This window comes from Danio rerio, chromosome 18 (assembly GCF_052040795.2).
Source record: "Danio rerio strain M-AB ecotype USA chromosome 18, GRCz13ab, whole genome shotgun sequence".
NCBI lineage: Eukaryota > Metazoa > Chordata > Actinopteri > Cypriniformes > Danionidae > Danio > Danio rerio.
In genome coordinates this window covers 9,422,501-10,332,500 of record NC_141038.1, presented here as the reverse complement: position 1 = coordinate 10,332,500, position 910,000 = coordinate 9,422,501, and the positions used below count along the sequence as shown (strand labels likewise).

The following is a 910,000-nucleotide window of genomic DNA, read 5'->3' as shown; positions in this document are numbered from 1 at the left end:
TACACCAACACCTTATAAGACCTTTAAATGTTTTATATAGTAAAGGAAATGTATATATTAATATTTAAATGATTTATTATTTATTTAAGGCCATTGTTAACATTAATTTACAATCAAAAAGTATTTGATTTTACAATATTCAAATACAGGGCTTGACAAGCCACTATGGCCAGTAGTTTTCCAATGTTATAAGACTAGATGCATAGTTTGTATTTTATTAAACAATTGCTCACATGGAAGTTTAACATTCATTTAGTCATTCGTTTTCTTTTCAGCTTAGTCCCTTTATTAATCTGGGGTCCCCACAGCGGAATGAACCGCCAACTTATCCAGCATATGTTTTACGCAGCGCATGCCCTTCCACACACAACTTATGACTGGGAAACTCCCATTCACACACACGGTCAATTTTAGCATACCCAATTCACTTATACCGGGTGTTTTTGGACTTTTGGAAGAAACCCACACAAACACGGGGAGAACATGCTAACTCCACACAGAAACGCCAACTGACCCAGCCGAGGCTCTAACCAGTGACTTTCTTGTTGTGAGGCCACCGAGTTGCCAGAAGTTTGACAGTAAAATAAAAAATATGTGCAGTCTTTAATGCTCATTCATTAATGGGCAGGAAAGCAAACCAGTCACCATTTGCTTAATATCACAAATGTCACTGAGAACCACTCAATATCCATCAAAACACTGAAAACATAATAACAAGTTTAAATAATGCATTAGATGTAATTGATTTAAATACATCAATTTGATTCACTGAGGCATTTTACCAAACATAACCAAAAAACCACCCCGATCGTCAATGTATAATTCGCACGCTGTTTGCAGATCTCCCAGGATAAAACCTTGTTGGCCATGTAGTATAAGTTACCATGGCAACGAAATCAGATTAAGCCAGCCCACATTCTGGAGCCTTAGTTTGCTCAAACTAAATGTGAACTGGGTAAAAACCCTAATCCAGCTTTGTGCAACAGACCTCAGACGTTCTGGTAAACAGGACTGACAGAATGACTGAATTTGAAACTTGTTCACAGGCAAATGTTCCAACACACTGATTTTTATTTTCAAACAATAAATATAATGCATTATGTGTTAACCTAACCAAAGTACAGTACGTTTAAATATCAAAACAATAACAAAGCATAATTATGAAATAACTCAAGTTTTGAAAGTGTAACTTCATTACAAAGACGCCTTTGTCTCTGAAAATTCAATGGAACCGAGTTACAGAGTCTTATAAAATAAATTCTCAAGGTTCTTAATTGAAAGGATTTTTATCTCTTTTTAATATTCTAATGGATGGCAGATTGGCATTTTAATTGAGTTCACTGTTCAAACAGCGGTCAGAGAAATTGTGATGCGATCTCTTATCATATCTCTTGAACAGATTCCACAACAGCCGCGCTGTTATTTAAAGGGGACGGAGCCAAAATTACACTGGGATCCATCCAAGCAAATTCTACGAACAGAGCCAAAGCACAATTTGCCATGAATAATGTGTATTAATGTCTCCTGTTATTGTGAGATACAAAAAAAAAAGTAACAATTATGAGAAAAATTAAATGCATCTCTTTCCACAAAAATAGGTCATGTAAAGGTGACGTGTGTCATTTCCGTACCACTAGAAGCTCCATACATCCTTTAAAGGTTAAAATATGTTACACAAATGTAATGTGCAGTGACAACATGTAATCGTTCAAAGGGGTGGAAAGATTTTTAGATGTTTTTTTCCTTGTATTTAAAGTCTATTATAACCTTTAAAAAATTATTAGCAATATTTATATTTTATATTTTTATATTTATTTGGGGTGAAATACCCTTTGCTAATACACTACCTGACAAAAGTCTTGCAGTCTATCACAGTTGTAAGAGCAACAAATAATAACTTGACTTCTGGTTTATTATTTGGTAAAGTGGCAGAAGGTAGATTTTTCTGATGAATCTTCTGTTGAGTTGCATCCCAATCATCACAAATACTGCAGAAGACCTATTGGAACGTACATGGACCCAAGATTCTCACACAAATCAGTCGAGTTTGGTGAAGGAAAAATCATGGGGTTACATTCAGTATGGAGGTGTCCGAGAGATCAGCAGAGTGGATGGCAACATCAACAGCCTGAGGTATCAAGACATTTGTGCTGCCAGTTACATTACAAACCACAGAAGAGGGCAAATTCTTCAGCAGGATAGCGCTCCTCCTCATACTTCAGCCTCCACAGCAAAGTTCCTGAAAGCAAAAAGGTCAAGGTGCTCCAGGATTGGCCAGCCCAGTCACCAGACATGAACATTATTGAGCATGTCTGGGATAAGATGAAGGAGAAGGCATTGAAGATGAACCCTAAGAATCCTGATGAACTCTGGGAGTCCTGCAAGAACACTTTCTATGCCATTCCAGATGACTTTATTAATACAGTAAGTTATTTGAGCCATTGCAGAGATGTACTGTATGGATGTAGTCCTCCAAGTTCTTGGGAGTCATACAAAATATTCATTCATTTTCCACTGCACCATGACTTTATATTCTATACTGGACATTATTTCTGTTAAGTGACAAGACTTTTGCCTAAGTAAAGTCAAACCTTACCATCCTAATATAATTATTAATAATCAAGGCATGATCATATTTTATTTTAAGATAATAAGCGTAATTTAGAGGCCTTTGCCTTTCATATGAGCCACTTCTGATACCAAATGATCAACTAGAAGTCAAGTTATTATTTGCTGTTCCTAAAACTTGAATAGGCAAGACTTTTGTCTGGTAGTGTATGCTAATAATAGTGTATAGAATAGTCTTCAGATGTTCAATAATATTCAAACATATACATCACAGTGCTGTGCAAAACTGAGTAGCAATAAAAATAAAACTATCCTTATAAGCATAGATTCACCACACCTTTTCTGTGCTGAGAGAGGAGGGCGATGAATCATACATCTGTTAAAAACACTCACACATACACACATGCTAGAGAGGAAAGTTTTCTCACTATGTGACACACATTCATATATTTGTGAGAGTTTCTCCCAGGGCTCTTCAAATGTGTGCATGGAGAGTACGGTGAATGAATCCGTCTAATCTGGGCATTGGTATTCGCGGCTGTTTGTGCCGGCTGTGTGGCAGGATTTGGGAATGGCTGGAGGGGACGGAGCCCGTGAGAAGCTGCGGGTATTGTGTTGTCTTGAGGATAGCAGGCTGGAGAAGTGGTCTCCTCTGAGGAACTATAGAGAGCGAGGCAGTTCCCATGCTCCAATGCTCTGTGGAACACTGCGATGTGTGGCCCCTACTTCAGGCCAGCGATAAAGCCTCTCCAGACCTCTAATTACCCACAATTCTCTATCCCCTTCTGTTTGTCTCACCCCATTTAATTTGAACCAGTATCTCATCAGAAAGCCATTTTGAGAGCGAAGCATTGACACGTCGAGGTTTCAGACAGTGCGCGATTATTCAACTGAATACACAGGCTGAATATTTCCTCAGCGTATTTGGAGGACTGCCTTATTCACAAATGATTTGTTTATTTCTGGGTGAACGTGGGAATATTTGCTAAACGTGAAGTGAGCTTTTGATCCAGCATAATTCTAGCCAATGAATGCCATTACGCCACAGCCATATCAACCTGCAGCCCAAGACCGGTTACTTACTGAAGCTAAGTAGAGCTTAGCCTGGTCATTACCTGGATGGGAGACCACATGGGAAAACTAGGTTGCTATTGGAAGTGGTGCTAGTGAGGCCAGCAGGGGACGGTCAATCTACAGTCCTAATGCCCCATTATAGTGAAGGGGACACTATACGGCTAGTAAGCGCCGTCATTTGGATGAGACGTTAAACTAAGGTTCTGACTTACCATGGTAAATAGAAAAATCCCATGGCACTTCTTGTAAAGAGTAGGTGTGTAACCTCGGTGTCCCACTGCAAAAAAATGCTTTTCTTGCTTAGATTTTTTGTCTTGTTTCTAGTCTAAACATCTAAAATTTCTTATATCAAGAAGCATTTTCTAGACAAGCAAAACATATTATCCTGTTTTGAGAAATAATATACCAATATTAAGTGAGTTTTTCCTTTAAACAAGCAAAATAATCTGCCAATGGGGTAAGCAAAATAATCTTGTTTTTTCTTTTAACGTAAGATTATTTAGCTTACCCCATTGGCAGATTATTTTGCTTGTTTTAAGGAAAAAATTACTTAATATTAGCATATTATTTCCTAAAACAAAACAATATGTTTTTCTTGTCTAGAAAATTCTTCTTGATTTAGGAATTTTTAAATATTTGGACTAGAAACAAGACAAAAAATCTAAGTAAGAAAATGATTTTTTGCAGTGTGGTCAAATTCCCTCCATCGGCCAAATTCCCTCCATCAGCCTCCCTCCATGGCCTCCCTATCACCAAAATGGCTTTATCGCTGTCTCTCCCCTCCACCTATAGCTGGTGTATGGTGAGTGCACTGGCGCCATTGTCCTGTGGCTGCCGTCGCATTATCCAAGAAGATACAGCACACTGGTGGTAGTGTGAAGAGACCCCCCCCCCTCATGATTGTGAAGCTCTTTGGGTGTATCGCCATACACAATAAATGCACTATATAAGTACACATTACATTACAATTTTCAGCTTAAATAGAAAAGTCCGCCCCAAGTAAAACTTAGGCTTTTACTGAACTCAAGTCGGCCTAGTGGCAACTTCTTTTGCAAAAACACAATCAGAGTACCCATTTGCTCATTAGCCAACAGTTAATCTCAACTACTCACTAGTCCAGCGTTGCCTAAACCCGTTCCTGGAGGCACACCAACAGTACATATTTTGAATGTCTCCCTTTTGGAGTATCTTGTAATGTTCTGATAATTTGATTTAGGTGTTTTTGAATAGAAAGAGGTTGAAAATGTGTGTCTGTTGGGGTACCGTCAGGAACAGGGTTGGGAAACTTTACTAGTCAACAGACATATTAATCTACTCTAGTCTGTAGGCATCTTCACAGCAAAAAATGCTTTTCTTAGATTTTGTTTTTATCTTGTTTCTAGTCTAAATATGTAGAAATTCTTAAATCAAAAAGCACTTTTTAAGACGAGCAAAACATTGTGTTGTTTCAAGAACTAATGTGCCGAAATTAAGTGAGTTTTTTTTTTTTTTAAACAAGCTAAATAATCTGCCAAGACTTTTGTTTAAGCAAAGTCAGACCTACTGTTCTAATTAAATAATAAAAAAATCAAGGAAAGATCATATTTTGTTTTGGTAAATCTAGATCTAGATCGTAATCTAGATGCCTTTGATATGAGCCATTTCTGATACCAAGTGATCAACTAAGTCAAGTTATTATTTCTTGTGCCTAAAACTTGCACAGGCAACAAGACTTTTGCAAGGTAGTGTATAATTTTACTTATAAATTTAAATACAAGAAACACAAATAAACATGTGACACTGAAGGCTGAATTAATAATGCTAAAATGCAGGAATAAAATACATTTTAAAATATTTTACATTTGAAAAAAATATATATTATAGTAATGCTTTGCAATATTACTGTTTTAATTGCATTTTGTTATTAACTAAATGCAGCATTGAGTGCATTAGAGACATCTAAACCACAAATTAAACACAAACGACAATGTTTTGCTGAATTACCCAACAAAATTAGGATCCTGAATCTTAAAACCGCAAAATACAAGACAAAACACTATCATTATGCAAAAACTTCTCAGCCAAGAAGCTTATTAAGAAACAGAAGGGGAACAAAACAACAGCAGAGATCCAGAAAAACAAGGAGATTCTTCAAAAGTTGAACTAAAGTCTCCAGAGAAAGGCTATCACTGATTTCACATCACAAGTCAGCTTGTCGTGTGATAGCATGAATATTTAATGCGCAGCAGAAAAGATGAGACGTCGTCTTATCAAGAAATATGGATTTCCTTATTGGGCCTAATAAATATTTGACTTAATAAGCAGCTAGACAGATTAATGATTAGCTGAGTTTAAATAGTTAATAGAGGGCAGATATGAAGAGAGAAGTGTCATTATGTGCCCCCACTGCTGTCACTGTGACGTCAGACCAAGAGAACATGATAATGAAACTGCTCATCATACTGTCAGAGACATATTCCCAATGGCAAATCATATCAATACACATGCATTTATTTATGTATTAAATTAAAGCTCAAAATCTATGCAAACCCAAAAGCTACGTCGGTTAAATGTGATCTTTACTTGGAAGAAGTTGGCTGAAGAGCACCACCGTGCACTACATGCCGGCATAAATTAGACAAAAATGCTTAGACGCTTTGCATAAGTCATACAGAAATACTCGCACAGTGAGTCAAAAACAAAAAGGCAAAAATGAGTTTTGTAATCACCAGAGCTGTCTGTGTCACAGTTGGCTTCAGAACAATCATTTAAATCCAAGACATCTAGACAGAAGACAGTAAAAGAGTGATGACGACGGGAAGCTTGATCAAACTTGCTCGAACAAGCCCTCATCTATTTGACAACTTCCTATAACAGTAACAGGAAATTCATTTATTCACAATGACCTTAAAGACTGCTGCCCACATGAAAATTACTTCAGCAGAGCTCAGATACTTCTGTAATTTCTGCTCATGGTTTAATGAAAGCCTGTTTCCAGGAACGTTCAAGCTCTTCTGAAAGATGCATGATCTTTTATAGGCCTATATGTAATGTGCTGTTCTGGGAATTGTGTCCCATTCTTTCATTATCAAGCCTATGTAAACTACTTGTACCGAATACGCTTGTGACAACAGACTTAGATCAGTTGCTATTGAAGTGCTCAGCGGGAATTTAATTCCTTAATTAAAGTCATTGATTTGCAAATACTTGCATTGAGGGAGTTGCAAAGAAAACTCTGTAACTGCATAGCTAGACAGCATTTAAATGTAGGAGTATTCCCAGTGCAAAGTCTGTTCCTGAAGCCCAGTAACCACAAAATCAAAACAATTCAAAGAATTCCCACACTGCCCCTCAAAAATTGCTCCAATTAGTTATCAAAACTTAATATTTTGAGTTAACTTTTGTAGATTGGATGTTTTGACATAACTTAAATAGCATATATTATATCAGTTATATGACTTTAAAAAAAGAGGGTCACAATTTATTTTGATGATCCATTTGTTGAATTTAAGTTACATTGCATCTACATGTCATTATTTTCACAAGATTACAAGTAGACTGTTAGGTTAGGGTTAGTGCAAGTTTCTTAAAGTGGGTTAAATGTCTGTTGAGCAGAATCAACAGATATTAAACAGACAGTCTACTACTAATCAAATGGAGCATCAAAGTGTTACCAAAAAGATTCAGCTGAACACACATTAGTTAACTTAACTGCTTCAAATATCTGAGCTTTAAATAGCACAAATATATGGAGACAAATATATAGAGTGTTTGGAAAACAAGTTTTTGCGTTCCCTTGCAAAGATGTTTTGCATTTCCTTACAAAACAGTTTTTGTTTCCACAAATACTAACTGTTCCCTTCATACATGTCAAACCTTTTTGCTGGGAGTCTCCCGTTTTTTACCATTCTATCCCTCTATCATCCTATCATAAAATATTTTCCCATATTTCTCATATATTTTTTAACTTAAAAGCACACTGAAAATATTATAAAAATGTCTGCATTCACTTTATCTCCATTAAAGCTGTGCATCGATCATCACTCTTCATATGCAACCTCTGAATCTCGAAAGGATGTATAACTGCTGACTGACGAACGCGTTCAGTATAATAAACTGAACCCAGATCAGCTTCTGAACTAGTCGCTATTAATAAATTTGTGAAGAGTAAGCTTCTATTGTATCTTCTACCTCTGTGATTTAATTTGAAGATGAAGTCAAAATTAGCCCTGCTGTGAATTATTTTTTTTTTTTATATTTTCCAAATGATGTTTAAAGGTGCAGTATGTAAGCATGACACCCAGTGGTTGAACTAGGTATTGCATTCCTGAATTAAAACAAATGCAAATGCAGGTTGCCAGATTGAGAACCAAGGAGCGAGTCTGACGATCCAGCCTAAAGGCTGATTTAAATTGTGTTTCATATTAAAAGGAGTTTTGTTCAAACCAACACCTCCAAATGATATATTAGAAATGGCTTCTATTTCTTGCAGCTGAACAACAGAAAACTAACAATGATCACCTCATGTACACCTTGTGTGCTTTACTCAGTGTTAAATACTAACAATGTGAGTTTGAATGTCATTTTATATGACATTTATTTCCATACTACTGAAAAGAGCAGCAGATAGCACCTTGGATCTTAAAAATATAATAGAAACCATTTGAAACTGAACTTTAGAAATGTGACTCAAAACCAACACATATCAGTGATTTAGCATGTAAATTTAATAATGTTAAATAAGTTTAATATGTATTAAATTATAAATCTTATTTCATGAGTGAGTGCATATTCTGTGTTCTGAAAGGCTGTTTTTAAATTTCTGTTGTGTTTCGTCTGATGCACACCCAAATTGCTTGCGTGTTGTTAGGATAAGGGGTTACAATGTAACATGCTCACCCAATGTTTACGCTTGTAATATTTATATTATTTGCTAACTAATAACCTCATGTGGAACTCTGAATCTGCGTCTCATTTTGGAGTCTGCTTTGAGAGCCTTTCTGAATGAATGAAATACGTTGTTTTCCAACAAGGCAACCCAGGGTACTGAAATGTAATTGGCTAAAGTGGCATTAAAATAATTAAAACTACCAAAACAAAGCAAAAACAGCTTTTTCAGCACATAACTCACAATTTCAAAGCAGAATAACTGAGTTCAGCATTGTTTTTCAGATAAACAAGAATGTTCACTTGGCATGTTTCTTAACCTCTTAAGGCCCAAGGTGCTTTTTGACATGCATTTTTTTTATTTCTCTTAGCTATTTGGGCTTATTGGAACCTAATTAGAATAAACCTAAGTATCATCTTTTGATATAATGTGTTTCTAGAAAAAAAAAAAAACAATGTCCAAAAATGTGTACTTTTTTCCCATTTTAGACAGTTAAAAATAGTGTTTGGGACATTTCATATGCTGCAAAACAGTTGCATGATGACACTGTATGTCTGTAACAAAATATAAAAAAATTCTAAGTATTTTAAATAGCCACTTAAGAGCTAAAATGTGCTGTACAGGTATGTGGTCACTAAGCCCTAGAAGGGTAAATATCTGCAAACATATTATGGTATTTTTATGCTTTAGAAGAGTCAAAAACTTAAATACAACACCTTTAACAGAGCAAGGAATTTTTTTATAGTAGTTTCTATAATATTTATTTCTTCTGGAAAAAGTCTTGTGTTATTTCAGCTAGAATAAAAAAAAATTAAAACCATTTTAAGGTCAACATTATTAGCCCCTTTAAACAATATTATATTTTTATTGTTATACAATGACTATATCTACACTGTAAAAAATGTAGGGTTCTAGGGTTCTAGGCAGTTGTTATCACAGAATAAAGCCCAACATGCTTATTGGCAGGTTGTTGAATAAGCCAGTAGAGCTTTAGTGTGCAAAAACAACCACTTGGAAGTACTTTATCCTCTTATTATGCGTCTACTTGCCACAAAATGTTAAAATTATACACAAACATTGTCCTTAACTGTAACAGTAACAAAGCTGACAGAAACAAAAACAGCTGAATGGAGCATACATTAACATTTGTATTCGCCATCCACAAGATGGCACCAAACAGTCAGTAACAGCAGCATGACAGGCAAGCATATAGACAAACAACAATATAGATGTGAACGTATTCACTGACGGATTCAAAGTTCTTGAGATGAGTGATACTAGAAGTAACACAAGCGCAATGTGTTAGCAACTAGGCATAGAGAGAGTGTCTGTACTAGTTGCATATATCTGTGTATGAAAGTAAAACAGTGCAAAAATTCAAAGAAACTGGCCCCTAAATCACCACTTCAGCCAGTCCCCCTGAGATATAACATACAGATGTGTAGTGTTGCACATGAGTTCAGCAGGGTCACCCATGTCCCTCCGGCTGAAGCCCACTTCGGTTTCTGTATGTCAAGTGATGTGTGAGGATGATCCCTGGAGATCAAATGCACCAGAGTGAATGTGTGCATTTATATGTGCGTATAAGAGTGCTTTTTTTCCTCAAAAGAAGCAGCACAAAGACCAATCCACCCAATCTTATACAATCCTGCACTCTCACACACACAAATGCATGTAAGACAAACACACTCTCGCACACACAAACAGGCGAGAGAATGAAAATCAGGGTATGAGTTTCTCTCCTGACTCACTCATCTGCTATCAGTCACTCCCACACTGCTTCCACACAGCCAGAATAGCAGAGGAAGAAGAATAAACAAATATTTAGACATTTTCTGTAGCCAGGACTGCATGAGAAACCCAGAGATAAACTTGAATTGGATAGAGCTGTTATTGGCACACTCAGGCCTATTTTTCACATTTTGTCAATCCTTAAAGGAATAGTTTGCTCAAAATTGAGAATTACGGTAACATTATCCAAAATAAATATTTAAAGTAGCCTACAATGTCCAAACTACTCTATAACATTTCAGAATCATTACTTCAGCCTTCAGTGGAATGGATCTATTAAAATCATTAAAACATGCTGATTTGATGCTTAAAGGGCACCTATGAATCATCTTTTCTAAGCTGTTTGGACAGAACTGTCGGTAGATATAGTGTTAACAGTCAAACTGGTGTGATATAAAGACAATGAGTTCCTTTTTTTTTTCATTTCCTGACGTTAAAATAGGATCCAAATCCCTCCCATTTTGAGGCTGACCTCAACGTGATGTAGTACTGAGGTGTCCCCGCCTATTGAATTGATAGACAGCCACGTATTAAAATGTCTCTGTAGTAACACGTATAATCATATCAACAAGACAGGATGTGCACAAAACAACTAGGATTAAAAGATCTGTTCGACTCTTTGTGGTCGTCAATCATCATCAAATGTGATCAAGAATGAGTTTTACAAGTTTAAAACGTGTTTAAAAGAGTGCTTCTTTGTAATTACAGCGATATTACCATCTTTACTTTATCACCACAGCCGCATGTCAGTACAATTAAAAAAGAAGACGCTTCAATGTATGTTGGCGGACTTCAGACGCTGAAAGAAAAAGCATAGAAGGGTTTCAGAAAGCGGGTAAGACAAAAACAGAAGCCAAAAAATAAAATAAACAAGTAAATAGCAGGGTGAAAATGTGGTAAAATCTGAAAACCTGGTAAAAATCAGACGAGGGCTTTTCTTTTTCTGCATTGCTTTTTAAAACTGTTGGTTGGGTTTAGGGAAGTGAGCGGGTGGGTCAATCAGTGCTTTTTAAAAGACTGTCGGTTGGGTTTAGGGAAGGAGGAGGGTGGGTCAGTTGATTGGTCAGTCATTCAGTCAGTTAGTCAGTCTCTGGTGGATTTACACAAGAACAGCAGGCGTGTATGGCAATCGAAAGAGATATTTGATATCTCAAAAAGCATACACAGTGACCACTGGTGGATTTGCGGAAACAAAAACAAAAAGTAAAAAAAAAAATGCATATACAATTTCAGAATGAACCTGGGTTGCAATGTAACTATAGAATAGTTGAGATTTAAACAGGCAAATTATCAAAACTCTGTTTTGAATGTTATGAGTGAGATGCAAATGGTCTAATCTTATTCAATTATTTATGCTAAGCTAAGCTAAGTGTTCATGCCAGAGCTGGAGATCGGCTGAGTGGATAAAAAAAAAAACGTACATATCAAACATTCTCAGTGCTTTAATGAACAGAATGTTTAAAAAAAAAAACCACCATTTATTGGAAATGTAAACTCTTAGTAACACTGTAAATATCTTTAATGTCACTTGATCTATTTGATGTATCCTTACTGAATAAAAGGGAAAGGAAAAACTGTTCTGACCCCAAATGTTTGAATCTGGAATGACACACGTGTGAGTAAATGATGACAGAATTCGAGCTATTTCAGAAGCTATTTCTGGCTCCAGTACAAGTTAAGCTTTGGCATGGTGGCATAATGCAGATTATACCAGAGAAAATAATTGTGCGTCATCCCTCAATTTCAAAATAAACAAATAAATAAACATCAACAAATACAAGGCTGAAGTGCCGTTCTGCAGAGTTTAAAGGCAGAAATGTCGAAAAAAAAAATTCATGAATTATTCAGCAAAAACCTGTTTATTATTCAAGCTGTAGAGTTGCCTAAATCCTCCTTTTTTGAGGTAGGAATACTTTTCTAGGTGGATGAACTTTCTGGTTATGCGTAACCAATGTAATTTTTACAAGTGCTTTGTGGTCATTGCATCACATGCCTTTTCCTGATATCTTTGCATAAATTGTATGGAAATGAGCACTGAGTTCATGACACTGAAATTGATATATCACATAACTTTGCAGAGACAATATTAGCAGATGATCATCTCACACTAAAACATGTTTAGGTCCTGATTGTATACTTTTGAAAGAATGTGCATTTGTATTGCAATTCATTACCAAGCTTGTGGGCATCATGGTGGCACAGTGGCGGTTGCCTCACAGCAAGAAGGTCACAGGTTCAAGCCTCTGCATTGGCATTTCTGTGTGGAGTTTGCATGTTCTCCCTGTGTTGGTATGGGTTTCCTCCAAGTGCTCCGGTTTCCCCCATAAGTCCAAAGACGTGGTAAAGGTGAATTTGATAGGCAAAATTGTCCGTAGTGTATGAGTGTGAATGAGTGTGTATGGATATTTCCCAGGGATGGGTTGCAGCTGGAAGGCATCCGCAGCGTAAAACATGTGCTGGATAAGTATGCGGATCATTCCGCTGTGGCAACCCCGGATTAATAAAGGGACTAAGCCGAAAAAAAAAAATAATAAATTAATATATGTGTGTGAGTGAGAATATATGAATGCTTCCCAGTGTTGGGTTGCAGCTGGAAGGGCATCCGCAGCGTAAAACACATGCTGGAAAAGCTGGCGGTGCATTGCTCTGTGGCGACCACTGATTAAAAAAGGGACTAAGCCAAAAAAAAAAACGAATAAATGCATACCAGGCTTGTTATAGTATGTCCCTTGTTCTATAGTGTAACTTTTTGATGAGGATCGGTTAAAATAACTTTTGAATGCTGGGCAAATGTGCATTAAAAAAAGAAAAAAAGGAAAGAAAAAAAGAAAAAGACATAAAACGATATAGATATAAAAAATGTTTTAATTTCACTACGTTATTTTACTTATTGTAAATAATTTGTTATTGAAATGACAAAATAAAGCATTTTTTATATTTAAATGTTATAATATGAAAACTGCTCATATAAAAATTGATTGAATAAAATCACTCCATTTCCACAGTTATTTGTTATTTCAACCATAAACAAAATTAAATAAAATAATAAAATATTTGAAGAGTTCCGATGCAAAAACCTATAAATGCCATCTGACATTCTTCTTAAATGAGCATTTTTCTCAATATTTTTGGGCAGCTATTTCACTTTAAAGGCAATGCAAAGAACTATTTTTTTTTTGCCATAAAAGTGGATTTACTGAGCTTGCCAAAAATGCCAATTTTAGAAGAACACTTCAGATAGAGGTTCTTACATCTGAACTCTTCATTAGTTAATATTCAATCAATTAAAATAAATAATTCATATTTTTATATTGTTTTTACTTTCCACTATTTATCATCATTAAACCAACAAATAAGTAAATAAATAAATGTATATATTTTCTTTCGGCTCAGTCCCAGTCCACCACTGAGGGGGTCGGCACAGTGAAATGAACAACCTAACTAAATAAATAAATAAATAAAACATAATTTTTTTTTATTTTTATTAATTAATAAAGTAATTACACAGTATCTAACTGTAATATTAACTGTATTTTATTGTAGGACAGTTCTGCAGTTTTTTCCAAAAGACCTTTTAATTTGAACAGCATCTACGCTTATGTTGGTCTGTTTTTCATTATCTTGAGGTCTCCATAATCCTAGACCAGGCCGTATCATGAGCAGATGCTGTGGCAGTCATGGAGGAGTGGAGAGCATGAAACCAGTACCTAAAAAGTTTCCAGACGAGACAGACGAGTCTACGCATTGATCCCATGGCCCAGTTTGTACACATGACGGTGACCTACTCACACACATACTCTGCACAGAAAGTTGGAGAAATGGTCGTGTTCAACTGAGCTTGATTTTTCTCAAGGTTGTTTCCTTCACTTTCGTCAATCAGTGAAGTTTGTTCCTTGCTGCTGTCCCCACTGGCTTGCTTGGTTTGGGACTTGTGAAGCTGCGCATTCATGGATTTACTCTTAAGAGTTTCAGCAATGAAAATTAGACCCCACTGAACTGAACTAAACTGAACTTTAACTCTGAAAACTGGACTGACACAGTTTTAATTTACTAGAACTTCAATGTTAAGCTGCTTTGATGCAGTCTACATTGTAAAAGCGCTATAGAAATGAAGATGAATTGAATTGACAGCTTTGCAGTGTTACTGTATTTTAAAGCTGCACTGTGTATATTTTTCTGCAAAGCTGTATATTTTACAATAAAGATTTAAGTTCAATTCTGTAAATACATATACAGCAAGATGTAAAATGTCAATACAGTATTTTTGCTGTAATTTATTTACTGGCAAAATTCTGCCAGTTACTGTAGATTTGTGTCACACTGCACACATCAATAATGCAAATGATTCAACAACATTACGATATCCCTCATGCCAATAAAGCACACAAAACTAAACTGCACACAGTGAAATGTGAAATCAATCAATCGAGCGCGAGAAAGAGGGCAGGAGACTAAGATACATAAGAGAGCAGCTTACAGTGAGATAAGAAAAGACAAAGAGCTGCCTCGAAAAGGTGACGGCGTGCGAATGAAAGTGACATGCAGCGAGCCACTGTTCACATTCATGCCTTATTTTCATACCATTCACTCTCGCCCACTGCGGACTTTAAGAGCTGTTAGACCGGCTCTCCTGTGGGCGATTACACAAACACACACATGTCTGCTTATCAGAGGCTCGGTAAGCTTGAAGACACCCTCCACAGGCACATGAATAGATAGAGACTTAAAGTGTGTAGGGCCATGAAGAGATTTGTTGTTTTATACACTCAAGCCTGGCGAAAGCCCCCACGGTGTATTGATTAGTTACACACCCCCACACACACACGCACGCACACACACACTCACTCACTCCTCCCTCCATCCCAAATTCTCCATTATATTTGGGTAAACGCATGAGTGATTTTACTGCGCAGAACTGTATTTTCAGACTCCAACTCATTTCAGAGTCAGAATGACTTGTGAATCAGGGAGAGCGCATGTACCGTGAGTCAAGGCTTTTCATGTGGTGGCTGTCAGAAATTGGATGCTGAGCTGAACTGGACTCACTCAGGAACGAAACTGAAAAAAAAAAAAAAAGGCATCTAAGTGATGAAATGTGGACATGTTCCTTGATCAGCATCCTTAGTGATTCCTGTTTGATATTCCTCTATTAATCAGTCAGATTTAATAAGTTTATGTTTAAGATTTTGAATGGGGGTTCAGTAACTTTTTGATAATTTTCTACAACAAGAATAAAAATACCAATCTTGACCATGACCAATCTCGGGATTTAGTATGTTAATGAATATGTATAAGGCAATGTTGATGTATTGGGTCTTGATGAAATAAATCTGCTACGTTACTGCACTGATTATTATGGCAGAGCAAATACCAACACTCAATATATATATATATATATATATATATATATATATATATATATATATATATATATAATTTTTTTGCTTGTTCAACTTATAACTACTTAAAATGAGCTGAAACACACTTCTTGATATTTCATTGGGACAAGTTAATTCCTCCACATAAATTTGTTAAAAATATTAAGTTAACTTATTCAATTTGTGTTGGGACAACATGAATGAATTGTGTGAAACCCTGCATTTTTAACAGTAAAGACCTGCTACTGCCAGTATACACATAGACATACCGTCAAAGAATATAACACGCTGCTGCTACAAACATAATTTATATATAACCCTCATAGAAGATCTAAACACAGGTGGAGCTGGGGTGGAGGGTCTCCAAAAACAAGCCGCAGCTTAACTGTATAAAATTACGCACAGCATTTAAACTGATGAGGAGCAGGTTCATTGGCTACAAAGGTGACACCAATCTCCTGCAACATGTAGTTAATGACACGGGAGCAGATTAAATGACCTATCAGCCTGCGCACTGACTGAAAAATGCCGTAATTTTTTTTTTATTATAAAGGCATTTATTCATTCATTTCCCTTCAGTTTAGCCACTTATTTATCAGAGGGTGCCACAGCGGACTAAACTTCCAACTACTTCAGCATCTGTTTTTCGCAGCGGATGTCCTTCCAGGCAAAACCCAGTATTGGGAAACACCCATACACACTCATCCACTAATGACATTTTAGATTATTCAATTCACTTCACACATAAATGACAACTGGCCCAGCTGGGAGTTGAACCAGCAATTCTTGCTGTAAGGCAATAGTACTAACCACTGAGCCACTGTGCTGCCCCCTTTACAAAGGCAATTTTGTGGAACTATTACAAAGAACAACAAGCTCATACAGTAATGGGAAAAGACACAAAATATGCCCCCTTTTGAAAATTCATATTTTTTTATTTATTTCTTAATGAATATAATCATTATAGTTTGGTGTATTTTAACAAATCAGTTTTGTTAAACAGTGAATTCTCTTAAAACATAAGTTTGATCACCGAACATTCTTAAGAATATGAAGATATGTTTAAATTCTAATGAGTTAATGCAAAAAAAAAAAAAAAGTCAACAAAATTTTGGATTGTTTTTATGTTTTTCTAGATTTTATTTGTTTGTTAGATTTTTTTTTAATATCATTTAATACGTTTCCCAACATATTAATTTGGGTGTAATAATGTTTGGACTCTGGCGTTATACTTTTTTGTTATATTAGTTCCAGATTTGGCTTTCATTCATTCATGCATTTTCCTTCGGCTTAGTCTCTTTATTCATCAGGGGTCGCTACAGCAGAATGAACCGCCAACTTACTTAGCATACGTTGTACACAGTAAATGCCATTTCAGCTGTAACTCAGTACTGGGAAACAACCATACACATTCACACACACACCACAAACAATTTAGTTAATTCAATTCATCTATAGCATATGTCTTTGGACTGTGGGGAAAACCGGAGCACCAGGAGAAAACTCAAACGAACACAGAGAGAACATGCAAACTTCACACAGAAATGTGTACAGACTCGAACCAGTGACCTTCTTGCTGTAAGGCAAAAAGTGCTAACCACTAAGCCACTGTGTCGAGATTTGGCTTTGGTACAGACTAATCTAATGTACTACATGAACAAATATATTATTGCAAGAATCCTATAGAAAATACTCATTTAAAAGAGAGAGATCTTTGAGGGGTGTATGCTAAGCACTGTATATGTGACATGGTATTTTAGTTACGCACACACACACACAGACACTCACACTGAAAAACCCACAATGGAGTCACAAGTTTGACCATGTTCTAGTGTTTGATGATTGTTTCATACTGTAGCACACTGTAGAGTACATTAATCATGAGATTGAATAAATATATCATTTCCAAGGATACTTTTTTGTGGGTTTTGAGAAAAACTTGTAAGGACAGAAAGATAGAAGTTTAATGAATTAAATAAAAAAAAATAATAATAATAACAATATATATAAGACAAATAATATATAATATTATATATAAGACAAATTACTACTACTTCTACTACTACTACTACTATTAAAATATTATTATTATAATTATTATTATTATTATTATTATAACAATAAATAATATTATTATGACTTTTTAATATTATTATCACTTATATTACAATTATACACTTGTACTTGTATAATTATATTAAATGAAGTAATAATAATAATAATAATAATAATAATTTATTTTATATTATTAGAATATAAATAAATAATATTATTATAACCTTTAAATATTATCATTACTTATAATTTTACAAGTCCAAGTGTAAAATTGTAATATCAAGTAATAATAATAATAATAATAACAATAACAATAATAATTTGTTATTATTATTAGAACAATAATAAATAACATTATTATGACCTTTAAACATTATCATTACTTATATTACAATTATACACTTGGACTTTTATAATAATAATAATAATAATAATAATAATAATAATAAACAACAACAACAACAACAATAATAATGATAAACAAATATTTTTAACAATTATTATTATTATTATTATCATTTTTAAACTTACTAAAATTATGTACTGTATGTCGAAGTAACACTATGGCTCTTTATTTGTGAAAATGACCATTATATCTAAATATATGATAATCTAAAATTTATTTAATCAAACTACTAGCAATACATTAAATCTAATGGTAAATATGAACGCAAATGAGCTGCTGACTGCAGTAAATGAGCATCTATCCATCCATTAATCCATCAATCCATCTGTCCGTCTATTGAATGAATCACCAGGAATTGATCCAGGAACACATCCTGAAAAATCCACTTAGTGTTTATTCGCCCACTTCATCTTTTTTTCAAGCGGTATATTCATAAACGAATGCCATTTACACAACTGATGAGCAAATGGACTTGCAGCTTAAAAGTTTATATATATATAAAAAAAAAAACCAGGCTGTACATCAAGCCAAAATTACAGAACAACGATGGCGTGAAATACTCATAAATCTAAAGCCATCGCATTAATCAGGAAAGCATTTGCAATAAACGCCAAAATAGAGGCCAAGCACAGGCGTCGTAAACACTTCTGATGATCACATTAACCGGCTTTATTAATGGGACATTGAGTTTTGATCTGATTGGCCGTGCATTCCATTTATTTATGTAAATGATCGGCTCATGAGGGAAATGTGCCGTTCCGCAGCTGAATGCCGAGATGATTAATGTATGACGTCCCAGATAACATCACGGAGAGACTTAAGGCCCACTGCGTGCCTCGCGTAGCCGGCAGCGGAAACAGAATTAAACATGAACTAGGATGACAGGGAAACACTGGGGCTGATTGGACACGACAGCATGCTTTGATAGTTTCATTCAGAAACATATTCAACTTAAAGCTAGGACAAAAATAATGACAAAACAAATGCAGCTTGTTGGATGCAATGCATGCAGCCCGGGTCAGTATTTAAAAGGCAGTTTAGCCATAAAATGAAAATGCGCTCCTGATTTAATCACCTTCTGTCAATGCATGAAGGAGGTGACCTTTGTTAAGTAGAACATCAGTAGATTGTGGCTTAAATTGTGGTTCTTAGTAATTTATTATAATTAAAGTCAAAAACTTGTGTTAATTTAAAAGTAATATAAAAAATATATATTATTGCATTTTGTTTGGAAATGAAAACCGGGTTGATGTCAATGTCCAATGTCTAAGCTAAAATCAACCAAATATGTCTAAAGTACAGTTATTTTCTTGTTAGCAGAAAGTTGCTAAAACAGTTGTGCAACATAATAACAAAAACCTTTATTGTTGATGAGTACTGTTGGTATTGCAATATTGAGGTTCATCAACAGAATACATAAATGTTGTTTTTTGGGAGACACAATATTTCATTTTTGTTATAATAATTTAATAATATTACCTAATAAATCTCTAAAGCTGCAAAACAAATCTCTTACATTGTATCTGTACTTCATTGTTTATGATGAGAGGAGATGAAAGCATGCAGGAAAGCATACAAAAGTGGTGGTTTCACGGCTGACGAATCTAAATCAGGGTTTCTGCAGATATCACACTGTCAAATTTAAGACGTTTTAAGACCATTAATTATTAAATTTAAGAGCTATATCACAATACCAAAAACCTGCAAACACAAAGAGAAAATGCAAAAAAAAAAAAAAAAAAAATCACAAAATTACTGGCAAAATAAATGTATTTAAATTGAACAGTATGAAGGCAGGTTAGATGCATCATTTAACCACATGATAAAACAAACAAACATCTTTAGGCTGATTTATACTCTTGCTTGGCGCCGTATCATGCACCTCCACTGACTGCGCGTGCCCCTCAAACAAACGAGGTTCTTTAAAACGGTAGGGGCAGTCAAAAGAAACCCACCATAAAGCCAGAAGCATAAACAGAGAAGTAGGACGTTTCCGGAACTACCTCATATCATTAAAATCATTCAATATTTTTATAATTATTTTGACTGTTTTTACAATTTATTATAATGATTATAAAGATTTTCATAACTATTCAAGATTTTTTAAAATCAAACTTTGATGCATCACTTGCTTTTGTTCATTTCTCGGACAGTTCTACCTATTAAAGTTAAATATTAATGACTACAGAACATGGGTTGCTCTTATATTATTTATTATGGAAATAATAAAAGCAAAAAAGTACTAAAAAATACTGCTGTTTTTTTTTTTTTTTTTTTTTGCCCACTCAATAATTCACACATTACTGGCTGGTTAGTTTCTCTAATTACAAGCTAAAAAAATAATAATGGGCCAACATTCCTGACCATTATCGCCAATAAAGCCTAGAAAAACAGGCATCAGTATATAGTACAGCGATTCAAATTTTCTTTACCTGGGTCTCCACTTTTGCCATGTCCTCTTTTGGCTTTAACAAACTTATTCTTCAGGTTTTTCCTAACTTTAACAAAAACGTTCTTTCTTTCCTGCTGCTGTTGCAATTTCTAGCTAAGATTATTGTTCACCTGGTTATGCCTATGATCACGCATGGACTGATGATAAAGATGTCTGTACAGTCGTACCTGTTTCAGACAAAATCTCTTCAAAGTGATTCATATTCAACTCAAATGAAACATGGTGCTGTGCAAACGGTTTATTTGAGGCCTGGTTTAGTTTTAAAATATTTTGTGTACTCCGCCAGGGAAAATCATGTCGCGCGCACCCAAAGCGAACCTCCGCAAACTCTGCGATGACATCACATTAGCCATGTGCGCTTAGTTCAATGAAAGAAAGCTGATAGGCTATTGCATGTTGGTCTCATTTGTAGTTGTAATACCGCAAATTACATTTGGACTAGTGTAATAAAGAACTACAACACCACGAAAACCAAGCAACAACAGCAAAAAATATTTTAACTGAGCATTAGATGTAGCGTTACTCTGACATCGGAAAAATAAAACCAGTACAAAAATATTTAAGACCTAGAACAGGGAATTTAAGACTTTAAGGCCTAAAATTTAGATTTTTAAATTTATGACTTTAAGACTCTGTGGAAACCCTGTAAAAACAAACCATGCTCATTCTGAAAACGTACCGCTACATACATTTCTGGAAAGCACTAAATATGTCCCAGGGTCTACATTTTTTGCAGTGTACTTTTTTTGAGATCTTAAATATCTCTCTCGAGTGCCGTTTGCGCCTGCTGTTCTCACAAGACCTTTTTCGAGATCTAAAATATCTTTCTCGAATTCTGGTCTCATGTAAATACACCAGAGGCCGTTGTTGACTGACTGACAGATCGACTGACCCCTAAACTCAACCAATAGTGTTTTCAAAAGCAACGATTGACCCGCCCACCCACTTCCCTACACCTAAACGACAATTTCAAAAAAGCAATCCAGAAAATGAAAAGCCTTCGCATGATTTTTTTACCATGTTTTCAGATTTTACCACATTCTAACCCTGTCATTTACTTGTTTATTTAAATTTTTGGCTTTTGTTTTTGTATTAACCGCTTTTTAGAACCATTCGAACCCTGTTGTTGTGGTCAACTCTATGTCTCAAGCCTACATACATGGCAAGCTCCTGGAAGAACAGAAGGAAAGCCGTCCATGCGGAGGTAATCAGTCAGCTGGTATAAGTGCAAAAAGGAACAGCATCATACCGCCCCCATAGTATTTGTTTTAAGGATGAAATGCACCCATAGGTACTTCTAGCTACATAATTCACAATCTCCAGAAATCTAGGTGTACATTTTCAGAATAAGCCTATGTTGTCTAAATACCTGACTGGCCACAGAGTTCATAAGCTTAGCAGAATCGTACGACTGCTAATAAGTCTTTATTCCCACTTTTTTCCAGTTTTGTTCATTCTGGTGACATTCCAGCCACAAGCCCCTGCTAATTTTCAAACCCACATGCGGTGCGCCACACAATCTAAAGGTAAAACCATTTCAGAGACAGACTAGATAAACCGCTAAGACGATAAGCCAGAGGAAGGCCGTTTAAAGCCACTCACGAGTGCTGTATTCTGTTCACACAAGCACATGAATTCTTGTTTTGCCCTTGGCGTATGGTCGCATCACAACGGAAGTCATTGCAAAACAAACGCTCGCATTTTATCTCTAAATGTTTATGTGTGCAAAGTGTCTGTGCAGCCCAGTGTATCTAATCCAGTGTACGGTTTACTTATCTCACTTCTGTAGATCAATAAGTGTCTGAAACCAAAGCATCGCAGCTTTAATCCCGCTGTCTGACTGATTAAAACGACACCGTCACAACAATTAGATGCATTGACTTTTGGTTAGAGTAATAACTTTGACCTTAGCCTGCCTTATACGGTGTTCTGTTCGGAGCGTTTCACCTGCTTTTTCTTTCCCCTCACGTATCAAGTTTGCCTGCGTTAGCTCTTGGAGTTAATACCTGACCTATTTATGATTTTTTTTTTGGGAGATATCTTCAGATGAGATAACACTAATGAAGATTTCTTCCGCATCACAACAGATTTGCTAAACAGATTCTTGAGGACTCTCTTGTTATTTCGCGCTAATTTCAGCTGTGAAATGTTTTTTTTCTGGCAAGGCCGAGAGCGTGTGATTAGAATGTTATTAAATGCTTTTATGTCAGTGCTATTGAACTGACTGCCAAAGGAGACAGTGTGTGCCTTTGGCGTCTCAATCTGCCAGCACAGAACACACAGCCCACGGTTTCAAATGAGCGCCGAGCACTTGGAAAACAGAAGCGGCATCATGATCTGTGCCTCTGTTTCTTATGATTTCAGGAAGTTTTATTGCGGCAAACAATAATTATTCTTGGAGTAACATTTCCTAAACCTTTCAAAGACTTGGAAGACCATTTTTAAGAGCTATTTTAATAGAGATGTATCCTGTTTTTATTAGATATAAATATATGCTGTATTTTTATTATTGCAACCTATGGGAATGATAACTTAAATCATGTGTCTTGTTGAGTAGAGTTATGTCATTACTGTGTTTTAATGAGGTTTGCCTGGCAAAACAAATCCAATAGACTCAAACTGGTAAATAAACCATGACAGACACTAAGACCATGACAGAAAATGAGACGCCTAGGGAATTGAAGCAGCAAATGCTTAAAAAGCAACTACAATGAGCACTTTAACAAAATGTAAATATATAAGCAATCTGACACTGATGCATTTATGTAATATAAAATAATATTTTTACAGTTAAAATCAGAATTATGAAACCACCTTTAAATAATTTTTTTTATTATGATTTTCTATCATTGTTTATAAGCAAGGACATTTTCACAGTATGTCTTTGTGTTTGTGTGTGTGTGTGTGTGTGTGTGTATATATGTATATATATATATGTGTGTGTGTGTGTGTGTGTGTGTGTGTGTGTATGTCATTCATTCATTCATTCATTCATTCATATATATATATGTATGTATGTATATATGTATGTATATACAGTATATATACAGTATATATATATATATGAATGAATGAATGAATGAAATGTATATACAAATTTTTCTAAACTAGTAACCAATTAGTAATGACACACAATGTTTTATGGAAAGTGTTGAAAAAAAATCTAATTTACTAAATAAATAAATACATACATAAGTAAATTTAAATAGTAAGTAAATAAATACATAAAATACAAATAGATAAAAAAAGAGAAAAAAAAACCTTCATACTGATTGTAATTGGGGAAATAAAATGTAAATATAAACAAATAGAAACCAAATTAAATATATTTAAAATCTATAAACCAACAGTAAATAACTTTTAAATATCCTAGCAACAGTGTGGTGGTTCAGTGGTTAGAACTGTCAGCTCACAGCAAGAAGTTCACTGGTTCGAGCCCCGGCTGGGTCAGTTGGCATTTTTGTGTGGAGTTTGCATGTTCTCTCCGTGCTGGCGTGGGTTTTCACCGGGTGCTCTGGTTTGTCCTACAGTCCAAAGAAATGCGTTATTGGTCAATTTAATAAACTAAATTGGTCGTATTGTATGAGTGTTAATGTGAGAGTGTATGGGTATTCCCCAATACTGGGTTGCAGCTAGAAGGGCATTCACTGTGTAAAACATATGTTGGATAAGTTGGTGGTTTATTCCGCTGTGGCAACTTCTCATAAAGAAAGGGACTAAGCGGAAGGACAATGAATGAATGAATAAATGAATATCCTAGCACCTACATTACACCCATATTTTCTTACAACAACTGCAAACATGCATCATTACTATTATAATTGTATAATATTTCCTGCGGGACTTTGTTACCAAATTTGACCTAAGCATCAAATCAAAAGCCAGCTTTAAAAAACAAATCTACTGATCCCAGAACTTTCTCTCAATATAAATTCATTAAAACGTACCAGATCTGGCATTCACTTTCCCTTATCGCAGGAAATGAAAGCTTTCATATCACACGCTAAACCGATAATGAGACTTGGTTAAGTTTTATTAGAAATCAATCACTGTCAACTGTAAATTAATCCTTTACATAAGAAGAAAGATCTGTGTGTGTGTGTGTGTGTGTGTGTGTGTGTGTGTGTGTGTGTGTGTGTGTGTGTGTGTGTGTGTGTGTGTGTGTGTTTTCAAAGGAATGCTGACCACACAATAGTGCACAGCTTTAAACCTCTGTGCTTTAAACCTCTGTGTTTTTGACTGGGCCTATGTATTATAACAAATAAGTGAACAAATATGTGAACAAGCAGTTATCCATCATCCACTTAGAATTTGAGCCACTTTTGAGGGTCCGTTTACCATTATAAAGCCATTACGTCTCAGTCTGTGTGTCTGTGCGCATTTGACGCAGCCATGCAGAGTGTAAGTGGAACATCGAGGAGACATCTCCTGAGGAACAATACTGCTTTCTCTTCTGTGAACCTCCGCAGGGCACTGCTAGAGTCCAGCACTCGGAATTCGGGAGGCAGAGAGAAGGAGGGAATCAGCTTTTTTTCTTCACCTCTCTTCCGCAGTAGAGAGCCTCTTTTCATGGGGAGCAGCTTGACTCCTCACAAAGACATGAGAGGCCAGTGTGTCCGTCTAGAGAGCCTCAGTCTGTGAGTGAGTGTGAGTGTGTGAGTGTGTGTGTGTGTGTGTGTGTGGTGTTCTATAGCAAATAGAAAGTTAGTGCTGCCATGGCTTTGGGCAAAACTTTCTTTGTTGGACAAAATAAAGCCAACTAACAATGTGAAAAATGCCTCACTGTTTTGTTAGCTGCCATTTCTTTTCAACAAACACTGAACAAAATTCAACAATATTGTTTTGTTTTCAGAAATAAAGTCAAAGTTGAGGAAGTTGTTTATTTATTTATTTATTTATTTAATGTTTATGTAATGTCTATCTATCTATCTATCTATCTATCTATCTATCTATCTATCTATCTATCTATCTATCTATCTATCTATCTATCTATCTATCTATCTATCTATCTATCTATCTATCTATTCTTTTAAACCGGAGCACCCTGAGGAAACCAACACAAACACAGGGAGAACATGCAAACTCCACACAGAAATGCCAACTGGCACAGCCGAGGCTCAAACCAGCAACCTTCTTGCTGTGAGGCAACATCGTTACCCATTGCACCACCGTGGTTGGTTTAGTTGGTTTTCAAGAGGTTACACTTAGCTATTGCTTGGCACTCGAGAACCCTGACCTCAGAGATAATTGAGCCTCCCGCCTGGACAATTAGCATGTAAAGAGGTCCGAGATCAGGTGTGTCTCGAGAGCTGCCCCTGGTAAAGGAGGAAAAGGAGGAGATGAGGTTGAAGGGGGATTCTTCCAAAATGAAGATAAGGCAGTAGGGTGAAAGCGGTCTATTTATTTTAGGCTTGGATCAATCTTATTGGATTATTACAGATTACTGATGAGAGACCAAGTGTGATCAATCTTGTGCTTCTCTTGAAATTAGTTTATAAAACTACACTTAAGGACAAAAACCCACTCAGTCTTGACTTATTATTTCCAAAAATAAATCAATATTTTTGACTTTCAGTTGACTTTGTCTATATTAAGAGTTTTTTTTTCTCTTTAAAACGAGCTTAATTATCTGCCATCAAGGTAATATAAACTCAAGATTCCTTTGCTTGTTTTATGGAATTACTTGATTTTGACTTATTTATTCATACTTGTTATGAATCTCTGAAAATAAATGCTGCTTTCACACCAGACGTGGATGAAGCATCAAACATGAGTAATTTACATGTTAAGTCAATGCAAAGACACGAATAGACATCCTGCGGCATGATTCGCGCAAATGAATCGGCACTAGTTGAGCGTTTTGCACGTTTTAAATCGCTCGAGTTGGAAAATCTGAACAGTGGACATTCATGCCACGTAAACCAATCATGAGCTTGAGCTTGTAGAGGAGTATTTATGATGTAGTTCCTGTTGTTGGTGTCCCAAGCGGCTCTGCTGAAAGCTTCCATCATCCAGGTATAGTTTCTGGAGGAGTTGATGAACTTACAGAGCTGGGTCCACCTCTGAAAGGATCATAGTGGACTCGGACACGACGTCGAACAAATCTACGCTGTTTTTCAGCCTTCTTAAATCATAAACACAGCTATTATTTCAATAAAAAAAACATGTTAGCCATTTAACAATAAAGCTAGAGTCACCGGGCACATAGAAGCCCTGCACATGACGTGAATGCATGTGTATTGTGAAAAAAATTCGACACGCAGATGAAGCGAGTTTGACGTGCGAATTAAGCGAGTAAACTCAAAATGTTCACGCGTCTATTTACGTGCAGTTCATTCGTGCGTGCCACGTCTGGTCTGAACACAGCATAACAAATTCTTTTTGATTTAAAGATTGGTTTTGATGTCTGGGTTAAAAAAGGCAAACTTAATTTTGACATTATTTCTTAAAACTTAAAACATTATTTCTGTGTGTTTTTCACACAGTGTGCCTAAGCTTTTGAATGAACTCCCTATCAGCATTAGGAATGCTGCCTCTCTGGATTGTTTTAAAAAAACTTCTTAAGACTCACCTTTTTAGCATTGCTTTTAACTTAGGATGATCATTTTGTTTAACTTATTTTTATCCTATGGTTCATATATTTTTATTGTTTTATTGCATCTTTTATTGTTGTGCTGTTTTGCTTGCATTGTGTTTTAGTATTTTGCCTGTAGCGCTTTGAGTATAAGAAAAGCTCATTACAAATAAAATGTATTATTATTATTATTATTATTAAAACAAGACAATTATTTTCTTGTCTAGAAAATGCGCCTCGATTAAATAAATGTAAGATATTTGAACCATAGAAACAAGCTAAATTATCCAAGTAAGAAAATATATTTTTGCAGTGTTGTTTATGTTGAATGAAACAGAAAAGAGATTTAGGCTTATTCAGAAGGTCAAACTTAAGCTGTCCAACTCAAGAAATCACCATAAAGCTATGATAAAATTAGGTCATAATACATTTTGGACACAATAACAGTAACCATTACTTACTCCCAAGGCCATTTATTTATTTTCATAACATCTAGTTTTTATAAAGGTGAAGTTTACACTATGTGAAGTTTATTTATAAACTAGTTTCGAGAGGATCACGTGCTTATGAATGCTTGTGTTTGGTCCTGCATCATCCGATTTATGATTTACCAATCAGATGGTTCCTAAACCACTATAAATACCTTAAAGTTCCATATCACAGCCATCTTCATTTAAAAAAAATCCCCCCTTCCACCCTTACTCCTCCTCCTATCCTACATGGGTGGCACAGTGGGCCAGTGGTTAGCACTGTTGCCTCACAGCAAGAACGTCACTGGTTCTTGTCCTTACCAAGCCAGTCAACGTTTCTGTGCAGAGTTTACACGTTTTCCCCGTGCTCACGTGGGTTCACGGGTTCCTCTCACAGTCCAAAAACATGCAACTTAAGTTAATTGATTAATCCAAATTTGCACCATAGACATGCTCCTATAAGTAGTTATCTCCTAAGAGCAATCACTTCATTACCTGTTATCTGTTCATTAGTTTCTACACCAGGGGAGTTCTTTTGAGCTCAGGGCTCTCTCCCGGGACAGAATGCTAAACAAGCTTTATAAATCAATCATCAGCTAAGTGTGAACTCTTGAAGAACAATTTAGTTTATTCAATTCCTTTAACACATGGGTTTGGACAGTAGGGGAAACCCGGAGAACCCAGAGGAAACCCACGCAAACACGGGGAGAACATGCAAACTCCACACAGAAATGCCAACTGGTCCAGCAATGGCTGCTGTGAGGTGACAATGCTACCCACTGTGCCACCGTATTGCCCCAAAAGTAACCATTATAGATTTAAAATGAGCATTTTTGCATGTTAAAGTAGGTCCAATATCACGGACAACATCATGCATCACTGCATCTTTCATGAACACCATTAGGTTAAATACATGATCAAATTTTTATTCTGGAATGAACCATTTTATTTTAAATTATTCTTTGGATCACAGCAGGACAGCAGACTTAAAGTAAATAAAAGCACACACATAAACATGCACATAATCATATACTATAACAAACAGATGCTGACAGGCTCATTGGAGCGAACGGTCAACGATCCACCGACGATCCTCTTTCCAAACTTAAACAAACATGAATGCTACTTCACATGTGAAAGTTTTAACTACACAACCGCTCCCCTCCTGAACTGTACGGTGCTAACTTTAGGAGAGTACAATGCCAAGATTATGTTTACACCACAGACAGGCTTGGCACATCTTATTTTGGATGCCATCCGACTGATAAAGATGCCCGAAGATTGCTTAATACCTGAATCCCTAACAGCAGGGCTTGTAGACATAAAGAGTAGAGAACAAGCCAAGTTGGAGGAAGATAAGGAAAAATAAAATGAGTCTATTCTCATCACCATATCTCCAGATCAGCAGAGAGCCTTTCAAAGAGGAACAAGCTGAAACTTTTAGCTAAAGAGTGAGTTGAACGACCCCCCTTTTTCCCTTGAAGGGGAGATAAAGAAAAGGAAGGAGCGGATATGAAACGTCGGCCAGCATGTGAATATCAGAAGGTGAGGTGTATAATAATTAGCCCGTTTAATTAGCCGTCTGTGTCGGACTGTGCGCAAATGTCCCAAATGACAGCAAGCGGCTTTGACGACCGCAGAGTGGACATCTGAGCCCCTGAGAACAGCACCGCATGCTTTCTGACTCTCACATACAAGGACAGGCACACGCTCGCTGAGAATGAGCCATCCAAAAAGAGCTCATCAGCCAAGCCATATGCTTTAGCACACACACTTTAACACTTCTTTGGTCATGACTCCAATTTGAGGCACGCACACAGAAACAAAAAAACTAATGCAATAACAAGTGTATTAGCAGGTTTAAAAAGAATTGTGCATCACTGAAACAATTTAGGACTATAAACTATAATTGAAGTAACAATTATTGGCCCTCCTGTGAATTTCTTTCTTTTTTAAATATTTCCCAAATAATGTTGAACGGAGCAAAGAAATATTCACAGTATTTCTTATTTATATATATATATATATATATATATATATATATATATATATATATATATATATATTTTTTTTTTTTTTTTTTTTTCTTCTGGAGAAAGTCTTATTTGTTTTATTTCGGCCAAAATAAAAGCTGTTTTTATTTTTTCAAAAATTTTAAGGTACATATTATTAGCCCTCTTAGGCAATATTTTTTTGATTGTCTACAGAACAAACCACTATTAATGACTTGCCTAATTACCCTATAACTTGCCTAATTAACCTAGTTAAGTCTTTAAAATGTGTTTTAAGCTGAATAGTAGTATCTTAAAAAATATCTAGCAAACAATTATGTATTATCATCACGGCAACTATGAAATAAATCCGTTATTAGAAAGGAGTTATTAAAACTATTGTGTTTAGAAATGTGGGGGGAAAAAATCTATCCATTAAACAGAAATTGGGGGGAGGGGGGATCTGGGGCTAATAAATCAGCATGGCTAATGATTCTGACTTCAACGGTATATCCCTTTTAAAAGTAACTTTTAAATTGTGCCCATCTTGTGCCCAATCATAAGCCTGGTGCAATGTGTTAAAATAGCAAAAGTGGATTTGAACATGCCACAGAGTGCACCCGTAACATGCACTTTCGAAAAAAATAAAAAATAAAAATCATTTCAGGACCGATTGGTACCAAACTAGATACTTTTGACAAACCTAGTCTGAAGCACATAGCATCATATGAAACTTGACCTAAAACATAACAAAACAACTATATTACATTGTAATTGTGCACATTATATGTGCACAGTGCACACAGTATTTTGGTAATAGCACAGTACTCTTTGACTCCATATACTTATCGTTTTAAATACCATGCCAAAAAGTGTATGGAAATATTGTCAGTACCCATCTTAATAAACATTTATAATTACTTTTTTTGCATAATTTTAAATTGTATTGACTGATTGTATTGATTCAAAAAACAGTTTAAAAATGTTTACTGTAATATGTCTCTTACATGTAGTAAAGTAACTTAGTTTAAGTACCAATTCCCACTATTAACTACTGGTTTAGTAAAGTACCTGCATGTCTTTTATTCATGTATTGGCTGTTTATTAGTGCTTATAAAGTACATATTTAGCCTGATCCTATTTTACATCATCTTAACCTACCTACAGTCATACCTAAACCTTTTATTTTATTATAAATTGCGATATGAATACAATTTCACCAGATGACCTAATATCTCTATTTGGAAAGAATTTGTGATGTGCAATGTTAATGTTAGAGTGCATCTCCATAAAATCTAATAAACAATCTATAAACTTTTTGGGGTCCCCAGACAAATTTCCATTGTGGTCTGTGCTTTTTGCAGTGCATTTCAGTATTTGCATGTGTTGTAAGTATTTTCATGCATAGCAATATATAAATACAGTCAAGAAAATAAACAATTAAAATAAAGTGTTTAATCATATCTCGTGTCTAACAGTATTCTAGTAAAGTAACTGAATGATAAATAATTCGTTAGGTCATAAATGGTACAATTTCTTATACCTGAATACTTTAGTCATTATTCATTTCAAGATAATAAAAATGCATGCAAATGATAAATTATAATGAAAAATCTACATTGCATATCCTGCAACGTGACAATTGCGAATGATCACATTGCGATATCGATGCTGAAACGATATTTTGTGCATCCCTAGTGAGAACTGTATCTTATAATAAAGTGCAACATAAATTAAAACTAGTGAAACGTTATTACAATTTAAAGTTACACTACTATAGTGTAATAATAGTGTGTATTCTTGTGTGATGCAAAGTTCAGTTTTCAGCAGGTGTTATCCCAGTCTTCAGTGTCACATAATTCAGAAAGAATTGTTTCAGTAATGATTTGAGTAAAAATGTTCATGTGTTTCACTGTATAAATATATGATGATTGTTCTTGCAAAGTTCAAATTTAGAAATGTGTGTGTGTGTGTGTGTGTGTGTGTGTGTGTGTGTGTGTGTGAGTGCATTTGTGTATGGGTGTGTGTTCAAGAGAGATACGAACCAAACACGATTTTTGTGGCACATGAGTCTCTTTGACCCGAGGGAAGCCACCGCAGATGAAATGAATGTGACTGTGTTACAATGAGATAGATGGCATCATAAATGTTGGATCATTTTTTATCAAATCGCTGAATTAAATATTAAAAGGCTGGCTAATGAACTGCGCTATCCCCTGATCGCAGCCCAGAACACTTTTCAACACTTCTGACAGAGAGCAAGTCACCATGACACAATGGAGCTGCCGCAATAATCCTGGCTTCAAACCAATTGCTAAATCTCCCAAACGATATCAACCTTCATTTTCCAGAATCATGTTTTACGGCTTGCGAGGGCTGCCAATGATAAACATAAAAATGTTCATGTTTGTAAAGTTGAATGAGAACTTTGACTTATTTCAGTCAGAGCTTGAAGCTTATATTATAAAACACGCCAGCAGTTCTTTTTATTGCTAACAAAGGCTCGGTAGAGAAGCTGAAAAGAGTCTAGAAGCTTCTTCTCCTGTGTGACATTTTCCCCATTACGGCTATGTCTGTGGCGCGCTATTGAGGTTGTATCTGTGGCACAGATCTTAGGCAGTGCTCACAGAAAGAGAGAAGAGTGACACTATCAAAGAGACGAGGCAGTCAGGAGCCCAACCTGGGGAATTAACTTCCTCTTTCTGACCTACAGGAGAACTCAGAGACATACTCTACACCCACTCAAGCACACACACACACACACACACACACACACACACACACACACACACACACACACACACACACACAAAGCTGTTTCATAACGCTGAGGTAAATGTAACCCTCCAGCTTTATGTTTCTGCTCATATGAGCTTTACAGAAAAACTATGGTTCCACGTTACCGTAATGGTATTAGATCATATAGTACTTTGAGAACTAAAATTTTAAAAGCAATCTTGTTATTTTAATACTACCATGTCCTAAAATTACTTATTACCATTGTATTTTTGTTGGAGGGCTCACAGACAGACAGACAGAAAGATGGATAGACAGATGGATGGACAGAATGACCGATGGATGGATGGACATAACGACTGACATATGCAAAGAATGACAGACCGATCGACGGATGGACAGATGGATGGATTGAACAATGATGATGGATGGATAGAACGTCCGACCAATGGATGGATTGATAGAATGACCAACCAATGGATGCATAGAACGATGGATGGATGGATGGAACGACCAATGGATAGATTGACCAACCAATGGATGGATAGAACAATCGATCGATGATTGGATGGATGGGTGGATAGAATGACCAGCTGATGAATGGATAGAACAACCGACCGATGGATGAATAGAAAGATGGACGGACCGATGGACAGAACTAGATAACAGTATTTAGAACAATAGATAGAATGATATATTGAATAGTAGATAGAAAGATAGACAGATAGATGGATGAATGGATGGAACTAAATAACAGTAGTTAGAACAATTAGTAGAACAATAAAAAACTGACAAAGATAGATTGAATGATAGATAGAAAGACAGACAGATGGGCAGATGGATGGATAGATGGATGGATGGAACATAAAAGACAGATAGATAGATAGATAGATAGATAGATAGATAGATAGATAGATAGATAGATAGATAGATAGATAGATAGATAGATAGATAGATAGATAGATAGATAGATAGATAGATAGATAGATAGATAGATAGATAGAATGAGACAGACAGACAGACAGACAGACAGACAGACAGACAGATATATAGATAGATAGATAGATAGATAGATAGATAGATAGATAGATAGATAGATAGATAGATAGATAGATAGATAGATAGATAGATAGATAGATAGATAGATAGATAGATAGATAGATGGGTGGGTGGATGGATAGAATGAGACAGACAGACAGACAGACAGACAGACAGACAGATAGATGGGCGGGTGGATGGATAGAATGAGACAGACAGACAGACAGACAGATCTAATTAACACATACATTACAGGTTGTGTTAAAGTGAAGAAAAAGAACACAGCCCGGGTGGCAGATGTCTCCTCCATAGGCATCTGAGGAACAGAGGCAGCCGTGCAAACCCAGCAACAGCACACTCTCTCCAGGCTTGAGCATCCAGCGCAGGCCTCCACACTGTGGGTCACCTCCAGAAGTTAATGACCCTCTCTGGGTCTGAACCGCTCCACCACAGGTGGCACATTAACCCTGCGGCACGGAAGAAGTGGCCTGTAAACTCCTCACAGCACGAGGACAAATTCATCAGATCCGTGTGAGCAAAGAACATCGACAAGTTGGACAGCTAGACAAATCTCCTCAATTCAGCCTCAAAGCCCTCCGCTCGTGTTAAGCCAGTCAGCACATCTCTAACTCTTACCTGCAGACAGGTAAGCACGCTCGCATCCCAGCAGAAATCACAAACTCACACCTCTGAGCACTGGCAACCAATCAAAGGAGTTGACTGAATGTCTTTGTGTACATTCTCTCGATGCCTCTCATTGTAGCAGAGCACAGCTGCTGTATCAGAGCTGCTGATTAATCAATAATTCAGTACGGATAGTTAATGTTTGATGAGCAGAGCTCCTGTGGTCAAGTGCTAATGAATGGTGGCCGTGCCGGTTAGCTGGGAAGGATTGTTTCGATCGGGATGAAGCAAAAGACGGAAAACGAACTGCAAACACACACTTACATACTCCTGAAACATATAAAGTACTAGAACCTGTTTTGCAAAACATACATAAAGAGCACAGAGTTTTGAAGTACATCTACATCTTTCTTACGCAAGGCAATTGGGAGTACTGTAAAACACCCGTATTGGCCTATTTTTAACAGTGAAGTATAACTTCTGTTTACAGAATTTAAGAGGATGTTCTCCAACAATGTATCAGCCTTATGGCTATTGTAAGTAATTATCTGAACAGTGCACAGTTGCTTAGTTAATTAAAAGTCCCTATTCTTTTAGTAAACAGAAATAGTTCACCCAAGTGAAATCTTAGTCATCAACTACTCACCCACATGTTGTTTAAAACCCTTATTATTTTATTATGTGGTAAACAAAAGAAAATAATAGACACCTCTTGATTATTCATTCAAACAAAGTCATAAAATTTATTTAGTCTTAAATTACCGAAATTACAATGTATTTAATGTAGATGATGGTCCAGGATCAACACTAGTGAATTTACACTGTATTTAGGTGATGATGATGATGATGGTCCAGGATCAACACTAGTGAATTTACACTGTATTAAATGATGATGAACTAGTGAATTTAAATTGTATTTAGATGATGATGATCATGATGATCATCATCTAAATACAGTGTAAATTCACTAATGTTGATCTTGGACCGGGGCAACGCTGTGGCGAAGTAGGTAGTGCTGTCACCTCATAGCAAGAAGGCTACTGGTTCGAGCCTCGGCTGGGTCACTTGGCGTTTCTGTGTGGAGTTTGCATGTTCTCCCCGCGTTCACGTGGGTTTCCTCTGGGTTCCTCTCGGTTTCCCCCACAGTCCAAAGACATAGTCTATGAGTGTGAATGAGTGTGTATGGATGATTCCCAGAGATGGGTTGCAGCTAGAAGGACATCCGCAGTGTAAAACATATGATGGATAAGTTAGCAGTTCATTCTGCTGTGCCAACCCTAGATTTATAAAGGGACTACGCCGAAAAGAAAATTATTGAATGAATGATCTTGGACCATCTTCATCATCTAAATACAGTGTAATTTCACTAATGTTGATCTTGGACCATCATCATCATCATCATCATCATCATTATCAGGGGTGGACTGGCCATCTGGCAAACCGGGCACTTTCCCGGTGGGCCGATGTACTTTTTAGGCCGGGCTGATCATCGTCTTATGATCTGATCGGCCCATAAAAGGCTTTGCAGCCTATCGTTTTTTTTCTGCCTTATTAATTGACGCTGCTGTGATCTGTGACTCTCTGAAAGTAAGATGCTTTTTTTCCCGGACAGACAGACCGGGCCGGCTCATGTGACACTCTGCAGCCCATTGGTTCTTTTCTTTACTGACATTGGGCTGGCCCAATCACAAACTCCTATTTTGGACTCTGTGTGAGCGTGCGTCGTCTGTGTGTATTTGTCAAAATAGTCGAGAGTCAGAGAGAAGAAACGCAAGGGAGGCGCAGAGAAATCGCGGGAAATACACCGGCGTTTCATTTAGCGATTCTGAAAAGATCTCTGTTCATTCTAGTACACGGCTAAAAGTGCAAATCACGTGACCACACACTCTCTGCCCAGACCTTCTGCCAGTAGTTCAGCGGGTGAGCATAAACCCCAGGTGAGAGTATAGTGCATGTCAGACAGTTCATCTGCTGGATCTGATCTCACTATAGTTGTTAAACATGATATTCATCATGTTGTCTCTATCTAACAACTCTTATGTCTTTTGAATCACTTGTTCTCAGTTAACTGTTTTGGCTGAGTGCAAAGATAAGGTAATATATTAATTTATGTAACCACACACACTGATTCTGCACATTGACTGATTGCTTACCTTTATCGTTTAAATTTAATGTACGTTATACTGTCATAATGGCCATTATTGATTATTAAAACTGATATTCTGCAAAAGAGACGGGGTAAAGTTCATTCTTTTCAATGGAAACGAAAGGAGGCAGTTATATTTAAGCCCTGTTTAGTTATAAATATGCAGAGTGAAGATGACGCTCATATAAATGTGTAGCTACACGCTACAGGCTGTTTGGTGTCTGTTAATCATAATATCAAAATGAAACAAATTTGACTTATATTATGTTTTCATTGTTTAGATAGTGAAACAGCAAGCCGGATGAGGTGAAAGAGGTTATAAAGTACACTGTTCCCTTTGAAGATTTAGCCATGCATTAGCAGGCGGTTTTTGTTATGTTTGTTATTGAATATAGGCTGAGTGAATTGTGTATTGAATAAGCTAAATTGGCTGTAGTGTATGAGTGTGTGTGAATGAGTGTGTATGGGTGATTTGCAATATTGGGTTGTGGCTGGAAAGGCATCTGCTGCATAAAACATGCTGGAATAGTTGGCAGTTCATTCCACTGCGGCAACCCCTGATAAATAAGGGACTTATGCGAAGAAAAATAAATGAATGAATAGTGTATTTTTTAGAACTCAACAAATATCTTTATGGACAGTATACAGAAATTAAATTGAGATTAAAGTTTGCTTTTATGTATTTCATATATATGGCTTTTGTGTTTTATAGAATATGAGTTGATAAAAATATTGGACGTGCATAGATAGATAGCATTTTGATTGAATGTAGTGGGCCGCTCTGGCCCAAAATGCCAGGGCCGATTTTTTGCCCCAGTCCAGCCCTGATCATTATCATCATCATCTAAATACAGTGGAAATTCACTAATGTTAATCCTTGACCCTCATCTTCATCTAAATACAGTGTAAATTCACTAATATTGATCCTGAACCGTCATCATCATCATCATCATTATCATTTAAATACAGTGTAAATTCACTAATGTTGATCCTGGACCATCCTCATCATCATCATCATCATCATCATCATCATTTAAATACAGTATAGATTCACTAATGTTGATCCTGGACCACCATCATCATCATCATCATCATCATCATCATTTAAATACAGTGTAGATTCACTAATATTGATCCTGGACCATTATCATCATCATCATCATCTAAATACAGTATAAATTTACTAATGTTGATTCTGGACCATCATCATCATCATCATTTAAATACAGTATAGATTCACTAATGTTGATCCTGGACCATCATCATCATCATCATCATCATCATCATCATCATCATCTAAATAGTGTAAATTCACTTGTGTTGATCCTGGACCATCATCATCATCTAAATACAATCTCAATATTATCAAAATTTTATCAGTTGTTAGTTCAATTCAATTCACCTTTATTTGTCAATTCACCTTCATTTGTCTAGCGCTTTTACAGTGTAGATTGTGTCAAAGCAGCTTCGCATAAACGATCACATAAGTAAATTGGAACAGTGTAGTTCAGTTTTAAATGTTCAGTTCAGTGTGGTTTAATAATCACTACTGAGAGTCCAAACACTGAAGAGCAAATCCATCGATGCGTAGCTCTATCGATCCCGAACCATGCAAGCTTGTGGCGAGAGCAGCGAGGAGAAAAAAAAAAGAAAAAAAAAAACTTCACCAATTGGCGAATTGGCAAAAAAAAAAACTCTGTTGGGCACGATCATTTCAATTTATCATCAAAATTATTATTGTATGCTCTAGGATCCAAATTTAAAAACGCTAATAAATTTACATAAATATAAGTAACAATAATAATAATAATAATAATAATAATAATAATAATACTTAAATCACATATTGTTCAACAGAATACAAAATTAGCTTTTTTTTATACAAGTTCCTCTAACACTTCTTCTGCTATTCTCATATAAGACTGAGCTGGAGGATTGACATGTCTGACCGGCTTATACTGTGTATATATAGTAGGTGTTTTTGTACATTAACCTGTAAGAGCAGAAAGTACTTCAACGTCAGTGCAATTACACTTCACCTTTTATAATGTTGTTTTAAATGGCATTGCATGAAAGCATATTCTATGCATTCCTGGCAGCGAGCTTCTGAGAGAAGCACAGTATCAGAAGACACAGTTAAGCTGACATCTTAGCTTTTGGCGGAAAGAGGGAAAGAAGGAGAGAGAGAGAGAGAGAGAGAGAGAGAGAGAGAGAGATGCTATGGCACGAAAGACCATATTAACACTCATTGAAGCGTGTCTGGTGGTTCTGTTTAAATGAGGCCCTTCACACTCCACTTCCCCATTTTCAGAAACACTGGAATCACCTTCATTAAAAAGGGAACAACATTCTTTGAATAATCCTAATCCAACTTTGAAGGATTTTGGGACCTTGGATTCAGTCGTGCTTTTATTAAAAAGCAGCCGCGTGGACGACCAGCGACACATAAAGAGGATGTCGCTCTGTTTGCAATGAAAGAACAAAAGTCTTGCTACACATCAAGTGTTATTTTACAGCTTGACAATGACAACTTTCAGTATGATTGCAAGCCATATTCCTATGATTTGCTAAGGTGTTCCAGCAACTATATGTGGCCGATAACTGTGGCCTGCCAATCACCCACAAAACACTTAGTTGCTAGATTGCCAGGCACTGCTATGTGGTTAACGTTATGGTGGGTTGCCCTAGCGAAAACTAAAAAGTGTTTTGTGGAAGATTGTTAATGCATTTCTACAAAGTTGTTTAGGTTATTTTAGTTATTTAATGCATTGCAATGCAGTCCTTAAAGTGTTCTATGTTGATGGGAAAAATACAAAGTGGTTTCTCAAGTGTTTTGGGTGGTTGCCTTAGATATGCCTACACAGATGCCACGTTCAATCATTGATGCATCCGCAGTCAGGATATTCAGGATAATAATAATGATAATGACAACAATAATAACAATATCTTCACAACAAAATCTGTTTGTCTGTCTGTCTATCTGTCTATGTTATAAATGTACATAGAAGTCATGGTTCAGTATGTACCTTGGTTTTGGGGTCACGAGTTTGTTGCTATAGTAATAAGCAACAAAACCCGAGTTTTTGGCAATTTTAGGCAGAAGTGTTGACACTATAAAAGCTACAAAACTGAAAGATAAGAAAGAATAAAATAAATAAAATAATCAAAATAAAACTCAGATTTAGTAGACCATATTAGAAGCCATACACTCTCTTAAACAACAGGAAAAAAAATGCTAATTGTGCGTTATACTAGAAACAATGCAGGCGAAAAAGATGGACATCCACATGCAGGTTTATTTAGTGAATGATCAGGCAGAGAGGGGTCAAAACAGGGATGAAACATAAACAGAAATAGCTATCCAAAAAGAGTAGTCTACGAAACGGGCAAAGGTTGAGGCAGGCAGAAAATTATCACAATCCAAGTCCAAGAATCAAAAATTAGACAGAGCAAACAATAAAGCAAGAAACATGCAACAGCACTGCAAGGAATGAATGTCTGTGTGGTTCTTAAATCTCTAAGTTATTAGTGAGAATGGTAATTTAGTAACCATTCTCGAGTACATGAACCAAACCGTGACAGCTGTACCAGCTCAGGACAAATATGTGTGTTGTTAAACCCCCAAAATCCATCTACCTAGACCTAGTAAAGGTAAAAGACATTAAAATAATGCGACCTGCCTTCCAACTCTGATTAAAACTAAAATCACAATGCAACACAAACAAAATCTGCACTGTAAAATCTAAACTGTTCATTAAGTACACTAATATACTCTGAAAGCTGCTTTACAGGCTCAGTCTGGTGTCCATGCCTTCGTTATAAAAACTAATTATAATTCAGCCCTGCAGTCCTTGCCCTAAAAAGTCCCCAAATTAGCAGACGCACAATGTCTCACCTTCACACACTCCTGTTACTGACAACTAAGCACAGCATGCAACAAGTGTATGTACATGTGATGCTTATGGAGCAGTCTACTCCATTCAGTCATAGTTAAATTGCACCAAAATAGTGTGCATTTTCAGAAACATTACTTCAAAGATCTTATCAAGTCAAGGTGACTCTTGATGTTGTCACCTCTTCAGTTGGCAGGCCATCATGTAACAGTCTTTGGAGAAAAAAAAAAAAAAACGGCACACACTTGAATATTTTGTCAGCATCTTCAAAAGCTATTTACGTCTTTTAGGTTTCTATGACATTGATAGGATAGTTATGCTGGGTCTGATGTTCTGAAGGCCTCAGTGACTGTGTTGGAGCGTATGTGTGTGCATGAACTGAACAGTAATCAATCAGTAGAGCATGGCTGCCATTGTGCAGCTGATAAATGAGCCATTGATAATCGTATTAATACGTGGACTGCGCTGAACATTAAGGCCATGCATGTCTACAGAGGGGGAACAGATGGACTCACCCTATGTGGGGGAAGTGTTAAACTCTCTCCTTCACTGTCTTGCTCTCTCTCTCTCTCTCTCTCTCTCTCTCTCTTTCTCCATTTCTCACACTGACTAACTCACTGCACATCAAAACGTCGGTGAGGTGACGTGTAAAAGGGGTGGGCTTCTCTCTTTCATTTTTCTTCACATCAATTTACCTTCCTTTATATTCTTTAATTGTCTTGCTTCCTATGTTTTATTTTAGCATTCCTCAATTTCCTTTACATAGTCGATTCATTCCATTCTTTTTCCTGTTTTCATTTTTTTTTAAATTTTCCATCTTTCCTGCTTCTTACCTTTCCTTTCGTTTTATTCTTTCCTTTCTTGGTCTTTTTTCTTCATTAAATTATCTCTTTTGTATATTTTTTCTTCATTTTATCACATTTTAAGTTTCCTTTTTTTCCCTTCTTCTTTTGTTCGTTCCTTCATACCTTTCATAACTTTGTTTTCCTTCTACCTTACTTCCTTATAGCTCTTTCTTTTTACTTAACTTCACTTTCCTTCCTATTCCCTGCCTTTATTTCCATCCCTCATTTTATACCATCCTTTTTAGCTTTGCTTTTCTACCTCACTTCATTTCTTTATTCTTTTTTCTATCCTTTCTTTCTTCGTGCATAGATCTGCTTTCCCACTTTTTCCCTTCACATTATTTATTCCTTTTCTCATTCTTCCTGTTTTACATAACTTCTCTATCCTCCCTTCCTCTTTTTATTTCCATTCATTTTTTTCTTTTATATCACTTTTATATGCTTCCTCATATCTTTCCTTCGTTTCCTTTAAACCCTTTTCAATTTTTATTGCTTGCTTCAGTTGATTCTTCCTTTTTATTTGTTTCCATTCTTCATCCTTCATTATATTTTAATGTATATTAAATGTATATTAAATTCTACTTTCCCACTTTTCCCCTCCACTTTGTTTATTCCTTTGCTATTCTTCTTTCCTCCTTTTTATTTCCTTCCTTCCTTTCTTTTCTTCTTTTACACAACTTTGCTTCCTCGCTCCTTTTATTTCCTTCCATCATTTCCCTTTAATCCTCCATTTTATTGCTCGTTTCAGTTGCTCATTCCTTCCCTTTTCCTTTTTATTTGTTTCCATTCTTCATCCTTCAGTATTTTCTCCCTCCTTTCAATTCCCTTTCATTTCTTCATTCATTTTTAAATTCTTTCTGCTTTCACACTTTATCCTTTCATTTCATTCTTTCCTCATTCATCCTGTTTTACATAACTTCATTATCATTTCTTTCTTCTTTTTATTTCCTTTTCTTTTCTTTATTCCCTTTAACATAACTTTTGCTTTATTTCCTCACTCATGTTATTTCCTTCCTTCTTTGCTTTCTTCCTTCCTTTGTGTTTCCATTCTTCATCCTTCATTATATCCTCCCTCCTTTCCATTGCCCTTCATTTCTTTATTAATTTTTAAATTCTCTGTACATAATTCCACTTTCTCGCTCCACTTTATTTAATTCTTTCTTTGTTCATTCTGTTTTACAGAATTTCATTCCTTCCTTTCCTCCTCTTTTTATCTCCTTCCCTTACTTTATTTCCCTTAACATAACTTTTGCTTTATTTCCTCACTCATTTTAATTTCCTTCCTTCCTTCCTTTTTGATTCTCCATCCTTCATTATATTCTTCCTCCTTTCATTTCTACATTCATTTTTAAATTTTTTGTTCATAATTCTTTTTTCACTCTTTCTCCCTCCCCTTCATTTCATTCTTTTTGTCCTTTTATCATGTTTTACATTACTTCATAATCCTTTCTTCCTCATTTATTTTATGTTTACCATAAAATAAATTTATTTTCTTTACCATTCTTTATTTACCTTTACATAACTTTTCCTTTACTTCACTCGTTTTAATTTCGCTAAATTTCTTCAGTTTCATCATTTATGCTCCTTCCTTCCTTCATTCCTTCCTTCCTAATTTAATCTGCCCATTCCTATTCCTAATAAATTTTCCTTTCACATGTTGTCCATTTTTTTCTGTTTTACCCTTTTTTTGCCTTATTTCTATTCCCTAATGTTCTTACCTCCTCCCTTTCCTTCTACTCCATCCCACATTCATTTTCAGTTTATTTTCACTTCCTTTTCTCAACTCTGTTCTCTATATAACTCCTCTCTCTTTCTAATCCCACACACATCACTTTTTACTTCCTCTTCCCTCCTCTCCTTTACCAGCAACTCATCTGGACAATGTGGAGAGGCACTCGGCACAAAAAGATCTGCCTTTACTGTGTATGGGTGTGTGTGTGTGTGTGTGTGTGTGTGTGTGTGTGTGTGTGTGTGTGTGTTTGTGTGTGAGGCATTTGGCCAAACAAAGCAGTTCTGTCCAGCATACATGCATGCAAACGTACAAAGCCTCTATTCTTCAGAGGCCCAGTGTGGAGAGGAGACTGTTGCTTTAGAGGCATCCATCAAAGCTGCGGTACCAGCAGCAGGGCTCTGAGAAACTACACTGGGAAACAGCTTTGATTGACAGGCTGATCATAACACTCCCTCCTATTCAGATGAAGAAAGGAGAGGTCAAGGGCAATCCTGTTAGGAAGTGATTGCTGGGATTTTTTATTTTTTTTTAGATGTTCTGATACTTCCTTTCAACTCTCACTATGTTATGTTTACATCATAAGCAAAATGAAGTGCAAATAATGTTTGTATTAAGAAAATTAGATAATTTTGACCAAATAAGAAAAATAGTAAGTGAAGTTTATTGATAAACTAATTTTGAGAAGATCACATGCTTATGATTGACCACAGCTGGTCCTAAAATATTCATTTTCCGTCGACTTAGTCCCTTATTTATCAGAGGACGCCACAGTGGAACGAATCGCCAGCTATTCCAGCATGTTTTAAAACCCATGCGAACACAGGGAGAACATGCATTTCCACTCAGAAATGCCAACTGGCCCAGCCAGGACTCGAACCAGCAAGCTTTTTGCTGTGAGATGACAGTGCTAACCACTAAGCCACTATGCCACACTCATTCATTCATTTTCCTTTGTCTTAGTCCCTTTATTTATTAGGGGTCGCCACAGAGGAATGAACCACAAACTTATCCAGCATGTTTTACACAGTGGATGCCCTTCCAGCTGCAACCCTGTACTGGGAAACATCCATACACACTCATTCACACACTACAGGAAAGAAAGTTTATTCAGTTCACCTTTAGTGCATGTCTTTGAACTGTTGGGGAAACCGGAGCACCCGAAGAAAATCCACGCCAACATGGGAAAAACATGGAAACTTCAAACAGTAATGCCAACTGAAGCAGCTGGGACTCAAACCAGCAACCTTCTTGCTGTAAGGCGACAGTACTTACCATTGAGCCATCATGCCACAAATACACATACAGTTTAAAAGCATATATTATCTACTTTCAAAATTGTCAACTTCAAGGAGACCACCAGCAAACAGACCCCAAAGCTAATGGACTTTAATTAATGAGCTACAAAAACTCCACATTTAATGTAATGAGGTCTTAGATGAAACATGTTCATTAGTCACAGTAATATGCACTGTGTTATTAGTAATGCTTTGCCCGGAGACCTATTTATAGATCGTTATGCATGTCTCCACATATCCATTTGTATTAAAACAACATATTCCACCTCGGAACACCCAACGAGGACTTATAAAATTGTCGATTACATGCCTCAATAGAGATATTAAGCAATGACAAAGAGGTTACATAATTCACATCGGTAGGCGACTCATAAAAGTCTTCCATCTGGAAGTCACTACTCATTCCCAACAACACGCATCCCCATGCAATAACACTGGCACATTTGTAAATCTCATATGTATAGCTGTAAACGGCCCGCTAGATTATCTGTCACTTTTAGAGGACAGAACCAGAGAATGAAGGATAGAAAAGAGAGAGGGAAATGGAGGGGGTCTCACAGCAAACCCCAGAGGGTCCCTGCTCAAATAATTCCTCTCAACTCTCATTTGTTTAGCGGCAGACCCGACCTGGTATTAATAAATGCTGCCTATTCTCTTTCCCCTTGATGCACATTACTCATCTAAAAAAATACTCTATTGGAGGTCACCATTAAAATGATATAAACCTTGTTTCAAGATTGGACTCCACCTACTTTTATAACATGAAAATGCTATGTATTAATCATGTATGATTATAATGCATGAATGCACACTAGGAAACATCACTAATCAAGTGCATCAAACAGGCATAAAGCTAAAAATGGAAAGCTTTAGAAATATACGGATTCATTCATTCATTTTTTTTCGGCTTAGACCCTTTATTTGTCAGGCGTCATTACAGCGGAATAAAGAGCCAACTTTTCCAGCATATGTTTTACGCAGCGAATGCCCTTCTAGCTGCAACCCATCTCTGTGAAACATCCATAAACAGTCATTCACACATACACTATGAACAACTTAGCCTACCCAATTCACCTATAGCACATGTCACTGGACTGTGGGAGAGAACGGAGGACCCAGAGGAAACACTCGCCAGCACGGGCAGAACATGCATACTCTACACAGAAATGCCATTTGACTCAGCCGAGGCTCGAACTAGTGACCTTCTTGCTGTGAGTCAATTGTGCTACACCCTGCGCCACCATGCTACCCAAATATACTGATTGGTTAATTTAATTATTACAGACAAACATGCTTAAAATAATATTTATGTTATATATGTTAAATTTACTTTTTTCTTTAGGAATCAAACCCACAAACTTAGCAAGTTAGTGACATGCTCTACTTGAGCTGCAGATGTGTAGATAATTTGAAACGTATGCTAAATAACTTACATAGTTAATTTCTCACTATGATTTATAAATATTGATATAAATAGATAAACTTAAAATAAACAAAAATCACAGTATATCATTCAACAATTCTTAAAAGAATTACAATATAAAAGGGTGGGAAATGATGAAATAATTGATATTTCTAATAAAATATACATGTATCTATCTATCTATCTATCTATCTATCTATCTATCTATCTATCTATCTATCTATCTATCTATCTATCTATCCATCCATACATACATACATACATACATACATACAAACTCACTGGCCACTTTATTAGGTCCACCTTTCTAGTACAGCATTGGACCCTCTTTTGCCTTCAGAATTGCCTTAATCCTTTGTGGCACAGATTCAACAAGATACTAGAAATATTCCTCAGAGATTTTGCACCATATTGACATGATAGCATCACCACTAGTCTGAATCGTTGATACAAGACGGGATGGATCTATGCTTTCAAGTTGTTGATGCCAAATTCTGACCCTACCATACAAATGTTGCAGCAGAAATCAAGACTCAGACCAGGCAATTTTTTTCTAATGTTTCATCGTCCAATTTTGGGGATTCTGTGCTAATTGTAGCCTCAGTTGCTAGTTCTTAGGTGATAGGAGTGGCACCTGGCGTGGTCTGCTATGGCTGTAGCCCATCTGCCTCAAGGTTGATCGTGGTGTGCGTTCAGAGATGCTCTTCTACCTTGGTTGTAACGAGTGGCTATTTAAGTTACTGTTGCCTTTTTATCAGTTCGAACCAGTCTGGCCATTCTCCTCTGACCCCTGACATCATCAACAAGGCATTTGGATATTTTCTCTTTTTCTGACCATTCTCTGTTAACCATAGAGACGGTTGTGTGTGAAAATACCAGTAGACCAGCAGTTTCTGAAATACTCAGACCAGCCTGTCTGGCACCAACAACCATGCCACATTTAATGTCATATAAATCATCTTTCTTCCCCATTCTGATGCTTGGTTTGAACTGCAGCAGATCGTCTTGACCGTGTCTACATGCCTAAATGCATTAAGTTGCTGCCATGTGTTTGGCTGATTAGAAATTTGCATTAACGAGCAGTTGGACAGGTGTACCTAATAAAGTGGCCGGTAAGTGTACATGCACATGCAATTATTTATTTTGATATAGTCTAACAATTCATTCTTATTTTTAAAATGTTGTTAAATTAGCAATATCGCTAATTGTGTGTGTGTGTGTGTGTGTGTGTGTGTGTGTGTGTGTTTTGTACATATCCAGTGGTCTGATCCAGAATTATTTGTCTCTATTTAGCTGGTAAATGTGTGTGATCGGTGAGCATTAATGGATCGCAACATTAGTTAAACATCACACTGTGCATACCAACTAGTTTAATACACACACACACACACACAGAAATGAAACACACATTTCTAAAATCCCCTCCACACTTCACCGGCTTAAAAAAAAAGCTTTAAATAATTAAAAGTGAATCAATTATTACCTTCCACCCCCCTGACCACCCCCCGAAAATGAACATTTTGTATATTTCATGCAGTTAAGTGTGTGGACAAAGCAGAGCACCGCACACACACAAGTGCAACCATGCATGCGCCTTTCCTCCGTCCAATTGCAGCCCATTCGAGGGGAACCACAGGCTTAAATACTTGCATTTTAATAACACCCAGCAGACCTGGCGTCGACATCACGTCTGACACAGAATGGATTAGCACTGAAGGACAGGAATCTAACAGCACATCTACCATTGTAAAGCACGAGTGTTTACAAGTATACCCGGACATTTCAATAAAGGTCAGCGTAATGAGACATGAGTACAGCCAAGCACAATAAGGATGACAGATTGTGGATGTTAAATTGGTTATCTAAACAATTACCTTCAATTGAAATGACCATGGTCTCACTGTGCATAATTAATACTCTGGGAGATGTGTTTGTATGCAGAATGAAAATGATCTGGCTGCATATCTAACATTCACTGCGCACTGCTGTCGGTGGGCTGAGCTCATTTCACACTCATAACAGATCAAGGTTTCATTGCGTTTCCATGTGCAATTGAAAAATATGCAACTCATAATGTTGATCTGTGCATTAACACCCCATTATGACTGATGTGACAAGGGATAGAATCGTAGCACACCTGAGACCCTGACCGTGTGCTCCTGAAGGTAATGTTTGAAGATCTCCCTCTCTCTCTCTCCTTCTCTCTCGCTCTCTATACCTCCCACCCTCCCAAATGCATTATCTAGCTAGCTGATCTTTATCCGTTTGAGCGTGCAACTCGTATTAATTGTTTAAAGGTGAGTTTTCTCTCTTTGGCCAATAAAAAATGCATCCTCTCTAGATCGATTGTTGTTGCTAGGAGACAGAAGCATCCTGAGGCGAGGCAGCATCCCGAACGCCAGACGTGTGTGTTTTCTACTACAGCAACGGCACTATTTCTCCCTCTCTCTCCCTTTCTCTCTCTCTCACTTGCTCTCTCTCGGTCGCTCGCTCTCTGATGAGTGAGGGCAGTGTTGTCAGCCGCTTCCCGCGTGTGGACCCACACAAACGGAGTTAAGGAACAGTTTGAAATACGACAAAGAGGAGGAAAAAAATGCAAGATTGCCAACAAAAGGAATATTTACCAGAGGTAATGCATTTTTTTGTACACACTGAATTTTAAATGAGCATTGCTGCCGTTTTATAATACTGAAGAGATGGAATCGGATTGAATGCAGAAAAATAGAACTATTTAAAAATGATACTGTACATGAGGAAAAGTGCAGAGGTGGGCTACATATAATCAAGGCTGACTTGACATCATTTATTTATGATTATACGGCGATGCATAGAAATGTGGGCAAAACAACAAATGTTTCAAACTTACATGTGGGGTTTAAAGGGACACTTCCTCACATGAGGATGGCACGTGTAAACTTTGCATGGTCCTAAACAAATCCTGAGCATGTCTGTGATGGATTTTACTTCACACTAATGCCATTAACATGAGTCATTGAACCACTTTGCATTTCAAAGTAAATCAAAACCTAGTTATTTGCAGGCATATATACAATTAAAGTTAGAATTTTTACCCCCATTTTTTTTTAACATTTGTCAAATGTGTTTAACAGAGCAAGGACACTTTCACAGTATGTCTGATAATATTTTTTCTTCTGAATGAAGTCTTTTGTTTTATTTAGGCTAGAATAAATAATTTTATTCATTTTAAATTCATTTTAAATTTTAAAAGTCAAAATTATTAGCCCCTTTAAGCTATTTTTTTTAATAGTCTACAGACAAACCATTGGTGTAAAATAACTTAATTACCCTAACCTAACCTCATTAACCTAGTTAAGCCTTTAAATGTCACTTTAAGCTGTATAGAAGTGTCTTGAAAAATATCTAGTAAAGTATTATTTATTTTCATCATGGCAAAGATAAAATAAATCAGTTATTAGAAAGGAGTTGTTAAAACTATTATTTTTTAGAAATGTGTTGAAAACTCTTCTCTCTGTTAAACGGAAATTGGGGGAAAAATAAACAGCTGGGCTATTAATTTAGAGTTCAACTGTATGTTTGATTCTACAAATAAAAAAAACTGACCAAGGAAATACCTCAATATTTTAAAAAAGACATGTTAGGAAGTTTTGTAGGACCTCTAAATCTTGCATTTGTTGTTGTAAAAACATTTAATTTACATGCAGTTGTTCAGGAAGCCTGAAAAGAGTGTTGCTGTTTACTAGTGCTTAAAGACTCTCACTTTGATAACTTAAGAAATTGTTGCTGCTGTTGACTGAAAGGTTTCAGGTGAATAATTAAACCTGAATTGTTATGGCTTTGATTAAGACACACAATCGCTGGTGTTATCTACAGGAAAGCAATCCCCCATTAATACACCTGTAAGATTCTTTATAGCCAAAAACATTAAACAACAGACTCATTTGTATATAGTCTCCTTTTTTTTGCATTCTTTCATTCATCGGCTTCAGCACTGGTGTGGCAACTGTGCTTTAGACTTCACCTGGATCTGTAAGATAACCAGAGAAAAGACGAGGATGATTCATAATTTATTGCGTCGGGGGTCTGCGCTGAATTTTAATATCTCTGTTGCGTTAGGGTTGAAGCAATGAATGTTATAGTGAGATGTGAGGTTGTAAAGCCTGATGATAATCCGATATTCTGCACGCAACAGAGGTGTGGCTTTAACTTGTTCAGAATGATAATTAGCAGGAGTTTGTTAACCTAGAGAACACTATAGAATAGAGTACACAAATGTGGAGGGACTTTAAATGTAGCGCAACCACTCAAAAAAGGCAAAGGCGGTCCGTGTCGTACAGGGCAGTGTTAAAAAATGCATTTTTAAAGGGATGTATGAATGTAATGAATGATGCCCGCACAATTCATACAGTACATATTTTGTATCGATATATTGAACAGAAGAATTTAACAAGAAAAACAACAACTTCACTATCTATATATTTACAGTGCTCAGCATATACAAGCACACCCCTCACAGATCTATCTTTTAAATTCATATTTTTTAAAGGAAGCTATACAATATTATATTTGTGCATATGCATTAGATTAGTCTGTATGAAGCCCAAATTACACCCAAATTTATATGTTATAGAAAAATATTAAATACCAATTTTAAAAAAATGGGGGGGGGAGGGGGGGGGGAGAACCAAAAAATTTGAAAACTTGTTGAATTATGTAGGTTGTCATTTTATTTATTTTATTTGTATATTTTATTATTTTATTTATTTGTATTATCTTTCAATTTCTAAATATGTTTGGTGACTAAATATTATTTTAATAAATATATCTGGTTAATAAATGTGTTTTGTTTAAATGCACCAAAATATATCCACTGAGAAATTGATAAAAAAATATTAATTTTCAAAATGGGGTGTACTCCATTATGCTCAGCACTGTAGATAGTGTAGTTGTTGTTTTATACATACATACATGCATACACACACTGCAAAAATTTGCAGACATAATTTATTCAAACAGTTTGTGTTGAATTTAAACAAACAAATTTCATTTAGTAATTTTCAACTTAATTTGTTTGTTTAAATTCAGCCCAATTAAATTGTTTACAACCACTTAAAAGAATTTAGAAGATCCATGGATCCATGAATCCTATTTGAATCTTTTTTTTTTTTCAGTGCACACAGGGGCTGATTAACCAATAAGCAAGATAAGCGTCCGCTTAGGGCCCCAATAAATCTGAGGGCCCCAGATAAATACCTAGAAGTATAAAGTATACCTATAAACTATATAAAACATCATGTTCTATCATATTTTGTATGAAGAGTGTCTTTAAAAAAAAAGTTTAATGTTTATTACATCTGCGCAAATGTATTCCCCACCCTCAATTATTAAGATTAAGTTTAAAAAACTAAATATTTTATAAATAATTTTTAGTTGTGAATTCATTTTAAGAAAACAAATAATTAAAAAAAAAGTTTTACAAGATGCTCTACATGTTGTTTTTATTATATTGCATCAAGACAAATGTAGAAAAGGAGTGATTGAGTGAAATAAAAAACCATTAAAATAAACATAGGAAAAAATGTGCATTTTAGAACTTTTGGCTGGAATTGTTTAGGGCTCCCAAATAATAAAATCTACCCCTGAACGTACATGTATACATACATACAATTTTCAGTTTTCCTTGATTGTCTATGTTTGAGTTTGATACAAAAGTTAATATTTGTTTAATTATATAAAAAAAGTCTGATTTTTTTTTCCTTCCCATTTTAAATATTATTTAAAAATGTTGTCATTTGAAGCTTTTATTTTTGGGAACTGGTCAAAATGTTTTTATTTGTTGTGATTGAAAATCAGGTTTATTCAACCAAAGATGGATTTCTTAATTAATCTGTAAAAAAAGTGAATATAAACATGTTTATTATATATAATTTTTATTATATAAATAATAAAATAAATAAATAATCAAACATGTTTATATTCATGTACAGTTGAAGTCAGAATTTCCCCCCTTTGAATTTTTTTTCTCTTTTAAATATTCACCAAATTATATTTAACAGAGCAAGGAAATTTTCACAGTATATCTGATAATATTATTTCTTCTTGAGAAAGTCTTATTTGTTTTATTTCAGTTAGAATGAAAGCAGTTTTTATTTTTTTAAAAACCATTTAAAGTCAATTATTAGCCCCTTTAAGCTATATATTTTTTGATATTGTATAACAATGGTTTGTTCTGTAGACTAACTTGCCTAATCACCCTAACCTGCCTAGTTAACCTCAGTAACCTAGTTAATCCTTTAAATGTCACTTTAAGCTGTATAGAAGTCTCTTGAAAAATATCTAGTCAAATATTATTTACTATCATCATGACAAAGATAAAAGGAATCAGTTATCTGAAATGAGTTATTAAAATTATGTTAAGAAATGTGTTATGTTAAAATTTTAATTATGTTAAGAACTATATATATTATAAAATTATATATAATTTTATAAAACAATTCAAAAGGCTCAACCTCAAATTGACAAAATATTCAATATTTATTTAGATTAGAAAGAAATGCCACCAATAATTTACAGTATCAATAAAAATTGTTTCTCAAACACATAACTATTGTAAATTCGTACATACACAAACACGCATGTTCTGCACATACAGTTTAGTGCATTTGCATATTTCTTCAGTACGATCAACATTTTGCGGTATATATTATTCGGATGTTTGGATGTGATGACTGAACATCAGCTGAGTATATGTGGATTGTGTGAAAATGTGGGTGTGCTAAAGAAATCATTGTTATTGGTCTGGAGGAGTTGGCCTTGAACACAGCGGATCAACTAGTTAAAATGCCTCAGAGTGTGCTGTGTGTAAAGATTACACTGCATACGTTCTATGACCATGCATGCGTGTGTGGAATGTACAGCTTATAATAAAACTACACATGTTCATGAGCACATAATAGGGTTTCCTAATTAGCATGCGTCAAAGTTATTATTCAAAGTGTCTGCTGGGACTAGAGCTTTTATGCATGTGTGCACAGGCGCGCATCTTTCCATCAGCATGCATGTTTGTGCATTGGGCCGTTTTGTACACGTGTGCTTGTGTGGGAGTTTGAATTAGTAAGATGCAAGACGACCTTGTATAAGACTGGATGGGCCTACATTTACTGAATATGATGCGGTAAAGTGCTGTGCACTAATAATTAGCCTTTCAACAGTGTGGTCCACTCAGCGCATGTAAATAAGTTCCTCCACAGCTCAGCGCGCTATAACTAGACTTGCACATATGCTGGCTATCAGTCAGCCAGATGAGCGTTAAATGAGACTGAGAGCTCTAGCTCTATTACAAACCCATTAGGAATTACTTTTAAATGATGATGATCATGATGATGATAATGATATAAAAAAGTAGCTACGGATTTCTTGATTTCAGAAGTTTCACCTTTCGGACAATGTCAGCAACAGTATGTATTTCTGAACAACTCACAACACCCAAGGAACAAGTCCAAGTCCAAAACGGCAGCCATGTAAACCACTGCGAACACAGCTGAAGTATTTGTGAGCTCACTGATGCGGATGCTGTTTATCTCCATAAGCGTTAAAGCATCCTGAGTGCTTATATTTTTCTTCCTCCTACGCATGTGTTCTCTCTCCGCTTAGGAAGTCTACCTTTGTTAGACTGCGTTTTTCCCTGCGACGAAGCCCATGGGTGCAGAGCTCTGTTAGAAATTCTGCTTTAGTAAGAGACTCCAAGGCCCCATCAAGCTTTCAAAAGCCTTGCCTTCATATTCATTAATATGGAAAGAGTATGGAGCTGAAAACTAAAGATGGCATCACTGCGCTGTAATATTCATACATATGCATCACAGGTATGCTGCATGGTTGCACATGCTTGCATACATGCATGCAAACGCACTCTTCCAAAGTGCAATGGCATTTGCTTTGAAAAGCGTAATTGTGAAAGAGTAAAAGAGTAGCGTCAGATCATAATGAGAAGAATGAGCATGTCAAAATGCATCACGCGGCGGCTGCCAGAGTGTGGCGTTCCCACTGAAAGTGATTTTATAAAGTAGGCTAGCCTCTTCAGGCTCCATCAAAACAGCAATTCTGTTGCATAAGTCATGCATCAAATCAATAAAGAGATGTTTGAGTGTGTCTGTCTGTGTGCATGCAGAGAGAAAGAGAAAGTGATATGCAGAGATTTCAGCAGTCTGGCAGTCCCACTCGCTGCCAAGTAAATCCATTTCTGAGCAAAAAAGAACAGCTTTGTAGTTTTTTTTTCCTGTTTTGGAGGAGCAGTGTTGCTGCAGAGCACTTCTACACTCTACAGAGCTCTACAATCTCACATTTACAAAGCAAACAGAGTCTCAAACCAGATGCTAACAAATTATTATGATAAAACATTCAAGTACAGAAATGTTTCTTTTTTGCTAGCGCAGCCCAACACTACAGGGTGTCAATTCTGCCAATTAGGTTTAGGCTCAAATTCAGCAACAGGTTATTTTGGTTGAGGGAGGTACAAGGCTGGTATAATAACAAAAAGGTAACAACCTTCAATATAAGAACATTTGATCCTTCCTTTGGGTCAGATTATGTCTTGAAGGGGCAGTTCATCAAAATTTGATTTGAAATTCTTTCATAGTTCACCCACTCTCATGTCTTTCCTCACCTAATTGACAGCCACTTTTCTGAAAACAATAACTACTGGGGATGTCAAGCACCAACAGTAAAAAAAAATGAAAGAAATTGCATTAAAAAGGCCCATTTAACATGTGTCTTGAAAGTCTTAATTCTGTTGGCGCTGATCTTTTAATGAATCAGTTCACTGGGTGAATCTGAATGATTCATTCACAAGTCAGACTGGTCCAGCTCTCAAGTTTAACTCAATGTCTAGCTGCACAGTCATTTCAAATAGTTACTTTTCTATATCATATATTATTTACAATTTGTATTTTTGTCTTACATCAGGGTGGTTAGAGGATAAATCAATGTTTATTTTTGATTGAACAATTATTTTAAGAAAAACAGGTAAAAGAAAAACAGATCATAGTTCTCTGTATTGTAAATAATGTTGAACAAACTAAAACTATATGAACCATAACTAAAGACAGATAGATCTCTGATTATTTACTTACCAATTTGTATTCGTATGATCACCTTATCATCCCTGAAAAAAAAAGAGCCATACGGTTACTCTGTTAAAACAGATAAAATGTTAAGAATTCAATCATTTGTCATGTTTGACGTCATTTACAGATTTAAAAATTTTCACTATGTGTATTGAATTGCAATGAAGTATTACGTAAAGTATTACAATTATGCAGAATCAACACTGAGAATAATTACAGATTAAACTAATAATTAACTAATCAAATATATAAATTAATACATAAAAAATATACCAATAAGACAAATGCCAATTGCAAAAATCTTTAAAGATCACCTTAAACTAAAAATGCACTTGTTCCAAATCTGTTTGGGTTTATGAGTTATGAGTTTTCTTCAAAATATTTTCTCTTGTGTTAAGCAGAAAAAAAGAAAGTCAAAGGTTTGAAACCACTTGAGGCTGAGTAAAATGTAATTTTTGGGTGAACTAGCCCTTTAAGAGATCTAAAAGCAGGCTTCATTACCTTTATAGTTTTTTTTTTTTTCAACAAAATTAAATTAAATTCAATTCAGCTTTATTTGTATAGCGCTTTTACAATGTAGATTGTGTCAACGCAGCTTCACATAAATGGTCCTAGTAACTGGATAGATAACTGGAAAATTAAGACACCTTCACCTTCACCAATTTGTATTCATATTATTACTTTATCATCTCTGAAACAAAAGGAGGCATCCGATAAGTCTGCTTAAGTTTTTATATAAAAGTTTTAAATTATGACTGTTTAAGTAATTTAAAGAATGACTTTTAAATAATGGCTTACACACACACCATTGTTAAAAAAATAAAAAATTTAAAATCTTGTTGCACTACTACACTAGTTTTATTGTGGAAAAAAATGAAAAAGAACATTTTAATTGACAATCTAAAATATTTAACGGCATATATTAAAAAATAAAGATAATTTAGTATTCAAAAATGTTTTATTTTGATTATGTTTTTAAAGTAGGTAGTAGTAGGTAGTTCTGTCGCCTCACAGCAAGAAGGTCGCTGGTTCAAGCCTCTGCATTTCTGTGTGGAGTTTGCATGTTCTCTCTGCGTTTGCGTGGGTTTTCTCCAGGTGCTCCGGTTTCCCCACAGTCCAAAGACATGCGGTACAGGTGAACTAAGTCAGCTAAATTGTCCGTAGTGTGTGTGTGTGTGTGTGTGTGTGTGTGTGTGTGTGTTTCCCAGAGATGGGTTGTGGCTGGAAGGGCATCTGCTGCATAAAAACGCGCTGGATAAGTTGGTGGTTCATTCCACTGTAGCGACCCCGGATTAATAAACGGCTAAGCCGAAAGGAAAATGAATGAATAAATTGGTCACACTTCATATTTTCTGATTTTCATAGTATGTATCATTATTACTTTTTAATTAAGTAATTTTACCATAAACATCTAGTTGGATAATTCATCTAGGTTGATATTTTAAAATAAAAAAAATGCATTGAGTGTGTAAACTACCGACATTAGGAGTTAAGAAAAGCAAAACCCAAACATTTTTGTTTTCGTGGTGGGGCAGTTAGTTAAAGGGATTAAGAAATTCAGAGGTTTGCTCATTTTTTTTGCCTTGCAAAATCACACAGCCCTGATACACTGAAAGTGAAAATCATTATTTTTCTTAAATTAAAAAAAAAAAGTATTAAAGCATTTATCGTGTTGGACTTTACAGGGTTTTTTTATTTTATCAATATTAAATTATTGCAATGACAATAATGCAGAATCAAATGCTGAAAATAATTACAAACTAAACTTGAAATTAACTAAAGGAAATATTTACGTAAATGAATACATTTTAAAAATCAAATGTACATAGTCAACCTGTCAACAAACATCACAAATCAAAAAATCCACCTACAAAGTTCAACTAAAACTGAACATTCACTTGCTCCAAACCTGTTTGGGTTTCATTCTGTTAAACACGAAAGTAGATATTTTGAAGAATGCTGGAAGCCTTCCATAGATTCATTAATCCTACTGTGGAAGTCATGGGTTACAGCCTTCTTCAAAATATCTTATTTTGTGTTTAACAGAATAAAGGAACTCTTGAACCACTTGAGGGTGAGTAGTGAGTGAATTTTCATTTTTGAGTGAACTGTCCCTTTAAAATCATTCATCATTTCCTTTATAGTTTTATTTTAACAAAATTTTGATTCACCAAGTAGGTTCAGGTTCGGGGCACCAATGAACAGATTTGGTGTCTGCCTTAAAATTCCCTTTCAGCATGCGCTGAGTGACTGAAGCGGTCTACATCTGAAACGACTGAGATGTTAAACATAGCGTAACGCACATCTCTCCTAGACTGGAATGAAGACTTTCTAATGATAGTAATTACTGACAGCGACGGAGGCCTGGCAGGAGGGATCACAGTTTGACTGGAAAAGTTTGGGCACGTAGCCCAAAACGAAACTAACTGCTTTGTGTTTTCAGGAGTACACTGCTGATTGTGTCAGTAGATTGATCTATTTTGTGAGTGTGTGTGTGTGACTAAATAAATGATGTGTTTTATCAGCTTTAGTCTATGGCTCCTGACAGCGCTTCTCTAAGTCGCTACTGCAGGGCCACTTTCCCCGCTGAGTCACAGCATCCTGACATACACTTTATCTCTCTGCTCTCTCCAGCTTCTCGAAAATCTTAATCCATAGAATGCGATTAATGGCAAACTCACACAAACCCATTTCATATCTCAGGAAATTGCAAGTTACTTTGGAGTCGAGCAAAAGTCTCAATAAAACACATTGTTGAGGTCACTTTGTCTTGCAGGACTCATCCCCGAGCTTGAATCTTTGGATTTTGCTGCGTTTGTAGTTTTTCCAGCTATACCACAGTGTCGTGTTTATGGATCAGTGGCCTTACAGCTGTTAGAGGAGCACTTTTAATATTTAATTGAGCCTTTCCGCTATAGCTGCTCAAAGGGCTTTCTTTAATCTGCAACACATTTATTATAGTCAAACACTCCTCTGAATCATGGAAATAAAGATGCAGTAATATACTATAGTAGCCTACACAGAATATTGTGTATCAAATTGATGAACTCATTAAATTAAAATAGATTTGTATTTATTTAGATAGTATAATTTCATGGTAAAATAGGGATTTTGTTATTCAAAAAAAAGGCCTTAAACTAGTTAAGAGGGCGACAATGAAATTTGTCCATGCATCTTATGTAATTAATTAAAATCCTGTCATAATACCATACAGCAGACCATAATAAAAAGGTTATCAACTGTTGTGCCATGAAAATGTGATACCCATAAAGAGTATTATGCTTCATATTTATTCGTTAGTAATAAAAAGATAACTAAACTCATATGAAGTTGCATACTTAAAAAAACAACACACATTTAAAACACTACATCAGGAACTTAACCCTTTGCACTACATGGGTCTAAAGTGACCCGTCTAAGTTTTTTTTTTCTACATCTATTTTATAGCTTGTGCATCAAAGTGTTAAATAGTATAAGCCTTAAAATCGTTAGCATTATTCATTAATTTTCTTTTCAGCTCAGTCCCTTTATTAATCTGGGGTCGCCACAGCGGAAAGAACCGCCAACTTATCCAGCATATGTTTTACACAGCAGATGCCCTTCCAGCCGCAACCCTTTTCAGGAAAACATCCATACGCAGCCATTTACACACATACACTACGGACAATTTACCTACACCACATGTCTTTGGACTTGTGGGGGAAACTGGAGCACTGTTAGCATTAAATACATTTCAATTGTGGCTATAGCTATCAAAACATACAAACATTATCCCTTGGCAGATAAATATATACTACATCCAAAAGAACACATACATTTGCCAATATTCGCCATTGTTTTTCTATTCAACAAGAGACAGCTACAGACATTAACGGCTTTGCTGAGGTTTTTTTATGCAAGAAAGAACATTTGCAAAGATACAATATAAACAGAGACAAGAGGCTACATAAATAAAATTCCAGCAATTAAATTTAAATGATTTACACCAAGAAATAGTTTTTACACACAATATAATTGTTAAAGTCTTTTAAGAAGTTGAAATTTAGCACAAAAAAAGCAATAAATTAATAATAAATTTACAATAAGAAGGGTTTACATTCAGAGAGTAACCAAAGAATAACATTTTTTGGAGAAATACAAAAGTTTGGAAATAATTATTTTTTAATGAAATCAAAAAAGTCAACACAAAACACTTTACAGTAAGTGCACTCCCAAAATAAATTATTTAGTGCTTCATCATATTGAGCATTTAGGGGAAATATTGTTATTAAATTTAGCTAGTTTTATATCCATTGGGTAGCAATAATGAATGATTTTGATTGAGGGGGAATGGGGGGGGGGGAATGGGGGGGGGGGGGCAGGAAAAGAAGACTGATGCATAAATTGTTCATATGAGAAAGGGACACCAGAGTCATTAAGAGCTGACTAACTAAAAAGTATATTTTTGTTAAACCAGTTATTTAAAAAAAAAAATAGATTTATTTTTATATCTAATAGTTTTATTATTCCAAATAAAATATAAACATAATTATAAATGTAAGGGACCAACATAATAAAGCTTGTTTATGAAAACTAGAAGTTTTAAAAAAAATTTAAACCTCCAACTGAGCTAAAAATTTAATTTGGAATAAAATTCCGAAATGACTTTGGGTGGTTTAAAAACGTCTTTAACCACTTAATATTAAACAAATTATTAAATGTGGAAAAAAACTAAATCAAATCCTCCCATGGCCCGATCAGTGGCTGAGGACTTGTAAACATTACAGTAGGCAACATGACTTATTGTTCACAAGCTCCTTGCACAATGTCCTCATGCACCTAACATCCACAAGACTATATATTTCGACATACCTTCTGATGTTTATCCAAGTTTGTTTTGAGCCATAATTTGAAGTGAAAAGACATGTCCGCGTGCACTCCACGGGGCTGTCTGCAGATCTGAGACTATGTTGCAGTACTTACACTTCACATTTAAAAGCGCCAAAACGGCTAATTTCGTTATAAAGAAGGCTGCGCCATCTTAGAAGAGAAACTAAACAAAAACAAACAAAAAAAAAAAACAAGAAAACAAGTAACAAAGCTGACTGAGAGTACTAATAAAAAAAACGTAAAGTTGTTTCATTCATGCTTGTATTAACGGACCTCCATTCCTGATTTCTGCTTCTGGAAGACCTGAATAGGCCTAGTTAGCTTCTACCTAATTAAACACACCTGAACAAGCTAATCAAATGCCAAGAGTAATAATAAAGCTAATTTTCCTCCAAAAATAAATTGTTACTGTACAAGTCTTGAAAGCGGTGTTTTCTTGATAAAGTGGACTTTTTTTTGCAGTTATTCACTTATTGTTTATTTATTTATGCATTTTAGTGATATTTTAAGGACTATTTTTTTGTCTGCATTAGCTTGTCGGATGGTCATTATAAGCACACTTTGTGATGTACCAAAAACATTTCCTAAAGATTTAGAATAAAGAAATATGGGGGGAAAACTTTATAATATTTATTATTTTTAAAATATAAATTTGACACCGCATATATCATTAGGGAAAAATGTATTTTATAATGGACCCATTTCACATTGACGTGTTTAACGGTCATCATCATCTTAAATCCTAGAAAGTTTTTAATGTTTAGATTTTTTTAAAACGTATAAACATTTATATTTATTTATGTATGATATATCATCCTTGCTTCAAATTATAAAAAACAAATTACAGCTTGTGTAAGGTGTTTCTAATGCAGCGTCTATGGAACAGAATAGTAAATTTGACGTTATTCTCTCCTCTGGTTGCCGTCATCAGTCCCACACAATTTTTTTCCTTTTTCTAAAAGTTTTTATAACACATTGTGGAGTTTTTATTTTATTATTTGAGCAAGTAAGATTGTAAAAAATGTATTTGTTGTACTCTCCCATTCACTGCGCTTCCCAACTGTGACGACTTCCGCCACTTAGAAACCCAGAATTGTGAAAAGGCTGTATTAAAATTAAAATAGGAATCTGTTATAGTTTTAAATTGAAACTGTAGTCTAGTGTCATTTATTAAGCAAATAACAAACTGGCCAGCACATTCAACTTCTCTCAGTCAGAATTTGACCATTTAAAAACCAAAAACTAAAACATAAATAATAATAATAATAATAATAATAATAATAATAATAATGTAGAGCTTCCCAATTTTTCTAGCCTCTCTTGTAATTAAATTTGAAAATAACAACTTCAGCCAAAAACAGCCAAAAAATTAACTTTAATGTGCTTCAAAATTAACTTTTGATGCTACACACCTTTTTATTGGTAATTTTTCTTTCAAGAATAAGGTCCAAGATTTAGAATAAAAGTTACTTGTCAAATGTTTTTTTTCTATTTAACGACAATAGTCACGCAGTAGTGAAAGACGACTTGACTTACATCAGATTTCCGTCTTAAAGCATTCATCGATGGGTTATTTTTACTATTTATGTTGGCATAGCAGTCAAAATAGGACAAATGAGCACATGTATGGGACACATTCTGGACATTTGCCTGTGGAGGGTGGGCCTTAATTTTTGCAACAAATATGAGGAGGCTGAGTAGCATTTAATTTGGCATTGTGCATAGACTCAAAAGGTTATCAATTATAATAATCATTGTTTGAATCCCTTCCCACTGTTATGGGAAAATGCATTCATTTTACTGACCATACTTATGAGACAGATGATGAAAACAACACCAGCATGCTTTTATTTTTAAATTAATATTATTATCAAAAATTTGGCATTCAAATACACATACAATATGCCGACAGACAACATGTTTGAATTGAGTTTTTATATTCACAGATTTTAGCAGGAACAGTTTGCACGCCCTGCTGGATATATGTGACTTTTGCTCAATTTTTCTGCATTGCAAAAATCATATAGCCCTGGTAAAAACATTATGTTGACCACTTTGTAAATGTAGCACACTTTTACTCAAGCAGCACCGTTATAAGTATCATTCAAGTCTGTAGCAGATGACAAGCATGACAACTTACATATGGTAATTTGCTAAAGTGATTGAACAAACAATCCCAAAGTTGTTTTAACGCCAGCTTTTAGCCTTGATGTACAAAAATAAAATAATTTACAAATTCTAGAGATCATCCTGCAGACCATTTCACACACCATCTTTAAAAGATTTAAAACTGAACCTGCAGTATTTTAATAAGTAGCCCAGAACCAAGCCACAAACATTGTGAACTAAACAGAGATTGTGTTAAAGAATGGGAAACAAATGAAGAGCTCTCTGGCTTTGAATAGCTTCTTACTTCAGCCGAGGTTGTTGGTCCATCGGGCATGTGTGTGTGTGTGCTGTGGTGCCAGTTCACTACAGAAACAATATCAAACTATGGTATAAACACAGCACTATACATATAAGAGACAGAAAGCGACATATAAAGTCACTTATCTGTTTATAATGATTTGATCAGCTGTAGTTTGAAATTACGCTTAGTTTTTCTCCTCTAAGCACTTATTATGTGGTCTCTGTCGCCATCTTGTGGATGGACAGAATCAACTGTCTTTGCTCTGCAAAGTATGAGAAGCTGATGGATGCAATTTTACAATCTCTGAAATGATAAATATTTAAAATAGGCATTATCGTTATAAATAAATTGCATAGTTGCAATTTAAACAACTACATTCTTGCCTTAAAAAGCCTTGAAAGTACATTCTATTATCCAATAGCTGCAATATTTGTCAAACTGCAGTGAGTTTTGTGTTCTGCTGTCAGTCTGTGTGGGCGGAATAATACAGAAGGGTGAAGAGGCTGTATGAGTGCGGTTATTGCAGAATATTGCATGGCTATCAGCCAATCAGATTTAAAAACCAGACAGAACTGTTGTATATATACTGCTGGTCATACTTTGAATTGAACAAACAATTCCAAGGTTGCTTTAACATCACCTTTTAGCCTTGATGTTTACAGTAAAATCCTTTACAAATTCTAGATTTTCTCTCGCAGACCATTTTATACACCATCTTCAAATGATTTAAAACTGAACCTGCCGTATTTTAATAAGCAGCCCAGAACCATTAAGCCATAAACAATGTAAACACAACAGAGATTGAGTTAAAGAATGGGAAACAAATGAAAAGCTCTCTGGCTCTCAATAGCTTCTTACTTTAGCAGGGGTTGTTGGTCCATCGGGCATGTGTGTGTGTTGTGGTGCCAGTTTTCAAGCTTAGTGCCACCCCCCTCTATGAAGAACTCAAGTGGATCTTTTTAGTCCTTCTTAAAGATACGCTTCAATAGTGGGAAAGCTTTCCTACAGAAACTCTCATAACATACACACTGTGATACGGAGCACAAACACGTACTTGAGAAATGAATAAACTCTGTTTGAACCTAACCTTAATTATTAAACCACTGCGTGTAACTCACACGTTTACCATTCCGTCTGTCAAGTTTAGCTTGGAGAGTGATAAAACAGGTTTTAAAAAATATATCAGTGATGTAGACATCAGAATAGCACATACTTTAACTACCCAGAATAACTAGAAATCATCGTGCCATAGCAACTACCATAGTAACATGATAAAAAGGGAATTAGAATGACTGAGAATATGTTTTAGTGATTTATTTTTCAAAGATCAATATGTATAGATTTTTCATGTGTAAACAGCTTTCATATTGACAGTTTTTTTTGTTGTTTTGTTTTGTTTTTTGCCAAATGTTTGCTTTAAAGCTGCAGTCTTTAAGTTTTTTTCTCTTTGTCGCCATCTCTGTTTGAAACCTGCAATTGCAGTTAATTGAAGAGTTATAGGCCCAATCCCATTTCTAGCCCTTCTCCTTACACCTACCCCTCGTTTGGCACGTTCATGTGAAAGGATAGGGGGTGTCCCAATTCTCTCTAACTTAAAAGTGTAGGGTTAAAGGGAAGGGCTAGATACCCCTTCAAACTGACATTTTTCAGGACCACACTTAAAATCAAGGGGTAAGAAAATTTTTTTCTTGTCATTATTTAAATTTTTTACAACAAACAAGCACGTTTTAAGACATTCATAACCGTGTTGGTGTTTGACTGTCATGCTTAAAAAAATAAATAAATAAAAAACACTAAAAGAAAACCTGCTAAATGTTGCTATCTATAATCCCTAATGTTAACTCCTGTATTGTAGTCCCATAACATTCTGACACACGATGACACTCAAATACCCTGTCAGAAAAGTCTAGTGGCTGTACAATGACTACATTTACATGGACACCAATAATTTGATTTTAATATGATTAAGACATTACTCTTGATTATTGAGTCTACCATGATTAAGATTATGATTAAGAGTCTACCATGTAAACAGCGATTTTCGAAGGTCATAACAGAAATCGAATTAAGATATGTGGAGAATGCTGGTCTTAGTCACATTATTAAAGGGCATCACAGACATGTAAACACCTTAATCAAACTATAACCGTCATGTACTTGTCGCTGCATATTGTGACAGGATAGTTTGACTGAACATTATGAAGCTGCATCCACTAAATCAGTGAAGGACCACAGACACACACATCACGAAATGTGGAGGTTTTATTCTTTCCATTGTGCGTCCAGTATCAAATTCCATTAAAACAACATTCTTCCAGCAGTCCTTACTCCATACTCACATCCAATATCTTGTCACGCAGGGGGATGAGTAAAGGGTTCCCTGAATTAAAGTAAAACTGCAGGACTGCAGTTAAAAGTCGAACAATAAATAATGAAACACCCGAAATTACATGAAACTCCGGAGGAAACGTGGATAGTGCAATAAAACTATGTGTTATAACATGTAAAAAGGGTCATGAAAGGAACATTCAAAAAGCAACTCATGTAATTGCTTAATCATATAATTGTCTTACTCAGATTGACAAATAATTTGATTACTGATGTTCATGTAAACATAGTCAGTGTCTGCTTTAATGTTAATGTTGTTTAATGTATGTTTAAAACACTAAAAACTTAAAAAGTGAACTATTCATTCATTCTCCTTCAGCTTAGTCTTTATTTCAGAGGTTGCCACAGTGGAATGAACCAACAACTACTTTAGCATATGTTTTACACATTGGATGCCCTTCCAGCTGCAACCCAGTATTGAAAAACACATACACATTCATTCAAACACACACACACACACACACACACACACACACACACACACACACACACACACACACACACACACACACACACACACACATACACACATACATCAAGGACAATTTAGTTTATCCAATTAACTTATCCAGCATATATTTGGACTGTGGGGAAAACTGGAGCAGCCGGAGGAAACCCACACGAACACGGGGAAACCACCCAAACTCCACCCAGAAATACCAACTGGCCCAGCCTGGACTCGAACTAGTGACCTTTGTGCTGTGAGGCAACAGTGCTAACCACTGAGCCACTGTGCCACCCTTATTAAATTATATTAGTTGAATTAAATATTGTGGTTTTACTGATGCTTGTTTACTATATATGTATTAAACAAACCTTTTTGATAGTCAATTAATAATTCACACACTGGAAACCACTCAACATACTCTAATGCTAAAAGAACTAAGGTCAAAGGTGAGCCTGAAGAGTCTGCCATGACAATGATGACCATTCAATATCAACCCAGAACCTCTTCAGAAAACGCAGACCTAACAGACAGATTGTATTTGACCTCAGCTAGATCAACACGCCGTGACTTTAAAGAGATTTAGATGAAAACAGAGGTTCTTAATGAGCTGTATCTGGTATCAGACACACCAGCGAGTGATACGTCCTCCATGCGTAATTTGTCTTCCACTCCATTTCTCAAACCATGCGCTAGCTTAATGTAGTGCACCGTGGTAATGTCCTCCCTTGATCTGCTTTGCTGATTGGCAGATGAATCGATTGGCATGCTGGTTAAGACTCTCCGGCGCCTCTTTTGGTGTGTTTCATCATCAGAGGAGTTGCTCACAAAAGAGGAAGAGTCATCAAAGGCTCTACTTCACATTTACAACTTTGCAAATGCAAGTTCTGACGAATGATTGGACCATGTCAAATGTCTCGGCCAATCACAAGCTCTCATTTTGCTGCAGTAAAATGGTTTAGCGTGTACAACATGCTTAAGCGTATGTCTGAAATATATGATTTGATGAGAAAGTCGTGTTTTGTTGGTACAGCTTTGAATTGGTGTTAGTGACATTCTTGGCCTGTAGTTCCAATTTGTACCTGTGTCTTGTTCTTGTGGTTCAGTGAGTGATTGTTAGGAAAGGCACATTGAAAAATAGGACCCAGCTATTCAGAGAAAATAAATATAGACAGTAGCTTTATATGACAGAATAGCATACTACATTCATTCTTTTTCCTTTGGCAGAGTCTTATATTTATCAGGGGTCACCACAGCGGAATGAACTGCCAACTAATCCGGCATTAGTTGGCATGTTTTATGCAGCAGATGCCTTACCAGCCACAACCCAGTACTGGGAAACACCCATACACCCATACACCCATACACTCTCACATTCACACACACACACACACACACACACACACACACACACACACACACACACACACACACACACACACACACACACACACACACACACACACACACACACACACACACACACACACACACACACATACATACACTATGGACAATTTCATTCATTCATTCATTTTCTTTCCGGCTTAGTCCCTTTATTAATCAAGAGTCATCACAGTTGAATGAACCGCTAACTTATCCAGCATTTGTTTTACGCAGCGGATGCCCTTCCAGCTGCAACCAATCTCTGGGAAACATCCATACACACTCAAACACTATGGACAATTTAGTTTATTCAATTCACTTTCTGTATACTGCATGTCTTTGGACTGTGGGGAAACCGGAGTACCTGAAGGAAACCCACGCCAACAAGGGGAGAACTTGCAAACTTCACACAGAAATGCCAACTGGTCCAACTGGGACTCGAACCGGCAATCTTTCTGCTATGAGGCGATAGTGCTAACCACTGAGCATCCGTGCATACTACATATCAGCATAAATTACATACATATTTTTGCAACTTTAAGAAAAGTCTTATTAGTTCACATTTGTGCCTACATACAGTTGAAGGCAGAATTATTAGCCCCCCTTTGATTTTTTTTTTTTATATATTTCCCAAATTATGTTTAACAGGGCATAGAAATCTTCACAGTATGTCTAATAATATTTTTTATTCTGGAGAAAGTCTTATTTGTTTTATTTTGGCAAGAGTAAAAGCAGTTTTTAATTTTTTTAAAAACCATTTTAAGGTCAAAATTATTAGCCCCTTTAAGCTATATATTTTTTCGATAGTCTACAGAGCAAACCATCATTATACAATAACTTGCCTAATTACCCTAACCTGCCTAGTTAACCTAATTAACCCAGTTAAGCCTTTACATGTCCCTCTAAGCTGTATATAAGTGTCTTGAAAAATATCTAGTCAAATATTATTTACTGTCAGAAAAATGAGCTATCAAAACTACCATGTTTAGAAATTTGTCTCGCTGTTAAACAGAAATTGGGGAAAAAATAAACAGGGGGCCTAATAATTCAAGGGGGCTTCAACTGTATATTTACAACAATGGGAATATTCACAGTATCTCAGTGTCAGAGTTGTTTGGTTTGGGTTTGAGTAAAATGTTAATATTGATTTTTATTCTAGATTTGATAACATTTCTTCCAAAATTAGATTACAAATATTGTCAATGGGAGTTTTTATTTATCAGAAAATGACAATTGGTCAAAATAACAAAGGTGTTTTATTTGATGTAATTAAAAATCAGGGTTATTTCACCAATTATTTTTTATGATTTTTAAACTGTTCTAAAATGAAAACGTTGGTATCATTGTGACCAAAAATGAATTAAAATTGGCATAATTTTAGTCATTTTGACCAATAGTTACTTTATTATATAAATGACAATATTTTTATTTAAATTTGGAGATTTTTTTTCTCTAGTTCCATGCTGTGAAAATACTGGAATAGGCCAAATCTTTACAACTAACTAATCTTCCCTAGTTTCCCAGTGATGGGTTTCAGCTGGAAGGGCATCAGCTGCGTAAAGCATATGTTGGATAAGTTGGCGGTTCATTCCGCTGTGGCGATCCCAGTTTAATAAAAGGACTACGACAAAAAGAAAACAAATGAATGAATAATCTGCCCTAGTCATACAAAACAAAAGTATATAACAAAGCTGCATACATTATTGTTAACTAAAAGTGCATTTAAAACATCATAAAATAATTGACTAAATTTTGTTTGATAAATTAGTTAGCAATTAACCATCGCAGTAACTCAAAAAAAGGAAATGTTTTACATTTACAAACAATTTTTGAGAAAAACTATGGTTTACAGCGGTGTTTTTTAACCCTGTATCTGTCAGCACACCAACAGTACACATTTTCAACCTCTTTCTATTCAAACACACCAATCAAATCATCAGAACATTAGAAGAGACTCAAAAACCTGAAATGAATGGGTAAGATTAAGGGGGGCATCCAAAATATGTACTGTTGGCGTACCAGCAAGCGTTTTTTTTATTTTTTTGTCCTTAAATGATGTCTATCAGATGTCTAATAGTCATCTAAACATAGTCGTCTTGGCTAAAACAAGGCTAAATTTGCAGTCAGTGTTTCCCTGTTTGTCAGTGAAAATTTTATAGACGTCTAAGAACAGGTCAAAACTACACTAGTCATCAAATAAACAGAAATGAATGACTACACATATGAAGTCTGTCTAATCTGTCAATTTGATGACTAATCTAGTTTTGGGCTATTCTTAGATGTCTATTAGATGTTCACTGACAGCCCAAGTTCAGCCTTGTTTTACCCAAGCTTTCTACATTTAGATGTCTATTAGATGACTATTAAACATAAAATTGTTTGCTGGTGTGCCTCCAGGAACAGGCTTGGGAAACACTGGTTTACAGTATATGCATTTAAGAATTTTTAACCCATCCTTCCACTATGTATAGTACCATAAATCATTCTCACAATTTCAACAAAGCCTCATCTGCACAAGCGAGCTGCATAATGTTACAGTGATGCTCAGTGACATATTTAATTTGCCAGAACAATGCTACAATACATCACTGAAAACCAAATGTTTAAGCTTGAAACGAATAAAGCATGCACATAATAAACAAACATAACAGGCAGTGACAACGCAACACTGGCAAGTGACAGTTCTGTCAACTGGTCTGAAACGCTCTTACTCTGGCCCCAGGCCATCCTTACCGCCGAGCCCTGCTGTTATTCCTGAATTCTCATAAAAGCACAAGTATGCAATTTAATAGAAAGTATTCTGTCCCAGGAGGATCCAGTCTCCCTCCAATAAAGACAATTTCCAAATAATTGCACCGTAACAAAAGAGTTCTTCTTTACACTTTGCAACTACTTTCTTTGTGGCCCTTGAAGCAAGAAAAACAAATTTATTCGTTTTCACGGATGAAGAGTATTGTTGTTTGGAAAAAGGGATAACTTTAGTATTATTATTTTTTCTATTCCTTTTTTTTTTGGCACAGGAATTTGGAATTGATTTTTCGAGCTGGCTGTTTGATTTAAGCATGCTGTTAAGGAACTGCCTGCAAGCAAAATCCAATTAATTCCTGAGCCTCTCTGTACCCAAAAACGCCCCGTACCATTATTCCATCCTACCCTTCTTAACTAATTAACATTATTAGCCAAGAGGAACTGCTTAAATATTGGCTACAGTAGGGAAGGAACAAAATACCTGACTTCCCACATTTGAGGGAGATGTGTCAAAATCAGACCAAGCTGGCAGCTTTGATAATGCGCGTCTTCATATAATTATTTTTAAGATATTCAGGGATTGATTTGAACTCCGAGTTTTCTCCGTGTTGAGTTATTACATTTACGGGAGAATAGCCAGATTAAGCACTATTTAAAAATACAATATTTTATTCATTCATTTTCTTTCAGCTTAGTCCCTTTATTCATCAGGAGTTGCCACAACAGAATGAACCGCCAACTTATTCAGTTTTACACAGCGGATGCTCTTCCAGTTGCAACCCAGTTCTGGGAAACATGCATTCACACACATACACTACGGCAGGCCTGGACTGGCTAATCGGGAGCACCGGGAGAATTCCCTGTTTTATGTTGAATCAACACAATTCTTGAGGTTTTATAAGAGTCAACTTACAATTCTTGAGGTTTTATAAGAGTCAACTAATTGTTTTATGTTTAATCTAATTAATATTAATACTAGGTTAATATTAAGTTAATTTAATCGATTTGGTGTTAGGACATCTCATTTTAAATAATCAACGTCTTTCGATAGATTTGCTATTTTAAAGCTTGACCCTTTTGATCTCATTGATTGTCATACATTGTTTCTCCAGTTCCATGCAGTGAAAATATTGGTAGGCCAGGCACAAATCATAAAAATAATTTACTAGAGTTTGTTTGAGAAATTAGTTAGAAATTAACAATTGCAGTAAGTTCTAAAAACAAATGTTTTACAAACAACTTTTGAGAAAAACAGTGGTTTACAGCAGTGGTTCCCAACCCTGTTCCTGATGGCACATCAACAGTACATATTTTCAGCATCTCCCTATTCAAACACACCTGAATAAAATCATCAGAAGTAAATCAATGATGTGCAAAATTATAAAAAGGTAGTCAGCTTAATGGTTGCAATGGGTTTACTTATTACTTAAGAAATACACACCCCTAGAGTTAAAAAAAAGCTGAGTTTTACCAGTATTATCCATTAAGCCAATCTAAGAGTCTAGCTGGGGCCCTTTTACCTTAGCTTAGCATACATCATTAAGTCAGATTAGAACGTTAGCATCACACTCAAAATGACCAATTTGTCTCGATAGTTTTCCTATTTAAAGCTTGACTCTTGATCTGCATAATTTCATTCTGCCTTTTCCAGCCATAATACTGCATCAAAGACTGGAATAAGAGTCTAGCCGTATCAACCTAGAAAATACCAACTTTTCATTTTCCGTTATTATTAGTAAACAATGTAACTACATAAGTGTCAAGCTTCAGTCAGTCATTCATTCTTTTTCCTTCGGATTAGTCTAGGATTTATCAGAGCTTGCCACAGTGGAATGAACCAGCATACAACTCTGTATTGAGAAAAGTGTCCAGCTTTAAATAAAAAAATTATCCAAATTATTTTTTGAGTGAGATGCTAATGGTCTAGTCCGATTCAGTGATCTATGCTACGCTAAGCTAAAAGTGCTCTTGAGGTTGGCTGATGGTTTGAAAAATGGTAAAATGGAGTTGTAAAATGAGCATAGTGTAGTGTTCCTTTAGAAAAAGTCAACTTGTTGCATTTAAGGAAACTGCTCTACTCACTTTCCTAAGAATTTAATGACCTTTTTTTTTTTTTACATTGTAATAAGCAAAACTGTAAATTTAAACTCATTATCTGACTATAATTAAAAAAATAAGATATGAAATGGACTTTTTTTTTTACTTCACATGCTAACACCTGTTCTTTAAATTACATTCCAGCCTTAGCTCAGAATGTAAATAATTCATTAGCACAAATTATGCACAGAGGCTCCCTTTGTAGATACAATAGCATATAGCTGGTTATTAAATTTCCACAGATTAAAGATCTACATATTTATAAGAGCAATACATAATAATGGTTTACCTTCTATGATCTTTCTGAACACTATATGATAAAGTATGCGTGTCATGACTACAAGCATCACAGAGCAAGATTTCAAAGCCGTTTTACCTGTGCAGTCGGATACATTTCTGAGAGAAGCAGGACATTCAAAGAGAAAATAATGCAGGACTTTTATCCATCGGGAATTGATTGAATCATGAAGCTGCTTTCCATATGAGAGGTGGTCTGAGGAAAGGGACTAGGTAAAAAAACAGAGTGACGTCAACCAAAAAGGAACGTTTTTTTCTGAGGCATGCAGACATCATTACATTTTTATGTTTTACTTTGTATTAATGTGCATACTGTATATGAAGCATGCATATGTTCTTATACCTTTGTTGCATTTGTGTATGCTTTTCTGTATTATTTCTTAAATTATGTTTTCTTTATTTCATTTTACCCCCTTTACACATGACAATATAATGATTGTATGCTCTGACATTATTTTCTAGTGTAGCAGAATTGTGTGACTTAATTGCCTTTTAAATTGCAATTCTTAACTGGAGAAAGGTGAAATGGCAATGAATGTAAACTGGTTAAATAAACCTTAAATGTACACAACAAAGACAAGTTTAGTCAAGTTAAGATTTTTAAAGTTGACAGACTGAGGGTTGGATAAAACAATATAAAAATTATAGAATGACGCATGATTGGATGGATGGATGGATGATAGAAAGAGTAATATGGATGGATAAATAAATAGAATAATAGAGGGACAGAAGAAAAAACTGATTAACAATGAATGGATGAAAAGATGGATGAAGCAACAATAAAATAATCCTACATTCTAAATAAATAATTAACACTGGATGGATGAATGGATGGATTGATGTAAAGAACGACAGACAGAATGATAGAGATGAGACAGTTTAAGAACAAATTAATGGATTGATGGTTGGAATGAATAAATGGATCCAAGGATAGAAAAAATGTAGTTTGATAGATTCTATTTGATGGACTGGTGGATGGACGGATGGACAGACGGACGGATGGATGGATGGACAGATGGAAGGATGGAAGGAAGGATGGACGGACGGATGTATGGATGGATGAAAAATTGGAATGATGGAAAGATGGATGGATAGATTGATGGTTGGAATGATAAATGGATAAAACAGATGAATGGATAGATAGATTGATGGTTGGAATGATAAATGGACAGATGGAGGAATAAATGATTATAGAATGGATGGATGGACAGTTAGAACGACAGAACAATACAAAATTGGATGGATGGATGGATGGATGGATAATAGAATGATAGAAAGTAATATGGATGGATAAATAAAAGAATGATAGAATAATAGATGGACAGAAGCAAAACAGATTATATAGAACTGAATAGATGAATGAAAAGATTGATGAACGGATGAAGCAAAAATAAAATAATACTACAGTCTAAAAATGCTAAGTTATTTCTATCCAGGTAAAATATAGATATACCCAAATATTGGGTTAAGTTTGGTCCTATAAATTAAAACTTTTATTGAAAAAAAAATTACTTGGCAGTTGGTTTTGTCCATATTTTACAGAAAACTGAGCTAAAATAGCCCAGAATTTTTAGAGTTTGTATTTGCAAGAATGGATGGATGATAGAAAGAATGTTCAGATAGAAAGGATTAATTGAAAACAATAGAATGACAAAATGATGGATGGATGGATGGATGGATGGATGGATGGATGATAGCACAATTGATAGATAGAAGGAAAGAATGATCTAACAAGTGATAGATGGATGGATGGATAATTATATAACAGTGGACGAATGGTAGATGGATGGATGACTTTAGGATGGATGGTGGTTGGAACAAATAATAATACAATTCTATATAACAATAGACGAAAAGATAGATTGATGAAAGAACGGATGGATGGACAGACAGATCGATAAAACAATATAACATGATAGATGGATGGATGGATTGATGGATGGATGGATGGATGGATGGACGGACAGACGGACGGATGGATGGACCGACGGACGAATGCATGGATGGAAAGATTGACAGAATAATGGATGGATGGCTGGATGCAACAGATTAATGTGTGGATGGATGGAAAGAATGAAAAAAATATTGCTGGACAAATGGATAAAAAAGATGAATGCACAGACAGACAGGATAGATCAAAATCATAGCAAATAGAGATGGATGTATGGATGGTCAGACAGATTGACAGATGCATAGATTCCAAAGAAATCTTCTAATGAGTTTGGCCAATTGAATTCAAATTCCTATTCGGTTCTTGAAAGTACAGCCCTGTTGTCTCCTCGTGGCGTTTGTCAGTTTTAAACTGGTGGATGTTGTCTGACTGCTGGCCGCTCTCACTTTCTCCTCGCATTCTCACTCACTCTGCTCAGCGTCAGGGTGTGAGGGAGGGAAGCGCTCATGAATTTCCTCTCAGCCGGTGTGGCCACAGAGACTCAGTGTGCTAAAACAACACCGGTCCACTTCTGAAGAGTCCAAGAGTCTGTCATCAAAGCAGAAAGCGCTCTCCCTCCCCTCTCCAGATCTCCCGCTGACCCCTCAGGAGAGAGAGGAAGAGTATGAGCAAGCGGCGGCAGCATAGCTTTTGCCCAGCGAGAGCAGGATTGTCGCTGTTCGACTGGCAGACTGACTCACGGTGGAAGAAGATAATGAGAAAAGCTGCCGTCGGTGTGATGCTGCCAGAGGCCTGCGTGTTGTGCTTTGTGTTGCATTGCATGGTGGAGATAGCATCACTGCGGTTGAGTGTTATCCAGCCTTGGAGCCATCTCCGGGCCAGGCTGTGAGCCTTTGTATAGCTGCCAGAGCCGTGGAAACCCAGCAAGCCATCTCGCACACCTCATAAATCCACCCCCCGCCGCCGCCGCCTGCACTCGCCCACCCTTCTGCAAGGAAAAGTGGAAGAGGAAATCAGATTAGGGATGTTTAGTTTTTTTTTTCCCCAAGCCCTAAGATCAAAACCCAGGCTTAGATATCAAGGCTGCCTTTTGCACGGTTTCACCACTTTACTGCAAATGAATACACACACACACACACACACACATGCCATCAAATTGACAATTAGCTCCATTCACTGAGCGTGTCTGACGAGCTATTTATTGGCCAGCTAAATTAGTAGCATTATCGAAGAAGTTGTAGGTTCAGGATTTAATTAGTATTTCATACTTCTGTCATCCAAGCTCCATAAACAAGGCTGAAAAATCAACTCTAAAATAAACATTGAAGCTTATTTGCTTGACTAGGAAAAACAGCATTTTAAGGGATCCAACCCACTCCAGCCATAGTCTGCTCATGCTCATGCCATCAGGCAGGTGGTACTAAAGTCTGAGGAGCAGATCAGATCAGTTTCATGACAGTTTTTATTCTGTTGTAAGACTTTTAACAAACTGTGCAATAAGTATTTGTTCATTCCTTTTTGTGATAAATTGGTTTATACACTACCTGACTAAAGTCTTGTCGTAGATCCCAGTTGTAGGAGCAACAAATAATAACTTGATTCATAGTTAATCATTTGGAAAAGTGGCAGAAATGTATATTAACATGTAAATGTATAATAAATGTATAATAACTGCATCCCAATCATCACAAATACTGCAGATGATCTATTGGAACCTGCATGGACTAACGATTTTCACAGAAATCAGTTTGGTGAAGTCTGATGAAGGAAAAATCATGATTTGGGGTTACATTCAGTATGGAGGCGTGCAAGATATCTGCATTGTTGATGGAAAGATAAACAGCTTGAGGTATCAAGACATCTGTGCTGCCCTTTACATTAAAAACCACAAGTGAGGGCAAATTCCTTAGCAGGATAGCACTCCTCATACTTCGCATGCCTCCACATCAAAGTTCCTGAAAGCAAAGACGGTCAAGGTGCTCCAGGATTGGCCAGCCCAGTCACCATACAATAACATTATTGAGCATGTTTGGGGTAAGATGGAGGAGGTGTTGAAGATGAATCCAAAGAATATTGATGAACTCTGGGAGTCCTGCAAGAACGCTTTCTTTGCCATTCCAGATGACTTTATTAATAAGTTACTTGAGTCATTGCAGAGATGTATGGATGCAGTCCTCCAAGCTCATGGGATACACAATATTTATTATTTTCCCAATGCACCATGACTTTATATTCTATACTGTACATTATTTCTGTTAAGTGACAAGACTTTTTTAGGACCTTACTGTCCGAATTAATTAAAAATTAAAGCATGATCATATTTTATTTTGGTAAAATAAATGTAATCTAGAGGCCTTTGCCTTTCATATAAGCCACTTCTGATACCAAATGATCAACTAGAAGTCAGGTTATTATTGATTATTGAATGTTGATCCTAAAACTTGGAAAGGTTGGATAAACAAGACTTTTCTCAGGTAGTGTATTTCGAAAGATCATGCACCCTTTGGTGTAAATTCTCCATTAGTTAAGCTAGAAAGCAAGTTACTGGCTAAAAGCAAGAAAGCATATGCAGAACATCAAAACACTCGACTGCTCTGGTTGGATTTTATTAACTTTGACTTTTTTATCAGTTTGTGGTCTCATTTTATGTGTAACACTGACATCATCTTTCTTTTTACTACAAAGACATCATTTTTGCATGTAAATAACATAGTAAATGTAAAAAACAGGTCTCCAGCATAAATGGTAACATAAACAAAGAATCAATAATTCAACACTATTATGTCAATGGACTAAACATATTTGATGAGATGATGTTCTGAGGATTCTTAGCTTTCAAAATAAGCCGTGATGTACAGCAAAGAATATGTTTTAACTTTTTATTAAGTATGTTCTCCATATCTAAGCATGTTCTGTACAACTTACACAAATTTAGCAAATACATTCTTTATAAGCTTCCCATTGAAAAACAGCAAGCTACAATAGCTGCTTGAGGGGTGTAGCTTTAGACCGATGTATAGTTTGTCAAGATCACTGGTGTTCTTTTGATGTGATCTGTTCGTAAACATTGAAATGTTAAAAAACACCACCCCAGTGTGTCCATGTCCTGATGCTGGTTAATTAAATAGGCTTAAACTAGGCTGATTAGCAGCTCATGTAAATTTAAATTCAGCAATTTAGCATAAAAATTGTTAAATGGTCTTGAACCAAAACTATGACATCTGCCATATTGATGCAGTTTAAAGGATTGATCCAAACTGAAATGTAAATCTAGTTTGAGACCACAAATTCAAAATTCTGGCTTCTTGTTTAATTTTAGTTCACAAACGTCTGTGAAATTGGGTAAACCCCAAAATGTTTTACTATTATGAATATCTGCTCCAAAGAAAAGCCTGTGTATAGTAATTCAAAATATGCTAATGATTTTATCCAATTGCCAGCTCATTGTGATACATTAAGGTTAAAAAGGAAGACTGATGGAAAAAAATATAACAATTTCAGCAGACACAAAGTTTTTTTTTTTTTTCATTTCTTGTCAGCTCAACTGTTGCATCTTCTGTCTGAGCTTCTGTGCTGACTAATTTATGTTCCTCATGTGTTTTCCATCCTTGAAAATCTGTTTTGACAAATGCATTTGTAAGAGTACGGAAGGCGCGGAGGAGTTGGCGTTGGGTGAATTTGTTGCTATTTGTTTTTGTGTGTGTGTGACTCTTGTATAACTGGCAGGTTGGTTTTGCAGACAATCTTCTATCAGTTCTAAACAAAACACTGTGATTATAGAGAATGAAATGACCCTGCAAATTGTGCAAAACACAGGAGAGCTCTGAAATGTGTAATGATGAAGTCTGAGTCTCTTCACTCGACTTTCACAAGTCTGTTTAATTCAGCAGAGGGAGAAGCTGTCTCAGTAATGCCGCCGGACAGAGATTTTCTATGCAGGTAACTGAAGTGTTCAGGTGTTACTCCAAACGCCTGGAAGAGAAAAGGCATTTCTGACCCAGAAGTTCCCTAAGGATTTCCTTTGGCTCTTTATAGGGGCTGTTTTGGATTTCTGAGCAAAATAAAGCCTGTGATAACCACTGTGCTAAAGAAGATACCAGGACATTTTGTTCGATGGAAAGTGCACACAGTGCACTCAAACAACACACTCCTTGACAAGATGGACTACTTTTTTTGTATATTTTGGGAACACTTTATTTTTTATTATATTTTTATTACATACAACTGACTATAAGTACTTCAATACCAATTATACTGTAATATAAGAGTAGAGTATTGACCTTGTTCTTCACATACAAGCAGGTGCATGCATTGGAATCTTTTTGGCTCGAGACTTCCGGTCTTATTCACATCGATTGACTTTTAGACATTAAAAATGGCTAACTGTCTTTATATCTTAATGTGAATATCATTATCATTAACTCGTTATTAACACTCATGAACTTCTGTGTTTAAACGTAATGGTCATCAAGTACATTAAAAACCAATAGAAGTGTTCTGTCTACATCAAAATAAACTGTTTAAATAAAGGATTTCATCAGTAGTTAAGAATGAGTTAATAATAATGTGTTCCTTCAAGTCATGACATAAGGGTACATTAACAGCTCATGAGTTCATGTTAGTTACATTTAGCTTAAATGAAAGAGTTAATTAATACATTAATTGACAAACATGAACTGACAATTAAGCTAGCCATTATTCACACATGAATTAATGTGACTCATATTGTAGTGAAAGTTAGTCTTTGATTAGTACATGCCTTAACTCAGGGGCTCGCAACCCTTTTCACTGCGGGGCCCACTTTCTCCAATATGTCTAAAATAAAATTCTCTAAAATAAAATGTGTAAAAATTGCTCATTTAAACCTTTATTTATTAACAAATTATACATTCTATTATATTATTATAACAAAAATATTAAACATTTGTTGTGCCTTCAATTATTTTCTATTATCAGCATTTTATAAAAAATATAATTTATTTAAATGTAATTATATATAAAACTAAAAATATAATATATATAATTTTATTTATTTTTATTTATTTTTTAAATATACACATAGTTTGTGAATGAACAGACATGCAGACAGATGCCTTCATAAGGCTGTTTTTGCACTGAGTTGGAAGTAATCAATCAGAGAACAGGAAAAAAGTAAATTACTTCGATAATTTTAACATATCAAATATTATGTCGCAATCCAAAAATTATAGTATAATATTGAGAGTTAATTTTAATCTCACGGCCCACCTGCAGGATTGCTGAGGCCAGCTAGTGGGCTGTGGCCGAACGATTGAGAATTCCTGCCTTAACTCATTAAGGTCTTAATGAAGTAATGTTTAGTTGTCATATTAGTACCAATTCATACTTCAACCCTGAAAACTGTACTGACACAGCTTCAATGTACTAGAACTTCTGTGTTAAGCTGCCTTACACAATCTGCATTGTAAAAGCGCTATAGAAATAAAGATGAATTGAATTGAATTAAATCAGCATCTTACGTTGCCTCTTTCTCTCCTGTTTGTCTGCAGTTGAACAGCTGAACCCACTGCTGTGGATCTCCATGAGTAACCCGACAGAGCTCCCTGCTGCCCCTTCATGCCTCTCTCGGTTCCTTGACACCTACCCTCTTTCACCCTCGTTCTCCCCGCCCAACCGTAACACGTCCTCAGTCTTCTGTCCTTAAACGATGTGGTCAGCTGTCCGTGCTCTGCTCCTGCTGTCTGCCGGACTCCTGCAGTCCAGAGGAGACTCTCCCCGCAAGGAAATCAAGATCGACGGAGACCTGGTTCTGGGAGGCCTGTTCCCCATTCACGAGAAGGGCATGGGCATGGACGAGTGCGGCCGGATCAATGAAGACCGAGGCATCCAGAGGCTTGAGGCAATGCTCTTCGCTATCGATCAGATCAATCAGGACGTGGCGCTGCTGCCGGGTGTGGTTTTGGGAGTCCATATTTTGGACACGTGCTCGAGGGACACCTATGCTCTCGAACAGGCATTGGAGTTCGTCAGGGCGTCCCTTACGAAAGTGGATGATACGGAGTTCATCTGTCCCGACGGGTCTTACGCTCTTCAGGAGGACAGTCCACTGGCTATAGCAGGAGTCATTGGTGGATCTTTTAGCAGTGTCTCTATACAGGTTAGAAACTGTCGGTTTGATCTTAAATCTAGATAAAGCTTACACAATTTAGCAATATTCATTCATTTATTTTCCTTCGGCTTAGTCCCTTTATTCATCAGGGGTCGCCACACTGGAATGAACCGCAAACTTATCCAGCATAGGTTTTACACAGCAGATTGACCTTCCAGCTGCAACCCAGTACTGGGAAACATCCATACACACTCATTAACACTAATACACTACAGCCAATTAAGTTTATTCAATTCTATATCACATGTGTTTAGACTGTGGGAGAAAACTGGAGCACCCTAAGGAAACCTACGCCAACACGTGAAGAACATGCAAACTCCACACAGAAATGGCAACTGGTCCAGCAGGGACTCGAACCAGCAACCTTCTTGCTGTGGGGCGACAGAGCTAACCACTTAGCCACAGCGTCACCCCGAATTTAATCTAATTTTAAAACATCTGAAATGCTAAGTATATAAATAAATGACCAACCGACTAAACAAACAAACAAAGGAAAGAAATTAGTTATTAATTTTAGCCATTTATTTATTTATTTATTTATTTATTTATTTCTGTTTGATGTTTTTTTATTATTATTATTATTAATTGTTAACAAAACATACAGGCTGAAAAACCTATATAATGAAACATATCAATTAAAAAAAAAGAAAAAAAAACCCACGCTCCTCCCCTGCGGTCTCTTGAAACTGGGCTTTACAATGAATAGAAGTTAAGATAAAAACAAAAACAGAATACAGTATCAAATATCAATTATACAAACCAAGGCAATCATTCTGAATCCTGATCATTTCTTTTTGCAATAAACAAGGAGATTTTGTCAGCAGCTAAAGTCCAGATCTGTAATGTACTCATTTGTACCAAGTTCACTCACGCTGTGGATAACTCCAACATTATAATGTCTTGAAGTTGTACCAACCACTTGTACATGTCCAAATTATGTGGAGGCAGCCAATGTTGGGCTAGTTTGCCATTTGTTTTATAAAGTCTCAACATTTAAATTTGGGTCTCAAACTCAAGATTACTGGAGACTATTAAGCAGGTGAGTAGGAGGTGGTTGGAGCTAAATTATGAAGAGGCGTGGCACTCCAGGAATTGAGTTTGAGACCACTGATTTCAGGTATATAGTTGTGTAATTTATGTAATAAATCCAATTTTCCAAATATCTAAATAAATGAATACATACATACATGCATAAGTAAACAAAGTAAACATGGTAAAGTAATTTAACACAGAAATTATTAGTCAATTTTTGTTGTTGTGCAGAAAATTAACCAGTTACTATAATCATTTTAGTAATAGTTACTAATCAATTATAATTAATTGTGGAAAAATAAAGTTTTTGCAACTTAAAATTCACAGTTAAAATATTATTTAATGTATTATGATCTATCTGTCTATCTATCTATCTATCTATCTATCTATCTATCTATCTATCTATCTATCTATCTATCTATCTATCTATCTATCTATCTATCTATCTATCTATCTATCTATCTATCTATCTATCTATCTATCTATCTGTCTGTCTGTCTGTCTGTCTGTCTGTCTATCTATCTATCTATCTATCTATCTATCTATCTAAATAAAAACAAGCATTAAAAAATATTTTTAAAAATATATAGTAAATAACTATCTTTGGGGTCGCCTACAAAACTATACTGCTATTTGAACATTTATACAGATTATAAACCTTAAAATAAAAACTTCATGAAATAAATTATGGACCAATACAAGAATGTAATGTAAATATAGATAAATAAACAAACAAATAGAAAACAAAACAACTCAATTGGTTTAAACAAATTTAGATTTTACATATTTCAAATGATTGCATGCAATACAGTCGAAATCAGACATTCAAGAGCCGAGTTTAATTAGCCCTATTTAATGAACTACACATGAACGAAGCAGAAAACCCCCTCTTTGTAGTGTAACCTCCCTTGAGATCCTCGAGTACACATTTTCAGCACAGTCACCTAAATAAACCTCTTTTATTAGTGTACAGTTTGGATGAATTCATTATTTCTCACTGAATTATTTGCCGGTTCGTCTTTGTGAATCACAAATTTGTTCTTCACCCTCCAGAAATCTACTTGGCAAAACAACAACACAGCTCTTTTTTCCCTAACAAACTATGAAAAGCCCAATTCATTATTTAAGGCAAGACACTGCAGGTGAATATGAACCAATATATATCACCATACTTCCCCAGCTGATACATTACATTAAGAAACAATACAAGTGTTCTAAAATGTTATGCTTTAATATGAAAATGAGCCTTTATTTAATTCAATATGTGCTAATTTGCATCTATTTTTAGCACAGCAATCTGAACATTGGAAGAAGCCAGCTTCCTTTTTTTCAGAAATATTAAGAGTCAAAGGTTTTTTCTGAAGGGATTTTGAGTATTTATTTTTATTCATTCATTCGTTTTCCTTTCAGAGGTCGCCACAGCAGAATGAACTGCCAACTATTCCGGCATATGTTTTTTGTAGCGAATGCCATCCAGCAGCAACCCAGTACAGGGAAACATCCATACACACGTTCACAAACACACTCATACACTATGGCAAATTCAACTCTACTATAGCACATGTCTTTGGACTGTGGGGAAAACCGGAGCACCTGGAGTAAACCCACACGACCTGCTAGAGAACATGCAAACTCCACACTGAAATGACAACTGGCCCAGCCGGGACTCGAATCAGCAACCTTCGTTCTGTAAGGCGACAGTGCTAACTACTGAGCCACCATGCCACCTGTATCTCTTTTTATCACTCTGTAAATTCTCGCACAATGTTTGAATCACTGGGTGCACATTGCCCTCCAGAATGATTCGCTAGTCCTTTGCAGTGACGTGCTCATCTAGCACAAGTATTAGACTTAGGGAATACCAATATATTGCAGACCAAACCATCACTGATCCACCTCCATGCTTCACTCTGAGCATGCAACAGTATGGGTGGTACACTTCTTTGGGGCTTCTCCACACCATAACTCTCCTGGATGTGGGGAAGACAGTGTAGATGGACTCATCAGAAAACAATACGTTTCACATTGTCCATAGCCCAAGATTTTCATTGCTGGCACTATTGAAACCGACGTTTGGCATTGGCACAAGTAACCAAAGGTTTGGCTATAGCAGCCTGGCCATGTATATTGACACTGTGGAACTCTGCTAATTAAACCTTCAACCTTCATCACGTTTGTGATGTGATTTCGCAGGTCAGAGTTCAACAAAGTTAAAATGCAGTGACAAAATTGTCACATAATCTTGCATTTCTAGTCTGCTGCATCTATATGAATGGAAGTCTATAGAGCGAAAAGTGCAGTGTGGAAGCTGCTTTAGTTGTGGAGTTTGCAATTAGTGAAGATTGGCTACCAGGCTTGTCAAATTTAGCCATGAAACCTCCAACACTAAATTGGTTGTTTCAGTTTTGCAGCATTGCCTAACCCCTATATATTCAGGAAAATTATGTATACATATCCCTCTTTAAAAACCTTCAGAAGATATAAAAAAAACTTTGTGTGGTGCAAGTGTTGCTGAAGTGAATATTTTAAGAAAAAAATAATTTTACAAAAAGTGTATTGATCAAGGCAGCATAGTGGTGCAGTGGGTAGCGCTCTCGCCTCAAAGCAAGAAGGTCGCAGGTTCGAGCCTCGGCTGGGTTAGTTGGCATTTCTCAGTGGAGTTTGCATGTTCTTCCTGTATTCGCATGGGTTCCCTCTGGGTGCTCTGGTTTCCCTGACAAGTCCAAAGACATGCGATAAAGGTGAATTGGGTAGGCTAAATTTTCTGTAGTGTATGAGTATGAATAACAGTGTATGGGTGTTTCCCAGTGATAGGTTGCAGCTGGAAGGGTATTTGCTGTGTAAAACATGTGCTGGATAAGTTGGCGGTTTATTCCGCTGTGGCAACCCTAGATTAATAAAGGGACTAAGCTAAAAAAGAAAATGAATGAATGTATTAAGTGTGACAAATTAAACATTTAATGTCTGTGTGAACTGGAAGTTGCTGAGTCTTTTATTCCAGTATGTTGATGCCCTTCTAACTGAAATGAAATATGAGTAGGGGGCGGAGCTTTTTTTGCAAGCCTTTCCCTCGTTGCAAATTAACAATATGACAGGCTTAGTTAAAAATATTGTGTGAAAACATGCGGAAGCAAAACATCCGACTTTGAATAGTACCAAATAAACATTTTTTTCCAGTGAATTAACTTTGAAGGATTAATTGTTCATCTAAAGCAGGGGTGCCCAAACTTTTATCTAAAGCAAACTTGATTGAGGACTGTTGGCCAAATAAATACCAAACCGTATATATTACATTTGCCATGGGTAATTTTATAATTTATTTGGTAATATTTCAAAATAATTAGAAAACATTGCTTTAATCATATTGACTAATGCAGTATCATTTTTATTCATTCATACATTTTCTTTTCAGCTTAGTCCCTTTATTTATCTGAGGTCTCCACAACGGAATGAACCAATACCATTTTTAACATTTTATAGTGATCTTATTCCGTCACGGTGGCTGGTTCGAGCCTCGGCTGAGTCAGTTGGCATTTCAGTGTGGAGTTTGCATGTTCTCCCCACGTTGTTACTCCAGTTTCCACTACAAGTCCAAAGAGATGTGTCACAGGTGAATTGGGTAGGCTAAATTGTCCAAAGTGTATGTGTGTGAATGGGAGTTTATGGGTGTTTCCCAGTGATCGGGTACGCCTGAAAGGGTATCCGCTGCTTAAAATATATGTTGGATAAGTTGGCAGTTTATTCCGCTGTGGCGACCCCAGATCAATAAAGGGACTAAGCCGAAAAGAAAATGAATGAATGAACTGATTAAAGTAAAACATAAACAGTCCCATTTATAACACAAGTTCGATGCTGAATACACTAATCGAGCTTGCTTCGATTTGCTTGCAGAGGTCTTGTGCAGTTTGCTGACAGTATTTATATTTAAAGTCTGATTTACACTATTTAATTGAATTTCAGTGACTGTTTTTGTAGCTCAGAAATAAAACCAGGGGTTATACGTTAAATTCAAAATGGCGATCACTTTTAAAGGCTTTTGCCCCAACCACCTCCCCATCTTTCCGGATGGGATGGTGGGCCAAATTAAAGGTTACCATTTGCCAACTTTGTCAATTGACCCCTACTTTGTGCATCTCTGATCTAGAAAACCAAATAAACATTGCAAATTTTTTATTTACACTGACTTTAAAAGTGTATTTCAGAGGTTTCCTTTGCATCAGACTGAACTAGAATTGTTTATGAAAAGCCAAAAATCTTAAAAAATGGCAGATGCATGAAAAAATGGCGTTGCCTGCATTGTCTCGTCCTAAACACCTGCCTACATATAAAACTGCGCCACCCCCATTTCCATTCTTCGCCCCTGTAAATCCAGTTTTCTTTTTGCATTCCTCTTGTACGTGCAAGGATTAGCACTGCGGCTATGCTATTGTGTGTTGCGCGTTGTTGCTTTCTAGTAGCACTGGTGACAGAGCCATGGAAATTTGCATAATTTTGCATAACCCTCTATCCATTTGTGGCTCAGTTAAAGCTGACTTCCTCTATCAGTTCCAAAGTCCGTAATCTGTCTAACCCTCCTTCCCTCTCCATCTTTTTCTTGTTCCCCATCAGTCTTTTCCCCCCGTGGTCTCCCTGCAGTTTTATTTAGTGATATTGCCTGTTTCTGCCAAAGAGCTTGGAGAATTGTGACCTCGCTGTGGTCTCTCGTTAGATAACCATTGTTATCCATCGCTCTGCTTTCATCGCCAGCGACTGGCCATTGTTTTTCTGTCACGACACCGGCTGTTGTTTGACAATCCCGCCTCTCTCCCTCTGGCAGAGTCACTCCTGAGAGCCAGTGTACACTTCTGTCCCTCATTCCTGCAGATTCTTTTAAGTTGCATCATATCTCTGCGTTCACAGGGATGCAGGTTTACTCTCCATTGAATGGGGGGAAAACTGTATAAATATTTTTTTTTCTAAAGAAACAAAAAGTTCAGGTATTTTTGTTGCACTCTGAGATATTTAGATACACTTCAACCCATTTCTTGACTCATTTTACTTTTAAAATTTGTTGAATTTTCCACATGAAGTGTCAACAGGGTAGAGAAAAGTCCCATAATGCAATTCATAACTTTAAAATCCTAAAATATGGATACTGTTAATTAAGTTATATTTTTTACAGTGTACAAAGGTCTGATAAACATTTTAACATTATCACTTGTTCTATCTATCAAGTTACAAATGAAAATTAAAAATCATAATGAAGACAGACATAATGCAAACTTGGCAAAACACTACCTAAATAGTTAGTTCTGTATTTGTTAACATTAGCCAATAGCACCCAACAGGCACAGGACGTCAACATGACATCATTGCATTTTGTTTGAAAATGAAAATCGGGTTGACGTAAGAACCCAATGTCAGGCCGACATCAATGTACAGTGTCAGACAGATGTTGTATTTTAGTTACTTTCCAACGCAACCTAAAAACAACAAAATTTATTCATTCATTTTCTTTTCGGCTTCTTCCCTATATTAATCAGCAGTCACCAAAACTAAACTAAAACTAAAAATATCAACGTCGAATGATGTTACAGCTTGACGTTGTGTGGACGTTACCAATATGATGTCTATCAGACTTTGGATTTTGGTTGTCATACCTGATAAATAAATGTCAGTATTTGACATTAATATGACGTTGTTTTAAGATGTTAGCTCGACGTTGGTTTTTGGTCACTTTCCAAAGCAACCTAAAATCAACCAAATATCAACATATGATGTTACAGCTTGACATAGTGCAGACGTTACCAATATGACGTTTATCAGACGTTGAATTTTGGTCGTCGTATACCTGACAAATAAATGTCAGTATCTGATGTCAAGATGTTGGTTTAAGATGTTGGCTCGACGTTGGATTTTGGTCACTTTCTAACACAACCTAAAATCAACCAAATATCAACGTCTAATGATGTTACGGCTTGGCCATGTATGGATGTTAACAATATGATGTTTATCAGACGTTGAATTTTGGTTGCCATACCTGACAAATAAATCAACACAACCTAAAATCACCCAAATCAACGTCTAATGATGTTACAGCTGGGCGATGCAGTGGCACAGTACGTAGTGTTGTCACCTCACAGCAAGAAGGTTGCTGGTTTGAGCCTCGGCTGGGTCAGTTGGCATTTCTGTGTGGAGTTTGCATGTTCTCCCTGTGTTCGCGAGGGTTTCCTCCGGGTGCTCCGGTTTCACCCACAGTACAAAGACATGTGGTATAGGTCAATTGAGTAGACTAAATTGTCCGTAATGTATAAGTGTGATTGAGTGTGTACGGATGTTTTCCAGAGATGGGATTGCAGTTGGCAGTTCATTCCGCTGTGGTGACCCCTGATGAGGGATTTAGCCAAAAAGAAAATGAATGAATGAATGATGTTACAGCTTCACATTGTGCAGACGTTACCACTATAACATTGATCAGACATTGGATTTTGGTTGCCATACCTGACAAATAAATGTCAGTATTTGACATCAATATGTGATATGATATGTTGGTTTAAGACGTTGGTAGGACGTTGAATTTTGATCACTTTTCAACACAACCTAAAATCATCCAAATCAAAGTCATTTGACGGCAAAATAACATTGTCCTTAGATACTGGTGACCTAAATCTAACCTAATATTAGCATCTTATGATGTCGAATGTCTGCTGAGCACAATGTCCTCAGTGACATTTTTTATTTTACATTATTAAAGCAATTTATTCATGAATAGCACACTGATGAACCAGAGTCAAACTTTACAATAGTATGTTATATAATACACACAACATGTAAGCCTTGAAGGAATAGTTCCCCCAAAAGTAACCTCATAATTTACTCTCCCTCATGTGGTTTTAAACCCTTATGGTGTTTCTTTCTTCTGGTAAACACAAAAGAATATATATTGAAGAATGCTGGTTGCTGGCACACATCAACTTCCATATTAGAAATTAAATAACTATGAGTGTTAATGTGTGCCAACAACCAGCAGTATTCAAATTATCTTTGTTTGTGTTCGATAAAAGAGAAGAAACTCAAAATAGGTTTTGAGCAAGGGTGAGTACAGAATTAAAATTTTTGGGTGAACCATCCCTTTAATGTAAATGAGTTGTGTGACATTTACACTGACCCCACAAATACACAAATGTGGATGTTTACCCTAGGATTTTACCATGTGAAACATAAACAAAATGATTACCCTGTATCAATTGTTAAATTTGGCTAAATTGTGTGAAACATGAAGCAGCATTCCTGGTTATCCAGTATTCGGTTTACCTGTGATTTACAATGACCTGATTTAATTTAGTGTAGAAGTCTAAAAACACAGGACGTTCCTAATAGGCTTTTTCCAACTACACATTTTGTTGAATCAATAAAAAGAAGCATGCAAGCAAAAGTTAGATCATCAATTTAGATGTCATGTTGACTTTAAGCTCTTCTTACACCTGAACATCAATATAGCAGCAGGACAATAAGCACTATTGAGAATTCATTACACAAAATAATGATTGCACAATAAAGAAGCTGCAAGCTGTCTTAGCTTTGACGTAAAGACTTGAATCATTGTACGCACCAGTGTCAGTGTTATGCAGGAATGGAGATGTTTTCCTGTGCATTCCTGCGCACTTAGCGTGGGATGTGTGATATGGAGGAGCCAAGCTGCATCTCACCAAAGAGAAACGTTTTCACGCTGCTCAGCCCTGCTGAGACTGCATGCGTCCTCTTAATTGGGCTAATGTGGCTTGATCCAATCAAATGACTAAAAAAAGAATATTTTATGTATCATAGACTCTGGATGATTATTTAATAGGGTGCTGACTTATTGATTAAAACAGAGTTTGTAATGCATCGCTCTATATGTTTGTGTTTTTCTCTCAGGTTGCAAACCTGCTGCGGTTGTTTCAGATCCCTCAGATCAGCTATGCTAGTACCAGTGCCAAACTCAGCGACAAATCCCGCTATGACTACTTTGCACGAACCGTCCCTCCAGATTTCTACCAGGCCAAGGCCATGGCGGAGATCTTACGGGCCTTCAACTGGACCTACGTTTCCACCGTGGCCTCAGAGGGAGACTATGGAGAAACAGGAATCGAAGCCTTCGAGCAACAAGCGCGTTTGAGAAACATCTGCATCGCTACTTCGGAAAAAGTAGGACGATCTAGCGCAAAGCGTTCTTCATATGAGGCCGTGGTCCGCCAGCTCCTCCAGAAGCCCACAGCTCGCGTCGCTGTTCTTTTTCTACGTAGCGACGACGCAAGAGAACTAATCGCCGCTGCCGCCCGCCTCAACGCATCTTTCCTCTGGGTGGCCAGCGACGGATGGGGGGCGCAAGAGAGCATCGTCAAAGGGAACGAATTCACAGCAGATGGTGCAATCACGCTGGAGCTAGCGGCTCATCCCATACCAGATTTCAACCGTTACTTCCAGACCCTCACGCCCCAAATTAACCATCGCAACCCCTGGTTCAAAGACTTCTGGGAGCAAAAGTTTCAGTGTTCATTGGGTGGGACGTCAGCAACAGGGGCAGGAACCCCAAAGCCACCTTGTGACCAGGAACTGGTTATCGACAAGTCCAATTTTGAGCCAGAATCAAAGATTATGTTTGTGGTAAATGCAGTGTATGCCATGGCGCATGCTTTGCATCGCATGCAACGGACTTTGTGTGCCAACACTACACGTTTGTGTGATGCCATGCGCAGTCTTGATGGCAGGAAACTCTACCGGGACTTTCTGCTGCACGTCAACTTTAGAGGTAACCTGCTCTGTTTTGTTTTGTCTTTCTCCTCGCGGTTTTTCTTAGACTAGTACTGTATGAGTTTACGGCATATCTGTGTCAGTCTGTGGTTGTGAAGCGATGGGTTTACAGGCTCTGTAATTAGAGACTCTGTGTGTCTTGATTGCGACTGGGAGAATGAGGCACCTTCTGTCAGCGCCGCTGAGAACTCGGCATTGACTGACAGCTGAAGGAGAGAAAGCCAGGTAAAAATAAACTATGTTAAAGTGCTCAGCATGCTCAGGTTTGCCGCGGCAAGTAGATGGGATTATGCCACACTTATCTGTGACTCTGCACAAACACATTCAAAGGCAAACTCACAGAGGGAGAGAGCAAATGATAGCTAGAAGTTTTGAGAGAGGAAACGATGCAGAAAACTCCAAACGGGGATGATAGAAAAGGCAGCATAATTATAACGAATGCTTTAAGAATAATGTGGAGATGCAAAATAAACCTCGTAAGGGTAATCAAAACCCTCACTTGAAACAGAGAGGTCTTATTTGATACTGGAGGGGCTTATTTTGCAAAAATGACCAACAGACTGTGCATAATTTAGTTGATTACACGAGTACTCATAAAATAAATAAAAAATGCACATTAAATATTGATTTGAGTTGAAATTTTATAATGTAAGAAGAGGCTCCAGAATTATGTAAGTAAATGTCATGATGCATAGTAAAGGACTACTAAGGCTACTAAGTTAGTATCAGGTGGTGATAGAATATATTAGCAATATCACACGAGAAGCAGTGTGATATGGCTGCATATACAAAAATACCCCACTGCTACGAGAGTAATACTGCATTTATACAAAAGTTTAAGGGCATGATCGTGTATATACAAATGAAAATCAAACACGGAGAGTCTCAAAAACCTTTTTTGTAAGAGGAACTACTTTCTTCCACCTCTTATTCACATCTGCAGCTGACGGTCAGAACAGTAGAAACTGTTGCCAGTACACAAACATCACTTTAGAGCTAGAATTTGAATGATTTTCTAGCATAATGTCTAAAAAACAGGTGACTTTGCTCACATTTAAGATTATACGGCTGAAAGGCATGATCAGTCTAGACTCTAGAGATTAGGTTAGGCTGCCCAGTATTTCTCTGTTGCAATCGGGAGATCACATTAATTAACCCCGAAAAAACCAAACTACCAGATTACTGTGGTATAATACAGCACTACAAAAAAAAGAGATCGACTCAGAATGCCATTTACCAGTTCTATAATCATTTGGTCAGCTGTTTGAAATACGAAAACAAAACGCTGAGTTTTTCTCCTCTAAGCACTTATGCAGTCTCTGTCGCCATCTTGCGGCGGTCAAAAACATGCTCTCCAAAATTATAAATATTTTAAAATAGGCACCATACTTATAATTAACTGCAGTTTCAATCGAATTAACTACATTTCCGCCTAAAAAAGGCATTAAAAATACATTACGTTGTCCAACAGTTACAATATTTGTCAAACTGTAATGTTAGTGAGTTTATTGTCGTGTGGGCGGAGTAATACACAAGAGTGAAGAAGCTGTTGGAGAGCTGTTTTGTAGGAAGCTGAGGAGTGCAGAATTTCGCACGGCTATCAGCCAATCAGATTCGATAACCAGACAGAACCGTTGTATATTAATAGTGATAATAATAATAAATCGTTCACTCACTCATTCATTTGCATCCGCTTTTCCGACCGCGTCGTGGTGGCAGCAATCTTAGAAGAGAACCCCAGACTTCCCTCTTCCGGGGGAATCCGGAGGCGTTCCCAGGCCAGTCGAGATACATAGTCCCTTTAATAAATAATAATAATAATAATAATAATACTAGTAATGTTTAATGTTATGCTTGCTATTTAATTGTACAAAATTAAACAGTAATTTTTGCAATTATTATTTATATATATATATATATATATATATATATATATATATATATATATATATATATATATATATATATATATATATATATATATATTAAAATCTCATTTAATACTGTGAATTTTAAGCATCGTTACATCAGACATAAGTGTTACATTTTTTATAGAATGCATGCATTATTCTAATATGCGACTATTATGCTTGATGAAAACAGCTGCTTAATATTTATAAAATATGTCTACAATAATCTGGTTAATTAAAAAAAATTATATATATATATATATATATATATATATATATATATATATATATATATATATATATATATATATATATATATATATAGTTAAAAATATCCCCACATAGTAAAAACAAGTATAGTAAAAAGTATAGTAAAACAATACTACCTGGGCATATTCTCAGTAAAAAAACTAAATGAAACTTTATGCCACACAACATGTTCTGAATAACAATACCATGGTATCCATACCCACTGTACCACCACAATATTATCTCTAAGCATCATTGTGTGCATGTATATGTATGAAAGACAGAGGAAGATAGAACAAGTTTCACACGCAGAAAAGAGAGAAACAGACACAAAGACAGATGGAAAGAGTGAGCGAGGGAGAAAGATGGGGCAGATAAAATGACGGCAGAGAGGTTGAGTGGGCTGGTTCGCATCAGCAGAAGAACATTCTCTTTGAAGTTCACCATCTTCATTTTTCAAGCGCAGAATCAAAGACGTGTGGGGTTTGCTGTCTGGGGCGATTGAGAGGGAGGCAGGAGGCAAAGCCATGCTGGAGAACAGGAGGGGGGAAAGCGTCATCATCACGCAGAGGGAGGAAATGCTGAGAGAGAGGGAAAGAATTTTAAAAATACATTTTATTACAATCAACATTTTAAACTATTACAATTCTTAAACAAACAAAAAAACTCAGTATGTTCTTATACATAAATATATACAGTAAAAGTCTGAACTATTAGCTCTCCTAAATTATTATTTATATAATATTATAATTATATAATTATATTTTCCCTCAGTTTCTGTTAAATGGAAAAAAGATATATATATTTTTTCTGAACATAATAGTTTTAATAACCCATTTCTAATAACTGATTTCTTTTATGTCTGCCGTGATGACAGTACATAATACTTTCCTTGATATTTTTCAAGATACTAGTATTCAGTTTAAAGTGATATTAAAAGGCTTAACTAGGTATCAAAAAAAGAAAAAGAAATATTGCTAATAATATATGTATATGTAATAATATTGGCTAATAATATTGACCTTAAAATGGTTTTAAAAAAATAAAAACTGCTTTTTTTCTAGCCGAAATAAAATAAGACTTCCTCCAGAAGAAAAAATATTAAAGGAAATACTATGAAAAATTCCTTGCTCTGTTAAACATAATTTGGGAAATATGATAATAATAATAATAATAATAATAATAATAATAATAATAATAATAATAATAATTCCCTACATTTATATAGAGCTTTTCAGGACACTCAAAGCGCTTTACACATTGAGGGAATCTCCCCATCCACCACCACCATATTGCGCCAGACTGCAAAACAGCTGATTGGTGGAGAGGAGAGTGATGAAGCCAATTCTGATGTGGGGATGGTTCGGAGGCCATGATGGCCAGAGACGAGTGGGCAAATTTGGGTTAAACCAGAGTTAAACCCTGACACTTTCCAAAGGACATCCTGGGATTATTAATGACCACAGAGAGTCAGGACCTCCCTGAGCAGTATAAAATCCCCATCAATATACTAGGGTGTTAGGAACCACACAGACCGCATCTGCGATTACCCTAAATTTTATCAAATTTATAAAAACATCAATTTAACAGACTTTATTTTATTTTTTTTATGTTTACATCCCTTTATTTAAATTATTACTTTAAATTATTAAATTATTACTTTAAATTATTAATTAAAACTTCATCAACAGCATACAAAATGTTCTCAGGGTCTGAAAAATAAAAAGCCAAGTTATTCGTCAATTTATAAAAAGTGTGTGTGTGTGTGTGTGTGTGTGTGTGTGTGTGTGTGTGTGTGTGTGTGTGTGTGAGAGAGAGAGAGAGAGAGAGAGAGAGAGAGAGAATGAAAAGACCAAATTAGATTTCACAAAAACATTTTCATTCATTAATTTTCCTTTGGATTAGTCCCTTCATTCATCAGTGGTCGCCACAGTGGAATGAACTGCCAACTTATCCAGCAAATGTTTTAAACAGCGAATGCCCTTCCAGCTGCAACCCAGGCCAATTAATATTATATTTAAGTCACCCATAGCGCATGTCTTTGGGGGAAACTGGAGCACCCTGAGGAAACCTACGCCAGCACGGGGAGAACATGCAAACTCCACACAGAAATGCCAACTGGTCCAGCCGGGACTCGAACCAGCAACCTTCTTGCTGTGAGGCGACAGTGCTAAACACTGAGCCACCGTGCTGCCCACAAAAACATTTGATCAAATATTTTTTTCCACTTAAAATATAAGTGACCGGATCTGGGGGAAGATCAATCCATTCAAAATTGACCCAAAACAAAGCATTACAATTGACTAAGATTGGCAATGAAAATTCAGAAAACTGGCATACCAAGATCCGCAGAAATTTTAAAAATTACAATAATTGCAAGTGATCAAAATTTTGCAGAACAAAATAAAGAAAATACAAAAACAGCAGCTTATTTCCCATCAAGTAATGACAATAAAACTATTTCCAGACACATTAAAGTACAACCATATAAATCAAGTCCTTGTTTAAAAAAATAAATAAAAAAATTGTTCTCCTTAAAAAACACAACATATCACTTTCTAGGTAACGTCACATATTTCAAAGGTTAACTCATTGGCTAAAGTGCAAAATCAATCAACACTCTTGCTTTAAAAATCATTCAAAACAACAAACCTAAAAATCTTTTTTTTTTCTTCCACTGCTTTTCCAGCTTAAATTGAGTTGAAGTCAAAATTATTAGCCCTCTTGTTAAATTTTAATCCTTTTATATTTTTTCCCAAATGTCTGTTTAGTGGAGAGATTTGTTTCAACATATGTCTAAACATAATAGTTTTATTAACTCATTTCTAATTATTAATTTCTTTTAAATTTGCTATGATGACAGTACATAATGGCTGTTTCTCAATTCCACGAATGCAGAGAACAGACTCGAGTTCTTGTGAAGACCGGTCTTGCCAAGTTACCTCAGAAGAACCGTGGTGCGTGCCCTGCGGGCCTGTCCGCTACGCCACTGCTCTAAACTTTAACAATAAATCTAGTTAAAATGCTGTGTTTCCCTCCCCCTTTATTCAGCCGAAATGACTTCTGGGACTTTTCAAGCGAGCTTTGCACTCAAGTCTGAGTCGATGCGTCCTCAATATCAAGAACACATGCGGGAACTTTCACACGTCCTCCGTTCTTGCAATCTTGAGTTTTGGAACTGAACTTTGATGTTTGATGATGATGTTACATGAGAACATGCTGACGCGAGAACAATGAAGAAAGCATATTGAGAAACAGCCATAATTTTATTTATCAAGACACTAGTATTTAGCATTAAGTGCAATTAAAAGGCTTAACTAGGTTAATTAGGTAAGTTAGGCAAGTCATTGTATAACAGTGGTTTGTTCTGTAGACAATTGAAGAAAAATGCTTATATAATATAATATATTATATTATTATAACTTATAAATATATAATATATATAATATAACTAAATATGACTTTACAATTTTTTTATTATTTCCCAAATTATGTTTAACAAAGGGCGACGCGGTGGCGGAGTAGGTAGTGCTATCGCCTCACAGCAAGAAGGTCACTGGTTCGAGCCTTGGCTGGGTCAGTTGGCATAATATAATATAATATAATATAATATAATATAATATAATATAATATAATATAATATTGATTTTAAAATGTTTTCAAAAAATGTAAAAACTGCTTTTAATCCAGATAAAATAAAGCAAATAAGACTTTCTACAGATGAAAAAATATTAGCATAAATGCTCTAAAAATTTCCTCTCTCCATTAAGTATAACTTAAGAAACAATTGAAAAAATAAATATATTTCAAGGGAGGACTAATAATTTTGCCCTCAACTGTACAGTATATAGACATCTCAGCTTGAAAGCCAGAATGGAGGAGCTTGTGGAGTGATGATGACTGTAGATGTGCTCTGAATCAAAAGAAGGGTGTTGCTACTGTATAGATGATCTGCCATGGAGAAAGAGAGAAAAGATGGAAAAGATGTGAACAAGCCCATGAAGGATTTTCGGTTCACATTCTCCTCCCTCTGGTGGAGAATTAAGTCCCTCTGTGCTTCTAACTCAAAGTTCACACAGCTGCCCCGGCTCTGGCTTTCTCTCTGTCTGTGAAGAGTTTATTATCACTGCAGTCCAGTCTTTTGTCATTTGTTTGCTTGGTTTTCAGAAGACTGCACGTTTTCAGGATTTTTGGATGACCAGTGGCAACTTTCATATTAAGATTTGCTCATTTCAGAAACCTAGTGAGCTTGGGATCTATTCATTTCTTAAAGAGACTACCCTCATTTCTAAAGAGTCAACTACACTGTACTGTGTCAACTTTATCAAATGAAATGAGTGTAGTTAACTCAAATTTGCTGAAAGTTAATTCTACTCATTTGAAGTTTTAAACTCAGTGTTGAAGGTAATGAGTTAAATACCTCATTACTTCAACTAAAATGGAGTAAGTTCACAGTACTCATATAGATTAGTTTTTTTTTAACTCAAATAGTGTGTTGCAATCGGTTTCCTCAAAAGGTTTGGCTTGTCTTAACTTATTGGGTTTAACAGTACTCTGTTGGTTTGAGTTTTTTTTTTTCATTTATTGGGTTTTACAGTACTCAGTTGGTTTGAGTTTTTTTCATTTATTGGGTTTTACAGTACTCAGTTGGTTTAAGTTTTCTTCATTTATTGGGTTTTGCTGTGATCAAATTGCTTTGTTTACTCAAATGGATTAAGTTCACAGCACTCATTAGAGTTAGTTTTTGAACTTAAATGGTTTGTTGCAATCGGTTTCCTCAAGTGTTTGAGTTACCTTAACTTTTTGGGTTTTACAGTATGAACAAACTGCTTCACAAATTAGCATATTATATCACATTATTATATCTTACTTGAGCACTGCAGTTTGCATTATAGTAATACGAATACATTTTTATCTAAATTAAAAAGAAAAGTCCAATAAATTATTAATATTACCAAATTTTTTTATTTACTTCTGATTGTAAATCAGATACATAGATACAAAAAAGTAAATATATATATATATATATATATATATATATATATATATATATATATATATATATATATATATATATATATATATATATATATATATATATATATATATACTGTGTGGAGTTTACATGCTCTCGCCGCGTTCACGTGGGTTTCCTCCGGGTGCTCCAGTTTCCCCAAAACAGCCCAAAAACATGCGGTACAGGTGAATTGGGTAAGCTAAATTGACCATACTTTATGTGTGTGAATTAGTGTGTATGGTTGTTTCCCAGTGATATGTTGCAGCTGGAAGGGCATCTGCTGCATAAAAACATGCTGGATGAGTTGGCGATTCATTGAGCTGTGGCGACCCCAGTGTTCACACTTCTGCCTTTGGATGTCTCTGGGATAAAAGCAGCTGTATAAATACTTAAGCTTTGAATAAGAGTGAAACCATCAACAAATGCCCGACCCCGATTATGTTTACAAATTATATTAAATTATATTCAAGCACAACCATTTATAGGCCATGGTTAATGATGTTAGAATTTACTGGTATTTTGGAATGGATGTGTGAATGGTCTTTCCTGGAAAAATTCCATAATGTTCTTGCCTGTGTGAACAGCACTTTTTTGAACTTACTGGTAAAGTAACTTCAAAAAGTTTCGGAAATTTTCTGTATATATTCTGGTAAATTTTTTGAATTAGCAATAGAACAAACTACTGTTGTCTAATGAATTGACTAATTAACCTAAATTAAATAGCATAAGGGCATCATGGTGGCACAGTGGGTTCAAGCCTCGACTGGGATAGTTGGCATTTCTGTGTGGAGTTTGCATGTTCTCCCTGTGTTGGCATGGGTTTCCCCTGGGTGCTCCGGTTTCGTCCACAGTCCAAACACATGCGCTATAGGTGAATTGGGTTAGGTAAATTGTCAGTAGTGTATGTGTGCGAATGCAAGAGTGTATGGGTGTTTCCCAGTGTTGGATTGTGGCTGGAAGGACATCAGCTGCGTAAGACATATGCTGGATAAGTTAGAGGTTCATTCTGCTGTGGTGTATGAATAAATGGACTACGCCGAAAAGAAAATGAATGAATGAATAAATAGCATAACATAGTTATTGCACTTTTAGCTGAGCACAAGTATTTTCTAAGAAATTACTAATAAAATATGATGTAATGTAATAACGGAAAATATATTTTAAAAAACGGTTTTTAAAAATATTATGTTTAAAAATGCTTTGAAAAAACAGCACTTGGGAAACGTGGAAAAATAATTAAAATTTCACAGGATAGCTACTAATTTTGCCTTTAACTGTGTGTGAGTGTGTGTGTTTGTGTGTGTGTGTGTGTGTGTGTGTGTGTGTGTGTGTGTGTATATATATATATATATATATATATATATATATATATATATATATATATATACACATGCATACAGTAGCTATGCATAGTCCCATATTGACTTTCTAATTGAATTATCATGACACTTAATTTTTATGAGCTCTTCTGTCAACATGATATCTGTGAATTGAAAATTGCATGCAAACATATTCATATCACTATAATCAGAAGCTTTCTTTGCCATTTCTCACCATTTTGTCACATATATTTAAATAGTCATCTAAGTGCCACTTTCAGCAGTTGTAGATTGTCTTGATGTTTCTGCTATAGTATTATTCTGCCATTTAAAATGTCAACCTATTTTTACATATTAAAAAAAATAGAAAAGTTTTGTTATGAGTATATGAGACCAATCTAATGAGTTTTTTGTATATTTGTACATTTCAATTACATACAGTATAATGTCAGCCAATATCTAAAGGTGACTTAAATGGATATTTCACCTAAAATTAAAAAAAAATGCCATTCTCTTGTTCCAATACAAAAGAAGATATTCTGATGGAAAAAAGCTGAATACCTGTAACCATTAAATTCCATAGCATTTGTTTTTCTACCATGGAAGTCAATGGTAACAGCTTCCCTAAAAAGATCTCACTTTGTGTTCAACAGAAGAAAGAAACTCATAACGATTTATATTTTTGTGCGAACTATGCCTTAAACATCCAACAGTGTCCCTAATAGCAAGTATTTCTTCATCTCTACATTGCATACATCTACATCTAAATTGTACATCAACTGTAGCCCCATTCAACATCAGTCATACTATCTATTAAAGACTTCCTCCTCCTCACAGATCGTTTCTCCAGCAACAGGAACTGTTCATGGCTCACTGTATGTTAAAAGTGTCAAAAGTGGTTTGTTGGATGTCACAAAGTGCTATTCACAGGCAGCTCTCCGTGTCAGTGGTGTTGTGTTAAAACCTTACCCTCGGCGTCAGAGCGTTTCTGTGCCTGTCACATCTCCAATACCCCCAACACACTGTGCCAACAAGCCGTCGCTATAGCAATCAGGTCGCCACAAGCGGTGAGGTAATCTAGTAGGTTTACATGGAGGGGGGTTTCTGTCAACAGAGAGAAAACGAAAACAAAAAGATAGAAGGATTCAGAGCTTCCATTGAGGCACTCTCATTTACACAACTACACTGCAAACAAATACTGGTTGCCTTAAAGATGCTGTGTTCTTCTTATGCATAAAAATACCATAATATGTTTGCAGATATTTAAGAAACGTGCTAAGTGAACATTCTTGTTTATCTGAAACGCAATGCTGAAGTCAGATGTTCTGCTCTTAAAATGTGCGTTACATGCCGGAATAGCTGTCTTTGTTTTGGTTCTTTTAACCCACCCACTGCCACTTCAGCCAATTATACAGTAGTTCAGCATACCGGGTTGCCTTGCTGGAAAACAGCGTATTTCATTCAGTCAGTCAGGAAGGCTCTCAAAGTATGTGTCTGTGACCAAAGTGAAGTTTATAAACTAATGTGGAGAGGAGCACGTGATATGATTGAGCATGGCTGGATTCTCATCCGTAATTAGTAATAATCCTATCAAATTAATCCAAGTTTACAATAAATAGACCAATTTCACCCTACGTCCTTATCTTTGTTTTGAAAGAATCCCGCCTTCCACCCCATCTCCTCCTTTTCCTCCCTTTTCTATGGGGAGCTTTCAAGACCTACCTTATCTCGGACCCCCTTTAAATGCTTATAGACCAGATGGGAGCCTTGAGCTCAATTATCTCCAAGCTCAGGGTCCTCTTCAGGGACAGACCTGCTATTAATGCCAAGCATATTTAAGTGTGAACTCTTGAAATGCAACCTCCGGTGGACAGTAGCCGAAATTATTTTGATTAAGGTAACTCAAAGGGGTAATCCACAGTGTTTATATATATATATATATATATATATATATATATATATATATATATATATATATATATATATATATATATATATATAGTTGGTTGTGTTTGTAAGATGCAAAGCAATGTGTGCTCATGCTTGTTGAAAATCACCTTTGTTTTTTCATATATCTTACTTTAATTATATACAGCTACTCAGCTAACATGAAAATGACTGTCATATTTCCCAGTTCCTCAAGAGGTTCTGATTGGTCAGCTAACATAATATGCTGTGATTCGCGTATTAGCTCTATGTCACCACGTCACGCTCCTACAAGCAAACGCTTTGCGCTGTGTAAACAGCTGTATCAGTTGCCTGAATCAGACTGAAAATGAAGAGGACAAAGCTGAACTGAATGTGAAAAGCTGCATGTGTAAGTAAAATGAAACGTATCTTTTGCGAGTTTGTTATTTGAGATGTTTAATGCATGGAAAGCAGCCGCATAGAGAGACACTGAAAGCGTCCGCAAAGAGAGACTGCAGCGCTGCTCAAGATTGTGGGTGTTGTTAGAGGTGCCAAACAGCATTTCCCATTGTTTACATTCTTGCTTATGTCCTCGCTACAACATTCCCGTTAACGCTAGACACTATGCATGTAATTGATCAATTTTAACAAATAAAAACACTTGCAGATTGTGGCTCACAATCCACAGCTGCAGCAGTTGAAGGGGTTTTAGCCAAATCCGGCACGAAACTGGGAGAGATTCTGGACGTTCTCCTTTGTCAAATGCTAGCTATATTGTTTTATAATTCTCTGGAACATAATTAAAATAAAACAGTAAGCTCTTCTCTCTTTGTGTTGTGTCCTTTGGAAGCCCAAATACAGAAACAGAACAAGCTCAGTGGAAATAGCAGCTTTAGGACGGCATTTTAGCTATCTCTACTGCAACATTACAGTGCCTCTGGCCATGCCCCTTTGCTGCATGTGGTAAATACGTGTAACTGGAAACACCTTTGTGATCTCACTAGCCTGGATGTATTTTTTTTTGTAGCCCCCAAAGTTCATTCGTTGTAGGCTTTGCTAAGTTGAACTTTAAACGTATTGCATTTAGAGATGTTGTCACACAGCTACATTACACATCAATTAAAGTTTAACATGTGATATCATAGTGGACCACCCTATTAATGCTTTTTACAACTTTAAGTGGACTTGACACGGAGTTAGGTTGTCCCTAGAAACCCAGACAACTGTGTTGTTTCAGCTTATTTTAAATAGGAAGTTGGAAAGTTTGAACAAGCAGCAAAATATATATTTTTGAGTGTAGTGTATGTTATCCTAAAGAACAGTTTATTTCTTTCCAAAAACGTAACTTTTGAGCTGAAGTACACTCGAAGTACAATTACAATAAATTCAAACAACATAATTTTTCAGTTTTTTGGGGGACAACTTAATAGTGAAACAACTAATAAGTTAACTTAATTCCTTTATGTTGTCCCAACACAAAGTGATTGTGGGGAAGCCAGCATTTTTAACAGTGTACATGCAAATGTAACGGAGGCCAGCTAGTGTGTCCTCTGACCTCTAAAGGTGCTCTAGTGACAGACACTAGAGGCCATGGTCTTTAGCCTCCTTGGTAGAGCACCCGACTCCCATGCGGAAAGTCGCTGGATCAATACCAGCTCGGAGCGGGTTGGGTGGCGTAGGACCGGTGTGGTTACATTGGTGCCATGACCTGGATGGGAGTGAGGTTTAGGGGGGTGAGTGTTACAGAGGCCAGCTAGTCTGTGCTGTGCAGGTAAACCCCACTCCTCTGACCTCTAAAGGTGCTCTAGCGACAGACGCTAGAGGCCAGGGTCTTTAGCCTCCTTGTTAGAGCAACCGACTCCCATGCGGAAGGTCGCCAGTTCGATAGCAGGTTGGGTGGTTGTAGGACTGGTGGGGTTACACATATAGGGCAGCAAATTCTACTTACCTTTTGGAAAAGTCTTCCTCGTTTCGGAAACACCTATGACGCTTCAAAATGCTGTCTAGGTAGGCAGCGCACTAGATTTTGGAAATGAGCAAGACACACAAGTGCACACACACACACACTCATCCACAGAGAGACACAATGGGATATTTGTGTTTTTCCTTTTCTCAGACACTTTCAACCCACACACCATGAAACAAAACAATTGCTCGTCCGCCCACATTCGCCACACAAACACACACATGCACACACACACACACGCGCGCATTGAGAGCTGAGATTTAACAATCGCCTCCATCCGCAGCCACTAGATCACTTACAACTAATTAACCGCCTCTCAAATTCACAGATCTGGAGTAAATATTTATCATGCCTCACAACAATAGATTATTATTTTAGCGATGGCGTATTTTGGGGAGCAGCGAGATGCGTGTGACACTGAGCAGATGCAGAAGAGTTTTCACCTTGCTTACATTCTTAACGCATACACACACACACACACACACACACACACACACACACAGCGAGATTATAATTCACTATGAAACAAAGCGATCGCTCATCCACCCACCATTAGCGCACACACACACACATGCACGCACACACACACACACACACACACACACACACACATTGAACAGGCAGCAAAGAAAGAAGAGTGTGTGTGTGTGTGTGTGTGTGTGTGTGTGTGTGTGTGTGTGTGTGTGTGTGTGTGTGTGTGTGTGTGCATGTGTGTGTGTGTGTGTGTGTGTGTGTGTGTGTGTGTGTGTGTGTGTGTGTGTGTGTGTGTTTGTTGCAGTATGGAAGATTTATTGTCATGTAAACAGCGATGTGGGGAAAGTCAGGCATGGATAGCATCTCTACGCTCATTCGGCACACTGTTTTACAGCACTATCCAAACTGCTGTACATTTATATAGCTGGAAAGAGTTGTGCTTGTGTATCTAGCAGAGGCGGTAAACCAAAAGCGAGCCAGGAGTCTTTACAGTAGTACACTGGGTTTGATTAAGTTAACTTCATTGTTTTTGCTAATTTAAGTGGATTGAACATAAAACAGTTAAGAAAAAAAAAACTAAACAATTGTGTTGATTCAGCTCATTTTAAATAAGTAGTTTGAACAAGCAGCAAAAATCCTTTTTGGAGTGTTCACAAATGTCAAGTCAGTGGCTCATCTTGTGCAGTCACACAAGTCAGGTTATGGTGCAAAAAGGGCTTTATATTACTTATTTATTTCCCTTCAGGAAATGAACTTTTGGATTTATGAATTATAAATATGCGAAGAAGAAAAAAACATGCTTAATCTACATTAATATCTAAAAACTGATTTTGTCAGCTGTAGTTAACCTGGGTTTAAAAAAAAAAAAAAGAGTTTGCAAAAAAATGTAGTAGCCTAAATAGATAACAAATGAATTTATAAAGATTTAGATGGATGCTTATAATCTGAAAAAATATTACAAATATATTTTAAAAATTATTATATTAAAAACGGTTGAAATGTGACCGTAATTACAAAGCAATGAACCAATTGCTCAATACCTCTAATTTTGAACTTTCTATTGCTCAGATTGCTTAAAAATAATAATAATAACACAATAATGTTCACCCACTGAACTGTTATTAATTTTCATATAGATTTATTACTGTTATTATGTTATATATATATATGTGATTCAGGTTTTTTATAGGACCTTAATCTTTCCTCCAAAAGGTTTTGTGGTTAAAAAGTAAAAAAGTGACTTTTATTGACATTTTTAATAGCTTGATGTGACATATTGTTTGATGTTGGTGTTGTATATTATGGTACAAACACGGTACATTACGGTACATTACATCCATATATATATATTGATTTGTGTTTTTGCAAGTGTTTTACGGTTTTGAATTGCATTATGGGATGTTGATCTCTGCTTTGTTGACTTTTGATATTGAAAATTCAACAGAATTAAAAGTGGCTTTTACTGACATTTTAGTTGGTTGAGACAAGATATTGTTTAAGAAATAATATATAGAGAACCTAGTTTGTAAAGTAACAGAAATGTACTGGCAGTTTATTACAAGGATGTTATGTACCGTAATTTACCGTGTTTGTACCATAATATACAACACCAACATCAGACAATATATCACATCAAACTATTAAAAATGTCAATAAAAGTCACTTTTTTGACTTTTTAACCACAAAACCTTTTGGAGGAAAGATTAAGGTCCTATAAAAAACATGAATCACAAAAGAGCAAAACTGTTAATTAAACTGTAAAATATTTTAAATACAAAAAGGTCACTGGTCCCAGCCCCATCATTTCTGTGTGGAGTTTGCATGTTCTCCCTGTGTTGGCGTGGGTTTCCTCCGGGTGCTCCGGTTTCCCCCATATGTCTAAAACATGTGGTATAGGTGAATTGGGTTAGCTAAAATTGTCTGTCGTGTATGAGTGTGAATGACTGTGTGTGGATGTTTCCCAGTGATGGGTTGCAGCTGGAAGGGCATCGGCTGCGTAAAACATGTGCTGGATAAGTTGGTGGTTCATTCCACTGTGGTGACCCTGGATTAATAAAGGGACTAAGCCGAAAAGAAAATGAATGAATGAATGTATACTGTACACTAATACATGATAGGTGTTCAAAACCCAACTTTGGGTCAAATATGGACAAATCCAAGGTTTGGTTAATTTTTCCAATTAATTTGAAATTAAAGTTTTTAACTCAATGGTTTGTCCATATCAGACCAAACGTTAGGTTACCACCCAGCATTTTTTTCAAGTGTACAAACTATCAGTAACATCATGAGTAGAAGACAGAACAGACAGACAGAATCCAGACAGAATCTGCAGACTTTTTTTTTGCTGTTTCTGTGCAGTATTTTGTAAAAAAAAATCTGCAGATTTATGCGGAATGATATTAGGAGAATCGTAACTAAATACATCATATATGAAATAAAAATAATACCTTTTTTAACTTTCTTTAATGTTTAAAATGCAAATCCATATAGATCCACTTATTTGGTAAACTAAGGCAAGTCTCTCATATAATATATCTACCAAAAGACAAAAAATATGACTTTACAAACTGTATTGTAAATAAATCAAATGAACATTTTCATATTAGACAATAATATTACTGAAATTAATTCAAAAACTGAACAATTATAAATTTACACACATTAACACAAGCAAATAAATAGACCCAATGACGGACTAAAAATCTGCTGATTTCTGCACGCTCAAATTCCATCTGGGACTCCTCAGTCATAATTAATTTGGACACTCGATGTATAAGTCAAGTCAAAAATATAAGTGTATTTAAAATTGTAAAATGCCTTTCTGTTAGATGCAGATACTAGCATGTTTTTAATAGACTCTGATCAGCAGTTCTGTGGCTTTCATGTATTGTTATTATAACATTGTTGAGTCATCTGCCACAAGTCTAACAGAGTCCTGCGTCATTATATTCATTTAGTCAAGTCCAAACAAATCCTTAAAAACGCAACTCCAGTGAAATCATTTAACAGTAGTCATCCACCTCTATCTACTCATGACACACCTCTTTATCATGCCTTTCCTCTCTCCTTTTCTCTGCGTAGAAACACAACTGTCAAACTGTGTGTGTGTGTGCATTTTCTTGACTGGGATTCTGTATCTGAATGGCGACTGTCAGTCGAATAGGTGTGCACGGCAGAGATACGTTGTGTTTTATGTCGTGAATGTTTTTTGGAATTGTCTCGGTTGCCAGATTGACATGTTGTGGTACCTCAGAGTCAAGTGGATCATGCGCAGAGGTGATGTCACATCGCCAGCTCTCTGTGTCTCTGTCAGGATGGAAAATAACGCTAACATGAAGCTCAAGCTGGAATTGACAAGCGTGTATCACCTGAGGGACAGACAGAAAAGACAGACTGCACAAGTTACTACAATAAGGAAAACTGAAGCTATTGTGGCATTTTCTGAGCATAAAAGTATTTCACTTACAAGTCAAAAGTGCATGATCCGCATGTGAGATTCCAACAACGCGTTAGAACAATTATACTTTAGACATTAGTTTGTTTGTATTAATTATTTTGTAAATATGCATAAACTTGTGTTTGAGTGAAACTGTTTTTTATTTTATATGGGGTACTAATGATGACATTTCCTTCAAGTTTAATTCTTTTTAAAAAGGTACATTTATTTATATATATATATATATATATATATATATATATATATATATATATATATATATATATATATATATATATATATATATATATATATATATATATACACATACACACACACACACACACATATATATATATATATATATATATATATATATATATATATATATATATATATATATATATATATATATATATATATATATATATAAAAAAATATATAAGAATGATATCGCACTGGTGAGAGGTGTGTTGACTCGAGGCCACGGTCCGAGTGCCTTAGTGTCCCACAAGTGATGATATACAGCCATATTGCACTGCTACGAATGTGATATTGCACTTATACGACAGTTTGTACACGGAACTACTTTCTTACGCCATTCATTCACATCTGCAGCTGACGTCAGAACAGCAGAAACTGTTGCTACTTAACAAACATCACTTTAAAGCTAGCGCTTAAATAAATGTCTAGCGTAAAATTAATAATTAAATAATATAAATTATAAAAATAGTACAAAATAATATTTAATAATTTATAATTATATAATAATCATATACTTGAATAATTTCTCTAGCCTTTATCTAAAGTGATGACAAAACCAGTGATTTGGCTGACATTTTAAGATTATAAGGCTGAACGGCATGAAATGTCATCATTCTGCAGAGATTTCCCAGTATTTCCCTTGCAATCGGGATTTCACAATAATTAACCCCACAAAAGTCAAAGCAAAGCAAACACTATCAGACTGCTGTGGTATAAATACAGCACTAAAAATAAATAAATATAGAAAAGCACGCACATAATTTTTAACTGGGTGCTCAGCCAAAACGCAAAAATGCTGTTTCTCCCCTAAGAACTTATTATGCGGTCTCTGTCGCCATCTTGTGGCCGAATGTCAACCGCCTTTGCTCTGCTCAGTATGACAGGTTGGCCACCAACCCGCTGAATGTCTGAAATGATGAATATTTTAAAACAGACTCTCTCCTTATAAATATACTGCATAGTTGCAATCTAAACAACTAAACCCTCACCTAAAAAGCCTCAAAAGTACATTATGTTTTCTAACAGCTACATTATTTGTCAAACTGTAGTCTTCTGCTTGCCACTAGTGTGAGCAGAGTATACACAAGAGGCTGTATGAGTACTGATATTACTTTAAAATCTCACGGGAGTCACGGCTTTCAGCCAATCAGATTCGAGAACAAGACAGAACTGTTCTGTCATATTCAAAACATTATCAGCCATCCCTATAACATTTTGAACCCCTATAAGTGTGGATTATTTGTGTAACCAAAAATGTTTCTATGACATCATTAATGTAATGTAATTTTAGGAGTTTTCATTATACAACAGTGAAAAAACTAATGTAGCATCTTGCATTAAGTACTATTGAGCTATTAAAGGTGTTCTTCTTCAAAAAGTACATTACAGCCCTGACCTGCATTTCCACATTCATAGTCAGCTGCATATAGAGAAATGCTCTTTATGCCTTAATGTGTCATAATATGTAAACAACTTCTCCTACAGTAAAGCGAAAGAGAGGTAAATTATATATTGATGTTCATCCTCAGTTGGCCTGTGAGTGTTGATGTCCCTCCGCTTCACGAGTCTGAGTGATTTGTGTCGAGCTGTAATAGATGGAAGCACTCTCCTCAGGTTAAACTGCTCTTGCTGGATGCTCAGATCAATAGAGTTATTTTAAGGCACTGTCACATACTACAAGCCTGATTTGTTGATTTACTGTACCTGTGTCTAAAGCATCCCATGACAGAACATGCAAACATCTGTCAGGGATCCGCTCCGAGATTTCTGACTGACACTGATAACCTGTTATTTTAATGGTGGCAGGTAAATAATGTGATATAAATACCCTATTGTTTGTGCATGACTGAACATCAGCTGTAGTGAGATAAGGCATGGTTAAAAAAAACTGGTTTGTAGCCTATTAAAAACAACAGATTTTGAAATTGGTTTGAGGATTAAGTCAAAGTTTGACTAATTTAAGCTACTTTTTAAATCAATCTCACATATTTTCTTTAATATATGATCCTCTTATTTCTTAAATACACACTGTAAAAGAACAGCTGTAGCTTTAATAACAAGTATTTTGTGATTCGTGTTTTTATTTTTCCTTTTGTACACTAACTGTAAAATATTGTCGTCAATCTCAGTTGTAAGAGCAACTAATAATAACTTGACTTCTAGTTGATCATTTGGTAGTTCTAGTTGATCAAGTGGCAGAAGGTAGATTTTTCTGATGAATTCTCTGCTGAGCTGCATCCCAATCATCACAAATACTGCAGAAGACCTACTGGAACCTGCATGAACCAAGATTTTCACAAAAATCAATCAAGTTTGGTAAATGAAAAATCATAGTTTGGGGTTACATTCAGTATGGGGGCATGTGAGAAATCTGCAGAGCAGATGGCAACATCGACAACCTAAGGTATCTAGACATTTGTGCTGCCCTTTACATTACAAAACAGAGGAGAGGCAAATTCTTCAGCTGGATAAAGCTCCTTCTCATACTTCAGCCTCCACATCAAAGCTCCTGAAAGCAAAGAAGGTCAAGGTGCTTCAGAATTGGCCAGCTCAGTCACCAGATAGGAACATCATTGAGCATGTCTGGGATAGGATGAAGGAGAAGTCATTGAATACAAAGAATCTTGATGAACTCATAATTTGCCATTCCATTGACTCAAAATATCTGAGACACTGCAAAGATGTATGGATGCAGTCATCCAAGCACATTAGAGTCATACACAAAATTGCCTCTTTTCCCACTGCACCATCACTTTATATTTTATACTGGACATTATTTCTGTTAAGTGACAAGGCTTTTGTCTAAGCAAAGTCAGACCTTACTGTCTTAATTAAATAATTAAAAATCAAGGCATGATCATATTTTATTTTGGTAAAATAAGCATAATCTAGAGGTCTTTGCCTTTCATATAAGCCACTACTACTGACATCAAATGATCAAATAAAAGTCAAGTTATTTGTTTTTTCTAAAACCTGGATAGGTGACAAACTTTTGTCAGGTAGCGTATATAGTCTTTTGAATTGCATTATGTGATCTTGATCTTTCTTCCAACATTTTATAACCTTTAAAAGTTTGAAAAAGTGATATATATTTACGTTTTTATTAGTTTGAAGTAATATATTGTCTGGGTGGGTGTTGTATATAATGTTACAAAAAGCTTGTAATAAACTGCCAGTATTTTTTTTTTTCAAATTTATTTCTTTATATATTATTTCTTATACATTATATTATTTCAGATTACTAAAATGTCAACAAAAGTCACTTTGTTAAACTGTAGAGTTGAATTTTCAACATCAAAAATCGACAGAGCACAGACCTAACTTTTTTTTTTACATAACACTTGTGAATCACAAAATGTGGAAACTGTTAATCAACAAATACTTTTTTACAGTGCATCTGCACAAAAATCTATGATATATTGTTAGAAAAATAGAGCAATATGCAGAAAAAATGATAAAACAGTGGACAGACAGACACAGATAGACAAACAGGATAGATAGATAGATAGATAGATAGATAGATAGATAGATAGATAGATAGATAGATAGATAGATAGACAGACAGACAGACAGACAGACAGACAGACAGACAGACAGACAGACAGACTAGATAAAACAATATATATATCCATTCATACATCCATCGGACTGTCTCTGTCCACTGAACCGCATGGAAAGCATTTACCCAAAACGTATGTCCATATCCTTGGAGTCTCAGCGCAAAGCTAATTAACTGCAATTAGTGTTTGTAACGGGTAATTATATTACAGTTAATTATCCTGTTACCAGATGCTGATTATTTAATACAGGGGTGTGTTTGGCATCTGCTGCCAATGAGGGATGATTACACGCTATAGAGCGTTGCATGCCATCAAATCGCTGGACGAACAGACGAGCTCTGAAAAAAATGAACTACGGGGCACAGAAGGTTAATTTGATCCAGCACACGATGAAGTTCTCCGATTCAACAAGACCGGTGTGCATTTCTTTGCACCTCAGCTGCATACATATGTGTGTGTGTGAAGTGGGTGTGTGAGTGCATGGGTGTTGACATTGACGTTATTTTTGTGAATGATGGGGTTCATAACTTCTAACCTGCTTTCCTTATCTGATGAATCATCATCCAGCAGCGAGCTCCCAGAGACCCTCTGAGCAATTACACTGTCAGCAGAAAACGCACCGCTCCAGGTTTGGATGTAGCATACTGCTTGTGTGTCTGCATGTAGTTAACATGGCCAAAATAAGTAAATACTTAACATGCAAATTCCTGACAGTACAGAGTGACTATGTGTATGTGATCAGAAAAATAAAACAACGCTATTTTATACGGATGGATTAAACAATGCTATTTTCAGAGATAGATTGATGAATGGATGGATAGACAGAACAACAGATGCAGATGGATGGATGGATGGATAGATGGATAGATAGATAGATAGATAGATAGATAGATAGATAGATAGATAGATAGATAGATAGATAGATAGATAGATAGATAGATAGATAGATAGATAGATAGATAGATAGATAGATAGATAGATAGATAGATGGACTGAACAAATGATAGAACAATAGACAGACGAATTGATGGATGGGTGGATATATTGATGGACTGAACAAACATTAGAATGATAAAACGATAGATGATTGACGGATGGACGGACACACAGATAGATAGAACAATTGACAAACAGATGGACGGACGGAAAGACAGACAGACAGACAGACAGACAGACAGACAGAGAGACAGACAGACAGACAGACAGACAGATAGATAGATAGATAGATAGATAGATAGACAGATAGATAGATAGATAGATGATAGATAGATAGATAGATAGATAGATAGATAGATAGATAGATAGATAGATAGATAGATAGATAGATAGATAGATGATAGATAGATAGATAGATAGATAGATAGATAGATAGATAGATAGATAGATAGATAGATAGATAGATAGATAGATAGATAGATAGATAGATAGATAGATAGATAGATAGATAGACTGAACAAATGATTGAACAATAGACAGACGGATTGATGGATGGGTGGATATATTGATGGACTTAACAAACATTAGAATGATAAAACGATAGATGATTGACGGATGGACAGACAGACAGATAGATAGAACAATTGACAAACAGATGGACGGATGGACGGACGGAAAGACAGACAGACAGACAGACAGACAGACAGACAGACAGACAGACAGACAGACAGACAGACAGACAGACAGACAGACAGATAGATAGATAGATAGATAGATAGATAGATAGATAGATAGATAGATAGATAGATAGATAGATAGATAGATAGATAGATAGGCAAAACAATGTGAATTTCATATTAAAAAATTTTCCTAATACATTTTCCTGCCAACTCATCAACAACCCTGCACCTTCAATTCGCACTCTTTCTCTCGCCACTATAGAAAAATAATCACTTGCACAAACAGTAGTGACAGTTTCACCATCATCCCTAGAGGGACATTTTCTTCTCGTCTTTTCTCTCGGTTCACAATATATCATTCTCCCTTAGGCCAAAATGAGAGACAGAAGCATCAGCTCCTCTGTGCTCATTTGCCCGTGTCTTATTTTTGCAATGTGCTGACCAAGGACGCTTACTCCCAGAGCCCCGAGCTACAGTACAGAAGTGTGTGGGAGACTTCATATGAGCGATAAAACCAATACCTAGCACATAAACTCTGACAGAAAGACGCCCGATTCCTCATCACACACTCAGTACGTTCTCCGCTCCGATGCCATTGTGTAGTCATTCTGTTTAGAGGCTTGATGATACTTTTCTTTACCTACCATAATTGCTTCATGAGCCCGCTGCCGTTTACTTTCTTACTGATAACAACCAAAGACAGTCATAAAGGGAACTATCTGTTCTTGAGTTAATAATGTGTTTCGTCCCGCTTGAAATGTGTGAATTAACTTCTCCCCCCTCTTTCTCGTACTCTCTCCAGCTCCATTCTCCCCTGCCGGCTTAGAGAGTCAAGTCAAGTTTGATGCGTATGGAGATGGAGTGGGCCGCTACAACATCTTCAATTACCAGAGCGTGCCAGGAAGTGACAAGTTTGCTTATGTACAAGTAGGAGAATGGGCAGAGAGTCTATCCCTAAATGAAGGCTTGATTGGCTGGCCAAGGGGAGCTGATGTGCCCACTTCTCAATGCAGCGACCCTTGTGCTCCAAACGAAATGAAGAAGATGCAAGCAGGTGAATACTGTTGCTGGATTTGTACTCCCTGCGAGCCTTACGAATACCTTCCGGATGAGTTTACCTGCATGCCCTGTGCACCAGGTCAGTGGCCCCGTCCTGATCTGACTGGGTGCTATGACCTTCCGGAGGACTACATCATGTGGGAGGATGCTTGGGCCATTGGACCAATCTCGATTGCATGCGTTGGCTTCATCTGTACTTTAATGGTGTTCATCGTCTTCATTCGGCACAATGACACACCACTGGTCAAGGCGTCCGGTCGTGAACTGTGCTATATCCTTCTGCTGGGAGTCTTCATGTCCTACGTCATGACTTTCATATTCATTGCAAAGCCATCACCTATTGTGTGCACATTGCGAAGGTTAGGCCTCGGTACCTCATTTGCAGTGTGTTACTCTGCCTTGCTTACGAAAACCAATCGAATCGCTCGAATCTTCAGCGGTGTGAAGGAGGGTGGGGCTCAGCGACCACGCTTCATCAGTCCCAGCTCACAGGTTTTCATCTGTCTGTCGCTGATATCTGTTCAGCTCCTGCTGGTGTCGGTATGGCTGCTGGTGGAAGTGCCCGGTACGCGGCGGTTCACCACGCCAGAGAAACGCCAGACTGTCATTTTGAAGTGCAATGTAAGGGACTCTAGCATGCTGATGTCGCTGAGCTACGATGTGGTTCTGGTGGTACTCTGCACAGTCTATGCCTTCAAGACCCGCAAGTGTCCGGAGAACTTCAATGAGGCTAAGTTCATCGGGTTCACCATGTACACCACATGCATCATCTGGCTGGCCTTCCTGCCAATCTTCTACGTCACGTCCAGTGACTACAGGGTACGTCTGACACTATAAATTAAATTTATTTTTGGCATTATTTACAGAGAGGGGGGCCAAGGTGGGGAAAGGGCCAGGAGCCAGGTTCACATATTACACCTTTTGCATGCTCAATTTCATTAATTCTAATGAAAACTTGTGGCAATGATGCACACTCACTTTTTCAGACTCAACTTTTTAGATATTTAGAAGCACACCACACATCATGACAAGAACCAATCAATCAGCTTCACATTTTGTATGAAAAATACACATCTCAGTAATGATGGTAAACAAATTACCTAAACGCAGAGCATCTAAACACTGGAAGCGTAGTACCTTCCACACACGTGATATGTGAATGGCCTCCAATAGTATTTAGATGCAGACTTGGTTTTGTTATCTCAGACATGTAATGTCAGACACAATTCACTAAATGGAATTAGTGACCTCACTGTGAGGGGTAGGATTAGGGGCGGGGTTGTGTGTGCATTAAAGCATTACATGCAGTTCACCTTGCAACTGCACTTGGTCTGCATCTAGACCCCTCTCCAATGGCCCCTTAAAAAGTTCATATAATTGCAATTCAAGAGTTCAAACTTAGTTGATGATTGATTATAAAGCATGTTTGGCATGCTGTCCTGGGAAAGTGCCCTGATCTCATAAGATCCTCGAGGCCAGGGCTCCCTCCCGTTGCAGAGCGAGAGGGGAGTTTGAGCTCAGGTTGATCTTGAAACTCCCCTGCTGTTGTAGTTAATGAAAAAATAGGGATTGCTATAAAGAGATAACTACTTACTAGTAGCATGCTTATGGTGCTCATTTGAATTAGTCAATTAGCTTAAGTTGCATGTTTCTGGACGGTGGGAGGAAGCCGGGGTACCCGGGGGAAACCCGTGCGAGCATTGGGAGAATATGTAAACTCTGCACAGAAACGTTGACTAGCTTGAACCAGTGACGTTCTTGCTGTAAGGCAACAGTGCTAACCACTGGGCCACTATGCCATCCGTCTAGGAAAGGAGGAGGAGTAGGGGTGGAAGGGGGGATTCTTCAAAACGAAGATGGCTGTGGTATGGGTCGTCTGATTGGTGAATCATGAATTGGCTAATGCCGGTCCAGCTGCGTTCAATTAAAAGCATGTGATCCTCTCAAAATTAGTTTATAAATAAACTTCACTAAGTGTAACTTTAAAAAGATATTAACTACCCCAAAATACAATTCCTTCACCATTTTCAAACCTTCATGTTGTTCCAAACTTGTATGACCTACACTTTCTGTCAAACACAAAAGAAGGTCATTTGAAAATTGTTTCAGTGTTTTGTTTGTCTGTTTTTTGGTCTATACACTGAAGTCAGAGGGTTCAAATATAGTTTAGGCAACAGTTCTTCAGATTTTAGCTCTAACCAGCTCCAAAACTCTTTCCTCTAAGGGTGCACCCACACTATGCTATCCGAACCATGCCCAGGCACATTTCCTGGTTAGATTGAAAAGTGTGAGAGTGAATTGGGCCCGGGCACGGTTCAGTTGGATGAAGTGTGGCAAAGCGCGGTTCGGTTGGGCTTTGGCACGGTACGATTGTAGTGTGAGTGGAAAGTGCGCCTAAGCCTGAAACTGAAAATGCAACGTCACTATTAAGGGACAGTTTGCTGTGGACTTATTAATCATACTTACTTTTCAATGAAGACAAGCTGTCAGTTTATTATAGACGCAAACCGCTCGCTGTACATCAGCTGCACCTTCAGCAAAGCATCCTAATACATGCAGCACGATGACTTATGATAATTTATAAGCGTCAAAAGTTGTGGATCTGTTCTGCAAAATATTTAAATGTGTGTCACTGCATCCCAAATGACTAAAACGTTATAAAGCAATCCCCACTGTGCTGAGCGAGATCGCTTCTCATCCACCTAAACTGAACAGTCGATGGAGCGTGCTCAGGGTCAGAAGGAAAATGCAGTGTGAGTGCAGGCCATCAGAGGAGAGGGAAGGGGATACAATTGTGCATCAGCATGGTTCATGGCAACTAAACCTAGTGTGAATACACCTAAGGATCTAGTGATTAACTGGCTCAAGTTTGTACGATTAGGGTTGAATTAGCTAAATGCAAAAAAAGGGTCTAGTCACTTCGGGTTTTCCTAGAGGCACACCAACACTACACATTTCCCAGCTCCTCCTTTTCAAAACATCTGAATCAACTCATCAGTTTATTATTAGATATTCCAAGACCAGACATAAATGGGTCAGATAAAGAGAAAAACCTAAATGTCGACATTAATGTGTTCTGCAGTGAAATAATGCCAGAATTTACCTAATAATACTTGTCACTGTACAAATTATTATGAATGAGTCTCCCTTTGGGGTGTGGATAAATCAATAAAACTTCCAACTCTTGTAACCAGTTCTTCACAATTTTGCCCAGTACTGTTTGACGTAAACAGAAACACCGCTCAGATCAAATTACAGTACCTGAAGCTAAATGAAGATTTAATCTATTTGTGCGAAAACGAATCAAAGTGATCTGAGCTGAAGAGTGGAACCAGAAAAAAAGCCATTAACATGCAAAACAGACAATGTTGTCTTGTATCCGTGCTTGTGGGAATGCGAGACGCCTGCTGTTCGGATAGCTGTTACGTGTATTAGGAATTACACCAAGTAAGCAGAACTGTCAGATAGAAATCTGTTGACAAATTTAAATCTTCAGCAAACACATAGCCTCAACAGACAACTTCTCAATAGCTCATTGATGCAGCAAATATATCGCATAGAGTGATTCAGTGTGACAGTGCCTGAGCATCTCTTTAACTGAGTTTGTCATTCACCACACCCAGCGAATCCATCTCAAAGCTGAAGTACTCAAACAGCGCTGTAGGACCAGACTGGTTAGAGGCACATACATGGCCCGCTGACGCAAGGAGGAATTCTTGCCGGGAGAGTGACGAAAATGAGTCTTACCAGGCCACAGTCAATGAAGTGCGAACAGAGGCTCTTTGCTCAAGAGACCCGGCCCTCAGAGACCACTCGCTCAGAATGCTGATGCCTGTAGAACCGCAGGATAGTGGAAAGATATAGAAACCCAAGTGAAACGCTTGCAGAGCCACGAACCAACCAAGCAGAACACAATTGAATAAGGACAGCTTTGTAGATGGCTCACACTGATTCCATTGCAGAAATATATGAGCAAGACTAATAGAAAAGCTTATCAGTCTGCATATTTTTATCAGTACATGTGCATACACACGGGAAACTTATTTAAACCTGACGATAAAGCATAATGGGATAAAGGTCTGAAACTGATCACACGGTTAATTTGGCTCTCTGTGAAATCATGCTTTAAGCGGATCATCCTTGAGTTGTTTGTAAAGGTCTAGGTTCCCTTGGGGTTGAGATATTCCTGTTCTGTTTAGCGTTATATCTGTCCTCTTATCCATTGGCTCACAGCAGCGTGCCTTGACGGGGGACCATAGGGAGCAACATGAAGATCTAAAACTAGAGGGAGGAAAATTACGTTCCTAATGGGAGACATTCAGCTACTTCTAATCAAATGCTATTTACGCAGCACTTCGCTAAATGTCACTGTTATTATACCCCCTTGCTCTACCTCTTTATTAGCCAAGGGGATCTTGATAGTTACGACTAATAGCTTCTGATTATCGGAATGAATGGGAGTCACTGTAGAGACAATGAAGGATAAGAAATGAATTGTGTTTTTCTCTCTGTCTCTCTTTCTCAGGTTCAAACCACAACCATGTGTATATCTGTTAGTCTGAGCGGATTTGTGGTGTTGGGCTGCATGTTTGCCCCCAAGGTCCACATCATCATGTTCCAGCCTCAGAAGAACGTCACCAGTCATCGGTTAAACATGAACCGGTTCAGCGTGAGCGGGCCAGCAACTAGCTATGCGTCCCATGGTGAGATCTACAGTCAAACAAACAGATAAATTAGATATAAAGATTTAAAAAGTGAATTTTGAAAAAAGTGAAAAAAAGTGTTCAAAATGTATTGATGTTTTGATGAATAGACGGATGGAAGAAAATAACAGTGGATGGATGGATGGATGGATGGATGGATGGATGGATGGATGGATGGATGGATGGATGGATGGATGGATGGATGGATGGATGGATGGATGGATGGAAGAAAAGAACTGTAGATGGATGGATGGATGAATGGATGGATGGAAAGTACCAAAGAAAAAGAAATAGTTGTTCATTTGTTTCCCACTATAAATATACAAATTATATTAATCATATGATTGATGGATGGTAGAAAGGTGAAAGAAAAGAACAGCAGATAGATGGATTGAAAAAACCAAAGAAACTGGTAAATGGAAATAACTAATGAAGCGAAAGAGTTTTTCATGTTTCCACTATAAATATACAAATAATGAATAATATGAATGGTTGGATGGATAGATGGATGGATGGAAAGAACCAAATAGAGACTGATGAATGGATATCTATCTTACCTTTTAAATGGATAAATGGATCAATAGATGGATGGATGGATGGATGGATGGATGGATGGATGGATGGATGGATGGATGGATGAATGTATGGAAGAAAATATTTATGGATGCATGGATGGATGGATGATGGATGGATGGATGGATGGATGGATGGATGGATGGATGGATGGATGGATGGATGGATGGATGGATGGATGGATGGATGGATGGATGGATGGATGGATGGATGGATGGAAAAAATAGAGACTGATGAATAGATATCTATTTTACTTTCTAAATTGATACATTGATAAATAGATGGATGGATGGATGGATGGATGGATGGATGGGAAAAAAATAGAGACTGATGAATAGATATCTATTTTACTTTCTAGATTGATACATTGGTCAATAGATGGATGGATGGATGGATGATGGATGGATGGAAAAAATAGGGACTGATGAATAGATATCTATTTTACTTTCTAGATTGATACATTGGTCAATAGATGGATGGATGGATGGATGATGGATGGATGGAAAAAATAGGGACTGATGAATAGATATCTATTTTACTTTCTAGATTGATACATTGGTCAATAGATGGATGGATGGATGTATGGATGGATGGATGGATGGATGGAAAAAATAGAGACTGATGAATAGATATCTATTTCATTTTCTAAATTGATACATTGGTAAATAGATGGATGGATGGATGGATGGATGGATGGATGGATGGATGGATGATGGATGGAAAAAATTGGGATTGATGAATAGATATCTATTTTATTTTCTAAATTGATACATTGGTCAATAGATGGATGGATGGCAGAAAAGAACAGTAGATGAATGGATGTATAGATGATGGATAGAAGGGGGAAGAAAAAACAGCAGATGGATGGATTAAAAGAACCAAAGAAAAATGAATGAATGGAAATCACTATTGAAGCGAACAAGTTTTTCATGTTTCCCATTATAAACATGCAAATAATGGATGGATGGATGGATGGATAGAAGAAAAGATGAATAGATGAGGAATGTACGAATATAAGATCAGCAAATGGATAGATGGCTGTGTAAACGGATGAAGGGAAAAAACCAAACAGAGATTAATGAATAAAAATAAAAAATGGATAAAAAAGAAACATAGATAGATGGAAACAACAACTGACGGAAGTACAGGTACTTGGATGCATAATTGGATGATGGGAAAGAACCAAATAGAGACTGATGAATAAGAATAACAATTGGATAAAAAATATAGATAGATGGAAACAACACTTGACAGATGTATCAACAGATGGATAGATGGATGGGTAAAAAGAAAAATGGTTGAATGGATGGACGAATGGATGCATGGAACAAGAGAACAGTGAATGTTGACTAGAGAGCGGTATAGTTTGAATAATAAATAAATTGATAGATACAATATTGGATGGAATCTAAACTACATGACTAAAGTCTTGTCCCCTATCCAAGTTATAGGAACAACAAATAATAACTTGACGTCTAGTTGATCATTTGGTATCAGAAGTGGCTTACATGAAAGGCAAAGGCCTCTAGATTACACTCATTTCACCAAAATAAAATATGATATTATTTTTAATTATTTAATTAGGACAGTAAGGTCTGACTTTGCTTAGACAAAAGTCTTGTAACTTAACAGAAATAATGTCCAGTATAAAATATAAAGTCATGGTGCAGTGGAAAAAGAATGAATATTGTGTATGACTCCCATGAGCTTGGAGGACTGCATCCATACATCTCTGCAATGACTCAAATAACTTAATAAAGTCATATGGAATGGCAAAGAAAGCGTTCTTGCAGGACTCTCAGAGTTCATCAAGATTTTTTGGATTCATCTTTAATGCCTCCTACTTCATCTTTCGCTCAATAATGTTTAAATCTGGTGACTGGGCTGGCCAATCCTTGAGCACCTTGATCTCCTTTGCTTTCAAGGGCTAGATGTAGAGGCTGAAGTATGAGAAGGAGCGCTATCCTGCTGAAGAATTTGCCCTCTTCTGTGGTTTGTAATGTAACGGGCAGCACAGAATGTCTTGATACCTCAGGCTGTTGATGTTGCCATCCACTCTGTAGATCTCTCGCACGCCCTCATACTGAATGTAACCCCTTCGCCCTTTTTCCTTCACTAAACTTGACTGATTTCTGTGAGAATCTTGGATCCATGCTGGTTCCCATACATCTTCTGCAGTGTTTGTGATGATTGGGAAGCAGCTCAGCAGAGGATTCATCAGAAAAATCTACCTTCTGCCACTTTTCCAAATGATCAACTACAAATCAAGTTACTATTTGTTGCTCTTACAACTGAGATTGACGACAAGACTTTTGCCAGGTAGTGTATGTAAATAGGGTTTATTTATAGAATTGAACATTTCAGATGGCATTCTAGTGCCAAATCAACCTCTCAATCACCTTACAACGCCATAGCAACCCTTTCACAACACTTAAGCAACCATCAATGCATCACCATTACGGCTGTGTCTTTCACATTGCATCTTCAGGGTTATGGTAAAATGGGACTCTAATGTGATGATAAACTATATTACATACTTGCTTCATAAGCATGCAAAACTGCAAGCCATAATGGCACGAGTCGCAAAAAACACTGAAAACAGCACAAATTGAAAAACACCCTGCAAAGCAGTTCACTTGTGCTCTGAATACATGTGACACGCAAGGCCAACTGGATGTCAATGCTGAACTTTCTGCAGTGCTTACACAGGCGGTTTGCAGTGATTACAGCCCTTTGATATGCCAATTTACACAGAGGATTTTAATGTCAGCATTGTCACACAGAGCAGTTGTGTAAGAGCCCAGAGGAAAAGTGCGGCCGTTCTAATAAGCCCATGTGTGCACAGAAACCCGCTTCTGCTCTGATGCATTATTCACGAGCACAAAAACAGATCAGGTAAACAGTTTCATCTTTATTTACATTTTATCCATCTAATAAATAACATGACAGACACTGCAAAGAAGAGAAGACACAGCAGAGCAGAGATCACATACAGTCACTCGCTAGCAGAGAAACCAGGGGGAGGAAGGTGATGAGAGGAGAATCAAATCGGGGGGAAAGCATGTCTGGGAACTTTTTGAAAAGTTTGTGCTGCCTTTTAAGTCAAGTTGGCCACATGTAACCCTGGCTGTGTTCTCTGTCACATTCTAACAACTGTTATTATCGCTGCAGTATAAAGCTTGCATACTGCATGTAGTATTTATTTGTTTTTATTATTATTATGCACAGAATAGCTTGATAAATGATGTGTACTGCCTACTATATGTCAAAATGAGCAATTTGGATTTTAAAAGATGTTCTAAAAGGTCTTAACCTGACAGTTTAGTTTATGAATATTTAGTAAAATTGAAACAAATAAAGTGTTGTGGAAAGTTACTTTAGAAAGTAATGCATGACAATATTGAGTTTCTCAGTTACTTTTTATGGCTAGTAAGGCCTTACCTTACTTTTAAGTTACTTTTGTGTTACTTTTTATTATCTAGCTGAGGCTTGCAATTAACATAAAAAAAGTCATTTACCTTTGAAATAATATTTGGGGATAAAGGTATCTGAGAGCTTTCTGACCCCAGAGCTATACATGCCGAATATAGAATATTGCAAGTTTAAAGCCATGTGTTTGCTACTTTTGTACTTTTTGTCATAAGTAAAATCATTGTTCATAGAGACGATAATCCCCTTTTCCTTTTCTTCCATGCGTTCCAAAATAATGGATACATTCTCATTGACTGCATGATTCATAGTGATGATCACTTAAATTAATTGAGAAATGTATTTTTTAAAAGCGAATTAATCAAACTAAAAACTAACTCGTGTTACAGTTTTTAAAAAGTAACTCAAATATGATTACTTACTTTTTTAAATGCGTTACTTCACATCTTACTTAGAAAAGTAATATTATTACATAACGCGCGTGCTTGTTAATGCAATACTGTTAACAACTTCATAATATTTGTTATATTTGACAACGGTATTCTATGTTATTGTTACTTGACTAGTTAAAAATACAATATCAATAAAATAAAACAATTAAAATACTAAAATAAATACTTCTGAATTACATTTAATTTGATTAATTTATAAATTTACAAATATCTTTCTTAAATAAGTAATTTTAAATTAAATAAACTAATAATATTTTTTTTAGTTTTCAATAGAATTTTTGTAAAGGTTTTTGTAATTTTAGTGCAGATTCCAATTTAACGACAAAACAAACTTTTTCCAATGCAACTAGCTTTCAGTCACAGAACATCTTTAGAAATAGATACTACATTTGAATTCATGCAAAATATTGCAAAAAAAATTACAAACTACAACATTTCAACAATTGTTTTCTATATATATTTTTGTTTCTCTTGATTGTTGCTGTTTTTAAAAATGTTATTTAATATTTTTCCCTAACATATAAATTTGGCCTTCTAATATTTAAGCTATTATTATAAGTTATTTTGTTAGATAACCTTCAGATTTGGCTTCAGTACTGACTAATCTACTGTACAGTAAATACATATATTAATGTAAATGAGAGATTTGTGGAGGGTGTCCTCATATATGCTGAGTACTTTATATATGTACAGTTAAAGTCAGAATTATTTACCACCCCTTTGATTATATATATATTTTTTAAGGTCAATATTATTAGCCCTTTTAAGCTATATATATTGTTTTGATAGTCTACAAAACAAACCATCGTTATCCAATAACCTGGCTAACTACCCTAACCTGCCTAGTAACCTAATTAAACTAGTTAAGCCTTTAAATGTCACTTTAAGCAGTATAGAAGTGTCTTGAAAATATCTAGTTAAATATTATTTACTGTCAACATGGCAAATACTGTTTGTAGTATGTTAATAATATTTAACCATACTTATTCAACCTTATTATGATATTTTACTAATAAATGTATATTTTTTTTACATGGGTAATCTAAAAAACATTAACTGTATTACAATAGTATTTACTATATTGATTTAGATATTTATTTTAATAAAAAAAACTATATATGTATGGTCTGTGGTGATTTTGGGGCCCCTGTTTTGACATGCCCCGATATTTGTGCTTATTTCAGCTACTTATTACATAGTATTGGCCAACATGGAATTTTTTGTATTTGTATTTTTTTGTATTCAGCACAAACTGTGCTACAATGATATGTAAGAAATATTGATGTACATGCTTCCATTTTTTTTAGAAAAAAAATATTTGCGAGGTTAGTAGGTGAAATAAGGTCTAAAAAAATAATAATAATACTGAAATGGCCGGAATAAGACTTTTGAGTAACCAGTCTTGTAAGCTAAAATATTTATTTCACGATTATGTAAAAATTAATTTGTTTTCTCAAATCAAAGAAAATATTTCAGTAATTTACATTTTGAAAAGTCTGTTTAAAGAATTCTATGTAAATAATTTAAAAAGAAGCATGAGATAAAATGCTATAACTTTTTAACATCCATCTAATTACTCTTTTGCCGTTTCTTTTCAAAGCATCTGTGAGTGCCCACTACGTTCCAACGGTCTGCAACGGGAGAGAGATCGTCGACTCCACCACCTCCTCTCTGTGACCCCGCCCCTTCCTCCAGACTCCTCCTCCTTAGCGACTGTTAGCCAATCAGCACACATTGTGCTCTGCCCAAGAACTAGGTCTGCCTACATTGTGTAGAAAGCGTGTATGATTACGATGAATATTAAATTATTTTTAGGGCTTGTTGTAAATATTAACTGACATTGTTGTAGAGAAACAAAAGAACAAAAAAATCCTTTATAGAAAGATTTTGGAACCTTTTGTTTTGATAGCTTTATTATGTATGTTGTAAACGGCCATGATGTGATGATGTAAGACGCAAAGCAGTTTCTGATTGGGCCATGGTTGATAGAAACTGATAGAGACGGCTCCGCCTGCAATACTGGACACAATTTGTGGTCGTTTTTATTTTGTAGGCCTCATTGTAATAATCTAAACTCTATGTATTTCTATGTTGTACATTTTGTACAGAATCTTAACCGATGGTTTTAACAGCACAAGTCGACAGTATTAGAGTCTTCGCGAGGTCCAGAGGAGGAAAACCATCGAGTGACTTCACGTCGTCTCATCACAGGCAGTGTCTTGATGCCAGAGGTTAAAACATCGTTTTTAGTAAACTGTCATGACACCTGAAAGCATATTACATTGACTGCATCTCATAAGCTTCGTTTGCGGATGATTGATGTTGCAACACAGATATATGCAGTGTTGAGATGGTATAAATATATATATATATATATATATATATATATATATATATATATATATATATATATATATATATATATATATATATATATATTTATATATATATATATATATATATATATATATATATATATATATACACACATGTTATAAATGTTTACATTGCCTGTGATTATTAGAATTTTTCAGGGACAGAGAGTCTTGAAGATGAGCATGTAAGGTACTGTGAATCTTGCAAAGTCAACATATCCTTCTTTTCCACCATCATGGTGCCGCTGCCAGTGTTGTCACATTCTTTGATAATTTGATGAAACACAAAGGCATTTTATAAGGACAGTTAACTTCAAATCAAACAGGTTGGGCTGTTTGTTCACTCACCCTCAGGTCATCCAAGATTTAGGTGACTTTTTTCTTCAGTGGAGCATTAAAGGAGATTGTTTTAGCTTAAATAGTGGGGCTTGATTTTTGACAATCCAAGTCAATGGCTATTGGCATTAAGAGAATTAAAAAGATGATGTGACGTTGCATTTTGAATTAATTCAAAAATGAATATAATTAGTACTGTCATCATTTCAAATGCAGTAAATGGTTAAACATTTCTTTATATTCCATGGACCTCTTTTTATTAAAACTGCTGTAATAAAATTTCTAGTTAAATCTCAAAACTGTCCTATGGTGTGACTGTCTCAAGGATAGTTTGTAAAATCCTAAAATCATTAATAAATACCTCAGGCCTAATTTTACAAGTGGCTGTTTTAGTAAATGGCATTTCTCTATCCATATATGTCTTCAAGAGTTAACACTTAGATATTGCTTGACAACTGTTAGCAGGTTAGGCATGCTGTCCCGGGAGAGAACCCTGAGCTTGGAGATAGTTGAGCCCAGGGCTCCCGCCAGGTCCATAGAGCATGTGAGGGGAGTACGAGATCAGGTGGTTCTCGAGAGCTCCCCTTTTTTAAAGGAGGAAAGGAGGAGAAAGGGGTGGATGGGGGTTTCTTTGGAAAACGAAGATAAGGGAGTAAATCTAGCTAGGCTACTTATAGTGAGTTAGGATAGATCTGATTGACTAACTAATGAGTGTAGATGGGAGGCCAGCTGCAGTCAATCAAATCACGTGCTGACACTTTAGGTTGATTTCAAATCAGCCTATTCCACTGAAAACTTGAATTCAAGAGCTCACACTTAGATATTGCTTGCTAATAACAGCAGCAGGTTTGGCATGTTGTCCTAGGAGAGACCCATGAGCTCGGAGATTATTAAGCCCAGGGCTCCCGCCTGGTCAATGACCATGTAAGAGGAAACAAAAAAATGTTGTTCTTAAGAGCTTCCCCTGGTAAAGGAGGAAAAGGGGGAGGATGAGGGGGATTCATCAAAAAATGAAGATAAGGGAGAAATGCTAGATGGGCTACTTATAGTGAGTTTGGAATAATTCGGTTGGTTTACTAATGATTAAAGATGAGAGACCAGCCGCTATCAACCATATTACGTGCTCCTCTCAAAATTAGGGTGTGAAACTTCACTTCCATTCAAAATCATGTGACTGAAGCCCCCTGTTAAGCCCATGATGTGCACCTGTTAAGTTTTTATCCCAGAACTGTTTATGCATTTTTCTTTTATGTAACCACTATAAAATTGTTAAGCTTTGTTGACCTTTGGTTTAACAACCTTGTTTACTGAAAATGTCTAACAAGTCATAGCGAAAACAATCCTATTTTTTAAATAAAAATTAAATAAATAAAATTTAAATAAAAATTAAATAAAATAAAAAAATTTTGCTCCGTCACACCATAGGACATTTTTACGGTATTGACTGTATTCTTCAATGAGGAAATGTGCTTGTTTTTTGATTGTTTTAGATCTTCCGATTAAGTTGCCTATGGGAGAAATTACTAGAATTAATAAACGCAAGGTCTTAGAAAGGACATGGATGGAGGGTGTCTCCACCAATATACACCAATTACTGAAATGTCCCCACCCATAATTTAAAAGCCTTCAAAATAAAATAATGCTCTGTCAACCCTTATGACCTAGATGTGCTCAAAGGGTTAAATCCATAGACACGTAGAATATATAGCAGGGATAAAACTTGCATCACATGCCTCTCTAAATTTCTGTATATTCATACCTCCTCAGAGCCAAATTGCAGAAAAATCATGTAAATTTACTTGCAGCCGGAGGTGCTTCATTAAGTGGTACTTGTATTATTATGCGTTTAAAACCTTTTTGGGGATGTACATCCCCACCAATATCAAGAGCAAACCTACACCCTTAAATAAACAGCAGAAAACAGTCAAATTACTTGCTCTATAAACAAGTGTTCATGACTATCCAGACAAAGTAGAATAACATAATAAGAAAACATCAAGCAGCAGAAAGAGCTGATTTTAACATCAAGAAATGAATGGAAGTGAATGGAACGGGAAGTCTCAAGCTAAAAAGAATCAAATGGCCATATCCGCTTGTACCTGAGGAATAAGGGCAATAGTAAAAAAAAAAAAAAAAACTAAGTGAAAGAAATGACCCATTATAAATTCTCAAACATCAGAATCTTTTCATCAAAAATTGTTTTACCAAAAAAAAGAGATAATAATTTACTGGCTATTTGTCAACTACTCATGGCTCCTTATGAAACATTGAGGTCTTAGAACATTGCTCAATCTTTAATCCACTGCCCATTGACACGCTCAGGACTGTTTTCCCATGGATGATGTTATATAATAGCAAAAGTTGAATTTTCAGAATAATTACGGCAGACTTCAGTGTCATAGGATCCTTCAGAAATCATTCCATACACTGATTTGGTGCTCAAGAAACATTTCTTATCATCACCACTGCTGAAAACAGTGAATATTTTGTGGGAAAACTCTGGCACCGGCACCATTTCAGTGGAAAGCTATTGATAATTGGTTGCATTTTTGATGTGTGAAATGCTTTGTGATGCAGTGAATGTAAAATGTATTCTGTTGTTCAATATCGGCTTGTTGTGCCTTATCATTTGTCCTATAGTTTTAATAAGAGAGGTTCCTCAGAGTCTTTGGGCTGGAAGGGGCCGGGCCATTTTTTACAGATGTCTTTTTTTACATTTCAGAGGTTTTATACATTTCTATGTTTTTTCGGTTGGTTCGAGAGAGGGATGCTTGGTTTCTTTGACAAGCTGACGATTTACAGTACGGAGAGTTAAAATGTTAAAAGTTTGTTTGCTTGTTACTAGCTTGCGGCAGTCGTGCTGCCCCAAGAGATTTCTGTACAATATCGCGTTACCTAATGCAAGTGTCAGACTGTATTCATGTCATTGTAGGATCACCCATTGGTGGCCCATCATAAAGAGACATAGTAAACAAACATGTAACAGTAACCCAAGAAATGCTACAGCATTCATAATTCATTGGCATGGCAGCAAAGGAAATCATTTGTGTGTCGGGTTAACAGTACCGAGAGGTGAGCGTGCACAGCAGGAATGATTCAATCAGATGACGGACAAACATAAATCATAAATCAGTTTTAGTCTTCCAATGGAGACGGAGTTGATTACAGGAACACAAAATATGTAGTATAACTACAAAACCATACAATCAATATGCAGTCCATATTTATGATTTGCTCCCCCAGATTTTCTTCAACAAATTAGTCATTTCTCTAGCTGAAAAATGGAATTAGAGATTTCAACAAACCCATAACCCTGATGAAATGCTGTTCCAAAAATAAATTAAAGTATAAGGATTCAAGCCATGTTTGACATTCAGTAATACTGATTAAAACATCCAAGTAACTGAATAATAACAATCTTAAAAATAAAAATAATGAAATGAAATATTGCATAGAAATTGTTCACACTGATCAACTAACCATTTTAACAGCTGCAAAGCACCACCCTGAAAACCACCTTAGCCACTGCAGTAATGTAAAACATATTTAAATAAATCAATGCACTCTATCAAATACACAGCAATATGTGGGAAACAAACATCCCAGAACATCCCAGACACTAGATAGTAAATATTACATTTATAAATAATACAATAATAATTAAAAACCCACTCAGAAAACTACAGGATCTACAGAGCAACATGCTAGAAATACTTTCTAGCAAATGCAAATCAACACTCACCGACCCACATATAAACATGCTCGAAAACAGCAACAGCACCACCATGACTTGGAAACCATAACACCCCATCAATTGTACAGTACATTTTTAAAACTCATACCATAGCAACTGCTTAGCAACACCCTGGAAACTCCCAACAACTAGCAACTGGATATTGTAATTAAGTGGAGGGGGGACGCAGATGAAACACCCTGGAAAACACCCACAACTCCCTAGCAACTGCATAATGAAATGTGGATGGAAAGGCAAGCTGCTGCATGATAACATTGTTAAAAAACAACTCCTAACACCCCAGCCTAAAAACTGAAAAGCAAAATTCGGACCTGATCAACAACATATTATCTATAGGACCAAATCAACACCTCAACACTGGTATAGCAATGCCTTAGAAACCACAGGACCAAATCAATTGTACTGTAAAATTTTAAAATTAACACAGAACACCATAGCAAAGTCATACACTCCAGCACCAAGAATATTCGAGTGGTTCCATAGTAAAATAAAAAGCGCAGGACACTGCTCTTTTAGAAAGTCAGTAAAAAGGCAGTGCAGTGTGCCTTGCGTTTTCACACCTGAAAAACACATATGGTGTGATCAGGGCCTGAAACCACTTATCAATTGCTTAGCAACACCCTAGAAACCCCCCAACAACACATTAGCTAACAACTACATACCCTAGTAAAATAGAGGGAAAAGCAGATGGATCACTCTGAAAAACTGCCTAACAGTTGCATAATAAAATGTGGGGGAAAGCCAAGCTGCTACTTAATAACATTGTTTAAAAAACAATTCATACCACCTTGGCCTAGCAACTGCAAAGCAGAATTCTGAAAAATATATTAGCAAATGAATAGCAACACCCTGGAAACCACTAACAATACCTCTACAGAGTAACAAAAAACACCAACTATAGTAAATACACAATAATATGTTCAGAAACATTCTAGTTGCTAGATCTGAACAAATAAATAAATAAATAAAACATTCAGAAAACTATAGGACCTGAAGTCAAAAACTCAACCACTGCATAGCAATGCCTTAGAAACCACAAGATCAAATCAATAGTACCGTACAACTCTACAATCAACACAGAACACCACATTAAAATCATACCTGTACAAATCAGCACCATTAGAGTGGCTGCATGCTCTAAGAGGCAGTGCAGTGTGCCTTGCATTTTCAGACCTGAAAAACACATCTGGTGTGATCGGGGCCTAAAACCACATATCAACTGCTTAGCAACACCCTGGAAACACCTCAACCAACACCCCTAGCCACGGCATACTGTAGTAACATGGTGAAAAAGCAGGAGGAATGCCTTGGAAAACATCCACTACACCCTAGCAATTTCATAGCCATAAGATGCTGTGTAGCAACTAAAAATATATTAGCAAATTAATATGAACATTCTGGAAACCACTAAAATACACCCAATTAACTTACAACATGCCTTAGCAGCTGCACAGTCGCATCTTAAAGGCATCTTCGCAACATCTTTCACAACAACTGCATTTAGAACTAAGCAACTGCATAGCATTGCCCTGGAAACCAGTACTGTGGTGGTCACTTTTAACCAGGATTTTAGACTATATAAAACCCATTCACGACCTACAAAACAAAGGGTAGCAGCAGAAACAGTCTGTATGTAATCTGGACAGAAAGTTAATAAGTAAGTGCATGCAGGGAGAAAAACAGCATGAGGTTATGTAAAGCAGTTCGCTGCCCCATAAACTCCAGCACGATGCTCAGCAACTCTGTGCTTTTGTGGCAAGGCTTACACGACACCCTCCAAAAATCTGCACACATCCTCTTTCCTCACGATAAGTTGCTACAGGTCCTCGTTCCAGCCTTAGCCTCTTTAAGAATGTTTTTGAGGGAAGAAAAAGTCAAATGTGGCGGTTTCGTCTGAGTGGCTTAGAAACGGTTTAGGAGGGGGACGAGACTGCAGTCTGCGCAGAAACACAAATGGAGAGCGAGCCTCCCTCACCCCACTGCAGCAATCTCATTCAAGTCAGAGTGAGGATCCAGGGTCTTACTGCAAAATCAGCCGTCTGTGTCTAAACGCGTCACTGCGTGAGGAGGAAGTTTAAAGCCAACTTTCAGAGATCTGCTCATGTGACAGAAATCTTTACACCACAGTGTGAAATGCTTATCATGTCTGTTTGGAGTGCTACAGTAAATATGGTATGGTTTATAAAGACTTTGGTAGTTAAAGAAAGTGACAACCACATCCTTTAACAGGAGTGACTACTTTACACTTTACAAGAATCACGCGTGAATTTGAAGGGCATGTTTGGTGGATTGGGAAAAAAACTACAAGACAAGACTCTTATAGAAAAATGAAGTAATTCACCCAAAATTAAACTGTCATCATTTACTCACCATCATGTCATGCCAAACCTGCACAGCTTTATTTTCTGAAACTCAAGAAGATATTTTAAAAGTATCCCTTCTTTTTTTATTACACTGAAGGTCAGTGGTTCTGTTGTTGTTTAGGTCACCCCACCAGTTCTACTCACACTGCTCCAAGCAGGTTTTGACTTGGTGACTCCAGTATGGAGCACCTCTAAGGGGTTAGTCACACCGAATACAATTTCCCATTCTGAGAACACGAGGTGCACCGCGCTGCCTTTTTGTTAACAAGAAAAAAAGAAGTGCGCTGTCCTTTTAATGTTGCTAGGAAACCACTGGATCAGCTGCATATTGTGCGCTAGCCCTGATGTTGACATTGTTAGAATTGAAATATATTACTTAGTTCCTTACTAAAATATAGTACTTTGTTACTTACTTCCAGGTCAATGATATTTAGTCGCACTATGTTGGCATTTTCTGACATCTCATTTTTACGAGATGGGTCGTTAGCTCACCACTCAATCCCCAACCTGCAGGACCAGGACATGCACACATACACTATGGACAATTTAGCATACCCAATTCACTTAGGTCTTTGGACAAGTGAGGGAAACCAGAACACATGAACACAGGGAGAACATGCAAACTCCACAAAGAGATGCCAACAGCCGGCAGCTAGCTCTCTGCAACTCTCACATGGTCGCCCACTGAATCTAACCAGGGCTGCGCCTGGTCAAAACCTGGATGGGAGACCACATGGGAAAGCTAGGTCGCTGACGGAAGTGGTGTTAGTGAGGCCAGCAGGGGGCGCCCAACCTGCAATCTGTGTGGGTCCTAATGCCCCAGTATAGTGACGGGGACTCTATACCTCTCAGTGAGCACCGTCTTTCAGATGAGACGTTAAACCTAGGTCCTAACTCTCTGTGGTCATTAAAAATCCCAGGATGTCCTCTGAAAAGAGTAGGGGTTTAACCCCGGCATCCTGGCCAATTCTGCCCACTGGCCTCTGTCCATCATGGTCTCCTAACCCTCCCCATATCATAATTGACTTCATCACTCTGTCTCCTCTCCACAAATCAGCTGGTGTGTGGAGTGGGGTCTGGTGCAAAATGGCTGCCGTCGCATCATCCAGGTTGATAAGGAGATTACCCCCTATGTGTAAAGCGCTTTGAGTGCCCAGAAAAGTGCTATATAAATGTAAGGAATTATTATTATGATTATTATTATTATTATTATTACTGACCCAGCCAGGGCTCGAACCAGTGACTCTCTTGCTGTGAGGCAACAGCGCTACTTACTGCATCACCATGCCACCAAAAATATATTGAACAATATTGTAAAAATCCAGATTTGTGAAGACGTACATCTCTGGATAACCCAGATCAGCAACTGCAATTCCCTCCTCCATCTTTAAAAGTCTCTGTAGGACCTGCTGTCACCTCAACAGAAACCTCATCCCTGTTTTCATTTGATTGGAGGATGAAAAAGACACGACTGATGTAGTGTGCTTTTTCCACTAAGAGTTGACTTTTGTCAACTGCAGGCACAATGGTTAAAACGCGAGACTTGCGAGGTGTATACACAGTGCGCAAAATGCTCACGGCCATTAGTAAACCCTTCTAAAGATACACCTCTCAATGCAAAGAGTGTTCAGTGTGATCAGGGCGTAATGCACCTCTTGAGGTCTCACTCCCATTCGGGTAACAGCACCTTTGTAACCCCTCCAATTCTAGAAACAGCGTTTAAAGTAGGATTTGAATGGGAGAATATGCTTCATGAGGCCTCAATTGAATCCAGGTTTAAACCCTCTGATTCTACTTGCACATAAGTGGGATTCAAACCTGTATATCAGACATGGTTGATCTCTGTTGCACATTTTTAATCCTCACTTCTATCTTGTAACAGTCTCACTGAAACTAATTCGACCATTTGAACTAGGATGTGAACCAGTACATATGGAATGAGGCACATCTAAAACACCACCTGTGTCACACTTTCATGCAGCAACAATTTAATCTCTCTGGTTCTACTCACAGAACTCTAAGATTTAAACCTCTGTCTCAGTAATGGGGCACCTCTGAAGCACTTTGTAACCTCACTCCCATTCAGGCAATACTGTTACCCCTCTGGTTCATTTTGCACAGTTCCTGTGAGAAAGCCATCTTCATCATGGGGCATCTTTAATGCACCTCAAGGCCTCACTCCCATATGGGTACCGGCCTCTCTGTATCCCCTCAGGTTCTGCATCTACCAATTCCAGGTGGAGTGCAAATCAACATCTCTGCCATTGGAGGCAAGCATGCCAACAAGGACACTAACTAGCCTCTAGTTCACATTTCGAGGCCTGGGGAGTGAGGTGTGCTTCCATAACTCATTCAAGCTGGCCTCAGTTTAGACCTTGCAACAATCTTCATTCTATCCCCTTTTGGAGTCATCATAATAAAAGAAGATCATGCAGGTTTGAATTAGCATTGGGGTGAGAAAGTAATGACATGATTAATTTTTGGGTCAACTATCCCTTTAAATGTCCTGGCAACAGCAGTAGTTGCCAAATAGGTAATAAATAAATTAATAAAATAGTATAAGTCTTTTAATGTGGATACATGCATGCCTGAAGAGAAGGCCTCCTGTATATGGAATGTGCCCATTTATACAGTTTTTTTTTTTTTTTTTGGAAGTGTGTAAGAATGTGTTAAATAGAGCTGAGAGTATTGCAGTATTACTGAAAGCATTATCAAATTAAACAGTTAAACACGATGGTTATGTATAAAACCATGTCCACACCAAAAATTCCAACTGATGAAAACATGTTTACAATAAATGTGCATTCAAGTGTTTAGTCTGCCTCTTTAAATGCGCAATGAACCTCAGAATACATTTTCTGAAGTAGTTTCTAACAATAATGTTCCCATATAAGATTCCTTATTAGTTGTAGTAGGGAGTTCCTTTATAATTGGGATTATTATGGTTGCCATTTTTGGTGTGAACAGGTCTTAACTATATAGGAGAGGCATTCAATTTCGTACAAAACTGACCCCAAGTGGCATTGGGAGTTTGGGAATGAGACCATTTATTTTTCTGTTTTATGTACAGGACAATTTACAGTCACATCTGTTTGTAAATAGAGTACTGTTGTTAATCCTAAATACTGAATGTGTGACTGGAGAAAAGGTATGTTGGATGTATCAAAAACAACTTGGGATGATTACAAGGTTGTGTTTAGATTTCTTTAAAAATAAAAAACTCCTTCAAATCTGTCATAGAGGTACACATATGTGGGACATGTACAACAGGAAGGCACTGAACTTCTCGATTTGAACACAAGCAATAGAACAGTACTCATGGTGCAGTGTGCAATAAAAAAGGACATTATTACATCATAATAAACAAATTATATGATGAATTGTGCATTGCTTATTCATTTGGAGTTTGTTGTATCACCCTGAATCTACACTCAAAAACACTGAATCTACACTCAGGATAAATGGAGATTGGAGCAATGGGTTGGACTTCAGTTTTTAGGAGGCTATTCAAACATCCTTAGCCTTGTGATTTATTAATTTGATGTATTCTACATCCTATTGTATTTTTTTAATATCACCTTCAACTCTAAACCTACCCCATACAATAACCTATTGTGTGTGTGTGTGTGTTTTTTTTTGTTTTGTTTTTTTGACATGTACACCTACCCAACCCTAAACCTACCCTTTACAGTAATGCAAAAACCTAATTATGTTAAGTTATTTAATTAAGCACGTTCAGCAGCCGCAGCAGTAAAGCCCCCTTCACACGACCAGTGACCAAATGACTGATGAAGTGAAAATTCATAAAATTTTACCTTCTGGCACTCTGATAGAGCACATGCAACAGTATCTTGACCACTTGATACAACCAAGGTCTGTAGAAGAGCATTACTGAACACAAAACACATCCAACCTTGAAGCAGATGAGCTACAGCAGCAGAAGAGCACTCCAGAAGCACTGCTGTAAGAAAAGAGCAGCAAACTGAAGCAAACACTGGACAATTGAAGATTGGAAAAAGGTAACTTGGTCTGATGAGTCTTGATTTTTGCTGCATCATTCAAATGGTAGGGCCTGAAATTTAGTTTTCAGTGTAATGTGTCGACTTTGCGCATTTGGGTACCAACTGAGTATTGTATAAACACCACAGCCGACACGAGTACTAGTCCTGACTATGTCCATCAAACAGTATCCATATTTTGATGGCAATTTTATGCCATCCCACACAGCTCAAGTAATTTCAAACTGGTTTCTTGAATTTGATTATGAGTTTACTACTCAAATGACCTACAGCAGGGGTGGCCAATCCTGTTCCTGGAGATCTGCCTTCCTGCAGATTTCAGTTGCAACCCTTATCAAACACACCTGTCTGTAATTATCAAGTGGATTTCAGGTCCTAATTAATTGGTTGAGGTGGGTTTGATCAGGGTAGGAGCTAAACTGTACAGGAGGGTAGATCTCCAGGAACAGGATTGAGCACCCCTGACCTACAGAGTCAACAGATAAATCCAATAGAGCACATCTATGGCAAGTGGTAGAATGGGAGTTTTCCATCATGTGTAGCAGTCATGCTATTATATCAATATGAACCAAAATCTTTGCAAAATATTTCCTTTACAAAATATTACTTGCTGAAACTATGCCATGTAAGGAGTGAAGTACATACAGGCAGTTATCATCACATAATACTGGCAGGCCGAAAAGCTTAATTCTGCTAAAACAACCACATGGTTGTATTTTATCTAGCTTATTACATGGCTACTTGCCACAAAATGTAAAATTAGTCACAAAACATAGCTCTGAAGCTGTAATATATAATTATTTACGCACAAAAGTTACTGAAACAAAAATTTCTAAATTAAAATGATGGAGCTTACACTAACGTGTTATTCAGTCACAAGATGGTGCCAAACAGTCAAAAACAATGGAGTAACAGAAAAATTTTAATATGGAAATATAAATATGGATGTAAATGTATTGATTGAGTGGCGGCACGATGGCTTACTGGTTAGCACAATCGCCTCACAGCAAGAAGGTCGCTGGTTTGAGTCCCAGAGTTTGCAAATTCTCCCCATGTTTGCGTAGGTTTCCTACGGGTGCTCCAGTTTCCCCAACAGTCCAAAGACATGCCCTATAGGTGAATTGGGTAAGCTAAATTGTCCGTAGTGTATGAGTGTGTGTGTGTGGATGGGTGTTTTCCAGTGCTGGGTTGAGGCTGGAAGTGCCTAAGGGACTAAGCTGAAGGCTGAAGAATGAATGAATGAATTAATTAATTAATGGTTAAAAGAATTCAAAGTACCCACAAGTGCCTGTGTTATTAAGTTTCAAGGGTTTTCTGGGAATAACATACCTTGGAGGGTGGATACTGACCAGAATCAGAATCAAGGATTCCAAAGAGCTCCAAAGGTGAAAAGTGGTCTAACCCACTAACACAAGGCATACTTAATAAAGTTGCACAGCATACATGCAAAAACACCCCAGCACACCTTCTCCACACTTTCCAGTCACCATGACCGTGATGGATTCAGATGTCTTACAAGGACGAAGCAGGTTAGCATTTCTTCACTGCAATAAAATAACTTCCCCGGGTGTTCTCTCTTCCACTAAATTATTCTGCTGACATCCAATCAGCTGGCTTCTGGCTTTCTAAAGAGGACCAAGCAGCGGAGATTATGAGCGAGGAAAATGGAATGCAATTTTTGCCAGGGATTTTCTGGCCAGAATAATACATCGGAAGTGCTGAAGTGCTGAAGCCTTTGAAAACCCTTTCCTTTTATCAGCCACATGAGTTCGTCTAAGAGAGAGAGAGAGAGAGAGAGAGCGAGAGAGGACAGGTGAGAGAACAGCATGAATGAGAGCGGTAAAGTGATGGCTGAGGGATAGAGATAGTGGAGTTTTTTTTTTTTTTTTGGTGAATTGTGCACATCACACTTCCTCCGTCCTCAGTGGAATTCTAATGGCTGTGGCACGGAGTCAAGGCTTTCATGAGAGATATCAGAACCGCTGCACTTTTCCAGGTTAGACACGACCTCCTCCACCTACAACCACAATATTTCTGAAGCCCTGAGAGACGAGGTGGCATGGGAACGAGTGAGAGTCGGAATAAAAGATAGTGAGATGTGACATTCAGAGAGAGCGAGAACTAATGAGGAACGTACAAAGCTTTTGCAACACTGCTGCAGCATTACTTAAAGCAATACTTCACCCACAAATGACAGATCTGTCATCATCTACTCACCGTCATGTTGATCTATGCAGTTATTTTTTGTCTGTGCAGCACACACACACACACACACACACACACACACACACACACACACACACACACACACACACACACACACACACACAAAGATTCAGAAAAATCTTCAGCTTGTCTAACTCATTTTAGGCATGTTTAAAACAATAACAGCAATTCAGTACCACTACAGCTATGGCTATTGAGGGGAATATATAGTATATGTGATCCTGGAGCACAATACCATGTGATAATGTTGCTCTAGTATATTTTCGGCAAGAACCAAAAATTCACTTTTTCATTATTATTTTTTTTTTATGTTAAAGTATTATTCCAAAATGGAATAAATTAATTTCCCGAAAATTCTATACACAATATCCCATAATGACAATGTGAAATATTATTTTGAAACTGTTGAAAATTTAATAAAAATAAAAAACCTGAAAAATCATATGTACATAAGTATTGACAGATTTTGCAGTGAAGCTCTAAATTGAGCTCGGGTACATTCTGTTTCCACTGATCATTCTTGAGATGTTTCTGCAGCTTAATTGGAGATCACCTGTGGTAAATTCAGTTGATTGGACATGATTTGAAAAGGCATTCACCTGTTTATATAAGCTCCCAGGGTTGACAGTGCATGTCAAAGCACAAACCAAGCATGAAGACAAAGGAATTGTCTGTAGACCACCAAGACTGGATTGTCTCGAGGCACAAGGCTGGGGAAGGTTACATAAGAATTTCTGCTGCTCTGAAAGTTTCACAGCACAGTGGCCTCCATCATCTGTAAGTGGAAGATGTTTGGAACCAACAGGACTCTTCCTAGAGCTGGCCGGCCATCTAAGCTGAGTGATCTGGAGAGAAGGGCCTTAGTCATGGAGGTGATCAATAACCCGATGGTCACTCTGTCTGAGCTCCAGCATTCTTCTGTGGACAGAAGAGAACCTTACAGAAGGACAACCATCTGTGCAGCAATCCACCAATCAGGCCGGTATGGTAGAGTGGCCAGAAGTAAGCCACTCCCCACCTGGAATTGGCCAAAAGGCATCAGAAGGACTCTCACACTATAAGAAACAAAATTCTCTAGTCTGATGAGACTAAAATTAAACTGTTTGTAGTGAATGCCTGGCGTTACATTTGGAGAATTTTTTTTTTAATATAATTATATAAAAATATAATTCCCAAAGACAGGAGTGCCACGCTTGTGGCATCGTATTCAAAAGGACTTGAGGCTGGAATTTCTGCCAAAGATGCATCAACTAAGTATTGAGCAAAGGCTGTGAATACTTCTGTACATGTGAGTTTTCAGTTTTTTTTTTATAAATTTGTAACAACTTAAAAAAAAAAATCTTTTCGCACATTGTCATTATGGGGTATTGTGTGGAGAATTTTGAGGAAATAAATGAATTGAATACAATTACCAAATAAAACTGTAACATAAAAAAATGTGGAAAAAGTGAAACGCTATGAATACTTTCCGGATGCTATTGTGATTGGGTGAAAGGCGTGAGGAAGCCACCAAACACACTTTTGTTAAAATATTCAATGGCAGTTAATCATCACTGCACTGTTACCTGCCTAAGGCTCCAATGTGATCTTACCTTCCTCTGTGACACATTTGCTATACTCAGGAGTAAAACTAAACATCATGAACTCCTTTATTTCTTGTGCGCTAAATTTGTTATAGATAACTTTAATTTATGGTGTTAGATGTTTTTAATGATTGTTTTTACTTTGCTTTCTACTGTTATATAGTAGTATTTTTATAAGTCAAATATTGATTCTAGTGCGTGTTTGATGCATTTTAGGTAATTGTGCTTCAAATTTTAAATGAACTAAACTGAACTTAATAAAATACAAAAAAATAAAAATTAAATTAAATTTGAGACCGAAAAACAATCATTTATAACATTTTTATTACCCACATCAATAACAGTATATCAGTAATTGACATCAGTTGGACAGAGCGGCTGGTTGATTTCACTGTAAAAAAAAATATGCAAAAAAACAAAATCAATCAAATAATTACTGATATAATAATAGTGCCTATTAAACACGCCAGAGTGGAGTAGTGAACCAAACAGAACAACAAAATGCCAGCAGCACAGCAACTGTAGGTTTACACTTGGATCCAGAATCAATACAAGCCTCAACAGATGATTTCCCCAGAATTTATATTGACAGGTCTTAGAACTTCATGAATTAAATCCCACCGGCAGTTCAGTGGGTTCATTAATTAGACAGCAAAGGTTTCATCAGCTCAGTCTGCCTCCGATGTTCTGGAGGAAAACAGTTTCTCCTTAATCTCCCGTGTTTGTCTTGAAAATGACACAGAGGTATGTCAAACAAAAAAACAAATCATAAAAATAGCTGCGCAGAAATGTCTCCTGCTTTGCCGTAATCTCTTTATTCATAGACTTTAATCATGTCTTATTTCATTCGGAACGTCACAGTCACAGTCAAATAGGTTACTCAAGTAAAAGGAAACGCACACACTATTTTGGCCTCGCTCAAACAACACACTTTACATGGTTTTCCAGTGCCGGGATTGGAAGCGTCTGTCAGTAAAGCTTAATGTCTGGGTGTATTTGTGTGTTTCACCCTGACCCTCGGCTACATTTGCTCTGACAAGCAGGACTCATGTAAGTCGTGCCTGACGCTCTATAAAGCTTCCTAGGCGCTGGAGGGATAGGGAAATTTTCACGGATTTACAATAGGAAAGCACACACACTCACACGCATGCATGCATGCATACATACATACATACATAAATACAAACACAATCATAGATGCACACACAAACATGTAAATACAGACACACACACACACACACACACATACATACATATACACCGACGTGCAAAAGCACAATCATAGATACACACATACATACACACACACACACACACACACACACACACACACACACACATATACATAATCATAGATGTGTGCATACATAGACAAACTACATACAGACACGCACATACGCACACACAACGCAATCATAGATATAAACACACACACACACATTCATATACACATACAGTACACACACATACATACACAAACATACATACTGTACACAAACAAACACACAACACGCATATATACGTACACACACACACAAACTACATACAGACACGCATACATACACATACATACATAAATATAAACGTACACATATACATACGCACACACATACAATCATGGATACACACATACACACATGCATACATACAATCTGATACACACACTAACACACACACTCAAAACACACACACACACACACACACACACACACACAATCATAGATAGACACATACACACGAATACATACAAATAATCTGCTACGCGCACACACACACACATATACACACACACACACGTACACATACGCGCACACACACACGTACATAAATACACACATCCATGATACATAACTGCATAGTGACAGAAATATTCAACGAGTAAGTCCGTGCAGGTTCCTGAGGCGTCAATTTAACCCTGTTTCTTCATCGGACACTTGTGCCCTTGTATTCTTAAGGCCACTGCGTGTGATATGGAACTTCCATCCATTCATCCTTCTCTCCGCTCGTCTTTTATCCCCACACAGACTTGTCTGTATTGGAGAATTTCAGCTGGACGGCTTCAGTGCTCATCTTGTTGCCCTAGAAACAGGAACACGGTTTTTGAAAACGCAGCTGAAACAGGAGCAAATCATTGAACGCGAGCGCAACAAATGTACACAAACAGACAGCAGAATCGGCCTCCGCGTCAAGGTCGCCTCGCTTTGAAAAGCCTGCCCTGCGAAGGCCAAGGACTGTCATTACCAGGACAACCAGTGTGCAAATCAAACAGCGCATTGAGGTGAGCTGGGCCTGTTAAACAGAAAGACAAATGACCCGCGACTCGAGCTGCAAAGCAGAGATTGAGGAGCGCTAAAGAGTTTTTCACATGTTCGTTTGGTAACACAACATAGTTGCCGACATATAATAGTAAAAGAAAGTTTTCAAAGTGTGCTCACTATACGTGAAAGGATGACTTTAAAGGGTCACAAAACACCAAAACACATTTTTGACAGTCATATACATCTCCCAGGCTGCTAAAAACACTAATAGGATACATATATTTCAGAACAAATGAAAATGTTCCGTTGTTTTGAGCAAATTCGTTCTTCCGGGTTTGAAAAGAAATTTTAAAGCTACATCATGGCAATGAAATCATTGCGTAAATACCAGCGTGTAGACTGGCTGTCTGTACCAGCGAGTACAATATGACATATTTGATGGATGGATGGTCTCAGCGTCTATTAAGCTGTAACGCCCCTTTCACATTGGGTGTCAGCGTCAATGCTTCCGATTCACTTTGAATGGGTGACGTCAGGCATTGCCTAACTGCATTGTGGATCTGTCTGCGCCGTTTTAGAGCCGTTGCTCGCTGCAGAAGTTGGGACAAGCTCAACTTTAAACGCCGACGGGAGCGTCAGCCAATCAGATCGCTGTATGCAAATACACCAGCTAGGCAGTGGCCTATTGCTGGCTGAATTTCATTGGCTGACGCTGCTATGACGATTGCGTTAGCCCCAACTTCAGACACACCTTCAGTCAAGCGTTGATGCTGAAGCCCCGTGTGAATGGGGCGTAAGAGCGCTGTGATTTGCAGCAATTTGTATTATCCAAGATCAAACTTGATGCAAATGTAGTAGGTTATTAAATACATTTTTTTACATCAGCTGAAAGGTTATTAAATACGTTTCGATATGGTTAAATATAAAAGTAATATATTCTATATAAATAAACAACACTGACGCACCCCCATGTGGTAGTATTGTGTATCAGCAATCTCACAGTGGGGCGATATGCCAATCTGAAAATTTCATATATCGCTCAACACTTGTGAATGAAAAAGAATTGTTAGGAGACATGGGTCGTCAGTGTTGTGTTTACAAATGTGCTGCAATGAAGGTTTTGTTTCCATTTCCCCGTGATGAAAGCATCGCTCGTATGTGGATCCACGTAAGTGGAATACAGTGGTTTGCTAACACACAACAAAAATATGTGTGAAAAAAATAGTGAAATACGGATTTGCTACTTGTCTTCTTTTAAAAAAAAATGCGGTTCCAGTTCGTGTTGATCGTCCTGTCTCTATGGATTTGGTAAGTGTGTGATCAGTGGTCTTTGTTTTTGTTTATTCAGAGACAAAGTTAGTATCATCAGCAGTGCGCCTTTAGTTTTTAAAGACAAACCTAAGACAAAATTATTTAGTTAATATCACTACATTATTATGGGCTGAAAGATGCGTTGTAAATGCTGCTCTGCGAATGTAAACATCTTAATCCAACCATTACCGTCGTGTAGGATTTTCACAGCGTATCATTTTCAGCGTATATTTTTTGACGCATTTTGTGACAGGACAGTCTATACACACATAGCGGTTTGATGCTATTCTCTGCCCCGACCAAGTCTTTGCATCGACCGAGAAATGCCAAAGTATTTTTTTTTTATCGAACTCCATTAAAACAACACTCTCCTGGCAGTTCATACTCGCATCCAATATCTTGTTTGTCACTGCGGGCATGCATAAAAATGTTCCTGAATGAAAGCGAAAGTGCCAAACTACAGTTAAAGTTGACAAATTAAAAATGAAACGCCCAAAATTACATGAAACTATGGACGAAATGTGAATAGTGCGATGACGGAATGACGTTAATCGAATTATGTGCTATACCATGTAAAATGGGATCATTCAAAAAACAACTCAGGTAAACACCTAATCATATTATTGTCTTACTGTATATCATAATATATGTGAAAATCAGCTGTTGAGCACGTACTGAAACTACACTTTTCATGCAAACCCTTCACTCTTTCGCCACTCAACACTCCCACCTAAACAAAGCTGGACTCGCCCACTTTCCTGACTTTTCAAAGTTGAGGGGTGAAAACACCCTGCTGAGACGGGGGGTTACATGGCCCTTTAAAGTACAAATGAAATCAAAACTAACCATATAGCTTACATTTCTAGCTTTGTGGTGAACTATCTGTGCACGTCATTAATAATATAAAATAATAAAGTTTGCCATTCTAATCTTTAATTGAAATCTGAAAATTCACTTCCTGTTTGATTTCAATTAAAATCTCAGATTAGGCTTGTCTGAGGTTTTTGGGTGTGGCTAACATACAAAACCACGCCCCTCCATCTGTCAGTTTTGACAACAGAAATGGTGAGCAGGAGGAGTCTGTTAGGTTGTAATAACTCTTCTAAAACCCACTTCCTGATCTACGGTTGTACAGATGGTGGTTCACTTCCTAATTTTGGTACGATTGCATTCATTCCAGAATCGGACCAGAGTTTGCGTGAACCATACCCAAGACTACCTCTTTTAGGCGGACTCTGATATGGTTTGCAGGTGAGCTCCTGAGTTCGTAAGACATCATTTACACTAGCTAAACGCACAGAACTGACGTCAAACGAATTCTGGTGTGGATCGAAAGGGCTAGTGTCAAAGCATGCTAAGTGTCATTTGCTCAGTTATGTCATTTTAAAAACAAAGATGATATTGTTGGTTTTGAAAACTTAACATTACCAAGACTACAGAACTTGTCATAAATCTGTCATAAACATGACTGTCAAGAGGCAATATAACCGTGTCATAAAATATTTTGCTTTGTGTAATTTGTAACCCATTATTTCACTAATGTTAGCTGAACTGCTCTCCTTGGCATTTAGTAGGTGGTTCAGCTAGACTGTGCTTTAAAACCAGGCTAAAAGATTTACAAAAGTTTTATTCAGGGTTTATCTAAGGCAAACCAGTCACCAGGAACATGACTGATCAATTCCTCTTGATCAGGAGAGAGAATTTATTTAATTAACTTCTCTGTTAAATACAAGAGCAAACCGGACTGCATATACTGCAGCAAAGCTCCACTGGGAGGTCCAAACTGCATCTATCAGGAGCGAACGCTGGAGACTTTCAGTGAAAAAAAACAGTTCTGAAGAGTGATGTCTGAAAACAACGCTCTTCCTCTTAAACTCGCTTCTAATTGGCTGTGAACACAGTGTGACACACAGCATATGCTGATGCAGCTCCATAGTCTTTAATCTTACAGATGTTTCTAGAGGTCCCTCAGCGGCTCCTTCAACTGCCCCGAGTTAAACATCAAGGCACACACACACACACACACACACACACACACACACACACACACACACACACACACACACACACACACACACACACACACACACACACACACACACACACACACACACACACACTGAATTTTCTGAGAGCTAGCGCAGGGTAAGAGAGAAACAGACAAAAAAAAAAAAAGACAACTGGGTTGAACTGAGGTCATTTTTAAAAGCAACGCTGTGGAGAATTTGCATATTTTTTTTATAATTAATTAACAACTTGCATATTTTCAAAAAACCCTATGTTGATAAACTGTACAGGCCATGCATTTGAAAGGCACTTTTACATTGTCCACCCCAAATATTTAGCAAGTAACTTCGTAAGTAACAGGGAAGCTCAAACAAAATAAACAGTTATTTTGAAGTGCTGTTGGGTTTGGTGCCACTAGAGGCATATAAAATAAACGGCACTTTAAAAAGCAACTATTTCATGTCATTTCAATGTCTTCATTTCATTAGACATTAGTTCATGTTGGGTTTAGTTAGCATGATAAATTTAAACGAAACTAAAATGGTATAATGGATTTAAAAATTACCAAGACTGCAATTAATTAAACAAAAATACACACTATGTTTTATAGTGAAGCGTGACACTTTGTTTTTAGACATTGGCAGCTTATTTGCGCTTTTTGGTATATATAAATATACACACTCAACGGCCACTTTATTAGGTACACCTGTCCAACTTCTTGTTAACACAAATATCTAATCAGACAAACACATGGCAGCAACTCAAAGCATTTTGGCATGTAGACAAGGTCAAGACGATCTGCTGCAGTTCAAACAGAGCATCAGAATGGGGAAGAAAGGTGATTTAAGTGACTTTGAATGTGGCATGGTTGTTGGTGCCAGACGGGCTGATCTGAGTATTTCAAAAACTGCTGATCTACTGGGATTTTCATGCACAACCATCTCTAGGATTTACTGAGAATGGTCAAAAAAAGATAAAATATCTATTGAGCGCCAGTTCTGTGGACATCCAACCTTGAGGCAGATGGGCTACAGCAGCAGCAGAAGATTAAATGGATGCCACTTCTGTCAGCTAACAGGAAACTGAGGCTACAATATGCACAGGCTCACCAAAATTGGACAACTGAAAATTGGAAAAAGGTTGCCTGATCTGATGAGTCTCGATTTCTGCTGGTACATTTGAATGGTAGGGTCAGAATTTGGCGTCAACAACATGAAAGTATGGATCCATCCTGCCTTGCACCATTAGTTCAGGCTGGTGGTATAATAGTGTGGGGGGTTGTTTCTTGGCACACTTTTGGCCCATTAGCACCAGCTGAGCATCGTGTCAACACCACAGCCTACCTAAATATTGTTGATGAGCATGCCCATCCCTTTATGACCACAGTGTACCCATCTTCTGATAGCTACTTCCAGCAGGATAACATGCCATGTCATAAAGTGCAAATGATCTCAGACTGGTTTCTTAAACATAACAAGGAGTTCTTTGTACTCAAATGGCCTCCACAGTCACCAGAACTCAATCCAATAGAGCACCTTTGGGATGTAGTGAAACAGTAGATTTGCATCATGGATGAGCAGCCAACAAATCTGCAGCAACTGCATGATGCTATAATATCAATATGGACCAAAATCTGAGGAACATTTCCAGTACATTGTTGAATCTATGCCACGACGGATTAAGGCAGTTCTGAAGGCAAAAGGGGGTCCAACCCAGTACTAGGTGTATCTAATAAAGTGGCTGTCTGTGCACACTCTGTACACACACACACACACACACACACACACACACACACACACACACACACACACACTACAACTATTAATACTCAACTTTTACAGTGAAATTGTTTTTACTTTTGTTTATTTTATTGTTTATTTTGTTCATTTTTGTTTACTTTCGTTATTTTATTTATTATTATTTTTATTTTTTCAATTATAATTATCATCATTAAATAAAAAATAAGCATACAAATAAACTTTTTCTTACGAGTGAATCAATCAATCAACCAATCAACCAACTAGTGCAGTTTAGCTAACCTTAGTAGCAGCAGCCTTTAGCTTAGCCAGAAGGGATGACTTCTTGGCATAAACCGCTTCCTCTTCCTCCTCTGCTTCTCCCTCCATAATGGCACAGCTGTCGGCCGCCGGTAACTCGCACTCTTTATTGGCAGACATCACTAGTTTGGAATATTTATACTCCAGCCTATCAGAGCTCAAAGATAAATTAGCATAAATAAAGAAAAATGGGCAAACGTTTGCAAAACTCAAATAGTAACACACATCATACTTTTTGTTTTTCTTCCAAAAGTAGCAGGTCAGGGAGACGAGCAGAGCAGCACAAAACGCCCCGAGCCCAGCGCCCACCTTCAGCCAGAAATCAATGGCCTCACATGGAGACGTTCTCTTCAGAGGGAGAGTCAGGCCACTGGTGCACAGCCGAGGTTCAGTCCACACATAAATTGTGTCCTTAAAAATGGAAACACGCATGCATACCATTACACAAACAAAAATAAAAGCAGGGTACGAATTATGCATTGAAAACCCAGGAGTGAGGGGTCAACTTTTCCGGTAATGTTAGTTTGTGTAATACAAACTTCAGTATTTTGTTAAATTAGATCTAATGTATTAATAAAACACATTTAAGTTTTGATTTGTGGTTCGTAAACTTAAACGTAGTTAAGTGTTGAGGGATATTTAGTGTATTCTGACTACAGTATCCTCTGATTAGCTATTTTAGAGGTTACTGTAGGTCAACACTGCAGATCTTGATGGTCAATTCCGATTTTGTGACTGTATCCGACTGTTTTGCTGACGATTTTTAATAATGCGTGACAGGTGAAAATCCGATCTAGCTGCTTACACTGCAGACACGAGAGCACTGATCCGATTCATATCGGACAAATTTCCACATATTCCACAAGACCTGAATCTGATTTGAGCAAATCGGAATCCATGTGATTTGTTCCTGCTTACACGATTTACATGGGCTATATCCGATCTGTGCCACATGGAAGAAAAAAAAAAATTCGCAATTGAGTCACTTGAACAGTGCAGTGTAAATGCGGCCTATGTGTCTAATTTGACTTTACTTTTAGGCTATATGTACAAACAAATGGTCTTACATGGCTCTAGATCTACCAGTTTCAGACTGATGAATGAATATTTTCTTGCATAGACTGGCAGGCGCGATTATGCATCCCCAATGGTATGAACCGTTAAAGGGGTGGTCAAATGTATATTTATATTACATATTTTTTAAAATAATTATCATTTAAAATCAGAAATAGCCATTTCTCACAATAAAAGGGCTGATCCCACCATGCAAATCATTTTAACATCCTTCAGGGGGAATCAAGCGTTAATTAGGGGGGTTTTAATTCCCCCTTTTTGAGTCCAAAAAGTTGCTGTTAGAGCATAAAAAAAAGATCTACGCTTTTTCTGAACTCCCCTTTCTGAGTTTTCTTCCATGAACGAACATGTCAAATTACCAAGAAATTAAATTAAATATTCAAATGAAGCTCCAAGAACATTTTTGTACACCAAAAAAAAAAAAAAGACTATTTTCACCCATGTCTTACACATTAGGTCAGGGAAGACATATGCTGTATCCAAAATAGCCAACTCTACCCTCGTTTACTTTTCCTTACAATAGTCCACTAATATAGTCCTCTTAAAGGAGTGGATTAAATGAGCATTAATTAATCTGCATTACAAAAGTATTTATAGATTACACATTAGTATTACCTATTTGTAAAGTATTATTTAAAAAATAAATCTTATTAAGGCTAAATTTGAACAGCAGTGTACTTAATTTGTATTATTCCTTTTTACATTAGTGACAAACAAGCTGACAAGTGTTTTGTTTCATCAAGTATGGTATCATGGCTCAAACAGCACCTGTCACAAACACGTGAACACACACTGTGATTTTTGTTTTGGTGCTTCTTTAATGTGAGGAATATTCCACATATGCATTGCCACATGGAGTTCTGCAGAAAACAAACTTACCCCAGATAAACTCCTGATGATAAACATGAGTCACGACAGACGCTTCCAGACTAATCGGAGTAGTTTGTATTTTTTACATCAGCAAGCCTAGTATTCCTACTGTTTGATTAATATTGTGCATTAAATTGCAATTCCACATCAAAACCAGTTTTTCATAGCATTTAGGTCCTGCAAATGCACACGCACAGTCATCATAACTAATTTCTCAGTCATTTATATAAATACATAGTCACTCTTCAACAGGCATATGCAATAACTGCTGAAATTCAGGTGTGTATTATTTTCTAATATTTTGAGTTACCACGTCTAAAGACATTGTTCACGGTTGACATTGTTAAAACAGCAGACTGTATTAATATAGCCAGTGAAAACAGGCACCTGCACTCCAGCTTTACAGGCTCCCTCAATGGCGTGGTAGTCAGCCTCAGTACAGCGTGGACACACACTGGAGCTTTCCCACAGAAAGAGAAACGTACAGCCGTCGCAGGTGCCTGCAGGACACGCACTGACAGACACAGACAGAGAAACTAAAACACAGCCAGAGCACAGCAGACTGCAGACACTGGCTAGAAAAGGAGATTCAAAGCAAATGTTTTGAAAGAATTCAGATGATAAAACTGTTGAGGCATATTAAATGATTTCATCTTTTGGATGGATGGATGGATGGATGGATGGATGGATGGATGGATGGATGGATGGATGGATGGATGGATGGATGGATGGATGGATGGATGGATGGATGGATGGATGGATGGATGGATGGATGGATGGATGGATGGATGGATGGATGGATGGATGGATGGATGGATTACAAAAATTAAAAAAGAAATAAATGACTGACACATGTTGTTTATTTGTAAAATTGTAAAATTACTTGTATTTTATTCTCATTTTATTTTTGCATTAATTTTAATTTAAGGTATGGTTGTTTTTTGCCTTTATTCTTTTTAATTAATTTATTTATTCAGTTTAATATTTTAATATATAATACAATAATATTATTTAAATAAATACTATAACACAAGAAACCAATATTTTGCAGTAAACTTGAATTAAAGTGCAAAGTTTATTCAATTTAATTATTAGCCGGTTAAAATGTGGTGGCACAGTGGCTCAGTGGTTGGTACAGTTGCCTCACAGCAAGAAGATTGCCGTTTCAAGTCCTAGTTGGGTCAGTTTGCATTTTTTGTGGAGTTTGCATGTCCTCCCTGTGTTCGCACGAGTTTCCCTCTCAGTCCAAAGACATGCGCTACAGGTAATTAGGTAAAACAAATTGGCTGTGGTGTATGAGTGCGAGAGTGAGTGTTTCCCAGTCCTGGGTTGTGACTGGAAGGGCAATCGCTGTGTAAAATTTATGCTGGAGAAGTTGGTGGTTCATTCCGCTGTGGCGCTCTGATAAATAAGTGACTAAGTCGAATAAAAATGAATGAATGAAATTAATTAAAATCAACTCTACATCATGGTATCAAGTGATTTGATATGACATGATGGGATGCCCTGTGCCACATTTAGACTGCATTAACAGCAGTGTTTGTTTGTGTGGTTGTGTGTGTTTGTATATGTGTGTGTACCTGGGCACAGATATCTCTCCCCTCTCAGTTTTCTCTGGGTTACAGCGCAGCGAGACCACTGCATTTCTGCCTCTCTGACACGAGGCTGTGACCTGTGGAGATCTTTACAAACAAAAGGAGGCCATTAAACCCATCCTGGATGACAGCAGGCAAAGAACAAACCGCACACCTCATTACAAAAAGCCCTAAAACAAAAACCCCAGACAGGCATGAGAGAGAAGCACTTTAAGGGTCTGATGACGTATATCTGGCAGTACCGGTAGAAGAAGTGGACGTCTGGGATCTTCTCGGATGATGGAGATGGGAATAGTTCTGGTCTAGCGGTCACTCCGTTAAGTGATTTTTCCACAGTGGCTCCTGGAGTACAAACACACACACACACACACACCCTTAGGGAGCGACACACAGCAGGTACCAGCCGCAGATTGAAGAAATTAATCAAATTGATCAGTAAACAAGAAGTTGTTTTAGATTTAGAAATGCTCGCTGGGGTTTATAACCAAGAATGTTAATATATATATAAATTTTTTTTTTCTGGTGGTGCAAGTCTGTGCGTTCACACCAAAGGTGGCAAGAGCGTCAAAGTTTGCTTTGGCCGCCCTGGTTACAACGCTTTCTGCCTTTACAAGTCCACTGACAAGAGCGTCAAAATTCACTACATTGTTTCACATATTTAAAGGGGCAGTTGCAGCATATCCAATGCAATCTCACAGCAATTCGTATAACGTATCGATTTAGTAGCTAGCTCAAGTGAATTAGCACGATTTAATTCATAACAATTTAAATGATACTATACCAGCTGAAGTATCATGATACCAAGTAGTATTGTGATACCGTAATTCATAACCAAAATTATAAAGAAAATTGTCATAAATACTGTATTTTGCTATTATAGGCCTACTTGATTTTAGTTCATAATTCTTGAAAAAGGTTTTGCACGTAACTTCACCAAAATGTTTTCGATTCTTTTTTTTTTATTTTGTAGATAACTGACCAACAAAAAAAACATTAAAATAAAGACACAAATTATACCAAATAAAAGTTATTAAAGAAAGAACATTTTCTTCCAACAAAATTAGACTATATGAAGTGGTCAAAAATGTTTCAATGTTTCCTGTTGCTATTTTGGGTTTTTCATACATTGTTTTTTTTCCCAGTCTTATTAAGTAACAATCCAAATTTAAAATTTTACTTTGTGAGTCATTATTTTCAAAAGATTTTCACAGTTGTTGTAGCTACTAAATCATATTGACAGGAACACAAATGAACTGATTCAGATGTTTGTTCGAACTGAAGTGCTGGAAAAAATTCAATAGGCTCCCATAAAAGGTGTGAATTCTACACACTTTTGCAACCTTAAAAAGCTCCACAGATAATTAAAATAAAAAACATTGTAAATAAATAACTGAAAATCCAGCGGCCGCAATATTAAAACCCTTGGGAACAATTGTGTTCAGAACCACAGTTCACAGGACTGTGTTCACAGGAATCGTCACAAGTGGTGGACATCTGCATTCCAATTGTTTGCTGCCGAAATGAGTCATAGCTCATTACCATGAAGTTGACTTGATTTCAGCTCTCCTCAATGCCCACACCAGTGAAGATGTGCCAAGCCCGGCACTTATTGAATATGAACGACTCCCGGTTACTTTAACATCCACGCCGCCTTTGGTGTGAACGCACAGTAACACTGTAAAACATGTAAAACATGCTGGGTTCCACACAATTCCTTAATGTCGTCCTAACACAAATTGATTAAGTGAACTTAATTGTTTCAGCAAATTTAATTGGACTGAAGATAAAACAATTAAGTTGTCCCAAAAACCCACAAGAATCATGTTGCAGCTCATTTTAATTAAGTTGTTTAAACAAGCAGCAAAAATCATGAGTTAAGTGAATATTAGTACTTACAAGTGAAACTGAGTTTTTGAATACATTTTAAGTATGTTTCACTTAAAATATCAGAAAATCATGAAAACAAATAAAAAAGTATGCTCTAAATGACTACATACAGATAACGGATGCAAAACAAACTAAAATTGATGAATTAATATGTTACATAACTGCCACAGTCCCCTGGTGATCTTCTCATTAACATTAGCAGCACTCTTACTGTGGTTTGCTCATAGGTGATATTTCATACTTATTGAGCTCTGGTGATTAAACTGCAAATTACTTCAGTTAAAAGTCCCGTCGGGATTTCATTTATAATTAAATCTATTATGGATGTTTTTCTTCATTATTTACTGATAACAGAAAGTCTAATCTCTCAGGTTAGAACAGAAAGACTGATCTCACAGGTTACAGATTTCATTTTGGCATTCTTTAGGAACCACTTCAAATGGATTTAATATGGACATGCACAGTGAGGAGGGCACAAATTAGCACGTGTGTTTTAAACATTTAAACATTTTCTAGTATAACAAAACTGATAGTATTATCCTACCAGCCATTTTAACACTATACAGTTGAAAACTAAATGTTATTATTATTATTATTATTCAATTATCATTATTAGTGACATTTAAATTCTTTTAATTCATTTTATTTCCTAAGTGCTGTTAAATGAAGACGATTTTTCAACACATTTTTTTTTACTTTTGTCTTTGCCGCGATGACAGCACTTAATATTTTATTAGTTATTTTTGCATGATACTAGTCTTCAGCTTAAAGTGCAATTTAAAGGCTTAACTTGGTTAATAAGGTTAACTAGATATGTTAGATTAATTAGGCAGCTCATTGGAAAACAATTGTTTGTCCTGTAGTAATTGAAAAATATATACATCTTAGCAGTTTTTTTTTTTTTTACATTTTTTAAATTATTATTATTATTTTTAAGTGCTCTGTTCTTCTCTATACTTTGAAGCAGTAATGCTTTTTTAGGTTTGAAATTACAAGTTAATCTCTTTTACCTTGAAAAGTGTCCGCCAGGCTGATGGACTGCGAGGAAAGGGCTGTTCTTAAGCCCCGCCCATCTGATGGTATAATGGTTGATTGACAGAGGAAAGCGTCCACTGAACTGCCACTCTGACCACCCTCTGTGTCCTCATTAGATAGTTCTGTGACATTATCTCTGCAAACTGCTTTATGGCCCTGACAAAAGACAGATTCAAGAATAAATCATACTATTTGATGTGGATTTAGTTTATTTCTGGTGTGAACATTGTTGTACCTCAGCTCCACACAGGCTGATATTAAAGAGGTGGTAGTATTTTGTGCCTTTGGCAGTGAAACTGGGCCCGTTCATGATGAAGCCAGCAGATGCCAGAGCGCTGAAGTCAAACTGAAGGGTCTGATTGTGGTCAGTGTGTGTGAACGAGCAGTCATTGAAACACACGCTGTGCTCCTGTGAAATTAAACATTCAAGACAGTACAGTCCCGATTACTATTCAATTACCACTATCAAAAATGTTTTTTTTTTTTTTGACTCACTAAGTAATTAGAATGAAGCACATTACGTTTCTCTATTTTACCATGTTTAAATACAATTTTTTTAATGTGAATAAATAACATTGCATCCATTTATATTGAACAGGATGTAGTTTCTCTTTATATAATTATATTTTTTATTTATTTTTTTCCAATAAAGTTTGGTCACCTAAAATCTTTTGGAACAGAAAGAGAAAACATTTGTGTGGTACTAAATATTGCGCTGTGATTTTAAGTTCTTTTTTTTTTATTAGTTCTAAGTTTGGCTTTGTAACTGACTAATCTTATGTACAGAGCATCCGTAAAGCATTCATAGTGCTTTATTTTTTCCGCATTTTTTATGTTACAGCCTTATTCCAAAATAAATTTAATTCATTGATTTCCTCAACATTCAATCATTCATTTATTTTTTCGGCTTAGTTCCTTTATTAAGCGATCATCCTGCTGTGAGGCAACAGCACTACCTACTGCGCCACCCAGTTGCCTTCCTTAAAAATTCTCCACATAATACCTCATAATGACAATGTGATAAAAGATATTTTGAAATTGTTGCAAATTTACTAAAAAATAATAAATAAATAAAAAAAACATGAAAAATCACATGTACATCAGTATTCACATCCTTTGCTAAATACTTTGTTGATGCACCTTTGGCAGCAATTACAGCCTCAAGTCTTTTTGAATATGATGCCACAAGCTTGACACTCCTGTATTTGGGAATTTTTGCCCATTCCACTTTGTAGTACCTCTTAAGCTCAGGTTGGATGGGAAGCGATGTGTACAGGCATTTTCAGATCTCTCAAGAGATTTTCAATAGGATTTAGGTCTGGGCTCTGGCTGGGACACTCAAGGACATTGACAGAGTTGTTGTAAAGCCACTCCATTGATTTTTAGCATTGTCCTTTGGGTCATTGTCCTGATGGAAGATGAACCGTCATCCAAGTCTGAGGTCAAGAGCACTCTGAAGCAAGTTTTCATTCAGGATGTCTCTGTACATTGCTGCATTCATCTTTCACTTTATCCTGACTAGTCCTTCAGTTCCTGCTGCTGAAAAACATTCCCACAGTATGATGCTGCCACCACCATTCTTCACTGTAGGGATGGTTATAGCCTGGTGATGAGCGGTGCCTGGTATTCTCCAAACATAACGCCTGGCAATTACTCTAAAGATTTAAATTTTAGTCTCATCAGACCAGAATCCTTCTGATGCCTTTTGGCCAATTCCAGGCGGGGAGTGGCTTACTTCTGGCCACTCTACCATACAGGCCTGATTGGTGGATTGCTGCACAGATGGTTGTCCTTCTGTAAGGTTCTCCTCTCTCCACAGAAGAATGAGTTATTGATCACCTCCATGACTAAGGCCCTTCTCCCCCGATCACTCAGCTTAGATGGCGGGCCAGCTCTAGGAAGAGTCCTGGTGGTTCCAAACATCTTCCACTTATGAATGATGGAGGCCACTGTGCTGTGGAACTTTCAGAGCAGCAGAAATTTTTATGTAACCTTCCCCAGCCTTGTGCCTCGAGACAATCCTGTCTCGGAGGTCTACAGACAATTCCTTTGTCTTCATGCTTGGTTTGTGCTTTGCCATGCACTGTAAACTCTGGGACCTTATATAGACAGGTGAATGCCTTTTCAAATCATGTCCATAAGCTGCTGAAACAACTTATAAATGATCAATGGAAACAGAATGTACCTGAGCTCAATTTAGAGCTATTTGGCAAAGGCTGAGAATACTTCTGTACATGTGATTTTTCAGCTTTTTAATTTTTATGTCATTAATGTCATTATGGGGTATTGTGTGTAGTATTTTGAGGAAATAAATTAATTGAATCCATTTTGAAATAAGACTATAACATAAAAAAACGTGAAAAAAGTTAGGCGCTTTCCAGATGCACTGTAAATTACATATAGGAATAAATTAAATTTTAAAACGCATTAATACAGAAAACAGCTCTTTTTAATTAAATAAATATATCTATCAAATAAAATGCAGCCCTTATAAGCAAAAACTCTTATTAAATTTAAATTTTGACCTGTATAGCACAAAATCACACACACAAAGAAAACTAGAATATTAGGTAATAATAATAATAATAATAATAATAATAATAGCAACCTCATCTGGAATGTAAAACTAGACAAACAGCATTTGAAATACCTTATTGCTTTTGCTTCCAGGCCCACACGGCTGGCACATTTCTTTGCCATAAATGTGGTGCCCAGAAAGGACGGTATTAGGAGGGCACTCGTGGCACTGGTTGGTCTCTTTATCAATGTAGTGTCCAGCTGGGCATGGCACACAGGAGGAACCAGCCTGCTGAGACTGCAGGGCACAGGCCCGACATGCAGACGCCACTCCATCCATAGCATTGCTCACAGTTATGGAGTAAATCTTCACAACGTCATTTGCATACTGACGCACCTTATGGATATAAGGAACAAACAACACATTCATACAACTGTTCTCAAATTTGATTGGCTGAAAGCCATGTCATATTCTGTAATATCAGCACTCGTACTGCCTTCACACCCTTGTGTATTTCTCCACCCACACAAATGCAAAGCAGATGACTGAACTCATGCAGTTAGACAACGATGTACTTTTAAGGCTTTTTAGGCAAGAATGTAGTTGTTTAGATTGCAACTACGCAGTTTATTTATAGGGATGGTTCCTTATCTAAAAATATGTTTGCTGCGCATTAATGGCTATCAGCCTGTCATATTGAGCAGAGCAAAGAAATTGACGGTTGACACACAGATAAATCGCGCTATTCGAGCCTAAATACCCGCACGAACATTTGAGTTTACTCGCTTCATTCACGTGTCAAAATCCACTTCATTCGCACGTCAAATCTGCTTCAGAACAGACACTGATTCGCGTGATGGGCAGGGCTTCTGTCTGCCCGGTGATTCTAGCTTTGTGGCTAATAGGCTAAAATGTATTTTATTGAGAAAATAACTTTATGTGCTTTATGAAGGCTGAAAACAGCATCGAATCATTGAGGCTTTTTTAGCGATGCTTCTGACTGAGCAGAGGCCATTCACTCAATTCGCATCATTCGCGCGTATCGTGCTGCAGGATGTCTTTTCGCTCCTTTGCATTGAGAGAAAAACTTTTAACAGCGCAAGTTTAAAGCTATAGCTGAACAAATCATAAGAGTACAGGTAAGCGACATTCACATCGATCTCTTTTGTTTTTTTTACCATAATTATCGAGTAGTGATTGCTTTGCTATGGCTTTTTTAGGATTCATTTTTGTAAAAAAAAAATCTGTTTGCGACCACAGGTGTAAATCCCAGGGGGGACAGAGAGAACATATGCACCCAAAAATAAAAACAAAATCAATAAATAAAAAACGCATTCTCTATTGTGAAAAATATATGCATGCATACCTAAAGTAATCGTGTAAGTAGGAAAAAAAAAAAAAAAAAGCAAAATAAAATGCATTTAGAAACATTTGAGTTCCCCCTCCCTCACAGTGGTTTGATCCACTGCCTGCTTTCCTAGCTCATCTCACCTACCACCCACATGGCTCAATTAATGTTGAACTAGAGTAGGGTGTTTTATTCCCTTTAAATAAACCAATTCTCTTTAAGGTAGCTGATGCAGACTCATTTATAAATTAGTTGTGGCAAAAATGCTGATCACCCAGGTAATTTTCCATGATTCTGCTTTATTTGCGATTTAAATATTACTTATCTAGTTAACGTTAGCTTGTTTGCAATAGCTAGTGCACTGCAACTAACACGAAAAGCCACGCCCCATGATACGTTTTATTTGTAACGACTTGGCATAATGTTAACTTGACATTAGCGGTAAAAATTAGCATATTGCTTAGCTGTGCATTTACTAAATGATCACTGAGCTACATCCAAACTGACCCCAATGTTTGATTTTTTACAATCAATTTATATTCTGTTCTTAAGTGTCTTAATTAATGTGGACACTTTGTATATATTGAAATACATTTATACATGTATAATTTAACTGTATTATTTGTGTTCCCTTTAAAAATTGCTCATGAGAAAATTATATATTTATTGTCCCCCCTCTCCTACTGTTAAATTGAATACACGCCCATGGTTGCAACAGAGAAATACTGGGAGATCTTTGTAGACTGAAGCTATTTCAGGTCGGTCAGCCTTATAATCTTAAAATGTAAGCAAACTCACCCGTTTTGTCATCACTTAGACATTACAATGCTCTACATTAGGCAGGAGAATCATTCAAACACTGGCTCTAAAGTAACGTGAGTGAATGAGCAACGGTTTCTGCTGTTCTGACCATCAGCTGCAGATGTGAATGAATGTGGAAAGAAAGTAGTTACTAATACAAAAGGTTTTTTGAGACTCTCCGTGTTTGATCTTTTAATATATATACACATGATTATGCCATTAAACTGTTGTATACATGCTATATCACACTCATAGCAGTGCAATATAGCTGTATATCGGCACTGATGGGGCACTCAAGCCAATGCACGCCTACCAACTGTGCTGATATACAAGCATATTGCGCTGCTACTCGTGTGATATTGCTTATTTATTATTATACAACTGTTCTGTCTGGTTCTCGAATCTGATTGGCTGATAGTCATGATATATTTAAGTAATATCAGCACCCGTACAGCCCCTTTACCCTTTGTGTATTACTCCGCCCAGATACAGCCAGAAACAAGCAGACACTACAGATCTAAAGTGTCAATAGAATCTTTAAAAGATGCTTGCTCAGCTGTTTAACTGTCAGCTAATGATTTGAATCTAACGCTGAAGAAAGTAGTTCCTCATACAATAGGGTTTTTGAGACTCTCCATGTTTGATTTTGTTTTTATATACACAATTATGCTACTCGTAGCAGTGCAATATGGCTGTATATTGGCACTGGTGGGGGCACTAAGCCTCCCACCATTGCTGATATACAGCCATATCACACTGCTACTCGTGTGACATTGCTCATGTGTGGCATTGCATGCATTTGTACTGACATCACTGGCCTGACTGGTTCGCTGGAAAGCCCAGGTGAAGGAAGCCGAAGTGTTTTCAGTCATGATGTGCGTGTAACTTTGCTTGGCTTTACTCCCTTCCCATGATTCGACCACATTCGTGATTCTTTTGTTTACATCCTGGAATGAGAACAAAAATCAATAACACAAGCAATTAAGTGTTTGACCTTACTGTATCAGTGTTTGTTTCTGCATACGTTTCAATTGGTCATGAAAGTGCATGATTAAGAACATTCCACCTGGTCTCAGGAGAAAGTGTAACGCATTGTGTGAAATTATTTATAGCAAAACTGCAACTCTCAGTATCTAAATCTAATGATAAAGCACAATCCTTCACCTGAACCACGGTTTTTAAAATATAAAGATCTGTCATTCTGTCTATCTATCATCATCATTTTTAACTGTAACTTGCTTAATTATTTTAGTGGGGAAAAAAAAGTGTTAAAACAGAGATAACATTAATTTGTTAATGTAATAAACTGCCTGTGGGCTTTCTATGATTTTAAGATTTCCTTTTTTATGCTTTCTTTGAAAAAAACCTCATATTCATTTTCATTTATGTTTGACATTTTTTAGCAGAGTTAAGGTGGGGAGAAATTACATTTTATTTTGGATTTATGCTTTTTGTAAAGTTGCCTTGCTTTTAGATTTATTTGTTCTGCTTTGTTTTAGTGAAAGGGATTAAAGTAAATCTTTTATTATTATTATTATGACCTTCATGTAACACCATATTGTTACGATGTTAGCTTTTTATTAAATTTTCTTAATACTATTCTGGACACCTTTTAAAACAATTTTTCTACTACTCATGTTATATTATGAACAACTAATCTTTATTTGTAATAATTTGTAAAATGAATAACTTATTACAGACTGTCATGAAAGTGTGTTGACATGTCAAAATAACCCTTATGTATGTTTAATGTAGGGATGGCTATAGATTTTCTAGACAATAACATAATGAAAACACTATATATGGAAGCCAATAACCATATAAACCAATAAATGAAAATTCTGATATAATTATTTTGAGCCTGACTACAAAAATTAAACAATTCCAAATGAAATGGACCACTAATTTTATTTTAAAACTACAGAAAACAAAATGGCAGGGAAGGAACTGAACAACTCCCACACTGGACAACATCTTGTCTTTCTTAGAATAAAGCATCATTTATCAGCTAAAAATGTATTTTTATCAGACTGAAAATTATAACATTCAAAAATTAAATATGTTATTTGTTTGCCAATATTGTTATAGGCATGATATATAAATGACTAGTCACACATATAGTTGAAGTCAGAATTATTAGCCCCCCTGTATGTAATTATCCCCATTTTCGGTTTAACAGAAAATTAACATTTCTAAACATCATAGTTTTAATAACTAATTTCTAATATCCGATTTATTTTATCTTCAACATGTTGACAGTAAATAACATTTTACTAGTTATTTTGAAAGATGATAGTATTCGACTTAAACTGACATTTAAAGACTTAACGAGATTAATTCGATTAACTAGGCAAGTTAGGGTAATTAGGCAAGTCATTGTATAAAGATGCTTTGTTCAAAAACAATTATAGCTTAAGGGGGCTAATAATATTGACCATAAATTGATTAAAAAAAATAATAATAATCTTATTTTTTTTTCCAGAAGAAAAAATATTATCAAAAATACTGTGAAAAATTCCATACTTTGTAAAACATAATTTGGGAAATAAAAAAATAAAAAACTTTTGATTTCAACTCTATATCCATATACATTAATAGTTTCACAATCCCATATGAACACACTCACCATCATAAAGTAAAACTCGCAGTCGGCTTTACAGCTGGTTTCAAACTCAAACGTGATCCGGCCAAACTCGCTGCCGGACGCGGCTCGAACTGACAAGGGCAACCTGATATTATAAACCACACAGATTCCTCTTTACACAGAGAGACGTGGGTAATGATAAACAAGTCTAACGTACTATTCAATTAATATATTCTTTTAATACCATCGCAAGCAGCAGAAGAGGTGATGTACAAGGCTTAACCATGCTAAACATACAAGGCTTTAATGAGCTTTAATGAGCACTTGAACGGTGTAGTTGTGAGGAGGTGGACAAGTGCTTGAAGACTCACTTGAAACCGGGCACTCTGAGAGTTAATATGAGATAATCATTATCCGAACGACCTGCTCCTGATTGGATGTGATCACCGGCTACTTCCCAACCTAAAACGCACAAGATGTACAAGATATGAAGATCTTTAACACAAATGTGCACCGAAGCTGAAACCACATCTTAAATATTTTTGGTGGGGATTTAAGGTAATGAAAAATAAAACAAACAAAAAAATAATAAGAGATGAGAGGCTCAAGAAAAAAAAATGTGCAGAAAAACAAAATGGATTCAATTGTATTCCATTAGGTGACGTAGGATTTACGCTATACATTTAATGTTAAACTGCATCACAAAAGTTGTCAGTGTTTTAAAATGTCCATGATATAAAGCCGCTCTAAAATATTACATATTTGCTACCATAATTCAATTTGAGCTTCTATGTGATCGCTAAAGCGCCTTCATTTGATTGGTCATCTCAGTTATTTTAACATTGTCAGACTATTAAGGCAAAGCAATTCTAAAATAATAATTCTAACAACAAGTTCTCTATAAGCAATATCAGATATTGGTGTGGATAATTTTCAGTTTCAGATAAAAATTTCCCCTCATGATGTTCAAATCACAGGAATGTGTAAAAAGCAATGTAGAAAAAGCCAATTTGTTTATCAGTGACGCAACAGCGACATCTGGCAGCAACAAGATGATAAGATTCGAAGGCTAAATATGTTTGATTGGGAAAATAAATAACAAAAATGACTGAACAGTCGACAGAATGATAGAACAATAGAACGATATATAGAACAATAGAGAGAATGGCAGATAGATAGAACAATATAAGTTCAATAGAACAAATAGAACGATGAATAGAATGAAAGAATGAAAAAAAACAGATATAACAATGGAAAATAAACAATAGATATACAGAATGAAAGAACGATAGATAGAATGAAAGAACGACAGATATAATGAAAAAACGATAGATAGAATTAAAGAACAATAGATAGAACGACAGAACAAGAATGATAGAACAAAATAAAGACAGAACAATAGAAAGATAAAACAATAGATAGGTAGAAGGATAGACAGAATGATAGAATGAAATAATCATAGATATGGCAACAGATGGAATGACAGAACGATAGATGGAATGAAATTATAGATAGAACAATAGATTGATAGACAGATAGAAAGATAGAATGAAATGACAGATGAAATGAAAGAATGATAGATAGAAAAAACGATCGATGGATTGATAGATAAAATGAAGGATGGATGGATTGACAGACAGAACGATAGATTGAACACAGAACAATTGACAGAACGATGGATGGATGGATGGATGGATGGATGGATGGATGGATGGATGGACAGAATGATAAATAGACCACAGAACTATGGAACGATAAATATAACGATAGATAGAACAAGATAGAATAAAAGATAGATAGAACAATAGATGGAATGATTAATAGAATGAAACAATGATAGATTGATAGGTAGAATGAAATTATAGATATAAATTATAGATAGATCAATAGATTGATAGACAGATAGAATGATGAATAGAATGAAATAATGACAGATGGAATGAAAGAATGTTTTATAGAAAGAAAGAATGATAGATAAAATAAAAGAATGATAGATAGAAAAATGGATGGATGGACAGACAGAACGATAGATAGAACACAGAAAGATTAACGAAACAAAATGATGGAATGATAAATAGAATGATAGATAAAATGATAGAACGATGGCTGGATGGATAGATGTATGGATACACAGACAGATAGACAGAACGATAGATAGAAATCAGAACAATTGACCGAATGATACATAGAATGATGAATGAATGGATGGATGGAACTACAGTAAGTGCACTGCTAGCATGCTAACATTCTCTAGCTAGAGAAAGCTAGTTTTATTTCATAGGCAGCATGTTCGGTCACTGCAGCAGAGAAGTTTAAAATGTTACGCGAGCCTCAAACTGAGCAGCATTAATATCAGATATTGGGATGAACATTTTGACTTTTCTACTTGTCCTCCTCAAGGTCCATAAGTGAATATACGGCTGTGATGTACACATAAAAAGAGAACATGTACTGTCTATTTTAGTTCATCATTAAAGCAACAGCGACATCTAGCATTAAAACCAAGCATTACAGCCATATGCTGCAACATAATCCCACAGCGTTCTTCTTGTGTAATCTCTCACCATTCAAGCCATCACAATTGTTGTTGGCCACGTTGAAGCAGGATGTCTTCATGTTGGCAGGCAACACATTCCACCACTTGTACTCATACCCGAGGACAGGCTCCGTGCCAGCTGGACAAGGCTGGCATGCTACAGATGCCACACAATCCGTTTAATATCTTGGCAATTTATTTTAAAATTATGTTTGTGCTTCTGAAATAATCACGGTTTAAACGTCTTCAGGTGATTTATTACCTTTGACTCCGTCAGAGTAAGATCCGGGTGGGCACGGAGAACAAGTGGCAGTGTCGTTGTTATAAAAACCAGGATTACATGGTGGACATGGCTTGCGTTGACCAGAAGGTGGCAGTGTTACTGCATCAGGAGCAGAATCCAAACAGATCTGAGGTTCTACCCACTTATATATGGCCCGAGTCTATAAGAAATACAAAGTTTATACATTCAGTTATTTCATTGATAACTTGAGTACAGATGTGGTTGTTTGGTATGTACTTTTAATTATTTGTTTACCTTTCCATCACTATCACAGGTGCTGTAGGTCTGAATGTAGTCTTTCTCGGTGCACGGAGGTCTAGTTTTGCACATGGCAGAGCCTTCTGCTGTTTATTGTCAGAAACGGAAGAGTCAAACATCACACACATAGCAGAGACTGAAAGACAAGATTAATAAAAGGGTTTTGCTTAAAGAATTGTTTATCATACTTGGTAAAAACTTGTGTTGAACTTTATAGCCTCTAATAAATATATGCAAATATTCAAGCAAGCAAAATGAAATATGATTTTATTTAGCATTTATTTATCATTTTTCTAATTACAATTATTTATTAAGGAAGAAATACCCATAAAAGTCCTAAGAGGCCACTCATTAAAATATTTTTTCTCTTGTTTTCTCGTGATAACAAACTAGTAATTTTAGTATTGTCAACAAAACGTGTTTCTCGTAATCATGACTTTTAAATTCTTGTGATCTCAACATAACAAAAAGTTGTTTCTAGTTACCACAACTTATTTTTTGCTTTTAATAATAATAATAATAATTATTATTATTATTATTATTATTATTATTATTATTATTATTATTATTATTATTATTATTACATTACCTGCCCAACTTTCTGTTATGTCAAGATCACAAGCAAATTAAGTCGTTATTATGAGGAAACAATAAAGAAAAACGAAAAACATTTTATTGCATGGCCTCTTAGGACTTCCATAAAAAAACTGGTAATTAAATAAAAATAAATTTAAAATGTGATCCTGGGCCACAAAACCAGGGTTATGCTGCACAAGTATGTGTTTTTGCAATATCCAAAAATGCATTGTATGGGTCAAATTTATAGATTTTTTTTTTCATGCAAAAATAAATAAATAAATAAATAGAATATTTAGTAAAGATTAAGTTCCATGAAGGTATTTTGTTAATTTCCTACTCTAAATATATAAAAACTATTTTATTAGTTATAAGAATAGCTACAAACTTGATTTAGACTGCTTTTATTGGAAAGTCATAGTTGGTCAGCTTTTGTATGATTTGGAAATGTTAATTTCCAAAAGTTGACAACTCTGATTGGTTTTGGTGTCCAGGGTCAGATATAAACTTTGAAAAATAAAATTTAAGTATTAAGTATTGATAGAATGACATGAACATAACTCGAATAAAGATTGAAGGGTAGATTGATGGAATGACAGATGGATGGATGGATAAAATGATAAATAAAACGACAGATCGATGGATGAAATGATAGATAGATGAAAGGACAGATCAATGGATGAAATGATAAACAGAACAACACATGGATGGATGAAATGACAAATGGATAGAAGGATTAAAGGATAGACGGATAAAACGATGGATGGATGGATGAAATGACTGATGGATGAATGGATGGACTGATGTAACGACAGATAGATGGATGGATGGATAAAACGGCGGATGAATGAAATGGCAAATAATGGATAAAATGATAGATGAATGAAATGACGGACAGGCGAACGAATGGATAAAACACAGTTGGACGAATGGATAAAACAATAATACGATAGATGGATGGATGGATGGATGGATGGATAGATAGATAGATAGATAGATAGAACAACAGATAGATAAATAATATATAGAACGACAGATGTCTGTGTGGTTTTCATAAGCATAAGCTTTATGCACTTACAGGCGTAGTGTGTTTTTGTGTTGCAGGGTGTACAGGAGCTTGCCCCACGGCCAGAGTATGTGTCCCGTTGACAGGAATCACACGAGGACGAGCCTGGGCTGTGACTGAAAGTACCAGGCTTACATGGGAAACACTCTGATGTGTACGCCACACCTGAAAGAGAGAAAAATCACCCCGTTGTATAACCTTCTATGAACATTTTCAGATTAGAATGTAGCAGAATGAATAGAATGTCCTCACCTTCAATCCAGATGTTCTTCAAAAGCACAGGTTTGACTGCTTTAGAGCCGAGCAAGATTCTAGTAGTTCTCCAGTACAGGATATTAGTGCCAGATTTAAGATTCACCTGATCATACGAGGAAGAAAACGTCAATTCAATCCATCTGTATTTCTATAGCACTTTTACAAATGTAGACTGTGTCAAAGCAGCTTAACATAAAAGTTCTAGTAAATTGAAACTGTCAGTCCAGTTTTCAGAGTTGAAGTTCAGTTTAGTTCAGTTCAGTGTAGTTTAATTTTCACTGCTGAAAGTCCAAACACTGAAAGACAAATCCATCAATGCGCAGCTCCACAAGTCCCAAACCAAGAAAGCCAGTGGCGACAGTGAAGAGAAACAAAACTTCACCAATTGACAAAAGTGAAGGGCGAAAAAACTTACAGAAATGACTCAATAACAGCACTGAGAAACTGAAAATAACCCTGTTAATTTACAAGTTTAAAGAAAGGAAATATTGCATAATGTTAAAAGGCAATTCAATTTTAAATATGTTGTGTTGAGCATTCTCTTGCCACTTTCATTTAAAGAAATTTGATAAAAATGCATCAGAATTTCCACAAAAAAATACTCAACAGCACAACTGAGTTAAGAAAAGTGCAAATCATCATAATACAATGATTTCCTGTGGATTATGAATAATTGAAAACAGTGGAATAAATGCTACTTTAGTTTCAGGGGGGAAAAAAAAGATTTCAATCTATTAGTTATAATTAAAGACAGAATATCTGAGGACATTTTCTGCTAATTCTGCACAAAAAAAAAACAAAAAAAAAACAGGTGGATTTATGTGGAAAAACAGCAGATTTATGTGGAATGATTTTTTGTAGTAAATAAAAACTTTATATATTACAGTTTAGCCAATTATATTTCAGCAACCCGGGTTGCCTTACTGGAAAACTGTGTATTTGAATGATTCAGTCAGAAAAGCTCTCAAAGTGTGAGTCTGTGACTGAAATGAGACCCCCGGTGGACAGTAGCAGACTCCGAAATGAGATGCAGATTCACAGTTCCACATGAGGTGGTTATTAATTAGCAAATAATATAAATATTTTAGGTGAGCAGGTGACAATGTAATCCCGTGTCCTAACAACCCGCTATGTGACATTTGCGGTAATAAGCAATTTGGCTGTTTGCACCAGACAAAACACGACCGAAATGTAAATTAAGCCATTCAGAAGCACAGAATATGCACTCGCTCATGAAACGGTAAGGTTAATAATTTAATTAATACACATTAAATCTCTTTGACATTATTATTTTTACATGCTGAATGATTGATATTTGTTTAGTAACTCAAGTCACAGGTCTAAAGTTTAATTTAAACAGTTTATTGTATTTTCAAGATCTGAGGTGAACTATCTGCTGCTGCAACCAGTAGTATGGCAATAAATGTCATATAAAATGGCATTCAAATTCACAATATTAGCATTTAACACAAAGTACATGAGGTGTACCTGAGGTGATCATAGTTCATCCTGTTTTCAACGCTGAGAAATAGCTGTTTCTAAAATACGATTTCAGGTCTTGGTTAGGGACAAAAACTCCTTTTAGTATGAAAAATATTCCTTTTATCGTGTGCCGTTGCTTTTAGATAGAAAATGGTTTAAATCAGCCTTTAGACTCGATAGTCAGGCACACTCGCATAAATCTGGCAACCTACACTTGCATGTGTTTTGATCCAGAAGTGCAACACCTAGTTTATCCACTAGGTGTCAAACTTACATACTTAACCTTCAGATAAACACCACACATTCATTTAAAAATATTTTTATAAATCTGACAGAATTCAAACTTTTGACAACAAGTATGCAATTTGCAAGCATGAGTGCACACAAAACTAAAATTATACATCAAATAAATAAGATTTTTTTTTTACTTACACTATGTGCTCCCCACTCTCCATGATTGGTCAATTTGATCCATTTATTACTTGAATCCTGGTCCATCTCTTGACACTGATCGTTCTGAATCTGTCCAAAAAAATGTTCATTTGAAGGGGACATATTATGCAAAAATTCAATTCAATTCAGCTTTATTTGTATAGCGCTTTTACATTGTAGATTAGGTCAAAGCAGCTTCACATAAATGGTCATAGTAACTGGATTGGGGTATCCATTTTTAAACATGATTTAAATTTGTCTATAAAAGATATATTTCTGTATTTCTCGGATGATGGTCATGCTCTCGATCTTATTGTAAATTTTTTGTGTTACACTGTAAATTTTTTATACACAAAAATAAGTTTCTAAAAACAAACCCTGTTTTTAATACTTTCCTTGTTGAAATTTCGTATAATATTGAATCTCTTAAGCTTATTAATAATAAGAAAAATAATAAGTTTCTTAAAGCTTATGACAATCTTTTTTGTTAATGTTTGAGGCTGTGTATTTATTTATTTTTCTCTTTGTCTTCTTTCTTATTTTTTGTTATTGTATTTTTTCTTCAATGCAGTGATGTTATTATTCTTCTACTCAATAAAAAAATAAAATAAAAAAAAAATAGTAACTGGATTAGGGTGGTTCAGTTTTTAGTGTTTAAGTTCAGTTCAGTTTAGCTCAGTTCAGTGTAATTTAAAATCATTACTGAGAGTCCAAACACGGAAGAGCAAATTCATCGATGCGCAGCTCTACCGATCCTGAACCATGCAAGCCAGTGGCGACAGTGGAGAGGGAAAAAAAAACTTCACTGATGGGAGAGTGAAGAAAAATAGGGAAGTGAAGAAAAAAATCCCTTTCATAAGGAGTTTAAACAGTTGTGTGGCCACAATCTGTGAATATAACCAGCTTCTAATGGTAAAAATGTATTCATTTCATTTTTTTTTTTAAATCACACCGCAGAAACACTTTGATTGATATCACCCGTTGTATGTGTCATCAGAGGAAGAAAGCCCCGCCTATTAGTGAAGATCTCTCCCTCATTAGCATAGTAAATTAAGCTTGTTTTTGAATTTGCCACTATGCTGACACACAGGCATTTGTAACTCCGCCCTCTTTTGAAAAAGAGCACAATTTTATTTGAATTTAAAGCGACGGCCCCCAAAATGGCACAATTAGGATCAAAGCCTAAAATAGGCGGTTTTAAAGAGTTATAAAACATTATACAGGTAATATTTTGAGCTGAAACGTCACATACGCACTCTAGGGACATCAGAGACTTATTTTAGATTGTGTAAAAAGAGGTATAACAGGTCCCCTTTAAAGTACACAACACTGATGTAGCATTTAATGCCTTAAAATAGCTTCCGCACTAAAAAACATCAAAGGCATAATGAGATCCAAACTTACAAAGAACTCAAAGAAGATGCTGTTATCCACATACTGGTAGTCAAAGGACACTGAGCCCGGCTTCTTCAAGTGTACAGTGTAGATCAGAGAAACTGTACACTCATCCCTGTTGGATTCCAGATATGAGCCCTGAGCAGCCCACTTTGCACTAAAAGCACACAAATACACAAGACACATAAAAAACAGTGGTGACTGAGCTTTGAATTGCATAACAGGATAAAAATAAATGATCGCTTTAATACTTCTATTGTTTCATATCCCTAGAAGTGCATGTGTCATTTAATCTGAATGTGTGCTGATTTGATATTAAATAAATAAAGGCATAGGGTAAAATACAGTGTTTGTTGCAAATACTTTGAGGGGGGGGGGGGACTTGAATTCAAGACATTTCACACATTTCTGACTGCCTTTAAATAAATGTAATTCTGATATCATCAACATTGTCCTATATGACTTTAGGATTACTTTAGTATTTAGAATTTCACACTGTTTTAAATGCAGTTTCATCAATAAGTGTTGAAGAATTTGGCAACATAACTAACCAATTAATTAAAACCAACTAACATTCTCAACAAAATAACTAACCAATTAACTGATCAATCATACAATTAAAAATGAGAACTTAAAAGGGAATGGTCATTTCAGACATATCTCATAGGCTATGTCAAACTTAATCAGATGTGTTCTTTATGATTGTAGTATTACTCTATTTGGTGTTGCCCAAAAGAGCCAAACCTTGTTAAACAATTCAAGCAAAGCAATTTGTTTGAAAAATGTAAATTAATTCAAGTAACAAACTTAACTATTTACTTTATAACCAATTAACCAACCAACCAGCAAACGAACACTCCAACTAATTTAACTAATCAATTGAACTAACAAACTTAACCAGCCAATAAGTCAACGAGTTATCCTAACTATACAATTATTCAACTAACCAACTCAACAAAGAGCTAACTTAAATATGCCACTAATTCAACTAACCAACTGAACTAGCCAACTAATTAACCAAGTAGAAATCTTAACTAGCCAATTGAACTAATCACACGGCCAATTCAACCATCCAACTTTTGTCCCCATAGACTTCTATTCATACGCACGCAAATGCGCCAGATCAAAAATGCAAGCTCATGCGTTAATTTCAGAATTCGCTGCGTTACAAAGTTCATGCATGGTGAACTTTGACCTGCGAAATCGCATCACTTAACTGCATTGGACTAACCAAGGATCAACACATGACCTCTCTGGACAGAATTTTAACATATGGACCAATTTTTAAAATGTCTAATCACCTTGTTTAATTCCACCCCTTCTCGCAGCACCGTACTACAGAATTTTGCAAGCTCAAACTCTAGTTTGACCTCAGCTTAAATCAACCAACCAATTAACAAACCAGGGGCCTGTTCCATGAAACTGGATAAGCTGGCAAGCCAGTTAAACTGCAGTTTAGCTTGCATCAGTCTTGGGTTTTAGGTAACATGAAGGTAGTTTGACTTTAATCAATCTTTGTTGCCATGATGTTATTGAGCAGCTGATCTGAGCTATACTACAATACATGAAACACAGAATTTGTGCAAACTAAACTGAAACATAACTGGCTAGCCAGCTAATCTGGCTTTATGGTACAGGCAACAGGAATCTTAACTATCCAACTAATTTAACTAACTGACTAAACTAAACATCCAGCTAAAGTAACTATCCAGCTAACTAAACTATCCAACTAATTTAACCAACCACTGAACTAACATTACTAACCAACCTACCAGCTAACCTGACTCAAATTATTTCACAAAATTTAACTAACCAACTAAACTTACAAACTAACGTAACTATTCAACTTAACTAAACTATAAAACAAAAAAGGGTTTGACACACTTCATGTTATCCCACCACAGATTGATAAAGTTAAAGTAGATTAAACATAAAACAATTAGGTTAATAATCTCAAGAATTGTGTTGTTTCGGCTCATTTTAAATCAGTAGTTTGTACAAGCAGCATTTTTTTTTTGGAGTACAACAAACTGACTAGCTTAACCAATGAACCAACTTAACTCTCTAATTAATTTAACTAACCAACTAACTTAACCAACCAACCAGCTAACTTAACCATCCAAATCATTTAACCCGACTTAACTAACAACGCACACTAACTAGTCTAACTAATCAGCCTAACTAGCAAACTGATTAGATGAACTAGCTAATCGACTAATTTACAAACCCCCTTAACCTACCAACCATCTTAACCACTACCAACTAAACAACTTCAGCCTAAATTAGCTAGCTGAACTAACCAACTAATAAGTAATCAACCAGTGTTACTAATCAACCAACAAGATAAATTTATACAGACAGACAGACAGACAGGCAGACAGACAAACATATCCACCTGCTGCAGGAGGTTGAGTTGTCTTCATTGGCTGAGTTATCAGGGTTGGTGGCTAGACTGCTGAATCCAGAAGGAATGTCATCCCACTCATCAAAGCGTAGGCCGCTGCCCAGAGAATAAGTGCCAGCAGCACACTGAGTGCACTCCTGAGCAGACATCTCCAGAAACTCCCCCGCCTTGCAGGAGAATGCTGAATGACAGTTCAGTCAAATGCCATTAGAAAATTACACTGATCAGATCCTTCACAAATCCACACATCCATAATAGATACAGATAACATGAAATATGTTTGCCAATACAATTATCTCATATCCAGGCCACTGATGTACACCTTAAATATATGCATTTGATTTTTATATGCTGTCAGATTTTAAAGATTTCATAAATAAATAGTTGCTTTTAAAACACCATCATGCGACTTTTTCTATTTAAATAAATAAAAACAAGTTGGTTGTGTAATACCATCATGCCAGCTTCTTTTACAACTTACAAAAAAATAATACAAAAAAAGAAAAAAAAATTAACACCACCATGCCAATTATTAAGTAACTTTAACACCAACATGCCAGCTTTGGCTATTTAAAATTAAATAAAATCAAGTTTTTTATGCCATGCCAAGTTATTTGGCTTAGGCTAGTTAAATAAATATGTTTGCTTATGCCAGTATCTTTGATTATTTAAAAAAAAAAAAAACTTGTAATTCCATGCTAGCTTAAGTTACAGTATATACTGTAGGTAGACAGGTAGAACATAATATTCATCCTGAAAACAGGTGATAAGTAATTGTATATGATTCCAGTCTGAGTCAAGTTGATCAACCAACAATAATAATTGTAGTCATTCTGGAATACAAAAATTGTTTTAAACAACATTTACCAAGCTTTTCGTTTTCATGCTGAAACCATTTCCCAAAATAACATTCAGACATAGTTAATGGATCTATTTTATTTGCAAATATCATTTTCCTGGCTGAAGAGGCAGATAATTGATATGTATGATATGCATGTATTAATGTCCTGACCTATAATGAAAAACAGCACCCATTTTGATTTCAGATTTCCTTTAGCTGCTGAGAACTATGTAAGGTTGGGAACGGTTAGTAAGAGGCCATTGCACATGTTCTGTCGAAGAGGAAATTCCACTGTGCTGATAAGGAGCGTAAAGTATGCTGTTCAAATACACACACTTGCCATTTAAAAATGCACCGATTCATATTAGTGCATGAACATCCACATCACCACACATGACAGTTCATCCCAAAACTTCTTTCCTATTTACACTAAACTTAAACGTCCCATGAAGTGCTTTAAAATGTGCATTTTTTTTATGTAACGTTTGACAATCTTAACTACAACATGAAGACAGGGCAGGTCATGTTGTAGCCCCTCCCCTTTTTAAAAACAGCCAATAGCAGTTTGTTTTTATCACTGCTCTGCGCATCTAATCAAGCGCATCAAATTCAAAGCGTCTTCAAGGGGCGGGGCATGTTAGATACTAGAAAGCATTTGATTGGTCAGAAGATTTATTTAGAAACTGAAGTATGAGGTGATCAGGAGACAGGAAAAAAACCTCCAGCACAACAACACCATGTTACCAACATGAAAAGGCATGGTTTGAGTAGCAGAGCTGGTACAGATGTAAAGTATTTGGATCTTTATGATTGCTCGCGGAAAGACTCAGAGGCCTTCACACACCCGACGAGAACCACAATCTCGTCACACCACATCTAATAAAGTTCTAAACATTTGGTGTCTGTCCACAGCATATATAAAGCAATGTGGCGCTTCTCGCATGGAAGGCTGTTTGCCAGATGTTTATGAAACAGCCATCATTGTTGTGTTTAGCAGTACACTAAAGCAGGACAGCACATTTAAAACCCTGCCTACTGCAGTGCGGGCTGTCAGAATGTTCAGAAACAGTATACCATCACTCAATTTTTTCTAACTTATTTTTCCCTTAAAGGGATGATCCAGAGTGCATCTTTAATGCTAAGCAATTTCATGCTAAGCAATGTGTGCTAATGCTTCATTTGTAAAAAAAAAAAAAAAAAAAAATTACGTTATTTTTTTTTTATATAATTTACTTATCTGATTATATACATTTACTCAGCTAACATGAAAATGAGTCATATTTCCTGGTTCCTCCGAAAGGCCCGCCCTCAAGAGGCTCTGATTGGTCAGCTATCATACTGTGCTGTGATTTGTGGATCACACAGCTTTGTCTATTATGGCTGGAGCTGCTCCTTTGAAGAGTTTTTAGCCAAATCCAGCACTGAACTGGGAGAGATTCTGGAAGCTGTCCTTTGTCAAATGCTAGCTATATTTTTATAATTCTCTGAACTGTAAAATTAAACTGTAAGCACTTCTCTCTTTGTGTCATGCCCTTTGGAAGCCTAAATACAGAAACAGAACAAGCTCTGTGGAAAAGCAGCATTTGGACGCCATTTTAGCTATCTATGAGCATTACAGCGCCTCTGGCAACGTCCCTTTGCTGCGCGGGGTGTGTGCACGTAGTGAATGCATTTAACCTGTAGCCCTTGTTATCTCATTAACCCGAATGTATTTTTGTGTAGTTCCTAAACTTTGTTTGCTGTAGGCTTTGCTAAGCTAACTCCATAAAAGCCAATGTCTCTCCTTGCATTGAACTTTGAGTGTCTAACATTCAGAGATGTTTGGTTCACACAGCTACATTACACATCAACTAAAGTTTAAAATATGGTATCGTAGTGGACCATCCCTTTAAACAAAGAACTTTTGCTTTAGCATGCTGATAATAACATCAGTAAATATATATTATGATTTCACAGGATCTTTAAACCTAAATTAGTAATAACAAGCACACTGTGTGAACCTACTGCAGTCGGTGCCCTTCACAGGGTCTGGTAATCCTGTACATTCTCCTGGATTGAGAGGAATGGCCACCCTCCACCTGGAGCCAGTGCTGTCACACTCGGTGTACTGAAAGTAGTAGTCCGTCTGCAAAAACAAGCAATGCATCTAAATTTAACAAGGCCCCTGCGGATTCTTAGTGGGTGTGGATGTGTGAAGTTTGACTGTAAGAAATGTAAAACACATGGACATTTGAGTATTGTGAGGCTTTATTGCCGAGAACAGTAAAACAAGTCGTAACAGAACTCTAATAATACATGAGTCAGTCAGTCATCTGTCCTCAGTCTGCTGCCGCCGCACCCTTTCCTCTCCAAACGTCGGCCTCAGTACACTTTTAAATGCAAACTATAGGATGTTGTCTGTTGTCTTTCACATTCATGCACTTCTCGTAGCCAAACAAAAAGAAAATGTTAATTTCTTGGGTGCTACATTCCAGAATGCAAAGTTAACTTACAGTACCATCTGCTAAACCTTAAGGTTGATTAACCCTAAATCTGCTTACTCAAGGTACGTCAGTTCCAGAACTGCCCCTGGGATTAAGTTCAGTCAACTCGCAGTACATTAACCCTGAACACATTAGACCCTCTCAATAAAAGAAGAAACCATGAGTCACAATGGAAACAGATGCCAAAAAAGCATGCCACCTCTCTTCTTTCTTGTTGTGTTTAACGGCGAGTTGCAAGCTTATTGCACCCTACTGGTATTGTACATTATTCTATAATATTAAATCTTTAATTTTCTTTATTATTGTGAACAAGAATTATAAATGCTTGTAAGATGCTAGCTAATCATTAAATGGATGACTAACTGATGCTTGGATGCTTGGCGTAATGGTGTGAGACACTTTGGGTCCATTAGTATCAATTGAGCATTGTGTCAATGAAACAGCCTACCCGAGTATTGTTGCGGACCATGTCCATCCCTTTATGACCACAGTGTACCCCTCTTCTGATAGCTACTTCCAGCAGGATAACACGCCATGTCATAAAGCGTGAATCATCTCATACTGGTTTCTTGAACATGACTATTGAGTTCACTATACTTAAATGAATATGGCCTCCACAGTCACCAGATCTCAAATCAATAGAGCACCTTCGGGATGTAGTGGATTGGGAGATTCGCATCATGAATGTGCAGCCGACAAATCTGCATCAACTACATGATGATATACCACAATGAATTAAGCCAGTTCTGAAGGCAAAAGAGGGTTCAACCTAATATTTTCAACTACAACAACAACAACAACAAATGTTCCTTTAATGTGAAACAATTAAATACACAAATAAATTGTACACAAATACAGTACATCTTCAATGACTACAATAAGCTGCAAATTATTGCAGATTTATTGATTTTGCTGAAATCATGTTGAATTTTCCTGTAATGTTTGGCCAGAAAACTGTTCAGTAATTTCTTTACTGCAGCTCCTCCAGCACAGACTGAGTGATCGGGAAGGAAAGAAAGCCATCAGGAGGAAGCTGATAATAAAACCCAGAATGCCCTGCGGGTCAACACACTGTACGGCAGGGCAAAGACACAGAATAAAACAAGAACTAGACTCAGATTTAACACGCATTACAACACAAAACCCTAGTCAAAGCATGTAGTAAATCCATTGCTATTTAACTTGACCACAATTAGTCGATCACAAATATTCAATATTTTAAGACTGTCAAATCTTGTCTAATGAGAAATCAAATGTGCACAGTAAACACAAAACGTAGATGTACTGTATGTAATTTCCTAAAACCTATTAAGAAACTCATATTAATATATTTCGGCTTGTTAGCATTTTATAATTGACTTGTTTTTTTATTCCCATGCCATTTTGAACCACCTTTGAAAGAACGGTCATCTCATTTTTTATATATTCCTGAGCCAAATAGATCCAATTCTGCAATAGACAGACACTGTAGTCAATCTTTTGCTTTATGGGACACACAATGATTTCACAGTCACAGTTTTTCCATGCACAAAGTCCAGAGGAGGTGCTGAGCGCTCGGTGAAAGCCATTTCAGAGCGGCTATTCTTAGCATCATATCACCAGGCTCTTGAGATGGGCATGCAGGGCTCACCATCTCTGAGAAAAGCGCCACTCAGCACTCCACTGGAACCTCGTTGAGCCCTTAGCATAGCATTAGAGATTAAACACACACCCTGGGTGGATTCTGGCACACTATTTAAGAGATGAGAAATGCATATTTTAAATGGGATGCCCAACAGCAATCTGACACCAATCAATATACCCAGACAAAAAGCATATCAGCTGCTAAATCAATATGCAAGTTGGAGAGCTTGGAAAAACATGTTACAATCAAACACAAAAGAATAGACTTGTATTTAAAACTGCTGGGGGCCTGAATAATGGGGTATAGCAATGACAATACACGTATACCAAGACATGTTTAGCAGAAAAAGTTTAAATTAAAATCTAACAAAACATAAATATTATCAAATCAATAATAACTCATCTGCTATTAAAATAATAATAAATCATTCACCATGAGATGTGATGTACCAGAAGGCCATTAATTTGATACATCATGCAAAAATGTGAACATGGATATTTAATACAAGTATTGTTTTTCTTATTAAAATCTTAACATGTTTGTGACTCTAAAACAGTTTGAAACAGTTTCATTTAGGTCATTTATCCTCTACACAACATAGATTTGGATACATTGATTTATGAAAATCTAATCTTCAGCGATAAGCTCCATATATCCAAAAGTGACTATGATTTAAACTCTTTGAGAAGACTCTTGCAGTACCGTCTTTTATCAAAAGATGTTTAGAAGTTCTCCAGAGAGATTTCGTTTTAAATGACAAAGGGATACAGTACACAAATAGCAACTGAATATATTAATATTCCTATTAAAGAATTCTTCTTAATTCAGACACATACAAGAAAAAAAACTAACTTAATTTAATTGAAGGCAGGGTTTCCATCCAATTCATACAATATATATTTTTCATTTAAATGAAACCTTTTTATTTTGCTAAAAGTAAAATATTTAATCTAATAATAATTTTTTTTTTTAAAAACAGCAACTTATTGGTACACTCTTATAATATGTTTTTAAAGGTGTCAGTGGTTTCAAATAAAAAGTATTTTGGGTATATAAGTTTTTATATATATATATATATATATATATATATATATATATATATATATATATATATATATATATATATATATATATAAATTCTTCAATAAAAACATTTTTTAACTACTAGAACTAAAAGGTCATAATCTAAAGAACCATTTACCACAGTAAAGTAGTTTTTGTAGAAATAAATTGTAAACTTCTCGATGCTCTCTTAAAAATATAATTTAAAAAAGTGTTAGTGATTTCATACAAGAACCATTTTTACTTACTTTTAAATAAAGCAAAAAACCCATTATATTTTTTACACACCATTTGATTTCAAAACCAGCAGGTCAACCTAAAGAACCATTTTCTATGTAAACTACCTTTTGTAGAATTAAATTGTAAACTTGTAAACTCAATTTTCTCTTAAAATATATTTTTTAAAGTAAGTGGTTTTATAAGAAACTTTTTTGTTCCTCGAAGAACTATTTTCTTAAAAAAAATAATAATAATAAATCTAAAAATAGGCTCTTCAATAAAGTTGTACATACTTTTAAATTAACCAAAAATGTCATATAAAATGTTTTACATAGCCTAGAATTAAATGTCAAAACCAAAATGTCAATCTAAAGTACCATTTTCGCTGTATCTTTGTAGAATTAAATGGTAAACTTCTTGATGTACTCTTAAAATATACTCAAAAGGTGTTTGTGATTTCATATAAGAACCTTTTTTGTTACTCAAAGAACCATTTTCTCAAAAGAAATACCTAAAATTAAGTTCTTCACATTTTTACATACTATTAAATAAACCAAAAACGTCACTGTAAAATGTTTTTACATAATATTAAATGTCAAACCCAAAATGTAAATCTAAATAACATTTTTTCACTATAAACTACATTTTGTTTAATTAAATTCCATGTATGGCAAACATTAATTATTGGATCATAGCTTATTGAGGTGAAGTTGGTTTTATATTCGGACATTAGTTCATTTTAGACAACTTGTGACACGCTCGCTATATTTTACACGCTATTCTGAATATTGGGTCTAAAATAGTATAAGTACGACTTCAAAACATTAGCACAATTAATTGACTGTTGTACTTTGATAGTCATTGGCTGATAATAAGATTTGACCATTTAGAATAGTTTTCTGAAATTATATTATGAAGGAAAAAGTCCAAATGTGCGAATATAAAACCAAATTTTCCTCAATTCATAGTTTGACCCTCTATGGTTAAGTGATCACCTGGCGCACCTGTTACTTTGGAAATTATGAGTGTCAGCACGTGTCAACAACCAGATTGACCCCAAAAGTACAAATAAACGCATGTCAAACAACTCAGACCCTTTAAACACAGAAACGTGTGCTAAAACAGTTATACAAACTGCATGAGTGAATCAAACACAATGAACGTCAACAATAAACGCAGCAGCAGGAATGATCTCTCACCTCTTTACACTGACGCAGGTTAACCGAAGACGCCACGAACGCGTTCAGGATGAAAACCCAAAATATCCATCCTAAACAATTACGTATAAAACGCTCTCTGTGGCGGACGATGATGCTCCTCGTGCGCTCCATTGCTTGCCGAACGGATTAACGGGACCGTCCCATCAAATCAGAGAGCGACGTCAACACGGAACGTCATCTGACGGAGCCTGTTTGAAGGCTTAGAAATTACGTCACAGCTGTTTTACCCAAAACATGACCAAAGGAGTAGCATAACAATAAAAGCCTTCATATCTTCAGCAGATTTAATAGCTTACTTTAAGTGGGTGATCATTAAATAAATTGCATGACTCAAACGCACTGATATGCACAGTAATAATATATCATGATAAATTAGTGTAGCACAAAACAATTACAGGATATTGCTTTTGCATTCACTTAAAAAGATAGAAACGGGTTGCAAATGTTAATCATCTACACACCACTAGATGTCAGTCGTTACAGAGAAATATGAAGGAATATCAATAATTAATTGTTAATAATTAAATAATATCCTAAAATCTTTCAAATCATTTAATAAATATTATGCATATTCCCAAAAAAATATGCCATGAGAAATAAACATATGACATAAACCTAAAATTAAACAATTTCAATTTAAAAAAAAAACTAAAATCACAGTGAAAACTTAACATGTAATTTTAATCACATAGTGAAAACTTGAAGTGTTTATTTTAAAACTTAAAAATAATTAATATGCTACATTCTTTCTAACCCCCAAATAAATATTATGCATTGTTTCCATTACATGAAATGCCATAAGATATAAACATATGATATTAAGCTAAAATTAAATCATTCCATAAAAAAGTGCTGGCGTTACAAAGTGGAAACTTAAAATGTAATTATTTCAAAACTTTTACAATTACAATAATTATTGCAAAACGTAAAATATATTAATATCTTACATTCTTTCCAAACCTTAAATAAATATTATTTGCCTTGAGAAATAAACATAATATAAACCTCAAATTAAATCATTTCTATTTAAAAGGCTAAAATCACATTGGAAACTTAAATTGTAATTAATTTAAAGCTTAATAATGATTAATATCCTAAATCCTTTCTAATCCTTAAATAAATATTATGCATATCGTTTCCATTAAAATATACAAAACATAGGAAATAAACATATGATATAAAGCTAAAATTAAACAATTTCATATAAAAGTGCTGCAATCCCAAAATGGGAACTTAAAAATGTAATCATTTCAAACCTTAAAAAATAATAAATATCCTAAATTCTTTCTAATCCTGAAATATTATATTCCATAGGAAATTAACATCATATAAATCTAAAATTAAACAATTTCTATGTAAAAAGCTAAAACTCACAGTGAAATCTTAAAATGTATATATTTCAAAACTTAAAAATGATAATTATCCTAAATTATTTCTATACTTCAATATTATGCATATTATTCCCATTAAAATATTTGCCATAAGAAATGAACATATGATATAAGCCTATTTTATATAAAAATGCTACAATCACATAAAAGAAAATCAAAATGTAATTATTACAAAACGTAACAATTATGAATATGCTAAATACTTTCTATCCCTTAAATGAATAGTATGCATATTATTTACATAAACATATATGCCATAAGAAATAAACATATGATATCAACCTAAAATTAAATATTCAAAATTAATTATAAAATGAAGTGGAAACTTAAAATCTAATAATATCAGCATAAAAATGCTAAGCTTGTATGGTGAAAACTTAAAATCAATGTCTAATTTCAGCACATAAATGTTCGCTTTTACTTAGATATTCATTAACAAAAATTATTTGTGAATCATTCGGTCACAAGGCATGTATAAATCAGACTATTGCAAATTTGGTTTAATTGGTCAATGTTTTTTCTTATTTATTTTAATTCTTAAAAACTCATTTGCAAACTCAGGCCCATCACAATAGTCACAAATAGCCCTCATTAAACAGAACTTCAGTTTCACATAGATTTTATTTATTAACAGGATTTAGATATTTGGCACCAGCATTGTTCATAGAACAAAACTCACAATATAATTTAATACAACCAAACATTGAAATAGGCTACATTTGCATGTCAAAAAATAATGCACAAAAAGTATTTAGCACATAAACATTGATATTTAGAAAATTACAACAATGACAAATGTACATCGTCTAAATATCAATGAAAAAAACTAAAAGATTTGAACAAACAAAACATTTGTAAAATCATTTTATTCTTGTGAGATTTGCTTATTTAAAGTGGTCTGCTGGAATAATTTTATCTGCCGACATCATGGAAGTACAGATTGGCACATAAACAGAGAAGGACAACGAGACCTGTGGAATAATAAATCAGACCACGGAACTTTGGATCCAGGTCACCTTGACGATACCAGAATATCTGCAACAAACAGAGAAGCCATCTTTTCTGATCAGATCAACAACAGTTTTTCATGAACGACACAGACGTAAATAGGAGAACTAACCAGCACCAATACAGAGGAGCAGATCATTATGATGCAGACCACAAAGAAGATGTTTAAAGCTATTGGAGGAGGTGTAGGAAAGACGAACGAACTGATGACAGTTACCTGTAAAGGAAATATGTTTATTTTAAAAATCTATTCTGATTTCAGGTACAACTTTCATCAATTTGGATTTTTAGTAATAGTAAAGTCATGTTTTAAATACACCGTAAAACCCAACAGTCAACTTTATCAAATGAAATGAGAGTAGATAACTCAAAATTGACTAAAAGTTAATTCAACTCATTTGAAAAGAGTTTTGAAATCAGTGTTGAAGGTAATGAGTTAATTAAACACCTCATAGGGTCAGACAGAATTTGCGGATGTTTTTTGTTATTTCTGCTGAGAATTTTTGAAAAAGTCTGCAGATTTCTGCGGAATTATTTTGGGAGTATCATAACTAAACCCTTAATATATGAAATAAAAATAATATCTTTTTAACTTTTATTTAATGTTTAAAATGCATATCCAATTAGATTCACTTAATTTGGTAAATAAAGCAAGTTTGTTATATATTAGAAAATATATAACAAATATAGTCAGAAATATTACTGTACAAACTGCATTGTACATAAATCAGATGAACATTTTCACATTAGTCAATAATATTACTGAAATTAATTAAAAAACTGAATAAATATAGATTTACACACATTTACTCAAGTAAATAAACAGAATTAATTATGGGCTAAAAATCTGCAGAAAATCTGCGGAATTCTGCGCGCCCAGATTCCGGGTGGGCCTACTCATTACTTCAACTTAAATGGAGTAAGTTCACCATACTCGTATAGATTACTTTTTGAACCCATGGTTTGTTGCAATTGGTTTTCTCAAACAGTTTGAGTTGCCTTAACTTATTGGGTTTTACAGTACTCAGTTGATTTGAGTTCTCTTCATTTATTGGATTTTACTGTGCTCAAATTGCTTCCTTTATTCAAATGGAATAAGTTTTTTCTTTTTGTGATTTTACATTGGTTTATATTTTATATAAAACTATATTTTATATATATTTATAAAAATTACAAAGCTTATTTATTATGTTAGGGCTTTGTCAAAATAAAACTTACTCTGCACTATTAGAATGATTAAAATAAACAATGATCATATTATTAGGCTACTATATTTTATTAAAAATATGATTGCTGACAAATGGATATAATTATTAGAAAGTAGCAGCAAAGTACTGTATACCTATTTAAAATGAATAAATGATATTACATAATGATTTAGTATTTTGAGGTTGCACTGTGATCACTTAAATATTTTTTACTTGTCTTCAAATGATTGCCTGTTGTTTTTTGAGGTACATAAAATACACTACACTGAATGACATTTTGTTTGATATCCTCAGTAAATCATAGTAAAATAAAACAAATTAAAAATTTATATATATTAGGCTTAGTAAAAAAGCAAATATATAGGGAGCACATTATAAAGCTGTGTTTTATTTGATGCTTGAAAACTCATTTTTGTCTTTAGTCCTGAACAACAAACGTCTATGCAACATCCTCCTTTATACGTCAAGCCAAAATTTGAATGTGGTGAATAGTAGATACTCACAAGGACCAACAAAGATGTGAGTCCACCAATTGCCAGGTTAGCAATTGTTTGCTGAAAGAGAATAAAAACATTTAAGACAATTTTATTTCATTCAAACTATCCATATTTCCAAACTTACATGCTACATTACTTTTCTTAAAAAATAAAATAAATAAAAAGTTTGCTCCATTAAATACAGTTGAGGTCAAAACTGTTAGCCCTCCTGTGTTTTTCATTCTTTTTAAAATATTTCATAAATGATGTTTAACAGATCAAGGAATTTTTCCCAATAATTCCTATAAAAAAAATTCTTCAGGAAAACGTCCTATTTGTTTTATTTCGGCAAGAATAAAAGTAGTTTTCAATTTTTTAAAACCATTTTAAGGTCAATATTATTAGCACCTTAAGCAATATTTTTATTGTCTAAAAAACAAACCATCATTATGCAATGACTTCCCTAATAAACCCTAACTTGCAAAGTTAACTATAAGCTTTTAAATGTCACTTTAAGCTACACATATCTTGAAAAACATCTAGTATAATATAATGTGCTGTCATCATGGCAAAGATAAAATAAATGAGTTATTAAAACTAATATGTTTAGAAATGTGTTGAAAAAAACGTCTTAACAGAAGATGGGGAAAATATCTGACTTCAAGTGTATTTATCTGGAACCTTTAGCCGATATTTAAAGCACTAGAAAATGTAAACAAAATTATATCTTAAATATAATCACAGACGTTGTAATAAAACCAAAAAGGACTTTTAAATTCTGCTCTCACCCGTGTGAAAGTCTCTCCGAGCAGCGTGTTGTGTGTCCCACTGGAGCGCGTCCTGAAATCATCCATGTTTCTGGATTAAGGTAAAGTTGGTTTTATATTTCACACATTCAGACTTTATCCTTAATAATATATATTTTTAAAAGGTGAACTCATATTAGCAGCCAACGACTATCAAAGTAGCTATAACACTGTAAACGGTTAATTATTAAATAGCGCTGTTGTTTTCCAAGTGAGATTTCCGACCCAACATATAAAGTACCATGGTAAACGATAAAGGGAGTGTGTCACAAGCTGTCACCGAACGAATGTGCGAATATAAAACCAGCTTTACCTCAATGGTCTGAGAGGGGTTTTGGTCATGAGGAGCGGATCATCAACGCCTCCTGCACTCATGATCATCTCTGAAAGGACTTTCTCATTCCTCCACATGCGTAAAGCAACACTCATGCCTCTGGCCGAAACACAGCTCTCACAAGCACAAAGGGGGTATTTTTACAGTGTTTATTTTATAATCTACAGAAACGCATGAAAACTGTCACGGTCAAGAAGTTATATTAAAGAAAGCTAACTGCTAAGCTAACATTATTTCATTAACAATGGAATTAATAGTTTATCCCGAACTCAAATGATTAAAATGCAGCTAGAAGTGTTCTGAAACTAATTATTTCGATTGCCCCCTGGTGGCTGTAGGTCGTTAAATAAAGCGCTCTGCATAATGCTACTTCAAGCAATCTTAAAGATGGTTTCGTAGTTTGTTTATTATCGTTATCATTAAGTTCAAGTATCTGTATCTATTTGTTTTAAGTTATATACATGATTAGGCTATATTAATATAGGATTCAGCCGAATTTAGATGGCCATGCTCCAGCTCATGATCACTAACTCAGGCTCCAAATGACGTCATCCGCGCAATATGTCCGCAAAAACCCAGGAAATTTTGGCTTCACCCTTCTCCAGAGATATAAAGTGTACAGCGTTGTTGTTGTTTTTCTTCTCTTACAAAGTCAGCTACAAATATATGTGTTTCCCCATGTTTTCAATTTTAATATTCAAGTACAAGTAATTGTTCAGACAGTGAGAAGTGACTATTAGAAAAGCATTGTCATGAGGCATTTGAGATTACTGGATCATAATGATTTAAAATCAATTTACCAAGTTCAATTTCACTTTGTTTTGTTAATAAAAATCATTGTAAAATGATTGTTTAAGACAATGTAACCATTTTAAACGATTACAGAATTAGCCTAAAATGTCTTCAACTACAGCTCAATAAGGATTCAGTTTTTGAATCTTCAAGCACCATTGAAAAATCAAGTAATTTAATTCAAATTTTATCATATTGTACTTTTAGTTTCACCTTATATTAACATTTTTCCAGTCATAGAAAATGTTCATTATTGCATAAACAAATAAAGCACAATATTATGTCATTTGATCATGTCTCTGTTTTGAAATTTAAAATGTCAAATGGCTTAAGTAGAGAAGACCTAAGAGCCGTTGGATTATACTTATTTTATAATTGTCATTTTATTATGTTGCAATTATGACAAAAACCTGGGGCCTTTACTATGAAGTCAGGTTAGCTAGCCACCAATGAGGTATATGCACTTGGACTTTTAATTTCAATCAGCCAGCCCAAGGGCTTTTAGTTCATTTTCATCCCATACAAAATCGCTGCGTTTAAGATCTGATTTTCTAAAAAAAAAAAAAAAAAAAAAAAAAAACATCCTATTTCACTGCCTGGCTGAGATACGATATAAAGTGGGTTTTAGACCAAACAAGAAGCACTGCATTAAATTATGTTTCACCGCGCCATGTCTTCAAAATATGGAAATTTATTTTACCCCGGTAGTTTCAATGGAGTTTAAACTATCTTAGGTCTCTTTTTACGCTTTAACAACCAAATGAATGCCTAAGTCTATTTAACTGATTATATTTGAATTACATCAAAGCATCAATGCTGTTAAAGGAACCTTAAAAGTCACATTAAGCTTTCACCAATAGTGCATAATTGGCTGAAAACACTAGCTGTGTATATAGCCCATTCTGGTTTTAAGGTGCCATGAACTAAGCTCAGGTCATCTGCTCGGCAACATAGAGTGATTAAAGTCAAGCTGCCTTCATGATACCTAAAGCCCAAGACTGGTGCTGAACTTAACTGGCTAGCCGGTTAATCCAGCTTCATGGTACAGACCCTTGTCGAGAGTAAAATAAAACAAACAAAAATTGTTATTGTGAGTTTTTTTTTTCATTTTATACGATTTCTTTTACAGCATCGATGTTGTAATGTAATTACAATACAATCAGTTAAACAGACTTTGGCATTTATTTAGTTGCTCAAGCGTAAAACGACACAAAAAGCCATTTACTCGCACGCGCCCGTCAGGATCGGCAGGCTAGCGCAGAAGCTTCATTGAATATAGTGGGGTATAATAAATGCTCATTTTGTAGACATGGCGAGGAAAATGTAATTCAATGAATCTTGTACAATCCGAGACCCACTTTATTTCAGATATCACTCAGCCAGTGGAGATCGCTGATTTTTAAAGAAAAAAGACCTTAAACGCGCCGATTTTGCATTGCCATACAGTTCACCGGAAGCGCTTAACCCAGGCTACTGGCAAATTAAAAGTCCTATTAGCATGCTTCGGCATATGCTGTACCCTATAGGATTTTAAAATATCATATCCATTAAACTATACAGAACAAAAACATAGAAATATGTAATACAAAAGGAGTCTCACCTAACTTGTATTCACCATATCTTCTAGCTAAAAACATTACAGTTAGGATTTAACAGTGATATTAACAACATGAAAAATATATTAAATATTTAATTCAGATTGGTGAAGAATATAAACTATATTAAAAATGCATCATTGAAAACCTGAACAAGCATTTGGGTGGTTGTTCTTTTGAGGAAAACAATGCATTCAGATGAACAAACTAGATATTAAACATCATTTCAAGTATTTGTGTGTATGTGTGTGTGTGTGTGTGTGTGTGTGTGTGTGTGTGTGTGTATATAATATGATTTACTACTGTATTACCCAAAGATCTGCTAGACATTTTAAATGTGTAAATGCTTTAAGTGCTTATCATGTATCTCATATATACACACATACAAACACCCACACACACACATAACAAAACATTGGAGCACCCAAGGAGCTGTAGTGCAATAAACCAAACTGGTCAGGCAGATTGTAAAGGGTACTTCACATCCTCAACAGATTGTTTGCAGTGTTTCACAGTCTTCCATCCCTCCAGCAGCATGATCTCAGAGAGAAAAAAAACTCTTTTCACTCTTCTTCTGGACTAGCTGTGAATATTTTTTGGCAGAAAAAAAAAACAGATTTGATGTAGTCAACAGATTGAAGCCAAATACATGAGAATGTCTATATAAAACCAGGCACTTTAGATAACTTCTGATGATTAAGGAAACAGGAGATGACCAGTCACATTTTGGCCTTCAATGGCACTATATTGAGAGACTGCACAAAGTTGTCCAGGGTGGAGAGGTATTCCTGAGGATGTGTGCGCAGATGACCTGCATGAATGGACTCTTTCCACTTCTTGCTCTCGACAGTCAAACCTCGGCTTCTCCAGAGCTCCACCACCTTCTCCAAACTCTTGTAATCACACAGTGCATCGTTCTCAGAGTAGAAGAAAAGTGACGGTGCATTTACAGGAGTGTTCCAGAAGACATCGATCGCAGAGTTGAAGTAGTCGACCGTCTGATGTTTAAACGCACGGAAGTACAGAAGGCTAACAGCCCTCACCAGACTTTCCATCCGTGGCATCATGGTTTTACCAAGACCTGAACAACAAACGAAACAATCAAAATAATTCAAATGAAAGTTAATCAGGTCAACATTTCAAGACATAGTGGGGAAAACAAGTATTGAACATAGGGCTGTGCAAAAATATTGAAATATCTAACTATCGATATATCTATCTATCGATAATTTATTTCACGATAGTGTATCGATAGTCCAACCTGAAGTATCAACTCATGTTGTGCCAAACAACCTCCTCCTTTGCTCCAGTAGATGTCGCTAACTCGCTATTAACAAAACGCTAAAGGCTGATTTATACTTCTGCGTCAAACGCTGGCGTATGTACAGTATGTACGTCGGCGTAGCTGACGTGCACCTCTCAAAAAATGTAACTACACATCACAACGACGCGTAGCGCAAGCTCTGTGATTGGTCGGCTTGGTAGCGCTGACGAGTCTGGGCGGGGCCGAGAGCCGCGTTAAAGGTGCGAGCCTAATGGAGTGATTGTTTACAAGTGTGGAGTGCCGTGAAGGAGCTCCGGATGGAAAGTTTTGTTTTGTGTTTACCTTATAGTTAAAGTTGTTGCACGTCCGCCAGACAGAGACAGCGCGCAGAAGTATAAATGCACAGCTACGCACGTTGCATGCGCCGTGGGTTACGCCGGTCACTTGACGCAGAAGTATAAACCAGGCTTGAGTAGTATGGTATCAGCAGTAAGCAATGTGAGCATAGTGGAAAATATAAAGGAGCCTCCAGCTTTTAGAGCTGACGTGTGGCTGCACTATGGCTTTAACACTATACCAGAGTACTGAATTAGACAAAAAATGCCATTTGCAAGCTTTGCAAATCTATCTTAAAATATTTGGGAAACACTACGAACTTGTGTTATCACTTAACAAGACACGACGCAGATGACTTAGCAGCACTGTGGCCTCAACTGAAACCTCTTGATTCAAGGCAAACTACACTGGATAACATCATCAACAAGCTTCTGTTTGCCTTAACTAACATAGCAGAGTTACTGAAAACTGCATAGGAAGAATGGGACATCAATTGGAATTACCTGTCGTTGTAACAGACAACGCGTCAAACATGACCATGGCAGCAAAGCTGGCCAGCATGTGGCATGTAAAATGTTTCGTGCAAGCCATCAATTTATCTATGTGCGACCAGTTTTCACAGCAAAATGTTCACGATGCTGTCAGTCGCACTGTCAGTTTCTAATAGCCTAGTTTACTGCATATTAGAGCACTGTGTTCCAGTTTTAAGTTTACTTGATGCGTTTTAATTTTTTTTAACTTGCTTAATAAATTGTTTATTTAATTTATATGTGACTTTAGTGGCATATTCATTTAGTTCAGTGTTAAATAACAATATGCATTTAATACAGTTCAGTGAGTTCTCTGTTCGATAACACTGTGCAGTTCTAATGAATTGAAATGGATAGAAAATAAATTGGAATTGGAATTTTATTTGTCTGCTGACTTCATTGTATCGTGACCCATGTATCGCCCTTGCCAATACACAGCCCTACACGTATTTTTTTTACAGCTTTAACATTTGACAGTTAAAAATTAAGAGTTCCAGCACATTACTTAGATAATACACAAGCATTCTGAGCACACACAGAAAGAAAACTGTAAATAAACACTGTACATACCAATGGCCATATGTTCCAGTGACCCTATGACCAAGCTGTCGTAGATGTGACCCCTGATCCTGTTTGTCAGGCTCTGATAACGCTGGGTGTCTTTGGCCACATGAACAAGAACCTGAGTAAATGTATATCCCCCTATTGAGAAAGCATGGACCAGTAGGGGGCGTTGTGAGAAGCGCTCGCTCTCTAACAAGTCCAGTAAATGGCCACCAAATTCCAAACCCCAGCGGGGCCACAAAAACTGGCTCACCTCGCTTTCCACAACAAGCACATCAAAACCCGTGCGAAAGTAAATCTCACAGTATTTGGCAATGGCCTGAGGTCTGGAGCCCAACCAAGGCAGCAAAATCAATACCGGTTTTGGGTGACCAGGTGAAAAGTTACCCGTAGGAGTCCCAGACAGGAGGGTGATGTGTTTACTGATCTTGTTCGCAGTGACCCCAGCCATAGCGATCGCTCTGGAAAGCATGACAGCAGGTGAGCTATAAAAAAAGCACAGTGGGAAAAATAGTGGTTAATACCTCAAAGGCACAGCTGGTTTAGACTTACTCTGGTGTCTGTCGGTGGCCAAGAAATCTGCTCAATGCTGCTTGAACTCTGGCAATCTGGCGCTTGCAGAAATATCTAACCTTCTGGATTATTGACATGCTGTATTGCTTTTGAATTCGGGTAAATGAATCTGATCAGAATTAAAAGGCGTGTTTCTCAGCTCCGCTCCTGTGAAACTGCACATTTCAGATCTCTTTATATCTGAATGACTCAGTTCAGGCCGTGGTGAAGCAACTCCGTCTTGACAAACACATATTTTAGTGTTGCACCATTAAATTTGATCAAGCTATAATGCAATATTTCATTTTTTTTAAAAGCCTAAAGTCTCTGAACAGAAGAGATTTTTGGAATACAGCAGACACCATTGCATCAGTGGTGTGTTATGAAATAAGTCTGAAGCCTTCGACAGTCTTTCAATCCTGATATTAACATATTTTAAGTCAGCATGACATCAAAATTTACTCTTCTCATTTTAAATGTTTAATTTAGTAGAAATCTTTCAAAAGATGTATCTGTGCACTTCTGTGAAAATAGATTTAATCCTAATCTTTTTTTAGGGGCTTTTCACCTTTATTGATAGGACAGTGAAGTTAAGACGGGAAAGCATTGGGAGCAAACAGAGAAGAGAGAAATCGAGCTGGAAATTGAACTCGGGCTGCTGTGAGCTAGAGCTGAACGATTCATCGGAAAAAAGATTGTGATCTCGATTTGACCCCTGAACGACCTTAATCCAGCATCTCCCCAATTCTGTCAATTATATTTTCAAGTTCGGAAAAAGCATAAATGTGGTTGCAAGTCTTAACTGACAGTAGACCTACACATAGGCATGGGCCGGTATAAGATTCTGATGGTTTGATAACCTTGGATAAAAATATAAAAAACAGGGTTTCTGCAGGTTTCATCATGTCAAATTAAAACTTTTTAAGACCGTTTTAAGACCCTTATCAATGAAATTTCCAACCATCACAGGGCAAAAATGCTAATAATTTTCTGTAATTACCAGTGGATTTTTTTTAACTTGCCCAATTTAGTTAAAAAATTAAAGTAAAATTTTTTTTTTTTTTTTAACCACATATTTTAAATAATGTTTTAAAACAAGCAAACTCTAGTTAAATACATACATTTTTATTAGCACCTTTCTCATATGCTATGGCCAATTTAGTTCATCCAATTTACCTATAGCATGTCTTTGGACTGTGGGGGAAAGCGAAGCACCCAGAGCAAACCTACACAAACACGGGGAGAACATGCAAACTCCAGCAACCTTCTAGCTCTGAGGTGACAGTGCTAACCACTTTTTATTAATTAAAGTATGAATTCTTTTTTATTTTGCTTTACACTATAATTATTAAAAATGTTCTGCATCATCACGTCTACAATGGTTTAATTTATTTGTTTACATTTTTGAGGAAAAAGACTTTTGTCTATGTGAAATGTAAGATTTTTCAACAACGCGTTTACAAATTTGAGGACTTATTTTTGGATCAGAGGAAAACAATCCATTCAGATGTACTTTTACGTAGGGCTTACAACCTGATAGTCGAGTCTTATCTTTCAAACTAACAGTGCAACCAAATCAAAAAGTTGAAGAGCTAGTATAACCAGTTGAATACAAATACAAACCACTTAGAAAACACTTCATTTCCAATATAACCAAGAAACCTTTAATAAGACCAATTGTTGTCCTGCATTAATCAAGTAATAAAAAAATCAAATAATTTGCTTGCCTTGCACCTTTTTTAGCATGTTTGTTATATAATTGAAGATATTATGACTGCAGCTGACTGAAATAAACCCAAAGTGGCCCTTTAATTGCTGTCTCACTGTCTCACTAACTCTGTGTCAAAGACTTTGCAATTTTCTTCTTATCAAAAAGGATTTGTGTCACAGAGGACAGATAAAATATACTAGGTTGGGCACCTCCAGAGGCAGGATTGAGAAATACAGACAAATGCTATCTAAGATATACAGATAAATGCATGTCATCTAGTGGATGTTCTCTATTATGTTATCTAAGGTCAAAGAACATACACTTCTACATTTGTAAACAAACACACGTGGATAATGATGCAGTGGTGTGTTTGTTCAATGATGCAACCACTATCAATCTAGCACTGCACTCTCAGTGTATGTGAGAGCAAAACATATATTTAAAAATTTCTCACAAAGCTGATTTACAATTCTTTGGTTATTGATAGTTTCCATTCTAGCTCTAGATTTGTGTCGCTTCAGTATTATACACTTTATATTAATTTGTAGTGCTGATTATCTTTCCTTTTCAGCACATTAAAAGTTATTTAATTCTGGTGAGCAGACAAAGCCAGTCAATTGAAATCCTGTTTAGGATTCTGCTTTGTTTGAGACAAAATTTTAACAATCTCGTCTGAGAGCTTTCACACTAAAGAATCTATTGCTTCCAAAGTATAGCGACCAGCCAAGTGCAAGCATCATTATAAAACTTGCTAACAATGTGGTGGTAAAACATCACAGAAATATATACTAGATATCGCATACAGACCCTAAGCATGCGTCAAAATACTGCCACCACATTTGTATAGTGCTCCCACAAATGTCACTCAACCGCACTAGTCAAGACTAAAGCCAATCTGAATATGCTAGACTTCTGCACTGCGTACAGGTGTAGTGACGAGCAAATAAAGCAAAATGGCAGAACATTTCATAGGTAAGATTTTGTTTTTTAAGTTTTTGTATGTTACGAACTTTTGTACAAAAGTCTAAGTGAATTAACAGCTAGTTTTTTAAGTAACTTATGAAGGTGGCTGATAACATAACAGTACTTACACCTCAATTTAGATACTTTCCATACTAAATTACTGAATATTACAAATGTTATACCATTTAGATCAGGGGTGGCCAATCCTGTTCCTGGAGAGCCACCTTCCTGCAGATTTCAGTTGCAACCCATATCAAACACACCTGCCTGTAATTATCACATGGTGTTCAGGCCCTAATAATTGGTTCAGGTGTGTTTGATATAGGTAGCAACTGAAATCTGCAGGAAGGTAGCTCTCTAGGAACAGGATTGGCCACCCCTGATTTAGATCACAAAGGTGGATATGCACACTGAGACGCATGGAACTCACGCGAGTCGTTCATAACAGAGATTCATTCTCAAACTAACTGCTCTCAGTTAGAATTAGAAGTGAAAGTGGGAGAGGAGGGTGTTTCAGGACATGGATTAGATCTTTTTAAGAGAGAGGGTGGATAGTATATATCAGTCCTCCACTGGTCCTTGGTCCCACATTCATTTAAAGGAGCGTTACCCTGTACTAAAGTGGAAGCTCTATTGACGCATTCCCATAGAGATTTACATTATCCATTTCAGAAGAATGTTAATTCATGTTAGCATGCTAAAATGTACTAATAAAACATGTTAAAGCATGCTTATCTCTTCTCATCTTTATTTTATTTAACTTTTAGACCTGGCTTTGTCAAGACAACACCAGCATTTATGTTTAAGATCATTACTGTGGGGTGACACGGTGGCTCAGTGGTTAGCACTGTCACCTCACAGCAAGAAGGCTGCTGGTTCGAGTCTCGGCAGGGTCAGTTGGCATTTCTGTGTGGAGTATGCATGGTCTCCCTGTGTTGGCGTGGGTTTCCTCCAGGTGCTCTGGTGTTTCCCACAGTCCAAAGACATTCGCTATAGGTGAATTGGATACACTAAATTGGCCATAGTGGATGTGTGTGAATGAGTGTGTATGGATGTTTCCTAATTCTGGGTTGCAGCTGGAAGGGCATCCACAGTGTAAAACGTGCTGGATACGTTGTATTTCATTCCGCTGTGGTGACTGTAAAAATTATTACGTTATTATTATTATTTCTATATTTTATAAGGGATTATTTTATTGCTTTATCATGATTGCTAAGTGATTATAAATATAAAGAGCAGTGCAAATTCATTTGACTTGTAAACTTGACTCATTAGTCAATAATAAATATAAAAAAATATGTTTTGTGTTATTGTGACATGTTTCTGTCCGATATTACATGTCTCGTGCATACTGCCTCTATAAATAAAAGTTATTTTTTAAGGATTTGACATGTGGCCCTTCACTTAGTTTGCAAAACTTACTGTGGCCCTCAGGTCTATAAAGTTTGCCCACCACTGGACTATGCCAAAGGAAAATGAAAGGAAAAAAAGAATCGTTACTGTGTATTATACCTAAAAATGCAATTAGAAACAGCAACTAGCCTAAAGTTCCATAAGATTTATTTGACTAATTCATTATGTCTTGCTTGTGTCATTCCATATGTTAAGATTATGTGGTCAAAGACAAAACATTCACTGACGTAAAGTTGGTTTTATATTCGGACATTCATTCATTTTTGAACAGTGACAACTTGTAACACTGTCCTTATCAACACTGTTTTAAAAATTGGGTCTAAAATAGATGCCAGTGTGACTTCAAAACAACATTCGCACTATTTGATTGACTGTAAACAGTGTTGTACTTTGACAGTCACTGACTGCTAATATGATTTACCTATTCAGAGTTTGCAAAGAATACTTTTCTAAAATATTATTAAGAAGAAATCTTAATATTATTAAGAGGAAATGTACACTAAAACCAACTTTACCTCAATATGCAATTCAAGGTCAAATATGCTACTCGTGTTTTGATCAATAACAAAACCCAGGTCTAATAATAAACTCAGATCTCCTGGTCTGATCATCCCCATTGTCTAGTGATGATGATTTCATGTGATGCTGCATAATATCATGTTAAATAACGCCCATGCATTTATTTAAACTATGCTATCATTAGCCGCAATAGCGCAACTGTCTTAACTGTTTCAACTGTTTAATGACACAAATATATTTGGAAGCTAAATCTTGTACTTTGCTCCACATTATAATTACATATTCAGTCATGATTAGCAGCTTCGAGCAGTTTAGAAGAGCAGTTTGTTACTTGTTGTCAAAACTGTTAACGTTAACTTAGCTGTCAAGTTAGCAACGCCAAACTAAAAGGGGAAAACACAACAATTCGCTTCGCTACTTGTTAGCCCAAATGTAAAAGTTTACTCGTTTAACACAATTATCCTCCAAAACACGCTAGTATTACAGATATCGATTTGTTCTTACCTGCTGCTAGCTACAAACTCGCAAACTGGGGTTGATGCTGACGTGCACGAGCACCTGTGAATCGGCGACGCGCTGCGCGTGACACCTGCATGCACGCTAGCATGTAAGCGAGCAAATAATTACGAAAATAATATACATTTTTGTTTATTTCTTCGTCCTGACAAAGGGCTGCAGTTAATTAACTAACTAAATAAATTATAATGCATAGATAGCGCATTAAGATCAGTGTATTATTTAATAATCTACGAAATAGGCACATATGTGCAATATTATGTGTCACCAGCTGGTGGAGTACGAGCACTGTGGTTTTTCATCAAGCGCATTAAAAAAATGAATAAAACTTCAGGAAAGTTCGAATCATTTCCCTGAACCGATTCCTGTGGTCAGTTCAATTTTGTCATTTCATTTTTCCAGTTATTTTTGTCACAGGCAAGTCTTCACTATTTTTAAAGTGTTGAATTTGTTTTTTTAATCGACCCTCCCTTTATCGTTTACAGTACATTACAGTTCCACAATCATTTGTTTGTTATTATAAGGGAATATGTCTTGACAATCCACACAGACGTGACTTAGTAAAGCGTGAAGTCATAGCATTAGTCTGAATGTAAATCCCCTTGTCAGGCAGCGCTGGAGCAGCGCGACAGAGTGGATCAAAGCGTGTTTGATGCAAAGGTATTAACAAAAGAAAAATACACAACTTAACTTATTTGTTGTATTTGCACCAATGCTGCGATGCATGCCCACAACTTCATGCATTGGGTTAAATTAACCTGTCCAGTCTCTGTGTTCAGTCCGTCACTACCATGATTGAAACCCAGATAGGCAGATCAGGCAGAGTAATACAGAGAGTGTATGGAGACAGATTAGACTCAATAATAATTCACGCAAAAGACACGATGTACACATGCATTCACAAAAAATGTTCACATGCACAAAATAAAAATACATTTTCATAAAATACGTTTCACAAATGCAAAACACGATTTGCAAATTAATACAAAACTTTTGTACAAAAAGTTTTGAATGTTTAAAACTTGCGAGTTCATCCCGAATGAGAATGTGCTAATCCTCTTTCACGTACGACTCCCTCTGGATACGTGTGTGTGTATTTTTGAGACTTTCCTGCCAGAGTCAGGGCAAGTCGTACCTTTCAGCCAATCAGATGAGAGCTGTAGTCAATGACACCAACTCTGCGCTTCATTTGCGCAGACTGTTTCTCTCCAGCATGGCGAACGGAGAAAACAGCAGTCGCAGTTGCACTTTTTTTCATTTATTGAATTATTTGTCCATAGCCTCACTCTTTTTATCCATTATTTTGCCGCAGCTCCGCTCTTCTTATATATTTTTCTCGCAGCCTTATGAGCAGAATGTAGCCTGCAGAATGATGGATTGTCATTCCGGCAATTTGAGCATAGCAGTACTGCTGTGGTCTAGCGGTCAGCACGTTGCGTTATCAAGCTGCCGACCCGTGTTCGATCCGCACCTGAGTTGAACTTTTTTTTTTTTCATTTTTATTGTTAAGACATATAAAACTGTAAGGTTGTTGAACATTTGAAGTTCTAAAGCAGCTGTTTTCTTTAAAAAGACTTGATAGTGTAATTAGAAACTGAATTGGAAATGACCTTATTTTAATATAGTCAGTCGTGAACTGAGGTAGGCCGGTCGAAGGCTTGAAACTCCAGGGCTGAAAAGGAGTCCCACTCCGGCCCTGATTATACCCAATGAATTTAAACAAGCTGCTGTTGTGCTTTAGTTTTAAATTTATAAGAGTGTACAAAAAGCTTTGAATGTTTAAAACTTGCGAGTTCATCCCGAATGAGAATGTGCTAATCCTCTTTCACGTACGACTCCCCCTGGATACGTGTGTGTGTATTTTTGAGACTTTCCTGCCAGAGTCAGGGCAAGTCGTACCTTTCAGCCAATCAGATGAGAGCTGTAGTCAATGACACCAACTCTGCGCTTCATATGCATGTGTACATCGTGTCTTTTGCGTGAATTTCTTTTGAGACTAATCTGGTTCCATAAGAGTGAACCAAAGCGCATTGGTGCAATTATAATGTATCTAATTTTTTTTTTTTTTAAATTGCGATACCTCGATTTCATATAAAATTAAATCGCCTTAAAACGTAAATTTGAATTAATCTAAAATAATCGCCCAGCCCTAGACGTGGGGAAACAATATTCAAAAGTTATATTGAAGTTCACAATAAATAGTAAAAACTCTCAAATGACAACGTCAAGCATAAGGTCACAATAGCCATAAAACCAATGGCAGCAATATAATAGTAAATGGACACAAAAAAGTCATTGGTTGTGGTTGTTCAGTGGCTGGGGTAAGCTAGTTTAAGTGGAAATAAAAGTTAAACACTCATGCATACCACCACAAGCACACACCCTCACAAAGTGTGAAACTTGAATCCACAGAGCACTGCAATCCACAATCTTTTCTCGTTGCCAGTAAAAGGGACCAGCTAGCCTCCAAGCAGTAGCAGAGCTACATTTTTTTACATGGGGTGTCCACTGCTATTTTAGGGGGTAATCACACACACACACACATACACACACACACATACACACACACATACACACACACACTGTACTCAAATACAAAGATACACACACACACACACACACACATGAGAATAAGGTGAATAGACAAAAATAAACAAATTATTTTATATTTTTCAGCTCAGCCTGTGATCATGGGATTGCTACAAGACCATCCATCACCACCATTAAGAAGATCAGCGTTCATGGTTATCGAGGTTTTCTGGTGTGTGAAGATTGTTTCCATCTTAATTCGGCTTATTTTTTAATTCCGACATTATCACATTATTTTCATTAACTTGTTTTGATTGTATGACCTTTCTTCTGCGTGCCCCTGCAGATGTTTGAAAGAAACTTGGCTGACGTGAATGTGGTAGTACTTATTGAAATCCATATTGTTTTTATTTCATCTTGTTACTTTGAATACTTTGTAACACTGTTTCTGTTACTTTGATCTGTGCAGAGGGTCGAACTATTCAGCAGATTGGAAGGCATTAAGGTATTTTTCAACACTGGCCACATGATCAAAGTTGGTAACAATTCCGGAAGAAGATCTACAGACGGATTTATATTTGATGACAATGATAAAATTAATGCAGCAACAATGTGGCAAGAAAATAGATATTTTGATGGATTCACATTTGAGGTCGCCAACAGTAATGGTACAGTAAAAACATATTCTGCCAAGTGTACGGATCTGTCTGAGCCTGTGAAGATTGATGTGAAGTCTGGAAAATGTTACGGCATTACAGCAAGATGTGGAGAAAAATGTACTCCAAGCGCTCGGATTCTACTTCATTTAGATTCTCAGTAATGAAAGTAATAATGCAGAGATGAAAATATAGCATAGTGTGAGATTTGAATCAATAAATAATACTTGTACATGTTTTCAAGCACACACAGAATCAAAAATTTGAGATTTATTGTAATGTAACAATGGTGGTTGTTAAAAAGGTGAAAAGCAATTGATATTTGATGTGTTTAATGTGTTGTTTTTAATTCATTAATTTAATGGTTTCATTTAATCAAATAATCATGTGTATTTATTAGTCATTTATATATGTTTATTTGATTATTTTTGGAATGTAATTATTTAGATCAATTATTTTGGTTATTTAAAGTCTACATAAACTGGAAGTTGTTGATGCTTTTCAGTGTGTTGATGTACTTCAGACTAAAACAGAATATTGAGTAGGGGCAGGGCTTTCTTTTTGCAAATAATTTGAATTTTACGGTATCACCCTATGAAAGGGGCTAGTCTCTTTAAGCAAACTAACAGTAAGAGTGGTGCGGTTAAGAATATTGTAGGGGGAAAAAATCAGAGAATTAACTTGTTCACATAAATAACATAATAATGTGTGGTTGCAAAATAAGCATTGTTAATTTTGATTTCAGATGACTTTGCACAATGTACAATGTAATGTAATGTCAATGGACAATGTTGCAAAGCAATAATTGTCCATTGCTATTGCTTATGGTATAATAAAACTACTGATCAAAGGGAAACATAAAGGCTAACCAAGATTTAATAAACACTTTTTTAATCATCATTACAATCATCAGTCAATATTTATTTATTTGTTTATTTATTTATTGACATATAATGCAGTTTTGGTACTACAGGTACCAATTTATAACAGGCTCGTGGGTTTAAAAAGCTGTGCTGCCTGGTTGTTCTGATACCAAACAAACTGATATTTCCTGAAAGTATCTGGTGTCCAGAGTTGGACAATTATTATATGTTTGATGTTCAGAAACAAGTTACTACGATAATATAAAAGAAAACTGCATGGATCACATCAGTTTCTGTTAAATCTATAATTTGTGTATTGTTTGTTTGAGTCATGATTTTCTTCTGCGTTGTTTGTTCTTTTTTTGTAACAAAAATTACAAAATAATCTGAATACCATGACCACAAAGAACAAACTCTCTTGCTGCTTTTAAATTATATTCAATAGTTTGTGTTCACAATAAAAAGAAACTAGTAGATTATAATAAGCTTATAAAAATTAATGTACAGCTACAAGTAGGGGGCAATATTTGACAATATTTTTGTATTTGATAAAACATATATAGTTACATTACATAACATTAAGAATTGCAAGCTTTTATGTAATACACGTTCTATACAACACCATGGTTAAACATGCAAAATAGGTGTATAATATATTACAGTTTTTTTTCCAATTGTTTACACACATTTTTTGAAAGCAGATCTCATATTGTCAGAACTATACACACAAATCACAAAACACACACACATTGGGCAAAACTCTTCAATTCTTCTCCAAAATGAAACTCTACGTTCAAAACAGTGTGATTTCTTTTCAAAATGGTCTTTTGTTTTCAAATGACACACACAAGCCATCACATCAATAGACAATTATAAGAACAGTTGAACACTGATGTGCTGAATGTAAAACACAATGACCATTCATCATAATGACTTACTGTCAGCCTTTTTTGTTCAGTGTTACACTTACTACAGACAGACAGTACATAGGCCTACAGAAGTGCACTGTAAAATATTTCAGAATATTGTTTTATACAAAACACACAAATACCAAATATTTGTTACTGTATTTTCCCCACAAAAACTGTGTACACAGTGTTCGTCCCAACCAACACAAAGTTGCAGATAACGTGGTCTACATGTATCATCAACAGAAGTATTTACAGAACACAGCTACAGGAAAAAAAAAAAAAAAAAACAGCTATACTGCATCCTCTTTTCTGTTTTGTTCTGGCCAAGCAGCGGGGGGAATGTCACCTCGCATGGTGAATCCAGCCATGAAAAGCATCAACTGCTATAGCTTGGAGAAGGGGTATACGTGTGTGTGGATTTCGGTCATACACTTTACATCTCCAGGCAGAAAAACAATTCCTCAATAGGTTTGAGGAATGGAGAATATGGAGGGAGATAAAGCACAAAAAATTATGGGTGGGCAGTAAACCAGTTATGATCCAGATGAGCTCTGATTTCTAAATTGAAATTCAGTGAGACAAGTGTTTACTCATGTAATGAGTTAGTATGCAAAGTAAGGCAACTGACTTTACAATTGTGAATGACAGTGTGTTCCTTGTGAAAAGAAAAGATTTTCTGCATGAAAATTGTGTAAAATGCAGAGAATTGTGTGTAGTGTTTTGAAAAGTTTGTTGTAAACCTGCAATTTGAGTGTAAAGCAGGAATTGTGCTTGTAGTTTAGCAGAATTGGTTCAGGGGGTTGGTGCATCAGTTACATGTTGTAGAAATTGTGTCTGTAGTCAGGGCTGGACTGGGGCAAAAAATCGGCCCTGGCATTTTGGGCCAGAGCGGCCCACTACATTCAATCAAAATGCTATCTATCTATGCACGTTCAACATTTTTATCAACTCATAATTTATAAAACACAAAAGCCATATATATGAAATAAATAAATAAAAACAAACTTTAATCTCAATTTAATTTCTGTATACTGTCCATAAAGATATTTGTTGAGTTCTAAAAAATACACTATTCATTCATTTATTTTTCTTCGCATTAGTCTCTTATTTATCAGGGGTTGCCGCAGTGGAATGAACTTCCAACTATTCCAGCGACTTTTATGCAGCAGATGCCTTTCCAGCCCCAACCCAATATTGGAAATCACCCATACACACTCATTCACACACACTCATACACTACAGCCAATTTAGCTTATTCAATACACTATTCACTCAGCCTATATTCAATAATAAACATACCAAAAACTCCCTGCTGATGCATGGGTAAATCTTCAAAGGGAACAGTGTACTTTATAACCTCTGTCACCTCATCCGGCTTGCTGTTTCACTATCTAAACAATGAAAACATAATATAAGGAAATTTGTTACATTTTGATATTATGATTAACAGACACCAAACAGCCTGTAGCGTGTAGCTACACATTTATATGAGCGTCATCTTCACTCTGCATATTTATAACTAAACAGGGCTTAAATATAACTGCCTCCTTTCATTTTCTTTGAAAATAACAAACTTTACACCGTCTCTTTTGCAGAATATCAGTTTTAATAATCAATAATGGCCATTATGACAGTATAACGTACAATACATTTATACGATAAAGGTAAGCAATCAGTCAGTGTGCAGAATCAGTGTGTGTGGTTACATAAATTAATATATTACCTTATCTTTGCACTCAGCCAAAACAACAAGATGAATTCAATATCACGTTTAACAACTATAGTGAGATGAGATCATCCAGCAGATAAACTGTCTGACATGCACTATACTCTCACCTGGGGCTAAATGAAACGCCGGTGTATTTCCCGCGATTTCTCTGCGCCTCCCTTGCTTTTTTTCTCTCTGACTCTCGACTATTTTGACAAATACACACAGACGACGCACGCTCACACCGAGTCCAAAATTGGAGTTTGTGATTGGGCCAGCCCAATGTCAATACCGAAAAGAGCTAATGGGCTGCAGAGTGTCACACGGGCCGGCCCGGTCTGTCTGTCCGGAAAAAAAAGCATCTTACTTTCAGAGAGTCACAGATCACAGCAGCGTCAATTAATAAGACAGAAAAAAAACGATAGGCTGCAAAGCCTTTTATGGGCCGATCAGATCATAAGACGATGATCAGCCCGGCCCAAAAAGTACGTCGGCCCAACGGGAAAGTGCCCGGTGTGCCAGATGGCCAGTCCGCCCCTGTCTGTAGTACAAGTAATTGTGTGTAAACAACTAAGAAAAACTGTAATTCATTTTCATAAAAAATTTGACTTTCAGAATTCTCCCAGCAGGCTCAGGACATCAACAGACTAACACACCCCAGCACCGTGGGACATTGCATATTGTTTGGAAATGAATATTGGGTTGACATCAACTCGGACTTCAACTTCGGGCCCCTGCCCCTCAAAGGTCTCTGCACACCACTGCTTGAAACCTGCAGGTAAATGTATAGAAGGAGGTTTGGGACTATACTATGCAGGGCTGTGGCCCTCCAGGAGATGAGTTTGACACATTTTTTTATTATCTCTTAAAATGAATATGCCATCTTAAAATGAAAATGCCCCCTCTTTTGCACCACTTCAACTTTGCATACAAACCCATCCACCGCACTCCCCCTTCCTCCGATCTTCAACTTTGCATACAAACCCATCCACCGCACTCCCCCTTCCTCCGATCTTCAACTTTGCATACAAACCCATCCACCGCACTCCCCCTTCCTCCGATCTTCAACTTTGCATACAAACCCATCCACCGCACTCCCCCTTCCTCCGATCTTCAACTTTGCACACAGATAAACAACCAACCCCACCTGTTGGAATTCAACTTCGAGCCCCTGCCCCTCGAAAGTTCTCTGCACACAACTGCTTGAAACCTGCAGCTACATGTGTTGAAGCAGATTTGGGACTAAACTATGCAAGGCTGTAATCCCCCAGGAACTGAGTTTGACACATTTTTTTCTCTTGAAGAGAAAGTTCTTCAAGCTCAAAATAAAAAAGCCCACTTTTTCATCCATGCAATCACCCCACTGCTCTTTAACTTTACGCGCAGATCCTACCAACACAACACACCAAAGACCACACACCCACCCTCTTCAACTTCGTGCACAGATCGCATTCCCTCCCCAATATACCCCCCCCCCTCCCCATGTTGAAGCAGGTTTGGAACTAAACTATGCAGAACCATGCTAAACGATGCTAAACTAAATAGAACCATTTTAAGGGTTCATTAAATAGAACCCCAAATGGTTCTTTCACTCTTAAAAAAAAGGTTCTATATAGAACCAAAAATGGTTCTATCAAGCGCTTCATATATGGAACCCCAAAAAGGTTCTAAATAGATCCATTTTAAGGGTTCATTAAATAGAACCTCAAATGGTTCTTTGAATTCAAGTTACATGGTTATATTTAGAACCATTTGAGGGTTCTTTATTTATTTTTGAATTAATGTTATTTATTATTGAATAAAAAATAAAACCAATGCAGAAAATTCAAATTGTTTAAATTTATTCAATTTATTTAACAAAATAATTTTTAAATAATATTTAAAATTGCACCTCTGCAATTTTACTTTGTATAAGATCTACCTCTAAACATTATACATTATACATTTTACTATTTAATTAGTAAACATAATTAACAGCTTAATGGCATTCAACAATCTAATTCTAATGATCTCACTTTTTAATAAACATTTGTAAGCTTGTTTACTGATTGAACAAATACAATACTTAACTTTCAAACATCTGTAAAATGTAGAAAAATATATTACAATGCAGATAGAAACAATACACAAACATCTATTGAATAACACTACAATTTCAACAAGTTGACGGTACATGTATGTATTGGTCATGGCAACATCCATGTTTATACATCATTTTCAATGAAAGTTATTGAAGAAAGTGCTTAATGGCATACAAAACATCGCAAAATGATTAGACAAAACACTGAGAACAGCCATTCCACAACCTGTAGCATGTCCATATTTGCCGGCCTCTCTTAAAACAAAAATAGTTTTGTCAATGGGTGGCACAGTGGCTCACTGGTTAGAACTGTCACATCACAGCAAGAAGGTCACTGGTTCGAGTCCCGACTGGGTCAGTTGGTGTTTCTGTGTGAAGTTTGCAAGTTCTCCCAGTGTTTGTGTGGGTTTCCTCTGGGTGCTCCAGTTGTCCATACAGTCCAAAGGCATGCGTATGGTATTGGTGAATTGGCCACAGTGAGTGAATGTGTGCAGGTGTATGAGAGAGTGTATAGGTGTTTCCCAGAGCTGGGTTGCGGCTGGAAAGTGAAAAGTAATTGCTAATTCATTCTACTGTGGTGCCTCTGATAAATGAGGGAGCGGAAGGCAAGTGAGGGAGTGTAGGCCAACGTAATGCTGACACTTCAAGCCTTGACGGAATCAGGAGAGCTGTTAGGACCTTTGGATTTCTGTAAAACAATATTATAATGCTGCGTACTTTTAACCAATGAACATAAGTCAAATAGAAATACAGTTATAATTAATACAATTAAAGTGTGTTTTTATGGGGGGTTATGTCTAGTGTAGTTACCTTCTGTGGTTTCCTCTGCTGGTCCAATGAGACTAGCATAGAGCACTTCCTTCTTTCCTTCCCTTCTTTTGGGCCATTTCTTTTAAAGATGTTTCTGTGTTCTTCACTAAGTCCTTATATGCAGCATCCTAAATTAAAACATTTTGTTTACTTTGTGTCAGTTTCGAAGTGACACATTTTCAGCAGTACAAGTACTTTAAAGTCATCAAAAATACATAAATACAGAGTAGACAGCTGTAATATATTTTCTATTTAATCTGCATTTCATTTGTTACAGAATTTAATGAAATTGACATTTCTGAGTGACCTCAATTCAGTATGTACATTAAACAAAGCAATAAAATTAGAATAAGAACAAAATAACTGTATATCAAATAACATACATCACAGGTGTCAAACTAAGTTTCAAAATGGCCGCAGCTCTGCACAGTTTAGTTCCAACCCTAATTAAACACACCTGATCAAACTAATTGAGTCTTTCAGGCTTGTTTGAAACCTACAGGTAAGTGTGTTGGAGCAGGGTTGGAACTGAACTGTGCAGTGCTTCGGCCCTTTTGGAGCTGAGTTTGACACCCCTGACATACATCATATTTAGCAGATACTTTTATCCAAAGGGGCTTAGATTGTGTTTAATCAATACATTTATTAATATATGAGACCTGTAACACATTAGGCATTGCTAATGCATTGCTTTACCAAATGAGCTTTAAAACGTCATATACACAGATTTTTCATATCTATTTGGCACACAATATAACAGTGTTTGGTTACTCACAAGCTGTGGCACTCCAAGAAGAAGAAACTGCTCCATTAGTTTTGCAGACCCTTCCATAATCTGCGCTCTGGAAAATAGTGTTTCATTTGGTTCTTGACTTATTCGTAAACGGTGTTGCATTCTAGGTCCATCACAATCTGAGGTAGGAAGACAGCATTTGTAGAGTGTGTAAATATGAATTTAAATCTCATAATGAATCTTGACATAAAATCTATTGAAATGAACTTACCTTGTGTTAAGTTCCTCAGAGTCCAGTTCACTTCCTTTTGATCCCATCATTATGAGCTCACCACTTTAATGCTTTCATTTTTACATTTGTTTTGAAGACATTGCAACAAGGAATCCTGTAGGCAAATTTACACCTTTCAATACATATTTCTTCTCTGCAGGACTTTTTATTTAGCAACGACCTTAATATTCTCACTGTATTAAAACAGCAGTAGTAAGTAATAGAATATTTTTGGGATAAATATATTACTTCAGTACACAACAACCAACAAGTCTGAAATATGCATGTTATAAAATACAATACTTTACCAGGTGTGCTTGAAGATGATGTCAAACAATTATGGATGTGACACGTGTTTTTATTTAAGCTGGAATCCTTCTTCTGCAAAGCTACTTGTGTCAAGCAAATCAAAGTTGGGTACTTAATATGGGTCCCATGACACTTTTCTGTAAGGATAAATACAATCTTGAAGTCTTTTATAATATTCATTTCATTTTACTGACCACAATACAGTTTGTTTGGATTTTAAAACAATGATACATACCAAGCACAAGTTTTATGATGCAGTTCAGTTTTCAGGCTGTTTAAAGAAAAATAAAATATACATTAAAATATTTATTTTAAACTTATTTAGCACCTGATCTTAAGACCTTTGCTTTAAGACCTGATCTTTCGTCTATGGATTGTTAAAATATGTTTGGCTTTTTAAAGGTTTCAATAATATTCAGGGGCGGACTGGCCATAGGGAGAACTTGCCACCGTGACTGGCCTCCCGCGCGTGCACAGACTCAAGGCACGAATCTGCCCGTGCGGGCACGAGCGTAGCACTGCTACCTTGCGGTTTTACGGCTACACGGACCGTCTCAACCGCGGGCAGTTATGTCCACTACTTTGCAGAGTTTAGGTCAATTCCTGATAAAACACACATGAACCAAGCTAAAAGTGAGCGTTTGTTCAAGGTTGGAGCTAAAAACAACACGAAAAACACGATGAAATCGGCTCATATCAAGTTACTTTTAAAATCACGTGCACATGCTTCATTCACGCTCTCTCGAAGCTCGCCTTGAAATAACACAGCTGTATATTGTTATCGGTAATTTAATTAGTAGTACTGGCAAACAAGTATAGCGATATTGTAACTTATTTCGAATAAAAAGCAGAACAAATTACACTTAACAGATTTCTGAACAGAAGGGTGACGACCAAGGTCATCACAAGCACAGTGTTTATCCATATTAACGCTACCCCCATTCAGTCTGTATCCCCATAAAACACGAGGGATTTTCTATCAAATAGATACATTACTTCATAATACAAAATATTTCACTATATATATTAAATGTACTTACATACCTGAATGATGAAGCTAAAATAGAGGACTTCTCCTTTCGAAAAATTAACATTCACTCTCGAGGCTCTTTACCGCCGGTCCATAACGATGTTCTTGTCAATGACTGACGTCACCAGAGGGCTTTTTATGATTATTAGTTTAAAATTAATTATTAAACCATAACAACATGTTACTGCACAGTCTAAATAAATTGGTCATTTTATGTATTTCACTAAATAATTTGTCAAAAATGTTAAACATTGAATATATATAAACTAGGCCTATAAGTTATATGCTATTGTACAAACCTGCATGAAAAAAAATCCCATCATACTGTACACTGATTAAGTTTCTGACCACAGCATTCATTTTATTAGGTTTTGACTCAAAAAGCTTTGTCTCTCTGTGTTGTAGCTTATAATTATTTTATAATCTTTGCTACATAATTATGTTATGATTCAAAAATTATAGAACCATTTTATTCAAAAAGGTTCTTTGCAGTCAAAGGGTTCTAAATGGAACCATTTTTTGGGTAAAAGGTTCTACTGGCCAAGTATAAACCCAAGGTTCTATATAGAACCTCAAGGAACCTTTTTTTTAAGAGTGCACTCTCCCTCCACCACTCTTCAAGTTTGCACACAAATTAACCACCAACCCCGCCCCCTTCGGAATTTAACTAAGTTCTCTGGAAACCACTGTTTGAAACCTGCAGGTATATGTGTTGAAGCAGGTTTGGAATTAAACTTTGTAGGGCTGTGGAGACTGACACATTTTTTTCTCCTAGAGAGAAAGTGCCCCCTCCTTCGCACATGCAATCGCCACACCCCATCAACCCCCCAACCCCTGCTTGCACTGGCTCTGCGAGACGGGTTTTTGCTTTTTCATTGATTTCGAGTCTTGCGTACAGTCATCTCCTTTTCACTGGTCTTCAGGCAGTCATTCAACCAAGTCATCTCTGATTCAGTTCATCCGAGCCTCCTTTGCTACAGACTGGTAAACTGTTACTTTAACTGTGCAGATCATAACACAATGTTGTCATTTTAATTCAAAGAGCAGTTTGCTTATTTTGATTCAGTTAAGATGTTTGCATGGCATATTAATGTAATGTATGTGGTGTAGACTACAAACTTATTGTAAGAATTTTTTCAAGTTGTAAACGGTACAGAATTTTTTAAAGATAGAATATGAAATATACAAGTAAAAGTGAGCATTTAAAATGCGCCCCAATACTTAATTTGTCATTTTGTATTTTTTAAATGTCACTGGCTGCATGCAGTGATGTGTTTTATATGACTAAACATATTTGTGCTATTTCTGTCCACAGGACTTAATATGTATAAATTGGTTTGGCTCATGTCTTGAAACAGAAATTACATTCTCTAAACAACATGGACAAACCTCCAAACCACTTTGAAATTGTTCACAACAGAATTGAATTTCTCATTCAGTATTTCATTTATATCATTTGCAAATGATTAAGTACAGATAGCCTACATTTGGCACATTTTCCAAGTGATTAGATCTTGTTGATCTAAACTGATAAGACAATAGTTTGTTCCATTGACAAAATTAGTCAAGACCATAATACCATGAATACCATACAGTAGGTGAATCCTTGGAACAATTGATTATTGTGGAGGATAGTTGCGACATTCACACCGTTTCTTTCCTTGTTGCATCGCAAGGGAGAATATACGCTGTGATGTGGACAAGAATCTGTGGCCACACAGACTGCAGCGTGTGGATGGTCAGAAGGGTGAGGGCAGCAGGCAGTAAAGAACTGTTATGAAACTCAAGCTTTATTTATAGCACTCTAGTTTTTTGTTTGTGTGTTTATATTACAGTTTATTATGCTGTATACAGTTTCTGTTTGCTCTGATATATGGAAGTTACTTTGTGTGTGGTTGATCATCATTATAATAAAAAAAAGGACTTACCATTTTCTTGGCAGTATGAGTGCAATGAGTGACGTCAATCCTAGGAGGCTACTCTTACCCTAAAATCCTATTTCTTTTTTTTTTCTTCACTTTTATACACAATTGTATTCTGTTAGCTAGACAGAAACAGTACAGTAACCATTGTCAATGAAGGACTGGGCTGAGACTGTAAAGTGGACATGAGGGATATTTTAGTGGTCCTTTGCCATAGTGACAGAACATCTAAATGTTTTGACTTGCACAATGATAAAGGGATGAAGCATTTTGGGGGGCACTGACTGTTTAAATGAGAAGGAAATTTAGTTTTGACACATGAGTGAACTGTTTTGGGAAAGGTATGAGCTGTTGCAGGTGAACCATGGTGGTGTGCCGAACCATTCACATTATTTTAGCAAAAGCACTAAGAGTTTTGAGAATGCCTGGTCCGTTTCAAGAAATGAGCCAAAGCAATTGAGAAGGATATTTGCCATTTTTGTGGCATTGACTTTTTATATGGGAAAGCAATTTAGTGTTGATGCATGAGTGAACTTTTTTGGGAAAGATATGAGCTTTTGCAAGTGAGCTATAGTGTTGTGCTAAACTGAAACACTGTTTTGCCAAATGATTTTAGAATTTTGAGAATGTAATTTCTGTTTCAAGAAATGATCAAACCCATAGAGAAAAACTGTAAGTGCCCTTTATACTGTTTAAACTACTAATTTAATCTATAACGTTAAAAGGTTAGTTAAAAACAGCTTAAAACACAGAAAAGTTGCATTTTCAGCTTGCACACACTCTTTAACCCTGCATTTCACTGTAAAATATAATCATTAAAATCTTTTTTGTGCATTGTTGTGTAACCCCATATCTTGTCTTTGCCTCAAAAACATTTATTTAAAGACATACATAATACTTTAGATAAAAGAAAAGTAGTCGTGTCTCCTATTTTTCTCTAAGTCCTGTTATTCAAACTGTACACTCACACAGAATTTCGCGAGACTGTCAAAGTAGCAGAAAGTTATTAGTTTTCAATGGGAGCCAGCGGCAATAAGTGGTCAGAATCAGCGCATCTTCGCCGGTGCGGGCGTTGAGGAGAGTTGTAATCAAGTCAACTTTATGGTAATGAGATATGACGCGATTCGGTGGCAAGCAATCAGAATGTAGAAGTCCACCGCTTGGGAGGATTCCAGTGAACACAGTCCTGTGACCTTTAGTTCTGACTACAGTTCCTCCAAGAGATTTGAATATTGTGGTCACCAGATATACAGTTATTTACAATGTTATCTTTCAGGGACAAACATTTATAACAAGTTACTGGCGAGTTACTGATGTGCATTCATGATTTGATGCTTCACAAAAGTTAAAGACACTTTTACCATTATCAAAATGCTTTTGTGATGCAAAATTAAATTGAACATCCAGTTATTCTTTACATCAATTAAGAAACCGGCTACAATAATACTACTATGGTTACTATAATAAAGAAAATCCTGTAAAAGTAACTAAATTGCTAAATACTCTTGACACATGAAAATGTAAAGCAAGCAGCCCACAACAAAGTTGGAAAGTTATTTCCATCATATTTAACAAACCGTTTACTATGAATTTTATGTAATTTTGCTCACATGGATAATTGAATATTAATCAGATGATGTCAGCCAATCGCTGCATTGCTGATCATGATTTTGAGGATTGATAGATCAGTCCTTCTCAACACACACAGCGATCTAAGATCAGTTCATCCAGACATTTTAATCTGACTCGCAAACTTGTTTGAAGAACCAAATAAACCAAAGATCAGTTATCAAGATTACAAGATCCAGGATCTGCCAAATCATCTCAGATCATTTAAGTGAGGTACGAAAAGCGGACCCCAGATCTTCAGTTTAGTTTGTCCAGTGGGCCAGCACTAGGGAGAGTCCTTGTTATCCCAAACTTCATCCTTTTAGGGTACATGGACATGTAACCATTCACAAATCAAATAATTGTAACACATTTGACTGCAAAGTCAGCTATTCAGCCGTTTTTTTCTTGTTGTTTTGTTTTTACTTTTTTTTGTTTCTGGTAAATAAATATTGTAATCATAAATTTCAGATCTACACCACCTTTTCTAATTTGACTGTAAACTTAATTTGGATAAAGCTTAATGATATTGATGGTCTTGTTTAAAGACAGATTTCGAGTTGACAGAGCATTAATCCAATTATTATAGAATATGTTGTTTTTTTGTGTATGTAGCTTGTGAGAACTTTCTTTATACTGTTTGGACTTTAACAGCATTGTAACAATGATTTTAGGATTTTTTTTTTTACTTTAATATTACAAATAATGTGTTTATTTATATTTACTTACTATAGATATGGCATCAGATTATATTGTTGTGGCAGCTCTTGGAAGACCTCTGTTTCCTGGAATGCTGTATGATTGCCGCAAAGATTCCTTCATTCCAGGTGGTGTGCCTAGTCTTATGAAAAGATTTTTACTCAGTTTCACCCATTTGTCAATAAACAAACAGTACTTGTGGAATTTAGTTAATAGTCATGAAATACATGAGCTGGACATTTACTTCAACAGTTAATTACATCTGTTCATCTGCCACATCTCTCCTCAGGTGTAACTCTGTGGAATAAGAATTCACTGTCTGAAAATTTGGACAGTCATCCACAGCCCCAGACAGATTTGAAGTTCAGTAGCTCTGACTCTTTTGCTAGTAAGTCCAGTCTCCTGGATGTGAGTGCTTCGTTGAAGGCCAGCTTCTTGGGAGGACTGGTGGAGGTGGGAGGATCTGCCAAGTTTCTGCATGACACCAAATCTTCAAACAGACAGTCCAGAGTTACAATGTACTACAGTGAAACCACCAAATTTGAACAGCTTACTATGAACCATCTGGACAACATTACCTACCCTCAGGTGTTTGAGCAGAAAACTGCAACTCATGTGGTCACAGCTGTACTGTATGGCGCTCAGGCCATTATGGTGTTTGATCGGACATTTTCAGAAGAGGAGAACAAGCAGAAGATTGCGGGGGAACTGAATCTAATGGTGAAGAAGATACCCACATTGTCAATTGAAGGAAGTGGAGCTGTAAATATGACAGATGATGACACAAATATGGTTGAGAACATCTCCTGCACATTTTACGGTGACTTTCATCTTGAGCAAAGTCCAACTTCTTACATCGAGGCCCTTGATTTGTACAAGAAGCTCCCCTCTTTGCTGAATAATTCAAAGAATGCAGTTCCAGTTAAAGTGTGGCTTTATCCTCTTAATTTACTGGATTCAAAGGCAGCTCAATTACAGGCAAACATAAGCACAGGTCTGCTTTCCTCCATTGAATTTATGATGGAGGATCTAGAAAAAGTAGAGAGGACATGTAATGACCTGTCCCAAAATACACTGGTAAATGATTTCAGCGACATCCAAGAGAGGCTGCAGTCATTTCAGAAAACCTTTAATAAATATAAGGCAAAGATGCTGAAAGAAGTTGGCAGAATTGTGTCTGCTATTCGAGGAGGAGAAATAAAGGAAACATCAATAGAAGAAATGTTGATCTACCATGACTTTCTTGGCATGTTTAGGCAGTGGTTGAAAGATGCAAAGTCTGAATTTAACCTCTTGAGTTCTTACATTAAGGGGATCAAGATTGAAGATTCAGACAATCTCAACACTGTCCTCTTTGATCCTAATGTTGACTTTGTGGTGTGCTTGATGCTCACATCTCTGAATGAAGACCCATATCTTGAAAGCCTGAAGAAGCTTCTAAAATCTGACAAGTCTAATAAGTTAGATGAAGAACAAAACAAAGTTTCAGTGACCTGTGAGACAAAGTGGTTCAATGATCCTGATGTCAAAACAAAGATGAGAGATAACTTGTCCCTTTTCAAAGGCTTGTCAGTGGCAAATAAAGATGAAAATGGAATCTGCTTCATTATTTCTGCAATATCTAATACACTCAGCCCAGGATCCTCCATCTATCTGTATGAAAAAGGGAAACTGAAAAGCACAGATTTCCAGCCAGTGTCCAAACCTCCACCACTGATAGTGAAGGATGTCCATGAACAAACCATGTCCCTGAAACTGCAGAAGTCCCCAACTGGAGAAACAGAGCAGTACAGAGTGGAGTACAAGCAGGTAAAAGAAGAATCTAAAGCTGAAGAACAGTGGCTTGTCATAAACACAACTGATGAAGACTTTACTCTATCTGGACTGGAGTCTGGAAAGCAGTGCATGATCCGCTACAGGATAGTGAGTAGAGTGGGAGTGAGTGAAGCCAGTGAGACCGTCAAATCTATAACATCACCAGGTAAATGCCAATTTTTGTGATCATTTAGAGAAACAGTATTGATGTTGAAATATCATTAATATAAATATTGCAATCAATGCATTACTTTTATATAGATTAGTGAATTCATTGTCCCCAGCTATATCATGCATTGAATGAAATGATGAAATAACAACTCAGTAGAATATTAATAAATGAATGCAAATGTGCAATGCATTATATTGTTAAAAGAAAATAACTTTTATGTGAATCTGTTGAAATAATTAGAAAATTTAGATGAAAATAGCCATTTTTAATAATTGAGACCACTAATGAGAGACAAGCATGACACAGCCTAAAATTTCTCCATGTGATCATGAGTGGAAGAAGCAGTGCTGCTTTACCATTGTAAATACATTTTAGGCTGTTGTTATAACACATCTCTGTTTACCCAGTCTAATAGAACACAACATATTCATAGCTCTGTTAAACTCTGACACATTTGTGCGTGCTATAGGTAAGCTTTTGAGACATTTCTTTAGGTCCTAGTGTTGTTAGAAATGTTGTTATGTAAACTCTTAGGTCCCCATCGGGCCTAAGCTGAAGAACAAAAATGGGCCAATGAGCTGGCGGCATCAGCATGCAAAGCTGGCATCAATAACAATCAAGCTTGTCATAAAAGCGTTGCACGTGCCAAGCTAAGGCAACCTTTTTACTCCAGAGCTTTTCAAAAAACGTCTGAGAGAGTGGTTGAGGGTTTTCTCCGACTGTCTACAGAGAGAGAACGAGAAAGCAGCTGGCTTCTCTCGGTCTAGAGTGTGTTTTTACACGCAGTGGCAGACGGTCAACCTGGGTTTCTCCCTTGCCTGACATTCTTTGGGTCCGTCCTCCAGAGCGGTAAGTTTTTCTGAAAGACCAACATGGTTGTGCAGCACGTCTTTTTCAAGATGTCACTCCGTGCGTTTCCCGGGCTGCTTTGGCCATGGGTCTGGGGATGGGCTATCCCCCAGTCCCGCGGCCAGACCAACTAGATGGGTGCTATGTGGAGGATATAAAGAAGGCAAGACCTTCCAAGCCTTTCATCCCCTTCTTCCCGGAAGTGCATAGTAAGCTCACACAGTCTTGGAGGGCACCTTTTTCTGCCTGATCTGCGTGCGCTTTGGTCCTCACTATCCTTGGAGTGTGGGCTGTCAATGTCCAATGAGGATTCGAACCCGCTCCCTCCCTCCGGGGTGATGAGCGCGACGTCGGATCTAGAGGCAGACTTGGTGGCCGTGCTTTTCCAGGCTGCTTTGGCAATGGGCCTGGAGATGGTTTATCCCCCAGCCCCATGGCCGGACCGACTAGAGGGGTGTTATGTGGAGGATGTAAAGAAGGCAAGACCTTCTAATCCTCCCATCCCCTTCTTCCCAGAAATGCACAGTAAGCTCACGCACTGCGTGCACCTTCGCCCTCATCAGCTATGGTCACCTACCAGTGCTACCAAGCGCACGCGCTGGCCCAGCTGCACGAGGATGGTTCTGACCCAGGACTGAGCATGAGCTTTGCACCGCAACCGACTATGCTCTGCGTACCACCAAGTTGGCTGCATGTGACCTAGGAAGGACAATGGTCACATTAGTGGCCCAGGAATGCCACCTCTGTCTAAACCTGGCTCATATGCGTGATGTTGATAAAGTTTGCTTTCTCAATACACCCATATCCCAGGCTGGCCTTTTTCACGTCAGTGAAGAAGCAGTCGGAGGCGATGGGTGAGGTCATCTATCGGCGGGATCCGAGATCTTCTCCGCCACCTGCACCTCTATCCCAGTGGGCCGCTAAGTCCGGTAGACAGACCACAAAGCATCCCTGAGACGGGCCATCTGGAAAAGAGGGAATTTGCTCTTTCCCCGAGGGCCGGGCTCTTAAATCAACAGCGTTAAAAAAAAAAAAAACGGCATCAAATCCTTAGAGAAAGAGATGAGACAGCCCAAACACTGTCAATCTGGGACGCTATGGCTTCCAGCTCACAGGATTGGTTCACTTCGCCAGTGGCTCGCGGAATGCAGGAGAAAGGTCTCCTTTGTCTCACACTCCCAGCCTCTCCTCCGGAGTTTGGGTGCAAGACGAGAGTGAATCTCTCATCTCCTGCTGTCCCGTGGGACCCCAGCACTACCAGGTTGAACCGGCCCACTACGCGCTGCACTACCGCTGGTGCATCAATGATCGTGCAAGTTAAGCCATCAGCGGGGGCGCTGCCTGCCTAGTTAACGCTGACCAGCGCATCACAACAGGTCATTCGCACAATCAGGCTCGGCTGTGTGATTCAATTTGCAAAACGGCCTCCCAAGTTCACGGGCGTGTATTTCAACAGGGTCAGCCCTGTGTCTACCCCTGTCTTGCGAGAACAGATTGCTGTCCTCCTGGTGAAATATGCTGTCAAACCGGTCACTCCAGCCGAGATGGAGAGCGGGTTTTACAGCCTGTACTTCATTGTATTTAATGTCTCCATACTTCCACGCCATCGTCAGTTTCTGCGTTTTGCGTTGGAAGGTCTAGCCTGGCAGTACAAGTCCTCCACTTTGGGGTCTCTCTGTCTCAACTGGTTTTCACCAAACTCGCGGAGGGTGCCCCAGCGCCCCTTCGGCTCGCGGGCATCCGCATAATCAATTATCTCAATGACTGGCTGATTTCAGAGGACTCGCAATATCAGTTGATTATGCACAAAGACAGGGTGCTTCGGCACTTTGACCTATTGGTGCTTTAGGTCAACCGAGAAGAGAGCAAGCTCGCCCCTGTGCAGAGCAACTCTTTTCTCGGGTTGGAGCTGGACTCAATCACCATGATTACGCGCCTCCCCCAAGAGCTCGCCGAGCTGATACTGACCTGTCTGAAAGAGTTCGACAGGAAAACTGTGGTGTCATTGATATTATTTCAGAGGCTCCTGGAGCATATGGCATCTGCAGCCGGTGAATAGCCACTCGGGTGCTCCATATGAGACTGCTTCAGCATTGGCTTCACAATCGGCTGTCACTCCGCTGTGTGGCCGTGCCCTTAGCCACTGGATGGACCCTGCATTTCTACAGGCCTGCGGGCCACTAGAACCAGTGTCCAGGCATGTCGTCGTTTCGACGGATGCTTCCAGTACGCGTCCATGGTAGGAACCTGGTTGCATTGCCATTTTAACTGCCTGGAGCTGTTGGCAGTGTATCTCGTGCATGCTGGTCAGAACGGACAGCACGGCAATGATGGCATATATCAATCGCACGTGGGGTATCTGCTTTCGCAGCATATCTCAACTAGCTCGCGGTCTGCTCCTCCAGAGTCATATACGGCAAAATCGCTGCATCCCATTCTTCCCCACCGAGCTCAACCATGCAGCCGATGCGCTCTCATGGCAGTTCACCTGGGGAAATGGAGACTTACCAGCTGCTATGGGTGCGTTCTAGTGCACTGGCTGTACAGCTGACCCCGGAGCGTGCATAATATGCATTTCTCCAGTGAGCCTACTAACACAAATACTGTGTAAAGTCAGGGAGGATGAGGAACAGGTCTATGTATTGTCTATGTATCTCTGGCTCAATCTGACCTGTTTTTCAGCTCTCTACTTGTGATGGCCCCTCCCTGGTGCATCCCCTGGAAGAAGCTTCTTCTCTGGGACAGGCACCATTTGGCACCCGCGCCCAGATCTATAGAACCTCACGTGTGGTCCATAGATGGAGCGCGGAGGACTTAGGTGACCTATCGATTAGGTGGTTAACGCTGTCACCCTCTACGAGGCATGCCTCAGCCCTGAAGTAGAGTCAATTCGCTGTGTGGTATACTTCTCTCCGAGAAGAACCCCCGAACATGCCAGATCACTGTCCCCTCTGCACTTAGGGTCAGGATTATGATCATACCCGCTCTGATGACGCGGCGATGGCGGCGCACTGGGAAAGCATTGCCTCATCATCTAGGAGGTGCGAGACGTGGATATTAATTCTATCCTGCCCCCCTCTCATACCCATTTGGAGATCTCTCTTAGGAGAGCATTTTCCCAGCCCTTATCACATCAACATAATAGTAATAGCATTGGTCAAATTAAGTATTGGGGTCAGCAAGGTTAACAACATTTTCCCAGCCCTGACCTCATCAAGTTTATCAACAAAAGGGTTGCTTTGGCCTGAAAGCATCACCCGAACACAAGGGCACAGTTGTTAAGACTCTGCCTATATCATCTGTATCACTTTGGCTCAGCCTGTGCTCAGGAAACAAAATGTTTAATGTCACAACCTAACTAGAGTTTTAAATGAAATGGGCTAATTAAAAACCAAAGAATAAAAACATTTTTATTATATATAGATTATTGTTAATTTAGAACAAGTTTATGAAAATATATATATTCCCACACTACCCGAATACGGCAATGAGCAGGTTGTAGCAATGGGATGCGACATGCCTAACATCCACATACTTTAACTCATACCTCAATGTCTGAAACTGGTGAAGCCTCATGTTGATGTAAATACTGTGAAAAAGGCCTGTGCCATGCTGGCCAAAGAGCTCCCAGTAGAAGCAAATGTTCATACCCAATACTCTAGGCACTTGAGTACACATGCCACCAGGAGGGTCCCTGACAACCAGCACACCACAGTCTTAAACTACTCACCCACAAAGCTCTACACATAATTTTGAATTACCAATATAAGGAATTGAAAGGCCATTTGCAGCTTGATACTGTAATCATGACATGATCTAAGATGTTCCCACAGATCAAAATTAATGGTGCACGGATGGTGCACAGACTCTCGCTAACCACAACAATCTCAGATATCTTTTACAAATGATTGCATTAGGTTTATGTCATTGCAAATTGCACAGATAATTGTGAAACAAGGCCATACTCTTGGCTAACTGATTCAGTTTCTGTTGCTGCTTCAGCAACATATGCCGCAATTCACTAATTTCTGACCTAGCCCCACCACCATTTATGCTCTGATGTCCCTGCACCCTATACTGAATGCCATATGTTCAGTGACAGACTGACTTCGACCCTGTGCTCTCCCAGGCATGCCCTCTCGTTCCCAAGAAAGAGCTTTGAACATCATACAAAACACCCTAGAACAGTGTCATAAAGCAAACTTTCAAATTGGCCCATTCAGTTGAGTTAAAAATCATGTTGTAAAACATGACGTTAATTGACGTATTGACGTTAATCAATTTAAGTACTGAAACATGTAAAACAGGAACATAAAAAGAACATTTTAAAAGGAACTCAGATAAACTCAGAAATAGTGGAACTCAGGAAGATCAGATGGTGGAATCCTGACAGCATCCCCTTCTCCAGGGGTAGCTTCTCACACCATTTTATGAAGCTGGGGGCATCGTATTTACAGTTCTTAGATTCAGGGAGAGGGGGGGGGAGCGGGGGGGGGTAGTTAAGATATCACATAGATTAATTGTGTGAAAAGGAAAGTTAAGGGTAGAGCCGGGTGATAAAATAGTCATAAAATAATAACATAATGTTTCATATAATTCAGTATCGATAATTGTTGAATATTACTGAAATCTTTTTTTAGCAATATTGACAGTGGTGTAGGTGAATAAATACAGATACCGATTTATTGCCCAGAATTAGTTAGGGGTCTAGATGTTGTAGAAGGGAGCCATATTACATTTCTTTTTTAACTGGAGAAAGGCTTCAGGTGTCCAGGAGAGGGTTTCAGCTTGCCTTTTAGGAGATACAATAAGATGGCTCTGATAAGTATCAATGTACAATATGAAAAAGCAATGGAGGAACTCCTGGAAACCTCGTTCAGAAAAGTCTGGAAAACTGTTGATGAGATGGACACTCACCTGGCAACACCCAGCATTCTTAGTGGTTGGAAGGACTAAGGAAGGCATCCACTGATCTCCTTTTTCTTAATACAAATGAGATTGTACGTGTTCTGCATATCCAGTATGAAGTAGATGCATGTCCCGCAGTTATTCCAGAGCTGGTGGGACCAGGAGAAGTAGATAGGGTATCTGTACGATCTGAAACTTCATCAGATGATAATCGATGCAGGTCCAAAAAACATGTCTTTCTTTACACACAAAAAAGAAGCTCAAAGCATTTAGTAAAGATGATGAAGTGATAAATCCTTGATGTAATGCTTTCTGCACATACACCTCCATAGCCTTGCTCTTCAGAATGGACAGGAGATAAATTCTTTGCTCTAGGTAGTTTGACACCAGATAGCAGATTGATGGCATAGTTCCATGTCTGATGAGACGGAAGTTGGGAGGCTTACTACTTATTAAAAATGTCCTGGATTGCACAGTATTAAGTTTCTAGTTCCTTTTGAGTCCCAGGAATTTCAGTTAGCATGAATGCTGCTGGAACAGGTAAGGATAGTAAATGTTTACTAAGTTATCATAATTATAATCATAACCAGTAACCATAATCATGGTTTTACTGGAACTGGTTTAGGCAGTATTGGGAAAATTAATTTTCCAAAAATGCTAAAATCAATTTGAACAGCTGAGAGCAGTTGATAGTTGAGTAGTTTTTGTAGTAAAACAGACAATTGCTCACATTAAATTTGTGACTAATAATTAACTCTTAATTCTTTATAATTTATCATTAATTAATAGTTTGAAAATCTTAGGCCAATTATATTCAGTAATTTATTCATTATCTACAATTACTTATACTTATTGCAAATTATTACTTATTATATTATACTTATTGCAAATGACTATTTTAAAAAGTCTAACTGCACAATTTATTTCTTCATTAATTCTATTTATTTAGTTTGTCCTGATCCTGCACAACAAACTTTCCTGTATGATGCTCCTGAAGAAAAACCAAGAGTGCTTGTGAGATGTTTTACTCTTCTTAAATTTGAACATAAATGTATTTTACACAGTTTGAATGCCTAGTTTTAAATGTTGTGTATATTTTTGTTTCTGTTGCAAGACTGTGCCATGTGAATACCTACTAGACAATGGAGTCTATAACATGATGATCATTACCATCAATGGAAAAGTCAATGCTGATGCAAACCAGTAAGAGAAAAGCACACACCAGTATGGGTCAAAGTAAATATATTCCACCAAAAATGTGATTTAGTGTAACTTGTTTAGAACAAAAATCAGTTGATGATAAATTAAAAGACTCTAAAATGATTGTAATCAGTATTACCACTTAATATTTTTCAGATTTTAGTAATCACAGTACAGAATAATAATTTCCCTACACAAGATTAACAATGATCTGTAATTAATCATTTAATACTCAGAAAGAATGTATGTAAAATATATACATTTGATTCACACGAAAAAAAAGTTTATCCATTTGGATTGCAGTTAAACTATTAAAACAGGCTTATGTTCGCAAATTAGATTGAATATGTAAAACAGGTAAGATTTCAAGCATACATTCTAATAATTTTCAGGTATTTCATTTTCATTAATAGTTTTTTGTTAAAGCATTATTGCTGACTATCAGTATTAATGTGTTAATTGTGTACAACATATCCGATTTTAAATCTGGAGCCTCGCTAACAACCCCGTATGGTGGCAGTGGGTCCGGATCATCATCAGAGCATGTTAGCCGGCCCTCCGATGCAGCGATGGACATCTGGTCCCTGGTGTCATCTAATGAGAGCACAGCCATCCCAGATGATGAACCAGCGCCCTCACTCGAAGCTCAAACAGAGCACACTGAGGAGGAATGACGGCAACGGATTCGCCCCCACTGTAATCCTCAGGCCTGCCATTGTGCTAACCGACTTGCAGGGAACAACAGGGGTGGCGCACCCTAATGCTAGAGTACGATCAATTCGACCACCGCTGTTACATCTTCACCCGCACTGGTGAGGAAACTAGTTTCTTGGAGAAATCAGGATGCAGATCAGGAGCTCTTATTTCTCAGTCAGAATGTTTACACGGACACCAATAATTTGATTTTAATGTGATTAAGACAAAGCAATTTTTAATTAATTTAATCCGATTAAGGTCATAATCGAATTAAAGAGAAATCGAATTAAGACAAATGGAGTATGACGATATTAGACGCATTATTGAAGTGCAGTATAGACATGTATACACCTTAATCAAATTATTACCATAATGTAGGACTTTTTGCCGCGATTTGTTACAAAAAAGTCCACACACACACACACACACGGCTATTTGACTATTCTATGCACCTACCGAGTCAGTGCAGACCACAGACACCTGCATCGTGAAATGCTGAGGTTTTTTCTACCATTCAGCATGCAGTATGAACTTCCATTAAAACAACACTCTTCCAGCAGTTCATAGTTGCATCCAATATCTCGTTTTTCATGGGGGGCATGCATGAAATGTTCCTGAATGATAGCGAAAGTGCCAAACTGCAGTTAAAGTCGACAAATTAAAGATGAAACATCTGAAATTATATGAAACTCCGGAGGAAATTCGGATAGCGTGGTGACGCATTGAATTATGTGTTATACCATGTAAAACGGGATCATGAAAGGAACATTCAAAAAGCAATTCATGTAAACACCCTAATCATATTATTGCCTTGTCTTAATTAAATCAAGGCAAATATTTTGATTGCTGATGTCCATGTAAACGTAGTCAGTGAGAGGTCTAAAGCAAAGAATCTGATGCTTGCTCCGCAGACGCTACTGGTATATCTCACTTACGACTAAACACTCGCACCTGCAGAGCCGAGCTCTGCTAACTCATTTGGCATTCATTGGCCCTTTTTCTTTCTTCTCAGAGTGATTGATCATCTAGCCAGACGCACGTTGGAGTTCCCATGAAGGGGAACTTCTAAGCAGCTCCTCATTTGTTTTGGTGGTTGGCAAAAGAGAAGCGCCATATCCAAACAGAGGTTGGCTCAATAGATTGTGGATGCAATCACCCTTGCATTCTAAACTCAGGGGAAGCCATGTCCCCAGGGGTGAGAGTGCACTCAACAAGGAGTGTAGTCTTCTTCTGAGCATTAGCACACAGTACTTCAATTCATTGGCAGTTTTCATACATTTTAGTGATTGGTCTTCTAAATGAACCCCAATACTGTCATTCTGACATAACGTCTTCATTCCCTCTTTTGGGGAACAAGGGTACATATACCGGAATGTTTTAAAAACTATTAATCAAATCATAGGTGTATGACTGACACATATTACAATTTAATATTTACAATGGATGGACAAGAAACTGAAACACTGGTCAACTTAGTGTTGGAGGTTTGATGGCTAAATTTGACCAGCCATTGATTGAAAATTCCACCAGTAGGAGCAGAGTGTGAAGGTTTAATCAGCGGAGTAATAGCATTGTTTTGCTCTAAATATTGCAATGCAAAGACCATTAAAAGTAACATATCAGCGTTCAAAAGAGGACACATTGTTGGTGTGTCTCAATGTGACCAAGACAGCAAGTCTTGTGATGTATCAAGAGCCCACTATTCTGCAAGAAAGTTTGGCTCAAAATACCTCTGGCCACTGTGTTGGATCTGTCATTTTATGCTGTCAAAATTAATGCTGTATTGGCTGCAAAAGAAGGTCCTATACTTTGAAATACACTGCCCGAATAATAAATTATTGTGGTTTAAATCCTTTGCTTTAAAAGCAAAGTGGTTTGCTTCCTTTTTAAGTCAAGTGAAATATTAAAAAGACACATCTTTTTGCCCATAATGTCAACTATCATTTCACAAGACCATGGATGTCCGAACATGGTGTATTACTGTCCGGATCCTACCTTTTCTCATTATTAAATTCAATTGCACTTTATTGGTCAATAAACAACAATGCTGTGCACTACCCCATGTCTGTTGTCTTTGGAGTATCATGACAATTCTATTGTGATATATAAAACAATGAACATGGCCTGATTTTTTATCATCAATAATTTATGTAAGTCTTCTTCTTTATCACCCCTGTGTATTTCAGGCATCTAATCACATGTTTTGTCTTCTAAATAGGTTTGTTGTTGATTTAAGTAAAGGCCCAGACATTGCATGTCATGTAAACTTTAGCTTCAGTGAAGATGGAAATCCAAGGATTGGGTGTAACAGTCTGATTGGATCCATCTGGGGCAAAGAAGAGCGTGGGGTTTCCTCCTTCCATTTTTTCCGAGGAATGCCTTTTGAGGTGAGTATGACACCAAACATTTCTTTTATTTTATATTTTACTAGTTTTATTTTGACCCAAAAGTGAAAAGTCTGTAATTAATCACCCACCCGTATGTCATTCCAATGCTGAGATCTTCATTCCTATTTATAACACAAATTAAGATATTTTGTATGAAATTCGAAAGCTCCCTCAAGTTCAGAAAAGGAGCCAAACATTGTCAAAACATTCCTTGTAACTTCGGTGGTTCAACTGTAGTCATACAAAGCTCACACACTTGAACACTTTTGTGAATCAAACACAATTACTATGGGAAACAATATCAGATAGCTGGATGTCAGTGTGGAAACAGAGGTAAAAGAATTCCTGAAACAGCATCAATAAAACAAATATATTTTGAGACAAAGCTCTTTTGAAAGGGGTTGCATTTGACATCTGCCATGTTTGCTAAGTTTGTATATGCAATTGATAGCATCTGTTTTTAATTTCAGATGAAAATCTTATGCACCAACACTGAATTTCAAGTGACAGTAAACGGATCACACCTTATGAATTTCAAGCATCGGATCCAAGAGCTCGACCAGATCAGAGGCATTGGCATCTACCGTGATGTGACCCTCAGCTCTTTAAATGTGGGGAAACTGCAGTGAGATGATGTTGCTAATGCAGTTTTAGTTTGATCTCTTGACATCTATGCAAGCATGTTATTTCCTTTAGTAATCATAATATGTTTTAAAATACTATGTAGCAGTGGAGTGCATGTCCTTTTTTTCTGCAGCACCTGATCAAGAAGTTTTTCTATTCATTTTTTTCCAATAAGGTTTTTAGAAATATGCTTAAATTTCTTCATCATTTACTCACCCTCAAGTGGTGCTAAACATTTATGACTTTCTTTCATGTGCTGAACACAAAAGCTGAAATACTGACTACTGTACCTCAAACATGTGTTAAGTAAAAAGTATCAGTACAATTTCATATTTTAATTTCACACTGGTAATAGCCTCACATTATATTGATCCATTTCTAGAATAAGCTTACATTTCTATTTTTTATCTAAAACATTGTGTTGCCTTATCTTGTGTAGCCAAGCAAAATTACTCCTTTTTTTAATCAACACTCATAAAAGTCCTGTTTTTGTTACAGCATGTAGTCTTAAATTTAGCACTTCGTTTTGTCCCAAACGTATACAAGTTTGTCTTTTTTTTTCGCTGAAATATATACTTAATGCATATGAGTACAATTTTAAAGTCCTGTTTTTGTTACAGCATGTAGGCCTATATTTCTATAAATAATAAAAGTCTTCAATTTAAAACTTAATTTTGTCCAAAATGTATATACGCTTGTTTTTTCTTTTGCTAAAATATATACTTAATGCATATGAGTGCTATTTTAAGAAGTCCTGTTTTGTAGTCCTATATTTCTATAAATAATAAATGTCTTCAATTTAACACTTAACACTTAATAATAATGTCTTCAATTTAACACTTAACACTTCACTTCTCCACTTCACTTCCTAATCTGCAATTGCCTCTGGATATACCACAAACTGTACTCAAAAAAATAAAATAAATAAAATAAAAAATTACTAATACTTTCCTTCTTAGACTTTACAGACCTGAAACTTGCCTATAGCACTTATTCATTGTTTCTCCAAATGATGTTTAACATAGCAAGGACATTTTTACAGTTTGTCTGATAATGTTTTTTTTTTCTGGGGAAAGTCTTATTTGATTTATTTTAGCTAGAATAAAAGTAGGTTTTATTTTTTAAACACCATTTTAGGGACACAATTATTAGCCCCTTTAAGCTATATTTTTTCTAGATAATCTACAGATCAAACCACTGTTATACAATAACTTGCCTAATTACCCTTACCTGCCTAGGTAACCTAAGCTGTAAGCTGTATAGCAGTGTCTTAAAAAAATATTATTTACTGCCATCATGGCAAAGATAAAATAAATCAGTTGTTAGAGATGAGTTATTAAACTATCATGTTTAGAAATGTGTTGAAAAAATCTTCTCTCCGTTAAACAGAAATTGGGGGGAAAATAATCAGGGGGGGCTAATAATTCTGACTTTAAGTCAGATAATTTCAACTGTAAGTTTGTTTTTTTCTTTTGCTAAAATATATACTTAAAGGGTCATGAAACACCAAAACAATTTTTTTGAGCTGTTGACAGTCGTATTTGTGTCCCACACTGCTAAAAACACTATTAGGACACATATATCTCCCTAATAGTGAAAATTGGTTGTTTTTCATAATTTCGAGCAAATTCGTACATCCGGTTTGAAACAAATTTTTGAAGCTGCGTCACGGCCATGAGATCTTAGCGTGTATTCCACCATGTAGACTGGACGTCTGTAACTATTACGTGTCTGAGTGTGCTGCATTAATGCATGAGTAACGCTTGGTTCAAGCCAATCAGCGCGCTTTATGGACTCACGTGTGGATTACAGTGCACGCAACGCGCCATAGAAATACATGTCTAAGGAGCATTGTTTACCCGAGAGCTTTTCTCGTCTGCAAATGGTGAGATGCGGATTTGCTGCTCGTCTCTTAATAAAAACGCGGCTCTAAAGTTAGTTGCTGGTGATTGCCCTCTCTACAAATTTGGTAAGTGAGCGACCAGTGATATTTGTTTATTCAGATGGCAAAGTTAGTTCGTATAGTATCATGTGTAAACATGTTAGCACCACAACCAAACTATTACCTTAGAGCAGTTCCTCGAATCAAATATCTCGTTTGTCACGAGGGGCATGAATAAAATTCCTGAATGAAAGAGCCAAACTGCAGTTAAAGTCCACCATTTAATTTGTCAAATAATTCAATTACTGATGTCCAAGTAAACACAGTCACTTTGTCACCGACTCGGTCCCAGTCATTCCCCTCGCTGGCCAGCAGAGGTCACCATTAGCGGACTTCTAACATTACATCACCCTCATACACTGATTGCAACACACTTGCAGCACATCTCACTGATCACCCACGCACACACTTATAAGCAGCCCAAACACTTACTACAGTGCGAAGTCTTGTTCTGCCCTAGCTGACATTACTGAGGGTTCATATCCTTGCCTGATCTCCCCGTTATTACCTGGACTGTCCCTTGACCTTGCCTTGCCTTGCCTTGCCTTGCCTGCCCTGAACCCTGCCTTGTACCTCGACTTTGATCCACGCAGTCTGCCTCGAACCAGGGGCGTTGCTAGGGTCGAAAAGGGATAAGGGGCTTAGCCCCAAAGAATATAGGAAATAGGTAGAAAAAAAACATTGATAAATTAACCCACTTCTCATTTACTAGTCTGTTATGAGCCATATCATACCTCTTGAGCCTCCTATCTCTTCCTGATTTGCAGTTTCTGTTTGTTTTTTTGAAAATGGTATTTTCTGCATGTCTTTAAATCTAAAAATATAATTTATTTTATAGTGTGAGTTGTTATCCAATGTAATACAAAGCTACAGACATGTTCATTTGGACAGAGTGATTAACTGAGGTGTCGTGTTGTCAAGATACTGGAATTTCTAAATTTAATACCTTGCAAAATATTGATATTCAATAGGCTACTATTTTTATATAATAACAATTCTATCAAAAATAGTTGACTACAAAAATAAAAATAAAGATCTATATGCTAGAAATATGTTTACTTTAAATTTCTTCAGAGGGAATGTTTTTCAGTTTTCCTCAAAATAGGGTGATGTGGGCATTGTAGCACTTTAAATGCATGTAATGCCTGTTTTATTCATACTTGAGCAGAAATTCCATATATGCCTCACAAAAGTAGTAGAACATTCTAGGAAATCCCTAATATGGGTGAAGGCATCCAGCTGTTGCTGTAGTAGAATGAAAATTAGATCTGAATAAACATAAAAAGGCTTTAACTGACCATTTACTCGACTGCAACAATAAATGTTTTATACAGTTGAAGTCAGAAATATTAGCCCTCCTTTGAATTTTATTTTCTTTTTTTAAAATTTCCCAAATGATGTTTAACAGAGCAAGGACATTTTCACAGTAGCCTATGTCTGATAATATTTCACTTTTTAAGAAAGTCTTATTTGTTTTATTTCAGCTAGAATAAAAGCAGTTTTACATTAAAAAAAAAAAAACATTTTAGGGTCAAAATTATTAGCCCCTTTAAGATATATTTTTTACAATAATTTTATTTTAAACAATAACTTGCCTAATTACCCTACCCTGCCTTTAAAGCCTTTAAATGTCACTTTAAGCTGTGTAGAAGTGTCTTAAAATGTCTAGTCAAATATTATTTACTGTCATCATGGCAAAGATAAAATAAATCAGTTAGAGTTGAGTTATTAAAACTATTATGATTAGAAATGTGCTGAAAACAATCTTCTTTCTGTTAAACAGAATTTGGGGAAAAAATAAACGGGGGCTAATAATTCAGACTTCAACTGTATGTGTTCTTCCAACCATTTTAGGTATTTTCATAAGAAAGTCGATTTATAATTCGATGCTAACTGACATAGCATTTTACAGTAGAATATAGCTATATAACAATAAGCTAGATGCATAAACTCACTGTGCTTTAACTATTACAGAAACAGATGTGACTTGCAATATCATATAAATATGCTTAGATATCTATATCATATCTAGAAAGCTAGTACAATTTACGTTTTTTGACTACCTCGCATGTATTTACATTGATATGATGCACATTTGACTGATTATAGTTATTTTATTTCACCAAAACTACACACATTTTATACTGTGGAAACAAATAAGCTTCATCAGTAGTTAAAACTATTCAGTTTCGCGAAAGAGTTGTATTATTAAGTTACCTCATTAGCTTCAGCTCCTCAAAATAATGAATGAATGAAGTGCAGTGGCGGGATTTTCTTAACACCATGTGACAACAGAGCCACTCCCACCTGCCGGTAGAAACAGGTACTGCTGAACAGCTGACGATTTAATTACCCGACACAAACGCTGCGTTAGGTGGAATGTTCGTAATGTATGTGGTAATTTTCAGTACTTAGATAACAAAATTAATGTTATACAACATAATTTTATTTAAGTGCAACATATTACAAGAGATCAGGGGTTTTTGACAATACATCTGGGGCTTAAGCTTGAAATCTTGGTGTGTTCTGCAGCTGCACAATTTAGCATACTGGGGGGTAGATGCTGACGTGCAGGAGCACCGGTGAATCGGCGACGCTCTGCGCGTGACACCCAGTCAGAGGCACTTGCAAGCAAGCAAATAATAACAAAATTAATTTTCTTTTATTTAGTCTTGACAATGAACTCAAGATGACTAATAAAATAATATTAACAAGATTATTATTATTATTATTAATAAATAACTTTTCGTTTAGTCCATTTAGTCTTGCCAAAGGACTGTTTATTAATTAATCTACGAAATATTGTTATATCAGAGTACACAAAAAATGCAGTATTATAAGTCACCAGCTGGTGGCGTAAGAGAATTGTATTTTCTCAAGCACGTTCAGAAAAAAAATCTTGAAACTTCAAGGTCGAATCTCTGAACCGATTCCTTTAGAAGGTTCATTTTTGGCATTTAATTATTTTTCAGTTATTTTTGTCATCAGACAAGTCTAAATGACATTCTTTAACTGAATGACAAGTACATAAAATATAGCAGACATTTGTCCCAAATATGAGAGATCTACATCATAAAAAAGTAATGCATCAAATACAGAAATGTTAATAATAATAAGCATTTAGAGGATTAGAGTTTTAATATTCTAATCATCATTAATTGAGACCAAATTAGTAGCTAAACATGTCTGTGTTCACTATTTGCTTTTTATCTCATGATTCAGTTTATTCCAATTATATGCTTTTGATTAAAACACAGTCAAATAAAAAAAAATCCTAAAAAATTGTTATGAAATTTTTAATGTTTTAATTTAACATTGAATTTGAAAATGAATTTGAATGAAATTTCACAGAGGTGGCACCACCTTTAAGGTGGCACACAAGACTTGGACCGAATATCCATTATAGTATTTGGCCCAGATGTTAACAATTTTTATGTGGGCCACACAATCTTGACCCACATTTAAAATACATTTAAATTATTTTTGAGTAAAGAAAAAATTCTACCAATCAGGTTACAAGTCTATTTCAGTCATGACACGCATATCTGGCCCAGTTATGGGTTATTAACTTGACTGAAACTTGGCAGATATGGTCCATGTTTAGCCCTTGAATAGAAGCCAGAATTGGTCAATTCATGGACCATAATTCACTGTGGCATGTGGGCCAAGCAAAAGCTGATTGTGTGGGCCAGATCTGGGCAAGAAAAAATTTGTTTGTAGTAAATCAGCAGTCTGCTTAGTAATGGGAAGATCATTCCACCAGTGAGGAACACTGAATGAAAAGGTTTTGGAAAGTGACTTTTTGCGATGGTAGCAGCGGCGCTTGCTCCCCAACCAGGCTTCTGAAGGGGATGTAGACTGATCAATAGAACAAGCATCATTGGAATGCTTAACTTGATAAAAGCCTCAACTGGTAACCAATAAAGAGGGATAAAGCAGTGGTTCTCAAAGTGGGGGTCGGGACCCCCCGAGGGGTCACGGGACAATGAAGGTGGGTCGTCTGGTGATTTCCAAAAATCAATTTTTTTATTTAACCATGAGAATTACCATATTTTTCCAAGAGATGGGTTGCGGCTGGAAGGGCATCCGCTGCGTATAAACCTGCTGAATTAGTTGGCGGTTCATTCCGCTGTGGCGACCCCAGATTAATAAAGGGACTAAGCTGACAAGAAGATGAATGAATGAATGAATGAATAAATAACCAGTTTCCCCCACAGTCCAAAGACATGCGGTACAGGTGAATTGGGTAGGCTAAATTGTCCGTAGTGTGTATGTGTTTGGATGTTTCCCAGAGATGGGTTGCGGCTGGAAGGGCATCCGCTGCGTAAAAAACTTGCTGGATAAGTTGGTGGTTCATTCCGCTGTGGCGACCCCAGATTAATAAAGGGACTAAGCCGACAAGAAAATGAATGAATAACCATATTTTATCCATAAGAGAAAAAATAGTCATTTATACCTACTATAATATACTATATAGTTACTATAGTAGCTTATAGTTACTAGTTCTATTGGATTGCGACCCCTGGGGTAATTACATTATATTAAAGACACAGCAATAGCGTCAGATGCAGCAGATTGATTTAATAACAGCAGGTTAAACTTTCTGGCTCATTTACAGCATTCACATACGTAAAAAATAATTAAACGAACAATAGACTTAAGTCTATTGGTGTGTGTGCGCCATTGCATGCAAAGTTTCTGTATTTATAACCACTTTAGAGGATATTGTGTGTGTGTGTGTGTGTGTGTGTGTGTGTGTGTTTGTGTTTGTGTGTGTGTGTGTGTGTGTGTGTGTTGCAAATGGCAATTGTGAGACTCATCATTTCAGAAAGGCTTGAATAAACTTAATCACAAATACATCAAATAAAATTACCTAAAAATTTTGACTAATGAGCTGTATTTCAGCTTCATCTGTGTCTTTATCACTGACTGCTGTTTATCTAATATAAATCTGTAAAATCTGATGGGTATTTTAAGCTGAAACTTTACAGACTCATTCTGGAGACACCAAAGGCTTATCCTACATCTTGTAAAAGGTGTAATATAGATGTCCTTATAGTTTTTTATAGGCCACTGTGCTCCTGAAAACAGCAAATGTAACACATATAAGCTGAAGGTTGTTCTCTAATTCTGCTTTTCGCTGTACATGCATTTGAACAGTTTCTACAGACCGTGTGTTATATGTGAATGCTGTAGTCACTGCTGTCTTGTTTGCTGGGTTCAACTCAACAATCCCTCTTCTCAGCAGCACTGATGCAGATGATTGTTAGGGCAGTAAAAGCAGCCCCTACGCTCGGGGGGATCTGGCTGTGGACCACGCTGATGTCATATGTTTGATCAGCTCATCTGGGTCATTGTTCTAAAGCAAACCCCCCTTTAGTTCCAGCTCAATTGGTGCCTTCCTGTATACACACTAAATGCAATGCGCAATGCTTTGACAGTACTTGTGCATCTGTGAAAACAATTGAAAAACGAACAAGTCACCTTTTCCATAATGAACTATGACATCAAATGTTTTAGGTATTGTAAAATCATTATGTGATACTCAGCTTGCTAATACATCTATTTAAGGTCCCTAACTAGTCCTCTCACAACTAGCTTTTTATGTGCCTGGCCCAGTTTGCGTTCTCTCGGGGTCTGTTTTAATAAGGATTGATCTACATCCTGTTCATTCTGTCTGACCACACACACTGGTGCGTCCCAGTAGACCATCCATCCTGGATTCACCGAAGGGGAACGGCTTTAAATATGGATTGAGTGTTTACATGCTCTGAATATGGAGGTGGAGAGTTTGCCCATGCTTTGCCCACTCATCCATTTACCCATATATACATTTACATCCAAGATCAGCCAATAAAAGTGATATCTAAGATAAAGTGTACATTTTTTAGTATGATTCAGGTTGGTAAGATGCATTTATGTTTATAAGGGTTATTATCCATGCAAAAGATTGTGTGTTAATCAAATATTGTTAAAATATTTAACTGTTTTCATTTTAATTTAATTTCTGTACGCTTTTCCGGGGCAAGGACACAGGGGCAGCAGTCTCAGGAGAGAACCCAGGACTTCCCTGACACTTCCTTTAGCTCCTCCGGGGGGATCTCGAGGCATTCCCATGCCAGTTGAGAGACATAGTCTCTGGCTCAGCATGTCCTGGGTCATCCCCGAGGCCTCCTACTGGTGGGACATGTCTGGAACACCTCCCTAGGTAGGCGTTCAGGAGGCATCCGAAACAGATGCCAAAGCCACCTCAGCTGACTTCTCTCGATATGGAGGAGCTGCAGCTCTACTCCGAGCTCCTCACCCTATTTATAAGGGTGCATCCCTGCTATTCTGCGAAAGGAACTTATTTCGGCCGCTTGTATCCAAGATCTTGTCCTTTCGGTCATGACCCAAAGCTCATGACTATAGGTGAGAGTAGGAACGTAGATTAACCGGTAAATCGAAAGCTTTTCCTTTCGGTTTAGCTCCTTCTTTACCACGACGGACTGAGACATTGACTGCATTACTGCTGCCCCTGCACCAATCTGCCTGTCAATCATACGCTCCATCCCTCCCTCACTCATGAACAAAACCCCAAGATACTTGAACTCCTCCACCGGGACTTTTCTCCAACTTGGAGATGGCAAACCCCCTTTTTCCGGTGGAGCACCATGACCTTGGACTTGGAGGTGCTGATTCTCATCCCATCACACTCTGCAGCAAACCAACCCAGTGCATTAAGAATCACGTAACATCATGTTATTAAAAAAATATTTAATTAATTGATCAATTCTAAAACTTACTGCCCCATGTGATCATTTTAAAATCTTCATAAAGTGCTGTTTTTTGTGCAAAAGATAAAATTGTTATCATTAGCAAATTTGAAAATAGTTTCATTCTTAATTTTTGTAAAGCTAGACTGTTGTAATACATTTATTTAAGAGAATTGCATTTATTTTAAAAATAGATCTTTTGTAAATGTTGTGGAAAGTATATTAATGTAAATTAAAGAAAAATGTCTACTTTAATAATATGATATTATTTTTTACTTTTCATTTATTCCCGATTGGTTTGTACTGTTTACTGCTGCCTTAGTGTAACCTCATGTAACCGGTGATCAATTATTATACATGTTGTTTTGCGGGTGAAGCCAGTTAACCAATCTAGCCTTGCTAGTTTTACTGATATGCTTTAGCTCAATGACCCATAATGAAAAATAGAGCAGTAGTAGCCACTCGTGCAGTCTTTTAACCCTCTGATTTATTGCTACACATTGATTTCTAACTCTCTCAGAAAATTAGTTCAATATTGTACATTGATTTGCTGAACCGAAACAGGAGGATAGGCTCGCCATTTGAAGCAGTGAAAGTACTATATTCAGGAGCATCACTGCAGTACAGATGCACTGATCCACTGGCCAGAAATCAGAACCAGCAGGTGTTTTCCCCAAACGTGTGGTCACTGGTTTAATTTAGTTTTAATTTGAGAATTAAATCTTTGTTCCAGACTTACAATTAAATTGTGCTGCAATAATTATATAGTGCAAAGTGTGGAAAATGAGTATTAAAAGGGATAGTTCACACAAAGTAAAAAAAATTGTCATCATACCTTTGGCTTGTATGACTTTCTTTCTGCTGTTGAACACAAAAGAAGATATTTTGAAGAATGTTGAAAACCTGGAACCATTGACTTCCACAGTATTTGTTTTTCCTACTATGGATGTCAATGATTTCAGATGCATAGGCATAGTCTGATAATAGAAGCTCAAAACATAGAAATAACATATTGTTTGCTTTAAACACCAGTGCTTCTTCAAATGCAAAATGCAGGATATACGGAATGTAAATTTATTCAGCGTGCTTTGAAACGACAAAAGGGCACTTTTTTGTTAGTTTAATGTGTATATTGTAAAAGTTGCCATACGTGTTTATAATGCAATAAACACATGAAAACTGCTGAGTATTTGTCTGTGTGTTCTTTCTATATGTTATGTGTCATGGCATGTGTGTTGTCGTGTGCGAGGGTGTGTGTTTGTTTACCTTTTGTGCTGACAGTGTGCTCTCAAATCAGCTGACTTAATCAGCATCCTCCAGCTGATCTCTGTTTCACTGGCTATATATTCAGTCGGTGGTAACTGCTGGTTATCAGTCCGTTGTTTGTTCTTGTTCCTGTCTGTTTGTCTCTCAGGAATCTCCACTGTCTGTTCGTCGGATGACAACTTAGTTTGGCCAGGTGGCACGCTTTGTTTTTGAACTTTGCTGTTTTCCAGCCATTTTGTATCCTCTGATATATATATTTTCTGTTCACAACATAAATATTACTCGCTATTGGATCCTCTCTGTCTGGTGTTGTGACAGTATCAATGCAGGTTTATGCATTATTTAGCTCTTACTGTGATTTTTCTGTAAAAAGGACGCAAATAAACTTTATAAATCTCATTTGTTTATGCAGATATTAATTCCTGCCTTAGTTTTCAAATGTTCAAACTTCAAAATACAACAATAAATACATCACTGTCTGTCCCGTTTGTTTCCATCTTAGTCTGACTAGTCTCTATCAAACTAAGGCCAAGACGTGTTTGGTGCAGTTTGTTGCAATTTTCAGACCGGCGCAACTAATTTTCCTGTTTGCACCTTGTTGTTTAAACAGCAAATCCATTTGCGCCACTTTGTGAACTCAAGGGGTGTGCTGTCTAAAAAGGAGCTGTGTTAAGGCGCATTGTTGGCGTGTTGCAATTTTGAAGATCTGAAATAGACCGTGCCATTGACCAACTAAAAGCAGGTCTAAAGCCAAGCGCAGAGCGAGTAAGTTATGTAGGATTAAACGCTTAAAAGCTTGCTTAATACACACAGAATGTACAGCAATACACAAATATCTTTACATATAAAAAAAATTAAGAATAGAATGTTACAAAATTATTATTTTCTACATAAACATTAAAACCACTGCCTCCATGCCATTTTCATCTCGGGGGGCTTTTTCAGTCAATTCATGACAATTTGCATTTGTGTAATGTAACTATTATAAGCAGTATTATTTATTATATGCATATTTATATTTGTTTTAATAAAAAAAAAAAATTAGATTTGTCCACCTTTTAAGTTTTGGAGAAGTATGCATCACCATATAGGGCATAAGAATAGGATGTGTGTTTAGAAATAACTCAGTATTTTTGACCACACTTAGTTATTATTGTTTATTTATTAGTTTGCTGTAACTTAGAACTGAATTTAGAAATAGTTTTGAAACAATTCTTAGCCCTTAACAAACAAAATTAAATATGTAGACTAATGGATGTCTTCAGTGGAATGAGTTTCCACCATTTCCTTTTCCACAAGCGTAAAGAGTAAAAGCAAAATAAAGAGGCTGAATGAAGGAGGCTCGTTCTTTATCCTCATGTTGCAGATGATCTGTTTAACTGTATTCTCGCTAGCAAAGCGTTCAGTTTTTCCACCTACAAAGTCCGCCATGTAAATAGCAAATGCGCCATGGTGTGATGCAACTGACTCTTAAAGGGAATGGGGGATGAGAGATTTTTCAATCCTTAAAATAGCAAAAGTGGATTCGAACATGCCTTTAATGCTTTAGACTTTGCGCCTAGATTGTTAAAATAGAGCCCATGGTGAGGTATCACTTCGAAATCGGGTTTGAGGACATTTCTCGACCCTACCTTCTCTCTCTCTCCTACTTTGCTTCCTGTTTGATTACTGTCCTATGAGTCTCGTCATTTAAAGTGGAGCTGAATAAATGAGTACATTTATAATCCATATATTCGATTTTTCGCCTAAAAATAGGGTTGCTATTCAAAACCAAAAATTATGGTCAAAACCATGGGTAATGGGATCATATAAAACCATTTCTGGGTCATTTCTGACCTTACCTAAAACACGTACCTATTATGTAGATGATAAATAATCAAGGCACTCTATTATGCACATTTAAAATGATTAAAATTATTTTTTATATTAAATATAAAATAAAAAAAATCGGAAGTCGGTATCAGAATCGGTCAATTTGCTTGTACAAAAAAATCGGCAATCGGAAACGGCCATGACATATCAAGATCATTGCATCACAGGGCTCAGTGACGTAAGAGAGAGAAGTAAAACATCTAACATGACTAATCCAGCTCTCTGTGAACTAAAGATGCAGCTTAACCGAATGAAGAGAGACTTGACGGAGTCGGGATACTAAAAGGGGGTGTGTCAGGCAGCATGCGTGTGTGTTCATCCATGCGAAAAACAGAGGTGTGTGTGTGTCATAGAGAGAGAGAGAGAGAGAGAGAGAGAGAGAGAGAGAGAGAGAGAGAGAGAGAGAGAGAGAGCAAGCAGTAAAACACACACAGGCACAGTCAGAGTCAAATCTTTTCCGCAGCAGGACGGCAGGCTGAAGGATTACTCCTATTTTAGCCTCTTCATCCACGCGTCCCGAGGTGAGCACATCTCTTCTGGCGCAGTCAAACTTTGTGTGTGTGTGTGTGTGTGTGTGTGTGTGTGTGTGTGTGTGTGTGTGTGTGTGTGTGTGTGTGTGTGTGTGTGTGTGTGTGTGTGTGCAGTGAGCTCCCTTGCTGGTGTGTGGATATGTGTCACTGTATGATGAAGAGAAGATGCGCTAAATACTGCTGCACTGGTTGATAATGTAGATCAGCATCCCCGTCTTTCCTGCTCTCTTGCTGAAATATAAATGATAAATATGCTGCATCCCGTTACCAGGAAAGAGAGTTGAGAAATATTAAGGAAAGGGTTGTGAAGTAGCCTAGGTCTTACTCTGCAGTAGTGGTTTGGATATTTGACATAAATATAGGCTGAATAAGATCTACTTCTCTGATGGATGGTTAATGGTTGCTTTAACGCGCGCGCGTGTGTGTGTGTGTCCTGTTCTCTGAGGTGCGTTTTTCTGAATTGGGTCACATGACTCGAGGGGATCGACTAAAACTGATGGTGTGTATGTAGGTCCAGTTTTGATTATGCCAAATTATAATTTAGTTTGTAATATATATATATATATATATATATATATATATATATATATATATATATATATATATATATATATATATATATATATATATATATATCACGTGAAGAGATTCAGGATGTATCAGAATATTGGTTTTCAGATAAAATTACAGATAAAGGCTACTTAATTTAGCATTATTTTATTCACTCTTTCATTTTCTTTTCGACTTAATCATTTTATTAATCGGGGTGGCCACAACTGAATGAACCGCCAACTTATCCAGCATATGTTTTACGCACTGGATGCCCTTCCAGCTGCAACCTATCACTGGGAAACATCTATACACACTCATTCACACATATACATTATGGACAATTTAGCTTACCCATTTCACCTATATTGTATGCCTTTGGACTGTGGGGGTAACCAGATCACCCGGAGGAAACCCACACGAACACGGGGAGAACATGCAAACTCCACACAGAAATGCCAACTGACCAAGCCGAGGCTCTAACCAGCAACCTTCTTGCTGGCAGGAGATTGTGCTACCCACTGCGCCACCGTGATGCCCTACATTTAAAAAAAATATCTAGTAAAATATTATATAGTGTCATCACGGCAAAGATAAAAGAAATCAGTTATCAGAAATGAGTTAATAGAACTATTATGTTTAGAAATTAGTTTAAAAAATATTTGAGTTAAATTGAAAGCTAATAGGGCTAATAATTTCAATTTTATGAAATTCAGCTTATATATACAGTTAAATCCAAAAATATTTAGACATCGACACAACTTTAACATTTTTGGATCTATACACCAACATAATGGATTTGTTGAATTTGGAAATAAAACGAAAAGATGTGCTGTAACTGCAAACTGTCAGCTTTAATTTGAGGGTATTTACATCTAAATCAGATGAACGCTGTAGGAATTACAACAGTTTGCATTTGTGCCTCCCACTTGTTAAGCGTCCAAAAGTAATTCGAAAATTGGCTTCTAAGCTGTTCCATGGCCAGGTGTGTGTTATTCCCTCACTATCCCAATAAGAATGAGCAGTGAAAAGGTCCAGAGTTCATTTCAAGTGTGCTACTAGTATTTGGAATGTGTTACTGTCAACTTTCAAGATGAGATACGAGATGTCACTATCAGTGAAGCAAGCCATCATTGGGCTGAAAAAAAACATAGGAGAGATAGAAAAAACATTGGGCATTGCCAAAACAACTAATTGGAACATTCTTAAAAAGAAAGAAAGCATCAGTGAGCTCTGCAACACAGAAAGACCCAGAAGACCACAGATTTATTTCCCTGGTGAAGAAAACACCCTCAACAACAGTTGGAAAGATCAAGAACACTCTCCAGGAGGTAGGTGTATATGTGTCAAATTCAACAATCAAGAGAAGACTACACCAGAGTGAATACAGAGGGTTCACCACAAGATGTAAACCATCGGTAAGCCTCAAAAACAGGAAGGCCAGATTAGAGTTCTAAAAAAGCCATCACAGTGCTGGAACAACATCCTATGGACAGATGAGACCAAGATCAACTTGTACTAGTGTCAGGATCAAAATCATTCCAAGATGTAGAAAGATAAGACGGTTGAGGATTTCTCAATTTTGGCGCCTTGTCCAATCCAGGTAACACTGAAGAGATATTGGACTCCTGGCTGGCTCGCCAATTTGTCAGGATCAAAAATTATTCCAAGACTCAGGAAGATTCATTATAAAAGATTTAATGTTCTTGCAGCAAGGGGAATACACAGAAAAAAAAACACAAGAGGCTCCATTCTGGTTGCTCAAAGGGCAGTCCTTCAAGGCCAGTTTTACACAGGCAAACAGATGATGATGCATTGTCTTTAATCATTGGTCTAAACAGTGTGTTTGGTAGAATCCTATTGATCATATAATCAAATCATTGTCAGCGCAATATTCCTGCAACTGGCACATTCCAACCATTCAACTGACTGAAAACTACAGTTCAGCATGTGATTATATCAAGAAGCACACAAATTTAACATTAACTTTGGGTTCCTTTAAAAGTATACATATATATAAAATAATATAAATAGAATATAATGAAATGAATAAAATTAATTTATCTAACAACTAGAGTGATGGGAAAAGTAGAGTATGGAGAAAGAAAGGAACTGCTCATGATCCTAAGCAGTGAAGCATGGTGGTAGTGACATAGCGTGGGCATGTATGGCTGTCAATGGCACTGGTTCTCTCATATATATTGATGAGTGCTGACAAAGCCAGCAGGATGAATTCGGAAATGTTTCAGGCAATATTTTCTGCTCATATTAGGCCAAATGCATAATGGAGGATGATCCAAAGCATACTGCAAAAGTAACCAAAGAGTTTTTGAAGGGAAAGAAGTGGAATGTAATGCAATGGCCAAGTCAATCACCTGACCTAAATCTGATTGAGCATACATTTCACTTGCTGAAGACAAAACTGAAGAGAAAATGCCAAAAGAAAAAGCAGAAACTGAAGACCGTTGCTGTAGAGGCCTGGCAGAGCACCACCAAAAATTGAACCCAGTGTCTGGTGATATCTATATGTTCCAGACTTCAGGCTGTAATTAACTACAAAGGATTTGCAATCAAGTATTAAAAAGTGAAAGTTTGATTTATCATTATTATTCTGTCCAATTACTTTTGGTCCCTTAACAAGTGGGAGGCACATCTGCAAACTGTTGTGATTACTACTGCATTCATCTGATTAGATGTAAATACCCTTACATTAAAGCTGACAGTCTGCAATTAAACCACATCTTGTTTGTTTCATTTCTATTGCGTTGGTGTGTATAGAGTATAGAAAAATGTTTGACACAATGAATTATGTCAATGTTCACTAACTTTTTATATGTATTTAATATGTATTTAATAGTTTAATAACTATTAATAGTTTTTAATAACTGATTTATTTTATCTTTGCCATGATGACAGTAATATTTTACTAAAAATATTTTACTAGATGTTTTAAAATAGTATAATATTTTAAAATATTTATAATATTTATAAAAATATTATAAAATATTTATCGTATTTGTAAAAATAATATTTTATAATATAAAATAAATACTATTTGACTAGATATTTTTCAAGACACTTCTATACAGCTTAAAGTGACATTTAAAGGCTTAACTAGGTTAATTAGGATAACTAGGCAGGTTAGGGTAATTAGGCAAGTTATTGTATAATGATGGTTTGTTTTGTAGACTATCGAAAAAAAAATTGCTTAAAGGGGCTAATCATTTTGTCCCTAAAATGTTTTTAAAAAAATAATAACTGCTTTTATTCTAGCCAAAATAAAACAAATAAGACTTTCTCAAGAAGAAAAAATATTATCAGACACACTGTGAAAATTTCCTTGCTCTGTTCAACATCATTTGGGAAATATTTAACAAAGAAAAGGCAGCTAATAATTCTGACTTCAGCTGTATGTATATAAATAAGCTTTAGTTTTCTGTTTCATTTTCAGATCCAACACAGAATGTAAGCTTGAAATGGGATCAGCGTTGTGTGACAGTGAGGTGTAAGATCTTCAGAGGAGTGTCAGCATGACCCCTCACCGTCAAGCTCTACTGCTGCTCTTCACTCTCTCCCAGTGTGCCAGTCTGTCTTTAAATAGAAATGAACAAGCCCACTTTTTGCCCAGCACAGACCCAGAGCCAGGCAAAAGCTCATCATGGACAGCAAAAATGGACCCAAGTTTATCCCCTGATGTACATCCCAACAGAGACCTTTTGACTGAACCAAACCTTTATATCACAACAGCCTCAAAAACGCAGTGGATCAAAACTGTAGTTTCCAGTAAAACCGAGCTTCCCTCGGATATCCAGAACGATGAAGAGGGAACTCAAACCGAGCAATCTGATTGGACAAATTTCAAGCAAGACAGATCGTTTAAAACTTCACTTGCAACGCTCCAGCCTTTTCCTTCTCAAACCTCAGAATCCAAATACAGGAATACATTTAAATCCAAAACTGCTGCAGAAACCAGCACCCATCGGACACTTAAAAAGTCCTTTAGTGCCACCCAGACACCATATGTTAGAGGAACTTTAGATGGCACTACATCACCAAAAGACCCATCCGAGAAAACAAAGAATTTAACAGACGCTCCTACAGGTAATCAAATTAAAGCTACATTAGAGCCAACTCATGCGTTTCATGACAGAACTTGAGAGCGTGTGAATGTGCAGAAAACACAATGCAAACATGTGCTGCTGTTTGGTTGACTTGGTTGATAAATTTCCACTGCAATAATAGAACCGGATATGGCATCTGTGGCTTTATGCATATTTAAGGTGGCATAGATGCATTTGCATGACTATTTCAGCTGTATAAGTTGATGTGATGGCTCTGAGCATGGATAATTTAGTGTGGCAATAATGCAGCATTAAGTCTATACTGAATTTTAAGCTGGGGGTGACATGGTGGCTCAGTGGTTAGCACTGTCGCCTCACAGCAAAGAAGGTCGCTGATTCCTGGCTGAGTTAGCTGGCAATTCTTGAGTTTGCATGTTCTCCCTGTGTTCATGTGGGTTTCCTCCGGGTGCTCCAGTTTCCCCCACAGTCCAAAGACATGCCTATAGGTGAATTCAATTCAATTCAATTCAGCTTTATTTGTATAGCGCTTTGACAATGTCGATTGTGTCAAAGCAGCTTCACATAAATGGTCATAGTAACTGGATCAGGGTGGTTCAGTTTTTAGTGTTTAAGTTCAGTTCAGTTTAGCTCAGTTCAGTGTGGTTTGAAGTCGTTATTGAGAGTCCAAACACTGAAGAGAAAATTCACCGATCCTGAACCATACAAGCCAGTGGCGACAGAGGAGAGGGAAAAAAAACTTCACCGATAGGGGAGTGAAGAACAAAAACCTTGAGAGAAACCAGACTCAGTTCGGCACGACCATTTTAATTTCTCCGCTGGCCAAAAGTCTTGTGCAGAGCTGCAGTTTCAGCTATTGGATGAACTAATTCAGCAGTTTCAGAATTGGATGAACTAAATTGGCCATGGTGTATGAGAGTTAATGAGTGTGTTTCCCAGTACTGGGTTGCAGCTGGAAGAGCATCCACTTTGTAAAACATATGCTAGATAAATTGGTGGTTCATTCCACTGTGGCGACCCCTGGTGAATAAAGGGACTAAGCTGAAAGAAAATGAATAAATAAATGTTGAGTCTGGGAACATCCAGTATTCTTGCATGGTGGTTTATGTGATGTATCATTGTGATTTCTAAAAGTAATCCTGACTTATGAATCATATAAGCTTCTGACAGTGACTGCTGAACTGGTATCTCCTTTTACTCAACCATTAAACCAGTCAGCTCATATGAGTCATTGATTTAGGTTTTACACTATGGGCCGGTATAAGCTTCTGACAGAATGATAACCTTGGATAAAAATATCATGGTTAGACGGTATTGTGATTATTACAGCTCTAAAATATATTCTTTTTAAATGTCTGGATAAATTCAGATTTCATCATGTCAAATAAAAACTTTTTAAGACTGTTTTAAGAATATTATCAATTAAATTTCCGACTATCACAGTGCAAAACGCTAATAATTTAAAGTGGGTTTTTTTTAATTGCGCAATTAAAATTACAATTCAGTTATTTCTTAGCCACATATTTTTAATAATGTGTCCAAACAAGCAAACTCTAGTTAAATACATACACCTCATTAGCAAAACCTTTCTTTTTAAAAAGACACGTTTTAAAAGATGTAATAAACAAAATGTATGCACAACATAAATTTAATTCTTTAAAATATAATTTAGTTTTCTAATGTTCAATAAAATATTTTCTGAATTCTGAGGTCTAAATCAAGGTTAATATTTATTTTGAGGGTAGCTACTAGCTTCTAGATTTTTTTAAAATGCTATATTAAAAAAAAAAACTGTATGTTTTGGTATCATTTATTTAATCCACACTAACAATGAGATACTAATCTAAAAGTCTTCTGAAACAGAATATTTTTCACTGAATATTTTTCAGTAATGCAATGTAGCATAAACAATATTAAAGATGTTCAGACTGTCTCAAAGTTTTAAAAGCTATAATAAACAACATTTACGCACAACATAAATGTATGCATAAAAACATGAAAACATGCAGAACTTTTAAAGAAATGTTATTGTAAGGATGTACGGAAGACAATTAAACCATGTTGCTAAATAGTTAATAAGTATTAATTTAAGCCTTTAAATGTCACTATAAGCTGTATAGAAGTGTCTTGAAATATCTAGTAAAATATTATTAACTGTCATCATGGCAAAGATAAAATAAATCAGTTATTAGAGATGAGTTATTAAAACTATTATGTTCAGAAATGTGTTAAGAAAATCTGCTCCCTGTTAAACAGGAATTGGGGGAAAAAAATAAACAGGACGGCAAATAGTTCAGGCGGCTAATAATTTTAACTGTACATTATGAACATTTCATTCATTCATTTTCCTTCAGCTTAGTCTCTATTTCAGAGGCTGCCACAGCGGAATGAACCTCCAACTATTACAGCATATATTTTTATGCAGTAGATGTCCTTCCAGCCACACCTCAGTAGTGGGAAACACCCATACTCACTAATTCATACATATACATTTTGGCCAGTTTAGCTTATTCAGTTCACCTATACCAGGGGTGCCCAAACTTTTTCGTATGAAAAGCCAAAATCCAAATATCACAGAGAGCCATGGGCCGAAGGTAAACATACCAAACTATATTACATTAAAGTTGCCATGGATATGTTCCTAATTTATTTCATATGATTCAAAATAAATAAAAAACAACTTTTTAAATGAAAACTTATTGCACTAAAAACAAACAATCATCTTTATCACACAGCGAAGTTCAATGCTGAATACACTGGTCAAGCCTTTGACTTGATTTCCTCACCAAAGTCTCTGCATTGTCGGGTGACCATATGGACATGTAAACAAAATCTGATTAATTTACATCATTTAATAATACCATTTAACAATAAAACAAACAAACAGTTACTTTAGAAATGAATTGACAATTTAGAAACCATCCCCCATCATTCTCCCTCTCTTCTCAAATGGGATGGTGGGCCAAATCAAAGGTTACCATAGGCCAACTTTGGCCCACGGGCCCTAGTTTGGGCATCTCTGATCTATACCGAATGTCTTTGGATTGTTGGGAAAACCTGAGCATCCAATGGAGCCCACTCCATGCAAACTCCACACAGAAATGCCAACTAGTCCAGCTGGTAATCGAACCAGCGACCTTCTTGCTGTAAGGTGACAGTAATCACTAAGCCACCATGCCACCTATGAACATTTTAAAAACCTAAAAAAATAATGGCTTCTCTTCTTAATGGGAATGTTAATGGAACATTTTCAGAACCTAAAATTGTTAGCTGGGATCACACAATATGCTTTTGATTCATAAACAAGCCATTTCTTTATGTGTCACATTATGATTCCCTTAAGATTCGTTTGAGTGTATCGATGTTTTTTTGCCTACAGTCAATTTTGCCTACAGTCTTGAAGGACGTCTCACTAGATAGAAATTCTTGCCATTTATTTGCCAAGTCTTTTTACTGCATCAAATGTAATACAGGCATTCACATTCTCTCAGGCACATTATAGTTGAGCACTAACATTTCTGCTGAGCAGCAATGTCCCGAAAAGATGATGACACGTTTTAAATTGGATAAAGTGTCGGCTGTACACATCATAATTTTGTAATAAAGGGACATCAGCATCGTTGCACTGCCACTCCTTGTTTAATACTGCTGTATTGACATGAATAAAATCAGCTCAATGTCTGCATCAGTGGTGCATCCTCATCATGCTCTGCCTGTGTTCCACAAACTGCAGTGAAAACATCAGTATTCCAGCAACGCACAAACCGTTCATCACTGCAGATGTGAGTGGGATACAAGCCCCCTAGTGACTCATTGTGAAACTGATAGCAACTTCTTTTCTTTTTTGGGGTTTGGAGTTCTGCAGGGAATGAAAAACAATAATGAAAAAGTTACCCTTGTTTTAAGTTTCACGTGTTTAAATGTAAACTTCACTGTATTTCAAGAAACATAGGCTCATTTTACAACTCCCAGTTAAACAGTTGAGTTTTACCATTTTTAAACCCATCCAGCCAATCTTTGAGTCTAGTGAGGTTTTCACTCATGAGCTTTTCACTCATCATAGCACACGTGCTGCTGATGATGTGTCAGTAAAATTAATTTGATTTGATTTGATAATGGGAGCACTTTTAGCTTAGCTTAGCACATAGATATTGACATTAGATGTCTCCTACCCTGCTGTTGTCTATTGGAAAGAAAGCGTCAATAAAGCCACCATTTTAGTACAGGGTAGCGCTCCTTTGAAATGAAAGCGTGACCAAGCTGCAGTGGAGGACTGTGGCCATCCAGAGCCAGCGATATACACAAATATTTCAGTATGCAATTATTATTTTTTTTTTCTAATTACGATAATTACAATTTTTCATCCCTTTTCTACATTGATAGATGAGTGACTGCACGGGCGTTGCCGACAAAGAGTGTGTTTGTGTGTATGGAAATATATTATATATATACAGTTGTAGTCAGAATTATTAGCCCCCCTAAATTAATTATCAGCGCCCCTGTTTATTTTTTTCACCAATTTCTGTTGAATGGAGGGATTGTTTCAGCATATTTCTAAGCATAATAGTTTTAATAACTTATTTCTAATAACGGATTTATTTTATCTTTGCCATGATGACAGTAAATAATATTTTACTTGATATTTTTCAAGACACTTCTATACAGCTTAAAGTGACATTTAAAGGCTTAACTAGGTTAATAAGGTGAACTCGGCAGGTTAGGGTAATTAGGTAAATTACTGTATAATGATGGTTTGTTCTGTAGATTATTGAAAAAAAAATAGCTTAAAAGGGCTAATAATTTTGTCCCAAAAATGTTTTTAAAAAAATTAATAACTGCTTTTAATGTAGCCGAAATAAAACAAATAAGACTTTCTCCTGAAGAAAAAAATATTATCAGACATACTGTGAAAATTTCCTTGCTTTGTTAAACATCATTTGGGAAATATTAAAAAAAAAAAAAAATCAAAAGGGGGCTAATAATTCTGACTTCAACTGTATATATATATATATATATATATATATATATATATATATATATATATATATATATGAGCTTAGCATAGATCACTGAATCAGATTAGACCATTAGTATCTCACACAAAAAATTTATAAGAGTTTTGATAATTTTCCTTTTTAAGGCAAGGCAAGCTTATTCATATAACACATTTCATACACAGTGGCAATTGAAAGTGCTTTACATAAACAAGAATAAAAGAGACAAGTATAAATAAAATAAAAACAAATTACACAAAAACAGATGAAAACATCGTAAAGTAGCTTTTCCATATATTCCGAAACACTTGTGTATCATATTTTCTTACTTTACTCTGGGACTTCCCCATTCTGGTGAAGGTACCCTCTGAATGTGAAGAGAAGCGTAGCTGCTTATGAGGTCGTTCACATATCATGTCTTTTGCGCGCAGACATATTGGGAGCGCATATTGTATGAGTTCGCATTTCCCAGGAGCACGCAGTTGAACACCTTGAGTCATGTGACAAGAACTGACTGATCGGCTTCATACTTTGTAATATACACATTTGGGTAGACTATTACCTCAGACAAACACGGAACAAATAAACACTGCAGTGCTTTTTCATACGATGGATGTCAATGGTATCCAGTTTTCCAGGATTGGAAAAAAGTGAATGATGAGGTTTTGTGCAAAGTATTTTGAATATGTCAAGCTGCTGTGATCAACCCATTGTAAAGTTTTTTTTGTGAATACTAAATTACCGAAAGAGCTGCAGTTTATTTTGTATTTTTATAGGTATATTTTATAAGTTTTAAAGGTAAAGTCAAAGTAAAGGAATTAGCAATCTGATTACTTTTTACATGAAGTACAGTAATTAGTAATGTAATCAAATTACAATTTTCTAGTATAATCAGTAAATTGTAATTACTTTTTTAAAGTAACTTACCCAACATTGTGTACTAAGAAAAGACTAGGAACTAGGTACTAGCAAAATTAAAAGTTGCTATTTTCTAAGTAAATATGTCTAGCGTAAAAATTAAGTCACTTTAGTGCTGTACCACGGCTGTAGCAGGCGCGATGATATTACGCAGCACCTGAAAATAGTCCCAAGGTACAGTACGTCTTAACATGCAATGTAAGAACAGAAGAGTCAAGCTTTGGAAACAAAAACTATGAAAGCTCTATTTTTAAATGTTTTGAGCGAGATGCTAATGGTCTAATTTGTTTCAATGATCTATGCTAAGCTAAGCTAAAAGTACTCCCTCCAGACCCAGAGATTGGCTGAATCAATTAAAAATGTATCAAACTCAACAGATTAACTCTAGGGAAGTCATAAATGAGCCTATTCCCCCCAAAAAGTGGAGTGTTCCTTTAAGATTTGTAATTCTATTTTGTCCGACAGAAACGACCTTCATTATGACAAGCCCTGAGCGTGATCGAGAGGAGCATGAGGGTGTTGAACATGTGAAAAAGGAGAAGAAAGGCCAGTCGACCAGTATTGTGATCAAGGTCACTGAAACCTCTCCTAAAACAGGTACGGAAGCATTCACTGTCAGAATGACCTCTATTTTAAATATATTAACTTTTGCTGCTGGATAAAAGAGTGCAATGGCTTTTCTGTGCTCCACAAAGTGCCTAAATGAAAGGTTACAAGAATCTAAAATTAGTATCTGTATGCATTTTAAATAGTCAGGGTCTTTATTTAAATTATAAATTTAAATAAATTTATGAAAATTCAGTCTTTAAAGGTGAGAGTTAAGCCAGACCCTGTGACCTTAATTACCACATGCTGAACGACTAATGCTAACTCTAATGCCGCAGTGAATTCCCCATCTTTATCAATACAGTAACAATCTCAATCAATCCTGCAATAATAAGAGTGTCCACAATATTTGAAAATAAAACGAGTCTGTATTGTGAAACTTTACTTCCATGCGCAGGTGTTTAAGTGACGTAATGCTATGAAAGTGTGTCAGTTTCTAATTTTTAAATAGTCACACACACGCGAGAACGGCAACAGGGTCAATGCCCTCTTATCTGTGCCATACGTGAATGTGTGTCAGGGATGAAGTGTGCGACCCATTTACAACAGCCTACTTCCACATCTCTTCTAGCTAATTAACATAGTCATTGCTTTATTTGGGCTTATGGTAATGCTGACATTCATGATCCTCCATTTTATACTGAAGTAACAGAATCTACTGTATGCTTTAAGATCCCTGTGAAACATCAGTGTGTGGTTTTGGTCTGTGTTTTCACATGCAAAATAATGTGTAAAAATAATGAGCTGCTTTTGGACAGTATTAGCTTTGTTTTTTGTGAATATAACCCAGGGCGCATAAACAGACCAAGATTAAGGCTGGATTACATTATCCGACTCAATTTTAGAGACATCATATAATTGTAAACCATTCGAACGGAATAAATACAGATAAAAACAGGTAAGCTTTACCTGACATGTTAAAAAAAGACACATGTAAAATATGTGCAATGCTTTTGAAATTTAGTTTTGGGACATTTTTGATGTGATCATATGTGCCTCATGTGAAATTGTTTTAAAAACAACCTATTTCAGACATTGATACATGTTCCACATATTTACCATGCGATTGCTCATGTTAAACTCATGTGAAGCTTGTGGTTTTCTGAAAGTATTATAACACATACAGTGTTGGGCAAGCTACTTGAAAACTGTAGTGAGCTAAGCTATTAGCGGCTCTACTTATAATGTAGCTTAACCACTAAAAGCTACCCTCGGAGAAATGTAGCAAGCTAAGCTAAAAGCTACAAGGCAAAAGTAGCTTAGCTACATCCAAGCTATTTTTGCATTTTTCATTTTTAAATCGAAGCAACAAATAGAGTGAGTCATGTCTTAGTGATCAATAAAACTGTCAGTAAAACATATGAGGCACAATTATTCAGTTCAGTTATTTACTGAAAATAATATGCTGTACTAAACAGAAACAAATTAAAGCATATAACAGTTAAAACAAAAAATTCCAATAAAACCAGGAGTTACACATTTAAAATACTATAGTAATTTTTAGTAAAGGGAATTATTAAGGAATAGGCATTAGCTTGTATTGTATATCTTTACAACTCTTCATTAATAAATTACACTACATTCTGTGGTATTATTAGTAACTATCATGAACTAATACTAATTACCATAGTATACTTTAGTCTTTACTACAGTATATATACAACAAATCAGGGGCTCACCCGTAAAACAGAAAGAGGAAGAAATCATCATTCTTGCCATCATATGGATTTACTTTCATCACTAGACATCGGCCTCACAGCTCCATGAATGTGGGTGCGGTCACTTATTGATCCGCGATCGGTAAATGTAGCTTGTGTGGACGCTACTGCGCTACTTGACTAAAAAAACTGCAGCGTTACTGAAAAGCTATTTGATTTAAAAAGTAGCGACATTGCTACCACGCTACTGAGAAATGTAGTTTAGCTAGTAGCGTCACTACTTGTAACGCTACTGCCCAACACTGAAAACAGTCATCTATAATACTTTTAAAGTACTGAAAGTTCGATTTCCAAAAGGTGTGTAGCATAATTAAATAATTTTATAATTATATTTATTATATTCTGTTTATAAAATCATTTACAAACCAAATAAAGTCTGACACTAACCTAATTGTTGTCTTTTAGCATCTCCTGGTGATGACTGGAGCAGGTCTGCCACACTTCCGGACTGCAACCTGGTTGGCTTTGGGATCTGCCAGTCATCTGACGCTTCAATTAACAACACTCTATCTACTCCACCTCCGGTTTATTTAACCACACCCCCTGGTGTCATAAACCCACCCCTTGAAGACCTGACTCCACCTCTACTGGTCCCTTTACTGACTGACTGGAATGCTGCCATGGCGACATGGGGCCTGGCATGGGAGTTGCAGGTTTACGTACTGGGCTGCGTGTTTATGCTTGTGGCTGCGCTTTCTGCGCTCAGCCTGATGTGTTTGCCATTGCGCTGGCCCTCTGGCTGTGCCCACTTCAGCCTTCTCCACCTCCTTCAACTACTAACAAGTTCCAGCCGGGCTCTGTGGCTGCTCTACGATCCATACGGCCAAAAAGAGCGCCTTCCCATAGGCTGGGCTCGACTGCTGCATGAAGCTGCTTATCCATGTCTTACCGCATCATTTGGCTTGCTGCTGTTACTGCTAACTGCCCGCTCGTGTACCCAGCTACTTTCCCAGAACACCCTGCAGCGCAGCACCTGCCTTTTGGCAGCCCTAGTGCTTCTGCATGTGGCCATTGTGATGGCGTCCATGGCAATACTGCAACTTTTTCCTACCCTGCAAGTTGTGCCTCTATTACCCGCAGCAGCCTTCGTGCTGATGTCCTCGATCCTTTCATTCACGTATCTGCTTCTCTATTGCTGTGCCCGTGCTGACGTCAAACACATTTACCGCCTCAATGAAAGCTCTCCTGAACGGCCATCATGTCATGCCAGCAGGTGTCCATTTACTGAGGCGCGGATGTGGGAGAGGGCGGCCAAGGCTGGGGTGTTTTCTGCCCTCTTCCTCCTGGCATGCGGAAGTCTTCGACTCTATGCAATGCTACTTGCAGGAGGATTAACCGGTGGAGTCATGGTTGGTCTGATGCCCTGGCCCTGGTGGGGTTTCCAGCTCAGCTGCAGAGTGTGTGAAACAGGAGTGTGTCTTACTCTCGCCCTTATAATCACTCACCCTCTTCTCTGTTGCGGAGTGCCTCCTTCCAAACCCGGGGGCTGCAGCTGGCTCTTCAAAAATCAAACTACAGAAGGCACCACATCTGGAAAACCCACAATCCTCTCGAGTCGGTGTGGCTGGTCACTACGTCCTGCAGAAAAGCTGGGGTTGTGTGAAGGAATAGTACGGCGGGAAAGTGAAAGTGTGCCACTCTACACCTTGGTGGAGCTTCCGCACAGTGAATCCGACGGACTGGACCTTCACTATCCCAGCAGTCCTCAGCACAAGCCTTCAACACAGCTTGCCCAACCCACTAAAACTAACAAAGCATCTCAAGCGTCTTCCTTTGCAAGTTTGGACGCTGATTCTACAGCAGATCTGCGTCCCCCTTCACCTATCGACCTACGCCGAAGTATTGATGAGGCCTTGAACAGCGAGGCTCTGTTCCAGCATAGCCTCTTCGGCTCCTCCAGACTCTCTCTTAGCACCCGTGGACCCCCAGACGGACAACCCTGTCGGGGCAACTCCACTGAAGTCAGCCTATACCGCACTTCCTCCTGTGGGGATGTGGACCCTGCTACTGTACCTAGTCGGTCCAGACAGTGGAGCACTATATCTGGGAGACCAGCTCAGGTCTCGGTCCACTGCGGTGGGATAAACTCAACAGAACACTCTCAGAGCAGCCTACATAGGGGCTCTCATTCTGGGCAGCAGCTCCACAGAAGGTACACCACCTTAGGGTCTACATCCTCCAGAGGGAGCGTGGATGTGGATGCCACTTCTCATGTTGATGAGCTCGCAGTTCAAGCTGAATTCATTAACGTCTGCAGGCAAATAGATGCACTTAGTATTAGCAGCGACACGATTGATCTATAGGTGAAGAAATCTGTATTGAATCAACTACATATTGTGCTGGAGTGTGGATGCACTGTGCTTACATGCAGAATTAGCCTTAAGATTGTCTGGAAAGTTTAACAATTGGACGAATTGGTCCAAATTGGCTGTTGGAGGGCCACTTTGCTGTACAGTTTAACTCCATCACTGCTTGTAAGTTTTCTTTTTGAGAACCTTTCCTGTGTTTGAATATGCCTACTTACTTTCATACTATATAGCACACAGCATTCATAAAACTGTAAATGACCTATTACTTCTCCTGAGATTGGAGTGTGTATCCAATGGACACTTAAATCCCATGAGGCCACAGGAAAGGATTCGGGCATGGCAGTGAAACAATACAATTGATGCTTGTAGGTCGAATAACAGTGACAATATGATGGATACAGTACCTTTAAATGTCATATATACTGCACACATTCATACAATATCGAACATTCATTTTGAACAGTCATAGAGTAAGTTTCAAGACAAATAATTATATGCTGTAAATAATAATGTACAGTATGTGATTTAGGATGCAAAGCTGGATATGGTGGTGGAGGTGTTCAGGAACAGGATTGAGCACCTCTGGGTTTTTTATTTAGCTTGGTTTGATGAAAAGATGTTTAGCCTATGGCCTAATTGTTGTTTTTTCTTGTTGTGGAATGGAACTTTAGAAATCTATTGAAGTGTAAATATGAGAGAAAAGCAAAAGTTTGCATGAAGACGACAAAGACAAACAGAAAAATCTATGCAGTTTCTTTTAAAATGCTAAATGCTAATTAGCCATTTTGATGGATCACTTGCCATTTTAGTTCTACAGGTGTTCCATTTTTAAGAGTTACTTAATTTACATCACATCTGTTAAACTATACTAGACTCAAATTGTTGCCAATTTGCATTCTCATGGCAAACTGTGGCTATGTTTGCAATAACATGCGAGCATATTGCTTGTACTGTTTCTGTAGTATGTGAAATTTCATTCATTTATTGATTTTCTTTTCGGCTTAGTCCCTTTATTATTCCGGGGTCACCACAGTGGAATGAACCGCCAACTAATCCAGAACTTTTTATGCCCTTCCAGCTGCCACCTATCACTGGGAAACATCCATACACACTCATTTACACACATACACTATGGACAAATTAGCTTACCCAATTCACCTATAGCGCATGTCTTTGGACTTGTGGGGGAAACCAGAGCACCCGGAGGAAACCCTAGTGAACACGGGGAGAACATGCAAACTCCACACAGAAAAGCCAACTGACCAAGCCGAGGCTCGAATCAGCGACCTTCTTGCTGTGAGGCAATTGTGCTACCAACTTCTCCACCGTGAAACACTATGTGAATGTTCTAACTGATTTACTGCATCTGCAATAGAACACTGAACGCAGGCACTGAATTAAATATGAAGTCACGTGACAACAATGTTGCTTAGCCTACAACTGTAAACAAATCTTTTATTGATGTCTAATGCATACTGTTGCACATGTACAGTACAGTGTGCACTAAGAAATATGCTAGTAGTTCATTTCAAGCATAGCCTCAGTCTTTGTAACACTGCAAAATATACACTTACTGGCCACTTTATTAGGTACACGTCCAACTGCTTGCTAACTCAAATTTCTAATCAGCCAATCAAATAGCAGCAACTCAATGCATTTAGGCATGTAGACATGGTCAAGATGATCTGCTGCAGTTCAAACCTAGCATTAGAATGGGGAAGGGAAGAAAAGTGACTTTGAACGTGGCATGGTTGTTGGTGCCAGACAGGCTGGTCTGAGTATTTCAGAAACTTCTGATCTACGGGGATTTTCATGCACAACAATGTCAGGTAGGATGGTAGGGACAGAATTTGGATTTGGATCCATCCTTCCTATATCAACGGTTCAAGCTGGTGGTGGTGGAGTATGGTGTGGGGGATATTTTCTTGGCATACTTTGGGTCCATTAGTACCAACTGAGCATCGTGTCAAGTCCACAGCCTACCTGAGTATTGTTGCTGAGCATGTCCAACCCTTTATGACCACAGTGTACCCATCTTCTGATGACTACTTCCAGCAGGATAACGCACCATGTCATAAAGCTCAAATCCTCTCAGACTGGTTTCTTGAACATGACAATAAGTTCATCAGTCACCATATCTCAACCCAATAGAGCACCCTTGGCATGTGGTGGAACGGGAGATTCGCATCATGGATGTGCAGCCAACATATCTGCAGCAACTGCATGATGCTATCATGTCAATATGGATAAAAATCTATAAGGAATATTTTTAGTACCTTGTTTAATCTATGACATGAAGGATTAAGGCAGTTCTTGAGGATAAAGGGGGCCCAAAATAGAAAGGTGTACCTAATAAATAGGCCGGTGAGTGTATATACTCATCATAGCTTAGCAGCATAGCATTGCTAAATATATGTGCCCATAAGCCCTCATAACGATTGTGGTGCACATATACTGCCCTCTGCAGGCTGTATAGACGAATAACATGAAATACAGTTTTTGCCTCCTGACAGACAAAGCCTATATAATGTAAGATCATCTCAATATTGGCTAGGAAAACGTTTTTATTTGTTGCCAAATCTTTAAAATGTGCTCTTTTTTTTAGTAACTGTCCCATTGACTGCTTTTGTTTCTAAATGGGGTGTAGAACATTACACATACACAGTTGTAAATCAATAAAAAGAAATTTTAAAACAATAAAGCAGACAAAACTAATACTTCAAGTACACATTAAAGAACCCAGTCTATAAAAACTCATTCTTTATTCTATAAACTGCATTATATTCAGAATAACAATCCAACAATCTGTGCAAACTACAAAATAGAGCTCAGTGTCACTTTCACAGCAAATGCGTACGACTCTCCTTCACTTCTGACCTTGTAAAATCTCGCAATTTTTTTATACTGTAAAATGTTTGATATATGTAAATCCTTCTAAGATGATGCAAGTGTGTGAAACGAATAAATAAACGTTGAGAAATGAGCGCCTCTACTGTCTAATAAATACATTATTGACTAGCATAAGGCGAGTAACAGTACAAACTCCCTGATTTTAAGGCTGATACTCATTATCCGGTCATGGTTCTAGTGCGATCTGATTAAACAGCAAGCAGCCTGCAAACGTATTCAAGAAAACTAATTCATTTCATAATAGATTTCAATAGAACTGAACTCATAACACTTACACATGTGGTGCACATGATTCACCTCAACATATATTATTGCTATTAAACCAACAGACGTTTTTAATTAGGATCTTTGGAACAAGACAGACTAAACATACCCTGTATACCACAAATATATAAGATACACTCTGTTTCACATACACACACGTATAGGATCTTCATATTTCAGAGTACATTCATAGTCTACATTTTTTTAGGGAAGCCCGAACAAAACAAAAATGCAGCTATGAAACAAAAGCTCCATAGGTTATTTAGTCCCAATGATGGCTTGCAATAAAGTGTTTTTTAAGTTTACCAAGGATTTGAGAGCCATCAGGAAGAAGGACAAAGGATTGAGGGTTGTGTAGAAATGGCTTTTTTTTTAGCTGCTGTGTTTAGTGACGGCCGGTGACGGGACATTAGGTCCAGCTCTTGGGTGCCCTCTGCTGCCAGGCTCAATATAACCGTTTCTCGTAACTGCCGGAAGACAAACAGAGCATTAAACATGAGCCTTTTTTCTCTACATATACAATTAAGAGTTTTTTTTTTTTACAAATATATTACCCATATAAAAAAACAGTTCACCCAAAAGTGAAAATATAAAAAGCACCATGGAAGTAAGTCTTTGTTTTTTCATGCACTTGTCCATTTTAAGTTGTTTACTGTTCATTTTTATTTACTCTTGGCTTTTGATCATTTTTTACAGCTTTATGTGAAAAAAAATCTAAAATACATGGCTAAATGCACCTTTAGTTGCGTTTTTTAAAATACGTGTCTGTAGATTTCCATTGCAATCAAGCCGGTGTTGTGCCGAGAAATGCACCCCCTCATAGACTTTCACTATAAAACCCAAAAATTTAAGGTAACTCAAACAACTGCAACAAACCGTTTGACTCTAATCCTAATGAGTACTGTGAACTTAATCAATTTGGGTAGACAAAGCAATTTGAGCACAGTAAAACCTAATAAATGAAGAGAACTCAAATCAACCGAGTACTGTAAAACCCAATAAGTTAAGGCAACTCAAACTGTCTGAGAAAACCGATTGGGACAAACCATTTGAGTTTAAAAAAAAAAAAACTAATCTAAGTACTGTGAACTTACTCCATTTAAGTTGAAGTAAAGAGGTATTTAATTAGCTCATTACCTTCAACACTGAGTTCAAAACTCTTTTCAAATGAGTAGAATTAACTTTCAATAAATTTTGAGTTAACCACACTCAGTTCATTTGATAAAGTTGACTGTTGGGTTTTATAGTGCAGCGTTCTCTGTTTACTTTTCAAAGAAAATAATAAAAAATCAAAGGCCAAAATTGATTAAAACCTAAAATGATTATTATTTTGATGGATAAAGCAAGCACACGATCTTAAAACACACTAGGTTTACAAATAAATGTAAAATAATAATATTAATAATATTGACTGTAGTGCTGGCTAAAATTATGCTTTTTGGTGGGTTTTAAACAGACATTTAGGCTACATGGAACACATAATTGTTGTTGCTGTTTTAAACTAAACTACACATTAAACAATTCACTTAATCTCATCGGTATTGTATTTAAAGTCAATCTATCTTTTTATTATATATATTTTGCAAGGAAAAGGTTCAATTCACGAATCTCACCTCAATCACTCTCATTAGAGTCATACCTCTATTATTATTATGTTTTAAATCACACATATACACTAAGACCAATTTGGTTTCTTCAAATCACCTATAGCGCATGTCTTTGGACTGTGGGGGAAAACCGAAGCACCGGAGGGAACGAAAAAAAATTTTTTAACGTTTTTTTTGTTGCATACAACTCCCAATTTTATTCATATCTATACTCTGATTATTATTTTTTTATTATTATTATTGTATATTTTTTATTCTGGCTGTTTTTAGTATTTTCTAAATATAAAGTGATAAAATACCAAACATTCTCTTCTGCAAAAACATTTGCCTCAATGCGAATCACTTCAAAAAAAGAAAGAAACTAGAATTTTCACCCGAATTAGACATTTGTGCAAGAAATATATAAAGAATATCACATATTTACACACTTAATAACCAACCTAAAATGTAAGTAAGTATTCACATTTAATTTACATCACCGACCAAAAGTTTGGGGTAAGTTTTTTTTTTAATTATTAATTTTATTTAATAATTTTAATACATTTATTGTTTTCGTCAAGGCAGCATTTATTATATGTTAAAAAAGTTAAATATTTATTTATTAAATATTTATTACTTATTGTAATTAGTTTCAAATGAAATTATTACTCCAGTCATTATTGCTTTTATTACTATTACCATGAATACTACTACTACTACAACTACTACTAATAATAATAATAATAAAATTAATAATATAATACTAATAATTATAAATATTAGAGTTATTTCTGAAGGATCATGCAACTCTAAAGACTTGAGTAATGAAGCTAAAAATTTAAAATCACTGGAAAAAATGATTACATTAAATTATAAACTGCATTTGAGCAGTTATTTTGTAGTGCAATAACGTTTCACAATTTCACAATTTGTACTGTATTTGTGATTAAATAAATGCAGCCTTGGTGAGCAGGAGAAGCTTATTTTAAAACATTTAAAAATCCTACTGACGCCACTCTTTTGAGCGGTAGTGTAAATGCTAATAAACATCCACACTTACATATTGCAGTTAGTTACAATGCACATGAAAACTGTAGCATATATTACTTTTATTACTGAATAAATAAACAAAATAATTGTTAAAAATTCTTACGAACCCCAAATTTTGAAATGCTAGTACACTTTCATGGTGCTTTCATCCCTTGGTCACCATACTATATGCATTCTTAGTGTAAAAAAAGACGCTTAAATCTAATTATGAAAAAGCATTCATTTTAGGGTTAAACGATCTCTTTTTACACTATGATCTCCCTCCCAAAGACAAATCAGTGAACATTTTACAAGTACACAACCACAGCAGGACACTAGCTTTTGTCTACATGATTAGACAGCAAGAGGTCACTAAAACAGTCTCAATGCCCACTAAAGAGCCCAGACGGCAGCACTGTTAACATTTCCAACACAATCCCCTCCACCAGTACTCAACGTTATCATCATTAGAGACATGAGGACTCGGAGTACTTACATGGCAAAAAAGAATATCTATGATGATGGCATAAGAGAAAGGAAGAGAAGACATTTTCACATGTAAACTCTACTTTTCCTTGATTGTGTAACAAAGGATGGACTGAGGGTCTCTGGGAGGAACTTTAATAAAACACACAGAGGGGATTGCTAAAGTTTTACGTGAACCATATTAATACTAATGAAGTCAAATGTGGTGTTTTAAGGGAAATGTGCTGTGGGGAATAAATCTTGCTGGGTAAAACAAGGCGGGGTTAAAGTGAGTGGGCGGGGACTTACGAATGCAGTCCATGAACTCCACCCTCAACCTGAGCAGACATGGTCCTCTTCTCGAACTTCAGCTCTCCAGAGTACATCATCGATCTACATGTAACGCAGGTGAGATGCGTAAAAAAAAGACAATGTTCTTTCCGTATTGGAATTTGGAGCAGAACATTTTAAGTCATAACCTGGATGTATAAATGATCTTCATTTTTTGTGTTCACAACAGATAACAAATAATGTTGATGCATTGTCATAACTTAAGACGTACATTAAACAGCCGATTAGAATGTTATCACTTGATTGAATGGACGTTATCAGTGGTTATCAGCTGATATATATGGGCAAGCAGAGGCCCTCTGATAGGCTCAGAGGGCTGTTATCATCCATCCACATGTTTAATCAGCTATAGATTACATATGGCAGCGACCGTAAGTCAACCAGAATTATTTAAATTATTTATTAATTTTCCCATAATGGTATTTTATTAACGTCTACCCCTACCCCAACCGTCACAGTAATGTAAAAACAGATCTGGATCTGGAGTTTTCTCTAGAAGTACAGCTGATTAACCACGTGGATGGATAATGACAGCCTTCTAAGCCTACCAGTAGGGGCAAAAGGCCCCTACTGGCCCATACCTATCAGCTGATAAACACTGAAACCATTTAATCAAGTGATAACATTCGAGGCAGGTACATTAAAGGATGAATTAGTATATGCTAACAAGATAGCTGAGAATTGGTTTACTGAACACAATTGGTGCAGAATGTACCAGTATTTTAGTTATTTATTCAAAAACAAAAAAACTGATCAATATGTAGATCTGTCATGATGTCTATTTTTTGTTGTATGATATATTGAGCCAAAGAATATTGTGATAAACGATATTATTGTCATTTAAATACCATTTTATGCCGCTCATCTGAATTTCTGTAGGTTTCAAGTCAAATTTAAGACTTTTTAAGACCCTTTTAAGATCATTGTGAATACATTTTTCTTATACAAATCTAAATACTTAGGATTTTTGCAATGGCCAAGTTGGGCCAATAGAATTTTTTTTTTCTAAATGTAAATGTAATTCTTTCTAAGCCAAATATTTTAATGTCAATATTTTTTTCAACATTTTTTTAACCGAATGCATTTCTGTTATAAAACCTTAAGTTTCATGCCTATTCATAAATATTATATCCACTCCACCTTACTTCTGTAAATAGTTTTTGTATAAATGAAAGGCACATAAAGGCAAACATTGCCCTGTTATTGTCATGAGGAATTATGTAATTGTTTATAGTTTTCTTTTCCTGATTAGAGAATTTAATTTAGAGAATTTTCTGTCAAAATGTCTAAATGCTGTTGTGATTGTATCTCTTTGCAATAAAAAAATTAATTTTATTAAGATGGATTGCTGATAATTGGATGTGTTGGCCTGACTGGCTAGCTTTAGTTGGACAGGGAAAAATGAAGACCTTTTAAAAATGATTTAAGACCTACAACACAATATTTTAATGAATTTAAGACCTTTTAAGGCCCAAAATTTACTGTTGAAATTAAAGACATTTTAATCCTGATTAGATAATGACACTCTTATATAATGCCAGAATGACAATATATTACAATGCAAGAACACTCTTCCTAAGAACACATAATATTTTTTTCTTATAAATATTTAATTTAATTATAGTCATTTTTTAGAGTCATTTTGATGCGGGAATGCAATACCTAGTTCAACCACTGGGTGTCAAACTTTCATTCATTCATTTTCTTTTCGGATTAGTCCCTTTATTAATCTGGGATCGCCACAGCGGAATGAACCGTCAACTCATCCAGCATATGTATCCAGCATATAATAGCAAATAGACGGCCTCAAAGCTCCTAAACATGAATAAAAGCTTTTCAAATGTCTGTAAGATAATGTGACAGTCTTACCGCAGAATGGACAGACTCTTTGCACCGATATCCTGACAGCCGTGTTGAATTCCTGCAATGAGGTATGGAACAAACTTGTGTATCGATCCTTTATCCTGAACTGAGCCAGAGACTCCCTGAGCCACCTTCACCTTATCACCTTCACTGGAAAACACACACAACACATGCACATTCAGCCAATACCTAGGGAATAAAATGTCATGCATGTGAAAAATAAAGAAAGATAAAAGTGAAAAAAAAAATTTCTAGATAAATTTCATTTCGAATGCTAAAAATTTAATGATATTACAAAGAAAGAGTGAATAATTAACCATTCTAATATTTATTGCACAATAAGAAGTGATGGTGGTTAGCAATGTTGCCTCACAGCAAGAAGGTTCGAGCCTCGGCTGGGTCAGTTGGCATTTTTGTGTGGAGTTTGGGTGTTCTCCCCGTGCTCGCATGGGTTTGATGTGGCATGGTCATGTGATTATAATAAACAAGTCTTTGTTAAGTCATTACTGTGTTGATTTTTTGTTAAATGAAATGGTTCTACACTCAAGTACGATCTGTTTAATACCATAAAAGCAACATGATTTGTGTGGGTTAGGCATACAATAGCTGACGATAACTGTTTTCAAGGTATATCACGGTTTGGAAAAGTCAAGGTTTCCTTGACCATTCCTAAGGTATGTGTAATGTTACTTTTTTTTTTTTTGGACAACAGTATCTCCAGTAGAAAATATATCCAAAGATGCCATTTTAAATTGTAACGAAATCTATTTTTGAATCTAATGAAGACAGCAGAAGTTAATAATTCATCTGAATGATTTGGCCAGGCGTGTTTACAGCTCCAAAATATGTTCAATCCTTCACAAAATAAAATATACTGTGTTCAAAGTAGAAAAAAGTTTTAGTTTTTTTGTTTTTTACCCAGACATCTAAAAAGAACTTATTTTAGAGCAGTACTCACAATAACGTGAAACCATGATACTGTGATATTTGTATCAAAGGTTATCATACCATCAGAAGCTTATACCGGCTCATGCCTAGTACGGGTTCATTCAGATCGCCCCCAAGTGGTCAATCACTGAACAGGTTACATAGTTTTTAACCTGATCTCGGATCAGTTTTTTTTTTTTTTAATATAATGAGATATTTGTAAAACAAAAAGGAATAATATTAGTTAATAGCCTCTGGTTGTCCAGTTTAGCAGATCCCACAATGAAACACTATTATAAGCCTTGAAAATTTATAAAAGGACATTAATTATGCAGACAATATTTAATATTAAACAATAGGATAAGTCACATGTGTCAAACTCAGTTCCTGGAGGGCCGCAGCTCTGTACAGTTTAGTTCCAACCCTGATTAAACACACCTGATCAAACTAATTGAGTCCTTCAGGCTTGTTCGAAACCTACAGGTAAATGTGTTGAAGCAGGGTTGGAACTAAACTTTGCAGGGCTGCGTTACTCCAGACACTGGCCTTGACACCTGCGGGCTAAGTTAATCTTATAGGTTATACTACTTTTAATTTAAAGTTGTATATTTTTTTATTTGTTGCACTTTCATGGTTTTGACCAGCAGGTGTCCCTAGCATGTGGTGTTTTGAACCTATCAAAACCGTTAATCACTTCGCAAAACTATTGGTTAAATTTTTTTCAAGCTTGGAAAAGCTTTCTTTTTCCCATCACTGGTAAAAACAATATTACTTTTCCAAAAATACATTTCCAATATTCAACAACAAAAACTATTTTTTAAATATTAGCATACTTGTCTATTGTCATGGTCCCGGTTACCTCACCTCTTTTGTTTTTGTTCATTGCCTTGTGTTTCCTGTGTGACACCCATATTAATTGCCTTAGTTACTAACTGTTCTTGTTACCATACTTGTTAGATTTCCAGTATACAGTTGAAGTGAGAATTATTCGTCCCCCTTTGAATTTTGAATTAAATTTTCTTTTTTAAATATTTCCCAAATGTTTAATAGAGCAAGGACATTTTCACTCTGATAATTTTTCTTCTGGAAAAAGTCTTATTTGTTTTATTTCAGCAAGTATAAAAGCAGGTTTTAATTTTTAAAAACCATTTTAAGGTAAAAATGATTAGCCCCTTTAAGCTATTTTTTGGTAGTCTACAGAACAAACCATCGTTATACAATAACTTGCCTAATTACCCTAAACTGCCTAGTTAACCTAATTAACCTAGTTAAGCCTTTAAATGTCACTTTAAGCTGTATAGAAGTGTCTTGAAAAATATCTAATCAAATATTATTTACTGTAATCGGAGCAAAGATAAAATAAATCAGTTATTAGAAATGAGTTCCTAAAACTCTTCTCTCTGTTTACCAGAAATTGTGGGAAAAATAAACAGGGGGGCTTATAACTCAGGGGGGCTATTAATTCTGATTTCAACTGTATACATTTCAGTCTAATAGCTGAACAATGGTTGTATAACAGCACAATAATTATTGTTGCATTAGTTGTTGATGTTAGTATAGTGTTCCTGCTTTGTTTCATGTCCTGTCTTTCTGTGTCCTTGTTTTGGAATATTTGTTAAATCTAATAACTGCACCATCTTCTTTGTTACATGTATATTTTGATTGTTACAATACTTTATTGCATTTGTGTTATGGAAGTGTTCAGTGTGAAAAGAAAGTCTTTTATTTTTAATTAATTACTATTATGATATAAATGGAAACACTGAAGGAGATCGCACATCACGACGGCGTCCCAGCTTTGGCTCTGCAACGGTCTAAAGGTTTAGCTTCTGCTTTGATTAAAGAACAAGGTACCGAGACTTCATGTTTAATGTGTTTGCTGTATAGAGTTTGTTTTGTATATTGAATTCAAGTGATGTCTGTTTATTTGTGTAATGCTTTCATGTTTGTTTCACGGTTTATACATTTGTTTTTGTTTTTCTTTCTATACAAAGCTCTTACGGTGATGGTGGGGTCGATTTTTTTCCAGAGACTAGTGTGAATGTTGCACTCAAATAAATCATGGGAAAACACCAGTGAACGAGTCAATCCTTTATTAAGACAGTTATCTACAGTAAGCCAGTTAGCTACAGATAACTACAAACAGTATCCCTTTAATATAAAATATGCATGTATAATTAGTTTTTTATATATTAAGCATTATTACAACCAAGCTGTAATTCTAAAAACATTAAGAAGTTGTCTAAAAATATAGATGTACTGTTTGTAAGGATAATTAAAATCACAAATTTGTCAATGTTATTGTCACCACTGTCCTTTCCACTAGAGGATGCTGTTAAACATGATACATCATTTGAGATGAAAATGTTCATGACTTTCAGACAAACAAAAATTATAATGTATGAAAAAGGTCTACAATACCAAAATGTATAGTTTTCATAGCCAAAGAAATATTCATTATCATCTATACAGTATGTACACCTGCAATTAAGTGTAAGAGGGTTTACCTGAAGTAGCGTTTCTGACTGCTGTTGTTTTTCTCCATGGCGTCTAAAGAGCCCATACCACGGTATTTCTTGAGCCGAACTCCATCTGAGAAGAAATACTCACCGGGCGCTTCTGTGGTGGCGGCTAACAATGAGCCCATCATTACTGAAACAAAACAGGCAGAAGGAGAGGCTGTAGTAAAATCCAGACAAGCAAATCCCAGCTATTAATAACAATGATCGTTCAGGCAAATCAGGCAGAAAAACACACAAACACACACACACACCTGTGGACGCTCCCAGTGCCAGGGCTTTAACGACGTGACCCACTGTCTGGATGCCACCGTCGGCAATGACTGGGACCCCAAAACGCCGGGCGTATTCAGCCACTTTATATACAGATGTGCCCTGCGGTCTCCCACACGCCATCACTAATGATACACACACAAACATACACCTACAGTTGCAATCAGAATTATTAGCTCCCCTGAATTTTTTGCCCCCATTTTTTCCCCCCTAATTTCTGTTTAACGGAGCGAAGATTTTTTTTTTCAGCACATTTCTAAACATAATAGTTTTAATAACTCATTACTAATAACTGAATTATTTTATCTTTGCCATGATGACAGTACAGAATATTTTACTGGATATTTTTCAAGACACTTCTATACAGCTTAATGTGACATTTAAAGGCTTAATTAGGTAATTAGGTTAACTAGGCAGGTTAGGGTAATTAGGCAAGTTATTGTATAACGATGGTTTGGTTTGTAGACTAAAATTAAATAAAAAATTTATAAAAATTAATAAAAAATATAACTTAAAGGGGCTAATAATTTTGACCTGAAAATGGTTATCAAAAAATGTAAAACTGCTTTTATCCCTGCTGAAATAAAACAAATAAGCCTTTCTCCAGAAGAAAAAATATTATCAGACATACTTTAAAAATTTCTTTCTTCTGTTAAACATAATTTGGGAAATACTTAAAAAAGAAAAGAAAATTCAAAGGGGGGCTAATAATTCTGATTATTAATTCTGAACAATAATTCTTTTGTTTTTACAAATAATTTAAAAAATGTCTGAGTAATTTACATTTTATATGCACATTAACATGTAAATGATTATTTTTCTTAAAATAAAATTCATGTCAAATACACAACAATTATGTCCCAAAATCATAACACATGAAAAAAAGAAACCAATAAACTCAATTTTTTTTTCTATGTAAATCCACATACACATTATGCACTATTTGATCCACAATTTAAATCGGTTTCTTTTATGAAACAGGTTAAATAGTTTTTTTACACCATTATATATTTAATTTTAACATTTTCTTGTAAATAAATTATTACAATCCTAACAATAAAACAATTAAATAACTAGAATAAAACTTTTGCCTTTTCAGACTTGAAAGCTTAACTATGCATTTTTATTGCTATCTAAATTGCTTATTCTTAATAATTTGTTTTTTATTAAAAACAATAAACAAAATAGCTATCCCAAACCTCCAGCCATAAAATAAATCTTTTGGCATTTGCTTTGCTATATAAATACACAATTCATTTTAAAAGATAATAAAAAAATAAGAAAATAATAAATTATATATATATATATATATATATATATATATATATATATATATATATATATATATATATATATATATATATATATATATATATATATATATATATATATATATATATATATTTATTTATTTATTTATTTATTTATTTTATTTTTTTATTATTTTTTTTATTTAATTAAATAAAATAAAAAAAGTAATACACACACACCTTCCTGTGTGATGCAGATGGATCCACAGCCCATGCCCACTCTTAAAGCATCAACACCAGCATCTATAAGATTCTTTGCTTGAGCTGCAGTCACCACTGGAATCAAAAGAAGCAGAATCAAGTCAGAAATTATCACAAGTGTGTAACTGAAACATAAATCATTACAACATACAGTATTGTTTTACCTATGGGGATTAAATTACCAATTTAGTCACTTCCTATTACATCAAACCATGCAAATTATTACTATTATTTTTGTTATAATAATCATTTCAGTTTATTTAGAAATTCAGGGCGAATGTTTGAATAAACATGTAGAAATATAGAAACAGAAATAGCTATTAATAAAATATAAACCACTTTTCACTCAGATTGCAGACCTTTAAAAAATTGTAATGTAAAAATGTAAAAATCCTACTATCAGGATTGTAACTTCTATATAAGAATAACATGAGAACAACATCTCATGGTGATGTTACTCATGTTTCTGTCTGCATCCGTTTAATGATCTGCAATACTGTACTCATATAAATGGTGAACAGAACTTACAGTAAACTATGTACAAAATAAATGATAGAGCATAATATAAAATTCTAGACTTTTAATGTCCATACAACATATATTTTCATATTGCACAGCCCAATCTCACAACACTCAATTTAATGACATTTAAAAGTGATAAATGACACACTATTTGCTCATCCTCGAGTGGTTCCAAACCTTCATGATTTTGTTTAACACAAAATTAGATGTTTGAAGAGTGCTAAAAAGCAATTGACATCCATACAGCAGTAGAAAAAACTAATGCTATGGAAGTCAATGGTCTCACTTTCGGTTTGGAACAAGTAAAGGATAAGTAAATGATGACAGAATTTACAGTGTTAGGATGAACTGTAGCTTTAATGTGTCTTCAGATGAGGAAACACTTAAAGGGAAAAGCCTTACCGTTTCCTCCAACCACCTGCAGTTCTGGGTACTTCTGTTTGATGTAGTTGATCATACTGATCTGAAACACTGAGTTGCCCTGAGAAGAGTCCTGAGGCAGAACAGAAAAAAAAACATACCACATGATCAATAATAAATCAAACAATGTGGAAGCTGCCAAATATTTTAATCATAGTTTAGCTAGGGAACAAACTGTTGTATCCTTTGGTCCTGCTGAAATTACATCTAGTTCCAGCCCTGCCCTTAACCAACAGATAGACACTTTAGTACAGCAAAAGAACTAGATTAGCTGGTTTAGGTGTGCTTAATTAAAGATCAAGATGTGACAGGAGTTTGTGTCCACGATCTGCAAATAAATCAGTTTTATGAACATCATTTGTAAGCAATTATATGGTTTGTTTAGACAAAGCAGTCATTATTTGGCAAAATAAAAAAACACCTGTCATCAAATATATTATTCAGTGTTTGACCTGCAAATTCAGATCTGCACATCTAAGATTGACATTTTGGCTGGATATTTCACCAGCATGGACCACAACACACTTTGAGCAAGACTTTTTGGTAGGGATGAAAGGGATGGTAAGGGAAGAGTGGGATGAAGGGGAATGGAAGTAAGAGGATAAAGAGTCAACAGGTAAATAGGTCGATCGGGAGTCCTACAATGATGCCCTGAGACTCAGCTTGGGGGTACTGTCTTTGTAATGTTTTGGTAGAGTGATTGGACCCCCTGATTCAACCTAGGAGTGTAGAGAGGGTTATAAGATTGTAAATGGGAAGCGAGGAAATAGAGGGAGGGTGGACTCAAGAGATCGCGAAGAACAGTGCTAGAGGGCTGGTCTGCCTTAAATAAGCTTTAGGGAGTAGGTGATTGGTTAGAATTGAGTTTCCACCCTTTGACTGAACTTATGCCAGTAACTTCCACATATATAAACTCATCTTGATTTGCTGGTTCACACTTTAAGGGCATAGTTCACAAAATAATTCTGTCATCATTTCCTCATACTTGACTTGTTTCAAACCAGTTTGATCATTTTGTATTTTGATCTGTTGAACACAAAAAATAAACATTGAAGAATGCTGGAAACCAGTAACCATGGACTTTCATAGTATTTGCTTTTATTGATACGGATGTCAACGCTTACCGGCTAGGCGGCTTCCAACATTCTTAATGTTTTTGCTGAACTATCCCTTCTTAAGTGTGTTTTCACTTGCTTCATGTTATGGGCCTCAAAGCACACAAACTCTCCGAACTAGGCCACCCCAAACTGCCTTTCAAATACCATTTGCCCTTAGCAGTTTTGCACTGAAAGAATGAAAACAAAGTAATGCTGTTTTCCTCCATCTAACACACGAAACTAAAAGCAAATGCTTTTGTTAACTTTGCAGGTGTTTGACTATTTACATTGTATTTTTAATCATTTGCTAAACTGGTTTTTATTTATTTAAATCAAGAAATTTGACACTCTGATTCTTTTTTTCTTTGCTTAAAAGCTTTGAACATGAAAACCAACCTCTTTACAACAAGCCCTGAGAAGGATATGCCTTACAAATACAGTAGACACAGTGGCGGACTGGGAAAACATCGACTACGATCGGCGAGTGAACAGTGGGGAGGGAGGGGGGTTGGGTGCTGAGTTAGGTGGGTTGCGATCGGGAATTGTGGCAATCGGTAAATGAAAAAGAGCAGTTGACATATTGGTTGCAGTGATCCGTAAATAAAGGGGGAGGGGGGTGTTAGGGTGGTTAGGGGAGATCGGTAAGAGAAGAGCAGGGAAGGGTGTTGAGGCGATGCGTCAGGTCACCAGGAAATGTCCCTATGTCCTATGGCCAGTCCCCCCCTCAGTACACACACACCGTCAGTATAATCATGTATGAGGATAAATCATTTAGACTGCAAATATGCCATCTGTTGGAATAAATGATGTCTCATTTCACATAAATGTCACAGAAATTGCGGCAGGGAACACACACAGTTTGCTCCATTCCAGAAAGCGGAAGTTAAGACATGTTGTAGGATTTTTTCTGTCAGGTTAGCCCTCATTCCCACTGAACATGACTTTGCTTACAAAAATGCAAGAAGCAATGCAAAGCAGCATAAAGCACATCGGTATCCGGACACAACCTCTGAGTACCTGTACACAGAGGTTTGCAATGATTGCCCCACCTTTGAGCTCTTCTCATGGGTCCACTGCTATGGAACTGACAGTGATGAGCTGAACTGCCTGTTAAAGCTGATGGTCCTTTAAGGGGCTGTTCACACAGAATGAGTTCTTCCTTTCCAATGTAATACTTTTCTTTTGTTTTTCAATGTAAACACATGGTTGATGGACTTGTGTAGCAGTTACGCTTGCGTCTCGTGTATTTTGAAGCACAGCGTACGTGAACGCAGTGTTTTTTAGAAACCATGTCAAGTTGAAAGATCTGTAACTTTCACATGCAGCACAGCTCATCACTGTCAGTTCCACAGCAGTGGACCAATCAGAAGAGCTCAGAGGCAGGACAAAGGTTGCAGGTTTCTGTTTACAGGCGCTCATTGGCTGTGTCCAGATACCTTCGGGTTTTATTTTTCCAAATCACTTCGAACTGTTGCCTCTCTTGTATTTAGAAGCAAAGACGTGTTCATGTGACTTCTCTCAATGTGGAGAAGCAGCGGCTCTACCCCGAGCTCCTCCTGTGTCACAGAGCTCCTCCCTTTATGTCTATAAGGGTGAGCCCTGCCACCTTGCGAAGGAAACTCAATTTAGCCGCTTGTATCCAAGATCTTGTCCTTTTGGTCATGACCCAAAGCTCATGACCATAGTTGAGAGTAGGAAAGTAGATTGACCGGTAAATAGAGAGCTTTGCCTTTCGGTTTAGCTCCTTCTTTACCACAACGGATCAATACATTGACTGCATTACTGCTACCACTGCACCAATTTTCTTGTCAATCTCACGCTCCATCCCTTCCTCACTCATGAACAAAACCCCAAGATACTTGAACTCCTCCACCTGGGATAAGGACTTTCCTCCAACCTGAAAATGGCAAACCACCTTTTTACGGTGGAGCACCATGGCCTTGGACTTGGAGGTGCTGAACATAATCTGTGTGAACTGCCCTTTAGGATGTTTCTCAAATACAGAGGAGTCAAAGTCAGTTCCTGGAGTGCCGCAGCTCTGCACAGTTTAGTTCCAACCCGGCTCCAACACGCTTACCTTTGGTATCAAACAAGTCTAGAGGACTCAAATAGTTGGATCAGGTGTAATTAGGGTTGGAACTAAACTGTGCAGAGATGTGGCCCTCCAGGAACTGAGTTTGACACATGTGCTCTAATACCATCTAATTCGTTTTTCCTATTTGTAGTTAAGATAACACACATGCTGTTCTGTAAAAGCTTTTGTCCTAAATATGGTCCTAATTGAATTTACCAAACAGACAGGATTATGATCTCTCTGTAATAAGTCCCCTGTTTCATGAATCAAGCTGAATGGATCCCAGGGGCTCTCTAATATCAAGGCAGAATAAGATTTATGTCCCCCTACTCCCTTTTGTACCCACCAGAACGATCACGTCCACTCCAGCCTGCATGAGCAGATCTAGCCGGTACTTGTCGTCCTCTCGGGTGCCGATGGCGGCGCCGCACAGGAGCTGTTTGCGGGAGTCTTTGGAGGCCAGAGGATAATCTCGGTTCTTCTTCAAATCGGTACGAGCGATTATTGCAACAAGCTCATCACTGTCATTCACTATAGGCAGTTTACCTGAGAGAGAAAAAAATGATGTGATGAAAATATTTGCGGTAAACATCACAACATAAACAGGACTGAAGTTATTGCGTCTACCTTTTTTACTGCGCTGTAAGATGTCATTTGCCTCTTTTAATGTTACACCAGCTGGAGCAACCACTAAATCTTCTCGTTTTGTCATTGACTGGAGGATAGAAGATTTAGCATTCAAAAAGTTCAGGCTTATTATTGAAATTCGGGAGTCTTATCAAAGAAAACATAATCTCAAAATGTCACAAAGCAAAAAAAATCATCAGGAGATCATCAGGAAACAAAAAATCTAAACTTTTTCAGCTGGTTATTTTAATAATTTCAGCTATAGTTTTGATTACATGTGCACATCTTTTTTTTTTAAATATCGTACTCTAGACAGTACTTAATTAAGAAAAAAATGTGCCTCGAGACTCCTGTCTCAGCGGTCTACAGACAATTCCTTTGTCTTCATGCTTGGTTTGTGCTTTGTATGCACTGTCAACCCTGGGACCTTATATAGACAGGTGTATGCCTCAAATCATGTCCAATCAACTGAATTTACCACAGGTGAACTCCAATGAAGCTGCTAAAACATCTCAAGAATGATCAGTGGAAACAGAATGTACCTGTGCTCAATTTAGGGCTTCACGGCAAAGGCTGTCAATACTTATGTACATATGTACATTTTTCAGCTTTTTTATTTTTAATAAATTTGCAAAAATTTCAAAAAATATTTTTTCACATTGCCATTATGTAGAACTTATAAACAAACAACAGCAAAAAGTTGAGTGAAAAGTTATATTTGGTTTATCAAAACTATAGCAGCCCAGGTGTGCAATACATTAAAACCTATTGCCTTCCTGAGCACGGGCTGAGCCACAGTGATGTAAAAGCTAAAGGTAGGATCCCAACGACTGTGCCTATGTCTTTGGCTGAGTGGTCAGTGACTCAAAAGAAGTAACACCTATACATGTGAATAGGTACTATTATACTGATGAGATAAGGGCTAGGCAAATGCCATTTATCTTGCTGACCCCTGCACTTCATTTGCACCTATGTATTACTGCCTATAAAAATGCATTTAAACTGAGTGCCTGGCTGCACTAGTTTCAGAGATTTTTCAATGCATGCCACAGCGACAGTGAGTCCTCATTAAAGAATTCTGCTTTAAAGAGGCCCAAAAAGCCTCCTGGTTTTGTCTCTTCTTCAAATTCACAACACCTCAATCTATTTAGGCCAATGTACAGTATTTTCTGTCACTCCATCTAAACACAATAAATAATATTAACTAATTTCAAGGCTGCAGAGGATTTACTATTACTTAAAAGTTGTGCTAATTTACTTATAAGTTGTGCATTCTAAATTAAAATGATTCAAGCTGAATTAGAAATTGAAAAAAAATGTGCAAACACATACCTCCTCCAGTGGCCTATCATAGTCTTTTTCTGACAGGAAGTCGATGTCTCGTGACGTAACAATGCCCACCAGCTTGCTGCCCATCTTTCCAGTTTCAGTAACTGGGATGCCAGAGAAACCGTGCCGTACCTTCGCTTCAAACACATCTCCTACTGTGTGTCGTGGACTCATCACTACAGGGTCTGTAATGAAGCCCTGCTCGAATTTCTGCCAATATGACACAAAACATAGTATTTATCATCGCGAACTCAAAAAAATCTGTATTATCAAAGTCTGCGAGTTATAAATCTACAAATCTAACCACATTTTTACTTCCTCCAAAGTTATATCTCTTACATTTAATTTCACTAACCTTAACTTTCCGGACCTCGTTAGCCTGAAACTCAGGCGTGCAGTTGTGATGAATAATTCCAATTCCTCCCATGAGCTATGAGGAAAAATAACTGGTAATGAAATGGAAAATTTACACTTTATATATGTGTTTGTAAATGTTACTTACAGCCATAGCAATGGCCATTGAGGACTCTGTGACTGTGTCCATTGGAGAGGAAATGAGTGGCGTCTTCAGGGTTATTTTCCGGGTCAGGGCAGAGGTCAAATCCTATGATGTAAAACAAGACTCCAATGAAAATCTGAGGCGAAAGTGTATCATGTGTTAGCATACAGCAGATGTTATATGTAGATGATGCTATAGTATGATCAATTATTATATTATTGAGATATACATAGGTCTACAAAGGTTACGGCCGATTTGGATCACGTGCCTTGATAAGCAATCACATCCTTAACATGATCTGATTTCTTGAGTGCTGTGACAGTCAACACTGTTTGAGGACACCATAGATATTGAAAAGTGCCAGAAATGTAATCCTATCCATTGCAAACCTGCTTGACTTTTGACATATATTAGAATTTTTTAATTAAAGGTCCTGTGAAGTGCTTTAAATTTTACATTTTTGTATTTGATGTTTGATGTAATCTCAACTGAACAATAAAGAGAGGGTGGGGCATAGGATAGCTCCTCCCTTTTATCAGGTACCTCAAATAAAAAGCAAATGAGAGGTGCCTTGAAGGGGGCGGGGCATATCAGATGCTTGAGTGTATTTGATTGGTCAAGATTTGATGCGAAACTGAAGAACGAGTTGACCCTCTCAAAAGGTGTATTTTTTTGCAGTAATTTGTCTTATTTTCTATTCAGTTATGAAGTTTAAATGCTGCATTTGAGTGACATTAAGCACTATTTTTTGCTGGATTAGCTTGTCTGGTGGTCATCATAACACTTTCTGATGTGCCAAAAACATTTTCTAAAGATTTAGAATAAAGAAATATGAAAAAAAAGACAATATTTATTTTTAAAATACAAATGTATGAGATCATATATCATTAGGAAAATAATATGAATTTTATAATTTTTTAATAAATTATAATAAAATAAAAAACCTAGCCTTCAAATATTGTTATCTTCAAATAACAAACTGGCCAGCACATTAAACTTTCTTCAGTCAGAATTTGTGAGGCACGGTTTGACTTCTGAGCCAAGAAGAAGAACAAATGAGCTCATGTATGGGACAAAAAAGAAATGCTGGACCTTTGTCAGTGAGTGTGGTGGAAGTGACAAATTGCAAGCATTTCATTTTTATACCAGTTTCATATTTTTTAAACACACATTTTGTCTACTAACAGATCCTTAAAAATAATACACTGAAACTAAAGGCCAGCTCACACTGTGCAATTATTTATTTATTTTTATCCTGAACAATTGTAGCATGTCAGACTGCACGAACATGGCTCCCATGTCACACTGTAAGATCTAAGCACCAAACACGGAATAAAACTCCCCTGGAGTTTGACGTCATCCCCCCATGACAGTTTCACTATCCCGCATTCTGAAATGATTCCTCGCAGCAAACAAACAATCTGTAGTGGCAATTTTGCACACAGCGTGTCTCAATAATAAAGCCAGGAAAAAAAAAAACTGTTGACATTGCCCCATGGTTATTTGAATGGTCGCATGGATTGCGTCATCAAATTCTGTGCTACTAATGGTTCTTGGACGCTCATTGCAGCTGTTGCCACCCCGCAGGCAAGTGTCTGAAATCTTCTGACATTGTCAGTACTTCGACAGTGACATCGGAGAGAAAATCTGATTGCAACGACATTAAGCGGCTGTCAGTGAACATGTCAAACCAACAGTGAAATTTCACTGGTTTTAGCCTAGGATTTCAGTAATCTTTTAGGATTTCCCAAATTTGTCTTAGACGACAAAATCGTGGCTAAAATCTCACCGTGTGAGCAGGGGTTTACATTGTATTTTAATTTCACTGGACCTTTAATAGTAACTTCTATTATGAGAACTATAAAAAAGACATGTGTTGCAGATTAGCCAAAATTATGAGCCATGATGAGCTTTTTTTATCAAAAGCAGCTACTATTTTTAAATACTACTCTATGTATATAAAATGGGTCTTATCAATCCAGGATGCTTATTGAAATTAATTAAATCCTAAAATGAAGTAAAAACACTCCAGTGTCTTTTGACTCCAGCTGAAAGACACTGAATTTCACAGAAGGAAAAACTTACCATCAAACATTACCAACTTTCTTGAAATCTTTATTTAAATTATCTTTATTTAGGTTTAAGAGAAGAAAAAAAACCTCACAAATTTGAAGCAACTTTTTACAACAAATGTTTATTTTTTATTTATTTATTGTCTTAACTATCCCATTAAAATCACATAATACTATATAAGATACTACTAAAGTAGCATATTAATTACTGGGTTAAAAACTATACCTACTGTCATGTCATGTGTTGTTTTTTTTTCCTCTCAAACACCTGTGTCTCATCATTAGCCACAGCTCAGAGTAATATCAGAAGTGCTCAAAGAAAAGACAAACAATGTTGTGTGTCTGTGTTTACATCAGAAAGTAACTAACCTACTGGGATAAAAAGTAAAACTCAAGACTTTAAGTAGACTCAAATTCCCAGTTCTTCAACGATGTAAAATAACACTATGCACATATAAAAACACACACACACACACACACACACACACACACACACACACACACACACACACACACACACACACACACACACACACACACACACACACACACACACACACACACACACACACACACATATATATATAGCTCTGTAAAAATTCTGATTTCTTTGTTAACACAAATAATATCTATCACACTTAAAGGATCTTCTGTTTATATGAGTCATTAACTTGTTGGGACAGATTATCTAATCACTTACGTTGAAGCAAACCCTCTTTTATACTAAGGTTTTACTGAGTCATTGGGAACGAAAAGGTGTGTTTTTTAAATAATTAATGAGAGAAGAGTATTTAAATAAATGTACTAAGGTTTACTAAGGTCAGTTTACTGGTGTTTATTTGCACTATTAACCCATTTTATGTCTCTGTTGTTAGTAAATTATGTCCATTTTTTCATCTATAATTCTGTTTATATTCTAATTTGAGCTCTTTTATGCACTGCATTAGACATTATAAAAGGATTTGAATTTCATTTGTGATTGTCACTAGAACTTTTCAGCTTTGCACTTTCATAGGATCACATTCTCACGCTCATTTGCCCTTTTTAGTAAATTTGTCCCGAAATGTAGCTGAGAAAATTAAATTTGCTGTATCTTTAATTAAAATGTGTTTAAAGTTGTGGTTCCATTGGGGACTGATATTTGTGCTCTTGTCTTTCTCTCTCACACACACCTGAGCTTCACAGCCTGCGATAACATGCCCAGCACACCAGGGAGAGTATGGATGCTAACACAGCCGTCTAAAGCTCCCATCCACACACACACTCTGTCCTTTGCAGATCTTCCTCCTCATTAATAGTTAAACAGCTCCTTTTCCATCAACTCAGGTGATCCAAAATGATCATGCACTGTTAACAATTTCCTGCAAAATCTACAGTAACTTACTGTCAATTACAGGAAAAACTCTATATTTACCACACCATTTATCTTGCTGTATATTTATTTAAAGTACTTTAAGATATACAGTAATTTTCACAATTCAATTTAAAAATACAGAAACATACTACATAACTGTCCAATAGTATACATTTCAAATTACAGTTCAGTTCACAACTTACTGTAAATCAATTACAGACAGAATACTGTTTAAATTTACAGCAGCATTTATCTTGTTTTATATGTAAAGTATTGTATATCTTTACTGTAAAATATACAGTTATTTCCACAATGCAACATTTAAAATACAGTAGCATACTGCATAACTGTCCTACAGTATAATATAGTTCATATTACCGTTCAGTTCGCAAGTAACTTGCTGTAAATCAATTCCTGACAGATTACCGTAGTTACATTTACAGCACCATTTATCTAAAGTATGTAAAGTATTGTATATATTTACTGTAAAATATACCGTCGTTTTCACAATTGAACTTTAAAATACAGTAACATCCTGCATTACTATCCTACAGTAAAATGTAGTTCATATTACATTTCAGCTCGCCAGAAACATACCGTAGATCAATTACCGACAAAATACTGTATTCAAATTTACAGCACTATTTATCTTGCCCTATATTTATATAAAGCATTGTAGATCTTTACTGTACAATATACAGTCATTTTTACAATGCAACTTTAAAATACAGTAATTTTTACAATGCAACTTTAAAACACAGTAACAAAGTAACAAAACATTTACCTTGCTGTGTATGGATTCACAGTATTCTACATATTTATTTTAAAACACAGTAATTTTCACAATGCAACTTTAAAATACAGTAACATCCTGCATGTCTGTCCTACAGCAAACATCAGTTCATATTACAGTTCAGTTCGCCAGAAACTTACTGTAAATCAATTAATGACAAAATACTGTATTAAAATTTACAGCACTATTTTTCTTGCTCTATATTTATTTAAATCATTGTAGATCTTTACTGGACAATATACAGTAATTTTCACAATGCAACTTTAAAATACAGTAAAATACTGCATAACTGTCCAACAGTATTATTCAGTTCATATTACCGGTAACTTAACTACCTACAAATTACTTTGTTCAAATTTGCAGCACCATTTACCCTCCTGTGTATTAATTCACAGTATTGTACATATTGACTTTAAAATACAGTAATTTTCACAATGCAACTTTACAATACAGTAACATACTGTATAACTATCCTACAGTATAATAATTAATACTTCATATTAACAGTAACTTACCGTAAATCAATACTGACAAAACACTGTATTCAAATTTACAGCACCATTTACCCTCTTGTGTATGAATTCACAGTATAGTATAACTTAACTGTAAAACATACAGTAATTTTCACAATGCAAACTTTTAAAACATCCCTGCATAACTGTCCTACAGTAAAATTTAGTTCATATTAAAGTTCAGTTCGCCAGTAACTTAAATCAATTACTGCCAAAATACTGTATTTACATTTATAGCACCATTGCTGTGCATGCCTTTGCAGTATTGTACATGTTTAATGTAAAATGCACAGTAATTTTCACAATGCAACTTATATATATATATAATACAGTAAGATACAGCATAACTATCCTACAGTAAGTTTCAGTTTGTATTACAGTTAAATATTTACAACAGCCAGTGCATTAAATAAAAAAAGTGCCATTTTCTGTAATGACTGCTAAACGTCTGGTACTCACCACTTCATCCGATATGAAGTCAATGAACCCAGGCAGTATCAGGAAATCACTGAATGGAGAAGGACAGATGGCACAGTTAGGCAACAACAATGACCTTTAGCTCAGCAATTTATGAATCACACATTATCAAAATTACTAAACGCTTGTATACACACTCAAATCTGTGTCAAATACAGCGGGACAACTCAAAACATAAAACAAACCACAGATGATTGTGAATATCAGATATTATTACTGTGTGGATGGTTTTATGCAAACACAACACAAACGATTACTGTACACTATAGAAATATGAAAAGAGATAAGTTACAGTGATATATAAAGCCAAAAAAAATTTTTTAGCATTCTTTTTTTGAGAATCCTGAAAGCAAATGCATCACAGTTAGCACAAGTACTGTAAACCTGCTGTTTTAATTATTGATAATAAGGAATGACTCCTGAAGGATCGTGTGACTGTAAAGACTGAAATAATGATTTTGGAAATCAGCTTCGTATCGAGGAATATTATTGATCATATATTCAAATAATGATCAGTTAAAAGGGCACCTATGATAAAAATCAACTTTTAAATGCTGTTTAGAGATGTGTTGGTATAGTGTGTCCACTGTTGGAGTGATATAAACACACTAAGTCTCTTTTTTTTTAATTTCCTGACGTTAAAATAGGATCTAAATCCTGATTTTGAGACCCACTGCAACATGATGTAGGAGTGTGGTTTCCCCGCCCACCGAACTGATTGACAGGCACCATGTTTCTATAATAACTTGTATGCACATGTCCACAAAACATATTTTTTTGCAAATAAACTGGGATTAAAATATTTATTACAACTTTCTGTAATTTTTATGAGTTTAAAACGTTTTTTAAAACAGAGCATGTTTTTAATAAAGAGAGTGTAAAATCACTATGTAATTCTTGACCGCTATAATCACCACAGCTGCATGGTGTCAGTAAAGGCTAATATATTTATGTATGTGTGTGTGTGTGTGTGTACTGCAAATAGCATTTGTGTGAGACTCGTCATTTCAGAAAGTCTTGAATGAACTCCACCACAAATACATGAAATAAACTTACTTGGTATTTTTGACTAATGAGCTATTTTAGATTCATCTGAGTCTGTCTCTGTCACTGACTGCTTATCTGATGTAATGCGTGATGAGAAGCAAACGCACACATCGAATCGTTGAGCGTGCAAAAGTAGCTCATTTTCATTTAAAGCCACAGGCTACAAAAACAGCTACAATATCTTCAGACACTAAAATGGGCAAATTCTGGAGGCTATAATAAATATTCTGATGGGTATTTTGAGCTGAAACTTTACAGACACATTCTGGAGACACCATAGGGGTAAAATAGAAGCCCTTTAAGTCAATTAACATATCGCATTTTTATTTGAAAAATGAAGTCCTGGTAATTTTTTTTAAACTATAAGCAAACGATTGATAGTGTATTGATAATGAAAAAAAAATCCTTAATTGGTTTTATAATTTTTTAGGGTAACTTCCTGTTTGCAAACAATTTATATGGGCTAAATTTAATCTTGACATTGAGTTGAACATTACTAAATTGAATCTGTTTAAATTCAGCCCACGGCGGCACAGTGGCTCAGTGGTTAGCACTGTCACCAAACAAAAAGAAGGTCGCTGGTTCGAGTCCTGGCTGATGCAGTTGGCGTTTCCATATGGAGTTTCCATGTTCTCCCTGTGTTGGCGTGGGTTTCCTCCGAGTGCTCCGGTTTCCCCCACAGTCCAAAGACATGTGCTATAGGTGAATTGAATACACTAAATTGGCTGTAGTGTATGAGTGTTTGAATGAGCGTGTGTATGTGAGTTTCCCAGTACTGGGTTGCGGCATTGGAAGGGGATCCACTGCATAAAACATACTGTATGACAAAACAGTTGGTAGTTCATTCCGCTGTGGCGACCTTAAAAAACAGAGACTAATCCGAAGGAAAATTAATGAATGAATGAAATTTAGCCTATATAAATTGTATATTTACAGTATATAACAGTTACAGTTACTGTATACCGTGAAATATATGCAGTTTGGCCTGCAACATGCATGCAATTAACTTGGACACATACAGTACAGTACAACTCTGGGCTTGTTAAGATGAGTTATATAATCTACTTAAGATGTGGCATACAGAGACGTCCTGTTAATGTTCTTAACAGTGTCACCAATGTCACAAGCACAAACACATTGGGTCCTTCCAATGCTCTGCAACTGTTAACATGTGTGAGCAATAAAAAAAAAATATTTTTTTAATAAATGTATGCATTTTTTACCCAGACTACCAATTAAAGTACATTATTTTACTCATTAAGGCTACATTGAAAAACACAGGGGAGAAAAGGTAACATTTTGACATTTATGACAATTTAAATGTCTATTTTCGACTTTAATATACTTTTAAGATCTAATTTAGGGTTGTGATGGTAAAGAAGTGTTTTCAGATGATTTCAATCTTAGTCATTATAATTTGATTAATTATAAGTTATGCAAATTTATCATTTTGTATAAATGTCTTTACTGTCACTTTTGACAATTTCATGCATGAAAGCATTAGAGCACAATAATATTTTGATACAGGAAAAATGGGATGTGATTTGTTTGTCTCAGGAGGATGGGTTAGAAGGCACAGTTCAGTATCCCGTCCCTTGTGGCCTAACGCTCATAAAACCTCCATTAGACCAGATTAAACACTCCAGCCAACATGATAAAAATAGACATGTAGAATACTGCTCTACCAACAAGAGTTTTCAGAAGGCTGGGAGAATATAAACAAATAAAATACACTAATGTCTATAAAAATAAATTGATATTAAAGACGTCATGCACTGAGAAATCTAAATTTTCTTTTGACTCATTAGGGGTTATTTTGCTGTTAAAACGTCCTGCAAGTTGAGAATGCAAAACTTTAGCATAAAAAAGTTCAGTCACTTACATTTTCAGGCAACACTTTTTTCAGTTTTGATTGTTCGCTTACACAGCAACAGTGTTTTTTTGACTGAAAACACATCCATCTAAAAGCAGGTTTCAAAGTGGAAGTTTTTGAAAAAACCAGTATTGTTGTGCCCCTGTAAACAGCCCAAAATGCTAAGTCTTTAAAAACAATGACATTTTGCATGTGCATGGTACTTGGAAGGTGTAGATTAAAGGTTAATGCAAATAATCACAAAAAAAATTGTGTGGATTTACTTTACATTACATTGCATAGACTGTTCTGACTGTATTTCTATAATCTGAAAACCTCGTTGTTGATGTCCATGTTCATCATTTATTGAATTAAATTCAACATACTTGCTTATTTTCCGTTTCTTTTTTATTCATATTCAATAAGGGAAGCAAGTGAAACAAATTACATCAATAAAACTACTAATATGTTTACCTGAGTGATTTTTTGTGGATGGGAGTGGGACAAAATAATATATATTCTTGTGGGGGCGGTAGTAAAAATCCATCCGCACACGTCTCTATTACACACAGCAAATTATACATACACATCAGCACCGCCAAATGCACTTCATGTCTTCCACTTACTAACAAGGTGACAGCGCTAAATCTGACTTGTTGTTTTTTTTGGTCGATTCATGGAAGTTTAAACGCAGAAACTTTTGAAAACGTTTTTTTTCAATGCAGGGGAAAAGCTTCTATTTTTGTCGACATCGTGTAAATGCAAGACTATCTAAAAACAGCTATATTGAAGCCAACCTCCCAAAATTACAGGTTTTGGAATGTGCCACGTTATTACGTAACACTGTATCTAAACTCAGTCTCCACAGCAGAAGATTAACACCTGTTTCTACACCCGTACCTGTTTAGCTTCATCAACTTAGCCTGTAATAGGTAAACAAAAAGAGAGGCAACTGCTGGGGCCTGTACCATGAATGGGCATGGGATGACCTCCTAATATTGTCCTAATTTTATTTTTATTTTTTTATGTTTTTAATGTAATGTTTTTTTTTTATGTAATTAATTTTATTATGTTTTTTGTTTTTGTTTTAAACCTTTTAGGACAACAGTATCTCCAGCAGAAATGGTATGAAAAGATTTTAAATTGTAAAGAAATCTGTTTTTTTATTTTTTTTTATTAATGAAGACAGCAGAGGTTCATGACTTATTTGAATTATTTAGCCTGACATGTTTACTGCTGCAAAATACTTTCTCAAAATAAAATATTTTGTGTTCAAAGGTGAAAAAGAACATATTTTAGAGCAGTAATCACAATACCATGAAACCATGATGTTTTATCCAAGGTTATCATACAATTAGTATCTAAGTCAGTATCTAGGTTTTTGTGTAGACCATATGGGGCTTAACCATAAAGCCAGATTTGCTGGCTAGCCAGTTTCAGTTTAGTTTGCATTAGATTGAACCTGGGTTCCCATGAAGGTAGTATATCTCAGCTGCTCAGTAATATAATGGCAACAAAAAGTTATAAAAAAACAAGCTGCCTTCATGTTACCTGAGAAAAAAAAATAAAATAATTGGTGCCAACTAAACTAAAACTTAACTGGCTAGCCAGCTAATCCAGCTTCATGGTACAGGCCCCCAGTTCTACACAAAAACAAAACAATAAAGATGCTCTGAAGACAACAAGAAACTGTGCTGTGACTAGCCATGGGCTGGTATATGATTCTGACGGTATGATAACCTTGGATAAATATATCACGGTATGGTATTGTGATTACTGCTCTAATATATGTTCTTTTTTAATGTCTGGGTAAAAAAAAAATACAACATTTTCCCCTTTGAACAAAACATTTTTTATTTTGAGAAATATTTAACATGTTGGAACAGTAAACATGTTATGCTAAACAGCTCAAATGAATCACTGACTTCTGCTGTTTTCATTTGTTTCAAACACAGATTTCTTTACAATTCAAAACAGCATCTTTGGATATCTTTCAGCTAGACATACTATTTTCCTAAAAAAAAAAAAAAAAGTAAATGAAGTTTTTTACACATACCATGAAAATGGTATAGCAGAAAATGTTGGCAGTTTTAAAACTATGATTTTTCCTAACTGCGGTATACTAAGTACCTTGAAAACAGTTATCGTCCCATGCCTAGCTGTGACAAGCTGTGAATAAACAGTCATTTTGCTTCTGATTCCAACATTAGTGGATTAAATTTTTATTTAATGAAGCTCCAAAACTTGTGAGTAGGAACTTTGCTCCTTTGTTTACTTCATTTTACCACAGATGTGTATACATACCAGGCACAATTCCATGCTGAGATTTCAGAAAGATTGAGAAATGACGATGATGTGCGACTGTATTTGATTCAGTTGTTGCATCGTACAAGTGTGAGCAGCATTTTTTATTATGTTAACTTCACTTTGGGGCAAAGCAGTGGCGCAGTAGGTAGTGCTGTCTCTTCACAGCAAGAAGGACGCTGGGTCGCTGGTTCGAACCTCAGCTCAGTTTGCATGTTCTCCCTGCATTCGCGTGGGTTTTCTCCGGGTGCTCCGGTTTTCCCCACAGTCCAAAGACATGCGGTACAGGTGAATTGGGTAGGCTAAATTGTCCGTAGTATATGAGTGTGTGTGTATGTTTCCCAGAGATGGGTTGCGTCTGGAAGGGCATCCGCTGAGTAAAAATGTGCTGGATAAGTTGGCGGTTCATTCCGCTGTGGCGATTCTGGATTAATTAAAGAACTAAGCCGACAAGAAAATGAATGAATGAATGAACTTTGTCTGCTATTACAGATCCTTTAATATGTGATGAGCATTTACTCATTTTCAAACTAAATCCCAGCAGCTATAAAGGCACTATCAAACATAATGTACATGCAAAAGTTTGCACTGGTGGACATACAACCATTATTTTTCAAACTTTCGAATAACGTGAAATACGCTAACAGTTAGCCAATCATACAAGCGGATGCCAACTTGCGAGTCTCCAATCAAATCAAGGGCAGAAAATAGCTTGTAAACTTTACATCACAATGTCTTTTGATCCAAAATCATAGTAACATTAAAAGTGGACCTCAGAGAATAATTCAAAAGTAAAAAGACAGAACACGACCCCTTTAGAGCATATGATGAGCAAGCAATGACGTCTGTGTTGTGATTAAGAGAGACTACACATGCACTCTGCTTTTTGCATTGTCCCATAAACATAGGCTGCATGTGCTGGGACTGAGCACTTGAGCTCCCCGTTGCTATGGAGACGTGGTTGCCATGGAGCTGAGAGCCATCTCACTGACAGATGTCCAGAGAGATGCCTACCTAGAGTGCAAGTGTATTTATGTGTGTGTCAGGGTGAATAGAAACATCATAGGAGCTGCTTTGGCAACACGCTGTCGCCGTGCTTGTTAGTCTATTTAATGCATAATAGTGGTTCTGTAAAATGTATAAGGCAGGAAAGCTGTGAACATGATTTTCGACTTACTTGTATGTGAGACCATCACCGATGGCAAAGAGTTGCTGGGCAGTGAGTCCATCCTCTGGAACATACCCTGTTCCCCCGCTGATCAGGTAATCAGCCATGCTGCAAACATGCACACATACAACAAAGAAGTTGTAACACATGCACTTGAGATTTAGGTTCAAGTTTGTCATCAGCGCTGCCATTCATCCACAAACAAAATTAAATTATATGCATCATAGTGCAAACAGATGATGTTGTGTTCATAAACCGGTGTATCACCTTTAAACTAGCTTGGATAAGGCAGAAATAGCACATGTCTGAAACTCTGGCAGTGCGTCATTTACAATAGACCATTTTAACTATTCATTCATTTTCTTTTCAGCTTAGTCCCATTATTAATCAGGGGTCGCCACAGCGGAATGAACCGCCAACTTTTCCAGCATATGTTTTACACAGTGGATGCCCTTCCACCTGCAACCCATCACTGGGAAACATACATACACACAAGTTCCAAGACCTGGTGGAAATCCACGCGAAAACAGAGAGAACATGCAAACTCTACACAGAAACTTGGGCTGAGGAAATCTATGAGGGTTTGTATAATTGAAAAAAATAATAGATAGACAAACAGACAGACAGGTAAACAGACAGACAGACAGACAGACAGACAGACAGACAGACAGACAGACAGACAGACAGACAGACAGACAGACAGACAGATAGATAGATAGATAGATAGATAGATAGATAGATAGATAGATAGATAGATAGATAGATAGGCAGGCAGACGTTGTACGTAAGTTAAATGATGAAAAATAAAGCAAAATTACACACGACACAATTATATAATTAAAATACATTCAAACCAAAAATTAGGAATTTCTGTTGTACTAAAACTTTCATTAATGACAGAACATTCATTTTAAAAGCGTGTTAGGTCGAAAAAACAAATAAATCCACTTACAGTCTCGAGTTACTTTCTCTTTCGGAACACACTTCCTTCTGCTGAATATTCGCCCCCATGTACAGTAGCTCACATGATGACTGCTACATTTTTATATTAAAGAGCGTGACGGATCAACGCGGGGTTCACTAGTCTCTCCTTCCGCGCAGCAGAGCTCTGAAGGGCAAAGCCGCTGTGGATGAAGGGTCTCCGGGCTCGTGGTGAGACGCGCAGTCTGTGTGTGTTTACAGACCGACAACAGCGTGAACTGAAGTCACATGATACATGCTCGCATCTCAGGGAGAGATGATCATCGTATGATGGTACTGAAAACTCCTCAAACCTGTTTCTAAACATTTTTTCGAGACCAGTTTTTGAATATATTCTGAGTGAAAAACCGAAGTAAAATATTTACTAGTATTTTGGTGTTAGAAGGCATATAACGTGCATCGTTTCACCTGATATAAATCGATTTAAAAAGAGAGAGAAAACGGAAAATGTCTTTATAAGTCGCAGTAGACTCAACAAGCAACACAAGTGCAGTCTTGATTCGTAAACAAATCGTTTTCAGTCGGCTCTATTCAATGAATCGATTGAATTGGTTCACTATCGATATGAACAACGCGTGTTGTCTGATTATTCAAGCTTTAAGGGATAGTTCACCCTGAACATTCTGTCATAATTTTCTCTCACCATTTGTTTTTTTTAACCTGTCTGATGTTGTGTCTTCCATTGAACACAAAAGGAGATGTCTTGAAGAATGTTGTAAACTCGTAATACTAGTTTTTCTATATGGAGGTCAAGGTTAAAAATTTCAGATTTCTTCAAAATATCTTTGTTAGTGCTCTAAAACTCTGAAATGTTTTGAAACCACTTGAAGGTGAGAAAATGGTGTGTAAATCTTCATTTTTGAGTGAACTACGACTTTAACTCAGTGACTGAATGACTTAAATGAATGCGTGTTTGTAAAACAGGTAAAGGTGAATTACAAATATTTTATTATAATAAAATAAATATTTTAGCCAAGACATACTGGCAACAGAACTAAACAGCACTTGGAATTGCAATTATTGCCCATATTTGGCAAAAGAAAAAAGAGTTTTTGAAATTGTAGCAAATTTATTTAAAAAAAAAAAGAAAAATCACATGCACATAAGTATTGACAGCCTTTGCTTAATACTTTGTTGATGCACCTTTGGCAACAATTACAGCCTCAAGTCTTTTTGAATACGATGCCACAAGCTTGGCACTCCTGTCTTTGGGAATTTTTGCCCATTCCTCTTTGCAGTACCTCTCAAGCTCTATCAGGTTGGATGGGAAGCGAGGGTATACAGCAGTTTTCAGATCTCTCCATAGATGTTTAATGGATTTAGTTCTGGGCTCTGGTTGGGCCACTCAAGGACATTCTCTGAGTTGTTGTGAAGGTACTTCATTGATATTTTGGCGGTGTGCTTTGGGTGATTGTTCAGCTGGAAGATGAATCACGCCCCAGTCTGAGGTCAAGAGCACTCTGAAGCAAATTTTCATTCAGGATGTCTCCCTACATGGCTGCATTCATCTTTCCCTCCTGACTAGTCTTTCAGTTTCTGCTGCTGAAAACATTCCCACAGCATGATGCTGCCACCACCATGCTGCTTCACTGTAGGGATGGTATTAGCCTGGTGATGAGCGATGCCTGGTATTCTCCAAACGTAACACCTGGCATTCTCTCCAAAGAGTTCAATTTTAAGAATGATTTATATTTCTGCATCAAGCGCATGCGTAGGCTATGGCGCAGTCTACACATGGACGCATAGCCCCAACATGGCCGTCAGCGACGCTGACCCGCACCTCTCAAAAAATGTAACTACACGTCGCAACGACGCATAGCGCAAGCTCTGTGATTGGTCGGCTTGGTAGCTCTGTCGAGTGTGGGTGGGGGTAAGAGCCACGCAAGACAGATGCAGCAAGTGTTTACAAGTTTTAAGTCCCGTGAAGGAGTTCCGGATGGAGACTGTTGTTTTGCATTTACCTAATGATTAAAGTTGTTGCATGTCCGCAGATTCCAGCCTCAAAATGAGTGAGTTTAAGCCATTTGTAAGGTACCATTCAGAAAAAACAAAACACCAGCAGAGAAACTCAACACTGAGGAACATAAAAACCTACTGCCATTGGCTAGTGTTTCGGAAGTGTTATTGCAAAGCAACAGCAACAGCATGCAGATGCAATGTGCGTGGGCATGCATTTATACTTCTGGGCGCTGTTGCTGTTGTTCTGCAATAACACTTCCGAAACATTAGCCAATGGCAGTAGGTTTTTATGGCAGTAGGTCATGCCGATCACTTGACGCAGAAGTATTAACCAGGCTTTAGTCTCATCAGACCAGAGAATTTTGCTTTTCATGGTCTAAGTGTCCTTCAGATGCCTTTTGGCAAATTCCAGGCGGGTAGTGGCTTCTGTCTGGCCACTCTACCATACAGGCCTGATTGGTGGATTGCTGCACAGATGAGGTGGATTGCTGCACAGATGGTTGTCCTTCTATAAGGTTCTCCTCTCTCCACAGAAGAAAGTTGGAGCTCAGACAGAGTGTTATTGGATTATTAACCATCAGGCTATTGATCACCTCCCTGACTAAGGCCCTTCTCCCCCCTTCTAGAGTCCTAGTGGTTCCAAACATCTTTCACTTAAAGATGATGGAGGCCACTGTGCTCAATGGAACTTTCAGAGCAGCAGTAATTTTTATGTAACCTTCCCCAGCCTTAAGAGACAATCCTGTCTCAGAGGTCTACAGATGATTCATTTGTCTTCATGCTTGGTTTGTGCTTTGAAATGCATGGTCAACCTCGGGACCTTATCTAGACAGGTGTATGCCTTTTCAAATCATGTCCTATCAACTGAATTTACCGTGGTGAACTCAAATTAAGCTGCTGGAACATCTCAAAAATGATCAGTGGAAACAGAATGTTCAATTTAGAGCTTCACGGAAAAGGCTGTCAATACTTATGTACATGTGATTTTTCAGTTTTTTTATTTTTTAATAAATTTGCAACAAACTTTTTTCACATTGTCATTATGGGCTATTGTGTGTAAAATGTTGAGTAAATAAATGAATTTAATCCAATTTGGAATATGGCTGTAACAAAAAAATGTAGAAAAAGTGAAGCGCTATGAATACTTTCCGAATACACTGTCAAGAAAGAAAGCTTTATATTTTGGCTTTCAATCACATAACAAAATGTTTTTAAGGTATATTTTGTCCTATCAGGGGGTTGCACTGTTTGAGTAACCTGTAGGCTACTGGTCCTAAGAAATAAAATTAATTTTTTTAGAAGTGTTTTTCATATTTAACAACTCAGTAGAGCTTGATTTACAACACAGTGTCTGAAATGCATTAAAGTTGCACTGCATTTAACTGCAGTTTAAACCTCTTTAAATATATAGGCAGCATCTAACACTCAAATGACCCTAAGTGGTTCTGCCATCTATTCCTGATGGACATTTAATCTTGCCCTCTTAACATACACAGACGTGCTGTTCTTCCTGGTGGGATTTATACTCTAAATGGGAGATTAGACCTAAACAGTGCTCTATCAATGTAATCCTTCGTTAAAGTTCTCTTCTCATCTGTTAAGAGAAGTGAAGCAAATGGAAAGAGAAAAAGTGTTATGGAAAAATGACTGTAACGGAAAAGTCCCTCTGGATTTCGATCGTTTTACTTCACGCTTTTGCATCTGAGTTATATGGAACAGTGAGTAGGATATATTTCAGATTATTTATAACACAGGAAGATGTTTAAGATGCTCTGAAGTAGCTAACCGATTATCGTGGCTGATTATTAGTGCAGATATTAAACATGTTTTATGATTATCGGTCTCTGTCAAATATAGTAAACGGTGCTCCATCTGAAAGCACTGCAGGTTTGAGTCGCTTGTATTGTGTATTTAAAAAAAGTCATATATATATATAAAACATACAAATTATGTGTGTGTGCGTGTGTGTATGTACTGTTCAACATAAGACCATATTTAACAAGATGTTTTAGCTAACACATTTTGTAACATCAGTAGCAAAATTATTCAGTGAGACGTGGCTTCTCATGCATTTATTGATTTTCTTTAGTACTTTTATTATCAGGGGTCACCACAGCGGAATGAACAGTATATAATCACAGAATAATCAATAATGACAAAGACGTATCAATTTTGTTCTTAATTTTGACAAATTTTAATTTAATTTTCTTTACACCAGAAAAGTTATTCAGAGCCTTTGTTATTCTAAATTAGTTGACTCTTTAATTCTGGGTAAAACAAATTCTAGTTACCCTCTTAGGGAACAAAGTGTCAACCGCATAGGGGAATCTGTGAATGAGGAAAGCCTTTGCTTGACCCTTAGCGAAGCACTTGAGTCACAGGTGTTGTTTTCAAAGCTGCCATGAGATAATAAGCCGTGATTTCAGATCTATAGCTGAAAACTCATGGGCTTCTTTAAAAAGGTGTCTTTTGTCCTAAAAGTCAAAACAACATCACAAACTGTTGTTAGTGACTGGACTTTGAAATATATATATATATATATATATATATATATATATAAGCTATAGGTTTTGACAGTTAGGCAAGTTAACGATGGTTTGTTCTCTAAACTATCGAAAAAAAGGGTTTTATAAATTAAAAACTGCTTTTATTCTAGCTGAAATAAAACATATAAGACTTTCTACAGAAGAAAATATATTATTATATTATGTCATACTGTGAAAATTTCCTTGCTCTGAAACATCATTTGGGAAATATTTAAAAAAGAAAAGGAAATCAAATGGGGACTAATAATTCTTATTTTATATATAAATAGCCACATATATATACATTCATTCATTTATTACATTTTTTTCGACTTAGTCCCTATTAATCTGGGGTCACCACAGTGGAAAGAACCGCCAACTTATCTAGCATACGTTTTACACAGTGGATGCCCTACTAGCTGCAACCCATCACTGGGAAGCACCCATACACACTAATTGACACATACACACAACGGACAATTAAGCACAACTCATTCACCTGTAGCACATGTCTTTGGACTTGTGGGGGAAACCGGAGCACGCGGAGAAAACTCATGCCATCACAGGCAGAACATGCAAACTCCACACAGAAATGCCAAACAACTCAGCCGAGGCTCGTATCAGCAACCTTCTTGCTGTGAGGCAATCATGCTACTGCACCACCGTTATGGCCCTATATTTCCATTAATAAACTTTAGAACTTTAGAAGAACAGAAAAACTATTTTATATATATATATATGCAAACTGATAAGTATATTATGATACAATTATATTTAAAATAGCCAGTTTAGGCAGGTTTACTGAGTGGTGGTTTTGTTTTCTGAGTGAAAAAAATAATAATTCACTACATTTGTCAGTTATGTTATCAGCTGATCTACAATGAATGACTTGTTTTGACTGGATAACACACAGGTCATAATAGACAAAACAGAGCATCTCCTCCTACTTCTCTCTTACTCACTCGCAGCTGTTCTTTTTCTATTATTCCATCTGCATTTTAAAGTCAAAACAAGTTTAAAATATAAAGAAATGATTCACATGCATAAACAAAAGAAATCAAAATGCACATGAATTATTCCCACAACACTATTAATTATTAATAGCTCGAGATGCATTATTAATCGATATTTAATTCTTAAATAACTAAGCAAATTAAGTATATTAATGGACATTATATATAAATATACACAGAATATATTGTCTGTCATTATTTATATCATAAATAAATAAACAACTTAATGAAGTTGAAATATATAGTTTATTTTAAAATATATATGTTTTGTACGTACACAAACATGTACGTACATTTGTATTTGTCAATCCTTTCAGTGTATATGACCAACAATAATGTCTTAAAACAGAAAAAAATAAAATAAAAAACTCAAAACAGTTAAAAGACAAAATTTGGGGGAAATAAACAACACCTCTTTGGTTCTTTCATTCGTTCAATCATTTTGTGGGGTTCATTCATTCGTTCGTTCATCCATTAATCATTCATCCATCCATCCATCCGTCCGTTTGTTTGTTCGTTCGTTCATTCGTTCGTTCGTTCGTTCATTCATTCAATAATGTTAAGGGGTTCATTCATTAATTCAGTCATTTTGCATGGTTCATTTATTCATCCAACTAATTAATGATTTTAAGGGGTTCATTCAATCATTCAATCGACCAGTCATTAATTCAATCAATCAATCAATCAATCAATCAATCAATCAATCAATCAATCAATCAATCAATCAATCAATCAATCAATAGTTTTGTGGACTTCATGTATTCAATCAACCAACCAACCAATTATTCAATCAATCAATCAATCAATCAATCAATCAGTTTAATCAATGATTCATGTTGTGGGGTTTATTCATTCATTCAATCATTTGTGGGGTTCATTCATTCATTCTATTATTCAATTAACCAGCTAACCATTCATTCATTAGTTCAATCAAACAATCAATCAATCAATCAATCAATCAATCAATTTGTGGAGTTCATTTAATGATTCAATCAAACAACCATCATTCATTCATTCAGTTAATTAATCAATCATTTTGTGGACTTTAATCAACCAACCATTCATGTATTCATTCATTCATTAACTTAATCAAACAATCAATCATGTTATGGGGTTAATTTAATAATTCATTCATTGAATCAATCAATCAATCAATCTATCTATCTATCTATCTATCTATCTATCTATCTATCTATCTATCTATCTATCTATCTATCTATCTATCTATCTATCTATCTATCTATCTATCTATCTATCTATCTATCTATCTATCTATCTATCTATCTATCTATCTATCTATCTATCTATCTATCTATAGTTTTGAGCGGTTCATTCAATCATCCAATCTACCAATCATTCAGTCATTCATTCATTCATCCATCCCATCCATTTTGCGGGGTTTAGTAAATCAACAAATCATTCGTTCATTCATTAACTGCAGTGTAAAAGATGTTGGATTGATTTGTGTTGGGACGCCATGAATAAATCAAGTGTACTTATCAGTTTTTTACATATGTAAGTGACTTGAACATAAATCGATTAAGTTGTCCCAATAATTGTGTTGTTTCAGCTTATTTTAATTAAGTAGTTTGAACAAACAACAAACATGATTTTTGAGTGCCTGTTCTCACCTCTCTGGCTCATATCCCGCCTGTATCCGTGTGGCACTGTAGCGCTGGGCTGCCGTCTCATGCCCATGCCCATGCCCATGTAGTGTACTGTGAGTAAACGGGCCATTACAGTGATGATCCGAGTCTCGTAAAGGCATCCGTGGTCTGGCCGGCTCCATGTCCCCCACAATACGCCGGTAGTCAATTTGGTAGCCCTCCCTGTCCCCATCCACATAGCGTTCATACCCAAGCCCGTCCATTTCAACAAAATCCAGCGGGTCGCCCTCCACCGTGGCTCCGTTTGAGCCCAGTCAATCACAAAGAAATCCTGATTTTCGTCTCTCCTCTTCCTCCGAGACCACCTCACAGGCTTAGTAAATCAACTTTTGACCAAACTTTTCCACACAGCTTAAAAAAGAAAGCAGAATGTAAAATAAATGAATGAGAGCTGGGCGTCCTGGGTTAGATTTGTATCCAATTTGCATCGGCTATTAGCCTCCTTCAAACCACAGGAGTTTTGCAAGTACAAAGTAGTTTGCCTGTAGCAATTCAGATCAAGTTGGACTGATTTCCCCAAATTAAAAAATGTCCAAGATGAGTTTTTGGAGACAAGATGTAGATAAAAAAAAAAAATAATAATAATAAATAATAAATAACAGTTCACAGTAGCTCCAAATGGTAGTTAACCGGATGGCAGACAAGTAGAAACTGAATGAGCCTGTATCTCTCTCTCTCTCTCTCTCTCTGTTTCACTTGAGCTAAGCTCTGTTTCTGACAGAAGCGCGTCACTTTCACAAAGAGGATTGCAGCATTAAGTGTGCATGTGTGTGGTTGTGTGTGTGCTTTAACAGGGGGAGGAACTTGTTGTGTGTGCTTGCATGGTGCTCAGTAATGGAGCGAAGGACAAGGTTTTTACATGCCCCACCTCTTGTTCTCCAAAGGTAACATTGCAGTGGAAAAGCATGCACTTGTTTAAATTAGTATACGCTTATTTGGGAGTCGTATTCATCCTTTCGAGCATACATACAGTACATGCATGCATTTCTATCACTATGTGTATGAACGCATAACCTAGAAACGGCTTTCTCACAAACAAAGTCAAATCCCAGGGTGCACTGATGGAGAGTGCTCAACCCTGGAGAGGATTCAGGTTGGAGCAACAGAAAGATGAAGAGAGAGCCTCTTGATGGACTAATTATGTGCAGACGCTCCATAAGAAGTGCTCAAGCAAAAACTGTGGCTTGAACAAACATGTTTGTTGTGCAGAGCAAGGTTATTTTTGCATTTACTAATTTGCTTTAAAGGGAATCATTAAGTCCCTTTTACAAGATGTGAGCCTTGATGTCCCTAGAGTGTTTCATCTCGAAAACCCCATGAATAATATTTTATAACTCTTTGAAACTTCTTCTTCTTTTAGGCTTTTTTGGTGACTGTAACTTTAAATTCAAATGAGATTTTGCCCCCAGTGCTTTTTTTAAAAGAGGGCGGAGCTACAAACGCCTATGTGTCAGCGTAGCAGCAGATTGAAAATAGACTTAACGTCATCTCAACTGAAAACAATTAGAAGGTAGTCTATGGACACTACAGTGTTTATTTGTGCATCTTAAAACTCCACATTTATATTGTCTCTAATGCCGAGTTCAGACTGCATGATTTTCAAAGTAGTCGTGTCACAGATGTTTTCACACTGCTTGACTATCCGGGCTAGCATTTCGCCGCTGCTTTGTTTACACGGCAAGATGGATCGGCGACAGGGACTTTCACATTGCATGACTTTACTATAGGAAGAATCGTCGACAACTTCGTCCAAACTACGTCTCACAGCCAAAAACACGTAGTACATCTTTTGTTATAACTACATAATGAGAAAGAAGCCTTTAATGGGGTAGAAAATGTACATATTTGCTCACCTGTGTTTAAAGGGAATTAGCCATTTCTTCTCAACATTGATAATAAACTAGTTTCTTTCTGTATGAAACGTCAAACAGACACGGTTGCTCCTGAGTCCTGTCAAACCTGCACTAGTTTTTCCTCCATTTCGTGGGTCCAAATAAACCAAAAAAGAGCGCTTTTTACTTCTCCCCCAGCCTCCCGCTGGCCTGCAGCAGGTATACACACACGCACACGCAAGTGAATGCCGATCTCTCATTGGCTGTAGGCGATCGCTGATGTTATTTTCAGTCAAAACTCAATTCACACGGCATGATTTGAATCGCCGACAGCTCCAGATATTTATCAAACCAAATATCTCGCAGGCATCGTCGACTCATCGGCGACTCTCTCCGATCGCGTCTTTGATAGTTCATACTGTGTGATTTTCACTCACGTGCACAAGCACCGATTTGCTTGTGATTTCAGGCATTTGTCGGCGATTTCACAAAACCTGTCGTTGAGCCAAAATCTGGGCTAAAATCACGCAGTCTGAACTAGGCATTAGTTGCTGAAATTATCTTTGGCCAGTGCGGTCTGTAAACTCTAATGGCTGAAGGCTGCTTCTCACTCATGGCTGTCTATGCTGATAAAGAAGAAATCACCACTAATGGACGGGGCTTTCCCCCTCTGCTAACACATACAAAGGGAGAATGTCAATCAAGCTTTTTCTGCAGACAGTTTTTATGAAGTGTGTTAATTTTTACCATTAGAGGCTGGTTATATTCACACACAACCAGGGCCGGAGTGGGACTCCTTTTCAGCCCTGGAGTTTCAAGCCTCAGACCGGCCCACCTCAGTTCATGCCTGACATTAAAATAAGGTCATTTCCAAATCAGTTTATATTGGCACTATCACGTCTTTTTTTTTTTTTTTTTTTTTGAGAAAACAGCTGTTGTAGAACTTCAAATGTTCAACAACCCTAACAGTATTATATGTCTTAACAATAAAAATGAAAAAAAAATTACTTAGGTGGGGATCAAACCCGGGTTAGCAGCGCCATAGGCTAACATGCTATCCACTGAACCACAACAATTAATGATTGTGTGATGACACATCTTAGTTATATCATCATTAACCTGCAGCCTGCATCTTGCTCACTGAGCTGCGAGAAAATAGATAAAGAGTAGAGCTGCGGTAAAATAATTAATGAAAAGGCTGTGGTCAATTAAATAAATAAATTTAAAAAGTGTGGCTGCTGAGAGCAACAAATTCTGGAGCTAGGGATACCGGCCCTCGCGGCCAAAAAACGGACCGGCCCACCAGGAATTCTCCTGGTCCTCCCGATTAGCCAATCCGGGCCTGCACACAACTATGTTTAAACCCTATATTTTAAAAAAAAATGCATAATAGGTTCCCTTAAAATATCAGATTAGTTTTAGTTGGTTTTATTAAAGTTTTTTTTACTTTGTTTTAGTTTAGTTTTTTTGTTTTATTAATTGTAGTTTAGTAGGTGGCACGGTGGCTCAGTGGTTAGCACTTTCGCCTCACAGCAAGAAGGTCACTGGTTTGAATCCCGGCTGGGCCAGTGGGCATTTCTGAAATAAAGGTACAGCAGCTTTCACTGGGGCAGTACTTTTTCAAAAGATACATATTTGGTCCACATCCACATTGGTACCTCAAAGGGACATATTAGTACCCAATTGTACCTAAAAAGTACCTTTAAGGAACCATTATGAACCCTTCTGGTACAATTTTGTACCTTTTGAAAAGATACTCCTCCAGTGACAGCTGAGAGTGCACAGTCTAAAGACATGCGCTATAGTTATATTGGATGAAATAAATTGGCCGTAGTGTGTGTGTGTATGAAAGTGTATGGGTGTTTACCAGTATTGGGTTGCAGGAAGGGCATCCGCTGTGTAAAACACATGCTGGAATAGCTGGCGATTCATTCCTCTGTGGCGACCTCTGAAATAGAGACTAAGCCAGAGGATAATCAACAAATGCATAATTGTAGTTTAACAAGGTTAACAGAACACATCTAGTGTGGCTCACAGAAAAGTTTAGTGCACAGCTTACAATGGTTCTTGTACAGAGAACTTTGTAATGAAAGCAAAATAACAGTTTGAACAGACAATTAACCCCAAAACAATGAAAGTGCAACTTAAATGTACAAAAGTAAAACAAAATATGAAGAATTCAGACTAACATCTTTCTATTAAAGATCATGTAGTTAAATACGCTTAGTTAACATTTTTAGCTGATGAAGAAGAGATACAATATGTCGCACCATATTGTATAGGGTGACATGGTAGCTCAGTGGTTAGCACTGTCACCTCACAGCAAGAAGGTCACTGGTTCGAGTCCCGGCTGGGCAAGTTGGCATTTCTGTGTGGAGTTTGCATGTTCTCCCTGTGTTAGTGTGGGTTTCCTCCCTGTGCTCCGGTTTCCCCTACAAGTCCAAAAACATGCGCTATAGGTGAATTAAAAAAACTAAATTGACCGTAGTGCATGTGAGAGTGTATGGGTGTTTCCTTGTACTGGGTTGCAGCTGGAAGGGCATTCGCTGTGTAAAACATATGCTGGATATGTTGGCGGTTCATTCCGTCAGCCGCAGGTAAGATTTTCGGACTCTGAATATATGCTTATTAATTCTGAAGATGATTCATATTTTTGCTAATTATCATTTTAGTTTAGCAAAAAAAAAAATTAAATCTTATTGTTTTTGTCTTTTTTCAGCTCCAAATATCTAAAAAAAAAAATAGATCCAAAAGCATTTTGTAGTCAAGTAAATGATTTAACTTATTTTAAGGAAAAACTCACTTAATTAACATTTTCTTAATCTAATTCTGAAAAAAGACAAGACTTTTTTTGGCTTGAGGATTTTTTGTCTTCGTTTAAGAATTGTTAGATATTTGGACTAGAAATTAGATAAAAAACACAACGTTGACAAAAAGTCATGACAAATAATATATTTAAGCTATACTTTAAATTATTTTAATAAGTTAATCAGGTTTCATTTATTTTATGTCAAGGGTTTTTTGTAGATATTATTTCAGATATTTTGTGACTCATAAGTTTTTATCAAATCAGTGTAAGAAAAGCATTTTTTGCAGTAGGTTGTTATTTTAGTTTTACATTTATTGTGATTTTTAAAATTTACTTTCAGTTAATGAACATGTTTTTTTTTCACACATAGTTTTCCTCTTTAATCAGACATTTGACCTATTTTTTTATGGAAAAGGCAATAAGCTCTTGATTGAAGGTGTGTACACGTCTGCATCTTGAAGGAGGAGAATGGGTACACAAATAGGTGTTTATGTTACAGGACTTTATGTTGCCAGCCAGGTATACAAATCCCCTTGACGTATACATGTGTCTCCCCATCACTAAGCAGGAAGAATTAACAGACTTATGTAAGGAAGGCAATTGTTGCTACACTGCCACCCTCTGGCAAAACTCCAGCTAAACAGGATGGGGTGTGTGTTCGTGGAAACTGATGAACTGTATGTTCAGCGGATGCCTTGCTGGGGTGTATAATTACCAAGTACAGTGCTGTGATAAAGTCTAAGGCCAATGGTTTTTATGAACATCTATATTTTTGTTTTGGTCTCTTCATAAATGTAAAAATATTGAATGTACTGTAGAAATTGTATAAACAAAAAAAGTGTTTTCTGTCAGAAGTACAGTGCAATAAAACTGACTGAAGTTTTACACACTGACAGCAATTTTTGGTTGGTCAGAGTTTTTGGGTTCTCTTAACCCAAACGTATGGTAATCTGCTCAATACGACCTGATTTTATAGTCAAAAGTCTTCCTTAGTTTTTTGGAAGAAAAACTTTGGGTCTTTCTTTTCTGAATGGCTACATGGACTTAACTCCACGTTATATTTGAATAGAATTAGAAACACCACCTTTTGGAACTCGGAAACTTGGAAATGTCTTATTTTCTAACACACTATAAGAAATAATAACCTTGTTTAATTTCTGAAGACTTGTAATGATTCTTTCATTTTTCTATAGATCTATTGCAGTGTCTATATGTCGTTTTTGTATTTTATGTTACCATTTGGCTTGTTTTTTATTTTTTTTCATGTTTTATTAGATATATCAGCCATATTACCCTGCAGCCCAAGACCGGTTACTTACTGAAGCTAAGCAGGTTTAAGCCTGGTAAGTACCTGGATGGGAGAACACCTGGTTGCTGTTGGAAGTGGTGTTATTGAGGCTAGCAGCTCATCTTGCACTCTGTATGAGTCCTAGCTATTGCCCCAGTAAAGTGAAAGGGACTCTATACTGTCAGTGAGCAGTCTTTCGGATGAGATCTTAAGCCGAGGTCCTGACTCTCTGTGGTCATTAAAAATCCCCTGGCACTTCTTGTAAAGCATAGGGGTGTAACCCCGGTGTCCTGACTAAATTCCCTTCTTTGGCCCTTACCCATCATGGCCTCATCCCCATCCACCAAATTGGCTCTATCACTGTCTCTACAAAAACCACCTAGCTGGCGTGTGGTGAGCACTGGCTGCCATCACATCATCCAGGGGGATGCTGCACACTGGTGGTGATGTGGAGATATCCCCACACAGGACTTTGAAGTTCTTTGAGTGTACAGCCATACATGATAAATGTGCGATATAAACACACACATCACATTACATTTTGCACAGATTACTGTTACATGAAGAGTTTGTCTGTCTGCTCTTCGATATAAAAAAAAGTTAAACTAAAAAAAAAAACTGATGATAAATGAAAATGGAAAAATGTCCCATATTCTGATGTCATTAGATCATTTTGTGTGAGAAATAAACAAAAAATTCAGTTCTTCTAATGTATTTAAAAGCATTTTTGCCAGAAAACATCAAATCATACAAGTTCGAACAGGAATAACTAACAGAATTGTAATTTCTGAGGGAACTTTAAAAAAAAACTCTATTTCTTACAAATTAGTAAAATGATTTTAGTGGAAAAAATTACAAATAAAAGGGATAGTTCACCCTAAAATAAAATTTTTATCATTATTTACTATCTACCCACTTTCTTATGTTGAACCTGAAGGAAGATTTACTGAACGATGCTTGGGAAAAAAAAACAACCATTTACTTCCATAGAATTTTTTCCAAATATAGATGTCAATGGCAGCTAACCTCGCCCCAAACATTTGTCGGAATATTTTCCTTTGTGTTCAGCAGAAGAAATAAATTCAAATAGTGTTTAAAACCACCTGAGTATGATTTTAAAAATCTTAATTGTATATTTGGGGTGAACTATCCCCTTAATTAATTACTAAAATGCGTAGAAAGCTAACTTGACACCATTTGACAAATATAAAAATATAGTGAATTTATAAACTTTTAACTTGTAAAAAAACACCTTGCAAACATTAAATGTCCTCAGTGACTGTCTACTATTTGATTATATTAGTGAATATGTGGCTCTCATTAAAGATATAGACAAGCCACACCTTTTACTGACATAAACAATTAGACAGTGTTGCCAAGGCTCTGATGAAAGGCCTCATCTGTAAGTGACAGAGTGCTTGTGACAGTTGCAGGGGATTGCGGTAGAAAAGCCTCTTATAGGCACTGACTGCAGCCTCCCAATGCTAAGAGACTGCAAGGTTACTTTACACACACACATGCGCACACACACACACACACACACACACACACACACATGCATGCAAGCACGCACACAGACACAGGATCCAGCTGAATGTTTATGAATGAATCTGCTGGAAAACTTTAATCTAACAGTCATGGTTAAACTAACATACTAATATTATGATGTATTATCTTTTGGTGTCATGGTAGGTTGTGTGGGCAGCACAATTGCTTTACAGCAAGAAGGTAGCTGGTTCGAGCATCAGCTGTGTCATTTTCACTTTTGTGTTGTTTCTGTATGTTCTCCCGGTGTTCATGTGGTTTTCCTCCGGGTGCTCCGGTTTCCCCCACAAGTCCAAACACATGCACTATAGGTGAATTCGATAAGCTAAATTGTCTGTATGTGTGTGAATGCAAGAGTGCATGGGTGTTTCCCAGTAATGGTTTGCAGCTGGAAGGGAATCCGCTGCGTAAAACATATGCTGGTTAAGTTTGTGCTTCATTCCGCTGTGTCAACCCCAGATTAATAAAGGGCATAAGCTGAAAAGAAAATGAATGAATGTATGTTCTTTTCATACTTTTGTTACGCATGACATAATCTGTTTTACCTTGCTTGAAGAATTAAATTGATCACAGATGTGCAAAAATAAAGTTCAACTGCAAAATAAAATGTTTTAGTGCTATAACTTTTCAGCAAAGTGTAACCTTTATGTTTTAAAGGAATGGTTCACCAAAAAATTGCAATTTTCTGTTGCACACACACAAAAAATAGATATTTTGAAGAAAGCTGAAAACCTGTAACCACTGACATCTATAATAAGAAAACCAAATACTATGGAAGTCACTGGTTACATGTTTCCAGCTTTCTTTGAAATATCTTCTTTTCTTTTCAACGGAAGAAAAAAACTCAAACAGTTTTGGAACAAGTGAACGGAAAAACATTTTCATTTTGGGTTCAGCCATCCCTTTAACATCCCTAAAAATGTTAAGAAGTCCAGTATCCCTGTGTTTGCATGGTCTATGGAAACATCAATTTGTTGACTAAATATTCTGGTTAAAAATACAGGGTGATTCAGATGCTCACCTGATGAGATGACAAACTAATCCAGTTTAGCATAGTCGCTGACATCATCCAGGTGAAAGTGACTTTGACGGCGACTGTGTGTTTTGATGTAGCTAGACTGTCGCCACAAATAAATTGGCAGTTATGTAACATTTCCTATTTGTAGAGTTGCTAACTTTTAAATATGTATCTGTATTTTCATTCACAACATTAGGCTGGCTACATTCTCTCAGTTGATTTACGATTAATATGTAAATCAAAACTTTTCCCAGTACTGCAGCTAGAAGGGCATCCGCTGTGTAAAACATAGGCTGCAAAGTTAGCGGTTCACTCCACTGCAGCAACTCCTGATGAATAAAGAGAAGCAGAAGGAAAATTAATTAGTAAATCAAAAATGGCCATTTTTTGGTTCAATCTCGTGAATTAACTCGTTTGAAGTATTACAATTACAATTAATCTGTTTGAATCTACTCATATGTTTGAATCTGAATCAAAAGATTCGAACAGCTGTGTGAAGCATTTTTAGCAGAGAAAGAAAGAGTAGCAATAGAAACCATAAAGGGAAAGGTGCTAACGTTAAAACACAGTATTTAAACTTGTTCGGGAAGTTTAGGGTTGTAAAGCCTCTATCAGTTCATTGTCATTAACGATGCCTGATTAGCGAAGTTCGTTCAATGAATGAGTTTGAATCTGTTCGTGGTTCTGAAGTAGATGTTGGTCGTCTCTGTTGTGCGGTAAAGACAGCGATTATATTCACCGTTCGTGACTATACAGGTAAAAGACTCTTCAGCAAACACCTAAGCATGGATTTAATACCTTTTTGAAATAGATTTTTTTCCTGCTTTGTAAAGATTAACTCGCAGTTAATTTGCTTTTCTTTATCAAGGAAGGCCTACTAGCCAGCTTGCTTAGCCAACATTTTCTTTTTGTAAGCAGGCACTTTTGAAAGGGTTGAATATTGTGCGTGGACTCGCTTATCTATGTGATGTTAGATGGTTGTTGAGTCATTTTTTTACCTTATATTTTCAATCGAAGACTGTCACTGTATCTGCTGTATTGTTCAGGTCCAGCAGAGGGCACTGTTGATTTGTAAATCCTGAGGAATTCCATGCAAATGCCAACCTTCCCATGAAAAAAATAGGTTTTTAACTTTTTACCAAAATAGCGATGTGTAGGCTTGTATTTTACAATACTCTAAAAATCTCTGTCAGTGTTTTCAAACTATTATATTTCATTTGCCAAAGTCACACAAGTGACAATTTCACATCTGTCACATTCATAATGGAGAGATGTCACATCCATAACCAAATTTTTCCTCATAAATACAAAAATGTCAAATAAATTAAAATCATTGATTTGTGTTCTATCGTGAGCCAACTTTTATCCTTTTGATTAGCATTGTTTCTTTTGGATTGTGCAGTTTAATTCACAGAATTTTCTACAAAGTATTTTGTATACTGTAAAGTCACATACATTGATAACGCATGTTTATTTCCCTAAATTAAACTATAAAAAGGATTCATATTTTTCTGATCCCATAACTCTGTGGTTAGTTATTTTAGAAAATATAAACAGATGATTCAATATAATGTTAACATATACTTTCTTTGTATACTTTCTTTGTACTGTAAACGTCACATCCATGCCGCTGGAATTGCTCACCTGGCTGCCTTCGTAAATTATTAATAATTATGAGAGGAATTCGATATTCGAGCAAATAAAATCAAAACAAATGTTTTGTTTAGTTGTTTCATCAAAACGTCTCAACCAAACTGCAGTATGTTACCAACTGCAAAAAAGTAACTAAAAATACAAGCTTTTATACAAAGAATGCACATAATATGGATTAAATTTGTTATATTATAATTTATTTATTATTATTTATTATATATAGAGAAATATAATATATTATTATTATTATTATGTTTATATTGAATGTCATTTATTACATACCTCCACCCTACTACTACCAATATCCTACAGTTATTTAATATCATTTGTTGAAACATTACATTCATTCATTCATTTTCCTTCGGCTTAGTCCCTTTATTCCTCAGAGATTGCCACAGCGTAATGAACTGCCAATTAATCCAGCATGTTTTAAACAGCAGATGCAATTCAGCTGCAACACAGTACTGGGAAACACCCATACAGTCTCACATGCGCAATATAATATATATTATATTTATATACTACTAATATCCTACAATTATTTAATATCATTTGTTGAAACATTATGACAATTATTATTGTATTTTTATTATATATTGCAAAGTGATAATCAGTCTGGTTTGAAGTTAAACACTTCCACTATTCGTCTTAAGCTCCTGTATTTCGAGTATAAAGTCATACATTATTGTTGTTAACATGCGCTTTACTCTGTGCATAAATGCTCTGCGCTCCACTTTGCACCGATGCACAGTTTGGAAAAGCATGTCCTTCATCAACCACTCAAAACATAAGCACTTTCAGACCCAATTCAACTTTATTGTGTGATATTATTATTGAATTCTCTTTTAAGCGCTTCATGCTTTATTAAATCAATATGGCAGAGAAAACAAATAACTACCAGCAGGTTCTTTCTCTCCTGTATTGCTCTGCCATGTTATACATTATTTTTAGAGGAATTTCCTGAAGCTAGTGTTTAACTTTAAGGAAGAAACATATGAACGATCACATAAAAAATTGAGTATTCATTTCTTTTATTATTTTTTTACAGTCATAAACAATGTGAAAGCATGAAACATTAGTACATGCCAGCTCAACCTTAGTTTATGTCTGGAAAACTTTAATTAGCAAATGTTAAATCTGTTCCTTTGGTTCCTTAATAGTTAGTTTATCATCTAATCATCGTTTACTCTTAAATTGTTATTCGTATATCAATAAAAAATGCAAGTTTTATGTCAGCCTGCACTATTATGTGGCCAGGTGTGAATGATTTATTTGTCCAGTGACAAGATCAATACAGATCTGGCTGCAAATTGCTACATGATAGACCTCTAAATGGTCTTCTCACAACATGCATTCAATTTAAGATGTGAGAAATATTGTATTTTTGATGCATTCTATTGCAACACAGTACCTTATATATTCATTTCAATGCATTGCTGTTAATTAATCTTTTAATATTGTACTGCAGTATGACTCATTTGGCAATGCATAAGCCAATTCACTTATCTAATGAATTTCTCTAACAGCTTTTGCATTATATTAACCGTATAAAAATAAATAAATAATAAATTGGCAAACAAAAATAATAATTAAAATCAATACTTGGAGACTGGAGCATTGATTTGGTTTTGCGATCAAATCTCATTGCAGTGCTAGACGGTATTGATTTCTTTCCCACTTGTAGTCTTTACAGATCCCAAGAGAGATACTTTATATTCTCAGCAGGTTTAGAGAGATTTAATTTAAGCACATACTTGGATTTTAGTTATTCATTTGCTTTTGCTGGTGAGTGAGGCTTACAGTATATATCATCAATGATTGTTTTACAGTGGGAAATAGTATAACGGTGTAAATTTGATGAGTTTATAAGGACTGATTTTATTTATTCACCTCATTTATTTTCATTATTTTTTCTTGACACTTTCTGACATTTACATATTGAAGGTTTTAAACGTATATAATTATAGCCAAATTGTTACCGCAATGCATACGTTGAGGACTAGTTAGTTTGGGTTTGTTCACAGAGTAAAACTTTAATTCAAACAAGAAATTTGTCAAGTTTGGTGAAGGAAAAATCATGGTTTGGGGTTACATTCAGTATGGGGGCATGCAAGAGATCTGCAGAGTAGATGGCAACATCAGCAGCCTGAGGTATCAAGACATTTGTTCTGCCCATTACATTAAAAACCACTGCAGAGATGGATTCAGTATGGATTCAGTCGTCCAAGCTCATGGGGAGTCATACACAATATTCAATCTTTTTCCACTGCACCATGATTATATTCTACTTCATATTCTATACTGTACATTATTTCTGTTAAGTGACAAGACTTTTGTCTAAGCAAAGTCAGACCTTACTGTGCTAATTAAATCATTAAAATCAAGGCCTGATCTTATTTTATTTTGGTAAAATAAGTGTAATCTAGATGCCTTTGCCTTTTATATAAGCTACTTATGAGACCAAATGATCAACTAGAAGTCAAGTTATTGTTTGTTGTTCCTAAATCTTGTATAGGCGACAAGACGTTTGTCAGGTAGTGTACAATTCAACCAAAAACAACTTAACAAAACATTCACAACATTTAAATCACATAGACTGTCATAAAAATTAGTTATTTTGTAAAGTGCCTTAATTAGTTCAAATTTGGCCTGATGAACAAAAGAGTGTTTTAATTCATTAAGTCATTAAATCTATAGACTTATAGATGGTAAGAATTTAAACAAATGTATTCACTTCAATTTGTTCAAATAAAAATACATTTCCTCTTTTTTTAGAAAGCAAGCTGACATATTCAGGTAGCATATATAATGTGCGGTGAGAGTGAAATCAGATGCCAAAAACTCATTTATAGAAGCTGAATCGTTTATGCAAATGAGACCTTTTCCACTCGTGTATGTGACACATCTTGTTTATTTTCCAGACAGTTTAAAACTGCAGCGGGATTTGACTTCAAGCGTATCAAGATTGGCCTTTGCCCTCCTCCCGGTTGCGATTTTTAGATCTTTTCTTCATCCGACATTTAAAACCTCCATAGAGAGGAGAGATGGAGGCAAAAGGACAGAACATTCCCAGAGGTCTTCAGCAGGACGTCTTACCTGAACTACACTGTCTACAAGTTCACAGTAAGTGCCTAATGAGGCCCCTTGTTTGGCCTATGATGATTTTTATAGTGAACTTTATTTCAGGAGATGCATGTCAAGCAGCATGGTGTCACAAAGATGTCTTTGTTTTTAATGGAAGGGGTATTTTAATTTGTAAGGATGCAATACATTGATTAAAGTGGACAGTAATGACACTTATAATATTACAAAAGTACTGTTATATGTTCTGTATCTGATTGTATATGTTCTGATTATCAAATAATCGTGAAAATAAACTGTATTAGAGTTCACAAAAGTATTACATTTACATTTAGTCATTTAGCAGACGCTTTTATCCAAAGCAACTTACAAATGAGGACAAGGAAGCAATTTACACAACTATAAGAGCAACAATGAATAAGTGCTATAGGCAAGGTTCAGGTCTGTAAAGTCTAAGAAGAAAAGTATTAGTAAATTTAAAAAAAAATTTTTTTTTTGAGTACAGTTAGTGGTATATCCAGAGAGGCAATTGCTGATTAGGAAGTAAAGTGGAGACTAAATAGTTGAGTTTTTAGTCGTTTCTTGAAAACAGCTAGTGACTCTGCCGTTCTGATGCAGTTAGGGAGTTCATTCCACCAACTGGGCAGATTGAACGTGAGCGTTCGGGAAAGTGATTTCTTCCCTCTTTGGGATGGAACCACTAGGCGACGTTCATTCACAGAACGCAAGTTTCTGGAGGGCACATAGATCTGCAGAAGTGAGAGCAGATAAGAAGGGGTGCAGCCAGAAATCACTTTGTAAGCAAATATCAGAGCTTTGAATTTGATGCGATTAATCAGCGCAACAATGTTATTATAGTTGTGCATTTTAAATATTTTTTTATCAATACCATTTTTAAATATGTTGTAAATGTTTTAGTTTGGTTCATTAATATATATATATATATATATATATATATATATATATATATATATATATATATATATATATATATATATATATATATATATATATTTCTTGTTTAGTTTTTAATTTGTGAAATTTTTTTATTTAGTTTTTATGTATTCATATATATATTCCTTAGTTTTTCAGTGATAGTTTTAGTAATTCGAGTTTAATAAATTTAACTGAACACATCCAGTGTTGACCAAGCGGTGTAGTGTTCAAAAAACGTACTTAATCCCTTAATCAACTTCCTTATTATTATTTACTACTATTTAAAAAATTCATATTGTATAAACTGACACTTAAACCAAAACCATACAAATGCAACTTTCATGAAGAATTATATAAATTATGAAAAATTTAGAGAAACATCTTAATATTATAGATCATGTATGTAGTTTATTTTATTTATTTTTTCTCAAGAAAAACATGTTTTTTAATGTAAGAAGTATGTTTTTTATACATTATAATAACACACTTGACTAATGTGTATGTCCAGCCTGATCTCACAAGGAAACAACTATTTTACGTTTTGTCAGTTTAGTGGCTAATTTGTAAGAATTAGTATGAGTTCAGTCATTTAAAAATGTACGATTTTAAAAATACCCAACCGTCATTGGGGATTGGCAAATTATACTAAATTGTATGAATGAGATCGTACAGTACAAAGTAATACGAATTAAATAAAAAAGTTACGAGTTGTCGTGAATTGTGTTGGTAATTGTGTCGACTACGCCATCTACAGGTACATCTCTAAACAGCCGCAGGTCAGATTTTACGTCAGAGATTGAGTGCTTATTAATTTTAAAAACAATAAATATTTTTGCTAAGTAGTCATTTTTTTCAGTTTGTTTTTCAATGACTGTTGATAGTTTTGGTTATGATGGTTTTAAGCATCTAGTCACTTGCTCTGGTTTACCTGGGGGATGTTTTTCCTTTTACGCAAATTTTTAGCTTGAGTTAAATTATTTGAACTTGTGCAATAGATGCAATTGATTGATGCCTCTATTTTCATGTTTGCATTGACTTTGTGTGTAATTTACTCACATGAATACTTAATTAACACTATGGAAATACATATAAATATTTTTTAATATTTTCAGTATGTATAGTTGTTATTTATTTTCTTATAATATTTCACTATGCTATTATTTAAATTTTTTATCAAATAAATGCACCCCTGTTGGACATAGGAGACTAATTGTAATACTTATAATGTCTTTCTTCAAATTGTTATTATCTTTCTTCTAAAATATAATGCTTTATTAGCATTATTTGATCCTTTTTATATTTTTGCATGCCATTTTTTCCCAATAACATTTTCATGGATTATTTTTCCCTTTTAATTTTTACATTTTTATCAAGAAGATCAAAAAGATCATATAAATAATAGGAATACTGACATTTCTGAAAGTTTTACCAGATTTTTTATTTGACAGGTTTTCATGAAAAACACTAGAGTTCATTTGATTCTCTGGTTATGTTTGTTTCCTCTTAAAATGGGATGATCTTTTGGACTTGTACTCCGTAGTGCATTTGATCCATTCATCAAAGGATTAAAAAAATGTATACCTCACAATCAGTTCCCATTAGCTGTAGCATTTAAAAACAGAAGCGTATCTAAGCACATTACTGCTGTCTCATGAATTAAATCTCAGCATGCACCGTTCAGACCGAGCGGCTATAATTGACAGATCTGAAGCAAACATAAATAATGTACTTTTTTTTTATTCTGTCAGAGCAAACCAGACCCTCCGCCACACCCAAAACCACTCCCACCCCCCAATACTGACATCTCCAGTCAGTCAGACCGCTAGTGTGGCTTCATTTGTCTTTGTTAGTCCACTGCTGCACTGGAGGCATAATTAGTCCTGTGTGGGTTAGAAGAACCAGCCAAGGAGAAACTGTGTGTGTGTGTGTGTGGTGAAAGAGAGACCCAGGTGTGTGAGCTTCAGTAAAACTGCACAAAGTAAATCCTTACAAAGGGGTCCTGCTTTTAACCCTTTCTGAGTGAGAGTCACATGAGACTAGATCCCGTATGGAAAGTCTAAAAAAAAGGAAAGTGCCACCTTCTCACCTTGTGTATTCGGTACAGTATGTGTGAAAACAGAGAGGGAAAGTCGCTGTATCTAATCGTATGTTTAGGGAAAGTATGTTAGGTCCCCTGAGGATTCTCTCAGTATTGTTCTCGCTTTCTTGTTTTTTTTTTTTTTTTTTTTTACCATCACACACATTCATTCATTCAATGCACTAAGAACAAAAGCAAAGATTGGAAGTAGATTTTTATGGTTTTTGGTTAAAAAAAAAAAAGAAAAAAAGAAAAGCGTGGTTATTTAGTCATAAATAGATAGCTAGATTGATCTATCAATACTAACTCTTTCTCTAACAATGCTTTGTTTTTTTAGTGGTGCCAGCCACCACCAGAATTTGAAATGATTTTCTTCTAAATTAGAATATTTTCTACTTATGACTAGGCCCAAACTAGGCCCACACGGAATCTGCGTGAATTTTCCGCAGAATTCCGCAGATTTCTGCAGATTTTTTAGCCCATTATTAATTCTGTTTATTTACTTGATTAAATGTGTAAATCTGAATTTATTCAGTTTTTATTCAGTAATTTATTAATTTTAATTTAATACATTAAGGGTTTAGTTATGATACTCCGCTGGATACTCCTAAAGTAAATCCGCAGAAATCCGCAGATTTTTACCAAAATTTTTCCGCAGAAATAGCAAAAAACGTCCGCAGATTCCATCTGGCCCTACTTATGACAAAAGTATTACAGTTTTCTCAGTGGCTTTGGTGCATTTCTCACAACACTATTTACATTTGCATAACAGTTAATGCATTTCTTAAAACAATTAGTCATTTGTGCACATCATAGTAGCAGTTTCTCATTCCTTCCAACTAATTGCGAATGCTTTTAGACATGCATCAATTGCTTTCATACAACTCTCTGCTGTTTTAAAACATTATCAGTTGCTTATGTCATGTCAGTCAGAATTACAGTTTTTCTCAGTCGCTTTGGTGAATTTCTCACAACACTATTTACATTTGCACAACAGTTTCTATCAGTTTATCATTCGCTTCTGTCATGTCAGTCAAAATTAACTAAACTTGTGAATGCTGAATAGTCACTCCATATAAAACTAAAGCCCTCATTTCATTACTTGAGTCATTACATACAAAAAATAGTTGTCAAAATCTGTAAAGCAAATAAAAAAAAACATTTTAATCTTTTTTTTTTCTGAAAATGTCTTTTACAGTTTTTCTCAGTCGCTTTGGTGAGTTTTTCACAACACCAGTGTATTTCTGCACAACAGTTAATGCATTTCTCAAAACAATTAATACAAACTGCAAAACCTAACTGATAACCTGCAAAAGCGCATCACATGCTCAAAATGGATAGTTCATTCCTCAAAAGCAAGTATTCATGTCAATCAAAGTGTCAGTGTCATCAAAATAAAAGGTCCTGACACCATTGTTTATGAACAAGATTGTCAAATGGCTTAGTAATGTTTTCATTATGACAGTTTACTCTGTATAATTTTTCCAATGCAAAGAAAGTCAGATTTTGGTAACACTTCCTGAAAATGCTCAAGACAGCACTTTATACTATTAGCACAGCTATTTGAAAACTACAGTAAAGTTAGACATCACTGCATTTAGTTAGGTATTTGAGTACAAGACACTGAATATGTATGTTTCACATGTTTACTGCATTTGCTCGTTGCAATTCTAATTTATTCACAGCATTGTGCAAAAGAATAAATAAACCCTTATTTACAACAAACATAAACCTCCTTTGGGTATAGCAGCGCACAACTGTAAACAATATTGCAGAACATATTGGAACTGAACCTACAACATACACAGGTCTGTAAATCATTCATGAAACTGTTCAATTTTTAAGACATTTTCAGGAAAATTAAGATTTTTAATAAAAAAAAATTAAATAAAATTTGCTAGAAAGATTTTGACAGCTAGTTCAACATTTTTGTATGTAATGACTCAAGTAATGAAATGAGGACCATTAATTTTTTTATGGGATGACTATTCAGCATTTACAAGTTTAGTTAATTTTGACTGACATGACAGAAGCGAATGATAATGTTATCAATAGCAGAGAGTTGTATGAAAACAATTGATGCATTTCCAAAAGCATCTGCTATTTGTTGGAAGGAATGAGAAACTGCTACTAGGATGTGCACAAATGACTAATTGTTTTGAGAAATGCATGAACTGTTGTGCAAATATAAATAGTGCTGTGAGAAATGCATCAAAGCCACTGAGAAAAACTGTAAATTGAACAATTTTCATAAATGATTTGCATACCTGTATATGGTGCAGGTACAGTTTCAATATGTACTGCAGTATTGTTTAGAATTGTGCACAGCTCTACCTAAAGGAAGTTTATGTTTGTTGTAAATAAGGGTGTATTTATTTTTTTGTATAAATTAGAATTGCAAAGAGCAAATGCAGTAAAAATGTGAAGCATACATATTCAGTGTCTAATACTCACACACCAAACAAGTATTGCGCCGCGCCTGGCATCACATTGCGCTGGGTGTATGATAGGGCCCTTAAAAACAAATAAAAGTACCTTAAAATAATGTATAACGAATTGCAGCAAATCTTATTGTTATGCTAATTTGTGCAGATCATTAAACATGAACTACAGTCATTTGGTTCAAGCACTACATATTATCTTCCTGCATTATTCATTTTCTCTTTTCATTCAAGCAAAGTGATGCTAGTAATTGTCTATTGGCACTTACCAATTAATTCATTCAGAGAAAGAAAAGGTGTGTGTGTGTGTTTGCTGGTGTCCTAAGTGGCCTCGTGGTACTTGCTATGATTTCTGTGTTCATTGACGGGTGGGCTCTCTCTCTCTTTCTCCTCTTCTCTCACTCTCTCCCTCTCCGCGCTCGCTTGTATCAGTCGGATTTGTGAACGTGAGAGCGCTTGTGTGTCTGCAGTGCTGCTTGGTCATTTGAAACGGCAGTCTCCTCTCAGACCGCATGTGTGTGCGAGTGTGTGCGCGTGTCTGTCCCAGCTCTCCATCCTCAGGGAGGAGGGAGTCTAACAGGCTGTTGGAGATCAAAGAAGAGACATTTCATTCGGATCAAGGACGGAGCTTGAACAGTGCTTTGGGAATTCAGAGCGGAAGGGAAGACGCCGAGTAGGGAGCAGGAACTGGAAAGTGTTGCAACCAAAGAGCGTTAACTGAACAATTGGCTGGACAATATTTGCAGGTGTTACAAACAGTCGACTTCAGGCTTGTGGGGCGCTTACTTAAAACATTTGTTTGCCCGTAAAAGACATCATGGCTGTGCAACTGATGCCCGAATCTGCCGTCTGCCTGCTTATGGTGAGTACGATGATCTTTGGAGTCAACTCTAAACACCTAAACACACCCTCAGCGTTGAGTTTTAATGAGTTGTATCCGATCCGATGCTTTTAAATGCTTCTTTTTGTTTTGTTTCACACACCCACAAAAGCAAAGCACGTGCGCTCTGCAGTAGCGCCACCAAACGCTGACCGAATTGCAGCACACTAGTATTGCAGAGGGGAAAAAAAGCCTTGACAGGTGCCCTGACATCAGCATCTACAAAAGTGTGTCGTTTCTCGAGAGCGTGCTTTTTTCACACACCGGGGTCTCATTACTGCACCATGGGCTTCTTTTTTTTTTAATAGTGCTGATTTTTCTTTCGCTGACTTAGTATCTCAGCCCGTTTGGCTGAATAAGGCGTTTAGCTTCTGTGCATTGTGTGAAATCAGGTGGATGATGATTATTGATTGTGCGCACCTGTTCCCATTGTGCTTTTGAGAACGGTTTTGCTTCTGAAGAAAAGCTGTGTTGTGTGGGATCACCTCTGGAAAGACGAGGAGAAAGCATGTCAGCGCCCCACCCCTTCTGCCCTACCTGTAACAGCTGTCTGTCTCCATGGTAATAGGCCACGGCTCTTTCTGACATGTAGAGAGGAAGGCGGTTAGACAGGCAGAGAGAGACAGGGAGAAATAAATAGAGAGCAAAGTGCACAGCAAATAAGCCTTCGTCTTCTATTTATCATTTTCTTTTATCCGCCTCTACCACCTCTGACACCGGAGTCAGACGAATCAAATCCAAATCTAGCAATTGCTTTGGAAATGTCCATTCAGGGATGGAATGCATATTGGAATTTTGGCTGGGACTGATTTGAGATGGATAAATAGCTTGAAATGGGTTATACTGGATTGTGGCTTCAGTGTTGTGGCTAAAGATGCAATTCGAATGCTGTACCTTTCTTGAATGCTTGATTCTTATTGGCTGATGAATATTCTTAGGTGTGCAATTATGTGCAAATTTATCGCATGGATTAAGTAGTTCCAGGCAGGTTTTGGCCAAATTACACTTTTATTTCAGTACACCGAGTGATTTAAGCTTTTTTCAGCCTCCAACAGTTAAAAGGACAATAAAACAGGCAAATATGAAATAAAAAAATGATGAAATGCAACATCTGAACAGTCTTCAGGAGTGGTAATTAGTATAAACGGAATAACTGACTACATGCTGTTGAATTATTAGAAAGCAATGCACACCAGATATGCTTCTATCTATCTATCTATCTATCTATCTATCTATCTATCTATCTATCTATCTATCTATCTATCTATCTGTCTGTCTGTCTGTCTGTCTGTCTGTCTGTCTGTCTGTCTGTCTGTCTGTCTGTCTGTCTGTCTGTCTGTCTGTCTGTCTGTCTGTCTGTCTATCTATCTATCTATCTATCTATCGTTCTATCTATCTATCGTTCCATCTATCGTTCCATCTATCGTTCTATCTATCTATCTATCTATCTATCTATCTATCTATCTATCTATCTATCTATCTATCTATCTATCTATCTATCTATCTATCTATCTATCTATCTATCTGTCTATCTGTCTGTCTGTCTGTCTGTCTGTCTGTCTGTCTGTCTGTCTGTCTGTCTGTCTGTCTATCTGTCTATCTATCTATCGCTCTATCTATCTATCTATCTATCTATCTATCTATCTATCTATCTATCTATCTATCTATCTATCTATCTATCGTTCTATCGTTCTATCTATCTATCTATCTATCTATCTATCTATCTATCTATCTATCTATCTATCTATCTATCTATCTATCTATCTATCTATCTATCTATCTATCATCTATCATCTATCTATCATCTATCTATCTATCTATCTATCTATCTATCTATCTATCTATCTATCTACTTATCTATCATTCTATTTTGGTCAAGTTCTCATTCTCGCTGTTTCTCATCATTCGGAAATCTTGCCAGGATGGTCAAATGATTCACACATGCTCATTCACACATGCGTTCACATTTGAATCCCATTCCAAATATAGACAGCTTAACATGTTGAGTATTCCTAAGGGCACTTCATCTCCCCTTGTTTTTAGGCAGCGAGATGATTGCATTTCCGTCAGATAACGCATTCATTATAGAGCCTCGGCGGCTGTATGTTTTTGTAACACCAGAGTGCACATTCAAGTACACACTTTATCATGTTAAATCTGTGATAGCATGAAATATTAACATGAGTTTGGATGAATATTAATAATGTATTTGCAGCGAACATTAATATTTCAGTCGGAACGTTAATTAAGACGCTTGACATTTGTTAGAGGCAGCAAACCACAATATAACACAAGCCGAAAAATCCACGGGAAACACTGTGGCTGTGTCATTCTCATTTTCTCTCAGTCTCCAAAGGGACATCTGTGTGTAAATGTCTGCCAACCCTGCTGATGAAGGGCCCTCGTTCCTCTCTCCCTCATTAGTCTTCCAATAAAAGCAGCAAACACTTCATATTTTCATTCATCTCTTGCAATTCTCCGAGATGCTCAGACATGGTTCAGTGTCGCGGTGACATCACAGCACGCATCTTTTTTTTCCTTTGAAGCATAAAAAACCTAGATAGGAAAATAGGATCAAAGTTATCAGTCGATCTGGGGGGACGCAGAAAATTATGCACACAGTATGAGCAGAAAACGGCCTCTTTTTTGCGCTGTTTACGATTTGCATGCATCATGGGACTCAGTAATGCTGGGGTATTCATAAATAAAAAAGATGGTAAACTGAACATCTTTAGCTGGTTGTGTGAGTCAAACTGATGGGATGTTACCTGTGATCTGAGCAATATTTGTTTAAATAATCTGCATACATCTCAGCTTTTTAGTTGATACACTTATACATACAATATACATCTAAAAACAGTCTATAAACCAACATAGGCTCATTCTGAAAACGTAGCCCCTATATACATTACTGGAGATCACAAATTATGTAGCCAGAAGTACAGTATGTATGGCTGCATATACTTTTTAGAGTTCAAGTCCATTGAAGATCGGTTCCAGAAAGCAGCTTAGACAAAAACTAAAGCCAAAAAATTAAATAAACAAGTAAATAACAGGGTGAGAACTTGGTAAAACCTGAAAACGTGGTAAAAATCAGGCGAGGGCTTTTCTTTTTCTGGATTGGTTTTGAAAACTGCCGTTTAGGTTTAGGGAAGGCGGTGGGTAGGGCAGTCTATCGGTGAGTCTGTCATTTAGTTAGTCGACAGTGGCCTCTGGTGGATTTACGTGAGAACAGCAGGCGTGAATGGCACTCAAGAGAGAAATTTAAGATCTGAAAAAGCAATCACAGCGGCCTCTGGTGGATTTGTGAAAACAAAATCTGCAAAAAAACGTAGCTCCTGGAAAATATTTTGCGCTCTCCAGAAATGTATATAGCGGTACGTTTTCAGAATGAGCCTGGGTTGTCTTATACAAAGCATAAAGCAAAATATCAACATGAATAATAATATTAGTATTTGCATTAATTAATTCAATATTTACAATTAAATATATATTGCAATTTTAAACGTGTCCTTTATATTTAAATGATTTCAATTTTTTTCTGCTAATTCCCTGATTTAACAAGGGTCGCCACAGCGGAATGAACCGGCAATTTTCGGCATCATTAGTCTAATTTTATCCATTCTTCCTCTAGTTCTCCAGTCTTCTCCAGTAAATGATTCTTTATTATATCTTATTAATATCAATGGTAAAATTGATATACAATTGTTACATATTTACAGTGGGGGAGGTATTGAATGTGTCACCATTTTTCTCAGAAAACATTTCTAAATTTGTCGTTGACTTGTAATTTTCACCGGATGTTGGTAACAACCAAAGAAATCCATATATATTCAAAGAAAACAAATCTAATTAGTTTACAAATGAAGTTATGCATAATAAAATGAAATGACGCAGGGAAAAAGTATTGAATACATGAAGAAAAGGAGATGTAGAAAGGCAGTGAAAGCCCAGACTGCAGCTGAAATTAGTAGTTATTTAGCAACCCTCTGCCCGTCATCATTGTAAATGAATATTCGCTGCTTCAGTTCAACATCTACACTATTTGGATGATAAAGATGAAACCAGGGTGAACATTTTAGCAAGACAATGATCCAAAACACAGCCAAAAATAAATAAATAAAATAAATCTCAAATGCTTTCAGAAAAAGAAACTCAAGCTGTGGAATGGCCCAGCCAATCACCTGACTTGAATCCAATAGAGAATCCAAAATAAAGATCGGATTTGATAGACGAGACCACAGAACCATTAAGATTTTTTACACTCTTTTGAAAGTCTATTAAAAAAATCACACCTGAGCAATGCATGAGAGGTGTCTTTAAGCTTCCATTACCAAAAAAGCCTTTTATATAGTTCAATACTTTCTCTTTACTACAATTTTTTCATATTTTTTTTTTTTTACCAAAATCCGGTTCAGTTTCATGTCAACAGCTCTAGAATATTTTTCCCAGAAAAAAAACATGACGTGTTGAATACTTATATTTCCCTTGCTGTATAATTGTTATAGTTAATGTCTTTGTGAACAGTGAAATATTTTTCAATATTCATTGAATGGAAAGGATTGAAGCATACTGTATACAATATATACATACTTACAAAGCACATGTTTTTAGAAATATTTTCTCACATCAGTATCATTGCTTTCACTTTTGATACATTTTTGCTAAATGAAAGTGTCAGTTTAAAGAAAACTTGTTATCTATTAATAGAATACTGCACAATTGCCATTTACAATTGATTATCAATATTAATATCACTTAGCCCTTAACCTGCAGTAGCAGAATATATGGATTTATGACACAATGTCAGCTGATTCCCAGGTGGTGACACTCCCTGCCGCCCCCCCACCACATGCACTTTCTGTGCTCACCCATCTGTTCCATTGCCATTGTTACAATAATGCTACACATCCTCACCTTCAGTATCAGCTGCTCCTTATCCATCTTGCCAATCAGACTAAATTAGTGTATAGAAACTATTTGCCTAAACATGTTTGCTTTTCTTGTCATTTCATTTACAGCACTGTTGTGTTTACACTCTCTTAGAGTGGCTACGACAAATACACATCACACATCTCCATTTACTCTGCATTCTTTTGTAGTATCAGTAGCATGTCATGATTTTGCCAAGATGTGATCCTGAATTAACATCTATGTTGATCCTGGAACATCAATCTGGTGGAAAATGTAATCTATACCTATTCCCTACCCCTAAACCCAACCATAACTGTACTTTATTCCCAAAATCAAAGGGGAATAATTTTTGGATAGCAGCCATGTAGAAGTGCTTAAACCTAGCCGTAAACCTAAACTTAACATAAACAGTAAACATATGCCCTAATTCTGATTGGCTGATTGAAATGTTGTTCCAGGATCCACATAGATGTTAATACTGGAACATGTCCTACTTGGTGAAATCAGGTGGGCGGTATCAATATCCTGCTGTCATATTACCAGCATAGGGTGAATTAACTCAACAGTGCGAGCTTTCATTCTGGGAAACTCTTTTCTTTATGGGGAAGAATGGCATCTGAATGCACTGAATGCTTCATTATGAAGTCGTATCTTTTACTCAGTACTATTTGTGCCTTGATCAATATCCTTATCTGTCTGAGATCCTCTGGGATGTTTAGTGCAGCTCTGCGACCATTAGAATATCGTTACAACAGCAGATTGTGGTACAGATTGTGCATTAAAGGGATAGTTCACCCAAAAAATGATAATCCTGTCATCATTTAATCAGCTTTTACTTGTTCCAAATCTTGACTGTTTTTCTTCTGTTGAACACAAAAGAAGATATTTTGAGAAATGCTGAAAACCTGTAACCGTTAACTTCCATAGTATTCGTTTTTACAACAAAATAACGTTTGTGTTCAACAGAAGAACGAAACTCAAACTTTGAAACAAGTAAAGGATTAGTAAATGATGATTGAATTTTCATTTTGGATGAACTATCCCTTTAGTGTCGCAATGAGACCAAAATTGACACTCTTTATTTTTGTCTATACTGTAAACATTCACCGGCCACTTTATTAGGTACACTTTTCTAGTACCAGGTTGGACCCCATTTTGCCTTCAGAACTCCCTTAATTCTTTGTGGCATAGATTTAACAAGGTACTGTAAATATTCCTCAGAGATTTTGCTCCATATTGACATTATAGCATCAGTTGCTGCAGATTTGTCAGCTGCACATCCATGATGCAAATTTCCCGTTCCACCACATCCCTATTGGATTGAGATCTGGTGACTGTGAAGGCCATTTGAGGACAGTGAACTCATTGTCATGCTCAAGAAACCAGTCTGGGGTTTAGTAGTTCCCAGTAGATCAGCAGTTTCTAAAATACTCAGACCAGCCCATCTAGCACCAACAACCATGCCACATTCAAAGTCACTGAAATCCCCTTTCTTCCCCATTCTGATGCCTGGTTTGAACTGCAGCAGATCGTCTTGACCATTTCTACATGCCTAAATGCATTGAGTTGCTGCCATGTGATTGGCTGATTAGAAATTTGCATTAATGAGCAGGTAGACAGGTGTAGCTAATAAAGTGGCCGGTGAGTGGATAGTATATAGTAGTGCTTGTTTCTCTGCACATAACCTTCTCTTTCCCACCACAACTACTTTTCTTCACTTCTGGTCATGTGAAATGCGTTTATGGCAGGCTATGATGAGGGTGTGTGTCTCATTTCTGCTCTGCCTTTATCCATTTGTCAATCTTTCTTTATTTTGTTAGAAACTTACATCTCCCAACAATCCAATCAGTTCCTAAAAGATGAAATCATGAAATGAAAAAAAAGGACAGTCTTAACTTCTGTTTCATGGCGAGTTTAGATGCATTGTGGTATTTCTGTTTGTGCCTTTCCCAATTAGTAATGCATGGTGGTAGCAGTTTCCAAGGGCATGTGTTTGACGCATGAAATGACGAAAGGCTCGAGCTTGGAGTCGGCTTTGATAAAAGTGTCTACTTGTAGCAGCATGTACATGTGCTTGAATTTTTAAAAGTAGCAGTTAATTAACATAAATGATAAGGGACAGGGGCGACACAGTGGCTCAGTGGTTAGCACTGTCGCCTCACAGCAAGATGGTTGCTGGTTCGAGTCTCGGCTGGGTCAGTTGGCATGTCTGTGTGGAGCTTGCATGTTCTCCCCATGTTGGTGTGGGTTCATTCCGCTGTGGCGACACTGATAAAGAGGCTAAGCTGAAGGAAAATTAATGAATGAATGAAAAGGGACAATAATTATGTTTCCATCCACCTATTTTTCAGTGCATTTTGGATATGCCCATAAAAAATGGTTGATGGAAATGTCAAGATGCGCATACGTTTTGAAAATGCGTATAAAACCTATGTGCATAACTGAGTGAGAAAAACTTTTTATTCGATAAGAAAAGATGTACAAATTCCAGTATGCGTATTAAAAGGTCATGTGACTTTGGTATAAGAGATCATGTGATGATAAAAATGTGTGTGAATGAAAAATGTGCATTCTTAAATGCCTTAACCATCTTAGTATTAGTGTTATAATAATATTAATGGCCTCAAGAATCAAGAGCATCTGTGCTCCGCATCTCACGTCTTCAAACACCACCGCTTCACTGCATGTAAGGATTGCCTTCTGAGGCACAAGTCGTTTATTAAGTAAAGTTTCACAAACTAATTTCGAGAGGAGCCCGTGATATGATTGTGCACGACTGGCTCCTCCTCTGTAATCAGTAATAATCCAATCAGAGTGATCCAAGCTTACTATAGATGGATTGTTTTCTCTCTACTACTCTATCTTCATTTTGGAAGAATCCCTCCTTCCACCCCATCTCCTCCTTTTCCCCCCTTTTCTAAGGGGGAGCTCTCGAGACCTACCTGATCTCGGATCCCCTTATATGCTTATTGTCCGAGCTCAGGGTTCTCTCCCGGGACAGCATGCCAAACCTGCTATAAACGCTAAGCTTATCTAAGTGGGAACTCTTGAAATGAAGAAAAGATTGACGCAGCTTCTCTCATCGCAGCAAACTCGGTTTTCTCTGTGGATATTTGGCGGCAGATAATCAGGAAGAGACGATTTTGTTCTATGACTTGTTGGATGGAAAAACTGCTTTATTCACACGTATTTTATGCTACAATACAGTTTTGCGCATAAAATTAATTCCCATTTTTGGATGGAAACATAAACCATTTTTCTTTCACCTTTTTTTTAAACCTGTTTGAGTTTCTTTATTTTCACTCACTTTCCTTGGCTAAAAGTCACCACAGCGGAATGAACCACCAATTGTTTCTTTATTCTGTTGAACACAAAAGAAGATATTTCTTAAATCAAGAAGCTTTTCTAGAGCTTTTTTCTAAAAATTGTTTTGTTTTTAGAACTAATACTGTATGTCGAAATTAAGTGAATTTATAAGCAAAAAAATTTGCCAAGGTGAAACGGTGGCTCACTGGTTAGCACTGTTGCCCTTACTACAAAAAGGTCGCTGGTTTGAGTCCCAGCTGGGTCAGTTTGCGTTTCTGTGTGAAGTTTGCATGTTCTCTCTGTGTTGGCGTGGGTTTCCCCAAAGTCCAAAGAAATGTGCTATAGGTGAATTGAATAAACTAAATTGTCCGTAGTGTATGTGTGTGCATGTAAGAGTGTATGAGTGTTTCCCAGTACTGGGTTGCAGCTGGAAACAAATAGCATATAAAACAAATGCTGGATAAGTTGGCTGTTCATTCCGCTGTGGCGACCCCTAATTAATAAAGGCATTAAGCTGAAAAGAAAATGAATGAATGAATAATCTTAAAATCTAGTTACTATAGTTATTTAATACTTGACTTGATAAGTTTGATGAACAAAGGGACTAAGACGAAGGAAAATGAATGAATGAGTAATCTGCCAATGGGGTAAACAAGTGAAAACAAGATTATTTGGCTTTGTTTAAAAGAAAAACTCACTTAATTTTTACTTATTATTTCAGAAAACAAGACAAGATTGTTTGCTTATCTAGAAAATGCTTCTTGATGTAATAATCTTAGATGTTTTTTGCAGTGTAAAAAATGTCTGATGCACTTTTGGCAAAAATTAACTTTAAAAAACAAATGATCATTTACTTGGCTTTATTTTGTTTGTGAATTATTTTTAAGTTGACCCTGAATATTGCATACTACAGTGTAGTATTGTTGTAATCATTTCATGGTAAGCAAGCACAGTTGCATATTGCGGTTGTCGTATTGGCTTTGACAGTCTCTGCTGAACAATACACAAAGGCCAAGGAGATTAGAGTCAAACATAGCAGGAAACCTCTCAGAATAAAAAAAAGGTCTCTTTTTGTCATTGCCATTCTTTTGTTTCCTTTCTAGCCTGCTGTCATTGCATACCACAAACACACTGTAGAGTTGGCTGCTGCCAGTGGAGAATGCAGAATATATTTTACCCTTTCAAATAACTTTTTTTTTGCAAGAAACTAGACATTTTCTTGGCCCTGAGTTAAATTTTGCATATTTGGCCCAGAAGTGCCGTGGCAAAGGCGATGACATAAGCAAATTCTGCCAATGAAAAGATTTTATATGCACAGTGAACTGCACTCCCATGTTAAGTAAACATTTTGTTGCTATATTCAGACATTAAAATATCCCACAAGTATCAAGATATACAATTAATAAAAAATAAATAAATAAATAAATATATATACTAATTTGCATGTTTTATTAGGTTAGAAATATTTCTTTTAAAAAGGTATTAACCGTTATTTATTTCTAAAACATTATAAATGAACATTAACTTTTAAAGGAATAGTTCACACAAAAATAAAAAATGCATCTCTTTAAGTGTGTTATGCAAAGTTTTGCATTTCAGAATGTGAATTAATGCTAATGTTGTAAATAATACATAATTTCTTGCAGTTAGCAATTGTTTCACTTTATAAGAACACTACATTTTTTTAATTACACAGCATTTAACTAATGTACTGTATTTTACTGTACTTATGCAGTTTGTTACTGTATTTGAAAGTTGCAGTGTGAAAATTGCTGTATATTTTACTGTAGAGATATACAAGCAATTCTGTAAATACATATACAGCAAGTAAATGGTGCTGTACATGTAAACACAGTTTATGTGATTCAAACAGCAAAAGTAGGATTAAACCATCGTTGACACTTGTAGTGCTACTGTATACATTGCATCCAGAAAGTATTCATAGCGCTTCACATTTTCCATATTTATTTATGCTACAGTCTTTTTCCAAAATAATTAAATTCATTTATTTTCTTAAAATTCTACACACAATACCCCATAATAACAATTTCACTCAATGTCACAATCCTGTCTCAGAGGTCTACAGACTATTTCTTTGTCTTCAGGCTTGGTTTGTGCTTTGACATGCACTGTCAATACCTTTTCAAATCATGTCCAATCAACCGAATTTGCCACAGGCAAACTCCAATTAAGCTGTTAAAACATACTTAATGCAGACTAAAACCTTCTCAGAGTGTTTAATTGTGTACTCTGGTACATATAAAACCACCTTGTTTCTAGGTAGACTAGTCAACCAGTGAGAATGAAATTTGCTGCGCTCCTCCAGCTCTGGCCATTGTTGTGTTGTGTGAACTTGTTGTGGGCGGTCTGTGGGTGTGCTGTCTGAGACTAGCTTTTATATTTTCTGCAAATGCTAAAGTTTGAATGTCCCTGAAGAACCAAGGGCATCCTTTACATTCACAGTTCTGTAAATCCAGTATAAGGAAGTGCTGTGGTACAGAGAGGCTGACACACTTTCCCCCAGTGTATGTGGTTATTATAGAAGTAAAGCTTTTGTTGAAATGTTTCAGTGAAGGCTGGCGTCTCTTCTGCACCACAGTCAAACCGACAAGACAAAAAAATAGGTTATAAAATGATAAACACAGGAGATAAAAGTAAACGCTCACTCATCCTATAAGAGCTCCCCATAGACTATATTATTGCTTCTCTCAAAAGAGTCTTGACAGACAGCACTTCAAATGTTCAAGCAGGCACAGCATGTGTTTTTTTTTACAGCTACACTTACAGACATTTACTCGATTCTGCAAAACAATTATTAATATCAGTTCACGAGTTCACACTTACAGATATTTGACTGAATAGAAAATGCGTATTTGGCGTGCTGTCCGGGGAGAGGGCTCTGAGCTCGGCAAGACACCCCAACTCATGTTATTCCCCTTATCAGGATGAAGAGATAGGGTCCGAGCGCAGTGTGTATCCCGGCTCCAGAATGCTCCCCCCTCAGATTTAAATAGGTATCTGGTTTAATAGTGTGGAGTTGGGGTGGTGGAGGGACGCTGAAGTCGAGAGAAACGGAGGTATGACGTGTTTGACTATTTGTAGGGGTTTGCTCTTGAGCTGATTGGATAATAGAATGATTGTGTGTGTGATGAATTAGCCTCGTGAAAGACTGATCATGCTCCTCCCGAAATTTGTTTATAAAACATCACTTATTTGTATACGCCTAATAAGAAAATTGGACAACTGACTTTTTAAATCACTTCAGAGTTTCTAGTTATGTTAAAAAAAATTAGAGATTTAGGCTTGGACAGTAGTTTCTATGAGGAAAAGAATGTGGTAAATTCCTTTGTGGTAAATTGTGTGTGTGTGTGTGTGTGTGTGTGCGCGTGTGTGTGTGTGTGTGTGTGTGTGTGTGTGTGTGTGTGTGTGTGTGTGTGTGTGTGTGTGTGTGTATTTAAAATCAGCAATAGTCATAAAGTACAGTTTTAAAATATTCCGTAATGCAACAATCACTAAGGCTACACTGTAAAATTTGCTGTTAAATTTACAGTATTACTGGCAATTTTGGTGGTAGTTTAACTGTACAGTTGTAATTGTTTATTTGCAGTGCACTTGTAAATTTTGCCATTAATACAAAAAAACTTGCGAGTAATACTGTAGTACTGTAAAAAAATACTGTAAAAATTGCAAGTAATACTGGTAAAACTTACAGTGTGTTTGTAAATTTTGCCAGTAATAAAGTGAACCTTGCAAATAATACTGTAAAAAAAGTACTGTAAAAATTGCAATACTGTAAAATTTAGTGCGCTTGTACATTTTACCAGTAATACTGTAAAAGAATGCCAGTAATACTGTAAAAAATAATGTAATACTGTAAATATTGCACGTAATGCTGTAAAAAATACTGTAAAATTGTCAGTAATATCATATAAATTGCCAGTAATACTGTAAAAATTGTCAGTAATACTGTAAAAAATAATCTAATACTTTAAAAATTGCATGTAATGCTGTAAAAATACTGAAAAATTGCCAGTAATATCATATAAATTGCCAGTAATACTGTAAAAATTGCTATTAATACTGTGGAAATTTACCAGTGATACTGTAAAAATGGCCAGTTATACTGTAAAATTTACAATGCACTTGTACATTTTGCCTGCAATACTGTAAAAATTAGCCATTATACTGTAATACTGTAAACAAATATTGTAATACTGTAAAAATGCCCAGTTATACTGTAAAAATTGCCAGTAATACTATAGAAATTGCTAGCAATACTGTAAAAATTGCCAATTATTATGTAAAATTTACAGTGCACCTGTCAATTTTGCCAGTAATACTGTAAAAGTGCCAATAATACTGTTATACTGTAAAAGAATTTCGTAATACACTAAAAATTGCCAGTAATTCTGTAAAAATTGCCAGTAATATTGTAAAATTTACAGTGCACTAGTAAATTTTGCCAGTAATATTGTAAAAAAATACTGTAATGCTGTAAAAATACTGGAATACTATAAAAATGGCAGTAATACTGTAGAAATTGCCAGTAATACTGTAAAAATTGCCACTAATACTGAAAAATTTACAGTGTGCTTGTAAATATTTCTGTAATACTGGCCATTTATACAGTATAACTGGCTTTTTTTTTACAGCATTACAGTATTTGTATAGTATTACTGGCATTTTTTTACAGTATTACAGTAGTTTTACAGTACAACTGGCAACCAAAATAACCAGTAATACTGTAAAAGTTACATCACACCATACAATTTGTATTTAGCATTCCCCATACAGGGTTTCAGCATTTTAGAGATAAAACCGCTTGAATATAAAGTCCTTGTATACTTTTTATCCAGTTTCACATCAAAGTACATTTGTTTATAGACCTAAATTGCCTTCCATAATGCACACAATATTTTTACATTTACGCTAACATACTGTCTGTCTGATGATGTCACCTGTATGTTAAGTCGGCTATACATTACAGCAACTACATTAAATATAATCTGCCCTTGATAAAAGCGGCCCAGAGGTCTGCATCTTCATTTTAGCAGTAGGATGTCTGTTCACACACTAAGCTAATGGAGAGGAATGGATCATCTCTCTCTCTCTCTCTTACAGTACAGCCCTTGAATCCGCACTAACCTCATTAAACTGCCTGCATACGGGACATGAATGGGAAAATTAGGTTTGAGATGCACACATGAAGATCAGAGTCTCACACACACACACACACACACACACACACACACACACCAGATGTCTCTGCCACATTCATTTTTAATCATGTTAGAGCTTATTACTGAGCTGGCCTTCCGTTGTTTGGCTTTATCGATGATGTCACCTCTATGTCTGTGTTTGTGTGCTTGTGTGTATATATGTGTGTGTGTGTTCACACAAAACTGATATATTGAGGTCAGTGGAGCGCAACACCTCTTCAACAGCACATCCATCAGTGTTTAGTTCGCCTAGAGAGGAGAGCGAGTTTAGTATGTGCAGTCCTGCTGGTTTAGTCTACACCTCACACTGTTTTGCCTGCTATTATTTTAAGTCTAAAAAAATGTTTAAATCAATAGTTCACACAAAAATTGATGTTCGGGTTGAAACAATTCATGCTGCAATTACCAGTTGTGACAAAAGACAAACATTCAAAATGCACACATTCAAAAAAGGCATTGGTGTTGCTAATGTAAAATGTTCATTAATATATGAAGAGTTCAGATGAAAAAGCCGCTAAACGTGAATGCTTTAGGCACGTAGTACACCAATAACGAATAGATTTGCTTCTAATCATCCAAATCCCAGCGTCAGTGCATTCAGAAATATCAGTTTGTTGGCAAAAGCTGCTAAACGCCACTTGCCTTTGACAGCAAAGCCGCTATATGCTGAGAACCAGTCAGAAGCGCGAATCGAATCATATGTTTTCATTGTAGCAGCACGGTGATACGCTGGCTTTAATAAAGAGACTGTTTTATTCCGCTTTTGATTTTAAAAGACGGAGTTTGAGGAACTGGATGAGCCTGTCAGACTGTCAGTGAATGGCAAATGAAAACGTCCCTTACCTCAAAACTCTGTGCAATATAGGAAAAGGAGAACACACTGTACAGTCGGAAGTGTAGCATGGATTCATAACGTGCTTTTGAGCAGCGACGCTACTTCGAATGAGTCCGATTTACTATACATTAAACAGCAACTGCATTTGACAAGAGACCGAGTTAAGATGCCGTTCTTTTATCCCACGTGAATGCTATGAGGATAAACAGGCAACCAAGATCTTAAGTATGGTGAAAATGAATGAATGACAGCTTTTCTGAACGGCATCTCCTTTTTGCCCTGTAGACCTACCTTGGGTTTTATTTAGTAATTTAAGTTATTTTTTAAAATATAAATATAAGGTATAAAAACTATACGTCATTTATATTACTTTATTATGCCTATACGTCTGATAAGCTTTATAATAATGGACAATGCACAGATATTGATGTTTCACAATGTTTTTACACTACATTATTTGAATCTACCAAGCTTAGGTTACAATGTTTGCAATGTTTTCATTGTTCTACTTACATTAAATTTAAATCAGAACATCAGAAATGACAACACATTGTTAAGATTTAATTAATGTGAGTTTTAAGTTATTGATTAATGCACTTACTTTACAGATTTCATTCATTCATTTTCCTGGCTTATCACAGCGGAATGAACCGCCACTTACTTGACAGATTTATATATTTTAAATTTCAGGTGGTTTGTGTAATGTGTTTTATATTTGGTAAAATAATTTTTAATGGCATCTTCATTGTCAACGAATTACACTGTCTTGTTCCAATAGGAGAATTTAGAGGTTTTTGCATAAAAAACATGAGTGGATTTAGCTGGTTTTGACGCAAAAGAAAATTTACCTGGTTAAAAAAAGAAAGAATTGTCTAAACACAATAATTTTTTTTTTATTTACTAGCTAATAACATTTCATTACGTATAAAATGAAACTTCTTAACCCTATCATATCATCATTATGATATATTGCCTTCAGTGATTTCCTGAAGATAAATACCAAAAAATAACGCAACTAGAAAAACTACAGCAGTCACTGTCGTCGATCTCACATAAAACAAGAGATTGATATGACCATATGATGATGTGTGCAGGTGTTGTAGTGCTGTCCCATTTCTTAGAGGTTATTTTGAAGGGGAATTGGAAGGAGTAGAAGTACAAAAATAGAATTGAGATTGGGCCTAAGTCTAATGATTATCTTTTAGACTAAACATGTTGTATGCCTTTAAAAGACTTAAAGAAGGGTTAACATTAAAGGATTAAAACACAAAAGCTGTCAGATTTGTGAACTAATGCTATTACAGATCATGTCTGGTTATTGAAATAAGGCCAAAATGAAATGTAACTAACCCTTCAATGTTAGTTTGGTAAATAATAGATTTAAATTTAGATTTAAACTGAAATAATGGAATTAATAAAACAAAATAAAGATATCTAAAAATATTTTTTAAAAATTAATATATGCTCAAACAAACAAACATACTAACTAACTAACTAACTAACTAACTAACTAACTAATTAACTAACTAACTAACTAACTAACTAACTAACTAACTAACTAACTAACTAACTAACTAACTAACTAACTAACTAACTAACTAACCAACTGACTACCTAGATTGCTTGCTAACTAACTAGCTAACTAACTATGCTACAGCTATAAGCTATATAAATACCGTTTAAATATTAGTGCATTTCATATTTTTATCTATTCTGTCTTATGTTTACAATTATTAAATATGGGCTACTTTGTATTATCTGTCTTTCTCTTTACACATTCGTTCGTTCCTTCCTTCATTCATTTGTTTGTTCGCATTTTCTAAACATGACCAACACATCCTAAAACCATTAGATTGCACTAATGACATTGTCATTGTTTAAGTAGTTCGCATCTGTAAAGACTTTAATTTTCAAAAATAACCTGACATAGTGAGAACAAAACTTTAATTACTTTATGAAATGATTGCATGTACTAGAGCTGTGCGGTTAATTGTAATCGAATCACAATCATAATTTGAAACGTTGCGATTAGCTAATTGCAAGAGTCTGCAATATGAAATATGTATTATCTAATTTCACCCTCCCACAGCAAATGTGTGACTGCCGTCTGTGTGTGATAGTCTTACTAGCCAATTGAGTGAGCACACTTTCATTCTGCCCCATCTGAACAAACAAGCAGAAAAGTGCGGACAAGTGAAATGATGGCATCTGCCACTTCAGAAGCATTAATAGACAAATTCATAAAAATAAAAAAAAGAACATCAGTAATATGGGAATATTTTAGTCACAGACACAAACAAACAGGTAATTTGTAAGACGTTGCAGAATTGTTGCCACAGTACGAGAAAATACAAAAACCAGCACCTAAAAAAGCACCACAGGCAGCTATAGGAGGATTATCTTGCTAAAAAGTCAACTAAATGAATTGCCAGCAACACTCAATCTAGTAGCAAGCAACAGCAAAGTACAATTTCAGAGTTGTTTCAGCCATGTTAGTTTGCAAAGTGTTCTGTATTTATATAATTATTATTATTTTTTATTTTATTTTCAATATTTTTATTGCATTTTTTTCCAGATAATACACAAACTTACAAATGTATATGAAAAATAGAAGTCCTATCAGCAAAGAGATGACATGAAATATATAGCAACAAAAACAAGAAGACTGTAGAACTCTTAAATCGGTCCCACTTTATTTTGAGTGGCCTTAACTATTATCTTCTTGCATCATAAACTACCTACTATGTACTTACTGTGTTCATTATTGTATTGCAGACAACCTCTGGTGCAATTTTGGGTGAGTTAGGCACAGGTTTGGTGGTATGGGTAGGTCTAAGAGTGGGTAAGGAATGGACAACAGTGTATTTAAATAAGTAATTACAGGAATTTCTTACAGATGATATTACATACAGGTATTTAATCAATCATAAGTACAATGTAAAAAACATGTATTTACACAATAAGTACATTGTAACAAATGATAAATTTCAGTGTAAGTACAACCTAGTTAAGGTCACTTAATATATAAAGTGGGTGGGACCATTAAATCAAACTTACACTTTTCTACCCCCTTCTATGCACCATCCCTCCCATCTCCCACCCCTCCCTATTATCTGAGGCCTTCAATAGGTATGCAAAGATGAATCAAGACACAGATAAATAAATAAACCAACTGAAAAAAATAATACGTAAATTATTAAATAAATAAATTAATTAATACATGGGTAAATCAAAAGAAGAAAATGTTATTATTTATTTATTTTTATTTTTTCATAATAATCTCCCTAATTTGCCTTCAACTTGTTCACAGAAAGTTAAGGTCATTTTATTTGTGTTTACTGTTTGTTCAGTAAACAAAAATGAGTGTTTAATTTCTAAATATTTATAAACAAATTTGAATTAATGTTGAAGTATGTTAATATCTTTTCAGTTCCTTTATTAACTAACACTCACTGCATTTTAGCAGTAAGAAGCTACAATTCAGAATATTGAGCTGAAGCTTGACTACAAAAATGTATTGCAAATTAAAATCGAAATGGCAATATCTGTCAAAATAAAATTGCAATTAGATGTTTTCCCCAAATCACACAGCCCTTGCATGTACAAAAAACTATGAAGTATTTCTTTCAAGGCTCAGATCAAGAAGAAAAAGCCATTTAAGCTGGTGACTGTATATGCTTACGCTGTATTTTGAGAGTCCTGGTCCTGTGTGTGTGTGTGTGTGTGTGTGTGTGTATTACTTGATATTCTGCAGAATGACATCATGCAGAGGGTCTAAGTGGAAGGAGGGAGAGAGAGAGGATGATTTATAACAGTATTGGGATATATAACCCCCTTCACACACACATAGCTAGAGTACTACAGTGACACCCCATATTGCTCTAAACATATAAAGCTACCTCCTTATTAAAAAGTGTGCATACAATTAATGAATTCCCTGCCAGTCTCTCTTTTCACTCGTCAGCTCGTATCCCGCGAGTAAATCCATCCCGGATGCGCTGCTTTCCAATAGGACGGAGGTTATGATATTGCTGCAGGAGGCTGCCGGTGTGTGTGTGTTGATCTCTGAGCAGTGATCAATATCAATCTGTGTGTATGAAGCAGCAGAGACTGTGGATTAAATATCACTGTCCGTAATTGAGGTGATCAATGGGGTGCTGTTTCCTGGGACCCTCTATTTATACACCTTATAGATCTGCTGGCTGCACTGCGGAGCTCAACCTCTCACCTCATGCGGCGGTTTGTCCTGTCCTGCTGGGTTTGTGTGTGTCGGAGGGGAGATATAGTGAGGTAATGTGGCAGAGAAGGGAAGATGAATAGATAGTGTGTTACAAATACTAGACGCTTCCTTTTTTATTTATGAAATGTATAATTATTAAATAATAAATGTGTTTAAATAAACCTATAATTAATAAAACATATTCTTGCATTGTTAATTTGAATAATTTAACATTTAAACATTTTAATTTTAAATTATTATTAAAATGTTTAAATGCCTGACTTAATAGATTAAGTATTAAATAACTATAGTAAATTAGATTTTATGATTTATAAAAATAAATGTAATAATTCTTATTCGAATTAATAAAACTTGGCGACACGGTGGCTCAGTGGTAAACGCTATTGCCGCACAGCAAGACGGTTGCTTTTTTGAGTCCTGGCTGGGTCAGTTGTCGTTTCTGTGTAGAGTTTGCATGTTCTCCCTGTGTTCGCGTAGGTTTCCTTGGGGTGCTCCGGTTTCCCCACAGTCCAAAGATTATTTATTATACCTTTCAGAATATTTTTGGAATTTTCAGACCTGAACATATTGTAGCTATTTTTGTTGCCTGTGCATGAAGCAGATCTCATGTTACGTTTGTGAGAAATATTACAGTAAGATCTTTCCCAATGATTATTTGATGTATTTGTTGTGGAGTTAATTCAAGCCTTTCTGCATTGATTAGTCACACACAATGTCGTTACAAAGTTCACGCACACACATACAGAGCGGACACACACAGCGCGCACGTTTAACTTTGCACTGTTTTTGCAGAGCAAATGTGTCAGTATACACGTTAGTATACACTGCTGTATGGATATCCATTATGTTGATATACAAAATAAACCTGATTTAAGCCCAAACTGGGATCTTCTTTTACAATTGTTCTGACATGCAGCTGTGGTGATGAATTACATAGCGATTTTAACGTTTTTAACTTACTTTATAACAAAAGGTTTTCAAACTTGTAAAACTCATTCTTGATCACATTTGATGATGATTGATGATCACAGAGAACTGAACAGATCTTTTAAACCCGATTGCTTTGCGCACGTCCTGACTTTTTGAAATGATTATATGCGTTACTACGGAGACATGTCAATACATGGCTGTCAATGAATTTGGTGGGGGGTGAAATCACACTCCTGCATCATGTTGCGGTGGGCGTCAAAATAAGAGGGATTTGGATCCTATTTTAACGTCAGGAAATTTTAAAAGAGAGACTTATTGTATTTATATCACCCCAATATGATTTTATTATTCTTTACGTGAACAGTTAATCTGTGCAAGCTAATTCACTGTAATAATGCATGTTTCAGTAATCTTCGATCAAATTCTGACCATTTGCTTTCATGTTTGTAATGGTGGTCCTGTTTAGTTGATTTCAGTTTGATGGCTTCAGTCACAATGTTTTTAGTCACACCCCTTTTACCATTAGTTTGCTACAAGGAAATGATGCAACATCAACATACTAAAATAAAAGTCTCAGCAACTTCAGTTTTAGACTTTATAATAAATTCTGAAGATGTGTTTAGTCCTCTTATTGCTTGTGGGTAACATTTTTTTATATACCTGTAGTTCCAAAGACACGTGATTTCTTCTAATTCATGTGTGTGTGTTGTTTACATATTCACATGTCAGTGTGTGTCTGCATCCATAGGTGTTTGTAAAAATCCTGGACCGCTGAATGTTTGAGCGCCACAGATAATTATAAATCCCATCTGCCGGCGAGCTCTTTGAACGCTTGCACCAACTGTGCAAAAAAAGGAGCAGCACAACAGTGTTTTTGTCTTGCGCTGTGGATCATCTCACTTCATCTTCCCTCATCCGAGCCCTAAACTGGGGCTTTGCTTTTGATTCCGTAGATTAATGTATAGGAACAGACTGTGTGTGTATGCATGTTGGTTTAACAGATTGTGTGTGTCTTTCAAGCCAGATGCATATTTGACACATGGTTAAGCAAGGAGGAACTTCAGATTTAAAGTTTGAAGTTCTGCAATAGGAGCAGACTATTAGATTTTTATCAGTTTATGACTTTTTTTATGCCATGAAAGAGCAAACCAACTCCTACAGAAAACCTGGGTGCTTGCTGTAAATGGGCACAGAAGCATTCAGACTCTTTTCAATACCAAATAGCTCTGAAAAGAAGCAGCAGAAGGAAAAACACCAGTGAAAGAGTGTGTGGCAGTGGTGTCTAGCTTCTGCGGATATTCAGTCCAATGCAAATTCATGTTCCAGTTCTGTTTGATGTTTACACAGTTTCTAGGCCAAATGCTTGCGGAAAAACATTTAATCTACACCATCAACAAGCAAGCGATGCTGTAGTATTTTTGTATGTTTTAAATGACACTTCATCTAATGTTTAATTTGTTTTAATTCATTTTTCAAAAACAAATACTCGTGATACCCGTGTATGCGTGGACATGGTCTAAGACACAACATAGGAACGTTCTCATAAACAGCAGTGAAGAAAAGTTTAGTTTGAGCATGGGTAATGTGGTGTATGTGTATTTTACTGGCCATTTTTACAGTACATAATTGTAAAATTGCAGTAAAAAGTCTTAACAGTGTAGTCTCCTTCTTTCTGATCAGTCTTAAAATTGTCGTGAAACAGCATGGATGGATCTTTATTTTAACCAAACTTAAACCGAGGATGACAATCTCTCACAGATCATGATTTTAAGATTGCTTGTATTCATATGTGACCCGAAGTGTGGCTGGGAGAGCCTTTTAATTAGCCTGTATATTTTCGCTGGTTAACTATTTGCCCATTTAAATTGATTTGTGTTATGGTAATTGCAAACATTATAGACTGAGCGGTGAGTTAAATAGAGGCAAACGAAGTATCGTATGTTGCTTGTTCTTACTGGATGGAAAGAAAAGTCTACATTTTCTTTAGAAATATATACTCTGAGAAAACATTTCTATAGGTGTTTATACAAGAAGGCAAGATAAATAGGGGAGAAAATGTTTGCAGGATAGAAAGGAGGAGAAAGGGTAATGTCCATGACTCGCATCGCTGACCGAGAGAAAAGATCAGATCAGATCAGCTGAACAGAACAGAGTTTATTTATGGGGTTTATTATTATGGAGGAGGTGTTAAGAGGAATAATGCATTCTGATCAGACAGCCTTGAACTTTACCTGTGTGTCTAGAGTCACAATTTCAGCACAGTCAGGAAGAAATAATAGCAAACATATTTTATCCAATGGATGGCTCTGACTTTAGATTCTGTCTTCAAGATAAATTAAAACAAGAACTACTAACACACACACTCACACACACAGACACACACAGACACACACACACACACACACATGCACACACACACACTACACAGATTACACACTACACCGAGTCTATAAGATGTGTACATATGCTGAAGAACCATATTATTTTTGGAAGAAATGGGTACATAGGTACAGTATAGATTGTTATTGACTATTTTAATCAAATGTATGTATATATATATATATATATATGAGCAATATCACACGAGTAGCAATTATATGTGGTTGTATATCAGCACTAGTGGGAGGTGTGCGTTGTGCCTTAGTGTCCCACCAGTGACAATATACAGCCATATCACACTGCTACAAATGTGATATTGCGTTTATACAACAGTTTGACGGCATAATTGCCTATATAAAAAAGAAAATCAAACACGGAGAGTCTCAAAACCCTTTTGTAAGTGGAACTACTTTTCTTCCAGGATTCATTCACGACGTCAGAACAGCAGAAATCGTTGCTCGTTCACCAAGCCACTTCAGAGCTAGTATTTTAATGATTCTCTAACGTTATGTCTAAGGTGATGACAAAACTGGTGATTTTGCTCACATTTTAAGATTATAAGGCTGAACGGCATGAAATGCCCTCCGTCTACAGCGATATCTCCCAGTATTTCTATTATTATAAAAATATACTATTATTTAGAGAAAATATATTTAGACGTATACAGTTGAAGTCAGAATTATTAGCCCCCCTTTGAATAGTTTTTTTTTTATATATTTCCCAAATGATGTTTAAGGAATTAAGGAACTTTTCACAGTTTGTCTGATAATATTTTTTCTTCTGGAGAAAGTCTTATTTGTTTTATTTCGGCTAGAATAAAAGCAATTTGAAATTTTTAAACATCATTTTAAGGACAAAATTATTAGCCCCTTTAAGCAAATATTTTTTTTGATAGCCTACAGAACAAACCATCAATATACAAAACTTGCCTACAGGGCCGTAGCGTCCATAGAGGTGACCTAGGAGGCCGCCTAGGGCGGCAGAATAGAGAGGGCGGCGTCCCCGACTCTACCCTCACCACCTGCGCCCTCAGTTATATCCACGACTAAGAGAGGGCGGAGTCTGCGATACTACCCTCACCACCCGCACCCTCAGTTCACGTCTAGGGCAGCAGGATAAAGATGGCAGTGTCCACGACACTGCCCTCACCACTCACGCCACCAGTTAGGCTATATCCGCGTCTAGTGCGATAGAATAGAGAGGGCGGCGTCCGCGACACTACCCTCACCACCCGCACCCTCTGTTATATCCGTGTCTAGGGCGGCAAAATAGAGAGGGTTGGGGTTGAGGGCGGCGTGACCATCCTTTGCCTAGAGCGGCAGTTCAGCTTGCTCAACTGGGGGGCTGGGATTCAGGGGGGCTAATAATTCAGGTAGGCTAATAATTCTGACTTCAACTGTATATTTAATAATAATTGTCAGTAAATAGATCAGCCAATCTAATTTTTACTAATTAATATTACTTAAATTAGATTAAAATGTATAAAAGAACAATTGATCAAACCAAATTGTGTTACTGTGTGTCTTAAATTCTTACAAACTTCTGCCTGACCAATATGTAAAATGTAGTGTTTGAAAGATTGTGGCAAAGCAAAAAGATTAAAATTAAACATCATATTTATATTACATATATTAACATACACATACACAGGTCATTAAATATTTAAAAACACACAGGACTTTAATATGAATTGTAATGTTTTTTTTATTTATTATCTTTTATTTCATTTTAATATAACCCTTTTTGTTTTTACTTTTTATATTGTGATAAATGGTATTAGATTTAATTAAGAAATAATGTCAAGAGCCAAAAAAATAAATAATTATCATCCTTTTAAACACAAACAGGTCATTAAATCATTTAAGACATACATGGCTTAAAATATGAATTTTATATTAATATTTTATTTTTTATTAACAAAAATGTATTTTATTATAACTTATTTTTAAATTTTTATTAAATTGTTAAATTATATTAAATTTAATTTAAGAAATTAGGGCCAAAAAGATAAATACTAATCATCATTAAAAAAAAAACAAATGTGCAATAATTACATTATATTATATATGTTATATAATTAAATGTATTAAATAGGTGGCATGGTGGCTCAGTGGTTAGCACTTTTACCTCACAGCAAGTAGATCACTGGTTTAAACCCAGCTGGGCCATTTGTCAGTTCTATGTGGAGTTTGCATGTTTTCCCCATGTTTGCTTGGGTTTCCTCCAGGTGCTCCGGTTACCCCCACAGTTCAAAGACATGCGCTAAAGGTGAATTGGGTAAGCAAAAATTGTCCATCGTGTATGAGTGCATGTGTGAAGGAGAGTGTGTATGGGTGTTTCCCAGTACTGAGTTGTGGCTGGAAGATCAATCTGCTGTGTAAAACATATGCTGGAATAGTTGACGGTTCATTGCACTGTGGCGACCTCTAAAATAGAAACTAAACCAACGGAAAATTAATGAATGTATTAATTTATATATTTATTTGTCCAAGTTTTTTGGTCTTTGGGTCTTTGGTTTAAGCTAGCCATTCTTCATTATCCGCATACATCTTTTTGCTTTCACTCTATGGCAAAGAGCAGTGTTTTTTGTTATGTTCACCTCTTTTCCTTTTCATGTCCCATGGATGTAAAAGTCCATAAAGGTTTTGAATGACACCCTGATGAATAAATGATGACAGAATTGCAGATCTTGCCTGAACTGTTCCTTTCGGAGAAGCCATCAGTACAAAGAGGAAGTGATTAGCAGGTTAGTTATTTGCAATAATTGTAGTTTCTGCCAATAAAAGAGGTCTGTTCACCCTACAGATGACATGTGTAAAACAGTCGGACTGTAGTCAGTTAAATCCCGTAAGAGAAATAGCTGATGTTTTAAAGACGACACTGAATGACTGGAGCCTCATGCATTAATGGAGTATTTCTGCTGTTTCCTATACATATTAATATCATTATGGTATCTCTCTGCAGCTCGTTGTGTGTTTTGAGAGCGTGTCATTTCTTTGTGGGCTGTTTCATGCTTGACTAATGGCGGGGCTCAAGGTTATCACTTTAGCTTGGCTCGCGGAGATGGTCTGATCATGAGGGGCCAATTAAAACCTGTATAATGAGATATGATCTACACAAAGACATGTGATACACACACACACACACAGATACACAGATACAATGGCACTCAAGGTCTTTTGGGATTTTTTTTTCCTTCGATGTTTGTCTGGACTCCTTTCCGACACTGACAACCCATAATCAACCCTGACAGAAGAAAATGCGCAGAAAATGGAGAGAAAAATGTGTGTGATAGTAAAGCGTGCGCTATGAAATGCTAATAAGCATTTGTGTGTGACAGACAGAGAAAGGGGAATTCATTTTAATCAGTAAACAGCCTCAATCCATTTCAGACACCCACCAGTCAGCCTACACATTAAAACACACACGTCGCCAAACCTGGAGGGGATTGAAAGTGGGCGATCGAGATGGATATTTTCAGAGACAGACTTTTGAAACACCCACATTGAAATACACACTTTGACCGAGCCCTTCGACATGTGGAGTAATCGATTCAGACCACACACTTTCACGTAGAAATCGTAACATATGTTGCATGTGGTTTGATTTTTTTTTGTTACTTTTTTCTTTGTTACTTGTTTCTTTGTTACTTAATTTATTTGAACTAATTATGAACAATACATCCCCCAGAGATGGGTTGCGGCTGGAAGGGAATCCGCTGGGTAAAAATGTGCTGGATTAGTTGGCGGTTCATTCCGCTGTGGCGACCCCGGATTAATAAAGGAGACTAAGCCGACAAGAAAACTAATGAATGAATGTATGAATGAATGAACAATACAGAATTTATTTGATCATAGTTCAACATTTTCTAATGCTTTATTAACATCCAAGTTCATGCTTGTTGACAGTTATTTTACTGTAGAATTCTAAAAATAGTTCATAAATATATAATGAATTCAGAAGTCAAAATTATCTATTTCTATGAGTCTGCTATTTTATTTAGCATTCACAATGCATTAATTAAATGATCAAAGTGCATTTTTGATATTTAAAAATAGCATTTAATATTTGACAATGTTTTGGTATTTCATGTGATTTTATTGTTTAAAAAATTGTGTATTCTGTTGAAATAAAGTGGTTTTTAAGAGACATTAGCATCTCCGTGGCTCTTCTACTTTCCATAGTGTGCAGTTATGTGGTGAATGTGGCAGCGGAGGATGGTTTTGGAAGGGTCTGCTCCAGCAGCAGGGGAGTTGCATTAGTACAGAGATGGCCGTGCCACTGTGTGTGTGTGTGTATGTGCATGAAACCATCTGCCTCAGCGACCCAACAGATGTCAGTGACTGAAAACCCACACCATGGTGCCGAGGGAAGGCAGACCAAATCATGTTATGATTAAATTGGGTGCCTATATGAAGAGCACGTCTTAATGCCCTACAATTAAATGCTACAAATCGAATTATTCACCTGCATGTCATATTTTAGATTAAATAGTGTTTCTTGTGAGTCTCTGTTCTTTTGCAGCAATCTGGGGAATTGATATATTTGATGCATGAAGTTTCTGCTTGTTAATGTCTCACTACAAATACAATATATTACGTTTGGTATAATATGAATTGTGATGGAGTGGGAGGAATTTAGGGGTTCAGATTTTCTGTTTTATGTCAGTCAAAGTTAGCTCTTTCTGACACTAATATAAAATAAAACAACACTACGTGAATGTAAAAGAGCTTGAACAGCAGGTCTGTCTATGATTCACTCTGAAAATGTGATTGACGGGCTGGTTTCTGACAGTGAATTGATAGTCATAACTTGTCGGGAGAAACGCAGATTTTCTGACAGACTGAAGATTAATTTATAGAACATAAAATCACCGTGGCTCATGTTGTCAGATGTTGCTCTGATAGATTGTGTTGTCTGTTTGACTGAATATTAAGTATGATTTTCTAAATGCACTTGTATTTAAAGCACCCTATCATTAGCCAATAATACATTGGATGAGTCAAAACGATTGACCTTTTGTCTTTTATGGCAAAATCATTTAAAAATGTTCTCCCTAATATAGATACACTCACCGGCCACTTTATTAGGTACACCATATAAGTACCGGGTTGGACCCTGTTTGCCTTTAGAACTTCAAACTTCAAACTTTGCCTTCAATTCCTTGTGGCATAGATTCATCAAGGTACTGAAAATAATCCTGAGATTTTGTTCCATATTGACATTTATTACCACAGAACTGCCACTCACTGGATATTTTTTCTTTTTCGAACCATTCTCTGTAAAGCCTAGAGGTGGGTGTTGCGTGAAAACCCTAGTAGATCAGCAGTTTCTGAAATACTCAGACCAGCTTGTCTGGCACCAACAACCATGCCACATTCAAAGTCACTTAAATGACCTTTCTTCCCCATTCTGCTGCCTATCAGATCCTCTTGACCATGTCTACATGCCTAAATGCATTGAGTTGCTGGCATATGATTGGCTGATTAGAAATTTACACTAGCGGGCAGTTGGACAGGTGTACCTAATAAAGTGTATATATAATTAATTAGCACACAAAAAATGCTGGGTTATTTCAATCGAATTTTGGGTTCAATACGGACTAAACCAACTGCTGGGTTATTTTTTAAATTAAATTATTTAACTAAATACAACCCAACATTTGGGTTAGTCCATACTTTAACCAATTTGGGTTTAAACAATCATTTCTTAGAGCAGGGGTGCCCAAACTGTTTCTTATCAAGGGCCAAAAAGCAAACTTGGTTGAGGGCTGTGGGCTGAAGATGAATACACAAAAATCATATTATGTTGCATTTGCCATGGGTAATTTCATAATATATTTTCTAATGTTTAAAAAAAAACTAGAAAATGTTGCTTTAATTCATATTAACTAATGGATTATCGTTTTTAATATTTTATGAGTTCAATGCTAAATACACAAGCTGAGCTGCCTTTGCTTCTCCCTTTGCTCACAGATGTCTTTTGCATCTGTCACTTGACAGTATTTACATTTTAAACGTCTAATTAATTTACAAATGTTATTTAATTGCTCATGTGGTTTTTAGCTAAAAAAAAACAATGTTCAATTTAAAGGGGGGCGAGGCAGTGGCGCAGTAGGTAGTGCTGTCGCCTCACAGCAAGAAGGTCGCTGGGTCGCTGGTTCGAACCTCGGCTCAGTTGGCGTTTCTTTGTGGAGTTTGCATGTTCTCCCTGCCTTCGCGTGGGTTTCCTCCGGGTGCTCCGGTTTCCCCCACAGTCCAAAGACATGCGGTACAGGTGAATTGGGCAAGCTAAATTGACCGTAGTGTATGACTGTGTGTGTGAATGTGTGTGTGGATGTTTTCCAGAGATGGGTTGCGGCTGGAAGGGCATCCGCTGCGTAAAAACTTGCTGGATAAGTTAGTGGTTTATTCCACTGTGGCGACCCCGGATTAACAAAGGGACTAAGCCGACAAGAAAATGAATGAATGAATGTAAAGTGATGATCTTTGTCAAAGGCATTTATACAATTTGCACCATTATAATTATTATTATTATTACTATTAAACAATTACGCTTTCAGATGTGATGGTGGTCTAAATCAATAATATGCAATGCTAAGAACTTAATTTTGACAACATAATAGCATTTTATTTTCAATATTTAGATTTTATTGAAGTCTCAGACTCTATATAATCAAATTGTTGTATCTCAACTAAATATTTAATCCTATGTCCATACATCAATGAAAATCTTAGTTATTTGGATAGGCTTTGGATAGAATAAAGCTCAATAAAAAAATTGTCCCTTATGACTCGTTTAGTGCTCCAGAGTGAATTTTATATTTAATTTTATTTAGTTTGGAGTCTGCTACAATAGTCATACCCCTCCTAGGCCAAAATAATGTTTGTAATTCTGTAGCATAACCTCTTTTCTGAAGGTCATGCTACAGAAAAGGTGTTTGTCAAATAAAACTGCATTCTTAACATTGATAACAGAAACCAAACTCTTCCAGGCCTCAGATACTGTACAACTGTTTAATACTTTCCGTTTGAGGGTCAAAAGAGACAATTTGTTGTTTTCCATTAATGCAAATATTTGTGTTGGAAGCAGATCTGGGATTACTGATCAACTGATTATTTTCAGGCAGTTCAGAATCACTTTTGAGAGACAGTAACATCATTAACTGTGCACTTTGCAGACCTTTTACTATCACAAACAGATATACTACACAGAATGTAAGCTGGTCATGATTTTGCCAAGTATGATGCGATCCTGGATAAACATCTATGTTGATCCTGGATCATTTTTGTTTTAAAATGTAATCCATACATATTCCCTACCCCTAAACTCAACCATACCTGTAAATTACTCCCAAAATCAGAGGGGAATAGTTGTATAACCTTAAGCCTAAACTAAACATACACTGTAGACATATCCCTCAATACTGATTGGCCGATTGGGATGTTGTTCCATGACTTGGTGAAATCAGATTGATTTTGAGACCTACCTTATTGCTTGCAAATGGCAAGTTCATACATTTATGAGTTTTTAAAAGGGTGATTCAGTCAAAAATAAAAATCTCATCCTTTTCCCATCATGTAATGTTATACCTTTATTAAAAAAAACAAAAGTCTTCACCTTTGTCTTCATAGCAACAGATTTTTATGGCATCTTGTGATCCCAATGGGAATCCAAGCAAGAAAACAGGAAAATAGGGCAGATTATTCTTCTCAAAACTGAAAATACCCTGTCCTTAGAGACAGTCTTAAAGTTCAACAAGCCTGGCTGTAGATTGAGCTGTCAGCTTTATGAGGATATGGTGCAAAATGCTTTTTAAAAGAGCATGTGGTCCACGTATAGTGTTTCTCCACTAGAGGGAGCTGGAGGATAAGACACATCTTATGAGAGCAAGAGAAAGATTGATTCAATGGATAGAATGAACAGAAAGCAATTTACATTATTAGAATGGATCTGGAGTCATAGTTTACTGGAAATATATACAGTATTTATGCACATTAAGATAAAAAATTATATGTTAACAGTTCATAAAGACTCTATTTAAAGATTACAGTGTATGTCCAAAATGCTAATTAAATATTGTTTGACTTTTCTTTTGTTTTATGGTAAAGTTTAATTTTACAATGCAGTTTTAATGCTGTAATATACCTGATAACTGTGAATTATTCAATATTTTATTTTGCAATACATATTTTCTGCGTGCTTTAGATTGAGATAGAGCCTAATTTGATTAGGCTTGCTAGTCACGAGCAAATTAAATCCATTTGCAATTTAGCAAAAAAAAAAAAAAAAACATTAATAGAGCACCAATTACTGATTCAAATGAACCGCATCCAGAAAACCCCACAAAAAAAAAAAAAATGTGCCAGATGAATTCACCGAGTCCCACTAGATGGCTCCCCGATCCTGACAGATGTTTCAATCTCCACTCAGTCTGAGATTCCCTCAATGCAGCATGTCTTTTCCTGCTCGGCTGAAATGAGAAATCGACCTCTGGACTGCGAGACACATCAGGCGTTTGTCCCTCGGTGACTGTAGTGATTGTGTGACCAGATGCTTGTTTGACAGGGTATTTGATCTATGCATCAAAACACAGAACTAAGACAACATTTTTACTCAGCATTATATAATAATGAGTTTAATAAGTAATGTTGTTATTAAATAATATTTTGAAGAACATTTTTATTTTCATATTTTACGTTTTCTTTTTTTAGTTTCTAGGTTCTGCCGGTTGCAATGTTGCAAATTTTGATTGCCAATCTTAAGCCAATTGTAATGGTTTTCCCCAACCAGCGCAGAGTTCAGGGGACCAGAGGGAGTGCTCCGACTTGCCCCCTATTTATTATGCATATATATATATACACACATCATGTATTTATTTAAGAAATGTTTATCTGTTTTTTGAAATAAAATATACATGATGCAAATTATAAGTACATTTAAATATGCAACAATATTGTATCGATACAATGATGTGAGTCGGGTTACAACTGAGTTATGAATCCAGCAGCTTTATTTAAGAAATGTCAGACAGGCAAAGTTAAAACAAGGAGAGACAGTAGCATTTAGGTAATCCAAAGCATAGTCGAAGTCACAGGTGAATGGTCAGGACAGGCAGCAAAACAGCGTTAACAATCAAACAAAGAAAGGTCAAAACTAGGCTAGACAGGGCAGGGAAAATGCTTAGAATTAGAACAAAACTAAGCAAAGGGTGTGTGTGAATGAGGTGTCTTTATAGTCCTAGTAGTCAGTCTATCATGAGCTCCCAGCTGTGTGTGTTAATCAGGGGAAATCAGTAACTGGTGTGTGAGTGCAAAGACTTTTGGCATTTGTGGATCATGTCAGTTGCAAAATTGTAGTTTGGGTGATCTGCTTTGTGCAAATCTACTTTCAAAATCGCATACTTCCATACTATTTAGTACGCTAAAAACAGTATGCGAGCCGAGTTATACGTCCGAATTCATGGAATTCAAAAAACAGCATGTGAGACCTACTACTACCTGCGAGATTCTGAAGTGCACATCGTGCTACACTATCTCATGATGCACCATAAGAGAATTCATGAATAGGAGTGACGCAACAGACGCGGGTGACTTATAGGTCATGTGATAATGACAAAATGTTGGATGTAAGACTTCCAAGTTCCATTCACACTATTGACATTCGTACTATACAGTACATACCTGTCAACCCCTCCCATTTTTTCCAGGATTCTCCTTTATTTTACAGTTCTATCCCACTATTATCCTGTAAAGGTATTTTTCTGTATTTCTCCCATATTTTTAGTAATTCTCTGATGGGTGGCAAACATTAAGGAGCCAATCCTCCCTATACACAACCCATACCGCCGACTCACCAAGGGACGCCCCTTGCTCTTAAATGTGGGTCTGTTCTGTGCTTTCATTTTATTTAGGCATGAAAACAGTTTGAAATAAATATAAAAACGGCAGGATTCCCTTCCTTTTCATTACAGGTGACGTCTCCCCTCCTATGCAATCCTCAAAACTGTCATATAGCAGTGCGTGACTGTCAGCTGACGCGCTCCATAGTGATCAATAGACTCCTAAACGGATTCTGTACACGCCATTTGAAGCAGAGCGAAAATCTGGGTTTTGGGTGTGTGTTTGAACAGACATACACACATAATAATAATAATAACATCTAAAGATGTCGATCTTGGTGTTTTTTATTATTTTTTTCAAACACAACTAATTTTGTACTAAATGAGCATGAAAAATTAGGAAAGCAAGCAAACGCTTTCATTATAACTTTAGATCTGTGAGTCTTCAAAGTGACACTTCTGTTATTAATGTAATCAAACGAAAATATAAGGTATAAGGGATATCCCTTATTATGGTGGGCATATTCCTTATTTTCACATCCCAATTTTGACAGGTATGATATTACAATGTACTTTTCTAATGGCCGAGTAGTATGATTAAATTTAAATGCAGTACCTACTAGGCGATTTTGGAAGCTGCCCATATTTTCCAGAGATCTGATTGTGACAAAGATTGTTTTGTATCATTTTGGTTTTACGTGTGTTTGTGTGTGTGTGTGTGTGTGTGTGTGTGTGTGTGTGTGTGTGTGTGTGTGTGTGTGTGTGTGTGTGCGCGCGCGTGTGTGTGTGTGTGTGTGTGTGTGTGTGTGTGTGTGTGTGTGTGTGTGTGTGTGTGTGTGTGTGTGTGTGTGTTTATCATATCTACATAATGAATATATAATACACACACATTTATTATGCCAAAACAAACTTTTATTTTGGATGATTTTTTTTTATATTTCTAATTTCCTTTATTTTTAAATATATTTTTAAATTAGTTTAGTACATCTGCTTTAACTTATTTCAGATTTTTTCATTATCAAGCTTTTTGGTTTTTTATTTTCCCCAAATATTCACATTTTATGATTTCAGGTTTTGTTCATTTAACGAAACCTAATTTCCTGTCTTTTTTGTTCAGGTAAAAGCAGAAGCTGTTACATTTAAAGATTTAATCTCTAACAAATTTAACTTTTGAACATTTTTGTCCATACTGTATGATATCTTCCTGAATTAGCTTGTTTGACAGGGTATTTGGTCTATCTGTAGGAGTATGTATGTAAACTGCTGCACACACGTGCTAAATGAAATCATGGCTGTGTTGCTAATTATGTTTATTTGCTTGACGCCACATCTCCAAGTGACTTCATGCACAGCCTTTATCATTTTGCTCAGTGATGAGTATACTTTTAGATTTAGTGTGTGCATTTTTGTTGCTTTAACACTCTCTGCTGACGTGCTAAATTTCTTATGTGTTACCGTCACAAATAATTTTTATTTTAGAGGTGTACGTTTCCATCTGTCTGCTTGATTTAAGTCATTTCAAATCCCTCTGCCCAAGCTCAAAGGTGAAAGGTCGAAAAGGCCAAACGAATTGTTTTTTTTGCTCGTGTTTTAAGGTCACTTCATCTCTAAACGCACCCTGGGGGAGAGGTGCAAAAGAACACAGGAACAAGAAGAATTTTTCACTCAACACTGGTTATATTTTTCAGTCCAGCATACACACCTTCCTTTTAATTTACGTTTAAAAAGTATAATGTTGTTTTGGTAATAATGTATAAAAATACATGTATTTAAGTGAAACTAAGGTGATGAATAATTAACTTGCTGACCGAATTTCTCATTAAAGAATTATAATTAATGTTTGGTGGTTGCTTTTTCATTTTTTTTTTTAAAGTTCATGTTTCTGGCATCAAATTTGTCTCATTTGCATAATGTTTGTAGCTACCTTTGGCACAAATTAAGAGTATAGTGCAATGATGAACTGTTTTATACTATTAATTATGAGGGCTGGGGTTTTTTTTTATTTTTTTTATTAAACAACAGCAAAGATACAATTTAAACATGACATCAAAAATGCAAATGTAACTAATAACATAAATAAACAAAAAAAAATAAATTACATAAATTAAATAAATAACAAGACAATTCAACATAGAGATCTTTACAATGATATTATTTTAAACTTTCCAGTTGACAGCAAATTTACTAGTCAGTTAACTTTAGCTCCTTTGCCACTATAATTGTATTTTTACGTTTTTCGCTATTATTATATTGGAGCGATTCCATATACAAATGAAAATCTATAATAGCAACCTTTAAACAAGGTTTAGAGTTATTTAATCTGCATTTATGAACATGAAATTTTACCAAATAAAATCAAAAGATTTATTATAAATTCCACGGATAAATTGTTTGAAACAAAATAAAAAAATAACATCTTTGATGGTCAAATTAAAACTAAAACCTGATTTATTTATTTTTTTGGACATACAAGGATAGATCTTCTCAAAATGTATTTGAATGTTCACATTCATAAAAAAAGATGAATCAAAGACTCTGGGTGATGTAAACAGAATGAACAGTTTCCATCAGTCTGCTTAAATTTAGTTAATGTGTAATTGTTTTAAATTTACATTTACATTTGCTAACAAATGTTGTGTACAATTTTTAGTTCCCTGTATTTATTACCTATGCAGAAAAGAAAACTCTTTAACTCTTTCTTTAAAAGTGAGATTATTAAGATTTTTAGGTTGGAAAACACAATCTGAGGAGTAGGAGACAAAAAAAATCTCAATTTAATTTCTGTTCAATTTAGTTTCAAATAGGGGATGAAAACAACTTTATCTATAGCTTAAAATATATATAGCCAGACAGTTTTCACTTTATTTACTTACATCTCTTGCAAAAGAGACTTGATCGCTTTTACAGTATTTATATCTTTTTGCAGACATTTGAATCCAGCATCAGTATTCAGCAGTCTTATTCCCAGCGTTTAGTGTGTGTGACACCGTCTGCTGCATTTCTCTGGAGAAATCCCCCTCTGTCAGAAACAATACATCACTACATACCTTCACACACGTGTAGGGGCTCAAGGGAGTTTTCTAAGTGCCTGTGTGTGTGTATAAATTACATGTGAGTAGTGTGTAAAGTGCGTGTGTAATGCCATCTCTCGGCCTGGGACGCTGGTGTGGCCGTGCAGTGCTAAATGACATCGTAATGCTGGACTGACTTATGATGGCAGGGCACATGTGAAGGAAAGTGTTACTGCTTCAAATTATGGCAACAGATCTCTTTTCCAAAGGACAAGAAATGGCTTCATAAAAATGATGAGTTTGGTCAGGCTTTTGAGCTCAGTCTGGGATACATATTTCATACATAGTGGCGAAGTTGGGAGAATTTTTTTTTTATTCAGAGCACAGACTAGGTTCACCTAGTACTAAAACCCTCTAGTTTTACTTATTTATAGAGGATCTATCTATCTATCTATCTATCTATCTATCTATCTATCTATCTATCTATCTATCTATCTATCTATCTATCTATCTATCTATCTATCTATCTATCTATCTATCTATCTATCTATCTATCTATCTATCTATCTATCTGTCTGTCTGTCTGTCTGTCTATCTTTCTGTCTGTCTGTCTGTCTGTCTGTCTGTCTGTCTGTCTGTCTGTCTGTCTGTCTATCTATCTATCTGTGTATCTAGTCTTTCTGATTGTCATTCATTTGTCTGTTTATTCATTCATTCATCGTTTACCTATAAATCAATATATTGTTTTATTAATTAATTAATCCATCAGACAGTCAATCCGTCTATCCATCCATCAGTCTCTCTTTCAACTCATCTATCCATACATTTTTCTATTTCTGGCTCTGTCTGTTTGTGTTTCTCTCCATCCAACCATCCAATTATTATTCCATTGAAATGCTTATCAATCTGCACCCATATATCTGTTTTTCATCCATCTATCATATCCACCCATCAATCCATCCATCCATCATCCATCATCCATCCATTCACAATGTCTATTGTTCCATCTGTTTCTCAGTCTATATACACACCTATTTTTCCATCCAATCGTCCATCTATCCATTCCTTCATTCGTCCATCTATATGTCTATCATTACATTCACGCATCCATACATCTGTTGTTCCATCCATCCATTCATCCATCCATCTATTCATCCATCCATCCATCCATCCATCCATCCATCCACCCATCTAGTCTCATTCTATCCATCCAACCATCCATCCACCCATCCATATGGCTATTGTCCCACGTGTCTCTGTCTTTCCATATATATATTGTTCCATCCATCCATCCATCCATCCACCAATCCATCCATCCATCCATCCATCCATCCCGCCATCCATCCATTTAACCAGTCTCAGTCTATCCATCCATCTATGTATATTATTCCATGTTTTTCAGTATATGTATACGCTCAATATTCCATCCATTATCCATCCACCCATTCATCCACCCGTCTATCCATCCATCCTCTCATTCTATCTATTCATCCCTCCATCCATCCATTTAAACTGTCTCAGTCTATCCATCCATCTGTCTATTAATCTGTTTTTCTGGTGTATCTAAAGGCTCATTGTTTCATCCATTCCTCCATCTATCCAATCTCATTCTATTCATCCATCCATCTTGTCTCATTCCATCCACCATCCATCTTGTCTCATTCTATCATACATCCCTCCTTCCATCCATACATCCATCCATCTATCCAGTCTCATTCTGTCCATCTATTCATCCATCCATCCATCCATCCATCCATCCATTCATCCATCCTCTGTAACACCTATAAATCCTACAAATGAAAGTCTTTTTAAATGTCTGCCAACACTTTTAAAAATGTGAAACATGAAACCACCTATTTAGATATCTTTATCAGATATCAGGATCGGTATTCTACTACAAAAGTAGTTAAATTTACAATCTTTACTGATTAATTTTAGGTCATGAAATTTAGGTTCAGATATAAACCTAAGCGTTTGCAAAAAAGACTTAAGAAAACAAGCTCAGTTAGCCTGTAAACATGTTTTAACAGGTTAAGCAGCATCATGTGACTTGCTTTTTTAAATAATGTCATTATCTTAAAATAGCAATGCATTTTGAGTCTGTCTACTGTATGACAATGGATGAAATCCTTTGCCAGTATGGGAAGTAATGCCAGACTCTCAGGGGAGTTTTATTTCATTATTTCCTCTTTTATCTCCTTAAATGCATTGCAATACTCACTCTGTGGGATAACAGTAATCTCTCCATTATGGGAGGGGATGGTTTTCTATTAATTGAATCCTGTGGTACTCGGAGAGAGGAGCAGATGACGCAACATGTTGAAGTTCTGTCTTCTCACTTGTACATTCATGCAGAGACTCACCATGTGTCGGTTCTACAGGGGACAGAAATCAAGTCTTGAGCCCAATAAGTCACAGTTTGAGTTTTGTTCTCATGGTTTAACAGTGATTTTTTTTTATAATAGTCTTGCTTTAAGACCCAGATTTCCATTACATTCTGTGCAGTACCGAAGTGTCACTTTATTTTAGTGTCAAAAAGGAAACCAGTGTTCTTAAAAAATAGGTGAATAAAAATATATTTACTTTTTAGATCTCAAAGGTTTAAGTGCAAATACTTTTCTAGATTATTCATTTGACTAAGACTGGAAATTTATTTAAATAATTAAAATTTAATTGATTTTGATTGATTTTGTGAATTAGAATTTTATTTATTTCAATCACATTTTAGATTATTTGCTATGTTGTTTGATCATATTTTGTATTAAATGCTTTATTCTTATACTTTTGTTTCAAATTATATTTGCATTTTTAAAATGTGACTTCTACTCCAAAAATCCCATAGACCTTTTAGCACTCCCTAAATCCCAGATAGAAAACCTTCTCTATAATCCATCGTTCATCTAGATCAATGGTTCTCAAACTGTGGTACGTGTAAGAGTGGTACGCGGGCTTCCTTTTAGTTGTACGTGGAGGAATATGTCATATATCCATGCAAAATATATTTTAAAAACTTTTATTACAAATTATTTATATATGAATATGATTACTATATTTATGAGGTCCAAGCAACGTATCCAGGTTTTGATGAATAGTCGACTATATGTTAACACATTACATTTAAGTCCAAGAGTGTTTTTTTTTTTTTCAAACTATAGACTTCCATTTTAATTTAACTTTTAAATTAATGTTGACATTTTATTTTGTTAGTTTTTTACCTGTAAGCACAGGGCAGTGTTAATGTTCAAACTATTTATAATGTTTAAAGTGGCTGACAATAATAAATATTCTTAATAATAGGAATTAATCTGCCTGTTTTTTGAACTGTGCAGAGCTGTAGCTGCTTAATTAGGCCTACTACGCTACTGTATTTCAATACTGTTTATTATGGTGGTACTTGGAGAGACAATTTTTTTCTGAGGTCGTACTTGATGACAAAAGTTTGAGAACCGCTGATCTAGATTAATACATGTAAGTGTAATTGGCCATCAAAGGTAAAATTTAACACCTAATTTTACCTTCCTAATCAGATATTTATTTGCATTCAGCCTTTGCATGCCCTCTATTTGGGCATCGCAACCCACTACTTTATTCACAGTGCGTAAGAAATGACTGCATCTGATGATGTTATTGAATACAGTGATGACGTAAATGGTGGATGCAGCACAGATAGATTTCGAGCCTTGGAAATGGGCAGAATAGCCTGAAAAATCATGTTTTGCCATTAGCTGTATGAATGGACGTCACACAGAGCAGAAACTGGCTGGCTGTCCTTCTTTTTGTTTGTGCTTATGTGTGTGTGTGTGTGTGTTTGCATGTTTGCCCTGGCACTGGAGGCGGGAGAGAGACGGAGATCAGAGATGACGGACAGACCGCACTGTCCCGCTTCCCGCTTGTTTCCTGCTGTCTCCCACCCCCACTGAACCAAAAAAACAACAACAGCAACAACAACAACAAAAAAAAAACGCAGTGAGGAGCGAAGAAGAAACACAGATGCAGCCATCACTGCTTGCCGTCTGGAAAGCCAGGCAGGGGTTGCCCTTGACGACAGTTGCTAGGCGACTGCAGAGCGAGTGACTTCATACTTTAGTGTTTGCAGGGTCTCCTTCACACAAATGCAAGTCCTGCTTTACTGGGGCTTTTCATCACCTATAATGATATATGAAAGCAAGACCTGCAGGAACACAATGCGATTGTAAAAGTGCAGTGAGATTGTAAAAAAGCAATGAAAGAACTTAAGTGAGTCACACTCCATAACAATGAGGTGACGCCTTTTTCTTTTATGATATGTTGGAAACTTGAAAGTTTGTGTCTTCCGATTTGAACATAGAACTGCAATATTGGCTGGTTTTAGCTGGTTGACCAGGCTGGTTTTAGAGGGGTTTTGGCCATTTCCAGGCTGGTTTCCAGCCATTTCCAGCCTGGTCTTTGCTGGTCAGGCTGGAAAATGACCAGCTAAATCCAGCTAAAACCAGCTTGACCAGCCTGGTTTAAGCTGGATATAGCTGGTTTTGGCTGGACTCCCAGCTTGGCTAGGCTGGTCAAGCTGGTTTTAGCTGGTCATCTCCCAGCCTGACCAGCTAAGACCAGGCTGTAAATGGCTGGAAACCAGCCTGGAAGTGGCCAAAACCCCTCTAAAACCAGCCTGGTCGACCAGCTAAAACCAGCCAACCAGCCTAGGCTGGTTTAAGCTGAATTTTTCAGCAGGGATAATTATATATATTTATATTTTCACATATTATCAAAATATATCTATACTGTATATATCATCAATGAATAGTTGTTTCACTGTTGACCCACCTAAAACTATTGTATAAAATTATCATCATCAAAATAAGTTCTCTATCACCAATCCACCTAAAAATGATTGCTTAAAAATTATTACAGAAAATGTGCAGCTGCCAACCAGAAAATCCTATAATTGTCCCTGTGCTTTAGTTAAAATGATGAGAGATTGAGACTGGTAGAAGCTGAGAGCAAAGCAAACAGCATCTCCATTGTGCATTTACTCAGAGCCATCAGGGATATGAATGAATGACCAAAGTTGTGCAGGGATTTCATCATGAACTTCCAATCGATTTGCTAGTTCATACATGTGTGCTCCACATATTCCACACGTGTTTGTTTGTGTTTGTATGTATGTATGTGTGTGTGTGTGTGTTTGTGTGTGTGTGTGTGTGTGTGTGTGGGGAGCAAGAGCAGACATGTTAATGCTCTTCAAACAAGCCCAATGCCGTGCAGTTATCAATAACACACACACACACACACACACGCACACACAAACACACACGTGCAGCCCTGAGGGTGTGAATCTGCTCAGAGATAATATGACAGGTCTGCTGTGCTCGTCATTGATCCTCACTTTAACGCATCGATTCTGCCACAGCCTATTGTTGTCAATGGTTGCTATGGCGACTGAGCTGCTCATGCACGTTTTCTTTGTAGATTTAAAGGTGCCATATAGTGAAAATCTGGATATACCTAGACATAGTTGACCATTCAGTACATGGAAATGGCATACCATGAGCAGGGCTGGGGGATTTTACTATTCAAATAGTTTTAATAGTCAAAACAAAAATATTTAAACAACACATCTGATCTCTTTATAATTAAATAAACATAAGTGTTTAAGAGATTCTTAAACTTGATCAATAAAATGTTTCAAAGTGTGTCCAATGGTAAAGGTAGATCAACATCTGTCAGGTGTCAATAATAATTATACAGTAAACCTCAAACTTTGTAAACAAAACAAATTATGATAACCAAATCTGAGCTTTCGAGTAAAATAACTTACCATCATTATTCAAATACACTATGCAACATTACAAATTGGGAAGTTGAATGACTACATTACCCCCTATGCTGAGAAATCTTTCAGATGGGGAGCTAGTGGATGGTACGCACAAGAAAAGAAACCAAAAAGCCACTCTGGCGACATCTTTACATTCTTTTTTATCTACAATCGCTTCACTGCTGCCATACGGCACTCATATTCATGTGTATTGTTATTCTGACCTGAAGTGACAAGCACGAGAGCGTGGTTTGGAAAAGTTCCGATGTTTTTCAACTAGGCACTCTTGGAAAATGCGTGCGCGTCACGTGTGCGCCACTTGCACACCACTCCAAGCTGTGCGCTCATTTCATAATAGCGATTCATAACGAAACTTCATACCAAACTTTTTTTTATTGTTATTGACAATAGTGTTCTGTCAATAAATGCCGATACCAATTTTATCGCCCAGCCCTAACCAGTAGTATCAAACACCATTGTTTCCTCATTCTCATTAAATCTATTACGATTTTTAAAGTTAGTTTCAGTCTGTTAGTTTTAAGGTTATCTATAAGCTAGTGTGTTCCCAATCAGTGACAACAATCGCCATTAGAAAACATAAAACTAATATAAACATGTAATGCTTGCAGTTTGTCACTTCCGCCTACATAGATCAACGATTTTTTTTTTTATCTCACCTCATACTTCAATTTCTCATTGAATCTTGACCAATCAAATGCTCTCTAGAATCTGGCATGCCCCGCTCCCTTCAAGAAGCTTCTCATTTGATGTGCTTGATCTCTGCTGCTCTCACTGGCAGAGCTGTGGTAAAAAAAATAATCTCTAGTTGGCTGTTTTTGTAAAGGGGAGGAGCTACTCTATGTCCCACCTTCTCTACATTTTTCTGTTTCATTACATCAAACATCGAATAACAATTGCACATTTCAAAGCACCTCACAAGACCTTTAAGTGTAAATTCCCAATGAAAAACAGGCAGATCGAAACAAAACATAGACTGTTACATCACACATGGGAGCATTAATATACACGTCCCAGCCTGCGTTTGATTGGCCAAAAGTTTGCTAGTGAGACTACAACAATGATCCTTTTCTTTGCTTATTTGTAAGTTTATTCATTCATTCATTTTTTTTAGCTTAGTCCCTTTATTAATCAGGGGTCACCACAACAGAATGAACTTATCCAGCATATGTTTTACACAGTGGATGTCCTTTAAGCTGCAACCCAGTCCTGGAAAACATCCATGCACACTCATTCACACACATACTCTAAACTCCAATTTAGTTTATTCAATTCACCTATAGTGCATGGACTGTAGGGTAAACCAGAGCACCCGGAGGAAACCCACCCTAACACGGGAAGGAAATGCAAACTCCACACAGAAATGCCAACTGACCCAGCTGGGACTGATGACCTTCATGGCCAATCAATTCTGTTGAGCATGTGAACACAATGGCAAATCAGCGCTGTTTAAGAACACACTCAACAGCGCTCAAATGTTAGCAGGAAATGGACGTTTTTAACATTCCAATGTCGATTGGTACCGAATTTCTGTATCGTGACAACCCTGCTTCTTACGTCTTTATTTTATGCCACCCCGACGATGCTTTAGGCCGAAGTTTGAAGTTACTTTCTTCTGTTGAACACAAAAGAAAATGTTTTGAAGAATGTTGAATCATTGGTTTTATTTGATTTTTTTAATAGAAGTCAATGGTTACCGGTTTCCAGCATTCTTCAAAATATCTTCTTTTGTCTTCAACAGAAAAAAGAAACTTATAAAGTTCTGTAACCACTTGAGGATGAGTAAATTGTGAGTCATTTATTTATTACTTTATTTATTGGGGTGAACTATCGCTTTAATAGGAATTCTCTATCAGTGGAAGCAAAATTAATTACGCTCTTTCCAGTCGTACAAACACACCTAAACCGTCATCCACAATGAATTAATAAAAAAGTATAATTCCTGTTGAGAGCTTCAGCCCGGATGGAAACAGTCTTTAAAATGATTGGCCTGATGAATTCTTAATTGCTTCATTTTAGCTTATGTTAATGGCGACTAATTGATGATTACAGCCATTAGTCCAAAGCCGTCCCACTGTGAAGCCTGTTTCTCTGTTGTTTCCAGGGGGCGAAGAGCCATTAGCGGGATCCTAGCGCTCTATAGATCCTAATGAAAGCCTTTAGCAGACACACTTAGAGAAAATTATACTCCAGCCTGGATCTGCTTTGATATTAGAGTCAATATTTACACAGAGTCACAATGTTCAGCCCTCTATTGCCATGTCATGAGGTAATGGTTCATCTTTTGTGTCTTTCATATAGGGCTCGGGGTGTAGTGCTTTAAGCAAATATGTGTGATATGTCAACACTGATGGACTATGTGTACTGATTTGTCTTTATAGATGGGGTAAACACTTGCCTGGCACAAGTAAAAAATAAATAAATAAATTATCTCTGCCCAATAGCTTCATTATATATTTTTGTAATCCTAATTTGGAAGGTGAATATTTGACCATTATGCCCCATTCACATGGGGCGTCAGCGTCAATGCCTCCCATTCACTTTGAATGGGTCACGTCAAGCATGCCGAACTGAACTGTGTGTCAGTCTGCACCGCTTTAGTGGCGTTGCTTGCTGCAGAAGGTGGACATTTCTCAACATTTCAAGCACCAATTAAAGTGTCAGCCAATCGATCGTTTTATGCAAATTCCACAGCTCAGACAGTAGCCGATTGAGCACTTGTTTCATCAGCCCCAACTTTAGACACGCCCTCCGTCAAGAGTTGACTCTGAAGCCCTGTGTGAATCGGGCAATAACCCTCTCGAGGCAGGCGTTGCAGATTTGCAACAGTTAAAAATTAACTACATTATTACTCCAGATACATATTTTATGAGTTTTTTTACTCAGAAGTACCACTGCAGGGCTTGGTTGTCCATTAGCAACAAACAGTTTCCCCACTTACTCACCAGATGACACAAAAGTTTCTTGGAGTACCACATGACAAAGTGACTTGGAAACATGACCTACTCAGTGAGGATTTGAGATATTGGATTTGGATCCCATATTGCCACTGAAAAACTATTTGTTACATTGTTTGTATATAAAAAGTTATTGTTCATATCATATTCAGTCATCAGTGTCTAATTACCACACTGGGCCAATGTTGCAAATCTGCAACATCCCAGAATGCCTTGCATGTGAAGGTCTCTCTAAAAAAAAGTCAGGATTCTATTGTACTACCCCTATACTACTATATATGTAAATTTTCTCCAAATATTAGAATTTTCCTGTTTCTAAAACTTAATTTGAGCCTGAGAGGGATAATAATTTTAATCAAGTGAAACTGGGCATATATCGTGCATATTTTAGTAGATAACAAATAGATTAAATTAAATACAAATGTTTACTTCTATTTTACTCTGTTCTGCTCCGTTTATTATTTTGTGTTTCTAATTATTTATTTTCTTCCATTATTTAACTGCTTTTTATAAACCGGCACACTATTCTGCCACAGACCACAAAATAAAAATAAAATAAAACTCTACTAAAAAAATATATTTTTTCCAACTAAGTTTGTATTTTTGCTTAAATTACAAATGCATATTTTACAATTCCGATCTACAAACTCAAAATCATTAGTTTGTCTTACAATTATACAAATAAGTTCTGAGAATACAAAGCCAGATTTATAAAATTTAGATTTAAACTCTAAATAAATTGTCCCCTCTTAATTCTGAGTTTATATCTTTAAGTTATTTTTTCCTCTAAATTGTAGAACAAATGTCAGAATTGGCTTTAATATTCTGTGCTAGAGACAAACCTTAATATAAGTTGAGTAAACAAAAAAATGAGAAGAAACTAAATAATTACGGATACCAAACAATAAATAGAATAGAATAAGTTCATATGCATGAAGGAGCATTTCAAAACAAAACACATTCAGTATTTTATACTAATAATAAGAATATTTATGTTTGGTAACATAATACCAACAAGTAGAAATATGTGAAAGAAAGCCTGTGTTGGTGTGTTTGTTGTTGTTGTGAGTGTGATATGCCTTAAGCAGTTTCACACTTGCCATCAGCACCTGCTTTTAGTTTCCCAACCTGCTTTGACAACTCCAAAAACTTGTAGTAAACCTATTTTTGAATATCTTTTTGGCTCAGTCAATCAGGTTTCCTTTGCTTATTGAATTGCTAAATTGATTTCCAGTAATCACTTCAGGTGGATTTTTATTTATAGCCCTCATTAGACATTTTGACACATTTTTAATATATATATTCATTGATCTGATCTGTTCCATATAATGCACGTTTTTTATTTGGATGCAAGTTAAAATAAAGTAATTTTTTCAGGGTAATATTGATGTTGTATTATTAGAAATGAATGAATATTTTTTAGAAAAGTGAACAGTTTTTGAGTGAAGATGAGTTGACAAATGAATTCAATATAATCCCATTAATTCCTATAGGATTAAAACAGGCAATTCTCAGATTGTAAAGTTTGTTAAAAATTTTATTAATATTAATAATAAACATAGATTGTAAAAAGTCTTATGAAATAATGTTTATTTGATTCCAAATGGCAAACACATTGCAAATAACAAAAATAAATAGTTATCACATGTGAGTGTATTATTAGCTGGGTTTCCATCACCCTATATGTTAATGATAGCATGTCAAAGGGACTAAGCCGAAAAGAAAAAGAATGAATGAAGATATTCATATAAACTTACACTTAAACTTCTTCTGAGCTCTGGCACATTTTCGTCTGGCAAATTTGTGGGGTCTCGCCTCTCGTTAGCATTACTGTCATCGCGAGACAATCCTTTCTGAAAAATTATTGAGAAGAACACACGCATCTTCAAATTTGAGCAATCAATGTTTGCACAGAAACAAAAACAAAGATATTTTAAAGTAGGTTGAAAATCTTTTTCCCCCTAATTTGCTTGCCAATGGCTACCAGGGCTTGTAACATGTTAAAACAACACATATTATTCTTTTGTGAGTGACGTAAAGCATATGCTTCGTGTAACAAGTGATGGATAAGTTGGCGGTTCATTCCACGGTGGCAACACCAGATTATTAATGATAGTATCGTATGAGAAACGGTAATGGAAATGCAAAATTTTGAATAAAAATCCCTTAATTTGCACAAACGCTTTTTTTAAAATGCTGTCGACTCACAGCAAGAAGGTCGCTGGGTCGCTGGTTCGAGCCTCGGCTCAGTTGCCGTTTCTGTGTGGAGTTTGCATGTTCTCCCTGCATTCGCGTGGGTTTCCCCAAAGTCCAAAGACATGCGGTACAGGTGAATTGGGTTGGCTAAATTGTTTGTAGTGTATGAGTGTGTGTGAATGTGTGTGTGGATGTTTCCCAGAGATGGGTTGTGGCTGTAAGGGCATCCAGTGCGTAAAAACTTGTTGGATAAGTTGGCAGTTCATTCCGCTGTGGCGACCCTGGATTAATAAAGGGACTAAGCCGACAAGAAAATGAATGAATGAATGTTTATGCGAAAAATGGGCGGTTTTGCTGAATAAACTCTAACATACTGTAGCGAACATTACACCCGCATTTCTAGCCATCAGTCTCTATTATGCTTGCCTTGTTTACTGTTGGTTGCTAGGTTACCAATACTACAGTCAGCTGCCCTAACAAGTTGACGCAATTTCACCTAATTTCCATTTGGGAATTTTTTGTCTGTGAAATAATTAATTTTTTAGAAACTTTAAAATATTTACTTCACATTAGGATGGAAATGCAGTTATTAAACGGAAAGTTTACCCAAAAAACATCATTTACTTACCTCTGAGTGATTCTATATTGAGTTTTTGTGTTCAGGACGAAAAAATATATGTATTATGAGAAATGTTTGAAACTGTTAACTATTGAAGAATGAATATAAAACATATTTGGAACAAGTGAAGGGGATGTAATTCAATTCAGGTTTATTTGTATAGCGCTTTTCACAATAATTATTTCAAAGCAGCTTTACAAAAGGCTATTGCTATTCTATGGTTATTCCAGAGTCTAGGAGCCATATATGAAAAGGCTCGACCTCCTTTAGTGGACTTTGCTATTCTAGGTACTACCAGAAGCCCCGAGTTTTGAGATCTTAAAGAGTGGGTTGGATTGTAGCGAGACAGAAGGTTGGTTAGATAAAAGGGAGCCAGACTATTTAAAGCTTTATAGCTATTGATTTTCATAGCAGAAAAACAAAAGAATAAAAGTCAATAGCTACAAGTTTTTAGCTAAATATATTTTTTGGTGTGTTCAAGAGAATCTAAAACATATTTGGAACAAGTGCAGGGGGTGTAATTCAATTCAATTCAGCTTTATTTGTATAGTGCTATATGTGTATATAGAAGAGAAGACCTTCTTTAGTGGACTTTGTTATTCTGGGTACTGGGCTTTAAGTTTTGAGATCTTAAAGAGTGTGTTGGATTGTAGCGAGACAGAAGGGGGGTTAGATAAACAAGAACTAGACTATTTAAAGCTTTATAGGTAAGAAGCAATATTTAATAATTATTAAGGAACTTGATGTGATGTAAATGACAAAAGTTACGTCAATGACATAATTTTCGTTTTTTGGTGAAAACATGAAGCCAATTATATGAAAAGTGTATAATTTAGGCATGCTGTTTGCTAGTTATCTGCATTTTCTGGGTTGTTGGCATTGCTGTGTTTGTATTGCTGACCCAAACCAGTTAAAAACCTCAAATACTGAATTTGAAAATAAGTTTTGTTGGCATGTACCCTATAATAAGCAGTGATTCTCATTTGAACAGTTTCATAAACTGCTCATAAAACACATTAAAGCTGCATTGAGTGGTCCTGAGGTCATATGTCATGCAAACAGGGTGATGACAGGTAGTGGAGAACAGAGATTAGTTTGATCTCTGGAGATCTCATTGATTTCCGCGTCACCGTTTGAAAGGTCAGTGTGGAGAAAAGCCACTAAATTGACAGAAAACATCACGGGACAGATTAAACTCCAGTTCCAGAACCACAAGTGGCTTTTTATTGTTTCTTTATAGAGTAAAAATCTTAGCTGTTTATTGCAGCAAGAGATGAAGTTGAGTTTGTGCTAATGCAAGGTGGAGATGGAGTTGCTATGGTGACCATGATGCATGAATCTTAAGACACAGCATGCGAATAGGGTATAAAAAACACAGTAACATTTATGACTATACTCCTTCAGCAGTGCTGCCAGATTGGGCAGTTTTAAATTTGATTGTGCGGGTAAAAACTGGCATTGGCAGGGTGGCAAAATTTGAGCAGTCTTGAAACGTAACTTCAAACCAGTGCATAGTGCAAACCAAGGAGGAGATGAAGGAAAGTTGAATCAAAATCAAAATCTAACTCCAAGACAAATCTGACTCCCCATCACGCAGCGCCTGCAGTTAAACTCACATCGGTTTATTTTTGACACTATAATTTTATCCACAATTGACAGCAAGAACAAGCGTTGTCTGATTGACAAGCAGCACCTAATTATGTTTAAATCAATTTATAACACCACATAGGACAAATTTTTACCCCATTTCAAAAGTAAAACATACTTGAATGGGTAACACTTTACAATAAGGTTCATTAGTTAATGCATTTACTAACATGAACTAATCATGAACAACACATGTACAGCATTTATTAATCATAATTTAACATTTACTTAAGCATTATTAACATCCAAGTCCATGCATTAGTTAATGCACCATGAGTTAACATGAACTAACAATGAACTATTGTATTTTCATTAACTAACGTTAACTAACATGAACAAATACAGTAGTAGATGTATTGTTCCTCTTTTGTTCTTGTTAGTAAATGCAATAATTAACATTAACAAATGAACCTTATTGTTAAGTGTGACCCTTTAAAGAGTAGTGTAAGTGTGTGGGTGAGAAGGGGCAGTGTTTCATTATGATTATGTTGTGGTTATGTGACTGCTGGGGTTGGTTACTGTATGTTTAAAATACAATTAAATTAAATATTCGTCTAATATTTTGTGCGTTTTGGTGGTTTTGGACGTTTTTTGTGCTGGAAAAAGTCAGCTATATCTGGCAACACTGTCCCCGGTTGATTGCTTTATTTGTTTTATTTAATATGCAACGATTTGCATACATTTAAAACACTGGATGAAGTCAGGTTAAAAAACAAATCTTGTTTCTTTTTTGATATATATCTAAGGGTTTTACAAAGGGGGTTTTGGACATCTTTTTATCACAACTTATTACAACATTACAACTTTTTGTAGAATAAAATGTAATGTCAAAAAACTCTGTGAGCAAATCCCTTTATTAAATTTGTCAGTATATAGATATGAATAAAACTTGCTGTTTGTAAGTGTTGCTGAAGTGGAAATTCTTGGCTTAGTGCCGAAGAAATAAAACAATTTTTATAAAATTTACAAAGAAATTTTATTTTAACTGAACTCTATGGAAATACAACAAATTTGCACACACAGACAAAGAAATGAATGAAGTTTCATATGTAAAGCACTTAAAATAATATGTGGGATGTTTTCTTTATATTAGACTGAAATGGAAACTGCAAATTTAAATTAACAGACATGAAAAAATATTTTTTGCCCACTGTGTCTTATATTAAAATAAAAGAGATAAAGCTTTGAGAGATGCGTGTTTGTGTACATTGGACCAAATGTCCCCACAAGTATAGCAATGCCAGTATATTTTGACCTTGTGGGGACATTCGTTGGTCCCCATGAGGGAAAAAAAGCGAACAAATCATTCATTCATTCATTTTTCTTTGGCTCAGTCTCTATTTCAGAGGTGCCCACAGCAGAATGAACCACCAACTATTCCAGCAAATGTTTTACACAGCGAATGTCCTTCCAGCTGTAACCCAATATTGATAAACACCCATGCACAATCGTCAACGACCTATTTAGCTCCTCAAATTCCCCTTTAGCGCATGTCTTTGGACTGTGAAAGCACCCCTGAAGGAAACCTACACTAAGACCGGGAGAACATGCAAACTCCACACTGAATTGCCAACTGTGCCAGCCGGGACTCGAACCAGCAACATTCATGCTGTGAGGCGACAGTGCAAACCACTGAGCCTCTGTGCCACCCTGCTAATAAATCACACACTCAAAAATGATTTGCTGCTCGTTCAAACTACTGATTGGAAATTAGATAAATCAACTCTTGAGTTATTTTGGGATCAACTTAATTGATTTATGTTGTAAGAATGGGTTTTAAACCACAGCGGTTCGAACTGTAGTTCTGCCGAGTGACTAAAACGTTATCAGTATTGATGGTAAAAAACTGTACATTTTTCTGTACATCATTCTTCTGCAATCTCATACCAAAAACGGAAGTAAGGGCAGTATTAATAGCTATAAATGGGGGAGAGCGTTGATATTATGTGATTGTATTGTATTGCAATATGAAACAATTAAGTGTTGATGTTAAATCAAAAGTAATTCACAAATTCTTGAAAATGAGATGATTTAATGACAGTAATTCTCTACGGTTACAACTGAATTAATTACAAAATAACTGTATAAAATTATAAAATATGAAATGATAAAACATATGATAGAAATTGTACCCAGCTTAAACGTAAAAATAAAGTTACCAGAGGTAGAAGGAGAGACACAGGGGGAGGGAGAGAGAGACAAAGAGAGCAGGTCCAGAACTTAGCCTGATTGCAGTGGAGTTAGAGAAGATAGACTTCAGAGCAGGAGATGAGCAGAGCAGGAAAAGACAGGCTAGGAAAAGAGACAGAGCAGAGTTTTACACCTGTTTTGTATCTTTCTTGACCATTTGACTAAAGCATAAATGCTGAAACATTTAAACTGACCGATCAACATGTGACCACATTGTAGAACCCCCAAAGTCCACAAATCAGGACCTGGGGCCTCATATATGAAGACTTGCGTTGAAATCATACTAAAACATTGCTTACGTGCAAAGCTGTAAATGTGCGTACGCAGTAAAAAATTCAGATGTATGAAGCACTGCGTACGCATAATCCCACGCATATTCTCTTTGTACATCTGAATTAACGTGAAACTGAGCGTTGTTTGTCGTTGGAATGAGCTAGTTGAGTGATTTCCATCCGTTTGATCGGCAGAGATAACAAAGTTAAAGAGGGAGGACAGCATCAGTGTGAGTGGCGTAGCCGGTGACACACATGGCATCATGTTTTGACACTGTCATTCAAGAACGCAGTTCGAATCCAGCGTCTGATGAACTCATTCTTCTTTTTCCCCCGCTACATATCAGATTTTGTCTACTCTTCCATCATGAGGAACACAAGTAGGAATTTGAGCATAACATATTATTTGCACATTTATTGAATGGAAATGTTTCTGATCCACATATGCAAATTTGTCTTCAGATGGCGCCTTTATAGCAATGTGTGTGCAGTTCCAATTACAATGGGAAAACCAGCGATCACTGCAAGTTGCGCTTTAATGTTTGGCTGGTCAACTGTATACTATGGAAACCTTACATACCTGCTAGACATGCGGATGATCTCGTCCCATACAGCTGTCAGCTGCCATTGCACGGCTCAAAAATACTTTGTAGTGTGCAATTTAACACAACTGCCTCTAGGAGTCGCCAATGGAAATAAAACAAACACACACAAGAATGTACGTACGTAGTTGGCGTGGAACAACGCACATTCTCACGTTCATTTCATCGTTAGTAAATCCAAACATAAGCGATTTTGAGCATAAAACCTGGCATACGCAAAGTTTTTGTGCATATGCAGCGTTGATACATGAGGCCCCTGATCTTATCAGTATCTGCCTTTGGAGTCAGTATGGACCTTCTTGAGTCAAAAAGACATGTTTTGTCAAATAAACAAATGCATATGATAATTTAGCCTCTTACAATGTTCAATCCACTTAAATTGATAAAAACAGATAACTTAATCGATTTCTGTTGTGACAACATGAATGAACTGAATGAAACCTGGCATTTTTTAAGTGTACACAATTAAGTATTTTAAACAAGGAAAAAATGCAGATTTTTCCTATTAGGTTTGGGAGTAGTGGTAGGGTTGAGGTTGAAAGAATATACGTTCAGTATAAAAATCATTTTGTATGTCTGAGGGAAGTCCCCATAAATATACAGTTGAAGTCAGAATTATTAGCCCCCCTGAATTATTAGCACCCCTGTTTATTTTTTCCCCAATTTCTGTTTAATGGAGGAAGATTGTTTCAGCACATTTCTAAGCATAATAGTTTTAAAAACCTATTTCTAATAACTGATTTATTTTATCTTTGCCATGATGACAGTAAATAATATTTTACTTGATATTTTTCAAGACACTTCTATACAGCTTAAAGTGACGTTTAAAGGCTTAACTAGGTTAATAAGGTGAACTAGGCAGGTTAGGGTAATTAGGCAAGTTATTCTATTTCGATGGTTTGTTCTGTAGACTAGCAAAAAAAAAAAAAATTAGCTTAAAGGAGCTAATAATTTTTTCCCAAAAATGGTTTTTAAAAAATCAAAAACTGCTTTTATTCTAGCTGAAATAAAACAAATAAGACTTTCTCCAGAAGAAAAAATATTATCAGACATACTGTGATAATTTCCTTGCTCTGTTAAACATCATTTGGGAAATATTTCAATTAGAAAAAAAAATCAAAAGGGGGCAAATAATTCTGACTTCAACTTTATATACATGTGTCTGTACGCATTAGATAGATGCTTCAAAAATAAATAAATAAATAAATAAATAAATAAACTGCAGTTGTAAGTTATTTACACATTTGTGACTCTTGAATGAAGTGAAGTGATACGCTAAAGTCCCAGAAGTGTAATTGAGAGAGATGTATCTGTCATGACGGCTACGCATGTTTCTCTTCATATTTTAATTGATTCTGAGAGATCAGACTTGTGACAGTGAGGAAATCTCTCAGATATCTGAGAATCGGGGTTGGGACTCTTGGGACACAAGATGAGAGGAACTGTGTGTGTGTGTGTGTCAGGTTGTGAGAATGATGGCATTAATGAGAGGCAGAAGCTCTGTTCTAAATCCTAGTGATCTGACTTACTGCCCTACATAGTGAACATCTATCTATGTTAGATGGATCCTCTCGTGACTAATTTGGAAACAGCTGCAGCAAGTAATGCTCCACTAGACCTGTGCATAATGAAATTGATATACTGTATGTACATATTGTATGGATGAAATTAAAAGTCTATTTTTTATATTATTCTCTATCAGTCATTTTGTGATGTAGAAACAAAAATTTGGGTGTCGCTTATACCTGTGAACTTATATGGTAACTAGATGTGTAAATAGTTTGTAGCTACAGTGTATGTACATACAGGTACATAGTATTTACTTGTGTAGTAGTGGTGTGACTACACACATGTAACAACACACAATAGTATGTGTATGTTCAAATGTGTAACAGGGCATTAATAACACAATCTTTGGTAAACTACCCCTTTAATGTGAATTACTGATGTGATTCTAGAATTTACCTTAAAAAAACATATAAACGTAAGGCATGTATATATTTCTAAATACACTTGTCTTTTTTTGCCTGAACAGTTAAACAGTTGTAGGTTTTATATATTACAGAGTAATTTGTGACCATTTTACACTTTATATTGAGTGGACAGTTCCTGAGGATTAACCCTGTAATTACACTTATATCACAAGGTGAAACATGATGCAGCGTTAGTTCTGCCATTCTTATTCTAATACAGTGTTCAGAAGTACATGGAAGTACATATTGTTGTTACACAATGCACTTATGTAATGTTTGTTACAGACATGTACTTTTTTAGTGTTGTTACCAATGTCCTGTTACACAATAGTATGTGTAACATTTGTTACACATACTATTCAGTTTGTTACATGTGTGTAGTTACACCAGTAAATACTATGTACCAGTGTGATACATAAACTGTAGTTACATAATACTTACACATCTAGTTACCATGTAAGTTCACAGGTATAAGCGACTATAAAGTGGGACCAAAACTAGTTTGTTTATTGTAATACTTTTATATCATTGGGATGATCACTATCTTTAATGGGAATGCAGGCAGAAACATGAATGACAGCATGACAAGAAAGTTGCACACTGTGAAAAATCAGTAACTTTATGGCTGGGGGTGCCGGAAATAAACCGTAAAATAACGGCCGTTAAATTACAGAAATTTACTGTAAAATAACAGAGGTGGAATTACAAAAATTTAAATTTAAGGAACTTTCTGTAATTTAATGTTCGTTATTTTATGGCAAATTTCTGTAATTTAACAGCCGTTATTTTACGGTTTATTTCCGGCACTCCAGCTGCTAGAAATAAACCGTAAAATTACGGATTTTTTTTACAGTGTAGGCTTAAAAGTACAATGTTTACATTTACATACATATTTTATGTTGGGCCTGTAATCATTAGTTTTTAAAAAGTGTTTTTAATTTGTCATTTATATAAATTTGACAATTTTACGTCCATTAACATTATCCCTGAAGTCCCAAATAAAGTGAGAAAAATAATCACATACAAAAGAGTACAATCCTTTGTATATATTGTTACGTCTGTGATGGGAAATTATAAAATGGAGATCCAAAGGCAGTCCAGTGGGTATGTTGTGAAGTGCAGAAAATCAGGAATGAAGAAATAATAATAATAAAAAAACAAGCTAAAGGATAACAAAACCAAACGTGGGCACACACAGACATCACAGGGGTAACTAAGAAAACTACTGACTATGAAGTACTAACAGAACCGGGTATAAATACACAAAGAAACAATTAACTAAACAAGCTGACAGGGTGGAGACAATTAATTTCTTAGACAACTAATAAGGAACACATGAGAACTAACGTGAAGGGGTGTGACATGAATAAACCAACTGAAACAAAAGTTTTTGTTTTTTTTGAAACACAGCCAGGGTTACATACAGTATATATCAAATTCAGAAAATGTTGTGTATCATGATATAAATCGTTATCAGGACATGAGATGACAAATCTTTTTATTATTAGAGTTTTTTTTTTGTTATATATTGTTTAAGACATATTGTACACAGATATTGGGTAAAATAGTGTATTTGATTTAGATTTTTTTATAAGATAATAGAAGAATATAAATATTTAAGAATGTAAGTATAATTACTTAATATAGTTTTGCTCTTTAGCTTGTTGTTAATGCAGGAAATTGAATTTAAGTATTATATTAATAATGTAGTTGGATTGTGACGCAGTGGCGTAGTAGCTATGGCCCCTACAGTCCAAATGCACGCGGTACAGGTGAATTGGGTAGGCTGAATTGTCCGTAGTGTATGAGTGTGTGAATGTGTGTGTGAATATTTCCCAGATATGGGTTGCAGCTGAAAGGGCATCCACTTCGTAAAACATATGCTAGATGAGTTGGTGGTTCATTCCGCTGTGGCAACCCTAGATTAATAAAGGGACTAAGCTGAAAAGAAAATGAATGAATGAATGAATGAATGTTGGATTGTTTAATACATCCTACATTTTTATAAAATCTGAAAAAAGTCAGAGTGGTACAGTGGCTCAGTGATTAGCTCTGACACCTTACAGCAAGAGAGTCGCTGGTTTGAATACCGGCTGGGTCAGTTGTCATTTCTGTATGGAGTTTGCATGTTCTCCCTGTGTTGGTTCCCTCCTAGTGCTTCGAGTGTGTGTGTGTGAATGTGAGAGTGTATGGGTGTTTCTCAGTACTGGGATGCACCTAGAAGGTGCATAAAACATATGCCAAAATAGTTGGCGGTTCACTGATGAATTAAGTACTAAGCCGATGGAAAATAAATGAATGAATGAAAAAAAAAGTCATTGGACTTTATATTAAAGTAGTATTTCATATGAACGTCACTATTTTTATTAAAGATGACAATTTATGTGTATCCATAAATATATAATGCTGCTAATGTAATTGTATAACATTTTTAATGTATTACTGTTCAATTATTTGTTCAACATCTCTCTGTAGGTCTTGGTACAGAATGTTAAATTTCTATCAGACCAAGTGTCCTTTTCTCAGTTAGCTGTAATTTTAAAGATGAGTGGAAGGAGAATTTATTAAAGCGTCAAGGTGGCGCAGTGGGTTGCAGGATCGCCTCACAGCAAGTAGGTCGCTGGTTTGAGTCCCAGCTGAACTAGCTAAGATTGTGTGTGGAGTTTGCATGTTCTCCCCTTGTTCATTTCCTCTGGGTGCACCGGTTTCCCCCACAGTGCAAAGACATGTTGTACAGGTGAATTGAATAAGCTAAGTGTATGAGTGTGAATGCAAGAGTGTATGGGTGTTTCCTAGTGTTGGGTTGGGGCTGGACATCCGCTCATTCGATGACATCCGCTAAAACAAATGCTGGATAAGTTGGCAGTTCATTCTGCTGTGGCGACTCCTCATGAATAGAGACTAAGCCGAAAAGAAAATGAATAGAGGCTAATAATGCTTGTAGTTGTTTATCACACACTCAAAATGCAGCAACCTTTTCTCAAGTACAAACTCCTACAGTCTATAAACACACACACACACAGAGAGTGAGGCTTTCCTGCAGGGGTGGGGGATGCTCTGACGTTGAGTGTGTGTGTGTGAGTGTGTCCACGGGTGTGCGCCCAGAGCTGCGCTCATTGCTCGGTGAGCGTGCACCGGTTTGGATACGTTACCGGAGCGAGGATGTCTGAGTGAAAGGATTGTGGGTATTCTGAGGAATGAGCAGAAGACATGGAAGGGCTGCTTTCTCCCATGCGCACACGGGTAAGTGCTGTGGTTGCTGGGGGATACAGGAAAAATGCTAGAGAGAGAGAGAGTGCCGGTAAAAACATGCGTTTATAATGTCCCGTTCTGCCTGGAGACAGCAATATAAGGACAGCAAGCAACAGACCCCTGGATAAAAAGGGTCTGGTGGTTTAATTTTAGGATATATTTTTTAAGAGTGGGAGACTTCTTGCATGCGTGAGGGTGTTTTTGGTTGGAAAATTTGGATGAACAGCAAGTTGAGGTGAAGTCTAGGACAGACTTTAGTGTGTGTGTGTGTGGTTGATGCTGAATGCAAATGCAGGGAGAGGATGACAGAAACTGTAGAGTAGAAACACAATGTCAGTCGGTCATCGTTCACACATGCTGGTGTTTTTGGTCGGAAAGAGAGCTCATGTGATGGTGGAAGCAAAAAATTTGAGTTGAAATATCACAAGCTAAAATTTTGAGTTATAATAAGGTGAAGTCAAGTCTTGCTGAATGGAAATGGGAATAAAAACAGCTTTAGAAGATAAACACTGTCAGTCCATCATTGAGATGGAGGATACATTCTGAGGTAATAATTCACAAACAGCAAGTTGAGGTGAAGTCTAGGGCAGATTTCAGTGTGTGTGTGTGTGTGTGTGTGTGTGTGTGTGTGTGTGTGTGTGTGTGTGTGTGTGTGTGTGTGTGTGTGTGTGTGTACAGTATGTGCATTTGATGCTGAATGCAAATGTAGGGAGAAGATGAAAAAATCTTGTAGTGTCAGTCAATTATCTTTATCAAATAGCAGTGTTTTTGGTCAGAAAGTGAGCTGATGTGGTCATGAAAGCAAAATGTAAAGCTATAATCCACAAACAGAGAGTTAAGGTGAGGTCTAGGGCAGATTTCAGTGTGTCTGTGTTTGTGTGTGATAGTGCACTTGATGCTGAATGCAAATGTAGGAAGAGGATGAACAAATCTTGTAGTGTCAGTCAATCATCTTCCACAAATACTGGTGTTTTTGGTCAGAAAGTGAGCTGATGTGGTCATCAAAGCAAAATTTAGAGATATAATTCTGGAACAGAGAGTCGAGGTGAAGTCTAGGACAGATTTTAGTGTGTGTGTTGATGCTGAATGCGAATGTAGGGGGAGGATGAAAGAATCTTGTAGTGTCAGTCAGTCATCTTTAACAAATACTGGGGTTTTTGGTCAGGAAGTGAGCAGATGTGGTCATGAAAGATAAATGTAGAGGTATAATTCACAAACAGAGAGTTGAGGTGAAATCTTGGGCAGATTTCAGTGTGTGCGTGTGTACACTTGATGCTGAATGCAAATGTAAGAAGAGGATGAACAAATCTTGTAGTGTCAGTCAGTCCCACAAATACTGGTGTTTTTGGTCAGAATGTGAGTTCATGTGGTCATGAAAGCCAAATTTAGAGATATAGCTCACAGAGAGTTGAGGTGAAGTCTAGGACAGGCTTCAGTGTTTGTGTGTGTGAGTGTGTGTGTGTGTGTGTGTGTGTGTGTGTGTGTGTGTGTGTGTGTGTGTGTGTGTGTGTGTGTGTGTGTGTGTGTGTGTGTGTGTGTGTGTGTGTGTGTGTGTGTGTGTGTGTGTGTGTGTGTGTATGTATGCAGTTGATGCTGAATACAAATGCAGAGCAAGAATTGATTTTACCCGCTTTTGCACTATATTGACACTGGACTTGCACTATGGACTTGTTGTTAGAACTATAATTAAAATATGCAACACAACAGTTGGGTTTGTCCAGTTTTGACCAAAAATTGGGTTGAAACACCTCAACATTTTTCAAGCTTAGGGGCTGGTACACACGTCATGGTTTTGAAAAGATACCACCCCAGTGACTGCTCTCGCACCATTATTCCTGAGTGTATTGAATAAAACTCGAAGTCAGGTGATCATCGTCCACAGATGCACAAGTATAAACAGTCATTGAATTCATAAAGTTTTTCATTTGTGTCCAGTGATCCGAGTTCACCCTATGACATTTCATCTCATCTCATCTCTGGCTTTCTTTCTCTGTGTTTCTCCATCTCGCTGACGGAATGTGTGTGTGTGTGTGTGTGTGTGTGTGTGTGTGTGTGTGTGTGTGTGTGTGTGTGTGTGTATGTGTGTGTGTGTGTGTGTGTGTGTGTGTGTGTGTGTGTGTGTGTGTGTGTGTGTGTGTGTGAGTGAGTGTAGAGAATTGTTTTGAGAAGAGTGTGTGAGCTCATACTGGTTTTGCAGGCTGGTATAGCAGCGCATTGTGTGGGAGTGAGTTTATGGAAATCATAATCATACAGGTGATGCCACTGCAGTGTTGCACTTTAATGCTTTAATAAATATGTATGGGTGTGTACTGTATGAGAGTTTGTTGTTATAAGATTTTTATTAAAAAGGGTCATATTCTGGTTTTGGGGTCTCCAACAGCAGGCTGATATGCATGCAAGGTCAAAAACACTTGCATTGTCTTATAATCTGCATTTATTTTACCTAATTTTCCTAACGACTTCCAAATGAGTCGTTTGGTGATTCATTTGTTTCCAAACTCCTCCATGGCGCGATGCTAATCTGCGCTGGTTGGTCTGATGACCCAGTCTGTTGTGACTGGTAAATTGCGTTCAACGCGATGCAGAGAGAAATGCCCACAATGGCTTATCAACAATTTTAAAGTAGTCAGAGTGTATGTGTGAGCATACCTGCCAAAACTTTTACCGGGAGTCTCCCGTATTAGACCCATCTCCTCCTACCCTCCCGTTTTGTTATTCTCCCCGGAAAACTATCGTAATTTCAACCCAAGTAATTAGCATTTTGGTATAGTCTGTGAAACCCCCGGGTTGCCAACTTTGGTATTGGATCCGATTGCAGCAGCCACTCAAAACATGCTCCTTAGTACAGTTAGCCACAGTACCCAGTTCTCAATAATGTTATTAAGACACCTCACCTCACCAACAAAAGCCCCATATAGTCTTTTCTGAACCTTTCTTTAACGAACGTCTGGCACATCCCCTGTTGTAAGCATGTAGATTGCTGTAGCACTCGTCAGAAAAATGACAGGAACACAGCACAAGGCTGGGGCTGTAATGCTGAGGTATTTTTGCAAAACTAAACTTCAACCATTGACTCTTCACAGCCTCATATTTGGGTAGAGAAAATAACACTAACTTTCCCCTCACACTTCAGAGCATAACGTCTATGTGACTTTATTCAACCGGGATCTGCTGCAGTGTTTGTGTTCCTCTTTTAATATCTACCGTGTTTGTGGGTGGGGTCGGGGTTTTAAATTTCCTTGGGTCTGCACGTGCAACAAATAGGCAGGGCTTGACTTCTGTATCAATGTCACACCGACTCGGCTAAAGACTCAATACAGCAGCGATTCATTCGAACCCCAATGAGTCGACTCTTTTATAGATGAACCAATAGTTTTGAACACAGTGCACTTTCAGATTTAAGCCTTAGCTGGATATTTCACTTCACTTAGACAATGCATGGAACGTAATTTCAAAATACCATGATAGGGGCTGTTTAAATATTATTATATCTCATTGTTTATACAGTGGTGACCATGTTATTTTACACTTGCTTGTTCAATTTCTGAATATTAATACAGTTAGAGTCCCTAGAAAACCATAAAGCACTGTTTATTTATTTTGCTTGTAACTTATTATGATTTATGCAGATCCACTGGATAGAAAAAAGACTTGATCAACCCAGTCGATCTAAAGGACATCTTTCCAAATAACTGTTTAAATCAACTGTTTGTATTATATTTGTATTGCAATATTTACCGCAGTAAAACAATTCATTGTGTCATATTTATGTCAAAATATGATAAAATATTGGTAAAATTTATTATATATTAGGATAAAAGTTGTCTTCACTCTTCATACAGGACAAGTCAGCATTGGTTGGTTTGTCCTGATGCTGTTGGTTTTTTTGTTATGAGGCTATTAGCTCATGTGTGTGTGTGTGTGTGTGTTTTACACAAGACCAACAGATTGCCAGCACAGCAGGATGTTTGTTCTACTTTCTAATATAAACCATCTCAAACTGTGTGGCTTTAGGAGAATTCCATTTCAATTAATTAACACACATTCATTTCTGTGCTGCTTATGACACTGTTGACTGGTCTTCCTCATCGTGTGTGTGTGTATGTGTAGATCCACCAATGTATTGTAGTGCTGAGGCAGCAATTGTCATCGAGTCAAGTCTAGCCATGCATGAAAAAACCTGAGATGGAGGGAAAGGAAGATAAAGAGATGTCAGCAGTCTTGTTTGATGTGACCAGACAGCAAAAAATGTAATACATTATTTCTATATCTCAGTCCTCGGGGAAACATACTTTGCTGTATTAGAGGATAGCATCAGTTTCTGACAACACAGAACTCTACTAAACATCCCATTGATGCTTCAAGGATTTGTTTTCGGTCCACCTCTCTTTCACTTATATATGCAAACATTAGGGGATATGATTAGGAAGCATGACACCTCATTTTGGTTGTTCATTCATTCATTTTCCTTTTGGCTTAGTATGTATTTCTGAGGTCGCCACTGCGGAATGAACCACCAACTATTCATTCATTTTCTTTACGGCTTAGTCCTTATATTAATCCAGAGTCGCCACAGTGGAATGAACCGCTAACTATTCCAGCATATGCCCTTCCAACAGCAACCCAGTACTGGAAAACACCCATACACTCTCATACACTACCTCCAATTTAGATCATCCATTTCACCTATAGAGCATTTCTTTGGACTGTGGGGGAAACCGGAGCAACCCTCCCCCCATACTATTATGTAATTAACAATTGAAATAAAGTGTTGGAATCCAGTGTCACTGTGACACTGGCATATATATTTGAATGTGTACACGAATGCGGTTTCTAGCTTCCCCTCATTATCATCGCTCCTTCTTCATGTGTGTGAGATTGTGTTTCTCTGGCTCTGTAATGTATGTATGTAGGCCAGTGGATCAAAAACAAGAAGAAAAAAAAACCCATAAGGATCTCTGTGAGCTGACCTACACACACACACACACACACACACACACACACACACACACACACACACACACACACACACAACACACACACACAACACACACACACACACACACACACAACACACACACACACACACACACACACACACACACACACACACACACACACACACACACACACACACGCAGAGTCCATATGCTCTAACTGATGTGAAGGAGTATAGACAAGGTGATTTCTATCAGTTCTATTAGACTCAGAGTAGATCAATGAGCAGATGTTATCCTGGATTACATGTCAGAAGCTATTGAAGGGAGCTTTTGTGTTTGCAAGTAATTAGACTGCCTTTAGTTCCCTGTCATTTTGTAGAATTCTGGATTCTATTTTTCTTTTTTACATCTAAAAATTAATCAAATCAAAGCTCTTATTAAAAGGAAAAGTTCCTGCAAAAATTCCAATTCTGTGAGTGTTTTTGAAAACCTGTGTGACTTACTGTTTTTGAAACATTTAAAAAACTTTGTCAGTAAAGGTTAATAGTAAATAATATATATTTATTCATTCATTCATTTTCTTTTTGGCGTAGTCCCTTTATCAATCTGGGATCGCCACAGCGGAATGAACCGCCAACTTATCCAGCATAGGTTTTTACACAGTGGATGCCCTTTCAGCTCATACACTCTCATTTACATACATACACTACGGACAATTTTAGCTTACCCAATTCACTTATGCCACATTTCTTTGGACTGTTGGGGAAACCAAAGCACCTGGCGTTTCTGTGCAGAGTTTGCATGTTGTTCTCCCAGTGATGGGATGCAGTTGGAAGGGCATTCGCTGCGTAAACCATATGCTGGATAAGTTGGTGGTTCATTCTGCTGTGGTTTCCGCACAATTTTTATTTAAGCCTTATGCAGCTAAAAATAAATACAGCCAAGGAAAGTAAATAAAATATTATTCTAATGCACAGATTGCACTGTTATTCCTGTACGAAATGTTGTCATTCTTATTCCTTATTTTTGTATGATATATTATTTATTTATTTATTTTTTTTTTTTGAGACATATAGTTGAAGTCAAAATTATTAGCCCCCCTGATTTATAACCCAACAACCCCTCCCCCGGGTGTTTATTTATTTAGTTTTTAACACATTTAGAAACAATAGTTTTAATAAGACATTTCTAATAACTGATTTATTTTATATTTGCTATGATGACAGTAAATAATATTTGACTAGATATTTTTCGAAACAATTCTATACAGATTAACATGACATGTAAAGGCTTAACTAAGTTAATTAGGTTAACTAGACAAGTTAGGGTAATTAGGCAAGTTATTGTAAGGATGGTTTGTTCTGTAGACTATCGGAAAAAAAAATGGCTTAAAGGAGCTTATAATTTTGACCTTAAAATGGCTTTTAAAAAATTTAAAACTGCTTTTATTCTAGCCGAAATAAAACAAATAAGACTTTCTCCAGAAGAAAAAATATTATCAGACATACTGTGAAAATTTCCTTGCTCTGTTAAACATCATTTGGGAAATATTAAAAAAAAAAAAAGAAAAAAAAAGAGGGACTAATAATTCTGACTTCAACTGTATATTATATACAGTTTATATTGTGTCTTAATTTCTTCACTTTAAAATATTAGAGTAAACATCAACCTTTTTTTTTACTGATTTTACTTAATGAGAATAATAATAATATTAATAGTAGTAGTTAGGTATGCTCTGATTCCTCGGCCGGAGATTGGTATTGGCCGATAATCACATTTCACGATTTGATTGGTACTCGCTGATCTTTGTTTACAACTTTACAACCCGGGTTATACATCCATAACACTACAACACATGAGCAATGTTTCCAAACTGCATCGTCAGCAATTTTTCTTGCCCTTTTTTCTATCTGTTTTATCTATTTTGTTTTTGTACAGCTGCTTCTGAACATTAAATGCACAGGTGTCAAATCCAGTTCCTGGTGGGCCGCGGCTCTGCACAGTTTAGCTTTAACACTAATTAAACACACCTGATCAGACTAAATAAGTCCTTCAGGCTTGTTTGAAGCCTACAGGTGAGTGTGTTGAAGCGGGGTTGGAACTAAACTGTGCAGACCTGCGGCCCTCCAGGAACTGGATTTGACACCTGTAATTAAATGTATGCAACATCCTTAATTTACTCTCTTAGGTAAGGCGAGATCTCATACATAGAGGGAAAATGTGCTTATGCAATGGACAAATTATATAATGCTTGAAGCATCAGAATTGGGACTTTGTATCGGCAGATCACAACGGCAAGGAATCGGCACAAAAATCGTGATTGGAGCATCCCTAGTAGTAGTAATAATAAAAAATATATAATAATAATAATAAAATATTAATAATAACAATAATAATAAAATAAAAAAATTATAATAAATGTATGTTTGTTTTATTTTATTCCTCAACTGTAAAATTATATATCATGCATGTCTTAATTCTTGTTTTTAAAATATTACAGTAAAACATCAAGCTTTTTGGGGGGGTGGGGCTGAAAACCACAGGTCTGTAAGTAATATTTTAAGTCATTATTAAAACCAACTCAAACCCAGAGCAGAAACACAACAGTAATACAGACAATCAAACCAGTTGCATATGGCTTTACATAATGCTTTGGTCCATTTACTGTATGAGAGATTACTGGCCTATAGCACACATAAACTGTGTGCATTTGTGGCATTATTCATGTGTGTGTCTCAATAGTGAGCGGCATTACAGCTGTCCATGCTAATACTAACAGATGGAGCGATTAAGACAGAGACCCCCAAAGCAAAAAACCAAAGAGAGACACAGACAGAACGAGAGAGAGCCAAAACAGCTCCAGTCCAATCTATCCCACTGGCAAGCTCTCCATCTCTATCCCCTCATCGTTTTCCTTCCCATCTCTGTTAATGAACAGGAAAACAGCTGGTATGATATTCCAGGTCAAAGAGGGGAGGTTAACGGGTGAAACCTGTACATGACTTGGGAAACAGCTGATTGAATTACTCTACCACATAATAACCACAACAAAAAAGGGTCTCTTTCGGATCTTCTGTAAAAGAGCAAACTATTGGAGCGTAACAGGCAGGTGGTGTCCATGTTGGAAGCAAGACTGCCGACTGCATCTCCCAGCTGTCATTGCTGCAGTAACGAATCTGGGATCTGACTGGTCCTAGTGATTGAGGTCAGAGAGCAGCTAGTTTACAGACAGTTAATGAGGAAGTGATTATCAGGGTGAAGTGATGAGAGAAACCATTTGTGATACGGGATTGCTTGACTTAATTGAGAGTTTGTTTGGTTGCATTTATGTGAACTTGAATGGATATTAGGGTTTAATTTAAGTGTGCTAGTTTTAATGAACTCACCGGCCACTTTATTAGGTACACCTGTCCAACTGCTTGTTAATGCAAATTTCTAACCAGCGAACCACTTGACAGCAACTCAATGCATTAAGGCATGTGGACATGGTTTAGACGATATGCTGCAGTTCAAACTGAGCACCAGAATGGGAAGAAAGGTGATTTAAGTGACTTTGAACGTGGCATGGTTGTTAGTGCCAGATATGCTGGTTTGAGTATTTAAGAAACTGCTGATCAACTGGGATTTTCATGCACAACCATCTCTAGGGTTTACAGAGAATGGTCCGATAAAGAGTAAATATCCAGTGAGTGGCAGTTCTATGGGTTCAAATGCCTTGTTGATGCCACAGGTCAGAGGAAAATGGCCAGACTGGTTCAAGCTGATAGAAAGGCAACAGCAACGCAAATAACCACATGTTACAACCGAGGTATGCAGAAGAACATCTCTGAACACACAACACATCCAACCTTGAGGCAAACGGGCTACAGCAGCTGGAGACCACACCGGGTGCTCCTCCTGTCAGTTAAGAACAGGAAACTGAGGCTACAATTCACACAGGCTCACCAAAATTAGACAATAGAAGATTGGAAAAACACTGCCTGGTCTAATGATTGTCGATTTCTACTGCAACATTTGGATGGTAGGGTCATGTCATAAAGCGAATCATCTCAGACTGGTTTCTTGAACATGACAAGAAACACAGTACTCAAATGGCCTCCACAGTCACCAGCCCTCAATCCAATAAAGCACCTTTGGGATGTGGTTGAACTAGAGATCCAACCAGCCCAGCCGGGACTGGAACCAGCGACCTTCTTGCTGTGAGGCGACAGTGCTAACCGTTGAGCCACCTTGCCACTATTATTTTTTTTTTTTTTTTGTCGTGTCAATATTTAAAAAAAAAATTTGATTTAGGAAAAATTTAGAAAGTTTTCGATACATCACTGCAAGCCTGAATATGCTTACAATACGTATGGTTTGTTAGGATAGGACAATATTTTGCAGAGATACAACTAATGTATTTGAATATTTAAAATTTGAGTGCTCCAAAAAATGTATTAATTACTAAGACAGTTTTCTTTAAAGTTGTCCAAATATTTTTTAGCAATATACATGACAAAACTAATTAAAATAGATTTATTTAAAAAATATGTTTACAGTAGAAAATCTACAAAATTACTTCATAGAACAAAGCATGGACTTAATATTCTAATAAGCTTTGGCATAAAAGAAAAATCAATCATATTAAGGTGTACAATGTACAATTGACTTTTGGCAAAAATATTGTGCAACACGTGAGTGATGTTTTTGTGGTCCAAGGTCATAATTTATATTTAGCTGGCAGTGTTTTGTAACAGTCAACTTTATAAAATGAAATGAGTTAACCCAAAATGTAAAAGTTAGTTCTACTCATCTGAAAAGAGTTTTGATGATAGTGTTGAAGGTAATAAGGTAATTAAATACCTCATCACTTCAACTTAAATGGAGTAAGTTCACAGTACTCATATAGATTAGTTTTTGAACTCAAATGGTTTGTAGCAGTCGGGTTCCTTAAATGGTTTGAGTTGCCTTAACTTATTGGGTTTTACAGTACTCAGTTGGTTTGAGTTGTGTAGTTCTGTTTTAGGTGATCATGAAATTAAAATTACAAATAGACGATTGCAAGTTTGTATCCCTGTAATGCATTAATGATTAGAGAAACTCTCACTTTTGTGATATTACTTGGAAAAAAAATCTATAAATAAATAGAGATATTTTTGCCTTCATAAGCCCCTTTCACACAGTAATTACAGTAAATATCCAGAAATTTTCCCGAACGACTTTACCGGTAGATTCAAAAAAGCGCTGTTCACACAGGCGAGGACGATACGGTATTTTTTCCGGAAAATACCATTCACACATCCATTCCAAAATAGCGGTAAAGTCTGACATCATTAACCAGAAATGACCTCTAAACGGCTGCACTTGTATTTGTAAACATCTGACTACATCACAAACTCTGTGGATGGATCAGTATAATCAGTATGAACTACTTCGATGAAAACATACAGAGAAACACTTTCGCATGTCGAGATGTACATGATATATGTGTGTGCTGGTGCTCACGGGCTGCTTCACTGGCACACGCAAAGCATCAAGCAACTAAATGATGCAGAGCCTTAAGGTAAACAAACAACAGATTTTCATAAACATCCTATCGATAATTATTTACACAGTTGGCATTAAGAAGGAACATATAAAGGTTATCTGACTAACATCTAGCAGCTAAATGTGTCTGGAAGAATATTCAAAGGCTTTTATTTTCATAAACCATGTGGACGTGAATGTGTCTGACTGCTCTGATTGGCTAAAGGAGACGTCTCACGTCAGCACGTTCGAGATGTAAATATGCTCTTTCCGGCAATCTTCCTTCTGTGTTCACTCAGCGCAGCATTCCGGCAAATTACCGGTAATGTTATAACTGCTCTTTCTGGAAAATAGCCGGAACGAATTTACCGTTAATTTTTAAAAAGGGCCTGTCCACACATACAGACCTTTTCGGAAAATTGCCAGAGAATTTCCGGAAAGGTCTGTATGTGTAAAAGGGGCTAATGTCTAACTACTACTGACATTTAAAAATAAAGAAATGGTTCCAGGTGTGTTTATATGAATTTTTAGACAACACAATACAGATTTTTTACCTTCAGACAAGTTAATCAAATAAATATTACATCTAGACCAGGGGTCACCAATCCTGGTCCTGGAGGGCCGGTGTCCCTGCAGGGTTTAGCTCCAACTTGCCTCAACACACCTGCCTGGATGTTTCATGTATACCTAATAAGACCTTGATTAGCTTGTTCAGGTGTGTTTGATTAGGGTTGGAGCTAAAATTTGCAGGACAGATGTCTATTAATTTTTAGCCATGTACTGTATAAGACTGGTGTCCTGCAAGTGTTTACATGCTAATTTATTACTATTATTACTGTTTTGCAAGACTTATTTTAGAAGAAATCAGCAGAAGTTACCATACAGTATCTTTGTCCTACAAGTGAACTATAAGAGCATGATGCTTATAATGTAGACTTTATAACAATGGGGTCAGATTGTTTAAGTCAGTGCAGGTGTGTGTGTGTGTGTGTGTGTGTGTGTGTGTGTGTGTGTGTGTGTGTGTGTGTGTGTGTGTGTGTGTGTGTGTGTGTGTGTGTGTGTGTGTGTGTGTGTGGACAGAGGACGGGGAGAGGAGAGGAGAGACTCACTCTAAGGCCGTGACCCCTCTGTCAGACAGTCCCTGTAGAAACGCCTTTGTCCTCATGCTAATGAGTCTCCCGGACATTCATAATTCATTAACTTTACTCTTTTTTTTATTTGCCCCCCTTATTAACTTGGTTACAGTTTTTTTCTTTCAGTTTCTTTCCTTCTCTTTCCTTTCATTTCCTTTCCTCTCCTTTCATTACCTTTCCTCTCCTTTTCTTTCCTTTCCTTTCCTTCCATTTCTTTCTCTTTTGCTTTTCTTTCCTTTTCTTTTTTCCTTTCCCTTTTCCTTTCCTTTTCTTCTAAACTCTTTTCTTTGCTTTCCTTCCTTTATCTTTCTTTTTTTCTTTTCCTTTCTTTGCTTTTGTTTACTTTACTTTCTTTTTCTTTCCTTCCCTTTGTTTTTTTTACTTTTTATTTAGCTTTTTGCTTTCCTTTCATTCTTTTCCTGTCATTTACTCTCTCTTTCCTTTCCCTCCCTTCCATTCCCTTTTCATTACCTTTCTTTCCATTCTCTTTCTTTCTTCCATCATTTCACCATGTTTCCTTTCCATTACTTTTTCATTTCTTTCCTTTCATTTCCTTTTCTTTTCTTAACTTTTCATTTCCTTTCTTTCTATTATGTTTTCTTTTTTCTTTTCTTTCATTTTATCTAATTTCTTTCCTTTCTTTCCATTCTTTTTTATTTCCTTCTTTTCCTTTTCTTACATTTTCAATTTCCTTTCCTTCCCTTTTACTTAATTCCCCTCCCTTCACCTTTTCATTTACTTTCTTTCATTCTCTTCATTCTCTTTCTTTCTTCTTTCATTTCTTTCCATTACGTTTTCTTTCATATTTCTTTCATTTTCTTTCCTTTCATTTCCTCACGTTTACTTATTACTTTACTTATTACTTACTTTACTTTTCTTTCTTTCTCTTCTTTTTTCTTCTTTCCTTTTCTATTATTTCATCTAATCTCATTTCCTTTCATTTCTTTCCATTCCTTTTTATTTCCTTCTTTTCCTTTTTCTTTCAACTTTCTCTTTTTTCCTTTCCTTTCCTTACATTTTCCTTTTCCTTTCCTTCCCTTTTCTTTCTCTTTCCTTACGTTCCCTTATTTTTTCATTTCCTTTTTTCACATTCTCTTTCCTTCTTCTTTCCTTTCATCTCATTTAATTTCCTCTTACTTTCCTTTCCCTTTTCATTTTCTTTCTTTCCATTCTCCTTCTTTCATCTCATTTCCTCTTTCCATTTCTTTTAATTTCTTTTTCTTTCATATTTCTTTCATTTCCTATTTTTCCTTTGTCTTTAATTTTTCTTTCATTTTCTGTCCTTTTCTTTCGTTTCCTTTCTATTTGTTTCCTTTCCTTTCTGTTTTCTTACCTTTTTTACTTTCCTTTTTTCTTTCCTTTCATTTCAGTTGTTCTCTTTTTCCTTTCCTTTCCTTTTTTTCTTCTTTCCTTTCCATTCCCCTGAAAGGAAAGACTTTATTGCTATAAAGTCTATAAATTACAGTCAGGCACACATTCGGACAGTCCCAGTGGCTCCTAGGCTGGGGTCCTGATTGATGCATGAAATCAGAGCAATTTACCCCACATGTCCGTGGTACCTGCAGAGAGGAGAGGGCCAGTGGGAGTTCAGGCCGTGTGTGTGTGTGTGTGTGTGTGTGTGTGTGTGTGTTTGTGTGTGTGTGTGTGTGTTGATTTGGCCGTGCAGTAACAGTCCAGCGGCTCTTTCCTCTGCTCCATTAGGACTCTTGTGATCTTCCTCATCAGCAGCAGTCAGACCTGCAGCACTTTACCAATCTCTCTTACTCGAGCCCCGCGACTCCAGCAGTCGTCATAGAAACAGCAGGCAGGCTGATGGGATGCCATCATCATCTGATCTGCAGTTTCACTCACAGCGGGGGTGATGATTTAAGGGTCCCGTCGCTCTGGATGCCACTCATGTAATCATACATTCAGCACAGTAAACGTGCGTGTGTGATCTGCATGACACCATCATCATCTCTCCAAGTCATAATTCATGTTTTTCCTCCTTTGGATTTTCCAATATGTGCATTTTTTGAGGATGTGTGTCAGTGTGAGAAATGCCCATTAGAGGAAACCTTTCATCATTCAAACTGCTTATCAGTGCTCACACAGCCTCTTTTTTTGTATAGTTTCATTTCAGTATGTGTGTTTCCATACTTATTGTGTTCCACTTGAGTGAAGGGATGATTTATTTACACATTTACCTATCCACGTTGTTTTGGCATAGGACTATTGTGTTTTAAATTATGTGTAGCACATCCTGTTTGGAACTGAAACAAATAACTTGTTACAGTTGAAGTCAGAATTATTATCCCTCTTGAGTTATTAGCCCCCTGTATATTTTTCCCTCAATTTCTGTTTAATAGATAGTTTTAATAGATAATAGTTTTAAGAACTCATTTCGAATAATTATCTTTGCCATGATGACAGTACATAATATTTTACTAGATCGGACCCAGTACCGGGTTCGTGACTTCATCGACTTTTGCTTTAAGATTTAAAGGGCTAGCATTGCACCAGACCCCTGTAAGTGGTTTTGTTTTGTTTTCGTGTAGAAGCTATATTTTATGCACATATGCATCACTTTTTTTTCTACTGTACAAAAGTTATTTACTTTTAAATACACAGTATTTTGGATACTCGAGCTGGGTATTGAACATTGGTTCATTTTCGTATTTTTCATATGGTTCATATATGACATATGTACAAGTTTTAGCTTAAATGAAAGCTCTTGCCGGTGCTCATACGGTTCTAGCATTCTTTACTGAATTATATTAACATATCAAACAGTTGTCGAATGAATCGCGGTGTTTCCATGGCACAGAAGTGAAAACAATACATTTATGATCATTAAGCAGCCCCAGATAGCACAGACAGCTGTCATCTCTTCCCTTATGCTGTGCGCTTCAGGGCCATTCTCTGTTTTTGAGGTGATGTGCATAAGTAATCCTTTTATATGTCTGACATGGTCCAAACACAGTGAATTATGTTTGATCAAACAAAAGAATAGGGAAATATGAAAACAATGATCGGCCCCTGTGGATTGTATAGCACCTCTCATCAGTTGGAATACAATAACTTTTGCATAGATTATGGTGGAGACATTTTTCTTTTTTCCTACAGACATGTGCAGGAACCACCCAAATTAATTACAGCGCGCTAGACCACACAGAACCTAAAAGGTACACTTTCAAATTTTATATAAAAAAAATACAAAAAGCGCCTCTTTTTTAAGTGTTTATTGTAACACAGACAACATATACAGTATTTTAAACACTTCCAATAATGTTTTAGGAAAATTCAAAGGGTTTACCTTAAAATGATAACAACTTTTTGCATTTACACCTTTGCATGTGGATTAGGAAAGCTTTCAAATTTGGGTAGGCAAAATCCAGGTGGAAATCCCAAAATAGCAGCACTAGCAGTTTAACTGGTTAAAGCAATGGTCTTAAACTCAATTCCTGGAGGGCCACAGCTCTGCGTAGTTTAGCTTTAACCACCTCCAACTCGCACCTGTTTAATCGTCTCTAGTAATCTTGAACACCTTGATTAGTTGGATCCGCTGTACTTGATTAAGGTTGGAACAAAACTGTGCAGAGCTGCGGCCCTCCAGGAATCCAGTTTGAGCTGTTCGTTATCTTTCTGCAAATTGGAACAGGTGTCTTCCAACTGCTGCAGCCGCTGGTCGACGAGTGTGGCATTTGTTTCCAGAGAGACAATATGTTGTCCGTGGTCAGCAACAGTGGAATTAATGCTGTCCAACGCTGAAGCAACGGACTCAAACGAGGACTTAATAATAGTAAAATCGCTTGACAGGGCCTCTCTGTGTTCCTCCAGGAGTGCGCTAATGTATATATATAGCTATGCTAGATGTTGACGAAAGTTCCTTGTCTTTTTCCATGTGTTTTCCTTTAGCCTTTGACATGGCAACACGATCAAATTGACTGCAGTAAGTTATGAAAACTGTTGTTAACCCTATAACTGCAAATAACAACGTCTAGTTAGACAATTATAAGTAAAACTGTAGGAGCAAGCCCCATAACTGGAAGTCAGGAATCCAGTTTGAGACCTAAGACTTAAAGGGCCATGACACCTCCCACTTTCGGTTCTGGCCGACCTCAGATTTTTTTTTTAAAAGATGCATCATAATGGGCGTGGGGCTCCGTGAGCAAAGGACAGGAGTGGGCGTGGCCAGCAGAGCAGGGGAGGAGTGAAGCGAACAACTGTTGTCAGTCGGCTCACAAAACCCAAACCATGAGACCCATGATTTTATAGTTTACAAAGTTAAAATGCAAAGAAATAAACAGTAATTTAATTGCCCTGCTACATTTGTCATTTCATATACACATAACCACAATTTATATCATTATAAAGATAATCGTGTTCATATAAACACTATAAATGAGGACTTTTCCCATGTCTGAAGGCAGACTCAGTGCAGCAGTTCTCTTGCCCTGTCTATTTCAACCATTAGCACTGCTGGTAATCTGGAGAATTTAGGCGAACACAGCAGCACGGTGATGTGTTGAAATGTGAACGAACTCCTGATAAATGACAATGTCCTCCATTCTCCAATTCTCTTACTGCTCTCCCGGCAAAAATGCTTGCAGCACACAAACAGCTTTGCTGTATCAGCCCTGACAAGATCGCTGGGAAAAACATGCAACAAACCCCATGGATCATGGAAACAAACACATACGACCCTAAACGGGCTAAACGGACGCGTCTTACCTGGTTATCAACGTAGGATCTCACACTAGCTTGGCACTTTCCGGTCAGCTCTTGAATAATTTAGAAGCTGGCTGTTCTCATAGGATAAGAAAACTCTAATGCTATGAATATTAATGAGAAACCAACACGTCATCTTTGCACTACATCACCGATTTTGATCCTGCCACAAAAATCATTTTAAACCCGGAAGCTGAAAATTAGCTGACAAAAGCTCAAAATTATCCAGTTTTTCCCACAATTAAAGCTGACAGGTGCTAACATTGTCTTAACTGATGCTCAACACTCAAATCTGTTGAAATCTCAAAGTTCTTGAGGGTATCGTGAACCTTTAAAATGACATTTGAAGCCTTAACTAGGTTAATTAGGCAAGTTAGGGTAATTAGGCAAGTCATTATATAATGATGGTTTGTTCTGTAGATAGTCAAAAATAAAAAAAACATTGCTTAAAGGGGCTACTAATATTAACCTTAAAATGGTTTTAAAAAATTAAATATTGCTTTTATTCTAGCCGAAATAAAACAAAATAAGACTTTCTCCAGAAGAAAAATATTTTCAGACATACTGTGAAAAATTCCTTGCTCTGTTAAACCTCATTTGGGAAATAACTGAAAACAAAATTCAAATAATAATTTAGACTTCAACTGTTTGTATATAATGAGCATTGGATTGTGTTTTATTTTTTATGTAACATGAAAGTATTATTACACTTTATGGGATTAATATCCCAAGCAAATCAGTGGCCAAATGCTCTTTTTAGTTTTTTTCTCAATGTACAGTAATATTCATCCCTTATATAAATATTGCTGCATAAAAAACTCATTTAGAGTATTAGGGTTATTCATGATACTGAAACTAATGTATTAATTATTATAAGCTGTTTTTACATGGTGGCTCAGTGGTTAGCAATGTCGCTTCACTGCAAGAAGGGGGCTGATTTGAGTCTCAGCTGGGTCAGTTGACATTCCTGTGTGGAGTTTGCATGTTCTGTGTTGACGTGGGTTTCCTCCAGGTGGAAACCCACGTAGGGGTAGCTCGACTTGTAGTTTGACATGTACATCGGCAGACTTGAGACAAAGAGAGGAGTTGACCGCGATGACAGGGCTCTAGTCTGTTGAAGAACAGTTCCAGAAAGCATTTAAGACAAAAATAGAAGCCCTAAAACAAACAAGTAAATAACAGGGGGGGACTTATTTGGCTCTCTCCAGAAATGTGAATAGAGGTACGTTTTCAGAATGAGCCTGGGTTGCAAGTTTTATGCCACTAAATTGTTTTCCACACATTGTACAATAATCACACATTCAAAACAATAAACATGTGATCTGATCTTCATGACATCATCACCGCCATCATCCTTTGAAGTTTGCATATCCCACATTTTAACATCACAGAGAGTGTGTCACCCTGAGAGAAGCCCATTAGAGGAAGCCTTTCATCAGTCAAACTGCTTATCGGCACGCACACACACTCACACACAGCCCTCATTTCAATATAGCTTCCCCGGGCCTTGATTGTGCCGGCTGGATTTGGGCAGAGTCAGGCCTCCTCATTTATCATGAGGAAAGCTCACGGTGTCACACGCACACACAGCATGCAGTCTAGCGCACAAATATACCCTCTGCAGCTCTCTAGTGTGTCTTCATCTTGCTGATTAGTGTGAAGTGCTTTGATTCATGAATGGAGGGGCTGCAGACGGTCTACCGTGAGGGACGGACAGGTTTGAACTGGGTGTCACTGGTTTGAAGATACCACAATCTCTTTGATATTGACTGGACAAGATATCATGCTCAGTTTGAGTTTGCATGTGCTGGACTGTATATGTAACACAAACTACTAGATTGAGTGTGTATGCTGTAAATGTGCTACAATGCTAGGAGAATGTGGGTGGATGTTGGAGTGGCTATGCAGTTGCTAGGGTGTAGCTACTGGGTCCATTTTTTTTTTTTAAATGCACTTGTCTTGTTGGTTAAGAAACTTGCTATTGTTTGTTGTTGGGTTTTTATTATGCAAAGAGGCAAACAAATGACATGAAATCAAATACAAATGGAAAACAGAGAAAATTCAATAACAGAAAAAAACTGCCAGGTGTGTGTGTGCATGTGCATGTAAAGGTGTGTTAAAGTATATAAACAACAGAACATAAAAATATACAACATGATTCAAAAAATTAAGCAAGAATGATGGAGATATAAATATAACATAGATAGATAGATAGATGATAGATAGATAGATAGATAGATAGATAGATAGATAGATAGATAGATAGATAGATAGATAGATAGATAGATAGATAGATAGATAGATAGATAGATAGAATAACATTAGTAGAACAATAGTAATTGTAGTAATATTGACAGTAAAAATGACAATAATAATAACAACTATACAACCTGGGACAACGGAGCTTTTTTATGCCACAGTACACCACTTCCAGTTCTTCCACTCATGATCATGAGTTTTATCATAATAATTACATTTTAGGCTTCTGTTATCGAGCCACTCTGTTACGTACAACATATTAAAGCGCCTATACACTTACCGGCCACTTTATTAGGTACACCTGTTCGACTGCTCGTTTATGCAAATTTCTAATCAGCCAATCACATGGCAGCAACTCAATGCATTTATGCATGTAGACATAGTCAAGAGGATCTGCTGCAGTTCAAACCGAGCATCAAAATGGGGAAGAAAGATCATTTGGGTGACTTTGAATGTGGCATGGTTGTTGGTGCCAGACAGGCTGGTCTGAGTATTTCAGAAACTGCTAATCTACTAAGCTTTTCATGCACAACCATCTCTATGGTTTTCAGAGAATGGTCAGAAAACGAGAAATGGTCAGACTGGTTTGAGCTGATAGAAAGGCAACTGTAACTCAAATAACCACTCATTACAACCGAGGTATGCAGAAGAACATCTCCGAACGCCAACCTTGAGGCGGTTTAACTTGAGGCGGATGGGCTTCAACAGCAGAACACTACACTGGGTGCCACTGCTGTCAGCTAAGAATAGGAAACTAAGGCTACAGTTTGCACATTTCAACGAGTTCACTGTGCCTCCACAGTCACCAGGTCTCAATCCAATAGAGCACCTTTGGGATGTGGTGGAACGGGAGATTCGCATCATGGATGTGCAACCGACAAATCTGCAGCAACTGCATGATGCAATCATGTCAATATGGTTCAAAATCTCTGAGCAATATTTCCAGTACCTTGCTTAATATATGCCACAAAGGTTTAAGGCAGTTCTGAAGGCAAAAGAGGGTCCAAATTGGTACTAGTAAGGTGTACCTAATAAAGTGGCCGGTGAGTGATATTTTATGACAATTATATTTTTCTGTTTTCTGTAAAAAATATACCAGATATCAAGGGTGTGTGATGTCATTAGCATGGCCACACATTAAATGCTCATTGTCACTAGTTAAAATTGCTTATTTCTCTGAATTTAAACATTATTCAAAATATTTGGGATAATGTAAGTACATAGGTCACCAAAATATATAACACATTTCTGTTACACTTTTTTTGTGTCTTTAGATATTTTAATGAAAAAACTTACATAATGTAATTCCACGTTTTAAATGCATTGATATGTGGTTGCTAGGGTGGTCTGATGTTGTTGCTATGTGATTACATACTGGCAAAAAGCACACTAAGATGAAGTTCTGGTGTCCTTTGCAGACCCTCTACAAGCTGCATGATTTGAGGTATCACCGATGTCTGCAGCAAAAATAGTGCAAAGTGAATCTGTTCTCCTGAAATTGTGCCATTTTCAATTCAAACCCCTAAACTTTCCATCAAAATACATTTTCCAATATGCGACAGTAATACAGCTATAATGTGCTGTGAAATGACTAGTGACAGAAGGCTGTCATGTTTCTTCCCTGTTAATGTGTGTTTAATAGTGTATTTTCATTTAAATTCAGTTTAGCAAAGCTCTTTCTCTCCTGTGTTTGCATGAAAAAATGTATGGAAGCATATGAGTAGCATAATTCAATTCAAAATGTAATATGCAAAATGGCAATGCAATATGTTAAATGGCAATGTATTTCTGTATTTGAATTTGCATTTTCCAAGACATATGAGCAATGTTTGGTGCAGAATGAAAATGTAAATTAAATTACATTGTTTGCATTTCTCATTTCAAACACTGTTTTAATATGTAAATTGTATCCACATTTTAAAGCTTTATAAGTAGCAAAATGAAATTGAAAATGCTATACACAAACTGAATTTGATGTGAATAAAGTACAAGCAGAAACTGTAGCAAAATGATCATTTAAATGTTATTTGTCCTAAATGCCTTTACACTCACGTCTAGGAAACGCAGGATTACATTTTCAGCATAACAGCATGGGATGTGTGTAGCAAAATTAATTTTGAAATGTAATACGCAAAACGATAATGCAGTATGTAAAAGGCAGTGTATTTCTGCATTTCAATTAGCATTTTCCAAGACATATGTGCAATGTTTGCTGCAGAATGAAAATGAAAATGAAAAAAAACATAATGCATTTTCATTTAACACATCGCGACGAATGAAAGCCGATTTGAAATTGAAAATGCATTCTGGCCTGGCCACGCCCACAGACGGCCACCGTTGCTGCAAGGCGGGTTTTAGGTTATGTCGTCACAGCTGCCGCGAGGACTATTAGGGACATTTGGCAGCATAAACATGGCGAAGTCTGTTCCTCAGCAGCTTCGTGAAGCTGCACGAGCCCTCGAGCTTGAACTGGGAAATAGTTTAGAAAACCAATCACCTCCTAGCTCAGTAAACTTGGCTTAAGGTTTGATATTCGCGCACGCAGTTTTAGGGATCATCTGCAAATTACATCGACAGAACCTAAAGGGGCTTTAGCTGATGTGTACTGTATGCTTATGACAAGAGCTATTGCCTATTTCTGCATTGTATGTACCATATAGTTAGAGGTATAGTAGCTTTGCTACCTGTATTAAATCAGTCTGGCCTCTAACCATTTATTGGAATCTCCTCAATTTTTTTCTGCTTTGCGTTACTCTGCGTTTTGGTTCTGTTGATGTAAATCGCAGATGATCCCTAAAACTGCGTGCGCGAATATCAAACCTAAGGCCAACTTTACTGAGCTAGGAGGTGATTGCTTTTTTAAAGTATTTCCCAGTTCAAGCTCGAGGGCTCGTGCAGCTTCACGAAGCCGCTGAGGAACAGACTTCGCCATGTTTATGCTGCCAAATGTCCTTAATAGTCCTCGCGGCAGCTGTGACGACATAACCTAAAACCCGCCTTGCAGCAACGGTGGCCGTCTGTGGGCGTGGCCAGGCCAGAATGCATTTTCAATTTCAAATCGGCTTTCATTCGTCGCGATGTGTTAAATGAAAATGCATTATGTTTTTTTATTTTTCATTTTCATTCTGCAGCAAACATTGCACATATGTCTTGGAAAATGCTAATTGAAATGCAGAAATACACTGCCTTTTACATATTGCATAATCGTTTTGCGTATTACATTTCAAAATTAATTTTGCTACACACATCCCATGCTGTTATGCTGAAAATGTAATCCTGCGTTTCCTAGACGCGAGCGTAAATGCATTTAGAACAAATAACATTTAAATTATCATTTTGCTACAGTTTCTGCTTGTACTTTATTCACATCAAATTAAGTTTGTGTATAGCATTTTCAATTTAATTTTGCTACTTATAAAGCTTTAAAATGTGGATACAATTTACATATTAAAACAGTGTTTGAAATGAGAAATGCAAACAATGTAATTTAATTTACATTTTCATTCTGCACCAAACATTGCTCATATGTCTTGGAAAATGCAAATTCAAATACAGAAATACATTGCCATTTAACATATTGCATTGCCATTTTGCATATTACATTTTGAATTGAATTATGCTACTCATATGCTTCCATAAAAATGTGCTTTTTTTTAATCATTTGTTTCCATGCTTGGCGTGTTCCACTTGACTGTAGACATGAGTAATTTACACATTCACCTAGAGGACACAGAAAAAAACGCTCCCTCATGCTCTGTTTTTTGGTGTGTGTAGTTATGTTCAAATAATGAGACTCATATCTTCCACCTATTATGAATGGACCCACTTTAAATGTTTCAATTAAAAATCCTGTTCTGTGGCCAGTGTTTGCTCTTGGTGAGTGTTGGCCTTTAACCAAATCATTAGTCGCTTTCTTAGATCTGATTATTACCTCTAAATCTAATTTGCATAGTTTATGTCCACAGGCACTATGTAGGGTCTTGCTAGTGTCTAAAAATAATCCTCTGACATTTACTTATTTCGTCTTAATATAGGTGCTGAAATTTATTTTAATAAAGGCACATGCATATTTACTTTCCCATCTGATCTCACTCAAATGCTAACCACAATCTGCTTTCCTACAGTGTAAGTGCGCTAAATCAGTGATTACCTTATCTGCAGCAGGCAAGGAGGGTCTTAGGAGTCCTGAGACCATTATTCTGAATAAAAGGGATGAACTCTTTCTGTTTTTTTCCATCTCTATACCTCAGTGTCTTTCTCCTTTTTAGTTAAATGCAATTTATTGTGTATTAGAACCAGATTTACACTTTAATGTTAGAGCCATTCAAACTGAAGCAGATTTTTTTCATTAACAATTTATCAATACTTTGGGGGTCTTTTGGGGATTTTGTTTCATTACTAATATTAATAAAGCTGGCCATATCCCAGTACTTGGTTGCAGCTGGAAGGGCATCCGCTGTGTAAAACGTTTGCTGGAATAGTTGGAGGTTCCTTCCTCTGTGGCCACCCCTGATAAATAAGGGACTAAGCTGAAGGAAAATGAATGAATCTTAATGTCCTAATGGGTGATTTACAGAATTGATACAGATTTGTTCCTGATGATTTAAACATCTAGAAATTAAGTGACTGGCTGCATGCAAAAATGCTTACTTCCCTATTATATAGTTTGTTAAAAGCCGTATGTGAGCCGCATAGTATATCCAAATTCATAGTAGAATTGAATTGAATTGAAGTACCTGGATGTACTACCTCTGGTGATTCTGAAGTGCACATCCAATGGACGCTATGCTGTTCAATGATGCACCGTAAGAGAATTCATGAATGTTATGAAGCGACACAACTGATGTGGTATAATCACGTGATCATGACAAATGACGGATACTGAACGTTCGTAATCCGTTCGTACTTCTGACATTCATACTATAAAGAAACCAGGTTTCGGGCATTCGCTGTGATAGTATGATAGTATACCAATGTTGGTGATCCGGGGGTGTTATGGACTGCACCAAATAGCTAGAGGGTTGGGGGGGGGGGGGGGGGTGAAATTATGGGAGTTTCCCGAGAGAAATAACAAAACGGGAGGGTGGCGGGTGATGAGTCTGAAATATTGGAGACTCCCGGGAAAAACAGGGGTGTTGGCAGGTATGGATAAAAAGTACTTTTCTAAATGTCGTGTAGTAAAATTAATTGTAGTACCTACTTTAGTAGTTGGGGATTTGATTTTGGACGCAGCCACTGTCTTCATTCAGACATTCAAAAACAGATTCATTCAGGAAGGGAGTACCACAGCGCAGTGTTGCTTTAAGATGCACAAATGTTCTGCTTCGACTTCATTTGGAACTATTAGTGATGATACAAGATGTGCAGCACCTGAAACTACGGATACTGGAAGCCTGTGCTGGCATTTCTCCTGTGGTGTTGCTATCAGTGTGTGAAAAGTGGGATAAGAGGGTTGCATTGACAATCCAACACAATGGGCAGCACATTGAACACATTTTACAAGTGGTCAGAAACTTGTAAATAACTCATGAAAGAATAAAGTTACGTTAAAAAACAAGCACACCATTGTTTTTCTTGTTGAATTCCCTATAAGTTTGATGGGTCAAATGACCCTCTTACTTATGGAAAAAACAAAAGTTGGATCCAAGATGGCCGACTTTAAAATGGCCTCCATGGCCACCACCCATCTTGAAAAGTTTGCCCTCTCACATATACTAATGTGCCATAAACATGACATTAATATCACCAACCATTACCATTTTATTAAGGTGTGTCCATATAAATGACCCACCCTGTATATTATAAAATATATGACACACTGTGACAGGCAAAGTGAGATGTTACTAGAAGGTCCAAGAAAGGATCTGCAAAAGTGGATCCGAATGGATGGTGTAGCTTTTACATCTGTGTCTCAGCTTTTTGTTCTCCTGCAGTCAGTCACAGCAGTCAGTCCTATCTCTGAGATGCTCCTGTAAGTCAGTTTAATGAGACTGACCTAAATTCAGGCACTCTGAAAAACTCCCAAATGCTTCAGACTTAATGAGTAATCAAGAGCATGTCTTGTTGTTTGCCCTGCTGTGTGCCCCTGTTTTCCCTTCGAGCATTTCCACTTTGTTCATCATGAGTTCATCCGACTATTTTAAGGACAGAAAAGAAGAGCAGAGCGTACACAAACACACACACACACACACTGAGGTTTCCTTTGCTCTGTTTAACGGGACTTCAGAAGTCCAAATTCAGGCCCCCCGTGAGGGCCACTTATCTTCTGCGCTGACCTATTTCTCATAAAAGAGCGCTTTTATATTAGACTCTCATTTATAATCAGATCCGCCATGGAAACACATGCCAAGATTCCCGTCACTGCGTTTCAGCATCATTACGAAGATCTGGAAACATGTTTGAAAATCTAATTAAAGGAGATCAAACCCTCAAAAATCTGAATCAGAAAGCCTTTTGAGGTTGTGATGATGCTGTTTCCCCAGTAGACCTGCGTAGTGTCGCTGTTGCTTTTCTTCACAGCTGGATCTGCAGTTTTTGACTGGCAGATGATCAAATTGGTGGGAAAATCATTAAGGTGATGTTAAGAGTGATCAAAGGTGATATTAAAAAACCATGTTGATATAAAATAATAATAGTAGTAAGGATTTATTATAATAAATTAAATTATATTATATTATATTATATTATATTATATTATATTATATTATATTATATTAAATTACATTATATTATATTATATTACATTATATTATATTATATTATATTATATTATATTATATTATATTATATTATATTACATTACATTACATTACATTACATTAAATTATATTATATTATATTATATTATATTATATTATATTATAATATATTAAATTATATTATATTATATTACATTACATTACATTATATTATATTATATTATGTTTTACATATTATATTTTAATTTTTATATAATAATATGTTGTATTACATTATATTATATCATATTATATTATATATTATTTTATATTATATTACATTATATTATATTATATTATACATATATATTATATTATATTATATTATATTATATATCATATCATATTATATTATATTATATTATATTATATTATACTATATTATATTATGTTTTATATATTATATTATAATATTTTATATAATAATATGTTGTATTATATTATATCATATTATCTTATATCATATATTATTTTATATTATATTATATTATATTATATTTTGACATTGTTTTTAATCAGATAAATACTAAATAAATGTCCTGGAGAACATAAGAGAACAAAAAAATCTTTTTAAAACTTAATTAAATGACTACCAACCACAGTATGAAATATGTAAAACCCAAATGTATAATTGCTCCTGTAATTTGGTAATTTAATCATATGAAAGTGGATTTGGTCATACTTTCAGACATTACACCGAGATGTTCAAGCTAACAGAATTATTGAGCTCTTTGTCTCATCTGATACATCTGAGAAGCAAATGTACGCAAATATAATGTCAGTGCTATCTGCTCTCATCTGTGCTGATTATGTGTGTCACTGTGTCTGCCCTGGACATCAGACGCAATTGAGAGCAGTGTGAGGACATGGTCTCTGTCTTTAAAGTGCTTTAATCCCTGCCCATAATCCTCTGCTCCTGATGTGACATGTAGCAGGTGTGTTCTGTCTTGTGTGACCAAAGTCTGGTGCCCCGTGTTCACAGACATGAACTGATGGTTTTTATACAGTGTCCTTCGCTAGTATTGGATCCATTGGATGCAGTTGTTTGTACTAAATCAAAGCAAAGTAGCTTGAGATCAAAAGGTTAAACAATAAAGACATGTTTCAATTTTCTTATAGTTTACCAATATTATTTGAAGATGCTATTATGATGGCGGGGATTGAAGAAACTTTAGAAAAAGGCTCTTTTTTTCTCTCTTTGACAATTTACATGCCTCCAGGGAAAAAATGCTAATCTTGTAACATGTTCACAGCCGCTGACCTGAGTACAGCCCTTCACACACACACACACCACAGGGCACAGCTGGATGACTTTGGGATTCTTGCACAATGTCAGATCTCTCCTGGCGTCTCTTCGGAAGAGGCAGAACTTCGGGTATAAATAGACAAATGAGCTCTGAAAGATGTAGTGACTGATTTTCACTTCATAAACTGTTACTATTACCGAGCGCCAGCTGTAAATATGACCCAGATTCAGTGTGGGTTTTTGAGCAACCAGAAGAGGGAGCTGTGAGATTCACAGACTCTCACACATCTATTGGGAATGACAAATTGTTATTGCTTTTTTTATGTGTGTGTTATGCAGAATATTATGCACTGTGCAATTTATGCATGCTTTATTACCTTGGGATGTTGTATGAAACAATGCAGTGCACTGACTTTTTTGTGGTTATAATATCAGCCATGATTTTTAACATTTTGTTATGTTGAAAATGCTGAGTTCCACACACTCTAAAAAAAACATTGAGTTATTTATTTAAACTAATGGTTGAGTTAAACATATTTGGTGCTTTGTTGGGTTATTTAACCTTAATTAGGTTATTTATTAATAACTCAACTAGTTGAGGTAACTATTTGATGCTTTGTTGGGTTATTTTTAATCTTTATTTTGGTATTTATTCAATAACTCAACTAGTTGGGTTAAAATTTTGAATTTCAACAGTCAACTGATTTAACTGACTCAGAACAGCTGTATTAATATGCGTGTGTGTTGTTTTTGCATTATAAAGTTAATTTAAGCTATAACGCAATAATATTGTTGTTGTTTTTTTGATCAAATTACCTATCTGTGTCATGGTTATTATATCCGATTCACCATCCAAGAACATCTTTAAGATGCGTTGTGATGTGGTTAGAATGTATTGTACATTGTGGACACTGAGTGAAGCCTGCTGCAGCTGCTGGACAGTCTCTACAGCACACAGAGCTCCATATTCTGCTCCATCAACACATGATTTTCTGCCTGCACAGTTTATATCTGTCTGCACTTTGTTCTGTTTCTTCATTGTTGTGATTCTTGATTTATTTAAAAAAAAGTGTGTGGAACTAAAATGTAAAAAGCATTTTTTATATTTTTGAATACTGTATCTGTAACGACCGGGGAGGGAGTGACAGAGACAACTGGAGTTAAGATCCAATATGCAGGTTTATTCAGCGTCAGGCAAGCAGTGATCATACTGGTGCAAACGGGTATTTTAAGACAGTCCAGAATCATAAACGGTAAACAGGCAAAATGTCGAAAGGCAGGCGGCTAAACAGGATAACAGGGCATACAAGGCTAGGGTCTAACATGGAGAAACAAGACAGGGAGAAACGCGTTGTAATGTCACTGGTATTGCTTACAAGACTCGGCGAACAGGATGGGTGAAGGAGTGGCTTATGAATGGTGTGTTATCAGTCACTGACGAGGTTCAGCTGGTGAGTGTAACCAAGCTAGAGGTGAGCATGGGTGTCTGGGCGAAGTGCATGTATGACAATGTAGTCCAGGGGAAGGCGGAAGTGTAGTTCATGATTATAGTGGAAACCAGCGATCTCCGGAGAGCGATCGCTGGTTCTCGTAACAGTATGTCATTTATTTACACAATCATAATTATAAAACTAATACTAAAACTAGTACTAGTAATAGTAGCAGTAGTCATTCCAGAATGGAAAAAAATACATTTAATCAAAATAACCCAGTGCATTGGGTTAAATTATATAACCCAATGCATTGGGTTAAAATACCTCATAGTTGGGAAGGTGCAATAATAACCTAGTTGGGTTATATATTGGGGTATTTTTAACCCAACTATTTTAACAGAGCACAATCGATTTGTGTTGGGACAACATGAAGGAATTAAGGTCATTTATTAGTTTATCATTTTGTAGTTTACTAATTTAAGTGGATAGAGCATAAAACGATTACGTTCCCCCTTAAAAACTCAGAAATTGTGTTTCAACAAAGTTTAAATGAAGTTTGCTTATTCGTTCATTTTCTTTTTAATTCAGGAGGGCTGTTTTAACATTTAAGCACAAGAAAAAAGTCGAAACCTGACACAATTGATGCTTTTTAGGACAACAGACATGACGTTTAGTTTTTATGAAATCCTCGGGTAACTCTCACAATAACTACACACTATGAAACATTTGTTAAGCATTAGCAAATAGCGAAATCATTACTCTGTTAAAATAGTTGGGTTTAAAATATCTCAACATATAACCCAATTATAGGTTATTATAGCACCTTCCCAACTATGGGTAGTTTTAACCCAATGCATTGGGTTATTTTAATTAAATGTAGTTTTTTTCCATTCTGGTACCACTATTGAAGTACTACTATTAATTTTAGAATTATGGCTGTGTAAATAAATTAATGTCTCCGCAGGGTCCTAAAGGTGAGAATGACAGCTGAATATCCCAAACATGTGTATCATTTCCTCCCAAAAAACTGTGGGGATGAACACGGGAGGTAAAGAAAGTGTTTTATCGGCTATGAAGCGTGTGCTTGTATCATCAAAAATAAAGAGTGCTTGTGAAACAACTATAAAAAACACAGTACAGAGGGGTAATCTGATAAAAAAATAATAATAATAACAACAATTTTATTGCGTTACAGCTTAAATAAACTTTACAACGCAAAATCAACATTACATACGCATATTTATACAGCTGTTCTGAGTCACTTAAATCAGTTAACTGTTGAAATTAAAAATTTTAACCCAACTGTTTAAGTTATTAAAAAGATAACCAAATAAAGGTTAAAAATAACTCAACACTGCACCAAATATATAACCCAACTGGTTGAGTTATTATTAAATAATCTAATAAAGGGTAAAAATAACCCAACAAAGCACCAAATATGTTAATATGTCAGTTGCGGGCCGAAGAGAGGAGGAGGGCGGGCCATAAAGTTTGAAACCGCTTGGCTTAGTACCTTTATTTATCAGGGGTCGCCATAGCTGACTGAACCACCAACTGTTCCAGCATATGTTTCATGCAGCGGATGCACTTCCAGCTGCAACCCATCACTGGGAAACACCCATACACTCTCACCACCGCGCCGCCATGAAGTCATTTAAATAATCAGCAAACTTAATTTTTGTGTGTGTTGACTCAATATTTGAAGCACACAGCAGACTGTCACAATAAGTACACACATCAATCCACTCTGTCCAGGTGGATTCCAGGCTGTGCTTAAACTGCTGACAGTGAGCTGGTGCTGGGTCAGTGTCTGGGTCAGGGTTAAAGCCAGAGGTCAGCTGACAGATGACCCTCCTAAGGTTTAGATCTGCTACACAGAGATTATGCAAATGAAACCTCCCTTGTTTTCACTTAAAGCACCCTATGATCACTTACTAGCATGTAAACTTTCAAAAGAACTTTTCTTCTCCATAAAATAACATTCAGGGCGGCACGGTGGCTCAGTGGTTAGCACTCTCTCCTGAAAGCAAGAAGGTCGTTGGTTCGAGTCTCAGCTGGACCAGTTGGCATTTCTCTGTGGAGTTTGCATGGGTTGTTGGCGTGGGTTTCCCTCACAGTCCAAAGACATGCACTATAGGTGAATTGAATAAGCTGAATTGGCCATAGTGTATGTGTGTGAATGAGTGTGTATGGATGTTTCCTTGGTTACAACTTGAAGGGCATCCGCTGTGTAAAACATATGCTGGATAAGTTGGTGGTTCAATCCGCTGTGGTGACCCCTGATGAATAAAGGGACTAAGCCAAAGGAAAACCACTGAATGAATGAGTTATCAATTAAATGGTAACATTTTTATTTGAGTTTAGGAAGAAACGCTATCAGGTCTTTATAGAACAAAACAAATATAAACATTTCCATCAAACCCATTCCTAATAAATCCAGTCAATCCAGACAAACTGAAAATTATAAAGTGGTCTCTACATTTTTTTTTCAAGCTTTAAATCACCACAGGGAAGGAAAAAAATCACAACTTTTATTTTTATTGATATTAATTGCTTATAGATGTCACCACTTCAAAATGTCCCCCTTGTCCGCCGCCGTGGAGGTACCTGCGCTATGTGCGCCAGCAGATTTTGACTGCTGGGTGGCGCTGCAACCATAGATTGTCAGCTTTGCCTCCTCACGATACTAGATAGGACGGTACTGTATGTGTTCCTTATGTGATGTGATGTGTTCAAATAAAATATAATTGTGTTTGTTTGTTTGTTTGTTTGTTTGTTTTAGTTTTCTTAGTAATAAACATGCTTTACACTATACTGTATGTTTTACAAAAGATACAATACATGGTGAGAAGTATAGCCCTAAGCTGCACAAATTAAGCAGATATAAGAATTAAGTTCTTTAGCCTTTATAGTGCCCTATTAAATTACGTTGGGGTGAATAGAATCTTTCGACCAACTTGGCGATGTTATTACCCCAAATCTTAAACCTGCGCACACTGCAAGATATGAAAACCGCGGCACAGTACACACTACTAAATAGTTTTAAGAGTTTAATTATTAATGAAAGAGTTTTAATGCTTTGTTAATCTTTATTTACAAGTAGCTTTTAGGCTATTTCTGTCCGTTCGTATCCCATTACTTTGTACCCCCTGGCGGCATAGTTGCAAACTGCAGTCATACCTAAAGAACACATTCTTACTCTTTTAGAGTGGTGGCGGTACAAGGCACGGCGGTAATGCTGATTTTAAAGTGTCACCTACTGTAAGTATTGATTTACTGAACACCAGTACAAACATGTCCAGGTGTTTATTTAAATATTTGACAAACAAAAATCACTGATAGGCTGACATTGGACTTTTACACATACACACACATACACACACACACTAACTAATAGCTCATCCATCTTTTCAATGCCTGAAATTGAGCGTGTGTGTGTGTATGTTTGAGACGAAGAGAGAGCAAAAGCAGAGGTCTCTCTGACAATGACTTTTGTTTTATTCATTAACCGTTAAAGATGAGTTTTATACAAGGTCCAACCCAGACACACACTCATAAATCACATCAGTCGTGTGTGTGAGGTGGGGGTAAATGTACTAAAAAAGAGGCTAAAAGGGTGTGTGTGTGTGTGTGTGTGTGTGTGTGTGTGTGTGTGTGTGTGTGTGTGTGTGTGTGTGTGTGTGTGTGTGTGTGTGTGTAATTGATGCCCTCTGTCCTGGTGCATCTGTCAGGGTGTAGCATGTGTTTGAGAGATGCACCGTGATTAATAATTACCACAGGCGCTGCTCCAGCTACCACAACTACTCACACACGTACACACTTAGTTCATTGTCAGTTTTGTGCTTTGTGGTTCATTGTCTAGACAAAAGAAATGGCAGGTCATTTTCCCAATATTTTCTCACACCACTGCTATAAACAAACAATAAAACTGAATAAGCACAGCTGTATTTTAGATTTACATGTTGCTGCATGGTTTTACACTCTTACTCTACTGACTTTTCCGAGGTAGCAGAAGATGTCTTAGTTGGTTGAACTTTTATGGTGTGAATGGAAACTACCACAGATGTATTTTTACATTAACAATTGCACATATATACCAAAAGCAACATTATTTACAGTTGAAGGAAAGAGGAAAAAATTAAATGTTCACAGTATTTCCTATAATTTTTTTAATCTGAGAACATCCGTGTTTTTTTTTTTTTTTTTTGGCTGGAAAAGTAGTAGTTTTACTTAAAGTTTTAAAATTTTTAAATAATTTTAAAGTCAATTTTATTAGCTTTATTTATTTATTTATTTTTAAATATCTACCCGCTGTCCAACATCTTAACTTGCCTAATTACCATAATTAACCTAGTTAAGTTTTAAAATTTATCTTTTAGCTGAATACTAGTATCTGGCAAAATAGCTGTTGAAATAGTATGTGCTGTCATCATGGAAAACACAAAATAAATTTGTCGTCAGAATTTAGTTATTAACTATAATGTTTAAAAATGTTGAAAACATCTTTATCTCCGATAAAAAGTACTTCAGAAATAATCTTAAAAGAATCACAATTTCACTGGAGGACTTCAACTGTATCTATGTATTTTGTTTTAAGGCTTTGGCAATTGTATATAGCCAATATTTGTATAGTCAATTGTATATAGGCAATATTTGAATAGCCAGTTGTATTTAGCCAATATTTATATAGCCAATTGCATATATAGCCAATATTTGTATAGCCAATTGTATATAGGCAATATTTATATAGCCAATTTTATACAGCCAGTATTTGTATAGCCAATTGTATATAGGCAATATTTGTATAGCCAATTGCGTATGTAGCCAATATTTGAATAACCAGTTGTATATAGCCAATATTTATATAGCCAGTTGCATTTAGCCAATATTTATAGAGCCAAATGCGTATATAGCCAATATTTGAATAGCCAATTGTATATAGCCAATATTTGAATAGCCAATTGCATATATTGCCAATATTTGAATAGCCAATTGTATTTAGCCAATATTTATATAGCCAATTGCGTATCTAGCCAATATTTGTATAGCTAATTATATATAGCCAATATTTGTATACCTAATTGTATTTAGGCAATATTTGTATAGCCAATTGCGTATATAGCCAATATTTGTATATCCAAATGTATAGAGCCAATATTTGTATAGCCAAATGTATATAGGCAATATTTGTATAGCCAATTTTATATAGCCAATATTTGTATAGCCAATTACATATATAGCCGATATTTGTATAGCCAATTGCGTATATAAGCAATATTTGTGTTGCCAATTGTATATAGCCAATATTTGTATAGCCAGTTGTATATAGGCAATATTTGTGTAGCCAACTGCGTATATAGCCAATATTTGTATTGCCAATTATAAATAGGCAATATTTGTGTAGCCAACTGTGTATATAGCCAATATTTGTGTTGCTAATTGTATATAGGCAATATTTGTATAGCTAATTGTATATAACCAATATTTGTACAGCCAAATGTATATAGCCTGTGGCTCAAACCAGCGACATTCTTGCTGTGAGGTGACAGTGCTAACCACTGAGCCACCATGCTGCCCATAATTGCCCTTAAACAGGTAAAAAAAAACTGTCATTCTGTTTAAGTAGATGAGGTCAAAGCATTGTGTTTTGAAGGCTTGGGGTTAGGCTTTATTATAGGTGATGTTGAGATGGGACGGGTGTATTCAAAACACCCCCTTCTCCAGATCACTCACACCTCTGCTTTTATTCATGACTCCTGCACATTGCTCATTACTCTATAACTTGTGTGTGTGTGTGTGTGTGTGTGTGTGTGTGTGTGTGTGTGTGTGTGTGTGTGTGTGTGTGTGTGTGTGTGTGTGTGTGTGTGTGTGCGTCACCCTGATACGGATCACCTGGTGATTTGATTGGCAGGTCCCTGGAGGTATCATTTTGAGATGGGACACCCCACTGATCTACAGAGTAAGAGTCATTGAAATTGAAATATGGTAATGCAAGACAAGTCCAGGCCGCCCATGTAATGCTGGCTGACATTTTCATGGCTGCTTTTAAATCTCTCTCTCTCTCATACAAAAAAAGCTCTTTATATGAATCCACTGTCCGCTTCAGAAGACAGAGAGAGACTCAGATGTTACTGACATTATTATCGATGTACAAGACATTATTGCTGAAAACTCTGCATCCCCCGCAGGCAGGTACCCCGACATGGAAAAAGCACAAAAGTACAGCAGAAATTTACATATTTATTGCGCCAACAAAGCAACTTTTCGCAGCAGTCGGACATTGTAGGCATGCCAGAGCGAATTCATCACAAATGCAGAAGGCTCCAGGCATAACATTTTTGCATTTCCCCCATTAGGACAGCTCTGCAAGTGAAGGCAGATAGTAATGCAGACCTGACACACACACACACACACACACACACACCTGAAACTGCTCATTAAATATGAGAGAGATGGACAGATGGAGAAGGATGGGTGCTGAGAGATGATAATGAGGGGTTGTGGGAGGAGACAAGCATGTTGGATTTTTTTAACAATCAATACTGGGATGTGTTATGATGATGCATACACTAAAAAATTATTCATTGGATTTTCTAAATGTTTTTTAGTTAAGTGGTTGAGAACAATTTATACATCTGAATTTAAACAAACAAATGAAGTTTAGTAACTTAATTAGTTTGTTTAAATTCAGATGTATAAATTGTTCACAACCACTTACCTTAAAAACATTTAGTAAGTCTAGTGAATCATTTTTTTTTTCAGTTTATATAACAGTTCTGTCTGGTTCTTGAATCTGATTGGCTGATAGCCATGAGATATTAAAGTAATATCAGTACTCGTCCAGCCTCTTCAACCTAGTGTATTTCTCCGCCAGTGTGGTAAGCAAAGGACTACAGTTTGACAAATAATGCAGCTGTTGGACAACCTAGTAAACTTTGAGGCAAGAACATAGTTGTTTAGATAGATTTATAAGGATAGCACCTATTTCTAAATATTCATAATTTCAAAGATTCAGCGCGTTGGTGGCCATCAGCCTGTCATACTGAGCAGAGCAAAGACGGTTGACATTCCGCCACAAGATGGCGACAGAGACCGCATAATAAGCCCTTAGGGGAGAAACAGCATTTTTTCTGTGTATGTTTTAAATTACAGCTGAACGAATAATTACAGAGCAGGTAAGCAACTCCATGTCGATCTCTTTCTTTTGTGTTTTTGTAGTGTTGTATTTATACCATAGTAATCTAGTAGTGTTTGCTTTGCTCCGGCTTTTTTGTGGTTAATTATTGTGATCTCCCAACTAGCCAAATAACCTGTTTTGTCATCATTTTAGATATTGCACAAGAGAAATCATTTAAATACTAGTTCTATAGTGACGTTTATGAAGTAGCAATGGTCAGCTGCAGATGTGTATAAATGGCGGAAGAAAGTAGTTCCTCCTACGAAAGGGTGTTTGAGACTCTCCAAGATTGACTTTATTTTTTAATACACAATTATGCCATCAAAGTGAAGTTTATTTAAAAACTAATTTCGAGAGGATCATGTGCTTATGATTGCTTGCAGCCGGTCTCCTGCATTATTCAATTTATGATTCACCAATCCCACAAATCCTAAGCCATTATAAAGAGTTCCATATAACAGCCATCTTCGTTTTGAAGAATCCCCCTTCCACTCCTACTCCTCCTTCTCTCCTAGATGGGTGGCACGATGGCCCAGTGGTCACTGGTTCAAGCCCTTACCAAGCCAGCCAATGTTCCTGTGTGGAGTTTACAAGTTTTCCCTTTACTCATGTGGGTTTCCCCCGGGTTCCCCGGTTTTCTCCCACCATCCAAAAACATGCAATTTAAGTAATTTGACTTATCCAAATCAGCACTGTAGACATGCTCCCAGTAAGTAGTTATCTCTTAAGAGCAATCACTATCTGTTCATTAGCTATAAACAGCAGGGGAGTTCTCGAGATTTACCTGAGCTCAAACTCCCCTCTCACCTTGCAAACGGGAGGGAGCCCCGGACTCGTGGATCTTTTGAGCTCAGGGCTCTCTCCCAGGACAGCATGCCAAACAAGCTTTATAATCAATCATCAGCTAAGTGTGAACTCTTGAACTGTTGTATAAACACAATATCACACGAGTAGCAGTTTGATATGGCTTTATGTTCTCACTGGTGGGGCAATTAGGCACTCGAGCCTTGAGCCAACACATGCCTCCCACCAGTGCTGATATACAGCGATATCGCATTGCTACTTGTGTGATATTCACTCATTTTTCAATTAACCTATGATGCATTAAATTAAGTTGTATTATTACAAAAGGATATACATTTTTCTGTCCACTTGAACTTTATATTCATTGTAAAGATCACAAAAATATTTTGCTTTTAGCACTGATATTAAGCAGACCAACTGTACTACTGCAACATTGAAATTAATTAGAGAAAATCATCACACACACAAATTAAAATTATATATTTGGATTGACATACAGTATACATATTAGATACATATGCATTGCTAAAATAATGGCATCCTACTGACTTTTGCATGTTGTTAAAGTATTTTCTGTCAGTTATTCATTTTTAAAAGCATTAAAGAAAGTATCGCTACTGTGTTCAGAACATTAGTCAATTGCTCATTGAATTTCCATTTCCAGCCATTTCCTAAAAGAAACCACTCATGAGACTGATTGTATTGTGAATTGGACTATACTGATTGCACTTTGCTTTAAAATCATGAAATAATACTGGCTTATTGTAACCGAAGGATGGTGACAATGGAGTTGGGGATCCACGTGCAGTTTTATTTACAAAGAATAGTTAGGCAGGCAATGGTCAAAACAGGAGCAAAACAAAAGCACAAAGGTAATCCAAAATCATAGTCTAAAACAGGCAAATATTCAGGCTAGGTGGCAAAGATTCAATAGCGGGAAAAACAAGCCAAGGATCGAGAAACAGAAAAACAAGACTGGATTTATGCTTTGTAATGTTACCAAATAACCAAACAACAAGACTCCGCCTAGAGGTGTGTGTGCAAGCTGTGTAAATAGTCCTTGTATGCAGTCCTTAACCAGTTCCCAGCTGTGTGTGTGTGTGTGTGTGTGTGTGTGTGTGTGTGTGTGTGTGTAATCAAAGGAAAACCGGAACAGGTGTGTGTGAGGTGCATGACAGGATTTGTAGTCCATATGATAACGGGATTGTAGTCCTCCAGAGATCTGTATAGAATAGATTGCTGGTGATTGTGACACTCATACACTTAAAAAAAGGACATTTGCTGCTTGTTCAAACTACTTAATTTAAATTCTTAATTATATGAGGGAAAGACAACTTTTTTATGTTCATTCCACTTAAATCTGTAAAAAACAATTAAGTTAACTTAATCGATTTAGGTTGGGACACAAACTGTGTGGAGCCCTGCAGTTTTTACAGTGAGTGAGTGAATCAAATTACATCGGTTACACTGCTAATATTGTTTTTATGAGTACATTCACCCTTGAGAATAGCTGAATCACATTAAATTCAGAATCAGATGAAATGCAGTGTTACTTTTTGAAATGGTGCTGCCAATTCAGCAGTAATATACAAAACACTGTCATGCATACTGTAGTATAAGGGTATGTTTACACAATAACAGTGTAATAAAATAAAGGATTCTAGTCTAGCAGACAATGTTGTCAAAACAATATAATTTCATACATACAGTAAATGTACCCTAAACTTATTTGCGACAAATTCCTGTGTGGACGCATGAAAACACATGTATGTTTTGTACTGTGTGTAGTTTATTATGGCATTATGGCTTTTGCTTTCATTCCATTCCTGTTGTAACATGATGAGACAGAAGCTTTCAAAGGCTTCAGCCAAAACTCTCAATGCACTACACGGCAAATTGCCCATACAATGTCACAATATTTCCATTGGGAGTCTGTATAACCATTATCCAGGAGGGAAAACCACAAAAACAATTTTTTATGTCCTTAGCTATTGGGAACTTTCCAGTGCACTTCTTTATCTTTAATACACAATTATTTGAGGGCACATCTGTAATTACTAGGAGTTATTCAGAAGTGTTTAGAAGTTACGAGCAACTGCAGGTGAATTGGCAGTTAACTGAAGTCAAACCGGACATACAGGTGCCGTATAAAGCCACAGCAGACGATGGGATAAAAACTATAATTAGGTATGTTGTGTAATGTTTCCTTTTGAAGTCAGTGTATTGACATCCAATAAAGGTTTTTACAATCCATCCATCCATCCATCCATCCTTGGTTCCTTCATTTATCTTTTCTTACAATCCATCCATCCATCCATCCATCTATCCATCCATCCATCCATCCATCCATCCATCCATCCATCCATCCATCTTCCTTCCGTCCATTTTTCCTTTCTTCCTTCCTTCCATCCTTCTGTCTGTTTATCCATTCATCCATCCTTTCTTTCTTGGTTTCTTCCTTATTTCCGTCCAACCATCCCTCCATTTATTAACCAGTCCTTTCATTTATCCATCCATCCATCATTCCTTCCTTTATTCCATCCATCCTTTCTTTCTTCCATCCCTCCATTTATTCATCCATCCTTCCAATTATCCATCTATCCTTTTTTCTATCTTCCTTCCCTCCTTCCATTCATTCTTCCATTTAGTCATCCATCATTCCTTTCTTCCATTCATCCATCCTTTTATTTATCCATCCATCTTTGCTTCTTTCATTCATGCCTTCCTTTCTTTCTTCCTTGCTTCCATCTGTCTATACATCCATCCTTCCTTCCTTCTCTCCTTTCTTCCTTCTTTTTATCCATCCTTCCTTCTAGCTATCATCCATCCTTACATTTATCCATCTTTCTATTTATTCATCCATCCTTTCTTCTTTCATTCATTCCTTCCTTCTTTCTTTCCTTCCTCCCTTCCTTCCATTTAGCATCAATCCATCATTCTATCATTCCTTTTTACCTTCTATTTATCCATCCATTCTTTCTTTCTTCTATTCGGCCATCTATCCATCCTTTTATTTATTTATCCATCCATCCTTGCTTATTTCATTTCATCCTTGCTTCTTGTATTTCCTTCCTTCCTTCCTTCCTTCCTTGCTTCTATATATCCATCCATCCTTCCTGCTCTCATTTCTTCCTTCTATTTATCCATCCATCTATGCATCCTTCTATTTATCTATCCATCCATCCATCCATCCATCCATCTTTCCTTCCATCCTTCCTTCCTTCTATTCTTCCTTCTAGCCATCCTTTCATCCATCCATCCTTCCTTGCATCCTTCTATTCATCCTTCTTTACTTCTTTCTTCCTTTTTTCTTTATTATTTCCGTAATTTCTTCCATCATCCTTCCTTCCATCCATCCAGCCTTTATTTCTTTCCTTCAGTTCTTTTGTCCATCCATTTATCCATCAACTTAACTTAACTCAATTTATTTCTAGAGCACTTTCAACCAACCACAATTGGTACCAAAGTGCTGTAAATAAAAACACATAATACAACATACAAAGAGTACACAAGTACACAAACTCACAACACATGATTAAAAGCTAAAGAAAATAAATTGGTATTCAGTGACCTCTGAATAGACTCAAAAGTTTGAGATGTTCTTATGGAGAGTGGAAGATCGTTCCAAAGTCTTGGAGCTGATACTGAAAAAGCTCCTTCACCTCGACATTTCAAGCATGATTGTGAAACTTGCAAATAGAGTTGATCCTTAGAGCGAAGAGATCTCATGGGTTGGTGTTTATTAATTAGCTTAGCAATATTCTCTGGGAGCCATCCATCCATCTATTTTTCCACCCATCAATCAAAGTTCTCTTTATTGTGTACTTGAATGTTTACGAGTACACGATTTCTCAGTGTTGCTGTTGTTATTGTTATTATGCAGAACATTTGCGTTCTGCTTGCTGACCTGATGAGATTTCAGGTGATCATGATTGGATATTTAATTGTCAGCGCTTTGCTCGGATCTTTTACAGTGGCTGTATATCCGCGGGCACAGTTTACGCACACGCTTCGGGTGATTATGAACATGGATCTTTGGTTCAACTCATGCATGAAATGGGTTTATGTGATTCCGAATGTCGCTCAGACGAGAGGGTTAAGGATTGGATGAGAGCACAATCTCTTCCACACGTGCAGTCGTGCAGTCAAGTGTGTTGCTTGAAGAGTGGAAAGACAGCATCAACATTGTTTTAGATTACACTGCTTATTATGGAAAACCAACAATTTTGTCTTCTAATGGTGAGTCAGAATAAACAGATAATAGTTTAAATCAGATTATTTAAGGCAATTCTATTAGGATAAGAAATTTTGCATTTCGGTTTTATTCGTAAGGTTTAGATTTTATTTATTATGATTTACATACACTCTCATATTCACACACACACTCATTCACCATGACCAATTTAGTTTATTTAAATTCACTTAAGCCACATGTATTTGGACTGAGGAGCACCTAGAGGAAACCCACACCAACACTGGGAGAACATGCAAACTCCAAACAGATTCGTCAACTGGTCCAGCCGGGACTTGAACTAGCACACTTCTTGCTGTGAGGCGACAGTGCTAACCACTGAGCCACAGCGCTGCCCTGGTCACACTTTATTTTAAGGTACAATTCCTGCTATTAACAAACCGTTAACTAAGACTTTTAGCTTAATAATGTACTCATTTTCTGCTTATATATTTACACAGTGTTGGGCAAGCTACTTGACAAATTTAGTGAGCTAAGCTATTAGCTACTCTACTTAAAATGTAGCTTAACTACACTAAAAGCTAGCCACTGGGAAATGTAGCAAGCTAAGCTAAAAGCTACATGGCAAAAGTAGCTTAGCTACATTTGAGCTATTTTTACAATTTTAATTTTTCAATCGAAGCAACTTAAATCTCAGTCAATCATATCTTAGTGATTAATAAAACTGTCAATGAACCATATTAGGTATAATCGTTTATTTCAGTTGTTTACCGTAAATAATATGCTGTACTAAACAGAAACACATAATAGTATATAACAGCTAAAACAAAAAATCCAATAAAACCAGGTGTTACACATTTGAAATACTATAGTCGTTTATAGTAAAGGGAAATATTTTTGATAATAAATATATATGTATATATTGTAATTAGCATTATAGTGTTATATATACTAAAGTATTTTTATTTTTTGAGCACAGCATCAGAAATTAAGTTATTGCATTGTAACATGTACTTCTCGAGGTATGGTCACAAGGAATCCTGCTTCAGAAATAACTCCTCTCCCTCAGTCATCTTTCCATCAAGCAAGTTTCACCAGATGTGGCAGTAACGCACCAAAAAGTTTGTTGTCGAACACCGTAAAACAGGAAGAAGAAGAAATCATCCTTCTCCCTATCATATGGATTTACTTTCTTCAGCTAAACACTGGCCTCAGAGCTCAGTGAATGTCGGTGCCCTCGCTTATTGTTCCGTGATTGGTAACTGTAGCTTTGTGGACGCTACTGCGCTACTTGACTAATAATTCTCTACTGAGAAATGTAGTTAAGCTAGTAGCGTCACTACTTGTATTTATTGTATTTACAGATACTTTTACTGTACTTGCACAACATTTTCAGGCAAGTAAGGATACTTTTACCTAAATATGACTTTTCAGTACTCTTTCCAGCACTGGCCTTACCTTACTTTCACTCCTAACATTTCATTTCACATTCAATTCAAGAGTTCACACTTAGCTGATGATTGATAATAAAGCTAGTTTGGCGTGCTGTCCCGGGAGAGAGCCCTGAGCTTATAAGATCCTCGAGCCCTGGGCTCCCTCCCGTTGCAAGGCGAGAGGGGAGTTTGAGCTCAGGTAGATCTCGATGACTCCCCCTCTTGCTTGTTGTAGCTAAGTGTCAGATATGGATGCTGAAAGGTGTACTCAGAGTTTAGCTAAAGTATTTGGATTAATTGTTTAGAGTGCTTGTTTTTCAACTGTGGGAGGAAACCGGAGGACCCGGGGAAAACCCACGCGACCACGGGGAGAACGAGCAAACTCCGCACAGAAATGCCGTCTGGTTTGGAAAGGAATTAAACCAGGGGCATTCTTGCTGTGAGGCAACAGCGCTAATCGCTGGCCACCGTGACGCCCGTTTGAAAGGAGGGAAAGTAGGGTTGGGTGGGGGGTTTCTTCAAGACGAAGATATTGAGATGAGAAAAGTCTGGTTATTTATAGTGAGTTAAGGATCGTCTGATAGGATAATCAGTCGTTAGCTAAAGTTGGAACAGCTGTGAACAATCATAAGCAGGCGATCCTCTCGAAATTTGTTTATAAATAAACTTCACTTAAAAGTTAATTGAGAATTTCTTTACATTGATCTGTGGTTCATTCCAGTGCACCTTTGGCTTTGTAGTCCACTTTGCATGTTTGAATTTACATTTCAAATTCAACATTTGACTAACATTCCTCTTCCATTCTAAATGTTTATCCAGCTTTAGAATTAGGTCATGGGAAGTAAATGCGTGGACATGATTTATGCAGTGATAGTAAGAGCGTATTTTTATGCATGCGCACGTGCATGTGTTGGTGTGTAATGTAGTAGTAACGTTGAAGTATTTTACCATGTTCTTTTGGAGTCTCCTGACACGCCGCCGCTGAGAATCTAATACCCAGAATCCTCATGAAACTTTAACCCACACTGTGTTTAATTTATATTTGTGTGCTATTCTGGAGTAGATGTTGTGCGTATGTGTGTGTGAGAGAGAGAGTGTCCTTAAATCCCTCTGAATTATTGCTCTTCTCTGTATAAAAGTGGGCTGAGTTTAGTAGGGCAGAAAATGCTGATGCATGACTCACTGTACTGCGCTTTTAGAGGAGATTCACAAACGTGGGTTTCCACCGATAGTGTGTGTGGGCACGTGAAACTGTGTGTGTGTTTGAGAGAGGGAAGAAGAAAGCCTTATATAGGCCAAAGAGTCAAAGCTGACTCAGGTGGAAAAGTAGAGATTGTGGGAAGTAGATGCAGCAGTTCTGACATACAGGTAAAGAGTAAGGGTATAAGTCAGTGGGAATTAAGTAAGAATGGAATAAAAGAAAGAAGAGTGAAGGATTGTGAGGATATCAGTCTATAGTGCTGCAGTTGAGGTCACCTTGATATTCACAGGGAATACAGAGAGCTCTTTGTTTTAGACACTAACAGTGGAGAAGCCATTCAGTATTCACATTCTGTGATTTGTTTGCTGACATAAGGTGAGATTTCATGCCAAAATGGGTTTAAATGTACCATATTGCTCAATTTCAGTCATGTTTTTTCATAGTTGATTACATTAGATGAAACATGATCATTATCGTCAGGCATTCATACTCCTGGGGTCAATTCTTTGTACCTCACTTAAATGATCTAAAATGATCTGGCAGATCCTGGATCTTTTAATCTCGATAACTGATCTCTGGCTAATTTTATTCTTCAAACAAGTTCGTGAATCAGATTAAAATGTCTGGATAAACTGATCTGAGATCGCTGCGTATGTTGTGAAGGACAGATGATCTTCGAAATCATGATCCGCAATGTAACGATTGGCTAACGGCACAGCATTGTTATGACATCATCTGATTAATATTCAATTATCCTCGTGAGCAAAATTACATCAAATTAGCAGTAAACGGTTTGTTAAATATGACACGCAATAACTTCCCACGTTTGTTGTGGGCTGCAGGCTTTACACGTTCATGTGTCAAGAGTATTCATCATGTATTTCAATGCATATCTATGTATTTAGTTCTGCATTTAGAAAATGTTTCTTTATTATAGTAGACTAAAGTTTTTTACTAATTATTTTACTATATTTATTAGTTTTTTTATTACTTTTGCATCAAAAAGCATTTTGATATCGGTAAAGGTATCAATCACTGTCATATTAGTGATCAATCACGTGCTTGTCTGCATAAATTATTATCCTTTTATTTAAGTTGAATATTGCGCCTGTATGTTTGCATCTGAAAAGTTCATATCAATAAATTTTCTCTTTAAACCACCAGGTGGCAGTCTTTTACTTTTATTTCTGAGTGCAGATTGCATAAGTTTTATTAATAAATATTTTAACTTTACATATATAGTTAAAATATTTACTATTTTCCTAAGTGTACATAACTACTGTAAGAAATTATCAGCATTCTGTACATACTTTCAGTATTATCTTTGCTTGAACTGACCCGATCTAATCCTGTTTATATGAAATGAACCTGTTCCCACGCAGGTTTGAGCTACCTAAACTTTTACTATGACAACAAGTCTTAGATGAGTTTTAAAGAACTAAACGATCCTGGATTGTGTCAAATCGTCCAAATCTAGCCAATTGAGTAATCCACGCACGAAGAACGGACCACTGGGCTCATGCTGGCTGCACACATACACACACACACACACACACTTACATAAACAATATATATCTATAGACCAGGGGTTTTCAAAGTGTGAGGCGCGCCTCCCCTGGGGGGCGCCAGAGCATGTCAGGGGAGGCGCCGGGAAAAAATAATATGTAATAAAAATATTATTATTAAGTTTAATTAGTATATGTATTTTTTTATTATATTTAAACGTTTTAATTAAACAAAGCTAAAAAAAATAATATGTCTAAAATAAGAAAACCTTTTTTACCCAGAAGGCCATAGCTGTGAATTCGCTTCTGTTTGGCAAGCCCGCCAATACAGGTATATGCCTGCTAATACAATGGATACAATGGAATACAATGGGTTTCTGAGACCCCCCTATTCAAAGCCTTCAAGTTCAGGGCTTAAACCCAAAAGACGACGATATGATGATCAGTATTTGAGTTTAGGATTTACGTGGACAGGACCAGCTGATGAACCACGACCTTTATGTGTGGTTTGTCAAGATATTTTGGCTAATGACAGCATGAGACCCGCTAAACTTCGACTGTTTTGACTGGGATGGACAGTTCTTGGATCTGTTCTATTCATATTGAACCATCATCCTAGTTTAAAAACGTTATATTAAAATACTTGTTATTACTCTGTAAATAATTGCACTTTCATGCAAATGATGATAAAAGTGAGTTAACAGTCTGACATTTATATATATATATATATATATATATATATATATATATATATATATATATATATATGTGTGTGTGTGTGTGTGTGTGTGTGTGTGAGTGTTTGGGAGGAGGGGGGCACCAATGGATAAGTTGTGTCAAAAGGGAGGCCCACTGTCTTAGACTTTGAAAAACCCTGCTATAGACATACAAACACCATCAAACAGCCATGTAATAATAGTTTTACATTTGTCATTAGTTTTAGTTTTTCATTCGCTTTGACTTCTTGTATTCAAATTCCGTTACAGTACTGTAGTTTCAATTCGTTTTTAGAGGTAGATTTACTAGTTTTTATTAGCTTCAGCTTTTTTATTAGCTTTATTTTGAAATTGCTTAGTTTTAGTTTTGTTTTTATAAGTTTCAGTATTAGTTTTAGGTTTTTTCCTCAAGAAAAGACACATGAAACACACATTTAGGACATGGGTAAATTATTCATAAGAGTAAATGACAGTAATTCATTGTTGGTCTTAGGGGAAACGTGCCATCAGAAATATTCCTTTCTACACTATATAATTCTACAACTGATAGCATGTGATTTAATGTGATGTAGTATGTTTATACATGTTATTTGTCACACTTGTAGTGCTGGAAAATGTAAAAATGCACTTGGTAAGTGCTTGAAAAGTGCTTGAATTTAAAAAGATGTTAGAACCCTGTGTTTTTGACCCTACTATAGATGTCAATGGATGCATTTTTTCAGCATAATTGATCTCTTATTGTTTTTGTTCAAATTCATAAACATTTAGAAGCATTTGAGTGTGAGGAAATGGTGAGAAAATTTTCATTTTGAGTTGAACTATCCCTTTAAAGGCGGTTTAACTGAAAACATGAAGGCAGTTTGATGTATGAGTGTGTTAACAGCCACTGAGAAGCAAACCACTTTGCGAACCACTTGTGATTTACACTCCTAACCTGAAGACTGTTTAAGGGGTTAAAGTGGACACGTTATAGTACTTAATCCTGTTTTCAAGACATGCAGACTGAAAGCGAGAGAGCAGGAAGATCTGGAATGGCCCTGCGAGTTTTTTTTATTATAAATCTTGCTATATACCATCTACAGTACATGCTGCCAGTAGCTTTATGATGAAGAACAGCAACAATAAAGGGCTGTACGTATACTTTAATTTGTAGATATTATAATGCAATGATATATTGTAGACGCATATCTTCAAGACTTTGATAATACTTTATTCTGATAATAATTTTATACTTTTATTCTTGATATAATTCATGTAAAATGTATGTTTTAAAACAAATAATAGATAAATACAACTTGACTTGATGCATTGAATATAATAATAATAACAATACAAATAATAATAATAATGATAATAATAATATATAATATTTTAATTAAACTTAATTTTAGATAATATTAATGTAATATAATAAATAAACTGATTTAATTGGTTTTCATATTTATTTTTATTAATTTATTTATATAATTATGTGTGTGTGTAAGCAATATCAAACGAGTTGTAGTGTGATGTGGCTGTATATTGGCACTAGTGGGAAGCTAGTGAAGCTAAAGTGATGACTAAACAGGTGATTTTGCTGACATTCTTTACTTATAACAACTACATTCTCGATTTTAAAAGACTCAAACGTACATTATGTTGTCCAACAGCTGCAGTTTTTGTCAAACTGTAGAGTGTCTTCTGCTTGTTGCTGTATGTGGGTGGAGTAATACACAAGGGTGAAGAGTTAAAAGGCTGGACGAGCCAATCAGATTCAAGAACCAGACATAACTGTTGTATATATATTTATGTATAAATATATAAATGTGTGTGTGTATGTGTAAGTGTTTGTGTGTGTGTGCATATATATATATATATATATATATATATATATATATATATATATATATATATATATATATATATATATATATATATATATATATATATATATATATATAAAATAGACATTAATTGATACTAAAGTAATCATTTTTCAGTGTTGCAAAAACAAAGCATCAGATGCATCATGAAAACATTACTACAGTATCTTCACAAATGTTCATTCTCTTCTGGCTTAGTTTCACTTTCTTGAAGTTGTCAGTGCAAACACTGAGATCTTTGTTGACAAAATGTTTAAATTGTCTGTGTTTGTGCCAGTGTAAATAATGCCGCACCTCACTCACAGTGCAGGACAGACGCTAAACAGATGAAGAAAATAAAGCAAGCGCAACTGATGTGTGAGCGTATTTTGGTCATCTTTACTCCTGATGTCAGTGGGCGAGCATGTGTTTGTGCATTAATGTCAGGCTGATCGTGTTCATGATCATTTGTTGGACGGGGATTTAAAACATGCTGTTGGATGGATTGAAGGCTTAGTGAGTATTATTACATTTGTTATGGACACAGGTTCCAATCTGATCGGAATTACTGTTTAGATGTATGGATCTGCATAAAAACAAGAAGGTCTTGCGTGAACCAGACTTTTATTCCAGTATGTTGATGTAATTCCAACAGAAATGGAATATTGAGTAGGGGGCGGAGCTTTCATTTGCACATCATTCTCTCATAGCAAACTAACAGTAAAAGGGGCTTGATTAAGAATATTCAAACACATTTGCTATGGAAGTCACCCCTCCAGAGATGGAAGCAAATGGTCAGACATTTATTTAAGATTATTAAAACAAATTTTATTGCAGAGAACTTTATTTCAGTATGTTGATTTACTTCCTACAAAAAATGGAAATTGAGTAGGGGGCGACGCTTTCATTTGCATATCATTCTCTCACAGCAAACTAACCATAAGTGGGGCGTGTTTGAATATTGATTAACAGTTCTGTGGAAGCTGCCACTCCAACGACGGAAGCAAATGGTCCGACTTTTATCACCAAAACAATCCATTTTGTTGCAGAGAATTTTCCTTCAGTATTTTGATGTGTAGAAATGCAATATTGAGTAGGGGGCGGAGCTTTCTTTTATGCATCATTCCCTCATAGCAAACTAACAGTAAGGGGAGTGTGGTTAAGACTATTGATTGACAGTTGCTATGAAAGCCGCCACTCCAAAGATGTAAGAAAATGGTCAGACTTATTTAAGATTACCAAAACAATTCATTTTTGTTGCAGAGAATTTTAATTCAGTATGTTGATGTACTTCCAACAGAAACGGAATATTGAGTAGGGGCGGAGCTTTCTTTTGTGCATCACTTACTCATAGCAAACTAAGAGTAAGAGGGCTTTGTTAAAAAATATTGATTGACATTTGCTATAAAAGCCGCCACTCCAAAGAAAGAAGCAAACGATCTGACTTTTATTTAAGATTACCCAAACAATTTATTTTTGTTGCGGAAACTTTTATTTTAGCATATTGTTGTACAGAAACTGAATATTGAGTAGGGAGCGGAGCTTTCTTTTGCACATCATTCCCTCATAGCAAACTAACAGTAAAAGGGGTGTGGTTAAGAGTATTGATGGACAGTTGTTGTGGAAGCTGCCACTCCAAAAAAAGTAGCAAACATTCAGACTTTTATTACCAAAACAATCCATTTTGGTTGCAGAGACTTTTGTTTCAGTATGTTGATAGACATAAATGAAATATTGAGGAAGGGGCGGAACTTTCTTTTGCGCATCATTCCCTCATACCAAATTAACAGTAAGGGGGCGTGCTTAAGAATATTGATTGACAGTTGCTATGGAAGCCGCCTCTCTAAGGAGCTAATGATAATATGCCAAAACAATTGGAATTTGAATTGTGTTCATTTGAATTCTTGACAATTTTAATTTAATAAATCTGAAGTTTTATTACAATTTTTTTAATCTGAATTTCTTAATTTGAATTTCATAACTTGAATATTGAACATCTGAAATTTAAGACAACTCAATTTTACAAGGCTAAATTTTTTATAGATGTATTTTCAAACTTCAAATTTGTTGTGTTCTGAATTCATAGACTGCAGATATCCAGTTTGTAAGACTTTTATTTAAGATTACCAAAACAATCCAGTAGATTAACTTGCACTAATTAATTATTCAACTGAAGAATAACAAAGCGAGCTATAAAAATAAACTATTTGATTTCACATGGACTTTAGCTGTTGTTAGTTGCATAGGTTAACAATCAATAAGCCTATCTGTTAACAGCAGTGCTATAGTGGATTAGGAGAGTGATGTTTGTCAGTTAAGGAAAGCTGGAAAGAAGCTTTAGGTCAGGACTAAGATGGATCAGTCTTTCTCTTGTGTGTGTGTGTGTAAAGCCTAGAAAAGTGTTTGATAGTGGCTTCACGATCATGTTTGCATGTACACTGAAGCGCCTGGCTGAGAAATGCTGTTCCTGAACCAGAAACGAGACCAAGTTGCAGGAATTAATTTGCTGGAATGGATTTGGAGAGTCAGCGCAAGGTCAGAGTGCTTTGGATATCTGACAGACGGCTGCGTTTAATCAGAAAAGGTGCTCTGGTAAGGACGTTGGCTGTGACATTGAACATGAACAGCAGGAACTTTAAGTCACTCTCAGTGGAGAACGAAATTATTCATGCGGCAGGGAAGAGGAGCGTCTTCCAGGACTAAAAACTAAAGTTCGCCATGTTCCAATTCATGGTAAGAAAGCATTTTATTTTTGATTAGTATCAATGCACAGTTTAGGGATGCTTGATATTGTAGGCCTTGTTCATATCGGCTGATAAATGGCATTTTTAATGTTATCATTATCGGTCTGATAAAATAATTAGGCCAATATCTTTAAGCTTTATTTTAGCTTTTTCTTGGCAGGCAAATGATATTAATTAATAAAATAAAGTGGATTGCAGATTAGAATAGTTGATTAACAGTTCAGAGATTAGTTCAAAGTTTTCTGAAGTTTTTAAAGTAAAATCAGTTGTTCACTTAATGTATTTGCATTTTGCTTTTGCATATATATATATTAGAGTTAGAGTATGAAGAGTTATTGGTTATTGGTAGGGCCAGACGGAATCTGCGGCCGTTTTTTGCTATTTCTGTGGAGAATTTTGTTAAAAATCTGCGGAATTATTTTGGGAGTATCCAGCGGAGTATCATAACTTACACTTTAATATATTAAATAAAAAGTAATAAATTACTGAAAAAAAACTGAATAAATTCCGATTTACACATTTACTCAAGTAAATAAACAGAATTTATAATGGGCTAAAAAACTGCAGAAATCTGCGGAAATTCTGCGTGCGCAGATTCCGTGTGGGCCTAGTTATCCGTATCGGTTAAAAATGCTATATCGGTACACCCCTTGCAAATTGGCTTAAATATATTAGTATTGGACCAAGTAATTTAAACTGGTTACAGTAAGTTCTTTGCTTTGCCCTAGAAAAGCAGATTCAATGATATGTTGCCCATTTGAATTATTTGTGTTATAAAATAAGCTTGAATAATAAATGGTATATATATTTATACACACACACACACACACATATATACATATATATATATATGTGTGTGTGTGTGTGTGTGTGTGTGTGTGTGTGTGTGTGTGTATATATACACCGTTTATTATTCATTTACATTAATGACTTAATAACTTACACAACTATAAGAGCAACAATGAATAAGTGCTATAGGCAAGTTTCAGGTCTGTAAAGTCTAAGAAGGAAAGTATTAGTACTTTTTTTTTTTTTTCTGGTACAGTTAGTGTGATATCCTGAGAGGCAATTGCAGATTAGGAAGTGAAGTGGAGACTAAATAGTTGAGTTTTAAGGCGTTTCTTGAAAATAGCGAGTGACTCTGCTGTTCTGATGCAGTTAGGGAGTTCATTCCACCAACTGGGCAGATTGAGCGTGAGCGTTCGCGAAAGTGATTTCTTCCCTCTTTGGGATGGAACCACGAGGCGACGTTCATTCACAGAACGCAAGTTTCTGGAGGACACATAGATCTACAGAAGTGAGAGCAGATAAGAAGGAGCAAGGCCAGAAGTCACTTTGTTGGCAAACATCAGAGCTTTGAATTTGATGCAAGCAGCAACTGGCAGCCAGTGCAAATGTACTAGCAGCGGAGTAACATGTGCTCGTTTAGGTTCATTGAAGACCACTCGTACTGCTGCATTCTGGAGCAGTTGAAGAGGCTTGATAGAGTTAGCTGGAAGCCCCGCTAGTAGAGAGTTGCAGTAATCCAGTTTGGAGAGAACAAGAGCTTGAACAAGGAGTTGAGCTGCATGTTCAGATAAGAAGGGTCGGATCATTCTGATGTTATAGAGTGCGAATCTGCACGATCGAGCAGTTCTAGAAATGTGGTCAGAGAAGTTTAGTTGGTCATCAATCGTTACTCCAAGGCTTTTCACCATTTTGGATGCAGTAATGGTTGCCCCATCCATCTGGATTGAAAAGTTATGGTGTAGAGTCAGGTTGGCAGAAACTACAAGCATTTTCGTTTTTGCGAGGTTCAGCTGAAGATGATGATCTTTCATCCAGTGTGAAATATCCAACAGGCAGGCTGAGATACGAGCTGGAACTGAGGGATCATCAGGATGAAAAGAGAGGTATAGCTGGGTATCATCAGCATAGCAGTGGTAGGAGAAGCCATGTCTCTGGATGACTGGTCCTAGGAATGACGTGTAGATAAAGAAGAGAAGTGGCCCAAGAACAGAGCCTTGAGGTACCCCAGTGTTTAGATGCTGTAGGTTGGACACCTCTCCCCTCCAAGACACCCTGAACGACCTGTCAGAGAGGTAAGATCTGAACCATTGTATAACAGTGCCCGCAACGCCCAGTGACTTGAACGTAGATAGCAGGATTTGGTGGTTGACAGTGTCAAAAGCAGCTGACAAGTCCAGCAAAATGAGGACTGATGATTTAGAGTCTGCTTTAGCCAGTCTGAGATCCTCCACGACCGAGAGCAGGGCAGTCTCCGTTGAGTGGCCTTTCTTAAAGCTGGATTGCTTGTTGTCCATGAGATTGTTTTGAGTGAGAAAGTCCAGGACTTGATTGAACTCTACTTTCTCCAGAATCTTGGCCATGAATGGAAGCAGGGATACTGGTCTGTAGTTTTCAAGTAGCGTATGGCCCAGGTTGGGTTTCTTTAGCAGTGGGGTTATCCTAGCCTGCTTAAATGAAGTGGGGAATAAACCAGAGTCAAGAGATGTGTTAATTATGTGAGTCAGTGTTGGTATGACTGCAGGAGAGATGGCTTGCAAGAGATGAGAGGGAATGGGATCAAGTGGACAGGTGGTTGCATAGCTAGATAGCACGAGTTTGGACACCTCACCTTATTCAAGCTTATTTTATAACACAAATAAGCAGTGCAGTTTCAGTTTCATCTTACACAATTTCATCTTACACAATTTATGGTAAGAAAGCATTGTATTGGTGTAATATTACTTCATTTTGTCTTTGATTAGTATCAATGCACAATTAATGGATGCTTGATAGTGGAGGCCATATTCAAATGCGTTGATAAATGCCATTTTTATTATTACCATTATCTGTCTGATAACATAGTGTGGCTGATATCTTTACGCCCATAAATTATGTATTTTTCCACTGGTTAAACTACTTCACATGCTTGCTGCAAGTAGCGGTTCTATTATTATACGGGTATTTTAATTTTGGTTCATGTTTAGTGACTTGGTTTCTTTATTTATGCTTTTTTAACAGGCAGTTGACACTAATTAAATAAAAGAAAGTTGACCGCAGATACGAATAGTTGATAAACAGAGTTTAAAGGTTGGTTCAAAGTTTTCTAAAGCTTTTAAAGTAAAATCAGTTGTCCACTTAATGTATTTGCATTTCGCTTTGCATTTATATATTAAAGTTAGAGTATGAAGAGTTATCGGTTATCGGTATTGGTTAAAAATGCTATATCGGGACACCCCTTTCAAATTGGCTTAAATATATCAGTTTTGGACCAAATAATTTAAACTGGTGGCAGTGAGGACTTTGATTTGCCTAACAAAAGCTGTTTCATTGAAATGTTGCTCATTTAAATATCTGTGTTATAACGTAAGCTTACAGTTTCACTTTCATCCTAAAATTTAGTCAAATGTCATAATTATATAATTATCATGTAATAAAGACATTTTGATGTTTGTCTGTTTATATATAGACTTAGTTACTGGTAAAAAAAATTCAAATTAGAAATGAAATGTATTTTATAAAAAAAAGGCTTTTCGTTACACGTACTAACCATGTTTGCCTTGGTTTCATGTTATCAGATATATTTATATTTATTTTTACACATTAGAGTACTAGTGTTTTTACTTTAGAAAAGTTAAGAAATCCATATTTAATGAAAAAAAAAACAGTTTACAATCACAGCAGATAAAATATATATAATTATTATGACCAATAATTGTCATTTTCTGGGCGATTAACATCTTTATATGACCATTTTTATTTGTAATTTGGAAGAAATGTAATTATACCAAGTTTTCAAGTATATAAATATTACATTTTATTAATATAATATTTTTTAAAATGGCAATGTATCTTTTCAATGAAGGACGTTGTGATTTCAAGCAATGCTTTCTTATGCAAAAATAAAAGGGTGTTTGCCCATGCAAAATTCTCCACCCCTGTGCTCATGTGTTTTGGGTGGTGTCCAGGGATTTCCGAGTGTATGTGGGTTTCAATGTATTGATATGTGGTTTAGAACAAACCCTTACCCAGTAGTAGTAGATATAATAATATGTATTGACCTTATTATTCCTAGTCATTTCCCCATAGGCAAATTAATTGGACGTTCTAAAACAATCAAACAAAAAAAAAAGCTTACTTCTGCATTGTAGAATCACAATAGAGCAGCAGGAAATAAAAGGTGTTTAATTCAGTTTAATTCATCTTTATTTCCATAGCACTTTTACAATGTAGAATGTGTTGATTGTGGTAAATAGTAGTTCTAATAAAATGAAACTGTGTCAGTTCAGTTTTCAGAGTTGAAGTTCAGTTTAGTTCAGTTCAGTGTGTGTGCAGTTCAGTGTGGTTTGAATAACGTTAGTTTACTAGCAAGACCAGCAGTTTTTTTTTCTTTTCCAGAAAGTGTTTCAAACTTAATTTTAACCTTCTTTTGTTCTAAATGACATCTGTTGTTGGGTTTTCTTGAGGTATACAGTGGCCAACATTTAAAAAAAAGTGTTTCAAAATTATCGTAAGACAAGAATGGGTGTTGCTTAATAGTTTAAGGACTATTTTTATGAAAGGTGATGATCCACTTCAAATGTTGACTGCTCTATCTTTGCCCTAATAATGTGTGTGTGAAACTATCGTCTTCATTGAAGACATTGATCAATGCTGCATCAGTTCTTTCATCCTTTGTCTTGGACATTTGTGCAGTGTGAGTTTACTACACTGGTGTTTATTGAAGTTTATAATGACGCTGAGGGCATTTCAGGGATATGAAAGTGCATCAGTAGCACCTTGCAGTCACAGATGCAATCGCAGCACACACTCCATCTGTCCTGAGCAGAGATCAGTAGTTTAATCTACTGCTGGCTGTGTCTCTCATAATGGGATTGCTCTGCAAGGCCTTCGTCCATGATTAAAAGTGTATTGACATGGATGTGTTCAGAAGTTTGAACTTGGAATGTTTTGAAAAACACAGTCATGTTATTACTTTTTGTTTTATATATTCATTCATTCATTTTCCTTTCCCGCCAACTATTCCGGCATATGTTTTACGCAGCGAATGCCCTTCCAGTCGTAACACAGTCCTGGGAAACACTGATACACACTCGCATTCACACACACTCATACACTACGGCTAATTAAGTTCATCCAATTCACCTGTAGCGCAGGTTTTTTTTATTCTGGGGGAAACCGGAGCACCCAGAGGACACCCACATGAACATGTGGAGAACATGCAAACTCCACAATGCCAACTGGCCCAACCCGGAAATTTTTTTATATAAAAAAAATAAGTCTTTTATAACAGCATAAACATCTTTACTGTCAGTTTTGACCACATTATTTAATTTTTTGAATAAAACTAAAATAAATTAAAATAAAACTAAACTAAACTACTTTATTAAAAACAGCGTTTTATGTATGTATAGACACTCACCGGCCAATTTATTAGGTACACCTCTTTTCCTTTAAAGCTGCCTTAATCCTCCATGGCAAAGATTTAACAAGTTACTGGAAATATTCCTCAGAGATTTTGGTTCATATTGACTTGATAGCATCACGCAGTTGCTGCAGATTTGTCGGCTGCACATCCATAATGTGAATCTCCAGTTCCACCACATCCCAAAGGTGCTTTATTAAATTGAGATCTGGTGAATTTGGAGGCCATTCAAGTACAGTGAACTCATTGTCATGTTCAAGACACCAGTCTGAGATGATTTACACTTTATGACATGGTGCGTTATCCTGCTGGAAGTAGCCATCAGAAGATGGGTACACTGTGGTCATAAAGGGGTGGACATGATCAGCAACAATACACAAGTGGTGTTGACATAATGCTCAATTGGTACTAATGGGCACAAAAAAGATCCCCCACACCATTACACCACCACCAGCAGCCTGAACCATTGATACAAGGCAGGATGGATCAATGCTTTCATGTTGTTGACACCAATTTCTGACTCTACCATCAGAATGTTGCAGCAGAAATCGAGACTCATCAGACCAGGCAAAGTTTTTCCAATCTTCTATTGTCCAATTTTGGTCAACCTGTGCCAATTGTAGTCTCAGTTTCCTGTTCTTAACTAACAGGAGTGGCAGAGATGGTTGTGCGTGAAAATTCCGGTAGATCAGCAGTTTCTGAAATACTCAGACCAGTCCGTCTGACACCAACAACCAAGCCATGTTCAAAGTCACTTAAATCACCTTTGTTCCCTATTCTGATGCTCGGGTTCATCTGCAGTAGATCGTCTTGACCATGTCTACATGCCTAAATGCATTGAGTTTCTGCCATGTGATTGGCTGATTAGAAATTTGCATTAACAAGCAGTTGTACCTAATAAAGTGGCCGGTGAGTTTATATGTATGTGTCAGTATGTGGATTTTTAAGACTTTGCAGATGTTAACATGCCTCTGAAGTGTAAAAACCAGTCAATATGATTTCATGTTATTGTGATGTTTGAGGAAATGTGTTTCTGTGGTGTTTACCTCCATAAAAGAAGCTCTAAAACCTCAAATCATTTTGCATTATGCAGAAGATAGTTTAAATGAAGTTCTGACAGCGTGCAGCATGCATGAATGCATATTTGGTGTTTGATCATTGATTCAGCATATGGCCTCGCCAGCCTCTGGAAGCTCTGCGTTTCCACCAGGTGAGCTCCAGTAACTCAGCGTGAGCGCAACTGCTCACAGGATTAAGCCTGTTTGATTAGCCAACATCTGTTAGCATCTGCAAACGTGCGTGAGTTTTCATGCTACACTTTATACTGTGGCTCAAAATAGTCACGTCCTGCTTTTCGTAGTTACACCCTTGCGACTCTTTGTCTCGCCACACGCACATTAATACGATCCACTTCATATCGAGAAGACTAATCTGCACTGCATGAGACGTAAACAGCAGTAAAACTCTCCATCGCTTACATAAGTCGCCTCGTTTTGTGGCCAGAGACATTCTTGGCCCTTCGTTAATGGCCAACACAAAGAAGCATTGATCTGAAGGGCCTGTGTGAATGAGACGGGTATTAGACACAGACACACTCGCGGGTCTTCCTCATCCTCATGGGTCCCAGTGCACAATGGGGTCTACTGTGGGTCCACTGCCTCCAGGAAGAGGCGGACACACTGTCCCGCACACACACAAGTTTGGTCATCCTCGGTAATGAAGTTTTGTCCCATGTGAAGTGAGCTGGACAGTCTCAGGGGTGTCCAGTGTGGGAGAGAGCTGGAGGATGTGCAGGACAGGCGCATGTGCTTGGCATAAGCAATTAAGCCAAATTTGGACAGGTCTTTTAGGTGGAGTGTAGGTAGAGAAATTGTTTTGGATGTATTGTTAGAGACTCTGGACTGGGATGGATCTTTTAGGCGCAATGCCAAGGGATGTTGTGTTTGGTGTGGTCCACTGCAATCCATGTGTGCCTTCTGGAACAAGGATTGGGATTTTATTATAGAAGTTGGAAGCTCAGAGTCTTGGAAAATACTTGTAGCATTTTTGGTAAACATTCTTGTGTTTAAAGTTGATTTGGTTTGACTGTATTTACCATCATGACACTGGCTGCAAGACTTGATGACCTGGAAACAACTCTGGAGCACATGCTAATGGACGTGTTTGTAAGTCAAATTCAGTTTTTTTCTCGCTTTATCCCTTTCTTTCTGCTCTGTGCTCTTTAAAGCAGTTCAACTTTAAGTCTATAGTCCAACTGTTTTTTGCAGTACTGGCTTTAATGTGATAGTTCATCCAAAAATGAAAATGCACTCATCATTTACAGCCTTCACTTTTTCAGAACCTGTTTGACTTTCTTTCTTGTGTTGAACACACATGAGTTATTTTGAAGAAAGCTGAAACCACTGGCTTCCGTTTTTATTGGAATCATGGTTGCAACCATTTTTGTTCCAACTATGGAAGTCAATAGTTACAGGTTTTCAGCTGTCTTCAAAATATCTAATTTTGTGTTCAACACAAGAAAGAAACTTATAAAGGTTTGGAACCACTTGAGGGAGAGTCAATATTCATTTTGGATAAACTGTCCAATTAAGGAACCCATTCTGGGGTTCCATTCTGGTTTTTTTTTTTTTTTTCTAAATAAGGATATTTGTTAGGTGCAAGATTCAAAACCAACAGAATAAATATTATATAATAAAAACTCAGCCATACATTTTTGAAACATGTATTCAAAGGACACATGAACTCTATCATCTACCACTACCATCTACAAGCAGGACTGACCCAGTGCAAACAGTGATAATGTTTGCTTGTCTCCACTAAAAACGACTTTGCATATCTCGTGATGTTCTGAACATTTTTAATGTTTTTTGTTTGTTTGTTTTGTGTTTTTTGAGGCAGTTAGACGTGGCTCTCTGTATTTTGGTTTTAAGTACAAATCCAAAAGATTCAATAAAAGCAAAATGACAGTGATGTGCGGACGTCTCCATTTTGGCGCTTTGTTTTTGTGTCCGTCACTTAGCAACAGCTGTACACAAAACAGCAGCTTGATGACGAAATCGGACCGGGTTCAGAAGGAAAAAAGAACAAACGAGATGGTCACAAGTGTGTGTGGGGGGGGGGGGGGGGGGCAATCGAATTTGGGTTCGTTTTTTTTTTTGGCTAAAATATTCCACTAATAGTTCCTATTACTGCTGTTCTTTTAAGTAAAAGTTCTTTAATAAAGTTTAGTAAAGATTCTTTACTAATTAAAAAGGTCTCTTCTATGGCATTGAAAACCCTCTGCTGAAACTTTGTTTAAAGATATTGGCTGATATAATCTGTGTTTGTGTTTTTTTTCTCAGCCTTTATGGTATGAACTACAAGTTGTCTCCTAGCCATCATTTTTGGTCTATAAATTGCAAAACCTACATGTCTCTAGAAACCCCTAACAACAGTTCTGATCAGAGCGTCCTTCATCCTCTTGTTGTTGAATCCCATGCTTGATGTTGCCGTCGGCCAGCTCACATCACTTTCGAGTTCCTACTGGTGGTGCAAACAGATTTATTGGGAAAGTATTAGGGCGTCATGATGGTGCAGTGAGTAGCATGATCACCTCATAGCAAGAAGGTTGCTGGTTCGAGCCCCAACTGGGTCAGTTGGCATTTCTGTGTGGAGTTGTGTTCTCCTCGTGTTGGCATGGGTTTCCTCTGGTTTCCCCTACAGTGCAAAGACATGCGCTATAGGTGAATTGAATAAACTAAAATGGCCGTAGTGTATGTGTGTGAATGTAAGAGTGTATTGGTGTTTCCCAGTGTTGAGTTGCGGCTGGAAGGGCATCTGCTGCGTAAAACATGTGCTGGATAAGTTGGGGTTTATTCCACTGTAGTGGCTCCTGATTAATAAAGGGACTAAGCCGAAAACAAAATGAATGAATGACTGAAAAGTATTAATGGTTCCTATAACTATTCAATGGAAATGTCTTTTATTGTCCAAGAAGAACTTTTACCATCCATTAAACTTTTACAGTGTAAAAAAATGGGAAATGTTTAAAATGTTATTATTAAGAACTGATTACTGAAATGGTTCCTCCAAAGCAACATTTAGAAAACATTATTATAAGTTTGTTTAGTTGGAATGTTCACCAAACTTAAAATGATCCGTATATTATTTATTATGTGTGTTTAATTAATTATTTATAATAATTATAAACCTTGATCTAAACCTTTATGATGTGCATTCAAACCAGAAGATTGTCCATAAATGATACAAAAGCAAAACATTCTTCAAAGCGTCTTCTTTTGTGACACAGACCACTTTGCTATGATATAGAGTTTAGCAAATGATGAGTTTTCATCTCGGCTGAACTTTCCCTTTAGGCTTCGAGGCGTTCCCTCCATCATAGCTTGGCTTCTGGTCAAACGTGTTTCATCGGCGACTTCAAGGGGTGATGAAAATGATGAGGCTGATGAAAAAGTTCATGCTGAACTTTCACGGCTGTAAATAATTCAATCATCTCACCTGAGTGACACACCGCAGGCTTGACAGATGCTTCAGACTTGCTAAGTTCTGTCTGGTTGTTTGGCATCTGCAATTGGTTGCCAGTTCTCGATTAAGATCATGACTGAAAAACAAAGCCATGACTCTCAGGCGATGATTGATTATGCACTTGAAGTTAATGTGGCTGTTACTGATTTTTAGCTGGTTGATGGATGATAATATAAGTAGAAAAGCCCCATCGATATTCACTGAAGGACTTGAGGGTGGACTCTTACTCTAGTTGTTTGTGTGTGTGTGTAAATGAAAGACAACCAATGTTTCAAAAAACATCAGCGTGTCTTTCCTTATATCTCAGTTTAATGGCTTTGATAATAACAGTCAGTGAGAGCGAGCAGCATGTGTGGGTCTCTCATCTGAAGCCTGCAATGCCTCCAGGAAGTCGAAGAACAAAGCTCTGATTATTTTTACCCAACTGGTTTATAATCCTTTTATTTTAATCTCTTGACGTAAGATATTTCAACAATGCCTCTGATGTTATTTTCGGAAAAGATTAATTTTGTTCCACACAAAGAAAGAGAAGTTTGTGAACAGTCTGTCACATTAAACGCTGATTTTGGTGAAAGTGCATGCAGCGTTCTGTTGGTAGGTCTCTGAGGAGGAAATAATGAAGGTTATTTTCCCAGAAATGGAAACTGTCCCAAATTAAAAACACTTTATGTAAGAGTGTGATGTAATTGTCTCTGATGTAAATACGAGTTTGTGTGTTAGATATGCACTCTGTCCAAATGTAAGTTTGTGTAGTTTTAAAGTTTTTTTTTTCTTTTTAAGTCTGAATTAGTTTGATATATAGTCTACATAATTCTTTTTAAATCAAGAGCACAAGCTCTCAAAAATAAAGGTACTTTATCATTGCAAAATAAGACCTAGAGTGTACATATTAAAAAGTATAAATGTGCTGCCCCAGTGACAGCTCTCATATCTTTGTTTCTTGTTCTGTTTGTCTTTATTTCTTAGAGTGCATCAGTATGTACCATTGTATATTTGAGCGATATCACACGAGTAGCAGTGCAATATGGCTGTATATCGGCACTGGTGGGAGGCGTGCGTTGTGCCTTAGTGCCCCCACCAGTGCCGATATACAGCCATATCGCACTGCTACGAGTGTGATATTGCGTTTATACAACAGTTTGACGGCATAATTGTGAATATAAAAACAAAATCAAACATGGGGAGTCTCAAAAACCCTTTTGTATGAGGAACTACTTTTTTCCGCATTGGATTCAAATCATAAGCTGACAGTTAAACAGCTGTTAAAACAGTTAAAAGCATCTTTTAAACGTTAGATCTGTAGTGTCTGCTTTTTGCTGGCTGTATGTGGGCGGAGTAATACACAAAGGGTAAAGAGGCTGTAGGAGTTCTGATATTGCAGAATATCGCAGGGCTATCAGCCAATCAGTTTCGAGAACCAGACAGAACTGTTGTATAAACTAAAATACAACTAAAAAATAAACTAAAATAAACTAAAATACAATCCTTCTAATATAATGTCATTCTTCTAATAATAATGTCATTTAGATTTCATATACTCTCACACATACATTAAATATACATATATTAAATAAATATTTGATATAATATGCACAATAGTCAATGTTTTCTTATTTGAAATTGAAGTCATAACCCATAAGTGGTGTTTGTCCACATTTCTGACCCGATTGAGTATCATTTTTATACTTGAGTGTATTTTCTAAAGTATACCAAATACCACACACACACGCACGCACGCACGCACGCACACACACACACATTTGTTTTTGTGAAAAGTCGGGACATTACATAGGTTTCCATTCATTTTATACTGTCCAAACCGTATATTATATTGCCCTCACCCCATCCCACCCCTAAAACCAACCATCACAGGAGACTGTGTGCAGCTTTACTCTCTGATTAAACTCATTCTGTAGGATTTATAAGCATTTTGAGAAATGAGGACGTCACCAATGTCATCATATTTCACCTCCTTTTTGTAATACCTGTGTCATACCCATGTCATTATACAGATTTGTGTCCTGATATGTCACAAAAATACGTACACACACACACACACACACAAACACATATACTATATTAATTAATTCATAAAATAATTAGCACATTCATTCATTTTCTTTTCGGCTTAGTCCCTTTATTAATCTGGGGTCGCCACAGTGGAATGAACCACCAACTTATCTAGCATATGTTTTACGCAGCGGATATATTTGTTGATGATTCAGTAGTTCTGGTGGCAGAGGGCATGGGCTGTAGTTTGTCACTAGTCACCATGGGAACAGTGGGGTGGTTTAAAGGGCAAAGCCAGCCATGACTCCATTTTATTGCTCCTCTATCACACACACACACACACACACATGCACACACAAACTGTAGTGTGTATGTGAATCTCCCAGGAGTAACAGCGGCCAACGAGAGGACAGGGTGAAACCGGTCACTATAAAGAATGAGCGTTAAAGGCCATTGTGAATGTTTGTTTGGCTTCGTCTTGTGCGTTTGGCAGTGTCGCGCTGTATTCACTGATTTCTATTGTAAATGCACCTCACACACACACCATTGTCCCAATGTTACAGCCTCAAGAACTGCAGGTTCTTTCATGTTTCCACCTCACAAAGTCTTTTCGCACAGTATTCAAACTTTCCACCAGAGACAAAACACTGAGTCCCTCTCGCTGTTGTGATTAATTTGGGCTTTGAATGGTAGGTTTTGTGTAAAATGTCTTTCAGGGCATGTTCTGGTGAAGGGGAGACTCCCATCTATTGTGTACGATTGATATTTTGCTCACTTTGATATTTAAAAAAGCCATATCGAGGAAAATAGGGTTGGCTGCAAAGACTTAATTGCCATTGTGTGCAATTTAGTAATGTGTCTCGGAGTTGGTGGCTCAGTGGTTAGCACTGTCATCTCATAGCAAGAAGGTTGCTGGTTCAATTCTCGGCTGGGTCATTTGGCCTTTCTGTGAGGAGTTTGCATGTTCTCCCCATGTTGGAGTTGGTTTCATACGGGTGCTCCGATTTCCCCCATAGTGGTATAGTGTATAGAATAGACTGATTTCACGTGGCCGCCGTTAAAAAATCGAGGCTGCTGTGGGAAGAAACCCGGAAGTATCGCCTGAGTCACACAAGATGTTGTGTACCTGGCTGTATATCTTACCAGCAAAGAGAAATTGACACAAATTTATAATTTCACTGGCTTCCAAGTGACCCAAAGGTCCGTATTGAATGGAAAGTGAAAATAAAAAGGGATATCAAAGCTCATTTTCAGCTAAGTTAAGGTAAATGGCACTATTTAGCTAACATTTTCTTTCCCAAACACACATTTTAGATGCCATTTATCAAACTCAAGTTAATGAACTTATTCTTTTACTATATTAGACCTGTCAAGATACTGAATTTCAGTACTGAAATTTATAAAACGTCAATTTCCCATTAACATTTAAGTGCTGCTGAACACAACAGTGCTGATTTGCCCTAGTGTTCACCGGTGCTTAACAGAAATGACTGTGATTGGCCGAGAAGGTCATCAGGTCATCAGTGAATAAATATATGATTTCTTTTTTCACAATTGGAACTTTTTCTTTTAAATCTTATAAATTCAGCTTTCTTTCCCTATAAATCTAAAGTTTAAAAGTAAAAAGTTAAAATATAAATAAATTTAATTGTAAGATCTGCATGTTAAAAATGTAATTTCATAAAATAACACTTCCATGTTTTCTTGTAGTTACTGTACCTAAATTTAAGATTTTTGACATTTTATCTTATTTGATTTGTTATTATTATTTAAAATGTGTAACTGTATTGCTGCTTTTTATGCCACATAAATGCATTTTACACCATCATCTTGTATTGCAACAATTCAAATGTTATTTTCCATAATTCCAATGTCTTAAAAATTCAGCTTTATTTCCTGTACTTCTGACTTCATATCTTAAATCGTGACTACATACTGTTTCCCAATTTCAGCAACACAGGCTCATTCTGAAAATGTAGCCCTATATATATTTCTGGAGATTGGGAATTATGTAACCAGAGGTACATATGGCTGCATTTCATCTTTAAAGGGAACGCTATGGGGCGGTATGCACTAGAGGCTGCTGTCGGTATTACCGTGGAAAGCTGACAGCTAACCTCTGTATAGACAACTTTCCCGCTGCTACCAGTTTGTCCAGTAGCTCGCCATGTATGTTGAAAGACTTAAGACGCAGAGAGGAGTTGACGATCGGGTTCCGGTCCAGCAAAGAACGGTTTCAGAAAGCGGGTAAGACAAAAACAGAAGCCATAAAATAAACAAATAAATAAGAGGGTGAGAATGTGGTAAAATCTGAAAACGTGGTAAAAATAAGGCGAGGGCTTTTCTTTTTCTGGATTGCTTTTAAAACTGTCAGTTGGATTTAGGGAAGTGGGTGGGTGGGTCAATCGGTGCTTTTGAAAATGCTATTGGTTGGGTTTAGGGTGGGTCAGTCCATCGGTCAGTCAGTCGACAGCGGCCTCTTGTGGATTTACACAAGAACAGCAGGCGCGAATGGCACTCATGAGAGAAATTTAAGATCTAAAAATAAATACAAAACAGCCTCTGGTGGATTCGCCAAAACAAAAACTGTAAAAATCGTAGCTCCTGAAGCTCTCCAGAAGTGTATATAATGGTACGTTTTCAGAATGAGCCTGGGTTGAATTTCATCTACACTGAATCATAAATTAGTAAATTTACATCTTACATACTTGTCTGTTTAAAATGGTTTGAAAAAAAGTAAAATGTAATTTAGTGACTATCAAAATAACTGAATACTAAATGCTGTAAAATAATAGAAAACTGCTCTTTAAGTCTGTTTTTTTTTTTTTTTGTATATTATAGAGATAAGAGCCTTCAAATATTCTCTCCCCAAACACATCCGTTTTTCCAAAAAAATCTGCAGCCCTTGACAACAGCAATGGGCTTTATTTTAATGAGGGAAAATTAAAGTGGCTGTTGATAATTTGTAGACTCAATAACCCCAGAAGCGTTATCAATTTGCTTCAGTGAAGTGAATTATTCCAACATGGCGAACAAATCATTGCTGTCAGCGCTTGTGTTTTTTCTCCTTCTTGTTTCTCCCTGCATTCTCAGCCTCACCCTTTCCCACGACAACTATTACGAAACCTTTTCTTTCTCCATCCAATTGTCTTCCGTTTATACCAAAGTAGGTCTAACACCGGGTTCAGACCTCTGAGAAGAGCGTTGGTGTGGATATGTTTTTTCTGTGTCTGTGTGTGTGGTGGGGTTTTGCAGTAATTATGGTAATTTATGATAACTGGCTCTGGAAAACAGCCACACAGACTGAAACGGACGCCATCTGAGACACACACACACACACACACACACACACACAGAGTGCCATGGGCTAAGATTACAGGGTGCAGTGTAAACAGGGTCTGGAAGAGCCCCTGCAGTCCCAGAACAGAGGCAGAGCTCCAGAACTCCATTAAAACATCTCTGAAAGACTCAAACCACCGCCCCCATCTTTTGTGCTATCTGCTTGTTCAGTTTTAACATATGTAGTACTGTTTCCGGGTCCAAATCTCTATAAAAACTGGTGGTGCACTGATATGTTTTTTTTTTTAACTTATTATATATGTTTTTTCGATTAAAAAAAAAAAATATATATATATATATATATTTTTTTTTTTTTTTATTAAAATAGAATGTATCCATTTCACAATATGAAGTAAAATCATCATGATTGACTTAATCTTTGTATAATTATTAGGGATCTGCCTAAATGTAAATTCTGGGCCGAAACCTAAAATTTCAAGCCAGGCTGATTCTGAACGTTTACCATTATGTACATTAATGGAGAGCGCTAAATATGTCGCAAGAGGGACGCTTTTTAGCAGTTTTCGCGAATCTACCAGAGGACGCTGTGTATGATTTTTGAGATCTCAAAGTTTTTTCGCGAGTGCCATTCGCACCTGCCGTTCTCTTGTAAATCCACCAGGGGCCGCTGTGTACACTTTTTGTGATCTCAAATTTTTCTCACAGGTGCCATTCACGCCTGCTGTTCTCGCGTAAAGCTACCAGAGGCTGCTGTTGACTGACTGATTGACTGACTGACTGACTGACCCTCCTACTTGCTTAGACCCAACCAATAGTGTTTTCAAAAGCACTGATGGACCAGCGCCCACGCACTTACCTAAACCCAGGGACGTCCAGACTCGGTCCTATAGGGCAAGTGTCCTGCAAAGTTTAGTTCCAACCCCAATCAGACACAGCTGGCCTAGCTAATCAAGCTCTTACTGGGCAGTCTAGAAACATCCTTGACAGTGTGCCAAGCAAGTGGTAGCCAAAATCTGTAGGACAGCGGCCCTCCAGGACAAGTTTGCACAACCCTACCTAAACCCAACCGACAGTTTTAAAAAGCAATCCATCCAAATGTGAGTGCCCTAAAAAACACAGTACCCATTTACTGTATAAGCACTGTTTCAGTCATGTCACACAGTAAAGCATTACCATGCATGTTCACCTATTTGCTAAAATGACCTGCTCAGGTGTGTGTCTGTGTGTGTGTGTGTGTGTGTGTGTGTGTGTGTGTGTGTGTGTCTGTGTCTGTGTGTGTGTGTGTGTGTGTGTGTGTGTGTGTGTGTGTGTGTGTGTGTGTGTGTGTGTGTGTGTCTGTGTGTGTGTGTGTGTGTCTGTGTGTCTGTGTGTGTGTGTGTGTGTGTGTGTGTGTGTGTGTGTTAGTACTGTACCCCTGGGCATTTTATCCACTCTCTGGTTGTAATGGGAAAGTCACGGTTACACAAGGAGTAATAGCTTGGTTCAGCGTGAAAGTGGGGAATGATGCAACGTTATTTCCCCTGACTTTTTCATTCATTCAATTTCCTTCAGTGAGGTCTGTTTATTCATCAGGGGTCGCCACATTGTAATGAACCGCCAACTTATCCAACATATGTTTTACGTAGCGTTTTCCGCATGTTTTCCAGCTGCAACTGCAATTTAGCTTACGCAATTCAGTTATACAAATATATAGCACATGTGTTTGGACTGTGGGAGAAACCTGAGCACCCCGAGGAATCCCATGCGATCATGGGGAGAACATGCAAACTCCACACAGAAATGCTTACTGACCTTGCCAGGGCTTGAACCATGCAGTGACCTTCTTGCTGTGCTGTGAGGCGACAGTGCTAACCACTGAGCCACTACGTCGCCCACCCATGACTCTTACTTAACCAAATAGTTTTAAATTACCAATGTTTTTGAAGCCAAAACCCTACATTTTAAATTTTTGATGATTTATTTATGTCATGATTACATATATATTTGACAAAAAGTAAACTTACTTATTACTTTTTACAAATGACTTTATATTATACAGTTTTTTGCAACTACAATTTAAAATGTTGTGACAGTATGACTTCTTTAAAGGGCGTCACACACTGGATGCGCCGCTCGACACTGCGACGACGTGCACATGACAGTATTGAAAGTATCCCACACCAGACGTGCACATACGCATGCTATTTAAAATTAAACTAATCAGATGGCACTCTTCGTCGTGGCAGAAATATGAACAGTGTCCTGAGTCGTGGATGGGCGCTGCGGACAGCTGCTGGCTTGCGGCACCGATGTGTGTACCCTGATAGAGAAACCTGTGTTTAGAATTCTAAAATGCATGGCTCTGCGTGGTGCTATGCGGCTCGTCGCCGAGCAGTGCTTCTGGTGTGTGACCCCATTAACTTTAAAAAAAAACACTGGGATCCATACAATTTATTTATGTTGTCCCAACACAAATCAATTAGGTCAATAAATTTAAGTGGATTGAACATGTTGAATGAAGTTGTTCCCCCAAAAATCTGAAAAATTGTGTTGTTTTAGCTCATTTTAAACAAGTAGTGTAAACTAGCAACATTTTTTTGTGTTACTATTTTTTGATGTTAGAAATGCAGCTTTTCTTTCTTGCATTTGTCATAATTTCACACAGTGACTTCATATCTCAGTTACATCTTTATGTTTGTAACCTAAATTGTTAACAATTTTGTTTACTACATTTTGTGCAGATACAGTTAATACAATTTTGTAAAGCCCGCTGTTGTCATCACTACAGATAATATAACTTGACATTACTTAACTTACTCATAATCTTTTAATGATTCATCATAGTGATACCGGTTAATATCTGGAAAACTTCCTGAACGACTTTACCTGTAGATTTAAAAAAGCGATGTTCACACAGGCGAGGGCGTTACGGAATTTTTCCGGAAAAGACCGTTTACACATCCATTCCAAAATAGCGTAAATTCTGACATCATTAACCAGAAATGACCTCTAAACGGCTGCGCTTGTGTTTGTAAACATTTGACTACGTCACAAACTCTGTGGATGGATCAGTATTGTGAACAACTCAGATGAAAACATATAGAGAAACACTTTCGCATGTTAAGATGTACATGATATGTGTGTGTGCTGGTGCTCACGGGCTGCTTCACGGGCACACGTAAAGCTTAAAGGTAAACAAACAACGGCTTCTCATAAACTTCTTATTGATAATTATTTACACAGTTGGCATTAAGATGAACATATAAACGTTATCTGATTAACTTCTAGCAGCTAAATGTGTCTGGGAAAATATTCAAAGGCTTTTATTCTCATAAACCGTGTGGACGTGAATGCGTCTCTGTTCTGATTGGCTAAAGCAGAGGTCTCACGTCAACACATTCTAGACGTGTACGCGCTCTTTCTGGCAGTCTTCCTTTTGCCTTCACACAGCGCAGCATTCCGGCAATAAACCGGTAAAGTAACAACTTCTCTTTCCGGAAATTAGCCAGAACGAATTTACCGGTATTTTTAAAAAGGCCTGTTTACACATACAGACCTTTCCGGAAAATTATTCGGTAATTTTCCGGAAAGGTCTGTATGTGTGAAAGGGGCTAATGTGTCTGTTTAAAATGATTGATTGTGCTTGAAATTCTGCCTTGACAACTGCACTGATTGGACGATATATGTTATATGACACAAGGTGGTCATTTTGCTTGGCATGCTGAATTTTGCTTAAACGCAGCAGGACAGAGGCACCACTTGAACCCATCTGCCGAAAGAGAAAAGTTAAGTTAGAAAGTAGATGTTTAAATGCTCATATACATTTTTCTTAATTGATATACAAAGCTAAATTGTCTGTAGTGTATGTCCTGGTCCTCCAGGTTGGGGGTTAAGCATTGGGCTAACGACCCACCTCGCAAAAATTAGATGTTATGAAACACAAACATGGTGCGGCTAAATATCAAATTCAATATAAACGGTGCTGGGAGTAAGTGAAGAATATAAAAGCTGAAAATTATAAAAGTTTAGTCTAGTAAAAAAAAAAAGTAGTTTAGTAATCTGTACTTAAACATTTAAGTTAATTCAATTAAAAGACCTCAATTAATTAAATCACTTTAATTGATAGAGTAGTCTCAACTTATTAGGGTTTACAGTGTATACGTCTTACAGTATGACTTTTAGCTCACAATTGCAACCTTATTTCCAATAGTTGCATTTTTTTTAACTCATAAATGCAATATATATGTTCCCCTGTAGATTTAAATTTCAATCCATTAAAACCTCTCAGCATGACCTGCTCAGCAGCCCCCAGTCGCCACTCTCTTTTGTACTATCCAAGGCGTTTAGAGATTTTGTTTGCGTTACTAAATTGGATAACCTCATTTAGCCAAACACTGAGAGTCTGACAGGTCCATTTACCACGTTTTGAATGGTGACATGTTCACCTATTTGCTAAAATGACCTGCCGTGTTGGAGAAAACACTTTTGTTTGTGTGTGTGTTAGTTCTGTACCCCTGGGCATTTTATCCACTCTCTGGTTGTATTAAGAGTGTCACGGTTACACAGGGAGTAATAGCTTGGCTTAGTGTGAGAGTGAGGAAGGAACCAGTGCACATGGTGGGACAGATTTATCAGTTTCCCCATTCCCCATCGCATTGGCATAATTTAGCTATAAAGTACTGTACCTCGATTTCTGCAATATGAGATGAGAGCAAAAAGAGCCATCAAACCCTTAGTAACTCTGCAGTGCGCTAAAAATAGAAAGCGGTTTTAATATTCCTAATCTAGAGCAGCTACTGAATGAATAATGCTGAGCAGGGATTAGAAGAGAAAGCTTCTCTGCTCTATTCCTGTCGTTCTGTGTGTGTAATGCATGGAGAGAGAGAGTTTTTCTATTACATATTTAACAATTCTTTTGCAAATCAAATCAATTCATTTGTAAAATGCAACTCTTCAATAATAACAAAACACACAATCCAACAGCGCAACACTAACACATTAATTTCAAAAACTTTAATGCCATTTATTATTTTATAATAATTAAAATTAACAATGATTCTTGATTTACATTATTTGGTTTTAAATACCAAAACACGGTGGTTACCATTCCTCTTTTCTGTTTATTTATTTTTTTCTAGAGAGAGAGAGAGAGAGAGAGAGAGAGAGAGAGAGTATTGTAATAAACAAATTATCTTATATTAAAATAATTGATTAAATATGGCTGTGAAATAACTATTAATAACTTAATTTAGTTGCAGCTTTAATACATATACGCATACAGATAATACAGTTGCATGCAAGTAAATAATAACAATCTAATTGGGGTGAATTGTGATTATTATTTTGTACTTTTTAATGTAAATTTATCTACAGATTAGATGCATATAACATTGTTTTCATAAATATATAAGTTATACTTAATATAATATAAATATATAATATAAATAAAAATATTTACTTAATATAATTTAAATATATAATATACATGTAAAAATTTACTTAATATCATATAAATATATAAAATAAATATAAATATCTATTAATTTTAATATAAATATTTATTTATATCTAAAATTAAATGTAGAATATTTATATTTTGTCATTTCAAATCACTTGCATTCATTAAATGCAAGTGATAATGTATTAATATTATTATTATTATCATTATTATTATTATTATCATCATCATGTCAATTATTGATAATTAATGCTTTACAATTTTATATATATATATATATATATATATATATATATATATATATATATATATATATATATATATATATATATATATATATATATATATATATATATATATATATATATATATATATATATAGTTTTTTTTTCATGCATACTGTTTAGTTGCCAGTCAATTTTTTGTTACTTCTTCATTTATTTTTCGGTCAGTGCAATGACAGTGAATGTTGTTTACATTTTAGATTTTAGTTGTTCACAGTTTTAGATAATCCTGTTAAAACACTCTTGAAATTTGCAGCTCATCCAAGATGATGCATCACATCCTTCCAGTGCAGATTTCTAGACATCTCCAAAAATACTTAATATCAGCCATCTGCATGCATCATTTAGTTTTGAAGAGCAGAGAAGGACGGACAGGCATTTAGTGCTGTTTTTAACAAGACATGGTCCCTGTCAGGACACACAGGCGATAATGTCCTGCACACACATGCGTCGATCCCTAGTGTGTAATCTTGTTGGCAGCTTGAGGGTATTTTCCCTTTGTATATGTGCATGTGTGTGCGTGCACATGTGTGCGTGTATGTGTGTGTGTGTGTGTGTGTGTGTGTGTGTGTGTGTGTGTGTGTGTGTGTGTGTGTGTGTGTGTCTGGTGAAAGCAGCCATGGGATTTACAGCTAATCTGAACAGCAGATGGCAAAACATCAGATATTCTGTTTGAGCAGGAGAATGGATCTTTTACAACACTCTTATACACACTCGCATACACTTCATCCTAGCATTAACACACACAATAACACACACATTTTGGTATTGGTGTTTTACGAGGACTTTCTGTATGAGATGTAATGTATTTTATATATAAAAAAAATATATTATATGGCTTTTTCCATACACTCAACCCTCACAAGGAATCTGTGGTAATATTTGAATGTCAAAATTATTTTTAAGCATTTTGAATTACAAGGACACAAGGCAGGACCTCATAAACCACCTTAATAAACTCTAGATGTTAACACTTCAATATGTTCCCTCTGCTGCCGCATTCGCCATCACGGCGATGGCAGTAAATGCACCTGCAGCTTTTGACCGCTAGGTGGAGCTTTGACCATAGACTTTTTCAGCTAAAACATCAACACACAGTTTTCAGCTTTGCCTTTTCACATTACTAGATAAGACAGTACTGTATGTGTACCATATGCACAGGTACTGTATGTGATGTGATGTGATGTGTTTAATTAACTTATCATTTTGTTTGGTTGTTCTGGTTTGCTTAGTTATACACATGCTTTTACACTATACTGTATGTTTACAAGAACATGGTGAATGAATCCTCATTTCACTAAACAAGTTTACAATAATAATAAAGCTTGTTAAGTTTTTAATGATTAATGAAGGAATTATAATACTTTGTTTCGTTATTTCATCTTCATTTACAAGAAGCAGAGTATTTAGATATACTGTTTATTTCAGTCTGTTCGCATCCTGTCCCTTTTCGCCCCTTGGTGGCATAGTCGCAAACTGCTGTTACACCTAAAAACATGTTCTTTAGCCGTCCTTTCCACTGCACACGACATTTGGACTGTCGAATACGCCCCCTTGTGGCAGTCGCACAGTATTTTCAGTTCTGACGTGCACCATGGGAGAGAAGCTGTCCTCGCAGTGTCCGAAATAAAGGAGTGCAAAAGCAAAAGCCATTATTCTGTGTGCCTTCACAGTGGTTGAACGAATGAATGAATACTAGAAACTCATAGACCGCTAAATATATTGGAGGAAATGTGGAGACAAAATTAAAAAATATCTATATTTTTTATTAATTTACTACTTAAGTTTATGAATAGAAATGTTTTTTGTTAATACAGACTTTTTCTAATTTAAAAAATAACCAATAAAACTCCTATTTCTCATCTCGCACGCACGGACCAGCTTGTACAACACTGGAATATATTACATCCAGTCGGCCAGTCGAATATGGTCTAGTCGCAGGAGTGCAAATATTTCAACGGATCCGCAGCTCAATTCGGATCCGAATTTCCACAAACGCAGGAAGATATGCAGCTCCCAGACTACTCTCCATTAGAAATGAATGACTTGTGATCTGTCGTTTGTCATATGTCGTGTGCAGTGGAAAGGAGGCTTTAATCCCTTAGTGCTGCGGTGGCTCCACACACAGAAGTAATGGTCCTTTTGATGTGTCACCCACTGTACAACTAGGTCTACACTGCAAATGCTTTTCTTCTAGTCCAAATATCTAAAAACTCTTAAATCAAGAAGCATTTTCTAGGCAAGCAAAACATATTGTCCTGTTTTAAGAAATAATATGTTAAGATGAGTTTGTATCATCTCTATGTATCAAATGCAAGTCCAATAAAGGTATAATATCTGACATATTTTGATTCTGACAAAAAGATTTCTACGTTTTTGACTGAAGTGTTATCTTTTTACTCTAAAGTACTTATATAGGACTGATTTCCCCTTGACCCTCTTATTGCAATATTAGGATGGACTCCTTTCTTTTAAAACATGTGGTTTGGATCTAATCCAGACAGTTCATCATGAGATGACTATAGCAACAAGGGTATTATTGTTGATGCAGAACAAAGAGTTTACACCTAAATCTGAGACATGGCTAACAGAGTTCAGTAACGTATTACCCATGGCAAAGATTAGATTTGAGATTTGAAGTAAACCAAAGAAATTCTTAAAGATTTGGAAGTCCTTTCTTGAATATCTGGAGATTGACCAATGATAACTGAGTGGTGTGAAAGATTTCATGAAGCGTTTTCTGAAATGTAGACCTATGTACATTTCTGGAGATCATGAATTATGTAGCCAGAGAAACATATGGCTGCATTTCGTCTTTAAAATGAACATTACGGGGTGGTATGACTCCATTCTTTTTCAAGCTTACCAGCTGACCGTTTACCTTTGTATGGACGGCTTTCCTGCTGTTACCAGTTTGTTTAGTAGCTCACTATGTACGCCGGAGGCCTTGAGATGCAGAGAGGAGTTGACCACGATGTGGTTCAGGTTTGGTGAAGAACGGTTCCAGAAAGCAAAAACAGAAAAAAACAGAACCCAAAAATTAAAATAGACAAGTAAATAACAGCGTAAGAATGTGGTAAAATCTGAAAACACTGTGAAAATCAGGCGATGGCTTTTCTTTTTCTGGATTGCTTTTTAAAACCCATTGGGTCTAGGGAAGTGGGTGAATGGGTCAATCTGTGCTTTTGAAAACACTATTGGTTAGGTTTAGGCAAGGAGGAGTTTGGCTCAGTCATTAAGTCAGTCATTAAGTCAGTCAGTCGACAGTGACCTCTGGTGGATTTACGTAAAAACAGCAGGCGTGAATGGCACTCATAAGAGAAATATTAGATCTCAAAAAAGCCTACACAGCGGCCTCTGGTGGATTCGTGAAAACAAAATCTGCAAAAAACGTACCTCCTGAGCCATATTTCATGATCACCGAAAATGGATATAGGGGTACGTTTTCTGAATGAGGGTTGATATATGCAGGACATATAAGTATATATGCAGATGTTTAAGCGGACTCTTGTAAATATGTGCATGTATACATTACTCATGGAGATATGATTAAGTAGCTGCACAGATGAGGGTATACATTCACATATATGTATTTATATTTTAAATATATTTATTATTATTGTTGTTTGCTGGCATGGGGTAGGTTTAGGGCTTGTTCTTAAAAAAAAAAAAAAAACATTTAGTTATTTTTTTTTAAAACAAGCAAACTAATCTGCCAATGTGGTAAGCTAAATAATCTTATGGCAAAATGAAATAACAAGATTATTTTGCTTACCCCATTGGTTGATTATTTTACTTGTTTTAAGGAAAAACTCACTTAATTTTGGCTTTTTATTTCCTAAAACCAGACATTTCTTGGCTTGTCTAGAAATTGATTCTTTTTGTAGATATTTGGACTTAAAACAAGACAAAAATTATAAGTAGGAAAGGCTTTTTGCAGTTTTTGTGAACCACTTAAACCAGTAAAAACTTTCCCGTACGAACACACACATGCGTTCTTCCATGTGGTCACGTGACTGAGTGTGTGATAATACTCATATTAATCCAGTGACCTGAATTGAGTTTGACTGGAGGAAGCGAAGCTGACGTATCTGGAACGCACGCCATTCTACAGCTACTTCCAGAGAGAGAGTAAAAAGAGAGAGAGAGAGAGAGAGACAACAACCTCCCTCCCTTCTTCTGTCTCTCTCAGACACACATACACACGCGCGTCTCGTAAGGAAGCAGAATGAACGCTGCCACAGTATGGGCTGAAGACGTCCACCGCTGAAAGACTCAGGAAAGAAAGAGTGCGGGAAACAACAACAAAGAAGCAGCGAGCGCGTTTCTAAAAAAACAGAAAAGGCAGGCTGGAAAATTGGTGGAAGGGAGCCGTGGAGACGGAGCGGGACAGAGGAACAGCCCGTCTGTCTGTGGCGGGACAGCAGACGCCGAACGCGCACACACACACTATGGTGGTCCAGGCGGCCGTGACCCCCGGTAGGACCCGTAGGCTCCTGCTCAAGCTGCCGGTGGGAACACTGAGGAGGAACAGCGAGGAGAGGGTAAGATGGGATACCAGTGTGTGTGTATCTGTGAAGGTTATCAGGGACTGTCAGTGGACTTGAGTTTGTGTGTGTTTGAATGCGCGCAGCTGTGGAGACAATGGAGATGAATTGCGTTGACGCAATGGACGTGCACCTGTATTCGGGATGTCAGTTTACACTAATTCCCATGATGGATTTGTTGTTTGAGTCTTTTAATTGGTTAATTGTTGACCTTATTAATGGAAGACGTGTCTGTGTTGATGCTGGTAAACATCCTCATGCAACAGAAAGTGTTTTCGTGGTTGGTTGTTAAACGAATGAATGATTTAATGAAGTCATTTAATGGTTAAATGTAATTACTTACAGTATACACTAGCAGGATCTTAGATGTACAGTATACATTGGCAGAGGTTGCATGTTTAAGTGTGTGTGAGCAAATATATGTTGTTAATGTAATGCTGAGTTTACATCAGACGTGTATTTAAAGGGTTTGTTTATACAAAAATGAAAATGTGCTCATCATTTAAAAAAAAATGTTGAATTCAATTCATCTTTATTTCTATAGTGCTTTTTCAATGTAGATTGTGTCAAAGCAGTTTAAAAAAGAAGTTCTAGTAAACTGAAGAGCAAATCCATGTATGCACAGCTCCAGAAATCCCACAAAAGAACACACAAAAGATATATATATATATATATATATATATATATATATATATATATATATATATATATAGATATAGATATATATATATATATAGATATGCATACAGTATAATAATAATAAATATTATTATTATTTTTCAAGAAGGAAGAATTCTGGTTACTGCATTCATTGACTTCCATTGTAGGAAAATAATAATAATATGGTTATTATATTATGTATAGGTATGTATTTTTGCAGTTTTTGTTTGCGCAAATCCACTAGAAGCTGCTGTGTGTGCTTTTTCAGATCTCAAATTTCTCTCGCGAGTTCTGTTCATGCCCGCACTGTTCTTGCGTAAACCCACCAGAGGCTGCTGTCGACTGATTGTCTGTCTGACTGACTGAATGGCCGACTGACCAAATCGACTGACCCACCCTCCTCCTTCTCTAAACCCAACCAATTTTATCGATTGACGTGCCCACACACTTACTTCCCTAAACCCAACCAATGATTTACAAAAGTCGGCTCAGTTTTAAGTATTATCCTTAATTAAATGATCTTCATTTAATCTTCCGCATATCTCTAGCCTGTATACATGCTGTATAAAGATTTATATTTGCATTGTTTTGTTGTTTCATTTGGCAACATCATGGCAACATTGTGGCTTTCTGGGGTCTATGACAGTATGACTGACAAAAGGATTGTGTAATCGTGTTTGTTCACTGAAGATGCAGGTATCTGCTAAACAACTGTTATTACCTCAAAAACACGCAGAAACCTGCCCAGTTATGTGAATCACGCCAGCAGACATAACTCTCTTACATTGAGCTGAGCTGAGCTTGACTGTCATTTACTGGAACTGCCACGGGGTAGAAGTTCTGTCCGTATTGTGTGTGTGTGTGTTTGTGTGTGTTTGTGTGTGTGTGTGTGTGTGTGTGTGTGTTTGTGTGTGTGTGTGTGTGTGTGTGTGTGTGTGTGTGTGTGTGTGTGTGTGTGTGTGTGTGTTTTTTTGTGTGTGTGTGTGTGTGTGTGTGTGTGTGTGTGTGTGTGTGTGAGTGTATGTACTGTATGTGTGCATTTATTTGTGTTCTTTTTTGTGACATATAGGGACACAAATGTGTGTAATGACATGGGTATTACAAGGAGAATGTGTTATGAGGACAGTGCCCTATTTACCCGTTTTCAAAAGGCTTATAAACAACACAGAATGAGTTTATTTAAGAAAGTAAAAATGCCCAAAGTTTCCTGTAAGGTGTAGAGTTTGGTGTAGGGTTCTGTAGGATGAAAGAAAATACCGTTTGTATAAAGTATAAAAAGCATTATGCATATGGAATGTCCCCACAAGTCTCAAAAACAAACCAGCGTGTGTGTTTTTGTGCATGGTTTTGCTTTCATTCTGTGTATGGGTTTAAATAACTCTGTTTGTTTGGGGGGTGTAAATTATATGACTTCAGTATAAGTATGAATAATATTAGAAAGATTTCATTCATTCATGTTCTTTTCGACTTAGTCCCTTTATTAATCTGGGGTAGCCACGGTGGAATGAACCGCCAACTTATAAAGCAAATGTTTTACACAGCGGATGCCCTTCTAGCCACAACCCATCACTGGGAAACATCCATACACTCTCATTCACTCTCATACACTACGGACAATTTAGCCTACCCAATTCATCTAAAGCGCATGTTTTTGGACTTGTTGGGGAAACCGGAGCACCCGGAGGAAACCAACACGAACAAGGTAAAAACAAGCAAACTCCACACAGAAACGCCAACTAACCCAGCCGAGACTCGAACCAGCGACCTTCTTGCTGTGAGGCGATCGTGCTACTCACTGCGCAACCTTGTTGCTCCCATTATTAAGATTTCTTTAATTTAATTTATTATAAATTTTTCGTGTTTATTCATTTTTATATAAATATATGAAACAAATTTAAATAATTATTTTATTTTATTTTATTTTATTGAATCCTTATTTAATACTTATTTACTGACATAACATTTTAGGAACGTCTTTCTTAGATCTTTTTCTTCAGTGTATATCCTTAAGTAATATAAAAAACAATAATTTAAAAAAATTATTCAATTATGATTTTAAAATATTTTAATAGTTTTAAAAATAACATTAAATGTATAAAATGTTTTTATTAGGGATGTCCCCATCAATCCCTGAGATAGATAAGTTATATCTTTGAACTTTAATATTAAACTAATATTAAACATCAGAATCAGCCTCAATAAGTTTTGGAACTTCTCGAGTGAATTTCTGCATTCACGCGTCCTCGATATCAAGAACGCATCTGGGAACTTTTATGCATCCTCTGTTCTTGCGGTCTTGAGTTTTAGAACTGAACTTTGGCGGTTGATGATGACGTTACATAAGAACGCAAGCATGAAAGATCCCCGAAGAAAGCATGTTGAGAAACAGCCATACTCGTGCTTTCCGCTTAAAGCTGCTAAATGTACATATATATATTCGAGTCCTGATCGGGAGGGAACATCCGATTCCAATCAAGTCTGATACTGCATGATCGGGCCCGGTTTCCGATCACATGATCGGATCTGGACATCCCTAGTTTTTATATAAAAAAGTTATAAATAAAATATTAATAACAATAAATAATAATTGATACTTATAAAATTTGTCAAATGTAAATAGCAAAATATGTCAGATGTTATTTGTAAGTGTATTTGCAGAGACATAAGCAGATGAATAGATGATAATGGAAATATAATACAGATGGGAATAGAACTATTTTATTTGATATGTAGTAATAATAATGCTAATACCATTAAATATACTCTTCTATATATACTTCTATATAGAAAAAAAGCATCTATATGTACAGTACATATACAGTACATAAACATGTATATAAACTGTATGTTTTGTGTGCTATTGAAATGGTCTACAATGAAATGCCTTTCTCATGGCAAATTTAAATCCAGTCCCACACTGAATTTACACGACGTGTTTAATATTTCACAATGCCGTAGTACACCGCTCTCTTTTTAGCTATGAGACAGATGTGTGTAATTATAGCAGTATGAATTATTGATTGGAGGATTTCCTCACGCACGTTACTTTTGCAGCTCTCCCGCTGAGCTTTTCCTCCTCTTCACTGTGCTTCTCTCTGGCCTCGGGCTGGACTTTTACTGCGACTTTTAATGCAGAAATCACAGTGACATTATGCCATGTACTGTTCACAAAATACTCACTCTGAAACATCCTGCACTGAGCGAGCATGTGTATCTGTGTGTGCAGATATTCAATAACACAATGTGTAATGTGTTATGCATTATTTCAACTGCTTTTAGAAATATTCAAACTGTTGATTTTTTTAATCACAGCACCAAATGCTTGAAAGAATAATAAGCTATTTATTTTCAAACATAAACATTTTCACATGTTTTTCTTGCCTACGGCATGCTCGAAATGTTTTGGTTCTTCCGTAAAACCGTAAATCTAGGAAAAACATAATTATGAGCCCAACAAATTGCTATTTGTTCCTTATTTAAGTTGCTGTTTGTTCCTATTTATTTTAATGAGCTGACACAACACAATTCTTGATTTTTTTCATGTAATTGTTTTATGTTCAATCAACTTAAATTAGTAAAAACCAACAAGTGAAATTAATTCCTTCATGTTGTCCCAAGACAAATCGTTTTGCACTTTTTACATTGTGTGAAATTGTATTATATATATATATATTTTAATATTTTCAAAGTGCTCTTTAACTGAAATTTGTTTTCTACACATTTTTAAACATAATAACTTTAATATTTAATTTAATAATCAATTCATTTTGTCTTTGCTCTGTTGACCGCACATTATTATTTTGCAAGATTCAGTGTCAAGTGACGTTTATAAGCTTAAGTAGATAAATTAGTTTAACTAAGTTATGTGGAATTGAAAAATCTAAATAAAATTAAAAGTATTTTTTTGAGGGGGCTATTAATGTTAACCTTTTCAGTGAATATTATTATATATACTTTTCTAGCCAAACTAAGAGAAATAAGACTTTCTGCTGACGAAAAATATAATAGGAAATACTGTGAAAAATGTTCATACTTTGTTAATCATCACTTGAACATCATATTCAAAAAATAATTTAAATTCCATAGGAGGACCAATAACTTGTTCTTCAACTGTATGTAAAGCATTTGTTAATCAAATCATTTCTTAATGGATGTTTAATAATAAGTGAGTGTTTTAAAGTAAAAGTCGTAACTACTGTAATTAATGTGGCTAATAACTAGACACAAATGGAATCTGTGCGCGCAGAAATCCGCAGATTTTCAGTCCATCGTTGAGTCTATTTATTTACTTGTGTAAATGTGTGTAAATTTATATTTATTCAGCTTTTATATGAATTTCAGTAATATTATTGACTCGTATTAATGCTCATATCATTTATTTACAACACAGTTTGTAAAATAATATCAGCTGTCTTGTAGTAGAGATATTATATGAGAGACTTGCTTTGTTTGCCAAATAAGTGGATTTGCGCTGTAAACATTTAATAATAGTGAATTTTTAATTTTATTTTATATATTAAGTTTATAGTTATGATACTCCCAAAATAATTCTGCATAAATCTGCAGATTTTTCAAAAACAATTCTCTGCAGAAATAGCAAAAAATGTCCGCAGATTCTGTCTGGCCTTAGTCATGAGTAGACCCACACGGAATCTGCACGTGCAGAATTCCGCAGACCTTCAGCCCATCATTGAGTCTATGTATTTACTTGTGTAAATGTGTGTAAATTGATATTTATTCAGTTTTTTTAATGGGCGAAGCAGTGGCGCAGTAGGTAGTGCTGTTGCCTCACAGCAAGAAGGTCACTGGTTTGATCCTCGGCTCAATTACCGTTTCTGTGTGGAGTTTGCATGTTCTCCCTGCGTTCGCATGGGTTTCCTCCGGTTGCTCCGGTTTCCCCCTCAGTCCAAAGACGTGGTACAGGTCAATTGGGTTGGCTAAATTGTCTGTGGTGTATTAGTGTGTGTGAATAAGTGTTTGTGGATGTTTCCCAGAGATGGGTTGTGGCTGGAAGGGCATCCGCTGCTTAAAAATGTGCTCGACAAGTTGGCGGTTCATTCCGCTGTGGTGACTCGAGATTTATTAAGGGACTAAGCCGACAAGAAAATGAAATGAAATAAATATTATTGATTAATATGAAAGTGTTTACAATACAGTTTGTAAAGTCCTACTTTCTGTCTGACATTATACAGTATGCTTTATTTACCAAATAAGTGGATCTAGCATAAATGTGCAGAATTTTTACAAAATTCTCAGCAGAAATAGCAAAAAATGTCCAAATTTTTTTCAGTCTTTCCGTCCACATTGTCCGTCTGGCCCTAATAAATAATAAAGCTCACTGTAAAGTGTTTCCTATTTTACCTTCTTTAAAATGCTTTAGCAATTGTATTTATTCAAAACTTTATACTGTATAATAAAGCAAGGTATACAAATGTAGCATGCCTTTTAATTATTATACTTGTTATTTCGTATAATATTTGATTATTCTGATAATACCATAAACTGAAATGAACACAATTTGATAAGTCCTATCCCTAGTGTGCGTGTAGCCCAGATTGACTGTGATTCTTCATTACAGTGAAAGCGGTTTTAAAAGGCTGTGTTTCCACCATCAGCAGCATCTAGACTGATCTATCAGGGATGTCTTTAGCACACTCCACAGAACTGTACGCCGTGACTGATGTGAGTTTCTCTTGATAGCTGCTTTGAGGGCAGCTTTGCACTGAATGCATGTGTAAGCATGAAGGAGAAAGAATGCAGGAGACTTAAGATTCTCTGGTTTTGGCCCATCAGGATGAACATGCTTAACAATCTGAGAAGTCACTGTACCTGATGAGAGACAGTAAGAGCTGCAAAATACATTGGCAACTTAATCTGAGATGGAAATCTGACTTCAAATTACAATTATTTTTGTATTTATTTGAATTAAATAAATATAAATAATAAATAAATTGGCCGTAGTGTATGAGTGTGCGAATGAGCATGTATGGGTGTTTCCAAGTATTACTGTAGGTTGCTGCTGGAAGGGCATCCACTGTGTAAAACATATGCCGGTATAGTTGGTGGTTCATTCCGCTGTGGCAATCTCTGAAATAGAGAGTAAGCTGAAGGAAAATGACTGAATAACATGTTTATCTTTTTTCATATAGCAGCTGCTACTCTTGCTCTCTTTTTCACTTTCTCGGTTCTCCAGCTGTCTCCTTCAGGAAGGTCTGTTTAATCTATCGTGTGTCCATATGGGTCATAACTAGGGTACAGATGTCTACCATCCTGTTTAATCATCAATTATGAGCTGCCAATCAGAGGAAGAGTAAGAGTTCATTCAACCAAAATGACTCTGACTGATGAGTTTAATCACATGAAACTGCCAATCACCCCAAAAACTGGTGCTTTCGCATTATGGACATTCCGATGTTCTTGATTTTGTCTTGTGTTTTGAGCATTTCTTTAGGTTGAAACAGGCTAAAACACTTTCAGGGCTTTTCATAAAAGTTCCGCCTCATGTAAAAAAAAAAAAAACATCTAAAATACGTTTACACTTTAACTATTTGTGTTTGTAAATTTCAATAAAATTACATACACAATTTTTTTATGAAAATATGTTTATTTTTGAGTGATAAATTTTCACTTCTTTTTTTACATATAAATCAAACCACATAGTTTTGTTAATATCTATATTCTGAATGCTTTTTACTAAAAGATATGTTCATACAAAATTTGCTTGATTATATACAACATGTTATTCTACAAAAAATTATTTAATTATTTACTTTGTTTATTATTTATTTGTATTTAATTTTAATTCTTATTTTTATTTATTACTTTATTTATTTTGTTTCTTATTTTGTACTTTTATTATTTTTTAATTATTATTTTTATTTATTTATCTGTTTATTTTTATTTTTATTTATTTATTATTTTTATTTTATTATTATTTGTTTATTTATTTATTTTATTATTTTTTTATTTTAATTGATTTTAATTTATTTATATATTTATTTTAATATGAATATATATTAGCAAATTTACACCTCTGTAATGTGTCACACTTTGATATGTCAAAAAATCTAATAAGAATATTGAATATATTTAACAAGATCATGCATCTTTTGTATATTTAAATGCATAAATGCAAATTTTGAATGCGCATTTCAGAAAAACTTGGACAAAAAAAAAAATATATATATATATATATATTTTTTTTTTTGAAAAATGCTGGTTCCCTTTAACTTCCATAGTAGTAAAAAATACTATGGAGGTCAATTCACCTGTAGAGTCAGTGCTGGTCTTAATGATGGAGTGTTGTGTGTCTGTGCTGATTGGCTCTTTTAAAACACGGTTGTAATTTGGGGATTTCCTGTGAGGACGGCAGACGAGGTTTTGTGGGACGGTGGTTGATAAGGCATAACCATTGCTATTAGCAGACAAAGTGATTTAATCAAAGGAACAAGGGCTTCATTCTCCTTCTCTGATTACCAGGCTCCTCAGACCCCCTCCTTTCCCACATTGTTTTTTTTCCTTCCCCTTTCTTTTGTTTCTGCCATCTCTTGTTTTCATTGGTTTGAGGGATTCTGACTGTCAGCTCACACAGACAGTAGACAGATCTCAAAATAAAATAAAGAATGGCAGTTTAATAATTTAATGTTAATTTATTATTATTCTGTATTAATTTAAAGCTTAATTAATGGATTCATTTGAATTAGAGTAACAAGAAACCAGAGCAAAAATACATCACATTTTCATGAAAATAATGTCACATTTAAAAAAATTCTACATCAAATCAGTCCTGCAGTCCTTCTTTTACTTTTGTCTTTTGGATTCAAGGTTTTAAATGACCTAGCTATGTTCATGATGGGTTATACCCAGAGATGTAATGTAAACGTCATTGGTTCAAACCCCTGTTGGGCTAGTTGGCATTTCTGTGTGGAGTCTGCATGTTCTCCTTTTCTCCGAGTGCTCAGGTTTTCCCCACAGTCCAAAGACATGCAGTAGCTGAACTGTGTTGTTCGTAGTGAATGTGTGTATGTTGGGAATTTAGCTTAGAACCTACCTTTAAAAAAAAACTAGATTTATTTATTTTATTTATTTTATTTTATTTATTTATTTATTTATTAACGTATTTATTTATTTATTTATTTATTTATTCTACCCTTTTTCTATTATTATTACTCTCTCTCTTTTTGTTGTTTTTCTGTCCTGATTTATTTCCTTTTATTTGTTAATTATTTATTATTTTTTGCCAGGGGTGAGTGGGGTGGGGTAATAATAGAAATGCAGTTGGTTGGTATCCTTATCTATAACTATGTATGCAAGATTACATTTAACTGTTCAATAGAAATTTTATCACAAAACAATAACAGGGTGAGAATGTGGTAAAATTGAAAACGTGGTAAAAAAAAATCAGACAAGGGCTTCTCTTTTTCTGGATTGCTTTTTATAACCGTCAGTTGGGTTTAGGGAAGTGGGTGGACATGTCAATCTGTGCTTTTGAAAACACTATTGGTTGGGTTTATGGAAGGAGGAGGGTGGGTCAGTTGATCGGTCAGTCAGTCAGTTGACAGTGGCCTATGGTTTTTCAGTAGTCTTTCCACTACTAGTTTTACCTAACAGCTTATTACAATTAAACTAAATTAACAATTTTATTACTTTTATCAGACAGTGTTACTTAATATTTTAGTCAGTTAGACTTTTAGACAGCTATATTTTTTTACAGTGCGATGTGTTTGCATGAGCTTGTTCTCTACAGAAGGTTAATGTAATCATGTAGCCGCAGGGCTTTACATAAGAGTCAAATCTTCACGCTTGTTGGACATTTGTGACAGACAAATATGTTCTGCTTCATTAGATTGAGACAATGAACGAATCCTTGCCCTTTATGTCTCTTTTGCCCTCTTACCTTACACTCATCACTCTTTTCCACCCTCCTCCCTCAGTCTCTTATATCCAAGCAATGCCAATCGTTTACATTTTTCAAGCTCTTCAGTTCTATTTCCTGTCCTTTCAGCTTCCCACTTCCTCCTCCTCATTTCCTCTTCTTCAGTCTTTTTTGAGGTCAATTTACAAATTTATCTCAGCATGTAATACGGTGTGACCGGTTGCCGTTTTCTTAGCCAGGTTTCCAATCCAACGCTCTCAGCGAAACAACAGTAGCAGAGTTTGGCTGTGAAAAACAGTTCCTCCATGTTTAGCGGCCTGCCGGGTTTCTCCTTGGAGACCCTTTTTGTTGCATTGGGTGGATTTGCTGCCGTCTGTGTGTCTTTAATTGGGTCTTGTTTTTGTGTGTATGCGTAGAGTTTGTCTCTGGGCTGTGCGCTTACTCTCGCCTGATCGGCTGAGTGCTAATTGAGGCTTGTTAAATTTAACCATTCTGTTGCCTCCTATTAGGAAGCAGGTCAGGCATGATGGAGGCAAAATGGAGATTAATATGCAAGCAAGCTTGTGCAAAGTCAGCTGTCCTTTAAAATGCTGCAAAGTAACACATTTACAGGTTCCAATCCATCTGTGACATGCAGTTAAAAAATGTGTGAAAGATTGGTTTTTATTTATTATAGCAGTAGTTCACTTTGCCAGAGTCCACTTCAAATCCTGTTATCATTTACTTCTGTATGAGTTCATTCCAGACAGGTGATATTCATCATTTACTTCTATAGTTGGGGAAAAAAACTCAACTAGAAGTGGAACTCAATGGTGGCCAATCATTTTGGATCTGAACTACTTTAAGGCTAGATTTTATGCAAACAGTCAAATGTGGATGCACTGTTCATTGACTCATTTGAAGGAAATTCCATGTTTAATGCTAAAAACTATTGGATATAAGGTTGTTTAAGGGGATCTGTTGGTCTCAATTGGTCTACCAGTCTTGTATGAGTTTCTTCTGTTGAACACAATAGATTGAATTTTTAATATCCGGAGAGTTGATGGTCATTATTTACTTCCATTGTAGGGGAAAAAGTCCAATCAACTAGAAGTGGAACACAATGGTGGCCAATCATTTTGGATCTGAACTACTTTAAGGCCAGATATTATGCAAACAGTCAAATGTGGATGCACTGTTCATTGGCTCATTTAAAAGAAATTCCATGTTCCATCCAAAAAACAAATATAGATTAGATTATTAAAGGGAATTTGTTGGTCTTATTTGGTCGACCAGTCGTGTATGAGTTTCTTTTGTTGAACACAATGGAAGATGTTAGGAAAAAAGGTTAATATTCAGACAGTTGATGGTCATCATTTGCTTCCATAGTAGGGAAAAAACTAGAAGTGGTATTTAAGGATGGCCAATCAGTTTGGAACTGAATTACTTTAAGCCCAGATCTAAAAAAGTAAAATATGGATGCACTGTTCATTGACTCATTTAAAGGAAATTCCATTTTTCGTGCTAAAATCTAATGGCGATAAGGTATTTAAGGAGATTTGTTGGTCTTATTTGGTCTACCAGTCTGGTTGGTTGGTTGGTTTGTTAAGCAATCATAGCTTATAGGGATAGTTTCATATTCGGCAGAACTATTTAGTCAGCATGCAGTGGACATTTGTCTTTTTTTATCAAAATCCATGTTATTTATCTTATTATGATTAATAATCTAACTTACAGATTCTTAAAATTTAAAATTGTGCAATTCTGATTTTGTCTCACACATGTGAGTGGGCTCGCTAAACCACCTATAAGACACAATCACTTTTTTTGTATGCTCAAAGGAAACAAAAACTAACCTTAAATAAGTAAACTAAATTAAACTTGCCATAGCATTTATCTACTGATGCTCTCTGATGATTTGAAGAGCTCCTTGCAAGTCACTTTGGATAAACGTGTTTGCTAAATGAATAAATGTAAATGTAGATTTAACTTTAAACAGATTTTGAATCAAAATGCTTAATATTCCAGTAAGTGAAGCAATTTTCTTAACAAATTGTTAAGTCCACTTAAACCATGCTTTTTTCTTACAATTGAAAGCAATCAGGCCCTTTTGAAACAAAATTATCCGCCCTCCACTTTAATGCACATAACTATAAAAACATATTTCTCTTACATTATAATGCAACTTTAAACCTTTTCAATTGCATAGTCATCATCTATAAAGCAAGAAGTCATGAAAAGAATGTACAACATCTTGAAAGGCATTTGCTTCAATGCCTTTATATTTCATCCTCTATGGTAGAGTTGGTTATTGTGAAGTTAATATTAAAATATTTCTTACGTGATGAATTGATCATTTAGAGCTCTGTCACATCATCATGTACATGTTTGGCCCTCAAGAAATCCAAAAGCACCAATCTGCCACTATTGCTTTTATTGTTTTCTTCTCCATTTGGACATCCCCTCAAGCTCAAAATGATCTTTAGGGGGAAAAGCATGCCACAACACAAACACACACGCACAAATTGCACACACACATACAGCCTTGAAAACAATAAAAAAGGCCACATGAAAATCTGTTTGAGTGAAACCTAATTTTTGTTTTATTGGGTGAAATACTATTTTTTTTATATTTAAAGTAAAGTTGTAATTTTATTACTTAAAATATCAAAAAAAGATGCATTGTTTTCAGACTTGTTTATATTCATTTTTAGACAACACGATCCCAATGTTTAGAGGAGTTAGAGGGATTGTTTAACCAAAAATGAAACATCAGTCATCATTCACTCGTCCTTTACTTGTTTCAAACCTTCAGAAATGTCTTTCTTTTTTCATGTCTGGTAATCATTGACATTGTTGGAATAATTCATCAATTCCTTGCGTGTTCAATATAAAAAGTCAGGTAAAAAAAAAAGTAATTTATTCGATACACATAAATTATTCGATTCACAGAATTCTGGTATCCTCAATGCAATGCAAAAGTTACATTCAGGAGGTGCGCAACAACTTTCATTTCCTTATTCGCGCTTTTATACGTAGCTGATATTAACAGGTGGAGTTTAGTGGAATTCGTCACTTGTCAATCATTCTCCTGTCCTCCATTGGCCGCACCCATACATACTTCCTCTTTTTCTACTAATTCTCTGGGTGTAATTCAAAAAATCGACATCACGTGTACAATTTTAACACGCAAAATAGAAAACTATACGGAGGATAAAAAAAAACGAGGTTGTGTACCGAAAGATAATGAGCGCAAATCATAAATGAAGACGTTTCATTTTTTCAGCTTATTTCTGAATGTTTTGTGTGCTTACAATCTTTTCTCTTTTGCCACGTTCTGCATATTCAGTTGTGCAATTCTGATTGGGCAGAACGAAAGTGTGCTCACTCAATCAGCTAATAAGACTATCACACAGTCATGCATTTGCTCTGGGCGGGGGATGTGAAATAGCATATATTTCATATCGCAGCCTCTTGCGATTAGCTAATCACAATGTTTCAATTTAGATTAATCGCACAGCCCTAGCGAGGATGCATTTTTTCCAGGAGTTTCAGATAAAATTTTATTTTTTTTTGATTTTACACTTTATTTTTCTATTTGCGACTGCGATACTTTAGACAGGAATATGATCGCATAGTTTATAACAACTTAAGGGTGTGTAAGTAGTTAGCCATTTTAATTTCAGTGTGAAACATCCATTTAAGAAATCAAAATTTGGTGGAAAAACCATGATTTTCTATCACAACACATTAAACAATTGTTATTCTGTTCTGTTAAATGTATTTACTTGAAATTGGGTAGACATATCACACCGCTATAACAATAAAAAATTATATTAACATGACTCTCATGCCCATACTTAATAAATCCAAATTAACTGAGAAATTTCAAGTGGCCATTTAATTTTTTCCAAAGCTGTTTATACTCAGCCCTTCTGGACCTCAGCTTATGAAGGCTGCAATATCAGTTGCCTGAGGAACAGAAATGAATTTCTCCCTACACACACACACAAACACACACACAGAGACATTCCTCATATCTGTAGAAGATATGAAGTGTGTACAGACCTAATGTATTTTAGACTGTAATGCAGTCTAGCCATACACACACAAGCACACATACACACACAAGTACACACACATACATTCCATCGCATGTCTGAGAACATAAAGCTTTTTAAATGACTCCAACCTCTCTGTGAACTTGACATGTACTGCTTTTAATTAAATCTCGTGTTTTGTTCCCAGAAACCCCCATCCAAGATCTCAGGGTCAGCCGGGGTCTCATTCGTCCCCCAAAACAGGATGCATCACCCTTTAAATTGTCCCGAATGTTCCTCAGACATGAATAAATACAGAGCTTTGTGCTAAAAATAAAGAGTAGAGAATGGATCGTTTGACATGCGCTGGAACAGACCTGTCATAGAGCATTACACACACTCACACACACACACACATACATGCGTGCGTTTTGAATCATCTTGCTCTATCAATAGTCTATTCATGCCATTCTGTGGGGGTGTGCCTGGGTGTTTAGGGAGGAAATGCATCTGGTGGCTCTGGATTAAAGTCTTAATTAAGGCATCATACTGCATGTGAACGTATAAAAAAATAAGTCAGTCACGACAACCCTTTGAGTGATTTAGTATTGTAATAAATATGTCTATGGCAATGTTGACGTGGCTTGGTGGAATAGATCTGCTACGCTGCTGCTGCTTTGATTATTAGTGCAAAGCAAGTACAGAGGCTTGCTACTGCCAGTGTTTTCACAGACATGCAGTCGGAAAATATAACACACTGCAAACATAATATACATACTGTAAAAATATTATTGCTGCCGTAAATTGTTTTGTTGACTCAAATTAACTTTTCGAATCATCTCGACTAACATTAAAAATAATTAATTAAACTTTGTATAATTTAAAACATTTGTTGAAAACTGATTAACTTATTAAAATAAGTCAAAGTAACATGAAAATATTTGTTGTCTTGACTTTTTGTCATTAAATTTTTTTTTACAGTATATGAGGCCCTCGTAGCAGATCTAAACACAGGTGGAGCTGGGGTGGAGGAGGGTCCCTGAAAACTGTGCTGCAAACATTGCTAGCATAAAGCAGCACATAGCATTTTAAAATGTTGAAGAGCAAGCTCATTGGCTGTTGAAGGGTTAGCAACCTATTTCCTTTTTAGGTGACCTATCAGCTTGCGCCCATTTATTTTATACTTTCATTCATTAACTTTTATTCATCAGGGGTTGCCACAGCGAAATGAACCGGCAATTTATCCAGCATATGTTTTACCCTTACAGCTGCAACCCAGTATTGGAATACTTACACTCATTCACACACATACAGTAGACTATGGCCAATGTAGTTTATCTATTTCACCTATAGCGCATGTCTTTGGACTGTAGTGGAAACCGCAGCACCCGTTGAAAGCCCTCGAAATGCCAACTGACCCCGCCGGGACTCAAACCAGCGACCCTGCTTGCTGTGAGGTGACAGTGCTAACCACTGAGCCACCGTGTCACCCAGTTTGTACTTTGTATTACAGGTTTTTTTTTTTTCAAAAGGAGTTTATTACAGGTTTTTCCAAAAGGAAAACAAGTAGCTGTTAGATTTCGAACACAATGCATATTTTTTAAGAAACCAAAATTTCCAGAATCAATTCTTATATTTACATTTTTGAGCTAAAAATGAAAATGATTTTTAAATAAATCCTGCTTCATTTGCATATATAAAGATAACATTTAAAAAAGCACAATACACAAAATGTTTGAAATTACAATTTTTTTCCAACTGCTCACACACAAAATCCTTTCATGTCACACGATTTCTGAAACATTTCAATCAAAATGCAAAACTATCCTCCAAATCTCTGAAGGTATTTCTAAGGTCATCTCTTACTTTTTTCAAAAAACTAAACACAATTATGTACCTAAACCACAAAAATCTACTGATACAAGATGACAAATTCATTAATTCATTTGTTTTCTTTCGGCTTATTCCCTTTATTCAGGCAAAAAGCAAAAATGTCAAATTTTAGAGGTGCATAAAAAACTGTGTTAAAGCCTGCAGTGTTTTGTGTGCGTGTGTGTGTGGCCTTGGTACTCCCAAGGGTTTGTGCCATTATATTATAATCCTCATAAATATTTATGCTCACAGAAAGATTGAGGAGCAAACACTTATTAGCCTATATGCAGAATGAAGTAGGTCAGTGCGCTCACGCATGCTCATATATACTGTATATACTCATGTGATCAGAAACTTCAAACAGCACTGGTGCAGTAGGACAGTATCTCTCTCTTTCTCTCTCTTTCTCTTTTCTCTCTCTCTCTCTCTCTCTTTCTCTCTCTCTCTCTCTCTCTCCTTCTCTTTCACATCTTTTTTTTAAGTCTGTCACATGGCACTCAAGATGCCAGAGGTCCTTTGTGTGTGTGTGTGTGTGTGTGTGTGTGTGTGTGTGTGTGTGTTTGGCTGAAACTAAGAAAGAAAAGGGACAATTTGGGAATGATATAGATATAGAGCTATTTATTGCATATGTGTTATGGTTTCAATTAGTACAGACAATAATTTTACACTCTGAAAAACTAACAAGCAAAAAACATTTTAAATTAAATTGAATTAAATTAAATTCATTTTATTTTCAGCTTAGTCCCTTTATTAATCAAAGGTTGCCACAGCAGATAGACTGCCAACTTATCCAACTTAACATGCAAACTCCAAACAGAAATACCAAATAACCCAGCTGGGTCTCGAACCAGCAACCGTCTTGCTGTGAGGCGATCGTGCTGCCCACTAAGCCACCGTGCTGCCTAAATTAAATTAAATTAAATTAAATTAAATTAAATTAAATTAAATTAAATTAAATTAAATTAAATTAAATTAAATTAAATTAAATTAAATTAAATTAAATTAAATTAAATTGTATATTTAATTAATTACATTTATTATAAAACATTGTAATAAGATTTATTTCAGAGTCTTAAAGCATATTATAAAGTTAATTAAGCTGTGGTTATAGTATAGTTCTAAATTTGTCTCACAATTATTTAATGACAGAAAAAATAGACATTACACAAAAAAGTTAATTCCTTTCATAGAAAAAACTTTAAATGAATGTTTTTATAGACATCTAAATATGACAGAAAGATAGTTATCTTTTCAAAACCATTGAAAATTACGATACAATTCAATTCAATAGTTGCGTTATTGGCATGACAAATGTTATGAATGTATTGCCAAAGCATTTATAAAGTTTACATTAAAAAACATACATATATATTTAAAAAAATAGTTAACACAAAAAAGTAGTAGTAAAAGTAAGTGGAAATGATGATACACCTCTTTAACGCTGATTTCAAAGTTCTCTGGATCAGATCTGAGTGATTGTTTGATCTACATGTCTCAAGTGTTTCCTTTACATCTAAACAGACAGAGAATGTCTTGGGTGACTCGGCTGGGTGATTTATATGGTTACTGTGTTTAACTGTGTCAAATACCTGAATACCACAGCATTTCCCAGGGTTAGACAGGACAGACACACACACGCACACAGCATGTTTGAGAAGTACCTAAATATTTGATACTGCTCCTCCACACAATCGCTGCTCAAACACATTCACACATTTGAATGTTTGTGGATCTCAGCACCTGGTGACCCAAAATATAAAAAAGAATGATGGAACACAAATTCTGAACATTTAATACAAAACAGCAGGAAGCACGAGATGCTGCAGATTTCACCATTAAACTCATCAGGCTGCTTTAATGTTGGAAAACTTTTTTTTCTTAATTTCCTCATTTTAAAACAACAACAACAACAACACATGCAATCCATGTGCAGTTTACTCACAATCACATGATTATTATTATTATTATTATCATGATTATTATTATTATTATTATTATTATTATTATTATTATTATTATTATTATTATTATATAATCACTATTATTATTAATATTATTATTATGTAATTTTTATTTGGGGTTTTATTCTAGTTCATGTTAATGTTCATGTTTTTATTATTAATAGCTGGAGTATTTTATATAAAATATTATTATTATTATTATTAGTTTAAAATGTATGAATTATTTAGATTAAATGAAACAATATATATATATATATATATATATATATATATATATATATATATATATATATATATATATATATATATATATATATATATATACTATTTATAATGAAAAATGTTTGTTTTTATTATTAATAGCTGGTGTAATTTATTTTAAAAAAAAATTATTTCACTTATTGCAAACTTTATTGCATTGTAAATTGTATGATTATTGTTGTTGTTGTTGTTGTTTTTGTTGTTATTTGTTAAAAATATAATTTTTTTATCTAATTAAATATAAATAATTTATTTACAGTATATTATTATTATTATTATTATTAATGTTATTATTATTATTATTATTATTATTATTGTTATTATTATTATTATTATTATTAAAACTTTTATTTTTCTAGGAAATCCTGTCGAAGATTAGGCAGTATAGAGTTCACATAAGTTTAACAAACAAATAACAAAGATATGCCAATGCTTGAGCCAATGCAGACAAAACAGACTATATCCTAGCCGAGTGTACAACACACAATGATGAGTGAGGGATTTAAGATTTGTTATAAACCTCGGTGCGCATGGTAAACAGTGTCCAAAGCATGCAAACTATGTGAAGATGCATGCATACAAATAATTTTGCTTTATTTAATGCATTTTTTCCCCTTTTTATCCTATTTATTTATTGGACTTAAACAGATGCCTAGCAACCACCCAAAGCACCCTAACACCCACATGACCTTGTGTTTTTATGCTGTAACATAATAAAAATTATTTAAAACATTATAATTATGTATTGTTTCATTATCATATACACAGTATACACTTTGTATTACCATAAATCTTGATATGCTTTTTTGAGAATATTATCCAGAAAAAAAGCGCACAAATTTAAAATCGCTTTACACAAAACCAACTCAAAAGTGTCCATTAAACAAAACCCCATAAATTAAATTAAATTCAATGTAAAATAATGGCTTGTTTTTTAAAGATCTGTTCTTCACATTACACAAAAAAGCCTCTGCATACTTTTAACAGGCAATTAAACATTCAGCCAAAGCTACTGAGAGTTATTCTCCTCTTTCCTGCATGCACCTCTCATATTCATCCCTCACAATAGTGCTATCCCATTCACACCGGGTGTATTATGCACAAATCAATACGCATTGAGTCAAATAATGGCAGGACAGTATAGCGTGAATGTGTTAGTGTACTGTCCTGGTTCTATAAGCCTGGATTTGCCTCTTAGTACCAGAGCAGCATGTGCACAAATAGAAACGCATGTGCTTCTGTGTCATTCATTAGACTCCAGCTGTCAGTGATTGAGACTGAATGAGGTTTGGTGTCACGCAGTGTCATTACACTCTTCTAATTGTGTTAAAATCTATTGTAAAGTGTATTTCTCTGCCTGTGCCTTAGAAATGTGTAAATCAAATGCATCAGTGATCTTTCCATCACAAATACAGTTGATATATTTAAAAGAGACCCCATTTTTAATTTTAGGTTGTGGCTAATATTCAAATCAGGCAAAATGATTCGGATTACTAAAATACAGCTTAAACTAAAAGGCTTTTCAGTCAGAAGAGTAAGACTCTAAATCTAAATGTTCATTCAAAATGTGCATTCTGTTGGGTAAGTTTGCGTGGGTTTCCTCCAGGTGATCTGGTTTCTTCCACAGTCCAAAGACATGCGGTACAGTTGAATTGGGGAAGCTAAAATTGTCCGAAATGTGTGTGAATGAGAATGTGTGGTTGTTTTCCAGTGATGGGTTGCAGCTAAAAGGGCATCCGTGGCTTAAAACATATGCTGGATAAGTTGGCGGTTCATTCCGCTGTGGCGGCCCCGGATTAATAAAGGGACTAAGCCAAAAAGAAAAATGAATGAATGACTTGATTTAATAGTACTTAAATTCCCTAAAGACCATTTTGAGGGATGTGAACAAAAACAACAGTCCCAACGTCTTTCCTGTTTTGCAAATTTTGATTTCTATAGCTTTCGAGAGTTCAAAATGAGCCACATATTGATAAATAATGTTATGATGGCTGTTTTTACATTATATTATGCTCGAATTGCCTTGTTACAGTTATGAATTCATAACAACATACAGTATATTCATAACAAGCAGGAAATGTTCATTGGCCAATGACATCACCACATTGAATTGGTCTATAAATCTTAATTCATATAAACGATAGAAATTAAACTCTTTTAATTCTTGAAATATGTTTTAGATTTGGCCTTTTGGCTTTATTTAAAAAAAAAAAAAAAAAAAAAAAATATATATATATATATATATATATATATATATATATAACACATTTAAAACTCAAACATTTTTTTTGTAAATAAATATTATTTTTGTTCTTTGAAAAAAATTATTCTGCAAAATACATGTTCTCATTACTCCCAACACTTCTTATTTGCATGACTTTGTAAGTTTTTAAAATAATGTCCTGCTAGTAAAAGTTGGTTGTATAATACTAAGACGGTAAAAAGTGCCCTCCAACTGGTTGACTGCCTATTTCAATCCCATAAACCTGGTGTTACATTTACCAAACCATTTTACACCAAATGATGATTACAAGCATATAAGTGACCTTTCATTTATTTATTTATTTATTTTTGCAATGGTGGCTGTTTTTGTTTCTTGGTTTTATTTTATAGTTGTTTTGTTTGGTTTCCTAGCTGAAACTGTGGTCAACAAAACAGTAATGTTAATTCTGATGTGTATTTCCAGTTATTCATCATCATAGATATTGATGTGTCTACAAATATGATCATACGGCATCAATAAGAAAATCCCATGAATCTCTGAAGCCACCAAGCATTTTTAATCAAGCTCAGAGGGTTTGCTTGTGCAGTTCACTTTCTATTGACCAAGGCTTTCTGTTGAATTGCAGAGAGAGAAATGTGCAGCGGCATTCAAATAAGATTCAGTGTAAATCACTTTATCTGCCATTGGTCTCAGTGCTAGAGTTAGCTGTTAGCATGTTAAATTAAGAAAACTGTATATGACTTCATGTTTATTTCATAATGAAATCAAGTGATGAAATTCAGTTGAAATGAGCTTAGTTACTGCAAGCAACTAATTTGTTATTATGCTAAATGAATGTTGATTATCTGAGGGATTTATATATTAGCTATTTTTGTGTGGCATGTACAGTGTTGGGTGTAATAAATTACAAAGTAGTTAGTTACTGTAATTACATTACTTTTCCACTAAAAAAAGTAACACAAGGGAATACTTGTAATTTTTAGGTAGTTTATTAAAGGTCCTTTTAAAATACTTGCTTCCATACTGTAATGTACTAAATGCAACAGTTTTGTATAAATCACTTCAGGGAAGAAGAGGAATTGTATTTATTTGTTATACACACATATTTTGCAGAAAAAAAATGCATTTCAACTAAAGAAGACTACATTTATTATTTTATTTATTTATTATATTTAAAGAAGACCGTTATCCAAACAGTAGCATAATGAATTGAGAAATTATTTAGCAACAATATAAGGTGTAAATTCAGAGAACCACAGTGATTGTATACAGTTGAGGTCATAATTATTAGCCCCCCTTTGATTTTGTTTTTAAAAATATTTTCCAAATGATGTTTAACAGAGCAAGGAAGTTTTCACAGTATAATATTTTTTTTTCTTCTGAAAAAAGTCTTATTTGTTTTATTTCGGCTAGAATAAAAGCAGATTTAAATTTTTTGAACACCATTTTAAGGACAAAATTATTAGCCCCTTTAAGCTATATATTTTTTCGATAGTCTACAGAACAAACCATCATTATACAATAACTTGCTTAATTACCCTAACCTGCCTAGTTAACCTAATTAACCTAGTTAAGCTTTTAAATGTCACTAAGCTGTTGAGAAGTTTCTTGAAAAATATGTAGTAAAATGTTCTGTACTGTCATCATGGCAAAGATAAAATAAATCAGTTATTAGAAATGAGTTACTAAAACTATTATGTTTAGAAATGTGTTGAGAAAATCTTCTCCGTTAAACAGAAATAAGGGAAAAAATAAACGGGATTAATTATTATATATATATTGTTATTCAGATATTTTGCATAATTATTCAGATTTTCAAATAATAAAGGACTGATTTATACGAAAATCATACATGCTTTAGAAACGATGAAATGTTTTGGAAAATTAATGTCAATATATGGTTTGAAATATAGAGTCATTGCTTTGAAATGCTTTGCATTTTGATTCATATGTTGTTTAAAATGTAAGCATTTGTTTTTAAAATGAAACTAAATGTTCCAGTTTGACTCAAATGTAGGGAGTTGAGATTCAAATTTCTATTATCAATGCTTTGCAATTTATGTTGATTTTTAGTATCGAGTGAAGTAATTAAATTACTTGTTATCTTTCAATTGAAGTAGTTAGAAAAGTAATTTAAATACCATTGTTATGACATAATTAACAATAAAAAATGAATTACTTTGATAACGTATCGTACCCAACACTGATCATGTACAGTATTCACACTGAATTCACACATGCGTCATGAATAAGCAACTTTTAAACAGAGATAATTATTGTATATTTTATATATTATAGTTATAATTGTGATACTTTTATGTATAATTTAAAATAATTCAAAATGATATATGCTATTATGCTATATATTTTACATTTTTATGTAGAAAAAGTGTATTTTATTGTTAACGTAATGTATATATTTTGGTTAGTTGTTTGAATAAATTGAATAAACCTCAAATACCTTTCAATCAAATACATTACATTATATACATACAAGTACATTAACAGTCTTGAGTGTTGTTTTGGCATGTGGCAGGAGTTAAATGCCCATTAAATGTTAGTCAGTCACTCTGTAGTTCAGTCACTGGTGCCCTGAGAACATTGGCACAAACAGACTGTCCCGCTCCAAAACTCTGGAATCTGGACGTCATCCCAACTGTTTAAGGAAAAAACTCATTTTCAGCTCCCATGAGTTGTTCTGTCTGCTGCTCTACCTCATTGAGAAAGCTGAGACACACATATCGGGTGTCTCTACAGTGGCCCTGGGCTGATGAACCCGAGCAGGATCCGTCCTGCGGGGAGGGACGACTGTCCTTCACTCTGCCCCATCGCAAGCTTAAAGGGGACGTATTATACCCCCTTTCAGAAGATATAAAATAAATCTTTGGTGTCCCCAGAATGTGTTTAGTAACAATTTAGCATATACTGTCAAATTGTTCAATTTGCTAGTAAGCAAAACATGAGCATTTTCGTGCATGTTCCTTGAAAGGGGACTTATCATGCAAACATCAGTTTTATAAGGGAATTGTGTATTAACAGTGTGTTAATATAACCAGCTTCTAATGGTAAACATTTCTTAGTTTTATTTTTTATAATCACACTTCACAAACACTTTGATTGACATTTTTTCTTTGTTTGTGTCATCAGAGGGGAAAGCCCCACCCATTAGTAACAATCTCTCCCTCATTAGCATTGGACATTAGTCTTGTTTTTGAGTCTGCCACTATGCTAACACACAAGCATTTGTAGCTCCGCCCACTTTTGAAAAGAGCACAATCTTATTTGTTAAGATATGAGATTACATACAACATCAATCTAAACGTGCAAACAGAGGCGACTCAAATGTCACACAATGTAATGCACGTTTGCCGCAATCGCACAGAATTCACTTTGAACGAGTCTACCACCAAAATTCACGTGAGGTGAAAATTCTCATATTTCGCGGAAATCCAGCATGACAGGTTGTTTGCAATGCACCAAATTCACTTTTATAATTATTCAAAAGTATGTATTTTGCAAATTTTCAAAATATTGGCTGGCAGGAAATTCGGCTATGGTGTCTTCAGTGGCTTGGATGTCTGGAGTTTGTGAAGACACTTAAGTTTGTCAGAACATTTGTAACCTTTTTTTCAGCTGCTGTAGCGAACATACAAAAATGGTTAAGATTAAAGGATGGTTCACACAAAACCCATTTAGGCCAAATCCCAAATCTATTTTTCTACACCTTCCTTTTGGCCCTTGAAACTGAGTGCGAAGGGAAATGGTTTCAAAATTAGCCCTAAGAAATGGTAAAGCACTACAGCACCTGCACACGCCATCAAATGTCATCGCGATCTCTTACTACATATGAGATTGACAATCGCAACCGCTGTAGTGATTCCAGTTGTGTTATTTTTTGTTGTTTATCTTCAGGAAACCACTGAAGGCAACGGTATGATGTTATCATAATGGTATAATGTGGCAATAAGATCGTAACTGTACTGTGCATTTACACTGTGGCCATATTCGTCCATGTAAACACACATTAACATTATAGCAGACACTGTAAAAAGCTCATTCCCGGTCACCAGACATTTCTGGCAGGGAATTCAAATGTTACATGTGAAGGTATGTTGTGGGACTACTATACAGGAGTTATTATTGTGGATTAAAGATTGCCAAATATAGTTATTTTTTTTTTTAAAGCATGTAGTAAAACACGAGCACGGTTATGAATATAATAAAACATGCTTGCTTGTTGTAAAAATTTGTAATAATGACAAAAAAATACTAATTTGTGCATCTCCTTACTTGTGTGTGCAGCCAAGCTGCCGTTGTAGATGATGTATTCTGGGAAATTCACCTTGGTTTTGAGTGTGGTCCTGAACAATCTCTGTTTCAAGGGGTATTTAGCCCTTCCCGTTGGCCTTACATATTCAAGCTAAGGAGAATTGAAATAACCTACCCCTTCACATGAACGTGCAAAACGAGGGGAATGTGTATGAGAAGGGCTAAGGAATCGGGATTGGGCCTTACCATTGCATTAAAACTATTTTCTATTCTTTTTCAATGCAAACATGTGCTTGATGAACGTCTGCGACTGTTAAGCTCATGTCTTTTGAAGTGATTTGCATACGAGTGCTGTGTCATCTCTGTTAGTTCCACAGCAGTGGGCTAATCATAATAACTGAGATAAGGGACTAACATTGCAAGTTTCTTATTTCCATTCTGATGCATTACGTCTCGCGTTTTAGAAGCAATGGTACATTTGGTGTGAATGGGGTGTAAATATATAGTAAGATCTCGTTGCTACATCTCTAGTGAAGTGAAATCTGAACAGCCCTTTTTTCACACCAAAAAAAGTTACTGGATTGTCCTTTTTCATCTTCATTCAAGAACCCAATTATAGCACTTAAACATTGAAAAAGTCAGATTTTCGAGATATGTCCCCTTTAAAACCCCTGCTCTGGGACTGTAGCTTTAAAACAAACAAACAAGAAGGGGAGCGGGAGAGAGAGAGAGAGAGAGAGAGAGAGAGAGAGAGAGAGACCAGTAGTGCTCAGTATGTGGGAATGTTTGTGTTGGGCAAAGCGAGAGCTGTTATTCTGGGAGTTTGTCCTGCACTGGAGGGAGACTGAATTCATTTCGAGGATGAGGTCCGAGTCACACAGAAGTCACAGTCTTGGGCGTCCCATGGGGCATTTTTAAGGATTAAGCGAAGAAGGGATGAGCGAATGAAAGAGGAAAGCAGACAGGAGGAGCTGTTCTGCCACACACACCTGAGGAGGGGTTGATCCAGAACACAACACACACCTGTACCTGTGTGTGTCACTCATGGAGGCTGTGCTATTGAGTCTGGGGGAAAGTGTGTGTGTGAGGCATAGTGCATTATGGGACGTGACCTCAGCCGCTCTTAGAAGATTGAGACATGCTCATTTTAGAGCTCCTGAAGTCCTGGTTCGCGCCGTCTATCAGGTATGAGCAACAAGCTGGTGTGATGGTGTGATGGTGTGTGTGTGTGCTTGGCCACTTTCATTATGGTAGTAATACAGTGTGTAGATGATAACCACCATTAAGGAGCCATAAGAGTGGAGCAGATCTGTTTTTTGTTGTCATTTATCTTATTTTATTTTTCTTATTTTTTTATTTATAATAAATTAGTACAATATTTTATTGACATAAATATTAGCTTGTTAATGTTTATATGCATTTATATTGATATACTATGTTTCAAATGCATATATTTATTTAATATATTTATATGTACTAGATGTGTTATAATTTAAATGCATTTTATTCATGTCAACTATATTAGGGAGGCCTCGATCAGGTTTTTTTCCCTCGAGTCAGAGTCATTGATTTTGAGTATCTACCAATACAGAAACCTAATCAGATACTTCTAAAATACATAAATAATTTTTTTTAAATACAATATAAAGAAGAGCGAAGAAACAGATCCAGGATGTTCTTTGTTTTTTATTAAATTTACCTTATTTTAACATTTAACAGCTCTGTTAACAAACAGAGCACTTCTGTGAGGTAGCTTGAACATAAATAACATCAATTTTTTTTATTTTTAGTGAACAATAAACATAAACAAATCTAATATAAAAACAAATAACGACTTCAAATACCCTGCACACAATCCCAAGTTTACATATCTCACAGTTTGCTTTGGCAATGTTGTCGTCATCAACTTTATAATACCTCCAGACCGCAGACATACTCGCACTTGCTTTAAGCAGCTTCCGTGTTTTACTTTGCCAGCATTTAACCAATAGCGTCTCTGCAACGAAGTGATATCATGCTGCATTCATTGCTGTTTCTGTATAAAAATAAGAAAGAGGTCTGACTCTGTGCAACCACATAACTATAGATGTGTTAAAAAAATTATCCAAATATATAATTACATTTATATTTGAGTCCTGATTGCGAGTTAACGTCCGATTCCGATCAAGTCTGAAACCGCATGATCAGGCCCGATTTCAAATCCTGTGAATGGATCTGGACATGCCCAATGAATAAATAAATATAAATATATATAAACGAATTAATTTATTATTCTTAATTATATTTATTAAGACTTTTTATAAATAATATTTTTAATTTGTTTTTATATATTTTATTAATAATATTAACTAAATTTAATTTTAAATAAATAGATATTTTTTGTACTTTATTGTTTTTTAAACATTCAAAGGCAATGATTTACAAATTTGGTCAAACAAATATTCACACAACAGTTAAATAATACATGCAAGACACAAACAATATTGATAATCAAATAAAAAGTAACTACACTTCGCAATGATGCGTATCGCAAGCTCTGTGATTGGTTGGTTTGGTAGCAATGACAACTGTGGGCGGCGATGAGAGCCACCTGAACTCATTGGAGCGAGTGTTTACAAGTGTGGAGTCCCGTGAAGGAGCTCAAGATGGAAACTTTTGTTTTGTGTTTACCTTATGATTAAAGTTGTTGCACATCCACTGGTTCCTGCCTCAGAATGAGCGAGTTTTAGCTACTTGTACATTAAGGTAGCGTTCAGAAAAAAACAAAACATCCACGAAGAAACTCAACACAGAGGAACATAAAAACCTGCTACCAGCTAGCGTTACAGAAGTGTTATTGCAGAGCAACACAAACAGCATGCAGGCGAACAAATGCACAACAACGCTCAAGGCAGGCACCGTGGGTCATGCAGATCACTCGACGCAAAAGTATATAAATCAGTCTACATAACAGCATAGCAACACCCTGATAACCATCCACAACACCCTTTCATCATGCCAGTATGTTTAACATAGACGAGCACTGCTCACATTTTCCACAAGAGAAGTAAAACGATGTTAATGTGTCATCCTGTTTAATTTGATGCTCTACTCTAAGTTCTGTGAGTTCTAAAACTCATTAGAGTTGCAGTGTTGGTTTCTGTCTCTGGGTGATGAAAACAGCTCACCGCAGGAGTTCGCTTCATCTATATGTGTGTGAGAGAAAGAGAGATCAGTATTCAGCTTGTGTTCCTCCTCCACCTTCATACTGTGTGACCAGACCAGACCACAGCAGATTTCCCTCTTGTTGTGACTTACCTGAATTAATAATTGCAGAACTGTTTGTCTTTTCCAAGGCTGGTGTATCACACAGTACTGGTATAGAAACAGAGCCTACAGAACAGAACACACAATTTTTTTCTTTGTGTGCTTTAGATCTGTACCGTGCACCATGTATAGACTGTGAAATATTCCCTGACAAAAAAAAATCAAGACAACTAATATTTTTACGTTGCTTTAACTTATTATTATTTAAGTCAATCAGGTGTCAACTCAACTTTCTAAGTTATACTTAATTTGATTGATGTAAGTTGACTAGAAACGTTCATTTAAGTTTAAGTTATTTATTATTCACAACAATGGACAGTGTAAATTAATCAACGTTCCCTAAGAACGTTAATGTCCCCAAATTAGTCCAAACACTAGTTACATTGGTGGTCCCTGAGCCAGATTTTTAATGTCCATCCCTGCTGAAAAATCCAGCTTAAACCAGCCTAAGCTGGTTGGCTAGTTTTAGCTGGTTGACCAGCCTGGTTTTAAAGGGGTTTTGGCCATTTCCAGGCTAGTTTCCTGCCTCTTCCTGCCTCTGAAAATTATCAGCTAAAACCAGCTTGACCAGCCTGGTTTAAGATGGACAAAGCTGGTTTTAGCTGGGCTCCCAGCCTGGTTAGGCTGGTCAAGCTGTTTTCAGCTGGTCATCTCCCAACCTGACCAGCTAAAACCAGGCTGGAAATAGCTGAAATAGTTTTTTTTAACAATTCAAATTTAATTTTAATGCATCAACACATAACCATGATGCTGTGTAGCTCTTAAATAAATCAGCATTGAATCACAAAATAAATTACGTTTTAAACGTACATATTCCCTCAGAAAACAGTTATTTCCTTCAGAAGTCGTTTTCTTTTAGAAGTGCCATATGTAGGTCAGACATAATTCAATGTACGCATTCTTCTCTAAGCTCTTTACACACAGACAAAGAGCCAATTGACTTTCCCTTCATATTAGTCCTGCTCACAGAAATGACCACTTAAACCTCTGGATTACCAAAAGAAACAATAACCTCATATAACCCATGAGCTAATCTCACAGAGACCACCCAAAAATTACCTTTGAGTCTGGCCGGAGGGTGTAATTCATAACGTTATTGTCTATAAAAATCACACACACACACACACACACACACACACACACACACACACACACACACACACACACACACACACACATATATACATGATTTGACGGCAGTGGCTTTAACATGGGCAGTAAATATGATGAACATACATTGTGGCACATTCAGGAGACGAGGAGGGGCTTCCTAATGCATTCTTTCCACATCTAAACACACACATACACTTTCCTTGTGTTTGATCCAGCAGGTATTTCCTTGGGAGACCCTTCGTCCCCCCTCTTTCCCCTTTTCCTTTCATTCTCCTGGCCAGAAAAACAAGTCTCTCTCTCTTTTCTTTTTAAAGCTCTGTCGGTCAGGCTCACTGAAGGCATTACCCTTTCTCTCCTGCGTCTTAATACACATCCATAGAGCTGCTTTTGTTCTGTTTAAGCTGCTAATTGTGTGTCTCTCAGAGGGTGTGTGAGACTGAGAGGAACACTGAATGTGGACCAGTGGAAAAACTCTAGTTTAGAGCTCAGCAGTTTGTTCATGGTTTAAAGTGAACTCTGACATTTAATCAGCTGAACGTTCTTATCATTTTCTGATGTAGTCGAAGATTCATGGACAGGTTCATGTCATTTTATACTAATAGAATTTTTGCTGACAAACTTAAAAGTTCGGCTAAATTTACTCACATTTAAGTTGTTTTGAATGTTTTAAGATTTTCATTTTTGGTCACTTTATTAATCTGGGGTTGCCACCGCGGAATGTACCGCCAACTTATCCAGCACATTTTTATGCAGCGGATGCCCTTCCACCCGCATCCCATCTCTGGGAAACATCCACACACATTCACACACACTCATACACTACAGACAATTTAGCTTACCCAATTCACCTGTACCGCATGTCTTTGGACTGTGGGGGAAACCGGAGCGACCATAGGAAACCCACGCGAACGCAGGAAGAACATGCAAACTCCACACAAAAATGCCACCTGAGCCGAGGATCGAGCCAACGACCTTCTTGCGCCACTGCGTCACCGCATGTAGATGCAATTAAACTTAAATTCAACATAGACCATCAAAAAAAGTGTGACCTTTTAGATTTAGTGTATTTAATACTTTTTTTCATTTAGATGACAAGTTCTATACATTTTGTTGCTGACATTTTCTAATTTCTTATTAAATTCAGGTTTTCTATACGTATTGTTTTAGTTAATAACACTAATAGGACACACATCATGCTACTTTTTAACAGTGTCATTCTGCTAAGAACCATGGGAAGGGTTGATGAATACTGTAAAAAAAAAAGACTTTTTCTTAAGCTTTTTGGGGAAAAATTAATTGCTTTATGTTCAATCCACTTAAGTTAACCTAATCGATTTGTGTTGGCACAACATGAAGGAATTGGGTGGAGCCCAGCATTTTAAGCTGACAACAATGTACAAGGTTTTAGAGATGATTTTAGATTAAAAATAAATAAATAAATTACAAACCAGCCTCCGGCGCCTAGACTGCAGCTCTTCACAAGACGTTTGGCCATATGAGAAATAGTCGTGCCCAACTGAACCAGGTTTCTCTCTAGGTTTTTTTCGTGTATCGGTGAATTTTTCTTTCCTTGCTGCTGTCGCCACTGGCTTGCATAGTTCGGGAGCTGTGCATCGATGGATTACTCTTCAGTGTTTGGACTCTCAGCAGTGAATATTAAAACACATTGAACTGAACTGAACTAATCTAAACTGTACTGAACTTAAACTTTGAAAACTGAACTACACTGTTTTAATTCACTATATAGTATTCAATGTGCAGCTGCTTTGACACAATCTATATTGTTAAAACGCTATACAAATAAAGATGAATTAAATTGAAACTCCCCCTTAGTTCAGCATTGACAGCACTGATGTGAGCTATTAAGGTTGATATGCTGAGAACAAGTATAGGGGCTCATGAAGAGATTTCCTTTTTTCTTCTATCCATTCTGAAAGTGTGCATATTTCAGCATCGACCACGTTCAGCTGTTTTTCCTGCACTGTTTTCCTCTTTTTTTTTTACCCGCCATGAATTTAAGGGGAAATACCATTTTTTTCCTGTCTGATGGCAGAGTGCCACCCCTGCAGCTGTGGACTCTTCCACTTCAAGCTCTATAGAGAGCGCAGGTCTGGCCGACACACATCCATTCCTCCAGTCTGTTTGTTTCCCAGCTGAGAAGCAGGTAAATGGGCCGTGCGGCTCAGGGATCCTTCCTGTCTTACTGCGATATCAGACAACGTAAATTTAAGAGTCTTTTGGAGCTCTTCAACCCTGTCTCAATCCAAACTGGAATGCTCCAAACATCCCATCAGACGCAACCAAACACACACGCTGATTCCCCACAGCTGTATTTATCCACAATGGTATTTTCCCACAGCATAATGTGTGTTAATACTCTCTCCACATTCTTTACTGCTGATTTCAGTGCTCCGCTGTTATCATCATGCTTATCATCAGTGTGTTTATGTGCGTGCCAGGGCGACTGAGTGATTGAGCGCTTTATAATTTCAGATATTATAGCTGCATATGCTTTCGGGCGAGCGTGTGGCAGCGTGCGACCGAAAGAAACGTTCAGCTGTTTGTTGTGATTTGGAAATGCAAATGAGTGCGGCAGATGCTGGAAATGCTTATACCCGAAAGAAGGTGATGAAATGAATATGCAAGTCGAACTGGTTTGCCTGAAGGAACGTTTTAATGCTTTTTCATACCTTGAGTGATTTACTGGAGCGTTCATTTATGTTTCATAAGTAAAGCATCATCTTTAAATGTCTATAATTCGTCTGGAGGAATACAATTTGGTTGTTGTTGACATGCAGTAGGTGTTTAGAGTTATAAACTGATGTGGATAGCATTACTTGGTTTTGAAGTATTTGATGTAGAGTTTATTTCATTCATTCATTTTCCTTTGGCTTGGTCTTTTTATTAGCCACAGCGGAACGAATCACCAGCATATGTCCCTCTTTCTTTCCTGAATTATCCAGCATATGTCCCTCTAGCTGCAACCCAGTACTGGGAAACATCCATACACTCTCATTTACACAAATACACTACGGCCAATTTAGCCTGTGGGGCCACTGTGGGGGAAACCGGAGCACTAGGAGGTAACTCACGCTGAAATGGGGAGAACATGCAAACTCCACACAGAAATGCCAACTGCCCCAGCCAGGAATCGAACCAGCGACCTTCTTGCTGTGACCTTCACTGAGCCACAGTGTCACCCATGGAGTTTATTTACTTTAGTTTGTTGAGATTTTCTCGACCTCTAATGCTGTTGTCTGTGTGTTGCAATGTTATTGATAATGCATTTTAATTCATTGCCAGGACTTTGCTATGCATTTGCTAATGTGTTTTGATTGGTTGCTAATATGGAATTAATCGGATTAAGGGTGCTTTTACACCTGTGAATCGATTCAGTTGTTCCGAAACAGAGATTACAATTGTTACATTGTTGCTCTTTGCTCTTGGTGCGGTTCGCTTTCACATTGCAAAGTTTCAAATCAGACCAAAAGAGCTAAAACAAGTCACGTGCGAGTAAACTCTCCTCACATTGGTCAGAATGTCAGGGTTTATTTTGCAGCGTCCCGCTAAGCTGTCAGGAGAGGTGGTGGTTTGATTGTGATTGACAGGGTGCGCGCGCGATGTGTCTGAGGAGAGGTGCGATGGGAAGGGGTGAGAAGGGTGCGCGACGATGCCTATTTGAGGACCGGGAGGGAGACGCGAGATTACCGGGAGATCATCACTCGTTTGCAGGCATCCAGAGACTTGCGAGTTGCGAAACTTCCCGCCATACTCATAATTCTCTCTACATATAGCCGTATGCCTATTAAATATCCATAACACACTGTGATATAACCGCGCTCGGATCGGATCGCTTTCTCACAGTAATTGAATTGCTCCAGGGTTCATTTCAATCGAGCCAAGACCACCTCATTCAAGCGATCTCGGAACGATTACTTTGGCGCGGAACAGAGCGCGATTGCCCTGTTCACATATGCCAAACGAACCGCGCTAACTGGGCAAACGAGACACGTTCCGAAACAAAAGTGTAGGTGTGAAAGCACCCTAAATCTCTTAAAATTCCTTTAAAAACATTAGTAAGCAGTTAATGATGTTTTTAGTTGTATGTTAGTGCTGCCTCGTGGTACGCATTTACCTATTTTCTCATTTTAAATAAATTCAAAGGGTCCTTCAAATGCAGCCTCAAAATGCATCCTTCGTTTCCCAGGTAAAGAAGGATACACTGGTAAATCCTTCGCGGCTACGAACATCCCAAGATTCATTGAACGCTGATAACGGCAGGACGTCTTTTTAAAAAGTTTTGTAAAGATTTTATTTTTGGCCTTTTTGCCTTTATTAGATAGGACAGTATTTACACAGCAAGCGACATTGGAGAGAGAGAGAGAGAGAGAGAGAGAGAGAGAGAGAGAGAAGGGAGGGGGGGGTATGTCCTTGAGCCAGGATTCGAACAGGGGACGCCCTGACGTGCTACTGCACCATATGTCGACGCGCTAACCACATATGCTGGATAAGTTGGCGGTACATTCCGCTGTGGCGACCCCAGATTAATAAAGGGACTAAGCCGTAAAGGAAATAAATGAATGAATAATAAAACTAGTAAGTTGTCCCAAAAAAATTCAGTAATTGTTTTGTTTCAGCTCATTTTGAATAAGTAAATTGATCAAACAGTTGTTTGAGTGAAGTCTTTAGCCAGTGGATAAGGTAGATTGACTGGTTGCTAATGTGTTGCTATGCAGTTAAAAAGTCATTTTCGTTGGTCGCATAGGGGTTACAGTGCAATTGATATTAATAATACTTATTATTAGTTTAAGTTATTACAAAATTTTTAATGGCTGTTTTGATTTGTTGCCAGGGTGTTGCTAGTTTCCCCTAATGGGATTAGGCTTTTTTTGAGGCATTGCTTTGCAATTAATAAGATGTTTTGCTTGGTTGCTTTGGCATTGCTGTACAGTGAAAAATGTTTTTTGGTTGGTTGCTATGTTGTTGTTACTGTGTTTTGAATGGTTGCCAGGGTGTTATAATATGCAGCTATTCTAAGAGACCTGCAAGCATCCTAATTTTACTCCCATGAGGCTCCATTGCTGTATAGAAGCAACAATTGAGACTTCATTTGTGATTTTTCTTCCATAAGAGTAAGAAAAAATCTATTAAATGTCTCGTGTGAATATTTCTAGCTATGCTAATGAACAAAATCCCTTGGAGACACACACACACATACACACACACACACACATGCTTTAAACAATTACCTATAAGCAACATATTAATGATGTTTTATCCTCAAACAAGCTTGTATTTTTCCATGAATATTCATGATTTTATTTGTCATATTAGCGATATTGCATGCATATTGATTAATAGAAATTGCCTCTTCACTCTCGCTGTAATGCAATCATGCATTACTGACTGACGGATTAATTTGGGCTCAATCCTGCAGTTCTCGAATCCTTGGATTTCCCTGTTTGTGCATGTGTGTAATCTGCCGGGATTACAGTCAAAGGCTTGTGATTAGTGTGTATTACCCACAAGGCCAGGTCACAAATAAACACTGGAATAAGGGAATCCCTAGATTTGCTGTGTTGGAAATTGATATCAGAGTATGAGATGGCTGATGTACTGTGTTTAAGGCAATATGATTAAAATATACATGATATTTAACATCATGTGTTAATTTGCAAACAGAAAAGATGCTTAATTCATTTATTTTAATTTTAATAAAATGTGTGGGTTGTGCAATGCATAATGACTTACAGAAATGTAGTTTTATTTCTTTAACAGGCTCATAAACTGTTCATTTATTCATTTCATTTTCTTTTCGGATTAGTCCCTTTATTAATCCGGGGTCACCACACCAGAATGAACCACCATTTATGTTTTTATATGTCTTATACTAACCAAGGCTGCAGTCAATTCCTCAGAAATACATAAAAAAAATAATAGTTGAAAAATTGGTACACTTTTAAATACAATTGTTTTCTATTGTAGGATGCTGTAATAAATTTGATGTTGTTAATGTTTCTTAAAATATACAGTCAAGTCTGAAACTATTCGTACCCCTGGAAAATTCTGACTTAAAGTTGCTTTTATTCAACCAGCAAGTTTTTTTGTGAATAGAAATGACATTATTATTAATATTATTAATGACATTATTATACTTACTATTTATTTATTTATTTATATTACAAGAAATTATGCAGGCTTTTCCCAAAAGATAACAAGACCATATTCAAGAAATATCATTGTGAAAATAAAAAAAAATAAAAAAAATGTGTATATATATATATATTCATCATCATATCATTCATTAATTTTCTTGTCGGCTTAGTCCCTTTATTAATCCAGCGGAATGAACCGCCAACTTATCCAGCAAGTTTTTACGCAGCGGATGCCCTTCCAGCTGCAATCTATCTCTGGGAAACTTCCACACACACATTTACACACAAAAACTCATACACTACGGACAATTTAGCCTACCCAATTCACCTGTACCGCAGCGGAAGCACCCGGAGGAAACCCACACGAATGCAGGGAGAACATGCAAACTCCACACAGAGTTTGCATGAGGCTCAAACCAGCGACCCAGCGACCTTCTTGCTGTGAGTATTAATAGCCCCCGTTTATTTTTATCCCAAATTTCTGTTTTTTTGGAGAGCAGATTTATTCAACACATTTCTAATCATAATAGTTTTAAAAACTCATTTCTAATAACTGATTTATCTTATCTTTGCCATGATGACAGTAAAAAATAATTTACTAGATATTTTTCAAGACACTTCTATACAGCTTAGTGACATTTAAAGGCGTAACTAGGTTAATTAGGTGAACTAGGCTTAGGGTAATTAGGCAAGTTATTGTATAATGATGGTTTGTTCAGGAGACTATCGAAATAAATTGCTTAAAGGGGCTAACAATTTTGGCCTAAAAATGGTGTTCAAAATATTAATAACTGCTTTTATTCTAGCCGAAATAAAACAAATAAGAGGAAAAAATAATATCAGATACTGTGAAAATGTCCTTGCCCTGTTAAACATCATTTGGGTCATATTTATAAAAGAACAAAAAATTCAAAGGGGGCTAATAATTCTGACTTCAACTATATTTCTCAGATTTTTAGATTAGATTAGATTAGATTACATTTTCATTACACATGTACAAAGAAACAAAATGCAGTTTATGTTTAACCAGGAGTGGAATAGCAGCAAGTGCAGGATATTATAGAAATTCAAGATAAAATAAGGGTAATGTTTACAAGTAGATGTGCTAAAAATGTGATATACAAGTTGTATTGTCTATATTTTGAGATTTACAAAGAAGAACATACTTGAGAGGTTGCTATTGATAATCAGGAATATGCAAATCGATATGAAGATAATAAACAGGTTGTTATTGCTATAAACAGGAATTACAAATAGATATGTAGTTGTGTATTTTTATTTACATTTGAACAACAACTTTAAGTCATAATTAGCCAGGGTTATGAATAATTTTGGACTTGACTGTATATGAAACCATGATTTAGTTTATATGTACATTACATTTGCATTTTATATACGTAGCATGATGAGACACACAAGCTATGTTGTGTCACAGCTAATATTTGACCTTCAGAATAGTCCAGTTTTGTTGGAAGGGCTTTTTAATCAACTTCCTGTTAAAATGAATATGTCTTTGGCTGACCTCTCTGCTTTGACCTTTCATGAGCTGTCATATTCTGAGATGAAAACAAATATACAGCAAAAAATGGCTCTAATTACAGTCAGAAATGCATCCTCTGTGACCTATGACCTCATTCAGCGCATCATTAGGCTGTTTTAATATTTCATGGAACACACTCTCACTCTGTTCAAGGCTAAACTGAAGACACTCGACAACTTTGTGTCAATAATTTATATTATTAATGGGAAAAAAAAGTTGGTAATGAAATTACATGCAAGTGACATCCGTGAACAGCAGTTTTCTTTATTTGTCAAATTTACAGTTTGTGTTCATTTGACAAAAAAAAGGTAATAAGGTAATATATTTGTATAATTATATTTAATATAATTAACTATAGGGGCGACACGGTGACTCACAGCAAGATGATCGCTGGTTTGAGTCCCGGCTCTCCCAGTTAGTATTTCTGTGTGGAAGTTCTCCCCGTGTTGTTGTGGGTTTCCTCCGGGTGCTCTTGTTTCCCCCACAGTCCAAAGACATGCACTATAGGTGAGTTGAATAAAACTAAATTGCACATAGTATATGTGTGTGAATGAGTGTGTATGGTTGTTTCCCAGTACTATGTTGCAGCTGGAAGGCCATCAACTGTGTAAAACACATGCTGGATAAGTTGGCGGTTCATTCTGTTGTGGCGACCCAAGAAAAATAAAGGGACTAAGCCGAATGAATGAATTATTAACTATAAAAAGGTAAATAATGTTAGGTTGATTATATTGTATTGCATTATGAGATATTTTATCCAGTGCAGTGTGATCCATACTGTACTGCACATTCGGCAAATATACAGTAGCAGACCATCAGGGGATTCCAGGCAGAAAACTTGCATACTGTGCACAATATACATACTGCAAAGTGCAGAAATAGTAAAAGTGTGTTTCACAATATGGATTTGAAATAAAAATCTTTTTAAAATGCTCATCAGTATTGCTATTAAATAGGCAAGTACAAGACTTGTTTTTTTCTTTCGGGGTCTGAAGAAGAAAGAATGGCTCAATTAGGATTTATTTTATTCTGTAAAAGTTTAATAACATTTTTTATCTATTGTCATTATGTTTTTTCCCCAGATGGTCAAGATAACACGTTTTTATTTGTTGTGATTGAATGTCAGGTTTATTCTATGTAATACTGATTTCTTAATTCTGCTGAAGTAAAAACACTGCTATTGTGTTGTGAGAAAAATGGCACTTTATAATTATTATTATAAAATAAATAAATAAATAATGTTAAAATGAATATCTAAATAAACAAGATCAAATTAAATAAATATTTAAATATGACTAAAATAAATAAATGAATATATATTAAAATAAATAAAATGTAAAAAAGTAAAATTAAAATAAATAAATAATATTAAAATAAATAAAAATCTTAAAACATAATATTAAAACAAATAAATATCTAAATCAATAACAATAAATAAATAAATATCCAAACAAATAATATTAAAATAAATAAATATCTAAATGAAATAAAATTGCAATAAATAAATATTTTTAAAAATAATATTAAATTAAATAAATATTCAAATGAATAACATTACAATAAATTAATATTTAAATAAACAGTTTTAAAATAAATAATATTAATTATCTAAACAAATAATATTAAAATAAATAAATATCTAAACAAATTATATTAAATTAAATAAATATTTAAATAAATTATATTTCAGTAATAAATATCTAAATAAATAATATTAAAATAAATTAATATCTTAACAAATAATATTAAATAAATAAATATCTTAACAATATTTGAAAAATAAATATCTAAATAAATAATGTTGAATAAATAAATATCTAAACAATATTAAAATAAATAAATATCTAAACAAATAATGTTAAAATAATTTAATATCTAAATAATTTATATTTAAATAAATAGATATCTTAATAATTTATATTTAAATAAATACATATCTAAATAATTTATATTTAAATAAACACATATCTAACAAGATAATATAAAATATATCTAAATGACTACTCTTTTAAATTTGGAAGACATGTCATGAGTAGTAAAAACCAAAAACATGTTTTACACATGCACAACTGCATAAATACAGAGAAACTGAGAACAGTTGTATCTAGTCTAAAGCAGTGGCTCTGTACTGGATCTGGTGTTTTGGCTCAGAGGAGCTTCAGAGCTTTTAGAAAGTGCTGTTTTTTGACTGAGATGAGATTTGATGTAGTGCCAGTCAGGAACGCAGAGATAAATATACCTGGAGCCACTTTCTGTTACTATGGTGACTAATGTGACTAATGGTGACATCAGGGGCGTCAAGAGTAGGATGAAACGCTGATGTATTAGTATTTGAAATGTAAACAAGAGAAGGAGATTGAAGGATGTGTCCAAAAGCTGCTGAATTATTGCCTTTCCGCCCAACCAGACAGTGTCTGCCCAAAAAGGCAGTGTTTGTGAATGAAGGTACCTTGTAAAACTGGTATCAGACAGACTTCTAAGACAGGATAATGATTTAATTAGTGCTTTATTTTTTCTTTTGTTTTTGCCCCAGATGGTCAGGATAACACAATTTCATTTGTTGTGATTGAATGTCAGGTTTATTCTATGAAATACTGATTTCTTAATTCTGCTGAAGTTAAAACACTGCTATTGTGTTGTGAAAAATAAAAAAATGCCATTTTTAAATTATTTTATCTGACAAATGAATGAATAGATAATGTTAAAATAAATAAACAAATTCTGTTAAAATTAATATCTAAATAAACAAGATTAAAGTAAATACATATTTAAATTAGATTAAAATAAATAAATAAATAAATAAATATTATAGAATAAATAAAAATCTAAATAAATAATATTTAAATAAATTAATAATATTAAAAATAAATAAATAAATCTAAACAAATAATATGAAATAGATAAATATCTAAGCAATATTAAAATAAATAAATATCTAAACAAATAATATTAATAATTAAATATCTAAATAATTTATATTTAAATAAATTAATATCTAACAAAATAATATAAAATAAATATCTAAATGAAAATCTACGTTAGTAAAGATGAATGGAACGTTACTAACTTTTTGCTAGAAATGCCACCAGAAGTGGAATAGATTGGTCTAAAATTTACATTTAATGACACCCAAGTGGTGCTTTTCTACAAAAAATATCTGTTAATTAACCGTTTCTGTATTTTGTGATTCACAAGTGTTTATTTACGAGTGTGAATTGCATTATGAGAGCTTGATTTCTGCACTGTCGACTTTTGCTGTTGAAAAGTCAACTCTACAGTTTAACAAAGTGACTGTTATTGACCCTTTAGTAGTTTGAAATAATATATTGTATAGGAAATAATATATAGAGAAGTAAGTCTGTAAACAGAAAATGTACTGGCAGTCTATTACAAGTTTTTTGTGGCGTAATACACAACACCAACCCAGACAGCATATCACTTTAAACTATTCAAAATGCAAATGCATCCATAATGCAACTCAAAAGCACAAATAACAGGGAAAAAATAAAAACATTAATCACAAAATATGGAGAACTGCTAATTTACGGAGTGTTCTAGGAAGAGTCCTGGTGGTTCCAAACATCTTCCACGTATAGATGACTGAGGCCACTGTGCTCATTGGAACTCTCAGAGCAGCAAAAATGTTTCTGTAACCTTCCCCAGCCTAGTGCCTCGAGACAATCCTAACTACAGACATTCCCTTTGTCTTCCTGCTTGGTTTGTGCTTTGACATGCACTATCAACCCTGGGACCTTATATAGACAGGTGAATGCCTTTTCAAATCCTGTCCAATCAACTGAATTTACCACAGGTGAACTAGAATTAAGCTGCTGAAACATCTCAAGAATGATCAGTGGAAACAGAATGCACCTGAGCTCAATTTAGGCCCCGTTTACACTGTCAGGTCTTGATGTCCAATTCCGATTTGTTGCCCATGTCTGATTGTTTTGTCTGTTTGTTTACACGTTCTTTTTAATTGTGACCCATATTCAATTCATGTGTTTACACTTGCCATACAATTAACGATGTTGCGCATGCAGAAAGGTGGGTTCTAGCATCTGTGCCACACTAGCCAGTAGCCACGATGGAAGAAATTGTCTTGTTTTCAGCTCTGCGAAATATGTGAAGTGTAGTATAAGAAGTGAATGGTTTAATCCAGATTTACCCCCACGCAGTTTATGTAATGGTATGGCCCGGATGTGTGTGTGTGGTGTTGGAAGATGTAGCGTTTGCTTCTGTGCGCACTGGTGTTGGAGAGAATAAAGTTGTTCTATGTGAAGCCGCAGTTCGTGTATTAATAGCGACAAAAAGCAAAAGTTACAACATGAAGTTCGCTTAATTTTAAAATGATTTTGAGGCGGAGGTGGTAAAGGGCCTTCATCGCAGCTTGCGCTTATGGTTTATATGCTTTATGGTGTCCTCCACCATTCAGAGGAATTTGTGGGTACGAGAGAGATCTCAGGTCTGGTGGGAGCAAATTGTGGCAACTGACCACTTTCCTCTTCTGTGTTTCCTCTGATGTTGTTTACCGCGTTGGTATCTCCACACACGCTCTTTCTTCTACGTCATTGAACCGCGGAGAAGCTCCACATTGTCACAAGTTTAATGATGTACAGAACGGCATGCCTCAATAAATCCGATCTGCCTGTTTACATGACAGTCGCATTGTCACATATCAGATCTATATCTGATTTATTTCCACTTATGAAGGAGGCCTGAAACCGATCTCTAAATATCCGAATGCATGCGTTTTTTATGTGTTTACACGGTCATAATACAGATCCGATCTGTGTCATATATGAGCAAAAAATCGGAATTGGGTCACATTTAACTGACAGTCTAAACAGGGTCTTAGAGCTTCACGGCAAAGGCTGAGAATACTTATTTTGTCATTTTTCAGCTTTTTTATTTTTAATAAATTTGCAACAATTTCAAAAAGTCTTTATTGATATTGTCATTATGGGGAATTGTGTGAAGAACTTTGAGGAAATAAATGAATTTAATCCATTTTGGAATAAATCTGTAGCATAAAGCAATGTGGAAAAAGTGAAGCTCTATGAATACTTTCATTTTTTACTATGAATAGCTAAAACTACAGTTGCAGTATTTCCTAATGGATCATTCCTCTACAAAAGTGTCTATTTATCTTCCCAAAAACATTTTCCAGAGCTATTGTTTTAGCAACCTCAGGTCTGTGACAGTATGTAGTTCCCGCTTTTATCGATCCAATTAATTCCTGAACGGTTGAAAAATGGTCTGCTGACAGCACTTCACGCTGACTTTAATTGTGCCCGAGCGAGCGACTGAGTGTGCTTTCTTCCTGTTTGAGGAAGTGTTATCAAGGATAGTCAAGGGCGCTCATTTCCTCTGCTTCTGTTTGATATTCTGTGAATTGGTTGGTCTGTGTGACGGGTCATGAAGTTCATTGTGTCTGCAGTGATTCAGCCAATCGAGACTCACACCTGACCCGAACATACCAATCGCAGCTCGGGTGAGAAACGTTGAGATGGGCATTTATGCAGCAGCAGCAGTGCGGTCAAACTGATTGATTTACACTTGTTTAAATATGAATGAGTGAGGGACAGTGGGAGAGAAACAGATATGTGCCACTGCCCACTTAGTCTGCTATGACAGTGACACACGATGACGCGCTTGTGACCGTGTGTGTGTGTGTGTGTGTGTGTGTGCGTGTGCGTGCGTGTGTGTGTGTGTGTGTGGCATTTACTGTTAAACTGATAAAGCTCTGGTTGATGGAGATTCAGTGTCATGTTTTTTTTCTTTTCTTCAGTTCTGTAGTGTCTGCATTGGAAGTTGCAGACTGCAGCATAACTTAATATGGGAGCTCACATGTAAACACAAGATTTAAAACGTGTGGGTATTTATTTACTATTGTTCATTTACTATGCTTTGATGTTCAGATCAACTTTTCTGTCTTAACTACCTACAGATTTCCGCAGATTTTTGATCACATCACATCAGTCTATTTGTTTACTTATGTGAATTTGTGAGGAAAAAAAGAATAATATATATATATATATATATATATATATATATATATATATATATATATATATATATATATTTTTTTTTTTTTTTTTTTTACCTGTTTTTATATTAATTTGATATTAATTTTATATTAATTTTATAATAATTTTATTTTATTTTATTTATTTCGAACTGAAAATCATACACTTAAAAATACATTTAATCATGATCAACAGAATAATTACATATCCACATATGTACACTTACAAATGTACAAATGTATTTATTTATTTGAAATGGAGCACATTGAAGTGTAAGCTTATTATTTTACCAACTCCATTACCACACCTTTCCACATGATTTGTCTATCACTTCAACTTATTTTTTCTTTTTAAATGAAACATATTTTGTCCATATTTACATCTATTTACATACTTTATTATATATTCAACTCACCATTTGTACATTTTCTTTTTATGGCCGGCTGAATATTTATTTAGAGTTGGACTAACTAACTAACTAACTAACTAACTAACTAACTAACTAACTAACTAACTAACTAATTATAACACAGACCCAAAGCATGCATGGTACTGCAAACAGCCACTCACTGAATTTTCATAATACCTTTTTCATTTATTCTTTTTTACAATCTCATCTATCCATCAACATATTCTTTTAATAATACATTTACTTTTAGCAAAAATCAGTTGAAGGCACTTGAAAGATGTGGGAAAATATTAAAAGCTTTTATTCATATGGCTAATCTTTAAAAAACATAGGTGTTTCGGCAGAGAGCTGCCTTCATCAGGGTTCTCCTGTGAATAAAGGCTTTTAATATTTTTTCCACATCTTTCAAGTGCCTTGGACTGATTTTTGCTGTTTGTTCTGATGAATCCCTTACCCAAGGACACGTTATTTGAGTTACCCCAGAGCACTTTTTGTTTTTATTTTTTAATATTTTTATACTTATATTTTTATACTTTTTGAATTGATTATTAACTTGACATTGTTTTATAATCTGTTCCAGACTGTTCCATAATTTCAAAATGTACATAGTTTTACTGAATATTATGGAAATGTTTTGCTAATATATGCACAATACAGTCTTTTAGATATATTGTGTTACTTACTATAGCTTTGTTTACCAAACAAGTGGATCTAAATGGATTTGCTTTGTTAACTTTGAATAAAAGTTATATATTTTTATTTCATGTGTTACATTTTTGTTCTTATAATCATTCCGCACAAATCTGCAGATTTGTAAACAAACTCAGATTAAGGATTTGTAAAAAAAAAAAAAAAAAAAAGCAAAAAAAAAAAAAAGTCCAAATATTGTGTATGGTCCATAACTTAATGTACAAATAATTTTTATTGTTGCTAAATGTAGGCCTATTTTGTATTTTATGTTTTATAGTAAGGTTTTTATGTATTTTATGTTTTATGTTATTTATTTTGGAAAAGAGTTTTAATATTGATCATTTATACCATGAAATCTGTTATGTGAGGGATGCTGGACAATGGACTTGAGGATCCACATGCAGGTTTTTATGAAGAAATAGTCAGGCAGGCAATGGTCAGAACCAGGAGCAATTGGGTACATACAGTTAAGGCAAAAGAGTAAGTCGGGTCACAGGCGAAGAGATCGGTCCAGGCCGCAAACTACGTAAACAACGGAACAAAGCAAGGGTCAAACATGGCTAAGCAAGACAAGGCAAGAAAAATAGGTCATAATGCACTAAAACAGATAAACAAGACTCAGCCAAGATGTGTGTGTGTGTATGTGTGTGTTAGTGCACTGTTTATATAGTTCTTTATTTAGTTCATTATTAGCTTTAGCTGTGTGTGTTTACAATCAGCAGAAAACAGGAACCGGTGTGTGCGAGGTGCATGGTGGGATTTGCAGTTTTCAATGTGGTGTGTGTAGTTCTCCAGCGACCCGCAAGGATTAGATTGATGGAGATTGTGACAGAAAGTAATAACGATGTTGAATAATAATGTTATTTGCCAGTTTTTTTATTTCAGCGCACCCAGAAGATTGGCATTTTTATGAGTTAAATATTTGATTAAACAACTTTAAATGAGCTGAAACAACATTATTCTTGAATTTTTGTTTTTTAGGATTAACAATTAACTTAATTGTTTTATGTTCAATCCACTTAAATTTGTAAAAACAGATAAGTTAACTTCATTCCTTTATGCTGTCCAGACACAAATACCTTGTGAGGAACCCAGATATTTATATTTTATCTATATTTATAAGTATTTATTTTAAACTTTGCGACCAGGTAAAGCAACTAAACAATAGTTTTTAAAGGGATAGTTCATCCAGGAATCTAATTACTGTCATACTATTTCTAATTTGCTCTCTTTTTCTTTGTTCCTGTACAGTTTCTTTCTTCCATTAGTCTCCATTGACTTGCACAGTGTTTTCCCTTACTATGGAAGTCAGTGGGGTTCATCAACTTTTTGGTCACCAACATTTTTCAAATGATCTTTTTTTTCTATCACCAAGGGGAAAAAAGTAACTAATAAAAGCAATGAAACAATTTAATGTGAGTTCAATAAAAGTAAATGTTACTTTTTAGGTGAACTATCCCTTTAAATAAGCCAGCATGACACTTCTACAACTGAAACAGTAGGTGTTGGAATGGAGCAGTGTCTTGGATGGAGTAAAAACATTTGTCAGTGCTGTGTGTGTGTGTTGTGTATCTTGGGGGGTCCATTATATCCAGAACACCTGAAGTCCATACACAGATCCATTTCAGTTTAATAAATTACAGATGTGTGTGTTTGTGCTGTGTGTCCCAGAATGCTCCTTCACTCATTCTTTTATCAACAAACTCTAAATTGCTCTAGTTTCTCCAGAATCTCAAGAATGCTTGACCGACTAAAGATGTTCTCCCATACAGAAATAGCCAACGGTGCTGCATGAAAGCATTCCTCCGACACAAAGCATGAGAAAACAGCTCTCAGAATGAGCACTAGAAATACAGTGTTATTTTAGTTACGTTTCCAGGAATAGTTCAGCCAAAAAAAATCAAATATCATTATTTAATCACACTCATTCCAGCCAGATTTCAAAAACAACCACAAAAAAGCAATAAATAAGTAGCTTAATTCACTAAGATGTGACTGGTGGTGGGTATGTTACTTTAAAAAAGTAATTACGCACTAGTTACGTCATTACGATTGTATTTAAATTTATTCATTTATTCATTTTCCTGCGACTTAGTCCCTTATTTATCAGGGATCGCCACAGCGGAATGAACCACCAACTATTCCTGCATATGTTTTACGCAGCGGATGCCCTTCCAGCCACATCCCAGTACTGGGGAACAACCATACACTCTCATTCACACACACACACTCATACACTACTGCCAATTTAGTTAATTCAATTTACCTATAGCGCATGTCTTTGGATGTGGGGGAAGCCGAAGCACGTAGAGAAAACCCACACCAACCAGGGGAGAACATGCAAACTCCACACAGAATAACATAGCTAAAAAAATAAAATAAATATTAATATATATGTATAAATAAATATATGATGGGGAGAAAAGGGGAAAAAATCAATAAACATATCGGGGGGAAAAGCACAGTCACCTCACAGCAAGAAGGTCACTGGTTCGAGTTCCCGGCTGCGCCGGTGGGCATTTCTGTGAGTTCTCCCCGTGTTGATGTGGCTTTCTTCTGGGTGCTCTGGTTTCCTCCACAGTCCAAAGACATGCGCTATAGGTGAATTGAATAAACTAAATTGATCATAGTGTGAATGGGTGTGTATGGTTGTTTTCCAGTACTATGTTGGAGCTGTGTAAAACATATGCTGGATAAGTTGGCGGTTCATTCCACTGTGATGACCACTGATTAATAAAGGGACTAAGCCGAAGGAAATTAAATGAATGAATATTTATCGATTTGCTTCTCTGAATTGGTTTATATAGGACTCTTGAATTTACGTACAGTATTTAAACAAATACATTAAAAGTACTTTAATAAAATTATCTTAAAAAAGAAAAGTGATCCTTTACTTTCTTTTTTAGCTAAAAATAATTTAATTACAATAACTAATTACTTTGTAACTAATTACACCCGACCTTTAAAAACAGACCTGAGATTGTCAATCAATACCGTTTTTGAAGCTATCAGCCTGTATTATTTCATATAAAATAAAATGATTTGGATTAGAAATCTCCATATATTGCATCAAAATAACTGTATGGGTCAAAGTGTGATACAGTTTCCACTGTATGTTTGAATTCGTCCCTGTTTTATTTGATTTTATTTTATTATTTTTAAATCATACTTTTTACAGTCATTTAGAGAAGCTAGCCAGTACAAATACTTTTATTAAAACAACTGTAGTTCTTTCTTCTACAATTTTATTGCATTTTGATAACAACGTTTCATTTTTGGGTGATCTATTTGTTCAAAAGCTCTCCAAGATCAGATTTCCCACACATCATGATTCTCTGGAGGCTCTTTTATTAAACACACACACACACACACACACACACACACACACACAAACACACACTCTGACCACAGACCACATCACTGCTCTCATCATATACACCCACTGCATACAGAGCCTCTGTATGTTTGTGTGCGTGTGTGTGTGTGTGTGTGTGTGTGTGTACTTGTGTGTAATCACTTTTGCTGCTCTACTGACTCGTATATTTACTGAGGTTTATGTCCTAGTTCACACTCACACACATTCTTTCGCACGTTCAGAAGATTTTGCTGACTTACACACAATTAAAGACACACAGAGTGATGTGATGTGAGAGGAGATCTCATTTATCGATTCACACAGTTCCTGAGTCAGCAATCTGTTCGTTTTACACACACACTCACACACTTTTCTTGGTCTTATTGCTGGTGACAGTTACATACACACACACACACACACAAACTATTCTGAAAGCTTTTCTTCTATTGAACATAACACAGAGAGTTGTTGTTGTTGTTTTGCTCAGTTAGGTTCTGTGTGATAAATCATAACTTTAGTTTTTGTTTTAGTGTTTTAGTTTGCTTGGCAGAAAAAGAATTTTCTCTCTTAACCGTTTTTATAATTTTGTCTGTTTTGAAGTTCAGTTGAATAGAAGTATTTTTATAGTGGGACAATTTTCCCAGAAAACACATTCTGAAGGTGTTGTTGACTTGAAATGTTCACCAGATGTTGGTAACATCCAATAAGATCCATATATGAAAAGAAAACAAATCTAATTAGTTTACAAATGAAGTTCTGTGTAATAAAATGAAATGACACCGGGAAAAAGTATTGAACACATGAAGAAAGGGAGGTATAGAAAGGCAGTGAAACCCCAGACAGCAGCTGAAATCTCTCAGTAGCAATCCTCTCCTCTTCTTCAGTGTAAATGAATATCAGCTGCTTCAGTCCAACATCTACATTAGCCAGATGATGAAGATGAAACCAGGGTGGACATTTCAGCAAGACAAGGATCACAGCCAAAGGTACTCTTATATGCTTTCAGATAAAGAAAAGCAAACTGTAGAATGGCTAAGGCAATCACCTGACTTGAATCCAGTAGAGAGAATGCAACATAAAGAACAGCTTTGATAGACGAGACCCACAGAACCATCAAGATTTTTTGATTCAAATATAATTATGTCTTTAAACAAACAGATTCTTGACAGGTCTGCTACACTAGTAACATGCCTATAAAATAATACACACAATCTGATCTACTCATCTAATGAATGAACTGAGCAACATTGCTGGCAAAAAAGAAAAGACTAAAATAATCAAAAAGATACCAACTGAGCAAGAGTCAGTTGACCAACGTACTTTTCAGCCATGTTACTTGCGGAGCAGAGCCATTGAGAAAATTAACACTAATGTTGAACAGATCGTTGTTAAGTGAACGTTTAAACGGCTCACAGTCACATGGATTGTTCCTGAATTGATAAATGCTTTTGAATTCATGTGGTTGGAGTCAGTGATCAACTGCAACATCACCCATAAAAACAGACATAATATTTTCTAAATGAATCAGCATCTTAAACTAATTTCATCAGTAAATGATGTAATCCATTACTCAGTCACTTATTTCACTTGTGAATGAGTCACCATTTTAGAACAAATCGATTAATTTAATGATTCAGTGACTTGGTTACTTGATTAGTTTCTAAAGCCAGTTTGTTGAATCAGTGTTTCAGTAAGTTACTCATAAAAAATTGAATTATTAATTTCTAAATGAATGTTCAGTGAATCATCCATAAAGACAGGCACATACATATTTTCTAAATTAATCAGCATTTAAACTAATTTGATGAGTAATCGATTCCTCACTTATTTCACTTGTGAATGAATCACCATTTTTGAACAAATCAATTGCTTTAATGATTCAGTGACTCAGTTACTTGAATTGTTTCTAAAGCCAGTTTGTTGAGTCAGTGTTTTTGAAAAAAATAGTTAAGTTAGGGATTCAGTAAATTACTCATGAAGAAAATTTAATTATTAGTTTCTAAATCAAATTTCAGTGACTCACTGAATCACCCATAAAGACAAACGCATTCTTTTTTTCTAAATTAATCAGCATTTTAAACTAATTTGATGTGTAATCGATTCCTCACTTATTTTCACTTCATCTATTGATTTAATGATTCAGTGACTCAGTTACTTGATTTGTTTCTAAAGTTTATTGAATCAGTGTTTTTGAAAAAATTAGACGAGTTAGTGATTCAGTAAGTTATTCATAAAGAACATCTAATTATTTGTTTCTAAATCAACCAATGTTCAGTGACTCACTGAATCACACACAAAGACAGACATATACTTATTTTCTAAATGAATCAGCATTTTAAACTAACTTGATAAGCAATCGATTACTCACTTATTTCACTTGTGAATGAATCACCATTTTTGAACAAATCCATTAATTTATTAATTCAATGACTCAGTTACTTGATTTGTTTCTAAAGCCAGTTTGTTGAATCAGCGTTCTTCAATAAATTAGATGAGTTTGTGATTCAGTAAATTACTCATAAAGAAAATCTAATTATTCATGAACCAACATTCAGTGGCTCACTGAATCACTTATAAAGACTGTCAGCTAATACTTCCCTGGATGAATCAGTAATGTGAGCAAGTGAACGATGCACTAAAAATCCATTGATACAATCATTCAGTGACTCACTCATGACCAAACGCCACTCGTTTTCAGGTAAGGGCAGGTTCATGAATATGAATAACACAATGAGAATATATATAAAACTAAATTGTTGAACAGGTTATTGAGTTGTACATTCCATGCTCCCTGTTTGGCATTCATACAACCACACTTTCTAGGCTTTTCTCTCCTCAGATATTCTCAGCAGGGTTGGTGTGTGTTTGTCTGAGGTGGATTTGCATTCAGTAGTTCTACCCTCAATCAATATTCAAAAAGCGTGAGAACAGAATGACTCAGCTTTCAATCCAGAAAAACCCCTTTACAATCATCCAGAAACGACGGGAAAGCATCTCAAAATCTAGATGAATGCGTTCCAGAAAGTTCCAGTAAACTTTCACCGACTCGGGCGCTGTTTATCTGCTCTTGTTTATGTTATTTATTTGCCCCATGTGTTTCCAATGTATACGGTGGGATATATTTGCGTATGTGGGTGTGTTAGTAGACCAGAAACTTTAGATGTTTAGGTTGTGTGTGTGTATGTGTGTAGCGTACAAGCCAGATGGGAGTAAAGCTATGCAGTGAAATTACAGCAGGAGAGATCTCACACACGTTTGAAGTGCTTGCATGTGGGTGTGTGTTGCTTTTTTTCCCCAACGATTTAACTGGAAACACATTTTCTTCTCTCATAATACACACACACACACACACACACACTCTGGCATGAGGCACAAAAAGAGTCATTCCCAGTCTCTTTGTGCGCATGGTCTGCAATGCGTTCTGTATGTAGTGAAGTTACAGGTCTCTTTAGGCTATTCAATAACATTCTCCAATACATCTAAGCAAAGTTATGATCCTCTGTAGTCCAATAGAATACACACCTGTACAGACACAGGTGCTTTGGTGTCCGTCCCAGAAACGTGCTGGGATAACTATTTTACAGTGCACAATTACTTCCTTTAATCCCTTTAAAGATCTCTTTTTATGACCCACGGCTAATACATCTACAGCATCATGTAAGGCAAAATTACCATCAATATCTGCTCTTAACCTCACTCACACCTGGATTCATGAACATTGTACATATAGAATTACATAAACTCGGTGTCAACGCAAGCACACACTCACTCACCCAAGGCTCATGGCCGAGATTGTAGGGTCTTTGATGTGATTTAAAGGAGGTTTGTAACCACTAAGATTATTCGTTAAAGAAAAAAAAAAAAACTCCGCCCACAGCCAACATCCTACACCCTGAACATGAACCCCACCAAAGCCCTGTGGCTCCATCGTGTAGTTCTTGAGCTGGAGATGATGAGAACATGTCTCATGAAAGAGTCTAGGGTTTGGTTTGGTGTGTGTTTACCGTCTTGGTGAATTTTATGACTGCAGCATGATGAAATGAGAATGACATGGTGGTATGTTTTTACAGGAAAGAAAGAAGGAAAATCTGCATGAAAGAATTTAGTCCTTCGATTGTTGAAAACCATTGGTTTCTTGTTTGATTGTTTGTTTGTTTTTTGGAACATACTGTAAGTGGAGACTTTTGAGGAATGATCATAGACTGACAGAGCTATTAGGCTTTAAAATAAAAAATAAAAAAAGTTTGTCTATATAACGCATTACTGTATCTGTCAAGTTTTTTGGGAATTAATAATGGTTCCTTTTTTATTTACAGCCTTTGTTCACTATATGTCTTACTAGTATGTGAAAGTGCAATGTAAGCCTCCTCAAAACTTCATCTCAAGCTAATTTTAATTCATAGGTGAATTATTCTTTATAGGGCACTCATTGGAAAAAAATGTGTTACAGGGAGCTATTACAAGAGTTTAAAACTCATGACTAATTGATAGATGGATGGATGGATGGATGGATGGATGGATGGATGGATGGATGGATGGATGTATAGGTAGACAGACAGACAGACAGACATGCAGATAGACAGACAGACAGATAGACGGATAGATAGATAGATAGATAGATAGATAGATAGATAGATAGATAGATAGATAGATAGATAGATAGATAGATAGATAGATAGATAGATAGATAGATAGATAGATAGATAGATAGATAGATAGATAGATAGATAGATAGGGTTCTATATTATATTAAGTGGCCTTAACTAACATGTACCTACAGGTACACTGAAATTAATTATTAGTTACAATGTACTTATCTTGTAAATGCATGTTTTACTTATGCTTAATTAAATATCTCCATGTAATTACATCTTAAATTTATTTCTATAATTACACTGTCCCTTACACTTTACCCACACTTAAACCTAACACGGTAACCTAACACGTATATCATTTCAAAAGCACCAGAAGTGTTCTGCAATGCATTATGAACACAGTTAGTACATTGTATTTACATTTAGATGAAAGTACTTAGTAGTTACCAAGCAGGCACAGGACGTCACCATGACATTGTACCCCAACATTGTGGGGACATTGCAGTTTGTTTGGAAATTAAAAAATATCCATACCTAAAATCAACCAAATATCAACTTCTAATGATGTTAAAGCTTAACGTTGTGTAGACGTTACCATTATGACGTCTATCAAACGTTGGATTTTGGTTGCCATACCTGACGAATAAATGTCAGCATATGACTTTGTTTTAAGATGTGGGCTTGAAGTTGGATTTTGGTCACTTTCCAGCATAACCTAAAATCAACCAAATATCAACATCGTCGTGCTATTGGACGTCAAAATAACATTGTCCTTAGACGCTGGCTAGACATTGATTTTTGGTCACCTGACTTCACAAGCTATATTTAGCCTAATAATAACGTCTTATGATGTTGTGTGCCTGCTGGGTAATTCCACTTAATGTAAAGCAGGAGCATATATTGTAATCTATGTCAATGCAGTTAACATATATGGTTCTTTGTCCTATAAAGGGTTAATGTTTCATTTTTTTAATCTCTGAAGTTTGTTTGACTGACTTTCAGGTGAGCTCTCAACTGACTCCAAGGAGATACGCTTATGATGCCTGTATTGAACTGTAATAACATACAATAGTGACTATGATGACAAAACTGCTTGCTTAAGTAGTCTGTTGTTTTTACAGATACATATTGTTGATTACAGATTACAGATACATATTCTGAACAGCAGCAGAATTTGTATGGAATTAAGCCAACACCTATTTTTCAGAGGTTCGGATGGCAAATGAGCCGCACTAACAGAACAAATGCAGAAGAGTTCATTTTGATCAAACCCTGCAGCATCTAATAAAGATAGAAAGTTTAACACAAGTGAAAGAGAGAGAGAGAGAGAAAGTGTGTGTGTGGGAGCAGCATGGACAAAGGATGGACTCCATCTTGTTTCAATTATAGGTCAGCTCTGTTTACATCAAGTTCCAACATTATAGGCCACATACTACAGCCACAACCTCACTGCACAAGCACACATACACACAGACAAACAGCATTCAATCCTTCCTTCCTCCATCCAATTTAGTTTACATCAGCCAAACAACCTGTCCTTAATTCCACAGAAGACGAAGGGGTAAACCGTATGACCACCTTCTGAAAAAAATAACAAACCCCTCGACATACACACACACACATACACCCCGCTTTGTCTCTGAGCCCGAGGCAGTGAGACAGAAATAACCAAACTCAGAGACTCCAAACCAGAACCACATTTTCTTAATATAGAAAGCCAGAGAGCGAGAAGAAGTCAGTTTCCCATGTTTTTAGACGATCAGGGAAATTTCAGCCTTTCATTTCTTGCAATATCTTCCTCTCGCGCCGCTTTAAACACAAAAAGACGGTACGCATTAAACAAGTTGTGTGTGTGTGTGTGTGTGTGTGTGTGTGCTTTGGTCTGGCAGACAGGGGCGGGATTGGCCTCTCAGAAGTTTATTTTAAAACTTCTCTCTCCCCAATCGCAGTCGTGTGAGCCTGGACATTTTCATTTGTTCCGAAACGCCCCCACAGTATCAAGGGTTTTCTTTTGGTACAAACGTTCCCCTCTGAAACACACACACACACAGTTTCTCAGTATTAAACAACGGGCTCTTGTGACACTGTTCGGAACGGTGCCCAGAGGAAGGAGCCAATAAATGAAGTTAAAATATGTATTAGAGATCATGAGGGATTGTTTGGATTGGACAGTAGTGTTTCCGCTGTGGCGAAGTGTCCAAAATCAGCAGCTGGGATGTTGTGTGACTCTCCTTTACCTTGCATTACCTCCATTACGTCCTCGATAGGGAAACAATTGATCCTGCGGTTATCGAATCCAACAAATACATTTTGATTTGCTTGACTTGGGATGCTTGTGCTTGTTTATCAATGGTGTTATCAGCAGCAGTGGAATGATAATGAAATGTAAGCCCACAGTCTAATTGCATTATGTTTGGAGTGTTTTTCAATTACTTCTCAAAGGCTCTCCCATGAGTATGCGTGAGAGAGTGATGAAGAGAGATGGAAAATCCTGACCCTCGGTGCAGTCTTTCTCTCTCTGTCGTTCAAGTGCATTTTAAAGCGAAGCTGAAGATCGTTAAGCCAGCGGCTGTGGAATGATTCTGTGCTGTGTAACTGTAAGACAGAACTCTTTGGGGATGTTTTGTCAAGGCCCAGTAAAGAGAGACGCAACTTTTACTGTATGGCTTTTCAAAACTTATCAGACTTTTCACACTATACACTGAAAAATGGGTGCTTTTTTAACACCGGTTCATTTTCGTATTTGGATAATGAATCCCTGCTGAAAAGTTTTGGCAGTGCCAATCTTAAATTGTTTTGCTTTGCTTTTTAAAAAAAACATATGGTTTAGAAATAGAGTTTTTGCAGTGATGCCATACAGAAAAAAAACTGCCGTTTGTTGTTTGCTCAAACTACTTGTTTAAAATGAGCTGAAACAACAAACAGGCTCATTCTGAAAACCTACCCCTATATACATTTGTGGAGATCACAAATTATGTAGCCAGAGGAACGTATGGCTGCATTTCGTCTTTAAAATGAATGCTACGGGTCTGTATGACGCCATTCCTTTTTCACGATAACCAGCTGACCGCTTCTGTGTGGACAGCTGTTCTGTTGTTTCTAGTTTGTCCAGTGGCTTCAGGTTCCAAGACAAAAAACAAAAGCTAAAAAAATAAATAAACAAGTAAATAACGGTGAGAATGTGGTGAAATCTGAAAACATGGTTAAGGCTGCTGCGAAGGTCTTTCTTCTTCTTCTCAATTGCTTTTGAAAACACTATTGGTTGGGTTTAAGGAAGGGGTTGGGTGCGGGGATCAATCGGTTGGTCAGTCAGTCGACAGCTGCATTTGTTGGATTTTCTTGAGAAGAGCAGGCGCAAATGGCACTTGCAAGAGAAATTTGAGATCTTAAAAAGCATACAAAGCAACCTCTGGAGGATCTGCGAAAAAACAAAAAACAAAACGTAGCTCATGGTATATAGGGAAACAACACAATTTCACAAGTTTTTTTTGGAACAACTTAATTGTTTTTTGTTGTTAATTCCACTTAAATTTGAAAATAAATAAATTAAATAAATGAATAAATGAATGTATGAATGAATGAATACATACATACATACATACATACATACATACATACATACATACATACATACATACATACATACATACAAACAAACAACAGATGTTAACTTAATTCTTTCTTGTTGTCCCAACACAAGACACTCATAATTTTTTTACAGGGTAGAAGAACCATTTTTGTTCTTTAAATAAACATTTGTATTTCTTTGTTTGGGGACATTTTTTTAAATTAAAACTTTAAAGAACCCTCTTTTACTTTGTCAAGAGTTCTTTATGGAACCATCAATGCTAACGCAAACAGTCTTCACTTCAGTCACTGGTTCTACTGCATTACAAATAACTTGTAAAGTCAACATTTATGCTGTTTTAAGTTTAAACGTCCCGTGAAGTGCTTTGAAATGTGCATTTTTATTCGATGGATAAAGTGTAGCTCCTCCTATTAAAAAAAATAGAAGTGACTATAAACTACAAGCTTTACATTTTCATATCAGTTTTATATTTTCTAAATGGGAGTTTGTTTTGGAGACACTTTCAGAAACACTCTCAGAAATTAAGATACAGGAGCTGTCACGGGGGCAGTAACTTTTACATATTTGTACCTGAAGGGTCCATAATGGTTCCTCAAAGGTACATTTTAAGTATATTTGAGTACTAATATGCACCTTTTAGGTACCACTGTGGACCCTTTGGGTACAAATATGTATCTTTTAAAAAGGTGCTGCCCCAGTGACCGCTCCTGTACCTTTATTTCTGAGAGTCCTAAAAACGAGCAATACTGATACTAATATCGAAAAAACTTGTATTTTAATTTTATGGGATCTTTAAGGTCTAAAAATGTCAAAAGATGAAGAAAAACATTGGTTAGACATCAAGTATGAATTGATTGTGCAATGTTTTCACAGATGGACAATCTGTATTACATTGTTTTACAAAGGGATAAATATGTCAAAACACATTTTGTCCAATTTTGTATATTTAATTCTTTGTCATAGTTTGAGCATTATCAAAATACATTTTGTGAATCATTACAGACAATTTATGCATGTAGGCTATGACCCTTGAAAGTCGAACAGCTACTTTTGGTAAACGTTTTTGTTGAGCCCTCTGCGATGTTGACTTTGCGGTCAAACGACCGTTAAACGTCTGTGTGAAGGAGTTCACACAAATCAGCTCCCTCCAACAGTCGGGTTCAGTTTTGCAAGCATCTTTCAAACACTCCCCCCTCCTCTTTAGTTCATCCTGGCCAAACCAAACGGGAAAGGAAATCTGAGTTAGAAATGAAGGGGCGGAAGAAGTCAGGCAGAGAGAAAGAGAGTGCAACCCATTCCCAAATGTTTCTGCTGCGTTTTTCCTGCAAATCCAGATGTGGGTCTGTTAGTCATTGGTCAGGTTCTTTGTGTATGTGTGTGTGTGTAGCCTTGTGTTCCTAATGTTATGGGGACCAACTGTCACAAGTTTAGCAATACAAGTATATTTTGATCATGTGGGGACTTTTTGGTCATCATGAGGAAAATGGCTCATAAGTCATACAGCATGAAGTGTTTTGAAAAACGTATTGAGAAATGCATTGTTTCTGGTGAGGGTTGGGTTTAGGAGAAGGGTTGGAGTATGGGATAGAATCAGGGGCGGATTTAGTGATTTTGGGGCCCTAAGCAATTCCAGCCAAATAGGGCTTAAGTCCTGAAATGCATCCTTTTCTACCTTTATTTAATTTTTACTCATATTGCTGTTTTATTTGTGTTTTCCACGTTTTCAATTAATGCAATCTCTACATTTTAAATAGCTTGTTTTCTGAAAAAGAACTTACAACTAAAAATAATAAATACATTGTTTTAGAATATTACATAACAATTACATTATTATAATAATAATATTATATTTGATTGTATATTAAATATTGTTTAATTACAATTACAATTAAAATAGTTTTTGTATCTCTCACCATACAAAATATGGTAGAAAACGATGTTATATATAGTTTATAGATATAATTTACTTTTAGATATTTATTTGGGGCTCCCAGATTTGGGCCCTAAGCTGTCGCTTACCTCACTTATTGGTTAAATCCACCCCTGGATAGAATATACAGTCTTTAAAGCATAAAAAGCATGTAGTTTTACATTTACATCCATTCCACCTTATTGTAAATTAAAAAAGTTTCAGTCCAAGAAAATTCATTTCAATTCATCAAGTCAAATTATCAGATAGCCTCGGCTCAGTTGGCGTTTCTGTGTGGAGTTTGCATGTTCTCCCTGCATTCGCGTGGGTTTCCTCCGGGTGCTCCGGTTTCCCCCACAGTTCAAGGACATGTGGTGCAGGTGAATTGGGTGGGCTAAATTGTCCGTAGTGTATGAGTGTGTGTGTGAATGTGTGTGTGGAAGTTTTCCCAGAGATGGGTTGCGGCTGGAAGGGCATCCGCTGCGTAAAAACTTGCTGGATAAGTTGGCGGTTCATTCCGCTGTGGTGACCCCGGATTAATAAAGGGACTAAGCTGACAAATGAATGAATGAATGAATAATATCAGATCACCAAATTCAGAATTACAGAAGTATTTTTACAAAAATCACTGGGTGACTACATGCACACGAATGCTACATATAGTATTTGCATATTCACAAACCATGGTAATACCATGCTTGTAGTGTTTTGGACAGCTGCAACCCATGCTTGTTCTTAGGGTTTATTTTATAACAGTGTTCTCAATGTTGTTGTTGTCAATTTATGCTTATTTATTTACATTTTTAATAGGTTATAAATTTATGTTTTAGTCAGTTTGTTTTCAGTTTTAATATTAATGATTTCTAGTGAGTAAATAGTCTTAAAATGTAACGTTTGGTATTTTCGGCAATCTATCATCTACTATTACAATATTTTATTATTTTATTATTTAATAGTTTTTTTATAGCCCAACAATTGCAGGACTGATGCAAACCTGTGATGATAATGAATGTGTGCGTCGCTTTTGCTCAATCACAGCAAACCGCGCCGGTGTCACGGGGGAAAGGCGGAGGAAGAGGAGCAGCAGCGGCGGGAGGAGGAGGAAGGAGGGGTCGGGGGTTGCTGTTGAGGGTGTGTGTGTGTCTATGTGTGTGTGTGAATAGTGTTGTGCGGAGCTGCTTGCTGGACGCGGGCCAGCGGTCCCTGTGAAACAGCGCGTTGAGAGCGGAGAGGGATGGGATGGGATGTGCTGGCACTGCCGCTGTCAGTCCGCTCCGCTCCGCCTGTGCAGCTTCACCGGGGATCACAACCACGACATGGATGATGCTGACTGCGAGGATGGTTTAGGCCGGCGTGTGAACGTCTTGTCTGCGGATTTAACCTATTTTTATTTCTGCTGCTGCTGCTAGAGAACATTTATTTCTCATTTGGACGGACGCGGGATCTTCTACAAGGTAAATCGCGCGCACGTCTCGCGCTTGTTTTGCGCTGGTCTCGCGCTTCTGGATGCGTTAAACGCGCGATTCCGTTCTGGTTTTTACTTAGCTAAACATATGTGCTTATATTTTACATTGTTATGGAAATGGTGGATTGGTTTATGAACGAAGAGGGAGGAAATCATCGTTAAAATCCGTGAAAAGGCTCCTCCGAAGTGTAAACTGTTCATGTGATGCTGCTAGCCTGCTAGCCATTTACCTCAGAAACACCGAGGCATATTATGGGAGAGATACTGCATCGTTTTTTCATAATGCTAATCTGTTTTGACGAACAATCACCCTTGAGGTCATTTTAAAAGCAATTAGCTGTTCGTTTCAAGGAGTTTGCATCCTAAACTTGCTAACTCATTTGCTTTGCTTGGTCACCATTTCTGCCCATTCAGACTCATTCATCCATTTTTCCAAGGCTGATAACCTGTGCTGACAGCTGAGTGAGATCAGATCTGCTGTGGATAGTGACAGGAAGTTAAAAGGATTGCTTGCATGTGACCATCACGGTCGTATCCTTAAAATCCTTGAACAATGCTCCTGTGTTAAGTCTTGGCTTATTAGATTTAACTGGGAATGTCCTGTGACAGACTCATATAATGAACGGGAGCTGTCTTTCTTGAGACTTGTAAACAGGCCAACATGCTAGCAAAAAGAAATATGCATATTTCATCAGGGTTTTGTCAGAAAATATGTGGGACTTTTGTATGGATTTGTGCATAGTTCACCCAAAAAGGAACATTTAGTCACCTTCAAATGGTTCCAAACCTTTATTAGTCTCTTTATGTCGTTGAACACAAAAAAGAAGATAATTTGAAGAATGCTGAATACCTGTAACCATTTACTTACATAGTAGGAAATGCAAATATTGTGGAAGTCAATGTTTATGTGTTTACATCTTTCTTTAAAATATATTCTTTTGTGTTTAACAGAAGATAGAAAAGGTTTAAATCAAATGGTGAGTTAATGATTACAGAACTTTAATTTTTGGGTGAACTATCCCTTTAAATGATGCTATGACAACACTGACACGTTTTAAAAGATTGTTTTGATCTGTATGGACCCCGAAAAGCTGTCTAGACAGCTCAGTTGAGCGTTTTGGATCTCCTATGACACACTTCTAGGCCATTTCAATGTGGTGACTAACATTTCTTGCTTGCTGTCAAGCTATTTCATATCGCTAACAAAAGGCAATTCAATCATAACTTAATGTTAAAACAGCTATCATAACATTATTTATCAATATGCAGACCCTTTTGGATTCTTGGATGCTATGGGAAGTAAAAACGTAAAACAGGAAATATGTTAGGACCATTGTTATTGTTTACACCCCTCAAAATTGTCTATAGTCAGGACGGTTTCAAAACCTGCCTGAATAGACAACATGTTTGGGTTTTCATACCCATAAATCATAGATTTTATTCCATAAGAGAAATCCCCTATGATATCCCCATAGAATGCAAAAGTCTATGCAGATGTGAGCTTCCTACCTAACTTCTATTTAGAGCATCATGCATGTTTTAAAATACAGTCTGGATATCCACATGGGCCAGTATAAGATTCTGACGGTATGATAACCTTGAATAAAAATATCACTGTTTTACGGTATTGTAATAACAGTTCTTTCTGCTGCTTTAGCAACAACACTTCTAAAACATTAGTAGACGGTGGAGTTTCTATACCACACTGTGTCAAGAATTGGATTTATATTGCCTATTTTATGTGTACAATGCTATTGTAGCAGTACCTAAAAATCACACTCATGCAAGACAGAGAGAAGGAACAACTTTTCAGTAACTTTAATCAAAGCAAACAAAACAGACATGTTCATCTGAAGCTCCTCTTTAGGGCTCGACACTTATTAAGCACTCATAACATCGACCTTTCCCCGCCCACGTGGCTCTTGGCCCCACCCACATTAGACCTTTTCATTACGCATCGCCACAACATATTGTTGCATTTAAAAAAAAAAGTGTGTCAGGGTTTGGCGAAGGATATGTGTGTGCAAAATTATAAATTGACTTCATGGCACTCAAAAGTGGGGGCTCGTCCGGGATGCAAGTGAATTCAAGTGAAAACCTCAAAAACAGGTCGCAGACTAAATCAAACTTTAAGATAGAAACTACATTAAAACGTAATAATTTGTTTATGCAAAATATGTTAAACAGATTGGATAAAAATATCACGGTTTCACAGTATTGTGATGACTGTTCTAAAATATACAGTATGAGCAATTCCATGCTAATGTCAACCTTGCCATGAAAAAAATAGGTTTTCACCAAAATAGAGAAACCGTTTCTACACTTTTTTGTGTAAGCAATTATTTTACAGTACTTTAGAAACACTCAAAAATGTTTCTGTCATTGTTTTTAAACTATTATATTCAATTTACTAAAGTCACACAAGTGCCAATTTCACATCTGTCACATCCATAACGGAGAGACGTCACATCCATAATCAAGCTTTTCCCTCATAATTGCCAAAATGTCAAATAAAATAAAATCAGTGATGTTTTTTTTCTATAAAGAGCTGGTTCTTATGCTTTTGATTATTGCTTCTTTTGGGTTGTGCAGTTTAATTCACAGAATTTTCTACAAAATATATTGTATACTGCAAACTCACAGACTTTTTTTTGTCACATCCATAATGCATGTTTATTTTTCTTATTTAAAATATAAAAAATGTTTACAGATTGATATTTTATTGATCTCATAGCTTTGTGGTCAGCTGTTTTGGGGAATATAAACAGTTACTTCAGTATAATGCTAACATATGCTTTCTATGTGAATTTATGTTTTGAGTTTTTACTGCAAATGTCACATCCTTAATGCTGGAACTGCTCATATTCTTTTTAAATGTCTCGGTAAATAACAAAAACTTTTTCCCCCTTTGAACACAATGGCCCAGTTTCAAAAACAGCGCTTAGATTAAGTCAGGACTAGGCCTTCAATGAATTAGCTATTTAAGCCACATTTATAAAATGGGCATAAAAAATATATATTACTGGTGTGCACCTGGAGAAAAAAAAATGACACTGACGTATTTTAAGACATCTCGCTGCAAGTTATTTAGAGTTAAGACAGCTCAAACATGCAATTTAATCTTGACTAGCCTGAACCCTGGTTTGTGAAACCAGGGGAACATGTTTTATTTTGAGAAACATTTAACATATGATGGAACAGTAAACATGTCAAGCTTAATAATTCAAATTAATCATTAACTTCTGCTGTCTTCGTTAGTTTTAAAAACACTGATTTCTTTACAATTTAAAATGTAATTTTTTGATATCTTTTCTGCATTAGATACGGTAAAAAATGTAAATGAATTGTTTTTACATATACCATGGGAACGGTATAGCAAAACATTTTGGCGGTTTTAAAACCTTGACTTTTCCAAACATTCGTATACCTTGAAAACGGTTACCGTCCCATGCTTAACATCCAGCTCATCATGTTTTGAGCTTGGGATTGAGGTCTGTTCACAGACTGTAAACAAAGCAGACTGGGTTGTGTCTATGTAGGCAGCTGTGGTCCTGGTGGTTCAGGGTGACGGATGTCTTTTTTTGTGTGTGTGTGCTGCTCACCCTGTGATGTCTGCACTGCAGGGCAGCCGTGTCAGCAGGTTGATGTACTCTAGCACACAGTCAGGCATGAAAACCAGACCTATAGTCGCCTGGACTTTTATCATCTGTCAGTCTGCACCACGAAGCTTAATTCATACTCAGTTTTGTGATGAGCATTGATTTTTCTGCCTTTGTGGTGATGGTGACCATGTGCGTCTAGTATGGTGCACTGTCATTTTGTTGTCATTGTGCATTAAGGGGGAATAATGGATAAATGCCCCCCTTGTTGAGTGCACAGGGACGTGTCTGAAGGCCTACACCATCACAAGGACGTTAACCACCTCCGTGTTTATTATGTCTGATGATATGTTGTGAATTGGAGGTTCACTAATTCAAATACTCTTACATCTGAATCTTAGCGCTCAGTGACGGTGTCTGTGAAGCTAACATGTAGCTTAGGATTTAATACGGATAAACCGCAATGGAACCCTAAACAGGGCATCAGGGTCAGTCTTAAATCTGCACTAGAGAGTGGGTTTATCATCGGATCAGATTATGTGCTGCGCTTTAATCGTCCTGTCTGCAGTGTGCATCACTGAAACTGCACTTTTATATTAGGGTTGCCTAATAAGTGATTTTAATGATCATTTTCTTATACAAATCACACAAATAGTATTTGTTTATTTGATAGCTGTAAGGTTACTGTGCAAAATCATAGGGGTAACACTTTATAATAAGGTTACATCAGTTAAAGTTCCTTATTGTATGTACTAATGCTGCTATTTTCATCTCGCTAACTTCCAATAATTGCACAGCCCTACTTTCAACATCCATCCAGCTCTTATACTGTTAAACAAATACGTTGAAATGTCTGATTTGTTAGGAATAAAGTATATCCAGGAGATTGGTATTGCAGAATAAAGCCTGACAGGCTTATCGGCAGCCGGCGTGAAGTGAAGGACTGTTGTATAAGACTGAAGTTCTTTATTCAGTGAAAATAACCATCCTAGATGTACTTTATCATGCTTTTTCTGTGGCTACTTGCCACAAAACATAAAAAAAATTGATGCAAAACATTTGTTTTGAGTCGTAATAGTGTATTATTTCTTTAATTAAAGCACAAAGGTGACAAAAAAGAAAACAGCTGATGGAGTATACACTAACTCAGGGGTTCCCAAACTTTTCAGCCCGCGACCCCCAAAATGACAATGCCAGTGACTCGTGACCCCCAATATTCTCTGAGGTGGTGGTTATAAATACAGAAACCTTGTATGCAATGACGCGCACAAACACACCAATAGACCCAAGTCTATTCTTTGTTATTTTTATGTATGTCAGTGTTGTAAATGGGCTAGAAAGTTTAACCTGGTGTTACAAAATCTGCTGCATCTGACAGTATTGCTGTGTCTTTAGTATAATGTAATTACCCGAGAAGTCGCAATCCAATAGAACTAGTAACTATAAGCTACTATAGTAACTATATAGTATATAGTAACTATAAACGACTATTTTTTTCTCTTCAGTAGGTTATTGATAAAATACAGTAAGTCTTAAGGTTCATTGTCCCCCGACCCCCACTTTTAGAACCTCTGCACTGACTGGTGCATTATTGAGTCACAAGATGGCATTAAACAGACAAAAATGCAAAGCTGACAGAAATTAAACTGGCTGAATAATGCAACCTCTGGACAGTACGCACTAAAAAAAAGTTAATTAACAGGTTCTAAATTCTGTGGTTGACATGGTGTTTTTGTTTATTTACAGTTGTGAATTGCATCATGGGAGCTTGATCTCTGCTCTGTTGACTTTTAATGTTAAAAATTCAACTCTGCAGTTTAACAGTGACTTTTATTGACATTTAAGTAGTTTGAGACAAGATATTTTTTAAAAAGAATAATAGGGCTGGGCGATATTGCAAAAAACAAAATGCTTTGGATCTCATTGGCCTCCATTGGAAACTGACAGCCTTGAAGCGTGCGCTCAGCAGCCATGTTTTAATAAAACTATATTCATACCGAAACTACATATCAAACTTTTTGGATTATCGATATTGACAGTGTTGTTCGGTCAGTGAAAACCAATATCGATTTTATCGATCAGCCCTAAGAAATAATACAGAGCGAAATAAGTCATTAAAACAGCAGAAAAAGTACTGCCAGTTCATAGCCAGTTTTTTTTTTTTTAACCGTAATTTACAATATTAACCCAGACAATAAATCACTTTAAACTATTAAAATGTCAACAAAAGTTTTGTAAACTTTTCAACATTATAAAAGCTTTTGGAGGAAATATCAATATCTCATAATGCAATTTAAAAGCGAAAATATGAATCACAAAATAAAGAAAACTGCAAATTTATGGATATTTTTTCAGTGTATATTAATTTATAAAACAGTCAAAAACCACGACAGGACTGAAAAGCATGTATGTATGTATATGTAAGTATATGAATTTGAATGTAATCACTGATGGTCAAGGTGATTTGAAGTTCCCTTATGAGTCTATGTTATTCAGCGGTTGTTATCTCAGAATAACATATTGGTAAATGCCATAACTGACCAATCAGAATCGAGTATACCAGACAGCTGTGTAATAATCGATTTTAATGACCTCGCAGGTTCACAGGGCAGTGTGAGTGTAGTGTGTGCCACTCTGGAGAAGAAGTGACTCACCAGTCAGTGATTACAGGCGAGGCATTTTGTAAGCCCACACCAGACACAGCACACAAACACACCACTGCAAACACAATCCCCAGCACCTGATTGCTAGATTCTGTCATTGTGGTTGAAAGCCGTTCACCTCCCCCTCCAGATACACCAACCCCGGTGTGGTGAGGAGCGCTCTCATTCAGTGGAGCGGAGGTGTGACATCTTCTTGAGCTTCAGGCTGTAAGGATGTGCTCTCATCCTCGGCATGCTGTTTGCTGCATTCAAAGCCTCGGGTTTTTCTTTATAATCTCCCGTTGTGCAGTGGGAAGTGTTGCTGTCAAGCCTGACGCAAACTTTAATGGGTTTAATGTGGTGATGATGTACCAAAACTGCAATGCTTTTGAGTTTCCGTGAGGTAAAGTTTAATCTTTTATGATTGGGAAGTCCGCCCAATATCAGGCACCACAAACTTCACGTGAAATCTGTGCCCTCTGAAAGCTTCACAGATCTCTGCAGAATTGGAACGTGACTCTTGCACATATGACCTCCTTGTTTGTTTAGTAAACGTTTTGGCTAATTTGAATATGATTTCAGCTGGCAGTAAGAGTGTAGTGCTGGGCTTTACTTTGTTTGAATAAGTTCGATTGAATTCTGGAGCTCTTGAAAGTTTTGATTGATTAAATATGATTGTATATTTGCAAAGATATTGAGTTTCAAATAATAATTAAACATGGCTTATTTATTTAGACCATTTCTATATTTGTATTAGAAACTAGTTTATTTGAAATAGAAAAGACTTTTATGTTTGATTATGATTATTTATTTGATTTATTAACTACTTATTAGCATTGTAAGACAGTAGTCCGGACTTCCAGTTAGATAAGATATGGTGTAGGACGTCACCAAGTGCCTGAAGATAATTTTGCCTAACAGAGTTTATTTCAAACTAATCCTGTGCAATGAAGATGAAACTAAAGGCAATATAAGGGGTAATGCACAGCCATCGCAACACTGACCTGCAACAGCTAATGCATCCTCCGATAAACGTGATACAGCCGCAGGGGGTCAATGGACTGAGCTTGATACGGCTTCAGACAACATTCAGACTCTTAAAACTGAAATAATCTCATCGCTACTTTGGGATCTGGCAGAAATATTTTGCTCTGCACTACGGTCCGAGCCAGGCGATTACTTATCGACCATCAAAAGTGAACTTCGAGCCGTGAAGGTAGAATTCTCCAACACAATGGTATCAATGCAAACTGAAATATCAATACTGAAAAGTACGGTGAAGGATATGAAACATTCTCTCTCCACATGTTTGGATGATCTCACTGCGCTACATGAAAAAGTTGACTCTCTTTCAGCTACTGTGGTAAAACTAGAAGAAAAGTGTGAAGATTTGGACGCCAGATCTTGTCAGAATAATATAAGACAGTGGTCCCCAACCCCCAGGCCCGTTACTGGTTTGTGAATCAATTGGTACCAGGCCGCACATGAAATCATTAATTATTTCCATTTTATTTGTAGTAGTCTGAATAATCTTTTATTTTGAAAAATGACCGTGTTCTCTTGGTTGCATCTCGGTCACTTAAGCGCCAACTAGGGTTGTAACGGTATGAATTTTTCACGGTATGATAATCGTCTAAAACAATACCACGGTTTGACGGTTTCGCGGTATACGGTATGTTACAAATGTTACAAAATAATAGAACAGTGAAGCAAATTTGACTTTTTCCAAATAATATATTTTTAGTTACTATAAACAACACTACTTACAATGAACAAATAAAAATAAGAAAATAATAAATAATGTGTCAAAGTCCAAATAAAGTCCAAATAAACATGGTGCAAATCCTCAGTAAAAAATAGATATAAATATTTACTATACTATAAATAGTTACATAACGAAACTAGATTCAATATGGAACATCCTTAGGTTTTATGTGCCAGGATGGATATGGTTGTCTATCGATATGGATTTGGATATGGTTGTCTGCAATGCAGACAAACAGCTGCATCTTCATTTGCGTCTTTTGAAAACAGCAAGAGCAGCAGTTCGTCTTTGCTGTGTCACTGTTTTGTCATGTTTCTGTGCTGCTGTGCATGCAAAAGTACTTAGTACGAGAATTATTTCATGCAAAACTTTTTTTTTTTTTGCGTTTTATTTAGCCACGCATAAATGTATGCCTATCTCTCATTCCGTGTTGTTCAAAAAGCTTGGTCCACAAACAAAAGCGAAACCTATGCTTATTGGTTGTGATATAGCGAGTTTGAACCAATCTGGGCATAGAGGAGGGACAATGCATCAATGTATCATGTCTGATTTGTCCGGAGACACAGTGACGAGCGTTTCTTTGTCAAATCAGCGTTGTCAAATGTTGATGACGTAACCGCACTGATTCCGGAGCCTCTGAAAGTCCGCGAATGTTATGTGATACAGCACTGGAAAGCTGAGATTCTCTTCTTTATGCCAATCTTTGAATTGTATGAATCGGATCAGCGGATCAAAAGTTATTAAACATTTAAGAGCAATACTTATTTTTAGCCGCGGGCGGCTGTCTCGGTTTTAAGGGTTAAAACCGTTGATATGCAATTGTTCATGGTATGATAATCGTGCACGTTCAAATCGTGGTAAACCGTCATACCGGTATATTGTTACAACCCTAGCGCCAACATTTAACCCACAAGCTTGCAAAATGAGTAAGAAACAGACGTCATTGGAAAATTTCTTTGCGAGGGGAAAAGGCCCGTTGAAGGACCCATGAACTAGCAAAAAATAGATCAACAACTCATTTGTCAACAAATCATGGTGAATCCATCATGTCTGTGCAAGAAGGAGATTAACTGCTGGAGATCGCAAATGACGGCGGCCATTCACATATTAAGTCTATTCCACACTCAAGTTCGTTATTTCCAATAAAGTGAATATTAGGAGCGACTCGTGCACACGGCACCCTGTTGAAAACATCTCAACTTTTCAGAATGCAGAGCGCTTCTTAATTTGCATGGAATATACACATTTCGGTTGATTTAGGGTGCACTCACATCACACAAATCCAATAGTTCGGTATAATTGGGTTTATTTTGATTAATGTTTACATAAAAAAATGCTTTAAAGTTGATCTGTTTGGATTGTAAATGACTAGTAGATTAGTCAATCATAATTACAAACCGGAGTATATGTATGATTTTAACCGTACTGCAGTGGCTTGGATCAATTATGCTACCATTTTTCTCATAAATGAATATCATAAAAGTTGGATGAGTTGACCTAATTGGGTCATGTGCAGCAGCTCTAGGGAAGTGATTAGCCAATTAAAAAAAACTCATAAAGACCGGACCATATTCAGGTTAGCCAGTTCATATTTATTTAGGCTTGACTTTATTTTATGGAAATGTGATATCTCTGAGTGGTTGAGAGATAACAGTACCGATGCTGCCTGAGGGTGTGCTATTCTGAAAGCAGGATTTCAGCTTTTAGGAGTAAGAGTGGCTATGCTATTGGCTTCGAATGCTTTAGTAGCTATGTTTTCATAAAAGAGATGCGCAAAACTGTAATATTGTATAAAACATTTGCCAATGAAAGCGAATCAAAGAACAAATTCATTAATTCCTAATAAACTGGTACTAAACATCAACAAGAAAAATGGAATTTTCTGTAGACGGATAAGCCTTTTTTCTAATATAATGAATTATGGACGAATCTCTTTGGTAGCGCAGATGCTCATTATAGTTCTGGCGCTAATATTATCTAACCACTGTGATGATGGACCTTGGCTGAGGGATTTTCGAATGATCAAAACAAACATTTCAGATATTTTACAATGTGTTTGCTCTGCTGGTTTGTTCATTAATGCCATTGCTTTGCACCCATTTTTGTCACGACATGGTCTGGTAAAACAAAATCATATGACTTTTGATGTGCATGCCGGAATTTATTCAGAAAATGTGGTGCCATCATTGCTCATGCACATTTTGTTTTTTGTTTTTTTGTGCGCATACATTCATTAAGTCATTCAAACTTTTATTCATTCACCATCACTGGGAAATTCAAACTTTTAATACAGACACAAAGTCCTATTATAAACATATTCCAATACATATAAGAAACCGAACAGTTTACAAAATATAGCAATGCCAATGTCTCCAAAGCTCTGATTGATAGCTTGTACTACTGATCTCTATTGGTTCATTTCCACTGAGAGGTACGGTATGGGTCGTACACTTTTATGCTCGTTTCGACTGTCAAAAGATACCAAAAAGAGAATTGTACCATACTACTTTTTGGGTATATTTTACAAAGGGTACCTTGCACAACAAAAAGGCACCAAAAGTTAGAGCTAGACGTGCTGCTGAACAAGCCAGGAGAATATAAACAAAGGAAGTTCCAATGTAAAATACACAGCTGAGACATTACACCATTATAATATATAATAACGAGCCATGATTGACCCGAGCTCAAATAAACCTTGTCGTCGTCAAGAAGCCAAGAAGAAGAGCAGAATCTACGTGTGTTCTTTTGTTATTACGAGGCCGTCTAAAGTGCGAGTGATTTCACTTTCTCCAGAGAACTTGCGATCTCTCGCTGCACATCTATATTTGAAATAACGAACTTCTTGAGCTGATGATAATAACATGAGTAAGTGCTTCTGACATCCAATCCCTTCAGAAACGGACAAACGCGAGAGTGAAGTGCAAAAACACAAAGAAGCCCGAAAAAACAAAGGAGCAAATGATTCATTCAGCAACTTAAAACATGAACTAACTACCATGTTTAACTATTATCATAACCTTTTAAACTATTATGAACTCTGAGACTGACGGAATTACTCTCTAGCAATATGTTAACGAACCATGTACTGGTTTGGACTGACTGTATAATTTGTAATTGGTAACATTTCAGAGACTGTAAGGGCCTGTATGTGTTCATAAATGTTTTATTTATTTAATTTTTTTATATAATTGCAGACGTTACAGTAGGCTATTTCGCATTATCATTGATCTCAAATCCTGTTTGTAGAAAGGTTAGTAATAAACATTTATTTATGCACAAGTATTCATGTATATAAAGCATTTGTTTAATAAGAAGTGCTTCCCAAAGGATATGTGAACTTCAAGTGAAAATGACGCCAACTGCAACTTTCTTTTGTACACCATGCCCACCAAATGGGTACCATTGGTTGATGGCAGTGAAGACACAACCCTTATAAAGGTGACCTGTACCAAACCGTACCAAACTTTACCACTCAGTGAAAACAAGGCATATGTGTGATAAACCTACAATAATCTTGTTGTTGGAGGCATTCATGCGGGAGATAAATTTATGCATAATATTCTGTTTGCATACATTTTTCATGCACATTTTCTACATTTATGCAAAAATTGTAGGCCTTTAACTTCTCTCTTGTAAAATCACTTGGAGTTTTAATGAGATAGTTGTATATTTCCGGCTGGATGTCTGACCTTATCCAATATCCATTGGGAGGGTGCTATCGCAAATGGACCTGTCAGACGAGCACTGCTCACTTTAACATTAATTATGCTGAATAACTGTGCTTATCACTAGGTGACAAGCTGTTATAGTACTCTGAAAGCATTACAGTGTGTAAATAAAATATAAAATATGTAATCAATATAACTTGTCTCTAATAAAACATCAAACTCTGACCCCCATCTGATGTCATTCCCTCGCCGTAAATGCTAGTGCTCCCAGGTTTTTTTCCGGCAACCTCAATGCGCACGCATCATGAATGTTTACTAACTGGTAATTCATCTAAAGGTGAATGGAAACTAGCTAGTGTTGGCACAACCAAGAGAAATTCATCAAGCCAAGCCCCCTATGAAAAAAAACACATTTTCACATATCAGTAACAAACTCACACTAGTCTGTTCAGGACACGCACAATTAATCATGAGTTCTGTCACATGGTTGTGCAGTCCGTAGCTCTGCTGAGGAACAAGGCAGAGGAGAAGAGGAAGAAAGGATGTGTTTCTAGTCCTGTGACTCCCCTCCTCCAGTCTTTTCCCCCACGTGTGTGTGTGTGGAGGAAATGTGAGCCATGCTGCTTTTATCAGCCTCATTGTTTGTGTTCCTCAGGGACGGCGCTTCCTGATGGCAGCCAGAACCCTCCACATGTTCCCATTCTGATGTCCTTACATACACCACCATGCTGAAAAGCTTAAGAAATGTCTTGTATTCCTCCTGTTTTTTTCCTCACTTTTCCTTTCAACTTGGCCTACATATAGAGGAAGAAGGGGGTGGGTGAGATCGTGAAAGCGTGGAGTGATAGAATAAGAGCACGGTATATGGAGAAAGAGAGAGAGTGAGTCAGTGCAGTATTCCTTTTATGACTCGTCCATCCATGCAGGATGTATAAACAGGAACCGGACGGAAAAAAGTCCAACTGATGGATGTGAACTACCGCCACTGTTAGTATCACAGACATTTTTATTTTCCTTTAAGAGAAAATAAACTAAAATATGAAAAGCTCTCTTGAAGGGATGCGAACAATGGGAGTATCGGGTTGCACTTGAGGTCTTTGTACTGGAGTTGTCAAACCAGCTCAAAGCCTAAAGGCCGTATAACTCACAGGATGATTGTGACATGGTTGTTAGTCAGACTCGGTCCTCACAGATGTCTCCGTCCACCTGCTGGTAATGGGATGTTTACTATATGGCTTGGCACAGAAGCAGCGATCTTGAGTAAACAGTCAGGAAAACTGTGTGTGAGAGTGAATGGAGTGGGAGTGAGGAGTTATTTGGGATCAGACGATAGGAGTGTGCAGTGGGGTTGCACGGTTTACCAGTACTATATGGTAGTATTGTGATATGGCTCCAAAATACTGGCACTGCCACTTAGGCTTGGGTGGGAATATGGTATACTGCGGTATCTAAAAATAGCAACGGTATCAGTTTCAATACCATTATACATCATAAAAAAACAATGCACTTATATATAAGACAAGGATTGAATATTAAATATAATTTAATTAATGCGTGGTTGTCAACATGGGACAGCGTGGAGGAGAAAGAGAGAGGTAGGGAAAGATGAATACAATTACTGCAGTTTGACAGTATTTCAGGTTTCGACTAAACAAGAAGGAAGAGGCAGTAAATACAGATGAAACAATTTGCAAATTGTACAACAAAAAGGGTTAAAAAAGGACAGTGTTTATCAGAAAACCTGTGCTGATGCAGTGACATATTACTTGGCAAACAAAATAATCTCTTTCCACTCAGTAGAAAAAAAGTCAAATTTGTTTAATTTTTGTTTACGTTTCTGCGCGAATACTGTTCTGGGGTGCGTTTCCCAAAACCATCGTTAGCCAACTAAGTTTGCAAGTTCTGTTGTTTCAAACATAGTTCATTAATATGCTGTTTTCAAAATCCATCGCTCAAATGAACATTAGCAAACTGCATCGCAAACTTGAGCACTTGAAACTACATCTCAGGAGCTGTAGTTACAAGCATAGTTCCTGGCTGTGTTCTATTCCCACTTATCCCCCCTATGCCCTATTCATTTAGAACATTCTAACATTCAGAGTAGAGCTGCATGATTCTGGCTAAAATGAGAATCACAGTTTTTTTGCCTAAATAAAGATTGTGATTTTCTCAGGATTCTGTAGATCACAGGTGTCAAACTCAGTTCCAAAAGAGTCGCAGCTCTGCACAGTTTAGTTCCAACCCAAATTAAACACACCTGATCAAACTAATTATTTAATTAATTATTAATTATTTACCACTTTATTAGCTGTTATTCACAGCATATGCAGGTTCTGTTCACTAAAGTAGACGCGCGCGCGTCTATCATTGGGTAGGGGGTACACCCAACTCTGTGATAACAGCTCACGGTCAGCAGCTCACATCACGTGTGTTTTTCCGGCCACGAATACAGCATTGTACAGCAGCATGAAGACAGAAATAACATTTTTAGGTGAATTATACCTTATAAATACAGAATGTGACTCTTTAACATCATTTGGAGGTGTCCATGTCACTGAGCAATGTATGTGAAACAATGAAAAGACTCGTGCAGCCGCCTTTTCTTCTCTCCTGAACTTGAAAAAATGAGTAAATAGACATTGCAAGCAAATTGCGCGATTTGAGCATTAAGTGATTTCCAATGACTATCTATTGTGTTGCACAGATGATGACATATTTATGCTCAACTTCGATTATCGAATCAAAAAATAGAATCGTCGATGCTGCCAAGCCCCCATGTCACGTTAGCTTGGCTTGCCAAGCGGGAAAAAAACATGCTTGTTGAAGTGCTTGTTAAACTGCAGACGCAGGAGACCCGTCGACAGAGCTTAAACCCTCTCCTCTTTCAATGAAGTCGCAGGTGTGGAAGTATTTTGGATTTCCAGTTAATTATGTTGACAACGTTCGTGTTGTCAACAAAAAAAAACACAGTTTGCAAGCTCTGCTATGTACGTATTACGGTTGGAATGATAGACGATGGGCGCATCGCGATCCTCCGCCCCACACCCGTTGCAAATCCGCTCACGAAAAATACACACTCAGGCCCTGTTTACACTGTCTTTGTTTTTAAATGGCATTTTAGAACGACAACGATCTACATCCACACTGGGGTGTAGCATTTCTGAGCAGCCCTCCTTCCTCACTACCGCTAAAAACGCACATCACGTGACCACACACACTCATTCACACACAGACACAGATTGTCATGTGCTCGAGACAGCGGGTCAAGGCAGTCAGCGGGTAAGTAGACTGCTTCCATCTTTTACTTTCACACAAGTACTTAGTCATTCTAGCGAACGCCTCAGATACTGTTGGCTGGTTCCTGTTGGTTGTGCGTCTTTTTTACCGACGCCATTATAACGACACAGATCACTGCCTATTCACGAGTCCCGCAGAAAAAAGTGATTGACAGGTGGTAATTATGTGTGTAACTTACCTTTATTCATTTACTGTATGATTTGTTTATGGGTAAAACAAAGACCATGCAAGTCAGGTAGTTTAAACGGTAGGCTACAAATAATTAATTCGTTATTAATTAATGAATTATTCATAATCGAAAATCAAATCGAATCGTGACTTTAGAATCGAAAATGTAATCGAATCGAGGATTTGTTGGATTGTGACACCCTTAATGACAATAATAACAAAATTTATGAGCCATAGTTTGATTTGTGATTAGATTAGTACTGATTTACTGGTGTTTTTGAGACATCTAGATGCAAGATGGCAAGATTTTTCTGAGCATTTGTGTTTGGTTTTGGTTTTTCAGTTTTATTTTGTCGTACTTTTGATGCGCTGCAGTAGTACTGTTGAATGAATGAGTGCATGTTCGACAGTAGGTGTTAAATGTTGATAGCAACTGTGATTTGGTACAGTGGAGCAACGTAAAAATACCTTTTTGTTTACCTTCTCACAAGAAGTCTCACATTTAACCACTTTAGTTGTACACTACAGGCGAGGCAGTGGCGCAGTAGGTAGTGCTGTCGCCTCACAGCAAGAAGGTCGCTGGGTCGCAGGTTCGAACCTTGGCTCAGTTGGCGTTTCTGTGTGGAGTTTGCATGTTCTCCCTGCCTTCGCGTGGGTTTCCTCCGGGTGCTCCAGTTTCCCCCACAGTCCAAAGACATGCGGTACAGGTGAATTGGGTAGGCTAAATTGTCCGTACTGTATGAGTGTGTGTGTGAATGTGTGTGTGGATGTTTCCCAGAGATGGGTTGCGGCTGGAAGGGCATCCGCTGCGTAAAAAACTTGCTGGATAAGTTGGTGGTTCATTACACTGTGGTGACCCCGGATTAATAAAGGGACTAAGCCGACAAGACAATGAATGAATGAGTTTTACACTACATGCATTTTTACACTTTGGACTACCTCACTAACAAGTTTAAGTTGGACATGCTGAAAACCCTTCATGGGCTGTTTACACCTGTATTTAGCACTGTTCCTTTGTCATTGGATTGACAAGCAAGCTTTTTTTCCAAAAATGGAGCTATGGATTGAAGTTTAGGCAGGATATTTATAGTACTTTTAGAATGATCTGATAGGCTAGATAATGATTAGCAATAAGGATCAGTGGAGTCGATCATATCACATGCTCCTCTCGAAATTAGTTTGTGAAACATCCCTAAATGAGGAGTTATTCATGTTTAACCAGCTTAAAGGATGCCTGTACTGTGTAAACAAGAATTCATGCCTTAATAATACTACTTCTATTTAATGCGATTATGTGTTGTTTATATACTTTTATAATATTTCTTTAAATTTACTTTCATTAAATATTTGATCATTTCTAGATTTAGTAACGCTTGTTGGTAGCCAAGTTCTGTGCGTTTGTATTTTACTGCAAATTTTTACAAGAGGGGCTTAAATAAAAACAGACACACAATCCAAACTACTCAGCATCATTGCTGAAGTATGAGATAATTCACTTTGTGTGTGTGTATGTGTGTGTGTGTGTGAGAGAGAGTGAATGAGATTGAATTCTGCTGCTTGAGTGGGAATTGTGCGCTGCATGTGTGTAAGGAGAGTTTCTATTTTTGTCATGTCACCATGACCTAGTATTTACAGTTGATTTCACCCTGCTGTGAATGTGCTTTCGTTAATCTCTCTCTCTCTGTCTCTCTCTCTCAATAACAGATGACGGAAGGGCGGAGATGTCAGGTCCATCTCCTGGATGACAGGAAACTGGAGCTCCTGGTACAGGTAAGGAAACACTTAATACTGATAATGCTGCAACGTGACCTAATTGTGATGATAGTGGTTTTAAAGTGTTTTTGGGTATTAGACTCGATTCACCAGCACAGTCCAGTATTAGGCTACTATGGACGGGAGAAAAAAATGTTTGATCGATGCATTGTGATTCTTTCCCTACTGAATCTAACTCTGTTCTCAAAAGTTGAGAATCGATCCTGTTTTCAAATAAGATTGTAACGGTGCAGACCAGCACGTGGTATAAACAGAAAAATAATAAGCTTTGACAGGCACATGTACAGTTGAAGTCAGATTTATTAGCTCTTCTGAATTATTAGCTCCCCTGTACTGTACATTTTTCCCCAAAATTCTGTTTAATGGAAAGAACAAATTTTCAACACATTTCTGAACATAATAGTATTAATCACTCATTTCTAATAACTGATTTATTTTATCTTTCCCATGATGACAGCACATAATATTTTACTAGATATTTTCAAGATACTAGTATTCAGTTTCAAGTTACATTTAAAGTCTTTACTTGGTTAATTAGGGTAACTAGGCAAGTAAGGGTAATTAGCAAGTCATTGTATAATGATGGTGGTTAGTTCTGTAGACAATCGAAAAATATTGCTTAAGGAGACTAATTCCAGTAAAAATAATTCTATGGTAATTTTTTTTTTTTTCTAAGTGTCTACCGAACATTTTGATGTATAAAAAAATAACTAAACTCTTACGTTCAAATACGTTCAAATCTTTTGCTGCCAAAGCAACTGCAGTATTTACTGTGGAAAACTTTTAACAAAAAATCCATCAGGGTGTTGTCTCTAGAAATTCATTTAAAAAGTAGTGCCCAGATGTGGGAACTAAATCAATTTCTAGCCACTTTTTCTAGGTTCACCTTATTACCTATAAGTGTGAACCATTAAATTTTGAAGCATACAGTTGAAGTCAGAATTATTAGCCCTCCTGTGAATTTTTTATTCTTTTTAAAATATTTCCCCAATCATGTTTAACAGAGCAAGGACATTTCAAAGTATGTCTGATAATATTTTTTCCTCTGAAGAAAGCCTTATTTGTTTTATTTCGGCTAGAATAAAAGCATTTGAAAAAAAAAAAAATTTATTATTAGCCCTTTAAGCAATATTTGTTTTTGATTGTCTACAGCAGTGGTCCTCAACCACCTGGCTGCAGACTGGTACTGGACCGTGGATCAATTGTAACAGCGCCGCACAAGAAATTATTTATTATTTTGTTTTATTTATTATCTGAGTCTGAACAATGTTTTATTTTGAAATATCTTTATTTTGAAAAATGACTGTATTCTTTTACTTACGTCTCGGTCACCTGAGCGCCAAAAATTAACCCACAAGCAGCAAAATGAGTTGGAAACAGACGTCTTTGGAAAGTTTCTTTGCTAAGGCGAAAAGGCCCAGTGAAGAACACAGGAACTTCAATAGATCTGCAAGCTATTAGTCAACAAATCAGGTGAATCCACCATGTCTGTGCAAGAAGATCAACTGCTTCAGATCGTACATGACAGCAGCCTTTTAGAGGCCCTTTGCAAGTTTGTTATTTCCAATTGAGGTGTGCGGCTTGCAGACACACCCAGTCGAATGAATCCTGCGAGCGCACCCCGAGTGTCGTGACAAGAACTGACCCATCAGCTTCATATTTTGTATGGAATATACACATTTTGGTAGACTAATTATCCCAGACAAACACAGAACACCCAAACACTGTGCTTTTTCATTTTCTCTATAAATAAAGCTTGTATCAGAGTGACAGCAATGTTTTGTCAGCTTTTGTCATCTTCTGAGAAAACGGTTGATGGTCACCTAGCAACTAACGAATCACCGCCTCCATCCCCCAGTCTGCGGGCTAGCATTGATCCATCCACAGTGATAAAAAGATTGGGGACCACTGGTCTGCAGAACAAACCACTGTAATACAATAACTTGCCTAATTACCCTAACTTGCCTAGTTAACCTAGTTAAGCCTATAAATGTCACTTCAGGATGAATACTAGTGTCATAAAAAAAACATCTAGTAAAATATTCTGTACTGTCATCATGGCGAAAATAAAATAAATCAGTTATTAGAAATGAGTTATTAAAACTATTATGATTAGAAATGTGTTGAAAAATAATTAATAATTCTAATAAAAGGCTAATAAATAATTCAGGAGGTCTAAAAGTTCTGATTTCAACTATATATTTATGTAAGTATAACTATATTGATGTATATAGCTATATTGAAGTGTAGTGTGAAGTATTAGTGGATGTTTTTGTGAAAGCCGTTTCAGATTTCCTCTCATTTCTCTGGGAAGGGAAATCCTCACTGTTCCTCAGAGACTTCATGAATGTCTTGTGGAAATAGGGGCTCTTCATCAGTTTGGGGTCATGTATGAGTTTGAGTGTTTACTTAGCGTGTAATACGACTCCTTTCTCGAATTTCATTGGCAAACAGAGCCTGTGATTAGCTTTGCTCTAACCTGACCGTAATCGTATGTGTGGCATATGTCCATCTCTCGAATGTCCTTTAAACATTAGTATCAGTAATTGTCAATCTGGCAGGTTGAGGTTCCCATAACAACCCAAACCAGCAGCCTGTCAAATCAGCCGTCAGCGGTCATGCATAAACACTCCATAAATCCTCCTATCAGAACGCAAACATCTTCTTTCGGGATGAGTTTAGTTTCCATAACAACCCTGTCTGAGTCCCATGCCCCATCAGACCTCAATATAAACAGAAACGTCTTCTCTGGACGGCTCGGTTTCCTCAACACTCACTCTCATATGAACTTTCTCAGGAAATCCCTAATCATGAAGTAAACACTGCTAGATTCGTGAAGTAGAACGTTGTGTTATTGTTTTCTCTTCTGTCCTGTGCTGTTATGTTTTATTCCTTTTCTATTTGTTTATATGTATTTTAGTTTTTATTAAAGTTTATTTTATTCTGTTTGATTCTGTTTATATAATTTTCTGAAATGTTTTAAATATTTAGATTTAGCTTTTATTTAATATTTTCATTTTCCATTTGTAATTTGAAGTTCTTTTGTCAGTTATTGTATAATTTTTTGTTTCTGTGTGTTTATTTTAAATACCTTTATTATATATTTGTTTGATTAAATTTTGGTCTGTTTGTATGATTTTCTATTATTTATCAAGTATTTTGAATTAACTTTTTAATATTAAATTTTTTTTTAATTTTAAGTGCTTTTGTCACATATTAGTAGTAGACAAGTCTTTTATTAAGTTTTTGCAGAAAAACTTTTTAACAGAGCAACTCAAACATATACAAGAACAAAGTACATGAAACAAAAAAAGTAGAAGATACAAGGTGAAATAATAATAATAAATGAATAAGTAAATAAATAAATAAATAAATAGTAAAATTAATAGAGTTATGGGTGGGGGGGAGCTTACAAATCAAGTATTTGGAATAAATCTGTTCTCAAAATATGACAGAAATGGTCTCCAAACTTTGAATAATATTTTATTTTTATAATAGTTTGTTGTTGTGTTAGTCACTTTAAGTTAATACTATTGGGTTATTTTTTTGTGCTTTTATTTTAATTATTATTTTTTATTTCAGCGTATTTATTTAAAATGTATTTACTTTATTTCTGTTATAGTGTGCTGTTGTTTTAGTAACTTTAAGCTAACATTAGTAAGTCATTTTAAGTGTTTTTATTCTCAATATTATTTTTTATTTCAGCGTATTTATTTAAAATGTATTTATTTTATTTTTGTTATAGTTTGTTGCTGTTTTAGTCACTTTAAATGAACATTAGTGAGTTATTTTAAGTGCTTTTATCTTTATTATAATTGTTTATATTTCAGGGTATTTCATTAGGATGTACTTATTTTATTTTTGTTATTTTTAGAGTCGTTTCAAGTTTATAATAGTAAATTTGCATTTTATTTTTTATCTCTTATTTTATTTTAAATATAATATTTTTCTGGGCGAGGCGGTGGCGCACTAGCTTGTGCTGTCGCCTCTCAGCAAGAAGATTTCTGGTTTGAGCCTCGGCTGGGTCAGTTGGCATTTCTGTGTGTAGTTTGCATGTTCTCCCCGCGTTTGCGTGGGCTTCCTCCGGGTGCTTTGGTTTTCCCCACAAGTCCAAAGGCGTGGTACAGGTGAATTGGGTAAACTAAATTGTCCATAAAGTATGAATGTGAATGAGTGTTTCACAGTGATGGGTTGCGGCTGGAAGGGCATCCGCTGCGTAAAAACGTGCTGGATAAGTTGGCGGTTCATTCCGCTGTGGTGATTAATAAAGCCGGAAAGAAAATGAATAAATGAACGAATTATATTTTTCTTATAAATCATTTTGATTCGGTTTGGATCTATTGGTTCTGTTTTGTACTTATTCTATCAATTTTGTTTTGGCCTCTTCTGATTTCATTCTGTTTTTCATTTTGTTCTATTAATATCTTTATTATTTTATGCTTTATTGTATTCTTCTTGTCTTTTCTTTCCTGCTCTCTTTCTCTCATGCCTGTCAGGTGCGATTAGCTGACCTGATTCCGCTAGACTCCAATCCAGTTGAAACTCCATCATAGTTGAAGAATTGTAATTTCTCTGCCTCCTTCATATCTCATTTTCCACACATTCTCTTTCTCTCCTCTAAATGCTAGTCGAGTTGATTGCAGTTGCAGTTTCGGTCTGATAAACGTAGAAGGAGATGAGGTGAGAGAGTCTTTTGCAATCAGGTAAGAGGATGAGGGAGAGAAAACGAAGGGATTTTCAGTAGATAAAGAAATGGATGAGGTAGTTGCATGAGAAAAAGATATTAGGCAGCGTGTCTTGTATTTGCTCAATCTCTCACCAGTTTATGATTTATTGAGCTGTTGCAGAAATGCTTATTCTGTAATCTTTACATATGTCCTGCTTCAGTCCTGAGATATTTGTTCTTTTGGCATCGGCTAAAATTTTCAGCCTGTTCTTTCTGACTCCTCTTTTCTCTTCCTCCTTGAGGGTGGATGTTCTGGAGAAGGTTGAGTAGGTTAATCGGACCATTGAGAATTCTGGTGTTATTCCAAGTTTTTTTTTCCCTGCACGTTCCTTAAGGAAGAGCACTTCTCTTTTTCTGTAAGAGCATCGTGTTGATGTGCCTTACAGGGACTTGATGATAAATAAATGTTGTTAATATTATTTATTATTGTATTATTTACAGGTCGTGCTAGATTTTTCTATTTCGTTAACTTCCATTCATAATCATGCAAATGGAAGACACTTTAAACTGTGTAACTTGAATGATTTTGTAGTCCTGTTAGAGACTCATCATTTGCAGGCTTATTTACATACATCAATGTTGAAAATGTAGTCAGTATAGCATTAGTAGAGGTGCATTTGTTTGTGTTCCCTTTTGTATTTTCTGTTGGCAGTATTGTCATGACTTAGGTTTATAAAAAGGTAGACAGTCATATAATAAACGCTGTCAGCAGTCTCGTTGGGATTTTTCTTTTTCATTTGGAAGCTGTATAAGCATCCTCTGTTTTTCAGCTGTCTAACTGCTGGTTAGCATCTCCCACCTGTCTCTCCACAGCATGCCATCATTTTGCGAGAGATGCGTGTTAACGTGTGTTTGTCATTTTCCGTGGTGAGTCAAAGCAGGTGTTGTTAGCGTGCGGTTCTCTCGTGTTCTAGCTCGGCTCTTCCTCTTGGCTATAATTTACACTGTCTGTCAGGAGCTCGCAAGTTTTGCAAGTGCATATTTGGTCATTTTAGAAAAAGACAGACCTTTGGAGTTAGGTTGATGACCGTGCGTTCAAACATAATTGCATATTATTGATACACCCTTTTTGGACATTTTAAGTCTATATAGATACATTGTATTGTGGCAAGCTTCCTGAAAAAAGAAATCCAAGATGATTATTAATGAAATTTTAATGATGGATGGGTGAAAACAAGGGTAGGATCCAAATACAGCTTTTATTTAGCTGTACTCAAAGAGGCAAGGTACAGGAGCAGATACAAAGAGTAATCTGTGTGACAGGCGAAAGGTCAAGGCAGGCGGCAGAACAAACATTAACATAAAATAAACAAATGTTCAAATAACACAGCTACACAACCCAGGAATGTAATGCACACTACAGTATGACAAGACTCAAGTTGCATCCGTAATCGCATACCCCCATACCATATAGTGCTTCACATGGAAAAAAAAACGTTTATGTCCACTAAGAAGAATGGAGATGCCGTTTGCTGGCAAAACCTCTGCAAAAAAATGGAGAGCAAATATGAACAAATGGAAGGACAGATTAAGGAAGGCTTTGAGGGATGCTGGGAAACCATATTTAAATCAAAGAGGAAAACAAAAAACGAAAAAAATCCACAGAAAGAGGAGTGCTAAACACCACAAAAACAGTTAACCAATCAAAATAAACCACATGCCATATATAATGAAGCTGTATCAGTATATATTTCCCTGCCAGAGTTTATTTGTTTATATATTTAATTATGATGGCGGAGGGCGAGAAGAGTTTAAAGTAGGAGCGCTACATCAACTTTTCTAAATAAATAACAAGGTGCACTATTGGAGCTATCTGAATAAACACTAGAGGTGATCAAAAGTTCAGAGACCCATCATGATAAAGATTTATTTTTTACTTATTTATTGTTAATAATTGATTGCTATTGCCTTACTGTAAGAGGGTCTACAAATTGTGCATTGTTCATACTGTATTTTCTGTTTTTAAATAATAATAATAATGATAAACTTGAAACAAATGCTTAATATTAACCTGAAGTTTCGGTTACTGTATTAAAACTAAGATAAAGGAGTCAGATCTGTAGTAGTCTAAAGTGATATGATAGTAGAGTTATACTGTTATTCCACACTAACTATCACAATAACTTTGTATTTTTAATACTGACACTGAAAAATGTTTATTTCCTTAGAATTGAGAAGCTTTTGTTGTCTATCTTCAAGTAAAATAAAATAAATATTATAATGTTCACAAAAAAATTAAAAAATCTTATTACTCAAGATTTGAAAATAAGGACTTCGTCTCAAGGCCTCGTTTATCTAGTACAAATGTGAATTCTAATATTTTATGATGTACATTGTTAGACACTACATAGTCTGCATTCTTAGTCAGAGCAACATGTTTTCTAACAGTGATAAATCCTCAATAAAAACACCAGAGTCGGGTGGTGTTGACATCATTCGTTGTGATGAAGAGATTTCTGTGATCTCGACCTGTTAAGACCTTACAGCGTGTGTTCTTGTCATCGCTCTTCCGTCCCGATCAGACACCCACTGTTTAACGATATTAAATCACATCAGTCCGGATATTCCTCCTCAAGGCCACACGCGCTATCACACGCTCCTCCATGTGGAAACATATGTCTGCGATTTGCATCAGTCTCACTAAGTGTAATGGCAGAGAGGAGATGATAACCGTCCCACATTAAATCTGTTTAAACCATACAGCGCTTATATTGAAGGCACACTAACGCACACTAACAGGATATTAATACTGCTTCTTTCCTTCTTATCTGGACGTTTCAAAGACTCTTAATACATTAATATATCAGTAACTGCCATAATCGAGTGTTGAGGCTAAACAGAGACGGAAAGAGATGATATACTGTCCTTATTCTTTAAAGGGATAGTTCACCCAAATTGAAAATTCCATCATCATGTACTCACCCCTTACGTCTTTGAGATTTTTTTTATATCAAATTGTGATTATTTTACAATCAGTAGGCATTGAAAAATACATGTAATAAACAACATACAGAAATACAGAAGGTTGTTAAATACTAATATCATTAATAATGCCAACAATAATAATAGTTAAAGTAAAAAGGAAAAACTAAAGAATAAATGACATATTAGGGCTGGGTGTTATTGCTATTGCAAAAAAAATTACCATGATGTTTCATATTATTCGCTATCAATTACAGAATATTTTTAACAATATATTTAGGACTATTAGGATTTTTTTATTTAACCACTTTATTTCAATTACTAAACCATTAACATGGCTGTGATGCACAAAAAAAGAAACCAAAAAGCCACTCTGGCAAGATCCTTACATCCGTTTTATTTACAGTCTCCTCACTGCTGCTATACGCCACTCGTTTTCACATGTGTTGTTATTCTGATCTGAAGTAACGAGCGCGAGCGCGTGGTTTCCTTTACCATTTTCTATGGTGTCTCTCGTAACTAGGCGACTGTTTTCTCAGAGGATGACAAACGGACAAATGCTGCAGCTCCGATGCAAGTTTATGGAGAAAAGTAAAAAGCACTGCAGTGCGGCATTCTGGAAAAGTTGTACAAGTCGTGCGCCTCCATTGGAAATGACAAAACTTACACCCTAAGCTTGTTGGCATTCTTTCCAAAGTGCTTAGCAGCCACATTTTAATAAAACTATTGTGCTTCATACTGAATCTTCATAATAAAGTTTTTTTTATTATTATTGACAATGGTGTTAAGTCAATAAATATCGATACAGATATTATCGGCCAGCCCTGACAGAGAACTTCTTTCAGATCTTTATGATTTTCTTTCTTCTGTTACACACAACAGTAGATATTTTGAAAAATGCTGGCAACCTGTAACCATTGACTTCCATGGAATTGTTTTTCATGCAGTCGTTTCAGCTTGCTTTAAAAAATCTTCTTTTTTGTTGAAATTAAACTTGAGGAAAGAAACTCATTCATTCATTTATTTTCTTTTTGGCTGAGTCTGTTTATTAATTTGGGGTCACCACAGCGGATTGAACCGCCAACTTATCCAGCACGTTTTTACGCAGCGAATGCCCTTCCAGCCGCAACCCGTCTCTGGGAAACATCCACACACTCATTCACACACACTCATACACTACGGAAAATTTAGCCTACCCAATTCACCTGTACCGCATGTCTTTGGACTGTCGAGGAATCTGGAGCAGCCGGAGGAAACCCACGCGAACTCAGGGAGAACATGCAAACTTCATACAGAAATGCCAACTAACCCAGCCGAGGCTCAAACCAGCGACCTTCTTGCTGTAAAGCAAGGCGATAGACTACAAAAAAATGCTTTTCTTGCTTGGATTGTTTTGGCTTCTTTCAAGTCCAAATATTATAAATATAATATTATATATTGACTTTTTATCAAGAAGCACTTTCTAGGCAAGCAAAACATATTGTGTATGGAAGTCAATGGTTACAGGTACACTGTAAAAAATTATTTTCTTACTTACATTTTTTTGTGTTGTTTCTAGTCCAAATACCTAAAAATTGATCAAAATTATGTTGTTTTTCCTTTTGACATTAGATTATTTTGCTCACCCCATTGGCAGATTATTTTGCTTGTTTTAAGGAAAAACTAACTTAATTTTTGATTTAATAATTTTTAGGTATTTGGACTAGAACCAACACAAAAATCTAATTAAGAAAATAATTTTTTCCACCTATAGTTATTTACTTCCATAGAATTTGTTTTTCATGCAGTGGTTTTCAGATTTCTTCAAAATATCTCTTTTTTGTTGTATAACTGTCAAACTGAAGAAACTCATAAAGGTATGAAACCACTTCATTTTTGGGTGAACTCTCCCTTTTGCAGGGTATTCACGGGGTCCTAAAAAGTCTTAAAATATCTTAAATTTAAAAAACGAAATTTTAGGCCTTAAAAAGTCTTACATTTGACTTGGTGAAACCTGCAGAAACCCTTTTTAAAGAAAATGGACTAAGAATTTAGTTTGAGCGTTTTTATTTTCTTAAATGCACAAACATTCACACACACAAACATACACCACCACAAATGCATCCAGATTGAAGATTGTGGTCATATTAAACCCACTTCCTCTCCTTACCCACACTTACACACTCGCTTTGGCTAATTGAGGAAGTGAGCTGTTTCACACCGCATTGCCTTGAATGATGAGATTAAATGTGCCAATTGATTGATGCGGCACAGAGATGCAGGCCTCACCTGCAGAACCACAGGCCAACTGGCTTAAAAGATACTGACTGTTTCATTTGCGTGAGTAACCGCAATTTTTAACAGCATCAAAGATAAAGAAATATCTAAAACAAGATGTCTTGCTGGAAGCTAAAAGCTGAGGTTTTTCGAGATGTTAGGGAGCGTGGTGAATCAGAGAGGACTGTAATTGTAGTCTCAGCAGACAGAGAGGTTTTTTAAAGCTGTATAATGATGCTCTGATCCAAAACCCAGTGGTTTTGCTGTCTATATAGGCAACTACCTTTTAAGGCAGTATGCTAACTCAAATGGGACTTGACTTTTTAGGATGATTTGAGACACTATGCACTAGGGCTGCACAGTACTGGACAAATCTAACATTGCAATACTTTTTTATTCTGCGATATACAGTTGAAGTCAGAAATATTAGCTCCCTTGAATTATTAGCCCCCTGTTTATTTTTCCCCAATTTCTGTTTAAGGGAGAGATGATTTTTTCCACACATTTCTAAACATAACAGTTTTAATAACTCATTTCTGATAACGGATTTATTTTATCTTTGTCATGATGACAGTAAATAATATTTACATACGACACTTTTATACAGCTTAAAGTGACATCAACTAGGTTATTATCTTAACTGGGCAGGTTAGGGTAATTAGGCAAGTTATTGTATAACGATGTTTTGTTCTGTAGACTATCGAAAAAATATATAACTTTAAGGGGCTAATAATTTTGTCCTTAAAATGTTTTTTTTTAATTAAAAACTGCTTTAACTCTAGCCAATATAAAACAAAAAAGACTTTCTCCAGAAGAAAAAATATTGTCAGACATACTGTGAACATGTCTTTGCTCTGTTAAACAGCTTTTTGTAAATATTTAAAAATCAAAAAAAAAATCAAAGGGGGGCTAATAATTCTGACTTCAGCTGTTTATTGCGAAATGAATACAATTTAACTATATGTGTTGAATAACTATTTAAAAATAATTTGTCATTTTAGATTGATTAGGGTGATTTTGTAAGGGAGCACATATGCATAAAATATAAGAAACTATGTACAAGCATAGATGAATACAATAAAGAAAAAGATACAAATGAAATAAACAGCGATGGATTGTTTTCTGAGGAGTCGAACTGTATTCTGGTATAAAAACCAAATGTAAAATAATACTGCTTCATTTTATCAGCAATTCAATTGTTATTGATTTGAAAAGTTACAAATGGTACAGTATCTTAGGCCTGAATGCTTTTAAAACCTTCACAGAGTCACAGGCCTCAAAAAACATCTTTATTATTTTATCATTATTATGTTATATAATTATAATACAGACTCAATATTATGTATATTCGCAATGTAAATATTGCGAATGATCACATTGCGATATTGATGCTGAAACGATATATTGTGCAGCCCTACTCTGCATAGGTTGTAATTCCTCTCACCACAGGAATAGGGAGCAGCAAATGACATGATAGTGGATTCTAGCTGGCTTACAGATCCATTAGAAACTTCAGTTAAAGGGATAGTTCACTCAAAAATGGACATTTACTCAATGTTTACATTTTATTAAAAAAGTCAAATATTTAAAATATTTATTAATATTTATTTAAATATATATTTATTTACATATTTAAATAAAAAATGTATTTGAATGAATGAATGAATGAATGAATGAAAATATTGACATGAATAAAAACTTACTATCAGACTGCACTTCAGGTTATGTCTGTATGACGCTGAAGAAAAACTGACACTGTTATATTTTACTTTTCAGCTATATATGAACACAAGTTCAGTGGATGACATTCATTCATTTTCTTTTTGGCTTAGTCCATTTATTAATCAGGGGTCACCGGATGCCCTTCCAGCTGCAAAAATGTAAAACAACACTAAATATTCTTTACAGTATAAATTTGCTAAAAATAAAGCCGTTTCTTGGCCCTGAATGCTTTAAACTTACTAGGAACATACACTCACCGACCACTTTATTAGCTACACAATACTGGGTTGGACCCCCTTTTGCCGATTCAACAAGGTACTGGAAATATTCCTCAGAGATTATGGTCCATATTGACATGATAGCATCACACAGTTGCTGCAGACCACCACCACCATCCTTAATACAAGGCAGGATGGATCCATGTTTTCATGTTTTTGACACCAAATTCTGACCCTACCATCCGAATGTCTCAGAAATCGAGACTCATCAGACCAGGCAAAGTTTTTCCAATCTTCTATTGTCCATTTTTGGTGAGCCTTTGCAAATTGTAGCCTCAGTTTCCTGTTCTTAGCTAACAGGAGTGGCACCCGTGTGTTCTTCTGCTGCTGTAGAGCATCTGTCTCAAGGTTGGAGGTGTTCAGAGATGCTCTTCTGCTTACCTCAGTTGTAACGAGTGGTTATTTGAGTTACTGTTGCTTTTCTATCAGCTCGAACCAGTCTGGCCATTCTCCTCTGACCTCTGGCATCAACGAGGCATTTGAACCCACAGAACTGCCGCTCACTGTATATTTTCTCTTTTTCGGACCATTCTCTGTAAACCCTAGCGATGGTTGTTCATGAAAACCCCAGTAGATCAGCAGTTTCTGAAAAACTCAAACCAGCCCATTTGGCATCAGCAACCATGCCACATTCAAAGTCACTTCAATCTCTTTTCTTCCCCATTCTGATGCTCAGTATGAATCAGATCTTCTTGACCATGTCTACATGCCTAAATGCATTGAGTTGCTGCCAGGTGATTGGCTGATTAGAAATTTGCATTAACACACCTTTGGACAGGTGTGCCTAATAAAGTGGCCGGTAAGAGTATGCATGCCTTTAAAACATGTGCACGGGATAAACTTTAAACACTCTGTTATGGTTTAACTTTCTGTAATTAATCCACAAATTACATCTATTCCAAATCATGGCGCCTGATTAACTGGGATGCCTACTTGACATCGCACATCCTGACTGACAGGAAAGTACCTTTAGCTGCTTTCTAGGTAGACAGTTTACTGGGATTTAAACACTACCTCGGGTAAAGCCTTATAAAGAAGATGTGCATTATATTTAGCACGTTAAAACACACAGCAAAGGTAAGGAAAACCTAGTGTCTTTCGCATTTGTCTTCATTATTTCTGTCTGTAAGCAGAGGTTGAGGCTGTCATTGTACTTTTGCTCCATATTTTACTGTGCTATTTTTAGGTGTGTGGGTGGGCTGGCTCTCTTATAAAGAGTGTTGTTGCTTTAGTGTGTGTGTGTGCGTGCGTGTGTATGTGTGTGTGTGTACTTGATTTAAAATGGTTTGTGTTGAAACTGAAACGGTAATTAAAGTGTTTTGAACACAAACAGTGTTTGTGCACATTTTGTTTAATAGATTTGACTCTTTTGATCTCTTTCATGCTCCTTTCAGTGCGTTTTACTATTGTACTATTTGAAGGGTTTAATTATTAAAGTAAGAACCCTGGGTATCAAGACTTGTAGGCTCTAATATAATGCAAATGATGTTTCTTTATGAAATATGTTGAAAAAAACATGATAGATTTACATTGTTTAAAAACAAATCCACATCATTTTATACATACTTTTGGGTGCCGGCATTATTTTCAATGATGTCCAAGTTTTGCACATGCACTGCCGCTCTTTATGTATTTCTATTGTAAAGGCAGCACATCTGGGAGTTGTAACGATTCACCTGACTCACGATTCGATATGGTTCACGATACTAATCTCATGATTCACAATTTTGTCACCATTTTTAACAAAATGATTTGAAACAAATTTGAGGTGAACATTTTTTTCCCTTTTTCATCCCTTTAATTTTTTTCTTAAATGCTGCACATTTTTTATTTGCATAATACATTGTTTTTTTCTGCCATTACTAAATTGCTATTTTAAAAACAAGTCACATAAACTTGAACTGATTTTTGACCAAATTTTTAAATACATTTGACAAATCTAAGACCTCAAACATTTGACTGTACATACCAACACATTCATTATTATACATGTGTACACTAATAAACTCTGAATGTGTTTATAGTGAAAGTTAAATGTGTTCTATTCAGTGAGAGTTGTGTTTGGATGTTGGTCACTTGGTAAGTACATTGATGTCCCAGGACGTCAACGCTCAAAAGCCAATGACACACCCATGGTTTACCACACATTGGCTCTGACACAAGGAAAGCCCCAAGCTTGCAGAATCAAAGACCAAGTGACAACTGGAGTGTCTCTCCATTTTCTGGGTGTGTGTCAATGCTGTTAAGTCGAAAACCTCCATAGCTCTTTGTAACACTATAGTTTAAAAAGCGATTAGTTGCTTTAATTTATTAAGCGTGTAAACCCATTGCCTTAAATGCTACAAGTTGTTTTTTCTTTTAAAAAAAAGTCAGTAAACCCATTGACTTAACTTATGGAATTATGCACAGTTTGTTTACTTAACAGTTATAAGGCAACAAGTTTGCTCTCTTTTTTAAAGTAAAGTCAACTAATCCTTTTTACAGTAGACTCTTACCATCAACATTAGACTTTTAGGGCTCTATCATACACCCGGCGCAATGCGACACAAGGTGCGACTCAATTGTTGTTTGCTAGTTTCAGCTCGGCGGAAGAGTCATTTTGACATGTTGCACCATGCTGTTTAAAAAATGGCAAATGCATTTGCGCTCATATGTGCGCCCATAGGCGTTGTGGTCTAAAAAAGGAGGTGTGTTAAGGCGCATTGCTGGAACGTTGCTATTTTGAGGAAGTCTATTGAAGTTTATTCATGACAATTTGCTTTTGTGTAATGTTATTATTAGTAATAGTATTATTTATTATATGCGTATTTATATATGTTTTTATTAAAAACAATCTTAAAAACTGTTAATTTATTCGTTTACTGGAAATTAGAACTGAATTTAGAAATAGTTTTAAAAACAAATCTTTGCGCTTAACAAAAATTAATTATGTAAGGTAATGGATGTCTGTGCGTACAACACGTTTCCTTATCCACGGAAGAGAGTGAAAGTAAAAGTAAAGAATGAGGAGGCTCATTCTCTCAACACGCAACTCAAGACCCAAGGTACTACAACAGCAGAAACAATAAATGAAGAATTTATAACCTAAAAAGCCCCAAAAGTGGAAAAAAATAAGAAGAAAGAATATAAACTATTACATTGACATCAAAATAAGAGCAATGACCTAGAAAGCAACACTAAAAAAGTTTTAAAAGATTATCCAGAGATAATCTATCTATCTAAAAAGTAAGGAGTAAATAGGAAAACCATACCTTTAATATGCAAACAGGAAATATGTGCACAATATTCATGACAAAATAATTTTTGGAATCAAAAGACTACCATCAAAAGTGACCTCTTTTGCACTAAATAACAGGTTGAACTTGAGTCGTTTCTAAAATTTTGTGCTCTTTAATATCAAGCATCTTTCATTTCTTAGAGGTCTTTCTTTGATTTAGCATGTTCTATATTTCTCTTTCTCTCCAGGTGAATATCAGTGCCTATACTATTGCCTATAAATACTACATACAGTATAATATTCAGGTCTGGACTCTGTGGAGGCCATTTCATGACTGTCTGTGTTTCATCAGCTGTTTTTCTCTATGATTTCGTCAGATAATCAGTGTGTTTGGGATCATTGTCATGCTGGAAAATAAAACCATTACAAATTAGGCGCTTTCTAGTAGGAACTACATGATGAATTAAAACTTGTCTGAACTTTTTAGCATTTACAATCCTATCAATTCGGGCAGTATTAATAATAACAACTCTGGCAGGAACTCCAGTATTTTTCATTCATTCTTCAATCTCATCATTCTCTAACTATTTTTTTCATTTGTTTTAAACAATTAGACACAAAATAATCCAACTAATACTTGTATTGTTCTGGTCAAATACATTCACTAAAACAACACATGTAACTGGGGGCCTTAAAGGTGCAGTAGGTGATTGTCTTCAGAAACATTTATGTTGTGCTGGTTGAAAGTCTCTTCACAGTCCAATGGTAATGATTACAGTAAATGATCTAAATGTGTTTATATGTATTTTTATATTCTGGGTAAAGCATAAAACTAAAAAATGTTCATCCAATTAAATAGAGTCGCACCGACATCTCCCATTATTCCGATAAGCAGGTCAGACTGTCTGTCAGCATATGTAGATTCGGACTTCTGCGCATCTGTTCACGCAGATCTGCCATTAGGGCGTGCCTGTCTGCATCACAAACGCATGTGCGCGAACGAGCTGCGGGCCGCTCGCCGATGCTGAGTCGGAGCTGTGGCGCCGAAGGACAGACGAGCTCGGTCCGATTACTATAAAGTCAGGCGCGAGTATAATTCGCCCTTAAAGCGGCCGCGTTGTCACGAGACGGATCGGGAGAAATCTAATGCTGAATTGAAACTTTAAAAAACCTGAATCAATATTGGAGTTACTTTAGCACGCTGGAGGAAGGACGACACCATGGCTGATGTATTACTGTTAGACAGGTAATGTTGTTTTAAAACTTAGTCAGGCTAAGCTTATGTTAGATTGTGTTGTTATGAATGACTTGTATGCACAGACGTGTTGTTCAGCCACTGAAATCTCCCTGTGAAAGATTGATGTGGTTATTTTCAGTTTCATAAGGTCCTTTAACAGCATCTATAGAGTAGATTTATATTTAGTATATTTTTATAAAAAAACATCAGTAAATAGCGCTATTCCGCCAAACTGCTTTATTGAGCTGAAGTTGCTTTTATATTCACATTGGGTCATTTTTGAACAATGACAGTCTTCCTATACTGTTTACCATGCTACTCTGAATATTCGCTCTGAAATAGCATGTAAGTGTGGCAAAGTAATAAATGTAATTCCTGCACGGCGCTGGCACTAACTTAACTGGCGAATGACATGAACTAGTGGGTTGTCTATCTGCTGTTGTGACGCGGTGTGCGCGCGCTCGCGATTTCAGGGGGTGTGGCTTTGAATCACAGTCCCTCCCCACCGTCCAAAGATAATATGCTAAGCGGTTAGCATTTTGGCAGATCACCTACTGCACCTTTAAGTGGGTTGCACACCAGATGCGCCACTCAGAACAAGTATCGCACACCAGACCCGCACATTCGAATGTTATTTAGTTTAAAAGTATTCAGATGGCACGGATCTGTAGCACGGCAGAAATATAAACCGTGTCGTGAGTCATAACTAGGCACCGTAGATTCTAAAATGCATGGCGCTGCGTGGTACATTGAGCCGCGTCACATCGGCACATCCGATGTGCGACCACCTGAAGACTTTCGCACATTACTGTATATTCTGAAAGCCTGTTTGTTCTGCTTTCACCCATGAACATTGCTTGAGCACTAGACTTAGCCTGTTCCACAATTTCATTATTTCACTAAACTTTATTTTTTGGTCCTAAAAGCAATTATACAGCAGTGTGAGCAGTGTTTAAACGTTATTTGTGCAGCAAATCATGATGCAACACACACAGACTGCAGACACCCAGAGCCGGCATGAAATTGCAGAGTCACTGCAGCGCATCAATACTCATCAGAATACAACACTCACAGCCTGCCAGCTCCCTGACCTTGTGTTTTTGTGTGTGTGTTTGGGTGTGTATACATTCTCTTTCATGATAAAAACTAACATCTGTTATTTCTATCTCTTTTAGCCCAAACTAATGGCGAAGGATCTTCTAGACCTGGTGGCGTCCCATTTCAACCTGAAGGAGAAGGAATATTTTGGAATCTCTTATGTAGATGAGACGTACGTATACCCCATATTTGTCAACATTGGGATGTAAAAATATGCGATACCTTCCCTTCAAGAATGCCCAGATCTATAATGAAAGCGTTGGATTACTTACATACCTGTTTATGCTCATTTAAGACAAAATTAGTTGTGTTTTTAAAAAAACACACCACACTCACAAATAATGATTACTGCTGCTTGTTCAAACTATCTGTTTAAAATGAGCTGAAACCACACCGTTCTTTTAAGTTCTTTGGCCTATTTATTTGTTTTTTGTTCAGTCCACTTAAATTAGTAAACCATTAAGTTAACTTAATTATTTTTATTGACAATAAAAGTAATAGTAGGTGTTACGATGCGTTTTGGCTGAGAGCAAAGATAAGTTAATTAATTAATTAATATTTATATTTATATTTAATAAATTTATATTAATATTAATTAATGTAAACATGATTCTGCAAATTTGAATGATTGCTTGTCTTTATTTTATATAATGTATAAACTTATTGTGCGTTACTTTTAGAATGGCCATTATTGATCATTAAAACAGATATTAGGCAAAAGAGAGGGTATGTTTTGTATTTTCAATGAAAATAAAAAAGGAGGCAGTAATATTATAGGCTCCGTTTTATTATAAATATGCACACTTTAAATATGACAGTCATATAAATATGTAGCTACACGACGCCTTAACAATTTTGGTGTCTGTTAAGTTGCTAATATCAAAATGAAAATAGGCAGTTCCCTATATTATGTTTTCATTTTATTGTTAAAAAGGTGAAACAACGTAGCCAGGGTGATGTGAATCATAAAGTACGCTGTTCCCTTGAAAGATTTACCCGAGATGTCCTGGGGACTGGAGTTGGTTTTCAATGTAAAACTTGTGAAGTCTGAACTTACAAGGAGAGGATGCAAGTCTGAACTGTGTGTAGGCTACTTAATATAGACGATAAAGCCCCAATCTGATTTTCTGGCGAATTTCTGTAGCCCCGTCTCTGTTTTCCCCCATCCACACTAACACGGAGCAGCAGCGTTTTAAAATCAAAAAGACGTCTTCATCGTTTTCAAAATGCTCTGTTTTCGGGGCTCTTAAAACTCTGGTGTAGTGTGGCAAAACGTATGCGTTTTAAAACTAAAACGTATTAGTGTAAACTTGGCCTTAATGCAAATGAAGTGAATGCAGCCATTTGTATATTAAAGTCAACATGCTTTCAAGCCACAAAAAAGCGAAAGCATAATTCCCTTGAACAGCAATTATATCCCATTTGAGATTGGCTCTTTCATGTTACTTTCAACTTTCATTGAAAGATTACAAATAAGAAAGAACACTTAAACGGGACGATAACGATATAAAATACTGGAGAATCCCGACAACAACGGGCAGGTTGACAAGTATGTTTACTCAAAAAAAAACTGCAGTCAAACCTATGAGAAAAGACTCTGAGATCGAGGATAGCTCAGCTCTTTGAGTGTGTCAGGACTGTCGATGAGCGAACATGCTGTGATAATTCCACAGAGAGATGATTGGCTTCCTTCTTTCTTCCTCCTTCACTTTCTGTGACAGCCAGCTCTTCATTTAGTCCTACACAATGCCACCTACTGCTGTGCGACATTTGTTAGATGTATCTTTGACTGTTTTTTTTAACGCACTCACGGATCGGCTTGTGTTCTTATTGCTGGGGGAAATGTGTTATTTGCAGTTTCCAGAGATTTGGAAATGTTGTCTGGTGACCTTTGATCCACCTCGCTGTACATCCTTCTCAACAAGGGCTTGACAGTTTGCAGTCGCCAAGGACAACATGCAAATAGACAAATGCATTTCTGTCAGGAAAAAAAGTATGTGCAGTGTAAAGAGGCAAAATCATTTCCCTATACAAACATCATTTAAAACTCATTGCAAGGTTGCTTGTCAGTGATACAAGCATCAGTGTTAATATTGTTCCACCCAGAGTCCACATACCTTCCTGAAAACTAAATTTTACTGGCTGCATTTTTATTTTTTCTACAACATTTCCCGATAGACCCTTTTCACATTTCTGGGTTTTTCAGTGTTAGACATGGGCCGGTTTAAGATTCTGACGGTTCGATAACCTTGGAAAAAAATCTCACGGTTTCATGATATCACAGTTTTGTGATTACTGCTCTAAAATATGCTCTGGGTAAAAAACAACAACATTTTTTCCGCCATTGAACATGGCATATTTTATTTTAACAATTTGAAGGTTGTCACACAAGTTATTAATGTAGATAGAAAATAATATAGGCCCTAATACAGATCCCTGCGGCACTCCTTTGGGCACCTCTGAAGATAAAGAAGTCAAGCCGACCATATGGACACACTGTGTTCTGTTGGACAGATAATTAGCAAACCCAAGTGGTAGCTTGGTTTGACATTCCTATGCGTGTTAAAGAGTTCAATAAAAGTATGTGATCAACTGTGTCAAATGCCTTTGAAAGATCAAGATCATCATCAGAAGCAGAAATCATCATAGTTTGGTAAACTTCGAGCGCAGTGAATGGGAGAGAACAGCAAATATATTTTTTACAATCCTATTTGCTGAAATAATAAACAAAAAAACAACAAGACTTTCAGAAAAAGAAAAAAAAAATGTGTGAGACTGATAACTGCAGCCAGAGGAGAGAGTAACATCCAGTTTTCTCTCAGCCCCAGAGATGCTGCATTAGAAACACCTTGAATAAACGGTAATTCATTTTTATAATTTGATGCAAAGATGATGGAAAGATTTGTTTCTTTTAGTTTGGCTAGACTAAAAGCAGTTTACAATTTTTAAGCAATTTTAAGGTCAATATTATTAGCCTCCTTAAGAAATATAATATTATGTAATATATATATATATATATATATATATATATATATATATATATATATATATATATATATATATATATATATATATATATATATATATACATACATGCATACAAATGCTTGAAAGCAAAGACAGAAATAAAATGAAATTAAAAATTACATTTAGAAAGACCAGGGGGGGACCAGCTGCACCGTAAGAATTGTAAGTTATTTTTTTCAGTGGTAAAAGTGTCACCTGACTTATATTGACTGAAGGTATCTGAGCAGTTGACCATAATAATAATATACATTTTTTGGCAAAGTATAGACAAAAATTTGATACACTTTCTTTATTACAATCAAGACACAGTTTCACTGTACAATTCAGAAGGTATACCTTTGGGGACAAAGCAAAAGTCATTTCAATAATTTTTTTTTTAATAATTTTGTGAAGCTCTCTCCAGTACATTTTAATTTTGTCACAGTCCCAAAAAAGTGTACAATATTTTTAAATAAAATATATTATTATTTAAAGCCTTATATATATATATAACTTTTATATATATATATATATATATATATATATATATATATATATATATATATATATATATATATATATATATATATATATATATATATATATATGTGTGTGTGTGTGTGTGTATGTACAAAAATGGGTATATACATATATTTATTTATTTTTAATGCATTACTAATTACTTGAAAAGATTATGTATTATGTATACGAATACAGTGAAATATCAAGGTTGTACTTTCCTGAGTGCTTTGTTTTTGTCATCATACACTAAATTATGCATGAAAATGCACACGCGATGACATCTTGCACATAAAAGAGTCCTCTTGTGGCTCATTTTTCACATGATGGTTTATGACACTCTGTGGCACTGTGAATGAGACATTGTAAGATGTTGCAAGACGCTTCCGGTCGCTGTTCCAGATGATATCAGTCATTTCTCTTGGGCTGTGTGTGTTTTAGGGGTCATTTCAGCTGGTTGCAGTTAGATCGCCGTGTTCTGGAACACGAGTTTCCCAAGAAATCTGGACCCGTTGTGCTATACTTCTGTGTAAGGTAAGTAAAAAAAAAACTGCAACAAAAAGCTGCCTTTGTAGATATCAAATAGGATATTAGAATGGGCCTATGAGTTGTCAGTAATGAAATATAAAAGAAATTTTAAAAAAGAAAATAATAATAGAATCAATAATAGAAATAATATTATAGGCGTATGCACACACATGAGCAATATCACACGAGTAGCAGTGCAATATGGCTGTTTATTGGCACTGGTGGAAGGCATGCGTTGGCACAAGGCCACAGGCTGAGTGCCTTAGTGCCCCACCAGTGACGATATACAGCCATATCACACTGCTACGAGTGTGATATTGCGTTTAAACAATCGTTTGACAGCATAATCATGTATATAACATAGAAAAATAAATGTGTAAAAAAAACCTTTTGCATGAGGAACTACTTTCTTCCTCCCTCATAAACATCTGCAGCTGACCGTCAGAAAAGCAGAAAGCATTGCTAATTCACAAGTGGCACTTTAGAGCTAGTATTTAAATGATTCTCTAGCGTAATATCTAAAGTAATGACAAAACAGGTGATTTTGCTCACATTTTAAGTTTATAAGGCTGAACGACATGAAATGCCATCAGTCTACAGATTTCCCAGTATTTCTCTGTTGCAATCGGGATTTCAAAATAATTAACCCTGAAAAGCCAAAGCAAAGCAAACACTAGCAGAAACACTACCAGATTACTATGGTATAACACTACAGCACTACAACATACAAAAGAGAGAGATTGACTTAGAAAGTCACTTACCTGTTTTATAATGATTTGATCCGCTGTAATTTATAATCAGTTTTTCTCCTCTAAGGGCTTATTATGCGGTCTCTGTCGCCATCTTGTGGCGGAACCACAACCGTCTTTGCTCCGCTTAGTATGACAGGCTCATATATTCCATTGAGCTGAATGTCTGAAATTGTAAATATTTAAAATAAGCACTATCCTTAATAAAAAAAATATCTAAACAACTGCATTCTCATCTAAAAAATCCTCAAAAGTACTTTGTTATCCAACAGCTGTAATATTTGTCAAACTGTGGTGAGTTTACCAATCTGTTGTCACTCTATGTGGGTGGAGTGATACAGAAGTGTGAAGAGGCTGGATGAGATCTCATATTGCAGAATATCACACGGCTATCAGCCTGTCAGATTCGAGATCCAGACAGAACTGTTGTATAAACATACATATAGTTGGGGGCAAAATTATTAGCAATAGTTATTCTCTTTCAAATATTTCTTAAATGTTGTTTCACAGATTCAGGAAATTTTCACAGTATTTCCTATAATAACTTTTTCTTCCGAAGAAAGTCTTGTTTTATTTCAGCTAGAATAAAAGCAGTTTTGAATTTTCTGAAAACTATGTTAAGGTCAGTATTATTATCCTCCATATACGTGAATATAGCAATATATGACATGATTTTTTAGATTGGCTACACAACAAACCAGCATTATACAATGACTTACCTAGTTACCCTAACTTGCCTAATTAACCTAGTTAAGCCTTTAAATGTCACTTTAATCTGAATACTAGTATCTTGAAATATATCTAGTAAAATAGTATTTACTGTCATCATGGCAAAGATAAAATAAATCAGTTATTAGAGATGAGTTATTAAAACTATTATGTTTAGAAATGTGCTGAAAATAATATTCTCTAATGTAGTATAGTATGTTTTGCTATATTATTAACATATTAATGGTCTTTTTATATTAATATTTGTTCATTTACTTTTCGGATTAGTCCCTTTATTAATCTGGGGTAGCCACAGCAGAACCGTCCTATATTAATAATAGCAGCAAAAAAATCCCAAGTTACTTATCAGAAATTCCCAGCTGCCTATTAAACAAAGGCAAACTTAACACATTAGCATCAGCACTTTTGAGTGTTTTTGTGTCGGGGGCTTTGTGTATGTGTTTGTTTATTGTTTCAAATTAGCAGGGTCAGTAAACCACAGCTTACTGGCATTTACCCGAAAACACAGCCAATCAGAGTCCACCGCTCCTCTCGTTAACACCCCCAGCAATTTGAGCTCCATGGCAACAGCGCGGCGTTAATCAAACAGTGTTTAAATTGCAGAGCATGAGCAGATTTCTGCTGGGAGGCTTGATTCCTTCCGATTTTTTAATTGCATCTGCTTCGAAATATGACCAGCGCAAAGAGCAGCCAGTGTATTATTGCTGTTAGTTTGTATGACTCTCGTGTATGTGAGAGTGTGTGAAAATTTAGTGTGCAAGTCTCAATCAGCACACACAGTCATACATCACCACGCGCTCGCTGTGGGTGGATGCTGGTTTATTGCTGTCAAGCTCTGCGCTAAAATAGCCCAGAATTTCAACCCATTTGTTGGGACACATTCAGATTGCTTTTCTCTCACTTTCTGCCTATTCCACTCGCATCACTTTGCTTTTCTGGGTCACACATAAAGACGTAAACGCACTCACAGGCGTTCATGCATTTAGCAGTAATAGCTGCATGTGGAGTTGTGTGCAAAAGTGCAATTTAAATAGGAGCAGATGCCCAGTTTTAATGCATGCATGATGTTCTGTGTACATCAGTGTGTATGTGTGTGTTATCCTTTCTGCCCGTGATTGGGTTATTGATTGAAGTCTTTGATGCGTGTAAGACTCTGCCTCACTCACATCTCAGATTAAACCAGCTGTCGATACAGTTTTAATCACTTTAATCTCTCTCACTTTCACTCATTTTCTCTCTCTCTCTCTCTCTCTCTCTCTGTGAAACACTTTCTTCACTGTCAGTCTGTGCAAAAATCACACTTAGAAGGGTTTTAATCACAGTTGTGAGGCAAAACTGAGTACATTCACATGGACACCAATACTATGATTTTAATGATTAAGACAATACCTTGATTAAGAGTGTAACATGTTTACAGAGATTTTAGATGACCTGAATCAGACTGAAGTCATAATTGAACTAGACAGAAATCAAATTAAGATGTGGAGTATTCCTATTTTATTAGCATTATTGAAGTGCAGTACAGACATGTAAACACTGCAAATAAATTATTACCGTCATGTAGGACTTACACACACGACTGTTTGACACTATTTCTATCTCTACCGGGTGAAACAGCCGAACTGCAGTTTAAGTAAAAAAAGAAAAAGAAAAATGAAAGACCTGAAATTACATGAAACTGTAAATGTGGATAGTGCGATGACACAATGACGGCAATTAAACTATGTGCTATAACATGTAAACGATCATTCAAAAAGCAACTTATATAAATACCTTTATCATATTATTGTCTTATTCAGAGAAAGGCAGGTAATTAGGAAGCAATATAGGGGGAAAGCCCCACCAATTAGTGACGATCTCTCCCTTCTTAACCTAGACAGCCCTAAGTGAGAAGCAGCCATGCCCCATAAGAGTTTTCGCACCATACCTACCGAAGATAATGTCAGTGACTATTAGGCTTTAAAAATGTAGATTTTTTGGATGCACAAATGGACACTGTCTTCGACTTTTTTTTTTATATATATAATTACCTTTTCGGGGTTTTCACCTTTGTTAGATAGGCTAGTAGAGAGAATTGACAGGAAAGCCTGGGGAGTAGAGAGAGGGGAAGGATTGGCATAAGACCGCGAGGTGGAGTTGAACTCGGTCCACTGAAAAGGACATGTGGTTTTCCTCCAGGTGCTCCGGTTTCCCCTAAAAGTCCAAAGACCTGCGCTATAAGTGAATTGGTTAAGCTAAATTGTCTGTAGTGTATGAGTGTGAATGGATGTTTCCCAGTCATAGGTTGCGGCTGGAAGGGCATCCTCTGCGTAAAAACATGCTTGGTAAGTTGGCGGTTCATTCCGCTGTGGTGACCCCTGATTAATAAGGAAACTAAGCGGAAAAGAAAATTAATAAATGGATGACATATATCAATTCAACTACCACCACCCCCTGCGGTCTCTTTAAATTGGCGTATCCAATAAATAGAATTTAACAGAAAAAACAGGAAAGAAAATTCACAAAAGTACAGTATCAAGAATGAGAGATCAATAGAACATAAGCCAATCATTCTGGGTCCTTATCGATGCTTTGTGCAATAAACAAGGAGATTTGGTCAGCAGCTACAGTCCAGATTTTCGCGAGAGCCTTCACAAGTTCACTCTAACTGTGGATAATTCCAACATTATAATGTCCCAGAGTTGTGCCAACAACTTGTACATGTCCAAGTTATGTAGAGAAAACCCATGCTGTGCTAATCTTTTTTTGTTGTTGTTGTTTTTTTTTTGTTGCAGATCTTAAGTTAGCCAGCTAGCCAAACAGCTTTTTTGTAACTTGGTAAAATTCAATGTAGAATCAACACTCAGTAATAATATTAAAGGTTTATCCTGTTTTGAATCTGAGGCATAGGTTTTTGCAGCTTCTTTTGAAAATAGTTCTGTGAGTAAAATCTCATTTTAATTTAAAGGGACAGTCACCAAAACGGATCAATTTGGATCAAAGCCTAAAAGGGGCAGTTTCACAGAGATAAAAATATTATTTGTGGGGAATTTTGATCTTCACATACACACTCAGAGACTTATTTTACGAATTGTAAAAGAGGCATGATAGCTCCCCTTTAAACAGCCAGCCATTGATTCAAAGTATGTGTCTTTGTGTATCGAGTACCATATAGGGTTCATTTTAAGTCCAGTGCATGGCTTATATACAGTATGTTTAAGGCTATCTGTACATATATGTGTTGACATGCATGTCTGTAATTGTTCATGTGTGAATTCCACGGCTTTAACAGAAAGGAAAAGCGCCTTGCTGAGAGCACTTGTTTATTTATGCTGATTTTGAGACGATTACTTATTTATGTGTTTGTTTGCAGTTGTACTTGCTGCTAACTCAAATCTGAGTGCCAAATGAAGCTTGTAAAATGGAAATTGTTTTCTTTTTGCGGCTTTTGACAGGGATATGACAGTAAGAGGATATTGGGAGTGTTTATAATGCCCTCTAGCGACTGCTTTATGAATCTGCATCCATAGTCTAGTGCAGATATGCCCAAACAAGGGCCAGCAGACCAAAGTTGGCCCCATGGTAACCTTTAATTTGACCCGCCACTTCAACAGAGCTTGTTATTTCTAGTTTTAGTGTAATTTTTTGGTTTGTTTAATTGTTGAGATACAAAAAAGCAAATTAAATTAAATGTTTCAATTAAATGTCTTCCATGAAGATGTGAGGATCCTTGATAAGCAAATCATCTGCATTCAATATATTCAGTGTTGAACACTACTGCGTTACGAATGGGACTGTTTTAATGTAAGAAGTTCATTATGAAATCTAATTACATAATTATTAATCAATCAAAGTATTTTTTCAATTTGTTTTCAAATATTTATAAATTAGGACATTACTGACTACTTTAATGTAATAGTTTGGTTTAACTTGTGTCTTTCAGTGAGCTCATTGAAACTGTGTAAATGGTTGATGAAGTGCAATTAGAATTGATTACTTGTACTGAAAACCTTTAAATCATATTCATAATAACCTGTGATTGGTTGTTTTAGTCAGTGAATTGGTTATATTATTTAAGTGACTACTTCTGTTTTTACTTTGCCATTGTGTTGATGTATACGTTTCCTCTTTTGCAGGTTCTACATTGAAAGCATCTCTTACCTTAAGGATAATGCCACAATCGAGCTGTTCTTCCTCAATGCAAAGTCTTGCATCTATAAGGTACGTGTTTATCACTGGTCTACCACTAGAGAGCAGTATTAGCTACTGCCCCTTTGCTTCCTTGAGGTCTGGATGCAGACTTGGTGCATTTGCAAGCTGAGTTGCCTTTTTATGCCCACACCTAACTCCAATCCTAACCGCAACCCTCACAGTGACGTCATCAGCACCGTTGAGTGCATGGTGTCTGACATTGCAAGTGTGAGATATGCAGTGTCAGCTTGCAAATCCAAGTCTGCATCCAGGTACTATTGCTTTGGTCCTAAAATTCCAAATAATTATACAAATAAAACAACAATTGATGTGTGCCAAAGAGATGTAATAAATTAATAAAAGCATATGAATGAGTGTAAATATAAGCATCGTCATATGTGTTAAGGATCATTTGTATAGTAAAATATTAGCTAACCGAGCTGATTTTATATCCAAACATTACTCCTAGACAAAGGCTTCTTGAAATAATTAGTTTATACATATTATTTATATTAAAACTATATATATATATATATATATATATATATATATATATATATATATATGTAAATATGTCAGTCATGATTTTGCCAAGCACGATGTGATCCTAGCTGGATTAACATCTATATTGATCCTGGACCATCATTTTTGTTGTAAAATGTGATCCATACCTATTCCCTACCCCTAAACCCAACCATATTTGTAAATTATTCCCAAAAGCAGAGGGCAAAAATAGTTGGATAACAATTGTGTAGAAGTGCATAACCCTAACCAAATGCCTAAACTTAACATAAACAGTAAATGTATCCCTTAATTCTGATTGGCTGATTGGAATGTTGTCCCAGGATCAACATAGATGTTTATCCAGGAAAAGGTCCAAATTAGTGAAATCAGCTTGGCGTACATGTAAATATGTAGTGGGTGAGTTGTGCAGCATGGTGCATTACTAATCATAACTAGTATTGTAACTTCTGTCCCCACATCAGGAAATGATTTCTGACTGATCATGTGACACTGATGAATAAAGCTAAAAATGCTTAAAAATAATGATGATAATAATAATAATAATAATAATAATAATAATATTATTATTATTATTATTTTTATAAAACAGATTTTTTGTATTTTAAAATATATTCATTGTATTTTAAAATGCATGAAAGGTGCAGTAGATGATTGTCTTCAGAAACATCTAGTGTCGTGCTGTTTGAAAGTCTCTTCACATTCCATTAGTAATGATTAAAGTAAATGATCTAAATTTTATTATATTTATTTTTATATTCTGCACAAGGCATAAAACTAAAAAATGTTTATCCAATTAAATATTGTCGGACCGACATTACGACAGGTATCTCAAACTGTCTGTCAACAGAATTTGAATTTCTGCGCAGCCTCTTTAAGCAGACAGATAAGACACTCGCACACACACGTAAAGCACAGAACTATTGCTGACAGAGAGATGTCATTAGGCAAACTCTGCATCAATCTGAAATTCTTTCTGAAAGACCAACATAGCCTTGTATGCATGAAAAGAAAGATTGTTTCTGAAAGGGCTTCTGCCAAAAGTGCAGAATCAAAACTTTTCTAAACCCTGAATTAATATCTGAGTTACTTTTGCATGCTAGAGGGTAATCACGTTATGCAACGATCAGAAGGGTGACACCACAGCTGTCCTGCGCTCACTGACTGCATCGTGTCCCCCATTTTACTAGGGGATTAGGATTCACACAGACCACATGTTAAGCGCCCCCTGCTGGCCTCGCAAACACCACTTCCAACAGCAACCTAGTTTTCCCATGTGGTCTCCCATCCAGGTACTGACCAGGCTCAGCCCTGCTTAGCTTCAGTGAGTAACTGGTCTTGGCCTACAGGGTGATATGGCAGTGGTCTACTCTGGGTTTACTCCCCTCATATCTCCAAACTTACATTTGTAAAAAAAACTGTCTCTATCTATAGCCTTCAGTTTCAGGAAGTTTATTTATTGTCTTTACCAGTGGTGCGTAACGTCAAACATAGTTGCAGTTTAAAGAGTTGGTTTCAACTCAGGCTCTTAAAAAGATTTAATATGATTTGGAGTTTGAAACATTGACCTGTAGATGTTCAGAATAGTTTTGAACTGTCATTGTATGTGTGTTTTGATGGATAAGTGATGTTACCTGTTATTTGTTTGTTTATTAAACCCATGCTTACTGTCTTATCTTTGCCAGGAGACTTTTGTAGAAGAGATTTCTAATCTTAATGTGCTTTTCCTGGTGAAATAAAGGTTATAATAATATTAATAATAATCAGAATTTCTGCTATTTCATTTTTTCATCTTCTTTTTATAGTTTCCTTTTTCTAAAAACATTTGATATTTTTGTATGGGTGTTTGACTGGTCACATACCACACATTCCCACCATGAGCTCATTGCTTACAATTTAATTTTTCGTGTGTGTGTGTGTGTGTGTGTGCGCGCGTGTGTGTGTGTGTGTGTGTGTGTGTGTGTGTGTGTGTCTGTCTGTCTGTCTGTCTGTCTGTGTGTGTGTGTGTGTGTGTGACATTCCTGAAATTCTTATACTCAGCAAAGCTAATGAATCGCTCCATTTGACTTGGTCATTAAAGAAAAACGGACCCCCTACACTTCAATAACCCCCTCACCTAAAACCCATGTGTGCTTATGTGGCTTTGTCCTCCTATTGATTACACAGGAAATAGCTGGAGTGACATAGATAGACCCTTCAGTGATAAGTCAGCAGATCAGCTCATTAAAAGACGAGAGAGATAAGATAAGGGACAGATTAATGAAGATGTCCTGTCTGCTGTGATCCCCAACCTCTTTATTTAATCATTTAATTATTTATTTTTTACAGGAGCTCATAGAAGTGGACAGCGAGGTGGTGTTTGAACTAGCATCCTACATCTTACAGGTAAAATCTATTAGCATTTCTGCCCACCTACAGTTGAAGAATGATTAGCCCTCCTGTATATTTTTTCCCCCAATTTCTGTTTATTGTAGAGAGGATTTTTTCAACACATTTCTAAACATAATAGTTTAAATAACTCATTTCTAATAACTGATTTTTTAAAATCTTTGCCATGATGACAGCACATAATATTTTACTAGATATTTTACTAGTATTCAGCTTAAAATGACATTTAAAGGTTAAAAAGACCCAGTGAAGGACTTACAAACTGCCAAGAAATGGATACGCAATGCATTTGTCAACAAATCAGGTGAATCCAGCATGTCTGAAGATCAACTGCTGGAGATCAAAAATGACGATATTGCGTCTTTTCCGCTCACAAGTCTGTTATTTCCAATCAAAGTCTCTTTAAGGGGAGTAATTTACTTGGCAGCCATCTTGTTGGGGCATTCTGTCTGAATGGGGAAACATCAAACTCTCCAAAACTGTTTGCCAAGCTTACGATTACAGTAAATACAGTATTTGGAATCACCAATAAAATTAAACAACATCTGTCTCATAAGTTTAGCTTCTAAACGTTCAAATCAAAATAGGCATATTTTCAGGTTACGTGAGCTAATGAGCATGCGCACCCGTAATGAACAAGATCACAACACCAACCTCATTAATGGCAGTGGTATACATTATCATCCTCTGGATAATGATCGTCTGGTCGCACTGGTCTTCTGAAGTAATTTACAACTCGTCTTGATGGCGATTCTCCTCCAGAAATGACAGCGACGCTTTGTTTACAAATTTGTTGGTGATTTATTAGTTGCTGCTGTCATGTGATGTGCGTTTGACAAGATGGACTGTACCCCGCCTTCATTTCATATTTCATGCAGATTACAAAAGTAAAAACCTACGTGTTGTTTTTTTTTTTATTTAAAAGCACAGAGTTCAAACTTTATATGGATGTTTTTTTATGTCTGTGAAGCAGGTATTCGCAGAGATTCCAGTTTGTTTGTTGATCACCAAACTGTCGTAAAAACAGTTAGTTTCCCCCAGAGAAAAGTCAGTCTATAAAGCTTGATGATTGGCTCCTGTACTAGTACACAGCAAAATCCTCTGGGTAAAATTTACTCAGTTTAGAAAGTATTTGGTCCCTCTTTGAATTTAGTTAATGTTACTTAGGTTAATGAAACATTGAAAGCATTGAGTAAGTGATGATTGAGGACTGATGATGAACACCTGTCGTTATTAAGCAGAAACACAGAAGAGAAACACAAAACTACAACTGACTTCACATGAAATCACAGCCTTAGATGAAATCAGCTGAAATATAATACACTGAATCTCTCAAAATCTCAGCAGAAGATCAACTGGATCAATAAGCAACTCCACAAATTACTAACGTTACTTACTATAAAGTAAGATAAAGTTTGCCTTACTATAAAGAGGGAAAAAATACTCTCTGAACTGAGTAGATTTTACTCATTGGATTATGCTGTGTAGACGGGGCTTCATTCACCATGTTGACACTTTTCCCTATTCAAAACTTTCTTGTGTATTTTATAGTCTTTGTCTAAACTTTTCAGAATGCCGCGAGTCGCGTAACAAGGATATGAATAAGAATATACAGTGCTCAGCATAATTGAGTACACCACATTTTGAAAATTAATATTTCTATCCATTTCTCAGTGAATATAGGCAATGTATTTTGGTGCATTTAAAACAAAACAGGTTTATTAAACAGATATATTTATTAAAATATTATTTTAGTCACAGAACATCTTTAGAAATTGAAAGATAATATAATTAAATTCAAGCAAAATATTGAAAAAAAAAAGTTTTTTGCTTCTTGATTTTTTATCTTTTTTAAAATTTGCATTTATATTTTTCTCTAACATATAAATTTGGGTGTACGTAAGTTTTTTTTTTAGATAAGCTCCAGATTTGGCCTTAGTATTGACTAATCTAATGTATATGCAAAAATATAATATATATAACTTCCTATTAAAAATATGAACTTAAAAGATAGATTTGTGAGGGGTGTTCTTATATATGCTGAGCACTGTACATATTCAGACAAACACAGAATGACCAAACACTGCAGTGCTTTTAAATTTTTTTAAAGATAAAACTTATTAAAGTTGCAGCAATAATTTTTTCATCATCTGAGAAAACGGTTGATGGTTGCCTAGCAATCTACATACACCAGCCACTTTGGGTGGTGGTAAAATTGTCAATCATTGACCGGTCCGCGGTGATAAAAAGGTTGGGGAAATAATAAATGATGGGCAAATTACCATCATTTATAATTTGTTGCGTGGCTGTTGAGATCCCGATCTTTTAATGTTGACCAGTCCGCATTGATAAAAAGGTTGGGGAAATTATAAATGATGGGCAAATTACCATCATTTATAATTTATGTTGCGTGGGTGTTGAGATCCCGATCTTTTAATGATTAATCATGCAGCTTACATTAATTGCATTAACCTGCATTACATTAATGCAGGTTAAACAAGTAGTAACAGAAGTCACCTTTAATAACCTGAGAAACCCACCACATCCCGAATAACCTACCACAACTTCTTCCAACATCATTATATTTTACAGGAAAGCCTAAATGCTTTCATACATGTGATCTGAATGTGCGAGAGGCAATCTGTCTGTGATCGTTACAAATTTAGGATTCATCTACAAGTAAAAAAAATTGTTAATTCGTGGGCCACATGTGTTTCGAATCATGGGTTGTGATCCAGATGGGTTGTGGTACAGATCCGTTACACCCATAGTTTTAAAAAAATAATTTAAACTATTTTTTATTCTAGCTGAAATAAAACAAATAAGATAATCTCCAGAAGAAAAAATATTATAGACAATACTGTGAAAAATTCCTTGCTCTGTTTAACATTATTTGGGTAATATTCAAAAAAGAAAAAAATTATAGGAGGGCTAATAAATTAGACATTAACTATACATAAACCTCGCATCGAACCCTCAGAAAGTCTCAAATACATGTGTGTAAAATATTACAAAGTCATATTGAGGTCACTACAGTATTTCAGCCTGACAGGGTGCTTTATTTAAAATCTAAAACAGGATGTTTCCTTTTGTTCTGAAAGTTAATCATACAGGGGAAATGCTTTAGAGGAATATGCTTTTCCTTTATGATGTGTAAGTGTGATCCAGGTGTAGTATCAGGTATGTTTATGTGTGTTTGACCTTTCGGAGGATTCGGTCCAGATGGCTGCGTCCGCATCCCCTACTGAGACACACATGTGCCGCTCTGTGTATCAGAGGATACGATCTCCTCAACTCTTTATTGATACTAAAATATGTCATTTTTTCTCTCCCACAGGAAGCTAAAGGAGACTTCACGAGGTAAGAGGCTGTTTGAATGAATGAATCACCTTCCATTGACCTCTTTCACACACACACATACACATGCACACACTATCAAATCTCTATCAGTGTGTCACTGCGGAGTGAAAGCAGATCCAATTTGTGGCATATTTCAAACTCTCCTTCCCACATAAGCACATGTGCACGATTTAAGAGAGAAAGAGAGAGAGAAAGAGAGATATGGGGGTGTGAACCCTGGGAACGGAGACAGAGGGGAGGAAATGGAATGCAGAGGATAAACAGTGTTAAATTACACACACTAACCTCTCGCTCTCTCTGTTACACACACACGCTTCTACGCATAGCTATCCTTCTAGCTTTATTCTGTCACTCGGCGTCTGATAGTTTTCTTCGACTCTATTTCCTCTATCTTTTACACTTCCTATCAACCTCCCCGGAGCACTAGCATACTGTTTCAGTTTTTGCAGTTTGCTGTATATAAAGAGTTTGTATGCTTGAAATGCTCTGATAATCTGGTGTACAACTCATAGTATGTAAATAACATATGTGGCCAGAGAATTGAGTTATTTTACGTCTCTATACTTGACTTATGATTTCATTTGAAGATGATAACTGTTTGAAGATAGTCATGTCATTTATTTATGCACTTATTATTTCAATTGCATTTTGCAACACATGATACTGGCAATGAAGTTGAGGATCCAAATGCAGTGTCTTTATTTACAAGAATAATCATTCAGGCAATGGTCAATCACAGGAGCAAACGGGTACATACAGGGCAATCCAAAAGAATAGTCGGGTTATAGGCGAAGAGATCGGTCCAGGCGGCTCACAGCATAAACAATACAGAAAGCGAGGGTCAGGAAACACGGCACAGATAGACAAAACAAGAAAATGCTTCATAATGCTACAGGTTAACAAGACTCAGCAAAGTGTATATGTGTGTGAGGTGAATATAAACTCCAGGTAATCAGTCCATGATGAGTTACCAGCTGTGTGTGTGTAATCAAGGGGAATCAGAAACTGGTGTGTGTGTGTGTGTGTGTGTGTGAGGTGCACGATGGTATTTGTAGTCCAGTTCAGTGACTGATGTGTAATTCTCCAGCGATCTGCAAGGATTAGATAGATGGTGATTGTGGCACATTTATTTATTTATTTAACAATAATAATTATTATTAATAACAACAATAAAACTAATGATAAATTTTAAGTGGTTTTACTAAAGTGGTTCACTCATTTTTTTCTTCTCTCTCAATGCTGAATTTATAATGATCGTTGAGTTGATCTTGTAATTAATATAGTATATATTAATAATTATATTAGTATTGTTTAGATATTCTAACGATTCATGAGACCATGGTGTTCAAAAGAAACTCCAGACGCACCTGATCTCTGTTACCCTGATGAAGGCAAGTGTTTGCCAAAAAGCATAGACAGAATTTTAAGGTACAGCCAGGTCAATATGGCTTTTTAATATTTGTTCCACATTTTTCAAGTGCCTTAAACTTACTTTTGTGGTTTACCAAGTCATTATAAAGAGAAATATGAATTAAAGATGCAGTAATAATTTATTTGTATTATATATTTTGTATTACATTTATTTATTATGTTTTTTTATATTATTTATTATTATTAATATGTCAAAGTGTTTTACATATCCACGATAAGCAGAAACATTTAAAGATTCACAATGATTTAAATTTTTTGTTATTTTTATTTCATTATGCTTAAAAAGATTTCTGTCATTTTGAATGTGCTTTATAATAAGTATTATAATATATACCGTTAATATTATAATAATTTTATTCTTTATGAATTAAATAAAATTTTCTTTGCAGTGTATACACCTTGATTCATTGAGTAATAACTAGAAGAATAGCACAATGTAGTAAACAGCTAAGTGTTTGCATTACAAAGAAAGTATCATTATTATTTCTTTATTGGGAGAGTACAAAAAATACATTGGATTATTAAAATGCTGAAGAAAAATGCCTTAGCTTATGCTAAGTTACATGAATTATAATACATTAAAAAGTAATGGCAAAAGTAGCTGAATACACTGTATTGTACAGCTAAATGTAACTGCAAGCAGATGCCACCAGTAGTCTGACACAGTTCAAGATTTACAAATGATAGCACCCGCAATCTTACATGCAAAATAAGAAGACATTTGCTATTCATTGATTAATAATGGCTGATATGTTTTTCCTAATTGTTTCTATTTCTAAGCATTTTTTGTGTTTTTTGCAGTAATGATGTTACTAGGGCTGATCTGAAGAAACTGCCAGCACTGCCTACACAAGCACTGAAGGAACACCCTTCTCTCGCATACTGGTGAGAAACACACACACACACACACACACACACACACACACAGCTGTCAGCTGATAATGGAGAGGTATTAACGAGAGGTTTCTGCTCTGTGGTCTCGCAGCACCATGGGAAAGGATTCCCTGGAATAATTCGCTAACCTAATTTACCTCGAATTACGTTTGATACGAATGAAGCATTTCACAGATGCTGCCATTCAGAAAAAAAACAACACTTACACATTCATACTGAGCAGACGGGTGTACTTTCTGTTCTCGGAGTGAACTTATCTGCTTGGTGGTGTTGTGTTTCATTGGCTACGTCTCTGTACATCTGTAAGCTTTCACACTTGTCTTTTTTTTCGGGTTCCTGTGGAATTGAAATAGGCTGACGGCCACGTTCTCATGAACATTGTCATCTGGTGCCTCTAATGTGTGTGTGTGTGTGTGTGTGTGTGTGTGTGTATTGTGTTGCAGTGAGGACCGGGTCATTGAGCACTATAAGAAGCTAAGTGGACAGTCCAGAGGCCAGGCTATCGTCAAGTAAGATAACAAAAACAAACTTTCACTAAAAGTTTGATTGCAAGAAAGTGTGTTTTTCAACTTAAAGGGCTTGTTCACTCAGCAAATTCTAGCATCATTCATTCTTAGTTTTTTTTCTGTAGAATACAAGAGATATTTTGAAGAATGTTTCAGCTGTCCATTTTATCAAAGTTAACGGAGACAGTCATAGCACTCGGTCACATGATATGCCAATTTGATGTTTTGGACTTCATTTAAGGGATAGTTCACCCCAAAAAAGAAAATTAACTCATTCTTGTGGTCTTAAAAACTTTGAGTTTCTTTCTTCTGTTGAACACAAATTTATTTTGAATATTGTAAGTCAATGGGTGTCAGCTATCAGCATTCCTAAGAATATCGTCTTTTGTGTTCAACAGAAGAAAGAAACTCAAATCCCTCAAAGAGTACTCAAAGAGTAAATGATGGCAGTTTTCATTTTTGAGAGAACTATCCCTTTACATTTCACACTGCAAAAAAGGCTTTTTTACTTTAAGTTTTTGTCTTGTTTCTAGTGTAAACATCTAAATCTCTTAAAACAAGAAGTCTTAAATACTGCCTTTTTTTGATAAATAATATTTCAAAATCAAGGGAGTTTTCCACCTTAAAACAAGCTAAATGATCTGCCAATGGGGTAAGCGAAATAATCAAAAAGAAAATAATATTTTAAATATCTTAACCTGTTGGCAGATCATTTAGCTTGTTTTATTGAAAAACTCATTTAATTTTGAGATATAATTTTTTTCCTTTATTTTGATGCCAAGTACAGATGTCATTATTTATACAGAAATTTTTATATACAGTTAAAGTCTGAATTATTAGCCCCCCTTAATTATTAGCACCCCTGAATTATTAGCCCCCCTTCTTATTTTTTTTCTTAGTTTCTGTTTAAAAGAGAGCAGATTTTTTCAACACATTTCTGAACATAAAAGTTTTAATAACTTGTTTCTAATAACTGATTTATTTTATCTTCGCCATGATGACAGTAAATAATATTTGACTAGATATTTTTCAAGATACTTCTATCCAGCTTAAAGTGACATTTAAAGGCTTAACTAGTTTAATTAGGGTAACTAGGCAGGTTAGGGTAATTAGACAAGTTATTGTATAACGATGGTTTGTTCTGTAGACTATCGGAAAAAAATCCCCAGTGATGGGTTGCAGCTGGAAGGGCATCCACTGCGTAAAACATATGCTGGATAAGTTGGTGGTTTATTCCGCTGTGGCTAAGCCGAAAAAGAAATGAATGAATGAACAGTGTCAGTATAACCTCTCTAGCCTGTATAATGTTATAATGCAAGAGGGAATCTGATAATGAAAAATGTCGGATTTTACCAGTGAATAAAATGGTCTAATAATGTTGTCAATGACTAATGACCAGCATATGTCTCAAACATAATAATTCTACTTCAGAATCATGAATAATTATATTCTGATGTAGTCACTTTACTGTGAATTATCAACCAGGACGCATTTAAAGTCATTCCAAGTCTATACAAAATGTAGCATTTTAACCAACTGTAGACCTGCACGTAGGCCTAATATTATTGTTGTTTTATCATATGTTTGAGTATAACAATAATAATAACCGACTCACATTAACCTTTCTTTTACATCTATAGAATCGTGAGAGAATCGTGATCTTGATTTTATGCAAAAAAAATTGTGATTCTCATTTTAGCCAGAATCTTGCAGCCCTGAAATCTAAATTGTTGAATACAAAAAAACCAAAGTGAAATGTTTGGCTTATTTCATTGCCTGATTCAATATCTAATACAATGACGTTAATGTGTAAAGTATCCAACCCAGGCTGATTCTGGAAACGTAGCCCCGCAGACGTTTCAGGAGACCGCGATTTACGTGGCCCTAGGTACGTATGGCCGCATTTCGTTTTTTTCCGAGCGAACACTACGGAACGGCTGGGCTGACGGCTCACGTCCGTGTGGAGGGCTTTCCCGCCGCAACCAGTTTGTCTGCTTAGCTTGTGGCGTTATGTCGGCGGAGCGGAGGCCCGGAGGAAGAGGAGCCGGCGGCGGCGACGACAGGGTTCGAGTCCAGGGAAGAGCGGTTCCAGAAATCAGGTAAGATGAAAAACAGAATCCAAAAAATATCCGAAATCCGAAAACGCGGTCACAATCGGACGAGGGCTTTTGCTTTTTTTTTTCCGGAAGGCTTTTGCAAATCGTCGCTTAGGTTTAGGGAAGGAGGAAGAGGAGGACGGCTGGGTTGCCCGCCCAGTCGATCGTTCGGTCATTTAGTCAGTCGGACAGTGGGTTGGACGGTCGCTCGACAGCGGTCTCCGGCGGCTTTTCACGAAAGGACAGCGCGGGCGCGAAAGGCGCGCTCCCAAGAGGCATTCGAGACGTGAAAAAAAAGTGCGCACAGCGGCCTCTCGAAAACAAAAACTGCACAAATACGTACCTCCCGGGACATATTTCGCAGTCTCCAGAAACGTCCGCGGGGCTACGCTTCCACAATGAGCCTGGGTTGAAAGTATCGTAGCATGCTTGTTTTTGTACGTTCAGTGTTGATGTTCTTTTATGTACTGTACATTCTCCCAGACTTCCGAGATCCACTCCCACATGTTTGCTTCTAATGTAAATTGTTTGCATGTGTAACATCCATAACACACTGTCAATGATTCCTTCTTTCTTCTCTCTCACAGCTATATGAGTATAGTGGAGTCCCTGCCCACATATGGAGTGCATTATTACGCTGTTAAGGTGGGTCATGGAGCTCGGAGGGGAAATTTATAAGCGCAGCCATCGGTACACACACACACATTCTCACGGCCTGCAGTATCGGCTCTTTCCCTAAGTGTTAAAGGATGCTTAAGACTCGGTGTGTTTTAGATAATCATGCTGTCATCAGCCATGAGCTGACACTTCTGCTTGTGTGTTCTTGTGTGTGTGTGTGTGTGTTTGTTTTTATATCTTATGGGGACTTATGCGTGCGTGCGTGTGTGTGTGTGTATTAATGCTTTTTTTCTCTCTATCTCTCTCTCAGGATAAGCAGGGTATCCCATGGTGGCTGGGCTTGAGTTATAAAGGCATTTTTCAATATGACTACCAGGACAAAGTCAAACCAAGAAAGGTAAGTCCCTCTTTCCTCTGTGGACTTGACACGGTTTGACTTTTGTTTGTGCTCTCTCTTCATCTTTATCATCCTGTAATGGTTTTAGCTTGCTGGTGGTAATTTGTAGTTCTTGGTTAGTGTAATTCATCTTGCATAATTTGTGCTCCAAACAGGAAGGATACCGTGACACTTTTCTATGCAGATACACTGATGTTTATTTGTCCAATGATAAAATTACACCGCAAAATGGGTCTTACTTAGAGTTTTGACTTGTTTCTAGTCCAAATATCTAAAAAGAATTAAGAAGCATTTTTTAGATCTATGAAGTAGATACTTGCTTAAAGCAAGAAAATAATCTGCCAATCGGGTAAGAAAAATGAACTTATTTCAAACCAAAAACAACATTATTTTGCTTACCCCACGGGCAGATTATTTTAACATAGGCTCATTCAGAAAACGTAGCCCTATTTACATTTCTGGAGATCACAAATTATGTAGCCAGAAGTACGTATGGTCTCATTTCATCTTTAAAACGAATGCTACAAGGTGGTATGAAGGCATTTCTTTTTGTGCCAGCAGTTGACTGCTCACCTCCGTATGGACGGCTTTTCCACTTACTAATTTGTCCAGTGGCTCGCCACGTATGTTGACGGACTTGAGACTCACTTGAGACTGTGACGACGGAGTTCGAGTCTGTCGAAGAACGGCTCGAGAAAGAGGATAAAATCAAAGCAAAGCCTAAAATAAACAAGTAAATAAAATAAACAATTTAAAATAAACAAGTAAATAACAGGGTGAGAATGTGGTAAAACCTGAAAATGTGGTGAAAATCAGGGGGCTATTCTTTTTTTGGATTGCTTTTCAAAACACTGTTGGTTGGGTTTAGGGAAAGGAGTGGGTGAGGAGTCCGGTCAGTAGGTCAGTCAGTCAGTCGACAGTGGCCTTTGGTGGAACAGTAGGCGCAAATGACACTTACAAGAGAAATTTGAGATCGAAAAAAGCATACACAGTGGCCTCCGGTGGATTCGCGAAAACAAAAACTGCATAATGTGTCCCTCCTGGGATGTATTTGACGCTCTCCAGAAATGTATATAGGAGTTTGATTTTAGAATGAGCCTGGGTTGGATAATTTTGCTTGTTTTAAGGAAAAACAAGTTAATTATTTTACTTATTACTTCTGAAAACTGAACAGTATTTTTATTTGTCAAGAAATTGCTCCTTCATTTAGGATTTTTTAAATATTTGGACTAAAAATAAGACAAAAACTCTGAGTAAGAAAATAATTTTTGCAGTGAACTCTTCATTTATTCATTATTTACTAAGGCAAGCATCCAAAATCATAGTCATGTCTCAAAATGTAGCTTATGACAGTGCTTTTTAAGAAAAGCTCTTTGTTTCTTGGTAAGAGAGAGAGAGAAAAATCCCACTTCTCTTTTAAAACTCGGTGCTTAGCAGAAATTCCAGTGGATGTAAGCAGTTTCCTTCTCTGCGTGTTTTGAAACTTAGTATGAGCTTCCTCCAGTCTGTGTTTGTTAGTATGTGTTCATCACCTGATCACCTTTGTTTAACCTCACAACGTCATCCTAGAGAAGTCTGACCGTCTGACACTTGGGTGTGGTGACCTCAGAAAGGTCATGACCTCTAGCGCTTTGACCCCTCGAGTGTTTTTGGTAACTTTAGACAGAGACTGTCAAACCTTCAGACAGACGGTCAGTGGCACCCAGTAAGTGTAATGCTACAAATCTTTTCAAATCGAAAAGAATCGCTTTCTGTGGGAATGACTCTACTTCAGGTGTGCGTCCCGCTGGCTTCAGCTTTCCATTCTCACAGCACACACCCGTGTTTAAATCCTCTCCAAAAGGACAAGCGAAAACTTCAGCCTGTGGTGAGCAACAGAGAAACCTTTCCCCAAAACCGCAAGCTAAAAATAGCGTTCAAAGCAAAAAAGTCCAGCCAAGCGAAAAGCCAAACTCAGGCCTATTTACAGAGGAGGATCTGTTACAGAAAACGAGAGTTGAAATGAATCGACGCAGCAGAGGGCAGCTCGGACTGGAAGGAAGAGAAACCAGCGAGCAGAACAGACGCGTCTGCAAAAACGCCACAGATGCAAACTAAACAAAATTATAATTCTACTTACATTTCCAGACAAACTGGGATAACAGATTATCCAAAAATGAAAATATTAACATTTACTGACACTTACGTTTTTCAAATTTATAATACTCTTTATATATTTTAAAGAACTGTTCATACAGCGCAAGGCAAAACAACATTGGACCCCACTGACTTGTATGGACAAAATATCCTATTCAAAACATTCATTAATTTTCCTTCGGCTTAGTCCCTGATTGGGGTCGCCACAGCAGAATGAACCGCCAATTATTCCAGCATATGTTTAACGCAGCAGATGCCCTTCCAGTTCCAACCCAGTACTGGAAAACACCCATACACTCAAATTCACACACACACTCATACACTACGATCAGTTTTTACCCAATTCACCTATAGCGCACCAGAAACTCCACACAGAAATGCCAACTGGCCCAGCCAGGACTCAAACTTTCTTGCTGTAAAGGCGACAGATCTAAGCTTATTGCTTTTTTTTCTTTTTTTTTTTATAAACACACACTGGACGGATGTGTGTGACCATTAAGCTTACTTCTTTTGAAGTGATGTGGATGTGAGCGTATGTTTTTTAGTTGCTGTGTCAAGTAGAAAGATCTTCAACTTTCACACACATTGTTATTATATCACGTTCATTGTATCACATCACGTGGACCTTGCCCAGTCCTAAAAACTGTGTCAAGTGTTTTTAGAAGCAAAGATGCATTTAGTGTGAATGAGCCCTGTGCATAATCATAACCCATAACGAAAATGTGAAAAAAGATTTGTTGAAATTGTTGCAAATGTATTACAAATAAAAAGTAATAAGTATTTACAGCCTTTTCCCTGAAGCTCTAAATTGAGCTCGGGTACATTCTGTTTCCACTGATCATTCTTGAGATTTTTAGCAGCGTAATTGGAGTTCACCTGTGGTAAATTCAGTGGATTGGACATGTTTTGAAAAGGCATACACCTGTCTATATAAGGTCCCAGTGTTGACAGTGCATGTTAAAGCACAAATCAAGCATGAAGACAAAGGAATTGTTTGTAGACCTCCGAGACAGGATTGTCTCTTAAGGCTGGGGAAGGTTACAGAAACATTTCTGCTGCACTGAAAGTTCCAATGAGCACAGTGGCATCCATCATCTGTAAGTGGAAGATGTTTGGAACCACCAGGACTTTTCCTAGAGCTGAGTGATCGGGGCAGAAGAGCCTTAGTCAGAGAGGTGATCAATAACCCGATGGTCACTCTATCTGAGCTCCAGCGTTCATCTGTGGAGAAAGGAGAACCTTACAGAAGGACAATTATCTGTGCAGCAATCCTGTGTGGCCTGTATGGTAGAGTGGACAGACGGAGGCCATTCTCTGCCTGGAATTTGCCAAAAGGCATGAGAAGGACTCTCAGTCCATAAGAAGCAAAATTCTCTAGTCTGATGCCAGGCACCGCTCATCACCAGGCTAATACCATCCCTACAGTGAAGCATAGTGGTGAATGACACATCTTGAATGAAAACCTGATTCAAAGTGCTCTTGACCTCTGACTGGGGCGACGGTTCATCTTCCAGCAGGACAATAACCCAAAGCACACCGCCAAAATATCAATGGAGTGGCTTCAAAACAACTGTGAATGTCCTTGAGTGGCCCAGCCAGAGCCCAGATCTACATCCTATTGAACATCTCTGGAGAGATCTGAAAATGGCTATACACCCTCGCTTCCCATCCAACCTGATAGAGCTTGTGGCATCATATTCAAAAAGACTTGAGGTGCATCAACAAAGTATTGAGCAAAGGCTGTGAATACTGATGTACATGTGATTTTTCAGGATTTTTTTATTTTTTAATAAATTTGCAACAATTTCAAAAAATAATTTTTCACATTGTCATTTTGGGGTATTGTGTGTCGAATTTTGAGGAAAAAAATGAATTTAATTCATTTTGGAATAAGGCTGTAACATAAGAAAATTTGGAAAAGGTGAAGCGCTGTGAATACTTATTGGATGCACTATAATACACTGCATTAGTTGTTTTTTAATATTTAGATGCAAAAATCATACATATTATTCTTTTAATTCTTAAACTCATTAAATCCCAGACTGCAACTTTCTCCTGATCTGCCTTTCAGACGGGTCATTGCCACTAACGCTCCCATTACACAGTTGGTCTCCATCACACATGCTTACACGTTTGTGTGTTTTGATGATAAGCTCACATACGCGAATGATTAGTGGCTGTACTCCATCTGTGGGAAGCGTGTGTGTGAGACTGCAGGACGATATACAGTAAAATATGCCACACACTAAAAGCTGCAGACTCGGTGAGTTAGCGGTTGGGTTTATTTAATGAGTTTCAAGCTAATTGAAACCGTCTCCTAATGAGAGACCACAATGCATCTGTGCCAAAGTGTGTGTGTGAAGGTGTAGCCAGTACGTTTGTGGTTTCATCATCGAGAGCTATTGTCCTCTACCTAAGCTCCCTCCAGCAAGCCTCTCTGACTCCAAAACCCGCAACAGGAAACCCAGCAGCAGACACCCGCAGGATTACTGTCGCCCTGACAACACACAACATGCTGGAAACATTAGTGTCTCTGACGAATCCGGGACCACTCCCCAAAAATCTGGCATGTGCGTAGCTCTTTCGCATTACTTCAGATCAGCTCATTACCTCTAGTTACTCTAAGATATGCCTTATTAAACCATATGAATGCCATTCTAAAGGCATTTCTACCCAGATTTAATGTTACAGCTATGAATCATGGGATTGCAGCCCTTGAGTCACCGATGATTGTCTTCCTCCTGTCTGCTGCCGGTGACCTTTGACCTCTACAATGCCCTGTCTTTTCTCATAAGCGCTCATTATAGCTCAGTCTAAGAAAAAAGCATGCCACACACACACACAGTCTTCCTGTACTCTTTGTGAGAGAGTAGGGTGTGCAGGGGGGTCATTGTATTATTTTGTGTACAGACAGACTGCAGGGTGGGCGTTGTGCATTATATTAAAAGTAACTGCACTGAATGTGAGTCATACTGATGACACAGCTGTGACATTTACACCAGAAATTCCCTGAAATGTTAACTCCTTTATATCGTTAACTCCTTTATAACATTTATAATTTATATCTAGACATAAATAAACATTTTCTCAAATACAGTTGAAGTCAGAATTATTAGCTAGATATTCTACAGAACAAACCATCATTATACAATGACTTGCCTAATTACCCTAACCTGCCTAGTAAAATTAATTAACCTAGTTAAGCCTTTAAATGTCACTTTAAGCTGTATAGAAGTGTCTTGAAAAATATCTAGTCAAATATTATTTACTGTCATCATGGAAAAGATAAATCAATTATTATTAGAGATGAGTTATTAAACTATTAGGTTTAGAAATGTGTTGAAAAAAATCTCCGTTAAACAGAAATTGGGGAAAAACATAAACAGGGGGGCTAATAATTCTGACTTCAACTGTATATGCATACCTGTGTATTTACACAAATATACACAGTACACACACTTAAATTATGTCAAAACAAACTTTTGTTTTAGAAGCGATTGTTCACGATTATGTTTTTGTCCAGCACTTATTTTAATTTAATTTGAGTCCCTTGTGCTCAACAACCCTGTTTATTTGATTAAAATAATGTCAAACATACAGTAATGTTGTGAAATACTATTACACTTTAAAACTGCTACATTCTATTGAATATATTTTGTTTTTAAATGTCATTTATTACCGTGCAAATTTGATGCTGTAAAACTATTTCTTAGTTTTGTGGAAACTGCAGCGGAAACATGGTAAGAACATAATTAGTTTCGTGCTGAAATCTTTCAAAACATTACAAATATGCTTTAACCAGTTTAATACATTATTTAAGATTGTGTATAAAAAGTACAGATTGTCATGTATTTAATATTTTATTTATTAAAAGTATTGATAAAATTAATGACAAATATTTAGAAATATGTATGCTCCTTAAAAAAAGTGTTTAATTTGCCAGCATTCTAGCATCAATCTTGATATTAATATTACTGATTAATATTATATATATATTTTGTAAAAGTATTTAAAAACCCGTTTGACATAGATTTTTATATATTTCTTATTTCATATATATATTATTCATTAAAAGTATTGATGATGACAAATAATTAGAAATATGCATGCTCTATTTAAAAAAAATGTTTTTAGTTTGTCAGCATTCTAACATCAGACCTTACTGATTAAAATCATGTATAAAAAGTATTTAAAAACCCTTTCAATATAGATTTTTATATATTTTATATTTCATAAATTTTATTCATTAAAAGTTTTGATTATAACAAATGAATATGCATCCTCCTTTTATTAAAAAAGTTTTTAGTTTGCCAGCATTCTAACATCAGACTTTACTATTTAAAACCATGTAGAAAAAGTATTTAAAAACCCTTTCGATATAGATTTTTATATATTTTATATTATACTAATTAAAAGTATTAATAAAACTAGCAACAAATAATTAGAAATTTGCTTGATCTTAAAAAAAAAAACATCTTTAGTTTTCCAGCATTCTAACATCAGACTTTACCAGAATCAGCTCCATCTGTGTTTTCAGAGTGGAGAGGTGGGTTTTTAGACAGAAACATGGCCAATCTCTGGACCCCATCACCACGGCTATGAGCCCTCATTTAAAATCCTTTGAAGTCTAGGGCAAGGTTTAACCCTGTTTCCAGAGATCTAAATAACCAAACAACACGAGGCCTAGAACACAGGCCAGCTGTCAGTAAAATATGTGCTGGAACTAACCAGGATTCAGCACATGAGAGCATCGATGGGCACATGGGGCCCTTTGAGATGCCTTTTCCCCTCTTTTACAACCTCTCGTGACTGCACGCCTCAAAATCACACACACTTTTTCAGGAAGATTGTCTAAATCCAGAACAATAGCTGACGTCCAAAGTTCTACCCGAAATAATCGGGTGTGGTTAATGCTCTACGCCTCATTGGCTCCTATAACTGCAGAAAGCTAGTGTTTAGATGTCATGGAACATTGTAGGGTCTCACACTCTCTTTTTCCTCTCACTCACTCTCTCTCTCGCTTTCTCTCTCTCTTAAGATTTGTATCTCTATAATGAACGTTGTTTTGAAAGTGTTGAGGGTCAAGTTTGTTCTTTGTCCCATGAGACCACCAAAGCGTCTCATAAACAGCACGAAAAGTTCAGTTTAACACCATCAGCATCTCTGTCCTGTTCAGTTGCACTTTTTTATGGTATGTTAGGGTGGAAAATATAAAGTTGTTTATTTTCTGGGCTTCACGACGCTGAAAAAGTGTTCTCTTTGTATCTTAATTGTACAATTGGTTCTCTTAATAGTACTAAAGGTTCGTGCACACCGTGACATTTTTTGCTCCCGTTTTCCGTCGACGTTTAATCGCTTTGTGCCTAAATAAAGGGTGTCAATGTGATCGTGCACACCAACGCGCAAAACGCCAGACGCAAAGGTGTCATTTAAAAAAAAAAAAGGAAAGTCCTTACCCCAGGTGGAGGAGTTCAAATATCTTTGTTCATAAGTGAGGGAAGGACTGACTGTGAGATTGACAGGTGGGTCAGTGCAGCAGCAGCAGCAGTAATTCATTGTGGTAAAGAAGGAGTTGAGCCGAAAGGCAAAGCTCTCGATTTACCGGTCAATCTACGTACCTAATTTCACCAATGGCCATGAGCTTTGGGTCATGACCAAAAGGACAAGATCTCGGATACAAGCGGCCGAAATTAGTGTCCTTTGCAGGGTGGCAGGGCGCACCCTTATAGATAGGGTGAGGAGCTTTGTCACCCGGGAGGAGCTCGGAGTAGAGTCGCTGCTCCTCCACATCGAGAGAAGTCAGCTGAGGTGGCTCTAGCATTTGTTTGGATGCCTCCTGGATGCCTACATAGGAAAATGTGTTCCATGCGTTTAAGTCTAGGGTTTTCGCCTGAGACTGCAACCCCCTGAGACCCCGGAAAAGCAGATGAAAATTAATTGATTAGTTAATTAACTAGAACAGAAAGAGTACAAAGGCCATTTCACAAAACACAGAATGTCAGATACAATATAATACAATATTGTCAAGAAAATAGATGAAATAAAATTAATAATTTACAGAGAAGTGTGTAGGGTCCACTACTCAAACCAGTCCAGCCCACAAAGAGTTGCAAGTGAGCTAGCATTCATTTTAATGTTTGGTTTGTTTTCATGTTTCATTTTTTCCCCACCGTTTTAGTGTTTTAATTAAACTTAAATGAAGTAATTTCACAAGGCATCATTTAATATGTATGATTTATTTTAGTTTTATTTTGATAGCTTTAGTTTACAATAAAAGCAACTGAGTGTTACGAGATCATTTTAAACCAATAGCAAGACTAAAACTGACTCTTTACAAGAAAAGCATTAAAAAACGATGTTAGCTAATCAATGTACACAAATCGGGGTGATTTGTTTAGCGCTGTCGCCTCACAGCAAGAAGGTTGCTGGTTCGAGTCCCAGCTGGGCCAGTTGGCATTTCTGTATGGAGATTGCATGTGCTCCATGTGTTGGCGTGGGCTTTCTCCGGGTGCTCCGGTTTACCCCACAGTCCAAAGACATGCGCTATTGGTAAATTGAATCAACCTAATTGCCCATAGTTTATGAGAGTGTGTACTGTATGTCAGTGTGTATTGGTGTTTCTCAGTACTAGGTTGCAGCTGGAAGGGCATCTGCTGCGTAAAACATTTCTGGAATGTTGGTGGTTCATTCCGCTGTGGCGACCCCTGAAAAATAAGGGACTACGCCGAGGGAAAATGAATGAATGTTCACAAATCATATTAATATTTATTATATAGCTGCAGCTAGTCATATTCTCTATTACGATCTCATATTGCGATCAATTCATATTTTAATCCAACCTTAAATCTAAAACTTGCCTATTTGAATTGTTATTATGTGCTTTTTCTGTCATAACGGAGACACTGCAGACTTTAACGAATCACTATCCAATCCAAACATTGTGAAGTTCACATGACTTCAGTACTTTAAAAAAATAAAACCCATCCTAAATAAGAACCAGCACTTAATTCCCAATTGTGGTGATATATGTTGAAATAGTTGTGTGTGTATGTGTGTAACTATGTTCCTTCCCTCCCCTCTTCCTTCATCTGTCCATTGTTTTCCCAGGCTCTTAAAATTCTTGAGCACTTCAAGCCAACCCCCTCCCTTTCTCTCCCCATCCATTTCTCTTTTCCTTTATTTTTCTTTTATTTCCCCCCACAACTCAAGCTCTTTGCCAAGAAACGATTGTGTATATAAGGTATTTTAGTGCCTATTAACAGTAATTATTTAGGTAATTGATAGTTTAGATGTTATTTATCTTAAGAAGACATTTTTATTTGAAGTAAAAGCAATACCATCACACCATCCTTTGCGTTTTCGTTGTGTCTGTGCAGCTGATGTCTCTTGGAATTCAGTGTTTGTACCTCAGACAGCCGAGTGTGTGTGCGTGATGGTGTATAATGAGAACCAGAACCTGATTTCTTGAGTGAATGAGGGGAAAAGAGGTGGAGGAGTTGAACAAAGCTGCAGCGCTGCATTTTGAGGGGTTACTACAGCACACACACACACAAACACATCACCCTGAACTCACTGTAAACTCCGCCCACGCAGGAAGCGTGTCTCCCAGAGGGAGGAGAGGCTTGGAAAGAGTCTGACTCCTCCCACTTTTGCTTGCTCTCTCTCTTTCTCTCTTCATCTCTCTAGATCCAAACAGTCTCTCACTTTCTACACATATACAGAGGAGGACTCATTGTTCCCCTGTGCCTAAGGAGGATTTTAAACACACACATACTCGCCACATGCACGAAAGTGAACGGAAAAGTCAGATATCTTGGATTCTGGATTCTCTTTTAATGTCCTGTTGTGATCTGGAAGGATTCTGAAGAACATCCGTGGAATGTTAGATCAAGGTTGTGGGAATGTTCTGAAAACGTTCTCTCGTCTCTGCAGGTGTTCCAATGGAGACAGTTGGAGAATCTGTACTTCAGGGAGAAGAAGTTCTCAGTGGAAGTCCATGACCCGAGAAGGTAAATCTACATTACAGTCTGCACATGCTTGCTCACACACACAAACTGGCAACCTGATTTCACCAAGTAAAACATGTTACTGGGTTAACATCTATGTTGATCCTGGAACAACATTCCAATCAGCCAGTCGGAAATAAGGGGTATGTTTAGATGTTTATGTTTAGGCTAACAGTTAGGTTTATGCACTTCTACATGATTGTTGTCCAACTATTATTCCCCTCTGATTTAGGGAATAATTTACAGTTATGGTTGGGTTTAGAGGTAGGGAATAGGTACTGTATGGATTACTTTTTCTAACAAAAATTATGCTCCAGGATCAACATAGATGTTAATTGAGGATTGCATCGTGCATGGCAAAATCATGACGTGCCACATACATACACACACAGATCATGGACTATAAGCTAATAAACAATATTGAGGTAAAGTTGGTTTTATAATCACACATTCAAACGTTCTTCTTAATATCCTTTTGGAAAAGTATTCCTTGCAAATTCGAAATAGTGGAATCATATTAGCAGCCAATGACTATCAAAGTACAACATTGTTCACAGTCAAATCAATATGGCTAATGTTGTTTTGAACTCATACGTACATGTGATTGCAGACCAAATATTGAAAGTACCATGGTAAACAATATAAGGGGTGTGTCACAAGATGTCAATGAACATATGTGTGAATATAAAACCAACTTTACCTCAATATAATCAATCTGTCTAACACATTGACAGTACTGGGTACCACTTTCACTCCAACCTGACAAGCTTGTTAAGATGGTTTAAAAGAGTGTTTCTCAACCACTTTCCTGGAGGACCACCAGCTCTGCACATTTTCCATGTCTCCCTGAATAAACACACCTGATTCAGAATAGGGCTGGGTGATATTGCAAAAAAAATTATCACAAAATCATGTTTCATATCATTCGATATCAATAATTATTGAATATTTTTTTAACAATACTTTTAGAAATGGTGGCGCAGTAGGTAGTGCTGTCACTTCACAGCAAGAATGACGCTGGTTTGAGCCTCGGCTGGTTCAGTTGGCGTTTCTGTGTGGAGTTTGCATGTTTTTCCTCGGGGCATTCAGGAAAACTTCAGAAGTTTTTTTAGCTTAGTGTACCTGGAAAATGTGCATTGGTGCTCCCTTGGTACTCCCATATGTGCGGCTCCAGTGGATATGACAAACGGACACCCTAAGCTTATTGGCATTGCTTCCAAGGCGCACGCTCAGCAGTCACATTTTAATAAAACTATAGCACTTCATAACGAAATAATATCTAACTTTTTTATTATCGATATTGACAATGGTGTTCGGTCAATAAATACTGATACCGATTTTATCGCCCAGCCCTAATTCAGAACAACAGCTCATTAGCAGATACTGAAAGACCTGTAATAAACCTGTAAGGAAACATTTAAAACATGCAGTGTTAGTGGTCCTCCAGGAACGTGGTTGAGAAACACTTTTTTAAAAGGTCTCAGCGTGTTGTTTGTTTTTTTCCTTTAATTTTTTGGGGGGTTCCATTGTGAGAATAATTTATGTTACGTAGACAAAACATGACTTGATGAACTGAGCCTCCAAACGTGGTATAGTAAACCATAAAGTATCAACTTTATAGAGCACTTAAAAACAAGAGTTAAGGGCATAGTTCACCCTAAAATGAAAATGTACTCACTATTTACGGGGTTATTTAAAGGGTTATAGACCTTTATAAGATTCCTTCTTCTGTTAAACACACAAAAAAAGCGGAAAACCTGTAACCATTGACTTCTATATTAGAAAACTATGGAAATACTATGAAAGCACTGTCGCCTCACAGCAAGAAGGTCGCTGGTCAAGTCCCAGCTGGGCCAGTTGGCATTTCTGTGTAAGGTTTGCATGTTCTCCCAGTGTTCACGATAGTTTAATTTTCTGTCCCTTTAAGCAACACTAAAAATATATGAGACTTTTGACAGGACTGCTGTTCCTAAAGAGAAACATTGTGAGGTAAATATGTTCGTAGTTACATCTGGTTGACCTCCATCCATCCACAAGCCTTCACCAAGCTAAGCTATTTGTTATTGAGTTGAAATCTCTGACTTCCTGTGTCCCATGGAGAGGAGGGTAGAAATACATCCGGCATAGATGAACGAAAACCTGATCTGTGTCTCCAGCTCTAGAGATGTGATTTGAGTTTATCCTGATCCTGTGTTTTTCTCTCTTGATGTGTCAAAACTGTGGATCTTCCATTTATCCTGACTCTCTATTGATATTAGGATGCGTTTAGGGTTTAATCAGACCCTCATGACATCATCAGTGTGTGCTGAGGGCTGGTTAGTCTCTTTAGGAGAGCAGACGCTGCCAAAAGCAGCAGCACACGTTGCCTCAGATGCTGACAGATAAACCACCTCATTCACGCTGTTCAAACAACCACCACGACAGCCCAGAAACGCAGAGAACACGCAGGGAGTTCACAGAAATGCTGGAGGCCGTGGAAATAAGACATGAAAGAGAGCAAAACAGTTTAGGAAGATGAAAGAATCTGTTTATTTTGCAGCATGATGTATTTTCCTTCTTGTTAGGTTCACTGTCATTCAGTTAGAGTCATTGCAACACACACACACATGCGCATGCTAATAAAGTTTTGATAAGAGTGAGGGTCTGCTGTTCATCTTCTTCTAGTGGAGAGGCCTGGAGGATTTTATAAAGCCCATCACAGGACACACACGTGCACTGCGTTTGACCACAGTGTAAATGGTGTGTGTATATGTGGGCTGCGCCGTGTGTGGTACGCTAAGCCGATACTTTTCAGAACTGTTAGGAGTATTATGTGCTAACACCAGTTCATATCTCACACCTAAATGTATACATTTTTCTGGCTGCTAGTAATATGGGAGATGACAGGACTTGGATTTGTGTGTTTTTATGTGTGAATCCATTCTTGGTAAAATAAATACTTTAAGCAAATTTAAATCTTTACCCTAACTTTTGAGCAATTTGTTTGCTCAAGCTGCTTGTTTTTAGATAGAAGTGTGTTTAAGAAGCTACATTAAAGCTAGTGGTGTAACGGATCACACTATGGTTTTTGAGTCACGGATTGGACCAGTTTTTATATTAACAAAAAAGGGAGGAGACAAATGTCATTAGCTTTCAATTTATTACAAAAACAATACTGCAAGAAACATTTGGTTTTAACAAACAGAACTTAGAACCTGTAAGTTTAATAAAAATCTAGAAATAGCCAGCTGAACATAAAAAAATTATATATTGATACTTCCAATACTGAAAAAAAACGTATATTTTTTATTTATAATTTGTTGCGTGGGTGTTTGAATTGAGATCCTGATCTTTTCATAAATAATTCTGCATGTTTACACTGAATTCTTTGATGTAGGATAAACAAGTAGTGGCCAAAAACACATTTAATAACTTAAGAAAGCATTTACTGAAGGTGCCTCCACCACTTCTTCCGTCGTCATTATATTTTACAGGAAAGCTCAAATGTTTTCATACATGCAAATTGAAGGACGCGGGAGGCAATTATTACACATTAAGGATAATTTACAACTAAAAAGTTATTAATCTGCAGTCACGTGCGTTCCGAACCGTGGGTTGTGATCCATACGTTGCATCCTTACGTTGAGTTTATTTATAATCTAATTTTAAGAGGATCCCAGGCTTATGATTGACCACGGCCGGTCCTGCATTAGCTAACACATGATTCACCAATCAGCCGATTCCTAACACACTATAAATAACCAGAGTTTCTTACCTTATCGTTGTCTTGAAGAATCCCCTCTTCCACCCCTAGTTCTCCTCCCTTTTCCCGGATATGGCAGCTCAGTGGTTAGCACTGTTGCCTCACTGCAAGAACAGCACTGGTTCAAGTTCTTACTAGGCCAGTCGATGTTTCTGTGCAGAGTGTGCATGTTTTCCCTGTGTTAATGTAGGTTTTTCCCCGGTTTCCTCCCACAGCCCAAAGACATGCGACACAAGTGAATTGACTAAACCAAATTGACACTGTAGATGAGCTCTTATGCTGTGTTCACACCAGATGCGGTACGCGCGGATAAATTATGTAGATAAGCGAATGAACATTTTGAGTTTACTCGCTTCATTAACGCATCAACTCCGCTTCATTTGCGTGTCATATTCACTAAGCAATAGACGCGGATTCACGTCATGGATGGGGCTTCTGTCTGCCCGGTGAGTCCACTAAATCCTTTCAGAGGTGCACCCAGCTCTGTGAGTTCATAAACTCCTCCAGAAACTTAACCTGCATGATGGAGGCTTTCAGCTGTGCTTCCGACTGAGCCGAGCCCAGTTTGATCAACTTTTGTCTGGTGTCAGCAGGAGGATTTATCCCCGGGACACCAACAACAGATACGTCATAAGCACACCCCTACAACACAAAGCTCCTGATTGACGCAGCGCAAATGTCCGCTGAAGTTCAGATTTTCCAACTTGAGCGATTCGAGAGAAACTCATTTTCGCAAAACGTTTAACTCGCTCTGATTTATTTGCGCGAATCGAATAATTCACATGAATCGGATCAATTGCACTGCCTCATTCGTGCGTATTGGGCAGCAGGATGTCTATTTGCATCTTTGCATTGACTTAACATGTAAATCACTCCCATTTGATGCTTCTTCCGCGTCTGGTGTGAATGCAGCAATAATTAGGCTCCTACCTATGCCTTTCATTCACCTGTTTATCTCTCCATAGCAATCCCTATAATCTATCATAGGCCCTAGCTAAACCAGGGGAGTTCTCGAGACCTACCTGAGCTCAAACTCCTCTCTTGCCCTTCTAAGCTCAAGGCTCTCTACCGGGACATCATATCAAACAAGCTTTATAATCAATCATCAGCTAAGTGTGAACTCTTGAAGTTAACAAAATATTGCCATGAAACCTTTAAATGCTAAAAAAAAAGTTTTAAAAATTTTACATTTTTTGTAGCATATTTCTATTGCGAAGATGCATTGCTAAAAACAATCGATTGTTCTTTTTGAATGGGAAGGTGAAAATGCTGTTAAGGGAAATTAAAAAATGTTAATCCTAATATTTTTTACCTTTACTGTAACTAGCCAAGCAATATAATATGTCCACAGGTGTTTATTGGCTGTCTTTACAATGGTTTTGAATGTTCTGAGGAAGTAACATTTTATGGCAGTGCATTTATTAATTTGTCAAACACAAAGCCGGTGCCCATCTGTTAATAAATGACAATGTTTTCACCAATAATAAGCATCTGTTTCTGCACTGACGGTGTCGTAAAATTCAGTGAATATAAAGTCGTTTTGTGTTCGCACCAACTGTAGGGCGTCGGTAACGCGGAGGACGTTTGGTCACAGTGGCATCGCCGTGCACACCTGGTACGCCTGTCCCACCCTCATTAAATCCATCTGGGCCATGGCCATCAGCCAACACCAGTTCTACCTGGACCGCAAACAGAGCAAGGTGAGAGGGCATTTTTAGATCAGTCTCTAATCATCTTTTAGTGTGCCTATGACCTTCCTGTGTTTCTGTGGTCTACCTCTAACCATCTAACTGAACTGCCGTCACTCCACAGTCACACACACATAACTATCTGTCTCAGACTTTGCTGAGAAAGGATTGTGTTACACTTTTAAAAGCTGTGGAATGTGTGTCTCTTGGAAAATTCTGACACACTCGACACAGCTGGCAAGCACATTCACTTTCTCTGTCTTTGTCTCCCAGAGTAAAATCCATGCAGCTCGCAGTCTGAATGAGATAGCCATAGACCTGACTGAAACTGGGACCCTCAAGACCTCCAAACTGGCCAACATGGGCAGCAAAGGCAAAATCATCAGCGGGAGCAGCGGGAGCCTACTGTCCTCAGGTCAGAAATCGCACAATACTCTCTCAAGTCCAGTTTATGCCTACAGTGTGTTTCACAGTAATATAATAATAGATGACGGAGCGAGTGATGCACACTTCAATTATCTCTAAGAAGACAATAGTGTCATTATCCTGCTCAAGTCAGTTAAGTGTTGGTTCTGTTGTTTAATAACTATGTCACGTTCATCAGCTCTACATATGAAAAGTGAGCTTGAGTCAATTTAGAAGCTTGTTTCTGTCGTGGAATTGGTTAGATCCTGCAAATGTGAGTAAACAGTCAGAATTTGGGGATCTTAACCTAGAATTGCTGATCTTTTTTCACCTTTCATTATCTTGTGGCAAAAAAGACTTCCATAAATATGTGTTGGATCATGAAATCCGGGACCCCAGCCGGGAACTCACAATTCCGCTGTAAAGCAGTTATTCAACAGTCCATTCAATAGTGTCAGTGTAGTAAATTCAATAATATGACTAAATACGAAGTGCAAAACTGATGTTACAAGACTGAAGCTCATCGCCTTGGGCATGTTAGAAGTGGGGATGCACTAAAATGAAAATCCTGGTCCAAATCCAAATGCACTTGGCTGAAAACTCAAAACTGACAGAGAAGATGCTTTGTAAGTATTATTTCTTTTTTAATCAAATAATATCAATTAAATTATAAATTAACTTAAATTGTACTATTTTAAATGGAAACAATAAAATAACCACATTTTATTAACAGTACAATTTTATTGACATTGATCGAGTTGAGACAACAACCCACCCTAGCACATTGCAAGCTATTGAAATAAATAGGTTTCATAGTGCAGTGCTTTCCTTGTCCGGTGTGAAAGCTGATTCGCATCACACACTGACTATGACTGTGAGAGTGAAACAGCACACTAAACACTTTTGGCTCGTATTTTCAGCCATTTTTCTCCTTCGACTGAAAACCTTTCATTTCAGCCGATAATTTTCAGCGCTAAAAATGTAGTGCATTCCTAATAACAGGGTATCCGCGGGGTCTTAAAAATGATTAAATCAATTTAGAGACACTTAAGGCCCTTAAAAAATTATTAAAAAGTCTTAAATGCTATTTTACAAGGTATTGAATTTTGTATTATTTTTGTGTGTGGATCATGTATAGATCATGATGGCAGTGCAGTTGTTGCCTCAATATGTTAAAGAACAGATTAAAAAAAAGTGTCTTTCAGTTTTTATCATGTTTCTAAAATTAAAAAATATGCAATCGTCCAATATTCTAGTTAAAATCATCACAGTCAGTCATTTAAAATCAAGATCGGTGCATCAGTATGTTTATAGATGAATGTGTTGACTTGTATTAAATGGGAGTATAAAGTTTCATTCATTAATTTGAAGGTCAGAGAGTTAGCTAAAGCTCCACATTAAGTTTTTTTTTTACTAGTCTAATTGATTTGTATTGCTCTCTTTTATAAACCTTCCATAAGGGTAAATAATTCTAGTTCTTAATCCCTTTTGAATTATATTGCATTGATAAGGAGTTATCACAAGTCAAGAGTCTTTAATTGGGCTTTCTTACATTTAATATTAAGTAAATATACTGTGAGTGTATATAAAAATTTATTGAAATTGTCGACAGCTAGCTCTCTGCTACTCTCACATGGTCACCAAATAAAGCTAAGCAAGGCTGCGCCCGGTCAGTACCTGGATGGGAGACTACATGGGAAAGCTAGGTTTCTGCCGGAAGTGGTGTTAGTGAGACCAGCAGGGGGTGTCTGTGTGGGTCCTAACACCCCAGTATAATGAAGGGGACTCTATACTGCTTAGTGAGCACTAGGGTTGTAACGGTATGAATTTTTCACGGTATGATAATCGTCTAAAACAATACCACGGTTTGACGGTTTCGCGGTATACGGTATGTTACAAATGTTACAAAATAATAGAACAGTGAAGCAAATTTGACTTTTTCCAAATAATATATTTTTAGTTACTATAAACAACACCACTTACAATGAACATAATAAAAAATAATAAAAATAAAAATAAGAAAATAATAAATAATGTGTCAAAGTCCAAATAAAGTCCAAATAAACATGGTGCAAATCCTCAGTAAAAAATAGATATAAATATTTACTATACTATAATTAGTTACATAACGAAACTAGATTCAATATGGAACATCCTTAGGTTTTATGTGCCAGCATGGATATGGTTGTCTATCGATATGGATTTGGATGTGGTTGTCTGCAATGCAGACAAACAGCTGCATCTTCATTTGCGTCTTTTGAAAACAGCAAGAGCAGCAGTTCGTCTTTGCTGTGTCACTGTTTTGTCATGTTTCTGTGCTGCTGTGCATGCAAAAGTACTTAGTACGAGAATTATTTCATGCAAAACTTTTTTTTTTTTGCGTTTTATTTAGCCGCGCATAAATGTATGCCTATCTCTCATTCCGTGTTGTTCAAAACGCTTGGTCCACAAACAAAAGCGAAACCTATGCTTATTGGTTGTGATATAGCGAGTTTGAACCAATCTGGGCATGGAGGAGGGACAATGCATCAATGTATCATGTCTGATTTGTCCGGAGACACAGTGACGAGCGTTTCTTTGTCAAATCAGCGTTGTCAAATGTTGATGACGTCATCGCACTGATTCCGGAGCCTCTGGAAGTCCGCGAATGTTATGTGATACAGCACTGGAAAGCTGAGATTCTCTTCTTTATGCCAATCTTTGAATTGTATGAATCGGATCAGCGGATCAAAAGTTATTAAACATTTAAGAGCAATACTTATTTTTAGCCGCGGGCGGCTGTCTCGGTCTTTAAGGGTTAAAACCGTTGATATGCAATTGTTCATGGTATGATAATCGTGCACGTTCAAATCGTGGTAAACCGTCATACCGGTATATTGTTACAACCCTAGTGAGCACTGTCTTTTGGATGAGAAGTGGTCATTAAAAATACCAGGATGTTCTTTGAAAAAGAGTAGGGGTTTTACCCCGGCATACTGGTCAAACTTGCCCTCAGTCCATCATGGCCTCCTAACCATTCCCGTATTATAATTGGCTTCATCACTCTGTCTGCTCTCCACCAATCAGCTGGTGTGTGTTCTGCGGATCCAGGTGGATGCCACATACTGGTGGTGGATGAGGAGATTCTTTCTTTCCCAACTTTAACTATGATCATGAACTTAGTTGGTCATCACATTTAAAGTGATGTTCATAGTTAGTCATTGGAAGTGATCTGAGAACCAGTTATAAAGACACTCAAATTAAGGGTGACAAAATGTAGTCTTGTAGTGTACACCCTGTTTTATTGTGTGTTTGAAAGCGCTGTTCAGGATCTCTCGGTGATGTTGATGTAATAGTTTAGGGGTGTGGGCATGTGTGTAAATTTTCTACAAGGTGAGAGTGAGAACAGCTTGTCTTGATGCTGGTTTTGGACTCTTGCCGTGGTGTCTGGTATCGTGAATGAAATGCGCATCGCAGGATTCCTCTGGTGTCAGTCATACGATCTCCCCTTTCATCCCCTCCGCGTGTCTTCAGCCTCTTAATCATTGAACACGCATGAGAGATTAGGTCATAGGGGCTTGGACAAGTGCAGCTGTTTGCTTTGGGTAAGAGAGCGTGAACTTGAAACGAAGTTCGCTAAGTATTTTGTCTCCTTAATCGGACAGATTTCTGAATTAAATTACTTATTCAAAAAGAAAACATTTAGAGGAAGGTTGTATTTGTTATAATGGGAATTGACTGGAGAATCGAATGTCGAGGTTCAGTTATACAAGCTCACAAGGAAAGCTGTTAAAAAAGGAACGCTGACTTTAATCATTATTGACTTTATTATTAATTATTAATTGACTTTAATAATAATAAACACATTTTTTGTGAACAATATTTTAAAGCCGAACATAATTTCTTCCCTTTGGTAAAAAATAGGCTCTTATTTTCAATATTATTTTATTTATATACGGCTGATGAGATACACACAGATGAGATCAGTGATCACAAGTCTCATCTGTGCGTGTGTCTCATCAGCCATAATCGGCAACTAGTGTGTGTGACATGGCCTGATGGGATTTGTAGTTCCTTAGACATAAGTAGTAGCTCATGACATTAAGGGCTTTACAGGCAGTGAATAACATGCATGAATTACGCACAGTAAGAACTTATTTTCATCCACTGTTGTGAAAAAACAGGCTCTTATATTCAATATTATTTTAATTATATATTATATTTTCTGACCCATTCAGTGGTTGGTTATGGAAGAAGGTATAAGTTACTCTATGACCAGGAACACGTATTAGAAGCGTTAAAAAACGTTTTTTATATCACATTATCTGCACACCTAAATAAAATCTGTAATCATTTAATAATTTAGTCTTATTTATTTGTTTATTTTACAATTTACTTTATCATTAAATAAAGTACAAGCAATATATACAATAATGTGAAATAATAATTATGCATCCTTGGTAGGCCAGCCACGATAAAGAATTTTTTTTGTGTGATATATTGTCACAGAAATTGTTACGATGAGTGATACTATAGTCATTTTTTATTATCATTTCATTCCACTGATTATGTAAGGATTATATAACAGCATAATAGTTCAAATAGGCATAAAAACTTTAAAATATGTATCATTCATAAAGTAAATGTTTTATTATATATACTATTAAATGTCCTGCTAAGTAAATGTCCAAGTATAAGCGTACGGACATAAGAACGTAAATGTCATTGTAAAATGCCTTTAACGTTATTTGTGAATTCATATATATATATATATATATATATATATATATATATATATATATATATATATATATATATATATATATATATATTGCAATGGCAAAAAATATTGAGGTCATCTTCAAGTATTGCACGATAAGCCAATATATTGATTATTGTGACAGGCCTAATCCGTAGTGAGCAGGACTCAACTCCTTTCAAAAACAATAATACAATTTACTGACCATAAACATGTTATAGAAAGTATTTTTATGGAACCCACTATAACCAAGAACATGGTCATATGATTGATTTAATTGTCATAATGACCATATGCTTCAATAACAACCAGTAGTAGAGCACTGTAATGGCCCATTAAAACAGCTTTTTCCAAAATCTATGTCAACAAACAAGTGGGAATTCTTGCATCATCTGTTCCTTTTGTGTTTGTATGAGAGGAGAATTTAGCTGGAAAGAGCTTGTCCACCCAGCCATGTTTGGATTTGCAGAGTTGCTAAATAAATCCATCATTCAAGCATCCCAATGGAAAACATCCCACACAGGGATGATTCAAGGGTTCACACTTAGCTGATGATTGATTATAAAGCTTGTTTGGCATGCAGTCCAGGGTGAGTGCCCTAAGCTCATAAGATCCTCGAGCCCGGGGCTCCCTCTCATTTGCAAGGCGAGAAGGGAGTTTGAGCTCAGGTAGATCTCGAAGGATATTGAACAGAATCCTCTCTGAATATCCTTCAGATCCTCTCTGAAGGATATTGGACAGAGTCAGATTGGGTGACTACATTTCTGAGTGTCACGATCACCAGCGATCTACAAAAAAATACTAAATTGTCTGTATTTCAGGCTTACTCTTTCAGTTCTTATTCTGCAGCCATAGACCAAAGACACACACAAACAAACACACACACTTACACACAGCAGGCTTGACTGGACACTAGTGACACAGCCAGTGACCCTAGTTATTTTCTCTCTATTACTGTCGACTCTTCACCAATTCCCAGACAGCTGGCTGCTCCCACACACACACACACACACACACACACACATAGATACGCATTACACCCTTCCAAACACACCAGAAGCATCAAATTCCTCTACAGAAATGGAGGATGCTGTCGATGATGAGGATGCATAGTTTCAGTTTGAGAAAACACACTCATTCACAAGGTCACACACAACTAGTTTTTCCCCACAGGAAAGCAAACACTGATTTAATGTCTTTAGCAGTGTGTGGTGTCATTAAGGTATCGTGTTGTTATATAATCCTTGTTGCCAGTCTTGCCAAAAAATTTCACTGACTTCCTTGTAAACATCTTAGACCGTAATGTACGCGCACACACACACACACACACACACACACACACACACACACACACACACACACACACACACACACACACACACACACACACACACATTGAACAATGTTGCCCCATTGGAACTCTTTGTTCAGTTTTGTCCCGGAAACACACACACTTTGCCCCCTCCTTTCAGAGCGTTGAAAGAGGTGAAGTACACACCCTCTCTCTTTGAGTAAGAAGGTCAGTCTGATTGTTTAAGCACAAGCCTGGAGTTGCTGATGCTGATTTGACCTTTACATATGAATGATATTTAACCTTTAGTTTACATACACACACACACACACACACATACACACAAGCATACATATTATAATAAATATAATTTCTGTGTCAATCCTAACCTCGTGTATGTGTTTGCAGGCTCTCAAGAGTCGGACAGCTCTCAGACTGCGAAGAAGGACATGTTGGCAGCTCTGAGGGCTAGACAGGAAGCTCTGGAGGAGACCCTCAGACAGAGAATAGAGGAACTTAAGAACATCTGCATCAGAGAAGCGGTACGGAATCCTAACAACTTCTCACTTCTCAAAGTAGTCACTCAACTAAATATATAAGTGGAAATATTTATTTAAAAAATCTCGTGTTTTGAAATGTGCATTTTTTATTCAATGTTTGATGTAATCTCAACTGAAACTTGAAGAGAGGGCAGGGCATAGAGTAGCTCCTCTTCTTTAAAAAAAACAGCCAATAGTGTTTTGTTTTATCACAGCTCTGCCAGTGAGAGTAGTTTAGCTCAAGCGCATCAAATGAAAAGCAAATAAGAGGTGTCTTGAAGGGGGCGGGGCATGCCAGATTCTAGAGAGCATTTGATTGGTCAAGATGAGAAACTGTAGTATGATGTGACCTGGAAAAATCTTTGATAGATTTTGGCGGAAGAGACAAACTGATAATTATAAAGATCTAAAATTAACACTGAGTGAAACATTTTGTAGACTTAAAATAGGATTCACAATATGAAACTGTGTCTTTTAAAATCTGCACAAGTTTTTACAGCATATGCTGTGCAAAGTAGCAGGTCAACCGGGTTTTTTTCGCATGCTGTTTTTTAAAATTCTATGTATTCGGACATACTACTCAACTCACATACTGTTTTTAGCTGTATAGTAGGGATGTGAACCTACACTGGTCTCAGAGTTCGGTTCGGTTATGATTATCATGTCATCTATTCGGATCAATTCGATATCTTGGTGCATTGTCGATGCTTTCCAGACATAATTAGATTTTTTCTTCACAACACAAGAATTTTTTTTATCAAAATCTATAAATATATTAATATTTATATATTATTTGTAATACAATTTTGTCCTTTAATACAAGCAGTAAGATATATGAACTGTACCTTTAATTTTTATCTGTTCAAAGAAAAAACTTTTCTCGAATGTTTTAGACAAAACTCCAAAACATGCACAGAAGACAACATGAGCATTTATAGCAAATAAACTCATGTAAATATTATTCGTTTGCTTTTTTTAGAGCTGTCAAGCGAGTTCTTACACTCCTATGATTGGTCATTGTGTTCACCCGCTCAACAGAAAGGGCTGCAATTGGCTTTAAAAAGGAAAGCGCTGTTCACCAATGAGTTACGCTGGAAGAACAGCCGCGGTTACAGTCTATATGCGCATATTACACGGTTATCACAGGTAATCCGTAATAGACACAGTGGAGAAAACTCACCACAGACACACTTATGTCTGGATCCACAAGTATGACTTTAACTGCTGAGAGGAGAAAAAAATTACCTCACAAACACACCAGCAAGTGAAAGAGAGAAAGAGGCAGAGATCTATTTTTGCAGCATTTCTCCCTAGTAATGAAATAGTGGCTTGTGCTGTGCCTTCTTCAGTGTCAGTGATAGACTTTCCAGCAAACTAACAAGCTGTGAATTTAGCACAATTATCTGCTTTTTAAGTAGTTGGAGTGTTTAATTTACTCGCCCTCGCCTTCTTTGGCATAGTGTTCTAACGACATCGCACATAATAGATAAATGACATTAGTACGTAATAACCGGTTATAATTATTACTGAACCGATATTGAATTGTCCCCATCTGCATCACGGTGCACCGAAGAAACAATTAATTTACCCCTACTGTATAGTATGGAAGTATGCTATTTCAGACGCAGCCACAGAATCTTATAAGACTGCATGCTTGTGTTTGGAATAAACTTCCCATCATGTATTAGATTGTCAGAACAGTCAGGCTTTAATTTACTTTTTGCAAAAGATTTGATCAGAACTACTATATTAATCTCACAATTTAAGAACATCTGCATCAAAGAAGCCAATCTAGAGAATCCAAACAACTTCTCACATTAGCATAAAGAGTTAATAGCCTGAGCAGATGATTTTTGTCTTAGTTATTTTTATTCATGCAACGGCTTCAAATTAGTTCTATAAATTTATCAGTGGAATTTATATAACTGTATGCTTATGTATTAAAATATGTATATTTGTTTATGTAGAAACAACATTGACTCCCAAATTTCCCAAATCATTATAAAGAAACTACGATTAATATTTAATTCAATTTTGTAGTAGAAAGACTAAAATAGGTTTTTCTTGCACACAATTTTTTACAGTGTTTGCTTCACAAACATTTTCATTAAACAGTGCATTCTGGGATTGTCCCAGAACACAACATCTTATAAGGCTGCACACTTGTGTTTGGAATAAGCTTGATTGGAATAAGTTTTGATCTGAACTAGTATGTCAATTTCACATATTTACTGTATATTTTTTCCCCAATTTCTTTTTAACGGAAATAATTTTTTTATTAGTTTTAATATCTCATTTCTAATAACTGATTTAGTTTATCTTTGCCAATTATGACATTAAATAATATTTTACTAGATATTTTTTCAAGATACTAGTTTTCAGCTTGAAGTGACATTTAAAGTCTTAACTAGGATAATTAGGAAAGTCGTTGTATAACTGGTTTGTTCTGTGTAGACAATTACAAAAAAGGCTAATAATATTGATATAAAAACTGCTTTTATTCTAGCAGAAATTAAAACAAATAAGACTTTCTCCAGAAGAAAAAAAAAATAGGAATTACAGTGATAAATTCAACCCAGACTCATTCTGGAAATGTAGCCCCGCGGAAGTTTCTGAAGGCCGCGAAATTTCGTCCCGGGAGGTATGTATTTGTGCAGTTTTTGTATTCGCGAATCCGCGAGAGGCTGCTGTGCGTGCTTTTTCGTGTCTCGAATGCCTTTTCGCATAAAGCCGCCGGAGGCCGCTGTCAATCTTCTGACTGAGTGACTGAACAATTGACTGGGCCGATGGGCCGACTCACCCTCCTTCTCCGTCTTCCCTAAACAAGCAACGATTTACAAAAGCCGTCCAGAAAAAAGAAAAGCCCTCGTCTGATTTTGACCGCGTTTTCGGATTTTACTGCATTCTTGCCCGTTATGAACTTGTTTGCTTTATTTTTTGGATTCTGTTTTTTTGTCTTACCTGATTTCTGAAACCCGGTCGTCGCATCGAGTTATGGTTACCACGACAAACTAACCGGACAAACTGGCTGCGGCAGGAAAGCGCTCCACATGGAGATGAGCTGTCAGCTGGCGAGCTGGCGAACAAGAGGAGCGGTGTCACACTGCCCTGTAGCGTTCACTTGAAAAAACGAAATGCAGCCATACATACCTCCGGCCACCTAAATCGCGTTCTCCATAAACGTCTGCAGGGCTACAGCTTGAGCTTGGGTTGGATAAATTCCTTGCTCTGTTGAACATCATTTGGGAAATATTTAAAAAAGAATACACAGGAGGGCTAATAATTTTGACTACAATCATACACAACAAATGCTAAAGAAAAAAGACGATAACAAAGTGTGATGTGTTTCAGGAGCTGACTGGAAAACTTCCGAAGGAGTATCCTCTGGATCCTGGCGAGGAGCCGCCCACCGTCAGACGCAAAATTGGCACAGCCTTCAAACTGGACGAACAGAAAATCCTGCCCAAAGGAGAGGTCAGTGACATCCAACCTCATCCATCCCACTGACCACAGTCATGACCCGGCAACATGGGCATTCAGTTTATAGTCTGATGTAAAGTTAGTACCACTGACCACACTAACCACTACACAATTGTTTAATCATAAAACTGCCCTTTAAGTCATTATGCCCAGGCATTATTGTGTATGTGTGTGTGTGCAGGGATCTATAAATAGCCCCAGTCTGGCATGATCAGAGGAAGTGGCGATAGTTCAGTGTGTGTGTTGAGTCTCAGCCAAAGGAGCCACATTACAAACCCCCAAAAAAGAGCTTGTGCTGTGTGAATGTGCGCAAAAACAAGCTGATTAATGTACAAGGTCACAATGTCACCTTTTCCTTAGCGTGTATGTGTGTGTGTGTTTGCGCATGACTGATGGTTGTTGATTTTGGGTGATTAATCGAAGGCATTGATTAGAGGCCACAATATCTTGGCTGTCTCAAAGTGTGTGTGAGAACTAGACAGCTTGGCGCTTGTAGAGGTCTTGTTATTCTGACAGAGTGTGTGTTGGCGGTTTCACAAAATGATGAAATGAAGGATGATATGACTTTTTGCTTAAAGGTGCAGTAAGGAATGTTCGAAAAACGCATTTGACCACAGGGTTAGGACAAATGCCAAAACACACTTGCAGCCAATCAGCAGGAATGGGCGTGTCTAGTATGATACTGGAAATCAGGGTTGCCAAGTCATTGGGCTGCTTTAATTATTTGCCGCTGGTTGTTGTTTTTATAAGTTTGACATATACAGTGGGTATAGAAAGTATTCAGACCCCTTTAAATTGTTCACTCTATGTTACATTGCATCATTTAAGTTAATCTACACACAGCACCCTGTATTAACAGAAAAACACAGAATTGTTGACATTTTTGGAGATTTATTAAAAAAGGTCCTCTCCAGTTCTAAAAGGTTGGGTGGTTATCGTTGGTGGACAGTGATTGTTAGGTCTCTCCAGAGATGCTTAATTGGGTTTAAGTAAGGGCACTGGCTGGGCCATTCAAGAAAAGTCACGAAGTTGTTGTGAAGCCACTTCATTATTTTAGCTGTGTGTTTAGGGTCATTGTCTTATTGGAATGTAAACCCTTCGGCCCAGTCTGAGGTCCTGAGCACCCTGGAAAAGGTTTTTGTCCAGGATATCCCTGTACTTGGCTGCATTCATCTTTCCCTAGATTGCAACCAAATTTTTATTCAACCAATGATAATAAAAACTCTGCTAGGATGATGAAGGTACAGTTTTGTGAAATGTAGGGGGTCTAGAGGAGAGACAGTATTTGTAAGTGTTTTCGTTTCTATACAGAAAAAGTTTGGCAGAACTTTTCAGGATTGTTGTTAATTAATAACTAACAATAGATATGTAATTTAAAGACAGTCGATTTACAATTTAATATTTTTTATTAATAATTTAATTAATAATAATTAATATCTTGAATTTATATGGTAAATTCAAGTAATAATCTTGAATTTATATGGAATTAATATATTTAAGTCATTTTTATGATAACAGAACCTTTTTAATTGCTACTATATAGTTATTGTCAAAAAAGAGACCATTTAAAATCCATTTATGAAAGAGGGATTGCATATATTGAGTTTTGGGCTGGATTTGTTTGCGAAAACCTGGCAACCCTGCTGAAGATATCCAAAAAGGATTTGATGGGTTATGGATGTGTTTGATCAGCATCTTTTTAATTGCTACTTTACAGGGGTATTTTTTAAAGAAGAAACCATTTATAATCCATCCAGTAATGGAAAAAAGGAAGAAAAACAAAGATAAAATAGGTGACAATATACAGCCAAAGTGCTCTGCTAAGATTATAATATTGCTTTATACAACAGTTAGACTGCGTAATTGCGTTCATAAAAAAGAGAATTTAACACGGAGTCTAAAAACACTTTTGTACAAGAAACTTTCACGATTCATTCACATCTGCAGCTGACTTCAGAACAGCAGAAACTGTTGCTCATTCACCAACACCACTTTATAGTATTTGTATGATTCTCTAGCATAATGTCTAAAGTAATGACAAAACAGGTGATTTTGCTGACATTTTAAGATTGTAAGGCATAAAATGCCATCAGTCTGCAGAAATTTCCCAGTATTTCTGTTGCAATCAAGATTTCACAATAATTAACTTAAAAAAAAAAAAGCCAAAGCAAACACTACCAGATTACTATGGTATAAATCCAGCACTACAACATACAAAATAAAGAGATCGACTTAGAATGTCACTTACCTTTTTTATAATGGTTTGCTCTGCTGTAGTTTCAAACTTTTTACTGAGAAAAGGCTGTTTTTCTCCCCTAATGATGTATTATGCGGTCTCTGTCGCCATCTTATGGCGGAATGTCAACTGTCTTTGCTCTGCTCAGAATGACAGGCTGGCCACTGTTTTGCTGAATCTCCCAAAATTATGAATTTTTAAAAAAAGGCACTATCCTTATAAATAAACTGCATAGTTGCAAAAAAAAACAAAACAAAAAAAAAAAAAGCCTCAAAAGTACATTATGTTGTCCAACAGCTGCAATATTTGAGTATATTTTCATTATGGGTGTTATTGGGCTAGTTTTGGGCTGGATTTGTTTGCAAAAACCTGGCAACCCTGCTGAAGATATCTAAAAACGTGTTAAGTTATAGACGTGTTTATTTTGGTGCTTTCAAATATCAACATCATTTGGCAAAATTCACTAAATGCACCATTAACTTTGTGTGTGTGTGTGTGTGTTTACCTCTGTGTTTTCTAGGAAGAGGAATTGGAGCGTTTGGAAAGGGAATTTGCCATTCAGTCTCAGATAACGGAGGCAGCACGAAGGTTAGCATCAGATCCTCACATCAGCAGCAAGAAACTGAAGAAACAGAGGAAGACGTCATATCTCAACGCTCTGAAGAAGCTGCAAGACATTGAGAACGGCATCAATGAATATCGCGTTCGCTCCGGGAAGAAACCCACACAACGTGCCTCTCTCATCATAGAGGGTGAGGAAATACTTTCGCTGTGTGTGAGTAAAGATGCTTTCAAGAAGCTCCTGTGAGTTCATTATGCGTTTCCTCTGTAAAGCCTCATCATGCTGAGAGCAGGGGTAATCGCACTTTCCCAAAGACCTATAAAACAGTGTGAACAGATGTGTCTGTGTGTGACCTCTGCTGCGAAAATTCATTTAACACACTCTCGTGTTTATGCTCAGGTTGCAATGATTTGTATTGGTGTGCAAGAGTTTTTACCTAATAATTGTTTTTGTCTTTGTCTGGCAGAAGCAAATATCGGCTCAGAGGACAGCTCTCTGTCTGACGCACTGGTGCTAGACGATGGTGAGTTTTTACACGCCAAAAACGTTTATGTCTGTGATCTAAATTTAAATTAAAGCACGTTGTGTTTAAACAGTCTAGGTAGATCTAGGTTGATCACACCTGCCAACCTTTCCACATAATACATAATAACAGTTTGTAACCCTTTATTGCCTTGAGTTTTAACAGTGACTACCAGGGCTTGACATTAACACTACGCCATTCGGGTAGATTTCCACTCTGGCGGGTTAGTCAGCCACTCCCACTAGCCACTTTGGCAGGTTGAAAATCATTTTTAAATTGCCAGCACTAGCTGGCAATGACAACATGCGTGCAAATGTGATCTTAGAATCAAGAGACAGCACGACTAAAGCTGCGGGCACACTACAGTTTGTGTGTGCGAAATTCTGTCGTACAGCGCTGCGAAAAGGGGCGGGATTAAACAAGCTTATTAGACATTTAAAAAAGTGAGTGATTGCTCCAGAGACGTCTGTCCAGAGAGGTCATGTTTTGATCCTCAACTGGTCTTACGCAGGTCAGAGTTCACCAAGCTTGAACTTTGCACCGCAGCAACCTGCGAAACTTGACGCATGACCCCGCATTTCCGGTCTAACGCATTCGTGTGTGTATGAATGGAAGTCTATGGGAGGAAAAGCCCAGTGTGACCGCAGCTTGATAATTGTTTGCGCGAGCAAAATTAAGCAGGTGAATACCAAATGAGAGGATGATTAGACACACAATCAGACACAGGTGATCCTGATGCACTGATGAGGGCTTTGGGTCATGCGCACAGCTGATGTGAAGCGCGTGAGTGCTTAAAAGCTCCCATGCCCCGTTTTCTTGCGCAAAACAACCGTGCCTGAAAATGCAACGGGTGCGATCGTTCCTCTTTAAAAATAGACAGGGAAAAAATCATCCAGAGAATAGTGTCAAACAGCCCTGTGTGTATAGACTACCCTGTCACAAAATGCGGTGAAAATCCTACATGACAGTAATAGTTGATTATGTGTGTTTACATGTCTGTGCTGCACTTCAATGATGCGACAAAAATCGGAATACTCCACGTCTTAATTCGATTTTTGTTTAGTTCGATTATGACCTTAATCAGATTGAATTAATCAAAATTTGCTGTTTACATGGTCGACTCTTAATCAGAGTATTGTCTTAATCATATTAAAATCGGATTATTGGTTTCCATGTAAATGTACTCATTGAGATTGTTGTATACATGCAGTCCCTCATTTAGTTACAGTATATACTTATTATTATTATTATTATTCAATTTACAGGGTTTTTCATTTGCTTAAGTGTGTACATATACAGTTATTTTCCCTTTCCATCTCTGTTGCTGATGGTTGTTGTTAATGTTTGTAAAATGTAAAAAAAAAAAGTTAAATAAATAATTAAAAAAATTATTTTGAAGCAAAATTAGTCAAAAAGGAAATTAGGGCAGGATTTAATATTATCTATGTATATAATTATTGCGATAGTAAAAAGGTGGGTGTTGCAAACCATAATTGATCTAGATTAACCATGATATTGCCGTTACCAGACAAACTGTTTGCAATTTTGAGCGGGTTTGGTTTTATTTATCAGTATTAAGTCATGTGCAGAAAAGTGGGTGTTACAAACCACAATGAAGCCTGATAAACTATGGTTTTGTACACTGTTTGTTGTTGTGTTAGTCCAAATATAAAAAGTAAGTTAAAAGAAATATTATAATAAATAAAAAAATAATATTTTGCTATATATAACAATTTATACATGCAAACAAAGTAGTTTACCTATTCAGAACTCTTTTATTTGGCACAATAGTAATTAATATGCTATTCAGTTGGTATTTTATTTGATAAAAATCATCGACAGGGTTTGATTTTGATCATATGTAATGAATGAAATTGTAAAAAAGCATGTGTTGTAAACTAGACTAAAGCCAGAACTGGTGTTATTCTTATAAATATTCATGAGAATATTCAGAAAATGTTCATCAAATCATTTTAGGAACTGTTTTGGATTTCTGCCTTTGACAGTGTCCCTGAAAAGAAGTTCTCATTTGGATTATCTATTTTTTACGTAACATAAAATGTTTTTGTTCCCAAAATTAGTCTTACTTCTCTCTCATTCTTCACTCCAGATGACTCCCAGGTGACTGGAACCCCCACGTTCTCTCCGGCTGCCTCTCCACACAAGGGTCTCCCTCCCCGACCTCCATCCCACAGCCGGCCACCCCCACCACAGTCCCTGGACGGACTGAGACATCTGCACTATCAGCGCAGTGACTACGACAAGTCTCCGATCAAACCACGCATGTGGAGTGAAAGCTCATTAGATGAACCCTACGAACGAGTGAAGAAACGCTCCTCACACTCCAGGTAGACATTTTCTTTTGTGCTCAGAATGAATGGTTTGGTGCACATTTGAATGAATGAATGAATGAATGATATTTATGAATGTCTCCTTAGTAGTCACAGACGGTTCCCTAGCACAGGCAGTTGTGAGGCAGGAGTGAGCAACTCTCTCCAGAACAGCCCTGTACGCTCCCTCCCTCACTGGAACAGCCAGTCCAGCATGCCCTCCACCCCTGACCTGAGGACACGGAGCTACGTCCATTCGGCCAGGTAGAGAGACACACACACTCCCAAACCAATGCCCTATGCTGTCATCATAAGAATGTTAAAGGTGCAGTAGGTGATCTGCCAAAATGCTAACTGGTTAACATATTATCTTTGGATGGCAGGGGGGGGGTGGGGGGGGGACTCTCAAAGCCACACCTCACGAAATCACTTCTTTACTTTCCTCAGTCTGACTCAGCCGTTCCGGGGCCGCAGCTCCAGTCTGGAGTCTCAAGGGAAGCTGCTCTCCTTAGAGCCGGACACTGAAGCAGGACTCAGCCCTGACCTGTTTCTCTCGGGCCCCCAAAGGACAGGAAGCAATGGCTCTGTGGTCCCAGATGACTGCTCGTCCTGCACCAGCCACTCCAGCTCAGAACATTATTACCCTTCGTCCACCTCCAACCCCAACTACTGTACACTGGCAGAGGACTCGCCCTCCAAAGCCCGACAGCGGCAACGGCAGCGGCACAAGTCTGCGGGACACCTCGGCGCATCGAGCTCCGGCAGCATGCCGAACTTGGCAGCCCGAAATGGCAGCACCCATGGAGGAGTGTGTGGCAGCCATCAGGGAGTTTACCTGCACAGCCAGAGCCAGCCTTCCTCACAGTACCGCATCAAAGAGTACCCGTTATACACCGAAGGCAGCAGCCCTAATGCTGTGGTGGTCCGCAGTTTGGAGAACGACCAGGAGGGGCACTACAGCGTCAAGGCGCAGTTCAAGACCTCCAACTCATACACAGCTGGAGGGCTTTATAAGGAGGGCTGGGGCTCCGGGGAGGATGGGGAAGCGGGTGGTGGTGGTGGAAGCGGGAGGTTGACGCCGTCCCGTTCACAGATCGTGAGGACTCCGTCGCTGGGCAGGGAAGGTGGAGGTGGCGGAGGACGGGCGGCGGTGTCGGAAGAGCTGCGGTGCTGGTACCAGCGCTCATCTGGATCCATTAAAGAGCACAGCCGCGTCACACATACCAGCTCCAACTCTTCAGACGGACGCGGAGGACGGATAGGAACGCTAGTCAAGGGGTCACCAGGTGAGCAGATCAAATATTAAATAATAGTGAGGCTCTTTTCTGCTGTTTTAGGACTTCAGATTTATTTGCATATGGTGAAATAACTAGGAATAACAAACGGCAATAAGCGGTCAAGCTACTTGCTCCACAAGGAAATGTGTTTATGGCTATGCATAAGTGAAGTTTATTTTTAAACTAATTTCGAGAGGATCACATGCTTATGATTGCTTGCAGCTGGTCCCGCATTATACAATCTATGATTCACCAATCAGACGATTCCTAAGCCATTATAAATACCCTAAGTTCTATATCACAGCCATGTTTATTTTGAAGAATCCCCCTTTCCACCCTCTACTTCTCCTACTTTCCTAGATGGGTGGCACGGTGGCCCAGCGGTTAGCACTTTTACCTTACAGCAAGAACGTCACTGGTTTTAGTCCGTACCAAGCCAGCCGACGTTTCTGTGTGAAGTTTACACGTTCTCCCCGTGCTCATGTGGGTTTCCCCCGGGTTCCTACCACCAGTCAAAAACATGCAACTTAAATAAGTAAATTGACTAAAATTTAAGTAAATTGACTAATCCAAATCGGCACCATAGGCATGCTCCAAGTAAGCAGTTATCTCTTAAGAGCAATCCCTGTCTATATAACGGTGCTTATAATTGGTGGGTGCGACTAAATTTTGGCTGATGCGCCTACATTTTTTAAGTGTTACCAAGCAAAAAGGTTCATTTCGAACTCTGTACATACATACATACATACATACATACAAGTATTTTTCTTGCACAGAGAATTATGACTGTTGTCTTCGTCGAATTTCAGACCACCTCATAATAGTGGCAGTGACAATTACTGACAGACACTAGAGTGATGCTCAAGCACCTGTTATTTTGGCCGTTAAAAAAATAAATAAATAAATAAATAAATAAATAAATAAATATATATATATATATATATATATATATATATATATATATATATATATATATATATATATATATATATATATATATATTATAAAATATATTATATAATAAAAATAAAATATATTTTTATATTACATATAGGCTGCATTAAGGTTTATGTTCAAATATAGCCCATGTTTTCATTTGTCAATCAATGCATCAATTTTATTCAGTTTAATATATCTATCCATAAATCAAAATGGCTTATCATCAGGGAATTGGAGATTACTGTAAATAAACAGATTAACAAGTCATGTTGAATTTAATTACATTTAATTTAAGTTTTTTTTAGCTTGATTTGAGCCAGGAAAAACCCTATCACTTTGGAATTTAGAATAACGTCATTAGTTTAAGAGACGATCTGACCATTATTTATTCATTTTTTTTTCGGTTTAGTCCCTTTATTAATCTGGGGTTGCCACAGCGGAACAAACCGCCAACCTATCCAGCACATGTTTTATGTCAGCGGATGCCCTTCCAGCTGCAACCCAACACTTTGAAACTGACATCCGTAATTCAATGAAATAAATGTATCTTTATTGATTAATTCACTCTGACATGTTTTCGTGACTTTAGAAACTTAAATTAGATTATTAAATTTTTCACTTAAATAAAGTAAATCATTTTTATTTTAGTAGGTGGCACGATGGCTCAGCGGTTAGCACTGTCGCTTCACAGCAAGAAGGTTGCTGGTTTGAGTCCCGGGTCTTCATGCTGGTTTGAGTTTGGTATTTCATTGTGGAGTTTGCATGTTCTTCCCGTATTGGTTTCCTCCGGATGCTCTCAGTTTCCCCTCAAAGTCCAAAGACATGCGCTATAGGTGTATTGGATGATCTAAATTGGCCGTAGTGTACGAGTGTGTTTCTAAATGAGTATGTATGGATGTTTCCCAGTACTGGGTTGCAGTTGGAAGAGCATCGGCTGCGTAAAACATATGCCGGAATAGTTGGCGGTTCATTCCGCTGTGGTGACCCTTGATATATAAGGGACTAAGCCGAAGGAAAATGATGAATTAATTTTGGAGCCCTGGGAAAAGAAAATGAGGTTGAAAGGGGGAAAAGTCTATTCATCACATCATATTATTTTACCTTATTTTCACATTGCAACCTCTTTTCAGGTATTTTAATGCATCAGACGGGTTTATATAGAGCATTGTGTACTTCAGGTAAATTTTATATCCTTTTATTCATTCATTCATTCAATTTCTTTTCCGTTAAGTCCCTTTGATAATCTCGGGTGAAACTTATCCAGCACAGCTGCAACCCATCACTGGGAAACACCCACATTCTCCCACACATATACTATGGACAATTTAGCCAATACACCTATAGCGCATGTCTTTGAACTTGTGGGGGAAACCGTAGCACCCGGGGGAAACCCATGTGGGGAGAACATGCAAACTTCACACTGAAATGACAACTGACCCAGCCGAGGCTCGAACCAGTGACCTTGCTGTGAGGCAATTATGCTACCCACTGTGCCACCATGACGTCCTATATCCTTCCATTTGTCCTTTAATTAAGTTCTATACATTTCACATTGTTAAATACATATTCATGCAATAGCAAGAATTTACTGTGTGTGAAAACCAGAGAGTGCTTGAATGAGACCTTTTAATGTGTGTGTGCGTTTGTACGTGTACATGTGTATGGAAGCAGTCAGGGTGGTCTGGTCAGTGTTTTTGTGTGTGTGTGTCGTGGGGATTATCACCTCTCTCTGGGTGGCAGAAACACTCCAAACCTTTTCCAACAGCTCAAGAGGGTGCTGGCAGCAAACAGTCAGCTTTATCTCTGACATGTTCAGCACGTGTATAAGCATATGTGTCTGTAGATGAGCTGCACGCATTAGGGTCTTACAGTGCTGTGTGTGTGTGTTTCAGCTGCGTCTCCACACAGTCAGAGGAGTGGTACACCCTGCAGTGACCCTGCAGCTACGCCCCCCTGCAGCCCGCAACACATACTCAACTGGCAGAGCGGGTAAGACATGCAATCAGCGGGGCCTTCATCCTCAGATTAAGAGTTTGCCAAAAATATGACTAAAACTACTCGAATCTAAAGCTACTATATGTAACTTTTAATAGATTATAAATAAAGCTGCGTGAGTAATACAGGTATTTAGTTACTAAAAAAAACAGGTATCAACTGATTTAAAGGGCACCTATTTTACCCCTTTTTTAAACACCCATCACATTATTTATTATTCCTTTCTGAATATGGGATATTTGAGCTGATAGGACACTGTAGCTGTTTTTGTAGCTGTTTTTCGGGTGGGTTTTGGCTAAATTTCTATCATTTTAGACGGGGTCTGGCCGGGCTTTTGCTTGCGCAGTAAATGAACAGTCATGTGATGCATTTCAATTAACATGAGAAAGTAATCAAATCATTTGTTACAACATTAAAATCCCTTCCTGCAAAAGTGAAACAAGCGCTGACGGAGAAGTCAAAAAGAGCGAGTTTTGACTGAGGTCAGGCCAGTCTCCAGTTTAAAAAGAACCATCATTCTAGCCACCAAGGCTGAATATCATAATTGTACATTTCACAAATCTGGAAGAAATGTCAGTTTGTAGTCTATATTTTATTAGCATTTAGTCTAATTAACACTAATAGCATATAGCCCTCTAGTATTTATGTGTTAGAGAGGATGCAGCATCTGTTTATTTCCTTTAGATATATTAACCAATCAGAATCAGGTCATAAACTAATACATGTCACAAAGGACAAATTTCACTCTCAATTATTGCAAATAGTAAAAAAAAGAAACCGTTTTATCAGCAATTTCATGGTGAATGTGCTTTTAGAGAAGGCTTTTATGGTTCTCCATGCACATGATGTACACTGAGAATGTTGAATATATACACACACATTTTTATTTGTGCTGTTTTAAGTTTCTTCCAAGATTGAACAATTGTTTTTTCCAAGATTGCACAATTTATCATTAGACTGCACAGCTTTGTGGGTATTTAGTCCAAATAAAAGTCTAAATTTGAGATATTTGAGGATGCTGGTCAAAGTCTGGAGCACATTCTGTTGGTTTGGTTGTCCAGCTAACTGTACCAATGCTTTGTGTGTGTTCACTTTAATATTGTGTAACAGAACTACCCCAGTGTCAGAATTACACAACTCACTCTGCATTAACTGATCACGGCTACCCACAAACTCTAACCTCTATCTCTTTGTGTGTGTTTGTGTGTGTATGTGTGTGTCTCACTAACCCACCTCTGCCTGAATGTGTATGTGTGTTGTGTGTTTTCTCGGGCAGTGATACGACTGAAAGTTCTCCTACTGAAGACCGTTCTCCCTCTCACCAAAGCACTGACCAGTAGAGAGGTATACTCTCTCTCTCTCTCTCTCTCTCTCTTTCTCTCTCTCTCTCTCTGCATGATCTGTATCTCACTCTTTCACTACTACACGGCTGTCATTTTCTTGTGTCGGGTTTTAACTTGTGACTGAATTTGTATTTATAATACAAATTTTATTTCTGGGCAAAACCTTAAAATTATAGGGAGTATGGTGAGAATTTTCTAATTAAAAAAATAATCATTTTGATTGGAGGTATTTCACTTTTCTTGGGAAGAGCAAGAAATAAATGTGAATACTAAAAGTAAAAGAAAAAAATATATATATATATATATATATTTTTTTTACTATATATATATATATATGTATGTATATATATATATATATATATATATATATATATATATATATATATATATATATATATATATGTTCTCAGCATAAATGAAGGTACATCCCTTTTGAACATGAATATTTTTATTCTTTTGTCATTGAATATAGGCAATAATTTTTGATGCAGTTTTATTAAAGAGTTATATCCATTAAAACATGAGTTGTGTCACCAAATTCAAACGAATAATTGGAATAAATGACAATAAAATATGCTACTCAATTTCAACTAAATTAGATATTGTTTTTTATTTCTCTTGATGTTTCCTGTTTATTCAAACTGTATTTACATTTTTTCTCCAACATATTTGGTGTTACACTGTGATCTTCACTCTGTTAAATTAGTTCTAGTTTTGGCTTTGGTACTTCTAAACTAGCGATATGAGGGGTGAACTTTGAGCACTGTGTGTGTGTGTGTATATATATATATATATATATATATATATATATATATATATATATATATATATATATATATATATATATATATATATTAGGGTCGTCATGCTACTAAAATTCTGCACCGGTCGGTACTGAAATTTTAAACGCGTCCATTTCCCCAGAACATTTGAGTGCTGTTGAGCACATTCTTAAACACTGCAAAAACAGGGTCACTGAGAGCCTATTCACAACGGCTGTTTCTCAATTCTAACAACGCAGAGAACGGACTTGCGCTCTTGTGAAGACCGGTCTTGCTAGGTCACTTTAGAGGAACGAACGTGGGAGACCGCGAGGACAGAGAACGCATCCTGTGAGAAATGAGATGCTGTGTTCTTCCTGATGGTCACATGACCTTCATGCATCTTTAACCAAAAATGATTTAAACATTACAGCATTCATACAGCGATTTATTGTTGTTACACTTTTCACAATATATACTATGCATAAAAACTTTATAAATATACATTGCACAATATAAATAAACAGATTTTAATAGGAATTTCAGCAAATAAGCACCCCTAATGTGTTCATTCCTTTATCAAGATTTTCATCGTAATGTTTATATTCACTGTCTCATATAGGGAAACTCCCGAGATAAATAAGTTAAATCTCTGAACTTTAAGAACAAACCTATATAAAATGCTGCGCCTCCCACCTCTAGTCTAGACTTCTGGGGCTTGTAGAGCAAGTTCAGTCCTCAAGTCTGCATCCATGCGTACTCGATATCAAGAACACATCCGGGAAGTTTCACGCATTCTCTGTTTTTGTCATCTTGAGAATTAAAACTGAACTTTGGCAGTTGATAATGACGTTACACGAGAACACGAGGACAAAAGATCGCTGAAGAACGTATATTGAGAAACAGCCGAGGTGTCAGCGTCAATGCTTCACATTCACTTGGGTGGATGGGTGACGTCAAGCGTTGCCAAACTGAATTGTGGATCCATCGGCACTGCTTCAGTGGCGTTGCTCGCTGCAGAAGCTGGGACTTTCTCAACTTTTCAAGCGCCAACGGAAGCGTCAGCCAATCAGATTGCTGTATGCAAAAACACCAGCTCAGACTGTAGCCGATTGCTGACTAATTTCATTGGCTGACGCTGTTATGACGATCACTTCAGCCCCAAATTCAGATACGCCCTCTGTCAATCGTCAACGCTGAAGCCCCGTGTTAATCGGGCGTCAAGCATATAAAAGCCGCGATTCATGAGCGGATCACTCATATGTCAGCTTATTGACAAACCAGCTGATCGACGTGACTTTGAAACGCTCCAGTGTCTTTGTATCTGTGGTTACTCTCAGTTAATAGTGGTGAGTTTGGTGAACTAATGACCTTCAAGGCCAGTCACAGTCATTTCTGTTGAGCATATGAGCACAATGGCAAATCTGCGCTGTTTAAGAACGTGATCAACAGCGCTCAGATGTTAGCGAGAAATGGACGTGCTTAAAATTTCTATATCGATTAGTACCGAATTCCAGTAACGTGTAATATATACTTACATGCATACATTTGTGTGTGTATAATATTAAATGATAAATTATTTCTTAAAAATATGTTATATTAAGGATATAACAGAAGAATTGTTACTTAATTGTGTGAGGTATTTCACATATAAAGTTTACACACAAAAATATAAACCTACTAGCAGTGCCATGATGTCTGACTCTTTCCTCTATGTCTCATTTCAGATCACCGTTTGCCGACATTACTTTTCTGAGCAGTCCCCTGTGCTCTGAGCTAGCAGACGTACAGTGGTACGGGCACGAGAAGGCAAAGCCGGGAACGCTCGTCTAAACCGTCATCCCTCATCCCTCTCTCTTTCAAAGGGTGTTCAGAAGGGCAGGCCTGACCACAGCCTGGACCTCAACTCATCGCAACACACCTGTGGCTGGAGCCAGTACCACCTCGACCTCTCCTTCCTCTCGTCCTCTCTGTCTATCCGGCGGTACAGTGCTTATGAACTATGGGAATACAAGAGTCTGAATGAACTGAGCTTGACCTTGTCTAAACCTCCCTCTCGGATTTTTGAACTTTGACCCAGTTAGCTGGCAGCCGGTTCCTCTAAATGCACAAACTCATCCATCGCTGGAGTGATGTGTGTAAGAAAGACGTCTTATGCGCGCGTTGTACTATAAGTAAACCCCACTCATGCACATACACACACACACACATGCTCAAATAGACGTATTGGTCCCCTGCTGTCGTGTGTGTTCCTCTGCACCGATGCCAGAGAGCCCATGTCATCCTCTCTCATGCACAAACGCACATTCCGATGGATTGCTTTGTCGTCAACCATTTTTGTAGATCTTTACGTTCTCAGTGTGTGACCACAAGCCCCTCCTTCATCCTACTGTACCTCTTCTGATTGGACAGGAGCACATCAAAAGCCCCTCCTTCATCCTAAAGCGCCTCTTCTGATTGGATAGAAGCACATCAAAAGACTCTGCTTCATCCTACAGCACCTCTTCTGATTGGACAGTAGCACATCAAAAGCCCCCCCTTCATTCTACAGCTTCACTTCTGATTGGACAGGAGTATATCAAAGGCCATTCCTTCATCCTACAGCACCTCTTCTGATTGGACAGGAGCACATCAAAAGCCATTCCTTCATCCTACAGCGCCTCTTCTGATTGGACAGGAGCACATCAAAAGCCCCTCCTTCATCCTACAGCGCCTCTTTCGATTGGACAGGAGCACATCAAAAGCCCCTCCTTCATCCTACAGCGCCTCTTCCGAGTGGACAGGAGTATATCAAAGGCTCCTCCTTCATCCTACAGCGCCTCTTTCGATTGGACAGGAGCACATCAAAAGCCCCTCCTAAATCCTACAGCGCCTCTTCTGATTGGATAGGAATATATCATAAGCCTATCCTTCATCCTACAGCGCCTCTTCTGATTGGACAAGATTACCTCATAAGCCTATCCTTCATCCTACAGCGCCTCTTCTGATTGGACAGGATGACCTAACAAGCCCTCATAAGCTCCTCTTCATGCTACAGTTACTCTTCTTATTGGACCATAGTACATTAAAACTCCTCCTTCATCCTTCAGAACTTTTTCTAATTGGACAAGAGCACATCAAAGGCCCCTCATTCATCCTAAAAAGCCTTTTCTGATTGGACAGGAGCACATCAAAAGCCCCTCCTTCATCCTACAGCGACTCTTCCTATTAGACCATATTGCATCAACAGCACCTCCTTCACACTACAGCGCCTCATCTGATTAGACAGGATTACATCACAAGCCGCTCCTTCACCTGACAGCGACTCTTCTTATTGGACCATATTGCATCAAAGGCACATCCTTCATCCTACAGCGCCTTTTCTGATTTGACAAGAGTGCATCATAAGCCCCTCCCACTGTTTGTGAACTTGATATTTTGTGAGCATTTGAAAAGCTGTTCTTGGATTTGAAAATGAGCCCTGATTTTTATATATCGCTCGAGATGCTGACGCTGCTAAAAGCTCCACAAACTGCGTCGAAACTTTGTACGTAATGTTGGTTCGTCAACCTCTCAACGTCACTGATTCCGGTTCAGGAAGTTCAACCGTATTTCTTTGCAGAACATAGCTAACTTTTAGAAGCCATAGCTGTACAAATCTGACACGTTAGGTTAGAGGCATTAGCATGATTTTCTGCGTTGAACGACCAATCGGTGAACTCAGGCCGCGTACTTTGCTACTGCGTCACACTCGCCATCATGGTGCTCTGAGCCTGAACTCTACATCCCACAATGCCCTGCTGTACGGCCCACACTGCATGCAGAACCATCGCAATCCCCTGCGTATAGTGTTGTGACATCAGTGAAGAAAAAAAAACTGTCTCCGAACACTCCTGGCCTTATCGGTTTTGTTTTTACGTGTCTGTTTTTTAATATTCGAGATTTTACTTAACTGTAACACCGTTGTGACATGCGTTCGTATTTATTAAGTCAGATGAGCACAACGCAACGTGGCACACCGACACAATTTTTCAATGACCTCTTCCCTGACCTGCTTTCAGGAGAACAGCATTCCAGAATGTGATGCAGGTGCTTTTGTTTTCAAGAAAACACGAGCTCAGACAATACAGGGTGTTTCGTGCTTCTATCATGCAGTCAACTAGATCCAAAACCACGTGTGCCCCTTAGCCTCGATCATCCGACCGAGGAAACATCAAGCCATAACGCTTTTATTCTACACTCTGCAGGATACGATACATCGTACACGCAAAGTACCTTAAGAAACAGGTAGCTGAAAGCACACCCTTTGCCGTTACTAATAAAAACAAAAAACATCTCTTTTTGAAAGGGTCCAAATCACCAGATGCTAAACTACCAGAGTAAAGCAGTGTTTTTGAAAGATGGCTTTTCTGCTTATTAAAGTTGTGCTTATTTGATTAAATCAATAAAACAGTGATATCTTAAAAAATCTATAAATACATACAGTTGAAACCAGAAGTTTACATACACTCTAAAAAAAGAACATAACCATTTTTTTAAATGTCTGATGGTAAATCATACTAAACGTTTACTGTTTTAGGTCCGTTAGGATTACCTAAATATCAGAATAATGAGAGAATTTAATTTTTTAGATTTTTTTTTATTAATTTCTAAACAGTCAAAAGTTTACACACATTTCCTTGGTTTTTTTTTGCTTTGCTTTTAAACTGTATAACTTTTGTCAAATGTTTTGGGTATCCTTCCACAAACTTCTCACAACAATTTGAAGGAATTTTGGCCCATTCCTCCTGACAGAATTGGTGTAACTGAGTCTTGCTCGCAGAAGCTTTTTCAACTCTGACCACAAATGTTCTATAGGATTGAGATCAGGGTTTTGTGATAGCCACTCCAAAACATTCACTCTGTTGTCCTTAAAGCACTTTTTAACTGATTTGGCAGTATGCTTACAGTCATGGTCTGTTTGGAAGACCCATTTGAGGCCAAGTTTAATTTCCTGACTGATGTCTTAAGATGTTGCTTCAGTATTTCTACATAATGTTCTTTCTTCATGATGCCATCTATGCTATGAAGTGAACCAGTCCCTCCTGCAGCAAAACAGCCCCACAACATGATGCTGCCGCCCCCATACTTCACAAATGGAATGATGTTCCTAGGCTTGTAAGCTTTCCCCTTTGTCCCCCAAATGTAACACTGGTCATTATGGCCAAACAGTTCAATCTTAGTTCCATCAGACCACAGGACATGTCTCCAAAGATTATTATTTTTACCAGTGAAATTAGGAAATTGTAATCTGGCTTTTTTGTTGATTCTGGCTTGTTGATTTTCCCACGTTGTCTCTGAAGGAAGCAGTGTGTTTGAGGTTTTCCTTAAATACTATTCTACAGTTGTTCCTTCAATTAACTCAAATGTTGTCAATTAGCCAATCAGAAACTTCCGAAACCTTGACATCACCATCTGAGCTTTTTCAGAGGCATAATAATCTTATTGTTTGTAAACTTGACTTTCATGAAAAGTTATAAATTTTTTTTTTAAATATCTCTCTCATTATTCTGCTAATAAGCATCACAGAAACAAATGTAATAATCCTGACTTACCTAAAAGAGAAAAAGTTTAGTCACATTAACATCTGACTTTGTTTTTAAATGGTGATGTGCCTTTTTATACAGTGTATGTAAACTTTTGGTTTCAACTGCATATATACAGTGCTCAGCATAATTGAGTACACCCCATTTTAAAAATGAATATTTTTATCAATTTCTTCTGTGATTATAGGCAATGTATTTTGGTGCATTTAAACAAAACAGATTTGTTAAACACATATATTTATTGAAATAATATTTAAATCCCCAAACATATTTAGAAATTGAAAGAAAAAAATTACATCCTACAAAATTTTATCTACATTTTTAATTTTTTGCTTCTTTTGATTTTTCCTTAATATTTTTCTATAACAGATAAATTTGAGTGTCCTAGTTTTTGGACTGTTATCATAAGTTATTTTGTTAGATAAGCTCCAGATTTGGCTTCAGTACTGAATAATCTAATGTAAATGCACACATATAATATTGCATAGCTTTCTATTAAAAATATGAACTTAAAAGATAGATTTGTGAGGGGTGTACTTATATATACTCAGCACTGTATTTCCATTTAAAATAACTCGGGCTGCATAGTGTCCCCTTCACTATACTGGGGCATTAAGACTCACTCAAACTGCAGGTTGAGTGCCCCCTGCTGGCCTCATTAACAAATGTGGTCTCCCATCCAGGTACTGGCCAGGCTCAGCTCTGCTCTTAAGTATAATTTCTATGTAAAAAATTAAGTATATAACAATCTGACACTAAAGACTGGAGTGATGATGCTGAAAGTTCATATTTAAACCACATAAATAAAATAAAATTGAATTTAAATTCACAAAAAAAGATTAAAGAAAAAACATTTCACAATATTACTGTTTGTATTCTTGTGTATATAATATTTAGATACATTTTTGTTTATAATTTTTAAATAAATGTAGTCTTGATGAGCAGAAAAGTCGTTTTCTAAAAAACAAACGTTTCCAAACTCGGTGTCGTTAATCTAAATCTCACTGATCCATGCTCAATAAAGGGCCTATGAGTAAACCGTATGTTTTTATCTGCCATAAAATGAATTGTTCATTATTTTTCGTGCATGTTCAGCACACGGTGTTATGCATCTTGATGTTAAAACTAAAACCCGGTGTACAAACAGCCCTAACGGAAGTAAAATGCTTCCCTCATGTCTTCATTTGAGGTCCCTCTTCGGCTAATGTGGCCTCACTCCTCTCGTCTACCTGTACTCGATAACAAAAACATAAAACCTTTTTATATTAAACCAGAAATTAACTAACACATCTATCAACATTTATAGGCAGGACTGTGAAAACTGGGTTCTTTTAAAAGAAGCAAAGCGTTCGTTCAATGTTTTTTTTATAAATCAGTATTGGTTTCATTTATAAGTTGGGATTTAGCAACAACACGTTCAGGTGCTACAGGAAGACCAGTTACTGCTTTGGATTCCTAGCTGTAGACTTTTCCTAACTGTTGTCAATAGTTTTAATACCAGTTGTGTGAAATGAAGGGCGTTAAGTACTAAACCCGTCATCCTGACAGTAGAGCATGTTTCATGAGTTCATTTTCAGACATAACCCGGACATAATAAAATGGTGTTTTAGAAAAAAAACAAAAACTAAGTGGAATTTGTCGGGCAGGTTACATATAACCAGATTCCACCGTTAATTTATTCTTTTTTTTCTATTAAGAATTTGTATAGTAACATTTTTTCAAAAACCGTGTTGTTGGCAACTGATACTGAATTTTCCAGATGAGAAATGTGGTGGTTCTTGAGATTCTGAAATAAATTATTGCTGAATGTTCTCTAAACGGCAGCGTGAAAGTGGTTTCTTTTCTGTGTGAGGCTAATGTGCAGTGGGAGAAATAAGTATTGAACATGTCAACATTTTTTCTCAGAAAACATATTTCTAAAGGTGCTGTTGACTGAAATTTTCCCCAGATGTTGTTAACAACCAAAGAAATACTTATAAATGCAAACAAAACAAATCTAATTAGTTTACAAATGAAGTTATGCATAATAAAATGAAATGACGCAGGAAAAAAGTATTGAACACATGAAGAAAGGGAGGTGTAGAAAGGCAGCGAACGCCCAGACAGCAGCTAAAATCTCTCAGTAGTTCTTCAGCAACCTTCTGCTCTTCGGCATTGTAAATTAATAACAGCTGCTTCAGTCCAACATCTACATTAGCAGGATGATGAAGATGAAACCAGGGTGGACATTTCAACAAGACAATGATCCGAAACACAGCCAGGAAACTCTCCAATGCTTCCAGAGAAAAAAAAAATCAAGCTGTAGAATGGCTCAGCCAGTCACCTGACTTGAATCCAGTAGAGAATACAATATAAAGATCAGATTTAAAAAAACGAGATCCACAGAACCATCAAGATTTTTACACGCTTTTTATATAAAGTATTACATGTTGTTCTAGTGTTATTACACCTTGTTTTGTTTTATTTTAATGTTTGGGTTTTTACCAAAATCTGGTTCAATCCTTGTCAACAGCTCCTTTAGAAATGTTATTCCCAGGATAAACATGACGTGTTGAATACTTATTTCCTTCGCTGTATATTTATGGTTATTCATAACACATCATTGTCCCTCCAGGTGGATGAAGGTGATGAAGGCGTCATTGAAATTCTTCCGTCCGTTTATGGATCACCTCCTGCATGTGTGATGAGATGAAGCTGACAGATCCAGCCGCTGAGTGAAGCGCCAAGTACATGAAAGTGAAATTTCATTTTCCAGATCTGAATGCTGCTTCAAAATATGTAAATGTAGATCAATGTCGTGTCACAGAAAGCGTGGATCCTTTTTTAATGTGGGGGAAAGAGACAAAGTGACCAAAAATGCCCTGCTTTTATGCTGCAGTTTTTATATTCGATGTCCTGTAGATGTTTTGTTCTATTACATTCATATAAATTTTTGTTCTCAGTGTTTGTTTGCTTTTGAACAGCGTGAACCTTCACAGTTTGAATTTCTAAGTAATAATTGGCATGATATATTCTACATACAATACACATGCATTATTAAAAATGCATCATAAATTAGCATATAGTTTGTGGTAAACACTTGAGAACAAATGTAGATTTAAAGAATAGGTTAGTCCACTCCAAAATTAAAATCGTCATTGTTTATTCCGTCACCTTTTACATGTTTGAGTTTTGAGTTTCTTTCTGCTATAAAACACAAAAGAAGCTATTTGGAAGAAATCTGAAAAATTATTGAGGGCGCCACGGCGGCACAGTGGGTAGCATGATCGCCTCACAGCAAGAAGGTTGCTGGTTCTAGCCCCAACTGGGTGATTGGCATTTCTGTGTGGAGTTTGGATGTTCTCCTAGTGTTGGCGTGGGTTTACTCTGGGTGCTCCAGTTTCCTCCACAGTCCAATGGCATGCGGTACAGGTGAATTGGGTTGCTAAATTCGCTGTTGTGTATGGGTATTTCCCAGTGTTGGGTTGCAGCTGGAAGGGCATTCGCTGTGTAAAACATATGTTGGATAGGTTGGCGGTTCATTCCACTATGGCAATCCCGGATTTATAGAGGGACTAAGCCAAAAAAAAATAAAAATAAAATCTATTGACTTTATAGTATTTGTTTTTCTATATGGAATTCAATGGTTACAAGTTTCCAGCTTTCTGGAAAAAAACTCATAAAGGAGAGTAAGTGAGTACGTTTTCATTTTGAAGTGAACTATACTGTTCACATCAACAGTTGAAGTCAGAATTATTAGTCCCATGTTTATTTTTTTCCCGTTTCTGTTTAACGGAGAGAAGATTTGTTCAACACATTTATAAACATAATAGTTTAATAACTCATTTCTAATAACTGATTTCTTTTATCTTTGATGACAGCAAATATTATTTGACTAGATATTTTTCAAGACACTTCTATACAGCTTAAAGTGACATTTAAAAGCTTAACTAGGTTAATTAGGTTAACTAGGCAGGTTAGGGTAATTAGGTCAATTATTGTATAACGATGGTTTGTTCTGTAGATCGAAAATATATAAAGCTTAAAGGGGCTAATAATTTTGACCAAAAATGGGTTTTAAAAAATTAAAAACTGCTTTTATCTATCTGAAATAAAACAAATTAGGACTTTCTACAGAAGACAAAATATTATCAGACATACTGTGAAAATTCCCTTGCTCTGTTAAACATCATTTGGGAAATATTTAAAAAAGAACAAAAAAATCAAATGGGGGCTAATAATTCTGAGTTCAGTTGTGCATTCAGTAATGATCTCACTTCATAAATGCGTGTGATTCATCACACCCTTCAAAGCATTTTAAACAGCACCTGCTGATGACTTAAGCATGAAGCATTTTACCCTGGGATTTCCCATAAGACGTGTGTATTTGTGCTTTTTTGTCTCATGCAGCTGTTGAACATTGACTCATTCATTCCCTTCCATTTTTTTATTTTCTTTATCCCTTTTATAAACAAACGTTTGGCAACACTTAAAATTAACGATAAAATCTGTTATTTTAAACTATATTTTTATTCAATTCCTGAAAAGTAAAATGTGTTTCTGAAGATTTAAAGCATTTTTTTGTTTACCCAAAATTCTTAGTTTTACAATTTTTGCTCTTTTCTCACCTGTTTTAATTTTCTTCTGACCACAAAAGATATTTTGAAAAAAGCTAAAAACCTGCAACCATTGACTTCTATAGTATTTGATTTTATTAGAAATCAATAGTTACATGTTTTCAGCTTTCTTCAATATGTAACCCACCAGTTCCACCGCACCCAACCTGGTCTGAGCTGGGGTCAAACCGGAAATTCTTTGTATGGGAGTTAGTTGCTCTAACAAGGAGGCTGAAGACCATGGCCTCCAGCAACTGTCGCTAGAGCACCTTTATGCTGGATTTATACTTTCACCTGGTGCCGTATTGCGCACCTCGCGAAATGGACGAGGCTTTTATACTTGTCGTGTTCGCCGTTGTGATATTCTTTAGAACAATGGGGGTGGTCAAAAAAAACCCACCCTAAAATCAGACGGATAAACAGAGAAGTAGGAAGTTTCTGGAACTACATCATATCATTAATATCGTTCAAAATTTTTTAACTAATTATTTTTACTTTTATAAATTATTGAAATGATTATAAGGATTTTTAGAACCATTTAAGATTTTTTTTTAATCAAACTTTGATGCATCACTGGCTTTTGTTCATATCTTGGACAGTTTTATCTTTTAAAGTTTATTAAAATATTATTGACAAGAGAACATGAGTTGCTCTACAAATATTATTTTATTATGGCAAGAATAAAAGCAAAAAAAAAAAAAAGTACACTCATTAAAAAAATACAGATGTTTTTTTTAGATGTAGCTCGCTCCACAGTTCACACATTCCTAGTTTCTGTCCTATACTTATACTAAACAGGTAACAATGGTCCAACATTCTTGAACATTATCACCAATAAAACCTAGAAAAACAAGGCATCAGTATATTGTAAACTGATAGGTTTAAATATTCCTTCTCAGATATCAAAGAATTAATTCTGTGATTTCATTTTAGTTTTGTAACTATTCAATTGTTTTAAATTCAAAATTGCGAAACATATTCTGTAATTGTGTACCTGGGTCTCCACTTTTGCCATGACCTCTTTTGGTTTTAACAAACTTATCCTTCAGGTTTTTCCAAACATTTTAACAAAAACGTTCTCTTTTCCCACGGCTGTTGCAATTATAGCCAAGAATTATTGATCATTCGGTTATCTCCATGATCACAGATCATAAAGATGTGTGTACAGTCTACTGTTTCAGACAAAATCTCTTCAGAGTGTTTCATATTCAACTCGAGTTTAAAAAAAAAAACATGCGCACGCCAGCCGAAATCATGCTATGCGCACCTAAAGCGAACATCTGCAAACTCTGCGATGACGTCACATTCGCAGCGCGCACTCAAGCGAACTAGCGGATGCGTCAAGTATAAACCAGGCTGAGCTGGGATTAAACCGGTAATTCTTTGATTGGGAGTCGGTTGATCTAACAAGGAGGCTAAAGACCTTGACCTCTAGCGTCTGTCGCTAGAGCACCTTTAGAGGTCAGAGGAGCGAGGTTCACTTAGCTAGCTTCTACTACAAATATATATATATATATATATATATATATATATATATATATATATATATATATATATATTTGTAGTAGAAGCTAGCTTCTATATATATATATATATATATTTTTTTTTTTTCAACAGATGAAAGAAACACAAATACATTTTATTTTTTGAGTGAACTATCGTTTTCATTCATTCAGTCATTTTCCTTCAGCTTAGTCTCTTTTTTGTCATAGGTCAGCACAGTGCAATGAACCACCAACTATTCCAGCATGTTTTACACAGCAGATGGCCTTCCAGCTCCAACCCAGTACTAGAAAACACCCATACACACTCATTCACACACATTTAGTTTATTCAATTCACCTATAGCGCATGTTTGGACTGTGGGGGAAACTTAAGCACCTGTTGGGAACCTACGCGAACATGGTGAAAACATACAAACTCCACACAGATATGCCAACTGGCCCAGCCGAGGCTAGAACCAGTTCTTGCTGTGAGGCCACAGTGCTTACCACTGAGCCACCGTGCCGCACTGAACTGTCAATGTAAGAACCATTATCAATGATTATGATCAACGAATGCCAAATCATAATCAGGAAGAAAACATGGAAATGCCATACAAGTCCCTATGAGCACTCTTTGTCACACTCATTAGATGCCTGCTAGTGTTCAGACCATGCTAATATGACTCACAGATTTAGTGCCGTTCCCCCACAGGAAGTGTGTGAGGATGTTTGTGCCTCAGACAATGGCATGGGTCTCCCTCTGGAAACAGAAACACAAAGCTGGAAAACCAAACAGTGGAGATTTGAGTTGTTATTGTGCTGATGGTCAACCCACAGCGATTCTCCAGATATGACTTTATTTGGACCTACTGCAGCTGGAATGTGGACAACAAGAAAGCTGTGCTTATAGACATCGTCCATTTCCTGTGAAGCTCAGTGGACGCTTTGTTGAATGAAATATTATGACTCGCTTTCCCCTGCTGTGTGTGAAGGGTTCGAGGAAGCCTGAGGAATCTGCTGTTCAGTCAAGATAAAAGCTGTACTTCACAGGGCATGGCCATGACCCCTAATGTGGAGGGTCAAGGCATTTGGAGTTATTTTGGAGAATTGGTCAGATTTCTATTCTAACAACTGACTATTGACCAAAATAAACACTAGAAGCTGTAGAAAGCACATGCTGTTGTTTCAAAGCATGGTAGGATGTATTATTGAAAGATCTGGGATTAAAAACAGGAGGTTTGTGCTTCATTTTTCATGAGGAGTGATTCACAAATATTTATTATCGTGCCTGATCAGTAAAATCAAATTAGTAGTTAAATCCTAGTTTACTATTTAATTTAATTCATGTTTATTTATTTAGTGCTTTTTTACAATGTAGATTGTGTCAAGGCAGCTTAACATAGAAGTTCGAGTGAATTGAAACTGTTTCAGTCCAGTTTTCAGAATTCAGTTCAGTTGAGTCTGGTTTAATTTTCATTGCTGAAAGTCCAAACTCTGAAGAGCAAATCCATCGATGCGCAGCTCCATAAGTCCCAAACCAAGCAAGCCAGTGGAGACAGTGGTGAGGAACTGACTTCACCAATTGACGAAAGTGCAGGAAAAAACCTTGAGAAAAAACAGACTCAACCATTTCTCCTCTGGCCAAACTTCCTGTACGGAGCTGCTGTCTAGATGCCGGAGGCTGGAGAACACTGGATGTCTGGAGAACTGCAGATGTGAGGAGGTCATCAGGGTACTACTCCAGGGGGCCAAACATTGTAGCATAATGTTAAAATATGTCTCTTTATTGTACATGAATTTGTTTTATTTGTATTTATTTATTTATATATAATTTTCTTTGTTTATTATTGTACTTGATGTCATCCATTGTTATGGTTAATAGTATTGTTAGAACACAATAAAAATTATTTTTATCATGTAGCTTATAGTAGCAGAAAATACAAGCATTACTTTCTAAATTAAATCTTATTCTAAGAAATTCATTACATGGATAAATGTTGTTAATTGTTTTGAAATGTACTTCTTTCATTTTAGGTAACAAGGGAAATGACAGGTATCTTTTTTTAACTTCAATAGTGTGTGGTTTAGATAAAATTTTTCTTTTAACAGGAAGAGGAAAATATTCTTTTGTCAGTAGTGATCTCAGGACCTTGTTGTTACATTTAATATCCATAAATGAATAATTATTATTTTCTGCTTGAAAGATCTCAGGAACATCTTTTTTTAGCTGTTCTATTGTCAAATCCTTTTGGGACAGATTGTAAAAGTGGTTAATGACAAACAATTTAATACCTGCGTTTGACTATCACATTGTGAAGTCTGTCATTTTTATTAAAAAACAAAGAATTTAATTTCTGTGTAACAATATGTTTATTGTAGCAAAATGTTATATTCACAAATTTAGATTAAGTTTCTCCTTGTTTCAAAGCATTTAAAAATGATTTTAACATTTTATATAAATTCATAAAACAGGTAAAAACAAAAGATGTCTCTAAACTCTTTAAGCTTTTGTCAGCTTATATGGACTCACCCTGCTGAATGTAATGTATTTACTTTTGTATTATTTAAGGTTTATTTATGTAATTATTATTACTATTATCGTGTACTAATTTTGCTTATTATATGCTGATTGGATATATTGTTATATATGTTTAACAATGAAGTTGAAATGCCTGTTGTTATTTAAAAGTGAAGTAAAATAAAAAAAAAGCTTATACTGTTACATAATTTGATCTAATCCATGTCCTGAAACACTCCTTCTCTCCTCCTTTCACCTCTCATATGAATGAATCTCCGTTGAACGACTCCTTCACTAGCCGACTATAATATACAAAAACGTAAAAAAACTAAACCTTACCTATGAAATGTTCTGCCGTTGTGCTTTGTTTTCTTTATTTGCTCGTTACTACACCCGTAGACAGCGCTAAAGTCCAGCATCTTTACGTAGTAACACTGTCTCGACTAGTGCTGTTGAACGATATTTGTCCTGGGAGCACTGTACAAATGTGGCGGCGCTATAGACGCATGCGCAGGGTCCCTATGCGATATCTAGTGTATATATCTATGATACTGTAGAAGTTATCTACTGTGGCTGCCTCAATGGCAGGCTAATATACTTTACTTCAGTGGAAAACTCGGCCCTCGTCATAATATAAGGATTATGCCCATCATATATGCTAATTTTCTATTTGTATCTCCTTTGAAATATGATATACATCGCAAAAATACGGCCTTTCCTCTGTGTTCCTGCCCTCCTCCATCTGAATTTCGCGCCTCACCAAAACCACGTGATTGCAAATGTGGAGGGCGGGTGTAGTGACGTTGGCGCGCAGGGGCGGGGAAGGTTGTGATTTTGGTATAAATACGCACGTCAGCTGGCTCACCTGTTTGCCAGTGCGATAGTTTGCTAAGTTCTCCGATAATAATGTCAAACTAACAAACGCCCCAAACACTCGATGGAACCCACGCCGTGTACCGCCAAAAAGCTTTTTGGCCTGAGGTCGACACATCATCCTCAACATCGCACCAGGAGTTTGAGACCCATCTGTAAAGCAGCTTACAAAAGGTATATAATGTTCGTTTGTGTTGTTGATCAACGTAGCGGTGTTGCTAACCTGCAGCCCAGTTTAAATTGAGTAAAGTTTTGTTTGTGAAAATAATAGCTTTGCATTTTAATAGGGTATATGCCGAGCTAGTGTTTTTCCCATACTGATAAACTTCCGGTGACCTGTTATTGTGAACTTTTTTCGTTTAATACGGTTCCTTTTGCAGTATCGATGTTGTAATGTAATTAAATACATTCAGTTAAATAAACGTTGGTGTTTTAGTTGCTCAAGCGTAAAACGAGACAAAAAGCCGTTTGTTCGCACGCGCCCGTCAGAATCGGCAAGCTAGCGCAGAAGTATTAAATGCTCATATTAAAAAGACATGGCGGGGTAACATGTAATTTAATGTAGTGTTTCTTGTACAATCTGAGAACCACTTTAAATAGGATATCACTCAGTAAGTGGAGATCGCTGATTTTTAAAGAAAACACCTTAAACGCACCGATTTTGCATTGGCATTCAATTCGCCGGAAGCGCTTAACCCAGGTTACTGGCAAATTAAAAGTCCTATTAGCATGCTTCGGCAAACATGCCGAAACATAATAATATGACTTTTAATAAATAATCTTTGTAATACGAGTATTTATTTTACCCCAGTATATTCAATGGAGCTTCTACACTATCCTGCCGATTCTGACGGGCGCGTGCGAACAAACGTTTTTTGTCTCGTTTTATGCTTAAGTAACTAAATAAATGCCAACGTTTATTTAACTGAATGTATTTTAATGACATAACAACATGGATACTGTAAAGGGAACCGTATAAAACGAAAAAAGTTCACAATAACTGGTCACCGGAAGTTTATCAGTATGGGAAAAACACCAGCTCGGCATATACCCGATTGAATTCTGCTTAATGTTAGCCTAAACGAGAAACTGTTATACTAAAGTTTGCTTTGTTTTAAAGAGTTTTTGTGAATCACTCAGTCTATTTATCGTCGTCATCCAGACAGTGATTGTAGAGTGAATGTTGAATTAAACATTTATTTATTTGTATATGTAGATGTGCCACTTTTTGAATAAACTAGATTCAGGTTGTGTTTGTTAATATTTGGGGTGTTTTTTATGAGAGCAGGCTTCCATTTGTTGTGCAGGATGAGTGATGTTGAATTGAGGTAAGGTTGGTTTTATACTCGCGCATTCATTCAGTTATATAGTACAGTATATATGACTAACGTAGACTAACCATATTCCGTACATTTAAAAATATTCAAATATGAATCTTTGCATTTACTAATTTAAGTGGTTGTAAACAATTTATTTGGGCTGAATTTAAACAAATTAAGTTGAACTTTACTAAATTTACTTTATTTAAATTCAACACATAAATTGTTTGCAGCATTTATTTTTTTCAGTGTATACGACCATCAGTGTTGCCAACTATTTCCAAGAGGAGGGGAGACTGCAGACTTGGATCCGGACAGATCTACGGCCTAAGCAGTTTTACGTCCCAGGCAGTTTTACACCCCTGTTGTTCCCGATGCCTCCAGTAGAGGGAGGCAGTGCAGTATTTTTTTAAGCCTTTATAACTATACCACACTCAACCATAATTGCATTCAATTACATTTAATATAATGCTATAATGTTCTAGTTTAAACAATTAAACTATCATATATATATAAATATATGCAAAGAAACTCACAATTTTAAATGGTCTACTGATTTTTATTTATATAGCTATACAGTGCATTTTGTATATTAGCTATGAAGTTTGCATTGCACATGCAATAATATTGTTGTTTTCTAATATTTGTTGTTACAATTTGTTACAAAGAAAATAATAAAATATGGGAAAGTCGGTATCACAATTTGTAGCTGCAAATAAAAAATAAATAAAAATGTCTTGGTCCTTTTGTTTTACCTTGTTATAATTCTTAAAGAATAAATCAAATATATAAAAACATATTTTGATAAGTTTTCGCATTGGTCTAGGTAATATATAAAATGGCATGATTTTTTTATTTATTTATTTTTTTGCTTTTCATTTGCCATTCTTTCCTTTTTTGGGGGATTAAGAATTTTTAGATATTTGGTCTAGAAGCAGATCAAACTTTTAAGTGCGTAAAGGATTTTTGCAGAGTATTTATACATAACTATTTGTTTATTTTTTTAGTGAGCATGAAGAATTTGATGCAAGGATTCAGCTTCATTTTAAGAAAGCTGCCAATCTAATGATATTGTTGTCAATAAATAAATGTAAAAAAAGAAATCTAATGTCTGGGTTTTTGTTTGTCAGGTAGCTAAATGGTCCTTTGAATTTTAGAAAGGAGTGAATTGTTTGTCTAAACGTTCTGCAGCTGGCTGGTAGTCAATACCACCGCATCATCAAAGCACATCATTACTCCATATTACACTATTGTTTGGTTATAATTTTATTTTCAAAATGCAACTTTACATATAAACAATAGAACAAAATGCATATCTCTATATGAAAACGTATAACTAGGCTACTATTAACATTTACACTATCCAACTATTTGTGTTTTTAATTTTTCTAATTAAATCTATATTAATTTGCAACTGGGCTTTTGCTGAAATTATTTTATCTATTATTTAATTATTATTTAATAATTTAATCTGAAATTATTTTTTTTGAGAGTATCAATTCTGCATATTATAATAGTGAGTTTATAACTCACTTTCTGATACATTAACTTAGCGTTCATATTTAGCGTAATCTAATTAGAATAAATATTTATGAACAGGACATTTATTAATCTGGGAGCGTTGACTTCAAACTTTATTTGGCCATGTATCTTTCATCCCCCTACTGGACGCATTAGGAACAACAGGGCCGTAAAATTGTGGGTCGCAAAACTGCCTGGATCCAAGTCTGCAGACGCCCCATATAGCTATAGCCTGCCCGAAAAGTTGCCACGCGCTAATTTGCATATCAGTGATTTTGTAATATCTGACAAGCGTAAGCCCGTCATGTCTTTACTCTCTGAGGTGCAGTGTATTATAATATATTAAAACGTTACATAAAGATATAGGTTCTAATTAACATATAGCTTTGCCTGATGACGTCACTGCATAATCACAGCTCAAAACCACATATTTATGTAGTTTAATAATAATAAAAATTCCATCTTTATGTAGTATAAAAAATAATCGTTTTCTCAAATTGACTGGCCATCTCAGCAAAAACATTATTTGAAATATGTCCATATAGATTTGTATGAAAAATAGAATTGACTATTTGTAAAAGTAATACAAACACTTTTTGATAAGATTTTTTTCCCCATATAACACTGATAATGAACAGGTACATTCCTTTAAACAATCTGTACTTTTTAAACTTGTGAAATTAACACATTTGTGAAAGTGACAGCAATTACAGCACTATTGGAATTTATTGCTACCCAAGTTACCAACAATCATAAATGTTAACAAATATTAGTAAATAAACGGTTATGAAATGCAATTTGAGCTAGCAATTTACTCTGCTGAGTGAAGCCGGCAGTCACTGCTCTGAGTTACTTGTTAGAAATTGCTAAAAGTAGCCAAATGAATGTTATCTATTGCTAAATTTGTTTCTAGGGGCTTTTTGGAAAAAAAAAGTTGCTATATATAAAAAGTTGCTAAATCTAGCAACAAAATTGCTTAGTTGGCAACACTGACAATGATGTTCTGTACACAGTTTAATACTAATTAGGTTAGATATAAAAATCCAAAATCAAAGAAAAAGTTCTTATATGTTACTTAATGTGTCTGCTTTTTGTGTAAGGCAGTGGTGCTCAACCCTGTTACTGGAGATCGACCTTCCTGCAAAAGTCAGCTCCAACCCTGATCAAAAACACCTGAACCAGTTAATTAGGACCTGAACAGCTCTTGATAATTACAGGCAGGTGTGTTTGTTATGGGTTGCAACTGAAATCTACAGGGAGCTCGATCTCCAGGAAGGGATTCATCAGAATAAACATCAAAATCAGTCCAAGACACTCAAAAAATGTGGAAAAAAAGCCTTTATTGACATTGCTGTTCCTTAAAACTGCAGCTGCATCAGGTTACCCTTATGAAGTCAAGTGTTATCAAAATGTGTAGGCGCAGTTTGAAGAAATAGTCATGTCAGTAGAGGCTTTTTAATATTTTCCCCACATTTTTCAAGTGTCTCAGACTGACTTCTGCTGTTTATACTAATTAGGCTGTTGTTGTTAGATTAATTTTCAAGAGGGGCTAGAAAAAAATAGTGACTTTTTTTTTTATTTATTATAAATCTTTAGGAAATATTTTTGGTACATAAAAAATAAGAGGATACAACAAGCTAATCCAGCTAAAAATAGTGCTGCAAAATGCCACTTATTGGAGTATTTAAACATCAAAATCAAACAGAAATGGGGTGAATAAATGCAAAAAAGTCCACATTTTGAAAAAAAGAACCACCCCTTACACCAGGCTGGCTACGGGCCTGGTGAAATATTTAGTGAATATTTATTGAAGAATAAGAAACATTGCAATGTTCTATTTTCCAGTGTACTGTGTAGGCCTGCACGATATTGCAAAAAACTGACATAGCAACATTTTATTTTTCTGTGATACATATAGCGATATTGAGTATAGTTTTAACAGGTGAAATGAAAAGCTTCATAATTTTATGATAATTTCTGATGGCAATAGGATGATTTTGTAGTGGAGCACATCTGCATAAAATGTAAGAAACAATCACATGATAAATACATTAAAGCAAAGTTACAAATGAAAAAAAAATGCTTTATGGTTTTTCAGGGAGTCTAATAGTATTCAGGTAAAACTAATTGAATAATTAAATGTGAAATAAATACACTGATTATTATTCATTGCATATATACTGTTCCTAAATACAATTAATCTTTCTTGAAGTTTGTACAATGTTAATTTTCTGTGCCTGAATGCTTTAAACTGTCTAACCTGTGGTACAGATTACCTTTTAACACCAGTCTCTGAGTATACTTACGGGTCGTAGACAAGTTATATATATCTGTGTAATCTTTGTCTCTCACTCCTGATCCTGACTTCCTGATCACAGCAGAGACTCTCCTACCAAATGTTTTCGAAAAAAATCAGTAAGTTTGCTACGTCCACCTAATGCTTACCGCTATATTGAATATTCGGTCTAAATTTGCATGTAAGTGTTACTTTAAAACAGCACAGCATTAATAAACTGTAAACCATGTTGTACTTAGTCATTCACTGATTTCGTGATCTCTATTTAGAGTTTGCAAACAATAGTTTTCTGAAATGATATTAAGGAGAAAGTCTGAATGTGCAAAAATAAAAACAATCTTTCCTAAATTGATGATGTGGTGTTGCGGGTCACCTTGATGGGTTTTTCCAGATTCCTCCTCGTTTTTCCAGGCTGTTGTTAGTCACTGTGGAGTCTGCCTTGATAGCCTGAAAGCTTATGGCCTGAAGGCTTATTATGTAGTAGAATATATGTAGACTTAAACTTTGTGTGCTGTTGGGGAGGTTTTCATCCTCTCTGGAGTGGTTTTTAGGATATATTTGGCCACAATTTCCTCTGTTTCTCAGTAAATGCAATGATTTTTAGTGACAAATCTTACTTTGACGTGTGTACTTTAGAAAAATGCTCTTGAATTTTTCACAAACTCAACAATATAGTCTGGGCAAATTGACTACCATTTTGTTATGTTGGTGGCTTTTCATATATATTTTTTGCCCCATCAACATCCATTGGAAAAATATTTTTTGATTGTAAAGCCATGACACCATATAATCGTGCATTCTTTATTGTTGGTGCTTTTCCCTTATGGAGTGTGTGAAAGAGTATGTGTATGAGAGATCTTTACACACTTCAACATTGAGGTAAAGTTGGTTTTATTCACACATTCATTCAGTGGCAACTTGTGACATGCTCCCTATATTGTTTACCATGGTAATTTGAATATTCAGTCTGAAATCAAATGCAAGTATGACTTCAAAACAACATTAGCACTACTTATTTGGCTTTAAACCATGTTGTACAATCATAGTCATTGCCTGATAATGTGATTTCGCTATTTATATTTTGCAAGTAATACTTCTCTGAAATGATATTAAGGAGAAAGTCTGAATGTGCGAAAATAAAACCAATCTTTCCTAAATTGATGATGGGATGTTGCAGGTCACCTTGATGGATTTTTCCAGATTCCTCCTGATTTTTCCAGGCAGTTGTTTGTAACTGGAGTCTGCATTGATAACCTGAAAGCTTATTATGTAGTAGAATATACATAGACCTAAACCTTGTATGCTGTTGTAGATGTTTTCAGGATTTTTTTGGCCACAATTGTCTCTGCGTTTCAGCAAATGCAATGATTTTTAGTGACATCTTATTTTGACACGTTTAAGGAAAATGCTCTTGAATTTTTCACAAACTCAGCAATATTGTCTGGGCAAATTGACTATTTTGTTATGTTGGTGGCTTTTCATGTTTTGTTTTTTTTTGTTTGCCCCATTAACATCCATTAGAAAAATAGTTTTTGATTGTAAAGCCATGACACCATTTAATTGTGCATTCTTTATTGTTTGTGTTTTTCCCTGCTGGGAAGAGGTCAAATTTGTCATCAGTGATGCTGCAGAAAACCTTAAATTCTGTTTTTTTATGGAGTGTGTGTGAGATAGTATGTGTAAGATATTTGCACACTTCAATATTAAGGTAAAGTTGGTTTTATATTTGCACATTCATTCAGTGGCAACTTGTGACATGCTCCCTATATTGTTTACCATGGTAATTTGAATATTCGGTCTGAAATCACATGCAAGTATGACTTCAAAACAACATTAGCACTACTTATTTGACTGTGGGAAATGTTGTACTTTGATAGTCATTGCCTGATAATGTGATTTCGCTATTTATATTTTGCAAGTAATACTTTTCTGAAATGATATTAAGGAGAAAGTCTGAATGTGCGAAAATGAAACCAATCTTTCCTAAATTGATGATGTGGTGTTGCAGGTCACCTTGATGGATTTTTTCAGTTGTTAGTAACTGGAGTCTGCATTGATAGCTTAAAGGCTTATGGTCTGAAGGCTTATTATAGAATATACATAAACTGAAACCTTGTGTGCTGTTGGGGATGTTTTCATCCACTCTGGAGTGGTTTTTAGGATTTATTTGGCCACAATTTCAAAATTTTAAATTTGACATCTTATTTTGACATGTATATTTTATGTAAATGCTCTTGAATTTTTCACAAACTCAATAATATTGTCTGGGCTACCTTTTCAGTATGTTGGTGTCTATGTTAATGTTTTTTTTTGCCTCATTGACTTCCATTATAAAAGCATTTTTTGATTGTAAAGCCATGACACCATATAATCGTGCATTTTTGCTTGGTGGTGTTTTTTAAGGTGATCTTAGTATTTTCTTATTGGTTTTGTCATATTTATTTATGCTCACAGTTTAAGTCTTCATTTATTGATATACTTCAGTTTTAATATTTTTTTCTTATTTGTCGTGCCTTTAAAAAACTTTATATACTTTATATATTGTGATTTTTCATTTGTATTAGATTTGTCAAGTAATTTTTCAGTTTTGTTATACGTCAGATTCAACTTGATTACTGAAATGCTGTTGCAGTTTTTGGATTATTTTCATTTTTGTATTTTTCATTTGATTTCAAGGATTTTAAACAGATTTAAGCATAAGAGATTGTACTGTTTGTAACTTTATTTATTTAATAATTTTTATTATTTAATTACAGTACCTGGTGGCTTAGTGGTTGGCAACGTCGCCTCACAGCAAGAAGGTTGCTGGTTCGAGTCTCTGCTGGGTCAGTTGGCATTTCTATGTGGAGTTTACATGTTCTCCCCGTGTTAGTGTGGGTTTCCTCCAGGGTGCTCCGGTTTCCCGCACATTCCAAACATGTGTGCTATAAGGTGAATTGAATAAACTAAATTGATCATAGTGTACATGTGTGTGAATGGATGGGTGTTTCCCAGTAATGGGTTGAGGCCGGAAGGGCATCTGCTGCGTAAAACATATGCTGAAATAGTTGGCTGTTCATTCCAGTTATATGTCCATTTATTTGTTTATTTATTTTTGCTATTTTGTCACCTTCTACAATTTTGTACCCATTTTGTTTTAAGTAGGCTTTTTTGCATCTGCAGATCATTGACGCTGCAGCACTTTGAAGGTGGGGACTTGAGCGGCCCTCCAGATGTAAAGTTGTGCTCCCTTTATGTTCAGCCTTAGTTTTGTTGCGATTCCTTCCATACTTATTTTGTTTGTGTTTATCTTAATTTTTTCTAGACCGATCCATTAGTTTTTTCCCATCATTTGTGTTATAGTTGTGGCTGTAAGAATTCCTCTATGGCGACCCCTGATAAATAAGGAACTAAGCCGAAGGAAAATTACTGAATGAATTACTGTACCTGAATACTCTAAGACTTGCAAAACGATAAACCGTTGTTTCAATTGTATGTTTTTTATTGTATCGATTTGTGCTTGTAAATAGTTTATTATATTTTATGCAGATGCACTTCACAGAATCATCCTAATCAGTCAAAAATGATTAATTCTTTCAAAGTACAGATATTCATGTCATCTGGTGAAATATTTAGTGATTATTTATTGAAGAATAAAAAATATTGCAATGTTCTATTTTCCAGTGTACAGTGTAGGCCTGCACGATATTGCAAAAAACTGACATAGCAACATTTTATTTTTCTGTGATACATATAGCGATATTGAGTATAGTTTTAACAGGTGAAATGAAAAGCTCTTCTATTTGGAAAGAATTTATAATTTTAGGATAATTTCTGATGACAATAGGATGATTTTGTAGTGGAGCACATCTGCATAAAATGTAAGAAACAATCACATGATAAATACATTAAAGCAAAGTTACAAATAAAAAAAAAAAAGCTTTATGGTTTTTCTGGGAGTCTAATAGTATTCAGGTAAAACTAATTGAATAATTAAATGTGAAATAAATAACACAGATTATTATTCATTGCATATATACTGTTCCTAAATAATATTAATCTTTCTTGAAGTTTGTAAAATGTTAATTTTCTGTGCCTGAATGCTTTAAACTGTCTTGAAATAGGTACACGCTCACAGTCCTTAAAACAAATGATACTTTTATAAGTATATTTCTCATTAAACTTTGCAATAACTGCACAGTTATGTATGTTTTGAACTCCTACTCAACTATAATCTCGATTTGACATTGCAGATTCTGCTTTGTGACTTTTGCGGATATGCAAAATTTTTTTGTTAAAAGTCACAAAAAAGTTTACTATTTGTAACCTTTTATTTGACTGATTTCATACAGTACAGGCTTGTGGTGTTATTTTATTTATTTATTTTTTAAACCCTATACCTGAATACTATTTGACTGCCCAGAAAGTTTATTACACTTATCCATCACTTACCTAACTTATCTTTGCTTGCAATTTGTTTATTACAATTTAACTATAATTACCTTTACTACAGAATTATTCCAATCAATTTAAATTAATACACTTTTCCAAATTAAAGGTTTGTAGCAAACATATTGCAATATTTATCGCAGAAAAACTAAATGTCTGATTTTTTTTTTCAATATCGTGCAGCCCTACTTTGCAATCAAAAAGTGTGGTTTTAGTGAAAGTCAATGGGGCAAAAACCTAATGAAAGGCTAGTTAATTTGAACAGTCAACAAGGGTTAAAAGGACAGTTCACCCCAAACTAAAAAAGTCATTTATTCATCCTGTTTCTTTTTTTTTTCAAACTTGTTAAAGTTTTATTATTATGTTAAGCTTGAAGTAGTTCAGTGCATTTATGTTGAGCTCTGTAAGATGGCATGATGGTAATTGGGTTGTGTGTGTTTTTTCTCAGCAGGTGTGTTTCATTGGGTGATGTCCTTCATGGTTTACCCCCATAACGAGGCTTTAGAGTGGATGATGCAGGATGAAATCGTGCTGACTACAACACTAAATTGGTGATCGATTTGGAGACGCTGCAAGGGGAACATGCTCAACTCCTCATAACCATTCTGAACTGCAGTCAACCAGCCGGAGCACAGGAGACATCCACACTGCTGCTGGAGGACATGGAGGAGGACATTGAGCTGGGCCTGGGAGAAGCACAGCGGAAACAGGAGCGCAGGAGGAGTTCAGACTGCTGCTGGAGGACATGGAGGACATTGAGCTGGGCCTGGGAGAAGCACAGTGGAAACAGGAGCGCAGGAGGAATCCAGACTGCTGCTGGAGGACCTGGAGGACATTGAGCTGGGCCTGGGAGAAGCACAGCGGAAACAGGAGCACAGGAGGAGTCCAGACTGCTGCTGGAGGACATGGAGGAGGACATTGAGCTGGGCCTGGGAGAAGCACAGTGGAAACAGGAGCGCAGGAGGAATCCAGACTGCTGCTGGAGGACCTGGAGGACATTGAGCTGGGCCTGGGAGAAGCACAGGTAAAACAAATGCGCAGATACACACAGTGCTCTCATGATTATGAATTTTGGCTGATGATTAATTCAGTAAGAAATAAGTGTGATTATGCACTTCTCATAAAATTTTGCATTGACAATTAATTGTCTATTTTGGGGCCCATCTATAAATCCAATATACAGTTATGTCCATAAATATTTGAACATCGGCACAATTCTAACCTTTTTGTCTCTATATACCAACACATGGATTTAAAATTAAATGAAAAAGATGTTCTTTAACTGCAGACTGGCAGCTTTAATATGAGGGTATTTGCTTCCAAATCAGGTGAACGCTGTAGGAAATATATTAGTGTGCACATGCCTCCCACTTTTTAAGGGACCAAAAGTAATTGGACAGAATAATTATCATAAACCAAACTTTCACTTATTAGTACTTGGTTGCAAGTCATTCGCAGTCAATTACAGCCGGAAGTCTGTAATGCATAGACATCACCAGATGCTGGATTTCATTCCTGGTGGTGCTCTGCCAGGCCTCTACTGCAACTGTGTAGTGATAATTGGATTTATAACAAATATTAACGGCAATATTTTGGTATTGATAATAATTTTGATATTTTAGCCTCACATAGGGGAACCATTTAATGTAGTTATAATTGGATTAATTAAATTTTGACATCAATATTTTTGTATTAAGATTAATATTGATATTTTAGCCTCGCACCATGTAGTAAATAACATATAAATAACTCCTTTTAACAAGACAAAACATTGCTATTGCTCTGATACAAGTTTATTTATGGATAACATTACAAAGCACTGCAGTGTTTGTGTGTTCTGTGTTTGTCTGACAAAATTAGTCTTACCAAAATATAAATATTTGAAACAAGCTGAAGCTGATTGGTCAATTCTTGTTAAGTGACTCGTGGTGCGCTTGCGGAATTCATTGGCATGACTGCGTCATGCCACTTGTGCGCTCAAGATGCGCACCTCCATTGGAAACAACAAACTTGTGCAAACTCTAGAAATGCGCAACATGCAAACGACCCCTAAAAGGCCGCTGTCATTTGCAATCTCCACCTGTTGATCTTCTTGCAAAGACATGGTGCGTTCACCAGATTTTTCGACAAATGGCTTGCCAATCTATTCCTTGGCAGTTTGTGGGTCGTTCACTGGGCCCCCTTAGCAATGAAACTTTCTAAAGAGGTCTAATTTTTACTCACTTTGCTGCTCGATATTGTAAAAACTGACATTGCAACATTTTATTTTTCTGTGATACATATAGCGATTAAAAAAAAGCTTTATGGTTTTTCTGGGAGTCTAATAGTATTCAGGTAAAACAAATTGAATAATTAAATGTTAAATAAATACACTGATTATTATTCATTGCATATACAGTGAGAGTAAAAAGTATTTGATCCCTTGCTTATTTTGTTGGTTTGCCCACTAATAAAGACATGATCATTCTGTACTTTTAATGGTAGATGTGTTCTAACATGGAGAGACAGAATATCAAAAAGAAAATCCAGAAAATAACTTTAAAGAAAATATCTTAATTCATTTGTATTTCATTGAGGGAAATAAGTATTTGATCCCTCTAGCCAAAAGCACCTAATACTTGGTGGCACAGCCTTTGTTTGCAAGCACAGCGGACAGACGTTTGTTGTACTTAACCACAAGGTTAGCACACATCAGGGGGAATTTTTGCCCACTCTTTTTTGCAGATCCTCTCTAAATCATTAAGGTACATAGTACATGGCTCCATCCATCTTCCCACTGATGCGGTGAAGTAGCCCAGTGCCCTTGGCAGAGAAACAACCCCAAAACATAATGCTTCCACCTCCATGCTTGACGGTGGGTACAGTGTTCCTGGGGTCATAGGCAGCATTTTTCTTCCTCCACACATGACGAGTAGAGTTTAGGCCAAATAGTTCAATTTTGGTCTCATTTGACCACTGAACCTTCTCCCAATCACTTTGTACATCTTTGAGGTGATCATTGGCATACTTTAGGCGGGCCTTCACATGTGCCTTCTTAAGCAGGGGTACCTTTCGGGCACTGCAGGATTTTAATCCATTGCGGCGCAAAGTGTTGCCAATTGTTTTCCTGGTGACTGTGGTCCCAGCTGCCTTGAGGTCATTCACTAACTCCTGCTGTGTGGTTGCAGGCCGATTTCTCACAGTTCTCATGATCATTGCCACCCCACGAGGTGAAATCTTTTGTGGAGCACCAGACCGAGGTCTATTGATGGTCAGGTTATACTTCTTAAATTTTCTCACAATTGCACCAATGGTTGTTACTTTAATACCCAGCATCTTGCTGATGTTTTTGTAGCCCGTTCCAGATTTGTGCAGGTCAACAATCCTGTCTCTGAGGTCCTGAGAGAGTTCTTTGGTCTTAACCATGTTGGAGAGTTTGGAATCTGTCTGATTGTCTGATTCTGTGAACACGTGTCTTTCACACAGGTGTTTAGTTAGAACAGGTGTCTTCAATTCAGGTAACAAGTTGATTGGAAGTGTCTAACTGGTCTGTGAAAGCCAGAACTCCTAATGCATACTAGGGGATCAAATACTTATTTCCCTCAATGAAATACAAATCAATTAATATATATTCTTTAAAGTTATTTTCTGGATTTTATTTTTTATACTCTGTCTCTCCATGTTAGAATACATCTACCATTAAAAGTACAGAATGATCAGGTCTTTGTTAGTGGGCAAACCAACAAAAGCAGCAAAGGATCAAATACTTTTTACTCTCACTGTATACTGTTCCTAAATAATATTAATCTTTCTTGAAGTTTGTAAAATGTTAATTTTCTGTGCCTGAATGCTTTAAACTGTCTTGAAATAGGTACACGCTCACAGTCCTTAAAACAAATGATACTTTTATAAGTATATTTCTCATTAAACTTTGCAATAACTGCACAGTTATGTATGTTTTGAACTCCTACTCAACTATAATCTCGATTTGATATTGCAGATTCTGCTTTGTGACTATTGCGGATATGCACATTGCAATATCAATGCTGAAACTGTATATTGTGCAGCCCTAGCTTTTTAGTATTACAGCCACCAGAGGAGAGACATCATAAACACACTGCGATTTAAAATACACATTAGTGTTGATGACATGTCTAATGTTGGATTCACACCAAATGTCTAGAAGCATGTCACTCTCTAGTTTACTCGCTGGATCTTTTTCACCTTACATGCGTTTTTTTGTTGAAAGTCACAAGAAAGTTTACTATTTGTAACCTTGTATTTGACTGAATGTATACAGTACAGGCTTGTGGTGTTATTTTACATTAGATTTTTTTAAACCCTATACCTGAATACTATTTGACTGCCCTGAAAGTTTATTACACTTATCCATCACTTACCTAACTTATCTTTGCTTGCAATTTGTTTGTTATAATTTACTTAATTACTTTTACTACAGAATTATTCCAATCGATTTAAATTAATACACTTTTTTTTCCAAATAGTCATTTTTAAGTTTTGTAGCAAACATATTGCAATATTTATCTCAGAAAAAACTATGTCAGATTCCCCCCCCCCCCCTCCCCCCAATATTGTGCAGCCCTACTTTGCAACCAAAAAGTGTGGTTTTAGTGGAAGTCGATGGGGCAAAAACCCATTGTAAGGCTACAGTCATTTATTCATCCTGTTTCTTTTTTTTCAAACTGGTTAAAGTTTTATTATTTTGTTAAGCTCAAAGTAGTTCAGTTCATTTATGTTGAGCTCTGTAAGATGGCATGATGGTAATTGGGTTGTGTGTGTTTTTTCTCAGCAGGTGTGTTTCATTGGGTGATGTCCTTCATGGTTTACCCCCATGACGAGGCTCTAGAGTGGATGATGCAGGATGAAATCGTGCTGACTACAACACTAAATTGGTGATCGAATTGGAGTTGCTGTGAGGGGAACATGCTCAACTCCTCATAACCATTCTGAACTGCAGTCAACCAGCCAGAGCACAGGAGACATCCACACTGCTGCTGGAGGACATGGAGGAGGACATTGAGCTGGGCCTGGGAGAAGCACAGCGGAAACAGGAGCGCAGGAGGAGTTCAGACTGCTGCTGGAGGACATGGAGGAGGACATTGAGCTGGGCCTGGGAGAAGCACAGCGGAAACAGGAGCACAGGAGGAGTCCAGACTGCTGCTGGAGGACATGGAGGAGGACATTGAGCTGGGCCTGGGAGAAGCACAGTGGAAACAGGAGCGCAGGAGGAATCCAGACTGCTGCTGGAGGACCTGGAGGACATTGAGCTGGGCCTGGGAGAAGCACAGGTAAAACAAATGCGCAGATACACACAGTGCTCTCATGATTATGAATTTTGGCTGATGATTAATTCAGTAAGAAATAAGTGTGATTATGCACTTCTCATAAAATTTTGCATTGACAATTAATTGTCTATTTTGGGGCCCATCTATAAATCCAATATACAGTTATGTCCATAAATATTTGAACATCGGCACAATTCTAACCTTTTTGACTCTATACACCAACACATGGATTTAAAATTAAATGAAAAAGATGTTCTTTAACTGCAGACTGGCAGCTTTAAAAGGAGCCTATTTGCTTTTAATGTAGTTATAATGTATAAATGTATAAATAACCATTTAATGTAGTTATAATTGGATTAATTAAATTTTGACATCAATATTTTTGTATTAAGATTAATATTGATATTTTAGCCTCGCACCATGTAGTAAATAACATATAAATAACTCCTTTTAACAAGACAAAACATTGCTATTGCTCTGATACAAGTTTATTTATGGATAACATTACAAAGCACTGCAGTGTTTGTTGGTTCTGTGTTTGTCTGACAAAATTAGTCTTACCAAAATATAAATATTTGAAACAAGCTGAAGCTGATTGGTCAATTCTTGTTAAGTGACTCGTGGTGCGCTTGCGGAATTCATTGGCATGACTGCGTCATGCCACTTGTGCGCTCAAGATGCGCACCTCCATTGGAAACAACAAACTTGTGCAAACTCTAGAAATGCGCAACATGCAAACGACCCCTAAAAGGCCGCTGTCATTTGCGATCTTTCTCCGGAAGACAAAATATTATCTTATATACTATGAAAATTTCCTTTTGCCATTTAATATCACTTAAAATTTATTTGAAAAAGAATAAATATTTAACTGAAGGGTGAATAATTTTGCCTTTAATTGTATATGTATGTTAATTTATTAAATTGTTGATCTATTATACTAATAGACCTTTTTCACATTTCCAGGCTTCCTTGTAGCGGAAGTCACCACTGATAAATAAACATAGAAGGCATAGAATATAAATATGATTTTTTTTTACAATCCTTTTTGCTGAAATAAGAAAATATCAACACAAGTGTTATCAAGATTTTCAGAAAAAGGAAAATTTGTGTGAGAAGAGAGAATAACATGAAATTTGCTGGCCCGCTAATAGACAATGCATTATAAACGCCTTTTACAATCTGAAATTTGTTTTTTGTATTGTCATACAAAGATAATGTAATAGATATGTAAATACGTATAAATTTAAAACAATCTAAATAATAGAAATTAAAGAATTTAAGATGCTGATGATCGTATCATGACATTAATTATGAAAAATCCATTATACTGGAAATGCAGTTTTTATGTATACATAATGCAAATGTCTGTGTGTTGTCAGATCATCAGCGTGTTGGCAGAACCAGTCGCTGCGGTAAAAGCTGGACAACACCCAACACACACTGCAGAAGAGCAAACAGAGCATCGCACAGCTGGAGGAGGAGAAGCACCTAGAGTTCATCAACCAGATTGCGCTGATCAGGTAGCTGACGTGCACTTGATCGGTCAGAAGGCAGCTGTGTGCACTGGTTGGTAGAGTGCCTCACACTGTGCCCTTAAAAAACATGCGACGCGAGCTTCACATCGAAAATGTGAAGTGTGCACCAAAACATGCGACACAAAAGTTAATCATGTGTCGCAAAAATAGAAACGGTGTCTAAAATCGAAATGTCACCAAAAAAATCTAAAATGTGAAGTGCACGCAAAACATGCGACACAAGCTAAACATGTGTCGCAAAAATAGAAACCGTGTCTAAAATTGAAATGTCACGAAAAAAATCGAAAATGTGAAGTGTGCACCAAAACATGCGACGCAAGCTAAACATGTGTCGCAAAAATAGAAACCGTGTCTAAAATTGAAATGTCACGCAAAAAATCAAAAATGTGAAGTGTGCACGCAAAACATGCGACACAAGCTAAACATGTGTCGCTAAATAGAAACGGTGTCTAAAATCGAAATGTCTTGAAAGTCGAAAATGTGAAGTGCACCAAAACATGCGACGCAAGCTAATCATGTGTCGCAGAAATAGAAACGGTATATAAAATCTAAACGTTACAAAGCTAGGGTGCTCTGATCGGTCAGGTTGCCTTGTGTGCTCTGACTGGTCAGTTGGACCCTGGGTCCTCTGGTTGGTCAGGTGGCCGTACGTGCGCTTATTAATCTGAAAGCTGATGTGCTCTTCATGGGCCGTACGTGCGCTGATTAATCTGAAAGCTGATGTGCTCTCTTGATCGACCGGTTGGCCTGGGGTGCTCTGATTGGTCAGGAGGCAGCTGTGTGCACTGGCTGGTCAAGTGCCTTACACGGTGCCTTCACAAAACATGCGACGCAAGCTAAACATGTGTCGCAAAAATAGAAACCGTGTCTAAAATAGAAATGTCACAAAAAAAATCGAAAATGTGAAGTGCACGAAAAACATGCGACACAAGCTAAACATGTGTCACAAAAATAGAAACGGTGTCTAAAATAGAAATGTCACGAAAAAAATCAAAAATGTGAAGTGCACGCAAAACATGCGACACAAGCTAAACATGTGTCGCTAAATAGAAACGGTGTCTAAAATCGAAATGTCTCCAAAGTCGAAAATGTGAAGTGCACCAAAACATGCGACGCAAGCTAATCATGTGTCGCAGAAATAGAAACGGTATATAAAATCTAAACGTTACAAAGCTAGGGTGCTCTGATCGGTCAGGTTGCCTTGTGTGCTCTGACTGGTCAGTTGGACCCTGGGTCCTCTGGTTGGTCAGGTGGCCGTACGTGCGCTTATTAATCTGAAAGCTGATGTGCTCTTCATGGGCCGTACGTGCGCTGATTAATCTGAAAGCTGATGTGCTCTCTTGATCGACCGGTTGGCCTGGGGTGCTCTGATTGGTCAGGAGGCAGCTGTGTGCACTGGCTGGTCAAGTGCCTTACACCGTGCCTTCACAAAACATGCGACGCAAGCTAAACATGTGTCGCAAAAATAGAAACCGTGTCTAAAATAGAAATGTCACCAAAAAAATAAAAAATGTGAAGTGCACGAAAAACATGCGACACAAGCTAAACATGTGTCGCTAAATAGAAACGGTGTCTAAAATCGAAATGTCTCGAAAGTCGAAAATGTGAAGTGCACCAAAACATGCGACGCAAGCTAATCATGTGTCGCAGAAATAGAAACGGTTTCTAAAATCGAAATTTTACGGAAAAAATCGAAAATGTGAAGTGCACGCAAAACATGCGACACAAGCTAAACATGTGTCGCAAAAATAGAAACCATGTCTAAAATAGAAATGTCATGAAAAAAATCAAAAATGTGAAGTGCACGCAAAACATGCGACACAAGCTAAACATGTGTCGCAAAAATAGAAACCGTGTCTAAAATAGAAATGTCAAGAAAAAAATCGAAAATGTGAAGTGTACACCAAAACATGCGACGCAAGCTAAACATGTGTCGCAAAAATAGAAACCGTGTCTAAAATTGAAATGTCACGAAAAAAATAAAAACTGTGAAGTGTGCACCAAAACATGCGACGCAAGCTAAACATGTGTCGCAAAAATAGAAACGGTGTCTAAAATCGAAATGTCTCAAAAGTCGAAAATGTGAAGTGCACCAAAACATGCGACGCAAGCTAATCATGTGTCGCAGAAATAGAAACGGTATATAAAATCTAAACGTTACAAAGCTAGGGTGCTCTGATCGGTCAGGTTGCCTTGTGTGCTCTGACTGGTCAGTTGGACCCTGGGTCCTCTGGTTGGTCAGGTGGCCGTACGTGCGCTTATTAATCTGAAAGCTGATGTGCTCTTCATGGGCCGTACGTGCGCTGATTAATCTGAAAGCTGATGTGCTCTCTTGATCGACCGGTTGGCCTGGGGTGCTCTGATTGGTCAGGAGGCAGCTGTGTGCACTGGCTGGTCAAGTGCCTTACACCGTGCCTTCACAAAACATGCGACGCAAGCTAAACATGTGTCGCAAAAATAGAAACCGTGTCTAAAATAGAAATGTCACAAAAAAAATCAAAAATGTGAAGTGCACGAAAAACATGCGACACAAGCTAAACATGTGTCGCTAAATAGAAACGGTGTCTAAAATCGAAATGTCTTGAAAGTCGAAAATGTGAAGTGCACCAAAACATGCGACGCAAGCTAATCATGTGTCGCAGAAATAGAAACGGTGTCTAAAATCGAAATTTTACAGAAAAAATCGAAAATGTGAAGTGCACGCAAAACATGCGACACAAGCTAAACATGTGTCGCTAAAATAGAAACCGTGTCTAAAATAGAAATGTCACGAAAAAAATCGAAAATGTGAAGTGTGCACCAAAACATGCGACGCAAGCTAAACATGTGTCGCAAAAATAGAAACCGTGTCTAAAATTGAAATGTCACGCAAAAAATCAAAAATGTGAAGTGTGCACGCAAAACATGCGACACAAGCTAAACATGTGTCGCAGAAATAGAAACGGTTTCTAAAATCGTAATTTTACGGAAAAAATCGAAAATGTGAAGTGCACGCAAAACATGCGACACAAGCTAAACATGTGTCGCAAAAATAGAAACCGTGTCTAAAATAGAAATGTCACGAAAAAAATCGAAAATGTGAAGTGTGCACCAAAACATGCGACGCAAGCTAAACATGTGTCGCAAAAATAGAAACCGTGTCTAAAATTTAAATGTCACGCAAAAAATCAAAAATGTGAAGTGCATGCAAAACATCCGACACAAGCTAAACATGTGTCGCTAAATAGAAACGGTGTCTAAAATCGAAATGTCTCGAAAGTCGAAAATGTGAAGTGCACCAAAACATGCGACGCAAGCTAATCATGTGTCGCAGAAATAGAAACGGTATATAAAATCTAAACGTTACAAAGCTAGGGTGCTCTGATCGGTCAGGTTGCCTTGTGTGCTCTGACTGGTCAGTTGGACCCTGGGTCCTCTGGTTGGTCAGGTGGCCGTACGTGCGCTTATTAATCTGAAAGCTGATGTGCTCTTCATGGGCCGTACGTGCGCTGATTAATCTGAAAGCTGATGTGCTCTCTTGATCGACCGGTTGGCCTGGGGTGCTCTGATTGGTCAGGAAGCAGCTGTGTGCACTGGCTGGTCAAGTGCCTTACACCGTGCCTTCACAAAACATGCGACGCAAGCTAAACATGTGTCGCAAAAATAGAAACCGTGTCTAAAATAGAAATGTCACAAAAAAAATCAAAAATGTGAAGTGCACGAAAAACATGCGACACAAGCTAAACATGTGTCGCTAAATAGAAACGGTGTCTAAAATCGAAATGTCTTGAAAGTCGAAAATGTGAAGTGCACCAAAACATGCGACGCAAGCTAATCATGTGTCGCAGAAATAGAAACGGTGTCTAAAATCGAAATTTTACGGAAAAAATCGAAAATGTGAAGTGCACGCAAAACATGCGACACAAGCTAAACATGTGTCGCAAAAATAGAAACCGTGTCTAAAATAGAAATGTCACGAAAAAAATCGAAAATGTGAAGTGTGCACCAAAACATGCGACGCAAGCTAAACATGTGTCGCAAAAATAGAAACCGTGTCTAAAATTGAAATGTCACGCAAAAAATCAAAAATGTGAAGTGTGCACGCAAAACATGCGACACAAGCTAAACATGTGTCGCTAAATAGAAACGGTGTCTAAAATCGAAATGTCTTGAAAGTCGAAAATGTGAAGTGCACCAAAACATGCGACGCAAGCTAATCATGTGTCGCAGAAATAGAAACGGTATATAAAATCTAAACGTTACAAAGCTAGGGTGCTCTGATCGGTCAGGTTGCCTTGTGTGCTCTGACTGGTCAGTTGGACCCTGGGTCCTCTGGTTGGTCAGGTGGCAGTACGTGCGCTTATTAATCTGAAAGCTGATGTGCTCTTCATGGGCCGTACGTGCGCTGATTAATCTGAAAGCTGATGTGCTCTCTTGATCGACCGGTTGGCCTGGGGTGCTCTGATTGGTCAGGAGGCAGCTGTGTGCACTGGCTGGTCAAGTGCCTTACACCGTGCCTTCACAAAACATGCGACGCAAGCTAAACATGTGTCGCAAAAATAGAAACCGTGTCTAAAATAGAAATGTCACAAAAAAAATCAAAAATGTGAAGTGCACGAAAAACATGCGACACAAGCTAAACATGTGTCGCAAAAATAGAAACCATGTCTAAAATAGAAATGTCACGAAAAAAATCAAAAATGTGAAGTGCACGCAAAACATGCGACACAAGCTAAACATGTGTCGCAAAAATAGAAACGGTGTCTAAAATCGAAATGTCTCGAAAGTCGAAAATGTGAAGTGCACCAAAACATGCGACGCAAGCTAATCATGTGTCGCAGAAATAGAAACGGTATATAAAATCTAAACGTTACAAAGCTAGGGTGCTCTGATCGGTCAGGTTGCCTTGTGTCCTCTGACTGGTCAGTTGGACCCTGGGTCCTCTGGTTGGTCAGGTGGCCGTACGTGCGCTTATTAATCTGAAAGCTGATGTGCTCTTCATGGGCCGTACGTGCGCTGATTAATCTGAAAGCTGATGTGCTCTCTTGATCGACCGGTTGGCCTGGGGTGCTCTGATTGGTCAGGAGGCAGCTGTGTGCACTGGCTGGTCAAGTGCCTTACACCGTGCCTTCACAAAACATGCGACGCAAGCTAAACATGTGTCGCAAAAATAGAAACCGTGTCTAAAATAGAAATGTCACAAAAAAAATCAAAAATGTGAAGTGCACGAAAAACATGCAACACAAGCTAAACATGTGTCGCTAAATAGAAACGGTGTCTAAAATCGAAATGTCTCGAAAGTCGAAAATGTGAAGTGCACCAAAATATGCGACGCAAGCTAAACATGTGTCGCAGAAATAGAAACGGTGTCTAAAATCGAAATTTTACGGAAAAAATCGAAAATGTGAAGTGCACGCAAAACATGCGACACAAGCTAAACATGTGTCGCAAAAATAGAAACCATGTCTAAAATAGAAATGTCACGAAAAAAATCAAAAATGTGAAGTGCACGCAAAACATGCGACACAAGCTAAACATGTGTCGCAAAAATAGAAACCATGTCTAAAATAGAAATGTCATGAAAAAAATCAAAAATGTGAAGTGCACGCAAAACATGCGACACAAGCTAAACATGTGTCGCTAAATAGAAACGGTGTCTAAAATCGAAATGTCTCGAAAGTCGAAAATGTGAAGTGCACCAAAACATGCGACGCAAGCTAACCATGTGTCGCAGAAATAGAAACGGTTTCTAAAATCGAAATTTTACGGAAAAAATCGAAAATGTGAAGTGCACGCAAAACATGCGACACAAGCTAAACATGTGTCGCAAAAATGGAAACCGTGTCTAAAATAGAAATGTCACGAAAAAAATCGAAAATGTGAAGTGTGCACCAAAACATGCGACGCAAGCTAAACATGTGTCGCAAAAATAGAAACCGTGTCTAAAATTGAAATGTCACGAAAAAAATCAAAAATGTGAAGTGTGCACCAAAACATGCGACGCAAGCTAAACATGTGTCGCAAAAATAGAAACCGTGTCTAAAATTTAAATGTCACGCAAAAAATCAAAAATGTGAAGTGCACGCAAAACATGCGACACAAGCTAAACATGTGTCGCTAAATAGAAACGGTGTCTAAAATCGAAATGTCTCGAAAGTCGAAAATGTGAAGTGCACCTAAACATGCGACGCAAGCTAATCATGTGTCGCAGAAATAGAAACGGTATATAAAATCTAAACGTTACAAAGCTAGGGTGCTCTGATCGGTCAGGTTGCCTTGTGTGCTCTGACTGGTCAGTTGGACCCTGGGTCCTCTGGTTGGTCAGGTGGCCGTACGTGCGCTTATTAATCTGAAAGCTGATGTGCTCTTCATGGGCCGTACGTGCGCTGATTAATCTGAAAGCTGATGTGCTCTCTTGATCGACCGGTTGGCCTGGGGTGCTCTGATTGGTCAGGAGGCAGCTGTGTGCACTGGCTGGTCAAGTGCCTTACACCATGCCTTCACAAAACATGCGACGCAAGCTAAACATGTGTCGCAAAAATAGAAACCGTGTCTAAAATAGAAATGTCACAAAAAAAATCAAAAATGTGAAGTGCACGAAAAACATGCGACACAAGCTAAACATGTGTCGCTAAATAGAAACGGTGTCTAAAATCGAAATGTCTCGAAAGTCGAAAATGTGAAGTGCACCAAAATATGCGACGCAAGCTAAACATGTGTCGCAGAAATAGAAACGGTGTCTAAAATCGAAATTTTACGGAAAAAATCGAAAATGTGAAGTGCACGCAAAACATGCGACACAAGCTAAACATGTGTCGCAAAAATAGAAACCATGTCTAAAATAGAAATGTCACGAAAAAAATCAAAAATGTGAAGTGCACGCAAAACATGCGACACAAGCTAAACATGTGTCGCAAAAATAGAAACCATGTCTAAAATAGAAATGTCATGAAAAAAATCAAAAATGTGAAGTGCACGCAAAACATGCGACACAAGCTAAACATGTGTCGCTAAATAGAAACGGTGTCTAAAATCGAAATGTCTCGAAAGTCGAAAATGTGAAGTGCACCAAAACATGCGACGCAAGCTAACCATGTGTCGCAGAAATAGAAACGGTTTCTAAAATCGAAATTTTACGGAAAAAATCGAAAATGTGAAGTGCACGCAAAACATGCGACACAAGCTAAACATGTGTCGCAAAAATGGAAACCGTGTCTAAAATAGAAATGTCACGAAAAAAATCGAAAATGTGAAGTGTGCACCAAAACATGCGACGCAAGCTAAACATGTGTCGCAAAAATAGAAACCGTGTCTAAAATTGAAATGTCACGAAAAAAATCAAAAATGTGAAGTGTGCACCAAAACATGCGACGCAAGCTAAACATGTGTCGCAAAAATAGAAACCGTGTCTAAAATTTAAATGTCACGCAAAAAATCAAAAATGTGAAGTGCACGCAAAACATGCGACACAAGCTAAACATGTGTCGCTAAATAGAAACGGTGTCTAAAATCGAAATGTCTCGAAAGTCGAAAATGTGAAGTGCACCTAAACATGCGACGCAAGCTAATCATGTGTCGCAGAAATAGAAACGGTATATAAAATCTAAACGTTACAAAGCTAGGGTGCTCTGATCGGTCAGGTTGCCTTGTGTGCTCTGACTGGTCAGTTGGACCCTGGGTCCTCTGGTTGGTCAGGTGGCCGTACGTGCGCTTATTAATCTGAAAGCTGATGTGCTCTTCATGGGCCGTACGTGCGCTGATTAATCTGAAAGCTGATGTGCTCTCTTGAGCGACCGGTTGGCCTGGGGTGCTCTGATTGGTCAGGAGGCAGCTGTGTGCACTGGCTGGTCAAGTGCCTTACACCATGCCTTCACAAAACATGCGACGCAAGCTAAACATGTGTCGCAAAAATAGAAACCGTGTCTAAAATAGAAATGTCACAAAAAAAATAAAAAATGTGAAGTGCACGAAAAACATGCGACACAAGCTAAACATGTGTCGCTAAATAGAAACGGTGTCTAAAATCGAAATGTCTTGAAAGTCGAAAATGTGAAGTGCACCAAAACATGCGACGCAAGCTATTCATGTGTCACAGAAATAGAAACGGTGTCTAAAATCGAAATTTTACGGAAAAAATCGAAAATGTGAAGTGCACGCAAAACATGCGACACAAGCTAAACATGTGTCGCAAAAATAGAAACCGTGTCTAAAATAGAAATGTCACGAAAAAAATCGAAAATGTGAAGTGTGCACCAAAACATGCGACGCAAGCTAAACATGTGTCGCAAAAATAGAAACCGTGTCTAAAATTGAAATGTCACGCAAAAAATCAAAAATGTGAAGTGTGCACGCAAAACATGCGACACAAGCTAAACATGTGTCGCTAAATAGAAACGGTGTCTAAAATCGAAATGTCTTGAAAGTCGAAAATGTGAAGTGCACCAAAACATGCGACGCAAGCTAATCATGTGTCGCAGAAATAGAAACGGTATATAAAATCTAAACGTTACAAAGCTAGGGTGCTCTGATCGGTCAGGTTGCCTTGTGTGCTCTGACTGGTCAGTTGGACCCTGGGTCCTCTGGTTGGTCAGGTGGCCGTACGTGCGCTTATTAATCTGAAAGCTGATGTGCTCTTCATGGGCCGTACGTGCGCTGATTAATCTGAAAGCTGATGTGCTCTCTTGATCGACCGGTTGGGCTGGGGTGCTCTGATTGGTCAGGAGGCAGCTGTGTGCACTGGCTGGTCAAGTGCCTTACACCGTGCCTTCACAAAACATGCGACGCAAGCTAAACATGTGTCGCAAAAATAGAAACCGTGTCTAAAATAGAAATGTCACAAAAAAAATCAAAAATGTGAAGTGCACGAAAAACATGCGACACAAGCTAAACATGTGTCGCTAAATAGAAACGGTGTCTAAAATCAAAATGTCTCGAAAGTCGAAAATGTGAAGTGCACCAAAACATGCGACGCAAGCTAATCATGTGTCGCAGAAATAGAAACGGTTTCTAAAATCGAAATTTTACGGAAAAAATCGAAAATGTGAAGTGCACGCAAAACATGCGACACAAGCTAAACATGTGTCGCAAAAATAGAAACCGTGTCTAAAATAGAAATGTCACGAAAAAAATCGAAAATGTGAAGTGTGCACCAAAACATGCGACGCAAGCTAAACATGTGTCGCAAAAATAGAAACCGTGTCTAAAATTGAAATGTCACGCAAAAAATCAAAAATGTGAAGTGCATGCAAAACATCCGACACAAGCTAAACATGTGTCGCTAAATAGAAACGGTGTCTAAAATCGAAATGTCTCGAAAGTCGAAAATGTGAAGTGCACCAAAACATGCGACGCAAGCTAATCATGTGTCGCAGAAATAGAAACAGTATATAAAATCTAAACGTTACAAAGCTAGGGTGCTCTGATCGGTCAGGTTGCCTTGTGTGCTCTGACTGGTCAGTTGGACCCTGGGTCCTCTGGTTGGTCAGGTGGCCGTACGTGCGCTTATTAATCTGAAAGCTGATGTGCTCTTCATGGGCCGTACGTGCGCTGATTAATCTGAAAGCTGATGTGCTCTCTTGATCGACCGGTTGGCCTGGGGTGCTCTGATTGGTCAGGAAGCAGCTGTGTGCACTGGCTGGTCAAGTGCCTTACACCGTGCCTTCACAAAACATGCGACGCAAGCTAAACATGTGTCGCAAAAATAGAAACCGTGTCTAAAATAGAAATGTCACAAAAAAAATCAAAAATGTGAAGTGCACGAAAAACATGCGACACAAGCTAAACATGTGTCGCTAAATAGAAACGGTGTCTAAAATCGAAATGTCTTGAAAGTCGAAAATGTGAAGTGCACCAAAACATGCGACGCAAGCTAATCATGTGTCGCAGAAATAGAAACGGTGTCTAAAATCGAAATTTTACGGAAAAAATCGAAAATGTGAAGTGCACGCAAAACATGCGACACAAGCTAAACATGTGTCGCAAAAATAGAAACCGTGTCTAAAATAGAAATGTCACGAAAAAAATCGAAAATGTGAAGTGTGCACCAAAACATGCGACGCAAGCTAAACATGTGTCGCAAAAATAGAAACCGTGTCTAAAATTGAAATGTCACGCAAAAAATCAAAAATGTGAAGTGTGCACGCAAAACATGCGACACAAGCTAAACATGTGTCGCTAAATAGAAACGGTGTCTAAAATCGAAATGTCTTGAAAGTCGAAAATGTGAAGTGCACCAAAACATGCGACGCAAGCTAATCATGTGTCGCAGAAATAGAAACGGTATATAAAATCTAAACGTTACAAAGCTAGGGTGCTCTGATCGGTCAGGTTGCCTTGTGTGCTCTGACTGGTCAGTTGGACCCTGGGTCCTCTGGTTGGTCAGGTGGCCGTACGTGCGCTTATTAATCTGAAAGCTGATGTGCTCTTCATGGGCCGTACGTGCGCTGATTAATCTGAAAGCTGATGTGCTCTCTTGATCGACCGGTTGGCCTGGGGTGCTCTGATTGGTCAGGAGGCAGCTGTGTGCACTGGCTGGTCAAGTGCCTTACACCGTGCCTTCACAAAACATGCGACGCAAGCTAAACATGTGTCGCAAAAATAGAAACCGTGTCTAAAATAGAAATGTCACAAAAAAAATCAAAAATGTGAAGTGCACGAAAAACATGCGACACAAGCTAAACATGTGTCGCAAAAATAGAAACCATGTCTAAAATAGAAATGTCACGAAAAAAATCAAAAATGTGAAGTGCACGCAAAACATGCGACACAAGCTAAACATGTGTCGCAAAAATAGAAACGGTGTCTAAAATCGAAATGTCTCGAAAGTCGAAAATGTGAAGTGCACCAAAACATGCGACGCAAGCTAATCATGTGTCGCAGAAATAGAAACGGTATATAAAATCTAAACGTTACAAAGCTAGGGTGCTCTGATCGGTCAGGTTGCCTTGTGTGCTCTGACTGGTCAGTTGGACCCTGGGTCCTCTGGTTGGTCAGGTGGCCGTACGTGCGCTTATTAATCTGAAAGCTGATGTGCTCTTCATGGGCCGTACGTGCGCTGATTAATCTGAAAGCTGATGTGCTCTCTTGATCGACCGGTTGGCCTGGGGTGCTCTGATTGGTCAGGAGGCAGCTGTGTGCACTGGCTGGTCAAGTGCCTTACACCGTGCCTTCACAAAACATGCGACGCAAGCTAAACATGTGTCGCAAAAATAGAAACCGTGTCTAAAATAGAAATGTCACAAAAAAAATCAAAAATGTGAAGTGCACGAAAAACATGCGACACAAGCTAAACATGTGTCGCTAAATAGAAACGGTGTCTAAAATCAAAATGTCTCGAAAGTCGAAAATGTGAAGTGCACCAAAATATGCGACGCAAGCTAAACATGTGTCGCAGAAATAGAAACGGTGTCTAAAATCGAAATTTTACGGAAAAAATCGAAAATGTGAAGTGCACGCAAAACATGCGACACAAGCTAAACATGTGTCGCAAAAATGGAAACCGTGTCTAAAATAGAAATGTCACGAAAAAAATCGAAAATGTGAAGTGTGCACCAAAACATGCGACGCAAGCTAAACATGTGTCGCAAAAATAGAAACCGTGTCTAAAATTGAAATGTCATGAAAAAAATCAAAAATGTGAAGTGTGCACCAAAACATGCGACGCAAGCTAAACACGTGTCGCAAAAATAGAAACCGTGTCTAAAATTTAAATGTCACGCAAAAAATCAAAAATGTGAAGTGCACGCAAAACATGCGACACAAGCTAAACATGTGTCGCTAAATAGAAACGGTGTCTAAAATCGAAATGTCTCGAAAGTCGAAAATGTGAAGTGCACCAAAACATGCGACGCAAGCTAATCATGTGTCGCAGAAATAGAAACGGTATATAAAATCTAAACGTTACAAAGCTAGGGTGCTCTGATCGGTCAGGTTGCCTTGTGTGCTCTGACTGGTCAGTTGGACCCTGGGTCCTCTGGTTGGTCAGGTGGCCGTACGTGCGCTTATTAATCTGAAAGCTGATGTGCTCTTCATGGGCCGTACGTGCGCTGATTAATCTGAAAGCTGATGTGCTCTCTTGATCGACCGGTTGGCCTGGGGTGCTCTGATTGGTCAGGAGGCAGCTGTGTGCACTGGCTGGTCAAGTGCCTTACACCATGCCTTCACAAAACATGCGACGCAAGCTAAACATGTGTCGCAAAAATAGAAACCGTGTCTAAAATAGAAATGTCACAAAAAAAATCAAAAATGTGAAGTGCACGAAAAACATGCGACACAAGCTAAACATGTGTCGCTAAATAGAAACGGTGTCTAAAATCGAAATGTCTTGAAAGTCGAAAATGTGAAGTGCACCAAAACATGCGACGCAAGCTATTCATGTGTCACAGAAATAGAAACGGTGTCTAAAATCGAAATTTTACGGAAAAAATCGAAAATGTGAAGTGCACGCAAAACATGCGACACAAGCTAAACATGTGTCGCAAAAATAGAAACCGTGTCTAAAATAGAAATGTCACGAAAAAAATCGAAAATGTGAAGTGTGCACCAAAACATGCGACGCAAGCTAAACATGTGTCGCAAAAATAGAAACCGTGTCTAAAATTGAAATGTCACGCAAAAAATCAAAAATGTGAAGTGTGCACGCAAAACATGCGACACAAGCTAAACATGTGTCGCTAAATAGAAACGGTGTCTAAAATCGAAATGTCTTGAAAGTCGAAAATGTGAAGTGCACCAAAACATGCGACGCAAGCTAATCATGTGTCGCAGAAATAGAAACGGTATATAAAATCTAAACGTTACAAAGCTAGGGTGCTCTGATCGGTCAGGTTGCCTTGTGTGCTCTGACTGGTCAGTTGGACCCTGGGTCCTCTGGTTGGTCAGGTGGCCGTACGTGCGCTTATTAATCTGAAAGCTGATGTGCTCTTCATGGGCCGTACGTGCGCTGATTAATCTGAAAGCTGATGTGCTCTCTTGATCGACCGGTTGGCCTGGGGTGCTCTGATTGGTCAGGAGGCAGCTGTGTGCACTGGCTGGTCAAGTGCCTTACACCGTGCCTTCACAAAACATGCGACGCAAGCTAAACATGTGTCGCAAAAATAGAAACGGTGTCTAAAATCGAAATGTCTCGAAAGTCGAAAATGTGAAGTGCACCAAAACATGCGACGCAAGCTAATCATGTGTCGCAGAAATAGAAACGGTATTTAAAATCTAAACGTTACAAAGCTAGGGTGCTCTGATCGGTCAGGTTGCCTTGTGTGCTCTGACTGGTCAGTTGGACCCTGGGTCCTCTGGTTGGTCAGGTGGCCGTACGTGCGCTTATTAATCTGAAAGCTGATGTGCTCTTCATGGGCCGTACGTGCGCTGATTAATCTGAAAGCTGATGTGCTCTCTTGATCGACCGGTTGGCCTGGGGTGCTCTGATTGGTCAGGAGGCAGCTGTGTGCACTGGCTGGTCAAGTGCCTTACACCGTGCCTTCACAAAACATGCGACGCAAGCTAAACATGTGTCGCAAAAATAGAAACCGTGTCTAAAATAGAAATGTCACAAAAAAAATCAAAAATGTGAAGTGCACGAAAAACATGCGACACAAGCTAAACATGTGTCGCTAAATAGAAACGGTGTCTAAAATCGAAATGTCTCGAAAGTCGAAAATGTGAAGTGCACCAAAATATGCGACGCAAGCTAAACATGTGTCGCAGAAATAGAAACGGTGTCTAAAATCGAAATTTTACGGAAAAAATCGAAAATGTGAAGTGCACGCAAAACATGCGACACAAGCTAAACATGTGTCGCAAAAATAGAAACCATGTCTAAAATAGAAATGTCACGAAAAAAATCAAAAATGTGAAGTGCACGCAAAACATGCGACACAAGCTAAACATGTGTCGCAAAAATAGAAACCGTGTCTAAAATAGAAATGTCACGAAAAAAATCGAAAATGTGAAGTGTGCACCAAAACATGCGACGCAAGCTAAACATGTGTCGCAAAAATAGAAACCGTGTCTAAAATTGAAATGTCACGAAAAAAATCAAAAATGTGAAGTGTGCACCAAAACATGCGACACAAGCTAAACATGTGTCGCAAAAATAGAAACCGTGTCTAAAATAGAAATGTCACAAAAAAAATCAAAAATGTGAAGTGCACGCAAAACATGCGACACAAGCTAAACATGTGTCGCAAAAATAGAAACGGTGTCTAAAATCGAAATGTCTCGAAAGTCGAAAATGTGAAGTGCACCAAAACATGCGACGCAAGCTAATCATGTGTCGCAGAAATAGAAACGGTATATAAAATCTAAACGTTACAAAGCTAGGGTGCTCTGATCGGTCAGGTTGCCTTGTGTGCTCTGACTGGTCAGTTGGACCCTGGGTCCTCTGGTTGGTCAGGTGGCCGTACGTGCGCTTATTAATCTGAAAGCTGATGTGCTCTTCATGGGCCGTACGTGCGCTGATTAATCTGAAAGCTGATGTGCTCTCTTGATCGACCGGTTGGCCTGGGGTGCTCTGATTGGTCAGGAGGCAGCTGTGTGCACTGGCTGGTCAAGTGCCTTACACCGTGCCTTCACAAAACATGCGACGCAAGCTAAACATGTGTCGCAAAAATAGAAACCGTGTCTAAAATAGAAATGTCACAAAAAAAATCAAAAATGTGAAGTGCACGAAAAACATGCGACACAAGCTAAACATGTGTCGCAAAAATAGAAATGGTGTCTAAAATAGAAATGTCTTGAAAGTCGAAAATGTGAAGTGCACCAAAACATGCGACGCAAGCTAAACATGTGTCGCAGAAATAGAAACGGTGTCTAAAATCGAAATTTTACGGAAAAAAACAAAAATGTGAAGTGCACGCAAAACATGCGACACAAGCTAATCATGTGTCGCAAAAATAGAAACCATGTCTAAAATAGAAATGTCACGAAAAAAATCAAAAATGTGAAGTGCACGCAAAACATGCGACACAAGCTAAACATGTGTCGCAAAAATAGAAACCATGTCTAAAATAGAAATGTCATGAAAAAAATCAAAAATGTGAAGTGCACGCAAAACATGCGACACAAGCTAAACATGTGTCGCAAAAATAGAAACGGTGTCTAAAATCGAAATGTCTCGAAAGTCGAAAATGTGAAGTGCACCAAAACATGCGACGCAAGCTAATCATGTGTCGCAGAAATAGAAACGGTTTCTAAAATCGAAATTTCACGGAAAAAATCGAAAATGTGAAGTGCACGCAAAACATGCGACACAAGCTAAACATGTGTCGCAAAAATAGAAACCGTGTCTAAAATAGAAATGTCACGAAAAAAATCGAAAATGTGAAGTGTGCACCAAAACATGCGACGCAAGCTAAACATGTGTCGCAAAAATAGAAACCGTGTCTAAAATTTAAATGTCACGCAAAAAATCAAAAATGTGAAGTGCACGCAAAACATGCGACACAAGCTAAACATGTGTCGCAAAAATAGAAACCGTGTCTAAAATAGAAATGTCACAAAAAAAATCAAAAATGTGAAGTGCACGAAAAACATGCGACACAAGCTAAACATGTGTCGCTAAATAGAAACGGTGTCTAAAATCGAAATGTCTCGAAAGTCGAAAATGTGAAGTGCACCAAAACATGCGACGCAAGCTAATCATGTGTCGCAGAAATAGAAACGGTGTCTAAAATCGAAATTTTACGGAAAAAATCGAAAATGTGAAGTGCACGCAAAACATGCGACACAAGCTAAACATGTGTCGCAAAAATAGAAACCATGTCTAAAATAGAAATGTCACGAAAAAAATCAAAAATGTGAAGTGCACGCAAAACATGCGACACAAGCTAAACATGTGTCGCAAAAATAGAAACCATGTCTAAAATAGAAATGTCATGAAAAAAATCAAAAATGTGAAGTGCACGCAAAACATGCGACACAAGCTAAACATGTGTCGCAAAAATAGAAACGGTGTCTAAAATCGAAATGTCTCGAAAGTCGAAAATGTGAAGTGCACCAAAACATGCGACGCAAGCTAATCATGTGTCGCAGAAATAGAAACGGTTTCTAAAATCGAAATATTACGGAAAAAATCGAAAATGTGAAGTGCACGCAAAACATGCGACACAAGCTAAACATGTGTCGCAAAAATAGAAACCGTGTCTAAAATAGAAATGTCACGAAAAAAATCGAAAATGTGAAGTGTGCACCAAAACATGCGACGCAAGCTAAACATGTGTCGCAAAAATAGAAACCGTGTCTAAAATTTAAATGTCACGCAAAAAATCAAAAATGTGAAGTGCACGCAAAACCTGCGACACAAGCTAAACATGTGTCGCTAAATAGAAACGGTGTCTAAAATCGAAATGTCTCGAAAGTCGAAAATGTGAAGTGCACCAAAACATGCGACGCAAGCTAATCATGTGTCGCAGAAATAGAAACGGTATATAAAATCTAAACGTTACAAAGCTAGGGTGCTCTGATCGGTCAGGTTGCCTTGTGTGCTCTGACTGGTCAGTTGGACCCTGGGTCCTCTGGTTGGTCAGGTGGCCGTACGTGCGCTTATTAATCTGAAAGCTGATGTGCTCTTCATGGGCCGTACGTGCGCTGATTAATCTGAAAGCTGATGTGCTCTCTTGATCGACCGGTTGGCCTGGGGTGCTCTGATTGGTCAGGAGGCAGCTGTGTGCACTGGCTGGTCAAGTGCCTTACACCGTGCCTTCACAAAACATGCGACGCAAGCTAAACATGTGTCGCAAAAATTGAAACCGTGTCTAAAATAGAAATGTCACAAAAAAAATCAAAAATGTGAAGTGCACGCAAAACATGCGACACAAGCTAAACATGTGTCGCTAAATAGAAACGGTGTCTAAAATCGAAATGTCTCGAAAGTCGAAAATGTGAAGTGCACCAAAACATGCGACGCAAGCTAACCATGTGTCGCAGAAATAGAAACGGTTTCTAAAATCGAAATTTTACGGAAAAAATCGAAAATGTGAAGTGCACGCAAAACATGCGACACAAGCTAAACATGTGTCGCAAAAATAGAAACCGTGTCTAAAATAGAAATGTCACGAAAAAAATCGAAAATGTGAAGTGTGCACCAAAACATGCGACGCAAGCTAAACATGTGTCGCAAAAATAGAAACCGTGTCTAAAATTTAAATGTCACGCAAAAAATCAAAAATGTGAAGTGCACGCAAAACATGCGACACAAGCTAAACATGTGTCGCTAAATAGAAACGGTGTCTAAAATCGAAATGTCTCGAAAGTCGAAAATGTGAAGTGCACCAAAACATGCGACGCAAGCTAATCATGTGTCGCAGAAATAGAAACGGTATATAAAATCTAAACGTTACAAAGCTAGGGTGCTCTGATCGGTCAGGTTGCCTTGTGTGCTCTGACTGGTCAGTTGGACCCTGGGTCCTCTGGTTGGTCAGGTGGCCGTACGTGCGCTTATTAATCTGAAAGCTGATGTGCTCTTCATGGGCCGTACGTGCGCTGATTAATCTGAAAGCTGATGTGCTCTCTTGATCGACCGGTTGGCCTGGGGTGCTCTGATTGGTCAGGAGGCAACTGTGTGCACTGGCTGGTCAAGTGCCTTACACCGTGCCTTCACAAAACATGCGACGCAAGCTAAACATGTGTCGCAAAAATAGAAACCGTGTCTAAAATAGAAATGTCACCAAAAAAATCAAAAATGTGAAGTGCACGAAAAACATGCGACACAAGCTAAACATGTGTCGCTAAATAGAAACGGTGTCTAAAATCGAAATGTCTCGAAAGTCGAAAATGTGAATTGCACGCAAAACATGCGACACAAGCTAAACATGTGTCGCAAAAATAGAAACCGTGTCTAAAATAGAAATGTCACGAAAAAAATCGAAAATGTGAAGTGTGCACCAAAACATGCAACGCAAGCTAAACATGTGTCGCAAAAATAGAAACCGTGTCTAAAATTGAAATGTCACGAAAAAAATCAAAAATGTGAAGTGTGCACCAAAACATGCGACACAAGCTAAACATGTGTCGCAAAAATAGAAACCGTGTCTAAAATAGAAATGTCACAAAAAAAATCAAAAATGTGAAGTGCACGCAAGACATGCGACACAAGCTAAACATGTGTCGCAAAAATAGAAACGGTGTCTAAAATCGAAATGTCTCAAAAGTGCACCAAAACATGCGACGCAAGCTAATCATGTGTCGCAGAAATAGAAACGGTATATAAAATCTAAACGTTACAAAGCTAGGGTGCTCTGATCGGTCAGGTTGCCTTGTGTGCTCTGACTGGTCAGTTGGACCCTGGGTCCTCTGGTTGGTCAGGTGGCCGTACGTGCGCTTATTAATCTGAAAGCTGATGTGCTCTTCATGGGCCGTACGTGCGCTGATTAATCTGAAAGCTGATGTGCTCTCTTGATCGACCGGTTGGCCTGGGGTGCTCTGATTGGTCAGGAGGCAGCTGTGTGCACTGGCTGGTCAAGTGCCTTACACCGTGCCTTCACAAAACATGCGACGCAAGCTAAACATGTGTCGCAAAAATAGAAACCGTGTCTAAAATAGAAATGTCACAAAAAAAATCAAAAATGTGAAGTGCACGCAAAACATGCGACACAAGCTAAACATGTGTCGCAAAAATAGAAACGGTGTCTAAAATCGAAATGTCTCGAAAGTCGAAAATGTGAAGTGCACCAAAACATGCGACGCAAGCTAATCATGTGTCGCAGAAATAGAAACGGTATATAAAATCTAAACGTTACAAAGCTAGGGTGCTCTGATCGGTCAGGTTGCCTTGTGTGCTCTGACTGGTCAGTTGGACCCTGGGTCCTCTGGTTGGTCAGGTGGCCGTACGTGCGCTTATTAATCTGAAAGCTGATGTGCTCTTCATGGGCCGTACGTGCGCTGATTAATCTGAAAGCTGATGTGCTCTCTTGATCGACCGGTTGGCCTGGGGTGCTCTGATTGGTCAGGAGGCAACTGTGTGCACTGGCTGGTCAAGTGCCTTACACCGTGCCTTCACAAAACATGCGATGCAAGCTAAACATGTGTCGCAAAAATAGAAACCGTGTCTAAAATAGAAATGTCACCAAAAAAATCAAAAATGTGAAGTGCACGAAAAACATGCGACACAAGCTAAACATGTGTCGCTAAATAGAAACGGTGTCTAAAATCGAAATGTCTCGAAAGTCGAAAATGTGAAGTGCACGCAAAACATGCGACACAAGCTAAACATGTGTCGCAAAAATAGAAACCGTGTCTAAAATAGAAATGTCACGAAAAAAATCGAAAATGTGAAGTGTGCACCAAAACATGCGACGCAAGCTAAACATGTGTCGCAAAAATAGAAACCGTGTCTAAAATTGAAATGTCACGAAAAAAATCAAAAATGTGAAGTGTGCACCAAAACATGCGACGCAAGCTAAACATGTGTCGCAAAAATAGAAACCGTGTCTAAAATAGAAATGTCACAAAAAAAATCAAAAATGTGAAGTGCACGCAAAACATGCGACACAAGCTAAACATGTGTCGCAAAAATAGAAACGGTGTCTAAAATCGAAATGTCTCGAAAGTCGAAAATGTGAAGTGCACCAAAACATGCGACGCAAGCTAATCATGTGTCGCAGAAATAGAAACGGTATATAAAATCTAAACGTTACAAAGCTAGGGTGCTCTGATCGGTCAGGTTGCCTTGTGTGCTCTGACTGGTCAGTTGGACCCTGGGTCCTCTGGTTGGTCAGGTGGCCGTACGTGCGCTTATTAATCTGAAAGCTGATGTGCTCTTCATGGGCCGTACGTGCGCTGATTAATCTGAAAGCTGATGTGCTCTCTTGATCGACCGGTTGGCCTGGGGTGCTCTGATTGGTCAGGAGGCAGCTGTGTGCACTGGCTGGTCAAGTGCCTTACACCGTGCCTTCACAAAACATGCGACGCAAGCTAAACATGTGTCGCAAAAATAGAAACCGTGTCTAAAATAGAAATGTCACAAAAAAAATCAAAAATGTGAAGTGCACGAAAAACATGCGACACAAGCTAAACATGTGTCGCAAAAATAGAAATGGTGTCTAAAATAGAAATGTCTTGAAAGTCGAAAATGTGAAGTGCACCAAAACATGCGACGCAAGCTAAACATGTGTCGCAGAAATAGAAACGGTGTCTAAAATCGAAATTTTACGGAAAAAAACGAAAATGTGAAGTGCACGCAAAACATGCGACACAAGCTAATCATGTGTCGCAAAAATAGAAACCATGTCTAAAATAGAAATGTCACGAAAAAAATCAAAAATGTGAAGTGCACGCAAAACATGCGACACAAGCTAAACATGTGTCGCAAAAATAGAAACCATGTCTAAAATAGAAATGTCATGAAAAAAATCAAAAATGTGAAGTGCACGCAAAACATGCGACACAAGCTAAACATGTGTCGCAAAAATAGAAACGGTGTCTAAAATCGAAATGTCTCGAAAGTCGAAAATGTGAAGTGCACCAAAACATGCGACGCAAGCTAATCATGTGTCGCAGAAATAGAAACGGTTTCTAAAATCGAAATTTCACGGAAAAAATCGAAAATGTGAAGTGCACGCAAAACATGCGACACAAGCTAAACATGTGTCGCAAAAATAGAAACCGTGTCTAAAATAGAAATGTCACGAAAAAAATCGAAAATGTGAAGTGTGCACCAAAACATGCGACGCAAGCTAAACATGTGTCGCAAAAATAGAAACCGTGTCTAAAATTTAAATGTCACGCAAAAAATCAAAAATGTGAAGTGCACGCAAAACATGCGACACAAGCTAAACATGTGTCGCTAAATAGAAACGGTGTCTAAAATCGAAATGTCTCGAAAGTCGAAAATGTGAAGTGCACCAAAACATGCGACGCAAGCTAATCATGTGTCGCAGAAATAGAAACGGTATATAAAATCTAAACGTTACAAAGCTAGGGTGCTCTGATCGGTCAGGTTGCCTTGTGTGCTCTGACTGGTCAGTTGGACCCTGGGTCCTCTGGTTGGTCAGGTGGCCGTACGTGCGCTTATTAATCTGAAAGCTGATGTGCTCTTCATGGGCCGTACGTGCGCTGATTAATCTGAAAGCTGATGTGCTCTCTTGATCGACCGGTTGGCCTGGGGTGCTCTGATTGGTCAGGAGGCAGCTGTGTGCACTGGCTGGTCAAGTGCCTTACACCGTGCCTTCACAAAACATGCGACGCAAGCTAAACATGTGTCGCAAAAATAGAAACCGTGTCTAAAATAGAAATGTCACAAAAAAAATCAAAAATGTGAAGTGCACGAAAAACATGCGACACAAGCTAAACATGTGTCGCAAAAATAGAAATGGTGTCTAAAATAGAAATGTCTTGAAAGTCGAAAATGTGAAGTGCGACGCAAGCTAAACATGTGTCGCAGAAATAGAAACGGTTTCTAAAATCGAAATTTCACGGAAAAAATCGAAAATGTGAAGTGCACGCAAAACATGCGACACAAGCTAAACATGTGTCGCAAAAATAGAAACCGTGTCTAAAATAGAAATGTCACGAAAAAAATCGAAAATGTGAAGTGTGCACCAAAACATGCGACGCAAGCTAAACATGTGTCGCAAAAATAGAAACCGTGTCTAAAATTTAAATGTCACGCAAAAAATCAAAAATGTGAAGTGCACGCAAAACATGCGACACAAGCTAAACATGTGTCGCTAAATAGAAACGGTGTCTAAAATCGAAATGTCTCGAAAGTCGAAAATGTGAAGTGCACCAAAACATGCGACGCAAGCTAATCATGTGTCGCAGAAATAGAAACGGTATATAAAATCTAAACGTTACAAAGCTAGGGTGCTCTGATCGGTCAGGTTGCCTTGTGTGCTCTGACTGGTCAGTTGGACCCTGGGTCCTCTGGTTGGTCAGGTGGCCGTACGTGCGCTTATTAATCTGAAAGCTGATGTGCTCTTCATGGGCCGTACGTGCGCTGATTAATCTGAAAGCTGATGTGCTCTCTTGATCGACCGGTTGGCCTGGGGTGCTCTGATTGGTCAGGAGGCAGCTGTGTGCACTGGCTGGTCAAGTGCCTTACACCGTGCCTTCACAAAACATGCGACGCAAGCTAAACATGTGTCGCAAAAATAGAAACCGTGTCTAAAATAGAAATGTCACAAAAAAAATCAAAAATGTGAAGTGCACGAAAAACATGCGACACAAGCTAAACATGTGTCGCTAAATAGAAACGGTGTCTAAAATCGAAATGTCTCGAAAGTCGAAAATGTGAAGTGCACCAAAACATGCGACGCAAGCTAATCATGTGTCGCAGAAATAGAAACGGTGTCTAAAATCGAAATTTTACGGAAAAAATCGAAAATGTGAAGTGCACGCAAAACATGCGACACAAGCTAAACATGTGTCGCAAAAATAGAAACCGTGTCTAAAATTGAAATGTCATGAAAAAAATCAAAAATGTGAAGTGTGCACCAAAACATGCGACGCAAGCTAAACACGTGTCGCAAAAATAGAAACCGTGTCTAAAATTTAAATGTCACGCAAAAAATCAAAAATGTGAAGTGCACGCAAAACATGCGACACAAGCTAAACATGTGTCGCTAAATAGAAACGGTGTCTAAAATCGAAATGTCTCGAAAGTCGAAAATGTGAAGTGCACCAAAACATGCGACGCAAGCTAATCATGTGTCGCAGAAATAGAAACGGTATATAAAATCTAAACGTTACAAAGCTAGGGTGCTCTGATCGGTCAGGTTGCCTTGTGTGCTCTGACTGGTCAGTTGGACCCTGGGTCCTCTGGTTGGTCAGGTGGCCGTACGTGCGCTTATTAATCTGAAAGCTGATGTGCTCTTCATGGGCCGTACGTGCGCTGATTAATCTGAAAGCTGATGTGCTCTCTTGATCGACCGGTTGGCCTGGGGTGCTCTGATTGGTCAGGAGGCAGCTGTGTGCACTGGCTGGTCAAGTGCCTTACACCATGCCTTCACAAAACATGCGACGCAAGCTAAACATGTGTCGCAAAAATAGAAACCGTGTCTAAAATAGAAATGTCACAAAAAAAATCAAAAATGTGAAGTGCACGAAAAACATGCGACACAAGCTAAACATGTGTCGCTAAATAGAAACGGTGTCTAAAATCGAAATGTCTTGAAAGTCGAAAATGTGAAGTGCACCAAAACATGCGACGCAAGCTATTCATGTGTCACAGAAATAGAAACGGTGTCTAAAATCGAAATTTTACGGAAAAAATCGAAAATGTGAAGTGCACGCAAAACATGCGACACAAGCTAAACATGTGTCGCAAAAATAGAAACCGTGTCTAAAATAGAAATGTCACGAAAAAAATCGAAAATGTGAAGTGTGCACCAAAACATGCGACGCAAGCTAAACATGTGTCGCAAAAATAGAAACCGTGTCTAAAATTGAAATGTCACGCAAAAAATCAAAAATGTGAAGTGTGCACGCAAAACATGCGACACAAGCTAAACATGTGTCGCTAAATAGAAACGGTGTCTAAAATCGAAATGTCTTGAAAGTCGAAAATGTGAAGTGCACCAAAACATGCGACGCAAGCTAATCATGTGTCGCAGAAATAGAAACGGTATATAAAATCTAAACGTTACAAAGCTAGGGTGCTCTGATCGGTCAGGTTGCCTTGTGTGCTCTGACTGGTCAGTTGGACCCTGGGTCCTCTGGTTGGTCAGGTGGCCGTACGTGCGCTTATTAATCTGAAAGCTGATGTGCTCTTCATGGGCCGTACGTGCGCTGATTAATCTGAAAGCTGATGTGCTCTCTTGATCGACCGGTTGGCCTGGGGTGCTCTGATTGGTCAGGAGGCAGCTGTGTGCACTGGCTGGTCAAGTGCCTTACACCGTGCCTTCACAAAACATGCGACGCAAGCTAAACATGTGTCGCAAAAATAGAAACGGTGTCTAAAATCGAAATGTCTCGAAAGTCGAAAATGTGAAGTGCACCAAAACATGCGACGCAAGCTAATCATGTGTCGCAGAAATAGAAACGGTATTTAAAATCTAAACGTTACAAAGCTAGGGTGCTCTGATCGGTCAGGTTGCCTTGTGTGCTCTGACTGGTCAGTTGGACCCTGGGTCCTCTGGTTGGTCAGGTGGCCGTACGTGCGCTTATTAATCTGAAAGCTGATGTGCTCTTCATGGGCCGTACGTGCGCTGATTAATCTGAAAGCTGATGTGCTCTCTTGATCGACCGGTTGGCCTGGGGTGCTCTGATTGGTCAGGAGGCAGCTGTGTGCACTGGCTGGTCAAGTGCCTTACACCGTGCCTTCACAAAACATGCGACGCAAGCTAAACATGTGTCGCAAAAATAGAAACCGTGTCTAAAATAGAAATGTCACAAAAAAAATCAAAAATGTGAAGTGCACGAAAAACATGCGACACAAGCTAAACATGTGTCGCTAAATAGAAACGGTGTCTAAAATCGAAATGTCTCGAAAGTCGAAAATGTGAAGTGCACCAAAATATGCGACGCAAGCTAAACATGTGTCGCAGAAATAGAAACGGTGTCTAAAATCGAAATTTTACGGAAAAAATCGAAAATGTGAAGTGCACGCAAAACATGCGACACAAGCTAAACATGTGTCGCAAAAATAGAAACCATGTCTAAAATAGAAATGTCACGAAAAAAATCAAAAATGTGAAGTGCACGCAAAACATGCGACACAAGCTAAACATGTGTCGCAAAAATAGAAACCATGTCTAAAATAGAAATGTCATGAAAAAAATCAAAAATGTGAAGTGCACGCAAAACATGCGACACAAGCTAAACATGTGTCGCTAAATAGAAACGGTGTCTAAAATCGAAATGTCTCGAAAGTCGAAAATGTGAAGTGCACCAAAACATGCGACGCAAGCTAACCATGTGTCGCAGAAATAGAAACGGTTTCTAAAATCGAAATTTTACGGAAAAAATCGAAAATGTGAAGTGCACGCAAAACATGCGACACAAGCTAAACATGTGTCGCAAAAATGGAAACCGTGTCTAAAATAGAAATGTCACGAAAAAAATCGAAAATGTGAAGTGTGCACCAAAACATGCGACGCAAGCTAAACATGTGTCGCAAAAATAGAAACCGTGTCTAAAATTGAAATGTCACGAAAAAAATCAAAAATGTGAAGTGTGCACCAAAACATGCGACGCAAGCTAAACATGTGTCGCAAAAATAGAAACCGTGTCTAAAATTTAAATGTCACGCAAAAAATCAAAAATGTGAAGTGCACGCAAAACATGCGACACAAGCTAAACATGTGTCGCTAAATAGAAACGGTGTCTAAAATCGAAATGTCTCGAAAGTCGAAAATGTGAAGTGCACCAAAACATGCGACGCAAGCTAATCATGTGTCGCAGAAATAGAAACGGTATATAAAATCTAAACGTTACAAAGCTAGGGTGCTCTGATCGGTCAGGTTGCCTTGTGTGCTCTGACTGGTCAGTTGGACCCTGGGTCCTCTGGTTGGTCAGGTGGCCGTACGTGCGCTTATTAATCTGAAAGCTGATGTGCTCTTCATGGGCCGTACGTGCGCTGATTAATCTGAAAGCTGATGTGCTCTCTTGATCGACCGGTTGGCCTGGGGTGCTCTGATTGGTCAGGAGGCAGCTGTGTGCACTGGCTGGTCAAGTGCCTTACACCATGCCTTCACAAAACATGCGACGCAAGCTAAACATGTGTCGCAAAAATAGAAACCGTGTCTAAAATAGAAATGTCACAAAAAAAATCAAAAATGTGAAGTGCACGAAAAACATGCGACACAAGCTAAACATGTGTCGCTAAATAGAAACGGTGTCTAAAATCGAAATGTCTTGAAAGTCGAAAATGTGAAGTGCACCAAAACATGCGACGCAAGCTATTCATGTGTCACAGAAATAGAAACGGTGTCTAAAATCGAAATTTTACGGAAAAAATCGAAAATGTGAAGTGCACGCAAAACATGCGACACAAGCTAAACATGTGTCGCAAAAATAGAAACCGTGTCTAAAATAGAAATCTCACGAAAAAAATCGAAAATGTGAAGTGTGCACCAAAACATGCGACGCAAGCTAAACATGTGTCGCAAAAATAGAAACCTTGTCTAAAATTGAAATGTCACGCAAAAAATCAAAAATGTGAAGTGTGCACGCAAAACATGCGACACAAGCTAAACATGTGTCGCTAAATAGAAACGGTGTCTAAAATCGAAATGTCTTGAAAGTCGAAAATGTGAAGTGCACCAAAACATGCGACGCAAGCTAATCATGTGTCGCAGAAATAGAAACGGTATATAAAATCTAAACGTTACAAAGCTAGGGTGCTCTGATCGGTCAGGTTGCCTTGTGTGCTCTGACTGGTCAGTTGGACCCTGGGTCCTCTGGTTGGTCAGGTGGCCGTACGTGCGCTTATTAATCTGAAAGCTGATGTGCTCTTCATGGGCCGTACGTGCGCTGATTAATCTGAAAGCTGATGTGCTCTCTTGATCGACCGGTTGGCCTGGGGTGCTCTGATTTGTCAGGAGGCAGCTGTGTGCACTGGCTGGTCAAGTGCCTTACACCGTGCCTTCACAAAACATGCGACGCAAGCTAAACATGTGTCGCAAAAATAGAAACCGTGTCTAAAATAGAAATGTCACAAAAAAAATCAAAAATGTGAAGTGCACGAAAAACATGCGACACAAGCTAAACATGTGTCGCAAAAATAGAAACCGTGTCTAAAATTTAAATGTCACGCAAAAAATCAAAAATGTGAAGTGCACGCAAAACCTGCGACACAAGCTAAACATGTGTCGCTAAATAGAAACGGTGTCTAAAATCGAAATGTCTCAAAAGTCGAAAATGTGAAGTGCACCAAAACATGCGACGCAAGCTAATCATGTGTCGCAGAAATAGAAACGGTATATAAAATCTAAACGTTACAAAGCTAGGGTGCTCTGATCGGTCAGGTTGCCTTGTGTGCTCTGACTGGTCAGTTGGACCCTGGGTCCTCTGGTTGGTCAGGTGGCCGTACGTGCGCTTATTAATCTGAAAGCTGATGTGCTCTTCATGGGCCGTACGTGCGCTGATTAATCTGAAAGCTGATGTGCTCTCTTGATCGACCGGTTGGCCTGGGGTGCTCTGATTGGTCAGGAGGCAGCTGTGTGCACTGGCTGGTCAAGTGCCTTACACCGTGCCTTCACAAAACATGCGACGCAAGCTAAACACGTGTCGCAAAAATAGAAACCGTGTCTAAAATAGAAATGTCACAAAAAAAATCAAAAATGTGAAGTGCGCGAAAAACATGCGACACAAGCTAAACATGTGTCGCAAAAATAGAAACCGTGTCTAAAATAGAAATGTCACAAAAAAAATCAAAAATGTGAAGTGCACGAAAAACATGCGACACAAGCTAAACATGTGTCGCAGAAACAGAAACGGTGTCTAAAATCGAAATTTTACGGAAAAAAACGAAAATGTGAAGTGCACGCAAAACATGCGACACAAGCTAAACATGTGTCGCAAAAATAGAAACCGTGTCTAAAATAGAAATGTCACAAAAAAAATCAAAAATGTGAAGTGCACGAAAAACATGCGACACAAGCTAAACATGTGTCACTAAATAGAAACGGTGTCTAAAATCGAAATGTCTCGAAAGTCGAAAATGTGAAGTGCACCAAAACATGCGACGCAAGCTAATCATGTGTCGCAGAAACAGAAACGGTGTCTAAAATCGAAATTTTACGGAAAAAAACGAAAATGTGAAGTGCACGCAAAACATGCGACACAAGCTAAACATGTGTCGCAAAAATAGAAACCGTGTCTAAAATAGAAATGTCACGAAAAAAATCGAAAATGTGAAGTGTGCACCAAAACATGCGACGCAAGCTAAACATGTGTCGCAAAAATAGAAACCGTGTCTAAAATAGAAATGTCACGAAAAAAATCGAAAATGTGAAGTGTGCACGCAAAACATGCGACACAAGCTAAACATGTGTCGCTAAATAGAAACGGTGTCTAAAATCGAAATGTCTCGAAAGTCGAAAATGTGAAGTGCACCAAAACATGTGACGCAAGCTAATCATGTGTTGCAGAAATAGAAACGGTATATAAAATCTAAACGTTACAAAGCTAGGGTGCTCTGATCGGTCAGGTTGCCTTGTGTGCTCTGACTGGTCAGTTGGACCCTGGGTCCTCTGGTTGGTCAGGTGGCCGTACGTGCGCTTATTAATCTGAAAGCTGATGTGCTCTTCATGGGCCGTACGTGCGCTGATTAATCTGAAAGCTGATGTGCTCTCTTGATCGACCGGTTGGCCTGGGGTGCTCTGATTGGTCAGGAGGCAGCTGTGTGCACTGGCTGGTCAAGTGCCTTACACCGTGCCTTCACAAAACATGCGACGCAAGCTAAACATGTGTCGCAGAAATAGAAACCGTGTCTAAAATAGAAATGTCACAAAAAAAATCAAAAATGTGAAGTGCACGAAAAACATGCGACACAAGCTAAACATGTGTCGCAAAAATAGAAACCGTGTCTAAAATAGAAATGTCACGAAAAAAAAAAAAATGTGAAGTGCACGCAAAACATGCGACACAAGCTAAACATGTGTCGCTAAATAGAAACGGTGTCTAAAATCGAAATGTCTCGAAAGTCGAAAATGTGAAGTGCACCAAAACATGCGACGCAAGCTAATCATGTGTCGCAGAAATAGAAACGGTATATAAAATCTAAACGTTACAAAGCTAGGGTGCTCTGATCGGTCAGGTTGCCTTGTGTGCTCTGACTGGTCAGTTGGACCCTGGGTCCTCTGGTTGGTCAGGTGGCCGTACGTGCGCTTATTAATCTGAAAGCTGATGTGCTCTTCATGGGCCGTACGTGCGCTGATTAATCTGAAAGCTGATGTGCTCTCTTGATCGACCGGTTGGCCTGGGGTGCTCTGATTGGTCAGGAGGCAGCTGTGTGCACTGGCTGGTCAAGTGCCTTACACCGTGCCTTCACAAAACATGCTACGCAAGCTAAACATGTGTCGCAAAAATAGAAACCGTGTCTAAAATAGAAATGTCACAAAAAAAATCAAAAATGTGAAGTGCACGAAAAACATGCGACACAAGCTAAACATGTGTCGCAAAAATAGAAACCGTGTCTAAAATAGAAATGTCACGAAAAAAATCAAAAATGTGAAGTGCACGCAAAACATGCGACACAAGCTAAACATGTGTCGCTAAATAGAAACGGTGTCTAAAATCGAAATGTCTCGAAAGTCGAAAATGTGAAGTGCACCAAAACATGCGACGCAAGCTAATCATGTGTCGCAGAAATAGAAACGGTATATAAAATCTAAACGTTACAAAGCTAGGGTGCTCTGATCGGTCAGGTTGCCTTGTGTGCTCTGACTGGTCAGTTGGACCCTGGGTCCTCTGGTTGGTCAGGTGGCCGTACGTGCGCTTATTAATCTGAAAGCTGATGTGCTCTTCATGGGCCGTACGTGCGCTGATTAATCTGAAAGCTGATGTGCTCTCTTGATCGACCGGTTGGCCTGGGGTGCTCTGATTGGTCAGGAGGCAGCTGTGTGCACTGGCTGGTCAAGTGCCTTACACCGTGCCTTCACAAAACATGCGACGCAAGCTAAACATGTGTCGCAAAAATAGAAACCGTGTCTAAAATAGAAATGTCACAAAAAAAATCAAAAATGTGAAGTGCACGAAAAACATGCGACACAAGCTAAACATGTGTCGCAAAAATAGAAACCGTGTCTAAAATAGAAATGTCTTGAAAGTCGAAAATGTGAAGTGCACCAAAACATGCGACGCAAGCTAATCATGTGTCGCAGAAATAGAAACGGTGTCTAAAATCGAAATTTTACGGAAAAAATCGAAAATGTGAAGTGCACGCAAAACATGCGACACAAGCTAAACATGTGTCGCAAAAATAGAAACCGTGTCTAAAATAGAAATGTCACGAAAAAAATCGAAAATGTGAAGTGTGCACCAAAACATGCGACGCAAGCTAAACATGTGTCGCAAAAATAGAAACCGTGTCTAAAATAGAAATGTCATGAAAAAAATCAAAAATGTGAAGTGCACACAAAACATGCGACACAAGCTAAACATGTGTCGCAAAAATAGAAACGGTGTCTAAAATCGAAATGTCTCGAAAGTCAAAAATGTGAAGTGCACCAAAACATGCGACGCAAGCTAATCATGTGTCGCAGAAATAGAAACGGTATATAAAATCTAAACGTTACAAAGCTAGGGTGCTCTGATCCGTCAGGTTGCCTTGTGTGCTCTGACTGGTCAGTTGGACCCTGGGTCCTCTGGTTGGTCAGGTGGCCGTACGTGCGCTTATTAATCTGAAAGCTGATGTGCTCTTCATGGGCCGTACGTGCGCTGATTAATCTGAAAGCTGATGTGCTCTCTTGATCGACCGGTTGGCCTGGGGTGCTCTGATTGGTCAGGAGGCAGCTGTGTGCACTGGCTGGTCAAGTGCCTTACACCGTGCCTTCACAAAACATGCGACGCAAGCTAAACATGTGTCGCAAAAATAGAAACCGTGTCTAAAATAGAAATGTCACAAAAAAAATCAAAAATGTGAAGTGCACGAAAAACATGCGACACAAGCTAAACATGTGTCGCAAAAATAGAAATGGTGTCTAAAATAGAAATGTCTTGAAAGTCGAAAATGTGAAGTGCACCAAAACATGCGACGCAAGCTAAACATGTGTCGCAGAAATAGAAACGGTGTCTAAAATCGAAATTTTACGGAAAAAAACGAAAATGTGAAGTGCACGCAAAACATGCGACACAAGCTAATCATGTGTCGCAAAAATAGAAACCATGTCTAAAATAGAAATGTCACGAAAAAAATCAAAAATGTGAAGTGCACGCAAAACATGCGACACAAGCTAAACATGTGTCGCAAAAATAGAAACCATGTCTAAAATAGAAATGTCATGAAAAAAATCAAAAATGTGAAGTGCACGCAAAACATGCGACACAAGCTAAACATGTGTCGCAAAAATAGAAACGGTGTCTAAAATCGAAATGTCTCGAAAGTCGAAAATGTGAAGTGCACCAAAACATGCGACGCAAGCTAATCATGTGTCGCAGAAATAGAAACGGTTTCTAAAATCGAAATTTCACGGAAAAAATCGAAAATGTGAAGTGCACGCAAAACATGCGACACAAGCTAAACATGTGTCGCAAAAATAGAAACCGTGTCTAAAATAGAAATGTCACGAAAAAAATCGAAAATGTGAAGTGTGCACCAAAACATGCGACGCAAGCTAAACATGTGTCGCAAAAATAGAAACCGTGTCTAAAATTTAAATGTCACGCAAAAAATCAAAAATGTGAAGTGCACGCAAAACATGCGACACAAGCTAAACATGTGTCGCTAAATAGAAACGGTGTCTAAAATCGAAATGTCTCGAAAGTCGAAAATGTGAAGTGCACCAAAACATGCGACGCAAGCTAATCATGTGTCGCAGAAATAGAAACGGTATATAAAATCTAAACGTTACAAAGCTAGGGTGCTCTGATCGGTCAGGTTGCCTTGTGTGCTCTGACTGGTCAGTTGGACCCTGGGTCCTCTGGTTGGTCAGGTGGCCGTACGTGCGCTTATTAATCTGAAAGCTGATGTGCTCTTCATGGGCCGTACGTGCGCTGATTAATCTGAAAGCTGATGTGCTCTCTTGATCGACCGGTTGGCCTGGGGTGCTCTGATTGGTCAGGAGGCAGCTGTGTGCACTGGCTGGTCAAGTGCCTTACACCGTGCCTTCACAAAACATGCGACGCAAGCTAAACATGTGTCGCAAAAATAGAAACCGTGTCTAAAATAGAAATGTCACAAAAAAAATCAAAAATGTGAAGTGCACGAAAAACATGCGACACAAGCTAAACATGTGTCGCAAAAATAGAAATGGTGTCTAAAATAGAAATGTCTTGAAAGTCGAAAATGTGAAGTGCGACGCAAGCTAAACATGTGTCGCAGAAATAGAAACGGTTTCTAAAATCGAAATTTCACGGAAAAAATCGAAAATGTGAAGTGCACGCAAAACATGCGACACAAGCTAAACATGTGTCGCAAAAATAGAAACCGTGTCTAAAATAGAAATGTCACGAAAAAAATCGAAAATGTGAAGTGTGCACCAAAACATGCGACGCAAGCTAAACATGTGTCGCAAAAATAGAAACCGTGTCTAAAATTTAAATGTCACGCAAAAAATCAAAAATGTGAAGTGCACGCAAAACATGCGACACAAGCTAAACATGTGTCGCTAAATAGAAACGGTGTCTAAAATCGAAATGTCTCGAAAGTCGAAAATGTGAAGTGCACCAAAACATGCGACGCAAGCTAATCATGTGTCGCAGAAATAGAAACGGTATATAAAATCTAAACGTTACAAAGCTAGGGTGCTCTGATCGGTCAGGTTGCCTTGTGTGCTCTGACTGGTCAGTTGGACCCTGGGTCCTCTGGTTGGTCAGGTGGCCGTACGTGCGCTTATTAATCTGAAAGCTGATGTGCTCTTCATGGGCCGTACGTGCGCTGATTAATCTGAAAGCTGATGTGCTCTCTTGATCGACCGGTTGGCCTGGGGTGCTCTGATTGGTCAGGAGGCAGCTGTGTGCACTGGCTGGTCAAGTGCCTTACACCGTGCCTTCACAAAACATGCGACGCAAGCTAAACATGTGTCGCAAAAATAGAAACCGTGTCTAAAATAGAAATGTCACAAAAAAAATCAAAAATGTGAAGTGCACGAAAAACATGCGACACAAGCTAAACATGTGTCGCTAAATAGAAACGGTGTCTAAAATCGAAATGTCTCGAAAGTCGAAAATGTGAAGTGCACCAAAACATGCGACGCAAGCTAATCATGTGTCGCAGAAATAGAAACGGTGTCTAAAATCGAAATTTTACGGAAAAAATCGAAAATGTGAAGTGCACGCAAAACATGCGACACAAGCTAAACATGTGTCGCAAAAATAGAAACCATGTCTAAAATAGAAATGTCACGAAAAAAATCAAAAATGTGAAGTGCACGCAAAACATGCGACACAAGCTAAACATGTGTCGCAAAAATAGAAACCATGTCTAAAATAGAAATGTCATGAAAAAAATCAAAAATGTGAAGTGCACGCAAAACATGCGACACAAGCTAAACATGTGTCGCAAAAATAGAAACGGTGTCTAAAATCGAAATGTCTCGAAAGTCGAAAATGTGAAGTGCACCAAAACATGCGACGCAAGCTAATCATGTGTCGCAGAAATAGAAACGGTTTCTAAAATCGAAATATTACGGAAAAAATCGAAAATGTGAAGTGTGCACCAAAACATGCGACACAAGCTAAACATGTGTCGCAAAAATAGAAACCGTGTCTAAAATAGAAATGTCACGAAAAAAATCGAAAATGTGAAGTGCACGCAAAACATGCGACACAAGCTAAACATGTGTCGCAAAAATAGAAACCGTGTCTAAAATAGAAATGTCACGAAAAAAATCGAAAATGTGAAGTGTGCACCAAAACATGCGACGCAAGCTAAACATGTGTCGCAAAAATAGAAACCGTGTCTAAAATTTAAATGTCACGCAAAAAATCAAAAATGTGAAGTGCACGCAAAACCTGCGACACAAGCTAAACATGTGTCGCTAAATAGAAACGGTGTCTAAAATCGAAATGTCTCGAAAGTCGAAAATGTGAAGTGCACCAAAACATGCGACGCAAGCTAATCATGTGTCGCAGAAATAGAAACGGTATATAAAATCTAAACGTTACAAAGCTAGGGTGCTCTGATTGGTCAGGTTGCCTTGTGTGCTCTGACTGGTCAGTTGGACCCTGGGTCCTCTGGTTGGTCAGGTGGCCGTACGTGCGCTTATTAATCTGAAAGCTGATGTGCTCTTCATGGGCCGTACGTGCGCTGATTAATCTGAAAGCTGATGTGCTCTCTTGATCGACCGGTTGGCCTGGGGTGCTCTGATTGGTCAGGAGGCAGCTGTGTGCACTGGCTGGTCAAGTGCCTTACACCGTGCCTTCACAAAACATGCGACGCAAGCTAAACATGTGTCGCAAAAATTGAAACCGTGTCTAAAATAGAAATGTCACAAAAAAAATCAAAAATGTGAAGTGCACGCAAAACATGCGACACAAGCTAAACATGTGTCGCTAAATAGAAACGGTGTCTAAAATCGAAATGTCTCGAAAGTCGAAAATGTGAAGTGCACCAAAACATGCGACGCAAGCTAACCATGTGTCGCAGAAATAGAAACGGTTTCTAAAATCGAAATTTTACGGAAAAAATCGAAAATGTGAAGTGCACGCAAAACATGCGACACAAGCTAAACATGTGTCGCAAAAATAGAAACCGTGTCTAAAATAGAAATGTCACGAAAAAAATCGAAAATGTGAAGTGTGCACCAAAACATGCAACGCAAGCTAAACATGTGTCGCAAAAATAGAAACCGTGTCTAAAATTTAAATGTCACGCAAAAAATCAAAAATGTGAAGTGCACGCAAAACATGCGACACAAGCTAAACATGTGTCGCTAAATAGAAACGGTGTCTAAAATCGAAATGTCTCGAAAGTCGAAAATGTGAAGTGCACCAAAACATGCGACGCAAGCTAATCATGTGTCGCAGAAATAGAAACGGTATATAAAATCTAAACGTTACAAAGCTAGGGTGCTCTGATCGGTCAGGTTGCCTTGTGTGCTCTGACTGGTCAGTTGGACCCTGGGTCCTCTGGTTGGTCAGGTGGCCGTACGTGCGCTTATTAATCTGAAAGCTGATGTGCTCTTCATGGGCCGTACGTGCGCTGATTAATCTGAAAGCTGATGTGCTCTCTTGATCGACCGGTTGGCCTGGGGTGCTCTGATTGGTCAGGAGGCAGCTGTGTGCACTGGCTGGTCAAGTGCCTTACACCGTGCCTTCACAAAACATGCGACGCAAGCTAAACATGTGTCGCAAAAATAGAAACCGTGTCTAAAATAGAAATGTCACAAAAAAAATCAAAAATGTGAAGTGCACGAAAAACATGCGACACAAGCTAAACATGTGTCGCAAAAATAGAAACCGTGTCTAAAATAGAAATGTCACGAAAAAAATCAAAAATGTGAAGTGCACGCAAAACATGCGACACAAGCTAAACATGTGTCGCTAAATAGAAACGGTGTCTAAAATCGAAATGTCTCGAAAGTCGAAAATGTGAAGTGCACCAAAACATGCGACGCAAGCTAATCATGTGTCGCAGAAATAGAAACGGTATATAAAATCTAAACGTTACAAAGCTAGGGTGCTCTGATCGGTCAGGTTGCCTTGTGTGCTCTGACTGGTCAGTTGGACCCTGGGTCCTCTGGTTGGTCAGGTGGCCGTACGTGCGCTTATTAATCTGAAAGCTGATGTGCTCTTCATGGGCCGTACGTGCGCTGATTAATCTGAAAGCTGATGTGCTCTCTTGATCGACCGGTTGGCCTGGGGTGCTCTGATTGGTCAGGAGGCAACTGTGTGCACTGGCTGGTCAAGTGCCTTACACCGTGCCTTCACAAAACATGCGACGCAAGCTAAACATGTGTCGCAAAAATAGAAACCGTGTCTAAAATAGAAATGTCACCAAAAAAATCAAAAATGTGAAGTGCACGAAAAACATGCGACACAAGCTAAACATGTGTCGCTAAATAGAAACGGTGTCTAAAATCGAAATGTCTCGAAAGTCGAAAATGTGAATTGCACGCAAAACATGCGACACAAGCTAAACATGTGTCGCAAAAATAGAAACCGTGTCTAAAATAGAAATGTCACGAAAAAAATCGAAAATGTGAAGTGTGCACCAAAACATGCAACGCAAGCTAAACATGTGTCGCAAAAATAGAAACCGTGTCTAAAATTGAAATGTCACGAAAAAAATCAAAAATGTGAAGTGTGCACCAAAACATGCGACACAAGCTAAACATGTGTCGCAAAAATAGAAACCGTGTCTAAAATAGAAATGTCACAAAAAAAATCAAAAATGTGAAGTGCACGCAAAACATGCGACACAAGCTAAACATGTGTCGCAAAAATAGAAACGGTGTCTAAAATCGAAATGTCTCGAAAGTCGAAAATGTGAAGTGCACCAAAACATGCGAAGTAAGCTAATCATGTGTCGCAGAAATAGAAACGGTATATAAAATCTAAACGTTACAAAGCTAGGGTGCTCTGATCGGTCAGGTTGCCTTGTGTGCTCTGACTGGTCAGTTGGACCCTGGGTCCTCTGGTTGGTCAGGTGGCCGTACGTGCGCTTATTAATCTGAAAGCTGATGTGCTCTTCATGGGCCGTACGTGCGCTGATTAATCTGAAAGCTGATGTGCTCTCTTGATCGACCGGTTGGCCTGGGGTGCTCTGATTGGTCAGGAGGCAGCTGTGTGCACTGGCTGGTCAAGTGCCTTACACCGTGCCTTCACAAAACATGCGACGCAAGCTAAACATGTGTCGCAAAAATAGAAACCGTGTCTAAAATAGAAATGTCACAAAAAAAATCAAAAGTGTGAAGTGCACGAAAAACATGCGACACAAGCTAAACATGTGTCGCAAAAATAGAAATGGTGTCTAAAATAGAAATGTCTTGAAAGTCGAAAGTGTGAAGTGCACCAAAACATGCGACGCAAGCTAATCATGTGTCGCACAAATAGAAACGGTGTCTAAAATCGAAATTTTACGGAAAAAATCGAAAATGTGAAGTGCACGCAAAACATGCGACACAAGCTAAACATGTGTCGCAAAAATAGAAACCGTGTCTAAAATAGAAATGTCACGAAAAAAATCGAAAATGTGAAGTGTGCACCAAAACATGCGACGCAAGCTAAACATGTGTCGCAAAAATAGAAACCGTGTCTAAAATAGAAATGTCACGAAAAAAATCAAAAATGTGAAGTGCACGCAAAACATGCGACACAAGCTAAACATGTGTCGCTAAATAGAAACGGTGTCTAAAATCGAAATGTCTCGAAAGTCGAAAATGTGAAGTGCACCAAAACATGCGACACAAGCTAAACATGTGTCGCAAAAATAGAAACCGTGTCTTAAATAGAAATGTCACGAAAAAAATCGAAAATGTGAAGTGTGCACCAAAACATGCGACGCAAGCTAAACATGTGTGGCAAAAATAGAAACCATGTCTAAAATAGAAATGTCACGAAAAAATTCAAAAATGTGAAGTGCACGCAAAACATGCGACACAAGCTAAACATGTGTCGCTAAATAGAAACGGTGTCTAAAATCGAAATGTCTCAAAAGTGCACCAAAACATGCGACGCAAGCTAATCATGTGTCGCAGAAATAGAAACGGTATATAAAATCTAAACGTTACAAATCTAGGGTGCTCTGATCGGTCAGGTTGCCTTGTGTGCTCTGACTGGTCAGTTGGACCCTGGGTCCTCTGGTTGGTCAGGTGGCCGTACGTGCGCTTATTAATCTGAAAGCTGATGTGCTCTTCATGGGCCGTACGTGCGCTGATTAATCTGAAAGCTGATGTGCTCTCTTGATCGACCGGTTGGCCTGGGGTGCTCTGATTGGTCAGGAGGCAGCTGTGTGCACTGGCTGGTCAAGTGCCTTACACCGTGCCTTCACAAAACATGCGACGCAAGCTAAACATGTGTCGCAAAAATAGAAACCGTGTCTAAAATAGAAATGTCACAAAAAAAATCAAAAATGTGAAGTGCACGCAAAACATGCGACACAAGCTAAACATGTGTCGCAAAAATAGAAACGGTGTCTAAAATCGAAATGTCTCGAAAGTCGAAAATGTGAAGTGCACCAAAACATGCGACGCAAGCTAATCATGTGTCGCAGAAATAGAAACGGTATATAAAATCTAAACGTTACAAAGCTAGGGTGCTCTGATCGGTCAGGTTGCCTTGTGTGCTCTGACTGGTCAGTTGGACCCTGGGTCCTCTGGTTGGTCAGGTGGCCGTACGTGCGCTTATTAATCTGAAAGCTGATGTGCTCTTCATGGGCCGTACGTGCGCTGATTAATCTGAAAGCTGATGTGCTCTCTTGATCGACCGGTTGGCCTGGGGTGCTCTGATTGGTCAGGAGGCAACTGTGTGCACTGGCTGGTCAAGTGCCTTACACCGTGCCTTCACAAAACATGCGATGCAAGCTAAACATGTGTCGCAAAAATAGAAACCGTGTCTAAAATAGAAATGTCACCAAAAAAATCAAAAATGTGAAGTGCACGAAAAACATGCGACACAAGCTAAACATGTGTCGCTAAATAGAAACGGTGTCTAAAATCGAAATGTCTCGAAAGTCGAAAATGTGAATTGCACGCAAAACATGCGACACAAGCTAAACATGTGTCGCAAAAATAGAAACCGTGTCTAAAATAGAAATGTCACGAAAAAAATCGAAAATGTGAAGTGTGCACCAAAACATGCGACGCAAGCTAAACATGTGTCGCAAAAATAGAAACCGTGTCTAAAATTGAAATGTCACGAAAAAAATCAAAAATGTGAAGTGTGCACCAAAACATGCGACACAAGCTAAACATGTGTCGCAAAAATAGAAACCGTGTCTAAAATAGAAATGTCACAAAAAAAATCAAAAATGTGAAGTGCACGCAAAACATGCGACACAAGCTAAACATGTGTCGCAAAAATAGAAACGGTGTCTAAAATCGAAATGTCTCGAAAGTCGAAAATGTGAAGTGCACCAAAACATGCGACGCAAGCTAATCATGTGTCGCAGAAATAGAAACGGTATATAAAATCTAAACGTTACAAAGCTAGGGTGCTCTGATCGGTCAGGTTGCCTTGTGTGCTCTGACTGGTCAGTTGGACCCTGGGTCCTCTGGTTGGTCAGGTGGCCGTACGTGCGCTTATTAATCTGAAAGCTGATGTGCTCTTCATGGGCCGTACGTGCGCTGATTAATCTGAAAGCTGATGTGCTCTCTTGATCGACCGGTTGGCCTGGGGTGCTCTGATTGGTCAGGAGGCAGCTGTGTGCACTGGCTGGTCAAGTGCCTTACACCGTGCCTTCACAAAACATGCGACGCAAGCTAAACATGTGTCGCAAAAATAGAAACCGTGTCTAAAATAGAAATGTCACAAAAAAAATCAAAAATGTGAAGTGCACGCAAAACATGCGACACAAGCTAAACATGTGTCGCAAAAATAGAAACGGTGTCTAAAATCGAAATGTCTCGAAAGTCAAAAATGTGAAGTGCACCAAAACATGCGACGCAAGCTAATCATGTGTCGCAGAAATAGAAACGGTATATAAAATCTAAACGTTACAAAGCTAGGGTGCTCTGATCGGTCAGGTTGCCTTGTGTGCTCTGACTGGTCAGTTGGACCCTGGGTCCTCTGGTTGGTCAGGTGGCCGTACGTGCGCTTATTAATCTGAAAGCTGATGTGCTCTTCATGGGCCGTACGTGCGCTGATTAATCTGAAAGCTGATGTGCTCTCTTGATCGACCGGTTGGCCTGGGGTGCTCTGATTGGTCAGGAGGCAACTGTGTGCACTGGCTGGTCAAGTGCCTTACACCGTGCCTTCACAAAACATGCGATGCAAGCTAAACATGTGTCGCAAAAATAGAAACCGTGTCTAAAATAGAAATGTCACCAAAAAAATCAAAAATGTGAAGTGCACGAAAAACATGCGACACAAGCTAAACATGTGTCGCTAAATAGAAACGGTGTCTAAAATCGAAATGTCTCGAAAGTCGAAAATGTGAAGTGCACGCAAAACATGCGACACAAGCTAAACATGTGTCGCAAAAATAGAAACCGTGTCTAAAATAGAAATGTCACGAAAAAAATCGAAAATGTGAAGTGTGCACCAAAACATGCGACGCAAGCTAAACATGTGTCGCAAAAATAGAAACCGTGTCTAAAATTGAAATGTCACGAAAAAAATCAAAAATGTGAAGTGTGCACCAAAACATGCGACGCAAGCTAAACATGTGTCGCAAAAATAGAAACCGTGTCTAAAATAGAAATGTCACAAAAAAATCAAAAATGTGAAGTGCACGCAAAACATGCGACACAAGCTAAACATGTGTCGCAAAAATAGAAACGGTGTCTAAAATCGAAATGTCTCGAAAGTCGAAAATGTGAAGTGCACCAAAACATGCGACGCAAGCTAATCATGTGTCGCAGAAATAGAAACGGTATATAAAATCTAAACGTTACAAAGCTAGGGTGCTCTGATCGGTCAGGTTGCCTTGTGTGCTCTGACTGGTCAGTTGGACCCTGGGTCCTCTGGTTGGTCAGGTGGCCGTACGTGCGCTTATTAATCTGAAAGCTGATGTGCTCTTCATGGGCCGTACGTGCGCTGATTAATCTGAAAGCTGATGTGCTCTCTTGATCGACCGGTTGGCCTGGGGTGCTCTGATTGGTCAGGAGGCAGCTGTGTGCACTGGCTGGTCAAGTGCCTTACACCGTGCCTTCACAAAACATGCGACGCAAGCTAAACATGTGTCGCAAAAATAGAAACCGTGTCTAAAATAGAAATGTCACAAAAAAAATCAAAAATGTGAAGTGCACGAAAAACATGCGACACAAGCTAAACATGTGTCGCAAAAATAGAAATGGTGTCTAAAATAGAAATGTCTTGAAAGTCGAAAATGTGAAGTGCACCAAAACATGCGACGCAAGCTAAACATGTGTCGCAGAAATAGAAACGGTGTCTAAAATCGAAATTTTACGGAAAAAAACGAAAATGTGAAGTGCACGCAAAACATGCGACACAAGCTAATCATGTGTCGCAAAAATAGAAACCATGTCTAAAATAGAAATGTCACGAAAAAAATCAAAAATGTGAAGTGCACGCAAAACATGCGACACAAGCTAAACATGTGTCGCAAAAATAGAAACCATGTCTAAAATAGAAATGTCATGAAAAAAATCAAAAATGTGAAGTGCACGCAAAACATGCGACACAAGCTAAACATGTGTCGCAAAAATAGAAACGGTGTCTAAAATCGAAATGTCTCGAAAGTCGAAAATGTGAAGTGCACCAAAACATGCGACGCAAGCTAATCATGTGTCGCAGAAATAGAAACGGTTTCTAAAATCGAAATTTCACGGAAAAAATCGAAAATGTGAAGTGCACGCAAAACATGCGACACAAGCTAAACATGTGTCGCAAAAATAGAAACCGTGTCTAAAATAGAAATGTCACGAAAAAAATCGAAAATGTGAAGTGTGCACCAAAACATGCGACGCAAGCTAAACATGTGTCGCAAAAATAGAAACCGTGTCTAAAATTTAAATGTCACGCAAAAAATCAAAAATGTGAAGTGCACGCAAAACATGCGACACAAGCTAAACATGTGTCGCTAAATAGAAACGGTGTCTAAAATCGAAATGTCTCGAAAGTCGAAAATGTGAAGTGCACCAAAACATGCGACGCAAGCTAATCATGTGTCGCAGAAATAGAAACGGTATATAAAATCTAAACGTTACAAAGCTAGGGTGCTCTGATCGGTCAGGTTGCCTTGTGTGCTCTGACTGGTCAGTTGGACCCTGGGTCCTCTGGTTGGTCAGGTGGCCGTACGTGCGCTTATTAATCTGAAAGCTGATGTGCTCTTCATGGGCCGTACGTGCGCTGATTAATCTGAAAGCTGATGTGCTCTCTTGATCGACCGGTTGGCCTGGGGTGCTCTGATTGGTCAGGAGGCAGCTGTGTGCACTGGCTGGTCAAGTGCCTTACACCGTGCCTTCACAAAACATGCGACGCAAGCTAAACATGTGTCGCAAAAATAGAAACCGTGTCTAAAATAGAAATGTCACAAAAAAAATCAAAAATGTGAAGTGCACGAAAAACATGCGACACAAGCTAAACATGTGTCGCTAAATAGAAACGGTGTCTAAAATCGAAATGTCTCGAAAGTCGAAAATGTGAAGTGCACCAAAACATGCGACGCAAGCTAATCATGTGTCGCAGAAATAGAAACGGTGTCTAAAATCGAAATTTTACGGAAAAAATCGAAAATGTGAAGTGCACGCAAAACATGCGACACAAGCTAAACATGTGTCGCAAAAATAGAAACCATGTCTAAAATAGAAATGTCACGAAAAAAATCAAAAATGTGAAGTGCACGCAAAACATGCGACACAAGCTAAACATGTGTCGCAAAAATAGAAACCATGTCTAAAATAGAAATGTCATGAAAAAAATCAAAAATGTGAAGTGCACGCAAAACATGCGACACAAGCTAAACATGTGTCGCAAAAATAGAAACGGTGTCTAAAATCGAAATGTCTCGAAAGTCGAAAATGTGAAGTGCACCAAAACATGCGACGCAAGCTAATCATGTGTCGCAGAAATAGAAACGGTTTCTAAAATCGAAATATTACGGAAAAAATCGAAAATGTGAAGTGCACGCAAAACATGCGACACAAGCTAAACATGTGTCGCAAAAATAGAAACCGTGTCTAAAATAGAAATGTCACGAAAAAAATCGAAAATGTGAAGTGTGCACCAAAACATGCGACGCAAGCTAAACATGTGTCGCAAAAATAGAAACCGTGTCTAAAATTTAAATGTCACGCAAAAAATCAAAAATGTGAAGTGCACGCAAAACCTGCGACACAAGCTAAACATGTGTCGCTAAATAGAAACGGTGTCTAAAATCGAAATGTCTCGAAAGTCGAAAATGTGAAGTGCACCAAAACATGCGACGCAAGCTAATCATGTGTCGCAGAAATAGAAACGGTATATAAAATCTAAACGTTACAAAGCTAGGGTGCTCTGATCGGTCAGGTTGCCTTGTGTGCTCTGACTGGTCAGTTGGACCCTGGGTCCTCTGGTTGGTCAGGTGGCCGTACGTGCGCTTATTAATCTGAAAGCTGATGTGCTCTTCATGGGCCGTACGTGCGCTGATTAATCTGAAAGCTGATGTGCTCTCTTGATCGACCGGTTGGCCTGGGGTGCTCTGATTGGTCAGGAGGCAGCTGTGTGCACTGGCTGGTCAAGTGCCTTACACCGTGCCTTCACAAAACATGCGACGCAAGCTAAACATGTGTCGCAAAAATAGAAACCGTGTCTAAAATAGAAATGTCACAAAAAAAATCAAAAATGTGAAGTGCACGAAAAACATGCGACACAAGCTAAACATGTGTCGCAAAAATAGAAATGGTGTCTAAAATAGAAATGTCTTGAAAGTCGAAAATGTGAAGTGCACCAAAACATGCGACGCAAGCTAAACATGTGTCGCAGAAATAGAAACGGTGTCTAAAATCGAAATTTTACGGAAAAAAACGAAAATGTGAAGTGCACGCAAAACATGCGACACAAGCTAATCATGTGTCGCAAAAATAGAAACCATGTCTAAAATAGAAATGTCACGAAAAAAATCAAAAATGTGAAGTGCACGCAAAACATGCGACACAAGCTAAACATGTGTCGCAAAAATAGAAACCATGTCTAAAATAGAAATGTCATGAAAAAAATCAAAAATGTGAAGTGCACGCAAAACATGCGACACAAGCTAAACATGTGTCGCAAAAATAGAAACGGTGTCTAAAATCGAAATGTCTCGAAAGTCGAAAATGTGAAGTGCACCAAAACATGCGACGCAAGCTAATCATGTGTCGCAGAAATAGAAACGGTTTCTAAAATCGAAATTTCACGGAAAAAATCGAAAATGTGAAGTGCACGCAAAACATGCGACACAAGCTAAACATGTGTCGCAAAAATAGAAACCGTGTCTAAAATAGAAATGTCACGAAAAAAATCGAAAATGTGAAGTGTGCACCAAAACATGCGACGCAAGCTAAACATGTGTCGCAAAAATAGAAACCGTGTCTAAAATTTAAATGTCACGCAAAAAATCAAAAATGTGAAGTGCACGCAAAACCTGCGACACAAGCTAAACATGTGTCGCTAAATAGAAACGGTGTCTAAAATCGAAATGTCTCGAAAGTCGAAAATGTGAAGTGCACCAAAACATGCGACGCAAGCTAATCATGTGTCGCAGAAATAGAAACGGTATATAAAATCTAAACGTTACAAAGCTAGGGTGCTCTGATCGGTCAGGTTGCCTTGTGTGCTCTGACTGGTCAGTTGGACCCTGGGTCCTCTGGTTGGTCAGGTGGCCGTACGTGCGCTTATTAATCTGAAAGCTGATGTGCTCTTCATGGGCCGTACGTGCGCTGATTAATCTGAAAGCTGATGTGCTCTCTTGATCGACCGGTTGGCCTGGGGTGCTCTGATTGGTCAGGAGGCAGCTGTGTGCACTGGCTGGTCAAGTGCCTTACACCGTGCCTTCACAAAACATGCGACGCAAGCTAAACATGTGTCGCAAAAATAGAAACCGTGTCTAAAATAGAAATGTCACAAAAAAAATCAAAAATGTGAAGTGCACGAAAAACATGCGACACAAGCTAAACATGTGTCGCAAAAATAGAAACCGTGTCTAAAATAGAAATGTCACGAAAAAAATCAAAAATGTGAAGTGCACGCAAAACATGCGACACAAGCTAAACATGTGTCGCTAAATAGAAACGGTGTCTAAAATCGAAATGTCTCGAAAGTCGAAAATGTGAAGTGCACCAAAACATGCGACGCAAGCTAATCATGTGTCGCAGAAATAGAAACGGTATATAAAATCTAAACGTTACAAAGCTAGGGTGCTCTGATCGGTCAGGTTGCCTTGTGTGCTCTGACTGGTCAGTTGGACCCTGGGTCCTCTGGTTGGTCAGGTGGCCGTACGTGCGCTTATTAATCTGAAAGCTGATGTGCTCTTCATGGGCCGTACGTGCGCTGATTAATCTGAAAGCTGATGTGCTCTCTTGATCGACCGGTTGGCCTGGGGTGCTCTGATTGGTCAGGAGGCAACTGTGTGCACTGGCTGGTCAAGTGCCTTACACCGTGCCTTCACAAAACATGCGACGCAAGCTAAACATGTGTCGCAAAAATAGAAACCGTGTCTAAAATAGAAATGTCACCAAAAAAATCAAAAATGTGAAGTGCACGAAAAACATGCGACACAAGCTAAACATGTGTCGCTAAATAGAAACGGTGTCTAAAATCGAAATGTCTCGAAAGTCGAAAATGTGAAGTGCACGCAAAACATGCGACACAAGCTAAACATGTGTCGCAAAAATAGAAACCGTGTCTAAAATAGAAATGTCACGAAAAAAATCGAAAATGTGAAGTGTGCACCAAAACATGCGACGCAAGCTAAACATGTGTCGCAAAAATAGAAACCGTGTCTAAAATTGAAATGTCACGAAAAAAATCAAAAATGTGAAGTGTGCACCAAAACATGCGACACAAGCTAAACATGTGTCGCAAAAATAGAAACCGTGTCTAAAATAGAAATGTCACAAAAAAAATCAAAAATGTGAAGTGCACGCAAAACATGCGACACAAGCTAAACATGTGTCGCAAAAATAGAAACGGTGTCTAAAATCGAAATGTCTCGAAAGTCGAAAATGTGAAGTGCACCAAAACATGCGAAGTAAGCTAATCATGTGTCGCAGAAATAGAAACGGTATATAAAATCTAAACGTTACAAAGCTAGGGTGCTCTGATCGGTCAGGTTGCCTTGTGTGCTCTGACTGGTCAGTTGGACCCTGGGTCCTCTGGTTGGTCAGGTGGCCGTACGTGCGCTTATTAATCTGAAAGCTGATGTGCTCTTCATGGGCCGTACGTGCGCTGATTAATCTGAAAGCTGATGTGCTCTCTTGATCGACCGGTTGGCCTGGGGTGCTCTGATTGGTCAGGAGGCAGCTGTGTGCACTGGCTGGTCAAGTGCCTTACACCGTGCCTTCACAAAACATGCGACGCAAGCTAAACATGTGTCGCAAAAATAGAAACCGTGTCTAAAATAGAAATGTCACAAAAAAAATCAAAAGTGTGAAGTGCACGAAAAACATGCGACACAAGCTAAACATGTGTCGCAAAAATAGAAATGGTGTCTAAAATAGAAATGTCTTGAAAGTCGAAAGTGTGAAGTGCACCAAAACATGCGACGCAAGCTAATCATGTGTCGCACAAATAGAAACGGTGTCTAAAATCGAAATTTTACGGAAAAAATCGAAAATGTGAAGTGCACGCAAAACATGCGACACAAGCTAAACATGTGTCGCAAAAATAGAAACCGTGTCTAAAATAGAAATGTCACGAAAAAAATCGAAAATGTGAAGTGTGCACCAAAACATGCGACGCAAGCTAAACATGTGTCGCAAAAATAGAAACCGTGTCTAAAATAGAAATGTCACGAAAAAAATCAAAAATGTGAAGTGCACGCAAAACATGCGACACAAGCTAAACATGTGTCGCTAAATAGAAACGGTGTCTAAAATCGAAATGTCTCGAAAGTCGAAAATGTGAAGTGCACCAAAATATGCGACACAAGCTAAACATGTGTCGCAAAAATAGAAACCGTGTCTTAAATAGAAATGTAACGAAAAAAATCGAAAATGTGAAGTGTGCACCAAAACATGCGACGCAAGCTAAACATGTGTGGCAAAAATAGAAACCATGTCTAAAATAGAAATGTCACGAAAAAATTCAAAAATGTGAAGTGCACGCAAAACATGCGACACAAGCTAAACATGTGTCGCTAAATAGAAACGGTGTCTAAAATCGAAATGTCTCAAAAGTGCACCAAAACATGCGACGCAAGCTAATCATGTGTCGCAGAAATAGAAACGGTATATAAAATCTAAACGTTACAAAGCTAGGGTGCTCTGATCGGTCAGGTTGCCTTGTGTGCTCTGACTGGTCAGTTGGACCCTGGGTCCTCTGGTTGGTCAGGTGGCCGTACGTGCGCTTATTAATCTGAAAGCTGATGTGCTCTTCATGGGCCGTACGTGCGCTGATTAATCTGAAAGCTGATGTGCTCTCTTGATCGACCGGTTGGCCTGGGGTGCTCTGATTGGTCAGGAGGCAGCTGTGTGCACTGGCTGGTCAAGTGCCTTACACCGTGCCTTCACAAAACATGCGACGCAAGCTAAACATGTGTCGCAAATATAGAAACGGTGTCTAAAATCGAAATGTCTCGAAAGTCAAAAATGTGAAGTGCACCAAAACATGCGACGCAAGCTAATCATGTGTCGCAGAAATAGAAACGGTATATAAAAACTAAACGTTACAAAGCTAGGGTGCTCTGATCGGTCAGGTTGCCTTGTGTGCTCTGACTGGTCAGTTGGACCCTGGGTCCTCTGGTTGGTCAGGTGGCCGTACGTGCGCTTATTAATCTGAAAGCTGATGTGCTCTTCATGGGCCGTACGTGCGCTGATTAATCTGAAAGCTGATGTGCTCTCTTGATCGACCGGTTGGCCTGGGGTGCTCTGATTGGTCAGGAGGCAGCTGTGTGCACTGGCTGGTCAAGTGCCTTACACCGTGCCTTCACAAAACATGCGACGCAAGCTAAACATGTGTCGCAAAAATAGAAACCGTGTCTAAAATAGAAATGTCACAAAAAAAATCAAAAATGTGAAGTGCACGAAAAACATGCGACACAAGCTAAACATGTGTCGCAAAAATAGAAACCGTGTCTAAAATAGAAAAGTCACGAAAAAAATCAAAAATGTGAAGTGCACGCAAAACATGCGACACAAGCTAAACATGTGTCGCTAAATAGAAACGGTGTCTAAAATCGAAATGTCTCGAAAGTCGAAAATGTGAAGTGCACCAAAACATGCGACGCAAGCTAATCATGTGTCGCAGAAATAGAAACGGTATATAAAATCTAAACGTTACAAAGCTAGGGTGCTCTGATCGGTCAGGTTGCCTTGTGTGCTCTGACTGGTCAGTTGGACCCTGGGTCCTCTGGTTGGTCAGGTGGCCGTACGTGCGCTTATTAATCTGAAAGCTGATGTGCTCTTCATGGGCCGTACGTGCGCTGATTAATCTGAAAGCTGATGTGCTCTCTTGATCGACCGGTTGGCCTGGGGTGCTCTGATTGGTCAGGAGGCAGCTGTGTGCACTGGCTGGTCAAGTGCCTTACACCGTGCCTTCACAAAACATGCGACGCAAGCTAAACATGTGTCGCAAAAATAGAAACCGTGTCTAAAATAGAAATGTCACCAAAAAAATCAAAAATGTGAAGTGCACGAAAAACATGCGACACAAGCTAAACATGTGTCGCTAAATAGAAACGGTGTCTAAAATCGAAATGTCTCGAAAGTCGAAAATGTGAAGTTCACGCAAAACATGCGACACAAGCTAAACATGTGTCGCAAAAATAGAAACCGTGTCTAAAATAGAAATGTCACGAAAAAAATCGAAAATGTGAAGTGTGCACCAAAACATGCGACGCAAGCTAAACATGTGTCGCAAAAATAGAAACCGTGTCTAAAATTGAAATGTCACGAAAAAAATCAAAAATGTGAAGTGTGCACCAAAACATGCGACGCAAGCTAAACATGTGTCGCAAAAATAGAAACCGTGTCTAAAATAGAAATGTCACAAAAAAAATCAAAAATGTGAAGTGCACGCAAAACATGCGACACAAGCTAAACATGTGTCGCAAAAATAGAAACGGTGTCTAAAATCGAAATGTCTCGAAAGTCGAAAATGTGAAGTGCACCAAAACATGCGAAGTAAGCTAATCATGTGTCGCAGAAATAGAAACGGTATATAAAATCTAAACGTTACAAAGCTAGGGTGCTCTGATCGGTCAGGTTGCCTTGTGTGCTCTGACTGGTCAGTTGGACCCTGGGTCCTCTGGTTGGTCAGGTGGCCGTACGTGCGCTTATTAATCTGAAAGCTGATGTGCTCTTCATGGGCCGTACGTGCGCTGATTAATCTGAAAGCTGATGTGCTCTCTTGATCGACCGGTTGGCCTGGGGTGCTCTGATTGGTCAGGAGGCAGCTGTGTGCACTGGCTGGTCAAGTGCCTTACACCGTGCCTTCACAAAACATGCGACGCAAGCTAAACATGTGTCGCAAAAATAGAAACCGTGTCTAAAATAGAAATGTCACAAAAAAAATCAAAAGTGTGAAGTGCACGAAAAACATGCGACACAAGCTAAACATGTGTCGCAAAAATAGAAATGGTGTCTAAAATAGAAATGTCTTGAAAGTCGAAAGTGTGAAGTGCACCAAAACATGCGACGCAAGCTAATCATGTGTCGCACAAATAGAAACGGTGTCTAAAATCGAAATTTTACGGAAAAAATCGAAAATGTGAAGTGCACGCAAAACATGCGACACAAGCTAAACATGTGTCGCAAAAATAGAAACCGTGTCTAAAATAGAAATGTCACGAAAAAAATCGAAAATGTGAAGTGTGCACCAAAACATGCGACGCAAGCTAAACATGTGTCGCAAAAATAGAAACCGTGTCTAAAATAGAAATGTCACGAAAAAAATCAAAAATGTGAAGTGCACGCAAAACATGCGACACAAGCTAAACATGTGTCGCTAAATAGAAACGGTGTCTAAAATCGAAATGTCTCGAAAGTCGAAAATGTGAAGTGCACCAAAACATGCGACACAAGCTAAACATGTGTCGCAAAAATAGAAACCGTGTCTTAAATAGAAATGTCACGAAAAAAATCGAAAATGTGAAGTGTGCACCAAAACATGCGACGCAAGCTAAACATGTGTGGCAAAAATAGAAACCATGTCTAAAATAGAAATGTCACGAAAAAATTCAAAAATGTGAAGTGCACGCAAAACATGCGACACAAGCTAAACATGTGTCGCTAAATAGAAACGGTGTCTAAAATCGAAATGTCTCAAAAGTGCACCAAAACATGCGACGCAAGCTAATCATGTGTCGCAGAAATAGAAACGGTATATAAAATCTAAACGTTACAAAGCTAGGGTGCTCTGATCGGTCAGGTTGCCTTGTGTGCTCTGACTGGTCAGTTGGACCCTGGGTCCTCTGGTTGGTCAGGTGGCCGTACGTGCGCTTATTAATCTGAAAGCTGATGTGCTCTTCATGGGCCGTACGTGCGCTGATTAATCTGAAAGCTGATGTGCTCTCTTGATCGACCGGTTGGCCTGGGGTGCTCTGATTGGTCAGGAGGCAGCTGTGTGCACTGGCTGGTCAAGTGCCTTACACCGTGCCTTCACAAAACATGCGACGCAAGCTAAACATGTGTCGCAAAAATAGAAACCGTGTCTAAAATAGAAATGTCACAAAAAAAATCAAAAATGTGAAGTGCACGAAAAACATGCAACACAAGCTAAACATGTGTCGCAAAAATAGAAACCGTGTCTAAAATAGAAATGTCACGAAAAAAATCAAAAATGTGAAGTGCACGCAAAACATGCGACACAAGCTAAACATGTGTCGCTAAATAGAAACGGTGTCTAAAATCGAAATGTCTCGAAAGTCGAAAATGTGAAGTGCACCAAAACATGCGACGCAAGCTAATCATGTGTCGCAGAAATAGAAACGGTATATAAAATCTAAACGTTACAAAGCTAGGGTGCTCTGATCGGTCAGGTTGCCTTGTGTGCTCTGACTGGTCAGTTGGACCCTGGGTCCTCTGGTTGGTCAGGTGGCCGTACGTGCGCTTATTAATCTGAAAGCTGATGTGCTCTTCATGGGCCGTACGTGCGCTGATTAATCTGAAAGCTGATGTGCTCTCTTGATCGACCGGTTGGCCTGGGGTGCTCTGATTGGTCAGGAGGCAGCTGTGTGCACTGGCTGGTCAAGTGCCTTACACCGTGCCTTCACAAAACATGCGACGCAAGCTAAACATGTGTCGCAAATATAGAAACGGTGTCTAAAATCGAAATGTCTCGAAAGTCAAAAATGTGAAGTGCACCAAAACATGCGACGCAAGCTAATCATGTGTCGCAGAAATAGAAACGGTATATAAAAACTAAACGTTACAAAGCTAGGGTGCTCTGATCGGTCAGGTTGCCTTGTGTGCTCTGACTGGTCAGTTGGACCCTGGGTCCTCTGGTTGGTCAGGTGGCCGTACGTGCGCTTATTAATCTGAAAGCTGATGTGCTCTTCATGGGCCGTACGTGCGCTGATTAATCTGAAAGCTGATGTGCTCTCTTGATCGACCGGTTGGCCTGGGGTGCTCTGATTGGTCAGGAGGCAGCTGTGTGCACTGGCTGGTCAAGTGCCTTACACCGTGCCTTCACAAAACATGCGACGCAAGCTAAACATGTGTCGCAAAAATAGAAACCGTGTCTAAAATAGAAATGTCACAAAAAAAATCAAAAATGTGAAGTGCACGAAAAACATGCGACACAAGCTAAACATGTGTCGCAAAAATAGAAACCGTGTCTAAAATAGAAAAGTCACGAAAAAAATCAAAAATGTGAAGTGCACGCAAAACATGCGACACAAGCTAAACATGTGTCGCTAAATAGAAACGGTGTCTAAAATCGAAATGTCTCGAAAGTCGAAAATGTGAAGTGCACCAAAACATGCGACGCAAGCTAATCATGTGTCGCAGAAATAGAAACGGTATATAAAATCTAAACGTTACAAAGCTAGGGTGCTCTGATCGGTCAGGTTGCCTTGTGTGCTCTGACTGGTCAGTTGGACCCTGGGTCCTCTGGTTGGTCAGGTGGCCGTACGTGCGCTTATTAATCTGAAAGCTGATGTGCTCTTCATGGGCCGTACGTGCGCTGATTAATCTGAAAGCTGATGTGCTCTCTTGATCGACCGGTTGGCCTGGGGTGCTCTGATTGGTCAGGAGGCAGCTGTGTGCACTGGCTGGTCAAGTGCCTTACACCGTGCCTTCACAAAACATGCGACGCAAGCTAAACATGTGTCGCAAAAATAGAAACCGTGTCTAAAATAGAAATGTCACCAAAAAAATCAAAAATGTGAAGTGCACGAAAAACATGCGACACAAGCTAAACATGTGTCGCTAAATAGAAACGGTGTCTAAAATCGAAATGTCTCGAAAGTCGAAAATGTGAAGTGCACCAAAACATGCGACGCAAGCTAATCATGTGTCGCAGAAATAGAAACGGTGTCTAAAATCGAAATTTTACGGAAAAAATCGAAAATGTGAAGTGCACGCAAAACATGCGACACAAGCTAAACATGTGTCGCAAAAATAGAAACCGTGTCTAAAATAGAAATGTCACGAAAAAAATCTAAAATGTGAAGTGTGCACCAAAACATGCGACGCAAGCTAAACATGTGTCGCAAAAATAGAAACCGTGTCTAAAATTGAAATGTCACGAAAAAAATCAAAAATGTGAAGTGTGCACCAAAACATGCGACGCAAGCTAAACATGTGTCGCAAAAATAGAAACCGTGTCTAAAATAGAAATGTCACAAAAAAAATCAAAAATGTGAAGTGCACGCAAAAAATGCGACACAAGCTAAACATGTGTCGCAAAAATAGAAACGGTGTCTAAAATCGAAATGTCTCGAAAGTCGAAAATGTGAAGTGCACCAAAACATGCGACGCAAGCTAATCATGTGTCGCAGAAATAGAAACGGTATATAAAATCTAAACGTTACAAAGCTAGGGTGCTCTGATCGGTCAGGTTGCCTTGTGTGCTCTGACTGGTCAGTTGGACCCTGGGTCCTCTGGTTGGTCAGGTGGCCGTACGTGCGCTTATTAATCTGAAAGCTGATGTGCTCTTCATGGGCCGTACGTGCGCTGATTAATCTGAAAGCTGATGTGCTCTCTTGATCGACCGGTTGGCCTGGGGTGCTCTGATTGGTCAGGAGGCAGCTGTGTGCACTGGCTGGTCAAGTGCCTTACACCGTGCCTTCACAAAACATGCGACGCAAGCTAAACATGTGTCGCAAAAATAGAAACCGTGTCTAAAATAGAATTGTCACCAAAAAAATCAAAAATGTGAAGTGCACGAAAAACATGCGACACAAGCTAAACATGTGTCGCTAAATAGAAACGGTGTCTAAAATCGAAATGTCTCGAAAGTCGAAAATGTGAAGTGCACCAAAACATGCGACGCAAGCTAATCATGTGTCGCAGAAATAGAAACGGTGTCTAAAATCGAAATTTTACGGAAAAAATCGAAAATGTGAAGTGCACGCAAAACATGCGACACAAGCTAAACATGTGTCGCAAAAATAGAAACCGTGTCTAAAATAGAAATGTCACGAAAAAAATCGAAAATGTAAGTGTGCACCAAAACATGCGACGCAAGCTAAACATGTGTCGCAAAAATAGAAACCGTGTCTAAAATTGAAATGTCACGAAAAAAATCAAAAATGTGAAGTGTGCACCAAAACATGCGACGCAAGCTAAACATGTGTCGCAAAAATAGAAACCGTGTCTAAAATAGAAATGTCACGAAAAAAATCAAAAATGTGAAGTGCACGCAAAACATGCGACACAAGCTAAACATGTGTCGCTAAATAGAAACGGTGTCTAAAATCGAAATGTCTCGAAAGTCGAAAATGTGAAGTGCACCAAAACATGCGACACAAGCTAAACATGTGTCGCAAAAATAGAAACCGTGTCTAAAATAGAAATGTCACGAAAAAATTCAAAAATGTGAAGTGCACGCAAAACACGCGACACAAGCTAAACATGTGTCGCAAAAATAGAAACCATGTCTAAAATAGAAATGTCATGAAAAAAATCAAAAATGTGAAGTGCACGCAAAACATGCGACACAAGCTAAACATGTGTCGCAAAAATAGAAACGGTGTCTAAAATCGAAATGTCTCGAAAGTCAAAAATGTGAAGTGCACCAAAACATGCGACGCAAGCTAATCATGTGTCGCAGAAATAGAAACGGTATATAAAATCTAAACGTTACAAAGCTAGGGTGCTCTGATCGGTCAGGTTGCCTTGTGTGCTCTGACTGGTCAGTTGGACCCTGGGTCCTCTGGTTGGTCAGGTGGCCGTACGTGCGCTTATTAATCTGAAAGCTGATGTGCTCTTCATGGGCCGTACGTGCGCTGATTAATCTGAAAGCTGATGTGCTCTCTTGATCGACCGGTTGGCCTGGGGTGCTCTGATTGGTCAGGAGGCAGCTGTGTGCACTGGCTGGTCAAGTGCCTTACACCGTGCCTTCACAAAACATGCGACGCAAGCTAAACATGTGTCGCAAAAATAGAAACCGTGTCTAAAATAGAAATGTCACAAAAAAAATCAAAAATGTGAAGTGCACGAAAAACATGCGACACAAGCTAAACATGTGTCGCAAAAATAGAAACCGTGTCTAAAATAGAAATGTCACGAAAAAAATCAAAAATGTGAAGTGCACGCAAAACATGCGACACAAGCTAAACATGTGTCGCTAAATAGAAACGGTGTCTAAAATCGAAATGTCTCGAAAGTCGAAAATGTGAAGTGCACCAAAACATGCGACGCAAGCTAATCATGTGTCGCAGAAATAGAAACGGTGTCTAAAAATCGAAATTTTACGGAAAAAATCGAAAATGTGAAGTGCACGCAAAACATGCGACACAAGCTAAACATGTGTCGCAAAAATAGAAACCGTGTCTAAAATAGAAATGTCACGAAAAAAATCGAAAATGTGAAGTGTGCACCAAAACATGCGACGCAAGCTAAACATGTGTCACAAAAATAGAAACCGTGTCTAAAATTGAAATGTCACGAAAAAAATCAAAAATGTGAAGTGTGCACCAAAACATGCGACGCAAGCTAAACATGTGTCGCAAAAATAGAAACCGTGTCTAAAATAGAAATGTCACAAAAAAAATCAAAAATGTGAAGTGCACGCAAAACATGCGACACAAGCTAAACATGTGTCGCAAAAATAGAAACGGTGTCTAAAATCGAAATGTCTCGAAAGTCGAAAATGTGAAGTGCACCAAAACATGCGACGCAAGCTAATCATGTGTCGCAGAAATAGAAACGGTATATAAAATCTAAACGTTACAAAGCTAGGGTGCTCTGATCGGTCAGGTTGCCTTGTGTGCTCTGACTGGTCAGTTGGACCCTGGGTCCTCTGGTTGGTCAGGTGGCCGTACGTGCGCTTATTAATCTGAAAGCTGATGTGCTCTTCATGGGCCGTACGTGCGCTGATTAATCTGAAAGCTGATGTGCTCTCTTGATCGACCGGTTGGCCTGGGGTGCTCTGATTGGTCAGGAGGCAGCTGTGTGCACTGGCTGGTCAAGTGCCTTACACCGTGCCTTCACAAAACATGCGACGCAAGCTAAACATGTGTCGCAAAAATAGAAACCGTGGCTAAAATAGAAATGTCACAAAAAAAATCAAAAATGTGAAGTGCACGAAAAACATGCGACACAAGCTAAACATGTGTCGCAAAAATAGAAACCGTGTCTAAAATAGAAATGTCACGAAAAAAATCAAAAATGTGAAGTGCACGCAAAACATGCGACACAAGCTAAACATGTGTCGCTAAATAGAAACGGTGTCTAAAATCGAAATGTCTCGAAAGTCGAAAATGTGAAGTGCACCAAAACATGCGACGCAAGCTAATCATGTGTCGCAGAAATAGAAACGGTATATAAAATCTAAACGTTACAAAGCTAGGGTGCTCTGATCGGTCAGGTTGCCTTGTGTGCTCTGACTGGTCAGTTGGACCCTGGGTCCTCTGGTTGGTCAGGTGGCCGTACGTGCGCTTATTAATCTGAAAGCTGATGTGCTCTTCATGGGCCGTACGTGCGCTGATTAATCTGAAAGCTGATGTGCTCTCTTGATCGACCGGTTGGCCTGGGGTGCTCTGATTGGTCAGGAGGCAGCTGTGTGCACTGGCTGGTCAAGTGCCTTACACCGTGCCTTCACAAAACATGCGACGCAAGCTAAACATGTGTCGCAAAAATAGAAACCGTGTCTAAAATAGAAATGTCACCAAAAAAATCAAAAATGTGAAGTGCACGAAAAACATGCGACACAAGCTAAACATGTGTCGCTAAATAGAAACGGTGTCTAAAATCGAAATGTCTCGAAAGTCGAAAATGTGAAGTGCACCAAAACATGCGACGCAAGCTAATCATGTGTCGCAGAAATAGAAACGGTGTCTAAAATCGAAATTTTACGGAAAAAATCGAAAATGTGAAGTGCACGCAAAACATGCGACACAAGCTAAACATGTGTCGCAAAAATAGAAACCGTGTCTAAAATAGAAATGTCACGAAAAAAATCGAAAATGTGAAGTGTGCACCAAAACATGCGACGCAAGCTAAACATGTGTCGCAAAAATAGAAACCGTGTCTAAAATTGAAATGTCACGAAAAAAATCAAAAATGTGAAGTGTGCACCAAAACATGCGACGCAAGCTAAACATGTGTCGCAAAAATAGAAACCGTGTCTAAAATAGAAATGTCACAAAAAAAAATCAAAAATGTGAAGTGCACGCAAAAATTGCGACACAAGCTAAACATGTGTCGCAAAAATAGAAACCGTGTCTAAAATCGAAATGTCTCGAAAGTCGAAAATGTGAAGTGCACCAAAACATGCGACGCAAGCTAATCATGTGTCGCAGAAATAGAAACGGTATATAAAATCTAAACGTTACAAAGCTAGGGTGCTCTGATCGGTCAGGTTGCCTTGTGTGCTCTGACTGGTCAGTTGGACCCTGGGTCCTCTGGTTGGTCAGGTGGCCGTACGTGCGCTTATTAATCTGAAAGCTGATGTGCTCTTCATGGGCCGTACGTGCGCTGATTAATCTGAAAGCTGATGTGCTCTCTTGATCGACCGGTTGGCCTGGGGTGCTCTGATTGGTCAGGAGGCAGCTGTGTGCACTGGCTGGTCAAGTGCCTTACACCGTGCCTTCACAAAACATGCGACGCAAGCTAAACATGTGTCGCAAAAATAGAAACCGTGTCTAAAATAGAAATGTCACAAAAAAAATCAAAAATGTGAAGTGCACGCAAAACATGCGACACAAGCTAAACATGTGTCGCAAAAATAGAAACGGTGTCTAAAATAGAAATGTCACGAAAAAAATCGAAAATGTGAAGTGTGCACCAAAACATGCGACGCAAGCTAAACATGTGTCGCAAAAATAGAAACCGTGTCTAAAATAGAAATGTCACGAAAAAAATCAAAAATGTGAAGTTCACGCAAAACATGCGACACAAGCTAAACATGTGTCGCTAAATAGAAACGGTGTCTAAAATCGAAATGTCTCGAAAGTCGAAAATGTGAAGTGCACCAAAACATGCGACACAAGCTAAACATGTGTCGCAAAAATAGAAACCGTGTCTAAAATAGAAATGTCACGAAAAAAATCGAAAATGTGAAGTGTGCACCAAAACATGCGACGCAAGCTAAACATGTGTCGCAAAAATAGAAACTGTGTCTAAAATAGAAATGTCACGAAAAAATTCAAAAATGTGAAGTGCACGCAAAACATGCGACACAAGCTAAACCTGTGTCGCAAAAATAGAAACCATGTCTAAAATAGAAATGTCACGAAAAAAATAAAAAATGTGAAGTGCACGCAAAACATGCGACACAAGCTAAACATGTGTCGCAAAAATAGAAACCATGTCTAAAATAGAAATGTCATGAAAAAAATCAAAAATGTGAAGTGCACGCAAAACATGCGACACAAGCTAAACATGTGTCGCAAAAATAGAAACGGTGTCTAAAATCGAAATGTCTCGAAAGTCGAAAATGTGAAGTGCACCAAAACATGCGACGCAAGCTAATCATGTGTCGCAGAAATAGAAACGGTATATAAAATCTAAACGTTACAAAGCTAGGGTGCTCTGATCGGTCAGGTTGCCTTGTGTGCTCTGACTGGTCAGTTGGACCCTGGGTCCTCTGGTTGGTCAGGTGGCCGTACGTGCGCTTATTAATCTGAAAGCTGATGTGCTCTTCATGGGCCGTACGTGCGCTGATTAATCTGAAAGCTGATGTGCTCTCTTGATCGACCGGTTGGCCTGGGGTGCTCTGATTGGTCAGGAGGCAGCTGTGTGCACTGGCTGGTCAAGTGCCTTACACCGTGCCTTCACAAAACATGCGACGCAAGCTAAACATGTGTCGCAAAAATAGAAACCGTGTCTAAAATAGAAATGTCACAAAAAAAATCAAAAATGTGAAGTGCACGAAAAACATGCGACACAAGCTAAACATGTGTCGCAAAAATAGAAACCGTGTCTAAAATAGAAATGTCACGAAAAAAATCAAAAATGTGAAGTGCACGCAAAACATGCGACACAAGCTAAACATGTGTCGCTAAATAGAAACGGTGTCTAAAATCGAAATGTCTCGAAAGTCGAAAATGTGAAGTGCACCAAAACATGCGACGCAAGCTAATCATGTGTCGCAGAAATAGAAACGGTGTCTAAAAATCTAAATTTTACGGAAAAAATCGAAAATGTGAAGTGCACGCAAAACATGCGACACAAGCTAAACATGTGTCGCAAAAATAGAAACCGTGTCTAAAATAGAAATGTCACGAAAAAAATCGAAAATGTGAAGTGTGCACCAAAACATGCGACGCAAGCTAAACATGTGTCGCAAAAATAGAAACCGTGTCTAAAATTGAAATGTCACGAAAAAAATAAAAAATGTGAAGTGTGCACCAAAACATGCGACGCAAGCTAAACATGTGTCGCAAAAATAGAAACCGTGTCTAAAATAGAAATGTCACAAAAAAAATCAAAAATGTGAAGTGCACGCAAAACATGCGACACAAGCTAAACATGTGTCGCAAAAATAGAAACGGTGTCTAAAATCGAAATGTCTCGAAAGTCGAAAATGTGAAGTGCACCAAAACATGCGACGCAAGCTAATCATGTGTCGCAGAAATAGAAACGGTATATAAAATCTAAACGTTACAAAGCTAGGGTGCTCTGATCGGTCAGGTTGCCTTGTGTGCTCTGACTGGTCAGTTGGACCCTGGGTCCTCTGGTTGGTCAGGTGGCCGTACGTGCGCTTATTAATCTGAAAGCTGATGTGCTCTTCATGGGCCGTACGTGCGCTGATTAATCTGAAAGCTGATGTGCTCTCTTGATCGACCGGTTGGCCTGGGGTGCTCTGATTGGTCAGGAGGCAGCTGTGTGCACTGGCTGGTCAAGTGCCTTACACCGTGCCTTCACAAAACATGCGACGCAAGCTAAACATGTGTCGCAAAAATAGAAACCGTGTCTAAAATAGAAATGTCACAAAAAAAATCAAAAATGTGAAGTGCACGAAAAACATGCGACACAAGCTAAACATGTGTCGCAAAAATAGAAATGGTGTCTAAAATAGAAATGTCTTGAAAGTCGAAAATGTGAAGTGCGACGCAAGCTAAACATGTGTCGCAGAAATAGAAACGGTTTCTAAAATCGAAATTTCACGGAAAAAATCGAAAATGTGAAGTGCACGCAAAACATGCGACACAAGCTAAACATGTGTCGCAAAAATAGAAACCGTGTCTAAAATAGAAATGTCACGAAAAAAATCGAAAATGTGAAGTGTGCACCAAAACATGCGACGCAAGCTAAACATGTGTCGCAAAAATAGAAACCGTGTCTAAAATTTAAATGTCACGCAAAAAATCAAAAATGTGAAGTGCACCCAAAACATGCGACACAAGCTAAACATGTGTCGCTAAATAGAAACGGTGTCTAAAATCGAAATGTCTCGAAAGTCGAAAATGTGAAGTGCACCAAAACATGCGACGCAAGCTAATCATGTGTCGCAGAAATAGAAACGGTATATAAAATCTAAACGTTACAAAGCTAGGGTGCTCTGATCGGTCAGGTTGCCTTGTGTGCTCTGACTGGTCAGTTGGACCCTGGGTCCTCTGGTTGGTCAGGTGGCCGTACGTGCGCTTATTAATCTGAAAGCTGATGTGCTCTTCATGGGCCGTACGTGCGCTGATTAATCTGAAAGCTGATGTGCTCTCTTGATCGACCGGTTGGCCTGGGGTGCTCTGATTGGTCAGGAGGCAGCTGTGTGCACTGGCTGGTCAAGTGCCTTACACCGTGCCTTCACAAAACATGCGACGCAAGCTAAACATGTGTCGCAAAAATAGAAACCGTGTCTAAAATAGAAATGTCACAAAAAAAATCAAAAATGTGAAGTGCACGAAAAACATGCGACACAAGCTAAACATGTGTCGCTAAATAGAAACGGTGTCTAAAATCGAAATGTCTCGAAAGTCGAAAATGTGAAGTGCACCAAAACATGCGACGCAAGCTAATCATGTGTCGCAGAAATAGAAACGGTGTCTAAAATCGAAATTTTACGGAAAAAATCGAAAATGTGAAGTGCACGCAAAACATGCGACACAAGCTAAACATGTGTCGCAAAAATAGAAACCATGTCTAAAATAGAAATGTCACGAAAAAAATCAAAAATGTGAAGTGCACGCAAAACATGCGACACAAGCTAAACATGTGTCGCAAAAATAGAAACCATGTCTAAAATAGAAATGTCATGAAAAAAATCAAAAATGTGAAGTGCACGCAAAACATGCGACACAAGCTAAACATGTGTCGCAAAAATAGAAACGGTGTCTAAAATCGAAATGTCTCGAAAGTCGAAAATGTGAAGTGCACCAAAACATGCGACGCAAGCTAATCATGTGTCGCAGAAATAGAAACGGTTTCTAAAATCGAAATATTACGGAAAAAATCGAAAATGTGAAGTGCACGCAAAACATGCGACACAAGCTAAACATGTGTCGCAAAAATAGAAACCGTGTCTAAAATAGAAATGTCACGAAAAAAATCGAAAATGTGAAGTGTGCACCAAAACATGCGACGCAAGCTAAACATGTGTCGCAAAAATAGAAACCGTGTCTAAAATAGAAATGTCACAAAAAAAATCAAAAATGTGAAGTGCACGAAAAACATGCGACACAAGCTAAACATGTGTCGCTAAATAGAAATGGTGTCTAAAATCGAAATGTCTCGAAAGTCGAAAATGTGAAGTGCACACAAAACATGCGACACAAGCTAAACATGTGTCGCAAAAATAGAAACCGTGTCTAAAATAGAAATGTCACGAAAAAAATCGAAAATGTGAAGTGTGCACCAAAACATGCGACGCAAGCTAAACATGTGTCGCAAAAATAGAAACCGTGTCTAAAATTGAAATGTCACGAAAAAAATCAAAAATGTGAAGTGTGCACCAAAACATGCGACACAAGCTAAACATGTGTCGCAAAAATAGAAACCGTGTCTAAAATAGAAATGTCACAAAAAAAATCAAAAATGTGAAGTGCACGCAAAACATGCGACACAAGCTAAACATGTGTCGCAAAAATAGAAACGGTGTCTAAAATCGAAATGTCTCGAAAGTCGAAAATGTGAAGTGCACCAAAACATGCGAAGTAAGCTAATCATGTGTCGCAGAAATAGAAACGGTATATAAAATCTAAACGTTACAAAGCTAGGGTGCTCTGATCGGTCAGGTTGCCTTGTGTGCTCTGACTGGTCAGTTGGACCCTGGGTCCTCTGGTTGGTCAGGTGGCCGTACGTGCGCTTATTAATCTGAAAGCTGATGTGCTCTTCATGGGCCGTACGTGCGCTGATTAATCTGAAAGCTGATGTGCTCTCTTGATCGACCGGTTGGCCTGGGGTGCTCTGATTGGTCAGGAGGCAGCTGTGTGCACTGGCTGGTCAAGTGCCTTACACCGTGCCTTCACAAAACATGCGACGCAAGCTAAACATGTGTCGCAAAAATAGAAACCGTGTCTAAAATAGAAATGTCACAAAAAAAATCAAAAGTGTGAAGTGCACGAAAAACATGCGACACAAGCTAAACATGTGTCGCAAAAATAGAAATGGTGTCTAAAATAGAAATGTCTTGAAAGTCGAAAGTGTGAAGTGCACCAAAACATGCGACGCAAGCTAATCATGTGTCGCACAAATAGAAACGGTGTCTAAAATCGAAATTTTACGGAAAAAATCGAAAATGTGAAGTGCACGCAAAACATGCGACACAAGCTAAACATGTGTCGCAAAAATAGAAACCGTGTCTAAAATAGAAATGTCACGAAAAAAATCGAAAATGTGAAGTGTGCACCAAAACATGCGACGCAAGCTAAACATGTGTCGCAAAAATAGAAACCGTGTCTAAAATAGAAATGTCACGAAAAAAATCAAAAATGTGAAGTGCACGCAAAACATGCGACACAAGCTAAACATGTGTCGCTAAATAGAAACGGTGTCTAAAATCGAAATGTCTCGAAAGTCGAAAATGTGAAGTGCACCAAAACATGCGACACAAGCTAAACATGTGTCGCAAAAATAGAAACCGTGTCTAAAATAGAAATGTCACGAAAAAAATCGAAAATGTGAAGTGTGCACCAAAACATGCGACGCAAGCTAAACATGTGTGGCAAAAATAGAAACCATGTCTAAAATAGAAATGTCACGAAAAAATTCAAAAATGTGAAGGGCACGCAAAACATGCGACACAAGCTAAACATGTGTCGCTAAATAGAAACGGTGTCTAAAATCGAAATGTCTCAAAAGTGCACCAAAACATGCGACGCAAGCTAATCATGTGTCGCAGAAATAGAAACGGTATATAAAATCTAAACGTTACAAAGCTAGGGTGCTCTGATCGGTCAGGTTGCCTTGTGTGCTCTGACTGGTCAGTTGGACCCTGGGTCCTCTGGTTGGTCAGGTGGCCGTACGTGCGCTTATTAATCTGAAAGCTGATGTGCTCTTCATGGGCCGTACGTGCGCTGATTAATCTGAAAGCTGATGTGCTCTCTTGATCGACCGGTTGGCCTGGGGTGCTCTGATTGGTCAGGAGGCAGCTGTGTGCACTGGCTGGTCAAGTGCCTTACACCGTGCCTTCACAAAACATGCGACGCAAGCTAAACATGTGTCGCAAAAATAGAAACCGTGTCTAAAATAGAAATGTCACAAAAAAAATCAAAAATGTGAAGTGCACGCAAAACATGCGACACAAGCTAAACATGTGTCGCTAAATAGAAACGGTGTCTAAAATCGAAATGTCTCGAAAGTCGAAAATGTGAAGTGCACCAAAACATGCGACGCAAGCTAATCATGTGTCGCAGAAATAGAAACGGTATATAAAATCTAAACGTTACAAAGCTAGGGTGCTCTGATCGGTCAGGTTGCCTTGTGTGCTCTGACTGGTCAGTTGGACCCTGGGTCCTCTGGTTGGTCAGGTGGCCGTACGTGCGCTTATTAATCTGAAAGCTGATGTGCTCTTCATGGGCCGTACGTGCGCTGATTAATCTGAAAGCTGATGTGCTCTCTTGATCGACCGGTTGGCCTGGGGTGCTCTGATTGGTCAGGAGGCAGCTGTGTGCACTGGCTGGTCAAGTGCCTTACACCGTGCCTTCACAAAACATGCGACGCAAGCTAAACATGTGTCGCAAATATAGAAACGGTGTCTAAAATCGAAATGTCTCGAAAGTCAAAAATGTGAAGTGCACCAAAACATGCGACGCAAGCTAATCATGTGTCGCAGAAATAGAAACGGTATATAAAAACTAAACGTTACAAAGCTAGGGTGCTCTGATCGGTCAGGTTGCCTTGTGTGCTCTGACTGGTCAGTTGGACCCTGGGTCCTCTGGTTGGTCAGGTGGCCGTACGTGCGCTTATTAATCTGAAAGCTGATGTGCTCTTCATGGGCCGTACGTGCGCTGATTAATCTGAAAGCTGATGTGCTCTCTTGATCGACCGGTTGGCCTGGGGTGCTCTGATTGGTCAGGAGGCAGCTGTGTGCACTGGCTGGTCAAGTGCCTTACACCGTGCCTTCACAAAACATGCGACGCAAGCTAAACATGTGTCGCAAAAATAGAAACCGTGTCTAAAATAGAAATGTCACAAAAAAAATCAAAAATGTGAAGTGCACGAAAAACATGCGACACAAGCTAAACATGTGTCGCAAAAATAGAAACCGTGTCTAAAATAGAAAAGTCACGAAAAAAATCAAAAATGTGAAGTGCACGCAAAACATGCGAAACAAGCTAAACATGTGTCGCTAAATAGAAACGGTGTCTAAAATCGAAATGTCTCGAAAGTCGAAAATGTGAAGTGCACCAAAACATGCGACGCAAGCTAATCATGTGTCGCAGAAATAGAAACGGTATATAAAATCTAAACGTTACAAAGCTAGGGTGCTCTGATCGGTCAGGTTGCCTTGTGTGCTCTGACTGGTCAGTTGGACCCTGGGTCCTCTGGTTGGTCAGGTGGCCGTACGTGCGCTTATTAATCTGAAAGCTGATGTGCTCTTCATGGGCCGTACGTGCGCTGATTAATCTGAAAGCTGATGTGCTCTCTTGATCGACCGGTTGGCCTGGGGTGCTCTGATTGGTCAGGAGGCAGCTGTGTGCACTGGCTGGTCAAGTGCCTTACACCGTGCCTTCACAAAACATGCGACGCAAGCTAAACATGTGTCGCAAAAATAGAAACCGTGTCTAAAATAGAAATGTCACCAAAAAAATCAAAAATGTGAAGTGCACGAAAAACATGCGACACAAGCTAAACATGTGTCGCTAAATAGAAACGGTGTCTAAAATCGAAATGTCTCGAAAGTCGAAAATGTGAAGTGCACCAAAACATGCGACGCAAGCTAATCATGTGTCGCAGAAATAGAAACGGTGTCTAAAATCGAAATTTTACGGAAAAAATCGAAAATGTGAAGTGCACGCAAAACATGCGACACAAGCTAAACATGTGTCGCAAAAATAGAAACCGTGTCTAAAATAGAAATGTCACGAAAAAAATCTAAAATGTGAAGTGTGCACCAAAACATGCGACGCAAGCTAAACATGTGTCGCAAAAATAGAAACCGTGTCTAAAATTGAAATGTCACGAAAAAAATCAAAAATGTGAAGTGTGCACCAAAACATGCGACGCAAGCTAAACATGTGTCGCAAAAATAGAAACCGTGTCTAAAATAGAAATGTCACAAAAAAAATCAAAAATGTGAAGTGCACGCAAAAAATGCGACACAAGCTAAACATGTGTCGCAAAAATAGAAACGGTGTCTAAAATCGAAATGTCTCGAAAGTCGAAAATGTGAAGTGTACCAAAACATGCGACGCAAGCTAATCATGTGTCGCAGAAATAGAAACGGTATATAAAATCTAAACGTTACAAAGCTAGGGTGCTCTGATCGGTCAGGTTGCCTTGTGTGCTCTGACTGGTCAGTTGGACCCTGGGTCCTCTGGTTGGTCAGGTGGCCGTACGTGCGCTTATTAATCTGAAAGCTGATGTGCTCTTCATGGGCCGTACGTGCGCTGATTAATCTGAAAGCTGATGTGCTCTCTTGATCGACCGGTTGGCCTGGGGTGCTCTGATTGGTCAGGAGGCAGCTGTGTGCACTGGCTGGTCAAGTGCCTTACACCGTGCCTTCACAAAACATGCGACGCAAGCTAAACATGTGTCGCAAAAATAGAAACCGTGTCTAAAATAGAATTGTCACCAAAAAAATCAAAAATGTGAAGTGCACGAAAAACATGCGACACAAGCTAAACATGTGTCGCTAAATAGAAACGGTGTCTAAAATCGAAATGTCTCGAAAGTCGAAAATGTGAAGTGCACCAAAACATGCGACGCAAGCTAATCATGTGTCGCAGAAATAGAAACGGTGTCTAAAATCGAAATTTTACGGAAAAAATCGAAAATGTGAAGTGCACGCAAAACATGCGACACAAGCTAAACATGTGTCGCAAAAATAGAAACCGTGTCTAAAATAGAAATGTCACAAAAAAAATCAAAAATGTGAAGTGCACGCAAAACATGCGACACAAGCTAAACATGTGTCGCAAAAATAGAAACGGTGTCTAAAATCGAAATGTCTCGAAAGTCGAAAATGTGAAGTGCACCAAAACATGCGAAGTAAGCTAATCATGTGTCGCAGAAATAGAAACGGTATATAAAATCTAAACGTTACAAAGCTAGGGTGCTCTGATCGGTCAGGTTGCCTTGTGTGCTCTGACTGGTCAGTTGGACCCTGGGTCCTCTGGTTGGTCAGGTGGCCGTACGTGCGCTTATTAATCTGAAAGCTGATGTGCTCTTCATGGGCCGTACGTGCGCTGATTAATCTGAAAGCTGATGTGCTCTCTTGATCGACCGGTTGGCCTGGGGTGCTCTGATTGGTCAGGAGGCAGCTGTGTGCACTGGCTGGTCAAGTGCCTTACACCGTGCCTTCACAAAACATGCGACGCAAGCTAAACATGTGTCGCAAAAATAGAAACCGTGTCTAAAATAGAAATGTCACAAAAAAAATCAAAAGTGTGAAGTGCACGAAAAACATGCGACACAAGCTAAACATGTGTCGCAAAAATAGAAATGGTGTCTAAAATAGAAATGTCTTGAAAGTCGAAAGTGTGAAGTGCACCAAAACATGCGACGCAAGCTAATCATGTGTCGCACAAATAGAAACGGTGTCTAAAATCGAAATTTTACGGAAAAAATCGAAAATGTGAAGTGCACGCAAAACATGCGACACAAGCTAAACATGTGTCGCAAAAATAGAAACCGTGTCTAAAATAGAAATGTCACGAAAAAAATCGAAAATGTGAAGTGTGCACCAAAACATGCGACGCAAGCTAAACATGTGTCGCAAAAATAGAAACCGTGTCTAAAATAGAAATGTCACGAAAAAAATCAAAAATGTGAAGTGCACGCAAAACATGCGACACAAGCTAAACATGTGTCGCTAAATAGAAACGGTGTCTAAAATCGAAATGTCTCGAAAGTCGAAAATGTGAAGTGCACCAAAACATGCGACACAAGCTAAACATGTGTCGCAAAAATAGAAACCGTGTCTAAAATAGAAATGTCACGAAAAAAATCGAAAATGTGAAGTGTGCACCAAAACATGCGACGCAAGCTAAACATGTGTGGCAAAAATAGAAACCATGTCTAAAATAGAAATGTCACGAAAAAATTCAAAAATGTGAAGGGCACGCAAAACATGCGACACAAGCTAAACATGTGTCGCTAAATAGAAACGGTGTCTAAAATCGAAATGTCTCAAAAGTGCACCAAAACATGCGACGCAAGCTAATCATGTGTCGCAGAAATAGAAACGGTATATAAAATCTAAACGTTACAAAGCTAGGGTGCTCTGATCGGTCAGGTTGCCTTGTGTGCTCTGACTGGTCAGTTGGACCCTGGGTCCTCTGGTTGGTCAGGTGGCCGTACGTGCGCTTATTAATCTGAAAGCTGATGTGCTCTTCATGGGCCGTACGTGCGCTGATTAATCTGAAAGCTGATGTGCTCTCTTGATCGACCGGTTGGCCTGGGGTGCTCTGATTGGTCAGGAGGCAGCTGTGTGCACTGGCTGGTCAAGTGCCTTACACCGTGCCTTCACAAAACATGCGACGCAAGCTAAACATGTGTCGCAAAAATAGAAACCGTGTCTAAAATAGAAATGTCACAAAAAAAATCAAAAATGTGAAGTGCACGCAAAACATGCGACACAAGCTAAACATGTGTCGCTAAATAGAAACGGTGTCTAAAATCGAAATGTCTCGAAAGTCGAAAATGTGAAGTGCACCAAAACATGCGACGCAAGCTAATCATGTGTCGCAGAAATAGAAACGGTATATAAAATCTAAACGTTACAAAGCTAGGGTGCTCTGATCGGTCAGGTTGCCTTGTGTGCTCTGACTGGTCAGTTGGACCCTGGGTCCTCTGGTTGGTCAGGTGGCCGTACGTGCGCTTATTAATCTGAAAGCTGATGTGCTCTTCATGGGCCGTACGTGCGCTGATTAATCTGAAAGCTGATGTGCTCTCTTGATCGACCGGTTGGCCTGGGGTGCTCTGATTGGTCAGGAGGCAGCTGTGTGCACTGGCTGGTCAAGTGCCTTACACCGTGCCTTCACAAAACATGCGACGCAAGCTAAACATGTGTCGCAAATATAGAAACGGTGTCTAAAATCGAAATGTCTCGAAAGTCAAAAATGTGAAGTGCACCAAAACATGCGACGCAAGCTAATCATGTGTCGCAGAAATAGAAACGGTATATAAAAACTAAACGTTACAAAGCTAGGGTGCTCTGATCGGTCAGGTTGCCTTGTGTGCTCTGACTGGTCAGTTGGACCCTGGGTCCTCTGGTTGGTCAGGTGGCCGTACGTGCGCTTATTAATCTGAAAGCTGATGTGCTCTTCATGGGCCGTACGTGCGCTGATTAATCTGAAAGCTGATGTGCTCTCTTGATCGACCGGTTGGCCTGGGGTGCTCTGATTGGTCAGGAGGCAGCTGTGTGCACTGGCTGGTCAAGTGCCTTACACCGTGCCTTCACAAAACATGCGACGCAAGCTAAACATGTGTCGCAAAAATAGAAACCGTGTCTAAAATAGAAATGTCACAAAAAAAATCAAAAATGTGAAGTGCACGAAAAACATGCGACACAAGCTAAACATGTGTCGCAAAAATAGAAACCGTGTCTAAAATAGAAAAGTCACGAAAAAAATCAAAAATGTGAAGTGCACGCAAAACATGCGAAACAAGCTAAACATGTGTCGCTAAATAGAAACGGTGTCTAAAATCGAAATGTCTCGAAAGTCGAAAATGTGAAGTGCACCAAAACATGCGACGCAAGCTAATCATGTGTCGCAGAAATAGAAACGGTATATAAAATCTAAACGTTACAAAGCTAGGGTGCTCTGATCGGTCAGGTTGCCTTGTGTGCTCTGACTGGTCAGTTGGACCCTGGGTCCTCTGGTTGGTCAGGTGGCCGTACGTGCGCTTATTAATCTGAAAGCTGATGTGCTCTTCATGGGCCGTACGTGCGCTGATTAATCTGAAAGCTGATGTGCTCTCTTGATCGACCGGTTGGCCTGGGGTGCTCTGATTGGTCAGGAGGCAGCTGTGTGCACTGGCTGGTCAAGTGCCTTACACCGTGCCTTCACAAAACATGCGACGCAAGCTAAACATGTGTCGCAAAAATAGAAACCGTGTCTAAAATAGAAATGTCACCAAAAAAATCAAAAATGTGAAGTGCACGAAAAACATGCGACACAAGCTAAACATGTGTCGCTAAATAGAAACGGTGTCTAAAATCGAAATGTCTCGAAAGTCGAAAATGTGAAGTGCACCAAAACATGCGACGCAAGCTAATCATGTGTCGCAGAAATAGAAACGGTGTCTAAAATCGAAATTTTACGGAAAAAATCGAAAATGTGAAGTGCACGCAAAACATGCGACACAAGCTAAACATGTGTCGCAAAAATAGAAACCGTGTCTAAAATAGAAATGTCACGAAAAAAATCTAAAATGTGAAGTGTGCACCAAAACATGCGACGCAAGCTAAACATGTGTCGCAAAAATAGAAACCGTGTCTAAAATTGAAATGTCACGAAAAAAATCAAAAATGTGAAGTGTGCACCAAAACATGCGACGCAAGCTAAACATGTGTCGCAAAAATAGAAACCGTGTCTAAAATAGAAATGTCACAAAAAAAATCAAAAATGTGAAGTGCACGCAAAAAATGCGACACAAGCTAAACATGTGTCGCAAAAATAGAAACGGTGTCTAAAATCGAAATGTCTCGAAAGTCGAAAATGTGAAGTGTACCAAAACATGCGACGCAAGCTAATCATGTGTCGCAGAAATAGAAACGGTATATAAAATCTAAACGTTACAAAGCTAGGGTGCTCTGATCGGTCAGGTTGCCTTGTGTGCTCTGACTGGTCAGTTGGACCCTGGGTCCTCTGGTTGGTCAGGTGGCCGTACGTGCGCTTATTAATCTGAAAGCTGATGTGCTCTTCATGGGCCGTACGTGCGCTGATTAATCTGAAAGCTGATGTGCTCTCTTGATCGACCGGTTGGCCTGGGGTGCTCTGATTGGTCAGGAGGCAGCTGTGTGCACTGGCTGGTCAAGTGCCTTACACCGTGCCTTCACAAAACATGCGACGCAAGCTAAACATGTGTCGCAAAAATAGAAACCGTGTCTAAAATAGAATTGTCACCAAAAAAATCAAAAATGTGAAGTGCACGAAAAACATGCGACACAAGCTAAACATGTGTCGCTAAATAGAAACGGTGTCTAAAATCGAAATGTCTCGAAAGTCGAAAATGTGAAGTGCACCAAAACATGCGACGCAAGCTAATCATGTGTCGCAGAAATAGAAACGGTGTCTAAAATCGAAATTTTACGGAAAAAATCGAAAATGTGAAGTGCACGCAAAACATGCGACACAAGCTAAACATGTGTCGCAAAAATAGAAACCGTGTCTAAAATAGAAATGTCACGAAAAAAATCGAAAATGTGAAGTGTGCACCAAAACATGCGACGCAAGCTAAACATGTGTCGCAAAAATAGAAACCGTGTCTAAAATTGAAATGTCACGAAAAAAATCAAAAATGTGAAGTGTGCACCAAAACATGCGACGCAAGCTAAACATGTGTCGCAAAAATAGAAACCGTGTCTAAAATAGAAATGTCACGAAAAAAATCAAAAATGTGAAGTGCACGCAAAGCATGCGACACAAGCTAAACATGTGTCGCTAAATAGAAACGGTGTCTAAAATCGAAATGTCTCGAAAGTCGAAAATGTGAAGTGCACCAAAACATGCGACACAAGCTAAACATGTGTCGCAAAAATAGAAACCGTGTCTAAAATAGAAATGTCACGAAAAAATTCAAAAATGTGAAGTGCACGCAAAACATGCGACACAAGCTAAACATGTGTCGCAAAAATAGAAACCATGTCTAAAATAGAAATGTCATGAAAAAAATCAAAAATGTGAAGTGCACGCAAAACATGCGACACAAGCTAAACATGTGTCGCAAAAATAGAAACGGTGTCTAAAATCGAAATGTCTCGAAAGTCAAAAATGTGAAGTGCACCAAAACATGCGACGCAAGCTAATCATGTGTCGCAGAAATAGAAACGGTATATAAAATCTAAACGTTACAAAGCTAGGGTGCTCTGATCGGTCAGGTTGCCTTGTGTGCTCTGACTGGTCAGTTGGACCCTGGGTCCTCTGGTTGGTCAGGTGGCCGTACGTGCGCTTATTAATCTGAAAGCTGATGTGCTCTTCATGGGCCGTACGTGCGCTGATTAATCTGAAAGCTGATGTGCTCTCTTGATCGACCGGTTGGCCTGGGGTGCTCTGATTGGTCAGGAGGCAGCTGTGTGCACTGGCTGGTCAAGTGCCTTACACCGTGCCTTCACAAAACATGCGACGCAAGCTAAACATGTGTCGCAAAAATAGAAACCGTGTCTAAAATAGAAATGTCACGAAAAAAATCAAAAATGTGAAGTGCACGCAAAACATGCGACACAAGCTAAACATGTGTCGCTAAATAGAAACGGTGTCTAAAATCGAAATGTCTCGAAAGTCGAAAATGTGAAGTGCACCAAAACATGCGACGCAAGCTAATCATGTGTCGCAGAAATAGAAACGGTGTCTAAAAATCGAAATTTTACGGAAAAAATCGAAAATGTGAAGTGCACGCAAAACATGCGACACAAGCTAAACATGTGTCGCAAAAATAGAAACCGTGTCTAAAATAGAAATGTCACGAAAAAAATCGAAAATGTGAAGTGTGCACCAAAACATGCGACGCAAGCTAAACATGTGTCACAAAAATAGAAACCGTGTCTAAAATTGAAATGTCACGAAAAAAATCAAAAATGTGAAGTGTGCACCAAAACATGCGACGCAAGCTAAACATGTGTCGCAAAAATAGAAACCGTGTCTAAAATAGAAATGTCACAAAAAAAATCAAAAATGTGAAGTGCACGCAAAACATGCGACACAAGCTAAACATGTGTCGCAAAAATAGAAACGGTGTCTAAAATCGAAATGTCTCGAAAGTCGAAAATGTGAAGTGCACCAAAACATGCGACGCAAGCTAATCATGTGTCGCAGAAATAGAAACGGTATATAAAATCTAAACGTTACAAAGCTAGGGTGCTCTGATCGGTCAGGTTGCCTTGTGTGCTCTGACTGGTCAGTTGGACCCTGGGTCCTCTGGTTGGTCAGGTGGCCGTACGTGCGCTTATTAATCTGAAAGCTGATGTGCTCTTCATGGGCCGTACGTGCGCTGATTAATCTGAAAGCTGATGTGCTCTCTTGATCGACCGGTTGGCCTGGGGTGCTCTGATTGGTCAGGAGGCAGCTGTGTGCACTGGCTGGTCAAGTGCCTTACACCGTGCCTTCACAAAACATGCGACGCAAGCTAAACATGTGTCGCAAAAATAGAAACCGTGGCTAAAATAGAAATGTCACAAAAAAAATCAAAAATGTGAAGTGCACGAAAAACATGCGACACAAGCTAAACATGTGTCGCAAAAATAGAAACCGTGTCTAAAATAGAAATGTCACGAAAAAAATCAAAAATGTGAAGTGCACGCAAAACATGCGACACAAGCTAAACATGTGTCGCTAAATAGAAACGGTGTCTAAAATCGAAATGTCTCGAAAGTCGAAAATGTGAAGTGCACCAAAACATGCGACGCAAGCTAATCATGTGTCGCAGAAATAGAAACGGTATATAAAATCTAAACGTTACAAAGCTAGGGTGCTCTGATCGGTCAGGTTGCCTTGTGTGCTCTGACTGGTCAGTTGGACCCTGGGTCCTCTGGTTGGTCAGGTGGCCGTACGTGCGCTTATTAATCTGAAAGCTGATGTGCTCTTCATGGGCCGTACGTGCGCTGATTAATCTGAAAGCTGATGTGCTCTCTTGATCGACCGGTTGGCCTGGGGTGCTCTGATTGGTCAGGAGGCAGCTGTGTGCACTGGCTGGTCAAGTGCCTTACACCGTGCCTTCACAAAACATGCGACGCAAGCTAAACATGTGTCGCAAAAATAGAAACCGTGTCTAAAATAGAAATGTCACCAAAAAAATCAAAAATGTGAAGTGCACGAAAAACATGCGACACAAGCTAAACATGTGTCGCTAAATAGAAACGGTGTCTAAAATCGAAATGTCTCGAAAGTCGAAAATGTGAAGTGCACCAAAACATGCGACGCAAGCTAATCATGTGTCGCAGAAATAGAAACGGTGTCTAAAATCGAAATTTTACGGAAAAAATCGAAAATGTGAAGTGCACGCAAAACATGCGACACAAGCTAAACATGTGTCGCAAAAATAGAAACCGTGTCTAAAATAGAAATGTCACGAAAAAAATCGAAAATGTGAAGTGTGCACCAAAACATGCGACGCAAGCTAAACATGTGTCGCAAAAATAGAAACCGTGTCTAAAATTGAAATGTCACGAAAAAAATCAAAAATGTGAAGTGTGCACCAAAACATGCGACGCAAGCTAAACATGTGTCGCAAAAATAGAAACCGTGTCTAAAATAGAAATGTCACAAAAAAAAATCAAAAATGTGAAGTGCACGCAAAAATTGCGACACAAGCTAAACATGTGTCGCAAAAATAGAAACCGTGTCTAAAATCGAAATGTCTCGAAAGTCGAAAATGTGAAGTGCACCAAAACATGCGACGCAAGCTAATCATGTGTCGCAGAAATAGAAACGGTATATAAAATCTAAACGTTACAAAGCTAGGGTGCTCTGATCGGTCAGGTTGCCTTGTGTGCTCTGACTGGTCAGTTGGACCCTGGGTCCTCTGGTTGGTCAGGTGGCCGTACGTGCGCTTATTAATCTGAAAGCTGATGTGCTCTTCATGGGCCGTACGTGCGCTGATTAATCTGAAAGCTGATGTGCTCTCTTGATCGACCGGTTGGCCTGGGGTGCTCTGATTGGTCAGGAGGCAGCTGTGTGCACTGGCTGGTCAAGTGCCTTACACCGTGCCTTCACAAAACATGCGACGCAAGCTAAACATGTGTCGCAAAAATAGAAACCGTGTCTAAAATAGAAATGTCACAAAAAAAATCAAAAATGTGAAGTGCACGCAAAACATGCGACACAAGCTAAACATGTGTCGCAAAAATAGAAACGGTGTCTAAAATAGAAATGTCACGAAAAAAATCGAAAATGTGAAGTGTGCACCAAAACATGCGACGCAAGCTAAACATGTGTCGCAAAAATAGAAACCGTGTCTAAAATAGAAATGTCACGAAAAAAATCAAAAATGTGAAGTTCACGCAAAACATGCGACACAAGCTAAACATGTGTCGCTAAATAGAAACGGTGTCTAAAATCGAAATGTCTCGAAAGTCGAAAATGTGAAGTGCACCAAAACATGCGACACAAGCTAAACATGTGTCGCAAAAATAGAAACCGTGTCTAAAATAGAAATGTCACGAAAAAAATCGAAAATGTGAAGTGTGCACCAAAACATGCGACGCAAGCTAAACATGTGTCGCAAAAATAGAAACTGTGTCTAAAATAGAAATGTCACGAAAAAATTCAAAAATGTGAAGTGCACGCAAAACATGCGACACAAGCTAAACATGTGTCGCAAAAATAGAAACCATGTCTAAAATAGAAATGTCACGAAAAAAATAAAAAATGTGAAGTGCACGCAAAACATGCGACACAAGCTAAACATGTGTCGCAAAAATAGAAACCATGTCTAAAATAGAAATGTCATGAAAAAAATCAAAAATGTGAAGTGCACGCAAAACATGCGACACAAGCTAAACATGTGTCGCAAAAATAGAAACGGTGTCTAAAATCGAAATGTCTCGAAAGTCGAAAATGTGAAGTGCACCAAAACATGCGACGCAAGCTAATCATGTGTCGCAGAAATAGAAACGGTATATAAAATCTAAACGTTACAAAGCTAGGGTGCTCTGATCGGTCAGGTTGCCTTGTGTGCTCTGACTGGTCAGTTGGACCCTGGGTCCTCTGGTTGGTCAGGTGGCCGTACGTGCGCTTATTAATCTGAAAGCTGATGTGCTCTTCATGGGCCGTACGTGCGCTGATTAATCTGAAAGCTGATGTGCTCTCTTGATCGACCGGTTGGCCTGGGGTGCTCTGATTGGTCAGGAGGCAGCTGTGTGCACTGGCTGGTCAAGTGCCTTACACCGTGCCTTCACAAAACATGCGACGCAAGCTAAACATGTGTCGCAAAAATAGAAACCGTGTCTAAAATAGAAATGTCACAAAAAAAATCAAAAATGTGAAGTGCACGAAAAACATGCGACACAAGCTAAACATGTGTCGCAAAAATAGAAACCGTGTCTAAAATAGAAATGTCACGAAAAAAATCAAAAATGTGAAGTGCACGCAAAACATGCGACACAAGCTAAACATGTGTCGCTAAATAGAAACGGTGTCTAAAATCGAAATGTCTCGAAAGTCGAAAATGTGAAGTGCACCAAAACATGCGACGCAAGCTAATCATGTGTCGCAGAAATAGAAACGGTGTCTAAAAATCTAAATTTTACTGAAAAAATCGAAAATGTGAAGTGCACGCAAAACATGCGACACAAGCTAAACATGTGTCGCAAAAATAGAAACCGTGTCTAAAATAGAAATGTCACGAAAAAAATCGAAAATGTGAAGTGTGCACCAAAACATGCGACGCAAGCTAAACATGTGTCGCAAAAATAGAAACCGTGTCTAAAATTGAAATGTCACGAAAAAAATAAAAAATGTGAAGTGTGCACCAAAACATGCGACGCAAGCTAAACATGTGTCGCAAAAATAGAAACCGTGTCTAAAATAGAAATGTCACAAAAAAAATCAAAAATGTGAAGTGCACGCAAAACATGCGACACAAGCTAAACATGTGTCGCAAAAATAGAAATGGTGTCTAAAATCGAAATGTCTCGAAAGTCGAAAATGTGAAGTGCACCAAAACATGCGACGCAAGCTAATCATGTGTCGCAGAAATAGAAACGGTATATAAAATCTAAACGTTACAAAGCTAGGGTGCTCTGATCGGTCAGGTTGCCTTGTGTGCTCTGACTGGTCAGTTGGACCCTGGGTCCTCTGGTTGGTCAGGTGGCCGTACGTGCGCTTATTAATCTGAAAGCTGATGTGCTCTTCATGGGCCGTACGTGCGCTGATTAATCTGAAAGCTGATGTGCTCTCTTGATCGACCGGTTGGCCTGGGGTGCTCTGATTGGTCAGGAGGCAGCTGTGTGCACTGGCTGGTCAAGTGCCTTACACCGTGCCTTCACAAAACATGCGACGCAAGCTAAACATGTGTCGCAAAAATAGAAACCGTGTCTAAAATAGAAATGTCACAAAAAAAATCAAAAATGTGAAGTGCACGCAAAACATGCGACACAAGCTAAACATGTGTCGCAAAAATAGAAACAGTGTCTAAAATCGAAATGTCTCGAAAGTCGAAAATGTGAAGTGCACCAAAACAAGCGACGCAAGCTAATCATGTGTCGCAGAAATAGAAACGGTATATAAAATCTAAACGTTACAAAGCTAGGGTGCTCTGATCGGTCAGGTTGCCTTGTGTGCTCTGACTGGTCAGTTGGACCCTGGGTCCTCTGGTTGGTCAGGTGGCCGTACGTGCGCTTATTAATCTGAAAGCTGATGTGCTCTTCATGGGCCGTACGTGCGCTGATTAATCTGAAAGCTGATGTGCTCTCTTGATCGACCGGTTGGCCTGGGGTGCTCTGATTGGTCAGGAGGCAGCTGTGTGCACTGGCTGGTCAAGTGCCTTACACCGTGCCTTCACAAAACATGCGACGCAAGCTAAACATGTGTCGCAAAAATAGAAACCGTGGCTAAAATAGAAATGTCACAAAAAAAATCAAAAATGTGAAGTGCACGAAAAACATGCGACACAAGCTAAACATGTGTCGCAAAAATAGAAACCGTGTCTAAAATAGAAATGTCACGAAAAAAATCAAAAATGTGAAGTGCACGCAAAACATGCGACACAAGCTAAACATGTGTCGCTAAATAGAAACGGTGTCTAAAATCGAAATGTCTCGAAAGTCGAAAATGTGAAGTGCACCAAAACATGCGACGCAAGCTAATCATGTGTCGCAGAAATAGAAACGGTATATAAAATCTAAACGTTACAAAGCTAGGGTGCTCTGATCGGTCAGGTTGCCTTGTGTGCTCTGACTGGTCAGTTGGACCCTGGGTCCTCTGGTTGGTCAGGTGGCCGTACGTGCGCTTATTAATCTGAAAGCTGATGTGCTCTTCATGGGCCGTACGTGCGCTGATTAATCTGAAAGCTGATGTGCTCTCTTGATCGACCGGTTGGCCTGGGGTGCTCTGATTGGTCAGGAGGCAGCTGTGTGCACTGGCTGGTCAAGTGCCTTACACCGTGCCTTCACAAAACATGCGACGCAAGCTAAACATGTGTCGCAAAAATAGAAACCGTGTCTAAAATAGAAATGTCACCAAAAAAATCAAAAATGTGAAGTGCACGAAAAACATGCGACACAAGCTAAACATGTGTCGCTAAATAGAAACGGTGTCTAAAATCGAAATGTCTCGAAAGTCGAAAATGTGAAGTGCACCAAAACATGCGACGCAAGCTAATCATGTGTCGCAGAAATAGAAACGGTGTCTAAAATCGAAATTTTACGGAAAAAATCGAAAATGTGAAGTGCACGCAAAACATGCGACACAAGCTAAACATGTGTCGCAAAAATAGAAACCGTGTCTAAAATAGAAATGTCACGAAAAAAATCGAAAATGTGAAGTGTGCACCAAAACATGCGACGCAAGCTAAACATGTGTCGCAAAAATAGAAACCGTGTCTAAAATTGAAATGTCACGAAAAAAATCAAAAATGTGAAGTGTGCACCAAAACATGCGACGCAAGCTAAACATGTGTCGCAAAAATAGAAACCGTGTCTAAAATAGAAATGTCACAAAAAAAATCAAAAATGTGAAGTGCACGCAAAAAATGCGACACAAGCTAAACATGTGTCGCAAAAATAGAAACCGTGTCTAAAATCGAAATGTCTCGAAAGTCGAAAATGTGAAGTGCACCAAAACATGCGACGCAAGCTAATCATGTGTCGCAGAAATAGAAACGGTATATAAAATCTAAACGTTACAAAGCTAGGGTGCTCTGATCGGTCAGGTTGCCTTGTGTGCTCTGACTGGTCAGTTGGACCCTGGGTCCTCTGGTTGGTCAGGTGGCCGTACGTGCGCTTATTAATCTGAAAGCTGATGTGCTCTTCATGGGCCGTACGTGCGCTGATTAATCTGAAAGCTGATGTGCTCTCTTGATCGACCGGTTGGCCTGGGGTGCTCTGATTGGTCAGGAGGCAGCTGTGTGCACTGGCTGGTCAAGTGCCTTACACCGTGCCTTCACAAAACATGCGACGCAAGCTAAACATGTGTCGCAAAAATAGAAACCGTGTCTAAAATAGAAATGTCACGAAAAAAATCAAAAATGTGAAGTGCACGCAAAACATGCGACACAAGCTAAACATGTGTCGCTAAATAGAAACGGTGTCTAAAATCGAAATGTCTCGAAAGTCGAAAATGTGAAGTGCACCAAAACATGCGACGCAAGCTAATCATGTGTCGCAGAAATAGAAACGGTGTCTAAAAATCGAAATTTTACGGAAAAAATCGAAAATGTGAAGTGCACGCAAAACATGCGACACAAGCTAAACATGTGTCGCAAAAATAGAAACCGTGTCTAAAATAGAAATGTCACGAAAAAAATCGAAAATGTGAAGTGTGCACCAAAACATGCGACGCAAGCTAAACATGTGTCGCAAAAATAGAAACCGTGTCTAAAATTGAAATGTCACGAAAAAAATCAAAAATGTGAAGTGTGCACCAAAACATGCGATGCAAGCTAAACATGTGTCGCAAAAATAGAAACCGTGTCTAAAATAGAAATGTCACAAAAAAAATCAAAAATGTGAAGTGCACGCAAAACATGCGACACAAGCTAAACATGTGTCGCAAAAATAGAAACGGTGTCTAAAATCGAAATGTCTCGAAAGTCGAAAATGTGAAGTGCACCAAAACATGCGACGCAAGCTAATCATGTGTCGCAGAAATAGAAACGGTATATAAAATCTAAACGTTACAAAGCTAGGGTGCTCTGATCGGTCAGGTTGCCTTGTGTGCTCTGACTGGTCAGTTGGACCCTGTGTCCTCTGGTTGGTCAGGTGGCCGTACGTGCGCTTATTAATCTGAAAGCTGATGTGCTCTTCATGGGCCGTACGTGCGCTGATTAATCTGAAAGCTGATGTGCTCTCTTGATCGACCGGTTGGCCTGGGGTGCTCTGATTGGTCAGGAGGCAGCTGTGTGCACTGGCTGGTCAAGTGCCTTACACCGTGCCTTCACAAAACATGCTACGCAAGCTAAACATGTGTCGCAAAAATAGAAACCGTGTCTAAAATAGAAATGTCACAAAAAAAATCAAAAATGTGAAGTGCACGCAAAACATGCGACACAAGCTAAACATGTGTCGCAAAAATAGAAACGGTGTCTAAAATCGAAATGTCTCGAAAGTCGAAAATGTGAAGTGCACCAAAACATGCGACGCAAGCTAATCATGTGTCGCAGAAATAGAAACGGTATATAAAATCTAAACGTTACAAAGCTAGGGTGCTCTGATCGGTCAGGTTGCCTTGTGTGCTCTGACTGGTCAGTTGGACCCTGGGTCCTCTGGTTGGTCAGGTGGCCGTACGTGCGCTTATTAATCTGAAAGCTGATGTGCTCTTCATGGGCCGTACGTGCGCTGATTAATCTGAAAGCTGATGTGCTCTCTTGATCGACCGGTTGGCCTGGGGTGCTCTGATTGGTCAGGAGGCAGCTGTGTGCACTGGCTGGTCAAGTGCCTTACACCGTGCCTTCACAAAACATGCGACGCAAGCTAAACATGTGTCGCAAAAATAGAAACCGTGTCTAAAATTGAAATGTCACGAAAAAAATCAAAAATGTGAAGTGTGCACCAAAACATGCGATGCAAGCTAAACATGTGTCGCAAAAATAGAAACCGTGTCTAAAATAGAAATGTCACAAAAAAAATCAAAAATGTGAAGTGCACGCAAAACATGCGACACAAGCTAAACATGTGTCGCAAAAATAGAAACGGTGTCTAAAATCGAAATGTCTCGAAAGTCGAAAATGTGAAGTGCACCAAAACATGCGACGCAAGCTAATCATGTGTCGCAGAAATAGAAACGGTATATAAAATCTAAACGTTACAAAGCTAGGGTGCTCTGATCGGTCAGGTTGCCTTGTGTGCTCTGACTGGTCAGTTGGACCCTGGGTCCTCTGGTTGGTCAGGTGGCCGTACGTGCGCTTATTAATCTGAAAGCTGATGTGCTCTTCATGGGCCGTACGTGCGCTGATTAATCTGAAAGCTGATGTGCTCTCTTGATCGACCGGTTGGCCTGGGGTGCTCTGATTGGTCAGGAGGCAGCTGTGTGCACTGGCTGGTCAAGTGCCTTACACCGTGCCTTCACAAAACATGCGACGCAAGCTAAACATGTGTCGCAAAAATAGAAACCGTGGCTAAAATAGAAATGTCACAAAAAAAATCAAAAATGTGAAGTGCACGAAAAACATGCGACACAAGCTAAACATGTGTCGCAAAAATAGAAACCGTGTCTAAAATAGAAATGTCACGAAAAAAATCAAAAATGTGAAGTGCACGCAAAACATGCGACACAAGCTAAACATGTGTCGCTAAATAGAAACGGTGTCTAAAATCGAAATGTCTCGAAAGTCGAAAATGTGAAGTGCACCAAAACATGCGACGCAAGCTAATCATGTGTCGCAGAAATAGAAACGGTATATAAAATCTAAACGTTACAAAGCTAGGGTGCTCTGATCGGTCAGGTTGCCTTGTGTGCTCTGACTGGTCAGTTGGACCCTGGGTCCTCTGGTTGGTCAGGTGGCCGTACGTGCGCTTATTAATCTGAAAGCTGATGTGCTCTTCATGGGCCGTACGTGCGCTGATTAATCTGAAAGCTGATGTGCTCTCTTGATCGACCGGTTGGCCTGGGGTGCTCTGATTGGTCAGGAGGCAGCTGTGTGCACTGGCTGGTCAAGTGCCTTACACCGTGCCTTCACAAAACATGCGACGCAAGCTAAACATGTGTCGCAAAAATAGAAACCGTGTCTAAAATAGAAATGTCACAAAAAAAATCAAAAATGTGAAGTGCACGAAAAACATGCGACACAAGCTAAACATGTGTCGCAAAAATAGAAACGGTGTCTAAAATAGAAATGTCTTGAAAGTCGAAAATGTGAAGTGCACCAAAACATGCGACGCAAGCTAATCATGTGTCGCACAAATAGAAACGGTGTCTAAAATCGAAATTTTACAGAAAAAATCGAAAATGTGAAGTGCACGCAAAACATGCGACACAAGCTAAACATGTGTCGCAAAAATAGAAACCGTGTCTAAAATAGAAATGTCACGAAAAAAATCGAAAATGTGAAGTGTGCACCAAAACATGCGACGCAAGCTAAACATGTGTCGCAAAAATAGAAACCGTGTCTAAAATAGAAATGTCACGAAAAAAATCAAAAATGTGAAGTGCACGCAAAACATGCGACACAAGCTAAACATGTGTCGCTAAATAGAAACGGTGTCTAAAATCGAAATGTCTCGAAAGTCGAAAATGTGAAGTGCACCAAAACATGCGACACAAGCTAAACATGTGTCGCAAAAATAGAAACCGTGTCTAAAATAGAAATGTCACGAAAAAATTCAAAAATGTGAAGTGCACGCAAAACATGCGACACAAGCTAAACATGTGTCGCAAAAATAGAAACCATGTCTAAAATAGAAATGTCACGAAAAAAATCAAAAATGTGAAGTGCACGCAAAACATGCGACACAAGCTAAACATGTGTCGCAAAAATAGAAACCATGTCTAAAATAGAAATGTCATGAAAAAAATCAAAAATGTGAAGTGCACGCAAAACATGCGACACAAGCTAAACATGTGTCGCAAAAATAGAAACGGTGTCTAAAATCGAAATGTCTCGAAAGTCAAAAATGTGAAGTGCACCAAAACATGCGACGCAAGCTAATCATGTGTCGCAGAAATAGAAACGGTATATAAAATCTAAACGTTACAAAGCTAGGGTGCTCTGATCGGTCAGGTTGCCTTGTGTGCTCTGACTGGTCAGTTGGACCCTGGGTCCTCTGGTTGGTCAGGTGGCCGTACGTGCGCTTATTAATCTGAAAGCTGATGTGCTCTTCATGGGCCGTACGTGCGCTGATTAATCTGAAAGCTGATGTGCTCTCTTGATCGACCGGTTGGCCTGGGGTGCTCTGATTGGTCAGGAGGCAGCTGTGTGCACTGGCTGGTCAAGTGCCTTACACCGTGCCTTCACAAAACATGCGACGCAAGCTAAACATGTGTCGCAAAAATAGAAACCGTGTCTAAAATAGAAATGTCACCAAAAAATCAAAAATGTGAAGTGCACGAAAAACATGCGACACAAGCTAAACATGTGTCGCTAAATAGAAACGGTGTCTAAAATAGAAATGTCTCGAAAGTCGAAAATGTGAAGTGCACCAAAACATGCGACGCAAGCTAATCATGTGTCGCAGAAATAGAAACGGTGTCTAAAAATCGAAATTTTATGGAAAAAATCGAAAATGTGAAGTGCACGCAAAACATGCGACACAAGCTAAACATGTGTCGCAAAAATAGAAACCGTGTCTAAAATAGAAATGTCACGAAAAAAATCGAAAATGTGAAGTGTGCACCAAAACATGCGACGCAAGCTAAACATGTGTCGCAAAAATAGAAACCGTGTCTAAAATTGAAATGTCACGAAAAAAATCAAAAATGTGAAGTGTGCACCAAAACATGCGACGCAAGCTAAACATGTGTCGCAAAAATAGAAACCGTGTCTAAAATAGAAATGTCACAAAAAAAATCAAAAATGTGAAGTGCACGCAAAACATGCGACACAAGCTAAACATGTGTCGCAAAAATAGAAACGGTGTCTAAAATCGAAATGTCTCGAAAGTCGAAAATGTGAAGTGCACCAAAACATGCGACGCAAGCTAATCATGTGTCGCAGAAATAGAAACGGTATATAAAATCTAAACGTTACAAAGCTAGGGTGCTCTGATCGGTCAGGTTGCCTTGTGTGCTCTGACTGGTCAGTTGGACCCTGGGTCCTCTGGTTGGTCAGGTGGCCGTACGTGCGCTTATTAATCTGAAAGCTGATGTGCTCTTCATGGGCCGTACGTGCGCTGATTAATCTGAAAGCTGATGTGCTCTCTTGATCGACCGGTTGGCCTGGGGTGCTCTGATTGGTCAGGAGGCAGCTGTGTGCACTGGCTGGTCAAGTGCCTTACACCGTGCCTTCACAAAACATGCGACGCAAGCTAAACATGTGTCGCAAAAATAGAAACCGTGTCTAAAATAGAAATGTCACAAAAAAAATCAAAAATGTGAAGTGCACGAACAACATGCGACACAAGCTAAACATGTGTCGCAAAAATAGAAACCGTGTCTAAAATAGAAATGTCACGAAAAAATAAAAAATGTGAAGTGGACGCAAAACATGCGACACAAGCTAAACATGTGTCGCTAAATAGAAACGGTGTCTAAAATCGAAATGTCTCGAAAGTCGAAAATGTGAAGTGCACCAAAACATGCGACGCAAGCTAATCATGTGTCGCAGAAATAGAAACGGTATATAAAATCTAAACGTTACAAAGCTAGGGTGCTCTGATCGGTCAGGTTGCCTTGTGTGCTCTGACTGGTCAGTTGGACCCTGGGTCCTCTGGTTGGTCAGGTGGCCGTTCGTGCGCTTATTAATCTGAAAGCTGATGTGCTCTTCATGGGCCGTACGTGCGCTGATTAATCTGAAAGCTGATGTGCTCTCTTGATCGACCGGTTGGCCTGGGGTGCTTTGATTGGTCAGGAGGCAGCTGTGTGCACTGGCTGGTCAAGTGCCTTACACCGTGCCTTCACAAAACATGCGACGCAAGCTAAACATGTGTCGCAAAAATAGAAACCGTGTCTAAAATAGAAATGTCACCAAAAACATCAAAAATGTGAAGTGCACGAAAAACATGCGACACAAGCTAAACATGTGTCGCTAAATAGAAACGGTGTCTAAAATCGAAATGTCTCGAAAGTCGAAAATGTGAAGTGCACCAAAACATGCGACGCAAGCTAATCATGTGTCGCAGAAATAGAAACGGTGTCTAAAAATCGAAATTTTACGGAAAAAATCGAAAATGTGAAGTGCACGCAAAACATGCGACACAAGCTAAACATGTGTCGCAAAAATAGAAACCGTGTCTAAAATAGAAATGTCACGAAAAAAATCGAAAATGTGAAGTGTGCACCAAAACATGCGACGCAAGCTAAACATGTGTCGCAAAAATAGAAACCGTGTCTAAAATTGAAATGTCACGAAAAAAATCAAAAATGTGAAGTGTGCACCAAAACATGCGACGCAAGCTAAACATGTGTCGCAAAAATAGAAACCGTGTCTAAAATAGAAATGTCACAAAAAAAATCAAAAATGTGAAGTGCACGCAAAACATGCGACACAAGCTAAACATGTGTCGCAAAAATAGAAACGGTGTCTAAAATCGAAATGTCTCGAAAGTCGAAAATGTGAAGTGCACCAAAACATGCGACGCAAGCTAATCATGTGTCGCAGAAATAGAAACGGTATATAAAATCTAAACGTTACAAAGCTAGGGTGCTCTGATCGGTCAGGTTGCCTTGTGTGCTCTGACTATTCAGTTGGACCCTGGGTCCTCTGGTTGGTCAGGTGGCCGTACGTGCGCTTATTAATCTGAAAGCTGATGTGCTCTTCATGGGCCGTACGTGCGCTGATTAATCTGAAAGCTGATGTGCTCTCTTGATCGACCGGTTGGCCTGGGGTGCTCTGATTGGTCAGGAGGCAGCTGTGTGCACTGGCTGGTCAAGTGCCTTACACCGTGCCTTCACAAAACATGCGACGCAAGCTAAACATGTGTCGCAAAAATAGAAACCGTGTCTAAAATAGAAATGTCACGAAAAAATCGAAAATGTGAAGTGTGCACCAAAACATGCGACACAAGCTAAACATGTGTCGCAAAAATAGAAACCGTGTCTAAAATTGAAATGTCACGCAAAAAATCAAAAATGTGAAGTGCACGCAAAACATGCGACACAAGCTAAACATGTGTCGCTAAATAGAAACTGTGTCTAAAATCGAAATGTCTTGAAAGTCGAAAATGTGAAGTGCACCAAAACATGCGACGCAAGCTAATCATGTGTCGCAGAAATAGAAATGGTATATAAAATCTAAACGTTACAAAGCTAGGGTGCTCTGATCGGTCAGGTTGCCTTGTGTGCTCTGACTGGTCAGTTGGACCCTGGGTCCTCTGGTTGGTCAGGTGGCCGTACGTGCGCTTATTAATCTGAAAGCTGATGTGCTCTTCATGGGCCGTACGTGGGCTGATTAATCTGAAAGCTGATGTGCTCTCTTGATCGACCGGTTGGCCTGGGGTGCTCTGATTGGTCAGGAGGCAGCTGTGTGCACTGGCTGGTCAAGTGCCTTACACCGTGCCTTCACAAAACATGCGACGCAAGCTAAACATGTGTCGCAAAAATAGAAACCGTGTCTAAAATAGAAATGTCACGAAAAAAATGAAAAATGTGAAGTGCACGCAAAACATGCGACACAAGCTAAACATGTGTCGCTAAATAGAAACGGTGTCTAAAATCGAAATGTCTCAAAAGTCGAAAATGTGAAGTGCACCAAAACATGCGACGCAAGCTAATCATTTGTCGCAGAAATAGAAACGGTTTCTAAAATCGAAATTTTACGGAAAAAAATCGAAAATGTGAAGTGCACGCAAAACATGCGACACAAGCTAAACATGTGTCGCAAAAATAGAAACCGTGTCTAAAATAGAAATGTCACGAAAAAATCGAAAATGTGAAGTGTGCACCAAAACATGCGACACAAGCTAAACATGTGTCGCAAAAATAGAAACCGTGTCTAAAATTTAAATGTCACGCAAAAAATCAAAAATGTGAAGTGCACGCAAAACATGCGACACAAGCTAAACATGTGTCGCAAAAATAGAAACCGTGTCTAAAATAGAAATGTCACAAAAAAAAATCAAAAATGTGAAGTGCACAAAAAACATGCGACACAAGCTAAACATGTGTCGCTAAATAGAAACGGTGTCTAAAATCGAAATGTCTCGAAAGTCGAAAATGTGAAGTGCACCAAAACATGCGACGCAAGCTAATCATGTGTCGCAGAAATAGAAACGGTGTCTAAAATCAAAATTTTACGGAAAAAATCGAAAATGTGAAGTGCACGCAAAACATGCGACACAAGCTAAACATGTGTCGCAAAAATAGAAACCGTGTCTAAAATAGAAATGTCACAAAAAAAATCGAAAATGTGAAGTGTGCACCAAAACATGCGACGCAAGCTAAACGTGTGTCGCAAAAATAGAAACCGTGTCTAAAATTGAAATGTCACGCAAAAAATCAAAAATGTGAAGTGCACGCAAAACATGCGACACAAGCTAAACATGTGTCGCTAAATAGAAACGGTGTCTAAAATCGAAATGTCTCGAAAGTCGAAAATGTGAAGTGCACCAAAACATGCGACGCAAGCTAATCATGTGTCGCAGAAATAGAAACGGTATATAAAAACTAAACGTTACAAAGCTAGGGTGCTCTGATCGGTCAGGTTGCCTTGTGTGCTCTGACTGGTCAGTTGGACCCTGGGTCCTCTGGTTGGTCAGGTGGCCGTACGTGCGCTTATTAATCTGAAAGCTGATGTGCTCTTCATGGGCCGTACGTGCGCTGATTAATCTGAAAGCTGATGTGCTCTCTTGATCGACCGGTTGGCCTGGGGTGCTCTGATTGGTCAGGAGGCAGCTGTGTGCACTGGCTGGTCAAGTGCCTTACACCGTGCCTTCACAAAACATGCGACGCAAGCTAAACATGTGTCGCAAAAATAGAAACCGTGTCTAAAATAGAAATGTCACAAAAAAAATCAAAAATGTGAAGTGCACGAAAAACATGCGACACAAGCTAAACATGTGTCGCAAAAATAGAAACCGTGTCTAAAATAGAAAAGTCACGAAAAAAATCAAAAATGTGAAGTGCACGCAAAACATGCGACACAAGCTAAACATGTGTCGCTAAATAGAAACGGTGTCTAAAATCGAAATGTCTCGAAAGTCGAAAATGTGAAGTGCACCAAAACATGCGACGCAAGCTAATCATGTGTCGCAGAAATAGAAACGGTATATAAAATCTAAACGTTACAAAGCTAGGGTGCTCTGATCGGTCAGGTTGCCTTGTGTGCTCTGACTGGTCAGTTGGACCCTGGGTCCTCTGGTTGGTCAGGTGGCCGTACGTGCGCTTATTAATCTGAAAGCTGATGTGCTCTTCATGGGCCGTACGTGCGCTGATTAATCTGAAAGCTGATGTGCTCTCTTGATCGACCGGTTGGCCTGGGGTGCTCTGATTGGTCAGGAGGCAGCTGTGTGCACTGGCTGGTCAAGTGCCTTACACCGTGCCTTCACAAAACATGCGACGCAAGCTAAACATGTGTCGCAAAAATAGAAACCGTGTCTAAAATAGAAATGTCACCAAAAAAATCAAAAATGTGAAGTGCACGAAAAACATGCGACACAAGCTAAACATGTGTCGCTAAATAGAAACGGTGTCTAAAATCGAAATGTCTCGAAAGTCGAAAATGTGAAGTGCACCAAAACATGCGACGCAAGCTAATCATGTGTCGCAGAAATAGAAACGGTGTCTAAAATCGAAATTTTACGGAAAAAATCGAAAATGTGAAGTGCACGCAAAACATGCGACACAAGCTAAACATGTGTCGCAAAAATAGAAACCGTGTCTAAAATAGAAATGTCACGAAAAAAATCTAAAATGTGAAGTGTGCACCAAAACATGCGACGCAAGCTAAACATGTGTCGCAAAAATAGAAACCGTGTCTAAAATTGAAATGTCACGAAAAAAATCAAAAATGTGAAGTGTGCACCAAAACATGCGACGCAAGCTAAACATGTGTCGCAAAAATAGAAACCGTGTCTAAAATAGAAATGTCACAAAAAAAATCAAAAATGTGAAGTGCACGCAAAAAATGCGACACAAGCTAAACATGTGTCACAAAAATAGAAACGGTGTCTAAAATCGAAATGTCTCGAAAGTCGAAAATGTGAAGTGTACCAAAACATGCGACGCAAGCTAATCATGTGTCGCAGAAATAGAAACGGTATATAAAATCTAAACGTTACAAAGCTAGGGTGCTCTGATCGGTCAGGTTGCCTTGTGTGCTCTGACTGGTCAGTTGGACCCTGGGTCCTCTGGTTGGTCAGGTGGCCGTACGTGCGCTTATTAATCTGAAAGCTGATGTGCTCTTCATGGGCCGTACGTGCGCTGATTAATCTGAAAGCTGATGTGCTCTCTTGATCGACCGGTTGGCCTGGGGTGCTCTGATTGGTCAGGAGGCAGCTGTGTGCACTGGCTGGTCAAGTGCCTTACACCGTGCCTTCACAAAACATGCGACGCAAGCTAAACATGTGTCGCAAAAATAGAAACCGTGTCTAAAATAGAATTGTCACCAAAAAAATCAAAAATGTGAAGTGCACGAAAAACATGCGACACAAGCTAAACATGTGTCGCTAAATAGAAACGGTGTCTAAAATCGAAATGTCTCGAAAGTCGAAAATGTGAAGTGCACCAAAACATGCGACGCAAGCTAATCATGTGTCGCAGAAATAGAAACGGTGTCTAAAATCGAAATTTTACGGAAAAAATCGAAAATGTGAAGTGCACGCAAAACATGCGACACAAGCTAAACATGTGTCGCAAAAATAGAAACCGTGTCTAAAATAGAAATGTCACGAAAAAAATCGAAAATGTGAAGTGTGCACCAAAACATGCGACGCAAGCTAAACATGTGTCGCAAAAATAGAAACCGTGTCTAAAATTGAAATGTCACGAAAAAAATCAAAAATGTGAAGTGTGCACCAAAACATGCGACGCAAGCTAAACATGTGTCGCAAAAATAGAAACCGTGTCTAAAATAGAAATGTCACGAAAAAAATCAAAAATGTGAAGTGCACGCAAAGCATGCGACACAAGCTAAACATGTGTCGCTAAATAGAAACGGTGTCTAAAATCGAAATGTCTCGAAAGTCGAAAATGTGAAGTGCACCAAAACATGCGACACAAGCTAAACATGTGTCGCAAAAATAGAAACCGTGTCTAAAATAGAAATGTCACGAAAAAATTCAAAAATGTGAAGTGCACGCAAAACATGCGACACAAGCTAAACATGTGTCGCAAAAATAGAAACCATGTCTAAAATAGAAATGTCATGAAAAAAATCAAAAATGTGAAGTGCACGCAAAACATGCGACACAAGCTAAACATGTGTCGCAAAAATAGAAACGGTGTCTAAAATCGAAATGTCTCGAAAGTCAAAAATGTGAAGTGCACCAAAACATGCGACGCAAGCTAATCATGTGTCGCAGAAATAGAAACGGTATATAAAATCTAAACGTTACAAAGCTAGGGTGCTCTGATCGGTCAGGTTGCCTTGTGTGCTCTGACTGGTCAGTTGGACCCTGGGTCCTCTGGTTGGTCAGGTGGCCGTACGTGCGCTTATTAATCTGAAAGCTGATGTGCTCTTCATGGGCCGTACGTGCGCTGATTAATCTGAAAGCTGATGTGCTCTCTTGATCGACCGGTTGGCCTGGGGTGCTCTGATTGGTCAGGAGGCAGCTGTGTGCACTGGCTGGTCAAGTGCCTTACACCGTGCCTTCACAAAACATGCGACGCAAGCTAAACATGTGTCGCAAAAATAGAAACCGTGTCTAAAATAGAAATGTCACGAAAAAAATCAAAAATGTGAAGTGCACGCAAAACATGCGACACAAGCTAAACATGTGTCGCTAAATAGAAACGGTGTCTAAAATCGAAATGTCTCGAAAGTCGAAAATGTGAAGTGCACCAAAACATGCGACGCAAGCTAATCATGTGTCGCAGAAATAGAAACGGTGTCTAAAAATCGAAATTTTACGGAAAAAATCGAAAATGTGAAGTGCACGCAAAACATGCGACACAAGCTAAACATGTGTCGCAAAAATAGAAACCGTGTCTAAAATAGAAATGTCACGAAAAAAATCGAAAATGTGAAGTGTGCACCAAAACATGCGACGCAAGCTAAACATGTGTCACAAAAATAGAAACCGTGTCTAAAATTGAAATGTCACGAAAAAAATCAAAAATGTGAAGTGTGCACCAAAACATGCGACGCAAGCTAAACATGTGTCGCAAAAATAGAAACCGTGTCTAAAATAGAAATGTCACAAAAAAAATCAAAAATGTGAAGTGCACGCAAAACATGCGACACAAGCTAAACATGTGTCGCAAAAATAGAAACGGTGTCTAAAATCGAAATGTCTCGAAAGTCGAAAATGTGAAGTGCACCAAAACATGCGACGCAAGCTAATCATGTGTCGCAGAAATAGAAACGGTATATAAAATCTAAACGTTACAAAGCTAGGGTGCTCTGATCGGTCAGGTTGCCTTGTGTGCTCTGACTGGTCAGTTGGACCCTGGGTCCTCTGGTTGGTCAGGTGGCCGTACGTGCGCTTATTAATCTGAAAGCTGATGTGCTCTTCATGGGCCGTACGTGCGCTGATTAATCTGAAAGCTGATGTGCTCTCTTGATCGACCGGTTGGCCTGGGGTGCTCTGATTGGTCAGGAGGCAGCTGTGTGCACTGGCTGGTCAAGTGCCTTACACCGTGCCTTCACAAAACATGCGACGCAAGCTAAACATGTGTCGCAAAAATAGAAACCGTGGCTAAAATAGAAATGTCACAAAAAAAATCAAAAATGTGAAGTGCACGAAAAACATGCGACACAAGCTAAACATGTGTCGCAAAAATAGAAACCGTGTCTAAAATAGAAATGTCACGAAAAAAATCAAAAATGTGAAGTGCACGCAAAACATGCGACACAAGCTAAACATGTGTCGCTAAATAGAAACGGTGTCTAAAATCGAAATGTCTCGAAAGTCGAAAATGTGAAGTGCACCAAAACATGCGACGCAAGCTAATCATGTGTCGCAGAAATAGAAACGGTATATAAAATCTAAACGTTACAAAGCTAGGGTGCTCTGATCGGTCAGGTTGCCTTGTGTGCTCTGACTGGTCAGTTGGACCCTGGGTCCTCTGGTTGGTCAGGTGGCCGTACGTGCGCTTATTAATCTGAAAGCTGATGTGCTCTTCATGGGCCGTACGTGCGCTGATTAATCTGAAAGCTGATGTGCTCTCTTGATCGACCGGTTGGCCTGGGGTGCTCTGATTGGTCAGGAGGCAGCTGTGTGCACTGGCTGGTCAAGTGCCTTACACCGTGCCTTCACAAAACATGCGACGCAAGCTAAACATGTGTCGCAAAAATAGAAACCGTGTCTAAAATAGAAATGTCACCAAAAAAATCAAAAATGTGAAGTGCACGAAAAACATGCGACACAAGCTAAACATGTGTCGCTAAATAGAAACGGTGTCTAAAATCGAAATGTCTCGAAAGTCGAAAATGTGAAGTGCACCAAAACATGCGACGCAAGCTAATCATGTGTCGCAGAAATAGAAACGGTGTCTAAAATCGAAATTTTACGGAAAAAATCGAAAATGTGAAGTGCACGCAAAACATGCGACACAAGCTAAACATGTGTCGCAAAAATAGAAACCGTGTCTAAAATAGAAATGTCACGAAAAAAATCGAAAATGTGAAGTGTGCACCAAAACATGCGACGCAAGCTAAACATGTGTCGCAAAAATAGAAACCGTGTCTAAAATTGAAATGTCACGAAAAAAATCAAAAATGTGAAGTGTGCACCAAAACATGCGACGCAAGCTAAACATGTGTCGCAAAAATAGAAACCGTGTCTAAAATAGAAATGTCACAAAAAAAAATCAAAAATGTGAAGTGCACGCAAAAATTGCGACACAAGCTAAACATGTGTCGCAAAAATAGAAACCGTGTCTAAAATCGAAATGTCTCGAAAGTCGAAAATGTGAAGTGCACCAAAACATGCGACGCAAGCTAATCATGTGTCGGAGAAATAGAAACGGTATATAAAATCTAAACGTTACAAAGCTAGGGTGCTCTGATCGGTCAGGTTGCCTTGTGTGCTCTGACTGGTCAGTTGGACCCTGGGTCCTCTGGTTGGTCAGGTGGCCGTACGTGCGCTTATTAATCTGAAAGCTGATGTGCTCTTCATGGGCCGTACGTGCGCTGATTAATCTGAAAGCTGATGTGCTCTCTTGATCGACCGGTTGGCCTGGGGTGCTCTGATTGGTCAGGAGGCAGCTGTGTGCACTGGCTGGTCAAGTGCCTTACACCGTGCCTTCACAAAACATGCGACGCAAGCTAAACATGTGTCGCAAAAATAGAAACCGTGTCTAAAATAGAAATGTCACAAAAAAAATCAAAAATGTGAAGTGCACGCAAAACATGCGACACAAGCTAAACATGTGTCGCAAAAATAGAAACGGTGTCTAAAATAGAAATGTCACGAAAAAAATCGAAAATGTGAAGTGTGCACCAAAACATGCGACGCAAGCTAAACATGTGTCGCAAAAATAGAAACCGTGTCTAAAATAGAAATGTCACGAAAAAAATCAAAAATGTGAAGTTCACGCAAAACATGCGACACAAGCTAAACATGTGTCGCTAAATAGAAACGGTGTCTAAAATCGAAATGTCTCGAAAGTCGAAAATGTGAAGTGCACCAAAACATGCGACACAAGCTAAACATGTGTCGCAAAAATAGAAACCGTGTCTAAAATAGAAATGTCACGAAAAAAATCGAAAATGTGAAGTGTGCACCAAAACATGCGACGCAAGCTAAACATGTGTCGCAAAAATAGAAACTGTGTCTAAAATAGAAATGTCACGAAAAAATTCAAAAATGTGAAGTGCACGCAAAACATGCGACACAAGCTAAACATGTGTCGCAAAAATAGAAACCATGTCTAAAATAGAAATGTCACGAAAAAAATAAAAAATGTGAAGTGCACGCAAAACATGCGACACAAGCTAAACATGTGTCGCAAAAATAGAAACCATGTCTAAAATAGAAATGTCATGAAAAAAATCAAAAATGTGAAGTGCACGCAAAACATGCGACACAAGCTAAACATGTGTCGCAAAAATAGAAACGGTGTCTAAAATCGAAATGTCTCGAAAGTCGAAAATGTGAAGTGCACCAAAACATGCGACGCAAGCTAATCATGTGTCGCAGAAATAGAAACGGTATATAAAATCTAAACGTTACAAAGCTAGGGTGCTCTGATCGGTCAGGTTGCCTTGTGTGCTCTGACTGGTCAGTTGGACCCTGGGTCCTCTGGTTGGTCAGGTGGCCGTACGTGCGCTTATTAATCTGAAAGCTGATGTGCTCTTCATGGGCCGTACGTGCGCTGATTAATCTGAAAGCTGATGTGCTCTCTTGATCGACCGGTTGGCCTGGGGTGCTCTGATTGGTCAGGAGGCAGCTGTGTGCACTGGCTGGTCAAGTGCCTTACACCGTGCCTTCACAAAACATGCGACGCAAGCTAAACATGTGTCGCAAAAATAGAAACCGTGTCTAAAATAGAAATGTCACAAAAAAAATCAAAAATGTGAAGTGCACGAAAAACATGCGACACAAGCTAAACATGTGTCGCAAAAATAGAAACCGTGTCTAAAATAGAAATGTCACGAAAAAAATCAAAAATGTGAAGTGCACGCAAAACATGCGACACAAGCTAAACATGTGTCGCTAAATAGAAACGGTGTCTAAAATCGAAATGTCTCGAAAGTCGAAAATGTGAAGTGCACCAAAACATGCGACGCAAGCTAATCATGTGTCGCAGAAATAGAAACGGTGTCTAAAAATCTAAATTTTACTGAAAAAATCGAAAATGTGAAGTGCACGCAAAACATGCGACACAAGCTAAACATGTGTCGCAAAAATAGAAACCGTGTCTAAAATAGAAATGTCACGAAAAAAATCGAAAATGTGAAGTGTGCACCAAAACATGCGACGCAAGCTAAACATGTGTCGCAAAAATAGAAACCGTGTCTAAAATTGAAATGTCACGAAAAAAATAAAAAATGTGAAGTGTGCACCAAAACATGCGACGCAAGCTAAACATGTGTCGCAAAAATAGAAACCGTGTCTAAAATAGAAATGTCACAAAAAAAATCAAAAATGTGAAGTGCACGCAAAACATGCGACACAAGCTAAACATGTGTCGCAAAAATAGAAACGGTGTCTAAAATCGAAATGTCTCGAAAGTCGAAAATGTGAAGTGCACCAAAACATGCGACGCAAGCTAATCATGTGTCGCAGAAACAGAAACGGTATATAAAATCTAAACGTTACAAAGCTAGGGTGCTCTGATCGGTCAGGTTGCCTTGTGTGCTCTGACTGGTCAGTTGGACCCTGGGTCCTCTGGTTGGTCAGGTGGCCGTACGTGCGCTTATTAATCTGAAAGCTGATGTGCTCTTCATGGGCCGTACGTGCGCTGATTAATCTGAAAGCTGATGTGCTCTCTTGATCGACCGGTTGGCCTGGGGTGCTCTGATTGGTCAGGAGGCAGCTGTGTGCACTGGCTGGTCAAGTGCCTTACACCGTGCCTTCACAAAACATGCGACGCAAGCTAAACATGTGTCGCAAAAATAGAAACCGTGTCTAAAATAGAAATGTCACAAAAAAAATCAAAAATGTGAAGTGCACGCAAAACATGCGACACAAGCTAAACATGTGTCGCAAAAATAGAAACAGTGTCTAAAATCGAAATGTCTCGAAAGTCGAAAATGTGAAGTGCACCAAAACAAGCGACGCAAGCTAATCATGTGTCGCAGAAATAGAAACGGTATATAAAATCTAAACGTTACAAAGCTAGGGTGCTCTGATCGGTCAGGTTGCCTTGTGTGCTCTGACTGGTCAGTTGGACCCTGGGTCCTCTGGTTGGTCAGGTGGCCGTACGTGCGCTTATTAATCTGAAAGCTGATGTGCTCTTCATGGGCCGTACGTGCGCTGATTAATCTGAAAGCTGATGTGCTCTCTTGATCGACCGGTTGGCCTGGGGTGCTCTGATTGGTCAGGAGGCAGCTGTGTGCACTGGCTGGTCAAGTGCCTTACACCGTGCCTTCACAAAACATGCGACGCAAGCTAAACATGTGTCGCAAAAATAGAAACCGTGGCTAAAATAGAAATGTCACAAAAAAAATCAAAAATGTGAAGTGCACGAAAAACATGCGACACAAGCTAAACATGTGTCGCAAAAATAGAAACCGTGTCTAAAATAGAAATGTCACGAAAAAAATCAAAAATGTGAAGTGCACGCAAAACATGCGACACAAGCTAAACATGTGTCGCAAAAATAGAAACGGTGTCTAAAATCGAAATGTCTCGAAAGTCGAAAATGTGAAGTGCACCAAAACATGCGACGCAAGCTAATCATGTGTCGCAGAAATAGAAACGGTATATAAAATCTAAACGTTACAAAGCTAGGGTGCTCTGATCGGTCAGGTTGCCTTGTGTGCTCTGACTGGTCAGTTGGACCCTGGGTCCTCTGGTTGGTCAGGTGGCCGTACGTGCGCTTATTAATCTGAAAGCTGATGTGCTCTTCATGGGCCGTACGTGCGCTGATTAATCTGAAAGCTGATGTGCTCTCTTGATCGACCGGTTGGCCTGGGGTGCTCTGATTGGTCAGGAGGCAGCTGTGTGCACTGGCTGGTCAAGTGCCTTACACCGTGCCTTCACAAAACATGCGACGCAAGCTAAACATGTGTCGCAAAAATAGAAACCGTGTCTAAAATAGAAATGTCACCAAAAAAATCAAAAATGTGAAGTGCACGAAAAACATGCGACACAAGCTAAACATGTGTCGCTAAATAGAAACGGTGTCTAAAATCGAAATGTCTCGAAAGTCGAAAATGTGAAGTGCACCAAAACATGCGACGCAAGCTAATCATGTGTCGCAGAAATAGAAACGGTGTCTAAAATCGAAATTTTACGGAAAAAATCGAAAATGTGAAGTGCACGCAAAACATGCGACACAAGCTAAACATGTGTCGCAAAAATAGAAACCGTGTCTAAAATAGAAATGTCACGAAAAAAATCGAAAATGTGAAGTGTGCACCAAAACATGCGACGCAAGCTAAACATGTGTCGCAAAAATAGAAACCGTGTCTAAAATTGAAATGTCACGAAAAAAATCAAAAATGTGAAGTGTGCACCAAAACATGCGACGCAAGCTAAACATGTGTCGCAAAAATAGAAACCGTGTCTAAAATAGAAATGTCACAAAAAAAATCAAAAATGTGAAGTGCACGCAAAAAATGCGACACAAGCTAAACATGTGTCGCAAAAATAGAAACCGTGTCTAAAATCGAAATGTCTCGAAAGTCGAAAATGTGAAGTGCACCAAAACATGCGACGCAAGCTAATCATGTGTCGCAGAAATAGAAACGGTATATAAAATCTAAACGTTACAAAGCTAGGGTGCTCTGATCGGTCAGGTTGCCTTGTGTGCTCTGACTGGTCAGTTGGACCCTGGGTCCTCTGGTTGGTCAGGTGGCCGTACGTGCGCTTATTAATCTGAAAGCTGATGTGCTCTTCATGGGCCGTACGTGCGCTGATTAATCTGAAAGCTGATGTGCTCTCTTGATCGACCGGTTGGCCTGGGGTGCTCTGATTGGTCAGGAGGCAGCTGTGTGCACTGGCTGGTCAAGTGCCTTACACCGTGCCTTCACAAAACATGCGACGCAAGCTAAACATGTGTCGCAAAAATAGAAACCGTGTCTAAAATAGAAATGTCACGAAAAAAATCAAAAATGTGAAGTGCACGCAAAACATGCGACACAAGCTAAACATGTGTCGCTAAATAGAAACGGTGTCTAAAATCGAAATGTCTCGAAAGTCGAAAATGTGAAGTGCACCAAAACATGCGACGCAAGCTAATCATGTGTCGCAGAAATAGAAACGGTGTCTAAAAATCGAAATTTTACGGAAAAAATCGAAAATGTGAAGTGCACGCAAAACATGCGACACAAGCTAAACATGTGTCGCAAAAATAGAAACCGTGTCTAAAATAGAAATGTCACGAAAAAAATCGAAAATGTGAAGTGTGCACCAAAACATGCGACGCAAGCTAAACATGTGTCGCAAAAATAGAAACCGTGTCTAAAATTGAAATGTCACGAAAAAAATCAAAAATGTGAAGTGTGCACCAAAACATGCGATGCAAGCTAAACATGTGTCGCAAAAATAGAAACCGTGTCTAAAATAGAAATGTCACAAAAAAAATCAAAAATGTGAAGTGCACGCAAAACATGCGACACAAGCTAAACATGTGTCGCAAAAATAGAAACGGTGTCTAAAATCGAAATGTCTCGAAAGTCGAAAATGTGAAGTGCACCAAAACATGCGACGCAAGCTAATCATGTGTCGCAGAAATAGAAACGGTATATAAAATCTAAACGTTACAAAGCTAGGGTGCTCTGATCGGTCAGGTTGCCTTGTGTGCTCTGACTGGTCAGTTGGACCCTGTGTCCTCTGGTTGGTCAGGTGGCCGTACGTGCGCTTATTAATCTGAAAGCTGATGTGCTCTTCATGGGCCGTACGTGCGCTGATTAATCTGAAAGCTGATGTGCTCTCTTGATCGACCGGTTGGCCTGGGGTGCTCTGATTGGTCAGGAGGCAGCTGTGTGCACTGGCTGGTCAAGTGCCTTACACCGTGCCTTCACAAAACATGCTACGCAAGCTAAACATGTGTCGCAAAAATAGAAACCGTGTCTAAAATAGAAATGTCACAAAAAAAATCAAAAATGTGAAGTGCACGCAAAACATGCGACACAAGCTAAACATGTGTCGCAAAAATAGAAACGGTGTCTAAAATCGAAATGTCTCGAAAGTCGAAAATGTGAAGTGCACCAAAACATGCGACGCAAGCTAATCATGTGTCGCAGAAATAGAAACGGTATATAAAATCTAAACGTTACAAAGCTAGGGTGCTCTGATCGGTCAGGTTGCCTTGTGTGCTCTGACTGGTCAGTTGGACCCTGGGTCCTCTGGTTGGTCAGGTGGCCGTACGTGCGCTTATTAATCTGAAAGCTGATGTGCTCTTCATGGGCCGTACGTGCGCTGATTAATCTGAAAGCTGATGTGCTCTCTTGATCGACCGGTTGGCCTGGGGTGCTCTGATTGGTCAGGAGGCAGCTGTGTGCACTGGCTGGTCAAGTGCCTTACACCGTGCCTTCACAAAACATGCGACGCAAGCTAAACATGTGTCGCAAAAATAGAAACCGTGTCTAAAATTGAAATGTCACGAAAAAAATCAAAAATGTGAAGTGTGCACCAAAACATGCGATGCAAGCTAAACATGTGTCGCAAAAATAGAAACCGTGTCTAAAATAGAAATGTCACAAAAAAAATCAAAAATGTGAAGTGCACGCAAAACATGCGACACAAGCTAAACATGTGTCGCAAAAATAGAAACGGTGTCTAAAATCGAAATGTCTCGAAAGTCGAAAATGTGAAGTGCACCAAAACATGCGACGCAAGCTAATCATGTGTCGCAGAAATAGAAACGGTATATAAAATCTAAACGTTACAAAGCTAGGGTGCTCTGATCGGTCAGGTTGCCTTGTGTGCTCTGACTGGTCAGTTGGACCCTGGGTCCTCTGGTTGGTCAGGTGGCCGTACGTGCGCTTATTAATCTGAAAGCTGATGTGCTCTTCATGGGCCGTACGTGCGCTGATTAATCTGAAAGCTGATGTGCTCTCTTGATCGACCGGTTGGCCTGGGGTGCTCTGATTGGTCAGGAGGCAGCTGTGTGCACTGGCTGGTCAAGTGCCTTACACCGTGCCTTCACAAAACATGCGACGCAAGCTAAACATGTGTCGCAAAAATAGAAACCGTGGCTAAAATAGAAATGTCACAAAAAAAATCAAAAATGTGAAGTGCACGAAAAACATGCGACACAAGCTAAACATGTGTCGCAAAAATAGAAACCGTGTCTAAAATAGAAATGTCACGAAAAAAATCAAAAATGTGAAGTGCACGCAAAACATGCGACACAAGCTAAACATGTGTCGCTAAATAGAAACGGTGTCTAAAATCGAAATGTCTCGAAAGTCGAAAATGTGAAGTGCACCAAAACATGCGACGCAAGCTAATCATGTGTCGCAGAAATAGAAACGGTATATAAAATCTAAACGTTACAAAGCTAGGGTGCTCTGATCGGTCAGGTTGCCTTGTGTGCTCTGACTGGTCAGTTGGACCCTGGGTCCTCTGGTTGGTCAGGTGGCCGTACGTGCGCTTATTAATCTGAAAGCTGATGTGCTCTTCATGGGCCGTACGTGCGCTGATTAATCTGAAAGCTGATGTGCTCTCTTGATCGACCGGTTGGCCTGGGGTGCTCTGATTGGTCAGGAGGCAGCTGTGTGCACTGGCTGGTCAAGTGCCTTACACCGTGCCTTCACAAAACATGCGACGCAAGCTAAACATGTGTCGCAAAAATAGAAACCGTGTCTAAAATAGAAATGTCACAAAAAAAATCAAAAATGTGAAGTGCACGAAAAACATGCGACACAAGCTAAACATGTGTCGCAAAAATAGAAACGGTGTCTAAAATAGAAATGTCTTGAAAGTCGAAAATGTGAAGTGCACCAAAACATGCGACGCAAGCTAATCATGTGTCGCACAAATAGAAACGGTGTCTAAAATCGAAATTTTACAGAAAAAAATCGAAAATGTGAAGTGCACGCAAAACATGCGACACAAGCTAAACATGTGTCGCAAAAATAGAAACCGTGTCTAAAATAGAAATGTCACGAAAAAAATCGAAAATGTGAAGTGTGCACCAAAACATGCGACGCAAGCTAAACATGTGTCGCAAAAATAGAAACCGTGTCTAAAATAGAAATGTCACGAAAAAAATCAAAAATGTGAAGTGCACGCAAAACATGCGACACAAGCTAAACATGTGTCGCTAAATAGAAACGGTGTCTAAAATCGAAATGTCTCGAAAGTCGAAAATGTGAAGTGCACCAAAACATGCGACACAAGCTAAACATGTGTCGCAAAAATAGAAACCGTGTCTAAAATAGAAATGTCACGAAAAAATTCAAAAATGTGAAGTGCACGCAAAACATGCGACACAAGCTAAACATGTGTCGCAAAAATAGAAACCATGTCTAAAATAGAAATGTCACGAAAAAAATCAAAAATGTGAAGTGCACGCAAAACATGCGACACAAGCTAAACATGTGTCGCAAAAATAGAAACCATGTCTAAAATAGAAATGTCATGAAAAAAATCAAAAATGTGAAGTGCACGCAAAACATGCGACACAAGCTAAACATGTGTCGCAAAAATAGAAACGGTGTCTAAAATCGAAATGTCTCGAAAGTCAAAAATGTGAAGTGCACCAAAACATGCGACGCAAGCTAATCATGTGTCGCAGAAATAGAAACGGTATATAAAATCTAAACGTTACAAAGCTAGGGTGCTCTGATCGGTCAGGTTGCCTTGTGTGCTCTGACTGGTCAGTTGGACCCTGGGTCCTCTGGTTGGTCAGGTGGCCGTACGTGCGCTTATTAATCTGAAAGCTGATGTGCTCTTCATGGGCCGTACGTGCGCTGATTAATCTGAAAGCTGATGTGCTCTCTTGATCGACCGGTTGGCCTGGGGTGCTCTGATTGGTCAGGAGGCAGCTGTGTGCACTGGCTGGTCAAGTGCCTTACACCGTGCCTTCACAAAACATGCGACGCAAGCTAAACATGTGTCGCAAAAATAGAAACCGTGTCTAAAATAGAAATGTCACCAAAAAATCAAAAATGTGAAGTGCACGAAAAACATGCGACACAAGCTAAACATGTGTCGCTAAATAGAAACGGTGTCTAAAATCGAAATGTCTCGAAAGTCGAAAATGTGAAGTGCACCAAAACATGCGACGCAAGCTAATCATGTGTCGCAGAAATAGAAACGGTGTCTAAAAATCGAAATTTTATGGAAAAAATCGAAAATGTGAAGTGCACGCAAAACATGCGACACAAGCTAAACATGTGTCGCAAAAATAGAAACCGTGTCTAAAATAGAAATGTCACGAAAAAAATCGAAAATGTGAAGTGTGCACCAAAACATGCGACGCAAGCTAAACATGTGTCGCAAAAATAGAAACCGTGTCTAAAATTGAAATGTCACGAAAAAAATCAAAAATGTGAAGTGTGCACCAAAACATGCGACGCAAGCTAAACATGTGTCGCAAAAATAGAAACCGTGTCTAAAATAGAAATGTCACAAAAAAAATCAAAAATGTGAAGTGCACGCAAAACATGCGACACAAGCTAAACATGTGTCGCAAAAATAGAAACGGTGTCTAAAATCGAAATGTCTCGAAAGTCGAAAATGTGAAGTGCACCAAAACATGCGACGCAAGCTAATCATGTGTCGCAGAAATAGAAACGGTATATAAAATCTAAACGTTACAAAGCTAGGGTGCTCTGATCGGTCAGGTTGCCTTGTGTGCTCTGACTGGTCAGTTGGACCCTGGGTCCTCTGGTTGGTCAGGTGGCCGTACGTGCGCTTATTAATCTGAAAGCTGATGTGCTCTTCATGGGCCGTACGTGCGCTGATTAATCTGAAAGCTGATGTGCTCTCTTGATCGACCGGTTGGCCTGGGGTGCTCTGATTGGTCAGGAGGCAGCTGTGTGCACTGGCTGGTCAAGTGCCTTACACCGTGCCTTCACAAAACATGCGACGCAAGCTAAACATGTGTCGCAAAAATAGAAACCGTGTCTAAAATAGAAATGTCACAAAAAAAATCAAAAATGTGAAGTGCACGAACAACATGCGACACAAGCTAAACATGTGTCGCAAAAATAGAAACCGTGTCTAAAATAGAAATGTCACGAAAAAATAAAAAATGTGAAGTGGACGCAAAACATGCGACACAAGCTAAACATGTGTCGCTAAATAGAAACGGTGTCTAAAATCGAAATGACTCGAAAGTCGAAAATGTGAAGTGCACCAAAACATGCGACGCAAGCTAATCATGTGTCGCAGAAATAGAAACGGTATATAAAATCTAAACGTTACAAAGCTAGGGTGCTCTGATCGGTCAGGTTGCCTTGTGTGCTCTGACTGGTCAGTTGGACCCTGGGTCCTCTGGTTGGTCAGGTGGCCGTTCGTGCGCTTATTAATCTGAAAGCTGATGTGCTCTTCATGGGCCGTACGTGCGCTGATTAATCTGAAAGCTGATGTGCTCTCTTGATCGACCGGTTGGCCTGGGGTGCTTTGATTGGTCAGGAGGCAGCTGTGTGCACTGGCTGGTCAAGTGCCTTACACCGTGCCTTCACAAAACATGCGACGCAAGCTAAACATGTGTCGCAAAAATAGAAACCGTGTCTAAAATAGAAATGTCACCAAAAACATCAAAAATGTGAAGTGCACGAAAAACATGCGACACAAGCTAAACATGTGTCGCTAAATAGAAACGGTGTCTAAAATCGAAATGTCTCGAAAGTCGAAAATGTGAAGTGCACCAAAACATGCGACGCAAGCTAATCATGTGTCGCAGAAATAGAAACGGTGTCTAAAAATCGAAATTTTACGGAAAAAATCGAAAATGTGAAGTGCACGCAAAACATGCGACACAAGCTAAACATGTGTCGCAAAAATAGAAACCGTGTCTAAAATAGAAATGTCACGAAAAAAATCGAAAATGTGAAGTGTGCACCAAAACATGCGACGCAAGCTAAACATGTGTCGCAAAAATAGAAACCGTGTCTAAAATTGAAATGTCACGAAAAAAATCAAAAATGTGAAGTGTGCACCAAAACATGCGACGCAAGCTAAACATGTGTCGCAAAAATAGAAACCGTGTCTAAAATAGAAATGTCACAAAAAAAATCAAAAATGTGAAGTGCACGCAAAACATGCGACACAAGCTAAACATGTGTCGCAAAAATAGAAACGGTGTCTAAAATCGAAATGTCTCGAAAGTCGAAAATGTGAAGTGCACCAAAACATGCGACGCAAGCTAATCATGTGTCGCAGAAATAGAAACGGTATATAAAATCTAAACGTTACAAAGCTAGGGTGCTCTGATCGGTCAGGTTGCCTTGTGTGCTCTGACTATTCAGTTGGACCCTGGGTCCTCTGGTTGGTCAGGTGGCCGTACGTGCGCTTATTAATCTGAAAGCTGATGTGCTCTTCATGGGCCGTACGTGCGCTGATTAATCTGAAAGCTGATGTGCTCTCTTGATCGACCGGTTGGCCTGGGGTGCTCTGATTGGTCAGGAGGCAGCTGTGTGCACTGGCTGGTCAAGTGCCTTACACCGTGCCTTCACAAAACATGCGACGCAAGCTAAACATGTGTCGCAAAAATAGAAACCGTGTCTAAAATAGAAATGTCACGAAAAAATCGAAAATGTGAAGTGTGCACCAAAACATGCGACACAAGCTAAACATGTGTCGCAAAAATAGAAACCGTGTCTAAAATTGAAATGTCACGCAAAAAATCAAAAATGTGAAGTGCACGCAAAACATGCGACACAAGCTAAACATGTGTCGCTAAATAGAAACTGTGTCTAAAATCGAAATGTCTTGAAAGTCGAAAATGTGAAGTGCACCAAAACATGCGACGCAAGCTAATCATGTGTCGCAGAAATAGAAATGGTATATAAAATCTAAACGTTACAAAGCTAGGGTGCTCTGATCGGTCAGGTTGCCTTGTGTGCTCTGACTGGTCAGTTGGACCCTGGGTCCTCTGGTTGGTCAGGTGGCCGTACGTGCGCTTATTAATCTGAAAGCTGATGTGCTCTTCATGGGCCGTACGTGGGCTGATTAATCTGAAAGCTGATGTGCTCTCTTGATCGACCGGTTGGCCTGGGGTGCTCTGATTGGTCAGGAGGCAGCTGTGTGCACTGGCTGGTCAAGTGCCTTACACCGTGCCTTCACAAAACATGCGACGCAAGCTAAACATGTGTCGCAAAAATAGAAACCGTGTCTAAAATAGAAATGTCACGAAAAAAATGAAAAATGTGAAGTGCACGCAAAACATGCGACACAAGCTAAACATGTGTCGCTAAATAGAAACGGTGTCTAAAATCGAAATGTCTCAAAAGTCGAAAATGTGAAGTGCACCAAAACATGCGACGCAAGCTAATCATTTGTCGCAGAAATAGAAACGGTTTCTAAAATCGAAATTTTACGGAAAAAAATCGAAAATGTGAAGTGCACGCAAAACATGCGACACAAGCTAAACATGTGTCGCAAAAATAGAAACCGTGTCTAAAATAGAAATGTCACGAAAAAATCGAAAATGTGAAGTGTGCACCAAAACATGCGACACAAGCTAAACATGTGTCGCAAAAATAGAAACCGTGTCTAAAATTTAAATGTCACGCAAAAAATCAAAAATGTGAAGTGCACGCAAAACATGCGACACAAGCTAAACATGTGTCGCAAAAATAGAAACCGTGTCTAAAATAGAAATGTCACAAAAAAAAATCAAAAATGTGAAGTGCACAAAAAACATGCGACACAAGCTAAACATGTGTCGCTAAATAGAAACGGTGTCTAAAATCGAAATGTCTCGAAAGTCGAAAATGTGAAGTGCACCAAAACATGCGACGCAAGCTAATCATGTGTCGCAGAAATAGAAACGGTGTCTAAAATCAAAATTTTACGGAAAAAATCGAAAATGTGAAGTGCACGCAAAACATGCGACACAAGCTAAACATGTGTCGCAAAAATAGAAACCGTGTCTAAAATAGAAATGTCACAAAAAAAATCGAAAATGTGAAGTGTGCACCAAAACATGCGACGCAAGCTAAACGTGTGTCGCAAAAATAGAAACCGTGTCTAAAATTGAAATGTCACGCAAAAAATCAAAAATGTGAAGTGCACGCAAAACATGCGACACAAGCTAAACATGTGTCGCTAAATAGAAACGGTGTCTAAAATCGAAATGTCTCGAAAGTCGAAAATGTGAAGTGCACCAAAACATGCGACGCAAGCTAATCATGTGTCGCAGAAATAGAAACGGTATATAAAATCTAAACGTTACAAAGCTAGGGTGCTCTGATCGGTCAGGTTGCCTTGTGTGCTCTGACTGGTCAGTTGGACCTTGGGTCCTCTGGTTGGTCAGGTGGCCGTACGTGCGCTTATTAATCTGAAAGCTGATGTGCTCTTCATGGGCCGTACGTGCGCTGATTAATCTGAAAGCTGATGTGCTCTCTTGATCGACCGGTTGGCCTGGGGTGCTCTGATTGGTCAGGAGGCAGCTGTGTGCACTGGCTGGTCAAGTGCCTTACACCGTGCCTTCACAAAACATGCGACGCAAGCTAAACATGTGTCGCAAAAATAGAAACCGTGTCTAAAATAGAAATGTCACGAAAAAATCGAAAATGTGAAGTGTGCACCAAAACATGCGACGCAAGCTAAACATGTGTCGCAAAAATAGAAACCGTGTCTAAAATAGAAATGTCACGAAAAAAAATCAAAAATGTGAAGTGTGCACCAAAACATGTGACGCAAGCTAATCATGTGTCGCAGAAATAGAAACGGTGTCTAAAATCGAAATTTTACGGAAAAAATCGAAAATGTGAAGTGCACGCAAAACATGCAACACAAGCTAATCATGTGTTTCAAAATAAGAAACGGTGTATAAAATCGAAATGTCACGAAAAAACGAAAATGTCAAGTGTGCACCAAAACATGCGACACAAGCTAATCATGTGTTGCAGAAATAGAAACGTGTCTAAAATAAAAATGTCACGAAAAAAATCAAAACTGTGAAGTGTGCACCAAAACATGCGACGCAAGCTAAACATGTGTCGCAGATATAGAAACGTGTCTAAAATCTAAATGTCACGAAAAAAATAAAAAATGTGAAGTGCATGCAAAACATGCGACGCAAGCTAATCATGTGTCGCAAAAGTAGAAACGTGTCTAAAAGTTTTTTGTTGTATTAGAGATAGGTTATACCTATTACATATTATATATATATATATTATTTACATTATGCTTTCAACATATTATATCAGCTTGTCACCCTGTGATTAGCACAGTTATTCAGCAAAATTAACGTTAAAGTGAGCGGTGTTTGTCTGACAGGTCCATTTGCGATAGCACCCTCCCAATGGATGTTGGATAAGATGAAATGGCCAAGCATCCAGCCCGAAATATACAGCTATCTCATTGAAACTCCAAGTGATTTTACAAGAGAGAAGTTAAAGGCCTACAAGTCTTTGGATGCCTACAATTTTGTTCTGTGTGGTCATGACCACTTTGTAGTGCTAAAAACCGAGGTTCTGCCTAGCCGAAGACAATGGAATAAGATGGAACTGTACAAGAACTGGGTATTCATCAAGCAAAACCACTGCATTCTGACAGCAAACTGCATCTGTACGACAGGGTATGTGAACTTACATTTTTACATTTCATTTTAAGCATTCAGTGTCCGCAGTTTAATTCACCATATTTAACTGTTTTTCTGCTGAAATTGTTTCTGCAAACAAAAATGAGTAATGTGTATGATTCAGCATATCGTGAACTTACCTGATATGAAATGAGAACTGCAGAGTCCAGCATTTTTAATTAGGTCCTCACTCCATTCAGCTCCCTTTTAGCCAAAGACTAAAAGCAGTGTGGTGTACGGTAAATATTAAGTTTTCGAATTTGGCATCCTACCGCACAACACAACATTTTTGCTATTACAACCAATCTTTTTTTGCAATTGCCGACGTTGGTTGGTAATCCCTCTATTGCAGGGGTCACCAATTTCGTTCTTGGGGGTCTGGTGCCCTGCAGGGTTTAGCTCCATCTTGCCTCAACACACCTGCCTGGGTGTTTCAAGTATACCTAGTCAGACCTTGATTAGCTTGTTCAGGTGTGTTTGATTAGAGTTGGAGCTAAAATCTGCAGGACACCTGCCCTTTAGTGACCCCTGCTCTATTGGGACGATATCTGCGCGCGCACACGTGTGTATGCATAAATGTATGCTGGTAATAAGAAAAACAGGACAAATATGTAAGAATTATAATATATAATACAATTTCTATATTATATTATTTATAATACAAAAGTCTATTAAAATGACAGTTCATCCTCAAAAATTAAAATGTTGCCGCATCATTCACACAACAGAAGAATGCCAGTAACCGACAGATCTCTCTACCCATTTTGTCCCATAGTAATTATTTTTCCAACTATGTCAGTAAATGGGTGGCAATGTTTGTTTGTCTGACTTACTTCCAGATCTAGCCTTGTGTAACTTACTGTAGAACAAATACATTTAAACAGGGTTGGAACAATGACAGCGTGAGAAAATGTTGGTGCTTTAAGTATTTTTAGTATACATGTGTTTTGTTTCTATGTGTCTAAATAGTGACATTTTAAAACAAGTAAAAATGTTTATGTGGTTCTCATGGGCACCGCTAGGGGGGAAGTTTATCACCCATGCAGTTTTGCCCGACCTATCCATGCTGTCCGGGGAAAAAACCCAGAGCTCATTAGATCCTTAAGCCCAGGCCTCCCTCCTGTTTGCAGGGCGAGAAGGGAGATTGAGCTCAGGTAGATCTCGAGAACTCCCCTGCTGTTTATAGCTAAAGACAAATTAGGGATTGCTATGGAGAGATATACTGCTGGCTTAGAGCTCTTCTGTGGTGCCCATCTTGGTTTAGTCAATTCACTTATGTCTTTGGACGATGGAAGGAACCTGGAGGAAACCCACGAGAGCACGGGGAGAACATGTAAACACAGAAAGCTGTAAGCACTCGAACCAGTGACATTCTTTCTGTGAGGCAATAGTGCTAATCACTGGGCCCAATAGTATCTGGATGCAGCCTTTATGATGCAAGCTGAGATTGCATCACTCAGCGATGCAATGTCAGGCACAATGCACTCAATGGAGTGAGTGACGTCACTGTGACGTGTAGGGCTAGGGGTGGGGTTAGGTGAGCACATTAAAATGCATTGGATGCAGCTCAGATTGCACTGCACCAAGTCTGCAGCCAGACCCCTCTCACTGGGCCACCGTGCTGCCCAATCTAGAAAAAAGGGGGAGGAGTAGGGGTGGAAGGGGGATTCTTCAAGGCAAAAAATTACTGTGGTATGAATCTCTGGTTATTTATAATGACGTAGAAATGGTCCGATTGAATTGTGGTAGCTAATGCTGGACCAGCTGTGGTCAATCATAAGCACGTGACCCTCTCGAAATTAGTGTATAAACAAACTTCACTTTAGGTAAAGGTTACAATTTCACTTTCTTATTATTTAGCATTTTATTATTAACTCTCAAGCACTAATCTTGTAAACCCATTGCACAGAAATCTTACAGAAAACTAGATCCTTCAGACGTTTGTCAACAATATCTCCAAAATGAATCAGACTCCCCAAATCTGAAATCACAGAAAGCCAGCTGGAAGTGCAAGTCTCAGTGTGAGGAAGTCACTCACTCTCCCTGTGACTCAACAGTTCCTTGCACTCATATCAGTTCAGATGAGAAATTATTTCAGCATTGTTTGACAGTGACTCAAATTTTGAGTCACCTTAAAGGGCTAGTTTAAAAAAAAAAAAAAGTACTCACTATTTACTCCCCATCAAGTCGTTCTGAACCTTTATGAGTTTCTTTCTTCTGTTGAGCACCAAAAAAGATATTCTAAAGAAAGCTGATAACCATTGGCTTTCAAAGTAGGAAAAATAAATACTATAACAAAACACGAGTTTCGCTATAAACTCCAGCTAGATTTTCACATACTGGTTCACTGTCATTACATATGTCTGCTTCGGGAGAGACATAGGGTAAGAAGAACTGTCTGTCTGTGCTTTGATTTTTGTGAGCTCTGTCATTGCCATAATGCTGCTCTCCGGAGGCATGTTGTTGCACGACAGACCCACATAAGCCAGAGAGAACGCTCTCCGACAAATCGTGCAGTTGGCTTGATAACATTTTCTAATACTCTGGAGCCAGCTATCTGTTTCCTCCCACTCTCTGCGGTACTTTTGCAGTCGCTTGCATTTAAATTCTAAAACTTTCAGACGCGGGGGGTTACCTGGAGAAGCATCTGCCTCTACTCTCTGTCAAGACTTTACAGACTCTGCTTAAAAGACCTGCCCTCCTCACTGGACAAAGGCCAATCAAACTAACGATGACATCAATTATTACCCAATCAAAAGTAGGAAACGAGGCAACTTCATTAAATGCATGTGGGTTGATTTGCATAAAAAGCTACTTTAAAAAAAGTAAAAAAATACGTGATTGATTAAAAATGGGACGCGCAATTTCATTCTCAACTACTGGACAATTTCGTATTTTAGGTACAGGTGGCAACCCTATACAAAACATTAAAAAAACTCCAGTTTTGTACAGTCCACTTTGAGCTGGCTCCGACCTCCATTTATACCCTTCTCTATTCATCAAGCACTTTGATCTTTATAACTTTGTAGACCTTTTACATTTAATTATATTACACAACAAATAAAAGATAACAACATAAACAGCATTTTAATGGGTGTTAAGTATGAATTATTGTAATAAAAACTACTGTAGCCTACATTACGCTTTTATTTTAAAAAAAAAAACTAAACAAAACGCATACACACAGCAGATGCATATTTTTAAATGTGGGGTATATTTACAGTAAATAAGTTATCTACAAATTCAGAGATTGAGAGACAGTCTAACATTGTACAACATGACAGGAGAACATGTCTGAATGCTGTGATGTTTGTCACAGAGCGTTGTACTCCACACACTTTGAGGGGTCTGTTGGGAAATGTTTCTGACAGATTGTCATTAATCTTTTCAGCCCCTAAAAACACAAAAAAACAGTAACTGACCTGATAAACAACATAGGACTTGTATGACTATGAGACTATGCAAGACTATGTAACAGTGCACTTCTATTCAAACTGTCATTTCAGACCTGAATGTACTTCCTTTGGGTCTCGTCGTTGAGCACATGGGCGACGTGTTTGGAGAAGATCTTCTCACGTCCAGTACGAGCATGGATACCCACCATGGTCACACCAATGGGCCATGGAGCGTTTCCTATAGCCATCTGCAGGTAAGCATCATTCGCCTGCAATTACACAGAAAATCAGTCTGGTTTCCTCACAGAAACATCAATAAGGTAGTGAAATTCAAAACACTGCAATTTGTAAGACAAACCTTGACATATTCCCTCTCCAGCATGAACTTTATGATGTCTGTGATGGACTCCTTAATATCTGCTGGTAAATTCTACAAGAAGAAAAAAGTTGGTTAATTAAACAGTCATGAAATAATAGTGTAAACAGCTTGTAGAACTGCATACCTTCTTGCGCAGTTTTCTGAAAAGAGGTTCTAGATATGATTCTGTCTGCTTTTGGGTGGCACTGGCGAGCTTGCCCTGAACACTACGCTTTATGTGGTCTTCTCGGCTGTTCAGATCTTTAGCCCACACACCCAGCAAGAACTATTAAAACACACACACATACACCATAAAACTGTTATTCTGTTAAAGTATGCACCAGAAGATCAATAAATCTATAATTCAAATCATATATTAAACCTCATATGGGCATTATTTATTTACGAGCTGCACTGGTTATATACATTAGGGGCTGCATGATATTGAAAACAAACTGACATCGCGAGATTTAGTTTTTCTGCAATACATATTGCGATGTGAATTTAATTTTACAAGATGAAAAAAAAAATCATAGGTTTATATTGATTGGGATGATTTTGTAGGGAAATAAATCTGCATAAAATGTAGATCTATCTGTCTGTCTATCTAAACAGTGGTTTTTGGTTTTCAGTAGAGTTTAACAGTATTTAGGAACAGCAATTCAATAATAAAGTGTAAACTAATGTGGTATAGTGTAATTGTATAAATAGTTAAACAATTAATCGTTGTTATTGTGTCAAACTTGTTAGTTTCTTTTATCCAAATTGTTTAAATCCACTTGAAATTGCTTGAGATCCTGCATTGTGACTATTGCAGATTCACACATTGCGATATCGATGCTGAAATGACATATTGTTATTTATATTTAGTTAATAATTTACAATCATAACTGTTACTTAGCAATCCTGCATTATATAAAAACTCATAACACTGATAAAAATGGTTGTGTCCATTTTCAAAATAATTATTTCTTTCATTTACTAATGGATTCACTTCATACAATCTTCTGTTTGTACATTCATCCCATTCCATTTGCCATTTCTCATTAATGTACAGATGGTCAATAAAAACAATACATCACACAGAAACTCAGGCCTGGGTGTACAAAACAAAAAACAAAATTGACAAAATAATAGTAAAAACGTACCCTCAATACTTTATTTATGATGTCCATGTCTCTGACGTCATTACCAGTGCCAAGAGATGCTCCCAGAGCCTGTTTAATAGAGATCATGAGGTGTTATTCTTGAACAGAGCCACTAAAAACATCACATATGTACTTCTGTTATATCACACATATATATTTAAATGACAGGAACTTTGGTGTCCATTATTTACAGACCTTTTGAAAGTAAAACAACATGTTTGAGCACTTGTGTCTGCAGTTGTTTTGGTGTTGGTTATGATCACATCATATACATATTAATAATTTTTAACATTACATGTTTATGATGTAAATGATTAGAGGTGTGTCACTGACACAAGAAGGCCTGTTTTGGAAACCAAAATAAAGAACATTTAAGGGATATCAAAACCCTTCGCAAGTTCCAAACCTGTTTGGCTTTTTTTTTCCCAAAAAAAAAAAAGATAATTTGAAGAATGTTGGAAACCTTTGACTTCCATAGTATTTGTTTTTCCAACTATGAGAGTTAATGGTTACATGTGTTCAACTTTCTTCAAAACATCTTTTATGTTTAACAAGAAACCTGAGGCTTAAAACCATTTGACGGTGAGTAAATGTTAATTTTTGGGTGAACTATCCCTTTAAAACGCTATTCAATTCAGATGCAAGACTACAGAGCCACCTAGTGGGCTTATATGGGAGTTACATATGAATTAGTTTCCATTAAGCATTCAGTTTGCATATTTACCTCCAGCTCCTCAATAGTGGTATTTTCCTCATGTACTTTAAGATCATGTTGTGTGTCCAGTTCTGCACCCTCCGCTCCACCCACAATCTCATTCAGATACTGCTGATCAATCTTATCCATAGCAGCCTTTAGATCATTCCTCAAACCCTACACACACAGGAAGGCAACCCATAATTAGCTTGTATGAGTCTGTCATACAGTACAGTAATTTTGGAATCACTCTCATTTGTTATTGCTTTCATGGGAAATTTCACATTAAACAAAAACACACCGGTCACCAACAGTGTCAAGATGGCGACTGGGTCTTACCTTGTTTACTTCAGGTGCCAGAATTTCAATCTTGCGGAGTCTCTGGAAAGCATCATAATCGGATTCTCCAAACAGACGGATGGGCTCGCCACGTTCCCGCAGACGTCTGATCACCTGCACGCAGCCAAACATTCATTATTCATCAAGAAAAAAAACATCCACATAACATCAGGTGAGTTCTGATTGGCCGACCAACCTCCTGTCGAGAGAGTGTCATTGGCAGCTTCTCCTCTGTGAGCTCTAGTTCTAACACCGGATTGGCTGATGTAGACTGAGGCGCCTCCTCCTCAGGTTTGTCCATCTTTAAATAAAAATACATGTGAATATATTTATAGCCATTTTCTATGTTTTAATGATTGCAAAACATAATTGCGAGATTAAGGGCTGCTTGCAAAATCATAAACGTATCAATAACAGAAAATAGAATTGTTCCTATAATCATGCATATATAAAATGTGATTGAATCCTCATCTAACCTTAGACAGTGTGCACAAAATCCAACAGGTGATCAAAAAGCTTGTAATCGCATGTATATCTCTTGCCTTTATGAACCTGTGGGCCATGCTCTGAATCCAAACACAGATTTAATTTGAACAGAACATGCATGCAAGGCACTGCTAAATCAAAATTGATCAAGGAAGCTAAAAAAAAAAAGAGCATTGCACAAATGAGACAGCATTCAAAGAATCTGCTCCTCGGTTACATAACATCACTGATTTGACTGTGATCACTGTATATGCGGCTGGGCTGATCATTCGGATGGCGCTGGCTCCAGCTTTGTGCAACACTGAGAGCAAAGGCAATTAAACACACAAATCTTCTTTATTCATGCCGAAACCCAGTCAAACATCTGTCTGGCAGCATGCATTCTGTCTGCCTGAGCCCTACCTGTCCAACAGGCTGCTCATTAGAAACCTACACTCACGAAACACACACATACACACACAGCAGGAAAGAGAAAATGAGAAGAGATACACAGTCCACTGAAGACACTGCTCTGGGTGAAGAAAAGAACTAGAGAGAAAGAGCTGTTTAGGTGATCGCATGAGTATGAGATGGAAGACATGTTTTAATAGCACAGTTCTTTTAAAGCAACAGTAAATGTCTGACAATTGAGTATGTGGATCCTATATGTAGCTGTTTGTGTGTTCACAATTGACACTTTTGGTTCGATTTAAAGGGGTCATGAACTTGATCTTTATACACGTATGAGCTTGTAGTACTATTGAAACATACTGTAAGTTTCAGAACTCAATACTGTGGTTCCTCTAAAATCAGCTTTTATTGAAGGCGCTCTGACAAAACCACAGGTTCTGGAATGTTCTTATCTATGTTATGTGATAGGTAAGTCCCGCCTCCTTTGAAGATTGAAGCCGGCTTCTACCTTACTATTTAGATCTTAATATACAAAGCTGTTAGCCAATCACAGCAGTGGGCATTTATTGCTGAGTCTACAATTGGTCACGCCCATTTAAAGTGTTTTGATGTCGCGAGTCAAAAACAACACATAGAACTGTCAAATACTTTTTTTTTTTTTTTTTTAAATCTTGATCACATTATACTCTCACCGGCCATTTTATTAGGTACACCTGTCCAACTGCTTGTTAATGCAAATTTCTATTCAGCCAATCACATGGCAGCAACTCCAGTATTTAGACATGGTCAAGACGATCTGCTGCTGTTCAAACCAAGCATTAGAATGGGGGAAAAAAGTTATTAAAGTTACTTTGACTGTATTATGGTTGTTGGTGCCAGACGGGCTGGTCTGAATATTTCAGAAACTGCTAATCTACTGAGATTTTCATTTGGTCAAAATTTGGTGTCAACAACATAGAAGCATGAATCCATCCTGCCTTCTATCAATGGTTCAGGCTGGTGGTGGTGGTGTAATGGTGTGGGGAATATTTTCTTGGGACACTTTGGACCCATTAGTAACAGTTGAGCATTGTGTCAACACCACAGCCTACCTGAGTATTATTGCTGACTATGTCTATTCTTTCATTTCCACAGTGTACCCATCTTCTGAGGGCTACTTCCAGCAGCATAACGCGCCATGTCATAAAGCATGATTCATCTCAGACTGGTTTCTTGAACTTGACGATATGGTGAAATCGGAGATTTGCAATGCATCATGGATGTGCTGCCAACAAATCTGCAGCAACTCCATGATGCTATCATGTTAAAATCGACCGAAATCTCTGAGGAATTTTCCAGTAGCTTGTTGAATCTATGCCACAAAAGGCAGTTCTGAAGTCAGAAGTGGGTCCAACCTAACCCAGTACTAGTGAGGTGTACCTAATAAAGTGCCTGGTGAGTGTAAGTGACCCTAAAGAACAGTACAAATAAATATTCACAAAAAAAATGCACTTTAAGTCTTGTTTTACACATTTATAAGCTCCTCAATAATTCTCATCAGCTAAACTACAGTCACATGTATGCAGATAAAGCGAGAGTTTAGCCAGCACACAGAGTTGTTTTGGATCAATAACATTGCAATAACATTGCAAAACAAAATAAAAGCTTCTTTATTGTATCAGAACTAAACACATCTTTTTATTTAGATATTTAGTCCAGACCAAACAAACTAAGACATAAAATTAGATGTACGTCACGTCCTAATATTGGGGAAAACGTACAGAAAAATTAAGAATGGAATAAATAATTTAATAATAAATGATAAAGTATGAACAACTAAATATTATACGTTATGATTATTAATTATAAATGCTATATTAATACAAATAAAAATAGAAATTATAATGTAAAAGAACACAAAACTTAAACTTGTAAGTTGCTGTGGATAAAAGAACCTGCTAAATGGCACTAAATGCTAACTTATAGAAACTAAACGTTTAACAAAAACTAATTTACATATAAATCATGTTTCTCTGAATGAATTGGCTATTTAAGCTCAAATGAAAATATATAGCTTCATTTTTATGACGTCCAATTTTGGGGTCTAGATAAAAGCTGGGAACTGACTGTGAATAAATGTGTGCATCAAGTATCTGTACCTTGTATCCACATCTCCTGTAATAATCCTCCTCTTCTTTGCGCGCGAGTTCAGCCCGTTTAAAGTACTTCTTTGAGTCCTGAAGAAAGCACAACATTAACACAAGCACAAATGTTATATGAAAACAGCTGAAGGGAAAAGTCGGTGTGTAAACACATCTGGACATTCTAGAACAGTCGCTCCTCACATCTATGAGCTCTTTCTCCTCGATGAGCTTTCTTTTCCTCGCAATCTCTGCTTTGAGGATGTCCATGTTAAAAAATTAACAAAACACTTCGGTTTGTGTCAGAAAATGTGCCACTTTTACATAAACATGCAACGGGAAGAAGTACAAACGATGTTTCCGTTTACTGTTTTTCTCTCTTTTCTCGGCGGTTTTGGTGGCTGGAGGTCATTCTGAGTAATTACTGCCATCTTGTGGAAAAGAGTGTGAGACTGATGCTGGGAAGACTTCAGTCAGGACATGATGGGAGTGTTCGCAGAATCCCTGTGTTTGCAAGAAAGTTTGTAATTTTTTAATTCTCTTTACAGCTACTGAGAATCCAAAAAGAGCCACACATTGATTCATAATGTTATGATAGCTGTTTTAACATTAAGTTATGACTGAATTGCCTCTTGTTACAGTTATGAAATAGTTTGATAACAAGCAGGAAATGTTCATGGGCCCGAAACAAGACTACGTTGAAATGGTCTATAGCAGTCTTCATATGATCAGATGCACACATTGTACGCCATTCATTTTATTGATATGTTTGTTTGTGTTTGTCTGTTGTAGGATTGAAATGTTATGTTTATTTGTATTTTATGTTTCTTGGTTTATTGTGTGTGTGTGCGTGCGTGCGTGCGTGCGTGCGTGTGTGTGCGCACGTGCGTGCGTGTGTGTGCGCACGCATGTGCATCTTATTCAACATTATAAAAAAAAAAATACAAATAGCATAGATGCAGTATCCCAATCCTATCACTGGCTCGAGTCATGGCTGGACCAGTTGGCAGTTCTGTGTGGAGTTTGCATGTTCTTCCTGTGTTGGTGTTTCCTCTGGGTGCTTCGGTGTCCCTTACAGTCCAAAGACATACGCTATGAGTGGATTGAATAAATTGAATTGGCCGTAATGTATGTGTGTGAATGAATGTGTATGGATGTTTCCTAGTATTGGGTTGCAGCTGGAAAGACATCCACTGTGTAAAACACATGCTGAATAAGTTGGCGGTCCTTTCCGCTGTGGTGACCCCTGATGAGTAAAGGGACTAAGCTGAAGGAAAATGAACGAATGAACAATCTTAAACAAGCAAACATATGAATCAGTTCTACCTGAACATCTATTGGAGTTTCCAACCTTTTTTTGCCTGAGACCCCCTTTTCCCCTGGAAAATATTATAAAGCCCTCCTCCACATTTAATAATATTATCGCTCATATAAGTTTGCAGTAGGCATGTCAATATGTCGTCATGAGACCCAAGAAGATATCCTACATCCTTTGGGTTAAAAAAAAAAAAATCTACAATTAAGCGTTTTTACATTTTGTTTTTATTTTTAATTTTACAGCATGTCCACTGTAGTAGACCACAGGACCATTTTAGTTCGAAACGACCACAAAACTGTACAGGATATGGCTGTAAAGGGATATTAATCCAATATTAATGTAACAAAAACAAAAAAAGCCATTTTTTCCTTTTTTATTAAAATTCCTGAAACAGTTTAGTCTGAAAGAGTGATATTAATCCAAAACAAATTTAACATAAAAGCGATTTAAAACTGATTGTCATTCTCTAGTTGTCTCTAATTCTCTAATTGTCTGACTGTCAGACTCTAAATCAGAGTCTCCCTCAAGCATCTTATAAAGAATCCTCTCTGCTTCAGTTCTGCCTACAACATGCAGTCATTAATTACATTAAGATGGTCCTGGTGTCCTCTATAGTGGACATTTAAAAAAGAATGATATTTTGAAACACAAACAACTTAACAGCTTTAAAAGCTAAATGTATTTTTCCTGACACTTTAATAAACAAATATATGTAATAATAATAGTGAATAAAACAGTTTAAAAGCAAAATTTTACATACCTAACCTCTCTCCTTATAAAATGTGCTTTTTTCCGTATGTCGGCCATTTTGGATGCAGTGTACGAAGTGATTCCTAGCACGCCAGCCATAATGACTTATTACAAGAAAGCCCAAGGTGTCTTCTGCACGGCACAGGAGGAATTGACAGAGACAGAGAAAATTCATGACAACACAAAGTCCACTACAGAGGACACAAGTCAATGGGTGGGGTCACATGAGGATATCTAGATATGTTTATGCACAAATAATAGCCTAATGTAAAATATAAAAGCAAAACATCAGTAGGCCATTTGTATTGGGTACACCTTGCGGTATTGAGGATGTGTTGTTGCAATTGTCTTATTAATTTGGACGGTCTCATGCATTTGTTAACAAGGATTTTGGCGCAGATAATGCACTGTGACTGGGTCAGGGACTCTTTGCTTCGAGAAAATAAAATAAAACTGTAGTTCAGGTAACTATCTCAGTGTTTCCAGTATTGTTAGCGCTGTGACCCGAAATGTCTGGAGCTTCCTCACCTGGGCCCAGTATGCTTGGCTCATTACTATTAGCTGCTAAAGGCAAATCAGTAAGACTCTTTTTTTTTTTTTTCGCTTGCTGAGGTCCCCTTGTGGGCCGGGACCCCCCTATTGGGAACAGCTGATGTATTGCATTGCTGGTTTTATTGTAATTCATTCATTCATTTTCTTTTTAGCTTAGTCCCTTATTTATCTGGTGTCGACACAGCGGAATGAACCGTTAACTTATCCAGCATATGTGTTATGCAGCGCATGCCCTTTCAGCTGCAACCCATCCCTTGGAAACATTTATACACACTCATTCACATGCATATATGGACAATTTAGCCTACACAATTCATCTATAGCACATGTCTTTGGACTTGTGGGGGAAACTGGAGCACCCGGAGGAGAAAACCCATGCGAACACAGGAAGAACATGCAAACTCCACACAGACATGCCAACTGACCCAGCCGAGGCTCCTTTCAACCTTTCACCTTTCCCAATCTCTGTTAACATTGCTCATCTTCAATGCTTTGTGAAAGAAGTCACACACTGCCAAAACTGACTGGAAAGTTTCTTCCCGGCTCGACAACAGAACTCGAGTACTTTTCCTCAGTGTAATTCTGGACCCTCATATGTTGCACCCCACAAATATTAGCGACCATCAGGTGGCGCAAAGGAATAGACGTGACGAATTCTGAAAGAATTAAGAGGTTTATTTATTTACATCATAAACGAGCAGCCCCGCAGGAGAATGCAAACGCGTGCTGTCCATCCTCCACCTCCTCCTCCTCACCACCACCATCATCATCATCAGTCCAGAGAGACGAGCGATTATTATTATTAACGCTCAGGTTCGCTTCACTCATCTGCTGGACTTAATGAGTTTGTCAGTGATTAAAGAGCCTGTGTGCTTATGAAGCGGGCTGGATCTGCCTCTTCACCGCTCTGCCCTTAAAATGGAGTTTGTGGAGAGGAAGAGGAGAAGGAAATCTCAGAGCTTTAAACTGGTGAATGATGCAGGTAAGCGGACATGACAGCAGACAATAGAGCACATCGCCGGCGTTACGTCAGCACTCTGGAATGCACTCTGGAATCCTGTACTACAATGTATCATCATTCACTCATTGTCCTGCTTGCATCATCATCCATGATAGACGCGGCGTTCATTTTTGGGAGTCTTCGTTATTTTTAATGTTAGCAGCGTTTACATTATTATTATTATTATTACTGTGTCTTCTAATGCGTTTAGTCTGTCCGCGCGCTCTTGTTGAAGTGTGATGGAAAGCTCCGTTTGCTGCGTGAATGTGATGGTGCTAAGATCTTCACAGTCACGCAGTCTACAGGTGGTCCTGCAGCATCACTTCATCACATCTGCACCGCTCATACGTCACCATTACAGCTGCTGCTCTGAGTGACATCACAGCAAGAGTCGAGCGGCGTTCATAAAAAGCTGTTTAAGACCATTTTGTTGTTTATATAGTTATCATACTCAGCTCATACAAACTGCTTTTAAATTTAAATGTAGGATAAAATGCAGCATGTGCAGTGTTTCATGCTGGACTGTTTAAAGATGCTGAAAGTCCCACGTTTTGCTGGTTATATTGTCTTTGTGTTTAATGTGTTTAAAAAAACTATTTGCTCATGTATAAATGGTTATGTAAATGTAAATACTTTAATGTTTCATGCTTAAACGTTTTTCATATGACATAAACCGTCTCAGGTCTATCATAACACTCATAGCTGGTGATGTAGCTGGTAAAGAAGAAAAAATAACCCTAAAACAGATTAATTGTGCTCGTGAACGAAAGTCAAGAGCATGGTGGGGGTGTCGCGGACGAAAGTGAAGAGGGTTGGCGAATCGCGGAAGAAAGTGAAGAGCTCAGAGGGTGGGTTGTTGTTAGATATGGTTGTGGCTGGAAGTTAACGAGAATTATTTATATTATTTATTAAATTTCAGGTTTATTGTATTTTATTAACGTCTACCCACCCCAACCCTAAACCCTAACGTCATAATAATGTAAAAACAGTAGTTGTGTGAGTATTATTTATGTTTTCTATTAAATTACTCAATAAATTGTATTTTTAATGCCCAACCCAACCGCCACATGAATTTTTGTTATACAGCGTCATAAAAAAAAATGCTGCTATATTGATGTGCATATCGCACTTCCGGCCGGCCGTGTACCTGATCTAAACTTTACCGGGCAGGAAGAGGTGGGGTGGGGTGCGTGCAAGGAAGGGGATCGCTAAAATGCCAGATCAGATTTCAGAGGTGCCGAATCCAGCTCCAGCTTGTTCCTGCACAAATTTAACCCTGGATAGAGACAGTGCAGTGGATGGGGATGATTGGGAGGCCATGATGGGTAAGGGCCAATGGAGAGAACTTTGCCAGAACACCGGGGTTACGCGACCATATCGACCATCGAGAGTCAGTACTTCAGTTTTTTTTACATTTTATCCAAAAGACAGCCCTAACTGACAAGTATAGTGTCCCCTTTACTATGTTGGGGCATTAATACAGGGGCACAGACCACAGGTTGAGCGCTCCCTGCTGGCCTGTGGCCTGTGACTAACACTACTTCCGACCACAATAATATATCTCCTTCCAACAGCAGCTCAATTTTCTCATCTGGCCTCCCATCCAGGTACTGACCAGGCTCAGCCCTGCTTAGCTTCGGTAAGTAACTGGTCTTGGGCTGCAGGGTGATATGGCTGTGGCTAAGGCAGTTGCTAGGGGGTTCTAGGTGGTTGCTAGGCAGTTGCTAGTTATGAAGACTGAAAACTGTATATGCGTCTATAAAAATGAATTATTGATTTAAATTTCATATATATTGTGCATGCACAGTCAGCTGCAAAATGGTAATGCAAAAATGCATACAAATAACGGCACCTTTAGAAAGCAAAAGTAAAACCTGAATCCTGGACATTTTAGGAGATTCAGAAACTACGGTCGGATGCATTTTGGCGGAAAAGGCTGCAGAGCACGTAAGAGTTCCTGTGTGAGTGACAGATCGCATACACACAGAACCAGCAGTAGGAAACGTGCAGAGCTAAAGAACATTTTCCACTGGTTAATCAATCGCGAATGTTTAGTTTTCTTGGACGGATACAAAAAAGGATGACAATAATAGTATAATTCATGTGTCACCACCAAATACACCTGGGCGACCCGCCCAAGTAAAGTCTATGTGTGGGAAGCACTGGTGTGATATGACCTATATTTTACAGTATATGGGGATGACAGGGTACTGATGTGGTCTTTCTCTCAGAGATGGCTGTCAAACTGACACTGAGTCAGGCTTCTGGGTCGGATGAAATTACGCAAATTACGCGAAATGACACAATTGAAACAGCAGTATATTTTATTGAAAAATTGCAGCTCACAGAATCATCTCGCTAAATTTGCCTTTATGGCCGCATTAAATTTGTTTGCAGGTCTGATCCGGCCGCGGCCTGTACGTTTGACAACCCTGATTTAGTATGTCTTTCTGATAACCTTTAACAGAATATTTTACATCTTTATGGAAATTTATCAAATATATATTTTTGCAGTCACTTCTGATCACATCACTTTAAACATATATTTGTAATATTTTATTGTATTGACATGATATTGAACTGACATTGTATAGACAGACAGACAGACAGATAGATTAATGTTATATATGTTTAATGTACAATGTTATATAACTTATATTGATGTCAAACTGTGATTGGTTCAGATTTTAGCCATGAAATGGATGACGTGGATCAGAATGACACTGAAGCAGAACCTCTGGATGCAGCAGAGAGTGAAGGTAGCTGTAATTCACCATAATGTACTTGTTCATGTTTATATAGGCTCTGTATATTAACTGTGTCTCTCAGTCTGGTTAGGTGATGAAGGGATGGAGATAAAGAAACAAATAACCGGTATGATGCGCTTGCTGAGTGATAAGACGGGACGCGTGTACCAGCGAGTGGGACGAGAGGGAGAGACCCTCAAGCAGGAGCCCCAAGAGGAGAACCTCAGCCAGCCTGTGATACACAGCGCGACCCCTGAACATCTGCAGTACAACTGGAGCTCAGTCATGCCTCTCTCTCAAAGCCAGTACAGCACTCGATCCAAAACACAGAGGATGCTCAACCACTGCAAAACTAATGGTGAGTCTTAGAGACCAGAGGTGTGTCCAGACCTGTCCATTCCCAATTCAACACATGCAAATTGTTATTAGAGACTTTCAGAAAGATTTGCTGTAGCTGGTTGCTGTTAAATTCTCACTTTGGTCTTCCAGGACCAGGACCGGACACAGTAATAATGATAGCTCATAAATAATCCCTATTGTAGTTTAAGCATTTAGTATCATCATTTAGGAACTTATGAATATAATTATTTTATTTTTATGTACAGTTGAAGTCAGAATTATTAGCCCCCCTGAATTATTAACCCCGTTTATTTTTTACCCCATTTCTGTTTAACAGAGAGAAGATTTTTTCAACAAATTTCTACAAATAATAGATTTCGTAACTCATTTCGAATAACTGATTTATTTTGTCTTTGCCATGATGACAGTAAATCATATTTTACTAGAATTTTTCCAAGACACTTCTATACAGCTTAAAGAGACATTTAAAGGCTTAACTAGGCCGGTTAGGGTAATTAGGCAAGTTATTGTATAACGATGGTTTGTTCTGTAGACTATCAAAAAAAAAGTTAGCTTAAAGGGGCTAATAATTTTGTACTTAAAATGTATTTTAAAAAATTAAGAACTACTTTTATTCTAGCTGAAATAAAACAAAAAAGACTTTTTCCAGAAGAAAAAATATTATCAGACATACTGTGACATTTCCTTGCTCTGTTAAACATCATTTGGGAAATATTAAAAAAAAAAAAAAAGAATTCAAAGAGGGGCTAATAATTATGACTTAAACTGTATATAATTTTTTATTATGTCATTTGTCACTATAATAGCTCATAAATCCTCACTTCCGTAGTTTAAGCATTTTGTAACTTATTATTATAATTCATTATTTTTTAATATGGCATTTATGGCATTTTGCTGATTTCATTTATTTACATATTTTGTAATTTAATTTCAGACTATTTTGTTGTTTTGGTGTTTATTTGTTTGTTTCTTTGATTATATTTATTTTTTAGTTTAGTTATTTTCAGTGTTTGTAATGTTCTCTGCCGTTTGTCAAGTTTATATTCTTAATATAAACTTGACAAATAACTACAATACAGAAAGAGTAAATATACTTTTTTAAGACAAGTTGTTAGGATTTTAGATGATAAGCAATCCACAAAAGGTTCAAGTACAAGGTCTATCATTAATTAAGTAATATACTAATGAAATAATAATTTATTCAATATTATAAATTATTCTAGAATTTTTTCTGGTCTATACATATTTAAAAATATGAAGTCTTATTTTAGTATTTATATTTGTAAGCCTTCTGTTCTTCAGACAAGTATTTTAATTACATTTGTATACATATTTAAATACATTCATTCATTCATTCATTTTTCTTTGGTCTAGTCCCTTTATTATCCCACTATGCTACATTGATGATTATTATTATTATTATAATGCATTATGTGGTATTATATCATTAATTCATGTTTAATTTTTTATATTGTTTTTAGTTATTTAATTAATTAGTGTGTATTATGTGTTTTTCTGTTTTTTTCTGTTGTTTATTTAATTTAAGTCTTTTTTTAGTCATTTTCAGTTGTAGTAATGTTTGCACTTCTACGAAAACTAAACCAAAATTGCAAATGTTGCCTTGGCAAATAACTAAAACCCTGAAAGAGTCCATTTTCAACCTAAATATTGCAATTTTTGGTTTATTACTCTATATTATTAAGTAATATAATAATGACAGAATGATTTATAAATTAGATAATATAAATGATTTATTATAGAATTTATTTGTGTTTATTCATGTTTAAAAATATGAACTCTTAATTTAGTAGTTTTATTTGTATGCCTTCTTTCATATATTGTATTTGGGTGTATTCTAAGTGGGTAGCAAGAAGGTTGCTGGTTCAAACGCCAACTGGAACAGTTGGCAGTTCTTTGTGGAGTTTGCATGTTTCCCCGTGTTAGTGTGGGTATCCTCCAGGTGCTCCGGTTTCCCCTACAAGTCCAAAGACATGCGCTTTAAGTGAATTGAATAAAACAAATTGTCTGTAGTGTATGTGTGTAATGCAAACGTGTATGTATGGGTGTTTCCCAGTGTTGGGTTGCGATTGGAAGGGCATCCGCTGCGTAAAACATATGCTGAAAAAGTTGGCGGTTCATTACGCTGTGGCGACCCCTGATTAATAAAGCATCTAAGCCAAAAAGAAAATGAATGAAAATAATGATATTTTAAATTTTACATTTTAAAAATTCTAAATATATATATATAGTTAATATTTAGAGTTTCTTTAAATGTTTTTCATCATTTAATTTTGTTGTGTGTTTTTTTTCTTTCAACTATTGGTACTCCAACTTAAACTACATAGAAATGACTGATTTATTTATTTTATCTCATGATTTTTAAGTCTTGCCTCTGCTAAAAACAGTAAGACATTACTTGAACCTTGCATTTTGTGACCACAGGCTGCAGGAAGATGCACTGTCTGACACATGTCTAGACAGCTCTGGATAACACAGCAAATGCGTAATGTCCTCCTTCAGTACACAATAAAAGACACAAAACCTCCCTCACAGTTAGCCTGAGCCACATACATACACACACACACACACACACACACACACCGGAGTCAGACGTGCTTGGAGCCGCCGGGTGTCAGACATCGCCACTGATGCTGCATATGTGTTTGTGATTCAGACATGGCCTTGCCCCCCGCGCCTGCTGCCATGGCAACAGAGCCCAGCTGCTGTATGTGCAACTGCAAGAGCACCCTGAAGGCCATTCTGCTGGAGCTGCGCACCATGAGGAAACTACTCCAAACTCACAGAGGTAAAACACACTCAATCATGTGCTCTCAGACTGACCCTTCAGGATCTTGCAGATTAAAGCAAATGTCACAAGATTTTGACCAGCCTTAAATGCATTATCCCAGTAGGATCATCAACGACATCAAAAAACAGGTTAAAAACCTTGCTGTCTATTTGGCATCCACACATTGATGCTCGTTTGACCACCAAAAAATGACACAAAGATTATCATAACAAGAATGTGAGTGAAAAATGACCCGTGGTATTCTATGCTGTGCTGTGCTCTCAGGGCTGCAGGACAAACAGGGCTCTCACGTCTCGCTTTCCTCGTCTCGAACCTCCATCTCCAGGAGGAGGAGCCGAAAGAGGAGGCTGGGTCACAGAGTGGCTCTTCTGGTCACGCCCACAAAGAGAGCCACGCCCCCCTCCCCTTCTGCGGATGCTGTGAATGAGTGTGATCAGTCCAGAGAGGACACGCCCTCCACTGTGGCTACATTTACACCAGACCACTTTCCCACTGTAAAGAAAACTTCCCCTCACTACAGCGTCAGCGGAGGACAAAACAACACTGAGGTGAATCTGAATGTGTGAAAACCACAGAGAGCACTTGAAAATTCTCTTGAAACAATTCTCTTGATTTGCGATTTATGGTTGTGTGTGTGTGTGTGTGTGTTTGGGCAAAATGTCATTTTAGTTAATTCCTAATTTTAATGATTATTTTTGTTTAAAGTAACAAGGTGCTGTTACAGCGACTCTTAAGCTTCAAAGAAAAAGGAGGACCAGACGCAACCATCAAGGGCAAAAAATAACATTTATTTTAACATAACCATGACATAAATAATATAAGGTAAATGAAAAAGAAGAGTCAGGGCCCAAAGGGATGGCCAGCGCGGCTTAACCAAGCTCCATGCCAAGGCGATCGCTCAGAATTCCTCACTTGACTCCATGGAGAGCACACCAAGCGCTTTTTAAATCCATGTCACAACAAGCGGCACCTGTGTACCAGTTCCTCATCTCCAACCTATAACTGAAAACACACGCGCTCACCGCTGAAAGACTGGGACACCACACACACAGCCAATAGACTGAAATGCCACACACACTCATAGTCCATAGGCTGGGACTTCACAGTGCTGTGTTTGCACACTTGAAAAAGTACAGTACGTTTAGCTAGTGTGAACATGTCTTCTGAACTCGGGTGTGCACCCGTGAACCATACTCGAGTCCGCCTGAAAGGGTTGTCTGGGGTACGGTTCATGCGAACTCAGGTACAGTTCACTTCTGATGTGAATACAATCGTACCAAATAACAGAAGTGAACCGCCAACTGTACAACAAACTATAATTTTTATAATATTTGTTCGTGTGTGTTGTGTGTTTGTGTGTGTCACGTTTCGTACCTTGGATTCAAGCGGGACTGAGTTAGGGCAAACACAGCCAACTGTACAACAAACTATCGTTTTTATAACGTTCATTAGTGTGTGTGTGTGTGTGTGTGTGTGTGTTGGTGTGCGTGCGTGTGTGTGTCTGTTTGTGTGTGTCACATATCGTACCTTGGTGACAAGCGGGACTGAGCCAGGGCAAACACTGTATTCATTTTTGTTTGTCTCCTCCAAAAACAGCTCCTGCAGACACTGTGTGATGTTTTGAATGTGTATAATATTTGTGTGCGAGACGCTTTCTGCATGTCCAGAACCAAAAGGTTCAGTAAAAGCAAAATGACCGCAATGTGTGGACATCTTTCCATTTCGGCGCTTGCTTTCGTGACCGTCACCTAGCAACAGCTCTAAACAAAACAGCAGCTCGATGACTCAAGCGTACCGGGGTTCAGAAGGAAAAAAAACAGTGTGAACACAAACCAATCGAGAAGGTGGCAAGGGCGGACAATCGAACTTGGGTATGGTCCAGGGAAATGAACCAAGTGTGAAAGCACCCTTAATTATGGTGGCTTGAGAAAGCCAGCACATTGTTATACTACATGAACTTCTTCTGCTTCTGAGACTAATTTCTATATGCATCTCCTAGACTGTTCATACTACAACCTACCAAGCTAACTCCAAACCTCCAAACTGGTCTGATTCTGGTTGCTCTATTTTTTCCAACTGATCAGAATTCCGGTTTTCCGAAAACTTACCCGGAAAATTTGGAAAAGTCAGATTGACTTAACATTGGACCAAACTTTATGACCTCATAACTAGGGCTGCACAATTAATCAAAAAAAGATGACGATCTTGATTCGACCCTACACACGATCTTAATACAGCTTCTCTACGATTCAGCCAATTATATTTTCAAGGTCAGGAGCTTAAAAGCGGTCGCACAAGTCTTCACAGGATCATAAACAACGTCAAGTGGCATTAAAAGTGTCACATACTGTATTAAAAGGTATAATTCACCCAGAAATGTCACTTCTGTCTTCATGTAATGATGTATTTGCAGCCGCAAAATCACACGTGAGCTGACCGCCAGCTGTTTGTTTACTACTGAGAATGTGCCACGTGCACGCAGCATGCCAATGACGGCTTCTTTAGTAAACAGAAATTGCATAGGCTGTGAATAACAAGTAAGAAAGTTGTAAATAACGTTTAGTTTGTTGCACAGAGCAATCGTTTGAGAGCTGCGCTGAAAGAATGGTTTGCATGTATGTGTGTTTTTTATCACAGTGACGGCAGCCATGAGCCATGATATGTTTTTTCTTTCATAGCTATCACAAAGTGTTGTGCATGAAAATAAAGGTTTTACAGTGTCAGTATAGCTACTCTAGCTTAAATAATGTTGAATATAATGCAAGAAGAAATCTGATTATGACAAATGTCTGATTTTACCAGTGAAAACAAATGGTCTAATAATGCTGTCAATGACAAATGACAAGCACATGTCTTAAACATAATAAATCAACTTTATAATTATGAATAGTTGTATTTAGATGTCATCATTTTACTGTGAATTAACAAACAGGACATATTTTATGTCTGCTCAAGTCCACCATAATGTCTGTACAACATTTAGCATTTTAAGCAGCAGTAGAGCTACACATAGGCCTAATATTGTTGTGGTTTTACCGTATCATCACTTTAGAATTATAAGGTTCTATCTGACATTTTTGTCAAAATTGAGTTATTGACATTATTCTTAATAAATGACAACTTATTTACAGTATGGGATGGTTTTTATAAGTTGTTTACATTTTAAGACTTTTTAAACAAAAACAAAAAAATGTTGCACACATACTGTTTGCTATATGGATTGCAAAAACTTAGAAGCTCAATATCTCAAAATCATTCAGAATGCAGATAGAACCTTATAATTCCAAGGTGACGATATGTTTGAGAATTAACAATGATAATAGCCCACTCATATTAACCTTTATTTTACATCTAAAGAATCGTGAGGAAATCGTGATCTTGATTTTTAGCAAAAAACAGAATCGTGCAGCCCTACTCATAACTTTGCACCAGACTGTCATACAGACTTAATGTTGGGCTCATTTAACTCAGACTACCAAGCTGCAAATCACTGATGACCTTTATAATGACCTATATGAATATACACATTACATTACATTATATATAGCTCTAAGTCTTAGTGTTTTTAACCTTGCATGATTAAAATTTGTATTGTTTGACAATGAACATATTCACTCTTGGCAGGTTTTGGCTTTTGGACCAGTTTTGCACTCATCAATTTAATTGCTGGCATTGTCTTTCTCTCTTATCTGAAAACATAAATGGAAAAAAAACAGTGTATCAACCTGGTTTCACATTTGTTATGTGTTTGGTTAGGTTTGCATGTTTGCATAGACAGTATGTATCAGAAATTATTCTAATTTTCCACTTTTGTACCTGACTAAAGGTGAAAGTGTAGAATAATTACAGTGTGTGTATGTTTTAATTCCTAAGTGCATGCGTGTGGATTAATGTCTTTTATTAATATCCGTCCGTCTGTCTCTCGCAGCCGGAGGTGCAGTTGGCCGAGGATTATGACGTATTCATTCCTAAAGCACAGTTGGACTCAATCTTACTGAACTACACTCGCTCCGGCAGTCTGCTCTTCAGGAAGCTGGTGTGCGCTTTCTTTGATGACACAACGCTGGCAAACTCACTGCCCAACGGCAAGAGGAAGAGAGGACTGAACGACACCAGGAAAGGACTCGATCAGAACATAGTCGGAGCCATTAAAGGTGTGTGGAAATAAAGCCAATAAAAACATTTGCACACTTACTAAGTCACACTTAAAAATGTTATGAGATAATTCATTCATTCATTTTCTTGTCGACTTAGTCCCTTTATTAATCCGGGGTCGCCACAGCAGAATGAACTGCCAACTTATCCAGCAAGTTTTTACGCAGCGGATGCCCTTCCAGCTGCAACCCATCTGGGAACCATTCACACAAACACTCATACACTGCGGACAATTTAGCCCACCCAATTCACCTGTACAGCATGTCTTTGGACCGTGGGGGAAACCAGAGCACCCAGAGGAATCCCACGCGAATGTAGGGAGAACAAGCAAACTCCACACATAAACGCCAACTGAGCCGAGGGTTATGAGATAATAACCTATTAAATTGCAAATAAAATCACAAATACATAAATTATAATGCAATTTGGGTGATACAATGTCAAATTGCAATATTAATTTATAAGAAACAGTACAGTACAGTACAGTATTTGTTTTGTAGAAATTGCAAAGCCCAGTGATAAAAAAAAAATAGACTTAAAAAATACAAGATTGTTGACAGTAATAATTCCTTAATAATAATTCCTTACATTTATAAAGCACTTTTCTGGACACTCAAAGCACTTTACACATTTTTGGAGGGAATTTCCTCTTCCACCAGCAGTGTGTAGCATCCACCTGGAGGACGCGACGGCAGACATATTGCGCCAGACTGCACACCACACACTAGCTGATTGGTGGAGAGGAGTTTAGGGATATTTTACAGTTTTGACCCAAAGAATGACCAGTCACTCAGATGAAGAAGAGTCGGAGTCCGAGATTCAAACAAATAAAGTTTACTGAAGATAGTTTGCAGTTTCATCAGCAGAAGCCAGCTTCAACACTCGCAATGAATTCCTTGGCCGCTTTGCCTTACAATCACAAATCAATAACAATTATACCTTCTACACAAGGAGGCTTGGGTCAGGTCGCCCGTAGACAGTTAAGAGCTGGTCTCAGACCTGTAGAACTGACCCATCAGATGCATATACCCATGCAAGAGACAATCTGTTATAAAAACCCAAGGTTGTTTCTTTGTGCTATTAGCTGTCTTATCAAACTAGATCAAAACTGGTATAAACAGCTTTCAGACTGCTATACTCTTACTACACAAAGTCTATCTTGAATAAAAAAGGAAAATCGCTTTAAACTGAATATACACATAATAACAATAATATCAAAATCACATTTAACAGTATTGACACATAATTATACAAATAGGAAAACTGTTGTTTTCAGTCATCCAGCCGTTAAGTTTGCTCGAGGTCTCCAGGACCTCTGATCTACTGTAGATTGGTGGCTCCTGAAAATAGTTACAAAGAGACGGGCAAATGCACTGAACATTCTTATATTAAACAATTTGTTCACTTTATTCATTAGTCAAATAATCATACTAATAAAGTAATGGGAAAAAGGATAAATGTTGATGCATGCTGGGACAGATTGGAAGGCAGAAATCTGAATCCATCAGGAGACAGAGTGATGAAGCTAATTATGATATGGGGATGGTTAGATGGCCATGAAGGACAGAGGGCAAATTTGGCCAGGGTTAAACCCCTACTCTTTTTCGAGGAACATCCTGAGATTTGTAACGAACAAAGAGTTTAACATCTCAGTTGAAAGATGTGACTGACTAAGCAGTATATTGTCCCCTTCACTATACTGGGGCATAAGGGCCCACACAGACCGCAGGTTGAGCACCCATGCTGCCCTCACTAACACCACTTCCGGCAGCAACCTAGCTTTTCCATCTGATCTCCCATCCGTGTACTGACCAGGCGCAGCACTGCTTAGCTTCAGTGGACTGCTAGCTGCCAGCTAGCTACTTATATGAAGTCTATATATTTTGCAGCAAAACAAAGCAATAAAATAATTTAAAAAATGCAAAAACAGAAAATAAGGAATAGATCATGAAATCGGACGTAGTGGTCTTTCAGTGTAACAGATGTTTAATATTCTGACCTAGACTTATTCACATATAAGTGATAATACACAAGTTTATCTCATTTAAAAAAAAACATGATCAAAACCTTCCTGACAAATGAGTAAAACCCAGCAGTTTGACGGAAATTGGCAAAGTTTCAAAATAATTTAAATTGACAATGGATTAGTATTAAAGTAGAGCAGAGTCTTTTATTATGCCATCTGACCTATTCATTCAATCATTTTTCTTCGGCTTAGTCCCTTTATTCATCAGGGGTCGCCACAGAGGAATGAACCGCCAACTTATCCAGCATATGTTTTACACAGCTGATGCCCTTCCAGCCCTGCGAACACGGGGAGAACATGCAAACTCCACACAGAAATGCCAACTGACCCAGCCGGGCACCAGAGACCTTCTTGCTTTGAGGCAACAGGACAGTGCTCACCACTGAGCTACCGTGTCGCCCCATCAGATCTATCTTGTCCTAAATATGCATTACAAGACTTTTCAGTATATAAACTGTTCTTGTTGTCTGAGGAACATTTTAGTGTGTGTCTTTTGTAAAGTAGTATTAATTATTCTTTGCTCTGAAAAATCAAGCAAACAAACAAAGAAAAACATAATTAAAGTACCCAGTTCAATGTACACAGCCCAAAAATTAAAGATGCTTTAATCATTTATTGTTTTGATGCCAGAAGGCCTCTTTTCTTATTTGATCAGTAAATGAAAAAAACTCATTTGTCTGTGTGTGTGTGTGTGTGTGTGTGCGTGCGTGCGTGCGTGCGTGCTTGCGTGCGTGTGTGTGTGTGTGTTTAGTTTTCACAGAAAAGTATTGCACTGCCAATGGAATTGAAAAGCTTCCTGGCCCAAGAGATTGGGTCCAGATTCTGCAAGATCAGATTAAACTTGCCCGTCGACGCTTAAAAAGAGGTGAGAAAATGTATATGGCGTAAAACAAACAAAATCGCTGAAAATTTTGTAACTTTTCTGTTTCTTCTAGAATTATAGTTGAAAAAATAATAAAAATAATTTTAATACTATTAATTTTTTCATCAAATTCTTAATTTACTTAATTTATCTGAAATGTTTTGCAGCAGAGACCACCTCAGACAGTAGTGATATCCAGCTCAAAACAGGTACTCAGACACACTGACACAAACATTAGTGATGGCTGCTTTCGAAGCTTTAAAACCTGAATTTTTGTTTCGAATCAGTTTGTATCAAACTGGCAAAGTTACATGATTTGAAGAAACAGGGCTTTGTTACATCATAACTGTTTTGAAACAATCAGAAAATGTTATGGTTTTTCTTTGGGGGACAAGTAATACTAATATGAGTTTGTTCAGATCGCCCCCCCAGTGGTGAATCACTGAACATTCATTCATTCGTTTACTTTTGGCTTAGTCCCTTTATTAATCTGGGGTCACCACAGCGGAATGAACCGCCAACTTATTGGTGGGGGTGGGGGTTTCACCTTTATTATGATAAGACAGTTAAGATTTTAGACAGGAAAGCATTGGGAGTGAAGAGACAGGGGAAGGATCGGCACAGGACCTTGAGCCAGGAATCAAACTCAGGTCCCCGTGAGCACATCAGTGCTACATGTCAGCGCACAGTACCACTAAGTTGTTGGTGTCAACAACTTCACTTTTACGAGTTTGTAGCAATTTTAGTGATACATTTGTAAAATGAAAAGTAATAATATTAGTTAATAGTCTCTTGTTGTCCTGATTAATAGAGTCCACGACAAACGAATAATATAACTGTTGAAAATTTATAAAGTAACGCATATTATGCAAATACTTAATATTTAATGATATTAGATGATAAGCTAATGCATTTATAAGTTATACATTAAATAGCGTGTGCAGTGTGATTGGAAAAGCTCATTTTAATGCATGTTTTGCCTGTTTTAGTTGCATTTACAGGGTTTTGACCAGTAGGTGTCTCCAGGATGGGGTGTTTTCAACATTTTAAAACAGTGAATCATTTTTCGAAGCAATTGGTTCAGCTGTAAGTGCTTCAAACTGGCTTCCATTTGGAAGGGCTCATCCCCATCCCCTAATCCTTTCCGAGGGTCCCTCTGAAGGGACAAGAGGATAGGGGTGAACTCTTCCCCATTGAGTACAGTGTGTGACACCAAAAAACTGCCCTGCTCAAAGGCACACATCAGGTATTATTTAAAACCCTTCATTCCAAAGGCCCCTTGGAAGTAGCAAGTTTTGAGCACTTCACTTTGGAATGACATTTCAATATGGCGGCCAGGATTATGTTCACTTCTATGTGTCCTTTAGGGTGGGATATGTCCCATTTGGAACACACCATCAAATGAATGAGTGTCTCTAACCTGATGATATCCCAGCATTCTTTGCAACACCAAAAGATTTAGCAAACTGATGTTGAAATGCATTGGAATGTTGTTCCTTCTTGCATTGTATCATCCTTGTCTTGTTATCTTTTAGAGAAATGTCAGCAAACTGTTGATAAAGTGGAAACTGTGACACTAAATGGTACTGCATTGCACACCTTAAACATCTCGCACTCCAAATGTGCCTTTGTTCTGACGAAACTCTTTCTTTTGTACCGCAGGTGCTGCTTTTGAGAGAACAGAAAGTCTAGTTGCTATGGACACTGCCTGAGACGAGATTGTTTTCAACAAAATGCAACCTCCGACCCCCACAAAGGAGTCATTTTTAATTATTTTGTCCGTCTAGACTGTAGCATGTATGGCAAGACGTGGCAAAGTGCTCACGGTCAGCTGTGAGATCAGTAGGACCCCTGCTGGCGTTCCAGACAACTGTGGACACACTTTTGTAACAGGTATTCATGTTCGTTTTAAAAGTGAGTCGTCCAGATGTCACTGAGTGTCTTCTATGAATATATGAAAGTGTTTGTCGTTTTTAAGCTTCATCCAAATGCTTCGCCAACAAATATCAGCAGAAACGCTGATAAGAGATGACTGTGCCTTTAATTCACTCTGCCATGCCAAGCCACAGAAAGTGTAAGCTTGTTTCCAATGAAATAAAAATGCAGATGTAATTGCTAGTTTTATTTCACAATTATGGCTTAATTCCAGCAGTTCCAAGAAAAAAGTGAGAATTGTTTGATATAAATTCATAACTATAGGGAACAAAATTGCATGATATAATCTGAGAATTGCAACACAGGCTCATTGTGAAAATGTACCCTCGTATACATTTCTGGAGTGCACTAAGTATGTAGCTAGAGCTACGTATAGCTGCATTTCACCTTTAAAATGAATGCTACAGGGCGGTATGATGCCGCCTACTGCTTCTGTTTCTTTTCATCACCTTCGTGTGGACGACTTTTCTGCTGTTACCAGTTTGCCCAATAAACAAACTGGCAAATAAACAAAATAAACAAATAAATAACAGGGTAAGAATGTGGGAATATCTGAAAACGTGGTAAAAATCAAGCAGGAGTGAGGGCTTTTCTTTTTCTGGAATGGTTTTGGAACACTGTCAGTTGATTTTAGGGAGGTGGTGGATGGGCCAGTCTATATCTTTAAGTGTGACGTCACGCGAAGCGGCTTCCAGGTCCAAGTGCTGGATCTAACAGAATGGGGAAAATGATCAAATAGTAATAATAAATGTTTACAAAGCGCTGTAATACTTTCGAAAATCACGATTGATCTATATATATATATATATATATATATATATATATATATATATATATATATATATCTCCATGCCTAATATTTAATGGCCAGAAAGTGATAAATGTTTTATAAATTGCTAAAAAAAATGTTCATTTGTGATGCAGCAAGTCCAGAGACTGATGTGTACACTGTCTTGTTATGTAAAATTCACTTTAATGTGTGATATGACTAAAAAGTGGTCATAAACGAATATTTTCTCAATTCAAATGAGTAGCGGCCTGGACCCGGAAGCAGTATTCCATATGTAACAGATACGTCATGACTTAACAAGCAGATCGGTTGGGTTTAGGGATGGGGTGGGTGGGGTTATCAGTCGCTCAGTCAGTCAGTCAACAGCGACCTCCGGTGGATTTATGTGAGAAGAGCATATGCAAATGGCACTTGTAAGAGAAATTTGAGATCTAAAAAAAAAAATACACAGCTGCCTCTGGCGGATTTGCGAAAACTGCAAAAAAACGTAGCTCCTGGGACGTAATTTGCGCTCTCCATAAATGTGTATATGGGTATGTATCAATAATGACTCTGTGTTGCAAGATATAATTCCAGAATTGCAGGATTTGAACTCTGAATTGTGAGAAATAAACTTTGAATATTGATATATAAATGACTTAGCACTGCATAACTTAAACAGGATTGTCAGATAATAACACAGAATTATGGCATAAGCCAAATTGTCAAATATATGATCAGAATTTCAAGAAATAACCTCAGAATAACATGAAAAAAAGGCTGAATTGTTCAGGATAACTTTGTGCTGATATAAAATTGCGCTGATATAAACTCAACATCATGACATAAATAAGTTTGCCAGATATTAAATTATAATTATGAGATAATTATTAGCAGATTTGTCAGATATATGCTCAAAATTATGATATAAATATAGAATTGTCAAATATAAGCTTAGAATTGCAAAATATAAACTCAGAATTACGAGATAACAGTCAGAATACTTAAAAAAGGCAGAATTATTAATATTATGAGTGATGAATTTAGCATTCTGAGAGAAAAGTTTAATGTATATTTGTGGAAAGGTTTTCAGATTTTAACCAGAATTGCTAGCCTAATCTTGTATTTCCTCTAAAAGTCTCAAGAAATTGTGAGATAAACAATTTACCTTTTGTATTTTTATTTCATTTTTATTTTTAATCCTGTGGCAGACACAAGCTACCATAACAAACTGATGTCATTTCAGAGTTGTGCTGTTTATTATTGACACTTTCTGGTGAAATACATTGCATTTTCTTTATGAATAGCACTTAATGTCATGTTCGCTGCACATAGTCTTACTAATGTGTCGTTGGTTGTATAATCTGGCAGACTGGTTATTGTAGACATGTAACTGTTTGACTTTCTGTGTAAGAGGATCTAGTGTGTATTGAATGTGTACAAACGAGTGAATATGAATATGATTGTCCTGCGTCTGTGTAACAAAGGGTTTTACCTCACAGTGAAAAGCTTGAACAACAATTAAATATCCGGGTTAAATTCAAGTTTAGCTGTTTGGACAGCATCTGTGGCTCAGTCTCAGTGTAAATGCAATTCTAAAATGGCGCACACACAAACAAAATGTGCTTACGTTGTACACTTTCACCATAGACTTCCATTGTAAGTGCATATCTGTTAACTCAGAGTGATGTTTGCTTTTATGAATTTCGATATGACTGAAATATTAAAGCTGCAGATGTGGTTGAAAAAGAGCTTACTGAGGAATATTCCTTCAAGATTAGAAGTTAAATCTGGGTATTAAGGATTAAGGATATTATTAGTGGAAAGTTGTTTGATCTGAGACGTCAAATAAATAATATGGCTGTGTCTTAAATGGTTCATCTAAACCTATTTGTGATAATTATTTTCTATGCATCAAATGTTGGTATTTATAATATTAATTACCTCTTTATTACGTGTTTTTACATGCTTAATTGAACTTGAACTTATTTGGTTTTTGATCAGAACAACGCAAATGACACCATTATAAAAATGTAATGTTTTTAATGTGTTTAAAATGTATTTAACTTACATCTAATTTATTAATAATGTATATATTTTCAGTGTTTTAAGGGAAATTTACTGACTATTTTAGATGTTACTGTAAGTCAAATTTTACAAATGAAGTGTCTAATTTTTCTTTTGTTTAGGCTACATGCAGATATAAACACCTGTTTTACAAGAAACCTGTTTTGTGGACACTTTATCGATGCTCTAGAAACACTTATTTTTTTGTGTTTTTTCACCAAATCATTGACATAATGTATGAATTTGCAATTAAAGAGTTAAAATTCTGTAATTTTCTTAAGCAATTTAGTGGTTTTGATCAGGACTGAGGTTGAATATCAGATATTATTAAGAAAAAAGTATTTATCTGATGCATTTCACAACAGTTTAATTCAGTGGATGTTTTCATCCCAAACATAACAACTTACATTTGAACAGTGCACATGGGTTAATTCACTTAGAAATTAAAAAAAGAGAGAAACAGAAAAAATGGGTAAAACAGGTACATAATTAAGTTTTAACTGCTTCTTTGGTTACAAATAATGAAATTATACCTACATAATACTCAATTCATTTCATAAAACTATGAAGAATTGCTTTAAAGTGGTGCTTTTACATGTATAATTTACAAAGAAACAAAATAAATGTGTAATAAAACATTCACGAATGAATCGTTTATAGTGTTAAAAACATAATAAGCCTCCAAATGAATGAATAACATCTGTGAGGACTTATAAAACCGGCAAGACCTCAAGTAAGTTTAAAGGTACAAACTACTGCGGACATTTTTTGTTGCCATACTTCCATCTCCTTTAAAGGGGAGGCGATGACGTCACGCGGGAAAGAAGGACCCTTTCGCAACTTCTAGTTTTAAATTCAAATATCATCTCAGAGCTGCTAACAATTCCGTTTAACGCTCGGAGGTGATATGTAATCACACGAAGCGTTCAAATAATCTAACACACACCTCGAATACTGCGCTTTTCATGCAAAAGTACTGTATTGAATTGAGTGTTAGTTTTTTCAGGCACATTTTCCAGGCGCCCTTTCTGCGCGCGGTGCATTGCGGGAGCGTCGCGTCTCTTGTATCGAGCGAAACCGGTAAGCACAAACTGAACAGCACAATTAAAGGGGAAATGGGACACGAATATAACTGTGCCACAATGCATTAAGTGTGAGGAGAGCTATCTTATTTATTCAAGTAGAAGACATGTGCAGCGGAATTGGTGTAAAGTGCACCAAATAATTTAAATTGCATATTATTACTCTGTTGTGCACACAGCAATCATGGCGCGGGCGCTTTAAGGGTTAATTTTTTCCACCGCCGACATTTTTGTAAACACTTCAACTGTCTTGCTTCTGCTATTACTATCATTCATTTCACTGTTTAAACGTGTTATCGTGTGCATGCGATGGTCTTATTGATTATAAGATGTGGTGAAATGTAATAAAGCAGCGGGAAGGCGTTGCATTGGATCAGCGCGTGCAGCGGTTTTAGTGAATCACGAGTGAATTGTTCGGTTGAAGTGATTCTTTTTAATGACTCGTTCCGTTTTGCAAGCTCTTATGAATGGCGTAATGTAATATCAGCTAATACTTCATTATCTTTGCTTTCATAAGAGTACATATAAAGACCAAATCCTATTATTAAAGCTTAAGTGATATTTTTGTAGTTATCTAACGTAAAAATGAAAGAGAGAGCAACAGTTCAGAAAACTCTTTGTATATCTCGCATTTGTATACTGAATTACACACTATATGACTTTTTTAGTGTCTTTATTGTAAATTTAAGTGCCTTTATAGATGTAGGATGTTTATTTTAAAGTTGTCCGGAGACTCGTAAACTACTGGTTGATGTCTAAAACGAGTTGTTAATTTTATTTTAACAACTGCTTCATTCAAACAAATTCTTCGAACGAATCGATTCACTAAAATGAATCTTTCTTGGACAGTGGCCGCGCCACATCAGTGCAGTTCGAACTGTGCGATCCAAGAAATCACATTAGGACTTGAATCCCGTACACATGCACAAACATGCACGGTATATGAATGATTAAACCTACTAATTATGTGTGTGTGTGTGTGTGTGTATATATATATATATATATATATATATATATATATATATATATATATATATATATATATATATATATATATATAAAAATGTGTGTGTGTGTGTGTGTGTGTATATGCTTAGCTGGTTCAGGTGTGTTTAATTGGGGTTGGAACTAAAATATGCAGGACACCGGCCCTCCAGGACCGAGTTTGGACACCCATGGTTTACATCAATGGTCTCTAACTCAACTTTCTAGTGCCTTATAATAGGTTACCTTCATGGCTTTTGTTGGCTTATAAATTACAAAGAAAATAGTGCAAGATCGGATTTGGAATGGGTACCAGCTGGCCGATACCCGATCCTGCAAAAATATGCGGTATCGAACCGTTATCCGATCCAAGTATCGGGATCAGTGCATCCCTATTATCTATATCCATTTAGATAATTTAAAGCACAAACTCAATTCCTGGAGGGCCACAGCTCTGCATAGTTTGTCTCTAACCACCTCCAACTCACACCTGCTTAATATAGTCCCTGTAGTCTTGAACACCCTGATTAGTTGGATCAGCTGTGTTTGATTAAGGTTGGAGCAAAACTATGCAGAGCTGCAGCCCTCCTGGAATTGAGTTTGAGACCATTGATGTAAACGAATGAATGAAAGTGCAAGCTAATGTGTTTTAAAGTAGAGGATTATCTGTTAAAGTTAGTGACTGTTGCATTATTTTCTTTTATAACTATAGTAAAACAGCATGAGGTTGTGTGCTTTTTCACTTTTAATATGGTCCTCATTTGTTTTTCAGATTGCCTATACCGTAGTCTGAAGTAAGGTGTGCTAGCTGTTGTGTGTGCCGGTGACGTTTTGTTTTTTTAAACATGTCGGTGCGGGAATCTTTTAACCCGGAGAGTTATGAACTGGACAAGAACTTCAGACTAACACGCTTCACAGAGCTCAAGGGGACGGGCTGCAAAGTTCCTCAAGATGTGCTCCAGAAACTTCTAGAATCCCTGCAGGAAAACCATTATCAGGAAGATGAGCAGTTCCTTGGGGCTGTAATGCCCAGACTAGGTATACAAACACACTCGCATAAAAAAATGAAGGGATAATTCACTAAGAAATGTGAGCCAATAAGCCATCCAAAACATAGGTGACTCTTTTTCTTCAGTGAAACATTCAGTTCAATTCATCTTTATTTCTATACCACTTACATTGTAGATTGTGTCAAGGCAGCTTCACATAGAGGATTATAGTAAATTGTAACAGTGTCAGTTCAGTTTTCATAGTTTAAGTTCAGTTAAGTTTAGTTCAGTGTGGTTTAATGTTTACTGCTGAGAGTCCAAACACTGAAGAGCAAATCCATTGATGCGCAGCTCTACAAGTCCCGAACCATGCAAGCCAGTGGCCACCTATAGAAAGTGGTCACATAAAGATGATTTTAGGTGACATTTTGGTCCTTAGTGATTCATATAATGCAAGTGTAAGGCTTTTGGCACTTTGAGAGTCAAAAAAAAAAAACCTTATAAAGGCAAAGTAAAATTACATACAACAAATATACGACACACCTATCCTTTGTGCTTCATTTCTGTTGTAGAGAGTGTGTGTTGCTGATCATTATGCAATGGAAAGCTTGTGCGCCAAAGTGTTTTAAACAGTGTTCATACAGTCATGGAAAACCTGGAAAAGTCATGGAATTTTGACATGACATTTTCCAGGCCTGGAAATGTTTTGGAAAAACAGAAGAACCCACAAAGTTTTGAAGAAGTCATGGAAATTAGTTTAACAATTATCTGTATACTTGAATTTAGGTCAGCTGTCTTTACTTCTTTTCTGTTCTGTTTACACATGCTCTTACATTATTAGTGCTGTATAAGCATTTTTAAAATAAATTTGACATAGATATAAAAATAAATGCAAACTAAGCAGATTTTTATGTGTTTTATAATATGCTGTGATATATTTGAATGTGCATTGTTTTTCTTTTTATTTATATGTAGACATTGGATGAAACATTAGATCATGAAAATGTACTTAAAGTCCTGGAAAAGTCATAGAATTTTAGTTGTAAAATATGTATGAACCCTGTTTAAAGACATCAAGGAGCATTTGCTAAAAGTGTTGATTAATGTATTAATTAATGATTAATAATTTAGTAGATACTAGCATGAAGCTGCGGTAGTCCCTGTTCTATTTTTTCTTCATTACATAGCTAAATGTGTGTAAATACATACATTTATAAATTTTTTTTTAATTATCTCTTTATTTTGTTGATAAGTGTTTTGATTGTATTTGGATGTTAAACTTTAAATAATGGTTCTGTTATTTTTAATTTTAAGTTTTTAGCTTCTTTACTCTCAAATAAGAATTCTATATAAATCTACATATTTTCTTTTACACAATTTTGTGCAGAAATAGGAATAAAATAAATTAAATCAAAATATAGCCAATTTCCCAGAGATGGGTTGCAGCTGGAAGGGCATCCGCTGTGTAAAAGCGTGCTGGATAAGTTGGCGGTTCATTCCGCTGTGGTGACCCTGGATTAATAAAGGGACTAAGCTGAAAAGAAAATGAATGAGTGAATGAAAATATAGCCAAGTGAAATGACTTATTGATCAAGAAAAGTTGTTGAAATATTCACTTAATTTTGTCCATCTGGATGGTTTATTGTAGATGCTGTTGGTGGATATTATGTTAGTGACGGGTTATTTTGGCCTGCATTAGTAAGCACTCTATTGCAAATGTGAGGTGAAACTATTATTAAGACATGAAAATGTAAAAATAATTATGTGCACTGATTAATAATTTGCAATAACTACTGTAGTATTCCTTAATAAGAAGAATAGTTAAATCGGATTTCATGGTGAATTAAGTAAATAGTTCTCCAGAAATAATCCTATCTGTCACCCTGTAGGATTCCTTTAAGACTGTCACCCTTAAAAACACATTTCTGCATAAACATTTAAGCTTGAAGACTACGTAAAACTTTATACACACCTCTAAAACATCAAATTGATGTTTTTTGTCTTCATGTTTATTTAAAACAGGCATTGGTATGGACACCTGCGTGATCCCGTTGAGACATGGAGGCTTGTCGCTTGTACAGACCACAGACTACATCTACCCCATAGTGGATGATCCATATATGATGGTAAACACTGACTTCAGATTAACATAGTCTGAGAATACGTCACATTAGGTGCTCAATATGATGTTCTATGAATTCTCTCGGCTTTCTAGGGAAGAATTGCTTGTGCCAATGTGCTGAGTGACCTATACGCCATGGGAGTAACAGAATGCGATAACATGCTGATGCTGCTCGGTGTCAGCAACAAGCTCACAGAGAAGGTGAGATGCGAAACTGATATGTAAATGTACAGGCAAAGTGTGTTTGTGCATCTAATGTATGCTATTTTAAGGAGCAGCTAGCCTAAAAATGCAAACAAGTATCTGTTTTTAAAAGCTTGCTGTATCATATTTGATACACAAGTGTCTAGGGCATCTAAATGATTGATGTGACTAAAACCCGGTTGATAGTTCATACTTTTTTATAAAGTAATAGGCCCTTTAGAACAATGGTAAAACATTTGATGATGACATCTTATAGACGGAAGTTTATAATTGTCCTCCATCAAGACAGTTGATTTGACAGTTGTCCAAATGACCACCTTGCACAAGAAGGGCAAGACACAAAATATTATTGCAATAGAGGCTGGCTGTTCACAGAGCTCTGTCCAAGCACATTAATAGAGAGGCGAAGGGAAAGAAAAGATGTAGTAGATAAAACGTGTACAAGCAATCGGGATAACTGCACCCTGGAAAGAATTGTGAAACAAAACCCATTCAGAAATGTGGGGCAGGTTCACAGAGTGGACTGCATCTGGAGTCAGTGCTTCAAGAACCACTACTCACAGACGTATGCAAGACATGGGTTTCAGCTGTCACATTCCTTGTGTCTAATGAACGCATTTACAATATTCAAATTTTCTGAGACACTGAATTTAAGGTTTTGATTTGTTCATCAAAATTATCAAAATTAAAATAAATAAATGCTTGAAACAATATCAGTCTGTGTGGAATGAATATATACATTATACAAGTTTCACTTCTTGAATGGCATTAGTAAAATAAACCAACTGTTTGAAGATATTCTAATTATATGACCAGCAAATCCACTTGAAATGGTCATGAAATTAGAAAAAATGTAGGCTGATACACAATTTTATTTGTTTAAAAGATTGACGAATGGACTAATTCAGAGCAGAAAAGAGGCACCCACTAATATGCACGCCCTAAATGAATTCCATGTGACCAGGACGTGAAGAAAAGTCTTTTCTAGTGTGCATGGAAGGTTTTGGTAATTGATTAAAGTTTATTAGGGCAAACAGATTTTTACTAAATAATGAATAGCACAGATACACCATTTATAATAAGAACTACTATATAAGTATAGAAATAAGAAAAAAGTACTTTTTGATCTCATGGGGACTTTAACTTTGCTGATATCCTTCCAACCACTGTGCTTTTCCCATTTGTCAGCAGCATTTAACCATTTAAAATGTATTATTATCATTATTACATTTGAACAATTTCACTATTCTTTCACACAACCTGACACCTTTATCTCGCATATTAAGCATGTGTTTTGACTCAATATCTGATTGTGTGTGTTGTAGGAGCGTGATAAGGTCATGCCGCTGGTCATCCAGGGGTTTAAGGATGCATCAGAGGAAGCAGGGACCTCTGTAACAGGTGGTCAGACGGTTATAAATCCGTGGATTGTCCTGGGAGGTGTAGCCACAACAGTGTGCCAACCTAATGAGTTCATTATGTAAGTGTCTCATTTATAGGCATAGGACGATAACCGTTTTTAAGGTTTACGCGGTTTGGAAAACTTAAGGTTTTAATACTGCTAAAAAGTTCAGTTATACCGATTCTAAGGTAAATATAAGGTTTTTTTAATTAAGTGAAGAGAGCAGAAGTCAATTATTTATTTAGACTATTTAGCCTGGCATGTTTACTGTTCCAAAATATATAAATGTTTCTTAAAATAAAGTAAATTGTGTTTAATTTTTGTTTTGTTTTACCCAGACATTTAAAAATAACTTATTTTAAAGCAGTAATCACGATACCAAGAAACCGTGGTATTTTTATCCAAGGTTATCATACCTTCAGAAACTTATAGCGGCCCATGCCAGTACATTTATAACAAACACAAATCATATCTCTCTATAATATATGGTATATATCTCAATTTTTTCCAAATATTGATATATTTACATCCTGCCCAGTGTTTAGCTCATATCAAAGGCTGTGAAAACATACTGTGAATGTATCCATGTAAGCCATGCTATACATTATGTGCATATAAAATCACATTACATTGTGTAACCAACTAAAAAGTAAAGCTAAAATACTTACACTTACTTTCTCAATTACCCTATTATAATTGTCACTTTACAGATACTGCTATCATTAAAATACACTTTTATATTTACAAATCTGCATGTAAGATATTTGTCATATTCATTGTCCAACAGTATGTACATTGCAAAAAAAAAAAAACTGTTTCTTGCTTCGTAATTAAGGCTTTAAGCCATAGATCTCAAACTGGATTCCTGGAAGGCCGCAGCTCTGCACAGTTTTGCTCCAACCCTAATCAAACACAGCTGATCCAAATAATCAAGGTGTTCAAGACTACTAGAGACTATTAAGCAGGTGTGAATTAGAGGTGTTTTGAGCTAAACTATGCAGAACTAAACTATTCTAAACTATTCCCTCCATGAATTGAGTTTGAGACCTATGCTTTAAAGTATCTAAATGGATATAGATAACATGTATAATATGAAAATACACTGCAAAAACTACTTCAATTTTTTTTTTTTTTCGTCTAAAAGGTCTTGAATCAAGAAGCATTTTCTAGACAAGAAAACATATGAACTTGTTTTAAGAAAGATGTGAAAGATGTCAATTTTTTCTTAAAACAAGCAAAATAATCTTATGTCAAAAGGAAAAACAAGGTTATTTTGCTTACCCAATTGGCAGATTATTTTGCTCGTCTAGAAAATGATTCCTGATTTAAGAATTGTTAGCTATTTAGACTAGCAAGGCAAGTTTATTTGTATAGCTTATTTCCTACACAATGGTAATTCAAAGGGTTTTACATAAATAAGAACAGAAGAAACAAGAAAATAAAAACAGCAATGAATAAAAATTATTAAAATATGTTAAAACCGATTTTAAAGGAATTAAGAAAAGCAAAGAAAGATACAACAGTGTAGAGTAGACTAGAAAAAAGACAAAAAAATCTAAGAAAGGTATTTTTTGCAGTGTAATAAATATTTTGACATTTTATATATATATATATATATATATATATATATATATATATATATATATATATATATATATATATATATATATAATCTATATCTAATTAGATGATTTAAAGACTTAAATTTGAAGCATGATTCATATCTAGAATGGATTGAATTATGCATTTATATAAATATGTCGATACTATATAGCAGGGGTGTACAAACTTGGTCCTGGAGGGCTGGTGTCCTGCTGAGTTTAGCTCCAACTAGCGTATATCTAGTAAGAGCTTGATTAGTTGGTTCAGGTGTGTTTGATTAGGGCTGGACGCTGGCCATTCAGGACTGAGTTTGGACACTGTTGCTATATAGAAATATATTGTACAATACCTCCCATCCCTGTGCTCAGCGAATATATATATATCCATTCATTCCTTTTCTAATGTTGTGTGTTTATGCCTGTTGTAGGCCAGATAATGCAGTACCAGGCGATGTGCTGGTTCTCACTAAACCTCTAGGAACACAAGTGGCAGTCGCAGTGCACCAGTGGCTGGATATTGTGAGTGTTTTAGACATTTCTCATAAGAGGATTATAATGTGAACAGGTGGCTCAGTGGTTAGCACTGTCGCCTCACAGCACTGGGCCATTGGAATTAATGTGTGGAGTTTGCATGTTCTCCCCGTATTAGCATGGGTTTCCTCCAGGTGCTCCGGTTCCCCCACAGTCCAAAGACAGGCTTTAGGTGAATTGAATAAACTAAATTGGCCATAGTGTATGAGTGTATGTGTGAATGAGAGCGTGTATGGGTGATTTCCAGTACTGGGTTGCAGCTGGAAGGGCATCTGCTGTGTAAAAATATGCTGGAATAGTTGGCGGTTCATTCCTCTGTGGCGACCCCTGATAAATAAGGGACCAAGCCGAAGGAAACTGAATGAATGAATGAATGTGAACATGGTTTAACTGCTCGTCATCTTTCTTTGTGTCTCAGCCAGAGAAATGGAATAAGATAAAGCTGGTGGTCACTCAGGAGGACGTTGAATTGGCTTATCAGGAGGCCATGTTGAACATGGCTCGACTCAACAGAACAGGTTAGTACATGACACGTTTGTTCAACTCATAAATATTGAGTTAATCCAACAAATGTTTAATTTTCTTTGTTTTGGGGGGGTTCAGCGGCCGGGCTGATGCACACCTTCAATGCACACGCAGCGACTGACATCACAGGGTTTGGGATTCTGGGTCACGCTCAGAATCTGGCCCGCCAGCAGCGAACAGAGGTGTCCTTCGTCATTCACAACCTGCCGGTTCTCGCCAAGATGGCCGCTGTCAGCAAAGCTTGCGGGAACATGTTTGGCCTTATGCACGGCACCTGCCCAGAAACCTCAGGTATAACAACAGATCTTCTTTGTGTCATGGTGGCAGAAAAGGGTTCTGAAAGTTTTTAAACTGTTCTATTTTTCTATGTTTTAAACTATTCTAATTCCTATATTTTTACTCATCTCTTAAAAGTATTTATAAAACATCCTAAATATGATTACTTTTTATTTTTTATACACAGTTTAAAAATAAAAAATGAAGAATATTTTGTTTAATAGAGGTATCTTATATATTAATTTATATATTAATATTAGCATCTTTACTTGAGCAAATATACAGTAAAATACTTCTAATTTTAGAAACATATATCACTGTTTAATATCATAACATTCAAAATTCAATTATAACATCTAAGTTTAAACTGAGGGGGAAAATCTCGCTGTTGTCTCTGAATGCTTGAGATGCATTACAATTTCCACCTAATATTAACATGCATTTATAAATGCATTTCCAAAATATGTATAACTCGTTTTGTTGTGCTGTTTCATATCATGATTGGACTGATAAAATGAATCTGAATAGGATGGTTCTCTGAAAAATGAAAATTTCCTGGCAATTTCCTCGAGTGTTTCTAAACTTGATGAACTTCTTTTATTGGAAACAAAACTAGATCTTTTGAATAATGTTTTAAAAAGCAGCTATCAATATTCATAATAATAACAAAAAAAAATACAGGTTTGGAAAAAGTAGAGATTAAGTAAAATGATCACAGTTTCATTTTTGGATGAACTGTCTTTTAAATAAAAAAGGTGATCAAGACTTAGATTTTTGGATCAGTTGTATGTGTTTTACCCTTCTAACCTGCAGTTATTAGTTTTTTTTCAACCTGAAGCAGTAATCTTTCTTGACCCTTAATTTGAACTCGGGGTCTTATATGACCCCAATCAACTTTTACATAATTAAAAAAAGGTTCCCTTCATTTTATTCAGATAAGATTTTGTGACTTTTCCTCATTATCTACCTTTATCCACATAAAAAAATCTGGTTTTGATTTAGGTTGTAAGAAAATATGTTTCTGGTATTTGGTCACAAACGCAGAACAAAAATATTAAAGGGATGAGAGACCCAAGCTCACTCACCCACACACACCCAAATACACACATGTAAACAGTGGCACCCCATCCTCTTGTCAAGAAGAAAACAAACTGTATCACAAGATTTGATAGGAGCTGTTGGCCACATCCAGAAAAATGAATGGCTCTCTATGGCCCTCTGCTGGACAATTGTTTACGTTTGTAAACCATAACCCTTTAGGTTTCAAGTTTTCCTTCAGAAAAAGGTCAATCACTAACCAGCAGATGGCAGAATTCTTCACCCTAACACCTAGATCAATATCCAGAAACATTTTCCATAGAGTAGAGGAACTATGACATCAAATTGTATGCAAAAACCCGGAAGCGAGTTAGCATTTTAGCAGTTCCAGTTCCCTCATCCCAAAGTCAATAGGTTTTTTCAATGGGATTTCAGTAAAATCGCTTAAATAAGGTCCGTGGCTAACACAAACTCAAGATGCTTTCGCGTTTTACTCTACGACATAAAACACATCAGTTACATCACACTCTTGATTTTTAAAATCAGTTACGCTTCTTTAAAAAGACGGTTGCTACCAAGTTGCTAAATGGGACTATCGTTGTCGGAGACATTATACGTCATCGAGCTGAGCTGGTCTGGAGCGCAGCCCGCTTGCGTTGAGTATCTATGATTTTAAGTATGTTCATAAATAGTATTTCATAGTTTGTAGCATTTTTCGACTTGGGAATTCATATTGTGTGTTAATAATGCCCTCACTTGTAAAGACCGTCAAGACAGACTGTATGGGCTGCTTTTCGTGACATTACTATCGAATGTTATTCTCGGTCCATAATGGAACTCGCAGGCATATAGACTTGTCCCTCACACCTTATTTCTGTCGTATGTTACTAAGGTAAGCGAGCTGTGTGCATGCGCGCGATACACTTATTTAAATATGTCTTATGATTATACTATGTAGGCACGTTTATACATACAGTTTTAAAACTTTTACAACAACCATAAAGCAAAACAGATGTATGTCCCACGTAAAAACTATCCAAATAGGACGTATGTCTACAGATGTGTTTTTGCGTGTTTGTTTATAATATATAGCGTGGATAATAATATAGTAAACAGAGAAAGTAAATCTTTGTCTTAAACCATGTTTGTAAAAATAAGCTAGAAAAGTTGTCTGTAGCAGGGTGGTGCTGTCCTCACAGACGTGCTCCTCGAGGACACTGTAGTCCGTTTATAGGCTAATGTTAGCTTTTCAGTTCTTGTGTATGCATATAAGATTCAAAAGAGCTCAAAGTTGTATTTTCGTGTGAGGATTTTCCGGCTGGACAAAACGTGAACAGTGTTTGAACAGCTTATTATTCGCAATCTTCGAAAAGCCTATGGGAAAATCCTATAGGGATTTTGTTGAGGGAAACAGTTTTATGTTAGCATCCGATTAGCCTACAAGGTGACATCATAGTCCCTCCACTCTATTAAATTAAGAAACTTTTGAAGTGACTTTTTCATAAAAATGTAATATTTCACATACAGGGGAAAGACGTAGTTTTGTGGTAATGTAGGTACAAAAGTACTTCATATCTCCCAAAACACATCATTAACGCTGAATTATACAAAAAAAGATGTATAACTTGTATGGGTAAAATGTGTACATTTTGTTCAATTACTCTATAAATTGTTGGGGTCATATGGACCCCAGATACAGGATTATTAAACAGGAAATAAATACAGCTTGAGGGTTTTAAAAGTCCTCTTCCACATTTGTCTTTCTCCAGGAGGTTTGCTGATCTGTCTTCCGCGTGAGCAAGCAGCCCGTTTTTGCGCCGAGATCAAATCCCCCAAGTACGGTGAAGGACACCAGGCCTGGATCATCGGCATCGTAGAGAAAGGCAACCGCACTGCACGCATCATCGACAAACCCCGCATCATCGAAGTCGCACCACAGGTCGCCACACAGAATGTCAACACCACTCCAGGAGCCACGTCTTAAACCTGACCCTGGACAACAAGCGCACATCTGAAAATATATATCAGCTTAATGATATATATGTAAAGTCTTGGCCTTCTGGCAGATTCCTCTTCATGGACACGGTTATAAAGCAGAAGAGCATTTAACGAAGAAAATTCGGTTGCCTTTTTACGTCTGTAGTTTTCTGTTACATTAACCGAACATGCACCTGATTGTGAGGCAGCTTCCAAGTAGAGCGTATAATTAAATAGTACGATTCCTGTCCGATTACTTCACAATTTCTTCTGCTCACGCGTCACCTGCAGTTTCATACATTATTAGCCGTGATGTGTTTTAGCCTTTGCTGTTAGTATGTGCCACACACATCGTAATAGTCATAATCTCGGCCTCGAATGATAGTTGATGAAGCTGCAGCGATGAGGAAGAGCGTATCGGGAAAACCTTTGTTTTTTTGTTACTTTTGTATTATAAGACAACCCTCCCTCGCGGTTCGGTGGAAACATTGTCGGACTGAAGGAATCTAAGGTAATACCTCTCTAGTTAATCAAGTCCTCGTATTCTGGGAAACATGTGCTTGTCTTTGACGGCGGTGCTGATGTTACTCAAAGAATGTGCTAAACATTGGGGATGCAGTTTCTAATGTAAGATATTCACCGTTTCACATGAACGTCTTTAGTTCTGGTCTGTGGTAGAGCTGTTTTTATATTCTGTACATACTTCTGTATTCTGTACAAGGTCATACTTTCTCGCTCTCTCTCTTTCTCTGTTTGCTAATCATTATATATATATGCCTTGAAACCCTACCAATAAATCTCCAATCTTTTTTTTTAATTCTTGAAAATCGTGTGTATCTGATGGATTTTAAGACAAAGGCACTTGTATGTCACTTTTTAGAAGTTTATTTAAGTGCAGAGCATAATGCACAAATTAAATATTTACAACCATTTGCTACACACTGAAATATTTACAATTAAATACAGTACATTTTTACACTTCATCCCCAGCATAAATCTGATTTATCTAAGTGCACTAATTCGCTAGGCTTGTTACTTGCTTTAAATAACTGCAACATATTTACACATGTATTTAATGCTGTCACAGCTTAAAGGCTGCTATTTGTGGTGTTTGTGACTGCTAACTGGTGCTGGAGCAGCTTTTGAGCTGAAGCTTCTTGGTTTACGGAGTCACATCTTCTTCTCTTTTTGGTTGAATAGAGCTCTTATGTCCTGCATGGCCTGTCTGATGTTCTGCCCAAAGCGGAAAGAATCCTGAGGACACAAAAGCCAAAGATAGACAGAGGCAGAGTTAGATTCAGATAGTGATAGTACTAAATCATCATTTATAAAATGAACAGATCAAATGCTTGATTCTGATTGGCTGAGTCTCATTCCAAGTATAATTTCTCCCCGACTGCGTTGATGTTGCTGCAGTTTCATGCATTATGTATTTCTGCCAAATTAACTTTAGTTTTTATTTAATGAATTGGAGTGACCTCTGCTGGCTTTTAGTGATGGGAAGTTCGGATCATTTTACTGACTCGGATCTTTGAGTCTCGTTCATCAAGATGAACGAATCTTTTTTTCATTTCGTTCATTTGGTTCAATTGCCAAAATATTATTATTAAAATGTTATGAATTGCTTCCAAACACATCTACAACTAGCCCAAAAGGTTGATTGCACGACAAATAAGTCCTAAATAGAATACTATAAGAAGGAGAAAATAATAATTCAATGTTTACCTGCTCTTTTGTCTATGAAGGCATTTTTGTCTCTTTGCTCAGCTCACCTCTTCATGTCTTCAAATGTCAGGGGTTCATTCACGTTACACTGACAGTCACATATAATCTTAATCAATGCACAGTCTAAGCCGATAGGAGCCATGATCGTTCGTTCATCATGTGACAGAATGACTCAAACCCGAGGACTCGAGAGATGAACGGATCAACTTTTTCCGGCTCTAAATGCATATGATTGGCCCGTGATGAACGAATGACTCAGACCCTATGGAGGACTTGAGAGATGAACGGATCAAAACTTTTTCCGGCTCTAAACGCATATGATTGGCCCGTGATGAACGAGTGATTTAGACCTGATAGAGGACTCGAGAGATGAACAGATCAAAACTTTTTCTGGCTCTAAACACATATGATTGCCCATGATGAACGAATGACTCAGACCCGATATAGGACTTGAGAGGTGAGCGGATCAATTCTTTTTCCGGCTCTAAACGCATATGATTGGCTTCTGCCAATGTGATGAAGACTTGAAATTAACGATACTACCTGCACACATGTGCGCACGCGCGGATGAACGAATCACTCCCTGAGAGGACTCGTAGTTCCCGAGTCATATTGAAGATTCGTTCAAAATGACTGAATCGTTCATGAACGACCCATCACTACTGGCTTTATGTCTACATCATTTAGGCCTATGTTTAATCAGATCAAAGCATGTCTATAGTCCAGCGCAGAGCGCGTTAGTTGTGCGCCTCGCTTACACATTGCTCAAAACACGCAGGATGTACAGCAATACACAAATATCTTTACAAATGAAGAATTAAAGGATTAAAATATTACACATTTTTTTATTTTCTAGCCTACGTAAATATAAAAACCATACTTTCAAGCCTTCTTCATCTCGGGGGCTTTTTCAGTTTATTAATGACAATTTGCTTTTGTATAATGTTATTATTATTACCAGTATTATTTATTAAATGCATATTTATATTTGTTTTATTAAAAAACAAGCTTGGATTGGTCCACCTGTCAGGTTTTAGACCATATGGGGCACAGCATGTGTATTAGGATAAAACTCAGGTTTTTGAACACACTTCGTTATTATTGTTCATTATTTCGTTTGCTGGAAATTAAAACTGAATTTAGAAATAGTTTTGAAACAAACCTTTGTGCTTAATAAACGTTAATTAATCATGTATAGGCTAATGGATGTCTGTGTGTACAACACGTTTCCCTATCCACGAGAGTGAAAGTAAAGGAGGAGGCTCATCTCTCATTCTCTTACTGTGTATGGTGACCAAAATGGCCTTAAACGTCCAGCAGGCACAAGACGTCAACATGACGTTAGATTGATGTTGTACCTGTAGTGTGACGTTAAAACTCGACATCAGGCTGACATCAATGTCCAACATTCAACCTAAAATCAACCAAATATCAACGTCTAGTGATGTTACAGCTTGATGTCGTGTGGACGTTACCACTATGACGTCTGTCAGATGTTGGATTTTGGTTGCCATGCCTGATGAATAAATGTCAGTCTTTGACGTCAATGTGACATTGGTTTAAGATGTTGGATCGAAGTTGGATTTTAGTCACTTTCCAACACAGTCTAAAAACAACCAAATATCAACATAATTTATCGATGTTATTGGTGATCAAAATAAAAAATTGCCCCTAGTCACTGGCTAGACATTGAATTTTGGTCACATGATGTCACCTGACTTTTTTTCAGTGCATCTTTAACAAAAAAATCTTATTTTATTCCATTTAATACAACAATCTCTTGTTGCCATCTAATCGTATAACAATTAAACCTGCATTAGGCCAGCAATCATTATTAAAGGGGGCCTATTGTGTGGCAACAACCACAGACAGCCCTAAGTGAGAAGCAGCCGTTCACTATTAGAGTTTCTGTACCATACCGGCCAAAGATAATGTCAGCAACTAAGAGGCATTATATATGTGGGGTTTTAAGATTCACTTCTGCGCCACTTCTTTAAACATTTTCAGTTTATCACAGAGATAACTGTTTTGAATCTACCTCTACGTGAGCACAAAGGCGTCTGTATAGCTCAAAAAGAAAATTGGTGTGGGCTACTTTGAGCTGAAACTTCACATACACACTCTAGGGACATCAGAAACTTATTTTACATCTTGTAAAAAGGGGCATAATAGGTCCTCTTTAATACTGTGGGAATATCTAATCTATTACCTGTGCTTCCAATAAAAAAAGGTCAGGAGAGGTTTTTCGGATTTTGGTCACTTTCCAACACAACCTAAAATCAACCAAATATCATCGTCATTTGCTTTTTATGACGCAATACTCACTACTCTTGAGTACTTTTGAAGGGGCTAGTGTTTACTCATACTTTAAGAAATATTTACAACAGATACTTTTACTCGCACTACTTTTGTAGGCAAGTAATGGTACTTTTACTTAAGTATGATTTTTCAGTACTCTTTCCACCACTGCTGAAGAATAAGCAATAAACATAACTGAGTGTTTTACTGTGGTTGTTTACAGTGGACAGCTGATTCACAAACACATTTATATTATTCACATTCTCAGTTTTCTGATATTTTATTTCTATAGATATTTTATTATGAACATAAAAATATTCAAATTAAATGAAATAGAATAATAATGTTGTATGTGACTTAATAATCAAACGAAATCATTATAAAATGTACAATTGCAAAAATAGGACTGCATTTTAACTCAGTATTATTAGATTTTGAATTTATTTGTAACATTATAAATTAAAAGGTAGTACAGATATCAAATTAAATCCTCCCAAAAGCAGTGGCGCCCCAGAAAATGTTCTCTGGGGTGGCTAAAAGAGGCCGCACCAAATCTTGGAGTGGCACAAAAAAAAAAAATTATGAATGCAATATAATGTTATATTTTTGTTTCTGGTAAATGAAATGATGTGGTTTCAATTAATTTAATTAAATACTCTTGAAACATTTTAATTTATGCCTAAAAAAATCAATAAATTCAATAAAATAAAATCAGCTATGTCAGTTGCACCAATCAGTCCACAATAATTTAGTGGCTGCTATTTATTTATTTATTTATTTATTTATTTATTTATTTATTTATTCATTTATTAAAAATAATATTATGCTCTTAAAACAGAACGTTAATGCCAGTTAATATGGACGCTGATATAGTTGCTGGTGTTCTTTTTGTATGAACGAGTCATTAACAAGATATAGATATTTGAATAGTGTGTTGCTGTCACGATCATCTGTTACCATCAAAATGTGTGTAAAATATTAACACTGAAATCCTCTTACCGTCTCAGGACTGGAGAACTTGCTGGAAATGTGGAATGTAATGAGATTCTCGCCGACAATGATGTAAGAAACACCATAACCGTCATCTGCAACCTGTTTTAAGAGTTGTACGGTCATTTACTATAGATGTTGTTGTAAATAATGACACATTGTGTACTGCAGGGGGCTGTAGAGAGACTCACAGGCCCAAAGCCTCCTCCAGCTGACACATATTTAGGAAACTTCTGAGTGTCAATGAGATTGAGCTGCTGTTGGGGAGTTTGACTGGTGGAGAGACGCCAGGGCTCTGACAAAACCTATGAAAAGAAGGTGTGTTTGGGTTTTACAAGATATGGTAAACTGATATTGAAATGTCATTGTAGGGCACAATATTGGAAAAATCTGACATTGCAAATTTTTGTTTGCTAAGATATGAATATATTTCACCAGATGATTTGAATAGCTCTATTCGGGAGGATTTCATTAATTTAGATGTTCAAGTGCTTTTCTATGCAGTGCATCTCCATAAAAGTGATTACTTTTAGTAATTGTGGAACAGACATCACTACTTGATATACACATTTATACACACTTTTTTGATTAATGCTTAAAGAACAACATTTAGGACAATACAAAAGAAATGGAAAAATAAAAAATAATTCAGGGGTGTACAGAACAAAACATATAAGACAATGTGTAAGTAAACATACTAACAGAGAAAGGCCTTGTGAGATTATAAAAAAGCGGTTTTGATGGCTTTTTTATTAGTGCTTGGCTTTATGTTGTTTGTATAATGTTTTAATTCAATTAGTATAGCAGGATAAAATGTTTTTTGGCTATTAAATTAGCATCTGTAAATATGGAACTTTGTAAATATTATCAAAAGGCTAATAACATAAGCTTCCTTCTCTACTTTTATATACATATACACATATAACGTTGTATATAGTAATATACCTGCACATACACTTGTCAATTTGTACATTTGCATTCACTACTTCTATTTTTAAAAGTATATTTATTATGTGTTTTTATTATCTGTCTTTATTCTGTTGCATTGTAGAAGCTCTGTAATGAAAACAAATACCTTTTATGTGTGAACATACCTGGCAATAAAGCTCTTTCTTTTTGATTTTTTTTCTAAATTCTAATAAATTACAAGCTTTATTTACAAATATAATCAAATACAACAGAGCAAAAATAAAACTGAAATAGTGCTTTATGGATTTCTGGGGAGTGCAACAGTCAGGGTTTCTGCGGGGTCTTAAAATGTCTTAAATCTCAAAATCAGAATTTTAAGTCTTAAAAAGTCTTACATTTACTGAAATATTGTGTTGCATGTCTTTTTTAAACAGGTCTTAATTTGTTTCGTTCATGTATTGCTACCAAATCTGACCAAAACCCATTTAATCACCAACAATCATCTCAATAAAACTTTAAACCTTTTGTTTAATTTTATTCAATATTTTATTTAATTTAATTTTTACTCTATTTTTCATAAATAATTTTCCTTACAATAACATTTGTTTAAAAGTGCTCCATGTATTTACTGCTGAGGACACCGACCTGGACAGATTGTTTACACACATTTAGTTTACCATAGTCTTTAAAACTTTTAAAACATTTGTTTAATTATTTTTTTTAAGTTACGTTGGGAAAAAAAGTGTATGGATACAAGTAGAACTTGCTTGTTTTCACAAAATATTTAAAATATTTTGCTAAGAAATAAAATCTAAAATATTTACATTTTTATTATTAAATCTTTATTGTATTATTAAATGTATTAAAGTATAAAAAAAAATTTTGATAGGGCAAATAAAAATCCTTTTCACCTGGGCCATTTTAAAAAAAATCCTTCGTCTTTAGCCCTTTATGGGTCTAAAATTCATAAGGCTCTTAAAAATGTCTTCAAGTCTTAAATTTAACTCCTAATTGAACAGTATTTAAATACAGAAATTGAACAATCAAACATCAAATAACATGGTCATCATTGTATGAATGATTCAAATATATATTATTTAATAATAACTTTATTTTTTAATCTTTAATTGAATCCTGCCATGTGACTATTGCTGATACACACATTGCAATATCAATGCTCAAACGGTACATTGTTAAGCCGTATGTCTTTCTATAACAGACTGCCACACACCTGTTTGAGGAAGGGAGAGTCTATGCCCATGACTTTGGACACAATGTAGAGGCAGAAGAGATGGCGGTCGATCCCAGCTCCTGTCATGGCCAGACGGTACATGTTCTGATGCTTCTCTGCTGCTTGTTTGAAGAGCGCTAACCTCTGCTCATTCTGGCAAAGGTAAAAGAGGACAATTTTATTCACAGAAATGTTCATTTATAAGTTTATACCACTGGTTAAGTGCTGATAAAAAAAAGACATTAGTGTGCGCACTTTTAAGAAAATCCTAAAGGCAGGTGCTTGATCAAGCCACACAAAATTGAATCAGCCCACTACCACTTTAGCTCTCTAAAGAAAATTCAATTGGACCACATTTTGACCTACAAGGTCTTCATCAGGTCTGATTCTCTTTAATGTTCCACTGAATGTTACAACAGTGGTCTTAATAGTACTCGAATATCAAAATGCTTTTCTTTTTTGAAATGCACAAATGAGAGTACAAAATAATGTGAATTAGCCATTAATTTAAAAGTTACTAATTGGTAGGGCCAGATGGAATCTGCGGATGTTTTTTGCTATTTCTGCAGAGAATTTTGGTAAAAATCTGCGGATTTCTGCGGAATTATTTTGGGAGTATCCAGCGGAGTATCATCACTTACACTTTAATATATTAAATAAAAAGTAATAAATTACTAAATAAAAACTGAATAAATTCCGATTTACACATTTACTCAAGTAAATAAACAGAATTTATAATGGGCTAAAAAACTGCAGAAATCTGCACAATTCTGTGGAAAATCTGCGGAAAATCTGTGGAATTCTGCACGCGCAGATTCCTTGTGGGCCTACTAATTGCTGGGATTGAAAGTACACAAGCATTTAAAGTGTACGACAACAGAATTGCAGTGTGTGCTTATATTAAATAGAAAGTTTGCTGGTGACGCTAATACAGTTATCGTTATAGCTGTCGTTTTACTGTGTGACTCCAGGATTGTGTGGTTTTCTCACCGTGGTTGTGTCATCCTCCATTGCTCTTACAAATGCTGTTGACTCGCAAGTGCACGATCTCACAGTTTCCGTCCTGCCCTCGCGGAACATTCGGGTCATGGAGGATTCGTAAGTCAGACAAAACTCCCCCTTGTCCTGCACCAGCAAAAACAAACTTCATTTAAACAGTTTGATCACCATAAACAGACACACATTTGCAGAGGAATAGATGCATATACAGATGAAGTCAGAATTACTCGCCCTCCTATTTATTTTTTCCCATTTTCTGGTCAAAGGAGAGATTTGTTCAATACATTTCTAAACATGATAGATTTAATAACTTATTTCTAATCACTGATTTATTTTAATTTGCCATGATGACAGTAAATAATATTTTACTAAATATTTTTCAAGATACTAGTATTCAGCTTAAAGTGACATTTAATGGCTTAAGTAGGTTAATTAGGCAAGTTAGGGTTATTAGGCAAGTCATTGCATAACGATGGTTTGTTTTGTGGACAAAAACAAATATTGCTTAAAAGGGCTAATAATATTCACCTTAAAATGGTTTAAGAACTGCTTTTATTCTAGCTGGAATAAAACAAATAAGAATTCCTCCAGAAGAAAAAATATTATAGGAAATGCTGTGAAATATTCCTTTCTCTGTTAAACATCATTTGGGAAATATTTGAAAAAGAAAACAAAATCACAAGAGGGCTAATCATTTTGACTTCAACCATACACGTGACTTGACTTATACCCTATATTGAGCTAGTTGCAGTGCCAGCTGGATAAAAGCATCCGGACTTGTTCTGCATTTCTTTATCAGGCCCTTTCCAAACTCATTAAACAAGCAGCCGTGGAAATCCACATCATCAGCGATTCCCTTTGCAATCCTATAGGAGCCTTCGATAATCTCCTGGCACTGGAAGAGACATAATCCACTTTAATCAGATATCAAAATACACTATCTGTCTTGTCGCCTATCCAAGTTTTAGGAACACAAATAATAACCTGACTTCTAGTTGATTATTTGTTATCAGAAGTGGCTTATATGAAAGGCAAAGACCTCTAGATTACACTTATTTCACCGAAATAAAATGATCATGCCTTGATTTTTTAAATTATTTTATTAGGACAGTAAGGTCTGACTTTGCTTAGACAAAAGTCTCGTCACTGAACAGAAATAATGTCCAGTGTTGAATATAAAGTCATGCTGCTGTGGAAAAAGACTTAATATTGTGTATGACTGCCATGAGCTTGGAGGACTGCATCCATACATCTCTGCAGTGACTCCAATTACTGTATTAATAAAGTCATCCCGAATGGCAAAAGCGTTCATGCAGGACTTCCAGAGTTCATCAAGATTCTTTGAATTGATCTTCAATGTTTCCCTCTTCATCTTACCTCAGACATGCTCAATAATGTTCATGTCTGGTGACTGGGCTGGCCAATCCTGGAGCACCTTGACCTTCTTTGCTTTCAGGAACTTTGATGTGGAGGCTGAAGTATGAGGAGCGTTATCCTGTTCTAGAATTTGCCCTCTCCTGGTTTGTAATGTAAGGGGCAGCACAAATGTCTTGACACCTCAGGTTGTTGATGTTGTCATACACTCTGCAGATCTCTCGCACACCCCCATACTGAATGTAACTCCAAACCATGATTTTTCCTTTATCAAAATTGTCTGATTTCTGTATGAATCTTGGGTCCATGCTGGTTCCAGTAGGTCTACTGCAGTATTTGTGATGATTGGGATGCAGCTCAACAGATGATTGATCAGAAAAATCTACTTTCTGCCACTTTTCCAAATGATCAACTAGAAGTCAAGTTATTATTTGTTGCTTTCATAACTGGGATCCACGACAAGACTTTTATTAGGTAGTGTAAACAAGAAACATGCATTAGTCTGAGTTTAAATCTTCCAACTTTGAAATGTAATTCACACCGCTTTTGGGATGTCCCACTGTAATCTGGTAGGGGGTGCCAGGGTTTTGTTGACATCTCCTTTGCAATGTCCCTCTGCTGTGTATCCCAGATGGAAACAATCTGTGGCCAAAACATACTGCACAGAATGTTGAAATAGATGTTCATACATACTGGCCAAAACTATCATTTTTAATATATCATGAATAGTTGTGTTTACCTCCCACATGTGTCCAATGATAGGAGAGTCAGCCCATGAATGCTCAGTGTTGACACCCATTTTACCGTTCTTGTACACAATCAAATTGAAGGATTTATCAAACCACCTGGAATGAAATATTTGAGATAGAGCTTCAGTAAATGTTACTTTATTTGTGTTTATGTGGTTTAAATGCTGATGGTCACCACTAAGACACAATGTTATTAACCCTTTAACTACTCCACCAAGAAAAAAAAACCTCCTAATGTCACTATTTAACACACTTAATGCAGTTCTTTCAACACATCTCATGATTTCTCAAATATCAGTCTCAATTAAATTGTTGATATGTCGGTTTATGGTAAAAGTACCAGATTTAATACACATACTATAAAAAATCTGAAAATATAAACTGTATGATCAATTTATATAAAAAAATTGAAATATTTTTTAATACTAAATAACCTTCTTCTTTTTAAGTATTTCATAAAATATTTCAGATTTTCATTTAACATGCTTTCTTGTTTCTTGTTTTTTTTATTTATTTTTTTAACAATTAAATTAAAATCAAGTGTAGTAGTGTTTGTTTGATTTTTTGTTTGTTTGTTTTGTTTTTGTCTACCAACAATGCTGTGTGTGTAAGCCATTATTTAAAACAGCCATTCTTAAAATGACTTTAACAGTCGTTATTTAAAATGGTAAAAACAAGGTCAACTGTTTGGCAGAGGAGCAATCATAAATGTGTTATCATTAACTACTAAAATTACATTCATTCATTTTCTTTTGGCTTAGTTCTTTTATTCATCAGGGGTTGCCACAGCGGAATGAACCGGCAACTTATCCAGCACGTTTTACAAAGTGGAGCGGCGCATCCGGTATGTGACCCCCTATACACTACGGCCAATTTATTTTATTCAGTTCACCTATACCACATGTCTTTGGATTGTGGGGGAGACTGGAGCACCCGGAGGAAACACAAGACAACATAAGGAGAACATGCAAACTCCACACAAAAATGCCAGCTGGCCCAGCCGGGACTCGATCCAGTGACCTTCTTGTTGTGAGACAACAGTGGTAATTATTGAGCCACTATGTTGGCCTATTAAACTTATATAAAATCATAAAAAATAATAAAAATATATAATATTTCAGAATATAAAAAAATAATATTCTGAAATATTAAAATAATGAATGTTGCATTGACTGAAAAACAGGAGTGTTGGCAGATATGTATTGAAATAAGCTGACAATTGGTTTTATAGTTAACTAAAACCAAAGTTACGTAAGTTTAAATTAAACCAAAAATATGTTTTACATAAAAAACGGAAAAAAAAAACAACAACAACTAAACGACTTAAAGTAGTAAACTACTTATACAAAATAGAGGTTAAAATTAAAAAGAAATATGAAAAATTATAACTATTATAGCACAACTACATAGCAAAAGTACTAAACCAAACATTTTTAAAATAATACATAAAACATAAAATTATATGATATTAAAAATTGTATAATAGTAGTAAATATTACAATATAAAATAAAATAGAATACATTAATAATAAAAATCAAACAATAAAAATGCTAATATTATTCATTGATTAATTTTTCTTTGGCTTAGTTCCTTATTTATCAGGGGTCATCACAGCGGAATGAACCACCAACCATTCGAGCATATGTTTTACGCAATGGGTGCCCTTCCACCTGCAATCCGTTACTGGGAAACACTCATACACTCTCACATTCACACACATAAACTACGGCCAATTTAGTTTATTCATTTTCAGGGGTTTCCACAGCGGATTGAACCGCTAACTATTTCAGCATATGTTTTACGCAACGGATGCCCTTCCAGCTGTAACCCATTACTGGGAAACACCTATACACTCGCATTCACACACACACTCATACACTACGGCCAATTTAGTTTCTCCAATTCACCCATAGCTCATGTCTTTGTACTGTGGGGGAAACTGGAGCACCCAGAAGAAACCCAGGCGAACACGGGAAGAATATGCAAACTCCACACAATAATGCCAACCGGCCCAGCCAGCACTCAAACCAGGAACCTTCTTGTTGTGAGACGACAGTGCTAACCACATGCCGCCATGCTAATGTTAGTAATATTATATTAATAGTGTATAAATTAATGAATGAACTGTGCCTACCTATCATAGCACTTTCCATGCAGTAGAGATTTGGCGTAGAGGTCCAAGGACCGTATGTTCTCCGGATCGTATCCATGTGCTTCATCATCCAGGGTCAGAAAAAACGCAGCTGTTTCAATGGCCTCCAGAGATGCCCGGTTGACACCCTCACCAAAATACTTCAAACGAGCCCTGGCCCAAGGAACTCTGGATGTGTGTTAAAGAGGAAGGTTACATTCATCAATTACTCATCCTCATATTGGTCTAAACTTGTGGGACTTTTTTCTGCTGTCCATATCACTGCACTTACAAATGATAGGAAAGCCTCCAGAGCTAAAATTTAGCATTCAATTCAACATGCAGTAAATAGTCAACCAATACAAACATACCTGTCCAGTCATCTGACCAGTCAGAGTAGGCTCTCTGTAAGGTTGGGTTTACAGAGACTTGATTCTTGAACTCATCTGACATTAGCTATGTTTACACCCAAAGATGCAAATTAGACTTATGCACAAACTAGAAATTTGCATAAAACATTTGTGAATAAAGCACCGTTGCCATCCAATGAGTCAATGGTAACAAAATCATCACTTCCATCCTGATAAACTAAAAGTACATTTGCTGTGGTGGGAGAAGCCACTGTGCACTGAAACAATAATATATAAGAAGGTATTACAATAAATGTTTTAATGTTACTTTACCTTATTTTAATATGTTAATTAGGTTTTAACTTCATTCATTTTCCTTCTGCCTATTGGCTTTCCTTAGGGCTTAGTCCCTTATTTATCAGGGGTTGCCACAGTGTAAAGAACTGCCAACTATTCCGGCATATGTTTACACAGCGGGTGCCCTTCCAGCCATTGAAACCCCAGTACAGAGAAAGACTCATACACTCTCACATTCACTCAAACACTATGGCCAATTTTGTTCACTCAATTCATCTATAGCGCATGTGTTTCGACTGAAACCGGAGCACCCGGAGGAAACCCACACGAACACAGGGAAAACATGCACATCTCCACACAGAAATGCCAACTGGCCCAGCTGGAACTTGATCCAGCAGCCTTCTTGCTGTGAGGTGACAGTGCTAACCAGTGAGCCGCCCTAGGTTTAAACAATTTATTATAATTTTTTTTTTACAAAGTTTAACTTAATTTTAGTCCATTTGATTGATGTATGTTAAGTTGACTTAAAGTTCACATTTTTTAATTTCCATAAACTTGCATCTCTGTGGGTTTGCAGAGCAAGTGAGATTGTCTGTGGGAGTGTTGGCAGTTCTCGCGAACAAAGAATCAGCAGTAGCCTACGAAACAGGTAAACGAGAGACAATTATCCACAGGTTAATCAATCATGAATATTTGGTTATCTTGGGTGGATATAAAAGAAGTGTAAACGGATGATAATTATAGTAAAAATAAAAGTGTTGCCAAATATACTTGGGTGGGCGTTAATATACCTGGGCAATCTGCCGAAGTAAAGTCTATGTGGGAAGCACTGAGATTGAACATAAAATAATTAAGTTGTCCCCCAAAAAACTAAAGAATTGTGTTGTTTAAGTTTTAAACAAGGTCAAGAGGATCATGTGATGATTACTTGCAGCTGGCCCCGCATTATTCAATCTATGATTCGCTAATCAGACGATTCCAAAGCCAGTATAAATACCTTAAGTTCCATATAACAGCCATCTTCGTTTTGAAAAATCCCCCCTTCCACCCCTACTTCTCCTCCTTTCTTAAATGGGTGGCACAGTGGCCCAGTGGTAAACACTCACAGCAAGAACGTCACTGGTTCTAGTCCTTACCAAGCCAGCCAACGTTTCTGTGCGGAGTTTACACATTCTCCCCGTGCTCACATGGGTTTCCCCTGGGTTCCCCGGTTTCCTCTCACCATCCAAAAACATGCATCTTAAGTTAATTGATTAATCCAAATCGACACCATAGACATGCTCCTAGTAAGTAGTTATCTCTGAAGAGCAATCACTATCTGTTCATTAGCTACTACAGCAGGGGAGTTCTCGAGATCTACCTGAGCTCAAACTCCCCTCTCGCCTTGCAAACGGGAGGGAGCCCCGGGCTCGAGGATCTTATGAGCTCAGGGCTCTCTCCCGGGACAGCATGCCAAACAAGCTTACTATCAATCATCAGATTAGGGTGAACTCTTCAAATAAGTAGTCAGAACAAGTAGCAAAAAAATATTTTTGAGCGCACACAGCTGCAGGAATACATCATCTTCACCTGTTTCCAGCAGTCAGTGAAGGCAGCTTGAGCTCTCCAGGTTGAGGTTCAGACTTGTCATCTAGGATTCGTTGAAACTGGAGCTCCAGCTCTGAGGGCCAAAGGTGGCGGCCACCGTAGTACAACCAGACCTTAAACAAACGGCCACGATGGTACACAACCAAGTGCTTTCTGTCCTTCAGATGCTGCACGAAGTCTGAGCATAAACAAGGCAGTGTGAGAAAACCATCATGGTGTGAATAAACAATCCTAAAAGGGATAGTTCACCCACAAATGAATGTCATCATCTACTCACTCTTCACTTTATCCAAACCTCAATTGTTTTGAACACAAAAGAAGATACTTTGAAGAATGTTGGACATCATTACCTATTGACTTTGATGTTGGTGGCTACCATTTTCCAACATTCTTCAAAATATTTTCTTTTGTGTTAAATAGAAAAAGAAACTTGTAAAGAATCACTTAAGGGATAGTAAATGGTGAGTAAATTAGATATTTTGGGGTGAATTGTCTTTTAATCTACTTAAACTGTCATTACCAGTCTCAATGCCAGGGATACGTGTGGTGTTGAACATCCTCTCATACTGAAAAGAGCACATGGGGACAATCCCAAGAGCTCTCAGCTGAGAATAGAGAGTGGCGAACAAGTTTGAAAAGAAGCTTCATATTTATTTCTGTGTGCTATTTCAGTGTTTTAGTATTTTGCATGTGTCTGTACCGGGGTAAGCTCTCCTCGCTCCAGCTTACGGCGATACTGCAGCATAGCATGAACTACATTTCCAGCGCGTGCAGCCTGCCGATATGTGGGGATTACATACAGCAAATCCTGACAGATAGAGAACGAGAGTTGTGGATATAGACTTTACATAAGACAGTACAGTTTTTACATAAGGCTATGCATTAAATAATTGCTTGAAAGTTTACCATTTTTTTACATAGTTATTAAGCAGGTGTCACCGTTTGGCTGTGTTATTCATAATTATAATTTAGACTTAAAGTCAGCATGAAACAAAAGTTGTGGTAGTCTTTTATTCCTTACTGTGATATAAATTCATGTCTGATTTGATTTCATATTCACCATAGTGTAGAAGTTGCTGTTGACCATGATGGGGTCTCGTCCTCTGAGGTAGATATACTCCTCCCACCAGTCACTCACCTGTTAGCACACCTTTATTTAGTTTGCAGCATTTAATAGAGTGTTTTCCATTAATTTGTGGTACTGTAATGCTTAAAATGCTTTGTTTACTTACATAATTGGTGGCCCACCAGGATTTGAGTTTTAGGTGTTTCTGTAATTTGGGGGCAGGATCCTTTTTGAAGTCATTAGCAACAGTCTCCATCTGTTTATACTGCTCATCATCCAGAAGAGGTCGAACTGATTCTAGATACTAACATAATGAAGCGAAGGAATTATTTGAGGGAAGATGGCCAAAGCAGAGAGCAATTTTAAGCAGACATTTATAATATTCCAAATCAAAAGCAAAGGAGGGCGACATGGTGGCTCAGTGGTTAGCATTGATGCCTCACTGCAAGAAGGTCACTGGTTCAAGTCCCAGCTGGGTCAGTTGGCATTTCTGTGTGGAGTTTGCATGTTCTGTGTTGAATGGGTTTCCTCCGGGTGCTCCGGTTTCCCCCACAGTCCAAAGACATGTGGAATAAACTAAATTGGCCGTAGAGTATGTGTGTGAATGAGTGTGTATGGATGTTTCCCAGTACTGGGTTGCGGCTGAAAGGGCATCCACTGTGTAAAACATATGCTGGTTATTTGGCAGTTCATTCACGTGTGTTGACCCATGATGAATAAAGGGACTAAGCTGAAGAAAAATGAATGAATGAATGAAAAGCAATAGAAGAAAAAGTACATTTATATAGTTTTGTTTTCTTTATAACAAAAAACTTTAACTGTTTACAAATTTGATTTAAAATAAGTGTAGATTAAAACAACGCAGTCTCACGGCAATTCGTAACTTTTTGATTTAGTGGCTAATTCATATGAATTCGTACAAGCTAATTCATATAATTTAGTACGATTTGCTCATCACCCAATGACGGTTAGGTTTAGGGGCAGGTTGGGTGCCACGCACTCCTTTTTAAAATCATACATTTTCGAATGACTTAACTCTTTCAAATTTGTACGAATTAGCCACTAAACTGACCAAATGTAAAATATTTATATTTTCTGATTAAAACAGCACAAAAATGACTACTTACAGTGCTACTTAATTTAATAAGAATTTATTGTTTATAATATATATATATATATATATATATATATATATATATATATATATATATATATATATATATATATATATATATATATATATATAACAAACCATCGTTAAACAATAGATTTCCTAATTAACTTAGTTAAGCCTTTAAATGTCACTTTAAGCTCTATAGTAGTGTCTTGATAAATATCTAGTAAAATATATTATGTTCTGTCATCATGACAAAGTATTATAAAATAAATCAGTTATTAGAAATGAGTTATTAAAACAATTATGTTTAGAAGTGTGTGTCTGTGTGTGTGTGTGTCTGTGTGTGTGTGTCTGTGTGTGTGTGTGTGTGTGTTTGTGTGTGTGTGTGTGTGTGTGTGTGTGTGTGTGTGTGTGTGTGTGTGTGTGTCTTGAAACAATTCTGATTAACGTTTTGATCCACTTCACTTCAAATGTTGACTACTAATATATATATATATATATATATATATATATATATATATATATATATATATATAATATATATATATATGAATCATTCATTCATTCATTTTTTCATTCATTCATTCATTCATTCATACATTTTTTTTGGCTTAGTCCCTTTATTAATTTGGGGTTGCCACAGTGGAATGAACCGCCACTCGGAAACGCCCATACACTCCCATTCACACACATACACTACGGACAACTTATAATTAGCCTACACAATTCACCTGTACAACATGTCTTTGGACACTGGGGTAAACCAGAGCACCCAGAGGAAACCCGCGTGAACATGGGGAGAACATGCAAACTTCACACAGAAATGCCAACTGACTGCGACCTTCTTGCTGTGAGGGGATTGTGTTTTCCATTGCGCCATCTTGACGCCATCTAATTGTTCTAATTGACACTTGTTTTTGTTTACTACTTCAAGTAGTGTTTATTATTTTTACTAATGTTGGGAATAATGAATGAGGTTACGGGGGGAAATTTAGATACAGCGACTGCGTCATGTGTATCTCTTTAAATGGAAAATAGCAGCTGCTCCCCACCCTTTTTTCCAAAGGAGGGTGGAGCCATTGCAGCTTGTGCCTCAGTTACTCTAACAACAACAAACAAAACGTTCAACCTCTTGAGCAGACATGATTTAAATATCTAGTATTGTAAAATATACATTTCCCAGACAACAGCTTGTGTCCTAAAGAAAGTAAAAAGTGTAAAACAAATCACTTAATATCATGATAGTTTCTAAAAACTCAGGATAGCGGATAAAATTTTACCCTTCTGATCGTGTCATCAATAGATGGTACAGGCAGATGTGGCAGAGATCCCTGAAAGCTGTAGAGCAGAGGCCGGCGACCAGACAGCAGCTTTACAAGGCTCTAAAAAAAGAGAGATTTATTCATGAATCGAACTATACTTTGTGAACTACACTCACTGGATTTTAATCATTATATTTATTGATGGACGCACCAGCCAGACTTTAGTAGAGTAACTCATTTTGCCATGAGACTCAAAGATCCAGGCGTGATAGGACAGGAGAGCTTTGAGGAGGTATCGCAGCAGGAATATGACAGATAACCAGAGACCTGTGGCAAACAGGATGGCACTCAACACCGTCTGAGTCTGAACGGTCATAAACTCACTATACATGGGGAGAAAAGAGACATTTTTAGAACATTGCTTTAGAATACGTCCATAACAAGTCATTTGAATTAAAAAAAAAATATATATATATATTTATATTTATATATATATATATATATATATATATATATATATATATATATATATATATATATATATATAAACAAAATCATTTAATGTTTAATACAATAAAATAAAAGATATACAAAAAAATATTATATAAATATGAATATTAATGTACAGTTGAAATGAATTGATTGTACAGATTAATTAACGTATTCCATAAAAATATACAGCAAAAAAGAAAAAAAGGGTCCCTGACTGAGTAGTTGGCAAAAAATTATTTCAATGTGTAACGTGCTTCATCTGATGAAGCACAAATTCAACTGAATGAATCTGTAAATAGAAACCGAAGCTGCCAAATCCATTGCTTAACAGTAAATAAAATATATGTGTTGCCCAATCAGTACCGAGAACTGGTAATATCAGTTGTATTTATATTTTTGATCAAACATATCAGGCAAAATGATGTGGTCCAAGACCTACAATCCTTAACAAAACACTGATATTCACTGCCTAAATGTTTTCTCTTTATCAGAATTTTAACTTATTATACATTATAAATACAAAAATCAGTTTAAAAATCATTTGCATGCCATCTACACGGGTATTTTATGCACTAATCATCCATGTTCCCAGCTTTATGCATCTGTTTTTATCTAACATAGATCTTTCATAGATCTGCTGTTAATTTACCTCACTGGTAGAGATGTCTTGATTTTATCAATCGTGCCCATGGAGGGGTCGATCCTGGCATACATGGTGCTCATTATAGCAATAACTACAAATAACCAGCTTGAAGGACTGGCAGGGTAAACACCGGTCAGAACACTGTTCTGCTCAAAACAAGAAAAAGATGACTTTCATTAGATAGATAGCTAGTTGGATGGATGGATGGATGGATGGATGGATGGATGGATGGATAGATAGATAGATAGATAGATAGATAGATAGATAGATAGATAGATAGATAGATAGATAGATAGATAGATAGATAGATAGATAGATATGGATGGATGGATGGATGGATGGATGGATGGATGGATGGATGGATGGATGGATGGATGGATGGATGGATGGATAGATGGATGGATGGAATAATATAGCTAGATAGATAGATAGATAGATGGATGGATAGATAGATAGATAGATAGATAGATAGAAAGATAGATAGATAGATAGATAGATAGATAGATAGATAGATAGATAGATAGATAGATAGATAGATAGATAGATAGATAGATAGATAGATAGATAGATAGATATGGATGGATGGATGGATGGATGGATGGATGGATGGATGGATGGATGGATGGATGGATGGATAGATGGATGGAATAATATAGCTAGATAGATAGATAGATAGATGGATAGATAGATAGATAGATAGATAGATAGATAGATAGATAGATAGATAGATAGATAGATAGATAGATAGATAGATAGATAGATAGATAGATAGATAGATAGATAGATAGATAGATGGATGGATGGATGGATGGATGGATGGATGGAAGGAAGGAAGGAAGGATAGACATGAAACCTTAAAGCGGATGGCCCGTTTCTTCCATGATGTCACTCCAGATATGTAGATGTGTTTGAGAACTTCTCGACTCAACTGTAGGTCGATGCCATCAGGAGTGACGGTGAACTGAAATGCCACCGCCTGATGAGCTTCTGCCATTATACAGGCTTAAAGCACAGCCTGAGGAATGAGAAAGACCATAATAAACTATTTTTCAGAGTTTGAGCTGTGTTTGCACAGCATTTGATTTGGATAGCTGCTATAATGGCAACAGTGGAAAGATCTGGGCTACTAAGTGAAAGGTTATGTTTGAGGTGACCAATTTGTCAACAATTTCAGTTTAAATTGCATATTTACGTCACTCTGGATACAAGAATAAAGTAAATTCATAACTATTAAGTGAAGGATTAAGCTTGAAAGCTAGCATGGACTATTTATGAACTGGAGGATTGTTAAAATCAGTCAAAGTCCCTCCAGAAAGAACGCTACTTTATTAGACTTCTAGGTTGAAGATTCTGCTAAATGACAAAATGTGTGTATAAAACCTTTTTAGGAACCTATAGTGAACTTTGTCTGAAGGCGCAGAGTTCAGTTATGCTCTGACACTGTCAAGCTTATGTTTCTTTTTCCATGTCATATGACTGAGGCCAGAAGAAGTGGGCTAAAGTTCAGCAGTCAGAAATAACGTAGTAGGACATCTGAGAGGGTTGGGCTCTTATGTGATGAGGTTTCAGTGACACTGGCCAAAACACACGTGACCTCTGACGCATGACCGCGTAGATGAGGAGATTTATTTAAAATAGAATATGCATTGTATTATAAAAATAAAATATATACACATTTGACAAAAATCTACATCTCTATGACCGTGAATACTAATGTTTGTTGAGCACATAATAGCCAACAATATATTTATATATGTTAAAAAGCATTGAAAATAACAATGAACAGCATATTTAGGAATCTTTGGTAAAAAATAACTACCAAAATATTCTACAAAGACACCATTATACTTCCAAGTACTGTAAAAAAAAAGCTGTACAATTACACCGGCAATTAGACAAGACAGTCACTGATGCAACTAAACAACTATTTAGCTTAATCATAATTCAAAGTATCATCAAGATTTGAATAAGGCATGGCTTTACCTGCAGTGCAATGCGGGTGTAAAACAGCTCAAGTCAGATGAAAACTGAGGATGTCCAATTTTCTCTGGGAATGTCCTTTATGGAAGTCAACTGTTCTTAACTCTTATGCCCTTCAGTCGTCTCCTCTTGCAATCTCGGAGTTAGTCTGCTGCTCGGTGTCTAGATATCTACTCTTCTAGCTCTCCCTCCCTCACTGTTTTCCTTTATTTGCCAGTTCCCTGTTTTCTGTGACTGTTTGCTTTCTTGTACTCTCTGAACTACCTGTTGCATATTAGCTCTCATAAAAGCAGTCTCGTTCTGTGCATGTGTAACTGGACACTCTCAGGGCAGAGTTATGCGGGTGGCTGTACAGTCAGGACACACTGTATGATCAAACACAGGCCCGATTTTTAACAGTGCAGCTGGAAATATCCCATGGCTGCATGCCAGAGCATTCTGATGATGGTTGTAGGAGACTGAGAGCCATTAGGTACATGTAGGGATTTGTTTTAGTAATGTTTTTTTGGGAAAATATTCATTAAATTGAGGTTTGTGAGTGTGTTATGTAAAAGGTCAGACATCTAAAAAGCATGCTTTTAAATACTGAATAACAAGGAACTTGTTGGGTAATTGTATTTTTGCATTTGGCTTGGCTATCATTATAATTAGGTTGTTTTTGTGTTTTGTTAGAAAACTTGCTAGTTGTTGACTTACTAATGCAAGCCCCCTCAGTAGAAATCTCAGTATCCCCTCTCTGATTTTACTTTTACTTGCTTGAGGATTCGAGAAGTTATACATAGCCATAACATAAGCAGTTTTGGCCTATATTCAAACAAAAATGACAATAGTTTCTGCAAAATGTTGTTGAACACCTTTAATCCTGAGTATTATAACAAAGGTCATATTCAGCGAGCACAACAAAATAATTATACACTCTTTCTTCTTTAACTGTAATTATACCAAATAAAGTTTATGCGGCAGCAACATGTATTCTGAACATGTTTTGCTTTTAAATAAGTGATCTTTCAAAAGTTTGACTCCAACACTAAATAAACGCTTGAAGAGTATCAAAGTCTCCTTCACTACCTTTACTAAATTTCAAGAGTTTACACTTAGATGCAGGTTTGGCAAGCTGTCTTGGGAGAGAACACTGAGCTCGGAGATAGATAAGCCCAAGGCTCCCGCCTGGTCAATGAGCGTTAGGAGGGATACGAGATCAGAAAGTTCTCGAGAGCTCCCCTGATTCGTTTAACCTATACCTTGATTAGTAAGACGACTATATGGAAATAGGCTGCCAAACTTTTTTGTGATTTTTACTATTATTTAATTCACTTGTGTTATATGTCTTTAGACGGTGGGAGGGAACCAGAGTACCCAGGGAAAACCCACGTGAACATAGGGAGAACATGTAAACTTTGCATAGAAAGTGCCAACTGGCTCAGCTAGTACTTGATCTAGCAACCTTCTTGCTGAACATTCTTGCTGTAAGGCAGCAGTGCTTGCCACTGAGCTGCAATGTCGCCCGATCTTAGAATTAAAGAAAAGGGATGGATGGGGAGGTTCTTCCAAAACGAAGAAAGGGAATGAAGTTAGGCTAGATAATTATGTTAAATAATTAAAAAAAAAGTTTTAGGTTTAAGCTGCGGTCACACTTGAATTTTCTCCCTATTGACTTCCATTTATACACACACGAATGCATCAGACCAGAAACATGGGGTCATGCGTTACATTTCGCTGTTCGATGCGGTGCAAAGTTTAAGCTTGGTGAACTCTGACCTGCGAAATCACGTCACTTGACTGTGTGAGACCAATCGAAGATCAAAACATGACCTCTCTGGACAGAAATTTAAAACATTGAGCAATCGCTCGCTTTTTTTAATGTCTAATAATCTTGTTTAAAACCACCCCTTTTCACAGCGCCGTACGACAGAATTTTGCACACACAAACTTTAGTGTGACCGCAGCATCTATGTTGATCCTGGAACATCATTTTTGTTCAAAGAGTTGCTTATTTACAAACTAATTTCAAGAGGAGTGCAGACTTATAATTGAACATGGCTGGTTCAGCATGAGCTAATACATGATCCACCAATCAGTCAATTCCAAACTCACCATAAATAACCAGAATTTCTTAGCTCTGTATCTTCGTTTTAAAGAATCCTACCCCTTCCACCCCTATTCCTCCTTCCCTTCTAGACAGGGTGGCATGGCAGCCCAGTGGTTAGCACAGTTGCCTCACAGCAAGAACGTCACTGGTTCGAGTCCTTACCAGACCAGCTAACGTTTCTGTGCGGAGTTTACATGTTCTCATCGTGCTCATGTGGGTTTCCCCAGGGTTTCCCGGTTTCCTCCCACAGTCCAAAGACATGCGATTATAGGTGAATTGAATAAACCAAATTGGCACTTTAGACGAGCTCTAGGCAGCAGTTTATTTCCACAGTAATCCATAATTTGTCACTTACAACAGGGGAGTTCTCGAGATCCACCCAAGCTCAAACTCCCCTTTCACCCTTCAAATGGGAGGGAGCCCCGGGCTCAAGGATCTTTTGAGCTCAGGGCTCTCACCCGGGGCAGCACGCCAAACATGCTTTTTATTATCCATCATCAGCTAAGGGTGAACTCTTGAAAATGTAATTCATCCCTATTCCCTACTCCTAAACCCAACCAAAACTGTAAATTACTCCCAAAGTCAGAGAGGAATAATAGTTGGATAACAGTCATGTAGAAGTGCATAAACCTAACCGTAAGCCCAAAAAATAACATAAACTGTAAACGTATCCCTTAATTCTGATTGGCATGTTGTTAAAGGATCAACATGGAAGTTTATACAGGAACATGTCCTACTTAATGAAAGCTAAACTAAGCAGAACTTTGTTCCTTAGAGCAGGATTGGACATCCTTGCTTTAGGCAGGTTTTGTAAATGGATGGGAAATTCTTTGTATTTAAACATTAGAAGTAGAGGTGAAAAATGCTCTCATAACAGGTAGAAATGGGAAGTGGAGGAAGAAGACCGAGAGACAAAGAATGCAGATTCAGTTTGACTACAGAATTGTCTTTTATCCCTGACATGTAGAGCTTGTTGTTCAGAATGGTGCCCTGGCCGAGTAAAGTGGTCTTCTCCATTGCTTTTATTTGGCCCCACTTCTGAGAGTCCACACAGAAAGAGGTCAGCATGGTTTCAGAATTGTTCCCACCAATTACAACCAGCTGATTATTGGAAGCACCCAAGAAATGCAAGATGGGGACATTTGCAGTAGAGCGAGTTAGTGTGGGGAGCAGTTCACACCAGCTATCTGGGAGGAAGAGAGAAGAGAGGGACAGGTTAACATCATCATGAATGGATATTCACTGTATCTGTTTTCTAAATGAATCTTGTGATCCTGAATGCATTATTTGTAAATATGTCCCTTTTTTGAGAGGATTTATTTAAAGATTAGTTTTTTGGTGTTTTTGCTTTTATTAGGATTGAATAGGGAAAGGTCTTTGAGCTGGGACTCGAACTCAGGTTGTCAAAAGTGGCAGTATATGTATATATACAAGGTTATTGGCGCCAACATTGAGCTGATTTTATTGGAACTTTCATCACTTGATCTTCGAGTGAAACCACAAACTACTCCCTGGGCATGTATGTTCGACCTCTCCGGTTATTTTCAGATTTTTAGTATGTCAAGAGTGGCACGAAACATGACGATGATATAACCAACGGGGTTTGTTTTTGGTAACTTGTGCTATGTTCCAGACAACTTGGAATTGGGAGTTTTTCTACTATCTACTTGGAAATAATGGCTGTTTCTCAATATGCATTCTTCAGCGGTCTTGCGTCGTCTTGCAACGTCATCATCAGCTGCCTAAGTTCAGTTCCAATATCCAAGACCGCAAGTACAGAGGACGCGTGAAACTTCCCGGATGTGATCTTGATATCGAGGACGCACTGATGCAGACTTGAGCACCGAACTCGCTCTGGAAGTCCCAGAAGTAATTGTGACTGAAGGTGGGAAGCGCAGCATTTTATTTAGATGCATTATTAAAGTTCAGAGATATCATTTATTTACCTCAGGAGTTTCCGTAAAGGAAACGGTGAAAGTAAACATTACCATGAACATCTTAATAAAGGAATAAACACATTAAGGGTGTTTGTTTGCTGAAATTCATATTAAAATGTGTTTTATTTATATTGTGCAAATTATATTTATAATGTTTTTATGCAAAGTAAATTTTTTTTAAGAGGGGAAAAAACAATAAATTGTTGTATGGATGCTTTAATGGTTAAATAATTTCCATTTAAAACGCGTGAAGGTCATGTGACCATCAGGAAGAACGCAGCATCCCATTTCTCAAAGGACGCGTTCTCTGCCCTTGCGGTCTCCTGAGTTCGTTCTTCCGAGGACACCTGGCAAGACCGCTCTCCACAAGAACACAAGTCCGTTCTCTGCGTTCTTGGAATTGAGAAACAGCCATTGTCTAGAATACCACTAGATGTTGAACCTCTGACCTGTGAACTTAGGGCAGATCAAAGAACCCTTACCTCGACGAGACGCATAATTTGACATCACTTTACTTAGTGTGGCTAGTTCTGCTTCATTGAGAAATGTCACACTTTCAACCTCAAAATATTCCAGTCAATCACATGTCACAGTTGCTGTTTCACCACATCAGCTGTGAATATTTCATAACATTTCAGGAGACTACATAGGATTTCATACCCTTGATACAGGAAGTTTTCTGAATTTGGTAGCTTTGTAACTGTGGCTTGATTTGCAAGTGTGTGAAAGCACCTTGTTTACTTCTTCAGGATGTAATGTGCATGTACATTTATTTTGGGGGGCACAGGGAACAATCACACTCCAATTTGAACTGCAGTAAATATGAATTTGAGTTACCTAACATCTTGATCAAGGAACTTAAATCAAGGCAAACCGTCTTGATTAACTGCATACGAGATAATAATTGATTAGGCTACACCAGACTATACTGTACCTTGTCTAGTATCGTAGCGAAGCACCAACTTCTCTCCAGTTCTTTGGATGTTTCCCAGTACATAAAGACAGTGTCCTAGGCTGGTTGTGAGTGGGGAGTCATGAGAAAGGGACAGGCTGAACTGAAAGTCTGTCAGAGGAAGGGAGGAAACGAATGCCCAGGTATCTGTCCATGGATCGTACCTCTCCACAGCAGTGTATACACCAGTGCTGGAGTCAGGAGTCACAAGGGAATCCAGATACCAGCCGCCCACAGCAAAGATTTTCCCCTCACACACTGCTGCGCTGAAGTGACGCCTGTGCTGAGAGGGTTAACGGACAGTCACATTTGAACTTTGACTTTAACTCTTGCACAATAACATTTTTAATCAGGGAACAAGATGTAAAAGAACAATAAGTTCCTGACTTAAATGTCCCCGTGCAAGTCTGTATTATATTTAGGTCCTGAAATGGTGGACTGGTGTCCACTGGTCAGAGGTGGTATACTAGATCTAACCAGCTCAATTCAATCTAACACCGGTTATTCAGCTGGTCAAGTACTTAAATTCTTTCTGCCTGCGACCACTTAGAAATTTTAAGAGTAGATAATTACACAATTAACATGTATATTGTTATCTATTGTATTGTACATAATAGTCATGTGAGCATACGTTTATACCTTAATCAAAGGAGCTGTTGATACCCATCGATTGGTAAAAGGGTTGTAGCGAAAAGAAGCCATCTTGAACTCATATCCCTTCTTTACACGCTGTCTATAACCCCCTATTAGATAGAGGTAATTATAGAGAACTGCTGTAGTGAAGCACCACTTATCTGCACAAAAGGGTAGATCTGTAAGAGAACTCCATTTCCCATCATCCCTATCTTCCTTCAGCCAGAAGATTGTTCTAGCAGTCTCTGTTTCCAGGTCATTCCCTGAGGTCAAGTTCTCCTTCCTCAAGCAGCACAAGTGCGGAGTTCCTATTGACCTTAATCTCAGAACCTCTGCTTTAAGGTGTGGATCCAAGCCCTCACTCAGGTGTGGACGCTCCAGTAGATACCTGCTCAGGTAGGTTAGCACAGTTTCTAGGATCTCCTCACTGCAGAGTTCATCAGCCAGCTCGATATAGCCCAAGCAAGTCTGCTCTGTTAGTGCTTGAGAGAGAGCAGTAAGAAGACGATAAGTGAACCCAGAAGCCAGAAAGTAGGTGCTCACCCGTAGGTGTTCTCCAAGGAGGGTGTCAGGAACACAAAACCTCTGAAGGAAGCAGAACTGTAGAAAGTTGTGGAAGACTGGAGCGGGAACATGTTCAAGGTGTACCAGTCGTTCAGATGTCTCTCTCATGGAGGAGTGAAAGAGAGCCTTGAAGTACTCGCTGGAATCTGCAAGCTTCTCTAGATCCACCTGGAAGTAAGTGCCAATAAGCATTACCACATTGCTGTATCCAAAATCACCCCCCTCATTCACTATTCCCTACTTTAGTTTAATTATTATGTTTCGCATAAAAGAGTGAATGAAAAATATTGAGTGCACTGAGTGGAGTTCTTGTTTGTGCTTTGCTTTTTGATAAATCCCTCAGACGAATTCGATTTGAAACTTCTTGGTCAGTCTTTGTGATATTTTTAATTGTAATTAACACTTAAAGAGTTGTCCATTAATAATGAAACAAAGTGTTTTGATATCTGTAATGCATTCAATCATTACTCATACATTCATTCATTTTTAACCGCTTTTCCAGGGCCGGGTCACGGGGCAGCGGTCTTCCCGAGGGATCCCGAGGCGTTCCCAGGCCAACCGAGAAACATAGTTCCTCCAGCATGTCCTAGGTCTTCACTGAGGACATGCCTGGAACCTTCCTAGGTAGGTGTCCAGGAGGCATCCAAAATATTGCTTTAATTCAATCATTTATATAGAAACTTACACCAATAGCATTCCACTGCAGAAGCGGTCAGACTTGGAAACTCATTAAGTGTGCAAACTCGTACAGTGCATTGTTTTCTAGCTGAGGGTACATTAGTTGTACACTTATTGTGGTTCAATCATTGCGATTGATTGAGTGCACTTCAGAACTATGGTTTTACCACTACAAAGGAGTGCTACCTCCAAGAGTGCACTATATATAAGGTTATGGGGCAGGAGTGCCCAAACTCAGTCCTGGAAGGCCAATGTCCTGCAGAGTTTTGCTTCAACCCTAATTAGAGACACCTGAACTAATTTATCAAGCTCTTATAGGTGTAAAATTTCTGCAGATGTGTTGAAGCAAGTTAGATCTAAAAACTGCAGGACACCGGCCCTCCAGAACCAAGTTTGGGCACTCCTGGCATAGGAGGTGATTTTTAGATGCAACACATGTGTTTGTGGCCTAGTATTGTTATACAGGCCATGGTTGGTTTGCATTCCTGTGTAGCTACTCACATGGAAAACATGTGTGCTGGTTTGCACCATCACCATTGGTCCATCGTTCTGGTGCCGATAGGTCCTGTAGTCTTCATTTGTTCTCCAGATTTCTGACTGCAGGATATCAGACCTCTCCTCCACAACATCAGATTCTGCTTGTCCAAAGTGAACCCAGTTTAAACTGCTTCTGGAGTAAAGACACCTCTGTATCTGTTCTAAACTTCTCTTTATCCATGTGCAAAAATACATTAAAACCAGAGCAATAACATGCTTTATATTAGCCATGTTCAGTGACATCAGTCTAAAGAAGCCGCACTCACAATCCCAGCAATAGGGTCATGCTATTCCAAGGTGGATGGAGGATATTCCAGCCTGTTTTTATGGTAGAACATGCATGGTTGTTTTCATGGCTCAATATGGCGTCTGTGTGCTAGAGCAAGCGCAGTAGAGCTATTTAAAGAAGTCTTTGCTACAGGAAACAAAATATGACAGGCCGCTCTGTTCAGTCTACTCATTTATAACACTGTAAACCATGATGGCTGGTAACTGATGATGCTTGATTGCATTATTATTTATATACATTTGTGTATTCTAGCACTAAAAACATTAACATTTTAAATAGTTTTATACCTTTAATAAAATACATTTAAAAAAAAATGCACAGCAAGCATATTTTTGTTTTTAATAGAGGTCTAATAGACGTCTAAACATAGTTGTCTTGGCTAAAAGAAGGCTAAATTTGGGCTGTCAGTGAAAATTTAATAGACATCTAAGAATAGGCTAAAACTAAACTAGTCATCAAATAAACAGAAATGAATAACTACACATTTTAACTCCATCTAATCTATCTATTTGATGACTAGTCTAGTTTTGGGTTATTCCTAGACGTCAACCATCAAACACACATAAACAGAAATCATTTCAAAGATGACATTTATACATCAGCTTGATTTTTGTTGTTGTTAATTTTTTAATGATCAAAAATATCGGATGCTTTCAGTCAGTGAACAAACAGAAATAAACCAGAGAGAAGTATAGAGTACAACCTGAATTAGCCAAAACAGTTTCAGAAATCATAAACATTAGTTCTAACTACACCATTTCAACATCATATTAAGAATATGAGGCTGGGTGCTTGTTAGAGTGGCTGACCCCAAAACACTCCTCAGTGTTTATTCGGCACAGACAAATACAAGAGCATCACACGTCAGATGCTCTCAATTTGATTTCTTTAAAGTACTGTAAGTATTTTTGAACGTGATGATCCCACCCATTCGCTGTATTTAGTTCATGTAGAAATTAATTTTACATTTTGTTGAACTAAACAAACTACACTTGCTTTGGACAAATAAAACAGATATTAAAATAAGCATAAAACAATTCAAACAAAGGAAAACTTTAGCACTTCTTCATATTTAGAAATGTGACAGATGCATTTTGTCAGTACATACAGCCAAGTTTAACCTCAAGAAATGATGTGCATGTACAATTAATACAAGACGGTTGTAGAGATAGTTATTGCTACATATCAATATGGCAGAGCAGAGATTGGTCAAATCCTAAGGAAAATGCAAAAAGGCAAAGCTCAATATTTTTTACAATTGCTAAATGAAAAACAGCCATATCATTTCAAGACGAAGAAACAGTAGTTCATGTGCCATTCTGAAACAAATTAACATGGAAATCCTGAGCTTAAAAAAATGGGTGCAATACATTTCACAGTTTGTAGATATATGGATGCAACATGATAGTTGTAAGTAGTTCTTCCCAACTCTGGGGGAGGATGAATAGTTTCCCATCCTCCATTTTTTCCTCAGAATGACAGAATAAACAAACATAAATAAACAAACAAATATTGACAAAGGTAGTAAATGAAACAAGGACATTAAAATGCAGAGATATTATTTGGACCCTGTGGTTTTACACAGAATCGATGAAGGGCAGGCTGATTCTTAATAGAATCAATAGATATTAACTGATAATTAACAGTTGACCACACGTGTAGGATAAGGTAAAAAACAAAGCAGCTATTATAATTATAAATAAAATACATTTTACAGTTTTTCTCGTATAGGTTCAAGCAGTAAATGAATTATATTAAGATTGCAATCAAGAATTGCAAATTTGTCATTTTTTATTAGGGAAGAGCCCTATAAAACATTGTAGACCTAAGATCTCAGGTTAGGTCAACCATTCTTCAGTCATATTCATTTTGTACTGTGCCCTCTCTTAAATAGTTAAAAAATAATAATAAAACAAAATCCACGTCTAAACTATGTGTTGCAACAGGAGATCCTGAAGTCCACACTCTACGTGCAATTTTAGGAAATGAGCTTCTTCTGTTTGAAATAGGTGTCGAACCTGTGCTGTGCATAATCCTTAAGGAAAAACAGAAAGGAATAGATAGTTAGTTAAAGAAGAAGTTAGTTGTCAAGGCCTGTTGTTTCAGTGATGAACATGTACTGTATACATAACCAGTGTTGGGGTAATGCATTACAAGTAATGCAAGTTATGTATTAATATTACTTTATTAAGTATTGAGTAAAGTAACATATCACTTTAAAAAAAAAAAAACAAGTAATGATCTTTGAGTTACTTTTCAAAACAATGAATTACTTTTTATTTTTAAGAATTAGCCTTTTAAAAAATTGCTAAATTAATGTAGTTGAATCCCACATTCAATGAAAGAATGCATTGATTAATTTGAACACATCGAAGAAAAGCAAAAGGGGAATGTCTCAATGGACAGTGTATATATATTTATAATTTTTTAAATAATAATAATAATAATAATTCGTTACATTTATATAGCGCTTTTCTGGGCACTCAAAGCGCTTTACACAATGGGGGGGGAATCTCCTCATCCACCACCAGTGTGCAGCATCCACCTGGATGACGCGACGGCAGCCATTTTGCGCCAGACCGCACACCACACACCAGCTGATTCGTGGAGAGGAGACAGAGTGATGATATGCCAATCATGATATGGGGAGGTTTAGGAGGCCATGATGGACAGAGGCCAGTGGGCAGATTTGGCCAGGATGCCGGGGTTAAACCCCTACTCTTTTTCGAAGGACATCCTGGGATTTTTAACGACCACAGAGAGTCGGGACCTCGGTTTAACGTCTCATCCGAAAGACGGCGCTTACTGAGAAGTATAGAGTCCCCGTCACTATACTGGGGCATTAGGACCCACACAGACCGCAGGTTGAGCACCCCCTGCTGGCCTCACTAACACCACTTCCGGCAGCAACCTAGCTTTCCCAAGTGGTCTCCCATCCAGGTACTGACCGGGCGCAGCCCTGCTTAGCTTCAGTGGGCGACCATGTGAGAGTTGCAGAGAGCTAGCTGCCTTTTTGACTTATAATAATAAAAAGGGACGAAGTGATTTTTTTTTACTAATAAGAAAAATTACAAAAGTAGCGGGAGGGCTGGGCTAAAATCTAAATTTCAATTAATTGAAAATTTTAACTCGATTGTGATTTAATGAACGATTATTTAATTTTATTTATTTTTTTTGTCCTCACAGTTCCCAGACAGGTTTTGTTGAGTAAATGTGCTCACATATCACAAGAGAGAGATCTTTGAATAAAGGGTGCATTAATTGATTTGAAAATACTGTAATTGAAGGAAACACACACACACACACTATCTACTATCTATGATTATTTATTGAACATCAACGTTAAACAACTGAATTTTAAACATATGTTGCCTAAAACGAACACTCTTTTTTTTTTTTGTGAAAAAATGAAAATAAATATTATTTATTATTTTCAGTGTTTTTCTTATTAGAAGTAGAAAATAAGCAGCATCTCTTCTAAATAAAATAACTCTTGTATATCCTGTACATATTATTTTAAACCATGCATTTCTTGTATCTTCTGTAAAAAAAAAATTTTTAATTAAAATATGAATTTTAATGTAATGGAAAATATGTCGTCTTGAGGCATGTCTGGCACAGCATCCAATCATCGTCAATGTAGTGCAAAGTAAGACAAAAGTAACAGACAGAGCGGGGTCACGTGACTCCACACTCAGTAGGGTAAGCAACTGAAAAAAAATGACCAGGAAAATTAGATCGACTATTGATTTAGAATGTCGATTTCCATTACATTTCGATTAATTGCCCAGCCCAAAGCAGCAAACACACTGCTGTAAACATTTATTAATCTGTAAATATAACATGTATAACTCTGGGGTCAGAAAGTTCTACAAAGATAGGATTCTGCTAAATTATTATAAACTTTTACTATTTTCAGTGTTAAGGGTGACGCATTACAAGCAACGCAAGCTGTTTAATAATAACATTTTTCTGAGTAACGCGTAAAGTAACATCACTTTTAAAAATTAAATATTAATATTTTACTTTTTTAAAAATGTTATCTTTTTAGATTAATTAATTCACTTTAAAAATAATTTGAATTAAAATTAGTGTAATCACATTTAATCACGGGTCAATAATATGCAATAAATTTGATTTGTGTTTCAGGTAATTTCATTGTAATTTTTAGTACAGTATAAGAAATTTGAGGTTGTGTGTGTAATGATACAGTGTTTAGAAGATTACCATGTATCCAAACTCGATTTTGGAGAGCTTAGCTTGAATAATGGACCATAAACCCCAGAGGAAATGAGACGCAAGGGCAAACCTGTTTGTGTGCATGCGAGTTCGAGAGATAAAAAGAGAAACAGAGAGAAAGGTTACTAGGTAGAGGTGAAAATTCAGCAAATGTTCTTCCCATGTTATGTCAACAAAAGTCTAATAGTAAACACGATTCCTACCGGTTAGCTTCGATGATCATGTCCTCTTCTATCCTGGCCTGGTCTGCTGGTGAAACACCCCCTTTTTCTGACAGATAGTGTCTGATAAAATGTAACTAAACAAATATAACATGTTTTTTTTTTTTTGTTAAATCTAGATATCAGATATCTTAAAAGACTTTCCAATGACTTCACATCAGGATTGAAATCTTAAAATCAAATATTGTGTCAATTAAATAAATATTGCGCCAATTATATAAACATTAAGGCAAAAACATATTACACTGTTAAATGTTAACCTTGTGTCAGTCAGGCTGACCTCTATGGAAGAGTTACTGGGTTAACCTTTGACACACTTTTTGTGTCACGTCAGTTCTAAAACTTTCCACTAGATGTCAGTTTTACCAAATGACAGCTGCACTAGTTACTCACCGGCCACTTTATTAGGTACACCTGTCCAACTGCTCACCGTGCAAATTTCTAATCAGCCAATCACATGGCAGAAACTCGATGAATTTAGGCATGTAGACATAGTCAAGACGATCTGCTGCAGTTCAAACAGAGCATCAGAATGGGAAAAAAAGGTGATTTTAAAAGGATTTAAAACGTGGCATGGTTGTTGGTGCCAGACGTGCTGGTTTGAGTATTTCAGAAATTGCTTATCTACTGGGATTTTCATGCACAACCATCTCTAGGGTTTATATAGAATGGTCCGAAAAAGAGAAAATATCCAGTGACCGGCTGTTTTGTGGGTGCAAATGCCTTGTTGATGTCAGAAGAGAATGGCCAGACTGGTTCCAGCTGATAGAAAAGCAACAGTAACTCAAATAACCACTCGTTACAACTAAGGTCTGCAGAAGAGCATCTCTGAATGCACAACATGACCAAACTTGAGGCAGATGGGCTACAGCAGCAGAAGACCACACCGGGTGCCAATCCTGTCAGCTAAGAACAGGAAACTGAGGCTACAATTTACACAGGCTCACTAAAATTAGACATTATAAGATTGGAAAAACATTGCCTGGTCTGATGAGTCTCGATTTCTACTGCGACATTCGTATGGTAGGGTCAGAATTTGGCGTCAACAACATGAAAGCATGGATCCATCCAATGGTTCAGGCTGGTGGTGTAATGGTGTGGGGGATATTTTCTTGGCACACTTTGGGCCTATTAGTACCAATTGAGCTTCGTGTCAATGCCACAGCCTACCTGAGTATTGTTGCTGATCATGTCCATCCCTTTAAGACCACAGTGTACCCATCTTCTGATGGCTACTTCCAGCAGCATAACTGGATCTCAGACTGGTTTCTTGAAAATGACAATGCGTTCACTGTACTCAAATGGCCTCCACAGTCACCAGAACTCAATCCAAGAGCACCTTTGGGATGTGGTGGAATGGGGGATTTGCATCATTGATGTGCAGCCGACAAATCTGCAGAAACTGTGATGCTATCATGCCAATATGGACCAAAATCTCTGAGAAATATTTCCAGTATCTTGTTGAATCTATGCCACAAATAATTAAGGCAGTTCTAAAGGCAAAAGAGGGTCTACCTGTACTAGTAAGGTGTACCTAATAAAGTGGCCGGCGAGTGTATGTGTACAACACATACATATCCACGGGTTAAACAAAAAACAATCCAAATAATGCTCAAAGTATATATATATATATATATATATATATATATATATATATATATATATATATATATATATATAATTTGTGCTGATGCTAGGCTGCTTGTGCAGATTTAATTTAATAATAATGTATATGTTTTAGGAAATTTGTATCCATCTCCTCCAGTATAAAAGGGACAAAAATAACTTAAAATTAGATTTTTTTTTTTATGTTTCATATATACATGTTTACTTGCCAATACAGGATAGTCTTTGATTTCCTCATTTTACATTTCACCCTGTGATATTTTATTCATGTAGATAATTACTTGACAGTATCGTTCTATAGATTTGATCTATATATACATTTGTGTGTGTGTGTGTGTGTGTGTGTGTATTCTGCCATAATATTAAGAATAATAATGATAGGCTGAGTAAGTGTAGGTGGTTGTGACTCACCTGCTGTTCTCTGTTAGGATAATTTTCCACCTTTGCCTTATAGAAAGGCCACTGGTCATATGTGTAGTCATAAATCCATTCACAAAAATGATTCCCAAAATCAAAGCCTCTGCATTTAGGGGGCAAAATAAAAGTTTAGGTTATCCAAGCTGCACGCATCTTAAACTGAAGAAATGCTATTGACATTTTCCAGAGGTGCCAATAACCTTAATTTAAATGAGGGCATAGGATTACAACCACCTAGTACCACTGAATCTATATTATCAGGGTTTATGCATGTCTTACCATATCAAGGATGAGGCTTTTAAAGACATTTTATAGACCATTAAGAAAGATTTTTTAAGATCTACACAAGAAAGTTTGTCTCACTTGTAATCGTAATACAGCTAATTAAATATGGGCTAAGAAAGAACTACAACCAAATAAAAAAATGAGTATTAATAGATAGAGATACAGGATATTATAGGACAATTAAGACCTGTTTACCACTATTTATATAATACCTTTTTGATTATGAATTGTTTTACATTAAGATCCAGTGGAAATCCTGCTATTGTTTGCATCACCCCTATTCACATGTATGCACATACTGCAGTTTTACCTGTAATTATAGCTGCTGTATTCAAAATCGATAAGCATTAGCTTGTCAGCTGAATTCTCCCGGCCGTCCAACATGAGAATGTTCCCTGCAGAACAGAGTATGGTTTTATAGGTGAAAGGGCAGATGTGTTGCATAATGGTACAACACAACTGACTGGCAGACCCATATCAGATAACCAGATCAGGCTGGCATGCATGTGTGAATGAGATCTTGTACCTTCCTGAACGTCATTATGGCAGAACACCACAGGAGAGGGGGTAGCTGCCAGCAGTGACCTGACCAAAAACAGATAATGTCTTACTTCATTATATTGGTTTTATCAAGCTGCTTTTAAAATGATTGTATAAAAGCACATTGAATAGAAAGAACAGGAACAGAACACACACACGCGAAAGCATTTCATTCAGAGAAGTGTTACACAATCATGTGTGTGATTGACCAAGCAGGCTGAGTATGTGCAGAATGCAGCTTCCTGTAAGTGTGTAAATCACTGATGCCTGGAACTGGATTAAGGGTGTTAACATGCAAATACACATACACTACTTTTCATTAGCTTATTGGAACAGGTTAAAAAAAAAAAGTTCTAAGATTTTTTTTTTTCTTTTATTTTGCAATGTTGCATAATCAAAAGTTATAATAAAGACATATCTACACCTTGGAATTATAAGGTTTTATCTGCCTTCTGAATGATTTTAAGATATTGAGCTTCAAAGTTTTTGCGGTCCGTATAGCAAACAGTATGTGTGTAACATTTGTTTTTTAAATAAAAAGACTTAAAATGTAAACAACTTAAAAAAAAAAAAATCTCATAATGTTCAAGTTCATTTATTTATAAAGCACATTTAAAAGCAGTCACAAGACTGACCAAAGTGCTGTACATTAGACAAGGTAAAAAGAAATAAAAAGACAATATAAAAGCATAGAAATAAGGCAAGAGAAACATTTGTAAATATATTTTTTAAAAATAGTGGTAGAATAAACTATTAAAATAATCTTAAAGAGCCAAGCTTAAAAGGTACGTTTTAAGAAGCGATTTAAAAATGGATAATGTTGGAGCCTTTCTAATCTCAGGGGGCAAGGGGTTCCACAACCGAGGACCTGCCACAGAGAAAGCTCTGTCCCCTCTATGTTTCAGCCTAGACTGTGGAACTGAAAGAAGATTCTGCTCACTTGACCTAAGAGATCTCACAGGAGTGTAAAGATGAAGCAGCTCTGAGAGATAGGATGGGGCTAGATTATGGAGGGATTTATAAACCAATAAAAGCACTTTAAAATCAATTCTGAATTGCACAGGCAGCCAATGATGTGTACTTTTTTCTTTTACGCACAAAGTTGTAACATCATGTTAAGCTTATATGTATGAGATCTAAAAAACACAGAAAAGTGGGGGGAAGGGGCAAAAAAATAGAAAGAAGAGGAGAGAAAAAAGTAAAAAAATTAAATTAAAATAAAAGAATTAAATAAGGGGGGTATTTGAGGTGTATTTACAAGGGTTCAATCACTGCTCTCTTGTTAAAGTACTCAATAAATGGATTCCATATTACACGGAAATTCTTTGTTTTATTTTTTAGGGAAAACCTTAGCTTTTCAAGTTGCAGACAGGACATGACATCCTTTATTAATGTGGAGCACCGTGGAGGATCTTTTCCTTTCCAATTTAGTCAAATCAATTTACGTGCCAAAAGGGTTATAAATGTAATCACTGTACGTTGATTATTAGATAAATCTGCATCATCGCTGACACCAAACATAGCTAAAATAGGCTCAGGGTATATGTGTTTTCCCAACACTTCTGATATAAATTAAACAACTGAAATCCAACAATCAACAATTTTAGAACAACTTCAAAACATACGACCAAACAATGCAAGGGTTTGATTGCATCTGTCACACAGTGGGTCTACGGCAGGGAACATCTTAGAGAGCTTTAATTTAGACAAGTGGAGCCGGTGCAGAATCTTAAATTGTATTAAACCATGCCTGATACACACAGAACTAGAACAAACTTGTTCCTGTGCTGCCTCCCATAGCCAATTTCCAATTTCTGCTCCGAGATCCTCTTCCCATGCCATTTTGAGATGCTTTAATGAAACATCACTTTCTAACTCAGATAATTTATTATATATAATTGAAATTCCTCCTTTCATAAATGGGTTCTGTAGAAAAAAAGGTTTCTATCAGGGAAGTTGGTGGTTCAATAGGAAATGATATAAAATTCTTCTGGGCAGAACTGTGAGCTTGTAAATATAAAAAAATGGGTACTTGACAGATCAAATGTCTGTTGTAATTGTTGAAATGTTTAAAAACAATTATCAATTAAATGATATTTAAATTAGTTGTAATTTAATAAGAATATGTCAATAACTCAATTTTGACAAAAATGTCAGACAGAACCTTAAAGTTCTTAGGTGACAGTACATCATGTTACAAAAGGTTTTTATCTGACATTAATGCTGAACTTTCTGTTTATTAACGAAACAAGAAAGAAAATGTTTCAGTTTCCAGATATATTACATAGCACAACATTTTTTAGCAATGATAATCAAGATCTCTTGAGAAGCAAATTGACATATTAGAACAACTTCTAAAGGATCATGAGACCTACAGACTAAAGTAATGGCTAGCTGCGGACAGAGTACTGAAAAATCATACTCAAGTAAAAGTACCAAGACTTGCCTAAAAACACAGTGCAAGTAAACATACCTATTGTAAATATTACTCAAAGTAGTATGAGTATTACGCTGTAAAAAGCTGATGCATTTACATCTAATTTGTGGATGTGTGTAAACGTAACATTCTGTAGTGCATAAGACGTTAATATTAGGTTAGATTTAGGTCTTGACGTCAGGTGACCAAAATTCAATTCAGGTTGTGTTGGAAAGTGACCAAAATCCAACGTCTAGCTAACATCTTAAACCAATGTCATATTGACGTCAAATACGGTTTCAAGTATGGTATGGTCAAATATTATTCATCAGGGATGGCAACCAAAATCCAACATCTAATAGACAAGCTTTAACATCATCAGATGTTGATATTTGGTTGATTTTAAGTTGGACATTGACATCGGTTGTGTTCTGACATCAACCCAATGTTTGTTTCCAAACAAAATGCAAAAACCCTACTGACGTTGAGGTACAACGCCAGTGCTTGCTGAGTGTTTAGGCCATTTCGGGGAACTTAAAGGGTCACGAAACACCAAAACACATTTTTTGAGCTGTTGACAGTCGTATATGTGTCCCACACTGCTAAAAACACTATTAGGACACCTATATTTCACTAAAAAGTGTAAATTGGTTGTTTTTGCGTTATTTCAAGCAAATTCGTATTTCCGGTTTGAAACTAATTTTTGAAGCTGCGTCACGACCATGACATAATAGCGTTGTATTCCAGCGTGCAGACTGGGCGTCTGTGCCAGAGTGAGTCTTATTACGTCTTACAGTGTGATGCATTAATGCATGAGTAAGGCTTGGTTCAAACCAATCAGCGTGCTCTATTGTGCAACTTCATTAATATTCATTGCTGTCAGAGTGTAGACGGCAGAGACGCCATGTTGTGTTGGCAAAACAAGCGTGAAGTGTTGCTTTTATTGTTTGCTGCCGTTAAGTTTTGTTTTCATTTTCTCTCTGTGAGAGCGCAGACTCACGTGTGGATTAACAGTGTACGCGACGCTTGACAACAATAACTTACGTGTCTAAGGAGGATTATTGTTCACCTGAGAGCTGTTCTCATCTGCAAACGCTGAGATCTGGATTCGCTTGTGGTCTCCTCTAAATAAAGACGCGGCTCTAGTTGCTGGTGATTGTCCTGTCTCTACAGATTTGGTAAGTGAGCAACCAGTGCTCTTTGTTTATTCAGTTTGTATTTTATTCGTATCAAACAAACTATTGCACCAGTGTAAACAAGTTAGCACTAACAGTTACAACCAAACTATAACCTCGTGTTGGATTTTGTGACCGGAATAACACACGCTGCTTTCTGACGCTACCTGCCGTGTGCATCTAAGTTTCCGGGAAATGCTGAGTTTTTTTTTCTCTCATTCACCGTGCGGTATCAAACATTGCATGAAAAATACACGCTTAGAGCAGCTCCTCGAATCAAATATCTCGTTTGTCGGGAGGGACATGAATGAATTCCCTGAATGAAAGAGCCAAACTGCAGTTAAAGTCCACCATTTAATAATTTGGCAAATAATTCGACAACAGATGTCCATGTAAACACAGTCACATTGTCCGCTGTGGTTGTGTGTTTTGACTCTAAAATTCAGCGCACCCAAATAGACACTCACACACCAAGCCTCTTTTCTTCCTCCGACACACCCCCCTAAACAGAGCTGGACACGCCCACTTTTCTGACTTTTTCCATAGTAGAGGTGTGAAAACACCCTGCTGAAACGAGGGGGTTTCATGGCCCTTTAAAGTAAATATCCGTCATCTTTTTATCAGTGACATGTTGAAAACAGTCTCCGGGTCGATAAGTGTAAAGATTTTGGACATCTTGAACATTTTTTAATGCTTACAAACAGTTTGCTGCAATTATATATTGCCCATGTCTTGAGGGAGTTCATTATGATGAGATTTACCTTCTATGAGGGATTTGATTGAACAGGAATCACAAAACTGATTTTTCTACTCAGCCAATCCCCATAGACAAGAAACAACAGTGACTGCAGGTTGAAGGAAAGTAGTGGAGTAAAAGTACCATTACTGCACTAAAAATGCACTCAAGCAAAAGTAAAAGTATAAATTTTTAAAACTGCTTGGTAAATTACAATTTCTGAAAAAACTACTCAATTATAGTAGCGTAAGTATTTGTATTTTGTTACTTTACACCACTTGTAATGGCACCTAAAAATCTGCCTTTGCAAATTGTTTAATATATTTAATAAATTAAATATATTATATCAAATAAATGCAGTCCTGAAAAAATCTTGCTGACCCCAAAACTTTGAACAGTGTTGTTTACATAGAGAAAACTGAATATATTGAGTACTTGATCTGTGACGGCGGCATGTTTTCCAAATATCCTTTCAGTTTCTTTTATGCACTGCACATATCTCTCTCACCTCAGACTTTCCAGTTCTGCAGGAAGATCATACTTCATCAGCTTGTTGAATTTCTTGATGTGAGCTTCACGCACAAATTTCAATGTCTTAACTTGATCCATATACCTGTTTAGAAGGACAAACGCAAACAGTCATTTAAATACTGAAGCCTATTAAAACACACACACACACACCAAAAAAATTTCCTCTTTATTTCGTTCAAATATAATTTTAGAAGATCGTGGATGACTTCCTAAATTAAGTGTCATCAAAATGTCTATTTTCCAGATTAAACTAGTTCAGACTGTCTTTCTATGTTTTATCGACTAGTAATATCTTTTTCAGTAAATTATTATAAACCCATTTTCAGGGTTTATGCATGTTTCACCATATCAAATAGAAAGCTTTTAAAGACATTTTATAGACCATTAAGAAGAAATTTAAGATCTACACAAGAGTGTTAGTCTCATTTATAATTGTAATACAGCTAATTAAATATGGACTAGTAAAGAACTACAAACTAGGGCTGCACAATATATTGTTTGAGCATTGATTTCAGAATGTGTGCACCCACAATGGTCACATAGATCCCTATAGATTATAGATTAATTTTATTATTATTATTAAAAATAATATTATGATGATTAATCTACATATTTATCTAGGATAAATGCATGCATTGAAGAATCACCTTTGACCTTGTATTAGAAAAGGAAGGTTATGCGTGTTAACATAACCATGGGGTTTTTAGGTAAATTGAAGACATTTATAAGACAATTACCTGTCAAAAGTTCCAATCAGCCATTTTAAAATTCTATTATTTGTTTGAAAGTATTATGAAACTGATTTCTGTGTCATCAAAATGTCTGTATTTTCCAGATCACATTAGCTCTTATCTTTTCAGACTATTATTTTATTTTTATTAATAATAATATTATTAATCCACATATTTATCTAGGATAGATGCATGCATTTAAGAATAACACATATCACCTTAGACCGTAAAAAGCAGGAAGGTTATGTGTGTTGACATAACCATAGGGTTTTAGGTAAACTGATGACATTTACCTGTCAATGGTTCCAAACAGCCATTTGGGCTCCTTGTTAAATGGCATCTCCATGCCATGGAATCGTGCCATCTTACTGGCTATTTCGGCTGAGATCTGAGAGTATGACAGCTGCTCTGTACGCAAACGATTGCTCTGTAGAAGAGGGGCAGATATTGCATCATTTTCACTTAGAAACAGAAAACTTTTCATGCATGCATGCATTGGTGGGGAGGGGGGTCTCTGCTAGGGCTTTGTGATTTGGGGAAAAAAATAAAAAATAATAATGATTTCTTGACCGATATTGTGATTTTGATTTGATTTGCGATTTAATTTTGTAGTCACTGAACTGAAAAGATATTAAGTAATATTAGCAAACAACTCTGAAATTGTACTTTGCTTGCTACTAGATTGAGTGTCACTGGCAATACTTTTAGTTGACTTTTTAGCAAGATACTCCTCATATAGCCATCTGTGGTGCTTTTTTAGGTGCTGGTTGTTGTATTTCCTCGTGGCATTGGCAAGAATTCTACGACAGCTCTTACAAATTACCTGGTTTTATTCAGTGTCTGTGACTTTGAAACCAAGATATTCCCATATTACAGACGTCCTGTTTTTCTTTGATATTATTCCTTTACAGTGTTGCCAGATGTAGCAGAGTGACTCCAGCCCAAAACCTAAAACCCGAGGTCTTATTGAGAGATCACGACTGTTGTATGTTTTTGTATTTTGTACGTGAAGAACAGGGGTTATGGTATCTCTTTGGGAGATCATAACAGGTTTATAAATGAAGGCCGGGGCTGGCGGGCACGCCGTTGCAAAACTGTCCAATTTTTCACTACCCGCCTAGGCCATTTTTTACCCACAAAAAACTATTTCAATCTGGCAACACTGTTCGCTTATCAATGCTTTTGTAGTGGCAGACGCCATCATCCCACTTGTCCGCACTTTCCTGTTTGTGGATGTTCCTCATAGTTCAGTTTCACAATTTTGATTGGGTAGAACGAAAGTGTGCTCACTCAATTGGCTAGTAAAACTGTCACACACAGATGGCAGTCTTGCATTTTCTCTGGGTGGGGGAAGATAAGTAACATATAATTCGCAGCCTCTTTCCATTAGCTAATCGCAACGTTTCAAACTGCGAATTGATTTTAATTAAACACACAGCCCTAGTCTTTGCTATTATGTGAAAATGATTATGCAAATCTGTATGCGTATTGTGTGTTCAGTTCTACATAGACATGAGTGAATACTTGACTAAAAGAAAAGCAACAATGGTGGACTACAGTACAGTATTCAGTTAAGGGTAGGGTTGTAACGGTATGAATTTTTCACGGTATGATAATCGTCTAAAACAATACCACGGTTTGACGGTTTCGCGGTATACGGTATGTTACAAATGTTACAAAATAATAGAACAGTGAAGCAAATTTGACTTTTTCCAAATAATATATTTTTAGTTACTATAAACAACACCACTTACAATGAACAAATAAAAATAAGAAAATAATAAATAATGTGTCAAAGTCCAAATAAAGTCCAAATAAACATGGTGCAAATCCTCAGTAAAAAATAGATATAAATATTTACTATACTATAAATAGTTACATAACGAAACTAGATTCAATATGGAACATCCTCAGGTTTTATGTGCCAGCATGGATATGGTTGTCTATGAATATGGATTTCGATATGGTTGTCTGCAATGCAGACTGACAAACCGCTGCATCTTCATTTGCGTCTTTTAAAAACAGCAAGAGCAGCACTTCGTCTTTGCTGTGTCACTGTTTTGTCATGTTTCTGTGCTGCTGTGCATGCAAAAGTACTTAGTATGAGAATTATTTCATGCCAAACTTTTTTTTTTGCGCTTTATTTAGCCGCGCATAAATGTATGCCTTTCTCTCATTCCGTGTTGTTCAAAAAGCTTGGTCCACAAACAAAAGCGAAACCTATGCTTATTGGTTGTGATATAGCGAGTTTGAACCAATCTGGGCATGGAGGAGGGATAATGCATCAATGTATCATGTCTGATTTGTCCGGAGACACAGTGACGAGCGTTTCTTTGTCAAATCAGCGTTGTCAAATGTTGATGACGTAACCGCACTGATTCCGGAGCCTCTGAAAGTCCGCGAATGTTATGTGATGCAGCACTGGAAAGCTGAGATTCTCTTCTTTATGCCAATCTTTGAATTGTATGAATCGGATCAGCGGATCAAAAGTTATTAAACATTTAAGAGCAATACTTATTTTTAGCCGCGGGCGGCTGTCTCGGTCTTTAAGGGTTAAAACCGTTGATATGCAATTGTTCATGGTATGATAATCGTGCACGTTCAAATCGTGGTAAACCGTCATACCGGTATATTGTTACAACCCTAGTTAAGGGGGGTCTATATAATGTAACACCCTTACATTATATAGAGTCTAGTCACATTAATGTGACCACCTGTCAAAAGCCAAAATAACCAGCATTCGTAGCACAGAATGCTGTAAGATGGGCAGGAAGAGAGTCAATGAGGTTTTGGAAGGTCATTCATAGGGATGTAAAAGCCATGTCAACCAGTTTACATGGTTGAGGATCCAAGGCAAAGACAATCTGATCAAGGTGGTCCCACAGATTCTCAATTGGGTTCAAGTCTGGTGTGTTTGAGGGCCAGATGAGTGCTGTAAACTCATCCTGGTGCTCTATGAATCATGCACTTAAACCTGTAATGCATTGTCCTGTTGGAAGATACCCTTATGTTGAGGAAAAAACATGTAGGTATGTAGAAATGGACATGGTCCACAAGGACAGAAACATACTTCCATTGATCCATTGTGCCTTCCACAATGATGAGTGCACCCAGGGCATGCCATGAAAACATTCCCCAGACCATTTCTGGCTGACGTTGAAAGTAGGTGTTGGTTACATTAATTTGACTGGACTGTGTACTTGCAGAAAGGGGCTGAATGTGCAGTGTTTCATCTAAAACTTGTGGCATGACTGCATTATTCGAGTGTAGCTGTGTTGAAACTTTAACTTTACAACATGCATGTAGTATCTTAGATTTTTGACTCACGGGCAAATACTGCTCCAGACGACCCTCTGGGAAAATGCCATAGAGACGCGGGCCCAACTCTCTCTCTGCTAAAATGGCAAACATCACACTTTCCAAAACAAGTGAATCCACGCCCTGTGTGTTTGAACATAGAGAGACTAATGCCTTTGAGCAAACACCCATAGCATGATTAGATAGCCATTAGTTATATAAGATCAATGAAAAACAACGCTGGGCAATAAACATCTCGTTCAATATACAGACTCTTATCAGCTTATATATTTTCACAGCAGGATTTTTGGTCTACTTGACTTATGATGATGTCAGCGTGGCCTACCTGTAAAATGGCCCCATAGATACGGAGCAGAACTCTTCGAGGTTCAACCCCGGCCGGCTTAACATCATCTGGTAAACTGCACATGTACAGCAGGTTACTGAGTCCTCCACTGCAGATACATTATAGAGCGATTTCTAGTCATGGATTACAACTGAGGGAGATTTCATGGTAATAAAGAAAAATAGAGAATAATTCACGTTTACTTGTATATTGCTTTTCACAATTTTTATCATTACAAAGCAGCTTGTTAACAATACAAAATAACTTTGATTAACCTACATTGAAAGTCAATTTTTAAGCAATGTAAAAAAAAAAGAAAAGTGTACGGCTAAAGTCCTCGAGATAATAATATCAGTTGCTCATATAACAACCTTCAAGATCCACTGGACTGAACAAAGAGGTCAAGCATGGAGTTTCTAAACATGGTGGTAAAAAGTTTTAATACAAATTGTTGATTCATTATGTTTCTTAACAAAACATAATGATTATTACACATTTTTACCATTATTTACAGAAGATACTCAATAGTGTGACAAAAGTTTATATGCCAGTATATTCTGTCAGGCATATTTAAGACGAGAATGATTTGATGACATTTAAAATGAAGATAATGGTGCAGCTAACAAATAAATACTAATTAATTGTCATTTTAAATCTTTATACTTTGCTTTCAAAGCCCTCAGTGTCTCCTTTATCAGGAATAAGTTTTTACTAATTTAAAATTCAATAAAAAAGTAGTATCATCATGACTTCTGTATATATCTCAAGTACAGGTCAGAAGACACTTTACTCATACACACATATACACACACACACACACACACACACACACACACACACACACACATATATATATATATATATATATATATATATATATATAGTTGAAGTCAGAATTATTAGTCCCCTGAATTCTTAGCCCCCCGTTTTATTTTTTTCCCCAATTTCTGTTTAACAGAGAGCAGATTCTTTTAACACATTTCTAATAGTTTTAATAACTCATTTATAATAACTGATTTATTTTATCATTGCTGTGATGACAGTAAAAATTATTTCACCAGATATTTTTAAGACACTTCTATACAGTTTAAAGTGACGTTTAAAGGCTTAACCAGGTTAATTTGGTCAACTAGGCAGGTAGTGTAATTAGGCAAGTTATTGTGTAACGATGATTTGTTCTCTAGACTATCGGAAAAAATATAGCTTAAAGGGGCTAAGAATTTTCACCGTAAAATAGTTTTTAAAAATTTAAAACTACTTTTACTCTAGCCAAAATAAAACAAATAAGACTTTGTCCAGAAGAAAAAAATATTATCAGACATACTGTGAAAATTTCCTTGCTTTGTTAAACATGATTTGGGAAATATTTAATAAAGGAAAAAGAACAAAAAATCAAACAGGGGCTAATAATTCTGATTTCAACTTCATGTGTGTGTGTGTGTGTGTGTGTGTGTGTGTGTGTGTGTGTGTGTGTGTGTACACCCCCCACAAATCTTTCAATTAAAATTAATATTTTCTTTAGGATGCTTTACAATATTATATTTGTGCATATACATTAGTTTATTCAGTACTGAAGTCAAATCTGGAGGTAATCTAACAAAATAACGTACAATAATGTTTCAAAAACTAATAACCCAAATTTATATGCTAGGGAAAAATATTAAATAATTATTATTTTTAAATAGCAAAAATCAAGAGAAACATTTTTTTTTTGCAATATTTCACATAAATTTTAATGTATTATCTTTCTATTTCTAAAAATATTGTGTGCCTAAAATATTATTTTAATAAATATATGTTTATTAAATCTGTTTTGTTCAAATGGAACAATATATATTACCCATACTCACTGAGAAATGGATAAAAATATTCATTTTTTAAATGGGGTGTAATCGTGTATATATATGCTGATAAATAATATAATTTGTCAATTTAATTTGATGGGAAAAAAAATAGAGTCATTGCCATTTTTAAAGTGAGATCAAATTATGTAGCAAATGATCATAAAATGTATACTTCTTTTAAAGTATAATCTTTACTGTAACATTTGACTCATTTATTTATTCACAAATACATTGTGCAGAGTAGAAACCAGACAACTCCCAGATCTAGCAGCATTTAACACTAAATAACTGTATGATATTTACTGAAAAGTTACCTGACTATTTTAATCTGGAAGTCATGCTCCGTTATAACTTTCCATGACCCGGACAGAAAGTCACGGCACCAGCTGAACGCCCTCCTCCTGGTATCCGGGTCCACATCCACGTTACGCCCGTCCTGGTGGGACTCCGCTTCGGAGTCATCATCCCCGTTTGTGCCTCTGGGACTGGCCGATCTCGGGTGTCTTTCTTCCGCCACCATCAGCGAGTCTCCACCAACGAGTCTGTCCGAATCCGCGTCATCCTTTACGCGTATGCCCACATTTCCAGCTGTATCACTCAAGCACTTCACTGTCTGGCCAGAATTCATAATCTTACGCGCTAGAAATCCAATGTGTATTAAAGAAAGTGAGAGAACGGAACCGCTATAACGAAGTGCTCCGACACGCCCCAGAAGCAGCATTAAACGAGCATGAATTAACGCACATGTAAGTTACCGCTATCACTAGCGCACAATGAAACATATGCCCGCGAATACAGAACAACGTTTAAGGCGAGAGAGAAACTACCGGTCGATTAAACGTATCCAAAAAATAATGCTATGTTTCCACATGACCGGCTACGACGTATTAAGAAATCCTGAAGGCTGTTAATTAAACATCTTCGCACTACAACTTCTACTACTTCCTAGTCAAGTAACCGCTAGCGTTGTCATTGCGGATCGTCTTTAGATGATTGGCAGTTATTTTAACCAATCAGTTTTGGAGAATGCGTCACACAACCAAATTTGAGTACCGCCCCCATGAATTCAGACCTATGATTGGTCAGTTCTAAGACGACTACAATGAGAGGTGGGAAATGTAGTCAAGTTAGCAAACTGTATTACAGTAGTGTGTTGAATTAGTGTTACGGTAAGATCTACTAATGAGTAACTGAACTATGTTTACTATATACTTTAAAGATGTTATTTATAATGGCGTAATTACACTTTAAATGTTTTTAAAACGTTTTAGAAGCATTTAGAAAAAAATAGGCCTGTTTAATAATGCAATATTCATACATTTAAATTTTATTTATTGCAAAGTGGGAATTGTTAGATTGTTTTATTCATATTTGTGTATATTTTGCATTTTATGGCTTTTAGTTAGCCTCAAGTTAGTAGAATTAGAACTTTATCGCCATTGTAGTGTTGTACAATGAAATTTGGCAGCTTATAGACACAATAAGACATAAAGAACAAATAAACTAAAATAAATAAATACAGGCTACTGCTCTTGGGTAGAAGTTATTCCTCAGTGTGTTAGTTTGTGCCCTAATTGGTATAGTTTTTGTTTGTCAGCGTAACAATGTTTGCTAAGTGTAATTTTGTTTCATTTTTTTTATGTAATAACAAAAACACAATCACCACAGCTTCTAGCTTTTAAATTCATTCGTTCGTTCATTCGTTGGTTCATTCATTCATTCATTCATTCATTCATTCATTCCTTCATCCATTCATCCATTCATTTTGTTTTAGTTTGTTAGTAAAACCAAAAGCTAATTATGCCTTGAGGCAAATTAGTAATAATTCAATAATAAGATCATTCACAAAGTTAAGAAAAAAGTTGTTCTGATATATACTTGACTATTAAATTAAAGATAAAATTGCATATAGCATTTATTGTGATCAACACTTACAGCAGTAAAGCTGAAATTAAAACCTTTGAAAGTAGTTTTATAGCACTGAATCCTTCACACTCTCTGTCTTTGTCCATATTGGCTTTACACATATACAAGCACACACTCACGGTGACCTTGACATTGGTGAGCAAATATTTTGTCCATGCAGAAAAGCCCACGACCTAAAAAGACCTTCATGACGGCACACCGTGTTCCCTGCATTACCTACTTCCACCAGTATGGCCGCTATTTGCCCTCCTGTGAAAAACGCTTTCAGCACCAAAAACTGAACAGCTCCTCCGAACCAGAGTTAAAGACCCAAACCCCTGCTTTCATTTTTACATATAAGCAGTTATTTATTTATTTATTTATTTATTTATTTATTTATTTATTTGTTTGTTTATTTATTTATTTATTTATTTATTTATTTATTTATTTATTTATTTATTTATTTATTTATTTATTTATTTATTTGTTTGTTTGTTTGTTTTTTATATGAGGAAATATGATGTGCTTGATAATATTGCTAGTCATGTCTTAAATTTGCATAATTTATTCAAATTAACAAATTGTTGCAATAAAATTTTTGTTAAACTTTAACAGTAACAACTTTAGTTGCCCACTGAGAACTGCAATGATGCATCAAAAATCTGTACTTAGCTATCAAAACTGAATGATTTCCTTAACTGTATTTATTGTTATTAGAAAATATGTGACCCTGGACCACAAATTCAAACATTTGTGTGTTTTTCAATTGAGATCTATACATCACCAGAAAACTGAATAAATAATATTCCCAATAATGTATACTTTTTAGGATAGGACAATATTTTGCTGAGTTACAACTAGTCTAAGTCAGCTTTATTGTCAATTCAACCACATACAGGACATACAGTGCATCTGGAAAGTATTCACAGCGATTCACTTTTCCCACATTTTTTTAATGTTGCCTTATTCCAAAATGGATTAAATTCATTTATTTCCTCAACATTCTACACACAATACCCCATAATGACAATGTGAAAAAAAATTTGTTGAAATTGTAGCAAATTTATTAAAAATAAAAAGTAATTAAGTATTCACAGCCTTTGCCATGTAGCTCTAAATTGAGCTCAGGTACTCTCTGTCTCCACTGATCATTCTTGAGATGTTTCAGCAGCTTATTTGGATTTCACCACGGTAAATTCAGTTGATTAGACATGACTTGAAAAGGCATACACTTGTCTATATAATGTCCCAGTGTTGACAGTGCATACAAAACACAAACCAAGTATGAAGACAAAGGAATCGCCTGTAGACCATTGAGACAGGGTTGTCTCGAGGCACAAGGCTGGGGAAGATTACAGAACAAATTTCTGCTGCTCTGAAAGTTCCAATGAGCACAGTGGCCTCCATCATCCGTAAGTGGAAGATGTTTGGAACCACCAGGACTTCCTGGCCGGCCATTTAAGCTGAGTGATCAAAGGAGAAGGACCTTAGTTGGGGAGGTGATTAATAACCCGATGGTCACTCTGGCTGAGTGCTATCATTCTTCTGTGGAGAGAGGAGAACCTTACAGAAGGACAGCCATCTGTGCAGCAATCCACCAATCAGGCCGGTATGGTAGAGTGGCCAAACGGAAGCCACCCCCCGCCTGGAATTTGCCAAAAGGCATCTGAAGGACTCTCAGACCATAAGAAACAAAATTCTCTGGTCTGATGAGACTAGAATTGAACTCTTTGGAGTGAATGCCAGGTGTTATGTTTGGAGAAAACCAGGCACCGCTCTTCCCCAGGCTAATACCATCCCTGCAGTGAAGCATGGTGGTGGCAGCATCATGCTGTGGGGATGTTTTTCAGCAGCAGGAACTGGAAGACTAGTCAGGATAGAGGGAAAGATGAATGCAGCAATGTACAGAGACATCCTGAATGAAAACATGCTTCAGATTGCTCTTGACTGGAGCGATGGGTCATTTTCCAGCAGGCCAATGACCCAAAGCACACAGCCAAAATATCAATGAAGTGGCTTCACAACAGCTCTGTGAATGTCCTTGAGTGGCCCAGCCAGAGCCCAGACCTAAATCATATTAAACATCTCTGGAGAGATCTTAAAATGGCTGTACACTGTCGCTTCCAATCCAACCTGATAGAGCTTGAGAGGTACAGCAAAGAGGAATGGGCAAAAACTCCCAAAGACAGGTGTGCCAAGCTTGTGGCATCATATTCAAAAAGACTTGAGGCTGTAATTGCTGCCAAAGGTGCATCAACAAAGTATTGAGCAAAGGCTGTGATTACTTCTGTACATGTGATTTTTCAGCTTTTTTATTTTTAATAAATTTGCAACAATTTCAAAAAATATTATTTTTCACATTGTCATTATGAGATATTGTGTGTAGAATTTTGAGGAAATTTTATTAAATCCATTTTGGAATAAGACTGTAACATATAAATATGTTGAAAAAGTGAAACATTATGAAAACTTTCCGGATGCACTGCACAGAGAATCGAAATTGTGTTACTCTCAGACTGTGCATAACAGATAATATTATAAAGACAATTAATCAAAATTTATCTAAAAAATATAGGTAAAAAATATATATATTTATAATTACAATTATAATTAAGGGCACATGGCAAGAAGTGCAAACCAGGGTTGCACTTTTGCACAGTCAACAATTTGAATATCTGGATTCTGAGTGTTCAAACTGATCTAAATATGGAAACATTCAACTTTAAAATTGACTAAACGATGTTCTTATGTGCATTAGCCTACTTATAAATTATTAATTTTGTATAATAACAAAAGAAAATAAAGGCAACATGATCCTTATGTAATATCCTTAGGATTTTGACATTTATAAATCTATAACTTTGACCCATGTATTGGCTATTAGCAAAAGTAACAGATTTAACATGAGACTGATTTTGTAGTCCAGGATCACAAGTGTATAATAATAAAGCAGAAGCCTGTCAAAAATATAGCAGCATGATACTTTTTAGCCTACTAACTATACTAAATAACAAATATATAAAATAAATGTATTATTAACAATAATTGGTAATACTCTTAGGAATAAAACGAATAAAAGTCACATTATTTTGCGTTTATATTTTGGCAATAAAATCTTAAAAGAGCTGAAAGAACATGCGTCGATATGGTATTGACTGAACGCTCGTGTTTCGCTTGAAGGCAATGATTTCTTATTGTGATTTTGAGCTGCAGTCGATCCGCTACAGTATCTGTGTTCTGCCCACAGGAAACATCGTGCTGCAAAATCTTACGTAGCTCTCAAACATTATACGGAGGCCGATTATTGAGCCGTTAACAACAACAGCTAATCGCTTCAGGAGAGACACACTGGTCATCCTCCAGGTGGCGCTCCGCGGCTCAGCAGACCAAACCTTCAGAGAAGCAATGCGAATATAAGACATTTCTGGAGATGTACCTTCCCGAAACAAGTTTATAAGTTTAAATCTGTTCATTTCAGTAGGCTGATTCATTTTTGACATACAAAAATACATCTGCAGCTAGCAAACAAGTTATTTAAATAAATATAAACCAAAAATAATTAGGTAGGCTATTTAAGAGCATATTGAACATGCACAAGGAAAAACAATTGATACCACGTGATATCCATTTAATTTCCAACAGACTTCCTTTATTCTCCAGCAGAATCCTCCATAAGTTTTCTTTTTATTACAGTTGGTGTATTCTGTATTTTTATTAGCCTGTTCCAAAGCTTCACTGCTTAGCAGGGGTGCTCAACCTTGTTCTTGGATGTCTGCCTCAGAGTTCAACTCCAACCCTGATCAAACATAAATGAACTAATTATTAGGACCTGAACAGCACTTGATAATTACAGGTAGGTTTATTTAATATGGGTTGCAACTCAAATCTGCAGGAAGGTAGATCTCCAGGAACAGGGTTGAGCACCCCTGGCTTATAGTGTAGTGTAGTGGCTGGGCCCATAAACAATGTTATATTGAATAACGATAACATTTATGTCTATAACAATGATAAACTCTGGATTTTTTTTTACTTTGTGTTGATCTAAGAGCCAATCACACAACATAAATGTGTTACACTGTAAAAAATTCCTGTAAATTTACGATGAAAATAAACAGCAAAATACTGTTTTAATGTAAAAACAGCAAGTTGCCATTTTTTACAATGCATCATGGGAAGACTTGCTCACTTAAGTTTGAGTGGTTGAGCAACAACAGTAAGGGCACTGTAATTTAACGGTTTTATACCATATTTTTTTCTGTGTACACAAGACGCCATTTTGGATTATCTACATGAGGTAAGTTTGCAGCTCCAAATGTGACTAACTATCTGTAAAGTACCTGTTATTTTTTAAAATCACATGTAAACATCCAATAAACACACAACTGCAACAATGATTTGACTGTGTGAATTTGAAAAGCAAGATTAGCATAAGGACTCGGTAACGTTAGTCCTCACATCTCCTGGAGCCTGGATGGATATTTTACCTGAATTTTTAGGAACAGTGCAAATGTTGAACGTTATAATTTGTGGTTACATTAACTGGAACATTGCCCTGCATTTTATGACAGATTTGAACTGCGTGCCTCTGTTTGAAACTCCAAGGTACTTACAAGAAAGGATAATTGGATAATTTGGATATTTTCGACGAGGTAAGAAGCTATATCTGTAAACGTACTATCTTTAAATTACTTATTAAATTTAAATATCATGCCATAAACATCCAATCAACACATAACCAAAGCACCTGTTTATTTAATTGCAGGATCCGACCGTGTGAATGTCTTGAGAAGAGAAAGGGGGTAACTTTAGCCTAATTTAGCAAGCTAACGATAGCTGGAGGACTCATTTTCACATCATACACAGGTAAGAATATTAAACCTAGATTTTACATGAACTTTGAGTGAAGATTGTACAGAATCTTTTTTTTTTTTCATGTGGTTACATGTGTAACTTGCATATTTGGTCCATTTTATTACAGATACACCTTTTCATTTGCAACTCCGGTGCTTCTAAAAATAACATTTTAAGATCGAGTGAGACCTTTGTTATTTTTACGTTATTGCAGTTGGTTTATATAGAAATTGACTAGAGTTACGATCAGATTTTATGCTTGGTAATGTTACCTAAAGTGGCAGAGCTTTTAATCTTTTTGATGATGTGAGTAAGGAGTAACTGCTATTATAATGAAAATTCTTTACAATTCATTTTTGACCAATAGATGTCTGCCACCACTGCTAATCTTGAAAAGATGGGTAACCTGCCTGTGACTCCTCATTTGATTCTGCCTGGTAAGTATTTTGTGATTAAGATAGGGAAAAAATCTAATTTGTGTCCCACTATAGACTTTGCTGGTTTGTATTTGACGAAATAGATTCATTAATTTTTAATTCATTAAAGCAAAGTCTCATTTAGTTAGAAATGTATGTATTTGTTTTGATCTAATACCCAAAGAAATAAACTTGCCTTTTAGAAGCCTAGTTATCCTTTAGTATTACTATTGACATACTATTGTCAATGTTTTAACACATGCTTAAGACATTCTGTCACTTTTCATTATCTTTGAATCTCAGATTACCTGGTTTGATTTCATGTAGTTGCTTATTATAATTATTTAAATATTTATTTTAACTTTGAAAAATTATATTGTATGGCTTTATCACGTCTTGCATAATTTTATCATGGCCCTTTCTACACCAAGCCTTTCAAAACAAATGATAAATCACAGAATTAATCTCCAGAATAATACTTTAATCAACCAATTTATTAAAGGTTCAGATGATACTTTGGGCCAGTGGATAAAACAATGGGTGATCAGCATGGAAGGCAGAGTAATCTGTGAGGGTGAGCATGCACACTGGAATTCCTTCAAAGGTAATATGTTTGCACTTACATATTTTTTGTTTAATTTAGCTTGAGGACTTCATGGAATAGAATATTGTTATGTCCAACTTGTCACATGTGTGTTTGTGTGTATACACTACAAGTGAAAAGTTTGAAATCAGAAATATATATATATATATATATATATATATATATATATATATATATATATATATATATATATATATATATATACACACACACGTTTTATATATATATATATATATATATATATATATATATATATATATATATATATATATATATATATATATATATATATATATGTCGTATAATAAGCTTCTTGTGCTCACAAAGGCTAAACAATACTGTAATAGAAACAAGGACAAATACAGCAAAAACTGTGATATAGGGAAATATCAGTTAAATAGTATATATTTATCATAAACTAATTAAATCATGTACTGGTATTTTATTGTATTTAGTTTAATGTGATTCTTGTATTTTAAAGTTAAATTTTGATCATCATTAAAAATACTAGTCCTCAGTGTCACATAATTCTCATGGTGCTTAATATAACCATCTGCTAAGAATAAACATTTATTGTTGTTGTCATAACTTTGTGAAACAATACAATACACATTATTCATTCATTTTCTTTTCGGCTTAGTCCCTTTATTATTCCAGGGTTGCCACAGCTTAATGAACCGCCAACTTATCCAGCACATGTTTTATGCAGTGGATGCCCTTCCAGCTGTCCCACAGTCCAAAGACATGCGATACAGGTGATTGGGTAAGCTAAAATTGTCTGTAGTGTATGAGTGTGAATGAGAGTGTATGGGTGTTTCCCAGTGATGGGTTGCAGCTGGAAGGGCATCCGCTGCGTAAGACATATGATGGATAAGTTGGCGGTTCATTCCGCTGTGGCGACCCCAGATTAATAAAGGGAAAAAGCCAAAAATAAAATGAATGAAGGAATGAATAAAAGTAAATAAATTTTTTATAATGCAAAAAAGATTTTAAAAAAATTTACTTATTTTTTTTTATCAAACAATCGTAAAAAAATGTATCAGTTTCCAAAATACTTTGAAGCTTTTTTTTTTAGCACTGATCATTATAAGAATCAATATTAGTGGTTTTGTACCAATAATATAATGATTTTTTAAGGATCATGAGACACTAAATTAAATGTGAAACTACGTTCAATAAGAAAAAAAATAAAAATTGAAAAATTTGAATTATTTAAATTGTGTAGTAACTAGGGATGTAACAATATTGTAAATACCGTCATACCGCAATAGTAATTTTTTTCAATATTACCGTAGGCGCATGACTCAATAAAACTATTTTTCTGAGAAAAGTTTGCTTAGGCGAATGAAGTGAACGGGAGGTAGCGGGAACTACAATTCCCATCAGCCCAGGCGTGGCCATCATCCTTTGCAGTCTGTTGTCGCTACAGATCCAGTAATGCAGAAATGGAGTGTGGTGCTAGTAGCGGGGAAGAAAAAGAGCTGGAAATGATCGAACCTAAAGTGGGTTTCAAATTGGATGTGTGAAAGCATTTCGGTTTCTCTCTAAAAAGATACAAGAAAGGAGAAAAGGTGACAGACAAAGAAAAAAACAGTATGCAGGCACTGCCAGACTGTTGTGAAATATAAGTCGGGGAATACGACTAACAACAGTCATGGGGACTGCAGAACACAGCACACTTGTTAGATTGATGCAGACATTGACTTGTACCGCAAAGAGACCTCTATCTCACTCATGGCTTGTCCTCTCAAGTGGTGGAAAGACAATGCACAGCGTTACCTACTGCTGTCAACCTTGGCTAAATCATATTTCTCTGTCCCAGAAACCTCAGTCCCAAATGAGAGGGTTTTTTTTCTGTTGCAGGGGACATGCCCAGAGATCCCAGCTTTTACCAGATTATAGTTATATGATCATTTCTTTAAAAAACCCATCTCTATCTAAGTGAGTGAGTGATTAAATGTTTAATGTGATGAGTTTTCAACAATACTAAATTGAAACTTTATATATATATATATATATATATATATATATATATATATATATATATATATATATATATAGTTTAATAGTTGTTTGTTATTAAAATTTAAAAATTGAATTTCCTGTTTCAAAACTTACAGATAGATGGCTAATTTGTATGTCATTGATATGTTCAGTGCTAAGGTAAATAAACACTTTTGGCACTTTTTTCGAGTCTTTTCATTAGTTTTATTTTTCTTGTAAATTATTCAATAAGTATGCCATTCATACCGAGGTATTATCGTACAGTGAAATTCTGATACTGTTACATCCCTAGTAGTAACACTTTAAAATTCAGCATTTTTACTTTATTTTTGATCAAATAAATGCAGCCTTTGTGAGCAGAATAGCCTTTTTAAACATGACCTCTAAAAAATCTGTCCTTCAGATTAATATTTTGAATAGAATGCTTTACAATTATATGTTTGTGCATAAACATTAGATTAGTCAAAGCCAAAATTGGAGCTAATAAACTTAGTACACGGCAGTGAATATTTTGAATATTTTGATGAAAAAAAATAAATACAACTTTAATAATAAACAGGAAAAAAATATTACTCTGTTTAATAAAACTGTTTTGTTTAAATGCACCAATATATATTTGTCTATATTCACTGAGGAATTTATAGGAATATAAATTTTTTAAAGGGGCTGTTCATTTATGCTGAACACTATATGTGGTGTGTGTGTGTGTGTGTGTGTGTGTGCGTGCGTGCGTGCGTGGTCAAAATTATTAGCCTCCTTGATTTTTTTTTTCTTTTTTCAATATTTACATATTTATGTTTAACAGAGCAAAGAATAGTTCACATAATTTCTGATAATATTATTTCTTCTGGAGAATTTTTTTCAGATTTTTAGCTAGAATAAAAGTAGTTTTTATTTTTTTTAAAAACATATTAAGGTCAATATTATTAGTCCCCTAAAGCAATACATATTTTTGATTGTTTACAGAACAAACCATCGTTATACAATGACTTTAATTAACCTAATTAACCTAGTTAGGCGTTTATATGTCACCTTAAGCTAAACACTAGTATTTTAAGAAAATATAGGCAATTATTATCTACTGTCATCATGGAAAAGATAAAAGAAATCAGTTATTAGTTTTTACAAATTAGTTATTAAAACTAGTATGTTCAGAAATGTTGAACAAATCTTCTCTTTGTTAAACAGAAATTGGGGGAAAAAAATATATATATTATATTATATACAGTTGAAGTCTGAATTATTTGCCCCCTGTTTATTTTTTTCCCCAATTTCTGTTTAACGGAGAGAATTTCTTCTACAAATTTCTAAACATAATAGTTTTAATAACTCATCTCTAATAACTGATTTATTTTCTCTTTGTCATAATGACAGTAAATGATATTTGACGAGATATACTTCAAGACACTTCTATACAGCTTAAAGTGACATTTAAAGGCTTAACTAGGTTAATTAGGTTAACTAGGCTGATTAGGGTAATCAGGCAAGTCATTATATAGCAATGGTTTGTTCTGTAGACTATCTAAACATTATATAGCTTAAAGGGGCTAGTAATTTTAACCTTAAAATCAATATTTAAAACAATTAAAACTATTTTTATTCTAGTCAAAATAAAACAAGACTTTTTTCCTGAAAAAAAAAAAATTATCAGATACTGTGAGCATTTCCTTGCTCTGTTAAACATCATTAGGAAAATAATGAAAATAAATAATAAAAAAAGGGCTGATAATTCTGACTTCAACTGTACATATAGCAAATAGGGACTTTAACTATGTACACACACTTCACTGGTGTTGTTCAAAAATCAAACATTTTAACATTTGAATGCCCTTTTCATGTCTTTAATCTTCATCATATAATAATAACCTTTTTTCAGGGAAAACCATTTTAGTGCTGCAAAAATGCATGTGCTTTTTCACTAAAATTCTCTTTCAGAACAGAAAATCACTTTTGCAGATAGTTTATTTATTTTTGTAAGTCATACAGTTTTAAATACCTTGTTCACAGAAAATCTTTTATTCTTATTATTCAGATGCTTTGCTGGCATAAATCCAGAGAGGGGAACCAAGGCTGTGAGAGGAAATGTGACGTCAAAAAAAACTGGCAAGACAGTTCAGAAGAAGACCATGACTGTAAACCCCAAGGTTTCAAACCTTTTAAAGAAACTAATGGACTTTGAATGGGACTTTATTTAAAATGCAGCTAGCTTGAACCCCCTACTTTTGCAACACAGAGGCCTTTTTTTCTTTATTTGCTGAAGCTCATTTTGGGGCTATATATTTTTATATTTTATATCCAAGACTAAATTGTAAAGTGGCTATTTATTAATTTTTTCTATGACATTCGGTAAGTTGCTTCTTGTTGTACAATGCTGAATACGATCTTAACATTTCTGGAGAACTTACAATTTTTGCCTGTTCTTTGGCTTAATATTTTCACAAACACAATGCAGATTTTATTTTGTGTTGTTTGAAAATAAAAAATGTGAAATATAACTTGGATTTATTTCTCTTTTTGAATCATTTTAATCTGAAATAATATGGTTAAATATGGATTGTAATTTAACAGCTTTATGCTTCTAAATAACAGATGCATGCTGTAGATAAAATGTAAAAAAGGTAGGGCACTGTATTTTTACATTAGAATAACAGTGGTATGCTGTATCTTACAAAACAGTATCATGCTGTTAATTTAAAATGGTAGGGCACTGTATTTTTACAGTTCCATAACAGTAGATTACTGTGGCTAAAAAAACAGTATCATGCTGTTAATTTAAAACGGTAGGGCACTGTATTTTTACAGTTCCACAACAGTAGAATACTGTTGCTAACAAAAACAGTATCATGCTGGTAATTTAAAAAACGGTAGGGCACCATATTTTTACAGTATGATAATGGCAACCACAGCTGCCAGTAGATTACCGTTTTTTTACAGGGAAATTTTTTACAGTGTACAATAGGAATCTAAAAGTGAGTTACACCAAACTTTCAGTCAACAAAAGTGTATCAGATGAAAATATGTGATGCCATTTAATGGACTCTCTATTTTTTTTTTTTTTTGGCTTTAGTCCTTGTTGAGTTTTTTCTTTCAAATCTGTATGCATTAACAATTTAAATAAAAAAATATAAATTAAATCACAATTATTAGCCGCCTTTGAATTATTTTTTTATCTTTTTTAAATATTTCCCAAATGATGTTTAAAATAGCAAGGAAATTTTCACAGTATGTCTGATAATATTTTTTTTTTCTGGAGAAAGTCTTATTTGTTTTGTTTCGGCTAGAATAAAAGCAGTTTTTAATATTTTTAACCCCATTTAAAGGCCAAAATTATTAGCCCCTTCAAGCTATTTTTGTTTTCTATAGTCTCTAGAACAAACCATCACTATACAATAATTCACCTAATTACCATAACCTGCCTAGTTGACCTAATTAACCTAATTAAGCCTTTAAATGTCACTTTAAGCTGTATAGAAGTGTCCTGAAAAATATCTTCTCAAATATTATTTACTGCTTTCATGGCAAAGATAAAATAAATCAGTTACTAGAAATGAGTTATTAAAACTATTATGTTTAGATATGTGCTGATAAACTCTTCTCTCTGTTAAACAGAAATTGGGAGAAAAAATAAACAGGGGGGCTGATAATTCAGGGGGGATAATAATTCTGACTTCAACTGTATATCGTTATTGTTTAGTATGGAGTATAATAATCAAAACTGCATTTTTGCCATATTGTTGAGCCCTAGTTTGTGTTTAATACTTTGATCAATAAATGGTTTTCATAAAGGAAAAGGTTTTTATTTTTATGCTTTTTATGCTTTGATAAGGCTAGCTGGGTAAAAAAGAGAAAAAAACTAGAATTTACCTGCTTTTATTATATTTATGCTATAACTTTGCAGCATATATAGTTATTATAATGAGAGATTATTAATTTAGTAAAAGAATTTAATTTAATTTTTGTAAAGGAGAAAGCGTCCCCAATTGTAATCCAATGTTGGGTCAAATATGGTCAAATCGAACAATTTGTTTAACTCAACGGTTGTACAAGAACCCAACATTTATTTTATGCTGTATGTTTTTTTTTTAATTGCTTGAACTGACTATAACAGAACATCAGAAAAAAGTCCAAGGGATTATAGATCTTAGAAAAGGTCAATAATATACAGCCATAAGAGAAAAATATATATAATCACAAATAACATTAGACAGAAAGGGAAAAAATTAAATATAATAATTACAGCAATACTACTACTACTACTACTACTACTACTACTACTAATAATAATAATAAAATTAATAATAATAATAATAATAATAATAATAATAATAATAATAATAATAATAATAATAAAAAAACATACACAAAATAGTAAATCAAACAAAAATAAACAAATGAATGAAATTACAATGACACTTAAAAAAATAACCATAAGGAAAGCAGCTAAAATCAAGGATCTTCTTTAAATAAATCTGTATAATATTTCAGGAATCTTAGTTTTTTTATTATTTTTTATTCTTAATAAGATGAAGTGATTTTAGGAGGGAGTTAAATTCTATTATAAAAATGAGCAAAGGATAGGTAATTATTTGCAAATTTTTCTTTTAAAAATGTTTTGGGTTATTATAATAAAAAAATTATGTATTTTGGACTAAAGCATTTCACAGCATTGGCAAATATGAGAAATTAGGAGTGACCAAAACTGCTTGTAAATTGGACAATCAAAAAAAATAACCTATATGCTAATGTCTCCTCTGCTTGTTTGCAGATAGAACAGGAGCTGTCAAGAATTTTATGGTGTATGAATTCGAACTAAAACTAATAACTAATCAAACTGACCAATCAGTGACAGCTTCTGATATCTAAGCCACTCCCATTTATTCCATCAGTTTCATGTTCGCCGTCATTCTACTCGCTCGTTCTGTTTCTGTGCCTCATGCACGCGCCTCTGCCTCCTCAGCATCAGCATCATCAGATGCGCGCAGATCACGCCAAACAGCGCACTGGTTTACCAGCAGGTGTGTGTGAGCGAAACACAAGATAATCGATATCTATACATCGCCACCTATGTGTGTTCTTGATATCTGACTCGCATTTCTTCGGATCAGCGATTGGACCGTTTTGATGGTTTGATTCCCAGCGGGCGTTATCAGTCAGCGTGGCCGCGAAAAGAAGACGGAATCAAGCGAGATCATATTTAATATCCGCCTCTCCAGCGTCTGTGGATGGGCTGCGGACATCTGCATCTGCAGTCTCTGTTTTTGAGTCACTAAGAAGATGGCGGACAGGGCAGAGATGTTTTCTCTCTCCACCTTCCACTCCCTCTCTCCTCCGGGATGCAGGTAAGACGCGCAAATGCTTCTCTGGGGCGCGCGCGGGGTTTCCGCTGCTTCTGCCGTATATTTATTCATATAATCGGCTCTTATGTGATCGTTAACGTAGCGCTAATGTCCTCAAGCACATTCAGAAATTAGCATCAGCATCATCAGCATCCGCAAGCAGTGATCCTTAGCATCCTCTGTTTGTTGATGTGCATAAACAATAACGCCCTTGTTGTTGTTTTTTTAATCATCATTATTATAGTTGTCGTTTGTGGCACGGATGCGTTGTGTATATGTGTAAATGACGCGCTTGTGACATGAAACTAAGCGAAGGACAAGCGATTGATTTTTGTTCCTTTTTTTTTCTGCCTGGCATGTCATTGCCTGACGCATCCTCTCTCTGAGATAGTTGGCATATACTGGAAAGACCCACGCCCTGTTGTGATGCTCATAACTGCATTTTAATCCGTGATCACATATTTTAATGTTCTTATAATTATGTAATTATACAGGGCTGAGTAACACTATTGAACAGTCCTCAAATTGTGATGCGGAGCTGCTTGTAATTGCACATTGTTATCGGTATAACTGTAATAATTGTGCTGGGGAAAAGGGTATTTATTTACATGTTAGTTGTGATCATGTTTTGTATCATAATTTACTTCCATCTACAAAAAAGTTTAATGGGATGTTTTGTAGCACTTTTAATCTGCTAATAGGGTAAAATACATGTGTAACTTGACTACGTTGTCAAAAAAAAGAAGCATAACATGTATAATGTCCTACGACTGGATCTTGTTAAATCAAGCTGGTTTGTGGATTTGCTGTATACAACATGTATACAACATATGCCAGAGTAGTTGGCGGTTCATTCCGCGGTGTTATTTCCTGATAAATCAAAGCGAAGGAAAATGAACGAATGTTTAATTAAAATTACAGAAGTTTTCCAACTTTAAAGCACAATGCATAATTCAAAATATTGGAAAACACATGCAAATAATAATATTCAACTATTCATTAATATAGTTCCTTTATTAATCCGGGGTCGCCACAGCGGAATGAACCGCCAACTTATCCAGCACGTTTTTACGCTGCGGAGGCCCTTCCAGCCGCAACCCATCTCTGGGAAACATTCATACACTCTAATTTACACTGATACACTACAGACAATTTAGCCTACCCACTTCGCCTGTACCGCATGTCTTTGGACTGTGAGGGAAACCGGAGCACCCGGAGGAAACCCACGCAAATGCAGGGAGAACATGCAAACTCCACATAGAAATGCCAACTGACTCAGCTGATGCTCGAACCAGCAACCTTCTTGCTGTGAGACAACATCACTACCTACTGCACCACTGCGTGGCCTAATATTAATATTCCTAAATGTATTTTTGATTGCATAGAGTGCATGGTGGGTATTTCTTGGCACCTGATTGTATTTCTTATATAAAATACATAAATGTATATGCACCTATAAACTTGTCAGTGCTGCCTTGTGGCTTTTCAGTGGCAAGACTATATTATGGATAGTCTCATGACATTCCTCAATAGTGAGGTAATAAGCTCTTCTCGAAGCAAATGCTGTTTTGGACTGTTTTACTCACAGGGCCGTTTATATCGAAGTTGATATCTAGCTGTATCATGTTGTTTCATTCATTTATTAATTTTCTTTTCGGCTTACTTCATATATTAATCAAGGGTTGCCACCGCAGAATGAACCGCCAACTTATTCAATTTAATTTATCTTTATTTGTATAGCGCTTTTACAATGTAGATTGTGTCAAAGCAGCTTCACATAGAAGATTATAGTGAATTGAAACCGTGTCAGTTCAGTTTTCAGAGTTTAAGTTCAGTTCAGTTTAGTTCAGTTCAGTGTGGTTTAATATTCACTGCTGAGAGTCCAAACACTGAAGAGCAAATCCATCAATGCGCACCTCTACAAATCCCGAATCATGCAAGCCAGTGGCGACTTATTTAGCATATGTTTTACGGAGCGGATGCCCTTCCAGCCACAACCCAACACTGGGAAACATCCATACACTCTTGCATTCACACACATACACTGCGGCCGATTTAGCTTATTCAACATCTAACTTTTACAAGGTGTGTTGTTAGCCCAACGCTCAACCCCTAACCTGGAGGACCAGGACATACACTATGGACATTTTAGCTTACCTAATTCACCTATAGCACATGTCTTTGGACTGTAGGGGAATCCGGAGCACCCAGAAGAAACCCAGGCCAACACGGGGAGAACACGCAAACTCCACAAAGAAATGTCAACTCGAACCAGCAACCTTCTTGCTGTGAGGCGACAGTGCTACCCACTGTGCCGCCACATGTTTTATACACTGTATCAGTGGTTTAAGCAGCTATTACTAGCTCTAAAATTACATTTTGGAATTAGAAACAAAGATTTAAGATAAGGGGGCAGCGTGGGGGAGCAGTGGGTAGCGCTGTCGCCTCACAGCAAGAAGGTCGCTGGTTCAAACCTTGGCTGGGTCAGTTGGCATTTGTGTGTGGTTTCCTCCCAGGTGCTCTGGTTTCCCCCGCAAAGACATGCGCTATTGATGAATTGGGTGAGCTAAATTGGCTGTAGTGTATGTGTGCGCATGGGTGTGTGTTTTCTAGTGATGGGTTGCAGCTGGTAGGGCATCCTCTGAGTAAAACATTTGCTGGATAAGTTGGCGGTTCATTCCGCTGTGGCGACCCCAGATTAATAAAGAAACTAAGCCGAAAATAAAATGAACGAATGAATGATTTGAGATAAGATGTGGAATGAATTATTGTTCCAGACGAGAGTGTTTTTTAAACAAAACCTGGCAAATGACTATTAATAATAATCTGCAGTTCTGCATAATACCTTGAGATATAAAAACTGCACAGTATGTGGAAAAATGAACTCCAGAATTAAATAAATATATAAATTATGTGCATCCGAGATGCAATGCATCACTTTAGATGTGCATTATTTTCTAATAATTTAATGACCTATCCTTAGTTATTCTTTTTTATACATAAAGTTGAAGGCAGAATTATTAGCCCCCCTTTGAATTTCTTTTTCTTTTTTTAAATATTTCCAATATAATGTTTAACAGAGCAAGGAAATTTTCACAGTATGTCTGATAATATTTTTTGTTTTGGAGAAAGTCTTATTTGTTTTATTTCGACTAGAATAAAAACAGTTTTTACATTTTTAAACATCATTTTAAGGACAAAATTGTTAGTCCCTTTAAGCTATATTTTTTACCGATAGTCTACAAAACAAACCATCGTTATACAATAATTGACCTAATTACCCTAACCTGTGTAGAAGTGTCTTGAAAAATATCTAATCAGATATTATGTGCTTTCATCATGGCAATGGGGGGCTAATAATTTAGGGGGGCTAATAATTCTGACTTCAACTGTATATATATGATACTGCATTCATTTTTTAAAGATGTTTGATAGCCTTTAAGTTCTTGCAGCTGCTGTTGGTGCAGTATATGTGACCCAGTATATAATGTTGCACAGGTATATTTTTGACAATAGCCAAAAATTCACTGTACAGGTCAAAATTAGTGTTTTGGAATATGAAGTAGAAATTGGTATAATTTTCTGACTTTAAATTTATAAAAACTATTTTTTTGTTTGTAATGTGCATTGCTAAGCACTTGATTTACACAACTTAAAAGGTGTTTTTTTAATATTTAGATATTTTCGATCCTTCAGATCACAGATTTTGATATAGTTGTATCTCGGCCAAATATTGTTCTGTCATAACAGTTCAGTCAAACCAATGGAAGGTTTTATTCATCTTCATGTGGTCTAAATCTCAATAAATAAGACACTTATGACTGGTTTTGTGGTCCGGGGTCACAAATGTTTTTTGTCAAGCTTTCTTTAAAGCATAAAAATAAATAATATTTAGAATTTTTTGGTTAACTTTTGTTGGCTTTAAAAAGTGGTTAAACAAATAAGTCTCAGCACGTTTTAAATTGCTATGCCATTAAATTATGTATGGTTTATATTTAACCACTTACTGTTATGTAAGGAACTTGTTGGCTGTGGGTGACAGTTAATTTTCATTTTCTCCATGGCAGTAATGACACGCTGGTCTGTCAGTGAGTGTATTCGGGTATGGGTGTGCATTGATATCACATTTATTCCAGAAATGAATGTGATATTTGCTCACAGGGAACATTCAGTCTGAAAATACGAAAACGGACAGAACAATCCATCCACCTTTATGCTGAGTATATACAGTTGAAGTCAAAATGATTACCCCTCAAGTTACTTATTTTTCCCTTTTATCCAATATTTCCCAAATGATGTTTAACAGAGCGAGGATTTTTTCACAGAATTTTTGATAATATTTGTTTTTCTGGAGAAAGTTTATTTGTTTTATTTCAGCTAAAAGCAGTTCTTACATTAAAAAAAAACATTTTAAGGTCAAATTATTAGCCCCCTAAGCAATATTTTTATTATCCGTCTACAGAACAAATTATCATTATACAAACCCTTGCCTAATTATCCTAACTTACCCAATTACCCCAGTTAAGCCTTTAAGTCACTTTTATGTCACTTTAAGCTGAATACTATCTTGATATCTAGTCAAATAGTATTTACTGTCATCATGGCAAAGATAAAATAAGTGAGAAATTAGTTATTAAAACTTTTATGTTTAGAAATGTGTTGAACAAATCTGTCTGTTACACAGAAATTGGGGAGAAAACTAAATGGGGGGCTGTAAACACAGAAATCTGACTTCAACTGTTTGTGCATAGAGATGAAACATTCAGCAGAATAAATCCTTTGGTTAACATCACATTTGAGAGTCTGTCAGTCTCAGGTCAAGCGTCTATCTAAGGCACGTGCTGGAACGGGACAGGTGATGTCAACTCAACTGTGCTGTAAAACAGGACATGACGGCTTAACAAAAAGACATGCAATGGTTTTGTTGTCAGCTGAATGTGCATTACTTCTGCTTTTTGCTCTAGCTGTTCTACTCTTAACTATCGTTTTTACCCCCTACCTCACTGCTTTTTTTACAGTGTAATTGTGGATGCATATCCATTCCTTGTCCTTCCAAAAACCTGTCATCTCTTAAAATAAAAAAGTAACAGGCTGCAGTCACTTTCTTTAATGCCTCAGGATGGTTGTTTAATGAAGAGGAATAGAGGCTTGCTCACTTATGATTGAAATAACTGCACTGCAGGAACAAAAGACTTTACAATACACAAACATTATTCTCTGGTAAAATAACATTCATTCATTTATCTTCGGCTTAGTTCCTTTATTGATGAGGTGGATTGAACCGCCAACTTATACATCATGTTTTAACCAGCGCATACCCTTCCAGCCGCAACCCAGCACTGGGAAACACTCATACACTCACATTCACATACTAAATCGGCCAATTTAGCTTATTCAGTTCACCTATGGCGCATGTCTTTGGACTGTGGGAGAAACCGGAGCACCCAGAGGAAACGGACGTGAACCCTGGGAAGAACATGCAAACTCCACACAGAAATGCCAATTGAGCCAGCCGAGGCTCGAACCAGCGACCTTCTTGCCATGAGGTGACAGTGCTAACCACTAAGCCACCGTGCCGCCTGGTCAAATAGCAGCGCAACTTTAAAATGTTTTGGCCAAAACATAAAATGCAAGTTAAAAAAATATATATTTTTTTTTTGCTGCTTGTTCATACTCCTTATTTAAAATGAGCTGAATCAATTGTTGTTTTGAATTAATTGCTGAATCAATGAATTGTTTTATGTACAGCCTAAATTTGTAAAAACAAACAAATAATCTTAATTGATTTGTGTCAGGACAGCATGGAGGAATTGTGTTGTACCCAGCATTTTTTTACAGCATCTACTCTTCTCCAAGTTCACCAGCCACTTGTGTGTATTTCCGGAGTAACTGGTAAATTTGCGTGCTGAATCCTGCGTTCTGCTTTTTACCTGCGGCAAGTAAACATGGTGACGACCATCTCATGTTATAGATCATGATCACTTACACGTTTATGTGAACTGGTAAAACTTGCTGTTTGAGATTATATCTCATTAAGATTATTTTTCTTACCCAATTCACAAATAATTTAACTTGATTTAAGCAAAAATCACTTAATTTTGAGGGTTTTTTATTTAGAAAACAAGACATAATTTCTTATGCTATTTCATGTGTGTAGTATGTATCTTAATCTAAAAATATTTAAGTATTTGGATTGAAAACAGGACAAAACTACTTAGTTTTTATTTTATTATTATTATTATTATTATTATTATTATTATTATTATAACAGCTTAGGGATGAGCTTCTTTGAATAAATGGTTGGAAATGAATGCTTTATTTATTCATCGCTTAATCGAAAAATAATCAACAGATTAATCGATTATTAAAATAATCGTTAGTTGCAGTCCTAGTGCATTTACTTAACAACTGCATTTTGGGGTATTGAAAAATGCAAACATTTAAAAACAGGTTATAAAATAGTTTTAATAGGATTTCAGTAACAAATAGGATTGCAAATAGGATTTCAACAACTACAAAAACCCTAATGTTGTAAAATTGATGTATAACAACCCAAAACAACAATGCAGGACTACAGGATGTTATTTGTGCAGGTGCATTGTGTTTCTTTACACAGTAGCATCACCATCTACTGCCGATTTAATAAAAAAAATTATAGGAAGAAGAACAACTCATAAACTTTTACAATTTTACCCCCAGTGTTTAATGTGACGCAATCAGATACAATCATGTATAATGCTATTTATTATAATATTTTATTAATATTAATTCAGTTTGATTCATCTTTATTTCCATAGCACTTTTACAATCTAGATTGAATCAAAGCAGCTTAACATAGAAGTTCTAGTAACCTTAAACTGTCTGTCCAGTTTTCAGAGTTGAAGTTCAGTTTAGTTCAGTTCAGTGTGGTTTAAATTTCACTGCTGAAAGTTGAATGATGTATTGCACTTGAATTAATATAACGTATTTTACTAGAATAAACTCATTTAATTTTGATGTTACCATCGTGAATATTGGAAAAAAACGATGTGGAGCATTAATTCACAGGAGAAAGGGTTTCCTTATTTCTCATACAGTGTGTGGGATGAATTATTTAATGGATTTTCACTGTCCAGGGAGAATAGTGTGGCTTGGTTCACATATAGTGTGTGTGTGTGTGCTGGTTTTAATGGATTACGAGGACACAAATTTGTATAATGACATGAGTATGACCTATGTATTACAATGTTGAGGTGGTTTATGAGGACATGCCGTGTGTCCTCGTAATTAAAAAGGCTTAAACATAATATTTAATAAGTGCTTTTGACGTTTAAAATTTGCCAGATTTTTTCATGTGAGGCTTGATGTTAGGGTTACATCGTGTCCTAATAACACGCAACATGACAAGATTCCAGCGACAAGCAATTGGTCTGTCTGTACCAAACACGACGTGACTTGACAGAAACATTTAAATACAAGCCACCACACTCCCAACCAAATAATAAAGGCTTTTAATCTCATCAAAACAGATTAAACCTCTTTAACATTATTAATAGGCTACTGAGTGGCTGATGTTGTTGAAGTGCACTGAAACTCAGCTTTCATTTTCAATCTGTCTGCTAGTTATTTTATTTTCAAGATCTAAAGTGATCTATCTTCTGCTGCTTTCAGTATGGCAATACATATCAAACAAGGCTATATAAATTAATATTGTGAGCATTTAACATTAAATAAAGCACATAATCAGTACCTGAGGTGATCTGTCATAGTAGTAGTATATGCTGTTGTTCTCACACAAAGTTGCAGAAATAGAAAGCATTTCTAAAATAGAAATTTTGTGCGTCGATGTTGCAGATGGTTAGAACAAAAATTAGTTTTAACATGGAAAAGATACCTTTTATCACGTGACAAGGCTTTGCCTCGTGTGTAGTTAGGACACTGTGTTAGGGTAAGGTGTAAAAATACATTACGCCTATGAAAAGCCGTCCTCATAAACCACCAAAACTAACTTGCTTGTGTGTGGTAGAGAGAGATGATGGCTCAGCAGTACTCGGTAATGCACATGTGGTCTTAAGGCCGATGCTCTCTATAAGCACCTAAAGCTTTTTCGCACGCTGCATAGGGACAGAAAGAGACACACATAACACACAAATATAATAATCCTTTGAAGAACACATTCATGAAAGCATCCTCTCCATAAGCTGTTTATGTAAGTCTACAGCTGCTCCCTTTGAAATACTGAAATACTATTAAAATGTTTGCGTGTGTGCATTTTGCTTCTGAATGTTTTGAGTTTTGCACGAAACATCCGTTTGGTTTCAGTTAGAATTTAATTATCAGTTTGGAAGGAAAATCTGATCCAGCAGGTAAAAACAGAAAGCCGTAACACGTATATCAGAGTTATTCATGCAGTACATAGTGTTACCGGGCACACAGTGTAAAATGGCATCGATAATATCAGGAAAAATGTCACGCTGCTTAATGTTTTTGTGGAAACAATATAGTATGTCATGATTCTTTGTAGAGCTAGTTCAAAAGAACAGTGTTGAAAAAAAAATAAAAATAATAATAATTATATATATATATATATACATATATATATATATATATGTATGTACGTATATATATATATATATATATATATATATATATATATATATATATATATATATATATATATATATATATATATATATATATATATATATATATATATATATATATATATATATATATATATATATATATATATATATATGTGTTTGTGTGTGTGTGTGTGTGTGTGTGTGTGTGTGTGTGTGTGTGTACACTCATCGGCCACTTTATTAGGTTCACAACTGCTCATTAACGTAAATATCTAATCTGCCAATCAACTGGCAGCAGCTCAATGGATTTAGGCATGTAGACATGGTCAAATAGATCTGCTGCAGATCAAATCGAGCATCAGAATGGGGGAAGAAAGGTGAGTTAAGTGACTTTGGGCTGGTCTGAGTATTTCAGAAACTGCTGATCTACTGGGATGTTTACGCTAAAAATATCTCTAGGGTTTGCAAAGAATGGTCCGAAAAAGAGAAAATATCCAGTGAGCGGCAGTTCTGTGGGTGCAAAAATGCCTTGTTGATGCCAGAGGATAGAGGAGAATGGGCAGTCTGGTTCCAGCTGATAGAACTCAAATAACTACTCGATACAACCGAGGTATGCAGAAGAGCATCTCTGTCAACATGTCCAACCCTGAGGCGGATGGGCTGCAGCAGCAAAAGACAACACTGGGTGCCACTCCTGTCAGCTAAGAACAGGAAACTGAGGCTACAATTCCCACAGGCTTATCAATATTGGACAATAGAAGATTGGAATAACGTTGCCTGGTCTGATGAGTCTCGATTTCTGCTGCGACATTTAGATGGTAGGTTCAGAATTTGGCATCAACAACATGAAAGCATGGATCCATCATGCCTTTCATTAACGGTTCAGGCTGCTGGTGGTGGTGTAATGGTGTGGAGATGTTTTCTTGGCACACTTTGGGCCCATTAGTATCAACTGAGCATTGTGTCAACACCACAGCCTACCTGAGTATTGTTGCTGACCATGTCCATCCCTTTATGACCACAGTTTACCCATCTTCTGGAGGCTACTTCCAGCAAGACAATGCGTCTAGTCATAAAGCGTAATTCATCTCAGGATTCTTGAGCATGACAATGAGTTCACTGTACTCAATTTGCCTCCACGGTCACCAGATCTCAATCCAGTAGAGCACCTTTGGGTTGTGGTTAAACAGGAGATTTGCATCATGGATGTGCAGCAGCTGTGTGATGCTCTCATGTCAATAAGGACCAAAATCTCTAAGGGAATATTTTCTGTACCTTGTTGAATCTATGCCACGAAGGATTAAGGCAGTTCTGAAGGCGAAAGTGGGTCCAACCCGGTACTAGTAAGGTGTACCTAATAAAGTGGCCAGTGAGTGTATACTTAGAATGTGATTACAATAGTATTACAATAGATTAACTGTCACATGACATTCTTACATCATGTATAGCATATACTTGAAATCCAATTTGATGATGCTGTGTAACCTACTTGAGATCTAATTAGCATGTCTGATCAGAATATTGATAGTGATGAAAGGTTCATCTTAACTACGTTTCTGCTCTGAGTCACGTAATGTAATTTCGTCATAAGAGAAGAAGAGAAAGTGTGGGCAGGGATTTCTGGTTTGTAGTCGCTTCATGTCCTCAGAGATTGTTTTTCACGCATGATCTGTTACATAACACGTCTTTGGTGTAGGATGATTGACAGTATTGTGAACGTGTATTAGTGAGATATACTAATAAAAGGGAAGTTCACATGAAAATTAAAATGTGCAAGTTTCTTACCCTCAGGTCATGCAGTATGTAGGTGATTTTAGTTTTTCAATATTAAAGGTTTTTAGCTGAAACTGGTGTCCTTATTAATGCAAAAAAAAAAAAAATGAAAGTCAATGCTTTGACAGCAAAATAAAATCAATACCTTTGGCTATTGATGATACACTGAGGTCGCGTAAAGCAAACAATTGTTCTTTGGAAGAAACTAAGCACTATTTACAAAACACTCTAAAATGCTGGATTATTGTAAACCCAATATTTGGTCAAATATGGACAAATCCAGCCATTAGGCTCAAAAGTACCTTTTAAATAGAAATTTTCCACATTTGACCCAATGAGTGCGTTTACATGGACACCAATAATTTGATTTTAATGCGATAAATTCTGCAAAAAACTCTGATTAAGAGTCGACTATGTAAACAGCGATTTTAGATTAATCTATTCCAATTAAGGTCATAATCGAACTAAAGAGAAATCGAATTAAGACATGGAGTATGCCGATTGTAGTCGCATTGTTGAAGTCCAGTACAGACATGTAAACACCCTAATCGAACTATTACTGTCATGATAGGACTTTTCACTGCGTTTTGCGACAGGATAGCCCACACCCACACACACACAGCTGTTTTGACACTGTTTGCACTTACTGAGTCAGTGCAGACCACAGACACCTGCATTGCCAAATGCAGTGTTTGTTTTTTTCTTCCATTCAGCATGCGCTATGAACTTCTATTAAAACAACACTCTTCCAGCAGTAATAGTTGCATCCAGTATCTTGTTTGTCACGGCGGGCATGCATAAATGATTCTGAATGAAAGTGAAAGTGCCAAACTGCAGTTAAAGTTGACCAATTAAAAATAAAACACCCGAAATTACATGAGACTCCAGAGGTAATGTGAATAGCGTGGTGACGCAAAGACTTTAATCGAATTATGTGCTACATGTAAAACGGAATCATGAAAGGAATATTCAAAAAGAAACTCGTGTAAACAACTTAATTTATTATCGTCTTAATTAGATTAAGGCAAATAATTTGATTACTGATGTCCATGTAAACGTAGTCACGGTTGCTTTATGAAAGCCCAGTCATATTTAGAGTGAACTACAAAAGCCTATTCATCAGCATAGTGGCAAAACAGGACTTTGCTATCTCTGTGAAAAACTAAAAATGTCAAAAAACATATATAAAATACAGTGTATGGAGATTCCTGTGTTCATGTGTTTATCCTTAAAATACTATGTTTATAATATCTCTTAGTCGCTGACATAATCATGGCGGACCGCTGCTTCTCATTCAGGGCTGTCTTTGCTAATGACTCACAACTGTATTTAAATTCCTTATAAAGTGATTTTTGCACAACTGGTCCCTTGTATGTTTTTCTGAAGAAAAGCAAGTCACCTACATCATAGTAAATTAATGGCACATCTCCATTTTTAGGTGAACTTAGTCAACAAATTGAACTCATGATTGATTAGAGGAAATGTTAAAGAGCCCCTATTACGGGTTTTTGAAAATGACCTTACGTAGTGTGTAACAGCTCTAAGTGAAGTGAAATATCCAGCTAAGGCTTACATCTGAAAGTGCACATTGTTTAAAACTATTGATTCATTTATAAAAGAGTTGACTCATAGTGTTTCAAATGAATCATCTTGAGAACGAGTCTTTAGCTGTTTTGGTGTGACATCGATACGAAACATAAGCTCCGCCCAATTGTTGCGTGAGCAAACCCGGGAAAATTGAAACCTGTGGCCCACAAACACTGTAGCAGATCCTGGTTGAATCAAGTCATGTAGACGCTGTGCTCAGCTAGATATTATTGGAAGTGTAAGGGGAAAGTTAGTGTTATTTTCTCTCCGCAAAGATGAAACTGTTAAGAGTCAATGGTTGAAGTTTATTTTTACAAAAATACCTCAGAATTATACCTCAGTTCCCGTCATTATTCTGATGAGTGCTCCTGGAATCTACAGGCTTACAACAGGGGATTTGTTGGCCGTTTGTTAAAGGAAGGATCAGAAAAGACTAATGATGTATAAGACTTTGTCAGAGCTCAACAAACTTTACAGTACACAGTTCATGGATTAGTTTCTTCCTCCATTTCACAACCGTAAGTAAGTTCGATTAAAATGGCTGCCTCCTTGTTTTCTCTTGCTTGCAAATTATGCATTTAATTGTGTTTTGTTACTCTAACCGCTTGTACTGTATCTGGTTAACTCTTTATATTCATATCGAGTCTTTAGCCACGTTGAAAATGCGACACATGCTGCTTTGTTTACGGATTTAAAGGAGTTAATGAGCTCACATTCCACAGCCGTTTGTCATTGCTATGGCCACGGTCAGCTGTTCCTACACATGTGCAACGGTCAAGGTTCAGAATAGTTCATCTTTTGCCGCTGTGTGGATTAATACTGAATGTGTTTCATGGTTAGGAATAGAGCAATATGCTGGTGTTTAACTGCATTGCTTTAATGCACTCATGCATTGGGCTCACACACATACCTTCCAACAGTTGTCCTTAAAAATCTGGGACACTGAAGAAGTTAGGTTCAGGGGTGAGGTGTCTGAATAACACTGTTGAGAACCTGGTAGTGTACACTGTGGTGTTAGTAAGTTAACTACTATGAAGCATGTTTCGGGTGGCCACTGCGATCGCATCCTATACCAATGTTAGCGAACCCGGGGGATTCACAGACTGTACCAAAATGCTGAGGACCGGGGAGGAGTGTTGGCAGGTATGCTCACACATACACTATGGACTCTGACTGCTTTAATACTGTCGATAAGCCATGGTAGGCTTTTCCCTCTTTCTCGCGCCAAACACTGTCGGCCAATTACAACAGGCTGTCATTGGTCCAATCAGCGCAGATTAGCTTCACGCTAAGGTGGGGTTTGGGAACAAATGAATCACTGAACGAATCTTATTAGAGTCGCTGGGATAATTAGGTAAAAATAAATGCATATTATAAGACAATAAAAGTGTTTTTGACCTTGCATGCATATCAGCCTGTTGTTGGAGACCCCCAAAACCAAAATATGACCCTTTTTAATGTATAATAGGAGTTCTTTATTATTCATATTATAATATTTGATGATCCAAAAATATCCATGTTCTAAATTTAAAGATGCCGAACACAGTGTCCTAACATAAATACACATCTCAGCAGCTTTTTCTTTTGTCCTTTTCCTAGCAATTTTATATACCATTTCACTAAATCTCCCATGACCTGTGTAACCTTTACATCATGCACATTTCACACTCCCTCTCCTCTCTCATTTACAGTTCTGTCTTTTTTTTCTTCTTCTTCTCCTTTTCTCATAATTACTGCAGACACCTAAAGTCAAGTGCTGGGTTTTCTGAGGATTTGCTTGCTTCATTAGCGTCACTAAATTCTCAGTTCGTTCTGTTCATTTTGACTTAGAGGTGAGGACAAGGGAAAAACAAATCAGTTCTGTGGTGAGCATGTCTTGGTTGTTTATGGAGAATCAACATAATAAGCACTTTCTGTTTATTGTTGTAATTGTACTTACATGTAAGCCTCCCACCTTCCTCGAACCTTGCATTTGGAATTAATTACATTTTCAGTGCATGCATCAATTCGGAAGTTCACGTTGTTTGAAAACAATCCAGCTTATTGAATAGATGCATGATTCAGCACATTAAGGTTGTCTCTGGTGGGATGTGGTTGTCATGGTGACAGCTGCAGAGGTGACCTCACCCTACTTAACCTGCCTTGTGTCTCAGTGGTGTTCTGGTAATGGTGTGACATCACCCTGTGAACAGCCGCTGCTTGGCAACAGCCAATGATTGGCAGATTATGTTCTTCCCTAGGGCCTCAAACATGCCCCACCATTTGTAATTTGGAGTAATGGGTTTGGAGGGGCCAACTGTTGGTTGTCGGAAAGATAAAAAGTAAAAATAGAGTTACAGTGCCATCCACCAGCGACACGGTGGCTCAGTGGTTAGCACTGTCACCTCACAGCAAGATGGTCACTGGTTCGAGTTTGGATGTTCTCCCCGTGTTGGTGTGGGATTCCTCTGGGTGCTCAGGTTTCCCCCACAGTCCAAAGACATGCACTTTAATAAACTAAGGGTGTTTTCACACCTGCCTTGTTTAGTTTGGTTGAATCGCACTAGAGTTCGTTTTCCTTCTTGGTGCGGTTCGTTTGGGCAGGTGTGAATGTAGCAATCACACTCGAATGTGCACCAAAAGCAGACCAAAAAAGCTTACCGAGACCTCCTTGAAGTGGAACCCTGGAGTGGTTGGTTTGTGGTGAGAATATGATCCGAACTAGAACAGACCCAACTGCAAAAAGTTCAAACTTCAGGTTAATTGCCGACTGTTAGAATAATCTGTAGATTGAATTTAAACTTTTTGCTTAATTTTATTTACAAAATAACTATAATAAATACATTTAAAACCATGAAATGTGTGATTTACCAATAGATGGGTGCAATACACTATTGTGATCTTGTAAATGTACTGTAGCTCTTTTCAAGCCACTCTTCTTGCTGGAAAAGGAGCTAGCTACTGGAAAAGCTACATTTTAGCATACACTCTCAGAAATAAAGGTACGCGAGTTGTCATGGGGTGGTATCTTTTCAAAGGGTACACATTTGTACTTAAAGGGTCCATATTGGTACCTCAAAAGTATATATCAGTACCTAAAAAATTTAAGAGGAACACTTTTGGACTTTTTAGGTACTAATATGTACCCTTGAGGTATTAATATGGACCTTTTAAGTACAAATTTGTACCTTTTGAAAGTGTACCACCTTAGTGACTGCCCGCGTACCTTTATTTCTGAGAGTGTATGTTGCTGAGCTACTGAAAATGTAGCTAGACTTGTAGTCTCCCCAACACTGCTTTTAAAAAAAAAAGAAAACTGAAACATTTTCAATAAAATTCAGTTTCTTTTTAGATGAAACATATCATCAGATTGTAGTTTTGGCAACTTTATAAACCCCAAGACCCAACTAACTTTTCTGATTCTTGGGGATTTTTTCTCCTTGATTCCTCCTCCTGACAGACAGATACATGTCCTCTTCAGAATAATTCATAACACTTCTACTTGAATTTCTTCATTATTGCCCTGACATAGATATACAAACTTGATATCGCATACAGACCCTGACATGCCTCAATAGCACCGCCACATTTGTACAGTGCTCACAGCACAAATGACATTCAACTGCAAAGCCAATGTGAAGATGCTGGACTTCAGCGCTGTGTACGAGTGTAGTAACAAGCAAACAAAAAAAACAAAAAACAAAGCACAAAGGCAGAACATTTCATAGTTAGGATTTAGTTTTTTAGGGTTTTGTATGTTATGAACTTTTGTGCTAAACAAGTATTGATGATAATACAGTCACTTACTGCACTGACCATAATAGCACCAACTGACACTAAATATTAGGCTTATGCTAGTTTTATTGAATAAAATAAGCAAGCAGTGTAAATGAAATATGACAGTGAAGTGCTGCGGTGCCAGAATCTTGTGTTATTGTCGGCGAGTCGTTCATAACGGAGATTCATTCGCAAACAAATCACTCCCTCTGTTAGAATGAGAAGTGAAAGGGGAGGGGGATGTTTTTAGGACACGGATAAGATCAAATTTAACAGGCAGGGTGGATAATACATTTCCATGCACACAAACACCTGCTCTTTGTTGCATTGCTCGTGCGGTCACTTATCCCTCGATGTAGAAAAGTGATGTAAAATGATAATTTTCGTAATTTAAAAAATATTTGCATACTGACCACGGGGAAAACTCATGATAGATATATGTATATATGTTTTTTTCAATGGCTCTGGATGGCCAGTCCTCCACTACACTTTGGTCCCTCATTGATTTCAAAGGAGCACTACCCTGAACTAAAATGCCGGCTCTATTGACGCATTCCTTCCAATAGATAACAATAGCATAGGCAACATCTAATGTAAATATCTATATAACCCTGATAGTGGAAAAAGGCATTTTCAGTGTTTTTGCTATTTTCTTCTTTCCACTTCCCATTTAGTGAAGCTCAGTAGCCCCTTCCTGCAGATCACAGCTGTGTTTGGTCTTATCCATTGTGATGAATGACTGACTGAGCACTGCACAAAACACAGTCAGTCATGATGAGTAACCATCAAAAGCTTTTGAATGGTTGAATCGTAATAAAAAATCTTTTCGTTTATAAGATTGATAGGGTTTTCTGTGTAGAGGTTAGTAGTTCATTGGCAAAACAGATGTTTCATCTTTGATTAATTATACGAGTAACACCCCATCTGCGGCCCTGAAGATGGGACATGAAATTATTTTGTTTTTATGACTTACAGTCAACAACCTTGTCTGTTCACTCACGCCTACATAAAGGGAATCTATGCAAGAATTTAGTGTGAATTTTTATGTTTTATTCGTTTTTTCTTTTCACAGCAAATGTGTGAACAGTTAGTATGAATACCTATATGAAACTTATATACACTCAAGGCCACTTTAATAGGTACACCTTACTAGTACCAGGTTGGACCCCCTTTTGCTTTCAGAACTGCCGCTCACTGGATATTTTCTCATATGGACCATTCTCTGTAAACCCTAAAGATAGTTGTGCGTGAAAATCCCAGTAGATCAGCAGTTTCTGAAATACTCAGACCAGCCCGTCTGGCACCAACAACCCTGTCACATTCAAAGCCACTTAAATCCCCCTTTTTCCCCATTCTGATGCTCGGTTTGAACTGCAGATCGTCTTGACAATGTCTACATGCCTAAATGCATTGAGTTGCTGCCATGTGATTGGCTGATAAGAAATTAGCGTTCACCGGTGCACTTGTACAGGTGTACCAAATAAAGTGGCCGGTTGAGTTTATAGTATATAAATGACATTTGTTGTTATTACTAGGAAAATCAAAAGTAGCAATTCACAATATATTAATACACTAATACTAATATGCACTATATTGCATATCAGCTGACAAACGTTTATTTTTAATACGGTTGTTTTTGACCTCTTAAGAAAATGATCAGCTCGATATATTTAGACAATATGAGCCTTTATATCAGTTATCAGCTTCTGAATGTGAAGAGCTATTGGTCTGTTATCACAATTGACAAAGATGTCTATATTGGTGCATCCCTAAACACAAATATGTGTTTATGTGCTCAATGCTAAGATGTTGCGGGTGGTTGTTAGAGCATTGCCATGTTGTTGCTAAATGATTTTGAGTGTATTTTGCCTGTTGCAATGCTGTTGCTTGGGCATGCTGATGGTTGCCTGGATATTGGGATGTAGTTTCCGTTGGGTGCATTTTAGTTTCTTATGTTATTGCATTAATATTAAGTGTTGGGTCAGACTTTATTTTGATGGTACATTTGTTGAATTTAAATTACATTGCATCTACATGCCAACTAATTCTCATTAGATTACAAGTAGACTGTTAGGTTGTTGGGGTTAGGGTTAATATAAGTTGACATGTACTTGCAAAGTTTCTTATAGTCCATTAAATATCTGTTGAAGTAGCAGTATTAAAACGTATTAAGCATACAGTACAGTCTACTAATACTCAAATTGACCATCAAAATAAAGTGTTACCAAGTGTTGTCTTATATTGTCTATTTTAAAGTTCTTAATATTTGGTATATTTATTGGTAAACTGTAAAAAAGGCTGGGCTCCACACAATCAATTTGTGTTGAGACAACATAAAGGAATTAAGTTAATTTATTAGTTTTTGAACATTAAACAATTTAGTTTCCCCCCAAAAAACTCAAGAATTGTATCGTTTGAGCTCATTTTAAATTAGTAGTTTGAACAAACAGCAAACACCATTTTCTCAGTGTATCAATACCATGAATTTGTTCAGCAGCAGTTGTTCCTGAAGAACGTTTCCCATTCATTTATTGGATATGGATTTAATAAAAAGTTTTGTACGTAAAAAGTATGTACGTAACAACTTATGAAACATTATGTATAGCACAGCCAAATTAAAAATGTAGGAATATAAAATTCATTTGCAGTTGTTTGTATCAATTTCATATTTATTGCAAAATATCAATATGAACATTTTAGTATGTTGACAGCATTCTGTGTTCTGCACAGTATTATCTGTCATGTAGATTATCAGCATCAAAACAACAACGAAAAAAGTTGCCTCAATGCCAGATGTGTTCAACAGAAGCATCTACAATCAATTATTAACGACTTAGAAAAAAAAAATTGGAGCTTTCACTTCCGTAACCTGACTTTTGAGCTCTTTATAGTTGTTCTAGTGTGGCTTTATGTGTTTTCTTGACATATTACAAAACTTCATTCATTCATTAATGCATTCACTTTTCTTTAGCTTAGTCCCTTATTTAACAGGGGTCACCACAGCGGAATGAATCGCCAACTATTCTGGCAAATGTTTTATGCAACGCATGTCCTTCCAGCCCCAACCCAGTACTGGGAAACACCCATACATTCTTGCATTCACACATACTCATACACTACGGCCAATTTAGCTCATTCAATTCATGTATATCGCATGTCTTTGGACTGTAGGGCCATGCTAACATGGGGAGAGCATGCAAACTTCACACTGAAATGCCAACTGACCCAGCCAGGACTTGAACCAGCGACTGTCTTGCTGTGAGGCGACCATATCAATATGTACGAATATTGAAGTATATTGACAACATAGGAAGATCAATCGGTACAATTTTCTGTACAGCATTATTTGTAATGTAGTTTTTTCTGCATTGGTTTAAAAAATAAGTTGCATTAATGGCAAATGTGTTCAAAAGAAGCAGATAAAATCCATTACTAACTACTTGGAGAAAAAAATTGAGCTTTAACCTCCGTTACCTGGCTTTCGAGCTCTTTATATTTTTTCTAGGGTTGTTTTATGTGTAGTTTTTGCATGTTGCAAAACTTAATTGAGTTTTAAAATATTGACTTACACAATAAACACATTTCTGTCAAAAATACAAAAATTTTATTTGATGTAAAGCACTAAAATATGCTTAAAACAAACATCTTAGACACATCTTATAGGTTAATATAAATGGGTTTGCATATGCATCCCATCATTACCGCTGCTGCTAGATCTGTTTTTTTTGTCTACTTGTTCATAATTCATGAATCAATGTGAGACTGTAACTAATATCTCAGAGTGCTTCTAGAGAGTATAGAGCTTGGCTTCTCCCAAGAGCTCCTGTACTGTCTGCACTCAAGCCACAGCTTAGATCTGAACATGGGCTGTGAGTGAAGAGAGACTTGCTGGATTGGAGATCCTTTTTCTGGATGCACCAGAATGTAAATGTGCAAGGCACGATTTGATTTAGCCAACCTTGAAAAGAAGTAGCATTAGATCTTAAACACACACATGCTCGGGTTGACTTTCACAGAGTAGTGACGTTCCTCTAAATCCTCTAATATTTCAGTGATTAAATGGAAGCTCATTAAAACGCTCCTTCAAAGCACACAATCCACTGTCTGGATCCTTAACGTTTTTCTCGTGTATGTAGGATTATTTCTAAACTCCCATGTTTCATCTCATGGGAAGGTCATTAGAGGCTCATGTAGAAATACTTTCAGCATTGAAAATCCCTGTAAATGGTGGTCTAATCAGAATGACGTGTTGGCAGAGGTTTGAAAAATGTATTTAATTTTTCTATGGAAGTACTGAGGAAGCTTGACACATTTCATATGCTTTTCTCTGACATTGCAAATACATCGCTGTACATGGATTCAGAGTAAAAAAATAGTTACTTCAAAACACTCTTTCATTTAGTAAATTACTTGTAATGATATTGATTATGTGTGTCATTCCAAACATGCCTATTTTGTGTGTTTTAAAAGTCATACACTCAACGGCCACTTTATTAGGTACACCTGTCGAACTGCTCGTTATTGCAAATTTCTAATCAGTCCATCACACGGCAGCAGCTCAATGTATTTAGGCATGTAGACATGGTCAAGACGATCTGCTGCAGTTCAAACTGAGTATCAGAATGGGGAAGAAAGGTGATTTAAGTGATGGCTACTTGTACTTGTGAAAGTGCAAATCATCTCAGACCGGTTTCTTGAAGATAGCAATGTGTTCACTGTACTCAAATGAACTCCCCAGTCACCAGAACTCAATCCAATAGAGTACTTTTGGGATGTGGTGGAAAGGGAGATTCACATCATTAATGTGCAGCCAACAAATCTGCAGCAACTGCGTGATGCTATGATGTCAATATGGACCAAAATCTCTGAGGAATATTTCCAGTACCTTGTTGAAATCTATGCCAGGTAGAATTAAGGCAGTTCTAAAGAAAAAAGTGGGTCCAACCTGGTAATAGTAAGGTGTACCTAATAAAGTGGCCGGTAAGTGAATATATGTATTGTCAAAAATACATTGCATAATCAAAATTAATAATTTTTCTTTTATGTCAAAATATTAAATATCAAATTTTCTTTAATATTTTGATGATTTTTAGGTAATTATCTACTATAAATAAAATAGTATAAATAAAATAGCTTTAAAGGACGCTTTCTCAATATTTATATTTTGAAAGCTCAGACTCCAGATTTTCATATCGTCGAGCAAATAGTAACCGATCTAAACAAGCATACATTAATGGAAAGCTTACTTTTTCGACTTTCAGATGATCCATAAATCCTCATTTTTTGACACTTATGGTTAGCTTTGTGGTCCATGGTCACACAACAGTACATATTTATATTAATATGATTTTGCGGAAGAAAAAACAATCTAAACTAAATTTATTAACCTATTAGTGTCAATTAATGGTTAGTTAATACCCTGAATTGTGACCTAAACTAAAGTGTTACCAAAATCAACAAAATTACCAGAGTCATCTGTTAAACAGTGTATAAATCTGCAGTATACTGTAAAAAATGCAGTGTCCCATACAATCTATTCATGTTGTCCATTCAACACAAATCGATTAAATTAACTTAACCAATTTAATTAGATTAAATATAAAACAATCAAGTTGTCTTCCACCAAAAATCTCAAAAATAGGGTTGTTTCAGCTCATTTTATATAAGTAGTTTGAACAAGCAGATAATTTTTTAGAGTGTTTGAGGCTTTATGTAGTAGGTGCATTCAAATAAATGTATCATTAGCTTTAATTGTGAATACATTTTTCATTACACTTCGTTCAGTTTTACATGCTTACTACTGTTCACTAGGAAACAATGAAGAAACAAACACAGCTTGTTAGAAGCATGAAAAAATCCACACAGCTAAATGATCACCCTTTGTTTGCTCTGAAGTGAGAAACTGTTTGTATCAGATTGTCATTTTGTTGTGCTCCAGTAAAGTCAGGGTTGCCAGTTACTGCTGGGGAAAATGAAGGATGAAGGCAGTGCCAGTGTCAACGTTAGCCTGGCATCCCTGATTTCAGCATTTCATCTCCTGTCCACTCATCTGCAGTCTGACCCACAGGTCACACACATCAGCAGATTACACACACTTGATTTTCATTGTGCATCAGGGTTTGATGGACAGGACACTGAGGCAACAAATTTAACATGCTCTAGTTTATCAGAGTGTCCGCGTGGTCTTAAAATGTCTTTCAAGTCTAAGATTTTAGGCCTTAAAAAGTCTTGTAGGTCTTGAATCATTTTAAATGGGTATTATGTATCCTATGTACATGTACACTTATTGATATTCAGTCTATTATATTTATTAAAGCTTGTAATTTAAAAAACGTAAATCTATGTTGACCAAGCGGCAACCTCCCGCTCTCTCTCGTGAAGCAAATACGGAAGTAACTGAAACTGCAATTCATAGAAATTCTGCTTGTCATGGCTCCATAATAAAGCACATTTCTATTGAGCACACTGTTAAAATAGCTAACTTCACAGCAGAAAAAGGTGTTTACAGCCTGATAAAAAGAACGATTTTAGGTCATATAGCTAATCTTACCCTTCATGACAACTGTGAGGGGGTGATTTTTTTTATAACTCCTCTGTTTCCTTTATATTACGTTATATTAGGTCTGCATAATTAAGAGCGTGGCCACAGCTAGGTCTCGCTGGTCGCCATCACTTCACCTCAGCTGATTCCGGCTGATTAGCCACTGAACTCTGCATAGACATCGTATTTTGTTTTGTTTTATGGGACTTTATACAGTCAGTTGCCTTTTGGAATTAGTCAAGTATCAGATAATATGGCATGCTGTGTGCACTTAATTGTGCTCACAAATCCATTCACGTGGCCTCCAGTTCTCAAGTGAGTGAAATTATATACTTATATACCATCATGTATTATTCTTATTATTAGATATATATAATGTTCTTTAGACCTGTAATGCACTCCAGAATCTGACAGATTGATTAGCTGTAGGCTCTAGAACAGTCATGTGAAACACTGTCATACAGAGGTATGCCTGGATTTTATAAATAGCACTGCATTTACTAACACAGACTATATTTTAAGTGTTTGGATGTAATTTGCATTTTTCTCCTGTAGAAAATATCATAAGAACAATGCTTAGTCTCTCAATGTATTACAGCTGTGTTTTACAAGACTAAACACTTTATTGATATAGTGTACAACCAAAAAAATGTGATCAGAACACAAACGAGTCGCAGGTAATGAATTTTTAAGCGTTTCTCCCAAAGAAAAGACAGGCTTAAACAAAATGCTAGCAGACGTCTGTAGCTCTGCTCACGCTCCGCCTCTTTGCCTTTGTTTGGTTACCCCCAGCCGGTGCGATGACGCACGAACAAAATGGCGACGGTTGGCCATGCGTAATTGTAGCTTTTTTTTTGCGTATGGAAAAACCTATAGGTGACGTCACAAAACCTATATCTTTTTAACGTCCATATCTTTTACAGTCTAAGGTTTTGACACATTATTTAAAATGTGGTTATTTTTTTTATGTTATTTATTTATTTATTTTTGATGAGGCAAGTAAAAGACTTTTCCATTTGCCCAACTGGGCCATTAGAGAAAAATATTTTGCGTTTAGCACTGTTTAAGTCTGAAATTTCATTAGTAATGGACTTAAAAAGGTCTGAAAAAGCTTAAAATTTGACATGATGAAATCTGCAGAAACTCTGTTTATGACAAGCTATTTAATTTTGTGCTGTCACACAAAATTACTGACAATTTCTACCTAGATTGGTGAAGTTTAATGTTGTTAGGTTGAGTCAGAGTTGTGCAGTTTTGGGGGGAATAAAAATGACTCAATATCAGTGGATTTACAGGGTAGATTCTGACATTTGGTGTTAAAATAGACACACAGATTTAATATTTAATATTTTATTTTGGAGAATACATTTTTAATGTACCTCCAAATAATTTTTTAAGGATTGTTTTGCTTATATGTTTTTGGCTGTGGTTTTCCTGTGGAAGTGGTTTACTTTTAGACTGTTTCAATGCGTTGGTTTTTATTTTTTGAAATGTTTTGATATATTTTGGCCGTTTCATACTTTTTTTCTCAACCACATTCAGGACCATCAGCACTGCATGTTTTGCATGTCTCTAAAGTGTGTTTTAGCCTTGGTCAAAGATCTGATGATCTGAATCTGGTGTGTTTGGGTAAGGAGACATGAAAAATGTGCAGAGCTGGTGTTCCTCCAAGAATGTGGTTAAGAAACACTGCTTTACACCAATGATGAAATTGTGCTAGATGATGAGATTGAGGTTATGGGGTGCTTTGTAAAGTATCTGTTTAGTTGCGTTTTATTATAGTTTTGATCATTGGGCTACAGATCTGAGAACATTTTGCCAACATAAGAGAAATAGGAAGTGCACTTCTGTAATTGATCGGGATGAGATCAGATTAAGGCAAAGTCAGCACAATTTCAGAGCAAAAAAGAAAGACGGATGTAGCAAATGCCACTTATAACAGAACTTCTGAAATTAATGCAGATGAAAGAGTTTGACAAGACTTCATACTGTATGTGAAATGAAGGTTAATCCAGGACGTTAATTTTGGCCATTTTGGATACTGATTCTATTATTTTAAGATATTGGCTGGCTTGCTTTCTGCACATAGCTTGTGATAATTTTATCTGACATGTTTTGACAAAGACCAGGAATAGCATAAACATTCATAGCAATCTAGAACAAAATGACTCATTATTGACTCACAATGTGATTCACTTAAATGGGTCTTGTGTGTAAAAAATAATAGAGTGAATGAGAAATGCTTACATAATTCATTAAAGGACCAAAAACAACTTCCAGAAAGCATTTCATCACAGTGTAAATTATGGGTAAAGCGTTTTTATGAAGTGCACAGATGATATTGCTTCACATACAGTATCACAGATGATCAGAAACCAAAGAAATCTGAAGAGCTTCTGAATCTCTTTTGAATTGGAATTTAAAGTCAGTTTCACTACATCTGTTTTCTATATTTCTATTTCTTTTTAAAATGATATTATCATCAAGATGCATGGATCTAATCCAGTATGAAACTGTGCTGTACAGGTCATGGGACATTTTATGTTTTGTTTAAATTAATCTCTTTTTTATTTTAGGGACGTGCTAACAATTTATTTTGGTTTTCTAAGAGGACCTATTCTTTTAACAATTTAAACCTTTAGGTTAGTAGAGGATATATAAAGCATCCTGGACCCTTAGAATTGAACATTCTTTATAATTAATAAACAATCATTTGCATGCAATGAAAGATATTCTGATCATTTTGTATCAATTTTGAAAGCAACTCATCTAATCAGAATTTAGATCCTGAATTAACTATTATATGAGAGTTTTTTTAATCATATGTCATCATTTTCATGCTTAGTCAACAAATCAGCAGTATTAGCTGTACAAATAAAAGTGCTGTGGGCTTCTGATCCATATCTATATTTAAGTTGTCAATATTTTCAGATAAGTGCACCCAGTGAACAAGCCTCTCTCCTCCTCCTCATTTCTCCTGTTCTGTCTTGGATCCTCCATACGTTACAGATCTGTGTGATTGTGACGCTCTGGCTGTGAAAAGCTGCATTGCAGCACTGCTGTCAGCTGTGTGGAGCTCAGCTCAGATCCAATCGGCCCTGCGTTAGTAGCTAGCAAACACTAATATCCAGGTTAATGCATTTTGCTGAGCCAAAGAAGAGCCCAAAAAAGGCAGAACAGAAGCTGGCCGTATTTAGCAACACGCTAACCCATTTATAAGTAATGAACGTGAATGGTAGAGGAAAGAAATGTGACCCTGGACCACACAACACTTATTTTGAACTGCTATATTTTTCTTAATAGCCAAAAATACAGTTTATGAGTCAAAATTATCCATTTTTTTTTTATAAAAAAAACGTATTTGAATGTTATAAGCCCTGTATAGGTAAACATCATGTTCCATAAGGACATTTTGTACATTTCCTATTGTAAATAAACACACCGGCCACTTTTTTAGGTACAACTATCCAACTGCTTGTTAATGTAAATTGCTAATCGGCCAATCGCATGGCAGCAACTCTAACCTAATGCATTTAGGCATGTAGACATGGTCAAGCTGCTGCTGCCGTTCAAAACGAGCATCAGAATGCGGAATAAAGGTGATTTAAGTGACTTTAAACATGGCATGGTTGTAGGTGCCAGACAGGCTGGTCTGAGTATTTAAGAAACTGCTGATCTACTGGGATTTTCACACACAATCATCTCTAGGGTTTACAGAGAATGGTCAAAAAAAGATTAAATATCCAGTGAGCAGTGTTATGTTTGTGTGTCTTAAGCCTTTAAATGTTCTTTTAGAGATTGTACATACTTCTGAATTAAATCAGCCACACACTGGTTAACATTTTACAACCACCTCTTTTCTTCTACGGCGTGAACTCAATAACAACATTACAAAACTTCCCATCATGCCTCCTATTTTCCATCCTAAAGACACAGATGTAATTATAGTACATGACAAGCTGCAGTCCTGTGGGTGCAAATGCCTTGTTGATGCCAGAGGTCAGAGGAGAATGACCAGACTGGTTTGAGCTTATAGAAATGCAACAGTAACTCAAATAACCACTCAGTACAACTGAGGTATGCAGAAGAGCTTCTCTGAATGCACAACACTTCCAACCTTTTGACAGATGGGTTACAGCAGCAGAAGACCACACCGGATGCCACTCTTGTCAGCTAAGAACTGGAAAATGAGGCTACAGTTTTCACAGGCTCACCAAAACTGGACAATAGAAGATTTGAAAAACGTTGCCTGGTCTGATGAGTCTCTATTTCTGCTGCAACCAATGTCAATATGAAACAAAATCTCTGAGGAATATTTCCAGTATCTTGTTTATTGTATGCTAGAAGGATTAAGGCAGTTCTGAAGGCAAAAGGGGGTTCAAGCTGGCACTAGTAAGGTGTACCTATCAAAATGGCCGGTGGTGAGTGTATGTATATATATATATATATATATATATATATATATATATATATATATATATATATATATATATATATATATATATATATATATATATATATATATCCTTCTTATCTTCATTTTAGATTTTCAAATAGCTGTATACTGGACAAATATTCCCTTATCCCAACAAACCATACATCAGTGTGCAGATTATTTATCAGATTTCAGATGATGGATGAAACTCAATTTCAATAAATTGACACTTATGACTGGTTTTGTGTCACAGGGGTCACAAATGATGTTGTTTAAAGGTGTGGTGCAGGAAAAAAGTTACACAAAAACAGTACAATAGTATATATTTTGAAAAACAATTCAAATTGGAACCTGAAAATTCCAGATTTGAGCCCTTGAAATTTAAATGTATACCTTGTGAAAGGGCACCACCTCTTGTGTGATTTATTTCTGAGAGTGTGTGCATGTCAGGTGTGCGTATGTGTGTGTGCATATATATGATGTGCTAGTATGAGTGACCTTGTGGATTTCTTAGGGCCGTGACCTGTGTGTGTGGAATCAGCTAATATGTCTTGGCAGCTCATATTTCAAATCAGACATCCACAGGGACACACACACACACGCACACACGCACACACAAACACACACAGCTTTCTCTATATTAGCAAGTGCATCACGGATGCAATGAGCTGACAATATTTTCTAAACTTATGCCTCATTTAAAGCTGCTGAATTCAGTACATTTGAGGAAATTATGATTTATTTATGAGCCTTTCCACTAAAGAGAGAACTGGTGTGTTCATGATTATTTTCTGTGTTGTCTGCAGGCCGGCTCATGACATCAGTCTGGAGGAGTTTGATGATGAAGATCTGTCTGAAATCACAGATGACTGTGGTATAGGCCTCAACTATGACTCTGACCCCTATGAGAAGGTATGACACTTTTACAATGCAAATATTCTATTCTATTCTATTCTATTCTATTCTATTCTATTCTATTCTATTCTGACATGTAACAATCATTCATTCATTCATTTTCTTTTTGGCTTGGTCCCTTTATTAATCTGGGGTTGCCACAGCAGAATGAACTGCCAACTTATCTGGCATGTGTTTTACGCAGCGGATGCCCTTCCAGCTGCATCCCATCATTGGAAAACATCCATACACATTCATTCACACTCATGCACTACATGCAAACTCCACACAGAAATGCCAACTGAATCAGCTGAGGCTCGAACGGGCAACCTTCTTGCTGTGAGGCAATCGTGCTACCCACTGCACCATCTTGACGCCCATGTCAGAATGATGAAAAATGGAAAAAAAAAAAAACAACAACAACATAGCAATGCATTAAATTATCACAGTTCATTAGCAATGACTGGCTGTGTTTACCCCTGACAAAGAAGGAAAAAGCAAAATAAGGAAAGTGAGTAACTCGTTTGCACAGTATACCACAATTGCACTTTCCCAGTTTTGCATCATAGTTTGTGTTATCTGGGATGAGTCCACTGTGCAGATGCATTTATGGTCTTTCTGGCATGTAAGAAGAAGAAACTTTAAATTGTAGCTCTGTCATTACCCTTGGGAAGAGCTAGTGTACACGTTCACATATGGATGTATATGGATATGAAGAATTACACTAGTGGAAATACTGTTGACACTTCATTCACCAACGGTGCATGTGGAAGAGCTCATTTGCATTTTAAAAGGCTTTTGGTTTGAAAGATTTAATATTCACGTATGCTCATGACAGTAAGTCAGTGTTGATTTAGATTTTTTGGCAGAATGGAATGGCTGCTTCTCAAAGAAATTATTTTTGGGAAAATCAATCAATCCATCCATCCATCCATCCATCCATCCATTTATCCATACATCCATTCATCCATCCATCCATCCATCCATCCATCCATCCATCCATCCATCCATCCATCCATCCACCCACTCACCCACCCATTTACCAACCAGTCAGTCTGTCAGTCTGTCAGTCTGTCTCTGTCTGTCTGTCTGTCTCTCTGTCTGTCTATTTATCGTTCTTGTATTGTATGTATCGTATCTTTCTTCCAATCTATCTATCTATCTATCTATCTATCTATCTATCTATCTATCTATCTATCTATCTATCTATCTATCTATCTATCTATCTATCTATCTATCTATCTATCTATCTATCTATCTATCTATCTATCTATCTGTCTGTCTGTCTGTCTGTCTGTCTGTCTGTCTGTCTGTCTGTCTGTCTGTCTGTCTGTCTGTCTGTCTGTCTGTCTGTCTGTCTGTCCGTCCGTCCGTCCGTCCGTCCGTCCGTCCGTCCGTCCGTCCGTCCGTCCGTCCGTCCATCCATCCATCCATCCATCCATCCATTTTTGTTTTATCTGTCATTTGTTCTATCCATTGCTCTCTTTGTCAATCCATCCATCCATCCATCCATCTGTATCATTCTTTCTGTTATTTTATCTGTCATTCTATCTGTCAGTATAACTGTCTGTTTACTGTCTGTTGTCCTCTGTACGGCTTACAAACCTTCAAAATTTTCCACTTTTTGAAAACCAATCAACAAGTGTTGAAGTTTACTTTTACAAACTTTATGATTAAACAAATACTTTCTTATTTTAATAAATTTTTTTTTTTTCTTCATCACATTCAGCTTTACAATGTAATTCTGAATTCTGTTTAGTAATTTCAAATTCTGGAATTTTTCTAAAATAAAATCAATTTTGCATGTTAACATCCAATGAAACTGATCACTGGACTACTATAAAATGATCAAACGCACAGAGCTCGCTTCAGAAGTGTTACTGTGGAAATATTTGTATATAATGTATGTGTGTGTGTGTGTGTGTGTGTGTGTGTGTGTACTGGCTGCATTGAGGGATTGTAAATGTTTTATGGCGGTGGCGGTGTGCCACGGCTGCAGTAGAAGGGCTGGTGACCCAGTGAAGTTTACTGCTATGCAGACCTCTCTTCTCAGCTTTCTGCATCTCGGAAATCACTTTCTCATCCTGCTCCAAGTTTACCTCTGCAGTAATGTTCAAACGTGTTGATTATACCTCCCCACGTGGCTTTTAGAGTATCGGATTGATTTAAATGCAGAGATCCAATCCACACTTGTACTTTGTGGGCATCCTAGCATGCAATGACCTCAGATTGTTTAGTGTGTAGGCGGATTGATTATTTAGTTCTGACTGGTGATTGGATGGAGCGTAGACTGGTCTTTTATTGATTGGGCTGTTGATCTAGAAAGTGGGTGGCAGAGCTCATGCAGTGTTTCTTTTTTTGCCACACACACAGATGACTGTCCTGTGGGATTATGTCACGTGGAAGCAGCACTGCATTGTGTTTTAAGGGCCTTGTCAATACTATAGAGACTTCAAAATCACAATAGGCGTCCTCTGTGCTTCCAGTGTGCTACCATAGATGTTTATATTAGATGTCGCCTGCCCTGTTGTTGTCTATTGGAAGGAATAAAAAAAGCAATAAAGCTGCCATTTTAGTACAGGGTAGCCCTCCTTTGAAATGAATGCAGGACCCAGGTGTAGTGGAGGCCATCCAGAGCCAGAGCTTTATACACATATATCTATGATCGGGAGTTTTTCCGATGCTCAGTATTCAAATATATATATTTTTAGTTACAAAAATGATAATTTTACATCACTTTTCTACATTGATGGATAAGTGACCGCACGGGCATTCCTGACAAACAGTGTGTGTTTGTGTGCATGGAAATGTATTATCCTCCCTCCTGTTAGATTTGATCTGGATAGACCTAATCCGTGTCCTGAAACACCCCCCCCCTCTCCTGCTTTCACTTCTCATACTGATGGAGAGAGCAATTCATTTGTGAATGAATCTCCGTTATGAACGTCTCGTTCACTGGGCCGACAATAATACAAGTTCCTGGCACCGCAGCATCTTGATGTCATATTTCTTTTGCATTTTTTGCTTATTTTATTCAACACGACTAGCATAAGCCTAGTGTTTAGTGCAAGTTGGTGCTCCTTTGCCTTATGGTGAATGCAGTAAGTGACTTTATTATCATCAATAAAGTTAGCTGTTGAGCACAAAAGTTCATAACATACAAAAACATAAAAAGTGCAATCTTACCTATGAAATGTTCTGCCTTTGTGCTGTTTTCTTTGTTTACACAGCACTTAAGTCCAGCACCTTCACATTGGCACACTGTCTTGACCAGTGCGGTTGAATGACATTTGTGCTGGGAGCACTGTACAAATGTGGCGGCGCTATTGACGCATGGTCAGGGTCCGTATGCGATATCTAGTGTATATGTCTATGGCATGCTACTAAGAGCAATTATATCATTTTTAGTAGCTCATCTTGGCTCATATGAGCTATAATGGTTTGGAAAATGGATTAACCTTTTCGAGCCAATTAAAATACTCATTGGAAAAAAAACCTGTACCTTTGTTACCGGAGGTTATACAAAAATGTATATACAGTTGAAGTCAAAATTATTAGCCCTCCTGAATTATTAGCCCTCCTGTATATTTTCCCCCAATTTTTGTTGAACAGAAAGAAGATTTTCTCAACATTTCTAAACATAATAACTCATTTCTAATAACTGAATTCTTTTATCTTTGCCATGATGACAGTAATAATATTTTACTAGATATTTTTCAAGATATTAGTTTTTAGCTTTAAGTGACATTTAAAGGCTTAACTAAGTTAATTAGGTAAACTGGGCAAGTTAGGTCAAGTCATTGTATAATGAATTGGCTAATAGTTTTAACCTTAAAATGTTTTATTATTTTCTTTTCTTTTATTATTATTTCTTTTAAAAATGAAAACTACTTTTATTGTATCCACAATAAACAATAAAAGTCTTTCTCCAAAAGAAAAAAATATTAAAGGAAATACTGTGAAAAATTCCTGCCCTGTTAAAAATAATTTTGGAAATAATTGATTTTTTTAATTTTTTTTTCTCAGAAAGAAAAAAAACAATACTGAAAAACGTGATATGCAAAATTGCTGTTGAGTATTACAATGGAATTTCTTATTATATAACATTTACATAAATATGCTATTTTATTAAAGTTTAATTTTAAATGATTTATTTATGTAATGATATTAAAACAAACGAGAATTTTTTTTTTTTCCAGATCTAATTCAGTCTAAAAAACAGTCAAGGTGCAAACATTTAGTCCTAAAACTATAAATGAGTGAAAACCTCAGCAGATAATCTGACTCTGATTGGCAGTTGTCATTTTCCCTTCTTGCCTTGACTCCCCCATAAGTATTTATTTACAGCTCTGGTTTCACCTTTGGGCTGCTCCAGTCAATAGCAAAGCAGCAACTACTGGGCAGGGGGGATAAAGATAGTAAGGCCCTAACTGATTGGTCAAATTTAAACGAACAACCAATGCACAAAATGTCTGTGATGTGTATTACATATTGTCATGAGTTTTGCAATATATTGTACAGGCTTAATATATTTATTATATTGTAATCAATGTCAACGAAGTTACAATACGTGGTTCCTCATTTGATAAAGGTTTAATGGTTATTTGTATTTCACTGATTCACTGATAACATTTTTAGGGTAATGACTTCATAAAATATTATGACAGACATTCAAAGCCTACTTCTAAAATCACATGAAAAGCTTTGAATATAAATATGACATGACAGAAATTCTGTTCGGGACAGTCTTTTGTGAGTGGTTAGAATGACTTAAATGCCCATTCTAGCTGTTTTAGACTTCTGGTAGTTCCAGTGGACTTTTAATTTGTATTAAACCAGTAAAAGACATGCTAAAAAATAAACAATTACTAATCAGGGTTAATATAGTTAATTGAAACATTTTCTTTTTGTATTTGCAAAAGCATAAACTTATTTAGTTTCAGATAGTTGCCAATCAAATATTTTCATATTCATATACAGTTGAAGTCAGAATTATTAGCCCCCCTGAATTATCAGCCCCTCTGTTTATTTTTTCCCCAATTTCTGTTTAATGGAGAGAAGATTATTTCAAGACATTTCTAAACATAATAGTTTTAATAACTCATTTCTAATAACTGATTTATTTTATCCTTGCCATGATGACAGTAAATTATATTTTACTAGATATTTTTCAAGACACTTCTATACAGCTTAAAGTGACATTTAAAGGCGTTGCTAGGTTAATTGGGTTAACTATGCAGGTTACGGTAGGTCGGCAAGTAACTGAATAACAGTACTTTGTTCTGTAGACTGTTGGAAAAAATATATAGCTTAAAGGGGCTAATAATTTTGACCTTAAAATGGTGTTTAAAAAATTAAGAACTGCTTTTATTCTAGCTGAAATAAAACAAATAAGACTTTCTCCAGAAGAAAAAAAAATTATTATAAGACATACTGTGAAAATTTCCTTGCTCTGTTAAAGATCATTTGGGAAATATTTAAAAAAGAACAAAAATATCAAATAATTCTGACTTCAACTGTATATTCTAATTGCAAATTCACTAACTATAAAACATTGTGGTTGCAGTACATTTTCAAGTTGAACCAAATTAACTTTAAATTTGATTTCAATTCACATCAATTAAAATTTCTTAAAATATTAAGTAAAAATTAGTAAATAAAGTTGAAACCTGATTAACTTATTCAAATAAGTTTAAGTTACATAAAAACCGTTGTTGTGATGACTTTTTGATTATATCATTTTTTACAGTGTACATAGATGTATTTGACATCAATTTCATACTAACGTGTTTCATAAAAACATTTAATTGTCGACGGTGATAATTGTTTGCTTCGATTTTAAATCAAATGTGCCTAATTTCATTTCCACACTGCAGAGGTTCTCAGTGACTAAATTCACTTTCTAAAAATATGCTCAAGAGATTTTCTTCTGTCTATCTAATAACAGATTAAACTCCTGCAGATACAAAGATAGAGCTTCTGAAAACCACTCATCTCTGAAAATCAGTTTCCCTTTTATTCTCTTTTATCCATTCGTCCTTTTATGTCTTCTCTTTTAGGCAATATCAAAAATCGCATTGTTATTCGATTCAGGTCTATTAAAGCTTTAAGAAACTCCACTATTGGTGCATAGTAGTACTATCCAAATCAATGTAATATTTCATCTTTCTTTTGCAGATTTTGACATTCCATAACACACATCTCATGACAAAAACACACATATCGTGAAATATAAATACACACATTTAATCTATTTGCGATTTCTCTCATTGTGTAGGCATGACAGTAACATTTAGGCATTAAAGCTTCAGGATTGATTCTTGTACAGATCATTTCCAGCCACCAGCACTGTGGCAAAAAACCCCCCAAGATCCAATTCCATCCTCCCAAACACTCTCACTCTTTTGCCTTCGCTCATGGATTATTCATTCTGTCACACTGAGCTCCGGCTCTCCGGGTACATTCAACAGATTTGGGTTTCTGGGGTTTTGCATATTACAGTACGCTGTTGATGAACGGTTGCTGAGCAGAGTAGCGTGCCGGATTTGGAGTACCAACATGAAACAGCATTCATGACACATTTAGTCATATTTAATGTAACATATCTTTTTAATAAAACAGAATTTTAGTTTATATTCATGTGAACTTGAAGCGTGAATTTCTGACTGCATCAGCACAAAGGAAAGGACATTTTTGGAGCTTTTATGACAGTATTAAATATTTCATTATGAAAAGTATAAAATGAAAAGTGCTTTATGGAATTTGATTAGATTTGTGATTAGGATATGTGTGATATATGAAAAGTATGTATGAAAAAACCTAATTCATTCATTCATTTTCTTTTTGGCTTAACCTCTTTATTAATCCGGGGTCGCCACAGCGGAATGAACCGCCAACTTATCCTGCATATGTTTTACGTAGCGGATGCCCTTCCAGCTGCAACCCATCACTGGAAAACACCCACACATTTTTATTCACTACAGACATTTTAACTTACCCAATTCACCTACAGCGCATGTCTTTGGACTGTGGGGGAAAACGGAGCACCAAGACGAAACCCACGCAAACATGGGGAGAACATGCAAACTCCACACAGAAATGCCAACTGACCCAGCCAGTGCTCGAACCAGCAACCTTCTCACTGTGAGGCGAGAGTGCTACCTACTGCGCCACTGCGTCGCCACCTAATTTATTTTTAGTTGTTATATTATTATGTATTTAATACCCTTTGTTATCAAACAAGTATTCATTCACACATTCATTCACTCATTCTTCGTTCATTCATTCATTTAATGTGATCTCTTGAAAATTCTCTGAATTTACTGTATTTATTAGATTTGGGTTTCAGTTTTATTCCAAAAAGGCCTGATTAAAATAAAAATATTGTTATTTACAGGTTTTTTTCATGAGTTTACTTAGTCAGAATAACAAATACAGTTTTTTCCAACTGCTTACAAAATCTTTTCATGTCACACATTTTCTAAAACATTAATTCATTCAGTCATTTCTTTTTTTCCGGCTTAGTCCCTTTATTAATCTGGAGTCGGAATGACCCGCCAACTTATCCTGCATATGGTTAAATGCAGCGGATGCTCTTCCAGCTGCAAACCCATCACTGGGAAACATTTTTAGCTACCCAATACACCCGTACTGCATGTCTGGACTTGTGGGGGAAACCGGAGCACCCGGAGGAAACCCACGCAAACACAGAGAGAACATGCAGATCCACACAGACATGCCAACTGACTCAGCTGAGATTTCTGAAGCATCTCACTCAAAATGCAAAGCTACACTGCAAATCTCCAAAACCAGAAGCTATTTCTCAGCCTTGAACTTAATTTTCAATTGCATAAAACAATTTTCTCAACACACAACTCTCTACCTAAAACACAAAACACTAACAGGAAGTTACTTGCTTTTTTTTTTCCAAACACAACCAATCAAAATGCTAGGTGATGGGACACCAGGCTATTTTGGTCCAAAAAAAAAACATCCACAATTTGTGGTTTTGTACCTACCGCATATTCACCTTTACGTAATCCTAAATTCTAAATTCCTTTAGAAAAGAAAAGAGAAATTCTTCTCAGCCTGGCTCTGTAAAGTGTATGATGGCCAAGCCTAAAGCATGACACTTCTTCAGGCAATGGATGCTGCCTGAAGAACCCCCCACACACAATTGTGTTCTTTTATTTTATTTATTTATTTTTTCATTTTTACAAACAGTAACAATGTGTTTAGTTTTTTTTTTGTATGGTATATAAAGCAATAATCTTTTGGCCTAACAAATATTTTCTATTTCTTCATGTCATTGGTGTTTACAGTGTACCTGTTACTCCTTAGCAGATTACTGTCACTGTAGAACATTGTATTGAACTGTATAAGCCTATGAAAGAGCAAAGAGCTTTAGATTTAGAATGTGTGTATGTGTGTGTGTGTGTGTGTGTGTGTGAGAGAGAGAGAGGGAGAGAGAGAGTGAGTGAATGAGTGCAAGTGAAGGCTGCGTGGATTGTGTGTGCGCATGCATGACTCTAGTCACTATCTGCAAGTTAAAGCAAAAGTCATGTTTAACTATTGGCCTGGAACAATATTTTTAATCTATCAGCTTTCTTTTGTTTACAATCACTCTCATTGGTTGGTGGTTGTTTCGCGCACAGTGAGCAGTGAAAAAAATATTTTGTGTAAAAAAAAAAATAAAAAAAAAGGTTAGAGAAGATTGACATTTTTTTTAACAAAGTTTTTATTGAGGAAAACCTGATGCAGCCCAGCCTCACCCAGACTCTGCCTCCAGCGGCCCCCAGATAAATTGAGTTTGAGACTCAGCTTTAGGGACACCAGAGACTTATTTTATATATTGTAAAAATGGGTATATTATTAATATTTAACTTAATTTACTTAACTTTTAGCTAAGCCTTTCAGGTATGTGATTTTTAAAAATAAAATGTAGAAATATTTATTGGAGTAAAGAATTTGTGCTAGATAAAAACAAGTGTTTAAAAAAATCATGGAAATTTGTCTTTATGCTACTGAATATTCCTAACAGAGTGCTATAAATAATAAGTATATTATTATTTATATTATAATTAGTATATAAATAAGTTTTACACATTATCATAAAAGTACACAAGAGTATGATTACTTAGACATTTGTCTGCTTTGTTTTGGGCAACCATAATAAATCAGGAAACTCTGACTAACTCATTGAGAGCTGTTGAATAGGTCATCCTATATGAATTATTCAGCAGCTCTGGATCATGCAGCGCTGTGCTGTAGTTAATGTCTCTGCATTAGTATAGACACTCGTCTGAGACATCAGTGCTATCTCTGCATCGCCTCCCTCCTGCATCCACTGCAGTCTAAAGCTGATCTGTGTGTGTGTGTGTGTGTGTGTCTGTGTGTGTTTGCAAGTATATATATGTATTCTTTTAGCTTCTTTTTCCTCTCGCTTTACAATCTTATGGTGTTTCCTTCACCTTCTAACATTACATCTTTTTTTTCCCTCTTCGTCTCTTCTGTGCCCTGCGTCGAGAGCGCTGCATTCATTCATGACTTCTGTATTCTTTCGGCTGGCTCAGCAGAACACTTTTTGCTGGTGTAATGCTGACTCTGTTTCTGAGCGAGGATGTAAAATCAGTACTGGTCAGGGGTGAGGCCTCGTCCTTGGAAATATCTGACTGATAGAGTTTCAACAGCATATTTATACACTAACTCCAGCTAGAGCTTAGAGCTGCATAGGGTAAAAAATGTACATCTTTATTTCAAGATAAAATATATTTTGAATAGATATAGTTATTCATATTTAGCGACTGTGAGGCTTACTAAAATATATTTTAATATCGAAAATAGGTTTTATTTGAACCTTTGGGCACCAAAATATTTTTCAATATGTATGCCAGGGTCCAGAAAATACATTTCCAATTGTAAAATTAAAAAAATAAATAAATAAAAAAATTATATATATATAATAAAATAAAATATATTTAATATATATATATATATATATATATATATATATATATATATATATATATATATATATATATATATATATATATATATATATATATATATATAGCAGAATTGCATTCTAATTGCATTGTCCTTTTTAGTACTAATTTATTTGCAGCCATAAAAAAAAAAACAGCAGTGATTTTTTTTGTCTCTACAATGGCAGTTTTTATGTTCAGATAATTATATATAAAAAAATAATTGGGTTCTTTTAAGTGTTTTTTTCTTCCATTGTTACATTCATTTTAGTTGACTTTAATCTTTTAATAATTACCTAAAATTTATATGTATAACATGTACACTCACCGGCCACTTTAGGACCGCCTTCAGAACTGCCTTAATCGTGGCATAGATTCAACAAGGTACTGTAAATATTTCTCTAAGATTTTGGTCCATATTGACATGATAGCATCACCCAGTTGCTGCAGATTTGTCGGCTGCACATCCATGATGCAAATCTTCTGTTCCACCACATCCCAAAGGTGCTCTATTGTATTGAAGACTGGTGACTGTGGAGGCCATTTGAGTACAGTGAACTCATTGTCATGCTCAAGAAACTAGTCTGAAATGATTCACACTTTATGACATAGCCTGCTATTCTGCTGGAAGTAGCCAATTGACACGATGCTCAATTGATACTAATGGGCCAAAAGTGTGCCAGGAAAATACCCCCCATACCATTACACTACCACCACCAGCCTGAACCGTTGATACAAAGCAGGATGGATTCGTGCTTTCAAGTTGTTGACGCCAAATTCTGACCCTACCATCCGAATGTTGCAGCAGAAATCGAGACTCATCAGACCAAAGTTTGTGAAAATCATTAAAACATTTAAGTCATTATTCAAACAATCATTTGGTAATCAAAAATGAACACGATGCTCGTTTTTATATCTGCTTTTGACACTGATCTTTAATATTGTTTTTACTATTTAAAAGAATTATGATATATGAAGGTTGTAGCAATCGCATTGTTACACCAATAGGTGGCAACAAGCAACCTTTAGTCTTGTTTTATCTCAGGGGTTCCCAAACTTTTCAGCCTGTGACCCCCAAAATAACAATGCCAGTGACTCGCGACCCCCAATATCCTCTGAGGTGGTTATAAACACAGAAACCTTGCTAGCAATGAAGCAGACACACCAATTAAATTTGTGTCAGTGCTTTAAATGTGCCAGAAAGTATAACCTGATGTTATAAAATCAAAACGCATCTGACGCTATTGCTGCCTTTAATATAATGTAATTACCCCAGGGGTCGCAATCCAATAGAACTAGTAACTATAAGCTACTATATAGTATATATTAACTATAAACGACTATTTTTATTTTCAGTATGGTTATGGATAAAATATGTTAATTCTTATGGTTTAAAAAAAATAAATAGATTTTTGGAAATCACCAGGCGACCCCCCTTCATTGCCCCACGACCCCTCGGGGGGTCCCGACCCCCACTTTGAGAACCACTGTTTTATCTGACTAAAGCAGGACTGAAAGATGAAATTTTGAGTGAGTTCTTGAATCCTTCATTCAGAGTGAGATTTTTTTATTAGATAAATTTAATATATGGGCATTACGGTGGTGCAGTGGGTAGCACAATCGCCTTACAGCAAGAATGTCGCTGGTTTGAGCACTGGCTGGGTCAGCTGGTATTTCTGTGTGGAGTTTGCATGTTCTCCCTGTGTTTGCGTGGGTTTCCTCCGAGTGCTCCGGTTTACCCCACAAGTCTAAAAACATGTGGTATAGGTGAATTAAGTAGGCTAAATTGTCCGCAGTGTATGTGTGTGAATGAGTGTGTATAAGTGTTTCCCAGTGATGGGTTGCAGCTGGAAGGTCATCCACTGCGTAAAACATATGCTGGAATAGTTGGCGGTTCATTCCACTGTGGCGACTGCTGAGTAATAAAGGGACTAAGCTGAAAATAAAATAAATGAATTTAATGTATGGAATAACATATTACTAAAAAGACTAATTGAAGCTATTAAAATTCTAAAATATCCAGAATTCTGCAGATCTACACTCACATATATCATTTCAATATTTCATCTCCCTCCAAAGTGTTACTATCAGTCATCATAGTGCATTTGTGCTGGTCAGGGGTATTGATTTGAATAGAGATGGCGTATAGATTCAGGTCCCTGCAGTGCCAGCTGGTTGTGAGTCTAATGCAGTGTGGGACTTTTAATGACATCACCCACACTCACGTTTAACTCCAGTACATACGCTCTTAATTGAGGTGAATATCAGACGTTGGGCTTATGTAAGTGCATTGACTTGTTTTCCTGGAAGAGCAGTGAAACCTGAGGAGCTTTAGCATTGATCACCATCTGCCCTGCCCTACAAGACATGATTCTCCCAGCTTTGTTCAATATGGTCAGTGTTTTTACTTCTTAAAGGATAAATGAATTGAGAATTAAATTCGTTATGCACATTTCTGGGGCCTCATGTATCAACGCTGCGTACGCACAAAAACATTGCGTACGCAAGGTTTCATGCTCAGAATCGCTCACGTTTGGATTTACTAACAATGAACTGAACGTGGGAATGTGCGCAGGTTCACGGCAGCTTTTTGGCAGGCGTACGCACATTTTTTGTGCGTGTCTGTTTTATTTCCATTGGCGACTCCTAGAGGCAGTTGTGTTAAATTCTTCTCTACAAAGTGTCTGAGCCTTGCAATGGCAGCTGTATGAGACGGGTTCATCTAGTAGGTATGTAAGATTTCCATACCATACAGTTGACCAGCTAAACATTAAAGCACAATTTGCAGCGGTCGCCTGTTTTCCCAATGTAATCTGAGCGATCTACTGCACGCACATTGCTATAAAGACACTATCTGAAGATGAATTTGCATGCGTGAATCAGAAACATTTCCATTCAATAAATGTGCAAATAAAATATGATGCACAAACTTATTAATGATTCCTACTAGTCTTTCTCGTGATAAATAGTAGGCAAAATATGATATGTAGCGGGGGGGAAAAAAGAAGATAGAGTTCATCAGACGCTGGTCGTTGGGTTTTGCCATTAGCATAGTCATTAGCATATTCGTACGGGGGAGGAGGCAGGGAGGGGTTTTGTGCTCGTGCATGTTGCGCTCAGTTTCACGTTCATTCGGATGTACAAAAGAATATGCGTGAGACTCGGCGTACGCAGTGTTTCATACATCTGAATTTTTTTCTGCGTACGCACATTTACAGCTTTGTGCGTACGCAATGTTTTAGTATGATTTCCACGCAAGTCTTCGTACATGAGGCCCCTGGTCACATGGGTAGTGATTTAATAGACTGTGAATGCAATCTCTTAATAATTCATAACTTTTTGATTTCAAGAGTTCACACTTAGCTGATGATCATTAAAGTGTAATTGGCATGCTGTCCTGGGAGAGAGCCCTAAGCTCGTAATATCCTCGAGCCCAGGGCTCCCTCCCGTTAGAGGGGCGAGAGGGGAGTTTGAGCTCAGGTAGGTCTCGAGAACTCCCCTGCTTGTCGCTGTGTGTGGAGTGTAAACTAAGGTTGTCTTAATTGATAATTTGGTTCAGTCAATTGGCTATGTTGTAAGTTAATGGACGGTGGGAGGAAACCATGACAGAACATGCAAACTCCGCACAGAAACGCCAACTGGCCTGATTGGAGGTTGATGAGGTTGATCTTAGCAAACACATCCTATTCCATAGCTCAACTAACGAGAATTATGGTGGATAATTTGTATAAATGTATCTGATTCCTCCAGATATGTGGCTGGAGATTCATATTTCTGCCCTTACAGAAAAATCGCATGAGTGTCACATTAGCTTTATGTGTTAAAAACAACCTGAAAAATGAGCGTGAAGCACATTTGGAGCATGTGAAATGTACACTACCTGAAAAAATTCTTGAAGGTAGAAGGTAGATTTTTCTGATGAATCACCTGTTGAACTGCATCCCAATCATCACAAATACTGCAGAAGACCCATTGGAACCCTCATGAACCTAAGATTCTCACAGAAATCAGTCAAGTTTGGTCAAGCAAAAATCATGGTTTGGGGTTACATTCAGTTTGGGCATGTGCGAGAGATCTGCAGAGTGGATCTCAACATCAACAGCCTGAGGAATCAAGAAATTTGTGCTTCCCATTACATTACAAATCACAGGAGAGGGCAAACTCTTCAACAGGATAGCGCTCCTTTTCATACTTCAGCCTCCACATCAAAGTTCCTGAAAGCAAAGAAGGTCAAGGTGCTCAAGGTTTGGCCAGCCCAGTCACCAGATTATTGAGCACGTCTGGGATAAGGTGAAGGAGAAGGCATTGAAGATGAATCCAAAGGATCTTGATCAACTCTGAACTATTCTATACTTTACATTATTTCTGTTAAGTGACAACTTTTGTCTAAGCAAAGTCAGACCTTACTGTCCTAATTAAATAATTAAAAATCAAGGCATGATCATATTTTATTTTGGTAAAATAAGCATAATCTAGAGGTCTTTGCCTTTCACATAAGCCACTTCTGATACCAAATAATCAACTAGAAGCCAAGTTATTATTTGTTGTTACCAAAACTTGGATAGGCGACAAGACTTTTGTCAGGTAGTGTACATGCAACTTTGGTTTTGGAACATTTTCATGTGTCAAGTGATCACCATTTTTTTTTTAAGTTCTAAAACAATGCATCTTATTTCATATTTGTTCCAAGTTTGTTTCATGTTTTTTGTTAACAGGTAAAGATTTTTTGGAAAGGTAAGAGCTAAAATTGTTTTCTTTTGGTAATCAACTTTTAATTAAATTTACAATATAATTAAAAACAGACTTGGTTTTAAAACTACCAGTAAGAAGTATACAATATGCTGCATTTGTCATTGAATTATCTACAAGCTGCTTGCTTGTGACCACCAATCAACTGTACACAACACATGTTTCTGAAATGATGGACTGGCTAGCTGTCAAGTCTTCCTCTCGTCTATGGTGAACATATGGCCAAACTAATGGTTGGAACACAGCATTATCAGCAGAAAACGGTCATGTTGAATCACATATGGTAGATATGAGAAATATATGCTTTGAATTTTGCCTGATGACTGATATTTGAGAATTTTACTTTTCAGTATCTTTTGTTTTTCCACTGGACTATTCAGTCACTTATTTTAGGCTGCAACATTGATTTATGGTAGTGTTTTAAACTGCCAAACTAGATATGCTTGCTTCATGATTCTTATATAATAGTTCAATTATGTTTTTTCTCTCTCTCTTTTTCTCTTTTGTGAAGGACTGCTTGATTTTGGAAAAGAATGATTTCCACCACCCAGTGTGCTCATTCCAAGATGACTTCCAAGAGTTTGAGATGATTGATGATGAAGATGAAGACGATGAGGAAGAAGAAGAGGAAGCAGATCCTGATGCACCTCCTTCACCATCAGCATCTCCTCCTCCATCACCTACTCTGGGAACACTTAAGAGCCGCCCGACCACTCTAAACTTGACTGTGCCAGTTTCACAGGTATTTTCCAACACAAACCTTCCACTATCAATAAATCCATAAACAAAAGCTATCAGTATTTTAACTTCTATAATGGTGTAAATCTCAGGACTCCCTGAACAACAACAGCAACGTGTCTCCACGGAAGTCAAGCTGGCAGGATTCTCTTCGAAACTCAACTTCACAGGGTAAATATTGCCCATATATTTACTTGCACCCTGTAGGAGCCATACATTGTATTTTGGCGATTGGCCACAAGGTGTCAGTAGGAGACTATATAACTGTGGCATCACTGCATGAAGCAAGATAGTGTTGGTAGGAAGCACACAGTTTTTGACTTTAGCTGCGTCCCAAATCGCATACTTATGCACTATTTTACGCCATTTTGTAGTATAAATAGTGTAAGTAGTGTGTTCACATTGAAAACTCTCAAAATAATAAGTGCACTTTAATTACCCGGATGATGCACTCATTCAGCCGCTAAAATGAAGTGTGTAATGATGGACACTTCACGCACTCAACGACCGCAGGTTTGCTTGCGTAGCGGAAGGGGCGGAGCGATCGGACGCACATGTTGAATAACTTTATTTATTTTGGATGGTGAAAGCAAAATTCTCCTACGAGAGTGATTATTGCGCCTCCCGATGGTAAATGCGGCAATACTCACGGCAGGTATTACTTGATAATTCAGTCGTTTATTTCACTGATTTGGCAACAGTCAAACGTCATCAGGGAAACGGTTTGAATTTCCGCTTAGTTAAAAAAACATTAGTGTGCCATTTGGGACAACACTACATACATATACTATCCTGTTGAGTGTGTAAGTGCATGAGTACATAGTGCATGAGTGCATAGTGTATAATGTGCCATTTGGGACGCAGCTCATGTCTCGTACCGTAGCACAACTTAACTCAACGTACAATTTAAGGTAACAGAGAAGTGCATATAGATTAAGGAAAAGTGATGAAGTAATTCTGTTGATTGGAAAATAAAGACGTTTTTATTGCATCTATTTTGCCTACGGACTCTAACTTTACACGTACAAAACTTGCTTGCTCTATTAACAATAGCGGCAACGGAACGCCGCTTGCACCCTATATTCGCAAAGTTGTTCGGACACCACTCTAAATCATTGAATGCATGTGTTCCAATCACTTTGCCACACACATGTGATATAATCACACACCTAGTCATGCAAACCACTTATTCAAACATTTGTGAAAGAATGGGTTGATCTCAGGGGCTTGGTGTATTCAACCATGCTACCGTGACATAAATTCATTTGTAAAATTTCCTCACTACCAAACATTCCATGGTCAGCTGTTAGTGGTATTATTACAAATTGGTAGCAATTGGGAAAAGCAACTCAGACCACAAATTAACAGAGCTGAATCAGCATATTCTGAGTCTCACGGTGCACATAACTTCCAATTTTCTGCAGAATCAATAGCCAATGAGCTCCAAAACTTCAGGTGGCCTTCACTTTAGCTCAAGAACAGTGTGTAGAGAGCTTCATGGAATTGGTTTCCTTGGGAGAGTACCTGCACCCAAGCTTTACACCAATGGATACAGTGGTGTAAAGCACCACTAAGAGCAGTGTACTAGTGTGTCAGGTATAAGAGCAGTGGATATATATTCTCTGGAGTGGTGAATCATACTTCTCTGTCTGGCAATCTGATAGACCAGTCTGGGTTTGGCAGTTACCAGAAGAACAATACCTGCCTGGTTGCATTGTGGCAAGTGGAAAGTTAGTGGAAGGGGGGTTATGGTATGGCTTATTGTTATTGTTTTAAGGGGGTGACCTAAACCTAATATAACACCTTTGGGATGAGTACGGAGGCAGGCCTACTCATTCAACATAAATGCCTGACCTTACAAATGTGGTTCTAGAAGAATTCTAAAAAATATTCCCCTAAGCACACTCGTAAGCCTTGTGGTCTTGCCAGAAGAATTGAAGCTGTTATAGCAGCAAAGAGTGGGCCAACTGAATATGGCCAACTGTGGATTAAGATTGGGACGTCATTAAAAGTTCATGTGCATTTACAGACAGATGTTCCAAAATATTTAGCAATTTAGTATATATGCACACACAGTGCTCTGGAAAGATATCTGTAAGTGTTAATCTATCCCAAATTTGAACAATTTTACTAAATATTTTAGGATGTTTGTCTCCGAACCATTCATGCCTCGAGGATGGTTCCCATGTGACCGCCACATGCCCAGTGGCTCCGGAGACAATCGGCTCTGCCAAAGGTACACCCTCAAACCCATCAGGACATTGTGGTCTCCATCAGTCACCTGGGAGGCCACTGCTGTATGACTTTGAGGGCAACAGGAGAGAGCGACCTGAATATGGTAAGAAGTCTGACCATGTCGCTAGTTCTCCTTCAAATGTAACTTTCAACAACATATTTTATTTTCCTTATCTTTCTCTCAAATCTCTTTTACTCTTTATCTCTTTCTTGTCTTCTAAATCAGGCTCCTTTGGTCAACACAACTCATCAAGTGGCTCTGAGGCAACTGAGGTGAAGCCTGATGTTGAGGAATCAACTCTTAGCGAGCTTGTCCCCTCTGTGGATGACTGCACCTCCCAGTGCTCTGACACTGAGGTTGACCATGACTTGAATGGCCATGCCAAACGTCGACCTTGTCGCTCTCGACCCAATGACACTTATACAGTGACCACAGAGACCGCTGATGACCCAGAGCTGGAAAATGATGGCACCAGTAGATGTCTCTCCTCAACCGCACCTCTTGGTAATGACGCTGAGACTCCACTATCGGATGAGGAGCTGGACAAAGAGTTTGACATTGACTTCATGAGTAAGGAGAGCTATGATCAAACCTGCAAGGACGCTGAGGGCTCTTCTTACATTGAGTTCCCTTGCATTGAACCAACTGAGTCCATCTCTGTCTCCAGTTATGTGTCATCCAGTCGATCGGATGTCCTTGATGCTATGGATGAACCTCGAAACATGCATCAGGGTCAAGCTGCTGCTGAAAATGACACTTCTCCTTCTTCTGACCCTGGTATCGCTGACATGAATGCTAAACGCTATGCAGAGTCAGACCGCCACAGTGATGACCTTAGCTCTCCTGGATCAGACTCTGATATTGAAGGGGAACTTGAGGAAGCGTTTGCATGTGGTGGCCCACTTGCTAGTAACATGATTTCCTCCATCTCAGAGACAGAGCTAGACCTGACCAGTGAATCCAGCAGTGGGCGCTCCTCGCACCTCACCAATTCCATTGAAGAAGCCAGCTCTCCAACTTCAGACCAAGAACTGGACCAGGAGCTGGATACTGAGCAGGACAGTGGTATTGTAGGTCTAAAAGCATCTCTTCTTTTGGGCCAGCCTGACCCAATTAAACAAGACCCTTTACCAGGGTTGGACCCCAGCTCAGACATGTTGCAACTAGATGACGGGCAAGCTCTGATGGGTCTGCAGAACGTAGATGACGAACAGGATTATGAGCACCAAGCTGATCCAGATGAGACTCTTCCCCCTGCCATCCCCTGTGAGGATAGCAGTTCTCAGCAGTTGTTGTTGAAGATTGAGCCTGACCACAGTCTTGAAAGCTTCAAACGCTCCTTCTACTTGCCGGTTGGCCCAAAACTCATGCCTTCTGTGGATGACTATGATGGTAACAGTGAGGGAGACTCTGAATCAGAGTCTGAGGATGAGCTCAGTGAAAACTCTGACTCTCCTTGGCTTCTTAGTAACCTTGTCAACAGAATGATCTCAGAAGGCTCCTATCCAATCAGCTGTCCTGAAGAGTGCTTCAAACGCTCAGCCTCCATCTCTGACACCATCTCACCCTCATCTGATCTGGAAACAGATGCTTTCAATGAAACCGATGGCTGCAATTTCCAAAAACAGAAGTCAGAAGAAAAGTCACAGGAGGTGAAATCTGAGGCAAGAGTGGTGGAAGAGAAAGAGAGAGAAGCCAGTTGTGCATCTGAAGAGGGTCAAAAAGAAAGCAAGAGAACGGACTCTTGTCTGTATATGAGTAACCCCACATATGGTACGGTTACACCTGTCTTCACTGAAAGATTTGATACAAGGACAAAGAATTATGAAGCAGAGGACTTCCCATCCCAGAACTCACTGAAAAACAAGCAGAAAGATGAAGAGGAAGAGCCTAACAATGATTTGATGATGGAGAGAATGAAGGAGCTGGACTCCCCCAGCTTGAGTGAGAGCATAATCAGTGATAAGGATGAGGGACGGGAGACAAAGGTCGATCAGCTCACTTTGCAGCGAATCACAGAAGTCAAAAACAGCCTTACTTTGGACCTCCCGACAGCACAGACCAATCACTGTTTCAGTCTCACTTACTCAACGGATAACGATGAAGATGAGCAAGATACCTCTCCTTTTCTGGATGATCTTCACAAGATACCTTCACCCTATGGAAACGAGACATACTTGGACAGTTCTCCACCTATTGATGAGAGTGTGCGAGAGTTGAGGAACAGAACCTCTGACCGGCCCATAGATGACTCCTTGGCATATGATTCAATGAAGTACACCCTTGTGGTGGATGAAAATACGACACTGGAGCTGGTGAGCCTTAAGCGCTGCACCTCTGTTCTCAGTGAGGACAGTGATGGACTCTCTACTATCTGTGATGATGACGTGGCTGATGAAGATGATGACATTTATGGGCGGGGTCAGATGGTACGAGGCATGAGACCCAATTTGCTATTAAGCTCCTCTGAAGAAGACTCTTCTCCTGAGGCAGATTTGCCTTTCTCAAAGAAGTTCCTCAATGTGTTTGTCAATGGCACGTCACGGTCCTCCAGTAAGTGAAGATAAAACCGCACAATTTACTTAGGAGGCATTTTACCCCAAAATTTGAATTCTGTCAACATTTGATGACTTTAATTTTCCAAAGACGGTTTTATTCAAATAGTATTTTGTTTATACAAGCGAAATCCAGTGTTGTTTTGGTCCTATTAATGAATTGACTATCATTAAATGGACAAAAAATATAAATTTAACGATGACTGTTTAACAAAATAGTAAAAAAATAGGAAAATATATTGTTATATTTTACTTACACAAATTACCAAATTAAATTCACCCCATCACAGAGCCAATCAGGCTCTTTTAATGTAGTTTAAAAGATTTAGATGATAATATTATATAATTTAGGAGGCTGTCTTGCCGAACAGAAAGTATATTTAATAATCCTAATGAGATGACATCATAAGATGAAAGGTTTTGTATGATCTGCTTCTAAATTGGTTTTGCTGTAGTGTGTGACACACACACACACACACAGAGGGTCTATCTTGGGCTATACCAAAGTATACAGTAGAATAATGCTTATGCACTATGCGTGTTTCAGGCACAGAGTCCTTTGGGCTTTTTTCATGCACTATAAATGGAGAAGAAAGAGATCAGACTCACAGAGCAGTCTTCAGGTGAGTAACGCTGCCCACATGAATAGCCTAGCTCTAATGAAAATGCTCCAGTCTAGTTTAAAGTATCAACCCTCATTCACAAGCCCTCAAGGAAATCTTCTTTCTCAGTATATTTTAATGCTTGAAAATTGACTGCTCATGATATCTATTGCAAGCAATCCTAATGCGAGTTTTAATGCCCATGCTGTAGGTTCATCCCACGACATGCAGATGAGCTGGAGTTAGATGTTGATGATCCGTTATTCGTTGAGGAAGAAGAGGATGATTACTGGTATCGTGGGTACAACATGCGCACAGGGGCCAGGGGGATTTTCCCAGCGTACTACGCCCACGAGGTTGTTGGGCAAACAAAAGACCTGATGAGTAAGAATTGTATGATGCAATGTTTTTAGTATGTTTCCTGTTCTCATGCATAATAGTTTTTAAATTACGACAGGCCGGAAGTTCTTGCTAATCAAGCTCCTCTTTTACGCCAAATGTTGGGCTTTTTAGAGAAGACATAAGTCACCATGTCACCACAAATCACCATGGTTTTGGTTCTGCAAATCACAAAACTCAATCAAAGAAAGCAACCATGTCCAGCACAGGACCTAACAAAATATAAATATATTGATTTAAATTATTATTAACATACACCCATTGGGTACAGCTTGCAAGCTGGGGTCTTTTTGCCTCCAGAACTGCTCTATTTCTTTATGACATGGATTCAAAAGGTGCTGGAAACATTTCTCAGAGATTGATTGGTTAATATGGCCCATATTATCATGATAAAATCACAAAGCTGCTGCAGATTTGCCGGCTACCCATCCATTCCAGTACATGCCAAAGGTCTTTAATGGGGTTGACATCTAGTGGCTGTGAAAGCCATTTGACTTTAGTGAACTTAAAAAAGCAGTTTCAGATGATTTGAGCTTCTTGAAAGGGCACGTTAGGCTCCTGGAAGTAGACATCACAAGATTGGTACACTGTTGTCATAAAGGGTGTAATAATACCCTGGTTGCCTGTGGAATTAAACAATGCTCAGCTTGTACTAAAGTCCCTTAAGTTACACCACCAGCAGTCTGAACCATTAATACAAATGTTTTCATGTTGTTTCTGACCTGATGTTGTTTCCAAATTCTGACCCTACTTCTTAAATGTTGCAGCTAAAATTGAGGCACGTTAGAGCAGAGCACATTACCTTCTATTGATGTCTACTTGTCAAGTCAAGTCATATTTATTGTTACAGTGCTATTACAATGTAGACTGTGTCAAAGCAGCTTAACATAGATTAAGAAAAGAGATTAAAAAGCCATAACAATATTTCAGATTGTGGAGCATTCTGGCATATCAGACAGAGAGAGCGGAGTTGTGGTAGAATAATGGTGTAGTTCTTTTTAAATCCTAACTGATTCAGTTCAGTTTAATATAAATGTCACTGTTGGTCCACTGAAGAGCAGCTCCACTGGCCCCGACAAAGCACGCCAGAGGCAACAATGGCAAGGAACCAATACCCTACCAATTGACAGAAGTGAAGAAAAGAAATCCTTGGGAGAAATCAGGCTCAGTCAGGGTAGCCAGTTTTCATCAAATGTAAAGATGCAGAGCTGCAGTCTAAAAGATAATGTAAGGCTTGATGATGATGGCCATCCATTCTGCAGATGTTACAAGTGCAAGTAGGTCACCAGGCGGGTGTTCAGACTAGCCAAAGAGATCTATTCAGAGATTAATTTGTCTGTGAGGTCTTTGCAGGATTCAGTCTTGTGCTCTTGACCCATTGATGATCACGGCAAACATCTGCTCTGGATACGGTCCAGATCCAAGATTATGCAAACCTCAGGATAAGGAAAGACAGACAGAGTAACATGATTGTAGATGCCATTCAAATTACAGCATCTTTTGGGAAGTGTTCCCCCTCTGGTTGCCTTTCCTTAATGCAAATGCATTTGTGTTTTATGTTTATGTTTAACAAAGAGATGTTTGTTTAATCTAGATTCAAACCAGCATTTCGTGTCTGCTGCATGAAAATCTGTTCCATAGATTGGGTGCCAGATATGAAAAGGACCCACCACCTAGTGCCTATCAACATGCCTGAATGAATCCACATTATTGGCCGAGTAGACGTTTGTGTAAACAAGCAGTTGAGCAGGTGTAACATGATTGCTAATTGTATTTATTGCTGTAAAATAACCCTTTTAATTATCAAGGTGTTCTTCTACTAAGCAGTGTGTTTTGTATTTCGGTGGCCTTCACACTGGTCTCCTTGTTAAAGCGCTTTGTGAGTCAGCGTTGTCTGTATTCATATGTTTCCATAGCAATGAAGAGGAATCCAGCTTGGATGGAAAGTTTCCGAGTGCAGTTCCTTGGGTCAGTGGAAGTTCCTTATCACCAGGGCAATGGCATCCTGTGCGCTGCCATGCAGAAGGTACAGTAAACAGGACGTCTGTGCATTCATTAAGTTTTGTTACATCATATGGTGCAAACAAGAAGTATGGTGTTTGTCTCTCAGATCGCCATGGCCAGGAAGAGGACAGTGCATCTTCATCCCCCTTCTATTTGTGAGCTGGAAATAAGCCTGCAGGGTGTGAAACTAGTCATGAGTTTGGATGATGAGTACGACCTTTCAGGGGAGGTGAGAGAAAGAAAAAATCCAAATTAGAGAACAATTCATGAACACTCACATTATTTTTTTGTTTCAACCTTCATCGGTCTACATTAAAGAGCCCCTATTATGCTTTATAAAAGGTCCTATTTTGGTTTTGTGGGTCTCCAACAACCAGCTGATATGCCTGCAAGGTCAAAAAAGACTTTCATTGTCTTATAATATGCATTCCCAGGTAGCAAAGAATTCTCGCCCAGAGTTGGCATAAAGCTGGCACAGCAGGCATTCTTCCGGGACTGGCATACAGCATGTGGGCCAAATATGGCCTGGGTTTGGCAGAAGTGGCACCGTCTTTAAGGCAGCAGACAAGATGCGGGCCAGATTCGAAATATAGTATTTGGCCCAGTTGTTAAAAAATAATGCGTGTGCCATGTAAGTTTGACCTGTCTTGACCCACATTTAAAATACATTTAAATTATATTTGAGTAAAGAAAAAAAATCTACCAATCAGAAAAAGGCTGCCTATAGTGTACCTAGCGCAATGCTTCGTGGGTTTATTAATTTCATAGCAATCGTGACACACCAACCTATCTGGCCCAGTTCCGGCCCAGTTATGAGTTATTAACTTGGCTGAAACAGATATGATGCATGTTTGGCCCTTGTCTGGAAGCCAGACTTGGTCCAGTCATGTACCGTAATTCATTGCAGCATGTGGGCCAAGCCAGAGCTGGGCCAGAGAAATTTTGCTATGTGGGTTTATTTTTACCGAATTATCCCAGCAACTCCCATATGATTTGTTCAGCGATTTATTGTTCCCAAACCCTCCTTAGCACGAAGCTAATCTGCGCTGATTGGTCCGATGACCCAGTCTGTGGTCATTGGTCAGCGTCGTTCTGCGCAAGATGGAGAGAGACGCCCAAGACGTAGTCCGAGTATACAGTATGTGTGAGCCCAATGCAGTTAAACACCAGCATAATCCTCTATTCTTAAACACAACCCTAAGTAATAACAACGAAGCACATTCAGTATTAATATACACGGTGGCAAAAATTGAACTACTTTTGAAAGTTGACCGTGCCACGTGTGTGAGGAAAAGCTGATGGTGGCCATAGCAACAAACAGCAGGAGATCGCGAACACAAAAAGCATTTAAATCAGTAAAGGAAGAAGCAGGCGTTGCGTTTCCAACATGGTTTTAGATACGATATGTGAAATAGCCCATACAGATTTAACCTGAGAGATACAGTACAAGCAGTGATCTATAACAGATACGTGATTACAAACCACGTGGATCAATTACAAGTTACAACACACAATTAAACACATATTTAGCGAACTATAGCAAATGTGGCAACCATTTTAATCAAACTTCACATTGTGTAGGAAGGAGAAACACTTACAGGATCCGGAGAAAGAAGGAACTAGTCCATATAAACTGTGCAACAGTTACTGACAAAGTCCCAAACATTAGTAGTCTTTGCTAATTCTTCTTTTAATAACAAACAGCCAGCAAATCCCGCTCTACAGGGTCAGTTATTGTATCAATCACCAGAAACATTACAGGAACAAACACAGCACACGAATGGCTGTACTGTGGTGTTGTTGTGAAAATAAACTTTAAACCTTTATTCCCCACAGCCGCATGTCTGGCCATCTCTCAGTGATTGTAATTTTCGTGTGATAATCAATCTCATGATCCCTCGCACTCTGTTAGTGTGTGGAGGGAAAGGTGCGTTCATGTTTTACTGGATCTGGTTGTTCATATTTGACATTGTTTCGCGTCAAGGTCGATACGAACAGGCAAAATATCTGAACAAATGACAAATCATTTAAACTCACTCTCGATCATACCTGTCAACATTGGGATATGAAAATAAGGGATATGCCAATCCACCCCTACCCCCCAGAAAAAAACACCCATATAACTAAACATCTTCATCTGAAGCTGTTTTATTATATATGATAAAATATATTATAATATGTTTTATCATTATTTAACAAAGAAAAAATAAATAATATACATTGACAGCAAATAAATTAGCAGTTCAGTTTATTAAAATTATACAAATATCAAGTTATCAATTGTCATTAATCTTTTCTTCATTTTATAATCTAAGAGCAACGAATGAATCTCTCATTTAGGTGTTTCTTTTGATTAAAGTAATTAACAGAGGTGTCACTTTAAAAATTTGATTGCTTTCCTAATTTGTTTTTGCTCATTAAGGACAAAATTAGTTATGTTTGGAAAAAAACCTTCCTGATCGACATCTTTAGATGTTGTTTAATAATTTTTAATTATGTGTATATGTCTGTTCAAACATGCACCCAAAACCCAGACTTTCGCTCCGCTTCAAATCACGTGTAAAGAATCTGTTGGGGAAACAGCGTCTATTTATCGCTATGGAACGCGTCTGACAGTCTACACGTTTTAAGGATTGCATAGAAGGGGGACGGCACCTAAAACGAAAAAGGCAGGGAATCGAGCCAATTTTCTATTTATTTCAAAGTGTTTTCATGCCTAAATTAAACGAAAGGACAAAACAGACTCACATTTAGGAGCGAGGGGCGTCCCCTGGTGGTTTGGCGGTATGGGTGCGTATATTATTGCCACCCTTTATAGAAAGGTTGGAATTACGGGAGAAGTACAGGAAAATATCTTTACGGTATGATATCGGGATAGAACTGTAAAATACTAGAGAATACCGGGAAAAACAGGAGGGTTGACAGGTATGCTCTTGAGTCCAATCTATATTTTAAAAATCTATATTGCATCTATAAGGTGCATTTTCAGATTTAACCTTCAGCTGGATGTTTTCATTCGTTTAGAGCTGTGTTGCACATTGCATGAAAGGTCATTTTCAAAAACCCATAATAAGGGCTCGTTAAATGCCTAAAATTGATTGCTTTTTTGTAACCGAATGCTATTTCTCTTTCTTCATATCACAGTTCGACAGATGTAGTCACTTCTTCCAAATGAAAAACATCTCATTTTGTGGATGTCATCCTAAAAACAACTGGTAAACACACATGTTCAGCCAATCCTTTTACAACATGCATTTTTGGGTCTTTATCAAATTTAAAATACATTGCCAGCCTAATATTACTTTTCCCTCTCTGTCTTTCTGTAGTTATTTTGGTTTCATCACCAAACACCCGATGTTGAACAGGTTTGCGTGTCATGTTTTCGTCTCTCAGGACTCCATGAGACATGTAGCCGAATGTGTGGGGTGAGTATAATGCTTTTCAACACGACACACAGTCACACTCACAATACACTAACAGAGGAGAGAAGTTTAATGAGAGGGATCATCTTTGCTCCATTATCTGAGTGCTGAATTATTAAAGCTTCCCTCATTTGGATCAGACAGGAGACCTGAATTATGAGTCCTAGAAGGAGGCAGAAAGCTTTGTCACATTACATCATATGACCTTATGAAAATATACATTATTAAATCTTATCATTTTTCACAGATACAGAGGAAAAAGTTTAATAACAGAAAGTATTCATTTGTTATTTTTAAGACAATGCCTTACGCATCTAAAGCAGAATGTTATCGTTTACTACTGTGTGGAGTTGTTACAGTTTAAAAACTAAAAAGTAGGATCAACTTTAAATGATAGTACTAATTTAATTTGTAATAACTGAAATAATACATAGGGTGGCATGGTGGCTCAGTGGTTAGCACTGTCGCCTCACAGCAAGAAGGTCGCTGGTTCGAGTCCAGGCTGGGTCAGTTGGCATTTTTCTGTGGAGTTTGCATGTTCTCCCCTTGTTGGCGTGGGTTTCCTCTGGGTGCTCTGGTTTCCCCCACAGTCCAAAGACGTGCACTTTAGGTGAATTGGATGAACTAAAAATTGTCCGTAGTGAATGAATTGTGTGTGTGAATGTGAGAGTGTATGGGTGTTTCCCAGTACTGGGTTGCGGCTGAAAGGGCATCAGCTGTGTAAGGCATATGCCGAAATAGTTGGCAGCTCATTCCGCTGTGGCGACCTCTGATAAATAAGAGACGAAGGAAAATTAATGAATGAATATAATAATACATTTCCTCAATTTTCTACATTTTGTTGAAAAAACTTATTTTAAATAATATTCATTCATTCATTTTCTTGTCGGCTTAGTCCCTTTATTAATCTGGGGTCACCACAGCGGAATGAACCGCCAACTTATCTAGCAAGTTTTTACACAGCGGATGCCCTTCCAGCCGCAACCCATCTCTGGGAAACATTCACACACACACTCATATACTGTGGACAATTTAGCCTACCCAATTCACCTGTACCGCACATCTTTGGACTGTGGGAAAACCGGAGCACCCGGAGGAAACCCACGCGAAGGCAGGGAGAACATGCAAACTCCACAAAGAAACGCCGACTGAGCCGAGGTTCGAACCAGCGACCTTCTTGCTGTGAGGCGACAGCACTACCTACTGCGCCACTGTCTAGCACCCATTTTAAATAATAATTAAAAATAATAATTTTTGTTGTTAACTGAAGATTTTTAAGTTGATCTAACGGTTTTAATTTTGTGAGAAACTATTACTCAGTTCTTTGTTTCCTTATGTATTTATTAAGTCATAAATGAACTTACAGTACCTACTGTTTTATTTAATATGATTCCTAGTTTATTCCATTCGAAAATACTCAGTTTGTGTTTTGTGTATACGCTGAAGCATATAGCGGACTGGTATACTATAGTATATAATAGTTTAGTTATATATACATTTAAAGTCAGAATTATTAACCCCCCCCCCTGAATTTTTTTCCTTTTTCAAATATTTCCCAAATGATATTTAGCAGAGCAAGGAAATTTTCACAGTATGTCTAATAATATATTTTTTTTTTCTGGAGAAAGTCTTATTTGTTTTATTTTGGCTGGAATAAAAACAGTTTTAAAAAACATTTTAAGGTCAAAATTATTAGCCCCTGTAAGCTATATTTTTTTCTCGATAGTCTACAGAACAAATCATAGTTATACAATAACTTGCCTAATTACCCTAACCTGCCTAGTTAACCTAATTAACCCAGTTAAGCAGTTAAATGTCACTTTAAGCTGTATAGAAGTTTCTAGAAAAATATCTAGCAAAAATATTATTTGCTGTCATCATTATAAAGATAAAATAAATCAGTTATTAGAGATGAGTTAAAACTATAATTTTTAGAGATGTGTCGAAAAAAATCTGCTCTCTGTTAAACAGAAATTTGTGAAAAATAAACGGGGGCTAAATATTTATAAAAGGAAGCTATACAATATTATACTTGTGCACATGCATTTGATTAGTCAGTACTGAAAATAACTGGCGTTAATGATCCAAAACAAACTAATACACGTAATTGAAACATTTAGTTTAAATTTTGTATTTTTTTTTTTTTTTTTGCAATTATTTGAATTTAATTGTATTATCTTTTAATTCCTAAATATGTTTGGTGACTAAAATAATATTTTAATTAATACATCTGTATATATATATATATACTGTATATATATATATATACTGTATATATATATATATATATATATATATATATATATATATATATATATATATATATATATATATATATATATATATATATATATATATATATATATATATAATGGCAACGCAGTGAGGTAGTGCTGTTGCCACACAGAAAGAAGGTCGCTGGGTCGCTGGTTCTAACCATGGCTCAGTTGGCGTTTCTGTGTGGGTATATTATAATTATAATTCTATATTTGCTATTTGCTATGTATTCTATAATTTGAAGCTATTTGTTTTCCAATATTTTTCACATCCCAACGTTGACAGATTGCTAATCAATAAATAGCTATAGTGCTATCTGTTAGGTTTAACGTCAGCTAATGTTATAGAAGGGCATAGATGTTATGGAAAATAGTAATAGTAATGTAACTACCCCATCATTCCTTCCTCAAGCAAATGTGTAAATATTAGATCAATTCAGCAATAATGTTAATTGCATTGGCATATTTATCTGACGTTTTCCCAGCTTGTAGTAGTCGATCAAAAAGCTATTTAGTTTCTTATGACCATACACTAGCAGTGGAATTTACTGCGACGGGGCTTGATCATAATCAAGGGGCTTGATCAAACGTTGATCATATTCTCTTCTGAAAAAAGAAGAGTATCTTTTTCAACAAAAAAATCATCACAGTTACAGCCAGCATCCCACAAAAAGCACTTCGAGCATCATTTTGTGCATTTCGAATTGCAAAATCCAAAAAGCCACACACCATACTGTATATTTTTGACAGCTTTGAATGGATAAATTTTTTTTACCCATTTTTCCATATTAAAATATTATGGTGGGTCTTGAGATTGAATTACTTGCCTAGTGCGGTCCCGGAATAAAAAAAATTGGGAATCCCTGGTTTAGAATCTACCTAAAATTATTTAAACGTGTTTTTAAATTGTCTATGCTTATGGATGGATCAATAGATACATTAATCAATTATAATTATTTGCATAGTTTATAACCCACATATAAATCAATAAAGCATAAAATAAAAAAATTCTCTACTCGTTCTTTTTGAACACACATCACACATGTACAATCATAAAACAGGTTGCCAACAGGATATCACAGGACAATTTTCACCTGCTTAGAACTCAGCTTCTTGTGAAATCCTGCTATTTTTAGCGACACAGGACTGTAAACCCATGTTCAGGATATGTACACACACACATTCCACACTTACTCTACATTCTGATGTCTCTCTGTGTGTGTGCTTGTTTTAGACGGGCCTTCCAGGAGTACTACCAAGAGCACTTAGAATACGCCTGTCCTACCGAAGACATCTACCTAGAGTAAAAGAGGAGAAAAAGTCACTGCTGTCCCTCACGACAGATGTCTGTTCCTGGGCTCGAGACGCCTGGAGCCTTCTCTAATGTAACATAGGCTTCATCTCTTAATTCTCTCCCTCAGTTTCTCTCGTTCCTTCGACAAGAACTGAGCTCAAATCCTCTACATAGGCTCTTAGTGGTCTGTCTGTTCATTTCAACGTTTAACCATTCAGTTTCTTCTCCTCATTGAGACGGATTGCTTGTTCATTTGACTTTTCTACTATATAATTAGGGACATGGTTTCAGGGCGGATACATTGGTTCCTTTTTTTCCTTTTTATAATATAGTCCTGGTTTAGAAATGGCAAACTTCACATGTTTGAATGCATGGCTTTGAGGGTTATGCTCACAAACACACACACAAACATACGACAAATGTTTAAAAGCGAAAGGCGATCACAGGTTTGAATCTGAAGACCAGGATTGTTTGTAAATATGTATTTGTCCGATTCTGATACATTGCTGTACTGGGTTTGTACTTTGAAACAAACAAACAAACAAAAAAGGACAAGGCAGTAGGACGTGACCTGGAGTCGTCGATAGGTCTACAGATTGTCTGTTCCAATGTAGTAGAAGATTTAATGTACGTTTCTGATTTTACCGCGGTGTAAATACTGTACAATTAGGGACGGTTGTAGTTGAATACAGATGCTTCGTTACATCATGGTATGCAAGTATCCTGCTCCATCTGTCTGCGAATGAAACGTGGGACTGATTGCAGGTTTGCCGGCTGAGGGAATGTGAATCTGGCGGTGGTTTGATATCTATATTTTTTGTCGGACGATATATAGGAACAAAATTGATTGCGATAAACAATATTAACGCATACCTCCCAACCTTTGTCCCTGAAAATCCAGGAGACAAGGCAGTGGGTTAGGTTTGGGGGGTGAGGTGTCTGAATAACACAGTTGAAATTCGGGTACTGTACTGTGGTGTCAGTAACTACTATGAATCGTGTTTCGGGCCGCCGCTACGATCGAATCCTATACTAATGTTGGCAAGGTTTTCACAGACCATACCAAAAATGCTGAGGGTCAGGTTGGGGGGTCTGGATGGTTGAAATAATGGGAGTTTTCCGGGAGAAATAACAAAACGGGAGGGTGGCGGGAGATGGGTCTGAAATATGGAACACTCCCGGGAAAATTGGAATGTTGGCAGGTATGCATTATTGTCATTTTAAAACCATTTTGACACTATAATAGAATCAGAATGCAAGTACACTCTTACAGTGAACACATAATATTTTATTCTTAAGAATATTTGATTTATTTATAGTCATTTTAACAATTTAATATTTAGTAATTGAAATCAGAATGTGAAAACCGATATGCTAAACAAATAAAAAATAATAATACTAAATGTAAAGGTAAACAAAACTAGAAAAAAAGTTGTCAGGCACCCACATGAAAATATACTGTAGTAATTTATAGTAAATTGACACAGATGTCAAAAAACATCAAAAATGTCAATCGAGTCGGCTCCAATAGCCTAGTGGTTAAGTGCGCTGACATATGGCTCCAAGGTGCTCAAGGCGATCCGAGTTCGATTCCTGGCTTGAGGTCCTATGCTAATCCTTTCCCCTCTCTCTGCTCCCAATGTTTTCCTGTCTGTCTTTCACTGTCCTATCACATTAAAGGTAAAAACTCCTAAAAATTGATTATTAAAAAAATAATAATAATGTCAAATCGAATTGACGTCAAAACCTCCACGTCCATTTAATATCCACACATTGATGCTTCTTTTATAGCCAAAATAAATAAAGGAAAAGTATTGTAGCTGGAAGGGCATCCACTGCGTAAAACATGCTGGAATAGTTGGCGGTTCATTCCGCTGTGGTGACCCCTGATAAATAAGTGACTAAACTGGAGGAAAATGAAATAATAAATTAATTTACACTTTATTTTACGTTCCCAAGGATTTTAAATTGCCTTGATGTCGAAATGACATCAAACTGACATCTAACATTGGTGTTAAAAACACGGTAAAACGCCTGTAATCAATTTTTGAAATGTAAGATGAGTTGTATTTTTGACATTTTTTTTTATGTCACTTTAACATCAAGATGTCCTCCAGAAAGTAGACACTAAAAATAATTTAAAATATCAAACATTTAAAAGTATAAAGCTACAGTCACACTGCACTTTTCGCCCCATAAACTTCCATTTAAGCGAATGCCACAGACCGGAAACGCAAGCTCAAGCGACAGGTTTCACAGTTCAGAGGGATACAGAATATAAACTTGGTGAACTCTGACCTGGGAAATTGCATCACATAACTGCATGAGATTAATTAAGGATCAAAACATCTCTGGACAGAAAATTTAAATATGGACCAATCACTTACTCTTGTTTAATCTTGCCCCTTTTCACAGCGCTGTAAGACTGAATTTCACCTGCTCAAACTCCGCAGCATTACTCAACATTAAATGTAGTTTATTTTCCAAAGATTTTAATATTTCCTGTTTAATTTAATAGATTTTATTGAGCCCAAAGTAATGACTATCATATAATTGTACCTTTGATTACAAAAGACAAGCTAGGGTTGAGGGTTGAAAATTTAATAAATTGTTAAAACTGTAGTTACAAATGTATTTAGTGAAAAATGAAAAGTATTACTTTTTAATTTGGGGTGAAATATTACTCTTGATCAATTTTTTTATGATTAATCTGGTTGGCAATGATACAGCACAGAATTTCAGGCAAATAATAGCTCTCCATCTCTCAAACCTGACAGCCTCTCTTTAGACCACCGTCTGCTGTCATCATCATCGTCTGACTGAATTGATGCTTTCAGCTTTAACGTCAGAGACATCCACCTTTAATGCTTTGATTTTCATTAATAGCATTCAGTGAGATGTGATGCTTATCGACAGTCACCAAAATGAGTGAAAATCTGCCCCAGTTCACTTGGAAAAACATTAATTCCAGGATTATTTTGCTTCATATTAGACTGATAAACAATAAAATGCCGCCTCTGTCCTGCAAGTAGATCGGTGAATCTCATTTATGCGTTGTGATTATATAATAAGCTCAGGACACTAGAAAAGGATTGCATCTTCCTGTTTGTTCAGCTCTCGCACGCTAAACCAGTCCTTGTCCTGACCTTGACCAGCACTGCTGAGACTGAACTGAGCAGATCCTCCCCCTGCTGGCTTCACACAATAATTACTTCAATAATATTTATCTCATTCAGGTCGAGGAATACAATCCAAGGCCTTGCGTCAGCTCACTATCAAACACATTCAGTACATTTTACAGCAAAATTACATGATTGATATTTTAAGAAAATGAACCAAATAAATACTATTAAATCGCTTGAGTAAAATATTAATATAGTGTTATACATGAATTACATGTAGAAAGACTATTATTACGTATAAAGATGCATTATTGCCTATATTAACTTGCTATTATTTCCCTCATTATAAATGAATTTATTGTATAAATTAAACCTGTCCAATTTAGTTTGTTCAGCAAGGCCAGCAAACGAGTAGCCTATCTGCTATATTGACTCTGTCAGAACAATAATGACTGATCATTAGGGCCAGACAGAATCTGCGGACGTTTTTTTGCTATTTCTGTGGAGATATCGGCGGATTTATGTGTAATTATTTTAGGAGTATCATAACTAAAACCTTTATATATATATATATATATATATATATATATATATATATATATATATATATATATATATATATATATATATATATATATAATATCTTTTTAACTTAAATTTTTAAAATGCAAATCCAATTAGATTCAATTTATTTGGTAAAAAAAAAAGCAAGTTTGTCACATAATATATCTAGTAAAAGACAGAAAATATTACTGTACAAACTGCATTGTATATAAATCAGATGAACATTTTCACATTAGTCAATAATTTCACTGAAATTAATAAAAAAACTGAATAAATATAGATGTACACATATTTGCTTAAGTAAATAAACAGAATTAATGATGGGCTAAAAATCTGCAGAAAATCTGCGAAAATCTTTGCGCACAGGATCCGGGTGGGCCTACTGATTATCTATGATGACTGATAGAAAACTGTTCAGTCTATTATATTGAACGCCGATCGGAAACGATGATCCCCATTCCACCATCTCGATCGCAATACTTTCGAAATAGTATACACGATTGTTTATTGTGTACAATATTTATTAACAATATATATAAAATTATATTGATGACGATGTCCGAGAAGACGTTAATAACATTAACATTCGTCATAAGCATATATGGTTTGCCTAGATCGTGTGTGCTGGATTGTGTGTGCCTGAAACGTGTGGTTCTGCCAACACAATCTCACGGCAATTTGTAACTTTTTGATTTAGTGGTTAATTCGTATGAATTCGTACGATCTGATTCATACATTTTAGTACGATTTGCTCATCCCCCAATGACAGTTGGGTTCAGGGGTGGGGTTAAGTGCCATGCCTCCTTTTTAAAATCTTACAATTTCGTACGACTGAACTCGTACAAATTCGTACGAATTGGCCACTAAACTGGCAAAACACAAAATACTTACGTTTTCTCGTGAGATCAGGCTGGGCTCTGCGGGCCTGCAGCTGGATATTATTGAGCTATAGCTGTGGTTCTATTGAATTTTAATCACCTGACATCACCACCTAAATCTAACCTCTTATGATGTTGTGTGCATGAGGTCAATTTGCCAACCAAATAAATCAAGAAGCGGATCAAAACATTCTGTATGCTAGTGCAGTGGTGCAGTAGCATGTTAAATGGAAAACAAGCCAACATTCCTCCAGCAGCCTGCAATCTGTTCCTATGTATCCGCGTTCATTTGTGACGGTGACACTCTCACAGACGGACTTTCTGTTTTAAATGTGAATTGTTTTCGGGTAGATTGCTGTAAATATTCTAGAGTCAGGATCGCCATACTGTGTCCTTTCTGTTGAGTATGTTATTGAGATAAATATGTAAATTTAAAAGAAATGATGATAATAATAATATTAATATGTTGATGATAACAATCTCACAACCAAAAGCCAACTGTGCTGGGGTGAAAAGATATAAATAGCTTTCAATTAGTATTTGTATCTTTCCTTTATCTGCTTTACACTGGTAAACATCAGCTGTCGGACGTGTGCTCATCATGCAGTCGCTGACGTTTCAACATACATTCACAAGTATGTCCAAATACGCCATTAATCGTTGCAGTTAATGGGTCAGATCAGCAATTTGTCTCTCATTTATTAGCAAACACCAATCATTTACTTCAATCGGAGCTCTAAATCCTCAGTTATGACTGTTACATGGCATTTCTCTGTGTGTTCATATGATAAATGAATATCTGATCTATTTTAGCCTTCACTTTTAGCGATTTGTAGTGACAAATTGGCTGTGAAACACCTAACACATTGAGGCAGAGCATCTAATACATAAGCTTGGGTAGCTGAAAAACAATTACAGGAAATACAAAGATCTGGACTTAAACGTACATAATTCAGTCCTTCACTGTATAACGGAAACAGCTTCAGTATGACAAAACTATGTATCTTGTATCTTTAAAAATGACAACTTGTAAAAAAACGACAAAAAAAATCTCACTGCCTTGTCATGGATTTGGTCTTATGAATAAAATACTATATGCTTGATGTCACCAAAGCGTTTCTGAGTTTGTTTGGTCAAGGTGAGACGTCGCTGGTTGTTGGACTGATAATAATGGACAAAGGCAACTCTGTAAGTTTTCTTTGTCATCTTTTCATATTTTATATAAGTCAGAATTATTAGCCCCTTTGATGTTTTTTTTTTCTTTTTCCCAAATGATGTTTAACAGAGCAAGGAAATTTTCACAGTATGTCTGATAATATTTTTTCTTCTGGAGAAAGACTTATTTGTTTTATTTTCGCTAGAATAAAAGCAGTTTAAAAAAAAAAAACTATTTTAAGCTTAATATTATTAGCCCCTTTAAGCTATTTTTTTCTTATAGTCTACAGATCAAACCATCATTATACCCTAATCTGCCTAGTTAACCTAATTAACCTAGTTAAGCCTTTAAATGTCACTTTAGGATGTATAGAAGTATCTTGAAAAACATCTAGAGAATTATTATTTACCGTCATAATGGCAAAGATAAAATAAATCAGTTATTAGAAATGAGTTATTAAAACTATTGTGTTTAGAAATGTGTTAAAAAAATCTCCGTTAAACAGAAATTGGGGAAAAAATTAGGGGGCTAAAAATTTAGAGGGGGCTAATAATTCTGACTTGAACTGTATATTTCAAGCTTTGCTTTTTGTTATACATAAAATCGACATAAATAATCCTTTTTTATGATTACTCCTACCTGTTTTGTGTGCTTCAGTGGTTATATGTATTTGTAATCAACAAATGGCGAGGCAGTGGCGCAGTAGGTAGTGCTGTCACCTCACAGCAAGAAGGTCGCTGGGTCGCTGGTTCAAACCTGGGCTCAGTTGGCGTTTCTATGTGGAGTTTGCATGTTCTCCCTGCCTTCACGTGGGTTTTCTCTGGGTGCTCCGGTTTCCCCCACAGTCCAAAGACATGCGGTACAGGTGAATTGGGTAGGCTAAATTGTCCGTAGTGTATGAGTGTGTGTGTGTGAATGTGTGTGGATGATTCCCAGAGATGGGTTGCAGCTGGAAGGGCATCCGCTGTGTAAAAACTTGCTGGATAAGTTGTCGACTCATTCTGCTGTGGCGAACCCCGAATTAATAAAGGGACTAAGCTGACAAGAAAATGAATGTAATCAACAAAAATAAGTCCCAAAAATGTGTGGCAAAAGGTCATTATATTAAGACTGAGTAAAGAATAATAAAACTATAAATAAAAATAATAAAAGTACTAAATAACTAAAATGAGCTTCATGTAACACAAAAAGTGTAGCATGTTTTAAAATCTTTAAGGAGACGCTATTTTGCATTATAAAAGCAAAACATTTTGGTTTTGAGGGTCTCCAACAACCGGCTGATATGCATGCACGGTCAAAAAACACTTTCATTGTCTTATAATCTGCATTTATTTTTACCCGACTATCCCAACGACTCCTACATGAATTGTTCAGTAATTCATTTGTTCCCAAACCCCTTCTTAGCCCGTATCTGCACTGATTTGCCTGATTACCCAGTCTTTTGTGATTTGGGTTCAGTGCGAGACGGAGAGAAATGCCCAACACAGCTATGAAGTAGCACACAGAGTATGTGAGAGCCCAATGCAGTTAAAAACCAGCATATAGCCTACTCTCTTAAATCTAACTCCAAGTAATAACAATGACACACATTTAGTATTAATCAACACAGTGGCAAAAGTTGAACTATTTTGAAAATTGACCGTCTGTGAGGAACAGTTGATAGTGGCCGTATCGAAGGCAAACAACAGAGGATCGCGAGTTCAGAAAAGCATTTAAATCAGTAAAGGAAGAAGCACTCGTTGTGTTTCCAACATGGTTTTGGACACAATATGTGAATAGCCACATACAGATTTAACCTGAGAGATACAGCACAAGCAGTGATCTATAATAGATAAGTGTTTACAAGCCATGTGCGCCGATTACAACTTATAACACACAATTAAACACATATTTAGCAAACTACACAAAGTGAGGCGAGAGGAAGAAGAAACTGGTCCATATGAACTATGAAAGTTACTTACGAAGTCCCATAATGGCCAAGGAATCCCACGATGCAGCATAGGTTATTGTATCAAAAATCTGAGAAAAGACAGGAACAAACACAGCACTAGGTTGGATTTGCTGTAGTGTTGTTGTGAAAATAAACTTTAACCCTTTTTACCCAGCAGCCGAATCTCCATCTGTCAGTGATCATCATCTTCACGTCATGATCAGTTCTGTGGTCCCCCGTGCTCCGCCAGTGTCTAGAGGGAAAGGCGCATTCACATTTTACCAGATCTGGAAGTACATATTTGGTGATGTACTGAATCGACGCGTTCAGGCAAAAGATCCGAACCCTACACGATTCATTTATTCGACTCTGAGTCGACTATTTTGCTAAAGAATTAATAGTCTTAATCTAATAGTGCACTTTCAGATGTAAACCTCAGCTGGATGTTTTCACTTAAAGCTGTTACACACTGCCTGGAAGCTCATTTTCAAAAAACTTTAAATATCTCATACAAAAATTATGCCTATTTTTAGGGTCTTCAAGCTTGTAAACATTTTTTCTCCAACTCATCTGTGGTCAGAAAAGACCTGAATGCATTAGGAGAGTTAATATATAAAAATAATATTATTTATTCAGGGTCAGCCCTGTACATTCAGGGGCCCTCAGCAGAAAACAATCGGGGCCCTATACTCTGATAGTAGAGTATAGCTATTGCAAACCGGCCCACAATGATTTGAATGCTTATTAAATACAATCAATAACACAGTAAAGGAAAGCTTAAAGAGTTGCTACAGTTCTTCTGTTTAATAACGGTCTGAATGATTTGGACATTTTAAAACACCACTGTTTAAGTCAACTAGCAGCTTCAAAAATGTAGAATTAACATGTAGTCTTTAATACAAGAGACCTGTGATCTCTACTTTGTGTCTTTTTAGAGCAGGGGTGTCAAACTCAATTCCTGGAGGGCCGAAGCCCTGCACAGTTTAGTTCCAACCCTGCTCCAACACACCTACCTGTAGGTTTCAAACAAGCCTGAAGGACTCAATTAGTTTGATCAGGTGTGTTTAATTAGGGTTGGAGCTAAACTGTGCAGAGCCGCGGCCCTTTTGGAACTGAGTTTGACACCTGTGTTTTAGAGCAATGGTCAACAACCTTTTATAGTCCAATATCCCTAACCTCTGCCTTGTAGGGCAAGATTCACCAATAAAAATAAATCTTTTTCATTTCCATTTTTAGCTTGAGACCTTTAATTGAAAATGTTAACTATGCAAAAGCACAAGTTTAACCTACTTTAAACTTTTTCATTGATGCAACCAAGAAAATCCTTAAAGATGTGTCTGAAAAAAGATTGGGGAAAAAGATTGGTAAAATGATTTTCAATTGTACTTCACCTACAACATTAGTATTTTATAAAGGAGCTTCTTCTCAAAAATCTGCTACTCATTATGAATATAAAAATGTTATTGAGCTTATTATTTTGATGTTAGAAAATGCTAAAAAAAGAGATATGTTTTCCATAATAAATTTAATTTAAATGATCTGTTATTTAAAACACATGAATTAGATATAATTATGATGATTAGGAATAATTAAACACTATATTTATTATATTTACATTGTAGGAAGGATGTCCTTTGAATATTGTATTGACCAACTAATTTAAGCAGTCAAAAAAAAAATATTTGCAATGTTTAATTTTTAATAAGCAGTCTAAAAGTTAACATTTCATAAATTTTTTCATGATTAGGAATACATGATTGTAAATCAATTAACAATTGCATTACCATTCAGCTAGTATAGGTAGGACATGTATGATGAGGAGGAACAGAATAACTAAAAACCTGTGTTATTTTAAATTATTTTATTTCTAAAAAAAAAAAAATCACTTCATAATTAAGATTCAGCATTAAACACAGACTAGCATTCTTTTGATTAACTTCAAAAGACAGTATAAAACAAACACTTGTGTCAACATTCAATAAACATTTACTTATTACTTTATACATCACAGTAGCTCCTCTTTTCCCTCTGAAATCACTGTTACAGCTATTATAATACACTATTCTTATATCAGGCTTTCTTATACAGTAGATGAATGAGATAATTACTATAACACTGGTTTATATATATATAAAAAAATCATAGCTTCATTCTGAGCATTGACAAGAATAGTCAGCAAGAATCATAATTAAAAAATTCAGTCACTTCCCTTTTAACAAAGAATGAGATTCAGTGCGGATCAGCAAAGCTCGACTTTCATAAGTTTGCTTCTTAAAGAAAATGAATGGCCTCTGTTAAACACAATCAGTCTTTTGGTGAACTGCAGTGTAGGGATGTAATGATTCACTGAACTCGATTCGGTTCAATTTAGGATTTGGATTTCACGATTCAATTTTCTTCAATCAGAACACATTTCACATGGCATGATTATAATCATCACATCTGTGATTCTCTCAGATCATGTCTTTGATAGTTCACACTGTGAGGTTGTTACTCACGTGAATGAGCACCGATTTGTCTGTGATTTCAGGCATTTGTCTGCGATTTCTCAAAACCTGTCGGCGACTCAAAATCAGGGCTAAGATCATTCAATCAGCATAAAAGCGCAGTGAATAACAGAGTACCACATTTTTTAAAATTCCTATTTGCTGAGATAATAAATTAAAAACTACAATGGTGTTATCTAGACTTTCAGAAAAAGTAAACAAATAAAAGTAAATAGTGTGAGACTGATAACTGAGGCAGAACAGAGAACAACCTTATACATATGGCCCGTTTACACTGAGTGATACGGTTCGGTAGGGGTTAGTACATCCTAATGTCCGTTTACTTCAAAAGGTACCAAAAAGCAAACTATCCCATACTGCTTTTTGGCTACATAAAGGCAGAGCTAGACGCGCAGATGAATGCTTTTGATTTACAGAGAAATGTCAATAGCGCATATGTAACCCTGCTGGTCCTACACCACCCAACCCGCTCCGAGCTGGTATCAAAGCAGCACTCTTCCACATGGGAGTCGGTTGCTCTACCAAGGAGGCTAAAGACCATGACCTCTAGCGTTTGTCACTAGAGCACCTTTAGAGGTCAGTGGAGTGAGGTTAACATTACAGCACTTACTAGCTGGCCTCCAGTACACTCACCCCCCTAAACCTCACTCCCAACCGGTTCACGGCACCAATGTAACCCCACCGGTCCTACACCGCCCAACCCGCTCGGAGCTGGGATCAAACCAGCGATCTTCCGCAATGTCAGACAGTTGCTCTACCAAGGAGGCTAAAGACCATGGCCTCTAGCGTCTGTTACTAGGGCACCTTTAGAGGTCAGAGGAGTGAGGTTTGCTGCACAGCACTTATTAGCTGGCCTCCGTTACACTTACACAAGCCAGGAGAATGAAAACAAAGAAAGTGCCATTTTTAAATACCCAGCCATAACAAGCCATGGTTCACCGAACTCAAACAAATCTTTTCGTAGCCTTAATGAACAGCCATGTCCTGCCGTGTCTTGTTTTTGTTTTAAGAGGCCGTCTTAAAGCGCGAGTAATTTCACTTTCTCCAGAGAGCTTGTGTGCGCTCGCTGCGCATCTATATCTGAAATAGCGAACTTCTTCAAGCTGATGATAATAACATGCGTGTGATTATTGAAGTGCCTCTTACTGTCCTGTACATACAATCAGCGTTACAAACACCTTGCATTAGGTCATTCGATTTTTTGTAATTTGACGCAAAGATGATATAATACATGCATATATACATATAAATGTTCATAAGCTTAAAATATGGGCGACGCAGTGGCGCAGTGGGTAGCACATTCGCCTCACAGCAAGGAGGTCGCTGGGTCGCTGGTTCGATGTGGAGTTTGCATGTTCTCCCTGCGTTCGCGTGGGGGTGCTCCGGTTTCCCCCACAGTCCAAAGACATGCGTAAAGGGGAATTGGGTAGGCTAAATTGTCCGTAGTATGACTCATACACACACACGTATGAGTGTGTGTGTATGTGTGGATGTTTCCCAGAGATAGGTTGCGGCTGGAAGGGCATCCGCTGCGTAAAAACTTGCTGGATAAGTTGGCGGTTCATTCCACTGTGGCGACCCCAGATTAATAAAGGGACTAAGCCGACAAAAAAATGAATGAATGAAGCTTAAAATATTAAAAACTTTCCAGGATTTAAGATACTGATGACTGTTAAATGCATCATAACAGTCTTGTAAAAAAAAAAAGATATCACTATTTGTTAGGCATCTCAACCGATATGAATAAATTTTCAACTGCATTCATCGTTACATCCCTACTGTAATGTTATGTTACTGTGCTGTATAATGTTGGCATCTGGCAGTGTGCGGGCCATTAAAGTGCAGAATTGCAGCGGCAGCATTCAGGTTTCGGTCTGCAATTAGGAATGCAGCAGGGCTCGAGTAAAGAGTCAATGCCTTTGGATATCTGACTCTCTCCAAACACCATAGACGCCTCAAACTGCTGCTTGACAGCCTGGATTTGCTTGCGGACAGCGTCCCATTGATCGCCGTCAAGGTTATAGTTTTCAGACGGGTCTGTTTCCAGGTTAAAGAGTAAAGGGGGGTCGTGATACTTGAGGAAGGCCAGTAATGAGCAGCTGTTGTCCGGGGTTGACTCGCTGTGAGCTGCGCCTGAATTATGGGTCAAAAGACATACAGTTGAAGCTCTCCTGTCAAATTAAATTCTATTTCAAATATTTCCCAAGTGCTGTTTAACAGAGATTTTTTTTCTAAACATAATAGTTTTAATACCTAAAATCTAGCAATTGATTTATATTTGCTAGTTATTTAGCTAGATGCTAATTAAAGCATTCAGCTTAAAGTGCCATTTAAAGACTTGACTAAGTTTAACTAGGCAGTTTATTGGATGACAGTAGTTTGTTCTGTAGCCAATCGAAACAAAAAAAATCCTAAGGGGGAAATAATATAAAAAAATAATTAGCAATCTTTTTGTTCTAGCCAAACTAAAAGAAATAAGACTTCCTCCAGAAGGAAAAATATCATATGAAGTACTGTGAAAATGTCCTTGCTGTGTTTATCATCACTTGGAACATATTTGAAAAAGAATGAAAGTTTCACAGGAGGGATAATAAACTTGTTTAACACTGTATCAGATATAGGATATATTCTAATATGGATGGTTTATTTATAGGGTGCAAAAATGGTGTACTTACCCCGAGTGTAGTAATGTGCTTTGAAATTTTCCCATCTCACTGCAAACACACCATACTTCACACTTGGATCAGTGGGGTAGTAAAACATGGTCTGTCTTTTACTCTGAAATGACAGTAACAAGGCAAAAATGGCTTATTTCCTCAACTTTGTATATATATATATATATATATATATATATATATATATATATATATATATATATATATATATATATATATATATATATATATATATATATATATATATATCAGAAACATTGAATCCCTCACACTATTCAAATCAAGACTCAAAACCCACTCATTTAAGATGACATTTAATACTTAATTTGGACTATTGCTGTGCATATTTTATTATTTTTCTAGTTGTTGTATTTTTCTTTTTGATTGTACGGGGTCCTTGAGTTGCTAGAATGCTGCCTTTAAATAAAATGTATTATTATTATTATATATATTTTTTCATTAAAATTTTTTTACCATTATTTACAGTACAGAAGACACCCTCTGAAATGTCATTCAGCATAACAACAGTTTGCATCCTCTATTATCCTGATAGAAACCAGATTAAAAAAAAAACAATTATCACTGTTTTCATAAACATATTAAGCAGCAAAACTAATAATACTAAACAATACTTCTTGAAAACCAATTAAGCTTATTAGTTTTATTTCTGAAAGATCATTTGACACTGAAGACTGGGGTAAAGATGCTGAAATCACAGCGTTAAATCACTCATCATTAAAATCAACAGATATTTTAAATTGTATGTATGTATCAGCAGCAATGACTATCTTCATGACAAAACCTATACTAAATATAGCTGCAACAAGCATTTAAGGGGCCAAACAGTTCAGAGACATGATGACCAAAGCAATCCAGAAATCAACAAAGTTAGTAAGGAGCGTCAGACCAAGTGAAACAATGATGTTTGAATACATTTTAAAATGTACAATATGCAATCATAATGTGTTTTTAATAAACATTAATTGTACAAAAACCCAATACAAATAACAACAATACTGAAAAGAGTCATATACAATCCTTTAGTTTAAATAATGATAATTATTTTTAAATTCCTCCAGAAGACACCTTTTAAAACATTTCCCTTTAAAATATTTGTCAAATATAGCATCAAAATAAAACGCACAAGTAGGTTTTTCTTCTTATTGCATATTTATAATAATATATTTAATATTTTGTAAAATTATTATAATTTTTTAAATAATAATGGAGAATTTTCAGACAGGAAAAACAAAACTAAATCTTCCAAAGCTAACTCAAAATATATTTTCAGGCCTATAACTTTATTTCCATAGTTTGGTCTCGTACCGGTCCGAGGTTGAACAGGATGTCTGTCATCTCCACCCCATCCAGCTGCACCTCAGGTAAGGGAGCTCCGGCCAGTTTGGCGAAGGTAGGCAGAATGTCCAAAGAGCTGGCCAGAGCACGAGTGACACCTTTGAGTGATGGGAAAGCATACAAACACAACGTCCTGCATTCATAACCACAGAATTTATTTTAGCTGCATGCAGAATGTATCTCTCAGCACCTGGTTTGATGAATCCAGGCCAGTGCGCGATGGCCGGCTCTCTCATTCCTCCTTCATATGTTGTGCCTTTACCACATTTCATCAGTCCTGCGTTCCCCCCACGAGACTTGCGCATCAGCTCTGGCCTGCAGTGGAAACACAGCATGTCAATAATTATTAAAGACTAAAAATGTTTCACCTACTTATACTTACTTGTTTTGTCTCGTTTTTAGCCCAAATATTGTAAAATTCTTAAAACAAGAAGGATTTTATAGACACGCAAAAATACTGTTTGGTTTTTAAGATAATGTGCCAGAAATAGGCGAGTTTTTCCTTTGAACAAGCAAACTAATCTGCCAGTGGGGTGAACAAAATAATCTAATGCCTTAAGGGAAAACAAGATTAATTTGCTTGCCCCATTGGCAGATTATTTTGATTGTTTTAAGGAAAAACTCACTTCATGTTGACATCTTGGGTCAGTTCTTCGGATGTGGATTAATCAGTTAGCTGGATTTGGTTATTGACAATTTGACATGATCCAGGATCGTTTCGTTCTTCAAAACTGATCTGAGAGTTGTTGTCATAGCAACAGTCCTGGTAGCTCAAACCTGGTCGGGAGCAGGTTTAATTCATATAAACAGGATTAGATCAGCTCAGTTCAAGCAGAGATAATACAGAAAGTATGTACCGAATTCTGATATTTTCTTACAGTAGTAGTTATATACACTTGGGAAAATAGTAAATATTTTTTAACTATATATATATGTATATATATAGTTATTAATTAAATAAAGTTGTATATATTATTAAAACTTATGCAATCTGCACCCCGAAATGAAAGTACAAGACTTGTGCAGACACCTTTACCAATATCAAAATGCTTCAGTAAACATCCAATTATTCATTACACCGATTATTAAAACGGCTACAATGATACTACTATGGCTACTATAATAAGGAAAATCCGCTCTGGTAAAACTAAATAAATTGATTTTGACACATGAAAGGGCCAAAGCATGCAGCTTTTTATCATATTTAACAAACCATTAATTTTCTGTAATTTTGCTCACATGGATAATTGAATATTAGTTATAAGATGTCATTACGCATCTGTGCCGTCAGCCAATCGTTGCATTGCTGATCATGATTTTGAGCATCGATAGGTCTGTCCTTCACAACACACACAGGGATCTCAGATCAGTTCATCCAGATGAACAGATCCAGGATCTGCCAAATCATCTTAGATCATTTAAGCGAGGTATGAAGAACAGACCCCTTATTTCTTAAAAACAAAACTGTATTTTTGCTCATCTAGAAAATGCTTTTTGATTTAAGATTATTACAATATTTGGACTAAAAGCAAGACAAAACAATATAAGAAAATCATATTTTGCAGCGCATCTGTAATCAGTATTTTATCATTAATAAGTGACGTAGCGACAGACTCTAGAGACCATGTTCCTTAATTTCCTTGTTAGAGCAAAGGACTCCCATGCACAGAATTGCGGGTTCAATCCCAGATCAGAGCAGGTAGTGCATTTTTTGTGTACGGCCATACATCCTAAGTGCTTCACAATCATGAGAGGGGTCTCTCCACACCACCACCAGTGTGCAGCATCCTCTTGGATGAGAGCTATGATCCAATTCGGTGGATGGGGATGATTGGGAGGCCATGATGGGTAAGGGCCGATGGAGGGAGTTTCGATCCCAGATCAGAGCAGGTTGGGTGCAGTAGGATTAGCGGTTTACATGTGGAGGCTTGTCAGGGATGGGAGTGAGGATTAGGGTGGTGAGTGTAATTAAGGCCAGCTAGCCAAGTGCTATACAGGTAAACCTCTAACCTCTGACCTGTAAAGGTGCACTAATGACAGATGCTAGAGGCCATGGACTTTAGCCTCCTTGTTAGAGCAACCGACTCCCATGCACAGAATCGCTGGTCCGATCCCTGCTTAGACCAGGTTGTTTGCAGTAGGACCACTGGGTCACAAAATATTTTTTATGATGATTTAGTTTTTATTTTCTTCATTAACTTAACAGTACAATGAGTTTACAATTTTGTACCTCCTTTTAACATCCCATTTCCCTCCCCAACAGCGGCAGTGGCTGTCATTAGATGTTGCTTTAATAAATCCAGTAAATACAGATAAATAATATAAGACTCAATAAATAATCAAAAAACACACACATACAGAACATAATAATAGTAAAAATAAATAATAAAACATTACATAAATACAATAATAATAATACATAAATAAATCAAATAAGATAACTACACTTTTACTGTGCGTCTCACCACAGGCGTCACATTAACAAGATAACTATTAACGAGATCTCAGAAGAACTCAACTATTAAGTATGTTTTCTTTTACAGATAAAAAGGCCCCAAAACTAGATCTAACTTTA

The 910,000-nt window shown here is 37.1% G+C and overlaps 16 protein-coding genes and 18 long non-coding RNA genes across 121 annotated transcripts in view; 11 read left to right on the top strand and 23 right to left on the bottom strand.

Annotated features, from left to right (window-relative positions):
- Positions 1-62,805, bottom strand: part of LOC147832748 (uncharacterized) — a 124,774-nt gene extending 61,969 nt beyond the window's left edge. The window contains exons 1-3 of the long non-coding RNA XR_015514734.1: positions 62,597-62,805; positions 54,466-54,497; positions 15,283-15,358 (exon numbers count right to left, since the gene is read on the bottom strand). This is a non-coding gene — a long non-coding RNA (uncharacterized LOC147832748). The remainder of the gene's footprint in view (positions 1-15,282; positions 15,359-54,465; positions 54,498-62,596) is intronic.
- Positions 47,864-123,171, top strand: grm3 (glutamate receptor, metabotropic 3). Of its 3 annotated transcripts, none has more exons than XR_015514376.1 (6): positions 47,864-47,987; positions 78,519-79,126; positions 88,067-88,940; positions 111,464-112,539; positions 116,246-117,065; positions 117,375-118,077. XR_015514376.1 is itself a non-coding variant. In XM_087292315.1 (6 exons), the coding sequence occupies exons 2-6, from the start codon at positions 78,677-78,679 to the stop codon at positions 122,552-122,554; spliced, it is 2,655 nt and encodes an 884-aa protein (XP_087148441.1). In that variant the 5' UTR covers positions 47,864-47,987; positions 78,519-78,676; the 3' UTR covers positions 122,555-123,171.
- Positions 72,894-90,706, bottom strand: LOC147832747 (uncharacterized). Its single transcript, XR_015514738.1, has 2 exons — positions 90,619-90,706; positions 72,894-73,978 (listed from the first exon to the last, which is right to left on the bottom strand). It is a non-coding gene; the product is annotated as an uncharacterized LOC147832747 (long non-coding RNA).
- LOC147839653 (uncharacterized) lies at positions 91,225-105,153 on the bottom strand. Its single transcript, XR_015514735.1, has 3 exons — positions 105,034-105,153; positions 98,407-98,541; positions 91,225-91,682 (listed from the first exon to the last, which is right to left on the bottom strand). It is a non-coding gene; the product is annotated as an uncharacterized LOC147839653 (long non-coding RNA).
- Positions 123,172-137,840: 14,669 nt separating the features above from the next.
- elapor2a (endosome-lysosome associated apoptosis and autophagy regulator family member 2a) lies at positions 137,841-177,202 on the bottom strand. 4 transcript variants are annotated; one of them, XM_087292309.1, is made up of 22 exons: positions 176,994-177,182; positions 172,411-172,531; positions 169,557-169,746; positions 167,171-167,318; positions 165,767-165,856; positions 163,850-163,955; positions 163,610-163,762; positions 161,953-162,041; positions 161,677-161,857; positions 161,443-161,571; positions 159,250-159,340; positions 158,921-159,023; positions 157,104-157,241; positions 154,278-154,541; positions 151,863-152,036; positions 151,603-151,783; positions 148,948-149,047; positions 148,691-148,792; positions 147,498-147,624; positions 145,399-145,577; positions 145,149-145,323; positions 137,841-139,612 (listed from the first exon to the last, which is right to left on the bottom strand). In XM_087292309.1, the coding sequence occupies exons 1-22, from the start codon at positions 177,123-177,125 to the stop codon at positions 139,544-139,546; spliced, it is 3,042 nt and encodes a 1,013-aa protein (XP_087148435.1). In that variant the 5' UTR covers positions 177,126-177,182; the 3' UTR covers positions 137,841-139,543. The 4 variants fall into 4 exon arrangements, with proteins under 4 accessions (XP_087148435.1, XP_087148437.1, XP_087148436.1 ...); XM_087292311.1 differs by having other exon boundaries at positions 137,841-137,924; XM_087292310.1 differs by having other exon boundaries at positions 137,841-137,924; positions 145,149-145,314.
- A 1,702-nt stretch (positions 177,203-178,904) lies between these two features.
- On the bottom strand, positions 178,905-182,349 carry tmem243a (transmembrane protein 243, mitochondrial a). Of its 2 annotated transcripts, XM_087292011.2 has the most exons (5): positions 182,217-182,349; positions 181,886-181,955; positions 181,125-181,175; positions 179,526-179,630; positions 179,008-179,440 (listed from the first exon to the last, which is right to left on the bottom strand). In XM_087292011.2, exons 1-5 carry the CDS (start codon positions 182,330-182,332, stop codon positions 179,318-179,320), a joined length of 465 nt encoding a protein of 154 aa, XP_087148137.1. In that variant the 5' UTR covers positions 182,333-182,349; the 3' UTR covers positions 179,008-179,317.
- A 555-nt stretch (positions 182,350-182,904) lies between these two features.
- On the bottom strand, positions 182,905-193,056 carry si:dkey-5i3.5. Of its 4 annotated transcripts, XM_087292306.1 has the most exons (4): positions 192,981-193,056; positions 187,706-187,803; positions 187,325-187,456; positions 182,905-185,705 (listed from the first exon to the last, which is right to left on the bottom strand). In XM_087292306.1, the coding sequence occupies exons 2-4, from the start codon at positions 187,788-187,790 to the stop codon at positions 185,344-185,346; spliced, it is 579 nt and encodes a 192-aa protein (XP_087148432.1). In that variant the 5' UTR covers positions 187,791-187,803; positions 192,981-193,056; the 3' UTR covers positions 182,905-185,343. The 4 variants fall into 4 exon arrangements, with proteins under 4 accessions (XP_087148432.1, XP_087148433.1, XP_087148434.1 ...); XM_087292307.1 differs by lacking the exon at positions 187,325-187,456; XM_087292308.1 differs by lacking the exon at positions 192,981-193,056 and adding an exon at positions 187,871-188,000 and having other exon boundaries at positions 187,325-187,803.
- Positions 193,057-194,943: 1,887 nt separating this feature from the next.
- On the top strand, positions 194,944-197,083 carry LOC110438083 (uncharacterized). Its single transcript, XR_015514733.1, has 3 exons — positions 194,944-195,753; positions 195,868-195,900; positions 195,991-197,083. It is a non-coding gene; the product is annotated as an uncharacterized LOC110438083 (long non-coding RNA).
- Positions 197,084-202,291: 5,208 nt separating this feature from the next.
- Positions 202,292-203,458, bottom strand: LOC108179997 (uncharacterized). The gene is made up of 3 exons (XR_015514732.1): positions 203,325-203,458; positions 202,550-202,677; positions 202,292-202,427 (listed from the first exon to the last, which is right to left on the bottom strand). It is a non-coding gene; the product is annotated as an uncharacterized LOC108179997 (long non-coding RNA).
- Positions 203,459-205,766: 2,308 nt separating this feature from the next.
- si:dkey-95h12.1 lies at positions 205,767-222,582 on the top strand. 3 transcript variants are annotated; one of them, XR_015514731.1, is made up of 8 exons: positions 205,767-205,876; positions 209,157-209,249; positions 209,411-211,102; positions 217,815-217,879; positions 217,980-218,068; positions 220,980-221,148; positions 221,619-222,273; positions 222,393-222,582. XR_015514731.1 is itself a non-coding variant. In XM_087292977.1 (7 exons), the coding sequence occupies exons 2-7, from the start codon at positions 209,159-209,161 to the stop codon at positions 221,775-221,777; spliced, it is 2,265 nt and encodes a 754-aa protein (XP_087149103.1). In that variant the 5' UTR covers positions 205,767-205,876; positions 209,157-209,158; the 3' UTR covers positions 221,778-222,582. The 3 variants fall into 3 exon arrangements, 1 of the variants encoding a protein (XP_087149103.1); XR_015514730.1 differs by having other exon boundaries at positions 221,619-222,276; positions 222,538-222,582; XM_087292977.1 differs by having other exon boundaries at positions 221,619-222,582.
- Positions 222,583-234,049: 11,467 nt separating this feature from the next.
- Positions 234,050-252,293, top strand: prrt4a (proline rich transmembrane protein 4a). The gene is made up of 4 exons (XM_087292976.1): positions 234,050-234,128; positions 238,138-238,787; positions 245,143-245,274; positions 247,407-252,293. The coding sequence occupies exons 2-4, from the start codon at positions 238,217-238,219 to the stop codon at positions 249,302-249,304; spliced, it is 2,601 nt and encodes an 866-aa protein (XP_087149102.1). The 5' UTR covers positions 234,050-234,128; positions 238,138-238,216; the 3' UTR covers positions 249,305-252,293.
- impdh1a (IMP (inosine 5'-monophosphate) dehydrogenase 1a) lies at positions 252,056-290,130 on the bottom strand. Of its 4 annotated transcripts, none has more exons than XM_087291859.1 (16): positions 289,265-290,130; positions 281,165-281,263; positions 274,767-274,815; positions 269,580-269,681; positions 269,433-269,507; positions 269,081-269,287; positions 267,749-267,836; positions 267,468-267,667; positions 263,933-264,023; positions 262,988-263,083; positions 261,479-261,622; positions 261,213-261,357; positions 257,785-257,928; positions 255,874-255,957; positions 255,596-255,612; positions 252,056-252,951 (listed from the first exon to the last, which is right to left on the bottom strand). In XM_087291859.1, the coding sequence occupies exons 1-16, from the start codon at positions 289,501-289,503 to the stop codon at positions 252,857-252,859; spliced, it is 1,875 nt and encodes a 624-aa protein (XP_087147985.1). In that variant the 5' UTR covers positions 289,504-290,130; the 3' UTR covers positions 252,056-252,856. The 4 variants fall into 4 exon arrangements, with proteins under 4 accessions (XP_087147985.1, NP_001002177.1, XP_087147986.1 ...); NM_001002177.2 differs by lacking the exon at positions 289,265-290,130 and adding an exon at positions 282,108-282,378; XM_087291860.1 differs by lacking the exon at positions 255,596-255,612 and having other exon boundaries at positions 289,265-290,062.
- LOC147832746 (uncharacterized) lies at positions 278,773-290,015 on the top strand. Its single transcript, XR_015514729.1, has 3 exons — positions 278,773-278,986; positions 279,547-280,390; positions 288,959-290,015. It is a non-coding gene; the product is annotated as an uncharacterized LOC147832746 (long non-coding RNA).
- Positions 290,131-298,273: 8,143 nt separating the features above from the next.
- On the top strand, positions 298,274-600,084 carry frmd4a (FERM domain containing 4A). 35 transcript variants are annotated; one of them, XM_087292267.1, is made up of 25 exons: positions 298,274-298,548; positions 302,367-302,568; positions 515,274-515,339; positions 532,876-532,970; positions 536,765-536,857; positions 542,445-542,529; positions 545,350-545,406; positions 548,747-548,769; positions 551,002-551,085; positions 551,538-551,603; positions 554,284-554,341; positions 554,625-554,711; positions 564,780-564,856; positions 570,157-570,295; positions 570,557-570,698; positions 577,126-577,259; positions 580,608-580,730; positions 583,493-583,724; positions 584,001-584,057; positions 586,168-586,405; positions 586,499-586,651; positions 586,835-587,673; positions 590,496-590,592; positions 591,875-591,942; positions 594,430-600,084. In XM_087292267.1, the coding sequence occupies exons 3-24, from the start codon at positions 515,274-515,276 to the stop codon at positions 591,936-591,938; spliced, it is 3,009 nt and encodes a 1,002-aa protein (XP_087148393.1). In that variant the 5' UTR covers positions 298,274-298,548; positions 302,367-302,568; the 3' UTR covers positions 591,939-591,942; positions 594,430-600,084. The 35 variants fall into 35 exon arrangements, with proteins under 35 accessions (XP_087148393.1, XP_087148391.1, XP_087148387.1 ...); XM_087292265.1 differs by having other exon boundaries at positions 586,496-586,651; XM_087292261.1 differs by lacking the exon at positions 591,875-591,942.
- LOC147832745 (uncharacterized) lies at positions 471,403-475,660 on the bottom strand. The gene is made up of 3 exons (XR_015514718.1): positions 475,050-475,660; positions 472,833-473,187; positions 471,403-472,741 (listed from the first exon to the last, which is right to left on the bottom strand). It is a non-coding gene; the product is annotated as an uncharacterized LOC147832745 (long non-coding RNA).
- LOC147832744 (uncharacterized) lies at positions 498,417-510,504 on the bottom strand. The gene is made up of 3 exons (XR_015514716.1): positions 507,337-510,504; positions 503,607-506,261; positions 498,417-503,170 (listed from the first exon to the last, which is right to left on the bottom strand). It is a non-coding gene; the product is annotated as an uncharacterized LOC147832744 (long non-coding RNA).
- A 4,595-nt stretch (positions 600,085-604,679) lies between the features above and the next one.
- Positions 604,680-607,634, bottom strand: LOC147832743 (uncharacterized). Its single transcript, XR_015514713.1, has 2 exons — positions 607,203-607,634; positions 604,680-606,080 (listed from the first exon to the last, which is right to left on the bottom strand). It is a non-coding gene; the product is annotated as an uncharacterized LOC147832743 (long non-coding RNA).
- Positions 607,635-607,734: 100 nt separating this feature from the next.
- bend7 (BEN domain containing 7) lies at positions 607,735-759,775 on the top strand. 19 transcript variants are annotated; one of them, XR_015514702.1, is made up of 11 exons: positions 741,721-742,550; positions 745,253-745,327; positions 745,398-745,673; positions 748,350-748,481; positions 748,749-749,032; positions 752,413-752,638; positions 755,417-755,530; positions 755,695-755,736; positions 757,063-757,110; positions 757,190-758,149; positions 758,517-759,775. XR_015514702.1 is itself a non-coding variant. In XM_087292970.1 (10 exons), exons 1-10 carry the CDS (start codon positions 739,429-739,431, stop codon positions 757,237-757,239), a joined length of 1,287 nt encoding a protein of 428 aa, XP_087149096.1. In that variant the 5' UTR covers positions 739,344-739,428; the 3' UTR covers positions 757,240-759,775. The 19 variants fall into 19 exon arrangements, 8 of the variants coding, with proteins under 8 accessions (XP_087149099.1, XP_087149096.1, XP_087149095.1 ...); XM_087292970.1 differs by lacking the exon at positions 741,721-742,550 and adding an exon at positions 739,344-739,468 and having other exon boundaries at positions 757,190-759,775; XM_087292969.1 differs by having other exon boundaries at positions 757,190-759,775.
- LOC147839652 (uncharacterized) lies at positions 628,321-634,113 on the bottom strand. 3 transcript variants are annotated; one of them, XR_015945118.1, is made up of 7 exons: positions 634,061-634,113; positions 633,167-633,876; positions 632,193-633,073; positions 631,280-632,100; positions 630,901-631,095; positions 629,910-630,716; positions 628,328-628,831 (listed from the first exon to the last, which is right to left on the bottom strand). It is a non-coding gene; the product is annotated as an uncharacterized LOC147839652 (long non-coding RNA). The 3 variants fall into 3 exon arrangements; XR_015945117.1 differs by lacking the exons at positions 630,901-631,095; positions 632,193-633,073; positions 633,167-633,876; positions 634,061-634,113 and having other exon boundaries at positions 628,321-628,831; positions 629,910-630,762; positions 631,237-632,132; XR_015945116.1 differs by lacking the exons at positions 628,328-628,831; positions 630,901-631,095; positions 632,193-633,073; positions 633,167-633,876; positions 634,061-634,113 and adding an exon at positions 629,512-629,725 and having other exon boundaries at positions 629,910-630,762; positions 631,237-632,132.
- On the bottom strand, positions 637,822-641,802 carry LOC147839651 (uncharacterized). Of its 2 annotated transcripts, none has more exons than XR_015945111.1 (4): positions 641,093-641,802; positions 640,199-640,908; positions 639,300-639,442; positions 637,822-638,824 (listed from the first exon to the last, which is right to left on the bottom strand). It is a non-coding gene; the product is annotated as an uncharacterized LOC147839651 (long non-coding RNA). The 2 variants fall into 2 exon arrangements; XR_015945112.1 differs by having other exon boundaries at positions 637,831-638,824; positions 639,300-639,725; positions 640,392-640,908.
- LOC147832740 (uncharacterized) lies at positions 644,274-647,949 on the bottom strand. Its single transcript, XR_015514717.2, has 4 exons — positions 647,334-647,949; positions 646,440-647,149; positions 645,503-646,346; positions 644,274-645,419 (listed from the first exon to the last, which is right to left on the bottom strand). It is a non-coding gene; the product is annotated as an uncharacterized LOC147832740 (long non-coding RNA).
- On the bottom strand, positions 651,804-662,203 carry LOC147832739 (uncharacterized). The gene is made up of 9 exons (XR_015945110.1): positions 662,169-662,203; positions 660,755-660,964; positions 658,353-659,158; positions 657,319-658,168; positions 656,045-656,843; positions 655,162-655,961; positions 653,886-654,686; positions 653,033-653,790; positions 651,804-652,710 (listed from the first exon to the last, which is right to left on the bottom strand). It is a non-coding gene; the product is annotated as an uncharacterized LOC147832739 (long non-coding RNA).
- On the bottom strand, positions 681,408-686,076 carry LOC147832736 (uncharacterized). 3 transcript variants are annotated; one of them, XR_015945114.1, is made up of 6 exons: positions 686,024-686,076; positions 684,747-685,554; positions 684,419-684,657; positions 683,145-683,943; positions 682,207-683,061; positions 681,408-681,925 (listed from the first exon to the last, which is right to left on the bottom strand). It is a non-coding gene; the product is annotated as an uncharacterized LOC147832736 (long non-coding RNA). The 3 variants fall into 3 exon arrangements; XR_015945113.1 differs by lacking the exons at positions 681,408-681,925; positions 684,419-684,657 and adding an exon at positions 681,956-682,021 and having other exon boundaries at positions 683,145-683,897; XR_015945115.1 differs by lacking the exon at positions 681,408-681,925 and having other exon boundaries at positions 682,095-683,014; positions 683,188-683,943.
- LOC147839650 (uncharacterized) lies at positions 697,575-700,521 on the bottom strand. Its single transcript, XR_015514723.1, has 3 exons — positions 700,349-700,521; positions 699,089-699,928; positions 697,575-698,903 (listed from the first exon to the last, which is right to left on the bottom strand). It is a non-coding gene; the product is annotated as an uncharacterized LOC147839650 (long non-coding RNA).
- Positions 733,143-739,335, bottom strand: prpf18 (PRP18 pre-mRNA processing factor 18 homolog (yeast)). Of its 2 annotated transcripts, XM_087291863.1 has the most exons (11): positions 739,153-739,335; positions 738,967-739,044; positions 736,841-736,867; positions 736,149-736,253; positions 735,953-736,066; positions 735,644-735,790; positions 734,920-734,988; positions 733,917-734,057; positions 733,772-733,843; positions 733,527-733,682; positions 733,148-733,412 (listed from the first exon to the last, which is right to left on the bottom strand). In XM_087291863.1, exons 1-11 carry the CDS (start codon positions 739,216-739,218, stop codon positions 733,332-733,334), a joined length of 1,056 nt encoding a protein of 351 aa, XP_087147989.1. In that variant the 5' UTR covers positions 739,219-739,335; the 3' UTR covers positions 733,148-733,331.
- A 1,420-nt stretch (positions 759,776-761,195) lies between the features above and the next one.
- sephs1 (selenophosphate synthetase 1) lies at positions 761,196-773,856 on the top strand. Of its 3 annotated transcripts, none has more exon segments than NM_199701.2 (9): positions 761,196-761,378; positions 763,137-763,402; positions 765,376-765,479; positions 765,569-765,676; positions 767,005-767,159; positions 769,111-769,201; positions 769,632-769,731; positions 769,817-770,029; positions 772,822-773,856. In NM_199701.2, coding segments are annotated over 8 exon segments (1,179 nt in total). In that variant the 5' UTR covers positions 761,196-761,378; positions 763,137-763,209; the 3' UTR covers positions 773,037-773,856.
- Positions 773,857-773,891: 35 nt separating this feature from the next.
- cpt1b (carnitine palmitoyltransferase 1B (muscle)) lies at positions 773,892-794,554 on the bottom strand. Of its 3 annotated transcripts, none has more exons than XR_015514255.1 (19): positions 794,234-794,554; positions 793,104-793,265; positions 792,257-792,396; positions 791,327-791,498; positions 791,134-791,235; positions 788,903-789,040; positions 788,731-788,808; positions 788,371-788,478; positions 788,191-788,275; positions 787,575-787,848; positions 785,440-787,491; positions 783,295-783,400; positions 783,097-783,213; positions 781,912-782,076; positions 781,173-781,307; positions 780,183-780,335; positions 778,234-778,347; positions 778,052-778,144; positions 773,892-774,283 (listed from the first exon to the last, which is right to left on the bottom strand). XR_015514255.1 is itself a non-coding variant. In NM_001328192.1 (19 exons), the coding sequence occupies exons 2-19, from the start codon at positions 793,242-793,244 to the stop codon at positions 774,200-774,202; spliced, it is 2,313 nt and encodes a 770-aa protein (NP_001315121.1). In that variant the 5' UTR covers positions 793,245-793,265; positions 794,234-794,545; the 3' UTR covers positions 773,897-774,199. The 3 variants fall into 3 exon arrangements, 1 of the variants encoding a protein (NP_001315121.1); XR_015514254.1 differs by having other exon boundaries at positions 781,912-782,165; positions 783,003-783,213; positions 785,440-785,625; positions 787,653-787,848; NM_001328192.1 differs by having other exon boundaries at positions 773,897-774,283; positions 785,440-785,625; positions 787,653-787,848; positions 794,234-794,545.
- A 183-nt stretch (positions 794,555-794,737) lies between these two features.
- LOC101886608 (kelch repeat and BTB domain-containing protein 13) lies at positions 794,738-802,343 on the bottom strand. 3 transcript variants are annotated; one of them, XR_015514700.1, is made up of 5 exons: positions 801,585-801,998; positions 799,848-800,573; positions 799,191-799,491; positions 796,790-797,506; positions 795,066-796,746 (listed from the first exon to the last, which is right to left on the bottom strand). XR_015514700.1 is itself a non-coding variant. In XM_087292967.1 (4 exons), the coding sequence occupies exons 1-4, from the start codon at positions 801,861-801,863 to the stop codon at positions 797,163-797,165; spliced, it is 1,650 nt and encodes a 549-aa protein (XP_087149093.1). In that variant the 5' UTR covers positions 801,864-802,053; the 3' UTR covers positions 794,738-797,162. The 3 variants fall into 3 exon arrangements, 1 of the variants encoding a protein (XP_087149093.1); XM_087292967.1 differs by having other exon boundaries at positions 794,738-797,506; positions 801,585-802,053; XR_015514701.1 differs by lacking the exon at positions 795,066-796,746 and having other exon boundaries at positions 797,277-797,506; positions 799,191-799,486; positions 801,585-802,343.
- Positions 802,344-802,516: 173 nt separating this feature from the next.
- Positions 802,517-821,294, bottom strand: chkb (choline kinase beta). 9 transcript variants are annotated; one of them, XR_015514368.1, is made up of 12 exons: positions 820,628-821,294; positions 818,470-818,578; positions 818,154-818,267; positions 815,120-815,253; positions 814,073-814,177; positions 809,224-809,282; positions 809,008-809,092; positions 808,407-808,515; positions 807,540-807,762; positions 806,352-806,877; positions 806,137-806,218; positions 802,959-803,944 (listed from the first exon to the last, which is right to left on the bottom strand). XR_015514368.1 is itself a non-coding variant. In NM_001100012.2 (11 exons), exons 1-11 carry the CDS (start codon positions 821,032-821,034, stop codon positions 803,888-803,890), a joined length of 1,356 nt encoding a protein of 451 aa, NP_001093482.1. The 9 variants fall into 9 exon arrangements, 1 of the variants encoding a protein (NP_001093482.1); XR_015514367.1 differs by having other exon boundaries at positions 802,517-803,944; positions 806,352-807,762; XR_015514371.1 differs by having other exon boundaries at positions 802,517-803,944; positions 806,352-807,708.
- A 5,904-nt stretch (positions 821,295-827,198) lies between these two features.
- Positions 827,199-833,047, top strand: LOC101882981 (uncharacterized). The gene is made up of 4 exons (XR_015514714.1): positions 827,199-827,506; positions 827,988-828,089; positions 832,126-832,768; positions 832,851-833,047. It is a non-coding gene; the product is annotated as an uncharacterized LOC101882981 (long non-coding RNA).
- A 1,979-nt stretch (positions 833,048-835,026) lies between these two features.
- On the top strand, positions 835,027-895,772 carry mapk8ip2 (mitogen-activated protein kinase 8 interacting protein 2). The gene is made up of 13 exons (XM_087292966.1): positions 835,027-835,432; positions 862,892-862,997; positions 878,223-878,453; positions 878,542-878,620; positions 880,593-880,787; positions 880,911-883,238; positions 883,788-883,863; positions 884,054-884,226; positions 886,158-886,267; positions 886,352-886,474; positions 889,390-889,460; positions 889,572-889,670; positions 893,178-895,772. Exons 1-13 carry the CDS (start codon positions 835,368-835,370, stop codon positions 893,248-893,250), a joined length of 3,729 nt encoding a protein of 1,242 aa, XP_087149092.1. The 5' UTR covers positions 835,027-835,367; the 3' UTR covers positions 893,251-895,772.
- On the top strand, positions 846,337-851,036 carry LOC147832735 (uncharacterized). The gene is made up of 2 exons (XR_015514728.1): positions 846,337-848,898; positions 850,572-851,036. It is a non-coding gene; the product is annotated as an uncharacterized LOC147832735 (long non-coding RNA).
- On the bottom strand, positions 873,100-876,272 carry LOC147832734 (uncharacterized). The gene is made up of 3 exons (XR_015514722.1): positions 876,238-876,272; positions 874,451-875,417; positions 873,100-873,992 (listed from the first exon to the last, which is right to left on the bottom strand). It is a non-coding gene; the product is annotated as an uncharacterized LOC147832734 (long non-coding RNA).
- A 6,961-nt stretch (positions 895,773-902,733) lies between the features above and the next one.
- The window catches only part of arsa (arylsulfatase A), a 15,018-nt gene continuing 7,751 nt past the window's right edge, over positions 902,734-910,000 (bottom strand). The window contains exons 5-11 of one of the 2 annotated variants that reach the window (XR_015514300.1): positions 907,616-907,740; positions 907,396-907,523; positions 906,070-906,172; positions 905,023-905,527; positions 904,237-904,654; positions 904,063-904,198; positions 902,734-904,012 (exon numbers count right to left, since the gene is read on the bottom strand). Coding sequence is in view for 1 of the 2 variants with exons in the window: in NM_001013543.2 (NP_001013561.2) it covers positions 905,229-905,527; positions 906,070-906,172; positions 907,396-907,523; positions 907,616-907,740 (655 nt within the window). In the remaining variant the exon portion in view is untranslated. 2 annotated transcript variants of the gene reach the window in all.

Coding starts and splice junctions, on each gene's coding strand:
- grm3 (XM_087292315.1), top strand. CDS start 78,677: ATGTGGTCAGCTGTCCGTGCTCTGCTCCTGCTGTCTGCCGGACTCCTG. Junction 88,941..111,463: donor GCTGCACGTCAACTTTAGAG/GTAACCTGCTCT, acceptor TACTCTCTCCAG/CTCCATTCTCCCCTGCCGGC. Junction 116,424..122,477: donor AACTAGCTATGCGTCCCATG/GTGAGATCTACA, acceptor TTCTTTTCAAAG/CATCTGTGAGTGCCCACTAC.
- elapor2a (XM_087292309.1), bottom strand. CDS start 177,125: ATGGAGCGCACGAGGAGCATCATCGTCCGCCACAGAGAGCGTTTTATA. Junction 169,747..172,410: donor TGTGAAGGGCACCGACTGCA/GTAGGTTCACAC, acceptor ACTGTCATTCAG/CATTCTCCTGCAAGGCGGGG. Junction 149,048..151,602: donor CCTGGCGGACACTTTTCAAG/GTAAAAGAGATT, acceptor TTTGTACTCCAG/GAGCCACTGTGGAAAAATCA.
- tmem243a (XM_087292011.2), bottom strand. CDS start 182,332: ATGAGTGTTGCTTTACGCATGTGGAGGAATGAGAAAGTCCTTTCAGAG. Junction 181,176..181,885: donor TCGGAGAGACTTTCACACGG/GTGAGAGCAGAA, acceptor ATTCTCTTTCAG/CAAACAATTGCTAACCTGGC. Junction 179,631..181,124: donor TCACATCTTTGTTGGTCCTT/GTGAGTATCTAC, acceptor TTTCCTTTACAG/GTAACTGTCATCAGTTCGTT.
- si:dkey-5i3.5 (XM_087292308.1), bottom strand. CDS start 187,968: ATGTCAATAATCCAGAAGGTTAGATATTTCTGCAAGCGCCAGATTGCC. Junction 187,804..187,870: donor GGCCACCGACAGACACCAGA/GTAAGTCTAAAC, acceptor CTTTTTTTATAG/CTCACCTGCTGTCATGCTTT. Junction 185,706..187,324: donor ACTGGAACATATGGCCATTG/GTATGTACAGTG, acceptor TTTGTTGTTCAG/GTCTTGGTAAAACCATGATG.
- si:dkey-95h12.1 (XM_087292977.1), top strand. CDS start 209,159: ATGGCATCAGATTATATTGTTGTGGCAGCTCTTGGAAGACCTCTGTTT. Junction 218,069..220,979: donor GTCAATGCTGATGCAAACCA/GTAAGAGAAAAG, acceptor TCTTCTAAATAG/GTTTGTTGTTGATTTAAGTA. Junction 221,149..221,618: donor TCCGAGGAATGCCTTTTGAG/GTGAGTATGACA, acceptor TTTTAATTTCAG/ATGAAAATCTTATGCACCAA.
- prrt4a (XM_087292976.1), top strand. CDS start 238,217: ATGACCCCTCACCGTCAAGCTCTACTGCTGCTCTTCACTCTCTCCCAG. Junction 238,788..245,142: donor TTTAACAGACGCTCCTACAG/GTAATCAAATTA, acceptor TTTGTCCGACAG/AAACGACCTTCATTATGACA. Junction 245,275..247,406: donor TGAAACCTCTCCTAAAACAG/GTACGGAAGCAT, acceptor GTTGTCTTTTAG/CATCTCCTGGTGATGACTGG.
- impdh1a (XM_087291859.1), bottom strand. CDS start 289,503: ATGGACGGGCTTGGGTATGAACGCTATGTGGATGGGGACAGGGAGGGC. Junction 281,264..289,264: donor GCGGGATATGAGCCAGAGAG/GTGAGAACAGGC, acceptor GCATGTTTGCAG/CATGGCTGATTACCTGATCA. Junction 267,668..267,748: donor CTTACAGCGCAGTAAAAAAG/GTAGACGCAATA, acceptor TTTCTCTCTCAG/GTAAACTGCCTATAGTGAAT.
- frmd4a (XM_087292233.1), top strand. CDS start 465,323: ATGGAGGCTGTGCTATTGAGTCTGGGGGAAAGTGTGTGTGTGAGGCAT. Junction 536,858..542,444: donor GTGCTATACTTCTGTGTAAG/GTAAGTAAAAAA, acceptor CCTCTTTTGCAG/GTTCTACATTGAAAGCATCT. Junction 584,058..586,167: donor CGCACTGGTGCTAGACGATG/GTGAGTTTTTAC, acceptor TCTTCACTCCAG/ATGACTCCCAGGTGACTGGA.
- prpf18 (XM_087291863.1), bottom strand. CDS start 739,218: ATGGACATCCTCAAAGCAGAGATTGCGAGGAAAAGAAAGCTCATCGAG. Junction 736,254..736,840: donor ATGAGCAGCCTGTTGGACAG/GTAGGGCTCAGG, acceptor TTTTATTTAAAG/ATGGACAAACCTGAGGAGGA. Junction 734,058..734,919: donor TCATAAATAAAGTATTGAGG/GTACGTTTTTAC, acceptor GTGTTTTAATAG/TTCTTGCTGGGTGTGTGGGC.
- bend7 (XM_087292968.1), top strand. CDS start 743,347: ATGGTGGGGGTGTCGCGGACGAAAGTGAAGAGGGTTGGCGAATCGCGG. Junction 743,417..745,252: donor GAAAGTGAAGAGCTCAGAGG/GTGGGTTGTTGT, acceptor TGATTGGTTCAG/ATTTTAGCCATGAAATGGAT. Junction 757,111..757,189: donor GGAAACTGTGACACTAAATG/GTACTGCATTGC, acceptor TTTGTACCGCAG/GTGCTGCTTTTGAGAGAACA.
- sephs1 (XM_087291609.1), top strand. CDS start 763,210: ATGTCGGTGCGGGAATCTTTTAACCCGGAGAGTTATGAACTGGACAAG. Junction 765,677..767,004: donor GCAACAAGCTCACAGAGAAG/GTGAGATGCGAA, acceptor TGTGTGTTGTAG/GAGCGTGATAAGGTCATGCC. Junction 767,160..769,110: donor CAACCTAATGAGTTCATTAT/GTAAGTGTCTCA, acceptor TGCCTGTTGTAG/GCCAGATAATGCAGTACCAG.
- cpt1b (NM_001328192.1), bottom strand. CDS start 793,244: ATGGCAGAAGCTCATCAGGCGGTGGCATTTCAGTTCACCGTCACTCCT. Junction 788,276..788,370: donor AGCGAGGAGAGCTTACCCCG/GTACAGACACAT, acceptor CTCTATTCTCAG/CTGAGAGCTCTTGGGATTGT. Junction 778,348..780,182: donor ACTCTCCCTTCCTCAAACAG/GTGTGTGGCAGT, acceptor TTCTTTTCATAG/GTTTTGTCAGAGCCCTGGCG.
- LOC101886608 (XM_087292967.1), bottom strand. CDS start 801,863: ATGTCACTGAACATGGCTAATATAAAGCATGTTATTGCTCTGGTTTTA. Junction 800,574..801,584: donor CCAGCACACATGTTTTCCAT/GTGAGTAGCTAC, acceptor ACTTACTTCCAG/GTGGATCTAGAGAAGCTTGC. Junction 797,507..799,190: donor TCGCTACGATACTAGACAAG/GTACAGTATAGT, acceptor TCTTCCTCCCAG/ATAGCTGGTGTGAACTGCTC.
- chkb (NM_001100012.2), bottom strand. CDS start 821,034: ATGCTGCTTCTGGGGCGTGTCGGAGCACTTCGTTATAGCGGTTCCGTT. Junction 814,178..815,119: donor CTGTTTGGAACCATTGACAG/GTAAATGTCATC, acceptor CCTTCTAAACAG/GTATATGGATCAAGTTAAGA. Junction 806,219..806,351: donor ATGATCATCGAAGCTAACCG/GTAGGAATCGTG, acceptor GCACACAAACAG/GTTTGCCCTTGCGTCTCATT.
- mapk8ip2 (XM_087292966.1), top strand. CDS start 835,368: ATGGCGGACAGGGCAGAGATGTTTTCTCTCTCCACCTTCCACTCCCTC. Junction 883,239..883,787: donor TGGCACGTCACGGTCCTCCA/GTAAGTGAAGAT, acceptor TGCGTGTTTCAG/GCACAGAGTCCTTTGGGCTT. Junction 889,461..889,571: donor TGTCATCCTAAAAACAACTG/GTAAACACACAT, acceptor GTCTTTCTGTAG/TTATTTTGGTTTCATCACCA.